The 984,712-nt window shown below is 34.5% G+C and overlaps 10 protein-coding genes, 2 long non-coding RNA genes and 1 pseudogene across 39 annotated transcripts; 5 read left to right on the forward strand and 8 right to left on the reverse strand.

The window, feature by feature from the left end:
- Positions 1 to 7,342: 7,342 nt before the first annotated feature.
- LOC143237213 (uncharacterized) lies at positions 7,343 to 31,491 on the forward strand. 3 transcript variants are annotated; one of them, XM_076476210.1, is made up of 5 exons: positions 7,343 to 7,479; positions 25,077 to 25,178; positions 25,423 to 25,510; positions 26,829 to 27,011; positions 28,693 to 31,491. In XM_076476210.1, the coding sequence occupies exons 1-5, from the start codon at positions 7,399 to 7,401 to the stop codon at positions 29,928 to 29,930; spliced, it is 1,692 nt and encodes a 563-aa protein (XP_076332325.1). In that variant the 5' UTR covers positions 7,343 to 7,398; the 3' UTR covers positions 29,931 to 31,491. The 3 variants fall into 3 exon arrangements, with proteins under 3 accessions (XP_076332325.1, XP_076332326.1, XP_076332327.1); XM_076476211.1 differs by lacking the exon at positions 7,343 to 7,479 and adding an exon at positions 14,666 to 14,960; XM_076476212.1 differs by lacking the exon at positions 7,343 to 7,479 and adding an exon at positions 19,569 to 19,600.
- A 15,214-nt stretch (positions 31,492 to 46,705) lies between these two features.
- Positions 46,706 to 54,206, reverse strand: Mettl3 (methyltransferase like 3). 3 transcript variants are annotated; one of them, XM_076482359.1, is made up of 2 exons: positions 54,080 to 54,206; positions 46,706 to 49,579 (listed from the first exon to the last, which is right to left on the reverse strand). In XM_076482359.1, exon 2 carries the CDS (start codon positions 49,542 to 49,544, stop codon positions 47,883 to 47,885), a length of 1,662 nt encoding a protein of 553 aa, XP_076338474.1. In that variant the 5' UTR covers positions 49,545 to 49,579; positions 54,080 to 54,206; the 3' UTR covers positions 46,706 to 47,882. The 3 variants fall into 3 exon arrangements, with proteins under 3 accessions (XP_076338474.1, XP_076338475.1, XP_076338476.1); XM_076482360.1 differs by having other exon boundaries at positions 54,053 to 54,185; XM_076482361.1 differs by lacking the exon at positions 54,080 to 54,206 and adding an exon at positions 51,759 to 52,412.
- Positions 54,207 to 66,155: 11,949 nt separating this feature from the next.
- Positions 66,156 to 78,165, reverse strand: LOC143240102 (uncharacterized). Its single transcript, XM_076481967.1, has 6 exons — positions 77,965 to 78,165; positions 74,828 to 74,901; positions 73,036 to 73,143; positions 70,595 to 70,633; positions 68,977 to 69,048; positions 66,156 to 66,335 (listed from the first exon to the last, which is right to left on the reverse strand). The coding sequence occupies exons 1-6, from the start codon at positions 78,074 to 78,076 to the stop codon at positions 66,309 to 66,311; spliced, it is 432 nt and encodes a 143-aa protein (XP_076338082.1). The 5' UTR covers positions 78,077 to 78,165; the 3' UTR covers positions 66,156 to 66,308.
- Positions 78,166 to 88,944: 10,779 nt separating this feature from the next.
- LOC143240103 (sodium- and chloride-dependent taurine transporter-like) lies at positions 88,945 to 148,421 on the reverse strand. Of its 13 annotated transcripts, none has more exons than XM_076481968.1 (14): positions 148,163 to 148,421; positions 147,434 to 147,717; positions 124,699 to 124,830; positions 112,556 to 112,832; positions 111,654 to 111,786; positions 108,932 to 109,066; positions 105,334 to 105,437; positions 104,618 to 104,742; positions 98,427 to 98,539; positions 95,519 to 95,656; positions 94,851 to 94,953; positions 93,942 to 94,042; positions 91,259 to 91,429; positions 88,945 to 89,577 (listed from the first exon to the last, which is right to left on the reverse strand). In XM_076481968.1, the coding sequence occupies exons 1-14, from the start codon at positions 148,198 to 148,200 to the stop codon at positions 89,419 to 89,421; spliced, it is 2,013 nt and encodes a 670-aa protein (XP_076338083.1). In that variant the 5' UTR covers positions 148,201 to 148,421; the 3' UTR covers positions 88,945 to 89,418. The 13 variants fall into 13 exon arrangements, with proteins under 13 accessions (XP_076338083.1, XP_076338084.1, XP_076338087.1 ...); XM_076481969.1 differs by having other exon boundaries at positions 147,434 to 147,675; positions 148,163 to 148,399; XM_076481972.1 differs by lacking the exon at positions 95,519 to 95,656.
- A 9,318-nt stretch (positions 148,422 to 157,739) lies between these two features.
- LOC143235991 (IQ motif and SEC7 domain-containing protein 1-like) lies at positions 157,740 to 347,074 on the reverse strand. Of its 7 annotated transcripts, XM_076474144.1 has the most exons (15): positions 346,504 to 347,074; positions 291,007 to 291,105; positions 176,255 to 176,467; positions 174,053 to 174,941; positions 172,473 to 173,096; positions 170,974 to 171,197; positions 170,546 to 170,627; positions 168,693 to 168,900; positions 167,177 to 167,316; positions 165,638 to 165,763; positions 164,862 to 164,961; positions 163,000 to 163,121; positions 162,413 to 162,623; positions 160,950 to 161,002; positions 157,740 to 160,602 (listed from the first exon to the last, which is right to left on the reverse strand). In XM_076474144.1, exons 1-15 carry the CDS (start codon positions 346,515 to 346,517, stop codon positions 160,372 to 160,374), a joined length of 3,336 nt encoding a protein of 1,111 aa, XP_076330259.1. In that variant the 5' UTR covers positions 346,518 to 347,074; the 3' UTR covers positions 157,740 to 160,371. The 7 variants fall into 7 exon arrangements, with proteins under 7 accessions (XP_076330259.1, XP_076330258.1, XP_076330257.1 ...); XM_076474143.1 differs by lacking the exons at positions 291,007 to 291,105; positions 346,504 to 347,074 and adding an exon at positions 270,207 to 270,893; XM_076474142.1 differs by lacking the exons at positions 291,007 to 291,105; positions 346,504 to 347,074 and adding an exon at positions 238,333 to 240,549.
- Positions 347,075 to 387,127: 40,053 nt separating this feature from the next.
- LOC143235993 (uncharacterized) lies at positions 387,128 to 396,422 on the reverse strand. The gene is made up of 2 exons (XM_076474151.1): positions 396,150 to 396,422; positions 387,128 to 388,245 (listed from the first exon to the last, which is right to left on the reverse strand). Exons 1-2 carry the CDS (start codon positions 396,377 to 396,379, stop codon positions 388,047 to 388,049), a joined length of 429 nt encoding a protein of 142 aa, XP_076330266.1. The 5' UTR covers positions 396,380 to 396,422; the 3' UTR covers positions 387,128 to 388,046.
- LOC143235994 (uncharacterized) lies at positions 395,224 to 400,455 on the forward strand. The gene is made up of 2 exons (XR_013019418.1): positions 395,224 to 395,420; positions 398,042 to 400,455. It is a non-coding gene; the product is annotated as an uncharacterized LOC143235994 (long non-coding RNA).
- A 2,046-nt stretch (positions 400,456 to 402,501) lies between these two features.
- LOC143235992 (coiled-coil domain-containing protein 77-like) lies at positions 402,502 to 433,821 on the reverse strand. The gene is made up of 10 exons (XM_076474150.1): positions 433,699 to 433,821; positions 431,080 to 431,347; positions 419,416 to 419,559; positions 416,952 to 417,111; positions 416,063 to 416,181; positions 415,624 to 415,772; positions 410,327 to 410,582; positions 406,851 to 406,976; positions 404,862 to 405,014; positions 402,502 to 403,395 (listed from the first exon to the last, which is right to left on the reverse strand). Exons 1-10 carry the CDS (start codon positions 433,743 to 433,745, stop codon positions 403,246 to 403,248), a joined length of 1,572 nt encoding a protein of 523 aa, XP_076330265.1. The 5' UTR covers positions 433,746 to 433,821; the 3' UTR covers positions 402,502 to 403,245.
- A 21,800-nt stretch (positions 433,822 to 455,621) lies between these two features.
- LOC143240442 (lysine-specific demethylase 5A-like) lies at positions 455,622 to 564,370 on the forward strand. The gene is given in 37 exon segments (XM_076482878.1): positions 455,622 to 455,986; positions 475,887 to 475,964; positions 476,967 to 477,026; positions 477,227 to 477,289; positions 478,343 to 478,519; positions 479,646 to 479,797; positions 481,336 to 481,427; positions 486,969 to 487,045; positions 492,780 to 492,938; positions 493,282 to 493,401; positions 494,949 to 495,104; positions 495,300 to 495,392; positions 497,338 to 497,426; positions 498,824 to 498,986; positions 503,625 to 503,744; positions 505,652 to 505,846; positions 506,228 to 506,342; positions 519,328 to 519,394; positions 520,324 to 520,448; positions 522,477 to 522,627; positions 523,576 to 523,693; positions 525,832 to 525,864; positions 525,866 to 525,979; positions 528,497 to 528,705; positions 529,220 to 529,358; positions 531,750 to 531,929; positions 535,001 to 535,147; positions 536,755 to 536,926; positions 539,815 to 540,050; positions 540,661 to 540,898; positions 543,325 to 543,428; positions 543,925 to 544,072; positions 545,877 to 545,948; positions 548,860 to 549,086; positions 551,228 to 551,320; positions 558,088 to 558,592; positions 562,317 to 564,370. Coding segments are annotated over 37 exon segments (5,541 nt in total). The 5' UTR covers positions 455,622 to 455,836; the 3' UTR covers positions 562,721 to 564,370.
- An 11,199-nt stretch (positions 564,371 to 575,569) lies between these two features.
- Positions 575,570 to 890,439, forward strand: LOC143236078 (uncharacterized; annotated as a pseudogene). The gene is made up of 7 exons (XR_013019440.1): positions 575,570 to 575,680; positions 633,835 to 633,917; positions 812,317 to 812,524; positions 862,628 to 862,881; positions 876,682 to 876,885; positions 883,768 to 884,104; positions 886,253 to 890,439. The product of XR_013019440.1 is annotated as an uncharacterized LOC143236078 (transcript).
- On the reverse strand, positions 803,511 to 826,362 carry LOC143236079 (uncharacterized). Its single transcript, XR_013019441.1, has 4 exons — positions 826,248 to 826,362; positions 823,765 to 823,827; positions 805,319 to 805,434; positions 803,511 to 803,753 (listed from the first exon to the last, which is right to left on the reverse strand). It is a non-coding gene; the product is annotated as an uncharacterized LOC143236079 (long non-coding RNA).
- A 9,347-nt stretch (positions 890,440 to 899,786) lies between the features above and the next one.
- Positions 899,787 to 924,592, forward strand: LOC143239860 (succinate--CoA ligase [GDP-forming] subunit beta, mitochondrial-like). Of its 5 annotated transcripts, XM_076481440.1 has the most exons (13): positions 899,787 to 899,949; positions 901,364 to 901,508; positions 902,451 to 902,483; positions 906,176 to 906,275; positions 908,029 to 908,119; positions 912,080 to 912,232; positions 914,575 to 914,664; positions 915,058 to 915,154; positions 915,792 to 915,953; positions 916,553 to 916,695; positions 918,335 to 918,455; positions 920,196 to 920,330; positions 921,681 to 921,842. In XM_076481440.1, exons 1-12 carry the CDS (start codon positions 899,881 to 899,883, stop codon positions 920,306 to 920,308), a joined length of 1,317 nt encoding a protein of 438 aa, XP_076337555.1. In that variant the 5' UTR covers positions 899,787 to 899,880; the 3' UTR covers positions 920,309 to 920,330; positions 921,681 to 921,842. The 5 variants fall into 5 exon arrangements, with proteins under 5 accessions (XP_076337555.1, XP_076337554.1, XP_076337557.1 ...); XM_076481439.1 differs by having other exon boundaries at positions 899,788 to 899,949; positions 920,196 to 924,592; XM_076481442.1 differs by lacking the exon at positions 902,451 to 902,483 and having other exon boundaries at positions 899,790 to 899,949; positions 921,681 to 924,592.
- Positions 924,593 to 928,542: 3,950 nt separating this feature from the next.
- Positions 928,543 to 974,731, reverse strand: Tbc1d22 (TBC1 domain family member 22). The gene is made up of 14 exons (XM_076481438.1): positions 974,460 to 974,731; positions 972,519 to 972,627; positions 967,490 to 967,531; positions 958,130 to 958,263; positions 957,294 to 957,488; positions 950,981 to 951,190; positions 948,250 to 948,320; positions 945,420 to 945,548; positions 943,065 to 943,130; positions 939,041 to 939,161; positions 936,334 to 936,516; positions 933,270 to 933,397; positions 933,029 to 933,124; positions 928,543 to 932,798 (listed from the first exon to the last, which is right to left on the reverse strand). The coding sequence occupies exons 2-14, from the start codon at positions 972,593 to 972,595 to the stop codon at positions 932,661 to 932,663; spliced, it is 1,590 nt and encodes a 529-aa protein (XP_076337553.1). The 5' UTR covers positions 972,596 to 972,627; positions 974,460 to 974,731; the 3' UTR covers positions 928,543 to 932,660.
- Positions 974,732 to 984,712: the final 9,981 nt, after the last annotated feature.

Below are 984,712 nucleotides of genomic sequence, written 5' to 3' on the forward strand. Positions count from 1 at the left end.
CGGGTTTGAGTCCCTGTCATACCAAACATGCTAGCTCTTTCAGCTATGTGGTAGTTATAATGTGATAATCAATACCACTATTTGTTAGTAAAAGAGTAGACAAAGAGTTGGAGGTAAGTGGTGATGACTAACTGCCTTTCCTCTTGTCTTGCATTGCTAAATTAGGGACGGCTAGCGCAGATAGCTCTCGTGTAGCTTTGCGCGAAATTCAAAGAAACAAACTTTTGTCATTCCTTGTTTTATTTCAATAACTAAAATTGTATAGTTTTTGTTTTTAATCAAAGGAGACTAAATCAAGTTATTATTAACAAAAAAAAAAGGTTTTGATGCAATATGTGCATCCAGCACGTTTGAGTGCTCAACTTCCCTAAGTAGCAACTAAGAGTTTTCTGCTGGGTGCCACATTTCTTTGTCATTTAATTGAGTGCAAGGAAAACCGCTGCGGAAGTGAGCGATTTTTAACATTTGTCATCTCTGCAAGACGTGACAAAGGAGACATATTCAAGTCAATTAAAATTAATTTATTCGACTTGATAAAATCAAATCATGTATGTATATAAGACTTACAAGAAGAGTATATATATATATATATATATATATGTGTGAAGCGAACAACAACAAACATGTACTGAAACATGTTACTCTTTTTATGGGTTTCTTCCCATTCGTGCTTTTATCTTTGAAATATTTATTTCAAACAACAAACAGAGGAAGTCATTTTTTTGTCGTTAAAATCCCTCATAAAGAGAAACCTTTTGTTTTTGTAATAAATGTTTCTCAGCACATGCATATACTCTTGAACATAAGCATTTTCATATAAGTATATATTTTTCTATGAATAACTGTTCAGAAGACACAGAGCATTTCAGACAGAAATTTGGCTATTATATATATATAAACAGACAAAAAAACATCTAACCCGCATTCAACCTTGGTGGTTTAGGCCTCGCAGTTCGAAGGTTTCGGATTCGAATTCTCGGGGCCAAAATTCATCATTTAGCCTTGAGGGCGTTAAAAGTATCAGTCAATGCCACTATTCATTGGCAGTGTTGGTTAGCTGCCTTCTCTCTAGTCTTTGAAAGCTAAATTAGGGATAGCGAGTACAAATATCCGTCATGTAGCTTTGCGCAAAATTTAAAACCAAGTTTACTCTCATGGTTAACAAAACTACATTCTGTGAACACAGAAGACACAGTTGAAGAAAATACGTTTAAAGCGTATTAGCTTTCACGGGCCCACTACAAAATATTAATAAACGCCATCAAGTGATTAGGAAACTGTGGTGTAAGTTTCTATAAACTAGAACCTGTAATTATACATACATACATATATTTTGCACTAAACTCTAAGATTGTTCCCACGTATCACATACGTAACAAGTTTCAAATTGTGATTGTGACTTCTGAGTTCGAACCATCAGTGACACCTGAAATTACACGTTAATATAAACTAAGGTACATAAAAAAACAACATTAAATCAGTTTCCTCTTTTCCATCTACCAGAATTATAAGCACATGGAAGTTGTATGAAGCCTCGTTTACCTGTTTCCATCTGGGGCGCGTTTCACGTTTTCATGATTGTGCTGCACGTGCCTTTATAAACAATTTTTCGAATCACGAGGCATTCGCTATTCGCCCTGATTTTATCGTAGGAAATCAGTACCACGTGTCTTTGTTTGTTTGTTTACATGGAATGCTACTGACCGTTTATTTGGATAATTCAACTAATGGAATACCTAGAATGTTGTGGTAAGGAACAATGGAACACTGTATTCCAAGGTTGAGGTGCATATGTTGAAATCAGAGATGTACAAATACACGTATTAACTTGCTAAATGAGAAATTTGTCCCTGAAGAGGACGAGTAGCTTTATATTGAATAATATGTGTGTATGATTGGAGAAACTAATTGATACGCAATCAAACGATTTTAACTGCAGCGTCTCAATAGAAAATAGTAATAGGGTGCGGGTCGGCTCTCTAATGTACGTATAGGTTTCTCAATTAGAAACTGCAGTGGGACACGGGTTGGCCCTGTGATACAGTTCTAGACTTTTGGATCGAGCAAACCAGATTCGAATTCAAGCGATGTTATAAACTGTTATCTGTACTTTAAGCTACAGGAGAGTTATAATAATGACAGTCAATCCCTTAGCATGTATTGTGGGAGATAGATTCCTGAGTGGCTGCCTTCCCTCTCGTTTAGGGCCTGGCATGGCCAGGTGGTTAAGACACTCGACTCGTAATTCGAATTCCTGTCACACCAAACATGTCCGCCCTTTAAGCCGGTCAATCCCACTATTTGTTGGTAAAATAGTAGCACAAGAATTAGCAGAAGGGCGGCGATGACTAGTTGCCTTCCCTCTAGTCTTACACTGTTAAATTAAGGACGGCTAGCGCAGATAGCCATCGTGTAGCTTTGTGCGAAATTCAAAACAAAAAAACAAACCCTCTGGTCTGTAGTTCAAAATTACAGACTGTAGCCACAGTATTTGTACTTTGAAATACTAAATACACAATACCTATATATATGTATATATATTGTAGTTTCAAAACTACAGAGTAAGTACTGAAGCAGTAGTACAAGTCCGCAGACATGTCACTGTGTCACTGGAGGCAATTAGTACACTTAAAAAAAAACAGCATATTTTTATTATCAGTACTTTCTGTGAAATATTTACCGCGTTAACTAATTTAATTATCTACTGGAACATTTAGTGAAATAAGAAGTTTGGAAGTGCAAGTAACACAACGCTGTTGTCAATTTTCATTGTTGTCAGGTCATATTTAGTGACACATGAGCTCAATTTCGTCCTAAATGAAGAATCAACATGAAATCCACATATGTTCCACATATTAGCTACTGAAAAACGAATGTACATGATCTGATAGAACTATACTCATAACTGTACTCACTACCACTACAGTGAAGCGCCACTATTGTTAGCACAAGAAATATTCTGCAGCAGCGCTACTATTATCGCTACATATTTATTTGTTTGTTGAATTTCGCGCAATTTAGCAGTGTTAAGGCAAGGGGGAAGGCAGCTAGTTACACCACCCATCGCCAACTCTTGCACTACTCTTTCACCAACGAATGGTGGGATTGACCGTCACATTATAACGCCCCATCGGCTGAAAGGGCGAGTATGTTTGGTGCAACAGGGATTCGAACCCACGACCCTCGGATTACAAGTCTAGTGCCTTAACCACCTGGCCGTGCCGGGCCTCGATACATTCAGAACTTAAAGAATACAACATCAAAAAAAACTTAATATCATGACAGTAATCATAATAAATGAGCTAATATGGAATAATAAATCTCTAATATTAGAAGATATTAGATCCCTTATAATTTATCCAGTTTTATTATAGTTTGAATTTGTCATTTAATTTCTGTAGCATCATTGTCTTGAAATTTTTATCACGCATCCAGCTCTTTCTGGTTTCAAAATATCTTCCATTGCTTAGAAAATTGGTTTTACAGCCGTTTTTAAGTAAATAAAGATAGGCTTAAAAGCTGGGGAAGGGAAGAAGCTTCGTTTAAAGTTGGTCGGCCACCAGGTGATTAAGGCGCTCGACTTTTAATCTGAGGATCGAAGGTTCGAATCTCCGTCACACCATAAACCATGCTCGCCCTTACAGCCATGGTGTAGACCAAGAGTTGGCGGTGAGTTGTGATGACTAGCTGCCTTCCCTCTAGTCTTGTACTGCTAAGTTATGGACGGTAATCGCAGATAGCCCTCGTGTAGCACTGAGAAGAATTCAAAAACAAACAAATATTGGAAACTTTTGAATTAGATTGTTCTTTGTTCACGAACAACGTTATTTGATCATTGTTACTTTGGGATTAATCACCTCCAGACTTTGCAGAACCCTCTCCCTTGGTGCTTAAGAATCACTTAAATCACCATTTGCTGAACTTCCACCACGCCACCTTCTGTCTTCTCTGAAAGTTTTTAAATGTCATTTGTTTTACAGTTTATTTCCTAGCGTTCAAAATAATCCAAAACAGTTTAAACCATGAGTGGAAAGTAAATCTAATAACAATAACGTGATCCACGTTGATAATGACAGCTTCCAAGTGCTTCTCAATGATCAAATCAGATAAGAATGCATTTATTTTACATTGACTAATCCTCCCGGCACTAGCAGCAATAAAAGGCTACAAGTATTGGTTGTTCTGCTTCATTTTACCCTAGTTTTTCTAGTATGAGCCCCTTTCTCTGTTGCTCCAACTGACTGTTTGCTTGACCCCTTTTCACCTCTTGATGCATGATTCAGTACCCTTGAGTCTATGGGAATGCTTATAACTAATGTGTTTATTTAGATTAAAAATGTTTCTCTTATTAGCACTGTAATTGTTATTATTTTGGGGCAAACACTACAACAAAACACTCTGGAATTGAGAATCACTCACATATTCACTTCCATTAAATTCAAAATAATGTTTAATGTAAGGACAAAGATGACTACTTCCATAAATGCAAAATAGTGTTTAATGTAAGGACAAAGATGACTACTTCCATAAATTCAAAATGTTTTATGTAAGGACACAAATGGCTACTTCCACGATTAGAATGACTGTTAAAATCTTGTGCAACAGAAATACCGTCTTTTCTACCCGATTCCATTTTATGACATCAGTTAAAGTGCGCGACAACGCACCTCGCGCTAAATGTTTCTTGCTTCGATGGAATAAAGGTTGGAAACAGGGAGAAATAATGTATGGTTGTTATCGTGAAAAAGTTCTTTCCCGACGCAACAAGTTCACGATAGCAATTGGATCACTTTGCACGTTTAAGTGTTTTTCGTAAGCAAAATGCAGTGGAAGTATATATACATATTAAATACAAAATTACATAATACTATTATACGTTATAATAATTTAATAATAACATACATAGTGAAATTAAATAATTTATGTCTAAATGAAGTTAAATGAATAAAGACAATCATGGGAAAGGACTGCATTAAAAACAGCAAATCTCAACCTCTGATGAATTATATTACAACCATAAAATATTCAAGCCATAAACCAAAACACGTAGGGCCTGGCATGACCAGGTGGTTAAGGCACTCGATTCGTAATCTGAGGGTCGCAGGTCTGAGTCCCCGTAACATCAAACATGCTCGCTCTTTCAGACGTGGAGGCGTTATAATGTGACTGTTAATCCCATTATTCGATAGTAAAAGGATGACCCAAGAGTTGGCGGTGGGTGGGGATGACTAGCTCTCTTCCCTCTAGTCTTGCACTGCTAAATTAGGGACGACAAGCGCAGATAGCCCTCGTGTAGCTTCGCGCGAAGTTGATAAGTCAAAACCACCATAGCTCGACTACTACGAAGTGCGGATTTACTAATACATATATATATGTGTCGCAGAATAATACTAGTATTGGGTGAATTATTCTTCACCTAGACAAACAGTCAAACACAATTATTTATTCTGTATTCCATAATTTGCTTACGCTATAGTTTCCAGTCGGTTTATTGAATTGAAATGCTAAAATCCGGGATTAAGTCACTACCGATAGACACAGTACATAACCAAACGTGGCTTTGTTCGAAAACAAACAAGTCTAGGTCTCTAATAAATGTGTGTACACGTATATAGCATTTAGTAAAATACACATATTTATGTATATGTACACACATGTGTGTGTGTATATTATATTATTCATAACTAAACCAGAAAATAATTAAATGTATAAAATATAATGGTAATTAAAAACAATTTCATACTGTTTTATAATAAATTTGTTTGTTAAAATACTTTATTGAGTACACCCGGGACTGGAAAAACGAACTTCAAGAAGTTAAGCTTGTCTCAGTTATCCTGTGTTATACTTGAATAATTTTACAAAAGAAAAAGAAGGAAGAATTTTAAACCACAGGAAAAGAAAGGTTTGAGGTTGTGTTTCTAGTTCATTCTGAACCCGTTTTGAATAATGTATTTTATGTCTTCTCTTTAAGAAAAGGGTGGACGTGGGAGTAACTTATTATAGAATTATAAGGGTGGGTTAATTATTATTTCTTCTACCGTTAGGAACTATTATAACTTTTAAGGGCGAGTTTTGGGAGGAATTTTTAGTAGAAATATTTTAGGTAATTTCATTTTATTTCTACTTTTAATATTATAAGAACTTTTAGGCTTAACTGTCTTCCCACGAGTGGCTGCATGCAGTGAAAAGCAGCAGGAGCTATGACGTTGTGAATTTTAGCACTCACTCAGCGCCCTCAGATGAGTTTCCATGATTGCTAACTCGGTTTTTCGTCTGCGTTTGGATTTAGTCTTATAGGTGGGACATCCCCAACGATTTTGAGTGTTATAACCATGGGCAATTTCCGTTATGACTTGAAGAATACGACTGGAAATGACAATGATTCATGAAATAATTTTGAAAAATACTGATTTCATTATTGTATTACAGTGTTGATTTTAATCGTCGCCTATGAATAATTAATGTATGTAATGTAACACTTTTAAAGCTATTTCTTTCATTATTTATGCATTAAATACTCACACACAGGTACATGTTAATGGCGCATTTTATCAGTTCTTTCGTTTCCTGATTTAGCCTTACCCGTTGTGAAGAACGGTTGTCCTTGTGGATCACCTTTTTGTATACCTCTTTATCACGAGAAGACTAAGGTATTAATATCTCCTGTATACACGATCTGTTGTTCTATTATATTATTAAAAATGCCTATCTCAATGCTTGTATTGAAAAGTTGAGTAAATTTTAAGACTGGCTTATTGCTTAATCACTTGTTGACTATAAAACTCGCAAAGGTGGAATTAAGGTTTCAGTTGCTTAATAATAAAAAAAGTTTTATCTGAATAAGATATCTAGCAATTACATCATACAACTCGACATACATATTATTATGTAAAGAGTACGTTTTTCTAATTGAATGTTTACAAGTGCCTATGGTACGCCTACTATTTCTTTTATCAGTTTACCTGCCTTATAACAATATTGCATTTTTCTGCTTTTGTTTTTCAAAAACTTGCGTTTTGATCATGTTAACCTGCTACTTGTGGAGTCTTGTGTGCCATTGGTGTCAGATCAGATATTATGCACAAAATATAGCTAACATTTTTTAATATTTAACGTTTTCGAGAAAAATGTTCAGAATGAAATATGACTTCAAACTACCATGTTACTGAGCTCTTTCAAAAGAAACCAGAATTTATTACTCATCAAAAACATCAAATACAGGCTGACCCAAAATTATATTTATTCTGAACGTAAATAAAAGAGAATGACTAATAAGCATACAAAATGAAGTTTGTAATATTTTGTACATTAATTCAATGATTTCTTGTCACTTTTACCTATCCTCTAGGTGACGCTAGAGTGTGTTGAACAGAACAACAAAAATGGCGACATACAATGGAAGGCCCGATACATCGTGTAATAGTAACAGTGCGCACTTGGAAATCTATAGAAACTCTTGTTACAAGTTATATTTCTGTAAGTATTAATTTAAGAGGAAGTTTATCTTTTATTTTATGTTGGTTCAAACCTGGTTAGTTAATAATTTACATTTTAACGTTTGCTACGTAGGTGTACTAATTGACTTTATTTTACCAAAATCTCATCGACTGGTTCAGAGGTAATTGACAATATCCATCCCACCCAATTACTGAGTAGAGTTACAGCCGTTTAAATTTGTGTTTTAATATACCCAGGAAATATGAATGGATTTATATACACATATATATTTTTATAGGATATACTCAGCAGCGTTGGTGTTTGTACGATGATTTTAACCATATCTACGACGGACAACAATGTTTGTACGTCACATAAGACTACTAAAGAGCTGTCAATGCTTGCCCTTCATGGTACTAGACTAGAGGGAAGGCAGCTAATGAACCCTTGGTTTACACTAATAGTATATTTGAATTTTAACGTCAGTTATATTGTATCAACTACTTTAAGTTACGGGGTGCATTTTTTCTACACCCCTTATTTTTTAACGGAACGGGACGCGAACCTCGGAACCTCATATCCACAGTCCGACACACCATCTACTTGGCTTCGTTCACCTTATGATGTAAAATAACTGTCGTTTTCTCGTTTGTTTATGTGGTCACATAGTCTGAAATGGTTATTGCGTTGCTCTTGCCCAGCTTGACTCTAACTAAATATAACTGACTACTGGTCACATTACCCAGAAAAACAATTTGCTGATTTGGATTGCAGTGTTGTTGTTCATACTGTTGAGTGCTTTGTGCACTAGGTGGTAACAGTACTGACTGTTACTAGTTGGCGTGTTACAGTAAGAATGAACTCTCTTCATCAACAGACTTAACTAGGTTCTTTAAATTAACATAATTTTTCGAATATACAAACAAAGATATAGAAGGGCTACCTGTGCTAGCCGTCCATACTCTTGAACTGATAGACTAGAAAGCTGCTAGTCAAAGGCACTCACCGCCAACTCATAAGGGAAAAGAATGTTAAACAAAAGTGTCCATACTCACTAACTTTAACATCAATAAATCATTCATGTCATTGCAGAAAAGGATGTGTATTGTGAAAAACACATTTTTTGAATAACATCAGAGGTAGAAATATTCTAAATTTTCAGCAGGACACATGTTCTGCTGGACAGTGAAACTTGCCGGACATTTGAAATTTTAGCAGGACACCTCAAAATTGTCACCGGACATTACCGAAAATAAGAAATCAAGTAGAGACAATTATTATATAAAACAGAATCATTTTATTTATGGCACTGAAACATTATTTCAAAGCAAGTTGCAACAAGCCTTGTATCCATTAAAAATGACACATCAATCAAACTGGTAGATTTAGTCATCCAGCACTAAGACATCAGCTGATGTTGACTCAGTATCTCTATTGTCTTTACGTTTTTGAGTTCCATGTGGACTCACAAATCGTCTGTTTTTTTTTACTGTCTTTCCACCAGGGTTCTACAGACTTGCACAGTAATTCTGTGCTTGCAAGATCATAGGTCTTATTCTTAGCTAATTTTATTGTCATCAAGAGAATCGTTTATTAGTTTGTTCCGCCAATCATCCTTAATAACTGCCATCTGGGAAAATCCACGTTCTGGTTTAGCAGATGACACGGAAATCACCTGCATGAGGCATACCAAGGCCAACACTGTTGATCCAGGGAAAGGTTTACCATCCTCAACAGTAATTTGACTTAGCATGTAGGCCCACAATCCACTTGCACTACTAGTCAGGGACTCATCTGATTTGTCGAAACTTGTGGCTTTGAGCAGTATCTCGTGTAAGTCAGCTTGGCAAACATCAGCTGGAATGTTGAAACCCTTAGCTTCTAGCAGAGCACCAAAGTGGTCCAATAGTGTCTGGAGTTCATTATGGCCATAAGATGACAATGCTTCCTTGCTTTTAGGCCAGTTGCTTGGTTCAAAAATCTCTCATTCAGATATGTGACAATTTTAGCTATGAATATTGCAGTTTCTTCAGCAATGGATTGAGCAACTGCCTCTTTTATGGCACTTTTTGAGCCTCTGGCCCTTGCCTGACCACTAATAACAATCACCTTTTCTTTAAGTAACCACTTGCCAGTTTGTTCACATGTTGTGAGCTCTTTAACAATTTTCTGGGATCTCTCAACATAATTCAGATTGCCCAACTTCTCTTTGCAAACAGCGAGTTTGTCAGAAACAATGTTCACAGTAGCTGAATTGTCTTGCATTTTGAGACTAAGAGATGTCAAAACGGGCAGAACTGCCAAGAGTATGTCCATGTACAGGATGAATTTAAGGCTTGTCAAAGTACTGTATAATCCTGCAGCTTTCTGTCCACGTTCCCCTTTGTCATACAACTTTACTTGATACAAATGCTCTGCTAAAGCTGGCCAGTTATGAGAAACTGACTCCAGAGCGCGCTCTTTGTAGGCCATCCACCGGGTTCCTGTCCCTTTTGTTGGCTTTCTAACAACAATGTTGTTGGCTTTACCAGCTTCTTTGAGGCCAGCCCAGTTCTGTGGCGAATTGTCATAAGACTTCCATAGGTTTTCTAAAAAGGTTTGAACACTATCAAGGTAAGGGATGTCCTTGATGGTCTTCTTAATTGCAAGTTCCTATCTGTGACTAACACAGTGGATCCCTATCAAATAAGGTTTTTGTGCCTTCAATCTGTTGACAAGTCCTTTATTTGTGCCAAAATTGACAGCTGCTCCATCAGCTGTCAGGCATACAATTGATTCAAGTCAGTTGGGAAACCTGCCATATATGGACAATGCTGCAAGTACTAAAAATTAGTACCCAATATTAGTTACTTTCTGTAAAAGAAAAAATGTAAATTTGTACTTTGGAAAATTCAATTGCTCCATTATCTATTACGCTAGTTGTGCTAGGTTAAGCTCCAATTCTGTCAGTGGTAAATACATGGTTCTTCTTGGTTTAAATCAATTGAAAAATGCTTGAGTTTTCACTGATGTATATTAATAATGGAATGACTATGTAAACCTGAATTAAAACACAAATGTGCATGAAATATTGTCTATTTTAATTTTTCTTAATAAGGAAGTCAGGATAAATCCAGAAAATTCTCATCCCAGGTAATTAAGAAACCTTTACCTGAACTAAGTGCCTGTAGGAAGTGTTCAGAATCAGCCTTCTCAACTGACTGCAGACACAGGAAGTGGGTTACTGGGTAAGAGTCATTGTCCAAGTATCTTACATAGACTATCTCTTGCTCAATGTTGGCAGTCTGTTGAGCCGTCAGTCATAATGCCAAAGAATAATGACGACATCTGACATTAATTCTAATTGTTTCTGCAATATACGTCGTAAAGATAACTGCTTGTTTATCATTGGCATAATGTTCTGTTAAGTTCATACCAAAGTTCTGCAGCAACAGAAGCTCTTGAAAATTGCTGAATGGTTTGGCATTCAAAGCCATATAAAGGACAGTCCTGAACAGCACAAGCAAACGATCTTTCTCAGTCTGATTAAGTTTGCTCAATTCTTTCATCATGGGAGTTAAATCAGGTGTTTCTTTTGCTGTCTTACCTTGACAACTTAGACTGTGGGCGTGACTGTTTTCATGCTCCTTAACAGCACTTTCTCTCAGGTTGGAAGAACCTGTTATGAAGGTGTTCTTCTTCCTTCCACTACTTTGGTCATATTCCTGACGAATTGTGCAAAACATCAGTCTGGTAGCGTTATTATAATCCAGCCATGGTCGGCCTCTATTCCATTCATCCTGGAAACGACAAGTAGGCTTAGCGCCAGTACTAGCACTAACAGTTTTTGCTTTAACACTTGGGCTTGGGTCAACAAGCTATGGTTTTTCACTCGGGGTTCCATAGTATTGTCTTCTGATTCATTAGTCTTGCTCGTGAAGCCAAACTGAAATAGATCGTGAGACTTTCCCATTTTTTTACTATCAGACGCCATGGTCAGATCGTCGTGAATGTCTGGTAGTCACGTGACTATCCGGGACGGCACGGCACGGATAAGGCGACCTAAAAAGCGCATTTTGTGAGCGTTCACGACCGTTTTTTTTAAATTTGCTTTTTTGTCTTAAATTAAACCTTAAATTTTGCAAGTTATTTTCCACTCATTATAGAATATACTTTCAAGCAAAATCTTTGGGCTGTGCATACGCAGCTTTTGCCTCACTTATTTTTGAGGGGACGATGTATTTGTGTCCGGTATGTTAGGAATATGACCACCGGTCACGATGCCCGGTGATAGATGGTAAAGTGCCGGTCAAACTTGATTTTTTAACGGACATGTCGGCTTTAAATAGAAAATTTCGAACCCTGAACATGATGCAGTGTCAGTCATTTCCTTAATCTTCTGATACATAAAACTTTTCATTCAAACACATTAAATGTTTGCTCGGCATGGCCAGGTGGTTAAGGCGTTCTACTCGTAATCCGAGGGTCGCGCGTTCGAATCCCCGTCACACCAAACATGATCGCCCTTTCAGCCATGGGGACATTATAATGTCAATCCTACTATTCGTTGGTAAAAAGTAGCCCAAGAGTTGGCTGTTGACTAGCTGCCTTCACTCTAGTCTTACACTGCAAAATTAGGGACGGCTAGCGCAGATAGCCTTCGTGTAGCTTTGCGCGAAATTCAAAAACAAAGAAACTAACACTAAATGTTATGTAGTTGTTAATGTGTTAACGGTAGAAATCACGAATAAGTGTTAGTGAACTAACTCCGAGGTGCTAAATTCAGTACATTGAAGGGCCCGGCATGGCCAAGCGTGTTAAGGTGTTCGACTCGTAATCCGAGGGTCGCGGGTTCGAATCCCGGTAGCGCCAAACATGCTCGCCCTTTCAGCCGTGGGGGCGTTATAATGTGACGGTCAATCCCACTATTCGTTGGTAAAAGAGAAGCCCAAGAGTTGGCGGTGGGTGGTGATGACTAGCTGCCTTCCCTCTAGTCTTACACTGCAAAATTAGGGACGGCTAGCGCAGATAGCCCTCGAGTAGCTGTGCGCGAAATTCAAAGTTCTGGATTAAATTTCACGCATTTTTATGCTCTTCCTGGACGAAAAGTTCCTAATTTCGATTCAGATTTACTTGAACGGATTGAAACCTGGGTGACGCTGCCTCCTTACTTCCTATCATTGTAGCATTGTAATTACTGCACTGTAATTAGAGATAAAAGAATTAGCTAATGTACTTGATCCGGATAAGATGAACGGAGAAACTAGGCAGAAAAAAAAAAAAAAAAAGTTGTGGGCAGTGTGAAGTACCTCATGAATATATAGTTCGTTTTGGTTCCGATGATTGTTACGTGATAGACAAACAATTCTGTTTACAGCTGTTTAAAAGAAGAGTTTCTAAGGCCATAAAATGTGTGTGCCAATCCATTTATCTCTGCAAGAGAAATGGGTAAAGCTCTATCTCAACACTGCGAGGATTTAACCGGAGGTATTCAAAACTGTGGTTCAAAGCATCAGTGTTAACTGGTACAGTTTTAAAATTATTTTGAGCCTTGATATCCACAGCATGTTTCACTCGTCACTGACACGATGGCTTTCGCTCTTGGCAGTGGCGAGGACGTTCTTTAACAGTTGGACGAGTTAAAACGTTTCCTTTTTTAATAACATGCGGCTTTCAGTTTGTTTCTCGTACTGCAAGACAAATATTCTACAGTCTTCACGATCCATTCCATGAAAAGCTCCTCACGTGCTCGAGGAGGTTCACCAACTTTGACGAGTACTTCTAAAGCAGCAAAGCGGTCGTTACATACCTTCATGACGTTAGCTACACACGAGGACTTTCTGGAATGTTTCATGGACCGACCTTATGCACGGACGAGTGGCTTTAGCTCTGTCAATCCATTAAAAGAAGACTAGTTGCTTTAATGTTTCAAATGTTCTTTGGTGTCGATGAAACAGCCTGATATAGTATTAAAACCTAAAAATGCTGTTGTAGAAAGTTTATACAAACTGCCTGCACAAACATAAACGCAAAACGTTAACCCACTCCTACCTAGGATCAACACCCTTAATCCTAAAATATTAATATATTAAATGAAAAGGAAATGTGTCCGTTAGTCATTCTTTTGGTATCATGTTTACCTCTTGTTGTTAAAGGCTAAAACAACATTTGGCAACCCCATACTGATGAATGGAGGAAACTTCACTTGCTCTTGAACTATCCGAGGACGTATCTGAGCTTGTCTACCAGAACATCAGTTACTTGCTTTAATTTGAAGTATACCACGCTCTTCTTCTGTATTTAGTAGCAGATTGTGAAGAGTCTACCGTAAGAATTAAGTCTCACAAGAAATTAGTTGACAAAACTCTCAGTAGTCATTGTTTCTGTCAAATGCTTTACAGGAACTGAACGAAGTTTGATCCTAATGAGCAAATATGTTGGAAGTGGCCGATATTAAATAGGCAGTCTCATAAAATTGTTTAAAGACAACATCTGTTTACTGAGCACTGGTTATTCCTGTTAATTTTGTAAAACAAAACTCAGTCCTTACCAGTTTTTCCTTTATATATTCATATCGTAATTATATATAAACTGTGTTGATACGTCATTTGAAGACTGGTTTCTGAACATGTGTGAGTAGGCTAACCAGGTCAAAGTTGTTTTTCTTCTGTTTTTTGAGTGGTTCTGTGCACGTGCAAGATCTAATATAAAAATACATCTCGAAACCACATGGTTATTTCCTGATTATTCACGTATGAAATAGATATTCGTGTAGATAGTTGATATTTCTAAGATTTCTATTTCAATCTTTTATTGTAATTTAGTGAATTACATGTAAAAAGAAAATACAATTTCGTGTTTTTGTTTCCAATTCAATAATATTGAACACATAAAATTTTAACGATTGAAAACTCCAGTGTTATGTAACATTGAGAACTCGCGATTGATTTTTATATTAATTCAATGTAAAACAAAACGTAACTATCAATTTTCATTACAACATACGAAAGTATAATGAAACCAACTTTAAGTTACTGTGGTTTCTGTAGCACTTCCGTTTTGTTTAACTAACTGCAAACTTTCATTATTTGTGTTATCAACTCGCCTACGTAATCGATTTGTTTTCACCTTTTTTTTTTTTTTTTACAAAGGGCGAAACAAGCTTGCACGTGGACACGTGAATACACTAGTTCTTGCGTGATAATGTTCTCGGGTATCGTCTATTCAGTCTTTTATGTCACGTGCTATGTATGTGTTGGAGTCAAGTCTGTAAAACACGTATTTATGATAGAGCGAGTGGACGAAAAGAGAAACAATTGTTACTGAGTTAACATACAGTTGGTAGTATTGAGTAAAAATAGAACTGTATTATGTATTTATTAAGCGACTATTTCGATTACCAGTGCCTTTAATTCCATTTCAAAGCGTATCTATTAATTAATAATATTAATAGTGCTACTACAGAAATCTTTGTGTGATAAGAACGTTACGGAACTTAAGGTTTAGTTTCTGTGAATTCTGTTCTACTGCAAAACAAAATGGTATGATTTTTCGTTTCGTTTCCGCTCTCTTAGTAAAACAAATCTAAGTTGTTTTTCTGTATTAAATTAAATGTTTTGTAAGTAGGTCTGTAACTAGTATTAACTATATCAGACAGTAATAGTAACACAGTAATTATAGCTCATTTGAGGAACTAGGAGGGTAGCAAATTAATCTATGGATGAAGTCGTGGTAATTTAATAAAATATTAATTATATCGAAACGTTTGCTTACTTAAAGCATCGTGCCATTTGTAACTTTAGTGTTAACACTCGTTTGTTTGTTTTTACTTCTAAATGGAGTATTTGAAGAAACTTTTATATTTGTACAAACGACCTTTAAGCAATGATTTATAAAATGAGGCTTACTTCTTGTATTGTAGGCTACTTTGTTTTTAGAAATGTACTTGTTAATACTATAATAGAAATAATAGTACTTACTGTTATTATTACAAAACGGAACAATTTAGCCTACTGCTTGTTGAAGTTTGCTTCTATTACCCTCTCCCCATTATCAAACATTAAGCCTGCTGCTAGTACTAACACCTACTTTTAGACTAAAGTGTATCTTGGTGTATCTAATATTATGAATAGTTTTATCATCAAAACGACAACTGTTATTATTAATATGTCGTATTTAAAATTGATTAATTTTCAGTTTATTCTTAGGCGATACTTTTTATATTAGTTTTGCATTGTTTTATCGAATAATTGTTTTTATTGAAAAATTATTTTTAAAGTAACAGTATGAAGATCGAAAGCTGGCGAAGCTTTAATATCCAATTGGCCATATATGCCAGAAAAAAAAAAAATTGTTGTATAAAGTACGAGTGAATTTTTTTTTTTTTCACATTCGTCGTAATTTATTCCACTGTGGATTTCGAAGCATGTGTTTGTAACAATAACGTTATATCAATTCTATATCTTCCACAAGCTGTTGCCCAGGGGGGCCTTTCCTTAAATACTAAAACTCGTCAGTTGAACGGGACGTTAAGTCACACAAAGTTACGACAATTATACATATATGTGCAGTATAAGGTTTTTGGTGTTAAAGTTTAAATGTAGAAATTTGTCCATGTGTAGAAGTCCAATGCGCCTAACATTTGTGTTAGATATCTCATGGACTGGAGACGTTTTGTGTTTTTTAATACTAATCTCAGTTTATTCACTATGGCTTTTGAACCTGGTGTGTATTTCTGATGTATTTTATCTCTCACAAGTCACTGCCTAGGAAGCCCTTCATTAAAATAAGAACTATAATAATAAAATTAGTTAACTTTTAATTAACAACCAAAACCAAAAAATAAAGACTTAGCCCAACGTGATTTTTTTTCACGGTCGTTGGTCGTGATTAATTAAATAATTAATTAGCAAAACAAAAAATGATAATTATTTGGAAACTTGTACCTCCATCCAGTGGTTCTTAACCTGGGTTCAATCGAACCCCAGGAGCTCGGCAGAGGTCAAGACACACACACTGTGTGTGTGTCCGTTCCGTTCACCCCACTCGTATGATTCGTGACGTCATGCTCCACTTGGCCATCATTGGCTGCGGCTGATCACGTCACATCACTTGGCCTTAATATCTGTGCTGCAGGGAACGTCGTGCGCTTAACAGTTGACTTGTGACTGTAGTAATCGTGCGTAATTTGTGATTTTTTTTCTAATATTTCAGTCCCTTCATACTAACTATGTCGAGCAAAAACAGAAAGTGGTCGGACGAATACGTACAATATGGATTCACGTGTATAACGGAACATGTTGGGAGTCAGCGTTCTCAATGCATGATTTGCAATGCCAAGTTGAGCAGTTCTAGTCTAGCACCGGCAAAACTAAGAGAACACTCCCTAAAGCTGCATGGAGATGGGAAATACAAGAACATAACGCCTGCTGAATTCAAGGTAAAGAGAGCCAGATTCGATGAATAGGCTACTCTGCCTGTTCTCGGCTTTGTACCCATCAACAAATCAATCCTCACAGCATCGTACGAAGTTGCATACTTGATTGCAAAGCATGGCAAATCACACACCATTGGTGAAGCACTCGTAAAACCAGCTGCGTTGAAGATGGCGAATATCATGCTGGGAAAAGTTGCTGAAAATAAGTTGTCCCAAATTCCTCTTTCAGATGACACCATCAGCAGCAGAAAAGATGACATGAGTGATGACATATTGACTCAAGTAGTTGCAGATATGATTTCAAGCCCAGCAAAACTCAGCCTTCAACTAGACGAGACCACCGACGTTTCCAATCTGAGCCAGCTTGCGCTATGTGAAGAACGACGAAATAAAAGAAGATTTTTTTTTATTTTGCAAGCCTCTTACAACAACAACTAAGGCAGCAGATGTGAAGAAACTTGTAGATGACTTCTTGAGAGACAACGATGTTTCATGGGATATGGTTTCTGCAGTTTGTTCGGACGGAGCTCTAGTCATGCTGGGACGAAACTCTGGTTTTGATGCGCTGGTGAAAGCCGATGCACCACACATCATTGTAACGCACTGTGTTCTTCACAGGCATGCGTTGGCAACAAAAACCTTGCCTTCAAAATTGGCAGAAGTATTAAAAATTGTAGTGGAATGTGTGAACTTTGTGCGAAATAGTGCCTTGAAGTACCGCATCTTCAAAGAGCTGTGTAATGAAATGGGCTCTGAATTCGAGGTACTTCTGTACCATTATAACGTTCAGTGGTTATCCCGGGGAAAGGTGCTAAATCGTGTTTTTACCATGCGTGTGAAATTATCCCTATTTTTGCAAGAGCACCAACATTGTCATGCAAATTGCTTCTGAGTTCATTCTCATTTTGGCGTATATGGCCGATATCTTCAATGCTCTCAATCAACAGATGCAGGGTGGTGAAGTCAACATCATCGAAGCGGAAGAAAACCTGAAGTCTTTTCAAAAAAAGCTACCGTTATAGAAACGACGAACAGAGAATGATAACTTATCAAACTTTCCCCTGCTGGACGACTGTGTAAGTAAGATCGAAGATGTGTCAGAAATCGGAGACATTTCTGTACCCGGGGAACTGAAGCAAGCAATTGCTATGCACTTAGATGAACTCGCAATGTCTCTCAACGGATACTTCCCCACCAAAGAGTCATATTCAGCATGGGTGAGACAGTCGTTCACGTTTAGTGTTGCGACAGAAGATGTCAATGATGAATACCTCGACGAAATCATTGAACTTCAGCAGAGCCAGGTTCAACAGCAACTTTTCAGAACAACAACGCTCTCAACGTTTTGGTGTCATCAAATCGTTGCGTACCCTCTTATTGCTAAGAAAGCCCTTGAGATACTCATACCGTTTGTTACAACGTATCTTTGCGAGCAATTCTTTTCGAGGATGATAGACATAAAAACGAAGAAAAGGAACAGAAATTGTTGTGAAAATGATATGAGAGTGGCACTTGCCAAGGTGAAGCCGCGCATTTCTGAACTTGTCTCTGAAAGACAACAGCAAATGCCACATTGATTTGCAGTAAATATTCGTTGAGTTATGTTTTTGTTTTTATGTGAAAATCATGTCTGGTTGGTTTTGTTCTTTGAACACAGTGATATTATGTGCAACTGATGCATGGTTCATTTTGTGCACTAATAAAATATCTACTTATGTTTTGAATTTGAAAAAAATCATATTTTATTTTTCGAATTACGAAGGGTTCGATGAATGCAAGTACGAAACTTTCGGGGTTTAGTACCTCTAACAAGGTTGAGAACCACTGATCTATAAGTATTCTGATGGGTATCTTGTAGTAGATGTTACAATACTTACAATGTAAGTTACATGTATTGTTTGTTTTGTTTTTTTATTTTGCGCAAAGCTGTACGGGGTCTATCCGCACTGGCCGTCCCTAATTTAGCAATGTAAGACTAGTGGGAAGGCAGCTAGTTATCATCACCCACCGCCAGCTCTTGAGCTACTCTTTTAACAACGAATAGCGGGATTGACTATCATATTATAACGCCACCAAGGCTAAAAGGGCGAGCACGTTTGGTGTGACGGGAATTCGAATCCGCGACCTTCAAATTAAGAGTCGAGTGCCTTAACCATCTGTCTATGCCGGGCGTAAGTTACATGTAAGCTAGCACTATAGTTTTCTAAAAAAAATTAAAGGGTTTCATTGTGAATATTGACAGTGTAGAAATGATGGGTATAATAAACAGATATAGAATTGAAATTTCTAAAGAATGCCAGTTTTCAAGTGACAACTGTATAAATAATGATATTTAACGAAATTATAGTTATTTGTATTTAGTACTACTATTTATAATATAATTTAGTATAGTGTTTGTTAAATTTGTAATTTGCAAGACGATTTCGACATGCAAAACTTGATACTGAACCGGGCATGCCTAAAACTTTCCTGACGTCATGATTTGTCTAAACAATGTCACAGTTAATTGGCTAGACCACCATGAATCACGCATACTATAAAAATATATAAACTTCCAATAATTTAGAGTGGTACTTCATACTAGTGAACGTAAATATTTTGTCTGGATGTAATGCATACATTGAAAGTAGGTCATTGTTGATAGCACATTTAGTTTTAGAAAGGATTTATGTAACTAAGAGATCGAACTGGGAGTTGGGATTGGTTGGAAAATTTGGTTCTTGCTGAATTGTCTCATATATACAGGTAAACTCAACCAAAATCATTGTTTGTATTATATTAATATGAACTTGACATGGTGGCTCAAGGTGTCTTATGTTACACTTTCGTCGTATAACTTTAAATATTCCTTAAATTATTTAACAAATAATACTTTTAATACTGGAGAGTACAAAAATGTTAACTTCAATAATTACGTAACGTTGAATTTGACAGTTTGATTTTAGTGTTTTAAAGATTGTTTGAAAGTATATTTTATGAATGTCACTTAAATTTCGTTAGACATTCATCCAAGTAAATATTATTCTGTAATAATTAGGCTAGAGACCAACTTACAAGTTGTACAGCATCTGCTAAACGTGTTAATATATTTAATATTGTAATTGTTACATGTTTTCGTTCATTAATGACCCCAGTGGTATGTCTGGTGGGCAGCGTACTGATATCTCTTTATGTATCTTTGTGCCTAATAACAACAACGTTCATTGATTATTTAAATATGGCAAGCGTTTCACTTCGCTTGTTTTTCTTCTGAATAGGTTTAATATTCACTATCACAGGCTTACAGCCCTCGGTGTGGATTCCTGTACGCGGCAAGGGGACCTCCCACAGAAGGTTATGTTTTTTCAGTTTTACCTCCTTTGGGATCTAAACATCCACCCACGTGTTTGTCGTGCGTGGTGACCTTTGAAGGGGAGGAGAGGATCTCGGTGGTTGAGGGATCCACCCTGACACACCACTTTGGCCTTGAATTCCTGTAGGCGGGCGGCCTTTGGTCAATCGACTGGTCCACTTGGGCTAGGGTCAACCAAGTACCAGTGTTGGATGTTCTCAACAGATGTTGTGGACATTGTATCTGATACTGGTGTTTTGGTATGGTGCTCATGGAACCCTGGCATTGCTGCAGTATCCTTGTTTGGCACTGTAGTACGTCCTTATGTAGGGTTCCATGTTGGGTGGGGTCAGTGGACACCAAAATATTCTTTTTTTATTATGGATTAAAAAAATAAAAATGTAAATAAAATAGTAAGAAAACAGTCCATAGGTAAATGACTACGTCTTGAAGATTCTGAGCAGCAATCTTCAGCATCTATAACACCTGTACCTCGTTTTCTTGTATTATATTCTCTTTCAAACAAATCTTTAGGGCAAATGTCTCCCTTTTTTATTCAAAAGGGACTAGAGGGACTTACTAGCTCTCCTAAGTCAGTCAAAAAGCTTTGACATATTAATGGAAACATCCACTTCTAAACACAGTGAACTCCTCTTGCATTCGAAAGCAGTTGGGGATATATGCACTGAGGTGTTACTCCCTATGCTACTTTGAATTCATCATGAAGAGTTATTGTTGAGAGGGATTTGAAGAACATCCCCGAGTCAGAGATTCTCACTGGTTTCTCAGCCCAAGGAGTTTCTGTATTGTGGTGTATCTCCACTCGCAGAGATGGAATTATGATGCCAACCAGTCTTCTCATTTTTAAATTTGTATCACCGTGTCCACCTGCCACTGTCAAGACAGGTTCTCTTAATTTCATGGTATAGCCATATATTCCAAACCTTCTCCGATGTTTCCTGTGTCAGCAGTTTGGGGTATCAAAGACATGATGTCATGTTTGCTTGACATGTGGTCATTGTGGTGGCAAGGACCACGGTGCCTATGAGTGTGAAATAGACCCTCATTGTGTTAATTGTAATGGCTCTCACTCATCCTACTTTCGTTTGTGCCCTAAATGGTTGGAAGAAAAAGAGGTGCAGCATATGAAAATGATTCATAACATTACTTATTCTGAGGCTCGAAAGTTGCTGTCCAGCACTTCATCTCGGATCGAATGTATGCTGCTGCACTTCGTTCCACTACTACAGTGAGAGTGCAGATGGAACTCTCTGTGCCTCCAAAACAATCATTCTCAAACCAAATGAAAAGCCTTTTGACCTCCATGGTTGAAAAAGTTGATGAATCAACTTCAACACCTATCTCTGTCCTTTTACATACATTCCAACAAACCCCAAGATCCACATCCTTTGGTTCCAGGTACAGGTACTTCCTTGGATACATCTTCTTCCACCCCAAGATGCAAAATGATCATTTGTTCATGTCCTCAGTCACTGGAATCCTCTTCCAACAGCAAAGACCTGCCCAATCGACCCAGGACAGGATCCATGGACATCTGTTGAATAAAGACAGTAAAGAAAAAAGAAGTGGTCGTAAACAGAAGGGTTCTCCACCCAATTTGCCTTACACATAAATAAAAGTGGCCACCTTGATACAATGGAACTATCAAGGTTTACATTCTAATGTTGATGGCATCAAAACACTGATTGCTTCCTACTATCCTGTATGTCTTTCCTTATAGGAAACATTTCTAAAACCTGCCAATACAGTCGCCTTTTGGCGGTTTTCTTTGTACAGAAATGACAGGCTGTGTGATGAACGAATGCATGGAGGAGTGGCACTGTTGGTTGATCAGCATGTGGCCAACCTGTCTTTGCCACTCGACACACCCTTGGAGGCAGTAGTCATCCGTGTTTCCTAGGGTCATACCATCACTCGATACATTTCCACGATATCCTCGTCCATGGGGGGATCATGCCTGCCACATAGCACTGAAGGCTAAAAACATGCCTGGGATACTTTTTGTAGGTATCCCACACTCTCGCACCACATTGATTTCCAGCAGGCCCGTGCATATGCTCGGTGGGTAAGACATCAAAGCCAGAAGGAATCTTGGATTAAGTTCACAACCAGCATATCTTCCACCACCAGTTCCAAAGTCATATGGGACAAGATTCGAAAAGTCAATGAGCAATATAATTCTGTCCCCCTCTCGAGTTTGCTCTCTGATGGCCTGGAAGTAGCTGATATCCGGTGCATCGCTAATACTCTAGGTGAAAGCTTTTGCCGGGTATTTAGCACTTCTGTTTCTTCCTCCACCTACTTAGTTATCAAGACTTGGGCAGAGCGGTCACCTGTTTCCTTTGGAACTGATTGTCTCTATGACTATAATCGTCCCTTTAAACAGGTGGAACTCAAACTGGCCCTTCACCAGTTTGGTAATACATAGGTTGAACCTGATGATGTGCACTACAAAATGCTGTGCCACCTATCTCCTGCTTCTCTTGCTAGTCTTCTGATTGCTTTTAACGGGATCTGGCAGGAGAATGTTTTCCTGATGCCTGGTGCCAGGCTATTGCCCTACCTTTCTCTAAGCCTGGGAAGGATCCCAAGATTCCTTCAAACTGTCTCTATAAGACCTTAGAGAGGATGGTTAATACTCGTCTTGTTTGGTTCCTCGAATCACACAACCTCCTCTCGCCCACTCAGTGTGGGCTCCGATGACAGAGATCCACAGTGGACCACCTTATTCAACTTGAAACTTCAATCAGAGAAGCCTTTCTCACAACAACAACATCTTGTATCAATATTCTTTGACATTAAGAAGGTGTATGATACAACATGGAGGTAGGCATTTTGGTTGTGTTTTCCATCCTCCATGGGTCATACTTTTTCAGAACCGACAATCTGCCATTGCTTCTTTTGGCCTTCGTATCCAGGTGCAGTTGGATAATTGGATCTGTCCTTGGATAAAATTGTTGTTTCCACTGGTCAGCCCATCCCACTGTGGCTTCTTACAGTCTCCAAATGTGACCTGTCTTTAAGTCATTTGAGAAAAGCAGATACTCCCAATTGGATGTTATTAGCTAACATCTTTTGAACCATCATTCCATTTCTGTTTATACTGATGGTTCAAAATCAGGTGACTGTGTGGGCTCTGCCATGGTTTGTTGTGGTTCGGTGGTTGCACACAGAATCTCCTCTACAGCTTCTGTGTTCACTGCTGAACTGTACACCATTTCTCTTGCCCTGGATCACATAGAAGTTAAGCAGTATTCAAACTGCATTATTTATACTGACTCTCTTAGTTCTCTACTGGTCCTGTTAGTTCACACCCTGTTCTTGCTGATATTCAAAACCGGCTGGCCCATTTTTCCTTAACATCTACTTCTATTCAGTTTCTCTGGATACTGGGGCATGTTGGTATTCGCAGGAACGAGCTCGCAGACATGGCAGCTAAATCTATTTGCTCTGGCATTATCACTGCTGTGCCTGTTCAATTTATGGACTCTGGTCCTGTATTAAAGGCTCGGCTCAGTGCCAGTTAGCAGACGACTTGGAGTGAGCAATGTGAAAACAAGCTTTTTCAAATAAAACCCTCTATTGGACTTTGGCCATCTTGCTTCTGTAAGGATCAGAAAGAGGAAGTTGTTCTAACTGGACTACGCATTGGTCACAGTTTTTTTAACTCATCGTTTTCCTTTATCTGGAATTGATGCATCAGTGTGTAGTCTGTGTAACACTCAGGTCACAATAAGCCATATTTTACAGTCTTGCCATCGTTAAGACTCTCAACGATGGCATCATTTTAAACATGTTTTATCCCATGGTTTGTTCATAACGTTAGACAATGTTATTGGCGATAGTGACCCTGTCCACCTTAAAAATGTTTTAAGTTTTTTAAAGGCCATTAATCTTTCTAATGCTATTTAAGTTTTTTAAGATATACATTAGACCTTTTTTAATGTGATTCCCTTCTAAGAATCAAAGTCCATCTAGTTTGATTTGAAATTAACGTAACGTTTAATAACTTGAAACCAGGACTGGAAATACCAACTTCAGGTGACTAACACTGCTGTTTGAACTACCTGTTAGTCATCCTGGCAAGTTATAATTAAAATTTTGCTACAAGTCTTTTAAAACTTTTTATTACTTTTTGAAAATGGCCATAACGTCAAATAACTCGTAACCAGGACTGGAAAGGCCAACTTCGGGTGACTGACGGTGGTTTTGTTAGTTTTCCTGGTGAGTTATGATAATTATAATTAATCTACAGAAAGTCTTTACAACTTGTATTACTGTAGTTTTTGTCCTAACGTTGTAGACTAGATGTAAACATTGGTTTTATGTTATTTATGTTTTTTAACTTTGTTTTGTTTCACCTTAATTTCCTTTTATGAATTTTACTAAATTCACTTTAATTTAAACTTTTTACTGGATGTTTGGTGCAGTTAGCCTAGCTGCTTTGTGCCATAAAACACTAAACCAACCACAGGCTTAAAAATTGTTTGTTTGATTTAAGCCAAAGCTACACAATGGGCTGTCTATGTTCTGCTTACCATGGGTATCGAAACCCAGTTTTTAGTGGTGCGACTCCGAAGACATACTGCTATGCCACTGGGGGAGCTTTTAAAAAACAAAAATATTGAAATCTTAATTGGGAAGTATACTAATTCATAGTATATTAATCCAAGTACATGGACAGAAATACAAGTTTTTAGTTGATGATATAGGTATGGTCCTTGAAGGTGAACAAAGATAATTTGAAAGATTTGGAACCTAAACTGTTTATATAAAAAATAAAAGTATAAATACCCAAAACATTTAAAATGACAGGAACTAATGCCACAGTAAACTGTTCTGAAATCATTTCTTATTGATATTTCATAGGATCCAGTGTCCCATCGTATTATTGAGAAAAGACGACGAGACAGAATGAACAACTGTTTGGCTGACCTAAGCCGTCTTATTCCCAGTACTTATTTAAAAAAGGTATGGATAAATATATAGATAAAACAAAAAATTTAAACAACTGTTTTTATTTGTAAAGATGTGTATTAATAATGTATGTGTATGTTACTGCTGTTCAAAAATTATAAACTTACAAAATCTCCGAGATATTTTTCCAGTATGCCATACAGAGCTATTAAATATAATATTTAATCAGTGTACAATAACAGTATATTTAATTATTTATGACAGTTTTTTCTATGATTTATTTATGATCTCTCACTAGGGTCGAGGCAGGATAGAAAAGACAGAAATCATTGAAATGGCTATCAGACATCTGAAGCATCTTCAGGCTCACACATGCAAAGATCCAGGTAATAGGCATTCAACAGAGAATGAAAAGAAATGTTAACTGATAAACTGATTTTTTTTAATTAACTGTATTATACCACCTTTTAAAATAGCCTGTGCCATATAAATATGCTTCAATTTATTTATTTGTGCTGAAGTGAACAATAGGTCAGTTTCAATCTTTGAAGCATATTTGTGTGTACTTCATCAGATCGGTAATGTTTTGAAGTTAGTTATATACTGTTCTTCAAGTAAATATTATTTGTTTTGTTTTTTTCATTAAGACACTTTATTTTTTAGAGTATTTTAATAAATGCAGTAACTTTTAGAAATGAAATATTGAAAAATTTAAATTATCACACACACAAACACACATGTAATTTGTTACTTTGACTCAAAATGAAAAATCTGAAACAAAAACAAACTTATGGTTAAAATAAATTATGTAATTATTCTGAGGTTGCTAATCAACGTGTTATAAACTTTTCATTTAATGTTGAGTAAAATGCTATGTTACTAGTGTTGAATTTAAGGATGAAACAGTACAGTGAAAACAAACCTCCAAAGAGGATGTGAATAGTGTTTGTTGTTGTTTTTTTTTGGGGGGGAGGGGGGCTCTGTACACTTATGAACATTTTGTAATCTACCACTTCTCTTCCTCACTCGTTCTTCATTGTGTGTAAAATCTCTAGTTATTCACATGCAAAAAATATTAAATTATTTCATTTAAAAATCTTTTTTTATATTTATGACTTAAAAGTATACTATTGTGTGTCTTGAGTTCAAACATTCCAACTTAGGTCACCCATCTGGACTGTGTTATTTTATATTTAGTATTAGGCATTGAATTCTGACTAAGCTCTAAAGAATCACTTACCAGCTAAGTTTTTCTGGTATTGGATTCTATAGATACAACTTTGTGTATTTCTTCTTTTGACCTACCAGTAACATTTTAAAAACTTGACATTTGTTTTGCGATACAATATTGTATGTCATACAAGTTACTATAGAAAGAGATTCTACCCTGAACATTCGTTTAAGGCTGTTTTTATTTGCAGCTCACAATCAATCTGCTTTATGTAATAAAATATAGTACTTATAGAATCAGTGTACCAATTAGATTTTCCTGACTTCATTTCCACTACATCTAATATCTCAACATATGCCTAAACCTGCTTGATATATTACGAAGTAAAAATATTATTAGTGATTGTTGTTTATTTTAAATTAAATTTTAATTTATAACTGGATGTGAAATGTTTTTAACAAAAACCTTTTTTTTCATGTACTTTGATTGGGCATCGCACCTTCTACAAATGAATTATCTAACTGGTATTACAGACTCATGCGAAGTAGCTAAAACCGTTGAACGAGAAAGAAGACTACAGTATCGGCTTGGATTCCAAGAATGTATGTCTGAAGTTTTACACTTCATGGTAAAGATGGAAGGATTATTTGCTGGGAATGGATTCTGTGTAAGGCTTATCAGCTACCTTCAACAACACTACTACAATGTTGTAGGAGGTGAGATTTTAGTAATAAAAATATAATCTTTTTTTAAAGAAAATGAAAACTTAAGAAAAGAAATGTATTTATTCAACACATTTTCATTTGTATTAAAAGTAGACCACTATACATAGCAGTTCTTCTAACATAAGAAGTTTAGATTGTTAGATGGAGTGGCATGTGAACCTTGTGTTAATTAATACCATATCAGTAGTTTATTGAGAAACATTTTGAGACTTGAGTGATGCCTTGACCCAAAGAAAATTAGGAAATCAGAGTTTCGTATCTGTTATTTTGCATCAAGAATGGTACATTTTTTTCATTTTAACCATCTTTCTTTAACTATTTTGTTTTAGGTTTTTTAATTCTATATTCATTACTGTCCATTTGACTTGTACATTGTAATCTATTAACTTTTGTGAATAATTTTAAATGTTTGTGTATAACAACTTGTTATACACAATATTTTTATTATACATTAAACTATCATTGCAGCAAAATGAACTGTTCCCTTTTGTATGCTTTTTTGAGAGGTATATCATTGAGTGGAGCTGACTGACTAACTTGATAGAATCGATTACATGTGAACATTGATTACATCGATTAGTGTCATATAAGATAAGATCAACCAAAGTAAAGTTTTGATTTTTCCAGCTATCCAAGCAATTGAAATGTTGCCATACTGATTTATCATAATGATTATTATTATTGTTGATTAATTCAAGGTTCTTTATTCTAATCAGCTACCATCAGAAAAGTAATGAACTAATCACAATAACTGCCTGAAATTAGTATTGTATTTGATCATTCAGACTACACAAGTCTTTGTGGGACAATGACTGATTTGTTGAATGTAAACAATAATGAATCTGACAATACGTTGATTATCAAATTCTGCTAATTGTCCATTTCTACTGTGAAATATTCTGGTATTGTATTATTATTATCCACTGCATACTTCTAAGACAGGGTTTTTTCTTTCAGTTTGAGCCATGTTGAAACTTATAGTTAATGTTTGAATGACATTAGCTATATACAGGTTTCACTACAGTTGGTTATTTACTGTGAATTTTGTCGTGATGTTTTAAAACAACCGTTAATTTTTTTATTTTTTTTATCATTGTGAAAATGTATCAGTAAATCAAATTTATTTAATGTGTATTTAATCCTGCCCAGTAGTTACTCTACAATTATGTTAAGTGTATAATTATTTTTGTCATAAAATATGAAACAGTATGTGGATGTAACATAGGAATACATAATGTCTTGCTAACAGTAATTCTAATTATTGTATTTGTTTGATATCAAAATTGGCTGTTTTAATAATTGAACTCACAAGTTACAACTGGAACTATTTATCTTGATTCTTGTCTTTATGTCATTTAAACAATACAGGTATAGACTAGCTAGAGATAATTTGTGTTGTGTTTGAAAATATTTTTCACGTTTATTCTTGCATAATGATAAATCATATTCTGGAGTATTCTAGTATTAGAAAAACAATAGTTATTTAATTAAGTTCTCTTCTGAAATTTATTGAAAAATCCTTTGAATATCATAAGTTTAAGTATATAGATATAAATGTTACATGTTATGAGATTGATGGTGGTATAATCTTTACTGAAACAAATTGTTGACAAATAAATGCTCAGTATTAGTTAATCAGATACTGTTAATTCCTTTTATTTTTTGCTTTCAGAAATGTTCCAGCAGAGCACAGGACTTGCACCCTCACTATTATCCCATGAGGCCTCTGACAGTTTTCCAATGGAGATAGAGTTTCACAACTCTCAAACTGTGGAGTTGGTTCCTACAATAAAAGTTTCCTCACATCGAGATTTAGTTGAACAAGAATCCCAGGCTCAGAAAGAATTTCAGTCCAAAACAATAAATGATACTCCAATAGGAATGGCTGTTACTTCTTCTACAGGCCTACATGTAGTGAATAACAGCCCCTCTACCTCAAAAGCTCATATTTCAGTGGAAACAGGACCTACTTCTAGAGTTTCAGACGTGAGTCAACTAAGAGCAATGTTACAACACCCAGGTCTGCCAATTGTTCAATCACCTAGAAACAGCAGTCTTAGTACCAGTAATGCTCCATCAACAACTGATAACATTTCTGTGAATGATTCTGTTGCTACTTCCACAGCAGGACACATTCTTCCTGGACTGATGCATGGTAATTCACTCCCTCTTCACAGAGGGGAAGAGGTTTACAAGTTTAAAAAAAATATTAAAGAACGGTTTGCAGCAGATTTACAACAGCATGGGCCTTCATCTTTGAGAGCACCTGAAGATAAAGTAATAAGTTACCAAGAATTATTAAGATATCCTTCCACTTTCAATACACCAAATAGGCTCTCACCAGTAGGCCTTATGACTTCTTGTTCCAGTGGCCAACAGTCTTCCCCACTCAGAAGTGTAGAACAAAATGCTTCAGTAAAGGTTCCTGAAATCAGTACTTCAGCAGATGTTCCAACTTTGGATGTAGGATGGGATAATAATACTGACTCTAGCAACAGTTGTGAGTTTAATCAAAGTCCACCATCAGTCACCAGATGCAATGCCAGCAGTGGTAGTTCTGGTTATAGCACTGGGAACGAGATGTTTTACACCCCAAAAACAAGATGCATTAATCCAAGTGCACCATCTACAATAGATGAAGATGCAATTGCTTGTCCAGTGCCACAGCTCCCAGTAATAGTTCCAAGCATCCCTATATTTGCTTTACATCCTAAAGGTTCCTTCTATATTCCTCTCACAATGGATTCATCTCTACTTGCTCCCTTTATCACTAGTTTAGATGAAAACATTCCTGTCCTGCATCCTGTTAGCATCTGTGTGAATTTTACTTTTGGCCGACAGTTAAAGATAAAAGAAAGGGACATAGTAATATGGGAAAAAAACCTCAGTAAGGTATACTTGTCTCTATAATTTCTATATTAAAGTTATAGACAGAACAAAATACAGTACCAAGTCCTTGTAGTCTTATGCCACATATAGCGTTAGTGTAGTTCTAGGCTGTACTTGAAATGAAAGGACATACTAATAGATAGAAAACTTTGTATTTTTGCAATAATTCACAGATAATGTGCATATTTATATAAACTTTTTTTTTCTTATTAATAAAAAGTTATTAAACATAAGCCAGATGGTGGCCACTGATTTCAGTTATTTCTCTTTTTTCCCCTAAAAACCGTGAAATCACCAATAGTGAATGTTTTACTAACATTACAGATCTCTCTCTCCCTATTAGGGGGAATATTGTTTTCATTCTTATGTGTCTTTGTTTGTGAACAGTTTAACTTAAAACATTTTACAGTTTTGATCAAACATGTACAAACACTGCATGTGCCACTAATGAATCAGTTGATTAACTTGGCAGATGCAGCACAGAGGTCAAAGTCGCATTGAATGTCAAATACGTTTGTTATAAGCAAATTGAGGACCTCCAGTGACATAGTGGTAAGTCTGTGGACTTGCAACATTCAGTTTCAACACCCATGGTGTGCACAGTGAAAAAAGTTACAAAATGAAGAAGCATTAGAATTATATTTTGAACTTGATTCAGAGTTGCTATGGCAGCTGAAATACTTGGCAGTCAACAGGTTAATGTATGAATCTTTTAAAAACAAAATTTGCATAAAATACACTGTATTAATGCCGGTAGAGGAGTCGGTATGTGGTTTGAATTCACTTACGAGAGGAGTATTTATACAGTTATTTGTCATTATGTGGCAGATGTGATAATATATTAATTGCATGTGTTTCAAACATGATCTATTTCAAGAATAGATGTTAAAACCAAATTGATTGAAAATACTAATATATATCGCTAGAGTTACGCAAATGTAATTGAGTAATTGCCACTTGTAAGTAATTGATTAATTAAAAATTAGTGTTTTTTATTAGCATTGTATTTGATTATTGCAGTAATTGATTAATGTCAGGAAAATAGAATAATTTTAAACTGATTATTCCAGTAATTGGTGAGGCAACACTAGCCACAAACTGTCTGGCTACATAAGTGTTAAATAAAGGCTATTAAATCACCACCAGTCATTTTGAACTACTGACTGAACTGAAGGGAAGAAAATTGGCTGGCTACAATAGTGTTAATTGAGTTGTAAATTTACTGTTGTTGTTTTTTTACATTGTCTAGTATTGAATGTTGTATAAGAAGGCATGGATCTAAAGGAGGGGGCTCAGGAGGTCTGTGCCCCGTAATTTTTAAAAGAAATTAAGAACTATTTATTAATTTTATATAAGCAGGTGTGGATCTAGGGAAGGGAGTCTGGACTCTCCGTCATAGTTAACAGAACTAGAGTGATGTTAATGTAATCTTGTAAGTATTGCTAGTAAAGGACTATTTGACCATTCCAAGAAAGTCCTAGATCCGTCTCTGATAAGGTGTAAATTATAAAATTTATTTTATACATTGTTGTAAGTTATAAGCTGCATAACTTTAGTATCAAATAAAGTTTCTTTGTTTACACTTGTCTGTGCGTGATGTTTGTAATACCATAGTTCCTAATTTCCTGAATTTCCGTTCCGGTGGGCCCAGCGGTCAGGTGGTAAAGGCATTCGACTCGTAACCTGTCCGAATCCCCTGTGACACCAAACGTTTTAATGAGACGGTCAATCTCACTATTCGTTGGTAAAAGAGTAGCCCATGAGTTGGTAGTGATGACTAGCTGCCTTCCCTCTAGTTTTACACTGCTAAATTAGGGACAGCTAGCGCAGTTAGCCCTCGTGTAGCTTTGCATGAAATTAAAAAACACAAACGTTCTGGTGGAAGTTGGGGCTGGAGCATCTGCAGTGCTGAGTTTCCGATCAAGGGGTAAATAAACATCACGACTTTATAACTCCTCTTTCGACTTCCAAACATTGTTCTTTATCTACCAGCCTCTTAATGACGTGATAAATTAGAAACCTAAATTTACTAATCGGTTTTCAGTACCAGACATTATCTAATTTTTATCTGACAGTAACCTAATGAATCAATAATACGTAACATTTACCGTTAGCATACCCTTACGAACAGAACTACAGTCAAACTATAACTGTTAGGAGCTAAACTATATGTACGTTGTAAGAAGTACTTGAAAGTGAAAACAAATGGTGGCTTATTGTCACGTGCAGCTTAGACAAGTCCTAATAAGTATGTGTTTATTTGTTGTTGTTGTTTTTAATTTGGCCAGAGTTACATGAGGGTTAATTTAGGAGTGTAAGACAAGAGAGAAGGCAGCTAGTCATCACCACCCACCGCCAACTCTTAGGCTAATCTTTTACCAACGAATGGTGGGGGTAGCTATCACATTATAACGCCACCACGGCCAAAAGGGCGAGTATGTTTGGTGTGACGGGGATTCGAACCTGCGACCCGCAGATTACAAGTCGAGTGCCTTAACCTCCTGGCCATGCCGGGCCCTTGTAAGTAAACAATAATGCTAAGATATACACGCTGTTTATCGTATTGATTTCTAAGCACGTGTGTTTGACATTTTAATTCTAGCCGGTACTGTAAAACGTATGCATTATAAATTTGCATGTGTTTTCACATAATTTCTGTAATATATGCAGGAGGTTTTATTAACATACAGAACACAAAAGCGCTGTATTCCTACAGCGCAGGTGTAAATAAAGAAACATTTTAATGTTGTTTTTCGTGTAATACAACGTTCCAAGCATCCTTATCCATTTTCTAATGGTTATCAAATGTTGTTTCATTTTGGAATTAAACACAAATGTGTTCTCTGTACTCTGCCCACCACGCTTAACGAAACTCAGTTTCTAGCGATGTGAGCCTCAGACACACCGCTGTGCTGTCAGGAAGTGCAAGCTTTGTAATGTAAAGTTATGGCTGTTAAAAGTCTCACTTTACCAAATAAACTGATATTATTTGAATATTTATATTGTTTTTGCTCTATGTGCACGTTACTGAAAGAATACTCAAAACACTATATTTTTACTTTGGCTAAGACCATACTAGTATACATTACAAATATCCACGACTGGCTAGAATATCTGTCCGTTGAACGAGTGAAATAAAAACTTGTTTGCTCTTCAATATTCTTTTACTTAAACGTTAAAAGTACAATAAAAATACATGAAGTACTGAACAAAAGACTTGCTGTTTTTTAAGATCTGTCAATAATCGGTTATTTATAGAATTGAAATTAGATGGAAGGTTCAACCCTTCCTCGTGTCATTCTATATCACTGTGTCAAGTTCGGTGATGATTGAACTAGTGTGGAAACGTATAAGGAACAGATACACATATTCATGTTCATTTACATAGATATTCGTTTCTATTGGTTATAAACCATTTGAGTAACTATGGTTACAGACACAACACCTAAGGCTTCAGAATTATCATAGTTGAATTTACGACCATTCAAACTACTATTAAATTATCTTAAAAGTGTACATTTCGTACGGGGTTTTACAACAGATGCCTGACAGTGAATATACGGTTTTTAAACGAGTGCAAGACAAACTTAGTATTCCATGTCCTGCACACGTGCATGTTGTTTAATATTATACGCTACACGTGGCCCTTTACTGTTTATACGTAATAAGGTCAATCGGAAATCAGTTACTTTTTATACAATGTGAAATCAAATGTGGATGTTATAATTGAAAATTCAGATTCTGAGAAAACCTCTATTAATGAACGCAAGTCTGAAAGGCAAGTGTGATCACTAAATTAATTATTTTAGTGTTTTTCTGAACTTTCAACAGTATCAACAATTTCTCGCGTAAACGTTTATGGTGTTTTTATGTTTATAAAGTGAGGTATTAGCGCCCCAGTAACTCAGCGGTATGTATGCGGACTGGCAAAGCTAGAAACCTGGTTTCAATATCCATGGTGAGCAGAGCACAGATGGTCCATTGTGTTTGGTTGTAAACGAAAATGAGTTATTCATTTTAAAGTTTTCACATTATTTTTTATGAATTTAGAAAAAAAACGAAACATCTGTAATTCAAAACTTCTTTGGTATTATCATTTTTTAAAAACTTTCTTGAAATACTTTGATTTCCACATCAGGGATCATACCTGTAAAAAAAATTTGTTTAATACCTGTAAAAAAAGACATCTAGTATTACAAATGTTCTTAAATTCATTGGCAAATAGTCTTGTCTTTCTAGCATCAGAGTGAGTTTATCTTTATTGAGTTTTATATTATCACACAATTACAAACCGACAAGAATATTTTATAATTTTAACAAAACTAGTTTGTTTAATAATGTACTAAATTCAAATATCCCAGTTCTTTGTAACAACGCTACACTATTTTTTTTTCTTGAAAAACGATACTTCAATAAAGAATTACGCGCATGTCTACAGACTAATAACGCTAGAAACCTGTTTTGGCCTTTTTTTCCATACTTGTGGTGCGCAGAATACAAATAATCCAAACAAAAGCCCGACACAGCCAGGTTGTTAGGTCGCTCGACTCGTAATCTGAGGGTCGCAGGCTCGAAGCCCCATCATTACAAGCATGCTTGTCCTTTAAGCTGTGGGGGCGTTATAATGAAAAGGTCAGTTCCACTATTCGTTGGTAAAAGAGTAGCCCAACTGTTGGTGATGGGCGGTGATAACTGTCTTCCTTCCAGTGCTACTCTGCTAAGTTCGGGATGGCTAGCGCAGAAAACCCTCGTGTAACTTTGCGCGAAACTAAAAACAAACAAGACAAATATTCCAATGTAGTTTGTTTATGTGTTTGAATTTAAACACAACGCTACACAATGGGCTTTCTGTGCTCTGCTCACCATGAGAACCTTCCTCACCGGAATCCCCACAACGGCTCTATTCCAGACCCTTACCTAGTCCGTTTTAGGCTTTAGTTACAGCTTTGATATTTCGTAGTAATTTATTTTTTTCAAACTATATTAAACAGGCACCTATATTTCCAGGATAAAAATGTTAGGCGGTCATTAATATTTTTATAATTACATAAGTATCAGCAGTTGTTTTCACTCAGTTCTGGTTAATAAAGAACATCAAAAATAACATTAGATTTTATATATACAAGAGTATTCAAAGTAGCTTTTCGTCTGATGGTAGTTAGTTTATGACTGAAACTGTTATGAGGGTTTGTGACGGATTTATCATAATAAGTTTATTTTGATACCTGCATTTGTTTCAGTTTGATGCGTGTAGTGTGTTATTGTTGGATGTGTATTGCGTAAGTTCCGCCTGTTTTATAAATTTGTAGAAGTTTCTTAAAAGTAAGAATCAACAATATTTATGTCCGAACATTGTTGAAACTTCGAGAATTTCGTATGATTAGTATACAAAACCTACGCGCCGAGAGGTAATATTTATTATTTTTAGTCAGCTACAGTCAATTTGACCAGGAACGTTTATATATTTCGAACCTTATAAACCGTTCAACTTCAATAAATTACTTCGGACATTATTATTTCTACGAGGACATAAAATATCTTCGATAAGAAGTAAGCTTATAACCGGTGTGAGGCCAGCCAAGAAAAGGCAGCGTAAGCTTAGACGAGGCGTAAAGAAATGAACTCAGAATTAATTTGTTCGTCGTGGACCTGAATCGTCAGTTCTAGACCGGATATAATACTCAATATTTTCTGTGAGTTTGCAAAACTGTTGAATCTAAATAATTACTTATAATAACAGTTATCATAAATTGTATTGTTCTTCGTTTTTTAAAATATATTTGTGTTAAAAAATAATATTGTGCACATCAATCTTGTTGGCAAATATCATAAATTTGACACATATTGACATTTAATTAACTTTCAAATTAAAATTTCCGGCTATTTTAAATCTTAATACCTATTATATGCAACAGTTGCTGACGGCTAACTACTCGTGTAACTTTAATGAAAATTCGAAAATAAAACATTTTTGGATAATTATTTTGTATTCTTCGAAAAACTGCTAACTTTGTGACGATAAGATGTTAAAAACATAAGCCTGTGAATTTAAAGTTCATAAAAGTTGTTTTGGTTTTAATAACAGATTTTCATAATTCAGCTACGCAGATTTCGAAAATAATATTCATTTTTTTTTTCTATCACGTAAGGATTTTTTTTACAACTCGGGAAGAAAAAACTCTTAGTTAAGCCAAATCATTATTTTGTTCACCACAATGAACATTTTTATTATTATGTTTGTTAATAAAACATACAAACAAAGTGAAGAAAAAGGGAACAACATTGAATTCGAACCAATATACATTCTCATTCATTCTGATTTTTGTGTGAAATTTACGTCTTTTAGTCTCAAAACTACGTACTACGGTCTTTCTTTTATGTCTTGTGTTATGATATTTTGTGAAACATCTGTACTTGGTGGAGAAATCAAATATCATTTTCGGATTCCGCGTACACAAATTACTATAGAACATGTAAAAATTTTAAGACAATAAAACCATCTCGGGCCTATAATTAATGAGCACACAAGTAATTCATAGTTCACATGAGTTTTGTCATATCATATCACACTGCTCCCCCTCCCCCCACGATGTTTCTACTCCTCCAAATAAACATCCTCATAGTTCGATGAAATAGTGGAAACCGGTATATTAAATCATGGTTGTGAACTGCCCAGCGCAAATAATCGATAGTTAATATGCCAACAGAATACGTTCAACACTAATAGCGTTTATTTCAGTTATTTTGAAACCTGTATAAAATTTAGTTTCATTTTAAAATGAATTCAGTTTCTCAAGAAATATATATTTAACGCTTTTTGCATTTACTTCTTTCAATAATAATTTATAATTTCTTTTTATAATTAGTTGCTTTCAATTTCACGGAAAATAACGGACAATTTTTAAAATAGACACTCAGGCAAATGTAAGATGGAAACAGTCACCAAACTTGTAAAAATGATAGAATTAATGAAGTGCTATTTAAAGGGAATAAAACACAAACCACGAATCGTCAGATTCTCTGTCCAGTGGACTCAGCAGATAGCCTGATGTGGCTTTGCTATGACAAACACACACACACACACACATTCTCTGTCCGTCATGATAGTTACTGAACCAGAGTTTGGGTAGTAGATAAAACTTAAATCTATTAAACTAGTAAAAATGAATAAAGTAAATAATTTTTAGAATACTTTTTGAACATATTCTAGAACTGTTGGATGTTTCCTGGTCATCAGGGGCAGGGAAACTGGAAATATTTCGAGGATAATCAAACAGACATACAGAAATAAGTCGCTCTATAGCATACATCAAATAAAGTTGTACGTCACCTGCACTTCCTGGTCCAACTGAAATAAAACCAATAACGTTAAAAAGGATCTATAGTAAAACAGATAAATAACACTTTTATTAGTTACAAATCCACTGAATCATTTATTTAGTGGATATTATTGCAAAAAAACCTTCCTTTTTCATTATGGCTATTACCTCTCTATTATGTAGGTAAAATTCTTTTATAACTATTACTCTTATAACGCATCTACAGTCCCACAATGTGTAGCACGATTAGGGGGAACGAGAAAAGAGCTGAGAACATTTGTATTAAAAGTACGGAACTGTGTGGCACACTAATCGCAATGAAACCCCAAGCCAAAGCCAGTAAGAATCGAGGAGAATAGTTTACTTAACATTTTCAATGCCAGTCTACTAATGTGGGGACCTAACGTATTTTGACTACCAGGCACTTTCTCTTAAATTTCTAGATTAGTTATTGATATTGTTGTAAGATATATATATATTAAATTATATAATTTGCTTGTTGGCTAGAGAGGGTTGCGAGTCTTTCATTCGGGACTTTAAAGTGAGCCTAGATATTTTAGAAAATTCTAAGGATGTGACTCAGAGTTCTGCATCTTCGAAATTAGGTTATACATAAAAGACGATTTAGAGTCTGTGTATGTGTGTGTTTTTTTTCAAATAGAGAGTGAATCAGTTAATGTGTTTGTTTGTGTTTGAATTTCGTGCAAAGCTACACGAGGAATATCTGTGCTAGCCATTCCTGATTTAGCAGCTAGACTAGAGGGAAGGCCGCTAGTCATCTTTGCCAACCCTTGGGCTACTATTTTACCAACAGATAGTGGGATTGAACGTACATTATAACGCCTTTACGGCTGAAAGGATAAGCATGTTTTGGTGTGACAGGGATTCGAACCCGCGACCCTCAGATTACGAATCGAGTTCCCTAACCACTTGGCCATGTTGGGCCCAGTTAATATGCTAGCTATCCATCACGGTTTGTTTATACTGTACAAATAAATTTATTTTTTCTTGGATTATGTAGTACGATTAACATGTGTGAAAACTTAGGCCTAAAAATTCTCGTTTAGGTGAACAGAACGTCAAAATATTTTTATGTAGTAATTTAGAAGACCCTGTAAAGAGAGAAAACGTTACAATATTTTGTTTAATAGCCTAAGTTTTGTTGTAAAACGTTTTTCCGTTAGGCAGTCTTTTTTTTCAAATAATGCGAGATCAACTCCAGTTTCCCGCTTGTACAGCGGTAAGTCTACGGATTTACAACGCTAAAATCAGTGGGTTTGATTCCCTTGGGTGGCCTCAACAGATAGCCCAATGTGGCTTTGCTATAAGAAAACAGACACACAGATCAAGTCCGTTTAACAATAGCAAACTAGTTTATTTATTGTTGGCTAAGGTGTATTTTTAATGCCGTAATTTATTTGTTAGCAAGAAAGAGGTGCAGATTTTTGATTACTTATTAGGACTTTAAATTCACGTTAGCTGTGAAAAACCTCTAGCTAGAATAAAGGTGGGTTATGAAATAAGTAAAGAAGACTTAGGGCACTATTTTATACAAGTGTACTGTTTGTAGGTTAGTCCTTGTATTGATATTAAAAGATATATAATTTTATTTGTAATCATATGTCTAAACAATTTACAGCAGTTAAAAAGTAGTTTAAGATCTTACAGATATTTAACGGAAGAAAAAAATTAATTTCGACTAAATATGTGAATGTTCATTGATTTTTCATCTAATAATTTCAAAGAACCTGCAAAAAAAAATCACAACGTTACAGCAATACTAAAACGGATAACGTGTCGATTGGAGTTATCGTCGCATGCTAAACGAATTTCTAAGCGTAGACTTTCCTAACCCTAATTATAGAAATATTGTCCTGTGATATTTGTTAGTGCGCAATAGGGGTAACGTGGCGCCGCCCTAGTTTCAAAACTCTGGTCAAATGAAGACATCAATCTCAAACGACGTAATGCTGTTTCAATCTTATTTAACTATTAAGTGATTGATTGTTCATTTATTTTTAACTTTGCTATATATCTATCATTATTATTCATCATTTTTTACACCAAGTGTGCAAAGTAAATATGTTTCATCCTTTCTTTCTTTTTTATAGTGCAAAACCACATCGTTGACAACCTGCACTTTGTCCAAGAGAGGGAATCGAAACCAGGATTTTAGCGTTGTAAGTCAGTAACTGACTGCTTACTCCCTAGGGGACCACAATTTGTTTGGTTGTTGAATTTTTGCGCAAAGCTAATTTAGCACTGTAAGATTAGAGGGAAGGCATGTAGTCATCACCACCCACCGCTAACTCTTGGGCTACTCTTTTAACAACGATTGGCCGTCACATTGTAACGTCCCTGCGACTGAATGGACGAGCATATTTGATGTGACGAAGATTTGAACCTGCGACCCTAAGATTTCAAGTCGAGCGCCTTAACCCACGTAGTCATGCCGGGCCTGACTTATTGCAACAGCACAACTGTAAGCCTAATCTAATATAAAGTTGTATAATCTAAGTAAATTGATATAACTTGACTGTTTAATCGTCAAAAGAACTTGAAATTAATTGGAATATTTGTAAGAAATTAAGAAAAATGTTAACTGGGTGTTCAATAACAAAAATAAAAATTTGATACCTTAGCTATAAATCACCTTAACTTTCTTCAAGGTCGAGAATAATTACCTAGGTTAAATTATTCAAAGGCGTTCTAGTGACTCATCGGAAAGTCAGAAAATTTGTAACGCTCAAAATCGGGTTTGAATAACCATTATGGGCAAGCATAGATAATCTATTACGTAGCTTTTTATTTAAAAGCTTGCGTGTGTTTGCGTGTTTTTCTTATAGCAAAGCCACATCGGGCTATCTGCTCAGCCCGCCGAATTTAAAAGCTAACAAACTTGTTTTTGAAAAAAACATATCCCAGTGGCAGACACAGCAGTATGGCTATAGACTTACAACGGTATAACGCGGCTTTCGATGTCCATAGCGAGCAGAGCACGAACAACCCAGTGTGTGGTTTTGTACTTAATTAGAACCACACAAATAAAAAGGAAAATTTGAACTTTTAGTCTTTATTAATAGTTTACTGTTTTATTGTGTTTTCTACTTCAACTTTTTAATGATAGAACATTTGATATAATATTATGAGACAATATTTGTAACAAAAACAAATTTCACAGATGGGGTATGCGACCTAAATCCTTGCCACACGCTGATATGTCAATAGTTCCTACGTCACACCCCGCACTAAGCACGTGCTTCAAATGATGAAACATGATGCATTAATTATGTTGAATCAACTTGTGGGAAATATATTAACTCGTTAATGAAACTAGATGTTTCTAAATTATTTAAAGTGTGTTTAGGATCCCTAACAAAAAACTAATTATTTTATTGTAAATTATGGCTGTTACGTTACTATTATGGTATGTTCAAAAACATTAACTACCTTTTCAAAAAACAGGATACAGAACCATCACGTGCTTGCTAGAATCACTTCAGCAAAATATGACTCATACACAATTGGTATAGAACGGTCGTCTTCTGGTTCTACAGCCAAATAAAAACATCAAACAAAAAAAAATACGTACGCCACTCTTATGATGCAGAGTTAAAAAACAATAGTTAAAAGCGCTGTTGAACTTGGAAATAGATCAGATGATGTAAAGAAAGGTATTAGTTTGGTTTTGAATTTTGCGCAAAGTTACACGAGGGCTAGCCGTCCCTAATTTAGCAGTGTAAGATAGAGAAAAGGCAGCTAATCATCATCACCCACCGCCAACTCTCGGGTTACTCTTTTACCAACGAATAGTGGGATAGACCATCACATTATAACGCCCCCCACGGCTGAAAGAGTGAGCATGTTTGGTGTGACAAGGATTCGAACCTGCGACCCTCGGATTATGAGTCGAGTGTCTTAACCACTTGGCCATGTTGGGCCTAGAAAGATATTAGAGCTGCCCCAGTGACTGATGAGGTTTTTCGTAGTTCATGAAACTATTTCATAGATTTTGCTCAGATTTCACGATAATAGCTACAATTTAATTTAAATACATATGATCGTGCCAAGTTGATTTAGATGGTAAATCGCTACACAGTGAAAAATACAACTGGAGCTATGCAAGACCGTGTCTGTTTAAAAAACAACAAAAAACTATCAAGCGTTGCTTAAGGGTTATTATGCTATCCGCAGACAAAAAGATCCAAGGTTCGAACCCCGATATACTATTGAACATGCTGTGTTTTTCAGCTGTGAGTATGGTACAGTAACAATGAACTTATAAATTAGATATGGGGTCCGTACATTAGGGGTCGCTGACCTGGTTGTTTAACTAGGTGACTCTTAGACCGAAAACACTAAACAAACAGTTTGTTAGTATTATACTTTATTTCCATTTGCTATCACATATATTCATTTTTGTACTTTAACTTTTTGATAAGTGTTTTCAGATCACAGACAGTTCTAGTTACTACACAAGTAATCACATTACACTGGAAAACAAACAAACTAGCTACTGGAGAAAACGCGAGTATGGGTAGTTTGACGTTGTTAATTTCAAAAGTGTAGCCAGATGTTGTCCGTTACTCCAAATTTTATCATCACAATGTGAAATAGCATACAATCAATTCAGTACAATAGAATTATGCTCTAAAATTGGACAGTTTAATGGGTAGAAAGCATAGATTTTTGATAACTTGAAACATTTACTGCACTTGTGTAAAATTCGAAATATATTGTTCATATATGTTGCTTGTTATCGATATAACTGTAACGAACTGCACCACATTTGCTTTATTCCTCCCGGGAACCACGAAGCTTTCACGTGTCAGTTTACTGGGCCTGGCATGGCCAAGCGCGTAAGGCGTGTGACTCGTAATCCGAGGGTCGCGGGTTCGCGCCCGCGTCGCGCTAAACATGCTCGCCCTCCCAGCCGTGGGGTGTATAATGTGACGGTCAATCCCACTATTCGTTGGTAAAAGAGTAGCCCAAGAGTTGGCGGTGGGTGGTGATGACTAGCTGCCTTCCCTCTAGTCTTACACTGCTAAATTAGGGACGGCTAGCACAGATAGCCCTCGAGTAGCTTTGTGCGAAATTCCAAAACAAACAAACAAGTTAGTTTACTAGAACATTCAAGAAGTCCTTCGACCGGGATCATACGCCTCTCACTCGCTCATTTGGCTACTTTTTCTTGCTCCGTATACATTTAAAAGTCCGATCTTTTAATATACATTTTGAAGGTATCGCACACTCTACAAAATTGAAAATTAAAAAACATTTAAAATGAGATGGAAAAAATGCATTATAACTAATGATGCTATTCTAACAGTAGCGAAACTTTGTGTTTTTTAACTAAACTGTAGTTCTGTAAACATACATTCTTTTATATTCTTTAGAAAGTAATTTGAAATGCTGGCAACCTCCACTTTAACTAAAGTCCGTGAGTGCAAAAATTACCCAAACAGTTTCCGCTACATTTGTAGAAAATATATTATAGATTCACCAATGATAAAACATCACACACAAGGTAAAGGTAGCTTGCTACCACTAATTTTGGTGTTAAAATGGTGACGAATAAAAACATTTGGTTCCATAATGTGTTGCAAATATTGCACATCAGGCTGAATAAGAAGAGAGCAAGTATGCCAGTTGCAGTTCCAATGACATGGCATTGACCCAAATATCACCTGAGTGACTCTTATTTTTGCATTACCACTATTTCTGGATATTCAAGCAAACTAACCATTAAAAGTCCAGATATTTCACCTGCAATGAAGCCAGTATTTCATGGAGATGGCCTTCCAGTACCACATACACTGGCAAATTAGAAAACAGAAGAGTTATCTTGCAAAGAGAACAATAAATCATCTTCATCTGATCACACAAGAAGAGCTAAATCATCTGATTCGTAACTTGTCTGTATCAAGGCAGCATGAGGACTTTGTTGGTTCTCACTTACAACAATATAATCGGGCACGGCATGGCCAAGCGTGTTAAGGCGTGCGACTGGTAATCTGAGGGTCGCGGGTTCGCATCCCCATCGCGTCAAACATGCTTGCCCTTTCAGCCGTGGGGGCGTTATAATGTGACAGTCAATCCCACTATTCGTTGGTAAAAGAGTAGCCCAAGAGTTGGCGGTGGATGGTGATGACTAGCTGCCTTCCCTCTAGTCTTACACTGCTAAATTAGGGACGGCTAGCACAGATAGCCCTCGAGTAGCTTTGTGCGAAATTTAAAAACAAACAAACAATATAATTTATTAGGTCCAAGAACAAAAGCTTTAATGTACCAAAGTCATCATCAAAGTTTAACTTCTCACTACAACATACAAATGTTGATGCACTGCTGGAAGAGTTAGGTACTGAATATCATCCTGAAGAACGAAGACTTTTTATCCACTTATCTATCGTGAGTCTGACATCCGTACTTTTGCACAATGAGAACACTAATCCATTGATTCCTATTGTTCATGCTGTAAACATGAAATAAATTTATCAGTGTGGATTATACTTGAGGCCATTAAATATGATCATCACAAGTGGAGCACATGTGGCGATCTAAAGGTTATTTCACTCCTGCTCTGCCTGCCGAGTATATATACCAAACATTATTCCTTTTCATGTCCCTGTGACAACTTAGATGATAAAAGGAAAAAAATGACTAGTGAAAGAAAATTACATACTACAGGAAAAGAATACCAACCTTTAGTGAATTCTCAAAACACGTTTCTTTCCCCACCTCATATTAAACTGGACTCGTGAAGCATTTTGTAAAAGGAATAAACAAAAATGTTAATGGTTTCAGGTCTGACAATTTTCAAAAAATCTTTGAATCAAAAATGAACAGAAGTATATTTTTTGAATCAAAGAATCGAGAACTGCTGATGGATAATGATTTTGAAACAGTACTCAATAAGAAAGATTTTGATGCCTAGGAACCAATAAAACTGGTTGTCAAAATTTTCATAAGAAATCATAAAGATGAAACTATGCTGTGATTGTTAATACTATACTCGAGAACTATAGAAAAATTGGATCTAAGATGTCACTAAAGATGCACTTCTTATACTTCCATTAAGATTTCTTTCCAAATAATGATCATGGCGAGCACATCCATCAAGATATTTCTACAATGAAACAGTGATATAAAAGACAATAGAATCTTGTGATGACAAGAGATTACTGTTGGCTTTTACAGCGTGAAACAGAAAATACACAAAAGTCGCAACACGTCAAGCAGCTATTTTGTAAAAAAAATAATAATAACAAAATGAATACTATGATAAAAGTTTTGAACACAGCTGAATATATGTTCAGTATTAAATCTTATTATACTCATTGACTTTTTAAACTGCCACTCATATTATGTATTATTTTTCAACATTCTTAAGACAATTTTCAATAAATAAATAAAGTTGTTAAAGAAAAAGTTATTTCCATGAGAAATAACAATATTCTAAATAAATCTATCGTAACTCAAAAACTAAAGATGATGAGCAACACGAATTTTAGAATCAGCATCGTTAACTTATTCAGAAGGTCGAATTTATTCAAGCACCAGAGAAACATTTTTGTTGATGTTATTGAAAAATCGTCTATCCGTTTAATTACTGGTTTGGCTTGGTACAAATATATTTCAGAACACCAGAGATGAGATAAACTTTAAAACCTGGTTTTATCAGACAAAAACAACAGTCGCTTGTGAGCTGCTAATCATTTCAATACAGTATATTAAAATATTCTCCATTATCAACGTACAATACGAGGTCTGTTCAAAAAATACGCGGACTGACGTCATAAAACAAAATGTACTTTATTTAGAAGTTACAGGTCTGGGACCCCTTCAAAGTACTCTCCTCCCCAACGCACACACGTATGCCAACGGTGTTTCTACTTGTTGAAACAGTCCTGGTACGCTTCTTTTGTAATGTCCTCCAGCTCCTTCGTCGCATTTGCCTTAATCTCGGGAATCGTCTTAAATCTTCTTCCTTTCAAGGGTCTTTTGAGTTTGGGGAACAAAAAAAAAAAAATCGCAAGGAGCAAGGTCAGGTGAGTAGGGGGGTGGGGAAGAACAGTGATCGAGTGTTTCGCCAAAAACTCACGAGTTCTGAGGGCCGAATTTCGCAGCAACGCGGTAGATCTTCAATTTATCGGTCAAAATCTCGTAACAAGATCCAACTGATATCCCACACTCTTCAGCAAGCTCCCTGACAGTCAGACGTCGATTTGCCCGCACCAGGGTGTTGATTTTGTCGACGTGTGGGTCGTCAGTTGACGTGGAAGGACGTCCAGGATGCTCATCATCTTCAATGGACTGTTGACCATCCTTAAAACGTTCATGCCACTTGAAACATGCCTTACGCTTCATAGCAACATCACCGTAAACCGTGTTAAGCATAGGAAAAGTTTCAGTCGCAGATTTTCCAAGTTTAACACAAAATTTCACAGCAAGTCGTTGCTCCTTCAGGTCATTCATTCTGAAATCCGCCAAACGAAAAAATCGCACTTTATTTAAAACCGCGTAGCTAATACACAAATGAAGATATCTGCCATCGGGAAATGGCGTCGTAATGAGCTGATCTGTGCGAACCTAGCGACACCAAGCGGATTCCCCTGGAACCAACTGGAGCCGCGCAATTCAAACAGTCCGCGTATTTTTTGATCAGCCCTCGTATACTGACTTTTCAGAGGTCTTTTTGACGTTTATTGGGTGAAGTATGTGTTTTCTTATTGCAAAACACATCGGGCTATCTGCTGAGTCCACACTAAATCTAATTATGATACAGTTGTTGGTTTTTGTTTCGTTTTAATTTCGAGCAAAGCTACACAAAGACTGTTTGCGCTAGCCGTTCCTAATTGAGCAGTGTAAGACGGAAAGCAGTTAGTTATCACCACTCACCGCCAACTCTTGGGATACTCTTTTACCAAGGAATAGTGGGATTGACCGTCACTTATAACGCCCCACGGCTGAAAGGGCGAGCATGTTTGGTGTGACGGGGATTCGAACCCGCAACCCTCGGATTACGAGTCGAGTGCCTTAATCACCTGGCCAAGATTTGGGATACACAAACATTTGAATTAAAGACTTATGGTTCTAGAGTTTGTTCATTTTACATGCTCTCAGACACAAACACACACTGTTCTCACTTTCCCCACCAATAACTCATCACGAAAAAGGATATTCATCAAAATGAAACAATTTTTGGTATATGGTCAATACTGCCAGAATAAACATTTAGAAAAAAATGTTCGGGAATGTTGACAGGTCTAACGGGCTACAACGATGTCATGATCACTGTTTAAGTAAAACAACAAACACACACACCAAACTCTATTGAAAACAAAATCAATCGGAGGTTGTCCAATTTAGATCGATACACGTGAATAAGTAATAAATTATTTGATTTGACACAAAATATCTCGAAATATCTTACTTAAAAACATTTAATTATTTAATAAAACAGAAAACGGGTATGTATTGTAAATTTCTACACAAATGATTTTATTTTCATACATACTAGAGTAATACACGTGTATTTGCAAGAAGCAACATCTACATTGCATTTACTAGATACACATTTTATTGCTAAATTGATCAAATTTCATTTTCTATATTATTAGTTTTACAAAAACTAGTATAGCATTTGATTAATAGTGTGTTATCGTTTTGTGACATATGCCTTCTCACTCCATTTACCTACTTATTCTTTTTACACAAAACTCAATCTGTTGGCAGCGCCATCATTTGACTAAACAACGAACTAATTTGGAAACTGTAAAGCTCACCTTCCTAATGCAAATTAAAAAGCAATCTCTGACCGACAGTAGAAATAATAAGACTTTCCCAAATGCATGTCTGGAATTTAGATATTCTTTCTGTGAAAATACACAGAATATTTTCAGAGAAAACAGAACTGTACGACAATTTATAATTGGATAACATAAATGTGTCTCAGCAGTACACTTAAGGGCTTACAATACTAAAATTCGAGGTCCGATACCCGTGATAGACGCTGCACACTTCAACAGTTGTGCTTAAAACATGCAAAAGAAAAATAGTGGTAATAATTCCAATAAAAATTTAATTACATATTATGTAATACAGTAACAAATCCCAGCAACGTTCTCGCATTCAGTGATTTATTTCGAATTTCGCGCAAAATAACTCGACAGCTATCTGCGCTGTCACTCCCTAATTTAGAAGTTATAGAGCGAGCTAGTTAACACCACACACACTGCCAGCTCCTAGTCTACTCTTTTATTAATGAAAAGTAGAATTGACCATCACATTTTAATGACCCCACAAGTAAAAGGGTCAAGCATATTCAATGATGGGATTCGAACCTGCGATCTGCAGATTATGGGTAAAGTGCCATAACCGTCAGGCCACAATCACAATAAAGTTGAAGCAGAAACAAATCTGATATGTTTTAATGTTTTTTCACTAGTTCATATTATAATAAATAAATGTACAAGGTATTGGTATATAACAAGTATATTTTGACGTTATGTAGGTCACAGTTAAATGAATAATTTAAATGGCAATAAACTGTGCTATCACATGGTCCACATTGTTTGCTCTCCCACTTTGTATAACATCAAACTTTTATACATAACAATTATACAGAATTACTTGGATTAACCTCTACATAGTTCTACCCAGGCTTCTTCATACAGTTTCCATCTGGATATCGTTGCTGGAAGGACTCAATGAGACTAGGATCTATCAGCCGTACTCCGTCCACCTGATTACCAAGAGTGATCCAGTTAGGTTGAACGTTATGAGATCGACCAAATAGTTCAATTTTTCTAGTTCCTGGAGAAAGCCTCTCTATAATTCCATAAATTTCATCAGGCTTGTGGCTAGTTGCACGAACTTCTGCAACAATCACATCGCAATCCAATCCACGATTAATTGAATCTGGATCCCCCTTGATTCCTACCAGGCAGTGTTCTTTTCCATGGTTTAACCAGTGACCTGTTCTTCCAGTACGAATAATTCTCTGAAGCTGGTTGGTCTTTACCCAGATAATTTCATCACAACGTTCATAACCCCACAACTTGAGGCACTCACGCCCAAGTTCCATGGCTCGCCCAGTCACCCACAAGAAAATTAAGCCCTCATCCTGTAAGCTTGGAATATTCAACTGTCTCATTTCATCATCAGACATCGTTCCATATGGTAGTTCCATGTGAATATCCCAAGGTGGGTCAGCCATCACAACAGCAAACTTGCCCAAAATTGTCATATCAAAAAAACGCAAGTCACACTGAATCCACTGTGCTGGATACAGTGTGGTTACTTTTCCATCATGTGACATTTTTGAATCCTGTTTATCATTGAGCTGAATCTTTGCTGAAGGAGGCGTAATCGTTGAATAGTCAACTTCATAGTGGACATACTTGCATGAATCCATATGGAAGCAGGTATTTAAGAAAGAACAATCCCCAAGAGACTCATCAGTATGCTTTTGAATGATTTTTTTGAAGTGAAGTTTTGTACAAGCTTGATTGTCTCCTGACATTTTGATACATTCTTCTTTGGTTCCATGAGGACAAAACTCCTGAACCTGAGCACCCCCTTGTGATTGAAAACGTTCCACTAAGGATCGCTCTTTTGCTGTCGGTTTACTCAGCAACTCTAAAATTTCTTCTCCCATTTTTTTGTTTTCTTTTTCTCGTGCTGATGGTAAGGACAGAAGACTTTCAATATTGATATTTTCATTGTCTTTCTTGCCAGTTTCTTTGGCTTTAGTGGGTATTTTACTTTTTGGCTCATCTTCCAAAACCACATCACTTTTTCTTTTCTCAGTTGCTTCCAGATCCTTTTTATCTCCCTCAAATATGTCCAGAACAGCCTGAAGTTTGTCATGTTCAGCTGACTCCACAACAAGCAGGCTCTTACCTTCTGGGGAAAAGCTTTCCTTAATAGAAATAAGTTCTTGTGCTGAAAATTTCTGCAGTAGATTCTCCACCATCAAGTTTGAGACATCTTTTCCCAAGGATTTAGAGACTGATGAAATAAGATTTAATGAATCTATTGGGAGATTTAGAGCAGCATCACAGAGCCTCAGCAAAAGTTGGTGTTCCACTTCTGGGTCAGTCTTTACTTCCTGGGTTTTAACTAGGCTTTCTTCTTTAGATTGCTGTTGAACTGGGTTAGGACTATTGCTACGGGGACTTCCTGTTGGCCCTCCAAGCTCTCCCTGAATGCTTAAGACAATGCCTTCTCTTTCCTTCTTTCTTCGTTGTAATCGTTCCCGTAGACTACTCTGCCTGGACTTCAAAGCCTGGATGTCACTCCATGTATCTGACATCTTCAAATTCTGTGGTTTCAGAACAAGTTATTTACCTAAACATGAAATAACATTTCATTACTATGTACTCTATGACTTTATTGCTAACAGACTTCCCTCAGCTTCTCAGAATATTAACAAGGATTAAAAATTGTTCTCGATTTTCAACTCATGATGAGTGTTTTATTCACATCACAGACAGAATTTGATAGTTAACCTTTCAACTAACTAGTAATCATAGAAAAAATAATAGTTAACATCTTAACTGGTAATCATAGGGGAAATAACAGTTAACATCTTAATCATCTGGTAATCATAGGGGAAATAATTGTTAACCAACTTAATCAACTAGTAATCATAAGGGAACTGAAAAGCTTTTTGGAACAAAAGTAGCCTTTCAAAAATACATTTCTCAAAGAGTCAGTACCTTGTCCTACACTATGCATTGTATTCATGAGCACAAAGTTTAATACTTTTGACAGTTTAAATAATTTGTGTTTTCATTATTTCAATGAAATGTTTATTTAAGCACTAATTAGTTATAATTAGTTATAATCAGTTGCAAAGTGCAGACTATTACAAGTACAGCACACCATATAAAATGTAACAAGTGTTAGGGTTAAGAAGGGACCAATTAATGGGTTTAATAGTTGATAATGGTTTATCATCCCATCAGAATCATCCAATATCATATATATATTTACATGTAATTTAAGGAGAACAAGAGACCTTTGGGTCCATCCAGCCACCTCATACACTTTACCAAATTCTAAAATGATATTACAATACTTAATGGTAACCCTAATGACTCAAACATTCACCAAGCATCCCCTCAAACTTCCATAAATTAACTGCATCACCACATGTGAACACAACTTATTCCAAAGAACAACCACCTGTAAGAAAAATAAAACTGTCTTAACTGAAAATGACTCCTACCCTGCCACAGTTTATATTTTTGTCCCCTACTCTTACAATTGTCACTGTTAAGTATGTAAAAGGATGATGCATTAGCACTATCAGTTCTCTTTAACACCTCATTCAGGCGTACTTTAACTCTTCCTTTATCAAGAAAAAACTTCAGAGATCTTAACCTTTCCCAGCTATTATCCTAGTAACTTTCCTCTGAACCCTTTCCCAGCTATTATCCAAGTAACTCTCCTCTGAACCCTTTCCCAGCTATTATCCAAGTAACTTTCCTCTGAACCCTTTCCCAGCTATTATCCAAGTAACTCTCCTCTGAACCTTTTTCAAAAATTCAATGTTCTTCTTAAAGCAAGGATCCTAAAACTAAACATGGTATTTCAGAAGTGGCCTCACCAACAATGTATATTACAACATTATTAAAATAATCAGCCAATTATTAAGTTAGAAAAAATGGCAAATTCTGAATAGTTTCATGCCTGAAGCTTGACATGCAAAAATAACTTATCTTAATTTGAAATTACTGTTTAAAATGTTAATCTCCCATGAATCACAGAAAATCTCACCACTTTTTAAAAATGCAAATTGTGGATTTAAGTTTCAAACTCAGAGGTCTTTGCCTTATAAATGTAAAACTTTTTTTGGTTTGAATTAATGCCTTTCCACCTCTACTAAAGCCACAAATGACAAAGAAACTCACAGAATCACCATATAATGAATAATATGCACTGTTATGTAGTACGTACTACTCAACAACTATACTTTATAAGGAAGGGTAGTCCAAATGCCCCATGGTTAAACTTCAGGTTGCCTTACATATCTAGCATCCCTCTTAAGATTCAGATGTAAGATATGTACATTTACAGAAACTCATGGGGCCATGGATATTACAACAGTTTCCATTTTCAATAGTTAACTGTTTTTACAGAACTATATAAACCACTAGAAAGTTTTCTGTGTTAGACAACTTTTATTGTATTTTTAATATAAGCCCAAAAATGCCAAGAATGTCCTTTATTCTGCCTTTATTTTAAAACAGGCATGGTTTGTCATGCAGTTGTATAAGAAGTTATTCCAAAGACTACCAATAAATTGTTTGCATAAGAGTGAAAAAACACGACTAAACATTCCTATCAATTAATTCATCTATAACTAAATATTTTTTTTAAGTTAACATATCTAGTTTGTGACATGTATCTACAACTTAAAAAAAGATTTAACACTGATATTCATAGATTGAAATGTTATTGGTTTAAGCAACGGATAAGAAGAACTCTACATTTCAACACAACTGGTTGTAAAAGTTCCTACCATTTTGTTATGTCCACTAATTCTCTTCACTATGTATCTAAACAATTCTCTGGAACTGTAAAGTCATACCAACAGTTCCTGTTTCACACATCACATTTGAACTTCACAAGATGAGCCATTCTCATGTTGGAATCACATGGGTACATACTGCAGTTCTTCCAGTTATGCACAACTAAAAAGCGATTGCTCAGAAAGTTAAATTTCAGAATAAAATTTGGTCTCAGAGAAACTGCAGAAACTTATTATTTCTTTTGTTATCAGGTTCTCATGTGAACTACTAAGAAATCACTTCTTGTAAATGTTGGTATGAGTACACTGCATAGTATGCTATAATAGATTTCTTCTACTTCTTTAGCCTTTATCAATTACAAAACTGTATTTACTACAAACAGAAACAAGAGTAAACATTTTCCACTTTTCAATTTCTTTTTTATAAACAACCTAATATCTAATTATTATAATTTAAGTATACTAAATTGTTAACATATGACTATAGAAAAAAAGTTCCATGAAAACTGGTAGTTGAAAATAACTCATAATAGGGTGTAGGTCACCCTATGTTTTCACTTCCCTCATGTTACAATAACATTGATTGTATTATGACCTTACAGGTTATTTGGCAGTTACACTTTAATAAACACACTGCTCTAGCTAATTTTACAATAAACACACTGCTCTAGCTAATTTTACAATAAACACACTGCTCCAGCTAATTTTACAATAGTTTATTTTCTGTTAACGTGTCTGCTTAGCCCTTTGCTTTTACCTTGGATATTTTTAAAATCTGATAAAGCATAGCATGTGTAATTGAAATCACTGTAAAGTTTACTAATGAAGACAATGGTGATGATGAACTTTTAAAATATGAGCTGAAAATTTTAGAATATATTTAATTATTTCACCAGCAAAGCCTGAAAATAGTATAATACTAGTGCATGTAAATACAAAGCAAGTTAAATCTACCTTTTACAAGCTCTCAATATTTACAAATTAAATAACAAACTTCCTCTTTGATCAAAAAACAAAAAAAGTTTCAACACCACATTATTTCTTACAAACAAAGATTTTTTTTTCAGTATAAACACCAGCTGCAGACATATTTTCACCCATGGCTTATATATATGTTCAGTGACTCAAAATTCATATGCCCTATCAAAAATAAGCATCACATGAATCTTTTAGCACAAAACTTGCCATTACCATGTAAAACCTTGTCACTCAACACTGCAATCACACATGGGTTATTACAACCAACAGCTTTGCCATTACTATAGTTCAACTTACAAACACTAAACTTCTTATCCAAGAAAATCTTTTAATTACTAGACAACATGCCCTTCAATTTAAACCTATTTAAATTAATACAAACAATAATCAATCAGTATTTCAGACATCCTAAATCACAATTAATGAATTAGTACAAAGTTCATTTTTTAAAGAAACTGTTCCATAAATTCTGGCTACAGCCATGTCCTCCACTGCAAATAATGTTTTTCAGTGTACTAAATAAAAGTCAAGGAAAGCCTCAAAGAACAATTTTTTTCATGAAATTAGATCTAAGATTCTAACCAAGTCACAAAATTATTTCTTTCCAATTTTAGTTTGTTCAAGAGATAACAAGAATCAGTTTAGTCTGTATATACTAGGAAACACTGAGGTTGGTAATTAGTTATTACAAATATATATAAATATTGGTGTCTTGGTTTATTAAATATCAAAATATCATTACTTAGTATTGTACTATTATTAATACTAGAGAGTTTTTGGTACTTGTTATTGTTATTTCTTTTAATGTCAGTGTATCAAATGCAAACAGGTTTAAAGGTAATACTAATTACAATATATGTAATACCTACAACCTTAAATTAGTGTACATACAACAACAACAAAAACATATAAAACCCAAATTTTCATTCGATTCACCAGTTGTCACTGTGAGTTATTAACAGTTTCAATGACTGCTGCTACACTAATAAAGTTAGCAACCGTAGTAGTAGTAAAATAACACACTTAGATAACCCCGTACATATTAAAAAAAAAAAAAGACTTCTTCTCATTGATTATAATCAGTGACGAACTTTGAGTTATAATTTATATGCATAAGTGTTTCTAAATTATATTTTATTCATGGGAGTGAATATATATTTTTATAGAATTGAAAAATATGTAGCATGGATGCTATTACTCCCAGAGCACTTAATCAAATTCTCTACCGGTTCACGTTCATGAATAAAACTTTGTAAAGACAACTGAATTCTAAATTATAAACTAAAATTAAAAACATCAACATTTACCAACAGACATTTTTGTTTCAATTTTACCTGGTTTTTAACCTGACGTTTAGTAATGACAACAAACAACAATTTTAACGTCTTTTGATTATTTAGATATCGAAATACTCTTGGCGACATCTGTCGCCTTTTTACAATTTGCGTACTAATGAAATAAATAAATAAAATTTATTCTTGTTCTTTATATAAATTTTTTTACGATGTAACGAAGATGTCAGTCTAGATGTATATTCGAAAAAAATGTAAAATAAAACCTTACTTATATACAAAGTATATAATATACACATAATAGGTGTATTATATACACCATATAATATTTACAATATATAAATAACATCTTACCTAAATTTAAAATTTCATTTTTTTTCTCTTGTAGTAAAAATCAACGTGCTGGTAAGTACAAGACTATAAGTAGTATGTTCAAGAAAGACAACAAACGACTTTCGATAAATATTTTTATTTTAGGAGACGTTTATACAATATAAAAGAACATGGTGAAGTGTAACAATAGTATTATTAAACGAATTAAAATAATAATTTTAAACATTTAAACACAAATAAAAAAGAAATAAATTTCACATAAATTAATAACAGTTTTAAAGGAGCCAGGTATTATACACTACATGGCCAAAACTATGTGGACACTCGACCATCACACCCCTATGTGCTTGTTGGACATCTCATTTTAAAACCATTGGCATTAATATGGAGTTGGTCTCCCTCTTTGCTGCTATAATAGCCTCCACTCTTCTGGGGAGGCTTTTCACTAGATTTTGGAACATAGGTGCGGGATTCGCTTCTATTCAGCTACAAGAACATTAGTGAGGTCGGGCACTGATGTCGGGCGAGAAGGCCTGGCTCGCAATCGGCGTTCCAATTCATCCCATAGGTGTTCGATGGGGTTGAGGCCAGGGGTCTATGCAGACAAGTCAAGTTCTTCCACACCAATCTAGACAAACCATGCCTTTATGGACCTTGCTTTGTGCACAGGGGCATTGTCGTGCTGAAACAAAAAACGGCCTTCTCCAAACAGTTGCCACAAAGTTAAAAGCACACAATTCACTAGAATGCCATTGTATATACGTAATATGGTAGTATTACGATTTCCCTTAACTGAGGCTCAAGAGCCTAACACAAACCATGAAAAACGGCCCCAGACCATTTTTTATCCTCCACTAAACTTTACAGTTGGCACTGTTCATTCAAACAGGTAATGTTTACCTCGCATCCGCCAAACCCAGATTCGTCCGTCAGACTGCCAGATAGTAAAGCGTGATTCATCACTCCAGGGAACGCGTTTCCACTGCTCCAGAGTCCAATGACGATGTGCTTTACACCACTCCAGCCGACGCTTGTCATTGTGATGATGTTGCTTCCAGAGGCAGTTTGGATCTCGGTAGTGAGTGTTGCATCTGTGGACAGATGATTTTTACGTCCTCGGCTATCTCATATTGTGAGCTTGTGTGGCTCACCTCTTCTTGGTTGAGCTGTTTTGCTCTTAGACGTTTCTACTTCACAATAACAGCACTTACAGATGACCGGAGCACTTCTAGCACAGCAGAAATATGACGAACTGACTTGTTGGAAAGGTGGCATCCTATGACAGTGCCACGTTGAAACTCACTGAGCACTTCAGTGCGACCCATTCTACTGCTAATATTTGTCTATGGAGATGCATGGCTGTATGCTTGATTTTATGCATTTGTTAGCAATGGGAGTGGCTGAAATAGCCAAACCCACCAATCAGAAGGGGTGTACACATACTTTGGGCTATGTACTGTACGTATATTAATATGAGGTGTTTAGACTGAGAAAAAATATTAAAATTATTTAAAGTTTTAATATGGTGTTCTGTCAACTAGCCATGAGAGTTGATTTAATTTTCAGCTATAGCTTCTTTGTTCTCATGATAAGCAGTGACACGAACACCTCTAAATTAGGTGTGATACATTAGATAAAAAGCAGTTAATCAACACCATTTACCGCCAACTATCGAATTGGAATGATTTTTACTAACGTCATGTTATAATGCTTTAACGGCTAAAAGGGAGTATAAATTAGAAAGCGAGTTTCAAACCTATGATCCACAGATTGCAAGGCAAGCTCCTAACCACCAGGCCATACCAGACAAACATGAAACATTTGTTACTGTCTTATTACATATAAATGCTTTCAAATTATCTCTACATATAGTATACACTGTTGGTCAAAATCTTAAGGGCAATGAACATAAAGAAAAATATGCATTTTGCTTTGTTAGACTTAACCACTTATTTGAGTAGAGCTTTGAAAGATGAAAATAAGAAAAGGGAAAATAAAAAGACAAAATTTTCGCATTTAATAGGGAAAATGTGAACACTATGAAATTATCCTAAATTTAATTTTGCTGGTCAAAAGTTTAAGACCATACCAAAAAGAAGTCCTAAACAGGGTAGAAAATGCCCAACAAGAGATCTCAGTAGTAAGTTTCACAGCCGTTACTGCGAATAACTTTAAACATTCGCTTTAGTATGGTTGATATAAGCGTTTGCAGAAGGCTGGTTGGAATGTTATTCCAAGTGGTGGAGATGGCTTCACAAAGATCATGCACTATTTGGAATTGACGTCTATTTCTATGGACTTCCCTTGCCATCCACCCCCAAGCATTTTCAATGAAGTTTAGTTCGGGCGAACACGCTGGATGGTTCAAAAGAATCACGTTATTCGCCATGAAAAAGTCCTTTGTCCAGCGGGCATTGTGAATTGCAGCGTTGTCCTGTTGAAAGATCCAGCCATTTCCACACAAGCGAGGGTCTTCAATCAATAACAATAATCTCTCTCCAACATGCCAATATAGCCAGCTGTTGTTTGACGCCCCGGTATAACCTAGAGTTCCATTGTTGCATGGAAGGAGAAAGCACCTCAGATCATGATGGAACCTTCTCCACTGTGTCGTGTAGAAAATGCCTCCGGTGGGATATCCTTATCGTGCCAGTAACGTTGGAAGCCATCTGGACCATCCAGGCTAAATTTTTTCTCATCAGAAAACTAAACCTTCTTCCACTTTTCTACGTCCCATGTTTGGTGCTTCTCAGCAAAGTTTAACCGAGCTGTTTCGTGGTGTGGAAGGAAGCGTGGCCTTTGAAGACGTTTACGGTTTTTTAAAGCCTTTCTCTCGTAGATGCCGTCTTATTGTTCTTGAGCTGCATTCTGCGTCCTTAAGGGCCTTAATCTGGTTCGACGATCGGCTGGTGTCTTGCCGGACAACCCGTCGAATTCTCCTGCTCAACACCGGCGATATTTCTTGGGCCGACCACTTGAAATTCTCGTTCCGTATCCCTTGGGGTTTTTTAAGAAATTTGCAACAGCAGTTTTACTACCACGCCCAATCTCACCAGCGATGGCACGTTGAGAGAGACCTTGCTTTTGCAGCTCGACAATTCTGCCACGTTCAAACTCTGTCAACTTTTAAGCCTTTGCCATGTTTTTACTCAATGTAACACAGGAGATGTCAGTGGGAGATGTTAACAACGCTAATGGTTGAACACAAATGACTAAATTTCGTTACGTGTTTACCGATTAACGCTTCGTTTCAGTATGGTGTTAAACTTTTGATCAGCTAGTATTTAGGCTAATTTCATAGTGTTCACATTTTTCCTATTAAATGCTAAAAAAGTTTTTTATTTTTATTTTCCCTTCTCTTATTTTCATCTTTCGAAGCTTAGATGGACAGTGAATCTGAGAATATCACTCGCACACATTTATATGTGTGTGCAATTTAAGTACTTTATTCTAGATTCTGTGATAAAATTCAGTTTAATATTATACAGTTATAACAGTTTTTATTATTTGTTTTTTATAAATTGGTACAAACAATGCAAAGTCCATCCCACTTAATGATAACAAAATTCGTTTATTTCTTTGAATGTAACATATAAGTTCTACAAGTTATGTTCGCTGATAAGTTTAACTTACACATAAAACTAAACAGTCACATACTTGTTAAATTTCCTCTCATAAGTATGGCATAAGCTCACCAAACTTTACAGCTATGAATCGACTAACTAATCCACTAATCAACTGACTCGATCGCTCACTAACGGACTTATTCTCTGATTGAGTCTCTCATCAACAAATACACAATGATTAACTGTAATTTACTGATAAATCAGAAATGTATTCCTATTTGTATGCAGTGTTAGTCTCCCTTCCCAAATTTCATGAAAAATCGAGAACCCTCGTCGAGCATAGATTTTATGACTAAAACTCACTTTATGAAACAATACAAAACACCTGAATCGAAGTATTAAAATATAATGTACCCCACTGGCCTTCTCCGACTCTTGACTAGCCTTGAACAATCCCAGTTATACAGATAAAATAATACTATTTTCAACTTCAAGTCCTTCTTTGTTTTCCAGGACACTATTCATGATTAGGCCTTACAATCACCAAATCTCTCGTTTAACGTGTTAAAACAAAATGCAATCACAACCTCGATTAACAAAACAAAATATTCTTCATTATTTTATTTACGACCTAATCTGCTCATTTATCAAATATTTTGGGGGTTTTTATTTTCCATAACGGATGATGTTTTCTCATACTTTTCATAACCATTTTATTACTTGTTTACTTTTCTGATGACACTCTGAAAGTAATCACAACAGAAATCTTGAGTTCTTCACCACATTATTCTATTTCTTTTTAAGTCTCCACTAAACCTGTTCTCCATTCGATGCCCTTCCAAAGACGACCACAACAGGTGTGACTCCATATTTTTTGTTACTTGAAATTCAACATCTTTTGGCATAATTGTTATACATTACGTGAATAATTTACGTAAACCGACTTGATGCTAGTCTAACGTTACACTTATGTTTCTGCATGGAATCAGTTACAAGTATTCTCGATGTCACCCACACTTCATGTGGTGTAGAGACGTTTCCAACTTTCTCCCTGCTGGAACTTCATACACACTTCATCTTCATCTTTCTTCATCTCTAGAAGCAATTTCACACTTTTTATCATTAGATTAGGTCGAATAATTGTAGCTGTAGAACCAATGTCAATAAATATGCTGCTAGTTTCTTTAAATAATAATATACAGTTTAGGTTTACTGAGTTATAAAATCCATGTTTTACATAATCATAGCAGTTTTCTTTTCCTGTCCTTCTTCGGGAGTACTTTATAACAACTTCCTTTCTTAACATACAGTTATAAAGCCTTCTGACAAATGGTTGGTTCGTTTACTATATTCTGTTCTCTGGTAAATTGTTAGATTTAGATCTTCATAGAGAATTGACACTTCCATATTTCTTTGGTCTGATGTGTTCATAATCTCTAGATGGTGAACTTAACTGTTTATCTGCAACTTTAACGGATTCAAGCTTAACCGTTAACCGAACAGATTCGTTTAAAGATGTACTTTGATTTGGCTTAATTGTAATCAGTTATGAAGCTAAGGATTCAATGTTGGACAATGAATCAATTATTATCGTGTAAAAGATCTGTACAAGGTAACTAGGCAGGCTTTTCAACAGGGAATAATACCAGTATATAATAGATTCATTGTGAAGTCAAAGGTATATTTATTTATATTTGTTTTATGAATCGTATGTTATCATGGTCCTTGTAACCAACAAAGGTCATTAAATTCACAAGTTATTTGGTGCATAAATAGTCTGAAATAGATGCAGATCCATATGCACTATTTTGATAGTTCTATAAGGTTAAATTGAGATTCATAACAGCCATGTTGATAGTTCTGTAAGGTTAAACTGATATCCAAAATAACCATGTGGTAGTTCCGTAAGGTTAAATTGATATCCATAAGAACCATGTTGATAGTTTTGTAAGGTTAAGTTGAACAAACAGTTTTGTTGTATTGTATTTTTTACTATTTTATTTGATTTGTAAGCTATTAAAACGATTATTCATAATTATGATATATTCAGTAGTTTGTTATATTTAATCCATAATGAACGAAATGTGAACTTTGACTCGCTACCAAAATAATGATAACTAATTCATGACTGGTCTCCTGCTAGTACAGTGGTAAGTCTACAGATTTACAACACTAAAATAAGGGGGTCGATTTCCCTCGGTAGACACAACAGATAGCCCGATGTGGTTCTGCTATAAGCAGAACACAAACTCATAAAGGAGTTCCAAATATCTGTACTGAAACCTATGTAAATGTTACAGTTTTAACATAGCTGAAACTCTACGCACAACTACATTTTTATAAAATTTCAAAAGGTATTTATACGATATAAATTTTAACATGTTTGCAAACACAAGTTTGAATGGTTAATTACAAATAATATAGCTCTCAGTTTTGTTTTGCAATGACTTAAAATAGTGATTAAACTTTACTACACTAAACACGAACCATTTTCATTAATATAATCAATATAATCCTACGTAATTAAGGAAAATAATTTTTAAAATTTGAGTATTTTTAAATATTCAATATTTGTTAAAACGAAATCAAGGTTGTTTATCTGCTGTGTCTAGCGGTGTGGACCGAATCTGGAGTTTCAGCTTTAAAAATCTGTTGACTTCATATACATTTAAAAAAGAAAGCAACACTCAACAGTGATGTGTCCACCATTAAACGGTGTTCAAACCTATACCAACAAGCAGGCCTAGTGGTAAGGTACATGGTTCAAGCAGCGATCCCACTGAAGATGCTCGTGCTTTCAGCTGTAGGTGCGTTATAAGAGAAATAGTCAGTCTTGCCATTCGGTTCAAATTCTAGCAACTTCCTTGTGGCGGTAAGTGCTGCTTTCCATCAGTTCAAACAAGACTATACATGATTTTATGGGTTTCTGTCACGTTCATGCGTGTATAATTTGACGTACAAATTGAGTGATATCAACATTCACCATTAATGATATATGCTAAACAACCCACATATATACATATTTACTATCATTCCTATAAACGCTTTCCTTATAACTGAAGTTTACAGGTTCTCGTTATGAGGTCAAAGTTCACTATGAATTATTTGCTGCACATAATGACACTTTCCTACAGAAGGTGATCACCCAGTACCAGTACCTGGTTAATTTAATAGCCACACCTGTGATTGCTTTAGTACACTAGAAAGAAGGTTATAGTGCCACAAAAATATTAAACCTAATTCCGCGAGAGGGGTAAAGAGATTTGTTTGTTTGTTTTGAATTTCGCGCAAAGCTACACGAGGGCTATCTGCGCTAACCGTCCATAATTTAACAGTGTAAAACTAGAGGGAAGGCAGCAGTCATCAACACCCATCGCCAGCTCTTGGGATACTCTTTTACCAAAGAATAGTGGGATTGATCGTCACATTATAACGCCCCACGGCTGAAAGGGCGAGAATGTTTGGTGCGAAGGGGATCCGAACCCGCGACCCTCAAGTTACGAACGGAGCGCCCTAACCATCTGGTCTTGCTAAGAGAAACAGTGGTTTCTTAACGCTTTTGTTTGTTTCTTAAAACCTTTTTTGGTTTGTTAGATAGTAACCAAACTATCTGCAAAGTATTAATATGTAGTGGCCGTATTGCAAAGTGCTGGAGCTTGCAAGGCAGGCTTGAACCAGTCCAATCCCACTATATTTCTGTATTCTGACTACAGGGAGAAAATACTTGACTTGTCGGTCTCAATCATTCAAATAAAAAAGAAACAGAAGCCACAAATAGTGTTGATTGTATGAAGATTTGGACAGGTGTGATAATTACTAATAACAGTCATAAAAATTGTCAATGATTATTAGATAATCAAACATTAAAATAAATTATACTACTCTGATTGACAGTCATAAGGATCTATAAACATTTTTCTTTAATCTTATAATCAGGTTAGGTAACGACAATATTCGAAAAATGTATAATTACCCCTCTAACGTGATCCTATTGTAGAGCTTTAGATTTCGGAGCTGACAGCTGTGTTCGAATCTGTGCGATACAAAAACATATTTCCTACATATAAATTGTATGCGAGTTATAAGGGTGACGATCTGTCTTTAGTTAGAAGGTAACCACAACATTAAAAAAAGTTTTAATCAGCTGTTAATTACACTGGTGGTCAAAATCTTAAGGCCAATGAACATAAAGAAAAAGTATGCATTTTGCATTGTTACACTCAACCACTTATTTGAGTAGAGCTTCGAAAGATGAAAATAAGAAAAGGGAAAATAAAAAAAAAATTAGCATTTAATAGGGAAAATGTGAACACTATGAAATTAGTCTAAATATTAGCTGGTCAAAAGTTTAAGACCATACTGAAACGAAGAGTTACTCGGTAAACTCGTAACGAAATTTCGAAGCTCTACTCAAATAAGTGGTTGAGTCTGACAACGCAAAATGCATATTTTTTTTCTCTATGTTCATTGGCCTTAAAATTTTGGCCAGCAGTGTATAAAATACAAATGAACGCGGTTCTACTGTGGAACTTTAGATTTCAGAGCTCACGAGCTGGGTTAGAATGCGTGAGTTACAGCTACATATTCCCTAGATTTAAATTGTGTGTAAGTTATAAGTTATTTTAGTGTAGAGTTCAGATAGCTTAATTTAGTTAACTTATTTGTTCGTTATCAAAAGCAAAGCTATACAATGTACTCTCTGTTCTTTGTTATCGAACCCCGATTTATAGTGTTATAAGCCTTCGGACTTACTGCTGAGCCACAGGGGGCGATAGTATTTGCAGCTTTACCACAAATGAACGATAGCACTCGCTTCTTCTTTATCGGTATTAGAGTATGTTGATAAGTATATACCCAAGAGGGTCAGGTTCACTCGACCTCTTCCTCTTTCCATGACTTCTTTGAAGTGGCCAGATTAATATATTTCTATTTAAATACAGAATGGCTGGAGTGATATCATAAATTTAGTCTGGTCCTTTTCAGGACAATGTCCATTTATATTGTTCTTGATTTTTTTATTACTATTATTATTATTTAATAAGTCTAGAACTTAGGTGTCCTGTTTTATTTTATCTATATTTTAATACTACTATTATTATTATTATTTTAAATGATTTTGTCTTAATGATCTAATGTATAGATTTAACGGGGAGAGGTGTTTAGGTCTCTCTTCATCATATATGCAATACCTGTCTAGTTCGCATAACAACTAATTTTTTCGCCAATTTTTATCAAAATATTTTATTGTACTCTGCAGAAGTCTATCTGGTATTGTTTGCGTGTTTGAGTAATTATGCATGAACTTTGATGAAGTGGTTTTAGGTACTCTGCATGCTGATGTAATTAGTGTATTCTGTAATGTTTGGTGTTTGGTTTGTATTTGTTTTACACTTACATTGATCCATGCAGGAGCTGCATAGTCTATTACAGGTCTAATGTATGTCTTGTAACGATAACATATGAATTGAATTGAATCTCTGTCGGTGTTTGGGTAAGAAAAGTTCATACCCTGGAGGGTCAGGTTCTCTGTGACCTCTTCCTCCTCCCCGTACTTATATTCTTGACGGATTGGTATTTATAATTGTAGAACTGAATATTATTTTGATCCTTTTCAGGGCAATGTCCATGTATTGTGGCTCATATATAGTGATTATTTAATTCTATCAGCAGAATGTCAAGTTTGTTGGTGGCATTTTTTTATTGTTTATATATATATATATATATATATATATGTATATATATTATTATTATTTTTATTATTTAATATATATTTTTTATTTATTTTTATATTTAAAATATAAGTTAACTGGGGAGAGATATTTAGGACTAGCTTCATCATGTATGAGGTACCTGTCTAGTTCGCATAGTAATTCGTTTTTCATCCAATTCTTATTAAAGTACATTATTGTACTATGTAGGAGTCTATCTGGTATGGTTGGTATGTTCGAGCATTTGTGAATGAACTGAGATGATATAGTTCTTGGAACTCTCTATGCTGTTGTGAGGAGTGTGTTTTGGATTTTTTGTAGTTTGGTTTTAATAATTTTATTGCTTACTGTTATCCATGCTGGAGCTGCATAATCTATTACACGTCTAATATATGTTTTATAGATTTTTAATATGTTATCTGTAGATGCTCCACTGTTTTTACCAGTTAGACTCCTAGCATAGTTAGTTCTTCGCCAGACTTTATTTTTAATTTCGTTCACATGATTGATCCAAGTTAGTTTTGAATCATAGGTCAGACCTAAAAATTTTGCCGATGGGGCAATCTGGAGTAGTATGCTATTCATATATAATTCTGGCTGTTGTTTTTGTGTTTTGTCAATTTCATAACGACTACGAGTTGTGTTTTTGCTGTGTTTATTTTTATTCTATATTTTTGACAGTATTCACTTATTCTATTCAGTTGCGGTTGTATGTTAGTGGCTGTTATCGTGGGTGTTGCGGCACTTTTCCAGACTGCCACATCATCTGCGAACTGTGAAGAGAATCCATGATTCGGATCCCTCAGTGGCATATTGTTTACATACATGATGAAGAGTATAGGGCTAACCATCCCTCCCTGAGGGACACCAGCTTCAGGAGTAAAGTATTCAGAAAATGTTCCTTCAACATTTACTCTACATTTTCTGTTTTACAAAAAGTTAGATAACCAGCGAATAATTCCTCGCGGTAGTTCCATTTCATTCATTCGGAACCTTAGACCATCGTGCCATACAGTGACGAATGCTTTATCGATATCAAGGAAGCAAGCGACAGTACATTCTTTTTTATTGAAGCTATCTATTATGGTTTCGGTTAATTTGATTAGGTGGACGATAACATTCAAAAACTGTAGCCATTCATTTTTATTTTCCGCTACTAGACAGTGACCTCTAGTGATATAAGTTATATTAGATACTAAAATTGTCAAAATTAAATTGATTCACGCTTTAAGCCTCCATCTTATTTTTTATATCCTGTATTTATAACTTGCATGAAACTATTTCAAACGTGAACACGTACTGATATTCATACATATTTACAACAATTTCGTTTTTTCATTGTTCCATTTATTGTTTTAGCTGTGAAAAGATACAGGTGCATCGTACTATATAATCAATATTATAGTTAAATGTTCAAATATTAAATGAACACTGACTACATTTATCATCCACCAATGGGACACGTTTTATAATTACACTTGCTTCCTCATATTTCTTTATCGAATTTTAAAATAAGTTTATAAATAACACGTTTTTAATTACTTACGCATCAATTTTATCTGATGTGTATTTTTATTGTAGGCTTAAATAACTAACCATACTTTATCATTTCAACTGGTTAGTTGAAAAACTGAAAATACGACCTATCCTTGATTGCTGTTTTCTTAAAGAAATAAGTTAAAAATTTAAACCAGACTGTCTAAGAGCGTTTAATACAATATTTACTAAAGATGAAAACTATATGTATATGGTGCTTCTTTATACATTTTAGTCAACAAAGAACATCTTTGTTGATTAAATAAATAACATGGACAATCACAGCGTTAAGTTTTGGTTTAGATTATTGGCTTTTGGCCATAACTGGAGCCTTTATCAGGAACCAAACAATACCTCACCACAAGAGTGTGATCCATTTTAATAGTTCCTACCACATTCAGCCATTTTACACATTCAGTTAATTTTACTACTTAAAGTGTTTTCAATTATAGACAATTCGTTGATAGTTACATAAGCAAGTCTTGGATATAAATCTATAGTATATGAGGACGTGCACCATCTTGTGTCTTGGTCATACATAGTGCCTTACAAGAATCAACATTTTGAAACTCGATCATCAGATTAAATGTCAAAGTTTTTAAAGTGTTTCTAAATATAAAGGTCACTCTCGAGCTACTGATTTTAAAACAACCGTTTTAGGTTTAAGAATATATTAAAATGGGTATGTTTTAAAATTGAGAATAACGAAACAGGTATATCACAAAGAAAGCGTGATATTTTAACAAAAGCTATAAAAACAACTTGAACACTGACTTTAAACATAAATTTCAATATCAAAAAAGGATATTTTTCCAATATAAAATGCTAGAAAACAGAAATATCAGCAATGCTTATTCTCCAATAAGAAAATGCGATATTAGGTTAAATAATTTGAATTGATATAAATAAAGTTTCACCCTTTCTTGAAGATAACATTACCTAGAACAAAAATGACAAAAACATATAGTATTTGTTATATAACGTATATTTTAACTTCACCACATCGAAATGTATACACCATGAAAATATCAAAAAGCACGTGCTATTCTTATTATTAAATATATTGTGCTGTTTATGATACTGTAAAGAAATACAGTGAGACTATAGATGGAGAGTTGGCTGTGTCCACTAAGGGGCGATCTCGTCTTTGATATTCTGTTTAAAAACAACAACAACGTAGTTATACATTTATGAAATAATATCTTAGAGAAATGTTGCTTTTCAGCAATAAATTACATAATTGAAATACTATACAATCATGACTTGTAAACATTGATGAAAGAATATACAATCATGACTTGTAAACATTGATGAAAGAATATACAATCATGACTTGTAAACATTGATGAAAGAATATACAATCATGAGTAGCAAACACTGACGAAATAATATACAATCTTGACTAGTAAACATTGATGAAAGACTATACAATAATGACTAGCAAACATTGATGAAAGAATATACAATCATGTCTAATAAACATTGATGAAAGAATATACAATCATGACTAGTAAACATTGATGAAAGACTATACAATAATGACTAGCAAACATTGATGAAAGACTATACAATCATAACTAGCACACATTGATGAAAGACTATACAATCATGACTAGTAAACATTGATGAAAGACTATACAATCATGACTAGCACACATTGATGAAAGAATATACAATCATGACTAGCACACATTGATGAAAGAATATACAATCATGACTAGTAAACATTGATGAAAGACTATACAATAATGACTAGCAAACATTGATAAAAAACTATACAATCATGTCTAATAAACATTGATGAAAGAATATACAATCATGACTAGTAAACATTGATGAAAGACTATACAATAATGACTAGCAAACATTGATGAAAGAATATACAATCATGAGTAGCAAACACTGATGAAATAATATACAATCATGACTAGTAAACATTGATGAAAGACTATACAATAATGACTAGCAAACATTGATGAAAGAATATACAATCATGTCTAATAAACATTGATGAAAGAATATACAATCATGACTAGTAAACATTGATGAAAGACTATACAATCATAACTAGCACACATTGATGAAAGACTATACAATCATAACTAGCACACATTGATGAAAGGCTATACAATCATGACTAGTAAACATTGATGAAAGACTATACAATCATAACTAGCACACATTGATGAAAGACTATACAATCATAACTAGCACACATTGATGAAAGACTATACAATCATGACTAGCACACATTGATGAAAGACTATACAATCATGACTAGTAAACATTGATGAAAGATTATACAATCATGTCTAGTAAACATTGATGAAAGACTATACAATCATGACTAGCACACATTGATGAAAGACTATACAACCATGACTAATAAACATTGATGAAAGACTATACAATCATGACTAGTAAACATTGATGAAAGATTATACAATCATGTCTAGTAAACATTGATGAAAGACTATACAACTACCGATATATATATATTTCTTTTCTTAATATATATACTATTATCGATACAACGTCCAGTTAGTGATACCTGAAGAAGAGCATTGACTGAAACATTGCATCAACAATGGTATATATATTGCTGAAAGAATATATAATCAATGTCTTATAAACCTTATTGATTCCAAATGTGTCAACTCGTGTTGGGAAAGCAGCGATGTGGATGGTTATTTGTTCATAATTATGTAAATTTTCCGAATCTTGTAAAACTCAAGGTGGTTGAAATGTTATATATAAAAAAAAAAAAAAAAAAAAAACGTTTCCATAATACTGTATTTCATTAAATGGAATTGTATGTGGTGGATACAACGGCTCAAATATATATATATAAAAGGGCAACACTAGGTAACGGAAGCTTGAAATACGGATAGTTTGGTTGTTAAAGATGCTATCTGTTCCTAAAACTGGAAGCTTGAAATACGGATAGTTTGGTTGTTAAAGATTGTATCTGTTCTTAAAACTGTTTCAACGTTTTTTTTTGTGTATTTCACTATGCAACCACCCCCTCACTCCACACCCTGCAGCGTTACAGTTTATATCTACTTCCCTTGACGCTGTACCAATTTTATTTCCAAAATTTACCAATTGGTTTGTTTTTGAATTTCGCGCAAAGCTACACGAGGGCTATCTACGCTAGCCGTCCCTAATTTAGCAGTGTAAGACTAGAGAGAAGGTAGCTAGTCATCATCACCCACCGCCAACTTTTGGGAAACTCTTTTACTAAGGAATAGTGGGATTGACCGTAACTTTACAACGTTCCCCCGGCTGCAAGTGCGAACATGTTTTGTGGTATGAAGATTCGAACCCGTGACCCTCGGATTACGAATCGAGTGCCTTAACCATCTGGCCATGCCGGGCTCTTCCAGTTGTATTAACCATAGTATATCTAGCTTCTTGAATATCTTTGAACCTGATATTAATTAATTCAACTGAATTTTTGTTTTGATATAAATTTGGTGTTGCAACCAGTCTGTGTTTTTTGTTTTTGTTTCAATATTTCTGTCGCGATTATATGGTTTATATCGTTCACTTCTAACAGATTCTTGTTCATTTACTGACCAAAAATATGCATGTTTATATTGGGAACAAAACATGGGTCATGATATAACTGTCATGTAAAAAAAAAAATTATATTTTACATTTTTATATAAAAAGTAACTCTAACAACTTTACAAAGAATAATGTTGTGATAAAGTTGTACTACACCTTTTTTTAAATTGATATATCACGATTATTATTTACAAGTATGTTATCTATGACATTAAGGGTACACAACCTGCAGAGCAACTTGAATATCCTGTGAGATACTTCGGGGGTCGAAACCACTGGGAGGACCGCCACCATAAATCTTATAGAAGAAAAATTCAATTTTTCAGCACTAACTTTACCTAAGTGATTAACTTCCTGGAAATAAAAACCAAACTCTTAAATATTTGGTAAATAAAATACAAGAAAGACAGCCAAGACATTATTTACATTATAACATGCTGTTACATTTTATACAGCCAAGGCATTAGTTAGATATTACATTTTATATATAGTAGAGTATTGAAAAAGATAATTTGTTCCGAGATAATTTTATGTACAAAACGATTTCCCTCGTGCAAGAATGTGGGAAATGTAACAAAAGTTATATAATGAAATGTGTGTTTGGTTCTTCAGAAATTCGCCCGGAATAAATACAAGGGCTAGTTGCGCGTAGCCCTTCCATAATTTTGATTTGACAGACTGGAGAGGTTGCTACCACTCAACAGCACCCAATGCAGTCTCTTGAGCTACTCAGATTATGAAATTTGACTGTTGCTTATGCATCGCATTCACGCCTCAAAGTGCGAAGCGCAATTTTGCGGAAATATGTCGCGAACAATTAATCCTGGAATTCACAGTCTGGACGAGCTAATCAATGGACTACGCCCGATCCAAAAAGTGAAATGATCCGTTTAAAGGAGGTTTAAAATATTTCACAAGTCTTTTTTTTTTCTCTTTCACATCGTCTACGTGACTCAAACTACTGGAACGTATTTCGACTGAAATTAATTATTCGAAAAACAACCAATCATCGGGGAGGGGTGTGTCGTAAACCAAGCAGTCTTCCTTCGCCAAACTCGAGAATCCTGATCTGGAAGTAAAGGTTGAAGTGAATATAATGTACGATGTTGCTTGTTATTAAGAAGAAAGGGCTATCTGTGCTCTGCCCACCACGGGTATCGAAACGCGCTTTCTACCAATAAAAGTCCGCACATATACCACTGTGCCACTGGGCTGGGCACATAAATACTAATAAACTGCCGATTTGGGATACGTAGTCCTTCAGGGTGGAGAGGAGATCTGTCAATCCTGTGTTTAGAATTTTTTTGTGGGTGGAAAAGTGAGTAAGGCGAGAACAGTAGAGCGATAGTTTATATAAAAATATCACTGTCAGTTATGCTGTGATTAGTGAAGATGGTGTCCATCAGTTCGAAGGTAGAAAATCCGCTAGAGGAAGTTGTGGCTACAAACCTGGTGGTCCGAGTTTTGTTCTTTTCACAATTGTAATCTCCCCAGCGTTTTTTGTTTTTTCTTTCTTTGCTGTCATTTTGGTTGATTTTATGTTTTTATTAGAAAGAACGTGCCTGTTTTAATATTAGGCCACATATACAACGTATTTTCCATCAAAATCTTGATCGACTGTTTTTCGTGTAGCTTTTTGTGTAAAGATCTCGCTGTGTGTAATAAGAGATTTAAATTTAGTTTATTTTGATCACTTGCACAGGCGGGTTTGTGTGCACTTTGAGGGATTTGTGAGCAAAATAACCCACCCAGCAATATGAAGATTAGTGTTTTAAATCATTCGATATAAACTTCATCCAAACACACAACAATAACAGAGATATATAAAAGTTTAGCTTTCTTACCATTTGACTCCTGATGTTTTCGTTCTTGCATTTGTCTATCTATATTACATGAAAAAAGGATGTTAGAACCAGATGAATCAGAGTGCCTGAATGTTTAATGTGTCTTTTTCATAATCTAGTAGAGTTTTGAACCATTAACAAATAAAAATCAAACTTATACATGTTAACTTTTTGTTTTCACATCTCGCTACTCTGAGGTAGTGCCTGATAATATATAACACTATGTAACATTAATTTTGTTCCTGGATAGTATGTGTTATTTCTTAATTGCTTATGTTGTAGAAGTACAGAAAATGACCATTATTCCCTTCAAACTTTGCTTTTGGGACCTGGAAAATAAAAAAATTAGAAATTAACCTATTTTATATGTAAAAACGGGTAAATTTGCACATTTTCATTTACATAAGATCTGAATAAAACAACATATGAATCAAGATTTACATGTATTTACACTAAAGTTATACAAAAATGTTTAGAAGTGAGTAGTTTTTCGAGATTTGCGACTGTAATGTAAATCACTTTCACATATCAGCCTCCAAATATAGTCTCCCATCATGTTTTCATTATACGCTCCTTGATAGCGACATTCAAAGTCCAGTATATATTGGTGGAAGCGCTTGCCTTGCTCCTCTGAGTATGTTCCCATGTTCTCCTTGGATTTATCATGATGAGCGTCAAAGATATGGACTTTCAGGGACATCCAGTAGCCCATTTTGCCGTAGTTCTTCATCAGAGCCTCAAACGAATAGTGCGATTGACCGTTACTTTATAAGGCCACACGGCTGAAAGGGCGAGCATGTTTGGTGCGACCGGGATTCGAATCCGCGACCTTCAGATTAGGAGTCGAGCGCCTTCACAACCTGGCCATGCCGGGTTTGGAATTTCTCAAAACGAGTCGAGTTGCACTCCCCTTGAAATACTAAAAATGAGAAGTACCTATCTGGTACCGAGCTACAATAAGTACCTGTACAATTTCACAAGAGTATATATCGAATATGAAATTACCAAGTTTCCAAACAGGATCACAGTTGGAGCTACCAAAAACACGTCACATTTCAAAACTACTTCTAACGTTCAAACGATACTGAAGTTGACTAAAATCGAATTAAATACGTGAATTTTGTGAAACATTTAAGTACTTGTTAAGTAGATGAGCAATCGTTCGATTCCTTTGTGACGTAATATCCACAAAGTCAAACAATGGCTGAACACAAATTCTACTGCACTTTTAGTAAACCTAATCTTAACAAACTTCACGGGTTGTCACCATTTATTAATACGTCTTTGTCAGTTGCTCTTAAAAGTTTATTAGAACTATTCAAAGTTACTGAGCCGCTTTTAGAACAAAATATTTGGCAAAATGATAATAGTTCAAAGAAATTCCAGCGCTCTATCACTTAGATCATCACATCTTCTATCAGTCCTAATTACGTAATACGGCCCGGCATGGCCAGGTGGTTAAGGCACTCGACTCGTAATCCGAGGGTCACGGGTTCGAATCCCGTCGCACCAAACATGCTCGTTCTTTCACTCGTGAGGGCGTTGTAATTATACGGTCAATCCCACTATTCGTTGGTAAAAGAGTAGCCCGAGAGTTGGCGATGGGTGATGATAACTAACTACCTTCCCTGTATCTTACACTGCTAAATTATGGAAGGTTAGCGCAGATAGCCCTCGTGTAGCTTTGCTCAAAATTCAAAACAAACCAAACCAAATCACGTTATACAGCATAAGAAAACAAAACAGAAATAAGTTAAAACAAATGGCGTTGAGCCATTTTACCTCAAAGTGGTATATGTTTCTATACAATTTCTTAAAATGTGCTTCCATACAGAAAATTACAAAGTGACTGAACATTTGGAATTTCTGACTTAGCCTATTAATAAACCATATATCACGTTAAGGTTACCCGTATGTACAAACTGTTATTAATTTCTAATAACATTGTAATAGGCTGGGCGTTTTCTTTGGCTAACGTGTCCGCAATGTGAATTCAAAGACATTTACGATTCGCATCCCGTTGTTGCAAAAACAAAAAAGCTGTGACAGGAGAAAACAAATTCCGATTTGTTTTGAATTTTGAGCATTTGAAAACTAGAAGGAAGGCAGCTTGTCATCACCAACCATTGGGCTACTCTTTTAACAACGAATAGTGGGATTGACCGTAATTTTATGACGCCCCCACGGCTTAAAGGGCGAGAATATTTGATGGGACGGGAATTCGAGCCCGCGATCCTCAAATTGCGAGTCAAGCGCCCTAAACAACCGGCCGTGCCAGATCAGAATCAAACTGCTGTTCAAGTAAGGTTATAGTTCAAAAGTTGGCAGTGGGTTCCAAATTAGGAATGTGCAGATAGTGAGTGTTACGTACAGCTTAGGTCGAAAATTCTAAAACAAACAGAATGTAATACAAGATCAACAAACAGGTGTTTAGTTCTCACCTTCGTCATAATACTCTCGGCGTCATTACTACAGTGGGCACGAAGAAAATCTGTCAATGTATAATGGGAGAAATGAAGTTTTCTACAGGCTTCAATAAAGTCACCAAGCTGTGGTGGGGAAAAGGTGAAATTATTTGTAATTGAAAAATCGAGCAAAATCTACAGAAAATAAACATTCAGTATTGAAAAAAACGAAAAGGCTCAATCATTACGTGTATCATCTTTTTAAATAAAAGACATAACGTGATATAAGCTGTTTATATTTGCTTAATAAATAATCGTATCCACTTATTTTGTTCTTTCAGGTTATTTCTAAAAGGAAGAAAAATTTTATTACATATATACGTTCAAAAACATATTTTTTTGTAGTTTTTAATTCACTAAAACCGAACGATAAGCTACAAGTTCGTGATTCGTAGGGTTTTTTTCTTTGTTGCTTTTTTAAGGAGAGACAAAAATTGATACTTTCATGTCTATAGACATATCGCTGTGCCACAAGGAAAGGATGGGGGAGAACTGTGTATCCTGTTGTAAACAGCAGAAGACCTTGAGTGAATTTTCCCTCCAAATAACACTAGTTAGTATTGACCTGTACAAACAACATCAACATTTATCTTTAGAGGGATGAACCTAAATAACACTAACTTCATATCTACAAGGATAAACCAAAATAACACCAACTTTCATCTCTACAAGGATAAATTCAAATAGCACCAACTTTCATTTCTGCAACGATAAATTCAAATAACACCAACTTTCATCTCTACAAGGATGAATCCAACTAACACCAACTTTCATCTGAACAAGGATGAATCCAAGTAACACCAACTTTCATCTCTACAACGATAAATAGTTGTTCATACTTTTTAAAAATCTGGACATATCATACAATATCTACACAACGCATAAACTCGGTATATTATGTGTTTAGTCGTGTTACTGATAGAAGGTATTTATGTTGTAGTGTTTTACTACCGTTAGAAAATGGATTGAAATGTGTTGCATTGTGTTAGAGGCATGGGGTATGTGTTGACTGTGTTATTAATGGAAGATATCATGTCTCCTCATGTGTAAAAATAGAAGTTACTATACGGTGACTTGAAATACAGAAAGCAGATATTTCCTTAGTGTAAAACTATTTTGTTTTATTACATTAATTACAATTCTAAGTAGACAAACCCTATAATGTTAGAAAAGACAGACTGGCACCGAAACGAAATCTTAAGCAGTAAACAAACAATCAGTTAATAAATAAAGCTATAAACAAACCAGATTAGAACTTTAAACTTCACAGTACTGTGATCGACATCAAAAAATTTTTAAAGGTAGAAATGGATCCAATACAAACTAAACTACACAATGTTTTCTTAACACTGAAATCGAGACTCAAACATGGAAAAATGAGAGGCCATATTTGGTCACTGAACGACCACTAGTATACTAAACCTGTTTTTCATTTATACTTTTGTGTGTAGTGTTTTTGAATAATACAATAATTGTGCTTATCTCTTCACTTCTAGCAAGGAAAAATTGTCATGAGAAAATGAGTTCTCAAGCCTAATTATATGTCGAAATGTTGAAGAAGTTTATCTCTGAATCACATATTATTTCGGTGACAAAATTTCACCAACTTACGTCTCTGTAAGGTATGAAACGTACCTCTCTAAAGATGCACGTCTTTAGTGTACAAACGTCCTGTCAGCTTGGAGATGTATGTCTTTAATGTGAAAATATTAGTATAATAAGTAGTTAATGAGCAGTCTAATAAGACATAATAATAAGACATACTGACCTCATAGTTCTGGTACAACTTCAGAACTTTTTCTCTCCTTTTGAGAAGTGTTTCGTCTGGTAGGTTTGACGGATCTAAAGATAAAAAAAACAAAACAACAATAACATAGCCACATCCTTTCTGCTGCTGCGCGTGACTCTTCAATAACGAGTATTAGGTTCTGATTTAGAACTTTCGATGACAAACAGCCCGAGGGTGAAGACGAAACGAAGATAATATTTATGATGTTTTGAACTTAATGCTTTGAAACTTAATGGACTGTTACAGAACAATAATGAATGCGGTACATACTTACAGCTGGTTTAGTTTGGTTTGTTTTGAATTTCGAGCAAAGCTACACGAGGGTTATCTGCGCTAGCCGTCTCTAATTTAGCAGTGTAAGACTAGAAGGAAGACAGCTAGACACCACCATCAACCGCCAACTCTTGGGCTACTCTTTTATTAACGAATAGTGGGATTGACTGACACATTCTAACACCCACACGGTTGAAAGGGCGAGCATGTTTAGTGTTACAGGGATTCGAGCCCGCGAATCTCGGATTACGAGGCCAGTGCCTCAACCACCTGGCCATGCTGGCCCTGACTTGTAGCTACTCAAGAAGTAAAAATCTAGTTAAACCAGCTCACATTTCCAATCTATACGTGTTAATCTTCTGAACTTCATGAACTGCCGTCTCATCTATGGTTCAGTGACAAGCTTTTAACGCTAAAGTTCGGGGTTCGATTCCTACGGCGAACACGGCGTACTCAGTCAGTTGTACAGATTTGTGATTGAATAAACTCTGCCATAAAGACACGAACCTTGTAAATGCTGCATTTCGAACTTCAGAAATTATTGTCAAGACACGCAAATTAAATACTGACACCAGGAAATGAAAATGTGGGTTCCGTCGGAAAAAGTTGTTCCGTGCCTCTCATCCGATGTTTTTAATCGTATAGTTACAACGTACATACCAGTAAGTCACAATTGTTTCCTTACGTGACCATCACTATTGTTTTTAAGCGTGTAGTTATAACGTGCATACCAGTAAGTCACAATTTTTTCCTTATGTGACCATTACTACTGGTTCTAATCAAATTCGATAAAAGTTGGCTGTCGATAATCCATGAAGGTCTTTTAAACTGTAAAGTGTAAATATGTATATATATTATAATTAAGAATCCATGGAGGTCTTTTAAACTGTAAAGTGTAAATATGTATATATATTATAATTAAGAATCCATGGAGGTCTTTTAAACTGTAAAGTGTAAATATGTATATATATATTATAATTAAGAATCCATGGAGGTCTTTTAAACTGTAAAGTGTAAATATGTATATATATTATAATTAAGAATTTATGGAGGTCTTTTAAACTGTAAAATGTAAATATGTATATATATTATAATTAAGAATCCATGGAGGTTTTTTAAACTGTAAAGTGTAAATATGTATATATATTATAATTAAGAATCCATGGAAGTCTTTTAAACTGTAAAGTGTAAATATGTATGTATATTATAATTAAGCAGAGCGAACTAATGTTGATATTTTTTCACCATGGAATATATTATACCAAAAATTGTGAAGTTAGTTAAACAAAATTGTATTCTAAATTTAGAATTGCTACCTTAACATAGAACACATCAAATGAGAATCTACTATCGTTATAAAAACGACGTTGCTAAAATCCATCAAATGAAATAACAATATTAGGCTGAATAGCCAGAAAATGTTTGTTTGTTTGTTTTGAATTTCGCGCAAAACTACACGAGGGCTATCTGCGCTAGCTGTCCCTAATTTAGCAGTGTAAGACTAGAGGGAAGGCAGCTAGTCATCGTTACTCACCGCCAACTCTTGGGGTACTCTGTTACCAACGAATAGTGGGATTGACCGTCACATTATAACGCCCCTACGGCTGATAGGGTGAGCATGTTTGGTGTGACGGGGATTCAAATCCGCGACCCTCAGATTACGAGTCGAATATGCCTTAACCTGTCTGGCCATGCCGGGCCACCAGAAAATGTAAAAATAGGTAAATGTTTACAGTGAAAACCCGATAAACGATTATGGGAAATAAACCATAGTTTGATTATAATATTTGATACAAAATATATCGGAAGTTTACTTTGAAGTACAAGATTTGAATATGATTTAAATCTACAAATTATTAAAACATTATTATTATTTTTCATTTGTTCTCAGAACGTAAAACTTCAAATCTTTTCTATCATGAAATTCAAAACTTCAGTAATCACAGACATATCGAACACTAAACGCGAATGCCTGAAATGTATTCTTTTATCTTGTCTCAGTGTTTCAACCATGAGATAGATCCATTCAACCCAGACGTTTTCGGACGACCACTCAGCTCATATATTACAGAGAATTGACAAATTAACCCACGTTTTGCAAAGGACCGCCGAGTCCGTATCTAATAACACGATAATCAACCAATGTTTAGCGAAGCATCACCCTTACCCAACTTGTACGAGGAACAATCGAAATCGGAATTTATAATGGACCACTTAACCAAATTTAAAGAATTATTAACCAACCTGTATTTTTCTCGTTTTACTCGCAATAAAGTGAACTGTTACTACAAGTTCTGAAGAAAAAAACAGCTATTTTTTATTTACTCAACATCAGAGAGTGCAGCATCCAAGAGGGAGGGTTTACACACACTTGAAACTCAGGGAGACAACAGCGTAGCTCAACGAAAATAAATTATGTAGTAGAAGCTAGGACGCTTAGAAAGACTTCAGCTAAAATACATATATACTTATAGCATTTGTTAACCACCTGCTTCCCTTAGTAAATTGTTTCTCAAACGATTGGTCGCGAACAGGTTTCCAGAAGGAATGGAGGATCACGAGCTGTCTTCACTGAATCAATTTATTTTTTGGTCCTCGAGGTATCTGAGAGGTGCACATATCACCTTTGTTACCAACTATTACGAACTGTTTTTTTCCATTAATGTAGAAATAATGGGGTTTGGGGGTGTCGTGACGACAAAGGTCAATCGCGGAATCGTCTGGCAAATGCGGCTGAGAAACATTGCTCTAGTCTACTGCTTTCAAACAAGTAATGGCGAGAGCAGATAACCCTCACATAAACTTTGCGCGAAATTCAACAGATAACAGGAACATAGGCTTACCGCAATATAAGGCTTGCTCAGCTCTAAGGACAGGGTTAGTTAGCTCCGAATTAACATTGTCGAAGAAAGTACTGAAAAGAACCACTATCATGCCAAGTAGAAAGGCTTTCATTTTGAAGGTAAATTACACTTGGGAATAACAACTTGTCTTTATATCAGTTCACAAAATCACTTTACATTCAACCAGTAGAAATATGTTTTTTTCTTGTCATGCGCAGTTCGAAAGTCATCATTGTCAAATCATTGACTTTTTTTTATATATAGTGTGACGTCATACAGAGTTTAGTAGCAGCTGTGCTTCACATAGACTCCTCAAAAGTTAACGGTTACAAAAAGTAAAATAAAACAATACGATGGTTATATGATTTATTTAATTCTACCATTTAATATACTGTGAAATTAAAGCCTTTTCTCATCTTATTGGTAATTAAATTCGGATAAAATACAGGCACAGCCAGTTAATTCCCAGAAATCCAAACGACTGTTGTTTTTGTTATAATCAAGCTGAAACCAAGCCAAGTACGAGCGTTTGTCGCCCATGGCAACGATTTGTTTAGAAAACTGAACTTCGGCAGTGCAAATGCCAACGAAATCAAACGTGTTTACTTTTCAGAAGACAAAGCGTTAAAGTGGTGAGAGAGTTAAATAAACACACTTGATTACCATAGAAACAGTTTCTAAGTAATGCCTTCCTCGTAATAAAGGATACAAAAACAAAATATATTAATGGATATTTTCTTGTATGTGAACTCACAGAAAGTAATAACGATTTCGCGGTGAATACTTTTTGTATATGTTTGTATTTTCTTACTTAAACGCAATTATTATGTAACTTTGGGGTCTGAAACGTAAGAAGAGAAGTGTTTTTATATGTTTTTACTTACACTCACTAGACCCTTGTAAGTTTCCACTATTTAACACCTCTATCAATATTACTTTAGCGCAAATAGCCCTCGTGTAGCTTTGCGCGAAATTCAAAACAAACAAACAAATATTTATTTAAATAGCAAAAATATTCGAACATACCAACCATACCAGATAGACTCCTACATGGTACAATAATGTACTTTAATAAGAACTGGATGAAAAACGAATTACTATGTGAACTAGACACGTACCTCATACATGATGAAGCTACTCCCGAAATATCTCTCCCCAGTTAACTTATATTTTAAACATAAAAATAAATAAAAATATATATAAAATAATAAAATTATATATACATATATAGTTAGTTATCACCATTAGATTCCATCAAGGAACATAGGGTCGCAATCGCTTGCGGATTCTTCAACAGGTATTTAAGTGAGTAGGTTGTTAGTCCGCTGCACCGAGCCGTCCCTAATTTAGTAGTGTAAGATTAGAGGGAAGACAGCTAGTCATCACCAACTCTTGTACCAACGAATAGTGGGATTGACCGTAACATTATAACGCCCCCACGGCTGGGAGGGCGAGCATGTTTAGCGCGACGCGGGCGCGAACCCGCGACCCTCGGATTACGAGTCGCACGCCTTACGTGCTTGGCCATATATATATATGTATTAATCAATTAAAAAAAATGCCACCAACAAACTCGACATTTTGCTGATACAATAAAATAATCACTACAAATGAGCCACAATACATGGACATTGCCCTGAAAAGGATCAAAATAATATTCAGTTTTACAATTATAAATACCAGTCCGTCAAGAACATAAGTACGGGGAGGAGGAAGATGTCATAGAGAACCTGACCCTCCAGAGTATGAACTTTTCTTACCAAAACACCGACAGAGATTCGATTAAATAGGAAAAAGTCCCTCGCTAGTACAACTGTAAGTCTACGGATTTACAACGCTAAAATCAGGAGTTCGATTTTTTTTCGGTAGATTTAACAGATAGTCCGCTGTGGCTTTGTTATAAGAAAACACAAATACGTATATAATATTCTTTTTTTCTTCAAGGCCATTATAAACTTTCGGCTGGTAGGGAGGGACCAAAAATATAGCAAGGACTCTTAGTATTTGGATATTGAACATTCTGAGATAGATAGATAAAAACAATAAAACGAAATATTTATTCATATACAATATATATATATATTTAAAGAACAACTTTATATTTGATCTGTTTATTTGTCCCCCGTTGGGTGTGATTTCGTTAGGCTTGAATTTCGCACAAGTTACTCGAGGGCTATCTGCGCTAGCCGTCCCTAATTCAGCACTGTAAGACTGGTAGGAAAGGTAGCTAGTTATCATCACCCATCTTCAACTCTTGGGCTACTCTTTAACCAACGAATAATGAAGTTGACCGTGACATTATAACGCCCTCACGGCTGAAAGGGCGAGCATGTTTGGTGTGACGGGGATTCGAACCCGCGACCCTCGGATTACGAGTCGAGTGCTTTAACCATCTGGCCATGCCAGGCCGTCCCCAGTTGGGACAGCGGTAAGTTTTCGGAGTTAAAACACAACCATCAGGGGTTCGTTTCTCTTCAGTAGACACAGCAGATAGCCCGATGTGGTTTCGCTATGAGAAAAACGCACACTCTGTCTATTTATAGATAGTAACTTGAAACAGGTCTATTGACTGAATGATCATAAAACATTATTATAATCAACAATTAGAGTCATTGGCTATTAAAAAAGTTTAAACTGACTCTCTGGGAGCACGAGCTATATTTTGGTTAGATTGTTCACTAATTTGACCTTAACCATTTTTTACCTGGTTAAGTTTTTTCTTTCTTTTTTCGACCCAAGTAAACGTTAAGTCATTATGGCTTCGTTTCGATTATATGAAATAACAGGTTTTAGGGGGAAAAAAAAAGTGTGTGTTCAGAATTAAAACTGAAACTTCGATATTGATTGAATAGTGAATCACAAATTCAAATAGGCTTCGAAGGGCTCAAATAAAAAATAATAATATTTTGTTTTTGTGTTTAGTTTAAGAATGCAAACGATATTTACATTAATTGTAAAATCTAGAAGTGATAGACTAGAAGGAAGACATATATATGTAAAAACGGCTGGTTTGGGTTGAGAAGTTTTGTTATGTAGAGGAGCGAACAACGTTTCGACCTTCGGTCATCGTCAGGTTCACAAAGAAAGAAAGAGGTAACTGACCGATAGCTGACCACATGTTTGAAGGGGGTTGTGTAACTGAGTATAGGAATGTAGAGGGCGTGCTTAGATATATTTATTAATGTAGGTATAAAGGTGTTCCTTTGTATTGGTTTATTTTGGGGTTGAGTTGTTGTATAAGTAAGGCTTCTTTAATTTTGCGTTTGTTTATGTTTGTTTCTTTATTTAGTATTTGGGTGTTTTTTATGGTTATGTTGTGTTTATTTGATTTACAGAGTTAGAAAACGTGTGAAGGTGACTTTTTGTGTTCTTTGAATCTGATTTCCATTTTTCTACTTGTTTATCCAATATAGAAGTGGTGGCAGTTATAACATTGTGTTTAAATAGTATAGACCTTAGTTTTGTGCCTGTTTCTTGAATAAATTTGTTATTAACTGGAATGTCATATTTTGTTACCAGTTTTGGCCAAATATTAGTTATTTTTCTGCTGATGTCGGGAATATGTGGTATGCATGTGGGTTTTCTCGTCATCTCTGATTAGAAGGAAGACAGCAAATTAAACCACCCACCGCCAACACTTGGGTTACCCTTTACCAACGAATAGTGGGATTGACTGACACATTATAATGCCTCTCGGTTGATAGAGCGAGCACATCGAGTGATGGAATTTGAACTCGCAGCCCACAGATTGCGAGGTGGCGCCCTAACCATCAGGCCATGTTAGGTCTAAAACCTGTACCAATGCAACCGGCAGGTTGTTAGCTTCCACATAAAGTTGTCAGGCATTGACCCTGAATCAATACCAAAATGTTTTTACTCAGGACAAAAAACAAACATACATTGTTCACTGTTCTGTTAAATTGATTACGTCATCTTTTCCCGTGAAATTCTTCCAGTTACTAATGCTTAACCATTAAAATCAGAAAAAAAGAGAACTGTATTTGAATGTTAAAAGGTGTATCAAAAACGCCAGTTATTCCGAGACAAATTGATTCAACTGTTGTCTGCGCATTATCATAAATTATTCGGGTTTTTCTCGGAAGTGAATAAACTACATAGGGTGCAGTACACTCGATAAGCGGCTGCTAAGCCTTGTAGGCGTTTATACGCAATATTCATATTTCTGAAGTATAGTAGACAAACTAACTTTTGTCTTGTTTGTTTATTTAACAGAAAAATGTAGCGCGCCTTGCTGTCATCGCATTATAGTTATTCTAGAGGTTTGTGCATGAAATTTAACGTTAAGTTTCTTACTTTGTAAATATTGTTAGTCATGGAAATACTTTGTTGCTTAACTTAAGGTCGCCAATTAGGATAAAATCCGTTTCATTATTTTTGCAAGATTCCAAAAATGTAGGCAAATGATTTTGTACAAAAACTTCGGCTAATGATTGACTTCTTGGTATAGTAGCGTTGAAATGGTTTCTATCGTTGAGCAGGTTATTTTCTATTGTTCCGTAGAAAGAAGAATGCTAAAGGTGTAGAGAGCGCTTTAATTCTTATACTACAATATGTACAAGTTAAACGTTCGTTAATAGGCCTAATTTCACAATAATATATACAGTAAACAGTAAAGTAACAATGTTAGTTATTTGCTAGTTTTATCTAATACGTACGGCCACGTATCTGTAGTTTTCTTCTTTTTAAACACAAAGTTAGCATTTACAACTGAACAATAAAGGCAATAAACAATCCAAATCAATCAATAACGAAAGGAAGAAATTGAACGTTATATCTTACAACCACGACACTGTATTTATATGTTACTACACCATTAATGACTAGTACAGAATGGAAAGGATTTGTTTGTCGCAAATTTTATCAAACTATTATTTGTTATTAAGCACAAAGCTACACGTCTACAGAAACTTGGTTTCTTAGCATTGTAATTCCGCATTATCAAACAAAAGCCACGACACTTATTTAATTAGCAAGATAAAACCAAATTTAGGGAGTCACATTAAGCGTTGTAAAGCCGGAGACATGCCGCTATGCCACTGTAGTCAAATTGTTTTGTACAATTGATTATCTTTTCAGGGATTGAAAAATGGAAAATTATATTTATACTCATGAAATCAGAAATTATTTCTGGCACTTTTACTGTAATTTCATCAAGTCTTATATTTACTGTATAAATACTTAATTCAAGGTATATATAATAGATATCACGGTTTAAAAAAAACAAAACTCACGATTATTTTAAAACAACTATTTAATACACAATTTTAAAAATAAGACAGTTTCCAGTTTCAAAATAACAATAAAATGCCAATAACGTACTATACAATATTAAAATCAATTAAAAAAAACGATGGTACTGGGAAAAACAGTCTCTTATACCATATATTTCAACGTATATCAATGAGTCATCTCCAGGAATGTCATCGGCGTTTTTGTTTATTTTTATTATCGATTTTAACTTTGTATAGTATGTTTTTTTAAAAAAATTGAAAATTGTCTTATTTTTAGAATTGTGAACTAAATAGTCGTCGTTTTAAAATAAACATGTGTTTTTCTCAAACATTGAACATTAAATAAGTGCTAAGGAATTTTAAATTGGGTATCAAAATCTTTATTATCCTTTGGAAATTATAGGACTCAATGTTTTTACCACAGTATATCGACTGTAATGTTGTAACATCTACTCTGTTACAGAAGTAAAAAATAAAATCTTTATTCATAACAGTTTTTCTTGAAGTTTCCCAATCTAAAACGACCTGATGATTAGGGTACTCGACTTGAAATATAAGGATGGCGGGTTTGAAGCCCGGCACCGTACTTTCTCGTTCATTCAGGCGTACGGACGTTATAAAATTACTATCAGTCCCATTTCTCGTGGTAAAAAGGGTAATCCAAGAGTTGACGGTGGGCGGTTTTGATTAGCTTTTTCCCTTTTTAAGGAGATAACGGCTCGGCATGGCTAGGTAGGTTAAGGCGTTCGACTCGTAATCCGAGGGTTGTGGGTTCGAATCCCCATCACACCAAATATACTCGCCATTTCAGCCGTGAGGGTGTTATAATGTGACAGTCAATCCCACAATTCGTTGGTAAAAGAGTAGCCCAAAAGTTGGCAGTGGATGTTGATGACTAGTTGCCTTCCCTCTAGTCTTACACTGCTAAATTAGGGACGGTTAGCGCAGATAGCTTTCGTGTAGCTATGCGCGAAATTAAGAAAACAACAAACCGAAACACGATGAACATACAGTACGTGAGCAATTTATACAGCACTGCCATTTGTATTAATTAGCCACACTTTACTTTGCAATCGGTCAACAGGCATTTTCTTATTTGAATATATTCTAGGACCAGATATAACACGGTTTTTACATAGAAAAGTAACGAATATAGAAATCGCGGATTTATAATGTGGAAGTAGAAAGAAGCTTTGGTAGGCTACAGCATATTGTCATTAATATCACACATTTCGACTTTTTTTTTGACGTCACATGCCGGTGCAATTAGCTCTCACTACGGGAAATAATACTTGTTTATACTAAATTGTTTAACACATTCCTTGAAGAGGGGATTGACAAAATAGGATAACCTGCAGTCTCACAGATTTCAATCCCAATATATATGTATAGGGTACTCTTGCTTCACGTGTCACATTTCCTTGCAAAATCCCATACGTTGACTTTACTAGAAATAATACTTTGATTTGTTATGAATTTCTCGCAAAGTCACTTAAGAGCTGTCTGCGCTATTCATCACTAATTTTGCAGTGTAAGACTAGAGGTAAGGCAGCTAGACATCACCACTCTCTGCCATCTCTTAGGTTATTATTTTGCCAAAGAATAGTGTGGGTTGACCATTAAATTATAACGCTCCTCATGGCTGAAAGGGCTAGCATGTTTCGTGTGGCAGAAATTCGAACCAGCGACCCTCAGATTACGAGTCGATCGTTCTAACCACCTGGCCTCGCCGAGCCCTCATGTGAACAGACTATAGAGAAAAAATTGCGCAAAACTTGAACAAATAGTTGACACAAACTGTCGGTGTAATAACGTATAGATAAAGCGTGGGTCAGGGAAATGGAAAGGACAGAATTTAAGTAAAAAGAACTCTCAAATCTTCGATTCACGTGATACTTGTTCTTTCAAGCTAACCCTTCTACTAACAGTTTCATTCTTACTAGTACCAGAAGCCTGATAAAAGACCAGTGCTCGAAACATTGTTTTCGTGTTGTATCAAAAATTATTTTTTAACTTGGCGAGTTTTCCCAATTACTTTTTTAATAACTAGAAGTTTTGTTTTATTCAACTTGTGTTTTATTGCTCGAACCTCTAAACAGAAATAACTTCTGTAAAAACAAACCATCTTCTCAACTGAATCTTGCAATACGTTATAGACTACTTCTAAGGATATGGAGATGCTTATTGTACGTTTTTATTTCACTGGTCTCGCTGCTTCACCAGATATCAGAACATTGCACCACAACGCTGATTTTGTTTTTTGCACAAAACATTTTAAAAATTCGTTTGGTTGACATTGTAGTTGTGTTCAGTAGACTAGTTCTGGTACTGCAATAAAAACCTCTTGGCCAGTATTCACGATTATTTAAAAAAAACTTCGAATGTTATTTGTATACATCTTACTTGGAAACAAACCAATTAAGAGGATTGTAAAAACAAAAGCAGCAGTCTAAAATAACAGTGAAGATGTAAATCCATAAGAATGGCACTTTTAAAACGTTTTTGTGGCATTAAAGGAATTCAAAATTTTTTGTAACTTATTTTTAAGTTTTATTTTTTTCTGTCTTGTCTTTTACTGAGGTGGACTGAACAACAAAATAGATAAGCCAAGAAAAATCTTTGATAACTTTTATGTTGCGTTAAAACTAAACAGACTGAACATGACTTGATCGCTTCTACCGGATCATAACTAACTATGGTGATAACTCTATACCCAGATGCAATGTTACTGTAATGTTCTTTTGGGTAGAATAGACATTACCTACTATAGAGAAGGTAACAGCTGGAACCGTATAATGGTTTCTGCAACTCTGATACGTTAGTTCAGTAGGTGAAAGTTAGAGCCATAGTAGTTTGGATGGAACTGGAAGCTATGTTTTTGTTTAGTTTGTTTAGTTTAGTTAAAGTTAAAATCATGGCTGCCAGAGTCTCATACAGAAAACAACGTTTTATTTAACTCAGTTTAAAGAATGATAACTTATGTACACCCAGACACTGTTTTAGTCGCGTCTATTACTGTTTTTTTTTCTAGCCAACATAATTAAGTTTATTATATTTAATAAACTATAATAACTAGTTTTATAATTGGTATATATTACAGTTAAATCTTTAAACAGTTTATCATTAAATTTTAACATTTTTCTTCTCGTTAATAATTCTTCTTACAAAATAGTTTAACAAGTTTCTTTCCCCCAACATAAATTTTGATGTTTCTCTACATTTCATAACTGTAAATCGAGTATTTTTGGTAGAGATTTAGATAAGAATGTTTTTAGTTCATATACGAGAAAGAACTTCTCATATTCCATCTGTATCTTATATATTATGAGAGAGAAAAAGATTCCTTAGTCCCACATTCTTCAATTAAAGAAAATCACGAAAAACTCAGTTACAGAAATTTCTGCTAATCCTGTTCAGAAATCCCAGTTTTATTGAAGTCAAAGCTAAAAGTCACAGCTGTTAGACATTCTGAAAATGCTAAATGTTTCTTGTTTTTAGTTTTTCTGCTTTTAAAATAGGAGATTTAATGAAGGTTCTTAGGCAATCGTCTCTCCGAAGCGTATCACTGGAGAGTTTAAAGGTTTACAACATTAATATGTGGGAGGGGTTGATTCCTCATGGTAGGTAGATCGTATATAGCTTATAGTGTAGCTTTGTGCTAAGACAAACAACGCATTTTTAATCATTAAAAAAAAGTAAGTTGTGTGTTATTGCCACATTTCTATTTCATTTATTTAATACAGCAGCTTTGGTATCGCAAGGCTACAATTTTTTACACATTTTACTCACCTCTTAAGCTGGTTTGTTTTTGAATTTCGCGCAAAACTACACGAGGGCTATCTGCGCTAGCCGTCCCTAATTTAGCAGTGTAAGACCAGAGTAAAGGCAGCTAGTCATCACCACCCGCCAATAACTCTTGGGCTACTCTTCTACCAACGAATAGAGGGATTGACTGTCACATTGTAACGCCCCCAAGGTTGAAAGGGTGAGCATGTTTGGTGTTATGGAGATTCAAGCCCGCGAATCTCGGATTACGAGTCGAGTGCCTTAACCACCTGGCCATGCTGGGCCTCTTAAGTTGGCAAGACCAGTTTCTATAAATATCCTAATATATACATGCCCTGCCACATAAAGTGTACATACATTGCTTCACCGAAGATTATTTGTTGTTGTTGTTATGAATAATACATCTTCGTATCTATTTCAAAGCTAATAAGACTGTCTGCCACCACACTATTATCAAAAGGAATACAGCCGGTCAGTTGGCACTAATGGCATAAGCTGTAGCGTACATTCTGTGGTGTTGGTTGGATTGAAACCTGAGTTGACAGCTAGAAAGTCCAGTGTTTATACCAAAGCACTATCTGATAAGAAACATTAATACTTTGAACGTACTCTACATTAAATTTAATGAAGAAACAGTAAGACTTTAGTTTTTTTTACAACGTTTTTTTCAAAACTGGATGCTTTGAATTAATCTACTATGGAAAAAATTAAAACCATTGTTTGTTTGTTTGTTTGTTTGTTTTGGAATTTCGCACAAAGCTACTCGAGGGCTATCTGTGCTAGCCGTCCCTAATTTAGTAGTGTAAGACTAGAAGGAAGGCAGCTAGTCATCACCACCCACCGCCAACTCTTGGGCTACTCTTTTACCAACGAATAGTGGGATTGACCGTTACATTATAACGCTCCCACGGCTGAGAGGGCGAGCATGTTTGGCGCCACTCGGGCGCGAACCCGCGACCCTCAGATTACGAAGCGCACGCCTTAACGCGCTAGGCCATAAATAAAACCAACGATAGAAACTGTAAAATCTCAAAGAATTAACACTAAACATAACCAAAAAAAACTCCGTGCTCTAAAGTAAACTCCATTTAGTGTTAAAGAAACAAATTACATCACAATAACGAACAAAATATTTTGTTTGAATTTGACTATTATGAATTCTACAGTATTGATTTTTTTCTAGTGAGGATTTGAAATGAATATTTTTCAGCTACGGCATAGCGGCTTATAAAGTGGTTCCGAGTTTCAGAAGTACAAACTTTTAGCTCCTTACGCCATCTTTCGACTAATCTTAAAATTAATTACAGTTTTAGAATCAATTGACAGACTTGACAATACCCAAGATCTCGTAGATTAATTTATTCTAACCCTGCCTAATATAATTTTAATTAGACGGTAGACTGGTAAAGATCCTGACAAGTAATAAAACCGATATGATTATATGCACGGCCCACGCTGGTGCTGATAAAGGTAGCTAAGAAAGGGGGAAAAAAAAAAGACTTGCAGATAACTTGACTCTAATCTTGCCTTAACAAGTTTTAAGTGGCACAGCTACTGAAGACTTCCTTTTTTTTTTTTTTTTATTATTATTATTATCATCAGTACGCATTCACTCTGGATACCATATTTCACTTCCAGTCTGTTTCAGATTTACAAGTGTAAATCTTAAACAGACACAAAGTGAAATATGGTATCCAGAGTGGATACATACTGAACACACTGTTAAAAACTATTTTGATACCCTTCATGGGCATAACACAGATAGCCCATTGTGTAGCTTTGTGCTCAACTGCAAACAAGTAAATATATCTACAAAAATAAAACAAAAAATCATTGCCATTTAGATAAATCAGTAGATTCTCTAAACACAACTGATATAAAAAATGATTTATCAGTACACAACTTATTTAAAACTCGAAATAAATCTATTGTGGCAAGAGAATGGTTTTTAAAGAACTTTCCTTTATTTTGTAAATCCATAGGAGGCACATACCCCACCCCAAAATATCTAAGAATTTCCAATAACAACATCATATTATGAGACATCCTTTCAGAAATATATATTTCACCTGAAACAAAACATTAACATTTTGAACATACTCTACATTAAATTTAATGGAGAAACAGTAAGACTGTTATATTGTAGTTTTTTTTTTTTTTTTTTTTTTTTTATAACTTTCTTTTCAAAACTGGATGCTTTGAATTAATCTACTATGGAAAAAATTAAAACCAACGATAGAAACTAAAATCTCAAAGAATCAACATTACACATAACAACAACAATTAAAAAAAAAATCAAAAAAAAAATCAGTGCTCTAAAGTAAACGCCATTTCTGAAATATCCTTTCATAAATATATATTTCTATTTCATGATTGTTTCTCTTCGGGAAAAACATTTACAATCTATTGAATGGTATCATGTCATACTAAGTTCAGGTTGTTTCTCTTCCATTACTTGGGAGTGGGGAGATACTGGAAGGGTGACGTCACAGTTTCCAACTGACTGAAGTGGAACATTTTCTTGATGTCTCTTGAGGCTAGGAGTCAGGGATGGTGAGGTTAATATTTTCCATCTCTGAAAAGCAGATAAAATTTAACAACTTTATATTTTACTTAGTTCTATATGGATAGAAGTGAAAAAACTACACGTTAATTTCAAGCCAAATAAACACGGTTCTAATAATTAAGTCATGACAACGCATCTAAAAGATGATTGGTGTGGGTATTAAAAAACTTTTATTAAAATAAAGTAGAGAACAACATTTTGACTTTCTTAGGTCATCTTCAGGTCAAAACGTTGTTCTCTACTCTACTTTAATAAAAGTTTTAATAACTACACCAACCATCTTGACATACATTTTTACTTCAAGTGGGTTTCTCATCATCACAAATAGGTTGTGAACACTGGAATGTGGTAGTGATGAGAAAGTTATGAATACTACAACACACTGCTTGCATTTCATTCTTTTCTTCGACTCACTGAAGTACTCCAGCTAAAGAAGACAAACATTTGTAGGAATATCATATGTAGGTTCAAAGTTAAGAATAAAATTTCAGGAACATTAAATGTTTTTGTTCATTTACCAGTTTTTACAGTATTATGAAAAAACGAAAATAAAGCTTGCTGTTGAATAATGTGTGGGAAAGTGCCTCATTTGTTATAGTCCTAAATGAAATCCCACCTGAAGTTCTCTTGTTCAGGTATCATAAAAAAATGTTTTAAATTAGTTCAAACACAAGAAACTATAGATCTGATATTGCAGTAAATTATGAGAGAATGACAACACTTTTTCTTGTCTCAAATGTTTTTCTATACACAACAGCTACTTCTGTGGACAAAATGTCAATGTTTACCATTTTGTTTGTGTTAACCCTAATGATCTTAAATTGATATTAAAAGTTTCCTTTTTCTGTTTCAATAGATGCTACTTGAGTGCTGTGATGCAAATTGCTAATTACCATTATTGTTGTTCATTCCTTGAACAAATCTACTAAGTCTAATCTTTACAGAGATCAAAGCTAATTAGTCTACATGGTGTGCCAATATTTCATCTTCCTTCTGTAGTTTACTTAGTTAAACATCAGAGGAATCCAACATTAGGGCCCTTTGCGTACTGAATATATATTACTTTCTGAATACATCTTTTAGAAAATATTAATAAACATTATCTGCATTTCCTACTTTGAATAAAGTCAAAGAAAACAGATAGATACACGTAATTAATGTGGATCACAAGACTATACGTTGAAAGTGTACACAATTTCAACTTTAATGTGTATCTGTGTGTGTTATAAGGCTTAGGCATTAGCTGTCTGAAAGACTTTATAATTAATAGTGCTACAAAATTATGTTACACAGATTTCTTCACAAATAGTTTCATCAGATTTTGATATTCTGTTAAAAACTTAAGATTTTATTCACTTTTGTTCACACTTAGTCTGTTCAAGCAGCACGTATAAACTAGAAAAACAAAATACATTACAAAAACAAACCTTAGTTTTTGCTTGAAGTACCTATTCTGCAACAAACATCCACATGTAATCATTCTATTAAAACAAAATCTTCACAATAATTCTAAATGTTAAAAGTATGCAATGACCACAATATGTCATTTATCTCATTATAAAACCATATTCAAAAAACATTTCAGCATTTTAAATTAATTTAATCAGAACATCTCTTAACTAGCATTATTTTTCTTATTCCAAACATCACAACTGTCAAGAAATGTAGAAAAAATATAGCTGAAACTTACCTGAGAAAAGGACCCAGAAACAGTATTAAACTTGTATAATGAGTACAATGGAATACACAGCATAGATGATAATGCTAATATCCAACCAGTGGCAATAGCCCACAGAGGATAATGGTAGCTACGGTTGTAAGTTAGTGGCGTGTAGGTTATCAAGCTAAAGAGGAAGATACCCTAAACAAAAGAGGAAACGAATATACACGTTACAATCTATACAACACAAGATGTGGCATTAATGGTACCTATTTCACAGAATGCACAAGTCATTGCATGCATCAATGTTTATTCCAGCTCACTATCCTTTCCCTACTCTGATAAGTAGGTTTCTTGTAGGAAATATGGTTTCTGGTTATCTAAAAATGAAAATATAATGTGATAATGTTGTAGACTAAGGCAAAACTTATTTCTGAAAAGAATATCATTACATTTATCCCATTTTGATACAAATAAAATGGACCACATTAAGGAATTTTTTGAAATATGTTTAAGCCATATGTACTCTGATATGTCATCTAATTGCAGCTCTGAGCATTTAATTCAATCTTAAAACAGGTACCTACAACTGTAGCAGGCCAAAACTAACAAGTTAACAGTGAACTTCCATTCATCCTGTGACTTAATGCCAGTGGAAGATCCACATTTCTAGGTGGGTTTCTTTTTAAGTATTATAAAACCATGGTTCTGATGAACATGAAATGTGGATTTGTTTCAAAGAGGTAACTGAGACATGATTGTGCGAGACCACTGTATATACCGGTATATGCTGAATGAAAAATGGATTTGTTTCAAAGAGGTAACTGAGACATGACTGTATATGCTGAATGAAAAATGCTGTCTTCCAGAGGGTTAACTCATCAACAGTTGTATAACCATAACCTAAGAGTATTCACAGAACTGTTTTACAACAGTGGTTTTGCATTACCATACTAAGTTATTACAAATTCAGATCATTTTATAATTGTTTTGTAAATCGTACATATAACCAGAAGAGATACACATCAGTAAATAGTGGTACAAACAACAACATCAATAGCACTGGAATAACAAACACAGGTGGTACAAAGAATGTCATAACCCTAAGAAGTATTACCCATAAAATAAATGCTTTGAACAATTGTACCAAGGTTCATAAGTTATATTGCATACCACATGTCAGAATGTGAAATTAGATTCCCAAGTGACTTCAATGAAAATGAATTCAGGTACTTAATAGAATCAAGAAGTGTCTACTTTGGCAAATGTTACAAAATATGCAAATTCTTCAGAAACACTAGAGCCTGATATAAGAAAGGGAAACATTTTGCTACTTTCAACATTCCAAACATCAAAAGAGCTCATGGCCCAAAGATCTTACCTTTGACAAAATAGAACTTAAGGAAGTGTTATACATGTTTACTTCATATTTACAAAACAGTTGAAGACAGGAGAAGAAGAAGGTACTGAGTGTGGTAAGTACCTTGATGAATGTCAAATGGAAATGGACTCCATAAAGCAAGGACACTGTGACTGCCCTCCTGGATGATGAAAACTGCAGCTACTGGTTATGGGTTAGTACTTTAGTTTTCAGCTAGTAAGAACTAAGTGTAGTCATCATGTGCCTTTATATTTCACAGTAAGGACATTAAGAGAATAAAGTTTCTCAAACTCAACACTTGGGACCAACTGACTCGATTGTTTTCACACTTCAGAACTCGAAAAATCATACATGTAAATAGAGTGTGTTTTGGGCTTCTGGTTAATGTATAATTATGAAACATTTAACTATTGCAAACCTATGACAAAAAATTGCACACTGATTTTTAACAAAAAAATACGGATAGGAAGGGGCATTTTTATTTGTAAACTTACTGATGTGAGTAGGTGTTCAAAACACAACAATGTGCAAGACTACCTAACTTTATGGCAACTGATAAAAGTAAGTTTGATGAAAGATCAAAGTAAACCAAGTAAGAATACAAGCTAGCTTCATCCTAAACCTTGTAATCAAACATTCTTGGTTTCTAATCCAACCTGAATCAGCATCCCAAATTGATATTTTTGGCTTACAGTCCAAACTGTGGCTATTGTATGGAGTAAAGCACATAACATTTTGTGTATATTTTCTACATACAACCAAAGTCTTTCATTACAACAGTGCCAGGCAGAATATTGCCCTACTTTTAACATAAGCTCATGTGTACTACTTGTATTCAAACATAACTAAATGTTTTAACATACTAATATGCAAGCCCATACAGATTTTTTCTTTAAAAAATGCTCATACATTATAAAATATGGTTTTAGTGGAAAAACATACACTGTGTGCACCAGATAGTAAGGTACAAAGCATGTATCTTCTGAGCTGACATTTCATAAAAGAAATGCGTTTTTCAACACCTTTTACTGCTAAATTTAAAAATAGTTACAAGTAACAGGTTTATATTTTACATAAATAATACAAAAAACAAAATTCGTGTTTTAATATTTCCCTAATTAAAATACTAGTTTCAAGTTTTTATGTAACTCTGCTGGAACATGATTCCAGTTGCACTGTTGCAATGGAAAATGCAAGTGTTGACAAAAGTGAAAGTTTTTTCTGATAAGTAAGCATTCTTGTAAACAAATTTAACATGGCTGATCACAAACACACTATTATTAATTTTAACATGCTTAAACTGAATATTAACAAAAACTTCTGGTTACTTACAGATGTCATTAGTGGTGTAAAAAAACACCAACACCATTGTAACCATGGGCCAATGCTAAAACCAAGCATATCTCTGATGTTTCCATAGAACCGGTTAACACCTATTAATATGGAAAGAAAACATTAAAATAGCTCACATTAGAGAAAATAAAATGCTTTCATTGGTTTTTAAATAAAACGTTTTGGCTGTTACACTACAGAATATATTTGTAATTACTTGCTTACTATCAAAAACTAGTTGTAAAATGATGTTTTATAAAAACTAATTTCCTAGGTCACTCAGGCGTTATCTTTACTGAAAATGTACACTTAAAGAAATAAAAATATTAACTTTACAGTATTCTATGACCTTAAATATATTCTGCTATTTTTCATTAACTAATATATTTGAAATTTTAGTCTATGCTAACAACACATGAACTATCAAGTGAGAGATTTCTGCATGCATTGTCTATAAAAGTTTATATTAAAATGTGGTTCTTGAACAGTAACCACTACTGTTCCTAATAGTTTACAAATTACAAAGAATTCAAATTAATTCTGAAGGAAGTTTGGAAGCCAGTCTGATGGAAATCAAACAACATTGGGCTTTTCATTCTCAAGATTTGAAAATCTTTTTAATCAGGAGATTTATTAAACATCCAAGCTTGAAAATATAAAATTCAATAAATAAATATGTTAAAAATAAATGTTGAAAAATGTTTTTGAAATGTCCACATATATTAGCTGACAATAATTTTAATAAATCTTAACCACACATGTAATTTAATACTCTCGCTTCACAGAGTTCATTGAAAAAAAAAAAAAAAAGACTATACTCCTGGTACAATGTTAAATCAAGACAGTACTTCTAATTTCAAATATAATATAAGGTTATTAGTTGTAACTTTTCAGTTCTCTGTGAATTACCATATATCCATGATATGACAAAACATTCAAAGAAGCAAAACCATAACAAGGTCATCCCGCTGGCACTATAGTAATCAAATATCTGAAAAACGTACATTCCTCCCTAAATGTGAAAACAAAACAAAACACACTTCAGTAAAAAATCTCTAAATAATTAGATGGTTATAAATTGAAAAATGTTCCTTCTATGAAATAGAGAATATTTATTCTTCAGATATAAAAAGGAATTCTTCTTCTTAGGTTTGTTACTAATTAAAAAACACACCAAGGTTTTGATGTTATATCAATTTGAAAATACTTGTTAATACTGTTTGTATGTTAAAAGGTGAAACTAAATACATGTACATGCTTTAAAGTTTGCCTAATAAAACATTAAATCCAAAAACTGGAAGATACAGATAACCGTTTTTTGTCTTTTTATTTTAAGAACCAAGTTTCACCAGTTTTTTCTTATATGATAAAGTTAATGTTATTATACAATGAAAAGCTTCACTTTTCCTATTACTTTATATCTAAAATAACTAGGTCTGTGTTAATAAGTGCCTAACACACACATTATCTAATATCTTTTATGACAAAAAATTCTACAGTTATTAAGCCTTAACAGATATGAAAACCCATACTGAAAAGACACCATCATCTTCACATTAAATGTTAATCCTACCTACCTCTGTGACCATACAGAGCCCCACCAAGAAAGCAGCAAAACAGTAAGTAGCAGTAAATAATTCACGCCTGTAACCTTTCCTTAATACATGAGGAAATGAATCTACAATAGCTGTAATTACACCTTCTACACACACAAACTGAAAAAAGGAAAATCCAAGTCACTTCAAAAGAATCTTTTAACATTTCATGTTTTCTGAATACATATGGAAGTCTATAAAACAAAAAAACCCTGGTAAGAGAAAAAATATACACACAAGTTTTAATTTATTTTATTAACAGACTCAAAAGAAGTGTTTTTTTTTGTGATATATCACTGCTTTACCCAGAGTAATCTGCTCACAACCAACTTTGAAGAAAAATGTCTTTAGACAGTCAATGTACAGGAAAATGGAGTTAAGCCCAGTCCATCTATAGTTGGATAAACTCTAAGCAATAAATTCCCATATTAAGAACAGCAGAGCTATGTTCCTATAAAGTTCATCTATTCACCAATAAAACTGGTTGACAGTCTTTGGAACATACTTCAAATATGACATTTCAATTAAAAAAATTTAGTTCTTTTACTAAAATACATAATTATAAACTTCTGATAATAAAACAAGGCTTTTTCAGTGTTATAACAACAGTATTTAGATATAATAAAGCTCTCTCAATTAAAACTACTAAATAAAAATTCTTAATTGAAGCCAGCCCTTATCATTCATATAATTATCAAAAGGAGACAAGGCAGGTGTATTTCCCCCCTCATAATTTCAAAGAATGCATCTTTATCTTACAATTTCCTCCCACACTAGCAACAACAGTTGATCTTATGACAATTTTTCCTGAGGAATTTTTTCAACTGCACAATTGTATTTTAACATCCTACAGGTCTAGTAACAAATGATTCAAATAAAGATGAATTTTTCTAGTAAATACATTTATTTATCAACTCTGGAATATAATTTTATAATCTTAAACATGTTTAATATTTATCTACTCAAACTTAATTATAGAAGTGAATTTTCAACTACATGAATATTTTCACAGGTTCACACTGTGGTCAAGTGCACACTACAAAAACCTCTGCCTTACAATTTAAACCTTTCAAACTCACGTTGCTTAAATATGCATTACTTGTCACAGATAAAAGACAAGTAAAATAGTTCTTTTGTTAAATTACATTATGTAACAAAATTTTTACTTTTTCTTGTTCCTGGGCAGAAAGTGTTATTTCCCAATTGCTTATGCCTAAAGTAAATGGGAAAAAACCTATTTTTCTCTTCAAACTTTGCTTTTGTGACATAGATAATGAAATTTTCAAATTTACTCATCTTCCAGAACATTCCACATCTATTCAGTGCTAAGTAACCGAGATAGAATTTTCTAGAACTTTCCACAATACACACACACACACACACACACACACACAGGGGCTCACCACTCACCATTTCAATTCAGTTCTAGCTGCTTAAGTGAACACATAGACCTATCTCTGATAAAATCAGATGACATGAAGCTGCATTCTGCTATGTATGTGGCCAACTTATCAAGAGAAGTGGAAAGTACTCTGTAACAGCATCTGCTAAAATGTGTGAAGCTTACAAAGCATATTTCGTCATGCCTGGCTGGGATCAAGACAAACCTTGGGCACCTCATTTTACCTGCAAGCACTGCAAAAACACTCTAGAAGGTAAGACAGACATTTTTTGCTTGACTGAATAGTAAGATTTTATATTATTTATATTTTAAAAAGGTCTAAAATTTACATACATCTTTTTTAAAATTTCTAATAGTATAGAAAAGAATATCAAAATATTTTGCATGAACCTCTTACACACTAGTTGTGGATGAAATAATTTATTCTTCATAATAATACTTTTATTTTGCTCTTTGGCAGGATGGTACAGAGGGGAAAAGACAGCCATGAAGTTTGTTATTCCAAGAATTTGGCGTGAACTCACTGACCACTCAAGCAATTGTTACTTCTGCATGGTGGATCCTTCCAAATGTTGAGCTGGCAAGAATGCATCTGCTATCATGTATCCAGACCTTCCATCATCCATAGCCCCAGTGCCACACTGCCCTGAGCTCCCTGCACTCCCTCCAGCAGAGAGAAAGCAGCCATCTTCAGATGAGTAGCAAATCCTTGATGCTCATCTTGATAAATTCAAGGAGAGCATGGAAGCATACTCAGAGTAGCAAGGTGAATGCTTCCAAGATATACTGGACTTTGAATGCCGCTATCAAGGAGCATACAATGAAAACATGATGGGACATTATTTGGGTGCTGACATGTGAAAGTGAATTATATTACACTTGCAAGTCTCAAAAAACTACTTGCTTCTAAACATTTTTCTATAACTTTGGTATAAATACATTTAAACAGACCTTATGTAAATGAAAATGTGCAAATCTGCCTGTTTTTACAAAGAAATTAGGTTAATTTCTAAATTTCATCATCCAGGTCACAAAAGCAAAGCTTGAAAGGAATAATGGCCATTTTCTGTACTTTTTCAACATAAGCAATTAAGAAATAACCTATACTATCCAGGAACAAAATTTGTGTTACATAGTGTTATCAAAAGAAGTGTTGACTCTAAATCAAACATTTAGAGGTTAATCTAAATCTAAACCAAATTACTTGAGGGGGAAAAAAAAAAGGAATTAAGAAAGTTAGAATCTATTGTGCTTAAAATAAATACGAATGAATCTGAAATACAAATATATACACACACACAAGCATATCAATCATAAAATAAAATTATACCTCTATGAATGATAAGGTGAACTACACAACTCTGTTGAAGTACTTTTCTAAGATTTCTATTAATATTTATGAGATAAGCAAACCTAAACAAACAATTAGAAAATATTTGACTTAAACATTTAAGAAATTAAATTGTAAACTATAAGAAGAGCACTTACTTGACTGTCTAAGCCTAACATTATTATCATCAAAAAAAATATAGTAGCCCAAATAGGTGCCAAGGGCATCTCGGCTATTGCTTTTGGATAAGCAATGAATGCTAAACCAGGACCTGGTAGAGATTAGGATACACAGTTGGTAAGTCAAAGTTCAAGGCAACAGCATTTTCAAAAAAAGAAATGTCAGAGTAAACTGAAATTGTTTAAATACATTTTCATAAAATTTAATATACGTTATTTTATTAAATGAGATATTATAGAGTGATATTTCATATAACATACCTAAGATAATAATGTTATTTAACAAATCATATTTTTGCCCATAGAATATGTAGCTGTTAAGCCATGGTATTTAAACCTCAAGACACAATATCAAATAGGAAAGATCAGTGAAACTAACTAAAAAATGCTCATATATGCAACATTTGGTTTAAGCATCACCCTAAGCATTTGAATAATTAGAGGTTACTACAGGATGGTGAAAGAGTTGTTAGGAATCAGACAAACTATATCCTAGTTAAAATAGCTTTCAGAAACTAACTTATAACATGTACAGGAGCAAATTGTAGCTCTAATAATAACAAGTGATTGGAAAAAAAAAAAAAAATAAGGCTTAAGATGAGTACAATGAAAACCAGAGGCCACACTATTAGCAAGAACAATTTGTGAAAAAATAAAATTTGAATAATGAATAAATATTTATGTAAAAGAAAACTACTGCTGGAAAGAAGACAGAAGTATTGGGAAATAGGTAAGGAAGTTATGGGTTTTATGTAAGCAAGTACAGGATGACTAAGTAAACAGTGAAGAATGCGAGACAACATATAATATGCATGAAATACTCAGAAGAACAAGAAAATCCAACAGGAAACCTAACTTGTCTTCTAGTGGAGACATCTAAAGTAAAGACAATCAGACACTTTTTGTAATTAAGGGTGTGTAAAGAGAAGGTTTGATCTGTTTGCAGTGAAGCACAAAGCTACATCATGAGCTATTTGTGCTCTGCTCATAATGGGTATCAAAACCTGGTTTCTGGCATTGTAAGTCTGGAGATATACCACTGTGCCACCAGTGTATAAAAGAGAGAAGGGTGAAATATACAAGGAAGTTGGAAACTGATGCCAAAAAAATAAAGGAAACAGCTCTAGAAGTGGTAAACCTAATTAACAAAACCATTTGAAGCATAAAAGTGAAATAAAAAAAAGAGGCAAAGACAATATTACAGCATAATCTTCAAAGGAAATGGTTTTTTTTTGGGGAATTAAATACTGGAATGCAAACTGCAATTCATTTAACAGAAAAGGGAAATGCTGACAGATTTTAACAGGTCTACATGTTTCCCAAGATACCAAAAATTACAGAATGTAGTCAATACAGGACTATCATCTTGTTTGGTCACATCTCAAAAGTACTGCTCAATGTAATCATCAGTACAGAATTAAACATAAGCTTGAGAATGAGCTGTCACAAGATGCAAATAGTTTAGTAGTTCGGCCTGAAAAGGTCAAATGAAATAGCTGCAGAAGTGAAGGACTTTTTCTTACATGGATACTTCACAGACTTTTAAAACATGGTTAATCGTGACAACCTACCAGAGATCCTACAACAGAACTTTGATAGATGAAGCAGATATCAGAATCCTGAAAATTTTATACTGGATGCAGCAGTTTAACTGATAGAGAACTAATCAACTGATTTCAAGATTAAGAGGTGTACAACAAAGTGTGATGCCACTAAACTACAGTTTGTATGCAGTGATGGTGAGAAAGATAATTGGCAATACAGAAGGGATGTATATTACATTTACATATAACTTGTTTACTGAAGCCTCAAATTTAACAAACTATACAAGTAGCACTATAATGTAACAATACTCAGTTACAGTAACAAGAAACATACCAATATATCAACAATATTAGTAAAATCTGGACAACAATGTAATTGCAAGTACAACATGCAACTCGTACAGAGTTATGTATTGAAAATTTATCACAACTAACACTTTCCAAACAATCAATCTTCAACATTGCTGTCATGAAAACTAAACGAACAATCTTCAAATATTAAGGAAACAGAACTTCCAATAGCAGATAAAGCTGAAGGATACAGCACTTGCCAGTAAACCTGATGAAGAGATACAGTGATTACTTAACAGGGTTATGGATAAAGGAAAAGACTGAGGTAACAGTAATTTCAGTTCTCAGAAAGCTCCCAGAGTGTGCATCAAAGTAGAGGTGAAGAGCAAGAACATGTAGTTCTCAAAGAACTACAAGAGAGAAACCAAGAACTTTATTTTTAATCCCACCATTGTTAGGGTTTTAAATGGGTGAGCTAGGGGTTCTTTTACACTAGGTGTCTGACTGGTTGGCAATAAATTTGAACAATAAACAGACAGCACACAATACACCTATTTTAATAAATTTAAAACAAGTCAAATGTATATAGAAAACTTCTTTTCACGATAGTTGTATCTTAAACTTCAAGTAATTCTTTTTTCTTGTTAAAAGTCCATTTAGGCTGATTTAATAGTTTTAGAATCCAATTGACAAAATTATTTTTCTCTACTGTTGTCACAATAATATCAGTGAATAATTCACTTACAATACACCACAGTTTTATACTTAATTGTAAGTAACAGTTCATTTTTCATCACAGTCCACTCCTTTAAATAAATTATTCTCATCTCCAACAAACTGCAAAACTCGCTCCAAAATATCACTCCTTATGGTGAATCACTTACATACAGGCTAACTTCATGTTTTCTAACTTTTTCTGACTGAACTTAACTTGCTCTTACTAAGTCGACTATAGACATACAGGGTGTCCATAAAGTCCTTGTGCAGTTTGAACCTTTAATAACTTCCATTATATATAAACATATAAAAAAATCTGCAATATGAAAAAGAAAGGAACTTTATTCAACATTTAGCAACATTAACTGTAAAAATGTTAACTTTCAACACATCCTCCATTCTTCCAAACAACACTTGGTGAACATGAATCATGTACACTAGTTTAAGTAATTTTGTTTCAAGAATTTTCTGAACTGTTGTTTTAGGAATACCTAATTCCAATTAAGCCCATCTTACCAATTTACGTAGACTATCTGTAAACACTTGCTCTATAGACAACAGTCTCATTGTTTACCCTTGGTCTAGTTCATGGTTTATCATTAATGAAACCAGTCTCATTCAATTTTTTTTACCTAGTTTAGAATTGAATTTCTGTGAGAAATTTTCTTGTAGCAATGAGATCTAAATTTTATTTTGACGGCCGATATAGATTTCAGCTCAACTAGCGAAAGAACACAGTTGGCCTCTCCTTCAATTGAAGCCAATCAGTAAAGGGTTTATTATTTGGGAAATAAAAGATAGAAATTAGAACAAATGAATCATTAACAATTTTATTTAAATTCTGAAGAAATTCCCTTTATTTTATTTTACAGGTTGCTTATATCTTATATAGAAATAAAGTAATTAAAGATTCAAACTGCACAAGGACTTTATAGACATCCTGTATATATTTTCTTCACTGAAGCCTCAAACCTTTTGTAAACTATGCAACCCACACTATAAACATAACAATACTCAGTTATAGTAACAAGAAAAAAAACAAAATTTAAGTAACATGATGACCACAATATTACTAAAGCCCAAACAACAATGTAATTGCAAATGCAACATACAACTCCTAAAGAATTATGTAATAAAACTTTAAACATTAAGTCCCAAAATAAGCTAAATAATAACACTTACACTAAAAACAGTTTTGTACATCCAACAACTATACATACTGGAAATGTGGATGCTAACCAAGGAAGCAGCGAGAGTTGGAAATATTTAATATGAAATAACACAGGAAAATGATCAAAATAAAATCACAGAAAGAAAAGCTGATGAGAAAGTACTGGAATGGAATAAACAAAAAATGCTGCCACTAAACATGTTTAAATAAAAGATGCACTACTTTAGTTGCACAACAGATCTTGGGAAAATGTGTCAGAACAGATTCTGAAGAATAAAACAAGGCTCTTATAACACCATAGCTGATTGACTAGTTCATTGGTTTTTGTTGGTTGGAATTACCAATGGCATGAGTAATATTCATTCTAGGAAAGATACATGTCTTAGTGTTATTCATATTTCCCAATGGTTTACTTTCAAATCTTTCAGAATCAAAACTCAATCCAATCTAGAGTAGCACTCTGACTTGTCTCCGTGAAATAATTCAATTTTACTCTCTCTGAAATAAATAAATATTTTGTTGTTGTCGTTCATACATTGTGTTTGGTCTCTTTCTTTAATTCAGACTAGGTTAGCAATTCAAATGTAATCTTGCATTCCAGTTTCTGCCCATCTTTCTGCTATTTCAGTTAATATCCTAGGCTGTAATGTAATCAGTATATTTTACAATACCACAAGTGCAATTTATCACTAGAAATAAATTCATATTTGGTGAATTTGAATATACAAAGTTACAATAACTTAAGCACGGAAAAGTGTGTGATGTAAGTAACACCTGGTCTGAATATTAGCACTTCTTAACAATAGTAATGATAAAAATCAGATGGAAGTTGCATAACTAAGCTGTCATCAAAATCACAACACCATTACAAAGTCTAGGTTTTACATAATGTAGTCAACAAACATAAAATTAAAGCACATAATATAAAAATGCTCCACATTTTCAAATTATTCAGTTGAATATTTTATTTAAGTATCTAAAACACACTGAATTCTTAAAAAATATTACACCTACAACTTTGACACAATACAGAAGTTGGTAAAACCAGACTTTCTAAAGCCAACATTACATTTTGATTAAACATTTAAGAGAAATTTATGTATATATATTATATTTTATCTGAGAAAACCTAAGTCATAGAACCATAGATCTTTACATAACTTTTAAATCTAGAAATTGGAGTAATTAGTTTACCAGTTAACTCAAACTAAAATAATTAACAAGTTCTACAATTACAGTAATACATAAGGAAATAGGCATTAACATTTTATTTTAAACAACAATTAATTTTAACCAGTCAGGTCCATACAGTACTTGAAATTAAGTTTGAATTTGATTGTAGTTTGGCTATTCTTGAGCCTGATTGTAACAAAATTGAGGTTTTCTTAATATTCATTTAGATAGTGTAGGCTCAAAGTAAGGAGAGGTATTTTTTGTTTTGTTTTTTACATTGTTAATCACATTCAATAGAATTTTCCTATTTATTTTAATTGTTAAGCTCAAACTCAATGCAAATTAAAAATAACCAAGGTTCATACACTTCTATAAAGCATACTAATATATTACTGCAGTATAGACCATGTAACTACGTTTTGTATGCTTTTCTTATAGCAAAGCCACATTGGGCTATCTGCTGTGCCCACTGATGGGAATCAAACCTCTAATTTTAGCGTTGTAAATCCGTATACTTACTGCTGTTCCGGGGTGGACACCATGTAAATAAATTACGAGGAAAAACTGATATACACGCATGTCTTCTACCTGCTTTAGTTGTATAACAGTATTTAATATTTTTGATGTCATGAGAGAACAAAAGTCATGAGGTGATGCTGTAAACTGGATGAATTCCAGTAAGCTTTCTTTATTCAATTCTATGAGGAAGTTATACAGTGAAGACTTATTTTTAAGAATATTATGCTTGTTTCTCTTGAGATAAATTTCCATAAATCCAAAGTTGCAAAACTAAACAGAGATTAATAGAAATAATTACCTTTGACATGTACAAATACTTACCCTGCATTTACTCTCTTTATTCAACAATGAATACTGTCGTCAGTGTTACAGAGTCTGTCCAATCTAATTATTTTACACATACTTGGAAAACTTAAATTATTCAATAAGAATCACACAATTTCATGACAAAGTCTATAATTCAAATACTTGTAGGGAAAGCAATTTTGTTTCCCAAGTGATTAGACAGGATGATTAACAAACATTAAATCTGGACTTCAAATTATACAAACAATGTTACAATAATGTACTGAAACAAACAAATTTCTATCTATAGTATTACTTTTTTCTATGCTCTTGTTTACTGAATTTTTATTACAATCTCTCTCTCTCTCTCTCTCTCTCAGCGTGTGTAAGTGTATGCATGCACGCATGCATGCGTGCCTAGTTATTTTCCTTGTACACTTTGACAGGATCAGTAACAAACTGGTACTTACCAGATTCTGCAACCTTACTGATGGGAATACCAGATTCTTTGGACATGAATCCAAGAATACAAAAGATGGCAAATCCTGCATAGAGACTAGTGCCACTGTTGCAGCAAGCAACAAAAATGCATTGCCTGAAAATTAAATGATTTAACAATCATTTATTGGAGATTGTCCTTACAGCAAGAAAAGCCTGAAGTGATACAATAACACATTTATATTAAACCAAAAAATAAAAATACATTTGTTGGATGAGTAAAGATAAACAAGGAGTAAATGGATTGGAATTAAGTGTTTGAAAAAAATATATTACTAAAAAATTAGCACATAACTAGAAACAAACAGTAGTCTTATAAAAATGTATCTAAATACAAACCAAAGATGTAATTATTAAAACGAATTTGGGCAGGGTACTCACAATAAAGATGAAATTGGTAGCAAATTCTTAGTTCAGAATGAAGCTTATAAAAGGTTCTATAACTAACTTTCAAAACTAACTTGAGTAGTTTTAAAAGGTTTTAAACAACTTCCTTTTGTAGATTAGTCCTTCTAAACTTTCTATACAAATGTCACTCTGAACTAGATAATTGCTGCCTATTCAATTATCGTCCAAGAAATAGTTTACTTAATCCAAAAAAACAGTATTGTATTGTATTAATCAAAATGATCAATAGATTCAAATCACATCAGATGAAACTTAAGTTAGATTTATTAGATTTCCTTACTTGTAGAAATTATTGTGAAATGTGTTGTAACTCCCTAAAGCTGTCATGGCTCCAAATGCAACGGCATAAGAATAGAATATCTGTGTTCCTGCATCAATCCAAACCTTGTAAAGAAATAATACAAATAAAAATTATTTAACTAAAGATAGAAATTAAAAGCAAACCAAAACATTAAATAATTTAGCTACAGTTCACATCTAAATAGGGTAGGAGTTGGTTTGTGTGCTATGGTTATTAACTCAACTGTAAAAGCAACTATTAACAAGGATTAGACAATGGATAAGGCCATAGTAATGAAGAAAGATAACATAAAAGGGTATAATGTGGGAACATTATACAAAGGTAGTTTTAATTGTGTGTTGAACTGTTACTATTGTATGGCCCTACAGTGACACAACAGTATGTCTGTGGACTTAACAATGTTAGAAACTGGGTTTTGATACCTTTGGTGGGCAGAGTACAGATAGTCCATTGTGTAACTTAACTTCAAACAAACAAATTATTGTTATGCTAGAAGTATAAGAAATGAAACTGATGGCTTTAGAGATCACATGATTTTTATATAATGAGAATAACTGAAACCTGGCAAAATATAGACATTTATGAAGAAAGAAATTTCATTGAAGTACAGGGTTATAGTTGTATGTAATAGTGATAAAAGTACCAAAAAATGAGGGGAAGAATAGTTGTGTGTAAAATGTAAGATAAGCTCTTAAATCACTAAATTTCATTGTTTAGATTAATGGTCAGGCCAAGTGTCAATTATTATGTTCAGTCTTGGGGTACTAAAGCTACTAATTTAACACCTAATCTTGGAAAAAGAAAGGTTAGAGGAGATCTGATTGAGGTGCTTAAGACAGTTAAATGAATTTCTAGTGTTCATGCATCATGTTGTTTTCCTACTTAAATGGTATAGACAGTTGGACTAGGGGACATAAATAAAAGTTTGGACAGGGAAGGAGTCATCTTCAGCTAAAACAGCTTTATTTTTCTAACATGGTGGTTGGCCTCTGGAATTATTTACATTCAAATGTGGTGGATGAACTTAATTTAAAGAAGTTTAAGGAAAAGCTTGATAAATATTTGAATGGGATGGCTGGCTCTGAGGTACATTCTTCTTATATACTAGATGAGCCAAAATTTCCCTTGTTGTCCTTTAACATTTTGTTAAATCAATTGTTCATTTTTTGTTTGGTTTTAAATTTCACACAAAGCTATGCAAGGACTATCTGCACTAGCCATCCCTAATTTTGCAGTGTAAGACTAGAGGAAAGGCAGCTAATCATTACCACCCACTGCCAACTCTTGAGCTACTCTTCTACCAACGAATAGTGGGATTGACTGTCACATTATAATGTGACACAGATGAAGGGTAAGCATGTTTCGTGCAAAGGGGATTTGAAACTGCAATCAGATTACGAGTCAAATACCTTAACCACCTGGCCATGCCCAACCTAAATCAATTGTTGTCCAAATTAAACAGTATTCTTTATCAACAAACACAAAATAAAATATAGTATGAGAATTGTAGGCCATTTAATTAAATAATTTATTAATCATAGAATACTTACAGCTTTTAGCACCAAGTAATAGGAAAACATTCTCATTGCCTGTCACTGTAGGTGATAATTTTGTCATGTTAATGTTTCATAAAGATATGCAATATCTATTAACACAATGTGTACAGGTGAAAGGTCAACATATGTGCTAGGACCTTCTTACAGGGTGTAATTAAACATCATATAATTTATTTGATGTCAGAGTTAGCAACCATTCATTTTACCCCCAACTGTTGATTTAGTGGCAGTTCATAGTAGAGAGAAGTAAATACCAATTACAATAAACATAGATCTGAAAAAAAAAAAAATGTAGATATTCATTTTGGGAAGTTCCAAAAGTTATACAAAATGTGATTTGAAAATTTTATGATGGGCAAGAGTATTTTTACTTTCAACATGAAACACTAAAACTTGTCAGTGATTAAAACTCTGACATCACCAATTCAGACATCTCTCAAATACAAATACTTTTGTAACACAACTGATATGTTGTTATTGACAATAGTTTTATATATTATATTAAAAGTTTGCCACATTTCTTGTTGATACACGTAGTGAATTTGGAATTAGAGTCAACATTTTTTCTCCGATTGACCAACCTTTGTACATTTGTTAAGAAATTCTGATCTAAGTAAGTTAATTATATAAAATCAGTGATATTTTATAAAAATGTAGTTTCATTAATGAAAACAATTCTACGTAACAAATTAACTACAGCTCTGTAAAATATATATAAATACACCCAAATAAGAAGTAAAATATAATTGGAATAAACTGAATTATTGGCTGGGTATTGTATTTTTTACCACAATCCCAATAAGAATTTAATGTTTAATCAGCTTAAGATACTTAAGTTAGTTTTAAATCCACATACATAAAAAAGCAAAAGATAATACAATCTGTAATTATGATTAAAATTATTCAAAGATCATTTTATGTATCATGACTAATAACATTTAACAATATTAGCAACTTAGAAAAATGTAATGAAGTAATATATACAAAAACGCAAACACAAATTGTTTACTATTTAAAATTAGCATTACATGAAACATTAGTGCATTTATACACAATTCAAATAATTGCAACAATTAATAGATATCCAGCATCACAATCTAGTGAACTGTACAAAAAAAACACATTAGTTCATAAACAATATGCATATATCCAGAGTTATACTTACAGTCTGTTGCCAGTTTCTTATCTAAACCAAAGCATGATAAAACTAGGCCATTTCTAATGTCTATGTAACAGTTAACATGTTAGGAGATTAAAGTTTTTAATGTGTACAACATTAACAGGTTAATCAAATAAGTATGTGGCATTATTATCAGATAGTTCAGTTGATATCTTTGACAAGCAGAATGTAAGCATAATCAAATTGTTAAGATGTACACTAAACACCAGGGTTAAAAAACAATCAAGGGAAAACTAGTGAATGCATCTGTTTATATATTTTTATTTACCATTTGCTCACTGTACATGATGTTAAAACTGTGCATATGCACGTTTCAGTTGTATAAAACATGGTTATGCAAGTAATCCTTATTGTATTGTATCTCCACTACAAAAAACTATGAAAGTTAGATATGCATTTTATAATATATAAAATCAATTTACTATAGGAATATAGTCATATTCACTACATGTAAAATAATAATGGCTACTTAGTAACTTTGTGGTACACGAAACCATGACAAAACAATTTGTAAAACCAACTTAAGAAAAGTTATGAGGCTATCAGCAAGTGCAAAATTAAACTTATTAATACTAATACAGGAGTGTTTCAAAATTTCACCATTCATGAGATAAATGTGAATAATTCTAGCTGGAATTTAAGGTGAGCAGCCCTTCATGACCATATGAATAAAAGCCTGACCAATAAGGATCTCTGGCTTTGACTGGAGACCCATACTGGCTAAGCTTTAAAACTGTCTGTGTTTTATTCAAAACCTTCATTGGAAGTTATTACATTATTTTATTTCTTATCTAAAATTTACACAAAGAACAATTCATATTAAAAAATAAAATAAAATTACCTGACCATCAGCAAGTCTTGAAAAGTCAGGCATCAGGTAGAAGTAAAGACCATCAAGAGCACCTGGTAGAGTCACTCCTCGTATCAGTAGTATCGTCAACACAAGATAGGGGAAAGTAGCCGTGAAGTAAACAACCTAGAATGAGGTTACATAAAAACACCACTATCATGAAAGTATACATCTGAACCAACAATTCATAATTACACTAAAAAAATTATAAATATGTAAAGTGCAATAAATATATCAATCTTAACCTATTTCACTGCAATGGACACATACATGCCTCCCTATAAAACACTGCCATGCCATGTACCACCACCACACTCATCTTCAAGCTTCACAAAATTTATACCCATTTCAATTTTAAGATAAGTAACCCACATCTTTGTTATCAATTCTGTGTCTTATCTGAAAATAAGCCTGGCATTAGAAAAACTGTGGTAGTGAAAGAGTTAAGATAGAATAAATTTAGTGACTTATGTTAAATAACAAAGTTAGCATCTACAAGAGAAAAGTTAACTTTTCTTCCTCTATCTAATACAATGAATAAATCTCTATACAATACTTTTCTAGTTATGTAGAAATGAAAAGTAGCAGTTCATGACACCTTAGGATGTTAAGTAAATCTACTGATAATCTTCTTACCCCACGTTAGATCTAGAAGTCAAATTATTTCAGCCCTCAATTACTTCTTAACTATAATAAACAAAAAATACCAAAATTACAATATAAAATAATTCAAAATTGTCTGCAAAGTTCATTCTGTAAAGCCTGTGAAAAATATATGCACATAATATATTCATTTAGTCAAAACACAACATAAAACATGCATCCTCTTCACAAAATTTGCAAATATTTCATTTAAAAATCAACTAATATTTTCAGTGCCTTTCCCATAGGATTAAACTATGTCTTCAAGTAAACATAACGTACTCTTCATACATTTCAATAAGCATAAACAATGAGTAGAGTTGCTGGGAACTTAACTATTTTTAATATTTACTAATGTCATCCTAGTTCTTTTTTTGTGGATTTTTAAAAGGTTAGGTTGATTAGTCAAGATATATATATCATTTATAACACACGTATGCATGTATGTATGTACGCATGCGTGTCTATGTATGTATGTATGCATGCGTGTGTCTATATTCTTTTGTTGGTAAAAACTGTGCACACACATGAGAGAATGTACTGTTTGTTTGGTCCTTTAACTAAAAAACAAGACCTGTCTGAAACGACATACATAACTTCCAGCAGCTCTTTCCAGTTTTTCTTGCATTATAAAAATTGTGGGATTTGACTGTCACTCTTATTGTGAAATCACAAAACCAAAGTTTAGAGCTTATTCTTCCAGCAATGCAAACATTCACATTTCAGAACCACTAACTACTAGTCACACCCAGCCTGAGAATATTTAAGCTAAAACTTTTCTAGATCCAATTTTAACTACAAGTTGTATAAAACTGTGACTAAACCTAATTCTTCAGTTCAGCCCCAATTTCCATTTGATTTACAAAGTTCTCAACTTGTAATTAAGTCAACAAAAATAAGATTAAATTTTCACATTAATTAAGAGAAAAAAAAATTATAAGTCTGATATAAAGACAAATCTTGTGAAAATTCACCATGGTAAAAATTATTTATCTCTCTCATTGTCGTAAAAGAAAATTTATTATTATAATCATAAATGGGATTTATGGGGGACAATTCCCCTCAAAGTTTTGTGGATTATAACATGTACATGACATTCACAATAATTCAGCCATAACTTCCGATTATAAACTAATAAGTAACATAACAGAAAGAAAATGGTACAAATATTTTTGAAGCTCAAAATGCTATATAATCCCTCAAACTACCAGCTAGATTATTAACTCTCATTTGCTCACAATAAGTTTCACATATTACATCATAACTTTAAATGATAATACAAAAAACAGGTGAAATTATTTATTTCCTGTAAAAAAAAAAAACATGACATAGAATAGTAGCAAATAGAATGAATAGTAATTTTCATGGTACTTTTGTTTATGTCATTTTGTATTTTTCATATTACTGACCTTTAATCAACAGTAAGTAATCAAATTTGGTGCATAAACATGTTAGAAAAATGCATTTAAATTACTAGTGGTACCCAGATAGCCCAGAGTTTTAGTACGGTTTGAATTTCGCATAACGCTACACGAGGGTTATCTGCACCAGCCAACCCTAATTTTGCAGTGTAAGACTAGAGAAAAGGCAGCTAATCATTACCACCCACTGCCAAACTCTTGGACTACTCTTTTACCAAACAATAGTGGGGTTAACCGTCACATTATAACATCCCCATAGCTGAAAGGGCAAGCATGTTTGGTGTGACGGGGATTCAAACTCGTGACCCTCAGATTATTAGTCAACTTTAACCACTTAGCCATGCCAGGCCTAACCAAGAGTCAAAGTACAAGAATGTAACTATTAGTCCCATTTTCTGATCTTTGATACAAAAGGTTTTGTTTTTTTCTTAATTACTTCAACTATTGTACAAATTTTAAAAATCCTCAGAGTTAGGGTGCACCTGTAAGAATAGAAGTTTCCAATTCTCATGTCTTTGTAACTAAATATATTAGTCAAACTAAAATTCACTAACATCACCTCAAAATCACTATTATGGTTAATATCACCTAAAGTTCCATGTTAAAAAGTTTATTAACTATGTAAATTAACTTGAATGATGCTTTCTTACCTTTCCCGTAGACTTCACGCCTTTCCAGATACAAAAGTAACACATGATCCATCCCAAAAGTAAACATAACGCTAAGTCCCAGTTAACATCTCCAATCTCTTCTATACCACTAGAAATCCTCAAAACTTTTCGTCTGTTCAGGATACAATCACATGTTCCAATTGATTTAAAAGCCATTTTGTGGCACAATTCAATTCAATTTGACTGTGAGAGTTGTAAGAATGTTGTGCACTTGTATGCCATTTGTTTTAAAAATAACCCTGGTCAAATTACACGTGTTTGGTCATTGTTATGTTGTATTTAATGTCTCTTTCATCAAGTGCTAAGTACATAAAGATATGCCAAAACATACAATTTTATATTATCACCTATAAATAAAGAAACAAAACAAAATATCCTTACAAGGAATTGAAACAATTTCTCAGTTCAAATCAATTAACCTTTGAAAAACATTGCAAGTTTTAACATTTTTCACTATTAACTTAAATATTTGATTTTACATGAAATATATAGTTTACCTTTTGGAATCAGTTGTTTGTTTTTACAGTAAATAATAATATATGTTTAATTCCTGAAGCTTGTTAGATTATCTAACAAAGGAACACAAATAAGAATGATGTTTTAAGTTGAGTAATAACTTAAAATTATTTTCACTTCAACCTTTCTCTCTCTGCTGCACACAAACTTTACATTTTCCAGACAAAGACGAATTACTAGACTTTGATAAGACAATATTTTTGGTTACATAATGTGAGAGAATGTTTGAAATGTCCATTTGGAGAAATTTAGACAGCAAATTCAAACTAACAACATAAATTCAAATAAAATTTAAAACTACTGATTCACATATCTAACATTACAATGAAAAATATTTAAAATAAATCATAAATGTGGTTACTTACTCCCAGAATTCAGTGGCTGGATCCACATTTTCAATGGATCCATTACTAGAAGTGTTTCTAATATGAAGGAAATCCTTTGAGGTCTGGTTGGTAATATTCAAATTCTCACAAGGTACATGATGCACCAAGCAATGTGGAGTATTCCATTGATTCTGGCAAGAAGCCCATGGCAGGTGACTGTTTAGAGAATGAAAGAAGTAGAGGAGAGCCCAGGCCAGAATAATGATGTAATAAATATTGGATAAACAGCATATAACAGTTGTGCCAAACCCAACTCCTGATATAAACAAGAAAACAAACAAAGACACAGAAGCAGTGTAAACAGAATATTTACAAGAGTTGGAATTAAATACTCGATATAATGCTATATTATTGTCCAATTTTCACTCTCACCTGATCACTGCAAAATAATGTCAAATGGTTATTTAAGGAGTTTTCAACTGATTAATTAGTATAATTTGGAACCTTAACTAGTGATTTAACAATAAATTATAGAACTATTAATACATGTATTTAAAGACAGTTATATCAACTCATATTTAAAGAAGGTAATATAACAATCTCCACACTTTGAATTACATGTTTCTAATTTCATATTTATGTTAAAATAAAACACCCAATGCAAATAAAACAAGGTTTCAAATTGTGGATTAATAAAAGACATCTTAGAAAAAGAAACAATTGCAGGTGTGTGACCCACAAGGCAGTGGGGATCATTACCCCCTTAGAGAAGAGATTATAGCTGATATGTAGATTTTTTTTTTTTCTTCAAACTAATGACTGATTTACAATTTTAATTGGTACTGACAAAGTTTTATTGTTATTTATATATTTGCATGTAATTCATAATAAGAGATGAAAAACCAATTTCTAAAAAAATATGTTTTTGTTATAAATAATAGTTCACGAAAAATTATAGCATCACTGCAACTTGTTACACAATAACGTTAAACACTGTTCATTAAGATTGAAATATTCCAACAGGTGCAGGTAGATAGTTGATAACCATTTCAGATAAGGAACACAGTGAGCTAGAGCACATCTTTAGATTCACCATAACATTTTACCATTTCCACACAATAATATGTGTTCCTTTGTATCATTTGTTATCATACAATACCTCTTTTGTTGTTGTTTTTTAATAAAATTTAAAAATTTCAGTTGTGCTTAGATATATAAACAAAAAGTTTTCAAAACACAAAGATAATGAATAAATTTTAATTAGGTAGGTGTTTCAAAGGATACAAAAAACCTCTAAACAGATTACTACAAACTAACTATTTTTAGACAAACAACACAAAGATTTGCTATTTTATGTTAAAAAAGTTAAATGTTAAAAAAGGTAAATATTTTATATCCATTCCTATTATTTTAATACATTACTTATCACTTGTGTTTAGTTTTAAAAGCACATTCAAAATTATTAACATCTGAAATTATAATAACAATGTACATCTTTCACAAGTTGTATTTACAGACTTTACTTCTAATTAAATGGGTAATAACGTCAAGAACTAAACAAAACATTGTTGCTCACAGTAATCATAAACACTGGTTATGAAAACTATAACATAACATATAGGAACAACAATAGACTTAAAAATGCATCTCAGAACGACTGTTATGGGTATTAACACATCTTCACCTTGGAAGGTCAAAACATTGTTCTCTGCTCATCAATAAAAGTGTTAATACCCATACCAGTTGTTCCGAGATACATTTTTATTTTAGGTGGGTTTCTTGTCATCAAGAACAAGAGATCTACTGGTGTAGATATACTGTCCCATCTCAAAATTAAACTAAAACTATTAACCAAAAGTAACTAAATAAAACCTTAAATATGGCCATTATCACTGATACAGTTACCAAGTTTTCTCTTAAACTAAGCTGTATTTACTGCCTCCACAATATCCAAAGGCAACTTGTTCCAATCACCTTGTTAGAAAAATAAAACTATCTTATCTAGAGATGACTCCTACCCAGTCAAAATTTGTACTTGTGTCCCCTAGTCATACCATTCTCACTGTTAAGTGTGAAAGAAGGTGATACATCAAGACTTGATTTCTTTAACAACCTTAAATCACCTCAATCTGATTCCCTCTAACGTTTCTTTGCTTCAAGTAAAAAAAAAGAGGTTTTAACCTCTCTTCATGTGGTAACCCCTTCCATCCCAAGCACCATTGTGGTAACACTTCTCCAAACCCTTTCCAATATTTATTTCTTAGGCAAGGGACCCAAGACTGAAAACAATACTCCATATGTGGCCTAATCAGTGGTCTATACAATGAAACTATAACCTCTTTAGACCTATGTATCCTATCTGGCCAACCACTAACAACAGCACACTGCTTGGATGGCTCAAGAGATTGATCAACCATTACACCAAGATCCTTTTATTTCACAATATTGTTGAGGCTATTCCTGTCTAAATTGTACTTAACTCAAATTATGATAATGCAGATGCATTATTTTGCATTTATTACAATTTACACCTATCTACTTGGTAAATGGTCCAAAACCTCTTGTTATAGAGCACAGCATCCTTGCAGCCACCAACACTCAAAACCTTAACATCATTAAGCAAGAAAATACAATTATTGATATATGAAGAAGAAACCAAGTTTATTTCCTTTTATATCATGTAAAAATAAATAAACGATTTATTGAGCCTAACCTTTCAGAGTCATACATACCAAGTTATTTACGAGGTCCAGCAAACCTTAAAAGCTCAAATGTGAAGAATGACAACAAAAAAAAAAACATTGTATAAAGTAGATAAAGTGCCTAAAACTTTAATATCAACCAGATATAATAAATTCTAATGGTTATGCTCATTTGCATACTGGTCTTATCAAATAGAAGCAATAGGAAAAGTTTAACACAAAACATTGCAAGCCAGATGATTAATATATCATGCACCAAAGTGTTACAATATCTATTCTTTAACCACTGCTGATTCAGAAAACTACTTTGTAAGGGTGAAAAATTATTTAAATGTTTGCAATGAGTTGTACTTTAAGCCAACAATTACCATAACTTTAAAATAAAACAATGTTCCAGTATCTCTAAAAATTAATCAACTTTTAGAACAAACTTGCACTGGACTGTCTGTTGGGTGGTCCACTGTAGGGAACCATACCTCACATTTTAGCATTGCACATCTGCACATTTACCACTGTCCCACCAAGAGTAATGAAAGAACAGGATTTTTTTGTTTTAAAGATAGAAAGGAGATACTGAAGAAAAATAAATAGTGGTTAATAAAATAAAAAAATGAATTTAACAGTGGCTGTTCATCTAGTTGCAGAAATTAGTTTTGTACTAGCCAATTGAAATTAAACAGAAAGGGCTATACTGAAACAGAGTATAATGAAATATACATATCAAACTTTAAACATTTTGTTACATAGGGTTATAATTACTTTTTCTTGTTCCTGGGAAGAAAGTGTTATTTCCCAGTTGCTTATGCCTGAAGTAAAAGACCTATTTTTTCCCCCCGAACTTTGCTTTTGTGACCTGGGAGTGTATAACAAAAACATGATAGGAGACTATATTTGGGGGCTGATACGTGAAAGTGATTTACATTACAGTTGCAAATCTCGAAAAACTACTCACTTCCAAACATTTTTGTATAACTTTAGTATAAATACATGTAAATCTTAATTCATATGTTGTTTTATTCAGACCTTATATAAAGGAAAATGTGCAGGTTTGCCTGTTATTACATAGAAAATAGGTTAATTTCTAAATTTCATTATCCAGGTCCAAAATCAAAGTTTGAAGGGAATAATGGCTATTTTCTGTACTTTTACAACACAAGTAATTAAGAAATAACACATACTACCCAGGAACAAAATTTATGTTGCATAGTATAATGAAATAAGAATGGGCAGTTTGAATTAGTAGATTACAAATTAGAATTACTGGTAAAACTTCACATGCAACTTCTTGATATCAGCAAAAAGAATGAAACTAAATTATTTTACAATTACAGAACTAAGAAGGGGTGGTATATGGTATCTACATACAATGCACTTGGTTTGATATTTAAAAATTTCTAATAATCGTTAACATGCTATTTCTGTCTGTTTTCCAAGACTAACTAGCAGAAAATGAAAGTCTTCCCCAAGCAGTTGGTTAGTTTCTAGATCTATTGCTGCCAAGCTAGGTTTCTTGGCACAAACTGAAATACTTAGTGGTTGACACACAGACTTCAATACTGTTAATCACTGTTACTCTTGCTATGTATACATATTACACAGTAAGATTTACTTAAGCAGTTAACATTTTAAAATATATTAACACTAAGATTTCAATCTTATTCAAGCCAACAGAGCTAAGATCACACTACCTAAAGTTCCTGACCGCCTACTAAAGAAATACTGTTAATTAGTATTAATAATTCACTAGCTATATTGAGAAAAGTATACATGCAAGTACATAAACACTTCTTGACAAATAAAATATCAGCAAACTAGCATACTTAAATATCATATTGTTTCTGTAAGAATTCAACATATTTTGTTAGGCACATTGCTGGTGTTATTTCTCATCATGGCAAACAAAGATCCTACTACAAAGAACATTATTAACAAAATCAAGCAAATGGTACTTGTTACTTCTGCTATTCCTTTTATTATGCCTTTCTTTACAAAATTTCTAGAAGAAAAAGGTGTACTTTTACACTGAAACATAACTAACACAACAAACTTCTGTTATTTATTGAAAGAATTCTCTATGCCTCAAAGACAGTCATTTTGAATGAGAAACTAGTCTATGTAATGAAGAATGGTATAACATTTTCCAGAAATATGGTAGTGAATTCATTTGTTCATTAGAGGAAAAAAGTGTTTTGTTTTTATCCTTTCAATTTTGTTTAATTAAATAAACATTCTTTAAAATGTTCCGTGTCGTATTCTAAAATTAAAATGAGTTCTACAAGTGTATTACACAGGTCTACTTTGTAACAAAAGATTCATGCAGTATAAATATAGAATAAATCAAATTTTAGCTAAAATGACCAACTAAGTCTCAGATAAACTGACCAGACATTCAATGTAAAGTGTAGAATAATTATTGTTTTGATGTGAATGAATTTTGATTAAAATTAGTTTGTAAATAAAACAGACAAATGTTCTGTTGAAACATGTATCATGTACCACCATAAAATCACTTCATTATGCATATAAATTATTTGCCTATTTAACATTATATGATATAGTTTTGAAGTATATATCAGGTCATCCCTTAAGTAATGCCCAATTTTAGGTTCAGAAATAGAGAAAAGATTTCAAATGTTTTTAATGTTATTTAATCAATAATGTATGTTCCATTATTATTAATTACTTTCTGCCAACTATGTACAAGCTTCTGAATGATGTTTCTATAAAGTTCTTAGGATTTGGAGGAAAAGAATGTAGAGAGGGTAGAGTTTGACATTTTACGTGTTCCAAGCTCTTTCCCATCAAGATAGTTCTGCTATCTTCACAATAGATGATAATCAGATGGGGAAAGTTCTGAAGAATAAGGAGGATGTAACGGTTTTTCCCAGTCCAGCTCCTCAATCCTTGCAGATGTGATTATTTGCTGTATGGGGCCATGCACTATTCTGGTGTAACACAACACCTATATGATTGATCAAGGAAGGCCTCTTTTCTTTCAGTGCAACATTCAAGTGCTCTAACTGTTAAGAATACAAGTCTGATATAATCATTACACTGAATGGCAACAACTCAAGGTGGATCACACCAACAATATCCCACCAAATGCTTGACAAAACTTTCCTAGTGTAGAGGCCCATTTTGGGCCATGCTTTAGCCAGTTTACCAGCATTGGACCACTGTCTGCAGCACTTAACTTTATTATTAAATATCCATTTTTCATCTCCAGTCACTAAACTATCCAAGAAAAATGAGTTACATTCATGAGAGTGCAGAGAAGTGCAATGTCCACTCTTGCTCTAAGGTTGGCTTCTGTTAAATCGTGGGGGACCCATTTTCCAAGTTTTAACACCTTTTCAAGCTGTTGCAGATGATGGTAAACTTAAACGGGCTGAATTAAGCTTCTGTGCTAGTTCTTCAACTGTCACAGCGCAATCTTCATCAAGTGTAGCCAGCAGCAAGTAATCATTAAACTCAACAGGATGACCTGAACATGGTACATCACTTAAGCTGTTTGTCACCTGAACTAAACTTCTGAAATCACCTTTGAGTTTAAAAAAGGTTTAAAAAACATTCAAGGTGTTTTTGGTGTGGAGTCTCTCAATGAAAGAAAATGTCAAAGCATTATATGCCTAATGTGCTCCTCAGACACATCCATCCTCACAAGGGTTTATTTGATTAATCATCTGAAAACGTGGAGTTGGGTTAGCTTCTTTTATTTGCCTGAACATTTTTTATGCAAGTCCTACTACATATTTTAGTCATCAAAGCCTTCTACAAAGACAGAAGTGATGATGCACTTGCTGTATTAAATTTTCAGACGTTACTTATAGGATGACCTGATAATAATCTCTAAGATAGGGAGATGATTCAGTGCGTGTTCATGAAATACTTTGACCTGTGTTTGCTATCATATGCATTGAGGTATGTTATACCACTGAGCTGGACTTTTGTTTCATGTAATGCAGTAGTACAAGTCATTTGTAATGTAGCCATACAATAATTTATGACAGTGTACAGGTGTTCAAGTTTAAAGAAACATTAAGGGCAAAATAAAGTAATTCATGATAGTTTATTTGGATTGATCTTCGAGTTATTTGTACTGGATGATTTAAAAGAACCTGCAAATAAAAGATGTTACAAACAGTATTCATGTGTGACTGACAAAAAACATAAAATAAACATTTTCCTTTTATTTTAAACATCTACTAAAAATAACTCAATATCCTTTAAAAGCAAACTAGCACTTTTAAAGGCATTTACAGTTTAAGGTCAAACACATCCAGAGGCAAAACAATGGGGGTACAGATACTCAGGAACTCAGGCACTCAGCCAGAAGGATCCAAAAGATTGAGAACAAATATCAATATGTCATTTATTTACAGGGTCCTTCACCTATCCAGTCATTTTTTCTTAGCTGAACTTTGCACTTGAGAAAGTGCAATTCTACTGACCAAAAAGAACAACCATGTAGTAGCACTACCACCTACTGTCCACACTAAGAGATCAAATGTCATTCTTATAATGCATCCACAGCTTAACACTCCTACGAAAAGTGGGGCCTAATAGGCCCCAGAGTAACTTGAAAGGTTATTAATATTAGGCTAATAAATTTGTATTTAAATGAAATTGCCATTTCATTTGATTTCATTTCATTCAAATGAAATTCAGCATTCATTTGGCAATTTCATTTGAATACAAAATTATTAGCCTAATATTAATAACCTTTCAAGTTGCTCTGGGGCCCATTATGCCACTTTTCATAGGAGTGTTAAAATTAGAAAAATATTGTGTCATGACACCAATTGAAAGTAGACTCATCAGCTCAGAAATCCAAAGCTCTGCCACATCACCACAAGGAAACAACTATATAAAGCCAAATAGGTGGTAAACCAGTACGTGATTTAATTCCTACCCTTAAAAGATACAGTGGCTTTAGCTTGTTTGCTTGCAGTAGAAAATCCTGTGATATATTGGATTTAAAGGTCTCTCTACAATACAAATTAAGCAGAAAAAGTGTAAATAAGAAGAGGAGGTATCATTGTTGGCCGTAAAACTTTCTAAAATAAGTGGCTTCTTTCAATGTTTTGGTAAGCCATACAACTTAAATGACAGAACAATGCTTATTTTTATTATTATTATTTTTTTTTATAAAGAAAGATGGTAGGGCTAATACTAGGTCCATCAAGATTGAAATCAGTTTTGATAATAAACCTGAACCAAACCTTGGCACACACACACACATGCACCTCAAAGGTGAAGATAAACAATCTCAAATCTCACCAGTGGCAAGACAAGTACTTCCTCACTTGCAAACTGTTTTTGTTCTTCATGATGAGTAGCATCCATAAACAAAGTAACACTCCATTAAACATTAACAACAGACAAGTAAATAAAAAATGTATCAAGTAGTTCTATAAACCCAACAGGTTATTTCCACATGGCAAACATCAAAGCACGTAGAGTTTCTTTAATACATAATACAGTATTATCACAAGGGCGAGGATTAATTTACTACACGAGTGGCTTTTTACCTCCCTCAGCTGGGCTTTATTATTACAAGCCATGTTAGTGGTTTACTTATAGTGTATCTGTATATAATATTGAATTTTGACATAAAGCTATTTCAGGGCTACTTGCAGTAGTTTCTTTTTATGAAGTGACATACTTTAATATGAGAAGGTTGCCAGTCAATACCACTCGCTGTCAATTTGTAACCCTAATAAAATAGCAAGGTTTAACTATCATTTTTATAGCACACCTGTGACCCCAAAGTGTAGAAAATTATTTTACGTTTTCCAGTAATGGGACAAACCACTGGACCTTTGATAGAGTCTACTGTGCTAACCATTGGGCTGTGTTCAGCCTACATACAAGTCAGAGGAATTTTAAATTTGAAATTAGTATCATCTAAGCAATGAAGCTGGATATCACAAAACATAAAAAAAAACACATTGATTCTTGTTTTAAATTCCAGCTGTGACAATTACATAGAACCACAGTCTTTTCCAATCACTTTCAGATGTTACCATCACTCAGACAAATTCAGCATCATTCAACCAAAGATACTTATTACTGCAAGTAATGAAGATTTCTACAAGGAGGCTGAAAACTGGTCAAGTATTTTTAACAACCATATTGTTTCTAATTTTTCTGGACAACTGATCTCACTTCAATCATAAGTACTAAACAGTTGAAAGTAAAACGACTTAGCCAACTTTTCAACAATAGAGCAATATCATCAAGCTTGTACTCTTCCCATTTCCCACCATCTTAATAACTGTAACAAATGTTGAGTGCCTTTTTTCAAGACAAACTCAACTATTATTAAGAACCACATACATAATGCTATGGGAGAAAAAGAAGTGAATTAATAATATGCAGAGAAGATTAAAAGGTCAGAGACTCATTGGAAAGAAAAAAAGTTCACTTTTCAAGTATCATAAGACAATTATTTTTGTAGTGGGAAGTTAGTGGAAATTGTAAAAACTGTGGGTAAAAAGCCACAAGAAGCAAACAGATACTCATTTTATTCCTACTGGCTTGGAGAAAGCAAGATATAGAATCAGGAATGTTTTCAATAGTTATGGTTAATTTTTTTTTTTATGACTGATAGAAAAGGGAACCCTCAGGAGGTGGCTGGACAATTTGCTTTAACACTACCATGGCTCTACTCAAAAAGGCATTGTGAGGTATATGCTGAAACAACCTGCAAACAAGTATAAATATGCATATCACTGCTGGGAATTGTTAATATTCTTAAATTAAAATAAACCAAGAGCAGATGACTGACTAGTATGCAGAATGGAAGGCATATGGAAATAAGTTGAAATTTAAATTTCAAGATCCAATACTGATACATACATGGAGGTAAAAAATACATTATGCTTATATAACACAAAATGTTTTACATATTACACTATGAAAAATAAATAAATATTTAACACTTTATGTTACATGTTTGATATATAAAACAAGCATGACTTTCATTAAAGTTTGGGATGGCTGGGTTGGGACAAGGTCCTGCACTATGGCTTATCTTTTTCTACTTCCACTACTGCAAAGAATGATTACCAAAATGTAATGCCCCCTGCACTGTGGTATTTTGATAAACTGCAGCATTTTTGATGAGCCAGTGTCTATTAAATCATCCATGTGACACTACTTTCTTATTTGCTTTTGATTAATTGGATCAGCAACTACAAGCTGCTGAAGCAACTCGGCACAACACTGATATACTTTTTTGAGTAAAGAAACGTTTTTCCCCTTCTTTTTGTGAGATAAAATTAATTCCAGAAGTGACAGTTAAAGAAAAACAATTAATGCCTGAAAATGTCTTTAAGACTTTGTGAAACTCCAAAATTATTCAATTAAGAAATATAATGACAATTCTCCATTGCATAAACATTTCTGTTAAATATACACAACTGTTCAAGTTAGTGCAAGTGTTAAGATTCAAATGGTTTAAGTACAACACTTGTGTTAAATTTAGTTACTTTTAGAAGTGATAATTTATGGCAGTCTTGTTTACAACACTGTGAGCAAATTATACTTTGTTTAGTCCAACTGTTGTGATTTGATGTTGTGTTACTCAAATCTAATAAATTAAATCAATGAGAAATATTCAGAAATGTTCTATCAATGTCTAGTAGTGTGTAGAATGTTTGAGGCTGCTGTTTCTTTATGTGTAAGCAACTTGTTTAAAACACATTATTTTAAAACAAGTGGATTATATACTGCTTGTTTATTGTTGAACATTTATCACCAACAGGTTACAGACACCTACTGAAAAGAATCCAGCCCATCCACACATATAAAAACCTGAGAATTTCCTTTCACATTAGAATGGTTTCATCTGTAAGGATATAAGACATCGTGAGGTACACTGCACATAGTGAAACAACCTTCGGAACAGTTATAAACATAATTCACAAAGGAAAAAATAAATGCTTGAAAACCTTAGAATTAAGGCAGGTAGGGAAAAGCTCAAGTTGGTTTTGTCTTTGAAAGCTATCTGAATTCGTTTTTACTTTGCTATTTATTTATAAGCTAGCTGTTTATATTTGACCTTTTTGCTTATACAACTGAGTTTTCTTAGGGGTGAAATTGACATTTCTTTTCCATAAGATGGGATATAAAACTTGAGTCCAATTTCCAACTTATGAAATGTTCTTTAACTCTTGAGAGAATTCAAACTGCCGTGCACACATTCAGTGTGCAGTCTTAACGCTTGATAAACATTAACTGTAGAGAGTTTTTTTCATCTAATAAAATTACCAATATTTTATTTTTGTTTTTAATTAAGCACAAAGCTACACAATGGGCTATCTGTGCTCTGCCCACCACGGGTATCGAAACCTGGATTGTAACGTGAGTCCGCAGACATACCGCTGAGCCACTGGGGGTCACCAATATTTTATTAACATGTTTTGTGCTGAATAAAAACTCTTTCAAGAAAAAGATAATTTTGACTTTATTATATATCCAATTGGTTAGATTCTTAAGTTTTCAAAATTAAATTAAAATCCTAGGTATATACAAAACAAACCATCACTATATAATTTATTTTTCTTCAAAGATTAAAATCAACATTTTAAAGATTCATAGACATTTAAAAAATTAATGATTTTTATAATAAACTACAAATATGCAAACATATCATAGCTATATAAACCAATAACCAGTTTGAAGAATAAAATAAGTGATACATTAAATTAAGTAAATGCTGTAGAACGATGTTAGCCAATGCCATCAATCGAGATATGGCCTGCCATGGCTACGTAGTTAAAGTGTTCTCGTTGTCTGAGGGTCGCAGGTTCGAATCTCCATCACACTAAACATGCTCGCCCTTCCAGCTGTGGGGGCATTATAATATTAAGATTAATCCCATTATTCGTTGGTAAAAGAGTAGCTCAATAGTTGGTGGTGCATAGTGATGGCTAGCTGTCTTCCCTTTAGTCTTACACTGCTAATTTAGGGATGGTTAGCACAGGTAACCCTCATATCGCTTTGCACGAAATTCAAAACAAACCAATAGATACTTGTTTTAAAATTTCGCCAAAGCTACACAAGAGCTACCTGTATTAGCCATCCCTAATATAGCAGTGCAAGACTAGAAGGAAAGGAGCTAGTCATCATCACCCTTGTGCTACTTTTTTAGCAACAAATAGTTTGACAGTCATATTATAATGCCCCACGGCCGAAAGGGCAAACATGTTTGGTGTGACTGGGATTCGAACCCACGACTCTCAGATAATGAGTCGAACACCCTAACCAGCTGGCCGTTCCGGGCCAATCCATACAAAGAGAATAAAAGGTTCAAATCGCTATTGTAATTTTACTCGCCATGGTTAGGAAAATAGTTTAACTCGTACATCGTTAACTCTCAAATTGAAAGCAATAATGTTTCCAAATTGTCTCGAAAAAACTTGAAATACTGTTTACTAAGTGTTCAGCAGAACTGCACATAATACTTCCTATTACCTTTAAAAAACGGGCAAATATTCCAAACGGTTATTCCTCCTTGGCTGGTGTACTGACCAAGGGCTATCTCGAGAAAAAACATCGGAATGCCGCCAGTGATGATGCAAATGAAATAAGGTATAAGAAACGCACCTACAAAAATTGAAAACTTGTATAATAATTAGTCAAACACTTATACTATAAATATCGTTTATCTTTTACTCATTCTTGATACTATAATAAAACATATCGTAACTTTAGGTACTGACTTTAGTAACAATTAATACCAAAGTATGTCAATGTTTCCAAAAACAGCAGTGCTTTTTAATACACCTCCAATAAAATATTAACCTGCAGGAGTTTCTTCCACTACACTCCCCTTCCTTACTCGCAGTCTTGTAGTAGAGATAAGGGAATATCAGCATGTTTTCTAAGCTTACACCAAATTGCGTCGTCCAACTATCCCAATCACAATCAGTTGACCCTCTGTGGACAAGACTATGCCTACATCACATAACGAATGCATTTTGATGTGACGAAAGTTTTATTTTTCATTGTAAAACACTGGTGGACAGCCAACAGTAGAAGTGTGCAAAACTTACATGGTATATTGTTTAATGAGCCAGACTATATTTCAAAAGTGCCAGTTGAAGATTTTGTTTGTTTGTGTTTGAATTTCGCGCACAGATACTCGAGGGCTATCTGCACTAGCCGTTCCTAATTTAGCAGTGCTAGACTAGAGAGAAGGTAGCTAGTCATCACCACCCACCGCTAACTCTTGAGCTACTCTTATCATCGAATAGTGGGATTCACGGTCACCTTATAACGTCCCCAGGGCTGAAAGGGCGAGCATGTTTGGTGTAGGAATGTAGAGGGCGTGCTTAGATATTGGATTATATTTATACCAATAATATACCTATATTAATAGCACGCCCTCTATATTCTTACACGTAATCACACAACCGCCTTAAAACATGTAGTCAGCTATCGGTCAGTTACCTCCTTTCTTTATGAACCTGACGATGACCGAAGAAGGTCGAAACGTTGTTCGCTCCTCTACATATAGCTTTCTCATCCATGCCAGCCGTTTATATAAATTTCTTTATAAAAAAAAAAAATATGTATTTTTAAATCGACATTCCTTCCCCCGCGATGTGTTGCTTCTCCTATTCAAGGCTTAGTCGCACAGCTAGGGAGAGCAAACCAAAAACACAAAGTCTTAACGAAAATAAATGTATGATGAAATTATCAAACAGTTTGTAAACTGCATAATAATAAATAATGAATTTGGCGAACACTATAATATAATTCACATATCTAAATTAATTTAGCTTACTAAATGGTGAGTTAAACACCCTATAAATACTACATCCCACCATGGGTCGTAACCTTATTGTATCTCGGTTTTAACGTTACGTAATAACAGTTTATAACTCTGACGAAAAACGACATACGTTTTAACTAACAATTACTGAATAGTACAAGTAATAAAAACTTAAGTACAGGATGGCCCGTAAGTCCCTATCCATCCATATATGTTATGTATCCAGTGCATCTGTGTGCTGTCCCTCATTCTCTGCATAATATTATGTCACAATACGCTCTTCAAGTGTAAATGGACACATTTCTCTGAAAAAGAAACAAATTTATAATACATGCGTAATTGAACATAACATATGGATGGGTAGGGACTTACGGGCCACCCTGTACAGTACAAGTGTATCTGCATTATGGAGAACGAGAATCTGCAAGAAATAAATACAAATAATTTGCCGATGTGTGTGACCAGAGTCTTTACCCCAGTGTGGAAACTCCACAGCCACATCAACTTTGGATCTACAATTTATTGTGCTGGGTTTCAAATGTTTTAGCAACCATTTTACGACAGCACAATCAGGTTTTTTATTGTTGTTCTTACGAGTGTTTTAAATGAAGTTAATAAAGGATAAGTAGAATGTCCTACAAATACAATATCCATATGTAAGGTTAGATATATAGTAAAGAAAAAAGGAACTTTCACGACTGGAAATAGTTCTACATGTAGGATGTTATAGGTTTGAGTATTAGAAATCACCTTTTAGTTCTTATTTAATATTATACGATAGTTAGAGAAGTCCTATTCTTTCACTCGTTCTGGTTGTTCGTCTCGCATACCCCAGCTGACAGTCTTAAAAATGGTTTACAGTTCATTTCATAAGTTCACCCTCCCCATAAATAAAGGTGGCAGTCTCCCTTGCTAGTGTTAATACAATTTACTCCGAAAAAAAAAACAAAACACGTTGGATGTAGCGCCACCTAATGGAATTAATTAAACAGTCGTATGCACTAATTTATTTACGACAATGTTTTTCTTTCTTTTTTACCAATCATGACATGAATGATTATTCATATTAAGTTAAAAACTTTGATTAACTATTTTGTAAAAGGCAATATGGAAAGTATTTCTATAAGAGTTATAGAATTAATTTTAGAAACAGAACGTGCTTTTCTAGTCACTTTTGTAATATTTTGAGCTGTGCTGTTTTACGTTTTTGCACATCTGACAATTTTAATGATACAGCACGTGCCCTTATTTCGCTTATGTACTTCAGCTTGTTGTCTTTGCTTACAAATCCTTCTTATTTATTATCATTACCAAAATCGTGTGCTTTATCCAATATAAAAGGTGTAGAAAAAATTATACATAAAATTATCATTTATTCTTATGTAATAATCTCTGCGCATTTGGCTATTTGCGTTATGACCAGGTTCAATCGCAACTTGTATGGTGGCAAAATCTGAAACGTACCACTGAAAATCTTATTTAAAACATTTCAATTTCAAATATATATATATTTTAATTTCTGGATTTAAAAACAGTTTATATAATAATTCCATTAAAACTTCTGTAAAATGTATTATATAAACAAAATTGCACTGTACTTGAAATATTCCAGACAACCTAGTGTAATACTAAAGGGCCCGGCATGGCCTAGCGTGTTAAGGCGTGCGCTTCGTAATCTGAGGGTCGCGGGTTCGCGCCCGAGTCGCGCCAAACATGCTCGCCCTCCCAGCCGTGGGGGCGTTATACTGTTACGATCAATCCCACTATTCGTTGGTAAAAGAGTAGCCCAAGAGTTGGCGGTGTTGGAGGGATGTCGACCTCCATGGATCCTGCTCTGGATCGATTGGGCAGGTCTTTGTCGTGAAGAGGATTCTGGTGACTGAAGACGTATATAAATGATCGTTTTGCATCTCAGGGCAGGAGACGATATACCCAAGGAAATGCCCAAACTAGGAACCAACAGAAGTAGATCTTGGAGGTTGCAGGAATGAATATTAAGGACAGAGATGGGTGTTGACGTTGATCCATCAACTTTAACCATGAAGTTAAAAAAAATTGTTCATATGTTTTGAGAAATTCATTTGAAGGCGCAGAGAGATCCATCTGCACTCCTACTGCAGTAGTCAAACGAAGTGTAGCAGCATACGTCTGAGATGAAGTGGTGGACAGAAACTTTCTAGCCTCAGGATAAGTAATGTTATGAATAGTCTTCAAATGCTGCACCTCTTTTTCTTCCAACCATTTAGGGCAAGAACAAAATTACGATAGGTGAGAGCCATTACAATTAATGCAATGAAGGTCCATTTCACATTCACAGGCATCATGGTCTTTGTCACCACAACTAGTGCACGTCAAAAACCACATGATGTCTGACTGACCAAATTGCTGACACTAAAAACATCCGAGAGGGTTTGGAATGTATGGTCATACCTTGCAATTAAAATAACCTGCCTTGATGTTGGCAGGTGGGCACAGTGATGTAAATGTTAAAATAAGGACATTGGTCGGCATCATAATTCCATCTTTGTGAGTGGAGATATGCCTCATTCCAGAAACTCCTTGGGTGGAGAAACCAGCGAGAATCTCTGACTCGGGGATGTTCAAATCCCTCTCAACAACAATTTCTTGTGACGAATTCCAGATCAAAGTTTCTTCACTGACTTTGGAGAGCCAGCACGTCCCTCTAGTCCCTTTTGAATAAAAAGGGGAAACACTTGCCCTAAAGGTTTATCTGAAAGAGAATATAAGAAAATGAGATACAAGTGTTACAGATGTTGAAGACTGCTGCTCAGAATCTTCAAGATGAGGTCGTTTACATGTGGACTGTTTTTCACTGTTTAAAGATTTTATTGGGGGATTTTTGTGTTTGGTACTAAACTCAACTGTATCAAAAAACGCCGCCACTCCTGGAGTATCCATGACCGCAAGAGATCCACTAATCAAAACTCAGATAAACAGCATACCTAACAAAATGTTGTGAAATTGAATACCTGAAGTAAGAAAGCAGAGATAAATCCTACTGTATATTAAACGACACCACAAGAACTTCTGGAATCACTTCAAGTGATATACAAATGCAACATTAAACACCAAACAGTAACACAAATATAGAAGTAGAAATGTTCAAAAACACACCTTCAAAAAATGTTCAACCTTAAGTTGAACATCTTACAGTCAAATACATGATTTTATATTTATCTAAAACATACCTAAACGAGTGTTATAAAAGAAACAACCACACTGCAACAATAAAAATCAACCGACACAAGAAACAAAAACACCACTATACCTAAGTAATACAATTAAACTCCAGAGAAGACGAAATACTAGATGTTCTTATCAAAACAAGTACTCAGATGCTCTTTGGACACTTAACAGTTATTTAATCTATCATTAAAATCAGGGCATGTCCTGGTCTCTTGGATGAAAGCTGATATACTAATGTTCCACAAAGGATTTTTTTTATTTTGCACAAATCTACATGAGGGCTATCTGTGCCAGCCGTCCCTAATTTAGCAGTATAAGACTACATGAAAGGCAGCTAGTTATCACCACTCACTGCCAACTCTTGAGTTACTCTTTTACCAACGAATAATGGGATTGTCTGTAACATTATAACACTTCTATGGCTAAAAGGGCGAGCGTGCCTATTGTAACGGGGATTCGAATCCGCGACCCTCATATACATTTGCAGATGTACTGTTATTACAAACACTGCCTTGAACTCTTAATTTCACTGATTTCACAGTTGCTCTTACACAAGTGAGTGAGTGAGTGTGTTCTTATAACAAAGCTACATGGGGCTACCTGCTGTGTCCACCAAGGGTAATCGAACCTCTCATTATTGCGTTGTAAATCCGTAGACTTGCCACTTTCCAACCGAAGAACTAGTTTTTATATATATATCTTCAGGTGAGAAAATTGTCATTTTGATTTACACTAAAATTTATATTTCATTTATTACATTACGAGTTGAGCGCTCTAACCACCTGGATGTGTGTTCCATAAGTAGGGAAAATCAGCAAATTAGCCGTATAGTTACCGCCCAATTAGCCTGATCAACTGTACTGGGAAAATATTACAATGTGTGATCAGCAATAGGTTGTCAACGTATCTGGAAATTACATCTAAAACTACTCGAAATAGAATCCGAAAATCCAGGCAAACAGCAGACCACCCGGTTAGATTAAGGGAAGCAGTAATAGTTAGTTTCAATAATACTGAATGCATTGTCAACTGCTAACAAGAACATCTCGTTTTCTCGAGGGCTATTTGCAGTGGTCATTACCTACTTAGTAATAATAGACTAGAGAGGACACCACCGTCACGTTATAGCGCCACCTGACTAAAGGGGTGAGCACATACGCACACATTTATTTAAAGCTACAAGCTCCAAAGTCCAGCTACATCTTTGTGCTAAAAACAAACCATATGTGGCCGTGGCCCCAGAGGCCAAGGTAACCAGTACAGCAATTTTTAGCAAACGAAACGACCAATTGCCTTCATATAGAAAAAGGGCTATTATTTACATTTGTTCTTATTCCTATCGATGATCAATTGTGTTAAACGATTTTAAAACTTTGCGGAGCCTTTATTTGTGCTCTTCCATTCTTTCTTCTACACATTCGTGCTTACTCTCTAACTCCCCTTACGGAAGGATGAAGCTTATTCTCAGACATGTGCAAACACACTACCTCAACTAAATAAGCTTGCTCCAGCCATATTATTTGCTTTGCTTACAAGTACTCGCAAGAATCACCTATAGGATGACTTTACAAAAACGTTCGGTATCGACAAATTTTCAATTACGTTGTGTTACGACACGATGAGAATAAATCAGTTATTCATTAAATGGAATGAAAATTAAGTAAGAATATGCCGCAAACAAAACTTAACCACACAACAGAAATCAGGATACAAAGGCAAAAGAAGTTTATTTTTGAAACTTGAAATATCATGCAAAGCACGTGCAAGAAGCATGAACAATGTAACTGTTTTTGCTTTGGCTAAAATAACTACCAAATTATTTTCTATTGATTTTAGTCAAAATATTTAGTCAGGTAAAGAAATAATCGATTTCTATGCAAAAAAAAACACTTGATATGGATAACCTAATTTAAACAACTCAGGGTATTTAAAATCATTTTCATCGAAGAAACGTCGGGTAATCTGCTAGTTAATCATAAGAAACAAAACATCTACAACAGCAAATAATATTTATCATTAGAGTAAAATATTATGTGTATTAAAAGGGTACGTATGTAAATACGGTCCTAACAGGTTAATCTTTTAGCAAACGTACAGGACTGTCACACAAAGTTGAAATTATCAAAGTGATCATTTCGTATTAAATGTTCAGTGTTTTAATAGATGGACACGACTCAATGAAAGGAGTATTCGAACGAATACAAATCCTGGCATTCGAGAATCGAACTAAATACTGAAAAATTTAAGCCAACAATCGTACAGGGAGAAGAGGTCATTATTGTCCCAGATTCTCCAAGGTCACCGACCAAAGTACCGAGAAGGACATCTTGTTTGCTTGAGGGCCATCTTCACTGGCCATCCCCAGTTTAGCAGTGAAGATTAAAGAGAAGGCACCACTTTCCACCAGCTCTAGGGATACTTTTTACCAACGAATAGTGGGATTGACCAACATTTTAACGTGCCCCTGGACAAAAAGATAAGCATAATCGGTGACTGGGATTCCCGCCGACTGGAAGTCAAGCGCCCTAACCACCAGTCCATGACAGCAGTAAGTCAAGTGGATTATATAACGCTAGAAACAGGGAGTTTCGATACTAATGATTGCAACATTACAGAGAGCACACCGATTAGCTTAATGCTTAAAAAACAAACAAAACGCTGTAGTCGTGAAAATTGCATTTCCGCATTTGTTTTCTCAATTCAATCAAAAAATTACTGTGAAGATGCTTTGGTATAAATTAACTGGAAAATTAGTAAACAAAACTATAAACAAATCTAAATATTATGCATTTGTATGCAACATTTGCATTTAATCTTAAGATAGAGTATCGCAAGTGCGACACTATATAACTATTAGATAACTAGTTAGAAGGAAAAAATAGCACCAGTCATGTTTTGGATATCCAGCTTCCGATATTCGATCAAGTTCAGATATTCTTAGATCGATCAGAAGATCCGGTAATACATATTGAAAATGTGCTACAAACCTAGGCTATCACAGTATAATATTCAACTCGTTTCTTCGTCATTGTTTATCATTACTAAAAAAGATGTACGTGGAGATCATAATTCTGCATTAGTGAGCCATCTCTGAAGGTCCTTTAAAAAAAAAACAAAAAAAAACGAGGCACGTGGCGGCACGAGACGTTGCTTTATTCCCCTGATCCTTTGCCAGACTAGATGACTGTTGCTTTCAATGCCGTGTGTACCTGTGTCATCCCCTAGCAGCACAACAGGTGGGCGTGGTGGTTACTTTAAGCAAAATAACGACTATCTGTATTATAACAACCAGGGTTCCAACTCTTACATACCAAAGAAAGTGGTGCCCTGTTTAAAAGCACCAAGAGCAAGATGATGCAATATCCATTAGGTGTGATGCAAGAAGAGTCATGCCTATGTCATATTGTGAAATAATTGATGAAATATATTACAAAATTAACAGCATATTGCAATGGATATTGCATCACATAGTACAGATATTGGAAAATTGTGTATAAACAGTAACTTTAGAAATAAAAAAAACTATTTTAGAGTTAAATTACAAATCACTAATAGTTCACATCGGAGTTTGAAAGATGCAATTTCAAACTATCCTGTAGACTTTTGTTAACGATACTTTCATCTTATATAAGTAAATAACGTACTCCATCAAAAGTTAATATTAATCAAATAAAACACTAAACTGTCCATTCTCCAAGTATTTTTGATGTATTCAGCGAGTTACGATTTCGGTGTAAGAAAAAGGTGCCCATGGTTCCGTTTTAAAAGTGGAGCTCATCGCATCTATTAGTTACGAAATTCTGAAAATTTTTGATGACGAGAAACCTGCTTGAGATAAAGTATTTCAGAATGGCTGAATTCCTGTTGAAACGTTGTCCGTGCATTTAAGCCTACATCTACAAGTAAGACTAGCCTGTAACAGACGTTAAGTAAAATAAACCAATTTGTTACTTAAGTGGACTAGATTTTACAAGATAATCCAAAACAACACGTTACAACGATAGGATGGATACACATCTAGGTCCGATACAAAACTGAAAAAAAGAAGAAAAAAGGTGAACGCTATAGTCATTAACAAACTACAGTCTTTAGAACTGGTGTAATGCCCTGGAAATCAGAATTTTTACTGTAACTTACGACAAATTAGCTCATACGATATAAAACCTGTTATATGACAAGTTGATAACAGCAGTTTTTAATACTTGAACTAAAATATACAAGTTAACTCCATTTTCAGCAAGTTGGAAAATAAGCCTTATTGTTATGTCATTAAGAGTCAGGTAATTAAATTTAAAAGCAAATACAGCCTTGTATCAGGCCTTATATAATTTTAATTTTTGTTTTAACTAATATTTAACAAATTGGTAGAGTTATGAAAAATCCGCATTTTTATTTAATTTTTGAAACAGTTACGTTAAGAGCGTATTAGTACTGCTGTAACTTTAAAGAATATTTAGAAGTGAGACAGAAAAATACGAGGACCAACAATTAGTAAGGTAACAGTGAATCAGTGAAGCATTGTTTTTATTGTTTTCGGTTAGTAGGAGTTCCAGTCATTCAGTGAAGTGTCTGAACAAGTTATTGCCTATATTCAGTTACTTTATCTATCAGATTGTCCAGAAATAAATGTTGGAATTCTCACGATGACATTAAGAAGCTGAATATTGAGTAACTTATCGTTGGCGCTGACGCTTACAAGGTGTCTATCTACTGTTCCAACTCTACTCAAAGTAAGTTTCGCAACCCCTAAGGCAGCACAGACAAGAAGGACTTTCGTTTGGTTTTCCTCTACGACTTCAAACTTAGACGAAAAGCTACCGAAACTACACGGAACATAACCAAACATTCGGCCATGGATCTGTTACTGATCGTATAGTTCAACGTTGGTTCCAAAGGTTTTACCATGGAATTGAAAGTCTTGAAGACCACGAAGGTCGTGGAAGAAAGCCATTCTTAGATGAAAACACACTAAGGAAGGAAGTTGAGCCAGACACTCGCACAACAGTGCGCGAGCTTACAGAAAAGCTAGGAACAAGCAAATCAAAAATTGCCAACCACCTGAGTGCAATTGGAAAGATGAAAAGGTTAGATAAATGAGTTCCGCATAAGCTGACTGAAAATCAACAAAATCAAAAGTTATGAGACCTGTCAAGAATGACACTCCTAAAACTAAATGAATTGGGAATCGAGGTTCTGCCTCATCCAACTTATAACCCAGATATTTTCCCTACAGTTTACACAATGTAAACACAAATTTTGTTGATGGGTGGTGCGTGTTATTTCTTAATTGCTTATGTTGCAAAAGTGCAGAAAATGACCATTATTTCCTTCAAACTTTGCTTTTGAACCTGGATAATGAAATTTAGAAATTAACCTATTTTCTATGTAAAAACAGGCAAATTTGCACATTTTCACTTACATAAGGTCTAAATAAAACAAAATACGAATCGAGATTTGCACGTATTTGTACTAAAGTTATACAAAAATGTTTAGAAGCGAGTAGTTTTTCGAGATTTGTGATTAATGTAAATCACTGTCACGTATCAGCCCCCAAATATAGTCTCGGCATTCGACTTTGTTAGACCAAGATCTCTGATAAAGTCATTGAGGTTTTTTTGGTTGGGGTAGTATGGGTTTCTTTCACCAGCTGCACCTCTGAAATTGTAATCTGGATCTTTAACGTCTACCTCCTCTTCCGATTTGCTGCTCTCTTCTGAGAATGGCTGTTTTCTCTCTACCGGAGTGGGTACAAGGAGTTCAGGGCAGTGTGGCACTGGGGTGGATGGAAGGGTCCACCATGCAGACGTAGCAATTGCTTGAGTGATCAGTGGGTTCACGCCAAATTCTTGGAATAATGAACTTCATGGCTGTCTTTTTCCCCCTCTGTACCATCCCGCAAAAGAGCAAAATATAGTTATTATGAAGAATAAATTTATTTCACCCACAACTAATATGCAAGAGGTTCATGCAAAATATTTTATATGTGATATTTTTTCTATACTATTGGAAATTAAAAATATTTAAATTTTAAAAGGTCTAAAATTTGTGTAATATAAAATCTTACTATTCAAGCAAGCAAAATTGTCCGTCTTACCTTCTAGAGTATTTTCGCAGTGCCTGCAGGTAAAAAGGAGGTGCCAGGGTTTGTCTTGATCCCCGACAAACCGAAATATGCCTTGTAGGCTTCACACATTTTAGCAAATGCTGTTAGAGTGCTTTTTCGCTCTTGTCTTGATAAATTGGCCACATACATAACAGAATGCGTCTGGAAAATGCTTGTAGCTTCGTGATGCCATTTCTGATAAAATCAGATAGGTCTTCGTGTTCAATTGGGCAGCTAGAACTAAGCTGAAGTGGTGAACCCCTTTATATATATATATTACTGTGGAAAGTTCTAGAAAATTATCAGCTAGTCAGCACTGAATCTACCTGGAATGTTCTGGAAAATGGGTAAAATTTGAAAATTTCATTACCCAGGTTACAAAAGCAAAATTTGAAGAGAAAAATAGGTCTTTTCTATTTACTTTAGGCATAAGCAAATGGGAAATAACACTTTATGCCCAGGAACAAGAAAAAGTAAAAATTTTGTTACATAGTGTTCTCGTTTTTTCAAGCACTTTGACAACTTTTTGAACAATAAATACTTCCAAAACCAGGCAGCTACAGAAGAAGCTTTTAGGGAGTCTATTGACCATAGAAACTCTGATTTCTATAACAGGGGAATAAACAGCATCGTTACACGTTGGCAAAAGTGTGTTGAAACAAATGGTGCTTACTTTGATTAAAGCATGTTTTACAACACTGATTTATACTTCTCCAGAAATAAATGCTATTTTTGAACTGCAAGGTTTGGAAAACCTAATATTAGCCATGAAACTGTATAAACAGTTATTTTTCTACTATTCACGGTTTCTTTAGCGAGATATTTCCGTGTAAACGCCATTTGAAAGTTAAAACAGTGTACAAGTGAAGTCAGCTTGCAAAAGCGTTAAAAGAAAAAAAATTTGTTATCGTTGCGTAGACTGGAATTCAAATTATCTTGACCATATAATATAAAATAAGCCGCTCAACGAAAAACCAACGTTACAGGAGTGTCACTCTTTCGATACAAAATGAGATTAAATATCTTTCATTTATAAACTAAGACTAAATGTACAATATTTATACATCACAAAGTGGAGAGCGAGATTTAAATTGACTTTCAAACATTTTTATCTCATTAAATGTAGCGTCATGTAGAAATGACCACTAACAGGATATGTTAGATATACATTGTAAATTAAGTTAAATAATTAGCCGGTAAGAAGTAAATAATAGTTATACCCCTTCTCCCAGTATCCAAGACACCCAGTCGATGAATTATGTCCAGTATTTCTGTTTTGGGGCCTAACATGTAACAGTCGTTCTGTACGTATGAAAAGGTAAAAGTTGGGCAAAAAATAGCACAAGTAGTGTAGTAGTTTACTAAACGTTTCGGAGGACAAATACGTTAATACAAATCAACCGGGAAGGAAGTGGAAACGTTTTACAAAGCGATTACAAAACTTTTACACTGTTTGTAAAGTTTACAAAATCCTGGAGGGAAGGTGTTGAGTCACAAGGAGATTAGACAATTGTAAAACTAATATAGCTACTAAAAAATACGATTGGGTTGTTTGTTTGTTATTTAATTTCGCACAAAGCTGCTCGAGGGCTATCTGTGCTAGCCGTCCCTAATTTAGCAGTGTAAGACTAGAGGGAAGGCAGCTAGTCATCACCACCCACCGCCAATTCTTAGGCTACTCTTACCAACGAATAGTGGGATTGACCGTCACATTATATCGCCATCACGGCTGAAAGGACGAGCATGTTTGGCGCGACGGGGATGCGAACCCGCGACCCTCAGATTAGGAGTCGCATGCCTTAACACGCTTGGCCATGCGAGGCCTTAAAAAATACGAACAAAATATATTCGTGTGATATATACAAAGATAGTGACAAGAAAATGTTACGTTACGGACATTAATATACCACAGAAAACCGTTAACCCTTTGTCAAACACTCGAATTTTACATGAGAAGCCAAGTGATGCTAGCACGAGCTTGTTGGCAAACTGCCAGATCTAAAATGAGTCACTCCCGAACATCTTCAGGTATGCACTTTTCCACTCATTTAATAAATAAAATAATTGACCGAGTAAGCTTTACACGTGTAGCAAAATATCTTGTCTGTTGCTTTACTTAAACATTTACGCCCTTTCGTGTTACTGTTCTTTATTCCAGTAAAGAAGTGTAACTATTGCTTAGTATTACATTCGAAAGAAATACGCTTATTTCCACTTGAAGTTCGTGATAATACTATTACTGTGAACTAGACTATCCCCTTAACAACAGGCCAGAAACACTTCTATCCAAGATAAGGATGTTAGCACTTAAGAAGAAAATTTGCTATGACGTCTTTGAACATTATAGTGCGGTTGAAATGAACCGATTTTTTAATGTTTGCATTAGTATTAATTAGTAAGGTAGGTAGCAATGTGAAGTTTTATTCTATTACAGCTACCAATTTTTAAACTGAAATTCACAAGACAATTTACTTTTTGCGTGAACATGTGAAAAATATAAACTTCTAAAAATGATGTCTATTGTAAATACGGTGATCAGTTTTAAGACTTAAAACTGGACCTTCCCACTTTTTATAGAGAACATTATAAATAATCAGTTACGTAAATAAATATGGAAATTATATTCTTACAGACCTCATTGCTGCTGCAGGCACATCCTAACGAGTGATTTTTAAATCAATTTCTTATTACTCGCGAATTTATTGAAAATTCTGAACCACCATTCATGTGCACCCTTGAGTTACTTTAAATGTTACACACTATCACTAGATTCTCACTGCTAGATAGTAAGAATAGTGGATGAGTTACACTTCAGATTTATTTGGAAAAAGCTACACAAGTGTTATTTGGACAAGTCTTCCATGACTTTCAACTGATATTTCAACTTTAAAGGAAGGAAAGCTAGCCTAATAGAATAGTAGAATTTAACTTTCACTTAGCTTTTTTTTTTTTTTTTTTTGTTTTTTTTTTTATGATGAACTCGCGGTGCCAAAGTGTGAAAAGCAAATGTTTTGCAGCAACGGGACACGAACAGTAGATACTCAGAGCAGAGCGGTCAACCTATTAATACATTTCTAGATTCTTTAAGTGAAAAATATACACAAATGTATCAGGCTTGCAGAAGTTAAAAACCATACGCACACGAAATTGAACTCTTACAACAACGTAAGTGATTTATCACTTCTTGCGAGACTTACTGTATTTCTCTGCAAGTCTTTGCTTTCTTTAAGCACGGAAATTAAATATTTTTGAAAACAAAATTAAATGCGCGAGATTTTTTACAGGGTGCGTGAATACGAGTGGAGTCAATTGTGCGAGAGCTAAAGTGTTTGTCAGACCCACAATATGTTTAGTTAACCATTAGATCGGTACATGTACCTACCCCTAGGGTAGAATAGAAATGCCTGGAGGTAGGTGAAAGTTACTAACACCTTCTGCTGACCCGCACTCTACGTTCGCGAAATGTTAACTGAGCCTTTAGTAGAGTTTAGTTGGTTCGTTTGACTGGATTGTATTTGTTGTTTGTGTAACAATTTATATGCATAAGATGTTTGTCGCTGGTACAGAAGTATGCCTGGGAAGACGCTTTAAGGTTCTGGTATCAATGCTATAAGCCACGCCCAATGTATCATAACCAGAGATAAGCGCCTTAGTAAAGAAAGGTAACCAAGTATGGAATCTGAAAGTAATATCACGTAGAATTAAAGTCAATTGGTAAAATGTAGGCTGTGCTCCACTACACTTATTGATAAAGTTTACAGAAAAGTTACTTTTAACATCACTGTTGCTAGGGTTTTAATGTAAATAAACCACGATTATTTTACATTAAATGTCGGACTTGTTGGCGATAAATTCTAACATATATATATATTAATAAATACTCATAACAAGTTAAACTTGCGTACAAAATGTCTTTGCACTATAGTATACCGTAGTTATATCCAAAACTAATTTTTTTTCTATCAAAAGTTCACACAAGGTTCGATTACTTTTGAATTCAACTGATATGATCAATTATTTTGTCTGTTTCACAATCTGCTATAAATTTACTTACGCTACCCCTGTGGTTTCCACAGCTGTATTTGAATAACGGTTTCCTTTTAGTCAAAGCACCCCCTCCCACAGTGGTTCACATACTTTAAAACACCCTTTGACAATACAAAAGGGTTGCGGGTTCAAATCCCCGTCACACTAAACATGCGTCCTTTCAGTCGTGGGGACGTTATAATGTAACGGTCAATCCCACTATTCGGCGGTAAAAGAGTAATCTAAGAGTTGACGGTGGGTGGTGATGACTAGCTGCCTTCCCTCTAGTCTTACACTGCTAAATTAAAGGTGGCTAGCACAGATAGCCCTCGAGAAGCTTTGCGCGCAATTAAAAACAAAAACAATACAAAATATTATCCTTATCATTGTTGAACTCTCACCCGTCACGGTTCAACTAATAATCATGCAATCTAACTTTAGTTCCACTGACTAACTGTTTCTGACTTCACTTTAACTTGAGCTCACTTCATCTATATATATGTACACTTCCCAGCTGAGGCCTGGAACTTTCTACAAACTACAAGACACTATGCTATAACAACCCTCAGTTTAGGTAGCGAGTAAAGTACAGAATATTTGAGTAAAGGGACATCAATTTACAATAACTGAACACACACACACACACACACGTACAACTTTCACCGAGTTACGTAACAAAATGCTTCACAACTATCGCCTTTTAAGTAATTAACCAACACTTGTTATGAAAACTAAATCATAAAATATTAGATCACTAAATAAACTAAGTAATAACCCTTAAACTAAACAGTGTTGTATATCCTACAACTGAACACACAATCTGTGGTTCTCATGTTTGTCGAGTTGAAGAATTATTCGTATAGTTTTACGCAATGGCGTAAGTTAATCCAGCCTTACTAAAAAAAAAAAATAATAATCTAATTACCATAAGGAGCTTTCTTCCGCGCGTAAGGAAAGGGGGGGGGACATCTGTGCACATGCTAATTCCAATATAACAGAATGAAGATCACATTTTAACTTTCCATGGTTTTAGTTCTTGTCGCTTTTTAACGAATTTATCACCCCTTTTTTGAAACTCAGATATTTACAAGTTTCGATATAATATTTGAATTTCTCTAGATTTTTCTAAACCTTACACGAACGCGATTTCTCGAACTCGCTGTTTGAGCAAACGTATTGTCCTCTATACTAGATTCAACGTAATTACACTTTACAGCCCTTATCATAAAATCTACAGTGGTTTTAAAAAGTGATTTTTAAAAAAAGTATTTTCAAACTTGATTAATTAATTATTCAACGCATTTCAAGCCATTTTACAAAACAATTTATAGTCACATTCCAAAAATGTGTCTACACTTTCACAGTCAAAAGTTAAAAATTAAACTTTTACGGCAAGATTGTACAAATTTTTCCAAAACACAAATTATGTTTCAACCAATCACCGATTTCCGAGTTTACTACTATTAAATTTAAATGTTTAAATATATACAATCTCGTGATAACATCAGATATTAATAGTTCATAATCAAACTAACCTGTATACGTTGATGGGAATCAAAAACTTAATGACAACTATGTCTAACCGACCTATGTACGTAATACACATATTAAGGTACACACATATAAACATTTATAATAACTAGAATATACCGAACCTTCCGCTGAAACTCGCACTATCACGGTTTTTATTGCTAAAGAGATTTTCGGCTGTAATCCCACTAACAACTCATGTGATCGGCGAGCGTAGGAGATTTTGGTTAGTCCTGAATCCATGCACAAAAGAATAATTTACAATAAGTTAAATAACTATAAAAATAATATAAATTAATAAATGTTAAATAACCATATTTAAATTTTTTAAAACCACTTTATGTCGAACATAAGGCTCGAGGATGAATCATCTAAAACTATTCGAGATGACGAGAAAATCTCTTCGTTAACCTGAAGATGACCTAAGCAGGTCGAAACGTTGTTCCGTACTTCATTTTAATTAAACTGTTAATAGCAGCCGCCTTAATAATACATGTAAAACCACGATTCATTTTAGTAAAATAATGTGAAACTAGACAAAACAAACTTACTGTTCAGACGCAAAGGGTACAACAGTTTCAAATGTATAACAAATAAACAGGTTGTTCAGAGAAATTAATTTTGAAGTCTTACAATATATTTTAACGGCTATTTCTACCCACCTCCCCCATTCTTGTAACATAGATATGGAAATCTCCACACATTCCCCAAACCTACGGCATACCCAAGACACGACAAAACAAATTCTCTTTCACTTGCCCATTTCTCTCTTTGACGATGAATCATGTTTCACCAGTTCAACTTTGTAGCTCACAGAAGTTACGATAGAAACTACCCTACTATCACACACGACAAAATTCCCGTCTTTTATTGCCTTACAGACTATCCTCTTAAGCCTTAGCAACACCGTAGTCACGATGAACCGCAAGTACGAGGTGGCTTGCTTACTTGGATGGCGTAGAGAGTCACGATTGGCAAACATTATCCAATAAACGTACACTTTGTATGTGTCGTCCCCTTGATGCATTTTCCAATTTAAAGAAAAAAGAATATTAACTTTCCATAAAAATAGAAACATTGAAGATACAAACGGGCGGTTAAAAAGTTGAAATCCTTGGGAAATAGACATAAGTTAGGCAGACAGTTATTAATGAAAATATTCAACGAATATATTAAAAAGTATAAAAATCCCTTGGAGCACAGTAGAAAAATAAATTTATTAATCAGATTTATAACTGAGAACACGCTTACCAGGAGGGGAATTTGAATAGGCGGAATGATTTTTGTAGTCCCCCCACATCTTTAATTCTCTATAAGTATATAATATTCGAGAAGCGAATATGGTAATTACACTTGACAGTAATAGTTTACAAATTTCATGTTTATTAGCAGTCCCAATGAGACAAGGACTAGTGTACGAACAGAGAACATTAAAATTCAGCGTTCAATTCCTCGAGGTCGACACAGTAAATAGTCCAATATGGCTTTCCTCTAAATAAAACCTATATTAGTGAAGATTTTAAGTTACTACAGCAGACGATGTATCGTGAAAAGTGAGTTTCCTTTTCTTCAATAAATAAAATTTCATACATTACATGGTATATATTTTAAAATCAATATCATTATTTACTAACTCTTGTAGAAGTATAAGATGACGGATTCTCAGAGTTGCCTTGAAAGTCCAAATCACTTCACATTTCATTCCTTATGCATTAAGTGCTTGTATATTAAAACAAGGTTACACTTGTAACTGATATTATATTACATAAATAATGTAATTACATTCGAAGTTGAAGTTGTTATTACCATGAACATTCTGCCAATATGGGCCCTTACAGGGTGGTAGGATAGTTTAAAATGGCAGTCTTTGGATGCTTGCCCATTACTATGTCATGAATTCTTACGTATGTTAAAATTTATGGTTTTTTGATTGGATGTCGAATCTCTTTCCACTGTTTAGTTTCCTTCAAATATCTTAGTCCAATTCGAAGTAGACATATTTCGTAACACAAAACAAATCTCAACGGAAAGTTTCAAAACTTCATGTTCATGAAAATAAAACAAAACAAAACAAAACAATTCTATGGATTATCCAGAAATTAATATTTACAGAAATAAAAGAAAAACTAGGATTAAATTTAAATCATTTTTTTGAGAATGTTAAGTTTCATCTTAACACTTTTTTTCCTTTTATCTTTGTACGCCTTTTATCCAGTCTTTATAGCGGACTTAAAACTCTAGAAACCGAATTTCGATACCCGTGGTAGACAGAGCACAGACCGTCCATTGTGTTGCTTTGTGCTTGAATTCAAACAAACAAGCCAATCTGTTGAAATTTCGTCACTAGAATTCACTCCTACACGGTATGTTTTTGAATTTTTGGGTAAAGCTACACAAAGACCATCAACTCGTAACAATCCCTAATTTTCAACTGATATAGCACAGGGAAGGCAGTTTATAACAGCACTCATCGCTAAATAGTACAATTTCACCATCATTTTTACAATACACATATAGGCCCCAAAGTTCGGAGCACACTTTTGTGGCAATGGGACATGAGCTATAAACTTTCGGATTCAAAGTACCAACATGCTAACCACTAAGTTACACCTGGCCTACGAAATATGGGTGAACTAACAGACACACAAAGTTCGGCATGCGACAAATTAAGGAATATTCTTAAATCATCTTATGCAGTATACAAATACACATTGCCTTCAATGATATACAGGTATGCCTGTGGGCTTTCAACGCTAGAAACTGCGTTTTTATACCAATTGTGTCCAGAGTACAGTTTACTCGTTGTGCAGCTTTCTTTACCATGTAGGACTAAGTAACCTCGAGTGTTTTTCTAGTTGTAAGCAATCGTGTAATTCATAACAAGCTTTTCCAAACATATTATTTTTCAAATGACTCTCAATTACGGTTATAGGAACTTCGGTGAACACTGGGAGAACCTTCTACTTTTTAAGGTAATTTTCTCTCTGTCTCTTGTCATACGCTTCAAGAAAAATTACCAGTTCCTCCTTCTGTAGCCAATCCCACACGATGTTACAAGTGTAAGTTAGCAGTTCATCTTTTTGTAGCCAATCCCACTCAGTGTTACAAGTGCAAGTTACCAGTTCATCTTTTTGTAGCCAATCCCACTCAGTGTTACAATTGTAAGTTATCAGTTTATTTTTTGTAGCCAATCCCACTCAGGGTTACAATTGTAAGTTACTAGCTCATGCTATATAACCAATCCCTCACAGTGTTACGAGTATAAGTTATCAGTTCATCTATTTGTAGCTAATCCCACTTAGTTTTACAAATATAAAAGATTTAGACCTGCTACTATGATTTATCTGGTGGAATACAGAATAAGTGAACACATTAAGGCCACTTAAAACTGAAGCTAGGATTCACGTTGTTCCTTTACTTTTAAGCAGTGGTATGTCTTACGCTCGCGAACTTTCTCAAATCCTGCCCATCAACCAAACTTCCCTTCACCACTGTCCTTCCACTAATAATCTACTCACCAGATCAGTCGAACAAGGTACTGAGTCTAAACCCTTGATTCCTCCTTAGAATACTAAGATTGTTTTAGATTTCGTAAGTTTCACTCCAAGTTCACCAAAAATAGTTTATTTTACAGCTCGTAAGAACTTTCTTTGTTTACTTGGTTGTTGAACATGCTTACACTGTATTACGGTCTTATAGTTGCAGTTTGACGTAAGACATTGTCCCCCAGTGGCTCAGTGGTATGTCTACGGACTTACAACGCTAAAAACCGGGTTTCTATACCCGTGGTGGGCAGAACACAGATAGCCCATTGTGTAGCTTTTTGCTTAAAACTTAAGAAATTATGTTGAAATGCCCAACCATAAAGCTCAGAATTAAATACTTTTTCTTGTCAGTAAAGCCTGTTTATATCATGTGTTCATAAATCCAGGTTTAACTTTCTCTCTACTTATACAGTTCATTCAATTGACAAGCTATCCCTAAATCATGGTGTATTGTCCTGTCAGACAACATCGCTTTGCTCAGTTCCACATTAACGAAGTCTTTCGCTTGGATGCTACAGGATGTTTGTTTGTTGTTAAATTTCGCGCAAAGCTACATGAGGGCTACCTGCGCTAGCCGTCCCTAATTTAGCAGTGTAAGACTAGAAGGAAGGCAGCTAGTCATCATTACCCACCGCCAACTCTTGGGCTACTCTTTTACCGACGAATAGTAGGATTGACCACCATATTATAACAATCCCACGGCTGAAAGGACAAGGATGTTTGGTGCGACGGGGATTCGAACATGAGACCCTCAGATTACGAGTCGAGCGCCCTAACCACCTAGTCATGCCGGGCCTTGTTTGTTTGAAGTTAAGCACAAAGCAACACAATGGACTATCTGTGTTCTGTCCACCATGCGTATGAAAACCCGGATTCTGTGTTGTAAAACCATGACAAGCTGCTGTGCCACTGGGCGGAGGAATGGCGATGCTATACGATTTACTGTTATTTCGAGCCCCAAGTCTTACACTAATACCAGCGAGAACAGCCAACTGATGACTTAAAGCGAGTGGTAATAAAGGTTTTGTTTGTTATTTGCTTGTTACGAATAATTAAGGCTAACTGTAATTAACTGCAATTTTCAATTGAAAACTTTTATCAAATTTTCTAGTAGAAGCTATTACAAATAATAATGTGTATAACCCAGCTATCTGATTTAGTTTTAATAATAATAATGTTCCTGCATTTCATGGAAATGGCTCAGTTTTCAGGTGGGAGCATTTCTCAACTCGTAATCAATGTTCGTCATATTGATATTAAAGGTCATAAGTTACACCTCTTTCTTGAGAAACATGGATTGCTTACTCTCAATGATAGAACACCATCTCATTTAGATTCACATAATGGAAAACTCTCTGCTCCAGATTTAACTATAATGTCAAATGCACATAGAGATTAGGTTATGATCACTTTGGTCTTACTTTACCTAGTTCGTCCAATTATAATAATTCCCATTTGCAAGCTTTCTCATATTAAATGAGAAAAATCTCCTTTCGAGTAGTATTACTGCCTTTTTTCTCTGTTATTTCGAAACAGCCTTTGCCACTACTTTTAGTGAGGTCCTCGTTCAGTCTGCTCAAATGTTTTCTTGTCCTCATCAGCTTCACAGACAAGTCGTCCTCGTGCAATACTGAAAACACTAGGCTCATAGCTTTAGGTTGCATTGTCTACCGTTGCTTAACATGGAATTTCATAGAAAACCTTCGTAACTACTTGTTTTCCTATGAGAAAGTTACACATTACATTCAATCTCAAAAATGGTCAAGTTAGAGGTCTTTCCACTCTACTATTTCCATTTACATTCTTCTTTCTCAGGTTTCGATTTTTTAAATTTTTGACATTATTATCACATTAATTTTAACTTTTTTGGGGGGAACACACCACATGTTGTCCCCAGAAATAATTCATTTTATTATATTTATAAATCGTTATTTGCCAACTTATTATTATGTTAGCATAATGTGCTTCCTTACTCAGATATCCAAGTAAGTTACTTTCATGAACCATTACACTGAACTCTGTAAATTTAACTCACTATTAAACCACGTGACTAAAAATATTGGTGTATTTATTATAATATTTATTCTACTCTTTTTATCACCTAACGATGCCATATTAGCACAACGATGAATTACGGTGTTAACTGTTTTAACAAAGCGATCAAACTCAACTTGCAAAAATAATTGTAACTAAAACAAAAGACAAGCATATCTGTAATTGCTGCTTTCATGTAGATATCTTCGTGTCTACGACATTAAATGGCATGTATAACAAACCAGATCAACCGATCACTGATTCAAAGCAGTTGGTAATTCATTATGTTTGTTACTTTATTTACTGCACCATAAACTGGAGATAACGTAGTTTGTTGCTTTTATGATTACTTATAATTACCACACAATTGGCTATCTGTGCTATGCCCATCACGGTACCGTTACCTGGTTTTTGGCGTTATAAGCTTTCAGACCTATCGTTTAACCAGTGGAGTCTAACTAGAAGACAAGTCAAAACTGTTATTTATTAAGTATATCTCTTTCGTTACTAAGCCTACTAATACGAGTTATAAGTTTGGTTTGTTTTGAATCTCACGCAAAGCTACACTAAGGCCATCTGCACTAGCCGTCCCTAATTTTGCAATGTAAGAATAGAGGGAAGGCAGCTAGTCATCACCACCCACCGCCAACTCTTAGGCCACTCTTTTACCAACGAATAATGGGATTTACCGTCACATTATAACGCCCCCACGGCTGAAAGGGCGAACATGTTTGTTGCGAAGGGGATTCGCACCTGCGACCCTCGGATTACGAGTCGAGTGCCTTATCCACCTTGCCATGCCGGGCCCGAGTTACAGGCTATACTTAGTCAAATCAACAATGTGTAAGAACACTGAAATAACAAAGGCTTTCACATTATGTGTTTAGAGCTAAACAGTTTATTTAAAACTATCATATTATAAAATGAAAATAGAATACACATTTACTATATTTTAAAAGGTACAGAGTTTCATATTACACCACATACCTCCACCATTTCTGTAGCACAAGTACGGAAACCTCCAGACGTTTCCTAACCCCACTGAGTATCCGAGACATGACAGCACAAACTCTGAACTTCGCTTCCAGTAACCCCTTCTGATGAATGCTTCTGTTTTAATTGGTTCTTCGCCCTTTGATAGTCTTTTCACCTCCCCAATCGGTGTGTTCTCATCAGAATTTTTTTCTGTGCTGTACATGTTTGTGTTTGGCACCAGGCTTTCATGGTGGCTTGAAAATTCAACAGTAACCATTGATGTACCTTTTTTACAGCTGTTTATATGAAAGGAGTTAAATCAATTGTTGCCAAATTATCCAGGTAACATCGTATATTGTATGATAGTTAAAAATATGAGAAATTTTCAAAAGAAATAAATCACTTAGCAGTTTTCAACACAGTAGAGACTTTGTGCACAAACAAATAAATATATATATATATATTTTTGTAAATGGAGAGATGGCGTCTACATCTACGTTGGATGGAATTATTGATTGTAATAGAAATCATCTGGCAAGGCAGATGCAACAAACATGCAGGGAAGCAAGCTTATCTACCTGTATATCTCAGTGAAGGAAGCCAAGTTAACTTCTAAAATAAAGTAATGCAACTTATAATTATTAACTGATTTCATGAGTTTTTGTGATGATATATCGTGAACTACTTTAAGCTATGCTAACCTTATACAGTAAAAGTAATTTGTACAAAACACGAACTTACATTACCACTATCAATGCTTTACTATCACCGGCAGTCATTCTCTCCGATCGCTTGTGATTATATAACTTAAGGCTCGAACTAAGCTAAATTATGGCTTCACCTTTCGGCTTATGTTCGCCATTTAAAGGTACGGCAATCTGAAAATAATATTTAAGATATAATTAATAAACGTAGTAACTTGAAACTTCAGATTCAACCAAATGAAGTTATTACTCCTAGTTACGATTAGCCTTTTCGTAATATATCAGCTTCACTGCCAAAGTAGGCTTAATGACACGTCAGAGCAAACATTTGCGTCTATGACATTCAAAATGAATTTTAAAATATTTCAACGGAATCTTATAAAAATAAACCATTTTACTCGTAACATTTAATTACGTAAGAGTTTTATTCAGATGTTATTAAACACGTTATTAAAGTATTTACTAAAGCTTATAGTTCATTCTTGTAACTAGTGCTATATTTATTACTGCAGAAGTCTGAATAAATGTTGTTTAATGTAATTTTGTGTTTTTTGCCACCAGTGACAATTGAGTTTGTTTTCCAAACTTTTTTCAAACACCTATGAGTATTTAAATAATGTACGGTAATGAAGAAATAAAATACCCTTCACTGCTTTGTAAATTGTTATACTCTAAATAAGCATCATGCGATGAAATCATTTACAACTTATATTGAAATAAAACTTTACAAATATCGTAAATCCTAAAGTATATTCAATACAAATTATATTAGTTAAATTCAAATATGACTCATTAATAAAACCATTCCTTCATTTCTCACAGAATAGAAAATATTAATTATCATTGGTTACAGTGATTAAAACTTACTGTAAAGTGAGCGCTCGATATTAAAAGGTCATCTGTTTGGCTAGATATGTCCTGCTGGTTAGTGAGCTTGGCTGTGGATTGAACCTCCAACCATAAAATGTCGCTCAATATGCTCCACACTTCATTTTTGAAGGTATTCAGCCATTCCTTTATGCAGTTAAGAACAGATACGTAGGCGGAAGCTGTTTACTCATTACCTTCAGTTTGTTAAACGTTCTAAGTTAGGGATGGCTGTTTCTCAACCTTGGGGTATCTTCCCTGGTCGTTTAGTCTGTGTGTTGTATAAGATGCCTAGCAGATTCAGAATAATGGCTATTTACATTTATTAAATCAAGGCACGTAATAAACTGCCATGTGTTAGCCGAAACCTCTCCAAAATCTACCAATATTGGATAGCAATAAAAACATAGTGTCGGTTGTGATTAAAGTATAAACTGTGGTTAAGATGTGAGTGAAGCCATCTAATGTTTTCTGATTAATTTTTTCAACATTGAAATAAGCACACGAGAAGACACATACTAGACATTTTACTTGGCTTTTGTTATTCACATTGTACCGGAAGTGGTGTAGTGGTGCGGGAAATATACTTGTGAGAGAATCTGACTCTTGTTGAGCATATATGAATTTATTTGAACAATGAATTTGTTACCGTACCCCTTTTCTGACAACCATAAAACAGGTACACGCCACACTCATCGACGAATTAAGTAAAACGCCTTCTGATTTGTTTTGTTGTTGAATCTATGCTCTCCTAAGTTCAGGCTACTACTGCAAGAAAAGTTGGTACAACTCGGATTTAGGTTGAGGTCTTGAGAACGTATACATCTTCAAAGTAGTCATGATACCTTATCTCATATGATTTAGTAATTAAGGCACTTGGCTTGCAATCTGCAGGCCACAGGATCAATACTCTTTGCTGAACATGCTATCCTTTTAAGCCATGGGTACATTATAATGTAACAGCTAATCTCATTTTTCGTTAGTAACTAACCGAGAGTTGATAGCTAGTGGTGTTGAGTAGTTGCCTTCTCTCTAGTCTATAACTTCAAAATTAATTCAGGTATCCATCGAGTAGTTTTACAGTGAAATTCAAACAAACAATGCAATTATCTATTATAAAACTATGAAAGATACAACTGAAAATGAATGGTTGTCGTGACTTTGTAGTTTCTTAGGAATGTACGAGAGGTAGTTGAAAAGGTTAAAAGATATGTATTGAATAGTATGAAGGTCTCAAAACATATCAGATACATGCATGAGATAAAAGCGTTTTAAAATGTGAATTTGGGTAATTGCTTTGATATCTTACAACTCTGTGATCGTCAATCGATACGTTACGAGACACTTAGTTATGGCAACCACAGGTCGGGACAACTGTGGCTGACTTAAACTCATGAGTAATTAACTGTATATGTGGGTCTTTACCATTGTTTCACATAAGTAATTGGACCTTGAGATGTAAAACTTGAGAACCATATTGATCTAGTAGACTTCGTAACTTTCAAAAATCGGTTACATTTCGGTTGCTTTAACTAGTTAGTCTCAAAATATATACTATAATACTAATTGAAAATTATTGTTTTTTTAATATAAAAAGAGTAATCCGATGAACAGTTTTTACCAATCTTTCAAAAGGTGACCGGCCCGGCATGGCTAGGTGGTTAAGGCACTCAACTCGTAATATGAGTATCGCGGGTTCGAATCCCCGTCACACCAAACATGCTCGCCCTTTCAGCCCATGTTACTGTCAATCCCACTATTCGTTGGTAAAAAGAGTAGCCCAAGAGTTGGCGGTGAGTAGTGATAACTAGTTACCTGCTCTCTAGTCCTAAACTGCTAAATTAGGAACGGCTAGCACAGGTAGCCCTAGTGTAGCATTACGCGAAATAAAAGCAAACAAACAAAATCTAATTTTAAATTCAAAGTTCAGTCTGCATTGTATTTTATTTTTACCAAAATAACCTCACTCCTGACCATTGTAGTCTCTACCGACGGATGGGTTATTTATGAATATTTTGTAAAAATAATTCAAAGTCTAGTCGACTGCATGAAAATGAAGGTATTTTATTTCTTCTACGACAACGTCCTATCAACTCATTGAAAGCTAGGCCTAAGTCACAAATAAATCTAAATCGTCACTCACTCGTTAATTTTTCTCTCATATCTACAGCAAAAACTCAAACCAAATTTACAGCACTGAATTGACTTGTTAAGCAATTAACTGAGTTTTTAAATCACTAGAACATTTGTTTTCCAAAGTTCCTAGGAAACTTGAGATACAACGTTAAGTCAAATCTGATCAATCAGGAAATTTCTAGGCATTGCCGTAGTTTGAGCTATTAAAAGCGTCTTTCTAGCAAAGGCTAGAATTACCCTTTAGCTTAATAGCTAGAACATTTGTTTGGTGCGCGATAGATCGCAGGCTTGAAAGAGTGCAGAGGAAGAGAAATAAAGTAAAAACAAAAAATTGATTTCCAATGCAAGGCCGTCCCACAATCGACTTAATTTCTGGCCTTTTTATGATAAGGAAAGAGTGGTGCAGTTTGAGTTACTGGAAAGATCTCAAGATACTCATGGTTGATATGACGAGTATTCTTCTCACTTTTAAGCCTCCCTGTAGCAAACACAATAAATTGTCTAAATCTAAATATTAAAATATTATTCACGCAATAAATATATATAGAACATAACCATTATATTAATCTTTCCTGCCATTTTTTGTAGCTTATTTTATTCATAAGGATTTTGGTAATCTGAAATTAAACTGATTTTCCAAAAACATGTTAGATAGTTCCATTTTATAATGGGAGAATCGATCAGGAAAATTATGAAGTAAATTTTAATTAGCGAAATGATTGGATTTTAAATTAAGAAAATAAATAAATTGCACATGTAAAACCTCTTTATTATTATTATCTGAAGAACAAAACATTATGTATGTTACTGCGTAGACACGGCACTGTCACTTCCTGCCAGATCTTTGAATCAATCAACAGTTGCTGTCTTTTACTGTGTCTTTCCATTGAAGAACAAGTAGAACTGTGTCAATCCGACTATCTTTGCTCAACAGGAAACAATGATATACTCATAACGACTATCGCTACTCATGTGTCTGGTCGTTCTAATAAAACATAGTGAAGACTAGTTTATAGATAACATCTATTTGGCCAGCAAAGGACATTTCTGTCGTTTACTTACTTGTAAAATGTGCGACGTTGCAGTAATCATTCTGAAAGTAAATCGTGTATTATTTAGCAGATACCAATCAAAGGTTTGTTTGTTTTTTGTGTTTGAATTTCGCGCAAAGATACTCGAGGGCTATCTGCGCTAACCGTCCTTAATTTAGCAGTGTAAGACTAGAGGGAAGGCAGCTAGTCATCACCACCCACCGCCAACTCTCGGGCTACTCTTTTACCAACGAATAGTGGGATTGACCGTTACAGTATAACGCCCCCACGGCTGGGAGGGCGAGCATGTTTCGTGCGACCGGGATTCGAACCCGCCACTTTCGGATTACAAGTCGAACGCCTTAACATGCTTAGCCATGCCGAACCGCCCAACAAAGGAAAAACGTTAGATAAAAGTAAAATACAAAACATTTTTTCTCCACAATGAAAGATATGAAACTTTTATTACATATTTTATTCATCAAATAAATATTTAATATTTTCTTACTCTAAAAAATGTCCTTCTTGTTTTTTATTCTTTATATAGTAGTACAGTGTACCTGAGAAGAAATTGGAATAAACGTAACTAGAACTAACATAACTTAGCTGTTTTCTAGACTACGTGCTCATGTGAAATCTACATAAAATCAAGCTAAAGTAAATTAGGCTGGTTGTCATTAGTATATTTTGCTATCATCCTTTTGTGACTGAAAGTCTTATTTCTGGTGCTGTAATTGTTGAGCAGTGCACGGAAATTTCTTAAATACAAATTGCAAAACTGTCTAAAGTGATATAACATCTGTGTTACATCATGAAGTCAATCCTCAATATACCATTAACTACTTTGCTCTCTATTCGCTCTTTTATTCTTACAATTCGCATTAAAGATGGCATCAGATAACAAATATTCGAGATCCACCATTTGATGACAACAGAGCGCAATCAGTTTAATGTATCTTCACTCAAGTGATGTGGTGATATTTGTGTAAACTTTTAATCTCCAATGAGTATGTTTGAGAAAACTTAACTCACTGTTGTAATTATCCATCAGCTATTTTAATTTTGCTTAATATTCTATATTGATTAAGAATGTATTTCAGTTCTGTGCTTGTCAATAGTTAATAATGTATGTGAAATATCAAACAATTCTTGGAAACACTGTAAAGAAAAAAATATTATAAGGTACATAGTTATGGATTTTGTTTGCTAAACTATATTTCATAGAGAAATTTTAATAAATTAAATTTTCCACTCCGTTTAATGTTTAGATACTGTGACATACTCGCTCAAGCATCAGAAATGAAAAATGTAAAAAAGTGAATCAGAAACAGGTTTATTATACAGTGAACTTGATAATGGATGTTATTTCGTTGAGATGATGAAAGAACATATAAACACAGTACAGTATTCAGGCAACCTATGTGTCGTAAGTGGTTCTACTCTACCAAAAATAATGTTCAGTCGAATTTAAATTACTATATAAACAAAAAATATCTATTAAACCTAAAAATATCTTAACATGTAAGTTTAAAACTGCCAACTTTGCAACTCTTCCAAAATTGCTTCTATTTGTTATTGCCGTATCATAAAGCATGAGTCGGATAGTAATTATGTGACGTAACTAGTGAACAAATAATTAGGTTAGTATAAGTACTTAAGTGATTTAAACACATATATCATACTTATCTACCAGTTTTAAGTAACTTATCAATTTTTTTCGTCAACCCTAACACTTTTCTTCCAGAACAATCTGATCACCTTACCAGATTAACAACTGTCCTTTAAATAAAGCCTGTTCTCTACAAAACGTTTTGTAATACTTTCCTTATTTCCCGCCATGTTCATAATTTCCAATCCTTTCTTAACTGCCTTACTTCACATCACCCCTCTATATACTTCACTCATCAAACTGAAACGAATAATTATATTTCCTTTCTGGGCGTTCTCGTTAATCTTGCTTTATAACTTCTGTCTATAGTAAAATCACATTTACTGGTCTTTTCACTCACCTTGATAACCCTTTCTTTCAAACTGGTTTACTAAATAGGGCCTATAACCTTATATATTCCCATCCAGCCTTCGCAGAAAAGTTTCTTTATTAGGTTGAGGAATAATTCGTGAGCGTTTTTAAATCATTTCATTCAAGCATTACATGCAAGACTATACAATACTTCAATGCATGAACACATTACACCCAAAACATTTATTATGATATTTTATTTCATGTAATACCTAGGTATATACTATGCATTGTTTTAAACGAAATTGCAAGAAATTAAATGCGAAAAGCAGATGGTGTCGAAAATGCTCGATTTTGTCCACTTGACATTCCATTTAATGAGCTGAAAATGAAAGCAAAAATTAAAGCCATATGAAAATCAAACATACCATCTATTAGAGCAAGAAATTATCTACCAAATGACATGAAATATTTTGCGAAAGCGTTTCATTTATGAATATATTTTTTAACTTGAAAAACGCTCACGAATTATTCCTCAACCCAATATAAACCTACCTTTTTCATGAAATGCCTACCCTAAGCATTTTGTGAAGAAAACGACTAACTCATTCTCAATTAATTAGTTTATCAGGTCACCTAAAGCTGCCTATTATATACAAACTGCCTTTATACAGCTACTCACCACATTGTATAACTTTTACTATCCTGAAAGTTATTTTTAATATCTAACTTCTGACCGAAAAACAATTTTCGCTATAAAGATCATTTGCCGCCTTCCTATTGTTCATATATCATGCATTTATGCACGTGCGGAAACTGTAAGGCCGCCTATATTGGTGAAAACAAATCTCACTCTAAATAAGAAAATTCAAACAAATGGAGATATCTATCAAAACTGAAAGAAATTTACAAACCCTCCCAACCTCGCTATCTACAAACACAATTCAGAAACAAGATATCCGATTTATTTTTCCACTTTAAAATTCTCTGAACTTCCGATAACGAAAGCAATGTACATAATAACTCTTCCCCCGTCCCTAAATAACACACATTCTTCAGCTGATTTAAAGCCCCCCAGTGGCTCAGTGGTATGTCTGCGGACTTATAACGTTAAAAACCGGTTTTCGATACCCGTGGTGGCAGAGCACAGATAGCCCATCGTGTAGCTTTGTGCTTAATTTCAAAACAACAACAAATGTTTTAATTTATCTGTTACATTTCTACTACGTACTTTCTATTTTCTCTTTTTCTACTTTTTATATTCACTTTGTTTACTTATTATGTATTGCAAATTATATCGCACTTGTGGTGTAATTACCACTGTGTTTGTTTTGTGCCTCCAGATTAATGATGATGGAATTTTGAAGATTCTGGAACATTTAATAAATGCTTCATATTATTACCTTTGTATTTTGATTCATTATGAAGTTACGTTTTCTGAAAGCAAAATTGATTACTTTGCATTGAGTTTCACAAAAATTATAAAAAAGATAATAAAAATAAACAAACAATGGTTCCATAAAGTAGTACTATTTATATTTATACTTCCTTAAAAGTTTGAATATAAATCAATCTCATCAGGCCTTAAATCTACTTCATATATGTCATCTCAGAAATTAGTCATATTTAAGCTTTAATGTTGTGAATGAAAGGTGGGGCATTAAATTAAGTTGAGCATATGAATAATTTATGAATTACATGTGAAATCTTCCAGAATAAAAGAGAAAGAATGTAAAATAAAAATTTCTGAAAATTTGGCGAGGCACATTCGACACATTTTTCAATTGATTTTTAATACTAGTGGCGTTTCTCGTGGCAATGAAATGAAATTAGAGAATTAGCAATATAAAAACTAATCTGTGAGATTTGATTGTACTTAACATTATACAATACATCATTATGTTGAATAAATTTATTCCTTTGGTTCATCATTTAAACTCTTTTTATCAACAACAGATAATTGGATACATGGTGAAATGCATGTAAGTGAGTTCACATTTTAATTCAACTCCTTATATATACTTTGTACCATTTACGCCCTTGTGCAAATTAATTGAAACAAATGGTCATTTTACAATATTTTCAGCATGGCGGCCGGTGTAGGCTCGCTGGACCCGCTGATTTCCTTTAATGGTCTTTTTTTTTTCACACAGACGTCGTCATTAGCTATGTTTTGCAGTACAGTCGATATATTTTTGGGATACATGACGAAAGTTTGAGGAATATTACGTCATTCGAAATTGCGTTAGAAGAGCAAGGAGACCAGTCAAAAAACAACTTCTTACCAACTCAATGAAGATAAAACGGTATCAATGGGGTCTGAAATACAAAAACTGGACGCAAGAACAATGGAGGAAGGTGTTATTCAGTGACGAGATTCGTTTATTCGTACAGGGTCAAAGAAGTCTGCATGTTCGCAGATCTCCAGGTGAGAAACTTCGAGAATCTCACATTAATCAGTTCGTTAAACATCCCTTGAAGATGTTTTGGGGCTTTTTTAGCTACTATGGCGTCGGAGGCTTACATATCGTAAAAGGCATGATGCGAGGACCACAGTACATCGAAGTTTTGCAAAGAAGAGTCGTTCCAGAATTGAAAAAAAGACCTCCAGATGGATCTGGCATTTTTCAGCAAGATCTGGCTCTGTGCCACACATCGAAACTTGTGAAGAATTTTATGACTACAACGCGAATAAAGGTGCTGGACTGGCCTGGAAACTCTCCGGACTTAAATACTATTGAAAATCTTTGGGCGATTTGTAAAGAAAGACTTCGGGGAAAAGAATGTGCTACGAAAAATAAGCTAATTGAGGCCATAACTGAGGTGTGGTACCGCGATCCAAAAATTAGTAAAGATTGTAGTCAACTCGTGGACTCGATGCCAAAGCGGATTAATGATCTTCTGAAAAATAAAGGCAGTCATATCATGTATTAATTTGTGAGCAATTTTTGGATTCTCAGAAATAAAACACAAAAAAATGAAAAAATCGTAATTTTCCGTCTTGTTTCAATTAATTTGCACAAGGGTGTAGTATAATGGCACATTATAATCAAAACTTACGTTTACGATCGACTGAAGTAGTTCAATACAAATAACAATTCTTATTAACCTGCTATAGTTGGACTTACTGCAGAAATGTAAAGATCACATTAATTTCTACACCTGTCTTTGTTAATATAAAGAGGCAATACGCAATTCAGTAATAAGTTTGATATTTGTATTTTTGAATGGATGATAAACAAAATCAGTAACTGACGTATTATTATAGAAAAAAGGCAGCAGATGAGGAAACATCATTACAATTTGTTGGCTTTTTATTATTTTATTGGAGGTACAATATAATCTGTTAAAAGTGAACACTTGTGAAAAACAGTAGTCATCTTCATGAAGGTGAAAACATATGCGAGAATGTTGCTCAAGTGTTAGATGTTTGACACATGGTTTTTTTCAGTAGTTATACTTTCAAGAACTGTATAAATCATACTTATAGGAAAATATTTTTTCAACTGAAAAATGGGCACTTAAGGAAGTCTCACCCATAAATCTCATTTTCTCAACATATGTAGATTGAATTGAATGTAATTGTTGTTTTTTTAATTTTTAATATAAAAAACCAGAACTTCATGATATATATCATTATTTTATTTGCATTATTATGATAACAGAGATAACATACAAGTTTACTTAGTGCACTCATTCCACAAAAACTTTTCTGAGTCACCAAAGTGTCAGTCTTTTCCAATAAGCACTTTTAGTTATTTTATGTAAACCTAAAATGAAAAAAATCATGCTAAAACACATGTACACATTTGAGTAAATTTGAGAAATTGATCACCTTTCTACATATATATCTGATTATCTTCAACAGATTCTAAATCAGCTAATGTGAGAACGTTTTCTTTGATAACCACAAATAACTATACTTTTTGCTTCTTTCTCTCTCAAAATGTTACTTCAATCTCATTTATTAGCTTTATCCTTTGAAAAACAAAACTATTTTTTATTTAAAAATTCACATAACCCAAAAGAAGAACTTTAATCTTTCTTTTATATCAAGATGTCATGGTTGCATGTCTTTCTTCAGCATTCGGAAAAAAAAAAAGGCACTTTACTAAACAGATGATGATTTCTCTCAGAAGGAAGGAATGTTTCTGTTAAAAAAAACTTTAAGCTGATGAAACTTTCATACATTTTCTAAACACAATCACCAGTCAAGAAGGAGGCAACAATTACAAACACAAAAATTCTGTGTACTACAGTTAAATGAAATTAAGTACATATCAAGTACAGTACAAAACTTTTATTAACAAACATAATAATCATTATTTCAAATATATCTTTTCTGTTTACCTCTCAGCTAAGAATCGTTGTAGTAATGTTAACTACTCTAACTTACAATACAAAAATATGTTAATAACTGAAATTCTTTCGCAATAATAAAACTGAATTTTTTGTAGTACTGCACAACATTTCTAGTAAAACTATGTGGTACTTGGTTATATTAAATGATAAATTCATCTTAGCTATTTATGTATATCACAAAGTCAACCTTGAAGAACATGTATTTGCATAATTTCATTAAATTATTGTTTCCAGCTTTCCAAACTATTATCTAGATATTTAGACCAACACCAGTACTTATTCAAGTGTTTAGAGAACTGATCATAAGACTGTTCTCCTGTTTCTTCAAAAGGAAACAAGGGAATTCTCAACAGCTACAGCTGTAATTAATCTCAAATCAGTTACAAGAGCTACGAGCTAAATGTTTATACTTGAAAAAAACAACAACTCGGAGCCACTCTATGACCAGCTATACCAAGGCTAAAAATGAAAGGCAAAAAGTTTTTTAGCAGGTAATACATCATCTATTATTCAAATAAGGAATTCTCCTATTTAAACTAGATTTCTTTTAACCTGTCAATTATAAATTTAAATTAGAAAACATTTTCTCAATAATCTAAGATACAGTAATTGCATTCGATTATTTTTGAGAAATGTATTTTTTTCACCACAGCAAATTCACTTTGAAACTAAGAAGTTACCTCAGTGTTTAAACTACCTTGAATTAAGTAAATATTTTCATAATAAATTATCCTTGCATTTTTTTAGATGTCATTCAATGTTGCTGACCAATATTCAATTAATATCTTAATACTATTAAAACAACTTAAGAACCATCATGTCTTCATAAAATTATTGTTTAAAATAAGTAAAATATTAGTTTCTCAATTTAAAGTTTACAAAATAAGTCAGATTTTTATTACATCTAACAAAAATCACAAAAATAAATGGCTGGCTGTGAGGATTTAATGAAACCTAATCATTTAGACAGATTTCATTGAAAGAGAGTTTGTGTGAATTTCTTTGCGCATTATCAGTGACTGAAATTCATGGCCAGTGAAATTAATTTCTTTATGATAAATAATAATAATTTGAATACAATACAAGTATAAAATTTACAATTTAATTTATCAGTTACTTCTTTAGTTATACCTCCATCAACAGTACATTTTATTAAGTAAAAATTAACCCCAACTGAAATAAATTGATCATAAAGGGCAAGGTTTGGTAAATTATTTAAAAGGATAATAAAACCTTCAACAAACAAGATTGTACCTAGTTAAGAAATAATTAAAACAATTTATACAAAAAATCAAAAGAATTATTAGTTACACATTTCACATGAACAAAACGCAAAAATATATATATTATGAGAACTTTTATTATATTGTACTATACACTTTCATGTAAGACTACATTTTTATTTATTTATTACACTTATTTGAATGATCTACTTCTTTCAAGTTAACCCTAACTCACGACATTTCTGAAAATTTATGTACACAGAAGCTTTTTGTGTCATTATCGTAATTTTAAGGAATTAATATTTTTATATCATTCAATTCAAAGAAAAACACTGATACAATATATAAAACACCACTAGGTAACTGCAGACTGTAATTAACAAGAATTCCTTTGGCCTGACTTATAACCTTTGGCACAAGGCTGCTCTCTTCTAATATCTAGACAGATTATATGATTCTATACATGCAAGCAATGAGCAGTGTAACAACAATTAGTCATCCTTCTTACGTTGAACATTCTCGATGGTACATACTATGGCCACAACTTCACTTGAATCCATGGAAGAAAAGCAGATGATGCAAATAGCTGCATATCATCAATATCTGCTCTTCTCTAATCACTTTGGTACAGCATCAAATTTTAAGCAGTATCTATGTCACATTTATATCACATAGTTGAGGCTTCAGTATTTTTACGAATATTTATTCTACTTGAAGACTTTCCTTTCTTGCTGAACAAACCACCCAAAAATCCATGAGTGTTTGAAGACTTACCTGCAGATGTAACTGGAATAACACCACTGTCTACTACTGTTCTGTTTGCTCCATTAACTGGAACTGTTTGGAGTAGTGAATCTCTACTTACTGTACTAGCTGCTGATGATTGGAAAGATATTGACTGTAAAAAAATAAACAATTACTGTATTTAAAACAAATTGTCATCATAGCATCTGCATTAAACATCTTCCATGCTAGCAAACTGTTGATAAAATATAATTTATATATGAAGTAAAGGTCTTCAACATGTGTAATCAGAACAATACAATAAAAATTCATATTTCCAAGAATAACTTCTTAATTCTATCTGTACAACTTAAAACTACCATGTAAGGTCAAACATATCAAAAGTAGTTACTATAATAACACTTGGCATGTTTTATAATAAATAGCTAAGAGGAACAGTTAACAACTAGTTAAAATAACTTATTGTTTATGAAATTTAATATCCTATCTAGAGTTACTGACCATTCCACTGTCCAGTGATCCTGCACTGCCTCGTCGTACTGGTTTGTTCATTTCTATAATTATAAATGTAAATAGTTCATCATCACAACTAGTTTAAACATTTAAAGTTTTATTTTCCCCAGATATATAAAAATGAGGCTTGACTTAATTTGATACAGAACAAAAGCAGTACATTTAGCACTGAAACCTTTAATAAAATCATATCAAAGTCTACCAGTAAAATCTAAAACTAAAGAAAACAGTAGATGCATTAGAGTACATTGACTGAAAAAGATATAATTAAAATAAATATAATTTGGAGAACCACAGAATTCAGGGATAATAAATGTAGTGTATCATGTCATTTACAAGAAGGATCTGATTGTAAAACATAAATAAACAAGTTAATTTAGTCACTCACACACATACCTTGTTTTTCTACTTGACACAGTAAACAGTGTATTATCAAACAGAAGTCCAAAGTTTTGAATATTCATTATCAAAATTCCAGTAAAAAGCAATTTTAAAGTGACAATACTTTTACCCCTTTTTTTAGTTGGTTAAGCATCTTTATATGTTCTAAAACCAGACAGATTTCACTATCTGATAACAACCACTGGTCCTGGATGTGCCCATTCCATGATTTGCTTGAAATAACTTGGTCACCCTTCACATTTCAAAAAAATACTTGACCAAGTTAATTCAGACAAACCATTTCTCACCATGTTTTTAATTATTTGCCCAAATTTATGCACATGTTATTATGTATTACAATCAGTGCCCACTTATTGGAAGTGGAAATTCTGTATGTGGTGATCTCTACCAAATTCAAGATTTGCTCTGAATTGTAAATTATAAAGACCAGTGAAAAGTATACCCATTTGTTGCTTTAATTTCCTTAAAATAATATATGTCATGTGTAAATTCCTATAATAAACATTTATTTATTGAGTATGTTTTGTACAGAAATATAATAACAGATGATGAAAGAACTTTCATGTCATTAATAAATAACATAGACTGCCAAAACATAAAATAAAAAAAAACTGAATCTGAGATCCTTTTCAAGAAAAGCCTGATTTCAAAGGGATTAAGGATATAAAATATACCAAAAGCACAACTAATGCTACATTCTAAAATGCACTGTATTATTTGATTACAAATGTTCATCAAGAGCGATGATTGACATTCCTGAAGAATGTTTGACATACTTTATATTAAAAGACAATTTGGTATTTAGAGTAAAAGATAAATTATCATTTTTCATATTAGTTTATTAGAAAAGCATTACTACAGAATTGAACAAAAAGATTATTAACAAATTCGTATAACTTATTTAGAAAGTTATGATACATCTAATAAAAGTACTGGATAACAGTTTAATCTTTAAAAATTACAATTGAGTCAAATTGTAGAATATGAATGTGGCACATCAAAAACTTTTATTAAAACACAAACAGAAAGATAGATCAAAAAGCACTTACGCTGCTCATGAAGGTCTAGTAAAGAATTAGACAAAGCAGAACGTTTCAAATTTGCAGAAAGACTATTGGTCACTTGACGACTTTCCTTGCTTGAAGCAGGGACAATCTCCATATCAGCTACCCCAGAGTCTCTGTTATCCCCCCCACGGCTTCGTACTGACTTCTGCTTCTCCAGCTCTGCTTCAATCCTCATACTCTCCATCTCGTCCATCTGGAATAAAAAAGAAAGAATAACTTACGTTAATGTCTCATGTGAGAATCAACACAGGTCTTAAAATGTTTTATAGAAATTTTAATAAACATTTCAGAAAAAATTAAGGTTACAATATTCATATAAACAGGACAGAAATGTTCTTACAGATAAAAAACAGTAATGAGGAGCTTGTAGAACAAAAAAACTTTCAATATAAGAATATTTTACACCATTCTATAATTACAATCCTTCAATCATTTCCCTTAAACAGGAATACATGTATCAAACAATTGAGAGTTTAGGATCAAAACTAACCTTTAGTTTTGTCTATATAGTAAACTAATTTAACATTTTCTTTATATATATATAAAACAACAACAGCAGAACAACATACTTCTAAAATAGATTCCTTCAAATCATCCACAAACTTTGATCGGTCATGTTCATTCCGGGCATTGAAAGTAATTAGCACTTTGTCATCCACTCTTTGGCTAAGCCTAATACCGTGTGGATAATCTGTAAAGTAAGCAAAACAGAAAATCTTTCTTACTTCATTCTTCTGAAAGAAAATAAATTATTCTTCAAAATTTAATAAAATATTTTAATCTGATAAAAATCAGCAGAGTGAAATGTCATTTATAAATTTTTGCAGTAATTTTTATCAAAACGTTTCTTTCCAAAATTCTAAAATTAATGAACTGAAACAGAATTTGTAATACATATACATTTCCGCGTATACTTGATTTGGCGTTAAAATGGGAGCACAAGTATGTATTTAGAATACAAGTGTAGATATTATGTTAGGTAGCTAACTTAACATTGATAATTTTACTGTTTATAAAGATAAATAAGTTAAAGTTATAGTACCATAAAAATAATGTCAATGAATGCTTTAAAAAAAACTACTTTTTTGGTTAAATTACTGAAAAATTAAACATTAGTGTCTCTATAAGAGTTAAAAGATATTGACATTTAATAGTAAATGGTACTCATGCAATTTGATTGGCTAGACCTAAAATCAACAACGGTCCACTTATCAACTATTATCGCTGATGATACGACTTGTTGCTACCTTCACTTGATCATTTAGTTTTGATAAAGTCTTCAACAGTTATTTGGAACTCTTCACAAATACAAATTCCAGTTTGCTGTCAGTTAGGTCCAACATGGAAATTCTACACTTTTTGATTATCATTTCAAAAGCTTGATTAGCTGGCAATGACTAGAAAACTGTGGCTTAACATTAGTGGATGTTATTCAGGATTTGCAGTCATTACAATGAAGTCAAGCCTACAATGTACAGCCTTTAGGAGAGGGAGCATTATCCGGGTAGAACAACACATTGACTTGTTGTGTTCATTTAAGATATTTTGATATGTGTTAATACTTATAAATGCATATATTTTACAGACAGGTACCATATCCCAAGTGCAGAATGTTGCCTATTTCACAAGTCCTCCCATAATCATCCTTTATAGTTGATTCAACTAAATAAACACAAAACTGTTCATTTCCTAACCTCAGACTCATATTACACCATTATTTTAAAACTGGAGGAAATAGCTTTCAAATGTAGGGGTCAAGATTTGAGTGTTGAAAGGCTTTATAACAAATAAAATGGTGCTTTACATGCTTTGTGGTGATGCATGGTTTTGGTTACCTAATCCTTCCAGAATACTCCAAAATAGTAATCCTTCGCATTAGTTATACTGAATAGAATAAATGCATTTGAAAGATGATTTTCAACAATTTTCACAATCCTAACAAATGAATAGTTACACTTTCAAATAGTATTTTTTGGTGACCCAAAAGTATCTTTGTTTTTGTACAATCATGTAATCAGTAAAATCCAATAGTGTGTGACCAGTCACTGCAAGTTTTTCACCAGTATTCCAGTACTTCCAACAGCCTATAACTTCTCTGTTTCTTAAATTCAATCAGTTTACAATGTCTTTTTCATTTTTCACACATCACAAACAACTGACTTACTTTCTCAGAATGTGTCTGTATTTGTACTTACCAAGTTCTGTGTATGTTATAATTAATGGATCACATCTAGACATGTCTGTCTAGATATTAAAAATATGAATTGAAGAAATTTTTAATTTACTGAGAACAAATGCAACATTTATTTACAGAAAACAGTTCTATTTAGAAGTAGAATACAGAAGTCTACACCCTTCACTTACAAAGGAAATAAATTTTCTGCTGTGAGTTTTCATGTTTAACAAAATAAATGTTTCCCAAAGAACTTACAAGGGGCTTCGAAAAGGGTAACATTCATGCCACAAAGAGGAAAAGACTGGCGAAAAGTGTAAGTAACACTATTTTTTTTCTTGTTGAATATCTTGGTGACCTAAAGCAAAAAACAAGTGCACTTAGTTCCTTTACAATGCTTTATCTGTAATTTAAATGTCATGTTTTTCTTATATTATTAACTTAGTTGGACTTTTTGAGCGAGCCTTTACAAAAATTGTAGTATAAGGAATCCATAAAGTTCAATATAAAACTTAATAATTACACGACATTATAAATCAAAAAACACTTGACTTTAGTTAAATGTTCCAATTTTTTAATTCTAAAGGTATTTATTACCGTCAGTAAAATAAAAGAAAAAAAATAAATTGGTCTTCTCTGATAAAGACTGAAAGTTTCCATTTTACTTTAATTACCTGACATTCACTATGGTATTTATATAGTCCACATTATAACTGAGGTCAGTTAATTATACATACATGAGTTAATTCTAGAATATACAGAGTACAAATTAAATCTACACCTGTGAGTTAAATCTTTATGAAAATTCATAACTGACCAAACCAATGATGCTTCACACTTAAGAAGAATATGGTTTTAAAAATTATGAAAATTAAAAGTGTAAAGTTAGAGGAATGGTTAAAAAAAGTATGTATGTCTGTATGAAACACGGCCTTTTCACAGATCTTCCAATATCACATTTAATACTTATTGCACAATAAAAACATTTTTTTTTTAGATCAACCAGCATGTTTCATCACATTGGGCTCACTTACCATAATCATGTCATTAAAAAGAAAGATTTCTCGCTGATGAACTCCTGGTCGCTCCTTCTTATTGATATCGTATATTTCATACAGTCGACAATAACACACGAGACGTCTGTGAGGAAGTGCAAGATTCTATAAATACGAAATATGAAGATTAGCATCCAGTCCAGTATTACTTATATACCAATGATAAAAATTAACATCCATTTCAGTATTACTTACAACAATGATGAAAATTAAAAACCAGCCCAATATTACCTGTACCAAAGATGGAGATTAGCATCCAGCAGTCCAATATCACTTTTATCAAAAATGAAAATTAGAAACCAGTCCAATATTACTTATACTAAGGACGAAAATTAGTTGTTAGACTTGAGTTAGCTTTGTTTACCAAATTTTGTGGAAAGCTACTAGAAGGACAGCTGTTTCAGCCATTCCTAGTTTGAAAGTAATAGACTGGAAGGAAGACAGGCAGCTAGTCAACATAATTAATTTTGGAGCTAATTTTTTTACCAATAAAAGTGGAATTGACTGTCACATTACAGTGCTTCCGAGGCTGAAAGGACAAGCATGCATGTTCAATACTGGGATTTGAAGTTGCCACCCTCACACTAGTTAAGCACCCAAACCATTGGGCCATGCTAGGCTAGCAAGTTTTGAAAGTAAACCATTGTTGTGGATAGAATTTTTTTTAAACTTTTGTTGCTAACAAAGTCACTCAAAAACATTGCAGAGTAGCAATACAGTCTATCATTATCCTAATATATTTCATACTCAGTTGTAAAAATGCTGAGCTATAAAGTTGCCCATGGACAACAAAGATTACCTGTTACTTATATATATTATATATATATATATTGGTAAAGTTTACAATGGTAATATGTCAATCATTGTCACAGTTAGCAGGTTGTACAAACTATATAGAACATAGATTAATTATTCATGAAAATTAAAGAACTATCAAGTAATTCTAATGCTCTACTCAGTATGAACTGGTCATTAAAAGATCATAGAAGTTAAGAGTGCAAAGTTAGAGGAATGATTTCAAGAAACCACAGTCTATTTAAAAATACACACTGTCTTCTTCAGAGGATATTTGGAATATCCTCAAAAATTCTCCTCATCTTCATTTTATTGTCATGTCTAACATGTACTTAGACGAGTGTACTGCTAATAACCATCACAATAATAGCTTGGATTGCTGTATACTGTCTTGGTGTTCCACCTTAAACTGTTAGTATAAATGTATTTGTTTGTTTGATACCAAGTGCAAAGGTACACAATAGGCTATTGGTGCTGTACCCACCATAGGTATTGAAACCTATTTTTTCAGTGTTATAAACCTTCCAATTGACTACTGAGTGTATAAATATAATTCATATTTGATTTTAACTAATATTGACTGTAGAAAATCATAAAATTTTTATTTCATACAAGTGCAACATAGTTTTTTGTAAACACAGATGTTCAGTGTACTAATAACCAGAACAGAATTCACTTATCTTTTTATTATTACAGTTAAAAGAGAAGATTGAATTAACATACTGGTTTTTTGCCCACTATAGTCTGTTGGACCTTCATCACTTGTGTCACATGGTCAGATCCTGGTTTAAACTCACTTGCCTTGATTCTTTCATAGATTCCTGTTAGCATGTGTCGATCAAGGTCATTTCCATCATCAACTCCTGAGAAAATTCAAAATAATTTAGTAATATCCACATACAGCCCATGGTTCATTTGTTTTAAAGCCAATTATTTTATCTGTTACAGACACAACTCTTTAACTTCAACAATTATAAGTGATACAAGTAGCTCACCATCCTGTGTTAGAAGTTAATATGAAGTTAAAACTAAGAGGCAGAAGTCAAAATCATCTCTCATCTTATCACACAAATGTAGCCTTAACTAACCTAATCTAATATGTCTTGAATGCCATGAACCTAAGTTGGTTCTTATTTCATTGTTTGTATGGCCATAAAGGAATCAAAACATAAGTAGAAAGTCCTGCAAACTTTTGACAAATAGAGACAAAGACATGTGGCATGCAAGATGTGTTAGATCAGCTGGTTACGTCAGAAGCTGCTGCTTGGGATGTAGAATAATGGGTTTCAATCTTGATAAAGCTAAGTTCTTACAACTTCAGATTAACTTCAAATAGTTTAACATCACCATAACTGGACTCGCTTGTAAACACAACTACAGAACTATGTGATAAGTATTTTTCTCAGTTATTTCTAGACAGATTCAGAGGTTAAAAGTTTAGCCCCTTTATTCCCAGCTATTTTTTGTGACCTACACTTTGGGAAACTCTGTTATAACATATAAATTTGTAAACGCAACATAAACAGAGTTGTAAAATCATCTAACTCCTCCTATGTATGTATAAGTGAGGTACAAATCATCCTTAAATTTTTTTTATGTAGAAAGATCGTTGTTATGTTACACATTTTATTGTGAATAAAATTAATAAAATACACTAATTTCTAGTAAAACTGAAAGTTTGTGATTCTTCTTATAAAATTGAAGATCCCTCAAATAATTGTATTAGATGTTTATATTTCAGGTGTTAGGTACCTTTAGTTAAAGGTTTATGATTGAACACTGACAATAAATATTAATTTATTTAAACATTGTGTATACATACGTATCTGTCTATGGTTAAGTGATAAAAAGAAAATTTATGAAAATAAATTGTCTTATATCGTATCTATACACCACAGTCTTTGATATTAATTTATAAGTATGACTGTTTCTTTCCATGTGATCAAGCAGGATATAGGCACTAATCTTTTTCATATTATTTTGATAATCCTGAACATAAGAAAAGAAAACAATAACATCTGAAACATTAAACAAAGCAGCTATACCTTCTTCAAGTTGAAGGATAAAGAAAATATGTTTTTTGTTGTCATATTGTTGCTTAAAACCTAGAAATTTTTCTAACATTTAACAACATTTTGTAACTTTTATTGCCTCACGCATTAAACTGTGCTTATTAATGCACAATGTATTGTAATAAGTCATAAATTTTAACATGTAATCTTCTTAAAACTTCTTTTACCTCGTAAATTTTTTATAAAGTCATCTAGTTTCATCCTTTTCTCTGCTTTCATGTTAGGAGTGTGCAAGTCCGTGTTTAGCATAATGATGGCAAAAGCAAGAACAAAAATAGTATCAGGGTTTTGAAGCTTTGAAACAATGTCAGAGTTGCATTCGATGAACCGATGGCTGAATACTTCTACAAGTCTCTCAATTTTCTGTGCTTCTCCCTTTGTAGAAAAATTATATATCAAATTAAATAACATTACACAGAAATGTAAGCTACATTTTAACAGTGTTTCCATGAGCCAAGTACTCAGGATTTGGGCTGTATGGCATATCTTAATACACATCATCTTTATGGAATGAGCTGAAACCTTACTTTTAGTGCTTTCAGGATGAAATAAAACTCCACACAAAGTTTTACAAAAAAATTCACAGATTTAGTGATGCTATAGCAAATTTTTGCTCCCATAGTATATAATACAGTAAACTTAGTCTTTGTTTTGGTGGACGTCCATCTCAGCAGATGTATGCACTGTGTTGTGTTGTTGACTTATCTTCTTTGCCAAGATCAAGCATAGTTTATTGTGTTCTTGGCTATTTGTTCCCATTCTTCTTTTTTTGTTTAGAGACCAGATATGAAGGCCTTGGCATCAGTAAGACACTTCTCATCACCTTTAACAATGGTACTTGTACTGCTTGCAGTGTAGTTTGCATAGAGTAATGCTGGACAGATCCTACTGTAGGTTCTAGATGATACTCAAGCTTCAGTCAATGAAAATGCCATTTCACTGTTTCAAAAACTTGTTATCCAATCTTAAATCTGTCTTTCACTTCTTTGAATGTCATCGACTAATATGGCATTGCAAGTATAACTTTTCTCTGACAAAGCTTGTTGCACATCATTGACAGATAAGAATAGTTTGTATCATATTTCTTACAAATGTCATTTGCAATCATGTTCACAAGACCATCTGGATCTCCTGGGAGTAGCTTGGTGCATAAAAATCTTCAATACAGTTATGCAAAATGCAAGCAATCAATCATTCCTGTCAAGAGTACTTACACTTGATGCCTTCCATCATGCTTCCTCATTCAGAAAGTTTCATGTTAATGTGGATTCGGTACCAAAAACTGCCAACTTTAATAGATATTATTCTTGTACCCTACTGGAGTACTACAATATTGCCTTGATCACCTTGCTTTCACACTAGAGTTCTTAGTTGATCCGAGTCATTTCTTCGATCATGAAATTCAAGGGATCTTCAGAATTATCACTAGACATTTCATTTTTGTAACTCCCCAATAGAATAGCATAATCAATCCTTCCTTTTATCTTTCTTCTTGCCTTTAATTTGCTCTGTGGCTGTTTCCCACCTGATTTTCTACCATTTTGACCTCTGAGTCTAAACAGTTGTAGCTACATTGACATTGAGGGCATTTTCCACAAGTACCACACCATATACATTTTGAACTTACAAGACATTTTCTACTTTTCCTTTATTAACATTGCTTTATCACTAAAAGATCAGTACACTTACTCACTGAATGTCAATACTTTGTCAATATTTAATTTGTGACCAACTGTTGATTTGGGTTTCACAAAGGGTACAGCATTTGCCTGCTTTTTTACCAAATCAAATGTTGAAAAAAGCATTAGCCAATAGACAAATGATTTGGAATGACTGGAAAAATCAGGTTCTGCAAAATTCTGGGTGCCTAGCCCATGGAAATAGTTATCTTCTTTATGTTTCACATTTATTTTACCATACAAATTTAAGTGATTAATAAAAGCATCTTAATACCATATAGAAACATCAGTAAATATTTCTCATACAAGCTAATGAAATATTTTTCAAAATGTTGACTTACAGGCATACGAAAAAATGTCTGAAACTTTCGCAAGGCAACATCAACTTGCATCCCAGCAAAATCAATCTCCTCAACAAAACATCTGAATAAAAGAACAACAATAACTGAGCTTTTCAGAAGTTTGTATGTCTATTGTACAATGCTAATAGAGTTAGCTTTATATATAAATTAATGGAAATGTATGGCACTCAGTGTCCACAAATATACATAATTAAACAATAATTCTCATTTCAAAAACTTCATTAGAAAGCATATACATTTAATAACCAATTTAGTTTAAAATACATACTTGTTTAGAATGCAAATCAAAGCAATTTTTAAACAATAAAAACACCCCTCCCAAAAGAAAAAAATTAACAAAAAATTCAATTTAGTGGATAAACATTTACATATTTTTTATTATGGTAATTAGCTAAGTTGCACATTACCCTAAAACAGCCATGTTGAATGGAGACTGTATATTTCCAAGGTATTCTCCAATATTTTGTTTACTGAGACCTTTACGAGAAATTAGAAATCGAGCTACAGCTTTAGGGCTTCCCTCCAAAAAATTGCGTTGAATAAGATAGCGAATTCCTCTTTCAGGCTTCTTGTTAAACAGGTTCAAACCAATCCTGTACTGCCTTTTCTTTTGGATCTCAGAAATCTGTGACTTTTAAAGTAAGCAAAACACATTAATAAAATAAGGCAAAAAATGAACACTTTTGTTTCTAAATAAAAAATAGAATATAAAACTTAAAGATAGTGAAGGGCCTTTTGACCCACCTAAGCCACTTGTTTCACTAAACTTAAAAAAGCCAACAACTCAAAACTAGCCCTTATCACTCAAGTATTTGTCAAACCTTTTCTTAAACAATCTTAAATTTTTTCATCCATAACATTTGAAGGGAATCCATTCCAAAGGCCAATGACCCTGTTGGAAAAATAAACCTGTCTTAGCTGATGACAACACTTATCACACTAGAAATTTATATCTTTGTCCCATAGTCCCACCACCCTCAACAGCAAGTACTAAAATTATGATTTACTGATATCTTAACGATCTTAAATACCTCAGTCATATCCTTTATAACTCTTTATTTTCATTAGGAAACAATTTTAGAATTTTTAACCTGTCCTCATATAACAACCTTTTCATCTCAATATTATCCTAATAGTATGCCTTTGAACTCTTTTGAACAGTTAAACACCCTTCCTAAGGTAAGGACCCAAAGCCTAAACACAGTACTCTAAATGTGGCCCAACCAGTGATCTACAAAATTTTGTATTCAAAATTTATGTAGATAAAACCTAAACTCCTATTTACCCTAGAACTAGCAACAGCACACTGCTTGGATAGCTTAAAAGACCGATCAAACAGAATACAAATGTTATTTTCTTCTATAACACTACTAAGACTATTCCCATCAAAATTATAGTTATAACTCATGTTATGATAAGTTATGTGCATTACGTGATTATTAATTTTAATCAAAAGCAATTGTTGGAACTATGAATTTTTTATAATAAGTAACAAAATCTTTCAACACAACAACAACCATCTATACTCTGAAACAATAAACTTAATTAACTTATTTTTAATATAAAGGTTCAAATCTCTTGTAATCACTTTAAAATGTGTTACCATTACCAACATTTTTGTCAGAAACATAGGTTTCTTTTTGAAATAAAAACAGTGATGAAATAGTTCAAATACTGACATTTTCTTCAACTCTACCAAAACTTAATTTTTCATGTTTATTCCCAAAGAACCAAATCCAAATCTGCATAAATAAATAAAAAATAGTAAGTCTTATTTTAATTCTTATAAAAAATTATAATAAAACATAAACAGATCTATAATATAACAACGTTTACAAATCTTTTGCAAATTTTAGAATACATTTCCAAAATCACTATTAGGAAAAAAGCAACAACATTAGCCTACTTTGTATGGAAGAGGACTTGAAGGAATGCCATGCAGTGTCCTGGTACCAGAGTCAGAGTAAGTAATTCCTGCAAAGGAGGGCATATCTGACACTGATATTGGAGGTGATGTGGAGTAGCCTGTACTTTCTAAGCTATCTTCACTATTTTCTGATATGTTGCTTAGTCGTTTGTCTTCTAATTGAGTACCAGCTGGTACATGATCAGCCATGATTAGAGACTTTCTCTTCCAGATGGGAGAAGCATCAACATTGCATTTCTTGCTCTGAACTTTACCCATTTCACTGTTATCAACTTGTGCACTGTATTGCTGAGTTATTTCATATCCCATGCTGCCTTCGCTGGCTCCGGAGCTTGAGGTTAAAGACTCAACTGAATAGGTGGGGGAATTAACTCCATCAGATGTGCTTTTATATTCTTGGTTTAAAATGGAAGAAGTTCGTTTGGGTACCTGAGGAGGAATCTTTTTCTGTTTTTTATTGTATTTTCTTCCAAGGGCTGCATCACTTGACCTTACGGAAGTCCTCTGAAGCAACCCTTCTTGAGGTTGTTTGGTCATCCCTAATGGGTTATTTACTGACCGTCTTCCAGCAGAATCTCGAACTAATCCTTCACCCATTCCACTCTAAATCACATACACACACAGACAAAAAAAAATAGTTTGCACTAAACAGTAATATATTTAGAAATAAAAGGAAAAAAAATATATTCTTTAGGGATAAATTTTTGGACTCATAGTAATCCCTCCCTGATCATTATGTCTTATGTCAAGCCAAACTGTTCAACAGAAAAAAAAAAGTGAAAACAAAAAAGATCAGCAAACTTTTATGTGAAAAAAAGATAAACTAAAGTACATTTAACATGTGTGTTGTACTTAAAATATGAACAAAGTTCACCTTCATATTGAAAATTTATGTGTTGAAACTTGTATTTACAACTTGTTACAGATATAAAATGCATATGGAATCAGGCAGATTTACTGTGCCTCAGACAAGAAGGATATGATAACATAACAAACCTCATTATTAATAAAAATGTTTTGGGAATTTTCTATTACCCATTTGTTGAATATTTACAGAAATGACAAGTTCCAAATACAGGACTATAACTCCAAGACAAAATCATTTTTCTAAATGAAAAATAACTTTATCACTAAATATTTCTCTCTCATGGTTATGATATAGATGAAAAATAGGCTTCAAAAAGTTTCTGTTTTATAGTCTTTCATATAACTTGACTTTCTAATGATAAGGACCTTTGGTAAAAATATGACATATCAATTTCACATATAGATCATAATCACTGATACAGACAAGGGAAGGAAGATAATGCCAATATAAATATGTTGGACTAAAGCCACAATGATTGTAACTATTGTAATTTTAAACATACAAATGTTTGAAATGTTTTTCTTAAAATCTTTCTGAAAGTATGAGTTAGATCACAATTATAGAATTTATTTTATTCAACAAGTTTTTATTCACTAATTTATAAAAGACCCAATTGTTAATTTCTCAATTTTAAATAAACATTATTATATGTTTACATAAAATTTAACAGAGACAAACATAAACAACTTACAAAGTTAATGGTACTATCTTCTGAAGGAAGTGGTTCTCTTGGTATATGATAATGTTCTGTACCTGGTGATGGTATCTGACTAGGGACCAAACACGTCATGGGTCCATGATGAGCACCATGGGAGGAATGGATATGTTTCACATCAGTAGTGGAGGACATTAGAGTCTGTACTGAATGTTTAGGAATAGAAGAAGGTGATCTAACACTCCCAGATGAAGGCATGTGGCGTACACTGTCATTTAAAGCACTGGATCCTTCAGGAAGACCAGACTGTAGAGAGTTTTGAGAATCTAATGTCTCACCAGAGGACATTACTTGCATATCTATATTTTTATGAGCAGTCATTACCTGAGCACTTGGATGAGAAGTGGATTCTTTAGTGTACACACAGTTGGCTGATGATCTTATAGAGTTGTCTGAATCTGTCAGGTATAATGTCTTTTTCTCTCTCATGCTAAATGATCTAGTTGGTCTCAGTGGTCTTCCATTTTCAGTTTCTAAGGTTTCACTTAGTTCACGGTACAGTGCTGCAAAATTTGATTTGACTGCTGCATCCACACTTTGTGGTGTGGAACTAATGCCTTGGAAGCCTTCTTTCAGCATTTCCTGGCCTGGATTATAAATTCCAGTGGTGTACTGCCTATGACCACTGGATTTTAATGACCCAGCATACACCATCCAGTCCTTTCCTTCTAAGTCGAACGTGGGGAGCCTTCGTGATAAACGCTTCTCACTCTTAGGGTGGGCCAGTTCTTGAAATCTCTTCACCATGCAGTATTTTCGGAATGCTCTTTGGATGGTCAAAGCTGCATGACGAGCACAGACTCCACCATACTTTCTCTCTAGCATCTCCACCTGCTTGTCCAATAGATCTTGGGACAGCTCATACCTACACCAGAAGAAAGCCAAGGTTACTTACCTTATACACCACCAATAAAACAAGTGTAAATGAAAATATAGCTTAAATTAGGTAAAATACGTATCAGTTCACTTGGCCAACAGGATGAAAGCTGAATATTTTTTTTTAACTAGTAAAATAATAGAATAACATGAATATACTAGTAAAAGTGATACGTGCTAATTCCTTATTCTGATAGGAAAATTAAAATAAAACATTTACTCTGCATCTGATGGCAAAGTGACAATGGCTCACAAGTACCTGAACTGGTTACAAATTAGCACTGCTATTTTCTTAGTGCAAAATCAAACATAGCTGTCCAAAATTTTCAGCTGATAGACTAGAAGGAAAACTGCTAGTTAACTGCACTAATCAAACATTTACTCTGCATCTGATGACAAAGTGATAATGGCTCACAAGTACCTGAACTGGCTACAAATTAGCACTGCTATTTTCTTAGTGCAAAATCAAACATAGCTGTCCATAATTTTCAGCTGATAGACTAGAAGGAAAACTGCTAGTTAACTGCACTAACCACCACCTTTTAGGCTACTTTGTCTAACAAAATAGTGAGGTTTGACTGTCATTCTTATAACACACCATATTCTCAATGTGTGGAGTTTGATTGTGCACAAACAGGTTACAATTCATGAAATCTCAGATTTATAATCCAATTATGCTAATTCTTAGGCCACATCTGGTTTGGTATAGTTTTTTTTTTTATTTTAAAGTTACTCTCATTCAAAGAACCAATGAGAATTGAGGCTAAAAGACAAAAATATAAAGTATTCAACTCACCTAATGGTAACAAAAATATTTTAAAATATGACACAAGTTGAAATATTAATATATCACAAATGAGAGGATACAGTACCGTTCTTTGCAGCATATTGTGCTTGTTTAACTCATTATAGATACCTAACTAGTTTCTTTTTTTATTTTAATTCAGTATTTTCACACAAACTATGTAAAATCACTTGGTGATGAGTTATACTATATGTATGTTCCGTATGTTGTAAAGGTCAAATATGAAAATGCTGTTGTCCCCAAACTTCCAGGATGATAGTTGGGAAACCATTTAAAAACAACTAAATACAAAAGGTGAACTTAAAAGTGTACATGTTGAATGCCTTGAAAAATTTTTTTTCAGCCATGATGCTACATTCTCCACCACTAAAAATCATTAAATATTCTGCAAATCAAATGACAACTTTGAAACCAAACATTCATAGCGTATGATTATTTACACTGTGCTATGTGGTTGGAAGTTAAACAGTAGATATAAAAGGGTAACATAAACTCACTGGTTACTATGGGAACGACTTCTCTTAAGAGCTTCGTCATCAATTCGTCTAACAGGTGTTTTCTTCAACCCCACATTACCACTGCTCGCCCTCTGTCGTGAGTTCCGTGTGGTATGGGAGCTGTTGTTAACATCAACAGAATATGATCTCAGTTGTTTCAGTGGAGGACCCGGTTCGTGTGGGGTTGTATCGAAAAGTTTCTGATCCACAGTACTGAAAGAAAGAGATATTAATTTCACAAAATACTAACTTGTTGTTGTTGTTTTTCCCTTTTTTCTATTTATTAAATTATCAAATACCTATATTATTAACATCAAATATAAAAAGAATGAATTTATTGGTTTTCCTTTCATTATTACCACCAATCACAACACAAGTATCTTGAGAATGTTAATGTATGATGCACGTACTTCTATTAAATATATTTTAATTTGTTTGGCCCTTTCTTAGATTATGCACATGTGTTCTGTGTATATGTTTCTTATAGCAAATCCACATTGGGCTATCTGCTGTGTTCACCGAGAGGAATCGAACCCCTGATTTTAGCTTTGTAAATCCGAACGTTTACCGCTGTCCCATTGGGGGGACAGGTTACGCACGTAAGCTTGAAGTAACTCAAACTCTTGTTTGTTTATTTATCTGGTTTGAGCAAAGCCACATGGGCTATCTTCTGTGTACACTGCGAGAAATATTATAGCCTTTCAACTCTGTAAACTCACCCGTGATCCATCGGATGTCTAAAGCTCTTCATGATAAATATTTCTTCTTTTTTTTTTCCTGATTACAAATTGCTGAAAATCAATCACACGAAACGCCACTGCACTTTTAAACCAATGGCCACTGTTTAAAACTGCGTCTACCAACGCAGACATATCGTTAAATATTTCTGTGATTGTGATTAAGTACAACATTAATATGTACAGTGGACCTTTGTCGTGTTCCGATAATACTACCCATATTTTTCTATTTTCGTGCAGTGAAAAGGTAATTCTTAACAAAGTACTTACACTTACACTTGTTTAAAAAAGCTGTGCACGTCGACAAAGCTCAACATTCACTTTTAAAATGACGGTCAAACAGACATAAATAATAATGATGTTTAATGTTATTTAACAAACAAGACATTCTATACCAAACTGTTAAGAATTATCACACTGTCATTCATATTTCAAAATGTTATGTAACTTAAACAATAAAACTGTACATGTACCGTATGTTATTGTTGAGTGACTCTTAGCATGAATGAAATACTCAACAATTACTTATTACTGTGGACATTTTGAGTAGTTCAGAACTTTGGTTCTCAGTGAAACCAAAAGTGCAACACACTAACAGTCTTAAAGTCTATGAAATAATTAAAATTATAGAATTTAAAGATTCCCGGGACGGGTACGTTTGCCTGTATTCAATAATATCCACTTTTATAGTTCACACTGTGACGTAAGAACAGTCATTCACATTCTTACTTTACAGAAAATCCCACAGAAACAATATCTTTCACATATTTTGGTCTTTTCCAAGTACAATGAAAGTCAACGACTTGACATGAATCTGCCTATACAAAAAGAAAAGTACATAAACTCTAAAGGCGTAAACTACTTGTTTCTTTGTAGTTAAGTACAAACCTGCAGAATGGGCTATCTGTGCAATGCCCACCATTAATAGTTAAACCAAGTTTCTAGCGTTATATGTCCTCAAATATACCGCTTTGACACTGGAAAATTCGCTAACTATTTATAATATATAAATTGTACTGTAATTCAAAACGACAATTTCTCACCAGAAGGTATATGAAAAATAGCGCCCTCTTTAAGAGCAGTTGTGAAATCAATTAAGTCATGAGTTAAAGGCAGTAATTACAGTAATAGTACAACTGCTAACACCTGCAAGTGTATGTGAGGGTTGCGCGTTTGAATCCCCATCTCACCAAACATGCTCGCCCTTTCATCTGTTCGGACTTTATAATGTAACGGTCAATCCCACTATTCGTTGGTAAAAAGAGTAGTCCGTAGCCCAAGAGTTGGCGGCGGGTCGTGATAATGACAAGCTGCTTTCTTTCTGCTCTTTCACTAGAAAGGGATGGTTGGCGCATACAGTCCTCGTGTAGCTTTACGTGAAATTCAAAACAGGCCAACTCTGCTAGTGTAGTGGTGCAATGCAACCAAAAATCTTATTTTAAGTAGCAATAAAAATTAATACTTGTAATCAAAACAGATTAGGGAATAAAACCGCAGTACTTTTGTAGAGTACAAAAGTTACACATTGTGTAGGATATGGGAAGTCTTTATTTAAACAAACGCCGATGACTAGAAGAAGTTGTGTGTTGTGACAGAGCTCGTGTGTGTATGACAATAAAGCACACACATTTTGTTACGCGAGTGATTTTTCAAAACAACTGATTAATGATTGGCCGAACTAAGCAACGCAGAAGGAGGGGCTAACCGTCCCTAATTTAGTAGTGTAAGACTAGAGGGAAGGCAGCTAGTCATCACCACCTACCGCCAAACTCTTTGGCTACTCTTTAACCAACGAATAGTGGGATTGACCGTTTCTTATAATGTCTCCACGGCTGAAAGGGCGAGCATGTTTGTTGTGATAGAGATCCGAACCTGCGAGTCGAGTGCCTTAACCACTTGACTATGTCGGGCCTTTGGTGGTTAGGTGTGTGTTTCTTATAGGAAAGCCACATCGGGCTATTTGCTGAGTCCACCGAGGGGAATTGAACTCCTGATTTTAGTGTTGTAAATACGTAGACTTACCGCTGTTCCAGCGGGGACTTGTGGTCAGGCGAAAATAATGTTTACGTACAGCAACGTATTTACACATAATTAACAAACGAAATATGTAACTAAATAAGCAATTGGTTATATAGTTGTACAATGGGCTATCTTTGTTTGTCTTTGTTATGCATCGGACTACCTGTGTTTGGGTATCTATATTTTCTACTCCTGAAATAAGTGTATCCGCCTAATGAGGGCGCTACAGAGATTCGACCCTATTCCTCTTAAATGCAATAAACATTTTCCCTCTGACAACACATTACTTTCTTCCAACTGGGTTGCTGTGGAAACGTCTCTATGGTCTATTGTTTTGTGAGAAGTATTAAGCAATAATACTACCCGTTTAAACATAACTGAAACAATATGTCGAAAAATACTGTGCTTCTTGAATTTCGCACAAAGCTACCCGTAGGCTACATGCTTAAGCCTGTCCCTAATTTTGAAGTGATCTTCTAGACCGGTGGTTCCCAACCTTTTTTATGCCCCGCATCCCTAAAAAAATTTAGTATGTTCTCGCATCCCTCACAGTAATTATTTATTTAAGAATAAAGGTGAAGGTGGCCAAAACAAATTTTTATAATTATTTTTTAATGATATATAAACAAAAACGAAAGAGTTGGAAAAGAAAAAATATTACAACAGACTAAAAGTTTCATAAACCTTACATGGCCTTCAAAAAAATAAATTTTCATCCATGCATAAAATGAAATTTCTTTGAACTTGAAATGTTCAAATGTTCATAAGACAATTTAAATTTAATGATTCTTTTGTTCTTGTTTATTTCTTATGAGTTTTTCAAAGTGTGGCACAATTTTTGAATATATAGGAAAGTACCCTTAAAAAAAAAACAACAAACTGAAATGTTATCTCGCACCACTGGTTGGGAACCACTGTTCTAGAGGGAGGGAAGCTAGCTAATATCATTCACCAGCAGCTCTTGGTCTGTCTTTTTTTGTTTACCAACAGTGAGATTGACTGTTACATCATAACGATTCCAAGTCTGAGAGGGCGAGTGTGTTGAGGGAAGGGTTTTAATCCCGTGACACATATATTGCTAGTCACGTGCCTTAACCACCAAGTCATGTCAGGAAACGTCCAAAAACATAAAAAACAAAAGGTTAAAAAATAAAGTGCCGACAGGTGAGTAACACTTCACAACTAGATTTCAACAACATTCAGTGAAAGGTTATTCAAAATTGATAATTAAAAACTACTATTATATAAACTCCTAATTCTTGAAAATTCCTAAGTTTTCGGATTTATAATGCTAAAATCAGGGGTTTCATTCCCCGTGATAACACAGTAGATAGCCCAATATGGCTTTTGTATAAGAAAACACATTCCTCTAAGGGACTAGATAGAGAATGCGGTGTTAAACCATATATTAGGCGTAATGCTAATGTGTTATAACAAGTATAGTTACTGATACTCGTATTTCCGCAACTTAGGAAAGGCGTTCACACCATAAGACTTGTTGTAACATGGCTTAAACAAATGATTGTCCTCAACACACAGAAGTCGCAAACCATTAATAATCAACGATTAGTACAAGAAATAAACGACCCTACAGTGTTACAAGATTGTTTATTTCTATTATTAATGTCTTCTATACATCAATATGAACTACAGAAATTAAATAAATGATCTTTAACTGTCGAAATATACACAAACACCTGTTATATTTAAAACATGTTCGTTATTAAAATCTCACCCAATAAGCAACACATGTGAGGTAAATTTTACGTCAGTTAAGCCTAAACAATATGGTTGTTACTTTCTGTCATCCCTCCCCTGCGTTACTTAGTTCGACCAATCATTAATCAGTTGTTTTGAAAAATCACTTGCGTAACAAAGCGTGTGTGCTTTATTGTCATACACACACGAGCTCTGTCACAACACACAACCTCTTCTGGTCATCGGCGTTTGTTTAACGACTTCCCATATCCTACACGATGTGTAACTTTTATACCCTTCGCTCATTCCAGAGACGGGAAGGGTGGAACAGCATTTTTCTATAAACCTACTCTCAAATCCATTAACTTTTCCAAGTAAAAAATGCGAACAATGCTTACAGTCACACAAACAGAAAAGATGCGATCCACTCTTCGAAAAGCAATTTGGAAAGTTAAAGTTAGAAGCTAGCCGCCTAGAAAACAGAAACCACATCAAGGATTTTTCAGGACTGCGCAATCGGTCAAATATGACCGTGTGACGTGTATAACACAATAGTACAACAAAAGCTAAACAACGCTAGTATATCTGCACCACAAGTTCGATTTGTATCGCGTGAGTCTGTAGGTTCCGAATAAAATGCTCCTGAGCAGTATTTAACTCGAGAGGGTTCCATCCACACCCACCACAGATGACTTGTGAAAAGATTAATCTCCATACAAACTCCATCTTCATACAGCACTGCTACAAACGTGACGAGGTGAAAGTTTCACCTCAGGTTATCCTTTACTATTTAAACTGGCAGTAATGCTTGTTATTAAATCACCTTAACACCATTTTTAAGTGTATTGTTATAAAACGTTTCTACAATTCAATAGTACTTCAAGTAGCGATATTTCAAACGATCGATTGTTGTTGTTTTTTTAATTTCGCGCAAAACTACTCGAGGGCTATCTGCGCTAGCCGTCCCTAATTTTGCAGTGTAAAACTAGAGGGAAGAAAGCTAGTCATCACCACCCACCGCCAACTCTTGGGCTACTCTTTTACCAACGAATAACGGGATTGACCGTCACATTATAACGCCCCCACGGTTGAAAGGGCGAGCATGTTTGGTGTGGCAGAGATATGAATCCGCAAACCTCAGATTACGGGCCCAAACGATCGACGAAGTGTGGAGAGACATCTCACTTTCGGATAACGTGTAATTTCAAAACTTACTTTCAAGTGTATATATATATATATATATTGTTTACAAGGAATTGATTAGCAAAACTGAATAGCCTAACGAAGAAACATCCTGCAACAGACAGCTGTTCTAACAAGAAAGGGATAAATTAACATTTCTCTCAAGATGTATATTTCTTATTATTGTTTCATTATTTGAAAATATTGTTGTAAAATTCTTTTCATTGATTTTTTTTAATCATCTGGTGAAAATAATTCAACATTCAGCCACGTGACGAAAACGTCTCTTTATTTCCTCCCTTAATGCCTTACATGGTTGAACAGTTGTACACTGTCGTAAATTGCAGATCTATGTTACAAATGACGTCCAAATCTCTCTTACGATATCAGGGTATAAGTAACATCAGCTCAGTGTACAAAGTAATTGGATTTGCGTCATAACTACCACAGTTCTAAATACTTCATGAAAACATACTGATTAATTCAATTATTTTTTTTAAAAAAGTCTCCACCGTTCAAAATTATCTCGTATTTATAATCTAATTACGAATGTATGAGAAATATCTGACGCCAATTTGAAGAGTTTTCTACACCTACTTAACGTCATCATTACGACCCGCTGCTCCCTCTAGTTAGCAAACAAAGTGCTATATTAAAAACATATACACAACTTATAACACTATGTAGTCGGTTGTTCGTTTATAGTTATCCAGCAAGGTTCCAATCCAATCAAAAAACGTTTTTAGCTCTGAGTGTTGAATTAGATAAATGTACGTAATTTTTATAAATTTCCATACAGTTTCTGCATATAGTTAGTTAATCATATTCTTGTTCATCGGATGTTAAAAGGTCGAAAGTATGTGATAACTCTTTCACTTGGGTTAAAGTTGCACGTGCCAACAGCCAAAAATTCATAACACTTTGGCTCTGTGCCTGGAACTCATATTGTTTGGAAGAGTTCGTGTCGGTTGCAGCGGCAGATTCAAGTGTACCACACTTTTAATATTTGGTCTAAATATTAGCGGTTACAGATGTAAAAGAAGGAACCCTTTTAAACTCCAGTAGGAAATTAAATAGCAACAGAATTAGAAGTCGGCCAGTAAGTGAAACATATTTTACGACACATTATTCGCGTGGATAAATATTTTGTTCACGTGTTCATTTGTGTGTTTCCCCTTAGTTTTATCCCCTGCCAAGCCGTCTTGAATCTAAGTATCTGCGATATTTAGAAACTTTTATGATGGACATTGGCGAATCCAAGTACCAAGTAGATTCGTAAACCTTTAACTACTTGCGTATTAAACACCAAATTTGACACTTGCTCGACTTAAAGCAAACACCCTTTATTAGTCACTATCGTATTGCCTAACAAATTATCTCACCAGCTACTTATGTCTCTGCAATTTCTAATTCCCTAATGAAACAAAACCCACAAAAAACACTGTTCAAAATGGTTTTACGAGTGATGCTAACCGATAAACCATACTTGTCTTTTCAGAGGCGTCCGAACCAAAATGTATGGGTCTTGGAATGACGGGGGGGGGATATTTCCCCGAATATTTTTAATTAACATTTTCAAGTCAATTGGAGTTGCAACTTACAGAATTTTAAAAATCTTAAAAATATTTCAGAGCTCTTCAGTGGGGGTTTGCCCCCCACCTCAGTAGATGAGCCGCTGTTTATTGTCGAAATACATCTTAAAACTCAACGTTCTCGAAGGTATGTAACTTAAGTGAACAACTTATATTACAAACATATTATTGATTAACTATAAGGTCATCACTGCCTAAATACAACGTAAAAAGTTATACATTCACACACTAAAGTGATACATGGTTTGATGTCAAATGCAGAAATATAAATAAATATAAGTTAAGGGAAACATGAAGACATGTAAAACAAGGATGTCGTTTAGCATTTCAAGGGAACTTTTAGCAGTTCAAGAGTTACTTAAGTACTTAAAAGCTCTTAGGGTCAAAGGTTAAAATAAAAAATCAAATTGGGGAGTATTTGTTCTGATTATTTCCTAAATTATGTAACCACTAAATAGCGCAAACTACATGTTATATACTGTTTCCAAAATAAAGCATTAAGCACAGGGGTAGCAGCTGCCTTCCCTCTCCTTTCTCCCACTTTGGATATAAAAGTAAAGAGATTTAGCGTTCACTTATTCCGGTCAGCGTGGTCCAGATAATTGTTTGTTTTTTGAATTTCGCGCAAAGCTACCCGAGGGCTATCTACGCTAGCCGTCCCTAATTTAGCAGTGTAATACTAGAGGGAAGACAGCTAGTCATCACCACCCATCACCAACTCTTGGGCTACTTTTTTACTAACCGTCACATTATAACGCCCCCACGGCTGAAAGGGCGAGCATGTTTGGTGTGACGGGGATTCGAACCTGCGACCTTCGGATTATGAATCGAGTGTCTTAACCACCTGGCCATGCCAGGCCTTTCACTGCACTAACCATTTCCCAAATAGCAACTGGTCTTTAAAGCAAAGTTCCCAATAAAACTAAACACGTAATATAGATATTTGGTGTTCAAGTCTTCTGAGCGAAAATCATATACGAACATTCGTAATTTTGTACCCAATAATTTTTATTGCACATTTACCGACTTGCTGCTGAACTACTGACGTGGGCACTTTGTTTTAATTATGTGAAAACATTCCTAAGCATCAACTTAGGCTAAACTTAAAAACCGAGTAATAATTTTTTTTAAGGCTCAGGAACTAATTGCTCATTGGCCGTCATTTCATCGAAACAATGATAAGAGGGAAACAAACAAGAAAACAACATTGTTTTAATCAAATCTTTAACATGAATCAGTGCTTCTATTATGTTTCTTTCTCTCTCAACCGCAACGTTTCTTACAGCGATCACTATTTCATAGAGAAAGATTTATAAAAGCAAATTGTATTATTTAAATTTTAAAGTGTTTTACGGTACTAACACTGAACGTAATTTGCACAACCGTCAAGTTTAGAAGAAAAAAAGAGAGATTTCGTCTCACAGCTGAGTTTACATTTCAAGTTATTCTGCAAAACTTTAGTAAGCAGAACTGTGGGTGTATAGGTCACTGACGGCTTCATATGGCGCCGTTTTATTGACGAAAGATGGCTTCGTGACTTGTTAATAATGTTAGTATTACGCGATAAAAAAATAATAAAGTACGAAGAAACTCGCATTAGTAAGTTTAGGGTAGGCCAAGATGATTTACCTCTTTAATACGAACAGTCTAGGGTCTAATCTTCAAATTAAGTGTAGGCCTAATACTAAGTATAATTTATCTTTATAAGAGCACTTATTCAAATCAGTACTGGGCCTAACAGTGTTTACCTTACCCAATCTTCTGAGTATCATCGCTCATATTATAATTGACTGTGCATTACATCTTTCTTATAACAATATTTTATAGCAGAAGACCAATTACGCACATTTCTACGGTATAGAACCTTTAACCCCAAGCTATCATTTTCAAAGTACTATGATTCACTTTTTAAAACTTTTCTGAAGTGTTAATGCAGCAATACTTAAACACTTATTACCATTTACGATGTTAAACAATTTATTTCAAGATATTAATTAGAAAAGCTATACATATCTCAAACTAAAAGCGACTTTAAAAGGACTGAAAGATCAGTTACCAAGAAGCCTGACTGTTTTACTCGTTTCATGATGAGTTCTCACGATTTTAGAACTATTAAATAATATCTCAACAGCAAAAAATAAATACAACTGTTTTTTTTCTTTTTCTCTTTTGTCCAATCCTATATAACGATTAATTATCAGTGCTAGCTGTCCTTTATTTTGAATTGGTAAACCACAGGAAATATAGCTTGTCACACCCACCCACTGCCAACTCTTGTCTGAACAAATAATGGGATTTAACTGTCATATTTTTAACACGTATATAACCTCAAAGGGTGGAGCCCCATATTGTTTCTCTTTTTTTTTAAGTATCTTGACGTGAGACATGGAAATTCATCTGTACGATGGAAAAGGGCTCAAACTGTTGACGAACAAAATCCAGGAACATCAAGTGTTTGTTTCACAAAATATCAGAAATAACACGCACATTGACTTAGGTAAAAAACAGTGTTTCTTTAAGTAACCGTATACACATGTTTTTTATGCTACTTTTAATAAATGGTATTTTTCATTTGTCGTCTGTCTTCATCAACTACTTTACACAAAAAGTTAAATTTATATTACTGAAATTCCACAAAATTTGTATAACTTATTTCTCTCATAGGCCGTATACAACCATAAAGGTTGTATGACTTTGTTGAAATGACAAAAATATATGTTTAAATATGAATAAATAGTATTTAAATAAATAAATCGCAACACACACAAAAAAAAGAAAATTACAAAATAAGACAAACAGAATCAGTGTATAGTTACACTTAGTCAACAGATGGCGCTAAAACCGACATTATCCCTTTAAGTGTGACTGCTTCAAACGCGTATGGAATTTTTCAAACCGTTCACTTTATACTGCCGGAGGCGTACTGTACAGCATATCAGCAATTAATCGGTTAAAGAAATCCGTCGTATGAAGATCAACAGCACGAATTTCAAAACTACCTTTCGGTGTAATTTTATTTCAGGTTCCACTTCAATACTATATATTCAGGTTATCCATTTCCACCTGTGCACCAAACACGCTCGCCCTTTCAGCCGTGGGGGCGTTATAATGTCACGGTCAATCCCACTATTCTTTGGTAAAAGAGTAGCCCAAGAGTTGGCGGTGGGTGGTGATGACTAGCTGCCTTCTCTCTAGTCTTACACTGCTAAATTAGGGACGGCTAGCGCAGATAGCCCTCGAGGAGCTTTGCGTGAAATTAAAAAAAAAAACAATCCTCCTGTGCAGCATTTACACGATTTCTGAGTACGAATGTTGTTTTAACACAAATTTACACAATTTACGTGCTCTGTCCACCGCGAAGTATCGAACTCCGTATTTTAGCGTAGTAGGTCCATAAACCTATCGGGGACACTTTGTATCACGAATATTATAATTGGTTATAGACACTCAGAAAATTCCACGAAATTTTTAAAACTTCTTTCCATGAAAAGTAACAAACACCAGAGGTTGTCGAATTTTTGACAGTTTCTGTGCTAGCCGTCTCTAGTTTTGTTGTAACAGACTTAGAAAAAGCCTAGATAGCCAACAATACTCACTGCCAACCGTGAAACAATCTGATCGAACAGTGAGATTATTTGGCAGTCGCTTTCACGATATCCACAGTTCCAAAATCGCAGAACGTGAAATATTATTTTTTTCCGGTGATAACAGAAAGATTACCACTGGAACACGCTCAGCCCACGTGACAGGTGGAGCATCGATTTTTTTTTTTTTTATAGAGTTATCTCATCTAAATTTAAATTTACAAGCATGTAGATCAACTTCGCAAATGTTTAATATACATAGTTGCAAGGCAAATAGTTTTATGACACACCAAAATAACAATTTGATTAATAAAGTGAAAACGTAATTGTAAAAATAAAATTTTAAATTCGGCAGTTTATAAACTGTTCAGCTATTTTCTTATGTTTCAATAAATTGTTATTTCATTCCGGAATAAGTTGTTTTTACGTGAAACATTTTATGGGTGTTCTTTCAAAAGTGATGAAACTGCTCATACGGAACACTCTTTCTATGCGAGTATATATCAGAATAATTAGGAACAGAGAAAAATTTAAATAATTTCAAATAGTAGTCCTATTTATTTGCACGTAGACATCATAAATATCAGTGGCGTCCCGAAACTGTCTACCAATCATTCTGAGTTGAAAGTATTTACATGTACCTTTGAGGGACAGGTGGCGTCACCTGAGTCGCGTGCGATTACGTCATAACGATGTGGCTCTGTACGTCAAGAGTCGCCAACCTTTAAGAAAATGCACACAACGCTAGCATCGTGGACTGGTATTTCCTCTTCTGTTTAACACATTTCCAAGAAATTAACCACATAACTCCACCCCTTTCAATTTCTTCAAAATAACAAAATACTTCTAGGATATTATTTGATAAATTCTTAGAATCTGTGAATAAAAATATAGAAGAAGTTTTAACAATATCAACCACACAATATTTATTTGGTGTATCCAGTGCCCACGAGGCCTCTCGTTCAGTACACGGGCTGGGTACAATAGATAAGTTAACGACTGAGATGCTATTCATATCGTGACTGCATGTTATTGTTATCGTTTGAATTTCGCGCAAAGCTATACGAGGGCTATCTGCGCTAGCCGTCCCTAATTTTGGCAGTGTAAAACTAAAGGGAAAGCAGCTAATCATCACCACCTACCGCCAATTCTTGGGCTACTCTTTTACCAAAGAATAGTGGGATTGACCATCACTTCATAACATCGCCAAGGCTGAAATGGCGAGCATGTTTGGTGCGACGGGGATTCGAATCCGCGACCCGAAGATTACGAGTCGAGCGCTTTAACCTACCTGGCTATGTCGGGCCCGTGACTGCATGAACAACAATTAACTAGACCAAATTAGCTGGTATAGTTATTGTAAATTTTATATGACATATATTTCATTACAGTAATTTATCTAACCTATACAAAAAACAGTGTGTGTCGCGTCACGTCTTGATGTTTTTTTCCGAAATGGGGGAAGTCATAAAAGCCAAAATGTATTTATCCAAAGAGAATAGTTTAGTTACTTGTCTGCTTATTACGATTTTAGTTATGAGGGCACAAGGGTTCAGTGAGGTGTGCACACGCTCGCGCCGTAAATTTTTTCAAATGTACTGGTGGGTGTTGTTATTAATAAGCTTACAGATTTAGTGTGGGTTCACCAAGCTAAGGGCGAAGTACATAAAACATAACATAGAAATAAATTCAATTTTAAACGTAATGTTTCTGAATTAAGCTATTTTCTATCACATTACCAACGTTTTAAATAAAAAAAACTAATTTAATCAACGGAGATTAAATTAAAAACTCAACTTTTTTCAGTTTTATTATCTATACATTTAATATTATGCTTTCAGTACTACATAGACTAAAAACAAAAGTAGTTTATACTCTGCAAAGCACCTGTCATAAAAGACATTGTTTGAACGCGGGGTTACTAAAACACACCGACTTTTCTATATATGTTAATCTAACTGATGTTTACCAATAATTATTCTAGGAGTACGCCACGAATTCATTTCGAAAATGATTTTAATTTTGATTGGCTCATAAAGGAATTTACTGACGACTGACTGCTTCAACTAAACTTTTGTGCTGCCTCTTTGAAAACCAAGTCTGATTTCACAAAAGTTATTTATTTTAGTTAGCTATGAAAGGTGAGGTTAGTGTAGTGTATGATGTTAAGTCAATATATTAAATACCTGGTACGTTTAGAAAAAAACAATTTTCAATTGTTATTACTAGGTTATAATTCCTTGTTTCTTTTTATGATTTCGTTATTTATTAATTTTAGTTGAAAACTTTATACCACTGCGAATTATTCAGTTTTCGGTAAGGTCAAAACATTTATTTGAGATCCTAAGCTGTGGATTATAGAATGCACTTTGTAATGCATGACGTGTTCAATTCAATGAGAACGAACATTGATCGAGACGTAGGAACTGGCATCATCATTTTTATTTTAGTTGCGGTGACGTCATTTTTGGTTAAATATCCTGAAAGCCACTTAATGTCCAAACATGAGTAAGTATGAATTATGCTGACTAGCTGCTTTCCCTTTCATTTCTTAGTTAGAATTAGATCTCGCTGGAGCAGTTTTGTAGATTTACACGAAACAAACAAGTCTGTAAACAGTTTTTCAATGTTTCCATTAAGTGTTCGTATGTCCTAGTAAATTCTGTTACGCACACGCAACAACTATATTATAGAGATTTAAATCAATGTGTAATTGACCAAAGCAGAAAGTTTCTAATTGGTCTGTAATTTACAACTGGACAACTGTGGTCTCTCAAGTAAGTTTTAATTGGAACCCACAGAAATAAAACAATACAAATTAGCGTTGCAAACAATAGATTAATTTAGAGGGGAGGGAACAGCATATTGTATGTAATTGACGTACATACAGCCACTGTGAACTCTGACACTATGGCTAAACATACATTAACTTATATCTACATACGCCCTGCCATCGTGGCTATAAATACACCAACTTATACATACATAAGTGGGTCCCTTGACGCCATGGCTATACATACATCAACTTATGTATACATTTGTGGGCTCATTAATATCGTGGGTTTCATACATCAATTTATATGTACATAGGTGAGCTCTTTGACATCGTAGTCTAATAAGCAACTGGTTATTCTACTGTTTAACTTATCCAGTCTTGTCAATATTTCAAAAAACTTCGGGATTTTTAGCCGTGGCATAGTGGCTCATAGAATAGCTCCGAGTTTGTTTTTTTAAGTCAGTCTTTTAGCTCATAACTCACTTCACCATCTCTTGACCGATCTGGGATCTAATTACAGCTTTGGACTTAGGAGGTCAAACTCTTTTAATTGATGTATTTAATGACGCCCAAGGACTCATGGATTAATCAGTTCTAATCCTGATTAAAATAATTTTAATTGGAAGGTGGGCTGGCAGAGATCCTGATGAATAATAAAGTACGGGCGTCCCGTGTTAAGTATTTCTGGCACATAAAAATACGACCCGGCATGGCCAGGTGGGTTAAGACGTGCGGCTCGTAATCTGAGAGTCACGGGTTCGCATCCCCGTCGCGCCAAACATGCTCGGCCTTTCAGTCGTGGGGGCGTTATAATGTTACGGTCAATCCCACTATTCGTTGGTAAGAGAGTAGCCCAAGAGTTAGCGGTGGGTGGTGATGACTAGCTGCCTTCCCTCTAGTCTTACACTGTTTAATTAGGGACGGCTAGCGCAGATAGCCATCGAGTAGCTTTGTGCGAAATTCAAAACAAACAAAACACTTCTACTATCTGCCAGGTTGTCATCAACATACAGGATACATAATATAATGCAATATTACTTGCAGCTGTTATATGTGTATATAATGGTGTAATGTTTCGCAGGAACCACAACTCCCTTTTTACTTATTTAGCGAAATCCATATAAATATAATAGCAGTCTGTTGTACGTCCATGTAATTACTTATCTATATGAATATAATAGTACTGTCTGTTGTATGTCCATGTAACTACTTATCTATATGAATATAATAGTTCTGTCTGTTGTATGTCCATGTAACTACTTATCTATATGAATATAATAACAGCCTGTTGTGTGTTCATGTAACTATTACATATGGTGTGAATGGATCTTCGCCGAAATTGGTAAGAAGATTCATCAGGTGCATGCCGGGGTACAAACAAATTTTCAGTTTTACATTTTGCATTTTTGTACCTCTTCTTCGACCCTTGTAAATGGACCTTCACCTTTGTGTTTTTTACATTTTGTGTTTTGGTATTTTTATGAACGTTTCTGCGTTATTTTTAAACGTATTAGGGAAGCAACTTTTCATGTCTTGAGTTAACCGTTCATTAATCATGAAGTTACATAACTTCCGTCAAGCGGACGGGTGCTCCAACTAGTTATATATATTATTCAAATTACGAACTGGTTAGAGCATATTTCACGTATACATTCCTTTATCAATATCAAAATATTTTCATAAATGTTTCCCTAAAACATCTTGTAAGTACATCTATAACGCAAACACGTTATCGATACGATAAAATGTTAATTTTTTTATACTTGAAGGCCAGGATTTGTATTCGATCAAATACTCCTTTCATGCCCATGTATAAAACACTGTGAACATTTAATTCGAAACGATCACTTCGATAATGTCAACTCTGTGTGATAGTCCTGCACGTTTATTAAAAGATTAACCTGTTAGAACCGTATTTACATACGTACCCTTTTAATACACTCATAATATTTTACTCTAATGATGAACGTTAATTGCTAGTTGTAGGTGGTTTGTTTCTTGTGATTAACTAGCAGAGTACCCGACGTTTCTTCGATGAAAATGATTTTAAATACCCTGAGTTGTTTAAATTAGATTATCCATATCAAGTGTTTTTTTTTATAGAAATCGATTATTTCTTTACCTGACTAAATATTTTGACTAAAATCAATAGAAAATAATTTGGTAGTTATTTTAGCCAAAGCAAAAACAGTTACATTGTTCATGCTTCTTGCATGTGCTTTGCATGACATTTCATGTTTCAAAAATAAACTCCTTTGCCTTTCGGTGTCCTGATTTCTGTTGTGTGGTCAAGTGTTGTTTGCGGCATATTATTTTATTTTCATTCCATTTAATGAATAATTTATTTATTCTCATCGTGTCGTAACACAACGTAATTGAAAATTTGCCAATACGGAACGTTTTTGTAAAGTCATCGTATAGATGATTCTTGCGAGTACTCGTAAGCAAAGCAAATAATATGGCTTAAGCAAGCTTATTTAATTGAGGACGTTTGTGCACGTGTTCGAGAGAAAGCACCATCCTTTTTCAGTTAAGGAGAGGTAAAGTGTAAGCATGTAGGTGTAGAAGAAAGAGAAAGGGAAGGAAAGAGGACTAACAAATATTTCAGGAAATTTTCAAATCGTTTTAACACAAAACTGATCATGAACATTATTAGAAGTCCTCACAGAGAGAGAAAAAACCGAAAATAATAATCCTATCGATCACATATTATAAAAAAAAAAAAAATCCCTTTTCCAGTTCAAAGCAATTGGTCATCTCGTTTTGCAAAAGTTGCTCTATTGGTTACCTTGGCCTCAATTTGCGGCCTCTGGGGCCACGACCACAGAGCCCTCGTTACTTCCGTTATCTGCACTCTGAATTTGGAGTTTGTAGCTTTAAAGATGTGGCCAGACATAAAGAACAGTCCGACAGTGAGTGAGAGAGACACATATAGAGATGAGTGTGTGTGTTTAATGGGGAGAGGTCCTCGTGCATCATTCTGTCATATGTGCAATACTGGTCTATTTCAAAAAGGTCATTTTTATAGAAGCTTTTCTTGAAATGTTTCGTAGTAGTATATAGGAGTGTCAGATATACATAGTATTTGCGTATTTATATATAGGAAAGGTGACGATCTTGTCTTTGCTATTCTGAATGCTGTTGTTAAGATTGTATCATATATATTTTGTACTTTTCTTGTCATCTAAGTCGGCGACACATTAAACCAGGCAGAACTTGCACATTCTAGTACGGGTCTTATATATGTAGTATATATTTTTAGAATGCTTTTCTTTTACTCGTATACCTTTGTTATTACCTGACAAGTTCCTGACGTGATTAAAGCGTTTCCACGCTGTATTTGTTATTTTATTGAGATCGATTCAGAATCACATGTCAAATCATGGAATTTTGTAGCTGCGGCAGTTTGGAGAGAACTTCTTTGACGGTAATTTTCTGGTGAACACTTCCATGCCTTGTTTGATTTTGTGAATAGTACTGCTTGAGTTTTGAGCATATTTATTTTTATTCTATATTTTTGGCAAAATTCGTGTACTCTGTTTAGCTGAGGTTTAGTTTGTTTTGAAGTTCCTGCAAAGGTACACGAGGGCTATCTACGCCAGACGTCCCTAATCTTGCCATGTAAAACTAGAGGAGAGGCAGCTAGTCACCACCACCTACCGCCAACTCTTGGACTACTCTTTTACCAACGAACAGTGGAACTGATGTGACGGAGATTCGAATCCGCGATCCTCAGGTTATGAGTCGAGTGCTTTAACCATTTGACTATGCAGGAGTTTTAGGTAAGGTTTTAGATTTGAATTTCGCCCATAGCTACACGAGGGCTACCATCCTTAATTTAGCAGTGTAAGACTAAATGGAAGGTAGCTAGTCATCACCACCTACCGTCAACTCATGGGCTACTATTTTACCAACGAATAGTGGGATTGACTGTAACATAAACGCCCCCACGGCTGAAAGGAAGAACATGTTTGGTGTGACGGGGATTCTAAGCTGCGACCCTCAGATTGCTGGTCTAGCGGTCTAACCACCTGGTTGTTCTGAACCTGACCGAATAGAGAGGTTTGATCCATCTCCCCATAACAATACGCTCACGGTCCCAAAATGTTGAGCACTTGTATTTTTTTTCGTAACAGGACATAAACTCTCGGATTTATAGTTTGGATATGAGAACTAAGTCACATTCAGTCCTTAGAAGAGCCGTCAAATATATTCCGTATGCGGTATTTTCAACCTGTATGTTACTAAACGACTAGGATCAGAGACCCCGAAGTTCAAATATATATACCTAGATTTGGGAATGCTTATCAAACAGGAACAACTAGTCAGTAGCGTAGCACTCACCCAATAAGGGGACACCTAACCGAACAGTCGGAACTGTGAAGCGTGTTCAATGGCATATCACAGCTCGAACCTTGAATCCTTCAATCCACTGTTCAGATCACTACCAACTTAGCCATGTCCGGCCCAACATCGTAAAAAAATCAAGTAATGTTCATTTATTTCAATAAGTGATCATCAGCAAATGAAAATTTGATCTTTCCAATAATTGGTTACTTCAATGTCTACTTACCAGAGAGCAGATTTTTAATGTACATTTTTTGATCAAAATTGTTATTTAAACATGCTTTATCATCTTGTACTTGAATAATAATAAATTGATATCTGTGCGTGGCTGATGTCCTTATGGTTCCATACAAATTTGTCTTGATCTCAGTTATACCACTTCACTCGGTATCTATCTGTATCATAACTTCGTTGTCTCGCGCAATATAATATGTACATACATATAGTTTGGTGATCCATATTTTACCCAACATATTGGTATTACTATTATTATTAGTTACTAAGGCGCTGTCCTTAATTTTGAAGTACCGACCAGAAGGAAGGCAGCGAGTCAGTTACATCCTAATGCCTACTATCTCTGCTAAGGACTTGACTGTCACTCTTATAACACACCCATAGCTTAAAGGGCAGAGAATATTTTGTGGCATCATACAGATTCTAAATGACTGAAGATTAGAAAATTACGTATGAAAGTGGAAATCATGTAGTCTTCATTTCTATTTAATTAAAGGTGACTACAAAATCGATTAATTAACGGTTTTGTTTCGCAAAAAGGGCCATCAGGAAGACCAGAAGGACAGCTGCTCGTCAATAGTATACCCCCTCTCGCCAACTCTTGAGCTAGTCTTGTATGACTAAGTAGTTGGACTTAAACCCACGGCCTTGAACTTAAAAATGCATACCAGCGATGATAAGTCCCAAATATTGAATCCTCGGATTTACAGCCCTAGCACACTATCCACCGTGCCACGCCATACTTCACGATCCAGTGGCTACCTCGATGGTCGTGGGAGTTCTAAGAGCGATGCTGAGCAAATGGCGGCCATTATGTGGCTTAGTTAAACTTTATAACCTCGTTCAAGCTTTCCAGTGTGCAGGTCACTTGTCTGATAGCATGTCTATAACCTTTCCATACATGAACACAACAAAATGAGCTTCCATATTTCTTGGTGTTTGGACAGTTTGTACCTTTTCTTGAAAACCTTCGCTCTATCATTAGCCTATAATGTTATCGCACAATAAAGTGTAAACAGCGATTAAAACTGAAACAGTCACCAACAGACTATAACTTTATCACACATTTCTTACGTAAACAATAATTCAAATTGAAGCAACGGAGAAAACCCACTATATAAAGTATATAGTTTGTTATGTAATATAAATATCTTTACCAGAACATGTTCTGATTATCAGAGGGTAAGCGGATGTGACGTTTCGTATTAAAAACGGATGTGACGTTTTATAGACAAGAACAATAAAATTACTCTTTTTTGTTTTAGCTGACTCGCAACTTTCACAAACCACAAAAGAAGTAACCTATTAAAGTAATTTTTACACGAAACCCAGCAGTAAGAATTAGTGATGCTAAAGGTGATGTTTTTCTTATTACTATTATATACATTTGAGACTAATGACCAGACCAGTGTAAATAAAAAAAAAGTTTTATAGAGGCGGTGGAGTTCCGAGATTCATTGATAAATTTAGGGTTAAGAGCCTCTGATGATATAAATTTCATTTAATAAAGCTTATAAGTGAAAATTAGATAAAAGGTATATTGCGCACAGGAATATACAGATATCAATAAGAGACACCAAACCATACAATTATCAAACTTACTGTTTTTTCCGCTTTCTGAAAATATTCAGGAAAAAACTGATGCACTTAACCATTTCTGTTTCGTTTTTTGAAGCAAAACTTCAGGACAGTCCAATATCTCGCTGCTGCTTACTAACAACGAAGCGCGGCTGAGACCGCGCGATGGGCTCGCACTCGGTTTCTGCAGTTCGATATATAAAACCTGTAGTCGTTACCATGTTGACGTACAGGATACACCAACTTGAATATTTGAAAACACGTGTTGAAAATCAAAATTTGCAAGTCACTATAAAAGTGGCTAATTAAATACGTTCTTGACTGTGTGTGTATTTAAATAACGCTGATACAATGTACAACTTAAATATATTCAACATTTTCACGAGTTTCGCATTGTTTTTTGTTTGTTTGTTGTATGTATATATATATATTCAGTTATTTAGTCTAACTTTTGAAAAACGTACAACAATTCTTGAAATTTATAATAGTTATAACGTATCATAATCTTCCTGTACAGTTTTCGATAATAGCCTTATTAGAAGTCATACTGGTATTGCAACTCGTACAGTGATGTGGTAATCACAGACAGCATTTTTACCATGCTATTAGATACGGTATTCAGAAAAAATGTGGCAACCACAGACAAAGCATGTCCTTATATTAGGTTGAGGAATAATTCGTGAGCGTTTTTAAATACTTTCATTCAAGCATTACATGCAAGACTATACAATACTTCAATGCATGAACACATTACACCCAAAACATTTATTATGAAACTTTATTTCATGTAATACCTAGGTATATAGTATGCATTGTTTTAAACGAAATTGCAAAAAATTAAATGCGAAAAGCAGATGGTGTCGAAAATGCTCGATTTTGTCCACTTGACGTTCCATTTAATGAGCTGAAAATGAAAGCAAAAATTAAAGACATATGAAAATCAAACACACCATCTATTAGAGCAAGAAATTATCTACCAAATGACATGAAATATTTTGCGAAAGCGTTTCATTTATGAATATATTTTTTAACTTGAAAAAACGCTCACGAATTATTCCTCAACCCAATATATGGAATCAACACTTTTCCTCATGTATTTAAAACCTATCTGCTTACATATTTATTGTAGAACAAAACCACATTAAGCTACCTGCTGTGTTCACCGCGAAGAATCTAACTCCGGATTTTACCGTTGTATGTTCGTAAACTTACCTTTCTCAGGCCAGTGGATTGTTTAGAACCTCACAAAATCTTGTTTGTTAAAATCTAAAAAATATAAACGTCTTACGTTTCGCACATTTTCTGATATATCGTTGTTTATATACAATTATTAGTTAGAATGTTTAGTACACCTAATTTTATCGTTTTTCATTTTTATTATTACACTTTTATTATAGAGACTGTTTTGTGCTGTTAGGTTAACACATACTGAACCAACCTAAAGCTTTTAATCATGCCGCACTTCGTGAGCTATTATTGGGATTACGGCCACAGTTTTCCTTAACAATCGACGAAACAAGGCATTATTACTTTTATAATAGAAAAGTACGCTAACTTAACTATACTTATTACTAGGTTGTGTAGCTTTGTGTTTCATTATGACTGGAGCTGGCATGGTAATATTTCCTGTTCTAGCTTTATGGTTCACTATGGCTGGCCTTATTTATTACGACATAATAGCCATAATCTTGCATGTTCCTGATGGTTTCAAATAATTTCTTCTTCCGTTTGTAACAGTTATTTCAAATAACACAAGTAAGGTCATTATCCCAGCTGAAAATATACGACAGCTCAGCCTTTCACTGAAGCCGTGTTTTATCGCCGACGAAATCTCCATTCGCTGACATATATATTATCATACATAAACATGAGAAGCTAGAAACAGTAAAAGTCTTTAGGGCCGATATCCAGTAGGGCAGTTCTACAACCTATTTTTGTACTAGTTTTAGAAAGGTTCACAGCCCTACTTTGACACTATTTGTTATACTCTCTACCGGGATGGCTCTGAGTTTCGCTCTGACAAGGCAGCTTGCACCGATCAGGTGTTATTAACTGATTATTAACCCTTTGATAACGAACACCAACACAAATTCGCACATGCGTATTTATAAGTGTAGACAAAGTTTTATAAAAGTGTGTAACGACGGCAACTTTTAATAATAAATGCCCTAACAGGTTTTTACACCACGTGACTTCAGTGCAAACTTCGGGTTCCTTTGAAACAAAAGCTCTGGAAAATTCTTTCTCACTGAGGTGGTCGTAACATCATGGTTAGTGTGACTACAGGGTTCATAGTTTGAGTCTCGTTATTACAAAAGGACATTACGCACTTTGGGTCCGAAGATGCGCTATTAAAGTGAAGTCAAAGTTCACTATTCGGTCGTTTAAGGATAGCCGAAGAGTTGGCTGGGAATATTAATTGACTGGTTGCCTTTCACCTAGTAGCCCAGTATGGCCAGGTGGATAGGGCGCCCGACTCACAAGCTGAGGGTTGCGGGTTCGAATTCCATATTCCAACAAACATGATTGCTATTTTAGCAGTGGGGCTCAATCTCAATATTCGTTGGTAAAATAGAAGCCCGAGAGATGACGGTGGGTGGCAACAGCTGGCTGCCTTCCCTACAGTCTTACAATGCTAAATTTGGGACGGCTAGAACAGATAGCTCTCATGTAGCTTTGTTTTAAAATGCAATAACAACAACAGCAACATACAAAACAAACATGAATTCAACAGAAAGAGAATAAAATAAAAGTGTTATGTGTTGTATGATATATTTAAATTAAAGGCGTAAAGGGAGCACTTTCTATAGACAGGACATAATATTCTACTTAAAATAAAGAACGACGCGGCCGTTACAATAACTGATCGTCCAAAGGACACGCTTCCCATGTATACTACCTCAATGATTTAAAAACTTCTTAGTATAACATTAGTAGGCTTTCCTTCAGGCTTAACTATACAGCATCACCAATCAGAGATGGATGCTGTCACTATCTCATTCATTACTGCTGTACAAATACGTTTTTGAAATATATCTTTTAACCAATATTACAAATGGTCAGCTGAGCCAGTTAGTTCACAACCCTTATATCACCAGTTGTTTTGTGTTCCCGGTCATACCAATTTGTTTTATTTAACAGTTTCAACGAAGACTGTGGAGCCTTTAACTGAATACTACGTAGCCATGGGATCACCGGAAATTGTTCGGGATGAAGGTTGAGGGGGAGGGAACATGTCAGGGGTAGCGCCAGTTTCACATGTAAAGGAGAGAATGGAACAGCCTGCTCCTCACGTTTCTGTTGAAGAGAAAAATAGTTCTTTCTTATGATGTGATTAGCCATTTACTTTATATGACTATCAATAACAACCAGTGCTTTGAACAGCACTAACAAAGGCTGTTTTACACACTGAAACTCAGAATGATGCACCTCCGTACGGATAGTGTTAGTTTTTAAACCAGTTAGTGGCGTGTGAAGGAATACTTCAGTGTATCTCCAGCGATTTTCAATCAGTTTGTCATCAGTGGAACGTAGACTACAATCGTACAACAAAATATTTATCCATTTTTATACCATTTCACGCCGTATTCCTACGACGTAAAAAGGAAAATTGAAGATCAAGACATGTTGGATATGTTAAGAAGGGGAGGTATACAGATGGACAAAACTAACTGAAAGTGCAGAGGAAAACCACAGAAATTGAAAACACGACATGGAAATTCACAGAATTAGAAGATATGCACCCCACACCTCTCCATCTCTTACACACACACACACACACACGTAGATACCCTTGTACTGTGGGACAAACAAGGTATTTCGATACTGGTTTGCACAAGACCCCCAAGTAGCACAGTTGTATGTCTGCGGACTTACAACGCTTGAAACTGAGTTTCGATACCAATGGTGGGCATAGCACAGATAGCCCATTGTGTAGTTTTGTGAATAGCTTCAATCAAACAAACAAAAAAGGTTTTTCCACCAGAGTCATCTGTACATATTTATAGATCACACCAGAATCATGTCGACTGACATACAGATCACATCAGTGTCATCTGTACTGATGTATAGATCATATCAGGATTATCTGTATATACGTACAGATCACACACACATTGTAATCATCTGTACTGACGTATAGATCACACCAGAATCACCTCTACTTACGTATAGATCACACCAGGATTACCAATACAGACGTGTACATCATACCAAGATCATTTGTACAGATGTATAGATCACACCAGAATCACCTCTACTTACGTATAGATCACACCAGGATTACCAATACAGACGTGTACATCATACCAAGATCATCTGTACAGATGTATAGATCACACCAGGATTACCAATACAGACGTGTACATCATACCAAGATCATTTGTACAGATGTATAGATCACACCAGAATCACCTCTACTTACGTATAGATCACACCAGGATTACCAATACAGACGTATAGATCACACCAGAATCACCTCTACTTACGTATAGATCACACCAGAATCACCTCTACTTACGTATAGATCACACCAGAATCACCTCTACTTACGTATAGATCACACCAGAATCACCTCTACTTACGTATAGATCACACCAGAATCACCTCTACTTACGTATAGATCACACCAGGATTACCAATACAGACGTGTACATCATACCAAGATCATCTGTACAGATGTATAGATCACACCAGGATTACCAATACAGACGTGTACATCATACCAAGATCATTTGTACAGATGTATAGATCACACCAGAATCACCTCTACTTACGTATAGATCACACCAGGATTACCAATACAGACGTGTACATCATACCAAGATCATCTGTACAGATGTATAGATCACACCAGGATTACCAATACAGACGTGTACATCATACCAAGATCATTTGTACAGATGTATAGATCACACCAGAATCACCTCTACTTACGTATAGATCACACCAGGATTACCAATACAGACGTATAGATCACACCAGAATCACCTCTACTTACGTATAGATCACACCAGAATCACCTCTACTTACGTATAGATCACACCAGAATCACCTCTACTTACGTATAGATCACACCAGAATCACCTCTACTTACGTATAGATCACACCAGAATCACCTCTACTTACGTATAGATCACACCAGGATTACCAATACAGACGTGTACATCATACCAAGATCATCTGTACAGATGTATAGATCACACCAGGATTACCAATACAGACGTGTACATCATACCAAGATCATTTGTACAGATGTATAGATCACACCAGAATCACCTCTACTTACGTATAGATCACACCAGGATTACCAATACAGACGTGTACATCATACCAAGATCATCTGTAAAGATGTATAGATCACACCAGAATCACCTCTACTTACGTATAGATCACACCAGGATTACCTATACAGACGTGTACATCATACCAAGATCATCTGTACAGATGTATAGATTACATCAGAATCAAGTATACAGACGTATTCATCACGCCAGAGTCATCTGCACAGACGTGTACATCATACCAAGATCATCTGTACAGATGTATATATTACACCAGAATCAAGTACACAGACGTCTTCATCACGCCAGAGTCATCTGTGCAGATGTGTACATCGCAGTTATCTGTACAGATGTGTGCATCACATCAGAGTCACCTTTTCTGATGTGTACATCACATTAGGATCAACTATAACAGACGTGTACATCAAACCAGAGTCATTTGTACAGATCAAACCTTACTAAACTGACGTGTAACTGTTTTGGAAAGTTAAATAGTTGATTCGAGCTTTATGCACGTGTCTGTATTTTAGAATTCATTTCTGTGAACAGTGTGAATGTATTTTATGTCCGACTTTGTTACCGTCTGTATGTTTTTCTTGGACGCCCTCCTTCCATTTTCCCACCCCAAACACACACTTAATACATAGACTTTAAATTCTCAGTTTTAACAAATTATTTTAATGGAAATGAAATAAAAGAACAACAGGTCGTATGAAGTTAAAACATTTTGATTAACTTTACAAGTTTCAACAGGTCGTATGAAGTTAAAACATTTTGATTAACCTTACAAGTTTCAACAGGTCGTATGAAGTTAAAACATTTTGATTAACCTTACAAGTTTCAACAGGTCGTATGAAGTTAAAACGTTTTGATTAGCCTTACAAGTTTCAACAGGTCGTATGAAGTTAAAACGTTTTGATTAGCCTTACAAGTTTCAACAGGTCGTATGAAGATAAAACGTTTTGATTAGCCTTACAAGTTTCAACAGGTCGTATGAAGTTAACACATTTTGATTAACCTTACAAGTTTCAACAGCTCGTATGAAGTTAAAACTTTTGATTAACCTTACAAGTTTCAACAGGTCGTATGAAGTTAAAACATTTTGATTAACCTTACAAGTTTCAACAGGTCGTATGAAGTTAAAACATTTTGATTAACCTTACAGGTTTCAACAGGTCGTATGAAGTTAAAACATTTTGATTAACTTTACAAGTTTCAACAGGTCGTATGAAGTTAAAACATTTTGATTAACCTTACAAGTTTCAACAGGTCGTATGAAGTTAAAACATTTTGATTAACCTTACAGGTTTCAACAGGTCGTATGAAGTTAAAACATTTTGATTAACCTTACAGGTTTCAACAGGTCGTATGAAGTTAAAACTTTTGATTAACCTTACAAGTTTCAACAGGTCGTATGAAGTTAAAACATTTTGATTAACCTTACAGGTTTCAACAGGTCGTATGAAGTTAAAACATTTTGATTAACCTTACAAGTTTCAACAGGTCGTATGAAGTTAAAACATTTTGATTAACCTTACAAGTTTCAACAGGTCGTATGAAGTTAAAACATTTTGATTAACCTTACAAGTTTCAACAGGTCATATGAAGTTAAAACATTTTGATTATCCTTACAAGTTTCAACAGCTCGTATGAAGTTAAAACTTTTGATTAACCTTACAAGTTTCAACAGGTCGTATGAAGTTAAAACATTTTGATTAACCTTACAAGTTTCAACAGGTCGTATGAAGTTAAAACATTTTGATTAACCTTACAAGTTTCAACAGGTCGTATGAAGTTAAAACATTTTGATTAACCTTACAAGTTTCAACAGGTCGTATGAAGTTAAAACATTTTGATTAACCTTACAAGTTTCAACAGGTCGTATGAAGTTAAAACATTTTGATTAACCTTACAAGTTTCAACAGGTCGTATGAAGTTAAAACATTTTGATTAACCTTACAAGTTTCAACAGGTCGTATGAAGTTAAAACATTTTGATTAACCTTACAAGTTTCAACAGGTCGTATGAAGTTAAAACATTTTGATTAACTTTACAAGTTTCAACAGGTCGTATGAAGTTAAAACATTTTGATTAACCTTACAAGTTTCAACAGGTCGTATGAAGTTAAAACATTTTGATTAACCTTACAAGTTTCAACAGGTCGTATGAAGTTAAAACATTTTGATTAACCTTACAAGTTTCAACAGGTCGTATGAAGTTAAAACATTTTGATTAACCTTACAAGTTTCAACAGGTCGTATGAAGTTAAAACATTTTGATTAACCTTACAAGTTTCAACAGGTCGTATGAAGTTAAAACATTTTGATTAACCTTACAAGTTTCAACAGGTCGTATGAAGTTAAAACATTTTGATTATCCTTACAAGTTTCAACAGGTCGTATGAAGTTAAAACATTTTGATTAACCTTACAAGTTTCAACAGGTCGTATGAAGTTAAAACATTTTGATTAACCTTACAAGTTTCAACAGGTCGTATGAAGTTAAAACATTTTGATTAACCTTACAAGTTTCAACAGGTCGTATGAAGTTAAAACATTTTGATTAACCTTACAAGTTTCAACAGGTCGTATGAAGTTAAAACATTTTGATTAACCTTACAAGTTTCAACAGGTCGTATGAAGTTAAAACATTTTGATTACAGGTCCTTACAAGTTTCAACAGGTCGTATGAAGTTAAAACATTTTGATTAACCTTACAAGTTTCAACAGGTCGTATGAAGTTAAAACATTTTGATTAACCTTACAAGTTTCAACATTTTGCTCAGGTATGAAGTTAAAACATTTTGATTAACCTTACAAGTTTCAACAGGTCGTATGAAGTTAAAACATTTTGATTAACCTTACAAGTTTCAACAGGTCGTATGAAGTTAAAACATTTTGATTAACCTTACAAGTTTCAACAGGTCGTATGAAGTTAAAACATTTTGATTAACCTTACAAGTTTCAACAGGTCGTATGAAGTTAAAACATTTTGATTAACCTTACAAGTTTCAACAGGTCGTATGAAGTTAAAACATTTTGATTAACCTTACAAGTTTCAACAGGTCGTATGAAGTTAAAACATTTTGATTAACCTTACAAGTTTCAACAGGTCGTATGAAGTTAAAACATTTTGATTAACCTTACAAGTTTCAACAGGTCGTATGAAGTTAAAACATTTTGATTAACCTTACAAGTTTCAACAGGTCGTATGAAGTTAAAACATTTTGATTAACCTTACAAGTTTCAACAGGTCGTATGAAGTTAAAACATTTTGATTAACCTTACAAGTTTCAACAGGTCGTATGAAGTTAAAACATTTTGATTAACCTTACAAGTTTCAACAGGTCGTATGAAGTTAAAACATTTTGATTAACCTTACAAGTTTCAACAGGTCGTATGAAGTTAAAACATTTTGATTAACCTTACAAGTTTCAACAGGTCGTATGAAGTTAAAACATTTTGATTATCCTTACAAGTTTCAACAGCTCGTATGAAGTTAAAACTTTTGATTAACCTTACAAGTTTCAACAACCCCAGTTTACTACTTAAGGTGAATGGAAATTAATTTAGTTCATGAGACATAATGTTTGCCTTTTTTTTTTCATTTTATTCTTTACATCGATACCAGGTGTCGTTTTCTCAAGTAAATAACTTTAATGCACTTTTGCCTTCAAAATACAAGAAATTAGAACTTACTTGCATCGTTAAAATCTTCTAGTTGTATATTTCTTACTCGTGAAACTTATAACTGAACAAAATTGGTAGTTTGATAACCATTTAGTGTAACTGGCTGAAATGAAATAATAAGAGTTTGTGATTTTGAAATAAACGTGAAACACTTGTATGGTCAAGGGTTCAAGCCCGCTCAGTTCACATAGGGATCAAACCCATTTACATCAAGCACCGACCAACTTCACTCAATCTAAACACGGATGAAGTCCATTTAATTCAAACATAGATCAAGCCAAATCAATCCAAATAGAAATAAAATATCCATAAAGAAATGAAGACCACTCAATCCAAGTTTAATGTTGCTAGTTGCTGGGCCCTGGGCCCGGCATGGCCAAATGTGTTAAGACGTGCGACTCGTAATCTGAGAGCCACGGGTTCGCATCCCCGTCGCGCCAAACATGCTCGCCCTTCCAGCCGTGGGGACGTTATAATGTTACAATCAATCTCACTATTCGTTGGTAAAAGAGTAGCCGAAGAGTTGGCGGTGGGTGGTGATGATTAGCTGCCTTCCCTCTAGTAGCTTTGTGCGAAATTAGAAAAGAAACAAGATAGTTGCTGATATGCTATTATATTATTAGTGTTACAAAAGTGAATAATTATTTTTATTTCATGACAAAGCTACACGAAGACTATTTGCGCTAGCAGTCCCTAATTTCGCAGTGTAAGACTAGAAGGAATATAACTAGTCATCACCACCCACCACCAACTCTTAGGTTACTTTATTACCAATGATTAGTAGGAATTGACCGTCACATTATAACGCCTCCACGGCTAAAAGGGCGACATATTTGGTGTGACAGGGATTCGAAACCACGACCCTCAGATTACGAATCGAGTGCCTTAACCACCTGGCCATGCCCGGCCCTGATGTCAACATATTAATGTAATAGTAATAAATCATTAATGTTTTATCACTATTTCTGAAGGTTTTACAGTACGATTGGTCTTCTCTTGTTTTTCGGTTTCAGACTAATGACCAACAGTGCAGGTGTGCTGCAACGTCATAAATGGTGTGTTCACATTAATAGGTGGCGCTTCTTTACGTTACCAGGAAGAACTCTAAGCAGCACGTGACCAAGGTCGAGCAGTCACCTTGAGAGGATACAGAAATTCCAGGAATAAACAAGAGGTCGTGAAACTAAACCACCAAGCGAGAACCCAGGCAACAATCAGTTCTTTATCTCGCCTCTTGTAAGTCATTAACTTACTTCCGTTTGTTTCGAATTTTTAACTGGTTACAGAGGGTAAATAGCACTCACCACTAACTCTGGGGCTACTCTTTTCAGACCGAGTAGAGGAATATGACCGTCACTACTCTAATGCACCCACAGCCCCAAAGTGCAAGCGAGATTTTACGGCAACAGGATGCCGAATTTATTATCAGACACAAAAATCTCTAGGATACGCCCAAACTTATAAACCATGAATTCAGAGACTCTGAAATTGACGTGTTAAACGAATTATTGTCCAGTATTTTTGTCTGATGTAAACAAGGTAAAACATCTTCAATTAATTAAAGAAGATATCAATTGTAACTCAAAGTTGAGATATCTCCAAACCTTTAAATGTTCTTTACAGAAAGACCAACTTTTCTGTTGTTTTAAATAAACACAAAACTTGCAAAATGTTCGTCACAAAAAGACCTACCTCTCGTGTATTAAGCAAACACAAAACCTTTAAATGCTCTTCACGGAAACACCAACCTCTTTGGTGTTCCAAACAAACACAAAACTTGCAAAATGTTCTTCATAAAAAGACCAACCTCTTTGTTGTACTAAACAAACACCAAACCTTCAAATGTTCTTCACAGAAAAACCAATTTCTCGTGTACTAAACAAACAAAACCTTTAAATGTTTTTTCGTTTGTTTAATATTAAGCACAAAACTACACAATGGGTTATCTGTACTTTGCCCACCACGGGTATCAAAAAGTTGTGCCACTAGGGGAGGACATGCTCTTCTTTCAAAAAATTTTTTTTTTCTAAATTAATCTCTGTGATCGTCAGTTCTTGTATCTCACAAGATGATGCCAGGTGAGCTTTTTAAAACGTCGTGAACAAAATAAATAGAAGTTTCACAGTGTATAACCGATAAAAAATGGGAATTTGTATAACATAATTCTTTATAATATCACTGCACAACAAACGTTTTGCTTCTTGAACACTGTTAGGTGTTCCTTATAGATTTTTGGCTGCTGATCACGAAAATCACATCCAATTTTGCCCATCACGTACCGTTTCATCGAAATTTTCAGTTTCACCAGGACATTGTTACAATGGAAAAACGATATTAGGGCAACTGGAATCCGCCAATGCTTGCTGACCACTGTTGGACACTGTAACGTGATGCACCAGACATTGAATACAAACGAAAATCAGGAGCAAAACACTTTTAATTCTGTTGAACTTAATAGCGTTTTCGAAACATAAACGCAATTAAATACATTATTGCCAGTAAACAGTTGACTGTCTATTTCTCAGAGTTCCTACGTGATGAAGCAAACCCAAAACTATATTTGTGCAAACCTACCAGGTACCTGTCACAATCAGCAAAAACTTTTCAGAAAGCAACACTTTTCAGGAAGGAAAACTTTTCAAAACAATTGTTCTGCAGTGTAATCAATCAGAGTTTCGGTTTTGTTATTACAGGTTTTGATTCCTTTTAATTCATTCAAAAACTTTTCAGGAAGGAAAACTTTTCAAAACAATTGTTCTGCAGTGTAATCAATCAGAGTTATTCAGGTTTTGATTCCTTTCAATTCATTCAAAATGCTAGAATACTTAGCTAAGTATCCATTTCCTCTACAAGCACAAATGGCCCCACAGTGGCACAGCGGTATGTCTGCGGGCTTACAACGCTAAAATCCGGGTTTCGATACCCGTAGTAGGCAGAACACAAATAGCCCATTGTGTAGCTTTGTGCTTAATTACAATCAATCAACAATCGCATTTTAAAAATGTTATACTGTTACTCAAACATGTTTTAATTAGGTATTAGAAGTCGATGTATGTCCCTTTGTTGTACAACTGTAATTCAAATATTTTGTTTCATTGTCTTTCAGAAGTTGTAGTGCATACTGGAGTAATTTACACATTTTGATAACAAAGTTAGAGAATTTTAATGAACTTTTATTTCAACAACGTTACACCTTTGTGGCGTCTTCAGGGTTAGTACATAAAACTAGTGTACTAGTCCTGAAGAAGCCACAAAAGCGAAACACAGGTTAAAATAAAAAGTTGTTTAGAGTGTAAAGGCCTTTTTTTATCTGATTTTGTTATTGTATTTTGGTTCCACATGTGAAGAACATAATGACCTGTCTGCGATGTACCCCTCTCAGGAATCAACCCCCGATATTTAGCATTATAAAACCTCAAGCTTACCGCTGAGTTGGGTGGGCGTGTAGAGAGGGTGACTATGTTTCCAATAATGTCATTAGGTTTCTCGAATATAAAGCCCTATCCACACAGTGATCTTTGGACATGTTCCCACAGAAACTGTTTGCGAGCTTGGACCTAATGTTCGAGAAAACCGGTTTTGACGCACGCAGTAGCGGACAGAACGTGTTTCTATGACAACGTTACACTTTGAATGCTGTAAGATGTGGGAACGTTGAAATATAAAGGCAGCTAAAATGAACTACACTTAACATGTAACCTACGTTTTCTAAAAACTTAATTCGTCTAATTTACACGTGTCATTCGATTATTGTAAAGCTATAAACGTTGGCGGAAGGATTCATATATATATATATATATTCAAACCCCGTATTATTCATCATTCGCTTTGAATACACAGACTAGAAAGAAGTAAAATGTCCACGACTTTAAATATGTCTGCCAATATGTTCCTTCGTGTCTGATGCAAGAATTCTGGTTAATTATTATAAAACTTGTACACTCTGAAGGAAGGACCTATAAACACAAAATGACAAACAAGTGCACATCACCCATTTCATAATTAAAGGCAGCATGTATATGTTGACCCAGGATCTAAACCGAACCTTTCCTCTTATCTCGATCCTGTACTCCCACTTATCTCATTATTCAAAAGTCAACTAGTGAAACGTGTTTGTTTCTCACAGAAATTATCCAGACAAAAAACATTTACTTTCAACCAATCACAACACCCACTAACTAACAAGAGTAGAACCTATAAATCGTGTGTTTATACGTATACAACGTGAGGAGTGTTTGTGGTTCTAAATCCACTTTGTTCACAAAAACCAGGCGATGATCTGAAGTCTTCAAACCTCTATTACAAGAAAAGGAAAAAAAAAAAACAGTTTGGTGTTTCTATTTCTGAAATACAAAAGACGTAAATGCTACATTTGTTAAGAATATACTTACCAAATATTTGTTCACTGTGGCTGATACGATAAATTGTAGTTTAAGTTATCACCATCTCTATAAATGAATAAAAAAACAACATAGCAAACTGAAATAGCTCAAGAAGAACCATATTTAAGGCCTAAAATATTCAGTAACGAAATACTACAGACACTATTTTCTTTAGTTTATATAGGAAAGTGAGTTAGATTATTCGCACACTTGGCAGAATGCTTCCTACACATACAAGAAAGAAGTTTGTTCTTAACGGAGCCTGCGCAAATGAACGTTTGTTTGTTCACCTGAACGACACCTCACGCACGCGATGTCAGGTCAGGGACCACTGTAATTTTGAACTGCGGACCAGAAGGAAGGTTTCCAGTTGTCAGTACCCAAAGCCCGAGGCTACTAGTCTTAAATAACTGAACAGCGAAACTGACTTGCACTCTTATAACGCATTCGCAGCCAAAAGTGAGAAGCGTGTTTAGAAACACTGCATGTTTTAAACCTCACACTGCTGGATCATCCTGTCCGATACACTGATCACTAGGTCACGATCGGACCCACAACCATGTTAAAGCGGACCTAGGGGAAAATGGCACTGATAACCTGAAACAGCACTATTTCTATCGGAGGGAGGGGGAAGACACATAGGAAAATAATGTGTTTATGATTGACTGTGATGAAATTCTTAAAAAATTACGTTACTTTATCACGACCTGACCTTACAGTATACGAAAGGTCAAACTGTCTGCATACTATTGGTCAGTCATTGCTGTCTCAGCGGTAAGTCTACAGGATTATAGCACTGAAAATAAGTTTACAACAGCAGTCATTGGCAGTCCTTCGTGAGCGAAGGCAATAACTCCTAGGGTGAAGGTATTTTCATGTGACCGAACAGTCCTATGGGAGATTGACATTGTATGGAAGCACCTCTGAGAGACATATAATGGTAAAGTGAAGAGAAACAAGGGTTGCTTCATTTCTCTTTCCTCTTCCATCGCTTCTGCTTCTCGTATTCCCATCGATCAGTTTGTACACGACCCCGAAGAAGCATGTGGGTGACATCTTTTAGCGTGGGGCTAGCGGGGCACAGTCTTTGACTCCAATACTTTGGCATGTCGGTACCAATGGCGTGACCAACCAAAGACCAAAACTGTTGACAGTATACCCCCCATTGTAGCCTTCTTCCGCCATCACACCCATTCAAAATGTTGCACATTTCCTCAGCTGAGTCTTTCTTCGACTCGTCTGTTCCTCCTCCTCCACCTTACTGTCTAGGGTGACACTACCAGGAGTTAAACTCTTACTGGTGGGCACACCACAGATACCCCTTTGAGTAACCTTATGATTAATAATAAATGAATGAATCCAAAAAAGATCCGATACACTTAGACATGTTGAACATCGATATTACATTTCCACTCGACGACATTAAACCTGATGCTCTACATGATTGACGATCATTTCCTGATTTCTCCAAGCCCGTTCCCTTGGCTGTGGTTTCGCTAGATAGTAGATAGGGACAGTGGGAATCTCGTTAATCCTTTCATGCGCGTCACTAATTAGATGACGAGGCATTTGGCTACCTTAAGAGTCATAGTTACTACTACAAAACTCAACAACCGAGTGTTCTTCGCGTTAAACATTTGCTGAAATTTCTTCTTTAGAAATCAGTTGTCAGCATGTTTTAAAACAGCTTATGTTTCTTTTAATTAATAAAAGCGTTTCTGGCGAGATAATTAATTTTAGTTTTCCATTAAGATAAGACTGAACACATCTTTCAACTTTTTATTTCATATTCTAAAGAAAATGTTTGACTTATAACTGTCGACCAAAGTTTTCTTCATCATAAGATGACTTGGTAATTAGGGAGTTGACTTACAACCCATGGGCGCGGAATCGAAACAGCGCCGAATATGCTTGCCCTTCCAGCCAGCCTTGGGGACATTAGTACATCGTACTAACCCTTGGTACAGACTAGCACAAGACTTGATAGTGGGTGCTACTGGCCGGTTGCTCTACCTGTGATTGGCGAGACAGTGGCAGGTAGACAACAGTAGCAGTTTATTCAGAAATAAATGAACAATCTTCAATGGGCTATTAAAATTAGTTGTAGCTTTATAGAATCGACATGGTAACGCAACTGTCATCTTGACGTCACCTGTATATATCTAGCTTATAAAACACTTCATTATACAAATACAAAAAAAGACTACTTTGTATACCTTGACCTATAACTTTGTAATGTTACATTTGTAAAGATGGTTACACTATTATAACATCTCAAACTTTTAACATCTAGCATCAGCACCCATTTACTATCTCATCAGGTAATAGGTGACTTTTCTACACTGCTGGGTTTCTAAAATATGAGTTTTGGTATCACAGAGTTTGGGAAAGGGTCAAAGGAGCCATGTGAACAGTAAATTAATTTACAGTGTTTGAAGTAAAACATCTGAGTTTCGTTTTATATTACAAAATTTTGAAAAAGGACAAAGGAGCCATATAAACAATAATTTAAACAATTTACAGTGTCTGAAGTAAAACATCTGAGTTTGGTTTGGTATTACACAATTTTGAAAAGAGACAACGGAGCCATGTAAACAATAATTTAAACAATTTACAGTGTCCGAAGTAAAACATCTGAGTTTGGTTTGGTATTACACAATTTTGAAAAAGGGCAAAGGAGCCATGTAAACAATAATTTAAACAATTTACAGTGTCTGAAGTAAAACATCTGAGTTTGGTTTGGTATTACACAATTTTGAAAAGAGACAACGGAGCCATGTAAACAATAAGTTAATTTACAGTGTTTGAAGTAAAACATCCGAGTTTCGTTTTATATTACAAAATTTTGAAAAAGGGCAAAGGAACCATGTAAACAATAATTTAATTTACAGTGTTTGAAGTAAAACATCTGATTTTGGTTTGATATTATAAAATGTTGAAAAGGGACAACAGAGACATGTAAACAACAATTTACAGTAGCTGAAGTAAACATAATTGGGTTGTTGTGCTTCGGATAACCTAGGAGTTGTTTTGTGGTCGTTGACACTAAAATACTCATAGCTAAATGGACGATAAAAACATGTTTATAATTAACAATTCTCTGAAAAGGTAATTACTGATGTAAATTGTTAAAGCCCAAAACAACGCTAACAGCAAGGTTACCCAACTGATGAAACAATGCATTATAATAATTATAACAACAGTACATTTAATTAGCCATATGTTAATTACCGGACTTGTGCTTAGTTTTGTGTAGGTATCTTGCTTCAAATAAAAGCTAACAGCAACAATCATCCCTATTCATACGCACACTACAATGGTGCCCACGTTTATAAGTGATATACGATTTTTAGGTAAATATTTTTCTTGAAAAAAACACACTAAAACACTTGTGGAAATTAGACAATTTTTCTTGATATTTTAGTTTCTTTTAGATCTTCATATTAGTTTGTTCACAGAGAAAATAACGAAAGATTATATTTTCAGAATGTTTTAGTTAAAATTTTAAATTAATTTCTTTGTTTTATTGAAAAATTACACTGTGTGCTGTGTCTCTCTGAGGGCTAGATCTCAAATTTCACCCTTATGTTCTCTGGTGGTAATCAGTGATATTTACTAGAAATGCACTTCCTCATTGTTGTTTTTTCATTACTCCATAGAGACAAGGTATATATTCCTTATATAACAGTTTAAACAGTGATCAAATTGTCAGAAACAATAAGATGACGTAAATTGAATTAAGGGCCTGGCATGGCCTAGCGCGTAAGGCGTGCGACTCGTAATCCGAGGGTCGCGTGTTCGCGCCCGCGTCGCGCCAAACATGCTTGCCCTCCCAGCCGTGGGGGCGTTATAATGTTACGGTCAATCCCACTATTCGTTGGTAAAAGAGTAGCCCAAGAGTTGGCGGTGGGTGGTGATGATTAGCTGCCTTCCCTCTAGTCTTACACTGCTATATTATGGACGGCTCGGTGCAGTGGGCTAACAACCTACTCATTAAATACTTGTGGAAGAATCCGCAAGTGATTGCGACCCTATGTTTCCAGATGGAATCTACTGGTGATAACTAACTAATAACTAACTAAATTGAATTAATGGAAATTATTATTTTCGTGGACAAATTATTCAAAGGACGTGATGAACATCCAACCTTATCACCTCTTGCTGCAGCTAATTGTTCAATGTCAGTTCCTGATGCAAAAACGATAAATTTTTAATAGAGAACTGTTTTACCATGAAATGTTAGTATTATACGAAATCTTGTCACTTAACTCTGTTATCGTAAAGATGAAAGTCTCACTGAGAAACTCAGAACAAAATCTTATGATTTAACGTGAAAACAAGCGCCATCTTTGTGTACCTTAAATGTTACGTCGTAGTAAGTATCTATTAACTTTTCTCGTCTACCAAACATTCGATGACAATTCTGTTACCTTATACATGCGTCAAACGTTACAATTTGTCAAGTGAATTGTGTGCAGGGCAAACTTAGAGAGAAATACCTTCATATCGGCAATGAATAATTAAATAAACGCCTACTTTAAACATTTTAAATATATATATATATTCGAAGTATTTTACCAAGCAGTTCAAATTATCTTTCAGTTGATAACTAAGATTTTCTGAAGATCTTTTGTGTGTCTGGTTGTTAAATGTGCTATATATATATTTTTATTCCACCGTGTGAGTGCGTTTTGTACTGGATGTTTTCAGCTGCTGCACGCGCGTATGAAGCAGAATAATTAAAGTCTCGCGAAAATGAAACTAACATGTTGGTTGCCATAGGAATTTAATATTCAAACACGTAAACAGACTGTGGTTTTGTTGTAGTTGCGGTTAACAAGAAATATTTTGTCATTTGTTTCTTTCAGGTGTTCATACAAAGGTACAAATGGGCTTTTTGCGCATAGCCGACCGTGTAATTTCGAACCTACAGATTACGGGCAAAGCAACTAGCGAAAAGCGCCCAATACCAACATCTAGGTTACTCTTATATGGCCAAATAATAAAATTTAAACATCACTATGAAAGTGCACTCATGACGTCAAAGCACGTTCCCGCGTTTTTTGTTTGTTTTTTGCAACGCCGGATGCGAACCTTGAATTCTTGCATAGTTATTACAGAATATCTTCAAGCGATATTATACACAGAGTTTGTGCTCACCAGTGTTCTGAGCATTTTATATCCTCAAATACAGTCATGTCTAATATGAACAGTAAAGGTCCTCAAACGTAGAAGCACTGATGGTTTAATTTAGATTATATACTGTCTGTTTCATCTTGAATTAGTAATTAATTAAATCTAACTTGTCATTAACGAAAACTTTTAAAGACATTGCCCCGCCTTCTTTCATTCGAACTTTCAGGGAGTCAACAACTTCTCAACACATAATATGAAACAATCATAAAATAAAGGGTGTACAGCAGAGCTCTCTGGTGTCACTAAGTAAAATAACATCGAAATCCCAAAACGCTAGCTCTTGAAAACCATTGTTAACATAGCTGTTAAAATAATTAAAAGAACAAACGGTGAAATGAATATATCTAAAAAAAAACTTAAGGTCTCGAGGACCTAAAAATATATTATACCGACTTATTCATCTTCAGTTGCCTTGGAGTATATGAATTTTTTCAAACGTTTAGAAAGATACTCGAATCCTTTCGTCCAAGATAAATATATTAATCCACATTTGCTGTGGTTAGACTAACTCGGAACCACGACATAGATTACACCCTTCGTACTAACCAAGTTTAAATGTCCAGTGAAATAAGGAAGGGGGAGGAATTCTTAGGTTCTTTACGAAAGTCTGATAGGAAAACAACAATGTTTGAACACAACAACTAGACTTACGGTAGTTAATAAAAACATTGTACGTTCCTTCTAATCGTTACACAAAAACTAATGAGGTACACCAGATTAATCTGTGTTAAATCTGGGTAAACTCAGAGTCAAATTGAATATTCTTATCCAAGGTTTTTATTGTTTAACTGAATATCATTAGACAGGAACGTTGGAGTGACAGTCCTTAGACAGGAACTTTAATGTCGGACTGAGTGTCTTCAGACAGGAACTTTAATGTTGGAATGAGAATCCTTAGACAGGATCTTTGATGTCGGACTGAGAGTCCTTACACAAGAACTTTGATGTCGGGCTGAGAATCCTTAGACAGGATCTTTAATGTCAGAACTAAATTTTCTTTATTGAAAATTTCCATGTCAAACTGAGGAATGATGTACAATACTTAAAATTTAATACAACAAATAGGTAAGTCAACAGGGTCTATTTAGTTGAACCTGGTGGCTTATTGCGCACATATTCTACGTGTGTGGAGTATTTTATGAGGCTGTAGTTTGTTCTTTGAAAACCACTTAAGGCCCGGCATGGCCAGGTGGTTAGGGTTTTCGACTCGTAATCTGAGGGTCGCGGGTTCGAATCCCCTTCATAACAATATGAAGTCCTTTCAGCCGTGGGGGTGTTATAATGTGACGGTTAATCCTACTATTCGTTGGTAAAAGAGTAGATCAAGTATTCTAGTCTTACACTGCTAAATTAGGAATGTCTAACGCAGATAGGCCACTTGCAGTTTTGCGCGAAATTCAAAAAACAAGCAAACAAAACAAACATCAAAACCACTTTGTGTGTGAAAAACTAATATTTTGGGTCTACAGATGAACACAGAAGTTAATAACTAAGACAGTTACTGATACAGCTGCAAAATACAGACGACACTCACTCAGTGTTTGTCCTAAGACGATCCTATTAAGCCTATTACCTTTTTAAACACTCTATCTGGCCCTCTAGGGGCTTTTATGAATTAGGATAGCATATAAAAATAATATTCTAACCACACTATACTTGTCATATACACTCTTGACGACGATATGTCTTATGAGAAATATTTTTGTCGGGTTGTAAAAGACGTACATAGCATAATAATTGTTTGTCCAACACACTATTATAACCAGGGGCGTAGATCCTGGGGAGGATGGATATACATCCCCCCTTCATTTTAGGTGGGGGGGGGTATGGTGCATACAATCATCTCCCCCTACAGTTTGGTCTGTTGAATTGTTTTATTGCATCACAGGCCTAAAAATTGTGTGCGTGTTCTTGTGACTCTCGTGTTCTTACCAATCGAATTACATAATTAGGCTTGGCCCGGCATGGCCAAGCGTGTTAAGGCGTGCGACTCGTAATCTGAGGGTCACGGGTTCGCAATCCGGTCGCGCCAAACATGCTCGCCCTTTCAGCCGTGGTGGCGTTATAATGTGACGGTCAATCCCACTATTCGTTGGTAAAAGAGTGGCCCAAGAGTTGGCGGTGGTTGGTGATGGCTAGCTGCCTTCCCTCTAGTCTTACACTGTTAAATTAAGGACGACTAGCGCAGATAGCCCTCGAGCAGCTTTGTGCGAAATACAAAAAAAATTTGTAGGCTTTAATATAGGTTAAAGCCTACATCTTTAATATAGGCGTGCTTCTAAGCTTTTCGATGTAAGCGATAGTTCGTAAATATCAGTCAGTAGGCCTAAGTATACATGCAAGCATCGTGGCAACAAGATTACTCTGTTACTGCATGTTTACAGCTTTCAGGTTCACGTAATCAGAGATTACCAATTTGCAAATTGAACAGTCCACATAAGTGGTTGCAAAAATCATCTCCCCCATCGGGTGTAAAAAATCTACGCCTCTGATTATGACTGTGTAAAAAAAACGTTAAACACCTGTGTGCATAACGAACAGTACTTCACACAAACCTTTGTCGTTACTATATTAACATTTTTAATTAAAGGAGATCAACGACTATCTAAGTCAGACTCTCTGTTTACCATTTTTGGTAGATTTAGTTAAACAGTGAGGAGATGCATGCGATAGTAGACGTTTAAGGAGTGAGAGTATATAAGTTACTTATGGAAATTAAAGGGTTTGTTTTAATGTGTACTTTTATCTTTGGGGTGGATGTTCAGGGGACAATTTTCAATGACTCCTTGCTGTCCATATGATGGATCTTTATTTCTCCCAAGTAACAACCCGGATGTGAATATTTACAGATATATCTGTGTGGCTTAGGTTACGAAACACAACTACTGATTCAACCAGTGTTTTACCAAAATGTTAATAACGTTAACGTCGTACTCACGGACAGGTCTGTTTGTTTTTATTTTATTTTTGAATTTCGCGCAAAGCTACACGAGAAGTATTTGCGCTAGCCATCTTTACTTTAGCAGGGAAGACAGCTAGTCATCATCACCCATCGTCAATTCTTGGGCTACTCTTTTACCAACGAAGAGTGGAATTGATCGTCACATTAAAACTCCCCCACGGCTGAAAGGGTGAGCATGTGTGGTGTGATGGGGATTCGAACCTGCGACCCTCAGATTACGAGTTGAAAGCCCTAACCACTTGGCCAAGCCGAGCTCCACTAGCAGAGGATAAGTCGGCTAATAAGTACCAAGTTAATCAAAACACGACTATCGCAAAATGAAGCCCGAGTTCTAGTCTTAGAACTATCAAACCAGACTGAATGCGGTGTACAACAAACCTTGACAAGAATACTGGATAAGCCTCAAAGACTAAAATAAAATATAGCGGGTGTACTTGGTTCGCTCCCTTTCTCTGAATCATGAACTCAACAGAAGTATGAACTTTCAAGAGTCGAAACAGAACCGTGCTGATATATGCTCGCTATCTGTTTGTTTGAAGTTAAGCACAATGTTACACAATGGGCTATCTGTGCTCTGCCATCTCACGGATAATGAAACCCGATTCATAACATTGTACGTCCGTTGACATGCTGCTGTGCCACTGATGGGGGAGGGGCACTCCTTAAATAGATTCTAGGTGAGACCTGATTCTCATAACTGTGGAACTGTGTTACTATGGGCTATCAATCAACGGCATTAGTTGTATAAACATACGGACTTGTATAAATATATCCTAAAGACGGCTGGTATGGGTATTAGCACTTTAATCAAAATAAAGTACAGAACAACGTTTCTACATTATTAGGTACTTTATCTTAATTAAAGTGCTAATACCCATACCAACCGTTTTGAGAATAAATTTTTTACTTTAAGTGGGTTTCTCGTCATCACGAAGGACTTGCATAATTTTCTCATATCATGGGGGTCAAACTTTACGAGGCAGATGATTCGGAGAACACACTGGAGGGTTTCTGGGCCGCGTGTTTTGTTCGAAATCAACACATATTCAGAACTGGTTAAGTTTAGAATCATACTACAGAGAAGAAAAGCACGTGCTAAGTTCCTGTATCATAACTCTAGTCTTAACTCGTTTCTACTTGCTTGTTTTTGAAATTCGCGCAAAGCTACACGAGGGCTATCTGTGCTAGCCGTCCCTAATTTAGCAGTATAAGACAAAAGGGAAGGCAGCTAGTTATCATCAACCACCGCTAACTCTTGGGCTACTCTTTTACCAACGAATAGTGGGATTGACTGTTATATTATAACGCCCTCATGGCTGAAATGGCGAGCATGTTTGGTGTAAGGGGGATTATAACCCCCGACCCTCGGATTACGAATCGAGTGTCTTATCCACCGGGCCACGCCAGGCCTTTTTCTACTTGTCACTCGGAAATAACGCCTCTTACAAACACTGTCGTATGTAACTAAACGTTCTGGCTACATAACCGAACAACTTGTTTATTTTATAACATTTAACATAGAGCACCTACAATCGTACTTTCTTTGTGCATTGCTCTCCATAACCTGTAAGTGACAGACAGATGGAATGGTAGTTACTACAACAGCACCCACCGCCAACTGTTGGAGTACTCCGATACACTACTCACATCTTAAGGTTTTGGGGCCATTCTCATTTGACCAAATAGCACATTAGATTTGACTGTCACTCTTTTAGCGCACCTATGGGTCCCTGGGGAAGGAGCGCATTTTTGTGGACATCGGTACGCACACCACAATTTTACAGATTCACGAGCCAAGCACGCTAAACGCTGGGCCACGGGCGGTCCCAGGCGGTTTAGAAGCGAAACTTTTGCTCAAACGACTTTGAGTTATCTGTGCTCTTTCCACTCACCACGGGTATTGAAACCCCGTTTCTATCGATTGAGTCCGCAGACACCACTATACCACTGGGAGGCTCTCACTGGACGAAGATAAATAATTGAGTCAATATGTCACTGTAACCTTGCATATTACAGTTTCTGTTTTATTTACTTGCTCTGTCAGTAACTTTTGCACGTGCATTACCAGAGAGAAAAGTTTGTCTCCAAACACACAAGTACAAACGTTAAGCTCATAACGCCGTTATCCCTTTAACGATGTGAGGCCTAATTACAATTTGATTGACGTGTCTGACCACGCCCAAGGTTTTATAAATTAATTTATTCTAATCCTGCTTAAGAGAATTTCCAGTGCCGCGGCTACTGATGATCCATTTGTTTTAATTAATTCAAAAATTAATTAGCACTAATATTTAGTAATTAATATGAACTCCCATTACGCGAAATTTAAGTAATAATGTAATCCGAAACATATATTTTATTGCAGTTTGTATCTGTGTCCACAGCGCGGCTAAATTAGCATGGGTAGATACAGTCTGCTTTAAACACAACCTCGGACAATGTTAACTAACATAACTGCAATATAATCATCGGGGATATGCGTTTTTCTTTGATATTTGGAATTTCGTGCAAAGCTACACGAGGGCTATCTGCGCAGCCGTCACTGCTTGAGAAGTGTAAGACTAAAGGGAAGACAGCTAATCATCACCACCCACCGCTAACTCTTGGGTTACTTTTGTTACCAACGAATAGTTGGATTGGCTGTCACATTATAACGCCCAGACGACTGAAAAGGCGAGCATGTCTGGTATGACAGGGAATCGAACCCGCAATACTCAGATTACGATTCGAGTGCCTTAACCACCTGGCCATTAAGACACTGAGAGGCATGAGAAAATGAATGGTGAGAGATGCAAATAATTTTACAATTAAACCTGAAAAATAACAAAATAATAAAAGTAAATAAACAGATGATCTCCTATTAGATCCCCTATCTACAAATTCTTGCAGACACGATGTTTCGGTTTTATTTTCGAATTTTGAAGTTCCCGCTTCTGTTTACTAGTGTTTCACTAAAGCGCCACCTACACAGAGACTTCGTTGCCTAAACGAGGAAGATGGTATTGCAAGTGGTATTGATATATCTACGAGGGCTGTTCAAAAAAATACGTGGACTGACGTCATAAAACAAAATGTACTTTATTTAGCAGTTACAGGTCGGGGACCCCTTCAAAGTACTCTCCTCCCCAACGCACACACTTATCCCAACAGTGTTTCCACTTGTTGAAACAGTCCTGGTACGCTTCTTTTGTAATGTCTTCCAGCTCCTTTGTCGCATTTGCCTTAATCTCGGGAATCGTCTCAAATCTTCTTCCTTTCAAGGGTCTTTTGAGTTTGGGGAACAAGAAAAAATCGCAAGGAGCAAGGTCAGGTGAGTAGGGGGTGGGGAAGAACAGTTATCGAGTGTTTGGCCAAAAACTCACGAGATCTGAGGCACAAATTTCGCAGCAACGCGGTGCATCTTCAATATTTCGGTCAATATATGTTAACAAGATCCAACTGATATCCCACACTCTTCAGCAAGCTCCCTGACAGTCAGACGTCGATTTGCCCGCACCAGGGTGTTGATTTTGTCGACGTGTGGGACGTTAGTTGACGTGGAAGGACGTCCAGGACGCTCATAATCTTCAACGGACTGTCGACCATCCTTAAAACGTTCATGCCACTTGAAACATGCCGTACGCTTCATAGCAACATCACCGTAAGCCGTGTTAAGCATAGCTAAAGTTTCAGTCGCAGATTTTTCAAGTTTAACACAAAATTTCACAGCAAGTCGTTGCTCCTTCAGGTCATTCATTCTGAAATCCGCCAAACGAAAAAATCGCACTTCACTTAAAACCGCGTAGCTAATACACAAATGAAGATATCTGCAATCGGGAAATGGCGTCGTAATTAGCTGATCTGTGCAAACCTAGCGACACCACGCGGATTCCCCTGGAACCAACTGGAGCCCCGCAATTCAAACAGTCCGCGTATTTTTTGAACAGACCTCGTATATGCAACATTCTGTTGTATAAGCAACATATAGTAAGCCCTAGTTTTAGGTGTCTGAAAATATCTGATGATTCTTGTTAAATCTGACCTTATAATTATAAGCAATTTCTTTATCTTTCTGGAAATGTTTGATAATTTGTTATATAATATTATACGTATTTCAGACATTCATTGGGTAATTTTACACGTGAATTCGGTTCTTACTAACACAGCCCAGCGTTTCCCAAACTTTTAACATTCACGTTTCCCACACCCCTCTCTTTTAATGGGTGAAATAGTGAGGTTAAGTGACTAGATGTAACACACGGATACACATTAAAATAGTGTATGTGTCGTAGCAATTACTTATCATGTTCATCAATAAATATATATTTATTAAAACTCTTAATTTTACATCATTTCACCACTGATTCTGCCGTAGTTGTTAGCGCCACCCCAAAAATAATGAACGCTCTTCTAAGGGGTAGAGTGGCCCGTAATTTGGAATACGCCGACATAGATTAACGACTTTAAACCCTATTTTACATTTAAATGACACCACCAAGAAATGTTTTAAGTTTACTCAGCAGTAACACCTAGTCTTTTTTTTTCTTCTGAGGCAGATACTTTAATTAACGGGTCTGAAGATAGGTGACGCATAAATTACTACTGTGTGATAAGATTCAAGTGGAACTGAAAAGTCCAGTTTCTTTAAAATCACTTTCAGAATATGTTAAGCCTAATCACGTTAATTTCACGTGAGGCTCTAATGCCAAGCCCCGGCATGGCCAGGTAGGTTAAGGCGTTCGACTCGCACCAAACATGCTCGCCCTTTTAGCCGTGGGGGCGTTATAACGGTTAATCCCAGTATTCGTAGGTAAAAGAGTAGTCCAAGAGTTGGCGATGGGTGGCGATGACTAGCTGCCTTCCCTCTAGTCTTACACTGCTAAATTAGGGGCGGCTAGCGCAGATAACCCTCGAGTATCTCTGCGCGAAATTCTAAAAAAACAAAAAAAAAAAAACAAGTTTAATGCAATCTTCCAACTTACTGCACAAGCCAATGATTCCGCGCATGCGTACCGATACATTCCACCGATCAAGGTCGTCCGTAGAGTCAATCAAACACCTGCGAAGTTTCTTCGGGCTGAATGTATCCTATCGACTGAAGATTACACGAAATCTCAACCAGTCGTTACGAGTGTGTGTTAACAGGAATTGTGCCTGTTTTAATACTGGCATTTCAAGTAAATTTAACATGTGATATCTATAATAAACAAGAGTCAAACAATTATTATTACGCAATGCACAGAATGTGGATGAATCGAAACCAAAGCGTTCATTGTCATTCACAAGCCACAAAAATTTATATAATGTAGAACGTGGTGAGTCGACCACCAAGTGTCAAGATCTCGGTAAATCTCCGGGTCGGTTAGGGCTTACGGAGGACATCCCAATGTTGAATGTAGGACGACTACCTGACACAGATATAATAATAAGGCATAATTTATTACGTAAAGGTTTTCATTTGTTAGAAATGGAAATAGTACTGGTGTAATAATAATACGTTTACCCTTGAAATACCTTAACATTGACAGAACCGAATGTCACGATTCCTTAAAGAGGGGTGAGACAGATAGTTAAATGTATATTTATTGTGATAAGTCTTACAAAAATATTTTAAAATAACGGAGTTAGACCAAAACTATGAAGAAAATAACGCAAATTACAGTAAAAGCACCGCAGTTTTCATACAACTGTACTTGCAGTGAGACACCAAAATAAGTTTAAAAATAACTTAGTTACATCAATATCTGGACGAAAATGTTACACCTTACAGTTTTCAAACAACTAAACATTATACAGTTGTGGGGTATAGCATTTTATGGGTATTCACAGGCAAAGAGTAGTAGTAGATAGACGTCAGCTATCCCCTTCATCAGGGATATCTACGTTTAGGGTTAGGATAGGTTAATTCATAGCAATTTTTTTTTCAGGCAGCTATATGCCAACTTCTTGTTTTGCCATCTACATTTTATATATTTCTCCATTTGAATTATTATAATGCTCCCTGATTCCTAAGCTCAGGATTTGCATGAACTATTACCCCTCTAACCAAGTAATTTTTGTTTCTTCCACTTACCTACACTTATGACTTCTCTTCAAATTATTCCATCAAAAGCCTAGCTATATATAACCGGGTATAATCCCATATAAGGAATAATCGAATGTGACCCAGTAGTCAGCTTGCCGGACCAAGGCTCTACAGTCTTATCATTTACGCTCCGTTACCGTAAAATAAAATATTAAAAACCATTCTCTGCACTTTGTGGTCGTGGGTGCGTTATAAGGGTGACGGTCAAATTATAGTCTTTCACTCCGAAACTAAGGACAGCTCGTGCAGGCACAAACCTGCATGAGAAGAACAATCGGTTCATTGCACCCGAGAAATGTCATAAAAAGTGGGTTCAGAGTCGAAATGGGTACCGCGGCACACTTCGTACTGTCCAACTTAAATGACGAGTTGCCAACTGATTTTTTTTTTTTTTTCCAGCTGCTCCATCGCTTGTGGAGCGGAATAAACTTTTACTACTTTGGTAGCGTTCAAGATGAATGGGTGGGGCAGGAAAGCAGAAAACAACAATTTGTTTGTGCACTGAAAATGTTTCATATTCAGTTAACCCCGCTATTTGTTTTGTTCGTTTTTAGTAGCCGTATGGGCGGCGGGTTGCTTACCCTTTTATCATTACGCCGTCTTGCATACTGCCCACGATCCTGTTTAGGACCGATCCCTAATGTACAGACTGGGTGTCTACTAACCTCCCGCCACGCACCGAAATGGCTTCTGTGGCGATTGTGTTTCTTTGATTTCCAACAGGTAAAATCTTCTGCCCGTTTATAGGTTAGTCAGAAAATTCCAGCAAGTAATATTATCACTAAAGCAACAAGTGAGCACAAGTTATTTAAACACGAAAACGGCATTGACGTACTGCATTTTCATGGCGAGGAACGTACAAATTGCACCGACAAAGTTTGTACATTTTCTAAACAGCACACTTGAAACTTTCTAACAATGATAAGATAATTAAGTTAAATGTTTGCTACGGTTTCAGCAAATTGTAAATGTCGTAACTATTACGTATTCTGCATTACGTATTATTAACTATTAAGTAATTCCACGAATGAATTAAAGCACAGAAGAGTAGGCTAACAATAACATGTCTTTTAAACTTAAATTTGCCACATCCAGTGCTGACGAGGCCTTTCCCACAGTACCAAGACCCAACAGACACAGCAGTAATCTGGCGCTATTTATACTATCAACTTCTATGAACGACGACTGTTATAGTGTAAAATAGATTGAGTTGTAGTGTATTTAATCGTAACGTGCAATATTTCACCCATAGTTTTCAACAGCACAATTTTCAAAAAATAATAAAATATTCTGCCAAGAAATAAGCCTAATTAGCTTTAGTCAAAAGATGATAAATTCTGCGAAGAATTTACGGAAATGATTTGTAAAACTAAACATTGTTTTTTAATTTAACGGATAAAGAAGAAAGTATGTTAAAATCTCTTTAAATAAAAAAACAACACCACCACCACACTGCCAAATTTAACTAGCACCATCAGGTCGCATGCTTTGATTACAACTGAATTGTCATGTACTACATAATCAACAATCATAACTGTGTGAACGCCTTTTACCACCTGGCGAAGTATTATTACGGTTAATTATATTTCTCATAAAGAATGATGTTAAGCCTACATAATCTAGTCCTTTAAAGATTTTCAATAATTAAAAGCGTACCATGATATTTATCATATCCAAAATAAAAATGTAGTGTTAAGAAATATAATAGGCCTAACATAATGTTTAATGATAAATATAATTAATTCATACCAATAACATTTTGTTGTTGTTGTTGTTGTTTTTTAATTTGTAGTACGTACATTTTAACAACAAACTTAGGAAAAATAGCGTTTATTTTTATAATAAAAACTGCATTTTGCTGTTGCGATTTCATCAGGGCTAGAACAAAAATGCCTGACATAATTTATATTAACTTTTGTGTTTTAGTTCGCGAGTCTGTCGTAACGTGGTTTCACTCTTTGTCACTTTATAAAGAACGTTTCCACGCTCAATTTTTTGGTAATGCTCAACAATATATTATCGTTGGTAAGTTACAAAACTATCACCTGGTTGTTCTTAAGCCAACTTACGTTTTATGTTGAATGCTCAATATTCATCTTATCTGTTAGAAAGGTTTGTTTTTTATTCTTTATTTTTGATAACTCCGGTGATACAACAACAAAATAGTTTAATTCGGAAGTTTTATGAAAATGAGTTATAGCCAAAAACAAAATACAATTTACAAAGTATTGTTTCAACTAAGCCTTACATTATGTTTATGTATTAAACCTAATACTTAAATTAGACTACAAATAGGCCTGCTGTTACTAAAGTTATAGAGTTAGTGTTTAAAAAGTGTTTAATTACAAATTCTTCTTCTGATATTTTAACTTGTATATTACCTACTTGGTTTTTCACAAGACATAGGTATTTTTGTTTACGGTAACATTTCATGTTTTACGTTGTTTTTAACCAAAATGTGGTTATTACAGGATTACTTTGAGATAGATGAAACAAGTGTATAGTAAGAGCATTTTGGAGGTAAACACAACTTCAGTTAAATTCTGTAAGTTTTGTTAAGTATTCAACAATGGTGTCGCCCTTTGTGACTGGCTTTTGTACTAGTTTTAGACATACTAGTAGTAGTTTGGTTTGAATTTCGCGCAAAGCTACACGATGGCTATCCGTCCCTAATTTAGCAGTGTAAGACTAGAGGGAAGGCAGCTAGTCATCACCACCCGCTGCCAACTCTTGGGCTACTTTTTTTACCAACGAATAGTGGGATTGTCCGTCACATTATAACGCCCCCATCGATGAATGGGCGAGCATGTTTGGTATAACGGAGATTCGAACCCGCGACCCTCGGATTACGAGTCCAGTACCTTAACCACCTGGACATGCCGAGCTAGACATATTAGGGTTATGAGAAAATATAAAATATAAACCAAAGATAGTTTCAAAATCTTTACGAGTTTTGATAAAATAAATAAACGAACGAAATGGTCAAGAAACAAAATTTTAAGTTGGAAAAATATAAAGTTTACTAACAGTGTTAAGAAAACAGAAGTTATATAATTGTTAATGAGAATACTAAAAACAACAATAAACAAACCAACAGCCAAAAAGCCATGTAAACAATTCTACAATAAACATTCTTTTATTAACACAATCAAAACCCGTAAAGTCTTTAAACCAAGTAACAATAAACATTTGACACACACACACAAACTATCCTGAAAAAAAATGTTGTTCAATCTTTCGAGAGAACCCGGATCACAGGGTTTCTATCGTTTTATATTAAGACTTCTTTAACCTACGCGTTTCTCTGACATCATGAATAACATGTAAAACGTGTCAAGACACGTATGTAGGAAAAATCGCAAGATGTTTGCACATCCACGCTTCTCAGAACACATTAAATTATACAAATATGAACAATATAAAGTCACTCCAGCAGAACAATTCCTACACAAACATAAAACCTCAAAGATATGCAATGTAATTCCGTTCACAGTTTCTATCTTTGAAAAACAAAGATTTCAAAGAGGGAAAATATATGGAAGGTATTTTTACTAACAAAAACAAATTCACAAATTAACACCAAAAAGTGTGCGAGCGTTTATCTTATAGCAAAATTATATTTAGCTGACTGCTGTGTTCACTGAGGGGAATCGAACTCCTGATTTTAGCGTTGTGAATCCGGAGACTTACCGCTGTCCCAGCGGGGAATTAACACAGATACCTGTACATAATACTCTTAATATTATAGCGATTAACCAAATCTTACAAACACTCCACTATTAGTTTTTTACAGCTAACCCTAACCAACGAAGTAGATAACTCGTAGTAAGTAACATAGGTAATAAAGTTATATTATTTCAACTTGCAATTTTGTTTGGGTAGTATCATAACAACAATAGAGCAATTATTAAATAACAATAATATATTAACCATTATTAAAATGTACGTCACGACACAACTTACGAGCTAATGAATTAACTTGTATTTTCGTACCAGTTTTTCTCTTGATGAGGCTGCAAACGCAAACAGGTTGAATTGTAACACAGTTTTTCTTCCGATTCTACAGTGTATCTGTGTGCTGTCCCTCATTCTCGCTGCATAAATATAATGCGACGCCATGTTCTGTGATACATTTTTCTCAACATAGCAGGGGTTATTGTTTCCAAATGCCGCGGTAACAGCTGCCTTCAACTCATCATTAGTATTATTGAATATAACATAGGAATGGGTAGGGACTTACGGGCCACCCTGTAGATAGTAAAGGTCGTTATTTCTCTAACTTTAGTGATATTTTTAATGACGTAGTAGTTTACTGATATTGCAGCACGTGATAGCTTGAACTGTTGTAAGATTCAATTCACAGCTTCCCGCCTGGTGATTCAAGGTAAACCTATCAACTACGGTGTTTTAAAAGGAAATATTTTTGTAAGATACTTACCAGTTTATATTTCTTTTAAAATATTCAGTATTGCGTCTAATACTAAAATTTCATTACCCAACCTTTTAAAGTTTAAAAAGTTTAATTTATCAGAGGGAATAATATATAAAACATCTACAGTTTGTAAAACTAGAATCTGCATTTTCAGTTTCTTGTTGCACGTTCTGATTTTAAGAAACAAGAATAATGTTGTCTTCCATCATAACAGACCAATAGTCAAAGCATGTTTTCCCTGTAACTTTATTAGCCCAAGAGTTGGCGGTGGGTGGTGATGACTAGCTGCCTTCCCTCTAGTCTTACACTGCAAAATTAGGGACGGCTAGCGCAGATAGCCCTCGTGTAGCTTTGCGCGAAATTCAAAACAAACAAACAAACGTTATTAGCAACTTCACAATATGCCACTCGAAGATCCAAATCATGGATACTCGTCGCAGTCCGCTGATGATGTAGCAATCTCGAAAAGTGCCCCAACATCAGCAGTAGCAGCCACAAACATACAACCGCAACTAAACAGAATATGTGAATATTGTCAAAAATATAGAATCAAAATAAGCACAGCAAAAACACAACTAATGATATTTTCAAAGTCAACGAAACATCAAAAAGCACAACCACAGATTTACATGAATGGAGCACTTCTCCAGACAGCTACATCTGCAAAATTTCTATGATTAACGTATGATTCTAAAATTCATGGACAAACCATGTAAATAATATAAAAACTAAATTTTGGCGAAGAACAAACTATGCTAGGAGCAATAGTGGAGCAACACTTGAAAACATTCTTAAAATATACAATATATATATGAGACCTGTAATAGACTATGCAGCTCCAGCATAGAACAATTGAAAACCAAACTATAGTCATTACAAAATACACTACTTACGACGGCATATAGAGTATCTAAAACTACCTCTTCAAAGTTTATACATAAATATTCAAACACACAAACAATAGCAGATAAGACTCCTACATAGTACAATAAAATGTTGTGATAAAAATTGGAGAAAAAATGAACTATTATACGAACTCGACAGATACTGCATATATGATGAAGATAGTCCTAAACATCTCGCCCCGATTAAGTCACATATTAGATCATTAAGATAAAATTATTTTTAAAATATACATATAATAATAATAATTAAGTGCTATAATGAAACACGCCACCTATGAGCTTGACATCAGTGAAGGAACTGATGGTGCAGTATACATGGACATTGCTCTGAAAGGGGCCCGAGTAAATGTGAATTACTCTGGCCCTAATGTAATAATTATTAACATACTAAGCAGTTCACACTAAAAAGGAAAGAGGAAGAGGTCAAGTGTACCTGACCCTCCTGGGTATACACACATATATACCCAACCAACGAGAGAGGGAGAGAGCAAATTCACGGAGGAAGAGGTCAAAGAGCACCTGACCCTCCAGGGTACATATGACACCCAAAACCCGAGAGAGAGAGCAACTTAACTAAGGACAGGGATAGGTTTATAAAGTATATTTCCCTCTACAAAGTTAATCTAAACACTAGTAGTCAAAAACCTTAAATTTATTCAACCTTATGAGCTTCGTACAACTTACATAATTCAATCCCGACTTTTATATATGTAAAAACGGCTGGTTTGGGTTGAGAAGTTTTTTTATGTAGAGGAGCGAACAACGTTTCGACCTTCGGTCATCGTCAGGTTCACAAAGAAAGAAAGAGGTAACTGACCGATAGCTGACCACATGTTTGAAGGGGGTTGTGTAACTGAGTGTAGGAATATAGAGGGCGTGCTTAGATATTTGATTATATTTATCAATATAGGTATAAAGGTGTTCATTTGTACTGGTTTATTTTGGGTTTGAGTTGTTGTATAAGTAAGACTTCTTTAATTTTGCGTTTGTTTATGTTTGTTTCTTTATTTAGTATTTGAGTGTTTTCTATGGTTATGTTGTGTTTATTTGACTTGCAGTGTTCGAAAACGTGTGAAGGTGCCTTTTTGTGTTCTTTGAATCTGGTTTCCATTTTTCTACTTTTCCATTTTTTTTAGTATATCACATTTACACAGTATAGATCTTAGTTTTGTGTCTGGTTTTTGAATAAATTTGGTATTAACTGGAATGTCATATTTTGTTACCAGTTTTTCCCAAATGTTGGTTATTTTTCTGTTGATGTCGGGAATATATGGTATGCAGCAGTATATGGTTTCGTGATTTTTTAATTCGAGGGATATGACGATAACCGAAGAAGGTCGAAACGTTGTTCGCTCCTCAACATAAAAATTTTCTCAACCCAAAACCAGCCGTTTTTACATATATATTTTTCTCTACAAGTTGGTTTTCTCGTCATCACTAATCCCGACGTTTATTATTTATAACAAACAAATCCAAACAACATGAAATATCCCCCCACATAGCATATATCTTTCTCTATTCAGTTAGTTGTGTTTACGTTTACTTTCTATTGTATTTTATTACTGTTTCCGTGATTTCTCTGTAGTTTTATGACAAAGATTAAGAAACATGGTTTAAATTTTTTATAACTACAATTTAATATTTAGTTTTGGGAACAATGGCACAGTGTATCAATGCTTTAAAAGCTGCGGAGAAATCCAAAACAAGCATACACAAAAAACTCACATATCTAAAAGTGACCAGGTGGCACCACTGTCGTAAGTTCTGTACAATAATTTTAAGACCCACTACTTCCTTAATGTATAAAATTCTTCGTTTTTACAAAATCTTATTTTAAAGTTCATAATGCCAACAGAAAATAACAAGTACAACAGTGCACAAGGGTTCACTGAAAATGAGTTACTTACTTGGTTATACTTTTTGTAAAGTTCCAAGTAGCAGGTGTCCGTTGTTATATGATTTCAGCTTGCGAAAAACAACAAAAATTCTTCATAAATTTCTTTGACAAACACAACCGCGTTTTCAATGCAAGCAAAATATGTTGCCACTAGCACTGAAAATTATTATACAAGTTCCTTCTTCTACTTTAGTGGAGCAGTACAATTTGAAGTTTCACTTTCTAGTGAGACTTCTAACTGACCATAAATACATCACACTTCGTGTGCACCTGTCTTCCCGTCATACTAATGTTATTGGTGGAACAACAAACGTTTCCCGTTCTAACCACCAGAGGACGCAAGGAGCTGATACCATTCTGAAGCGTGTCCCATTCTTTATGTGAAGGTAGAGTCAGGTAGGTTAAATGGGAAGTGGTTTTATTCTTTCTACTCACGAAGTGGGATAATAGATGAGGTTCCTTTCCGAAATCAACAATAGTGTCTGCACGTTTTGTAAGCGTGGTTAAATACTTATATAGCGTATAATTAACAAACGGCTTTGTTACATAAAAACGTTTTCTACTATGACTATTTTTTTTAGTTGTTTCAGTATTATCGAGAAAAAACATACAAATAAAGAACAAGTTTTGGGTTTTCAACACTTGAGTATTTCATGCATTCGATAACAACATATTTCATTGCAGTGGAAATAAGGTCAATGTCACAAAATAAAAAGTAAAAACAATGGTTGAAAGCAACAGGAATATCTCATTGAATATGGGGCAGTAACATCACAGATTTATAACATTATGTCATGGTTTGATATCATCGAAAAGGTTAAAGGCAAACTGAAGATGAATATCTGCCCATTGATTATTTATTATATGCATGTCAACGAGTGAGAAAAGTGAAATTAGGTTAATGGATATAGTGTGGTAAAGTTTAGGATACCCAAACGTAAAATTGGAAACAAATTTAATTTTTTCCTAGAACTATATGAAAAGTTATGGAATAAGTTTTCGAAATAAAAAAATGTAATGTGTCACTAAACGGGTATCTCGAAACCATCTTTAATATTAATTCTATATTGATAGCTTTGTGTTTAGTATCACTAAGGGTTACACTGTTATGTTCCAAATGATGAAATTTGGAATTAACATCGAACGGATGCGAAAACACTGGTTCTTACGATTTAAACAAATTAGTTCAATATTAAAACTCTAGTAATATATTTTCATAATCAGTAAAACTTTGCTTAATTTTATGAAAAATAATTGAAGAAAATGAGAAGCAACAGATAAGGAACAACAGCTTTAATAATCAAATATACCAATAGAGGGCACCACTATACACTAAATATGGGTATGATTTAACCACGACAATTAAATGTTAAAAATCAACATTATTTTATAACATCACTTCCCTATATGTTACGACAACTAGTGATTCATAAAGGAAGATAAGTTAGTAAGATTATTTACTTATTTATATATTATTTAAAGTTTGCTGTTAGTCTTAATATAATATAAATTGTAAAAATATATGAGAACGATTACAAAAAAGCACTAAGTATAGTCCTGTGCATCATTATTAAACGAGTAATTAGACAAGACAGATGGTAACGTTGTATCAAATAAAACAGAAGCTCTTTGTATACTTCAAATTATTTACTATGATTTTTCTCATACTTATATATCGTATTTAACAAAGTGTTTTATATCTCTTGTGCGTGTGTGTGTATATATATATACCTTATATACATTACTATATACGACAGTACCTTATTTTCCTTATTTTATTTTCTTCTTTTTATGTTTATATTTTTCTTATTCTTATTTTAACTTGAGAGAGCAGTCACCTTCCCCCAACTGTCTGGAGACATTGAAGGGTGGGTGATATTTTTTAAATTATGAACATATATAATTGACAGGGAAAATAACGAAATTTAGCATAAATTTATGGTTATAATATATACATACATACATACTTATATACAAATATATGTACATAGTGTACAGGCAAAAACACATACTCAATGAATTGTTTCTTGTTTAAGTAACATAGAAATATAATAACTAACTTCGATCAGCTTCTGAAGTCAAAATATACGACCGGCTTTACATGTATTACTATCGACATGAGACTTTAGCCAAAGTAAAAAGTGACTAAATATAGTCTAAATATTTCGGGAACATTCGTTTGTTTGTTTTGACGCAAAGCTATACGGTGGACTATTTGCACTTTATCCACCACGAAGACTGAACCATGAAACTTAGTTATAAGCCATGAAGCATACCGCTGTGCTACAGGGAGACGTTTTTTTGTTTGCTTGTTGTAAAGCACAAAACTACATAATGGGCTATCTGTGCATTGGCCACTACGGATATCGAAACCTGGTTTTCAGCGTTATGAGCCTTTCGAATTACTGCCGAGACGCTAGGGGGCTGGAGACATTGTAGGTGTATAAAATAAACTCATTACGTATGACCAGAGTAAAAGACATGCGTGACTAATTTAAGTTTGGTGATGCTGATTAAAAAATAAACACAAACACAAACTAGCAGCTATAGCTACACCTACAGGATTTTTAACATAACTAATAAAATAAAATGACAAATTTCCAACACATTAAGCCCTTTCAGCCGCGGGGGCGTTATAATGTGACGGTCAATCCCACTATTCTTTGGTAAAAGAATAGCCCAAGAGTTAGCGGTGGGAGGTGATGACTAGTTGCCTTCCCTCTAGTCTTACACTGCTAAATTAGGAACGGCTAGCACAGATAGCCCTCGTATAGTTTTGCGCGAAATTCAAAACAAAACAAACCAATATACTAATACTTGGAACTTGGTTTCTACATAATAAGTTCCTTCGTTCTCTTACTTTCTCAAAACGTTACTTCCGATATCAGATGATAAATGGGTTTCAATGCTCATTTACGTTTTTTTCCCTTAAGGTTTGCCAACAGAGGTTAAGTGTACTATACGGTATATCGCTGCCCCTGTGCCAACAGACGTTAAGTGTACTGTAGAGTATATCGCTACCCCTGTGCCAACAGAAGTTAAGTGTACTGTACAGTATATCGCTACCCTTGTTCGGGTTCTGTAATATACCATACTTACTGATATACATTTTACTTTTCTCACACTATCGTTTGTACTTTTTATCCGTGAACTGTGTTTATGCACGGAGTGATTCATTTCTAGTACTGATGAGTCGAGTGCCTTAACCATCTGGCCATTCAGGACCCATTTCATGTGAATAATATGTTGTCAAAGCCTCTATATTAACCAACGGAGTCACCCCTCCCCAGCCATATTATGTCTCAGTGATAAGCCTAAGAGGTTATAACTGCAAAATTCGGAATTTGATCTCCAAGGTAGGCACAACACAGATAAGTCTATTCGTACAGCTTTGTGTTTAAGAACCAATCAACAAATTCACGTTCCCACGAGCACTTTTGTTTAGGAAACTGTGTTTGGAAAATCGATAGAATCCAGCTCAGCGATAATTGTAGGGTCAAAGGTCCATCTTACTTCAGTAAAATACTTCCTCTGCACCTTGTACGATAGAAATCACTAAGATGAAATATATGTGGCGTACGTGAATATGTGTGTGTGTGTGTTAATTAAATATAAAACAATTTTTTTCTTCCAGTTTTGTTCAGTACAAACAGAACAGAACAAAAGTAGAGTTACATAGAAAAGTCCTGAACTGGTAGTCACGTCGTTTCGTGGCTTATAGTAGTAAGTATATAAATATATAAAAGTGTTACAACAGCACCTGTGTATAACCTTGGTTAGTGTTCCGTCGTTTACGGAATACTATGTACACAACTTGAAGTCGAGAACATAGATATTTCTTATGTTGAATTGAAAGATATCAGATGCGTTGGAGTTGGATGATTAAGAGACTGCTAATTATTACAAGACTCCAACGTATACCTCTTCAACCAGTCAAACTGCTTAAGAGGCAACTAATTACACTGCTAATTAGCAGTTGAAATTAACTTGGGAAACAATGACTGTAGCGGTAATAATTCGGATTTCCTTTCATTAAGCATTATTATGTATCATAATAGCGAATGGAAATCACGTGCTGACAAAAACGAACCAATGAAAGAATGAGAAAGAAAGATACCGCCCAGACAGGAAACTTACAAATATACACTGTTGCAAGGTCTTGGATAAACATAATTATTTTAAACAAGGATCCTTGAAAACCAGAACTAGTCATCCAAAGTACTCTTTCATCTTGTCTATTTCACATATTGGAATGAGGAAGTCATTTAAAATGATGCGCCACACAAACTGTGTAAAGTCATGAATCCAGCGATTTCTTACAGAGGATAGCTTAATATTTCCTCATGACTGAATCAAATACATATATATACCTGACTTCCCAGTCCAATAAAATCAAATTGTTTATAGTCTCACTAGTCATAAAGTAAAATAGGACCTTACAGGTTTACTTCCAGATTTCCTTGGCACAGAAAATGTTCAAACTGAATCTTTCATGAAATTACAATATTACTACGATCTAAAAATAGGTAAAATTACAATATTACTACGATGTAAAAATAGGTAAAATTACAATATTACTACGATCTAAAAATAGGTAAGATTACAATATTACTATGATCTAAAAATAGATGTTCTATGTTTTCCAAAGAATAATTAACAATTAATAAGTTTTATTGACTGTTACAATACTATTATCGCTTTCTCCAAAGTACTCTTTCTGACATGTGTTTATGAATAAATGAAAATACTTACATGTGTGGTTCGGGTTGAAACCACGTATACAGAAACCAAAAGTATTATCGGTTTCATGTGTTATTTTCACAAAGAACATAGAAATATGTTCAAAATACAACATTTAACGGTTCTATATGGTTCCTCGAAAGGCTTGAATTTTATTTAGATATAAATTAGAAACACATCTCCATAAAATAATAGTTGCGCCTCTATACTAGAACACAAAATGTTGATTACCATGGTACTAATGGCGGATCTATCATTGCACATGATAATAAATTCCAACAATTCGTGATGACGAGAAACCCACTTGAAGGAAAAATGTATCTCAGGACGGCTAATATGGGACACCTTTAGGTCGAAATGTTGTTCTCTGCTTTATTAGTAAAAGTGTTAATATCCATACCAGCCGCCCTAAGATACAAATTCCAACAATCCTATACAAATATGAAACATGAAAAGTGGCACTGTTTGCTGTGTAAAAGCTACAAATAGTACACTTCTAGTGTCACACTAATATCATGAAACGGAAAGAACAAAAGTATTAAACAAATAAATCAAAGAAGAAATATGTTAATCTTATATCTCGTGAAATACATCATGAGAGGATTACGCCTTCTTGCATTTTATATTTATAAAGCTACCAGTTTTGAACTACTGACCAAAGGGAAGGCAGCCAGTCAGCAGTATCTTATCTTATTGCACAGAATCGAACCCGGCACGTCAACTATGAATTAGTATTAAATTTACAATAAAACACTGTACGCAATACTAAGAACCATTCAAGGAAACTTCACCGTTTCAAGATATATGTATAGGTGGAGCCTCAAGCAAATCCTTTTGAGGTCAAGCAAGAGTTCAAAACTTTTTGTTCTCCTGTACAAAACCTGATATTCATTTAAGTTCGATAAAAGTCACTTCCCTGGTGGCTTTAAGTGGTATTAAGTAATCATTATATGACCTCATCCTGACTCTGCAGTTTTATCATTTGACATCAGTGTCATAATGGGAAAGAACTCTGTGTAATATGAAGTTTAACAACTTTATAAAAATTATATCTCACTTTTGTTTTCTTGCTATAAAAGGATAAAAAAGTAAACTGATGTAAATATGTTGATACGTCATATATGAATGTCACGACACACTTTCTACTGTCTGTTGTGTAAGCCTACTTTTTAATAATTATTAAAATAAATACGATTATATACTCGGATAAAACTGTTAATATACCTGACGTTTACGTCTTTATCAAGGGTTTAATATCTACACTACATATCTAACTTTTGATACAGACGTAAGTCGAAACATCAGGCGTGTTAAGTTTTATCTACCTGGAATTTGTGATCGTATTTATTTTAATAATGATTTCTAGTCCTCCACTGTGCACTTGAGTATATGAATTTAAGTAACAGTTTCCTTTTTTTTTTATTTTTATAATCAGTCAAAGATTGTCTGATTGTTTGTTTTGAATTTCGCGCAAAGCTACACAAGGACTATCTGCACAAGCCATCCCTAATTTAGCAGTGTAAGACTAGAGGGAAGGCAGCTAGTCATCACCACCCACCGCCAACTCTTGGGCTACTCTGTTATCAACGAGTAGTGAGATTGGCACTGACATTATAACGACTCCACGGCTGAAAGGGCAAGCATAGAGTGCCTTAATCACCTGGCCACGCTGGGCACACAAAGCCCATCTCGTTCCGTCTAGCCCAGCTTCAGCTCTTCATCCTATTGGGGTGAAAGGTACAATCATATGGGCGGGCAAGAATGAAATTTGGGGACCTACACTAGTATCCCACTAGCGGCGGCCTTATTCTCATTAGAACTTTGGTGCCAGTCATATTCCTGCATCGAACTACCGAAGCAAAGAAAAATAGGTAAATGACGTATCCGCTTTTGATACGTAAGTAACAAATTCAAAGAAAACACTTCTACACTGTTTCATTATGTACGAAATATAGAATCAGTTAATTCAAAACGGCAATATCGTGCCGGGTGTGGGCTACTGCGAAAACAATCGCACTCCACACACTAAGGCAATAGTTTCATTACGAGTGGCGGAGTGTGCTGCTGACTAACTGCCTTTAATCTAGTGAACCCGTAATTAGGGACGGCTAGCGCAGTTAACACTCAAGTAGTTTTGCGCGAATATCAGAAACTAACTAAACCACAGTTTCAGTTCATCCGTAATAAAGTATATAAAGTAAATAAGTAATAAAGATACAAATAAAGTGTTGATACAGTTTCTTGAATTCTCTTCTCAGTCCACAATCTCATTAATTTAGTCTGTACGCAATTTCTAATGATTATTCAATAGTTCAGAAGAGTCTAGACATACAGACTGGTTCATAGCAACACTAACCCTCACAAACTGGACCATAGCCAGTATGAACCCTCAAGACTGGTCCATAGCCAGTCTGAGCCTTCATAGACTGGTCCATAACCAAACTAACATTCACAGATTGTTCCATAACCACACTAACTCTCACAGACTGGTCTATATCCACAATAACCTTCACATATTGGTCCACAGCCACACTAACCCTCACACACTGGTCCATAACCACACCAATCCTCATAGATTAGTCTATAACCAAACGAACATTCACATATTGGTCCACAGCCACACTAACCCTCTCACACTAGTTCAGGATCACACCAACCCTTACAGACTGGTCTATACCCACACTAACCTTCACAGACTGGACCAGAGCCACACCAATTCCCATAGACTGGTCCATGGACACATCAGCTATATTAAATAACATTGTAAATTATTTTTATTTTACCTGTCAGGTGTGTTTATGCAGCTTTGGTCACTTTCTTCCACATGATCTATGGATACTGCGCGACACTCCTGAGTTCGGAAAATACGAGAGCCTCCAGTTTTCCGAAAACTGTTTTTCAATCTTCTGAATAATCTTTCCGGAGACAAGGATCTCGTGTTTCGCTTCCGTCCAGGTAAGTGCTCGCCTGCTTCCAGTTTTTCCGTACATCCATCTATAGCTAAAGATCGATTTAATGAATCTGACGAAAAGTTTTGAATCCTATAACACGGAGCACTAGTCACTGAAGGTGAAGAATATGGTTGAAGAAGATGGTTCCATGATCTGGAACTTAAGTTAAAACTATTCTTTTCAAATCGATAGGTTTTAGGGCCAACTGCCCATTGCTGTCTATAGCAAAAATTAAGAGAATTTCCATACACGTCCATACCAGTGACCAGGTGATCTCGCCATGTTGATCGATGATGTGAGAGTGTAGGTAAACTGTTGCCCTCTTCAAAAGAACTGCTTTTACTGACACAGCTTCTGTTGACAACTTTTTGTTCCTCTCTTGGTATTACAATTGGTGCAGTATTAAGTTTTCGATAAACGGGGTTATTTCTGCGACCCCCAGATTCTTTTATTGGTATTTTGTCGCAAAATTGGTTTGTTGAAGAAGACACAGAATATTCCATAAACCCGTCGTTGTCAGTACAAATGGTTTCAACTCTGGAAAATTTATCGTCACCAAAGTGAACCTTGGTGAAGAATCTCCTTTTATCTTTAGAATGAAATGGCTGACTTCTGACACTGTTGGACTGACCAAAGGAATAACTTCGACACAAACGTCCACTATCGAAACAGCTGCTGTTACTTGTTACATCCTCTTCGAATGAGAACCGTTTACATGAAGTCGATCTCGTGGGTTTTCTGTCGTCATCATCTTCTGACAAGTCAGGAAACTCTTTCTCAACTGTAAACAATTTCTCACAAAGAATGATATCGTCTTGATATGCTCTGGTCATTATAAGTGTAGTGGCGACTGTTACATAACTATTTTCACTCCAAGCTATTTCGAAGCGTTTCTTTTGCAATGATACATTGATAATGTTAACACTACAATACAGTTGGAAACCTTAGGATGTCAACCTTACTGGTAAACTTTGAAGTTTACCAATACACTTAGGCGATATTTATAGTTAAAATATGCATGTTAGGTCTGCTTAAGTCTATGTATTCTATTTAAAAAAACGTGTGTGTTTTTCTTTTTTGATATATATATGTGTATACACTGAATCTGAAAAACAAAACAATCAGAAATACACCAGTGTACCAAGTAAGAGCTATAATCTCGTCTAGCTAATCCTGAACCACTCACGACAGTTTCGTCGTATACAGCTAATCAATGCTGGGCCACTTACGTCAGACTCGTCATGTACAGCTGGGTCATTCAAGACTGATGTTAACTTGGAACACAAGTTTTCCTTTCAGTTCAGATCGACGTTTACACTCGTTTATTAACGTCCGGTTATGATACTTCGCGAAGTATTTCAACATCTTCGAATCTTCATGCGTATTTTCTCAGAAAATATACAGTTTTCAATCACGTTAGTGTATACAAGTTTTCAATAAATTATTTTTCGGGTGGGGGAGTTCACTGTACAATTATGCCATTCTTTCTTCCAGTCTTACCTTTTTCACTAAACGGTCTCGACATCGAATGACGTAGGTCTTCAAGAAAATGTTTTCAACTTTCTTCGCACTCGCACACATACACGCATTAGTATAAGCAAAACAAAAGCGATAACTAAACAAGGACTGGTTCTCACACTGACCAGGTTTCCACATTATCTCTCGCTCCACATTTCTATCCAAAACCCCACAGTTATAACGTTCTTTTTTCGTTTCTTGCAATTATTTCCTTTCAATTGTGTTTTTTTTCCTTTCAGATATCAGTTACTTAACTATACACAGGTTATCTGTCGTGGCAATTTCAAATTTTAGCTTATGGTGGCCCATCAAAATACAGATGTCATACTATGACAGTCAAACAACATTGGTGGTCAAGCTGCTGTATCAATATATTCCAAAGATACTAAGTAATTATTACATTTCTTTCAGACTTTCATTTACCTCAGTCCAAACGTTGTACCGTATAGATCGTTCACGTGCGCACGAGATGTAACTTGCTTCTTCCAACACACAAGTGAACGTGTGGTCTGTTCCAACACACACTGGCTACCCTCAGCTGCCAGCTAACTTACATGTTCCGCCCTCAGTACGTGTAGTATGTCAATAGGAAAACGCTTAGGTACTATAGCCCCCGATGTGTGGCTTTTCCTCGTAATGGTATCCTTGAAAACAGTGATAACGATTATAAATGTGAAGGGGAGGGGGAGCAAATAAAAATGTCAAACGAAGCGGCGGGAAAACGTTTTGTCATTTCATCGAGAATCACATGTAGAACAGTTTAAAAAAACGATTCATTACATAATTTAGAAGTATTCTGGGACAGAAGTGTTTCATAAAACCTTTAAACGTTTATTTTATTAAATTTGTCAGTGTCGGGAGGTAAAGATTTAAAGTAGTAGATATTCCAGAAGTTTTTCATCTGTTTTTAACGATTTTTTGTCTAAATTTATAATCAAATCATATTCTGAAGATAATGAAAACAGCAAAGCATAAGCAAGCTACAGGTTCGAACCACACAGATTATCAGTTATAGAGGAATTTATATGTTTTCTTTTACTTTTAACAGGATTTGTAACCATATTCACACAAATGATACAGGAATTGTTCATAGAACAAACCGATTTTTAACAGCAAGATACATCCATACTGCATACAGCAACAGCACACACCTGTAATTTCACACCACTGCACGCCCGACCGAAGTTGGCTGGGAGTTCAAAGGTGTTAAACGTATATCGCATAACGATAGCAACTTCTGTTACCATACAGCACAGCCTGTCAACCATAAAAGGGTAACAGGACCAGGTTACCATCTGTTGCTACCGGTATCGTACGCTTCAAGTAGTTTTCGTGGTTACGTTTAGAACAAACGTCAAAATAAAATCGTGAAAGATAATGACTTTGAATAGCGCGCTGTAACAAAGTTCTTAAGAATTACAATATAAAGGCAAAACATTTCCCAGTAATAATTCTATAAACGTTGTGCGTTTAAGGATGGATAACCTTTCAGACAACAGCTGTATATAGATGAGTTCGAAAAATAAAACGCCTATATACTCCCTACTTGCACGACATACTTCACGAAATGATTGAAAAAGATAACCCTAATTAACGAGGGCTACCTTGAAAAGCGTTTCTGGTTTGACTGGTCGAAATGGCGTAAAATCCCGTTTCTTTCTGGACGTTGATACATTAGTTTAGATGTTTCTGAGAACCACACTGTGGCACGTATAAATACCCAGAATAAGCTAGGTTTTAGAGAGAAAACAAATGGGTAAAATAAATTATTATACTTCAGTAGGCTTAACTTTCAGAAACTGTTTTTTTTTGTTTTGTTTTTGAATTTCCCGCAAAGCTACACGAGTACTATCTGCGCTAACCGTCCCTAATTGAGCAGTGTAAGACTAGAGGGAAGGCAGCTAGTCATCACCACCCACCGCCAACTCTTGGGCTACTCTTTTACCAACGAATAGTGGGATTAACCGTCACGTTATAAAGCCCCTACGGCTGAAAGGGCGAGCATGTTTGGTGTAACAGGGATTCGAACCCGCGACCCTCAGATTATGAGTCGAACGCCTTAACCCACCTGGCCATGCCGGGGCTTCAGAAACTGACGCAGTACAACAACATTCAGCTTCAAGTTGCTTAACTTATGCAGTACGTTTTAAAAAAATAAGAAAATTCCCAAGATTTAGCATTTTACGGTCAGAGTTATAACCAGCTAAGTTAATAAATATTTATTAGATAATGTAACTTATATAATAACATTATAAGAATAACTTGTCTGGGTATCACTACTAGATAAACATTCTCTTCCCCATCCCCGATCTCATTTCAAACAAATTTAATCTATCCAACCAAACACCTCATCTTTGCTTTGTGCAATGCAGTTAATCATTTCAATATACCCCCGGGTGGCTCTGTGGAACCTCTCTGGCCTTATAACACTGAAAATCAGGTTTTCATCGATGCGTGGGCTGAGCACAAACAGGTTATTTAGTAGCTTTATGGTTAACAACAAATAATAACGTTATTTTCATCAACTTACTCGCAAAACTAAAGTTTTCAAGATGTTAGTGTCGCCTTCTTTTATCAGAACATTTTCAAACAGTGAAAGATTGCTGTGATCTATGATGTATTTCAGTGCTTTACCACAATTTGTTTTGGCCTACTTTTCTTAAATGTTCCAATAGAACATTGCCTAAAGTCGAAGTGACAGTTAAAAGCAAACATAAAAAAAATAATAAAAAAATAAAATAAGAGTACTTCAAATTAAGCTGACTAATAATGTTTCATCTTAATTTGCTGTGACAAGTTTTATATATCCATTCACTTTTAAACGTGTCTCTATTTCACAAATATACCCTCCTCTGAAATTTAATTAATCTATAAACGCAAGTCTATGGGATTACAACGCTAAAATTAGGGGTTCGATTCCCCTCAGTAGACTCATCCGATAGCCCAATGTAACTTTGCTATAAGAAAACACACACACACAAACAGAACTTCACTTCATGAAGTCAATTGGCTCCTTGGAGTTTCCCCAGGTCACATTTTCAGTTCTACACTCTCACACTACGTTCACTTATTATTGACCACACATTTTCAACCCCTAAGAAAGCTGAACCAATGGGTAAAATAAACATAAAGTCGTCAAAATTTGAAATGTTAAAGAAAAGTAAAGTTCTATCGGTTCATTCTATACTTTCCTTAATGGTTGTGCCTTACCATTCCTTGTCGTTAGAATGGATAATGCTCATGGTAATATCATGACAACATACAGAGGTCGATGTCAAACTCGCCAGCAACTATGGAGAATTAAACATATCGTTCGTGCGAACGTGCTTTGTAGTCATTATGAGAAACGTCTACAGATTGGATAGGTGAAGTTAAAAAAAAAAAAGAAGAAAATCATTGACTACTATTCAGTTCTTCACATTATATGGACGCACAATAGCAGATATAATAAGTAAACTTTTTATTCCGAAAAGTGTTTAATGTCGAAATTTTAAGTTCAAGGAAGGTCCAGTTCATTCTACACTGTGATCAATAAGTGTTATTGGGTTATACTAGGTTCGGAGAATTCCACTCCTCATCAATAACCCTGAATACAAGTTGACCAAAGAGAGATAAGCTGGAGCTACATCACAGAGAAAAACGTCAAACGTATGTTAGTGTGAACGTGCTTTGTAGTCACTATGAGAAAAACCTATATACCGGATAGGTGAAGTGAAGAAAAAGTGTCATTGGCCAAAGCGTAGATTGAACTGGACCTCTCTTGAGCTTAAGCTTCGAATTAAACAATTTTCAGAGTATTAAGTTTATTTATTATAAGAAGAATCAGTTTAAGTTTGAGAGTTCAGTGTTTGGACTCTGTTGTGGGAAGACAGATACCCTTAATATACAAAAATAACCTTAACGCAGATTTAAATCACGATTGAAATTCTACAATGTAAAATCCCCAAACTCTATCATTTAATTACTGATGTTAAACAGTACTAAGACTTAATAATTTTTTATCCTTTAAATTTTTTAAAATTTTATTCAAGCATATTTATATATGTATTTACAAAGCAAATTGTTCCCTTTCTTAGCCCATTAAAACATTTATCAAGTTTCCCTAACAAGTCGACTTTCTTACTGTCTTAACTGATTAAATATGTCTCATAGGTGTTGCTTATACAACGAAACGTGATATTCTTGGACCGACTGTACAAGTAAACATTATCGTGGACTATTCTATTTTTATCGTCTACACTGCTGTACAAGTAAACATTATCGTGGACTATTCTATTTTTATCGTCTACACTGCTGTATAGTCACTGAGTGGATTATTGTCACATGATGAGAGTGTTCGCTAAGCGTCTGGAGTTATCACCAACGGTTCGGAAAATTTTGACCAGTATAGGATGTGTTGGTAAATTGAACATAGTACTGAGATATGATTTTATTTAAGCTATTAATCAGTTAGTTTTGTTTTGAAATGTGAAATTTGTGTTAAAAAAGTAAATATGAGAAGTATTCAACATGTACTATATATATTCCGGTAGAGTCTGTACCATACCATGTTGCTGTGATGGACTAGGACTAAACACCGGCGCTGACACCTGAAGTACAACGGCCTAAGTTCATATATTCAAACTATTTTTAATGTGCTTAATTTATACGTGTTTTGCGAGTGTAACTATGTGTTCAAAATAACAACAACCTGTAAACAGTTAAATATACTTCAAATTTATTCACCAAGTTTAATTGTTTTATAGTATGTAGGCCTATTTGTATCGAAAAATTAAATAGGCTAATCAAAGGAAATCACAAATGAAGTCTCGTTGAAGACGAGGCTTCGCGTGATTTAGCAACAGAGTGACGATATAAGTAACGCAAAGAATTAAAAAGCAAATAACAATAAATAGCAACAAAGAGTGGATAGAATGTTTGTTATTTTGTCATCGATGACACGTGCTGTTTAACTTTTCACGCAAACCGACCCTTCTGGCTTTTGCCAGATGGCCAATCCGGATATACTAAGTAGTATTCAGTGATGTCGAGAAAACCCACTTGTAGAGAAATATATATGGAAAAATGGCTCGTTTGGGTTGAGAAAATATTTTACATAGAAGAGCGAACAACGTTTAGACCTTCTATGTAAAATATTCTCAACCCAAAGGAGCCGGTTTTTATATATATTTAAGTAGTATTCAGCTTACATCGCAGATATCTCGAGACAGAGAAAACGTTCCCGAGTTTTAGGATTCTGAAAAACGAAAGATTTGAAGCAACATCTCGAATAGAATCATTTAAAATAGCTGGAGTTACAAGAGAAATATTTTATCCTGCAGTAAGTTCTGAAGCAAGTTGACATATTGTCAAGTTAGTTATCATTTTTAAGAACATTAATGATTAAGCGCAAACACAATACTAATTAAAATTACCAGTCTGAGTACTCAAAACATATTCTCCCTTTTATTTCCGGGGTATTCTGTCACTCCTACATTATTAACGTTATACAGTTAGTGTATTACTTCCTACATCTCACTACTTGTACGAAACCTGCATGACCACGCCCTCAGTCTTTACAACAGTCCTTATGTAGCCGTACTAGTGTTAAGTATAATACGCACATGGGTGCCCATATATGAATATATATCCACATACATACATACACACCCAACACGTGTTGACCAAACACGAAAACAAAACCTATGTTTTCAAGCTATCTAATGTCGTTATGAGAGAAACTTTTTTTGATATATAAAGCACTTAATATATCTTCATTACCATAGATGTTCTTGTTTGACAAGCAATCTGAAACAATCATCGTTAAGTATAATTACCAAGCAATACAGATTGTCTACTTGAAAGGTTTGTTTGTTAAGCGCAAATCTACATAAATGATTGTGTTATGCCCACTGCGGGTTTAGAAGCCAGATTTTAGCGTTATAAGCCCACAGTTTTACCACTGAGTCACCCAGAAGAGTGGAAAGTAAACATCTCTTGGTGTGTGGATAAGTGTTACACATCTCTTGGTGTGTGGATAAGTGTTACATCAGGTAGCGACACACAGAGATTTTAGAATAAGCCAGGTCAGATAATTACAATCTTTCCTCAACGGTGACACCATCAATTATCAAGTTAGTTATAATTCTTAAGAATCTATGGCGAAAAGCAAAGGAGAATATGTTATATTTACTTAAAGTTAACACCATTTGATATTAAGGTACTTAATATAATCACCCAACATTAACGCCACCTGTTAGTCAGGTTAGTTATGATCCTTATTCAATGATAACGTCACATTTTGTCACTTTAATATTAATATCTATTCAATGTTCACCACCACCTGTTGTCAATTTAATTATGATACAGACCCAATGTTGATGCCATCTCATGCGAGGAGGTATGATCTGTACCAGACGTTCTTGCTATCTATTGTCAGGTTAATTATAAAGCATCCTGATGTTAAGACCGTTATGCTACTGACCCAACATTAACGTCATCTGATATGAATTTAGTATGACCTTTAACCGATGTAATACTACCTCTTCTCAAGCCAATTATGATACCCACCCGTTTTCAGGTTAGTTATGATTTTTTACCAGATGTTAAACCACCTGGTGTCAAGTCAGTTATAACATATAATTGATATTAATGTCATCTGATGTACAGTCAGTTATAATACAGACCCGATGTTAACGTCACCTGACGAGCTTTGTTGTGATTTCTACCAGATGTTCAACCGCCTGTTGTCAGATTAGTTATGATCCATTGTTCAATAATAATTGCCTGATGCGAGGTCAGATATGGTCTCTAATGTACAAGAGTTGAAGAACCTGTTTATTTACTCTGAAAGTTACAAGGTTTACCACTTAACTAACTGATTCTTGTATTCTCTCTCCATTTCACAACGCCGTTTACTGAAATGGAATGAAATACCAGTGCAAATATGAAGACATACAAAATATTCATTCATCTGGTTGAACAACTGCACCTTTAACTCGTACGTGTCCATGAGCACAAAGAAATGTTCACCTGGCGGAATTATATGCACTAGTCATTGTAAAAAACATATAATTAAAAATCGGTATAGGACACGTTAATTTCAATTATTGCGTATCAGCTGTTTTATAACAGAACACCCGTCGCAGAATTTGGCTTTCAAAATAATCATACTCTGTATATAACAGTTCTCATCCAATAACACACAGCTGTCTTGTCGATTGTTTGTTTGTTTTTGAATTTCGCACAAAGCTACTCGAGGGCTATCTGTGCTAGCCGTCCCTAATTTAGCAGTGTAAGACTAGAGAGAAGGCAGCTAGTCATCACCACCCACCGCCAACTCTTGAGCTACTCTTTTACCAACGAATAGTGGGATTGACCGTCACATTATAACGTCCCCACGGTTGGGAGGGCGAGCATGTTTGGCGCGACGGGGATGCAAACCCGCGACCCTCAGATTACGAGTCGCACGCCGTAACACGCTTGGCCATGCCGGGCCATCTTGTCGAAAAAAAAGGAAAACAAAACAAAAAAAAACAACAACTTGAACTTCGTAATGCATCAACAAAACACAAACACACTTAAAATCATCGGCAGTGTAAAGAAAAAAAACATGATAAGCAATCGTTGAATTATATTACCCATCAAACGAGTGATGAAATCTCGTGATTAGTGTGAACTAACGTTATTTTCAAGTATAAGCGCGTTACTAGGTGTCGAAGTTATGAAATGAAGCAGATGTTAAGGTCCTGCTGGTTACAAATAGTTGGGACGCGTTGTTGTAGAATGTAGTATTTTAATCTGTATTTACTTATAACTACACTAGATGGCACTATATCCAATTTTCAATATACGAGATCTGTTAAAAAAATACGCGGATTGTTTGAATTGCGCGGCTCCAGTTAGTTCCACGGGAATCCGCTTGGTGTCGCTAGGTTTGCACATATCAGCTGATTACGACGCTATTTCCCGATTGCAGATATCTTCATTTGTGTATTAGCTACGCGGTTTTAAGTGAAGTGCGATTTTTTCGTTTGGCGGATTTCAGAATGAATGACCTGAAGGAGCAACGACTTGCTGTGAAATTTTGTGTTAAACTTGGAAAATCTGCGACTGAAACTTTTGCTATGCTTAACACGGCTTACGGTGATGTTGTTATGAAGCGTACGGCATGTTTCAAGTGGCATGAACGTTTTAAGGATGGTCGACAGTCCCTTGAAGATGATGAGCGTCCTGGACGTCCTTCCACGTCAACTGACGACACACACGTCGACAAAATCAACACCCTAGTGCGGGCAAATCGACGTCTGACTGTCAGGGAGCTTGCTGAAGAGTGTGGAATATCAGTTGGATCTTGTTAAGAGATTTTGACCGAAAAATTGAAGATGCACCGCGTTGCTGCGAAATTTGTGCCTCAGATCTCGTGAGTTTTTGGCCAAACACTCGATAACTGTTCTTCCCCACCCCCTACTCACCTGACCTTGCTCCTTGCGATTTTTTCTTGTTCCCCAAACTCAAAAGACCCTTGAAAGGAAGAAGATTTGAGACGATTCCCGAGATTAAGGCAAATGCGACGAAGGAGCTGGAGGACATTACAAAAGAAGCGTACAGGACTGTTTCAACAAGTGGAAACACCGTTGGGATAAGTGTGTCCGTTGGGGAGGAGAGTACTTTGAAGGGGTCCCAGACCTGCAACTTCTAAATAAAGTACATTTTGTTTTATGACGTCAGTCCGCGTATTTTTTGAACAGTCCTCGTACGAAAAACAAAAGGAAAAAAGAGACTATTTTCAACCTCATCAGCGCATTGAGTACATTTGAGCTCAAGGCTAAATCAGAAAATCACCTATGGAAGTCCTAATTTTGAAATACTTACAACAGTAGAAGGCAACCAGTAGGCGAAACAAGGGCTTTGGTCCAAATAATAGATCTGAATTTTACTTTTATCGCGCCCAACGCTGAAAGTGCTGAGCGTGTTTAGCAACATAAGTGTGAACCTTGGAGCCCCCGATAAGCAGCCCGGTGAGTTAAGCACAAGACTAAGTCCAACCAAAATAATAATAAAGAAAACAACAACTCACAAGCGCCAAGTTATTAAGTTACAAAAATTTAAGTTAACGTTCATGGTTGAAAACACACTTCGTCACGAATTCTTTCTCACGACGAAAGTTATGGGTTGGTGCTTTGTTTCGTTTCCTTTGAATAATGTTACTATTCTCCCAGACGTTCTTTATATTATATATATATATATATATATATTTGTACACTGTGTCTTTCTCTGTCAAACGTTTTCAGTCGCTATTGAATTTTATTTACCTGTTTTTGAATTTCGCACAAAGCTACACGAGGACTATCTGCCCTAGCCGTCCCTAATTTAGCAGTGTAAAACTAGAAGGAAGGCAGTTAGTCATCACCACCCACCGCCAACTCTTAGACTACTCTTTTACCAACGAATAGAGGGTTTGACCGAAACATTAAAACGCCCCCACGGCTGAAAGGGCGAGCATGTTTGGGATTCTAACCCGAGACCTCGGATTACGAGTCGAGTGCCTTAACCACTTGGCGATGCCGGGAAAACTTTTATTTACTTTATAAACTTAAAGTATACTTTTTACACCAGGCTTCACTCTCAAATCAATTTACAGTATTTATTACCGTATTAATACCATCGAACTTTTTACCTATTGGAATTGACTATATTTCGATTTGAGTGAAACATATTACAATTACCAAGTGACTTTTTTGGTCAAAAAATTTATAAATATATAACAAAATAAAAAGTGACATCACAAGATGATATTCAACAGTAAATCATTAGTTCTGTGTAGTTGATAAAATGACCACGTCTTTACCACGAGAAACAGGTGTAAAGCCCTATCTTCAGCACATAAACAGAGGCGTCAAGGTTGTCGGTAAGGCTATTCGAATGTGCCGTTAAGATCCCACCACTGACCTAGTTCGGTCTGAAACTACAAAAAGACTTCTAGCTGTTTCTTTACGCTCACCATCAACTGGTTTTATTTTGTACTTTAGAAAAGATATTAGTATCATACGTTCTAGGAAAGGGTTATATCCAAACATAGTTATACTGGTTTTAGATGTTAAAAACATAGGTCATGCAATAACATATATTGTCTAAAACTAACTAGGTATTAAGTTTCTATTAGCATAATATTTCACAAGATTTAATAAATCGAGAGAGAAAAATATCGTTAGAATAATTAATACATTTCAATAAATTTCTTCTGTCCGTTTGGCACTTTTGTATTTGTTATTTTTATTTATGATAAAAATAGGTTTTTTAAGGTTAAAATAATCAGAAATGATGGGATGTGAGAGCAGGACGTAAAATGAAAGATGATGAAACACGAGTGTAGGATGTAAAACTTGGAAGACAAGAGGATGACGAAACACGTGTAGGATGTAAAACTTGGAAGACAAGAGGATGACGAAACACGTGTAGGATGTAAAACTTGGAAGACAAGAGGATGACGAAACACGTGTAGGATGTAAAACTTGGAAGACAAGAGGATGACGAAACACGTGTAGGATGTAAAACTTGGAAGACAAGAGGATGACGAAACACGAGTATAGAATGTAAAACTTGGAAGACAAGAAGATGACGAAACACGAGTTTAGGATGTAAAACTTGGAAGACAAGAGGATGACGAAATACGAGTGTAGGATGTAAAAGTTTGAAGACAAGAGGATGACGAAATACGAGTGTAGGATGTAAAAGTTTGAAGACAAGAGGATGACGCAACACGAGTATAGAATGTAAAACTTGGAAGACAAGAAGATGACGAAACACGAGTTTAGGATGTAAAACTTGGAAGACAAGAGGATGACGAAATACGAGTGTAGGATGTAAAAGTTTGAAGACAAGAGGATGACGAAATACGAGTGTAGGATGTAAAAGTTGGAAGACAAGAGGATGACGAAACACGAGTATAGAATGTAAAACTTGGAAGACAAGAAGATGACGAAACACGAGTTTAGGATGTAAAACTTGGAAGACGAGGATGACGAAACACGAGCGTAGGATGTAAAACTTGGAAGACAAGAGGATGACGAAACACGAGTGTAGGATGTAACACTTGGAAGACAAGAGGATGATGAAACACGAGTGCAGGATGTAAAACTTGGAAGTTTGGTAGTATAGTGAGATATTAGGATTATTAATATAAGTTATGAAAGTTTTGATATCTCATTATGAACAAGCATGTTTCGTATTATAATTCATATTAACATGATGTAAAAACTAGCTCGAGTGCTATTATATTTCACATTATGATTGGTATCACCACGAAGTACAAACTCGAGTAACAATATTTTTATTATTAACGCATGACAAAAGTAGACAGAAAAAAAGGTTAGATAAGTAAGGAAGATAACTAAAGAAAGGAAGGTTTATAAATAGAAATGAAATATTTATTAGGTGAGATGATTTTACGAAACCGTCATAGCTATTCCCATCCATAAAGCGGAGTAATACCAGAACAAACTACAAGGTGGAGTAATACTAGATCATCTTATTACACAGTTTTCCAGCAAATGTTGCTACGATGGACGGACGTGAGAAATAAAATTCTGAACTACAACGTATTTCTTCCTGACCACGTTCTTTCTCAAACATGATGGAATAAGGACGTTTCTTAATAAAGTTTGCGTTTAAAATGAGTCGAATGAAAATGAAAATAACAAGTAAAAATTACAGGAAATAAAGAAACATCACCAAAACACGTGTTTGTTTTACAGTAATAACCGGCGCAATGGGCTTACTCGTGCTGTGCCCACTATGAGCTTATGTTTATCGTGGAGCCATCGTGAGAAGAGAGGTATTAATCAAATATATCTTGCACATCTAGGAAGACGAAATTCAGTGTAATTCATTAGAAAACGTATCTCATATATTTAAAACAACTAAAGAAGCTGATTGATTAACTAGTTTTCATAGTGAGAGGGTGAAATAGTTTAGCTAGTCGATGCTAGCGCCATCCAGTAGCAGCGTTATACAACAAACATTCAGTTAAAGTTAGCAATAGAAACACCATTTCTTATCACGTCATGTACAGAACTACCCACAGCACCCTCGTAGAAACAATAATTACACGTGTTCTCAAATTGGTTTCTCGTCACCACGATAATTACACGTAGTATGACAACATTAATGGACGAAATTTAAGTATTAAAACATCTGCCGCAAAAAAAAAAAAAATTGTATGTGTTTCATAAAACTTCCTACATCATACTGAGTAGTTTCTTTCAGTCACTTTCATTCCAAAAGCCACGTTTCACGATAGTTTAGTTGTATTGTTGTTGTTTTTTAATTAAACACAAAGCTACACAATGGGCTATCTGTGCTTTGCCCACCACAGGTATCGAAACCCGGTTTTAGCGTTGTAAGTCCGCAGACATACCGCTAAGCCCCTGGGGGCTCACTCACGATAGTTTAGAGCCAAACATTTGACAAAAAATATATATACATATATATAAAATGGAGAATATAACTCAACGCCTTTCACCGTCGATATTCTAACTTAAAGTTCTTTTATGCATTGAAAATAACCTAGTTTATAACGCTACAGTTATTTTCAAACACACTTCAGACTCTGTTTATATCGAAGCCTTGTCAATTAGATAATAGAAATATGGTAGTTTTTATAGGGTTTCTTGTCATAAACAAAAAAATAAATGCCAGTTTAAAATACTATCAAACAATCTTACACAACTTCAAATTTTGTCAGCTAGACACAAAAAACAGGAAGATTTCGAATAAAAAAATGCTACAACGTGCCACACATCAGATTACACACAAATTAAATCTACGTGCTGCCATATAGGGATTAAAACATAATGCATTCTATTTAAAAGAAAATAGGAAAAGCTTATCAGAGACGTCTAGATGAATTAAAACTAGTTATTAGAGTAGGTATTACTTAACAGCTAATTGCGTCTATTATGAACGTGAACAAATGTTTTAAATGTTTTGGTAAAACTTATAGCCTGAAAAAGTGTTAAAACTACAGATTAAGCTAAGACAAATTGAATAACAAATAATAAACGCGCTTGGGAACAACTGTTAAGAACAAAGCTTCTCAAAAAGGTGTCTCTGCTTTGTCTACCACGAGTATCGAAATCTGGTTTCTAGCGGTGTGAGTCCGCAAACATGCGCTATGCTACTGAGGGGAACTTGGGAACAAACAAGGAAGGTTAGATACCTGTTATAGATACTCTAGCATATTCTTTTTTCTTGCTATAAAGTCCAGCGACTCTGATTTAACAGGTGTATGAACTCTGTGCAGTGTTTGAACAACAGCACAAAAAAAGGTAACTCATTAAAATGTTACCACACACAATGTGCCAAGAAAATCTGATTTTAGGCACAAAGTCCCGAAATCTACACTATTGGTGAAAGTCGAATTAACCGTGTTATTTATCTCGCAGGACTTGGTAAGTGGAACCTAGAATTCTTATTTCTCTGTTATTACGTAAAGTATTCAAATCGTAGGGTCATTAAAAGATATTCTAGAAATAGGGGAACTGGTGTTATAGAATGGCCAGGTCAATCATCTGAAATCAATCTGATCGAAACGAAGTGACCAAACGACACAACTAAAATAAAATAGAGGAATGGTGAGATAAGGGGATCTACTAACACTTACATAGTGTAGATAAGGGGATCTACTAACACTTACATAAAGTGTAGATAAGGGGATCTTCTAACACTTACATAAAGTGTAGATAAGGGGACCTACTAATACTTAAATTTTAGATAAGGGTATCTACTAACACTTACATAAAGTGTAGATAAGGGGATCTTCTAACACTTACATAAAGTGTAGATAAGGGGATCTACTAACACTTACATAAAGTGTAGATAAGGGGATCTACTAACACTTACATAAAGTGTAGATAATGGGATCTACTAACACTTACATAAAGTGTAGATAAGGGGATCTACTAACACTTACTTAAATTTTAGATAAGGGTATCCACTAACACTTACATAAAGTGTAGATAAGGGGATCTACTAACACTTACTTAAATTTTAGATAAGGGTATCTACTAACACTTACATAAAGTGTAGATAAGGGGACTTAAACTTACATAAAGTGTAGATAAGGGGATCTACTAACACTTACATAAAGTGTAGATAAGGGGATCTACTAACACTTACATAAAGTGTAGATAAGGGGATCTTCTAACACTTACATAAAGTGTAGATAAGGGGATCTTCTAACACTTACATAAAGTGTAGATAAGGGGATCTACTAACACTTACATAAAGTGTAGATAAGGGTATCTACTAACACTTACTTAAATTTTAGATAAGGGTATCTACTAACACTTACATAAAGTGTAGATAAGGGGATCTACTAACACTTACATAAAGTGTAGATAAGGGGATCTACTAACACTTACATAAAGTGTAGATAAGGGGATCTACTAACACTTACATAAAGTAAAACTACAGAAGAAATACAGGATAATTATCTGATAAAAAGAAAGAATAAATATCAAGTAACCAGTTGTGTTTAGACTGCTAAACATCTGACCCTTTTCTTACGAGCTGCGATGAATGGAATCTGTGTAAGCACGAGTACTTTAGACGCCACGTGAGCATGAAAACCTGATCCAAACAGTTTACTAACCGAAGCCATTTCACTGTCCACCGGTTTGTTTCGTCTGTTAATTCGTATCACCGCACTGACAAATTCGTTGTGCGATTATAAATATGCGACAGAAACGAAGATTCATATTCTGAAGCACGTGCGTTCGAGGGGGCGCTTTACTCCATCACCTGTAAAATGAGGAACATGAACCTTTCTTTGTTCATGTTCATTCAGCATACGTATACGATTTTTTAATTCGGTTCACAATTTCACATTTGTCTCTCTCTCTCAAGGCGAAAGGGCTGAACACAGATTATAACTTACATCGAAGGTTGCTGGTCGTTTGTAGTCAAGTACAAACCTGTATTATGGGTTGTGTGTGCTGAGCCCACCACTGTACTGAAACCCGGTTTCTAACATTATAATCTGCAAACTTAACGCTGTGCTACTGGTGGGGAGGACTTATATTAAATAATTAAACGAGGCTACAACATATAAATAATAGCTTGAGTTTATTGTAAATTTCGCGTAAAGCTACACGAGGACTATTTGCGTTAACCGTCCCAAACTTAGCAGTGTAAGACAGCTAGTCGACATACCCTACCGTAAACTATTGAACTACTCTTTTACTAACATATAATGGGATTAACCGTCACATTATAATGACACCCAACGCTGAAAGAGTGAGCATATTCGGCGACTTGGATTCGAAACTGCAGATTGCAAGTCGACCAGAAACATGATACAAAAATGTTAGACAGAATACACAACGCGTAACTCACACTTGTCACTTTCAATTCCGGAACCTATTATTAGTACATGTCTTGAAGTCGGGTTACTTTTGTTTTTCAATTTGAAGGATTTGATGTAAACTCTGCTTTGTAATTTGTGGATTATTTATTTCCTTCACTGAAATTACACTTTAGTGAAAAAAAATACAATTAGATAATTTTCAATGTGTGGTTTGTTTTGAATTCCGCGCAAAACTACACGAAGGCTATCTGCGCTAACCGTCCCTAATTTTGCAGTATAAGACTACAGGGAAGGCAGCTAGTCATCACCACCCACCGCCAGCTCTTGGGCTACTCTTTAACAAACCGTCACATTATAACGTCCTCCATGGCGAGCAAATTTGGTCTGACGGGGATTTGAACCCGTGACCCTCAGATTACGAGTTGAGGGCTTTAACCACCTGGCTATGCTGGGTCGCGTTATGAAATACACAAATACGGGATTGTAATTAGTCACTATACGATGGTAACCAAGATACGATTTTTGTTTGTTTGTAGTCAAGCGCAAAGCTACACAATGGGATATCTACGCTCTGTCCACCAAGGGTTAAGATACAAAGTGTTGGGGCTTCACTGTATTCGAAAATCAACACAAGTTAAAAATAAATAAATGAGAGCAAAATTACATTATATACTAGCTGTCTGTCTGTCCTTCTAATCCATGAATTTGAGTGACTATTAAAAATAATGTATTATTGTGCGTTAACAAAGTCAGTTTTGGAAAATCTGAAGTCCGCTATCTCTCCAGAATTTTTAGACGAAAACAAACTTATTTTTTAAAAGTTATTATTGTAGACCACAAGTGTACACGACATTTATGTAAATATTTTACAACATCCGAAATCATCATACATTTTTAAACCAACCTATTGGTTGCTTCGAGTCGCTTCTAGCAACAGAAACTGTACAATAGAACAAGAGGGAAGTTCGTTACTGGGTCAATGAGGTTTACAGCTTTAAATAAATAAATAAATATATATATATATTTAATATGGCCTGTAAGACTTTACGTACTGCACGTGTAAAGGTAGGTGAGATTGAATATTTAGCGTTACACTAAGCTTTGTACAGTTCGTTACACGCATCGTGTTAAGGCAACTGTTTTGGGGCCTTTCACTTTAAAAATAGTACAAAAGAAACTAAAGCATTACCATTTTTTTATCTCTCCGAAAAAGTGTAGGAAAATATGGTATGTTTCATCCCTTTAAATAGCAGCTAGGCAGCGAATTCGAGCTTTAACTAAGGGGGGGGGAAAACAGAAGTACTTTTTCTGGAAGGAACAAGTCCCCTCATCGTCTCCCCCACCCTCACGCCAGCAGCTAATGCACAATCTATGAATGGAGTGTGCGATCTGATCATCCTTGGAGGCTCAAACTGCCTAAGACCCTGCTGTCTGCATCGCGAAAGCATACCCCCAAAAAACAACATATTTTACCAAGAAACGACTGACTTATACTGTCGTGTAAAGCACAAATCTACAAAAGTTTAGAGTTTTAAGCCATCCTACCTGACTATGAGCCACTGCGTCTGTGTTTAATTTACTGTTATCTAGCATACAAATGTTTACTATACTTTTATGTTTAATATAATATTAGTCGTGATACTTTGAAAGTTTCTGTTACTTTGGAATTTGTGCACACACATATTTACATATATAAAAGGGTGCGTGTGTTTTTTTATAGAAAGGCCACATCGGGCTATCTGCTGAGTCCAGCGAGGAGAATTGAACCCCTGATTTGAGCGTTATAATTCCACAGACTAACCGCTGTACCAGCGGGGACTGTTTGAAAGAAAGATCATTTAATTACCTTTAAACCAAGTTTCTGAGCCTGTAAGGACCGTTACGTGAAAACGTGATTTCTCTTAACAGTAGGAATGTGCTTTGATGACTTCCGAAAGTTGAATGTAGGTCAGCCTCGGAGTTCAAAAGTCAAGAAGTCATGGTGAAGACTTAGAATGCAGGGCGGGCTTCAGTTTCGTGAAACAATGATTTCAGAGGTGCGCGTCACGAACTGAACGGAAAGTAAATAACTTAATTTATAAGGAAATTGGAAATAGGAAGGAAAAATAACATACTTCTGTTTACTCGGCTTTTGTATTCGAGTTATTTGGTTCTAGTAGAAGCAAGAAAAAAGAAATTAGACACGTCAGAAAAATACATCGTTCAAAGCATATTTGTTGACGGAAAGTATTTAAATATAACTTATATACATCAATATAAAATCGAAAAAAACGTAAACATGTCAAATAAATCAGTTTTGAATTGTATTTTACAGTCCCCTGGGGTCATGAAAAACCGACTCCTCTACATGTCACGCCAAATTTTGAAATATTACGTTCCAAAAGGTGCTGATTGGCGGAATAAGCTACTTGATTCTACTGTTCGGAATATTTTATCAGATTTGAAATCTATGAAGTATGAGAAAAGATACAGCTGTATATAGCAGTGATGGTTTTAGAGGTTTCATCGTTTCCATAATCTCTAAAATCAATATCTCACACCTTGTTTTCTTCTGATATAATTCGATTCTGACTTGTCCTAATTACTCTTCAATCTTCATTTTCTGCATCATTTCTTCACTTGCAGTTAATATGATTTGTTATGTTCGAGCATAAATCCAAAGGTAAACAGCATCTACAAACACTATACTGTCTTTTCTTTCTATATTTATGTTATTGACAAGATATTTTACAGATTTCACTTAGGAGTATATTTTTTCAATCAGAAGAAGCTTTTTATGACTGTATGACTGGATTATAGTTACATAGTCTGGCGCCTCCAATTCGTTTATCGGTCCTGGCCCCCCCCCATCAAATTTGGGTCAGTTTTTTGCGACCGGGGATCTTAAAAACTTGTATAATGAAAACCATTTTATGTGAGAACAGTTTTTGTTTCTGTGTTATAACCGCCACTCTTATAACACATCCACGAACCAAAATCTTGGAGCTTATTTCTGCAACAACCAGTCGTGAACCACGAATCCTTCATCCGGGTATTTACGTTGATTAATAAAACCTAGAAGTAGTATGTAACGTAATGAAGTAATTGATATGATGATAAAAACCCTCATTTCAACCATCTCCAAAAACCTGTTTCGATCTCTGTTTTAAACATTAGCGCTAAGTACACCATGAATATCCAACGGATATTACTGAAAAGGCAGCAAATTAACAGACTTCAGTGACAACGTTTGTATCATTGTAAGCAAAGAATGGAATTTGACCCACGTTCCCAAAGTGTGACGCACGATATTATTACAACGGGACTCTAACCATGGGTTCGTTTTCCGAAAGATTAACCACCTGGCCACCCGAACCAACAGTTAACCTACCATAGGTCAAAAGTAATCGCGTCAATACAGTAGCTTGCTGTGCAAACATCTTTAATTTAGAAACTTGAGTAGGTTAAGATACATCTTAAGCACTTTGGAATAACCATGAATAAATAAATTTGATATTAACGTTTCTGTAATTAAAACGCGCGTTTTAATAATCTGGAAATGTTAAAAGATTAATGTCATTTACTCTTAATATTCAAATCGCTGTGACTATCATAGGCTACAGTTAATAGTAAAGTGGCACTAGATGGCACTACCATAGATCATGACATGAATATCGAAAAGAAGCATTTACAAAATAATGTAAAGTTTTTACTTGTGTTTTGTTTGTTTATTTTGTTTTTTAATTCGCGCAAAGCTGCTCGAGGGCTATCTGCGCTAGCCGTCCATAAATTAACAGTGTAAGACTAGAGGGATGGCGGCTGTCATCACCATCCACTGCCAACTCTTGGGCTACTCTTTTACCAACGAATAGTGGGATTGACCGTAAATTTTAACGCTCCCATAGGTGGCAGGACGAGCATGTTTAGTATGACGGCGATTCGAACCCGCAACCCTCAGATTACGAGTCGAGTGCCTTAACCACCTGGCCATGCCGAGCCCTTTCACTTATATCATTTGAAATAAGAAAGTACATATCAAAAGTAAAAAAAACATCTCACAACTCAAAAAGTATGAGTTACGAGAAATGCGAATTAAACTTCGTATTCAAAGTTACTGCAAATGTCAGCGTGAATTTCATCTATTTGTTTACTACTATTAAAGAGTTTAACAGTACGCTCAACTAATAATTGAATGATTAAAATCAACAAAATATGATTCTTGGAGAAAGAAAATGCAAAAATGTTTAGGCTTACGTTTTGGTTTGTGTTTAAAATTTTCGCGCAAAGCCAAACAAAAGCTATATGGCCCGGCATGACCAGGTGGTTAAGGCACTCGACTCGTAATCTGACGGTCGCAGGTTCGAATCCCCGTCACACCTAACATGTTTGCCCTTTCAGCCGTGGTGGCGTTATAATGTGACGGTCAATCCCACTATTCGTTAGTAAAAAAGTAACCCAAGAGTTGACGGTGGGTCGTGATGACTAGCTGTTTTCTCTCTAGCCTTACACTGCTAAATTAGATACGGATAGTGCAGATAGCCCTCGTGTAGCTTTGCGCGAAATTCAAATCAAACTAAACAAAGGCCCCCCCTTCATTGGCACAGTGGTATGTCTGCGGACTTATACCGCTAGAAACCGGATATCGACACCCAAAATTGCCAGAGCAAAAATAGCCTATTGTGCATCTTTGTGCTTAATTCTAAACAAATAAACACAAATGCTATTTTCTCCCTAACTTTGTATTAAGTGAACATCACCCACACAAGCTCTTTTCCTAATCAAATAACCAGATTTGACTGTTACTCTTATCATACATCCATGGACCAAAAGTGCGTACCTTATTTTTGCTGCAACAGGTTGCGACCCATGAATCCCAAAGTCCACCCACCACCGTTCATGTTGAATAATAAACTCTAGCAGTGCTCTAGAACATAGTTGGTTGACCAGTATGACGGTAGTTGGAGATAAAATAATTACAACCATCTCAAATATTCAAATGAAATCATTTCAGGTGTATCTGAAAATCCATTGTTCAAAACCGATAGGAAACCAGCAAAAAGTTAGTTTTGTTTTATAGCAAAGCTACACAGTAGGCCATCAACACTGTCCATCACGGGAAATCGAATCTCGGATTTTAGCGTTGTAAGTCCGCAAGTGTATCGCTTCCCGACTGGAGGAAACAAACCATCTTGACTTCTGATTATTTACCGTCCACAAATAGTCATTTCAGAAAGTTGATATATAAAATAAACATCGAAAAACAACATAGATATCTTATTTATTTTGGATGATTCCAACTAGTTAAAAAAATCGGTAAAAAGTGAAACATTACCCATAAAGTGTAAATAAAACTATCAATATGAATAGAAATCAAAACTCAGTTCCAATGCTTAAAATTCAGAAGTTTGATGAGAGATTCGGTTTATTAATAAATGACATGATGAGCAATGGGCGAGACAATATACTTGAGAAACACGTTAGTTTAAACAAGGGGAATTTAGACCCACTACCAAGTTATAACATTAACAAAAGTATTGACACTGGATGACTAAAGGTTAGTTAAAATAGTTTTATTTTGAATTTCGCGCAAAGCAACACGAGGGATGTCTGCGTTAATCGACCCTAAACTACGACGTGGTAGGACAGAAGAAAGGCAGCTAGTCAACAGCACCAGCCCTTAATTCTAATGTTACTCTTTACCAATGAATAGTGGGATTTAAAGTCACTCAAAAATGCCCACTCGAATAAAAGTGCATGCTTGAGGACAAGGTTCGATCCCGTGATCCACAGATCGTGAGTCGAGTGCCCCTACCCTAGACCATGTCAAGGCCTGATTTTTCAGAAAAATGGGTTAGGTCAACTAGAAGCATGTAGTATTATTTTTTACTATAAAAACAAGTTGGCGTTATACACATAAAAATGACTTTACTTCAGGATCTAGGGTTATAAGAAAAGCCAAGTGGCGTTAAATTCAACATTTATTTGTGGTATTTAACCTTTCACACACACACACACACACGTCTGCATTGTAGAAGTGAGAAAATTTAGTATCCAGATTAAATACACTTAAACTAAGCCACTTTCAAAACTCTTTATGAATACTTCGTGGTAATAACACGCTCTTGATTTACTGAAAAAAAACAAACCAATAATAATAAAACACGTTCTCCCAGCGCAAGAAAATCACATCCTGATCGCGTTCTTAAACAGAATCTTTCTGACATGATAATCAATCATACAAGTTTAACCACTAGGTGGCCTGGGCTGTAGAAATCAGGAACCACCTTGAGCACAACTAACACTAAAGGATTGATCAGAATTGAACATCTGTCTGGTCTTGATAACCGATTTGTGTATATGTGTTAGTACTGACTTTTAGAACAGGTCGGTCCAAAATACAAGCAAAAGTGCTCCTCACAACTGATCAACCGGTCGTTTTGATTTTACGGCTAAAAAGGAATAACATTGTTACATGCAAAAGTTAATCTTTTATTTAGTTATACCGCAAACATTCACTATGGTTTATCCACCCTGTGAGGATCGAACCTGCTGGACCAACAAAAAAATGAAGTGGTCTCGATCCTTTTATTGGTTGAACCTTAATTTATTATCTGACTTTTTGTTGGCCGAACCTCGATTTATTATTTTATTGGAATCTTTTTTTGGCTGAAACTTTGTTCTGTTGGTAGTATTTTGGTGTTGATACTGTACTTGGTAATATGTTCTGTTGGTAGTATTTTGGTGTTGATACTGTACTTGGTAATATGTTCTGTTGGTAGTATTTTGATGTTGATACTGTACTTGGTAATATGTTCTGTTGGTAGTATTTTGGTGTTGATACTGTACTTGGTAATATGTTCTGTTGGTAGTATTTTGGTGTTGATACTGTACTTGGTAATATGTTCTGTTGGTAATATTTTGGTGTTGATACTGTACGTGGTAATATGTTCTGTTGGTAGTATTTTGGTGTTGATACTGTACTTGGTAATATGTTCTGTTGGTAGTATTTTGGTGTTGATACTGTACGTGGTAATATGTTCTGTTGGTAGTATTTTGGTGTTGATACTGTACTTGGTAATATGTTCTGTTGGTAGTATTTTGGTGTTGATACTGTACTTGGTAATATGTTCTGTTGGTAGTATTTTGGTGTTGATACTGTACTTGGTAATATGTTCTGTTGGTAGTATTTTGGTGTTGATACTGTACTTGGTAATATGTTCTGTTGGTAGTATTTTGATGTTGATACTGTACTTGGTAATATGTTCTGTTGGTAGTATTTTGGTGTTGATACTGTACTTGGTAATATGTTCTGTTGGTAATATTTTGGTGTTGATACTGTACTTGGTAATATGTTCTGTTGGTAATATTTTGGTGTTGATACTGTACTTGGTAATATGTTCTGTTGGTAGTATTTTGATGTTGATACTGTACTTGGTAATATGTTCTGTTGGTAGTATTTTGGTGTTGATACTGTACTTGGTAATATGTTCTGTTGGTAATATTTTGGTGTTGATACTGTACTTGGTAATATGTTCTGTTGGTAGTATTTTGGTGTTGATACTGTACTTGGTAATATGTTCTGTTGGTAGTATTTTGGTGTTGATACTGTACTTGGTAATATGTTCTGTTGGTAGTATTTTGGTGTTGATACTGTACTTGGTAATATGTTCTGTTGGTAGTATTTTGGTGTTGATACTGTACTTGGTAATATGTTCTGTTGGTAGTATTTTGGTGTTGATACTGTACTTGGTAATATGTTCTGTTGGTAGTATTTTGGTGTTGATACTGTACTTGGTAATATGTTCTGTTGGTAGTATTTTGGTGTTGATACTGTACTTGGTAATATGTTCTGTTGGTAATATTTTGGTGTTGATACTGTACTTGGTAATATGTTCTGTTGGTAGTATTTTGGTGTTGATACTGTATGTGGTAATATGTTCTGTTGGTAGTATTTTGGTGTTGATACTGTACTTGGTAATATGTTCTGTTGGTAGTATTTTGGTGTTGATACTGTACTTGGTAATATGTTCTGTTGGTAGTATTTTGATGTTGATACTGTACTTGGTAATATGTTCTGTTGGTAGTATTTTGGTGTTGATACTGTATGTGGTAATATGTTCTGTTGGTAGTATTTTGGTGTTGATACTGTACTTGGTAATATGTTCTGTTGGTAGTATTTTGGTGTTGATACTGTACGTGGTAATATGTTCTGTTGGTAGTATTTTGGTGTTGATACTGTACTTGGTAATATGTTCTTTTGGTAGTATTTTGGTGTTGATACTGTACTTGCTAATATGTTCTGTTGGTAGTATTTTGGTGTTGATACTGTACTTGGTAATATGTTCTGTTGGTAGTATTTTAGTACTGGTTGTTTCCTGAAAGTATTGTTTCATTACAAATTATTCACGAATTCGCCTTAAATACTATTGACACGGGCATTTCTCTTTTAATACATATGTATATTGTTTTATTTGTATATATATGTATATTGTTTTAGTTATTTGTTATAAAGCATAACGCTTCGCAATTACCTAACTGTGCGCTGCCCACCGCGGTATTTAAACACGAATTTTAGCGTTGTTATTCGTGATGTCGAAAAACCTACTTGAAGTAAAAATATATTATCAAGGCGGTTGGTATGGGTATTAAAACTTCAATTAAAGTGAAGTACAGAACAACATTTTGACCATCTTAGGTCATCTTTGTTAACCTGGAGAGTATTGAGATTATATTTTTAGCATTGTTAGTCACGAAACCTGCCCCGGGGATATATATATTGAAAATATAGATGTGAGGTTAGTTGTTTAGCTATGTAAGTACATAGTTAACAACTTCACGTCTTTTTTAACACTCCAACATTCTTTAACTAATTTGTTTACTCATTTTAACGGTTTTTATGCCTGTGGCTTTTACCATTAATTCACTGAAAGTTGGTTAAAGGTACTTTCACAAAGTTTAGTACATCTGTATTGTTACATATAATAGCCACCCCTGATGTGTATATATATATATATAGTTTACTGCTCCGTAAAGAGAGTTACTTAATATCTACAAACCGATATCCTGAAAAGTATTTATTCATAAACAAATAATATTTTTAAAAGTAATGGCGGAGAGTAATTCCAAAACGTAAGCGTTTGTTTGTTATAATTAATTTATCCTGTCCGTTAATGTGTTCTATCTACACCAATACAAAGAGTGTGTGTATCAACATTTTGAAACTAGAACTAATAACTTTACTGCACCGAGTAGGGGTGAGAGACTCTATTGTAATGGGTACAAAATAACTTATGGTTGCCAATGGAGACGTCCCTCAACTATCAGTACTGAACTGTCTTTCCCTCAATTTGTGAACATTTTTTACATTTTTTTCTGTTATTAATATGCTGTTTTTTTGTTCTGCAAACACAATGTTTGAAGAACGAGACACGAGCAGATTTGAATCCACCAATTATCACTTTTCATTTTCTTTGATAAGTGGCATCTTTGTTTCTTTACCTCCAGAAAAGGAAAAGATTAAGCCAACCCAGCTACGAAGCGTCACGACGTCTAAATTATTCTATAAATTATCAACAGAGAGCAGGAAGTATTTTCATATATTGCAACCCCAATGGAAAACTATTTTTACACACTAGGTCATACACCTGAAATCTAACACGACGGAACCATTGCTTGACTGGTTAGCTATTAAATGATGAAGTGCAATTGGAATCACCCAATATTACAAATCGTTACGAGAGGCAATGGATCTTCAAAGGTTCAAGAGGGTGGGCGTAGGTGTTTATAGGGACGAGCTCCACCTAATAACAATTAAAGATTGACCATTAAGGTGAATAACTAGAAAAACGTGATGAAGATAGAAGTATCGGTCCCAGTCTATACAGATACATCCATGTGCCAGTTAATTTAGACAACATAAACAGCCAAATATATTTCCGTTTACGCCACTGGGTTTTCTGAAATTATACCTGCCTGATTAAAAATCATTATACGTCACAAAATAGAAGTTCATTCTTAAAATAGAAATAAGATTTGATTATGTTAACACATCATGAGACCTGAGTCTATTCTTTGAACGGAAGTAAGGCTTCATAACCGTAATATATCATAAGGTTAGAGTTCATTCCTAGGACAGAGAAGAGAACGATAAGAAATGATGACCTAGACATACTGTAACATTGGAGTGTCTTATTTGGGGCAGAGGTAACTGTTGACCTCGATATGTCACGATAAGTGTCATACTTACAACAGAGGAAGAGCTTGAGATAAGTTGTGACAGTGAAAATATGACTAAGAAAATATAATACAACAGCACTTCAAAACTGACCTTGAATCACTAAGTTAGGGTTAGAAATATTATAATTCAAAAACTGTACGATTTTTCTATCTTGTGTTTTCTTCTGAAATGCTAAGCATTTTTAGTTCAAGAAAGTTAATGTCTGTTACAAATTCCCTGTTTCTTTTCCGCGTTTAATACGCTTGAAATGAATAATTAAAATACAACATTCTAATACACTTGTATGACGTACGAAACAATTTTATTAGTCGTTATGAATATGGACATTGTTCGTTAGGGATCACTTGTAAAATATATGGTGAAACCTGAGTCGTCTGGTCTTTGTCTAAGCCTAACGTATTTGCTTCACACGCATTCCTTTTACAATATATATTCAATACTTTTAACCTTAATTAAACATCTGCTTATCTGATCCACCAATAAGCAATGTTGAAAATAAATTTCTTTCATTCATCGTATGGTTTTTGTTGCGTTTTTTTCAGTTTCCCCACCCACCTGAAAGTTGTACGTTCCTGAGTGTTTATAACTACACATAACTTAACAACCTCTCACGATATTCCACGTAAAGTCACTTTAAACAGCATAAAATAAATGGATTTATTTGACTGTAGGAGACATAGATCCCTATTAAAAAGAAATAATGCGTTAGGACTCTACGTCATATATCCCCTTTTCAATTTCAGCTCTGGTGCTCCCCCATGGCACAGCGGACTTACAACGCAGGAATCCGGGTTTCGATACCCGTGGTGGAAAGAGCACAGTGTAATTTTTTTTTTTGCTTAAGTACAAACAAACCTCTGATGGAAAAATGGAAATAAATGTTTAAGGTATGTGTATAATAAAGGTACTTAACAGAATTTTCACACTGTTTAATAAACAAGAATACACCCGACATGGGTAGGTGGATTAACGAGTTCGACTCGTAATCTGAAGGTCGTGGGTTCAAATCTCCGTCACACCAAACATGCTCGCCTTTTCAGCCGTGGGGGCGTTATAATGTGACAATCAATCCCACTATTCGTTCGTAAAAGAGTAGCCCAAGAGTTGGTATGGGTAGTAATGACTAGATGCCTTCCCTCTAGTCTTACACTGCTAAATTAGGGATTGATAGCGCAGATAGACCTTGTGTAGCTTTGCGTGTAATTCAAAAACAAACAAACAACCTAAACAAGAACTGTTGGGCAATTCCACACAACAATGCTGTCGTACGTAAATCACGTTGCATAATGATAACAAAATAACGTGACAGAATATGTGAATTATGTTACAATGTACCTCATTCTTCGATAAAGTAAGACTGTACCGATTATCAATGTTAGAAGTTTGAGTCAAGTTAAACTCTATTGGGTGTTTGTTTGAGTCACCTACACTTCACAAACACTGTAAGTGTTACTGAATGGTATTATGAAGTACAGCCCAACACGACAGGGCTGAAGGAAGATCCACCCATGGTCGGAGGTATTCACCTACACCGAAGTAACCAGAAGAAGATGAAAAAACCACACCTACCTTCAGTACATTTTTATATAACTTCTTAAAGTACATAAAATAATATCTAATACGTAAATTTTATGAATTGCTATAATAAAACAGAGGAATTAATAAAACGTAAATACGTTATTCTATATACATTCACGTATATTAACATTTGTTTCGCACCACAAAACAACGTACACTTCGCAATGACAGCTATTAGCGACCTTTTTTCGACATTGGAATTTTGTCTTTAACCTGAATAGCACCTAAAGCGCACGTGGACTAAGCAATCAGATAAGAGACTTCTGATGCTCAGGAATAATCGATTTTAATTTTGAACTGCACAAGATGGAATATAGCCAGTAAGTAGCAACCCCACCATAATAGTTTCGTCCGGTTTCCTTAACAAAGAAATGAATAGCAACGTTCATTGTCACTTTTGTAACGCGCCCACAACTCGAACTTTCCGTTTCATAACCTAGTACTTTTCTATTCGGACAGAACCCGGCTTGGTGTAGTAGTTAGGACGCTCGACTCGCGGGTTCGAATCCCCGTTACACTACACATGTCATTTCAGCAGTAGGGGCTTAATAATGTCGGTCAATCCCACTACTCGTTAGTAAAAAAGTAACACAAGAATTGGTGGTGGGTGGTGATGACTAGCTGCGTTCCCTCTAGTCTTAGACTGCTAAATTAGGGATGACTAGCGCAGACAGCCCTAGTGTAGCTTTGGGCGAAATTCAAAACAAATTATTCAAACAGAACGTACAATTGTTACATCTAGATGTTCTGGAAACATCAAGTGCTTTGCTTTCTTTTCGGAAAGCAGTTTTATCAGAAATGGGAAAGAAGTTATCGGATAAAGCTTCGTTACTTTTATATCATGGTAAACAACAGTTATCGGGTAAAGCTTCGTTACTTTTATATCATGGTACACAACAGTTATCGGATAAAGTTTGGTTCCTTTTATATCATAAATCTACTTCCAGCTTGTACCGTTTGTTGCTATGGCGATGAAAACACACATGGTTACACGAGACGCACACCTGGTTACGGAAGATTACCGTGGTCATAGTAAAGTTGATAAACCTTATTCTGAAAACCCGGTATGTAAATAATTTAAATAAAACTTAATATAATTACAATTTACTTACTTAACTTATTTTATTGTCGTTGTTAAGTAAAACTAATGACATAAATAAGGATAACAAAACTCTGGTTTATTGTTCACACGTCAGCCAGCCGAATTAGTTTTAGTATAAGACGAAAGGCCGTATCGGTACTAGATATGGTAGATTATTGCGTGATTGACACACCGTGACGCATTTCTCGTCGTTTTCACTCATAATCTATTAGAATCAAATATAATTTGCACGCTACTGAAAATCGTACAAAACGACCCTTAACGAATGTCACCTGCTCCACCTAGTGGTCGCAATCACCATTACAAACGCACTCTTCTACAGATTACCATAACTAAGCTGTGATGACTGATATGAATTATCTATAAATGATAAAATTTAACATTGGATAAAAAAAAAAAAGGGACAGGGGAAGAGAGACGTGCACCCCACAGTAGCTCCATCCCCCACCCAGTCAGTGCTTATTCATAGAAGTAGACGTTAAGGTTAGGGGCCCATCAATTTCAACTGTTTGTTCAACTGTACAAGATAGGAAGAAAAGAACACTAAATAGAACCCGTTCACAGAGCGACTGACAAGATCAGCGGTAGAGGGCAGGCCCGTACAGAGACAGAGGGGCACAGATATTACCGACAGACAGACAAACTAACAAAAACAATTTATCATAGGGCAAAAAAACCAAAGTGCAGATCTTAACCAAATAATAAATGGCGAGTAGACACGTGAAATACAACGTATATATCTTCGATCGGGGTAGGTTGTTCACCACCAACAGAGATGCAGACTTAAGAGCTGCTACTGAGAGTATCTGTCGAAGGAAGTCGGGGATTTCACGTGTGACGGATGCCTACAACAACAGATAACACCTAGCGTGCCAACCTTGAAAGCAAAGGAAAGACCAACAGTATTACGTTCACGAGAACACGTGCATATTGTGAATGATTTGCATCGAAACAATAAAACAGAACAAAGCATTTTGTTCTTTGTTATTCCACGAGACAAATTCAGCCTATAATCTACATACATCTGAAACTTTAAACATTTTTAGTAAAAAAGAACACCGCGAAGCATTGTGGCTATAACACGGAGAGCAACTAATCAGTTGTTGTTTTCGAAGTACATACTTGTATCTCCTGAATCACTTTTTTCTTCTCACAACAATGACGAGCCATTTGACGAATGAAAATAAACTGCTTTACAAATCCCCCCCCCCAGAGGCTCGTTGCTACATAAGCGGGCCAGCAACACTAAAATGTAGGTTTAGATACTTGGTATGTGCTTTGTGCTTAATATTGAAACAAAGACTCCAGAGTTGATCTTTCTTTGAAAGGAATTGTTTAGATCACATTCAGTGGTCAACTCAGTTGATCCATTGTTGTCGGAGATAATTTCGGCTTATAGCAAATGTTTATCATGCTCCAACTTCAAGCTATAACAGGTTAGTGACACTAGTGTAGGGTTTTGAAAAATTATGGGCACACACAAAATAACTGGGAGTTAACCTCCTTAACCCTTTTGTGATGGAAGTAACCCCAACATATTTCTTACTAACACTGTTACATATCTCAAGCCTTTATGAACGGCCCCCCCGCTAGTACAGCGGTATGTCTCCGGATTTACAACGCTAAAATCAGGGGTTCGATTCCCCTCGGTGGGCTGAGCAGATAGCCCTATGTGGCTTTGCTATAAGAAAAAACACACACACACACACACTTTATGAACGCTCGGTTTCGACGCACACGTTTACAACCGATCTTACTAACTAAGGATATTCTAACCAGTGAAATGTTTGGGTTAAATGTCCTCAATTTATAAACATGTTGAAAGAGATTTAAAAATTATCTGTTATACGATCTTTGAAATAATCATGCTAACTATCGCTACAGCTGGCACGTGTATTTATATTTAAACTGAATGTTTATCACGCAACGTCTGTTTCTAGGCCTACCTCTTATGAAAACGTCCTTGTAGAGCTCTAACTCGCAGACAAAATCTTCCATATGGACTGAAAGGCTGGAGTAAGGCACGTGCATGCTGACCTTTCAAGTGACCTCTGTGGTGAGCGAGGGGTTCGGGAATCGACAAACTGTCCTCATCGAAACTGATGTCCTGAAACTTCACGAAGACTGCTTCTTGGTAGACGACAGATTCCTTAGCCAAACCGAACATCTTATCACAAATTTCAGAAGCAATCGTTAATCCAATTCTATCAATTTCCCATTCTTATACAGGTATAGTTACGGCTCAATTCAGGATTTTGGAGTTGTTGCTTTTTTAATTTGCAGCTATCCAAAGTGTAACCCAGAGACAAAAAGTAAATCATCCTTGGTCACTGAAAATTTTCAAGTAAAGTACAAACTACATTTCATCCGTGGTAATCGTAACTTAAGAGCAGTGATCACGGATGAACAAATGAACGCACAGTTGACAGCCAGCTGAAGTGACGCCGCCGACTTAAACACCGCGGCAACTTCTGTGCAGGCAAATCAGCAAGAAGTACAACCACTGACGTCTTAATTCTGTAATTCGAGAATGAAGTGTTGTTGGGCTTCCAAGGTTGGAAACTTTCTTCGAGCTCAAGGGCCGTTACACGCATTCACTCGCGCCTTTACACTAGAACAGCGCGAAGAATTGTGACGTGACGTTTGCGTTCCCACATGCTCAGTGGGACGCATACAACATACAACCGATCGCAGCGCCAGTATTTTTTTTTTTTTTTTGCCATGCACAAACACATGCGTTTATCCCAAAAGCAGCAGAAGAAAGAATCGGTGATCTTTTAAGTCTGTGTAGTAACAAAAACGAAAATCGACAATAGCCACAGGTTATGTGACTACAAATTATACGAAGCTCTCAGTGCGAGCAACGATAAACAGACTCAGTCTCAAACTCATGGAGGAAGATAAACAAAAGAAAAAGGTTAATTAAGCAATTTGATGATAACTTACGTGTAACACGTTCTTTGTAACAACATGAAACTCAGTGTAACATTAGAACTAATAAAACAAGAGGAACATTTATTGTGTCTTTAACGTTACACGTTTGTTTGCTTCTAATGTTGTACTTTGGATGACCGTCCAGTATTCCGAGAGGGCCGATAAACATATTTGTAGGTCCATAATCAGTGAATGCAATCTCAAATTAAGAGTTTAAAGGGCGCATCAACAGAAATATTTGAATCAAGTTTGTAGTGTACAGCGCATTGTATTGGTTCTGTGTCAAGATATAATTTTGTTCTCTGGAAGCTTTTAACATGTTTAACGAGTTGGGGATATAACATTCGTTGTTATAGCACTAGAGTAAAAACCTTGGATGTCCATTCTCTCAGAGAGCTGGATTATCAGACCAACTCCTGATGCACAAATATGCAAGCTCTGCAACAAACACTATACTAGTTACTACATCAGGGAAGTGATGATAAACATCCATTAATGAAAAAATGAAACCTTTCAGGCTATAACCTGTAGTGTTTTTATCATACAAGTTTATACATTTAACTAAATATAAACATAACAGTACAGTCTGTTATAAATCCATGTAACTACTTCTCAGGCTGTGGATGGGCCCAAAATTGGTACGGAAGTTCATTAATGTTCGTGTGGGGGTACACACAAATTTTCAGTTTTACATCTTACAAGTTTTATGGGCGTTTTTTTTAACATTACATTGCTCTCTATTCATGCATCTTCACCAAATTTTGAATAAAAATTTGTCGGGTCAAAACTTGTAGTTTTACAAGGGAAGCAATTTTTCATGTCCTAAGATAACTTTTCATGAATTTACATAACTTCCATCCAGCTAGTATTTTGAAATATAACACTTGAATTTAAAGGCAATAGTGATATCTCATTACAACATCACATGAGTATAAACAATATTAAATAAAGTAGCCAAACTAAAGAAAAAACACCCCTTTGTACAAATAATGTAGCATCCAGAATTTTAACGCAACAATACTATGAATATATATATTTTATTTTCAATTCAACTAAAGGTAAAATTGAAAGGTCAATCTATGACGAAATGGCCCAGTGTTTTCTTTGATTGAATTATGTTAGATTACGTGCCTACATCATTATTTCACGTTATTCATATATCTAAGTTATTTTAGGTTACTTTACTGGTGATTGAAAATAAGTTAAAAAAAACAACCATAAAACCATTAATTACGTGAACAGTTGAATATAAATAACATGAAATAAGAGGAGTTAAAGAAAATATGCTCCTTTGTAGAAGTAACGCAGTAACCTGATTTCAAAACGCAAGGTATCATATTCTGTAACGTGAAAGTGGTCACAATGTACAAAAGGTTCGGTATTTACTTTCTTTAGGCTTAGTGCTACTTGAATTAGGATAGAAGTCTTCTTAAATGACTTATTTTAACAAGATGTGACGGATTAGGAACAAAAGGACCAAAAAACAAAGCGAAAGAATAAAAAGACAATCTGACAAAAAATGACAAAGACTGGGAAGAAAGAACAAAGAGATAGGAAGTTTAAGCCAATTTCTGCTAGGAAGTTTTAAGCCAGTTTCCTGCTTGTTAATTGATATGTTAGTTATATGAGTGTCTCTGTGTTCTATAAATAAAGTATACTATACAGTTTATGTAGTTACTTTCATTGATAGTATTGGTTGGAATATTCAATATATCTAGTTTTTGTTTTACTTTTTACTTTATTATTATTATAATAAATTAATTATAAAAAATTCTTTTGCAGATTTAGCTTATTACATGTATTTAGAGCTAACATAAATATCCTACAGTGACAAAACCTCGTGAGCTATAATTGGGTTTATGGCCGATAATGTAGTTAACAGTAGAATTCTAATATTTATAAGTGAATGCGCAAGAAAAGTATATTTAATTTGTTTTAAATGCATAGCTTACTGTGATAGGAAGTTATTTCTATCTGCTTATCGCACTTCAGTTTTCAATACGGTGAAACCGATATTCCTGGTTTCAAAATGTTCGTAGCACTTAGTAGTACCATTACACTGAACTTCTCTTATTACTTTCTTCTGTCGTGAACACATAATATTTTATTTTATTACATTTTAAACCAGATAAATAACTACCCAGGGATCAGCAATAACTTTATAGTGTACAGAGCCCATAAAGTCCATTATGCATCTTTTTGTATTTTGAACATACTGAAAAGATAGACTTAATGTTTGCGTCAACACAATTTATACTAAACAGTTACGCGAGATGTATTGGCAAAACGTTTAACATATAATTAGAAACATATTCAACAAATATTTATACTGTAGAACAACACTATATTTTGCAACTAACTATGTGAAAATATTACAAACTAACAACATTATAAAACGATATAACCACGGTAGGTCAGTGATAAATTTACAGACTTGTAACGCTAAAATTCGAGGTTCCATTCCCTGCGTTGCACAGAGTGCTGATAGCCCATTGTGTAGCTTGGTAACAATAACATCAGTACAACAATATATTAACAACAATACATTACTATATAACAGTACATTAAGATCTATATAACAATATATTAACAACACTACATTAACATCTATATAATAGTACATTAAGATCTATATAACAATACATTAATAACAATTTATTAACATCTATATAAAATATCATAATATATTAATATATACATAACAATACATTAATAACAATACAACAATCTATCAACATCTATATAACAATACAAAAATATACTAACATCTACATAACATCACATTAATAACAACACAACAATATATTAACATCTACATAATACAACAATATATCCACATCTATATAACAATACATTGATAACAATACAACAATATATCAACATCTATATAACAATACATTAAAACAATGTAACAATATATTAATATCTATATAACAATAGAACAATATTTTAACATGTATATAACAATACATTAATAACAATACAACAATATATTTCATTAAGATTCTGGAAGTTAAGCTGAAGTTCTACTAAACACTCCATAAGTTATGGTAAGGCTTTACTAAACACTCCATAAGTTACTGTAAGACTATACTAAATACTCTATAAGTTATGGTAAGAATGTACTATATACTCCATAAGTTACTGTAGGGCTGTAGTAAACACCCAATAAGTTACTGTAAGGCTCTAGTAAACACTTAATAAGTTACTGCAAGGCTGTACTGCTAGGCTGTACTGAACACTCAGTAAGTTACTGTGAGGCTCTACTAAACACTCCAAAAGTTACTGTAGGGCTGTACCAAACACGCCATGAGTTATGGTAAGGCTCTACTAAACATTCCATCAGTTACTGTACGGCTGTACTAAACAGTTCATAAGTTACTGTAAGTTACTGTAAGGCTGTACTAAACACTCCATAAGTTATGATAAAGCTCTATTAAACACTTTTTAAGTTATTGTAAGGCTGTATCAAATAATTAACAAGTTGTGGTAAAGCTCTACTAAACACTCCCTAAGTTATGGTAAGGCTGTTCTAAACACTCCGTAAGTTAATATAAAGCTGTACTATACACTCCATAAGTTATGGTAAGGTTGTACTAAACACTGAAAGGTGACATAATGGTTCTACATATTACCGAGTATGTAACGTTATATTTTAGTTGTTGAAATAAAACATTTCGAAGAGAAAAACAAAACAAAGATAGTGATCACGAGCGCGTCCGCAAGGAAGGATTTCTTTGAAGCAAGTGAACCCTGACGGAAAGAAACCACAACTTTAATTACGATGAAGAATATATTTGCACATGAGTAATTACATAGTTATATCTGAGGAAGGTTCTGTGTAGCTACACGAAGTATGGATGCAATAATGAAACAACAAAATACAACTTATTCTCGCATAGTCGGCTCGAACATATTCTGTCCCAGAAAAACAATACGTGCACTTTTATTTTGTGTTGTTCAAATTATACGATACTCTATGTTGAAATTAATTGAACGTTTGATTTGAATTTCGCGCAAAACTACTCGAGGGCTATCTGCGCTAGCCGTCCCTCAATTTTCTATGCTACATATTTGTTTGACTTGTACCTTGTTTGCTTGTTTTTAATTTCGCGCTCGCCGTCTCTAATTTTGCTGTGTAAGACTAGAAGGAAGGCAGCTCACCACTCACCACCAACTCTTGGGCTACTCTTTTACTAACAAATAGTGGAATTAACCAAAACATTTAACACCTCCACGGTTAAGAGGGCAAGCATGTTCGGTGTAACAGGGATTCGAAACCACGACCCTCGGATTACGAGTCGAGTGCCTCAACCAACTGACCACGTAGGGCCTTGAATGTTTGGTTATTAAGGTGTTTTTGTACTTCACAGGTTTACATCTTCACAGCTGTTTACTTACACAATAAACTTTGATTTATGGGATATGCTATTTTTATATACAATTTAATATAATTTTGTAGGTTATTTTTATTTTATTTAGACATTTGTGTTTATTGTTGGCGAGGGAGAGTTTCTGTGAGTTTTCTTAAAAGCTTGGAAACTATTAGAACGACATGAAACGTTATTAAGCGAGGCAAGAAAAAGATAATACTGACTGATTACCAGGTTAGTGAATATGTTAGTTGTTTTGTCTGTTTTATTAATTGGGTGAATATTCGGTTTGTATTTCAAGAAGTACTGTAAATACAAGAAAATTATACCAAATGAATGTTTTGCGGTATTAGTTGTTACCTATTACGAGTTCAAGCAGCCGAAAATTTTAATTTTAATTTAGTATTAATTAAATATTAATATTTATTAAATTTATTATATCTGCCAACAAGATTGATACACACAATTTTCTTTCTTAACACAAACAACAATACAATTCATAATAACAATTATTACAAATAATTATTAAAAATATTTTTTTATATACAAGAGTTTTACAGACTCAAAAACAATACTGAGTCTAACATCTGGTCTAGAACTGAATATCTTATCGCCGGTTCAAGTCCACGACGAGCAAATTAATACTGAATTGATATTGCTAAGCCTCGCTTAAGCTAGCTATCTTGGTTGGCCTCGCTCCGCTTATAAACTAACTTTTTACCGATGAAGATATTTAATGTCCTCGTAGAAATACTAATGCCCGAAGTTACTTCACTAAAGTTGAAGGGTTTGTAATGTTCGAAATCTATAAACGTTCCTGGACAAATTCTGTAGTTTTCCGATTAATAAACGTTTATCACAATTACAGCTTCCGAGGCTTATAATATACTGACTGTAGCGACCAAAAAATATTTTCTTATTGTGTCAACAATAAACGTCACATGAATCAAACTGCAACAAGTGCAGATATTAAAATAAATGTGTAACAGTAAATCCGTTACATAGAGAAGTTAGGCCTATTGTCAGTTTGAGAAGTCACACTTTTTTGTAAAATTTATGATGAAAGAAAAAACGGCTTTCATTGTGATTAAGTTTTGTATTTTAATATGTCGAATAGTACGAATAATCCAAATTAGCCTGCTAAGTAATATATTAAAAACTAAAAGTGCTAAATTTACAGCCTTACATTGCAACCACTAGAACACACATGGCTCAGCATGTCCGAAACAAACACAACAGTCATGTTCATATGAAATTAGCACAATGTTAACTCAGATAAGCATTTAAAGAAAAGGGGAAATCTAGGAATGAAAATATGTGGATCGAACAAAATCATACAATAACTTCCCAGCACTCTTTTATTATCGTGAGATTTCTAATGTTTTCTGAAGCACTTGCTTCCTTGGGTGCTAAGATTTTACACAGTTCAAGTTCTAATCTTGCATCATTTACGCATCAGTTGGAAATGAAAGTCGACAGCTATCTTATTTGACCCAGTTTTCGACACCGTCAAGTAAAACTATGTGTTTGTTGACTGGGTCAACGTGCTTAATATTTGTTTCATGAAAGTCACTAAACTAGAGAAACTGACATATATGTAATGTGCATTTACGTGCAAATCTATACGTGCATATATATATGTTTACATTAACATAAAATATAAGTGTTGAATTTGAACACGTTTTTTATTGTTTAGTAAACTAGTCAGTTAAATGGGGAACAGTGAGGAATTAGTTTGAACGTAGCAAATTAGTCGCTGTCTATTAGTTTTCAGTCTTTCAGTCTGAGGGTTCACGCTCATAACACGCGCCGTCCAGCTACAAATTCCGGATTCTTCCTATCGCGAGCCCAGAGGACGATATTTTAGTAGTAATGGTGTGTTGCAGACGTGTGTCAGTTACTCCCGAAATAAACAAATCCTAGCGGAACGACAGTTAAGAAAGGAAATACGACAAACCCCTGAAAAACAGAAATTTGTATCCTTATAACACATATAAGATAGCTCGAACATAAAATATTCCCGAAACTTTCAAGCTCTACAACTGTATTTTGTGACGTCCAGTCTCTTTACAAAGACAAAGAACCAAACAAAGTAATTAAACAAAAAGTTAAACTGCACGTTCTATTTTAAGCCTGATGATGTAGTGAATTTATAATTTTTACGCGAGCAGTACAGAATAACGTGATTTTCTTTCAAACTCGAACCAAGGGTCGGCAATGATGTTTTATTGGAAGCCACTGTTTGGTTGTTTTGAATTTCCGCGCAAAGCTACAGGAGGGCTATCTGCGTTAGCTGTCCTAGTTTAGCAGTGTAAGACTAGGATACTTGGGCTACTCTTTTACCAATGAATATTGGGATTGACAGTCACTTTATAACACTCCTACGGCTGAAAGGACGAGAATGTTTGGTGTAATGGGGATTCGAGCCCGTGACCCTCAGATTATGAATCGAGCACCCTAACCACCTGGACGTGCACAGGCGTGGATGTTACATATCAATATTCAGAATGTAAGACACACTGCACGTGCCACCACCATCTTTTTTTCTTCTTCTAAACTCAGGCTACAACATTATAATTGTTTGATATGTGTTGTATGATTATCTGGTAATTTATTATATTACATAAATAAGGTTTTTAACATCGTAATAAAATAATAGTAATGAATTAAGAATTTTTACTTTTTTTATAGAAAATATATGTATTTGTTTATTTCTCCATTGGCGTTCATACGAAATACTTTCGAGTGACACAAGATGACACGCGTACCTCAGGTTGCCGACCCCTGTCCAGGTATATCCAACCCACAAGACACCACAGGAACATATAAATACGCCTGGCATGACCAGGTGGTTGGGGCGCTTGACTCGTAATCTGAAGGTCACGTGTTCGAATCCCGTAACATCAAACATGCTCGCCCTTTAAACCGTGAGGGCTTTATGATGCGACGGTCAATCCCATTATTTTTTTATTAAAAGAGTAGCGCAAGAGTTGGTGATGGGTGGCGATGACTAGCTGCTTTCCCTCTAGTCTTAAACCCCTAAATTAAGGAAATTTAGCGCAGATAGCTCTCGTGTACTTTTGCGGATCTCCAAAAACAAGGAAACACACACAATAAATAGTTTGACTGAATAATATTTTTCGACATCAGTTTCGTGAGAGATGTTCGTATGTCCTATCTGTGGATAAATGTAGTTTTGGTTTGGTTGTTGTTTAAGCGCAAGAATACCAGAGCTCTGCACACTATAAATATCAAAACTAAATGTTTATAGTAACAAACCTGTAGGCTCATCACTGAACCCGTGAACTTTAAAAGAATAAGATAAAAATTAGTAAGTTATTATTGTACACTTTTAATAATATAAAGATAATATCAATATTAATTAGATATGGTAGGAAACGTTTTGATTCTTTTTCAAACTTTTTGCTGACAAGTAACTGGTTTTAAAAAGGTGAAACGACGTCTTACACAAACATAGTTTTAGGATTCTTATATAAACTAAATTTTACAACTGTTTAGTAATTATTAAACTTTTAGTAAACGATTACTGATTTACATTTACAGCCAAATTAAAATATATATAATGTCGAAATCAGTTTAAAAGTTTGTTTTAAATTCAGTGTGCAAGCTTAAAGTTTGTGTCGAAATCAGTTTGAAAGTTTACAGTTTATGTAAAAATCAGTTTGAAATATCACACTTTTGTAAAAGTCAGTTAAAAGTTTATATAAAACACAGTTTGAAAGGTTACTATTTGTGTACATCTCAGTTTGAAAGGTTATAGTTTGTGTAAAAAAAACGTTTAGAAGGTTACGCATTTCATCCTTCGATATAAAAACAGAGATGTAAAGAAGTGATAGGAGAGCACAGAACACGATATTATGTTACTCATATTGTAAAGGAAAGTCTCCGCCACTTTGTAGATTCACTGTGAATCACGAAGATTGGTAATGTAGTGGTATTAAACAAAGAAAGGTTTAATTCATATTAGTAGGCGAGTTCATTCAGCGGTGAAAACACAAAGATTTGACTGGGTTCATTGTTGCCAACTGTTGTGGGAAGGAAAGTTGACGTACAAACACCGCCTCACCGAATATTGCGCGTGGCCTCGATTCCAAACGCGGCACGCCCCCACTCCACAGTGTATTCACATTTCTTGAATACGTTTTTCAAGATTTTAATTACACGGTTACGCCACGTAAAAGCATATCGTTCAAATACACCATAGAAACGTTTAACGTGAAATAAGATTTAGTCGGTTTTCATTTTTCAAACGAAAATCGTAGTTTGATCATTATTATTTTTTTCAAATTCATAAAATTTACGTCTTAAACACAGAACTACATATACAAACCTGAGAGAAGACAGTTTAAGTAATACTTTCATTGTAACATCACGGTTTTTAAATAAGAAAAATTATAGGTTTTCCTAACCCGAACCATGTAACTAGTAGTTAAATTGTTCATGATTTTGTATGTGATTAAACACCCACACAATTCGTTCCTCCAGTTAAAGCTAGCTTGACATTGTTACCTGAAGATAAAATGTTAAAAACTTAAGTCTTTACTGTTGTAACTTAACAAACTTGACCGCAACAATACGTCTGTGATCTACCTGCGTTCGTTGTCGTTATAAATTTGACGTAAAGCTGCTGCACGAGGGCTATCTGCTAATAGCCGAACCTAATTTATGAAATATATATATATATATAAGGGGGGGGGGTGATAATACATGATGTTTTTAATTACTTATTTATAGAATTAATTATATTTTAAAACATGAGTGGTAGAAGTAAAACATCAGGTCAATAGTCGTTTCGCCACATGTAGAGACCGTGAGACTGTGCAGAATGCGACTTATCATCAATAACAGTTACCAAATCTCTTCTCAAATTTGACCGTCGTTCTTAGAGCTCACCTACAGCCTCAAAGTGCAGAACGGGTCTCCACAACAACGGGACGCGAACTTGGCTTTTTATATTTTATATCTGTATGAGATATAATATGCTCCTTACTTACTGTAGGGAATTACAACACCAAAACCTGTTTCTAAAAGAGCAAGCGCATACGAGAGAAAAACTTACAGATAAAATAAGTTAAATACGCAAACGAAAATAAAAGCAACGAAACCTCTACTACAGCCACAAGGATCTGTTAACAAAAACAGATCGCTATATCATACATGATATTGATGGGCTTAGTACCTCTTACTATTAAATCCCTACACTAGACATTAACATTATTTTAACAAGAGTTAGATACCATCGTGGTATTTTAAAAAAGTATAAGGCCCGTTATCGCCAAGTGGTTAAGGTACTCGACTCGTAATTCGAGGGTCACGGGTTCGAATCCCCGTCGCACCAAACATGCTCGCCATTTCAGCCGTAGAACCGTTATAATGTGACGGTCAATCCTACTATTCGTTGGTAAAAGAGTTGTTCAAGAGTTGGCGGTGGGTGGTGATATCAGCTGCCTTCCATCTAGTCTTACACTACAAAAATTAGGGACGACTAGCGCAGATAGCCCTCGTGTAACTTTGCGTGAAATTCAAACCAAATCAAATTTCAGGCATAAATACGCGCTAAGTATCACTTATGAACAAGTGTAAGTTGATTTCAGAATTGTTTATGATTTTACAAAACCAAATGAAGCGAAAAACTACAGTATGAAGTATTTGCGAGTGTTTATGACCAAATAAACAAAAATTTTAAAGTTACACCACATGCAACTTCCATCATATTCCAGGACACGGCCATGAAAAGGCGAAAGTTTTAAATCAGTGTTTGTGTTAGAATACTATCAGAATCATTTGACAGTAAATAAATCACTAATTGAGGAGGAAAGAAAAGTTTGAAAGCGTAGCTGAACCCTCCAGGTCCTCAAAGACCTAAACCTAGGTGTCAAACGTGTACACAAAGACACATATGGAAAGGCTTATCAAATCCATTCGTGTCTGAATTTCTACACTTGATTGGTTAGCAGTGAGAGAGGGTTCAGTAAAAGTGAGAGACAGTGTTATCGTAAAAGTAGAAATATGGACACGGGGCATAAAGAAGGTGGAAACTGTTATTGGCATCTCACATTATCTTGCAGATCGTTTACCTCGCGAAGAGTGCACATAAAACCAGTTGCACAGTAAATGTCGCCTCCATTACTTAGTCTTCGTCTGATAACACACCGTAAACGGAGATAATCTACGTCACGACAGAAGCTATTGTGCCCCTCCCCCACGTCCTTAATGTACTCAATCATGAACCGATGCCCATCTAACTATATGCACGTTTTGTCAACATACGCTTTACATGAGGCCAAGACTCTATCGCTGCTATCGATGTTAATTCTTATATCATATATATAACGATTTTCTTTTTAATTTAAGTGGTTCCACCCTTAACGCTATAAAGTCTCGTGGGAGAGGCAAGGAATTCCCTAACCAATAAATCCTTGTCTACAGGAAGTTATAAATAAATAAAGGCCAGATAATACACTTATGATATAGAGAGAGCTATATAAAAAGAGACAGAAAGAAAAAAGGAATATTTGGAAAATTACTAACATCTCGAAAACGTTTTGTTGTTTTTAATAATATTATTTACGAGCTGGTAAAGGATTCCCTAACCTATTAACCCTAATCCAAAAGAAATGTACAAAGAAATTATATGCGAGATAGGGTCCGGCATGGCCAAGTGGTTAAGGCAATCGACTCGTAATCTCCTTTCAGCAGTGGGGACGTTGTAATGTAACAATCAATCCCACTATTCGTTGGGAAAAGAGTAGCCCAAGAGTTGGCGGTGGGTGGTGATGACTAGCTTCCTTTCTTCTAGTCTTACACTGCTAAATTAGGGACGGCTAGCACAAATAGCCCTTGTGTAGCTTTGTGTGAAAATAAAAACAAACAAACAATATCTGAGATAATACAAGAGAGTGACAGCAAATGAGAAGTTATAAGCCTTTAGAAGGCGCTTTACTCATTTGATATTGTTAGTTAAGAATCTATATAAATATAATAGAATAGTCTGTTGTATGTCCATGTAACTACTTCGCAAGATGTAGGTGGATTTTCACCAAAATTATTGTCTAGATTCGTTAGGTCTATGCGGGAGTACATACAAATTTTCACTTTTTGTGTTTTTTTTACCGCTATTTCGCTGGATCTTTATTAAATTCGGTACGCAAGTTTGTTGGGTTAATGCGAGATACATGAAAAATTACGGTTTCACATTTTATATGCTCTGTACTTTTTATATTTGTTTTTTACAACAACACATAAAGAACGAAATTTTTAATGTTCTAAGATAACCTATCTTCAATCAAGAATTTACATAACTTCCGTCCAGATGACGGGTACTCCAGCTAGTTGGAAATATCCTTTGATATGTTATCTTTCATTAAACTATACTTCTTAGTATTAAATGTGTTTATTACTAGTTTCCGGAAAATTAGTCGAGCGTCAGGAGTGTTATGCTTGGTTGTTTCTAAATTTATCGCAAAGCTACACGAGGGCTATCTGCGCTAGGCGTCCCTAATTTAGCAGTGTATGACTAGAAGGAAGGCAGCTAGTCATCACCACCCACTGACAACTCTTACGCTACTCTTTTCCCAACGAATAGTGGGATTGATTGTTACATTACAACGTCCCCACCGCTGAAAGGGCGAGTATGTTTGGTGTGACGGGGATTCTAAACCGCGACCCTCAGATTACGAGTCGAGCACCTTAACCACCTGACCATGCGGGACCGGAGTGTTTTGGATTTCCTAATAAGGTTGACTTCAACCTCACGGTTCAATAAGGAGTATACAGGTATCACCACGGACTTACCATTACATAAGGGAATAATTCACCTAATTTTTGAAGTCCCTACTTTAATTGTAGGTTCCCCTCAACTGCCCCTAAATTCAATGTGCCCTTCCACGAGGTACGAACATCAAGTACTAGAATATTATATATAAAACAAGCATGTTCATAGCATATTCTTAAACACTTACACATTTAGTTAATACATCACTATATTATTATTTTTAACTTTGTTCAGTAATATACACGTTAAAAGAGTTTAGCACTGATCAAAGTGCTGACACTCTCTCCTTCAACTGTAGAGTATCGTATACAGATCGGGTAGCGTTGCATCGTCCACATTTCTGAATCATCAACCATATAGGAGGAGGTAAACGGCCGGCAGCAACACTATTTTTAATTTATTATTAGTAATAATTACCAACTGATGTACCCCCCTCTTGGGCGGAAGTAATTGTGTGTTTGTGTACCACCCCTTGAGATGGGATCCTCTATCCACCCTGGGAGAGAATATAGACACAGGGCCAGAGCGATACAAGCTTCTAACTGTTATTGTATGTGACCTTTATACAAGTAAAATCATCAGTACGTGTCATGCCCTTTCGACAACTTCCATATAACGAGAATACCATAATAACATGCAGAATCTCCGTACAAAAAATAAAAAAGGGTTTGAACACATTTGACTATAGATATAAACTAGTCACAGAAAGTTGAACTTAGTATCTATTTCCGCTACGAACTTACACCTGGATTGGGCCAGCTGATTGTAAAAGGGTTATGTTGAAAACTATTAACAGATTCCACAGGTGTCTTTCGGTAAAGGCTTGGCATGGCCAGGTGGTTAAGGCACTCGACTTGTAATCTGAGGGTCTCAGGTTCAAATACCCCGTCGCACCAAACATGCTCGCCCTTTCAGCTGTGGGGACTTTATAATGAAACGGTCAACCCCACAAGAGTAGCCCAAGAGATGGCGGTGGGTGGTGATGACTAGCTGCCTTCCTTCTAGTCTTACACTGCTAAATTAGGGACAGCTAGCAGATAGCCCTCGTGTAGCTTTGCGCGAAATTCAAAACAAACAAACAAAAAACTTTAGGTAATGTAAATATTAATTCTAAAGTTATAATTTAGTTCCAAGCATGTGTAAATCTCACAAAACATAAGACTCGAAAGATCAGAGGAGCACAAACATTACTGCAGTGGAATTGAACTCTGTCCTATAGGAACAATAAATACATAAAGATAATTAATATATATGTGAATGAATACCTGAAAGTCATTAAAAGATTGAGTTACACATTTCGTTGTTTGTCGTACACAGGTTTCACAGAAACTTTTCAATGCTCGTGATGTAACAAAAACCATACAATAAAATTATAATTATACGGAACGTGAGAAAAACGCAAATCTTGCTACTGCACACGGAGAACTGTATGTACAGCCGCAAGATTGTTAATGAATTTGTATCAAATTGTGCGTTATTGGTTCAAACATTTATTAATAAAAATGACAACTAGATGTCTACTTGATGTAATTACGACAGAAGGTAGATGTATGGTGAATTTCTTGAAAGTAAAATTACACCATATATAAAGTATACTATATGGCCAAAAATGTGTGGACACCCCTTCTAATGAGTGGGTTCGGCTATTTCAGCCACACCCATTGCTAACAGATGCATAAAACCAAGCATCTCCATAGACAAACACTGACAGTAGAATGGGTCGTACTGAAGTGCTCAGTGACTTTCAACGTGACACTGTCATAGTATGCCACCTTTTCAACAAGTCAGTTCGTCATATTTCTGATCTGCTAGAGCTGCCCCGGTCAACTGTAAATGCTGTTATTGTGAAATGGAAACGTCTAAAAGCAACAACAACTCAGCCAAGAAGCGGTAGGCCACACAAGCTCACAGAACGGGACCACCGAGTGATGAAGCGCGTAACAATAATTTATCCACAGTTGCAACACTCACTACCGAGTTCAAAACTGCCTCTGGAAGCAACATCAGCACAAGAACTGTTCGTCGGGAGTTTCATAAAATGGATTTCCATGGCCGAGCAGCCACACACAAGCCTAAGATCACTATGCACAATGTCAAGCGTCAGCTGGAGTGGTGTAAAGCACACCACCATTGAACTCTAGAGTAGTGGAAACGCGTTCTCTGGAGTGATGAATTACGCTTCACTATCTGGCAGTCTGACAGACGAATCTGGGTTTGGCGGATGCCAGGAGAACGTTACCTGCCTGAATGCATAGTGCCAACTGTAAAGTTTTGTGGAGGAGGAATAATGGTCTGGAGCTGTTTTTCATGATTTGAGCTATGCTCTTAAGTCCCAGTGTAGGGAAATATTAATGTTACAGAATACAATGGCATTTTAGAGAACTGTGTGCTTCCAAATTTGTGGCAACAGTTTGGGGAAGACCCTTTTTTGTTTCAGCACGACAATGCCCCCGTGCACAAAGGTCCATAAAGACATGGTTTTCGAGGTTGGTGTGAAATAACTTGACTGGCCTGCACAGAGCCCTGACCTCAACCCCATCAAACACGTTTGGGATGAATTGGAACGCTGACTGCGAAGCAGGCCTTATCGACCGACATCAGTGCCAACCTCACTAATGCTCTTGTAGCCAAATAGAAGCGAATTCCGCACCATGTTCCAAAATCTAGTGAAAAGCCTCCCAGAAGAGTGGAGTCTGTTATAGCAGCGAAAGAGGGAGACCAACTCCATATTAATGCCAATGGTTTTGGAGAGAACTGTTCAACAAACACATATAGAGGTGTGATGGTCGGGAGTCCACATACCTTTGGCCATGTAGTATATGTTAAAAGGGAGGAACCATGAAAAAGACTACAAAGCTTCACGTGATGAATAAACAACAAAAACTAGCCAATCTTCAGATCAGGGTTCGTTTCACCATCCTTTTAAAGTTTATAAAACTTCCCATGATTAACAAACACCAACTACTAGCCAAACTATTAGATCAAGATTCGTCCCACTGTCCTTACAACGTATATAAACTTCCCGTAATGAACAAACAACAAAAGCTAGTCAAACTACAGATCAGGATAGTTTCCTTGACTCTTTAAATGTTTATAAAGCTTCCCCTGATGAACAAAAATTAGTGAAAGTACAGAACATGATCGTCCCACAGTCCTTTCAATATTTATAAAACTTCCGGTGAGGAAGAAATAATAAAAACTAACCAAACTACAGACCAGGATTCGTCCCAACGTCCTTTTAACGTTTATAAAACTTCCCATGATCAACAAGCACCAACTACTAGCTAAGCTACAAATCAGGGTTCGTCCCATCGTCCTTTTAACGTTTATAAAACTTCCCGTCATGAACAAACACCAAAACCTAGTCAAACTATAGATCAAGATTCGTCCCACTGTCCTTTCAACGTTTATAAAATTTCCATGATGAACAAACACCATAAACTAGCCAAACTAACGATACATATTCGTCCCACCGTCCCTTTGACGTTTATAAAACTTCTCGTGATGCATGAGCAACAAAAACTAACCAGACTACAGCCCAGGATTCGTCCCAACGTTTATAAAACTTTCTGTAATGAACAAACGCGAAAAACTAGCCAAACTTCAGATCAGGATTCGTCCCACCGTCCTTTCAACGTTCATCAACCTTCCCGTGATCAACAAATACCAAAAAACTAGCGAAACTACAGATCAGGATTCTTTTCTCCTCTCTTTAAAGGTTTATAAAACTTTTCGTGATGAACAAACAACAAATACTAGCTAAACTATAGATCAGAATTCTTTCCACCACTCTTTAAAAGTTTATAAATTTCTTGTGATGAACAAAGAACAAACACTTCTGAATCTACAGAACAGGTTCGTCCCACAGTCCTTTCAATATTGATAAAACTTCCAGTGAGGAAGAAATAACAATAACTAACCAGACTACAGACTAGGATTCGTCCCAACGTCCTTTCAACGTTCATAAAACTTTCCGTGATTAACAAACGCCAAAAACTAGCCAAACTACAGATCAGGATTCATCCCACCGTACTTTTAACGTTTATAAAACTTTCCGTGATTGACAAACGCCAAAAACTAGCCAAACTACAAATCAGGATTCGTCCCACAGTTTGTTCAATGTTTATAAAACCACCCGTTAGAAACAAATAGTAAGAACTAACGAAACTACGTATCAGGATTCGTCCCACCGATCTCAACACTTACACCTCTACAATGTTAAATCCCAAAATAATTAGGAACATTTCTCTAATCCATGAATAAATAAATAAAACAATAATAAACACAATTCAGTTGGCACAACATATATATATAATTGTTTATTTACAGTTAGGCTTTCACACTTATTACTGTTCTTATGTTTAAGCCTATTATATTGTTCTTATCTTGTCCATCTGAAAATCAGACAGGCATTTCTAAGCAAAGATTCGACTCAACCTCCAAAGCCATTTTCAGAGTCAGGAAGATATCATGTTACGGTTCTATCTCTGCTGTATATGCTTGCCGAGTTTTCGATTCGCTTTCCTACTTTTCACTGGGCAACAAAGACGAATATTGCCTTAAATATGGTGAGCGAAGTCTTTTAATTATATTTATTTATTTTTAATTTTAAACTATAGGTATGCTACGATGCTACTTGTAAATTTCGCATGTGACGGATTTACTGTTACTGAGTTATATAACATAGATGTTTGTTTCAATTAAATATATATTTAGAAATGCGTGTAAATTATACTGTTAAATCTGTATTTGAAATTTCCTTCGTATTCAATAAATCTGTAGATTCTCGAGTGTACAAATCAACAATATACGTTTTGCAAAAGTACTAGCATATTATCAGTATTGTTGGGCCAACTGAAATTTGTAGATACTCGCTTAACGTTTATAATCCGACGTGCTAAAGAGACAGCATATATTGTTGGTTTGCTAAAGTCAGTATACTATAAATGTCGGAAGATATGAATATTATTAAGCTAATTAATCGGGAAACCACATATATATCACCAGGAACGTTTGTACGTTTCAAACATTAGAAACCACTTAAATTCAGCAGATTGACGTCGAATGTTAATATTTCTACAAAGATATTGTACGACTTCAGTTGTGAAAAACTCGCATGTGATCAGCAAAGAGCTAGCTAGCTCCATGTTAAATAAAGAGTACCTACATTAATTAACTCAGAATTTATTAACTCATCGTAAACCGTCGATAAAATATTCAGTTACAGACCAGATAGAAGACTTAACACTGTTTGTGGGCTTGTAAAGTTTATGTATAAAAAAATCATTATTTGTAATAACTATTTGTAAAAAACATTATTATAAATTGTATTGTTGTTTGTATATTAAAATATATTTGTGTTAAGAAAGAAAAATTGTGTGTGTCAATCTTGTTGGCAAATATAATAAATTTGATACATCTCGATATTTAATTAACTTCAAAATTAAAATTTACCTCAGTTTCAGGTTATTTGAAAATCGTAATACGTAGCATAATAAACTGGATGCTCGTCCAAGATAAATTATGATACGTAACTCGTGGAAGAAACAAGACGTATTAAATACGCAAATTCAAATGCTAGAAACCAGAATCGCTTATGCATTGTTCGTCAATTTTCAACAGTAAAATTATAATTGGAATTATTGTTATTTATTGTTATATTAACGTTTTTTTCGCTGTTGTTGAGAGCAAAACCACACAATGGGCTATTTGCAGACTTACTGTTGTGGGGTGTTGTGTTGATAATATTGAAACATTCAGTTATTAATTAGCCAAAATGAGACGCGGAAAGTGCTATAAATCTTACATTTGAGCAGTTTTTTAAGCCTAAAAAGATATATAAATATATGAATAATCCTCTAAGTAACAACAATGCATGTGATATAAAACTTCAGTTGTGAATTAATCCTCCTAAAAGCCATCGATGGAGAGCTGTAGAGGCTCTTAAATCTCCACCGTGAAATCACAAGATAAACGTAAAACTACGAGTATGATTTAGTGTGCGTTAATTGTAGCAAACGAGCCTGATTATGGAAAAGTTTGTTCGGGTTGTTTAAAGCTTTTTTTACATTTGCTCTCTGCGTCTCTACTAAAAATGGCGCTTGCATCATTTAATCATATGTTGAACAAGGAACTATAGTAGTTTTCCATACACCTATATATATATATATATATATATATATATAAATTTTGCTGGTATTTATAGAACATGTTACTACATTCTGTTCCTTGAATTTAATAATGTGGGATAAAAAATATACTCGAATTTCAAACTGTTGATCTTTCCGCAGTCTGGAAGTTATTACTGTATTTAAAAAATAAAATAAAAATAACATTATTTTATAATTATAACATCTCTATTTCTTCATACTGTAAAGACGTTTAAGAATATTACGATCTGAAAAATCGATTGCACATAAAATCTGGTTTACTTCAGTTTAAGTTTTCCCGGTGGAAGATCACTCAACTTGAGGGCTTACAACGGTAAAACCCGGAGTTCGATTCTACGTCGAGAATACAAAAACTATTCCAATGTGTTTTGCCTCTAAAATAACAAATTCCTAAAACTGGTTTACTTCGGCGTACAAGAAGGTATCCATCTTATAAAAAGTACCTAAAACTGGTTTACTTCCGCTAACAAGATGATATCCATTTTATAACAACTACCTAAAACCGCTTTGCTTCGGCTTACAAAAATGTATTCATCTTATAACGAGTATCCCAAATCGGTTTATTTCAGTTTACAAGAAGATATCTATTTTATAAAAAATATTACACAAAACCAGTTTACTTCGGCTTACAATAAGATATCCATCTCATAACAATTACCCCAGAACTTCTTTTAATAAATGTGGAAAAATGTGATTTTATGAAGTGAGGGCAGCAAATGACATTTCAAAATAATGTGTTTCATTTGAATACCATATTTAATGTGAAAAAAAAAACAATAATAGATATGGAAAAGAGCGCAACCCCCTCCACCGATGAACTGCTAAACCAATATAGAGAGAATGATTTTTTTTTGTCAAAAGGGATTTCATGACGTGGCGGAATAGCATTCACCACCACAAGTTCTAGATCAGTCTCTGAATAGTTCATTTCAGGCGATAGCAGTGAATGTACACTTCATGTGAAAAAATACATTTCACATGGTAGATTTCATGTGTAAACAGTGCATTTTATAAGAAAACAGTACACTTCATGTAAAAACAGCGCATGTCATAAAGCACATTTCATGTGGAAACCATGTTCCATGTAATGCGGTGTTTCATGTCTCATGTGAACGTACGCGCGCGTGTGTATGTACGTGTGTTTCGTTATAGCAAAGCCACATCGGTCTATCTGCTGAGTCCACCGAGGGGAATCGAACCCCTGATTTTAGCGTTGTAAATCCGTAGACTTACCGCAAACGTAAAGCATTTCATTACGGTATAGGAGTTTCTTTTTCACAACAAACAAAATTTATTCAGTTAGTTTTGTGTTCGAACTCGTAAAAATACAACAATATAAGTTGAATAGTGTTATAGTTCCATAGCGAGCAGGAATAAAACATAACAACAACACGAAAAAATATTTTTTTTCTTAGTAACTCTCATTAAAAAAAAAAGATATTTGGTTATTTTCCAATAGAGAGAATAGTCTTACCTTGAGAAGATATTCCTTGTTCTGACTGACTGCTCGGTTTTAAACTCATCGGATGTTTCACAGGCACTGATACCCTTGTTTTCTAGCGACTCTTTCGGCCTAAATGTGAAGTAATCGGAGCAGGAAAGGCGAAGAAAGAGAAAAACAGTCGTATAAGAACTACAGTTACTAAGTAATCATAAAGATACACACTAGTTAAAAATGCACCCCCACAAAAACAACAACTAACTTACTTAGTTGCACCTGGGTACCATGCATCATCTTGCTGTAAATAGAAACCCCTCACGCACGCACAGACCAACACGTCCTCGCGAGCTTCCTATGTATGTGAACGATGATATTCGAGCCCCTACAAAAACTCTTGTACAAAATTCCCCAGCGATTTATTTATGTGCTGCAACTGAACGTACATATTGTGTATACAGGGTCTTTATCTATGAACTAGAAAACACGGTGTTTTGTTCTTCAAGTCATGGCTTAGTGCATCCGGTCTTGGAGTTTAACTTCCTGTGGGATCCAAGTGACAGATTTACGGATTACCTGAAGTATACGGATGTATGTGATATATGTCTCTATGAAGGAATTACTGAAACGGAAATATTTTATTAATAAGGCACATGTATATTAGACAACACCAACTGATATAAAAACGTGAGGTTTGGCTACAGATAAACAAACACGTGAAGTTCGCCTACAAAAAAACAAACAAACAAAAAAAACGTGAAGTTGGCTATACATAAACAACAACGTGAAGTCTGACTACACATAAACAAAAAAGCTTAAGTGCAAATAGTGCACAAAGACGTAATTTTTGCCTCTGCAAATGGTTTGTTTGTTTTGAATTTCGCACAAAGCTACTCGAGGGCTATCTGTGCTAGCCGTCCCTAATTTAGCAGTGTAAGACTAGAGGGAAGGCAGCTAGTCATCACCACCCACCGCCAACTCTTGGGCTACTCTTTTACCAACGAAAAGTGCTCTGCAAATGGAAATAAAGTTACATTTAATTATAAGTCCATATATTTCTAAATATCAAGCATAACAAATAGTTCTATACAGCTTTTCTTCATTACTATGCGCAAACTTACACAATAAATCATCTGCGTTATGCCCTCAAACTTAGTGCTGGCCACCAGGGGTCAGTCTTGTAGAAAAAGTTGTGTGTCACTATATGACTGTATTATCCAGTAATAGAAACATCCAAAACAGTTATTGTTTGTTTGATATTTTGAATTTCGCGCAAAGCTACATGAGGGCTATCTGCACTAGCTGTCCCTACTTTAGTAGTATAAGACTAGAGGGAAGGCAGCTAATCAACAGTCAACTCTTGGGCTACTCTTTTACCAACGAATAGTGGGATTGCCGTTACTTTATAACGCCCCCACGGCTGAAAGGGTGAGCATATTTGATGTGATGGGGATTCGAACCCGTGACCCTCGGATTACGAGTCGAGCACCCTAACCACCTACCATGCCGGGGCCCGGAACAGTTCTTAAGAAGAAGAAAAAAATCTAATTGGAATGAAAGCTATTTATTGGCCATTTTATTCCCAAATTATTTTTTTAATTTGTGTACACGGACAGACATTCGGCGGCATATCTCAAGGCTTATAACGTGGTGGGCACGACAAAGATAACCCATTGTGCGGCTTCGCGTTTAACAACAAATAAGCAAACAGTTTATTTCTCTCTCTGTTTTCTGTGCTGTTCATAAAAGCTGCTTCTATCTTACATACCCGTTTCATATAACACGTAAACTTCTACAAAATACAAAAGAACGTGATTTCTCCGGGTGTAATTTTCTTTTAAAGGTGATGGGCTGCTAGTGGAGAAGCTTGATGAATTGACAACAGGATAACATACACAACACGTGCGAACCTCGAATGACGTCACATTTGATATGTATGTTTGTTTAAATTATATATTGTTGAGTTGTTTCTCATAGAACTAATTTATTGTTTAACACTGTAAAAATTTGTATTATTTACTAGGAAGGCGGTAGCATTAACTCTGTAGAGGTGGCTGGTATTCTTTATAGGCATGTCATTCTAAATATCTCCTCAATAGGCCATCAGAACGTTACAATACTGTCCAGTATTTCCTTTCATGACAATATCTATGTAATGACTGAGTCCCAAGTCCTAGAAATGTTTGTAAATATCCTAATAAAAAGTTTTAATTTCTTGTTCTTTTTTTAATTACATGATAACTGAAAAAACTAAACAATGGTGTCGACCAATTTCACTGAGGTGACGTAGTTACAGAGTATTCGCTTATGTGAATATGATTAATTACTAGCAGTAATTTTTTTAAGCAATTATAATTCTAGGGTAAACGATGTTATCATTACCTCTTGAAGTCAGCATTCTTACATAAATCTAATGTTTCTTTAAAAAACTTAACAGGGTGAAACAGGAATTACCAGCTAATGATAGATAAACAATAAATATTACAGTTAGAACCTTATAGCATTTAGAACATGGTTATAAATACAACTTTCCTCTGTCTATTGAGATAATTAATGAAAAAGAAACTATTCAAAAAAGGAAGCAAATGGATGGCTGATATCCGTCATTCATAAACAATATAAACAAAATAGTAGGGTGGTATTTTCATCAACCCTGCATAATTAATAACAAAGACAATAATTAAAATAATTGTAATTGAATAGTTATACATATTACTACACCTTGTGCAAATTAATTGAAACAAATGGTCATTTTACAATATTTTCAGCATGGCGGCCGGTGTAGGCTCGCTGGACCCGCTGATTTCCTTTAATAGTCATTTTATCACACAGACGGCGTCATTAGCTGTGTTTTGCAGTACGGTCGATCTATTTTTGGGATATATGACGAAATTTTGAGGAACATTACGTCATTCGAAATTGTGTTAGAAGGGCAAGGAGACCAGTCAAAAAACAACTTCTTACCAACTCAATCAAGAAAAAACGGTATTAATGGGGTCTGAAATACAAAAACTGGACGCAAGAACAATGGAGGAAGGTGTTATTCATTGACAAGACTCATTTCTTCGTACAGGGCCAAAGAAGTCTGCATGTTCGCAGATCTCCAGGTGAGAAACTTCGAGAATCTCACATCAGTCAGTTCGTAAAACATACCTTGAAGAAGATGTTTTGGGGCTTTTTCAGCTACTATGGCGTCGGAGGCTTACATATCGTAGAAGGTATGATGCAAGGACAACAGTACATCGAAGTTTTGCAGAGAAGAGATGGATCTGGCATTTTTCAGCAAGATCGAAACTTGTGAAGAATTTTATGACTACAACGCTAATAAAGGTGCTGGACTGGCCTGGAAACTCTCCGGACTTAAATCCTATTGAAAATCTTTGGGCGATTTGTTAAGAAAGACTTCGGGGAAAAGACTATACTACGAAAGATAAGCTAATTGAGGTGTGGTACCGCGATCCAAAAATTAGTAAAGATTGCAGTCAACTCATGGACTCGATGCCAAAGCGGATTAATGATCTGAAAAATAAAGTCGGTCATATCATGTATTAATCTGTAATTTTATGATTCTCAGAAATAAAACGCAAAAAAAAAAAAATCGCAATTTTCCGTCTTGTTTTAATTAATTTGCACAAGGGTGTATGAGTTTAATTTATCCTATTACTGTCTGTTAATATTCTATTGCACTGTGTGCCTGTGATATTATGTAGAGATCACGCTATTGTCATCCTTACTATATTATTTACATTGTTTTTGAAGGATTGATATCAGCCACCCTACATTTGCTTCCCTTTTCTGAAAAACTTTTCTTTGCTTATTTATGTATACTCCGCCTGGAGTGTATATTATAAACTCTATTTACACAGTGTTTATGAACGGCGAACAATAACGAACCGATTATACCAACTCTTGGGAGTTTTAATACATTAGAATATACAAAATTCGAAAGATTTTTCAGATAAATAATGTTGCTGGACAATAAATTAAGCTATCAATATATATATATATATATATCGTATGGCATTTTAGCATGGATCACTTTGATAATACTTTTATATCATGTATCTACACGACAGATTACACCGTCCTGCCATCTGTTAGTAGAAGTAAAAATTATTTGAGTATTAACGTAACCTAAATCATTACTTGACAAAAGTATGCATTTACACTCAAAAACTAAGAGCAAAGTTACGCGCTCATGTGATTACTTCTAACCAAACAGCGAAATTGGCTAACACGGAGTACTCTGCACGTAATCGCGGCTCGAACTTTGAACTTTTCGGTCGCAGCGCGCCACGCTCTCCCCTGAGCCACTCCCAGGTGTTGAATGTTTTTACATAATTGTTTAACAATGTGAGTTTTTAAAACACTTTACCAACAGACACTGTTACGCCATCTTTTGTGGTCATTAAAACATTATTTATTAATATTTATGATGCCTTCCAACTTAAAGAGGTATCAGTTAATTGTTATACGTCGTCATTTTACTGAGAAAAAGTTTAATTTACCCTCAAATTACCAACTTATTTATATATCGAACACCTACAAGAACTTTGGTGCATAGATAGTTTTATGAAGCCACTGAGTCAGAGACCTTATGAGTTTAATAAAATTGGGAGGATTCATATGTTATATCGGTCTTTACATCTCGGCTGTCAAATGTTGATACTGTGTGGCACGTGTGAGTTTCGACTTTTAGAAAAGTATACTTAACATGTATTTATTAACTATTCAGTCTTCAGAAAAGCCTGGCATGGTCAGGTGGGTAGGGCGCTCGATTTATATATAATCTAAGGGACGCGGGTTTGAATCCCCGTCACACCAAACATGCTTGCCCTTTCAGCCGTGGGGTCGTTATAAAGTAATTATCAATCCCACTATTCCTTGGTAAAGGAGTAGCCCAAGAGTTCGCGGTGGATGGTGATGACCAGCTGCCTTCCATCTAGTCTTACATTCCTAAACTAGGGACGGCTAGTGCAGATAGCACTCGTGTAGCTTTTCGCGAAATTCAAAACAAACACATTTTCAGAACAACGAGTAGGTAGTCAAGTTGGCTTTACGTTTTTCAGAAAAAGAAAAGTAAAACGGAAAGTTATCTTCAAGCGACTTGGTGGATGAGAAGCTAGAAGGCTTAATACGCTAAAACTTGTGGATCGATACTTGCGATAGGAACAGTGAGATGTGTAGTTTGGCGTTTAAAACAAAGAAAATTTGATCTTGTACAAACTTCCTATTTTTCTACCACAAGTTTAATGATGTCCAGTTTAGTTTCTTCGTATTTTATATCTGAACGTTTCGCTAATAAAATTGGTTTCTTTGTTTTTTGAATTTCGCGCAAAGCTACTTGAGAGCTATCTGCGCTAGCCGTCCCTAATTTGCAGTGTAAGACTAGAGGGAAGACAGCTAGTTATCATTACCTACCGCTGCTCTTTTATCAACAAATAGTAGGATTGACCGTAACATTATATATAACGCTTCCAAGGCTGAGAAGGCGATTATATTTGGTGTGACGGGAATTCGAATGCCCTAACCACCTCATATCGGGCCACACCTGCGGCAGCCGTACCTAATTTAGCAGCGTAAGACTAGAGAAAAATCTAGTTAACATCATGCACCGCCAACTATTGGGTTTCCCTATTTACTAACAAACAGTGAAAGTGACAGTAACATTATAATGCCTTCCATGGCTGAAAGGTGAAGAGAACTTTCGGTGACAGGGGTTCGAGCCTGTGGCTCTAACATTGTGATTCAAACATACTAACAATCAGACCATGCCATGCCGGTTTATAATACTTCACTTTAAAGATGTTTGATCTGTTATTGACCTTAAAAAGAGAAAGATATTATTAAACCAGTAGAATTCGATAGCACTAGACAGTCTCCAATTGTGCAGCTTTAGGCTTAACTAAGCAAATAAAACAATAATAAAAGAATATTCCAACGATATCTGTTATAACTCCATCTGTAAATTAGGCTTAGGCCAACCTACTTTTTAAAAATGAAAAATAAAAGTTAGATACTGCGCAGCATAAACATTTCTGTAAACGAACTCCAGAATACATCCAGAGCTTAAGTTCTTACTATGATTAACAAACCTTGCTGTTTTGGTAGCCGAGCTTCTGAAATTAGCTTAATTCATACTAGCTGGATTACCCGAATTCATGATAAATTAAAGGTTATCCTAGGATATAAAAGTTGCTTCCCTTATATGTATTTATAAAAATATGTGAAAACGCCCATAAAAATCGCAAAACACAAAATATGAAACCGCAAGTTTCTAAGTATCTCTATGTGGACCCAACACTCCTTCATGACAAATATGTTGAAGATCCATCAATAGAGGATGAAGTAATGGTAGAAAACGTACATAAAAACCGCAAATCTGAAAACTTGTATGTACTTCCGCATGGATCTAAAGAACCTGCATATCAACTCCGGTAAGATCCATCCGCATACTGCAAAGTAGTTACAAGGACGTACAACAGACAGTACTATCATATTTAAATATACTCTTCAAAAAAAGAAACGCAAAAGGGATATTTTTGTTATTTTAAAGAGAAATATATGTAATAACGTTACAAGCTCAGAGTATGTGATGTTACACGTGTTAAGGCACTGATTGTCAGACCAAAATGACAATAAAAGTTGTGCACTTTGAAAACGGAGGAAAACAACGGATTTTTCGCCAAAACGCATTCGTGTCCAATAAATTTGTTTGAGAGATCTGCATGTTATGCAAGTGCAACATGTGCAAAATCCCTATAAAAGTGACGGGTTCTTGGTTTCCATAGCTCAGTGTTAAGCCACCGACACGCAATACAGTTACGCCAAGACTGACTGAAGCACAACGCAACAACATCATTGGTCACTTGGAAGCAGGCGAATCTCGATCAGATGTTGCCAGAGCTGTGAATGTCCACCCAAGCACCATTAGAAGGCAATGGAATCGTCACCAACAACATGGATCAACTCGTGACCGTCCACGATCTGGCAGATCTCGTGTGACCACGCCCGCACAAGATCGCTACATCCGGTTACGTCACCTTCGGGATAGGACCACCACTGCGACGTCTACTGCCTCAACCATACCAGGGCTGCGTAGGATTTCCGATCAGACCGTACGCAACCGTCTACGAGATTCTTAAGCCCCATGTGCAACCCATCATGGTGAACGTCAACGACGTTTTTTAACATGACAACGCCCATCCTCACACAGCCCGACTCACTACTGTCTTCTTGAGACACCACAACATCAACGTTCTTCCCTGGCCCTCCAGATCACCAGATTTAAACCCCATCGAACATCTTTGGGACGAGTTGAACCGACATCTGCGACGGCGACTACCTCAATCGCAGACTCTATCTCAGCTTGCAGCAGCTTTGCAGGCTGAGTGGACAGCCATTCCACAGGATGTGATTCGTCATCTCATCGCTTCCATGGGCAGGAGATGCCAAGCAGTTATTGATGCTCACGGGGGCATACTCGTTATTGACGTTGAGTGACGTTAAACTTCAACTAGTGAGCGTGGACTTCGCCTTTGCAGACTTTGGATGTTCAGCAGTGAATGTGCAAAGTTTCACACATGCCATACAGAACTACCCGAAATAAACTTGTTAACAATTTGTCTCAAATTTTGCCTTTTGCGTTTCTTTTTTTGAAGAGTATATATAAGTAATACATGGACATATAACAGACTAGACTATTACATAGGTTACTCCGCTTGTTAATGACACTTTTTTATCACTATATAATTCACACGCGTTGTTTTAAACCCTTCTAGCACCCATGTGTAAAATGGACAGATAAAAAATGAAATCACATTTTCTTTAGTACTGTTGTGTGTTGTTTTGTTACGAGACTTTGAAAGCACTTAATTTGTCGATATCAAAGAAGGATAAGTTTTGTGTAGCATATGGATTTTTGGAGAATCAAGGACAGTAAAAGAAACATCTGTTCAAAAATCGTCGTTTCGTGAAGTTTGTTACGATGTAAACAGTCTATATGTAAAAGGAACATCTTTAGTATCCACAATCTATTTGTTTTGTCCTCGCGAGAGATAAATGAATATCTCGTACAATCGATGGCACATGAAAACAGTTGTATGTTTACTGAAATAATCTGTGTAAATATACATATGAAAAATACGTATTTATTCCAATTGTACGCAATGTATTTGTGAGTGTACATGTTCTTCTTATAGCAAAGCCATATCAGGCTATCTGCTGAGTCCCCCGTGGGAAATCGAATCCCTGATTTTAGCATTATAAATCCGTAGACTTACCGCTGCACCAGCGAGGGACATACGCAATGTAAATATTCTATAGCTTAATGTATTCCTCATATTCCAGTCTATAATGCCCCCTTGTGGCACAGTGGCATGACTCCGGACTTAAACCGGTAGGAACCGAGTTTCGATACCCGTGGTGGACAGAGTAGTGATAGCCCATTTTGTTGTTTTATGCTTAGTTCTGAACAAAACACAAACAGTCTATAATCTCGATTTACAAAAAAATGAAATAAGATAAATGTTAATTTATGATTTTTAACGTTAAGTCTTATTTTATGGTGGACTAATAAATTTATTCTTCATACGAATACAACTTATGTGATTGATCAAAATATAATATTTAAAAGACCAATTGAGTTAATTTATAAATCTGTAAATATATATAAATGAAAAACTGATTATAGCGTCTTCAGCTACGAGTTGCAAAACTTCTCTGTTGAAATCACGGCCACAACTAGTTAAATTACGAGCAAAGGATGAATAGGGTGTTATTTTCTTTCGTCGTGTACGCATGCGTGGTTCAAGAGATGAGTAAATCCTTTATGGGTAGTTCGTAATTACATTAATAAGCCCTCCGCTTGGTTTAACGGAAAGTTAAAGGGCTTTATAACGCTAAAAATAGGAATTAACTGGCAATGGGCATAGCGTAAATAGCCCATTGAATAGGTTCGCTTAAAAACAAACACAATTACTAGTACTTATGCCAAGTAGATGGTGCTATCGTTCCCATAATGCCTTTGTTATGTTTTGTTCGAATTATTAAAAGGCCCAGTATGGCCAGGTGATTAAGGTACTCAACTCGTAATTCGAAGATCGCGGGTTCGAATCCCCGTCGTACCAAACATGCTCGCCCTTTCAGTCGTGGGGGCGTTATAATGTGACGGTCAATCCCACTATTCATTGGTAAAAAAAGTAGCCCAAGAGTTTGCGGTGGGTGGTGATGATTAGCTGTCTTCCCTTACACTGATAAATTAGGGACAGCTAGCGCAGATAGCCCTAAAGTAGCTTTGCGCAAAATTAAAAAAACAAACAAACAAATCAATTATTAAAATATTGCATGAAGTAAACAGTTCTCTAATGGGCCAGAAATAAGTTTCTATAACTTACAAGATAAAAATCCGGGATTCGATTATTTCGATTCACTGCGATGGATGTGGTGCAGATAAATTATTGCGTAACTTTGAAGTAAGAAAACATTGAAAAGAACTAACTAAAAATTAACCGCTAATTTACATTAATGTAAATAACATAATTATTTAACTTCTGTTATTAAACAGATAATGAACTCTACTATCTATAATTATAAAACATTCTTGAATGTTTTTAGACCTTTTAATAACAGAGATGATATATTTCCATGAATTTGTTATTATTTTTTCTAGGTTATGCTTATAAATACGTTTTCACCAGAAATTCTGAAACATATATTATAACTATATTCACTATTTATATCAAATTTTGCATGACGGTGGTTTTATAAAAACTGGCGAAAATGAATGAAAAACCCTTAGTTCTGTTAATAAGCCTCCCAGAGGAACAGCGGTATGCCTACGGACTTACCACGTAAGAAACCATTTTTTCGATATCCGTAGAGTACAGAGCACAGATTCCACATAGCTTAACAATATATAAATCAACAGTAAGCTTAAAAACAAACGGAATTCATAATATTTCAACATAATTATTTGCAAAATCAATAGAGAAAAATAATATGAATATATCAGAGTTTATATATTTGTAATAGTTATCCATCTAGATTCCTCTCTAGGTATGAAATATTTTTGTTAAATAAAACGTTCTAAAATAACCTATCCATAATATTTGTCTTTTTCATTACATTCCACATTAGAGCCTTACGAATAGAGATTAGGCCTAATAGGTTGTACATCTAAATCACGCTGGAGGTCCCACATCTAAAAATACCTCCTTCATTAAGGTATACTTATTGTTCCAACACTGTATTACATAGTAACTTTATTTGTCTAGGTGTGTCAGAGACTTTTGACTGATATTTGTATGAAGTCGAATTTCATAGGTGACAGTAAGAAAATATCATTATAAATTTTCAAATATAACATTTACGTGTTTGTATATATATATATAAAACGAGAAACAAATATTCCCCAAAATATGCTATGTTTAGTTTGTTTTGAATTTCGTTCATGCTACACGAGGGATATCTACGCTAGCCGTCCATGATTTAGTAGTGTAAGATTAGAGAGAAGACAGCTAGTCATTACAACTCACCGCCGACTCTTGGACTACCTTTTTACTAACGAATAGTGGGACTGATCTTACCATTATAACGCCTCCATAGCTTAAAGGACGAGTATGTTTGGTGTGACGGTGATTCGAACCCGTGACCCTCAGATTACGAGTCGAGTACCTTAACCACCTGGCCATGCCGAGCCAATGTTTTGTTAGTGATATTTAAGGCAAAGATAGCTATCTTTAAATTTTCGAGTAAAACGAGATAGAGAGCATTAAACGTACAATAGACTAGATGGCATTAAAAGTACAACAAACTACGTGATATTACAACTACAACAAAGTACAGAACATTAAACGTATAGTAGATTACATGGTATTAAAAGTGTTTGGACAAGAGAATATTTTATCATTCTTTATATTTTATGGAGTTAATTCTGCCACCATCTCACAATATAAACTTCAACACTATGGTAATTCTTTACTGTGAGAATACTCATTATGTAGAACTTCCATATACGTGTACCAAGGACATGTCATAAGGATTCTACTTGAATAAACATACTGATCAAAATTAGGGTCTGAAATAACTGTCATGGTGCTCCATGCAGTGTCTTAACTCTATAGAAAGAAGCTAGCACATAATACCAATATATGATAGAGTAAGTCACTTTCATAGCAATCCACAAATAAGCTTTGATAAAACAGTGTTTTACACTGTGTATTAAGTTTTGTTACCATGCCATGGCGAAAAAAAGCGTAGAGAATTGTCAGTAAAACAGAGAATTAACATAAAAGCTTTACATGATGCTGGTTGAACTCTCTGACAAATTGCTGCAGACCTAAAATTCCCCAAACACTATCAAGTAGACCAGACAGGTAACTTTGAAGATAAGAATGAAAGAGACAGAACACCTAAACACAATGATACTAATGTTAAGTATCAGTGATAACGAGAAAACCCACTTGCAGAGAAAAATATATATGGTCATTGTGAAACCTGACGATGACCGAAAAAGGTCGAAACGTCGTTCGCTCCTCTACATAAAAATTTTTCTCAACCCAAACTAGCCGTTTTTACATATATATAATGTTAAGTATCTTTGTTTATGTAGCCTTCTGGACAGAAGGAAGACTGTTACTGATCTCAAGCATGAGGTAAACAACCGTGGACCAAATGACAGAAAAGTGTCCTGATATAAAGTATCATAAAAACTCAATAAGAATGAAATATTTGGTCGTGAAGCAGTAAAAAAAAAAACAACCTTTCCTTCGATCTTTAAATATTTTAAGAGACTGAATTTGTCTAAAAAGAACAAAAGCTAGACTGTTGATTATTGAAAAGTGGTGTTATGAATTGATGAGTCCAAATTTGAAATACTTAATTCAAAACGTATGTTGTATGTCCGGCATCAGAAAAGTGATTCTTAATTAAGTGCATAACACCTACCATGAAGTACTGAGGAAGGCAGTATGATGATTGGGGTGGGATTCTGCTGAGACAACAGGAGATTTTTTCAAAATAGATGTAATAATGGACCAGTACAGGTATCATCAGATACTGATCCATCATGGTATACTTAGTGGTTTGTATATTATTCGTAAAGTATTCTTCTACCAAAGAGATGATGACTCCAAACACTTATCCAACCTGTGCAGAAATTACATAGCTAAGAAAGAAGCTACTGGAGTTATTCAAATGATGCAGTGGTCCTCATAGAGTCCCACTCTCAACCCAGTTGAACAGATCTGGAATTTGATTGATTAGAAACTTCAAAGAAATCAAACGTTACTTCTAAAAAGAACTTTATGGAAATATATTAGACATTTGGAGTAAAATCCGAAAGGACACTTTGATTAATAAATAGGTTGCAACAATGCCTGAAAGACTGTCTCCAGTCATTAAAGTAAAAGGGAACATACAAAGTATTAACTGTTTACTGAACTCAACACTTCCACTGAGTTTCTGTTGTACTAAATATAAAGATTAATAACATTTTGATGTTTCACGTGTGATATACCTTCCATTGTTCTTTGAAAGAAACCTAAAACCTAATGTTTGACTTTGTCCTAACAATTTTTCACAATACTGTACATTGCGTTACAAGTACAATGGAGTATGTGACATTACAAGTACAACAGACTACATGACATTACAAGTACAATAGACTACATGACGTTACAAGTACAATAGACTACATAACATAACAAATACAATAGAGTATCACTAACACTTTAAAACTGTTCTCTTTATTCAATCAAATTTGTTCCACTACAATAGCCAGTAATAATGTACATAGTGTACAAAATACCTATATACTGAAGCTACAACTGTCACGCCTTCGAAGTGTTCAGATCGATTGATCCAAATATTTTACGTAAAGTATAACGAACAGTGCGACTTTTATGTCGCTTTCATTAAAGTATATTTCTAATAAAAGTTACTAGCAGCCGACGTTTTGTGATCTATGCTGCCTTAATCAGCTCGGCTAAGTTGTTTGATTCGAAAAGTATCTTAAAACCACACAACCTACATTACGTGTTGTTAAAGACACTTACTGTGATAAACTTTAAGTTCTCCATTATCATTTATTAAGTTAAAGTTCACCTGAAACCTCTACAGAAGGATGTAATGATGAAATAGTTGAGCCTTTTATCCTTAAACTGTTTTTGTTTTCTGGAATGTTTGTGATTTTGCCACGTTATAAATAGCTTGATTGGGATAAAATTATTGATAACGTCTAGTGGTCCTTGCTGATCTCTCGCAATCCGTGAATCATTCTGTAATAAGCGTACTTCTTTGCCATTAAGCCTATTTCTCTTCTACTAAGCTTTCTCCTCTTCTGTTAAGCCTGTTTTTCTTCTGCTAAGCCTATTTCTTTTCCGTTAACCCTATTTCTCCGATATACGGATTTGGGTGGATGTGTATGAATATAAGCTTGTGTTGACATAGAAGCAACAAAACTACACAGTAGCGAATTTATCACCACGAGTAACGACGCATGTTTTTTTTTTTTCACTTCTGGATTTCACAATTAACAAAAAGGAGACGGAAGGAAAACCTGACCATTAAATTTGACTTGAAACTTTAAGAGATTCGCTCTCTTTCCCTCTTTCTCTCTATCGGAGTGAAAGAAGGAAAATGTACTTATCTACAAGCTCATCAAACAATGTTACGAAAAACTAGTTTATTCTAATGAGAAAATGAACCAAAATCTGCAACAGATATACCGAGTTTTCTACTTTATTTAAGTCCTAGCACTAAATACGCTATTAACACTAACTCTCCTCCAACAACGTCTTTTAAAGAATCCTCGTACAGCTCAGAGAGAAAAGCTTGTGGATCGAACAGCAGCTCACGAGCAATCATCCCATGAGACACATCACAAGCGCGATATTCTTACACTAAGGAAAGGCACACACAAAAAAAAAAAAATTACCTGCTTTCGAAAATGCCTGCACTAGATTATTTTATAGTTTGGTGTCTGGAAATCAATTCTGGTTTTTGCAAGCAAAGTGTGTATGTGTATTTTCTTATAGCAAAGCCACATCGGCTATCTGCTGAGCCCCTCGAGGGGAATCGAACCTCTGATTTTAGCCTTGTAAATCCGTAGAAATACCGCTGTTCTAGCGGGGTGCACGCAAGCAAAGTACCTTTGATTATTTAATTTCTGTAGTGTATATTGACACATATGAAACATTTCTATATCAGAAACAAACGACCTTGACACCAAATTTGTTACTTTTCTTCAAATAAACACTCAACGTTTCACTTTACAGCTTCTTCGGTAGCGTTCCACTGAAACGTTCCTGAAAAAACTGTAAAGCGGAGCGTTGAGTGTTCAATTGAAAGAAACTTAAATATGACATTATAAGGTCCTTTATTTCTAAGTAATTGTTAAGCTTCGATTATACAACATGCGATATCCAAAATTAATGTTGAAAGCAATTTGTAGTTGATATTAACTAAACATATTGAGATACATTATTAGACAAACCCATATTTTGACAAAGAATGAGGAGTTGGTTTGGTTTGATTTGAATTTCGCGCAAAGCTACTCGAGGGCTATCTGCGCTAGCCGTCACTAATTTAGCAGTGGAGGACTAGAGGGAAGGCAGCTAGCCATCACCACCCACTGCTAACTCTTGGGCTACTCTTTTACCAACGAATAGTGGGATTGACCGTAACATTATAACGCCCCCATGGCGATTATATTTGTTGTGACTCGAATTCGAACTCGTGATCTTCAGGTTACGAGTCGAACGCCCTAACCAAGTAGCCATGCTGGGCCTCCATAACAGATCTAGAATAACAATTACACCACGGTGAAAATAAACTAAAACCTAAAATGGAAATTTATTCGTTTCTTTTGAAATTGAGCACAAAGCTACACAATGGGCTATCACTGCTTTGCACATCACGGGTATCAAAATCCGATTTCCAGCGTTGTAAGTCCGCAGACATACCGCTGTGCCACTACTGGGAGAGCTAAAATCTAAAATGAATTTCGTTCATTGTCGCAACTTTTCACAATGAACTGTTTGTGCTGTGTCCACCACGGGTATCGAAACCAGAGTTTTAGTGTCACAAGTCTAGGGACTTTCCGCTGAGTCACTGGAAAGCCTATAACGAACTATCTTTATTTGATAAAAAAGGCACGACGCTGCCTAAATTATAGGAATGTACGAAAAGTATTTCGATATAAAATAGTAATAAAGAAATCACAGAAAAATAAATAACGCAAAGGCATAGGTAACGAACCATTTCAAGAACTGACATTTTGATGTAAGCTCTGTTTTATGATGTATGTGTTTGTTCTGTTGTTTAACCAGAGGGAGATTTTACGTTACTTCTTGAGCGTGGCTTAATGACGAAAGCGATCTTGAAGGTTCAGAAAATATTGGAGCAAATTAGATTATGAATGGTTTTACAGTTACATAATATATTAGTTAGGTCTGTTAATGTCAACCAGTTAGTTCAGTGTTATGAAATATCGATTAGTGTTTCGACAAAAAGACTGAGATGAGTACTATAGATACCGGGAAGTTAGAAGTTAGTGAATTTCTGGTAAAAGCGTCTACTGTTAATTCAGGCCTAACTTTAAATATTAGTTTAGCTAACTTGTAGAAGTGATAGTCGAAGAAATAATCTTAGTAATCACTAAGTGAATTGTACGTTACAATCTTTTCCTTTTTATTTATTACCGAATAACCAGAAAGTGTCTGTTCAACATAAAACAGAATTTAGTTTATTTTGCTCATTCGCTGACTTTATTATATCGCTTTTTGTTTTTTTTTAATTTCGCGCAAAGCTACACGAGGCTATCTACGCTAGCCGTCCCTAATTTAACAGTGTAAGACTAGAGGGAAGACAGCTATTCATCACCACCCACAGCCAACTTTTGGGCTACTATTTTACCAAAAAATAGTGGGATTGACCGTAACTTTATAACTCCCCCACTGCTGAAGGGGCGAGCATGTTTGGTGTGATGGAGATCCGAACCTGCGACCCTCAGGTTACGAGTGGAGCGTTCTAACCATCTGGTCATGCATGGATCAGGACGAAGAAAAACAGTGGTTTCTGAACGATCCCGTTTCTTTCTCAAACCCTTTATTATATCGCTTTCTTAATAAAGTAAATACTATGAATCTGATTATTATATTTCTCAACGAACTGAATGGTATGTGACTTACTATTATATTACATTTGTTAATAAATTAAATACTATGAATCTGATTATTATATTTCTCAACGAACTGAATGCTATGTAACTTACTATTATATTACATTTGTTAATGAATTAAATGCTATGAATCTGATTATTATATTTTTTAATGAACTAAATAGTCCGTAACTTATATTATTATATTTCTTAATTTTGTTTCATGTTAAGCAAAAAGCCACACAATATATTATATAAGCTGTGTCTGACACGAGTATCGGAACCCGGATTTTATCGTTACAAGTTTTCAGGCTTTCCGCTGAGCCACTGGGGGTAGGTGGGTCTATTTCTTACTGAAGTAATTCGTCACAAACTAACATTTCTATTATATTTCTCAATGTGGTTTAGTAAACAGTCTGCGACAGAATATGAACATAATTAAACATTAGTGGCATACAGTTTGGGGTAAATAAATTGACGTGTCATTAATTAAACAAACGAATAATGGGTTTTAGAACATTATTCAAACATCTGATCATGGTTTGATTGTGGGAGCATGCAGATTTCATTCACATCCTAAGGGTCCATCATGGCCAGGTGGTTAAGACGTTTGACTCGTCATCTGATAGTTGCGGGTTCGAATACCGTCAACCAAACATGCTTGTCCTTTTAGCCGTGGGGGGCGTTATAATGTAACGATCACTCCCATTATTTGTGGGTAAAAGAGGAGTCCATGAATTGTCGGTGGGTGGTGATAACTTGTTTCCGTCTTTCTAGTCTTATACTGCTAAATTAGGGACGGCTAGCGCATATAGCCCTCGTGTAGCTTTGAGCGAAATTAAAAACAAACAAACAAATCATTCACATCCTGAAGTCACGCGCTGCCTAGCTTACAACATACATATAGTTAGTCTTAACCCCATTGTCTGGAGTTATCATCACACGGATTAGGCTTGAAACCAATTTCATGAAGATAACAACTGTCAATTGTGAAACTGGAAACGAGTTACAATCTTGCTGATGTATTGGAATAGGAGGCTTTAGGTACAGAACGATACAGCGAGATAGTCATTAAGTTTGAATAGCTTTCATGATATTTCCCCTGAAATTAGGATCATACAAATACGTGATGAATCTTAGTTCCTACAAGGAAAACCACGAAAATTATATTACATGGGGTTCGTATACTAATCTACAACCTGTACTAAATTATTCACCATAATGGTCTTACTACGCTCTTGTTGGCGCTTAAATTAAAAAAAAAATAAAATTGAAATTCTGATTCTGCGAAAAAGTATTTGACATTTATATTTACGATGATGGTCCCTTAAGTCATATCATTTACCCCAGCAGAGTAACACTACTGGAGTATCCTAATGGTTGATATTGTAATTCCCCTCTCCGCAAAGAACGCGGCGCTGAACGAGTGACACAGGCATGAGTCACATGTGTTTCATTCCTACACGAGGTAGACAGCGTGCGGTACTCACGAGATATCGGAACATAACATGCTACATTCAATGAATTCTACAATATTACTTAATTAGAATGCGTATAACACACTCATTCTACCATAATACACATCAACAACAGTAGAGTACATACCACTTCTGCAGCCCGTAAAATTATGTCATTAACTGTAATGGGAACATCAAAATTCAAAAGATAATTAACAATATTAATTCTTACTTAATTCAACTAAAAAATATCTTATCATTAATATTTGGTAATAGAATGTTTTAGTTTAATTCGTCTCTTTCCTGTTAAGCACAAAGCTACGAGATGGGCTACTTGTTCGCTGCTCGCCACGTGTATCGAAACCAGGATTCGAGCAGTGTAAGACCGCAGAAATACCACTGTGTCACAACGGGGTCAATAAATATTGTGACATTAATAATGTATAACAGTATAAATAAGGTACAGGGGTACAGTTTCACTACAGACCCAAGGAAGGGGAAGCAATGTAATTCTAAAAGAAATATTTTATAATGTTCGTCTTTTCTTTACTATGCAGTTCCAAAGAGTTTACCACCACCCACCTCCAATGGCACAGCGATATAACTGCGGACTTAAAATACTAGATTCCGAGTTTTCTATACCCATAATGGGCAGAACACAGATAGCCCATTGTGTTGTTTTGTGCCCAACTTCAAACAAACAAACCGAAGAGTTTCGCCTGTAAACAATGCACTTTTCGATTAAAAAAATCGTGCCACAATATATATTTAAATTTGCTAAAAGACAACCATCTTTCCTGAATCACTTGTGTACTGTTGCGCACATGAGTTGTAAAAAAAAACGAGGGGGCCTACATTGAAATCTCAGTGTGAATCCAAGGCATGAGATATATGTCACTACTCAACAATAAAATAATTTTGAATCCAATAGGCGGAGATTTGTATGGTTGGTGTTTTTGAAGTGCGTGATATATTAACCGGAATATTAAACAAATATTTAGAATAGAATGAAAACATAGACCGATAGAAATATTTGGGCATCTGTTCTGTAACCGGATTTATTTATCTTTCTCTATCGAAACGTATGGTCAGCCGAATGTAAGAAAACCTGTGTGGCGCCAAAAGCACTTAAGCCTTGTCACGTGACACATAAACCGACTGACTACAGCTCTAAATCAGCAGTTCAATAAATCACGTTTTGATTGGTTAAACGCGTCTGTTTTAAACATTATGTTCAAGAAAAAAGCAAAACTCCGTCAGTGCCTTCCTGTGTTTTCCCAAGTCAAACTAGGGTTAGAAAAAAATCACCTACCCTTTCACGTGTTTCTGAAGTAAAGAAACCTGTGTGATCGACTCCGTTAGCTATGTATTGTTCTTAATAAAATGAAACACCACCACAATCGCAGTAACAGTTCCAAAATTCTCGGGGGGAACGTGAATGGAAATCGGAGAGTTCCCCAAGGAGAATCATTCAGATATGTGGGGGCTCTCCTCCCGTTGAAACGCTGAAGAGGTCTTGAAATTTGAAGTCAATTACTGACAGGCCCCAGTATGGCCAGATGGTTAAGATACTCGACTAGTAATCTGAGGGTCGCGGGTTCGAATCCTCGTCGCACCAAACATGCTCGCTCTTTTAGCCGTGGGGACGTTATAATTCAACGGTCAATCCCACTATTCGTTGGTAAAAGAGTAGCACAAGAGTTGGCGGTAGGTAATGATGACTAAATGCCTTCCCTCTAGTCTTCCACTGTTAAATTAGGAACGGTTAACGCAGATAGCCCTCGTGTAGCTTTGCACAAAATTCAAAAAATAAACAAACAATTCTTAATGTTTAGACTGATTTTTTGTTGGTCACTTTCATCAGCGAGTTACGAATCCGAATGGCAACTTCTTGGTACCATGGACAATGGACCCTTGTTGTATTGAGAAATACCTTCACAATCGCCTGGAAGATCTTTACTTGTGCCTCTTCAGTACAAAGAAAACCGAGACAAATTTAATCATTCCAGATCTTGCATTGGGCAGACTTACGTAGCTACATTAGTTTGAGGAAAATTAATTTTGTAAAATATAAAAAATCAACTCAAATTTATACTTCAAACTTTTATATATTCAATTAGTTGTAATATTTGTCTCTTACTATATACGTTCATGATTAATGAAAGGCTATCTCAGGACATGAAAAGTTGCTCATTTTATATATAATTGTAAAAATCGCAAAAACGCTTACTAAAATTGCAAAACACAAAATGTGAAACCGCAAGTTTCTAAGTACAGTGGAACCCATCTAATCAGGCCAGTTTGTCTCAGTCCCAAAGGTGGCTGCTTTAGAGGAGTTCCACTGTTCCTCTATGGGGACCCAACACCCCTTCATGACAAATATGTTGAAGATCCATCAATAGAGGATGAAGTAGTGGTAGAAAACGTCCATAAAAACCGCAAAACTGAACACTTGTATGTACTTACGCATGTACTTTTCTCTGATTTGCGAACCTGACTGTCACAAATAGGATCCTGAAGCCGCTCGCAAAATTATCTTATATCCAGCGCTCATCAATAATGGGCCAGAAAAATGGTTTAATTCTCAGAAAGGTGAAAAGGGTTTATTTGTTAACGAGCACAAAGCAACACAATGAACTATTTGTGCTTTATCCACCGAAGATTACGACATCCGACATTTAGTGTTATAATCCCGAAGATTTATTCTAAGCCACCGGAAAGTGGAAGGGACTTTTTCATAGATGTGTGGTGGGTCATTACGTTTTGAAAGAAGGGTTCTTATGTAACTATTTCTACCGTTCACACAGTATAGATTGTTCAGACCCCCCAGTTTACATATATCGATGTGAGTATGAATGATGCAAGAAAACGAGTAAATAAATTTTCAACGACTTTCATCTCTTATCTTTCTCCCTACCTTACCCCCCACTACGGATCCACTGCTGAATCTATATGTCTAAAGTTTAGATCCAATGTTATAATACTGGTCACAAAATTAAATACACATATATTTCAGTGTTCCCTGCTTATAAAGAAATTTCACACAAACATACAAAAGGGTTACCTACACATAGCCATCCCGTCCCTAATTTAAGAGAAGGGAGCTAGTCAATAACGTTTACCGCCAACTCTTCGGTTACTCTAACTAAATAGTGAATTTTAAATGTCACCATTATAGCCCAGAAAGTGAGGATATGATATGAAAAAGAACATTTTAACCCACTGAGATAAAACTGGAATATATCTACTGGGGTACAAGTATCAAGATTACAAACAAAGACTCATAGATAAAAAAGATTCATAAATCAAAAGTTTCCAAGCTCTTAGACACCATGAAGGCATCCGGAAAACAAGTTGAATCAACTGTAACCACAACAATCCCGTTCCACCACTCACCTGGCAAGTCCCAGATGCACTCCAATAAACTCAAGTACATTTATTCCGTTCAAACGCTTAGAAGTGTTAGAACTAAGACAAGATATTGGCTGGATTATAGAAAGCTGCAAACCTTGAGTGGATGTCATCGACGTTGAAGTTATGAGACAAAGTTTAACCTCTTGACAAACATGAACAGAAGGTTATTATCAGGAAACAAAGGCAGCAAGATCTCCAGGGAGAATATTTCAAAACTGCTTTAACTACATACAGCTTGGAAACGTAGGTGGAACAGCAGTACGAACATTTGCTCTGCGAATCTACAATGCAATATACATTTTAACAAAAAGAGAAAAGTAATTAGAAACATAATGTTTAGCGAACATTATTCAACTTAAACCCAATTTACATTATATTAAAATGCGCTCGGCTATTGGTCCAAACGTCATATTTCTCTCTACTTTTATGAGAGTCCGATGTTACATTTCATATGGTTTTAGTTTGTTTTAAATTTCGCGCAAAGCTACACTAGGGCTACTATCTGCGCTAGTCGTCCCTAATTTAGCAGTGTAAGACTAGAGAGAAGGCAGCTACTCATCACTACCCACCGCCAACTCTTGGTCTACTCTTTTACCAACGAATAGTGGGATTGACCGTCACATTATAACGCCATCATAGCCGAAAGGGCGAGCATGTTTGGTGTGACGGAGATTCGAACCCGCAACCCTCGGATTACGAGTCGAGTGCTTTAAGCACCTGGCCATGCCGGACTATTTCATGTGACACTGTGTTTTGTATATAAGCTATTGTACATGAGATGAAATGTGTCACAGATTAGACAATGCAAACGATAGCGAGGTATTGAGAATAAGGGTTGAAAAAGCAGGAAAATGAAATGTTGGGTAAAATTACCACCACCCCCACCAAAAAAAACAACGAAAACTACGTAGACAATCACTTATACCTTGCTAAATAGTCATTTATACAAATAGCGTGACTTAAAAACTGGGTATGATGTGCCACGACATAAAAACAAATTGTATTATGTAATGAAGTTCTATGAATGTATTCCGTATCCTGATACACAGAATCCCATTAAATTACAACATAAAGCATATATAAAACGAAAGGAGCTGTAAGATGAACATTTTTAAAGCAAGTACCGATAAAATTCGAAGAAAATTTTAAATACAAAAAAACAAGTCTAAATCTCCTAGAAATAAAAGACGAGTGTTAACATGTTTCGCCTGCTAGTTTCACCTACAGTGAGGAAAAAGTTCGATTAACAAACAACAGTAACTGCAAGCACGTGACGAGGAACTGACTGTTCAAACCACTTCACGTATATACAGTTTAATACATTTACTTGTGCACACAGGAAGAGGTGGGATTTCCTTGTATAAGATACTTGACATGATTGATCACTTGGGGAGAAAATAGGTTTTCTTGGTGAATCATTCATTAGATACACTGCAAGAGAGTGAGGAACAGCGGTCACTTCTTACTCACATACAATGGTGGCACGCTTCTATCTGGTTTAATCCTAATGATGTGGCCATGTCACTTCAAAGCACTTTCATCTATGTGGAAAATATGAGGTAAGGCAAAATATATTTGGGACCGTAGAAACAAGATAAAGATGGGAGTGTGGTAGGCATTTCTAGAACCAATTCACGAGATTGGTTCTCGTTTACACGTAAAACTGGTGGGATAGCAGGAAATTGGATTTGAGGGATGAAACGCAACAGGGAATTAAGACTGTGAGTAAGCGATGAAACAAAATAAGGTGTTGTAAGTAGGAAGTGCACGTTTGTGCTGTTTTTATCACCGAATAATTAAGGTTTACTATACTTTCGCTGCTCGAATGGTTGTAAGAGTTAACATACAATAGGTAAAGAATATAGTATCTGTTATATTAATAAGTTCAAAAAAAGAGAAATATTGTTAATTTGTTTTTTATTTTCGCGCAAAGCTACACGAGGGCTATCTGCGCAAGCCGTCCCTAATTTAGCAGTGTAAGACTAGAGGGAAGGCAGCTAGTTATCACCACCCACCGCCAGTATTTTATTTTCGCGCAAAGCTACACGAGGACTATCTGCGCAAGCCGTCCCTAATTTAGCAGTGTAAGACTAGAGGGAAGGCAGCTAGTTATCACCACTCACCGCCAACTCTTGGGCTACTCTTTAACCAACGAATAATGGGAATGACTGTCACATTATAACGCCCCCACGGCTGGGAGGGCGAGCATGTTTGACGCGATCGGATGTGAACCCGCGACCTTCAGATTACATGTCGCACGCCTTAACGGGCTTGGCCATGCCGGGCCTGAGAGAAAGATATGAAAGGTTTGTATTTGTGTGAATCCAATAGAGTAAAAATGAGAGAAAAATAGTAATATAAATATAAATAGAAAAGATTTGTTTTCTTTTCATAGCAAAACACGAAACTGCAGAATGGGTTATTTGCGCTGTGCCTACCATGGGCATTAAAATAAAGTCCGATTTTTAGTGTTGTTAGAGCCTTCGGATTTATCGCATTGCAACTGGGGGTGAGAGTGCATGAAAAAAGAGAGATAAGGATTAATGAGTGAAAATAAGACAAAGATGAATATTATGTTTATTGATGAAGTAATTGTTGAAAAAACGTGAGATGCAATCAAAGAAAGATAGCGTAAGATGTTAGCTGATGGAATGGTTCTTAGAGATAAAGTAAGATGTTAGCTGATGGAATTGTTACGAAAGAAAGACGACGTGAGGTAAGATGTTATCTGATGGAATAGTTATCAAGGAATGATGACTTAAGATAAAATGTTATTTGATGGAATGGTTATTTAAAAAAAGATGATATGAGATGAGGGAGTTCGTGATGGTTATTTATGAAAGATGAGAAAAGATGAGGGAGTTCGTGATGGTTATTTAAAAAGATGACATAAGATGAGGGAGTTCGTGATGGTTATTTATAAAAGATGATATAAGATGAGGGAGTTCGTAATGGTTATTTAAAAAAGATGACACAAGATGAGGGAGTTCGTAATGGTTATTTAAAATAGATGATAAACTGTAAGATGATGGAGTTCGTGTGCGAGGTTGTGCTCGCATTAAAGCAAAAATAAACTATTAAAATAAAAAAAACTGAAACTGTATAGGAATAAAAAACGTATTTTCAAAATTACAGGAGTAGTGTTTTAAACGCCCACAATTTATTTGTTGCTGTATAGTCGGACGTCACTATATAAACATAAGTATTGGAATCGAGGATAAGCAACCAAGATAGTAACTGATAATTTCATAATTTTTCATATCACATACAAATGTGTGCTTCTCGTTGTTAATTCTTAAACTGCCTGGTAGTGCTAGGTGCAAAGATAAATGTTCAGAAAAAAATCAACATCGAGCTTATGTTTTGTTCTTAGAAATAAAGAGCGACTCTCGACTTTAACTCTTCCACATGAATTGTTTTTCATATCATTGACGAAATGTGCACTAGACTAACGCACTGGATCTTACAAACAGCTCACTGTGTAACAACACAGAAATAAAACTACTAACGTGAGAAGTTTTTTCTTTTAATTTCGCGCAAAGCTATACGGCAACTATATGCGCTAGCAGTCCCTAATTTAGCAGTGTAAGACTATAGATAAAGCAGCTAGTCATCACTATCCACCGTAACTCTTAAATCCCATCACGTAACTGGACCGAATGAAGATGTGTTTACTACGAAATTCTTAGCCATTTAGAATGAAAGTGTGTTTGTTTGTGTTTTCTTATAGCAAAGAAACATCGGGCTATCTGCTGAGCCCACCGAAATGAATCGAACCCCTGATTTTAGCGTTGTAAATTTGTAAACATATTGCTATACTAGCGGGGGGCAAAGGTGTGTTTTTAACGGAATTCTTAACCATTCAGAATGAAAGTGTGTTCACTACGAAATTTGTATCTATTCAGAAGAAGGTGTGTTTACTACGAAATTTGTATCTATTCAGAATGAAGGTGTGTTTACTACGAAATTTGTATCTATTCAGAATGAAGGTGTGTTTACTACGAAATTTGTATCTATTCAGAATGAAGGTGTGTTTACTACGAAATCTGTATCTATTCAGAATGAAGGTGTGTTTACTACGAAATTTGTATCTATTCAGAATGAAGGTGTGTTTACTACGAAATCTGTATCTATTCAGAATGAAGGTGTGTTTACTACGAAATTTGTATCTATTCAGAATGAAGGTGTGTTTACTACGAAATTCTTAACCATTCAGAATGAAAGTGTTCACGAACGGGCAACAAAGTCATGCCAATGTCACACAGTCTGATATAGATCCGTTTATGTACTTGAAATAATATAAATTGAATATATTTATATTATATTGTGTAGCAATCTCACGTACAAGCATCTGATAAGTACGTGACCCTTAAGAGATCGGCAGTATTAATAAAGTTGTATAATACACAAAATACATAAATACCGTACAGCATATATATAAATATATCAAACAGACATACTAAATTTTACATTAACAGTCCAAATTACGGTTTAAATTTAACGAAGTTGTACAATATATATAGGAAAATATAGCTCTTACAGCGAGTAAAAAAACAAACAAACTTAATTTTTGGGTTGATGCAAATTACCAAAGATGGAAGATGATAAGGCCTATTTGAAATACACTGTCACTTGACTGGCTGACAGATGCCCTGCCCAGTTTCAATTATCGAATGTCATAAATTCCAGTCTTTGTTCTATTGGTTGTGATCACAACAGAACTTTTAAGGGAGTTTTTAAGGGTCAAACGGTTTTGAAGTTTCAGAAGTTATATGTTCCAATATGATCAGACATCAGAAAATTAAGTCATTATTACTTAAACCTAAAATCGTAAAGAAGTCACCATGTTTTGGTGGGAACTTTCACTTAAAAAAAATATCCGGTAGACTAGTTTCTCATGTAAAACTACACAAGTTTAGGGTTCGATCTTCTGCTTGAAAACACGCAACGAAACTCTTAAAATGTTGTATGTTGATGAAAGGTTTACTCAATGCCAGGCTTCTTTGGTTCAGAAGTATTCCATTTTGGACCTGATTTGGATAATAAAAATAGTTTTGACATGCTTGTTACATCTGGAACACCCTGAGCATTTAATAAAAACAACAATAAATGTTCTTCAGCCGTCTCTTACGGCTTTCGCTTGTTGAGGTCTGATCAATCACTGAAAGATCTAAGACAATGAAAGTGGTTATAAGGAGAAAAGTATCCGATTCTGACTGTTCCCCTCCGTCACGCTAAACGTGCTCACCCTTTCAGTCGTGAGGGGCGTTATAATGTCATAGTCAATCCAACTATTCGTTAGAAAAAGAGTAGCCCAAGTGTTGGCGGTTGGTGGTGATAACTAGCTACCTTCCCTCTAGTCTTACACTGCTAAATTAGGGACGGCTAGCGCAGATAGCCCTCGTGTAGCTTTGCGCGAAATGCAAACCCAATTTACCGTTCCTTCTGATACACAGTTTTCATGTCGCTTTTTAATAGGATTCTAACATTTTCAGACAATTTATCACCTTCTTGTCGTTGTAACTTCAACAGGAACTCGATAGTGACTGAATAGATAACAAATAAACCGTTCTTATCTTGGACGTACCATTGGTACTACATTACTACTTTCGGACATTCTTCCAATGTGTACTGACTAGCTTAGCACAGAAAACAGGTTTTCTATAGATATATTACGTTGTTAAAGGCAAAGGTCCTTCATCAAGAGTCTGACATAAACAGGGGCGGGGATAGGGGAAAAAAAACTCGTTTTGAAGAGTCGAAATTATTTTATCAAAAGCTGTGTCGTTCAAAATCTTTCATACGATATTATCAGTGAAAGGATATTTGGTGTTTTTATTGTTTGCCGGATCCTGTCACGAGATAGTCAGCCACTAATGTCTTGTAAGTTCGACCCCTCCCCCCACCACTGACTTTAGGGTTCATTAAAAACAAATTTACATCATTCTATGAAAGTAGAAACTAGGGTTGGCGGCAGAAAAGGATCGATATTACAAAAATTAAATAGCTCTCGGGTTTCAGCCTTGGAAAATTTAGGAAATTATATAGGACGTTGGCCACGTGTCACCTTCAAAGCCTGTCGTCTAATTTATTACAAATACAATTAGGGAGGCACCTATATTGACTGTGGCCATTAAACTGAATGATGAAGAAATGATATTTCCTGACATTTGCACATAAGCCTATAAACCATTCGACAGAGTTACCAAGGTACGTATTCCCAGTATCCCCTCCTGATTCCACCAACTATGTTCGTAAATTAAGATGATAGGCCAAACTGGGAGTTGTATAACAGAGGGTTTATGTTAACATGAGAAGTGTAAAATATATAACTGAGGTTAATTTGAGAATGCGTAACAGGGGTTAATGTCAACTGCAGAAGTGTATCAGTTTCAAAATGTTAATCGTTGAGGTATTCAAATTATTTGTCAATCTGATACAGCCCCTGGTGTAGAGTTTGTAAACGACTTTTGATTACGTAATTTTTAAAACTATGTTGAATATTCGCAAACAATTGAATAATTAGGTGTTCTCGACTAGCTTTCAGAGAAACAGTTATAACACCAGATAATAGTTGAAATTATAGTATAACTTTTTTTATTTTTCACATCTTTATGTTGCTATATCCTTATTGGCTTTAGCAGGGTATTAAGTGCTCGCATTTTGACGTGGTGCTCAATGGAAGGTTGGATCAAGTTATGTCCACTAAAATTCTAGACCCAGCATGTTCATGTGGTCAGGGCGTTTGACTCGCAATCTGAGGGTTGCGCGTTTTAATCTCTGTTCCACCAAACATGGTCGTCCCCCTTTCTACCGTGGGGGCATAATAATGTGGTGATAAATCTTACTATCGTTGGTAAAAAAAGAGTAAACCAATAGTTGGTGGTGGGTGGTGATGGCTAGCTGCCTTCCCTTTAGTGCCTCACTACTATATTAGGAAAGGTTAGCGCAGATAGCCCTCGTGTAGCTTTGCGGGAAATTCAAAACAAGCCAAACCGTTAAACTTCTAATATGTAGCACCGATGACCGTAAACATAAACTTTTTTTTTTTTTACAGTAATTAATGTTTACCAGTATGTAACCTTATCAGATTTGTACATATAGGTCCAACCTACCTTTGATTTCAGAAGTCTGAATGCTTATAACGCCAAAAATTGAATCTCGATACATGCGGTGACCACATCAAAAATCGTTCATTGTGTAACTTTGCGCTTAACAGCAAATAAGCCTTTTTAATATGGTTGCTAGTGATGCGTTCTCGTGTAACTTTTTATACCTGGAGATACATCATCTTGGCTTGTTAAACCTTTACTGAGTTGTCGTGTAAGTATAATATTTACTAAGTTTGACATTCTGATTCGTACCACTTATTAACTTAATACAATCATTACAGAAAAGACGTGAAAATGCATTTTTACAAAAGGTTAAAAATCGTGAGAACACAAGCACATAATTAATGGAAACTCCTGATGCAATTTCTCTGAAACAAGTGTGATTAGTTGAAATGTTTCCACACCTTATTATTTTAAAAATAACTTTGTTAAACATGCAACAAATAACTATAATAATAACAAAAGGCAAGACAGCGACGGAGGTTGGTTTCATTTCATCCTCACCGGCCTAGTAGCTAAACACGAAAGCATACTTCCATTTTCCGCTATTAAATGGGTTCTTTGTGTCAGTCGAAACCAGCTGTGCATAACGTTGCGACTTCATGCGCGAGACAAAAATAGCACAGCTCGATTTCGTAGATTACACCGCTTACTAGTAAATCAGATAAAAACAAGTGTATCAGGTTGACTTTGTTTTCAGTGGTTAAAACCAGGAAGCTGCTTTTGCTGTTTTTTTAATGTCGCGTTTTGAGCACTATACTGCCTAATGTTCAAACGTTTGATGGTCATGAAATATAAAGCAGACCATAAATGTCAAAAACTATAATAAATTGCATTGACCGTAAAAAGAAAAAAACGTGTTTTGTGTGTTTTTCTTATAGCAAAGCTACATCGGACTATCTGCTCAGCCCACCGAGGGGAATCGAACCCCTGATTTTAGCGTTGTAAATCCGGAGACATACCGCTGTACTAGCGGGCGGCAGAAAAAAAACAAGAAGAGAATTTTGACTCAATGGAACTTATGTAGTTTCAATTGGTATGGATATTTTCACCTTAGACAAACTTTATATGACACGTGGGTTAAACGGTTGGTCATAAACACAGCCACCTATGGTTAAGAACTGCCGAGCAGAGGAAGGAGACCAGTCAACAGTTACTCCTGATCAAATAGGAGGATTGATTGTCAGTCTGAACACCTTCACAGATGAATAAGTAAAGCGCTGTTCATAACGTTCCTCGAACTTTATACCCTCCGACACACTAACTACTGCACAATGCTTGACAAATGAAATTTTACCATATTTATACTATTATATTTCATTATATTAATTTTACGTTACTTATTGCTCCTACTGGCATAGCGGTATGTCTATGAACTCACACCGTTAGAGACCGGTTTTCGATAATCGTGGTGTGTAACTTTGTGTTCAATTCCAAACAGCCAATCAATCATTATTTATTCAAATTTCATGAAAGACAAAAACACAGCTGTTGCCAAGAGTGGTAAGAGAAACTGACTCGTACACCCAAATCTAAGGAGCATTCTGGATGGTCCCTTAACCCCTACCTATTTGTTCCTCGTTAACACAAGACACACAAAAAAGGAACAAACAACATAATATAATATATTGTGAAAGTTAATCTCTTAAGATATCAACAGTTCACAAGTGACTATGACACATCACACTATAGTAAACAATGGGTTTGACAGTAACTTATCCTAATCAATGACTTTAATAGTATAACATCATAAATATTTTGATTTTGACAGAAAACGGAATACGTAAAATTACTACAGTCAGACAGTTATTGAATGACCATGCATTTGCGAATTGCATCAAGAACTGTAACTTCAAACAATGATCCTGAAATAATTAAGACATGAAACAGTTTGGTTTGGTTTATTTTGAATTTCGCGCAAAGTTGCACGAGGGATACCTGCGCTAACCGTTCCTAATTTAGCAGTGTGAGTAGAGGGAAAGCAGTTAGTCATCACCACTCAACGCCAACTCTTGGGGTACTCTTTTACCGACGAATAGTGAGATTGATAATTACTTTATAAAGTCATCACGGCTGAAAGGGTTAACATGTTTGGTGTGATGGAAATTCGAACCCGCGACCCTCAGATTACGAGTCGAGCGCTCTAACCACCTGCCCATGCCGGGCCTAACTATGAGAAGACCGATCTAAAATGTTTGTGATTAGATTGTGCCCCACCCGACCACAAGCTGCTTATCGCTTAATGTAAAAAAAAAAAAGAAGTTTTACGAGTTTTGTAAATGTTTATATATATATACAAAACAAAACAGAGGTTTGAGATTCTGGTAAACATGATGTGTTTTAATTCAGCATGACGAACAGAAATGACGTAATTCATATCGTTCGGTGACGGTGACGTTGATTGGAACGAATCAGAAATGATGTAACATATCATTCAGTGATGTTGATTAGAACGAAACAGAAATGAGGTAACATATCATTCAGTGATGTTGATTAGAACGAAACAGAAATGATGTAACATATCATTCAGTGATGTTGATTAGAACGAATTAGAAATAATGTAACGTGTCATTCAGTGATGTTGATTGGAACTAATCAGAAATTACGTAACATCCTTCAGTGATGTTGATTGGAACGAATCAGAAATAATGTAACGTATCATTCAGTGATGTTAATTGGAACAAATTAGAAATGATGTAACGTGCCATTCAGTGATATTGATTGGAACGAATCAGAAATGACGTAACATCGTTCAGTGATGTTGATTGGAACGAATCAGAAATGATGTAACGTATCATTCAGTGATGTTAATTGGAACGAATCAGAAATGATGTAACGTATCATTCAGTGATGTTGATTAGAACGAAACAGAAATGATGTAACATATCATTCAGTGATGTTGATTAGAACGAAACAGAAATGATGTAACATATCATTTAGTGATGTTAATTGAAACGAATTAGAAATGATGTAACGTGTCATTCAGTGATGTTGATTGGAACGAATCAGAAATGACGTAACATCGTTTAGTGATGTTGATTGAAACGAATCAGAAATGATGTAACATATCGTTTAGTGATGTTGATTGGACACATAGATGTTCAGTTATCATTTAAGAACAAATACGTCGGTCAATTTTTTTAGATACTTTCTATTGCTTGTGGTAACATAACTTGAGTTATTTGATTGATAATGACTTATAAGAGAGAATATAAGCCTCAGAACAACGTAACCGATTGTAAAGTTTTTCAAAGGTCATGTTACGTTTTTTAAATGTCACTCCTATGGATATTACTAAATGTCAAAACATATTTTGTGAAAACTTCGTAACAGCATATTTTGGTTTTTAAACGTCAAAGATAAATCAATAAATACCAGTCTCTCTGTACGTATGTTTTTCATATTTTGCTTAGGCCTACGAGATTGTGTCATTTGTGTACACCATTTTCTTTTATTCCATTCGGCCAATGGAAAAGTATTGCATTAGTCTGATGCGTTTCCAAATTCTCTCTGATGTGTGTCACCGGCTAAAACTAATACACACTACTTCGAACAGTGGAAAGATTGTCGTCAAGTCATTTAACATCGAACTCAGATATGTTGGCTATGAGAATGAAATAATCACTTTTTTCGATCCAACGAAAAATAAGTAAAGGACATTTCATCAGCAGACTGTAACCATGGCAACACGGTTCCGTGAAAATGCAAGAATAACGACGTACTGACTAAAAGGCAAACTAAGCGGTTGAAACAATTTTACGTAATTTGCGATATTTGATAACATCTTCAAATCTAGTACTTGTTTCGTTTTATTGTCAGACACTGTTTGTCTGCTAATGTTAAGTACTACTATAGCTCAGCAGAAAATCCAGGGCCAATAATGCTATACTTCGGGAATCGATACCGCAGTGGAGACAGCCTAATTAGCCCTTCTTTTAGCTGTGCACTAAGACAAACAGTTATTTTTTACGGACTTATGGGTGGATAATGACTGGTCAATCCCACTATTCGTTGGTAAAAGAGTGACCCAAAAGTGATGACTAGCTGCCTTCCCTCTTGTCTTACACTGTTAAATTAGGGACGGCTAGCGCAGATAGCCCTCGTGTAGCTTTGCGCAAAATTAAAAAAAAAACAACAACAAACAAACAAATAATCACGGATTTCCTTTTGTGCTTCTCTCTACTTTTAGTCTGTTTGAAATTCTTATCCTTCCCTCCAAAATGTGAAAAATCAATCGTATAACGTGTTCCAGGTTCAATACAATACTGTAGTCTTCATAATAAGTATCTAATCACAAACACCTCAGGTATGTAAAAAAGGTTCGGCTAAAAAATAACTAAGTGTGCGACTTACAGCGGCCAAACTGGTAACTACACTTATAGCATTGACAGTAAGTTTACAAAAGAAATTCGTTCACAGGTTATTCAGGTCGAATATTTTGTTAAATTTTGGGCGCTATGGTGGATAATAAATGCTAAAAGTAATAAATTAAATCTGTGAAGTTCGTGATACTTGTCCATAACGAAATAATTAGTTTGGTTTGGTTTTGAATTTCGCGCAAAGCTATTCGAGGGCTATCTGCGTTAGCCGTCCCTAATTTAGCAGTGTAAGACTAGAAGGAAGGCAGTTAGTCATCACCACCCACCGCCAACTCTTGGGCTACTCTTTTGCTCTTTTAGCCTTCCCTCTAGCCTTATACTGCTAAATTAGGGACGGTTAGCGCAAATCCTCGTGCAGCTTTGCGCGAAATTCAAAAACAAACAAACAACACAAAGATTTTTGAAATTCCCAAACAATTAACTTGACACTTTAAAACGTGTCTAACATTTCGATATGTAACATTAAATGATGTATTATCGTCTGCATCTGTGTCTGTTGATAAACAATCGAGTCAAATAAAAAAACAAGAATAATCACCTCCACTATACAAATGTTTACACACAACTCAGCACAACGTTCTCGTCAGTGACACTATATATTATCATCTGTAGCCGGTCACCCCCCCCCAACACACGAAAAAAAAAAAAAACGAAGAGAAGAGGGGTGATGTAGTTTGAATGCTTCCTTTTTTTTATCCGTCCTCAGAAATAATGTTTTCATAGTTGATCCATAGAAGGAAACTGAACTTTCTATAACTATTTTGTGTCAGAAAGAGAAATATCTGGACGAAGCATATAATAGACATTATAAAAATGCTTACCACGCATGTGCAGGTTACCGTTTCTGTGCTTTTCTCTGTGGATAACACATTGATTTTTCACATACTCGTGTTCTAATCTGTTAGTATAAGGTATACAAAAGGACAAAGTTTTTTACATATAAGTATGCAATTAGACAAGGTTGTTTATGTATAATAATACAACTAGACAAAGTTGTTAATATATAAGTATACAACTGGACAAGGCTGTTTATAAAGTTTTTGTGAGGAATCATGTCGCCCCCTCCATTGTGATTTTTACAAAAATGTCGTTTTTCTCCCAAATGTAACACACTTTATATATCTATGCCTACGTTCCTGTGTTAAAGCTTAACTTGTTTAGTTACACAAGGGCTGCGCACCAAGTCCTTAATTTGTGGACTGGTATATTAAAAGAAACGCAGGTAATCAACAACACCCATCGCTAACTTTTGGGCTACTAAACTTGATGTGCACAAAAAGTTGTATTTGGCTTACAGTTAACTCACAGCCCCAAAGTGCGGCTTAGCATGGCCAGGTGGCTAAGGCACTCGACTCGTAATCTGAGGGTCGCAGGTTCAAATCTCCGTCATACCAAACATGCTCGCCTTCTCAGTCGTGTGAGCGTTATAATGTGACGGTCAATCCCACTATTCGTTGGTAAAAGAGTAGCCCAAGAGTTGGCGGAGGGTGGTGATGACTAACTGCTTTCCCTTTAGTCTTACACTGCTAAATTAGGGACAGCTAGCGCAGATATCCCTCGAGTAGCTTTGTGCGAAATTCAAAACAAACTAAACCAAACCCAAAGTGAGAAGCACGTTTTCTGCGAACCTTGAACATAATAATTGATTTAAGTCGAATAATTGAGTAACAGTATGAGTTCTAGCAAGTACACCGTTGTGTCGATAACACTATGTAACACAAATAACACTATGTAACACAAATTTTGTTCCTGGATAGTATGTGTTACTTGTTAATTGCTTATGTTGTAAAAGTACAGAAAGTGACCATTATTCCCTTGAAACTTTGCTTTTGTGACCTAGATAATAAAATTTAGAAATTAACCTATTTTCTATGAAAAACGGGCAAATTTACACATTTTCATTTATATAAGGTCCGAATAAAACAACATATGAATCAAGATTTACATGTATTTATACTAAAGTTATACAAAAATGTTTAGAAGTGAGTAGTTTTTCTAGATTTGCGACTTTAATGTAAATCACTTTCACGTATCAGCCCCCAAATATAGTCTCCCATCATGTTTTCGTTATACACTCTCAGGTCACAAAAGCAAAGTTCGGGGAAAAAAGTAGATTTTTTTTCCCGTTTACTTTAGGCATAAGCAATCGGGAAATAACACTTTCTGCCCAGGAACAAGAAAAAGTAAACATTTTGTTACATAGTGTAAGTTAATAAAAATGTTTAATTGTTTTTACAACATATAATGAAATAATAGGGCGTGTTGTAACGTGTTTAATTTCAATATGTTGTTATGATACAATAAAGATATTGTAACATAACTACATTTATATACTGCAGTTGAAAGTTGAAAAGAAAATTGTTTCAGTTGATGACGTATAATAAAAGAACATTACAAAATGTGAAATGTCGAAAGGTTAACAATTTAGAGATATAATAAACTACACGGGCTCTCAGGACAACGCATATCTCTGCCATGCAGCGTTGACCGTGCTCGATTCTCACAATATACGAAAATGTGTCCGTATGTCCGTCCTTATCAACGGACATAAATCATTTTTGGGAAAACACTGAGGAATAATATTCTTCATCAGTCCACCATGTTTCATCAAAAATCCGATTATTTTTGACCGAGTTATAGAACAAAAATCACGTGAGAAATCGGTCTCCATTATAACAGATGAAATTTTGAATATTCTTCATCATGCTGTGACTATGATATTCGACCTTGACCCTCCAAAAACTAATCTCTTCTAAGTTGGCTTACAGTCCAAATGTGTACCAACTTTCGTCCAAATTCATTCAGCCATTGCCGAAAAATCTTGCTTACAAACACTCACACAAACAGAGGTGAAACGTAACTTCCGTCATTCTGTGGCGGACGTAATTATCCTATCTTCAAGGCTTTAAAAGTTCATGCCTTAACCAAAGGGAAGCGGACCCGAGAGTTAACGGTTTGCGTCCCAATTCTGCAAAAACACGCTTCGCACTTTGGAGGTGCGTTATTAAAGTGACAGTCAAACTCCAGTATTCGATTACAGTAGCCCAGGAACTAGCTGCCTTCCCTCTAGTCTATCTGTTCATAATTAGGAACGAATAGTGTAGAGATAACTTGTATAAATTTGCAAGAATATCCTAAACAAACAAACAAACTGTTTCACTAGTACATTTAAACTTTGAATATTTCAAAACCTGGTATACCTGTTCGTTTAAAACACAATAAACTGTTAGCTTTCAATCCGGTAAACTAATACATTAAAAAGCTGACACTACGCAAATTTCGTTATCAGGAGAAGTGTGTTTGAGGGGAATGGCATCTTTGATATCATTAGGCTAACAGAATACAAAGAAATTAAATGAAGAAAATTTATGTCCACAGTTAACCAGTTAATACACTGAACGAAAACGTCTGAAACCGATAACTTATCGGGTTATTTTTAGTCCACTACTTTTTCGTGGTTTCAATGTTGATAAAGCCCAACTTGCCGGCTACGAATTAAATACGAAACTATTGGAATAATAACGTGACGCTTTTCTTCCTTTGTACACGTACGGTGTGAACGTTATGTGAAACAGTTGCTCTAAATAAAAGCTTGCGTGGAATCGATAGAAATAGAACTGAATAACGAGATATTACGGTAATATACCTTTCATGAGTAAACGCTGAACCCACAAATCATAGTTAATATTTGTCACGAAACGTGATCTCTCCCAACATTTTGTTCCATTTCTAAATGCAGTTGTTTTTGTATTTTTTTCAATTGCCACAAAAATAACCTAATGGAACAACAGATAAGGCATAGTACTAAATAAATAAATGAATATATAGATAACTAATTAGATAGATAGACAGGTAGAACAAGTAGGTGGATGGAAGAAAAATTTACCCGTTGTGGAAATAAGTTACATTGGAGAGATATGTCCAGAAACGTGTTAAGTAATAAAGATGTTTTGTGTTAACAATGATAAGTAACAAAAATCTTTTATGTGTTAACAATGATAAGTAATAAAAAATTTTTGTATTAACAATGATAAGTAATAAAAATCTTTTGTGTTAACAATGATAAGTAATAAAAATTTTTTGTGTTAACAATGATAAGTAATAAATATTCTTTGTGTTAACAAATATAAGTAATAAATATTCTTTGTGTTAACAAATATAAGTAATAAAGATATTTTGTGTTAACAAATATAAGTAATAAAGATATTTTGTGTTAACAAATATAAGTAATAAAGATCTTTTGTGTTAACAAATATAAGTGTGTGTGTTTTCTTATGTTAGGAGTGTGGGTGGGTGGGTGATTTCATATAACAAAGCCACATCGGGCTATCTGCTGAGCCAACCGAGGAGAATCGAACTGCTGATTTTAGCGTTGTAAATCCGTAGACTTACCGCTGTACTAGCGGGGAGCACAAAGATAAGTAATAAACATCTTTTGTGTTTGTTACCAAAGATAAGAAATACAAGATTTTTGAGGATAACAAATTTTGGTTTGTTTTGAATTTCGCGTAAAGATACACGAGAACTATCTGCGATAGCCGTACCTAATTTAGCAGTGTAAGACTAGAGGGAAGGCAGCTAGTCATCAACACCCACCGCCTACTCTTAGGCTACCCTTTTACCAATGAATAGTGGGATTGTCCCTCACGTTATAATGCCCCCACGGCTGAAAGGGCGAACATGTTTGCTGTTAACAAAGATAAGAATTACAAGATTCCCTATGTTAACAAAGATACAAATACAAGATTATTTGTATTAATAAAAATAAAAACAAGATCTTTTGTGTTAACGAATTTTTCGACACCAGATAAGGTTAGATACATGTTTATCTATGGTAATTGTGCAGGGATTCCATCAAGAAGGTTTTTTAAAATCTTATCAGAACACCTAAAGGCGGTTTGCCCTCTGGAATTTTAAAATAGAGTGGAAATGGAATTCTGTGGCTGTCGTTTACCGAAGTAAGCTTTGGAAAATCGATCCTACGTTGCAGAACCATGAAAAGCATGCAGTAAGAAAATGAATGAACTGGCTAATCGATTGTATTTAAAATAAAATACAAAACTACCAAATAATAATAACTTGAGCACGGATGAAAATGTAAAAATATATCATCATACTATAATGGAACTCTTGCTTATATGATACTAGAACAACTATTTTTATTATGCGATGTGCAACTCCCAACTTCGCGAAATTTTGATCCTGTATTCATGTATATTTGCAATAGTGGTCATGACTTTCACGTTTCGCCTCCGTTCCCCGTCACTGAGAATTTTACTTTTCCAATTTCAGCGTACAGATATGACGTCATGAATACAAAACTACCAAATAATAATAACTTGAGCACGGATGAAAATGTAAAAATATATCATCATACTATAATGGAACTCTTGCTTATATGATACTAGAACAACTTTTTTTATTATGCGATGTGCAACTCCCAACTTAGCGAAATTTTGATCCTGTATTCATGTATATTTGCAATAGTGGTCATGACTTTCACGTTTCGCCTCCGTTCCCCGTCACTGAGAATTTTACTTTTCCAATTTCAGCGTACAGATATGACGTCATGAATACATCACACGCGGATCTCATGCACTAGCTCCACGGGTAATTAAAAATAATCTTCGTACTTATGAAGTAGAACTCATCTTCCAAAAAATACCTTATAGACTAAACGTAAATTTAGGAACATCATTACGATTACATGAAACTCGCCGTGACAAATAATTTGAAGGTTTTGAACCCAAAACAAACGTTATTTAATTTTATTATGTAAGTAGAAACACGTGAACCTTCTCGTATATATAACAGCCAATTAACATTTTGTGTAAGAGCACATGTAGAAAGTGGTCCTAGATACCTCGGCATTAGCTTCTTGTAATGTATTGACTTAGGCGTAAGTAATTTCAACTAAGAAAACCAAAACAGACAGGCTTACAATCAAAACGTTCTGAAGAATGGGAGACTATAGGGTGAGTCATTGTTTGTTATTATTACTGTTGTGTGTGTGTTTGAATAGCATAACTCAGAAATTTGTCATCTAGTGTTTACTATAATGTTGTAAAAACCAAATTTATTAAAAAACCACGTACAAAACTAAAGTTCATACTATGTAAAAACGACACTGACAAACACAACACCAACATTGTTTATCAAATACAATGCAATAACTGCCACGACATTCACATTAGAGAAACAAGCAAAAAATGGAAACCAGATTCAAAGACCACACAGGCTCGGCATGGCTAGGTGGATAAGGCACTTGACTCGTAATCTGAGGGCCACGGTTTGAATCTCCGTCACACCAAACATGCCTACCCATTCATCCGTGGGAGCGTTATTATGTGACGATACGCGTTTGTGTGTATGTTTTCTTATAGCAAAGCCAGAATAGCTCAAACGTTGGCGGTGGGTGGTGATGACAAGCTGCCTTCCCTCCAGTATTACACTGATAAATTTGAGACGGCTAGCACAGATAGCCCTCGAGTGGCTTTGCGCTAAATTTAATAAAACAAGTAAGCAAACAATAGTCGGAAACTAGAAAATTGGTTGACTGTAAGCATCGACAACATCAAATAAAATAATTGTTTAAGAGTCATAACGTAAATAAGCTGATATGTAGAATTATACTAAAGTACACTGTAGCCTGATGAGTGTTCCACTAAAAGAACAGAAAATTCGCAAATAAACGTATTTTAACGTATAGAAAAGACTATAATTCTACATATCTTATAACACTCTGATATCGTCAGCTGTAGCCAAACTGAAAGATACTGTTCTTAAAGATTAGCATTGGACTGCAGATGCAGATAATTCCAAGCAAGCCAGTGATGGTTATAATAATGCGAAACAAATAACTGTCACTATAATTTTATATGTGTTTGTTGTGAATTTCACGCAAAGCTACATGATAGCAGCCCCTAATTTAGCAGTGTAAGACTAGAGGGAAGGCAGCTAGTCATCACCACCCACCGCCAACGTTTGGGCTACCCTTTTACCAATGAATAGTGGGATTGAACGTAATTTTATAACATCCCCACGACTGAAAGGGCGAGCATATTTGGTGTGATAAGGATTCTAACCCGTAACCCTCGGATTACGAGTCGAGCGCCTTAACCATCTGGCCATGCCGGGCCTAAGGGTGTGTCTACCCAAGCCCTTCTGAACACCCAGTATTTTCACCATTCCCAGTAGGTGTGATGAATTGTTAATAAAATGTACAATCACCTTTTCTGGAATGTTTAATAATCCACGTGATCTCATTTCTACTGCTTCTGTTAAGATCCTCAAATTTTTGTAAGATATTTCAGTAGAACAAATCTGCTTTCAAAGAATCAATTGGAAGAGGGATTTCGCTCCTATTATTTTGGACTACTGTTTTACCAAAGAATAGTGAGACTGACTGTAACTTATAACGCTCCCACAGCTGAAAGGGCGAGCATATTTGTTTGAACGGGGAATCTAATTTGCAACCCTCAGATTGCGAGTCAATCGCTTACAAGTGTGTGATAGTGCATGTGATGGAGTTATAAGATATCAGAAAAATATTTAAGGATTGTTTATGTGTCAAGTACTCATATAAATATTCAACAAGAAGAAATCCTCAATGGTCGCGGCATTTCAATTTATTTTAGACAGGATTAGAGTTAAATTAATCTATGACGCCTTCTTTCCCTATTTGTTAGCTATATTGGTGCGCGCCAGTAACACCAATCGTGGGGCGCGCGTGAACCCAGTTCAATTTTATTACTCATCAGGACTTCTACCAGCTTACCCTTAAACTGAAATCCTTTTAGGAAGAATTGGATTAAATTAATCTATGAGACCTTGCGTGTGGTCAACTACATCAATGGAAAGAATTAGACCTTCTAAGTGTATTTATATCTCTACTCGCTCAAGATATGAAGGAGATATAAATTAAAAGAGTGTTATTGAAAAGAAAACAACTCAGAGCCGTTCTATGAGGCGCTATGCAGCAGCTAAAAATATGGAACAGTTATTTCTTAACACTATTTTCCCAAGAGGGTGATTACTTCCCTCACCCCCATCATCAAAGATGCCAAGACCATTTCCTTCTCATATTTACGGGAGGGGATACAGGCGCCAATTCACCATCCTTAAAAACGAACCCCTTTTACAGAATTAGAAATATTCTCACCGTCTCTCTGTCAGGGTTAAACATATTTTATGAACTCATATTTACAACAGTATTTATAACATTATGTTAATTACACTACTTTGATTATTATTAATTACTAATCAAAAGATAATTTTAAAATCAAACTAGCTTCGATAAGGTTGCTTTTCACTATACCTGTACAACAACTGACACATTGAAAAATGACTCTTCGAACACTTCTCAATTTTAAATATTATTATGCATGAACTGTAAACTTGTCACACGTGTTCAACTGGTGATGTAACTCTTTCAGTTGGTTTGGTTTGTTTAGAATTTCGCGCAAAGCTACACGAGGGCTAGCTACGCTAGCCGTCCCTCATTTTGCAGTGTAAGACCAGAGAGAAGGCAGTTAGTCATCACCACCCACCGCCAACTCTTGGGCTACTCTTCTACCAGCGAATAGTGGGGATCGACCGTCACAATATAACGCCCCACGGTTGAAAGGACGAGCATGTTTGGTGTGATGGGGATTCGAACCCTCGGCCCTATCTCACAAATCGCATGTTGTTTGACCACTATCCACGATGCCTGCTTTGAATTACTCAATCATCCTCTTCACGGATCAGATTTAACCCCAAGTGACTTGTTTCGTCTCTTCTATAACCTTAAAATATTTCTGAAAGGTCGAAGATTTCAAAGTTATGATGATGACCTTGTACACACCATCCACTAATCAATTAAGGACCAAGAAAATAATAGTTCTTTCAGAAGAGTATAAAGGCTTTTTACGACTCCACTGTATAAACACGAGAGAAGATCTTTTTGAGAGGTAAATCACAGTTGAACCAGTGTTTGTTTTATTTATAACTTGGGTCAAGAATGTTTTCGGAGACTCCTCGTATATATGGATGGTGTATGCAACAATCATGCAGAAATCAGTTTTTGTTTGTTTGTTTGTTTTTCATTTAGTTTGACATGTACAACTATTGTTCAAAACATTTTTTGTCTTTTATTTGGAAGTATGTATTGTTTTTGGTTGGGGGTTGGGGAGCTTTTACGCCAGGACTAACATTTTCTTGAAGGCAGATAAATCGATTTGAACGAACCAAAAAAACAAAACGACTTAAGGATAGACTGTTGATTAATCGGTTTGTTTGTTACAGTAGTTGATTGATAGTTGAGTTAACGAGTTGCTTTTTCTGTTACCTCAGTATTTTCTAATAGTTAGTTTTGTGTTTTAAGTAAGAAACTGTTAAGGTTATCTACTGTCATTCCTAATATGAAGTTTTCCGCTGGTACAGCGGTAAGTCTACGGGATTTACAACGTTAAAATCAAGGGTCCGATTTCCCTCTGTGGATTCAGCAGATAGCCCAATGTAGCTTTGCTATACGAAATCACCCCTCCCTCACCCACACTCCTAACATAAAATTACCGAAAAAAGCAAAGCCAACCGGTTAGTAACACCCACTATTTATTCCTGAGCCATTCTTTTAGCAACGAATAGTGGATTTTGAAACTATTACTCTAACTTGAATTACACTACATGGCCAAAAGTATGTGGACACCCGACAATCACACCCATATGTACTTGTTGAACATCTCATTCCAAAACCGTGGGTATTAATATGGAGTTGGTCCCTCTTTTGCTGCTTTAGGAGGCTTTTCACTAGATTTTGGAACATAGCTGCGGGGATTCGCTCCCATTCAGCCACAAGAGCATTAGTGTGGTCGGGCACTGATGTCGGGCAAGAAGGTCTGGCTCGCAGTCGGTGTTCCAATTCATCCCAAAGGTGTTCGATGGGGTTGAGCTCAGGGCTCTGTGCAAGCCAGTCAAGTTCTTCTACACCAACCTCGGCAAATCATATCTTTATGGACTTCGTTTGGTGTGAGGTCCATTGTCATGCTGAAGCAAAAAAGAGCCTTCCCCAAACTGTTGCCACAAAGTTGGAAGCACACAATTCTCTAGAATGTAATTGTATGCTGTAGTATTAAGATTTATCTTCATTGGAATCAAAGACCAAACCTCAAACCATGAAAAGCAGCCCCAGACCATTATTCCTCCTCCACAAAACTTTACAGTTGGCACCATGCATTCAGGCAGGTAACGTTCTCATGGCATTTGCCAAACCCAGATTCGTCCGTCAGACTGTCAGATAGTAAAGAGTGATTCATCACTCCAGAGAACGCGTTTCCACTACTCTAGTGTCCAATGGCGGTGAGCTCTACACCAATCCTGCCATTTGGCATTGCATATGGTGATCTTAGGCTTGTATACAGCTGCTCGGCCATAGAAACCCATTTCATGAAGCTCTCGACCAACAGTTTTTGTGCTGACGTTGCTTCCAGAAGCAGTTTGGAACTCGGTAGTGAGTGTTGCAACTATGGACAGACACTTTCTACGCGCTACGCGCTTCAGCACTCGGCGGTTTTGCTCTGTGAGCTTGTGTGCCTACCTATTCGTAGTTGAACTGTTGTTGGTCCTAGACGTTTCCACCAGTTGACCCGGGTTGAGTGTTGCAACTATGGACAGACACTTTCTACGCGCTACGCGCTTCAGCACTCGGCGGTTTTGCTCTGTGAGCTTGTGTGCCTACCTATTCGTAGTTGAACTGTTGTTGGTCCTAGACGTTTCCACCAGTTGACCCGGGCAGCTCTATCAGGGCAAAAATTTGACAAACTGACTTGTTGGAAAGGTGGCATCCAATGACAGTGCCACGTTGAAAGTCACTGAGCTCTTCAGTACGACCCTTTCTACTCCCAATGTTTGTCTGCTTGATTTTATATACCTGTTAGTAATGAGTGTGGCTGAAATAGCCAAACCCACTAATTAGAAGGAGTGTCTACGTACTTTTGGCCATGTGTAGTATCTTTTATTTACCCTCTGAGATAATCAGAGATATAAATATCATCAATTACAAATCCGGATTCTATGATTTTCTTACATAAAACTCACTTCTCGTCGAGTACTATTCATAGAATACACAAGTAAGATCTTAGACTTAAGTATTACACATATTAAAATAGGCCAAGCATGGCCAGGTGGTTAAGGCACTCGACTCGTAATTTGAGGGTCGCAGGATCAAATCCCCGTCAAACCAAACATGCTCGCTCTTTCAGCCGTGTGGGCGTTATAATGTTTCGGTCAATCCCACTATTCATTGGTAAAAAGAGTATCCAAAGAGTTGGCGGTGGGTGGTGATGACAGCTGTCTTCCATCTAGTCATACACTGCTAAATTAGGGATGGCTAGTGCAGATAGCCCTTGTGTAGCTTTGCTCGAAAATTCCAAACAAACTTGGAACTAGGCAAACGTTTACATCATATCAGCTGCTCTATAAAACGACAGTTCGCTTAAAACTAATATTTCTGTCATGTAGATTTCTTTGTAAACAAAGAAAACCTAAGATCAGTAACACAGAAGACAGTTCTGTGTGAGCCAAAAGAACAAACGTGTAGATAAACCTTCAATATGTTAATAGAAAAAATTACTTAAAAAAAACAACAACTGTCTGAGGTACAGCCTCATTTAAAACAAAGTAAAAGTCTACGGTAAGTTGCAGTCTTACAATCTTAAAATTTCGGGTTTGATTTTCCACAATGGCCAGAGAGCAGCTAGCTTATTACATAGCTTTGAATACTTAAAATAAATAAAATATTGGATGTATAAAGTAGAGATCTGTGTCACGTGAATTAACTACAACAATTTAAAAGTGACACCCCGAAAATCTTAAATCACATAACTCAATCCATGTTAACAGGTTAGGATTAAAGGGCAACAGTTTGGAACACAGTGGAGTGTGAAAAGTTACACTATTTAAAACAAAATCAACAGGACATGTGAATAAACTGATTGTTAATTTACTTTCTTCTTGTAATTACCTCAGAAAGACCAATTTCCACATACTTCGAATCTCATCATAAGGCCTGAAGCGTGGATCGTTTGTTTGTTGTTTAGCAGAATGCTACACAAATGGGCCACTTGTACTATACACACTGTGAGTAGGGAGAGTAGAGTGGAAACGTGAATATTAACGACGTCTAATTACCAATTCATCTGCTATGTCAGTTATGGCACGCGTGCCTAAGGTAGCACACAAAAACATTTTGCTGGCACGCGGCAAACAGTGCAGCAACTTGATTCTTTAAATCCTAACGCTAACCCATAATAAATATATATATATAATGATTATCTTTATTGGCAAATGCAGCAGTGAATGATTTTTGCCAACCCGAGAGCAGTGAGAAATGTTTACAGGAGACGTCTCCCGCCCTCTTAGAGCTAGCTTTGCGGTTGCGGGAATATGTGACATCGGATGACACGTTTTAAATTCCTCCCAGACCCAGTGTACACATCAGTATTTGAGGAAAAATAGAAGTAAACTGTTGGTATTAGCTTCACTCTGCTAATATTTTTCTTCTGTTGTTTGTGAGTGAATACTGGATATTTAGTGATAATAACGGTATATATGCATTTATTTTTTCGCACTAAATATTGTTAAAATTATGTTATTTGGTGTGACATGCGTATATTTTTAATCAGTCAGTTAATTACAGAATTATTTTTATATTAATGACATAAAATTTTAACTTGCTGTTATATTACAGTAAGTTAACTTATTGTATTTAACTTAATTGTAGGAACTCTTTTCAGAATGTCAGCTCAACCAGCAAAGAAACAAAAACGTTCAGATGGAAGGAACAGCATCAGAGATTTTAAAGAATCATACACTGAAAGTTTGACATAGTCAAAAAGGATGATAAAGTATTACGTATCTTATGTCCTGAAACAATGATGTACAGAACTTCCTCTGTAAAGAGGCATTATGAAACTGTTCATAAATGGATCTGTGAGAAAGAACAAAAAGAACACATTTCTCAAGAAGTCAGCAACAACGACATGCAGTCAAATGTTTTAATGAAATTTGTATCAGGTTGTTCCAACTTAGTTGCTGCTAGCTTTGAGATTTCAAAGATTATTGATCATCTTAGTGATGGTGAGTATATTAAACAATCATGGCTAGAATGTGATCCTTTCCTTTTTGACGATTTAAAAAAAAACAAAAGATTATTTGTTTTTGAATTTCGCGCAAAGCTACATGAGAGCTATCTACGTCAGCCGTCCCTAATTTTGCAGTGTAAGACTAGAGGGAAGGCAGCTAGTCATCACCACCCACCGCCAACTCTTGGTATACTCTTTCACCAACGAATAATGGGATTGATCGTCACATTATAACGCCCCCGCGGCTGAAAGGGCGAGCATGTTTGGTGCGACGGGGATTCGAGCCCGCGACCCTCGGATTACAAGTCGAACATCTTAACCCATCTGGCCATGCTGGGCCTTCAGAAAGAGAAAAAAAATTCAGCGCATTATGGAATTTCCAGTGTGTAGAAACACAGTAAAAGATAGAATATTAAAGATGGAAATAAACACATCAGAACTGCTGACAAAAGATATTGATTGCTTCATGTAAATTCCTTTCCATTTCTCTTGATGAGACACTGACGTTACATCATCAGTTAGGCTAACCATTATTGTTCGATTTTGTACGGGTGATGAAATCTGCGAAGAACTGGTTAATTTGGTAACGTTACATGAACAAACCACAGGGGCTGAATTATGTAAGGCAGTAGTGAACGAATTATCCAATCGACAGGTTGACCTTTCAAAAATAGTTTCCGTGCAACTGATAGTACACCCAGTATGATTGGTAAAGAAGCAGGTTTTGTAAATATGTTGGACATCCACTGGTAGGCTTTCATTGTATTATACATGAGGAGGCTTTGTGTACAAAAGCTGGCCTTAAGGAGCTTGAAAAAGTGAAAGAAATTGTAACCAAGGTAGTTACTTTTATTTATGCGCATGCTTTGGAAAAAAAGACAATTTCAAAATTTACTGAGAGAGGTGAATTCGGTGTACACATGACTACTTATGTATGACACGGTTCGTTGGTTAAGTAGAGGTTCTATCCATGATTGATTTGTTGAGTGTTTGGATGAAATTCCTCTGTTTTTGACAAATGAAAAATTATCTGATGTTATGTGGATTTGTAGATTGGTGTTTCTTATAGATTCCTCCTAACACTTAAATGACTTGAACACCAAATTGCAGGGATTATGGATCTGGCAAAACACTTGATGTCATGTTTGATAACATAAAATCGTTTGAAATCAAACTGAAAATTTGTAAACGTGATGTTTACAATAGCACTTTTAAGTATTTCCTAAACCTAAAAAAAACACGTAACAGATCTTAATATTTATAAGAAAATATATATTAAGAATTTGCAAATGCAATTTTCAAGCATCACTAATTCAATTTTTGAAAAATTTTCTTTGAGTTTTAATAAGTTCAGGTTATTTGAAGAAACTACAAAATTTATAAAGTATACAAATAGTGTAACGTTAGACAAATTGAATTTGGAAATGTTGCAGTGGATTGACTTGAATAAGTTTGAGATCCAACTGATTGATTTTCAAAGCAGTTCAATTTGGAGGCAAAAATTCCTCGACTTAAGAGCTGAACTAGAAAATATTAAAAGAGATCAGTTGGTGACTGGAATAACGCAGAAAATGGGGTTTTGAAACTTTTGACTGTGAAAAATGTCACAATGTCAGTAATAACAGTATTTTCATCAAGATATTTAAGTGAGTCATTATTTTCATTGTACTTATAGAAATAGACTTGCTGATGAAACTGGTACTGCATGCATAACTCACAAAACAACCAAATACAAGTCTGATATAAAATATCTGTCATCGTTGGTGCAGCAGTAAAAGTCTCACTAAGAGTACAATATGTTTATTTTCCTTTCCTCCGTTTTTATCTTTTTATGTTACATAATATAAACCAAAGCTTATCATTTCACGAAATGCTTCCTGTTAATAGTAAAACAATAAGTAAACGTAAACAAGAAAGAGGATTCATTGTTCCTTAAAAAAGCCCATTATTATTGTTACTAATTCATTAATTTTACATCTTGTGAATTACTATAGTTATTAATAACACGTAACTCATAAAGCCGTTTCATTTAAAATAATCCAGAATTATAATAAATCATAATTTGCTCCAAAAATTACCGTCGGCACGCGAGAGAATTGTTTAAAAGATTATCCCCAATTTGGGAAAACACTGTCAAAAAATGTTCGCCACATCTGTGTATATGTACTAGGCTGTCCATTTCAACAAGGTATCGAGAAAAAACAACAACAAAAAATCAAAATAAGGGTTTCCACGTGATGGAAAAAACTTAAATATAATAGCGTGGCTTAAAACAAACTTTTATTTGTAGGTGGGCAAAGCTGGCGAGTTTCAATGGTGGCAGCAATTTTGAAAGACCTCTGGTGATGGGAAATGGTCCTAACAATACTGTTGAAGGCACTGTTGTTCACGAGATTTTAATGATTCTTAGGTAGTCATGAAGCGGCTCAGAAGAAGTCTATTAATAAAATGAAGTTGTTAACAACAACAAAACAACTAATAAATTAAAACGTGACTGTTCAAAGTTTCAACTGTCAACAGTAAATATTTCATGGGTTGTCTCCCCAAAAATAACGCCAGTATTAAACACCTGCATGGTGCCATCTACTAGCTTACTTTTAATAGCTAGGCCTATATGTCGTTCCTAGAGGATGTTACCCTGTCGTTATTAACAAAAGATGGACTCGATATTGCAAAACGCTAGACTTCTACAAGTGGAACATAAACATATAGAAAAAATAATAGGAGGAAACTCCCTCTTCCAACTGATTCTTTGAAAGCAGATTTGTTCTATTGAAATATCTTACAAAAATTTGAGGACCTTAACAGAAGCAGTAGAAAATCACGTGGATTATTAAACATTCCAGAATAGGATATTGTACATTTTACCAACAGTTCATCCCACCTACCGAAAATTGTGTAAAATACTGGGTGTTCAGAAGGGTGGAGTAAAGACTTAGGCAGACACACCCTTAGGCCCGGTATGGCCAGGTGGTTAAAGCACTCGACTTATAATCTGGTGGTCGCGAGTTCGAATCCCCGTCACATCAAACATACTCGCCCTTTCAACCGTGGGGGCGTTATAATATTGCGGTCAATCCCACTATTCGTTAGTTAAAGAGTAGCTCGAGAGTTGACGGTAGGTGGTGATGACTAGCTTCCTTTCTTCTAGTCTTACACTGCAAAATTAAGGACGGCTAGCGCAGATAGCCCTCGTGTAGCTTTGTGCGAAATGAAAAAAACAAACAAGCAGACACACCCATAACATGCATATCGGCCATATCTCGCTGTTCAAGAAAAGCTAATAGATGACGCTACACGGCTATCGAATCCCGGTATAAGTCAGTTGGAGCTGGCAGTCGAAATTCTAGACCTTTACGTTTTGATATCTTTTTAGCTGACATGTTTATGGTTGTAATATTATGTAAGGTATTTACCAAGGTATAGTCATCCATCATTTGTAAATGTGCACTTCTTGGGACCCCTGGCATAAACACCGACGTGACGTCACTTGGTTTTCCGCTCTGTTTAGGTAATTATCTGTCTAGCTACACAGAACTTGTTCATTTATTATCAAAAATATAGGCTCTGTATTGCCCGCTGAAGGGTATCGGCACTCAATTTTTAGCCTTATAAGCCCTCATATCTACTGCTAAGCAATCGGAGTGGAGTGCCTTTACAAAGTACCCCTGTTTTTAAGTTGGCATTAAAAAAGCTGGATGAATACATGAAAAGAAGTTTTTGCATTTAGACGTTACGACTCGAGAGTTCTGGGTGGGGGTCTTTTCTAACTCATTGAAAAGCGAAATCAAAAAAGAACCCGTCCAGGCACACAGAAATTCCGCGTGAAATCTGTTTATGCGGAACAAGTTCATTATTTCTGGATACGGTTACACCCGCGTTATGGCGAAGCTACTACCCGTAAATTTGAACTACTACCCACTATCCAAGCTCCAAAATCCTAATTCTACCACAAGGACTACTCATATACGAAGGGGGTTAGTTATTTAATAATCAGTTTGTATCGTAAGTTTAGTTTGATCTGAATTTCGCGCAAAGCTACACGAGGGCTATCTGCACTAGCCATCCCTACTTTAGCAGTGTAAAACTAGAGGGAAAGAAGCTAGTCATCACCACCCATCGCAAATTCTTGGGCTACTCTTTCACCAACGAATAATGGGGTTGACGTCAAATTACCCCCCCTCATAGCTGAAAGAGCGAGCATGTTTGGTGGAACGGGGATTCTAAACTGCGATCCTTAAATTGCGAGTCGAAAGTCCTAACCACCTGGCCATGCCGGGGCCCAGCACGTTCAACTCAATCAAAGTATTAATAAAGAGTCTTATTAGTCATCGATTACACTGCACAACAATATTTTTGAAAACTTTTCCTTCCTGAAAAGTGTTGCTTTCTGAAAAGTTTTTGCTGATTGTGACAGGTACCTGGTAGATTTGCACAAATATAGTTTTGGGTTTGCTTCATCACGTAGGAACTCTGAGAAATAGACAGTTAACTGTTTACCGGCAATAACGCATTTAATTGCGTTTATATTTCTAATACGCCATTAAGTTCAACATAATTAAAAGTGTTTTGCTCCTGATTTTCGTTTGTATTCAATGTCTGGTGCATCGCGTTGCAGTGTCCAACAGTAGTCAGCAAGCATTGAGGGATTCCAGTTGCCCTGATATCGTTTTTCCATTGTAGCAATGTCCTGGTGAAACTAAAGATTTCGATGAAACGGTATGTGATGGGCAAATGTGGATGTGATTTTCGTGATCACCAGCCAAAAATCTATAAGGAACACCACAACAATGTTAAAGAAGCAAAAACTTTGTTGTTAACTAATCAATCCTAAAATTACCCACAATACACCACTACGGTAAGGTCAAAGATTAAACCTTCCTATCAAACAGAGGACAGGCTAATCCACAATTCGCTCAAGTTGCTGCTCTTGAATGATTTATTATTGTATCATGTAAATTTGTGTTGAGCACCTACGTTTATTGTGCACGTACTGTTGTGACGATAAACATTGCTTTGTAGTTCAATAATCTTTAAGATGTTCCTTCACTCTAGGGAGAGATTCGATTGCGCTCGGTGGACTCAGCAGATAGCCTGCTGTGGTTTTACTATATAAAACACACACACATACTCCAGGGAACGGTCAACTATCCGAACAATAATCGTGTAGTTAAATATTTACTACAACCCGAATCAGTTTGAACAGCGCTTTATTGATCGACTTCCAAACAATCTAACGATTATGTATTCAGTATAAACTATTAAGAAATTCATTTCACTCATCACCACTAAAACTACTATAGTTTCTTTATCAATAACGACTAAACCACTGGCCAAAAATTTCGATACCTTCACTTTGAACACTGGTCGCATTTTTAAATTCCTAACCACAACTTGTTTTCTGAGACAAACTAGCGAAATTATGCGCAAGGAAAGACGCTTACATCCGTGAGTCGGCCCGTGATCAGACGCAGAGCGTTCATCATCTACGCGTGAATCGGCACGTGGCGTTCGCCTTGAATGCCAGTTTCAGTAGACGGTACTTGAAACAATAGATTTTACGGTCAAGGTTAATTTCAAGTGGGCAGAGCACCGATAGTCCATTGTGTAGCTTTGTGCTTAATTACAAAGAACCAACAACCTCTCTCTCCTTTTATAACCACAATACTTAAAACTGGCATTTGCAAGTACTGTTTGTTAATTAAACATTATCAGTAATGAATCTGAATAATGGTTCGGACCAAACTTTAATATGGTTCATGACAACTCGTGGTGGTGGGAGGAATATACAAGTCATTTTGGTACCTGAAACTAGCTACAGATATAGAAAAAGACCAGTTCGTGCACTACTTAGAATTGTAAGGTCTGCACGTCAAATTTTGCAGCATTATAATCAGTGACCTAGTGCTACCAAAAAATAAATTAATCAAATATTCGAGTTGATGGATTTTCGAAAACGAAAAACTGCTCTGAACAAACTGTCTGAATCAAACAGATTTTTAAGGGTTTCGCTCTAAAGGGTCATTTCTCTGTTCCATGTTCTCCACTCTCCATTCGTTTACTTAAAATTAGATACTTAAGGTTTTCTTTTTAACCAATCAATAATGAACAACAGGAGTCGCAAACCAATGGCAGAATGTGCCAAAAACCTCTTGGTGGGCTCCCCTGCATTAAACCCGCCTGTCTTTAGATTTCTAAAACTTACTTGTTGTTTCTGAAAACTTCTTTACTATCAATACCCACCCTGTAATGACCTATACGTCATGAGATCATAAGTTCTTTCACCCCTTAAGTTATGTGATAAATCAGGAGGTCTTACATGTCCTTAGCTACCTCTTAACGTCTCACAAAACTATATCGATCCATAAACACGCTGTTCTTGTGCCAACTTATTCCTTCCACAGGCATGCTCAGTAACAACCGCCTGTCAGTTGTGTTACTTATATACGTGAGATATTGAATACAATGCTTATTCTACGTTTATTAACAGACAAACAGATAGACGAATATTCTGTGAAACAGACAAATAATCTGTACCAAGAAGGTCTCTCATTTGTTTTCGCTCGGGTTATCCTTCTACCAGTTTATTTCAAGTAACAGACTACCAGCGTTTTTAAGCGATTCTTCTCGTAGAAGTTATTACGCATGTTAGATGATAGGTAAGACTTATTATAACGTCACGTGCAAACCTCGCTGCGCTGTTAGTAAATAAATATTACAGAAACTAAACAGCTGTTAGAAAATAAGCGATTTCCAGAACAGAATACGGTTTACACACACACTTTAATAAGGTTTCTTTGTAATGGGCTATCTGTGTTCTGCCCATCGTGGATACAGAAATCCGATTTCTAGCGTCGACAAACAACATGTACAAGTTAAAAAATCAGTGTTATTGTTGTAACAGGCAACACATACAAGTTAAAAATAGTGTTATTGTTGTGACAGGCAACAATTACAAGTTAAAAATCAGTGTTATTGTTGTGGCGGACAACATGTACGAGTTAAAAATCAGTGTTATTGTTGTAACAGGTAACATGTACAAGTAAAAAATCAGTGTTATTGTTGTGACAGACAACACGTAGAAGTTATAAATCAAGTGTTGTTGTTGTGACAGGCACGAGATATTAGCCCTAAACTGTTCCTGCTGTGACACGAAATAAGTAGTGTTGTTACTCGTAAAACCGAAACGAAAAGTAATAGTACATGTGACCAAGACTGCTGAATATAAACAGTTGGAGTTTCTAGAACATGAAGAAACTGAAAGTCTATTCGTAAATAGAAAGACTAAGAGACCGTGGAAGACAGAAGCTGACTTATGTCAAGATAAATGTATAGATATTGGAAACTGTGCTTCAAGGACAAGAGACCTCTGGAAGGCCATGGCTACAAACGTCCTCTTTAGATATGGTACATAGAGAGAGAGAGAGAAACCTGTGATTGAACCAATGTAGTAACGATTAGGATTACACAGGCAACAATTTTTAATTATGCTTGTTCTTGTGATGGCGAATCAACAAAAACAAATACAACTGTAAGATAGCGAACTGTGAATATTTTCGAAGTTATTTGATTGGCCCTTGATTTTTACACTTATGTGACAATCACGTGACAAGATATATCCAATATGCTAACCAAGATAATCACGTAATCTGGTTTAACTCCTATAAAAAGAAGTCATCTTCCTACTCATGCCTATTTTGAAAGTATTAACTTGAAAATACCAATTATCAATGAGAAAGTTTGTTTGTTTTGAATTTCGCACAAAGCTACACGAGAGCTATCTGCGCTAGCCGTTCCTAATTCGCCTCATAAGACGAGAGGTAAGGCAGCTAGTCATCACCACCCACCGCCAACTTTGGGGTACTCTCTTACCAACGAATAGTGGATTGACAGTTACATTATAACGTCCCCACGGCTGAAAGGGCGAGCATGTTTGGTGTGAAGGGGATTCGAACCCGCGACCCTCAGATTACGAGTCGAGTGCCTTAACCACCTGACCATGCCGGACCCAATGAGAAAATAAGATATTTAAAATATAAGTTACATGTAATGAAGCAAATTTAAACAAGTAAAGCGCTTTCACTTTCCCATATTTAAACGAAAGAAAAAAACGTTTATAACCCTTCTTTGGAAAATATTTTATTATTTCTCTACTGACATGGTTTTATACATATACCTAGTTTCCGGTAGTATCGATTGATCAGGAAAACTGTGCTTATTTTGGCAACGCTTGGTTCTTAAAAATACTTTGAACTTAGAACAGGCGGAGAACCGATTATTTCTGAACACGCGGTGATCCAGAACACTTAAAAGAAATGTGACGAAAATGGCATCTGCAGTAAAACATGATTTAGTGGCTTTTGTTAAGCCTAAAAGCTTCACTAGCTTAGACGTTTTACACCAGTTGAGCAACTACGAAATCTTTATGCTATTTAAACTAATAACATGGAGTAAATCCTTGGTACTATGAAACGCATACGAAGTTGGTTTCTATCGCAATACCGAATTGCTACAGTACACAAACTATTTTACAGGGAAAGCAACCAGTAACAAGAGAAATCTCGATTGTGAAACCACTTTCCTGTGCAACGTGAGTTACGCTGTTGTACACATTTCACGATTAAGTGTCGCTATTAATTTATGTACGGAAATCCAGGAGAGGTTTTCAACAAGAGAACACGGGTAATAAATAGACATGTAAACGTGACATTCTGCAGACGTTCCATGCGTACAATAAACAGACATAATATTATGGAGATGTCCTTGGGCACATTATTTCTATTATAATATTAAAGGTTATATTCAAACAGATCATTAACGATTCCTTAAGGAACTTGAGAAGTCCTGTTATAAGAAATGTGTATTTTTATGACTTGAGAGATATACCTTACTTGATGAATAGTCTTGTAAATATAACATGCGTTTTTACGTTCAATAATTAAAATGAACCTAGTAGGCCAAGAATAAGCTTATAGACTTAGAATGCTAAAATTCGGGGTTCGATACAATGCAATGGACAAAGAGCAGATAACTCATTGTGTAACTTTGCCTTAAAAAACAGTGATGATGAAAACAGAATTCTAATATTTCATTGAATCTCTACCCTCCATATCTTATTAGGCTCAGATATATTAAATATCCGGATGAACATTTCACGACAGAAAACTGGTGAAACTACAAACATGTACGTACCAACCTTTTCTCCAAATTAAAGCAATGATCAAACAACATACAGATCAGTGCTGATTTCAACCACATAGTACTAAGGTTGCCCACTACAGTTTTAAACAGTAAACGGTCACACACAGATTTTTAGTTACTATTTACAAGTCTCCTTTGTTGACTACGACCTTTTGTCCTGTACCACGTATCTTATCAGGCTGCTTAAAATCGTACCTGTAGATATTTTCATAAAGCAAGACGTACAATCCGAAACGTTATATCAAACTGAAACTCAGTGCCACGGATAGGTAATTCACAAGATATTGCACAGCATTCTTTTGTTCTATCTAAAGGGCTTCTACGTTTTGCCAGCTTCAGACTTTCAACCATGACATGTAGGCAACGCTGTAATGTACGGCTTCAGAAATGTTGCAGCGTGTTTGCCTACTAATGTATCAGCTACGTAACATATTTAACGACTATTTTATTATTAGGTAAAATGAGAAATACAAGAAGAAACAATCTAAATATCTGAAATATTATTAATGTAAACAGGTCTAGTAGCACCCTCTGTATAAACTGCAATTATTCTAAGATGGAAACAACATGAAATGATCAGTCACCACCCTGGTAGCGGGTGTTATTTGACAATGTTTCTACACTGAATCAGATAAGATACAGCAATGAGCAGCTTTCAAAAAGTGATAGCACTTTTTAATCCAGCCTTACCTTACTCCATTCATAACTGCTCCTGGGCGGTGCTTCGTTCTAATTGGGTGTCTAGCGTATAAGCAAACTTACATCCGCGCTGCTGTCCACGTCAATCAAAATGTGTAATTTATAAAGATGACTCACACAAGGTAGTTATCGTTGCTTTGGTAATTCAAATTTTCTGTTAAACTAAAACACGTTAGTTAGCGTGACCAAGTTCTCTGTAAGTAGTGATGTGCTATTAAAATATTAGGAACGTTCAAACCAACTTGAAGCAGTTGGTTGTTTGGCTGAGATGTTCAAATTTTAGTTTCTCACTCTTTTAAATAAAAAGATAATTACTGACGTTAACCGACAATATGGGTCTTTGATATCTACAAACGTAAAGAGTTTCTCAAGTGAAAGGAAACAAATACACCAGAAGAATTATCCCCGAAAGTCGAGTTCAATTTTGAGATCAAAACTTTATGATTATGTTTACAGATTACTGAAAAAACAAAATTAATTTCAACATCTACCGACCACTGCTGCCAAATTATTCGCCAGCACAATTCCGTTTTAAACGGCTTTAATCATAGAACGTATCACGTCACAAGTAACGAGACCGTAAAGTGGCTGCAGCAGGTACCATGTACGTTCTCTACCGCGCACGTTACACGTGTGTGCACGCGCAACGGTGTATTGAAGTGTTGCAGTAGAAGTGATGTGAGAAATCGACCAATAAGTAAGCTGCGACCAATCACAGCCGGCTATAGCAAAAACAAAAAAGATAGATAGATGGAAGACAAAAAATATATATAGCATTTTGGCCACGACAGGAGAGAAACGGACAAAGGGAAGAAAATTAATCTTTAAGGACTTTGTATTAATCCGCATATTAAATAAGTTCTTTCCTTATAAGAACATAATGCGCAAAAGGGTCACTCTGTGTAGAATAAAGAAGAATCGATAATGAAAGCTCGCTTTGCCAAACTACTGATTTTTTTACCTTTTGAGTGCCATCGCTTTCCAAAAATTGATTTACAGTAGTAGGAATATGACGAGCGATTTTCTGACCTTCAGACAACACAAAGTATAGTCCTCAACTTTCAGTTTCATAATGTAGCAAATAATACACGATTACTAAAGATTATGAAAATCAGAATATAAACCTCACTGTTACATGAACTTGAGTTATAATTAGATAAATTAAAACATTACTCCCACACTATTACATCACCTTCAGCAATGATCACGTAAGTTCAAAACATAACCTTACATTACTTCAAGAAATAGCCTGGCAGGGCCAGGTGGTTAAGGTGCTCGACTCGTAATCTGAAGGTGGCAGGTTAGAATCCTCATCACACTAAATATGCTAGCCATGTCAGCCGTGAAGGCGTTATAATGTGACGATCAATCCCACTATTCGTTGGTAAAAGAATAGTCCAAGAGTTAGCCGTCGGTAGTGGTAGCTAGCTCCTTCCCTATAGTCTTAGACTGCTAAATTAGGGATAACTAGCGCAGATGGTTAATGTATTTGACTTGTTATCTGAGGGCCGTGGGTTCGAACCCCCATCATACCAAACATGCTCGCCCTTTTAGTCGTTGGGGCGTTCTAATGTCATGATCAATCCCACTATTCGTTGTTAAAAAAGTAGCCCAAGAGTTGGCGGTTGGTGATGATGAGTAGCTGTCTTCCCTCTAGTCTTTCACTGCTAAATTAGGGACGGCTAGGGCAGACAGCCCTCGTGTAGCTTTGCGCGGAATTAAAAAAACAAACAAACTTCAAGAAATTGAACAATGATTAAACAAATCAGTCAGGACACAAACCCTACGCTGTTAAACAAATTTGAACAATGATAAGTTCACAATATAATCATTCAGTATGACCTGAAGTTCAATAATAATTATATAAATCAGTTACATAAACGTGAATAATAATCATATAAACCAGAAGATAATTCCGCACTGCTACATAGATTTGAATATCACAACACATTACCTTCCAAAATACAGCCACTGGGCGCTTCTTATTAAAATAACCAAATACGTCCCACTTTTATTTGTTAGATTTTTTTTTATGAGGTTTAAGTTTCAATACACCAAAAACAATCAGGACTTTAATAAACCCGTAAGAAAGCTCGCTCTAGGTCTTGGGTTACATAAATTGTATTCAATTCTAAAACGATTTTAATTTTTACTTCAAAATTTATGTGTTTTCAAAATCTCAGATTGGGTTCTTTTTGATAAGTAAATTATAGGAAATACTAGGACTTTCTACGTTTGTCATTGAAAAACAGCATACAAAAAAGATAGGTCATGTATTGTTCTCACAAACTCTTACAGGTGTATCAACACCACTTAAACCAGCCTGTGTTTCAGTAAACAACGCGAAATACCCGACCGAAACGTTTACTGTTGTACTTTCCGGTACGCAGCCCTAATGTGATTCTTCGTGATGTTTATTCATGAGCTGTACTTTTTAACATCCCACGTAATTTAGCTCCAAAAATAAAAGGGCTTAACAAAGAAATAAAACCTTAAGGTAGCTATTTTATTTTCTTAAATAATTGTTGTCTAGGGAATCGAGGTGGTGATGGGAGAATAAACCAAAACTGAAACCGAATATTTATTTATTCCATATAAAGGATAATCTCTACTGACTCCTCCCTCATAATTAGCTGTTAAAAAAATAACAAAATTTCTTAGCTCAGTTCTTCACATGACAACGGCATAAAATGAAGACATCAACTGACTTAAACAAAACACTGTCGAAAAGTCTTGAAAAACATAACTTGACCTTATCAAGTGTTACCCAGCAACCTTGGTAAACTACTTTAACGTTGTGTGTGTGTGTGATTTTTTTTATAGCAAAACCACATCGGGCTATCTGCTGAGTCCACCGAGGGGAATCGATCCCCTGATGTAAATCCGTAGACAAACCGCTGTACTGGTGAGGGGATCTTTCATGTTGGTAAATTTTGCTGAATTACATTTCCTATTACTATTTAATGTAAAGAATTATCTGTCAATATTATTATAGTTTATAAACATTAATTTTACTTTCTACACAATTTACAGACACGAATTTATATATGTCGATAGATGAACAGAAATAACTATTAATCTTGATACTGTGTACAGAATAATTTATCAATCTCTATATTACATACAACGTAGTTGGTTAGTTAAATGTTAAATAAAAGTAAAATTATTAAAATACGTAAAAAGGAATCATGATAAAACAAAATCAAATTTTTGAATTAAAAACTTAAATAGAGATAAAAACGCCAATGGCTCTTAAAAATTTAAAAACACATCTGAGGTGGACAGTGTCACCATCACCAGTGACACTATTCAACGTCACGAGTAAACCCATGGTTAAAACATGTCTGAACTGGTGCCGTCGCTCATGGTCGTAACAACAGCACGATAGTAAAATGTGGCTTTTTGTAACCTGAGTGTCACACAGATTACACATTGGTGCATCAGTTCCAGATAAAAGAAAACGATGAGCTATAAAAACTGTGACCAATGTGAAGCCTAGTTAGAACAACTTCCTCCTTCCGATCCTTAGGGAAGCAAGAAGGACAAAATACAATAAATGGTTTTTCTCTGGAAAAGCTTGTTATCACGTTGCTTATTCCAAGTCGACTGCCAGCTGGCACAGAGCCGAGTCTTGAATACAGAACCACAGTCCATGTATAGAACAGCCACGGCCGTGATAGCACCACAGCAGACAGACAGACAGACTTAGCTATAGTGTCACTGAGCTTGTTCTTGCGAATACCAACGTGGCCATGTAGCTGGGGAAGTGCAGAAAGCCCCAGAGCAGAGCCAAAGTCCTTGATGATGAACAGGATTCAACATCTTCAAGGCCGAGGTCCTAGCAGAGCCATAGACCAGAGACCCATAGGCTAGTTTTGATCAAATGAGGGCACGATAGATTTTTAGCATAGAACATTGATCTGCTCCCCAAGAGGTGGAAGAGAGGGCATGGAGGATGTTCAGTGTCCTTTTACACTTGACACGTAGCTGTATGATGTGTGGAATAAAGGTCAGTTTATGGTCAAACATAAGCCCCAAGAACTTTGCCTCAAGAACCACAACTTCTCCGAGATGGAGCTCGGGATTAGGATGAATACCCTGTTCGTGGCAGAAGCGCATGCAAACGGTTTTAAAGCGAGAAAAGGTAAAACTGTTTGCTGTGGTCTACTTCAGTAATCGATTGAGGAGCAGTCTGTAGCTGCCACTCAATAAATCTCACGTTGAACGACTGACACGGGATGTGTAAGTCGTTGACATAGAGACCGCTTGGAACTGTATGGTGTTGTCCACTGATGGCAGTAACCTTTATAATGAAAAGTGTGGCATTCAAGCTTGACACAGCCTTCAGGGACTTCAAGTTCCTGTGGGAAAGATGGGAAAATGTCGAAACCCACACGGACTTGGAATTGCTGATCTATTAAAAATATTTAATAAAAATGGGCAAATGGCCACGCAGCCTAAATTAGTGGTGGTCTGGCAGGATGCCATACCTCCACGTAATATCATAAGTTTTCTCAAGGTAAAAAATACAAAAATAAGATGTCGTTTGAGAAAGACTTCCCTGATTGACATTTCAAGTCGAATCAGGTGGTCCATGGTGGTGTGCTGTCGTTGAAACCCACAATGGATGGGCGAAAGGAGGTTGTTTGATTCGAGGAGCCAAACAAGATGACCACTAACCATCCTCTCTAAGATCTTACAGCCTCCGGGTACGAAATGTCATGAGCCGTTTTAAAACGCTGTACCTTTTTTTCCTCCACTAACCTAGGGTAAGAACGAAATTAAAAGGGGTGAGAGCCACTACTGTTAGCAAAATAAGGGTCCATTTTACATTCGTAGACATCATGGTCCTTGCCACGGCAACGAGCACACATCAAGGAACCACAATATATTGTCTTTGGCTGACCAAACCAGTGATATTAGAAACATCTGAGATAGTTCAGAACATATTTATGCACCTTGCAATTTAGATAACCTGCCTTGATGGTGGCTGGTGGACACGTTGATTTACACATCTAAATCAGGGCACTGGTCGACAGCATAATTCCATCTTTGCGAGTAGAGCCACGCCTAACTGCAGAAACTCCTTGGGTAAATAAACCAGCAAGGATCTCTGACTCGGGGATGTTCTTCAAATCCCTCTCCTACAATAATTATTTGTGACGAATTCAAAGTAGCATGGAGAGTAATCTCAATGAGTATATCCCTAATGGCTTTTGAATGCAAGAGGAGTTCACTCTGTTTTGGTTGTTGTTTTGAATTAAGCACAAAGCTGCACAATGGGCTATCTGTGCTCTGCCCATCACAGGTATCGAAATCCGGTTTTTAGCGATGTAAGTCCGCAGACATACCGCTGAGCCACTTGGGGCGCTGTTTTGGAGTAGATGTTTCTATCAAGATGTCTCCAGAATGTAGCTTTTTGACTGACTTAAGAGAGCCAGCAAGTCCTTCCAGACCCTTCTGAATAAAAAAGGAGACATTAAAAAAAAAAAAAACAGATCACAAGTAAACGACCACGTCTTGAAGATTCTGAACTGTTTTTTTAAATTTTATTTCTGAGTTGGGGATCTATAAAAAAAAGAATATTTCGGTGCCCATTGACCCCACCCATTATGGAGCATTACGAGGAGATGCTTTACAATGCATATAGGACATTGCAGCAACGCCAGAGTTTCGTGAGCACTATGCTCAAACACCAGCATCAGACACAATCCACAACACCTGTTGAGAACACCCAACACTGGTACTTGATTGACTCTAGCCCACGTGGACCAGCCAAGTGAACGTGAGGATGAGCCAGGCCGCCCGTCTACAGGAATCCACACCGACGGGTATACAGAATACTCTATCAATCTCGATACTGTATACAGAATAACCTATCAATCTTGATACTGTATACAGAGTAATCTATCCACCTTGATACCGTATGCAGAGTAATCTATAAATCTGATACCGTATACAGAGTAATCTATAAATCTTCATACTGTATACAAAGTAATCTATAAATAATGATACTGTATACAGAGTAATCTATTCATAATGATACTGTATACAAAGTAATCTATAAATAATGATACTGTATACAGAGTAATCTATCCACCTTGATACCGTATACAAAGTAATCTATAAATCTTCATACCGTGTACAGAGTAATCTATCCATCTTGATACCGTATACAAAGTAATCTATAAATCTTCATACCGTGTACAGAGTAATCTATCCACCTTGATACTGTATACAGAGTAATCTATCAATCTTGATACTGTATACAGAGTAATCTATCAATCTTGATACTGTATACGGAGTAATCTAGAAATTTTGATACTGTGTACAGAGTAATCTAGAAATCTTGATACTGTATACAGAATAATCTATAAATCTTGATACTGTGTACAGAGTAATCTAGAAATCTTGATACTGTATACAGAATAATCTAGAAAGCTTGATACTGTGTACAGAGTAATCTAGAAATCTTGATACTGTATACAGAGTAATCTAGAAATCTTGATACTGTGATACTGTTTACAGAGTAATCTAGAAATCTTGATACTGTATACAGAATAATCTAGAAATCTTGATACTGTGTACAGAGTAATCTAGAAATCTTGATACTGTATGCAGAATAATCTAGAAAGCTTGATACTGTGTACAGAGTAATCTAGAAATCTTGATACTGTATACAGAGTAATCTATCTAGAAATCTTGATACTGTGTACAGAGTAATCTATCAATCTTGATACTGTGTACAGAGTAATTTATCAATCTTGATACTGTGTACAGAGTAATTTATCAATAATAACACTCTAAAAATACAATTAAGGAACTTGCTATATCCATTAGTTATATATAGTGACAAAACACAAAATATTAACCCTTAAACGGTGACCATCATCAATTGACGCTACTACCTGCAACATTCCCGCTGTTTAAGGGTTAAAAAGAATCTCGTTAACGGTGTGGACAAATGTTAGTTTTAATTCACTTTCGTAGACAGAAACAAAATAAACGTGAAAAATAAAGTGTAAAAAGTTGATGTCCTGTGTTATTTTTTATCACTGAGAGGGAGCTGCCCGCATTCTACATGCTTGGTTTAGTTTGAATTTCGCGCAAAGCTACACGAGGGTCATATGCGCTAGCCGTCCCTAATTCAGCAGTGTAAGACAAAAGGGTGTGTGTGTCTTTTAATAGCAAAGCCACTCCGGGCCATCTGCTGAGCACACCGAGGGAAATTGAGCCCCTGATTTGAGCGTTTTCAATCTGTAGACTTACCACTGTACTAGCGAAGGGCCCGGCATGCCCAGGTGGTTAAGGCACTCGACTCGTAATCTGAGAGTCGCGGGTTCGCATCCCCGTCGCCGTGGGGTCGTTATAATGTGACGATCAATCCCACTATTCGTTGGTAAAAGAGTAGCTTAAGAGTTGGCGGTGGGTGGTGATGACTAGCTTCCTTCCCTCTAGTCTTACACTGCTAAATTAGGGATGGCTAGCACAAATAGCCCTCGAGTAGCTTTGTGCGAAATTCAAAAACAAACAAACAAACCGAATCGAGGGGGAGTTGACATGACGTTTGCTGTGATGGCAGTGACCTCTTTAATTTTATTAATATTTATTCTCTTCATGTTATAATCCCTGCACGTAACTTTTCACATTTTATTCGAGTACAGAATGTGGTTGTTTTTTCCTATATTTAGCTACCGATGATGTATCTGTTAAAATTTCTAACATCTACGGTTTTCACACATTTGGATATTAACAGATCGGTTGTTTTTTTCCGATATAATGATTATAGTATTAATATTTACTGTCATAAATCATATTGATTGGTTGAGTTGAGGCTGCATTCATCCGGTAAGAATGTTTATAAAAGTAGGAGAACTCTGCGCTGTTGTAAACATTACTGTTATATTTTAAAGAGCTACATCGCATCATCTTTTAACTTGTTTCTAAACTGACATTAATTAGACCTAAGTTAACTGAATTATTCCTGATGAAGGTCCCAGCACTAGAGTTACAAACTTGCATCAAAAAAACCTTCAAACAACGTCTGGAAAAGGTATGTGCAACTTGTTACACGTAAATTATAATCCTCTGTTTGTTATGCGTTTTAAAAGTTTGTTTTAAAAATAGTTTTCTGAGGAAAACTATCCTCCTACTACGAGACAAACATATGTCATAAAATAGGTATGTACAACTGTAATTAACTAAAAAGGGTGTTCTTAAGGAAACTTAGCCACTTATTATGAGACAAGCGTATATCACAAAATGGGTATTTATGATTGTAATTAGGGTAAAATAGGTATCCTTAGGAAAAACTAAACGCCTACCTCGAGACAAATTCCTATCATAAGAGAGATGTTCACAGTTGTAATAGAAATAAAAGGGTGTTCTTGAAAGAAAGTAATTGTCTACCGCGAGACAAACTTAGATCACAAAATAAGCTGGGTTTGTACGATTCAAATTAACACTAGAGCCTTGGAAAACAGCCTATCCTTTCGTTTAAAATAACAATCAGCTCTAATTCACTTTAATTCCTGTAATGGTAACGCAGCAAAGTTCGCTCTTGTCCACTAATGTGTACAAAAAGAAAAACAAAAACAAATACCTGAAGTGGAACCCCACACAATTATACAGTAATAAATGATTTTGTGGAAGATACATTATGACCGATACGTTTTCAACAAACACGCATTTAAGGACAGATTTGGTACTGCTTGGGTCTAATGATATGTTGTATGGTGCTCTAACGTAACACACTCTTTGACTTATGATGAACCAATTTATCAGCTCCATATGACCTGTAACTAGTTATTATTCCTTGTTTCTGTCAAAAATATAACAAAACACAGTAGGAAAATAGATAAAACGTTCACACAATATGTATATGCCACAGAGGCTCATTCCAAACTTCCATAAAAAAGCAAACAGTATGATGTTTTTAACAAAACTTGGTGCATGTTAATGTAGAACAAGAGAGAAATTAACATTTGTAACCTAAGGTGCATAGCATACTATGGTCTCTTGAGAAACTGAAAAACCCCAACTAAATCCAACATAATCCTATTATGAAAGTGAATAATTTCATACACTGCCTGTATATGTATGAGAAGTACAAAGCCTGTAAAGTGATACTGAAAATCTCCCAGCTTAGTCAATGTACATGAAAGAAAGAAAAAAATACAGAAAGAAAATTCACTTTGAGATATGATAACGGTCCCTTTATAGTTCAGAAAATTGTAAAAAAAAATTACTGTGTTATTTTCTAAATGTAATGTACTGAAAGATTGATAAAAATAACCTTAAATTAATAAATGTACTTAACAGAAGTTTAATTAAAAACACACCCTGAAAAACGCAATAAATATAAATACAGTACCACTGTCACCTATCGGTAAGAATATAAAACATTTCCAAACGCTTCGCTCACTGATTGAAGCAGCATCTCTGCATGAGAAACTCGGTGTACTGATACATTGGTATTTTCGATAATGGTTGTTAGATGTACTACTCCTTTCCGTCCATGTTGCTGTAGTCGATTCTGTTATTTTATCTTCATAAAAAACCCAGGTCATCAGTCAATAACGTATTTATTTTCACTGATTTAATATTCATAAGCAACAACAACAAAATCATATTATATTTAGAGTAGTACTGGTAGACCTTGGTCTAAACAGATATGCGAATATATTTATTTATACTTTTTTAATATATTACTATATTTTACACATTTACCAAACACACATACTTCTTGTGTGATCATTTTAGTACTACATAAATTGCGATTCAATATTTTAACTGTTTCCCGAGGACTGGAAGATTCTAAAAACAACTGAAAATTCTTTTTTTTTTTTTAATTTCACATAAATTTCTCCAAGGAGCCATTTACGATATCCATTAATAATTTAGAAGTGACAGACTAGAATGAAAACAGCTAATAAACACCAACAACTCGTACACAACTCTTGTCATACACTCCTATAAAGACGGCACAGACAAGTGGTTAAGAGGGTTGCGGGTTCGAATCCCCGTCATACCAAAGATGCTCGCTCTTTCAGCCGTGGGGGCGTTATAATGTGATGCTCAATCCCACTATTTGTTGGTAAAAGAGTAGCCCAAGAGTTGGCGGTGGGTGGTAATAACTAGATGCCTTCCCTTTCGTCTTATACAATTAGATTAGGGACGGCTAATACAGATAGCCCTCGCGTAGCTTTGCGAGAAATTCAAAACAAACTTATCTCACATATACATAACAAGGTTAGAAACCGAATAATCCAAGAGTTTTTGAAACAGTAAATTGTAATTACATTTACATGTTGGTCACACTACTGAAATCAATGCTGTCATAGTTACCAACTAATTCACTCAATTACGGATACACGAATACGCCTAGAAATAAATAAATTAATAAACTAAATGAGTGATATTTATTATAACAGTTGAAACTCTGAAAAAACTCCAGTTCTGACTAGAAAAGCAAAACCTGTGGTAAATATATGTTGTATGTGTGTGTGTGGCAACTATAATTTCCCATCGTCGTGAAAAATTAGGCTAAAATAAAACAGTTACAGCTTTCTGTTCTCACTCCACTGTCACAATGATGTATGACAGCAAGGGAAACGTTCTGTTTCACAAATGCTTTTACGTCATTAGTGACATTAGAAACGTTTATTTGTTTGTTTGTGAATTTTGGACAAAGCTACACGAGGGTTATCTGCGCTATCCGTCCCAAATTCAGCAATGTAAAACTAGAAGGAAGGCAGGTAAGTTATCACCGCCCACCCCCAACTCTTGGGTTACTCTTTTACCAACGAATAGTGGGATTGACTGTCACTTTATAACGCCCCCACGACTGAAAGGACGAGCATGTTTGGTGTGACAGGGATTCGAACCAGTGACCTTCAGATTACGGGCCATCCATTAGAAACGTACTTTTGTTTTCAATTTTTGTCGTTGTTCTTACATATAATTCTTACAATTACAGAAAAAAATGGATTGGAATAAAAAAAGCCAGTTATTTTTATATTCAGAAGATTTCAAACTGTAATTGTTTTTCATGTTCAAGTTTTGACATTTTGTACACTTTCATTTATAGGATGGGATTTTGCTCTCGTCATTGAAATACACGTTTGCAATCATTCAACTTGGGATTGATAACTCTTCGTCACAAATACTGCGTTGCCTCATTTATCTCTTGAGTATGATAGTCAATCCCACTATTCGTTGGTGAAATAGTAGCCCAAGAGTTGGCAGTGGGTAGTGATGACTAGCTTACACTGCTAACTTAGGGACGACTAGTGCAAATAGCCCTCGTGTGGCTTTGCGCGAAACTCATAAGCAAAACAAAACATATTAAAATCAAACAAAATACACTGCATTAAAAAAAATATCCCAGGTTTTGGAGGTGACTGTGGAAGTAGGATCCACATTGCGGTGGGGATACACCGTTTATCAGTCTTAACATCCAATTCGCAAGTCTCCCGTAAGACTATGACCGTGATATTATAACGCCGCCACAGCTGAAAGGGCGAGTGTGTTTGGTGTGACGGGGATTCGAACACGCGACCCTCGGGTTAAGAACCGAGTCGAGTGCCTTAACCACCTGGCCATGCCGGGCCTAATTTGAAATGATCACCCAAACTGACGGAGTAAAAACAACTGACCACGTAAAAGGAAATGTATGAAAACGATGACAGGAAAGTTTTGGTACGATGTCGGAATTTGTTTTACGAAGTGGGCCCCCTGAAATAAATTAATCCAAAATCTGACATCTTCAGGTTAACCGGACATGCCGTCTCTGGAATCAAGGAGCGCAATTTAAAGGGCATTATTAAAGGTCAAAGTAATAGTCAGAAGTCATAAATCTAAACCAAACTTAAAGTTTTAGTTCCATGTCGGGATTTGTTTTACGAACTGGGTCCCGTGAAATAGATACACCCAAAATATGTCATCCTCAGGTCAAGCGGATATGACGTTTCGGGTGTAGAAAGGCAAAATTTAAAGGGGAGGATTAAAAGTGAAATTAATAATAGTTAGGAGCCATAAATCGAATCCAAACATAAGACATGCTTAGTTCAATGTAATTCTACTTCTAAATTCCATAACTTCCAGCATATCTGTGAGTATCATTTAACATGAAAATACGCACGTTGACTATTCGTACTTTTGACGAACAAAGGTCTGCTCCCCCCCCCCTCAAGGCTCTGAGGTTACTGGACTTCTTTCATTTGTGTTTCTTTTGATCACAGATACTCTCCAAGTGACAAGATATAAAACAGAATATTCATCATTACCTTCAGGAATATTCAAAGTCGTTTTCGCGAGAAGGTGAAACCTTTCAATAATTAATTTTTATAATTTACAAGAGAAATGTTCTTTCATTAAAAAATAAAATCGCTACGAGCACGAGTCTGCTAACCGCCGAAAATATTCACAAAAGTTTGGCTACACTGAATTACCCAACCTCGCGAATGTGACATTTGATACTGACGTTCTAACCACGTGGCGTCGTCTTGGTGGCACGTGCTGCTGCTGTACGTCTCTCCTTTGCTGATAAGATTTATGGATGAAAAGAAAACTGAAAATTAACAAGACAAAATGGCTAACTTCGTACGTTGGTGATATACAAAATCAACCTCTGAAGTATCACTTCTTCAGTTAACTGAAATGGAACACATTTGCTTTGTCAAACATACAGTTGGCAGACTTAAACACAACAACCCGGTAACAGTTACTGTACAATGCTGAATAGTGAAGTTTTTTGTTTTTGTTTTTTTGGAATTTCGCACAAAGCTACTCGAGGGCTATCTGTGCTAGCCGTCCCTAATTTAGCAGTGTAAGACTAGAGGGAAGGCAGCTAGTCATCACCACCCACTGCCAACTCTTGGGCTACTCTTTTACCAACGAATAGTGGGATTGACCGTAACATTATACACCCCCACGGCTGGGAGGGCAGGCATGTTTAGCGCGACGCGGGCGCGAACCCGCGACCCTCGGATTACGAGTCGCACGCCTTACGCGCGCTTTGCCATGCCAGGCCTAATAGTGAATTAGCAGCCAGTTTATAACTGATCGCTTTGTATAATACAAACTGTAAATATGTAATAAAGGTTTGTATAAACATGGTTGCACATTAGGCAGGTGTTCTATAAGCTGTATCAAAATAATGAAATTGATATCAGTGAGATAAGTAGTCATTCGAGATATTTCACTGTGCTATATATGCGTGCCCGAGCAGCTTTGAAATTCATTCATAGATGGCGCGCGTGTTTGTTACATTGGTTAGTCTTCTGTACTTTGAGAACACAACCACAAATGTGTTTTTGTATTGATTATAGATTTAAATAATGAAATGAAGACATGATGAGAGTGGTTACGGTACTTTATTTTAACAACCAATGTAATCTGATATCTAAACGAACTAATGGCTCTCTTAAAGTTAGAAGTAATGCAAATCCAATAGATTGGTAGATCATATTTCAAACTAGGGCATAATACAACAACAGGGTCTATAGGAGAATTATGAATTTAACTGTTAACTGTGTATCAACCAGAAATAAGTGAATTCATTGAATCTGCATGGTGTTGGTCATAAAATATAGGCTAATGACGATTCATACCCTTAATGAAGTGGTTTATATTTTTGGTAAACATGCAGTTACTGCATGTTTCGAAAGAGCACTGGCTAGCCTTCTTCCAAGCTTAATTAGCACTGTGCTTTTAAAGTTGAACATTGTGACTTTGACCACAGCTTAAAATTATGAGTTAGTATGTTCTGAGGTAGATTAAAACATAGCAACTAATAGATCAGCAAGTGTCCATATCCTTATCTAAATAATATAGTTTTATTGCGTTGAACGGCACATAAATGGGTGTGTGTTTTTTCTTATAGCAAAGCCACATCGGGCTAACTGCTGAGCCAACCGAGGGGAATCGAACCTCTGATTTTAGTGTTGTAAATCCGGAGACATACCGCTGTACTAGCGGGGGGCGGCACATAAATGGACACGGAATGAACACTGTACTATATTTATACTTTCCATCTTCTAAGTAACTGGCAAATCCCATCTAAGTCCTCAACTTTTTGTATGCTACACTCTGAACACTGATATGAAGAGCAAACGTGATCAATCAGTTTTACTTGGTCCTTGTGTAATACAGTCTGTAATAATCTGGTAAAGGTTTGTATAAACATGGTGGATCAACTCATCTGATCATTATGTAATACAGTCTGTAATAATCTGGTAAAGGTTTGTATAAACATGGTGGATCAACTCATCTGATCATTATGTAATACAGTCTGTAATAATCTGGTAAAGGTTTGTATAAACATGGTGGATCAACTCACCTGATCATTGTATAATACAGTCTGTAATAATCTGATGAAGGTTTGTATAAACATGGTGGGTCACCTATCTGACCATTGTGTAATACAGTCTGTAGTAATCTGGTAAAGTTTGTATAAACATGGTGGATTGCCTTCCAAGCTTGCACGTGTTTGATAGATCAACCAACCTTTTACTACTGTATAGTACAACCATGGTACTCAAACACTAACTAATTATTGAACACTGCAAACAGTAACTCTATAAGATGTGTATAAATTTATGATCAATCATGTATAACATAGTCTCTTAATGACTATTACAGATTCTCTGACGTGAGAAGGTTCGTGTCTTCTAACCTCTTTAATTATCAACTCGAATATTTGTATTTGTTTGTTTTCTTACAACAAAGCAACATCAGGCTATCTGCTGAATCCACCGCGGGGAATCGAACCCATGATTTTAGCATTGTAAATCTATAGACTTGCCGCTGTATCACCGAGGGACCAAATAATTATATCACAAGACGGCTGATATGGGTATTAAAACCTGAAGATGACCTAAGAAGGTCAAAACGTTGTTCTGTACTTTATTTTAATTAAAGTGCTAATACCCGTCTTGTGATACATTTTTACTTCAAGTGGGTTTCTCGTCATCACGAAGTCGAATAGTTGTTGTTCTCGTTAATATCATTACGACAACATATAATCGTATTCTGTAAAATACACTGAAATATTTTCAAACTCGTCAAAACTTTGTTTTTCAAAACGTGTTCCAATAAACGAATAGAAACAAACTCGGATCTTTAAAAGAGCCGCAAGCATTAATTACGTGTTGACAACTGGCGCCGTCTATGTAGGGTTTAGCCAACGAAGACGCCACCCCGCTCGACTTTTTGACCCGGTACACCAATCAGCAGTGGGGTCAATTTGGTTTGTTGTGTATTATCTGTTTTCCACAAAACAAATGTAAAATAATAACTGGATCATTCCATGCCAACTCACCCACAAAAAAGAACTTTTCCCAGTTCATGTCCTAGATTTTCTTGAAAACATTCAAGAAAAAAGTTCATTTTGATTTATTCAGACATGCAAAATCCTAAAGCTATACTGCACAGCTGACTAAATCAAAATGAAGTTTTTGCTTGAATATTTTCAAGAAAATCTATGACAAGAACTGGGAAGCTCTCTCGGTGAGTTGGCATGGAATGACCCAACTATAAGAGAACAAAATGTTTAATCACGTTTATACTAGTTGTTTAAACAAAGCATATTAACTTCTGAATGTATAATCCACGAAAACGACTTCGTTCTACGAATGAGAGTTTACAGTGTCTCCGTTTACAGGGGCGGAAGGGGAGAGGATTGGTTTGTTTTTAATTTCGCGCAAAGCTACACGAGGGCTATCTGCGCTAGTCGTCCCGAATTTAGCAGTGTAAAGCTATATGGAAGGCAGCTAGTTATCACCACCCACCGCCAACTATTGGGCTACTCTTTTACCAACGAATAGTGGGATTGATCGTTAAATTATAACGTCCTCACGGCTGAAAGGGCGAGCATGTTTAGTGTGATGGAGATTCGAATCCGTGACTTTCTGGGAGGGGAGAGGAATTTTGAGTTTTGGTTAATAGTGAGTGGAAAGTTTTAAGCTTACTGTCTAGAATGGAGTTGGAAATACGGTTATTGTCTACATCAGTCTTCCAGATAACCACATAAAGTTATCTAGAGCGTGCAATGAGCGGAATCGAACTCCGGATCTCGGCGATGTTGTTAGTCCGTTGACTTATCACTGCCCTACCGGTAGACCATATATCAGTCGAATACGTAGTTGCAATGTAACCGAAGCCATTATAAAATTGATTATAGTGAATCTGCCTTTGTATTAAAAGAAAAATCTAGAATAAGCCGAAGTTAAACACTGGTTAATATTCGACTATAACTGGTCATTTGAGGTATTTACTCAGAGAAACACCCACTGACACCGACACTGAAAAGCAGACAGATGGTGCTTGACCTGTGTGAAAACAACACACAAACTATACTTTGTATGGTATACTTGTCTCAACATGTTGAGCAAGAAAAGTTTGTTATTTTTTTCTACTGCTTCTTTTACTTCCATTACGTTTTGTTTCCCGCGTGTGGTAGAATTTCAGTTAATACACAACACACAAAGCCACACTCTACTGGTGATCCACTAATGGATCAACACAGTTTTCAGCTGTTTTGCGGTTTCACATTTTCACTTAGATCGGAACATGACATCACCGTCAAAGCGCCAGAAACCTTTCGTCAAAAATAAGAAGGAAAAAAAATGGAGAGGGAGGGATACCACAGACGAGACAAAATCTCGTGTTTCTTGTACACGAGTTTATTCACCGTTTCCAGTAAATATGTTTATACGTCTGAGATGTGAAATATATACAGTGATGTGTTCTAACATAGTAAGTTGACACGTAAGTTTCGTCTTGCAAATCATTAGAATGATGAAACAACAGCAAATGAATACCAAATTAGAATGTCGGCAGTGTATGAGACATAAAACCACTCAAAAACAAAATTAGGATAAGTAACTAAACAACGTACATCGGAAAAATACATTACGTTTTTGGCTACAGACTAGATCAGTCAATATATCAGTATTTTAACCATAGATTCACCGAAGGCGTCCATATTCTTAATTTACGAATATAAACAAATATTACAATATAAATAAAAATTGTTAATTTTATTAATAAAAGGAATAAGAATCGACCAACACGAGCAGAAGTCAAATCAAAATACAAAGATTATATTTTCAAGTCTACAATTAAGGACTATAAAAGTAAACGAACTAGATTGGAGATCATATAGACACTATTTCCAGCCCCATATCCATATGTCTCCACTTATACAGTACTTTTAGTGGAGTCAAAATAGGGCTTGAAAAAATAATGTAGACACTATTTTCAGCCTAGTTTTATTTTTTGTTTTAGAGTTGTATGCTTGAAAATATGATTTTTGTAGTCTTACTGAACTTGTGTCTGTGTACTTTTTCACGATCTCCATTCCACTTTTTAAATTAATAATTTTTAATTACCTGGTATTAATATGAAGAACAAATAGATAAATTCCGTCTAAAAATTGAAAATTAAACTGTTTTGCTATTACCAATATTTTAGCAGCCTTAGCCGTTGAGATAAAAGATTGTGATTGTTGTTTAAATAATAAATCTGCTTTTTAATTTTTTTTTTTTTTTGCTTATATGTTCTATCGACAGTTTTGTAATTATGGGCGATCCCTATTATGAACGCCTATCATGGTTCATAGTATCAGGTGACCTACCCGTTCAACGCGCGCGAAAAATACAAGGTCAAATCCGATCGATGTACCTCCACCATTTTACTCTTCAGAAACGGTCCTAAGAGTACCTAAAGGTTTGGTAACAATCGTTCCAGCGGTTCGTTAGTTAAATATGGAGACACACATTCAGGCATTGGTCAAATATTTTAAATTTATTTGTTTGTTTCAGCGCAAAACCACATTCAGCTATTTGCTGAGTTCACTGCAGGTAGTCGAACCCCGAAATTTTTGTCTTGTAAATTTACAGTTGAGCCACCAAGAAACCAGGGGTGGCACAGAATACAGACAGAGGTAAACGCATAGCTAGGAGCAGAATTGAACAACATACACCTTTAACAGTTGGCACACATATATGTAAAAGTAAATGAGAACACATCTTTAACGAAAATAACAACAACAGGTGGTGCTGCAAGATATGCTTGTAACTTAACGTTATCAGAATTCGTTAATTGAATTTCACGCAAGGCTATTCAATGTTTATTTGTGCTAGCGATCTCTAGTTTAGAAATTATAGATTAAAGCCCCTCCACCCCCAGTGGCACAGCGCTATATCTGCGGTCTCACACCTCTAGAAACCGGATTTCAAATCCCGTAGTGGGCAGAGCCCATTGTGTAAATTTGTGCTTAATTACAAACAAACATTTTAAAAATAAGGCAGATAGTTAATATCACCCACCGCCAACTCTTAGTCTGCTCTTTACCAATGAAAAGTGGAATTGATGATGTCACATTATCACGCCCCCACAACTGAAAGGGCGAGCCAGTTTGGTGATGGGTTTGACGTCATTAAGAATTGATTTCAGATCTCGTTCACTTCGTTATCGATTAGTAAAGCTGATAGAATTATCCATTTAATACTAGCTTCCAGTCAGATGAGGCTTCAAACTTAAAGTGAAACACAACAATCAATCTGGCAACGAGTATAGCTAACTCAATGTATCACTTGAGCAGAAAACCCTGCATCGCCACCTATAATCTGTTTTCTAAGCGTAGAATGTACTGTAATTTAATCTAATTAAAAACACAAAAACCTTTAAAAACGTTTGTTTCGTTTCATAACTGTTTTTTGTTTGTTTGTTTGTATTTAACTGTTTGGAGTAAGTATTTGCATCGCCACCTATGATCTCTTTTCGTAATTACGTTCTGTATGTTTTTATACGCCACTACCAACAACTGTAGACAAGTTGAGACACGTACGATGCTCACCAGAAGAACAAAGCTGGAAACAGTGTTATAAATATTCCATTAACTTTATATTATAAAATTTAAAAGTCATACAATTTGAACAACAGTTAGGGACTTTTGTTATAGTAAAAATGAAACGGTTTGTTAATCATGTGAAAAAAAGTAAAAGAAATTACTTTTACTTGTTACCCTACATCTTTGCCATAGACATGTTCAGTGTATAAAACACAAGTAAAAATTCGAAAAGACATGACCCTCAATGACATCAATGATATTGTCACAGAGCAGACCGATAATACTTGCATTTATTTTTCTACACCTGAACTTATTCCCCTGGTGATGGAATTCTGAATCACCTTGTATATGAAACACATTATGTGACCTTCTAACCCCGCAGTGTGATACTAACCACATGTCAGTTATGAATTTTGTACCGCCATGAAGGAAGGATATTCCTCTTTAAACTTTATAAAGTTTACAGTTTTACGTTTCTTAAAAGGAATGGAATATCAAGATATGTCCTTGTGTTGTTGTTGTGTATTTAAAAATAGATTGACATTGGGAGAGTTTTCTATAAACGTGGCATTGGAGTAAAATCACTGAAAACTTAAATCATCTAAGACTTCATATATCTATATATTTTTAATGTTTCCCAGCTGCGCGTTGATTATGCTAAGGGCTTATAATAACGCAAGAAACGGGTTTTCGATAAGTGAGCATGTCATAGATAATCCATTGTGTAGCTTTGCGCTTAACAATAACAAAAAATAACGCCTATTAGTGGCTCAGCGGTAAGCTTGAGAGTTTGTAGGCTAAAGATAAGACTTCATACTTGGGATAGGCACAGTAAAGATAGCCAGCCCACTATGCAACTTTACGTTTTAAACACTACACAGAAAATCTAAAGACATCTTTTCAATGACAAGCTACAAAATTCGTTATACAGTGTTCCTATATTCACTGAAATATTAAATACAAAAACACAAACCAACAAAGTAGCATCTTCATTCTGATTATATAAAAAAATATTAACTAACTAAAAAACAACAAAAAATCAGTTCCAACCTCTTCCCTAAGCATAAGAATACGTCAGGGTTTGAAAATTATGTCCTGGATTCTAATTTTCTCTGGGCGAACTTAAGTTATCCACACTGTTACGATATTAAAAGTCGAAAAAAATCTAACTTGTAAATTTAGTAAGTATCATATTACGGTGATCCAGAAGTGCTAATTTGTAACAATGTATCAAGAACGTTTTTAAAAGAAGGTATATATTTAATATTAAAATATAGTTCAACTAGCAGAAACCTACAAAATGTTTGGGGTCAGATTAGTATCTCTATTACAACAGTACTTCTTTAAATACAGGATTTATAGAATAATACAAAACAATTTTACATAAAGAGAGCAAAATCTAAATTCCACTTGTCTTTAGCCTAACATTAGTTAAGCCTTTCTTAAGTATTGCTTACATTAGATAAAAAGATAAATTAACACAACTTTCATACGTCTTTTGTTTTAGTTAGGCCTAAACTCTACTGCAATATTATCACTAAATAAACTTATAACGTTATTCCACGACCTAACGTTACACCTTTCAAACTCTGGTTTTAATAGGACAAACAAAATTGAGTATTAGTATAGTAGACTTGTCGCAAAACCTACGAAACATTTGCAGTATTTTTCATTCTGTCATTTTCACGCACGCCATTTTAAGCTCTACTTTTTTGCCAGCATAATGTGTAAGATAAATTCTGGTCTATATGAAAGAGTCTCACGCGATTAGACAAAGAAACTCACGTAGAGGTAACTTTAGATCTAAATAAGTTGAAAAGGTTATATAAATTGTATTAAGTATAATGTTCATTTTTAAAGGTTTGTTTGGTTTGTTTTGAATTTCGCGTAAAGCTACACGACGGCTATCTGCGCTAGCCGTCCCTAATTTTGCAGTGTAACACTGGAGAGAAGGCAGCTATTCATTACCACCTACCGCCAACTCTTAGGCTACTCTTTTACCAACGAATAGTGACTGTAACATTATAACACCCCTACGGCTGAAAGGGCGAGCATGTTTGGTGTGACAGAGATTCGAACCCACGGCCCTCAGATTATGAGTCGAGTGCCTTAACCACTTGGCCATGCCGGGCTAAAATATCTTTGATTTTCATGTCTGAATTTTCAGCATAAAATGTACAATGAGAATTTAACAGTTAATTTTCAGTTTCATTTAGGTTTTTCACTTCCTACACTCGATCTTCTACTCATGTGTTTCTATTTTGTTGATCAATTTAAAAGCAAGTTATGATTATTTTGTTTCGTTTCTTACTTTCAATTTAATTGTTTGATTTACATTTCAAAACTCAGTTGTATACGATTAAACCTACGATTATTCGTTGTTTTTCTTCTCTCTTCAAAGCAACTGAAAAAATCGGATTCATTCCTGCAGAATGTTTCAAACACTTGCATATAGAAGTTAGATACAATCGCCACCAATCTGAAAAATACGGTGAAACTTTTGTTTGCTTCAAATAAAAACCTACGCGGAGAATCGAAATTCAGATTTTGGTGTTGTAGGTCAGGAAACTTATCGCTGTACCATCGGGGTGGGGTGAAAATGGAGGATTTAAGGTTGTGTGGGCTCAGGGCCTGATTATTTTTATGGGCCCTACATCCCATGCAATTTTTACACAGAATAAAATTATCAATGGGCCCCCATTAATACCATAGGCTCTGGGGTTGAGCCTCTTCTAGCGCCTACCCAAATATGCCACTGGAATATAATACACTGGTGTTAATATAGAATTTAAAATGTAATACGAAATAATTAGGTAATTGTGTTACGTGTTTATTTATTTAATATAAAAAAAAGAATAATGCACTATATATGTCACTGGAATATAATACATTGGTGTTAATATATAATTTAAAATGTAATACGAAATAATTAGGTAATTATATGTCATGTGTTTATTTATTTTATGAAAACAAAAGAATAATACATCAAAGATGTCACTGGAATATAATACATTGGTGTTATTATAGTATTGAAAATGTAATACGAAGTAATTTGGTAATTACATGTCGTGTTTATTTATTTAATAAAAACAAAAGAATAATATACTTTAGATGTCACTGGAATATAATACACTGGTGTTAATATAAAATTTAAAATGTAATACGAAATAATTAGGTAATTGTGTTATGTGTTTATTTTATATAAACAAAAGAATAATATACTTTAGATGTCACTGGAACATAATACACTGGTGTTAATATAGAACTTAAAATGTAATACGACATAATTAGGTAAATATATGTCATGTGTTTCTTCATTTAATAAAAACAAAAGAATAATACACTTTAGATGTCACTGGAATATAATACACTGGTGTTAATATATACTTTAAAATGTAATACGACATAATTAGGTAATTGTGTTATGTGTTTATTTAATATAAACAAAAGAATAATATACTTTAAATGTCACTGGAATATAATACACTGGTGTTAATATAGAATTTAAAATGTAATACGCGAACGACAGAAATGTCAATTGAGTGCTGAAATGGAGGTACACACATTGACCATAAGACTTCGATTAGCAGAAACTGTACGTAGATATGACTTAATACTCTTCGTTTCTTGTTGACTATCCGCAGTGAGCTATCTGTGTTGTGTTCATCACGAGTAACGAAACTCGGATCTCACAGCTATACGCCTTCAGGTTTACAGCTGGGCCACTAGGGGGTTCAGAAATGATTCTAACTTTCGTACCTTCACGGGTATATTGTATCAAGCATAAGATTTATTTGCGATAAAAATTGCTGTTTTGGAGTTTTCCTTCATAGTTTACAAGTTATCACACTTTGTGGATATCACAAGTTTTTAACCTCACCGTCTGTATGAATCCGCATGTCTTTTCAGAGATCCATGCAATATGTGGCGTTTTAGTAGCTTCCAGTGCTATGAGAAATTTATATGCAAAAACGGCTCGTTTGGGCTGAGAAAACACTTTACATAGAAGAGCGAACAACGTTTCGACCTTTTTGCATATAAATTTCTCAACAAGTGGGTTTCTCGTCATCACTGATTATTATTCCAGTGCTATGATGCTACCAATCTATACCTCCTATCACTGAGTTCAATCGTAGCACACGAGTTGCTCCGTGTCTATGCAATTTAAAAGATGCATATATATATACTCCAAAATGATAAATTGTGCATTGGCAGCATGTCTTTATTACAAATCGCTTGTTCGGCGACATACGTTCCGATACACAGTATTATAATGTCAACACAAAATTACATTCGTCACGTGAATATCAATGCACAAGGAACAACTTCTTAACCTCGTGTTACTCGTTCCGTCTTTGGTTTGGTTCTTCAATAAATAGCCGTCAGATGTCGGGACTATCGTAATTTGTTATAAGACGTCTTATCTTGCCTGTCCGTCGTTCGATGCTATGCTTCTTGAACGAATTGTTAACTTGTCAACTATAGAATAAAATTAATTGGAATCGACACAGAATTTAACGGCTACTGACAACAAAATTTTAAAAGTTCTCTGAGACTGCGCGAAGAAAAGATGGCGGATTTGTCCATGACCACGACTTAACTTGTGCATGATGATCAAGTGAGACTCAGTTTCACAGCCCCCTTTGAGGTGGGTGGTCCGAGAGCACCCAGGGTGTCTTATTTCGATTATCTGATGATGTCACAATGTATGTTGACACATAAAAATTACCTCAAACGTCGAAGAATGAAGTGTCGCAAAGTAGGCCTACATAAACGATATGAATTGGTAGCACTGCAATAACTTGTTTTCTTATGCATGTTTGGTTTGTTTTGAATAGCGCAAAGCTAGACGAGGGCTACCTGCGTTAACCGTCCCTGATTAAACAGTGTAAGACTAAAGGGAAGGCAGCTAGTCACTACCACCCACTGCCAACGCATAGTGGGATTGACCGTAACATTATAACGCCCCCACAGCTGAAAGGGCGAGCATGTGTGGGGTGACGAGGATTCGAACCCGCGATCCTCCGATTACGAGTCGAGTGCCTTAACCATCTGCTCATGCTAGTCCTCTCTGCGTATGTACTTGGATCTTGTGAAAAAAGGATTTTCATAAAAATTTCAAACAAGAGCGTTTCCGAAAGAATTTCTTATAATAGGAACGGCGTTTCGTTTCGCGCCCCCTCAACTAAGTCTTGGATATGCCCCATCACACCGTGAGGCCTACTGAAATATGATAAACTGCTGTTTTCACTTATGTCACGTTTTCTCTTCAGACACAGATGTTTATGTCAAATTGTATCACGTTGTAATTTAACATAATTAAAGTCAAATTTTCTATTCCACCCTGTAAGTAATTAAATGTACTACTAACAAAGAAACACGCGCCGCTCTGGAAAGTGAGAAACGAAAAGAAGAAAAAAACTGTAATAAACTATTAGGTTTCGTTAAACATTTTTCTTTTGAATTCACACCAAATATGAGCGCATTAATGAAGCCTTAATAACCACCATCTGGTGTTGTACAAAACAGTCCTACAAGAAAATTATGTAAATATAACTTATAATTTAGTTTCGTGATCAGAGAGCGTGACAGTAAGAAAGAAGTTAAAAGGCACCAGATGAACAGTGAAGGCACCTGTGAATTTCGTAAGCTGTCATTAAAATATTCAGCATAGGATTAATGACTTGATAACTGTTCTGTGAAACCATGCCAGTGGCACTTCAAGTTCACGTGGGTAGTGCACGTGTTCTACATCGTGCAATTCTTGCAGGACATGGTTCCTCTGGCACATTAATTTATCTTCGGACTGTACATTTGAAATAATTAGAAATTCATTTCCAAACAAGGCTGTGGAACAACATTTGAAATAAACTGAAGATTGAATAGTGCTCATCCAATAAAACACTGCGCAATATATTTTATTCTTAGTGTGGCCTCACTGGCAAACAATTTCACAGGTTTACAGAAGGGTTTACAACAACACACATAGAAGTCCGAAGAAAGGATTGAAAAGTTTACTTTCCGGAACGCCTAACACATTTCTTCTAATAGCAAAATATTCCACCAATGAGAATGGATACAGAGATAGTGAGCCTGGCATGGCCAGGTGGTTAATTCGTAGGTTCGAATCCCCGTCACACCAAACATGCTCGTCCTTTAAACTGTGGTGCGCTATAATGTTATGGTCAATCCCACTATTCGTTGGTAAAAAAATAGCCCAAGAGTTGGCGGTGGGTGGTGATAACAAGCTGCTTTCCCTCTAGTCTTACACTGCTAAATTAGGGACGGCTAGCGCAGATAGCCATCGTGTAGCTTTGCGCGAAATTCAAAAAACAGAGATAGTGAGACAGACACTATTAATCAGATGTGACAAATTTTGATTCGACAGTAAACTCAGTAAAATACACACAAAACTGACATACGTGTGTGTGTGTGTGTGTGTGTACACACTCTTGAAGAATTTGTTACATTTTGAAATCAAAACCATTTTACAGAAGAATATTGACGTAGTTCTTCTCAGGTTCCAACAGAGTCAGAACGATGTTTGGAATACGTGATTAATGATGATGAGAAACCCACTTGAAGTAAACGTATGTCTCAGGACAGCTAGTATGGGTATTAACAATTTTACTAATAAAGCAGAGAACAACAACGATTCGATCTTCTGAAGATGATCTAGGAAGGTCGAAACGTTGTTTTCTGCTTTATTAGTAAAATTATTAATATTCATACCAGTTGCTCTAAGATACGATGTTTGGAATAATGTTCGTTCGTCCGTTTATATGCGTAATTACTGCTTTCGTGGTTCATTGGTGTGTTTTTTTGTTGTTGTTAAATTTCGCAAAGAAGCTACTTCTCTATTACACCAGAACTATCTGCTATTCGACGTAATCTGAGGGTCTGGGTTAGCATCCCGGTCACCAAACATACTTGTCCTTTCAGCCGTGGGATTGTTATAATATGGTGGTCAATCCCACTATTCGTTGGTAAAAGAGTGACCCAAGAATTGGCGGTGGGTGGTGATGACTAGCTGCCTTCCCTCTAGTCTTACACTGCTAAATTAGGGACGGCTAGCATAGATAGCCCTCGAGTAGCTTTGTGCGAAATTCCAAAAACAAACAAACAAACAAACAAACTGCTATTCGAGGGCTATCTCTGCGTCAATCCTAATCTAGAAGCCACAGACAAAAGAGAAGACAGTTATCAGCACCACCCACTGCCAGCTCTTCAGCCCTTCTAATTGAACAGTATGGACTGATCGTCACATTATAGCGTTCTCACGAATGAAAAGGTAAGATTTGAACCCACTACCCACAAATTCCGAGTTGAGTGGCCTAACCATCAAAAACTTTGTCGTTGTGTAGCTGCATAGTAAGTAATTAGTTCACCACATTTTCTTTTAAGAAGTTTCCATAGAAAATCTCTGATTCTTCTACAAAACAGGAAACTTTAAATCACTAATCATAAGTATCATTAACAAGCAGGCTCTGTCGACTATAATTAAAAATTAACCCATTAATTAACATAGCTAATTTAATATACCATGTAATTGCATGTGCGCCAAGTCATAAAGTAGGAACCTATAACGATTATAATGCATTGATTCATTAGCTAGTCATTCGCTCTGCTCGTCGTATTTTCGTAATCTCAATAACGTCACAAATTCAAGAAGGTCATGAACTCTGGTTGCCTTGTGAGAATATATTCAAGCAAAGATAAAACATAACGAGATCCATTGAATAGATGTGATCCTAACAAGGTGAAATCAAAGGCCTCAAAGCTAATGATAAAGCACGCATTGAAAGGATTAGTTAAATGTTTTCCTGGTTAAAAAGTGATAAAAGACATTTCTCACGTTAGAAATCATAGTTTTCCAGTGGAGTGGATGATTATTCACAGATATGCACTGGAAAAATAATTGAAAGTTCGATAAACACAGGTTTAAGTAGCGAATAAATTCTTTATGAATTCTAGATTAGAGATTACAATCAAAAGTACCTGGTCTCTAGTGACGGGAAATGTTTAAGTTAATTTAGTAATTTAAGTTATTTCATGGACTTTAAGACTGTTAATTGTGTTGAACTCTTGGTTTCACTGAGAACCAAAGTTCTGAACTACTCATACTGTCCACAGTGATAAGTAATTGTTGAGTATTTCATTCATGCTAAGAGTCACTGAACAATAACATACGGTACATGTACATTTTTATTGTTTAAGTTATGTCACATTTTGAGATATGAATAACAGTATGATAATTCCTAACAGTTTAGCGCAGAATATCCTGTTTGTTAAATAATATTAAACATCAATATTTTTTATGTCTGTTCTCCCATCATTTTAAAAGTGAATGTTGAGCTTTGTCTGCGTGCACAGCTTTTCAGGAGGGAAATAGACGAACAGCTCGTACAAACACCACGGTTCGCAATATATACAAGTTTATTACCGAAGACAAATGTCAGTGGAAAATGATATAAAAGAAGAGAGGGGCAGAAATGCATGTGGTAACAACAAACGTGTACAACTTTATGAAGTGTTTGCCCAAAAAGACTAATAATGATGAAGTACGAAGCTGTTGGAGGATTTTTCAGAGGGGGCTATACAATGTTTGCCCGAATGAGGTTATGAATAAGAAACTTCTGCTACCAGTTTTTCCCGAATGAGTTTATGAGTAAGAAACTTCTGCTACAAGTTTTTTTTTTCCCCGAATCACCATATTTTCTGCTTCTAATTCTGTATAAATGGCCGTATGTATAACATTTTGGGGAGCTGCCCCTCCTAGTACGCTTATAATAAAGTATATAAATACAGAGATGCCCAGCTATTTTCATGTGATATCTTAGAGTAAGATTTAACCAGTCAAACAGCATCTGATACTCCAAGAATAAGATGACTTAAGAATTTATGGACAAAGTGGAAGTCGAGTTCAACCAAAACCAAGGAGAATATACAGAGTTGCTTCTCTTTAAAACGCCGAAAACACTCTATTCACAATGGAACAAAATTATACATTAATATTCTATTGTAAATAACATTTTATTCAGTTATTCCTCACGTCAACCACAGATAAACTTCTCAATACGAGCAACTACAATAACCACACTTCGCTAAGACATGACGAATTCTAACAAACTTCTCTAAACGAGCAACAACAATAACTACACTTCACTAAGACGTGACGAATTCTAACAAACTTCTCTAAACGAGCAACAACAATAACTACACTTCACTAAGACGTGACTACTTCTGACCAAAAGGTAATATTCTTACGATTATATTCAATCCTAATCTCTTTCAGAACTTTCCAGGATGCTACATTATCCCCGACTTCAGGTTAAGTCAGAAAAGAGGAAACCAGAGTTTCCAACTTCTCTACTGCCATACAAGACCAGCATGATAAAATCTCATTCGACTGATTACTAGTAAGCAGGAAAGGCACTACAATACACAAGTGTCAGGATTTCAAGGTTGGACATATTATATTTACAAAGAATCTTTTCAAACAACGTACATACAGCTGAACCTTAATTCTGAAAACAACAACAAAGAAAGTGAGCACACCCAAATAAAGATATATTTAAGTTTATGTTCTAAAGGCATAGCAGTGACTATTATGTTGTGGGACCAAATGCAAGACACAAACACATACGAAGAGTGTAAATAAATAAACTATTTTAACACAGAAACAATTAAGACTTGTTATAATACTGTTATATTATGTATATTAATACATACTTATGTATTTATAAGTTAAATAATTTATATAATTAATAGAATATATTGGCCATGTGGTTAAGGCACTCGACTCATAATCTGAGGATCGAAGGTTCGAATCCCCATCACACCAAACATGCTCGCCCTTTCAGCCGTGGGGGCGTTGTAATGTTACGGTCAATCCCACTATTCGTTGGTAAAAGAGTAGCCCGCAAATTGGCGGTGGGTGGTGATGACTAGCTGCCTTTCCTCTAGTCATACACTGCTAAATTAGGAACGGTTAGCGCAGATATCTCTCGTGTAGCTTTGCGCGAAATTCAAAAACAAACAAACAACTTTCCACCGTGAATAATTAAAACAACTCACGTTTATCAGTACATTAAAACAAGCTCTCAATATTGCAATTTATAAACACAAAACAATAGAGTCATTCCAGGAAACTATAAGGTCATTGATATTTATGGTGTTGATAGGAATCAATTCCACACGTTTCCATAACAACTAGAAAGAACATACGAGAAGGTAAGGAGAGTAATCAATCAATTATTCAACGAACCAAGAATGTCCATAACAGCATCGAATAGGTATCAGAAATATTTATATACTTCCATTGAATGGTCTGGTGCCCCTTGTTGACCTTTAAATCAGTTTAATATTTAATATCAACAGAACGATGTTACGATGCGTGAAAACTAGAAATTTCGTCTTTTATGTTGAAAATAAGTGTACATCATGCTCTGAATTATCAAATGTGAAACAGGGACTAAACTTAATTGTTTGTTGTTTCTTTTACCACAGTTTTGTTCTTCAAACGAACTTGAAGTTTTTTCCACGTGTCTATACGCTACAAAGCCAAAAGCTGCACAATGGGCTATCTGTGCCATGCCCAGAATAGACACAGAGTTTTAACGTTATAAGTCTTTACTTCGTATTCAACAAAGAAATGAAATGTGTTCACATGAACTTTAAATAATCATTAGAAATTTGATAGACCGAAATATATTATATTAAATATACTTTAAATATGTACTTTATATAAATATACTTCAAATATGTACTTTATATAAATATACTTCAAATATGTACTTTATATAAATATACTTTAAATATGTACTTTATATAAATATACTTTACATATGTACTTTATACAAATATAGACTTTAAATATGCACTTTATACAAATATAGACTTTAAGTATGTACTTCAAATAAATATACTTTATATAAACATATACTATCAGTATATACACTCAATGTATTTTATATGAATAGTTTTTAAATATGTACTTTATATAAACATACTTTAAAAATGTACTTTATATAAATGTACTTTAAATATGTATTTATATAAATATATTTAAATACGTACTTTATATAAATAATTTTTAATATGTACTTTATATAAACCTACTTTAAAAATGTGCTTTATATAAATATATTTTAAATATATCCATGAAATATGTACTTTATATAAATATAGACTTTAAATATGTATTTTATATAAATAGACTTTAAATATAAACTTTATATAAATATAGACTTTTCAGGTTGTGGTAAATTTTTCATTAAACACATTATTTCAAGCATCACAATAAATATAATCTAACTTTACTTTTATGTGTTTTATAATATTTAGCATATCGATGGGAAATTGTTAACAGAAAATCATATGTAATCCCCGGTGGATATCTATGAATGATAGCGCGTACCTGTAACAATATAACCGTCAAACATCGTCGGAATGAATATTGCACATACCAAATACACATCAGAAACTGTATATTTGATACATCAGAGATACTTCCCAAACTGAATATTGGACATATCAGAAAGACGTTCCCAGACTGAATATTGGACATACCAGAGAGACCTCCCAAACTGAATATTGGACATACCAAAAATACTTCCCAGATTGAATATTGGACACACCAAAAATACTTACCAGAGTGAATATTGGACATACCAGAAATACTTCCCAGAGTGAATATTGGACATACCAGAGAGATTTCCCAGAGTGAATATTGCACATACCAGAGAGACTTCCCAGAGTGAATATTGGACATACCAGAGAGACTTCCCAGATTGAATGTTGGACGTACCAGAGAGACCTCCCAAACTGAATGTTGGACATACCAGAAATACTTCCCAGATTGAATATTGGACACATCAGAAATACTTCCCAGATTGAATATTGGACATACCAAAATTACTTCCAAGATTGAATATTGGACATACCAGAAATACTTCCCAGGCTGAATATTGGACATACTAAAGAGACTTCTCAGAGTGAATATTGGACATACCAAAAATACTTCCCAGATAGAATACTGCACACACTGGAAAGACTTCCAAGACTCAATACTGATATATCGGAGAAACATTCCAAACAGAATGCTGAACTCATCAAAGAATCTTTCCAGACTAAATACATAACACACCACAGGGCTGCCTTTTCACACTTATTACTACATAACACACCACAGGGATGCCTTTTCACACTTATTACTAAATACACCAGAGTATGTTTCTTGATAGAACACTACAAATATTCGAGTCTTTCCATAACAAATAAACCAGAGACTATTTTCAGAGTTGATACTGAAAACATAAATAAAAAAATTCCAAACCGAATACTGTTATTAAAAGTACTTGCCGTTCTGGAATACATAAATTTATTGTGAAGATAACATACTACAAATTGAAAAGTAGGTGGTTTATTAAGAAGTATAATAAAAGAAAACCAATGACATATGTTGAAATCAGTCTTTTATATTTCAGTAACAGCCGTTTGATATTTATTGAAGATATTTACAGACAGTATTTTTCTATCGTATCAATCTGCAGAGATTTCAGTTCACTACAGCTGTACTGCATTGTATATGCTGAAACATGATACAAAAAATATGGCGTTTTCCTAGTATCAAATATGTTTAGTCTCTCCTAACTTTCTAGAAAAGTTTATTTTCAGATATACGCGCAAAGCTACTCAAGGGCTATTTACGCTAGTCGCCTCTAATTCTGATATCATACACTAGAAATAAGGAAACTAGTCCACCATATCCACTGCCAACTCTTAGGCAACTCTGTCAACTCTGATTGAAATATTGTCTGATTGTCACCATTATAACGCACCCTTGACCCATTTTTTTAAAATTAAGCACAAAGCTACACAGTGGGATATATGTGTTCTGCCCACAAACAAGTATCGAAACATGGTTTCTAGTGTTGCAGGTCCGTAGACATGCCGCTGTGCCATTTGACACTTCACAACCCCAAACTAAGGGGCGTGTTTTGTGTGTGTGGTAACGTGACTTGAACCATGGACCACACCAAACACTTTCAGAAACTTTGAGAAACATTAACCCTTAATATTAACTAAAATCGATTCTGGATTAATACGTATACATTTATATACTGCGAAATGTCTACAAATATATTATCACTTCGTTTTTCTACCCTCACAGCTACATCTATTCCACAGTTTTTATCTAAGTGAAGAAGTTAATTACATGTTCGTTCACTCAGGCTTACTTTGTATGGATAAACACCGCAATATGTTTGGTGAAATAATGGATAATTTCCATTTTTATTTAAACGAGTCACTACATATCAATAAGACACGTATCATCTGGCATTGTCGGGTAACAAAATAAAATTCCAAATACAATCTGTCTGAAAAACGAAACGTTACGTCGCAATGTGCTCCAAAACGATTTTAGAGCTTTCACTTGAAAATGTGTTTTCACTTGTCTTTTCATGACGACGAGAAAACCCCTTGAAATAAAAATGTATCTCAAGACGGTTGGTATGGGTATTATAACTTTAACTAAAATAAAGTACAAACAACGTTGTTCTGTACTTTATTTTAACTAAAGTTTTAATACCCATATCAGCTGTCTTGAGAATACATAGCGTTTCTCTCTTCTGTCTGTTTACCTCTTTTGTTTACTATCTTTTTATTCTACGATAATGCAAGTTCCACTAATATATCGGTTAAAATGCTTAATATGTACTTAGTTCTATTACTTTTCAGTTATTTGTTATATACTTTATATTATGAGGATTATTTTGCATTCCAATGTTAAAATGACCTATTTATCCTACGCTAGTCGAATCATTTGGGACATTGCTGGGCTTACGAACGACAACATCGATAAGAGCGAGGGAACTATACTAGTAAATCCAACAACTACATAATGGGCTATTTGTACTCTGCCCACCACAGATATCGAAACCTGGTTTCTAATTTTGTAAGTAAGCACAAATACCGCTGTGTCACTAGGAAGTATATTCATTATTAATTTGCGTTTTACGATAATATATAATACTCCCAGTTAAGACGTTTTATGAACCACATTATTTACTGAGTTAGTTGTTATGTAGGTATGTAGCAAGTTTATGTTAGAAATTATTGCAAATAGGATTAACTTATGTTTCACCCTGTTTGTTTTTGTTGGTTTGTTTGTGTGTGTATGTGTGTTTGTCAGCAAGATTTCTCGAAAACGCTGAATGGACTAAAACGAAAGTTGGTATACATTTCGACCATGATCCAACTTATAAATGATTAGTTCTTGGAAGGTCAAGGCCACGGGAATAAAAAAACATCCCTATCTGTTAAAATGGTGACCGATTTTTTTACATATTTTTTGCACTATAACTCTGTCAAAAATGACCGACTTTTAATGAAACTTGGTAGACTGATGAAGAATATTATTCCTCATAGTCCTACCAAAAAGGGTCAGTGTCCATTCAAAACGACGAACATACAAACACATTTTCGTATATTTTTGGGTTTCGACATGATCAACACTACGTTTCCTACTAAGTTTTAAAATGTGTCTTTTAAACAGTGTCACCACTGGTTTTTCAACATAGTTTTTTTAATACGTTGCTTCATAAGGTGTAACGAAAAAACAAACGAACCCATCTAGCTCAAACCCAATGAAGACAAACAACTCTAGCTCGTTGTTACAAGAGAGAAATTACAAAAAGGTTTGGTCTGTTTTTAGACCAACGCCATCTTGGGTTAACTGCCATATCCACCACACAGAATAGCGCAGATAGCCCTCGAGTAGCTTTGCGCGAAATTCAAAACAACCAAACAGTTTTGTATGTATGAATATGTGTATATATACAAGTCAAACATCTGTAACCCTCCATTATATTCCCACTCCGCCAGTGGCACAGAGACATGTCTACAGATTTAAACCGCTAGAAACTGGGTTTTGATACCCGTGGTGGACAGAATACAGATAGCCCTTTACGCAGCTTTGTGCTTAATAACAAATAACAACTTCCTCTCTATATATGAATTGATACATTCGTTTTCTTGACGTTATGTTTACATGTTATGAGACTATCAAACCTAAATATACCAAAATATTTGGCTGGTTTTTCTACAAGTCTGAGTGTGTATGTGAAATGATGTAGATAAAAAAAAAAAAAACTGAGACTGAAACCAAAAGTTAGTTTGAGATTACCAACCTGCACTTTTTTTTTTAGCATGTTATTTAAGCACACAGATAACGAGCGACTTTTAGAACCTGCACAAAAATCTGTTTGGGACTTTATCTCAGCTGAGAAATCATTACAGCTTCACAACACGTCTTGGTGGTTTATAAGAGATGATAAACTTTCTTTAAATGATCTTCTTACACAGTTGGACAGCTTCACAGGTGTAATGTATAAAGTAAAGGTTCTTCGTCTATGATTAAGTTCATACTTTCGTCAACAGATGGCTAAGGTTAATTAACTTTATGTAGTAGACGTGTGTGTTTCCTTATCGCAAAGCCACTTCGGGATATCTACTGTGTCCATGAAGGGAAAAAAAAAAGCCTGATGGTTAAAATGTTCGACTCCCAATTGGGGGGTCGCAAGTTCGAATCCCTCACCGAACATGTTTGCCATTTCAGTCGTGGGGACGTCACAATGTTTCGGTCAAGCCCAGTATTCGTTGGTAAAGAGTATCCCAAGAGTTTGCGGTGGGTGATATTTACTAGCTGCCTTCCCTCTAGTATATCGCTGCTAAGTCAGTGAAGACTAACGCAGATAACCCTCGTAGAGCTTTGTATCTAAGTATAAAATATCTTAAAACAATTAAAACAAGGGAAAATAATTAAAAATTATACATGCAGTCAAGATGACTACGGCGCTATAGTAATGTTTATCAAAGATATCATTATATAATAGCAATGGATTCGTCCAAACAGCGCTAAAAGATTCACCGCTAGGTGTCGTTTTAACATTTATTTATAATAAACCGGCTAAAAATACATCATAATTAAATTACGAATATTACACATCAACGCCATGATTAGTACAACAAATGCAAAAGTGCTTTTCTCTCTCACTATATTTCATAAATTTTTATTGCCATCATATCAAAATCAATGCAAGCATGTCTGACATGATATTAACGTATGATTAGTAATTAATTAACAATACTCTGGGTGGCGTTCAAGTCACCATACATTTTGAATTTCTATTTTCATAGAAACAGAAGTTCAGTGGCTTGGGAAACTAAAACCAAGGAAATATTAAATATAACGGAAAAATAGCTCACTTGTTAGAACTAAGTCCATAATGAATTTGATCATAACGAAGCGAGTTCAAACCCCTCAAAGCTGATGGCAAAGCACGCACTAAGAGGATTAGTTAACTGTTTCACTACGTTAAAAACTGATAAAAAGACAAAATAATTACAGCTCATTGAGTAAATTGAAACTTTTCGCTTCCAATCATTAGGATTTAGATATTATAGACCTGGAATAGTCAGGTTCAAAAGACCTCTTCCTTCCTCCACCACTTGATTAATATCTATTAAATATTGATTTAATTACTACCAGAGGGCCAGAGTTTAGCTTGTTTGTTTGTTTGTTTTTTAATTTCGCGCAAAGCTATTCTAGAGATATCTGCGCTAGCCGTCCCTAATTTAGCAGTGTAAGACTAGAGGAAAGGCAGCTAGTCATCACCACCCACCGCTAACTCTTGGGCTACTCTTTTACCAACGAATAATGGGATTGACCGTCACATTATAACGCCCCCACAGCTGAAAGGGCGAGCATGTTTGGTGTTACGGGGATTCGAACCCGCGACCCTCGGATTACGAGTCGAGTGCTTTAACCACCTGGCCATGCCAGGCCCAGACTTTAGCTAGTTCACACTTTCATTCTAACCCCTTTAAGGGCCTTGTCCATGTATGTAATTATATTAATATTGATGTGTTAAATACACATTCACTTTATCAGATAAAGCAATAACCGCTTGTTTATGAATTATACGTATAGATGACCTGAATATACAAAATCTAATTATGACCATGATGAAATGTTTAAAATAAAATCAACACACAACTCATTCTGGTATTTCCTTTTTTTATTTTTATTTTTCAAATAGAGGACCGTGCCCCTCAGAATCCAATTACGAATTATAGTTAAAAATTATGGTAGACATACTGTTTGTTTGTTTTAGAGAAAAGCCACATCGAGCTATCTGCTGTGTCCACCGCAGAGAATCGAACCTCGGATTTTAGCGATTGACGTTCGTAAACTTGCAGAAATCCCCCATACAGCGACGAAACTCGTGGATACACAACGTAATTGGAAAAGCTCATTAAATATAAATTAAAAACAGACTCCCATATTTTTTTAGAAACTTATTAAATTATTAGTAATTTCTATTTTATCCCTGTTGTTTTTCTTATTTTTAACGTTAACCACATAAAACTTGTTAATTGCGTGTTTAAACACACAAATATAGCATAAAAATATTAATTCAAAGCTCAGCAAATATATATATTCCATTCCAATATTCAAAATATAATTTATCAAATTAAATAGATATATCTATCATAAAGACCCCAAATTCATCAGACATGGTGCCTAGTAAAATTATAAACATGATAGGTGAAAATACTGCTTTCATTCGAAGCAAGTGATCACATAATGTTTAAGAAATTCCCATACACAAAAAATATATATACATACTAATTTAAGTTGTCGAATCGAGAATGATGGAAAAAAAACTGACGAAATTTTTACATACTACCCAGATCAGAAATTCTCAAACTGTGGTACGTCACGTTAATGTCAGTAGTACAAGAAACAATTAACATAAAAATTCATCAACTTTGTAATAAACCCTATCTGTGCTTTTCACGTACATATATAAACTACTCCACTCACTTACAGACTCATTCTCTACCTACTCAGACTTGCCACTATCTTCCTACCTTAACCTGTTCAGTGCCGTAGACGAGATAACTCGTCCAAGCCGATCGGTAACACAGTGCCACGGACGAGTTAATTCGTTCTCAATAATACCTAACTTCAACGCTAGATGTCAGCATCATACATTATTTGACCTACTTATAAATTGTTTCACTTTCGATCCAAAATGGCGTCACGAAAAGAGTTACAAAATGAAGAAGCATTAGAGTTGTATTTTGAACTTGGTTCGGAGTTGCCGTAGCAGCTGAAATACTTGGCAGTCAACAGGTTAAAGTTAACGAAAATAGTACCATATATTCTTCAATCATGCCAGAAGAAACAAGCGCATCCTTCGCATTGATGGGCAAGTGTTAAAAATACGAACTTTTGTTACTGTTTTTCATCTTTTTTAAAACATAAAATTAGGCCTGTGTTTGTAATTTAAAAAAAAAAAAAAAGTGGTACGAGAGCCTGTAACGTATGAAACCCACTGGTCTAGATGTAACACATTTTTATTACGTTAGTGTTTGCGAGGAAACAGGCTAACGTTATTTACGCACATTCGCGCCCCCCAGCTGTAAGTCTCAGAAATGAATTTTGTGATTAACTTGAAAGGAACACACATACGTTCACAGCTGGTACCGCAAGTATAACTAAAAATAAATGTGATGGAAAATACTTAATAAAAAATTGAGAAGACTTGACTACAAACTTAAAAAAGCAACAGTGTAACCACCCTGTTTCTAATTAACCTCCAAAAAATGAAAATTTAACTCGACGCTTGAAACAGAACCTTGTTTGTTCTACTGTAACGAGATTTTTCCAGAAGCCTATAGGTGCTCATTAGCCGTACGTCTCTGGTATTGACATACGCGACACGTAACTTGGGTGGTAGGATGTTTTTGTTTATTTCAAGGTTTCATTTACCCAAAGCTCCTAAAGCGACATCTCAACCTGAACGATGACATTTTCTGTTCGCGTTACTCGAAAGGTGTGAATAACAACAATCTTCAATCATCACATAACACTCTCCATCTTTCCCAATCTGTGACGACTCCCCATGTTTGTTATCACCAACCCCCGAGCTAAATGCGTGCTCGCACTACATATTTCAAATACCTGCGTACGAAACAAACAACACAGCGAATACATTCCTACGTCCTGTTATACTATTGTCTTCCTACGATTCTCATTTTGTTTTATCGTCTTACGAACTTACACAAAATAAGTGAATAACTTGCAACCATTTATGCGTTAGATTCAATTGATAGGCAGATTCTACGAAACCCTTTTGTCAATTATAAACTATGCAAATATTTGTTGAACGTTACACTTTTGTAAATGTCCATTGCAGTGCGTGTTCGTACAAAAAAAAAGAAAGAAAGAAAAAAAACAAAGAGAGAAAGGAGTGCGTGGTTAAGGCTAAAAAGACAATTGTTAAACAATAGACAAAATATATATAATATACAAAATGTTTGTGTATATTTTCTTCATTCTTTGGTAAACTATATATACAATGGGGTTTTCTTAAGCTCCTATCAGACTGAACTCTCAATAATAGTTTTCTTGTAATAATACTAGCTTTTTACCATTGTTACAGAATTCTGCTAAAATTTAGTCTTAGAATAATGTAAACTATGACTAAAAAAATAATAGAAAATTCTAAATAGCCGCGTCACTTGAAATTCTTTTAGGCAGGATTAAATTTAATCTATGCAACTCTGGGCGTGGTCCAATACATCAATCAAAAGGATCTGACCTCCTGAGTCTAAAACTGTAATTAAATCTCAAATCGGACTACAGATGACGGAACTATGACCTAAAAGTTTATACTTGAAAACAAAAACAAAAAGACAACCCAGAGCCGTTGTATGAGCTGCTTTGCCGCGACTTAAATTACAATAGGAGCAACTTTTACAGCAGACAAGTTCAGGTTTTAATAACGTTTCAGCTCACAATGTCATCATCTGGTTTACGTTACGTTAAAAAAGACAGTTGAATTCCAGAGAATGTTACAGGCTCGTAATGGTGGAAACAAGTTTGCAGGTGGGGTTTGAGGTTCTGTGATAAAGTCGCGGTATCTTTATAACCGTCACAACCTACGTTAGCCGCTGTACGGTAGATATCACCCCGGAATGTGAAAAAAAAAATATATATATATATATAAAAGACCCACCAGTGACATCTGGAAAGAAAAGGGCAGATAGACTGACGAATTGAAAATAGTAGTTAAATAGGTTTCCGTTACGGCTTCAAATTGTGAAACAAAAAGATTTATTTCTTACACCCAAGGTTTTCTTCTTGTTATCCGAAACTTAAACCCGATATTTTAAAACACGTACACACACATCTTTGTTTGTTTTGACTTTCGCGCAAAGCTACTCGACGGTTATCTGCGCTAGCAGTCCCTGATTTAGCAGTGTAAGACCACTAGAGGGAAGGCAGCTAGTCGTCACCACTTATCGCCAACTCTTGGGCTACCCTTTTATCAACGAATTGTGGGATTGATCGTAACATTATAACGCACCACAGCTGAAAGGGCGATCATGTTTGGTGTGACGGGGATTCGAGCCTGCGACCCTCAGATTACGAGTCAAGCGCCCTCACTATCTGGCCATGCCAGGGCCCACACACATCTTAGTCGCAAGTTGAAAAATAAATACTGTTCCGTACGCTTCATTTTTTTTTCTTCTTTGGTGGTAATGGTAAATTAGAAGAAGGAATACCTCTTTTTTATGACGGTTTTAAGACTGTATTAACAGATGAAAACAACAAGTACTTGAAAAAAAGGCAAAAAAAAGATAAATACGTAGACAGCAGTGTACAATACCGCATGCTTTACTCTACAGTGGGTGCCAGCAATACTGTTAAGAAATGTAAAGAATAACAAAAAAGTGATGTTAATAAAAAGTTAATATAAGCAAAGAGAAGTACTTTACAAATAAAACTGGTGACTGAGAGAATAATAATAAAAATTTCTTTTTTTTCTAAATAGAGGATAGACTAAAGAAGTATGCCTAGTCTTAACGGCACAGATAACATTAAACGTTTGTGAACTCGGCCTAGGGGTTGTTGAATATGAAGTGCCGAATTATCAACTTTCATTGACAGTCCCGCCCTCTATAAAGACCAAAGAATTATAAGTAACAGTTGAGCGTTTAAAGTCTGTTTTGTTTTCACATTAAAATAACTAGCCGCAAATGAAACAGTGCTTTAAAATCTACAGAGAAAGAAACTTACTGAAAAGATTTCCGTAAAGAAAAGCTTCATTCTCTTTACACCTTCAAAGTTTAAAGCCGTCAAGAAAAAGATTGTATTATAGCAATTTCTCACGATATATAAGTACTGCAGGAAAACTCAGCATTGTAAAAAATAACTGAAACCCTTAAACGTACCCACAATGCTGTTCTTAGAAAATTGATGACGTTTCTTTACCTTAACGTTAGCCTTAAAAAAATTCAGTCAATTACAAAATCTCACAGCATTGTGAGAGTTTGTGTGTTTTGAAAACTATAATGATCTCGGGTTCAAATCCCCGTCACACCAAACACGCTCGCCCTTTCAGCTGTGAGGGCATTATAATCTTACGGTCAATTCCATTATTCATTGGTAAAAGAGTAGCCCAAGAGCTGGCGGTGGGTGGTGATGACTAGCTGCTTTCCCTCTGGTCTTACACTGCTAAATTAGGGACGGCTATAGCAGGTAGTCCTTGTGTAGCTTTGCGTGAAATAAAAAAAAAACAAAAAAATTGTACGAATGATAACTAAATAGGGTCACGTGATATCACGTACCATTGTGTTGAATGTGATAAGATACAGAGTTTGGTTGTTCGTAACAGAAAAATTTATCAGGTGTAGAATATTAGCCCAACTTTGAAAATATCACGTTAACTGGAGTTATAGAAGCAAAAGCACGCGAACACAACATCGAGGACTACATTTGATAATTGTCATACTAAAACCTGTAAATATATGAACTTTTTTGCAGTTTTCGTGAGGGTTAACTGTTGTGTGTTGTACATTTGCAAAAGCCTACAATATACAGCCTTTAAAAGTAAGTAACAACGAGAGATAACTATAAACTCGAGAGATTATGTTGTCAGTATAAAGAACATAAGGCATCAGTAATATACGAGAAAATCACGTGCCGTTTCGATTAAGAGATCCTGGGCTTCACTGACATTCCGTGCTGTCCGAATGCGCTTTGTGAAACTAAACTGAACAGACCTGTCTGTAACAGCTGTCAGATATGAAACGGGTTAGTGCTATACATTCAAGCTTATGTAATAGAACTAAAAGAATGCCAATTTTAAATGTAATTTAACAAATAAAAAATCTCAAGTGTATGTAAACAACTCCCCACACACACACACACATTTTTGGTACTCCAGCATACATGGCTGCAGGTGATTTAGAAATGGATGACGTTTCGGTTTCTGTGACAAATGCTATTAACTTCAGGAAACTAAACCCACAGAATTTGCAACTATAGAATGATCTATTTTACTAAAATTACTTCTGTAATACGATAATAAAACTTGTCAAATCATACCGAAGTAAAAATAAAACATTTCTATTTAGAAGTAATTTTATGCATAACAGTAATAATTTAACAAGTGAGAAAACTTACACTTTACCAACACTTATTAAGGTTTCACCAGTGAGGACGGTTTATTGGTTAACGTAGAAATATCAGTTTTCAGACGTGGTGCTACCTAATCCACTTTGCACTTTTGGTTATCAGTGCATTATAAGATGACAGTCAATCTCGCAGTTCGGTTTGTATGTAATTGAGCACAAACCTACACAACTGGCTATCTGTGTTCTTCCTACCACGGGTATCGAAACAAGGTTTCTTGTGTTGCAAGTCCACAGATATACTGCTCTGCTGCTGGGGGAACCCCGCAATTTTGTTAGGAGTAGTTGCTTCAAGCGGCGGATACTGCTGGCTGGTTTCTTCCCTGTGGCCAAAATTATGTACTACTATAACAGAATCATAAGTTGTTTAGCCTACAGGTGAACAAACAAGCAAACACATTTCAGTAGGTACGGCAACATCTATTGCGATATTTTAATAATATTGTTGTATTTATATGTCAACTTTTTTGGCACGCTTTTGTGATACCATCTAGAGCACATCTGTACCTTTTCAATATCATTGTTAAGACTAGGTTTCTGATTTTTAACCATTATAATATCCATAATGGTTTTTGTACAAAACTCTCTTTGAATAAATTTGGAGTTTTTCAACATTCAACAGGACAATGCGTTAAAACAGAGTTCAGTGTATTTCATGACATATTGCATCAGATGAACCAATGGTCATGATGGCAGCTTGTTTGGTTTCACATATATTACTCTTAAATTCTTCCATTTACCATCTCTAATTAAAAGAAAAAAGTAATAACTGAAGGAGACAAAATCCGAACGCAATTATTATTATAAACAATACTGATGTTTTATATGTTTTATATTTATTATTATTATAAACAATACTGATGTTTTATATTTATTATTATTATAAACAATACTGATATTTCATATTTATTATTACTATAAACAATACTGATGTTTTACATTTAGTTGGCTTCAAAAAGTATTCAGAGACAAGTTAATACAAAAGGGAACCATCAACAGCCGCGACTGTAATTACTCGTAGACCATAAGTCACTCAAAAGATGGAAGTATGAACTAAAAGTTTATACTTGAGAAAACAAAACAAAAACAACTCGGAAACATTCTTTGAGCCTATTGTAGTAAAAGAATAATTTACTTTTTCGTTAAACTTTCGTAAAACCACATTAAGCAAGGGAAATTGTAAACGTACGAGAGGGAGGCCACAACAGTGCTATCAACGTTCACCCATTGGTAAGAAAATGCTTCAGAGTGCACCATTTTGTTTCACTGAATAATAATAAGGTATTCTTTAGGAGGATGGCTTCAGATTCCCCCTCAAAACAAAACAAAATCTAAAAGTTGGCAGTCGTACTGAAGTTGTTACACAGTTGTATTATCTCTAATACAGTTTACTTTCTAACGTCTGGCTCTATAAATAAATAACAATTAAATTGGTTTCTATTTGTTTTCATAATATTATCTTTTCCCAAACGTATAATAATTAATTGTTCTAACTACATATGTTTTGTTCCACCAATCTACTTAGTAAATTTTGACGTACCCTTATAGCGATATAAAGAAACGTGGTAGAATAAGGGAACAATTATAATTACTGTTGGAGAAAAAAACGAACTGGAAATTTTCGTCTCTACTGGAAATTTGAAAGGTTTGACAATTTCATAAAATCAAAAATTATTTTTGATATTTAATCTTAATTTTTGAATCTTTTTTGTTAATTATAAAGTTAATTGCATTTCAAGTCTCACAAAAGTAGGGAACTACACTTCGCATGTAATTTAAACGATACTCTTAATGTGGTATCAAGTTAGTACTTTGTAACATCGACTTCACTTAACACTAAAACACACAAATGTTTCACTTTTAGGCCACTTAAAAAAAACAACTGAGTATTACTTATTTCTGCGTATACTCTATACGTCTTTTAGTATTATGAGTACTACTTAGTAGTTGAATTTAAAATTCTTACATAGAATTAATCATTACGGATGAAATTTATCTTCAAAAAATACTATTCCTGGGCCATTATTAAATGTAAAGTCAGGCTACTTTCCGATTTGAGTTGTGACAATGCCCTCTAGGTGTTTTAGCTGAAACTAATTAAATTAGAAAAATTATTGACTCTGATGTTTATGTATATTCTCCAGGACCTGACGCCCATAGAGGTCACAGACACAACAATAATAATAGTAGTAGTAGTATTATATCGACCCTCCCTTTCTCGCTTACAGAAAGACCAACCCTGTCATTACATTAACATTAATTCACCAAACTCCATTTACCTTTATTAAATATCAACTGTAATGCATGGTAAACAACTGGGTTATAATTTAACGTTTTCCGCACAAGATTTATTCACATCCTGGAGTCTATATACACTCGTCTTCTTGAAGTTCGGCTATAGTATTAAACTATTTTGTTTAAATATGCTAAAAAAAAAAACAAATATCGTGAATCATTTTCCACCCAACACTGAGTCAGAATGCGAAACCTCCCATACGTTGGACAATTGTTTTTGTTTGTTTGTTTTAATTTCGCGCAAAGCTACATGAGGGCTACCTGCGCCAGCCGTCCCTAATTTAGTGGTATAAGAATAGAAGGAAGGTAGCTAGTCGACACCACCCAACGTGGATTGACCATGATATTACAATGTCTCCACGGCTAACAAAACGAGTATATTTAGCGTGACAGGTATTCGAACCCACGACCCTTAGATTACGAGTCCAGCAACCAATTAACTGATTTAGTAATGCGTTTTAATCAACGTGGAATAATTGTGCTCCATAGAACTGGTTGTTTTGAGATTCGTCAGCCCTAACTTGATGTTAGATGTAATATGATGTATTTTTTAGCACTGAGAATACCGTTGTTGATGCAGTTAAATAATAACAACTTCAAAGAACCGTGATAAACGTACAAATTATCACATCCTTAGCTGTTTACACTTCCAATTTACTTACATTTATTACTGTGTGTATAGTAATTGTCATTCGTTCTAGAAAATATTAGAATTCTTAAAGATTTCAACACTTAAATATATACGTTGCATTTAATTTAGAAAAAATAATAAGGATTTGTCTTGAATTTCGCGCAAAGCTACACGAGGGCTCTCTGCGCTCGCTGTCTCTAATTTAGCAGTGTAAGACCATAGGAAAGACAGCTAGTTATCACCACTCACCGCCAACTTTTGGGTTACTCCTTTATCAACAAATAATGGGATTGACTGTAACATAATAACATCCACACGACTGGAAGTACGAGCATATATGTTGCAACGGGGATTCGAGATTTGCGACATCTGCATGACTGACTATGTTGAATTTCAACAATTAAATGACACAGGGGAGCATATCTGTAGTTACAGGAGTTTTTTTTAGATTTAACTTCGTGAAAATCCATCACACTGATACATTAAATGTAACTTAAATAATATTTTTAAAATGAAAATGTACGAGCCTTAAAAAGGAGTAAATTTTATTAAGTGGAATGTTTATTCATAAAAGTATATCGAGAACTAGAATTCACCCCCGGTGGCCATTATTTGATATATCTTCAGAGACTTCTACGCTTATAAAGCTAAAAGCTGAGGTTCGATAATCCTGGTGAGCATGGCGAAAGATGTCCGTTTGTGTAACATTGCGCTTAAAAACAAAGTACTGGTTTAAAAATGCAATGGTTTGTTTGCTTAGACCTAGCTGTAGAGTATAGACCATGCCAGGTTCTGATACGTATGTTTTCTGTAATAATACATTATGTTTCTCAGAAGTAAAAAAAAAAAAGTTACTCATCACATTTAAAAATAAATTATCCTTTAACTGCACCTCAACTTTCAATATTCATAAGAATTCTACGAGTCATATATACCACACTGAAAGTACTAGGAGTAACTATATAATTGTACGCAACATTTAAGATGAGGCCTGTTTGAGAACGTGATAATTTTAGAAACGTTTCAAAACTGTTACGTTAGAATATCACCCCAAACTGAAGAGTGGTTATGATGACATACGAATGTAACTTCAATTATTCTGATACACCTGAGTCTGAAGTTTATTTGGATTAAGCGAAGTGATTGTCTAATATTGTTTACAACTATATAAAGGAACTTTAAAAATATGTGGAAAAAGGATAGCACCGATGTTCCTACCATATTGGTGAAATTAACAGAATCTTTGTTAATTTCGTTTTTAAACTGTGATAAAAAAAAACACGAATTGGTGATAAAGTTAAACTCGGTAGCTTCTCTCTCTCTCTTTTTTGGCACATTTTGTTTGACAAGTTTATTTTAAAGAACCGCATACAGTTTGAAAATATGCTCTACGTACACCAGCGACGTGCACGGATTGGGAACGTTATTTGAAAACTTTCATTATAGTTTCTGAAATATAATAAAATTATATACGATTTGAACTATTTTGGTTTTTAAAATAATAAATAAAATACAATTTCAAGGCTCGTCACAGTATATGTGAGTATACTTAAATAAAGACGGCACGATGAAACCCGCCAATAACGTGTATGAGTCATCACCTAAAAACTCTTTTTTTCTCCATTTCTGGTATAATTATTTAAAGTTAAAAGTTAGGCCACGCCTTGGCTTTGCAATCTGAACAAGTTTATAGGTGTTTGTGACTCACCCACATCTCCAAACACCATGCTTGTGTGGACCGCTGAAGTCACAGTTTTGCACGCATAAAAAAACGGTTGTAAAAGATGGATTCTTAGTCAGTCGATTTCTGTTTAGTGTAATTGACATGTCAATGCCACTATAAAATACCACAATGTTTTCGGGTGTAAAGCAGAGCAAACGGATTTTAGCACATACGACTGGATGATTCATCTAGTGTTTATATTTAATACACGTTTATAAACAACCAAGAATAACGTGATTTAAACAAAAACATTGCAAACGTTTTAAAATTATTTTGCTATTGTTTATTTACACCAGACAAAATTATATTTCACATATTTCATACTATTCGAAATCTATGTTATTATTACAGACACATATACCTTCGGGAATAGTGGCTCATAGTAAGCCAGCAGAATTACAACGCTAAAAATGTGGTTTCGATACCCATGGAGACCATAGCACAATTAACCCATTGTGTAGCTTTGAGTTTAACAACCTCAAGCCAAACATTCGGGATATAATTTACAACGTCTAATCAACTTTATTATAAAATAAATGTTTAAACCTGATAAAACACCAAACATCGGTCATGGTCATAATTTCATTATAATACCACTACCTTTCAACGTCATTCTAAGTAGCCTAAATTCTTAATGTAGAGTACATATTTATATAAATATATATATATATATATATTTCATCTAACATAAGTCTTTAAACGACTTCCTCAATGAGCACGTCATTGTTTCATCCGGGTTTTAAGTCGATATTTCATAATACCCAGTCCACTGCCTATGGGAAAACTAAGTGATTCCACTTGAGTAACAGGAACACTTGCCCAGTATGTATTCTTATCTTTGTTAAAGATGACCTAAGATGATTGAAACGTTGCTCTGTACTTTATTTTAATTAATTTTAATACCCATACCATCCGTCTTGAGATACATTTTTACTTCAAGTGGGTTTCTCATTATCACGAACTACTTGCCCAATATGATTTACTGAGTAACAAAAATAAGTAATTTAAAATTTGAATTTCTTTTCGACTCAGCAAACAAAGAAATTACGATAACTCATAAGCAGCGAGTAATTACAAAACAAAAATACGTTGGCCCATGAAAAACATTCATTCAATTAAGAGATAATAGATAAAAGTTTTTTCTTTAAATCACAATTTTAAAAGTTAATTATGAGAAATTCCAGCAAAACTGTAGATAAAAATATGTCCTTTTAAAAGTGTCCTTTGGACACTGTCAAATAACTTTCAATGGTTTAGTCATCATCTGAGAATTAGCATAATAAATTTATGCAGTACTAATGATCTTAATTAATCTTTCATTTCTACGTTATTTCTCACCTAGCAACGCGCAAAGCCTAAACGTACATCAGTTCTTTTTAAAATTTTATTGTATTTCTGTTGGGTTCTTCAGAGCACAGGACTGTTATATAACATAAAACTTTGAGAAAAAATATTCATACCGATCGGTTCTAAGCAAATAAGACGTTAAAATAGTACATAAAAAACGCGTCCTACCATCGACTTTAGCTATTCAGATATTTTATTTTCAAATGCGTATTTTAAGTGGCTATAGCCAATACTCTTGTATTTAAAATTTTTGAGAAGCCAAGTTTTACAGATGGCGCGCTTCCTTCGTAGGTAACAAACTACGTCACATTCAAAGATCATGGCCCGGCTCGGCCAGATGGTTAAGGCACTTCGCTCGCAAACTGAAAGTCGCGGGTTCGAATCCCCGTCCCATCAAGCATGCTTAATCTTTCAGCCGTATGGGTGTTATAATTTCATGGTCAATTCCACTATTCGTTGGCAAAAGAGTAGCTCAAGAGTTGACGGTGGTGATGACTACTTGCCTTCCCTCTTGTTCTTCGCTGCTAAATTAGGGGTGGCTAGCGCAGATAGCCCTCTTGTAGCTTTGCGCGAAATTCAAAAAAAAAAAAATCCAAGAGCAATATTCTGGCACAAACGCACGAAAACTTAACGTTTCTTTAATCTAGCAAATTATGTTCTAATTATTCTATATCTGTTATATAAAACCGCTATAATAACAACTGGTGTTTTATCAACGCACATTATATATACAGATGATGGTCAAAATAACTAGGCCCAGCATGGCCAGGTGGTTAAGGCACTCGACTAGTAATCCGAGGGTCGCGGGTTCGAATTCCCATCACACCAAGCAAGCTCGCCCTTTTAGCCGTTGGGGTGTTTTAATGTTACGATCAATCCTACTATTCGTTGTTAAAAAAGTAGCCCAAGAGTTGGCAGTGGGTAGTGATGACTAGCTGCATTCCCTCTGGTCTTACACTGCAAAATTAGGAACGACTTTCGCAGATAGTCCTCGTGTAGCTTTGCGAGAAATTCAAAACAAACAAACCAATCATAAGTAACTTTCTCGGAAAAGTCTTTAACATAGTAACAATTTGTCCCACCTGATTTCGGTATTAGTCTGTGGATTTTCATAATATAATATAAAACGTAGATCCACAAAGAACTGTTTATTTGGTTTACATTTTTTTTCAGAATAAATCGCGTAGTCACCGTAGAATGCGTTTGTTTGTTTTTGAATTTCGAGCGAAGCAACATGAGGGTTGTCTGCATTAGCTGTTCTTAATTTAGCAGTGTAAGATTAGAAGGAAGGCAGCTAGTCATCACTACCCACTGCCAACTCTTGGGCTACTCTTTTATCAACGAATAGTGGGATTGAGCGTGTTATTATAATGCTCCCATGGCTGAAAGGGCGAGCATGTTTTGTGTGACAAGAATGCAAACCCGCGACCCTCAGGTTGCGACTCGAGCGCCCTAACAACCTGGCTATGCTGGCCCCGTAGAATGTGTAATCTGAAATGGGCGTAAGTCGAAACGTTTACTTTCGTTTGTTTTTCAGCTTAGTCGTGTTTTCCCTAAAATGACTTATTTACTTTAATATTCACAATGTTACCGGTATATTTAGAAACTAATGTAGGATTTAACTTTTTTAAACCTCCGAATAAACAGAACATTGTAACTGCTCCTTTGATAAAATAATAATATTGTTCAGGTACTTTTATTGGTAAAATTTAAGATATAAGATGTAGTTGGATACTTTTATGATAGTCTAACAATGTAAATATAACTATTTGACTTTAAGCAAATACTTGGTCCTAACTTTTGATTCTATTATCAGCATAAAATAAAATTTAACGTTAAAAAACTAGCACACAGGTTTGTGAGTAATTATAAATTAATTATGCCTGCATATACTACTGATAGTCAAAAGTAGATGGTAAAAAGTATAAGTAATAATCACATCCTATAATTTAATCACTCTTTCTTTGCTGTATTAAACTAATTTAATAATAGGCAACAGAGTATGATTTTACAATAAAAAAAAGAAAAAACGCCGAACTATGTCCTATTCCTTGGGCTTAGAGTCGAAAGGCCCGTAGCTTTTAAAGGCAACTTTATACTACTAGACCATAAACGTTTTCACTATAAGTAAGAACTGCATCACTGAAAACTTTTTATCCCTAAGAATTCTCTTATTCTAACCCAGTATACTATTTTAAAAGAAAAGGATGGTAAAAATATTGTCAACTGACCTTTCATCCTTGTGTCGTTTCAATTGGCTCATCTCTAATTGAAACTTAAGCTTATTTATCTCAGAAACCAAAGCATCTTTCTCTCGACTCAAAATAGCATTCTCATATTCTAATGCTTCAATTCGAATAAATTGTTTTTTTATGAGTTTATCTTTTACTTCAATAATTTTCTGAAATTCTTCTAAATGTTCTTTATCGTCGTTAGTGTAGTCTACAAAGTTTTCTTTCATTTTTAAACAGAACTCCGATTACACACAAGTGTCCTCTACGCTCACCGCGAGCGCCATTTAAAATCAATATAAACTTCTCATGTAAAGCACGTGCTTTAGTTTCGAATTGATTGACAAAAAATAAAAAAAGCGTTGGCGTAAGGGTTTTGTTTTTATTTTTCGTGATGTTGTTTAAGTTAAAATTATCAGTTATTATTATTTTTATCGTATTTATTATACGAAATTATTTATTTCATTTCGTTATGTTTATCACGTGATTTTACGGAGGTACAAATGTTATTTAAATAATATAACTTTACGTGTAACAAAAACTGTACGTCTGAAAATGAAGTTGTATTGGTAATTTATTTGCAAGTTTGAATAATGGAAGCTCAAACAAAAGATAAACAAATATTGTTATGAGTGGTATGCTTAATATTCCAAAACTTAGCACGTAGTAATTTTGTTGTGATTTGAATATGTACGTGGTTGTTAATTTTATAAAATTGTGTCTAATGTCACGTTTTTCAACTGTTATTCTAGAAATAGTAATAATACAGTTGTTTTAATTTCACAAACTTTATAAGACTTTTAATGAAATTAAACTTTTCAAAACTAAAATGATAATGAAATACAAAATTACGAATTTTTTGCATCAATGTAAATAATTAATATATGATTGCACATGATGATGAGAGGTTGGAAATGTGGAAATTTTGCGTCATGGAGTGACAAACAGATATTGAGAAACAAAATGCTTAATGGAATATTTATTTGTTAGATTGCAATTATGTTCTAAAATATGTAGATTATTGGCGAGATTGCAGTAACTACAGCAAGGGCATTGTCATATATATTCACAAATCTAGGGCTTTCACACTCCACTAAAAACAAAAAAAAACTAAAATTACATTACTTCATTATTAAGTCAGGCTAATAATGTTTTATGCCAGAATGGAGTAAATATCTCAGGTTTGACAGAGTAAAGCCTCAAGCATAATATATTTCATCTAGTTCAGGACTTCCAACCTTACTGATTACCTGTGAGAGATGAACCCATCCTGACCAGTCCCATAATCATGTAACAATTATAATCACACATTGACCATATCTTATTTATCTGCAGTATAGGTAACAAAATGAAATAGGGACTTACCATGTACTTAGTTGAGATGACTCTTAGGGATGAAATCTCATCAGATGATTAGAAATTTAACCTACAAGATATTAAGAACTCTTTCCTAATTGAGGCTTAAACCTGAATGCTTGAATCAAGTCTCAGTGTTTCTTAACATTCTGGTAAATTGAACATGAGCTGATCATTGGGTATTACAAAAATATACTCCCATTACAGACATTATTGTGGTACTATCTAGTTTTGCATAGGATGGATTAACCTGTCTTAAGTCTAAACTTGTTGTCATAGACATCTTCTTCCTTTCCTGTAACAAGCTTTGTGAAAGAGTGATCTTTTCCAGATATCTCTTTCACTTGTAGCTAAAGGTGAAACTCTAATCTACTACAAGAATCATATAGTAACTACCTTCTATGATAAGTCAATGTAAGTCCAAGTCATGAACTTTAGGTGGATCTAGTGTAGCATAGTGAATTCTATTTTGTTTAGAAGTAACGAGTCTGGAGGGAGATCATTACCTGTAGTGTTAGGTCAACTATTTTTTTCAGAAGGAACAAGCCTGGAGATAAGTCCCTACCTGTAGTACTAAGTCACCTATTTTGTTCAGAAGTAATGGAACTGGAAAGATAAATAACAAGTCTGGAGATAGATCAACACTTTTAGTGAAAATACAACTATTTTGTTTAAGAAAAGTTTTGATGCAAAATATTGTTAAATTTAATTCTAATTCTTGGATGGAAATAAGAATGGATTTTGAATATTTTCTGTAGTTACAAACGTGGTAGCATTGTATATGACTTGTAACTGGCTTGCATTTACATGATCTGATATGTGTGTATATATATATAGTAGTACTGTTGTTAATAATATAGTAAAATAACTAAATTTCATGACTATACACTTCAAATAGATTAAAAATACTTTCATAATTACACGAGCTCACTGAAATGGATGCCAACTTGGAAAGGTCTCATTTTTTGTGATAAAATTATTTTTGTTGTTGAAAAGTATCATTATTCATTCTGCTCAAAAAAATTATTATGGAATTTTTTTTTGTGAAGTTTTTAATTTAGAATTAAGAAGAATATCTTTATTATTATACAGGATTTGAGGTACAACATTTTGTTTTTCATATTATTGTTGTCATTATTACTACAGAAAACCTTTCAACAACTTGAGAAGAAAACAGCTGAGAACAATGTATTGTATAGAATAAAAGGTTTTTGACATTTTTTTCAGTATGAAATTCTGTAAAATTAATTTCATCCATACATTTACAATCACTAATAATTTGATAATATTGTATATGAATGGTCTTTCTGAGCTGATAATTACTATTGCTTGTGATTGTTCTGTTTTTGGTCACTTTATGTTATATGATGGTGCCTGGTCAACACTGGTGAAACATTGTATCACTTTATATTTTCCCTACCCCAGTAAAAGCCATAATAAATATTGTGCTGAATGAATAAACGTGTTTTCAATTTGGTAGCTAGCCTAGAAATATAACAAGTGCCTCGTGGACTTCTGTATAATCAGGCAACAAAGACACGTACAAAGATAATGACAACCCATATTACAAAATGGAATAAACCAGACTATTGTTATGTCTATGTCAACTTAAATGAAGGATGTTCTTTAATAGTCATGATAAACTGTACATGTATGAGTATGAATTAAAAAGGAAAAAAAAGATTAATCATGGAAACGGGTGTAATGGGAACAACAAGTACTTAGAGGGTAATTAAATGATAGATGGATTTATACTGCACATAATACTGTTGTATGTACTCAATATATTTTGTGTCTAGGTTTGCCTTGCTTCCTGTAGCCTACAAACAGTTGTTAGCTCTTTAGTTGATCTCATTATTACTATATAATCAGATATACATATTTGTAAGAAATATTTATACTTGAACATAATAGAAATTATTGTTTATTTATTCAACATTACTTTAAAAACTAAGAACACATACAATTATTCAAAGGAAACAAAATTTTTAAAAACCTTAGTAGAATGTTTTTTGGTGTTTTTTTTACTTTGGAATAGAGTATAGTGAAACACCAATATTTGTTCCGGAGCATGTTCAGTACCAGTTATATTCTAATGATAGATATTTTTATGTAACTTTAAATAAATTCTATTATCACCTTTAAAAAAATGTGTAAAATTATTTATCAATCACAAAAAAATTTTGTCAATGTTTACAAACTCTGCTGCTTATACTTTTTCTTATGTTTTTCTTTCATTCTAAATTACATCATTTATCAAAATATTTCACTTTTTAGTGTTTTGAAATTTAAACGTATTTGGTACAGTTTTTATATAAGTACTGATAATTTACTGGACTAAATGCTTTATTGGTTAGTTTGGAGTATTACATTAATCTGTAATTATTTGTTGAAGCTTTTATGACAGATAATGACAAGTGTTTTTTGAGTGAAATTCCTTTTTGGTTCATTAAATTATATTTACATTTATTCGTGTTCAAACGTTGCATCATTTAGTTGGTAAGAAACAGCTATCAGAACCAAGAACTGACTAGAATAGCTAAAGAAAAATTTTATTGAACTCAAAACACGTAGTCTGAATTCTAACCATTTTTCTCTTTTATCTTATCATCAAACATGTTTTTATGTATTATTTTCCTAAAACCATAGATGTGTGAAAGGATCTTTTTTTATGTTAAACTTCTAAGGTGAGTGTCTAGCTTTATGAGGATTCATTATGTTTAGACATTATGAGAAATCCTTATATCTGAAGTAAAAAGGAGGTTCATGGAACATGTGAGGAGTGGGAATTATCTAAGTGAAGTGTAATGACTATTAACATATCAATTGCAAAATCACTTTTGGTCTGTATTAAAATAATAATCTCAAGTCAAATTATCTTGTGTTTATTTTAATTAATTTAAAGATTATGTACATTCTAATATGGATATAATAAAAATTGTTTTCAACTGAAGTTTTGGAAATAAAATTAATTTCTTTAATGTTACAGTTGTGTATAACTTTTGGGACACCCTGTACACTTTCACAAATCAATATGCAGATAATAACGCAACTGTAATGTTTCATTCAGTAGCATATCAGTAAGTATTTACTGGCTGATGAACTGCAGTCTGTGCTTATAGATATTATTGTAATTTTAACAAATGGCAAAAACTTATGTCAAAACTAACATTTCAACTAGCATAAAATATAACTTGGTGACATCCGTTTTCATCATATGTAAACTTAAGTCGTGGCTTAACGTGAAAGCGTAATTTTGCTGTTAATACACATAGCTTATATTCACCCAAAGTTCAACTGAATTTAAAATGTTTCTAGTTTTATTTACATAATTTAACATGTTTATTTTGAGGCTTGACAATTAATGTTTTCAAGTCAGAAAATCGTATACAAGATAGGTGTACAATTCTACCATTAGATTGATTTTATTCTTTTGGTGATTCAACTGCATATTAAAATATATTAATTCATTAAGATAGGAAAACATAATCAATCATATAATTTAGCTCAACAGTGTTTACACAGTAAAAATGTGTACGTTGGTCATTATAGGGTAGCAGACTGCCAGCACATCCAGAAAGTTTTTGCATTAATCGTATTTAATATTTGGTTACTTAGCACGATATTTATTACTAAAAATGTTGATTTAACATCTTCAAGTTCACACCTACGTATAATATTCTGATTGAACACAGTTGTTGTGAAACTAAAAACGTACAAATTTCAGCTGTTTCAAAAAGAGCGTTAGAGGGGGAGTTGTGGTGATTTATAAAGTTGTTCCAGAGGAACTTGTCATCCCATTTTATTTCACAGAAAATATTAAGATACGTTTAAGACAGATTACTGGCATAAAAAAATTTAGTGGCAATCTCAGCTGATACATGTACATCCACCTGTCAGATCTGTGTGAAATGGTAATATAATCATTAAAGCAAGAGTCATATCTGTTTTCTTTATGTAAGAATGGGTAGATTTACACCATTTTAATATATACATGTGTGAAGTTAGTTCTCCATCAGAGTGTTCATGAAACATCTTTGGTGAAAACCAAACTCAGCAGCATTTTTAAATCTATCAGTGCTACATGATCCACTTTACGAACTGTTTTGTTTTAAATTACATAGTATAGGCGGTTAAGAAAGTAGATGTCGTTTGACTTTTTTTTTTTTTTTTTACAAACGATTTCTTGCAAATGGATGGATTTGCCTTCAATATCACAGTTCAATCACACACCACATTTCATGAACCACTTTGTAACACTTGTCAATCTGTTCCACAAAAACGGCATCAAGAGTAGGAAAACTGCTCTCAGGAAATACAGGAGAATGTATAAACCCAAGAGCTTCCAGGGTCTCAGATCTTGACTGTAATGGATGCATCAGTGGCATGCATTACCCTCTTTGCTTGGTCAAATAAACCTTGACACACCCCAACGTTTAATTGGCTCCTATAATTCCAAACTGAATATCCATCTATGAGGTGGAAATGTTGTCCTTTCAGTAGAATTATCACACTCATTTTAGATTTATATACAAGAACCTATATACAGGAAATTCTATAATTAGGGAAACGTACTAGAATGTACGCATAGGTCTTCACAAATAGTAAACACAGAAAATCAGCAGTAATGCAGTGTAGTGAATATCAAAATAATTATAAGGTACTACATACTAACATTTTAAAAAATGTAAAACAGTTATCAATCCAGTTAAGACACAAATAGAAATAACTGTCAGAAAGTACCTAGTTGATAAACTAACATGTGGACCTGAAACTCAACGGGTGCAACTGGATCCAGGAGGACCAAGAACACACTGGAGCAATGGATAATGTGGTTATTTATTATAATAATGGAAAAAGATGGGTGTATGCAAACTGTGTACAAGTTTACTTGTTAATAAAAGTATCAAAATATAGTATTAATACATACAGCTATAAAAGACGGTTCTAAACTGGGTTCATAAGCAAGTATAATTAAAGATTCTTGAACATGGTATTTTTTTATTACTCCATTATTATGAAATTTATTTCTAGAAGATGAAAGTTAACAGGCCATTTGGATATAACATGTTTATAATAATAAACATTATTTTGAAAGTCACATTCACCCTTCACAAAATTATGTTAACTTTATCAGACTACAATCTATTTTGCTTCATATATAAATTTAATAAACACATGAAACTGTGCTGTAGATTACATAATAGGTTTAAATGGGAAACTATACATTTGTTCTTAGCTTTACCATATAAAAACTACACATTTATTAGTAGAATCTTAAAACTTCAGTCACGTTTAAATTTTCACACACACAAACATGAGTCATTGCATAGATACACAAAGTTCTGGCATAATATGTGTATTTCTATAGGGTTGTGGTCATCCCTCATAAAAACTTTATTATATACGTTTTATTTTAATTAATAAAAATCATTTTATAAACTATACTTTTCTTCACCCTATATTGTCTTTACTATCAACTGGACAACAGACAGAAATATAAAGTATTAGATGCAGAGAAACATATGAAAAGTTACTTATCACACAAGTGTGCTTCATCATGAACGTGCACTTTAAGCAACGCTTGATATTCAGTTTCAAATCCATAATGTGTCACTACATATACTTCAGATGTTTGGTTTTGTTAAAATTACACTTCATAGAAGAACAGGTTTTACATTTTTGAACTTAGAACATATATACATATACATATAATACAAATGTCTTATCAGTGTTGCATTTATAAGTGTCGCAGGTCATTTTCCAGTTGATACAACTTTGCTTTCAATCCTTTCAAGTCGCCTGTTAGCTGGTTGGACCTTTCAGATGTTTCTTTGATTGTTCGTAGCATAACTAGATCTTTGTTATCTTCACCAATGTGGATGGCAGCCTGAGAATAACATGTAAAAAATAATATTTACCAGCTTATTGATGTATGCTGTAATTCACTGAATATTAAATACAAAACATAATACATACTAGCTTATGAACGTATGCTGTAATTCACTAAACATTAAATAATACGACATTTAATAGATACTAGCTTACAAACATATGCTGTAATTCACTGAATGTTAAATACAAAACTTAATACATACTAGCTTATTGATGTATGCTGTAATTCACCGAATATTAAATGATACCAAACTTAACGCATACTAACTTACGAACATGTGTTGTAATTCACTGAACATTAAATAATACAAAACTTAATGCATACTAGCTTATTGATACATATTGTACTAACTTTACATTTTATGTTTTACAAGAAGTTAATTAATAATATCCATTAAAACATTTTTAACAGTACGTTTTTGTAGATTAATTGAGATTCCTATTCATGCAAAATACACTTTCATGTAACTTTAACAAATAATTTTATGCAGCATAATGCATTTACTGAAATGTTTTACCTATACATTTAAAAATAGTTTTTTTTAATTCTAGAGAAAAAATGGAATGTGTAGAACCCTCCCATAGATCTGTGCCTGCTTGTAAAGCATTAAAAACAAACATTGGTATATATTTAATAGTTTGGGCCCCTTCATAAATCCACAGATTCACACCTGCTTGTACAACACTGAAGAATGCATTTACAGTTAAAAACACGATATAATGATACAATGTATATAAACAACAAAAAGTTTACACAGAATTTGTGGTCAGTGCTACCTTCCCCATCTGGTCAGCTGTTCAGAGTTAGTGAAATATAGTCTTGGTAGCAATAGGAGTAACAATTGGAAACCATAATTTCAATCAGTTATTTTCATGACACTATCTAACTGTAATTTTAATTAATCAAGTGATTTAAAAATTGAAAACATTAATAATCAGAATAGCTATCTTCAATTAGTTTACTTCTTTGATGACAGCTTATTTAATCAAATTTTGATTAATTAAGTGCTGGAATAATTAAACGTTAATTTTGATTTACCAGTTAGTTTATATGACAAGTCAATGCTCAAAGTTAATATATTAAATTGTACAGCTGTAGTAATAATAATATTTAAGGGCTGATTTCTTTACTTGTAGCTTATTTCATTAATTAGTGTATTTGACACCCACATTTGCCAGTGTAATGGAAACGCAGTTACTTGATAAAAAAAACTGACAATTTTATTGAGTTAAAGTTTCAACATTATGAGCTGTAAATTAAGAATGGAACATTGTGAAAACCTAAAGTTAAGAGATCATTGTAGCTTTCATGTACAAGTGTTAATTTATTATCTTACTAACACTTTTAAATGATCTAATAAAGTAAAATAACAGTTACTTTTGCAATCATTGATTTTGTTTTCTAAAAATGTCTCCAATACTTCACAAAAGTATTATTCTATGTTTATGAACTATATTTACCTTCCACACTTGTTTTTCAATATCTTTTAGGTTTGATTTAAGTCCTTTAATGTCTGATCGAAAACCCTCTATTTCTATTCGACGTCTTTTCTCAAGATCCTGGTATCGAGAGTTTAAAACTTGAAGTCGACTGTTTAGTTTATCTGTTCTGTCCTGAAATGCAAAAAAGTCTCTCTGATTCCCATACAAAAAATATTTCAGTACAAAGGACATTCAACTGAAAAGGGAAGAATAAAGTTAAACTCAGACAAAACAAGTAAAAAAATTAATTTACCACCAACATTATTTGATATGCAGGTATTTTCTAACAAGTGACAGATGGACATAACAACAACACCAGTGGATTGATTAATAGGAATTTGCAAAACATAATAGTTTCTGCAAAAAAAATGCTCCACAAAAGAAGTGCCTATAACTGTCTCTTTCTTGGACACTAGGAAAACAAAATCTTGAGAAATTTGTATTCATTGGTCTCAGAATTGTACACAGAGAAAAACTGTATTCCCAAAGACTAAACTTACAAGTGTGTAGTTTTCAAAAGACAGAGGTAAGAGGTAGTCAAGTTTGAGAAACAATCCATGACATGCATAGTGTAAAAACCACAGTAAATGGAACAAGCTGTCAGAAGTCCAATATCAGAGAAACTAGTTTCAATATACTTGTACATTCTCTTCAGTCTCGTGTCCAGACAATGCGAGATTGAAGAGGATGAATAAAACTCTTGAAACAAGTTTCTCTGATATCGAACACCTGTGTTCTTTTATTAATCCATGACATGAAATGCTAATCTACTGACACACAACAATTATCACATTAAAATCAGTGAAATCTGGAAAGAACAACAGTTCCTGCCCACAACTTTATCCACAATCATCTGCTCTTCCCCATGGAGGATGAGTTTCCAGATCTGTAGAAAACATGATGAATGTAAAATATCTTGAGGTTTACTACAACTTGGTGCAACACTTCCTGCTTGGAAACAATGGTAATTAATTTTCCAGTAACCTCACTTTTTTTTCCTCATCTTGTATGAATACTTTTAAGAAGTTGAAGCTCTTTATTTCAAAATTCAAGTAACAAAATTTTAATAAAAGAAATAATTTACAATGTCAGATATTAATTCATATATTGTATTAGAAGAAATACAAATGAGTGAAGGTACTCATGGACCAACTAATTAAATGGTTATGTGATAATCTGGGAAAACATGATGATAATTTAACAAACAATCTCCAACTCATCCAGGGAAAGTTATACTAGTTTAATATGTAATTATGGTTCCACCAATCTGTAAAACGCACAAGTAGGTTACAGGGATAAGTAAAGCACAATATGTCAAGAATGTTGCTGGAGTTGAAAAGGTTGAAGGCTATATAAATGAAGATCTACACAATGTAAAGTTGAGAGTATTTGAATGATTTGAACTTAGTAAGTTCTGACAATGATTTTTTTGTCTTGTTGTTGCCTTTGTCTATTCTCTTGTTATCATTTCAACCTTTCATGCCAATCATTCATTTACTGTATTTATTCCTTTGTCACATCACTGCTTGTTTAATTTCATCTTCTACTCCTGACGTATCTTAATTAGCAATAATCAACAGTAAGTCACTGTTTGTCAACGTTTTGCTCTGGAGTATGATGTTTTGTTTTGTTTGCTCTAGTAGGTGGTGCTACTGTTTCATCACAAATCTCCTATTAATTAGACCTTATTGCATATTTAGAGAAAGTATTTTCTTTTCACAGCTTTTCCACATGTGCATCTATGACTTTTGGAGTTTGGTATGCAGCATGTGGGCAACAAGACTTGCTAAAAATGAGCACATGTTGCCTCCATCATCATGGACATGAATATCTCATCATGTTTACATCCTTATCTGATAAAATGATGACATTTCAAGCATCTTGTAAGCTTGTATCTTCCTCAATAAATTGACTAAGGATACATTAAACAAAGTCTGATAGCAAATAAACAGGTTACCCATGACTAACCTTATACAGATCTTGGGAGAATGATTTCTCTTCTTTTAACCGAGAAATTTCGTCTTCTAACTTTACTGCTTGAGCTTGATACATCTCAGCCAACTTTTGCGTCTGTCCTAATTGGGTCTTCAGAGACTGTACAATAAGATTAACAAAAATATAACACTTGCAGTTAACTGGATTTTCATTATAAGATAAACTGTGCTTATTGTAGTACATTAATAGTATCAATCATGATTATATTGCATCAAAAATTAAGTTAACATGCAAGATGAGATGCAAAAGGTGTTTTTATATTAACTTCATTGAATTCATTTTATTTTTAGAAACTATAGGTTGAAGGCTCCAATAAGAGAGCTGACAGCATGCAGAAATAAAAGACATCTGCAGAAAACAGTCCTAAAGTTCTCCATATAGGTGGAGTAACCATGCAAAATATGTCATTTTTTTATTTTACATCTATCAGCTATGGATGTACTGTTACAAATATGTTAAATTGGTGTGCCTACGAGTTCCATACTACAAAAATGGCTATTTTTCCATATAGACACTTGCTTAAAAACCACAACAAGAAGTGTAGAGGTACATCATACTATTGATAGATTGTGAACATCTGAGAACAATGCATTGCTGGTTAGTTTTGGAATTGATAATAATTGCACATTTTTTCAATAATTTGCAAACTTGGTTACATTCTCCATTCTGTTTAACTTAAGCTAGTTTTACAGTCTCTAAGCCTAAAAGCACGTATATCACATCCACCATTAGCAATGCTGTGCACACAATGGACAAAGCCCATCTTGGAGAATTAATGGTTACTATAATTCTATCTTTACTGTGCATATTCATGAAAACTGGTAATAATTTAGGATACATGAAGAGTATGTTATATACAAAAATCTTTTTTTTTAAAGTACTTACATGAAATATATATTTCATGATAGGGTTAGCTTACATATATTTATTTTATCATCAACAAAAAATAAAAAAGGTTGAAAAACACAGAATATATTAATTAACCCAGATTTTTCATATTATGTACTGACCCTGATATAACAAATTACTTGTATTCACAGTTTAAACTTGTATTATTATATTAAATGTACTTTCTGTTTCATTTTTATTTTGCCATATTGCCAATTTCTTATTTCTATATCTAGCCATTTTATAAGAGAAATGTATATAGCATTATGACAGCTTCTTTTGCCAAATATTTTGCTAGACCAATACTAGGGTTTTACAACCAAAAGCTACATTTTAAAGTCGAGTATGGATGTACTTGCATGCTTGACTTCGACATAAAGGATGCTCCTATAAAAACAGACATCTATCAAAAACCTTTTACATCTACATTGGGAACTCTTACTACTTTTGTTCATTATTCCATACCAAACAAAATAATTAAAAATGTCACAATGAAAACAAAACAAACGGATAAGTGCCAAGTTTAAGGTTGCTGCATGACAAATAAAACTCTTATTTCTCTCTCTCTGATCTCCAAATTTGAAACAGACTGGCTGGGTCAGATTATACTGAATTTTGTATAGATTAATATAGAATTTGATTAAACCTTATTTTTATTTTAGAGTTTTTCTATTTTATTTGCATAATTTCTAAAACTTCCTAAATGAACACCAAAATTTTTTTCTGTAACATTATAAATGAGAGAGAGAATGAACCAACAGAGGTGAGACATGAGTTGCAGCTAAAAAATAACATTGGAAATCACTTTAAAAAAAAAGAACACAGTGTTGTTAAGTCTGAAATAATGAAATATTAATAAGTGGTCTAACTTATGAAAATTAACAAAAAATAACTTGATTGCATTATAAAAAACCTATAACTACAAATTAAATTTTAAATGTCAAGAAATGAGCTGATTTTCATGACACGTTTATATACAGTTTGGTAGCCTTTTTTCAGGTGGCAGTACAGTCCTTGACAGTACAATTAAAAGTTAGATAAAACAATACCCATTGGCTAGAGATTGTTACAAAAGCAGATGGACTCAAATCCATTTTTGTCACTAATGTAAAGTTGTTGGAAAGAAGAATTTGATGAGAAATAGCAGATCTAAATAATTAAAAGTCACAATGATAGCAGTGACAACTTAGATGCAGTAAGTGTAAAAAAGAACTGAAAGTGTGGAGTACTATGACAGAGCTTGAAGATAAAAGTTGTACATCTAAGTATAAAGTGAATCAGTTCAATAAATTAGTATTCCAAACAATTTATTTTATGCATTCAGAACTTCCAGGTGAAACCATACACAAGCTACTAGATCTGAATGGTTTGGAAACTGAACAAAACATTTAAGTTGGAACACAATTAATAATATAAAGATAATACCAAACTGTTTACATAAAGACGTCATGAAACATCTGTGAAGATGCAACTTTTACAATGTTGTGATAAATGAGGTTTGTGATTTAGAAATTCAAAAACAGAAAATCACTTGTGTAAAAATATGTGCATGAAGACAATGTTGAGACCTACAGAGTGTAAAGCTGTATAATGACAAGCCCAGAAAAGTGCCCAACATTTGAAGAATACCTTTGATAAATTAGAAGTATGCATAAAAAGTGGTAAGTTTATGCACAGATGAAGCTGCTACTAGGTTACAGAGCTGCTTTAGTTCTACATTTTCTACATTTGTCACACTGACACATTACATCTCACAGACTTGCACTGTGCTATATCAATCCCATCAAGAACATTAAAATACATGAAACCACCAAATCAAGATGAAACAATGTATTATTTCTTCAGTAGCTCTGCAGTGTGAACTGCATGACATTTAGAACATTTTCAACGACAAAAAACCACATACTGCAAGATGACTGACCATGAAAAGTATGGTTGGTGCTTTGTATCATAATTATCCTTCTGTCGTTATAACATTTTCTGAACTTGGTACAACAGATGCAACAGTTAAATCATTATCCATAAAAATATCCATTAACTTAATTTTGAACTTTGTGAGGCTATCTGTATATTTGTGTGAACTGGTCGTAACATTAACTCAATTTACTTCTTAAATCTGTATCACTTTAGGGAACTGTGTCTTATTTAGCATTTGTATATTTGAGGGGGACTGTTAAAAAAACTGAAAACAATGATTTAGAAGCAACTTCAAAGTTTAGTGAAAAAATAATTTGAGTATGATTTTATATAATGAAAAGTGAAGTAACTGTCAGGAAGTTTAAGTACAACCACTGACCAGAAATACAGAGTTTAAAAAATTGACTTAAATAATTACAAACATCACATTGAAATGTGTGGTGAACAGATCTCTAAGGGTTGAAGAAACAGACTGCAATATTTTAACAGCATGTAAAGCAAACATTTGTCATAAAGTAATTTCAGTTAACTTCGTAATACAATATCAAGCATCCATTTATTCTTTTTACCAGATATGGTATAGGAAAGAGAAAAACCAAAATGAATTAGAAAAACAACAAGAAGAGCTGGTTTAAAACACATACTTTTATTTCAGATATTACTTCCTTGGATCTGTCAGTTTTGTCAGAAGGTGTTTGAATAACAACAGTTGAAAGCCTCTGGTCATTTGATTTGTTTTTCTTCTTTTCCACCTCTTTTGACAGCTCTCTAACTGTGCCGATTTCTTGCAGTAATTGGTCTTTCTCAATCATCCATAGCCTCTCATTTGTTCTAGTAGAACGTCTAAGTTCTATGAAATCTCGTGTACTTTGGTGAAGTAATTCTTGTGCCTGTTTTAATCTAACAGTTGAAATACTAATTAACTATACTCTAATGGGTTATATCACTAAAAGTAGCTAAAACTGTGGGTCAGGTATAAATTGCCAATATTATAACAATCAGTACTAACTACAGATTAAAATGAAATAATAGCAACTTTAAAAGTGGACAAGTTCTCATGTTAAAATCTGATGTTATTTTGAATTAATTATTTAGCTCAGTCAGTTACTCAATAAAAAATTAACTAAAGGTCAGTTAATCTAGGTTACATGATTTTCATTGATGCAGGTTTGAATTGTTGTTTGAAGTTCTAATATATTCTGTAAGATTTGGAACTTAGGTCTAACATCTGCTTGTGTGTATCTAAAGAATAACACAAGTTAGTGGCATTCCCAGTGGAATTGAATCTACATACACAAATTACAAAAGTGACATTAATTTTAATAATAGTATCTTCTTACCTTTAGTAATTTTTTTAAGTGTAGACAACCACATTTAAACAAAAAATACTGTGTATATACTGTATATACTGAATAGAGAGAAACACACTACAACAGAAACTGCAATTGCCCCTAACATAGATAAACTAATAATGCAGGTTACTAGAAGTACACCACTGAAGGTAACAAGTAAAATACATGTCTGGAATTTCACATTCCAGCACCATAATAGTTACATACATGTACAAACACTCTAGTGATATCTAAAATACAGGTGTCACTAATTACTGCTAAAAATAATGAAAATGGAATTTGCAATCTAAAGTCCAAATATGAAGAAACACATTTTAGCATGCCCTCCTCCATCATCAGTATCATCAAATGTCATGCTTTGCAGCATAGATGATCAAGTCCCTCTACCTTTTCCAGTCCCAGACACTTGTGATTACATCAGTCAACCTCTCTTTGAATAACTACACTGTTAAACTGTCTAGAACCTTCACTACCTCAGTTGTTACCAAATGTTCCATCCATCATCACATGACCAAAGAACACTGCTTATCCTTCTCATACTTTATGCTGTTGTTTTATTGGGTGCTCAAATGTGAGAATGATCTTAAGTTATCACTGTGTTCAACATGTGCTAGTAAACCCAAGAAAGGACATGTGCCAAAACAAACTTAATATGACGGAATAAGATATAATAAATATAAGTCAATCCTATTAATATATTTTATGTATTAGAAGTAACTCTTACTCCTTCACAACTACCTAATGTGCTTTAAAACATTATAAAAAAGTATAAAACTCTGGCCCAGCAGCTAACATTATGAATAAAGACACAATAACTAATTCACAGAGACTAAGCAAAAAATTCCACATTATATATCTAAACCTTGTGTAGTTATTGCACTGGAAAGTTTTATGGAAAATCACCCACTACTGATGAAATAAAACACAAATCTAAGCATACAACAGTTATTGTGTAAAGAACTGTAGGAATCTGTGTAAGCATAAATTGCCTCAAAAGGAGATACACATTAGAGGTAATCAAATTTTATACCCAGATAAATATGAACTCTAATGGATGACTTTCCCAACCATGAATATTTATACAATGAGTTAAGCTGATATTATACTGGACAATTAATCCATTACCTTTGAGCGTCAATTACATTAAGTAGTGTAATGGAAATTCATATTACTTTTTCTAATTATTCCAACAATCTAAATCTCATGCAAGAAGAATCAAATTAATAAGCCCAATTATTAAATGATTATCCACTTCAACCATTCACCCAGCTTCAGTTGACATAGTTCAAAAGTACAATATACAGTTCATAATTGTTTAACAATTTACAAAACTAGTAGATGCATATATTGTTAACTGTTACTTCTGAAATATTAAGTTATTTGTGTAAGTTATTATGCTGTAACCCTATCCAAAGACTAGAAGAATATTTAACTATTCTCCTGAACTCAGAAAAGCAACATTTAAGAAAAGACAATTTTATTAAAAAAAACAAAACAACTAATGTACTGACATCAGACAAGAAAAATGTATTCAAAATCTGTACACAATTCCAACAAACCTTAATCAACAGAATCATACTAATCAAATAAATTACATTAGAAAAACTCGCATTTAAGTTCCTAAGATTATGTGTATAACCACACTTTAAACACAATATTACCAAACATTTAAGGACAGGTAATGTGTACAAAGATAACTTTGTATTAAAAGGTCAAAATTATGAGAAAGTTATTCTATAAAATGGGTAAGTATTCCAAACCAAGCCACTTTATTTTATACTATCTTTTATTACTGTTATCAGTTTCTTAATTTGTATAGAGATGCTTGTACAAAAAGTTTTAGCATTGAAGTGAATTTCAAATAGGTATTGACCACTGAAGTCCTCATAATAAAACATAACTTTGTCATGTTTGAAGTCATATTATAAACAAAACATGACTAAACATTTCTGAATGTCCTTTACATATTGCAGTGCATTACAGTTCTCCACTCTCCCAATGTCTATCATGTCATCCCTTAAGTAATATCTGATTTTAGGTTCAGAAAAAGAGAAAGGATTTCAAATGATTTTAATGTTATTTAATCAATAATGTATGTTCCATTATTATTAATTACTTCCTGCCAATAATTCACAAGCTTCTGAATGCCCCCTCTATAAAATTCTTGGGGTTTGGAGGAAAAGAATGTAGAGAGGGTAGTTTTGACATCTTCATGTGTTCCAAGTTCTTTTCCATCAAGATAGTTCTACAAACTTCAGAATAGATGATAATCAGATGGGGCAAGGTCTGGAGAATAAGGAGGATGTGGGATTTTTAACCAGTCTAACTCCTTAATTTTGCAGATATGATCCTTGCTGTATGGGACCGTGCATTATTCTCCTGTAATACAACACCTTTATGATTGATCAAAGCAGGCCTCTTTTCTTTCAGTGCAACATTCAAGCGCTCTAACTGTTGACAATACAAGTCTGATATAATAATTACACTGAGTGGCAACAACTCAAGGTGGATCACACCAACAATATCCCACCAAATGCTTAACAAGACTTTCCTAGGGTGGAGGTCCATTTTGGACTGTGCTTTAATCAGTTTACCTGCACTGAGCTATTGTCTGTGGTGCTTAACATTATTAAATATCCATTTTTCATCTCTAGTCACTAACCTGTCCAAAAATGGTAAGTTATGTTCATGAGAATGCAGAGAAGTGCAAATATCCATTCTTGCTCTAAGGTTGGCTTCTGTGAAATCATGGGGGACCCATTTTCCAAGCTGTTTGAGATGACGGTGAACTGTTGAATGGGTTGAATGAAGCTTCTATGCTAGTTCTTCAACTGTCACAGCACAATCTTCATCAAGTGCAGCCAGCAGCAAGTCATCATTAAACTCAACAGGACAACCTGAATGTGGTGCATCACTTAAGCTGTAACCACCTGACCTGAACTTCTGAAACCACCTTTGACATTTTCTTTCATTGAGAGACTCCACACTATAAACACCTTGAATGTTTTGTGTAGTTTCTGCTGCACTATTGCCTTTTATAAACTCATAAAGCATTATATGTTTAATGTGCTCCCCAGACACATCCATCTTCATAAGGGTTTATTTGATTAATGATCTGAAAAAGTGGAGTTGGGTTAGTTTCTTTTATTTGTCTGAACATTTTTATACATGTCCTACTACACATTTTAGTCATTAAAGCCTTCTACAAAGACAGAAATGATGATGAACTTTCTGTAATAAATATTCGGACATTACTTATGGGATGACCTGACATATAACTTGTTGCTCAAGTAAAGAGCTCCTACACAGTTTAGATTTTACAGAAGACTAAAGTCATAATGAAAACTAAGTTGTGGGGAGATGAATTAAAAGATATTTCAGAGGTAAGTGGCTGTTTGAAATTCTTTTTAATTCTTACAACGTAAAGCTCAAAAACAGGGAGACAAATCTCTAAAGTACACTCACATTGTAAAGGGGGCAGGAACTGATGAACACGAAGAGAAATTGATGATATAAAATAGCAAGTAGAAAGGCAGAAGGATAATGATGTATACCACTAAAAAATTGCAGCAAATGGAGCCAGAGTAGAATCCAGAACCAGAAAATTTTTGTGAAGTAGGCCAAATCGAACAAACCCACACAGAAATACAATAATGGAAATAACAGATTAAATATAAAGTTTTTATTAAAAAAAACAAAAAAACCTTTGATGATTAATTGGAGGTTGTAAAGGTTTCACATGTAAAATTTGACATTTCTGATGCACTAAAGTATTTTTAACCTTAAAAACAAAATTACTTTGCATGTTAGATAGTCAACATTTGAAAATAAATAAATTCCACTAGCAAATCACTAACCAAAAATTCTGATAATTTATTTAGCCTTGTAATGTTTACAGATAATATGTAAAATGCAGTGAAAATATGCATATATTATACAAATATTACAGTATAAATGATTTAAGGTTACTATGGGAGATATGGGCTAAATGGAATGCACCACCCACAGTAAAAGGGTTATACACTAGTAAAACTTGAAACTGATTTTTCTTTGAAGAATATAGATGCTAAAGCAACTACTACCAATTCTTATCTTGTGTTTTATCAAAATAATAATTTTATTTGGTATTTTGAAACCAAAATATAGTGGAATTGGATTTCCCAAAAGCCATGTTTTGCAGCTAATGGTCATCACATGGTGTTTTAATGTGTAAATCAGCTTACAACCAAAATGACCTGTCTAATGTTCAAGCTTTGAACAGCTCTAACAGTGTGCAATTTCATAAAAACAAAACTAAATCACCAATGGCAAGTAATATTGTCAAATAATTACATTAAAACTAAGACCAGAAATATAACACATGTGAAACTGAAATGTGTGTCTACAAATTGACCAGCAGGTGCAGATTTCACTGGAACAGCTGCACAATCCACAGCATGGCACAAGAGATATGCGTGTTTTTTTCACACCATACAAAATGCTTGATCTAAGAAGTTTTTGGATTTAAAATATCTTATCGTATCAATTCTACAAATGTCATTTTTGTTTCTACAGATACCTATAGGATTAAGCCAAATGTTCTTACTCACTTGCTTGATAAGGTATTAATTTTCTCAGTATCTCTCATTCTATGTGCCTTAGCCTCTGCTCTGACAACACGACACTCCTCAGTAAGTGCTTCTACTTGACCTTGTGATAGCTGTTTTTGTTCTTCTAGCTGCATCTCAAGAGTTTTAACCTATATTATACAAAAGACAAAATCTCTGATTCACTTCTATTTGGTCTGTTGAAAGCAAAATACCAGAAGTACTGAGTTTTCTGTTCACTGTGAAAAATGAACTAGCAACACTAGTTAAAAATTACTATATATATATATATATACACAACTGATTTTAATGTAAAATCACATCATATGTGATCACAGATTTAAAAATATAGAAATTTAAATTATCATTTATCATTAAATATTTTCTTTCCTACAGTGCATAAATTCAACAAATAAAATAACCTTACTGATCATTTTCCCACCTGAATACAAAGATTTTCAGAATCATAAAATGATGATCTTAAAGACATAGAAGGTTGAATTTGATCTTCATCACATACATAATGCCTAGAATGAAGTTCTCGAGAAACAGGCTTCACGGCTAATTAAAAATATAATGGTTGGTAAACATTTATGACAAATTACAAAGAAGAAAATATGTATTAAGCTAAGACTACAAATTATTAGCCTTAAAAACCTGTGTAAAAAAATGTAGAATTATCAGAAGATTTTATTTGATTATTTCAAATATTACTTTCAAATCTGCAAATAACACTTAATGAAGTGATGTAGTATCAATTTATATAACAAAAGCTATGACTCACTGGCTGTTCAATGTCACAGAAATTTAGATGCACTTCCTTTTTTTAAAATTAAACAAAAACCCAAGTCTACAGTGTACATCAATTCATCTTTATATCTTAGAAAAATTTCCAATTTACTAAATATCTGCATGACAAATATGTCTTTTTCTCAGTAGCATGGAGCCTTCTATATACACACATCAAGTTAACCAAACATGTGGAAAAGTTGAATGGAAGAAATAATAAAAAAGAAGCTTAGAAATCTAAATTTAAAAAAATTCTAAAAATCTACACATGCAAAGTTTCTGGTTAAGTGGAGATATAACAGAAATAAAAGTTTGAAAATTTTGAAAACTTTACTTAAGAAATAATCTAAATAAGTATACTGCTCCAAATATGTACAGATTTTATATTAAAATATTCCAAACTACAGCAAGTCAGACCATTTGAAGATAACTAAGTACACACATAGTCTTACAAACAATAAATAATAACTTAAAATGGTAAATATGATTTTATCTAATAACTTTTGTAGATTAAAATAGATGGAGAAATCAAAATTTCTTACATCGAGTTTGGTCTGATATTTTAAACCAAGGCTTTCCTTGCCCATACTGAGGTATAATGATGTCACTATCTTTATCAACAAAACAAATTATATCATCTTCCTCATGTTCTTTGGGTAAAGTTTTTAGTGGCTTCTGTTTCTTTCTGTGCCTTACAAAATCCTGACAATAAAATACAGACAGTTACTAGCAAAACATTTTAAAATCTTTCTAAGGTTAGAAAATTAGATTTTCTTTTTCCACATTGAAATCTCACCATTACAAAACCAATATAAGAAATTATGTATCTTATAATGTTCAGCTAGAGATGATGTTACACACCTTTCAACAAAGGCTAAATCAAGTATGAAATATAAAATACATTATTACATAAAGTTGATATTAAAATAAAAATCTAAGTTACTTTTCTCACTATTAACTATACACTTTTGTAAATTTTCTTCATAATTCATACTACAACAAGTTAAGATATCTGTTTACTATGTAATATGATTCACTCAGTTAGAACAAAACTTTTGATTTTACACAAAGACAGTTTTTGTCACTTTGCAAACAATGTCTATTGTATAACTGTACACACAACATGTGATTCAAGTTGTGCAGCACTACAGTCATTTTTTAAGTGATCAGTTATCAATAAGTTGATCAAAAAAATAAACTTTGTTTTTAATTTAATAGACTGTCCCCCAAAGCTAAAAATTCATAATATCAACTTCTATATACAACACTTCTTTCCTATGTTCAAAGCAACTTCAACCATACAGATGAATAATGAATAATATTGAAATTAACAAATAGGGAAACTGCCTTTTCTAATGGGGGAAGATACACTCTTGATGATGAGAAACCACTTGAAATAAAAATATATCTGAGAACTGCTGGTATGGGTATTAACACTCACTAATGAAGCAGAGAACAACATTTCAACCTTCCTAGGTCATCTTCATTAACCTGAAGATGACATAAGAAGGTCAAAACATTGTTCTTTGCTTTATTAGTAAAAGTTTTAACACCCACACCAGCTGTTCTAAGTAGTAAGATACAATTCAGACAATTTTAGTATATTCTAATAGCTTATCACAAACACCAATGCATACTTTAACAAGTTTTCTCAGTGTTCTTGTTAATAATTTTATGATAGACACATTTTAATGGCAAGTTTTAGCAAGCACCAAAACCAAAACTGCATTTTATATGTAATTTCTAGGTGTTACCAGAATGTTAGATTGTGCATACTTCTGACATCTCATTCTAATGTGTAGGACATTAATAATTAAGTCATACAACACACAAAAAAACACAACTTGGAGTTAGTAAAATAAAATTCAGGCTACCTATTGATAATAACTCATTACACAGCTGGTTTAAAAGTCACACTAAAATTTATTATATATATATATGTATATGCATTAATGAAAATTAATACATTTTGATAAAGTTAAATAAACAAAATCACAAGTGATTGATAGTTACAGTAGACTTAATAAATGGGTAGTGGTTGGGAGCTATACTAGTTTGTTTGGATAACTGGATGGGATGCTTCATACTAGGATAAATTGTCTTCTATGCCATCAATTAGTGCCTTTCTACCATATTGGGGGATGTAATGCCAACTTCAAGAGGTAAGGTTTACCTCCAACTGATAGTACTTTATTTTCTTGTTCTTATTTTTATTCCAATTAATGTTTCTTCTTGACTTTGAAGAGCAGTCACCTTCCCACAACTATTTGCAGACAGTGAAAGGTGATATAAATTAAGGATGTTGTGGACCAACATCTCACTCTCCTAATTTCTATTTCTATTGCTACTCTTTTATTTCTTATGTCAGACTGGATAATGGAGGTTAAAACTGATAGATGGTGTATCTCCACCACAATGTTGGTTCTACTTCCACAGTCACCTCCAAAACCTAGGGTACATTTTATAATTCCATGTTGTAGCTTGTACCCTGGGATGTTTTAAATTAGTGCAGCATTTTCTATTTATTTTTGTTTCAGCCTGTTTTTTAAGTTATAACAAACTAATATGTATGAGAATTTATACATATAAAGGACAAAACATACAAATAATTTATCTAAATACAACTTCAACTTGTTTTGGAAAAAATGTTGACTTTTCAGGATTTGAACCCCAAAAGTAGCACCCTGCTTAACTGAGTTCTGCCTAATCTCTTCTTTAGATGGTATCAATCAAAATAAATTTTTGCATACTCACAAACAGAGCATCCATTCTTACAGAAAAACATGACATTATTTTACAGTGCAATACAAAGTTTGTTTAGTTTTAATTACTTTAAATTATACTTCAACTGTTTTATGTTGGAAGAGTTTCATGCTATGATAAAAAGTGATACAAGAATTTGTGGACAAATATAATTAACTATTTAATACTGTACAACTGGTTAATGGATTTCACAGTAAAGATTGTGAAGTTATATAATTTCACAAACCCTAAAAGTTCTATTACCTTCACTTTCAATGAATCAATTTGGGCATATAACTGCAATACATGCTCTCTCTCTTGGAAAAGACAAACTTGCAAATCACTTAGTGCTTCTTGAAGGGCAGCTATCTCTTTTTCTCGTTGTCTTAATTCTGCCTCAAGCTCATACTATTATTGATTAAAAAACATAATGATTGTCATTTCTCACTCTCTTAAATTCTTGTAATTATATATTTTAAAACACTGATTTTACTTCAGCTAAATAAAAACAATAATTTTGTATACTTCAATTCCAAGATTTATAATTAGGGTACTTTATATATTACTACAACAGGGTGTTCGGAAAGTCACTGTGCAGTTTTATAATCACATTTTATTCAGTCTATTTCAAGCCAGCAACTGATAGTGGTGTTTAGAAATAAAATAAGAAGGATCCAGGCTTGTATTGATGCCAATGGGGGTCACTTTCAACATTGTTTATAATTGTCATTCATATTTACCTCCTGTATTCTATACTGAAATATGTCTGTTAATAAATATATAAGTGCACAGTAACTTTCTGAACACCCTGTAGAAAGCATTTATAACTTTAGCTCAGCTAATCCCATTTTAAAACAAAAGGTCAAAATTTAGATTTTGAAAAAGTAAACTCAAATTATGTAAAATCAACAACAGAAATTCATCCAGTTAAATTATATGTAAGCAATGAAAACCTTAGATTACATACACTGTTCACACACATGGATTTGTTGAGCCCAACAGTATAATGAATTTTCCATAACTAAGAATGCTTTAATATACACATAATAAAAATTCTAAATAGCAGCATGATACACAAAAGCATGTACTAATCCCTGCAAACAAACTGTATGTACTTCTGTATTAAAATTAAGAACTATAAATACTTTGTATGTAAAGAAGATATGGATGTGCATGCACACAAGGTTACAAAAGTCATGCACAATGTATACCAAAGAATCTTGGCCAGACATAAAGATTTTCTTCAGGAACAAAATTATTTGCAAAAAAAAATATATAAATTCAATTAAAACAATACACACAGGAGAATGACACATCCTCCAGGATAATGCATCCTTCATAAGTAAAAGTACAGAAGAATGACACATCCTTCATAAGATGTAATCCCCCCTAAGCACTTCTAGTTGAATTAATATAAATTCAATTAAAACAATACACACAGAAGAATGACACATCCTTCATAAGATGTAATCCCCAAGCACTTCTAGTTGAAGTGATGTAAATTCAATTAAAACAATACACATAGAGAATGACATATCCTTCATAAGAAGTAATATGCCCCTGCACTTGTAGTTGAATTAATATAAATTCAATTAAAACAACACACACTCAATACACACAGGAGGATAATGCATCCTTCATAAGTAATCCCCCCTAAGCACTTCTAGTTGAATTAATATAAATTCAATTAAAACAATACATACAGGAGAATGACACATCCTTCATAAGATGTAATCCCCCCTAAGCACTTCTAGTTAAAGTGATGCTTATTCTTCACAAAACAAAATAAAAATACAGGAAGGACAGGTAAGTGTATTTACATCCACAAGTATTTACTCAACTTTCTGTATAACAAAGAGGTAGAATACCACGTTGAGAAGATTATGGAAAAGATGATGCAGAAAAAGAAAATATAAAAATGAGCTCCTTTTTTATAATATAGCATCAGAAGAAAGGAAAATTCTTGAAGTTTATAATAAAATACAGTTGGGAATATAATATATAGAAACACACTATCAAAACAGTTTTGAAGAAAAATCCATCTCAACAGTTGAATTGTAGCAAGGGCGGATGGATTTAACAGTTTTTATATTCCCTGGCTCAATGCCAATTTTGGGAAAGAGAAATATCCTCTTTTAGGTTCCACTAGCCATTTGATTGGTTACATAGTTTCAATTATATACATCTTGATATATAATATTGGTGAAGGGGAGCTGTAAAAAGAAACAATAACAAATAATTAATACCTCTCCAGTCTCTATGGACATACTGGACAATGGTGAATAAAGAGACAAAACTATGGGTAGAAGAATGTGGCATTGATGTGTCAGGGATCATCTGCAAGGTCAAGTACAGGGGACATTGGTGACTAGAAGCAGGAAGAGACATGAAAAATAAGAAAAGTGTTGTCACCAACAGAAGAATAAACTAATCCTGATGAGGTGTCTAATCAATCCAGACAACAGAGTGGAAGTTGATGAAGGGAAAGCCCACTGCAGGAAAAGGCAGTGTCATCTGCTCAAAAAGTGTTAGTAAAAATGAAATAACAAAGAACAGCCCATAAAGAACAAAAGAAAATGAGATCAAAGAAAGGAAAGATCCAATCACCACCAAAACAGTTTAGAGAATGGTCAAGGGATGAAATAGCATAGGAATCATCAAAATTAAGGAAAATGAATCCAATGGCAAGAAAGAAGGAAATATGTCTGAAGCATATATAAAGAAACTGAGCCATTCCAGACACAGTTTCAAAATTTCAGACTGGAGATAAAAAAAAACACAACAAGTTAGGTATTGATTGGAGCTGGAAAGGCAGCAATGATAGGACTCCCATAATTGGAACAAATCCATTGAAAACACCAGAAGATAAATAGATTACCTCATGAGAAGGATCCAGTCTTGATGAAATAATTCATCCACTACCAGTACCTAAACTTTCAAGATATGAGAAACCAACAGCTAAATGCAGTGGTGGCGAGACCAAAACAGAAAGTCTATAGCAAAGAAATCAAGGGTCCCAAAAGTGAGTGCCTTCCTGAGGGTGAGAGAAGAAATCAGAAAGTTGTCCAAATGGATCATGATGAAAAGGTCAGACAGACAGAAGATAAAAGTAACCCTGCTGAGCACCAAAGGTCTTGAGAACATAGACACAGACACCACTCTTCTGGAAAACAAACTCTGGAACTGGATCTGGTGTCCAAAACAGTATCCCATCTAAACAGAAGTATTGATTGACAAGGTTTTTTTTTGTAGTTGGTACAAAGCTATACAATGTGGCACTTGTGCTGCACATGCTACCTGTATGAAAATCTGCACAGGTGAGTGCTACAAGCACTCAGTCTTACTATTGAGCCCTGAGGGTTTCAAACAGATACATATCTCAGAAAATTGTGGAAAATCGGGCATCAACAGTCATGCAGATATGAATGATCCGCTGTGAAAACAAGAGGTGAAAAAAATTAAAGTGAATCTCAAATATACTTGCACTGACCAACCAGAATCCACTGAAGGGGACAGACAAGAGTACTTGCAGAAAAACAAGGAATTCTAGAAAAGACCAAGTCCCAAAAAGAAACAAATCCTTTATATCAGAATTTCCATTTCTTCAAGATGTAAAGGAGTAGGCTGACCCATAATACATATGAACTGAGAAAGACCTTCAAGAAGTAGGGTATGGTAAGACTAAATTAGAGACTTGAACCAGCCATCTAAGTATCATAACAACTCTTGAAACAGAATAGAGGTCACAAAAGTGAAGACACACTGTATGGGGCAAACAGTCTAAATGTTCACACAGTAATGGTACAGAAGGCTTCATGAATGTAACCTCTAAGTAAAAGCCTACTGGACCCAATAGAAAACATGTGGGGCTATAGCCATCTTAAAGGGGAAGTGGGGCTATGAATCAAATGTTCAACTATTGTGAATGAACCAAAAGAAGTGAAATATTGATGTTTAAGTTGGTTGGTTGGTTTGGTGTTTTATGGCACAAAGCAACTAGGCTATCTGCTCCAAACATTCAGTAGAAAGTTAAAATTAGTAAAATTCATAAAAGGAAATTAAGGTGAAACAAAAAAAAAACAAATAGCACTAAAACCAATTTTTACATCTAGTCTACATGGGTAAGAGAAAAACTACAGTAAAACAAGTTGTAAAGGACTTTCTGTAGCATAACTGTAATTATCATAACTTGCCAGGAAGACTAACAGTTAAGTTCAAAACCACCATTAGTCACCTGAAGTTAGCCTTTCCAGTCCTGGTTCCGAGTTATTTGACGTTATGGCCATTTTCTGAAAGTAAAATACTACAAGTTTTAAAAGACATGTAGCAAACTTTAAATTATAACTCACCAGGATGACTAATGGATAGTTCAAACAGCAGCATTAGTTATCTGAAGTTGGCTTTCCAGTCCTGGTTTTGAGTTATTTGACGTTATGGCCATTTTCTAATTTCAAATCGAACTAGATGGACTTTGATTCTCAAAAGGAAATCATATCAAAAAAGGTCTAATGTATAAATTTAAACATTTAAATAGCATTAAAAAGATTAATAGCCTTTAAAAAACTAAAAGCATTTCTACTAATACTGTCTAACGTTATGGACAAACCTCAAGACAAAACATGTTTAAAATGGTGCCGTTGTTGAGAGTCCTAATGACAGCAATACAGTAAAATGTGGCTTATTGTGCCCTGAGTTTTACACAGACAACACATTAGTGCATCCATCACACATAAAAGAAAACAATGAGTTAAAAAACTGAGACCAATGTCCAGTTACAACAACTTACTCTTTCCAATCCTTACAGTAGCAAGATGGCCAAAGTCCAATAGAGAGTTTTATTTGGAAAAGCTTGTTTTCACGCTGTTCACTCCAAGTCGTCTGCCAACTGGCATGGAGATGAGCCTTGAATACAGAACCATAGTCCATGTATGGAACAGGCACAGCAGTGATAGTGCCAGAGCAGATAAATTTAGTTGAGGTGTCAGCAAGCTCATTCCCACGAATACCAACATGGTCCAGTATCCAGAAAAACTGGATAGAAGTAGATGTTAAAGAGAAATGGGCCAGTCAGTTTTGAATATTAGTGAGAACAGGGTGTGAACTAACGTGAAGCAATTCCAGGGCCAGTAGAGAACTAAGCAAGTCAGTATAAATGGTGGAATTTGAGTACTGCTCAGCTTCTATATAATCCAGGGCAAAAGAAATGGTGTACAGTTCAGCAGTGAACAGAGAAACTGTAAAGGGAATTCTATGTGCAACCACCAAACCATAACAAACGATGGCAGAGCCCACACAGTCACCTGATTTTGAACCATATTTATAAATAGGAATGGAAGGATGGTTCAAAAGATGTTCAGCAAATAACAGACAGTATTTCCAATTGAGAGTGTCTGCTTTTCTCAGCTGACTTAAAAATAGGTCACATTTGAGGACTGTTAGAAGCAATGGAGGGATGGGTTGACCAGTGGATAAAGCAACGTTATCAAGGATAGAACCAATTCATACAACTATGCCTGGATACAAAAGCCAAAAGGAGCAATGGCAGATCATTTGTTCTAAAAAAGCATGGCCCACCGAGGAAGGAAAACACAACCCCAGTTGGGATGCTTTGGTGAGGAACAAAGTTTCAAAGCATATAGTAAAGGCAGTTGCAAATGGCAGAGATGCAAAGAAGGTTCATTAGACTCTGTGTAAATGCTCTGAACTGGGGTTGTGTGGAAAGCCCTAGTGCAAAGCCAAAGTCCTTGATGATGAACGGGGTTTAACATCTTTAAGGTTGAGTTCCTGGCAGAGCCACAGACCAGTAATCCATAGTCGAGTTTTGATCTAATAAGAGCATGATATATCTTTAGCATCGAACATCAATCTGCTCCCCAAGTGGTGGAAGATAGGATATGGAGGATGTTCAATGTTCTTGTACATTTGACCCATGGCTGCTTGATGTGTGGTATAAAGGTCAGCTTATGGTCAAAAGTAAGTCCCAAGAACTTTGTCTCAGGGACCACAGGCAGCACAACTTCACCGACACAAAGTTCAGGATCAAAGTGAATACCCGTTGGCATCAAATGTGCATGCCAATGGTTTGAGAAAGAGATAAGTTAAAACTGTTTGCTGTGGTCCACTTCAGTAAATTATTATGGGCAGTCTGTAGCTGCCACTCAATATAACTCATGTTCAACAACTGACATGAGATGTGAAAGTCGTTGACATAGAGCCCGTTTGCAACAGTAAGAGGGAATTGTTCAGTGATGGCATTAATCTTTATACTGAAAAGTGTGACACTCAAATACAGCCCTGTGGGACTCCAAGTTCCTGTAGAAAAGAATGGAAAAGTGTCGAACCCATACAAACTTGGCATTACCTGTCCATTAAAAATTCTTAATAAATGGCCACTAAACCCATATATATGGAGGTCTCGCAAAATGCCATAACTCCATGTTGTATCATAAGCTTTCTGAATGTCAAAGAATATTCATACAAGACATCCTTTGAGAAAGGCTTCTCTGATTGATATTTCAAGTCAAATCAGGTGGTCCATGGTGGAGCGCTGTCATTGGAACCCACACTGAGTGGCTGAGAGGAGGTTGTTTCATTTGAGGAACCAAACAAGACAAGCATTAACCATCCTCTCTAAGGTCTTACAGAGACAGCTTGTCAAAGCAATTGGACAATAGTTTGAAGAAATCTTGGGATCCTTTCCAGGCTCAGAGAAAAGTAGGACAATAGCCTGGCATCAGGCATCAGGAAAAACATTCTCCTGCCAAATCCAGTTAAAAACAATCAGAAGAATAGCAAGAGAAGCAAGAGATAGATAACACAGCATTTCATAGTGTACATCATCAGGGCTGACCGACATACTGCCTGACCAATGAAGGGCCAGTTTGAGTTCCACCAGTGTAAAAGGACAATTTTTGCCATAGAAACAACCAGCTCAAAAGGAAAAAGTGATCACTGTGCCCAAGTCTTGATGGCTAAGAAGATGAAGGAAGAAGCAGAAGTGCTAAATACCCAACAAAAGCTTTCAATCAGAGTATCAGCAATGCTCTGGGTATCAGCTATTTCCTGGCCATCAGAGAGCAAGATCTAGAGAGGGACAGAATTATATTGCCCACTGACCTTTTGAACCTTGTCCCATATGACTTTGGAACTGGTGGTAGAATATATGCTGGTTGTGAACTTAATCCAAGATTCCTTCTGGCTTTGATGTCTTACCCACTGAGCATGTGCACGGGCCTGATAGAGAGTGATGCAGTGCAAGAATGTAAATACTTATGAAATGTATCCCAGGTCCATTTTTGAGCCTTTCATGCCTTGTGGCAAGCAGGATTCCACCATGGATGAGGGTATCATGGAAAACATGTTGAGGTTTTAGGAATACATTGAGCAGCTGCCTGTATAATACAGTTGGTTACTTCTGCCACACGGTTGTCTATTGATGGTTTGCAGATTATGGCAGGATCAAGTTCTGCAAGAGCAGTGAAAGAGAGACAGTTTGCTTGATTCAGCCTCCACCAGGGCACATGGGTCGGGTGGCATTGACTACAACCAATCTCTCTCAAAATTATGAGAAAATTATCACTGCCTCATGGATTATTGTCAACCTTCCATGAAAAATGGAAAAAATAGTGAAGGGGAGCAAATTGAGAGATCAATAGCAGTAAAGGACTGACTAGGTGCATGAAAATAAGTAGAGGAACCAGTATTGAAAAGAGAAAGGTTGTGATCAGAGAGCATACGCTTTACGGAGTAACTCCTCCCATCAATATCAGCACTTCCCTAGAGGAGATGATGTCCATTAAAGTCTCCCAGGATTAAAAAGGGAGATTGCAACTGTTCAATGAGAGCATCAAGGTCTGATTGATCATACATTTCTCCAGGCAGAGAGAACAAAGAGTGATGATATGACCCAAAGAAACATGGATAACTATGGCCTCCAAGGGTGCACTGAGTGGCAAAGACAAGGTGGGCACATGCTGATCAACCAACAATGCTACCTGTCCATGCATTTGTCCATCACACAGCCTGTCATTACTGTGTAAAGAAAACTGCAGAAAGGTCACTGTATCAGCAGGTTTCAGAAATGTTTCCTGTAAGGAAAGACATACAGGATGATAGGAAACAATCAGTGTTTTGATGTCATCCAGATTAGAATGTAAACCCCAACAGTTCCATTGTATCAAGGTGGCTATTTTTATTTGTGTGTAGGTGAATTGGGTGGAAAACCATTCTGTTTATGACCACATCTTTTTTTCTTTACTGTCTTTATTCTAAGGAGGTCTATCTGCCTCCATGGATCCTGCCCTGGGTTGATTGGGCAAGTCTTTGCTGTTGGAAGAGGATTCCAGCGATGGAGGACATGAACGAGTGATCATTTTGCATCTTAGGGCGGGAGAAGAAGATGTACCCAAGGAAATACTTATATCAGGAACCAAAGGAAGCAAATCTTGGGATTTGCTGGAATGTATGTTAGGGACAAAGATGGGTGTTGAAGTTGACTCATCAACTTTCTTAACTGTGGAGGTCAAAAGACTTTTAATTTTGTTTGAAAATGATTCTTTTGGAGGCACAGAGAGATCCATCTGCACTCCCACTGTAGTAGTGGAATGAAGTGCAGCAGCATACATCCAAGATAAAGTGATGGACAGCAACTTTCAAGCCTCAAAAAAGTAATGTTTTGAATCATTTTCAAATGCTGCACCTCTTTTTCTTTCAAGCATTTAGCACAAGAATGAAAGTAGGATGGGTGAGAGCCATTGCAATTGATGCAATGAAGGTCCATTTCATACTCACAGGCATCATGGTCCTTGCCACTGCAACAAGCACATGTTAAGGAATCATGACATGGCATCTTTGAGTGACTGAACTGCTGACACTGAAAACATCTGAGAGGGTTTGGTATGTATGGCTGTACCCTGCAATTAAGATAACCTGCTTTGATGGTGGCATGTGGATGTGGTGATGCAAATGTTAGAATGAGGACATTGGTCAGCATTGTAATTCCATCTTTGCGAGTGGAGATACGCCTCACTGCAGAAACTCCTTAGGTGGAGAAACTAGCAAAAATCTCTGATTCAGGAATGTTCTTCAAATCCCTCTCAGCAATAACTCCTTGTGATGAATTCAAAGTAGCATGAGGTGTAATCTCAATAGGAATATCCCCAGTCACCTATGAATGCAAGGGGAGTTCACTGTGTTGAGATGTGGATGTTTCCACCAATACATCACCAGAATGAAGCTTCTTTAGAAACTAAGGAGAGCCAGCATGTCCCTCTAGTACCTGAATGAAAAAGGAAAACATTTTCCCTAAAGGTTTGTCTGAAAGAGAGTGTAGTATAAGAAAATGAGGTACAACAGGTGTCGGAGATGTTAAAGAGTGCTGCTCAGAATCTTCAAGGCATGGTCATTTACCTATGGACTGTGTTTTCACTATTTTATTTAAGATTTTAATTAGAGGATCCATAATAAAAAAATGAATATTTCAGTGCCCACTGACCCCACATCACCATGGATCCCTACAAGGGGATGCATTACAATGCCAAACAAGGACACTGCAGCAATGCCAGTGTTTCGTGAGCACTATACCCATACACCAGCATCAGATACAATGTCCACAACACCTGTTGAGAACATCCAACACTGGTACTTGGTTGACCCTAGCCCTAGCCCAAGTGAACCAGCCAACTAACCCAATACTTGAGTTACCCAGTAGTCTGCAACAAAGGGAGTTCACAGATGTATAATGTGGGAGAGTTAAGCTCCAATTAGACAACAGACAATGTATGGCTCCAGCTATATGTTGCCTCAGACAATAGTCAGCTCCAAGGATGGGGAAGTAAAACACCGGATAGTTTATTTTTGTTTATTTGTTTGTTTTTGAATTTTGTGCAAAGCAACACTGGATAGTAACAAAAGGATTAGAAACAGAAGAAAAAAGGGGGGAGTTTACCAGACTGTAGAGTTTTAGAAATCTGGTGAGGACTCTGGTACATAAAAAGCCAATAAAGTTGGTAAAGGTGATTGCTAATGAGATGCATCAGCCCAAAGAAAGGGTGCAACATAGAAGACCCCAAGAGTTGAACATCAGAAAGTAAGGCAACCCAATAAAGTACATTGCAGAAACAAAGAATAAAAGTTAAATTGGACACAAGAGAAGAAAAAATTGAGGTCAAGGTGGGAAATAATGATGTATAATTTTATCAAGTAAAGCTAACAGAATCAGAATGTAAAGCCTCAATAAAAAGGTGAACTGTAAACAAGCAGCAAAGTTGAGTAAGAGACAGAGACATGTAGATGGAAAGAGAAACAAATAAGAAAAAAAACAGGGAATTCCTCAGCTGAAACAAGAGAATTAACTGATGGAGGCTGTTGCAAAACAAAAAGAAAAAGTAGCCCAAGATCGAGTTAAAAACAACAGGAGAAAGAGAAAACCACTTACATACCCATGCAATTCAAGCAGTGGAAGCTAAAGATGGGATTACCTGATTCTTGTTGGGAAGAAAGAGCTTGAAGCAAAAGCAGACATGGACACAACATTAGTGAAACTTATTGAAAGATAGGACAAATTTAGTTGTAAGTTCAAGAATCATCGATCTGAGATCAAAACAAAACCAACCACCTGGTGAAAATACTAGATACATCACAAACCACCAGTACCCCAGTTGACATTACAATATTGGATAACTCCTGGTAGGAGTGCCATAATCCATATCTATGAAAACAATTATTGGCTAATGATGACACTATAGAGTATTTAATGATTGTTTGTTTCTGAATTTTGCACAAACCTATACAAGGTCTATCTGCACTAGCTTTCCCTAATTTAGCAGTATAAGACTAGAGGAAAGGCAGCTAATCATTACCACCCACCACCAACTCTTGGGCTACTCTTTTACCAATGAATAGTGGGATTGAATGTCACGTTATAATGCCCCCACGGCTGAAAGGACAAGCATGTTTGGTGTGAAGGGGATTCAAACCCACGACCCTCGGATTAGGAGCGAAGTGCAACCTGGCCATGAAACCTGTATTATAGGTTAAAAGAAGAAGAAATGGTACTACCAAAAAATCACAAGTAATGGGAATTGTCCCAAAACTAAAAATTTTATTTAAAAAAAATAAAATTGAAGATGCTTTATCAAGTCAAAGTTCCAACCGAAATGTTTAAACTTTTATATATTTTTTTCTCATTATCATGAAAATTAATGAAAGGAAGATTACATTATGAATAATGCAAAAAAATGTCATTAATTCATACAAACAATTTCTGAACAAAGCAGTGCTGAGAAAAGGAGGAGTCTTTTTTCAGCTACTAGTGCTCATGAGGATTACTACAAGTGGAAGATGTTATCCTTCTATCAGTGGAGGAGTATAGTCTGGTGATGATTACATCACAGGTTGGTACCATCTACATTAGTAACATAGGAGTAGGAGCTTCATTTAAGGCCTGTGGCATGTGTGAAAATGTTAATGGTAGTTGTGCAAGACCAAAGTGACTTGTTTTAGAGAAAAATGGTAAATGTTTCTAAATATAGCCTTTAATAAAACTATAACAGGTACATCAGAATAAGATCTTCTCTTTGAAGTGAACCAACCTTTAACCAATGGTAATATGAAGTACCTTATAATCCTAAAACCTTGCTTTTAACCAAATAGTTATTTCTAATTTATCGTTAATACCATATATATATTATGATTAATTGACAACACAATAAGACTTTACAGTTTTGTAATAAAAAGAAATACTTGTAACACTGTGTGCTAATGTACAACTTAAACAAAAATTTAATAAAAAAAACAACAGGAATGTCTTTTTTTTTTTTATTGACAGTCACATGAAACACCAACTGCACTGCAGTAAAGGTAAAAACAGTTAACTTTAAATAACCAAATCAACATATACCAAGTTGAAATATTAAAAACACATTTTACCTGTTTTTCACATGTTTCCAAAAAACAGTTGATTCTTTTAATCATTTCATCTGCTTCGTCATCATACTCTGAAATTTTTTTTCTGTAAAAATCTAAAAGCTCTTTAGAAGGATGCAACTGTGCAAGCCTCTCTTCTACTGTTGGTAAAACAAAATTATCTCCATACCTAGTCTTGTCACTTATAGAAGGTCCTGAAAACGGTAATTCATCAGGATAGGTTTGAGTTTCTTTTGCCTTGGTGTACCGCACTGATTTTGGAGGCTTACCTCTGAAATAAATATTGTAAAGACATCCATATACACATATAAAGGTCATGATGCACAGCCACATGAACAACTTAGAACAAAATAAATGTTACAATTGTCAAATGAAAAGGCAATAAACAAGCAGTAAGTACAACATTATATTATATAAATGCATGTACATAAACAAAGCATATTTATAAAAACAAAACAGTTTAATATAATATAATTACATACTTTAGAATGACCTGAAGTATAATCTCTGGTAGAAAAACACACAAAGAAGAAAACCTATACTTAAAATTATTTTCTGGTTATGTCCATTTACAAAGAAAAATCAATTACCACACTTCATAGGAACATTGTAATACCAGGTAATTCAGTCAGATGAAAAAAAGCCAACAATAGTTCTCTTGGTTCCAACTTTTCAAGTGTGAGTTCACAACAAAACAAATAGCCATGATGATGACAAACCCACCTGAAGTAAATGTATTTTCTAGACAGCTGGTATGGGTATTAAAACTTTAATTAAAAATACAGTACAGAACAACATTTTGACTTTCTTAGATCATCTTTAGGTTATCAAAGAGAGTTAACAAAGCTTTTAAGCTTTCAGGTGAAGAGAGACTACAGAAGCAGTTTAAAACAAAGTTACCAATAGCTCAAACAAATGTTGAAAATAACCAAGTTTGTAAACTATCAAAAACATTAATAGTTGAGGATACTATTGGTGATTCCTATCAATTATAAAATCTACAACTAATTCATTGCTATCAGTACATTCCAAGTCACAATCTAACAACAGTTTGATGTGTTATTACACTTCTAATTGTGGCTTTTTTTTAAGCATCCATGTGGGTAAATAACTATTTTCACAGTGTGCAATCAAACTGTAGCTCATTAGTTATAGTACATCTATAACTGACACATTTATAATAATAAAATAGTATATTTCTCTCAAAAAATTACACGTATTTTATGCAGATACACCAGCTGTCTAGAACACTGCAGTATAATTACTGAAACAAAAGAATGTAGAAGTAAATAATGTTAAAAATTGACTGTTCATCAGAAAAGCTGTTTATTACTAATGTTATAAAGAAGTTTGAAGTTTAAAACAGACGTATGACCTATTCGGAAATTCACACCCCTTCAAGCTAGATGCAAAAATGAAATACTTAGCAATATCAAACGCTTAAATAAAAAAACATAAGGTACATAACCTGTACAACAGGTGAGCTGGTTAAACCTGTGAACAGTTCACAAGTTTAGAGTGAACTATGTGTTAGAGGTTAGTTCCACTTAAGCAGGTTAGTTAACAGGATGTTTAGGGATGCTCCAAGTATATTCATTAAAGTAGCTTTAGAATAGATGTTCATATGCAAGAGGAAACTTGAGAATATACTAATTTAGAGCAAGGCAACAAGTAATTTGGAATAATAAGATTCACAGATTATATAAACATTTCTAAACTCTATCATATTTAAAGATAAATATAATAAGATTAAGAATAAACTTATTACTGTTCTAATGTTAGGGGTATTAGGAACAAAATATCAAAATTCCAGGCTCTTGTTGACATAGAAGGCTATGATATATGAAAAATGATTAAATTTAATTGGATATGAAAAATAATGACACAAGGAATTACTTTGAAACTCTGGATTATAAACTTTTTAATAATAGCAGGCTTTTTATGAAAGGAATTTTGGTGGATCTGTGTTATTAGAGATGAACTATGCCATATTAGGATTGATGACATACAAATGGTAGTCAGGAGGTTGAATCTTTTTAATCAGGGATTATGAGAATAAAAGGTTTAAACTGGCAACTGTTATAAACCATTTGTCCACAGTGAAAAAGGTAAATGTGAAATTGTACAATGAGATCATGGCTGCTATTACTAAGAACACTGATTTAATAATTTATTGGAATTATACTAAAGAGGGGAGGGACATTCATTGAACTAACTGGGGCGGTTTTATTTACAAAATGGTCAGAGAGCCAGCCTGTAGGAGAACCATCTAAGATCTATATTGTTAGTAAATTGGGTTATAGGAGTGTTATTTCAGTTATAACTTACTAATACTGATATTACAAATGTTACTGACAGTAATTATTGAATAAAAAAATTTTTAAAGACAGATTACTAGCACTATTACTAGTATTACTGATTATTACTATAGTATATTATAAATATATATAATACAGAAAAATTACTCAGTTTATACTTTAAATTAAAAACTTATGAAGTATAATAATACCAACACTAATGTCAACCTCCATTAAGAATATTTTCTATTGAGATATTATAAACTGTTATAAATTATGTTTAACTGAAATAACAGTTTTAACTTACAAACAAAAGAATATCTACCTATAGTTAGGATTTTTGTTCATTCCAGCAGACCGAGAAACTGCCATTTTTAAACATTGCGCTGTTTAAAGCGCCATCTACGTCCATGTAAAATACAAAGTACATATTATTTTATCGTGCCTGTCAGTTTTACGTTGATTACAAAAATTTTCTTCCGTAGAGCTACTTAAAGACATCTGTTTTGATCAAATAGAAACGAAATGTGTTTCTAAATATAAACATTCACGGAGTATTTTGTTAATTATATTATATTAATTGACCCGTTTATTTGAATTTTCCAAACAAGTAATCCAAAAACGAATTAAGTAAGAAATTCTAGTGTTGTTTTTCTTTAATTGGGCTAGTTATTTTAAGTTATTTGGTGAAAATATCTTTAACTGTATCGCATATAATTATAACAAATTAGTCATCTGTGTATTTGTAGCTCTAAATTGACAAATAACGTTTTCACTTTCATATTCAACAGATTTACTCGCTCATTCCAGTACGATTAAAGTACAAATAGACTTACTTGTACAACTTCATGACTATTCTATCGAACAACCCATGTATACGTTAACTAACACTGATCCGCATACTCTACTGAATGACTGGACTTATACCAATTGGACAAATAAATAGACTCAATATTCCACTGACCCTCAAATTTCTAACGTAGTCTTATCAAATAAAATTGACTGTCCATTACCTAAACCCAGCTGCTCATCCATTTGTTCACGAATTGAAACCACAAATCACAATATTTCATAATCGTTTTTTTCTGTCGTTACGATATGATCTTTAACCATTGAACTCAAAATTAAAGAAAGTTTACTCATAGCTCAAGATTTCTCTACTCTTATTGACTTACAACTCTTCTTAAATGTAAAATTATTTTAAATTTACACAATTAACACTCTTCCGTTTCGCATTATATTCCACAATAACACGTTTCATTTCTTCTTTCATTTACCACTTTATTCAATAACTAAGCATACCAGTTGTTAATGATACAACAGCATTAGTTAATAAATATATCTATAACATTAATTTCCAATTTTGCTGAAGTTGGTATATTTGGAAACGTTCGAAAGATGCAAATAAAATGTTTTGAATTATTTCAACTGTCTTCATCGTCATTATCAGACATCGTTTTCTCCATCAAAAATTCATTATCAAAGTAGTCTTGTTTCCAAACACTTTGTAAAGTATCTCGATCACTATAATATTCACGAACATTGGAAATATTCTAGGATTACTTTTATAAACCTGCCTGTTCTTAACATTACAGGCATGGCCAGGTGGTTAAGGCGCTCGACTTATAATCCGGGGGTCGCACGTTCGAATCCTCCTCCTACCAAACATGCTCGCCCTTTCAGCCGTTTGTGTGTTATAATGTCACGATCAATTCCACTATTCGTTGGTAAAAGAGTATCCCAAGAGTTGGCGGTGGGTGGTGATGACTAGCTGCCTTTCCTCTAGTCTTACACTATTAATTAGGGACGGCTAGCGCAGATAGCCCTTATGTAGCTCTGCGCGAAATTCAAAAACAAACATTACAGATCTTTTAGTTAATATATATATATATACATACATTAAAAATATAGTTTTGCGACAATATATCTGTGTGATATATCGCCCCCCGCTAGTACAGCGGTATGTCTACGGATTTACAATGCTAAAATCAGCGGTTCGATTCCCCTCGGTGGGCTCAGCAGATAGCCTATGTGGCTTTGTTATAAGAAAAACACAAAACACACACACTCTCTGATATAAATATCTAAAATGATTCGTTAAAAATATCAAGTTCATCAGATCCACAACTATAGTTCAGTGACATTGAGTTCAGAAGAAAAATATTTATTTCCCCCAAAGAGCCTTGAGGTAAAAACCTTCCCATTAAACCTTTTTTTTTCTATGTTTCAGAATATTTTTCCATTAAATATTTCAATACAGATATTTAGAGAGCGCTGGGGTATCTGAGTCAACCATTACAATGTCTCTGCTTTGTTCAGTACAGAGTTAGTCTTCAGCATTCATCCTCTTAAATTTATTATCAGCAAATATCTTCAGTTTGCTTTTCAGAATTTCACACAAAGCTGTAGAGGGGTTTTTGAATCAATGAATTAGAAGTAAAATGTTCAGTCAACAGCATCCAGTGTCAAGTTTTGTGCTGCTCTTGTCTGAACAATAAGTACCACAATAAAAAAATGCTTAGTCGTATGTGAAATGTTTGCCTATACAGTAGGTTACCTTGGTCCTGCAGTATAAAATGATTTAATTATCATGTGTTCAATCACAGAAACAGTTGGCCTTTTTTGTCCATTGTATAAACTACTGCACGTTTTACAAATTATACGATAAATGGTGCATCCTGTACTACACATAAAATATTTTCGTTTTTTCCCCTTGAATAGACAGTTGTTCTTTTTACGTATCTGGAGTATCATGTTGTTTTTAATATTGTGTGTACAAGAATTTCTTTCAAGTTTGTTTTACGTCCGTAAGCAATAACTAGTTGATTCTAGAAAACAGATTTATAGGTTAGGTCTTCAATAAATATTGTGTAACTGTTTCGATATTAATCTATGATCTTGTTGATGGTATGTCAGCACAAGTGGAATTTGATTAATTGATTGTTTAGAATGAAGCACAGTGTTCTGCCCGATTTCTAGCAGCAGGTTTGTTTGTTTTGAATTTCGCACAAAGCTACATGAGGGCTATCTGCGCTAGCCGTTCCTAAGTTAGCTGTGTAAGACTAAAGGAAAGGGCAGCTAGTCATCACCACCTACCAACAAATCTTGGGCCGCTCTTTTACCAACGAATAGTGGGATTGACAGTCACAATATAACGCCCCCATGGCTGAAATGGGGAGCATGTTTGGTGTGACGGGGATTCGAACCCGCAACCTTCGGATTACGAGTCTAGTGCCTTAACCACCTGGCTATGTCGGGCCTCTAGTAATAGGAGTCCGCAGATATACCGCTGTGCCACTGAGCATGGAATTCAGTCAATGTGGTCTTTCTTAATAGGGTTGAATGTTTGATCTTGGGTATATGAGTAACCTTGGTGGCTATATCTCGGGTAAGATGATCGGAATAGCAATTTTTAGAAATGAATTATTTCATGTCTCTTCTCTTTTATTTATAATCATTATTTTCACTACGTAGTTTTCGTAGTCAGAGAAATAAAGAGTATTGTATTAATTTATTTATTTCTGTACAAATGTGAAGGTTTTAAAAGTATGTGTGTAACCCATTTTCTTTATGTAATGTGTACTAACGTCTTGTGTGCATATGTTAAAGTAAAGAAAAGTCAATTTTGTGTCTTATATTTCCCATGTAAATTCTAATTAAAGGTAGAAAGAAGATAAATTGTATAGACATGTTTCTAAATCTCATTTTGACATGGATGCAAACCTTGGTATGTCTTCAATGCAATGACGATACGTTATGGATGCTAGTCCATCGTATTGAGTAAACATATGATTTCCGATGTATCCGTCGAAGAGGTTGACAGAGGTTTCCAACAAAACGTTTGGTCCTATTTGATCCCATAACATATTATGGGCAAATATTAGATCATTATGAAACACCCATTTATGAGATCATTGACACAACTATTATTCTGCAATGAGAGAAAAGAAAAATCTACCTTGTGTGTGTGTTTTCATATATAGAAAAGCCACATCAGGCTTTCTGCTGACTTCACCAAAGGGAATCGAACCCCCGATTTCAGTATTGTACATCAGTAGATTTACCGCTGTACCAGCTGGGGAAACTTATGAATTAAACTAAATAAATTTCAGAAAATATGAATTCTAAGCTGCTTTCGAGTTAAAATCTATTTTAAAAGAATTAGACATATTATTTTTCTTGAAATTTTTGGAACAATGTGTCAGGAGCATAATCAATAAAATCAATAAAATAATCACCTTTCATATTCTTCTTCTTGGACAACCTTCACTGGACCATTAATATTTGACAAGGAATGTCTTTTGTTGATAAAGTGGAGAAAAATTTCGATTCTGTAACACTTATTACAGGGGCCCGGCATGGCTAGGTGGCTAAGACACTTGACTCATAATCTGAGGGTCACGGGTTCGAATCCCCATTACATAAAACATGCTCACCCTTTCAGCCGTGGGGGGCATTATAATGTTATGGTCAATCCTACTATTCGTCGGTAATTGAGTAGCCCAAGAGTTGGCGATGGGTGGTGATAACTAGCTGCTTTCTCTCCAGTCTTCGTGGGTTCGAATCCCAGTTACTCCAAACATGTTCGCCCTTTAAGCCGTGGGATCGTTATAATGCGACGATCAATCCCACTATTCGTTAGTAAAAATTTAGCCAAAGAGTTGGCGATGGGTGGTAATGACTAGCTGCCTTCCCTCTAGTCTTACACTGCTAAATGAAGAACGGCTAGCACGGATAGTCCTCGTGTAGTTTTGCGCGAAATTAAAAAATATATATATATATTGCAAACGCAATTGTTCTGAAATAAAAAAATATCTTTTAAATCTATGCTACTGAAATCCGGTCTTTCTTCGTACAAGACCGAGCATGACCAAGGTTAGGGCGCTCGACTCGTAAACTGGGGGTCGTGGATTCGAAACCCCGTCATATCAAACATGTTTGCTCTTTAAGCTGCAAGGGCGTTGTATAGTTACGATCAATCCCACTATCTGTTGGTAAAAAAGTAGCCCAAGAGTTAGGATGGGTGATGACGACTAGCTGCCTTCCTTCTAGTCTTATACTGTTAAATTACGGACAGCTAGCGCAGATGGCCTTCGCTTCGTGTGGCTTTGTGCGAAATTTAACACAATAACCTTAGGTTATGTATCACGCTATTATTATCTTTTCACTGATTAAGTCTATTAATACCCAATAAAATTAAGTTTAATATGTTCTAATAAAATAATTCTTTACTGTAATATTTTCACCAATTCGTAATATAGGAAAAAACTTAAAGTAAAATCAACTCTGTGCTCAACTCTGTACCACACAGTATTCACTTCTACTGTCCAATCTAAAGGTGCGGGCGTTAGGAAAGACCGATAAATGAAATGTTCCATTGCTCCTAATTTCTTCAACCCGTGAATCTTATTCGAGTATAAATTATCAACTCCAAAATGATGCAAGAATTACTAGTGAACATCTCACAACATCTCTAAAAATGTATCGAATAAAGAACATCTTATTCAGTCTCGTGCCCTTCACTTTAAATATTCTATTTCTACACATTTTTACAGTTATTTTGAGCACTTTAGTGACTTAAAACAGTGGTCATTGCAATCTACTCATCAAACAGAGATGTTGCTTTATGTTTTATCACAGTCACTGGCACCGAGTGGGCTGTAACTCCGAGTGAAGTAATTTAACCCACTGGTTATTTAAATTAAAAACCGACCGTCAAACGTTCGAGGATTTTGGTTCCGGATACTCGCAAAAAATTGCTTAAAACTATCTGCGCTAGGTGTGTCTAAGTTGTAACTGATACACCAGAGGGACAGGATTTAGTCAACAGAATCCGCCTTCAACTCTTTGAAGTACTTTTGCTTGTCCGAATAGTGGGATTTGACTGTAACTCTTATAACGCAACCACAACCAAAAATTGTAAATGGCGATTTAGTTTATTTTTATTCTTTACTGTACCGCCCCCCAGTGGTGTGTCTGTGAACTTACAAGGCTAGAAACCGGGTTTCGATACCCGTGGTGGGCAGAGGACAGATAACCCATTGTGTAGCTTTGTGCTTAATTCCAAACAAACAAACTTTACTGAACCATGCCACGAAAAATGGAACAACAGGTCCTTGGCACTGAGTCACTATTGGCCGATGAGTTTGTTAGTTTCAAATTTTGAATTCTGTAACCATCTTAAAAAATTATTCTCCGAATAAAGACAATACTGAACATAAGTAAAATTAGCTGTTACGTTTACAAACACATAAACATGTTTATTGTATGTCATATAAATGACAATTTAATTGGTTATATAATGTTTGTCATTATAAACATTTTATGTTTGTCTGTTTGTTGTTAAGCACAAAGCTACACAATGAACTATCTGTGCTTTCCTCCCCACAGGTACCGAAACCCGGCTCTTAACCTTATAAATCTTACCACTGAGACACTGGGGGACGAAATATCTTATTATTATTCTTTGTGGTAAGGGGTTTAAAGTTATACCGAAGGTTTCAAGTTATGTTATAAGGTTTTATAACTTAAGGATAGAAGTAAACCTTCAATAAGTTGTAATGCTATAAGGTTTTATAACTTAAGGATAGAAATAATACTTTAACAAGTTGTAATGTTATAAGGTTTTATAACTTAAGAATAGAAGTAAGACTTTAACAAGTCATGTTATAAGGTTTTATAACGTTTTCGCTTAATTGAGTTATATTTTTTAAAATTCATAATAATAGTATGAATTATTCCATCAGCTAATAATTATCGCACTTGAAAGTTGGATGCATAAAAACATAAAGTAAAACACGTAAATGTATTCAGTATCTGTGGGAGGTACCACTAGCTGTACTGATCATACATACCTCACGGTATAGTTGACACAAAGCCCATTACATGAATCTACATGTTTATATAAAGTAGAAAATTACAAGAGTTTTGAATACTACAAAAAGTTTTATTTGTTTTCTAATTGAGCGTAAAGTGATACGAGGGCTATCTATGATAACCGCCCTTAATGTAGTAGTGTCAGGCAGCTAGTCTTCACCAGCCACCGCCAACTTTAGGACTACTCTTTTATCAACGAATAGTCGGATTGACCGTTACAATATAATGCCCCCACGGCTGAAAGGGAGATCATCTTTGATGCGAGAGGGATTCGAGCCCGCGACCCTGACGTCTTAACCACCTGGCCATATCAGATCTCAAAGAAAAAAAAAATTAAACTATTTGTTTATGTATATTCTCGCAAAGCTACTCGAAGGTTATTTATACTAGTTGTCCGTAATTTTGAAGTGAGAGACAAATGATAAGGCAATTAGTTAGCACAAACCATCGCCAGCTCTTGGGCTACTCTTTACCAAATGAATAGTGAGATTAAACGTAGAACTAGAAAGTCCCTACGCTTGGAAACGGTTGTTGTATTTGGAAACTCAACCTGTACAGTAAGTACTCTCTGGGCTAATGTTCAAATGGGTTGTTAATTAAGCTCCTATGGGTAAACCAAAGTTTTATTATTGTTTCCTGAAATGAGATTTTTTTTTCCTCTTTTGGTCATACGTTTAATATAATAACTACGACATGAATATTGGATTAAATTATCGAGTGTTTCAAGAACACGCATCGTAATTTCTCGCGGGAATTTCTCAATACAAAAGTTATTTACATTTTTGGATGAACAACGAGATAGTAGTGGCTTATTATTTATGTGAAACATAAACGATAGGCCCGGCATGGCCAAGCGTGTTAAAGCATGCGAGTCGTAACCTGAGGGTCGCGGGTTCGCATCCCCCTCGCCCCAAACATGCTCGCCCTTTCAGCCGTGGGAGCGTTATAATGTACGGTCAATCCCACTATTCGTTGGTAAAAGAGTAGCCCAAGAGGCGGCGGTGGGTGGTGATGACTAAGTGCCTTCCCTTTAGTCTTACACTAGTAAATTAGGGACGGCTAGCACAGATATCCCTCGAGTAGCTTTGTGTGAATTTCAAAAACAAACATAAATGATAAACTGAGATACAGTCGCAAATAATCGACATTTTACGTGGTAATTAATGAGATAAACATGGATATAGAAACATGTACTGAGCTAATCTAGTGAAACATTTCTGGTCTTTCTACGTTAAATAACATTTTTTTTCCTAGTTTTCAACGTATCAAGAGATATATTTATTTAACAAATTACCATTACAGTACATTACATTACAGCTTGTTGGCTTTACAAAACAACCCATTGTTGTTGTTTTTTAATTTGATGTAAATTGTTTACGCGCTGTTTTTTCCCCTTAAATTTCATTTATTGAAAAATTATTAATTTTACTTGTTTAATTATCGCTCACGTCTTCAGTTGTTTTACGTGCTTGGAAACATTATTGTCTGCCTCTGATTACTGAGCAGTTCCACCTGACAATATTCCAAAAATTGTTGAATATTTAATATTTGGCTTTGTTAGCTGAAAGTTGTACGAATTTATAGGTTTTTCTTAGCACCAGAGACAGTTCTTAAAACGAATCTTGTTATATGGCAGAGCAGGTTTTAAGAACAATAGGTATATAAAGTTAATTTGGTTGTTTGTTTTGAATTTCACGCAAAGCTACACAAGGGTTATCTGCGCTAGCCGTCCCTAATTTAGCAGTGTAAGACAAGAGGAAAGACGGCTAGTCATCACCACCCACTGCCAACTCTTGGACTATTCTTTTACCAATGAATAGTGGAATTAACCGTAACGTTATAACATCCCCACGGCAGAAAGGGCGAGCATATTTGGTGTGATGGTGATTCGAACCCGCCATCCTCGGATTACAAGTCGTGTGCCTTAACCATGCCGGACTATAAAGAGAAATAAGAGGTTTTCTGAGTATCGGAATATGCAGTAAAACAAAATTACAACATAAAACTCGGTGTACGTCCGCAGTGCCCTCCAAAGTGTTATGTTTCAAAAGTAAATAAAATCAAAATTAAGAGTAACAAATATTTTTGCCCCCCGCTAGTGCAGCGGTATGTCTTTGGATTTACAGCGCTAAATTCAGGGGTTCGATTCCCCTCGGTGGGCTTAGCAGATAGCCCGATGTGGCTTTGCTGTAAGAAAACACACAAACAAATATTTTTATTTCTTAATTTTGAAGTTAATATGTCGTACTGTGTTGTGGCATAATTCTTCTCGTGAATCATGGCATTCGCAAGTTTCACTGACAGTACAAATTGCAACGTTAAGGATCCCTCGCGTGACATCATTTTAGTGTCTACTGACTGACTGATAGACAACATACTACTTACTGTCTAGTGATACGAGAGGTTAAAATAGGTGACCCCTTCCAGGTGCCCTTTCGGGGAAATTAACAGTAAAAACTATGTACAGCTCTGCTGTAAATTACTTCTGTGAACTTACTATTCATAACTGTAGCTATTTTTATCCAAACGTGTTTAGAGCTTATGACAATGGAAACTATTAACGTTGTACAAAATAGAAGTTATATGTCGCGTAATATTTTAAGACAGTAAAAACCAATCAATCTTAAAAAAGTGGTTTTAGTGATTTATTTAACAACCATCATTCAACTGATAGTCTTAAAGTTGTTTTTCATAGGATGAATAATATATGCGTATACAGTTACGACAGAAAGTGTTCGTACCCCTGCGTGCCGAGTGGTTTTTTGCTCATAACTTAAAAAGTATCACGAGTAGACTAATAGAAGTATAATATATTACAAATATTATACTAACATGCTTCTACATATTTTTTATGTAAATTAAACGACAAATAAACTGTTTATAAACAAATAACCAAAACTAGGAGGAGCAGAAAGTGTTCGTACAGTTCAGAACGCGTGAAAAAACTGATATTTCCGTAAAAATTTTGTTTAGTTTGTTGAATAAACTACATTATACCATTCCTGAACTAGACACTGGGTTCATAATTATTGGGATTTAGCCAGCAAAAATTGTACTTCCGGCAACTTAGCGCCGTCTCCGTCATTATCTGCTTGGTCATCATGGCGAACAGGAAACAACTGTCCAGTGATTAAAAAACCGAATTATTGTAAAATACAAATTTCGTGTGCCTCTTTCCGGTATTGCTACACAACTTAATGTGCCGAAATCTACTGTTCAAAGGATAATTGCCCAGTTTAAGCTTACAGGATCAACTGCTGACCTCCCTCGTTCCGGACGCCCCACCAAAATTTCAGAGAGAACCAAGAGGAAGATTCTCAGAGAAGTTAGTAGGAACCCTCGTTTAACACATAATGACATACAGAAACTGGTAAGGGAAACTGGGGTTGAAGTAAGCACCTCTACAGTTACGAACATGTTACGCTCTTCTGGGTTCAAAGCATGCCGTTCTCGTAGAACTCCATATTTGAAGCCTGTTCATTTAGAAGCACGATTGAGGTATGCAAGAAAGCATGTAGATAAACCCTTTACCTATTGGAAGAGTATTCTTTGGTCAGACGAGACTAAAATCCAGCTTTTCGACCACAATGATGTTCGCTATATTTTCCGTAAGCAGGGCGAACGAAATATTCCAAAAAACACCGTCCCTCCGTGTTTATGGGGTTTTTTCAGCTCTTTTGGTGTAGGAAACTTTCATCGCGTCAACGGAATCATGAAAAAAAGAAGAGTACGTTAATATATTAGACACTTATATCAAAATGACGCTCGAAACTTGCGGCTTGGGCGTTGTATGATCTTCCAGCACGACAATAACCCAAAGCACACATCAAAATATGTGCAATCCTGATTGCAAAGGAACCATACAAACGTTTTGGAGTAGCCATCGCAGTCACCCGATCTCAACCCAATTAAAAACTTTTGGCATGAGTTGAAGACCAGGGTTCATCAGCGTCATCCGAAAAACTTGTAAGACTTGGAGGCCTTCTATAAAGAAGAATGGAAGAAAATACAAGTCAAGTACTATCAAACGGTCGTGGAGGGCTATGAGGAGAAATTGCACCAAGTAATTCACCTGAAAGGCTACACAACTGACCATTAAAGTAGACGCACGAACACTTTCTGCCCCTCCTATGTTTGGTTATTTGTTTATAAACAGTTTAATTGTCGTTCAATTTATATAAAAATTTATGTAGGTGTGTGTTAATATAATACGTATAATATATTATACTTCTATTAGCCTACTCGTGATATTTTTTAAGTTATGAGCGAAAAACCACTCGGGACGCAGGGGTACGAACACTTTCTGTCGTAACTGTGCCTCAAGTTCTCCCACCTCTAAGTTTAAGAAAATATTACCGTAAAATTTGAGGTTTCCCCTTAAGAGTAGACACAGAGTAGACGGCCTATTCTACAGCTTAAAAGAAATAAATATAATTTACTCAGATAAAAGTTTAAATAGCATTATACCTGTTTCAACAAATACGATACGTTTTACATGTCTTATATAATCAGTGTTGTCATAGTTATCTAACAAAACTGCTAAACCCCAGGACGCAAAGCACAGCCAAACGAGTGCGACAGAAGCGCTGTTGCACGTAATCCAAGCTTTATGAGCAATAGTTAACATATTATTGGCTATAACAAGGAGAGCTGCATATTTTATAGCCTATTTAGGGAATAGTATATATTTAAAGCAGCGCTAAAATATTTAATTAATACTAATAACATGCTTATTACCATAAGAGAAATGTGGTCGTCATGATCATAGCGTATATTACAGTCATCATAAATTGCTAGATTTATTATTTTTACATAATAATAATTAAATGTATCTTGTACGAAACTCATGTCTAGATTCGTTTTGAGAGAGATATTTATTAAAACATACAAAGGAAGTGTTGGCGAAATGTTTGTTCAAACAAATGGGTTTATATTTGATGCTCTTCAAGTTAGTTATTGAAATAGTGTTAAATTTTTCGACAACAAAATATAGTCAATCATGAGAGATATATTTACATATTTTGTTTCAACGGAAGTCCTTCTAAATGGGAAATAATTTACAGGTATTTTTAGTTTAAAATATAATACAAATATTATATAGTTATTAATCAACAGTTTAAACAACCATGTAGTGGTTTACTGTTTGTTTTTGTTTGTTTTTTGAATTTCGCGCAAAGGTATACGAGGCCTATCTGCGTAGCCGTCCATAATTTAGCAATGTAAGACTAGAGGGAGGGCAGCTCTCAGGGAGGTGATTGACCGTAATATTATAATGCCCCCACGGCTGAAAGGGCGAGCATGTTTGGTGCGATGGGGATACGAACCCGCGATTTCCAGATTACGAGTCGAACGCCTTAGCCCACCTGGCCATGCAGGGCCTAGATGCTTACTGAATTTACACTCTCTCCATGCTGGGTATGACCTAACTGTTAGCTTGTTCAATTTACGAACCCAAAATTTCAAGGTTCGCGTCCCATTGCCTAAAAATGCACTATACATTTTGTGCGCGTGGGTGGGCTATAAGTGTGAAAGTCAGATTTCTGTTTGGTCAGGCAATAGTAGCCCATGAGTTGGTAGTGGATGCAGACGAATATGTTTCTCCTCCTAGTTGAAAATTAAGGAAGTTATGAACATACATAGCCATTTATGTGGCTTTTAAACCTACCTACTTCATAACGTCAACTCTAGTAATGATTAAAGATTAGCAAAAAAAAAATACTATCTTATGTAACTAGTTAAAGATTTGAAAAATCAGTTTAGTAGCCGAAATGAGTCTACAGCTCATCGTTTCTGAATTCATCTAAATAAATTTGTAATATTGAATATAATTAACTTTAAATCTGTTCTCAAACTTCGTTGTTAAGAGGCTTTCTCAAGGAGTGATACAAAGAATGATCATAAAGTAAGTACAGGTTCGGTAAAACCGTATAACAAATGGGAAAAAAATATATTTTTAATATTTTCGTAAGGAACCACACACAATGAGTGTATTCCAATAATTTCTTAAATGCCTATGTGGGACACCATTATAGAGTATGACCATTGTTACAGCCACCATTTTCGTCCATTCAGACAGTGCCAGTGGACACTTTACTAATTACCATCTCACCAAGAATTGTCCCAACCTCTGGCATGACGGAATCCTTCAACTGAGGAGTTTTTAATGGGTTATTGCGTTAGACCCACACCTTCAGAAGGCCACATGATCAAGCGTCATTGTCAAAATGAGTTTCTTCAGTTAAGCAATGATTAATAGGTTATTTCAATAGGCCCACACATTCAGAACGCCGCGTGATCAGTTATCACTGTCACAACGGGATCCTTCAATTGAGAAATAGTTAATGGGTTATTGCGATAGACCCACATTTTTCAGAAAGCTACATAACCTTTTGTCATTGTCACATTGAGATCCTTCCGTTGAGCAGTAATTAACTGGTTATTGCAATAGACTCATATGACTAATTGTTAGTAATGAGTAATGTGAAAAGAGGAGGGAGACCACACATAATGGAAGTAAATTATAATTTGTTTGACTATTTAACACTATCTAAAGCATGTAATAATTCTTAAATTTTATTCTGCAATTTGTTAATTGTTGTTGTTGTTGTTTTGAATTAAGCACAAAGCTACACAATGGGCTATCTGTACTCTGCTCACCACGGGTATCGAAACCCGGTTTTTAGTGTTGTAAGTTTGCAGACATACCGCTGAGCCACTGGGGGGCAAATTTGTTAATTCCCAGAAAGTTAAAGCTTTGGTTGTGACTTTATAAAAACGCGACTCAGTATATTCTGTGGGTTAAGATGGACGACGTTACTTCTTACAAGCGTGCTCACTAACTGCGTCCCAATTAACTGGTCACTTGAGGTTCCCTCCTCAAAGTGTTGTAAGACAATTCATTGCTGATTGTATGAAGTGTGAAGCTGGGACCATTTAAATAAATAGACGAGTAAGATCAAACGTCTCTCTGACCTTCAAATGGGATTGATAGAACATGACTATCTAGAAACGCTATTAAAGACTGTCTCTTTGACCAGCTGCTCCGAAAAATCTACCAGCAATGATGGTTAAAAAAGAAAAAAAGCTCGACCATTAGAAAAAATAAAAACACGCTGCTATTAATGACTGATGAAATGTAATGACGAATTGATGTGTGGGTATAATGCATCAAACGGCAGACTATGTCTCAGTGGACCAATTCCTTCAATAATAGGATTTAACAATCTGAATTTCAAATATACGAAAGGCTTGTTTTGAAATTTCACACGAAGCTACACGAGGGCTATCTGTGCTAGCCGTCCCTAATTTAGCAGTGTAAGACTAGAGGGAAGGCAGCTATTCATCACCACCCACCGGCAGTTCTTGGGCTACTCTTTCACCAACGAATAATGGGATTGACCGTAACATTATAACGCCCCCAGGCTGAAAGGGCGAGGATGTTTGGTGTTACGAAGGTTCAAACTAGCGACTCTCGGATTACGAGTCGAACGCCTTAATCCACCTGGCCATGCCAGGTATCATACGGAGGGCATTACAAAATTTCTCTTAAAGCCAGTTACGGGTTAATCCGCAAATAGCTTAAATATAAATGTGAAATCAGTTTCATTTGTGTATAAATGTTAAACTCTGGACAATAAATGAATGAAGTGAGGGGTGTTCTGATATATGATATCTGATAGTTTCTTGACAATCGTGTTTCCCCCATGTTACTGTACTGCATTTCCACTCTAGTGCATGAAAACTCTTCTAAGATGACAATTTCATTATCCATAATACTTCCTTCAGCTAAGATTGGTTCAACTTACACAAACATCATTTCCATATAACAGTCGTTATTTTGAACTGTTAATCAAAGGGAAGTCAACAGCATCTACTAACTTATTATGGGCTATTCTTTATTGTACAATAAAGTACAATATGACTATCAATCTTATAGCACACCAACAACCTCAAAGTGCGGATACCTTTTTATGCGACGCAACGATCGGAAATGTGATCCCTCAAATTCAAGTGTCGTATAAACTGACAAGGTATCAATAAACTGACAACTAAGCTACGCCCCGTACCAGTCATAAAGGTATCACTGTTAGTAATTTTTTCGGGGCAGAATTGAGGCTTCAAACTTTTGCACTTCACTTCATTGAAGACAAGTAGAGAAACACTTAACTTTTTTTTTGGCAAATAATATCTTACTCTCCCGTTTCATATACATTTAAAATTCGGCTCGAGTCTTAGTTTTTACTTATATTAAACTATTTATGTATTCTAGAACTGCTAAATCTTCTGTTTCAATATTACTATTATAGTGATAAGGGAATGAATTATTTTTACAAGGTCATCAGTGTTCATTATTTAGTGAATTAGAGTTTTTTTTTGTTTTTTTTTGTAATTGAATAAAACAGTCTAAAGTTGTTGTTGTATAACTTGAGAGCCCGACATGTCCAAGCGTGTTAAGACGTTCGACTCGTAATCCGAGGGTCGCTGGTTCGAATTCCGGTCGCACCAAACATGCTCGCCCTGTCAACTGTGGGGGTGTTATAATGTGACGGTTAATCCCACTATTCGTTGGTAAAATAGTAGCCCAAGAGTTGGCGGTGGGTGATGTTGACTAGCTGTCTTCTATCTAGTCTTACACTGCTAAATTAGGGATGGCTAGCACAGATAGCCCTCGAGTAGCTTTGCGCGAAAGTGAAAACAAACGTATAACTTGAGCTAATGTTTTGGTAAATATCTCCAAAGAGAACGTAAAGAAACATTTTTGCTTGTGTTAGAATTATTTTGTTGTTTGTATCAAGCACAAGGGGCTGTATGTGCTCTGTCCACCACAGGTAGTTAGCGGTATAAGTCCCTAGATATATCACTGTACCACTATTTTCAAATAATCATGTTTTTGCTCCCAAACGTTTTATAGGGACTTGGCTTAATTTGGTTACAGAAGGCAAGAATATGTTATTTTGTTTTAAATTTTAAATGCTGAAAAGTCAGATGTTTTAGAAATTAGAAATAATTTGCTCTCTTTTATAAGGGTTTTGATTATAGTGTTTTTAAAACAACAAACATTGTAATTAGCAAGATACGTTTGCTTGAAACAAGTAAACTTCGTTTTTCCTCAGTCCTCCAGCGGGACAAACAGTGGTAAGTCTTCGAACTTACAACCCTAAAATCAGGAGTTCGATTCTCCACGGTGGACACAAAGGGTAGCTCGATGCCGCATTGCTGTGAGAAACCACACACACTTTTTTTTTTATTACTTAAGGAAAGTGGCTTATTGTTTAGTGTGTCGATTATGAGATCAAGGATTAATGTTTCGCGTTCTGTTTCCGGAAAATGTCACTTTGTACTCTAGTGTTTTGGGCTCGCTATAAGAGTGACAGTCAATTCCATTATTCAGTGAATCAAAACTAACCCAAGACTTTGCCATGAGTGTTTCTGACTAGCTGTCTTCCATCTAGTCACTGACTTCAAAATTACGGACCTACAGCGAAGAAAGTTCTCGTGTAACTTTGCGTGAATATCCGAATCAAGGAAGTCTTGGCATGGCTGAGTGGTTAAGGCACTCGACTCATAATCTGAGGATCGCGGGTTAGAACTCCCGTCACATCAAACACGTTCGCTCTTTCAGCTATGGGGACGTTATAATGTGACGGTCAATTCCACTATTCGTTGATAAAAGAGTAGCCCAAGAGTTGGTAGTGGTGGTGACTAGCTACCTTCCTTCTAGTCTTGCACTGCTAAATTAGGGACGGCTAGCGCAGATAGCCCTCGAGTAGCTTTGCGCGAAATTCAAAACCAAACCTGAGGAGAGATCATAATAATTAAATCAGTATTGAATAAATATTAATAAATATTAATGAAGTGGTAGAAGAAAGACGAAATAATTCAAACTTGACCCCTCCAGTTATACAAGACCTAAATCCCGATACCTGGAACACATGATAATAATGTTATAACGGAACAAGGTTTTTGTTGTTTATTTTCACAAATTTTGTGATTGTATGAAGATGAAGAAACTAATTACGTGAAAAGAAAGTTTTTCCTAAATCTTTAACATTTTCTATTATCTTCAAATTCTACATTTGACTCTCCTATCTAGTGTTTGACTTTTGTCTCAAGAATGAAGTTTGTGGTTTGAGCTAAAATTTCAAATTAGCAGCCTTAATGTCAAAGAGTTTTCTGCACTTTCTAGCAATAGGTTAATGTTTAATATCTTCAACCGTATGACTAATTTATATCCTTCGGACTTTGGTGACTACTGTCCAGCGTAAGAATCTCTGCTTTGGAACTGTTATTAAGCAACATAAAAACCACTGACAAAGCCCTGGAGTGGTAGTGAGACAACATAGATCATAGATCATGAGGAAGCCAAGAAAGTGTGCTGTATTACAATTGTCAACCATCAAACTGTGATATTCAAACTGTGTTGGAGCTAAATATTTTGAGTGCTGCTTCAAAAAAATTCTTCAGGGTTTACATAACACAATGACTTGAAGGCACCAAAGTGGTAATTAACCATATTATATTCATTAACTGTTTCACAAAGGCTAAATGCTCATCTATTTATTCGAAATTTTGTTATAATCCGTGGCTGATGTGTTGGCAAAGTATCGGATATTTTGGTTTAAAGTACCAGAAGAGACCCACATAGATCAGGGAGCCAATTTCAGCAATCAGGTTGTCTCTGAGATGTGTTAAGTGTTTGGTGTGGTGCAGATACACACTTCATCTTATTATCTCCAGTTTGATGTTTAACATATTTAGATATTTCTGTGATGTATGGGGTCCTTCTTCCTACAGCGGATGTTTCGCAACCAGCCCACACAAGAATATGTGGAGTTCTTCAGTCTTCATCAACTGGTTTACACGAGTTTACTTATCAACAGACAGGACGGGCCATAAAACACCGAAAGAAAATGTTCAGTGGTAGTGCGAGTTTTATGCATTGTGTGCTGCACAGAGAAAGAACTGACCAAAAGAGAATAAAATTCAGTAGAAAACCATAGGAAAGATAACCTTGGACATTGCTGATATTTCACGGAGACTGAACAAGGCCATTTGTACATACTTGCTGCCATTGACTACTTGTTGAAGTGGGACGAGATTTATGCATTTGTCGATACTTTGGCGCAGTGTGTGGTTGATGTGCTGGTAGAGCAGTGGATGGCATGGTTTCTAGCACCAGAAGAGGTATACGTAGATCAGAAAGCTAGTTTCAGCAGACAGTTTGTCTTTGAGTTATGTAAGGTGTAAAGAGATAGGAAGAGTAACTAAACACGAGAAGTGCCATGTTAAGATGTAGCAGCATGGACACTGTGTTTATATAAGCAGCCTGAAAACAGAGACAACCATACCTCATACTCTAACAGGTTGTTCCTTTGATGTACGAGTTACAGTTGATATAAGATATATGGAAGCTCATGGAGCGCATCGATAAACTGTATCGCATGTCACAAATGAGCCTCTAATAAAACGAAAGGTCGTGTTTAAAAAATCAGTGGCCAAAAAGACATTGCACTCTTCCTTTACTAACTTCTAAGTAAACGTTTTGAAGTAAAATGTTATCCGATACTTCACGAAAATCATTAACCTGTTATAGTAGGGTGGTGAAGCATGATCCTTATTAGATACCCCCATATTCATAGAGAATGTATGTCAGTTCTATATGCAATGAGAGAGAGTGTATATTGATACAAGAACAAATATTCTCAGGACGTTTTTTTCATGAACGAGTGAACCACATGGCCAGTCTTAAAACTCCCGTTTCCAGTTTGATGTTCCTCATGGCTAAGCCTGTTGACGAAGATGTGTTCCTTATCAATGTATTGGATGTGAGAGAGATCCCTGAATCTATTATTGGTCTGGCATTGAAGTCTTCTGGAGCCAGGCATATCCCATTAGCCACAGCAATTCCTGCAAACTTTAGGCTTTCACTGAACGTACCACCATGGTTTCATTGTTTTCAGAGCAGTTAACTTTCTATGCAGCTCAGCAGTAGATGTCGCCATAATTACTGACTTCCGTGAATCTAGGCTCAACCTTTGCAAAGAAGCTTTGGAATCCACTCTTGAAGTGTGCAATTAGATCCTGTAATTTTGGTTCTATCAATGGATGCATCTCTGTCAGGAATGTTACATGCCTTAACTGAAAAAAAAACTTTCAAAGCTATGGTTCTCTTGGAAGGTCTACTAAGCTTTGTATTGGAAAGGGTCCATGGATGGTGTTCGTTGCTTCTGGAGCTCTATCTATAAAATCAGATGTTACCACTGTGATGATGGCTACCACAGTGGTCCAGAAAAGTTACTCAACTCAGCTACACTACCATCATGAAGAAATATTTGTCTACTATCATATCAACCATCATTCAACCGGTGGACCTCTGTCTGTCTACCAACTTGAAGAAGTATTGATGTCAACTAAAATACCAGCCACTATTTAACTAGTCAAGCAATAACCTATGAGCTGGGATTGAGATTAGTTCCAGAGATTGCCAAGAATAGAGTTCCCAACTAATCCGCCAAAGGTCATCACAACCAGCCGACACTAATAAATAGCACTATCAACAGATGGTCACTGAATGGACTTAGGTTTGTACCTTTTATAACCAGGAGAAAGACTAAATGCAGCAGAGAACTGCACATCCATTGTGGCTTGAAAACGATGAGATAAAACACTTGCAGGCTAAGCTGATAAATAGCAATAATGTTTTTTTTTTCTTATAGTAAAGCCACCTCGGGCCATCTGCTGAGCCCACCGAGGGGAATCGAACCCCTGATTTCAGCGTTGTAAATCCGGAGACTTACCACTGTACTAGCGGAGGGCAAATGGCAAGAAAGCTCAGAACACATTGTGCATAGCTAACAATGGCATTCAATTGAAAGACCACCGACATATGCAAGGATGTGCTGGGAGGGTTAGGGTGAGATATGGGCGAGGGTATATGTATCCTGTATATGCTTTTTATTAAATGATTTGAGTGTATATATATGTGTATTTTCCAAGAGTGATTTGTATACACATAGACTGCTTTTTCGTTTTCTTGGAATTAATTCTTGTATGCATATTTATGTTTTGTATTGTTTCTATAGAAAGTGGTTACGTACATGTAGAGTTCCATGGTTCTCCTAAAGAAGGCTTAAACACTATAAACCAGTTTTTGAAACTCATAATAGGCTCAACAAAAATAGCCCATTGTGTAGCTTTATGTTTAGCAAACAAACAAACTGTAACAGTGTTTATGGTTTATTTTTTATTATTTTTGCTTTTGATGTGCGTATGTGCCACGTAACCTATTTTATATGGTTTTGTGTTTGATGGTGAAGTTAAAAGAGTGTCTTTATGTTTGTGTGTTCATATGCTCTATTATTTCAATTTCAAGAGTTTGTACTTGATATATCCTCTATTCAACAAACTAGACGGTATTTAGTTTTCGTATAATGCGTAGTTTTGTTGAATTGTTTCTATTTGAAATTAAGCACAAAGTTACACAATGGGCTATCTCTAATTTGCCTATCATGGGTATCGAAACCCAGTTTCTAGCAATGTAAGTCCTGAGACATACCAATGTGCTAATGAAAAGAGGAATGTTTGGTTGAATAGTTTAAGTTTGTATCGTTTCCTTTCGTGATAATAATCCTTGGGCAACACGGTTTTGAAAATTTATTTTAAAATTAAGATCAATGTTAACTCGAGAAAAAAGTACAAAATAGAGGGACAGCTTGTTCAGATTTTCGCACAAAGCTATACGAGGGGTATTTGTGATAGCCATCCCTAATTTAGCAGTGTAAGACAAGAGGGATTGTAGTTAGTCGTCACCACCCACCGCCAACTCTTCGGTTACTCTTTTACCAACGAATAATGGGATTGGCCATTAAATAATAATGCTTCTCACGGCTGAAAGGGCGAGCCTATTTGTTGTGACAAGGATTCTAATCCACGATCTTCAGATTATGAGGCGAGTGCCCTATCCATCTGGACATACTGGTCTATAGAGGGACAGGAAGAATGTGTTTCATAGAAACATACGTTTTCTTATTTCAGTTACGAATATTTCAAAAATGTTCATTTATTCTAGGTACACGCAGGTTTTGCATAAACCTTGTATTGAAATTGGTAAATTAATTTCATTTTAGCTAATTTTGTTATTTGTAAGTTTTTTTTTGAGAGAATACCTGGAGTGTATAACTCTAAAGTTACACTTTGTGTACGAAAGTCGATAACAGTGATATTCAGTGAAGGAGGTTACAGCTTTCTTTATGTTTAAAAGGGAGTTACCAGTTACGTGAGTAGCGTTTGTTGCTCTGAGTAAGTCTAATGTTACTAGTTCAACTCACTTTGATGATATTTAGAGAGTCTTGAACATAATCTTGACTAAATAGGTCAGTTCGGAAATAAAACTCGAGTTAACCTGATCTGTCCAGAACTCCAGAAAAGTCAGGTATCCAGTGTCCAGCACAAGGGCACTCTTTATTTGTTTTTAGTACATAAAGACCATTTTCATTGTCCATCTATTTTTAGCATAGTCTCAGTCACTTTCAGCGGAAATCTGTATTCTCCGCACTCTTTCTTGCTGGTAAAAAGCCTCCTACCATATCGTGTACCTATCTGATTTACCTTTTCTTCATGAAAACAACTCACGAAAAAATACAATACTTATAAGTGTTTATTGTATGCATTATATTTTTTTACTTGGTTTGTTAGAGCATTAGCAAATGTATTATACTTTTAATCAGTGTCACTTGCATTGGTTTTGTAACTTTATTTTCTAATTATCATTTGATATTAATTTATTTCCATTTTAGTAACGAAACATATATCACAATCAAATGATTGAAGACCAGGTTATTCAGTGGTGTCCTAATTTATGTTTTTAGCTAGTGCACTTCATAAAATAATCTATAAAGCTAAACAGAACGTAAAAAAATATATTATGCTGGAATTCTAAACAGATACATAGAGTTCTGCAGGGTCATACTATACGTTTCTAATCTAAATACTTTCACGTTGGTCACAATATCATATCACTAGTTATTACTTCAAAGGCAACATGTTTCCTGTATTAAAAATTAATTAATTAATGGAATAGATAATGAGACAAATATGTGATTCTAAAAGATAAAGGATACACATTCTGACAGTTATTCGCTATAACCGGGTAAAATGACACTGAAATATCTGTAATCACAACTCTCTATGAATTAGCAACTCAAACAGCTTTGACGAACACTCCGTCAACTGGATAACCCAAAATTATATACTTTGTATTCTTCCGCCTCAACACAATTAGTTAATAGTGTTGTTTAGTTTATCGAAATTTTAAACAGTTATAAAAAAACGATTTAAAAATATACAATTATTTTTTGAAATATGTAAAAAGCTTATGCTTTTTTCTGATAATAGGGAATTATATTCTTATATGTAGCAATACATAAGACTTTTAGTATGTCACTGAACAGCACGATGGAAGTGTAGTTTTACGGTCATGCTACTCTGTAGTAAGACTCTTACTATGTGTAGTGCCGAGATAGCGTTAGCAGTGTAGGATTGTGTTGTGGTAACTATGTTTAGTTAATTTACTCGGTATTCTACTTTTCATGGAAAGAATGGAGTGGGATTTCGAACCTCCACCAGAAGCTCCAGTTTTTGAGCCTACGGTAGAAGAGTTTAAGGACCCTCTTGCTTATATAGCAAAAATAAGGTCTATCGCTGAAAAAGCAGGAATCTGCAAAATAAAACCACCACCGGTTGGTATTCGTACTATTTTCTAAAATATTATGTATAGGTTCAGCTGACTAGTTGTAGTACTATCAGTTAGCTTAGGCTATCTCAGGTTACAGTATAACTTCGTTCGAGTCTTGTCTCCTCGTGTTTGTACTCTTAAAGGCTTTTTCTGATTGGTTAAACTTACCGAACGAACGGACTTTGACCTCTTTTTTTTGCACTTGCTGTATTCTTCATGAATAAAATATGTGATGGTTTTATAATATACAAATAAGACTAACACTGCCATTTATCTATGAAAACTACGCGTTTTGTATGTTAAGTATAGTTTCAAGATAAAAATCGAGACTTTCGAAAGTTGTGAACAAAATGGCGACGTTATTGTTGACGTAGGAGATTTAAATCCCATCTACAGGAAATCGTAATATCAATTTCACAAAAATCAGATGATTTGTATAGTTAAAACACAAATATGCAGCGGTAACATTAGTTGATTTTTCTTTTCCTTTTGTGAGTGTTTGTTAACATAACGTTTACAAGACAGCTATATGTCACAAACTTGACAAAAAATTATTTCTTCACCTCATGAAGTGTAGGGTGTAACCTCTTCAGTAATATGTCGTTGGCACTTTGTTTAGCAGGAAAAACTACAAGTGTTGTACATATAACAAAAGTACTAGCATGATTTTAAGATAACTTGTTTTAAACTGTACGTAAACCTAGATTTCAGTGATGAATGGTACTTGGTTAAAACATATGTGTTGGTTATTGAAGTGGGTTCCTTTTTTATGTGTTTGGCCATACTGCTACTGATTCCAAATAAAATATTGCTGCATACATATTGTTTCTTAAAGCTCAACGTTTTAAATTTTGATGTAGATATTTCTGATGAACATTAGCAAGATCTGTTGCATTGGTGAGAGAGAGCATACTTTTAAATTGTACATGTTCATATATGATAGTTACAAGGGCAGGGAAAAATACAAAAATGGTGAATTTTAGGAAGACAATATGGCTGCCTCTCATCACACTCATCAGAAGTCAGTTTTGGTGACATGGCTGACAATGAGTAGACCAGGTGAAATAAAGGCAGATTATGAAATTCAAGCTCCAGTTAGAAAATTTTTTTCTTTTTAAACTGAGTAATATTGAAAATATTCAGTAATTCTTTCTGAGCTTTAGAATACATTAATTGCTAGTTTTAACCAATGTGTGGTATTACATTTTTGTATGCCAAATAAATAATTGTCTAATTCTTGAATGAGGTTTTAAATTCAGACATCTGTAGTTGATGTTGCTAATATATGAATCTTATGGGGTTATGAGATCTTATAATTTTTTTATTATTATAACAAAATAAATATTTTTGTGATGAAATACAAAAAAAAAAAAATTATGGATTGTGCAAAATAAAACTTTTGTGAGAGTAATGGTATTAAATGGCATAAGAAATGGACAACACCATGATAGTACTTAGTAATATTTTTATATGATAGGTCCTTCTGCAGTGCAGAATATTTACTTACAAAGTACTTGAAATTTAAATAATTATAGTTAGGTGTATATGTTTAATCAACTTTTATGTTTCTTGTCATCATTATGAAATTTTTCCTCTTGCAATGTTTAAAATATACAAGTTCATTTTATGGTTTAGTATTTGATGAGCTTTTATAAATCATCCAAGTTTTAGAGCTTTATTGGAAAAAAAAAACGATAACACATTATCTCTCTATCATGAAGATTTTAAAATGCTGATTACCACATTTTGCTAGCAAAAGGCATTCATTTCATAGAAATTGTTAACTTATTACACATGCTTATTGTTAATTTAGATTATTTTGATGAAAATGTGAGAATTAAAACCCTAAAAGAAGGTACACAGATATCAATATCTTTGTCTAATAAAACTTACTTGTATGATTCTACTGAAAAAAATACGTTATAAGACCATCTATTAATTTCACTTTTAAGATTTATTTTGTTTTTCTCCAATCTCTTAAAAGATGTTTTTTCAGTTTTGGTTAAATAGAGGCGTTTCAAAACCATTTTAATCATACAAGCACAAATGCTATCTGTTATGTACAGAAGTATAACCAGAAAGCCTAGCCACTGTCATTTATTTTAAAATGCTGTTTAAACCAAATCATTATAATGGATAAATAAAATATTAATTTAAAAGGCAGTGAAAGTTTTTATTTTTCTTGTATGTTGAAATTTAATTTTTTATCTTCTTGCACAGTCTTTATAAGTTGAGACCTTAAATTTAACATTTCCTTCATGTAGTTGTATTAAGACTAAAATAAACATTTTTAGTCTTGTTTAAGTAATCATTCCAACTATAAACAATTTTTTCATGTCTTAACTACGAAGATGTCATGAATTTAAAACAAAAGTTATAATGTATGTGATGTTCATATACACTTTCTGAATTTTTTTATGAGGAATTATTGAATTTTTTTCTCTTGAAACTAGGTAATTTGTTGGTAGTGATTGTGTAGAACCAAACTGAATTAAAGAAAACATATTCTCAACATATTTGTTCAAGTACAAAGTTTGTCATTATTATTTAAAGGAAATGGATTTGCAAGTACTCTAGGGAATTGTGTGTGCTTGTTAGGACTCTAAAAGGTAAAGACTGGTGTAACCTATGGATATCACTTTTCTTTGATTTACTGGTACAAAAAATCAAAGCTCAGTGTATATCCTGTATCCATTTGCTTATTCATCACAACTTTAAATTTATTAAAAAGTTACAGTACATAACATATTATTGGACAAATAATTTTATAGGTTTATATATAGAAAAAAAAGTTCTTCCTCCCAGAAAAGCTATGTCTGGACTATGAAAGCTATGTTTATTACTCCTAACACTTAAGGTTTCTTTGATAATCTCTTCATTTACCCTAATTTTCCAATTGTATCTGACTGTGCTTCAGAGAAAAAGTCCAAATTTCTATTTCCTTTCAAAACTAGATACCAATCTATTTGTGCACTGTAGTAAGATAGATACTTAATATACAAGTAGTAGTCTGAATAAGGTATGGCTGAAACAATGTAGAAGTTTTGGAAATTGCAGGTATTAAAAAAAAAAAAAAAAATGTGTGTGGAGATATACCAGAACTGTATATCTGTGTTTTCAACACAACTAGTCACCCAGCTATGGGTATTTAATATTTTATCAGTAATAAACTCCAGTCTCATTGTTTTGTCAATAGTCTCTTCTCTCCTACTAAATTTTTTATAAATTTAAATACTGCTTATGTCTTTCGTATGAGAAAAGTCTATTTATTATCACCATCTGATGTTGGTACCAAGTCTGTTTTCTATTTATATTTAAGATTTTTTTTTTTTCATTTGTCTGAAAATTAACTTTTCAAAGTATTTGTATCGCATTTCCTCAAAGGCTTTCTGAAAGCTGAGATTTACTAGTGGTCCCTTAGTTAGAAATACACTACAGGTCTAATAAGTTTAGATAAAAAAGTAAGATTATTACTGTTAATTATTGTATAACCAAACAGTTTGTTTTTTCATTTGCAACTCTAAACTTTTCTTACTATCAATTACTAGTTTTCCCAACAGTTAATACCAACTTTCATGGTGTTTTTCCAAATATTCTCCAATAAACCCATTCAACTACTGACATGTTACAATGGTCTTTAGATTAGTAATAGTGAAATATTTGTTTTATTTAATGGCATGGTAAGCAACATAGAAATGAGTAAATGTAAATGGCACATTGTACCACCTTGTGGAAGATGTATGTGGTTCAAGTAACATCTGTTCCAAAGTGTCATGGATATAATTATCTTACAGTATATGCACAGTTTGTACATAATATATGAACCAATGTTATGTCCACTATGGCCTTTAATCAATAGCTTGACAAATATGTACAGAATAACATATAGATGTTACGAGTGAGGTTTCAGTGCCTTTTTTATTATATATGGCACTATAATTTAAAAGTGAGTTAATGGCCAACTCACAGGTAATTTAAACATTTTCCTAGTTTAGACGTGAGACCCGAAGTTATTCGTGTTACAGTTTGACTACTCAGTTTATATTTGTAATAAATCTCTCATTTCATAAGTTTCAAATGACTCGCATGTATTAACTGCTCTGTCTTTAATATATGTGAAAAAAAAATCTTTACTTTTGATACTTTTAATGGGCTGTGGCATTTTGTATGAGAAGGAACAAGAAATTAGAGAAACTTATAATTCAGTGTTTCTTGTGAAAGAGTTGTTGCACTTAATGTAGAGTATATTATTATATATACAATTTTCTAATTTAGTAAATAAATTAGTGAAATAATTTGTCATACTTTTATGAGATACATGCTTATAGGTTCTATAAATATTTGCTTGCAGTTTGAAACCATGCTCCATTTTCACTGCATTTCTTTTTACACTTTATTTTTTGTGTTAAGGGAATGTATTAAAATAAGATATTTTATTCAGAAACTTGTTGATAAACTCAGTTTATGCCATGTAACATCTAAGTGCAGAATTCTTTTTTACCAGTTTTCATTTAATAAAATTAAGTTAAAGCTACAGATTTATTTATTAAAATATGACCACATAAGTTTATAAAGTTTTTTTTTTTTGTAATCAACTTATGAGTTATGTAATGGGGTCTTCAATCTTAGTTGTAGATGCTCAAGCATGTGTTGTACATCTTGATTTCAAAAAAACTGATTAGATGATGCTTATGAAGATTGTTAGGTTTTTATGGAAGAAAGAGAAGATTTAAGATTGATTTAAAACAGAAATGAAACGTTAGCAAAAAAAATTGTTTTTCAACTGGACTCATTGTTGTTCATTGTTTGTTTATATCACTGATTTTGGTTGGTTCTTCTAATATTTGCCAGTTATTTTAAGATTCCAGTAAGGGTTAATATGGTCATTGGACTGGGGCTAGTATATGGTCACATGATAAATAAATAAATTTAGTTTTGATGGGCACAAAGCAGTAAACTTAAGGGATGGAAATTTGGAAAGGAATTTGTGTTTATGGTGATATGAAAACAATAAGGTGGATGTGGACATAAAATCTGCTGGAGGAATCAGGAATGTTTGTGGTGGAGAAACGTACTGGACTTTTGAGAACTTATTATTTTTTTAATTTAGAAGTAGTGATATTATTGTATCTTAGTTGAAAACAGGCTGCTTTCTGTCATTTTGACTTTTTTCACATTCTTATGATTGTCTTTAACTTCTTATCATTCATTTCACTTGGAACTTTATAAATTTTATATGCTACTGTGAATTTTATTTATTAAAATAAAATGTAAACAATGTTTCAGTAGTTGTGCATATGTTAATTATTTAATAATACACACTTTTGAAACTTTAATTTTCAAATGGCAAATCTGTTTATTTAAACTTTGGTTTGCTAAAGTGCTTTGCAAGTCTTATACATGTTTTTTGTTCCAATGTGTAAGGAAATATGTTCAATGTAAGTACACCTTTATGAAAGTCTTCTTCAGCTAAACTAACAAGTGTTCCTACCCTTTTCTTTCAAAATCATTAAATTTTTTCTAGGGACACTTCAAAGTAATTTTATTATAATTGATTATGGAATGGTATTTATATTTCTTAAAGATCTTTTAAAGTTTGTCATATTACTGGAACTTTTTTGTATTTTTATTTGTTCAAATAGACTCCTATAAAGATAATGAGATTTGTATTAGAGGGTCCCATTCCACATGGTAAATGAGACCAGTTTCTTTTGCACATAAATTTTAATTATTAAATTTAAAGTGTTTTGGATCATTGCCTTGCTGTAAGATAAAATTTGAACCAATAAGTCTTGCACTAATGGGGATGGCATGCTGGATTAATATTTGTTTATACTTTACTGCAGCCATTGTACTATCAATTAATTAATTGATTAATTGAATTGTGGGATTAATTTGATATATATCAGAAAAATGTAGCAGTGATAACATGTGGGATTAATTAATCAATATCAGGAAAATGTAGCAGTGATAAAATGTGGGATTAATTTGAATGATATCAGTGATAAAATGTGGGATTAATTTGATTATTATCAGGAAAATGTAGCAGTGGTAAAATGTGGGATTAATTTGATAGATATCGGGAAAAGTAGCAGTAATAAAATGTGGGATTAATATGATAGATATCGGGAAAAGTAGCAGTAATAAAATGTGGGATTAATATGATAGATATCGGGAAAAGTAGCAGTAATAAAATGTGGGATTAATTTGATAGATATCGGGAAAAGTAGCAGCAATAAAATGTGGGATTAATTTGATAGATATCGGGAAAAGTAGCAGTAATAAAATGTGGGATTAATTTGATAGATATCGGGAAAAGTAGCAGTAATAATATGTGGGATTAATTTGATAGATATCGGGAAAAGTAGCAGTAATAAAATGTGGGATTAATTTGATAGATATCGGGAAAAGTAGCAGTAATAAAATGTGGGATTAATTTGATAGATATCGGGAAAAGTAGCAGTAATAAAATGTGGGATTAATTTGATAGATATCGGGAAAAGTAGCAGTAATAAAATGTGGGATTAATTTGATAGATATCGGGAAAAGTAGCAGTAATAAAATGTGGGATTAATTTGATAGATATCGGGAAAAGTAGCAGTAATAAAATGTGGGATTAATTTGATAGATATCGGGAAAAGTAGCAGTAATAAAATGTGGGATTAATTTGATAGATATCGGGAAAAGTAGCAGTAATAAAATGTGGGATTAATTTGATAGATATCGGGAAAAGTAGCAGTAATAAAATGTGGGATTAATTTGATAGATATCGGGAAAAGTAGCAGTAATAAAGTGTGGGATTAATTTGATAGATATCGGGAAAAGTAGCAGTAATAAAATGTGGGATTAATTTGATTGTTATCAAGAAAATGTAGCAGTGAGAAAATTTGGGATTAATTTGAATAATATCAGTGGTAAAATGTGGGATTAATTTGATAGATATCGGGAAAAGTAGCAATAATAAAATGTGGGATTAATTTGATAGATATCGGGAAAAGTAGCAATAATAAAATGTGGGATTAATTTGATAGATATTAGGAAAAAGTAGCAGTGATAAAATGTGGGATAATTTTATTGATATCAGTGATAAAATGTGGGAAAAATTTTATTGATATCAAGAAAAGGTTGCAGTGGTAAAAAGTGGGATTTATTTGAGAGATGTCAGTAAAAGGTTGCAGTGGTAAAAAGTGGGATTTATTTGAGAGATGTCAGTAAAAGGTAGCAGTGATAAAATGTGGGATTTATTTGAGAGATGTCAGTAAAAGTAGCAGTGATAAAATGTAGGATTTATTTGAGATGTCAGTAAAAGGTAGCAGTGATAAAATGTAGGATTTATTTGAGATGTCAGTAAAAGGTAGCAGTGATAAAATGTGGGATTTATTTGAGAGATGTCAGTAAAAGGTAGCAGTGATAAAATGTGGGATTTATTTGAGAGATGTCAGTAAAAGGTAGCAGTGATAAAATGTGGGATTTATTTGAGAGATGTCAGTAAAAGGTAGCAGTGATAAAATGTGGGATTTATTTGTGAGATGTCAGTAAAAGGTAGCAGTGATAAAATGTGGGATTTATTTGTGAGATGTCAGTAAAAGGTAGCAGTGATAAAATGTGGGATTTATTTGAGAGATGTCAGTAAAAGGTAGCAGTGATAAAATGTGGGATTTATTTGAGAGATGTCAGTAAAAGGTAGCAGTGATAAAATGTAGGATTTATTTGAGAGATGTCAGTAAAAGGTAGCAGTGATAAAATGTGGGATTTATTTGAGAGATGTCAGTAAAAGGTAGCAGTGATAAAATGTGGGATTTATTTGAGAGATGTCAGTAAAAGGTAGCAGTGATAAAATGTGGGATTTATTTGAGAGATGTCAGTAAAAGGTAGCAGTGATAAAATGTGGGATTTATTTGAGATGTCAGTAAAAGGTAGCAGTGATAAAATGTGGGATTTATTTGAGAGATGTCAGTAAAAGGTAGCAGTGATAAAATGTGGGATTTATTTGAGAGATGTCAGTAAAAGGTAGCAGTGATAAAATGTGGGATTTATTTGAGAGATGTCAGTAAAAGGTAGCAGTGATAAAATGTGGGATTTATTTGAGAGATGTCAGTAAAAGGTAGCAGTGATAAAATGTGGGATTTATTTGAGATGTCAGTAAAAGGTAGCAGTGATAAAATGTGGGATTTATTTGAGAGATGTCAGTAAAAGGTAGCAGTGATAAAATGTGGGATTTATTTGAGAGATGTCAGTAAAAAGGTAGCAGTGATAAAATGTGGGATTTATTTGAGAGATGTCAGTAAAAGGTAGCAGTGATAAAATGTAGGATTTATTTGTGAGATGTCAGTAAAAGTAGCAGTGATAAAATGTAGGATTTATTTGAGAGATGTCAGTAAAAGGTAGCAGTGATAAAATGTGGGATTTATTTGAGATGTCAGTAAAAGGTAGCAATGATAAAATGTAGGATTTATTTGAGAGATGTCAGTAAAAGGTATGCAGTGATAAAATGTGGGATTTATTTGAGATGTCAGTAAAAGGTAGCAGTGATAAAATGTGGGATTTATTTGAGAGATGTCAGTAAAAGGTAGCAGTGATAAAATGTGGGATTTATTTGAGAGATGTCAGTAAAAGGTAGCAGTGATAAAATGTGGGATTTATTTGAGAGATGTCAGTAAAAGGTAGCAGTGATAAAATGTGGGATTAGTTTGAATGATATCAGTGGTAAAATATGGGATTCACTTGAATGATATCAGTGGTAAAATATGGGATTCACTTGAATGATATCAGAGATAAAATGTGGGATGAATTTCATAGATATCAAGAAAAGGTAGTAGTGATAAAATGTGGGATTAATTTGAGAGATATCATGAAAATGTAGCAGTGAATAAATGTTGGATTAATTTGTTTGTTGTCAGGAAAATGTAGCAAGAATAAATGTTGGATTAATTTGTTTGTTGTCAGGAAAATGTAGCAAGAATAAATGTTGGATTAATTTGTTTGTTGTCAGGAAAATGTAGCAAGAATAAATGTTGGATTAATTTGATTGTTGTCAGGAAAATGTAGCAAGAATAAATGTTGGATTAATTTGATTGTTGTCAGGAAAATGTAGCAAGAATAAATGTTGGATTAATTTGATTGTTGTCAGGAAAATGTAGCAAGAATAAATGTTGGATTAATTTGATTGTTGTCAGGAAAATGTAGCAAGAATAAATGTTGGATTAATTTGATTGTTGTCAGGAAAATGTAGCAAGAATAAATGTTGGATTAATTTGATTGTTGTCAGGAAAATGTAGCAAGAATAAATGTTGGATTAATTTGATTGTTGTCAGGAAAATGTAGCAAGAATAAATGTTGGATTAATTTGATTGTTGTCAGGAAAATGTAGCAAGAATAAATGTTGGATTAATTTGATTGTTGTCAGGAAAATGTAGCAAGAATAAATGTTGGATTAATTTGATTGTTGTCAGGAAAATGTAGCAAGAATAAATGTTGGATTAATTTGATTGTTGTCAGGAAAATGTAGCAAGAATAAATGTTGGATTAATTTGATTGTTGTCAGGAAAATGTAGCAAGAATAAATGTTGGATTAATTTGATTGTTGTCAGGAAAATGTAGCAAGAATAAATGTTGGATTAATTTGATTGTTGTCAGGAAAATGTAGCAAGAATAAATGTTGGATTAATTTGATTGTTGTCAGGAAAATGTAGCAAGAATAAATGTTGGATTAATTTGATTGTTGTCAGGAAAATGTAGCAAGAATAAATGTTGGATTAATTTGATTGTTGTCAGGAAAATGTAGCAAGAATAAATGTTGGATTAATTTGATTGTTGTCAGGAAAATGTAGCAAGAATAAATGTTGGATTAATTTGATTGTTGTCAGGAAAATGTAGCAAGAATAAATGTTGGATTAATTTGATTGTTGTCAGGACAATGTAGCAAGGATAAATGTTGGATTAATTTGATTGTTGTCAGGAAAATGTAGCAAGGATAAATGTTGGATTAATTTGATTGTTGTCAGGAAAATGTAGCAAGGATAAAGTGTTGGATTAATTTGATTGTTGTCAGGAAAATGTAGCAAGGATAAAGTGTTGGATTAATTTGATTGTTGTCAGGAAAATGTAGCAAGGATAAATGTTGGATTAATTTGATTGTTGTCAGGAAAATGTAGCAAGGATAAATGTTGGATTAATTTGATTGTTGTCAGGAAAATGTAGCAAGGATAAATGTTGGATTAATTTGATTGTTGTCAGGAAAATGTAGCAGGAAAAATGTTGGATTAATTTAATTGTTGTCAGGAAAATGTAGCAGGAAAAATGTTGGATTAATTTAATTGTTGTCAGGGAAAATGTAGCAGGGAAAAATGTTGGATTAATTTGATTGTTGTCAGGAAAATGTAGCAGGGAAAAATGTTGGATTAATTTAATTGTTGTCAGGAAAATGTAGCAGGGAAAAATGTTGGATTAATTTAATTGTTGTCAGGAAAATGTAGCAGGGAAAAATGTTGGATTAATTTAATTGTTGTCAGGAAAATGTAGCAGGGAAAAATGTTGGATTAATTTAATTGTTGTCAGGAAAATGTAGCAGGGAAAAATGTTGGATTAATTTAATTGTTGTCAGGAAAATGTAGCAGGGAAAAATGTTGGATAAATTTATTTGTTGTCAGTAAAATGTAGCAGGGAAAAATGTTGGATAAATTTCATTGTTGTCAGGAAAATGTTGCAGTGATAAAATGAGGGATTAACGTGAATGACGTCAGCGGGAAAATGAGGGATTAACGTGAATGACGTCAGCGGGAAAATGAGGGATTAACGTGAATGACGTCAGCGGGAAAATGAGGGATCAACGTGACTGACGTCAGCGGGAAAATGAGGGATCAACGTGACTGACGTCAGCGGGAAAATGAGGGATTAACGTGAATGATGTCAGTGGTAAAATGTGGGATTCACTTGAATGATATCAGTGGTAAAATATGGGATTCACTTGAATGATATCAGAGATAAAATGTGGGATGAATTTCATAGATATCAAGAAAAGGTAGTAGTGATAAAATGTGGGATTAATTTGAGAGATATCATGAAAATGTAGCAGTGAATAAATGTTGGATTAATTTGTTTGTTGTCAGGAAAATGTAGCAAGAATAAATGTTGGATTAATTTGTTTGTTGTCAGGAAAATGTAGCAAGAATAAATGTTGGATTAATTTGTTTGTTGTCAGGAAAATGTAGCAAGAATAAATGTTGGATTAATTTGATTGTTGTCAGGAAAATGTAGCAAGAATAAATGTTGGATTAATTTGATTGTTGTCAGGAAAATGTAGCAAGAATAAATGTTGGATTAATTTGATTGTTGTCAGGAAAATGTAGCAAGAATAAATGTTGGATTAATTTGATTGTTGTCAGGAAAATGTAGCAAGAATAAATGTTGGATTAATTTGATTGTTGTCAGGAAAATGTAGCAAGAATAAATGTTGGATTAATTTGATTGTTGTCAGGAAAATGTAGCAAGAATAAATGTTGGATTAATTTGATTGTTGTCAGGAAAATGTAGCAAGAATAAATGTTGGATTAATTTGATTGTTGTCAGGAAAATGTAGCAAGAATAAATGTTGGATTAATTTGATTGTTGTCAGGAAAATGTAGCAAGAATAATAGTTGGATTAATTTGATTGTTGTCAGGAAAATGTAGCAAGAATAAATGTTGGATTAATTTGATTGTTGTCAGGAAAATGTAGCAAGAATAAATGTTGGATTAATTTGATTGTTGTCAGGAAAATGTAGCAAGAATAAATGTTGGATTAATTTGATTGTTGTCAGGAAAATGTAGCAAGGATAAATGTTGGATTAATTTGATTGTTGTCAGGACAATGTAGCAAGGATAAATGTTGGATTAATTTGATTGTTGTCAGGACAATGTAGCAAGGATAAATGTTGGATTAATTTGATTGTTGTCAGGACAATGTAGCAAGGATAAATGTTGGATTAATTTGATTGTTGTCAGGAAAATGTAGCAAGGATAAAGTGTTGGATTAATTTGATTGTTGTCAGGAAAATGTAGCAAGGATAAATGTTGGATTAATTTGATTGTTGTCAGGAAAATGTAGCAAGGATAAATGTTGGATTAATTTGATTGTTGTCAGGAAAATGTAGCAAGGATAAATGTTGGATTAATTTGATTGTTGTCAGGAAAATGTAGCAGGGAAAAATGTTGGATTAATTTGATTGTTGTCAGGAAAATGTAGCAGGGAAAAATGTTGGATTAATTTAATTGTTGTCAGGAAAATGTAGCAGGGAAAAATGTTGGATTAATTTAATTGTTGTCAGGAAAATGTAGCAGGGAAAAATGTTGGATTAATTTGATTGTTGTCAGGAAAATGTAGCAGGGGAAAAATGTTGGATTAATTTGATTGTTGTCAGGAAAATGTAGCAGGAAAAATGTTGGATTAATTTAATTGTTGTCAGGAAAATGTAGCAGGGAAAAATGTTGGATTAATTTAATTGTTGTCAGGAAAATGTAGCAGGGAAAAATGTTGGATTAATTTAATTGTTGTCAGGAAAATGTAGCAGGGAAAAATGTTGGATTAATTTAATTGTTGTCAGGAAAATGTAGCAGGGAAAAATGTTGGATTAATTTAATTGTTGTCAGGAAAATGTAGCAGGGAAAAATGTTGGATAAATTTATTTGTTGTCAGTAAAATGTAGCAGGGAAAAATGTTGGATAAATTTCATTGTTGTCAGGAAAATGTTGCAGTGATAAAATGAGGGATTAACGTGAATGACGTCAGCGGGAAAATGAGGGATTAACGTGAATGACGTCAGCGGGAAAATGAGGGATTAACGTGAATGACGTCAGCGGGAAAATGAGGGATTAACGTGAATGACGTCAGCGGGAAAATGAGGGATCAACTTGACTGACGTCAGCGGGAAAATGAGGGATCAACGTGACTGACGTCAGCGGGAAAATGAGGGATTAACGTGAATGACGTCAGCGGGAAAATGTGGGATTAACTTGAAGATGTCAGCGGGAAAATGTGGGATTAACTTGAATGATGTCAGTGGTAAAATGTGGGATTAACTTGAATGATGTCAGTGGTAAAATGTGGGATTAACTTGAATGATGTCAGTGGTAAAATGTGGGATTAATTTAATGATGTCAGTGGTAAAATGTGGGATTAACTCGAATGATGTCAGTGGGAAAATGTGGGATTAACTCGAATGATGTCAGTGGGAAAATGTGGGATTAACTCGAATGATGTCAGTGGGAAAATGTGGAATTAACTCGAATGATGTCAGTGGGAAAATGTGGAATTAACTCGAATGATGTCAGTGGGAAAATGTGGAATTAACTCGACTGATGTCAGCGGGAAAATGTGGAATTAACTCGACTGATGTCAGCGGGAAAATGCGGGATTAACTCGACTGATGTCAGCGGGAAAATGCGGGATTAACTCGACTGATGTCAGCGGGAAAATGCGGGATTAACTCGACTGATGTCAGCGGGAAAATGCGGGATTAACTCGACTGATGTCAGCGGGAAAATGCGGGATTAACTTGAATGATGTTAGAAAAAGGTATCAGTGGGAAAATGTAGGATTACCTTGAATGATGTCACTGGGAAAATGCGGGATTAATTTGATAGATATCAGGAAAAGGTAGCATTGATAAAATGTGGGATTAATTTGAATTATATCGGTGGTTAAATGTGGGATCAATTTGAATGATGTCAGCGGTGAAATGTGAGATCAATTTGAATGATGTGATCGGTAAAATGTGGGTTTGATTTGAATGATGTGAGCGTTAAAATGTGGGATTGATTTGAATGATGTGAGCGGTAAATTGTGGGATTGATTTGAATGATGTGAGCGGTAAAATGTGGGATTGATTTGAATGATGTGAGCGGTAAATGTGGGATTGATTTGAATGATGTGAGCGGTAAAATGTGGGATTGATTTGAATGATGTGAGCAGTAAAATGTGGGATTGATTTGAATGATGTGAGTGGTAAATGTGGGATTGATTTGAATGATGTGAGCGGTAAAATGTGGGATTGATTTGAATGATGTGAGCGGTAAAATGTGGGATTGATTTGAATGATGTGAGCGGTAAAATGTGGGATTGATTTGAATGATGTGAGCGGTAAAATGTGGGATTGATTTGAATGATGTCAGTGGTAAAATGTGGGATTAACTTGAATGATGTCAGTGGTAAAATGTGGGATTAATTTAATGATGTCAGTGGTAAAATGTGGGATTAACTCGAATGATGTCAGTGGTAAAATGTGGGATTAACTCGAATGATGTCAGTGGGAAAATGTGGGATTAACTCGAATGATGTCAGTGGGAAAATGTGGAATTAACTCGAATGATGTCAGTGGGAAAATGTGGGATTAACTCGAATGATGTCAGTGGGAAAATGTGGAATTAACTCGAATGATGTCAGTGGGAAAATGTGGAATTAACTCGACTGATGTCAGCGGAAAAATGTGGAATTAACTCGACTGATGTCAGCGGGAAAATGTGGAATTAACTCGACTGATGTCAGCGGGAAAATGTGGGATTAACTCGACTGATGTCAGCGGGAAAATGTGGGATTAACTCGACTGATGTCAGCGGGAAAATGTGGGATTAACTCGACTGATGTCAGCGGGAAAATGTGGGATTAACTCGACTGATGTCAGCGGGAAAATGTGGGATTAACTCGACTGATGTCAGCGGGAAAATGTGGGATTAACTCGACTGATGTCAGCGGGAAAATGCAGGATTAATTCGACTGATGTCAGCGGGAAAATGTGGGATTAACTCGACTGATGTCAGCGGGAAAATGCGGAATTAACTCGACTGATGTCAGGGGAAAATGTGGGATTAATTCGACTGATGTCAGCGGGAAAATGTGGGATTAACTCGACTGATGTCAGCGGGAAAATGTGGGATTAACTCGACTGATGTCAGCGGGAAAATGCGGGATTAACTCGACTGATGTCAGCGGGAAAATGCGGGATTAACTCGACTGATGTCAGCGGGAAAATGCGGGATTAACTCGACTGATGTCAGCGGGAAAATGCGGGATTAACTTGACTGATGTCAGCGGGAAAATGCGGGATTAATTTGACTGATGTCAGCGGGAAAATGCGGGATTAACTTGACTGATGTCAACGGGAAAATGCGGGATTAACTCGACTGATGTCAACGGGAAAATGCGGGATTACCTTGAATGATGTCACTGGGAAAATGCGGGATTAATTTGATAGATATCAGGAAAAGGTAGCATTGATAAAATGTGGGATTAATTTGAATTCTATCGGTGGTTAAATGTGGGATCAATTTGAATGATGTCAGCGGTGAAATGTGAGATCAATTTCAATGATGTGAGCGGTAAAATGTGGGATTGATTTGAATGATGTGAGCGGTAAAATGTGGGATTGATTTGAATGATGTGAGCGGTAAAATGTGGGATTGATTTGAATGATGTGAGCGGTAAAATGTGGGATTGATTTGAATGATGTCAGCTGCAAAATGTGGGATTGATTTGAATGATGTCAGCTGCAAAATGTGGGATTGACTTGACTGATGTCAGCTGCAAAATGTGGGATCGATTTGAATGATGTCAGCTGCAAAATGTGGGATCGATTTGAATGATGTCAGCGGGAAAATGTGGGATCGATTTGAATGATGTCAGCGGGAAAATGTGGGATTGATTTGAATGATGTCAGCGGGAAAATGTGGGATCGATTTGAATGATGTCAGCGGGAAAATGTGGGATCGATTTGACTGATGTCAGCGGGAAAATGTGGGATCGATTTGAATGATGTCAGCGGGAAAATGTGGGATCGATTTGAATGATGTCAGCGGGAAAATGTGGGATCGATTTGAATGATGTCAGCGGGAAAATGTGGGATCGATTCGAATGATGTCAGCGCTAAAATGTGGGATCGATTCGAATGATGTCAGCGCTAAAATGTGGGATCGATTCGAATGATGTCAGCGCTAAAATGTGGGATCGATTCGAATGATGTCAGCGCTAAAATGGATCGATTCGAATGATGTGAGCGGTAAAATGTGGGATTGATTTGAATGATGTCAGCTGTGAAATGTGGGAATGATTTGAATGATGTCAGCTGTGAAATGTGGGAATGATTTGAATGATGTCAGCTGTGAAATGTGGGATCGATTTGACTGATGTCAGCGGGAAAATGTGGGATTAACATGTATGATGTCAGTGGAAAATGTGGGATCGATTTGAATGATGTCAGCGGGAAAATGTGGGATTTATGTGAATGATGTCAGCTGCAAAATGTGGGATTGATTTGAATGATGTCAGCAGTAAAATGTGGGATTGATGTGATTGTAATCAGGAAAATATAGCAGTGGTAAAATGTGGGATTTATTCGAATGATGTCAGCCGGAAAATGTGGGATCAATTTGAGTGATGTCAGCGGGAAAATGCGAGATTGATTTGAATGATGTCAGCTGCAAAATGTGGGATTGATTTGAATGATGTCAGCTGCAAAATGTGGGATTGATTTGAATGATGTCAGCTGCAAAATGTGGGATTGATTTGAATGATGTCAGCGGGAAAATGTGGGATCGATTTGAATGATGTCAGCGGGAAAATGTGGGATCGATTCGAATGATGTCAGCGGTAAAATGTGGGATCGATTCGAATGATGTCAGCGGTAAAATGTGGGATCGATTCGAATGATGTCAGCGGTAAAATGTGGGATCGATTCGAATGATGTCAGCGGTAAAATGTGGGATCGATTCGAATGATGTCAGCGGTAAAATGTGGGATCGATTCGAATGATGTCAGCGGTAAAATGTGGGATCGATTCGAATGATGTCAGCGCTAAAATGTGGGATCGATTCGAATGATGTCAGCGCTAAAATGTGGGATCGATTTGACTGATGTCAGCGGGAAAATGTGGGATCGATTTGAATGATGTCAGCGGGAAAATGTGGGATTTATGTGTATGATGTCAGCGGGAAATTGTGGGATTTATTTGAATGATGTCAGCTGCAAAATGCGGGATTGATTTGAATGATGTCAGCTGCAAAATGCGGGATTGATTTGAATGATGTCAGCTGCAAAATGTGGGATTGATTTGAATGATGTCAGCTGCAAAATGCGGGATTGATTTGAATGATGTCAGCAGTAAAATGTGGGATTGATTTGATTGTAATCAGGAAAATGTAGCAGTGGAAAAATGTGGGATTTATTTGAATGATGTCAGCCGGAAACTGTGGCATCAATTCGAATGATGTCAGCTGGAAAATGTGGGATTTATTTGAATGATGTCAGCTGGAAACTGTGGCATCAATTTGAATGATGTCAGTGGTAAAATGTGGGATTGATTTGACTGATGTCAGCGGGAAAATGCGGGATTGATTTGAATGATGTCAGCGGTAAAATGCGGGATTTATTTGAATGATGTCAGTGGTAAAATGCGGGATTGATTTGAATGATGTCAGCTGCAAAATGCGGGATTGATTTGAATGATGTGAGCGGTAAAATGTGGGATTGATTTGAATGATGTGAGCGGTAAAATGTGGGATTGATTTGAATGATGTCAGTGGTAAAATGTGGGATTGACTTGAATGATGTCAGATGCAAAATGTGGGATTGACTTGAATGATGTCAGCTGCAAAATGTGGGATTGACTTGAATGATGTCAGATGCAAAATGTGGGATTGACTTGAATGATGTCAGCTGCAAAATGTGGGATTGATTTGAATGATGTCAGCTGCAAAATGTGGGATTGATTTGAATGATGTCAGCCGGAAAATGTGGGATCAATTCGAGTGATGTCAGCGGGAAAATGTGGGATCAATTCGAGTGATGTCAGCGGGAAAATGTGGGATCAATTCGAGTGATGTCAGAGGGAAAATGTGGGATCAATTCGAGTGATGTCAGCGGGAAAATTTGGGATCAACGTGACTGATGTCAGCTGGAAAATTTGGGATCAACGTGACTGATGTCAGTGGTAAAATGCGGGATCAATTTGAATGATGTCAGTGGTAAAATGCGGGATCAATTTGAATGATGTCAGTGGTAAAATGCGGGATCAATTTGAATGATGTCAGTGGTAAAATGCAGGATCAATTTGAATGATGTCAGTGGTAAAATGCGGGATCAATTTGAATGATGTAAGTTTTAAAATGGGGATTAATTTGAATGATTTCAGTTTTAAAATGGGGATCAATTTGAATGATGTAAGTTTTAACATGGGGGATCAATTTGAAAGATATCATTGATAAAATGAGGGATCAATTTGAAACATATCAGGTAACGGTAGCAGTGATAAAATGTAGGATTCATTTGAAAGATATCAGGTAAAGGTAGTAGTGATAAGTGTGGGATTATTTTGAAAGATATCGGGAAAAGGTGGGAGTGATAAAATGTTTAGTGTATCAAGGCTTATATGAGCTGATGTTATCTAGAGTATGCAGTTATCCTGTAATATCAAATGATCAGAGAATTAATAAATATCAAATTATCTTCCAAGTTGATATTGAAAGCACAAAATTATCATGTATTGATTTGAAGCAGAAATTATAATTTTGGAATACATTACTTGTATGTATACCTATAATCTTAGTATTTTTAGAAGACTGCTGTCATAATTTGACAGACACTATAACATTACTTTAAATGGTTCTTTGACTGATATTCAAAAAGAGGAGGTTTCAGGTCACTGTGAATGTTGTATGGGTGGTCGTGATGTAGCAGTGAATTTTATTATGTTGTACTCCATGCTACAAATAGTTCATTTGGACCAGACATCTGATCATTCTTTTTCATTTGCTTCGGATTGGTCTAAGAATTGTTATGAATGTTTGTGATGTTTTTATTACATTTCAAGAAACTGAGGCAATAGACTTATGATCACATATCACACTAATGATGAAGTTTGACTATTAAAGATTCTAGCTTACTTTTGTGATTATCAGAAAGTAATTATAAGTGCTGCAAAGGTAAGTTAAATCTTAGGCTTGTCATGATTGTATTCAATAAAAGTATTAAATTAGTAAAAAATATGTTAGGGTTGCAGCAATAAAACAGTCACTCAGGCATCATAAACAAAAATTTTTATAGGCTTGTTGAATTAAAGTAGACATCTTTGACAATTGCATTCCTTCACTTTTTTGCCATTCTCAGAATTGGATACACCATGACAGCCACTTAAGGAAGCAAAGAACTGATCATTATTTTATGTTTTTGCTTGTTGCCCATTGCCAATATTATTTTCATTATTTTTACATATAGTAATTTTTCTTCTCATATATGGTTATATTAATCAGTAATAATGTTTATGGACCACATCACTACTGCTTTGTTGGGTTCTCTTTTGTGTTCTCTGATCTCATTGCAGTGAATAATCATTCACTGTTCACCATCTTATTCAAATTTTATGATATTTTAGAATAAGCTATGAACTTTCTTCTAATTCTTTTTTCAAAATATTATTATCTTTTAAAATTAGTAGAAATAAGAAAAATGAGTAAAGTAATAAAGTTAATGCTAATCTATCTGTCAATTTCGTAGTCAAAACGAATGTTGTTGGCAATGTTTTGATTAATGAGATATATGTAATAGTAATATGTTTTATTTATTCTGAAAATACATGTGCAAATCTATAGTGCAAATAGTGTGATAATATTTATTATTTTATGAAACTGCTTTTGTTTGGCAGGTGTGTAAATGTGTGTGTGCTGAAGTTTGTTAAAAATCATTGAGAAAACAGCCAAAAAAATTACAATGGTAATTACACTATATTTACATAATGGTTTTCTTCAACTGATGACCTATACATGCATATATTCAATACATTTTGAATGAATGAACATAGGTAGATAACAGCTTCTTTAAATTTTAGATAGAATTGCAAATAGAAAAGACTTGGTAATTACTCATAACAAATTAATTTCAGGATTGGCAGCCACCGTTTACAGTAGATGTGGACAATTTCAAGTTTACTCCTCGTGTTCAAAGATTAAATGAACTTGAAGTAAGTCGTATTTTTTTTGTTTTACAAAGATAATTACTCTGTCTTGTATGTAAAGAAGTACATGTAGACATGCGTTATTAAAATTGTTAGTTTTTGTTATGCTAACTTGAGTATTTATTATCATTCTATATTTATTTTGGACTTCTAATATTTTGTCAATTAATTATTTTTTTCCAAGTTAAATTTACTAGTAGTATTTCTTTTATTTAAAATGTATATTAATTTGTTTTTTATATCAAAGTTTGAGGTCAGTAATATTTTAAAGTGGTCTTATGGTTTAACAGTATTTGTTTTTAAGAGTAAAACACCATCCTGAGAAGGTTGGAATTTTTCTGAACAGCTGAGAATGGGAACTAAGTAGGGCAAATAATACACACAGTGAAAACAACAAGAAAAACATGTAAATTAGACATGCAGAATTAAACCTTTTATACTTTTAATGTCAAAATAAATGTTCAGTCCCAAATACTTACTGATGTAGATTATATAACTACTGGAGGATCTATGAAAACATTGGAACAAAACACCTGGAATCAAAATGGTGCATAGATAACAATGTGGACAGTGAAAGTTAAGTAAGCTAGTGATCATAACAACAGTTGAGATGAGCAATTTTTGAGTGATTTTTTGTGAATTAATCACAAGAAAGGAGAAAGAGAGAAAGGATATTTAGAATTGTTGAAAGAAAATGACATAATTGGTGTATGAAAGTAAAGAAAGGACAAAAAATAATACATAAGTTAAGATTAAACACTTTGAAAATAATTAGGATGTAAGGTAAATATTACATACAAGAAAATGATCCTCTGGAATAATTCAATAACTAATTTTCAGTATTTAAAATCTATACTGCATATGTCAATATTTACTTCATAGTTCTTAAATAAGGAATTTGGGTAGATTTGAGCTATGTTAAGCCATATTCTGGCAAACAAAATAACAAATAACTAAGATATAATATTAGAAGATACTGTATATAAATTGTTGTTGTTTGTTCTGCAGGCTACTACAAGGATAAAGTTAAATTTTCTGGATCAGATTGCAAAGTTTTGGGAATTACAGGTATGTTGTGTTCTATAGAATCAAAATAATGGTGTATGGATTTAGAAGGAACCACACATAAGCCTTGTTTATTCTATAAAAGTCTAATAACTTTTTCTGAATCTTTAAACTTTAAGTATTGTACTTGTATATATGTCAACATATACAGAATTTTTTGTGAATTTTCAAATTGTTAATACTAAAATAGACAATATTTGCAGGGCTCTTCATTGAAAATTCCAAATGTAGAAAGGAAACTTTTAGATCTTCATCTATTGCATCGTGTAAGTGTTTGTAGTTTCTCATTACATTTATAGTTTGCTCCGTATCATAATACACTTTTTTTTTGTTACCCATCTCGACCAAAATATAACTGTACACTGCTACTCGCTACTTTGTATTCTGTCAGTCTAGTGGGTTTTACATATTTACAATGACAGCTCTTTTCCTGTTTAAACATATTTGTAATAGCATTTTAATTATTGTTAGGCAAGAGTTAAATGTCTGATGCTTGATTTGGGGGGGGGTTAAATTTTTTTCAGGATTGTTACATGACACACTTGGGAGCTTCTTTAAATTTGGTTCACAAACACAATATCACACTTTTATTGGTATGAATAAAGGACTAAATATTATAAAATAAAGGTTCTGATATATTATTTTTTGTGTATATGTTTGCAACCTTTCCTCCCAAGCAGCTGAACAGTATATTTGAGAGCATATAATGCTAAAATTTGGGTTTTGACATCCATGGTGTGTAGAGCACAGATAACCCATTTCAGTAGTTTTTGTTCTTAACAAAAACAAACAAAATATACATTTTTTAATCATCCAGGAATTCTTTATTCATGTTTATTTTGATACTTGGATGTGTGAATGAATACAAACATTTTTGTGTAATTGAAAAAAAAATTGTGAAATTTTGAATGTGATAAATATTTCTAAAATAATTTGATCCTGAATTTATTTTTCTTCAAAGAACAATAACAGCAGAAAATTCCAGAAGAGCTATTGGGCAAATTTTAGACCAATCCCAAGCAAATGAAACAAAGAAAAAATATAATGGGATTTTTCTGTGTTTAAAATTGGAAAGTCCTAGGTTGTTATTTTTGAACATGTTTTTACACAGTTGTGAAACTGAAGAATGAGGTAATATTGCAGTCACATTTGTGATTTCTTGATTTTATGATTTTGAATTTATAGAGGTGTAGCTTATCAGGTGGATGGTACAACTGTTCAAGTTTTAAATTGAGATTTGCTGCCATGACAATGTGATTTCTTGCAAAATTTATACACTGATGTTTTCTCAACTGTTAAGCCTGTTCTCTGTTTTCTAGCTTGTTCATCATGAAGGTGGAATGGATGTTGTAACCAGGGAGAGAAAATGGTCTAAAGTGGCTTTTCGCATGGGATATCCACCAGGAAAGAGTATTGGTTCTCTCTTACGACACCATTATGAGCGTATTCTATACCCTTATGATGTGTTTAAAAGTGGAGCAAGTGTTGGAAAAATAGTAAGTTGGGTGTAATTGAAACTTTTTAAACAAATTATGGTAAACGAAGAGTTAAAATCACATCATACTAAAATATGGTACTTGTTATTTTTAATGTATCTTGCTGTGTATCCAAGGTTGTTGTGGTACATTGGTTGTTATTGAGTTATAGCAGAACATTGTTGTTTTTGTTGAAGTGGATTAAGGCACAGTGTGCAAAACAGTGGACAAACCACAGATGTATTTTTTTTAAATTAACAATAGTTTTGACAGTTATTTCCACTGTTTAAAATAAAGTATGTACAGTTTATTTAATCAGTTCAGTGCTGTTAAAACAGCTTTTCTTCATACATTGAGAAGTGTGATATATTAGTGAAACTGCTTTTTTAGTTTCAAAATTTGACTTTCTAATTAAAGTTTGATTGCACATGAGAAAAACAATCTGATTTTATTTATTTTGTTTAATTTTGCACACTTCTGTCAATACTTAAATGTGATATCCTCAAAAAATGGGTATAGTAATCAAAACAAGCAAAAAGTAACATCTATTTGAGTTCTGGTTTTTACATAATTTATTTGATTAAAAATTATAATTTTGTTCACTGTCTTCCTTCAGTGATATGTTATTGCTTACACAGTAAGTGAATTATAAAAAAAAAAAATCAGTTTCATAAAATTTGAAACAAAATTAACTTTAAATATTGTCTAATTCAGCATTTTTTAAACTTTTGTCACCTATGAACTCTCTTCCTCTCTTTGTTTTAAATGGGTGAGAAAGTGAATTGAGTGACATGATAAAATATGTGGATACATATTAAAGTGCTACATGTTTTAGTAATTACTTATTTTCATTAATAAAAAATATATTAAAATGCCTAATTTTGCATTATTGCATTATTGATTTTACATCAAGCATTCCCACCCCCCAAAGAGATCATTTGTACCCCCCCCTGGAAGGACATGCCACACACTTTGGGGAACACTGGTCTAATACATCTTATGATAAAGGTAATGTTGTGTACTGAGTAAATATTAGTTTTGATTCATGAAGAGTCATTTAAGGTGATAATTAGCAAAGTAAAGTAAATCTCTTTAATTATATCAAAAATTTCTAAAATCTTAACCTTTCAAATTGTTTTTGGCATAGAATTTTGAGGATTCTAGGGAGAAGGACAAAAAAGATACAGATTACATTCCTCATGGGATTCCTTCACGTCAGGCAATCAAACCTCCTCCTGAACAAGTTGCTCGACGGTCTAAACGGCATACGAAGGGGACCATGCCTTGTTCAGAGAATGCGGGTAAACTGATCTTAAATATTAATGTGTGAAATTGATACTTATTGTTCAGTTAGTTCTGGTATTTTGTAATGGAGTTATGACTTTGAGTTTCAGATAATTTATACAAGATGCTTATTTGTAGAAACAAAAAGTCCCTGAGCTTAGAAACTAGTTGCAGTCTTTGTGACTTAACAGTGTACTTTCTAACTTTAATAAAATTAAGGAAGACAGTATTGTATGATGAAACAGTTTTCTAATGCTATCTGTAGACAGCCATATTCATCTTAGAGTTTGTTTAAAATCTACAAACACTTGAAGCATGAGAGTTCTATTTCTTAGCTCTAGACATTTCACATTAATCTGTGAAAAACATGCTTCACGAAAGTGATTGATTATTGTCGTGGCCAGAGTTACCATTAAAAAAAAATGAATGAATTATTTTCAAAGTTTCTAATAACTATGAAGAATTGTGTTCCTTTCACTTTGTGGAAAAATTTATAACTAATCTCATACTTTTGTTATTGATTCATTTTATTTATGAAGCACTGGGTACTGGTGCACAGGTTCATGTAGCAAAATTATGTTCACAAACTAAGTCTGAAAGTGTTAGTGACAAACTTTGTGTCTTTCACGCTGTCTGATCAGTTTGCAAAGTTTGCACCTTTCAAAAGATCTGATCAGCTGACAGTCTGTTTCTTAAGATCGTTTAAGAGATTACTGCCATACTTCTGAAGTAGTCCAGTTTCACACAATATGAACTTGCATAATGAGATAATGATGCCTTAGAGATGCTCAAAATGATTCAGGATATCGGATGTTTGCAACTTACTCTGACACGTTTTTTTTAAAGCTAGACTGCCACAAAAAAATCTTTAAAGTTACCTCAAAATTAACTTAGTTGTTCAGTTGTAAAAATATTCTGAGGAACAAGATTGAAACTGTGTTCAGATGCACGAAAAATAAAGACGTACTTGGACCATTTTTTGTCCATGCTACTTGACAATATAAAATATTGTCTGAAAGATACTCTCATTAGTCTTGACTTGTATGTCCAATTTTATTAAAATTTAGGGAGGTGAGATTTTGAGATTGTTGATTGGATAGGAAATCACTCAGTTATGGTAGGTGTCTTATGTTATGAAAGTCAGCAGAAATGGGCACTGGGGACATGTGCATCCTGCAATTTTGACCAAATAGAGAAGTGCTTTGAATACAGAATAGACTCGTGTAACTAATGTGGAATGTTGCTGTTTTATATTTGAATTATGGTACAGCTAATATAGCAAATAAAGTGCCCCAATCATCAGTGCTCTCCCTAAGTTTAAATGTGCTCTGCCTCCTGTGATTCAAAGCTGTACATTTTAGCAGAAGACAGCATATTGTGAAACACTTCTGAAAATGAGCCATGAGTTAATAGTATTTACTTGTTATTGAAAAGGAAAATTCTTTCATAACAAGTATGTTGAGTAATGCCTTTTCATTGGTGGTAATTAATCAGAGGAAGATGAGATGAAATGTGACCACTATTTTTTTTTTTTTTTTTTTTTTCATTTTTCAGGATGATCTAGACTACTCTGCAAACAATGAGTTAAGAAAACTGCAGTTTTATGGTGCAGGACCAAAGATGCTGGGTTACAGTCCATCTGAAGGTAAATCAGTCATACAGAGTTTGACTTGTGGGTTTAGTGTCTAGGTGTTAGCTAGTAATTGCCATGTTCATCACAAACAAATGTTAATTGTGTGCTGTGATTAATTTTTTGCTCATGTAAGACTTTACAAGATCTAGTTTAGTTCTGTACAGTTTTATGGCCACCATCGGTCAGTTGGTCTGAAGCCTGAATGAGCCTAAGCAAACTTGCTTGGCTCAGTAAATGAGATGAACTATCCTGACAATGTCAGTTGAGCAAAAAATATCCTTTTTATGACCTCACAAAGTGGAATTAGTTAGTTACAATGATCACATTCAACTTTAAAGTACTGTTGCTGAATGTTGTGTATCTGTTGGGTAGCTACTCCAGCAGTATTTTTGAACAGTCTGCTACTAACTACCATGAATAAGTAATTATAAGTACTTTAGTTTTAGGTCTTAGGGTGGGGAAGATGGTGCTCATATGCTTGTAATATTACCTATTGTGGTAGAAGCTAAAGACCTGTCAACTACATAAAATATAATTTTGTGTTAATGAATCCATTATGTTATGAACAAAATGAAACTTCCTCCATTAAATATCATTGGTCATAGCAATTAAAAAATTTCACCATGATGAGACTCAGGAGCACTATAAGTTGAGGAATATTCTTTTGTTTTTGAATTTTGCACAAAGCTACTCGAGGGTTATGTGTGCTAGCCATCCCTGATTTAGCAGTGTAAGACTAGAGAGAAGGCAGCTAGTCATCACCACCCACCTTAGGCTACTCTTTTACCACCGAATAGTGGGATTGACTATCAAATTATAATGCTCCCATGGCTGAAAGGGCGAGCATGTTTAGTGTGACAGGGATTCGAACCCACGACCCTCAGATTACAAGTAGAATGCCCTAACCCACCTGGCCCTGCTGGGCCGTTGAGTAAAATGGTTTTGTAATATTAAAGTGTAGCCACTTTGGTAGAACGTAAGAAAATAAAATCAGTCAAGGTTTGAGTTGCAGAGTAACTTTGTTGTTGACAATTAATCTTTGAGAAATGCTTTAACCTTCAAATGTGGTTTGCATAGTTCTGTAATAACTGTGGCAGGCAACACTTTTCACCATGAAGCCAGAAACACTTTGTTATAATAAATGATGATTAAAAGCCATTATTGCATAAAAAGAACATATTTTTATTACAGTAAAATGTGCAATTGACAATGAATTGAACTTAACAGCAGCTTTTTCTTTCATGTTTTGACTACTCAGACTTCAAACCTTGTAACCAATGTGTCAAATCTGCTCTTGTGTTTACTACTACAGATTTGTATTGTGGCTTCTGTGAATCTAGTTACCATTCTTGCATCATTGCTTGGTTTAAGATTTTGTGATGAAAAACCATACACATAAATGTATCTATACTGTATCACTAGAGGTAAAGACTTTACTGCATCTCATTAATAATTACTCTGATATACTGTATCACTAGAGGTAAAGGCTTTACTACATCTCATTAATAATTACTCTGATATATTGTATCACTAGAGGTAAAGGCTTTACTACATCTCATAAATAGTTTTCAAGTTGGTCAAAAATAAATGTACCATGCAACATCCTTAATGCCAACATTATCTGTAGGAACCTCTATTAAAATGTCATGAGATAATGAGAGAAACCTTGAGAAACTGTGTTAAAACATAATCAGACAATGATAGGGACTTAACCCTTTCAGTATGACTTTTATATTCTTAAAACAGAATACATACAATTTAAGTGTGTATAAGTGACACAGAATACATACAATTTAAGTGTGTATAAGTGACACAGAATACATATTGAATACTTTCTGCATACTAAGAAATTTCCACATATCACATCTGAATGTTTGTGTGTCCCAATAGTTGCATCTCCCAGCAGCTATTTATGGAACTTGTGTATACATTGAGGTGAAAGTAACACAAGAACATCTTATAATCAAAGTTTTATTCCTACAATTGTGAAAAAGAAAGACATTAATCATTCTTGCAAAATATTAGTGGAGCATATACAAAATGTTTTTCCGGCTATATGCTGAGACAAGTATAACCTAACCAGTACTTAAAGGATTCAGTTAGGAAGGTAACCCATTTAGAAAGTTCTTTTAAAACAGCATATTATGAGATTAGCTTAAATTTACTGGGTTTGCCATTCTGAAAGCTGTTTTAAAATATCATGACCCATTCAATATAGAAATATTCTGTAAAAATTAATATTTTTGATATATTTGTTCATAAGTGTAGATTGATACTGTGTTGATTAAAATTAAGAATAATGTCTTGCACATAAACTTTAGTACTTCAAATGTTATTTATAAATCATTTATTCATGGTAAAGATGAACTCTGTGTTTTGCTGTAAAATTTAGCAATTTTTAGCATATTAAAGCTAACTTTATGCAGTTTGTAGTGGCTTCATAATCTGTTATAAATATTAGCAAATGCAAATTACATCGTACCAGAGAGAGAGAGAGAGAGAGTGTGTGTGTGTGTGTGTATTGAAGTAACTCATGGATATTTAAGAATTATGGGAGGATACAGGATGTTGGTTTGACAACTTGATTCTGTGACCCCCCTTTTTTTTTTTTTTGGAACACACTGCCTTATTTATTCACTGGCATTATGGATTACATATAAAAGTTGGAATATACCTATTGCATTGTAGGTAATAATGCTGTAAATATTACCTCTTAAAGTTGCATTTTACTGCTAATACCACAGCTTTGATCTTATTTAATATTTAATTGATTATTGTTAGCACATATTTCATTTTAAAAACACTTAAAATTTTTAGACCTGTAAGTTTGTGCATATTCTACAGGAATATTTTTTTCATTTCCTAAATGCTATCATCATATTCTATAAAACCTCAATTTCTTTAATCTTGTGGATAATAACGGGGTCTGTATTAGTTTTCAACCAAAGAGACATAAATATTATCTGATACTGTCACTGTCCAATGGGTAAATTGTAATTTTTTGCCAGTTGCTGGTAGTATCTGCTTAGGTCTAAGGAGTAGAACCAGTCTTCTGTTACAGAACATGCATACAAGTGTGTATATAATGTTTTCAGTTTACTGTACAGGTATTCTCAGGCATTACTTTGTATGGAATGTTATAATTTTGTTTGTTTTATAGCCACTTAATTCAATGTACTAAATGTTTAGTAGTATTTTGTGTTGATATACCAGCTGTGTTTTTCCTTAAACACTGTAAACCAGTGCTATATGATATTAGCAAGTTCTTCTTTATTTATTACATAGTGTAATGAGATGGCTAAATGAAAGTACGTGTTTTTACATTTATTGTGAGGTTTTATTTTGTAAGTTGTTTTTATGTGATACTATCATTAGAATACATTCTATTGCACACATTTGTTTATGTTGTATTGAGGTATGCATGTGAAACTCCTCTCCAAATAGGACGTTTTCCCAAAGTATATAAATTATCAAGTTTGCATTTGTAAAGTATTGTTTACCTGTGAAATATATTGCTTGTTGTGGATGTTAACTAAGGGTAGTAAAATGTTAAAACGATTTGACATAATGGTTTGTCAAATGATGATGAAACTTGTGGTACTGGGGTTGTTCATGAGGCATAGCATTTAAGGGTAAATCATGCAATTTTGTTTGAGAAAATATGTAAATTATGTACATGATTTAAACCCTTGCACTCTGTACGAAGTGTAGGTTATCCACAAAACTGAGTCCAGTCAAGAAGATTTCTCCATTTCCTTCTAACAGTATTCTGATTCCCTCAATTCTTCTCTAGTGACCTTTTCCAGTTGTTCTTACGCCTAGTACGGTTTCTTTTACTCTAAGGATTTCATGTTTAGGGACCATGGTGACATTTTTTTTAATTTCCTAAGTTTGTGTTCAGTCCATTCCCATTTTTTTGTTTGCATTCTTTTGTAGTTTTTTTTTTCCTGTTCAGTTTTTCAGGTGCTTATTTCTGATGGTGTTTGACCACTGTATACCTAGGATGTTCTGTAGACACTTGTCGATTAAGGCTTGAAGTTTATCATTTGTGGCTCTTGTCATTCTCCCTGTTTCCTTCACATACAGATGTAACGTTGATACTGAAGATGCAAAACTTGGGTTTTTTTGTGATATCCTCAGATTGGTGTCAGTTTGAAATGCTGACCTTGCCTCTTTCCATCCTTGTTTGAATATTCTTATCTTACTCTTCATTTTTGTCATTGTTACATCTCAGATGAGTAAAGCCGTTCATTTATTTCAGCACATTTCCCTCTAGGAATATTTATCTTTAGCATTGTTGATGTACATCATGTTAGCATTATCCTTGCTAACAGTGACTCAAACCCTAGCTGATGTTATTACTAAGCTGTAAATGCTTGCACTGAATTTGTTGATGAGTATGTAATATTTGAGCTCTGTCATCAACAAAGTTCAGATTATCCAGATGTGATCAGAATGTCCACTATACCTCCAAGTTTTTACCTTCTGTATTTTCACATTATTCAATCCATTGATAAAGTAAAGAGCAAGAATGAACACAAGAAAACTTGCCTAATGTCTGTATTTACTGTGAATATTGGTACATGTTTTGGACAGTGATAGTGAACTTTTCTGGTATTCCATAATGTTCCATAAGCCAGCCTGTTGGTCTTTCATCTGCTTGTTTAGTGTCACCTTTAACCTTTTTAGGATTATTCTCCTCAGATCTTTCCGTGTTACAAATAGTATCTTGATGCTTCTATAATAGTATTTGCATTCTCTCTGATTGCCTTTCTTGTATAGCTTGATGAGTTGTTTCCCCTTTCAATTATCTGGTATCTCTTCCTTCTTTCAGATCTGTTCAAACAGCTGGTAAAACATTTCAGTATGTTTTTCAGGTATGTTATAATAGCTCCTAGTGGTATAACTTTGACTTGTTATAATAGCTCCTAGTGGTATAAGGTTGACTCCCAGTGTATTGCCATTCTTTTGCATCTACATGACTTTCTTAATTTCACATTTGTCAAGCTGGGTAGTGTTAACACACAAGGAGTGTTTTGCTTGGAAAATATCTGCAAGTTTTGTTGGGTGCAGTTCATCTGAGGGCTTCCTGATATGATTAACTCATTTTTCCTGTTGGTTGTCTTGATTTGTGAGTACATTTCCATTGTTCATCTACTGCTATACTCTTTCTGTAATGCTTCTGGTAGTGTTGTACAGCTCTTTCATGGTTTGTTGGGCACTTGCTATTTCTGCTTGCTTGGCAAGTTTGCTCATACACTTTTGGTGCTCATTTTTATTTTTGTTTGTTTGTGTGTATTGTTTGTACGCTTATTCTTTTGACATTCATGTTCGACTGTTGTTTAGGCTTTGCTTTTTCTGTAAAGTGAAATGCTACATGTGGTCTGTTTTTCTATTTTTTAAAAGAGCAGTGGAGGTTTTATTAAAGAGTAAGACTGATTGTGAAGTGTTATTATTTTTTTCTTCTGGAATAACAGTCTGTAAGGTAACATTTGTAATTGCTCTACCAGTATTCTGTTAGGGTTAAGTTACAAGCATTTATTGTGTTTGCAGGTAGAGAACATGGATTTTCCCTTAAGTTCTTGGCATCTCAGAACAAGCTTGGGAAATTAAAAGGAAATATTAATCCTGTAAGTTATATATATATATTTATCTTTGGTTGATACTGAAAAAAATGATTGGAACAGACTTTTGTATTTATTCTGTAAGGATTTGTATCGAAATACTAATTTTGTATCAATATGAATTGGTATCAAAATATATTGTAATTCTATTTTTAGCTGAATTTGATTGTGAAGAAGTACTTGTTGATAAGCAGTTAGCACTCTGTCTAGTTTGTAGTGTGTCTAATGCAGAGATGCCAACCATTACAATTTCAGTATAATCATTACGATTTTGGTGTATACATTATGACAATACGCTTATACAGACAAATATTACGACTTGTTGCAACTCCCAAATTATTATATATTATATAAGCCTATACAATAAAGTGATAAATTGTTCTCCCAGGGCTTGAAAGGGGTGAAAAGAAAATTTCTAGTGAGATGCAAATAAATTTTGATAATAAATAAAAGACGTAGTCCAAATGGCTACTTCCAATAATCATATTTGTGCTTGAAATAATAAAAAATATTTGTATCTCCAATGTCTACCAATAGTTTGAGTGCAGTTCTTCTTCATACTAGGTACGTAGGTAGATGGGTATTTCTCGTTTTCTAAGTGGCATAGAAACACCAATGCGATCGTTCACAAGATGGAAAAAAGAGGCCTCTTTTACCAGATTGTCTTGTTTCTGGCAAATCTAAAAGGACTAAAACTGTGAAAGGGCTCTGTCTACAATCATTACACACAGTAATTTGAAATAGTTGGCATCTTTGCAAATGTAATTTGAAACATTTAAAAATATATTCTAACCTGTGTAAACCTGTTGAACTATTTTGACACATATTCATGGTAGGTCAGTTTTTAGTAGTGTTGTGTTTTGTAAGGTAATGTTTTGTTGTTACTAATGTGTCTATAATTAGTGAAAAAGTATATAATTTTATGTACTAAACCCTAACAAGATGGGTTTTTTCCCATGGTCACTGGTCAAAGACCATATCAGTATGTTTGTAGACACACATTTAAAATATTATTGTACTACTATTTTATGAATATCTGTCAATAAGTGTGATATCAAATTGTAGATTATAATTCATATTTTAGTATTATACATTTTCATAATTTAAAATTAAATATTAAAAACATTTGTAAATATCAATTTTTGTACGTCGAATGGTGTGTTAAATGCAGCATTGGTTCAGATTAGATGTTGATGAGCTAGAATATCAGATAAGTACCTCTTTTCTGTATTATGAGGTAGTAATATACTTATTAAATAAATCAAGGTGACCCAACCCACCTCTTTCATTTTTGAAAAATACTTGTTACATATTACTGCTTTCCCAAATGATGTGTGTCTAACCAACTGAAAGCTCAGATTATCCTCTTAGTGGTTTTCTCAGACTCAAGGAAGTATTTGCTTGGAAAACATTATTGTCATGCTAGATTCCAAGTAGTAAGGAAAGATTTTAATGAAATTTAAAAAATCACATTTATTAGACCCAACTACAGCTTTGTTTCTGAGCAACAAATGATTACAAAATTAGGAAGTAGAAGAGAATTGTTTTACATGAACTGTATATTTGCTGATTGATCTTTTAAGAAAAGTAACTGAATTTAATAACTTGTTTGTAAATAGTAATATATACATATATAATGTTTTATAATGAAAATGTGATTGTGTTTTACAAAGTACTACTGTACTAGAACAGTGCCAAGATAGATCAGTTTGTAAAGGCCAGCTTTATATTCTTTGATGCAGTAACATTAGTGCATATGCACTGTATCCTTGCAACTTCTGTAATGCTAGTCATGCATGCTGAAAGTTGAACAAAATAAGGAACATATATTGATGTATAATGTTATGAGATTTGAGTTATTTAAAACTAAATGATCTTGTTTTTCTGTCATGATTTGTGATAAATTTAGAATGAAAAAAACATAATGTGTATCTATTTCCTAATTTTTATGGTGGTTACAAGGTTGGTCAAATCAACCAAACCTGTACAGATATACAATAGTTAAAATAATAGGTAAGATATGAATTTTTTCAAATAAAAACATTTGGTAATTATCTGATGGTTATAAAGATTTTGCATGTGAAATTGAACAATTTTCTGACATTCAAGTATTTTTATTCTAAAAATCAAAATTGTTTTGTATGTTGGATAGTCAACATTGAAAGACATTATTTAAGAAATCTTAACATGTAATAAAAAATATATTTTGCATGCAAAAGTCTTGTAATTTTTACATATAATCTGCAAAATGTTTTGAAGATACACTTATTGTATTGAAAGTTATAACAAGCATAGAATAATTGAGGTCAGTTCCTGTTACTGAGCCAATAGCAAGAGAGTTAAAGTAAGATTTTGGTGATTGGATGTGAATTGTTGTTGTGCTTTGTAGCCTATATATATGATTTTTCTAAATCTAATTATTAATTATTTGCTATATTTTTACTTTATTTTCCATTATTAAATTCTAATTGTTAACTAGTTTATATCCTATATTTCGGCTGATAATCTGCTGTCATCTTCAAAGAAGCCATTAGAAATGCTTTCTGTGAAGACCATCACAGATGAATGATAGCACATCAACCTTTATGAAGGAGACTGAGGATTGAGTATTGGCTACTGTCATCACAAAAATAGACATTCTGAGGACTTTCTGGGAGATGGTACCAGAATAACAGCTGAAATATGGTTTTAAAACTAGCTGATAATTAGTATCTAGTAATATATAAGGCTAGTAACTAATTAATAGTTACGTAGGTGGTTGTTTTGGCCACTAATTACTGCAGCAAGTGATAATATTTTTTGCTTATGTTACATGTTTGTATTTGAATTGGTATCATGGGCTATTTAAAGGTATTTGTTCTGTAGATGCTTTTAATTCTAAATGGAGAGCAGTATTTTTCAAAGTAAGAATTTATTGACAACAGTCAGCCATCTTGACAAATATCACATATATATTAGACATTACTTCTCTTGTTTGTAATTCACTGTGCTTGAGTTATTCATTCATGACCAAGATGAATTTGATTAGAAGTTTAAGCCAGTTGAATAATATGAAAGCCATGAAGAACAAAATTTATATTTTCTAAAACGTTAACTTTTCTGTTTCTGAAGTTTTAAGTTTAACAATAATTGAAAGGTTGGTAATCCATTGAACAACTTCTGTCAAGTAATTTGCATATTTATTCAACAAGACTGTTCAACTGGTTTTATCATGAAAACTGCTTGTTTAGAAGTAAATTGTTTTCTTTCTGTTGTAAGAAAACAATGAGTGAAAGCGTTAAGGTAGATAGACAATTTCTAATGCTTATTCAACTGTCTTATTATATAAGGTTTTCATTGCACTGTATTTTTTCTAATAAGAATTACACTATGTTACACAAATTTTGTTATTGGATAGTATGTGTTATTTCTTAATTGCTTATGTTGTAAAAGTACAGAAAATGGCCATTATTCCCTTCAAATTTTGCTTTTGTAACCTGGATAATGAAATTTAGAAATTAACCTATTTTCTATGCAAAAACGGACAAATTTGCACATTTTCATTTACATAAGGGCTGAATAAAACAACATATGAATCAAGATTTACATGTATTTATACTAAAGTTATACAAAAAATGAACAGAAATGTTTAGAAGTAGGTAGTTTTTCAAGATTTGTGATTGTAATGTAAATCACTTTCACGTATCAGCCTCCAAATATAGTCTCTGGAGAATGCTTGAAGCTTCTTGATGCCATCTCTGATAAAATCGGATAGGTCTGTGTGTTCACTTAGGCAGCTAGAACTAAACTAAAGTGGTAAATGGTGAGTTTCTATATATATATTACTATGGAAAGAGGAAAGATCTATAAAATTCTAAAAGGTTCTTGAAAATTTTCATAAGTTCTACAACATTCTAGAAAGTTTGAGAAAATTCTCTATCAGCTACTCAGCACTGAATCTACTGGAATGTTCTGGAAAATGTGTAAATTTGAAAATTTCTTTACCCAGATCACAAAAGTAAAGTTTGAAGAGAAAAATAGGTATTTTCCATTTACTTTAGGCATAAGCAATTAGGAAATAACACTTTCTGCCCAGAAACAAGGCAAAAGTAAAACTTTTGTTACATAGTGTTATTCTTATATTTCTCATAATATCAGTATTTCTGATGTAGACTTAAATAGTTAAATTGTGAATAAAATAAATTATTAACTATTTGTGCCACTAAATCCATGATAATAAACATCACTATGTCATGAGCACAGTTTAATAGAGTATATGGTATAAAACGTGGAAATTACTCCCAAAGGTGAAATGAGAACAACATTTCAACTTTCTTAAATATGAAGATGACCTAAGAAGGTTGAAACATTCTGTATTTTATTTTAATTAAAATTTTAATACCCATATCAGCTGTCTTGAGATGTATTTTTACTTCAATTGGGTTTCTCTTCATCACAAAAGGTGAAATAAATGCAGTGTGTTAAACACCTTTTGTTTTTAATGCCATTATCACAAATACATACATTATTTGGTCATGTTGCAAGATGTGCACAGTCCAGTGACTTGAGATAGAACAAGTGGTAATACAAATATAATTTAGTGCAAATGAAGAATTTACATTACAAATTGTGATTTTTTTTTTTTTTTTTTGGCTGACAGCAGTTACTGTTGAGAATTTTGACCCTTGTAAAATGTTTTAAAGTAACTATATTTTTAAGAATGACTTTACAACAAATGGAAAATGTGTAGTGAACCACTTAATTTATTGAATGGCATTTTCGTTTCATAATTTAAATAAATAGATGAGCTTTCTGAGAAGTTTTGGGGACATTGTTATTATAGTTAGTTACAAATACAATGTTTTGACTCTTAAACCATAGCCGGCATCAATTGATGCTGTTACCTGTTTAACCCCTTAGCTGTGAAATGTGTCATGTGTTGCAGTTGTAAACTGACAAGAAATTGCAGAACATGCCATATGGTGTGTGTTAATTTTTGGTTTTTAGCAACAGCTTATGGAATGCACCCAGTTGATTACTAAACTTTGATTGGTTGATGATTTATTTCCCTACAATGTTTTAGAAGATTACCATACAAAAATGATCTTCACCTAAAAATTGTGAGTTACTGTTTACTTTTCAAAAACATTACATGCAGTTTTCTTATATATATATATATGTATTATATATATTAGAGAAAATAAATACAACTTAATAAAGTTTAAGTAAAATCATAAGGAAGGACTGCGTTAAAAACAGTACATCCAAACCTCTGGCTTATTATGCAACTTATTTTAACTCAAAAACGAGCTGAAACAAAAAAAAAAAATGCTGCATAAACTTTATATAGCCTGTTATTTTAACTCAAACAATCCCAAACTGTAAATCTTACTCTGGGATCTATTGAGTTGATACAGCATTTTTTGTTTCAACTTATTTTTGAATTAAAATAAAAAATTAGATATATATACTGAAATATTACACAATAAAAATGAAATGTATATATAAAGTATGAAATTCTGGGAAAAATTCTGCACTGTGGTGTCATTTTCAATGAAAACAACTCTGCAGCTAAGGGGGTAAAGGTTGGTAGAAAAGTAGCTCAGAATTTATGTGAATCATTTGATGTCATTACTTGGCCATCATGTAGATTAATTTTTTTTAATAGATTATTTAATTTTAGATCATAAATAGTACAGGAAGAAAGCATCAGAAGGTTCATAGTGTTTATGGTTTAAGATTTAGCTATGTAATTTTACAGATAGATCTCATTGTATGTCACGTGTGCGGACGAGGAGACGATGAAGCTAATATATTATTATGTGATGGATGTGATGACAGCTACCATAATTTCTGTCTTGTCCCACCTTTGCATGAAATACCTAAAGGAGACTGGAGATGCCCATGCTGTGTTGCTGAGGTAAGGCTCTGCTCTTACTGATGGTTGACTTTTTTGGTATTACGAATATCAAATATTACCAGTTTTGTTGGTTTAAAATTGCTGTATGGATAGGTTGACAGGTAGTAATATCTGTTTGTCTCTACTGTTTTTAAGAACATATCTTTTATATTGAAGTTGTTTATTAAATTACATCTTTTTGCTTGAATTTCTTGATTGAGTTGTCAGTGTTATGATATTATGGTGATGGATAAACAAAGAGAAATTATTTTAATAAAATATTATTTGTACAGAAATAAACTTAAAAAACTATGTTATAATTCCTTTCATAATATTAAAAGCTGAATTTTTCCTGTTGTTTTAGGAGGTGCAGAAACCCCAAGAAGCATTTGGGTTTGAGCAAGCTAAGAAAGAGTACACACTTCAAGAGTTTGGAGAAATGGCTGACCAGTTCAAATCAGATTACTTCAATATGTCACCTCATGTAAGGATGCTGTGTTATCGTAATTAACTTTGATTACTTTAATATGTCACTTCATGTTAGGATGCTGTGTTATCATAATTAACTTTGATTACTATAATATTTGGGTGATGAAGTAGTGGCAGACTGCCAACTTCTTTGTGAAGTGAGGGGATCAATTTTAATACCCTCCCCACTTTCTGTCAAAAAAAAAAAAAACTTTTCGTAGGGGAAAGTAATTACGTTTTTTCTTCATCTGTTCGTTCATTTATCTGAATCTGAACATTATTTGAGTTTTCATTCTAAAGAAATTTGAAACATGTGTTACATATAATAAATAGTAATTAGAATAGTGAAATAGTGGAAGGCCCGACTTTTAAACAGAAACAATAAATGTTGATGAGCCATCAACAAAGAAATGAAACTAGTATTGTATTCAAATAAGGTATTAGAAATAGTCTGTGGTTATAATCTTTAATATATTACTTTTATGATATTAAATATCTTTATTGATACTTCTTACTGGTGAATTTTGTTACCCTGCTTCCCTGACTACCATGTCAGTGTGGGGAGATACGTTATCATTAAAAAATAATTTTATTTATGGATTTCTTACAAGTTCATCCCATGTATCAAAATGTAATAGATAAAAATGAATACTAGTGTGAGTTGTATTATAAAACAAATTTAAATATTATAATAAGTAATTAGTAGGAGTCAGTTTAGGGAACTGTATAAGACACAGCCATTTAGTGATGGTTAACTGAAATAAAAATTTTAAATGCACAAAAAGTAATACTTTGTAAATACTTTTCAGCCACAAAAAATGCAAGTTTCTCCTACAAGTCAACTTTTTATTGTGTAGCAGCCTTCTGTTTGAAAGATTAATTTTTCTTTTACGAAATTTAATATTCTTTCTATTTTTGTGAGATTGTAGGGTAATATTCTTGTCATACTTTGTATCTGAAATGTTTTCTTAAATAGTTTCAAAGGATTATCTAAAGAAATTATTAGGTATCTCTAAAACTTTTGTAGGATGTTCTAAATTACTTTGCCAGATAATTGAGTGTTTATAGTATTTTTAGGGTTTTGTAAATATTATTTTATAAATTTTATTTAGGAACCCATGTCCTCATGGGAGAATTTAAAAAATATTAACATTCTTCTGTTTTAAATCTATTTTGTCACCAAAACCTTTTTAAGTTTACTATGTTGACCATGAGTACACAGAATTTGTGAGACGAACTTGAAGGTCAGAACTGAAGACCTGAAGGATGTATGCTATTTAATATCATGCAGTGAAGAAGTATTGAAGGAGATGTAAAAGTTTTTTGTTTTTTTTTTAAATTTGTAAGGATCAAGTAATTAGATGTTTAACATACAATCTTCATGCTTGAAAAACTTGTTTTACAATCATTTATTTTTGTCACAGCTGAAGGGTCTTTGTTTATGGTTGATGACAAATTTTAGGAAGGCAATAAAGAAATAAACACTTTTTTTTTATAGGTAGGGGTTGACTTATGTGGGGCTGTTACAGAAGCAAATACCTCAAAGAAAAATTTTTCTTTCAGTTGGTTCCCACTTCATTGGTTGAAAAAGAGTTTTGGCGATTAGTAAGAGCTGTAAATGAAGATGTGTGTGTTGAATATGGTGCTGATATTCATACCTTGGAGCATGGTTCAGGATTTCCTACAAAAACAAACAAGTGTGCTTTACCAGGAGAAGAGGTGATTTTATTTTGTTTTGACAGAAACGTACGAATAGGGTTTGAACTTGTGTGTGAACTTTCATTTTGTCTATAAAAACCACAAGTAAAATAAGCAATTGCTCATCATTGTACAGACTGCTTATCAGCTTTTTTTTATTATTATTATTTATTCTGTTACTTTATTTATTTGTTTATAGATCTGTTTATTTTCCAGGAATATATTAATTCTGGCTGGAACCTCAACAACCTTCCCATTTTAGAAAACTCTGTTTTGAAGCACATTAATGCTGATATCAATGGAATGAAGGTAATTATTGTAACTTTTTTGTAATTTGTTTGCTACCATGTACTTTTCATTTAAAGTATACAGTAAGTGTGCCTATGGTATTGTTCAATTTCTTTTGAAATTTTGTAAATATTCATTGTACATAAACCTGAAAGAGAAGCAAGCTGCTATTGAATATTCATCTTCATGGAGGAATTGTTGAAGTCCATCATTCATGTCATCTTTTTATTTTGTAGAAGTTATTTAATAAGAATTAATTTTTTTAAAATAAATAAATTAATTTACTAGTTGAAGATTTTTCATGTAAATAATACAAATAATATTTACTGTTTTTGTTACTAATTTATGCATATATGTTACTTTCATTGCTATGGTCACAACAATAATGATTAACTTCGTTATCCCTGTAGTTCCTGCATCATGTGCTATCTGAAGAATATTTTTTTGAAAACTGCTTTGCATACTCACACAGAATTTAGTGTTTTGATCAATGAAAGACGTGCTTGTACAGTACATTAGGATTTCATTTTACAATCAAAGTATTTAAGATGTAGAATAAATTTAATAAATAGTCACTAAATGCAAGAATGTCGACTGATTTTAATTTACAAATTCCTTATCAATAATTTTAGTGAAGGAATCTGTTATATTTTAGTGTATGGTACAAAATGTAGCAGGTCTATCTCATGAAATTTATTTAAAAGAAAGTTGTTTTTTTGCATGCTAAAAGTAATAGATGCAATACTTTAGTTTCATGTGAAAACATGCATTTGTAATCTCTTTTTGTTTTCAATATTTATTTCCAAACATCAAGTTTCTTATTATATGGTTGCATATTAAATTTTTTTGCTGTGTCGTTGATGAAAGATTTAGACCTTATATTGGTCATAGTACGATAATAAAAAGGCTGACTAGTTGTATGTGAATTCCAAATGCTCGTAACACCTTACAGTACTCTATTCATCTTCTGCACCCATGTTTAACTAGTGTGAAACACCTCCCTACTGTACTTAATTTATGATCAAAACAAACTGCATATGTAGATCAGAACTAAATCAGTAATGGACACAACTAGGTTAAAATAAAGTGTAGATAACACTTAAGGAACAAGTTTACCTCTTAAATTCAATATCTTTATATAAAAGAAACATTCATACAACATATCTTATAAAGGAAAATCCAACTTTCTTCAGGACATAAGATTTCAGCAACATTCAGAATTATTACAATTTATCATCTTTAGATCAGTAAACTTCCTCAGTTCTTCTTTTGAAATAAGTTCTAATGTTGATACTTGTTCTTTAACAGAAACTCGAAACTGACTTGTTTTTTATGATGAAACAGTAAAGCACGTATGATGATACATGATTCGACCAATCTCCATTGTTTGAACTTTTCCTATTATTTTGAGGATTGAACGGTTTTTAAAGTTACATGTTTTAGACTGTAAATTTTATTTCAAATAGTCTGTTTTTCAGAAGATGTCTTGTTTTTACAGAGTTTATTTTAGCAAGAGCATGTAGTACTTATTGACTTAACACAGGTTGCTGCTGCTTTATTTTTAGGTTAGTATTTATGAAAATACTTTAACTGTAATTTCATGAAGATTCTTGTTTGTTTACTCACATATTTTAATCTCTGAAATATGAAATGCTTCTAATAATAAAACTTTGGAGCATAATTTTGTCTTCTGAGATCCATTTTGTATCTTTGGTAAAGAATGATAAGTGATAAGGATTCTTGTCTTGGAAAGTAGGTTTACTTTACACTACTAAACAAAAGATGAATACATTTGAGAAGGAAACATCAATTACATCATTGTAAATAAAACAAACAAGTGTAAATGTTTGAGGTTCATCATCAAGGATAATTTATTTTCTAACATTAATGATTCATAAACTGTGAAGAAGTGTCAGCATTTATTTTAATGCTTTATATAACTTTTGAAAATGCTTTGATTCAACAGATTCCATGGGTCTATGTGGGGATGTGTTTTTCTACTTTTTGTTGGCACAATGAGGATCATTGGAGCTATTCAATTAACTATCTTCATTGGTAAGAAACAAAATTAGTGAAATCTACCATTTTGGTAAAAATCTCTAAGTGTGGTTGGAGACTAGACATCAAGAGTTCAAGAATGTTCTTCAAAACATACAGGACATCTAGGGGTCAAGAATGTTATTTAAAACATACAGAACATCTAGGGGTCAAGAGTGTTATTTAAAACATACAGAACATTTAGGGGTCAAGAGTGTTATTTAAAACATACAAGGGGTCAAAAACATTCTTTAAAACGTATAGGACATCAAGCATATTTTTTAAAAGTTATTCAATATATAGATGGCTTATATAAAAACCAACAATACACAGTTTTTGAGGTCACCAGTGTTTCTTTCTTCTGAGTTAATAAATTTTATCTCACATGATTTGTATGATATTATTTGATTGCATCTTGCTTATATTTTGTTAAATCTTGAACTTACCTAAATCAGAATCAATGTTTTAACCAAAAAAATGCTGAGTAATATTGATTTGTATAATAATATATGAATTCTATTTTGTCATAAATTCCCATCTTATTAAATAGTCCAAAATAAAGAGAAACCTAAAAACACAAGGTGTATCACTTTTAAATGATTGAATGCTTACATGATATTGTCATGATGATGAAACAAGACAGAAGTGAAAACAATGTCTTAACTTTTAGATTTTATTTCAAGCAGTTTGATGAGTAACCGTTCTTTCTATAGGCTTCATGTCAAAATTATAGAATATTTTTATAGCATGGTTATCCAAAATATTATTGAAATATAATAATGTTGGTTAATTTTATTTTGTGCAATAGTGCCAGTGAATTAATGATAATCTTAATGTTACCCCCCTTGTTGTTTCAGTAGAATATTACTATTGGAGATTGTATATCTGCAATTTGTGGGCTTTATAACTGTGCTTTACATTTAACTTTTGTCATATTACTTTAGTAAATTTATGTTTATGTTTGGGTAAAGTTTCTACATTTTGTAAAATAATTTTATATTTTAAACGATTGAATAAGTCACAGTTCAGTAACTGAAGGTTAAAATCTGTAAGGTTATACAAATTCTTACAAACTAGGCAACATTTAAAATGTTACTCTTATTTTAACTTTAAATGATTGATCTTAAAATGTTGCATCACCAAATTATACATTGTGAGGTCCTGTTAAAGTATTCTTTCCTTTTTGTGAAACTGTTATTGTATATAGATTTTTATGAATTGTATTTTTGATTTTGGATGGTTTTGAAGACAGTCTACAGTTAAAAAGTAAAAGGGTTAAAATTTAAATTTATCTTATGAGTCTAGACCTTTTTTTGCATCTTCTATTCTTTTGAAAATCTTTTATTTTAGTTGATATTAAATTGAATGTAATAAATACATCTCTTACAACACCCATGGTTTGATTTTGAAACCAGGGGAGAACCAAAGACGTGGTACGGTGTACCAGGAGATAAAGCTGAAGATTTTGAAAATGCTATGAAAAGTGCTGCTCCTGAATTATTTGAAACTCAACCAGATCTACTGCACCAACTTGTTACTATAATGAACCCAAACATTCTCATGGCTTCAAAGGTTCCTGTAAGTTTTACTAAATGAAATTGTTATGCTTACATTCTGTGGATCCAGTGTTGTCAGGTGGAGGCTTGTTACCCTATTATGAGTATAGTTAGGTGCAGATATTTGTCAGTTAATTGAGAAAGAAAAGATATTAAATCTAGTAATTTATGATAAGTAGCAGTATTAAGCTGGATCTAATATATTTGAACATAAGAATTGTTTATTTGAGAATTTGGATGTTGGAAATTGTAATGATTATTTCCTGTACACTATTTACTTATAACCTCATCATGTTTTTAGCATTGATGAGTTCAACTGGAAAAAAAACCTATGTCGTATTTTCTGAGTTCACATGATACTCAGCTTTTAACGCTTCTTACACAGAAACTGTTTATTGTAGTGTTGTGACTATCCTAAGGGTCCTGGTATAATGGATCAAAAATGTGTATCTACATATTTATCTACCTCCCTATACTTCTATTTGTTGTATATATTCTCCTGGCTGTTTACAGTTACTCTTATGTATTCAATAATTTTCCAAATGTTAGCCACTAAAAGTTAAATTTCTAAATACTTACAGTTCAGTTGCACCAGAAGTTTCAAACTGTTATTTTAATATGGACATGGCCTACCTGTCTATATAGCAAATATATTTACCCTCACCACTGGATGGGGGGTGTATTACAATTGTATCTGTTTGTGTTGCTATATGTGAATCTCAAAAACTAATACATTGATGTACATGAAAATTATTCACAAGATGGGTAGTCAGTATGGGACAATTCTCCCTGTATTTTGTTTTTATCTGGGTTCTGGATCAAATTGAAGTATTTATTATGGAGATATAGGGCATTTTTGCAGTTTTGGGTCAATGCTGTAAAGTATGATTGGCTTTGTACCAAACTTTCTAGACTCTCAAAGGTTGAGTCTCCTTAACATACTACAGAAAATGATCTGGATAGCTGAGCATTCTGAATCTGAGAAGGATTTCTGACTTTTTTGAAGGCAGAATTTGACATTATCCTATATAAGCATGCAATCTCTCTGATTGATTGTGCTTATCTGTATAGCTGTTTAAGAACCAAATATTAATTGTTACAAGTACAGAAATGTTGTTAATTTTTTAGGATATAACTGTATTACTAATTATTTGCGATAGTGTGTTAAATTTGGAGTTTTAGGCATTAGGTAAAGACCAAATGCTGGATAGAATGAAATCCTGAAATGTCTATATTTAATACTGATTTTTTATATCTGCTTTCAAAACCCTTGGGAAATACTTTAAGTACTTGAAGTCGGATCATATAATTTTATATTAGTTGAGGGTTGTAATCTTTATATCAAATTTATTGGTATTTACAGATAATTTTTTGTTATCTGTATGTATACTGTGCTACCAAAAATATCCAACCTCATCGAATAAGAGATCTGTCCTTATTCAATTTGCACGTGTACTTTATGTTGTACTGAGGTGTGGAAGTCACAAAGGTCAGCAGCTACCATAGACAGTGAGTTTGAAGAAAGGTGACTGAATTGTGAGATTAATAAATTTTCAGTTGCCACAGCCAACCAGTTCAAGTGAAGATGACACAAACTCATGGATCTCCAAACAAGGATCTGTTTTTTGAATACAACAGTAGAGATTTAAATGTCCAAGATATTTCGGCTCATTTGCTTTTACCCATATCCAGTGTGAGTAATGTCCTTAAGAAATAAAAGGCCACTGGTCATGATAATATGGAACTTTGGCCTAGCTGCTCAAAATTAGTGACTTCTTGATCCATTTGAGCTTAGAAACATGATGTAACATTCAAGCTTACATCTGGTATTAAATTTGTTGCACAAGGATCAAATGAGAGCTTAGAGATTAGGACTGCATGTTATCACACATGTTGTATTTAGGAAGTTTCAAGAACTTATGAGTGAAAGCAAGGAAGAATACATAATATGTTAACTATACTGTATCTAGTGCCAAATATCCTTTTACACAACACCAGGGCACATCAGTCAGGTCAGGATAAGGTACAGCATGGCTGTGATGATACTTATGTTATCAAATTGTGTGAACAAGAACTGTTACTGTGTGAACTATGTTAAGTTGAAGTGTATTTTTTACAATTAGGTAAGAATTAACTACTTTTTAATGTTAAAATTTTGAAAAGGGGGTTAATTTTGATTGAAGGCTGCTCCTGATAGAATCTACTAGATATGGTTTGGAAGGTAACTCAGTGGGTGTAAATTAAAAGTTACATAAACGAAGTAGAATTTTAGTGTATAATTGCACTACTATGAAAGAAAAGAGGTCACGAGCTATTGAAAATGTCGAAAATCAATGTGTTAAATACTTGTGCTTGCTCATTTGGTATCTACTGTACCAAAGATAATTTCACAGTATAGGCTTTTGATATTACAATGCATTAGCTGGAAGTACTGTGGACAAATGCTTACTTGTTAGGGTTATGGAAAAGCTTATGTTTCAGTGTAATTCACAGTGGCTTTGTTATTCCTGTATGATTGCCACCTTTGTGAGTTTTGTAGGTTTGGGTACTTTCGAAAACCTAGGACACACTGCTTCCAATAATATTTGTCACTTTTTAAAAACAATTAAAACTAGAAATATGAAGATCATAACCTTTGTGAAGTAATGAGTGTTTTTTATTTGTTTATTTTAAAAGTGGTTTAATAAAGATGTAGAGAGAGAATCGGGTGAACAATTTAACCATGACTGTATGTCAAGTGTAAAGTATTATAGTGTTTGTGTTATGGTGTGGCATTTTTGTAATATTGTAAATCAGGCATGCAATATATCTATACAGCTTTTTACAGATCTAGTTGTCTCTGGAAATCAATATATACTCTTCAAGAAAAGAAACGCAAAAGAGATATTTTTTTATTTTAAAAATAAATATATGTAATAACGTTACAAGCTCAGAGTACGTGATGTTACACATGTTAAGGCACTGATTGTCAGACCAAAATGACAATAAAAGTTGTGCACTCTGAAAACGGAGTAAAAAAAACATCGGATTTTTCGCCAAAATGCATTCGTGTCCAATAAATTTGTTTGAGAAATCTGCATGTTCTGCAAGTGCAACATGTGCAAAATCCCTCTAAAAGTGACGGGTTCTCGGTTTCCTTAGCTCAGTGTTAAGCCACCAACACGCAATACAGTGACGCTAAACTGACTGAAGCACAACGCAACAACGTCATTGGTCGCTTAGAAGCAGGCGAATCTCGATCAGATGTTGCCAGAGCTGTGAATGTCCACCCAAGCACCATCACAAGGCTATGGAATCGTCACCAACAACATAGATCAACTCGTGACTGTCCACGATCTGGCAGACCTCGTGTGACCATGCCCGCACAAGATCACTACATCTGGTTATGTCACCTTTGGGATAGGACCACCACTGCAACATCTACTGCCTCAACCATATAAGGGCTGCGTAGGATTTCTGATCAGACCGTACGCAACTGTCTACGAGATTCTTAGGCCCCATGTGCAACCCATCATGGTGAACGTCAACGACGTTTTTCAACATGACAACGCCCGTCCTCGCACAGCCCGACTTACCACTGTCTTCTTGAGACACCACAACATCAACATTCTTCCCTGGCCCTCCAGATCACCAGATGTAAACCCCATCGAACATCTTTGGGAAGAGTTGGACCGACGTCTGCGATGGCGACAACCTCAACCACAGACTCTACCTCAGCTTGCAGCAGTTTTGCAGGCTGAGTGGACAGCCATTCCACAGGATGTGATTCGTCATCTCATCACTTCCATGGGCAGGAGATGCCAAGCAGTTCTTGATGCTCACGGGGGGCATACTCGTTATTGACGTTGAGTGACATTAAACTTCACCTAGTGTTGGACCTACGTCTGCGACGGCGACAACCTCAACCTCGGACTCTACCTCAGCTTGCAGCAGCTCTGCAGGCTGAGTGGACAGCCATTCCACAGGATGTGATTCATCATCTCATCACTTCCATGGGCAGGAGATGCCAAGCAGTTATTGATGCTCACGGGGGGCATACTCATTATTGACGTTGAGTGACGTTAAACTTCAACTAGTAAGTATGGACTTCGCCTTTGCAGACTTTGGATGTTCAGCAGTGAATGTGCAAAGTTTCACACATGTCATACAGAACTACCCAGAATAAACTTTTTAACAATTTGTCTCAAATTTTGCCTTTTGTGTTTCTTTTTTTGAAGAGTATATAAATGAACACATTCTAGGTGCAGTATATTTGTTTTTTTGTGAGGAGGCTAATGTGTTTTGATGGGATAATGCTTCGTGGCTTGAAATATGAACGACTTGTTATGGTTACAAAATAACTATTAGCTTGTTCAGAGCCTGAACCTAGTTACTTTGGAATCAACAGAATGTTAGACTACAAACTCTTAGTGATCATAAAATAGCAGAGCTTTTGAAACATAGAAATCAGATGTATCAGACATCTGGCAGAAAATTGCTGCAGTTGAAACAGATACTTGTACCAAAGGTGTTGCTAAACCATAAGAGGTGACTATACATCAGTGTATAGGTGCTGAATAGTGGAAAGTATTTAGAAACATTGTAGTTATTTATTGAAACACAAATGTTTTAATGAATTTATTTTACACTTATAGTTTTTTTGTATTATTTGTTTACTCAGATTTATAGGATGGATCAGCAAGCTGGAGAGTTTATGCTCACCTTCCCACGGTCCTATCATGCTGGATTTAATCAAGGATATAATTTTGCAGAAGCTGTGAACTTTTGTCCAGCTGACTGGGTGAGTTTCTTATCACTTAACAGTTTAAATATGTGTAGAAGATGAAAAACACGATACATTGCAGTTTTTTATATTAAAGAAGCATGATTTACCCTGTATTGTGGCTTCTTCCGCTATGGGTCACAGGTTTGGTGACTTGCTTTCAAAGTTTTATTGAACAACTATATGATGAATTTATATCAACAAGTTTGGAGTTAAATTGTAGATTATAATTCAAACTTTAATATTATATATGAGTTAATTTCTTAATTTAAAAGTAGATGTATAGGAATAAAACAGTTCAATGTCACTTTTTGTGTGTCATGGGATGTTGAATGCAGCACTTGTTCAAATTAGATGTTTGTGGTGTGAAAATACTAGGTATATAGTTTTTTACAAATTAGGAACTCAAATTACCAGTACTGACCAGTTGTGATATAAAATAAGAACCTTATACTTTCATTTTGCTGAGATATGGCACGTGTACTTATTAGCACCTTGTGTACACTTGCTTCAATATAGGACACGTGAATCACTAACTGACAACTTGAAATGTCCCCCTAGTGGTTTCCTCAGCTATCTTGATGTATTAGAAGGCAACCAATCTTCTCACAATTTTGTATTTTTTACACCTAAATACAGCTTGTATACTAAACTTGATAAATTGTAGTGGAATTCTGTGGTATTAGTATAGTAATTTATGATTTTTTTGTTATTTACTTGTTTGTATAAAACCTAAAAAAAACATTTATTTCATATCCTCTACATGCAAGATTTTAAAAGCTTTAGCAATTTTGTTCAAGCAGCAAATGAATATGAAGGTCATAGCTGGAACAGATAAATGTTTGCTTTTTTTTCCAATTCGATGTTTTAAGAGAAATAAGTTTCACAACTTGTTTCTAAATGGTAGTAATCTGTTTACATATATAAAGTATAATAAATGGGAGTGTATAATACAGAATATTAGTCTACTAAAGCACAGTCAAGACAAGGTCACTTTCTAGAGGTCAATTTTATATTATTGAATGCAGTAACATGAGTGCATGTGTTTTGCATCATTGTAATTTCTGTATTGCCAGTTAGGCACTGCTGAAATTCCACTATAATAAAATGATAAATATATCTAAATGTACACTGTCATCAGATTTAAGCTATTTAGTCTAAACATTTTTGTTTTTGTTAGATTATCTTATCTTTCTGGAATGAAAGAAGCATAATTTACACTTCTTTCCTAACTTTTTGTGGTGGTTATGAGATTGACCAATCTTATTAAACCAATAGATTCATTTGTTAAAATAACAGGTAAAATACAAAGTTTTTTCTTAAGAAATGTTTAATAAATAATTGGATGTTATAAAGATTTTATATCTGAAATTTGAAAGCTTTCTTAAAATGATATTTGCTTTGCATTTTGGATAGGTAAGATGCAGAAAGAAAGGAAAGGCATGAGAAGAACATTGCTTAAGAAACTATAATAAGGCTTAATAGAAAATCTGATGTGTTGCATATGAAAGCATTGTTATATTTACTGATAATCTGTCAAATTTCATTAACCTATGCTTGTTAATTTAAAAGTATATCATGAAAACTATAACAAGTACATAATGGTTACGAGGTCAGTCCCATGGACTAAGCCCATGCCAGGAGGATCAGTGATTAACACTATTCTCTGCCAGTATCTGTAAGCACTATGCACCTCAGGCTTATGTATGACATGTTGTTGGATTAGGCTTAAGAAACTATTAGGAATTTTTTTAAACTGCTTTCATGTGTTTCAATAGTTGATGTGTTTTCAGTTTCAGCATAATATCCTATAGAACTATTGAATTGAAAGCTGTGAAGCTCAAGCAGTATCCACTTCATTGAGATTTTAATTGTTACTCTGGCTCATAATTGTTTCTATAAAAATGTATTTTTAACTTTCACAGCTGTCGATTGGACGTGAATGTATCTCCCATTATAGTCTTCTGCATCGTTTTTGTGTGTTTTCTCACGATGAACTAGTTTGTAAGATGGCAGCAGATCCTGACAGTTTAGAAATAAGTATCGCTACTGCCACTTTCCAGGATATGAAGGAGATGGTAGAAAGTGAGAAGGAGCTGAGAAAGTATCTTCTTGAATGGGTGGGTTTTCTTTGGAAGAAACAGTTTGTAGAAAACATAATACACATAATGATTTTTAAAATTAACCATTTGTAGTGCAATGTCCAAAAATGTGACTATTTATTAAAATTGTGTGTTTATTGATTATTTTAAAAATAAAACAATATTAATAAGTAAACATTGTTTTTAAGTTATGTTTCATTGAATTTTTGTAATGTGAACTGTTATCTTGTTTGCACACACATAAATATTAATGTTATAATGCATTTTCTTTTATAATGACATATGAAAAAAACGATTGAAACACTTCAATGAACAAGTGAATGTTTGATTAAATGAGAGAAATATTGTAAGGATAAGGATGAACATGCTAAAAATTTACTGAAAAATTTCACTTGTCAGGGTGTGACCGAAGCAGATCGTGAGACATTTGAACTTCTCGCAGATGATGAACGTCAGTGTGATTTCTGTAAAACCACATGTTTCCTCTCTGCTGTTACCTGTTCATGTGATAGTAGTAAGTTCTGAATTTGGATAATCTTTCGTGCGTGCATTTGAACTTCTTGCAGTTAATATTGCTGTGTATTTGGAGAAACTTATCAAAGCAGATGCACTTTACTAATTATGTGTTAGTGTTCTTGAAGAATAAATCAAAGCTTTAACATTCATATAATGTATTGGCTTAATAGAAGTATTTATTTCTTTTGGTTATCTCTTCTTAATATTGAATTATCTTTTCCTCTTTAAATAACCATCAGGATAGAGATAAAGCAGATATGTCTGAAAGTGGGGGTACAAACGGTTGTTTTGGTTTTGATAAGAAATTGTTATTGACTTTAGTAAGTTCACATGTAGATAAATCTCTTGCAGACACAAATTTCCAACAGCATGATAGTGTATTAATAAAATATGTAAGTTGAAAGACATAGTTACTTTAAAGTTTTTGAAGTACTCAAAATTAAACATGCTTGCTAAATGTGGTATTATGTATATTACTTTTAATAGGAGAAAACTACAGTCATGAACACACAATTTTCTCTCTGAATTTTTCCTTCTAAGTGGTTCAACAGTACTGGGACCACTAATTTTACTAACTGACTCTGACCAGTTCATTTGACCATCAGCTGAGCTCTCTGTTTACCAAGAAACTTAATTTTATTTTGCTCAGTAAAACACTGTTTGAAATGACATGTACGTACTACACAGTATCTAGCTGTAGTGTATCTCAGAATGGCTTGTATGGGTATTAACACTTTTTCTTAACCTGAAGATGACCTAGGAAGGTTGAAATGCCGTTCTCTTCTTATCAATGAAACTGTTAATACCCATACCAGCCGTTCTGAGATACATTTTTATTTCGAGTGGGTTTCTCGTCATCAAGAATATTTAGCTGTAATGATTTTCCGATTTAGCTATTCAGAACCGATTTGCTGTCTAGATTCTCTAGCTTTTGCTGTAACAATAGTATTTTGAATCTCATAAATTTCATACTCAGAATGGTAAGTCAAGCTCTGAAACACACCTTCCCTCCCTCACACCTTAGCTAAATCCTGATGAAAAAGGTTTGTTTTTCTTTGTTCATCTCAACATTGGTATTAATTCTATCTCACTTCAAATTTTTTGCCCTACTCTATTGTCCCTGGTGGTTTTAGTCTTGTGACTCTTTTTCTCCTACATTAATTGTGCCATCTTTACCCAATCCATATGTAAGATCTCAGTCATTCTTTTTTATTCACTTTTTCTGTATGACAAAAATGATAAAGATGGTCTTACATGTTTATTGTTGGTTTCTCTTCAGTGTTATTATTACATTTGCAACACTTGGTATTGAATTATTTTAGATAATTTCATGGGGCTTGAATTTATTGTTTACTTTCTTGTTCTTATAAAGAAAAAATAATTTGAATATGGAAGCTCATATTCACATTTCAAACACAGCCACTTGTTGCTCTTCCTTTACTACCTAACAGGTGTAGGGGAGAGGGTCACCTTTCACAGAGGTTAGACATTTTACTTCCTATATGGGGCTTTAGACAAGATGGTACTATTCGTCTTAAACAGTTTGTTTTTCAAAACTTGTCTGTCACATATAACAGTTTTTCCAATTTTTTATCATCTTTGTAACTGTTGTCTGATGCCTGTTATAGGTCCTTTTCTCAAGTTTTGGAAGATCTTAATGATGTATTGATTTCCACTTTGGTTAGGTTTTAGGCTTTTGCTTTCTTCTTTGTATCTTGGTTGTTGTTTTTTTTTTTTTGCTGAGTTTGTTTGGAGATAGATGCCTTACTAGAGGGAGTTCTTCATCCTGCATTGACCTTAGGGATCTTGGAGAATCTCCTTTTCTCTTAGTTTTGTAGGAATTCCTGTATCAGTGGAATCTCGGGAAGATGGGGCCTGTCTTCATTCTTCATTTTCTACACTGGCTTTGTGACTGTTCCAAAGTTCTTTTACTGGATGGTTTGCTGCATCTCATTTTTATCCTTCCAAACCTCCTGCTTCAGCACCATGATCCACTGGAACACAATGGTGATTTTGACTTTACCAGTGGGGGTTTTTCTCCAAAACGGAGTGCAGATTTCAGTGTTGGTAAGGTCTCATCTCAGACAGTTTGTGTCTGTATGGAAGATGTTTACCACAGATTGGTAGGTCATTTAACTTTTCAGTGTGGGATTGGACTTTCATTTTATGTCTCCTCCTCCTTTGTCTTTCATACTTGTTGGCTTTTCATCCTCCAAAGACTCTTTTACACCCACTCGTCGAGCACAAGCCGTCCCCAGTCATCTGTATAGAGGTCATAATTCTTGTTGCCTTTTCTCTCGAGGTCTTTTATTCTCAGCTATTTTTAGTACTGAAAAAATAGGCAAGCAATGACAAGTCATAGACCTTTCTCATCTCCATCTCTTCTTCAACCTCCTCAGTTTACAATGGAGTTTTTTTTTTCCTTTAGTGGGTTATTTTATTTAACTATAGAGGACAAAATTTGAAGTCATGGATGCCTACTTTCATATCCCAGTCGCTGAGTCTTCAAGGTGTTATCTCTGTTTCATGCACAACAACCAGATTCTTCAGTTTTGTGCTCTACCACTTGGCTTGCTTCTGCTCTATCTCGTTTTTGCCAGACATTTGGAGCTTTTCCATGCTATCTTTGCTCCCTCAGCATTCACATTCACCATTACATAGATAAATAGCTTCTTTTTAACCCCTGTCGGTGTGGATTCCTGTACGTGGTGAGGGGACCTCCCAGGGAAGGTTCTGTTCTATCTGGTTACCTTCTCTGGGATCTAAACATCCACCCACGTGTTTGCCATGCGTGGCGACCTGTGAAGGGGAGGAGAGGATCCTCGTGGTTGAGGAGTCCAACCCTAACACACCATTTTGGCCTCGAATTCCTGTAGATGGGCAGCCTTTGGGTGGCCCCCCTTGGGTCAATCGGCTGGTCCACTTGGGCTAGAGTCAACCAAGTACCAGTGTTGGAAGTTCTCAACGGGTGTTGTGGACATTGTGTCTGATACTGGTGTTTGGGTATAGTGCTCACGAAACCCTGGCGTTGCTGCATTGTCCTTGCATGACTTTGTAGTGCGTCCCCTTGTAGGGCTCCATGGTGGGTGGGGTCAGTGGGTACCGAAATTTTTTCTTGTTCTTATGGATCCTCCAAAAAATTTAAATAAAATTGTAAAAAACAGTCAATGGTTAGCGACCACGCCTTGAATACTCAGAACAGCAATCTTCAACATCAGTAACACACGCACCTCATTTTCTTATATTACATTCTCTTTCGAAAAACCTTTAGGGCAAATGTCCCCTTTTTTTTATTCAAAAGGGACTAGAGGGACTTGCTGGCTCTCCAAAGTCAGTAAAGAAACTTCGATCTGGTGACATATTGGTTGAAACATCCACATCCCAACACAGTGAACTCCTCTTGAATTCAAAGGCAATTGGGGATATACCTATTGAGGTTACACCCCATGCTACCTTCATGAGGAGTTATTGTTGAAAGGGATTTGAAGAACGTTCCCGAGTCGGAGATTCTCGCTGGTCTCTCCACTCAAGGAGTTTCTACAGTGAGGCGCATCTCCACTCACAAAGATGGAGTTACACTGCCAACAGATACCCTCGTTTTAACATTTACTTCACCACGTGCACCTGCCACCATCAAGGCAGGTTATCTCATTTGCAGGGTTTATCCATACATACCAAACCCTCTTCGATGTTTCCAATGTCAGAGATTCGGCCATTCAAAGACATCTTGTCGTGGTTCCCTGACATGTGCTCGTTGTGGAGGCAAGGACCACGATGCCTATGACTGTGACATGAACCCACGTTGCGTAAACTGCAATGGTTCTCACCCCTCTTACTTTCATTCTTGCCCAAAATGGTTGGAGGAAAAAGAGGTGCAGCGTTTGAAAACGACACATAACATCAGTTATCCTGAGGCTCGGAAATTGCTGTCCACAACTCCATCTCGGACATATGCTGCTGCACTTCATTCCACAACTACAGTGGGAGTGCAGACAGATCTCTCTGTGCCTCCAAGAGAATCGTTTTCAAAACAAATGAAAAGCCTTTTGATCTCCGTGGTTAAAAAGGTTGATGAATCGACTTCCACACCCATCTCTGTTCCTCCCATACCTTCCAACAAACCTCAAGATCCACGTTTTTCAGTTTCAAATACAGGCATTTCTTCTGATACATCTTTTCTCCCACCACAAGAGACAAAACAATTATTCGTTCAAGCGTCCTCAGTCACTGGATTCCCCTTCCAATAACAAAAACCTACCCACCCGACCCAGAGCAGGATCCATGGAGGTTGATAGACCTCCTCCGACTAAAGACAGTAAAGAAAAAAGACGTGGTCATAAACCGAAGGGTTCTCCAGCCACTTCACCTACCCGTTCTTAAAAATGGCCACCTTGATACAATGGAACTGTCGAGGTTTACGTTCTAATCTGGATGATATCAAAACGCTGATTGCTTCCTACCATCCTGTTTGTCTTTCTTTACAAGAAACATTTCTCAAAACTGCTGATACTGTCTCCATTCGGCAGTTTTCTCTGTACAGAAATGACAGGTTGTGTTATGGTCGAGTACATGGAGGGGTGGCACTGTTGGTTGATCAACACGTGCCCACCCTGTCTTTGTCACTCAACACACCCTTGGAGGCTGTAGCCATCCGTGTTTCCTTGGGTCATACCATCACTGTTTGTTCTCTGTACCTGTCCCCTGGAGAGACATATGATCAATCAGAGATTGATGCTCTCGTCGAACAGTTGCCATCTCCATTTCTAATCCTAGGGGGATTTTAATGGACATCATCCCTTATGGGGAAGTGTTATTATTGATGGGAGGGGTCGATCTGTAGAGCGGATGCTCTCTGATCACATTCTTTCTCTTTTTAATACTGGTTCTTCCACTTACTTTCATGCACCTAGTCAGTCCTTTACCTCTATTGATCTCTCAGTTTGCTCCCCTTCATTATTCTCCCATTTGTCATGGAGGGTTGACAGTAATCCACTAAGCAGTGATCATTTTTCGATCTTTTTGAGAGAGACTGGCCGTGGTCGATGCCACCCTACCCGCGTGCCCCGGTGGAAGCTGGATCAGGCAGACTGGTCCACTTTCACTGCTCTCGCAGAACTTGATCCTGCCATCGTAAATCAGCCATCAATCGACGACTGTGTAGCAGTGGTAACTGACTGTATTACACATGCAGCTGCTCAGTGTATTCCTAAAACCTCGACACGTTTTCCACGATATCCTCGTCCGTGGTGGAATCCTGCTTGCCACTTAGCACGGAAGGCTCAAAAGCGGGCCTAGGATACTTTTCGTAGATATCCCACACTTTCAAACCAGGTTGCTTTCCAACGGGCCCATGCACATGCTAGGTGGGTAAGACATCAAAGCCAGAAGGAATCTTCGATTAAGTTCACAACCAGCATATCTTCTACCACCAGTTCCAAGATCATATGGGACAGGATTCGAAAGGTTAATGGGCACTACAATTCTGTCCCCCTCTCGATCTTACTCTCTGATGGTCAGGAGGTGACTGATGTTCGGAACATCGCTAACACTCTAGGTGAAAGCTTTTGCGGGTATCTAGCACTTCTGCTTGTTCCTCCACCTTCCTGGCCATCAAGACTCGGGCAGAGCGATCACCTCTTTCCTTTCGAATTGACTGTTTCTTTGACTATAATTGTCCCTTTACCCTGGTGGAACTAAAAATGGCCCTTCATCGGTCTGCCAGTATCTCCTGCTTCTATTGATGTCCTTCTGATTGTTTTCAACTGGATCTGGCAGGAGAATGTTTTTCCTGATGCCTGGCACCAGGCTATTATTTTACCTTTCTCTAAGCCAGGGAAAGATCCCAAGATTCCTTCAAACTACTGTCCAATTGCTTTGACGAGCTGTCTCTGTAAGACATTAGAAAGGATGGTTAATGCTCGTCTTGTTTGGTTCCTTGAATCAAACAACCTCCTCTCGCCCACCCAGTATGGGTTCTGTCGACAGCACTCCACCACAGACCACCTAATTCGTCTTGAAACATCTATCAGAGAAGCCTTTCTCAACTGCCAACATCTTGTATCAATATTCTTTGACATAGAGAAGGCTTACAACACAACATGGAGGTATGGCGTCTTGCGAGACATCCATACATATGGGTTACGTGGCCATCTATCCATGTTTATTAAAAATTTTTTAATGGACAGGAGATTCCAAGTTCGTGTGGGTTCGACACTTTCCCGTTCTTTTGTACAGGAACTTGGAGTCCCTCAAGGCTGTGTATTGAGTGTTACACTCTTCAGTATAAAGATAAATGCCATCACTGAACAACTCCCTCTCACTGTTGCGAATGGGCTGTATGTCGACGACTTTCACATCTCATGTCAGTTGTCAAACATGAGATATATTGAGCGTTCAACTACAAACTGCTCTCAATTGTGTACGGAAGTGGACTCTGGCGAACGGCTTTAATTTCTCTCTCTCCAAAACTGTATGCATGCACTTTTGCTGTCGACGGGATATTCACCCTGATCCTGAACTTCATATCGGTGAAGTTTTGCTGCCAGTGGTCCCGGAGACCAAGTTCTTGGGACTTTGATCGTAAACTGACCTTTATACCACACTTAAAGCAGCTTCAGGTCAAATGCACAAGAGCACTGAACATCCTCCGTGTTCTCTCTTCTACCAGTTGGGGGGCGGATCGCTGTTCAATGTTAAAGGTATATCGTGCTCTTATTAGATCAAAACTCGATTATGGATCAATGGTCTATGGCTCTGCCAGACCCTCAGCCTTAAAGATGCTGGACCCCATTCATCACCAAGGACTTTGACTCTGCACTGGGGCTTTCCATACCTCTCCAGTTCAAAGTATATACATTGAATCTCATGAACCTTCTCTACACCTTCGCCGTTTGCAACTATCTTTACAATATACTTCGAAACTTCATTCCTTACCAAAGCATCCCACCTGGAAATGTGTTTTCCTTCCTCGGTGGGCAGTACTTTTTCAGAACAGACGATCTGTCATTGCTCCGTTTGGCCTTCGCATCCGGGCGCAATTGGATGAATTGGGTCTGTCCTTGGATAACATTGCAGATTCCACAGGTCGGCCCATCCCACCATGGCTTATTACAGCCCCAAATGTGACCTTTCTTTCAGTCACCTAAAAAAGGCAGATACTCCAGATTGGAAGTACCATCTTTTATTCAATGAATATCTTTCAAACAATCATTCAGTTCCCATTTATACAGATGGTTCCAAATCAGGTAACTCAGTGGGCTCTGCTATGGTTTGCTATGGGTCAGTAGTTGTGCCCAGAATCCCTTCTACAGCTTCTGTGTTCACTGCTGAACTGTATGCCATATCTCTTGCCCTGGATCATATTGCAGCTGAGCAGTACTCCAACTGCACTATTTATACTGATTCGCTTAGTTCTATACTTGCCTTGGAATCGCTACACGTTAGCTCACATCCTATTCTCGCTGATATTGAAACCGACTGGCCCATTTCTCATTAGCAGCTACTTCAATCCAGTTTTCTGGATACCAGGCCATGTTGGTATTCGCGGGAGCGAGCTTGCAGACATGGCAGCTAAATATGTCTGCTTCAGCACCATCACTCCTATGCCTATTCCGTACATGGACTATGGTGTTATCTTCAAGGCTCGGCTCCGTGCCAGCTGGCAGTCCACTTGGTGTGAGCAACGCGACAACAAAGTTTTTCAAATCAAACTCAAAATTGGACTTTGGCCATCTAGCTTCCGTAATGTTCGGAACGAGGAAGTTGTTCTCACTAAGCTACACATTGGTCACAGTTTTTTAACTCATCATTTTCTTTTATCTGGAACTGATGCACCAATGTGTAGTTTGTGTAACACTCAAATCACTATCAGCCACGTTTTACTTTCTTGCCATCGTTACAATTCTCAACAACGGCAATATTTTAAATATATTTTTTCCCAGGGTCAGTCTGTAACATTGGACAGAGTTATTGATGATGGTGACTCTGTCCACCTTGATAATGTTTTTAATTTTTTAATGGCCATTAATCTTTTTAATCTCATTTAAGTGTTGCATATTTATTCATTACACCTTTTTATTGTGGTTCCTTTTTTACAGTTTTAATCTCTCTCATTCAATTTGACATTGGACAATGGCCAGAACATTAAATAACTCGACACCAGGACTGGAAAGGTTAACTTCAGGTGTCTAATGCTACTGTTTGAACTATCCGTTTGAACTACTGGTTAGTCGTCCTGGCGAGTTATTATACTTTTGCTGCATATCATTTCACACTTTTACTACTTTGCTTTTTAGTACTGGCCATATTAACTCATAACCCAGAACCAGGACTGGAAAGACCAACTTCAGGTGACTGACGGTGGTTTTTATACTTACCTGTTAGTCTTTCTGGCGGGTTATGATCATTACCATTTTGCTAGAGTAAATATTTTACAACTTTGAAGACTGGATGTCACCATTGGTTTTTACACCGTTTTCTGTTTTAATTGCTGTGTTGTTTTTACCTTCATTTACTTTTACAAATTTTTCTCCATTTACTTGACTTTATCTTTTCACTGGACATTTGGCTACTCATTGTTACAATTTTGCTATGTATCTTTTAAAACTTCTATTCTTTTACATTTTGATACTGGTTGCTATGACACATAACCCAGAACCAGGACTGGAAAGACCAACTTCAGGTGACTGACGGTGGTTCTTGAACTTACCTGTTAGTCTTCCTGGCGGGTTATGATCATTACCTTTTTGCTAGAGTAAATACCTTACAACTTCTTATACTCTGCCTTCTATCTTAACATTGTAGACTAGGTGTCAACATTGGTTTTATACTTTTTTGATTTACCTTCATTTTCATTTATGTCTATTACTACATTTATTTATTTTTATTTTTTTTACATTCTTACCGAATGTCTGGCGCAGATAGCCTCGCTGCTTTGTGCCATAAAACACTAAATCAATCAATCAATTCTTTTTGCCCCTTCCTGTCATTTGGCAGAACTACACACTCAAAAAACTGGTATTAAAAGGTGTGAGAATTGTCTTATAAACAAAGAATGGTCTGTTGTTACTCCCTGTTTTTCATATATTTAGGGGGCTTTTAATTCCATTCTCATTTGTGACCAAACTTCTCTATACTTTCAGACCATGAAAGAGGTGGTTCTTCACTACTATCATGCACAGTTGTATTTCTTTTGGGATTGTGGACATTCTTGAGTCACTCATTTCTTTAGGTTGGGTTCACATGAGGACCTTTGAGCAGTTGTTATGAGACCACTGAAACATTTGCTCAAATGTGCTATATTGTCCAGTGAGGCTCCAGTGTGACAATTATAGTTGTCCTTCTACCACCTCCATGACCAGAGATATGGCTTTTTACATATGATTCTCTTCAGGGCTGGGAGTGCTTGTATAGACAATATGGAAGTCAAGGAACATTGGATCATAGAGGAAGCTTCTCTCCACATCAATCTCTTAAAACATTTATATGCTTGGTGAGCTATAGCTTAGGGTTTCTAGTTGTTGCATGGGAAGTTGGTAATGCTTCATTCAGATGATTTTTGCAGTAGTTTCACCCTTTTCAAAGCAAATGGGCACTCATTCCAGATTTTTTTTTTTTTTTGAACAGTGGATCTTCTCTGTTGGCATACAAACATCAGATTGTATTTCCTGCTTGTCATGTTCCAAGAGTAATGAATCTAGTGGTGAACCAGTTATCTCGTCTCAACAGAGCTTTTCCTATGGAATGGATGCTTCTTCCTCAAGGTTTTTTTACCTGCTTGAGTCTTCAGATGTCACAGATATGCTCAGCTAGGATTGGAGGAGTCATCATCTTTGTGCATTTCCTCATTCATCTACTGTTCAAGGTTCTGGTGATTCTTTTCATGACTGAAGTTTTTCTGGTATAACCATATTGTCTGGACCAGCCCTATTTTCCACACTTCAGTATCTTCAGGATCATCCACCCCTTCCCTATCCTCCCTTGCTTGGAAATTTTGACTGCAGCAGTTGGTATCATTTGACTTCACACGTGGGATTTACGTCTTGAGTGGCATCCTTATTAATATCTGACATTTTTCATTGAAGTTTATCAAAGGAAATGGTTTACTTATCATCAGTGGTCTCCTGGACATGGACATAACTCTTGGCTTCTTATTGTGCAACATAACTTCCAATTTTCAACATGGTTATTTATTATCCTGTATAATGCTTTTCGTTTCTCTATGCAAAATAACGTTTTTGAGTCTCCAGTTTTATCATTACTTTTTAAATCATTTCAGATTATTCATCCTTGTCACCCTTTTCAGGTTTTTGACTAGATATCACAATGGTTCTTACATTATTCAGTCTACCTTTTGAACCGTTGGGGTCATGTTCATTATACCATCTCTCACTTTAAACATGTTTCCTTCTGTTATTGACTAGTCACTAGTATGTGTTTGCACTTCATGTTCAAAGGATACTGTACAATTACAACTATGTTCTGTTGTATCCAGACAGGGCCCTTTCTATCAAAATTGTACCAGCTAGGGAAAGAGATAAGGTTGTCTCTCTTATTCATCTTCCCACCATTTCCTATTTATACAACCTTTCAGATCTGGATAATTCTGATGCTACTCAGGGATCACGTCACAAGTTATTTATCCATTAGGATCCCTTTATTTCATGCAGCTTATCCCCTGTTAGTATGATATGTTTGATTAGCTAGTTGGTTTGAATAGCTCACTCTGGTCTTTTGTGGAAGAGCAGATACTTTTCCAGGTCTCATCTCAAATGCAAGATATATCGATGCCCATGCCACCTCAGTTACATTGCCTGCTAGAGGACGTTGTAAGGCTGGTATGTGGATCTTGGTGATGAACAATTGTTCTACATCACATATGATACAAGACTGCCATTGATTGACCATCATGAGTAAAGTGTAAATGGACTTTGCCCATCCTTGCTAACTATTGCACTGACCCTGGAGTATCATTTTTCAGGACTCTCCAATGTGATCCCCCTCTCTGTTTTAGTGGAGCAAGAGAGCCCTTACATTTTGTTTCCAGTTGATGAAGTTGTGGACAGAGGTTTATTCCTCCTGAGTTAGGTTTGTACTCTTTATCTTGTTCAAACAGAAGAGGATGAGGCTGGTTATCCTTTCACCCTTAATCCTGGATGTTTTACCGAGATGTCAGGTGAAGAGCTTATATTGGAGCCTCCTTATAGTTCCAGTTTGGAGATGACACATAATTTGTGAGGTTGTGCAAGCATGGACTTTCTTTGTGGCCATTTTCATACTTTCCACAGTCATAGAAAAGGGTCCTCGACTCCTCTTGATTCTATGTGCAGAACATTACATCCATGAGCCATTGGTCAAATTTGGTTTTTTTCTACATAGTCATTATTCTGGGGACAGGAGGTGTTACTTTGCTTTTTATGTTGAGAAATTATGATTTTGGATGATCTCTGTTTCTTCAGGTCTTTGTGAAGTGTGAATTGGTTTTGTAATTCTGACTTTGGTATGTTGCATTATGAACTTATTCAGGTTGGGGGGGGAAACTTGTCTGGTTGGATGTTGTTTGCTTTCCCTTCATAATTCCATTGGCTTGCATAAGACGTTCTGTATCTTTCGGGTTGGGCGTCTGCCTGTAATTTGAATTTAGTTTGATACATTTTGTATTTCTTCAGATTGGAGTGAGCGTTTGTCCACTTTGGTGTTGTTTGCCTTCCCTCTGTAATTCCAGTGGCTTAACATGTAAATTACTGTAACTTACAGGTTGGGGTTTTCTACATATCATACTTTTTATATAGTTATATTGCAGTACCCATGCCCTACTAGTCATTACACTTTGGATCTAGCTTCGAGTCTACAGCCATATAGTTCCAACAACAAGATATGGAACCTCATATGTATGGACAGATTCTATGATAACAAAGAGTGCTAACTTAGTAGCCAGTTAGGTTTTACCATCAATATTTAGATTTGACTTTCTCTGACAGAAGAGAATTCCAGAAGTAGTGCAGAACAAGCAAATCTGTTTTATTATATCTCAAGTTTACACATCTGTTATTCTGCAAAGACACTTTCTGTGTGGATCTTGCCCTCGCTGGCTCATCCACCTGGTCATTGTGGGTTTCTAGCTAAAGTGTGAGAGAAGATAAGGGTGTTTTGGAATTTTACATTTTCTTATACCAAAAATGAATTTCCAATAATTTCCCTCACAATCCTCTCCACAATAACCAGTGTTTAGACCATTATCAAGACTTGATAATCTTGACAGTCTCGAAAAAGGGAATAGGAAAGAATGAAAGGAATCTTGTATATGGTATAAAGGGTGAATTGAGTGGTGTCACGAAATTAAAATCACTAGGAACTTTATAGTGGGGTATAAAGATTGGAAAAAGTGGGGTAGAATTTATACTACTGCTTAGATTAGCAAAGCTGTTGAGATAAACCTAATGTGTGAGTTGAGGTAACTATTGTAAACTTTCATGTCAAGATCCTGGGTAGTTGTAAGCCAGCTGCATAATTGATAAAAAAAAAACAACCTTATATTGTCACTAATATTTGAATGTACTCAAGAGTATGAAGAAAGGCTTGTAACTGTTTGAAGTAATGAAAAGAAAAACTATTATCCTTTTTTTTCATTATTCATGAAACAACTTTTGTCCATTCTGCCTTACTTTTAAATAAATAAATAAAAAAAGCTAATTTTTACAAAAGTAATTGCCCAAAGTATTTGCATATATTAATAAATTTTATTTAATTTTATGTTTTAGAAATTTCACTTTACAAAAATTGTACAATAATTTAAGGATTACAAAATTTTCATTAATATTATTATTAATTTATTAATATTAATAAGGAGTGGAACAGTTATGACAGTTTGTTAAACATAATTCAGGAGAATCTTTATATTTACAGAATGAGAATTGTTTGTGGATGTATCTGTATGGTATTGCTCTGCTTTATGAACAAATTAGTTTATTTCATTTTTTTCCCAGGTAAACTAGTCTGTGTCAATCATAAGGAAAAGTTGTGCTCCTGTCCACCAAGCAAACACTGCTTAAGGTATTGTTATATGCTTATCTTCATGGCTTTTTCTTCATATTTACATAGCAAACTTGTATTTTCTAATATGTTTTTGATCAGATTCAGCTCCATAGTGGCACAGCAGTATGTCTGCAGAATCACACCTCAAGAAACTGGATTTTGATACCCGTGGTAGGCAATACCACAAATAGCCCATTGTGTAGCTTTGTGCTTAAACCAATCAAACAAACAATGAGATTTTTTGTATTTAGAGTATAAACAATATTCTAAAATAACATCAAGGAGTTTTTATTGTGAATTTTTAAGAATAAGTTTGGTGTGGAACATTGTATTTATGTTGAAACTTTGTAGAATGGGCAGCAACTGCCTGTTGTGGAGACACAAGTGTAGAGGACGATGTTTTGAAAGTCTTCTGCCTTTTGTCTCGTATTTATGTACTGAATGTTATTAGTTTATTAATAGACTGTAAGAGCTTTGTTATCTAATACCTTTGTATCTGTAATGCTCTTGTAATTGGATACTTCAATTACTCCAAATACAAATGCTCATTGTAGCTCATTGGTGCTATCGTGACTTTATTCTTTCTAGCCACCAAGCTTCAGTGTTAACGGCCTATGTTGTGTGATTAATACTTCCAATACAACGTTTGTATATGATTTAAGGCTTAATACAACATTTATTATTGTTTAAAACTGTTATTGTTATAGATAATGTAGAAATATTATACTTTAGGATACTTAGGTGTCAAAACTTTTTCTATAAAATATTGTAAGGGAAATTCTTTTGTTACTGGAATTTTTGCCTATCCAGTATTGTGTGTATACAACAGATGCCAGATAGTAAAGATTGTATTGTAATTGTTTATATGCTGCTACATTCATTTTGATAAACCATCTCCATTCTGTTTGTGTAGTTATTCCAGTTTTAACGAACACACTTTTGAATAGGTATCGTTATACTCTTGATGAGCTACGAGTGATGCTTCAACATTTGAAAGTAAGAGCCGAGTTATTTGAAAACTGGAATGTCAAAGTGAAAAATGCATTACATGCTCCTGAGAATGAAAAACTTGGTGAGATAAATTGTATTTAAAATATGTTGTGAAAGGCAGTTAACTGTGAGTTTTATTAGTAAAATAAAAATTAAGGTACATGGTTCAGTGAACTTGTAGATTTGTGTTCCTTGCTCAAAGAATGAAAGAAATCTTGTATATGGATTTGGGTATAAAGGGTGAATTGAATGGAGTCACAAAATTAAAATCACTAGGAGCTTTATAGTGGGGTATAAAGATTGGAAAAAGTGGGGTAGAATTTATACCATTGCTTAGATTAGCAAAGCTGTTGAGATAAACCTAATGTGTGAGTTGAGAGGTAAGTATTGTAAACTTTCATGTCAAAAGAAAATGCTCTTGTTTTGGGATCTTAACACAAGCAATTTTGTATCAACTATTATTTTAAATGGTTAGGTTTTATGGTACAAAGCAAACATGTGCTACTAAGTAAAATAGTTATATAAATTTCAAATATTAATTGTTATAATCATTAGATATCTTTCTGTCAACTAATTTGATGTTAATATGTCATGATACAGAAATGTTGTTCTAGTATAATAAAAATATCAGTGATGTTTGGAATTTACAGTTGTACTGGATATCAGTAAGAGATTAAGGAAAATGATCTAACCCACAAAATCCTAAAATCGTTTTTTTGTGTGTATGAAAAATCACTTAAACCCAATTTTGTGATGCAGAAATGATCTATGCTGGTTATTTCATTTTTGTGGAATAACTTTAAAAATGATAAAGGTAAGGGTTTGTGTTATGTAAATATTTTAGATGTGCAAAAAGGTAATCATTTACTTTTCTCATCTCAGTGGCATCTCATTTCATCTTCTTTCTGATGCTCTTAGTACCTTTTTATATTAAATGTTGCACACACTTTTTTGCTCTTGAAAAATTGCACTTTGGAATATCCTTAACCCTATCACAATTTACCATTGACTTGGGTTTACAAACTAAGACTGACTGGTACCTAAAAGCAAACCTATAACAGTACTTATTGAATAGAAAGGTCATAAAAATGGCTATGAAGATCCTTATAGTTTTGCCTTCTGATCAGTTATTAGTATTAACACTAGTTGCCTTATGTAATCTTCATTCCCTAAATTGGATTTCTAGGTCTAATTTCCTCAGTTCTGAGAGGGTCTGGTACACCTTTGACCTATTCCTTTCCCTTAACACTAGATTTGTGTACTTCTATTTTTATTGATGGGTACATCTTTGACCCATAACACTAAATTAGATTTTTACACTTTTATTTTTATTAGTGAAGAAAGCAGTTGTCAACAGAAAAGTAGACAAACAGGGTAAAAAAGTTAACTGGCAGATGGCATGTGAGATACAATTAATGAAAGGTGAACTAAATGCAATTTTTATGAGGACCTCTTTGTTTAAAAACATGACTCAACATTGGTCATAGTATTGGTGTTTGCCCCAACTGCTGTCCTTTCACTAAAATGTTGTCTTTGCTATGGCCTGAGGAGGATAACGTTTCAGCAGTTGAGCATCTGAGAGACCTAATGTGTCTTTTCCCTGCAATCCATTGTACCACTTCATCCTTTAAGATGAGAATATCTTTGATCTGAACATCCTTGATGGAAACCTTTAGACTACTGACCAGGATTACTGACTTTGTTCTCTTTACCTTGAGTGTTACAACAATAACTACCAATGATTAGAATGAAGTAATTGTGTTGACAGTTGTTTATTTGAATAAATATCCAACAACTTGTTAAAAAGTTGATTTGTAACTTATGTTTCTTGGCATCTTTTGAAAAGTAGCAGTTTTTTGGGAAATTTTCTTTAGACAGAAATGACTCGAGTCAACAAATTGACCCGTTTTGGATAGTAATGAATAGTTTATTGTTATGTAAATGTTCTGTTCTAACATGTAGTACTGATCTCCAGTGATTAAAATTAAAATGAACATCCAAGGATTCATCAGAGTAATTTTGATCATTTATTCAAAACTAAATTGTAGGTTAGAAACTTTTGCAAAAACACCATACATTTATGAGTCATTTTGGTTCTTTTTGTGAAAAGATATTACAGAATTGAAAGAGTTGATCCAAGAAGCACAAGTTATGAAATTTCCAAAAATGGAACTGCTAGATGAGATAGAAGATGTAGTTCAAGATGCTGAGAAATTTTCAACTCTTGCCCAGCAACTCCTGAGTAGAAAAGTCAGAACAAGGTGAGTTGTTAATTTGAAAATTTAACAGTATGCAATATGATTTTATGGATTTTCTCTTAAAAAGTTATTTTTCTAAAGTCTTCCATTCAGCAGTGGAATCAGGTCTGAAAGATTCAGCTTATTATAAAGTTGGGTCTGGCATGATGCAGTGGCTGAGGGAACTCAACTTATATTTTGAGAATTGCAAGTTTGAATTCTTGTTGTCAAACATCTTTGTTCTGCATGTTTGTCTCACTTCTAGTTGCAATTGAGGTTATTATAGAGAAGAAAAAGACATTTGTTATAAAGTCAAGTAATGTGTAGAGAAATTTAAAACTAATAAGTTTATGTTATGGTGTGTCTCGCATTTAAAAAGCTGCACATGCAGGCAAAGCTCAACATTCACTTTTAAAAGTGATGGGAGAACAGGCGTAAATAATATTGATGTGTAATGTTATTTAACAAACATGATATTCTGCGCTAAACTGTTAGGAATTATCATACTGTTATTCATATCTCAAAATGTGACATAACTTAAACAATAAAAATGTGCATGTACCATATGTTATTGTTCAGTGACTCTTAGCGTGAATGAAATACTCAACAGTTACTTATCTCTGTGGACAGTATGAATAGTTCAGAACTTTGGTTCTCAGTGAAACCAAGAGTGTAACACAATTAACAGATTTAAAGTCCATGAAATTACTTAAATTCATAAGTTAATTTAAACTTTTCCCATCACTGGGGATAGATACCTTTGCTTGTAACTAATGTAATAGGTGCCAACAGCTGATTTAAAAGAATTTGTGTAAAGTTTATGGGGTTTTTATTTATCACAATTTATGTCACCATCCAATACATTACACACAGTTCTGATTAATTGTTAAAAATTGGACAGTATTATTTTAGCCTGTTCTGTTGTGTGTATTTGATTTTTTTTTAAATTAAAGGTAATACTTGCTCTTTTAGAAACAGGCAGTCAGTGGAGAGCAAGTATGGGTCACGACTCACAGTTGAAGAACTTCAGCTGTTTTATGAACAGATACAGAAACTTCCATGTGGAATCAAAGAAGGAATTCTGATTAAGGTGAGATAATTACTGGTAATTTATGATAATGATATTAACTTGTGAATCAAGTATACCAAGACTATCTTATGTAGTTTAAAGGTGGAAAACAAAGAAAATGAAAAGAACTGTGATAACTTGTGTGATACAATTGTAACTGTAGATTAACTTTCATGGTGCAGAGTATCAGAAAAAAATCTGTATTTCAATATAGATCTTATTAAAATACTTTGACTCTTTATGTATTACCTTTCTTTTGGAATTTATATAAGATTTAACAGATCATAGTATTACTACTTCCAAGCTATCAGTTGGTAGTTTGAAATCAGCATATTGTTGTTTAATAACATGCAAACTGTTTTATTATGCCAGTTAAAAACTTCTATAGGGTGTTTTAAACTATTTTAATGTTGTTGGGCATTACCCCTAAACCCACCATGGGATTTTTTTTTTTTTACTTTAAAATTAGCAAGATGTGAATCTTTTAAGATCATTGGTAACTATAGATTAGAATTTTTGCTTTCTGTAAATATCTAATTCTGATTAATTTAGCTTCTCTACGTATTATAAACAGTGTTTTTTATACTATAAACCAAAATATGCTATCTTGGTTATTACAAACAGTACCATTTTGACAAGACATAGGTAATGTAACTGGTGCATCAAAAAGTTTTGGTGTTAAAATGTATATAGTCCCTAGGTTTGAGATTTATAATGGATATTTTCCTGATTAGATAACATTTTGGCTTCTATGAGGCCTCAGCATAGAGACTAAAATCTCATCTCACTCGAAAAATAAGACAAAATAACCTTGACAACTTTGAACTCGGTGCTACTGCTTAACTTAATACAGGCTTGGTCAGTTTGATTGACCATGTGATATCTTTGTAATTGTTTAAAGTCCACAGATTTAATGCTTCTTACTTTCAATATAGTGTGTATATCTTCACAAAATTCAGCAGTCTTTTAGTTAGCATTATAAGTCTTTCATATACAAAGAAGGCCCAGCATGGCCAGGTGGTTAAGGCACTTGACACATAATCTGAGGGTCGTGGGTTCAGATCCACTAGCTCTTTCAGCTATGGGGTAGTTATAATGTAATAATCAATCCCACTATTATTTAGTAAAATAGTAGCCAAAGAGTTGGAGGTAAGTGGTGATGACTAGTTGCCTTCCCTCTAGTCTTATGCTGCTAAAATAGGGACAGCTAGTGCAGATAGCTCTCATATAGCTTTGTGCAAAATTCAAAAACAAACATACAAAGAATAATTTTTTCAGTGAAGTATTTTTAATAAAATAAAACAAATGTTTGTCTATGAATATGTATAGAATATTTGTTTTGAATAATTCATGTGCAAAGTAATTTTCGTGCCAAGATTAAAAATACTTTTCCTCATCTCTAAAGATCTCAAGTTTACTTTGTGTTATCCCTAAAACCTCCTAATTTATCCAAGCTAGTAATTAGCTTTCCCATGGGAATGGAGCTTTTACTCTGAGTGAAATTGATGATTATCTGTTCAGGACACAATTTTATACAATACATGATTTAGTATATGAAAACCTTGGCTTTCTGTTGGTTATAGGTATATATATATATAATTACACATAAGAGGGAACTATTAATACATTCTGAAAGAAGATGTGACAGATTGGTGTGACAGGAGTTTGATTATCCATTTGACAACTTTGTGACCAAATAAAATTGAAGACTATAAAAATTGTTTTGGCAGAGCTGTGCTAATTTTATGGTAATTTACCTTTAATTTCACAATTATTGTAGGATTGGTGGATAAGATAGAGAAAATATTAAGTGTGTCACTCTTGGAGAAATTCAGGATTTTTTGGAATATTGTTTTGTAGAATTAAGAACTTAAAATGTATATACTATTAAAATATGGATTATTAACTAGAACTTTATGCTGTACCTGTTGATATAACATAAAGTAGTTTAATAGAATTTTGAATGAAAGATGCTAAAACCTTGTGTCGTGCACATCGAAGAATACCTGTGGTGTTAATGCTAAGATACCATAAATAAGACATTTTTACATGATGGGTAGATGTGAGTAAAGTTAATAATCATAAAAGACTGTTATTGTTGTTTATTTGTTTTTGTAAATTACAATCTTATGTTTTTTGTCCACTGTGTCAAAAATCAGGATATGGTGGAACAGGTGATTCAGTTTGAAAAGAGAAGCCAAAGAGCTTTTAGACGAAGAAATGTCCGATTTCAAGAAACTAGAGAGAGCTTTGGATAATGGTTTGGTTTTAGATGTAGACCTTCCTCAGGTGCTGCAGCTTAAGCATGTAAGTAAGAAATTTTTTTTGATACATAAATAATTATATATGGAGAATAAATCTAAGATTGCTTTGAATTAAAATTGTATTTTTCTTTTCCAGTTATTTTTTTGCTTTAGGTTTATGCTGAAAGTACCAAAGGGATATAAATACTAAATTTTTATTTTAGCTGTCTTTAAGCATTACATTTGAAATTTTGTTGAGCATTCTGACTGGAGGTGTTTTTGTGGAAAACATAAAAGCAACTTTTACAGATTTGTTTCTGAAAGATTCTAACACACAAATCTGTATCATTATCAGTCTATGTAGGCTTAATTTAATGTAAGATTAGTATTCCAGTTTCAGTGTAATGTAACAGCCTATGTAGGCTTAATTTAATATAAGATTAATATTCCACTTTCAGTGTAATGTAAAGTTAATTATTTAAAAATTTGGTTACCAACACATGATCATTTTCATGGTAGAGAGGAAAGTGGCAGTGAGTTAAAAAATGGATTACTGATGAAAAAATGGAGAATTTAAATTAAAAATGAACATTAAGATATATTTAGAAGTACAGTCATTCCTTGACCTGGGTGTCTTTGAACATTTACTGAGCCATTGAGGGCAACACTTTGTTTTATTGCAACCATTTTTTTTCTGTACTAAAGTTTACTGTTGCTGTCACAATGTGTTTTTAGCCTATGTTATTGGGCATTTATATAAATCTTAAAGTTTAACATTTCATTGAAGATTTTGATTCCATTTTGAGAATCAATGATAAGTCATTAAAATTTAGCAGTTGTTTAATTTTCAAAATATGACAGCCAATTATCACATGACCATACCAATAAATATCTCGCTTCAGCATGAAATACACTTAAATTTGTGGTGAAACATTCAAAATTGTCTCTAAATTAAGCCTCAATGAATGTCTGTTCTCACTGTTGCAAATAATTATTATTTGCAAATTTGTGCTGTCTAAACAACTCTATAGCTCTTCATCTGCAAATAACTGAAATTTTGTGATATGTCCACATTCATTTTATGTTTGCGCAACTTATTGTAATTAGGCCTAAATGAATGAGCACATTTACATTGTGCTACATATAATTATCATCTGAAATGCTCCACTATGTCATGTATTCATTGGCCATTACAACTGGGCATCACTGGTGCAATATGTTGTTTGGTTTTCAAGTCAACAATGGAAAATGTAGCACATCAAAAATACCAGAACATTCATGCATAGATAGAATAATACTTTGTCATATAAGTAACACTGCTTCTCAAATTAAAGTTATCCTGAATTAAAATATCAAGTTTCCATTCTTCGATTACAAATCAGTGAATATTTTAGTGCACATGAAGGGAGTAGTGTACAATTTTTCAGCTGTTTAACAAGAATTACAAATTATATGTTGTATAAAGATGCCTGTGTAAACAGGATGCAATTATGTATTTATTATAGTAAGAGCCTGTGTTTATGTATGTGATTGCCATAGCTCTAAGAGGCAAGAACCTAAAGATCTGAAACTTGGCATATATACCAAAAGGATTCAGAGAATCTGCAGCCATGCATAACTTTTTAGATGTGGCTCAAAAACATTTTTTGTACAAGGTTTTTGCCCTATAGCCCATAATCCCCACAATACAAATCTGAGTGTTAAAAAAAAATTGAATTGAACTGAGTTTGGGAAAAGATGATGAACCACAGGAAGAATTATATGAGTCAGGAGAATACTGGAGAATTCCTAGAAAATGAATTGAAACAAAAATACAGGAAAAAAACAAATATGAAAAGCTGCATTAAAAACTATTTGTGTTTAAAAATAATAGAACACAGGTAAATTAATTAAAGAATCGATGCATTAGGGTAGATATAGAATTAATTAAGGCAATGGAAATTCTTGACTGGTACATTGAGGCCTCTGTAAATCATGAGGGGACCATAGAATCCTGTCTGAGTATTTTGTGCTAGTATGTAATATAGACTTAACAGGAAATGAAGACAAAACATTAATTTTCCAGGGTCTCTTTAAGGACTCCAGTCCAACACGAAATATTACATTTTTTATATCAATTTTAAAATACATTATCTTTAAAAATTAATTCCACTCAAAAGTAATATTTAATATCTTTGTCTACTGAAAACTTTTAATGTCTGATTGTAATTTTTGATATCGTAAATGATAATGTCAAAAGGCACAGTTTTAATCCATAACATTTGAAAGAATTCAGAAACATAAAAACAAAATATAGTAATAATCTATACATTCGAAATCATTTTAGGCATTTATCATATTATATTTGTACCCTTTGTTGACCTAGACAGTAGTTTCAAGTAGAATCTCATTAAGTTTGAGGATTGTAAAATATTAGAATATGAATTTCATATCATTGGTGATAAGAAATTTACTTCAAAAAAGTTGTTAAAGGAATTGTTTTCCTCTAATTTTCTGTATTAAATTTCAATTTTTAATCTGAAAAAGGAATCGGTGAATCTTAAAATATGAGCAAATTTTTAGATATATAATTGTGTTCCAGAAACTTGTGCAAACACGCTGGCTGGAAGAGATGAAATCTTCTCTAGCTGACCCAATGGAAGTAACACTAGATGTTCTTAGGAAACTTCTAGATTCTGGAGTGAACCTTCCTCCTCATCCAAGTGTGGAGAAAGCTATGGCTCAGCTTCAAGAACTACTGACTGTTGGAGAACGGTGGGAAGAAAAAGCCAAAGTTTGTCTTCAGGCTAAGTACGCTTGAACTGACTTGTAATAGAGAACTGCATATTATAAATATAAAATCTGTAATTTTTTATTTCATTCCAACAGGAAAAATCATTTATAACTATCTTTAGCCTTATGAAAGAAGGATAAGTTTAAATAATATTCAGGAAGTTTAGTGTTAAACATTTTAATTATTATACATTGGATTTAATATTGGCAAGAGGTTCAAGGATGCTACTTCAATATTTTCACAGTCATGTTGAATTATACAGAACAAATTATTGGTTTTCATATTATTACATTGTTTCTGGATGTGTCTTGAACATTCAGTTATTGCATCAGAAGATTACAGTGGAGATACAAAGGGTGTGATGTAGCATGATATGATGTTTGTTACAATATGCTTATGAAGACTTGTAACCATGTACCTTTGAATAATCTCTTGCCATTCACATAAAAAAATAATGTTATGTCAAAGGTGGAGTTTTTCTATCTTGGAACCTATTAATTAATTACCAAAACATTTCTTACTCACTCTTAGGCCACAACAAGGATTAGAAGTCTTAGAGGTCATGGTGAATGAAGCCTGCAGCATTCCTCTTTACCTTCCCAATGTTCTTACTGTCAGAGATGTTGTTAAAAAGGCAAAGGATTGGATTGCAGATGTGGAAAGTTTGCAGGTAATTTTAGCTTTGTCTTCTGAATATGTATGTACTTTTTACTGTAAATTTTTTATTATGTTTGTTTATAGAGGTTTAAATTCCTTTTGTCTTAATATGAAACTTTACTTTAAAGGGGTTGTGTACTATTTTCACCATAGAAGAAAACTTGCAGGGGGTGGGGAGGTGGAAGTTTATGTATGCATTTTGACAGATGTTGAAAGGATATCATTTGCTATCAATGGATAAACGTTTGTTGACTTAAATAACTTTTCTCAGTCATCTCTTTATGATGTTCATTCACAATTTTCCTTCTGAACAGCATACACAAAAAATGTCAAAGTTCTTTTAAGGAAATATTATTCTGTATTTTGAAGATTTAATATTTGTATCATGATTTTCACCTAAATAACAGGATTATTTGTTGAAGGTGATGTATTTGTTACATGGTAAGGTTACATCATGCATATAAGTAATGATACTGTTACTCAATAAATTAAGTTAATATGTAATACAGGATGTGTGCTTACATTAAATTATTGATGATTGATATGAAGTTTAGTGTATTATTTATTTTTTTAAATTAACATATAAGTGGTCATATATGAATTTGTATCAAAGTTGGTGATTTAGTGAAACTCATAAGATAAAGCAGATGTTTTCTTTTCACTGACTATTAGATTTGTATTTAATGTGGTGGTGGTGGGGGACTAATGTGTGGATACAAGAAAGTGTTTTGGTTTAGTTTGTCAGAAGTGAATTTTGGCCAATATGCCTGTAATTTTGCTTAAAATATTAGTGATTTATGGAATCTATTTAGAGGATATTTGATGGTTTATAACCCTTTGTGCCAGACTCTGATCCCAGGCAATTACTAATTTCAAAAGCTTTTTGTTGGTGATTATTGGAAATGTTTTAACTCCACTTTTAACATAATGTTCTTTATATTTTTAAAAATTATGGGATAAATTTAAGCATACTTTTATCTTTTCAGGTAATTATCAAACAGTTGTAACTAAAACTTGAGAGGTATATGTAACTTTAGATACAATCTTTTTTGATTTGTAACATTATTAATATATTAAAATTTAATTTGGGTTGACATTTAGGAGATTATCTTGTACGTTCACTAGAAAGTGGTTTACACTTGTTGGCATATAACTTGAAGTTTAAACATTTTTTCAGAAATGACTTAGACCATCAAAACATAGAATGAAAATATGGTGGTTGTATCTTTAAACTTAGACAATCAAAATGTAGAATGAAAAAATGGTGGTTGTATCTTTAAACTTAGACAATCAAAATGTAGAATGAAAAAATGGTGGTTGTATCTTTAACCTTAGACCATCAAAATGTAGAATGAAAAAAAAATAGTCGTTATATCTTTATAAACTTAATCATCAAATTTAATATTATGTATGAAAACTAACCCTAAAAGGTATTATTTTAATCATTAAGAAACCAAACATGACACCTAATTGACAATTCAGATTAAATATTGGGTGCTTGACTATGCTTCTAGGATATTAATTTTGCAAATAAAAAAATTGATGAAATTACAACTAATCCAGTTTTTGTTAAATATTTGAAATATTCTTAACATACATGATGTAGTGATTAGAGTGAGCTTAAAAACTTAGTGTTAAAATTTGATGTTGAATTCCAGAGTTAAGTGCAGCATAGATAGCCCATTTAGTTTTGCACTTAACAATAAACAATTAAATTTAACATTTCATATTTTTATAGCCTATTAACTTATTGTATAATGGATGATAGAAACTGCTAACTTAAACTGTTTGCCCTTCTAAATCATAAGTTTTTAGTTGCTAGTGAGATTATAAACAAGCCACACTAACTAATGATTGGCATTTGTCTTCATGTATTTGAGTAATAACTTTAAGTTTGTTATTCCAGATTGATATCCAAGATTCTTGGTTTAAATTGTAAAACTTGTGAAATAAAAGTGAACATTTTTAACATGAATAACAGTGAAATAAACTGCATTCATTATACTTTTATCATTACCTGTTGACTTAATAAATTTTGTCTTTATCAGATAATCATTGTGTTTATTATTTGTGGTTAATCTTAGTAGATTCTGGCTCCAATTGAATTGTTATTATTAAAAGGAAGTTTTCAACCTGATTATTGATAGAAAGTGTGCTATTTCAACAGTATTTAGGCTCAACGATATTGTCTTTCTATTTTAGAATCTTGTGTAATCATGTTATGATGCCGAAACATGGTTCTATAGACTTAGTTTTTTCTAGGAAGGTTTAGTTAAAAATGAAGTTAACATTCTTTGATTGTAACTATGGTACATTTATATTGTGGGGTATTGAGTTTTGTTTGTATGTTTTGAAAGCTACTTTGATAATTTCTTTCTCAAAAGCTTTTGTTTTGCTTTTTTAGAATGCAAATCAGTATCCTTATGTTGAAGAATTTGAAAGTTTAATAGCGAAAGCACAACCACTTCCAGTTCATTTGGAATTGCTCCCACAGTTGGAGTCTCAGGTGGCTGCAGCCAAAGTTCTTCGAGAAAGAATTGCTCGCACTTTTTTGAAGAAAAACTCTCTATTTACACTTTTTGAGGTAAGCTTCTCGCAGCAACTAGTAAATGGATAAACTGTGACAGACTGGATGCATGCATCTAATCCCTTTATCCAAAGCAATATGATCCTAATTCATGGTCAAATAGTATAGGATGACACGTACATTGTATGCCTGGAGTATTATCAGTATGTTAAAAGTTTGTCTGGTTCCTGACAAACTGTAAAGTATCAAATAGCTGGATACTAAATATAAAAGTCAAGAATCACTGACACTGTCTTAATAGTACTCTTGTTTTTTGTTAATATCAGGTAGATTTGATAAATATGGTGCATTATAATTTTGACTTTTTTATTTTAAAAACAATGATTTCATTTTTGTACTCTACAAATCTGGTCTTTAATCAGTTCATAATTAATAAAAACTTTAACAAATCCAACTTTTCCAGTTCTTCCTTCTTATTTGTAGAATATTTCTATATGAAGGCAGTGTTTATGTGAAGAGACATTAAATACTTTTTGCCTTTAGACATTGTTAAGAAGAGAGAAAATTAAATTGTAGAGAGTTATAACAATGGGTTGTTCATATTTATATATCCTAAGTATTAACAAACAGTTTATCTAGAGTTTAGAACTGTTGTGGTTTATGCCTGGTTGGCACTGTAAAGTTGAGCCTGTTATTTTTTAAAATTACCTTTTTACTGATCAAGAAAGAAGTATTTAATTGAAATATATTTTGTTATTTTTCAGCTGTGAATTTTGTGTGTTTATAATAGCTCTTTGATTAACTTTAAGCTTAATTAATTGGTGTAATGTATGATTGCATAGTTCTATAAGTTTAATTGGCGTAATGTATGATTGCATAGTTCTATAAGTTTAATTGGTGTAACGTACAGTTGCATAATTCCGTAAGTTTAGTTAATTGGTGTAACGTACAGTTGCATAATTCTGTAAGTTTAGTTAATTGGTGTAACGTACAGTTGCATAATTCTGTAAGTTTAGTTAATTGGTGTAACGTACAGTTGCATAATTCCGTAAGTTTAGTTAATTGGTGTAACGTACAGTTGCATAATTCCGTAAGTTTAGTTAATTGGTGTAACGTACAGTTGCATAATTCCGTAAGTTTAGTTAATTGGTGTAACGTACAGTTGCATAATTCCGTAAGTTTAGTTAATTGGTGTAACATGCAATTGTATAGTTCTGCAAGTTTAGTTAATTGGTGTAACATACAGTTGCATAATTCTGTAAGTTTAGTTAATTGGTGTAACGTACAGTTGCATAATTCCGTAAGTTTAGTTAATTGGTGTAACGTACAGTTGCATAATTCCGTAAGTTTAGTTAATTGGTGTAACGTACAGTTGCATAATTCCGTAAGTTTAGTTAATTGTGTAACGCGTACAGTTGCATAATTCCGTAAGTTTAGTTAATTGGTGTAGCGCACAGTTGCATAATTCCGTAAGTTTAGTTAATTGTGTAACGTACAGTTGCATAATTCTGTAAGTTTAGTTAATTGTGTAACATTACAGTTGCATAATTCTGTAAGTTTAGTTAATTGGTGTAACGTACAGTTGCATAATTCCGTAAGTTTAGTTAATTGGTGTAACGTACAGTTGCATAATTCCGTAAGTTTAGTTAATTGGTGTAACGTACAGTTGCATAATTCCGTAAGTTTAGTTAATTGGTGTAGCATTACAGTTGCATAATTCCGTAAGTTTAGTTAATTGGTGTAGCATTACAGTTGCATAATTCCGTAAGTTTAGTTAATTGGTGTAGCATTACAGTTGCATAATTCCGTAAGTTTAGTTGGTGGTGTAACGCACAGTTGCATAATTCCGTAGTTTAGCTTAGTTGTAATTGTGTAGCGATACAGTTGCATAATTCCGTAAGCTTAGTTGGTGGTGTAGCGTACAGTTGCATAATTCCGTAAGCTTAGTTAATTGGTGTAGCGATACAGTTGCATAATTCCGTAGCTTAGTTGGTGGTGTAGCGTGCAGTTGCATAATTCCGTAAGCTTAGTTAATTGGTGTAGCGCATACAGTTGCATAATTCCGTAAGTTTAGTTAATTGGTGTAACGTACAGTTGCATAATTCCGTAAGCTTAGTTAATTGGTGTAACGTACAGTTGCATAATTCCGTAAGCTTAGTTAATTGGTGTAACGTACAGTTGCATAATTCCGTAAGCTTAGTTAATTGGTGTAACGTACAGTTGCATAATTCCGTAAGTTTAGTTAATTGGTGTAACGATACAGTTGCATAATTCCGTAAGCTTAGTTAATTGGTGTAACGTACAGTTGCATAATTCCGTAAGCTTAGTTAATTGGTGTAACGTACAGTTGCATAATTCCGTAAGCTTAGTTAATTGGTGTAACGTACAGTTGCATAATTCCGTAAGCTTAGTTGGTGGTGTAAGCATTACAGTTGCATAATTCCGTAAGTTTAGTTAATTGGTGTAACGTACAGTTGCATAATTCCGTAAGTTTAGTTAATTGGTGTAACGTACAGTTGCATAATTCCGTAAGTTTAGTTAATTGGTGTAACGTACAGTTGCATAATTCCGTAAGTTTAGTTAATTGTGTAACGTACAGTTGCATAATTCCGTAAGTTTAGTTAATTGGTGTAACGTACAGTTGCATAATTCCGTAAGTTTAGTTAATTGGTGTACGCATGCAGTTGCATAGTTCTGCAAGTTTAGTTAATTGGTGTAACATACAGTTGCATAGTTCTGCAAGTTTAGTTAATTGGTGTAACATACAGTTGTATAGTTTGGCAAGTTTAGTTAAATGGTGTAAGGTATGTTTGCATGGTTGTGTAAGTTTAATTAACTGGTGTAACGTATGGTTGCATAGTTCTGCTCTGAGTGAGAAGAGCCAACATTTTTATCAGACGATATTCTGTGGTAAATTAACATGTATCCATGTTACACTGGAAACAGATTCAAAGAATATGTATTCTTGCTTGTTGAAATTGAAAAAGTAAGTTATGCTACTAAACCATTAGAGCTTTGCATATGAAAACTAAAAGGCTGAAATGTCAAAACTTACCATTATTTATAATCTTCCTTCTTCAAATTTTTAACCAGTATTAAAATGTTTGTTTTTTCTGCCTATTTGAAAGATCTTGTCACCCAGGAATGATGTGGGCTCATACTTTCTCCATAAGAATAAGAAAAAGAAAACAAAAGAAGGAAGTAATGAACGTGATAAAGAGGAATCATACTTTTTTGACACCAGGTTAGAGAGTAGCAAGGATCCTGCTGAAATTGTAAGTTGTGAGAACGTAGAATCCAGAGCGTTATTTTAATTACTTCAAAATTGTGACTTAACTAGGACCAAGTAGACGATACATCTAGAGTATGTAATGTAATGTCTGTGAAATTTTGAATTTATTAAACAGATGCTAGAATGAGAGTTGTGGATTGGGGATTTTTTTTCTTGTGCTATTTATGTGTTTCAAGAATAGAAAATGAATGTAGAATGCTATGTAACACTAGAAGACAATCCTATACCTTCTGTGATTTGTAAATACAAAGTAAAAAAAGGTAGTTTAAAGTATAGTCAGTGTGGATAAGACCAGGATAGGTTATCTACTGAGAAACATTTATTGATGAAAAGAGTGCAGAGTAAATTATGAAAAGGCAGTTCTTGTAAATTCTATAAGGAAAGTATTTTTCAATTTATATATATGTTGTTTATTTTAGAAATATGCTTCTACAGATTTATTCCATGAGGCTTTTTTGTTTGTCAATTTTCTGGAGGAAAAAAAGTGAAAAATGCTAGTTATATTTTTGAACTTAAATTTTATTTTTTCCTTTTAACAATTGCATGAATTACTCTGAGTACCTGACTTGGTTTTCTTAGTGTGAAAAAATGTCATCTTTTAACATTTATATTTGTATCATAATTTTCACCAAATAAAGACCTTGTTAACAGAATTATCTATGAAGATGTATTTGTTACATGGAAAGTTACATCAATGATGTAAATGATAGTACTGTTACTCAGTAGGTTAATTAGTTTAAAATGAAGTTGAACATTCTTTGATTGTAACTATGGTACATTTAGGATGCTTTATGTGGTGGAGTGTTGCATTTTGTTTGTATAATTTGAAGACTGATTTGATAATTTCTTTTTCAAATGTTTTCATTTACATTTGTGGTTTATGATGCTTTTACTTTTAGTTATTTGGTAATAATATTTGGTATTCATTCTTCAGATTTGGGAACTTTACATCATCACATTTTCTATTTGTTGTTTGGTTAAATTCCATTTTTGAGGACATTTGGAGAGCTCATTGTTGTGTCAAAATCAGCCATTTCTGCAATATGTTCTTGGTAATTGTTTAGTGTTCATATACATTTTTAAGAACCACACATGCTCATTTGTAACCTAAACATCTATGTGATGCCTAATGTGCCTTTGTAAGAGATTGCCCTTAGTTTGTAGATGTAGATTCACCTTCTGGAAGTAGCATGGAGAGAGAGAGGGTTACATATTTGTTAGGTTGGTTTAACTAATTCTTCTGCATATGTGCCCTTGAAATTAAGAATGGAATTTCAAGGGCTTGAAAATTGTCCTTTTATTGTTTGTTTTTTTTAAAGATACTTGAAAATATTATTATAGAATATATTGATATTAACTTTAATTCATATTGCAAAGTTGAGTGTAATAAATAATCTTTCTTTTTTTTTAGTATTCATTAATATGTTGAACAAATAAAGTGGAATTTTACAAAACTTCAGTGGAATCTGATTTATTTTGATGTAGATTTTATCTTTCAAAAAGTGCTTGAAAAACATTCTGAGAGTGCTTAGAAAGTCCTTGAAAACTTTAAGATCTGAGCATTTCTGTGTGAACCATGTACCTTTTCAGGTTGCTGCATTTAAGTTGGCTGAAGAAAAAGAGCTGAAAGCTATGAGAGAGCTGTGGAACAAAAATACGAAGAAACGAGTCGAGGATGCTGGTGACGCTCGTTACTGCATTTGTCAGAGACCCTTGACCAATTACATGCTTCAATGTGAATTATGCAAGGACTGGTTTCATAGTTAGTAATTGTTTGTTTGTTTTAACTATTTTAATATTGACTCTCCACTAATAATTCACATTTCGTTAATTGGTCTTGAATTTGTGGCAATAAAAAAACAAAACTGTTTGCATTATATTTTCAAGTTTTAAGTGTTACCAAAAGCTACAATAAATGTGATGTCATTTTTCATTTAAACTTCTGAAAAATTGATTATATTGTATATTTGAAACACCAAGTTTTACTCAAATGTCATAAGTTGTAGTTTTTCTAATTAGGCAACTATGAATGGTTTTGTATGTCATTTTAACTCTTCAAAAAACAACTATGAATGGTTTTGTATGTCATTTTAACTCTTCAAAAAACAACTATGAATGGTTTTGTATGTCATTTTAACTCTTCAAAAAACAACTATGAATGGTTTTGTATGTCATTTTAACTCTTCAAAAAACAACTATGAATGGTTTTGTATGTCATTTTAACTCTTCAAAAAACAACTATGAATGGTTTTGTATGTCATTTTAACTCTTCAAAAAACAACTATGAATGGTTTTGTATGTCATTTTAACTCTTCAAAAAACAACTATGAATGGTTTTGTATGTCATTTTAACTTTTCAAAAAACAACTATGAATGGTTTTGTATGCCATTTTAACTCTTCAAAAAACAACTATGAATGGTTTTGTATGCCATTTTAACTCTTCAAAAAACAACTATGAATGGTTTTGTATGCCATTTTAACTCTTCAAAAAACAACTATGAATGGTTTTGTATGCCATTTTAACTCTTCAAAATATAAGTGTTAACCCTTACATCAACATTATACTTAAATGTCATATTTCTATTTGAGTTAATAATTTTCTCTTTGAATTATTTTAGTCATGGAATAAGTTTTTTATGTTGTATGATTAAACAAAGCATTTATACAGTTTATTTTGGTGTCACAATTGTAGCAAAAATAATAGTATTGATTAAAAACACATTTGTGTTATAATGTATTTGTTTGAATCAGGAAATGAACTGAAATCTTATATTTTGTGTTCATTCTGCTCTATTATTAATTACTATTACCCCAGAATAGTTCTCTATAAGGATACTCGGGTAATACATTATAAAGTATCAGCTCTTTAAAAGCGCTTTCTGTTATCAGATTTCTCTGTTAGTTACTTCTTTAACCCATGTATCAATATTGTAGGCCTGTGGATGTTTGGAATTAGTTGTTTCATTTTAACTACTTGAAATATAGACTATTTTGTAAGTCTGTTACACAGATTACATTGTTACTGTTGTGATGGGTGTAGTTATTTATTTTTTCAATATTGACTTGCATGTGTTACCAAGTATGGATTTCAAAACAAATGTGTTTCATCTTCTTTTATTGCTTGAAAATCTGGAAATAATCAAATTGGTAAAATTGTTTTTAACTTAAAGTCCAGTTCTTAAGGGTTTTAATTGTAATTCTGATTAAATGAAATAAGCATAATTGAACTTGGAAATTTTGGTTGGATCATTTGACCTGTTCTTATTATTAGAAGTGGTTGTAAAAATATTGTAGATTTCTTTGGAAGTGGTGTCTGACTAGTAAAGCTGTGTGTGTGCATGTGTGTTTGTTGATTACATGTTAACATTTTAAGTTCATAGCATGGCTTATACTAGAACTTAATTTTACAGACTGAACAGCCTCACCAGTCAAAAGCTTGTGTAATTATTGAGCTAAAAGCTTTTGTGATAAAAGAACATTTGTTGACAACGTGTAGATTGCTCCGTTAAGTTTTAGTATAAAAAAGACTTTAATTCAGGAGATTTGTTTGTATGTTGTTCTGTCCGACATGAAAATCTACTAATAGATTTTCCTACCACTTGTAATAAGTTTTTCTGTGTGCAAAGTGAGATCCAAGATTTTAAAAAATGTACAAAGAATTGTTTGTATACAAGAACATTTACATGGACTATTGTAGTGGCATTTCACCACAACTATGAGCCATATAAACATTATTAACTCCTGTATATTTAGTGCATTCTAAATTCTCAACCATTACAATGCTGCTAGTATAAAATTATAGCTGAATACATTTGTCACAGGCCTTTTTGAGGAAGGATGTTCATGTAGTGAAGCTGTTAAAGGATACAGTGCCTTCTCTGTATGTTTATGACAGCATCTTGCTTTGAAACTGTTTTAGTCAATTTATAACAACCCTCCTTAAAAAGAGAATTCTTTAACCAAATATTTCATTGTGATAAAACTGGTACCATTAATAAGATAATGAAGATGGATTTAACGAAACCAAATAGTCATGTGGTTTTGAGACCACAAATGGATTTTTTTTTTTCTTGCAAGTGATGGCCAAAGAAACAGCAATTTTTTTCAATCATCTTGTCAAGTCAGCTGATGTATCTCAAGTGGTCTTCAACTGATATCCATTTATAAGATGTGGCAGACTAAGTTGAACATCAGTTTTTCTTAGAAAAAATGTTACAATGAAAATATTAGTGTCAGGCAGTAATGCTTCAATATGGCTATCAGATTATGTACCAATGTTGAAGATGAAAAGTAGTTTTAAAGACTGCAGCCTAGTACCTGGAGTATCATTTTTATAATGAAAAGCTAACACTCAAAAGTTAAAAAAAATTTAGGTAAATTGACATTAAAGCACGCGCTTCTTTGAGGACGACCTCATGATAAAAATAGAAATACTTGTTTTTTACATTTTTTTTCTCCCACTGTTTTCTGTGTTTGAGGTGATGTTTATTTGAAAAATTCTTTTTTATGCACTAGGTTTGACTTTTCAGTTTTATATCTCAGTGAGAGATGCCTACTCGACATTATTGTGTAGCTTCAGATATACATATATTCCTTCTGTAAGTACTATTTCTGATATTAATCTAAAACTATTTTCTCATTGTTCTCAGCCACTTGTGTCCCTCTACCTAAATCAGTGCATACAAAGAAACAGCAGAATATCTCAGCAGCAGCAGTAGTTAATGTTGCACGTGACTTTAAGTTCCTGTGTCCCATGTGTCTCCGGTCAAGGAGGCCAAGGTTAGAAACAATCCTCTCACTTGTAATGTCACTGCAGAAACTACCAGTAAAGCTGACCGAAGGAGTAGCTCTACAGTGTCTCACGGAAAGGGCGATGTCTTGGCAGGTGAGAAAAACTACAAAATATGTTTAGAACTTTACTCTTTGTTTTTGTTCATCAGTTGCATCATGCTACACTGTATGTAGTTCTATATTATTTACATATTGATGCTGCAAAATAAGATGTTAATATTGTTCGTAAGAGAAGTTAGGTATGTTTTCAAGATGGAGAAAAGTGCAGTAGCATTGCAAAGTTAGTGTAGTAAATTATACAGAAACTTGCAGTCCCAGTGGATTTTCAATTTCAGTAGCACATATTTAACTAAATTTCAACTTGTATATTCAGAGTAGAAAGTGATAAGTGTTAAGGGGAAAAAGGGGGTCTTGGTTGTTTTCTTATGTTAGAAACTCTTCTTTAATGTTTGGTAATTAGAATTATGATCATTGTGAATTTAGTGTTTTAAGTGTATATATTACTGTCATGAAAGAAATGTTTTATTGGTGTAATTTATCAATGAAAATAGGGTCCTGGAAAAACTGCAGAGTACGAGGATCAGAATAGTTTTGAATTATGTAATTTTTGTATGCTACTTTTGACTTACCTGACTTTCAAAATAAGCTTGTTAAACTGCCTGTATTTTAATAACCTAATAAAGATGGTTGTGTTTCATCCTTAGGATCGTGCAAGACGTGCTCTTGCCACTGAAGAACTAGCTGCAGCTCTTGCTGAACTGTCAGTGTTGTCTCAGAAGATGGTGGAGCAGGCAGCAAGGGAAAAGACAGAAAAGATCATTAGCTCAGAATTGATCCGTGCTGCAAGTAAACCTGAGTTACATTCCCGCCTGAGTAGTGTTGTTCATTCAGCATTTGGTGGAACATCCGTCTTAAATAGCAACAAACTTGGCAGTGAACAAGGTATGATAATGGTGGTGCCGATATCTTCACATGTGTGGTTGTGATGCATTTCAAAAATTTGTGCGAAGTATACATATGTCAACCTTAACTTTAGCATCAAGTGTATTTTGGAATGCTGAATATTATGTTAATAGTAGAATACAGGATTTCCCAAGTTTTTTTAATGAAAATTTGGAAAAGTAATTAAAGAACATTTCTTTTTTCAAGTTTCACTTTTATTGTTGGCCTTTTGTTAGTAGAAAGTGTTTTGTTTAAAATGTTTTCAGTCAAGTAATTGATTGGAATGTTGTTGTAATTATAGTTTAATAAAGGATGTACTGAAAATTAAAAGCTAAATATTTTCTCTGATGTAAAAGATACTTCAGATGTGTCTTGACTTCTTTCTGCTTGTTGTAATAGAACTGATCACAGAAATTGGATGAAATTTCCAATTTTTAATGACAAGTACATAGAAAACAAATAGTGATATTAATAATTTTTTGAGTCAATTCTAATCTGGAGGTTTTGTAGTATTGTTTGGCCTGTGGGAGGTTTGATATAATATGATGGGTATGGCTAAACAGTTCTGTAAATTTTTAATTGTGTTTGTGATGCAGTAATGAATACAAGAACTGTATATTCAAGTTAATTCAAATTAAGTTAATGTTATAGGTTGGAGGATGCTGGAAATATGATATGTTAATGCTATGTGTAAGGCATTGGTGTGTTTCACCAACCCTTGTTTCTGTGAAGCTGTACATAACAGTGCTAACTATAATTTCAAATTGATTTTGTTTCTTTGTAAAATTTTGTAAGCACTTAGTAAACATTACAGCCATTTTGTACAGAAAAATCAGATTTTCTAATAGTGTTTTTAACTGAAGGTTTCTCTCTGAATTTACAAAATCAGTCTTTGATTAACATGATTTTAAGATGAATTTCATATTTCGAATTACTTTTTTTCTGTTATTTTCTCTATCTTAACACTGACTTTAGCAAAATTAGCAATGTAGGCTAAAACGAAAATGGTATGATACACAAGAGTAGAGATTGAGAATTTATTTAAATATTTCCATTTCAGTTGAAGATATTAAAACCTGTATTATATTGGGTCATAAACTGTTTTAACATCAAGTTTATTGACATATGTTGATAGATTTTTTGATTAAATTTTGAATGTAACTTTCACCCATCTACCTCTTATCCTACATATAAGGTTAATCTTCTAGCTAAAGGAATCAAATACCATTAAGTGGACTTTTTAACAAATAATTCCAAAGAACCTGTCCAATGTGAGGAACAATTAGAGCTACAGTATTTTTGTTAACACTTTTTTACGTGGTTCTTATGTTGGTTAAATTATTTCTTAAGTCAAACTTTTGTTTCACAAACCTATGAGATAAATGTAACATTGAGGTTGAAACCTGTTTTTGCAAAAATAATTAAACATTTTGATTTCAAAACTTGTAGGTATTAAAAGCAATGTGTGTGAATATACATATATCAATATTTGTAACCATTTAAATAATACCATGTTCATCCATTCATAACTATGCTCAGCATTTGATTTATACCACAAAAACTATTAAAAGATATGAAATTTATTAAATGAGCCAGATTGAACCATAATATAAGCATTAAAACAATTTTATAAAAGTAAATGTTCTCAAGTAATGGGACAGGAAAGTTTGTGAACTTGCAATGCTAAAAACTGGAGATTAGTTCCCTGCAGTGAACATAGAGGTTGTCTAATGTGGCTTTACTGTAAAACAGAGATGTCAAGTAACTGATCAAGAAACTTAATTTTCAAATTACAAAATCCAATATGCATGGACCAGCTTTTTATATTTTGTACAATATTTAAATGTTTTAAATACAAGTTTCATGAATTGTGCGAGTTAAGTTAGTGGGTTAAAAGTTATAGATTATATCATGTTTACATAGTAAATTTATTTGTGTTTTAAACAAAAATAATTCTTGTATGAACTTCACTGGGCCCATTACAACTAATGGTTCACAATAAGAAACTGAGTGTGGTTTAGTTTTAGTAACAATTATAACTATCTTATACTTTTAGTGGTATTTCTTGTTCTGTCTAAACATACTTGGTAGTTAGTTTCTACACAGTACATTCTCTGAAATTCCAGTGTTATATTAATGAATTATTTTTGTCAAATGTAGATATAATTGTAAAGAATCATTCTTGCTGTTCCTATGAATATATTGTGTCAAGTGTAGTCTGTTTATAAATGTATTCTGTAAATAATTACTGAAACTTGTGAACTGTAATTTTTTGATTAATTTGGTAGATTTTTTTGTTGTTGTTACATAGAAAATATTAAAATTGCTTGTAGAAGTCCATCAGAAATGTTTACGCCACATCTGTATTAGGTTTGATGCTCGTATCTTATATTTTTTTTAATTTTTCCCCTCTGGCTTAAATGTAGCAAGTAATGAAACAAAGTTTAAACTTGAAGAACTTGTCTCAACACATTCAGGAGCCATGCTGTCATCAACTATAGAAGAAGTTTTGTCGGTTGTAACTGAACAAGTAAGATAGTGAAATAAAATTTAATTGTGTTCAATTTTTATGAGACTTTGGTATTTCTTTCATATAATGAGCCTCTTTTTTAATAAACCTTTTTGTTTCTTTATTAAACTTAAGCAATTCTTTCATAGTTTGAGCTTTTTTGTTAAACCTAATTGTTTTCTTATGACTTTGAGCCTTTTTATGAAATGGTGTAACAATAATATTTTATATAATTGGTACTTGAAACTGTCACTACTTTGGGAAACTCCATAATTACAGAATATAGGAAAATCAAGACTCATTATATAACATCAAGGGAAACAAATTCTCAAGTAGTTTTTTTTTTGTAATATTTCAAGAAAAGGTAAAAACTTTGATATACTTAGCAAAGACATTAAATACAAAATATTTTATCCATTTTATTTGAAATAAAAATATGATTTAACCTCAGTTGTTTACTTAGTTAAAAACAAAGGTGTAAATAGTATATTACTTTGGAAAATTGCTCTTTGTTTAGAATGAACCTGTCAGTGGTATGGAAATTGAAGCACCAACAGCATGTATCCAGCAATATGAAAAATCTGGCAGCAAGCCTCAAGAAGATACTGTATCGCCATACAACAACTTAGAACATGCTTATTCTTCTGCATCTAAAGGATCCACAAGTGAGACACTTATTTTTTGTCTGGTTTTTACTAGGTGTTTCTTATAAAAGAATGGATCTTAGGTGCTACTTAACTCTAAGGTGAATGAGCCACTACTGAGTCATTAACCATGTTGCCACAAGTATCCTTTACTGCACATGGTACATTAAACACTTTTTTGGTTTTGTTATATCAGTTGAATTAGCATGAAAGCTAATGCACCGTATTTTAATAAGTAAAAGTTGTATGTTCTTAACACCACAAGGCAATAATAAAAATAAATAAAATTAAATTTATACTGGTGTGATGCATGTGACACATTTTCTCTAGGAATTTTCTGTATTTGATCTATTACCCCTACAATATTTATGAAATTAAATATAAATTACTCATTATAAAATTGTCATTGCTCAGGCAAACCATGATTTTTATTGCTTTTAATTTTGTTTGGTTACAGAGCTATCAGATAGAAAATCACCCACCTGTCATATCTCTCTTTCAGGATTTTATAATAGTTCTCTCTTACATTTAATTGTTTCTTACCTTGAAATCAAGATTTTCATCTATCAAGTTCTGAACATACAAGTATTACTTTCACTCATAACACATGGCTTGTTCCCATGGGAAAGCTAGTAACTCACTTGGATGACTTTGTAATGGCTCTTGCCACATAGTTAGAAAGTCAGAAAAATTCTGATAGTTAGGGAAAATTGTCTTTTTACATGTTATTAACCTATTTTCTTTGGTGCATTATTTAATTGAATAAACATTTAGTGCATTACCACCATAAGTATGAAAAAAGTAGGGTTGAGTTTCATCAACAGCAAGAAAAAAGAGAATTGGGTATTTTATTTTTTATCTTTTATGTTTATTCTTTATTTATTATTATGAAAGTAGTAACCAAAATGTAAAAATAAGGAACTTTCTATGTTAATTAAGATTAAATTAGGTAAAATATATGATCATAATAATATAAAATTGTTTCACAAAGCATGCCTGTGAACATCTCATTGGGTAGTGTAATTCAAGAGCATAACATGAGATGCATTTCCCCAAGCAATTTACAAGTTATAATTGAATGAATAATAGTTAGATATGTTTTTACAAATTAAAAGAAGGTAAATTGGATTTATTTATATTGTGTTTGGGAGTTTTATGAGGTTGGTCAAATTGACCACCCTATAGAATTAGATTTGAGAAAATGACACATAAAATGTAAAATTTTACTGAAAACAAATGTTTGAAATGTGTTTAGGAGGTTTTTAGGGATTACACATGAAATTTGAGATTTTAGAGATGGAGAAAGGTGTTTTTAATTTTAACATCAAAATCACTTTGCACATGGACTATTTAAAACAAACAGTCACTATATTCATGGGCAAATAATTATTTTAGTTTATTGAGCACTTCACTCAAAATGTGAATTTTTGTATTTGAAAGACTTGTAACGTTAATTGAAAGACTGCTAAATTTTTCTGAAAGCACACACTATATCGAAAGTTAGAAATATTAAATCTATGTAAAGTTTAAAAGAGTACAGAGAGGTCATGTGTTTAGTCAAATTGACCAAGCCCACATTGAGAGAGTTAAGGCTGTCATTCTTAAATGATTTTTTTCAAATGCAAGATTTCAGGAAACAGCCAGATTGCATAATATTTTAACCCTATTTTGACATGTAAGCACTTTTCAGGTATTGAATGCACACCTGCTTATCTAGTTTAAAAATTTAGGTAAATATAGTAATTATAATCTCATTTTAACAATTTTGAACTTGTAAGTGTTTTGCAATTGATATGTTGTAATTTTGTTATGTTTATTTTAATAGTACAATTTGTGAAGAAAAGTGAAAAACAAAGTTCCAACTTTAAATTTTATGAAGCATTGAAGTACTATATATGTAAGGAATAGTTTTATAGATTATATATATGTAAGGAATGCTTTTATAGATTATATACAAAATATTCTGTCCATCTCAAAACATAGATTGTTGTTTCCTAAGAAACTATCATAGCTTTGAGAGTATAATAATTTATATTTTGTTCTTACATGATTTTTAGTCCCTCAGTGCAGACTTGTACCACCAGAAACTACGTTTTGATACCTGTGGTGGGTGGAGCACAGATAACCCTTTATGTAGCTTTATGCTTAATAACAAACAACTTGCATGATTTTCCTGTTGTGTTAGTGGTTTTGTTACAACTATCTCTCCTTACCAACCTTTATTATGATGTTGCAGCATTTTCTCTAAATTATAATTGTAAATGAAGTTCAGCTTTAAAAGTATCCTTACCCAACATTTACATGTTTGGATTATAAACAGTTTATATCACCATAGAGTAAATAGAATTTGTTCAATAAATTTTGGTTAATCAATATACTGACTAGCCTGAGTTGTAAGGATGAACATAGAAATTTAATGGAAAATTTAGAATATTTTAGGAACAAACCAAAGATTTGGGAATTAGTAATTTAGAACAATTTCTTTCATTGCTGGAAATGTTTCTATATTAAGCTATATCTGTATAAAAGCTTCATAAATGTTTTTCTGTGATAAGTTGGGTTTAGCGAGTATAGAGGGCAAATGGCAGAATATGTGTTTGACATTTAATCCTTCCATATTGAATGTTATAGTTAAGCCTTTCATACAAATGCACATGTAATTGAAACTAAACTGTACTTTTTATGTATAGATTGATTTTGACAAAGACTTTGATGCCAGCTTGACAAGTGTGAAGTCCTAGGTCACCTTTCTCTTGTTAGTACTTGGTTTTCATGTTTGATAATTTATAGGTGGAAGTGATAATTACTTCAGTTTGCACCTTGTTATATACACTGAACTTTGTAGCCATGGGTTCATTGTAATAGTGATGGGGGGGGACAGTTAGGCATAGTATTTGGATTGTTTCATGTCACTGGTTAGTTATCATTTGGATTGTTTTATATAATACAAAAACCTTTGTGTGTGTGTGTGTGTGTGTGTGTGTATATATATATATATATATATCATGGATTGAAAATATGAATTTTGCTTTTGATCTTTAATGATCTGGATCTATTTTTCATGGAAAATTATATTTTCCTTGAGTTGGTTGTTTGAGTGCTTGTTGGAGATTTTTGGTTTGGCAGCACAAAAGATAAGGGCTTTATATTTGTAGAAAACTTTAGACACCCTTTTCAAAACCTTCAGTTCACAGGAGGTAGGTTGGTAGTTCATGATATAATTTAGTAATTAGGAAAAGTTGAAGTTTGAAATGTTTATTTAACTTTCAATTTTTTAAATATTTAATTTTGCTTAAATTTTATTTTTCTAAATACAAACAAACTTAAACTCCTAAACAGTTACCAGTATGTTGATGTGGTTTCAAGTTATATTACAAAGTGATTAGGTGTATTTTTTTTCTTTTTGTAGTCAGTTTTTATAGAATATGTCAAAACCTACCCAGACTTTAGGAAAATTAATCTTGAGGTTTGCTAATTAGAAATAGGTATGTGGGAGATAATCAAACCAAGTAATAAGCTGTACAGTGTACAAATATATCATTGAAGTTAGTAGCTATTTATATGTACCTTATAGGTAGAAATATCTATAAATTAACTAGAAAGAGGCAAAAGATTTATTTTGATACTTTTAGTACTGATTTTCATAATAAAAAACCCAGTAAAAACTAAGTGTTTTTTGTATGAACTTTTAGAAGTCCTGAAAACTGTACAAACCAGAGGTGGGATGAATATTCAATCAAACATTAGTTTTATGATGAATTTAATAACCATATAGCATTACCATAAACTTGTCTCGCAGTATTATACAGGTGTAGTACTAATACCACATATGTCACATGTAGTAGATATTGTGTTTATCTAGTCCACTGGTCTTTTCTGCTTGCTTCTAAACATATTTTACTCTGTATTAAAGAGCGATAATCTAATGCAGATTGTTGTTACAGAAGTTAAATGAGCATCTCGTACCTCGTCCATTGGGAAGCACTATACATTCCTCAAATATTGGAGGTTTAAAACATTCATGTGCTACATTCCCTTAAGAAGCCAACAGTAGTTGTTCACTTAAGTGAAGCTGTACTTCTATACTAAATTTTCAAAGTCCAATAATGAAGTGACTAGTTTAGTTGCACACTATAATGAAGCGGTAACTCACACTTGCAGTAAATTATTAGTAGTATGGCTACACCTACTTTCTTGATCTGACTGAACATCAGAAGCCAGTACAAAATGTAAGTAGTTTGCAAGTAATATTATAGCAACCAGTTTAGGTTTCTATGAAACATTTCAGTTACTCATGGAAAAGGTAAATCATGAGAACCAGTAAATCAAAATATTTTACATGCTACGTGTTATTGGTTTCAATATTGATTTTCTTGCAGTGAGAATCTGGTATTGTTGTTGGAAGTACCAGTCTAGAGAAAAAGACATTTCTGATATTTCAGAATGAGTTACAGTTACAGCTCAATAAATTATTGAACCTAAGAGAAATTAGGTGAAAAGCTGAATTTAATGATGAATCAAATCTGAGAAATTAGATTTAAAATTTAACATATATTACTATTTCTGTTATTGCACCAGATTCAGGAACTTAACACTCCTACGAAAAGTGGGGCCTAATAGGCCCCAGAGCAACTTGAAAGGTTATTAATATTAGGCTAATAAAATAGGCCCCACTTTTTGTAGGAGTGTTAACTGATTATTAAGTTTTACCTAACAATGTATTAACAACAAAGTTTTTCAAATATTAAAAAAAAAGAAAGAGGGGGGGACATCTTATAATAAGAAATACTGAAATTTGATTCTGTAAGGTTCCACACCTCGCAAACATGCCCGAAAGTCCCCATTGGTGCCACGACAACTAGAAGTTCCTGTTTTAGAACTGTCTGAAGGAGCAAAGATGCAATTGGAACAACTGATGATGGAAGGAGACTTGCTAGAGGTTTCTCTAGATGAAACGCTACACATTTGGAGAATACTTCAAGCCACCAAACCAGCTCGTGATTCCATGACTCTTGGCTACTTCCCAGATGATGAGGTTAGCCATGTGTGTATGCTTAGTTTTTAAAACCAAAATCCCAGTTTTTAATTTTGATATAAATTTTAAAAAATATTTTTATTTTATGGGGGAGGATTAGTAGTAATTAGAATCAGCATGTGATAAGTTTTGAATGTTAAATTGCATTAAACTACTACTTTATGAAAGCACATTTGAAAAAAAAAAAAGAACATAAGGAACCTATGTATTTATATGCATATGTATGTGCTTAAGATATAAACCTGAAGCTACTCAGTTGCCATAATAATGAAGCATGTTTCATATTATTTAACAGATGACTTATCTTAACAGCATTTATTGTTTGTATTCTCTATAGTTTTATATGAGTAGCTTTATTTGGTTTTCAGTATCAACTGTGGTATACTGCTGGATTTTTTTTCAACTGCACAATTATATTTTACCTCCATTTTTTTAATACATGATGCCTTATTGCACCTAATATATACAGGCCTAGTAACAAATGATCTAAAAATGAAGAATATTCTAGTAAATACATTTATCAACTATGGAATAGAATTTCATGATCTTAAATATGTTTAATATTTATTTGCTTGAACTTACAGATACAGGTGAATTTTAAAAAATTTACATGTGCACCATTTCTGATCAACTTTACACTGGAAAAACTTTTGACATCACCACTTAAGAATAGCTGGAATTAGATATTGGCTATTTTTTTTATAAAACTTATTCTGCTGTAACCTTCATTTGTTGTGTAATGATTCTCTTCATCAAATTTTTATGTTAACTTTCCGTTATATGGTGTAAACAACTTCTTTGGATTGTTTCAATTGGTATATTTGTAATGTATGACCAAAATGTAACCCAGTAACTGCTGTTTACCTAAGTATTATATATAATAGATAGATTGCTTTCTGGATTATTTCAAGTTATACATTGGGTATAGGAACTGTAAAACTTGTTGTATCTTGTTGAAGTTGAAATATTAAGAATAATAATAGCAAGTATATTGGATTGTTAGTGGAAATCAAATAGAAAAGCTTATAGTTGATATTTGCTGCAGACCGGAAGGTGAATCTGATGAAAGTAGTGAGAATTTACAACAAGATCAAGATTTTAGCTGTTAATAAAGTCATGAGTGATTTTAAGTTCAGACATTTTAATAGTCAAACGATGATGGAGAAAGGTTTCTGAATACTGTCCAAGATAGATTTCTTCACCAGGTGGTTAAAAACCTATCAGAAATAATACTATTTTAGATTTATTGTTAACTATTTATACAGAAGTGATTTGAGATACTGTAAATTGGGGAACACCTAGGTAGAAGTGATCATTACTGTATTAGGTTCAATGTTTGTATTCATAGGTAGATCAGAAGTAATTAATTTTTAAGTTCAAATTTCTCAAATGAAATTTTAAAAGGATGCAACAAGAATTATCTGTTTTGAACTGGACTGCCGAGTTATTTGGAGACACTGAGCAAATGTGGAAATTTTTTAAAGAAAAGTTCCTCAATATTCAACATAAATATATTTCTTACAGAAAGAAAATGGTAGTTGTAAGTGGAAAACCAGGTTGGCTCACAGAGAGTATGAGAGAGAAAATATTTAAAAAAGCATCACAAATTTAAGAAATTTAAATTCACTGGTATTACAGAAGATTTAGAAGAGTATGGAAGGTCAAGAAAGTAGGTCAAAGAGGAAATTAGGACATCCAAAAGGATGTACAAAGAACATTTGTCCAAAATTATTAACAGTGAGGATTTTTTAATGTACATTAAGGGAAAACAGAAAATATTAGGATAAGGATAAGACCCTTGAGGGTTGATAAAGGAAGACTTGTATCTGATGATTCTGAAATGGCGAGGTTATTAAATTCACTTTTTTTTCAGTTTTTACTAATGAAGACTTAAGTAGTTTTTATTCTTCATCTTGAACAACTGATGCATGAAGACATAGTTGAACAAGAAATTCTTTAAATACTGAGCTTGTTAAAATAAAATTTGAAAATTTAAAGAATAAGGTTCCTGGGCCAGATAATAGTTCCCTATTAACATGCTGTTAACTTGGCATTTCATTTTTTTCTTTAATTTCTAAGATCAAGACAGAAAAAAATTTAATAAAATAATTCAAGATTTACAAAAACAATTTTTTTAACAGAACTTTGAATCAGAAACATGTGGAAAGTCTGAAAAGGAGAAAAAAATGAAGAAACGAAAACTGGAAGATGGAAGAGCCATAGAGAAATCAAAAGTAATTTTTTAAAACAAAAGTGTTTACTTGGTTATTTAGACTGACCTATGAGCCATTCTCATGTTGCATACACCTTATTTCACCACATACTGACTCTGTACAAAACTATATACTGCTGGGAAAATATAAATTACTATTAGAATATATTAACCATTATATTATGGTACTTAAACTTTGAATGAGTGTTCATTGAAAAAAATTGATAGTGTTAAATTGTTTGTAAAGTAAAACGAAAAAAAAAACAACAAAAAACCTGTAGTGACATGTTTAGTAAAAACAACAATTCAGACAAACCTTAGAGTTGTGTGTCATCATTGCTTTTTTATTTTTATTTTCTTTTACTATAATGTGCAAATAATGATTTTGTTTTTAATTTTCAAGGAGGTTTTAACAAGCTTCATTCATTTGCTTCAAAGTGTGTTTGAAGGTGGTATGTCCAAGACACACCTTTACTGCCACTTATAGCTGTTACTTTACTTCCATGATTTCTTTTTGCCTATCTTGGCATTACTCTGATTTTTTTATTTCTTGCTCCAGTCTTTTAAACTCCAGTCAGTTGCTCAGTTGTCTGTTGATACTCTTCAACTATGTCAATGTGCTGTATGTAAGCACCTGATTCAGATAGTTTTACTACTTTTTCTCAGCAAAGCCCTTCTGAATTGCTGCATTCCGTGAATGATGCCTGTGGTAGCAAGTCCATTATCTCAGACCAGACAGATTCTTCCAACAGAAAAGATGTTGCATTGCAAGATTCAGTTTGATTGCCTCTCCTTTTGTAACTCATATTAATGGATTGGCTTCCCATAGGATCGCCTAACTACTTGAAATTTGGTCTCCAGTACTTATTCTTTGGGCCTTTGCAATAAATGTTTTCCATCTGGACAGGGCTGGATTATCATTGTCAACTTTCTCTCAATTTCATATGTTACTCAGGATAGGAAACGATTTGTTTCAACCCATTGTCAGATCTTTTTACCCCTCAATGTGGATTCCTGTACTTGGTGAGGGAACCTCCCAGAGAAGGTTCTGTTCTTTCAGTTTACCTTCTCTGGGATCTAAACATCCACCGACATGTTTGCTGTACATGGCAACCCATGAAGGGGAGGCGAGGATCCTGGTGGTTGAAGGGTCTAACCCTAACACACCATTTTGGCCTTGAATTCCTGTAGATGGGCAGTCTTGGGGTGGCCATCTTTGGGTTATTCGACTGGTCCACTCAGGCTAGGGTCAGCCAAGTACCAATGTTGAATGTTCTCAACAGGTGTTGTGGACATTGTATCTGATGCTGGTGTTTGGGTATAATGCTCACAAAACCCTGGCATTGCTGCAGTGTCCTTGTAGTGCATCCCCTCGTAGGGCTCCATGGTGGGTAGGGTTAATGAGTACCAAAATTTCCCTTTCTTTATTATGAATACTCCCATTAAAAAATCTTAATAAAATAGTGAAAAAACAGTCTACAGGTAAAAGACCACATCTTGAAGATTCTGAGCAGCAATCCTCACCATCTGTACCATCTGTTGTACCTCATTTTCTTATATTGCATTTACTTTCAGACAAACCTAACTGGCAAATGTCTCCCTTTTTCATTCAGAAGGGACTAGAGGGACTTGTTTGTTCTCCAAAGTCAGCAAAGAAGCTTTGATCTGGTGACATATTGGTGAAAACATCCACATCTCAACACAGTGAACTCCTTTTGCATTCAAAGGCAATTGGGGATATACCTATTGAGGTTACACCTCATGCTACTTTGAATTCATCATGTGGAGTTATTGTTGAGAGGGATTTGAAGAACATCCCATAGTCAGAGATTCTCGCTGGTTTCTCCACCCAAGGAGTTTCTGCAGTGAGGCATATCTCCACTCGCAAAGATGGAATTACGATGCCGACCAATGTCTTCATTCTCACATTTATGTCACCACGTCCACTTGCCACCATCAAGGGAGGTTATCATAATTGCAGAGTACAACCATACATTCCAAATCCTCTCCGATGTTTCCAGTGTCAGTGATTTGGTTTACACCCTGTTTTTACCGATATTTAAAACCTACTGGCCCATTTCTCTTTAACATCTACTTCTATCCAGTTTTTCTGGATATCGGACCATGTTGGTATTAGGGGAATGAGCTCTCCAATACTGCAGCTAAGTCTGTCTGCTCTGACACTATCACTGCTGTGCCTGTCAAATACATGGGCTATGGTCCTGTATTCAAAGTTTGGCTCCATGCCAGCTGGCAGTCGACTTGGAGTGAGCAATGCAAAAACAAGTTTTTCCAAATAAAACCCTCTATTGGACTTTGGCTGTCTTGCTTTCATAAGGATCGGAAATAGGAAGTTGTTCTAACTAGACTACTCATTCGTCAAAGTTTTTTTAACTCATCGTTTTCTTTTACCTGGAACTGATGCACCAATGTGTTGTCTGTGTAACACTCAGGGCACTATAAGCCACATTTTACTTTCTTGTCATTGTTATGACTCTCAACGATGGCACCATTTTAAACATGTTCTGTCTCAAGGTTTGTCCATAACATTAGACAGTACTATTGGTGATGGTGACACTGTCCAGAATGGTAATGTTTTTAGTTTTTTAAAGGCCATTAATCTTGTTAATGCTATTTAAGTTTTCAATTTATACATTAGACCTTTTTTAATGTGATTCCCTTTTAAAAATCACAATTCATCTAGTTCGATTTGAAATTAGAAACTGGCTGTAATATTAAATAACTTGCAACCAGGACTTGAAAGGCCAACTTCAGGTGACTAACTCTGCTGTTTGAACTACTCGTTAGTCATCCTGGTGAATTATTATTATAATTTTGCTCCACATCTTTTAAAACCTTTTTATTACTTTCCTTTTTGGAAGTGGCCATAACATCAATTAACTAGGAACCAGGACTGGAAAGGCCAACTTCAGGTGATTGACGGTGGTTTTTGTACTTACCTGTTAGTTTTCCTGGTGAGTTATGATAACTACAGTTACGCTGCAGAAAGTCTTTTACAACTTGAATTATTGTAGTTTTTCTCTTAATGTTGTAGACTTGATGTAAACATTGGTTTTATGCTATTTATATGTTGTTGTTTTTTTAAACTTTGTTTTGTTTTACTTTAATTTCTTTTTATTAATTTTACTAAATTTACTTAACTCTTTCCCGGATGTTTGGTGCAGATAGCCTAGCTGCTTTGTACCATAAAACACTAAATCAATCAATCAACCAACCAACCAGATCTTTTTAATCTTGCCATATTGTTGGCTACATCTGGGTTTTGCTCGTGCAGTCTCTTTGGATTTGCCCCACTCTTCCACTACTTTTTAGGTTCTTCATGGAGGCAGCCATGATCTGATATTGTACACCCAGTTATCTAGAAGCTCAGGCTACTAGCAAATAAATTATGCTATCATTCACATGACATTAGGGTTTTATTTCTAATTTTGACATATATCTATTTCAGTTTCTCTTTAGTCTGAAAGGTGTTTCTTTCATTGGTAATGACAAGCATATCAGCAATGTTCTGTTGAGAGGAGGTTGAATCTTTTTCAGTTAGTAGTGTCATCCAAGTAACTCTTTTTTTTTTTTTTTAACTTGGTGCTTTGACAGAAGTTTTTGCATCTTTAGCCATTGCCTTTTTTAAGGCAGTCTTATCTGCTGCTGTTTGATTAGTGCAATTACATATTTTTTGAGCCTCCAGTACTCTCCAGATTCCTTCTATCATTTTGTGTAATTGGTCCTAAATAACCATTCCAATTAACTAACAGGTGTGTTATGTTTTCTTTCTCTACACTTTTTGTGACCTTACTATTATATTCCAGTTATCCATTTTAATTGCAGGTTTATTTTTTATGGGTGCTGACCTATGGACATTACCATTTGGAATGATTTGAGTTGTTTATCCAGAGACCACTTTCTCATTCTCTCTTTGTCCTTGTACAAGTTATTCTTACCCAACGTTTTGTCAGATGGGAAAGGGTTTCAGTCCTTTTCTCTAATTCATCTGCTCGTTCTTTCTTTTTGTGTCCAATCAGATTTTGATCTTAGTCGTGTTCAGTGAGGGTCTTGAAAGTTTTGTTGTAAGAATTTGTCCCTTTAGAGATACTAGATAAGACTTTAATTTGGGCTGTCTTTGAAGGAGAGGTATCTTCTATATGTTGCATTTAATCAGATTTTTCTGTCCTCAACAGTCTGGTCAAATTGCTTACTGGATGTCAGTCCTTGTGCAGACTGGTACATGACCTTCCCCAGTACCTTTATCTGCATTATTTGCCTCATTTGGCACTCTCTTCATCTGAGGGTTTTGCCTATTACCCATAGCTATTTTAATCATCTCTGCTATTAATCCAGTCAAATGAGTGTTTTTATTTCTACTGTTCAGGGTCCCTTACTTTGTTTTTATAGGATCCCACTTATTGGCAAGTGTTGTTTAGATGGTTGTGTTTTTATCAATCCAATTTCACATCAGCAATCAGTATTTCACTATAATTAGTACTAGTTGCAACAGGCTATTTAGAAATGAGACGTTCCATAAGACCACCTAGGAGCTTGTGATGTATTATCATACTTTGCTGGACTATCATGAGTAAGCTAAAAGGGATCCAACCTGTCTCTGCTAATCATTGGATTGAATAAAGCACGGTCAGTTTGCTTTTAAAAATTTAAGGGAACTTGGCTCACTATACTGTTTCCAGAGTACTGTTCCTCAAGACTCCATAATATGTATTACCTCCCTAGATTCTACTAGTAGAGCTAAAGAGTCCTTATCACACCCAATTTTCAGAGGCTTTTCCTCTGGAGCGTTAGAGTAAACTACTTCACTCATGAAGAAGAGGACGAAGTTGGGGACCCTTCTACTAGGGTAGTCCCTAGTTGTTTTTCCTAGATGTTGGTAGCAGTGGCACCAGCCTACATGGGAGTTTACACATAATACAGGTTCAGATTTGATACTTCATTATCCACAGGAGGTGTGCATGGCCCTTCTTTTTCATCAGTGTTAGGTCAGTGTATTGTTCATGGAAGGAAGTTTATCTCCTTGTAATTCTGAAAGTAGAATGTTCCTACACTGGGTCCTTGGTTGAGCACAGTTGTTCAAGTCCACTCCATAATTTTAGGGGCAAGTGGAAGGTTTCTTGCTTAATTGACCTGGGAATGAGAATGGATGTTCATAATTCCAAACAGAAAGAGTTCTGTTCCTTTGATTAAGTAAGGGACACACAATTTGTCATTCCAAGTCTGGGTTATTGCCTTTTGGTCTTTTTCGGATGGAGGAGAAGGTTTGTCAACTTTGGAGTTGTTTACTTTCTTGTCATGCTTCTGGTGGCTCAGAATGCATCACTCTATGGCTAAAGGTTGAAATTCAGTCAAAAGTATATCTTTATATAATGTTGTGGTCCACTTGCCCTTACCACCAATGTGGGATATAGGGACCGAGACATCTTAATTCCAACCTCAAGTTGCAGAACTGTGGCTATCTGATCTAGGCTGGTCTTTAGTGATGATTACTCATGTACAATTCAACCCTTGATACAGGAACTAAGTTAAGGATGAAGAAACATACCTGTTCTGAATGTAGTGTGGTTTCCTCCCTAGGATATCAGTTTTATCTTGGTATACCCATGAACTGTGTAGATGATTTTTGTATGGATAATGTTCTCACCAGCCCCTTCATTTTCTGTGTGAAATTGTAGCTATAAATGTTAGCAGATGTGAGTATGGTTTAGAATTTAACATTTTCCTAAATTGAATATGTTTCTGTATCACATCAAAATTGTGGACAGTTAGCACAGACAGTCCCTGAGGATATATACTTGAGGAGAATCTATATCTGATTTTATTCATTTTTGGAAACATTTTGTGTAATTTAGTAATAGGCCAGGTATCAGAAATCTAAACCAGATGTTAGTGAAATAGACCCAGCTAACCAGGATTTTATATGTATTATCATGGATCCAAGCATTTCATGCAATTTCTTTATGATTGTCAAACAAATTTTATCAAAAGTTACTGCAGTATTCAGTATTTTTTAGGTGTTGTTGGTGTGTGTGTGTGTGTGTGTGTACACAGTACCGTGTAAAGTGTTAGGACAAAGTCAGAAGTTATATTTCAGGTTTCTTTCAAAGAATAATGGAGGGTAAATCTCAGGTGAAACATCAGAATGTTATTAATCTTCATACAACAGAAACACAGTGGAAATGCTTGAGTTCAGCAAACAGTTAATATTTTCCATGTTCCCCTTTTACTTTAACTGGAGATAGCCTTTCAGGCATTGTTGCAACCAATTTATTAATCAAAGTGTCCTTTTGGATTTTACTCTCAATATCTTAAATACAGTCCCATAAAGTTTCTTTGGAAGTAACTTATTTGTGGTGTGCTACTAAATGATATTTTCCAGCTTATACTGGTGCCATATGTTAGCTCCTTTCTATATAGTTAAGACATTGCATGTAAAGTTTGATCAGTATGCTCATTCAAGTAGAATCCTTATGACATGTCCTTGGTACACATATATGGAAGTTCTACATAATGAGAATTCTCACAGTAAAGAATTACCATAGTGTTGAAGTTTATATTGTGCGATGGTGGCAGAATTAACTCCATAAAATATAAAGAATGATAAAATATTCTCTTGTCCAAACACTTTTGAACAGTACTGTAGTCTATTGTACTTCTAATACAGTCTGTTTTTACACTGTTAACTTGGTTCTTAATTGATTTTTCCTTTAACTGCAAAAGTGTCTTCTCCGAAACACTGGCTTTTGTATATTTGTTTTCATCTTTTAGCTTAAAGACAAATTGGTTAAACCAAAGCTACCAAATTCAGCTGGCTCATCTACTGAGACTTGTAAGCCTAAGAAAAAGAAACTAAAAATAAACAAAGATGGTAAGCTGTTACCTAGTAGAACAACAACAACGAGCAGCAATGATAAGGGAAGTTTAAGCAGTAGTAGTAGTACAAGTAGTAGTAGCAACAAGAGCTTTGGATCTACAAGACGGTTAAAGCCATTCTCGAGAAAACCACTAAAAGTGAAGATTGAAGCTAGGGAAAGAAAAGAATCTTTGGTTACCATCTCAAAGAAAGATGAAGACAAACCTAGTAAAGTAGAGAAAACAAAACCTAAACTATTAAAGAAAAAACAAAGTAGAAAGCCCTTGAGAAAAGAAGGTGTTCAGGTCAGGTTAGCTGTGGGTAAAGGAGCTCAAACTGAAAACAAACCAAAAGATCTAGAGTTGCCATCAGAAGAGGATGAGGACCTGTGTTCAGCCACCAAGTGTTTGAAGCCAACAGGTAGTGTTACTTTACCATCTCTTTGTTGTTTCTTTCTTTTGCAGTATTAAATACATTTGCGAGAAGTAAATTGTGATTAGGTTTCAATGTAATGAAATATTGTAGAGTAACTTGAGCATGCTATAAAGTGTGTGAAGCATTATTCAAGTTTTCCTAATCTAAAGAAGTTAAAATTATAATACAAAAGTTTCATAAATTTTGCAGCATGTAATACATCATATATAATTTAAGGATGAAAGTGTCTGAAATTGTGTTTCCTTGCTTGTTGAAAGGTAGCATGGCTTATTAAAGATCTTTAAATGTTATAAATACCCTTTATTTAAAAAAGTATTGGTGTGCTCAACATGGTGCAAGTATCTGAGAGCTCGCAACAAGGAAGGTAAGTTTTTTTTTGTTGAAGACACTTAAAAATGTATCAAAACTCACCACATTACAACATGGAACTACAACATAGAGAAATGATAACCTAAAGTAGTCAGCTTCTCCAGGACTGAGTTCCTGCTACTTTTGTTTTTATTTGTGTATTATCAAATCAAACAAGAGCACTTGTGATGAGTAAACAGTAATGGATGGCAACTTCTTGTTGTAAAAACATGCCTGTAAAGAACAGTGTTTTGGAAGCTTTTTGTCATCCTCTGCATTTGTGTTTTTACAACAGGGATTTGCCATCATTCCAGTTTACTTGTCATGAGTGCTCTGCCAAAACAACCTATCAAAGAATGAGCTTTTCTGTTTAATATTTGAATAATCCATAAAATATACCATTTGATATCATTAAGTCTAAATTGGAAGTTCATTGAAGAACAAACTATTAAATGTTAATATGTATGTTGTTAATATATGTATGTTTAAAACATAAAATTTTGGATTGTTAAGCCTAATTTACTACTTTTGTATTTAAAACAAAGTCCATATGAATATTATTTGATTTTCCTGTCTCATAACTGACTGCTACATTTATTATTTTGTAGTCCAACATGGTTATTTTTTTGAGGGAATACATTTACATCAGTATATTGCACAAGAGTTTTCTCAGAGTTCAACTTTATTGATAATATACATTAAACCTGTGTATTTTACTGCTTCCACTTATTAGTTCTGTATGGTTGTAATGTTCAACTGTATAGGATATTATATTATGGTTGATGTTACTAGCTTTCTCCTGATACATTAAATTCAATGGGAAATGTTACAAAAAATATTTGAAATCTTGTGTTATAATATTTGTGATATATGTACTTCTTAAAGAAAGATTATTTCTACTTAAACTTAAGATTACATTTAAAAATCTGTGGAATTTGGAATAAAAAAAGTAGCAGTCATCTACTTTCACATTTAAATGTGTATTTTTCAAAAACAGGAAAAACCATAAAAAGTGTGTGTTAATAAGTGCTGTTATAATAACTTAAGTCAATTTGTTTAACACACACACACACACACACACACACACACACACACACACACACACACCTTCCTAAACTGAAACTGCTGCCCATTTCAGTATGGTGCTTGTACTGCTTATGTCGTTTAAATGTTAGAAGAACATTAAAATAATAAATATCTACTAAGATCATTTTTGCTGACTGTGAGCTTCAACAAATAAGTTCAGAGATACTTGTTTGGAGTACTATTCAATAGAAGTAGTTCAAGGTAACAGGAGTCTTTCAAGATGCTGCTTTCCACACCTGAGCTACTTTTCAAGGCAAGAGGCTTTTTCTCACTGCACTGAGGCTGTGTTCTTTTCCCTCCTCTTTGAATGCATTCCAAAGTGTATCAAACAAGCACATCATCCCAAGTCCATGTTAGATTATTTTAAAGGATGTGGTGTTGGTTCTCAATTTTGCTTGCAACTTGTAGATGAATTGGTATGTTGACTCGAACATAGGCCAGATGATTTTCTTGATGGTGTTGTATTCACTGGCTTCTACTGTATACAGAAATGCCACTTCCCTGCAATATGGTGGTGCTTTACCTTAATAGCACATATTGTTTACTGTTCTCGTCTTCTTCAGCTGTTAGGATGTTCACCGTTCTCGTCTTCTTCAGCTGTTAGGATGTTCACCGTTCTCGTCTTCTTCAGCTGTTAGGATGTTCACCGTTCTCGTCTTCTTCAGCTGTTAGGATGTTCACCGTTCTCGTCTTCTTCAGCTGTTAGGATGTTCACCGTTCTCGTCTTCTTCAGCTGTTAGGATGTTCTCGTCTTCTTCAGCTGTTAGGATGTTCACCGTTCTCGTCTTCTTCAGCTGTTAGGATGTTCACCGTTCTCGTCTTCTTCAGCTGTTAGGATGTTCACCGTTCTCGTCTTCTTCAGCTGTTAGGATGTTCACCGTTCTCGTCTTCTTCAACTGTTAGGATGTTCACCGTTCTCGTCTTCTTCAGCTGTTAGGATGTTCACCGTTTCTCGTCTTCTTCAGCTGTTAGGATGTTCACCGTTCTCGTCTTCTTCAGCTGTTAGGATGTTCACCGTTCTCGTCTTCTTCAGCTGTTAGGATGTTCACCGTTCTCGTCTTCTTCAGCTGTTAGGATGTTCACCGTTCTCGTCTTCTTCAACTGTTAGGATGTTCACCGTTCTCGTCTTCTTCAGCTGTTAGGATGTTCACCGTTCTCGTCTTCTTCAACTGTTAGGATGTTCACCGTTCTCGTCTTCTTCAACTGTTAGGATGTTCACCGTTCTCGTCTTCTTCAACTGTTAGGATGTTCACCGTTCTCGTCTTCTTCAACTGCCAGGATGTTCACCGTTTTCGTCTTCTTCAGCTGCCAGGATGTTTACTACTTTATAGCTACATCATAATTCCCTTAAATAAGTTTGAATGTGGCTTGTCACATTTGCAGACCTATATTCAAACTCTTTATTGGCTTACAGTTCTGAAAGAAGTTTCTAATTTAGTTCTAACTGACCACTATATTCCTGGGTGTCTTACAGTGACAAGTTATATAATTTTTCCAGCATATAGCACCCCGATATTTTTTGTTTGTGTGAAACTTGCTTTCCTCAGTTTTGGAGATATGGTTTAAAAGTCCAGCTATACATACATTTTATTTTAAGATGTTTTGTTTTGAGTAATGTAATATTTATGGAACAGGAGCACTTTATGTTGGGAAATATGTAAGAAAACTGTCACATGGAGGGGCAATGTTAGCACCATCTGGACTTGATAACTGTCACATGGAGGGGCAATGTTAGCACCATCTGGACTTGATAACTGTCACATGGAGGGGCAATGTCAGCACCATCTGGACTTGATAACTGTCACATGGAGGGGCAATGTTAGCTCCATCTGGACTTGATAACTGTCACATGGAGGGGCAATGTTAGCTCCATCTGGACCTGATAACTGTCACATGGAGGGGCAATGTTAGCACCATCTGGACTTGCAAGTTATCACACTTCAACCCAGTTGCAACAAGAAGTCGGGGCCATTATCATATAGAACCATAAGATACAGAGATGGGTAAGGCAATAGATATATACCACGAACAATAGTATGTATCAGGTGCAAGTTCATATTCCAACATCAAATAGTACATGTGGCTGAATTTCCTTAATTTTATCATGATAGAAAATTATCATTTTGTTTGTGGAGCTTTAGAATTTACAGATTCTAAAATCTCTTCATTCTAAACATAGGTTATCAAAATTTATTATGACATAATATATTGTTACCTTTTTCTTTTAAAGTAGTGTTTTTTGTGGAAATTGACTGGTCACTCTTTTTTGTTTCAGGTGAAGCTGTAAACTGGGTGCAGTGTGATGGGGGCTGTGAGGAATGGTTTCATTTATACTGCATGGGGTTAGAATTGAAGGATGTCAGTGAAACAGAGGATTACATCTGTCCTGGCTGTATTGAGATGTCAGCTAGAGAAGCAATGGTAGTGTCTCCAATAGCCATCAAGTTGGAAGTGTCAGACAGTGATTGTATGAACCAATGTACAGACTTGCTGTCTCTTGAAAGGCAAGGTTCAGAAGAAACTATGAACAGAACAGAAAGCAAAGATGGTAAAGGGCATGGTGCAACAGCTCACGAGGATGAAGTACCTGCTCGGGATAATATGTCGGACCTCTCATCCAGTGTTCTACATGTTCCATCAACACAGCAATTACCATCATCACTGTTTGCTGATGGATAAAAATGTTACTGCACTTAGATGTTAGTTTGTTTTTGTAATGATCAGATAAGTAGAACTTGTATGACATCAAACATTAAATCCGTTTTGTGTGTATGTGTCTGAAAGATGTCATGGGAAAAGCAGACCCAATAGTCAAGTCCTGTATATTTTGTCTAACTCTTCATAGCCATTGCCACTTATATATCTGTATACCAAGGGTTTATTGTTGTATTTAATAAGTTGTATGTCTTACTGTTTGATTTCTTTTTCTTCAAGAAAGTGGAGTATTTTCTTTACCAAGTGAATGCAAGGTAGGGCGTCAAAATGAAAATATTTGTTTTTGTGTGAGTAACATTTATGAATTTACAGTAAATATTTACAAGTTTAGCTGCAGAGTAAGTGACTTACTAATCTATGATTTCACGCAGCTTAGTAGAGGTTTAGGTAATTCTAATCATTAATATTTATTCTTTCTCAATGAGTCACTTTTTACTAGTGTCAGGAAACAAGTTTGTGGTGCACCCTGTATGTTGTTTTCCTAGTGGAAGTTACGTACGTTACATCTTATTTATGCAGTTAATATAGACCATGGTTCCACTGACTTATCTGTTTATTGACATAAAAAATGAAGAAAGTAATGTGTGTTTTATGATTGAGAAATATATTCTGGTTTATAGAGGGTGTGTGTGTTTTATTGTTCCAAGTCATTGTCTAGTTTGATCTCATTAGCTTATTTAAGCACATTGAAAACTGGACTAATTGGAGATAATTTTGTGTAATTGTGTGTATTATTTCCCAATCATTTTAGACCCTGTTACACATTGAATAGCTTTCTATGTGTAAAGAACTACAAAACAGAATGAGAAAACGAAAGTACTTTGTCTTCCTATGTTTCTATCTGTCGACATGCCTTTTAAGACAAGTTTGGAGCCGCATAATAAGAATTGGAAAAATGTTTCACATATACTGTTCAACCAAAGCAGCTTATTTTCAAAATTTACCTTAAAAAGAATGTTTCTCTGATGACATTACGCGTCAATATTCCAATGGCCTTGTATCAATATTATTGTGAAACCTTGAAAAAAAAAGTTGTTCATTGAAGTAAGGTTTAAAGATAAATTATGTTTAAAAAAACAGGTTTATATTGAGACGTACAGAATAATATTTTAAAACCCGGAATACACTTCGTGTTTTTGTTTTTACGTTGTGGTGGTGGTGGTGGTGGGAGTCGAAATAGATTATTTATGTGATTAAGACCGCTTTAAAACAAAAAAATATTTGTGTTATATTAGCGTGTATAGTTGTTTTTTTTTTTAATTTAGGGCTACAAATCAAGTGTCTGTGTCATGCATTTTGTATATTATCATACTCTCAAACCACTGCAGTCCACTTTTGCTTGGTTATTAGTGTATGTGGACTTTGTAGATAAGTTTTCCTGACACTTGTGCACTGTGCTAACGTATGTTCTTGACAGCACATACCTGTTGGTGAAAAGATATTGATTACCGCTAATTTAAGGGTTAGCACCGTTGCCTTTTATCATGTTTTCATCTAACTGGTAATTGGTTTCCTCATAATAATTATTTCATTGTAGGCATAAATTATACAGAGACGATAGGCACTTCCTTTCGTGTGACGTGATTGGAGAAATAAACGTTTTCTTTATTTCAACATCAGTTTCTTTTCATGAGCTCTGTCAAAGATTTATTTTTCTTGCATTTAAATATACGAACATTAAATATTTTGAAACTTTTACAATAAATAATTTAAAACGTCCCAAAGAAAGTAACCTTCCTTTTAACTGTAATTCAACTGTTGCTGAAAAAAAGTTTGTGTCTTTATAAAGGAGAAAATATTTTAAAAACTCAAAAACGTCTTGTGTTTCCACTTAAAAAATGTTTGTTGTACGTTCCTTTCTATTGGGTTGAGGAATAATTCGTGAGCGTTTTTTCAAGTTAAAAAATATATTCATAAATGAAACGCTTTCGCAAAATATATCATGTCATTTGGTAGATAATTTTTTGCTCTAATAGATGGTGTGTTTGATTTTCATATGTCTTTAATTTTTGCTTTCATTTTCAGCTCATTAAATGGAATGTCAAGTGGATAAAATCGAGCATTTTCGACACCATCTGCTTTTCGCATTTAATTTCTTGCAATTTCGTTTAAAACAATGCATACTATATACCTAGGTATTACATGAAATAAAGTATCATAATAAATGTTTTGGGTGTAATGTGTTTATGCATTGAAATATTGTACAGTCTTGCATGTAATGTTTGAATGAAATTATTTAAAAAACGCTCACGAATTATTCCTCAACCTAATACTTCAAAGTTTAACATGTAAGAAACTGCTAAGTGCATCGAAGTGCAACATTGTGAGGAAACTAAGCACACTGTAATACGTCAAAGTGCAACATCATTATTTAAATTCAATTAATGAAAAATTTCTAGGTAATTTTAAAGACTTTATCCTTCCTTTCTCATGTGCTTTCAGTGAACCTTCGTGTATGTGAATCGTATAGTAAAAATTCACTCCTAACAGCTAATTTATTTATAACGACTAGGATGAACCGTGCTAAGTAGACTATTTTGCAAAGTCTAAGCCCAAGATGATTTCAAACCGATCATCAAACATGCTCGCTCTTTCAGATGTGGGGGCGTTATAATGTCACAATCAATCCCACTATTCGTTGGTAAAAGAATAGTCCAAGAGTTGTCGTGGATGATGATGACCAGCTGCCCATCCTCTTGTTTTTCACTGCTAGAACAAATAGCCTTTGTGTGGCTTTTCGCGAAATTCAAAATAAAAACCTATCATCAAATTGCAAAAGCAATAAACATTTTGTGAAAAAGCAAACACGTAAAGTAGTCCCGTAACTTTGTGGTGTTTTAATCTAATTATAAGTTGCATAAATCTTTAAAAAATTTAACCAAATTAACGTGAGTGACTGGCCAATCACTGACTTGTGAAGTTGATATGTTAAGGAAACATTTACACAAAATAGTGTCAAATCAAGAGAAATCTCTTGGAAATCATTTAAAGAGTTAAAAAAATCTCTTTAAGTACCTTAAATGTCTTTATAAAACAAACGGTGGCCAGGTGGGTTAAGGCGTGCGACTCGTAATCTGAGGGTTGCGGGTTCGCATTCCCGCCTAAAGCAAACTTAAAAATGAAGATATTGTCATCTCTATAATTGCTCACACAATTCAGGAATACAGTTTTAATGTAAATTGACCATTAGCATTGAGAAATCGTACAAAACATTTATCGAATATCTCGTGCTAGTGCAAATGAAACGTAAAACGACTATATCTTATTGGAATTATTTTATCAATCAACAGCTATTATTATTTTATGCTAAATGAATGGATAATCCGATTTATGTGATACGATAACTGTACAGACAAGAAAGACGAAGTGCCAAAGAGATATAATTTCAATATAACTAGGCTACTTTTAAACGTATCAAGTATTTCTATTGTGGCCCACAAATCGGAGGGTTGCAGGTTTAAATTCCTCTCGCACCGTTTCGCCTTACTACAACGGTAAGTCTAGGGATTTACAATGCTAAATTCAGGGGTCCGATGCCCATTGGTGAGCTCAGCAGGTAGCCCGATGTGGCTTTGCTATTAGAAAACACACACCTCCTCACGCCAAACATACTCGCTCTTTCGGCCGTGTGAGCGTTATAATGTCACGATCAGTCCCATTATTTGTTGGTAAAACGAGTAGTCTAATAAGAGTTGGCGGTAGGTGGCGATGACTAGCTGTATTACACTACTAAATTAGGGACGGATAGTGCGAATAGCCCTCGTGTAGCTTTGCGCGAATTTCAAAAAAATAAAGTTTCTTCTCTAAAATTGAAATAACCTAAGTATTTATTTTTCTGCCCAAAGAACTGGTAAAATTATTGAGTGTTGTGACGAATTACTCTCGTACCGTGTGGATCTACTTTTATCTATTCTCATTCCAGCCGCTTCTTACCACAAGGAAAATCAAACAGCGACTATATTTCTCAATTACAATGGTTATGTGTTTATTTTATTGTGGTACAGAAAGTACGATTAAGCATCCTGAACAGTCGGAAACTAAAATACAAAGTATTTCATAATAATAACTATTGCATTGCTTTGAGGTAGCAAGTTATTTTATCTAAACAAACAATATATGTGCGCGATGACAGCATACAACACCTCACTGTTTCTCGTGTATATGACTTAAAAGTAGCCCAAACTATTTTGTGTTGTTAAATTGAATATGGATTATATTATTTAAATTGAAAAAAATAGTAAAAGAAAAGAGGATGAACTTGCATTAAGTATGCTTATGAAAATTAAAATAATTACACCAGGTAAATTGTATTTTTCATTTAATTTCATTTAGTTGTTAAGTGCTTAGAAATTAAATTAATGTACCACTTTTCATAAAACAAAATTATAATTAACAGAGAAACGAAAAATACAACGCTGGGTGGCAGCACTATCTAATCTCAGATCTCTTAGTTATCGAAGTCATACCCTAAAATTCTTGACTTTACCTGGAATTTTATCGTAAACTTACTGAAAAACTTCAAACTTGTTTAATATTATTTAATAAACTATAAGGTCACAAGATCAACTTTGAGTGAAAGTATCCTTTCATTAGACAGTTTACGAAACTAGAATGGGTAGGAGTTGTTACCCTCTCGTTTAACATGAATAACTCAACACTTTTAAAGTGAATTTTAAAATAATCGTATTATTTGACATTTTAAACAATACAACTTGGTCCTTAAAACAAATTTGATGCTGGGTTTTCTGATCCTTCCTCTCGGTGGCTCAGAGGTAAGTCTATGGACGTGCAATGCTAAAAATTGGATTTTGATACTCGTGAGGGGCACAGCACAGATAGTCCATTGTGCAGCCATATTTAAATTATCTAAACAACACTCTGCACTACCTTTTATTAGTCATCCGATTCGGTCCCCTATTGGGACAGCCGTAAGTCTTCGGATTTACAAAGTTAAAATAAGAGATTCAGTTTCCCTCGGTAGACACAGCAGATAGCCCGTTGTGGCTTTGCTATAAATCACACACACGAGAGGTCGCGGGTTCAAATCCCCGTCACTTTCAGTCGTGGGGGCGTTATTATTTTATGATCAATGCCACTATTTGTTGGTAAAAGAGTAGCCCAATAGGTGGCGATGATTTACAGTATTTGTATTACTGCTGAATTAATGGCTGACAGCCCTCAAACCAAATCCTTCTTCTAAGCAATAATAAAAGTATTAATTACGTTGAAAACAAAACGAAACGGCGCCGGAATGCAATTTAAAATTAAGATTTTCAGTTTTGCAATAATAACAATTTTTAAAATTAAATTTATTTATTCGATTGAAGTTAAGCACAAAGCTCCACAATGAGCTATACATGAAATGCCCACCATCGCTATCGAAACCTGTTTTCTAGCATTGTAAGTCCACAGACATCCTGCTGCATTTTATAAAACATTGCCAGGATATTGAAATATAAAGACTATTAATTATATGTTTATATAATGTTTTGTTTTACAAAATCAGTGCTAGTTGAATAGCTGAACATAATATAAAAAATACATTACTTTTATTAAGAATGAACGATGTTTTCGTACTAAAATTACATATGAAAACTAATCTCGTTATTCTATTCTTCACCGAGATATATCAAGTTTCGAGGAGTCCACCCCCCCGCCATCAGTAATCTTGGAAAAGAGAAAATTGTAAAAACAAGACCAGATTTTTTATAGTGATGCCATGTAAATACATGTGTCACGGTTTATGATGTTTTATTCTTCTAGTTGTACTTTTAATCACCACAGTGAATCCATATTCAGTGTTATGAAGTGGTTTGAGAGAAAAACAAGGTGCCATTGGCACGTATTTTGGGGTGATGGAAGAAGGGATAGTTTGGTGTTTCCGGAGAATAATATCAGTGGCCTAAAGTAAAAGATGTTTGCACTACAATTGCAAAAGCTAATGCTAAATAAATAAAAGGTATTTTTGTGCAAAACAAAGAGGGGCGTGTTTTTGTTTTAATTTAGTGCAAAGCTATACGAGAGCTATCTGCGCTTGCCGTCCCTAATTTAAACAGTGTAAGACTAGAGGGAAGAAAGCTAGTCATCACCACCCACCGCCAACTCTTGGGCTACTCATTTTACGAATACTGCGATTGACCGTTACTTTATAATGTCCGCACGGCTAAAAGGGCAAACATGTTTGGTGAAACGGGGATTCGGATATGCGACCCTTAGATTACGAGTCGAGCGCCGTAACCACCTCGCTATGCCGAGCTGCGAATAATTGTAACCTCACGTTAGAGTCTTTAATATTATAAACAAGAACCTTGCAAGAAAAAAAATATCATATTAAGTTTTATACACACGTAAAAAATGTTTTTTCACATCTCGTAGCAGAACTAAAAACTCCTGTGAACAAAGTAGCTACTTAGTTACAAACACCTGATCCATAAACACAGAAGATACGTGACGTCTATAGCTGTAACACAACGTTGTTATAAATGTTTTATTTCATTGTTCGGTTTGCTATTTTTGTAGACCTACTTTAGTGATACTGGAGGGAAGAAGCCAAAAAATCTCGATTCTGACAGCCACAATACTTTCAAAAACCATGTATAAACCTAGGTAGGTTGTGCTCTTATTTTAAGTACAAAAGTACTTAATGGTAGGGATCTACAAGTATTCTGAATAATTCACGCGTCGAAAATCCACCCTACCGAATTCCTATGCGAAAACCGACTATTCAAAGTATTAGTTACGATGTGTTATGTGCATATGTACCAATAATAGGGTATAACAGTTCAAAATTTTCTAAAACAGCAACTTTTGCGTCTACTACCTACCTACCTACCTGATTACTTCAGCGAGGCTAACATCTAGATGGGTCGGACTATCGCTGCAAGATTCTTCAGGGTACATGACTTGTCTTTGAGTATTTACTTTTACTATTCCGATAAAAATCAATATCATCCACGTAATTTTCAACCCAACAGATGGCGCTACATATGGATGAATAGAAACGTGACAGCTTCTAAAGGTGAAGTATATGCTTTATACAGGTATAATATTAAAAGTAAACAACCAAGAGTAATAAACAATTATGAATTTTAATATAGAGCAGAGATCCTTCTACAAAAATGATGAAAGAAGAATTACAACCAGAATCACAAATTTATAAAATTTAATCTCTACTTTGGTAGCTTTATACACTTACCTGTAGGCTAGAGTAAGGAATACATTATACAAAGTTTGTATTGTGGTTTTACTTTTTATATAATATAATGCTAATGATTATGAACTTAATTTAAAATTGACATTTGTAATTATGTTTAATTACTGTATATTATTTGCTAAGTAATAAAAAGTTACAGCTATCACGGATAGTTGGAACATGTTACACGTCTCGATGGAACAGAGGTTTGTCTTCTTCAGGTATTATCTATCCAGTGGCACAGCGATGTGTGTGCGGATTACCATCGCTAGAAACTGGGTTTCGATACCAGTGGTGGGCGGAGCACAGATAGCCCATTCTGCAGCTTTGTGCTCAAGTCCAGAAACAATTGTCATATTAGCATAATGTACTTCCTTACTCAAATATACGATCTATCAGCACAGTCAGTTTGTGTTTATATACACAACCTCTTTTACCATAACATGTGTGTATATGACCTCTTTCAGCTTAACCTGTGTGTATACGACCTCTCTCAGCTTAGTCTCTGTGTATATGATTTCTCTTAGCATAATCTGTGTGTATACGACTTCTCTTAGCATGGCCTGTGTGTACACCATCTCTTTTAGTTTAACCTGTGTGTATACGACCTATCTTAGCTTAATTTATATGTATACGACCTCTTTTAGCATACTCTGTGTGTATATAATCTCTTTTAGCTTAACCTGTATGTGTCAACCTCTCTTAGCTTAACCTACGTGTATATGACCTCTCTTAGTATAACCTATGTGTATTTGACCTCTTTTAGTATAACCTGTGTATGTATGACTTTTCTTGTCATAACCTTTGTGTATATGACTTCTGTTATCATAACCCGTGTGTATATGACTTTTCTAACCTTAACCTGTGTGTATTCGACCTCTCTTACAACAGAACAAATTCTACTGGTTTTAATCCTTTAGTGTTTATCTAAGGTGAAAAAACAACGACAACAAAAGTGATCAGTTTTTAAAATTTGATTTAAAACAAATTATTTTAGAATTTGAAGAGAGTCAAATATAACAAATACAGAATGAAGTTTTTAATTTGTATAATAGAATAAATGTTTATTTTTTGTTTTGGACTTGTAAAGTTAGGTCAAAGAAAGTTATTTATATCTTATAGACTTATATCTATTTCACAATGGAAAACAATTGCATACTAGCATTAAATAAAATGACAACTTTTAAGGGTGGAATATTTATTATTGTGTTAGATTAAGTTAAGCTAAGGTAAGGAAATTTATGTATAATCTGCAGAAATAATATTGATTTGTAAAATTAAATTTTCATAATATTTATATTGAAAAATGGCGAAATTAAAAAAATATTATATATTTTAGTTAAAAATAAATTGTAGTTGTCACAAAATTTGAAAAAAAAAATCACAACCAACTTACTAACAAAAAATATCTATCCAAAAGTTCATAAGTCAGTGTTCTAGCTCTCTCACTAAATATCCTGTTCCATTCTCTATCTTGAAGGAAGATGTTTGATTAATATCTCTTAAGTTCAACTCAAGGTGGCGTGCTTTGATTGTGTTTGTTGAATGTTTTCAAGTTAAGATCTGCCGTGTAGATCTATCCGTCCGCAGTGACGGGAAAACTTTAAGTTAATCTTTCAAATTAAATTATTTCATGATCTTTAAAAAGGTTTTGCATTTTTGGTTTCACTGAGGACCAAAGTTCTGTGCTTATTGTACCATTCTTCGCTAAAAGTAATTGTTGAGCATTTCGGTCATGCTAAGAGCACTCATCAATAACGTTCGATAAATCTGTATTTTTATTATTAAAGCTACATCATGTTTTGAAATATGAATGACAGTAACAGTATGATAATTCCTAACAGTTTAGTATAGAATGCCTTATTTGTTAAATAACATTAAACATCAATATTATTGATGTCTGTTCTACCGTCATTTTAAAAGTGAATGTTGAGCTTTGTCGACGTGCACAGCTTTTTCAAACGCCCCGCGAGAAGCTGCCGCTGTAAACGATGACAGATCGAATATACACTACGTTTCGTTATATATATATATATCAGATATATTATGGATACAAATAGCATAAAAGATATATATAATTTGAATATAATTAACTCAGTCGAACAGAGGTATGTATGCGGACTTGCAACGCTAGAGCCCAAGTTTCGATACTCGTGATCAGCAGAGCATAGATAGTCCAATGCGTAGTTTTGTGCCTCTCATTAAACGAAGATCTCAAAGACTACTTGTATATCAAAATAAAATTACAAGAAAATAAACGATATGTTACTCAATCTAATAAGATTACAATTTCTATATAAATAATTTTCCACCATTTTTTTTTTATATTCGCCGATTTAGCGTTTCTGTTTTATATCTTTGCTAGAAGTCGTCCCCAGAGGGTTTGTTTGTTTGTTTTGAATTTCACGCAAAACTACACTAGGGCTAACTGCGCTAGCTGTTCAAATTTAGCAGTGTAAGACAAGAGGGAAGGTGGATAGTCATCACCACCCACCGCTATCTTTTGGGCTACTCTTTTACCAACGAATAGTGGGATTGACCGTCACATTATAACGCTTCCACGACTAAAAGGGAGAGCATGTTTAGTGCGACGGGGATTCAAACCTGTGACCCTCGGATTACCGTCACCAGAGGGAGGAGATGAAACTTGCATGGCAGGGAACTGATATCTTGAATATTAGAAAGGTTTTTCACTAAATTTGTCTAAAGAACTGATTATAATCTCTATGTGAGAAGGAAACTTTCTCAGGTTACGAGCTTCCTCTTTTGGGGGTCAAGGTAAAAAATGGTTAAATTGTTTTTCAAATGAGATATATATGCTGGTAATATTCACATATCTGAGTGACTGGATCAATAAAAAAGTTGTTAATTTGTAGAAATTATCCGTGTTAAATCAAACTGTACTTTCCCCACACTGAAACAACTTAGTAGCTTTTCTGTACGTTTTCCACCGGGTCAGCGGCAAGTTTACAGACTTACAAAGCTAAATTCCGGTGTTTGACTCTCGGCGGTGGACAAAGCGCAGATAACTCACTGTGTAGCTTTGCACTAACACAAACTTTCATATTTTACACAAAATGTGATTGGAGAAAACTGGTCGTAAGCCATGTGAGGTTTTTATACTAGATCATCACTCACTGGTTTAAACCGATATAAAATATTTGGCATTAGGATACACATTTTAATGTCCCACATTGTGACAGTAGTTCAATGCAGAATTTTAACACTAAAATCCGAAGTCTGGTTCCTCTCAATGGACAGTGTGCTGATGACTCGTTGTGCAGGTTTGGGATAAAGTAAGCTAACACATTTTTACAAAAAAAACAAGACATAATTGGAATGTTAACTGTCGTACAGAATAAACTGTCTATTAACTGTATTTACATATTACTGCTGTTGTATTTCTAATACATATGTCAAAGTTCAACTCATTTTGAACTGAACCACGTGCTTTGAGGAAAGTTAAAGAGTCAGTTGGAGAGAGGGGTCATTAGTAACCTCTTCACGATCAGGAGGGGCCCTAAATGGTAGTTTATGTAAAATAATTTTAGTCATTCCAATTTTGCATAAATGCGTAAGTTATGTCACAGTGTATGGCACCCAGTACACGTATCTTGTTGTAACTTTGTGTGAAATTTGTAAATAAAAGTTCTTTTATGTTTTGGACTTCTCTGACACCTGATAATTTACGATGGATTTTGCATTAAAATTCTTTGATAGCTGATAACTTATGTTTGATTTTTCTTGTCAAACTACCAGAAATTTCAATAATTTTAATGTAACACAAAGATTTAGTTTGATTGATCTTGGGCAACACAAGAGGTTAGGAAACATGGGTTGGTAATGGTCGAGGTAATATCACATACATCTTGTCTGAATTCTGGGAAAACTCGCTTTCATTATTCACATTACATCGCAAAAACGAAATACTTGGGGAGTTGTTTCTGACAGTCACAATTATAACATTTAAAACACGTTTCTACTTAATCGACAAATATTGTTTCCGCTTCTGATGGTCTGGAAGTTTTACCAGTTCGATTTCAATAGAACTGCCTCTGCAATGTCACGTCACCCGCGTGATGGTAGCGCACGAGCAGAGTTATCCACTGAAACGTAACAGAGAGCATGAAGCTCGAGTTTTGTCAGAAAGTCGAGATGCAACGAGTGGCATGAGCACGTGCGGATTGAGAGCGGGATAGTTGTGGCAAGTTTCCAAACAGTGCGCGTGCTGGCGTTTCCGTTAACATAAACGTAGATTAACGTTCTTCATACGTTACTGACCTCCGGTTTTATTCCGGTCTTTCTCATCTCTTTATGGACCATCTGGAACCACGATGTATAAGAATATGACATAAATTAATTCAAAGGAACAGTTCCACTGCATTGATGTTACTTCAAGAGAAACACTTTACTAGTGAGGAGTTCTAAAAATATTTGTATCCTTTGTAATGTGTAAAACTGCTGGTTTGGTAGCACAAATCAACGGATAGTATTATAAAGAAAAACTTTTTAATGAATGTTTTTACGTGTAATCCCACTACATTGGACTTTTTATACAGGTCAAAACAAAGAGTTAAGCATCGCACTTAATCACTGTAGGTCTGACAAGCTATAATTTACAGGGATAATCATTTCTTTAACCGAACAAACATTACGTCATGTATAAGTTTAGTAGTGTGTGTAGATAAAAATACTGGTGAGAAACGTTTCGGATGGAAGAACTACAGCGCTATTTCAAGTATAAGTTTGGTAGTGTGTGTAGATAAAATTACTGGTGAGAAACGTTTCGGATGGAAGAACTACAGCGATATTTCAAGTATAAGTTTAGTAGTGTGTATAGATAAAAATACTGGTGAGAAACGTTTCGGATGGAAGAACTACAGCGATATTTCAAGTATAAGTTTGGTAGTGTGTGTAGATAAAATTACTGGTGAGAAACGTTTCGGATGGAAGAACTACAGCGATATTTCAAGTATAAGTTTAGTAGTGTGTATAGATAAAAATACTGGTGAGAAACGTTTCGGATGGAAGAACTACAGCGATATTTCAAGTATAAGGTTATTAGTGTGTGTAGATAAAATTACTGGTGAGAGACGTTTCGGATGGAAGAACTACAGCGATATTTCAAGTATAAGGTTGGTAGTGTGTTTAGATAAAACTACTGGTGAGAGACATTTCGGATGGAAGAACTACAGCGATATTTCAAGTATAAGGTTGGTAGTGTGTGTAGATAAAACTACTGGTGAGAGACGTTTCGGATGGAAGAACTACAGCGATATTTCAAGTATAAGGTTGGTAGTGTGTGTAGATAAAAATACTGTTGAGAGACGTTTCGGATGGAAGAACTACAGCGCTATTTCAAGTATAAGGTTGGTAGTGTGTGTAGATAAAAATACTGGTGTGAGACGTTTCGGATGGAAGAACTACAGCGCTATTTCAAGTATAAGGTTGGTAGTGTGTGTAGATAAAAATACTGGTGTGAGACGTTTCGGATGGAAGAACTACAGCGCTATTTCAAGTATAAGTTTGGTAGTGTGTATAGATAAAACTACTGGTGAGAGACATTTCGGATGGAAGAACTACAGCGATATTTCAAGTATAAGTTTGGTAGTGTGTATAGATAAAAATACTGGTGAGAAGCGTTTCGGATGGAAGAACTACAGCGATATTTCGCCTCCTTGGAGCAGTGCCAGCCCTCTCTGCAAGATGTCTTAAAAGTCCGTCACCAGTTGGTACGTAAGTACACGCACTGCTATTCATCTTTCAGGGCTAGAGACGTTGTGACAAATCCCAAGCTAAGAACAATACGAGGTGACACTTCAGGCTTCATGTTCTGCCCCCTCTTTTTAAATGTTTTTACTAGGGGATTTGTCTCTCGAGTTAAGGGTTAGCAGTGTTGTAAATATAAAATATTTCGTTAATATAAAACGCAATGTTAATTCACTTTACAGCTTTGTGCTTACACATGATTTTACTAAAGAAATAAACAGCTTCAGAAACATCTGCCTTATTCCAACTCACAATGTAGGAACTCAGATTGTGTATCTCCCACATACGAGTATTATGTTAATACCAAACATATTAATAATATGAAATGTTGTGTAGCTCAAATACACGAACGCCCGGCATGGCTAGGTGGTAAAGGCACTCGACTCGTAAACTGAGGATCGCGGGTTCGAATCCCCGTGGCACTAAATATGCTCGTTATTTCAGCCATGGGGAGCGTTATATTATGTCGGTCAATCCCACTATTCGTTGGTAAAAGAGTAGCCCAAGAATTGGCGGTGGGTGGTGATGACTAGCTGCCTTCCTTCTGGTCTTATACTGCTAAATTAGGGACGGCTAGCGCAGGCAGCCCTCGTGTAGCTTTGCGCGAAATCAAAACAAACAAACACACGAATATTATGTTAATACCAAACGATAAAAGTATTTAATTCTAATTGATGTAGTGTAGCTCAATCACACGAGTATTATATTAACAAGATTAGTAAAAACTGTTTAGTTAAAAGGGGAATAGGGGTCGTCAAAAATACAAAAACAAATTGAATTTAAATGTAAAGATCATATTTTCAAGCTTACAACTAGAAACACTAAACATTAAACAAACTAGGATGGAAACAGTGTCTACATTATTTTCTCAAGCTATAAGTTCCTATGTCGAATCTACTAAAATTGATAAGTACTGTAGACGTGGAGTTAAAATAGGTATTTGCAGCTTGAGAAAGTAATGCGGACACTACTTCCAACCTAGTTTGTTTACTTTTAAGAGTCTCTAGTTGTAGGCTTAAAGATATGATCTTTGCCTTTTGGTTCAACTTATTTCTGCACTTTTTTGACGATCCCTATCACTTCCTTTTAAATTAAGAATTTTTTCTAATATTGTTTCTTAAGTTTTTATGTCCATTTATGAAAAATAAAATGTGTTAAGCTACTTACGTTCATGTACGTTCAGTTGAATGTTACATGTCTTTTAACTGTTTGCTACTGCATTGTTTCTTTGTTTTTTCAACAAATCACCACACTGAACTTATTCAAAATAAATGAAAATCGTACAACAAAAAATAAACACATGTACTGTTATGCAGCTGAAAGAGAAAACGTAAAGTTGTTCTTAAAGGACAGTCATGAATTGAACGATTATATTATTACAGATTTCATGACAGGCTTCCATCAATGTCACAGCGTTACATGTAATGTAACAAAAGACGAGCAGCAACAAATAAATCTCATTAGAACGTAATAACGTTTCTTCTACGATATTACAACACAGATTAATAAATGTAAACGAACTCAGTAACATGCTTACCTTTAACAACCTGGTGTTTGCTAGAGTAAGGCAACACAAGTAATGCATACAAAATACACAACACTGACATACTTAGAACAAATGGCCAGATATCGATGACATTTACGACTGCTACCTTAACACCAACTATTTGAAAATAGTTATATGAAATAGTGATATATGCAGTGGTATAAATAATGGACAGTCATCCACTATTGTACCCCGCTGGTACAGCGTTAAGTCTACGGATTTACAACGCTACAATCAGGGGTGCGATTCCCTTCGGTGGAAATCAGTAGATACGAGTAGTCCGATGAAGCTTTGCTATTAGAAAACACACACACACTCACGATTTTAGCTGAGTGTAAGTAGCAGTAGAAACAATCACCAGCGTCGTCTGAGTAGAAAATTCTACTATGTTAATCGTCCACTGTCAAAACCTTCTTGAAATATATTCACGAAAATCTACATAGAGACAGCAAACTTGAGTAACGATATGCAAGAACAAAATTGGAAACCTTTCGTATGTCGGTTTCCAACAAATGCTCTAGAAAATGAACGAATTATAGCTTCCAACTAATATGCACGCTAACAAGACAAAATATTTTTTATGGCAGAAAGTGAAGGACAACAAAACTAAATTTAAAACTAATCTCTCAGTTTTGTGCAAATTTCTTACATCGCAGTAACAATCACTTGCAGTAATTCTATAGCTGAGTCACAATAAGGATTTGTAGTTTGAGCAAACTGTCAGCAGTAAATCTCCAACCTTGTTTGCTTACGTTTTGTGATCCTTATTTGTAGATTTAAAATTATTAATTATCCTGTACGTTGGCCTTTTATAATGTACAACATTGGACAAATATATGCTTAGAGTGAGACACAGTCCCCACTAGCCGCGTATAACATTTTACCAATAAAAAACCAGCCTTTTGAAATAAATCAAATATGTCTGAAATATCGCTTTAAATAAATATATGGACAAATATATGCTTAGAGTGAGACACAGTACCCACTAGCCGCGTATAACATTTTACCAATAAAAAACCAGCCTTTTAAAATAAATCAAATATGTCTGAAATATCGCTTTAAATAAATATATGGACAAATATATGCTTAGAGTGAGACACAGTACCCACTAGCCGCGTATAACATTTTACCAATAAAAAACCAGCCTTTTAAAATAAATCAAATATGTCTGAAATATCGCTTTAAATAAATCTTCTGGTCGCTTAAAGTAATTATTTACTAAGTTAAGTGCCTGAAGATTCGTGTAAACACGTGTTTAACAAGTGCTAAGTACTAAAGCAACTGCCTCCCGCTAGTACAGCGATAAGTCTCCGGATTTCGATTCCTTTCGGTAAGCTCAGCGGATAGCCCAATCTGACTTTGCTATAAGAAAAACACACACAAACACACACAAAAGCAACTGTTCTAAACAGCATCGCATCTATTATGAACTATGTAAATTAACTTTGAATTAAAATTTAGCAACTTTTAAATTGGTCGTGGAGATTTTAAGAGCTTTAAATAGCACATTTCTCTGGGTTTGGGTGCAAACTCCTAGCCGATTTTGCTGTAGGCATGTAAAATAATAATAATATGAACAAATGGGTAAACTTTGATTTTGTTGGCAAGCGTGAAATCACTTATTTTCCTCATTATCAACGTTTCAGTGATCTCAGCTATTGAAAGGAAGGTTTTAAGTGTAATTTCAAAAACAGTTATATTTTTTAAGGTGGTTTTGGCTCAAATGTTATATTAAAGTTTCGAGCAAATTCCTGTGCGAACCCTAATATGAACCACTGCAGTGGTCCATGATACTAAGTGTATTAAGAGTGAGAACTCACTTCGTGTAACTCAAACACATGAGTATTATATTAATTCTAAACATATTAAAAATGCATGCAGATCAATAACTTGAGTATTATATTAATATTAAAAGTTGGTTTTGAATTTCGCGCAAAGCTACATTAGGGCTATCTGCGCTATCCGTCCCTAATTTAGCAGTGTAAGACTAGAGGGAAGGCAGTTAGTCATCACCACCCACAGCCAACTCTTGGGTTACTCATTTACCAACGAATAGTGTGATTGACCGTAACTTTATAACGCCTCCACGGCTGAAAGGGCGAACATATTTGGTGTGACGGGGATTCGAACCCGCGACTTTCAGATTACGAGTCGAGACCCTTAACCACCTGGCCATAACGGGCCATATTAAATACACGAACTACGGTTGTGTAGTTGAATCACACGATTATTATTAAATATAGTGAAAGTATGATTAGAAGTCGTGTAGCTCAAACACGTTAGTTTTATATTAACACATATTAATAACATTAAAAATACGCATAGTTCAATCATACTAGTATTATGTTAATATTAATCATGTTCGAAATACATGCACTTCAATCTTTCGTCTAACATTTTCTGATTATACTTAGCAATTTTGCTTTAACACGTTTTCTTTTGATTATTAGAAGAACGAAACAACAGTTTCACTTTAATTTAACATCATTTATTGTTATTACAAACTCTCACGACCTGTTGATGTAAAAATGTTGGGAATCAGTATGTTGGGCCTATTTCAACTTAATGTTAGGTCGAGTATGCAAAACACAAATATTGCTTTCTTTGAAATAGTATTTAACCTTTAACTTATTTCTTCATTGCAGCTATACCAGTGAGTCTAAAGGGTTTTTAATAATATCAAATGTAGCTATAGCAGTGTGTCTAAAGGGTTTTTAATAATACTACGTGTAGCTATAGCAGTGCGTTTAAAGCGTTTTTAATAATACTAAGTGTAGCTATAGCAGTGTGTCTAAAGGGTTTTTAATAATACTACGTGTAGCTATAGCAGTGCGTTTAAAGCGTTTTTAATAATACTACGTGTAGCTATAGCAGTGCGTTTAAAGCGTTTTTAATAATACTAAGTGTAGATATAGCAGTGTGTCTAAAGCGTTTTTAATAATATTAAGTGTAGCTATAGCAGTGTGTCTAAAGCGTTTTTAATAATATCAAATGTAGCTATAGCAGTGTGTCTAAAGCGTTTTTAATAATACTACGTGTAGCTATAGCAGTGCGTTTAAAGCGTTTTTAATAATATTAAGTGTAGCTATAACAGTGTGTTTAAAGCGTTTTTAATAATATTAAGCGTAGCTATAGCAGTATGTCTAAAGCGTTTTTAATAATATCAAATGTAGCTATAGCAATGTGTCTAAAGCGTTTTTAATAATACTACGTGCAGCTATAGCAGTGCGTTTAAAGCGTTTTTAATAATATTAAGTATAGCTATAACAGTGTGTCTAAAGCGTTTTTAATAATACTACGTGTAGCTATAGCAGTGTGTCTAAAGCATTTTTAATAATATTAAGTGTTGCTATAGCAGTATGTCTAAAGCGTTTTTAATAATACTACGTGTAGCTATAGCAGTGCGTTTAAAGCGTTTTTAATAATATTAAGCGTAGCTATAGCAGTGCGTTTAAAGCGTTTTTAATAATATCAAATGTAGCTATAACAGCGTGTTTAAAGCGTTTTTAATAATATTAAGTGTAGCTATAACAGTGTGTTTAAAGCGTTTTTAATAATATCAAATGTAGCTATAGCAGTGTGTCTAAAGCGTTTTTAATAATACTACGTGTAGCTATAGCAGTGTGTCTAAAGCATTTTTAATAATATTAAGTGTTGCTATAGCAGTATGTCTAAAGCGTTTTTAATAATATTAAGCGTAGCTATAGCAGTGCGTGTAAAGCGTTTTTAATAATATTAAGTGTAGCTATAACAATGTGTTTAAAGCGTTTTTAATAATATTAAGCGTAGCTATAGCAGTACGTCTAAAGCGTTTTTAATAATATCAAATGTAGCTATAGCAATGTGTCTAAAGCGTTTTAATAATACTACGTGTGGCTATAGCAGTGCGTTTAAAGCGTTTTTAATAATATTAAGTGTAGCTATAACAGTGTGTTTAAAGCGTTTTTAATAATATTAAGCGTAGCTATAGCAATGTGTCTAAAGCGTTTTTAATAATACTACGTGTAGCTATAGCAGTGCGTTTAAAGCGTTTTTAATAATACTAAGTGTAGCTATAGCAGTGTGTCTAAAGCGTTTTTAATAATATTAAGTGTAGCTATAGCAGTGTGTCTAAAGCGTTTTTAATAATATCAAATGTAGCTATAGCAGTGTGTCTAAAGCGTTTTTAATAATACTACGTGTAGCTATAGCAGTGCGTTTAAAGCGTTTTTAATAATATTAAGCGTAGCTATAGCAATGTGTCTAAAGGGTTTTTAATAATATCAAATGTAGCTATAGCAGTGTGTCTAAAGCGTTTTTAATAATACTACGTGTAGCTATAGCAGTGTGTTTAAAGCGTTTTTAATAATATTAAGCGTAGCTATAGCAATGTGTCTAAAGCATTTTTAATAATATTAAGTGTTGCTATAGCAGTATGTCTAAAGCGTTTTTAATAATATTAAGCGTAGCTATAGCAGTGCGTTTAAAGCGTTTTTAATAATATTAAGTGTAGCTATAACAGTGTGTTTAAAGCGTTTTTAATAATATTAAGTGTAGCTATAACAGTGTGTTTAAAGCGTTTTTAATAATATTAAGCGTAGCTATAGCAGTACGTCTAAAGCGTTTTTAATAATATCAAATGTAGCTATAGCAATGTGTCTAAAGCGTTTTTAATAATACTACGTGTAGCTATAGCAGTGCGTTTAAAGCGTATTTAATAATAGTAAGTGTAGCTATAGCAGTGTGTTTATAGCGTTTTTAATAATATCAAATGTAGCTATAACAGTGTGTCTGAAGCGTTTTTAATAATACTAAGTGTAGGTATAGCAGTGTGTCTAAAGTGTTTTTAATAATACTAAGTGTAGGTATAGCAGTGTGTCTAAAGCGTTTTTAATAATACTAAGTGTAGGTATAGCAGTGTGTCTAAAACGTTTTTAATAATACTACGTGTAGCTATAGCAGTGTGTCTAAAGCATTTTTAATAATATTAAGTGTTGCTATAGCAGTGCGTTTAAAGCGTTTTTAATAATATTAAGTGTAGCTATAACAGTGTGTTTAAAGCGTTTTTAATAATATTAAGTGTAGCTATAACAGTGTGTTTAAAGCGTTTTTAATAATATTAAGCGTAGCTATAGCAGTACGTCTAAAGCGTTTTTAATAATATCAAATGTAGCTATAGCAATGTGTCTAAAGCGTTTTTAATAATACTACGTGTAGCTATAGCAGTGCGTTTAAAGCGTATTTAATAATACTACGTGTAGCTATAGCAGTGTGTTTATAGCGTTTTTAATAATATCAAATGTAGCTATAACAGTGTGTCTGAAGCGTTTTTAATAATACTAAGTGTAGGTATAGCAGTGTGTCTAAAGTGTTTTTAATAATACTAAGTGTAGGTATAGCAGTGTGTCTAAAGCGTTTTTAATAATACTAAGTGTAGGTATAACAGTTTGTCTAAAACGTTTTTAATAATGTATCTCAGAACGGCTGTTATGGGTATTAACACTTTTATTGATAAGGAGGGAACAACGTTTCGACCTTCTTAGGTCATCTTCAGGTAAAGAAAGAGAGAGTTTGCAAGTGACTGTTGCTGAACATATGTCTTAAGGACGAGAGTATAAACGGGTACGGGATTGTAGGGGGCGTTGTAGTTGAATGTTAGGTTATTTATTAATATAGGTGTAAAGGTGTTCCTTTGTATTGGTTTATTTTGGGCTTGAGTTGTTGTATAAATAAGGCTTCTTTAATTTTGCGTTTGTTTATGTTTGTTTCTTTATTTGGTATTTGGGTGTTTTCTACGGTTATGTTGTGTTTATTTGATTTGTAGTGTTCGAAAACGTATAAAGGTGACTTTTTGTGTTCTTTGAATCTGATTTCCATTTTTCTACTTGTTTCTTCAATATAGAAGTCGTGGCAGTTATCACGTTGTATTTTATAAATAATGTTGGTATGGTGTTTGTCAGTATAGTTTTTACATAGTATAGACCTCAGTTTTGTGTCTGGTTTTTGAATAAATTTGGTAATAGCTGGAATGTCATATTTTGTTACTAGTTTTTGCCAAATGTTGGTTATTTTTTTGCTGATGTCGGGAATATATGGTATGCAGCAGTATATGGTTTTGTAGTTTGTTGTATCTTGGGATTTATTGTTGTTGGTCTAGGTGTGTGAGTATAATTTTTTCCACAGTTTTTGAGGAAATTTGTTGATGTTGATAAAATGTTTTATTTTGTTGATTTCATTGCTAATTTTATCAGGTGAACATTGCTTTGTGGCTGTGTTTATTTATTTTCTTAATATGTTGAATTTTTGTTTTGTTTCATGTGCTGAGTCCCAGGGAATGTAGAGTCCAATATGGGTGATTACACTGCTGTATATCATATGTTCCCGACATCAACGACAAAATAACCAACATTTAAAAAGACGTATAACAAAACACAACATTCTAGTAAACACCAAATTTATTCAAAAACCAGGTACAAAACTAAAGTCCACACTATGTAAAAACCACACTGACAAACACAACACCAACATAATTTATAAAATACAATGTGATAACTGTCACGACTTCCACATTGGAGAAACATATTTCTTTTTATATTTTTCACATTATTTCTATTAATTTCATTTCTGCCGAGAGATGGCAGCTCATGCACTTGCAAACATGAAGTGACATGAAGTGACATGAACTGTCCTGGTAGATTGGATGAAGAATAATATATACTGCAGAGTTTCCCAAACTTTTGTCATCCACTCCCCCCTTTAATAAATATGACTTTAATACAGTGACGATACGTAATGTACGAATAGACATCCAAATGCTAAATGTGTTATGGTAATTACTTATTATTTTCACTCATGAAAATAATATTAAAACGCTTCATTTTTCATTACTGATTCAGCTCTAATCATTTACACTCCCCAAGAGATCCTTAGCACCCCTACAGTGTGGTGTGCCCCATACTTCAGGAAACGCTATTATACTGGAAAAACTAAAACAAAAACAATGAAAGATAGAAAAAAATGTGTGTGCATTTTCATTTGTTAGTATAGTTCTGGTTATTAACAATTTCTCAGAAATAATGTCTGGTTTATTGTCATTTAAAAAAAAAAAAGAGAGATGTGCATTATTGTCAGTTTCCTCTGAAAGAAAAAAGAGCTGTCATGTCTAAGGCATACCACTTCTATCCTATCCATATGTTGTACCATTAAGGTGGTTTCTCAACGATCGATTCCAATATTACGATTGTACAGAAATCCATAAGCCACTTTTCTGGTATATCTTCGTAGGAGCACAAACACCTACATCGTTCTCCAGTTTCTTTAGGAATGTGATGATTATATGGAAGATATGACTGAAAACCTCATACTGATGAATACATACTTGTTGGTTTCGTTTCCACACAGAAGTACTTTTTTGCTAATGTTGCAAATTGTTGCTTGGGACACGTGGATGGCTCTTACCACGACCATTGTATTTGTGGATTTTCACTTCTAACCAGACAATGCACTTTCCTTACTACGTCTAGGACGCGACTTGTTAGAGGTCTCTTTCTGGATGGTCCTACTGTACCACGTTGATCCATATCCCTTTTTCAACCAATGCCATTAAGCACAAGATATATTCTTCTTTTGTAAATTGTAAATATCTTTTATTGTCTGATTGACTTTAGATTAACTATATTTCTACACGATTTGCTGAGCTGCACATATAAAATCGTTTTAAAAATAAGTAATCACTCCTTTCTCTCTATATATATGTATATATGTATGTATGTGTATGAATAAAGACAGGAATTAGTGAACATAATAATTTGCGGTTTTCAACGAGATGAATTACATTTGTAGTAGTAACTTATAAGCTATTCAGATATACTGAATATTTTGTACATTTGACAATATTTTATTTATAACTAAGTTTCATTCTTGTTAGTTTCTTGTGTGTATGTTTATTTTGTTCAGCACAAAACTATGTTGTTCTTACTGTCCCGGACAAAGGTATTTCTAACGATATAAGATCTGTAGCGTTTGAGCAAGACATTTGTTAGAAAAGTTAGGGGCAGAAAACGTATTATATATTAGCTGAAATACTTGATTTCTGCACAAGTATTTAAATTACAAATGTTTGTTTGTTTTTGTTTTGAATTTCGCACAAAGCTACATGAAGGTTATCTGCGCTAGCTGTCCCTAATTTACTAGTGTAAAACTAGAAGGAAGGCAGCTATTCATCACCAGCCACCGCCAAATCTTGGGCTACGCTTTTACCAACGAATAGTGAGATTGACCACCACATTATAACTCCTCCAAGGCTGAAAAAGCAAACATGTTTGGTGTTACGGGAATTCCAACCCGCGGATTAGGAGTCGAGCACCTTTACTACTTGGCCATGCGGGGCCAGAGTTAAATAGTAATGTGAATTTAGAATATAATTAAATACCGATATTTATCAAACTCATGATATTTGCCAACAAGATTGATACATACAGTTTTTTTTCTTAAAACAAATATACAAATAATAATAACGGTTATTACAAATAACGATTTATATACAAAAACTTTGCAAACTTACAAACAGTGTTAAATTTTCCATCTGATCTGGAACTTCCTTGATATCTTATCGAGGGTTCATGACGAGCGAATTAGTTATGAGTTGATATAAATACAATTCATTTAATATGAAGCTAGTTAGCTTTTCGTTAATCAACGTGAGTTTTTTCACCGCTGAAGTTCTGTAATGTCTTCATGAAAATACTAATGTTTGGTGTTAATCCACTGAACTCAAACGGTTTGCAATGTTCGAAATCTATAAACGTTTCTAGTCAAATACCTGTAGTTTCTCGATTAATAAGCGTTAATCACAGTTATAGCTTCTGAGGTTTATAGCATACCAACTGTAAACCAACTGTATATACTGTCTCTCCGCGCATTGCGTTGGTCACTTTTTATAAGCGTTAGGCGAATTTGTAGAAATTTCAGCTGGTGCAACAATACTAACGATGGATTAGTGCTTTCGTAAAACATATATTTTTGATTCTTACACTGAAGAAACTTCTACACATTTAGTGAATATACGGGGAATTTCGCAATAGACATTTAACAGTGTAAGTTACACGAATTTCTAAATATATATTAATAAGTAATCAGCGATGACATGAACAGTATCATTTCGAGATGCGAGAGTGGTGCTTTTACACCATCATTAACATTTTCGACAATTTTTAGGGAACATCTCTTTAGTTCTTTTTGCATTCTTTACTGACCACATTTGTCTACAATAGTGAAGTAATCGTTTGATTGATTGACTGTAAAGTTTCCAACACTAACTTAAGAATACGTTTCTGAATTAATCTGTATGCTTTTACGTCATCGAAGTTGTTAAAAATAGAGAAAATAAAAATAAACCACAAATTAACGTGTGCATTATACTTTCAACGTAAACAATATTGTTGCCTTAACAACAATATTACGATAGTTTTATTACCAAGCGACAAAGAATAAAAGAAGATTAATCCAAAAAAAGAAACTGATTTTAAACCCAAGAGTTTGATTTACATTACTAATCAAAGAAGTTTGTGGAAAACGTGGTGGGAATTTCGCCAGTTTTGTTTCTTCTGCGGACCGTAAAAGTCGCCCTCAAAGTTTGGTTGTGATTGGCTAAATAGTGTGCGAGAAGTCAGTGGACAGACAAAAATACAACTTCGCTTTTATATGGGTAGAAGATATCGACAATACATGTTTCCAGCTTAACCCATTCTACTGTTTGCAGCTTCATGTCTATTTGGTTATCTCTCTCAGAAGCAATTTAGTTTAGTAGAAGACTGGACGAGCCTGGCATGGCCGAGTGGTTAAGGTACTCGACTCGTAATCCGAAGGTCGCGGGTTCGAATCCCCTTCACATCAAACATGTTCGTCTTTTCAGTCGTGGGAACGTATTATGTGACGGTTAGTCTCACTATACGTTGGTAAAAGAGTAGTCTAAGAGTTGGCTATCACAGATAGCCCTCGTGTACCTTTGCGCGAAATTCAAAACAAATCTTTGGTACCTTTCGTAACAAAATCTCTCTTTGTATTGAAAAAAAAAAAAGAAGGCAAATAAGAAAAAATCATTGATTCACAAGGTCATAAATTAAAGTTCTCGATGGTTGAACTGAGGTCGAGTGTTTGTGTTTTTATGTTGTTAAATTAAAAACAAAAAGCAGCAAATAAATACAATAAAAGATGGATTGAATTACATTATCATAGTTAGAAGAATTAGTTTTATGAAAACGACAACACCTTAACTAAAGCAAACTTGAATAGTGGCAATACAAATACACACACTGACCTTAGCTGCACAGTGGCGCAGCGGTATGTCTGCAGACTTCCAACACTAAAAAGCAGGTATTGATACCCGTTGTGGGCAGAGCGTGGATGGTCCGTGGTGTAGTTTGTGCTTTACTTCAAATAAATCCACGTCACCATGTTTTTTATTTTTTACATCACTAAACCTAGTTCAGCCGAAATAGTGAATATTTGGTACAGTATAATGGAATACATGAAATATTAAATTAGTATTTTTAAATCAGTTGGGGTTTTAAAATAAACATACAACTATTCTCACACCTAAATTAGACATTATCAACTGTTACGCTTTATTTGTTATGTAAACTAATAATCAATCATTATTTATCAATGATGCTTTTCGAATGAAAATATAAGAGCCTTAGATCTAGAACAGAATATAAAATTATTTATAACAATAGTCTGAATTAATAATCAAGTTAAAAGTCAGGCTTTCTCGCTGTATACAGAATCTTTGAAAGGGTGATTCTAATTTGTGACATTAAAGCCAACACATATTGTACGAAGCACAATCAGTATGGTAATCCTGCAGGGGTGGGGGGCATGATCCTCAATATATTTGTAAAAATTAGGTGCTTTAGTTTAAATTTGGAAACAATTTTGCATGAAATATAGCTTTAACAAATGCATGGCTGTTCACACAAACATCCAATGATAACTTAACAAATCATCATTCTGTTGTAACACTGGGGAACTGGATTTAAATTAACATAACTGTAAGATTTATTGTAGTAAAGTACTGTACTATCTACATACAGACTAGATATTAATTGTTAAGTTACATTACTAATTTAAATAACCCTGTGTGATAATAGTATATTATCTATTTCAAACATCATCTGTCACCTACATACATGTATGCAGTACTAAAATAACATGTTAGCATGCTCCATTTTTCTGAGGTGTTTTCCACTAACACTAAATAACATACGTACAGTTTCAGTGTCAATAGCAGTGTCATAATGATTACGTATTGAAACCAGAACATCCAGTGTTTCTTTGGTTCATGTAAACCTCAGGTAATTATTTAGCTGGCAGAAAGCAGATGCCAAATGTTCACACAAACGAGAACTTTGTGATAGTATGGTTAGAGTTCCACTAACACAACATATATGGTTCACTAAAGCACACTTTTAGGCAGTCAGTCAGTCAGTATCTGTGGCCTGTTCTGGAGAGGTAAAGAAAGCCAGCTTGTCTTTCGTCAATGATATTCTTCATATCAACATTTAACACATCTTTCCTGTAAATATTTATAACCTGTATGATATGAGAGAAAGAAAACTCTTGTGTGAGTTTTGACAATACAAGTACATCAAGTCTGGGGGAAATATGACAGAGAAAGTGGTCAAGGAAAAAAAAATGTTTTCTTAAAACAATCCTTCAGTAAACTGTATTTACACGTTGGGCTGTCTTTGGCCAACTCGTTACATGTTAACATTGATTTGTTTTCAATGTTACTGCTGTGCTTGAAGATAGGATGTGTGTAATAGCCATGTTCATTACAGTCAGTTTTTTACATCATTGTTCTATTAGGAAAACACCAAAAACAATGTCTTGGTTTGAAGTATTCAAGGTTATAGAAGCATCTTTAAAATAGTAAAGGGAGCATTTTAAAGCTGTTAAATAAAAAATGTAATTCAAAGGATCCTACTATCTTTAGATAAGCCAATTTGTTTTTCATATCTTCAGCAGCTGAATTTTCATTAAACATATCAAAATTATTGTCTCCATACACAGTAACCTCACACGTAAGTGAAATAAGAATGGATGACGCAAACAGAATCTTTACCAATCTTCAGTATTCTCAACCAAGCATGTGATACACACATTGAGTAGCAGAAGACGTGATGAAACTGTTCCATGCTGGACGCCATGTTGAGTAGATTGCCAATAATAGTCGCCCACGTTTAGGTGAGTATTTAGTCCAAATGGTTATTCCTTTAACTTCTACGATACAATTTAACATTGGTGGAAATGAACATTAATTTATAATAACAAGATCAGGTGAGACCCATTGTAATGAATGTAAAAGGCCTTGATTTTCGTAAATCGAGCTTGTTTTTGGACACCAGATTTTTCACCAGCCATGGAAGATACTTTATCATATCCTTGACCACGCAACTGACTAAATTTATTCCAACATCAGCCAATATCTTCGTAATTATACATACATTATCTGCAGCTCTGGCTTTCTGTAGCTTAACGTGTTCAGTGCCGTAGACGAGATAACTCATCCAAGCCGATCACTAACACAGTGCCACGGACGAGTTAATTCTTTCTCAATAATATTTACCTTCAACGTTAGATGTCAGCACCATACATGCATTTGACCTACTTACAAACTGTTTCACTTTCGATCCAAAATGGCGTCACGAAAAAAGTTACAAAATGAAGAAGCATTAAAGTTGTATTATAGCAGCTGAAATACTTGGCACTCAACAGGTTAATAAACAATAAATTCTTTCGTAATTTCACAGTTATCATCTACAAAACAGAGACATATTGGTAAATGTTTTACATCGTGAGAAGATACTTCATCAACAAAAACAGGGTAAAATCAAACCTTTTATGGTTTGTTTTGAATTTCGAGCAAAGCTACATGAGGGCTATCTCCGCTAGCCGTTCTTAATATTGTAGTGTAAGACTAGAGGGAAGACAACTAGTTATTATCACCTACCGCCAACTCTTGGCATAGTCTTTTACCAACGAAGAGTGGGATCGACCGTCACATTAAAACCCCTCTCACGGCTGAGAGAGCATGTTTGGTGTGAAGGGAATTCGAACCCGCGCCCCTCGGATTACGAGTCGAGTGTCTTAACCACCTGGCCATGCTATACTTATATTTTATACTTCATCAATAATTTTTACTTGAATTACATCTTATCTTATGGCATTGATGATGTCATTTTGTGAGAAGAGAGGTTAATATGTAGCATTTGTTTCTTTGAGATGGTGCAAATGAGCCATCAGTTAAATGCCATAAGCAGCTGCGCTATAACTGTATAAGCACAATTGTTTTACATCACAAAAAATATTATCTCAGTCAACTTTATTTAGGTTGTACTTATTCCTAGTAGGAATTGATTCGTTCCAACGTAAACAAAAACAAATTATCGTTTATTACTGTTAATGAATAATACATAAATTTAGAAGTAGGTTTTGTTTCTTACTGGCTGTATATATATGTACGAGGTCTGTTCAAAAAATACGCGGACTGACGTCATAAAACAAAATGTACTTTATTTAGAAGTTACAGGTCTGGGACTCCTTCAAAGTACTCTCCTCCCCAACGCACACACTTATCACAACAATGTTTCCACTTGTTGAAACAGTCCTGGTACGCTTCTTTTGTAATGTCCTCCAGCTCCTTCGTCGCATTTGCCTTAATCTCGGGAATTGTCTCAAATCTTCTTCCTTTCAAGGGTCTTTTGAGTTTGGGGAGCCAGAAAAAATCGCAAGGAGCAAGGTCAGGTGAGTAGGGGGGGGGTTGGGAAGAACAGTGATCGAGTGTTTGGCCAAAAACTCACGAGTTCTGAGGGCTGAATTTCGCAGCAACGCGGTGCATCTTCAATTTGTCGGTCAAAATCTCGTAACATGATCCAACTGATATCCCACACTCTTCAGCAAGCTCACTGACAGTCAGACGTCGATTTGCCCGCACCAGGGTGTTGATTTTGTCGACGTGTGGGTCGTCCGTTGACGTGGAAGGGCGTCCAGGACGCTCATCATCTTCAATGGACTGTCGACCATCCTTAAAACGTTCATGCCACTTGAAACATGCCGTACGCTTCATAGCAACATCACCGTAAGCCGTGTTAAGCATAGCAAAAGTTTTAGTCGCAGATTTTCCAAGTTTAACACAAAATTTCACAGCAAGTCGTTGCTCCTTCAGGTTATTCATTCTGAAATCCGCCAAACGAAAAAATCGCACTTCACTTAAAACCGCGTAGCTAATACACAAATGAAGATATCTGCAATCGGGAAATGGCGTCGTAATCAGCTGATCTGTGCAAACCTAGCGACACCAAGCGGATTCCCCTGGAACCAACTGGAGCCGCGCAATTCAAACAGTCCGCGTATTTTTTGAACAGCCCTCGTATGTAATTGCAGCTGGCGTACATTAAGTAAGGATAAAACCATGGGAGGAAGAGGTCAAATGTACCTGACCCTCCTGGGTATTTAACAACATCAATACCCAAATACCGACACAGTGAAACAGCCCTCGTATAGCAGTTTCTTATCACTCAAAAACACTCCGAAAGAAAAACAAATGAAACAAAAAACGCTGCATCAACTGTAAAGATCCAAGGGTACAAGCTACAATGTGGGAATATAAAATGTATCCTAGGTTTTGGAGGTGACTGAGGAAGTAGGACCCACATTGCGGTGGGGATACACCGTCTACCAGTCTTAACCTCCATTCGCCAGTCTCACATAAGAAATATAAAGAGTAGTAATAGATATAAAAGTACTACTCTTTATTTCCTATGCTCGCCATTTCAGCCGTGGGAGCGTTATAAGTAAAGGTCAATTTCACTATTCGTTGGTAAAAGAGTAGCCCAAGAGTTGGCGGTGGGTGGTGATGACTAGCTGCCTTCCCTCTAGTCTTACACTGTTAAATTAGGGACGGCTAGCGCACATTGTCCTCGAGTAGCTTTGCGCGAAATTGAAAACAAACCAATTTTTTTCTTCTGGAGTAGAGCTTGGTTAAATTCCACATGTGAAGAAAATACTGTATTTTATCAATTCTTATGATAATTTAATGGATGACACAAAAGATGTTTTAATCTTAGGTTGGGTTTTTGAAATGCCATTTCTGATCAATAGGAAACATTGTTATGTTAGAAGTGGCGTGTCCCCCACTAGTACAGTGGTAAGTCTACAGACTTATAACGCTAAAATCAGGGGTTCGATTCCCCTCAGTGGACTTAGCAGATAGTCCGATGTGGCCTTGTTATAAGAAAACACACATTTAAAACCGACGCAAACAGCCTCGATTAATATTAAAATGTTTGAAAAGAGCGCGCCAATTACAATAGATATTAATAAACCTACAATAAACCTGCATACTAGAAAATGTGCAATTGTAACTTTAAAACGCACCACAGTAAAGTAAGGCATAAATGCTAAAATTTATAATAATCCAATCGGGTTATTAACTACATTAACCGCACGTGCATGGGTTGTATTGGAAAAAAAATGTTGACTATAATTTTCGTTTCAGTACGTATAGCTATACGAAATGTGACAAACTTTTAGTATAATGGACAACTCTGTTGAACACAAGAAAAAACAAATTTATTTGTATTCAAGATATCTCTGTGAATTTCTGACGTCAGGTGACATTCATGGGAAATAAAAAAATGCTTTATTCCCGCCATACAGTCTATATATTGCGTTTGCATAACCTTTAGAATCTCCAAAATTTCACCCACAGGTCTTTCCTTATATTGCAGTGTTTGATGGTGTTAGTTACTGCTTTCTGGGTCATAGTGAGCTGAATTTACTCCGACTCTTTTCAGGGCAATGCATAGATATTGTTTTACCCTATCAGTAAGATGTCTAGGTTGTTGGTGGCACTTTTTAAAAATAGGCAATATATATATATTTCATTTATTTTATTTTTTATGTTTAAAATATATATTGATCGGGGAGAGATGTTTAGGACTATCTTTATCATGTATGAGGTACCTGTCTGCTTCGCATAGTAATTCATTTTTTATCCAATTTTTATCGGAATACGTTATTGTACTATATAAGAGTCTATCTGGTATGGTTGGTATGTTAGAATATTTATGTATAAATTGCGATGATGTTGCTCTGGGAACTCTATATGCAAGTTATTTACATAGTAATTGCTTTGGGCCGTCACATTATAACACTCCCACGGTTGAAAGGACGAGCATGTTTGGTGTGATGGGGATTCGAGCCCCCGACCCTCGGATTACGGGTCAAGTGCCTTAACCACCTGGCCATGCCGGACCTTACACAATAATAATATATTTTACAGTTTGTTTACATTTCCCTCGCTTTATCTTAATTTAGTAAGTGCTAACCGCATTGTTACACAATGGGCTATCTGTGCTCGGTCAACAACTGGTATCGAAACACGAATTTTAGCGTTGTAATCGTACAAATTGATTACTAGGCATTTGAAGGGTTTTCACTTTAAGTGTAAAATATTTAGTTTTCAAGTTTTAATTATTTACGGTTCTTGACAAGTTTTTTCGTGATTTTCTCACGTCATAATAAAAACATGAACAAAGTCATAATAGCTCTAAATAACTACTTACATTTTAAAACGATACAAATAACTTCCAATGAACATTAATTATAAAAAACGTGAGAAGTATTAACACGTGACAAAGTTTATCCTTCATTTTTTAACTAAAAAGTCTTATTTTTCAATAATATTCTTGTAATTATATTATCAGTGTAATAAGTACGCAGTACCTGTGTTATATTTCCAAGCGTTAGAAACTAGTCGTGTAATGAGTACGCAGAACCTGTGTAGAATTTCCAAGTGTTAAAAACTAGTCGTGTAATAATTATGCAGCACCTGTGTCGTTTTATAAATGGTACGTATTTGATATGTAATAGTTCTTCAGTAGTGTTAAAAGACGTGAGGTATAATAGTTACGTTTTTGTTGCAATTTTAGCAACATTACTAGAATTGTGTTTTTGAGATAGTATTTGTAACAATCACTTGATTTACATAAATTAAACATTGATTACGTTATTCCGTTTAAAACATGTAAGAGTTTTTGGCTGTAACAATCGTAAACTAATATATTTTTTAATAAATGTAAATATGTGGCGTTTGAACTTTTAAGGTAATCGAAATCATTTTAAAGTATTTAAGAAACGCTAACGTGTAATAATGTTGTTGTTTTTTTAATTGTGTTATTTTTTAAATCTGTGAAATATTTGGTCTGGTTTCATTACACAGTAAGTGATGGATTTTTTTTCGCGTTGTTTGAAAATGGTTTTATATGTTTTAATTGTGAGATTTTTCGTATTCAGCTCAGACATATTACACTCGTGGTGCATGAATCCTGTTCAGATAAAGCGACGTCTTCAGGTCAGTGTTAAACAATACTCGTGTGATAGTTAAAAAATTTCACTATAAATGCTTTTGTCATTTCAAGTCATTTTAACAACCAGGAACAATAATCTAGCTTACAACAAATCTTGCCAAGCGTGACCTAATGCCAGTCGAGTCACGCGCGATGACGAGCCAATAAAAGCGCCCTCCGTCGGTGTTCGTCTCAGTTAAGCGAGTTACAAAGTCTGAAGCTGTTTCGTTTGTAGTTGCAACGCTTGTGTTACAGTGTGACGCTGTTGTTTAGGTTGCGCGGGTGTATAGTAGACTTGACCGCTACGTCAGCTGGAAAAGGACGGACAGCTAAAGCAATCAATATCCGCCAGCGCGTCTGGATTTAATGGTGGGCCATAAAATACAGAATGGCGCGGTGTTTAATGTACGCAAGTCGAAGTAACAAGACCAGAGAGAGAGAGAGATCTGAAGGTTTTTATGCAGTATAATATCACAGTAAGGAAATTTTAACATAATTTTGATGGCATTACTGTACGCAAGCCTGAGTGTGATTTTGACTAAACATTTACTTAACCTTAAGACTGTCCATCTCTGTTCATGCGTAGTCACACAAAAGTTTCCCTGTCGTTCATACCACTGACTGTTACAGCTTTGGAGGCTTCATACGTGTGAGAAAGAACGCAAATTCATAACACGTGAAAGACTTCAATTTTGTAAAATACAAGGTGAATGTTGTCACGTCGCGGACAATAACAGGATGAGTGTTCTTTAGCAGTGGTCAAGATGCTCTACGCCTGTGGGTGGCCTGCTCGCTCGTGTGAAGCGAGCACTAAACCTGTACTACAAACCCGCCTACTTACCTAACCAGATCTCACACGTTGTGTAGCCAACACTAGCAACTTTGTATGTTACTCATGCCGTGTGGATTAACCCTAACGACAATATGGAGTATTCAGTGCCTTATTTTAAGAACCAACAAGTGTGATCGACAGCATCTTCAGCAAATCTACAGATTTAAAATTTACATTCTCCATTGCAGACAGAGTACTTCCGATAACAGGGTAATTGGATATACGAATTGCTTTTATTTTTAGTAAAGAGTAATATTGACCTGAAACGGTAGGTCGAAACGATTATAACGATGCTATTTTACATAAGACACGATTATCGTTTTGAAACGCCTGTCTTCAACGTTTTACAACGTGTTCTGTTATCGTTACCTCGTCCACGGTGCACCTCGTTGAGTCCAATTTCACGTTAATTACGTCATACCGGTAAGGCATCTTTTACCGTTATTCTAAGATGTGTCATACCTAAGAAGTTATAATTATAAGTCATATAACGAAAACCAAGTATTGTCACAAATATTTCGAAGACGCATATTGTGATTTTTCATAGAACATTTTTCGAGCACTTCAAGGTGTGATTACTGGTATTGGGGAGCACGCGGAATTTGGTTTGTTTGGAATTTCGCGCAAAGCTATACGAGGGCTATCTGCGCTAGCCTTCCATAATTTAGCAGTGTAAGACTAGAAGGAAGGCAGCTAGTCATCACCACCCACCGCCAACACTTGGCTACTCTTTTACCAACGAATAGTGGAATTGATCGTCACATTATAACGCCCCCACGGCTAAAATGGCGAGCATGTTTGATTTGGCGGGTATTCGAACCCGCGTCACTCAGATTACAAGTCGAATTCCTTAATCACCTGGCCATGCCGGGCGTGAAATTTGACTAACCACCAAATGCTTGACTTACAGCCCTCTAGATTTAAAAACAACGGCAACTGATTTCCCCATCAGGAGTCACATTATTTAGTTGTCAACAGAGCACGTTATACCCTGATTGGTCTTGGATAATGTTACATAATTACAACACTAAAACTCGGGGTTCGATTCTCAAAGGACAGATAGAAAAATGTGTAGTTTTGTGATAACAGAATGAACTACATATAAACTTTAAGACACATTACAAACATCTATATAAACATTCTTGATTTATGACAGTAAGACACAACAAGAACCTTTCAACGACACTGACCTTTAAATAGAACTCGCTTAAACATGAAGTTGTAAGTACATGAGTTAATCTTCAGAGAAACAACTTGATTTATCTTGACTACGTTTAATCAGTGATAACATATCATTGCAGATGCTGCTTAAATAAATGATAACATATCACTGTAGCTATGTCTAAATAAATGATAACATATCACTGTAGCTATGTTTAAATAAATGATAACATATCACTGTATATATGTTTAAATAAATGATAACATATCACTGTAGCTATGTTTAAATAAATGATAACATATCACTGTAGCTATGTCTAAATAAATGATAACATATCACTGTAGCTATGTTTAAATAAATGATAACATATCACTGTATATATGTTTAAATAAATGATAACATATCACTGTATATATGTTTAAATAAATGATAACATATCACTCTATATATGTTTAAATAAATGATAACATATCACTGTAGCTACGTTTAAATAAATGATAACATATCACTGTAGCTATGTTTAAATAAATGATAACATATCACTGTAGCTATGTTTAAATAAATGACAACATATCACTGTAGCTATGTTCAAATAAATGATAACATACCACTGTAGCTATGTTTAAATAAATGATAACATATCACTGTAGCTATGTTTAAATAAATGATAACATACCACTGTAGCTATGTTTAAATAAATGATAACATATCACTGTAGCTATGCTTAAATAAATGATAACATATCACTGTAGCTATGTTTAAATAAATGATAACATATCACTGTAGCTATGTCTAAATAAATGATAACATATCACTGTAGCTATGTTTAAATAAATGATAACATATCACTGTATATATGTTTAAATAAATGATAACATATCACTGTATATATGTTTAAATAAATAACATATCACTCTATATATGTTTAAATAAATGATAACATATCACTGTAGCTATGTTTAAATAAATGATAACATATCACTGTAGCTATGTTTAAATAAATGATAACATATCACTGTAGCTATGTTTAAATAAATGATAACATACCACTGTAGCTATGTTTAAATGAATGATAACATATCACTGTAGCTATGTTTAAATGAATCATAACGTATCACTGTTGCTATGTTTAAGTGAATGATAACATATTACTGTAGCTATGTTTAAATAAATGATAACATATCACTGTAACTGTGTTTAAATGAATGATAACATATCACTGTAGCTATGTTTAAATGAATGATAACATATCACTGTCGCTGTGTTTAAATAAATGATAACATATCACTGTAGCTATGTTTAAATAAATGATAATATACCACTGTAACTATGTTTAAATAAATGATAACATATCACTGTAGCTATGTTTAAATAAATGATAATATACCACTGTAACTATGTTTAAATAAATGATAACATATCACTGTAGCTGTGTTTAAATAAATGATAACATATTACTGTAGCTATGTTTAAATAAATGATAACATATCACTGTAGCTATGTTTAAATAAATGATAATTTCCACTGTAACTATGTTTAAATAAATGATAACATATCACTGTAGCTATGTTTAAATAAATGATAACATATCTTTGTAGCTATGTTTAAATAAATGATAACATGTCACTGTAGTTACTATTTACTGTTTCTTTAAGGTGATATTTAATTTGAGAAACAGACCTATGTAACAGACAGATGGTTTGTTATTAAATACAGTGACATCAGAGGTTATTCCCACATACAGCAGTACTGGATAGTTTGTTATTAAATACAGTGATATCAGAGGTTATTCCCTCATATAGCAATACTGGATGGTTTGTTATTAAATACAGTGATATCAGAGGTTATTCCCTCATATAGCAATACTGGATGTTTTGTTATTAAATACAGTGATATCAGAGGTTATTCCCACATACAGCAGTACTGGATGGTTTGTTATTAAATACAGTGATATCAGAGGTTATTCCCACATACAGTAATACTGGATGGTTTGTTATTAAATACAGTGATATCAGAGGTTATTCCCTCATATAGCAATACTGGATGGTTTGTTATTAAATACAGTGATATCAGAGGTTATTCCCACATACAGCAGTACTGGATGGTTTGTTATTAAATACAGTGATATCAGAGGTTATTTCCACATACAGCAGTACTGGATGGTTTGTTATTAAATACAGTGATATCAGAGGTTATTCCCACATACAGCAGTACTGGATGGTTTGTTATTAAATACAGTGATATCAGAGGTTATTCCCACATACAGTAATACTGGATGGTTTGTTATTAAATACAGTGATATCAGAGGTTATTCCCTCATATAGCAATACTGGATGGTTTGTTATTAAATACAGTGATATCAGAGGTTATTCCCTCATATAGCAATACTGGATGTTTTGTTATTAAATACAGTGATATCAGAGGTTATTCCCACATACAGCAGTACTGGATGGTTTGTTATTAAATACAGTGATATCAGAGGTTATTCCCACATACAGTAATACTGGATGGTTTGTTATTAAATACAGTGATATCAGAGGTTATTCCCTCATATAGCAATACTGGATGGTTTGTTATTAAATACAGTGATATCAGAGGTTATTCCCACATACAGCAGTACTGGATGGTTTGTTATTAAATACAGTGATATCAGAGGTTATTTCCACATACAGCAGTACTGGATGGTTTGTTATTAAATACAGTGATATCAGAGGTTATTCCCACATACAGCAGTACTGGATGGTTTGTTATTAAATACAGTGATATCAGAGGTTATTCCCACATACAGTAATACTGGATGGTTTGTTATTAAATACAGTGATATCAGAGGTTATTCCCTCATATAGCAATACTGGATGGTTTGTTATTAAATACAGTGATATCAGAGGTTATTTCCACATAACAGCAGTACTGGATGGTTTGTTATTAAATACAGTGATATCAGAGGTTATTTCCACGTACAGCAGTACTGGATGGCTTGTTATTAAATACAGTGATATCAGAGGTTATTCCCACATACAGCAGTACTGGATGGCTTGTTATTAAATACAGTGATATCAGAGGTTATTCCCACATACAGCAGTACTGGATGGCTTGTTATTAAATACAGTGATATCAGAGGTTATTCCCACATACAGCAGTACTGGATGGCTTGTTATTAAATACAGTGATATCAGAGGTTATTCCCACATACAGCAGTACTGGATGGCTTGTTATTAAATACAGTGATATCAGAGGTTATTCCCACATACAGCAGTACTGGATGGTTTGTTATTAAATACAGTGATATCAGAGGTTATTCCCACATACAGCAGTACTGGATGGTTTGTTATTAAATACAGTGATATCAGAGGTTATTCCCTCATATAGCAATACTGGATGTTTTGTTATAAAATACAGTGATATCAGAGGTTATTCCCACATACAGCAGTACTGGATGGTTTATTTTTAAATACAGTGATATTAGAGGTTATTCCCTCATATAGCAATACTGGATGTTTTGTTATTGAATACAGTGATATCAGAGGTTATTCCCACATACAGTAATACTGGATGGTTTGTTATTAAATACAGTGATATCAGAGGTTATTCCCTCATATAGCAATACTGGATGTTTTGTTATTAAATACAGTGATATCAGAGGTTATTCCCTCATATAGCAATACTGGATGTTTTGTTATTAAATACAGTGATATCAGAGGTTATTCCCTCATATAGCAATACTGGATGTTTTGTTATTAAATACAGTGATATCAGAGGTTATTCCCTCATATAGCAATACTGGATGTTTTGTTATTAAATACAGTGATATCAGAGGTTATTCCCACATACAGTAATACTGGATGGTTTGTTATTAAATACAGTGATATCAGAGGTTATTCCCTCATATAGCAATACTGGATGTTTTGTTATTAAATACAGTGATATCAGAGGTTATTCCCACATACAGTAATACTGGATGGTTTGTTATTAAATACAGTGATATCAGAGGTTATTCCCTCATATAGCAATACTGGATGGTTTGTTATTAAATACAGTGATATCAGAGGTTATTCCCACATACAGCAGTACTGGATGGTTTGTTATTAAATACAGTGATATCAGAGGTTATTTCCACATACAGCAGTACTGGATGGTTTGTTATTAAATACAGTGATATCAGAGGTTATTCCCACATACAGCAGTACTGGATGGTTTGTTATTAAATACAGTGATATCAGAGGTTATTCCCACATACAGCAGTACTGGATGGCTTGTTATTAAATACAGTGATATCAGAGGTTATTCCCACATACAGCAGTACTGGATGGCTTGTTATTAAATACAGTGATATCAGAGGTTATTCCCACATACAGCAGTACTGGATGGCTTGTTATTAAATACAGTGATATCAGAGGTTATTCCCACATACAGCAGTACTGGATGGCTTGTTATTAAATACAGTGATATCAGAGGTTATTCCCATATACAGCAGTACTGGATGGCTTGTTATTAAATACAGTGATATCAGAGGTTATTCCCACATACAGCAGTACTGGATGGTTTGTTATTAAATACAGTGATATCAGAGGTTATTCCCACATACAGCAGTACTGGATGGCTTGTTATTAAATACAGTGATATCAGAGGTTATTCCCACATACAGCAGTACTGGATGGTTTGTTATTAAATACAGTGATATCAGAGGTTATTTCCACATACAGCAGTACTGGATGGTTTGTTATTAAATACAGTGATATCAGAGGTTATTCCCACATACAGCAGTACTGGATGGTTTGTTATTAAATACAGTGATATCAGAGGTTATTCCCACATACAGTAATACTGGATGGTTTGTTATTAAATACAGTGATATCAGAGGTTATTCCCTCATATAGCAATACTGGATGGTTTGTTATTAAATACAGTGATATCAGAGGTTATTTCCACATACAGCAGTACTGGATGGTTTGTTATTAAATACAGTGATATCAGAGGTTATTCCCACATACAGCAGTACTGGATGGTTTGTTATTAAATACAGTGATATCAGAGGTTATTCCCACATACAGCAGTACTGGATGGTTTGTTATTAAATACAGTGATATCAGAGGTTATTCCCACATACAGCAGTACTGGATGGCTTGTTATTAAATACAGTGATATCAGAGGTTATTCCTACATACAGCAGTACTGAATGGTTTGTTATTAAATACAGTGATATCAGAGGTTATTCCCACATACAGCAGTACTGGATGGCTTGTTATTAAATACAGTGATATCAGAGGTTATTCCCACATACAGCAGTACTGGATGGCTTGTTATTAAATACAGTGATATCAGAGGTTATTCCCACATACAGCAGTACTGGATGGCTTGTTATTAAATACAGTGATATCAGAGGTTATTCCCACATACAGCAGTACTGGATGGTTTGTTATTAAATACAGTGATATCAGAGGTTATTCCCACATACAGCAGTACTGGATGGTTTGTTATTAAATACAGTGATATCAGAGGTTATTCCCTCATATAGCAATACTGGATGTTTTGTTATAAAATACAGTGATATCAGAGGTTATTCCCACATACAGCAGTACTGGATGGTTTATTTTTAAATACAGTGATATTAGAGGTTATTCCCTCATATAGGAATACTGGATGTTTTGTTATTAAATACAGTGATATCAGAGGTTATTCCCTCATATAGCAATACTGGATGTTTTGTTATTGAATACAGTGATATCAGAGGTTATTCCCACATACAGTAATACTGGATGGTTTGTTATTAAATACAGTGATATCAGAGGTTATTCCTACATACAGCAGTACTGGATGGCTTGTTACTATTATTACAGTAATAATTGACACACAGAACAATATGGTATGGTTTGCTGTCATGTAAAAACAAAACACGTCATTGGATGATTATAAAAAATATAGACAGGTCATTCACGCAGAATGATGTAAGATATAGAATGGGTTATAATACGGGCATTTTTTTTTAGTTCGTTTTCCTGTAATGAAGTTGTTATCACATTTTTACACGTCAGATGTATGTATACATAGGTAATTACTAATCGGTATGCCAGTTATTTAACGTTGAATGTATCATGTAATTTACAAACAAATAAGATTATAACAGCACACTAAAGAATCAGTCTTTTAAATATTTAAGTAGGTAGATGTTTGTCGATATTTGGAATTTTTGTTTTGTATTTCAGATTTCCAGTTCTGCTCTAACTCGTATTTCATATAACTGACAAGTTTGTTTTATAATTTTGCGCAAAGCTACACGAGGGCTATGTGCGGTAGCCATCCATAATTTAGCAGTGTAAGACTAGAGGAAAGGCAGCTAGGCATCACCACCCACCGCCAATTCTTGGTCTACTCTTTTACCAACGAAAAGTGGGATTTACCGCCACATAATAACGCCCCCACTGCTGAAAGAGCGAGCATGTTTGGTGGGACTGAGATTCGAACCCGCGACATTCGGATTACGAATCAAATGCCTTAACCACCTGGCCGTGCCGGGGCCCTGGTAACAAGAGTCATCTTTGTCTGATGCGATTTGCTAATTAATTGCAACACAAAAAGACAAACAAATAAAACACAATGATTAACTTTGTCTTCTGAGCTACTTTTTCGACTGTCGCTTGAGCACGTGGCATCCCGTGGTCTTAATATTCAGGTGCACATTTTCACTGGCACGCCTGGCAAAACGAACGTTTGAAAAACTAATACGACTACTCAGTTTGCTTCGACGTGTAATAGAACGGGAAAGTAGTGAGTCCTCTTACGAAAAGTAATTTCTAAGAATATATTTCCTGTGCCACCTCCGCGTGCAATCTTGTGATGTCATTGTGTCTTTAAACTTCATTAACATTCACGTTAATAAGTCGAGTGAGTTAAGAACGCACTTGACTAAAGTCGTTTTACCTTCCAGATAGCATATTTTTAAACGGCATTGAACTTTCAAAAACAGACGCTAAGTAAGTGACAGTGAACGTTAGGATAAACTAGGAACGTCGAACTTTTAAACTAAAGAAGTTGTATACAGTAGCGATGAAATTTTCGCTTTTGTTTTTTGTGCACTTCTCAAACGTATTATATTAGGTATCAGTGTGTTCACTTTCAGGAAGTAGCTAACGTATCAAAAGGTCCAAGATTCGAGTCGCGATGCTGATTAACACGCTTTGTAACCGTACCATTTCACCGAGCAATACGATTAAGAGTAGTCGTTTGGGCGGCGTATATTACTAATTGGTTACCTTCCTTGAGATCAACAGCTCTAAATTACTTCTAGCTGTGTTTGAACCTAATGGTGTATTTGAAGTTTGTTGGTTTCTGACTTGATAGCTTGGTTCAAGTTTCACTTAAAGTTCTGTTCCTGTTGATAATAATATTACGTTATCACGTGTTTATATAAGAAACATTCTTCTTGATTTAAATATAAAAAGTGTAAGATGTCGTGGATGATCCTAGTGTCACATAAGATAACACTGATTCCTATTTCACTTACATTTTTATTGAGTATTAATCTGAAAGATATTCTGCTCAACTACACTCAGTGCCAGTTACTTTTTCACTGACATACTGTTATAATGAGCATATTAAAGTGATAACTGCTCAACCACACCACTAGGGTGCTTGATTGTTTTGTTTGTTTTTGAATTTCGCACAAAGCTATACGAAGGTTATCTGCGCTAGTCGTTCCTAATTTAGCAGTTTAAGACTAGAGACAAGGCAGCTAATCATCACCACCCACCGCCAACTCTTGGGCTACTATTTTACCAACGAATAGAGGGATTGACCGTAAAATTATAATGTCCCCACAGCTGAAAGGGTGAGCATATTTGGTGTGATGGGAATTCAAACCCGCGACCCTCAGTTTACGAGTCAACCGCCTTAACCGAGCCAGTGTGCTTGAAATGCTACTAAATACCAGTTACCTTTTCACTGTCATCTTGTCATACTGAGGATATTAAAGTGAGAACTGCTCAACCACACCACTAGATTGCTTGAAATACTACTCAACACCAGTTACTTTTTCAGTAACTTTATACATTAGTTGTATGTTTATCGCACTGGATCTTGGAACCTTTTTCAATCTAGTTTATAAAATGAGATATACCTCATTTAGTCACTGATGTTGTTTAACGAAGAAAACGTCTTATTAAGAAAGTGTTTATTTAGTTTTATATTATTATAAATTTATGTTTGTTGTAGGAACGTGACGTGTGACATTTAAAAAAAAAAAACACGGGTTTTTAAGCCTACATTTCCGCTGGTTATAATACAATTTCAGTTAAGTGCCCCCCCCCTCTATTCCCAGTAGCACAGTGGTATGCCCGTGGACTCACACCGCTAAAATCGGGTTTCGATATCCTTGGTGGGCAGAGCGCAGATGTGTAGCAATGTGTAGTCCATTGCGTAGCTTTGTCCTTAATTCTAAACAAACAAACTATTAAGATGTACCTAAGAAAAAAAAACAACTATCACACAGATATGACTTAAATTAGAATAAACTATTGTTACAAACAACAGTTATTATTGCCATAGTTACTATAAAAGGGTCTATTTCAATATACAAGTGAATGAGCGTTCACGTTTGTATATTCAGTTTCTCCTTATGAACTGAGAGCTTAAATTACATTTTTTTCGAATTATTTTTCTCAGAAGTATTTAAAAACACGAACACTCGGGACGACAGAGTACTGTTTTCAGACAAAGATAATTAAACTACAGAACTGTTTGTTTGTGTAGCTTTGCGATGAACAACACAAAGGGAAAGACTTTCGTTATTGATTCTGGGACAGGAAATTTAAGTATAAGACGAGTGGTCGAACAGTATGTTAAAAAAAAAGCGTCGATACTAGCTGTTTGGTTGTCATCAGTTACATACACGTTATGGAAAGAGATAATTCCTTTCATCAATCATTAGCTCCAGTCATCATTTATTATGTGTTTTAGATATCTTTCGACCAATCACTGTCAAAAGTTTTTTATAAAAATTACTAAATATTCGACACAGAATACATTAACCGCACGACAGATGTTGATATGAATTTTGATCCAAGATAATGTGCAAGTAAAAGAGAAAACTGTGACTAACACCATCGAAACAGATTATAGTAGTGGACCACATTACAACTGAAATAAACTTGGGAAACTGTGACTAACACCGTGGAAACAGATTATAGTAGTGGACCACATTACAACTGAAATAAACTTGGGAAACTGTGACTAACACCGTGGAAACAGATTATAGTAGTGGACCACATTACAACTGAAATAAACTTGGGAAACTGTGACTAACACCGTGGAAACAGATTATAGTAGTGGACCATATTACAACTGAAATAAACTTGGGAAACTGTGACTAACACCGTGGAAACAGATTATAGTAGTGGACCACATTACAACTGAAATAAACTTGGGAAACTATGACTAACACCGTGGAAACAGATTATAGCAGTGAACCACAATACAACTGAAATAAACTTGGGAAACTATGACTAACACCGTGGAAACAGATTATAGTAGTGAACCACAATACAACTGAAATAAACTTGGGAAACTATGACTAACACCGTGGAAACAGATTATAGTAGTGAACCACAATACAACTGAAATAAACTTGGGAAACTATGACTAACACCGTGGAAACAGATTATAGTAGTGGACCACATTACAACTGAAATACATTTGTAAAAATGGGACTATCATAATGGATAGATATTATAGTAGTGAGCAATATTACAACTGAAATAAATTTGGGAAACTGTTACTCACGCCTAACCGAATAATAGGATTTGAGGGGCCCCTACGGCTCTAAGATGGAAAATAGGATTTTTGTTGTTGCGGTAAACGGAAAGTAAACAATGGACCCACTGATCCATAGTTCGGCACACTAACCAATGACCATTCTTGGGCCTCTTGGGTTTATACAGTGATTGACTTTAGTATGCTAGGGTGCGGGCTGGCATGGCCAGGTGGTAAAGGTGCTCGACTCCTATTCTGAGGGTGGCAGGTTCGAATACCCGTCACACCAAACATGCTCCCTCTTTCAGCCGTGGGGTCGTTATAATGTGACTATCAATCCTGCTATTCGTTGGTAAAAGAATAGCCCAAGAGTTGACTGTGGGTGGTTATAACTAGTTGCTTTCCCTTTGGCCTTACACTGCTAAATTAGGGACGGCTAGCGCAGATAGCCCTCGTGTACCTTTGTGAGAAATTTAAAAAACAAACAAACAAACAACACAGCTGTATAATTAAGAGTATATAGGTACCAAACTGTAGATTCCGCGAATTCCAAGTATAAATGTTAATTAAGATAAAAGAAAGTAACTTAAACCTTTTCCAGCACGTGCATCACTTAGGAGATATTTTACATTTCTTATCTAAAAACATTTCGGGTAAAATAATGGCGTCAAGGACACCAGCTTTTTAAGCTATAATATAAACTTAGGGATGTCTTTATCGTAAACGGTGCTGTGTAAAAACCTCCCATCTTTATTATCATTTTTACTTAGAAAATAGAGTGGTCTTGTCCACATAGGCGGCGCTTCGAAATACAGAGAGAACTGAAACGTTGACAAGTTAGAACTGGTGGCTTTGAATATCGTAAAAATGATTTAAAGAAGGTTTGAAATGCTAGGAATTAAACTTGTGCGCGGTGCGTTTGTTGGTGGCTACAGGTTTAGTACAGCACGTGTGAAAGGAGAATACTTCTACATTGTCCCTTGTCCACGAAACAAGTACATCTGTTAGTCGTAACTGGCATCTCGTACTTTAACGTGCTTACGAAAAAATCTCCGTGTTGTTATATCTACTGCGTCCACTACAGGGAGTTTCGCTTTGTGAGTCTACAAACTTACTACTTCTGTATATAGCATATACCCTGATAATGATATTTGTATAAAGAAAGAATGGCCACACGTTGTTTAGTGCGTTTTTGCATTTTCTGTTGCGTGTGCTATGAACGCATTTTTTAAATATATTATACGACAGATTCGAAGTTTATATACATATACAGTTTTCTGGACAAAGAAACGACAAGAAGGCCGAATATTTTTGCAAACAAAGGTTCTACTTTTAGTCGCTGATACACAGGGTGCTTGATTATAAACTTGAGAGGTAGAAAAAGCTAATGGAAGAAAAGAGTATTAGCTGCAGGTATTTAACTAGTATTTGAATCGTGTCATCCATTGTATAAGAAACTACAAGGAAAGAGGTGATTACCACAACATTCGGAAGGTTTAATCTAGTGTCAAGGGTATTGAACTCTGAATTCGAGAATCCGTGGTTATTCACGTTCTATTACTTTAAAATCGCACTTTTAGATCATGGCTGCGTTGTCACAGTAACGGTCAAATCTCATTGTTCGGTTAAAGTAGTTCAAGGGTTAGCTGTGGATACTATTGACTATCTATCTTCGCTCCAGTCTTTCCACTTAGAATTAGAAACGGATTTGTACAGATAGTTTATATGTCGTTTTGTGCGAATGTCCAAAATATACAACCAGAACCCTTATAAAACAAACTTATTAGAATTTCGTTAGAACAAAAAACGTACGTTTCACAATAACAGGAACTCTTGTTGAATTATAGGCGTTAAAGAAACAGTCGAAAGCTCGTGAAATGTACGCGAACGAAGCCACCAATATCTACACGTTATAATATATGGTAATCGATAACTTGTAATTACGCTATTAATAAAATTTTCACTTTTTCATATTATTTCTAAGTCAAGTTCTTCACAAATATTTCCAAATAGAACCATGTTAATTATCAAGTAGTGAATAAGAAATAAATAATTTTATTTCAGATATATTATTATAGTGGTGAACCTGTAGGAAATCCACTTGGTTGAATGAGTTGTAGTATTTCTATTAAAACGCTGGTATTTAACGAACACAATACTGCATTAAATATAATTTTTTGTACACAGTTTTCAGAAGTTATAAATAAATGGACATCAAGACGAAACAAAAGTGTTTCAAGGGCATCTTCAAATATCTATGTAAATTTAAAACTGGTCAGGTGAAACTTATCTTGAGGACATTATGTAACGTAGCCCACAAGTAAATGCTAAAGTCTGGTTCAGCGTCTGACACGGCTGTATAGATATCACTATCTAAAGTCATATAAATCATATAAGAAACAGGGTTGGACCGAGTTATATTGAATCCACGCCCTCACAGTGGGCAGCAATATCTTATCTATGCATCAAATTATTTATAAATCTATATGTTGGACAGGCTTACATATATTAGAATATGATCTGCCTATCTATGTAGCCATCACAAGTGTCCAGTCAGATATTGTGTTGTTACTCTTACTATACGATGTACAAACACAAACATCATGTGCTGATTGCGCTCTGCCCGCTTTGTTGATGCTGTGTTACGTTTACTGAGTATGACTTGAGTTCCATATCAGGCCCCCGTGACGGATATAGTTATAATCTTATCGCTGAAACTACAATAGCGAACGAACTTAGGTGATTTACGGTAAATTTAAGCCTACATTTAATGCAACTAAACGATTTTCGCAAATTTCTGTAATCTGTATATCAAAGTGTTAAACCGTAGTTCGTACGTACCCTGGCCGATTTTTAAAAGTTTTAAACCGTAAAACAGTGAAATAAACTTGTATTATATGTTCTTGCTGAGGCGAGAGTCTTGAATATGACGCTGTTCCTCCCGACAAAAAAAAAAAAAAGACGATTGTTCTATCTACAACATGACACTGTTTCTCCCCAACAACAACAACAACAAAACTGTTGTTCTGTTTACAAGATGACGCTGTTCCTCCCCAACAACAACAACAAAAAGACTGTTGTTCTGTCTACAAGATGACACTGTTCCTTCCCAATAACAACAACAACAAGACGGTTGTTCTGTCTACAAGATAACACTGTTCCTTCCCAGCAACAACAACAAGACTGTTGTTCTGTTTACAAGATGACGCTGTTCCTCCCCAACAACAACAACAAGACTGTTGTTCTGTCTACAAGATGACACTGTTCCTTCCCAATAACAACAACAACAAGACTGTTGTTCTGTCTACAAGATGACACTGTTCCTTCCCAATAACAACAACAACAAGACGGTTGTTCTGTCTGCAAGATGACACTGTTCCTTAACAACAACAAGACTGTTGTTCTGTCTACAAGATAACACTGTTCCTTTCCAGCAACAACAACAAGACTGTTGTTTGTTTTCTGTTCCTCCCCAACAACAACAACAAGACTGTTGTTCTGTCTACAAGATGACACTGTTCCTTCCCAATAACAACAACAACAACAAGACTGTTGTTCTGTCTACAAGATGACACTGTTCCTTCCCAATAACAACAACAACAAGACTGTTGTTCTGTCTACAAGATGACACTGTTCCTTCCCAACAACAAGACTGTTGTTCTGTCTACAAGATGACACTGTTCCTTCCCAATAACAACAACAACAAGACGGTTGTTCTGTCTACAAGATAGCACTGTTCCTTCTCAGCAACAACAACAAGACTGTTGTTCTGTCTACAAGATGACGCTGTTCAAAAGACTGTTGTTCTGTCTACAAGATACACAACAACAACAACTGTTGTTCTGTTTACAAGATGACGTTGTTCCTCCCCAACAACAACAACAAGACGGTTGTTCTGTCTACAAGATGACACTGTTCCTTCCCAACAACAAGACTGTTCTTCTGTTTACAAGATGACACTGTTCCTTCCCAATAACAACAACAACAAGACTGTTGTTCTGTCTACAAGATGACACTGTTCCTTCCCAATAACAACAACAACAAGACTGTTGTTCTGTCTACAAGATGACACTGTTCCTTCCCAACAACAAGACTGTTGTTCTGTCTACAAGATGACACTGTTCCTTCCCAATAACAACAACAACAAGACGGTTGTTCTGTCTACAAGATAGCACTGTTCCTTTCCAGCAACAACAACAAGACTGTTGTTCTGTCTACAAGATGACGCTGTTCCTCCCCAACAACAACAACAAAAAGACTGTTGTTCTGTCTACAAGATGACACTGTTCCTTCCCAATAACAACAACAACAACTGTTGTTCTGTTTACAAGATGACGTTGTTCCTCCCCAACAACAACAACAAGACGGTTGTTCTGTCTACAAGATGACACTGTTCCTTCCCAACAACAAGACTGTTGTTCTGTTTACAAGATGACACTGTTCCTTCCCAACAACAAGACGGTTGTTCTGTCTACAAGATGACACTGTTCCTTCCCAACAACAAGACGGTTGTTCTGTCTACAAGATGGCACTGTTCCTCCCCAACAACAACAACAAAAAGAAGGTTGTTCTGTCTACAAAATGGCACTGTTCCTTCCCAACAAGAACAACAAAATGACGGTTGTTCTGTCTACCAGATGATACTGTTTCTTCCCAACAACAACAACAACAAGACAACTCTTGAAGATTACACTGTTCTGACCTCTAATCGCCACCCCTTCACAAAGTTTTCAAACATCGTTCCCCATAACATCCTCCATCACTTGACCAAACTTTTCGAACATGGTTCCAACATACTGCACGACACCTCTCATCTCAGTTTTCAATGTCACCAGATATACGAAAGTTTCTTGACAGTCAAACAGAGTTTGTCTGAAGACTTGTTGCTCTTATAATTAACTCGACACTTTTATTAACTGGACGTACTGTGTTTATTACTTCCTTACAACACTAAATAACTACTATAAGTACAGAATGTTACATTACATGTCTTTACCAATGTATTGTTTTCAAGATATAATTTATTTCAAGTAAAGTATAGCTTCATTTCTAACTATATAAAACTTTTTAAGCCTGGCGTAAACAGTAATGTATATTAGTTACTGAAGGAAAGTTGTAAGCGTAGTAAAACATGCCTTATCTCAGAACTCCCATAACTGATATGTCATAACTTCAGAGGATTTCTGAATATACGGAAGCAGTAATATTCATATATAATACTATACTGCATGACTATGGTCATTTGCATAGTCATAACTAATGAGGCGTTGGAGATGCGTATTTAGTATTTTACGTATGTTGTTACTGTATTACTGTAGTCATTTGGAATGGTTACTTCTAAATGGAAGATCAGGTCACAGGATATTTATGTGCATAGTATTGCTAACTGGAACAACCTGGACAGTAAGTTAAATCATGAATTGTTTAGAGACGAGAACGAGAAAAATAATAAAGTATAGCAAGAAACCAGATTGTAAGGAAAATGTATAACATGTCAGCCCTGCCATAGTACGTTTAGTCGCTGAACCTTTTATAAAAACAGGTCTTTCAAAGAAATGTCTGAGTGTCGATTAGAAACTAACAGAGAAAAAATGTGCAGTTTACTTAGTTCGTGTAAATGACCACTGTCCAGTATTTGTGAGTATTAAAGTGAAGAGGTAATTAGTAGATTACTTCATGCACTATCTTGAGGTGCTCATGGCTTAATGTAGATGACAGTTTTGAATGCTCTAACCTGGAATGTTAGTTACTAGTCGTGATTTATGAAGGATCTAAATACGTGTTGTAAATGTTTATTTGCTAGCTGTTTATTGAGATCTGATGAACTCTTTTCGATATTCTAATCAAGCAGTAGCCCTAAGAGTTTGCATCTATTCCGTAAAGTTACAGCTTGCAAAAGGTTCCATAAATGGCCTTTCAGTGTTTGTTGTCACTTATGTTACCATAAAAACACACCAGGATAGATAGAAGGAGATTTGGATTTTGGGGTTTAATAAATTACCAGTTTAATTTTTTTTCAATGATTCTCACGTGACGTGCATGCATTACCAGAGTAAACAGGTTGTGCAAGTTTAATAATAAAACCTCACTGCACGTTATTCAACACGGATTTTTTTTTGATTTTTTTTTTTTGTCTTCCTAGCTTCATGCGTTTAATGCTTCGAGTGGTGAAAATGAAAAATTACCAATGATAAGGTGCGCAACGTATAAAATTGCGCTTCCAAAGTTTCAGAGCCCCTGAAGGGGCTGCTCTAATCATCTCTACCTGTTGTTGTAATTACTTCACAACAGTGAATCGATTTTCTCGTGTGAATCTTGTTCAAAAATAACTTCAGAAGTTTTAACTAAGAAATGCATTTATTATACGAATTCAAGTTTAAATCTATTTCAATATTTCGTTTGTTTTTCGATAACTACTGAAATTATCCGAGACTTCAGATATTTCAAGAAATTGTTGTTTGTTTTTATAATTTTTTCCAGATCTACACGAACGTTATTAATATTTATAAATACACTACCCAGCCGAAAGTGTATATATACATATACGAATATGATTATTTAACACGAGCTTAGCGTGGTAAGTGATTAACGTATTACCCTGTATTTTCTTGGATCCACGGTTCACGATCATTACCTCAAAATTCTGCTGTCTGTTTTGGAGCTCTGAGTGTTTTATAAAAATGACGACAAAACTCAATATTCGATTGCAATAAATCAATAAGAGTGGCAAAAGTATGTGTTGTCTTACGAATTACCTTTCCTCTTGTTGTAACAGTTCAAAATAGTTCTTGTATAGCGATGCAAGAATATATTCACAAAAAAAAAACCCAACAAAAAGAGTTATTGGTCTGAAAGTCAACTAAAACTCACTAGATAAGTAGATTTGCAACACTGATGACTATGCAACATGTCAAAATGTGAATGACAAAAAATAGAATGGTTCGGTGGACAATCATAGCAATCCAACACACAAGAATCATTGTGCGCGCTCTTCATTATATGAATATCTCAAATGCGAACATTTAAGGATCATGGCTAAGCTGTTGGTCATCACGTTAATGTGTTGTTTTAGTAGGATAATGCTACAAAACACCTTCAATTCACGTCTGTTTCTAAGGTAATTGTATAAAGCCTTAGATTGACTCACCCACAGTCCAGATATAGCTAACTATATACATTTGGGCTTATATGGGGAGATTACTTCGAAATTTTCCATTATTGCTTTCCAGTTGTCATTAAATGGCCGATTTTATAAAGCAACCGCACGTGAGAGCTGTCATAATGTAGCTGAGAGCATGCTTGTCAGGTTAGTAGCAGTTCTCGATGCCAGTGGTGGGGTTAGGATGTGTTAGAATAATGGTCATTAAACGCCATTTATGACTATATCATCTTGACATCATTGATAAAGTAGCAAGAGTATTGGTAGAACTGGCACTGATAAAAATAACACTTGTTACAATGGTTCCGACATTAATAATACGAAGGGTGAGAAAACAGCACAATTTATTCTCAAAGGGAGAGGGAGGGATAACAGAAGAGTTTTACGAATATTAATTTTAGGTACGACTTAGTTGTTTGTCATTTTTGTCTTTTAAGTCATTAACGACGCAATTTTGATCATGGTCATTATTGCTATAGCTGTTACAACTGGTGTCGTTTCTAGTGTGCTGGTTTTGCTGTTTTGCATTTTTACTTATATCAACATTAACTAATACGAAAAAATAAGTATATTTATATTATTCACTCGCTACAGCACTATTCCAGTGGCCCGACACGGCCCGGTATCTAAGACACTCGACTTCTAATCAGAGGTGCGCGGGTTCGAGTTCCCGTCACACCAAACATGCTCGCCCTATCAGCCATGGGGGCGTTATAAAATGTTGCGCTCAATCCCACTATTCGTTGGTGAAAGTGTAGCCCAAGACTAGCTGTTTTCCCTCTAGTCTTACACTGCTAAATTAGGGACGGCTAGCGCAGGCAGCCCTCGTGTAGCTTTGCACGAATTTAAAAAAACAAACACTATTCTAGTACTTTCAACAATGATTTTATTGCACCAAAAATACAAAAAAATAACAACAGCAAAAATAAACTGTTAGTTTGTCTGTTAACAACAGTTATTTGTTGTAACCGGAAGACAATTAAATATATTTTATTACAAGTTACAGATTTTACAGTAAGATTTGTATCTAGAACAGATGTTAGAAAATGATCGCACCAGTGATCGAAACGTTGTACCTATTCTAAATACAAATCTTATTTACTGTAAAAACTGTAATTTATAATAAAATGTATTTAATGAGTAAGTAAATTCAGAGGGAAATAATTAAATTAAATATACTGTGGATTTGTACCACATGTATTTTACATCTCGTGCCTATTATCATTAATCTATTAGTTATTGATGAGAATACATTTAAATATGCGTCCGTATTTTGACGATTTGGCACTGGTCAAAGAACAGTTTTTCGTATAATTATTTTTCTTCATGGACATGGTATGGATTGTTTTTTTGTTTGTTTGTTTTTGAATTTCGCGCAAAGCTACTCGAGGGCTATCTGCGCTAGCCGTCCCTAATTTAGCAGTGTAAGACTAGAGGGAAGGCAGCTAGTCATCACCACCCACCGCCAACTCTTGAGATACTCTTTTACCAACAAATAGTGGAATTGACCGTCACATTATAACGCCTCTACGGCTGAAAGGACGAACTTGTTTGATGCGACGGGGATGCGAACCCGCGACCCTCAGATTACGAGTCGCACGCCTTAACTCACCTGCTCATGCCGGGCCTATTAGGTATGGATACACACACGATTCAGGCTTACTTCTCACACTTCACCAGCCATTCGTTACAATTCTTATAAATGTATAGGTTGACTTAGGCATGGTTGGGCCGATCGTGGCCTAATAATTAGCGTGCATGGAATGTGAATCCGAGGATTTATGGTTCGCGAATCGTTACTGAAAAGAAAAGCGCTTCACACTTTGGAACAGTGGATGTGTTGAAAAATGACATTCAAATCACACCATTGATCAGATAAGAGTAACCCAAGAGTTGGCGGTGGGTGCTATTGATTAACTGCTTTCCTTCTATCAGCTACAAATTAGGAACTTGTATAAGTACGTGGTCTTGTGGGGCTCTGTGCGAAGTTCTGAAACAATAGCACACAACAACCTATGTCTAGTCATTACGTGTGTTTTCTTATAGCAAAGCCATGTCGTGCTATCTGCTGAGACAACCGAGGGGAATTAAACCTCTGACTTTAGTGTTGTAAATCCATAGACTTACCGCTGTACTAGGGTGGTGCTAGTAATTACAAGTATTCACCATAAACTTTATAAAACTATTGTTCAAAAAACAGTATTTGTACTGCCTCAAGATGTCACTGTTACCACAATCTGGTATATTAGTATCGAAGACACCTACGCTCTTTTGTTTCCATCTCAATATTGAAACTTAACCGCCAACTAAAGGAAAAACAACATGTAATCTCTCGTCAGACGTGAGAAAATTCTAATAACAGATTTCTCAACTAGTGGGCCCCCACATGGCCAGGTGGGTTAAGGTGTTCGACTCGTAATCTGAGGGTCGCGGGTTCAAATCCTCGTCGCACCAAATATGCACGCACGTTTCAGCCGTAGGGGCGTTATAATGTGACGGACAATCCCACTGTTCGTTGGTAAAAGAGCAGCCCAAGAGTTGGCGGTGGGTGGTGATGACTAGCTGCCTTCCCTCTAGTCTTACACTGCTAAATTAGGGGACGGCTAGCACAGATAGCACTCGAGTTGCTTTGCGCGAAATTCAAAAACAAACAAACAAACTCAACTGGTGTTGTGCCAGAAACTCTTTCTGGTTACTTTCTCTATATATTAATATATCATAATATTTAATTATAACATTCGCAACCTCTGCATGGTAATAATAACCTAGAGTGCGAAAGACCTTTTTTTCTGAACTACGTGGTGGTCACCGATAGATCACTGGACACCGTGAATATCCGTAAATAATGCTAATAGTTTCGTTTCGTATAATGAAAACTTCGAGAGCAATACGCTGTTTTTTTTAAAGGATACACGAGAATCAAGTGGTCCGGTAATTGCTTCCAAGCCAATCATTTCTAACTTTCGACAGCTCCTTATTACGTAGTCCAAGCGTTATGAAGTCTATACAAACAAACTGTTCGAAAAGCCTCGAGGATAAGTTGGGGTAGAGCGGCCAGATGGAGCTATTATCACACTTTTATTTATGAGTGCGTAACCCACCTAAAACGAGTGTATACATAGTTTGTTAAGTGCGTTCCCTTTCAGGGCGCTTCAACTGTGTTCTTTTTTTTTTTTTTACACAACCTGTACATGAACATACGATGTTTATTTAATGTCGGTAAGGTATATTTGCTGAAAATATTTACCATTTTTATTTTTAATCTGCATCTATAACAACTTCTAACGAAAGCAGCGTAAATCAACCGCTACTGTTTCACTTTTACTTCGTTTGTTAGCTCACCTGTAGCTCAGCGGTAAGTCTGAAGGCTTGCAATGTTAAAAATTGAATTTCGATTCCTGTGTCGGGCACAGTACAGAATAGCTCACTGCGTAGCTTTGTGCTAAAGCAAACAAACAAACAAACGAGGATCTAATTTCGGATTTTAGTGTGTTGTTTCAACAATATTCACTGACAGCATTTTACATGTTTTTTCGCTTTTTCCTAACTATTTCACCTTATCTTTAGATAGTATGTTATTCGGTTTCTTTTAGTTCTAGATTATTTCATTGTGGTACAGTGGTAATATTCTACGACGTTTCTTTCCATTCCTCATTAGACCCGGCATAGCCAGGTGAGCTAAGGCGTTCGACACATAATCTGCGGGTCGCGGGTTCAAATCCCCGTCGCACAAAATATGCTCGCCCTTTCAGCCCTGGGGACATTATAATATAACGGTCAATCCCACTATTCGTTGGTTAAAAGAGCAGCCCAAGAGTTGGCGGTGGGTGGTGATGACTAGCTGCCTTCCCTCTAGTCTTACACTGCTAAATTAGGAACGGCTAGCACAGATAGCCCTCGGGTAGCTTTGCTTGTTTTGAAAACAGTTAGGACGTTTCGACTACTAGTGTAATTATTTTCAAGTTCTAACAACAACGAAGGTTTTTAGTATATAAATAATCATTTAACAATGTACTTCAGTATTAGAAAAATACAATTCTATTTAAAACCGCATTGGCGACGAAATTAGCGAAAAGTTGATAGGTTCAGCATTCGCCAGGTTTTTATATTTTATAAATTAAAAAATATAAAAATCATTCGCGATTGTTCAACCTATTATTTCATTTTATACCAATTTTAGAACTATTATCAATTGTATGTGTGTGTGTGTTTTTCGTATAGCAAAGCCACAAAAGGGTTATCTGCTCAGCCCACCGAGGGGAATCGAACCCCTGATATTAGCGTTGTAAATCCGGAGACATACCGCTGTACTAGCGAGGGGCGTTATCAATTGTAAAATTGAAATTCGTTGTTTGATTATTGGATTCTGATTTAAAAAACAAAGCCTTCCTTAACGTTAAAACTTGTGTGCTTGAAAACTATCGGATCAGTGATCGAAACGTTGTGTTTGTTTTAAAAATAAATTATTTTCACTGTAGAAGCTGTAAATTACAGTAAAATATGCTTTATTGTAGAATGATATTGTCTTTATATACATTGTTTAATATTGTAACCCTGAATTCTGACTTGAAAACATTCTGTATTTTTATCGTATTTTTCTACGTTCTATATTTCATTGTTTGATTTTTTTTTCCTTGTCAGAGTATGAAGTTGTATATACAGATCCCTAATTGTTATGGCAGCCAAAACTCAAATTATGAAACCAGCAGTTTGGAATTATGTATTATATACAAAAATAAAAAATAAAATGTATTGATTATTCAACCCTAGCCTAACGTAAAAAAAAACAAAACAACTTAAAACTATAATATTTAACAGGACGTTAGCCGTAATTAATTAATGCAATTCCATCATTAACAGTAATTTAAAACATTTACTTTTTACGAAATGACAACATTAGAAACTTCAGAAATCTCTTGACAGGCCATTCATCAAACCTTGCCAGTATGCCTGGCTTGCCAAGCAACAAGAAACTAATTCATAACTAAATCAGTAATTATAGATCTCGTAACATGACTTGGACTCAGCTCAATCTAGAAATTCAAAGTTTGATTATGTGTTGATATGTAATAAAAAAAAACAAAAAAGGAGTGGAACTCGGGGCTTTGTATTTAAATAATTCATTAGTGTTTTTGGACATCATAACTTCTATGTGCTTAGGAAATCTGTTGCTTGTAACAGAATTACAGTTACGTTTAATTCCTCTTTCTGTTGATATGTTGCATGACTAGAGCTAGGAGGCCTTGTTCTGCCAAACTGTGACAACATTACGTACAATCTTGGACATACAGTGTGTCGTTTTCATAAGTTATTTATATAAAATTACACTGATTATAAAGTGAAATACAAAAAGTCGAATATTTCCCACAAAAGGGGCTGAAAGTTTCTAAAGGGGTCACCTGATTTAACCACTCGCTTAACGTTCTAGTTTGTACTCTCGTGACATACGTTTGCCAAGAATTACGAAAAAAAATTATGCACTCTGTACGCCACAGCACAGCATGACATACGATTTTCAAAAGCAGTAAATAAAAAAATATTTGTTGTTTTAATTTTGGTTTCATTTGCTCTTTAAACAGAACATTGTATATTTATGTCTTAAGTTAGAAGAGTATTCACGAATAAAGTTTAACCAAAGTGCCCTGAAAGACCTATTAACCTTCAACCATTAAAACGGTGTACAAAACGTACTTTTACGGTTACATATATTTGGGGGTCCGGCATGGCCAGGGGGTTATGACGCTCGGCTTGTAATCTGAGGATTGTGAGTTCGAATCTCCGTCACACCAAATATGCACACCCTTTTCAGCCTTAGTGTCATTATAAGGTGACTGTAAATTCCACTGTTTGTTGGTAAAAAATTAGCTCAAGAGTTGACGCTAAGCTACATGAGGGCTATCTGCGCTAGCCGTCCTTAATTTAGCAGTGTAAGATTAGAGGAAAGACAGTTAGTCATCACCACCTATCGCCAACTCTTGAGCTACTATTTTACCAACGAATAGTGGGATTTGACCGTAACATTATAGCGCCCCCACTGGTGGAAGGGCGAGCATGTTTGGTGCGACAGGGATTCGAACCCGCGACCCTCAGAGTACGAGTCGAGCACCCTAACCACTTGGCGATGCCGGGCCATTATTCAAGATATCCTGGTGTTTTACAAAGATGTACGTTAGTTACGTCCACGTTTTATTTTGTGGCCTCTCACGTGCATTGGATCATCTGAGTACAGACATAACAGCATATTTTTTTCTGGGCAATTCGACGGCAGCCCAAACGCTCAATCCCAAGGTCCAGAAGTTTCAGAAATATCATGTTTGTACATCATTATTCGTTACGGTATCATGAAAGTTTTTAAGTTTATATCTCAATACTTTACTACAAAAGTGCTTTGTTTAAAGCAATGTGTCACAATTAACGTTTGAAAGTTTAACGAACAGTATAAAAGATATTAAATACTAAATGTAATATACGTTACCCTCCATGTAGAAACTAGCTGCTATTTAGAACGTTTATTAACCAATCCTCGTGTGATTTGGTTGAGACCTTTTCTTTGTTATAATGTAATAATTGCAACTCACGTACGTGTTTTTAACCACTTAGTATTATCCAGACAGTTTTTAAGTGGTGTTTCTCTCACTGTACTAAATCTAGGAAAATCACTCTCATGCAGGAAGACAGAAAAAAAATGACATTTCTGTTTATGCGGTACATATAAAAATGTTATTTCTAATACTAATACGTAGAAATGGCCCAGTTCATTCTTTAGTGTATGACGTAAACTTATTATATATAAATTAAAAATTATTCTATATACAACTGCATTTAACATGTGTTATTTGCTTACGATTACGTTAAGGAAAGTAGAAACTGATTGTATTTCACAAGTGTCTCCGCTGCTACTATAAATTTCCTCCCTAGTTTCCCTTGTCTACACAAATGTTAAGAACAGCCTGCCCTCCGAGCACGCTATGTTTTAAGTTACTTGGTTACGAGATTATCGTGTCTGATGTAAGATGTTATTTTTTTTCTCTTTGTAACCTTCTCGAGACCTTTTCATTCGTATGAACAAAACTTCTGATATAAAGAGTTCCAGACTGTTCAATAAGTTTCAAGGAATGGCTATCTGTGTTCTGCCCACCACAAGTATCAAAACCCGATTTTTAACAGTGTGAGTCCGCAGACATGCCGCTGTGCCACTGAGGAGCTTAAGATTAGTTAGCTAAACTAAGTAACTTATAAAATTTAAGTCAGGAGACAAAAATATTTGATAACACGAATAGGAGTTCCTCCAAATTTGTCTTTGTTTCCATGTTGTTGTTTTTTTGCCTTACTGGTTTTTATGTAAAATAAAAGCTTAAATACTGTGAATATTTATACTAGATACTTGAGTTTTGAGAAATTATAATTTGTTGATGAATGGATGTCGTGTTGAAAGCATTATTAGGGAGGGGTGGCGCATATAAATGATGTGACACTTTGTAGAAGAGTTATTACTCATAACATCATGAAAAGAAAGAACGTAATCTTCTGATTACCGGATCAAGGATACATTTTTATGTTAGACACACGTAAAATTAAGTTAAAACAAAACAAAACAAAAACAGCTCTCCATTGGTTGCTTGTGAACGTTTCCTCTAGCCATCTTTTGTAAGTAATTTTTACTGAGTATTTTTTGGAAGCCTCGTTTTCATATTACATACTTTGAACATTCGTGTGTCGCTTTTCCGCTAACCACCTACCTTATTGTAAGTAGGGTATAGGCTTGTGGTTAGAGCGCTCGACTCGCAATCTGAGGGTCGCAGGTTTGAATCCACCTTATCGAACATGTTCTCTCTTTCATCATGCTGGCGCTATAATGTGACGGCCAGCCCCATTATTTGTTGTTAATAGAGTAACCCAGAAGTTGGGATGACTAGTTGCTTTCTCTCTAGTCTATCACTATACATACACCTGGCGCACGTGTAGCCCTCGTGCAGCTTCGTGCGAAATTCAAATACTAAATTTTATTGTAGAAGTGTCTCTTTATCGCTAGTTATTTTGTGTGAAAATGTCCCTATACGCTAGATATTCTATGTGAAAGTGCCCCTATACGCTAGATATTCTATGTGAAAGTGTCCCTATACGCTAGATATTCTATGTGAAAGTGTCCCTATACGCTAGATATTCTATGTGAAAGTGTCCCTATACGCTAGATATTCTATGTGAAAGTGCCCCTATACGCTAGATATTCTATGTGAAAGTGTCCCTATACGCTAGATATTCTATGTGAAAGTGCCCTTTTTCCGCTAGATATTCTATGTGAAAGTGCCCTTTTTCCGCTAGATATTTTTTGGCTACTTTATATGACAGTGCTCTTTTTCCTCTGGGTGTTTTATGTTGATGTGTCGTGTTTTCTCTTCAGAGAAGTTATCGAAACATTTAGCAAAACATCAGTGCGTTTTGAATTCCTTTTCGCGAGCTCACAATTACTTGAATATTTTTTTTTCAAATTAAAAACTTATATGAGGTGAGAAGACCATTAAATAACTAATGCAGTAAGAGACTATTAGCTTCAAGAACGTGTTTTATGTAAATGAATGTTGAGAACCGAAAGTTAAACGTACAATTTTAGAATGGTGTTACATTTCAATAGAATGTTAATTTTTTTATTGTGATATATAAAGGTTAAAATTTTATAATACAAACGCTATCGAATGACGTTATCTCACTCAACTTTTGTATTATAAAGTAATTTCGATAAGATTAGGGTTTGTTTTGAATTTCGCGCAAAGCTACACGAGGGCTATCTGCGCAAGCCGTCCCTAATTTAGCAGTGTAAGACTAGAGGGAAGGCAGCTAGTTCTCACCACCCACCGCCAACTCTTTGGCTACACTTTTACCAACAAATAGTGAGATTGACCGTTACATTAGAACGCCCCCACTGATGAAAGGGTGGGCATGTTTGGTGGGACGGGGATTCGAACCTGCGACCCTCACATTACGAGTGGAACGCCTTAACCCACCTGGCCATGCCGGGCCTGAGGGTAAGTTCGTTAATACAAAGCAAATAAACTATCACGTGGAAGTTGAAAGGAATGTACGTGTACTGATCATATTCCTAACAATCCCGTCACTAGTGGCGTTGGTTACTTGTTTCAACTTTTTGTGTAACACAGTCTTTAAATATTGAGAACCTGAATGTTGTTATTAGTTTCATAGTAACCGCCTAGAGGCGCCACTAACATTAAATGTTAGCCTAAAAGATCGCAACTTGGCTGTTAAATTTCTCTCGTTGGATATCAGCTTGTTAATATATCAGGCATTATTAACCTGAATTTATCGCTAGAGGGCATCGTATAGGTTCATCAAAAACTTTATTAGATACACGAAGAAAAAACCAAAAAACATTTGCGTAAAAGTTCGAAAGGCACATCTAGCACCGGTATAGCAAGATGGTTAGGGCACTTGACTAGTAATTTGAGGGTCCAACGTTCGAATTCCAGTTACACAAAACATGCTCACCCTTTCAGTCTAAAGAAGAGGAAGCTAGACAACTCTTAGGCTACTATTTAACCAACTAATTGTGGGATTGACTGTCACATTATAAATAAGGGGCGGCTAACGCAGATACTCCTCATGTAGCTTTGCGCGAAATTAAAAAATAAGCTAGGATCTAGGAGCGTTAATAGCTTAATTATGAGTAAAAACTAAGTCACATTGTTTGATAGATCACAGCGTAAACTAATTCTCAAAAATTAAACTTGATTACCTCAACTTAACATTTTAAAATTTTTTATTGCCTCCCATTGAAACTTCTAAAACCCACGATTTCCTTCACTTTGACTCAGAATAGGCTTAAAAACTGTAAAATGCTATTCATATAAAGGTAAACCTATATTTTTAAACATAATTTTATCGCAAGATTTTTGATATCGTTGTCGTGATGTTACCATAAGTATCCAACAAATGTTTAGTAATATAACGATTTTGTATAATACCTGATAAGGGAGAATATTTCGGACTTCATTATATATCAGCATTATCAGGACTTGCGTGGTGATATCTTGGTCATTACACATAAATTAATGGATATATTCTTGAAAATGTTACTGGCGGGTTTGGACATTTGCATCTATATTACGCAGGCTTTCGATAGCTTTATTGTTTTGAAATTCATACTGTAATTCCTGTACTTTGAATCCGAAAATGATATCCGTTTTTCTCAATCGCGGACAAAACGACATATGTAAATTTACACAAATGGATTAGTTTCATTAAAATCGGGTCATGTTTTGTTAGGCTTAAATGTTGACAACAACTGGCTGTAGCTTTATACCAACCGCGATGTGAGAGTTCTAGAACCCAAACATAGCAAATTTAATCAGAGCAAAAAAACGGCTAATTTGATTAAAAAATAATAATTTGATCTAACTAAGAGTTTTTCGTCCCAATTTCCAAAAAAAAAAAAAAACCTTACGTAATGAAATAATGTTATGTTACTTTCGAAATCTCTGTAGCAGTTTTATCGAAAATCCGTTGTTAAAACTAAAACAACTTTTATAACGTTTATATTCGCAGGGAAGTGTTGTGCGTTAGATTCAATTTTTATATATTTATTTAACACTACACTTTACTCTATTTTTTTTATAAAAAAACATGGCCAGGTGCCTAGGGTGCTTGACTCGCAACCTGAGGTGCGCAACTTTGAATCCCCTTCACACCTTTTAGTCGTGTGGGTGTTATATTGTTACGATCAATACAACTGTTCGTTGGTAAAACAGCAGCCCAACAGTTGGCGGTGAGTGGTGATGACTAGCTGCCTTACCTCTAGTTTTACACTGCTAAATTAGAGACGGGTAGAGTGTAGTTTTGAGAATATAAACAAAAAGTAACTATAGACACACGTTCTTTTTCTTGCAGTGACCCGTTTTTATATTACTGAACCAAAGTAGGAAGTAGAGTGGAAAAGTATTTTGTGTCTCTTCATCACCCATATACATAACATTTTAAACAAGTCTTCATCACACACATACATAACATTTTAAACAAGTCTTCATCACACACATACATAACATTTTAAACAAGTCTTCATCACACACATACATAACATTTTAAACAAGTCTTCATAACACATATACATAACATTTTAAACAAGTCTTCATCACACACATACATAACATTTTAAACAAGTCTTCATTACACACATACATAACATTTTAAACAAGTCTTCATCACACACATACATAACATTTTAAACAAGTCTTCATCACACACATACATAACATTTTAACAAGTCTTCATCACACACATACATAACATTTTAAACAAGTCTTCATAACACACATACATAACACACATACATAACATTTTAAACAACATAACATTTTAAAACAAGTCTTCATCACACACATACATAACATTTTAACAAGTCTTCATTACACACATAACATTTTAAACAAGTCTTCATCACACACATACATAACATTTTAAACAAGTCTTCATCACCCATATACATAACATTTTAAACAAGTCTTCATCACCCATATACATAACATTTTAAACAAGTCTTCATCACACACATACATAACATTTTAAACACATACATAACATTTTAAACAAGTCTTCATCACACACATACATAACAGTCTTCATAACACACATACATAACATTTTAAACAAGTCTTCATACATAACATTTTAAACACACATACATAACATTTTAAACAAGTCTTCATCACACACATACATAACATTTTAACAAGTCTTCATTACACACATACATAACATTTTAAACAAGTCTTCATTACACACATACATAACATTTTAAACAAGTCTTCACACACATACATACATAACATTTTAAACAAGTCAAGTCTTCATCACACACATACATAACATTTTAAACAAGTCTTCATCACACACATACATAACATTTTAAACAAGTCTTCATCACACACATACATAACATTTTAAACAAGTCTTCATCACACACATACATAACATTTTAAACAAGTCTTCATCACACACATACATAACATTTTAAACAAGTCTTCATCACACACATACATAACATTTTAAACAAGTCTTTAACATTTTAAACAAGTCTTCATCACACACATACATCATCACACACATACATAACATTTTAAACAAGTCTTCATCACACACATTAACATTTTAAACAAGTCTTCATCACACACATACATAACATTTTAAACAGTCTTCATCACACACATACATAACATTTTAAACAAGTCTTCATACACACATATACATCACACACATACATAACATTTTAAACAAGTCTTCATCATTCATTTTAAACAAGTCTTCATCACACACATACATAACATTTTAAACAAGTCTTCATCACACACATACATAACATTTTAAACAAGTCTTCATCACACACATACATAACATTTTAACACATAGTCTTCAGTCTTCATCACACACATACATAACATTTTAAACAAGTCTTCATCACACACATACATAACATTTTAAACAAGTCTTCATACACACACATACATAACATTTTAAACAAGTCTTCATCACACACATACATAACATTTTAAACAAGTCTTCATCACACACACAAGTCTTCATCACACACATACATAACATTTTAAACAAGTCTTCATCACACACATACATAACATTTTAAACAAGTCTTCATCACACACATACATAACATTTTAAACAAGTCTTCATCACACACATACATAACATTTTAAACAAGTCTTCATCACACACATACATAACATTTTAAACAAGTCTTCATACATAACATTTTAAACAAGTCTTCATCACACACATACATAACATTTTAAACAAGTCTTCATCACACATATACATAACATTTTAAACAAGTCTTCATCACACATATACATAACATTTTAAACAAGTCTTCATCACCCATATACATAACATTTTAAACAAGTCTTCATCACCCATATACATAACGTTTTAAACAAGTCTTCATTACACACATACATAACATTTTAAACAAGTCTTCATTACACACATACATAACATTTTAACAAGTCTTCATTACACACATACATAACATTTTAACAAGTCTTCATTACACACATACATAACATTTTAAACAAGTCTTCATCACACACATACATAACATTTTAAACAAGTCTTCATTACACACATACATAACATTTTAAACAAGTCTTCATCACACACATACATAACATTTTAAACAAGTCTTCATCACACACATACATAACATTTTAAACAAGTCTTCATAACACACATACATAACATTTTAAACAAGTTCATCATACATAACACACATACATAACATTTTAAACAAGTCTTCATCACACACATACATAACATTTTAAACAATACATTTTAAACAGTCTTCATCACACACATACATTTTAAACAAGTCTTCATCACACACATACATAACATTTTAAAAACAAGTCTTCATAACACACACATACATAACATTTTAAACAAGTCTTCATCACACACATACATAACATTTTAAACAAGTCTTCATAACACACATACATAACATTTTAAACAAGTCTTCATCACACACATACATAACATTTTAAACAAGTCTTCATCACCCATATACATAACATTTTAAACAAGTCTTCATCACCCATATACATAACATTTTAAACAAGTCTTCATCACACATATACATAACATTTTAAACAAGTCTTCATCACACACATACATAACATTTTAAACAAGTCTTCATCACACACATACATAACATTTTAAACAAGTCTTCATTACACACATACATAACATTTTAAACAAGTCTTCATTACACACATACATAACATTTTAACAAGTCTTCATTACACACATACATAACATTTTAAACAAGTCTTCATCACACACATACATAACATTTTAAACAAGTCTTCATTACACACATACATAACATTTTAAACAAGTCTTCATCACACACACATTTTAAACAAGTCTTCATTACACACATACATAACATTTTAAACAAGTCTTCACACACATATATAACACACATACATAACATTTTAAACAAGTCTTCATCACACACATACATAACATTTTAAACAAGTCTTCATCACACACATACATAACATTTTAAACAAGTCTTCATCACACACATACATAACATTTTAACAAGTCTTCATTACACACATACATAACATTTTAAACAAGTCTTCATCACACACATACATAACATTTTAAACAAGTCTTCATCACACACATACATAACATTTTAAACAAGTCTTCATTACACACATACATAACATTTTAAACAAGTCTTCATCACACACATACATAACATTTTAAACAAGTCTTCATCACACACATACATAACATTTTAACAAGTCTTCATCACACACATACATAACATTTTAACAAGTCTTCATCACACACATACATAACATTTTAAACAAGTCTTCATAACACACATACATAACATTTTAAACAAGTCTTCATCACACACATACATAACATTTTAACAAGTCTTCATTACACACATACATAACATTTTAAACAAGTCTTCATCACACACATACATAACATTTTAAACAAGTCTTCATCACCCATATACATAACATTTTAAACAAGTCTTCATCACCCATATACATAACATTTTAAACAAGTCTTCATTACACACATACATAACGTTTTAAACAAGTCTTCATCACCCATATACATAACGTTTTAAACAAGTCTTCATTACACACATACATAACATTTTAAACAAGTCTTCATTACACACATACATAACATTTTAACAAGTCTTCATTACACACATACATAACATTTTAACAAGTCTTCATTACACACATACATAACATTTTAAACAAGTCTTCATTACACACATACATAACATTTTAAACAAGTCTTCATCACACACATACATAACATTTTAAACAAGTCTTCATCACACACATACATAACATTTTAAACAAGTCTTCATCACACACATACATAACATTTTAAACAAGTCTTCATCACACACATACATAACATTTTAACAAGTCTTCATCACACACATACATAACATTTTAAACAAGTCTTCATCACACACATACATAACATTTTAAACAAGTCTTCATTACACACATACATAACATTTTAAACAAGTCTTCATCACACACATACATAACATTTTAAACAAGTCTTCATTACACACATACATAACATTTTAAACAAGTCTTCATCACACACATACATAACATTTTAAACAAGTCTTCATCACACACATACATAACATTTTAAACAAGTCTTCATCACACACATACATAACATTTTAAACAAGTCTTCATCACACACATACATAACATTTTAACAAGTCTTCATTACACACATACATAACATTTTAAACAAGTCTTCATCACACGCATACATAACATTTTAAACAAGTCTTCATCACACACATACATAACATTTTTAACAAGTCTTCATTACACACATACATATCATTTTAAACGTGCAAAGAAGAACGTTTTGATAATTTTAATCTTCTCTCACATAAGGAGAGTAAATTATGTTGTTTAATCTTTTTCACAACACTATTATCTAATGTATCGTCATTTGTGATATCTGTTACACTTTTGAAACGTGCCTTATCATATTTTTCTCAGTAAACTATAAGCGATTGGTTACCACAAGTTGTATAAAGATTCCTTTTGGTTGGTTTCCGGTCACTTTAATTCCCTAGTTCTTAGTCACTAGTTACTGAATCTCTAATCCTTGACACCTATTCGTTGAATCTCTTATTATTGATTTATTGTCGTTGAATATCTAACTTTTGATTTCTGGTTGTTGAATCTCCAGTCCTTGGTTTATAAGCATTTAATTTTTAATTCTAGACTATTAGTAATTTAATATCTAATCCTTGACTCCTTGTCGTTGAATCTCCAAGTCTTGGTTTCAGACACTAAATATTTAATCTTTGACTATTAGTATTTGAATATTTAACCTTTGATTACTAGTACCTGAATCTTTAACCCTTGAGTACTAGTAATTGAATATTTAAACCATGACTAATAGTAATTGAATATTTGATCCTACACTATTAGTAACTGAATCGCCAATTCTTGGTTGCTAATAGTTGACTCTAATCTTTGGTTTCTCATTGAATCTTTTATTCCTATCTCCTATAATAATTCGTTTTAAATTAACGATTTCTAATTGATGGTCTTGTTGTTCATCTACAATTCCTGGCTTATTTGTGATCAGTACCAGTTATTTTATAATTGCAACTTTATTTAGACTTCTTACTGCGTATATAACCAAGTAAGTATTTACAATGATGTATATTCCTAATGTATTAAAATATAACTGTTGACAGCATCAACATATGAAGTTACACACGTATCACTTTTTATCAAATACAAATTATTTCTTGCGGGTTTTCTTTCGCCAAGATGGAGTGTTTTTTATTATTTTGTAGAGTTCATTTACTGTGTAACCGTCGCTCGTATTCAAGAGTTTCTTTGGAACGCTTAACATCATATACATAATATACAACGTTACGAAACCAAAATAGCAAGTAAATAACAGAAATGCGAATAGTTAAGTCAAAATACATTTTATTCAACCATATTCTTTCTTAGACGTGTATCTGACTTCCGCTGCCTTGTAGGTTTATATTAATTTTTTCTCGCAAATGTAAAGTAAGGTAAATAAATATCAACAATATACAAAGTAGAAGCGTTTTCATAATTAGCACATTTCAACTAACGTTTTATTATTATTATGGCGGCCAATGAAACGCAAATATACTTTATCTCCATATAATAACGAGTACAGTAGGCCTAACAATTGCAGTAGGCTATGCATATAGGATGAGAGAAATTAATATCTGTGACTGTTCTTGGTTCTTTTGACCACAATTTCTACTGTAAAAACTACGTACTAACAAAGAGGACAAATTTATTCAGTAATTTGAAGACATTGTAAAGAGTGTTTAGAATTATTCACGAACCTTCACTACTGGATCAGATATTAACTTGATTGCTTCTAAAATTCGTGTCCGTTCATTTATGTGGGTACTTCTTAGACAATTCGTTGTACAGTCCCGCGCTTTTAGATAAATAATTTTAAAAATATTTTATTCTGTAACACGTTTTTCAGTTTTTTGTTTTGTTTTCAGTTAAAGCACTAAACCAGAGCTTATAACGGCTTTTATAAAACTTCCACTCACCTTTTAAAATTTTAAAGCGTTATAGAGGAATATATCTCATATTGTTAAAATGCGCTCGTAATTAAACACGTAACACTTTAGTACGAATTAAATAATATATACGTTGCTATGCTAACAAAAGCATTTACTGTGCATGTGATAACTTTAAAAGTACTTGTTCGGTAATGAAGTGGCTTAGATTTTTCGTGGCATTTTGTTTAACCAAACTTCAAGATTTTCTTGTCACAAGCATGTTTAAACTTTATGAATGAATCGGTTGGTAAGAACTTGACTCACTCGATTGATTTTCAGTTTTAGTTCAAATTAGTTCTGTTTCCTGTAATCTAATATCATCTATGTGAAATAAAGAGAACAAGTCATAGAGGTGTAACTGGTATACCGGTTTTTGTTTTGTTTTGTTTTTTCAAATACACGTCTACCTACTTTCAAAAATATTTCATGTAATTTATTACGTTTTAACATCTAAACAAACAATCAAAAAACAAACACTGCTGTATTGTGAGTTGTACATAAGTCATTGTATTTATTTCTATACATACCATCTGACCAACGTGACTCTAACATGAAACCATGCGAACTAGAACATAAGAATCCACACAATAGCTGCATGTAATATCTGAATAAAGATATCACATATTTTCTCTGTAGGGGTTCAACCTTTTTGTTATTCTGGGCAGTTATTGGTTAGCTTGTGGATATAACCTTGGCGCGTCGTTCAAGGTTGTGTGTAGCACCAAACGGTGGTGGCTAATTAAACTAATGAAAAAATGTGAAACACTGCTGGAAATGTTCGCTATTTGTGTGACTTTTACATAACAACCAACAAAGTAAATGTGTTTTCCTCGTATTGAATATTTTCTGGATTACCATACACGGACTTGACCATGAAAAGGGTCAGGGTAAGTGCAATACCATAATCTCTGATCATCGTGTTATAATTCAAAGAACATCCAGCTGTAAACTAAGAAATGCAGGGGTAGAAAAAGGTGCAGGCGAACCTCATCCTCACAGATCTACAGGGGTGCGTCCGAAAGAAAAAAAAGGATCCTTGCTTATATCTTATTTACAACATTCCAGTAAATAAATCTGTAAGATACATCTTGAAATACTTACGATAGAATAAACACTAGCAGAATAATCGGATAAAATAATGGCATGTTATTGAATCAAATGATGGAAAACAAAATATTGTTGCTGATTGGCCTGGCATGGTCAGATGACTAGGGCACTCGACTCGTAATCCGAAGAGCATTATAAAACCACGGCCATTCCAACAATTCGTTAGTAAAAGAGTAGCCCAAGAGCTGGCGGTGGGTGATGATTACTAGTTGCCTTTCCTCCAGTCTTTCACTGCTAAATTAGCAGTGAAGACTAGCGAAGATAGCCCTTGTGTAGCTTTGCCACAGGTTCAAAAACAAACAAATGATTTTTAATGTCGTCTGTTGCACCGCAGTCTTCTTTCTATTCACTGGTCCATTTGCAACCATTTAGCCCTTTCGTACAATGTGGCATAAATTTGTAGCAAGTACAAATATTTTTAATATTTAACTTGTTACTATATTGTGTTATTCGTTGAACAGGGGGTGGCCCAGTGGTAGAGTGCCCAGACTATAGTCCGAAAATCATTCGTTCGTGTTTTATTGCCACGAAACTCTACTTCACACTTTGAGGACGTGAGTATATTATAAGAGTTAGAGCAGTCAAAATGTTGGCGGTTGGTGTTGTTAGTAGCTGCTTCCCTTATTGTCTGTCAATTCAGGTATAGGGAGAGCTCATCGCAGACATCCCTTGTGTAATTTGTGTGAAAATCTGAAACAAAGAAACAAAAGATTTATTCGATAGCTTTTTAGATCAATGGTAGAAAATTAATGTTAGTACCAATATCACTGGCCCCTAAAAGACCCAATTTGCTTAAGCCTAGACCAGTGCCTGTCAGCTTTTTCCTATATCAATTATCCCTACACAACTTTAACTACAGCTCACTTGTCTTAGCTCGAAAAATAGAAGTGCTAAACTCAAGTGAAACATTATTTAACATGACTTCAACATGCACCAAACTACAACTAGAATAAATATAACATAAAGTAAACAAAAGTCTTCACTGAACTGTTCACGCAGTTGAGGACCCAGTTGTATATGAATAATATTTGAGTGCCTACAGTGGGACTAATAAGGAACGTGTGAAGGTTAAACAGGTAGTCGTTACAAGTCATTCTGTAGCATCACCAGTAAGGGACGTAGGGTCTTACGTGTAATTCCGAATAAGTCAATATCGTCTGTGAGTTTGGGGTGTCTGTGAGATATGTCTTGCATAGTTTGTTGGGTATAAATTCTAAAGTTATTCTTTGAGTTAAACGAATTGAGAGGACAAGTGAGTTCCAAATGTTATTCGTGGTTTTGATAATAAAAGATGATCTTATCAGTCGTCACCTTGTAAACTTAACTTATGGTTATTTCAAAATAATATAACAAACAGTAAAGTATAATTGTCTGTAACAGTAGAAGCATTAACCACAGTGTGTTTTAAAATAACATAACAAACATCAAAACAGTGGTACCTGTAACAATAGAAGCGTTAATCACAGCGTGTTTTAAAATAACATAACAAACATCAAAGTAGTGTTACTTGTAACAATAGAAGCGTTAATCACAGCGTGTTTTAAAATAACATAACAAACATCAAAGTAGTGTTACTTGTAACAATAGAAGCGTTAATCACAGCGTGTTTTAAAATAACATAACAAACATCAAAGTAGTGTTACCTGTAACAATAGAAGCGTTAATCACAGCATGTTTTAAAATAACATAACAAACATCAAAGTAGTGTTACCTGTAACAATAGAAGCGTTAATCACAGCGTGTTTTAAAATAACATAATAAACATCAAAGTAGTGTTACTTGTAACAATAAAAGCGTTAACTAGAATGTATTTTAAAATAACAAAACAAACAGCTAAGTGGTGTTATTCTCATAGGAGGAAACACTTTAATACATTAAATCCTTAAGAAATATATATTTAACCACAGCAGTCACTGTGTTTAACAATTCACTTATGTTCAATAGTCGTGTGATTTTGTTTCCACACCATTGTTTAATCTTGTTTCTTTTGTATCATAGGTTACAGGGAAGTCCAAGAAGATGAATAGCTCTTGCTACAAATGCGAGGGACGCTGTTCTGGATATGCCCCACATTTTTGGAGGTTTGTGAGTTTTTCAGTATAGTTTATTGAAATGGAGTGACGCTACATTTTGATGGCGATATTTTTGTTCGACCAGAAGACATTTCCAGAGTTTCTAAATCGCCTTATTTGACATGGAAAAACTGATCACGCATAAGACAGATAGAACTGGGCTTTGTAACCATTCGAAAACAATATATCACGCAACAAGATACCACAGGAACACCTTATATCTTTATAATTAAAATTTGACATCTGTTTTTTTACAGACTTTAATCATTTTTTAAAACCACTTTAGGGTAATGTTTACGTTAATAATAATTTCTTTTATCTCTTTTTGTCTCAACTTAATAAGTATCAGTTTAATTCAGAATGGCCGAAGTAGAAAATGAATAAATAAATAATATAATAAAAACAAAAGCAGATTATAAAGTCCAGACGAAAAGTTCTGCTCTCGTTTACTGTTAACAAAGATACTCGACAATCCCGATTACTGGTATAAATGGGGGCAGGGGCCGTCTCGCCAACTAATTTGAGCCGTATAAGGTAAACCGTTTGTCTGGTGAAAAGGTACCCGTGCTTTAAACTTGGGTCGTTACATGTTTGTATATCCATTTAACTTACTCGAGTTGAGAAGATATTGAACCAAATTAATTCTTTTAACAGCTTGTGACACCAGAAGGATAGGCGGACAATTCTAGATTGATGGATAGATAGGTAGAGCTGAGTATGGTTTCTAGAAATTCACGGAATTTTTGTATGCCTCATTGAATGTGAGTTACATTTCTAATAAGAAAAACAGCAACACAGGAAACTTGCTATTAACTTTGGATTATGAAAACAATACATTTTTGTCATTATACAGTTTTGTATCACCTGGTGTTACGTTGTAGAAACATTTGAGAGAAACTTTCAGATATCATTTTAAACGCACTTCAATGATACATTAGAGCAATCATCCAACTGTTTGTAAGACGTGGCTGTAAAAGTAAAGTTTGTATTAATATTTAGTAACTTTAGCTCTGATTTATTACTTCCATCAGTCTTTTCAGTGTTTTTCTCTTTTGTTTTACTTTTTTTACCGATAATTATTCATTTCAAATTAATAAAGACTTCTCGAACTTTTTCACTATTGAAGTACGTGTGCTGAAGAGACTGACTTAAGTCTTATGTATACCTCAGTGACATTTTTCTCACGAGCAGCACCACGTTAGTGACAGCCGTCAGGAGTCTCATTCTTTACCGTCGAATATTGTTACACGCAAGGTTCATCAGATTTTAAATGAAACAAGCTCACACTGCTTCAAATGATTTTCAAAGTATCTTTCAAACACAAACCTGATCTTACAGTTACATTTGTACAATTATCAAAGTTTAAGGTTTTACGTAGGAGATATAGAGTTTCCCGGTGAGACAGCGGTGAGTTTACGGACTTACAACGCTAAAATCTTGGGTTCGATTCTCCGCGGTGGACACAACTGGTGGGGATTTGCTTTAAAATAAACAGAAGATATGAAAATCCGCTGTAAATTTGGTATTTCAGATACTGAAATATAAGGTTCAAGTGTCCTTTTCTAGTTCAGCACAAAGATACACAAAGAGATATCTCTGCTCTGCTCACCACAGGTATCGAAACCCGGTTTCTAGCGTTAAAAGTCCGCAGATACACTACTGTGCCACTAAGGGGTATCTTCAAGTATATTAACTGTCTCTTTTGCATTGCATAGGATTTTGAAGCCACACAAAGTTTTAAAACGACTCTTTCAACAAACTTACATTGTTGCATTGAGCCATTTTAAATGGATGTTGCTCTATTTATACAAAGCTTGTTTTGGTACATGTGCAACAAGTAGGCGTAAAGCTAACAACGAAAATTTACCAAGTGTGTGTTATATAGTAAGCATGGATCTTTAAGATCATTTATACAATTCAACATGAGAGAATGCTCTATTTTATACACTACACCATTGAAACTAAGTGTGAGGGTCTGTGTATTAACCTCGTCATGTCAGGTGTTACTCTGATGTTCATACAACAGAGTGATACTTGAGACAGGAGTGATAATTTTGGAAGGCTTATAACCTTTAATAACACAGGTCTGCGATGGTTTTATTGGTTTGAAATTTTTGCATGTTCTACAGTAATTCCTGGCTGAATCCGAAACCGGTATTAATTTTGTCTTTACAAAACTTCATATGTATTTTTACATAAGTGAATCATTTTCATTAAAGTCGGGTCACATTTTGTTACGCTTATATTGTTGACAGCCACTGGCTATAGATTTCTATAGACCAATCGCGACGTGAGGGTCTTATTGATTATTCTAGAACTCACAAGAAACACACCGCTAGTATATAAACGGTTAACAGGTCTCATGACGTGTCATTTCTGGATAATGTTTGTGTGTTTTCTTCTGGGAAACCCACTTCGGGCTATCTGCTGTGTCCAGTGAGGGGAATCGAATCCCTGATTTTAGTGTTGTAAATCCGTGTAGTTACTGCTGTACTAACGGGGAACTTCTGGATATTTGTTTGTGTGTGTATTTTGACATTATCTCTTTGCTTTCAATATTATTTCTTCGTTGCTATGACAACAGGAAGTTGTATAAATGATCCAGACATATTTTATTACATTTGTCGTAAATTTGATCTAAGTAAGAGTTTGTTTTTAAATTCCCGATTTGGAAAAAAATTCTTACGTGATATAAAAGAAATGAATATAATTTTTGAAATCTGTTGAGGCTGAATTATGGATAATCAGTAATTAAAAGTAGAACAAGTTTTATGAATTTTAAATTCGCAGCCTGTGTAATGTATCACTGATAACCCGTTGTTTAGATATATTTATTATTTCAATTCTTCTCAGCCATTATTTTTATTTCATTTCATTGCGTTCAACGACCCTTTAACATTTTTCAGGTACCTCTCTCACTGATATATATTAAAATATTCACATGTGCGTTTGCATCTATATATTTCTCGTTGTATGAATACACTTTGTTTAGTTAGCTGGTCATTGGCTTAGATCGAACAGTTGTCCTTGCTTAAGAAGTTATGGTGTATTGAGTTGCATACTACCACCTCAGTGAATGACATCAGTACTCTAACATTGTATTTTGTCGTGGCTTGCAGATAGTAGTTCCATCTATTTCTCGATAACTGTTATATCTGGACGTTTTGGAAAAAAAGCGAAAAAAAAGCGTCCCAAACCGCAGCTAGTTGAAGTAGCAACTGAGAAGTAATTTCCTTGTGGCTTTGTGGCTGGGCTCCCTTGCCATTGTAGTCCGTGCAGTGGAGGTAACTTTTGAAGACGTCGAATCACGTTTATCCTTCAATAAAATAGCCATCCAACGTTGGTCATTCTCTACAATCTTTCTAAGATTCAGTAAGAGTTCTTTGTGTTAGTTTTGGGCACTGGTTTCATGCGGAAACTAGTTTTCTAACGTGACTACAACTGCATTATTTCCCGTTTTTTGACAGCGGTATTGCAAGTCAGGTCACTGGTTTTGACAGCATTTCTATCATGGCCTCGCTGTAATATTTTGTGGCCGTCACTGAGTGTACATGATTATTAGGATATAAACGAAAATGTTTACTGGTTCATTAGTGGGAGACATTGATCAGACGCACACGTGGGTGTATAATAAGGTTCATTGACGAAATATGCTCCTTGAAAAGTAATTCACGGTGGTTAAATTTCGAATGTTTAACAGAGATAGTTGTAGTTAAGTTGTACATTAACAACTTACTGGAAAAGTATTACCTGTATTTCTAAATATTGGCCGAATGAAGTCCAATGGCTAGCATATCGGACTGAATCTCTTGGTCACACGTTCGCGTTTTGTTGCCACTAATACAACTAAACAAATAATGCTCTGGAATTTAAGGGTCACATTCCACTATCTGGTCAGAAAGAGTTGGCGGTGAGTGCTGTTGTCTTCGTTCTCTAAATACCTATAAAGAACAAAAACAATAGTGTTTCGAAAAGTAGTGACAGTAATCATTCGCTGTATACATGACTAGATTTCTTTTACTGTTCGTCTTTACAACAATTTAAATTCACAACTTTTATCAAATAACTACGTTTAAGAAGTAACGTTGGTAATACAAGTTGATAAAATTGACGACTTCCCAGTGGCACAGCGGAATATCTGTGAACTTACACTGCTGGAAACCGAGTTTCGATATTCGGGGTGTGTAGAACACAGATAGCCCATTTTGTAAATTTGTGCTTAATTTCAAACAATCAATCAATAAAATTAGTGTTTGCTCGACTCGTAATCTGAGGGTCACGGGTTCGAATCCCCGTCACACCAAACATGCTCACCCTTTCAGCCGTGGGGACGTTATAATGCACCTATATATAAGAGTGTTACTATTCGTTGGTAAAAGAGTAGTCCAAGAGTTGGCGGTGGGTAGTGATGACTAGTTACCTTCTCTCAAGCCTTTAACTGCTAAATTAAGGACACCTAGCACAAGTAGCCCTCGTGTAGCTTTGTCCTAAATTCAAAACAAACAAACAAAAAGCAAAATTAGTGTTACAAATGTTGGCCTGGAATAAGCAAATGGTCATGGCGCTTGATTCACAATCTATAGATTGCGGGTTCGAATCTTCCACTTATTGGGGCGTTATAATAGGACGCCCAGTTCCACTTTTAATTGCTAAAAGAATAAGCGTTGGGTGCTATTGAGTAGCTGCCTTCACTCAGAATCTATCACTCGAGCAGCTTTGCGCGAAATTCAAGACGAACAGACAGCTTTACTTTAAGTTTTGACTAAGTCTTTTTTTTCACGATAAGTTAAGAAACGCATGAAATATTTTTGAAGTATGTTGAGATCCAAAGCCTTGAAAGATTACATAAACAAACGAGTAAGTACAAGAGAAACATGAGCTGAATACACAATAGATCATGAACGCCTTCAAAGTGCCCGTAGTAAAATCATCAACGCCTCCAAAGTGCCAGTAATTATTTAAACAGGGGATAATTTATGAATTAGGTAAATTAGGTATCACATTACATGTCTATGAAACAGGTTAATGATCCATCTTCTTTGTTGAGGTTAATATTCATATTATAAAAAGTCATATATAAATGGTTAAATAGCATTATAAGGATTGCAGACAATAGAATATAATTATAACAAATATATACACAACGAATAAGTACATGTTTTGTTTGGAATGTATTAAAAACTTAGTTACTCGGGTTAACCCTAAGCAGCTGGCTTTACACATTTACTAATATTTGTGGATTTCGGGCTTGGCATGGCTAAGTGTGTTAAGGCGTTCGACTCGTAATCCGAGGGTCGGGGGTTCGAATCCCGGTAGTACTAAACATGCTCGCCCTTTCAGCCGTGGGGGCGTTATAATGTGACGGTCAATCCCACTATTCGTTGGTAAAAGAGCAGCCCAAGAGTTGGCGGTGGGTGGTAATGACTAGCTGCCTTCCCTCTAGTCTTACATTGCTAAATTAGGGACGGCTAGCACAGATAGCCCTCGAGTAGCTTTGTGCGAAATTCAAAAAAACAAACAAAACAAACTTACTTGATAAATAACACCTAAAAATACATTACTTTACGAAACGGATAACTAACAATCCTTTAAGTAAATAAAACAAAAGGTAGAAAGAATAACAGAAGATGAATAGAAGGATGAAACTATGTTACTGTAAAAGTCTAAAATAACTTAGCATTGCTTTAAGTTTTAATTTAAACTTTGTTTAGGAAGTTTTCATTAAAAAACAAAAAAATATGTCTTAAATGTGTGCTCAATCCGTAGAGATCTGTCACAGTTCCCGAGAATGAAAGTTAACTGGACTATTTTCAATTTAATCAAGTGAAGATTGGTGTTTCTGTTCTTAACAATGGGTCATAAAGTAGAGATGAAAGAAGTCAGTTGTAGGGACCTTTTTCACTGATACACTTAGCTTTCTGGAAAGTTCTCTAACTCCATTACCGAACGAATCTGAAGTGGAGTGATTATCTCAATAACAACCATTCCCAACAATGCACACCTCTGGACATTGACCCAACATTTTTCCGAGGCTGGACACCTGTGGGCATTGACCCAAAGATATTAATTCTTGCCAACCAATGGGAATTACAAAACAGGTAAGCGTACATGGACAAGTGCTAAGAAATAGTTTATTATGGACGGGAACTGGCTGTGGTTTGTGAAACTACACTCATAGGTAGATCATAGTAAGTACATCTCTTCAATATGGTTCAAGTTTAACTAATATGTTGAAATACATTTTGAAGCCGGTGGGTACCAACTAATGAATAAAAACAACAACAACAGCATTCGCAGTATCACTATTTATCAACAATAATCTTATTAGCATCAGTAATTATCAAAAAATTTTGTCAGTATCAGTAGTTATCAACAAGTCTTATTAGTATCAGTACTTATCAACAAGTTTTATTAGTATCAGTACTTATCAACAAGTTTTATTAGTATCAGTACTTATCAACAAGTTTTATTAATATCAGTACTTACCAACAAGTTTTATTAGTATCAGTACTTATGGACAAGTTTTATTAGTATCAATACTTATGGACAAGTTTTATTAGTATCAATACTTACCAACAAGTCTTATTAGTATCAGTAGTTTTCAACATCAGTCTTATTGGTATCAGTAGTTATCAACAACAGTCGTATTAGTATCAGTACTTATCAACAAGTTTTATTAGTATCAGTAGTTTTCAACATCAGTCTTATTGGTATCAGTAGTTATCAACAACAGTCGTATTAGTATCAGTACTTATCAACAAGTTTTATTAGTATCAGTACTTATGGACAAGTTTTATTAGTATCAATACTTACCAACAAGTTTTATTAGTATCAGTACTTACCAACAAGTTTTATTAGTATCAGTACTTATCAACATGTTTTATTAGTATCAGTACTTATCAACAAATTGTATTAGTATCAGTACTTATCAACAAGTTTTATTAGTATCAGTACTTACCAACAAGTTTTATTAGTATCAGTACTTACCAACAAATTGTATTAGTATCAGTACTTATCAACAAGTTTTATTAATATCAGTACTTACCAACAAGTTTTATTAGTATCAGTACTTATGGACAAGTTTTATTAGTATCAGTACTTACCAACAAGTTTTATTAGTATCAGTACTTATCAACAAGTTTTATTAGTATCAGTACTTATGGACAAGTTTTATTAGTATCAGTACTTACCAACAAGTTTTATTAGTATCAGTACTTACCAACAAGTTTTATTAATATCAGTACTTACCAACAAGTTTTATTAGTATCAGTACTTATCAACAAGTTTTATTAGTATCAGTACTTACCAACAAGTTTTATTAGTATCAGTACTTATCAACAAGTTTTATTAGTATCAGTACTTACCAACAAGTTTTATTAGTATCAGTACTTATCAACAAATTGTATTAGTATCAGTACTTATCAACAAGTTTTATTAATATCAGTACTTACCAACAAGTTTTATTAGTATCAGTACTTATGGACAAGTTTTATTAGTATCAGTACTTACCAACAAGATTTATTAGTATCAGTACTTATCAACAAGTTTTATTAGTATCAGTACTTATCAACAAGTTTTATTAGTATCAGTACTTATGGACAAGTTTTATTAGTATCAGTACTTACCAACAAGTTTTATTAGTATCAGTACTTACCAACAAGTTTTATTAGTATCAGTACTTACCAACAAGTTTTATTAGTATCAGTACTTATCAAGAAATTTTATTAGTATCGGTACTTATGGACAAGTTTTATTAGTATCAATACTTACCAACAAGTTTTATTAGTATCAGTACTTACCAACAAGTTTTATTAATATCAGTACTTACCAACAAGTTTTATTAGTATCAGTACTTATCAACAAGTTTTATTAGTATCAGTACTTATCAACATGTTTTATTAGTATCAGTACTTATCAACAAATTGTATTAGTATCAGTACTTATCAACAAGTTTTATTAGTATCAGTACTTACCAACAAGTTTTATTAGTATCAGTACTTACCAACAAGTTTTATTAGTATCAGTACTTATCAATGGTTTTATTAGTATCACAGTCACAGAAAAATACTCTCACTAGTAATGTAAATTTAATTATTCTGTTAACACTTTTTAAAATAGTGGTAAAGTATTTGATGCTCGAAACTCTGTGTAAACAGACGTAATCTTTGTATGGAACGATTATTCATGCTGTTTACTGATTCATCATAATCACGACGTGGTAACACTTCACTTGTGTTTAGAAAGAATAATGTAACATTTTATGGGAGTAGCGTGTTGTTTGAGGGCGGGCCTGCTGTTAGAATACTGAAATGATTTAAACACTATGTTTCAAATAGTGATTACTATGTTGTTAGGCTCTTCAATGTGAGGTGGTTCTGGGCTCTTGAATCGTAACTTTAGGGTCGAGGGTTCGAATCCCCGTCGTACCATACATGCTTGTCGTGGGGTTGTTATAATAATCGGTCAATCCCATTATTCGTTATTAAAAGAGTAGCCAAAGAGTTGGCGGTGGGTGGTTATGACTTGCTGTCTTCCTTCTAGTCTTAAACTGCTAAATTATGGACTGCTAACATGTATAGTTCTCATGTAGCTTTGCGTGAAATTCAAAATAAACAAATAAGCCTTACTGTTCTTTATTCAAGCGTACTTACTATCTTTCGTGTATAATATTTTTTACCGAGAAAGTAATAATTCAACTAAAGTTTACAGCTACTTAAAGGTACTAGCCGTAGTTTATTTTAAAGTGATAAACTGGAAGGAATATATGGAGTCAACAATATCTCCGGTTAATCTTTGTTCTACTATTTCGAAAGGAAAGTGGGATTGAAGTGTACATTTTAATTGAAAGAGAAAATATTGGTGGCGACGGAATTCGAACCCTCTCCTTGCAGATTGCGTTTTGAGTGCTCTAACCACCAGGTCATTATTAGCCAATGATATTGAGTGAAGAACCGTATTAACCAATGCAGTTAATCTAGGTTTAAAAGCGGGTCATCTCGAGCCAACTGCTGGCAGTAAACTGGGTCTCGACAAGACCTGGGTCATTATAATCTGTGACCGGTATCTACTTTATACACCTATCTGATAAGTGTTTTATTATTATTTTCATCTGCTAATTTGCACAGAAGAAAGCTGCTGTTTACGCCTTACTGTGCCCATCTTCGATTGGCTAGTACTTACTTATTAGAATATTACACAGAAGAGTGCTGTTGCTGATTGGTAAAGCTAGTTAACTTATTGTCCATAAGCCTGAGTTTTGTCCTGCATATTTCACTGTAAGTTGTTGACTATATAAATCATAGTATTTGCATAAATCTCCTGTTAACTGTATGTGTAGATTGTTCAGTTTATTAATTGATTCTTAATGCTGTGCTATGAATGCAAGTTTACGTAAAACATTCCAATAAACACGAAAGTAACAAGGTCACAAGAAAACGAAAACTTGCTAGTCTTGCCACTGTTGATGGTAACGAACATGAATAATTCACGTGCACGCAGTGCAGCTTGACAGCCGCTAGAACATGAAACTAACCGGTTGATTACAGTGCCCCTGGTGTCAAATTTGTGTTGCTTGACCATTATTTAACAAGCTCTAAGCGTCTGAGGAATTTATGGCCATCTGTAGACGTTAACTAAAGCCGATAAACAAGTTACGACCAGAATCTGTTACGTCTATTTTAAGTTTTGAAGGTTAGATAAATCTTAATTGCTTTCTAGGATTTTAATAGATATAAAACAGGTTATAATAAATTGTGCATCACCCTCTTTGTAATAATGTTATTAAATTTACTTAAGTTTTGTTAAAGTAGCCATTTCTGAAGAAATTACATAAATAAACTTTTTTAATCTATGGATTATATAACCGTTTGATAATTAAGAACCGGCAACTATGTTACCCAATAGAATGAATTGAAGACACAGAAGTAGGTTAGGAAGATATTATGTATTTAAGGAATTACGGGATATTTTTGAAATGACCCCTTGCAGTTTTAAACGTTTTTTTTTATGGGGGTTAGTGTCCGTTACGTATACATATGGGGGTCATGAAATAAGGATTTAGTTGTTTAGTCACTTCATTAGTCTTGGGCCCTTGGTTTTAAAATTGAGAATGACAATGAACATAATAAAGGATTCATATAATTACAATTGGTTGTCTGTGTAGCAGTACAGATGAAGCAAAAATAGGAAGCAGATAGATCCAATTGACGGGATTATTAAATTCTAAAGAAATAATGATCGATTATTAGCATCACATTAGGAGATATGTTTAGTGGTTGTTCAAGACACGTGTTACTCTATTATCTTTAGGTATAATTTTAAAATGTTCACCTTAAAAACACTTATTCAGAATTATTAAATATCATATTTAACCAAAGTTCGGGTATATGTTCATTAAAATGTATTATTGATTTTACGCGTGGGAGAGACTCCTGATGGGACAGCGGTAAAATTCTAGGTTCGATTCCCACGGCAGACAGATATCCCGTAGTGTAGTTCCGTTGAAAGCTGATATACAGCTGACAGCCCAATGTGGTTTTGCTCTGAAACAAACGAACGAGGGGAGAGATAATCGTGGCTTATGTGAAAATAATATTAATAATGAACTTCCACACTTTAATAGCACAAATAACAAAGCAACAGTTTAGTAATTTGTTTATTCACGTCAATATTTAAGCAATTAAAACAGCACCTTAATTTTAAAGTAGCAAAAACATCTCCGTGGACAAAGTCATACTACTTCTGGTAACTAGTTCAGCGATGTAATAGCAAAGATCGTCATTCGCACTTTTATTTGTGGTCAGTACAATCAGTACCGTTATGCGGGTTAAAAGGCTGGACATAGTCATTGTGGCGGCGAGTGCTACTAACTGGTTGCCTTCCTTCTGGTCACTATACCTGAGTCCTGTAGAAGTTCTGGCCAATTCCTTGTAAAGAAGTGCTCCAAACCCTTATTGACCATTTGCTTCATAGACAAGAGGTGAATTTACGGACTTTGAACGCAAAAATCCGCGTTTCGTTTCCCACGGTAAACAGATAACTTATGCTGAGGTGTTGAGAGCTGATATAATCGAAACTGCCATTAAAAAACATGTAGTGTGTCTTATCCAATACAAATAGAAATGTGTCATGTTATTATTCATATGTAGGTATTTCATTTGTTGTTGTTTGTTCAGAAAAATAAAAGTTATTTTTTTAGTTTACGTAAGCGACAAGTGTACCCGATCTTGTCTTATTTGACACTAGGTGGCGTTTCGTTCAAAAGGTAGAATATACAATGATCTGGATGCTGTTTATGGTCTTAAAGAATCTTTTCACTGTAACGTAGAAAACAGCTCAGTTTGTTCAACCATTTTGTTACATTAATGAGATACCTAAATAAATTAGTATATATTCACAACTTAAATAAGGATTACAGGAAAATAATCAAAACGTACATGCAAAAACATAAGTAAAAATACATTTAATTCACGTGATCTATTTCAAGAATCACGACTTCCCGTCATCATAAGATGTGACGTGTGTGTAACTGTTATAATTTAAACTAGGTCTAAGTTATTGTTAACGCTCTATAAATCATTATTTTATACTTGGAAAATAAATTTGTTTTATTCACAGTACTTGTAGTTCTGGGCCCTTGTCGCTGTTCTGCGTTGTGTTTTGTTTTTTCTCTTGGTATTTTAAGTTTTTCTCAGACGTTACGTTGTTTACTGTATTTTGAATGAGCAATAGAATTTGACATTGGCCAGTTTACCGGATATATCACGTGACTGGTGATGGTCCAGTTCCCAAATACAACTTTATTACAATACACATCTTTTCAGTTTGTCTGTTTTTGTTGTTTTTGAATTAAGCATAAAGCTACACAATGGGCTATCTGTGTTCTGTCCACCACGGGTATCGAAACCCGGTTTTTATCGTTGTAAGTCCGCAGATATTCCGCTGACCACTGGGGAGTTTCAGTTTGTATATTGTAGACTTTTCCACAAATAAAGAGGACCTGCTAAATGTTTTGTTTTGTATTTTCTGCTATTTAAAGCTTTGTCTGTTTTATTTATTTTATGTTTTGAAAGAGACTTTAATAGCTATTTTAATATTAAGTTACCACTTTTGTAATACAAGTTAGGATAATATGTTAAAGAAACGATGGTTATTTCTTTTCGTTGTTTATTGGGTTTATTTCATTTTTGTTCTGTTTTTCTTTTGATTTGGTTATGAAACGTTTCAGATATCCATACTTAGAAGTATTTTTATCCAGAATATTTATCTCTTTGTTTAAACTTTCATTGTTTATGGACATTATTAATAACTCACATAAATTGTTTTGAACATTTCTAGATATTTAGATATGTGGTGATTGAAATTTCTGTGTGTAACATACAAACACTTTAATTTTAACATGGTTTTTAGGATCACGAATATCCATTACATCAGGGTAATGTAGCTGGTTATTACGTACTCGTCATGTAGTTAACTAAGTGTTGGGATAAATGTTATTTAGACGTGTAGAATTTATTTGTTGCCTTTTTGTCACTAGGGCGTAGGGTGTGTGTGTTTTTCTTATAGCAAAGCCACATCGGGCTATCTGCTCAGCCCACCGAGGGGAATTGAACCCCTGATTTTAGCGTTGTAAATCCGGAGACATACCGCTGTACTAGCGGGGGGCCATTATAAAGCACCCAGGGCTGAAAGAGCGAGCGTGATTCGAACCTGCGACCCGTGGATTACGAGTCGAACGCCTTAACACGTTTGGCCATGCCGTGGTCAGGGCGTAGGGTAAATGTATCATTTATCCATCTGGTCCAAAGTTTAGGTTATGTTGAAGTATTATAATTTCTTTTTCTCAAAATCGTCCATGCAAATATCACATAGTATAGAAAGTATACCATGATTAGGTCCTGTTTGGATTGAGAAGAACCTATGATTAGACCCTGTTTGGAGTTATGGGGAGTGCTATCAAACACAAAGTGTGTCAATGTTAACAAGAAACAAGATCATTGAGAAAACGACGATGGTCCTGAGTAGTATATGTTACAGAAACATTTATTGTCTAATAACAAGATGTTATTTTGTAGGTGGCATAACCAAAAATTAGGTCTAGTTTAAAGTAACGCACACTTTATATGTCCTGATGGAGGGAAGGTGTTCTTCTTGGAACATGTCAAATGCATATATATTTTTACTTACGTTTCTAGCACGTATGTTTTTAGTTGTTTTACTGTGTTGTTTATTCAATGTGTAATTTTTTACTAGATTGTGTAGATATTTTATTAATACACACACACACAAATGTTTAACAAAACTACGTGTGATATACATGTTTGTTTGTTGGGATTAACGTAAAGTTACTGTTTTGTTAGCCGTCCCTAATTTTTAAGATGCAAGGAAGCTTATCAACACCACCTACCGCTAACTCTTGTGTTTCTCTTTTCTCACTGAATTGTCAACACCACCTACCGCTAACTCTTGTGTTACTCTTTTCTCACTGAATTGTCAACACCACCTACCGCTAACTCTTGTGTTACTCTTTCTCACTGAATTGTGGGATTGGACCATCATTTTATAACATACCTATGGTCTCAACATGCGGAACACGATTTTTATTTTTGTTTATTGGAACGGGACGCGAACACTAAATCGCAATTTTACAGTCGAGCACGCTAACCTCTGGTTTCGTGCTTGCCTCCGCATGGCAACGATTGCAATCAATCTACACTAGTATTTTTAAATGCTGTAAGAACAGTTACTTTCTTTAAAAGAAAAGCTCATATTTACAATAGTCTGTCTCGAATAAATAATTTCTGGATTTTGGCTGTGGTCACTGCTTGTAAGAAGAGTGCAGGTAGTCTCTTGCGGCTTGCTTAAGGTCGAGGGTATAGGTATGCAGCAAAACACAGGGGTGGTGATATTGGAACTGTCTTCTCTTTGTCTGTTGTTTAAACGAGCACAGAGAGGTCACATGGTTAGTCATATAGACCGACCTGTGTTGAAAGAGTTATTTTACATGTGATGAGTATTATAGCAAGAAAAAGCTAAAAATATACAAGAAACAAATTAACTTTAACGCTGGAGTTTGCGTAGTTTATGGGAAACACTGCAAAAGGACAAAAAAAAACAAGAAAAGAAAAACGAGGTCCAAATGAGTTTCTTATGTAAATATCAGCAATATATAAACGGTTAGAGAGGAGTTCTTTAAGAAATGTCAGACGCGAGGGAAGGTAGCGTACTGTTTAGTTACACGTACGAGGTTATTAACGTGTTCTTCATGATATAGACACTCTACGTTTTCCCGCCCACTTCCTCTACGAAGAAGCCAGTTTCAAGATTGTTTTATTTCTACTTTATTTATTCTTAGAAGTCATTAACATTTTAGTCCACATTCTTGTCCAACCGTTAATCACTGTTATATCTATATGTTCTGGTGATGAAAGATTTGGTTCCCTGTATACTAACTAGTTAACCTGTCAGAATATCCATAACTTATCTAGGTGTAGTCAATACAAGGGGTAATCCACATGTATACCTATGTTCTTAAACATGTACAATTTTAATTCCCAGTACTAAACTTTTAAGTATATTTACTTATAGAGAGTATATGTACAATTTTATTACTACATAACAAGATGTGGACGGTTACATTACCCAACGCATTTTTCATGTACACTTTTATTACGGTACTTCATGGTACGTGTATACTGTTGTACTGTTTTTCTTTCGTTGGCAGGTTGTTTTAAATTATACGGTGAAAACAGTTTAACGTCCGGACACATTAACAATAATAAATCGTTTTATTTTATCTTTAACGTTTACAAACTAGAATACTTGTAAGCTACTTTACAAATAAAGCAAACTGCACTACACTGACGTAAAACATAAAATCAATACGCGCAATAAACAACACAGATTCAAATGTTATAACAAAAAGAAAAAAAAATAAACTAACAGATTCACTCTACGAGTCAGAAACAACTTTACTGTCTTTTTAATCATCTCCTCCATGCCTCCCAGTGGCACAGCTGTATACCCTCTAATTTACTGGAAAGTCTGACTCAAAATCTTTAGAACTTTTTATACCCAAAAATTTTCTTTCTTAACGTCATTATTAAGACCCATAGCTCCCTCTAGCTTACGTTTACGTTACAACATTAAAAATATAGCTTACAACATCAAGTGAATGACGCACTATTTATAATTGTGTGATATTAATATTACCTGGTTTGTACATGTAATAAACGTGTGGTGAAGCGATTAACCCATTCTTACCAAGTGTGTACACTTGTATTACTTAGCATTATCTACGACAATGATTAATTTGATTTCTAAATTTCTGCAGATAAACTGTGTTAATATTTTTTAACGCCGCTATATAACTGCACGATTCGTAATCTAAGGGTCGCGGGTTCGAACCCCTGTCGCACCACACACGCTCGCCCTTTCAGCTGTAGAGTCGCTATAACGTTCGATCAATTCCACTATTCGTTGGTAAAAGAGTAGCCCAATAGTTGGCGGTGGGTGGTGATGACTAGCAGCCTTCCCTCTAAATTAGGGACAGCTAGCACAGATAGCCCTCGTGTAGCTTTGCGCGAAATTCAAAAACAAACAAATATAATCACTTAAAAGAAACTCTTTCTCGTCGCTTCTCGTAGTACAGCGGTAAGTCTGCAAGTTTACAGTTCTAAAATCAGGCGTTCGATTCCCCTCTGTGGACACAGCATATAACTCGAAGTGATTTTGCTATTAGAAAACACACACCTATTCCTCGGTACCATTTTTCTTGTAGAATTACGTTCAAATGACAGTATTAATTTATAAAAGCTTTTATGTCAAACACAAAGTTACGCAAAAGACTATCTTTGTTTGGACCATTGCGGGTATCGAAACCAGATATACAGCGTGTTAAGCCACAGGAGAACATTTTGAGACGTAATTAGTACTTATTGTTTGAACACGAATGATACAAAACGGGATAAATAAAACTTATTATTGTCAATATTCCACCTACATACTAATACCAAGGTTAAACGCCACCTGGATGACATATAATATTTCAATATAAAAACCTGTTTCGTAAGACGCTTCCTGGAGAACTTTAGATATTTAACTATGAAAGCACAACATCGTAATTCTAATTTTTATTAGGATTTCAGATGTGAGCTTTTATCCACGTTTTAGCTAAAATGCTAAACTTTATATCCTTTTAGCAGTAGAAATAATATATTATGTGATAAGATTGGTTAGTTTATAAAATTAATGTGTAATTTTTACGTCTAATGAACATACTTACGAAATACGTATTAAACTATCGGAGAAGAAACGTTTTGTTTAAACGATAATATAGTAATGCGAATCAAGCAACCCCCCCGCTAGTACAGCGGTATGTCTCCGGATTCACAACGCTAAAATCAGGGGTTCGATTCCCCATCGGTGGGCTCAGCAGATAACCCGAGGCGGCTTTGCTATAAGAAAAACACAAAAACAAGGGAATCAAAGGGGTTAAATAGACTTAGGAAGTTGTAATATTTCTTATTGTTGTTTGTTATTAAGCACAAAGCTGTAAGAAGGGCTATCTTTGCTTTATCCGCCACGGGTCAGGGACATTCCACTGTGTTATTGGGGAGATAATTCGCAGCGACAGAGGTAGTTTGAAAAGAAGGATAACTTTGCTGGTATCGATTTCTGTGTTTCAGAATTTTTGAGCAAATGTTCACAAGGGGGGAAAACTGCGTGCAGCCATCTCTGATATTCAACTTACAGACTGCATGGCCAGATGGTTAAGGCACTCGACTCGTAATCTGAGGGTCACGGGTTCGAATCCCCGTCACAACAAACATGCTCGCACTTTCAGCCGTGTTGGCGTTACAATGTGACGGTCAATCCCACGATTCGTTGGTGAAAGAGTAGCCCAAGAGTTGGCGGTGGGTGGTGATGATTAGCTGCTTTCCCTCTACTGTTACATTGCTAGCTAGCGCATATAGCCCTCGTGTAGCTTTGCGCGAAATTGAAAACAAACCAAACAAAAACAGACTGCTCCTACAGCCCTAAAAGAGTGACATTCAAGCCCCACTATTCGATCAAACAAGAACAACCCACGCCTGACCCCTTTCAATAATAAAGACGTTATAAACTAAATATTTTTCAGTGGTGACCTCTAACGGTTTCATTACAGATCGTGTTTTTAAAATGTTACCACCATCAGTATAATAATGCCAGATCGGGCTATCTGCTGTGTCCATCGAGAGGAAGCGAACCCCTGATTTTACAGTTGTAAATCTAAAAACTTACCGCAGTTCCACGTGGGGACTAGTAATATCAGCATCATTTTAAACAATAAATATTAAACTATAACTTTTTTAAGAGTCTCAGTGCTACCAACATTAAAGATTTTTATTGATTCAAATATATCTAAAATTGCAACTTGTTATAATTCGTGTAGGCAGGGGGCGTAGTGGGTACGATCGCTCATAAATTACGCCTATAAATATATATATTGTGTTTGTGTTTTCTTATAGCAAAGCCACATCGGGCTATCTGCTGAGCCTACTGAGGGGAATTGAACCTCTGATTTTAGCATTGTAAATCCGTAGACTTACCGCTGTACTAGCGGGATAAAATATATATTACAATTAATATATTTAAATAAATCTTTCGTCCACTTTCTTTTTGTCGCACAGGGACTCGAATTTCAAAAGTATCCCCTTCCCCTCATGGATTTTTGCCTGCACCCCTGGTTATTATTTGTTTGTCCAAAGCCCAAAATGTGTTTTTTTATCCTTCCTTATAAACTCATTTGCATGTGCCTAGAGTTACTGTGCCAAACTTTGGATATGAGGTCCGTGGTTCGCGCTCCGTTACCTCCATCATAAACACAACAATGATGATAATTGCGCTCTGAATTTTGGGTCGTTAGCGCATTATAAGAGCAGCAGTCAGATCCCACTGTTCGGTCTGACAAGGATAATTCAAGAGTTGGTAGAAGGTGGTATTGAAGCTACCTTCTCTCTAGTCTTACAAAGGGGTTTCAATACCAGTGAGGAGCAGAGCACAAACAGCGCATTGTGTAACTTTGTGCTTAATTCCAAACAAACAAAATTCTCTTCAATCTATCATTACAAAATTAGGGACAATAAGCAGAGGTAATCCCCAAGTAGTTTTACACAAAATTCACCAACAAATAAAGAATAGCTTGTGTTTACACACAGCAAAGATATTCCTCCGTACTTACGTAAAACTAAAGGGACATACGAATGATAGAGAACAAACATTTCCGATACTGTGGATTTAAAAAAGCCAAGTATACGAGTGGTTCATATATAAACGTACACTGTACTTTAACATACTGTCAAATAATGAGCCGAAAGAAAAGAAATGAAATATCAGTATAAGGTAAGATGAGGTCGATGTCTTAATGACCTGACATCTAGTAGTTTTATTTCTTTGCTTTTTCCCTCGGGTTATATTAATTCTCCACACTTCCCTAACACCTTATACGTTTCACTCGATGTCAAAAAAGTGGTATGTGTGATATATACTACTTATACTTTTAGCACGAATTCGTGTTCGTTTTAGAACACATGAACAAACGTGTATATATTAACCTTGAAATTATATATACAAATGTGTGTACATTAACTTTAAGATTATATATACAAACGTGTACACATTAACCTTGAAATCACATACACAACATTTTTATACATTAAATTTGGGAACACATCTACCAACGTGTATACATTAACCTTGAGATTATATATATATACAAATATATGTTCATTAACCTTAACAACATATATACAAATGTGTGTACATTAAGTTTAATAACATATATATACAAACGAATATACTATATAATATAGTATATATTGATATGTTGTCTGTGAATAACTGTATTAATATATTGTCAGTGAATAACTACTGTTATATTGTCAGTGAATAACTACTAATATATTGTCTATGAATAACTGTGTTAATATATTGTCAGATAATAATTGTATTAATGCTGTGGAAACAAACGTTGCGAATAATTTATTTTTGGTTTAGTATATTGTAAATATTGAGACAAAATAAATCGATACGTATGGGTAGAGATATGTCACTATCAGAGCTAGTATTTTACCAAATCGACGTTTCTCTAGAAAAGAAGAACCAATGTCGACTTTAATTATTGTTCTAACCATGAAAAAATATTGTGGTAGATATTTTTATTGTTTTGTAAGATGTGGATTTATACTTATGTTGAAGAAAAGACAAGAAACAGGTTCAATGAAATGAACTCCTATAGCTCTGTTTTGTATTCTAAGTAGATTGGTTTATTCGTAGAGGAGTTTTTTATTCTTAAATGTATCGGAAATTATTCCTTTCACAGCCACATATGGAAAGCACTCTCAACAAGTCCAACCTTTCACGTTTTTTCTCTCTCACACACAATGGTCTAGTATTTTACTCATTCAATAAATATGAGGTATATTTCACTTCAGGATACAACTGAATATTAGAATGAATTATACGCCTGGCCTTTACTCTAATTCCGTCTCTTTGGCTCAGTCAACAAAGATCAATATTACAAATTAATTAACCCAAACGTCTTTATTCTAATGTCAGAGACTGGAAGTGATTTGCCTTACTTAATTTGCATGTTGAGTTAACTAAAGATGCCAAATAAAAGACCAGAGAACAGAGTGATATAAATCATGGTATTGATTAGGCTACACTCAAACTTTAGAAGTACTATGTGCTGATTTCTTGTGTTACATTTAACTTCAACCAGTAACCAATGTTTAAGTTAACAACCTCTTATTATAACATTTATCTACAATATAAAAAAAAACGTTTACAACAATGATGTAATGTTTTTGAAATTCTAAATAGTAAAAAATAGAAGAAAGAAACATATATAAAACATGTAGTTATATAGCCACAGTGGTTAATAAAAGATCATATATGGTTAATTAGTGGTTAATAAGTTTCATGTAGTTAACCAAGTCAACCAACGGGCTAAATGGCTATATACAGGCATATTGAAACAACTGGTTTCATGTAGTTAATCAAGTGAAACAACTGGTTTCATGTAGTTAACCAAGTCAACCAACGGGTTAAATGGTTATAATTAGCCACAGTGGTTAATAAAGTCGATCATGAAAACAGACATATTGAAACAACTGGTTTCATGTAGTTAACCAAGTCAACCAACGGGCTAAGTGGCTATAGATAGCTATAGTAGTTAATAAAATCGGTCATGAAACCAGCCGCATTGAAACAACTGATCTCAAATAGCAAAGCAAGCGGACGATTGGAACTGGGGTACTTGAATTAACGAGTTTTACTAATAATATAAGCGACTTATAGAGCAAAATAATGATGGATAACAGACCAGCTGATTTATTTAACTTCATTAGTTGAACAAGAAGCGTTGAATGTGTGACTTAACAAGATCCATGGTTTATTAACTGACTGTTGAGTGTTATAACTTAACAAGATCCATGGTTTATTAACTGACTGTTGAGTGTTATAACTTCTCTGATTGTGTTTAGAAACACATGAGGAAGAAGTTTCTTCCACACACACATACGTAATCTGACTTCCAATTAGGGCCGGTTTTCGTGGTGGATTATGGATTTGCAGACCACATGCTCGTGTCCTGTTACCAAAAAAAATCGCACTCCCTACTTTAAGGTTATGGGCGTTATAAAGACATCAATCAAACTTCACTTTTCGATTAGTCAGAGCTGTCGGTGGGTGGTGTTGACTAGTCATTTGTCTTAGCTGTCTATTAGTCCAAAATTTAAGACAGCTATCACAAATAGCCTTTGAGTAGCGTTGCATGAACAAACCAACAAACAAAAAGTCACAAGTGTAAAGAGTTATTGTCGTTTTTAAAACTTGAAAATCATACACATAGTTTCCACCTTCGTCAAACCTGTGATGGTTACTTCTTACAGGTATATTAGAACTTTGCTTTAAGCAGTGGTACTCTAACATTGCTTTAAACAATTGTTTTCCACACTGGGATACTCAGATAATGACCATAAAGTCACCTGTCATGCAAAGCGTGGGCATAGACTTGGCTTGTTTTTGGGGGAGTACATTATTCACCAAATAGAGTTGTTTTTTACTTTTAAAATATCAGATCACAGTACGAGTCAGACTTTTGAGTGTCTATTGTTGCTCGTATAGCTGTCTATTAAAGATCACCGCTTTACAGGTTAGCCTAAGTCATTTGCCAAGTATAAGCACTGGTGTTACTGCTTGCAGGTAACGTCCATTAACCTGACTGGCTTCCTGATTATTCAGCGCCGACGTTATTGTTTCAGTAGCAGCATCTGAGCTAATAATTTTAATATCATATTACAAAACATAACTGTACTTATCTGTGTCTGTAAACAGCACACAGATCTCCAGACACCATTCACGTGGTTATTTATACTTATCTGTATCTATAAACAGTACAGAGATATCAAAACGCCTCCATCTGTTTACTTATACTTATCTGTGTTTGTCAACAGTACAGAGATATCAAAACACCCTCTGTCTGTTTACTTATACTTATTTGTGTTTGTCAACAGTATAGAGATATCAACACATCTTCTGTCTGTTTACTTATACTTATCTGTGTTTGTCAATAGTACAGAGATATCAAAACACCCTCCATCTGTTTACTTGTACTTATCTGTGTCTGTTAACAGTACAGAGATATCAAAACACCTTTCATCTGTTTACTTATACTTATCTGTGTTTGTCAACAGTACAGAGATAGCAGAAAACTCTTTGTCTGTTTACTTATACATATCTGTGTTTGTCAACAGTATAGAGATATCAACACATCCTCTGTCTGTTTACTTATACTTATCTGTGTTTGTCCATAATACAGAGATATAAAAACACCCTCCATCTGTTTATTTACACTTATCTGTGTCTGTTAACAGTACAGAGATATCAAAACACCTTTCATCTGTTTACTTATACTTATCTGTGTTTGTCAACAGTACAGAGATATCAAAACACCCTCCATCTGTTTACTTATACTTATCTGTGTTTGTCAACAGTACAGAGATATCAAAACACCCTCCATCTGTTTACTTATGCTTATCTGTGTTTCTCAACAGTACAGAGATATCAAAACACCTTTCATCTGTTTACTTATACTTATCTGTGTATGTCAACAGTACAGAGATATCAAAACACCCTGTATCTGTTTACTTATACTTATCTGTGTTTGTCAACAGTACAGAGATATCAAAACACCCTCCATCTGTTTACTTATACTTATCTGTGTTTGTCAACAGTACAGAGATATCAAAACACCCTCTGTCTGTTTACTTATACTTATCTGTGTTTGTCAACAGTACAGAGATATCAAACACTCTCTGTCTGTTTACTTATACTTATCTGTGTTTGTCAACAGTATAGAGATATCAACACATCCTCTGTTTGTTTACTTATACTTATCTGTGTTTGTCAATAGTACAGAGATATCAAAACACCTTCTGTCTCTTTACTTATACTTATCTGTGTTTGTCAACAGTACAGAGATATCAAAACACCCTGTATCTGTTTACTTATACTTATCTGTGTTTGTCAACAGTACAGAGATATCAAAACACCCTCTGTCTGTTTACTTATACTTATCTGTGTTTGTCAATGGTACAGAGATATCAAAACATTTTTCATCTGTTTACTTATACTTATCTGTGTATGTCAACAGTACAGAGATATCAAAACACCCTCCATCTGTTTACTTATACTTATCTGTGTTTGTCAACAGTACAAAGATATCAAAACAACCTGTATCTGTTTACTTATACTTTTCTGTGTTTGTCAACAGTACAGAGATATCAAAACACTCTCCATCTGTTTACTTATACTTATCTGTGTTTGTCAACAGTACAGAGATATCAAAACACCTTTCATCTGTTTACTTATACTTATCTGTGTTTGTCAACAGTATAGAGATATCAACACACCCTCCATCTGTTTACTTATACTTATCTGTGTTTGTCAACAGTATAGAGATATCAACACACCCTCCATCTGTTTACTTATACTTATCTGTGTTTGTCAACAGTATAGAGATATCAACACACCCTCCATCTGTTTACTTATACTTATCTGTGTTTGTCAACAGTACAGAGATATCAAAACACCCTCCATCTGTTTACTTATACTTATCTGTGTTTGTCAACAGTACAGAGATATCAAAACAACCTGTATCTGTTTACTTATACTTTTCTGTGTTTGTCAACAGTACAGAGATATCAAAACACCCTCCATCTGTTTACTTATACTTATCTGTGTTTGTCAACAGTACAGAGATATCAAAACACTCTCCATCTGTTTACTTATACTTATCTGTGTTTGTCAACAGTACAGAGATATCAAAACACCTTTCATCTGTTTACTTATACTTATCTGTGTTTGTCAACAGTATAGAGATATCAACACACCCTCCATCTGTTTACTTATACTTATCTGTGTTTGTCAACAGTATAGAGATATCAAAACACTCTCCATCTGTTTACTTATACTTATCTGTGTTTGTCAACAGTACAGAGATATCAAAACACCTTTCGTCCTTTACTTATCTGTGTTTGTCAACAGTATTATACCCTCCTTGTTTACTTATACTTATCTGTGTTTGTCAACAGTATAGAGATATCAACACACCCTCCATCTGTTTACTTATACTTATCTGTGTTTGTCAACAGTATAGAGATATCAAAACACTCTCCATCTGTTTACTTATACTTATCTGTGTTTGTCAACAGTACAGAGATATCAAAACACCTTTCATCTGTTTACTTATACTTATCTGTGTTTGTCAACAGTATAGAGATATCAACACACCCTCCATCTGTTTACTTATATTTATCAGTGTTTGTCAACAGTAAACAAGAGTCAACAGTACACATTATCTATTTTTTTCCATTTTTACAAACTTTTAAAGAATTGCTTACCTGGTTTCAACTTTTTATTAGAATCAACTTAAAGAACAAAAACATGTTGAGTTTATTCAGTTAGTGATTCAACAGTTTCTTCTTACTAATATATCTAAATGTTGTTCTTGGTTTATGTCTGAAACCGAAGAGTGTTACTTGTAATATCTACTTTGTTCTGATTTATTCCATTTTTTTTCTCTCTCTCATTACTGATATCAGATGTTATTACTTCTAGTGTTACCGGTTTTTAATAATAGTCAGTTTTATTTCTCAACATTATCGGTTTCTAAAGATAATCTTCTCTGCTTCATAGCGTTACTGGTTTCTCATTTCACACTGGTGTTATTACTTTTTGTATTGAAACGATTCCCAAACCGTTTTCCGGTTTCTTATGTCAGACTTTTTTTTTTTTTTTTTGTTTAGCGTTGTCGATTTCTAATGGTAGGTGAATTTTTACTTAGCGTTTTCTGTCACTAGGCGGTTTTATTTCCCACCGTTACTGATTTCTGTAATTAAATCTCTTTTATTGTTAGTAATAATACAGGTTTCTTATAATATTTTCCCCTTCATTCCCTAGTTAACGATTCTAGTACTAAAAGGTCTTCCGTTGGGACAGCGGTAAGTCTACTAATTTGTAACGCTTGAATCAGTGGTTCATTTCTCTCCTCGGTGGAAATAGCAGATAGCTCGATGTGGCTTTATTATTAGAAAAGAAAAACACGTTCTGTTACTAAAACATTTGATTTTATATGGTTACCAGTTTATGATATTGGGCGGTATATCAGTTATATAGTTACTATGTTTCGTTTCTTCTCGGTAAAAAAGATGCTCAGTGGTAATTCTGTGAGCTTATAACTCTGAGAATCAGATTTCGATACCCGAAAGTTGGCAACAGATTATAAAGATTTTTCTTTAAGTTTCGTTTTTGCTTTAGTATGTAAACCTAACCTGTTGCTGTGTAAATCCCTAAACGTTATGGAAAAGCGACTGCGCTGCATTAATCACGTTTCTCGTGAGATAATAGGCCCGGCATGGCCAAGCGTGTTAAGGCGTGCGATTCGTAATCTGAGGGTCGCGGGTTCGCATCCCCGTCGCGCCAAACATGCTCGCTCTTTCAGCCGTGGGGGCGTTATAATGTGACGGTCAATCCCACTATTCGTTGGTAAAAGAGTAGCCCAAGAGTTGGCGGTGGGTGGTGATGACTAGCTGCCTTCCCTCTAGTCTTACCTGATAGGTTAGGGACGGCTAGCACAGATAGCCCGCGTGTAACTTTGTGCGAAATTCAAAAACATACAAACGTGAGATAATACGGTTGAAAAACGTTTTTTTCACCCCTTTTACACGAACCTCCCAATGAAACAGCGATATGTCTGCGGACTTACAACGCTGGAATCCGGGTTTTGATGGGCAAAGCTCAGATAGTCTACTGTGCAACTTTGTACTTAATTATAATGAACAACCTTTTTATATCAAAATTAAAGTAATATTCGATTTAGTTTAGAGGGTCGCTCGCTCATCAACCCGCCAGAAGACATCAAACTTTTATTTTGGGACAGAGGGGGGTTATGTTTTCGTGATTGGCCATTTAACTATGTAACAGAACCAATTTAACAGTATCGGACAAAAATAACTCCTTTATACTGTTATAAATACTTTGTTCTGGAAGCTAAGTCTCTCGGGTGTTCTTATACTGAATCTTACCTTCGTGAAGTGTTAGTCATTCCTGAAAATTTCACAGTACATTTTTTACGACTGAAAGTAACTGGATAGGAAGCTAGTGTTGGTTTTGGTTTTGTTTTTCATTCGTTATTATATGTAACTTGCGAAAAATATATGATTAGACCAGAGGAAATTGGTGTATCCTTATAACATTTATTTATTTTTCATATAACAATAGGTCCCCCAAAAATTGGTTATTTAGTTATCTTTAAATCAATATATTGGGAATGCCCGTCTCACCAAACATGCTCGCCCCTTTTTGCTGTAGGGGCGTTATAATGTGATGGTTAATCCCACAGTTCGTTGATAAAAGAGTAGTCTAAGAGTTAGCGGTGGGTGGTGATGACTAGCTTCCTTCCCTCTGGCCTTACACTGCTAAATTAGGGACAGCTAACGCAGATAGCTCTCGTGTAGCTTTGCACAAAATTCAAAAACAAACAAACAAACTCATCTGAGACATTGGTACTCTACATAACTGACATTGTATACTACGGACTGGTTGGTGTCTTTATTTCTAAAACTTGCGTTAATTGGGAATTTTTCGTATAACTAGCTCTAGTGCAGTTGACACAAGAAACCTTCACTGAACTCTTAAAATAAGTGGCTTCGCATTTACTTTCTATTGTATTTTGGCTGCCCTGTATTTTGTCGCTTCACGGTCACAGCATTTTCTTCATTAAGCAATAATCAAATCCTTTCGATCCACCTGTTATTGCTGAGGAACTCTGACCAAGAATAACATGCTTATATTGAGTGAGTTGTTGGATTGTTTTTCAAGTTGCGATCTGTAATTAAAAGGTTATTTAGAATAACTATTAAAGTTAAATCAATGTTTAAATTGAAGGTTCATCATATTACGTTAAAATAACCAGTAATTTAAGTCATGTTAATTAAATCGTTGCAACTTGTTTTAAAATACTCATATTATTTGGTTATTTTAGCTCCACTTGAGTGAGCTTAACAAAATATACTTAACACTACGTTAAAACTATTTGTAATATTTGTAATTTGTTACCTAGTAGTTACATTTTGATATTGTTTGACGTTTCGTACATAGTGTGATGTCAGCGAAAATTTATCGCTTTTGGGATGGACATGTAACATTTCTGCTCGATGCAAAATATTCATACACTAGGATCGTAAAGGTGCGTTTAGATCGGTGTTTAAGCATTTCTAATATGAAAACATCCCGTTGTCGTAGTAGCATTTCATAAGAAAGGAATATTGGCCACCAGGCTCGGTTCTTTAATTTTTCATCAACAAATCTATTGCTAAAGCACCTTCAATTTTTTATTTTATGACAGACTCTGGAGAAATACGAAACTTATTACAACTTCAACTAAATGAAACTAATTCAACATCTATTGTTTGAAAAGAAGGATCCCCGCTTGTAAACGAGGCAAAGAGGATGTGGATTATTCATGATAAAACTAGAAACACGTCCTGTTCAATCGTCGTGTACTTTAAAGAGCTGCAAAATATAACCAGTTTCCATGTTAATCCGCACTAAGAAATACCAGTGCGATTACTGAACACAGCGTTTACGTGTTTCCGTACGAAAACCGTTAAGGAAGGTTGGTTTACATTGGACATAACAGAGACTTTTGTAATGTAAACTACGCTGCAGAGCTATTATCAACCAGCGCTGATGTCACACAGAACATGACCGGACGATGCGAAATTGATTATAACGACGACAGTGATGTTGGAAAATCTTTTTAAGCCTAACATACTCATATTCTATAAAACTATGTAACGCCACACCTAACACCACACCAAGAGTGCTTCAACAAGTCAACGTTTCAGACTGTAATATGTTCAGCTGAGGACTTATAATGCAAAGTTCTGATCGGTAGCATCTTCACAGGTTTAAAATAATTCCAAACTTTAAGCAAACTTTCTTTAGCCGTGCTCAAACATTTTATATATATATATATATATATATACATTTACCTTAAGCAACAGGGCTAAGGCCTTTGTGTTTTTTAAAAAGTGCTATCATTTTCCTTATCTTCAGGAGCTCAACCAAATGTAATTCTAAGACTTTCTGTCGTTTGTGCCCAGAATGTGGTGTAATTTCACTATTCCTTTACTGTATTTTGTAACTAACTTCTATTTGAGAAATAGTGTTAAAGTTATTATCAAAGAAGATTTAGTCTGCTGTTCTGTGAAGTGAGATTTTCTTAGATTTCCGCTAGATGACACCAACAGGCAAAAAAAACAAACAAACAAAACACTACTTCCATTTCACTTGTCCACGTTTTAATTCTTTTTTTATTTCTTTTGTAGAACCAAAACATTTATCATTTTGTGTTTTCTTCATGAAAAACAAAGTAACTGATAATTCTTGACCTGTAGGTTCGGGTCTGGCCGTATGATTAACGAGTATGGAATGTAAATGCAATGGTTCACGGCTCGTGTCCCGCCATTACTGAAAAATGTCTTTTCGTACTTTGGGGCCGTTGATACGTAATAAGAATGCAGACTGATCCTATAAGAGTAGCCCAAGAGTTGGCGGTGGGTGCTGCTGATTAGCTGCCTTCACTCCAGTTCTAAATTAAGGCCGACTATGCGGAGATAGATTTTGGTATAGCTAATTAGGAAGAGAGTTTGCAAGTTTTCTTGTACACATTGCCATTTAAAACTTGCCGTTTCTACGAAGACTTAAATATGTTCTTAGCCTAAAATGTAACAAACTGTGTAAATTCTTTAAACTTAGCCGATAGTGCGAGTGAGTGTGTGTTTTCATATAGCAAAGCCACATCGGGCTATTTGCTCAGTCCACCGATTGTGCGAACGAAAAGATTTAATCTCTTATTTCTGTAAGGCCTAATATTTCTTTTGTACTCAGACATTAATTCAAGTAGATTTTCCTTCAGTATTACATATATATACCTACCTCTCTTCTTCTTTTCTCGTTTAATGTGATACCTCATTAACGAAGAAGAAAACGTATGATAAATCACCGTGATAAACTGATATACGTTTGGTTATCTTCAAACAACCTGTTTATTATGCGCGTGACGAACTAGAATTTCTAACTTGATAAAATGACTTCAGTACAACAAGAAAATAAAAATAAAAAATGTTTACATTTTGTTTATTATTTAAATACGTTATTCACCATTTTTATACTGACATTTGACCTCACTCAGTGTTGTATTTAACTTCTTGAGTTGCCACGTGAACAAAAGAAAACGTGGGTTTTAACATATTTCTGTGGTGCTTCAAAGTCGTATTAGATGTTCATGATCGTATCCTTTGGTTATGTTCCAATATAATATCTAAGGTAACTTGTTGGTGTTAGCAAAAGTTTATTTAACAGAGTGAAAAATAATTTAATTTTATCTGGCATGAAAGGTTGTGTAGTTAAAGCTAAGTAGGTGCGGAAGTATGTAACAGGTTATAAGGATATACTTGTTGTCTGTAATCAGGTTATATGGATATACTTATTTGTTGCCTCTAATCACGTTATAAGGATATGCTTGTTTGCTGTCTGTAATTAGGTTATAAGGACATACTTGTTTGTTGTCTGTAACCAGGGTATAAGGATACACTTGTTGTCTGTATTCAGGTTATTAGGATATACTTGTTTGTTGTCTGTACTCAGGTTATAAGGATATACTTGTTTGATGTCTGTAATTAGGATATAAGGATATACTTGTTTGTTGTCTCTACTCAGGGTATAAGGATATACGTATTTGTTGTATGTACTCAGGGTATAAGGATATACGTATATGTTTTCTGTAATCAGGTTATATGGATATATTTGTTTTATGTACTCAGGTTATATGGATATATTTGTTGTATGTACTCAGGTTATATGGATATATTTGTTGTAAGTACTCAGGTTATATGGATATATTTGTTGTATGTACTCAGGTTATATGGATATACTTATTTGTTGTATGTACTCAGGTAATATGTATAGACTTATTGTCTGTAATATAAAATCTAATTTTTGGCTCTTGTCTATGTTTTAGTGTTACTGATTATATCTACATATTAATAGAGTGGGAAGTCATGGGTATGTGGTATATATATATATATATTAGTATATATGACGTAATATGTTTGTCATAGTTCAGCATATGATGTTACAACGTATGCAACTATATGTTAACCGAGGTTTTTCACACCGGTTTCTGTAATATAGTACTATAAGCAGATGTTCATATTTTTTTTACTCAGAGTGAATTATACAATAAATATCCGGAACACTTCTTCTAAAGGTAACTAGATTGTAATTGTATTCACTTTTGTTTGTTTGTTTTAAATTTCGAGCATAGCTATACGAGGGTATCTGATGTTGATATTGCTAAGACCTAACAGATACAATTTCACTCAACGATGCACGCGCCCAAATTCTGAAGTGACTTTTGAAAAGTTCCTCGCTACAACTGGCTGAACCAGTTTTGATGAAATTTGGCCGAAGAATAGTGATTCAGGTGCACCCTCCCCACTTATAACTTTATAGTCTTAATTCTAGGTATGAGGGAACGAGATGGTTTGTTGCAAACAATAGTGACGTTTAATGTCGCGCGTAGCACGGATACTTTTTTTTGCATCGGATGAATAATTCGCATGTTGCAGCGCAACATGCTGGAAAGGCCTCCCAAAATAATTCTAACTGTAAACTCTGTAAAACAAACTATAAAATAACAATTCAGGGTTTGGTCAATGCGGATAACACTGTACAGGTATTCCACTAGGTGGCATTGCAGTAAAAACAAAGTTTCTTTAATTTTATCATTATGACTTTTTTTTTTTTTTTTGCAATTCAGTTTTCGGAATAGTAATTAATAGCAAGAACACCTTTTAAATGAGACATCTAGGTTGCATTGTTTATCAAACTACACGTAACGAAAGAAATCTATGCTTGAAGTAGAACCATCTTGGCAATTAAAATTCATCATTTGTCGTTAGGCTGTATTAACAGTATGATGAATATACACTGCCTTGAAATAAAATAAAACCTCCTCCAATTACAATGTTGTATTAAATACACAAATTAAACAAGTTTTCACGTATCACATAACCTTCCACTACATAAAATATTTTGTTTTAAACATCCACTGCTACACGATAAAATTATCAATAGTGAGTTGTCCGTATTTCATCAGACAGCATTTCAACATAACATATTCTTCAAACTTGTAAAATGATATAACATTATCCCAGGTTGAGCTCTTCGCGCCTGAATTACAACGTAATATCCAACGTTAAACCTGCAGGCCTCAGTTAGAAGGTAATAACATTCCATGTCGAACTATTCAAAATTTTCCTTGAATATAACAGTATATAATGTTAAACTGTTCAAGCTATATTAATAACATAACAATAAGCTCTTTAATAAACGTTTAAAACGTGGTAACAGTATATCACGTTAAGTTGTTTGATATAACAATACGCCAATGTAAACTCTTTAAAAACATACTAAAAGATAACTGAACTGGGTGCGTCATTATCAGAAATTGCTAACATACCATATTACGTCTTTCAAACATATATATATATAACTATGTCAACATAATATTGTACCACATTACATCTTTTCAGATTTTGAGAGAATCAGCTCGAGTACAGAGTCAGATTTTTTAAAAACTGATATTATCGCAAGCTACGAATGCCGTACTTATCTAGTTAGTCTGTTAGAAACACGTTGATTGAGGTGTGTTCTTTCTACTTTTAATACTCAACCAACTTTAATCAGCGCCATCTTTCCTCCTTTTTGTTTACTATCTTTAATTATGTGCTTTCATCCTTGAGCGAAAATTTATAGCTAGTGGAAAGGTAACTAATATGATAACAGTTGGAAAACCGATTTTACTGATACACACACACACACATATACACACATACGACTCTTAATAATTCTTCCATGTTTTTATTTCTTCCTCTTTTCAGCAGTGACTTAAGAACTGACAAATCACTATAGGATGTCATTGCACTCGTGATGTTGTCTGACGGTCACGTCAGGTTAACCTAAGACCAGCAAACTTCCCAGGTGAAACTTGATCTGATAGACTCTTAGGGTTGCAGATCATGTACCAAAACAATTAACATCTTATCTCACTTTGCATATAGAGTATCTATTTAAAAGTTAATCACGTGACGTTGAACTTTTGAAGGTACCATCAAGTAAACTTATTAGCTATTTAACAAGTCCCCCTTGATGGATAAGAATATCACTTGAGATCCCCTTCCCCTGCCTTTTAAAAATAGACCCTATCTGTAATGCATTCTGAAATCTTTTAAAAGCAGACATTTAATTTATATACGTATTTTTCGTGACACGACTTACGCGGTCCTGGAAGACTTCTCCCTGTACACCAATGTTATTATTTTGATATATATTTATGGTAGACGTTTAGTTTAAAGAATGATTTAGTATAATGTAAACTCTTTTCAACAAGAGTGCTCGGGAATATTTACGTTTCACTTTGGATTTGTTTGTTATCTATTATGGAGCTAACAGTTGTTGTGGGAAATATGCTATACTTATTTTGATACAATTTGGTAGAGGAACTTAGATGGATCTCCTCCGAAGGATCGAATTTGAAGGATAAGTAATGAAAAAACTTTTGAAATTGGAAGCCATTTGGATTTTTTACCTTAATGTTGCAAGTGAGAGTTGGACTGAGTGCATTTGGGTTTTTTCCTTAATGTTGCAAGTGAGAGTTGGACTGAGTGCATTTGGGTTTTTTCCTTAATGTTGCAAGTGAGAGTTGGACTGAGTGCATTTGGGTTTTTCCTTAATGTTACAAGTGAGAGTTGGACTGAGTGCATTTGTATTTTTTACCTTAATGTTGCAAGTGAGAGTTGGACTGCGTGAGGATTAAGTAACGTGAAGCCGACGCCAATCGAAAGTGACGTTTATATATATGTAAAAACGGCTGGTTTGGGTTGAGAAAATTTTTATGTAGAGGAGGGAACAACGTTTCGATCTTCTTCGGTCATCGTCAGGTTCTCAACCCAAACAGCTGTGTTGACGTATATATTTTTCTCTACAAGTGGGTTTTTACGTCATTACAGAAAGTGAAGTTTAATGTCGGATCCAACGCATGCATCCTTGCATAGGGCGAACGGTACGTGTGTTACGGTTTGAAATAGTGAACAAGGATGACCCATGCCTCTATTTAGAGGGCGCTTTTTAAGCACAGTTTTTACCGTGTACCTTTACCAGCATATACATATATCATAGCACATATTAAGTAGGTTACTTATTGGGTTAGGTGTTGTCACACGGCAACCAGAATGTTATTGGTTTACCAACGTAAAGTCAATAAGCTCTGACATTTCTTTGTGTTTTACAATAGAAATTGAATGTCAGCGAACGTGTGTAAAACATTCGTATTTGTTTCAATTTGTATTCAAAGCGCTTTTGTTAGCGTTTCGTATGCTGTTTGCAACTGACGACTCCACAGACATATTAACAAACTGTTTTTATTTTGATTCATACACAATTATTATAAGTTTATTTCTGTTTTTGAGGTTCTTATACTAAGGTTATGATATAAATATCCATATACAGAGCTGATTTTTTACGTGTCTTCTTCCCCGTGACTCAGCTGTAAGTCTTCAGGCTAAAATGTTTGGATGGGCGAAGTACAGATAGCCCATCGTGAAGCTCTGTTCTTAACAATAACCAAACCAGTTTAAGTGTCTTGAGATTAAAAGTTCCATACCATTCGTACTTCAAAGTTTATTTAATAAACTGTGTATTGATATATAACATTTAATATTTAAAATTATAATGTTATTCAGGTTTGAAAACGATATGTATAAATTTATTATGATGCATCATTTGAATATTTTCTTCTATCTGTCCGAACGAATGCTTACAACATTCCTAATTCATGCCTGTCTTTCGAATGCTTTTGTATCATTTTTCATTTCTTTTCTTCACTCTTATGAAGATGGTTTGACGTCATTATCTCGTGAGAAAATATCGCGAGACAGCGAGAGTTCACAAGAGATGGTTAACTGCTTTCTCTTTAATATATGTAAGTTCTGTTTTTTATGATTTATTTTACACATTACAAGTTGTTGTTAGACAGGAACCAGCTACAGTGTTTAGTTACTTCTCATTATTTAAATATAAGCTATGAAGTTAGCTTACTCTGGATCACCGGTTATTGGGAATCTATTGTCGTTAGAGAAACCCGATAAAGCCCCCTGTAGAAAGTGACTGGAATTTATCATTTTTTAAATGTCATTTAATAGCCCTTTTTTTTACCTTAGAAGTGTTTGTACATCATGAATATATCTGTCGTCTTGTTTGTAACTGGATGTAGTTTCTTATGGATGTATAGTGTGCAGTAGAACGTCCGGAACGTCCCTCAGAGAAAATATTCACATACCAAAGTTCGTGTTGAGATGGTTAGGGCGCTCGACTCGTAATCTTTGGGTCGCGGATTCGAATCTTCGTTACACGAAACAAGTTCTCCCTTTCAGCCGTGGGGTCATTATAATGTTACGGTCAATCCCACTATTTTGTAGTAAAAGAGTTGTCCTAGAGTTGACGGTGGGTGGTGATGACTAGCTGCCTTTCCTCTTGTCTTACACTGCTAAATTATGAACGGCTAGTGTAGAAAGTTCTTGTGTAGTTTTGCGCGAAATTCAAAACAAACATTCCAAAGTTATTGATGCGGATTGGCTAAATCATTTAAAACGCATTTCCCTTTGAACATGAAGAGGTAAGGTGATTGGGTTAAATCTGATACCGTCATCCGCTGTGAATTCTTGTTTTTGTATTTTTTGAATTTCCCGCAAAGCTACTCAAGGGTTATCTGCGCTAGCCGTCCATAATTTAGCAGTGTAAGACTAGAGGGAAGGCAGCTAGTCATCACCACCCACCTCCTACTCTTGGGCGCCACTCTTTTACCAACGAAAAGTGGGATTGACCGTACATTATAACACCCAATGTTCACAATTATTGTATTTTCATGTCCCTCCCGTAGGGTTTGTTTGTGTGTTTCGTTTACAGCAAAACGACTAAGGTTACCTGTCGCCGTTCCTGAATTGGAACTACCGTCCTTAGGAAAGACAAACTATAGAGAGCACCCACCGTAGACTCACGGACTACTCTGGCTGAAGGACACATTAGAAAATCACCGCAGGGTTTCAATTCAGCCAATCGCTGATTACGAGTCTAACTCTATAGCCACTAGTCTATACTACACACACTCCCACCCCTCACTAGCGAGGAAGACAAATCTTGTTTCTTATTATTTCCAACAACTACAAATGTGCGTCACGTCTTTATTTCTGGGCCGATTGTCTTGAAACTTGGAGGGCACATACCTTATTTCAATATGCCGAACATTTTAAAATTAAGCTTCATTTCCCATTTCAGAGTTTAAAGGTCAAACATTTCCGTCAATCCAAATGACATTTGGCACAATAACATCGTGTGACAATTTTACAGTAAAAATAATAGCAAGAAACATATCTCGGATTTATTTTGATTTTACGGTGATTAAGGGTTAACTATTTTGTAGATTTAGAGTTTTCGTCTGTTCATCCCCCAATATTTTGCCAAATATAAATATTAAAAATGTCTTACATACAAGTCATCAAAATACAGTTATCGTGTCCAAGAATTAACTGTAAAGTTTCTCACATTGTGAATACGTCCGTTTCACAGAAACCGTCTTTATATGTGCTATATTTTGTACAGTGTAACACAACTGTTACAAAGAAGTCTCGAATCAGAAAGATAAGGAGGAGGGAGACGTTTTTCGTCATGACGAGAAACTTACTTAAAGTAAAAATGTACCTCAAAACGGCTGATATGGATAGTAGAACCCATAACATTCGTGTGGAGATACATATTGACGTTTCGTTGTTTTGTTTTGGCTTATTCGTTGGTACAGATAGCCTAGTTGCTTTGCGTAATAAAACGCCAAACCAACCAAACAAACAGTCGTTTTAACGGAGAATCACAGATCTTACAGTTAAATTCTTTAGTATTTTATACATCTCTGAGTGTACATTAGGGCTAGTTGCGATGGTACTAACTAAATCTTTTAACCAAAAATGCAGTTTAAATAGACACAAAGTGTGATTAATAACAAAACTTTGAGACGCATAGACTCTATATGTCGGTGTTATAAGTCTTGTGTTAACTACGTATAAGTGTGGAACTGGCCACCCAAACTGCTGTTCCACAAACGATTTTAGGAGGGTTTGTTTTTTAATTTCGTGCAAAGCTACACAAGAACTACTTGCGCTAGCAGTCCCTAATTTAGCAGTGTAAGACTAGAAGGAACGCAGCTAGTCATCACCACCCACCGCCAACTCTCAGTATACTCTTTTAAAAACGAATAGTGGGATTAACCGTCACTTTATAACGCCCCCACGGCTGAAAGGGGAGCATGTGTGGTGTGATGGGGAATCGAACCTGCGAACCCCGGATTACGAGTCGAGTGCCTTAACCACCTGGCCATGCCGGGCCCTTTCAGGACGGATTTCGACCTGAAAAGAGACAAATAGTTTAGTGTGACACCAGTTCACACAGGTGCTAAATAATTTAAGTTTATGATGTTATATCGCCCGTCACAAGTGATCGTTTTCCTAACTTGAGTAGAAGTGTGAGGGTTATTTTACGCGTTTTTTCCCACGAGTTTTTTATTTTGTTAAAGGAACTAGTAATTTATCTTCAATGTAGTGAGTTCTAAACCACATCGTAACTAGCGTTATCGGTCGTGCGCTGGTAGCATGATTCTTGCCGACGCTTATTTAAAGGAATTTCACTCTTCTTCTGTGTGAGAAGCTGGGCCTGTTTTCATAATTGTCGACGCTACGAAGATACCTTGTTATTCATGTCTTCGTGTTTAAAATAAAAGCTGTAAAGCTAGCCATGCGTGGAATTTTATCGACGTAACATAAATCGCTGAAGAACGATGAAAAACAGCGAATGAGTAGTTAAGAATTCAAAATATGGTTATATCTTTGCACCGATTTAGGAGCATGTCTTTTAATTCTAAACTCGAGGTTTGAAACTAAAACCTTCAAAAGGTAGTAATAAATTTTCGCGTCAGATCTGGTAGTAATAATATTTCATTTATGATTAGTGTAACGTCACGTCTTAAGTCTATGTGAAGAAAAAAATTAACTGATTTTGATGTAAGGTTTAATGTGGCTGCTAGTAGACATTATTCTTAAAGACAAAATACAAAAATAAATTACTCATTGTTATGTTTTTATCGAATTAAACGTATCTTTAGAAATTAAGGAATTCCGCCAACTCTGGGGATTCTCTTTTACCAACGAATAGTGGGATTGACCGTCACATTCTAATGCCCCCAAAGCTGAAAGGGTGAGCATGTTTGGTGTGACAGGGATTCGAACACGGGACTCTCAGATTACGAGTCGAGCGCTCTAACCACCTGGCTATGTCGGGTCTTAAACAAGATGGAGTACCCCTCCTTCTCTGGACTGAAGTTATATAATTAGTGAAAGGTTATTTTAGGATATGAAAAGTTGGTTCCCTTATATGTAATTGTAAAGAAACGCAAAAAAGCCGATAAAAACCGCAGAACATAAAATGTGAAACTGCAACTTTACATGTATCTTCATATGGACCCAACAAATATTAATGCAAAATTTAGTGAAGATCCATTTAGAGGAGATGTAGTAGCGGTTAAAATACAACAACCTAAAAAAACCACAAAACGCGGAACTGAAAACTTGTATGTATCTCCCCATAAACCTAATGAACCTCCATACCGATTTTGGTGACGATCCATCAACAGAGGGCGAAGTGGTGGTAAAAAACAGGAACATTATTCTGATTTTCAAACAATACTGACACCAGAGCTCCGCCACTTGTTACTGAGTCAGCAGATAAACCAGTGACAAAAGCTGTGATGAATTCCGAATCTGATTGGCTAAACGTTCTGTGAGCGTTTAGTGCTTGACTTGAAATAAAAGTTGACATTCCTGGTGAAAGGGAATGCTTTCTGTGGTTACTCAGAAAGACGTCTCCACTGGAACACTCACATGTGTTGTTTGACAGAACTGTGTTTCTAAATACTTGTACCTAAATTAGTTGGGGTCATCATACGTCCAATATCGATTATTGTTATTACTGTATAGTTATTAACATAAATCATAACCACGAAGTATTATAAATATATGTATACACAATAATAATTCCAATTATTAACACCTGAACACCATGGAAGAGAAAAAAGTGCGGGAACGCCTGTCCGCCTCCAGCTCTACAAGTTCCTCTTTCTTCCATGTTTTGACACCAGGGGCCATCTTGGACACATTGACAAGTCCTCTCCTCTTTTTGTGTCTCCTTTTTAATAGGATAAAAGTAAAGATTTTGATTCTTTTTGTGACTTGTAATTTCATTGAAAACCTAATAACGTAATATATTCAGCAATACTAACTTGTATTGTACATAATTTGTACATGTTCTTGTCATAACGTATATATTTAGCAATACTAACTTGTATTGTACGTAACTTGTAAATGTTCTTGTCATAACGTATATATTTACCAATACTAACTTGTATTGTACATAACTTGTACATGTTCTTGTCATAACGTATATATTTAGCAATACTAACTTGTATTGTACGTAACTTGTACATGTTCTTGTCATAACGTATATATTTAGCAATACTAACTCGTATTGTTCGTAACTTGTACATGTTCTTGTCACTTTTCGGTTTAATGAACTGAATAAAACTATATATATATAATCGTTGATTCTAAAGTCAAGATGTCAGTCATGCTTTCACCTCATGTTATCATTATATAACATGTGTGTTGAATCCGATTGATTTATTAACAATTAGAGAAACTGTCTAATGTACAAGGTAAGTAATACACTTTTAATTGAGGGGGGGATACAATTCCACTCGTTATGACTAACAGCTGTTTCTCTTTCAATACCTGAAAGATTTACAAAATTAATTCACGAAGCTGAACTTGTGGTAGAACTCTGTGGGTCATCAGTAGGTTTGAGAACTCATAACTCTGAAAGTTGAGTTTCAATAGTGAAGTTAGCAGAACACTGATCGCTTTGTGTTTAGCAGCAAACAAAAACCGCGCACAATCTATTACAGCGACGTCAAACGGAGAAAAGTTTTCTTTGATCACAGCTCAGGCAAAATGTATTCAAGCATTTTTATTTGGGCAAAGTATTCAGTTCGTTCTAGTTATTGCCCTGAATAGATGTTCTTGAAAACAAAAGAACAACAAAAAACTTATATTACGTTCTTCACATCCATACCAAGCGGAACAATGCAATATACACGAACCTAGAAGACCGGTTATTTCTATACAATAAATCGAAGGTTCGTAAACGTGTAAGAATGTATCTCTTAAATTCAAAATAAACAAAAAAAAAAGAGCACAGTTTATTTTGTTTGAATTTCGCGCAAAGCTGCACGAGGGCTATCTGCGCTAGCTGCCCCTAATTTAGCTGTGTATGTCTAGAAGGAAGGTGGCTGGTCATCACCATCCACTGTCATCTGTTGGGATTGATCGTCACATTGTAACGCCCCCACGGCTGGAAGGGCGAGCATGTTTGGTGCGACGGGGATTTGAATCCACGACCCTTAGATTACGAGTCGAGCGCCCTAACCACCTGGCAAGGCCAAGCCTGTAGTTAGAATAGAAACGTATGATGAAAATTTTCCATAAGTGTTTAGCAGACATTTTCAGACGGTCAATGCGTAAGTTACTGTTTTGTTATACTGCTTTTATTTTCGGAGTTATTCATTACAGAAAGTTCGATATATTAATTATTATAAAACTGATGGCTAAATTTCGCTGATCGGTAAGACAATAATGGTCCAAGACTTGGCAGTAGATGATTTTTGACTAATTATGTTACCTTTAATTCATCAATACAAAATTATGAGCAGTTACAAGCACGCAGTTTTTTAGAAAATTCTGAGGTACATAAATAAGTAAAAAAATAATTTTGTTTATTAATAAAAACACTGATCGAAAATTCTAGTCACGCCATGTAATTCTAATTGTTAATCGTTACAATATCTGAAATGTGTAGTTATATTATGAAACTAGATGAAGTGAAATTACATTTGTCTTCCTTCATTTGCGAGAGTTATTATGGTAAATGGAATGCATTAGGGTTAACTTTTTATTTAGTAGGTAGCACAAGCATGCGTGAACATTTCGAAACCTTCTGCTTCACGATGGTTTAGCCGTTAGGCTTAGGGTTTATAACGTTAGAAATCTGGTTTCGATACTCGCGATTGGCAGCACATAGATAGTCCATGATATAGCTTTGTGCTCAACACAAACAAACTTCAACACTTTTAGAACATCGTACATGTATTCATTGATTCTTTTTTCAGGGTCATATTTTTAACATTCTAGGCTTTCAAAGTATACATTTTAAAAACCATTATTATTTTAATTTCTAACTTTAATTTTAATCATCTAGTTTATTAGGACTGTAAGATGAAGACACGGTGTATAATTTGATAACGTAAAAAAAAAAAAAAGAGAAATATTGTCTGTATAAACAAAATTCACCCAGACTACGAAGGTGAGTAACTTTATTTATTCTATTTACTTACCGTATTTCCCGGCGTCGAAAACGCTCCCCCTATTTTGATTAGCTAAATTTTGAAAAAAAGAAAATAAAAAGTGAGATAAACATAAAAATAAGGTCGCAGCACTTCCACCAATCTCGCCAAGATGTTTTGTGGATTGTTCAGTGACTTACGGTACATAAATCATCTTGTCCACTTGTTTTTTTTTTTTTTTTGTGAGCTATATGCTTATCATATTTATCTTTCAAAGTGTATATCTTATATTACCACTAGAGTGCGTGTATTATTACTAGTAATAACGTTATTCTAAGCCTGAGGAGTTAAAGAGAGTGCCGGTATTACAGCACTATATGTACGGTGACCTGTTCTTGTTTATTTATTTGTTATTTAATACTAAGTAACTTATACATTTCATTTTGCGTCTTAAAGAGGGGTTGGATCTCTGTCTGGTATCGAAACGCTTTCTCTAGGCTTAGGTTTAGGCCTATAAGCAACGTAACCTTGGGCTAGGAGACGCAAGGTAAAATTTTGAGATTTATTCTGGGGAAAAAAAATAGCGTCATAGACGCCGGGAAATACGGTATTTACGTTTTGCTCTGTAGTATGCGTTCGTCGTGGGCTTATGGTCGAATATGTTGCTAACAGTGAAAGTACATAATTGATGAAACAATTAATTTTAATCATTATGAAAATACTTTGAACAGTATGTATATATAATTATCTACTCTCATTATTGGATATATATATATAATTTTATTTTTGCCCTTTAGGCTTAAATTGCTTTGATGATAAATTGATATTGGTAACTCGTCCGGTGACTAAATCGTATTCCGAAGTCATAAATTTCATGAATCCTTTTGGGGCTAGTTTAATTAGTTTGAAGATTATTAGTCTAGGGTATTTATTACTCTAAAAGTTGTGCTGTGAATATATTTTAGCTTGAGGCATTATGTAACTCAGATATTCAACGTTTACGAAGGATCTGTTGTGCACACTGAGTTCATGTTCTTGTTGTTGTTTTTATCTATTTGTGTGTGAAAATAAGTTTCTCGGAATGTCTCACGTAATTGGTTGTAAGTTACAAAAGGACCAAAAGTATTTTTGGTGATAAAAGCCATTTGAGGTCATGCCCATGAACATGGCGACGGGTGTGTCTGGTGTCGTAAACTGCCACTGGATGTTGAGATTGTCTTTGATGAATGGAAAGCCAGAGAACACCTTGGCTTCTGTGATTGGCTAACTAGTCGTTCGAAGAGGTTTGATGTCTATCTCTTCCAGGGACGAATGTCGTTCTAGAGCTATAGGAACGTCCTATTATAACCTTCAGCGCCACCTGTTTGTACCTTATATCCACGATTCTTTCTAGAATTCCTTTCAAAGGGCTTTAATGGTTAGAAAGGTAATCAAAATAGTGCAAGGTGTACTGTATAGGTTCTACAGTAAGAAAAATGGAACAAAATTATTATCTAAAGGGAATAATTTAATTGTCCGGTGTATTATTATTTCTTTCCGTTTATGTCTTCCAGGTGATTCGAGCTTTCCTCATCTGGGCTGTTCAGCATTTATATGTGCATATTATTTTTACTATGAATCTAGCCACTGATTCTTTATGTACATGTGTGGTGCACTTTTATCGTGTACAAAATGTCATATACCATTTTTTTGTAATATCTTTTTTATATTTCTTCTGGAGAAATGAAAATGGACAAAAAGTCCCTTTCATTATATATTACTACTGAGGTGAAGATGTGAGGCAACAGTAAACAGTTGAAAACGTTTTGGTAGAGTTTATTTTATCTAACTTACGAAGATAAGAGTAACGTGTTTTGAGATGGAATATCTTAGTTTATTTTTCCAACTGAAGCTGTCTTAGTTTGTTGATCTTAGTTTATTTTTCCATCTGAAGCTGTCTTAGTTTGTTGATCTTAGTTTATTTTTCCAAGTGAAGCTGGCTTAGTTTGTTGATCTTAGTTTATTTTTCCAACTGAAGTTGTCTTAGTTTATTGATCTTAGTTTATTTTTCCAACTGAAGTTGTCTTAGTTTGTTGATCTTAGTTTATTTTTCCATCTGAAGCTAGTTTAATTTTCCATCTGAAGCTGTCTTAGTTTGTTGATCTTAGTTTATTTTTCCAAGTGAAGCTGGCTTAGTTTGTTGATCTTAGTTTATTTTTCCATCTGAAGCTAGTTTAATTTTCCATCTGAAGCTGTCTTATTTTGCTGATTTTAGTTTATTTTTCCAAGTGAAGCTGGCTTAGTTTGTTGATCTTAGTTTATTTTTCCATCTGAAGCTAGTTTAATTTTCCATCTGAAGCTAGTTTAATTTTCCATCTGAAGCTGTCTTAGTTTGTTGATCTTAGTTTATTTTTCCATCTGAAGCTAGTTTAATTTTCCATCTGAAGCTGTCTTAGTTTGCTGATTTTAGTTTATTTTTCCAAGTGAAGCTGGCTTAGTTTGTTGATCTTAGTTTATTTTTCCAAGTGAAGCTGGCTTAGTTTGTTGATCTTAGTTTATTTTTCCATCTGAAGCTAGTTTAATTTTCCATCTGAAGCTGTCTTAGTTTGCTGATTTTAGTTTATTTTTCCAAGTGAAGCTGTCTTAGTTTGTTGATCTTAGTTTATTTTTCCAACTGAAGTTGTCTTAGTTTATTGATCTTAGTTTATTTTTCCAACTGAAGTTGTCTTAGTTTGTTGATCTTAGTTTATTTTTCCATCTGAAGCTAGTTTAATTTTCCATCTGAAGCTGTCTTAGTTTGCTGATTTTAGTTTATTTTTCCAAGTGAAGCTGTCTTAGTTTGTTGATCTTAGTTTATTTTTCCAAGTGAAGCTGGCTTAGTTTGTTGATCTTAGTTTATTTTTCCATCTGAAGCTAGTTTAATTTTCCATCTGAAGCTGTCTTAGTTTGCTGATTTTAGTTTATTTTTCCAAGTGAAGCTGTCTTAGTTTGTTGATCTTAGTTTATTTTTCCAACTGAAGTTGTCTTAGTTTATTGATCTTAGTTTATTTTTCCAACTGAAGTTGTCTTAGTTTGTTGATCTTAGTTTATTTTTCCATCTGAAGCTAGTTTATTTTTCCAACTGAAGCTGTCTTAGTTTTATGATCTTAGTTTATTTTTCCATCTGAAGCTAGTTTATTTTTCCAACTGAAGCTGTCTTAGTTTGTTTATCTTAGTTTATTTTTTCCATCTGAAGCTAGTTTAATTTTCCATCTGAAGCTGTCTTAGTTTGTTGGTCTTAGTTTATTTTTCCAACTGAAGTTGTCTTAGTTTATTGATCTTAGTTTATTTTTCCAACTGAAGTTGTCTTAGTTTGTTGATCTTAGTTTATTTTTCCATCTGAAGCTAGTTTATTTTTCCATCTGAAGCTGTCTTAGTTTGCTGATTTTAGTTTATTTTTCCAACTGAAGCTGGTTTAGTTTGTTGATCTTAGTTTATTTTTCCAACTGAAGTTGTCTTAGTTTTATTTTTCCATCTGACAGTTTTTTAAACGAAAATCCTTTGAAAAGTAAAGAAATTTTCTTTTTAAATAAGAGACTTTATGCTTACAAGAAAATAAGTAATTTTGGCTGATATGTTACTTTCAAAATGGAATGAAACATAAAATGAGTTAAATATTACAGACGTATGTGCGTGTAATTCTAGTTGTAAAATTAATTTCTGTTTTCGTACTGTACGTTACAGAACACCATCATCCAAATAAATCTTCCTATTGACCACTATTCAACACTCAACAAGTAAGGACTGGATATACAATAACTTTATATTTTACTTCAGAGAAGATCTAACTCTCAAGCCAACAAGTTGCAAAAATGAACGAAACTCAACGAGACTGAACAAGCCTATGTTTTTTAACACTTTTCTGTTGATAACTGCACTGGTGCCATCTGTCGTAGAAATATAGTATTTTATAATTTGATTAAAATGTATAATAAATTTGAAATGCCTAACCAATGTGTTAGTGGCACATTGATTTGTCTATAAACTTACAGTGCTATAAATTGTATTTCGATACCCGTGGTGATCAGAACACAGATAGCCCACTGTGTAGCTTTGTGCTTAACTTCAAACAAACAAACAATGCATTTCCTTGCCCTGGGCCCGGCATGGCCAAGCGTGTTAAGGCGTGCGATGCGTAATCTGAGGGTCGCGGGTTCGCATCCCCGTCGCGCCAAACATGCTCGCCCTTTTAGCCGTGGGGGCGTTATAATGTGACGATCAATCCCATTATTCGTTGGTAAAAGAGTAGCCCAAGAGTTGGCGGTGGGTGGTGATGACTAGCTGCCTTCCCTCTAGTCTTACACTGCTAAATTAGGGACGGCTAGCACAGATAGCCCTCGAGTAGCTTTGTGCGAAATTCAAAAAACAAAAACAAACATCCTTGCTCTAAGCACTTAAATATATTACCAAATAACGTCAAAATATTTGTTTCTCTGGAGGAAACAAAATCAAGATATTTGTGATAACTTGAACATTGAACTGTAATTATAACATACAGAAAATAAATAACATCGTGGAGTCCACTGGTATCCAGTAAACATCAAAAACACCTCATAACTGAATGATGTTCTTATTAGCTGGGCGTGACCCATAGAATTATCATAACTCGTGTCTCGTGCTACAAAAACGTGCTCCTCACTTTGGGGCTGTGTGTATGTTATACGAGCGACGATAAAATCCCACTGTACTGCGACCCTTTCTACCACGGGTACACACCAGGTTTATAAGGGAATGCATGTATACACAATCATGTACTTTCGTCAAATTAGGAGTCGGATGTGTTACTTCAAATTTCTGGAGAGTGGAATATAGTAATTGAAGGAAATATTAATGTATATTACATTAAAACACAAATCTCAGAATACATGAGTTTTTATTACTATCAGAAAAACGACAATGTGGTCTCACAGCTGACCTACTGTGACGTCAATTTGACTCACCTGTGTCACACAGACCTGGTTAAGGCTACATCGGATTCATCTGGGCCACATGGGCTGGGTTAACGTTACATTGAACTCACTTGTGTCACACAGGTTGGGTTAACGTTATATTGGACTCACCTTTGTCACACAGACCAGAGTAAAGTTTCATTGGACTCACTTATGTCACTCAGGTCGAATTGACGTTACATTTGATTCACTTATGTCACACTGACCAGGTTAAGGTTACATTGAACTCACTTGTATCACACTGGCTGGGTTAAGGTTACATTGCACTTAACTACTTTACTTTTCTGTACAAGTTATTGAACGTAGCCATCATATGGTACACAACATCAACATTACTATTATACTTTTATCTACAAGTTATTGAACGTAGCCATCATATAGTACACAACATCAACATTACTATTATACTTTTATCTACAAGTTATTGAACGTAGCCATCATATGGTACACAACATCAACATTACTATTATACTTTTATCTACAAGTTATTGAACGTAGCCATCATATGGTACACAACATCAACATTACTATTATACTTTTATCTACAAGTTATTGAACGTAGCCATCATATAGTACACAACATCAACATTACTACTATACTTTTCTGTACAAGTTGTTGAACGTAGCCATCATGTGAAGATTTGTTGGTCAAATGCAAAGAACAAACGGCTGTGTGTAAAAACTATTTATATAATAACTATATATAGTAGATTAACTGTAGTTACCATGTATGGTTAATTTTGATTACTTCTGTATGTATGTATCTTTGTATTTATCTATCTATGTGTGTAAAATATGTTTGTATTTATATATCTATGTATGTGAGTATACTTGTATTTACACTACATGGCCAAAAGTATGTAGACACCCTTTCTATTTAGTGGGTTCAGCTATTTCATTCACACCCATTACTAACAGGTGCATAAACTCAAGCATACAGCCATGTAATCTCCATAGACAAACATTGGCAGTTCAGTGGGTCGTAGTGAAGAGTTCAGTAACTTTCAACGTGGCACTGTCACAGGATGCCACCTTTCCAACAAGTCAGTTCGTCAAATTTATTCTCAGCTAGAGTTGCCCCGGTCAACTGTAAGTGCTGTTATTGTGAAGTGAAAACGTCTAGGATCAACAACAGCTCAGCCACGAAGCGGTAGGCCACACAAGCTTACAAAACGGGACCGCCGAGTGCTGAAGCGCGTAGCACTTAAAAATTGTCTGTCCACAATTGCAACACTCACTACCAAGTTCCAAACTGCCTCTGGAAGCAACGTCAGCACAAGAACTGTTCGTCGGGAGCTTCATGAAATGGACTCTGGAGCAGTGGAAACACATTCTCTGGAGTGATGAATCACGCTTCACTATCTGGTAATCTGACGGACAAACTTGTGTTTGGCGGATGCCAGACAAACGCTATCTGCTTGAATGCATAGTGCAAACTGTAAAGTTTTGTGGAGGAGAAATAATGGTCTGGGGCTGTTTTGATGGTTTGGACTAGGGTCATTAATTCCAGTGAAGGGAAATACTAATGCTACAACATATAAAGACATTCTAGAGAGTTGTGTGCTCCCAACTTTGTGGCAACAGTTTGGGGAATGTCCTTTTTATTTCAGCATGACAATGCCCCCATGCACAAAATGAGGTTCATAAAGACATGGGTTGCCGAGGTTGGTATGGAATAACTTGACTGGCTTACACAGAGCCCTGACCTCAACCCCATCGAACACCTTTGGGATGAATTGCAACGCCGACTGCGAGCCAGGCCTTCTCGCCCGACATCAATGCTCGACCTCATTAATGCTGTTGTGGCTGAATAGGAACGAATCCCAGCAGCCATGTCCCAAAATCTAGTGAAAAGCCTTCTCAGAACGTAGCAGAAAAGGGGAACCAACTCCATATTAATGCCCATGGTTTTGGAATAAGATATTCAACAAGCTCATAGGGGTGTGATTGTCGGGTGTCCACATACTTTTGGCCATGTAGTGTATCTGTCTACGAATTTATGTATATTTGTATTTATTTATCTATGTAAGTATATTTGTATTTATTTATCTATGTAAGTATATTTGTATGTTTGTATTTATCTATGTATGTATGTTTGTATTTATCTATGTATGTATGTTTGTATTTATCTATGTATGTATGTTTGTATTTATCTATGTATGTTTGTATTTATCTATATATGTATGTATGTTTGTATTTATATATGTACATAAGTATGTTTGTATTTATCCATACATAGATCTTTGCGTCACTGTATTTTTTGGATTAGATAGTATTTTCACATTATTTCTCAGTTCACTAGCGTGATGACATCTGACTGTTTCATTATCGTATGGATATTAGCCCTCTAGTTTAACGTTGTAAGAAGTTTAACTCTATACTAGTCTCTCATTGATTCTGTATAACCTGCTCAGTCACACGTCTTGTTGCCAGTGTCTTGATCATCAGATGCTTCCTCCACTCTAGACCTAATGTTCTACATTCTGTAACCGCGAATAATTAGAGGAAGGTTAAATGTGTTTTAATTATTGTTTGGTGTAGGAGAGCAAAGCACCTTCAAATGTGTTTCAGTTGTAACTTACGTATGGCTGTTTCAGTTTTACCTTGTGTACGGAAGCAAAATTCCTTTACGTCTGGCTACTAATTCATTGAATGTCGAACTTTCGTAATGTATTATTTGTTTTTCCTTTTGTAGAAAAGTTGAAAGAGAATGATATGAACTCCACTTTTGAAATAAACTAACCATTTGTCAGGAGGGAAGCAAAAGGAACAGTTGGAAACAGACATTTGGACCACACGTGTCACGTATGTGTTGTTTTCGATGACAGGTTTATTACGTTTAAGTTAGTGATGTGCTATTGAAGCGGAGGGGAGTTTTACGGTACACAGTTTCCGTATTTTGTTGATTTAATGCTCTGGGATTTTACGCTTAATGAAGCAGGACTTGTCCTTGTAACGTTAGAGAACCCGAAGATGTTGAAAACGGATAAATGTTTCGTTATAAAGGAATATTTTGTTTGGGTTTGATAACCGACTCTTTGTTTAAAAATTCTGATCGAGATCGAACAAAGCGAAACATTGTACCACTTATCATTTCAGTCTGAGAATTTCTTACACTATAACTATATTTTTACACCATTTTAAGGTTTGGTTTGTTCTTGAATTTCGCGCAAAGCTACTCGAGGGCTATCTGCGCTAGACATCTCAAATTTAGCAGTGTAAGACTAGATGGAAGACAGCTAGTCATCACCACCCACCGTCAACTCTTGGGCTACATCTTTTACCAACGAATAGCGGGACTGACCGTAACATTATAACGCCCCCACGGCTGAAAGGGCAAACATGTTTGGTGCGACGGGGATTCGGACCCACGTCCCTCAGATAGTTTCTCATGCTCTCTCCTGTTGAAAAGATTAAGAAAACGATGGATCTTCTGACAGTATTTGATCTGTGATACTACCCTGTGATGCAATACTTCGAGGACACTGGAGGTTTCTTGTATTATAAAGAGCCGGTATACTTGAAGCGTTTATTGTACTTCAATACGATAGAATACTCTACATTTCTTCCAATTTAAAGAGCAAGGATGCTTGATGTTTCATGTATTTGGAAAAGTAAGGATACTTGACGTTTCTTGTATTTGAAAGAGTAAGGATACTTGACGTTTCTTGTATTTGAAAGAGTAACGATATTTGACGTTTCTTGTATTCGAAAGAGTAAGGATACTTGACGTTTCTTGTATTTGAAAGAGTAATGATATTTGACGTTTCTTTTAGTTTAAAGAGCGAGGATACTTGAAGTTTCGTTCAATTTGAAGAGCAAGGGTGCTTAAGGTTTTTGTATTTTAAAGAGCCAGAATAATTGAGATCTCTTGTGTTTCATGAACCAGTATGCTTGAGATTTGGTGCATTTCAAAGAGCCAAAATACTTGAGGGGTATTGTGTTTCCATGAACCAGTGTGTTTGGGATATTGTATTTAAAAACCTTATTGCACTTGAAATTTGTTGTATTTCATAGAGCTAAAACCTTTGAGATTTCACACGTTTTATAAAGTTAAAGACTATGGGGCATAATTAATTTGAGATGTAGAGAGGTCAAAAGTCAGATCTTCCAAATTAATTCACCGTAAAGAATATCACGTGTATTAAAGGATCCCTACACTAGCCACTCTAAGGTTAACTTCGGTTGGTAGGTAAAGAAGTGCACGACGATATTCGCTGAAGTTATAAGCGTTTTTTGATTTAGACACGAACGTACTGTTGGATCAGTTCAGGACCTCTTTTAATTTCTTTTTTAAATCAAAACCTGGGAGTACGACAACAAAATAAGGTCTGTTTTCCTGTGCATGCGCTAAATGTCATAGGTTATAGATGGCAAAGGTATTAACTTTCGGTAAAGTATAGGAAATTGGGTATATGAAATATACAAATATTTTTATTTATATTTATATGCAAATATACAAATATTATGTGATTGTAATTTGAAAACTTGTGAAACATGCAATACCAGTTGTGTATATTACTGAATTTAAATGAATTGCCTGAACATGTACTTGACCTGGTCTTGCATTTTAAAATTATAAAGGAAAGTATGTACATAAAAATCAAGTATAATTTCATATAATGTAAACAGTTATTGTTGAAGTAAATTTTATTTTAGATCAAAAAAAAGGAAAGAGCAGGTTCACTTGACACATTAGTGTAGTAACCACGTGCTACTTGACACATTAGTGCAGTAAGTAACCACGTGCCACTTGATTCATTAGTACAGTAACCACGTGCAGTTAGAGCTTATTTATTCCATTCATTGGTGGTTTATATTAATAAAATAAACATATCATTGTAGGTGGAGTGCTCAAAGCACAGAACGCAACCAGAAATTTCAGATCAACCTTAGGCAATAAACGGTAAATAAAACATGTTTTATTGGACATAAATACCCGAAGTTTCACTCTTTTACCTCAGTATTTTCAAGCGTTATTCTAAACAAAAAATGCTTTCTTGAAATCTGTTTCTGTAAAGAGATTTATATAAAAATCAGCCAATAAAACCATTATTTGGTTTGAACCAGGCCTATCTTTAAGAAAAAATGCAGGAAATTGTTAATAATGTTGTTGATAATTATGGTGGATATTATATTATATACCCGAAGTTATGTTATGTTATTACGACAAATCATTCAGACAAATTAATCAAGGTGGCCACGTCTGTTGTTTTTCGATTTCCATGCCAAACTACACTAGATATGTCTACACAAAACAGTCCCTAAATTACCCTCTTTCCAGTGACTTCGCGGTAAGTTAAGAGACTATATAAAGTGGGTTTCGAAACTCGTGATGGACCAATTACAGAAAGGACATTTGTACAGTCTTGTCAGAAGTTTCGTATAGTGTTTCCTTGGTCACAATGTGCAGAGTGCGATTTTTCGATAACACAGTCCAGACACGCTAAATACTAGGCCGCCCCCAGCCCGAGACAGCCACGAAGAACCATTATATTACACTGAATAAAGTAATGTTCGTGGAGCGAATTGAGCGCACGACTTGGTAAAGCTTTATACAGAAGATTAGTTAAAGAGATGAAGAGATTCATAAATTGTCCTGATTTAATTATATTAATTGAAACTAAGTTTCAATATAAACATTTGTTTTTACCATATACATTTTTATTAATTACTATTATTTTAAGCTATTAGTATTTAAATTCCAGACATTGATTTTTTTAATGACAATCTCAGGGTCACCATAACTAGAGTCTCTGTTACCACATGCACTGTAGCAGGAATGCTTTAGGACCTTAACAGAAGCCCCAAGTTTTATAAAAGCAGTGTGAACGACATAAAAGAGTAGCACATATAATATCATAAACATGCAATATGAACTTTATTTAAGTTTCTTTGGTCCAACCGTTGTGTTTCTTCCTGTTAAGGCCCAGCATGGCCAGGTGGTTAAGGCATTCGGCTCGTAATTCGAGGGTCGCGGGTTCGAATCCCCGTCACACCAAACATGCTCGCCCTCTCAACCGTGGAGGCGTTATAATGTGGCGATCAATCCTACTATTCGTTGGTAAAAGAGTAGCCCAAGAGTTGGCAGTGGGTAGTGATGATTAGCTGTCTTCTCTCTGGTCTTGCACTGCTAAATTAGGGACGGCTAGCGCAGATATCTCTTGTGTATCTTTGCGCAAGATATAAATTTAACCCCTTGACCATGCCAGGACATACATGTTGTCCTTTTTAAGTTTATTTCTGGAGTTCTTCTAAATTAAACACGTACTTCTTTTCAACTTTTCAAACTTTCTTATTGCAGCTTTCACCTGTGTGTGAGGTGTAAGAGTCACAGTTAGTCCCATCAGTCGGTTCAAAGTGGGACAAAATCTCAGTGGCGGCGGGTGCTGCTGTCTCGCTTGCCTTCGCTTGATTTAGCAGTTGAAATTAGTATTGGCACTATCACAGTTTTTGTATGTGACGTACTGTGATTCGTGGCGTGTTGTTTGTGACGTCATAGTTTGGTCTTCTGGTATACTTTGCGAGGTCCCTTCATCTGTGAGAAGCCATAACAGTCCAAGACCCTGAAATCTGAGCAGCAGTCCAACTCCTTTCTCATTTATTAATTATTTACCGGTTTTAATTTGGACTGGCAGTAAACTGGCAGTAAAAACACGCAACCATGCGCCCATGTCTGTGATATGACAATAATAAAATGAATATCGTTGCAGTTCTCAGTTTCCAGTTATTAAAATTCTTTTTCTAACGTTTTAGGGTCATTATCAACTTTATGACAAAAAAACACAAAGCTGTAATCGCTGGAGGTAGACATATTCGTTATTAACACAGAAACTCGTGACATGCATGTTTTATTAATTTAAGGATTTCTATAAGGAGATTACGTGAACAATTCTTTTGTCATAAATTCATCTGTTTTTGGCTTGTTTTACTTTCTTCGTTACATATTGTGTACGTGCCCAACGTAATTGTAAAACGTTTAATATTGTACTTAGCGCAAGTTTCAAACAAACAAGTTTTATTATAGTATCAGACCAGCATCCGACATGTCTTGAATTTCATATAATAAATAAGAAATGCATATTTTTACGCCGTTGTGTGTGTACGCGTCTATTTTATACACGCCTTGATCGCAAGTATATTCTGAGACTGATTGGTTGTTGCTTAGCAACTAGGTCTTTTGATGAATTCTGGAAGACTTGATCTAATCTAGTTTTAATTAAAATTGAAATACTAAACGCCACGCCACAGGTCATGTTCACTAATGAAAAAAATTACGAGTTAATCCTATAAAATTAATTGAATTTATTGACTGTTCCAGACGCCATCTCATTTTTTAATATCCTCTTCGGGATTTCATTTATTGTGAAAACAAAAAAATATTTATGGATCTAGTTTTCGCCATATCACGTATGAACGCATCGTGAAAGGTCTGGTTATTAAGTTCATCGATTCGCAACCTGTGGATAACCGAATATATACTTAAGTTTTTAGCTGCTGGCCGTTATAAAGTTACTGTTAGTCCCACTAAATTTTAGTAAACGAGAAACCCAAGATTTGATGGTGGGTGGTGTTGATTAGCTACCCTCTTGTTGTCTAACGTAATATTAATTAATTAATTAATAATAAAACATTCTATCTTAATAGTCTAAATTGGGGACGGCTAGCTCCAGTAGCTCTCGAATAGTACGAAATTCCAAACAAAAACCAACAACAATAAAAAACATCTTGTAGGTAGTATAAAAAACACATCTTGCAGGTAGTATTAAAAACACATCTTGCAGGTAGTATTAAAAACACATCTTGCAGGTAGTATTAAAAAACACATCTTGCAGGTAGTATTAAAAACACATCTTGCAGGTAGTATTAAAAAAACACATCTTGCAGGTAGTATTAAAAAACACATCTTGCAGGTAGTATAAAAAACACATCTTGCAGGTAGTATTAAAAACACATCTTGCAGGTAGTATTAAAAAAACACATCTTGCAGGTAGTATTAAAAAACACATCTTGCAGGTAGTATTAAAAAACACATCTTGCAGGTAGTATTAAAAACACATCTTGCAGGTAGTATTAAAACACATCTTGTAGGTAGTATAAAAAACACATCTTGCAGGTAGTATTAAAAAACACATCTTGCAGGTAGTATTAAAAAACACATCTTGCAGGTAGTATTAAAAAACACATCTTGCAGGTAGTATTAAAAAACACATCTTGCAGGTAGTATTAAAACACATCTTGCAGGTAGTATTAAAAAACACATCTTGCAGGTAGTATTAAAAACACATCTTGCAGGTAGTATTAAAACACATCTTGCAGGTAGTATTAAAAAACACATCTTGCAGGTAGTATTAAAAAACACATCTTGCAGGTAGTATAAAAGATGCAAAAAATAATAATGTCTAAACTTCTCTACACTGAGGTCCGAAGTTTTTCGGTATAAAAACGATCAACAGCAACGATCACTTTAAGAGATATATTAATGTACCACTCGCTATTGCTCTTAGACGGATCTTCTTCGCATGTTTACATGACAACAGTTGAATCATGTTCGTGCAGGAGAGATGAAATCGCCTCGAGCAGCACGTGGCTACATTCAGAAGAAGTTTCGTGAGTAATTACATGTTGCCCTGAATATCCCACACAAGTTTGCATTATTTATTGTTCACCACACTCCCGAGATATAATTATTTATTGGTCACTGTTCCCTGGAATGCTATGAGCACAGTGATAACGGACTTGACCTTACATCAAAAGCCACAGTAATACAAACGCACATTAGAACAGTTTTCACTGTCGAGCGAATGTCACTTAATCATTACATGTTAGTAATTTGGACCAGTCGTCGAAGAGAGTGAATTTCACTATCCAAATAAACAATACAGTAATGGTAAATTTAAACGTGGAGACGAGTGCGGACATTCCTTTAGTAAACAGTTAGTTGAAAATAGTAAATCACATTGTGAATATGACATATTCTTATGTCATATGTCTTAGTGGCACACTAACTCCGTGACCAATCAGTTTACCTGCTTGTTCTTTAAATTTGCACATTTCTGTTCACATTTTATCACTGACACGAGATAAGACATGAAACACTTCACGATTATGTCATTGCACAAAAAACAAGTTCTGGTTCTGGACAGGGGCCAACTAGTTTTGTTTTGAATTTCGCTCAAAGCTACACGAGATCTATCTGCGCTAGCCGTCTCTAATTTAGCAGAGTAAGACTAAAGGGAAGACACCTAGTCATCACCATCCACCGCTAACTCTTGGGCTACTCTTTTACCAGCGAATAGTTGTCACATTATAACGCCCCCATGGCTGAAAAGACGAGAATGTTTGGTATGACGGGGATTCGAACCCGCGGCCCTCGGATTACGAGTTGAATGTCTTAACCACCTGTCCAAGCCGGGCCCAGGAGCCAATGTTGCGTTTACTGCCTGCTTGTTAAATCCTAGATTGTGGATTATGTTTTATATAAAATCAAAGCAATAACCTGACACGTGGGTGTCAAATTCTACGACAGCTTTACAGGTAATTTGATAGAGTTCTCAGATATCTACATCTCGGAACATTTGAATTTAAATAAAATCTGGAATCTCCGTTTTATCCTCAATTTAAATATACAGTCTGGCCTCTTCATTTTATACTCTGCTTAAGTATATAGTCTGGTCTCTTCATTTCATACTCTCTTTAAGCATATAATCTGGCCTCTCCGTTTTATACTCTGTTGAAGCATATAATCTGGCCTTTTCATTTTATACTCTGTTGAAGCATATAATCTGGTCTCTTCATTTTATTTGCGGTTTAAGTATACAGTCTGGTCTCTTCATTTTATCTTCCATTTAAATAAAGAGTCTCGTTTGTTTCTCTGTTTTTGAATTTCGCGCAAACCTACACGAGGGCTATGCGCTAGATGTCCCTAATTTATCAGTGTAAGTCTAGAGGGAAGGCAGCTAGTCATCACCACCTACTGCCAACTCTTGAGTTACTCTTTTATCAACGAATAAAGGGATTGACCATCCCTTTGTAACGCTCCCACGGCTGATAGGGTGAGCGTGTTTGGTGCGACGAGATTCGAACTTGTGACGCTCATATTACGAGTTCTTGCGCTCTAATCACTTGGCTATGCCGGATCATATATACTATCTAACCTCTTTATTTTATCGAAATAATAGTTTTACTCTATTTGTACGACCCTACAAAACTTATATAATAAGTCGCGAGAACTGTTAGTCAACGAGTCACCAACACTATCGGACACGTATCTCAAGCCATCTTGAGATACATTTTTACTTCAAGTTGGTTTGTCGTCATCACGAATTTCTATCGGGCATATCATGTCGCACCCACAAGAAGACAACAAAATAATCAGGACTATCAGATGAAACATGTTGTAATTAAACTTAGACAACGGCTCGACCCATAATCTGAGGGTCGAAGGTTTGGAACCCCGTCACACCAAACACGCTCGCCCTTTCAGACGGGGGTCGTTATATTGTGACGGTCAGTCATCCGCTATTCGTTGGTAAAAGAATAACCCAAGATTTGGCGGTGGGTATTGATTACTAGCTGTTTTCCTTCTAGACTTACACTGCTAAATTAGGGACGGCTAGCACGAATAGCCCTCGTGTAACTTTGCGCGAAATTCGAAGACAAAAAAAAACAAACATGGGAAAGGTGTTCGGATTATGCTAATATAAACAGTAATATGCATCAAGGTAGTACCGTTTATTAAAAAAAAATAATAGATTTTTTTAAAAAACCTCCCTTTTCAATACTACATTTGAAAATTACACCAATAAAGATATAATCAAACACTTACGTATAGTCCTAGTGGAAGTTATGTTCATGTTTTGAGGCGTGTACTTTATTTAAAATAGTGTCGTGTTATTAAAATATGGCTGTTGCACATACTGTACTTATTTTTTTGTCTGCATCTTCAATACCTAAGGTGTGGAATTTTTAATGGATTTGTGTTTGTGGTGTTATTTAATAGATGGCGTTATATTGTATTTTTTTCGGTAACATACATAGATAGGTGTATATACACAAGCTGTCCATTATAGTGAGATGTTTACTTTCATATTATGTTTAGGACATTATGATTACCAGATCACATATTTAACAAAAATCTATATTTAACACAGTATTTCGTATAATACGTTGTTAGATATACTAAGTGTTAATTTTGGTGTATCAGCGATAAGTTTACAGAATAAACAGCATAATAATTCAGGGTTCGATTTCTAGCAGTGATAGAACGCAACCTGTGGACAACCGAATATACTTAAGTTTTTAGCTGCCCTTAAACAAACAAATAATTTTGGTATTGGCTACGCTACATCAACCAAATGTTATAAAAAATCAACTTCTTTATGGTTTCGCTCGATTTTTTTTACGAGTATCTCATGAAAAATTGAAAATAATTTTAATATTTTACTTTGTCTAATTCATCTAACCTTACAGGTTGAAACGGACGATATAGAAATTCCTCTTATAACATTTTAAAAAGATTCCTTACGTTAAAAATACGTTATATTCCTTCATCGCAATATGCATTACGTTTATTTTAAGATCTTTTATATATCAAATAACTTGTGCAGAGAACATTAAAAAGTTATTAAATATGGAGTATTAATTTATAAACAACATCGTGGAAGTATTTTTCCTTCTTCAGAAATTACGTGTATTTTACGAACACTTCAGTAATCCATCATGGAAATCAGCGTGTGTGTGTGTATGTATTTTTATTACATAATATTTACGTTTTAAAATTTATATCTGAGAAGAAATGGGTGGTGGTGAAAGAGCTAGGTTTATCAGTTTATAAGATAATCTAAATATTCTCTATTAGGGCCTATTTAACCTTATGTGTGAAGTACAAACAAAAATACATCGTTCAGAGATAATCCTTGAATTAAAACAGGTTGACAGTTTATTTTAAAAAATTTCCCCCTCCCAGTGGCACAACGGCATGACTGCGGACTTACAATGCTAGAAACCGGGTTTCAATATCTTTTGTGGGCAGAGCACCGATAGCTTATTGTGTAGCTTTGTGCTGTATTATAAAACAAACAATTTTCAAAAATCAGACTTTAGGTTGTTCGTTTTTTCTCATTATTCACAAAATATTATTTTTACCCTTTTAAATATGGAACGAAGAAACAGGAAGAGCAGGTTTTTTTCCCAAAAACCTGGGCATTGCCGGGTAACGCTGTTAGTTAACAATAAAACACTCGAGTTTCCGTCATAAAGTTGTACTTAAACATTGAATACACATAAAAAGAATAATTAAATGTCCAGAAGTTTGAGTTAAGAGCCGTCGTCATTTTGTAGTGAATAATGTTTTCCTGATGTAATATTTTAAAACATCCACTCTCACAAACTTCTCCGAGAGTCATCATGAAACCTCATTCGCACATTAAAGGTGAAATATTCGATTCAGATACTTGTACATTGTTTATAAATTTATATTAACCTGCTTAAACGGGTCTATTCCCTTCAGTGGAACAGCGATATGTCTGCGGATTCGCATCGCTAGTAAATGGGTTTCGATTCTCGGGGTGGACAGAGCACACATAGCCCCTTGTGTAACTTTGTGCTTAACTCCAAACAAACAAACACACAAACAGATCTATATTGTTTCCACAGTACGCCACCTAACGGTTCGAATCAAAGAATATATGATACCGAAAAAAATGATATCGTTTCAATAGTTACCTACACTCCAACAACACATGTAAGGAAACACCATCTAGCGGTAAGTACTTCAACATTCTCTACTTAGGACAGAACAAAAAAATGTTGCGAATCAAAGAGATAATTATATAGTACACGAATGAAAACAATAAATATATTACTGTCACGTATTATTTAAAATGTGAGTTGCGGCGGTTAATAACTTGAGTCTGGTAGTGTTAGTACAGCTTTCGCTTAGAGAAGAATATGCGTATACAGTACAATTAAAAATACCACTGTTATTTAACTCAATACCACCTATAACAATGTTGTTTTAACCCTGGTTTAACAGTGGTATTTTTAATTGTACTGTATACGCATATTCTTCTCTAAGCGAAAGCTGTACTAACACTACCAGACTCAAGTTATTAACCGCCGCAACTCACATTTTAAATATAGTATACACAGCTTCGACTAACAGACAGAAACTCCTACAATGAGAATAGACTGGACTAAGAGAATCCTACAGTACGTAGCCTTAACTGATGTGTCACTCAATGATTTTAACAGAACCCAACAAAGTCTTTCTATAACATTAAAAGTAAGTCATAAGCTAAACCTCCTTGGTTTATTTAAGGCTTCAGTATGTGAATGAGTAAGATCTCTTTTATACGATATCTCTGTTCATCTTTGGTACGTCTTAAGGTTACTCTACACAAAAGCTCCGTTCATCATTGGCATATCTTAAGGTTATTGGTGTTTTAACGCAAAACAATTTAATGGGCTATCTAAGCCTTGTCCATTTCGTGGAATATAACCCAAGCTTTTAGCAATGTATGTCCTTAATCCACCTTGCGGGGGCTATTAATTAAGTCAAATTAAACGATTGTATAACACTGATATAGGCATCATACATTAGTTGATTATATCTAAGTCTAGGAGGCTGTTGCCCATATAATAACTAAACAGATATATATGAAGTACATAGGTAAAACATTGTGCTAAAGCATGCTAAGCTATCTTAATCAATACTCTGTTTGATTCCTCGCTTCAGTTACTTCGCTTGTCGACAGAAGATTCATTTATTTCGAAAGCTCTTAACCATATGTGTTCTTGACAACCGTGTCAGTCTCAGCTGGAGTCTCTTTCGTCTAGAAAAACAGAAAGACATTCGGGCCATTGCCGTAAATCTCGGGTAAAATTAAGATTAGACTGAATTCAAGTGAAATGTTGTTTCTTGTATTAATTTGAATTTCGCGCAAAGCTACAGGAGGGCTAACTGTGTTAGCCGTCCCTAATTTAGCAGTGTAAGATTAGAAGGAAGGCAGTTAGTCATCACCACCTGCTGTCAACTCTTTTACCAACAAATAGTGGGATTGACCATCACATTATAACGTTCCCATGGTTGAAAGGGCGAGCATGGTTGGTGAGACAGGGATTCGAACCCGCGATCCCAGGATTACGAGTAGAGCGCCTAACTACCTGGTCATGCCGAGCATCTTTTCGTGTTGTTTATTTCTGGTAAGATAAGTCAACAGACGTAGTCATGTAGTTTTACGTGAAACAATTTTTTTTTAAATTTAAAATCACAAACTGGCAAGGAGATTGTAAATCACAATCGGTTACAATCATAGTGACTGATGGTTAAGCTTAGCATGGTTAGGCGTTTGGGGTGCTGGGTTTGGGGTGCTGGGTTTGGGCGCTCGACTCGAAATCGGCGAGATCGAATCACCGTTACCGAAAATGCTCCCCCTTTCAGCCATGGGCGTATTATAATATGACAGTCAATCCCACTATTCGTTGGTAAAGAGTAGCCCAAAAGTTGGCGGTGGATGATATTAACTAGCTACTTACCCTTTCGTCTATCACTGCCAAATTAGTGACGGCTAGCGTAGATAGCCCTCGAGGAGGTTTGTGCGAAATTCAAAACAAAATAAAAACGATATAATTGCAGCATTGATACCTCTTTCGTCTGTTTCTTTCTTTTCAAGGGGTGTCGAATATGAAGTGTAGTAATAAGACGAAGTTTAAACACTGTACTCGACTGTGTTGTCTTGAATGGCGTACTTCTTCAAGAATTTTGGTTTGGCTTCGAATACCTAATTTACTACTGATTTAGTAACACATGTTGTTGCCATCTGCAGTAGTTGGATAGTGAAATTATCGTGGTCGTGCTCTGAAAGTGTTTTCTATTTCTTCTTTTAACCAAATGATATGGTGCATCTGTTTACCACTCTTGTCTCAAGTGCTGGAGGCTCTCAACCACGAGTCTGAGTTTTGTTTGCATTGGTTTTCTATAATATCGTTCACCAGTGTTTTACAAATGTTGTAGATACGTAGAATCTCAATGAATTGTTTGTTTCTTCAAGTTAAGCACAAAGCTACAAAATGGGCTATCTGTGTTCTGCTCACCACGGTATCGAGACCTGCTTTCTCGCGTTGTAAGTCCGCAGAAAAACCGCTGTGTTACTAAGAGCGGATTTTGATGAAACGCTAATGCTTTTCACAAGTGGACCTGAGGTTTCTCGTCCATTCCTGAAGACTCCATCTTGTTTGAGGCCCGGCATGGCCAGGTGATTAGGGCGCTTGTATCGCAATCTGAATGTCTCGGGTTCGAATCCCTATCACACCAAACATGCTCGTCCTTTCGCCCGTAAGGTGTTATAATGCGACAGTTAGTCCCACCAATTGTCGGTAAAAGAGTAGCCCAAGAGTTGACAGTGAGTGGTGATGACTACCTGCCTTCCTTCTAGTATTACACTGCTAAATTATGGGCAACTAGTGCAGTAAGCCCTCGAGTAGCTGTGCGTGAAATTAAAAAATAAACAAATCATTCCAATCTTAAACCCAACATATGCATATATTGTTAAGAAACGATATATCTTACCTTTTAAAACGTCTATCTTGTGGAAAATGCAAACGGCAACAGATTCTTTTGTTTGTTTGATTTTAATGGCTCGTGTATGTTTCGAAAATTGTTCGTAATTTATTAGCGAGAAAGCGGTTTAATGGTTTCCACGCGCACGCGACTGTCACGTGGAAGACTGTTGATGCCATTTGTAACTACGGTTGTAGAATCTAATATGATGATATACCAACAAAACTACCAATTTGTCCTCACATTTATTCACTCCTTTCAAACTTTTTTTTTTATAAATAAATCATTAAAAACACGTAAATAAAGTGTCGATTTTGCTGTTATCACTTTGGAAAATTTGCATTCATGTGAAGGAGAAGGCGCAGTGGAACTTTGCTGACTTAGGGGATGCCGCTGTTTAAAGTTTGGAAAATACTGCCTTAGGGAGATATGCTATGAACGTAATTCCAATGTTTCACAAGAGTTGTAGTCTTTTGTGCATTATTTGCATGACTTCAGAGATTTACAACGCTGTGTTTTTGTCTATGCTCTCATTATTTGCCCGAGATAGTATTATGCCCTGTTTGGTTTGTTTTGGTTGTTGTTAAGCGCCAAGCTAAGCAATGGGTTGTACGTGCTCTTGCTCACCACGGGTATTGAAATCCAAATTTTAGCCTCGTAAGCTTGTCTGTTTGTTTGAGAGTAAAGCCACATTAGACTATCTGCCGTGTCTCCTGTGAGGAATTGAAACACGGTTTTTAACGTTATAATTCCGCGGAATTTTCGCTGTCGTAAGTTTGTTTATTTGTTTAAAGTTAAACACAAAAATGTACAATGGGCTATGGGTGCTCTCCCCACCACGAGTATCGAAACCCGGTTTGTAGCGACGTAAGTCCGCAGACATACCGCTTGAAGCAATAATTAGTTTTGGTATTTGTCAACCTGTGACACACATGGGTTAAACGGCTAAATCAGTAAATCCTATTTATCAAAAGGAGGGCATTCAGCCAGCAGCCTCCGTTACCGTAAGGGCTTTGTCGGTACGAACTTTGGGCAACATCCGACCCCTTTCACAACAATCATCTATTTCTGGTTGTTTGTGAAACGTTTTTTTTGTTGGTAAATTAAGACGTCAGAAGTGACGTCATGTTGATTGTCATAATCACACGAAACAAACACAAACTGACAGACTGATGTGGCTAGTTTTACACTGTAAATATTGTGATTTTTATAGCACAATGTCGATTAGCTATATAAATTATAAAGCTACCTTGACAACATAATAAAACCAGAAGGGCCTGGCATGGCCAGGTGGTTAAGGAACTCGACTCGCAATCTGAGGGTCGAGGGTTCGATTCCCCATCACACCACACATGCTCGCCCTTTCAGCCATAGGATCGTGATAATGTAACGTTTAATCTCACTATTCATTGGTAAAAGAGTAGCCCAAGAGTTGGCGGTGGGTGGTGATGACTAGCTTCCTTCCCTCTAATCTTACACTGCTAAATTAGGGACGGCTAGCGCAGATAGCCCTCTAGTAGCTTTGTGCGAAGTTAAAAAACAAACACACAAAATAAAACCAGAAATTTACAGTTTCACTTATTTCAACCTGATCTGTTCCTTGTTGAATAATTACTGCACAGTTTCACTTATTTCTACTTGATCTGTTCCTTGTTGAATAATTACTACACAGTTTCAGTTATTTCCACCTGATCTGTTCCTTGTTGAATAATTACTACACAGTTTCACTTATTTCCACCTGATCTGTTCCTTGTTGAATAATTAATACACAGTTTCACTTATTTCTACCAGATCTGTTCCTTGTTGAATAATTACTACACGTTTCACTTATTTCTACCTGATCTGTTCCTTGTTGAATAATTACTACACAGTTTCACTTATATCTACCTGATCTGTTCCTTGTTGAATAATTACTACACAGTTTCACTTATTTCTACCTGATCTGTTTCTTGTTGAATAATTACTACACTTTTCTTGGGTTTGCGTGACAAATATGTTCAGCAAATGTTAAGAAGATTCTTACCTCCATGTCTTAACAACAATAAAGGAAACTCACACTGTTTAAACAACAAGGAAACTCACATTGTTTAAATAACAAGGAAACTCACATTGTTTAAAAAACAAGGAAACTCATATTGTTTAAATAACAAGGAAACTCACACTGTTTAAACAACAAGAAAACTCACATTGTTTAAACAACAAGGAAACTCACACTGTTTAAACAACAAGGAAACTCACATTGTTTAAACAACAAGGAAACTCACACTGTGTAAACAACAAGGAAACTCACATTGTTTAAACAACAAAGAAACTTACATTGTTTAAACAACAAGGAAACTCACACTGTTTAAACAACAAGGAAACTCACATTGTTTAAACAATAAAGAAAACTCACACTGTTTAAACAATAAGAAAACTCACTCTGTTTAAACAACAAGGAAACTCACACTGTTTAAACAACAAGGAAACTCACATTGTTTAAACAACAAGGAAACTCACATTGTTTAAACAACAAGGAAACTCACATTGTTTAAACAACAAGGAAACTTACACTGTTTAAACAACAAGAAAACTCACATTGTTTAAACAACAAGGAAACTCACACTGTTTAAACAACAAGGAAACTCACACTGTTTAAACAACAAGAAAACTCACATTGTTTAAACAACAAGGAAACTCACACTGTTTAAACAACAAGGAAACTCACATTGTTTAAACAACAAGGAAACTCACATTGTTTAAACATCAAGGAAACTCACACTGTTTAAACAACAAGGAAACTCACACTGTTTAAACAACAAGGAAGCTCACACTGTTTAAACAACAAGAAAACTCACACTGTTTAAACAACAAGGAAACTCACACTGTTTAAACAACAAGGAAACTCACATTGTTTAAACAACAAGGAAACACTGTTTAAACAACAAGGAAACTCACACTGTTTAAACAACAAGGAAACTCACACTGTTTACATACATTTTCAGCAGTTAATAAAACTCCTTTTTGTTGGAACATTTGTTTTTTAAATTTCTACCAGATACATTCTTTCTCAACAACAACATTCGTTACGATCGTTATTTTTGTTTTGTTACAGCAAAGACAGATTGGGCTGTGTGATGTATCCACCAAGGGGAATTGAACCTCCGATTTTTGCTTTCTAAATCTCAAGACCTACCACTGTCCCACCAGAGAAACCCGGCCTGGGAAAGTGGTTAGGATGGTCGACTCGCCATGTGAGAGTAGTGAGTTCGAGTCCCCGTCACGCGAAACATGCTTGCTCTTTCACCCGAGGGGCGTTATAAGTAACGGTTAATCCCACTATTCGTTGGTAAAAAAGTAGCTCAAGAGTTGGTGGTAGGTAGTGGTGATTAGTTGCCTTTCTTCTAGCCTTACACTGCTAAATTAGGGATGGCTAGCGCAGATAGTTCTCGTATAGCTTGGTACGAAATTCAAAAATAACCAGCCAACAACCCACTGGAAAAACTTCATGGTCGGTTCTTTCCAGTGGTGGGTGGGGCGTGACGAAACTGAGCGGACAGAATGAATTTATCACGATTAATCAAACACGCCCTTGTCAAATGTCAGAACAAAGTAATATACAGTCAACAGATGTCACTGTGTGTTGTATATTACTTTATTCTAACGTGAAAACCTGACTTACAAGATAAATGGATATCAGTTTAATAATAAACGCTTTAGCCACGGAAGCTAGTTAGTAAACGAAACAATTCATAAAGTAACAATAACACACACACCCCACCCTCAGCGGAACAGACGGATAGCAGCACGCTTATTCTATTGTTTTTTGTATGTAGAAACGTGAAGACCGAGCCTGGTGTCTTATTTTTATGTTACCTTTATACCGTGAAAACTGATTCTGGTGTCTTGTTTTTTATTTTACCTCTATACCTGGAAAACTGATTCTGACGTTTTGTTTTTTATTTTATCTCTATACCGTGAAAATTGATCTGGGTGTCTTGTTTTTATTTTATTTCTATACCGTGAAAACTGATTTTGGTATCTTGTTTTTATTTTATCTGTATACCGCAAAAACTGATTCTGGTGTCTTGTTTTTAATTACATCTCTATACCGTGAAAACTGATCCTGGTGTCTTGTTTTTTATTTTATCTCTATACCGTGAAAATTGATCCTGATGTCTTGTTTTTATTTTATCTCTACACCTTGAAAACTGATTCTGGTGTCTTGTTTTTATTTTATCTCTATAACGTGAAAACTGATCCTGGTGTCTTGTTTTTATTTTATCTCTATACCGTGAAAATTGATCCTGATGTCTTGTTTTTATTTTATCTCTACACCTTGAAAACTCATTCTGGTGTCTTTTTTTATCTGTATACGGTGAAAATTGATTCGGGTGTCTTGTTTTTATTTGATCTCTATACCCGTGAAAATTGATCCGGGTGTCTTGTTTTTATTTTATTTCTATACCGTGAAAGCTGATTTTGGTGCCTTGTTTTTATTTTATTTCTATACCGTGAAAATTGATTCGGGTGTCTTTTTTTATCTGTATACGGTGAAAATTGATTCGGGTGTCTTGTTTTTATTTTATTTCTATACCGTGAAAACTGATTCGGGTGTCTTGTTTTTATTTGATGTCTATACCCGTGAAAACTGATTCTGGTGTCTTGTTTTTATCTCTATACCGTGAAAGTTGATCCGGGTGTCTTGTTTTTATTTTATCTCTATAAGGTGAAAGTTGATCCGGGTGTCTTGTTTTTATTTTATCTCTATAAGGTGAAACTGATCCTGGTGTCTTGTTTTTATTTTATCTCTACACCTTGAAAACAGATTCCGGTGTCTTGTTTTTATTTTATCTCTATAACTTGAAAACTGATCCTGGTGTCTTGTTTTTATCTCTATACCGTGAAAATTGATCCGGGTGTCTTTTTTTATCTGTATACGGTGAAAATTGATTCGGGTGTCTTGTTTTTATTTGATCTCTATACCCGTGAAAATTGATCCGGGTGTCTTGTTTTTATTTTATTTCTATACCGTGAAAACTGATTTTGGTATCTTGTTTTTATTTTATCTCTGTACCGTGAAAATTGATTCTGGTGTAATTATGACATCTTACTAACAGACCACAAAGAATATTTTTTCAGTGTCTTGGCCATTCGAGGACTACCTCTTCTCGTTAGTAATAAACCAGAGCAGGGATGGCGAACCTTTTTGAGAGTGTTTGCTCAAACTGGGTGTAATCTTCTTAAAAATTCTCTCGCGTCCCGACGGTAATTTTTTTGAGCAAATTATGATTTATTATTATTCTGGATTATTTTAAATGAAATAGCTTTATGAGTTACATGTTATTAATAACTATAGTAATTCACAAGATGTAAAATTAATGAATTAGTAACAAATGGGCTTTTTTAAGGAACAATGAATCCTCTTTCTTGTTTACGTTTACTCATTGTTTTACTATTAACAGGAAGCATTTCGTGAAATGATAAGTTTTGGTTTATATTATGTAACATAAAAAGATAAAAACGGAGGAAAGGAAAATAAACATATTGTACTCTTAGTGAGACTTTTACTGCTGCACCAACGATGACAGATATTTTATATCAGACTTGTATTTGGTTGTTTTGTGAGTTATGCATGCAGTACTAGTTTCATCAGCAAGTCTATTTCTATAATTACAATGAAAATAATGACTCACTTAAATATCTTGATGAAAATACTGTTAATACTGACATTGTGACATTTTTCACAGTCAAAAGTTTCAAAACCTCATTTTCTGCGTTATTCCAGTCACCAACTGATCTCTTTTAATATTTTCTAGTTCAGCTCTTAAGTCGAGGAATTTTTGCCTCCAAATTGAACTGCTTTGAAAATCAATCAGTTGCATCTCAAACTTGTCCAAGTCAATCCACTGCAACATTTCCAAATTCAATTTGTCTAACGTTACACTATTTGTATACTTTATAAATTTTGCAGTTTCTTCAAATAGCTTAAACTTATTAAATCTTAAAGAAAATTGTTCAGAAAACGAATTAGTGATGCTTGAAAATTGTATTTGCAAGTTCCTAATGTATATTTTCTTATGAATATTAAGATCTGTTACGTGTTTTTTTTTTTAGGTTTGGGAAATATTTAAAAGTGCTATTGTAAACATCACGTTTAAAAATTTTCAGTTTGATTTCAAAAGCTTTTTTGTTATGAAACATAACATTAAGTCTTTTGTCAGAACTTCTACTTAACCAACGAACCGTGTCATACATAAGTAGTCATGTGTACACCAAATTCCGTCTCTTCAGTAAATTTTCAAATTGTCTTTTTTTCAAAGCATGCGCAGAAATAAAAGTAACTACCTTGGTTACAATTTCTTTCACTTTTTCAATCTTCTTAAGGACAGCTTCTGCACACAAAGCCTCTTCGTGTATAATTCAATGAAAGCCTACCAGTGGATGCCTAACATATTTTGCAAAGAGATTTACAAAACCTGCTTTTTAACCAATCATGCTGGCTGCACCATCATTTGCACGGAAACTATTTTTGAAAGGTCAACTTGTCGATTGGATAATTCGTTCACTACTGCCTTACATAATTCAGCCCCTGTGGTTTGTTCATGTAATGTTACCAAGTTAACCAGTTCTTCGCAAATTTCATCACCCGTACAAAATCGAATAATAATGGCTAGCCTAACAGATGATGTAACGTCAGATCTGTCAACAATAATGGCTAGCCTAACAGATGATGTAACGTCAGATCTGTCAACAATAATGGCTAGCCTAACAGATGATGTAACGTCAGATCTGTCATCAAGACAAATGGAAAGAAATTTACATGAAGCAATCAATATCTTTTGTTAGCTGTTCTGATGTGTTTATTTCCATCTTTAATATTATTGTTTTTTGCTATGTTCTAGAACAGTGGTTCCCAACCTTTTTTATGCCCCGCACCCCTAAAAATTGTAATATGTTCTCGCACCCTTACAGTAATTATTTATTTGAGAATAAAGGTGAAGGTGGCCAAGACAAATGTTATCTCACACCCCTTGGAACGCTATCTCGCACCCCTGGTTGGGAACCACTGTTCTAGAATAAAAGACAACGAGTGTTCATCATTATTTTTAGCTGTTGTAAAGGTTTGGCTCTAAAGATGTGGTTGTGAATATCTTAAATATCACAAAATAATATTTTCGGTTTGAGAAAAAACAAAATCGAAGTAATTTGTTTTCGTTTCGTCTTTCATTATTCCTTTTAGGGGACATTTTACAATGAATACTCGCCTTTTCCAGATACAAGATTGATGCAGTTATTTAAGCCTAGGTCCATAAATAAATGCTTTGTCTTAGGCCTAGCATTCTTCCAGTAACTGAGTTATGGACCGCATCCCTTGGGATTCTTCTGAAAACTCCGATGCTGATGACAGATTAATTTGATTTCTTGAGTCGAAACTTCATCTAAATTTCTCTGTTATGATGTGATTAACAACTTGGAAATAGGTGATGCAGAATATCATTATTTATTTGAATAATTCCGTTTTGTACACATGAAGGTAGAAATGTCAGGTTTTATTTAGTGAAATTCATACTTCCTGTAACCTGCCAACTAGGGTTAGTGAAGCTGTGATTTTGTATCGTTTTTTCGTAATCTTAATACGAATACTTTCCTCTCGATAGCCTAGAAATTGATTAATTTTGATGACCAAAAAGTTAGTATTTAACATTATAGGAACTACTGTCTGCTCAATAAAATGTGATTAACAGTACATGGTTTATCTAGATTTACCGTTCTTGTGGACGAGTAGGTTTATGCTACATTTTTGCCTAGAATAAAATGGGTTTGCTGGGTTTATGAGAGTGTAAGGCTTAGGTCTTTTACGTTAATTAATAGTTCTTTTATCAGAAATTGTATATACTTGCTTAGTTTAAAGATTAGTATTCTAACTGTCGGAGATAACTTGAGTGGATAACGGACAAATAACTAAAGTGGTTGATTAGTTTGTGATGATTTTGTTGCATGCGTAACTTTTGTGACTTTCTATTGGATATATATCGGAAGGTTAATTTATTAAGCTATTATTTATTTGTTTACCGTGCATGTTTCCAACTGGATATTGGTTAAACATGAATTAAGATTACATCTAAATTCCTTGCAATATAATCTATTATAGATTAACTTTTTTCGAAGCAATCTATGTTATTTGGTAAGGTTGAATTGTTAGCTTACTGATTGAGTTGTTAGATCAAAACTGTAATTGGTAATTCAAGGTTTGAATTCGTAGCTCATGAACTGAATTGTTAGCTCAGAATGAGAGTTGTTAGATCAAGGATTGAAGTGGTTTCTCAAAGACTGGATTGTTAGCTCAAGGATTGAGTTATTAGTTCAAAGCGTATAACGTGACTCGCTGACAACAGTTTTGAGCAGTATTAGCTCTCACCATCTTAGTTGGCAATGACGTGATATTGAAACTCTTTTTACAAGTGTGGGAAAGTGTAAATTTTGTTTATAAATACACATTCAGGAAATTTCACACCACGAAAGCTGAGAACTGCAGTTTCAAGCTATAGCAGTTTTCACAAGCAGGACTACATTAAGATTTATTGGAGCCCTTAGCTCAGATAATGCTTGGAAATAATAACTCACTCTAATTTTTATTCTGCTAGTTCTCCAAACCATAATTTGTTTACTTGAGTTTCAGGTAGGTCCTTTGTATGATGGGGACTTATTAATCTGATACTACTTATAAGTCCAGATTTTCTAAGAAAAATGTCATGGGGTCGATTTTGTATGGACGATGGCATGATGAAGATCTTACATATTTATATATAAACACAGAAATGGGATTGGAGGATCACCAGGTATTGTTTCGCATGTTTGTGGTATAAACTGTAACATGAAATTTTACTATCTCTTGTTAAGTACTAGTGTATTGCAAAAATCTTGAAGTTTAGATTTTACTGGAAAACTGGAGCTCCAGAAATAAAACAACCACTTTGTAATGGAACAATAGAAAGTTGTGTAAACACAAGGTGAAACAATAACAACATATCATGCATTTAATTATCCGGTTTCCAGTTGTTTACTAGGAATATGCTAGGTCATAAAATGGCATCTTTACACACAAGTGCTATACGTTCATAGATTATTGAATAATGCAGAAAAATCAAAAAGCTATGTTATTGTTAATTTCTTGTTAACGTGGACCTCGTAGTTATAAACTTTAAATGTAAAGATTTCCATGAACACGAACTGTTACAAAATATATTCATTAATACATTTCATAAAATGCTATTTAATTTTCCAAAAAAAGAAGATAATACTATTAGCAGACATATATAAACCTTTTATATTGAAAGTTATTCTGTTATTTTACGCCTGATTTGGTCGTCACCGTATGACATAGTAATAAGGGTACCACTACATAGATGTCAGATGTTATTACTGGTTTTTACAAAAGAGCAACAGCTTTAGCAACTTACTTTGTTAGGGAAGTGGTTGGGTGTTATTTTTCAAGTAACAATGACATTTTAACTTGCTATCTATACGAGTATATGATTGATTTGTTCTGGGGCTACAGTGACAACTTTAACAGATGCGTACCAACCCCTGTGTTCTATTTTTCCCGCCTATTCTCATTTTATAACTTTTTCCTTTTCGCTAATAGCGCTTACCTTTCCACAAGAAAACAGTTAATGAGAATTTAAGATGTAATGTCCTGATCATCCGTATCGCTTCTAATTTTAGCTTTTGTTTGTTTGTTTGTTTCTGAATTTCGCGCAAAGCTACGCGAGGGCTGTCTGCGCCAGCCGTCCCCACTTTAGCAGTGGAAGACAGCTAGTCATCACTACCCACCACCAACGCTTGGGCTACTCTTTTACCAACGAATAGTGGAATTGACCGTAACTTTATAACGCCTCCACGGCTGAAAGGGCGAGCATTTTGGTGTGACGGGGATTCGAACCGCGACCCTAGAATTACGAATCGTGCGCCCTAACCACCAGGTCATGCTGGATCAATTTGACATTCTAATTTTAAATCACATTAGTTGGAGTACCTGTCCACTGGACGGAAGCTATGTAAATTCATGATTTAAGAAAATTTATTTTAGGACATGAAAAGTTACTTCCTTTACATATAATTGTAAAAAAAACGCAAATACGTCCATAAAAACTACGTACACAAAATGTGAAACCTCAAATTTGAAATTTGTGAAATCCAACACACCTTCATGCTTAATTTGGTGAAGATTCATCAACGGGGTAGAATTAGTGGTAAAAACGGTAATAAAAACCGCAAAACGTAACAAGCAAAACTGAAAAATTGTATGTACCTTCGCGGGGATCTAACGAAACTTAATGAAGACCTGTGCACATGAGGTGACTTAGTGGAAAAAAAAACCCACACAAAATCATAAAAACTGCAAAACACAAAACTAAAAATGTGTATCTATCTTCCCGTGAACCTCCATACCAAGTTGCTCCCAGCGGCACTTCTGCGGACTTCCATCGTTAGAAGTTAGGTTTCGATACCCGTGTTGAGAAGATCACAGATAGCCCATTGTATACGTTGGTGCTTAACTTCAAACAAACAAACCATATCAAACTTGATGAAGATCTATCTACAAAGGACAAAGTAGTGATAATAAACACCCATCAAAACCCGCAAAATGAAAGTTGAACATTTGTATGTATCTCCCCACACATCGATTGAAACTTCATGCCAAATCTGGTGAAGTAGCGGTAAAAAAGACCCATATAATACTGTAAAATACAAAACTAAAATTCTTTACCTCCACATGGACCTAATGAACCTCCGTACTAATTCTGGTAAAGATCCATCCTTAACCTGTAAAGTAGTTACATGAACATACAACAGACAGTACTCTTATATTTATATAGATAAGTAGTTACATAAACATACAACAGACAGTACTATTATATTTATATAGATAAGTAGTTACATGGACATACAACAGACAGTACTATTACATTTATATAGATAAGTAGTTACATAGGCATACAACAGACAGTACTATTATATTTATATAGATAAGTAGTTACATGAACATACAACATACAGTACTATTATATTTGTATAGATAAGTAGTTACATGAACATACAACAGACGGCACTATTATATTTATATAGATAAGTAGTTGCATGGACATACAACAGACAGTGCTATTACACTTATATAACTTTGAAGCTTGAGTTAAGTTTCAATCCTTACAATACATCTTCAACACTAAAGTTGATTCTACTTTTACTGAGTAAAGGTCAGCAAGGTCAGCTATTTTGTTGTTTTTCTGTCTTTTGTCCGACCTTTTTTCTGCAGTGTTTTCGTTGTAATTGTTTTTCATTAAAAATCTTCAATGTTAGAAAGGTTGCATGAAACGCTCTTTCTTTAACACACACACACACACATGTATATAAGCATTTGAAACTCCTTACTTTGCTAGACACTCGAGAAGTTGTCTTTGTAATTACACTACGAACGTGCCCTGGCTGCATTCTTCACTACAACTACGTGACATGTAGAGATCTAATTTGAGTATTGTTTTTACTGCTGTTTCAGCAGAGCCATCTAGAGTACAGCAGGACTTTGATACGAAACCAACTGTGTGATGAACTTCTCGCTGACGCCGCAAAAATAGTTATACTTGGAAATGTAAATAACTTATTCCATCAAGTTTGTTCGATGGCACACACATAAAGCATATAGCACTGACGTGCAGAGAAGTATGGTTGGGTGGGATCAGGTTCCTGGTCTCCTGCCCTTTCTACTCTCTCATAAAAATATTAACAATAACGAAAATATACACCTGTTTTCACACCTTCTTTGCCGTGAGATATTAGGAAAATGTGTTTGTTTGACATTAAGCACAAATCTACACGTACTCTAACCACCACGGGCATCGTAAAACAGTTTCAATCGTTGTAAGTTTACAGCTGTTGGAAAAAACAAAACAAAAACAGTCAGCTTTAGATGGAATGGAAAACAAAGACTTAAAGTTAATTACAGTGAAAAACACTGTGATATGTTATTAAGTGTTAATGCGCCATAATTCATTATCTAGTTTTAGATCATAAAAGTGGCTATAAAACTAACTGTATATCAATAAAAGAGCTGTTTTTTTATGTTTTTACTTTTTGTATACCAGAAGCAACCAACAGTTTCCGTGTGTCATCAAACACCAAAACAAACTTTGCTTGTGCAAAGTTGCACGAAAAGTGCACGTTTTGCTAATGGGTCTTTACAATTTTTAAAGTCCTCTGCACATTACTGTGAAAAACATTACAGGTTTTCAAGAATTAACAGAAATTGACAACACTTATTATCCGCTATCGTAATGTGACCTAGGTTACAAATTTAAGTCATATAAAACTACAAAGACACTTTTTATTCGCTATTTTGTTATGGTGACTTGTACGACCGAATTGATGTGTAAAACACTAGTGCGTTTTCCATTTTACGTTCTAAGTAACCATATGAAATGAATTTTAGCTTCATCTAATCAACCCCAACACTTTACTACAGAACGGTCCAGAACGGCGTCCCCTTTTGAGAATTCAAACTATTATTGTTATTTGTCTCTTGATTTGAATGAAAATGTATCATGTTACTACACCCTTGATAAGGTCCGTCTGTTTTTAAATTCCAAGTTTAACCACTTCTCCACTGAATTTTTGCTGTTGTTGTTTAGCCACCTACGTCATGTGTCCCAGTCACATCGAGAGAGAACATTGTGATGAGCTACGTCAAGCAGCTTGTGGGATATACTGAAGAGAATATGTACTAATAGTGATGAAAGTCCAGATAAACAGTACAGAACATGAACACAACATCATACAGTTCTCTTTGAGCAGTACCAGCCTTATTAAACACTTTGGTGATAGTGTTATAAAAAATATATTTTGTGGAAATCAGATCTTCCGTGAAACATATTACCATCAACATGTACAACCACGAATCTATTGCCACCAGCATGTACAACCTTGAAACTATTATCCTCAACATGTACAACCTTGAAACATATTACCATCAATATGTACAACCTTAAAACATATTACTATCAACATGCACAGCCTTGAAACTATTACCGTCAACATATACAACCATGAATTTATTACCATCAACATGTACAACCTGGAAACATGTTACTATCAACATGCACAGCCTTGAAACTATTACCGTCAACATGTACAACCATGAGTTTATTACCATCAACATGTACAACCAGCAATGTTGCTATCAACATGCACAGCCTTGAAACTATTACCATCAACATGTACAACCATGAATTTATTACCATCAACATGTACAACCTTGAAACTATTGCCATCAACATGTACAACCTTGAAACTATTGCCATTAACATGTACTACCTTGAAACTATTACCCTTAACATGTACAACCTTGAAACTATTGCCATCAACATGTACAACCATGAATTTATTACCATCAACATGTACAAGCTTAAAACTATTATTCTTAACATGTACAACTTTGAAACATGTTATTATCAACATGCACAACCTTGAGACTATTGCCATCAACATGTACAACCTTGAAACTATTGCCATCAACATGTACAACCTTGAAACTATTGCCATTAACATGTACAACCATGAATTTATTACCATCAACATGTACTACCTTGAAACTATTACCCTTAACATGTACAACCTTGAAACTATTGCCATCAACATGTACAACCTTGAAAGATATTACTATCAACATGTAGAACCATGAATCTATTACCATGAACATGTACAACCTTGAAACTATTACTGTCAACATGTACAACCTTGAAACCTTTTTTGATTAACGTGGTGTTCACAGATCGCTGTACGTGGCAATTTTTATCAAAACCTTCGCGACGTGAAAACCCACTTGTAGAGAAATATATATGTAAAAACGGTTGGTGTTGGTTGACAATTTTTTTTATGTGAACCTGATGATAACGGAAGTAGGTCGAAACGCTGTTCGTTTCTCTACATTAATAATAATAAAAACAAAATTCTCAACCCAGACCATCTGTTTTTACATATATACTTCGCCACGTTTGTAAAGAGAGGAGTCTGGTACATACCATTCAGATGTGGTTCATGAAAGAGGTGTGGTTGGGTTTGTATCATTTGAGAAACACAGGGTAATATTTCGATATAGTTTAATAATGCTGAACTGATGAAATGTGCAGGTTTACAACTGTCACACGCGTGTACCACCAAATTTCTTGTTTTAATCACGTGATCACTTGCTTGTTATCACACAAATTACAGTATCAGTAATTCGTCTAATTACTTCAGTAAAGCTGTAGTAAACAGCTGACACGATTGTTGTAGTGCGAATCAATACATCAGTATACCGTATTGGTATTATGGATAATTATATGCAAAGTACACAAACTTCTTTACTTTATTACGATAGCTGTAATGTAAGTAATATTGGTATGTGTTACATAATTTACAGTATATTAATATTAAACAAATGTGTCATGTATACTATTTTACTTTGTCATAACAGCTGTGGTGTAAGTCATATTGGTATATGTGTCACAGTGTACTGATGTCTGCAATGTTGTCATAATGTACAGCGTACTGATGTTGTGTAATGGTATCGTAATGTAGAGTGTACTGATTTTGTGTAATGTCGTCATAACGTACAGTGTACTGATGTTGTGTAATGTCGTTATAATGTACAGTGTACTGATGTTGTGTAATGTCGTTATAATGTACAGTGTACTGGTGTTTTGTAATGTCGTTATAATGTACAATGTACTGGTGTTTTGTGATGTTGTTATAGCGCCACGTTTTAACAGTGTACTGATATTGTATAATGCCATGTTTTATCAGTACACCTATTATATACATCTATAGAGTGAGAATGCAGGCTCCTTGTTTTCTTTTCTTATGGGATACATTTTGTTAAACTTTTTTCTACATAAAAAATGGTTCCTTTGAAATTTGCTTCGAGAGAATGGTTCTATATTACTGATACTGTTATTGTGGAGAGAGGGTCCGAATAAATGTAAAGAGGATAAATGTAAAGAAACCCAAGCATTCCAGGTCCTCAAATACCATTATCAGAGGAAAATAAGTGGGGGTCAGTCAACTTTCTGATAACTTAATAATTTATTGAATTGCATTGAAAAGTTGATTTTATATTCAGCTCAATACCCTTTCATAGTTTTACCCCTGATGGCTGAACTGTTTGTTTGGACATTAGGAGTAGACAAATAATGTAATGGTAGCCACTTTTACAGCTTTGCACTTAACAAATCTTGCGGATTTTGACTCATTAGTCCTGCCATCTAGCGTACAAAATATAAAACGTATGTTATTTTAATCATTTGGTCAGAAAGTCTTACTTATCTACTTGTATGTAAGCAAATTTTTTGTAGATATTGTTAAAGATAAAACGTTTTCGGAAACACATTCCTTCCCATTATATCCTGAGTACATTTCAAAAAATAATAAAGATTGTTTAAATTGTTTTACTAATGAAACCAGTTTAATTTAATAGTAGAAACATGAAAGAAAAAAGTCTTTTAAGTTTATGTGTTAAATTGTGTTTTTCAGGGATTATTCCATTTAGTATCTGGAACTGCATTTTAACATTTTCCTTTCTCTTACTACTTTGCTGGCTAGAGTAATTTGTTTTAGGTGCCAGTTTTGGTTAACACCTGTTGAATATAAATGTTAATGTATTCTGTAGTGTTGTATCTGTGTTGAGGTTTAATAATGCTAATGTATTCTGTAGTGTTTTTCTGTGTTAAGTTTTGAAGAGAATATCACTTTATTTTAACCTCAAATAGGCATAGCGTATAGTAAGTGTGCTGGCCTGCGGATGCGCAAGTCCAAAGTCTTTTAAACCATTTGGACGTTATTTGGCTGACGGTGAGATCCTACTATTCAGTGACACAAAGTTAACTCAGTAGTTGATGGTGGGTTAGTTGACAAGCTGCCTTCTCTCTAGTTAAGGAGATTAGAATTAGGGAATGGTCAGGGCAAATAGCTTTATGTGAATATCCAAAAAGAAACAAATATAATTTATCCTGTGATGTCATACTTCTGTTTAGTTTTCTTAAAGCTAATGTTAATATATTGTGCTATGTTGTTTCACTGCTTTTTATTTATTTTTTAGTTTCTGTCATTCCCTTTGTGGTCAGTTTCAACTGGAATTCTAGAAGAATGTGTAACGTTATTTATCACTGGATCATGTGAAATCGATGATTCAATATATTCTGTCTGTTTATAGCCAATTAGCTCAGAACTGACACCAAAGTTAAATATTTTTCTGCGTGTACACAAGATTGGGAAGTTCATAACGATATATTACATTTATTTTATTTAGGGTTTCTAACTGTGTGCTTATCAAATAATGTGGCGAAGGTTGACATCGTTTTTGTTGTGCGATTAGAGAAGTTATTCAATATGTGACTTAAAAACTTTTTCTGTGAGTTCAGTTGTAAAGCTACAACAGTTAATTAAAGTCTTTAATAGGTCAGTATTTGTATCGGTTGGACTGTAAATTTTCCCGTATTATATTACTAAGCGATTTAGTTCTATGGTTGTTTACAACGTACGACGTTTACCAAAGGATTCAGTGTGTATGTGTGTTTTTCCTTACAGGAAAGTCACATTCAGCTGCCTGCTGTGTCCACTGAAGGGAATCGAACTCTTGCCTTCAGTATTAGAAATACGTAGACTTATCGTAGTCCCATCCGGTAATCCGAAGTATAAAGTCCCTCCCTCCCCTAGTGACTCAACGGCATGTCTACTGACTGACATCGCTAGAAACTGGTTTCTGATACTCGTGGTGGGCAGAGCACAGATGGTCCATTGTGTAGCTTTGTGCTTAATTCCAAGCAAACTGAAGGATAAAGTCCACTGTTAACAGAGTTAAATGTAACATGTAGATTTTTCTGATAAGTTTAAATTGTAGAATATCATTATGACCCCTAAGAACTCTCTAAGCAGCTCAGATAGCCCTCGTATAGCTTTGCGCGAAACAAACAAACATTATCTAAACGTTGTAAACTTGTAGTACCATAACTTTACCTGATTTCTGTAAATATACGTCGGAACCACACTGGGGTGTGGATGGCCACATTAATGTCTGTCTGAATAATGTTGGTCCACCCGTATGTTGCTGCTAACATTTTCTTAAGTTTTCTCTTCTTCCATGTGATTGACGTGTCCAAAACCCGTATCAAAATATATACCATACCAAATGTGCACGACAAAGTTAACGTTAAAATGCTATTTGGAATGTATGGCAAACAATTTAGTTTACGTGTTTTTGAACAGTTGGTGATATTTAAAACTGTTGTACAATATTCCAAACCGTCTGTACTTATTGCTAGAGAATCTGTATTAATTTATAACTACCCCCACTCTTCCCCTCATAGTCAGGGACGTTCCGACATCCCCACTGTACGTCAGTATTTATTTAATTTCACAATTTATTACTAGAAGTGATCCGTTAAATAACTGAAGAATTATATGCCCTATTCTTTGGTGAACAATCAGTCTATAATACAATGAATTCAATATCTACGTAAGTAACAAAGTGAACTGTAGCCTGAAAAAAAAAAAAAGACATTTAAGAACGCTGTCAAAAACAACTGTAAGTACTTAGCGAATATTTACTATTCAGTGTACGGTCGGTCGACACGAGGCTTTGTCTCAAACACTGTTTTCTTTATCCAATTAGTTCATAGATATTTACAACGTACGTGCTTCTAACCGGCTGGCCACAACAGGGATATTCAGTTTGTTGTGTCCCAGCGAGAGACGGGGCTTAGAATAATTAACTTGTCAATAGTCTAATCAGATATACAAGTTGTTGTTTTTTTTTGTCCCTTTTTCTTATCACTAACATTTTCTTTCGATGGTGATATGAGAATATGTTACATTTTGTTTAACTCTACGTATTAATGGAATATCTAAGCTTGTGTGTGTGTGTGTGTAGCTGGAATAGTTGATTCCCAGTTGATTTTAAAGAGAGAATGAGACAAGGAGAGAAGATATAGTTACTAGAACTGAACTTGTAAGAAATGTCAATATGTCGAAAAACCCTTGACAAGCAATTATGATCTCGTTTAACCCATTGTATTTTTTTCAAATAAACTATCGCTAATACCACAATGTGTTTTCAATTTTAATGTCCTAGTTACAAAAATACCTAATCTGATATTTTTCTGTATTAACTAAATATGAAAATTTGTTATTTATCAAATAGTATTATTGTTATTATTGTAGCAGGGTACAATGGATGTCTATATACATAAGTTAAATACGTTGTATTAAAATGGCTTTGGAGCATCACCACATCGCTATAATCCATGTGGCCAGATCGTTCGTGCTCTGTCTGACGACAGTGCAGCTTAACTATATACATGCAAAGAAGTTTTCGTCGTAAAAGGTTCCATCATGAGCATGTTGTGTCACAAGCTCGCCACACCTTACTACATGCAATTCCTAATCCAGTACCTATTTTAATAGTCCAATCACACAGAAGTTAATAGATGCTGAATCCAGTGATTTCATCAGTGTGTCTTTCTATAGATACCCGTTTAATTCGTTTTACAGCTCCTTGAAATATGCAATGATTGAACTAGAGATATAACTCATTGTATTGATGAGTACATACTCTGTTGGCTTTTCTTCCACACGTAGATGGTTATTGATATTGTTCCATGCTATTGCCTGGGGCATGTGAACGGCTTTTGCCGTTAACCTCTGTGTTCTTGCGTTTTAACGTGATACAAGACGCTGCATGAATGGAGTAAAATTTGCTACAGGTCTCTTTCTTGATGGTTATGATACCCCAAGTTGATCCATATTGCTTGCTTTCCAATTTCTTTAAGTAGTACAAGGGATATGCCTGTTTTGAATTTTTCTAAATCCTTAATCATAACACATTTTTATGATCTGAGTGTAATAATATTTTGCATCTAATAGTTTACTTATGTACTTTTTCGAAAGCGATACGTTTTTGATGGTATCGCACAGCCCAGATAATGCCAAACAATGTCAAAATTTAGGTCTCGTACATACCGTTTCGCCGTAACTTTTTATGGGCGTGGCTGACAAGTAGCTTGCTGATATGCATATCTAAATCGCTTTAGTATAACATATTCAAACCTCTATATGTCGGATATCAAAGGCTGAGGGGGAAACTGAGTAATGGAAGCATTTGTTTTCAATTTATGTATTTATATCAAGTAAGGACAATATAGAATATAAAGAATAGACTTTCATGATATATTAGTCAAGTCCACTAACATTTAAGCCAATATTTTTTACTGTTTTATATCTGCCATATATTCTTCCAGTTTGTTAATATAGCCAGACTGATTAAAGTGATAAATATAATATGCATCTACCAGACATTCTGAATGTCTCGTATTCGCCAAGTTTGATAATATGATTGGTATCAACTAATTGATAAATATAATCTGTATTCACCGAACTCCATAAATAATTGTATCCATCAAATTTGTTTGCTTGAACTGTATAGTTGGGTTTAATAATCTAATCCGAATTATATAATTGGCAATATGATTTATATCCACCAAAAATTCTTAATATATTAGTTCATTCAAGTTCATTAGTCTGACTGGTAAACATGACGGATACAGGTCAGATTGGTGGATTTGATGAAATGTTAATGTGATACTTTGAGCCTATATTTGTTTTTCTTTTCAAGTTTGTTATTAATCATACTCAACACTAAAGTAAACATAGCTTAATTAAACAACCAGTTAACTAAGGCTACCAATTTTTGTATTTTTTTGTATCAAATTTCCAACTGGTTTTCAAACGAGACCTATAACTCAGAATAATAAATAATAACAATAATAAACTATTCGAAATCGCTCGAATTTTGAGTCTCGTTTTAAAACCATTACAACTTTTATATGTGATCCTGTGAGCTAACTTCTTAAACAAATTTTCAACTGAAATTGACGCTTGTGGATTTATTTAATAACTAAATAATTAATTAATATTTAAATAGAAGTATGGACTTCTCCCCTCTCACGTGGCTATTCCAATTTTAAAATTTTACTGGAGTTTTAAGATCTCTGCGTTATAATATGAAGTTTAGTGTGCGTCTTCCAGTATTAATAAAACAGTAATTCACATAATAACGAATGTGCGAAGTGACACGATCATTACAGAGCTATAAGCATCTTGTTGTTGTTGATTTTGAATAAATAGAGAACTTTGAATACTTTGGTGGTAGTGATATAGAAAATTTATTTTGTGGAGACCAGGTTCTCCGTAGAGCATTTTACCATCAACATACACAACCTTGAAACATCCAACTCTCAACATGTACAACCTTGAAAAATATTACTGTCAATATGTACAACCTGGAAACTATTACCATCAACATGTACAACCTGGAAACTATTACCATCAACAAGTATAACCTGGAAACTATTACATCAACATGTACAACCTGGAAACTATTACATCAACATGTACAACCTGGAAACTATTACTATCGACATATACAACCTTGAAACATATTATAGAGTGTATAAATAACATTGTGATGTTCAGAAATACTATTAGACAACTCGCACAAATAGATCGACAAATCGATTGGTGTATTTACTAGGATTTCCAGTGTTCTGCGATTGGGTATATATCTGTTTTGTTAAGAAAGATTTATAGATATCAAAGGAATCGTTTTAATTTGCTCAAGAATAATTTACTGATGGATCAAAAATTAGTTTTATTTTCAAAGTAAGCCCTCTACCGACGCAGCGTGAAGTCTGAAGCTAATAATGCCAAAATTCCAGGTTCCGATATCCATGGTGGACATAGCACAGGACATTGTGTAACTTTTTGAGTAACAGCTAACAAAGAAAATTGATTTACAAAAGAGAATAATTAAATAATTTTTCCCAAACCCTTTCTGATAGAAAAATTCACCAGAAACTAATTTTCATTTACCATAAGTGATTTTAAACATATTAAAATGTTTAACTTTCATAAACTTTTGTCCAGGTTTGTAGATATCGAAGTTTGATAATACAGTGTTAAAAACATTTTAAAGTTAATAGAAGTTGCAGTATTATAACTATGATAAGGTATAAACTACTGTTATAAGATGTTTAAATCACCCTCTCTGATTATTATTATGCAAGTTAGGCCCTTTTTTTTTTTTAAAGTCATGTGGTTTGACTTGTAGAGTATCAACTATTCAGCATATACTAGACTTTGTTTCGGTCATCGCTCTGAAGTGAATCACAGAATTCAAATATATAAACTATTCACGACTCGTGACAACATCTTTGAAAAGACATTTGGATATTTTACTCACAGCATGCTGAAATTTTTACCAAGCGTCTCAAGGTATTATTATCAGAATATGAGTGCTTTCAGTTGAATGGTACGGCTGTTTACACCTAGAAAAGATATATGACCACCAATGACACGGCTGTTTGTACGTCTATTACAAAATATATCACCAACTGCTAGACAACTTATATCACTGCCAATGATACAGTTGTTTGTGCATCTAGAGTACAAACTTCGGAGTACAGGCTTCGGTGTTGAGTCAGACGTTCGCAGCCGAAATTAGATGTTGTGTCAGTGTACAGATGCTTAGAAGAAGACTTTACAAGGTTTTATGCAGAGGTGAATACTATTCACAGCAAGGAACGCAATAGCTCTGTCGCAAAAACACATCCAGTGGACCAATATGATTTATACAGGTAAGATGTCTACGCTCATTTCAAGAGTATATCAAATCTGATCCAACCAATTTTCGTCCAGAAGATGATGCATATGGTGATGGCGAGACAAAAGAGTGAAGAAGGATAAGCAGTTGTAAATAAACCAGTCTCTACATGCTGCAGAACGGTACTGGTACTACTGATGCTACACATGATAAGAACAATATTTTACGACCCTTCCGGATTTCAGCTACTGCAACGTGTAGTTAACCTCGAGTTTAGCTTATTGGGGTATATCGCCAGCCCTCACGGTGCTCATATAGTCGAAAGAAAAAATGGGGTGCCCTTTACTCATCGGACTTCTATCCCGTGAAGCATGTCTCCTTGAATACACATCTAAATCCGTCACGTGACTCCAGAGACAAACGATGACTTAAAAACGTAACTTGGAAGATATGGTCGGAGAATACTGCGGATTTTAACAATACTATCTATGATTTCAAGCATGACAGTCTGTGGTCACTGTATTTATCATGAACTGTAGGTGTGCTAAACCCCAGCTAATAAATGTTTAGGAGCATAGACTGAGTGAATGACCAATCCCTTGTACTTCAGGTAACATGATCAACGTACATGGAACTTAACTGAAGAGAATGAATGATATTTTTTTTATAATAGTAATCTTGCCTGGTCATAGTTCTAACGTTAAAAACCTCAATGATAATTTCATTGGTTTGAACACTGTAAATTTTACGCGTTAATTCAACATTTTCAGGTGTGGAATGTTGACCGGATATTTGGTCAAAAGTGGTAATGTAGACGGATGGCGTTTCTACTTGATTGTTCTTCTTGTGGTAAGCGGTCATAAATTAGGGATTATCTGTTTCTTTGTCGTCAAGTGCAAAGTGACACAATTAGCTATCTGCGCTGTTCCTGCCGCCAGTATCGAAACTAGATTTTTAATTGTATGAGCACTCAGACCTTCTAGTGTGTCTCTGGTAGTGCTATAGATTAGGGAAACTATGTCTGAACCTGGTCGTTTAGTTTATGTGCCGCAGGAATTGTTATTTAGCTTGAAAGCACTAAACAGTGAGACTGTTTAATATTAACAGCTTTCGTGCCTCCTACCATTCTACAGCTTTGTGCTTAAACTACAAACAAATTAGTCACTTGGTTCTATTCTTTTGAATATTTAAATATAATACTGAATTTCTAATAAAATACAATATGTTCTTCAGACGATCAAATAAGCTTGTATTTTAAGGTACCGGATATTTAAGAAATGTGATCTTGAAATTAATTCATCCAGGGCTTTTTTATTTTTTCGTAGTTAAAAATAGTACACTGTTATTACATTGTTAACAAGTTAATTCATAGAAATGTTCAAATGAAATAAAACATTATTTCTTTATTTCTTTTTACAGGTATGTTGAAACTTCACACTTTGAATAATTTTTAAGGGTAAACACTGTACTTCTTGGTGACAACGACTCCTGTGAATTTCTATTTAATAAGTTTTCATCCTCGGTCCCTATACCAAAGTATTAGGTAAACGGAGCAAAGAGCATATAGGAAATATAAATGTTATTTTGATAATTTTGAAAGGAAATTGTATTCAAACCCCTTGGAGAGATGTGATTTGACATGTTATTAAAAACAGCAGAGAAACACGTGTTCATATCTCTGCTAGTGAAGAACATACTTATCAATCAATCCACTGACTTTACAAATGATTTCCTGTGTGCTCCTGACATGTGTCCCAGGTTGTAGTGTCAGCTTGTAACTGTGGGTCTGTATACACTCGCTATCGGTGCAAAGCCTTTCCCAAAACACAATCAGTTACAAGGTCTAAAACACTGCTGTTTTGCTAAACTTTGCTGTTTAAAAAAAATAAAAAATAACATATTTATAAGACATGTTCAACAGTTCTGGAAATGTTTAAGTCACGTGCTAGTTCATATATATATATATTTGTCAATTCTATTTTTTTTTTATCATAACTAAATCTGTTTCCTATTATCGGCAGTTTATTAAAACTGAATATTTACAAGTGACTGTTTAATGTAAGTTTGAAGTGCTTCTGTTTTCTGTAGACGATAAATAAGTGAAACGTTTAACTGCAAGAGCAACAAACTTGGTTACGTAATTCTACAAATAGTGAAACGTTTAAAACATTCGCCCGCGTCGCGCTAAACATGCTCGCTCTCCCAGCCGTGGGGGCGTTATAATGTGACGATCAATCCCACTATTCGTTGGTAAAAGAGTAGCCCAAGAGTTGGCGGTGGGTGGTGATGACTAGCTGCCTTCCCTCTAGTCTTACACTGCTAAATTAGGGACGGCTAGCACAGATAGCCCTCGAGTAGCTTTGTGCGAAATTCCAAAAAAACAACAAAAAAATTATGTTTTTAAGGCGACATTGCAACATATTACATAAATAGATGTCTCTTTATTCAGCACAAGTCACAGCACGTTTGTCGTAATAAACAGCGAAACGTTTAAGTATTTGAGTGGATGTTTTTATAGAATAATTTATATTGGAAAACGTTAAACTGCTGGATTAGATTTTGTTATCAAAGTATTTCAGTGACGAAATTATTAATTGCTTGTTTGGGCGCTAATTTATCAAATTATGTTAATATATAACGAAACATTTAAACAGTTATTTGATTATTTAAAACATGTCGTGAAATATTTGATACTTGCAGATGTATTTATGGAAGTATGAAAAATAGTTAATACAAAAATGTTACGAATATTCAATTGAAGTACTTTTTTAACTTATATGAACATTATAAATTTCTATAAATTATTGACTTGTTCTGTCTTTATACTATTCACTACAGGCCAGGTAGTTAAGGCACTCGACTCGTAATCCCAGGGTTGCAGGTTCGAATCCCTGTCACACCAACATGCTCGCCCTTTCAGCCGTGAGGGCGTTATAATGTGACGGTCAATCCCACCATTCGTTGGTAAAAGAGTAGCCCAAGAGTTTGCGGTGGGTGGTGATGACTAGCTGTCTTCCCTCTAGTCATACACTGCTAAATTAGGGACGGCTAGCGCAGATAGCCCTCGTTTAGCTTTGTGCGAAATTCAAAACTAACCAAACTATTCACTACCGGTGGGGTCCATACGTTGAATCGTATTGAGCACTTGTATCTATTTACCTGTTACAGCACTGACTTTTTACAATTAATTTTTTTACAAACTCTTTGAAAGAATAAAACAAAACAGCATAAAATTAATCATTTTCTCTGTACAATACATAAGGAATCCTGGCAGTAATGTATATATATTTTTATATTTTAATGTGTGATTCTTATGTTATTTGTAAGAAACAAAATCATGGATCCCAAGTACAATCTAGTGTATAATAGTTTAGAAGAATTCGTGTATACTACGAATGGGATTTCTATATGTGTTTATCGTGTTTAACTCAAGCTGTTTCATGTATCGGTCGAGTTTTTCCTTTGATAAATATATAGCTTGATTTGTGGTTGTTGTTGTTTTTCTACTGGTGATTAAAGACCCAGTAGACTTGCCTTACTTGAACTGGTCTTCACCAGTAATACTTTGTCAAAGACATAAAGTTGCGTAACACTAAGATATCTTTCAAATTGATTTTAGCTTCTTATGTTGTAATACTTTAACTTCTTAGAGTATGTTTTCCAAATCTTCATGTTGTAGTTGGGACTTTCAAGGTAAGAATTCCCATGGCTAGGCGTGGCCTAATGGTTAGCGCCTTCAGCTGTGGATGTTATTGTCTGTTATTAAGCACAAAGTTGCAGTAAGGGTTATCTGTGTTCTGCCCATCACGGTTATCGAAACCAGATTTCTAGCTGTATAAGTCTGCACAAATACCACTGTACCACTGGGGGGTTGAGCTCCTGGTTCGAGACGTGATGCTGTTGAGGATACTCCGCACCTTCGGCTGTGGGTGTCTTACAAAATTGTTAGTGAATTCTGTTATTTGACTCACAGATTCGACCAACGACCGTATGGTGGTGCGTGACAGTCGGCAGTTCTTCTCAGACCTGGCCTGACATGGCAAGGTGGTTAAAATGCTCGACTCCTAATCTGAGGGTCGCGGGTTCGAATCCCCCTCGCACCAAACATGCTCGCCCTTTCAGCCGTGGGGGCATTATAAAGTGACGGTCAGTCTAACTATTCGTTGGTAAAAGAGTAACCTAAGAGTTGTTAGTGGGTAGAGATGACTAGCTGCTTTCCCTCTAGTCTCACGCTGCTAACATGGGAAAGATATTGACTCAGGTTAGGCCTAAATACTCGGTGTTTCTTTTTGTTAATTCTCAGGGAACGTCTGCAAATCATTACGTTTTAGATATAACATTATATTTCATAAGTAAATATTAGCTTTGTGCGAAATTAAAAAAACAAACAAAGAGACCTTCTCAGACCTCCAGATCAGTATTTAAAATTTAAGGATGACTATACCTCAACCCTAAGCTTTACTATTGTAGTCAATGCAGCCCGCGTGTCCTTTAAGGGTCAAAATTTCAATTATAATAATCATTTCTTTTCTTTTTTGTGAATGATTGCCCTACTCCCGCTTGATCAGCGGTAAGTTTAGAGAGTTACAACGCTAAACTTTGGGGCTCGATTCCCCGTAGTTGACAGGGTATAGTTAGCCTATTGTGTATCTTTATGTTAAATAAAAAAAACCGTAAAATATATATTTTTGCCTCTTTCTGTGTATTATATTATATTATATTATATTTCATTTCTCAAACTTTTCCATACTTACAATTATGAGAAAAATGAAAACAGTTGCGGTTGTTAGTATCACCGTCTTGTGTTTACTTGTGTGTATTACAGCTCTTAGGGTTTTGAAAGATTTTATAGAATAGAAAGAATAATCAATATGGGTTACAGGTAGAAAGATGAATGCGGTTCTTGATGTGTAGGCCTCCGGTTCGTGTTCTTGGAAACTTGGGCAGTTTAGCTATCACAGTTTAACTACCACAGTTTGACTGTTACACTGTAAGTACCAGAGTTTAACAACCACAGTTTAATAGCTACAATTTGAGTACCATAGTGTAAGTGCCAGAGTTTAATTACCATAGTTTAACTGCCACAGTGTAAGTACCACAGTTTAATATCAAAGTAACGATTCTCGACATGTGTCTCAAACAAAACGTCACCCATGCCAAAACTTGGTCAATAAACTTAATAGTATTCAGCTGAAGAAAGGAACTGCGGGAAATACGTTATTTTGAATTTTGCATCTACTTTGGAAAATTCTGATATTGTATGAATCAGTTTTTACGAAAAGAATTATTTGGAGCTGGCAAGGAAGTTGCAACAGAGTGACGTCAGTCTGGGTCTAAAGCTGAGTCGTTAATTTTTAACTACTAGTTCTGTGAAATGTAACTATTGGATGGCGGTACAGAGATCACGTATAGTTCGTGCCTAATTTTTTTTTTTTCTGGTGAATTAATGTAACATTATATGAATGTAAAAAGACGTATTGGAAATAACGTGATGTATCACGTATAATTTTTATTATTCCGAATTTTAAAGTTGGAATCCTTTTTGTATCTTAATATTTATTTATGAAGTATAATGTTTTATCTAAAATGTAATGATTAGCAGACGTTCCCTGAGAATTAACAAAAAGAAACATCGAGTATTTAGGCCTAACCTAAGTCAAGATCTTTCATGCGTGTAAATGCGATATCATATTTCCGTAGTTTATCTACATAAAAAAAAAGTGTTTCCAGTAATTTATTTTTTCCGACATTTAATACTCACTTTTCTGGGTGGTGTCAAATCTTCTTAGAAATACTATGGTCAATTACTGAAAAACAAAACACCCGAAACGTTGTAAATCTGTTGTATTAAACCAAGGAAGAACAAAACACCCGAAGCGTTGTAAATCTGTTGTATTAAACTAAGGAAGAACAAAACACCCGAAGCGTTGTAAATCTGTTGTATTAAACCAAGAAAGAACAAAACACTCGAAACGTTGTAAATCTGTTGTATTAAACCAAGGAAGAACAAAACACCCGAAGCGTTGTAAATCTGTTGTATTAAACTAAGGAAGAACAAAACACCTGAAGCGTTGTAAATCTGTTGTATTAAACCAAGAAAGAACAAAACACTCGAAACGTTGTAAATCTGTTGTATTAAACTAAAGAAGAACAAAACACCCGAAACGTTGTAAATCTGTTGTAGAAAACCGAAGAGAAGCAAAATATCAGAAATGTTGTAAATCTGTTGTATTAAACTAAGGAAGAACAAAACACCCGAAACTTTTTAAATCTATTCAACTTTAAGAGTGTATAGCGTATACTGTCTGGAATATCATATATTCTTCTTGGTCGGGCGTGGATTAGTGGTTAACATGTGGACTGCGGAACGTGATCGCCAAGGTATTTCAATAATAATAACAACTAATCGTAATATTCAGTTCAAACTGTTGCCTATTTATGATTCGTATGGTCAGCTGTTCATATGGAAGGCTATTATCTGAAACCTAGGGAATGGTGACTTGATCGTCAGTGTGTTTGAAAAAATGTCATTCGAGTTGAATATTCCAATTCAGAATATTCGTGCTTCAAAGTTCCGGATGGAAAGTGAAAGCAAGGAAGTCGTTTGTGTTCTTGTTTTGTTCTTTTTTCGGTTTCAAATTCGGAAATTTGTGTATAATTAGTAAAAAGCGCTTTAGGATTACTTCCTGAAGTTAAATTCAATACACTATCGATGTGTCGAGCAATCCAGCCTGGATATTTTAAGATAGGACAATAAAAATAAATTTCTCGATCATCAGATTCTGTGGGAATTTATTTCTGAATCAATTTGTCTTCAAAGAGCAGTTTTGAAGAATTATGTGTTTTTTAAAACTTAAATAAGATAAAATATTATTTTTTAATATCAAAAGTTGTGTAGAACATCATATATAATTTCGATATTGAGTTTTACGTCCGATCAGAGTTTGTATTTAGAGCGGAACTAAAAATTACTGTTGCAATTACAATACCTAATTAAATGTGCTTTATTAAATTGTTATTTGTATATATTAGAATGCATTATTTTGTCATTTGGGAATTCCATCGTTCGAACTTGGAGTAAAAACCATTCATTGATGTGCACAGTTTCTAATAAGATATTTTAAAACCATTCATTGATGTGTATATTTTCTAATAAGGTAATTTAAACCCGCTCTAACGTGGTATTTTGATATCCTGAACTTTCCCCTACAATAACCTTGTTTATTTTGGTTATTCTAGGTTATATCTTTCAAGATATATACTTTAGTCTGTCCGTAAGCGTGATCTTAGATATGGTATTTTTCTATTTGTCTGTTTCCGTTTTCTCATTGGTTTGTTTGTCCAACGAGTTGACGTTGTGAGGTTGCTGACTCCATAATCACGTGGGAATATGGAACTGTTGCTATCTAAATTCATCTGACCAAGTCTGCGTTAGCTAACACTACTTAATTAATGATGCTTGTCAGGTCATGCGGGCTCTTTTCAAATTAAATACAGGCTATACATTTCCAAGCGGCTGCTTGTCCTAACTGGAAGGTTATTGTACACGTGGTTTTTTATGCGTTTCTAACGTTAAAATGATATTGAGGTATTCTTGTCTTATATACAACTGCCTTATTTTATCTTCTCATAGCTGTGTTATTCTGGTCGAACTGTTTTACATTTTTGGGTGAAGATTGACGACTTTTGCCTTTCTGTGTGGGTTGTCTCTACTGCTCTTCCCAACTAAATAACTGAAAATTAGTGTCGAAATTCTGCAAATCTCCTGTTCCTGCAGAGTTTGCCTTTGCTCTCCTGACCAGTCATATAGTCATATAATTTTGAGATCAAGATAGAAGATGTTTCTTCACATGCGTTCTCTGAATATTCCTGGAAAAAATCATTGATTTAAATACAGTTAATCAATGTTTAATTACATTTGTTTTAGAACTCTCTTTTCTGTAAATACGTCAGCATTAACTTTATATATGGATTTTCGAGTATTGTTTGTCTGTTTTGAATTTCGCGCAAAGCTACATGAGGGATATCTGCGCTAGCCGTCCCTAATTTAGCAGTGTAAGACTAGAGGGAATGCAGCTAGTCATCACCACCCACCGTCAACTCTTGGTATACTTTTTTACCAACAAATAGTGGGATTGACCGTCACTTTATAATGCCTTTACAGCTGAAAGGGCGAGCCTGTTTGGTGTGACAGGGATTCGAACCAGCGGATTACGAGTCGAGCATCTTAACCACCTGGCCACGCCGGGCCAAAACCTGGTGTACGAACAGAAATTATGTCATTTTTTTGTAGTTTTTCGAATGCAGTGAACACCAGTAATCTTTAAAGTTAACAAATAGTAGAAGGTATATGAGTATATTGTGTTATTCACGTCCCATCGTCGGACGGCGGTAAGTTCACGGACTTAAAACCTTGAAATCTCATGTTAGAATCCCGCGGTGAACACAGCAAGGAGACTAACGTGTTTTGCTATAAAAAAGAAATAACGTTCAATTCATAATTTTCTTTTCTTTGCACTATGGGTGTTAGTTATCCTTGGAAAGTTTTTATGGTACATTATATTTGGGGGACAAGTCCAAGAGGACTAGAGAAAAGAACAGAAAGAGACAAATCGAACTTTATATTAAAAGATAGCTGGTTTATGTTAGACTGTGTTGAACTTACGAGTGGACGTTATGTAGAATATGTAGCATACGATTTTTATAAGCATAGCGTGTACAGTTTTTAGTATTGGTGTAAGTTTTAATGTTATATATTATTCTATTTTAGTTTCAAACTATTCAGATATATTAACTTTCTTATTCGAAACGTTCGGTAGTGAGAAGATTCACACTCTGAAGTTGCCGGATAAGACTAGTTTTATACACACTTTTATTATATACTTATTTCTGTGGTTGATAAAACGGAATTGTCCGTTTCTTGGGACATCAGGTTGATAGTTTGGTGTTACAACTTATTGTAAGGAACTAATTAAATAACTTTTGATTTGAGTTGGAAGACAAACTCAGGACGACATATCCCCCCAAAAAACAAAATCAAGTGTAAGTGCATAACTAATCGGACCAACAGTTAGAATTTCACCGTCATTCCAATTTTACCTAAGTTAAAGAAGGATATCGCTTGATAAATACGTGAAACCAACAATCAGTGAAAGTGACGTGCAGAGCTGCGCACAGCGCGGGTACCTTTGTAGCGGATGAACGATTCGTGTTATGAGACTCAAAATGGTGGAAGTTGTGGTGATTCACATCCATAAGTATTTAGCATATGTATACATATCCCTTTTTAGGTTCACTTTCTCACAAACCCTCTAATTTACTACCTATTGTTGCATGACTTATTTTCCAGGTACTGAAATTAAAATATATCGAAATAGAACTTTGTTATCAAGTTTTACTTTTAGACTCTCGAGAGCTATGAAAATTATATACTTATTCAGTCATGTGATTCGTCAACCTACAGATTTTAGTAAAATTATATGTCATACCAAATGTAATGTAAACGTATTCCAAAATGTTTAAAATCTAACATCTTGTGATATCAGCATTGATGTTTATTAGGTTACGTTGGTAGAGCAACTTTGATTTATATTTTTTAGAGTTGATAATCAAACACAATATTTAATATGTGGGGTGAACCATTGTCAGACATTCGAGCAGCTGCTGCCTGAATAATTAATTTGTGTTTCCTTTTTTGATATTATAACATTTCACTATTTCCCTATTGGATATTATAACATTTCACTATTTCCCTATTGGACATTATAACATTTCACTGTTTCCCTATTGGATATTATATCATTTCTTTGATTTATTTTGTTGTTTATGCAACGTTTCTTTTATTTCAATTTTTGATATTATGGTTCAGCGTGGCCACGTGGTTAGTGCGCTCTATTCGTATTTTAAGGATCGCGGGTTCAAAATCCCGTCACTCCGAACATGCTCGTTCTCTCAGCCTTGGGGGCGTTATAATGTTACAGTCAATCCAAAGTGATGATAGTGGGTAGTGATGACTATCTGCTTTCCCTCTAATATTAAACAGCTAAATTAAGGGTGAAATTCAAGATACAAATAAACAAACTCTTTTTGATATTATTTTTTTTCCTTTGTCATATTGTAACATTTATTTGGTTTACTTCTGTTTTAATGTGACATTTCTTTAGTTATTGTTTTGATATTTTAAAATTAAATTTTACTTTTTTCGCATTCTAACATTTCTTCCCCTTCATCTTAGTATATGTATATATTTTTGGAATGTGACATTTTTTCTATTCCCTTTTGTAAATAATACCACTAGATATCGCCTCCTTTGTGTTTATAGGGTGGGTGAACAGCAGCTTCTGCTGCTTTTAAATTCAGTGTTCTGACGAGAACACTGGTTCCATTGTTAAAATAGATATCAGTTTCTTGTTAATAAAATCGTACACAAGGGCTAACGTTTCAACAGTTAGATTTAGCCTCATTGAGCGCGAGCAGTCACACGACACTGCTTTTCTTTGTGCCAAATGTCAGCCATTGGTGAAGTTTATTATTATTTTGCTCGTGAGGTATATTGGAAAAAATCAGAACACACGTCTATTATAGATTTTTTTTATTATAGACATATGCTTTAAAATATCTCTTTCAACCATTTTTCCACGTCTTGAAGTATTTCGCTACACTGTTTTTTAGTTTGTTTTTAATGTCTATCTTATATCAAGTCACTACAAAACCTTTGTTTTGCTCTGATTAGTGACTGATCAATGAGGTAGTTGAATTTACGGTATTTATACAATTAGGTAGTTTTACCAGTTTTTCTAACAATAATACTGTACCAGTTATCTCAACAAAAACGGTATATCAGTTATTCTAACAATAATACTGTACCAGTTATCTCAACAAAAACGGTATATCAGTTATTCTAACAACAATACTGCACCAGTTATCTCAACAAAAAATGCTCTACCGGTTATTCTAACAATAAATGTACCAGTTATATCAACAATAAAACTACACCAGTTATCTTAACATTAACTCTGTACCATTTATTTTAAAAATAACACTGTACCAGTTATTCTAACAATAATACTGTGCCATTTATTCTAAAAATAACACTCTACAAATTATTCTAATAATAATGCTCTACCAATAATTCTAACAATAACACTGTACCATTTATTCTAACAATAATACTGTACCAGTTACTTTTGTAATTGAAGATGAAGACGGTTGACAAAACATACAACATTTTATTTACAAGTTTGAACGTTTCGGAATAACTTATTATATCATCAGGGAAGTCTGAAAATTATGTTACACAGATGATTATTACTACAACTATAATATAATATAACATAATCATTAGTTTATTTAGTTATTAGGAAAAGCGGTAAGTGGATGGATAGAACAGTATTTATTATATACGGCCAGGCATGGCTAGGTGGGTTAAGGCGTTCGATTTGTAATCTGAGGGTCACGGGTTCGAATCCCGGTCGCACCAAACATGCTCGCCCTTTCAGCCGTGGGAGCGTTACAATGTTACGGTCAATTCCACTATTAGTTGGTAAAATAGTAGCCCAAGAGATGGCGGTGGGTGATGATGACTAGCTGCTTTCCCTCTAGTCTTACACAGCTAAACTAAGGACGGCTAGCGCAGATAGTCCTTGAGTAGCTTTGCGTGAAATTCAAAAAAACAATTTATTATATATATATATTACACTGTGACTAAGTTACGTGTGAAATTTAGAACAGTTTTATGTCTGGAGAGCTTTAGAAATCATTAAGAGTCAGGTGGTCTTTAGCTATCAGTAGACTTGTTTTAACGGAGAGGTCAAGGTCTGAAGTTCCTATGGTGATGACAGATAAATCATTAAATGAGATATTGTGACCTGTGGTTTGAGAATGTGTACGAATAGATGAGTGGCTGGGTTTACGTAGTGAACAGTTAATTCTGGTCGATATTCCTATATGTTCACAAACTCTAGTTGTAATTTTATATTAAAATTTTATATTAAACCAGTTACTGTTTAATGTGCGCTAATGTTCGCTGTTCTGAATTCTCATTTCAAGTAATCTTAGATCTTGTATAACGTAGACTTCTTAAGGTTAATTAAAAATTCGATTATTACGGCAAAGTGGCAGGTATTCAGGAATCAATTGTTTTTGATTTTAGATTTTAGATTTTGATGAGCTAGATTTTAGGATTGAACATGGAATTACTGATAAAATGCTCTTATAAAGATTAGAATGCATTGTTTCATTGGTGGGACACTTTCGCTGTTAATGAGAGTTTTGGCCATAAACCCAGTTATGTCTTACGAGTTTCAACCATCTTAGAAGATTCCTGTTAGCCATAGATATAAATTCTAAGCGAGCAATGGAAATCAGTCTTTATAATAAAAGTATAGTAATGAACGACGAATAAAAATAAAACTTACACTGAGCCACTGAAGAGCAGAAAGTAGTGTGACCAGTATTATTAACGAACATAATAATAAATGAAAACGTTTTGACTGATTGTTTGAAATTAAGTACAATGCTACACAATGGATTATCTGTGCTCTACTCACTACAAGTGTCGAACCCAGTTTTTAGCAGTGTGTGTCCGCAGTCTTACCGCTGTGCCAGTGGGAAGCATACCTCACTCATAAACACTAGATTCCGTTTTCAACCATAGCCACTGGTGTACATTTCTTATATAAATACATGCAACTCGGTGGAAAATGTTATAAAGTTATGGAAGATTACATTACAAAGAGGATGGTTTATGGAGATGGAAAGTTAAAGTACAGAAAGCTTTAAGTGATGGTGTGGAAGGAAAACACTCAGAGAAATGGACGAAACTTTTAAAGAGTATTGAACATCAGAGGAAGTGTTTAAGTAGGAAGTAATTCGTCATGTTTTGTGGTCCTTCAGCTTCAAGCCATGAAGAGAACTAAAGGCTTCGAGTATTTCCTTGTATTTTGAACGTCATCTCTGTGTTATAATAATAAGAAACAAATGACTCATGATATATAGTCTTAAAGAAGGTACAAGGACAACGAGAAACTGTTGTAATTTTTTGTTTTTTATTTCTGAAAGCAAGACTAATGTGGACTCGTAGTTCAGAGAAATGTAGTAGACGTACAAAAATGTTGCATGACTATTAGACAGCCTTCTTCTCCATCAACTAGTATCTGTAAAATAATAAAAAAAAAGATGGAGGCGCATGAGTAATCGATCTACACTCAATCATAACTGAAGACGAGATTATTGACTGACGATTAAAGTTTTATATACTTTAAATTCACTTAATACAGCGTAAGTTATTTCAGTTATATTTGTATATAACTCTTTTTTTTATTATTATTAAGCACAAGACTACACAAAGGGCTATTTGTGCTCTGCCCACTATGGTTTCTAGCGTTGTAAGTCAACAGGCATATCACTGTGCCACTGGGGGACTACTTGTGTATAGACTTGACTCATAATGTGAATTTTTAGTACTCTAACCAGTAAGCAGAGGGCGCAAGAAGCAGATATTGTTTAAATGGCAAACTGTTGAGTTTTTGAGCTTGTTCTTGGAAGCTCCTTAATTTTTTCCATACTTACGTAACTTAAATAGTGAAACAATGTGCGCTTAATAGTTCACTTATTTGCTACCAGGAGTACTAAAAGCGGTAGAGAAAACAAGGGTTTCCTTCTACCTTTTTATTAATGCACTGGAAGGTTGTAGTGAACATTATCGGTATGAAGACATCAGTTTTAAAAAGCTCCCTACCTCCACCTAGTGGCACAGCGTTATGTCTGCGATCTTATACCATTAGAACTCGGGTTTCGATACCCGTGGTGGATAGAGCAAATGTAGCTCTTTGTGAAGTTTTGTGTTTAACTACAAAATAACTGATCAGAAAATCAATCACTTTCAGTAATGTAAAGTAATGGTAAGTTACGTTATCCAAGTAGTTTAGCAAAAGGCCCGGCATGGCCAGGTGTGTTAAGGCGTTCGACTCGTAATCTGAGGGTCACGGGTTCGACTCGCCGTCGCACCAAACATGCTCGCCCTTTCAGCCGTGGGGCGTTATAATGTAACGGTAAATCCCAGTATTCGTTGGTAAAAGAGTAGCTCTAGACTTTACGGTGGGTGTTAATTACTAGCTGCCTTCCCTCTAGTCTTACACTGCTAAATTAGGGACGGCTAGCGCAGACAGACCTCGTGTAGCTTTGCGCGAAATTAAAAAACAAACTTTAGCAAATTCACTTGTTGTAAGTTTTAAAAAGCAATTTCAGTATGTGCATTATTACTTAAACGTCTTAGAGGGGCCGTTGAAAATAATCATAGGAAACAATTGCATAAAAGCGTTAAAATACAGTGATAAAACATTTAGTCATTTTTTAAATACATATATCTAATATTATAATATCAGGGGTATCGCTCTCGTCCGGTACAGGGAATGATTACAGACCTTGGGGTCAAAAATGACCATAAGTTATTCTTTAGACCAATGGTTCCCAATCAGGGGTGTTCGCATCCCTTGGGGGTGCGAGATAACACTTGTTTTGGCTACATTTGTTTTTTAGGAGTGCGGCGTATAAAAAAGGTTGGGAACTACTGCTTTAGACTTTAAATTGGTAAAAAGTCCGACTTCCTTACCTCGAGCTCGTTTTAGAATTTGGTAGAATAAGAACCGATGATAATCCAATTAAAGATGGACATTGATTATTAACTTATTCGTTTTATTAAAAGGTCTTTTTTCTTTAAGTGTAGGTATCTATATACATTGGATGAATTGATAGCACTATGTAACACATAATTGCTTATGTTGTAAAAGTACAGAAAATGGCCATTATTCCCATGAAACTTTGCTTTTGTGATCAGTATAATGAAATTTAGAAATTAACCTATTTTCTATGTAAAAATGGGCAAATTTGCACATTTTCATTTATATAAGGTCCGAATAAAACAACATATGAATCAAGATTTACACGTATTTATACTAAAGTTATACAAAATGAACAAAAGTGTTTAGAAGTGAGTAGTTTTTCGAGATTTGCAACTATAATTTAAATGACTTTCACGTATCAGCCTCCAAATATAGTCTCCCATCATGTTTTGTTGTACGCTCCTTGGTAGCAGCGTTCAAAGTCAAGTATATCTTGGTGAAAGTGCTCGCCTTGCTCCTCTGAGTATGTTCTCATGTTCTTCTTGAATTTATCAAGATGATCGTAAAGGATATGGACTTTCAGGGGCATCCTGCAGTCCGTTTTGCCGTAGTTCTTCACCAGAGCCTCAACCAGTTCCTCATAATTTTCGGCCTCGTGATTGCCCAAGAAGCTCCGAAACACTGCAACAAAGCTGCCTTAAACTTTTTATTCTTCCTACTGAGCTTCTTAGGGAATTCTGTACACCCAGGATCTTCTTTATTTGTGGTTCAACAAAGACACTAACTTTGACCTTTGCCTCAGACAACAGTCTGGAAGGTACTTGAAAGCTGTAGACTTCTTATCAAGAGCTGTGATAAATTGTTTCATGAGACCCAATTTTATGTGCAATGGTACATGCCGTACTAAATATTCTCTGGGTTTTCTGCTTCTATTAAGAACACCAAAGGCTCCTTTCTCAGAAATTTGCCCCCCCCCAGTTGGCAAAGCGTTAAGTTTACGGATTTACAACACTAGAAACCGGGTTTTAATACCCGTGGTAAGCAGAGCACAGATAGTCCATTGTGGTTTGTGCTTAATTACAAACAAACAAATTAAGAAATGTTGCATCCTTTGCCTCTACGTTGTTTGATATTCTTTATTTTCGTGTATATTTCTCCACTTTGTAAGTCTGTCTACACTAGCAGCACGGTGAACTGAATTCGTAGAAGGTGTTTCACTGGCATTAGTTCGCCGGTTAACCCTAAAAGTTAGTTGATAGATCAATCTTATGGTAACCCAAGCTTGGATCGAAGTTGGCATCACGGATGCGAGCTGTGGCACTTTTGTATTAGCAGAATCAAATCTTTCTTACAAAAAGCTATTAATTATCCGAATCACAATAGTTTTAAGTCCCATATCGAGAATAAAACAATTCGTTAAGTATAATTAATTGTACTTGTCATAATTTGTTGTCAATTATTTTTAACACTATATTGTTAATCTAGTTCCTTTGGGATTTTTCAAGAATTAGTTTGAGTTTATTGAGTACAAAGCTGCACGATGGATTATATGTGCTCTGCCCTTCATGGGTATCGAAACCCGGTTTCTAGCAGTATAAGCTAGACTTATCGCTGTGCTACTGAGGGGCTTTAAGAATTAGAAGAGCTTATAATAAGAGTATTTTAACTACACTATAAGGAAAAGTCTCCAAAGGACCAGTTTAAAAATGTAGTGTTCAAAATGAATAGCCCTAACTTCGTGTCTTATGTCAAGTGTAATCAATTATAATTGTGCTTCGTTAACTTTTTAACACTTATCCTCAGTGTGCTGGATGCGATTGACTGACTATCCCGTGGGACAAAAAACAAATGTTTAGTTTACAGAATTAAGGTTTTAGCTTTTACGATCGTGGAATACAATTTGAATACATTCGTTGTGTTAAGTGAGTAATACAACACACTTTTTGACTTCGTTAAATAAACAAAACTTGTTACGACTAGTCATCACTTTACGAGTACATTCCAGGAACAGCCTGTGTTCCAGAGAGGACTTGAACTTGTCTGATTCGATGAGTTCATTTATTTATTTATTCCACGTTTTCTTTCTGTAAAATTTCAAGCTGGAGTTTAAGAAGAGACGTAACGATCTCGCTTTTCATTGATCAAGGCTCACTGATGTAGGAACGCGGTCTTCAGAGTTATCTGCTGACGGTGCCTATGAAGATCTCGTACGGGATATTTCTCTCTCTTCCGGTTTGTTGCACCACAACAACAAGAATAGAATATCCGTTTTAGCGACGTCGTGGCGTCTTTCCCCTTCACGCTGTCTGGCAAATTCTGCCACAATCCACGAATTCCGAAATATTATAGCCCTAATAGCCCTTTTAATCCCCGAGATCCTCTTCTACAAAAATATGTTTCAGATGTTTGTGGACGAAACGAAGATTTATTTTAGGAGATTGTGAGCTGACTACTTTGATTATTACACTCCACCATCCTGCTTGACTAAAAACGAAACAAATTAGGAGAATCTTAGACGTCAACCAATTATTTTAAATTATTCGATCAGAACATAAAACCAATTTTATCAGGTTCCCCAGTAGCTCACCGCTAAATCTGAAGACCTATAACGCTAAAAATCGTGTTTCGATATCCGAATTGGGCAGAGCTCGGATAGCCCATTACAAAAATAAAAACACGCACAAAAAAACACATCATTTGATCCTGTGCTCGAATATTGTGTTGTTTTTTTTCAATAAAAAATTGTGAAAGAGATTTACCGATACGAAGTGTACGTATAATGAGTAATATAACTAATGGCATACAACGAACAGTATATTAGTTTATTAGCTGGAAACTTATAGTTGAATGTTTTTACAATTGAGATTGCCCCGTTATTTAAACAGGTTTTATAAAACTAAAAGGTTCAGTGTTACTCTTCCTAATAGTTCTGTACAGTTAATAACACATTTTGTATTGCAAAACTAATTTTAAAGATACCAGAATTTCAGACCAGTACGATTTTTTACAGTGCAGTAGTTTTTGTCTAATCACACTCATTTTCAGTAGTAACGAATTTTTTTTCTCAACCAGGCTGAATTGCCACTGAAATATTCAAGTTCATAAAACGTGCTGATTGTAATGACTGTGAAGCACGTTCTCACAACAGTATGTTTGATTCAGTTGGTGTTCGATAAATAAGAACCTTGTAATACAATAAGTTTCATCCAACATCACTACCTTTAAGTCACACATTTTGGCCCGGCATGGCCAAATGGTTAAGGCGCTCGACTCGTAATCTGAGTGTCGCGTGTTCGAATCCCCGTCACACCAAACATGCTCGCCCTTTCAGCCGTGGGGGCGTTATAATGTGACGATCAATCCCACTAATCATTGGTAAAAGAGTAGCTCAAGAGTTGGCGGTAGATGGTGATGCATAGCTGCCTTCCCTCTAGTCTTACTCTGCTAAATTAGGAACGGCTAGCGCAGAAAGCCCTTGAGTAGCTTTGCTCGAAATTCGAAACAAACACACAAAATAAAACTAGACATTTACAGAAATAAAAACAAACAAGTCACACATATACTGATTCATCCAACATTACCACCTCTAAGTCACACATTTACTGAATTCATGCAACATCAACCCCTCTAAATCACACATATACTGATTCATCCAACATCACCACCAAGTCACACATCTTCTAATTCATCCAACATCACCACCAAGTCACACATCTTCTAATTCATCCAACATCACCACATCTAAGTTACACATTTACTGGATTCATCCAACATCACCATCTCTATGTCACACATTTACTGAATTCATCCAACATTACCACCTCTATGTCATACATTTACTGATTCATCCATCATCACCACCAAGTCATACATCCTCTGATGCATCCAACATCACCACCTCTAAGTCATTTATTTACTGGTGTTTTATGTTTCTTTTTCCCCTCCGCCATCTTCTACTTAATCACTGGCTGAACTTCATCGAGAGGTCCACTTGGCACAAAGAGACTGTTTGTTCTGTACAACTTGTTAGTGTTACGTACCAGTGACTTCCACATATGATAGTTATGCACTTGTACGAGTACATAGATATTTGTGAATCTCGTTTTAAAAAAAAAAATAAGAAAACGACATAGGAGGTTTATAAGCATGCCGCCATGTCTTTTTTATCTTAAAGATCTGGAGATGTAGTAGCAGTAAAAATATTTTTAGTGAACGAACACAGTTTTGAAGGCGTTTAAAAACATCGAAGTTTTATTTGTAAATATCCAGACGTGAGAATAATTTATTTCTCACGTTGTCACAGTTTGTTTTCCACAGTTAGTGAAAATGTGTTTATAATGAGATCTGTGAGTTGTGACAGTTACAACTGATATATTTCCAGACACTTTCTAATGACTTAGTGGTAAGCATAAAGGTTTATAATGCTAAAAACGGAGTTTTGATACTCGTGGTGGGCATAGCACAGATAGTTCGTTGTGTAGCTTTGTGTTTAACAAAAAACAGAAAAAAAGCATAAGTCTTATCTATCGACATTGAGAAAAGCTTAAAAATCCTGTTTTTTTTAACCACTGGAAAAACAAAACACAAATGGAAAATGGTTACATTTTATAATAATGTATGTTCCTCCAATGCCAACCAGTTATCGTAACTCAAATGAAACTTTTAAATCAGTGATGTGTTGTCCAACTTTAATTTTTGAGGTGTGTCACACGATCGAGTGAAAGAAGAGGTCCTAACGACCTCTACAAATATCTTCTATTTTTATTTTATTCCATATTTGTCGAAGTAAGTAGTGCTACCTGGTGGCTTAACGGTGAACTTGAACCCTTATGACACAAAACTTCGGTCTCCTAGTGGCTTAGCTGTAAGCTCGAGGACTTACAACGCTATAATTTGGAGTTATATCCCTGCAGTGGATATAGCGAAGAAAGACGACTGCATAATTTTGTAAAGAAACAAATCAGATTAAGTAATTAATGGAGGTAAATTAGTTAATGGTAATATAGGTTCACAGACGAAAATAAAAGATACAGAACTAATATTTGTTTTAATTCTGTAGGTTCTTACATGGTTGAACTGAAGATTAAGATAAAACAGAAGTGGTAACATTAAAATTCTAGAATAGGTTAACTGGTCGAGTTTGGAAGTAACTTTTGTTTTTAATCTCTATTATTTTCCTCTAATTGTGCCCGGCATGGCCAGGTGGTTAAAGCACTCGACTCGTAATCTGAGGGTCGCGAGTCCAAATACCTGCTCGCCCTTTCAGCCGTGGGGGCGTTATAATGTTTCGGTCAATTCGACTACTCGTTGGTGAAAGAGTAGCCCAAGAGTTGGCGGTGAGTGGTGATGACTAGCTGCCTTCCCTCTGGTCTTACGCTGCTAAATTAGGGACGGCTACCGCAGATAGCCCTCGTGTAGATTTGCGCGAAATTCAAAACAAACAATTCTCTTAACTTCATCTGTCTGTCAAGAAAGTATCACTGAATATTGCGCGAAATTTATTTCTCGTGTCTTTTTTAACAAGTTTCAAAATTATGGTATCGTATGAGAGTGTGAAAGAAAATTAATACAAAAGCGATATTTATTTATATTTATTTACTTTTTTTTAATCATCAAGTCATCAAATATTCCAAAGAACCTTAGAAAAGAATGTAGGCTTGCTTTACATGCGACATGAATCGTTTAAGTTTCTGTTTTTATTTCTTCTCAGCGGTATGAGAAGTGAAGCCCAGAGATGCACATGTAAATTTGGGGCAGGTAATTATGACGTACGGGATATAGTGGGAGTCGCTCGTCTCTGAATCACCCCCAGTCTACAGCACGAAAACCACGCCATAGCAATGTGACCCGTACAGGAACCTGCTGAAGATTTCTAATCATGTACCCCTGGGAGGCGTGGCGCTGACCCCACTCACCACATTCTCGAGCACTGTGTGCGAGAATCCGGTCGCGTTCTATTCCAGTGCACGTGCCCATATAGCACAGTCTTAGAGGAGTAGACCCGCTCTAACTACGCAATCGTAGAGTTTCGATGTTGTTGGAACAGTCTGTGTGTGTGAATCATAGCCGTAAATCTAAAGGCACGACGTTATTATTTTAGCTCCGTCTAGTGGTGTTAGTGTGGAGACAACGTAGGACTCGATATGGAACTAGTGAGGTTATACGTATCTCTAAAGGAGTGAGAAATAAGCGAATGACTATTTTTCCGAAACTTTAAAAGTTGTGTGTGTGAGTTTCGATAAAAATAACAACAAAACGCTACTTCACTTGTAACTTTACGCATCTGGTTGTTGAAGTCCTTTGTTTTTGTACGGGTGTACAAATTACTTGAATCAGGAAATCCTTTCATCTAGACTTCACTTCAGCAGGTCAGTATATATTACCAGAATATTACTTCCAGACACAATGTCTCTCAGTGTGGATGGTGTTGACATTAAATATGAAAAACGTAACGTGTAGTCTAGAAGTACCTCAAACGGATAAAACAAGTAATAAAAATAAAAATAGGAGGTATATTAAACCATTCCTTCTAGGACTACAGTCTCTATTACCATATAATGTTTTATATGGTATCATGTTTTATCATGTTTTATTGGACGCTACTGCTATATAATACCATTCTTCGTTAGCATGCTTTGTTACACACATAGACTTTACATCCATTAACCCCTTGTTTATCATGTTTTGTTAGACACATAAATTCTATTGGCATTAATCCCTTGTTTATCATGTTTTCTTACACATATAGACATTATATCCATTAATCCCTTGTTTATCGTATTTTGTTACACACATAGACTCTATATCCATTAATCCTTTGTTTATCATGTTTTGTTACACATATAGACTTTATATCCATTAATCCCTTGTTTATCATGTTTTCTTACACATATAGACTTTATATCCATTAATCACTTGTTTATCATGTTTTGCTACACATCGAGACCCTGTTGCCGTATAACACCATCCTGTTTATCATGTTTTCTGTCACATAGTTAAAGGTCCACAATATATCATAGACAGGTTCTATACAAGAAGAAATCAAAAATATTATTTTATTACACATTTCACACATCTTATTTACCCATCTTCAACTCCTTCTCTTAAGAAAAATGACCAATTATGAAAATAGAAGAAATGTTGTTGTGTGAACTTAAGTTCTCTTGAGGACGGTTCTATTGAACACAAAACGTGACTTTTAACAACTTCTTATTAACACTTTACTGTTAAAACGTATATGATCCCTGAGAAGTTAAACAGCTAATTTTATATAGAAAGTCTTAACTTTAGGCTTAACGCAACAATATGACATTTAGGACAATCTATTGTAACAATATAACATTCAAGACAATCTATTGTAACAATAAGACATACAGGACAACGTGGTGTAATAGTAAGATATACAGAACAATTTGTTATAACAATAAAATATACAGGACAATCTGTTGTAACAATAAGATATACAGGATAACTTGTTGTAACTATAAGATATACAGGACAACCTGTTGTAATGATAACACATACAGGACAACCTGTTATAACAAAAAGATATACAGAACAATTTGTTATAACAATAAGATATACAGAACAATTTGTTGTAACAATAAAATATACAGAACAATATTTTGTAACAATAAAATATACAAGACAACGTGTTGTAATAGTAAGATATACAGAACAATTTGTTGTAACAATAAGATATAAGATAACAATACTGTTATCCACAAATCTTATTTACTTCTTTTCCCCTGTTTACATTATATCCTGACTGAAAAAAAATGTTATAAGTTAGTCTACAAGAAGCGACACAAATTGATGCTAGGCGAATACAATTGGTTAGTTGTAATACCTAAATCTTCAGGGATTATTGGAGTTGACTATTTGCTGATGTGTAATTAGCATCAGCTTTTCCCTTTAGGCTTAAGGTATTTCAGAAAGAATCTCTTCGCCACGAGATGACTGAAGAAACCTCCTCTTTCTTGGAAAAGTTTCTAAAATATTTGTTCTTGAATGAAAAAAAAAACGATTATTTTTAAATTACTAGGAAGAGATGATGTCCTGATATAAGAAGTTTTGTGACAGGTTTCAGGGCGATGGTTTTCTAATATTGGAAAATACGAATAGTTTGTTCCGCGCCTTCGGGGAATTATTTCGTTGATAATGAATGTTGTAAAAAAAACTTTACCGTGAGTTTTTATGAAAGCCCTGAGCTGCTCGCTAATTCTATTTACATGTGTATCTACATTTCATCTGATGAAATTCTTGAAAAAGAAAAGAAAAATGGGGAAGTGTTTACAATGACTTGTTCCTTGCTATATAAACGGGCCTGGCATGGCCTAGCGCGTTAAGGCGTGCGCTTCGTAATCTGAGGGTCGAGAGTTTGACTCCTAGTCTCACCAAACATTCTCGCCCTTTCAGCCATGGGGGCGCTATAATGTTACGATCAATCCCACTATTCGTTGGTAAAAGAGTAGCCCAAGAGTTGGCGGTGGGTAGTGATGACTAGCTGCCTTCCCCCTAGTCATACACTACTAAATTAGGGTCGGCTAGCACAGATAGCCCTCGAGTAGCTTTGTTCGAAATTCCAAAACAAACAAACAAACAAACAAATGCTATATAAAATGCTGTACTTTACATAATATTTAAAATAATGGAAATTGTAACATTTTCTAATATACTAACCTAAATGGGGTGGTTAATGTAGATTTATGGTTCATGGCTACTTGACGCAAAACAGATTCTTCACTTTGGGGCCTGGCCCGACATGACAAGGTGGGTTAAGGCGTTCTACTCGTAATCTGAGGGTCGAGAGTTTGAATCCTAGTCTCACCAAACATTCTCGCCCTTTCAGTCATGGGGGCGCTATAATGTTACGATCAATCCCACTATTCCTTGGTAAAAGAGTAGCCCAAGAGTTGGCAGTAGGTGTTGATGACTAGCTGCCTTCCTTCTAATCTTACACTGCTAAATTAGGGACGGCTAGCGCAGATAGTCCTCGTGTAGCTTTGCGCGAAATTCAAAAACAAAACAAAACTTTGGGGCCACTTATGTATTTTAATAGTGGTAATCAAACCTCAGTGTTCGGTTGGACTTCAAAGAGTACACTGAATGCTGTTGACCAGCTGTATTTCTTCTGTTCTATCAGTTGAACATAGGGATAGCTATGCGTAGAAAACCTGTTGCATAGCTCTTTTATTGCGCAAAAAGTTGAAACTACGTATAGGGAGACTACAATTTTATACAATTATAAAGCAAGTGTCGCGAAACATTACAATAATGTTTGGAAAACAAATACTACTATTTGTTCCCAAACTATGTGTGTTTATTTAACACTCGTCCATATTCTGAATCAGAAGAAAAATCCAAACATTCAATGATTAACCCTTAACTTACTAACTTGTATTTTTATACTATCTATCACTTTTAGTGTCCAAATAAGGCATTCAATTGATGCATTTTACGCTATAGTTTGTTATAACTATCAGTTGAAGAACATGAGAAACATTAGGTACTGGGGTAATTAGTGGTATAAATTACGATACTTATGGTATTTTTTGTGTTATTCTTAGGTCACTAAGTGTAACGTATAAATTCTTGACGCTACAAGCAGTTTGGTGTATTCACAGCTAAAACAGTGTTCAAATTAAATGGGGTAAGATTCTTTCAATAATACTAAGTTTAATCGATATTACTTATGGAACTGAGTGAACATGTGCATCAATTAATAGATACGATAAGTGAAACATTAACAATGCTGATATACAATATATCCTGTTTATCCACAGTAGGATATCGTGTGATGATTGGTTTGTCATTGTAAGTGCGTTTTAAAAGTGATAGTCGATCCGTTATTGGTTCAAAGTTTCAATCAAAGCCCTTGTTGTGGGTGGTAGGTGCTGTTCAATGACTGTCCTCTCATTGGTCAATAGTTCAAAATAAGAGACAACTGTACTCAAATCCTAAGGGGCCTTTGATCAATTGATCAATGTGTCATAAGAACTGCTTCCCGACCTGTAAATACAGTATTGCTTTAGCAGGTAATCTTTTGTTACGAAGACAATCATTTATTTACTGGTTCTTGCACTCTGGGTATTTGTCTTAAAAATTTTTGATTTATTTAATATCGGTACATTTTTTAATTTTTTTGAAATTATAGATGTTTAGAACAGTAAAGTTTGTTTGTTTTTGGAATTTCGCGCAAAGCTATACGAGGGCTATCTGCGCTAGTCGTCCCTAATTTAGCAGTGTAAGACTATAGGAAAGGCAGCTAGTCATCATCACCCACCGCTAACTCTTCGGCTACATTTTTACCAACGAATAGTGGGATTGAGAGTCACATTATAACGCCCCCACGGCTAAAAGGGCGAGCAAGTTTTGTGCAACGGGGATTCGAATTCGCGATCCTCAGATTACGAGTAGAACGCCGAAACTACCTTGCCATGCCGGACCCTGAACAGTAAAGTCAATTCGCTGTAGAATTAGATAAAAAGTGAAATTCCATGAGTTCTGAATCCAGTCCCCGAGGTACGTGTAATATTTTTTTTTATTTTTTTTAGATTGGTTGGTTGGTTCGGTGTTTTATATTTTTTTAAATTAATAAAATCAAAATAAACTATTTTCGGATATGTAAAATTAAATTTTTCTTTTATGACTCTCTACTGCATATTAGAGGTAATTAATTGTTGTTGTTGTTTTTGGTAGTTGTAAATGGCGATATATACTTCCTCATAGAGCAGTTTGTCATTGAAAATTTTCAATCTTAAAGGATATTGGAGGAATAAGGTCGTCACCCCTTTCTTACCACCTCTGCAAACCAGCACCGTCATCAGTCCAGTGTATAGTTTTATCTTGGGATGCATCATGGAGGCTTGTTGAAAATCACCAAGCTTTTACTTCTTGCTGACAAGACAGTAATAAGGATGGTTCTTCTTTCCGTCCTCACTTGTTTTGATTACAGTTCCACATCACAGTCCCTTAGGATTTGGGCTACAGATAACTAGGGACAAGCTTAAGCCTCGTTAGTCTTAAGACCATAATCCTTTTTTCAAGTTTCTGTTTAGTTATCTAGCATTCGTATTTAACTGTTTTAACTAATAATGCCGAATTCGAGTTGTCATAACAACAAAAATCAACAAAAAACCTTATAGGAGTTTAGATAGTTAATAATATTGATACCGTTATCTAATTCTCCGAAAGACGTATTATTAAATGTTTTACTATGTAGATATTGTGTTCAAAATATTCTGCAGCTAATCATATGGATAAATAGATACATATTTCAAGGTACACATGACTATTCATATAACCAGATGAATAAACATATACCTATTTCAATATACACATGACTATATATAAATAAATACCTATTTTAAGACCCGCATGACCGTGTGCATAGTCGGATACGTAGATACGAATTTCAATATGACTATGTAGATTGCCAGAATCGTAAATGGATATATATGTATTTCAAGATACACGTGACAATGTATGTAACCAAGTGAATAAATAGATATCTATCTCATATAGACAGATTTATATTAATTCATAAATGCGAATAGACATTTACATTTCAAATATATTTAAAACATAGTAAATATATATAAACATAGTTATATTTATTATGAAAATGAATATTAATCGGTCCGGCATGGCCAGGTGGTTATGGCATTGCACTCGTAATCTGATCGTCGCGGGTTCGAATCCCCCTCACACCAAACATGCTCGCCCTTTCAGCCGTGGAGGTGACATAATGTTTCAATCAATCCCACTATTCGTTGGTAAAGAGTAGCTCAAGAGTTGGCGGTGGGTAGTAATGACTAGCTACCTTCTCTCTACTTTTACATTGTTAATTTATATAGCACGCGTGTAGTTTAGCGCGAAATTAAAAAATGTATTAAATTTGCATTCTTCTTCTATGTATTCATGACCGAATATTGTTTTATACGACTGGAAGTGTTTGCTAAATTAGAAGTTTATGTCCTCCTACTCGGAAGGTGATTGTGATCTGTTAATGACAGCTTAACATATTTTTTTTAACGTTTGATTTGTCAGGGGTCGCCAATAGCGGAGAGGAAGAGAATGTTGTGAGATGACAATAATTATGTGACTTTCATTTGTATCTCCTGAAAGTGTAGCGTATTACACTTAGTGACATGGACTATTTCCTCTAATTCGGTAAGATAGGAAGATATTGTAAATGTCTGTTTGTCACTCTCCTAAATGTTTTTACTTATAAAACAATATTTCTAGTAAAATACATAGAAAAATGACGGTTACATTAATTTTCCGTGTTTCTAAGATGTTCTAGGTGTCCTGGTGTTTTGTAGGGTTCAGTAAGGCTTAGATGGCGCAGGTAAAGTGGAATGAAATCATTTATTTTCAAAAGTAATTCTACTTATGATTTAAAATGGAATCAAACACTTTATTTATGTTTGTTTGTTTTTTTAATTTCGCGCAAAACTACTAAAGGACTATCTGCACTAGCTGTTCCTAATTTGGTAGACCAAATTAAAATGACTAGAGGGAAGGCAGCTAGTCATCACCACCCACCGCCAACTCTTGGGCTATTCTTTTACCAGCGAATAGTGGGATTGCCCTTCACATTATAACGCCTCCACCGCTGAAAGGGCGAGCATGTTTGGTGCGACCGGGATTCGAACCTACGACCCTTGCATTACGAGTCGAACGCCTTAACCCACCTGGCGATGCCGGGCCGTTTTATTTATGAAGACATTTGAAACAAAATCCAGCGATATATCGATTTTTGAAAGAATTTCTATAACTTCAGTAAAACATTTCCAAGACTTAAAAATATTAAAATGCGAATTTGTTTATAAATCAACTTACTGAACTAACTTACGATGTTGTACTGATCGCTTTCTATATACTGATGTTTAAGTCACATGCCAGATATTTCTGTGTTTCAGGTTCATGATTTAGAGCTTTGTCAATTAACCAAATATATTTCACACCACGTGTGAGAGGTCACGTGACGTATCCAGCTAGCTTTCTTAAACTCGGATATCAGACTCTGGTTCAGTGCATAACTGTACCCAACCAAATGGGATTGGTTTATAAACAATGACGTAGCTGCCTAAAGACAGGAAGCAGCCATTGATCTCTTACTACATCACACTGCATGATATAACTGCACTTATCTCTTTAGGCTGTGAAATGACGCACTTCCTTTTTTCTGAAGTCCACTTCTTTAAAACGAGACGTGCATTGTTATTTATTTTCGTTACAATATTAGATTCTGGGAAGGCCAAAACAAGTCAGTCCAATGTAAACTTCCCTCTTTTCATCGACCATTATCGAATTATTGCAGTCTCAGATATCGAACGATAATTCTATTACTTCAACGCAGCTTGTCGCACTCAAACCCATGTTTTTGTTTGTTGTCATATGTTGAGTGTGGCTGATGAGTTCTGATATTCAATGAAAGACTTCGTAAGTTGTGGTACTCAGACAAAAGTTCTGAAAGGCTATTTTTACATACATTTGATTGTAAATCTGTAGAGGACAAACTTCAGTTAGAGAAATGTAAACGCTGGTTTACCGTGGCTCTTTCGAAAATGATTTAATGACCTGTGAGAAACAATAAACAAAAACGACTTCTGTTGGGGTGAGGCGTTCCTCTGTAACACAGGGCTCTTTCCAGGATCTTAAAGTTGTCGTATGGACAGAAGTTTTAATACACATTGTTCAAACAAGAAGTGCTTATTTAAATATTCATTACTCTTTATGCATGTATCAGTATCTGTAACTTGAAGCCTTGGCGTTATATTTTAAAATATTGCTTCTTTAACAAGCCAAATAAGGCCCAGATCGAAGGTGGCCCAAGTGACTGCAATTACTGTAATATTGCACTTATCCGTCCCCTAGGTCACCCCTCTCTTCTCCAAGCCACCAAAGCGCTGTCGTTTCGTGTTTCTTGTCCGTCAATGCACCTCTGTCTTGGTTTTCACGCTCAGTTCCACATCTGAAAAACCGTTCCTATCAGCCTGATGCTAGTTAGTTCAAGGTTTAAGTAGGAAGGAATATTACTGACATTCCAGACATAGGGCATCTTTCAAAGAGCGAGTTTGGTGTTCGTGTGTATGTAGATTAGTATGTGGGTGTTCTATCACACTTCCATTGAACAACTATTGATTCACATTAGCATATGGAAGCCACGTGCGAACAAAGTGTCCTGTTTGCAAGTGAAAAATGTTTTCTTATTTCTGTTGGAAACTCACTCTGACAGCCCCTCTGATTCACGTGTCAAAAGATCTGGATGAATTTTATCGATTACCAATCAGTCAAAGTAGTAGTGATGCCCACCAACCTGAATTATCTTCAAAGGAAAAACAAAACTAAAATTATTTTTATTATTGAGAAAAATAATTTTCATAAATTCTGTTGTCATATCAATTTTACCATCATTAAGTAAAGCCATTAAATGGTAAACAAGTACATTTCAGTGCAACGTATTCCAAATAATATCAATAAAACTGTATGTCTTACTTTGTGGCAATGAACTGTATACACACAGACTTTACTGTTCATATGCATATTGAACTAGAAAATTATTTTCACTCTGATTGAGGCAACTGGATCATTATATTATTTTCAAGAATCTTTATGTCAGATAAATTTATTTTTCGTTTCAAATTTTTTTTCTTAAGCCTAAGAATTAATAGTTAAATACGAATTTAATATTTTGGTACCCCTGAAAAAAAGGGAAAATGGTTAAAAAATTGAATGTGTGTTTTCTTATAGTAAAGCCACATCAAGCTATCTGCTGGGTCCACCGAGGGGAATCGAACCCCCGATTTTAGCGTTGTAAATCCGAAGAATCACTGTACTAGCGGGGCACGTGAAAAGAAAAGTGAAACTAGACGGTTAAATGCTAGTAACAATATAATGTACTCTGATAACTGATGAACTGCATATTTCTTCTTCATTTTGTCCAACTTTACAAAACGTGCTTGTTCTGGTAAATATAGGCGTCTGCCTTTTCTGATTCAATGATTCTTTGTTTTGCATTCTGTGGCTATTTTTTAAAGATATTTGAAAAGGTGGCTACACTATAACAGTGTATGCGTGTGTATGTATTAGATTCTTCTGGTTTTTTTTAAGTAAACTTAGGTTCTAACATTTGTACAAAAAAGGGAAGAACTTCGTTTGTGCTAAACTGTTATAATTGCTTTTATCAAACCACAACCATTTTGACTCAGTAGCGAATAGTAAAAAAACCCAAAAATAAACACTTGTTGTTTGTCTGACTGCAGTTGGTTTTGCTGTCTGTTTATCTTTTGCTTGCTTGACTAACAACAATGGATGTTGTTGTCTGTTTATCTGTCGGTTGCTTGACTGACAACAGTGGGTATTGTTGTCTGTTTATCTGTCGGTTACTTGACTGACAACAATGGGTGTTGTTGTCTGTTTATGTCCTAGTTGCTTGACTGAAAACATTGGATGTTGTTGTCTGTTTATCTGCCGGTTACTTGACTGACAACAATGAGCGTTGTTATCTGTTTATCTACCTGTTGCTTGACTCACAACAGTGGGTGTGTTATTTGTTTATCTGCCAAGTGCTTGACTCACAACAGATGGTTTTGTTTTCTGTTTCTCTGCTGGTTACTTGACTGACAACAATGAACGTTGTTTTCTGTTTCTCTGTCGGTTACTTGACTGACAACAGTGGTTGTTGTTGTTGTATGTTTCTCTTCATGTTGCTTGATTGGCGACACTGGCTGGTGTAGTCAGTTTGTCTGCCTTCGAATTGGCATGTGTTATGTGCGGGATCCGTGTTTCAAGGCGCGTGCACTAACACTTGACACGTACAAATTATATTTAAATAAAAAAACTGAAATACGATCACGGAAATGGAAAAAGGTTATCATCATCTTCCCCACCAGGCGGCAGTATTTAGTCACGTGCCACTGAATATTATACAACATAAGCGTTGCAGCTGCTGTTCCAAAAAAATAAGTTGCTTTATGGTTTCTTGTTTTTTAGTTTTCACTGTGTCCCAAAAGCACGAGGATAAGATATTTTAACAGACAAAATAATAGCTAGTTTCCTAACCAAAACTAAGTGTTTCTGCCACTACATTTTTACCTATTGAACCACAATATTCGTTTTATATCGTTGAGTACAGGTTTTGTTTGCAACATAAAAATACATTCCGCACGTTGTAGCTTTGGGTGTGCTACAAAAGTAACGATTATAATTTGAAAATTAGTGATTGCAACATGCAGAAAAATCCTTTATGTAGTTTTGCAATAAAGATCTGAAACAAGCAAACAAAGCGTAAATAATTTATAAAAATCGTGTTAGAAAACTCGATGCAGCCAATCGGTAGTTTTAGACTTAAAATATGTATTTAAAATCACCAAATGATGTGCTAATAAAAGTTTTGTGGATTTCTTTAAAGATTTTATGAGGTACCCGTTCATACAAATACTTAAAATTGAAATGATTGCCCTTTTATGTGCCCCCGAATTTTGTAATTTTTTTTTGCCATTCGAGAAATCTTGCCATATATTCTAATATTTTTACGAAATTAGTAATTAAATTTTTAAGAATTATGTCAGAATTTTTATGGCGCCCTCTGGATTAGGATATTTGATCTTTAATGTTTTATGTGTTGACCACAATTCTAGTTTGGGAAAGTATATTTCTCTATATTTAAACTTTATTTATTGAAAAAAAATTAAAAAATTAAGTCGTTTATTTCAAATAGTTCAACCGTTTGTGTAGGCGATATTACTGACTGTGTCATGTGAGAAATTTGATCGAGACATTTTGGCCACGTGGCAACTTCTAACCAATTAGGATTTAAGGTCATATAAGAGGGACGCCAGTTAGGTGTTATTAACACTGATACGTAGAACTGATAACATCTATAATGTTAATACGATATCATAAACAACCCTATTAACCCCTACATTAAGTAATATTCAGTGTAAAAGGCTTCCCGACATTCATACAGTGTTCTGGGTTCAAACGTTTATAGTTTTTTAATGACAAATGAATTTTTGCAAAGAAAACCACTTTAAAAGCGTCAGTTTGCAAACAATTCACTTGATTTGTAGAAGGCTTGGTTTGGTGTTTCACGGCACAAAGCAATGAGACTATCTTTGTGGAAGGCAGCTGGTTTGTTCTCCGAGATTGAAAACACTGAAGTTGTCTTTCTTTTCTTGTCCCATGTTACGTCATTAATCAAGGAAAAAAATTAGCATCAAATCTATCAGTGGCTGTCTTTCTATGTTGTGTATGATATAGTGTATATTTTTGTGTATGTCTGTGTAGTTGTTTTATTTCAATAATGTATTGATTTCAGACCATAATATGTTGAAATAGAGGGGGAAAAAGAAATAACTGGTCATGTAATTCAAATTTTACTTAATCATAGACAGGAAGTTCCCTGTTAGTTTAATAAGTGCCTTTATTTTTAATTTTCAATATATGTTTTATTAATTTGAAATATTAATATTCTTGAACAAAATCTGCTAATGCCAGGTAATTTCAAAATAACAACGTTTAAGTGAGAAATCTGGCGGTAGAAGTTGAGGAAAAAAACGTGTATAGCATTTCCTTTCTATAAAATACGTAACATAAATCCATAACACTGTAACATACTAGAAAGTTTAAGCCACTGGACATTAAATAAAAATACCTAGTTACAATCTTCGAACCTGTGTTGAGAGCGAGCTAAATTTTAAGCAATCTTTGAAAGGGAATGTTTGGTTTGTTTTGAATTTCGCGGAAAGCTACATGAGGGCTAGCTGCGCTAGCTGTCCCTAATTTAGCAGTGAAGGCAATTATTCATCACCATCCACCTCCAACTCTTGCGCTAATTTTCTTACCAACGAAGAGTGGGATTAACCGGACATTGTAACGCCCCTACAGCTGAAAGGGAAAGCATTTTTGGTGTGACTGGGATTCGAACTCGCGATCCTTAGATTATGAGTCTAGTGCCTTAACCATCTGGCCGTACCGGATCACTCAAGGGTACTTTATAACTAGCTGGAATCGTCGTTTTTTGTTTTTTTCTCCAAACAACAACTGATCTTAGTGTCAATCTGTAAAGGACACAGAGATAAACAAAGACTTGTTGATTAAGATGAGTTAATTAAGTAGTGTATTTCACTTGACTACCTTAGAAACATGCCAGTTCAATACTATTAGCTGTGTCAATTTTATTATATTATATTTTTAATACCAAGTTGTTTTGGACAAGATGTGTATTTAAATTTCTTTAAATATCATTTTTTATGAACGTTTTATACGTAATACTGAAACATTGTTTTTATGAACGTTTTATACGTAATACTGAAACATTGTTTCCCAAAGTGGGGGCCGTGAAGCTTTTTCTCGGGGGAAGAGGGAACAAGGATGTTTAATTAATTTTAATTATAAATACGATACAAACCGATAAACATTATGTTCACTTAATTAAATATCGTAAGTTGATGTTATTGTTTTTACTGCGGCACTGTTTCTCAACTATCATGTTAAAGGTATAGGTTAAGGAGGGAGCTCGGATGTATTTATCCTAATCAAGGGAGCCTCAGACTGAAAGCGTTATGTCGCCACTGTTCCAAATGACAATGACGTGAAACTCATACGTCACTATTGTACGTCCCACATTCAATAGATCTAAGAGCATCAATCACATAAAATTTGATTAATCTCTGTAATTATAAGTTTAAAAAAACTGGCAGAATAAAAACATATGACACTTTAAAAAACTCTCTCGATAGTAGTTTCATATTTTCCTATTTTTACATTTAGTTGGTCATTTGTTGGATTAGAAATTTATCGATCGAGGTTCATCCCAAATTTCTCACAAATTATTGAAACTTTAGAAAAAAATCGCCAAAACTACGTCACATGGGAGTAAGCATCGTACTAATAGTTAATGCTGTTAAAATACCTTGGGTATTAATACAGTGTCAACTGTTAAAAATACCTTTAGTATTGATACAGTGTTGACTGTTAAAAAAACAACTTTGGCATTGACACAATATTGACTGTTAAAAAGAACTCGGGTGCAGATACAAGGATAACTGTTAAAACAACTCTGATATTGATACAGTGTTGACTGTTAAAAAGAACTCGGGTACTGATACAAGGATAACTGTTAAAACAACTCTGATATTGATACAGTGTTGACTGTTAAAAAACAACTTAGGTATCGACATATTGTTGACTGTTAAAAAGAACTCGGGTACTGATACAAGGAAAATTGTTAAAACAACTCTGATATTGATACAGTGTTGACTGTTAAAAAGAACTCGGGTACTGATACAAGGATAACTGTTAAAAAGAACTCGTGTACTGATACAAGGATAACTGTTAAAACAACTCTGATATTGATACAGTATTGGCTGTTAAAAACAACTTAGGTATCGACATATTGTTGACTGTTAAAAAGAACTCGGGTACTGATACAAGGAAAACTGTTAAAACAACTCTGATATTGATACAGTGTTGGCTGTTAAAAAACAACTTGGATATCGACATATTGTTGACTGTTAAAAAGAACGCGGGTATTGAAACAATGGTGACTGTTAAAAAGAACGCGGGTATTGATACAGTGTTGGCTGTTAAAAAACAACTTGGATATCGACATATTGTTGACTGTTAAAAAGAACGCGGGTATTGAAACAATGGTGACTGTTAAAAAGAACTCCGGTATTGTTACAGTGTTAAATGTTAAAAAAACCTGTGATATTGATACAATGTTGACTGTTAAAAAGAACTCCGGTATTGTTACAGTGTTAAATGTTAAAAAACCTGTGATATTGATACAATGTTGACTATTAAAAATAACTCGTGTATTGATACAGTGTTAACTGTTAAAAAAACTCGGGTACTGATACAGTGTTTCGAACAAACATACAAACCGAACTCACTACGAACGCTTCACGACGTGATTATGTGTAGGACTGAGACGAAGAAAAACAAAAATGTTGAAAGTCGAGTTGTTGAGTCGGTAAATAGAACTTGACTTAAATAGAAAGAAAATATTCGCTGGCTAAAAAGGAAGCTCTTGTAATTACAGGAGATTGTTAACAGTTTATCCTTGAAACTTTGTAGAATGGACGGCGGAAGACTTTTGAAATGTCGTCCTCTACACTTGTGTCTCCACAACAGGCAGTTGCTGTCAATTCTACAAAGTTTCATCAAGAATACTCTGCCTAAACAATCTCTTAAAGTTTTATTCTTATTTGTATAGTTGAAACTTATACATTATTTTGGATTAGAAACCATTGGATTCGTATATACAACGATCCAAAATCACGTCCACCAGCTCACGCTGAAAGATTGGAGCCTAAAACTGGAGTAATACGACTGCGCTATGAAACACAATCTGGAAGACTCAACAAACACATCATTCTACGCTACTGCTGTTACTACAGTCGAATACGCAGAAAGGTAAAATAATTTCACTGTGATACTTCACTGGCAACTACCTAGAAAATTATGGAAGTCACAAACAGAGGATTCAACGTCTCAAAAGTTGATTGGAAATATATCGCAAAGGAAGCTGGTATGTAACATCACAAGATAAGATAATGGCTGAAAAGATACACAGTGATGAGTTTCTAACGTGTGCTAACATTAAACCTTGAGAAACTGTCTGCACATGACATGTTTAAATGTCATTAGTGATAGTATATCATGTCAAGCTATGAGTGAGCCAACCAGATCAGAACGACTGTTCTTGTCTGACTTTCCTAGAAATGTTTTGACAAATGTCGAAAGTTGTGCACACATTTTCTCCAAGGATTATCTTCTAGTGTTTATCGACAAATGCTTTCGATACCCTATTATAAATGTCGGGACGTTCAAACGAGCAAATATCGTAACACCAATTTATTGGATAGTGCTTGGTATGACTGAGTGAACTCAATGAGATAGTGGGTATTTTCGAAACCTTTCGCAAAAACCTTAATTTTCGTCACGAGAAAAATCACGACACACTGGTAGAAATTCAATGTTGTGATCTAAAATTTAATGAAAACGTTAGAGACAGCTGTGGGGACAGCTAATTTTGAAGGGTGATTGTAAAATAAAAAACCACATCAATGTCTACAAAATGATGAACGATAAATCTTCAGTAGATTTCATGTTCTGTCGAATTTTGTACACCTGTCTTCCACTATGTGACAGCAACACAGTGAAGTTCAATACGTTGATAAGACTACCAAAGAAAAGTCTACTGATTTTGTCTACACTCTGAATCAGATACTATAAGCAGACGATTTGAGTGTGCTAATATCAAGTAACAGATATTCAGGTGGCATGTCGAAGCTATCAGAGAAAATTATGTTTTTCTCTGTTCCTATACTCTAAAATCGAACTTAACAGCTGCAGTTTAAGTCCTAGTGGAAAATATAACAACCAAGAAACATTCATTGTATGACCCAATAGCTGTCACAGTAAATAAATAAAATAAAAGTTTAAGTAATAATGATTGAAAAATATCTTGAAATCTGTCGCAACTTACAAGGAAAAGACGGGATAGAAAAAGGTGTGACCTCAGTGTAGATAGTGTGATAACGGATAGTACTGGAAACAAAGATAATACATTTATAAGACGCAACTCGTTTAGGCCTACCATTTTTTTTATATTTTTGTATTTTGTTAAAAAAAAAATCGCAATTGAAATGACTATTTTTGTTATTTTCTGTTATCGTCAGCGTTAGTAACATTAATTGTGTTTTATTGATTTTTTGAGAGCCGTTTATAATAAGTTTGTTTTATTTGACTGTGTATACAAGTAATTTTTAATTGTGGATACATTCTTTGAACAGAACAGGTTTGTTTGTTTTTGAATTTCGCACAAAGCTACTCGAGGGCTATCTGCGCTAGCCGTCCCTCATTTAGCAGTGTAAGACTAGATGCAGGATAGCTAGTCATCACCACCCACCGCCAACTCTTGAGCTACTCTTTTACCAACGAATAGTGGGATTGACCGCCACATTATAACGCCCCCACGGCTGAAAGGGCGAGCATGTTTGGCGCGATGGGGATGCGAACCCGCGACCTTCAGATTACGAGTCGCACGCCTCAACGCGCTTGGCCATGCCGGGCCTTCTTTGAACAGGAGAATATTGTAAAGTAACCTTGCGTGGTACACGTGGAGCCATCGTAGAAAACAAGTTCGTGGGCTGTCGATTCTAATTGGTGGATTTTCTGTAAGGAAATGATGGACTAGCAGGAAGTAAGGAGGGCGCCTTCACTACGAATGTGAACAAAAATAGTGTCTAGCTTTTGTGATAAAAATCATGTAAACAGTATATATTCTTCCCCACATCTCTCCTAATATGTCTATAGCGGATTCCAAATGAAACGTATGGTTTCCAGTGCTTCGCTGGACTTCGTATTTTTCAACAGATTCGCAGTTCACGTGTTCTTTATCACAACAGCTAGAACTATTGTTTTCCAGTGATCGCCAGACTTCGGCTTTTAAAACATCTGCAGTTCACGTGTTGTTGTTTTTTATCAATGTGGCTAGAGCTATTTCTTTCCACTGCTTTGCCAGATGTTGACTTTAAAACATCCGTAATTCTTAAAATCAAAGTGTGTCATTTCATGTGAAACTAAAGGTTGTTTCAATAATAAAAACAGTTAACACTCTTCGGGCTGTCGTATTATGAAGTAATTTGCACACTCACCATGTTTCACTTCCATCAATCACATATGAGTAGTTTTTGGGAGACGGGTCACATTCCGTCAAATGACCCCCTACATTAAAGAGTCCTGAAGGCAGCTAAACCGGAGATGTGTTCGAGTATACTCTTGAACTATAAGGACTAAAATCACTGCCACGTCTTTACTGTTCGTCGTGACAGCCTTCCATATTGAAGGGAGTTAAAGTGACGTAAAGTCGTAGCATCACTTCTACAAAAGGTCCAGATACTCCTCTTCACTCCTGAATGATCAATGATTTGGGTTTCATATCACATAACGGACAACCAGATGGCTTGAGCGCAGAAGATTCAGCCGAGGGAGTGATTCAGATTATTTTATTCGATTGGTTTTGTGTCGAAGTAAAATATCATAAATTCCAACTACTCCTACATTGATGGAGCCAAGGATGCTTTAATCTTCTGACTACACGTATAACAATATGTTGCCTACATGTTCTGACTACACATGTAACAATCTGAGTTGCTAAATACTAAAAAGGACAATATGTTGTTTTCATTCCTGTCTATACAGCTAACTCCCGGCTAATTTTAACGTCTTCAAATATATTTTCATACGGGAATAAAGGTAAAACTACGCTCAGTAGGTGTGTTTTATTATAAAACCTACGTGTAATTTTCAACCTGAGTCACACAAAACGCTGAGCTGTAATTATGTTTTTCCCATTTAGGGAGGAGAGTTGATTTTGGATAAAACCGATTGTATTCTAAAATGTACCACTTCTTGCATCAAAGTGCTCTGTCTTTAGATAATTTAACCAATACAAACAGTATATCTACAGTAAAGTGCTCTATCTTTAGATAATTTAACCAATACAAATAGTATATCTAGAGTAAAGAGTTCTGTCTTTAGATAATTTAACCAATACAAGCAATATATCTACAGTAAAGGGCTCTGTCTTAAGATAATTTAACCAATACAAATAGTATATCTAGAGTAAAGAGTTCTGTCTTTAGATAATTTAATCAATACAAGCAGTATATCTACAGTAAAGTGCTCTATCTTTAGATAATTTAACCAATACAAATAGTATATCTAGAGTAAAGAGTTCTGTCTTTAGATAATTTAACCAATACAAACAGTATATCTACAGTAAAGTGCTCTATCTTTAGATAATTTAACCAATACAAATAGTATATCTAGAGTAAAGAGTTCTGTCTTTAGATAATTTAACCAATACAAACAGTATATCTACAGTAAAGTGCTCTATCTTTAGATAATTTAACCAATACAAATAGTATATCTAGAGTAAAGAGTTCTGTCTTTAGATAATTTAACCAATACAAACAGTATATCTACAGTAAAGTGCTCTATCTTCAGATAATTTAACCAATACAAATAGTATATCTAGAGTAAAGAGTTCTGTCTTTAGATAATTTAATCAATACAAGCAGTATATCTACAGTAAAGAGTTCTGTCTTTAGATAATTTAACCAATACAAACAGTATATCTACAGTAAAGTGCTCTATCTTTAGATAATTTAACCAATACAAATAGTATATCTAGAGTAAAGAGTTCTGTCTTTAGATAATTTAACCAATACAAACAGTATATCTAGAGTAAAGAGTTCTGTCTTTAGATAATTTAACCAATACAAACAGTATATCTACAGTAAAAGTGCTCTATCTTTAGATAATTTAACCAATACAAATAGTATATCTAGAGTAAAGAGTTCTGTCTTTAGATAATTTAACCAATACAAACAGTATATCTACAGTAAAGTGCTCTATCTTTAGATAATTTAACCAATACAAATAGTATATCTAGAGTAAAGAGTTCTGTCTTTAGATAATTTAATCAATACAAGCAGTATATCTACAGTAAAGTGCTCTATCTTTAGATAATTTAACCAATACAAATAGTATATCTAGAGTAAAGAGTTCTGTCTTTAGATAATTTAACCAATACAAACAGTATATCTACAGTAAAGTGCTCTATCTTTAGATAATTTAACCAATACAAATAGTATATCTAGAGTAAAGAGTTCTGTCTTTAGATAATTTAACCAATACAAACAGTATATCTAGAGTAAAGAGTTCTGTCTTTAGATAATTTAACCAATACAAACAGTATATCTACAGTAAAGTGCTCTATCTTTAGATAATTTAACCAATACAAATAGTATATCTAGAGTAAAGAGTTCTGTCTTTAGATAATTTAATCAATACAAGCAGTATATCTACAGTAAAGTGCTCTATCTTTAGATAATTTAACCAATACAAATAGTATATCTAGAGTAAAGAGTTCTGTCTTTAGATAATTTAACCAATACAAACAGTATATCTACAGTAAAGTGCTCTATCTTTAGATAATTTAACCAATACAAATAGTATATCTAGAGTAAAGAGTTCTGTCTTTAGATAATTTAATCAATACAAGCAGTATATCTACAGTAAAGTGCTCTATCTTTAGATAATTTAACCAATACAAATAGTATATCTAGAGTAAAGAGTTCTGTCTTTAGATAATTTAATCAATACAAGCAGTATATCTACAGTAAAGTGCTCTATCTTTAGATAATTTAACCAATACAAATAGTATATCTAGAGTAAAGAGTTCTGTCTTTAGATAATTTAACCAATACAAACAGTATATCTACAGTAAAGTGCTCTATCTTTAGATAATTTAACCAATACAAATAGTATATCTAGAGTAAAGAGTTCTGTCTTTAGATAATTTAACCAATACAAACAGTATATCTAGAGTAAAGAGTTCTGTCTTTAGATAATTTAACCAATACAAACAGTATATCTACAGTAAAGTGCTCTATCTTTAGATAATTTAACCAATACAAATAGTATATCTAGAGTAAAGAGTTCTGTCTTTAGATAATTTAACCAATACAAACAGTATATCTAGAGTAAAGAGTTCTGTCTTTAGATAATTTAACCAATACAAACAGTATATCTACAGTAAAGTGCTCTATCTTTAGATAATTTAACCAATACAAATAGTATATCTAGAGTAAAGAGTTCTGTCTTTAGATAATTTAATCAATACAAGCAGTATATCTACAGTAAAGTGCTCTATCTTTAGATAATTTAACCAATACAAATAGTATATCTAGAGTAAAGAGTTCTGTCTTTAGATAATTTAACCAATACAAACAGTATATCTAGAGTAAAGAGTTCTGTCTTTAGATAATTTAACCAATACAAACAGTATATCTACAGTAAAGTGCTCTATCTTAAGATAATTTAACCAATACAAATAGTATATCTAGAGTAAAGAGTTCTGTCTTTAGATAATTTAACCAATACAAACAGTATATCTAGAGTAAGAGTTCTGTCTTTAGATAATTTAACCAATACAAACAGTATATCTACAGTAAAGTGCTCTATCTTTAGATAATTTAACCAATACAAATAGTATATCTAGAGTAAAGAGTTCTGTCTTTAGATAATTTAATCAATACAAGCAGTATATCTACAGTAAAGTGCTCTATCTTTAGATAATTTAACCAATACAAATAGTATATCTAGAGTAAAGAGTTCTGTCTTTAGATAATTTAACCAATACAAACAGTATATCTACAGTAAAGTGCTCTATCTTTAGATAATTTAACCAATACAAATAGTATATCTAGAGTAAAGAGTTCTGTCTTTAGATAATTTAACCAATACAAACAGTATATCTACAGTAAAGTGCTCTATCTTTAGATAATTTAACCAATACAAATAGTATATCTAGAGTAAAGAGTTCTGTCTTTAGATAATTTAACCAATACAAACAGTATATCTACAGTAAAGTGCTCTATCTTCAGATAATTTAACCAATACAAATAGTATATCTAGAGTAAAGAGTTCTGTCTTTAGATAATTTAATCAATACAAGCAGTATATCTACAGTAAAGAGTTCTGTCTTTAGATAATTTAACCAATACAAACAGTATATCTACAGTAAAGTGCTCTATCTTTAGATAATTTAACCAATACAAATAGTATATCTAGAGTAAAGAGTTCTGTCTTTAGATAATTTAACCAATACAAACAGTATATCTAGAGTAAAGAGTTCTGTCTTTAGATAATTTAACCAATACAAACAGTATATCTACAGTAAAGTGCTCTATCTTTAGATAATTTAACCAATACAAATAGTATATCTAGAGTAAAGAGTTCTGTCTTTAGATAATTTAATCAATACAAGCAGTATATCTACAATAAAGTGCTCTATCTTTAGATAATTTAACCAATACAAATAGTATATCTAGAGTAAAGAGTTCTGTCTTTAGATAATTTAACCAATACAAACAGTATGTCTACAGTAAAGTGCTCTATCTTTAGATAATTTAACCAATACAAATAGTATATCTAGAGTAAAGAGTTCTGTCTTTAGATAATTTAACCAATACAAACAGTATATCTACAGTAAAGTGCTCTATCTTTAGATAATTTAACCAATACAAATAGTATATCTAGAGTAAAGAGTTCTGTCTTTAGATAATTTAACCAATACAAACAGTATATCTACAGTAAAGTGCTCTATCTTTAGATAATTTAACCAATACAAATAGTATATCTAGAGTAAAGAGTTCTGTCTTTAGATAATTTAATCAATACAAGCAGTATATCTACAGTAAAGAGTTTTGTCTTTAGATAATTTAACCAATACAAACAGTATATCTACAGTAAAGTGCTCTATCTTTAGATAATTTAACCAATACAAACAGTATATCTACAGTAAAGTGCTCTATCTTTAGATAATTTAACCAATACAAATAGTATATCTAGAGTAAAGAGTTCTGTCTTTAGATAATTTAATCAATACAAGCAGTATATCTACAGTAAAGAGTTTTGTCTTTAGATAATTTGACCAATACAAACAGTATATCTACAGTAAAGTGCTCTATCTTTAGATAATTTAACCAATACAAATAGTATATCTAGAGTAAAGAGTTCTGTCTTTAGATAATTTAATCAATACAAGCAGTATATCTACAGTAAAGAGTTCTATCTTTAGATAATTTAACCAATACAAACAGTATATCTAGAGTAAAGTGCTCTATCTTTAGATAATTTAACCAATACAAACAGTATATCTACAGTAAAGTGCTCTGTCTTTGGAACGCCGCGTTTCTGATTAGTCAGGAGTTAGCGAAGGAAAACAAAATGCCCCCATAGATAGCTTTGTATAATTTTGAGAGAATATCCAAAGGAAAACAGAAACGCCCCCAAAACTAAATATTCTGTGTCTTTAACACTCAATCAATTCTAAGTGTTTAGTACAGTAGTGTTTGTGCAGAACTGTGAGGCCTACTGTTAAATGTTCAGTTTACAGTTAAACTGATCATAAAGCATTACTTGTTGGACTAACCTTTACGTGCCTGGAACTTAGCAGAATGACCTAGATTAACTAACTGGCATAAATTAGCTCACAGTTTAAATTTATACATCATATTTATTTATTAACGTGTTTGGGTTATTTGTTTTCATAGTCTATATTGATGAGGAATTTAAAATTACTTTTAACCACATCATATACATGTATTTATTTATTTTTAAAACTCGTACAGAATAGTGATTAAATTTAACTTAATTTAAAACAGAAAATATTGATATTTATCTCTATAGGTATAACATTAAGTGTAACTGAGATGAAACTGTTTTGACAAGTTATATTTCATGAACTTCTTGCTAGAAGAGAGTGGCACACCATATGTGAAATTGACACCTAGAGACAAGAATACACGTGTGTAAGAAGTATGTAAAACAGTCTGTCCGTCTGGACTAGTTAGCCTTCTTTTTCTGTTCGTATTAACGACATGTGTCTCAGTTTTCTCGTTGCACAACGGATGCACTTACGGGGTGAGATTTTTAGGTCACGTGAACAAATTGTACTAATATAAGATGAGCCAGTTACGAGAACAAAGAAAAGTGGTATTGATATGAGGTCACCCGGTCATAAGGGATGGTGAAGAATGATACTGATGATATAAAATGATCCAGTCACGAGGGATAAGATAAACGTATTAGTTAACACGAACTGATTTCCTATCTGGCTGCAGTGTATAGTGTAAAAATTACTCGCAGGAGGCTTGGATTATATTTTAGTCAGTTACCGATATATATATATATATTTAACCCAGGAGATATTTTGTATTTAACGTAGATGTGTCTTTAACTAGTGTTCACAACTCGCTTTGTTTTAGAACATAACTGCACAATTGGCTACAAGCATCGTTTCTGTCACAGGGATCGAGCCCTGAATTCTGGCATTATAATCACTCTGACTTACCGCTGAGCTATACGGAGGACAGCTTGTATAGGTTGGGAAGGTATCTTAGATCATTTGTTGAAATTCTTTGGACTGAATCTAGTACGATTGTGTAAAGCATACTAGCGGATTTACTTATTAATTGTTTTTTGTTGTTTTATTTCGCATGCAGACTTTTAAAGAATGATTTTCCATTTCATGCAGTTCGCACCAGGCTTCACCATTAACGAAACGCTTTTAGTGCTTGCCTTGTTCAGCATTAGTCACCTCTTGGCGTATCGTGACCATGACAACGTTTTGTCACAAGGACCCACTGACAACCCAGGAGCGCGTGGTAGTTCAGCCGTGCTCTTACTCTCCAGATATGAATGAAATGTGTTGATGATTTCCTTTAGACTCATTCCGCGTGAAAGAGCACACGTGAATAGTCTGGGCGATACAGCGAGTCATTCGGCAGGTATGGGTGATGAGGTAGTTTCTGTGTTTTCATCCATCTCTTATCATTAACGGCCATTAATAACACTATATTAGCACTGCTTACCTAGAAGGGGAGTCGCGTGCCCCTTCCCGCGGACTCCACGTGTCTGTCTAAGCGCATGATTACTGAAATTAGTAGTTCGAATAGTTGGAAAAACGTCATTTAACCTCTCTTTCTCTCTGCTTTGTAATTACGTATTAGTGCGTATAATATGTGCTCAAGCGGTTTTTGATTACTAACACACTTTGTGTAAGTGTAGGACTGTTCTACAGATCAAGAGCCTTCTGCAGGACGAACGACACATAAAAACCCGTCCGTATGGGATGGAACTTTGCTTGTATCTCAGAACGACTGGTATGGGTATTAACACTTTTATTTATAAGCAGAGAACAACGTTTCGACCGTCCTAGGTGATCTTCAGGTTAAAAACCCGTCTGTATGAGACGTTATTCATTTGTTTGAATTTCGCGCAAAGCTACTTGATGGCCATCTCGTCTAATCTTCCCCGATTTTGAAATGATGAACTAGAGGGAGAAGGAAGTTAACATCACCCACCGCAAACTCTCGGGGTACACTTTTATCAATGAATAGGGGGATTTGGTCTTCACCTTGTAATGCTCCCACGGCTGAAAGGACGAGTATGTTCGATGATAGGATTCGAGCCTGCAACCCACAGATTCTAAGCCGAGTACCCTAACCACTGGGTCTTGTTAGGATATGAGGGAGTTTACAGCCTAAGTTTGCTTAAGGAAAAAACATCTGTAAAAGTAAACAAAACAAATTCTGATTAAACGAAATCAACAACATTCAACAGAATTAGATTTACAAACTAATTACATACCACTGCATTGAGAATAGAGTATGTCAGTATGTACCAATGTAGTTAGAATAGAGTATGTCAGTATGTACCAGTGTAGTTAGAATAGAGTATGTCAGTATGTACCAGTGTAGTTAGAATAGAGTATGTCAGTATGTACCAGTGTAGTTAGAATAGAGTATGTCAGTATGTACCAGTGTAGCTAGAATAGAGTATGTCAGTGTGTACCAGTGTAGTTAGAATAGACTATGTCAGTATGTACCAGTGTAGTTAGAATAGAGTATGTCAGTGTGTACCAGCGTATTCAAAATAGACAATGTCTGTATGTAAAATCGAGACGTAATCAGTAAAATTTAAGAGAAAGCTCAGATAATTGTTTCGAAACTTCAGAATAAAACAGTCTACTTCGATTTGTGATGAGGGATACACGAGTAGTTAAAAACGTAGCTCCAAGCTGTCGAAAAATAGGTTTTACTTTAATCACTCTCAGAGTTAGGACGTACAGCCGGAGAAATACGGCTGCTGTGATAACAGTGGCTCCATATTATAATATACTCTTGGATATTTCGACGTTATTAATGTCCTGTTTCATTCTCCTTACATGATGTAGCATCTAAAGCCCTAAATATATCATGAAGTGAAACTGTTTATAAACTATTAAATCTCTCCGTTTGGAGCTGACAGTATTACATGGTTAACGCCACAACAACAAATCGGTGAAACAATACAGTTCACCAAGAGGCACAGTTGTTCTGATAAATATTGCTGCAATACATATATATATTGAATTTTTACCATTGTCATAGTGTTTTGTTTACATTACATTACAACTGTAATTATGCACAACTATATACAATGGTGAGAACAGATTAAGCGTAGTAAGTTATTATACAATCGTTACTATGCGGCACCAGGTACCGCGTAATGATAACACGGATCTGATTCTATCCCATTTGTTTTTTTAACAGCTTAGTTTTTGGTTATTGTTTTGGAAATCCGCGCAAAGCTACTCAAGAGCTATCTGTGGTCCTCAATTTGACCGAAGACACTATTCAACAGTAGTCACTGCGAGCTGTTGGATTACCCTAATTGAAAACCATTACAACTATTGTTTCTGGTTCTGTTTGCTAACTTCGTAACCAGATTGACTAGTGGGATGGGTCTCTTATTATCCACACTCCCACCTCCCTGATATTCCTCCTTTTCTGCCGAGCACGGTCATGCTCTGTTGGGAACTGTTTGTTTATTCATTGTTAGATAAAAAAAACTATACAGGGCTTATCTGTGCTGGACCACCCACGGGTTCCGAAAAACAGTTTTTAGGGTTATAAGCTTTCAGCCTTACCGCTGAGCCACCAGAAGGTAATTGAAATTTCGAACTGACACGTTTAATATCCGAATTGTTTTTTTCTCTCTAGCTGTGCTTCCGTGAAGAGAGAAAATTATATTTCACTTATAACACAAATGTTTATGTACATCCGAATAAGGTAAGTATCCGTTGATATAACACATTCATGACCCTGAAGACACACCGACTGTCAGAACTTAACCTCCTCTGTTGTAAATATCACATACGAAAGTCAAATTTGAACTTAGGAACTAATTCAGAGCAGATAAGGGTGTTTAAAATCTACTTATATTCGTATCTTTCACCATCTACAACCAGTTGTGTTAAGGTGTTGTTTCTAATGAAACGGAGAAACAAATGAATTAATAAATAAATGTGTTACTAATAAATCTATCACTATGACTAATAACTACAAAATTTAGTTGTCATTGTATCCTTCTTATTGGTCACGAACCAGGATTATGAAAGCTGGATTTCTCCTCTCATGAATAACGTACATAATTCTGTTTCTTCCCTGTGCTATACCATGGTACAGACTGTTACATTCCTCACTATATAGTTTGTACGCTAATTTTACTTGACTGTTTAGTTTTGTTATTAGTACATAATTACCTGAACTCAGATCAGCCATAACTGGAAGATACTACAGTTTTAGGCAATCGTTGTGTTAGGTTTTGAAATTAATGTTGTTACTGACTTTTGACTGTAGGCAGGAAAGATTTTTTTTCTTTTTTACGTATTTGCTTACTCGTTACCAGAGAAAGCACGTGGCTTCGCTCGGGTTATTAGGTCGATAGCGTGTGTGTACTCTGAACCCGTTTGAGCACACAAGTATAAACTATATATTTTTGTTGCTAAGCAACATTACATAAAAACAACTGTTGGAACGAATGTTACAGAAACGCATTGGCTTTTCTATATATTAGATATTGCTATATAAGGGTCCATTTATTTTCTATGTGGGTTTTCGCTAGTTTGATTCAATAAAAAAAATGTGCACGTACGCGAATAGTAGTAATACCTAGGTGCACACCCTCAGGTTCATTTAATGAGGGTGCAAAATTTCATATTTTAAGGTTCTTTTCCTTTTGGGGTTGGCCCGTCACGGCCAGGTGGTTAAGGCACTCGACTCGTAATCTAAGGGTCGCGGATACGAATCCCCGTCGCACCAAACATGCTCGTCCTTTCAGCCGTAGGGGCGTTATAATATGACAGCCAATATAGTTATTTGTTGGTAAAAGAGTAGCCCCAGAGTTGGCGGTGGGTGGTGATGACTAACTGCTTTCCCTCTAATCTTACCTGCTAAATTAGGGACGGCTAGCGCAGACAGCCCTCGAGTGTATCTTTGCGCGAAATTTAAAACAAATCAAAATCCTCTAGGAGTTGTGGCGGTCACACACACACACACACACACATAGAGACCTGTTTACATGCTCTTTTATCATTATAAATATAAGTTTGTTTTTATTTCCATATTAATTTTCAAGCACGAAGCTAGGCAAATGACTATATGTTCTATGCTCATTGTAATCGAAACCCAAATTATAATATTATAAGCTCTAAGACTTACCGCTGAGCAACTGGACGGAGGCTTCATGCTATAGATTACGACTGTGCACATTGATAGCAGAAAGAAACATAATATTAGGTTGAGGAATAATTCGTGAGCGTTTTTAAATAATTTCATTCAAGCATTACATGCAAGACTATACAATACTTCAATGCATGAACACATTACACCCAAAACATTTATTATGATACTTTATTTCATGTAATACCTAGGTATATAGTATGCATTGTTGTAAACGAAATTGCAAGAAATTAAATGCGAAAAGCAGATGGTGTCGAAAATGCTCGATTTTGTCCACTTGACATTCCATTTAATGAGCTGAAAATGAAAGCAAAAATTAAAGACATATGAAAATAAAACACACCATCTATTAGAGCAAAAAATTATCTACCAAATGACATGAAATATTTTGCGAAAGCGTTTCATTTATGAATATATTTTTTTAACTTGAAAAAACGGTCACGAATTATTCCTCAACCCAATACTTTATACGCTAGTCCTAGTTTTTAATATTCGAAATATTTCAACCAAAACTACCACCATTATTAATATATATATCTTAGACTTGGAAAATATGCTCATATGCGCTGTGTGAAAATTGAAATGCGAAGAATAGAAGGATTTCACGTGACCAAAATTAGGTTTAGTTTGTCTAAAGCTGTACAACATTTATTGCTGCATAGCCTGACCTAATTTGGTACTGACAGGCTATAGTGGAGGCGTCCCCTGGTGGGACAGCGGTAAGCCTTCGGATGTACAAAATGAGGGGTTCGATTACCCTCGGTGGGCACAACAGACAACACGAAGGGGCTTTGGTATAAGAAAACACACACAGAGTTAAGGTAGTTAATCAATAACACTTACCGCCAACACTTAGGCTAGTCTTATCTGTTTGTAATGGGATTTCACTAATATTAGTATCATTAGTATAACATACTCACAACTCGAACATTCGTTGTACTTCTTGCGACAACGAAATGCTAATCGTGAATCTTTAGGTTTCTAGCCCGGACACTACAACTTCTAGACAAGCCCAGCTGCATAATATAATTATGCTAAACACGAAACTTGACAAGCCACGTTTGTTGCTACGTAAAAATATTAACATATGGTAAAATACAATACAAAGGAATGGTTCGACTATTAAATAAGACAGACGGGTGTAAGTTATATTAAAATAATGTTATTTCTAACGTTATTTCACAAATAACTTCACCCAGAAACAGTGATTCGTGATTGTTGTGTCCCAATAAGAATCATTTTATATATTGCAGTAAAATAAAAATAATTTTCTACTTGTTGTATTGGTACTTTACACATTTAAAACGTTTGACATATTGCTTCCCTTTTAGTTTGTTTCCCAGTTGCTCAGTAGTAAGCTAAGGCTTATAAGTATCTGGGTTCGATACCTCCACTGGAATGAGTACAAATTATTCTATGTGTCCTGCGACCACTGTTGATTATTTAACACAAAACAGATGTTATTTATAGATCGTACTACAACGATCGCTCATAACGAAAAAATTAAAGGCTTCAGTTGAAATGGCTAAGTTATCACTAGGTACGCTAAGTTATCACTAAGTACGCTAAGGTATCACTAGGTACGCTAAGTTATCACTAGGTATGCTAAGTTATCACTAGGTACGCTAAGTTATCACTAGGTATGCTAAGTTATCACTAAGTACGCTAAGTTATCACTAAGTACGCTAAGTTATCACTAAGTACGCTAAGTTATCACTAGTGTTTGTTAGTGAATCATGGAAATACTAAATTTACACTGTTTTTTCACAAGACTCGCAGTGGCACAACGACATGTCTGCTCACTTATACTGCCAGAATAGACGTGGTGGATGGCCCGGCATAGCCACGTGGTTAAGGCACTCGGCTCGTAATCCGAGGGTCGCGGGTTTGAATCCCCGTCCCACCAAAACATGCTCGCCATTCAGCCCTGGGGACGGTATAATGTCACTGCCAATCCCACTATTCTTTGGTAAAAGAGTAGCCTAACAGTTGGCGGTGGGTGGTGATGACAAGCTGCCTTCCCTCTAGTTTTACACTGCTAAATTAGGGACGGCTAGTGCAGATATCCCTCGAGTAGCTTTGCTCGAAATTCAAAACATACTAAATCCGTGGCGGGCAGAGCTAAGATGTTCTTTTTGTTTAGCTTTGTACTTAAGAACAAACAGCTACAACATTTTCACACTAAAAATAATGAAGTCAAGGAAGTAAATATTTATATAAGAATGAAGTATTGGTTAAAAAGTGTTTTTCACCAAGGTTTTTGATATTTTACTTGACGATAAATAAAATTGGCCTAAACATATAATAAATATTATAAAAACTGTTGTGAGATACATAGGTATAATAAATAAAATAAAAATAATAGTTAATATCAAATATTATAGATTTACGTATGCACATTTCATATTTTGGTTGAGAAATTTATCAGTATAAATCATTTATTGTTTCTTTATATAAGATTTTTATCACTAATTTTGTTTAAATTATGAACACTTTAGTTATGAGTTATTTCATAAAATTAAATATTAATTATTTATTAAATTATTTATTATTCTGTTGAAAATTAAAAAGGATGCCCATAGTATATGATACAGTAATTGGTGCTGATGTATACACACCATTTTCTTTTAAAGAACCAATAATTTAGGGTTTATGAGGTAAGTAAAGTCGTTAAAAATTTGAGTTGTGTCACAAAATATGTAACCACACTCACATGGTTATTTTTATATTCATATCTAAAACATTATAATATCATTGTTAAATAGTGGCATCTGCAACATTACACACAGTTATTTTTCATGTATCACATGATCGTGCTTGTTTTATACTTATTAAGATGTTTTTATTAATAATGTTTTCCTATTAGAAGGCCCCGACATGGCCAGATGGTAAGGCACTCGACTCGTAATCCGAGAGTCGCGAGTTCGAATCCCCCTCGCACCAAAACATGCTCGCCCTTTCAGCCGTGGGGTGACATAATGTTTTTGTCAATCCCACTATTCGTTGGTAAAAGAGTAGCCCAAGAGTTGATGGTGGGTAGTAATGACTAACTGCCTTCCCTCTAGTCTTACACTGCTAAATTAGGGACGGCTAGCGCAGATAGCCCTCGAGTAGCTTTACACGAAATTCAAAACAAACCAAACCTATTAGAAGTAATCGATTTTATAGCAATGCGCTTTATGGTCAAGTAGGTGAACGAAAGTGTGTGTGTGTTTTTCTTATAGCAAAGCCACATTAGGCTATCTGCTAATACCACCGAGGGGAATTTAACCCCTGATTTTAGCGTTCTAAATCCATAGAATTACCTCTGTACCAGCGGAGGACGAACAACAGTGTAGCTCTGTATTTAAATACGAAATAAACTGTTTATCTCTTCTCTCTTTTGCATAAGTATTTTAAAGTTTTTATATGATCATTTCGAACATAGATTCTTATTTTATCGTACAAAGGGCAGATAAGTCCCTGTCTTGAAGGTTTAAATCTTTAATTCCCTTTTAATGTGTATATTTAATAAACGCATTTCTGATTGATTAATTCTAGAGTTTTTTGTTTTTTTAAACTCAAAATTGTCTTTGAATCTATTCAGAAATTATTCTCTCTGGTATTTTGTTTACAATTTTCTCTTTCTCTTTCACGATATTGTTCTGGTTTCACTTTTGATTCTTCAATTTTTGCAAGTGCGTACGAGTGAATCAATCACGTGACTTTTCACCCCTTCCCCTTCACTGTAGAGGATGTGAAATTAAACTGTTGAGTTGACAGGAAATGAAGAGATGCGAGAGACAGGAGAGTGCTTGGTGAAGGTATATATGAAGAATTAGGACTGAAAGAGTATATATATATATATATAGATATATATATACACATATATGAGAGTATGTTAGTTAAAGAGTTCGTAGTGGGAAAATTAATCATTTTGGACAGTTGTGGATGAGAACACATTTCACTCCGAATCGTCATCTTGTGAAAGAAGTGTTGAAAACATCCTACGAATGATCCATTCAGCTAAGAAAATAACGTACGTGTTTACTAATAGATAAGGGTTTTATGTGCTGTTATTGTATATATTTCTGTGTACTGTTTAAATTTAATAAATCCAAGTACTTGTCTTAGCAGCTGCTCGATCGAGTAAATGTACAAATGAATCGGGTGAAGTATTAATTACCCATTACAATACTAGAGGGCGCTACCTATGCTATATTACTCTGTGACAATTTTTATGGTCATATTTGGTATTGAAATTTTTTGTATAGGGCTAAGCGAAATTACCAGTCCTTATGTAACATAAGATAGAACAATATTCATGATTTGAACGAAGTTTGTGACAGATTCGTGCTGGGTGAAGTCAGTGTTATTTGTAGGACTCTCACCTGACATATTTATGCTTTCAACCATATGTGATCACATCAGGACCTATTTATAGGAACAAGATGGCAGTGTTTGCTGCTTCCTAACGGTTGAAGCATCCATTTTATCACATTAAAAAGAAATTACACATTGGGACGAGTTACTCAGCCTGGTTAAATAGAAATACCCTTTCGAAACACTCCATTATGATGTATCGTCTTTTTCTCCACTCTCTCTCTCTCTCTCTTTTTTTTTTTTTTTGAATAGTAGAAACGTATAAAGAAAACTTTTCTTCCATTTCATTGCAACACATTCCAGTTGGACTTAGGTTTAAAATCAAAGTTTCCAAACCTCAGGTGAAAACGTAGTTCAAAGAACCTGTTCTTCTGTAGACGCTTTATTTTTTGTTACAGCAAATAACATTAGTTTGAGAGCTTTAACCAGTGACTTAAGATATTTAAACTGATTTCTGTTTTAAGTATAATGAGATATTCAACGAAATACACCTGACATGAGGAGTTAAGTTTTAGGAATGTAAAAATAAATATTTATTTCTGTCCATGTTGAATATACACATTGACGAGCACACGAGAACATCTAGAAATGTAAGAAATTCTAAAAACTCCCTGTGTTGTTATTACACCAGGGACACTTAATGTGTACAAAGTAAAATAAATGATCCATGTGCTTGTGTTAGCTAAGTTTTTCAAATGCTCTTGTTGGAGGGTAAATTTTAAGAAGAAGGAAGAATTATTAAAAACAGCTTTCAGAGAGTTTGGATCCAGTTTATTTTCATTTAGCAACAAAACGTTGATAAATACATAGTGTTTGAAACAGTTCTAACTGTAAATATAAAGTAAATTTTGCGTTAAACGTAGACATCGAGAAACTGAGTATTTCTTAGATTAGGATGTTGAACAGGGTGTAAGAAACGTGTAAGAGAAACTGGAAAATTTCTAGCTTCGGATATTGTGTACTGTCACACATGGTAGTTATAGTATGGTGATAACAACGAAACATAATGTACACTATTTATTGTGCACTATCACACGTGGTAAGGGATAGTATGGTGATAACAACGAAACATAATGTACACTATCTATTGTGTACTGTCACACGTGGTAAGGGATAGTATGGTGATAACAACGAAACATAATGTACACTATTTATTGTGCGCTGTCACACGTGGTAAGGGATAGTATGGTGATAACAACGAAACATAATGTACACTATCTATTGTGTACTGTCACACGTGGTAAGGGATAGTATGGTGATAACAACGAAACATAATGTACACTATTTATTGTGCGCTGTCACACGTGGTAAGGGATAGTACGGTGATAACAACGAAACATAATGTACACTATCTATTGTGTACTGTCACACGTGGTAAGGGATAGTATGGTGATAACAACGAAACATAATGTACACTATTTATTGTGCGCTGTCACACATGGTAGGGATAGTATGGTGATAACAACGAAACATAATGTACACTATTTATTGTGCGCTGTCACACGTGGTAAGGGATAGTATGGTGATAACAACGAAACATAATGTACACTATCTATTGTGTACTGTCACACGTGGTAAGGGATAGTATGGTGATAACAACGAAACATAATGTACACTATCTATTGTGCGCTGTCACACGTGGTAAGGGATAGTATGGTGATAACAACGAAACATAATGTACACTATCTATTGTGTACTGTCACACGTGGTAAGGGATAGTATGGTGATAACAACGAAACATAATGTACACTATTTATTGTGCACTATCACACGTGGTAAGGGATAGTATGGTGATAACAACGAAACATAATGTACACTATCTATTGTGTACTGTCACACGTGGTAAGGGATAGTATGGTGATAACAACGAAACATAATGTACACTATTTATTGTGCGCTGTCACACGTGGTAAGGGATAGTATGGTGATAACAACGAAACATAATGTACACTATCTATTGTGTACTGTCACACGTGGTAAGGGATAGTATGGTGATAACAACGAAACATAATGTACACTATTTATTGTGCGCTGTCACACGTGGTAAGGGATAGTACGGTGATAACAACGAAACATAATGTACACTATCTATTGTGTACTGTCACACGTGGTAAGGGATAGTATGGTGATAACAACGAAACATAATGTACACTATTTATTGTGCGCTGTCACACATGGTAGGGATAGTATGGTGATAACAACGAAACATAATGTACACTATTTATTGTGCGCTGTCACACGTGGTAAGGGATAGTATGGTGATAACAACGAAACATAATGTACACTATCTATTGTGTACTGTCACACGTGGTAAGGGATAGTATGGTGATAACAACGAAACATAATGTACACTATCTATTGTGCGCTGTCACACGTGGTAAGGGATAGTATGGTGATAACAACGAAACATAATGTACACTATCTATTGTGTACTGTCACACGTGGTAAGGGATAGTATGGTGATAACAACGAAACATAATGTACACTATTTATTGTGCACTATCACACGTGGTAAGGGATAGTATGGTGATAACAACGAAACATAATGTACACTATCTATTGTGCACTGTCACACATGGTAGGGATAGTATGGTGATAACAACGAAACATAATGTACACTATTTATTGTGTACTGTCACACATGGTAGGGATAGTATGGTGATAACAACGAAACATAATGTACACTATTTATTGTGCACTGTCACACGTGGTGAGGTATAGTATGGTGATAACAACGAAACATAATGTACACTATTTATTGTGTACTGTCACACATGGTAAGGGATAGTATGGTGATAACAACGAAACATAATGTACACTATTTATTGTGCACTGTCACACTTGGTAAGGGATAGTATGGTGATAACAACGAAACATAATGTACACTATCTATTGTGTACTGTCACACATGGTAGGGATAGTATGGTGATAACAACGAAACATAATGTACACTATTTATTGTGTACTGTCACACGTGGTGAGGTATAGTATGGTGATAACAACGAAACATAATGTACACTATTTATTGTGCGCTGTCACACTTGGTAAGGGATAGTATGGTGATAACAACGAAACATAATGTACACTATTTATTGTGTACTGTCACACATGGTAAGGGATAGTATGGTGATAACAACGAAACATAATGTACACTATTTATTGTGCACTGTCACACGTGGTGAGGTATAGTATGGTGATAACAATGAAACATAATGTACACTATTTATTGTGTACTGTAACACATGGTAGGGATAGTATGGTGATAACAACGAAACATAATGTACACTATTTATTGTGCACTGTCACACGTGGTGAGGTATAGTATGGTGATAACAACGAAACATAATGTACACTATTTATTGTGCACTATCACACGTGGTGAGGGATAGTATGGTGATAACAACGAAACATAATGTACACTATTTATTGTGCACTGTCACACGTGGTGAGGGATAGTATGGTGATAACAACGAAACATAATGTACACTGTTTATTGTGTACTGTCACACATGGTAAGGGATAGTATGGTGATAACAACGAAACATAATGTACACTATTTATTGTGCACTATCACACGTGGTAAGGGATAGTATGGTGATAACAACGAAACATAATGTACACTATCTATTGTGCACTGTCGTACATGGTAAGGGGTAACAAGGTGGCAACAAAGTAACGTAATGTGCATAGTTTATTGTGTAATGTCATACATGCTGAGAGATACTGTTTGTTTGTTTTTTGAATTTCGCTCAAAGCTACTCGAGGGCTATCTGTGCTAGCCGTCCCTAATTTAGCAGTGTAAGACTAGAGGGAAGGCAGCTAGTCATCACCACCTACCGCCAACTCTTGGGCTACTCTTTTACCAACGAATAGTGGGATTGACCGTAACATTATAACGCTCCCATGGCTGAAAGGGCGAGCATGTTTGGCGCGAAGGGGATGCGAACCCGCAACCCTCAGATTACGAGTCGCACGCCTTAACACGCTTGGCCACTAAGAGATACTATGATGGCAATAAATAAAGCAATGTACAGGGTTTATTGTGTAATGACATACATGTTATGATATATATTATTGTAACAAAAGCGGAATGACGTGTATACTGTTTATTGTGTAGTAACGTAGGTGTTACAGTAGTAGTAATACAGAACCCCAGACCATCCAAGTTTCTAGGCTATCTCTGCATGACATCACAGTCAACGGAAATTAGACAGACTACGGCTGTATAAATATATCGTTGTCTACACTGAATGCTATGGATAACGTCTTTCAGTAGTAGGCCTTTGATGTTGTTCGCTCTGTTCTGTTTAATGTATCCTGTTTAAAAATGTGTGTGTGTGTGATGATTGTAGTCTGAAATAGTTTATTTTTCTTTGTTTCAGAATTTCGCGCTTAACTACTCAAAGGGCTAACTGCACATAGCCCTTAATGTTTAGCGGGTAGACTAAACGGAAGTATTCATTTCTCGTTTGAGTGCGCCCCCTCCCCCCACAGTGGCACAGGGACTTACAGCCTGGTTTTGATATACGTGGTGGGCACAGCACGGATGATCCGTTGCGTAGTTTTTTGCTTACGTTACAAACAAGCTTAGGTGATCAATACTGGAGTTTGATTTCCACTGGTGTAGTGAACCAACATATGTGAGGATTCTACAGTTCAGACCACGACAACCACTAGATTAGTCTCGTCCCAGATTGATATACAAATTATTGAGAATTACTTTAATGAAGAACACTATTATTCAGTTTTATTTATAGATTGGTTAAAGAGAAACGATTTCTGTGTCTTTTTTCTTTCCTTTTCTTTAACGTGAGAGCTTTCTTGTTTGTTTTTTGAATTTAGCGCAAAGCTACTCAAGGGCTATCTGCGCTAGCCGTCCCTAATTTAGCAATGTAAGACTAGAGGAAAGGCAGCTAGTCATTACCACCCACCGCCAACTCTTGAGCTACTATTTTACCAACGAAGAGTGGGATTGACCGTTATATTATAACGTCCCCACTGCTGAAAAGGCGAACATGAATGGTGTGACGGGGATTCGAACCCTCGACCCTCTGATTATGAGTCGAACGCCTTAACCCACCTGGCCATGCCAGGCCTCTACTGGCTTGGAACCTTGCTTCTATACTTGAAACCAGTGAATAAGGCTTACAGCAATGTTGAATAAATTGTATTAATTTATTCTATTATGAAATCTATTTGGCTTGATTCATTTCAATAATTAATAATGGATCAGAACTCCATTAAACTGGCTGTTTATATACATTTTCGTTACCTGTTTATATCCTATATTTCTCCTAAAACGTTTTATTTTCATACCACTAAGCCTACATTTTGACAAATAAGTCGGCACTCCTGAGTATGTGACACACTCACCTGTTGTTACTTGTCTGTTAGAGTAAACACTAATATACAGAATTTTTGAAGCACTGTTTGTCTACTTTTGTGTCAACTCGAATGTCTGACAGATGTTTCTTTGGTAATAAAAATAAATTCGTATTATATATTTCTTATATATTCTAAACGTTTCATCACTGTTTAACCTCTCGAACAGGTTATCTTCTTCAGATCTTACATTTTACTACTATGTTCTTCTGTCTGTCGGTCTTGTTTGACTTGTATGACTCTGTGTGACTTGTTAGATATTGTTGTATTTCCTAACAATTCGAACACCATGAAAAAATATTTACACTTCCTAAGGAAATAGTTGCGGATGCCAACTGCTCTGTGACATTTTAAAATTTGTATAGAACTGTATGTATAGGCGTAGGTTGGAATCCAATCTGGTTTTTCTTTCTTCAAACCAGGTTTACAATTCTACTTACCCTACTGTGATAGTTTCATATACGAACATAACGTTACTTGTTTCTCTTCTGTAACATGGATCAGTGGAAATTGATTATTAACAATTACCACTAACTGATTCACGTTTAACCATATCTGTCACTGAAGACCCTTCTGTTTGTTGATCAACAGTGTTTGATCACTAACTGATTCACGTTTAACCATATCTGTCACTGAAGACCCTTCTGTTTGTTGATCAACAGTGTTTGACCACTAATTGATTCACGTGTTACTACATTTGTTGAATATCCTTCTGTTTGTTGATAAAATACGCCAGAAATATGGTCATACATAATTTAAACTTTTGTCCACAAATTACTCAGAGTTATTATTGAAATAACTTTCCCAGCCAAAGGTTAAAAATTTGACAGAGGTCACAGTAATCGAAACGATGTCTTTTGTTTGAATATAATTTGTTACAAGCTAGTAAGCACTAAGAAATTAGACTTATATCGTTTAGCTTTAATTGGTCATAATTCATTTTCCGCCTGATTTATTTATTACATTTGTTTGATTGAACGTAATTTCTCTTACTCTTTTTAAACATATTAAAACACATTTTAGACGCAGCTGTTTTACATCTTTAAGAACACTGTGTGTAAAAGGTTGGGTTCGAAATAAGGAATGCCTCTTAGTTTGAAATCAATCCCAAGAAACTGGCTGTTTTACTGTTTCAAATCATCTTTTATAATTATTATTATTAGTCTTTAAGTAAAGGAACCGTTTGTATAGATTTATTCAGGATTATTACTTCCTGTCATCGTTAGACAAATATAATTAAAGAAATACTAGTGACAGATTAAGTTTTAATGTACTGTAAAAGAAGATTCGGCCCGGCATAGCCAGGTGGTTAAGGCACTCGACTCGTAATCTGAGGGTTGCAGGTTCGAATTCCCGTCACACCAAACATGCGAGCCCTTTCAGCCGCGCGAGAGTTATAATGTGACGATCAATCCATTATTCGTTGGTAAAAGAGTAGCCCAAGAGTTGACGGTGGGTGGTGATTACTAGCTGCCTTCCCTCTAATCTTATACTGCTAAATTAGTGAAAGCTAACGCAGATAAACCTCGTGCATATTTGCGCGAAATTCAAAACAAAGAAAACAAACACTCTTATGTTCTTAAAGTAAAGTTTTTCACAGCTTTTTTCGAGATCTCAAATAGGCTGATTTACATCTTGGAAATATTTTCATTTCACAAACTATATAAAAGGTGTTTGTACTTTTTACTTCGATCCATTACAACTAGTAAACATAACACTCTCGATCCAAGAACATAAATTCTGTCTACATACGTTAACTACATAATTTATGAAAGAAGTCTCGAACCAAAAGATAGTTGTGACAATTACTTTTCCTATATGTAAATGTTCCATCAATATCCGTTATATTCAAAAATTAAATATGAAATGATGTGGAAAACATTTAGTGTATTCATTAGCACTAAAAACAACCTATAGAAGTATCGGTTCTACAGTGAAATATTGAATAAATTGACACTTCGGATAAATTTGCACATTTAAATAATCAACTCCCAGGCTTGACCTACAGCAGTGCTTTGAATCAATGCAATACAGTGCAGGCTACACCCCGACAGGTTATAAACCATTAGGACACCACAGGAGGGCGCTGTATCCTCTCGGTAGGGGCGACGGCGACAAAAAAATCGGTTACTTCAACTAATCAAGTCTGTGACCCGAACAGCACTTGGTAAAATATCTCTACTGCCGTCATGTTTCTAATTTACAAACTCATCTCTCGCTCTCGTCGCATTGACAAAAAACAAACAAACAAACAATATTTGCAAAACACCGTCCATTTTGTGTTCGAAAATCTTTGCTAAGATCCAGAGAAAGGTCTAAGCCTATTTTCAACATTATTCGAACAAACACAAATAGAAACAAAATTTATATATGTAGGAGAAAATAACAAAAAACCTTGAACTCAGGATTCACGAACGTTTTTCTTCTCGATGGATCTAGCAGATAGCCCGATGTGGCTTTGATATAAGAAAATATAAACACACACACCCTCACAAACGTTTAAAAAAGAAACAAACACGAGTTTGATAAGGTTGGTGACGTAAGAATTTTCTTTTGTTTGCATGTCTATTTTTGAATTTCGCACAAAGCTACACGAGGGCTATCTGCGCTAGCCATCCATATTTAGCAGTGTAAAACTAGAGGAAAGACAGCAAGTCATCACCATCCACCGCCAACTGTTGGGCTCTTTTACCAACGAATAATGGGATTGGCCGCAATATTTTAACGCTCCCACGTCTGAAAGTGCGAGCATATTTGTTGTGATGAGGATTCAAACCCGTGACCTTCATATTACGAGTCGAGTGCCCTAACCACCTGGCCATCATATGAGTGAACTTAATTTGATGTATTTGGTTCTGTAATATATAAGCAACTAAAAACAGATCCAACTCGTACGATATTGTCCTTATACTTTAATAAATATATTTGTTATTAAATGCTCATATAAACAGCTGAATGTTGCAAGCTGAATGGAGCACCCTGAGTGTTAGCAGTGGCTAATGTATATTAGCTTAACAGCCTTTCTTCTCGTCTATCGATTAAAATTTAGGTGTGCTACCAAAGACAGTCCACTTCTAGATTAGTACGAATACCTGAAAAACACAAACAAAGAATTCACATATTCTGGTTACCGTTAGAGAGGACTAAGTATGCTATATCAAAACGATTTAATACAAAGCAAGAGATCATGTGACACTCACCGCCGAATTAAAATTACAGCGGAACAGATTGTATCAGAACTACGTTTTGATATTTTTTGGCATTGCACAGATAGTGTGATCCATAAATAATTGCTCTTGAGAAGAGTAAGTAAAAGCTCTTTCCGATTCAAAGTTACCATAGAATCATATCATAAAGATCCGTTCGTATAGGCGATTTAAGAATTTTAATAGTGGAACACAACTTGGGCTCTAGTGATACCGAAGAAAAAAAAATCAGTCTTGGGCATTAGGATCACCCAAAACAAGACCTTGTAACAATTGAGAATCCATTAACACGTGTGTCAGTAGCAAAAGTCATCAACGTGTACAGGCAACAGTTCACAATATTATGAAACAGGATATTTGTCTGAAAACCATACACAAGTTTTTTATTCCACAAAATATTTGTTCATTCGATTTCTAAGCGATCTGACTGTTCAAATGGGCACTGGAAAAACCGTTGTCCTCGTAAGCCACGAAATGGCTTATGGAAAGAGAGAATAGATATGCCTTAGACATTACAGCCTTAAAACGGAGTCTTTTGGAACGCAAATTACGTTACGTGGCTATTGCCAAAATGCACGATCGTCAGACGGAGCGTAACTGGACGTAAAGATATGGACCGTAACGAGTATTGAGGCTCGACAAAGATTTAAATATAACGTTCTAGACCTTTGTATGTTTTTTTTTTTTAATATTAGTAAACCTTGGTGGTGGCATACGTTGATAATTTCTATGAATATTATAATTAATATTTATTTACGAGATGTTTTTCTACCATATCTTCTGAGTTTTCCTTTCGTATTATTAAAAACATTTTTTTTAATTTCGCGCAAAGCTACATGAGGGCTATCTGCTAGCCGTCCCTAATTTAGCAGTGTAAGACCAGAGGTAAAGCAGCTAGTCATCACCACCCACCGCCAACTCTTGGACTACTCTTTTACCAACGAATAGTTGGATTGACCGTATACTATCACGTCCTCACAGCTGAAAAGGTGAACATGTTAGGTGGGACGGGCATTCGAACCCGCGACCCTCAGATTACGAGTCGAACGCCTTAGCCCACCTGGCCATGTCGGGCCACCTTTAGAGAGTTTTAACATAGCTGACTTCAATTTTCTGTGGGAGGTGTGCTACCATATCAACATAAACTAGGTGTACACAACACTGTGCTTTTTTTAGAATATTAATTTCATGACTAGAAATGAAAAAGAAAAATTGAGTTTAAAAAATTAGGTAAATCACATTTACGGGTTGTTGAAAGTGCTATAGTTTCAGATTTTTCTAATTATGATTTATAAAACGATACACTTTAGTTTTTATTTTTCTGACACGCTTGGGTGTATCAGTTGTATTGTTTATGAAGGCAGAATGTATCCCTTTCTTTATGCTGGAGGCACGTTCACACAGTGTATAATTATTACTCACCAGGTGAAAAATAAAAAACAGAAAGATGTTAAAGAGTGTATCCGCTAGGGTTAGGAAATAAAAAATGTTCCAAGGTCGAGGTTAAAATAAAATGTGGGGCAAAAATTAAGCTTAAACAGAAAGGGGGAGGGAAGGGTAATCTTAGTCACCTGGTGTTCTTATAAGGAACTTTGAGTATCACCTGCAGTGTTAAACTAAATTTTCTATTCAGTGCACATTAATAGTTCTTATTTAAACACATATAGGTAGGAATACAGAGTAGTTGATACACGTGTTGTGTTAGACACAAAGCAACCTATTAAATATGCAGTTATGTCAAATAAAGGTAAGTGTGATCCATAGCATTACAGCTGTTTCTCAGGAAATTCGATGATATATATATCTTAGTTGGTCTGATGACCTCTGGACACTGGATGTAGTGTTGTTGACATGTCATGACATATTCCTTTGTCATTTAACTCACGATTTCTTAGAATTTCACTACTGCAAAAAAAAAAAAAAATTAACACGTTCACGAGCCCTCTTAAGTTCAATTGATTGTTTTGGACAGTATTGTATACTTACCTAGTAATAGATTATGTTAAGTGTCAGACAGGGTTATGTGTTAAATAGAGATAGGGTTACATGTTGTATACGTGTCACTTTACTTGTTAAACACAGAAAACCTTATTCGCTGGACATGCGGTTAGGCATTAGTTGTAGACAGGATCACACAGCTATACAGGGTAGACTATAATTGTATATTCACCTACAATAACTCCACCTGTTCCAATAAATCAACTTTTGTTTCTTCTGGCTCCTTTCAGACCAACTTAGATAAAATTAAAAAAGTTACGCATAAATAGGCTCTTCATTGTGGCTGTTCCTACGTGGAGTTGTTCAGATCGCTCTGATATTACTATTTTCGCAATAGTAAATATCGTCTTAAATAAATTAACATTTACTTACGATCAGAGCAAGATACGCACTTAGAGCAAACTAAAATAAAGATTAGAATGCATTGTTTCATTAGTAGAGCACCCTTGCTGTTAACGACATTTTCGGCCGTGATCCCAATAATATCTAACGAAGTTTGGCTAGGTTAGTCTTAAATGAATACATATTAAGCTAACAATGCAAAACAACCTCTATAATGAAAGTATGTTTATAATGAAAATTGAAATTGAATGGTGGGAAAATGAATAAGCTTAGATATATTAAAATCTTAGATATCTGTAAGAAGTAGGCCTAAAAATACTTGTAGAGCTTTCATTTTAGTTTCTCAAGATTAATAATGATGTTATTATTTTATTAATCTTCCAGATTTAAAGTCTGTTATAAAATATATTATTACGAAAATTATATGTGTGTGTATGTTGAAGGAAAAATCTAGTCACCGAGAAGGTTAACCTATTAAGACCATGTTACTGGGTTATAAGACTTGGTTATAAGTTCTGGTTTACTAAGTAATAGAGTATTCAGTGTAATATGTAGTAGCTTATCAAGTTATAGTTTACTGAGTACACCTGTATTAGATAATAGGATATACAAGAAAAATATCTTTATCATGATTAGTAATGTATACAGTTAACTAATTGATCCCATAAGCTACTAACCGTGAAAACAGTTGATATGCGATCGCCACAACCTTGCCGTAAGTATTAAATGATGACTGATTATTGGAAAATAGCTCACTAGGTTACAACTTACTGCCTCTTTAGACAGTAGCTTGCTCACAAGTTATTAATTATTGCAATTTTAGGAACAGTTTGTTAACCTTAACGTTCAGAAGGTATTTAAAGGACACGGACTTATTGGCACACAAACAAAGGAGGCACCTCTCGAGCATCGTAAGGTAAACTTGTTTGTTTTTAAGTGGGGGAGATGCTACGTGAGACTGTGGAGTCTGTCTTGGCTTTAATACAAATAGGGTAAAACAACTGTATAAAGCTAACAGATCCTCTTTTATTCCTGTTTAAATGGTCTTATAAACACTTTTAAATACTAAAACTAAACAACGAATTAATATTACTAGTTATAAGACATTAGTGTTAGACCTATTTATTTTTAATACTACATTCTTTAATACTCGCCATATCCATTGTTGACGACGCAGATTTTCAGGCTTGATAGGATAAGAAAACACAATAAAGGTCAGAACATTATTCATATCAGCCATCTGGTGGAATAATAATTGCCAAGACCTTTTATAAGCTGACAAAGAACAGTGATAAGTAATTATATTTGTTATTCGAAATTAGTGTTAGGCCTATTATATTTTCAACGCTTCATTTTTTATCTTGTCCCTTAAAGATATTCAAGAATAAAAAGAGTGTATAATAATACTACTCGAGCCATACTACGTTCGCCATATGCACTGAATTCTTGTAGATTAACATTTAATAGCTCACCACATTTTTTTTACTATAAAGAACAAAAAGTCTTTGTGTTCCATTTATTTTAAAGCTGACATTTTCCCTCTAATACCTCACAGCAAGCAGATTTTGAGAAAACTGAACACTTTTCAGCTCTAAGGGCATAAACGCAGAGACTTCGGTCCTAATCAGCCAGCCCCAACCACGCGTCGCTGGTAATATACCAATTTTATATCTTACTGACTGCTAGCTCACTAAAAGTACCTTAAGAAGGTAACAGCTGCCTAAATACTCTACCTATTTTAAATGTTTTCAGAAGATATTTTTCCCGTAAGAAACAAATAGGAATATGACTTTTTTAATTTTTTACTGTAATATTAAATTACAACCAGGCACAGGTACCTAAATGGTTGAAAAGTTTGCCAAGGATATAAAAAAAACATATTTTTTTTATTTACACACAAAATCAAAATTTTCACCAGGCTTATAGACAGTTGTACGTGTGTGTGTGTGTATGTTTACGTAGTTCGTCTTTCTACGATTACCATATTGTTATGTGTAACAACATTTCTAGAGTAACTTCGTTAAGGAACGTGTAACTCTTAGCTAACAACAGTATTTATGTAAACAGTTCTGACGTTGATTTCCGATATAATTCACTGCAATGTTTGACCCTTTACGGGCACGTGTCATAAACTTTAATGCAATTTTCAAAACTTCATTATCATGTATGTTGGCCTTAATTACAATTTATTACAACTTATACGTTCATTTTCAGTAACTTTGTAGTTTTTCCCCGTGTTTGTAATAACCATAACTGTCATATATAATAACAACCTTTACTGTTTGTTTGTTTGTTTGTTTATTTTAGTGCATAGCTACACAATGGACTCTCTTTACTTTGTCCGCCTAGGAGATCTAACCCTTAGCCTTTATTGACATGCGCCGTATATACACTCCACAGTAATTTATGGTGACCTTCAATGTCGTTAGTGTAATTAAACTGATTGATTGTGTTCTTATTGTTTTATGCACCACACTTTACGCTCGTTTTGTTATTGTTTGTGATGTCATATAACTCTGAGGACAAAAATACACTTGACAAAAAATATAACGGTACGTCTATGTTAATCTGGAATGTTATCAACGTTCTTTAAAAATAACTGATATGCACGTGGGACAGCGTTAAGTTTCAGTCTTACAACACTAAAATCCGCGTTTCTAGTCTTCGAGGTGGACATATCATATAGTCCAATACAGTCTTTATTACCCATGTCACATGTTAATATCGATTTCTAAAAGACAAAAAAAGACATTTCATTCAATTATTCTGCCAATTAATCTGTTTACTAAAACTGGATAGTTGCTCTCTTCGTTTGTTCGTATTTATACTTCGAACTATCGATGAACATCGACAAAGGAAAGACTGACTGATCACAGACAGTTCAGAAAGTTTTCTGTTGTTGTTATCTTATAAGTGAAAAGCTACATAACGTACTATGTGCAGTGTGTCCACTGAAAAGAATGGAACCCCACATCGTAAACTTACCGATGGAATCTGGAAATCTGACTTTCTTTTTTATTTTATTTTTACTTTACTATTACGGCTCGGCATGGCCAGGTGGGTTAAGGCGTTCGACTTGTAATCTAAGGGTCGCGGGTTCGAATCCCCGTCGCACCAAACATGCTCCCCCTTTCAGCCGTGGGAACGTTATAATGTGACAGTCAATCTCACTATTTGTTGGTAAAAGAGTATCACAATAGTTGGCGGTGGGTGGTGACGACTAGCCTCCTTCCTTCTAGTCTTACACTGCTAAATTAGATAGCCCTCGTTTAGCTTTGCGCGAAAGTTAAGAAACAAACATACAAACAAAGTTGTCATTGTTATCATTGCAAACAATGATAATTCAAGTTACTTTCCTGCTAAAAACTTTCCATTACCCAGTCAAGCCGTTTGAAAACTTTTATTCGAGTTAGGTTGTAAGTAAAACGTAGAACTAATTCTTTTAAAAAAACAGCCCTGTTCTGAAATCGAATGGCCCGCCATGGCCTAGCGCGTAGGGCGTGCGACTCGTAATCCGAGGGTCGCGGGTTCGCGCCCCCGTCGCACCAAACATGTTTGCCCTCCCAGCCGTGGGGGTGTATAATGTGACGGTCAATCCCACTATTCGTTGGTAAAAGAGTAGCCCAAGAGTTGGCGGTGGGTGGTGATGACTAGCTGCCTTCCCTCTAGTCTTACACTGCTAAATTAGGGATGGCTAGCACAGATAGCCCTCGAGTAGCTTTGTGCGAAATTCCAAAAAACAAACAAACTGAAATCGAAACAGCGTTTCTCTAACACAGTTATTATCACTACGAACAATGAACGTTCGAGTTATATTGTTATTAAAAATAAATTAATTTTTATAATTTAAAACAGGAACTATATTTTGTAATTAAAACCGCGTATTCCAAACATAGTTATTTCCAAATATGCCTCTCCCCTTCCGTGGCTCAGCGATAAATCTCTGGGATTATGCCACTGGAAATCTGGTTTTGACACCAGGGGTGGGCGCACAGAACAAATACTCCATTGTGTAACTTTGTGCTTAATAACAAACAAACATATTTACAAATATTTTCACGTCGTCTTTAAAGTGGATTTTTTTTTCCTTACAGAAGTAGGTGACATAATTCTAAACAATGTGTATTTAAAATATAGTATAAGTTTAAATAACAAAGTCATTTCTATTAGCTTAACTTCTAATTTCAGGATGTGTCTGAATATTATAACGTAAGTTTCATATCGTTGTTGAATATAGTAAAGGACGACAACAGTTTAGAAGGTTTCGTTCCATGGAGAGCACAGCACACATAGTCGGCCCATTGTGTAGCTTTGTGCTTAATACAAATCAAACCAAATTTTACGTTTTAATTTTACTTATATGAAACGAGAAATAAATGAGATTGTGGTGGAAGTTATCCAAAACGACTCCTTTAAGATTTATATCTGCTAAGCACAATACTGTAGGGATTGAACCTAAGTGTTTATAAACCTTCACATTTACCGCTAAGCCATCAGTTGCCTTACAGAAGAACACCTACTGAATCATAAACCCACCCACAATTAATTTTTCATCACCGGAAAAAAAAAAGAGAAAATTTCGGAATATTTTTTTGCGCAATAAAATACCATAAAAACCGGATTACACCGCCATAAGGAAATAATTCATCTGTTTCGAAATCACTTTTCCATTTTTGCGCTGCACCAGTATGACCAAAGTTATAAGAATGCCAGGATAATTTGAAGCACACCAATAAAAAAAGAAAGAAATCTGTGAAATGTGGTTACATTGTGATCCAACTGCTGTATGTACAGTAAAACATATAAATGTGTGTACAATAAAACATTTAAATGTGGTTACATTATGATCCCACAAATGTATTTAGAACAAAACATTACCGTATTATCCTCCGAAGTAAACGTGTAGTAGTGTAAACGATGGAAAAGCTATAAAATAAGGGGAAGGAAGAGACAGAACAGGATTTTCTTATGTAAATACGAACTGAAGAGATTGTTTCATAACATTGTTTGGACGTTAAGATTGAAGTCGCCCTAGAAGGAATCTAGAAACATGTTTATTCTCACTCATTAGGCATTGAAATTGATTAATAACATCATTGGAACTAGAATAATTCTATAAATAAAATCATTCCGAATCTTGGAAGTTGGGGGGTTGTCTGTCATGCTCGTCTATTTCTCTCCCACCAGAACGGAATTTTAAGTTCTGAAAGTTGTTCTCGCTGTTTTAGACCATTCGTCACCTATTGCACACCTTCCCACCTTTATTTTTCATACTTTTTTTTTTAAAGGATGGGTTTTTGCTGACTGGGATCTTAGAATAAAAGTTGTTTCCTTTTGGCAACAACTAGTAAAATATGAGTGATGTTCGATTTATCTTCGCTGCTGCCAAAGTTTGAATATTTGTGTAAATGTTTTAAGACGACAGTTGCATAAATTTGTAAAGGAATTCTGGGAATTGAATTTATAAGTGAAACCAAAGGAGATTATATTGAAATATATTAGACACACTACATCTGTCATACTTCGTACCGACCAGGACTTTCCGAAAATACCAGTACTCATGAGGCCGGCTGGGATACAACAGACATACCAGTCGACATGCTATTTATATTATTAACTTTACGAGCCGCAACTGTTATGGCATGAACTAGAATAAACCGAGTTATTGTCAGTTTTATATAGAACATTTAAATATCAGTCATTTTATTTGAATTAATATTCATATTAACGAAAAGGGGGAAAAAACCTAACAAAAATAAACACATTGTTTGATTCTCAGCTTTTCAACGGTTTGCATGCTTAACTTGGTAAGTGTCGTCCTCATTCATTGTTTGTGAAACGAGGGATATGCTAATAAAAACAAAATTCTTGCAAGTTTGAGCCCATAGTGTTCATTGTTTGGTGTTCAGTGGAATGCACACTTGTTTCTATGACGGCTTCTTACAGTTGGTGCTTTATCCCGGAAGATACGTTTGGTACGGTCTACCAAACGTTTTTCAAAATAGTTTTACTGAGAATCACGATAATGATGAACAAATCTAAATGACAGGAAAAGACACGAAGAATCGTGTTGTGGTCATTCAGGTAGTTTACGATCCGAGTTCGAGCTCAGCTTTTCATATTCTCCCAAGTGATGTGTTGGAATGGGTGACATCGTGTGTTTACTGAACCTGGCACATAGCCAGACTTTGGCAGGTGTGTCCAACATTTTTAATATCGCCTACTTGGCTAGCTAATTCCTGGCTGACCCTCATTTCTATTGGATCTGTTTCTCCGGTAGAAGAGGGGAGAGGCGGGGGTTAAAGACAGCTGAAACAAAAAAAAATTGAGGTGTGTTAGTGTGTGCGTACGTATGTGATCTTTAGCGTTGGTGCCTCAAGGTCTATACTATGACAGGGCTCAGAAATAACCCGAACCGCACGACAGTACCTAAGCCTAACGAACGTCTCTAGCACACGGTGAGGGGTTGTACATATTGTGTTAAGCCTAAACGCAGGTGTTGACCAACGGCAGTCAAATATCTCGGAGTGTTTCTGTATGTGTGTGTGTGTGCTTAAGTTTATGCCGTAGGTTAGAATTTATTAAAGTATAAAACAATCGCCCAGAAACGGCGAAGGGGATATCCGCGTGGTCGAGCGTGCATGTGTGCAGACTAGAAAATCAGTCAGTGACCGAGAGTGCAACCGTTCTTATCCTTGTAATATAATCATCTTTAGGGTTCTGAGTATAAACCAGCGTACCTCAGCTATAGGACAACTTGTGTGATCAGTGTCAGCAGTTGTGTTGTTTTCATCTTTGCGCTCAAGACGTGTTGTGAGAAGAGTTCGCACGTGATACACTAAATTGGACAACATGATTCAGTCAAAAAAGAGATTTAGAATGTGTATTTAGTCGCATGCTACCACTAGTCTCTATGACAACGATCACTGCTGCAAACTTTTAAAAATATCAGGTCTCCGCTGAGTTGGTTGTGTTAATTAAACGTCCTAAACAATTTAATATTTTATGTGATATTTAAGTGGTACTAACGCATAATTATAGGCTCTCTCGGTAATCATTTAGTGACGCACGTCGTGACGTTTCACCGATGAGATAACAGTGAAGGAAACACAAGACGTTATAAAAGGATAAACATTTTAGATATTAACAGACAACTCTAGTGATAACAGGAAAAAATAGATATCCGAGACTTATGTTTCTTGAACTCTTTGGAAGGTGTTTTGAAACTGACTGTTGTTCTGTTTGATCGGAATGAAATATTGAGAAATTCCACGAACGTGATTTTCCCGAAGAAGCAATTGATTCACAAAGTCTAGCCAAGACTATTTTTGTGACCTGTGCCTGTCTGTTATCATGAGTTGCTTTATCTTTAGCTTCTCATACGTGTTTAGCACAGATGCAAATTCGTCTCTTCAAGTAGCTGATAGAACAATATTTGTAAATGGCTGTTTCCATTCTTTGATATATAGAAAAGTGTAAGGAGAGTCGTGAGTGATTGTTTCTGTTGTATGGAATAAAGTTTAGTGCAACAAAAGTTGAGAAAGGTTGCTTTCTTTATGTGATATATATATTAGTGTAACGACAATCGTGAAATGCTGTTTCTATTATGTGATGTGGAGTTTAGTGCACCGATAGCTGTGTTCATTTTTTCTTTTGTAGCTGAAAAAAAAATGGATTCGCATTTTCAGAAATTTCGAGTTAGGTTTATCATCCTGCCGGAAATGAAATCTAGAAAAATCTAAATTGATTCATTTATCTACGAGCAGTGATAACAGTGAGTGTTTAAATGGCGGATAGCAGGAAATCTGGTGTGTTGGTATGTAGACAATGGTGGAAGGTCTGCTGGCTCTACGGTGACCAGTACAAGATGTACAGAGAGTTGTATGGACGAAAACAATTTTCTGTTCGAGTTCCGGAAGTTACGTAAGTGTATCCTATTTGTGTAAAGAAAAGGTTTTGGTTTCCACACTTTTCGCCCCTTTGTGTAGGAACTATGTTTCAAATGATTGGATTTTGTGGTGAAAACAGCATCATATAGATCTCCGGTTTCTCCGCATTAAATCGATAGAGTATAGGTGTTTGAATATGGTTTAGATTCCTGACTTCATTATCTTAAACCTTTAATCTAAAGGTGAATTGATAATGTTTAGATAACTGTTTTCCCTATCTTAGACCATAAAACTGAAAGTATATGAATATAGTTTAGATCACTGGCTTTTTCATCTTATATCGTTAATCTAAAGGTGTATTGATAATGCTTAGATCACTGATTTTCCTATCTTAGACCATAAAACTGAAAGTACATGAATATGGTTTAGATCACTGGCTTTTTCATCTTAGATCGTTAATCTAAAGGTGTATTGATAATGCTTACATCACTGATATTTTTATGTTAGACCATGAACCTGGTGGTATATAAATATGGTTTGGATCACTGGCTTTTTCATCTTAGATCGTCAATCTAAAGGTGTATGTATAAGACTTAGCTCACTTATTGTTTCAGTCACCGTCTTCTGTTTGTCAAACTGTTAATATGTATATGTAAATATACCTACATACGTACGTTTATGCTGTTACTACATATCTATTTTTTAACCTTATCGATACTTTGTCTATAATTTCAAAATTTGTTATGAGATATTACTCGTCAGCTCAGCTGCTTGTAGGACAAGCCTATAAGATTCTCTGATACGAACTGAATATGATAGGTGTATAAATATATAAAACTGTAGCAAGATTCTAAAGGAAATGTTAGTTTTATGGTGACCTGCTTGCTCGAACAGCGTAACTATTAACTTGTGACATGTTAAGTTCAATGTCCACATTGTGTCTTTCAGGACCTAAAACCGTGGTGACATCAAGTTAGATTATCTAGAAATCATTTTATTCAACGCATAGTCTGAACGTCTTATCTTCAATTGACAGCCCTGCAAGATGGCGCGCTGTTACATCAAAAGATAAGACGTCACTGTGGATATTGTCAAGCCGTGACTTGGATGATCTTGGTTGCGTGAGCACCTGTCAAAGTCTTGCTATATTATGATATCAGCGTGACAACGGATAGGCTGACACTTCTGTGATTTTTTTTCTACTATCACTAACCTTCAATAACATTTACAACGAATACAATTCGCCAATTTTCCGTTTAGTATATTTTTTTTGTGGTCACTCTGAAAGGAAAAGACCATATAAAGGGAGTATTGTCAGATTTGGATATATTTAATATGAGTGATGGTTTATATAACAGCCGGTTATTAAATTATGTTTAACCTTTGAAGCTTTAGATGTTACGTTAATTATAACCACGAGGTGAACATTGTCTCATTTTACATACGTAGTTTCAGAGGAAAAAATACATCAGAAAGGTTTAACCTATAAACAGCGGGAATGTTGTGGGTAGCAGCATCAGTTGATAATGGCCGCTGTTTAAAGGTTAAGCGAAAAAATACCACGAGTTACTCATAATTATCAACCTCAGATAGCAGGAAACCTATCGTGAGTATATCCGGTAGCTTAGTTAGGTAGGAGCTAGAGGGAACTCAGCCCTAGGGGCCCATGGTCTTAATGGTAACCCATTGATATTTTTATTCCATGTAAAATTACATGGGATGTAGAGCCCACAAAAATTATTAGCCCATGGGCTCATACAACCTTAAATATGCGACTGAGTATATTGTTGATTTACCTTAGAAAGTCTGAAATCTATCGTGATTATTTCATGAATCAGCCCCATACAGCGTGAAATCTGTCGTGATTATTTCATGAATCAGCCCCATACAGCGTGAAATCTGTCGTGATTATTTCATGAATCAGCCCCACACAGCGTGAAATCGACCGTGATTATTTCATGAATCAGCCCCACACAGCGTGAAATCTGTCGTGATTATTTCATGAATCAGCCCCACACAGCGTGAAACCAATCATGATTATTTCATGAATCAGCCCCACACAGCGTGAAACCAATCGTGATTATTTCATGAATCAGCCCCACACAGCGTGAAACCAATCATGATTATTTCATGAATCAGCCCCACACAGCGTGAAACCAATCGTGATAATAACTTCCACTCGAACTGTTAGGATACACTTACAAACGTAAAAATGTATTTATTTTTCCACCTCTTGACGTCTTAAGATCAACATCACTTTAGACAGGAACAGTTTCTAAGAGTCACGTGATTCGCTGAGTCCAGCTTTTATGCAAAATAATGTATTTACACTTACAAAACAGTATGTTTTTTTTTCAGCAAGTATCCAGCAATCTAACAAAACAACTTCAATTGGGCTTACTGTATTGTAATGTAGTGGTCAGTAAATGCTATGATTTATACCCACATTATCATGGCCTTGTTATCTACCATTCAAACGTAACAGCCTTTCATTTCGTTGGACGAAATGGATCATTTTCGGATATCACATTTTGAAGACAAAACATCTGCATGTTTTTCTTTATGGGCCAGTTTTAACACTGCCTTCCTTGCTTCCCTATCCCTGTAGAAGGTGAAGTCGCTTACTTTCGTTCCTTTGTGCATACAAGTAAAAAACAGGTCACTCGTCAACGGCTAGTCCATTGTGTAGCTTTGTGCTTAATTACAAACCAACCAACCAATTGTGAAATACATATACCATTTGTCAAAACAAAATTATTATGTTAGGAAGCTCACTGCAAGAATAAGTGACCAGGTGGTTAGGGTCCTCGACTCGCAATCTTAGGGTTACGGGTTCGAATCCCTGTTCCATGAAATATACTTTTCCTTTCAGCTGTGAGGACGTTATAATATTATGGCCAATCCCACTAGTCGTTGGTAAAATAGTAGCCCAATGATAGGTTATGAATGTAGATTAGATGACTAGTTACCTTGCCTTTAGTGTTTCACTGCCAAATTGGAGACGGCTAGCGCAGATAGCCCTCGTGTGGCTTTGAGCGAAATTCTAATCAACAAAAGTAGCTAAATAGGCATAAAGAAAATGTAGCAGATGTTTCAACAGATGTTTCAACAGATGTTTCAACAGATGTTTCAACAGATGTTTCAACAGATCGGTGTTCTTAGAACGTATGTGAAGAAGAGATGCGAATGTTCTGTTGAAACACGTGATATGTTGTCCACATAAAAATGTACATAAACAAATGTGTGGTGTTTTCTCATAGCAAAGCCACATCAGGCTATCTGCTGAGCCCACCGAGGGAAATCGAACTCCTGATTTTAGCGTTGCAAATTCGTAGACTTACCGCTGTACCAGCTGGGGGACGCACATAAACAAAGTTAGCCTGAAGATGACCTAGGAAGGTCGAAACGTTGTTCTCTGCTTATCAATGAAGTGATAATATCCATTCCAGCCGTTCTGAAATACATTTTATTTCAAGTGGGTTTCTCAAAAATCTTCTCTACATAGCCACTTCTCAGAGGCTCAGTGGTAAGTTTGTAGAATTATGACTCTAAATACCGGGTTTCGATACCTAATACATAACAAAGTTGTAGCTTCGTGCTTAACAGGAAGTCAACAAGCGACATCTCTTCATTTTAGATTTTCATTGTACTTATAAATCGTTGGCGATCATTAATACAATAAATTCCTTATTTGTAGTGATAAGATTACGTTCCGATAATTCGTGAACCGCGTGAGATTTGTGTCATTGGCTGCTTTTTTGTTTATGGTTTTAATCTGCATGATTGTAAAATATCATCTATGATGATTATAGCCAGCATAAATCTACTTTGTTGCTAAGTGCTTGATGACATTGCTACAAGATATGTTCGCTCATTTATTTTACGTCTGCACTTGTTGAATAATGTATAATCTTTACCGAGTAGCAAGGGAAGCATGTTTCCTTTCTACTGCATTTTAATTAGAAATTAGCTTGATGTACTGACGTCTCTCATACGTTGTCTGATTACTATTACTTACCACAGCATTCTCCAGTTACTCGTGCAACTGTCTTTGTGTCAAAACGTAAAGTTTCAAGGTGCATTTCGGACAAGAAAGTACATGAATGATATTAAGTTTTTCGTGTTTTTTTCTGCGTCATCTTCGCCTATCTTTCTAGCTCGTCAACGTTAACTGACTATTCGTGACGTGTGACTACGACTTCAAGTTATTCACTGTCGTCTTTTCTTCGTATTTTGCACGTGTTATAAATGTGTGGTTTGTTTATTATATATGCAATTATAGACTTGCTATTTATAGTTCATTATGTTTCAGGAAAAGATAGAGAGCTATCTTTATACAACATGAGCGATTTTATTTTACGGTTAGTATAAACGATGACTTAATCCACTTGTAATAAAATATTTAAAATCAGTAATTTTAAAATAAATATATCAATCCAAAACTTAGTACCAAACAACACTGAAAGACAAAAACAACGTTAGTAAAGAAATTAGAACATTTTAAAAAAGTAAAAAATTAATTATCTTACTTATTATATGGATTACTATATGGATTGCCAATCTGTAAAAAAAAATCTTTGACGACGTTAACACTCCTACGAAAAGTGGGGCCTAATAGGCCCCAGAGCAACTTGAAAGGTTATTAATATAAGGTTAATAATTTTGTATTTAAATTAAATTGCCATTTAAATCCATTAATGAATGGGTTAACGAGATTCCCACTGTCCCTATCTACTATCTAGCGAAACCACAGCCAGGGGAACGGGCTTGGAGAAATCAGGACTAGAAACGTCTTTTCGTAGGAGTGTTAAAAAACTCTGCCTGAGCCGGGCATGGCCAGGTGGTTAAGGCGCTTGGTTCGCAATATGAAGGTTGTGGGTTCGAGTCCCCGTCACACCAAACATGCTCGCCTTTTCAGCCGTGGGGGCGTTATAATGTGACGGTCAATCCCACTATTTGTTGGTAAAAGAGTAGCCCAAGAGTTGACGGTGGGTGGTGATGACTAGCTGCCTTCCCTCTAGTCTTATACTGCTAAATTAGGAACGACAAGCGCAGATAGCCCTCGTTTAGCTTTTCGCGAAATTAAAAAACAACAACAAAAAAAAACCTGCCAAGAATTGAAACAAAAACAATTCGATTTTAAAATGCCCTCACACGTATTTCACTATTAACCTGGAGGAAGTTCAGTATTACTATTGTCATTATTCCTAAACTTCTGAAGGCCAGAGAAAATGTATCAGTTCTGTTGCGTTTGTTGTTTTTCGAAGTTGATTTGCTACTGGAACTAACAACAATCTACACGTGACCACAATCCCCCAAGTTCTGTACGAGCCCCGAAGTTCTTATAACACACCATTCACGTGTGGTACGAAACATTTTAAACTAATCATCTCTTACAAATTGGTACAGAACTTCCACCCTTAAGTCGTAGAATAATCCTTGCTTAAGAGATGCGACGTATATCGTATCCACGTAACTTAATCTGACATATATTATTTATCAACGTTATCTACAGACAAATAGATACACATCTTAATGGCTAGTTGTTTTTTGTTATTGATAACAAAAAATTAAAAAGTCGAGTTATTTCAGAGAGTTAATCCGGTCGTTTACCCAGGCTATATACAAAACAACGCTGTTCGTAGAAAGTAATCACAGGAACACGTTGGTATGCGTATTTAACCCCCAAATCCTTTTAATGCAGTCTGTGTAGATATACATAAAACTTGAAATGTGTAACATACAACCATATGTATTAATATTAATTTCCGATCAGAGCGACCTAATTAACCCAAAAACAGATTTAAACTTGATAGTGACTATAGTTAATTAAATATAATTATGTTACGTTATCACTTATAGAGATTAGAATGCATTACTTCATCGATTGGTCACCCTCGCTGTTATCCACATTATCGGCCATAAACCCAATAACACTGACGAGTTTGATGGACTGGTGACTGTAAATTCACTAAACTTCTTCAGTGGAATGTTGAAAGAAAACAATGGGTTGAATGGATGTATTTTCCTTGTTGTTGTTGTTCTCCTTTTGTCTGGAGTAGTTAATTGCTGTAGTTCGAATCAGAACATAAAACGACAAGTTTGTGTTGATCCTTTTCGAAAAAGGACATCAAACGATAAGTTTGCCTTCATTTTTTTCCGGGTTTATGGCTATCCGTTAATTACTTGAATTTTTATAAATAAAAACCAGTTTTTTTATATATTATGTTATTCAGTACCTTATATTTTCTGAATAACTAGCTAAATAGCACGTAAATATTACACTCCTGTGTTTTCCGATAGGAGACTGCTATTACACATTATCCTTTTTGCATCAAATCCAACTGCATGTTAATTCACAAAAAGATAACACATGCAGCAATAAAATATATATACATCTCTATATTGAAGAGATGAAAATAGCGTCATTACAGTAACTACTGTAGGTTAATAGTATGTTAATAAACAAAATATGTGTAAACTTCACTGAAGTAGGTTTAGCTTTGTGAGAGGACATCAGAAATGGAAACACTTTGGTGTTTTTCGAGGATGCGTGAGTTATTGTGAAGTTGATGGTCGGCACTACTTTAGACTGTTTATTGGGTTCTCTTGGAAAACTGAGTTGTCCTTAGATTGTTTTGGCTCTTATTTGGGAGACAATACAATGGATGTTTTTGTGTACGTAGGAGACGTCAGATTTTTCTTGGGTTTACTAAGAAGATACGTTGAATTGTTTTGGAGTTCTGTTAAGGAGCATTTGGTTGTACTTGGGTTCTGTTTACTTGAGGGACAATGAGTTGAATTTAAATACTTAGGAGACAATAAGTTGTTATTGTGTTATCTTAGGAGAAATAGATTGTTATTTTTTTGGCTTAAACAGATACGTTGAATTGCTTAAGTTTATTAAGGAGCATAATATTATACTTGTTTTTTTAGGCGACATTATGTTGTTCTTGGTTTTACTTAGTTACATTGAATTGTTTTTGGATTCTGTAAAAGAACATTGGATGGTACTTGGGTTTTGTAAAAGAACATTGGATGGTATTTGGGTTCTGTAAAAGGACATTGGATGGTACTTGAGTTTTGTAAAAGAACACATGATAGTACTTGGATTGTCTTTGGAGCCATAGGGTTGGTTTTGGATTTCCTTGGAGGACATTGGGTTTTCCTTGGGTTTATTTAGATACACTGAGTTGCTTTATGGTTCTGTTAAGGCACATGGACTTGTGTTTGATCGTTCGTAGGAGACATTGAATTCTACTCCATTAGCAGTTATTTATATTAGATTCTACGAGTTAGGTACTTTACGCAGTTGTAGAAGGATTTCTCAACTAATGTTCCAAAGTGTTTGTTTAATATATTTTTTCGATGTACCTACCATTAAAACAGTATATACATTTAGTATGCTGCTTTTCTTAATTTAGTTGGAATAATAGATGGTTTTCTTACAAATATGTTTAATATATGACGAATAAATAAAATTGTGATTATAAGGGTACGTTAATTAGTGTTTATGAGCTTAATAGGTTAATAAAATGGTAAAATATTTAGCTCATACCATCTGGTATATTTCGCAACAGTAAATTTCAGACATAGACCTGTTCATATGGGAAGATAGTCTTACATATTTATTTGGTTAGTGCGTCTCACAGCTGGAGTTTGTATACCTATTGGTTCAGCTGTTCGGTCGTCACAATGTCAGATTGTACTGCGTGATATCAGTCAAACATGTTCTCATATTTTTGTAACCAACGCAATTCCTTATGTTTTTGCAGGCACAGTGAACATTTTAGGAAATTTAAAGGATCTTTTATTTTTCTTTCTTCTTCGTATATTTTTTCTGAGTGTGACACCTGATTTTATAACCAACCAACTTGTTTAGCCTAATAGTATTCAGTTTATGTATATAAGCCTACAAGGTTAGGGTTAGTGTAGATGGGCCTTTAACAGTTTTATTTTGGTAATTCTTTTCCTACAACATTTTTCCTGCCACTGATTTAATTTTCTGTAGACTCATATTAAATACAAGATCCTTAGATTTTGTTCTTGTTTTTTTAGTATTCTCAATAATAATTTTTACTATATTCTTAATGCCATCTGGTGGCTCAGCATAAGTTTAAGGGTTCATAACGCTAAAAATAGTGTTTTTTCTATCTCCGCAATGGATAGAACACAGATAGTCCATTGTGCAGCTAGCTACTTCACAATAACAACTCTTTCTTTATCATAAATTTATGTTTTTTCTGGTTCTTTTGATGTTGTTGCTCTACATTATCTATACAGGGGCGATTACTAGACTTAAAGAAGTGAGATGCTCAAATCTTGGACTGTGATACAAAATTAATTTGTAACAAATTTATTAATAAAATAGATTGTTATTGTTTAAATAACGGTAAAACATATTCAGTTCCAGTTATGGCAGTCAGTAATAACTATTCGTTTTATAGCTACATAAAGAGTTATACAATCTCGTTAGCAGTTTATTATGTTTTCATCTTAAAAAGGATGTTCAACCCGGAATTAACTTGTGCTATATGTGATTTTCTATTGTCTTAGAATGGCTTACTTTCTATTGTTCATTCCACGTTATTAGGTCACGTTGATTCATTAACCTCCTGAGGTTCCTATCGTTTCTTCACTGTAACGAACTTTTAGCAGGTTTTGGTTGACGTGACTGAGAACATTACGGTTTTATAATAAGAAGACAAAAACCCACATGACTTTAGTCTCAAGAACTCTGTGAGTTTTTCTAACAAAAAGAGAGACCCGATGATTCTTGTAAACAACAACAAATAATAATAATAATAACTGAAACCCAACGATTCTTGCGAATAAAACACAAAACAGTAAATTAGACTGGAGTCATGAAATTCTGTAATATTACTAGTCATAACTCATATATTAACAAGAAATGCAATATTTGGTTCTATAGTAACTTGTGTTTACAATAAGGAAATCATTTGGTCTCAAGTAAACTGTGCTGAAAAAAATACTGCTATTACAAAGTGTACGAGAAATATACGGATATGTTGGTTATGTGTAAAATTGTACTGCAGAAGTATTCGTGTAATTGTTGTCCGTTGAAATGTAAAGGTTAAATACCTATATTGTAACTAATGTTACTGTTTTGTTGTAATGTTGATATTATCTCTTGTAGTACTGATGTTACTGTTTTGTTGTAGTGTTGATATTATTCCTTGTAGAACTGATGCTACTGTTTTGTTGTAGTGTTGATATTATCCCTTGTAGTTCTGATGCTACTGTTTTGTTGTAGTGTTGATATTATCCCTTGTAGAACTGATGCTACTGTTTTGTTGTAGTGTTGATATTATCCCTTGTAGTCCTGATGTTACTGTTTTGTTGTAGTGTTGATATTATTCCTTGTAGAACTGATGCTACTGTTTTGTTGTAGTGTTGATATTATCCCTTGTAGTTCTGATGCTACTGTTTTGTTGTAGTGTTGATATTATCCCTTGTAGTCCTGATGTTACTGTTTTGTTGTAATGTTGATATTATCCCTTGTAGTACTGATGTTACTGTTTTGTTGTAGTGTTGATATTATCTCTTGTAGTACTGATGTTACTGTTTCGTTGTAGTGTTGATATTATCCCTTGTAGTACTGATGCTACTGTTTTGTTGTAATGTTGATATTATCCCTTGTAGTCCTGATGTTACTGTTTTGTTGTAGTGTTGATATTATCCCTTGTAGAACTGATGCTAATGTTTTGTTGTAATGTTGATATCATTCCTTGTAGTACTGATGTTACTGTTTTGCTGTGGTGTTAATATTATCTCTTGTAGTGTTTATTTTACTGTTTTGTTGTAGTGTTGATATTATCTCTTGTAGTGTTTATTTTACTGTTTTGCTGTGGTGTTAATATTATCTCTTGTAGTGTTTATTTTACTGTTTTGTTGTAGTGTTGATATTATCTCTTGTAGTGTTTATTCTACTGTTTATATTATGTCTTGTAGTATTTATGTAATAGTTCACTAGTAGTTTGGTAAACTAAATATAAAAATGTAATTTAGTTTAATAAATTAGTTTTTGATAGTTTTATAATAGGCTTTAAGTACTGTTGTTGCCCTCTAATTCTACTTTTAGAAATCTGATTGTGATATTTATCTCTGTTTGTACTTTAAAGTTTTATTATCATTTTACCATTATCAAGTTAAATGTATTTCAACATTAAAATCATGTTATTTAGTTAATATAAGTATTATTATGCAATCCTTCAACTTGAGTGGAGGTATCCCAGTTATATCGAAAGACAAAACGTTGCTGAAGTTTTTATTTTATTCGTGCACAAAGAAACACTTGTTATTATCTACTGCACGATCTTGGGAACTTGTTTTAGTATAGAGCGATTACGTGATCAGAATACACTCATTAGCTTTCAGAAACGAAAGCATTTTCGCCTTGAAAGATGTGTACTGAATATTTGGAAAGTATAATCTAATATATGAGGATTGCGATACGAGAAAATGAGTCGTATAAACCGATGAAGTTGACATTTGAAAAAAAATATACCTTTTAAAAATTTGACCTAAATATGTGCATATAGAAAATAATCACGCAAGCATTGAATAGAATTGAGAAGAAAACAAAGGAAGGGTATTTAACTAAACCGCGCATAAGTTGTAATTAAAGTATTTCACCCTCCTTCACATGTATATTAATTGAATCATTGGCCTTTCTCTAAAACATACTCCATTTTTGACTTGATTTCTTTGCCTATAGTTATAATTATTGTTCTTGTCTTGAGGAACTATTTTTTAAACACCTATGCAGGGTTGTGTACACCAAAAATTATACCCCCCCCCCCAGGAAACAATGTACTACTGACACGAATATCATTGTATCATTATAGGTTTCGTCAGTGTGGAGAAGTCAACAGTTAATTACGTCTTAACTTAAGTATAAATACGTTAAAGCTTAGAGTCAGCATGTCATTCATAGGCGTTGGTGTAAACTATTGCTAATGGGTGTGCACGACAGCACAACACCTGAGTTCGCGTTTTTGTACACGGTTTCTAACGCCCTGCCTGTTTAACATGTTGTATCTCAGGTAACTGTCAAGACTCTTTGCTACTGACTGCTATTCCATTGTCTTCAAGCACGTGATAACTTTGATTCAATTGTTTTCTGGATTTGGTTCACGCCGCACAAACCTGAGCAAGTGACACATGTGCTTACATTAGAAATAAAGTGGCTTATTATTTCACCCAAAAGCACGGCTTAGTACGAGGAATGTAGTAAGTCACGTCTGATATTTATTTGCTTACTAAAGTATACTTTTATCTTAACATCGATATTAATTGTTTTACAGTCCTGTGCCATGTTCAAGTTTCATTTTATGAAATGTGAAATTCCAGTGTTTTCTTAGGTCATGAGAATGACAATTAGGAACTTTTATATTCCAGAGTACCCTCCAGATCCGGAGGGTATAAGAGTCACGTTAGAATACACCAGAACTTGTGAGAAAATACAGAAACTAAAGTTCAACGGAACCAAATATTTAAATGTCAGGTGGCAAGGTCATCAGCGCATCCGCCGGAAATAAAATACATTTCTTTGTAATCACATTCATCACTGTGTGTGTCCATAACTGAATTTTTAACATTTCTCTGCTACCTTTCATTCTGCTCACCAATCTATTGCTATGTAAAATGTTTTAAAAATGTGTGTAATTTATTTTCTGCCAGAAATATACATACCGAGTTATTTATTACTCAAGTCACAAAGCGCGTATTTTCTTTTCTTTTTTCGTTTTCTTACCGTTGTATCTGTAAACACTAGAAGCACTAATCTCACAGTAACCTTCGTTCTATACAAATGAAGGTCGTGTAAAGGAATTCTGCCTCTGATAGCCAGAAGTACTTGTTTGAACACGTGAAGAGGAGCGTGTTATGGAAGTCATGTAAAAAAATTCTAACAAACAGACAAAATGTTGTTTAATAATTCATACAATGAACTCCATTACAGCTTCTGAGTTGGAACATGGGAGTACTAGTGACGTCACAGAAATAGCAACGGTGACTAACCCCTTAAAGGTCTGTTTATCTTGTTATTTTAATTAAATAAATATACATTAAACAAAATACTACAAGAAGATTTTTAACCCATGATAATTCTTAATAAAAGATAAACAAACAACGATTTGTAAATAAAATGAGTTTTATCGATGTTAGAACATACTACACGTTATAATAGAACATTGGTCTGTCTTCAGTGCTCTGTCCAAACGTGTAGTATGTTCTACCATAAATAAAGTTCTTCATTATACTTAAGTCGTTGTTTATTTATCTGTTATTATATTAATAAAGTGTGCTTCTTTACTCAAGCAAGATAATTCTTGCTTATTACATACACGATAATCGATATGAGTGTCACTGTGTCGACTTTTTCAAACCACGATCATTGTTGTTCATTGTACATAAGATAATCGCCTGTAGTTTCATTGTTTGAAACACAATCGACTTTAGTATCAATGTTTCGATTTGTTTACAAACTACCACAATAATTACTGCTTATTGTGTTTTAATTTCATTTGTTTGGGTTTCTCTTATTTTAGTTTTTCCAGAATTGTCCAAAATTAGTGTGCAATTCACAGTACAGTGGGAAAACAGAAACATGTCCTCCTCCCCTCTTGGACATCTTCAGGAAGGCAAGACGTGCACTTGTAGTTAACATGTCCGTACTTTGAATGTAAAGGTTCACGGTTTGTGGTCTGTTGCCACAAAAGCGAAGTCTTACCTAGAGACTGGGTGTGTTATAAGAATGATGGCTAAAGCCCAATATTTGGCCAAACAGTTAAAGAGTGGGCGATGGGTGTAATTACCTAGCTGTCTTACCTCTAGTCCGTCAGCGCAAAAATTATAAAACAAATGAACGAACATAACCACATTAAAAATCACAAACAATCTTGCAGGGCCCCTATCCAAATAAGTGAGAATTGATTGTGCAGTGTATTATATACAGCTCTGACATAAACAAATCAACTTATAAGTTATCCACATCACCAAATAAAACATTGATATAATCGAAAGTAATATCGTTTATTTTTGTTGTTGTTTTTAAAATTATAATACGGAAATTAGATATTTACCACCATGGACCTTCATGGGTCTATAATCACAAGTTGAAAACCACGGGCTAGGGACATTTAAATATCGTGGGTATGAGCTACCAACGACAGTGTTTTATTATAACCTAATAATTCATCCACAAATATTTTAGATAAAAAGAAATAAAGAGAAAAAGCCTAAAACCACGACCGTTGTGCTTACCTGATGGAATTGTTAGTACCATCCAATCAATATCACCTTGAAAGTCGTGTATTCAGTGGGTTCATCGTAAGGGGTACATATACTATCTGGCCTATTAATATTCGAGAAATTTCCTTCAGATGGAAATAACACTAACAAAAAGGAAATCAGTGATTACATTTTAATATCCCCCCAGCTAAGGGGTTCAAGCGATATGTCTATAGGCCTATGACGCTAAAGATTGGGTTTTCATATTCTTGGGAATTAATTAAACAAGACAAGAAAAGAACCGGTTAATTTTTGACAAGTGTTCTTTAAAAATCAGTGCTTGGATTGCAATTTAAAGTGGTTCAGTTGCAAATCTACAAGGCTACGACTCTAAAAATTTATTTGCGATACCTTTGGCTGGCAGAATACAGCTAGCCCATTTTGTAACTTTGCACTTACCAACAACAAAAGGAATACACCTTAGTGGCTAACTTATTATCTAAATTAGATAATATAATCCGATTCAGCCTTAGTGTATGGAGAACAAATCCAATATTTGATAAAGTCTTTTCAATCACCCGTGATTTGTGGGTGGAAGGTTCATTATCTGATGAAATAGTTCGAGTTAGTCCTGACGTAGGTTTTTTCTTTAAATTTCTGTATTTTCAACAGCATCAATTGTTTTTAGCAAATGCGTTTCAAGTTCGTGATATCAAAGTTAAACGTGCAAGCTTTCTCACGTGTTTTTTTTTTTCTGTGAATCTTTAAGCAAGAGTTGTTTCTTAAGAACTATAAAGAACATCATTTCTTACACTGAATAGACTCTTTCTTGCAGCGCCGTGGGGTGTCTATTACTGTTAGTGGTCGTAGTATAATCTACCACAAGATTTTTTATGCCTTCCAAGTTACAGGTTCGGAAACGTTCTTCTAACCTAACCCTCGTTCTACCATATATTTTTAGGAGGTACGTAGTGAGTGTGTCGTTATTTTTAAATCTGAAATACTTTCAGCGCCAACGTTGTTTGAAATATCTGGTTATTAGCAAGTCAAATTGAAATACCATATTTTTTTTCTCTTCAGGTTATGTGATATATCTTGAGCGATCGAACTCTTATATCTCAAAGGCAACATCCCAGAAACGTGGTGATAATGATCTGTATTTTTAACTGCAACACGGTTTATTCATTCTTTGTTCAGATCTCCTGTAGCTGTTTCAACACTAAATCATGTCAGACCTAGTGCAGACCAGAGTTACCTTGGCTTTCTTCTCTATAGTTCACAAGCATTACACACATCAATCGGATGACCAAAAAATAAAAGTTCTTAAGGCCTAACTTTAAAGTCTTAAATGTGTATATGTCGACACTGTTATATCATATTTTGTTATGTATTTTACAATCGTTTCTCGTCGAAGAGAGTATACTTAGCAGGCAAAACGTTTGCATGTAATCATTCTAATGTTGACCTTTGACATGCATCTTATCTTGATACCGGGACAAACATATATTTAGCATTGAACACACTTGTACGGCCAGATTACGTTTCTTGGCTCTAGTACTTAATATGCTTTATACGTGGTACTCGCATTTTTCACTACACCGGCGCATGTATTTAAACAATCTATTCTGAATAAAGTCACTAGGTGAGTTGTGTAGATTAAAGTTCTAGAGAATCTTTTATGGTTTTAAATTTCGCCATGATTGGTTGGTTTCGTTTGACTGAAATGTTTTATTTTCTTATCGTGTATTATTTGAACTCTCTTGATCTGATGTAATCTCCAGTGATGAAGTGCGTAGATATAACAACATATTGATTAGCTCCATTTATATAAATAAGTTAGAATTTTAGAAACGTTTTCAAGCCAGAAACAGTACTGTCGGTTAATGATAATTACAGAAACGTTTTCAAGCCAGAAACAGTACTGTCGGTTATTGATAATTACAGAAACGTTTTCAAGCCAGAAACAAGCCTGTCGGTTATTGATAATTACAGAAACGTTTTCAAGCCAGAAACAAGCCTGTCGGTTAATGATAATTACAGAAACGTTTTCAAGCCAGAAACAGTCCTGTCGGTTATTGATAATTACAGAAACGTTTTCAAGCCAGAAACAAGCCTGTCGGTTAATGGTAATTACAGAAACGTTTTTAAGCAATGGTAATTACAGAAACGTTTTCGATTAATGGTAATTACAGAAACGTTTTTAAGCCAGAAACAAGCCTGTCGGTTAATGAAAATTACAGAAACGTTTTAAAGCCAGAAACAAACCTGTCGGTTAATGGTAATTACAGGAACGTTTTTAAACCAGAAAACATCATGCATGTATGTATGAATGATTGACAATCAAATACTGCAACTGTTGTATGTGTCGTACCCTGGTCATTGGTGTATATTCGTTCACCACAACTGTTGTATGTGTAACACTAATACTCGGTCTGTATTCATTCACTACAACTGTTGTATGTGTGTTACCTTGATAACTGGTGTATATTCATTCACTACAACTGTTGTATGTGTGTTATCCTGATAATTGGACTGTATTCACTCTCTACAACTGTTGTATGTGTGGCTCCCTGATACTCGGTGTATAATTATTCACCACAACTGTTGTATGTATGGTACAATGATAATTGGTCTGTATTCATTCACTACAACTGTTGTATGTGTGATACCCAGATAATATATGTTGTATGTGTGTACCTTAATACTCGGTCTGTATTCTGCATGCAAAATTCTATTGGAGAACTCTCATTGGTGAGTTTTATGGTAACCCTGCAGTTTGAATATTGATTAGCCCTTGTAAGTTTATTTATGAAAGCACTTCATTAACAGTGGCTGAAGTTCACACTTTTCAGCAAAGTTAAAAATAAATACGTTTGTCTTCAACTCATTGAGGAGGTATGGGTTGAAATACGGGAATGTTTTGACGTAGGAAACAGCATAAAAATTAACACCCATTCAAAATCAAGAACTTCAACTTTATTAGGCTTATATGTGAGAAAGAGAAGTTGATAATAAGGAAAGCCTAGTTTCTAAATAACACCTTATTAACTCCATCTGGGAGGTTAATTAATTAGCTCAGTCATCAAGAATGCTAGTAATCGTCATTATGCTTTGCTGGTGGCGACATCTCTCGAGTTACCACAGACCCGAGGTATTCTGGTTGTTTGATAAATATATGTATATTGAATTAAAAGTTATTTGCCACTCGAGCTGAATAGGCTGTAATAAGGCAGTTCTCAAGGATTGGACAGATGAAATTTCTGTCTAAAAAGCTACGAAAGAAAAAAAAAGCAGTCAGTCTTTATTTCTTTAAAAAAATCTTACAATAATTGTGTAAGTATAGAACACGTGTCGATCAAAGAATGAAAAAAACCATTAGAAAACGTATGGGAAATCGTAACAGTTCCACATCACTCTAGTCTTTAAACTAAAGTGGTTCAGCATGGCCATGTGGTTAAGGCGCTCGACTCTTACTCCGAGGGTCGTGGGTTCGAATCACCGTCACACAAAACATTCTCGTCCTTCCAGCCGTGGGATCATTATAATGTGACGATCAATCCTACTATTCATTGGTAAAGAGTAGCCAAGGAGTTGGCGATGGGTGGTGATGAGTAGCTACCTTCCCTCTATTTTTACACTGCTAAATTATGGACGGCTAGCGCAGATAGCCCAAGTGTAGCTTTGCGCGAAACTCAAAAACAAACCAAACCAAACTGAAGCTTACATGTAGTTAAAAACGCTTGTTACCTTTCAAATCAATGGTTTATTTTTCTTTCTGTATTTTCACCGCCATTTGTTAGGTTATAATTTAAACTAATCGATAAAATTTTACTTGAATCATTTATTAATTATTCTTATTAACCCTACTCAGTGAAATCAAATTAACGAGAGATGGCGCATCCTTACACACATAATTATTAAAAATAATTAACAAAGATTAAACTTTACTCTAATTCTGTAACTTCTATATTAGTTGTAATATGACATCAGCAGCACTTTTTAAAAGTTTCTTATTTTGTAACTGATGTCATATTAGTTATCGTAGTTGAGAATTTATAAGCTGTTTTTCATGTGTTTGGTACTACGTTGGACTTTGGTATCTCAAAATGTCCAAGTTGTCCAAGTTCCACCACGACCTAGGCCTGGCATGGCCTAGCGCGTTAAGGCGTGCGCTTCGTAATCTGAGGGTCGCAGGTTCGCGCCCGAGTCGCACCAAACATGCTCGCCTTCCCAGCCGTGGGGGCGTTATAATTTTACGGTCAATCCCACTTTTTGTTGGTAAAAGAGTAGCCCAAGAGTTGGCGGTGGGTGGTGATGACTAGCTATCCTACATCTAGTCTTACACTGCTAAATTAGGGACGGCTAGCGCAGATAGCCCTAGTGTAGCTTTGCGCAAAATGAAAAAAACAAAACAAACTAAAACAAACAGTAAATTGAATATTCTTTGACAGATTGTTTAGGCGGAGTATTCATGATGAAACTTTATAGAATGGACGACAACTGCTTGTTGTGGAGACACTAGTGTAGAGGACGGCGTTTTGAAAGTCTTCCGCTTTTCGTGTTTAGGTCAATGAAGACGAATAGCGGAAGATTTTCAAAACGTCGTCCTCTACACTTGTGTCTCCACAACAAGCAGTTGTCGTCCATCCTACAAAGTTTCAAAATTGATTTTTTTTTCATCACGGTGCTGCCTTCTTGTCGGACTTGCTTTAGCCTTAAATCGCTAAAAATTATATCATTATGACACAACAGTTATTCTATTTTTTAAAACAAAACACTTGTGTAACTGAAATGTAAATAGATAGCTAGATGGATGAGGAACTAGATATTAACAAACTCTAATGAAACTGTTGTTATCCCTCGGTGGGCCAGCGTAAGTTTACACACTTGGAATCTTGGGCTTTGTTTCCATCTCGTGGGCAAACTGTTGATAGCCTACTGTGTAGCTTTGGGCTGTAAAAAACAACACAGAAGAGGAACATTTAGGCTTTATTTTTAAAATAATTTAAAATGAACTTTCATGAAGAAATAAACTTACTATGTATATGTTACACACTGATGTAGGTTCACAGGCACCGTGTTACCCACTGATATTCATAGACACCATGTTACACAGTGACTTAGATCCATCTACACTGTCACATAGTGGTGTACATGCGTATATACTGCATTACAGGGCCATAGACACAGAGTTACACAATAATGTAAATTTGTATACTCTGTGTTAGTTAGTGATGTCAATTCTATATACTGTGTTACTATATCACTGTGAACATACTGTATATGATGCTACATCGTTGCGTTACACAGTGACGTAGATCCATATACACTGTGTTACGCAACGATGTAGCATCATATACAATATGTTCACAATGATGTCGTTTCGTATACACTGTGCGTTACACAGTGGTGTAAGTTCATAGAACCATATTACACAGTGATGTAGCTTCACTTGCATTGTATTACCTAGTAGTATAGATTCACGCACACAAGTATAATACATTATATAGAAACGTACGCTTGTACACAACTAGCTTACGCATGGATGTAGGCTTGTAATAACCATATATACGCATTGATTATGAAAATCTACACTGGATCTATGACAGTAAAGTATCGGTAGATTAACGTTTCGGGAAATAAACCTTGTATATTACTGGACATCTTGATAATGGCATGTCATATCACACACTCGTATGTATATAATAGTAACAAGACATGAGTATGTAAGTTATGTTTTTTATAAGAAAAATGTTGGTAAAAAATAACTTTTTAATTGTTTTCGACAAAGAAGAAAACTTATATTCGTTATCGTTTATCCATTATCATTCATTCACTATTTTTTTTAGTAATATTTATTAAGGTTATGACTTATTTTGACATTCTGAAATCGATTGGTCATATTCATAAAATCCAATCTAATCGGATAATCGCCGGCTATTTTGAATTCAACATCAGAATACTTGACGAAGATATAGAAATAGTGAAAACTAAAAGTAGAGACATGGTATTGTGCCCTCTTCTAAAAACATTACGTTTGTATAGATTTGTTTTTGATTTCGCGGGTGTCATGTTATGTAAATGACTGTTAAAAGTGCAATCGAGTGTTGTCCACTCCCGCCTGTCGTGGTTGACACTTAAGTACTACTCAATATAACTGGATATTTAATCATTTAAAGGTTTGTTTGTGTACTCGAGGTAAGGCTTACGTATTCAAATAATTATTATTTGTATTTTTTTATTATTGTATTATTGTATTATTCTTTCCATTTATGAATAGAAAGAATATTCGATTTTATTATTTTGAGAAAACATTACTTGAGATAGTTGTGGCGCTTGACCTGTAATTTGAGGGTCGCAGGTTCGAAGTCTCCATCATACCAAACATGCTTGCCGTTTCAGCCGTGTTGGCGTTATAATGTGACGGTCAATCCCATTATTCGTTGGTAAAAGTGTAGCCCAAGGGTTGACGATGGGTGGTGCTGCCGTCCTTCTAGGCTTACACCACTAAATTAGGGATGGCTAATGCAAATAGCCCTCTTGTAGCTTTGCGCGAAATTCGAGAAACAAACAAACGAACCTTAAGAAATCGATTCGGACTCGATACTCTAAGTTATCGTCACAGGCCTAGTAATAAACTTCATTTAATAATGTGCAGTTAATTTTAGCATACCCATCTGTCTGCATACGTATACCCACCTACTTATTTATATCAGTAATATGAAGGTCTTTAACTGTAAATAAGTAATATAGATAGTAAGTTTATTTCGAATGCAGCGTCAACGTATTTCAGCAAAATCTTGCAAGAAAAAACTGAAAGAGCGAAACATAGTTGCTGTTTTATTTTTCTTTAAGGTCGGTTAATCTACCATTTTTATTCACAGGTATTTTTATTGCAGTTTTACCTTACCGACAGTTTTTTTGTTTTTGTTTTCATAGTAAGCCGCATTCTCTAAGGCTTATTTTTAATGAACAGAACGGCTGTTGGTATTAATGGAATCTGCTAAAATATTTTAATTGTATAAACCAGTTGATAGGTAACATTTTTGTCGGCATTTCTTTTCGACTCACCCTCGTGGTGATTCATGTAAAAAATGATGTTTTCAATCTAAGAAAGAAAGAAAAAACTGCAGTAAGGCTGGCGAATTAAAAATTCTGAACTATATATATATATATGAATGGAAAATTACTGAACACTTAATTATGCACCTCACTCCTCTTGTAACTGAGTGGTAATTTTGCAGACTTAAGAAGCTAAAATTCGGATTTCGATACCCGCTCTGAGTAGAGTCTAAATAGTCCATTACAGAGTTTGGCGCTTAAAAAGCAGGGGAAAAAACAACAAAACAGTTAATCAAACAGTGAAAACATGTATTTGGTGTATTTGTTTCTATCGTTTAATAAACCTTATACATTATGATAGTTAAAGATAATCGACTCTGATAATTTAATTTTCTTTTCTCTACCAAAATCGTATTAAATCTTTTATTACTGCCTGTTTAGTGCTTATAGTTTAGAAATATATCAACAATATATATTTTTTTAAAAGTAAATGTAGCTCCTTTTTACTTTGACGTTTTCTTTGGAACTATTTTAACTAAAGTAATGTGCTGTTGTATGAATATAAAGTCTATAGTTATATAATTATAGAATTGTAAGATTGATTAACTACAGAAATGCGTGGCTGCATAGCTATGGAAGGGTATGGTTGATTAATTACAGAAGTGTTTTTTTGTATAAAGATGAAACTGTACGGTTGATAAACTATAATAATTTACAGTTATATTATTGTAGAACTGGACGGTTATATAAGTGTAGAATTGTAGAGTTGAATAATTATAGAACTGTGCGGTTGAATAAATAGAGAACTGTGCGGTTGATTAACTATAGTAATACACGATCGTACAACTGTAGAACTTCATCGTTGTACGTATAATTTTTTACTTCGCAAACTGCAAAATTTGTTTATCTTCAGTACAATTTACCTGAAGGGGATCTTCACAACCAATCATTTCCTTTTGAAGGTCGTTTAATCTCTGAAGATGGGAATAGTGTGACGTCATTTTAAAGTTAAGAAATCAGTAAAAGCCTCAGCTTCGTCAGCTGAAATGCTAAAAAACGAGAGAAATTTGTAAGGGTTAACGAAAAGGCGTCCACGCGAAATGCCCCATCAACTTAAAAGTTAGATGTAAGGAAACAGTCTGCCGCGAAATTTTATACAGAAAATGAAACCTGTCTTTCTTCTTTTTTTTGCTATATAATTTTTATCACTGACGTTAAGCTAAGAAACTGTGTAAACTAATGGAGTAAATGACGATGTATTCCACAGGATATAATGATCTCCGTTATTTTATGATGGAATTAGTTTCAGGATACTAAAGTACTCTAACAATTGGTTTAAGGATACTAATGTACTTTAACAATTAGTTTCAGGATACTAAAGTACTCTAACAATTAGTTTCAGGATACTAATGTACTCGAACGATTACTTTCAGGATACTAATGTACTCTAACAATTAGTTTCAGGATACTAACGTACTCTAACAATTAGTTTCAGAACACTAACGTACTCTAACAATTAGTTTCAGAACACTAACGTACTCTAACAATTAGTTTCAGGATACTAACGTACTCGAACAATTAGTTTCAGGATACTAAAGTACTCTAACGATTAGTTTCAGGATACTAATGTACTCTAACGATTAGATTCAGGGTAGTAAGTTACTCTAGCAGTTAGTTTTATGATACTAATTCGCTCTAACAATTAGTTTCAGAAAGTGATAAAGTGTAAAACTCAACTATGGTTCGTATTGTAAATAAAGACAGAGGCTCTTCATTGAGTATTGTGGTGTAGTGTTTACTTCCGTATTCTAATTACACAACAATAATAATAATGTCTTACCTGTGTGTATTTTATCAATGTAGTTTGAGTTTCGACTTTATTTTACAGAAACATAAGTGAGATCATATCTAAAACATTACGTAGCTGATTCGAATTAAATTGTTGAAGAACTCGTGTTTATATACCAGATGTTACTTTCGTCACCAAATATCATGCTTTATCTTGATGTTCAGAATAATAAAACAACGCATCGTGTTCATTACATTAGTCATTTGTTTCTTCGCTGCTCTGTCTCAGATTTCCTCGTTGTATATCGTACATTAGAGACTTAATTTATCTTCAAGACAGCGTGAATTCACTAGGAAACTCGTTTTTGGTTGTTTTATTAATTTCTTGAACAACACGCGCAGAATTTTTTCTCTTTTTCTGACGATAGGGAAAAAGGCCCGGAGCGTGGCAGTTTAAACCGGTTCTCGAAATAATTGTAAAACATTTTCTAAATTTGCTTTTGCTTACAAATAAAGGAAATATTTAACCTAACGATTCCTTCTTCAATTCGATAGTATTGTAGTTAAGTCAGAGTAATTATAGATAGACATATATAGATAGAGCAGTTGTATTTATTGTAGTAAGACATTTGGCATTCTTACGATTTTTTTATAGCACAAACTTTACGACTCCTTACTGAAATAATATTGAAAAAAAAATGTTTTTCTGTGCATGTGATCACGTAGGGTTTGAGAAACACATTTCGACATAATGAATAAAATTAATACCAGTCGTAAATGCAGGGGATATTCAACTAACCCTTCAGTCTTAGTCAATGCACGGATCTTAATAGGAGAAGCCACAAAAAATTAGATTTTATTTACGTTTTTAGTGAAACCCGGGTATTCTTTTTCACGCTTTTTTTAATAATTTGTCCTACCAGGAGATAAGATGTCTAAACAAACATTCAAATATTACGACAAGAGTAAATGACAATGTAAATACACATTCGTGTGTTACTATAAGCGAACAGTGACTATACAAACCAGACATGGCCCGGCATGGCCAGGTGGTTAAGGCACTCGACTCGTAATATGAGGGTCGAGGGTTCGAATCCCCGTCACGCCAAACATGTTCACCATTTCAGCCTTAGTGGTGTTATAATGTGACGGTCAGTCTCACTATTCGTTTATAAACGAGTAGCCCAAGCGTTGGCGGTGGGTGGTGATGTGTAGCTGCCTTACACTGCTCAATTAGGGACGGCTAGCACAGATAGCCCTTGTGTAATTTTGCGCGAAATTCAAAACAAACCAAACCAGATATCCTGTTAATTAACGCCTCATGATTATCGGTCCTTCTCTCACATGATAGTCCTTCTTAACTTAAAGGATAATACCATTTACTTTTATGTTTCATGCTTTGAAGGATATATTTTTAGATTAATAATCTGTGTGCATCTTGCTATGAACCTGATTTTGAATTTGCAGGGTGGCTCACGTTACTTACTCTGGTTTTGAGAGTTCAGGGTGACTCACGTGATTTACTGTGATTTTAAGCGTTCAGATGTCTCGCATGATTTGCTGTAATTTTGAGTGTCCAGGGTGACTCATTAAAAAATAATCCGAAGCAGTAATAGTTGAGCTGTTACAAGAATTTTAATCTCGCCCAGTTAATTTTTATGATAATTTAACAACTGTTAAGTGATCTGAAAAAGTGCAAGTTATTGGTAATTCAGTCACAGGCTCGTAAATAAACATGAATAGAGATGGTTTTGTACATCTGCAGTTTATATTTCTTTTCAGTACAGAATATGGTTAGCACGAACGACAAATACATCTCAGCACCAATTTTGCATGCTTGGAATCAGATAATAAGATAATAATACATTCTCAGCCACTTGTCTTATAAAATGCTAGTTACTAATATCTGGTGTCTATCTGCAGGATGTGACGTGTTTGTGATCAATGGGGTTGTAGTCTGGGAGGGATGCACCAATTTTCTTCTCTTCAAAAAATGTGTTAGCCAAATAAACACGGTGTAGACCAAAGACTGGGCCATTTGCATCAGTATAGGGAAACACAGAGGTTTGTGGGGTGTGCATCTCATAGTGTGTAGTGTTGATGGCACCAATTCACAAAGTGTAAAAATTGGTATCCATCAATGATGCTTATTCCAACCACATTTCCCCTTTAGCCACGTGCGGTACTTTCTTTTATAAATATGTGGTTGGTTTTGGTTGCAAGTTCTATCCAGACTAGTTTAAGCTTATTACCTGACTGGAGGGTTAAAAAACAACAATTCATATGTCGAAACAATACTCTCCACACGGTGTTGCTTCACTGGATGCACTCATGGCACTCTTTGTTTCTAATTGCCCGTACACTGACATAACGTTTGCTTCCGGCTGTGAATGTTTGAATCAGTCTCTGAACAGGTACAATAAGGTACAAAATCAACAGATAGTGGGTACTTGCATATGGCTGATTATCTGATTTGTTTAAGTATTTGAGAAATTTTGATGTGAATTTGAAATTGACTTCACTTCATTCTCAGAACACTTCGAATGACCACTCAATCACCTGTGTTTCAGATCATCAGATGACTGGTTTTTGTAGTCTGTAAAGAAGAAAAGCTAATAATTATAGCTACTAAGAAATCTACAGAACCACGTTTGATCTGAAGTAATATATATCATTAAGTTTTAATTCAATCTAACACAATATCAATCCGACTAAGAAACTATTGAGAACCCAGAACCCAATATAAACAAATCATGTTAGACGAATAAAATTTGGACAGACATCCGACACGTATAACTTACTTTTAACTTAAAAATACATAACACTCCGCAGCCCATGCAAAAATTAGATTAGCCCCTCGTTTGATATATTCTTTAGTTTATCGTTAGAAAAATTGATTGTTTTAAGTGTCGTACTGATCAACATTTTGGTCTGGTCTGAATATATATATAATTATGAATAAACAATATTATCTTTTATCTATAGAAAAGTCTGCAGAAATTGCAAGTGTTCCAGGGAGGACCATGGGGGTGCTATGACATCTATCAGCATGGCCGAAACTGAACGCATTACCCACAAGATGTCGCTGCCGTTTGGCAATGAGGCACAACAACGTCAATCCCATTCCGATGACGACAGTGGCTGCGTATTAGAGGAATATACATGGGTACCTCCAGGCCTTAAACCAGAACAGGTGAGTAATGTATTTCAGTCAGTATTAGAGGAATATAGTTGGGTACCTTCAGGCCTAAACCAGAACAGGCGAGTAGTGTACTTTAGTTAGTCAGTATTGGAGGAATATAGTTGGGTACCTTCAGGCCTAAACCAGAACAGGCGAGTAGTGTACTTTAGTTAGTCAGTATTGGAGGAATATAGTTGGGTACCTTCAGGCCTAAACTGGAATAGGTGAGTAGTGTACTTTAGTCAGTATTTGAGGAATATAGTTGAGTACCCCCAGGCCTAAACTAGAATAGGTGAGTAGTGTACTTTAGTCAGTATTAGAAGAATATAGTTGAGTACCTCCAGGCCTAAATCAGAACAGGTGAGCAATGTACTTTTGTCATTACTGGAGTTTCCAAGTACACACACACACACACACACACACACACACGTTTATTTAAGTGATATCAGGCCGTCATTTTATCAACTGTAACAATACCTTTACTGGTAATGGGTCTGTGAAAAATCTTGAATACATCCATATTGTATTTTTATTTTAAATATAAACGAACGCTTCGCTTTGCTCGTAACTAACTTGTCAACATGTTTAGTTTTTTAACTTTGTTTTGCATGTTGAGACATTACACGCAGTATAAGATATCATCAGACTGGTATGACAAGCCATCAAAGCCATAACTTATAGAATCGTCGCATTGCCAAACAAGCTAATAGTGATATATTGTTCAATCACAAGATATTTCTACAATGAGTTAGATCAACGCGTTATGGCTCTATTGATTTTTAATCTACATCGTATTCATTCAAAGCGTTATCGAATTTTCGACTACACATTGAATCAACACGTTATGATATTGTAAATACATAGCTAACAGGGTCGTCATACATTGACTCGCCATGTTGTCGAAGCGATCAGGAGTGTCGTAATTCTTGCTAGGTTTGATGTCATACAATAATTATCTTATGTATACTTAAAACTATGAGGACCTAACAGGTTGATCCAACGCGAAGTCGGATGTTCTGCTCTGCGTTGAACTAGTACGTTGTGGCTTACCAATTAAATTTACTGGTATAAAACACCAAACTATTATTGTGCCACTTTTTTGTATTAAATCTGCAATGACATTTTAAATTATGTGATTTTCTATGCCTAAACTGGCAAAGCGCGATCCCTTTCAAAAGGTATACACATTGCTCTTAACCGGCTCACGACTGGCCTATATCAAAATTGTTATTCATTTTTGTCACTAAACCCTGCAGTGTTGAATGTAAGAATAGAAGCTTTGTGTTAGATTGATGTTTCAATCCAAAATTGGATCGTACATTGTTGTAGGGCCTCTTTATTAGTTTTATCCTTAGTTTATGGCAATGATACCAAGGCTTTGGTAAATCAGGACGTTTTATTAACATGAAACCAGAGCATTGGTAAATGAAATCCATTTATTGCGAAGAAACTAGGATGTTGGAAAATCGTAGCATTTATTGAGTTGAAACAAATGCGTTTTATTGAAGTGAAACAATGTCGTTGATAAATCAAGAACATTTACTGCGAAGACCCCAGGGCGCTGTTAAATCAAAGTTATTTACCGAGAGGAAATCAGAGCACTGATAAATCAGAGACATTGCAAGAAAAAAAATAGCACTGTAGAAACGTTTAACATATTTTACTTTTAGCCATTTATTGATATGAGTCTAAGGCGTGACTTTGTAGTATAAGTTAAGGGCGTTAATGATATTAGTTTTATTTTTTATATTAAAAATATCCACGAGCAAACAAAGTGAATGTAATATTAGTATCGATGACGTCATGTGTTCTATGTACATGAATCGATTCTTGTTTTACAGACTTCTTGTAACTTACAAATGTTGAAATTGTATACGAATGAGTTTCATTACTCAAGCGAATACATTTTGACGAAGAGGTAACCAAATTCGAGTCATTTTCAATCTTTTGCATGTTAAGCTCCTAATTTTATTGTTTTCTATTTGTTTAGGCTGAGTGCGTTACCACTGAAGAAAAAAAATGTGCCCTATACTTTGGAGCCGTGTGTGCGTTATAAGAATGAAAGTCAAACCCTCCTTTCGATAGGAGTAGCCCACAAATTGGCTGTGGGTGATTTTGACTAGCTACGAATATCGAACCTCAATGCTATCACTTCAAATGTAGGAACAGTTAGTAAAATTAGCCCTCGTGTAGCTTTACGCAAAATTTAACAAACAATTTCTATTCGCCAAGTAATATATATATTAATATCAAAGAGATAAACCTGTAATTTAGCAATCATCTGATTGAAAGTGGATTGAGATAACACAGGCATCATTATTATAGCGAAAATAAAAATCATTAAAAAAACGGCCATTTTACCTGAAAATCTTAAGGCTTATAACCCATGATGGGCACAGTACAGATAGTCCACTGCGTAGCTCTATGTTTAATTACGAACAAACAAAGATAAGCTGGAAAAATAGTTTTTAAAAATAGAGATAAAATTCACTACGTTTTTAGGATTTAATGTGCAAGATGTCTGTTTTGTTTACATGTTTGAACATCAACATAATAAATACAATTGTACCAGTTAGAAAGACACGTCGACCAGATCGACTTCGGAAGGTTGTCATCCATGGCCTCTTCCTGATGCAAATGTTAGTGTCTTTATAATATGCTCTGTTCTTTCAACTGTGTTTGGTTATGTAAGGTTTATTTGTTTGTTTCGTTGCAATGAATAGTGGAATGTGCGTGACTTTAGTAATGTCCTCAAGGCTGAAAGAGCAAGCATTTTCGGTGGTTATATAAAAATTGTTATTGGAATATCCTGGATAGCTTGTTTGTATGGAAATGGTTTACGTATGGTCTCATTATGATATTTATTTTAAAATGCACTTCTCGTGTGTTTCTTCTAGGCCACACATAAATCTCATAAATTTCCAGTAATAAACCGTTTCTTGTTGTCAGTGGACATTTTTTTTTTAGGTCCGAAATCTAATTGAACAAAACTTGTTGGTTTTTTTTAAGGCCAGTACACAACAAGTATCTAGGTAGCATTAATCAACATCATTAAGCGACGGTGAAATGATATCAGAGTTTTTACTTTGTTCATATATCATTTATGTCATTAGTCGTTTGTTGTTGGTTTTTTACCCACTGAAGATAAAGTAATGATGGAAGTGTATTTATCATGAACAAAGGTTGGTTTAAGAGCAGTGACGTATGACATTTTAGAATAACTTACTCTATGTAGCATGTTATTAATAAGGAATGAGACTGGAGAACAAGAAGTCCCCTAGACACGCCTTTCTGCCGCTTATGCGTCAGGAGTTAGAGAGGGGCCGTCTCAGTTTCAACGCCCCCGAGGCCAGTTTGGAGGGTGGTACCTGAGTAATCAATCCTTGTGTTGGAATGTGTGCACTCCTTTTATCTTTCAAGTCGGAGATGGCTCCCAGCTCCAAAAAACTTGAACTTCATATTCAGATCTCTGTGCTACCTACAGAACTACCCTAACTTCCCATACCAACTAATGTAACTCATGAATAGTGAGCTACTTGTCTAAAATGTAACTAGTAAAGAAATATGTATAGCAACTGACCATTAGCAACGACTATAGCTGATTAATAGTGACTGACTGTTAGTAATTACTGTCGCTGATAAATAGTGACTGACTGTTAGTAATTACTGTAGCTGATAAATAGTGACTGACTGTTAGTAATTACTGTAGCTGATAAATAGTGACTGACTGTTAGGAATTACTGTAGCTGATAAATAGTGATTGACTGTTAGGAATTACTGTAGCTGATAAATAGTGATGACTGACTAGCTGATAAATAGTGACTGTAATTACTGTAGCTGATAAATAGTGATTGACTCTTAGTAATTACTGTAGCTGATAAATAGTGATTGAGTGTAGCTGATAAATAGTGATTGACTGTTAGTAATTACTGTAGCTGATAAATAGTGATTGAGTGTAGCTGATAAATAGTGATTGACTGTTAGCAATTACTGTAGCTGATAAATAGTGATTGACTGTTAGGAATTACTGTAGCTGATAAATAATGGCTGACTGTTAGGAATTACTGTAGCTGATAAATAGTGACTGACTGTTAGTAATTACTGTAGCTGATAAATAGTGATTGACTGTTAGTAATTACTGTAGCTGATAAATAGTGATTGACTGTTAGCAATTACTGTAGCTGATAAATAGTGATTGACTGTTAGTAATTACTGTAGCTGATAAATAATGTGATTGACTCTTAGTAATTACTGTAGCTGATAAATAGTGATTGACTGTTAGCAATTACTGTAGCTGATAAATAGTGATTGACTGTTAGGAATTACTGTAGCTGATAAATAGTGATTGACTGTTAGCAATTACTGTAGCTGATAAATAGTGATTGACTGTTAGGAATTACTGTAGCTGATAAATAATGGCTGACTGTTAGCAATTACTGTAGCTGATAAATAATGGCTGACTGTTAGGAATTACTGTAGCTGATAAATAGTGATTGACTCTTAGTAATTACTGTAGCTGATAAATTGTGATTGACTGTTAGTAATTACTGTAGCTGATAAATAGTGATTGACTGTTAGCACTTACTGTAGCTGATAAATAGTGATTGACTGTTAGTGATTACTGTAGCTGATAAATAGTGACTACCTGTTAGCTGTTACAGTAGCTGATAAGTAGTGACTAATTATTATAATCTACTGTAGCTGATCAGAAGCGACTGAATATTAGCATCTTTTGTACGTGATAAATTGTGATTAACCATTAGAAACTACTGTCGCTAATCAGTAGCGACTTACTGATATGTAATAACTTGTGTAAATTATCAGAAGTGAATCATATAAAAACTTGCTTGAAACAAACACTCTCTATAGCAACAGTGACGCTCGCGAGTAGTGGTACTTTTATAATATTATAGCTTGTTTCTTTAATAGTTTATTTATAATAACACCTAATACATCTTTTTGCACTAACTAATCCACGAGGAGGCGCTGAGCTGTATGAGGTATCCTGGAGCGGTTATTATTTAGTCGTATAACAAAAATGCTGTATTTTTATGTCTGTAATTAGTTTCAAAGCTAGAGTAATAATATTATTATTCTGTTTTCCAAGTCTGTAAAACACACAGAATACTTCGTATTAAATTTCATACAAGTCTGTTTGTTTGTTTAAAATAAAGCACAAAGCTGCACAATGGGCTATATGTGCTCTGCCCACCACGGATATCGAAACCCGCTTTTTACCAGAGCCCACAGACATGCTGCTGTGTCACTAGGGGGGAGGGGCTCATATTAGTCAGCCCATACTTCTGTACCGCCCTGAGGAATTTATTTGATTCGAGTTATTTTGCTTTTCCTTGGGTGGGAGCTACGATCAAGTTTTAAACTGAGGTACTTTTCCATTGGCACTCACCATAATTATATTGCATTCTATATAGGCCTAGCGATATTCGTAGGACTTAACGTCTAAGCAGCGATTCTGTTGGAACGAAATACTGGTTTCTACCCCCCCCCCCACCTCCGGAAAAAAAGTTCGCCCGAACGTAAATCTAATTATACAACATTACACGAATAAATAAATCACATATATAATCTTTGTTTAATTAAGCCTAAAACGCTTTTAATACTAATTTTAATTACAGGATAACAAAAATAAATCTATATAAGCATATACAACAGGAGGAAAATTTATAATTTTACATGTTCCAGAAACAGGACATGATTTATAGTGATTGTTTTTATATGTTTATCTTTTCTAAACATCTGTTTGTCCTTGGACTCCGTCTTTTAATAAAACCATGTTTTCCTGAGGGTACAAACGCTTATACAAAACTGAAGTCTTAGACCATTTCGTTTTCGACTCTTGAAATGAATACCTAATTAAACTTTTATTGCCCATCGTTTGGCTAAGTTACAGTTTTATTACTATTGTAGAACCGTTGATATGGATGTGGGCTAAAAAAATGAATTTAAAGCATTTCGTAATCTCGACGATAGCTCACGGCGTTTTTCATGTTAACTAACGGAGAATTTGCGTCTGTAGAAATAAACCTAGTAATTCTAAATTTATATTTTCCAATGGACGTAAAAATAACACTAATGGTTTGAAGCCTGATTTAAAAGGTGTAGTTTCCAGTGGATCATTCAATAACTCTAAAAATGCTCTTTTCTCTAAAACGAGATCGTGCTATGTTCGATTTCAGGCTGATACCAAAGCAGTCTTTTATTATTATTTTAATATCACAATCACTAGCTAAATATAATAAAATAAGTCATAGTTACTAATGACGTATATCATGGTCTACGTTGATAGCATTCCACTTCTTTGAGGAATACTAAAAAACACTAGAATAGTAATAAGAGAAATCAACGTCTTTAGACTGTATATGAAATCCCTTATCTGGTGATATGAAACGCGTGAGTTGTTACCTAATCAAGTCTGAAGTTTGGGTATGTCCCTGTCCTGCAAAACCCTCTAGCCACAATATTACATGACTGATAAGAGCTATGACCTGTCAATTTTCTTTAGAAACAATCTATATATTGAAGAAGAGATGGAATTGTAAATGGGATGTTTAGCCTAACTAATTTTTTTTTTTAAAAAAAAGCAGTGTTATTCGTTATATACCAGCTATGAATTTATATCGCTGGTTAGGGTTAACAAGAAAACAGTCAAAGAAATCGTTCTTGGATTTGTGATTGTTTTACTCGAGGTTTATATTGTTTTCAACATGTTTTTTGTTATTTAAATTTACAGAGATTTTAACGATCATTGTTGTTTGTTTGTTTTGATTGCTCTAACTTGAAAAGTTCTATTTTTTTTACTACAAAAATGAGAAACATGAGGCCTAAAATCGGTACTTCGTGAATGTTCTGTAACTAAATTATGGAAATTGGTTTATGAATTATAGAGTTATTTGTTCTGTCTAAACTTCAGGAAAATTGCTATTTTTGAACACTTTATTCGTCAATCAGGGATACGAGAATCATTATACGTTATTGAAATGTGTTAGGGTGGAGCCAACTCCTAATTTGTCAATCAAATATGAGAAGATTGTTATACGTTATTAAAATATGTAAGGGTAAGGGTTACAACTCTCTTTCTCATGGAGTGTTTCGACTAGCTTACCTCCCAACTTCGTTGTCAAAGCCTATAGTAGATATAATAAAGGTTTCTTAACTAGTTTTAGGCATAGATCAAAACTGTAACAAAGTGTAATTTCTTCATGCACTTGGCTAATGTTTAGATATATATATTTATAAACACACACAGATATATATATGAAGAATGAGTACGTTGTGCTAAAACAAGTTGGGAACTCAGCCAGTCGTGATAGTTTATGTTGCTACGTCTTGTCATGATTTGACGATCGTGCACCTTAACAATAACCATACAGTGTAGTTTCCATTGCAAAATACTATGTTAAGCATGTCGCATTCAAAGCACACCCATCCTTTCTATAAGCCATGTAGTGTTCGAGGGCGACGTTTTCCCATCACTCTTTTCAATTGTCTTATCGCACAGAATGGTGAATTACTCAGTGTGTCTCCTATGGAATGGAAATGAATATTCGTTTCATTCTCTAGTTACATGAGGTATGCGACGGTTGAACTAACTCGTATGCACGTGATGTGTGTCACTTTTCAAACGAAAATCCTTCTTTATTGCTTTACGAACTGTTGCATGGGTCACGTGAAGGGCTTTCGCCACTGACCTTTATGATCGTGGATTCTCACCTTTTACAATAAACCACAATTTGCTTACTACGACCGTCGTACGACTTCTTGTAAGTCCCTTTCTGCATATTTCTGGTACCCTACGTTAATCTATGTTCCTTTGTTTTCAGTGCCATTAGATACAAGAGATACACATAGTCTTAGTAATTATAAATCCCCGATCTGAAAACATCTTCGTGACTTGAGTGTATGAATACTTGACGTCGGAAAGAGCTATAATACGTCCTTCCCACAATTGGTAATATTACTTACCTCAGGCAACGCCAAATAATTTCAAAAAGTTGTTCCTCCGCAATTTTATATCGCCCGTAAAATTCACGTGACTTACTGAGCTGCATATTCAAAGTCATATTAATATAACACATTCAACCCCTGCATATTTATAAATACTATATTACGTGTAGAGAGTATAGGGAAGGTGTTGAAATAACTAATTTATAGTTTGTTTTTACATTTTATGCTGAAATCATATTTTTCAGATATTAATCAAAGTTACTTCATTATTTAATAATCGATTTTCATGTAACAAACTTGTTGTGTGTATTTTCCTAAAGGTGATGCTAAAGTAATATATTACTTAATAAATATTTTCGTTTATTATCATTCTGAAGTTTTACTTTGCGAAAATAACACTTCCTTATTGAAGGTTCTCCAGTGGAACAGTTGCATGTCTGCGGACGTACAACGCTAGCAACCGGGTCTCGATATCCGTGGTGGGCAGAGTGCAGGTAGCCCATTGTGTAGCCTTTTGCTTAACTTTAAACAAAGTTTCTGAAGGAAAAATTCCGCTATCGGGTGTATTATTTTGTGCGTGTTCGCGCAATTATAACGTAGTTCTACAACAAGGAAGCATGAATATCAACGGATACAAGACATTTATTAAGCTAACAAGAACGTCGTGTCAGCCAATATGTGACTTTATATCTCTAAAGAAACAGACTCAGTAGATAACAATACTTCACAAACACAAAAATAATTACGTTTGTTTGTTTTATAGTTTTGCTCACAACTATACGAGGGACCATCTGTGATATCCATCCCTAATTTTGAACCGAATCACTAGAGGGAAAACAGCTTGCCAACAGCATCAACCCGCCGACTCTTTTTGTGGAATCATATGATGTTATGACGTACCCACAGCCTTACAGTCCCAATCCCCTTTTGTCGGCAACAGGTCGCAAACAACGAACCCTCTGATTAACGGTTCACCCATGCCAACACCTTGGCTACGATAGTCCTTACTTTTTTATTTGCGCTTGGTTTATTTCTTTTTTGAATTTCGCGCAAAGTTACACGAGGCCTATCTGCGCTAGCCGTCCATAATTTAGCAATGTAATAGCAAAGGGAAGGCAGGCAGTCATCACCACCCACTGCTAATTCTTGGGCTACTCTTTTACTAACGAATAGTAGTATGAGCTGTCCCATTGTAACGCCCCCACGGCTGAAAGAGCGAGCATGTTTGGTGTGATGAGTCGAGTGTCTTAATCACCTGGCCCGGCATGGCCTATGGCGTAAGGCGTGCGACTCGTAATCCGAGGGTCGCGGGTTCGCGCCCGCGTCGCGCTAAACATGCTCGCCCTCCCAGCCGTGGGGGTGTATAATGTGACGGTCAATCCCACTATTCGTTGGTAAAGAGTAGCCCAAGAGTTGGCGGTGGGTGGTGATGACTAGCTGCCTTCCCTCTAGTCTTACACTGCTAAATTAGGGACGGCTAGCACAGATAGCCCTCGAGTAGCTTTGTGCGAAATTCCCAAACAAACAAACAAACTTAATCACCTAGCCTTTGCGCTTCGTAACATGGAAAGATATATAAATTACAGTGGGTGTTCTTACGTCGTTTTTAGTACAATGTTAAATTGAACGCGAAATTTCTTCTAATTACAAATAATAACCAATTAAATATTTGACAAAAATGAACTATGAATTTTGATTTGCTGTTCATGTATATTTAGTACAAACTTAGTCACAATTAGATATGCCTTATTGTGTTAGTAGGTATGTTCCTTCGGTTGTTTAACATAATATCAACTCTATCCCCAGTGGCACAGCGGTACATCTGTGGATTTAAATCGCTAGAAATCAGGTTTCGATACTCGTAGTAAGCAGAGCACAAATAGCCTATCATGGAGCTTTGTGCTTAATTACGAACAAGCATAATTTCAAAGAGAAATGTTTCACAGCTTGTGAAACTGTTTTTTATTATGTACAGCTTGTGAAACTAATGTTTTCTATTATGTTTCTAATATACAAGCGTAGAAAAAATTGTTATTGATAATTTACATTAAATAATGCTGCTAAACAGATATCACAAATTATATACAATACTGTTTTGGTATGAATTTCGCGAAAAGCTACTCGAGGGCTATCTGCACCAGCCGTCTCTAATTTAGCAGTGTAGATTAGAGGGAAGCCAGCTAGTTATCACCACCCACCGCCAACTCTTGGGCTACTCTCTCATCATAAAATAGTGGGATTGGTTGTCACATTATGACGCCCCACAACTGAAAGAGCGAGCATGTTTGGTGTGACGGGGATTCTTTGGTATACACTAAGATTACTAAATGAAACGTAACAATTGTTGTAACAAAGATTATGTGCTAACCAAAGTTTTCTGAGACAGAAAACGTTCTGTATTTATCATTCGTGTCAGTGAATAATATTTTATGCACAAAAGATTTGTTGATAAACTTAGTCAAATAACAACGACAAAAATCCCTTTTACCAGTAGAGTTATATCTATGCAAGATTATCTGAAAGGTAAAAAAAAAATCTCAGAAATGACCTTCGAAGATCACTCTATTTATACCTGCTTATTTCTCAGGAATGTTTCTCCAAACACGACGTGAAGTTAGGCACAGGAACTATCAAAACGTTCCCCTAGTGGGAGTTTTAATTATTACTTTCTTGGTCGCTGTAATTGGAGGGTTAGGACGATACTTGCCAGGTGGGTGAGTTGATTTATTCAGCGAACGCTTGTAGGAAGAGTTCGGCGTGAATGATCACGTGATATCGAACTTTAACGTTGTTTCTCGATTCTGGGTTTAAATCCATTAGGCAAAACACTTTGGAGCTGTTGGCTCGGGTGAATAACAAAATGTCTGATTTTAATTTTTTTTATATTCACATTTATGATGTTTAGAACTCCAAAACAACAACAACAAAGCGAATGGAAAGAACATAAAACATTTGAACCTTTTGCTGCATTTTAAACAAGAAGTTTACAATTATTTGGGTTTCTGAACTGAATGCAGAATCACAAGAAACCTTTTAAAGTTTACCTTTGTCTTTAGAAGTCAATAACCCTAACGAGGCCAAAAGAGTCTTCGTTTTGAGTGAGTTGTCTTTCAGTTTGATTATTCCCCAAGGGAATTGATTCAGTTTCTAAATAGATTAACAAACCTGTTTCCCTAGTTTATAATTTCAAATCGAGTTTATGCTTTTAAATGAACAATACTACATATCATGTTCTGTCAAACCCAACTTCAATTAATAAGTAAAACAAAGTATAGGCATGTATTTACCTGAGGTAGAGAAGCAACTTCTAATAAAGAGAGACTTAGAGTGAGGAAACACTTGTCAGAAAACTGAAAAAAAAACAACGACACCTCTAATAAAACCGATTAATAAAAATACATGATACAAGGAATCACGGAAGAATTACTCAAGTAATTTAAAAGTTCAAGCAAGACATCATTAATAGAATGGCATTATTATCATAAGGGTCTTTATATATAATTAGATGTATTGTCGCAGGGTTTCCGAGAATTATCTGTTTCAGGAATAAATAAAACCAAAATTGATGGAAAGAAATGTTTTTGTTCCTTGCTTTTTTGTATATCACAAAGTGTATAATTGAATGTGGTATTTCAAAACATAGTAAATTTATTTCTAATGTCTTATGAAAATAATAACTATAATCGTTCTTCGCGAATTCGTTGTTGTCGTATGTAAAGGCTTATAGAAATCGTATTTTTATACCTAGAACAAAAAAATCTAAAATGTTTGTTTTGAACTTCGAGCAAAGCTACACGAGGGCTATGTGCGCTAATTTACTAGCGTAAGACTAGAGGCAAGGTAGCTAGTCATCACCATCCACCGCCAACTCTTGGGCTACTCTTTTACTAACGCATAATGGAATTGACCGTCCCTTTATAATGTCTCTACGGCTGAAAGGGCGGACGTGTTTGGTGTGACGGGGATTTGAATCTGTGACCCTCAGATTACGAGTCCAGCGCTCTAACCACAAAGCCATGTCGGACCAATCTAAAATGATAGCTAGGCATATAAATCACATAAAACGATACTTTAATGTAACATGCGTTCGTTTTACTGGCGTCACCACAGTACAAATTGCAACGTTAAGAGTTTCTTGTGTGACGTCATTTTAGTTTCTACAGATTGACTGATATACTGTATGCTGGTGCAAGTAGTTAAACAGTATACTATTCACATAGTTGAAGTAAAAGATAAGGTTCTCACAAAATTTTATTGTTGAATTGTTTGTTTGAGGGTTGAGGATAAAATTGCACAATGGGCTAACTACACTAAGCCCATTGCATATATCGAACTAGTAGGACAGAAGGACTAATTATTCCCTTAAACAAATTAAGAGAACTCTGAATTACTGGCTCCTATCTTATAGAGAGTTTTTTGGTTCCTTCAGTGGTTTCCAGCACCCCACTACAAAAATTGTACCAGTCGTAGTGTCTTTACCCCCAACACATTCAACTCGACCCAAAATAGTATTGCTGGATCGAACACATAATTTCAGCGCTATAACCTCCTGGAACTTGCTGCTAAGCCACCAGTTATCGCTTCCCTAGATGGACATTGCAAGCCAGCACAATAATGTATTAACTCATGGATTTAACTTTTTTATTGGACACTTGCGTAAATTCTATTTTTTCTCTTTGTGTCTTTTTTCTCTTTGTGTTGCGGATTCGAATCCCCGTCACACCAAACATTCTCGCCCTTTCAGTCGTGGGAACGTTATAATGGGACGGGCAATTCCACTATTCGTGGGCAAAAGAGTAGCCCAAGAGCTGGTGATGGGTGGTGATGACTAGCTGTCTTCCCTTTAGTCTTACACTGCTAAATTAGGAACGTCTAGCGCAGATAGCACTCGTGTAGTTTTACGCGAAATTCAAAACAAACAAACAGTCTGGTTGAACAAAAATTGCTGCTGTACGGTCAGTTTGGCACCATCTTTATAGTTACGCAGCCAGCATTACAAAACAAACGATGGTGGCTGAGACAGTATGTTATATAATAATGAAAGAAGTCAGTATTCTAATCTCTTAGCTACGGCTCTTAACTTTTACTTATCTCACGCTGTTTTCTCATCATAATTATTTTGCACAGGATGATAAACTTCCGTGAGAATATTTCTAAATTGAAAATGAAGAACATGAACAAAACAAAAACGTTCCAATATGGCCAAATTGTTAGAGCGCTCGACTCGCAATCTTAGGGTTACGGGTTTGAATTCCTGTCGCACCAAGGATAGTCGCTTTTTCAGCCGTGAGGGCATTATAATACGATAGTCAATCCACTATTCGTTGGTAAAAGAGTAGTTCAAGAGTTGATGGTGGGTGGTGATGACTAGCTGTCTTCCCTCTAGTCTTACGCTTCTAAATAGGGACGGCTAGCACAGATAACCCTCGTGTAGCTTTGCGCGAAGTTAAAAAACAAACAAACGTAATTGTTCTTTTAGAGCAAATTCTTGATCTGTAACACAAATACATATTCTAACATGATACGAATTTACGTGAAAATCGAATAGGTTTTTTATGAGTTTGAGCCGAAAACAGTTCGAAGAATCATTCATTGAGATATAACTTTTTTCAATACTATGTTTTTCTGACTACCTTGATCAGAAATGTACGGGTAGTTAGTATGATACAATAGGTAGAGAGCATGATACAAATGGAAAGATAACCCAAAACAAAAATGTATGATTCTAAACAAACAAAAGAAAACTTTATTAATGGAAAATTTAACTTACAGAACAAGGATCGCAGACAACTATTTAACCACATCTTACTTGTCTGTTGTTCGTAGTGAAGCACAAAACTGTACTGTGGGCTATCTATGCTGTGCCTGTTACAAGTATCTAAATCCGATTTTTTGAGTTACAAACCTACAGATTTTCTATTAAGCCATTGTGGGGGGGTAACTTAATCTGTGAACTTTGATTATATTACCTGGAAGAATTGTTAGTTATGCACCAATTAATATGGACCTGTTGGTGTTATTCACTATTAAAGTAGGTGTAATTGCCCGCTAAATGTCTGACGTGCACCAACGAAACACGCCCATAAAACTATGTTACAGCAAAAAAGAAAAAAAATTGCATTGGACAAAGGTACTAAAGATTACAGGAGCCAGTCATTTGAAATATTTATCTGTTAAAACATATCAGTTATGATTAAAGTTTCTTACTAAGAGATTCAAATTAGCAGGACTGATGCATCTCGAGCTTGTAATCATGTGCACACTTTTAATTTTTAATACAAGTGAGATTATGAAAACACGTGGCACATATGATACTTCATCATATGTTAGCTAGTGATGGGTGTTGCTGGCTGGCTGTCTTTCCTCTAGATTGCCCTTGTATAGCTTTAAGTAAAACAAAAACTAAACACAGCCTATAACTTTGAGAGTTAACTTCAAGAGAATATCAGGTTTAGACTGTGTTAATATATTGTAAGTTACACGTAATGAAGAAACTGTGATTTAAAGCAGGTAACTTTGGAATTATATTTTATTTTTCTTATTTGCAAATTGCCTGCTTAGTATACGACTGTAAGTCTCCGGCAACAAACAGTTTAGCAGTATCTTTCCTTTTATCACGTAGTTTCTTAAGAACTAAGTTAACGGCCATTACCAATTGTAATGTTGCGTTTAACGTCTTTTTCTTCAAGTGCTCGAATTTTCTTGTAATGTTACCAAGACATATTTTTATGTAGCGCCATCTCTTGGCGATTGTTCTTTTCTTAAATCATTTTTGTTTTGTTTTAATCGATATAGTAGCTGTATTACAACGTATGTTAATCAACACGTAATTAGACCATTTTTTTCACTTAATGTTACTTTCACAAGTCACGTGTTTGTCGAGGATATCGTAAAGCTTGATAAACTCTTACAACTCCCAGTGATACCAAACATGCTCGCCCTTTCAGCCGTGAGGGCGTTATAATTGACGGTCAATTCCACTATTCGTTGGTGAAAGAGTAGCCCAGGAGTTGGTGGAAGGTAGTGATGACTAGCTACCTTCTCTCTAGTCTTACGCTACTATAATTAAAGACGTCCAGCGCAAATAGTCCTCGTGTGGATTTGCGCGGAATTTAAAAACAAAACTCTTGCAAGCATAGTTTCTGTTTTCCTGTGGTAAACACATATTTTTGTGGAGATAACAGTAGTGACACCTAGCTTTCCAGTCGTGCTTTGACAGCAATAAAAAAAACAACAATAATGACTTGAGTGTTTTCACTTCCGAGCAAAACTTATTGGATGACAAAAATCTAAATAGATTACACATTTGACCACTTTTTCCTTATGTGTATATCCTTGTAGGACATTTTATTGTTCTCAAAAGATGGTGAGGTCCTCTCACTATGTACAACGTAATGGGTTTACCCTAAAATTACAAAAAAACCGATTCTGAGAAACATCTTTAATATCAGTGTAATTTAATTAGCTTGGATATAAAAGAATCCTCTTTCTTCGAAAAGTACTATAGTTTTTACTCTTTTTATTTATTTACGAAGCAAAGTGTTCACTTAGAAATGAATAAAAACACATTTATTAGTAGGTATTTATTTATTTATTTTTACTTCTTTATTCGCTGTTGAAAATAAACTAATTTTAAAGTTCTTGGATCAGTGTTGTATGTATCAAATGATACATTTTTAAGCTTAAATTGTGAGACAGAATAAAGCATTCACTTAAACACATTGTTCGTTAATCTTTTACAATTGAAGAAAATCTTTAATTGGTTTAAAAGGTTGTTTTGGTGATTTTATTATACAAGTTTTTTTGAATTTCGTGCGAAGCTGCTCGAGGGCTATCTGCGCTAACATTCCCTAATTTAGCAATGTAAGACTAGAGGGAAGGCAGCTAGTCATCACCACCCACTGCTAACTTTTGGTTACTCTTTTACCAACGAATAGTGGGATTGAACGTCACATTATAACGTCCCCCCACGGCTGAAAGAGCGAGCACGTTTGTTATGGCGAGGATTCGAACCCGGGACCCTCAGATTACGAGTCGAGCACCTTAACTACCTGGCCATGCTGGGCTGCCCGCGATAAGTCTAAAAGCTTATAACACTAGAAATTTGATTTCAGTATTTTTGGTGAGCAAAGCACAGATTAAACCTTGTGTCGTTTTGTGCTTAACAACAAACAAACAAGTAAACAACTGAAGAAATATATTTTTCTGTACAACCAAAACTGTTGCTAAGATACACGAAAGACTTGCATCCCATGTGAGAAAAAAATGTTGGCTATAAACTACTGATTCTTTCCTTTTTTCCTTGACTTCTGAAAATGTAATGTTTTACTTTCCAATGATCATGTTCATGTTGGTTTAAGTGTTAGCTAAGTGTGTGAATGAGTTTAAACACGTCAAATGTGTGTATATATACTGGGGACGAACAAAAGGTGACCATTCTTGAAAGTGAATAGAAAGATATAAGAACCTGCAGCAGGTACACAACACTTGTTATGAGAAAAGTGTTAAAATTAGGATTTGAACAGATCTCGTCGAGTGCATTCTAAAAACATATGGGTTTACGTATTTATCTATTACCTAATAAAAATATAACAAAGTAACAACATTTTCGAAGGGGAGCACTTTTTTTGTCCACCCTTGTATATAAACATACATATATTTACAAGTCTACAATCTATGATGTGTAGGCCAATGCTTATTAACTATTTTTTGGTTTTGAGCATCTCGGTTTCGCGACGAAAGGGGGTTTTCAATAAGTAAGTTTATTTTACTGTTCCTCTGAGAACTGTCGTTCAGTTGAAGAAAATAACGCCCTCTAAAGAAAACTAACGAAACTTTTACTTAGTGTAGTTTTCAGTGATGTCTTATGGAAAATAATGACAAAGAAAGAACTCATTCCTCACGTAATGATCGCTTTTATTACCACTTCTGAGGACCCAGTGGAGGCCCCAGGCTGTGCAGGACTTCAGTGGTTCTAAATCATCAGCAAAGATGCCGTCTAAGCGTGTGATTGTCTAGGTTAGCGACTTGTGGATATTATAGAAGCTGTTCGTTATCATGGTAGCTTGCGTGCCGTAGTAACTGTTTTTCAAAGGTCTTACCCTATTATTTTGCAACTAAATGGATCGCAAATGTACTTACAGTCAGTTTTGCTTTTCCTCATATAAAAGTCTTCCAAACATTATCGAAAACAGGTACACGAATTTTTGTTTTTGTTTTATAGTTTTCGAGCGTCTGTTTCTAAAGTTGGCTGTCTCTAGTTTCAGTGGAATGCAGTGTTTATAGCATATTATTTATATCCTCAAATATTACAATTGAAAGTTCTCTTAATCTATTTTGAAACTTTACTTTTTAATGGAATAGAAAAGTGGGCTGCTCATAGTTTTGCCATATGTTTTACAGTGTTTCAGTTATATGATAAACAAAACAAACAAAAAACGTTCGGACCTCTCCTTGCTCGCTGGTTTCTATAATCAAAGATTTTGTCATGATTTCGTACTTTAAGTTTAAATCTAACGTTTTATAACTGAAAGAAACGATAAGTAACTAAAACTTGAATCGTTGCTGAGATAAATCGCTTAACATGGAAGGTTAACATATTAAAGGAAAACCAAGCAGACTCTGTTGTCGTATGTTCTTCAACTGTCTACATCTGTTTAATAAACAACTAGATGCAAATTTCTGACTTCGGTTTAATCAATTTATCTTTACCGAATAAACATGAAGCGTTAGATAATTAACATAATTCTCCATCTTACTTTGAAATTAGTAATGGAAAATAATCTGGTAAATTGTGTACAAACTAGCACTTATTGCATTTCTCTGGTTATCATTTGAATTGTGTAAGCTACATAGATAAATTACACATTCAGAATTACGTAGAAACAGGGATAACTTTTATCAGTTGTTAGTCAGTCACGTCGTTACCTCGTGCATGGCTTTATTTCGCGAGAAAACTTTGAAACAAATAAACACAAAATACCTTCCTGTGTTTAAAGCAACCTGTTCTTTGCATTACAAGTGTACGAGTAATGTTCTGCAGGTATTCATGTGGTTATTTATTTATTAGAACTTCTCCAAACATTGAGCGAAATAATGCGACGAACTATTTTGGTGTGAGATTTGTTTAGACCAACTGTTTGTCTGAGGTTTAAACTTAACAGAAAATACACATATAAACCAAAGACCTTGAAGAAAAACGTCTATGTTCTGTAATTTGTTGAGATCCACTCCAAGTCAAACTGTTTTTATAGAACATATTTTTGTAGCTTTTTGAGATGCATTCTAGGACAAACTGTTTTTTGAAGCACATTCTTGTAACTTTTTGAGATCCACTCCAGGACAAAGTGTTTTTTGAAGCACATTCTTGTAATTTTTTTTTTAGATTTACTCCAAGTCAAAGTGCTTCTGAAGCTGATTCTTGCTCTGCTGCTTGCTAACTATTACTGTAATTATATTTTAGTCACAATGGGTATATCGTATAGAAAATCTACTATAATTACACACTTTCATTTATCACCTTGCAGTTGCTTGACATAAGTATGTATGTATTATACACTCAATGGAGAAAGGTATGTGTTTTCAACATATAGTATTTCTATTCGGTTAAAAGACTTGAGATTAAAGCGGGTGCCTTGTTCTGAAACACGTTCAGCTCTTTAATGAATCCTCTCATGGCTCCAGTTCATCTACGAGTACGGCACAATCCGTTTCAGAAATTAGATTTGACCAGAATACGAATTACGAATTTCTTCAGTCGTATTACACGAGTCGAACGGACATTTAGTTTCCCAATGGACGAAACGGTTTAGAGAATATGAATGTTGCCATGGGAACTAAACGATGCTGTCTTTCGCCAACGGAATTCAAATCAAATGGAATTAGTAAAGATTTGGAAATGACATGGACGTTAATTGTATAGGAGTGTAACAGCTTCTCTTATTTAGGGTATATTTGACTTTTCTTGGTGGCCACATCTCTTATATTATTTATTTCTATCTCGTATGTCCTGAAAAGATCCAAGTGAAAACTTATGTACTGTGTCAACAACTGTAAGTAACATTGACGAAAATACGTTTTTGTAGGTTTAGATTAAGCCCGTTAATGTGCTCAAATATCGTGGAAATTATCCTTTTATTGTGACTCAAGACTAGGAAATATGTTATAAAACATTTTATTGTATACATTTAACAAGGAGAAAATACATTTACTCTGCAATCAGTTTATGTCATGCAGTAAAAAGATGACTCGAAGTGAACTTTCGACTTTGCCTCAAATGTGTTTGTTTAGTCAAGAACCGTTTCGTTAGAGTTGTGGTGGCTAAACTTGGACTCTTCCTTACCGTATTGTTAAACATGTGATGGTTAAGTTTGGACTCTTTCTTACCGCACTGTTAAACCTGTGATGGTTAAGTTTGGACTCTTCCTCGACGTACTGTTCGACTTGCGATGGTTAAGCTCGGACTCTTCTTTACCGTATTGTTAAACCTGTGATGGTTAAGTTTAGACTCTTCTTTACCGTATTGTTAAATATGTGATGGTTAAGCTCGGACTCTTCTTTACCGTACTGTTAAACATGTGATGGTTAAGCTCGGACTCTTCTTTACCGTACTGTTAAACATGTGATGGTTAAGCTTGGACTCTTCCTTACCGTACTGTTACAGCCGTGTTGGTTAAGCTCGGACTGTTCTTTACCGTATTATTAAACCTGTGATAGTTAAGTTTAGACTCTTCTTTACCGTATTGTTAAATCTGTGATGGTTAAGTTTAGACTCTTCTTTACCGTATTGTTAAATATGTGATGGTTAAGCTCGGACTCTTCCTTATCGTACTGTTACAGCCGTTATGGTTAAGCTCGGACTCTTCTTTACCGTATTGTTAAACTTGTGATGGTTAAGTTTGAACTCTTCCTTGCCGTATTGTTCAACTTGTGATTGTTGAGGTTGGACAATCAGTCCGACAACTAAGTTTCCGACGTTCCAATTACAATTTTGGTGTTTTGTTTATTCTTCTGAAAGTAAGAATGGAAACAACTTTTCATAATATTAGTCGTGATATTGTTTGTTTGTTGGTTTTGAATTTCGCGCAATCCTACACGAGGGCTATCTGCACTAGCCGTCTCTAATTTAGTAATGTAAGACTATGGGGAAGTCAGCTAGTCACCACCAGCAACCGCCAAATCTAGGGCTACTCTGTTACTAACGAATAGTAGTATTGTCTGTCGTATTATAACGCCACAATGGTGTTAAGGGCGAGCATGTTTGGTGTGACGGGATTCGAACCTGTGACCCTCAGATTACGAGATGAGCGCTCTAATTACCTGGCTATGACGGGTTCGGAAATGCGTTAATTACTTTATACGCGAATCAGAAGAAACTGGCTTTTTTGTATTGTAAATATGCATTTCAAAACCTTTCGAGTCTAATGTAAAGTGTAAACTTCATAATTTAGGTCGAAAACTATTATAATGTGGTTTGCATGAGCATATTAATTAACATGTAAATTCAGCTTTTGTTAAACCTAACTACTAGTGCGGTGCTCTTCATGGCATACAGCATTAGGGAGTGACATTGCATTGTAATTAAATTCTCAGAACTGCGGTTTTCGAGCCGCTTGTCTGTATGCTTTATCAATGTTATTAAAAAAAACAAAAAAAAAAACTATATAGTTTTAAGGCTAATGTGGGTCTTCAAAAACTAGTTTCATTTTGGGTGGGGATAAATGGAACGTTAAAATATGGTTAGCGGGAAGACGGAAACGAGAAACAATAATGATGGATGGTAATTATAATTCACATAAAGTTTCTTTACAGTGTTCCTTTGGAATATTTTTATTTCTAAAGTTGTAAAACTGATGAAAAGGTAGATCCATTGGATAATTCCATGATGTCAAATGTAAGAAATAGATCTAGACAATTTGTGAGGTAAATGGCATAATAGCTGGTTGTCACTGACAGCACGTTTTTTTGGGTTTTCTTTTGAGATTTAGAACACTATTAATGATGATTAGAGATGTACATTTTCTCTCTACACAAAACAATAAGAAACCTAAATGTTATTTTCTTGTTTTTATGTCCTGAATACCAATTGTTCTCTTTGCAATTGTAGATGGAGTGTGTGGATAAATCGCAAACTTTACGACTGGTGTTTGCTTGCATAATATTTTACTTTGTGCTATAGCATCTCTCTCGCTCTGTTCTTTTAGTGAAATTCTTTGTTTGAAGTTACCAAAAAAAAAGGTTTTGAGAAATACTGGACATAAATTAATAAACACCCTTACGGCAAACAAAAACTAAAATTAAACCCAATGGCACTGTCTCGTTATCATGAAATTAGTGAGTAAAAGGGATCTCCCTCCTCGGTTAGCACTGATTTTTGTATTATGTTATCACAAAGTTATGACCTTCCAAATATTGTCCCTTTGCCAAAAATCAACGGTAAGTTTGAGGTTAAGGACTTATAACGCTAAAATCCGGGGTTTAAGTGTGTTTTTCTAATAGCAAAGCCATATCAGGCTATATGCTGTGTCCACTGAGAGGAATCGAACCCCCGATTTTAGTTTTATAAATTTGAAAACTTACTGCTGTTCCAGCGGGAGACCCGTGGTTTGAACCCGGCGACTGGTCAAAACAGGTAGACCATTATGCAATTTTGGGCTTCGAGCAAACAGAAATACTAAATATTGTGCTCTACATTCAACTATAGAGGATTAGTAAACTCAGGTGAAAAAGGAAGTGTAAAAAAAAAAAAAGACAACGTACCATAACAACCACTGCTCTAACAAATGGCTTATTAAATACTTTTTCATCACGACTGTCTTTGTTATATTCCGTTCGACTTGGTGAGCTCTGGATTGAGCGAAATACGTCGTTGGCAATGGATACAGTTAACATAGTGTTCTTGGAATTCTATCATTATAAACTATTCTATTTCTTGAAAATTTGTAAAGGACTAGAAATTAAAATGTAGGTTTTGAAAGTATACTAAGCCTAATACTAATATATAATGAGAAGTAAATTAATTACATGTATTGATGCTTGAATGTCGCCCTAATTTCCGTATTTACTTCTTATGGTAAGCGTTATTTTACAGAAAGGCAAATATGTAGGCGAGTAAAAAGTAAACTTATTTCTTTGCAACTTGTCAATTAAAGTATTTAGTTGTTATTACTGTTAATGTGTTACATATTTGTGGATAATATCAGTTAGTTCTATTGTTTTTTTCAGTAAAATAAAATTTATACTCCCATGAAACAATAACGGTAACAAGATGTGTTGTTTGTATAGGAAGAAACCTTACAAATTAAGAAAATGTTCGTTTCAGAACGCAAAGAAATATGAAATACTGTTTCAAACACCTTTTAAATTAAAGTACTTTCAAGCTTAAAATATATTTATTTTGTTGTATAACAGTTCACTTTACTCAAGTCGGACTTGGGTTTATCTAGGTGGCAGTCCAGTTTAATCAATGGACGTTTTATATTAGATATGTCTAGGTGGTAGTCCATCTTATTCAATGGACATTTTGGTGGATACATTTGGGTGGCATTTTATCATGTTAGAAGGATGTTTTATCTGAAGTTTAATCACCATGTTTCTGAATATTATTAGCTGAATCAACTTTTTTTATCCGAATATTTATTCGAATAAATACTCTGCTACAAGAAACTCGTAGCCATTAGAAACTTTTCCAACAAAGACAGAGTGGCCAGTCTTCTATTTACAGATATGCCTTAATTGCTAACTGCTTCTCTTTAAACAATCCTACCGTAGAGAGGTCGTTTTCAAGTCATCCTGTGCAACACGCCATAACTAAGTGGTTGAGTATGATATAGCTGTTTAAATTCCTTTTACTTTGTTTCCAAGCCTTAAAAGCTACTGTTTCAACCTTTTACTTACTGGGGTTTAAATTTAATGGAACAATCTTAAGTTATAATTAATCAAGCAAACGATGGAATAACACAGTTGCATTGAAGGAGCTACACAGCTCAGTACTGTATGAAGTTAGGTAATTAATTTACTTTTATAACACATGTGTTGGGTCATGTATAACTCATTAACACGGCACCGTTTAAAATATCGGAGGTTTTAAAGTAAACTATGAATAGTTTATAGTTAGAACTGTATCGCATCTAGGATAAAGATGCGGTTCCTAAGTAACCTTATGAGTTGATGTGCTTACGGATACGTCAGTCATAGACGTCCGCAGACATTAATGTAACGAGGTCTTCACTACAAGAGTTACACTTTATTTCACATAATACAATATAGGATTATTGACTCCATTTTAGTATAATTTTTTTATAACAGTGGCAAATACACCGAGGCTCCGAATTCTGGCAGCAAACTATGTTTAACTTGAAAGAATAAAACGTTTTATTTCAAAATAACCCAAAAACTCTAAAAACCTCAAATATCTGCTCTTGTTCTATCGTGTGTTTGCTTGACCGTATTTTTTATTATATTTCTCCTCTGAATTATTTTTAGGTGTTTCTTCAATAGTAATATGGGTCAAATAATCGTAGTGGATTTTCTTATTTTCTCGTGAATGTATTGAAGTTTTTACTAAAACCAGAGGATAGCCCACCTTCAGAGAAAAACAATACCAACTAACAGTATCCGCCAATGGTCATTCATGAGCTTCCTGAAAGCTTCTCTAGGTTTTTTTTTACAGCCATAAATCTTTGGTTATGGTCTAACCGCTAAGAAGAGCCATCATCGATGGATTAGGAATTCATGGTAATACTTGAAATAATCCACTAACGGTAGTAACTGTTATTAGAAATGCAGGCGCTCTGCCCCATTAGGTTCAGAACTAAAGACTTCTCCTTCCTTTTGTAGAGAGTTAGCTGTTCTAGTAACAAGATCCATTACAGTAAATACCTGCTACATCTGTATGCAAGACATGTTTAATTACCTCGTTTTCGTCTGAGCATTCAAGTTCACGTCGCCGACTTGAAAGCCAATCGTTCCAAACTGCCTCGGGCTAAATTTGCTCTACATCGTAGGAAGTTGAAACATATAAGGTTCTGCTTAAGTGGAGCTGAGACAATACATCATGATTGTGTGATACGAGAGTACATAGTAGGTGGCGTGGTGGTCGGAGCCAAGAGCTTGTTACTCAGACTCCCTTCTTTCAGCGTCTCCATTTGTAAAAATGTTCAGTTTGTTCGGCTTTACAATGACACCCTCGTCTTCCGTTTTACTTGAAAGAAAGAGAAAAGATTGTTTAAAATGTTGGAAAAGTGTTACGTTACTTGTAGCAACTAGTTTGTATTTGGTTTTCTCAATACAGATTTAACTGCTGTGAAAGTAAATAAGTAATATAGGAATTACAACTGGGATGGTTACTTTATCCAAAGTAGCAAGCAATGTAAGAATTACAACTGGGATGGTTACTTTATCCAAAGTAGCAAGTAATATAGGAATTACAACTGGGATGGTTACTTTATCCAAAGTAGCAAGTAATATAGGAATTACAACTGGGATGGTTACTTTATCCAAAGTAGCAAGTAATGTAAGAATTACAACTGGGATGGTTACTTTATCCAAAGTAGCAAGTAATATAAGAATTACAACTGGGATGGTTACTTTATCCAAAGTAGCAAGTAATGTAAGAATTACAACTGGGATGGTTACTTTATCCAAAGTAGCAAGTAATATAGGAATTACAACTGGGATGGTTACTTTATCCAAAGTAGCAAGTAATGTAAGAATTACAACTGGGATGGTTACTTTATCCAAAGTAGCAAGTAATATAGGAATTACAACTGGGATGGTTACTTTATCCAAAGTAGCAAGTAATATAGGAATTACAACAGGGATGGTTACTTTATCCAAAGTAGCAAGTAATATAGGAATTACAACTGGGATGGTTACTTTATCCAAAGTAGCAAGTAATGTAAGAATTACAACTGGGATGGTTACTTTATCCAAAGTAGCAAGTAATATAGGAATTACAACTGGGATGGTTACTTTATCCAAAGTAGCAAGTAATATAGGAATTACAACTGGGATGGTTACTTTATCCAAAGTAGCAAGTAATGTAAGAATTACAACTGGGATGGTTACTTTATCCAAAGTAGCAAGTAATATAGGAATTACAACTGGGATGGTTACTTTATCCAAAGTAGCAAGTAATGTAAGAATTACAACTGGGATCATTACTTTATCCAAAGTAGCAAGTAATATAGGAATTACAACTGGGATGGTGACTTTATCCAAAGTAGCAAGTAATATAGGAATTACAACTGGGATGGTGACTTTATCCAAAGTAGCAAGTAATGTAAGAATTACAACTGGGATGGTTACTTTATCCAAAGTAGCAAGTAATATAGGAATTACAACTGGGATGGTGACTTTATCCAAAGTAGCAAGTAATATAGGAATTACAACTGGGATGGTTACTTTATCCAAAGTAGCAAGTAATGTAAGAATTACAACTGGGATGGTTACTTTATTCAAAGTAGCAAGTAATATAGGAATTACAACTGGGATGGTTACTTTATCCAAAGTAGCAAGTAATGTAAGAATTACAACTGGGATCATTACTTTATCCAAAGTAGCAAGTAATATAGGAATTACAACTGGGATGGTGACTTTATCCAAAGTAGCAAGTAATGTAAGAATTACAACTGGGATGGTTACTTTATCCAAAGTAGCAAGTAATGTAAGAATTACAACTGGGATCATTACTTTATCCAAAGTAGCAAGTAATGTAAGAATTACAACTGGGATGGTGACTTTATCCAAAGTAGAAAGTAATATAGGAATTACAACTGGGATGGTGACTTTATCCAAAGTAGAAAGTAATATAGGAATTACAACTGGGATCATTACTTTATCCAAAGTAGCAAGTAATGTAAGAATTACAACTGGGATGGTTACTTTATCCAAAGTAGAAAGTAATATAGGAATTACAACTGGGATGGTGACTTTATCCAAAGTAGAAAGTAATATAGGAATTACAACTGGGATGGTTACTTTATTCAAAGTAGCAGACATGTAATATAAGCAGACAATGTTATCAAAACAAAATGAATACTGAAGTATTTTAATAGTCCGTACAGCGCTTTAGTGGTAGTCTGTAATACTTCGTTACAGTGCTTAAGTGGTAGTATATAATACTTCGTTACGGAGCTTTAGTGGTAGTCTATAAAACTTCGTTACAGCGCTTTAATGGTAGTCTATAATACTTCGTCACAGTTCTTTAGTGATAGTCTATAATACTTCGTTACAGTGCTTTGGTGGTAGTCTATAATACTTCGTTACAGAGCTTTAGTGGTAGTCTATAATACTTCGTTACAGAGCTTTAGTGGTAGTCTATAATACTTCGTTACAGTGCTTTGGTGGTAGTCTATAATACTTCGTTACAGAGCTTTAGTGGTAGTCTATAATACTTCGTTACAGAGCTTTAGTGGTAGTCTATAATACTTCGTCACAGTTCTTTAGTGGTAGTCTATAATACTTCGTTACAGTGCTTTAGTGGTAGTCTATAATACTTCGTTACAGTGCTTTAGTGGTAGTCTATAATACTTCGTTACAGTGCTTTAGTGGTAGTCTATAATACTTCGTTACAGAGCTTTAGTGGTAGTCTATAATACTTCGTTACAGTGCTTTAGTGGTAGTATATAATACTTCGTTACAGCGCTTTAATGGTAGTATATAATACTTCGTCACAGTGCTTTAGTGGTAGTATATAATACTTCGTTACAGCGCTTTAGTGGTAGTCTATAATACTTCGTTACAGAGCTTTAGTGGTAGTCTATAATACTTCGTTACAGCGCTTTAGTGGTAGTCTATAATACTTTGTTACAGAGCTTTAGTGGTCGTCTATAATACTTCGTTACAGTGCTTTAGTGGTAGTATATAATACTTCGTTACAGCGCTTTAGTGGTAGTCTATAATACTTCGTTACAGCGCTTTAGTGGTAGTCTGTAATACTTCGTTACAGCGCTTTAGTGGTAGTCTATAATACTTCGTTACAGTGCTTTAGTGGTAGTATATAATACTTCGTTACAGCGCTTTAGTGGTAGTCTATAATACTTCGTTACAGCGCTTTAGTGGTAGTCTATAATACTTCGTTACAGTGCTTTAGTGGTAGTATATAATACTTCGTTACAGCGCTTTAGTGGTAGTCTATAATACTTCGTTACAGCGCTTTAGTGGTAGTCTATAATACTTCGTTACAGAGCTTTAGTGGTAGTCTATAATACTTCGTTACAGTGCTTTAGTGGTAGTATATAATACTTCGTTACAGCGCTTTAGTGGTAGTATATAATACTTCGTTACAGCGCTTTAGTGGTAGTATATAATACTTCGTTACAGTGCTTTAGTGGTAGTATATAATACTTCTTTACAATGCTCTAGTGGTTGTCTATGATACTTCGTTAATTGTTAATATTTCTCATTCCTGACTAATTTCCGCATGACTATTTCAATACCATTCTCTCAGATACGAAGTATTACATTTATCTGTAGCAGTGATCCACACGCAAGAATATCACGAGAATATGAGATGTCCTCTGCGAGCTTTTTTAATACGCGTGTAAGTGTTTAGGTTTGTTTGTTTGTTTGGAAATTTCGCACAAAGCTACTCGAGGGCTATCTGTGCTAGCCGTCCCTAATTTAGCAGTGTAAGACTAGAGGGAAGGCAGCTAGTCATCACCACCCACCGCCAACTCTTGGGCTACTCTTTTACCAACGAATAGTGGGATTGACCGTCATATTATACACCCCACGGCTGGGAGGGCGAGCATGTTTAGCGCGACGCGGGCGCGAACCCGCGACACTCGGATTACGAGTCGCACGCCTTACGCGCTAGGCCATGCCGGGCCAAGTGTTTAGGATTTATACTACAAGCTGCCGCTGATTATTAATTATGCTCGGTAAAATATTTTTTTTCCATTCTTGTGTTCTATATATATTTTAAAAAGATTTATTTATTGCTAATTTATCTTATAATAGAATTTATTAAAATTCTTTTAGCTTTATATTAACATTAAATATAAATCTTTACGCGTTCAAAAGACAATCGTATACTAATTTAATTATCGATTAGTTGTCGATGGAAAACTGCAAAATCGAATTGTTCGTATAAAACCGAAAAACAATTTGTTGATAGAGAATAGTAAAAAAAAATTGTAGATATAAAACAGTAAAGAAATTGTTGATAGAAAAAAAATAGAGCCCACCGCTAGTCCAGCGGTAAGTCTACAGATTTACAACGCTAAAATCAGGGGTTCGATTACGTTCGGTGGGCTCAGCAGATAGTCCGATGTGGCTTTGCTATAAGAAAACAACCAACGAATAGAAAAAATATTTTTATAGAGGATTGTAAAACTTAATTGTTGATAGAAACATACCATGAAAAACTTGTTGATACAGAACATTAAGAATTAATTGTTGGTATAAAACCATAAACAAAAACAAACATGCTCATAGAGAGCCGTAAAAATTAATTGCTGATAGAAAACCGAAAAAAAGCTCACTCTGATGTGTGGCATACGAATTAAAGAACCATAAGCTACATGAATATTTTTTTCAATTAAAAATTGAAAGGTTTGTTTTAATTTCGCGCAAAGCTTCTCGAGGGCTATCTGCGCTAGCCGTCCCTAATTTAGCAGTGTAAAACTCGAGGGAAGGCTACTCTTTTACCAACGAATAGTGGGATTGACCGTAACATTATAGCACCCCCACGGCTGAAAGGGCGAGTATGTTTGGCGCGACGGGGATGCGAACCCGCGACTCTCAGATTACGAGTCGCACGCCTTAACACGAAAAATTGAAAGGAATATTCGCATGAATATATATTTTTAAGAATACTTGTTTTCGGATCATACAAGATACTGTGTTTTTTAAGCATTTGCTATGACGCTATAACATCATTAAGTTTTTCTTATGGAATTACAAAAACAAAAAACCTCTTTATCCGTCTATGTGAATGAAGTGTTCTGAAATGTATGACATGGAGTTCGACTGTTTGCAAAATGTGTTTTTTATCAGAGTTTTTGTTGTTAAAGTTATTTACTTTTTACCTTTGTGTTTGAGTGATATGGCCAAAGGTCTTAATTGAATTATTGGATTTGAAGAGGTCCTGCAGCCAAGGTCGAATAACACAAAAATATCTGTTATTTTGGCTAGTTTCTTATCAATATCTTGAAGCCTAGTGGCTAAGCTGACTGTTGGAAACCTCAGGTTGAAATATGATTAATAAGTATTTGTTTGTTTTCTTATAGCAAAGCCACATCGGACTATCTGCTGAGCTCACTGAGGGGAATCGAACCCCTGATTTTAGCGTTGTAACTCCGTAGACTTACCGCTGTACTAGCGGGGGATGTTAATAATTGAATCGATATACGTTTTGTTTTGGTATTAGAAAATAATGTATAACATTATGAACAATTGATTTAAAATGGCGTTTCCTTTAGGACAAAACAAAATATTGTAATATCAGTATAACTATTAAATCGTTTGCTGTTTCATAACTAGCTCTACGTTTTGAAAAAAACAATCTGTTAGTTTGTGTGTGTGTGTTTGTGAAAAATTAAAGCTTTATCATACTGAAACATTAGCCGCTGCTGAGGAATTTATCATACTGAAACATTAGCAACTGCTAAGAACTTTATCATACTGAAACATTAGCCACTGCTAAGAACTTTATCATTCTGAAACATTAGCCACTGCTGAGAACTTTATCATTCAGAAACATTAGCCACTGCTGAGGACTTTATCACACTGAAACATTAGCCACTGCTGAAGACTTTATCATACTGAAACATTAGTCACTGCTGAGGACTTTATCACACTGAAACATTAGCTACTGCTGAGGACTTTATCATACTGAAACATTAGCCACTGCTGAGGAATTTATCATACTGAAACATTAGCTACTGCTGAGGACTTTATCATACTGAAACATTAGCCACTGCAGAGGACTTTATCATACTGAAACTGTAGCCACTGCTGAGGACTTTATCATACTGAAACATCAGCCACTGCAGAGGACTTTATCATACTGAAACATCAGCCACTGCAGAGGACTTTATCATACTGAAACATCAGCTACTGCTGAGGACTTCATTATACTGAAACATTAAAGCAGGTCTATTCAAGTCTATTTGTTCTGCAACATACACAAAAATTAATAATTACAAAGATAATATTTGTTTTTGTTATGCACACTTTGAAATTTCACATTACCTTATACTAAAAGTATTAGAGTGATTGTAAAGATAGGGTGTACACCACAAGTGGTTATTTCAAACAACTGTTTAATTTACGGCGGTTTGTTTTCAATTTAAACTTCTCTTTCAAACTATACTACTGCTTGTTTAACAGTCTGTGATTTGTTGAGTTTAAACTGAAATGAACTTGTAGGTTAGAAGTATAAATTAACTCATATGTAAGACCATGATATATTAGGACTTGGGTCAACTATGTACTCATTCAAAAGAAAATGAACGATTTTAGGAGATCGGTTAGCGGTAACATCTGTTCGTTTGATGAACTAATCCTCACAGCTGGTCTATGGGTTAGAGTTATTTCCAGCAACACCACCAGGAGCATCATGCCGTCTAATTAATTGTCACAATTAGAAGTTCAATTAATACTGCTAACGTCGTTTAGTCGCCAGCTTGCTCGACTTACTAAAATGTTTCGAATCCAGAGATTAACAACATGTTAAGGAATGGGTTATACATTTGGAATAAATAGAAATTAATATAAGGAAATATTAGTTCTTATTTACACATTTTCGATTAACTTTATTAACGTTTAGTAGGTCACGTGTTATTTAAACAAGAGTTATGATTGCAACCTATTTTTTTTCTCTCATCATTAGCACAAACATCACATTAGCACTGTGTATTTTATTCAGTGGTTTGATGTTTCATAAATATTTATTACAAATTAGCTATAGATCACTATAATTCCCCTAAATAATAGAAAATTATAGGGTGTTTCAGATGGGAATATGAAATATTCGATATCCTAACCATAGTCTTCTAAACTACTTACAATGACACACCGTCTGTGTCTATCAAAATCGAACTCTGGGAAATTATCTTTATCGACAGATCTATTTAGACTATATTTAACAGTTTGATGTTTGGAATCCCACCGCAACATTATCATTGTTTCATGTTACTTTAGGTTTCGGTTTTATTTTTCCAGGGCCCGGCCCAAGCGCGTTATATGTTGCGACTCGTAATCTGAGGGTCGCGGGTTCGCATCCCCGTCGCGCCAAACATGCTCGCCCTTTCAGCCGTGGGGGCGTTATAATGTTACGGTCAATCCCACTATTTGTTGGTAAAAAGAGTAGCCCAAGAGTTTGCGGTGGGTGTTGATGACTAGCTGCCTTCCCTCTAGTCTTACACTGCTACATTAAGGACGGCTAGCACTGATAGCCCTGGTGTAACTTTGTGCGAAATTCAAAAAAACAAACAAACAATTTATTTTTCCAACAGAATGATTAATTTATGAGATGAAATTCTGCCAGCAGTAATGGAAGTTGACACTTAATAGGCAAATATATTATTTCCTGTAAATAGAGAACTGGTTTACATTTTTAAGTTTCCGATGTGTGTGTGTGATAGTGTTGAGAGATTAAAGGTGTTTTTGCTATCCGTAAATTATGTTATCGTGAGTAGAATGGAATATATTTTAACCTCCACTCAAGGTAAAAAACAAAAAGAAATTCTAAGTATAATAATTCATTACAAACAGTTCGTTAAAGAGAACGGTATATACATTTACATGGCAAGTAGGTTACGTGTTTAAATGTTGATTTTTTTATTTTTTTTTGCCTACGTTCAAATGTCAATTCGTAAAATGTCTATTGCAGCCCCACCTATCGCCGAAGATAAGAACCATTTTTATTTTTACGGTTTTGCTAGTTCCACTGCTTGTTTTGCGATTGAAAGCTAAATAATATAGGTAGAAGTTTTAAGCTTATAAGTATTACGTTATTCATATTGTCCTAAAATTAACTTGGAGGAGGAGATTACATAGCTCTTCCATTTCGTAACTTTAAACAAACAGCGCGAGAAAACTTTCAAAATTATGTATTGATCTAACCCTAAAATTATTAACTTCGTTAAAGATACTATCGGTGTCTAAATGTTGCATCATATTGTACATAATAAATATTTCTTCTGTTACAACACTCAAAGTGAAGAACTGACTTAAAACATTAGATGGATCTGCTGTCTAAAATATATAAGAAACTAATGAAATTAAATGCAGTGTTAAGGCGTGTGGCTCATAATCTGAGGGTTGCGGGTTCGCATCCCCGTCGCGCCAAACATGCTCGCCCTTTCACCCGTGGAAGTGTTATAATGGTACGGTCAACCCCACTGTTGATTGGTAAAAGAGTAGCCCAAGAGTTGGCGGTGGATGGTGATGACTAACTGCCTTCACTCTAGTCTTACATTGCTAAATTAGGGACGGCTAGCTCAAATAGCCCTCGAGTAGCTTTGCGCGAAAATAAAAAACAAATAAACAAACAAAATGCAGTGTTGATGGTGCTTATAATTGTGTGTGGGTGTGAAAGTGAAAAATTTATGGTTGTTTAATATGGCTGACTAGTATGCCACGTAGATTTTGTGCTCAGTGTAAAGTTTATATTAAAGTTGGTGATAAAGCCCTTCATTGCTCTGGTGAGTGTCAAAAATGGTATCATTTAAGATGTAAGAACTTAACTGAACAGGATTTGGAATATTTAAATGAAATTGGGAAAAGTTATGAATGTGATTTTTGTATGAGAAAAAGAAAGTTAAGCCTAAATAGTGAAACTCCATTAAGAAGGACTGTGTCCATTCTGTTAGAGGGGAGACAGTTAATCTTGTTGAGAATAGTGAGCTTGATTTAAATATGGGGAGGCAGATATGAAGTGGCTTAAGACAAAAGTTACTGAAATTTTGTCAAGACTTGATGACTTTCACTTAATTAAAGTAAAGGTCGAAGAATTAGTGACTTCTTTTCAATATTATTCAGAGAAGGTAGAAACTATGAGTGAGGATATCACAACTTTGAGAGCTGAAGTTAAGGAGTGTAAACAGGAAAATAAAACATTAAAGCATGAAAATGAAGAATTGTGGAAGGAGATGGCAAGTTTTCGGAGGAAGATGTGTGAAGCGGAACAATATTCTTATAACTATAATGTTTTGATTGGAGGTATTCCAGAGAAGCCTAATGAGAATTTGCAAGAAGTTGTTGAGAAGATTACAACTACTTTTGGGGTTGACTGTGCTCCTACAGATATTGACACTGTTCATCGTATAGGAAAGAAAACAACTGAAAATAAGAGTCCGAGACAGATTGTTGTTAAGTTTTGTCGTAAGCAAATTAAATTTGATCTGCTTAAACTTAAGAAAACTAAATTTCGCTCTCTTAATACTAATGATATTAAGGTCTGTAATGAATCTTATCCAGTTTATGTTAACGAACATCTCTCCCCATATTATCGTGATATTTTCATGCAAGCAAAACGAAAACAGAAAGATCTTGGCTATAAATTTCTTTGGGTATCGAATGGTAATATTCTTATTAGGAAATCAGAAACTACTCAGCCCATTGTTTTACGTTGCTTGATTGATCTTAATAATTTATAAATACTGCAATGGCTGATGATTTTGATGATATTGTTGGTGTTACACCAACTTTGTCTTCTCTTTCTGATTTACCAAATGTTTTTCTGTTGGTCATTTAAATTTAATACATGTTAATATTCGAAGTCTTACTCAAAATTTTGACCAATTTCTTGTTTTTTTACAATCAAGCGTTGTTAAATTTCATATAATAGCTTTTTCTGAAACTTGGTTTGTTGAGGATGGATTTGTTTCCTTTTCGATTCCAGGTTACTCCTTTTATTCTTCATCTTCTAGTCTAAATAAGGCTAGTGGAGTGGCAGTTTTGTTAAATTTGAGATACTGACTATGATAAAAGAAGTGCAGTACATTAAGTCTGATGCTTTAATTTTATTTTGTATGATTCAAAATAAGAAATTTAATCTCTTTGTTGTTTATCGATCTCCTATATTGCCTGTATTGAAATTTATTGATGAGCTTTCATTAGAATTGAATTTATACAAATATGATATTAATATACTTGTTGGTGATTTTAATATAGATGTTTTGGCATTTGATGATGTTTGTTATAAAAATGCATATTTTAAGTTTTTGTCTGAGAACAATCTTCGTATTATTATTTCTTCTCCTACACGGATAACCAATGTTACTAATTCTTGTATTGATCATTTTTAATTAGTGGAAATACTATTAAAATTGTTATTCTTATATTGTTGAGAGTTTTTTGACCGATCATTTTCCAATTGTTTTATGTATAGACATTTTATCGGATCTAGAACATGTCTCAAATGTTCAAAAGATTAAGTTTAATGAATTGAGTTCTTGTTTGAATTTTTCAGATTGGTCCTGTGTTATGAATTGTTCTGATGTTAATGTTGCTTATGATAATTTTGCTGAAGTGTTAACTGATTGTATTCAAAGTTGTACTACTACTGTTTCTGTGTCACGAAAGTTTAGAAAAATTAAGCCATGGATTACCAGTGAATTGGTTTTGTTAATGATTAAAAGAGATAAGTTAAAAAAGAAAGTACATCAATTTCCTGATGATATTTATCTAAAGATTAGATTTAAGTGTTTAAGGAATTATGTTGTTAGCTTGACCCGTAAGACTAAATGGACTTATTATCATAACCTGTTTAAGAATGCTAAAACTATTAAACAGAATTGGAATATTGTTAACTCTATTATTGATGTTAAAAAAAAAAATAAGAAATTTTGTAATTTTGGTACTACTGATTTATCTGATTTGAATTATTTTTTTGTTAATGTTGCTAAATCTACTTGCTCCAATCCTAAATTTTGTTCTCAGGGCATGCCTCCTGCTCCTTCTTCTTCTTGTTACCTATATCCTGTTACTGTATCTGAAACTATGAATAATATTTTCTCCTTATCAAATTCAGCTTCTAATGGTGTAGATGGTGTTTCGGTTAAGATTTTGAAAGCTAATGCTAATCTTTTGCACCAATTTTGACTTTTTTAATTAATTTATCTTTTACTCAAGGGAAGTTTCCTAATGCTTTAAAGTTATCATTGGTCATTCCTATTTATAAATCTGGTAATATTTCTGATTTTACGAATTATAGACCTATTTCCTTATTAATACATTTCTCTAAACTATTTGAAAAATCTATGAAGATTAGAATTTTATCATTTCTTGATAGACATTCAGTTTTGTCTCCTTCTCAATTTGGCTTTCGGCCTGGGCTTGGAACGGAGGTTGCTGTTGCTAAACTTGTGGGAAGTATTACAGAAGCTTTGGATTCTGATCTTCATCCAATTGCTGTTTTTCTTGACTTAGCCAAAGCTTTTGATTCTGTTAATCATAAAATATTGTTAAATAAATTATCTTATTATGGTTTTAGAGGCATTGTTTTTGATTGGTTTTTTCTTACTTTCACAATAGAAAGCAATCAGTTTGTATCCATAATAATTATAGTGATTGGCTTACAATTAATGTTGGAGTACCACAAGGTTCTGTTCTGGGCCCTTTATTATTTCTCATTTATATAAATGATATTCTTTACCAACAGTTTTTTGGAGATATCCAAGCCTATGCCGATGATATTGCTGTTGTTTATAGTAAGTCAAATCTAATTAATGAAGCCATTATTTCTAGTGATCTTAATAAAATTAAAAATTGGCTTTTCTGTAATGACTTATCCTTAAATATATCTAAATCTTTTCTTCTTCAGTTTAACCTTTATGGTGTCATTCCAGCTTTTCCTTCTATTTTTTATCATTCTAGTGATTGTTATACTTACCCTAATTGTAAGTGTCCCAAATTGACTCAAGTTTCCTCTGTTAAATATTTAGGAATTATTTTAGATCGAAAATTAAATTGGCAATTTCATATTAATTCTTTAGTTAATAAATTAAAATATAGTTCTATGCTAATTTTTGAACTTAGTCATTGTGCTCCTTATCATATTTTGTTAAGTGTATATTATGCTCTCTTTCAGTCTTTCTTACAATATTGTATTTCAATTTGGGGTGGCACATATAAGACTTTTTAATTCCTATTCACAAGTTGCAAAAAAGTGTTTTTCTCTTATTTTACTCATAGGCTTGATACCGATTTCAGTAAATTTAACTCCCCTCTTTCATATGATAAACTTTATTTATATTTTTTAGCTTTATCTACATTGCATGTTTCTTTTAATAGGCCTTTTAAAGTCACTTCATATTTTACACGACTTCAATCTTTTTTTCCAATTAATGTACCCACACCACGTAAAACAGTTACACTTCATCAATATCTTTATTTGGCACCTCGTATTCATAATTTTATTCCTTATAGTATAAGATCTTCTATTAATCGTGTTAATCAAAAGAAATACTTAAAACAATGGATCTTAAATACTGATGATAATATTCTGGGAACTTTATATTGATTTTGTAAGTTTTGATTTTACATTATTATGTGTTTAACCATCACAGGACGAGTTAACTCTTTGTTGATGGTTTTATATTGATATTTGATTTTTTGTGTCTAATTTATTGCTTAATAAATTTATTATTATTATTATTATTATTATCTAATATTAGGGACAAGTAACCAACAAAGTCTACAAACAGTTTGATATTTAGGAAAGTCTGTTGAAAGAGTTGACTGAGAACACGTAGACTTCCATTTATAGTTCTAGGGTTAAGTTGTCGAATAGAAGTATTTATTATTTATGAAGAACCGGACGTGACCTAGTGATTAGCGTGCTTGGCTTCTCATTCCAAAGGTTAACAATTCTCAACTCGTTCTCGCAAAAGCGCTGTCCGCATTTTGAATCGATAAGTTCGATATAAGAATAACGATCACATTTCACTATTCGATTAGACAAAAGCAGTAATCTGAGAATTAACAATGTGTGATGTTGACTGACTTCCTTTCCCTTTGGCCTGTCAGTTCAAAAGTAGGAACGGCTATACGCAGGTATTCATTGTGTAGCTATGAACGAAACTGAGAACCAAATAAACAATTACTTTTCAAGGGTCAGGAAGTCAGTTAAAGTGCTTGAATCTGTGTCCTTTTGTTCAATTTGATTTCATTAATAATAATGAATGGCTGTATAATATTTATTATTTATTATTAGTAATAATGAATGACTATAATATTTATTATTTATTATTAGTAGTAATGAATGACTGTATAATATTTATTATTAATAACAATGAATTATTATAATATTTATTATTTATTATTAATAATAATGAATGATTATAATATTTATTATTTATTATTAATAATAATGAATGACTGTATAATATTTATTGACTTTATTTTATTATCATTATTTTGCCTTTTTTAGCTTTTATTGTTTACGTATTTAGGACTAGCTTAAACCTCATAAGGCACTCGACTCGTAATCTGAGGGTCGCGGGTTTGAATTCCCGTCACACAAAACATGCTCGGCCTTTCAGCCGTGGAGGCGTTATAATGCGACGGTCAATCCCACTATTCGTTGGTAAAAGAGTAGCTCAAGAGTTAACGGTGGGTGGTGATGACTAGCTGAACTTCCCTCTAGTCTTACATTGTTAAATTAGGAACGGCTAGCGCAGATAGCTCTCGTGTAACTTTGCGCGAAATTCAAAACAAAAACAAACCGATTATGCTCCTATCTTAGAAATATTTCTTTCCATCAGTCAAAGAGGAAGTCTCATTTTGTCAAGAAATTCGCTCAGTTAATAAGTTTTATTTCAAAGATTTGCTGTTCAGCGCATTCGAAATAAAGATTTTATATATTTAAAAAATGAATAATTTTCCTGTAATGTACTCTTGAAAGGATTTGTTTTAATTGATTTTTACAATAATTGGTTTGTTTTAAATTTCGCGCAAAGCTAGAGGAGGGCTATCTACGCTAGCCCTTCCTAATTTAGCAGTGTGAGATTAGAGGGAAGGCAGCTAGTCATCACCACCCACCGCCAACTTTTCGAATACTCTTTGACCGTCACATTATAAAGACCCCACGACTGAAAGGGCGAGCATGTTTGATGTGACGGGGATTCGAACCCGCAAACCCTCAGAATACGAATCAAGTGCCTTAAACCACGTTGCCATGATAGGCCCTCTTGAAAGGTAGCTTTTTGAGATATATATATTTCTACGATTAATTGTTCAGGAGATACAGAATATCACAGACAGACAAACATTTGGTTATTGTATATATTGTCTACAGTCCTTCGGTAGCCAAGCTCAGCTTAGAAAGGTAGAATTCGTGTTTTGATACCCACTGTTGGCAGAGCTTAGATAGCTATTATGCAGCTTTGTGCTTAATAATAGGCAAAATAAACGAAAATACTGTTTACACCAGCTCTCGTTTTCTATGGCAGCGCTTTATTCAGTTCGAGTTACGAAGTAATTTGCTTTTATACACGTCTTACCAATTGTACAAACAAGTCCCGCTAAAAACGCATGGCCAGATGGTTAAGGCACTCGACTCGTAATCTGAGGGTCACGGGTTCTAATCCCCGTCCCACCAAACATGCTCGCCCTTTCAACCGTGGGGCGTTATAATATTATGGTCAATCCCACTATTCGTTGATAAAAGTGTAGCCCAAGAGTTTGCGGTGGGTGGTAATGACTAGCTGCCTTCCCTCTAGACTTACACTGCTAAATTAGGGTCGGCTAGCACAGATAGCCCTCGAGTAGCTTTTTGCGAAATTCACAAACAAACAATCAAATCAAAACAAACCAATCATATATGATAATTTATACGAAGTTTATGTTTCTCCAACACTTTTTTCTCTTTAATATATCAATCATTCTCTCCTTACATCCTTTCACCTGTCGTTTTCTTCTATTTAACACGTTGCTTTTATTATATTAAATTGTGGTCGTTTGTTTCGTACCGCTCTATCGTCGTGGTAAATATTGTTCTCTGAACAATTACCTTACCATTTAAACTTTACAATCCATAGCGGTGTAAACGTGAGAAGAGTGAGTTAGAGAACCACGTGCTCTGTTCTCATTCCATAAGCTATTCAAACAAGGGTGTTAATTCTTTTTTTAGTCTCTCTCTTTCTCTCAACTCACGCGTTAAGAAACTCCGAGATTACACGTGTACGTAGGCGTAGCGATTTGGCTGCTGTATAATATTTCCACTTATATGCCTGGTTATTATAATCTCTTTTAAAATAATTTCTACGTATTTACTACGATGACTGACAACTAATTGAGTAATAAATGGTGTGGGGGAATAAACAAATTACTTTATCTTTACGGCATGACAACAGTCCTTTTGTGCCTGTTTCACTCACGGTCTGGTGATATAGTCACGTGCTATCACTAATTACATTATTCTCCTTGCTTCCATTAAATTTACAAATGGAGGAACTCGGGAATTCTGAACGTAACACAATGTCTTCCTACACTCACTCTTGAATACTTTACATTTACATATGGATAATAACATTTAAACAATAGCAGCTGGACCACAGTTTTCATAAAGCAATGAGTTTAAGACTTTGGAATCTGTATAGTCTATGTAATAAACATTTCCAGGCTAGAAACGAGCACCTTATCAGTTTGTAGAACAAAATGTGCATTTCGACTGTTTATATTGGTGTTTGGAGCCTCGTACGAGACGTATCTAAACATAGATTTGGATATAAGACCCAAGGGTTCAGGTATAGCTGTCCATTATTTTGAACTACTGATCAGAACGTAACCTGTCAGCACTACTGGATGCCAAAACGACACTGACTTTTATAAATCGCACGCTGGCAAAGCGGTGAGTCTACGGATTTACAACGCTAAAATCAGCGGTTCGATTGCCCTCGGTGGACTCAGCAGATAGTTATATTTGGCTTTGAATCAACAGATAGTTGTATTTGGCTTTGCTATAAGAAAACACACACGCTTTTATAAAAAAACAAACTTGAAAGTGTGAATAGTTTTCAGATGCACGTCGCTGGTTCGAAACTTTGAGCTTACTTTGCAGTTCAATCATGTTAAACACTAGGCTAACTAGACCACGTCAGCCCATATATAACTGACTCTGAACAGCTTGTTTTATTAAATGAGATAATATAACAGTGCCTTTCTAATTATTTATATGAACTAAGGTAATATAATGGTGAATCAGTAATTATTTTTACAAACTAAGGCAATATAATGGTGAACAAGTAATTATTTTTACAAACTAAGGTGATGTAGATGTGAACCAGTAATTATTTTTACAAAATAAGGTAATATAATGGTGAATCAGTAATTATTTTTACAAATTAAGGTAATATAATGATGAACCAGTAATTATTTTTACAAACTAAGGTGATGTAGATGTGAACTAGTAATTATTTTTACAAAATAAGGTAATATAATGGTGAATCAGTAATTATTTTTACAAACTAAGGTAATATAATGATGAACCAGTAATTATTTTTACAAACTAAGGTGATGTAGATGTGAACCAGTAATTATTTTTACAAAATAAGGTAATATAATGGTGAATCAGTAATTATTTTTACAAACTAAGGTAATATAATGATGAACCAATAATTATTTTTACAAACTAAGGTGATGTAGATGTGAACCAGTAATTATTTTTATGAATTAAGGTAACAGAATGGTATATTTAATATTCGAATGGCTGTTTCAGACTACACACTAATATGGTAGAAACAGATTAAATGTTTGAGTTTAAAATATGTACAAAAACCTAGTAACTGTTTGATTGGAAGATGTATTTGTTAATGTATCTTGTAAGTTTGGTAGTGGAAGTGTTTTTGTGTGTTTACTGTCCAAGTAGAATCATAGATCGCTTATTTCAACCTGTATTTAGGATTAGAAAATAAGATATACCTTTGTGAATAAAAATCAGTTTAAAAGCCAATATAATCTGCTGATTGAATTTGAATGTTAAGTGTTAGAAAGTGACTGGGTAGAGTTGGAATAGGGGAGGGGGCACTCAGACCCATGTCATGGTAAAGAACATGAGGTTAGAAAATCTTTCTTTACTTGAAACTGGTGATATTCCGTAATTAGATTATGTATTCATATGTCAAGTTGAACATCATGTTATTCCATTGTTTGATCGTGGATTCGTTTGTTTTTTTCCGTAGTTAGATTTTGGCTTCGTGTGTCTAGTTGAATATGTTATTCTGTAGTTAGAATTTAAATTCGCGTGTGAAGTTTTTCTTGATATTATTTCATGGTTAGATCGTGAAATATGTCAAATTGAATAAGTTTTTATAGTGTAGTCAGATTGTAAATTCGCGTGTGAAGTTCATCTTTATGTTATTTCATAGCTAGATTGTGAATAATCAGATTGTAACTTCGCGTGTGAAGTTTATGTTATTTCATAGCTGTCAAATTGAATGTGAAGTTCATCTTTATGTTATTTTATAGTGTAGTCAGATTGTAATATTCAGATTGTAAATTCGCGTGTGAAGTTCATCTTTATGTTATTTCATAGCTAGATTGTGGAATCTGTCAAATTGAATATGTTGTTATAGTATAGTCAGATTGTAACTTCGCGTGTGAAGTTTATGTTATTTCATAGCTAGATCGTGAAATCTGTCAAATTGAATATTTTGTTATAATATAGTCAGATTGTAAATTAGCGTGTGAAGTTCATCTTTATGTTATTTCATAGCTAGATTGTGGAATCTGTCAAATTGAATATTTTGTTATAATATAGTCAGATTGTAAATTAGCGTGTGAAGTTCATCTTTATGTTATTTCATAGCTAGATTGTGGAATCTGTCAAATTGAATATGTTGTTATAGTATAGTCAGATTGTAACTTCGCGTGTGAAGTTTATGTTATTTCATAGCTAGATCGTGAAATCTGTCAAATTGAATATTTTGTTATAGTATAGTCAGATTGTAAATTAGCGTGTGAAGTTCATCTTTATATTATTTCATAGTTAGATAGTGGATTATTTTGATTCGTTTATTTAGTTTTTAAGTGAGTTTTGTTATTTTTTTAATCAAATGTTTCATTGTCTGAAGTTCGAACAGCGCTAATTATCACGTGCTCTTCACATTGTTGATAGAATATTTCTAATTGCTGTTACCTTGTTTTCCTACATGTAATTTCTTATCTTTAAGAAATATTTGAGAACAAAAATGGATTGGGCGTGCAATTAGTTTCAAGGTATATAACTACATGAATATTATTGTTTATCTTCAAAATAATAACGACTTGTTTTTATAGCATTTATTTATGTCTGAGGTTTATAGATTGGTTCACTTTTGTTTGTTAACGCGTTCGGTGTAAATATTTGACAGAAGCAGTCGGATTTAGTCACATATTGTTTTTACGTAGAAATGACTGGTATTAACAACACTGTTTCTGTTTACATTTCATGATTACGAGTCATATGTTATTAGGTACTCAGCACGTGAAGCGTGACATGCATGCTACTGATGTTTAATAACTAACTAGGTTTTGTTTGTTTTGAACTTCGCGCAAAACTACACGAGGGCTATCTGCGTTGGCCATCCTTAATTTAGCAGTGTAAGACTAGATGAAAGGCAGCTAATCATCACCACCCATCGCCAACTCTTGAGCTACTCTTTTACCAACAAATAGAGGGATTGATCGTCACGTTATAATGCCAACATGGTTGAAACGGCAAGCATGTTTGGTGTGACAGGGATTCGAACTTGCGACCATCAGATTACGAATCGAGTGCCCTAGGTAAAAAGATATGTGGATGACTTATTAATTAGCATAATGAACCTCCTGTCATCTAATTAATATGTATATATATTTATTTGTTTTTCTGCACTACCGTGTGTATGTGTAGTTTCTTGGTTTCTTTCAGAATTTTCGTGCGAGTTTACGTGAAATACCATCTGCGCAAAAACCATATCAACTGACTAGAGAAAAATCAGCTATTTAGTCGACAGCAGTCACTAATGTGGAACTCATAGCTCTAAAGTGCGGAGCGCGTTTTTGCGACAACTAGCTGCGAGCCATAAATCCTAAGATTTACATTCCTAACACGCTTGCCGGTAAACTACGTCCGGATATTTGAATAAAGAACAGCTAACACGGCTTAACATGAACATGTGGTCCCATGAAACGAAAGTTAATATAATATGTGACATGCGTACTACAAATGTCTAATAACAAACTCGATAAAGTGATACGGGAGGTAAGATGTTAATTAACATAATGAATCTCTTGCCTCCTGATTAAGACGGTTCTATGCATGCATAGGTTATTTCTGTACTTGCGTGTGCACGGGTGTAAATCTGAACTCCAGACGTTTTTCTTTCTTAGAACGCTCGTTATAGAAATGATTTGGTTACTTGTCATTGCGTCTCTCTGCATTTCCCAGAGCCTTCACTGTCTACCACCCTCTTCTCACTTTTAACTCCCAAAATCATGTAGCTACCAAGTATATTTATGATGTTAATTTCAACCTTTTCTTTGAACTTGGGAAAGACAAATTAGATTCTTTACATCAGATATTGTTTTTGTTGTACTACGAGTTGGATGTGACTTCCGCAAAGCTGACGGCCATAATTAACATTTTCTAAATTCACCAGTCACGGTATATGCGTATGTACTCATTCGCTAGATATATAATTTCAAAGGTATTAATAATGAATTCGTTTCACCCTCAGCTCAAAACCTATACAGACATCAGTTTTAGCAGCCATGACTGTAACTGTTCTAACTGTAATTGACATCCGTTACTGAACTAGCAAGTATCAGTCAGAGAACGTGTAATTCAGGACCACAAGTTACAGAGAATTCAGACGCGGCTCTTAGTGCTTCGCGTAATTGTTTTTTTTGGTTTTTTTTCCAAACCAGTGTTTTCAAGTTGTTCAGGGAAAGGAAGTTGTGAATATTAATTACATTAAATTTAAATTCTAACGCAGCCAATGATAATTAGATAAGCTATCCTCTAGTCACGTGCTTCAGACTTCTTCCGGCTCACCTCATTATTTTACTCTATATTTGTTCACGAGTTCTTAATGTAAACGCATGTAACTTTTGTTTAACTTCAGACAATATGCAGGGTGGCCCAAACGTAGAGCATATATGAAAGTAATATATATTTCGTGATAAGCGCTTTCTAAACAGATTACACAACCAGCATAATAATTTAATAAATCACTTTCAGAAGGTTTATTTCGTTTTTGGAGTTGCTGTAATGGTAAAAATAAGACTTCGAAAAACAACAACAGAAGTGCCTTTACAATAAATAGTCCTGTTACTATTGCATCGCTATATAAATAATATGCTTGCGTTTGTCTGTCCCGAACGTTTCTTGCAAACGTTTTGGTCAAACGCTACAAATCTCATATCATTAGAAAGGTCTTTATCCGAGGAGTCCGGTTTGCTTCTTGGCTTTAACGTGTTTTTTTCAAACTTTTTTTTAATGCAATTAATATGTTACAGAATAGTACAATGACGTTGTTATCATGTGACGACTGGCTTAAATTTCAACTTTAGTTTCTTATTTGCATAGCATTTCACACAAATACCGCCAAACCCTCGTGTAATTTCCTCGAAAAATGAACATTACACTAAATACAATTTCTCTGTGCTTTCTCGAATTAATTAGGTCTAAAATACGCATGAGCAGTTAGTTCAGAACCACATGCTTATCACTTTGTAAACATGCGTTTAGACATTTCTGCATATTTAGCTAAGCTTGCTTTTATTACACCCCCCTGCCTACGGATTTACAACTCTAAAATCAGGAGTTCGATTCCCCTCGGTGGACTCAGCAGATAGCCCGGTGTGCTTTTTCTATAATAAAATACATACACATTTTTATACATTACTCCAGATCGTTTCATACTTTATTACAAACAAGTCTTAGCTACTTTTTCTTTACTACAGGTTTTATTGTTCGTCTTTCTTAGTTTCTTTGTTTCAACTGATAAAGTCGTATCATACACTGAACCACCATTATCACTGTATAATCTGCACGCTATTATAAACACTATTACTTTACTTTATCGTTTATATCTAGTATTATTAAAGTTTCGTCTACGCGAGTTTGTTTGTCTGAAAGTATTTTTTTTACTCAAATTGATTAAATGCCGTGCCTCAAAATGATAGAATATGGAAAATTCAAGCGAAGGATATGCAAACTGCCACAAATGTTTTGAGCAAATTTAATACAACTTGCTACTCTGTGATTAACAGCTATGTATGTTTAGATTGTCGTTTTCTACGTTCCTGGCCCGGCATGGCCAGGTGGGTTAAGACGTTCCACTCGTCATCTGAGGGTCACGGGTTCGAATCCTAGTCGCACCAAACATTCTCGCCTTTTCAGCTGTGGGGGCGTTATAATGTTACGATCAATCCCACTATTTGTTGGTAAAAAAGTAGCCCAAGAGTGGGTGGTGATGACTAACTGCCTTCCCTCTAGTCTTACACTGCTGAATTAGGAACGGCTAGTACAAAAATCCCTCGTGTAGCTGTACGCGAAATTCAAAAAACAGATGTCATTGCACTTTTAAGAGAGGTATTTTGACATTGTTGGAGCCTGTGTTATAAACATTTCATAGCTAACTGAATAAAATTTTGCGAAATGAAGCTTGGCCAACAAAGAGACAGTAAATTCCTTTGTGAACCAATCAAAATTAAGATAATTCATAAAATTAATTCGTGGCGTGTTCATAGAATAATTATTGATAAAAAAAGTAGATAGTTTAACAATATAAATTTGTATATAAAACCAGTGCGTTTTGGGTTTGGCCATATCAAACAATGGCTTTTGTGTAATGTTGCTTACCAACAAAAGTATAACCTAACTTCTTGTTAGTCTGTGCAATGGAAATATGAAATGATATGTATAGAAAACAAATCTGGAAACATACTTGCTAATTTCTTAAATGTAGAGTCTTGTTTGGCTAAAGATATTTGTTTTTATTTAAAACGTTGGTGACATAATAATAGTTTAACTGAGAAATAATTTCACTTTAAAATTGAATCGATATTTTTACTTTCATAATCAGTTTTATGTACTTGGTTCTATACTAGGTTATCCCTCACTACATTTTTACTTTGGCTTGTTATACCAATACTTACTACACTTATAAGGTTTCACGGAATACACACATACCCTCACGGCCACCTTTCACACCGTCAAGAAAATCGTAATGGTCAGACAGTAATCGAACTATTCTATCTAGATAAATTACTTCTCCTACTCTGAGAAATCAAGCGTGACGTGACACACACTGATTTTTGTGTCGGCTAGATCATCGAAATACCTTGTGACATTATTAGAACGAATTTGAATGTCCATAAACTCGTATCCTCATGCCTACATTTCCTGTGATAAAAGCGTCACAATTAGAATACGGAGTTAACCGTCTAGAAATAATCACTTTTCGATTTTTATGATGTATGAATAGCATTGTTATAATACATTTTGAATTTAAATGAGAGTTTGGGATTGTATGCATTGTACCAACTGATTTCACGGATGGCCTACAAATCATAAACTATATGTAAGACGTCTTTTCGCTTCTGGCACCAAACATTGAGAGGTGTGAAGAACAATGAAAAAACAAACCATCATGGTGAGAGAAGAGTCCTGTATCTTACTGCATATTCTGGATTAACTGTAAAATACTTTAGATATCATTGTGTGGTACTAGGTGTCGAGGCGTTGACGTGTTATAGTTACAAATGTAGTATTAGGTACTGTTTTACTTCTAGGAGTAATGTTATGATGTAGGCCTATTTTATTTGGCTTGAACCAATTTCTGTTAAGGATATATATATATATATATGAATGTTTTGGTATTGTAAAGGTGTGTTGTGGTACCTACTTAATATGTTTAGTTCAATTCGTGAAGACACACCACGCCATACGACAATAGTGTGCCTTTCTGTTGTACAAAACCTACTTTACCTATCTAGAATAACACACCACGCCATACGACAACAGTGTGCCTTTCTGTTGTACAAAACCTACTTTACCTATCTAGAATAACACACCATGCCATACGACAATAGTGTGCCTTTCTGTTGTACAAAACCTACTTTACCTATCTAGAATAACACACCATGCCATACGACAATAGTGTGCCTTTCTGTTGTACAAAACCTATTTTACCTATCTAGAATAACACACCACGCCATACGACAATAGTGTGCCTTTCTGTTGTACAAAACCTATTTTACCTATCTAGAATAACACACCACGCCATACGACAATAGTGTGCCGTTCTGTTGTACAAAACCTACTTTACCTATCTATAATAACACACCATGCCATACGACAATAGTGTGCCTTTCTGTTGTACAAAACCTACTTTACCTATCTAGAATAACACACCACGCCATACGACAATAGTGTGCCTTTCTGTTGTACAAAACCTACTTTACCTATCTAGAATAACACACCACGCCATACGACAATAGTGTGCCTTTCTGTTGTACAAAACCTACTTTACCTATCTAGAATAACACACCACGCCATACGACAATAGTGTGCCTTTCTGTTGTACAAAACCTACTTTACCTATCTAGAATAATACACCACGCCATACGACAATAGTGTGCCTTTCTGTTGTACAAAACCTACTTTACCTATCTAGAATAACACACCACGCCATACGACAATAGTGTGCCTTTCTGTTGTACAAAACCTACTTTACCTATCTAGAATAACACACCATGCCATACGACAATAGTGTGCCTTTCTGTTGTACAAAACTTACTTTACCTATCTAGAATAACACACCACGCCATACGACAATAGTGTGCCTTTCTGTTGTACAAAACCTACTTTACCTATCCAGAATATCGATACAAATCCCAATCTTGAATCGATTCTAAGGTTGTTTTACAGATAACCAAGAATCATCTATCTCTAAAGGTTAACGAAAGTTCTCCACAAATGACTGGTGGCGGTGGTCTATTCTGTTTGTTTGTTTGTTTTGAATTTCGCTCAAAGCTGCACGAGGGCTATCTGCGCTAGCCGTTTCTAATTTTATCCGTGATGATGAGAAAACCTCCTTGTAAAGAAGATTATATCTGTAAAAAACGGCTGGTATCGGTAGAGAAAGCATTATGTAGAGGAGCGAACAACGTTTCGACCTTCTTCGGTTATCGTCAGTTTCACAAAGAAAGAAAGAGGTAACTGACCGATAGCTGACCACATGTTTGAAGGCGGTTGTGTAATTGAATGTAGGAATGTAGAGGGCGTGTTTAGATGTTGGATTATATTTATTAATATAGATATAAAGGTGTTCCTTTTTATTGGTTTACTTTGAGCTCGAGTTGTTGTATTCAAGTAAGGCTTCTTTAATTTTACGTTTGTTTATGTTTGTTTCTTTATTTAGTATTTGGGTGTTTTCTATGGTTATGTTGTGTTTATTTGATTTCCAGTATTCAAAAACGTGTGAAGGTGACTCTTTGTGTTATTTGAATCTGGTTTCCATTTTTCTACTTGTTTCTCCAATATAGAAGTCGTGGTAGTTATCACATTGTATTTTATAAATAATGTTGGTGTGGTGTTTGTCAGTGTAGTTTTTGCATAGTATAGACCTTAGTTTTGTGCCTGGTTTTTGAATAAATTTGGTATTAACTGGAATGTCATATTTTGTTACTAATTTTTGCCAAATGTTGGTTATTTGTTTGCTGATGTCAGGAATATATGGTATACAGCAGTATATGGTTTCGTGATTTTTTGATTCGTGAGATATATTTACTTTAGTTGGTTGATTTTGCTTTCTGTCTAGGTGTGTGCGTATAATGTTTTCTACGGTTTGTGGGGGAAACTTATTGATGTTGATGAAGTATTGTTTTATTTTGTCTAATTCGCCGTTAATTTTATCTGGTGAGCATAGTTTTATGACTGTGTTTATTTGGTTTCTTGGTATGTTGAGTTTTTGTTTTGTTTCATGTGCTGAGTCCCAAGGAATGTATAGTCCAGTATGGGTGATTTTTCGGTGGATTCCTGTTTTAAATTGTGTATCGGTTCTTGTAATTTTGAGGTTAGGAAATGATATTTGATTGCTTTCTTCCTGTTTACATGTGAAGTGAATGTTGGGATGTATAGAGTTAACGTGATTGAAAAAATTAAGTATGTGTTCTGTAGATGTGAATCCCACAATCGTGTCATCTACATATCTGTACCAGTATAGTGGTGGATGTAATGCTGTGTTAGTTGCTTGTGTTTCAACGTTCCTAATTTAACAGTGTAAGAACAGCTAGACATCACCACCGTTCGCCAACACTTGAGCTACTCTTTTATCAACGAATAGTGGGATCGACCATCACATTATAACGCTCCCACAGCTGAAATGGCGAGCATGTTTGGTAGGACGGTGATTCGAACCCGCAACCCTTGGATTACGAGTCGAGTGCCTTAACCAGCTGACCATGCCAGGGTCAAGTAATTCGTAAAACACAGTTATCACCCCAGAACTTTACAGTGGTTTAAAACGTGCCCACTCGCATAGCCTACACTGGTTCATCTAACTTTTTGGTTAATTGGAACAATATATTTAAATATCAGGTATTATAAAACACAACTACAATTATGCGCAGGAAGTAAACAGTACAAAGAATAGAACAGGAACGTTCGATGTAGTGTTAAAAAAACGTCATTTCCGGTTCAGTCACACACTATATTTCTTCCGTGTTGCTTCCACTTTCATTAGATTGTTTTGTTTATCCTTTTGTAATATGTCCACATATTTTATCCCGTCTTAAGTTACTTTTTTGAACCAAACATTTTTCTAACCCTAAATAAGACCAGAATAATTAAATATTTGTGTTAGTGTTAACACGGGCCCGCCATGGCCAGGTGGGTTAAGACGTTCGACTCGTAATTAAGGGCCGCGGGTTCGAATTCCCGTCGCACCAAACATGCTCGCCCTTTCAGCTGTGGGGGCGTTATAATGGTACAGTCAATCCCACTATTCGTTGGTAAAAGAGTTGGCGGTGGGTGGTGATGACTAGCTGCCTTCCTTCTAGCCTTACACTGCAAAATTAGGGACGGTTAGCGCAGATAGCCCTCGTATAGTTTTGCGCGAAATTCCAAAAACAAACAAACAAACTGTTAACACTATTTCTTTAGTGTATTCGATGACTTATTTCATTTGTATCAGTATAAATGGATCACATGAATAATTTCGTTCCTAGGTACATCTGTATTTTTCTGCCTTACCGGAAGACAAAGTTCCTTACGTCAACAGTGTAGGGAGAAATACAGAATCAAGCAGCTCTTACATCAACTGCCACCTCACGACAACGAAGTACGATATTGTAATGGACTCAGTGATGAAGAAAAGAGGGAGTTACGCTTGTTCTCGGCACAGCGAAAACGAGAGGCTTTAGGGCGTGGTACTGTACGTCAACTTCCTGTTACTCTCCAATCATCAATGACTTGTCAAAACGTAAGTCTATATTTCCTCATCACCTTTTAAACAACTTTTTGCGGTCGTTACATTGAAAATGTTTTGTTGAAATTTGTATTACGAATGAATATTTGCCATGTATTTAGTTTTAAGAATATAAATGGATTTCGAATCATGACATAAATAATGGTTATCATAATCTACATTAACTTACTATAATGGACGTAGCACGTATATGCGTATCTATGGATGTGACCAACTTAATAAATGTAATGTGGCGCCATCTAGTAAATGATATTACAAATAAATATCCATAAAAAACTTCATACTTCAAGCAATCAAGATTCATATGTTTTATAATTCTAGAAAAATAACCTAGGCATGTGCAACAAAGAAAAAAACATAGGTTTAAATAGAAGCACTTTCTTCTCAAGGAATATGGGTTTTTAAGTTGTATCTACAGACATAATGAATATAAACCTAAAGAGATTATAATTTCATTCATTGTGCAGGTCATTGGTTAGGCCACATTTGAAATATTGTGTCAGTCTTTGGCTTCTTACCTTACGAAGGACATGGACTTATTGGAAAACGTTAAGAATAGGGTTATTAAAATGGCGCTTCAGATAGAAGGGTTGTCATACAAGAGGAGGTTCAAAACTCTCAAGTTGTTTTCTCTTAAAAGAAGGAAGAGTAAGACGGGATCTGATTGAAGTGTTTAATGTTTGTAAAGGGAATTAGTAGTGTCAATGTATCATCTTATTTCATACTTAGCAGTGACAATAATAGGCCTAAGGGACACAAATATAGATTTGGGTAGGATAGGAGTCACCTTCAGCTAAGACAATTAACTGTTTTTAGAGGATGGTTGGCCTTTGGAATGGGTTGTCTTCGAATGTTATGGAGGCAATAAATTTGAATGACTTTAAGAGAAAGTTTGATAACTACATGAATGATAAGAGATAGAGCTGAGATTTTTTTTTAAATATTTATTTAATGGTTTCAGGGTTGATTTTTTTAACGGATGGGACAACCGAGATAGAACAGCAGGTCCCTTGTTGTCTGTCCCAAAACATCATGTTATGTTATACGATTGTTTTATAAATATTTCTTTTTAATAGTTTATCCTGATTTTAGAAGTATTTTTGAACAGTAGAAACAGTTTATTTTGTTTTCGTGTTTAATAAAGCTGCTATAGATCACAATAGAAAAAGATAAATTTCTCAGGTCAAAGTTCACTTATAAAACATAGAGCAGTTATAGAGAACAATAAAGATAAAAAAATGTTTGTTTGATAAGCTACACAGCGGATTATCTGTGGTTTGCCGAGCACGGTTATCAAAACCCGATTTTTAGCGTCATAAACCCTCAGTAATACTGCTGACCCAACCTCTACGTATAGAAACTTGTGAATTTCTCAAACCACAGTTCACTGAACGTAATAACAATACATAAAATTACTGATAAAAATATTGATAAAGCTGGCCGGCAAATGTTATGAACGAATATAACTGACCTGACATAATACAATGCCTTATTCGAAGCTTAACAACTGCATATATATATCCTTCAATTCTGTAACATTGCGTTACATTGAAATATTTTAGAACGTGTAATGATCTTAGTTAAATTTAAGTGTGAATCTATAAGGGGCTATCTGCGCTAGCCGTCCCTAATTTAGCAATGTAAGAATAGAGGGAAGGCAGCTACTCATCACCAACCACCGCCAAATCTTGGGCTACTCCTTTACCAATGAATAGTGGAATTGACCGTCACATTATAACGCCCCCACGGCTGAAAGGGCGAGCATGTTTGGTGGGACGGCGATTCAAACCCGCGACCCTCGGATTACGAGTTGAGCGCCTTAACCACCTGGCCATGCCGAGCAGATAAAGACAGAGAAGGTTAGATTTGCACATTATCGTTTGTATGATGAGCACAAAGCTAGCATTATTAATATATTTGTGGAAGAGTGTGATGTATGGGAAGCTTTCGTTTCTTACGTAGCCACAGTCCAACAAAAAGACACAGTGTTGAGAAAGCCGACACTTAAACCCTGTTTAACAGAACGACTACAAACACGCACCAGAGAGAAAAAGAAGACAGGATATACATGGTTGTTCTTTTTTGTTGTTGCTAAATACAGATCTACAAAATTGGCTTTCTCTACTTTTCTATCGCGGGTGTCGAAACTCGAATTTTAATGTTATAAAGCCCTCGTGTTTACAGCTGATTCTTTTGGGGGAGGGAGTGAGGAGTGCTGTGTATGTCAGCAGTAAACTGGTTAGGGTTTAAGTTCAATACTTAATTCAGAAGCGCTGCCAGGGGGCTCGAACGAACCCCACAAACCGATAAACCTGCTTGCATGTTAACAGAAAAACTGATATACTTACCACAACTGTATTGTGTATTCAAACGTTCCTCACTAGAAAGTGAATGGACAAGTACCATACCAATCAGAGAAACACCGACACACGTATATATACTCATAACTAATTCTATGCATTTCTAACTTGTATTACTTGTAATACATAGAGATTTACATATGTGTAACTACGAGGAATACAGAAACTTTGGTTCAGTAATAAGTGAGTACACAGTATGTTAGTTTTAAAACTTTCATGAATGTTCGTTTCTACGAAACTCGTTCGTTTTGGAGTTTTTATCACGACAGGTGAAGCTTTACGTGTAAATGTTCCATGTAAATTATTTTAAGTTCTTAAAAGAGTTATTGACGCCCCTCAAACATGTAAATGTTGTCTAGACAGCGTGTTCTACAAGGGAACATGACTAGTATAAACAGTGAGAAACGCAACAGGTACATATATTAGTTTTTACGAAGTGTAGGCAAGATATATATATATGTGAATAAAGTCACTGGCGAAAGATTTAAGGTGCTGAAACTATAGTAAAATGATGTGTTCGTAATGCTATGTTTGTGTACCGTAAACTTGATACTAAAGAAATATGCGTAATGTTCACTTGTTGAAACTAAAATAACTTTAATGTTCTTTGTGGTGCCCGCAATGTGATATTTGTTAGTGTGGGTACATTTAGAAAACCTGATCACATAAGCTGTACATCAACCCAAGTTGTATTACTTGAGGGAAATCCATCAGGAATTTTGACGATTGGTTGTGGGTCTCGTGAGCAGATGATAAATGCCTCATCCAGTTTTAAAAGAAACGATGAAATATAAGTCTAAAGGTGAAAAAGCTCGTGACAGTTTGTCCATGATTGGTTGTACCAATTATGAACGGTTGTAGTGAATATTTTATGGTAGGTTTTAATTTGACTGCATTTATTGTATCACTGTAAAGTGCCCCTCAGTGGCTCAGTGGCAAATGTGCAGGGTTACGACGCTAAAATCCGGGTTTCGGTACTCTCGATGGGTAGAGCACAGATAGTTTATGCTGTAGCTTTGCACTTAAGAACAGCCAGACAAACTAAATATCACAGTAAAGTTGTAGTGAATGTTTTATTGTGAACTGTAATTTGACCGTAATTGGTTGTGCCAACTGTAAGGATTGTAATGAGTAGGTTCTGGTAGGTTTCGTTTATTATTGAACTTTCTGCAAGTCTAGATATTCGTGAATCTTAAATGAACAGACTTAATAACATCTATTGTAAGTACAAATGTTCTTACAAATATAATATTCTATGTCACAAGATGTATATTTATTTATATGAATGGTCCACACTTAGTTTTAAGATAATATCATTAATTTTGGAACTAAACCTAACACACACACCTTTGAAACAATGTGATTACCAACTGTACAATCGTTTAAAATAAACGTAATAAAAATTGTAGTAGACATCTGTAAGAGCCCACTTGAAAACATGTGACGATTAAACATTTATGGTCTGGTTAAGGGTTAGTCTCTGCCATATCAGAACAAAGTATGATTGTCTGTGTGTTTGAAGTTACGCACAAAGCTACACAATAGGCTATATCTGCACTGCTCACCACTAGTAAACTAACTAAAACTACGTTTACAACAACAGTAATTTTTATCTCACGCAATACTTAAACGGACGATACAGGAACAAAACTAATGAACTTCAATATTAACTTTTGTTAGACTTGGTTCACTGGTTTCGAAGGCCGGGCGTTGCCCAGTAATTAACATGTTGAAATATGAAATGTATCACATCTTACAGATTGCGATGTATGTTTTAATGTGTAAAAATATCTTGGATATTTGGTGCTAATTTCCTTTCTCACCTTTTAACATTTGAAACCTTGAAGCCCTGTTATCACGAAAACCTTTACATTAGATTTTCGTTTTAAACTTATGGAATAAAATTCTAAATTTAGAAACATAAATATCAAAATAATTTAATTTACGTTTTTACTCGCAAGGATCTAAAATCTTCATTGTATTGTAATGACCTAAAGGCTCCTTATATTATAATGATCTAAAGACTTCCTTATATTGTAATGATCTAAAGACTTCCTTATGTTGTAATGATCTAAAGATTCATTGTATTATAATGATCTAAAGATTCATTGTATTATAATGATCTAAAGATTCATTGTATTATAATGATCTAAGGACTGCCTTATCTTGTAATGATCGAAATACTTCATTGTATTATAATGATCTAAATACTTCCTTATATTGTAATGATCTAAATACTTCATTGTACTATAATGATCTAAAGACTTCCTTATATAGTAATTATCTAAAGACTTCATTGCATTATAATGATCTAAAGACCTCCTTATATTGTAATGAATTTTGAATGAGATGAAAATTAAGTTATACAATGATAGGACTGCTTTTTAAAATACAAAAGAATTAAACAACCAAAGCAGTTCACAGTGAACTGATGGAGGTCGTTTATATTTCTGATAATAATGGTTTAATAACTATTGTTGTCAGCAAACACAAAGCTTCACTCGGTTTTCAGCAGTATTAGTCCACAGATATATCACTGTGCCACTTAGGGGAAAGATTACTAGTAATCTATTTGTTTTAGAGGAAGGTAATCTCGGATTATCTGCTGTGTCCATTACGCGGAATTGAACCATGAAAGACTTACTGCCTTCCCACTGGAACACAGTTAATAATATAAATAAGAGAGTTTCGTACAAGTAGAGAGAGTTCTAACTTTTAGTCCCACGCTGCGACATCAGTATGTCTAAGGATTTACAACGCTAAAATCAGGGGTTCGATACCCCTCGCTGGACACAGCAAATAGCCCGATGTTGTGTTGATACAAGAAAGAATTTACTTTAAATTTTAACCTGATAACTCTGTACAAGTTGAAGTATTAGATAGTTTTATCTCACGTTTTAGTATCATTTGGCTGAACTTATTACATTTGATAATAAACGTTTAGTCAATTAAAATTTTAAGGTAAGAAGCGATGGCTCATATGTTGTTAATTTTACGCGGAATTATATATTAATTTCATTTAAATTACAAATACACATGGGACCGGCATGGCCAAGTGTGATAAGGCGTTCGACTCGTAATCCGAGGGTCGCGGGTTCGAATCCCTGTCGCATCAAACATGCTCGCCCTTTCAGTCGTGAGTGCGTTATAATGTTACGGTCAATCCCATTATTCGTTGGTAAAAGAGTAGCCCAAGAGTTGGCGGTGGGTGGTGATGACTAACTGCCTTCCCTCTAGTCTAACACTGCTAAATTAGGGACGACTAGCGCAGATAGCCCTCGAGTAGCTTTGCGCGAAATTCAAACCATAACTGTTATACCTAGATATGTAGGTTTTGTGAAACTGACCCTCAGATGCCGCCATTTATCAAGCAGTTCCCTACTCTAGTAGCCAGTACATGGCAACGTCTTAAGTTAAACGCATTTTTATTACCGTAAAATCGTCTTCATTTTCTCAAGCTAACTAACTTCTAATGGACTCTGAAGGCGGTGAAACATGATTCCTGTTAACGATATGATGAATGGATTAGATAGGGCTTCTACCCAGGGAGTTGAAGCCTCTATCAATACACTATTGATTTTTAGGCTTGTGCCTGATCTTGTCTAGTTAGCACCCTCACTTTTTATGTCCCCACTGTACACTTGGAACTTCAAATATTTCCACGTAATGTTCTGTTTCTTTGCCTAAGCGATTAACCTTCCATTATTCTCGACTCACTTATTGTTATTCATTTTTTAAACTTTATTTCTATAACATTTATATACGTCAAACGTTATTTTGTCAACAGACATAACTAAATTATCAGTTATATTTTAATCAGGGAGTCAAAATTTTTAAAGTATAATATGAGTTTGTTTTTTATATATTCACTGTTACCGCTTGTTTATCTGTTGGTGATGATTTCTATACTTATTTATTATCTGCTGAGACAAGTGCGACCAAGCGATTAGCACGTCTGGACTGTAAATCCCAGGGCTCATGGTTTGCGTTCTTTTACCGCAGTATCGCATTCCGCGCCCCGAGGCCGACCGAGATTGTGCTATACGTGTTATGGTCAACTCTCATTATTCGGTCAGGTAAGCGGAGCCTCAGAGTTTATTCGTGACCAGCTGCCTTCCCTCTTTTCTATCAGATCAAACTAAGACGGTCACGCGTGCGTATCCCTTTCTGTAGCTTTGCGTGAATAACCGAAACAAACAAACAAAATGACTAGGTTGTAGAAAATATTTATTAAGCTCACTTCGACCAGGAAGACTTCCTTTTCTCCTCTTACCCTGGAGAAATTTTTATATTAGTTCTAAAGTTTTCATTCCATTACCAGCCCCTATTAATTGATAAGTAATAAAGAGCAATAACCTGGTTGGTTCGTTTGTTTGTTTTCTTAACTTAGCACAAAGCTACAAAATAGGCTATCTGTGCGTTGTCCACCACTATTGTTGGATAATGTATTTAGTTGATTCATTAAACACTATTGTTGGATGATGTATTTAGTTGATTCACTAAACACTATTGTTGGATGATGTATTTAGTTGAATCACTAAACACTATTGTTGGATGATGTATTTAGTTGATTCACTAAACACTATTGTTGGATGATGTATTTAGATGATTCACAAAACACTATTGTTGGATGATGTATTTATTTGATTCACTAAACACTATTGTTGGATGATGTATTTATTTGATTCACTAAACACTATTGTTGGATGATGTATTTATTTGATTCACTAAACACTATTGTTGGATGATGTATTTATTTGATTCACAAAACATTATTGTTCGATAATGTATTTAGTTGATTCACTAAACATTATTGTTCGATAATGTATGTAGTTGATTCACAAAACGCTGTTGTTGGATGGTTTATTTAGTTGATTCACTAAACTCTGTTGTTTGATGATGTATTTAGTTGATTCACTAAACACTATTGTTCGATAATGTATTTAATTGATTCACCAAACATTATTGTTCGATAATGTATGTAGTTGATTCACTAAACGCTGTTGTTGGATGGTTTATTTAGTTGATTCACTAAACGCTATTGTTGGATGATCTATTTAGTTGATTCACTAAACACTATTGTTGGATACTGTATTTAGTTGATTCACTAAACGCTATTGTTGGATAATGTATTTTGTTGATTCACGAAACACTGTTGTTGGATGATGTATTTAGTTGATTCACTAAACGCTATTGTTGGATAATGTATTTAGTTGATTCACTAAACGCTATTGTTGGATGATATATTTAGTTGATTCACTAAACACTATTGTTGGATGATGTATTTAGATGATTCACTAAACACTATTGTTGGATGATGTATTTAGTTGATTCACTAAACACTATTGTTGGATGATGTATTTAGATGATTCACTAAACGCTATTGTTGGATGATGTATTTAGTTGATTCACTAAACGCTATTGTTGGATGATGTATTTAGTTGATTCACTAAACGCTATTGTTGGATGATGTATTTAGTTGATTCACTAAACGCTATTGTTGGATGATGTATTTAGTTGATTCACTAAACACTATTGTTAGATAATGTATTTAGTTGATTCACTAAACATTATTGTTCGATAATGTATGTAGTTGATTCACAAAACGCTGTTGTTGGATGGTTTATTTAGTTGATTCACTGAACACTATTGTTGGATGATGTATTTAGTTTATTCACTGAACTCTGTTGTTTGATGATGTATTTAGTTGATTCACTAAACACTATTGTTGGATGATGTATTTAGATGATTCACTAAACACTATTGTTGGATGATGTATTTAGTTGATTCACTAAACACTATTGTTGGATGATGTATTTAGATGATTCACTAAACGCTATTGTTGGATGATGTATTTAGTTGATTCACTAAACGCTATTGTTGGATGATGTATTTAGTTGATTCACTAAACGCTATTGTTGGATGATGTATTTAGTTGATTCACTAAACGCTATTGTTGGATGATGTATTTAGTTGATTCACTAAACACTATTGTTAGATAATGTATTTAGTTGATTCACGAAACACTAACGTTGGATGATGTAGTTAATTGAGTTGCTTTACAACGTTGTTGAATAGTATGTTTAACCTATCCTTAATATGCCATTGTGGGGAATTGTTAAATATTAAATGGTCGTATGTGTAAGTGGTCTTTGTTCGTGATCTATCAGAAAGATACAAAGATTTTATCAAGAGATTATTTTAGAGTTGAAGGAAAATATCCATAGTGACGATTAGAGCGCCGTAATGTATCGTGTCCACTTCAGTCCACTGTACCGTAAGACCTTAATACGCTTTCATGGAGCGTAGAAGAAATAAGTTTCTTTACAGAGAAGGAACTACTTCCCAGTCAGCACGTGCAGTGGGGTAATGGTCATTAGTTATTGATTTTATTCCAAGGCAAAGAAAGACATCTACTTCTATGGTTCTTATTTTCTCTTTTAGTTGACCTTCACGTATGCCTAGATGACCGGAATGATGCCAGAAATGGCATTTTATGATCGCGTAATCTAATCAGATGGATGGTGGAAAGACTGAAAAGTGACCAAAAATAAACTAAGGAAAACCATTCAACCAACAAATTGGATATATTCTCTTACGAAGGGGTTTTTCTTTTGGTCATTCTATATTTTCCGTAGCTGTCAACGTTTCGTTCATTTCGATAAAACGTTAACTTTCCTTATGTCAGAAAAGCTGCAGTGCATATAAACAGCATTGCAATGCTCGGAGAAATAATTACATTCATCTATATTTATGATGTGTATGTGTGTGTGTATGAATATCGTATATGTAGTCACGCATGTAACCCACCAGTATGAATCCAATACATATATATATGCATATAATACACACAGGGTCATTTGAGTCGTTCAAACATTTTGAAAAGCACACAGCGAGTTAATTTATAATTATTTCCTCCTAATCAATAATAAGATTTCGTTCTTTTATTTTTTTTCTCTTGTGATGACTTATCCCATGGAAAACGAATTTCAACCGTTTTACAGGAATGACTCACCCTATTAGGAACCTTCCAAAGTCTTGATGACGTTATCTGACTAGTCATAAAAATATAATGTACCATAAGTAAAGGCTGGGAAGTTAGGGTGTTGAGACAGAGGATGTGAGGGTCAGAGGGACATGCAGAATGGAAGGGGAGGGGCAACAGCGACATTAAGGGGGTGATCCTTTTTCTAGTGTTTATGACATAACATTGAAAGTACTAGTGCATCTTTCTCAGTAGGAACACTCTTACAAAAGGCCTTTTTTGTCTCTTTTAACTTAGTCATAAATTATAACAGTTCCTTATTACTTCAAAGTGACTTGATGTTAAGTGATTTAGATCACTCGTGATTTTATTCAGAAGACAAAAATAGGCTCCATTTTGTGAGTGCTTGGTTTTGTCTGATGAGTCTTTATCAGTCTTTGTGCCACAGGAATTTTACCACCGTGGGAACATCTGGTTTCATAAAGGTGAGAGAAATTGCTTTCCGTGCCAGGTTTTTCTAGCAAATCCCAGTAGCTTATTTGTCAGTAGAATTATCTCTGGCAGAATGTGAAAGCTTCAATGAACAGAACAAAGTCCTATTTGTTTTTACCGAGCACTTTGAAATAGAATTTTTGCTACTAGTTCAAAGTTATGGATGACTAGCAAAGAAGCTTTGCGTGAAATCTAACTACATACACTAGTCAGCAGATCTTGATGGAGACGTGTTTAGTAATATTTAACAAAAATAAATTATAGCCGCTTGAGGGGTAAAAGTTATCTGTTCTTTTCTTAAAGATTCCGTTCCAAAGTTGTTGGTCCCCCGCTAGTACGTCTTCAGATTTATAATGTTAAAATCAGGGGTTCGATTCCCCTTGGTGCACTCTGCAGATAGCCCGAGGTGGCTTTTCTAAATGAAAACACACACACACACCCAAAATTGTTGATTCTTCTCAAGGTTTATCTCTTAATGTTTGCAAAGTTTCACGTACCAGTCAAAATTATTACGATTAAATTATATTCTAGTGTGCAATTAAATTTTTGATTAATTGAAGAATGAGACAAGTGTAAAACAACACGTACCATTCACTTCATATTGTATTAATTGCGATCAACTAAGAGTAGAAGTATGTCACATCTTTTGTTTCGTAAAGATTCCCATACTGTAATGTTTTAATATCCCAAAATATCTTGGATACTTGGAGCTGAAGTTCCTTTGTTACGTTTGGACATTTGAAACCTTAAAGGCCCGTTATCACGAAAACGTTTAAATTGGATTTTATCTTTTAACTTTGTGGAACAAAATTCTAAATTTAGAAATATAAATATCAAAATAATTTAAGTTATATTTTAATTCCTAATGGTCTCAATACTTCACTGTATTATAATGATCTAAATACTTCAATGTGTTATAAACATCCAAAGACTTCATTGTATTATAACGATCTAAATACTTCAATGTGTTATAAACATCCAAAGACTTCATTGTATTATAACGATCTATATACTTCAATGTGTTATAAACATCCAAAGACTTCATTGTATTATAATGATCTAAATACCTCAATGTGTTATAAACATCCAAAGACTTCATTATATAGTAATGACCGAAAGACTTCATTGTGTTGTAATGATCTAAAGACTTCATTGTATTGTAATGATCTAAAGACTTCATTGTATTGTAATGACCGAAAGACTTCATTGTGTTGTAATGATCTAAAGACTTCATTGTATTGTACATGACTTCTAAATGATCTATATACTTCAATGTGTTATAAACATCCAAAGACTTCATTATATAGTAATGATCTAAAGACTTCATTGTGTTGTAATGATCTAAAGACTTCATTGTGTTGTAATGATCTGAAGACTTCATTGTGTTGTAATGATCATTCTTTGCTGTGAAAAGAATCTATGAAAGAATTAAAATTATTTTATTTTGTGTGAGATCAAAATTATATTTTTACATTATCTTTCATTGTGAAGGGAGTATGACTGATAAAATCTAGCTTTACTTCATTACTTGTTGGTGAAGGGATTTAAACTAGAAAATCAGACGATTTACCTCTTGAATATCATAGGTTTTAGTAAATTACTTTTTGTCAATATATTTGCACGTGATAGGACTCAACGGAAGTCTAACCATGTTTACCTTGAATACTATCTTCCATTGTGAATTATTAAATAAAGACGAAGGTCCGACGAATACCTGTGTAAGAATGTGGTTTGACCGCTTCTGAGACTTACGCAGAAATGCAAACTCTTACACGCAGGTCACGTGGTCTAGCTTACAGGAAAGAAATACGACAGCTATGTCTCGCAAATTTACTCCTGATGATGACGTAGTAAACCTCGAAAAATCTGGAGTCAAGTGTTTAGAAATGTGTTAAATTGTGTGTTGATTTTAACGTCCTGTGTTTTTGTTCGTTATATTTTACCTCGAATACAGAAAATATAATATTAACACAAATCTTGTCAAGTTTTGAAGATTTCATTATTGTATATCAACTACAAAAGAAGTATGACAATAACCGCCATGAACTTACATTTGTTTTCATTATGGAAGAGAAAAAATAAAACAAAATCATCTCCACAAGAGATTGGCCAAGTTTACAGTGAATATCAGCTTTCATAATGGTATGAAAACAAAGACATTACTGTCACATTGACACGATGACGCTTAACATTTAAAGTGAGTTTGTTCTTCTACAAACTGTTAACTCCCAAAGTTTACAGTTATTTCCTACGTCTTTTGTAGTTACTGTTGTTTTCTTTATTCAATCTGGTAATCCCACGTATCTCTTTTTAGGATAAAGCCAGTTCTTAATGAATTAGTTTCCCGTATTTTAAAGATGGTTAAATATGAACCAGTGAAATGTGAAACACGATATTAGGCTTAACTTTCTCAATTTGAGGATCGGACAATACTTTCTCCTTTCTTAAACTGGGCTATCACTTCTCTTATTGAAAGTACGATTTCTTTCTCTCTTACTAAGTAAATGTTTATAGTTCCTTCTTGGGGTGTGCGATTTATTGACCACGATTTATATTTATTATACGTTTATTTTAGTCTTTTTCTAGTGATATTTAGAGACAAAAATTTAATATCTGAAAATTATACAAAAACTAGAAATTTTTCTTTGTAAAACTTTATTTTTCCCTTAACATTGATCACGGTGTAGGAGAAGAAAGTTTCACAGGGATTTCGTTTACTCTCCTGATATCATCATAGTGACTATAACATTATGGTGAAACATGACTCGTATGTCGTATTCGGCTATTCAAGATTTGTTTGTTTAATTGCAAAGCTATGTACAGCTAGCTGGCTGCGATGCTTCCATTACTGGGATCAAACACCGAATTTATTCTTATCGCTGAGCCTACAGAGAAAATTACTGTTTGAAATAATTATTTATAGTTTATTAGTTGTGCTTGGGAATAACCGTCTCTTCTTAACAAACTTTTTTCGCATAGATCGAATCACAAGTATACATGTTTATATTTAGAAGAAGACTGTTACAACGTTGTTATTTTAGGAGATTTGTAAGACAACAGGTTAATGTCGTTATTTTACGACTTTTGTAAGAACCCAGATTAATGTTTTTATTTCAGGACATTTGTAAGAACCATAGGTTAACATTTTTATTTTAAGACATTTCTAAGACACTATGTTAATGATTTTATTTTAGGACATTTGTAAGACCATAGGTTAATGTTCTTATTTCAGGACTTTTATAAGAACCTAGGTTAATATTTCTATTTTAGGATATTTCTACGATTCTAGAATAATATTTTAATTTTAGGACATTTGTAAGACCATAGGTTAATGTTTTTATTTTAGGACATCTGTAAGACCATAGGTTAATGTTTTTATTTTAGGACATTTCTAAGAACCTAGGTTAATGTTTTGATTTCAGGAAATTGTTATAAAAGTAGAAAATATCAAAAGCTGATGAGTCCGTGGGTTAATTATAAACACTTTCGGTTCTTTCATCCTCATATTTGCGCGTGACAAGGGCTACTGATTTGCGATTTTTCATGTATAGGAAACTTATTTAATACTGACGGCGTAAAACACTCCTATCTTTCTGCTGTTTTGAAAACAAATAAATAAATCAACTTTGGATTTTGAACCTATATCACTCTATATGCTCAAGGAAGCTTAAGGACCAGGACAGAAAACTCTCAGGTAGAGCCATCTTTTAATGCTAATACCGATAGGAAGGATTATCTCGTATATTTGATCTGATTGAGGGAACTGACTGTTGCTTTTGTAACACGTCTACAGTTGAAAGTGAATAGTGTGTTCAGCAACTTCTCGTCTCGAATCTCGAATCCTTCGATCCACTGAACAATCCTCGGTGCAACTGTTAACAAATTATGCTAAAGTTAACATGTAGTTTTATATCCAAGTTAGCTCATCGCACTACTTGTTTCTCTTTAATTGTCTAGTGCGAAGAGGCGATCGGAGGTGGAGACATTTGTGTTTTTGCTTCTCGTGCTGGACCCAACACCTGCTGGCACCCCGCGTGCTTCGTATGCTCTGTGTGTGGTGAGCTGCTCGTGGACTTGATCTACTTCCATAGAGAAAACAAACTGTACTGTGGTCGTCATCATGCCGAGAGTGTGAAACCGAGGTGTACAGCCTGTGATGAGGTAAGTCAGAATATATATATTATAGTAAGTCGTATAGTGCTGACATGTTCATCTCTGTTAAACTTCATGAAATAGTATCCGTCACATATGTCTTCTCGTATAATTATTATAAAAGGTATAACTTGTAAACACTTATTTTACTCTTTAAGTGATTAATTTATCCAGCAAGGGTTCTTTATGTTTGGCCTAGATATATTGAACATTATTATATGTATAATGAGCTCGTTTTAAACTCAAATGTTAATCAATGATAGCAACTTATAAGAACGCGGCCCTGAGGTAGAGCTCTGATAGAGCTGGCAAACTGGGTTTGAAACTGTGCGATAACACAAAATATGTGGTGCGTTATAAGAGGGTGGTCAATCCCTCAGCATGGATGGTAGAAGTGCTACTCCCTGGTCAATAGGTCGGATTTATGGCCGGTAGCAAATAGTCTAAATGGTCATAAATACTAATAGAAAAATGTGAGTAAGGTTACAGTGCTAGGTAAGTTATGTAATTGCTTTCCAAATACGGGTACATTATACACATCTACACAACCTTCTCTTTCCACATACGGGTACATTATACACATCTACATAACCTTCACTTTCCACATACGGGTACATTATACACAACCTTCTCTTTCCACATACGGGTACATTATACACATCTACATAACCTTCTCTTTCCACATACGGGTACATTATACACATCTACATAACCTTCACTTTCCAAATACGGGTATATTATACATATATTTGTAACCTTCATTTTCCACTTATGGGTATATATTATACACATTAATATGGCCACATATATTTTATTTGTATTAGCTACCAAACTAATTATTATGCTGTATATTAAGTTTCAACACTCGTCTATATCACTGTATAGTTTTGGGTTTACGGCCAAACATACCGCTAATAAACTTAGATAGGGTACCCAAGTAAAGAAACAATGCATTCTAATTATCACAAAAATACGCGTATAGTGCATTAAATTAACCGCATTTATTACTAATTAGTTGCAGTTCCGATCTGTGTACGTAGAATATTTTGATCAATAGTTGATAATTATTTCATATTTGGGAAACTCTGGTATCACTTAAGTCTTCATCTAAGTAGAGAGTTTTACAGTATAACAAATAACATTAACAAGTTTTAATTATATTGTTGTTAAAGTTTATACCTCGAAGAAGATGAAAGCTGAAACTTTGGTAAAATAAAGTTTTTCTGGAACTGTCGTGAGTTATGAACAACTTGTCTCCATTGCCCACTTTTGGATATGCCAACTTATATACACTTATCCCCAGTGTTCATTGTTCAACATACCTACTTAGAAACACTTATATCCAGTGTTCAGTGTCCATTCACTTATATCCAGTGTTCATTGCATTGTTCAACATACCAACTTCAAAACATTTATCCCTAGTGTCCATTCTTGAGCATCCCAACTTAAAAACATTTATCTCTAGTGTCCATTCTTTAACATTCCAACTTGAAAACATTTATCCCTAGTGTCCATTCTTGAACATTCCAACTTAAAAACATTTATCTCTAGTGTCCATTCTTGAACATTCCAACTTAAAAACATTTATCCCTAGTGTCCATTCTTGAACATTCCAACTTAAAAACATTTATCTCTAGTGTCCATTCTTGAACATTCCAACTTAAAAACATTTATCTCTAGTGTCCATTCTTGAACATTCCAACTTAAAAACATTTATCTGTAGTGTCCATTCTTGAGCATCCCAACTTAAAAACATTTATCCCTAGTGTCCATTCTTGAACATTCCAACTTAAAAACATTTATCTCTAGTGTCCATTCTTGAACATTCCAACTTAAAAACATTTATCTCTAGTGTCCATTCTTGAACATTCCAACTTAAAAACATTTATCTCTAGTGTCCATTCTTGAACATCCCAACTTAAATACATTTATCCCTAGTGTCCATTCTTGAACATTCCAACTTAAAAACATTTATCTCTAGTGTCCATTCTTGAACATTCCAACTTAAAAACATTTATCCCTAGTGTCCATTCTTGAACATTCCAACTTAAAAACATTTATCCCTAGTGTCCATTCTTGAACATTCCAACTTAAAAACATTTATCTCTAGTGTCCATTCTTGAACATTCCAACTTAAAAACATTTATCCCTAGTGTCCATTCTTGAGCATTCCAACTTGAAAACATTTATCCCGAGTGTCCATTCTTGAACATTCCAACTTATCTCTAAAACATTTATTTATCCCTAGTGCCCATTCTTGAACATTCCAACTTAAATACATTTATCCCTAGTGTCCATTCTTGAACATTCCAACTTAAAAACATTTATCTCTAGTGTCCATTCTTGAACATTCCAACTTAAAAACATTTATCCCTAGTGTCCATTCTTGAACATTCCAACTTAAAAACATTTATCCCTAGTGTCCATTCTTGAACATTCCAACTTAAAAACATTTATCTCTAGTGTCCATTCTTGAACATTCCAACTTAAAAACATTTATCCCTAGTGTCCATTCTTGAGCATCCTAACTTGAAAACATTTATCCCTAGTGTCCATTCTTGAACATTCCAACTTAAAAACATTTATCTCTAGTGTCCATTCTTGAACATTCCAACTTAAAAACATTTATCCCTAGTGTCCATTCTTGAACATTCCAACTTAAAAACATTTATTCCTAGTGTCCATTCTTGAATATTCCAACTTAAAAACATTTATCCCTAGTGTCCATTCTTGAACATTCCAACTTAAAAACATTTATCTGTAGTGTCCATTCTTGAGCATCCCAACTTAAAAACATTTATCCCTAGTGTCCATTCTTGAACATTCCAACTTAAAACATTTATCTCTAAAACATTTATCTCTAGTGTCCATTCTTGAACATTCCAACTTAAAACATTTATCCCTAGTGTCCATTCTTGAACATTCCAACTTAAAACATTTATCTCTAGTGTCCATTCTTGAACATTCCAACTTAAAACATTTATCCCTAGTGTCCATTCTTGAACATTCCAACTTAAAAACATTTATCTCTAGTGTCCATTCTTGAACATCCCAACTTAAATACATTTATCCCTAGTGTCCATTCTTGAACATTCCAACTTAAAAGCATTTATCTCTAGTGTCTATTCTTGAACATTCCAACTTAAAAACATTTATCCCTAGTGTCCATTCTTGAACATTCCAACTTAAAAGCATTTATCTCTAGTGTCTATTCTTGAGCATTCCAACTTAAATACATTTATCCCTAGTGTCCATTCTTGAACATTCCAACTTAAAAGCATTTATCTCTAGTGTCTATTCTTGAGCATTCCAACTTGAAAACATTTATCCCGAGTGTCCATTCTTGAACATTCCAACTTAAAAGCATTTATCTCTAGTGTCTATTCTTGAGCATTCCAACTTGAAAACATTTATCTCTAGTGTCCATTCTTGAACATCCCAACTTACAAAAAACATTTATCCCTAGTGTCCATTCTTGAACATTCCAACTTAAAAGCATTTATCTCTAGTGTCTATTCTTGAACATTCCAACTTAAAAACATTTATCTCTAGTGTCCATTCTTGAACATCCCAACTTAAATACATTTATCCCTAGTGTCCATTCTTGAACATTCCAACTTAAAAACATTTATCTCTAGTGTCTATTCTTGAGCATTCCAACTTAAAAACATTTATCTCTAGTGTCCATTCTTGAACATACCGACTCAGACACACTTATCCTCAATGTCCTTTGTTGAATATACCGACTTAGAGACATTTACCCCCAATGTTCATTGTTCAAAATAACGACATAAACTTCTTTTTTTATTGGCTATCTACTAAACCTAACAATCTTGATTTACCTGTGAATAATCTTATTCAGTACAGAAATATGACAACGAGGGTTAATGAAAATAGCATTTTCACGATACACCTTGTCTTACATTATGGTAGAAACACATTACATAAAGAACCGTTCTTGAAAATACTAACTATCCTCAACACTTCAGACAGACGTGTCTTATTATCATCACTCAGTTAAGAAGTCTGTTAACCCTTATCAGCTTGGTAATTGTATGCATTATGTTCCTGGAAATGCTGTAACTGGAAGCGTCCATGAAGGTACTTTTGTTTTGTCTTTTTGATGTACATTTTATGTATTTCATACCCATACTAGCTTTACACAACCAGAAAAACAATAATATGCAAACTAATATTCTTTTATTGCCAATGTTTACAAATGTAAATATATATATTATCCCATTCTTCTTTCAGTATTGTTTGTTTGACAGTTTGTAATTTTGCCCTAAGCTACACTAGGGCTATCTGCGCTGTAAGACTAGAGGAAAAGCAGTTAGTCATCACCACCCACCGCCAACTCTTGGCCTACTCTTTTAACAACAAATAGTGGGATTTACCATCACATTATAACGCCCCCATGGCTTAAAGGGTGAGCGTGTTTGGTGTGATGAGGATTCGAACCCGCGACCCTCGGATTACGAGCCGAGTGCCTTAACCACCTGGCCATGCCGGGCCGTATATGCATGAATCAAAACAACTTAAAATATTCATATGTATATTTCAATATACGACTTTACAATTTAGAAACTATAAAACCTGAACGTATATATAAAAATATAAATACTAGCTAACATATATTGCATGTGTGTATAAGACTCGTGCGGTTACAAAATCCAGTTTGTGCACCATCCCAACATACTTCAATAGTTCGTCCGATCTAGTGTTTGCTGACTCCCCATATAGCTAGAGAGTATAGCAGGTACATATATTTTACAAGTGTATACATAACATGTGGTATGTTGATCGTCAGGCATGACATGATCAGATATACATATACAGATATCCATTATGAAGGATAACCTTGTGACAGTTATATCACGAGCAATAGCCATTCAATCTGCATGAAGCATTTCGAGAGAACATGATACGCCAACAACGTAATTAATTTTTAAAAAATTGTTTCAACGATGGACATAAAAACTAAAGAATACAACGCTAAAATCAGGGGTTCGATTCCCCTCGGTGGGCTCAACAGATAGCCCGATGTGGCTTTGCTATAGGAAAACAAACATGCACAAAACTAAAGAAACATAAATTATTAAAAATTGGTAATCCAAAATGGGACGAATGGGGGCGGACCTTATAAAATCTGAAACAAGATAGGTATTTTAAAGTGAAATGTAAACGCCTATAAAGTAAATAAACAAATTTAAGTTTGAGATCTAATATTGACATGATTTCCCGAAGCTACAAGTTCATATTTTGACTAAATATTACATAGAGTAAGAATAGGGATTTGTAGGTTGAGGAAATAACATCCACACTAAATCTGAAATCTTAAGTTTGGTTGTCTATATTTTTAGTGATTAACTTTTTACTATAAGATATTTATCTTGTTTCAACATTTTATAAGGTCAATATTCCTCTCCCTTTGAAATTAATAACTTTAAATAACCTTGTCTAACTTTTAAAAAAAAATTGATCACACATAGGCTCTGAAATTTGAGACTGGTTAGAACTTGCTGCACACAATACATCAACAAATAATACGCCTTTCCCTTCCACATCCACGTTCATTGGCGCCAATGATACCTCATAGAATAAGCAGTTATCTAATTTAGTAAGATACTAGACGCTGTTTTAACATTATAGAACCGTGTGTCTTCCCAAGTGTCTCGGCAGCGATTAATAACGTTCATTTCTGACTCTAGTGTGGCGCCATTTCGTGTACATAGGAAATAAGTTTAGTGAAACCTCGCTGTTATGAAAAAAACAACAACAAATAAATATTTTATATTGATCGTGAATTCACTGCTTATCCTGAACTACGTGTTAACTATGTCCCTTACTCAAGCTCTTAAAGAGTAGAGACATTGCTTCGCTCCAAGAAGTGAAATGCGTCCTAGTGGCGCCTATCGATTTGTTAACTGCTGTTTTATTTGTCTTCTAGCGGGTATTTTTGAAAGAGCATTTTTTTTTTAATTTGAAAGAATTCGTTTGTATTTTGGAATTTTCATTAGTCCATCTGTAGGAGTGCGTTTCTTAAAGGTAACTTTTTTAGCAATAACCCATTTTACAAAACGTTTGGCACCATGGTTATAAACATAACGTAGGTGTCGCTTTATTTGTTTGTTGGATTTCTCTCATTGATACTCGAATATCTGTGTTGACCATCTCAAATTTTGAAGAGACAGACTAGAGGGAAGACAGCTAACCAATCACCAGCTTTTGGGTTATTTTTTCTAACAAATTTTGGGATGGACCGTCACTTTATTACGTCCCCACGGCTGAAAGGGTGAGCATGTTCGGTGACGAGATTCGAATTCCTGACCTACAAACTTCGAGTGGAGCGAACCTAACTATCAAGCTATTCCAGCTCACGTATAAAGTAGCATCGTAAATAAAGTCGCCCTAAACTGTGAATTTGTATGTGTTTTGAAGTATAATTAACACCCATTTATGTCCTTAAAAGGCCCGGCATGGCCAAGCGTGTTAAGGCGTGCGACTCGTAATCTGAGGGTCGCGGGTTCGCACCCCCGTCGCGCCAAACATGCTCGCCCTTTCAGCCGTGGGGGCGTTATTATGTGACGGTCAATCCCACTATTCGTTGGTAAAAGAGTAGCCCAAGATTTGGCGGTGGGTGGTGATGGCTAGCTGCCTTCCACCTAAATTAAGGACGGCTAACGCTGATAGTCCTCGAGTAGCTTTGCACGAAATTCAAAACAAAACATATGCTACCCAGTATTCTTATATTTCCAACGTGCAGCCGAGACGAAATACTAGGTGTAACAAACAAATCTCAACACAGGTTAACAACCATATAAATCTCACCTTACTTTATATAACGGACCTCTGGGCCGACACTGATTAGTTTGATATTCCTGTTCACAGATCGTCTTTGCTGACGAGTGTACAGAGGCAGAAGGCAGGACGTGGCACATGAAACACTTCTGTTGTTTCGAATGTGATCGACAGCTAGGAGGCCAGCGGTACATCATGAGAGAAGGAAGGCCATATTGTCTTCACTGTTTCGACGCCATGTTTGCTGAGTACTGCGACACATGTGGAGAACCGATAGGGGTTGACCAGGGACAAATGTCACACGAGGGTCAACACTGGCATGCCACCGAAACGTGCTTCCGCTGTTATACCTGTCACGTGCCATTGCTAGGACGGCCTTTCCTTCCTCGGCGTGGCCTCATTTATTGTTCTGTCCCATGTAGCAAAGGTAACACCTTATAAATCTATTGTATTTTAGATTAAGATTTCAAATTTGTTAATAGAAGCTGTAAGTTTCTCCATTAAATAGAAAAGTACAAAACGGTATGTTACAATATTAATACTGACAGTTGAATTGTTGGCTACCAGATGGTATGTTACAGTGTTAACACCGATAGCTGAACTATTGGTTACCAACTGGATGTTACAGTGTTAACACCGAAAGCTGGATTATTAGTTTACCGTACGTCAGACCTGCTTTATTCTGCTGTTAAAAACGATTTTTTTTTTCAATATGTGAAGCAGAAAATAATATTAATTTGTTGAAATATAACAATTTTACTTTAATAGCATAATATGTATTTTCCTCCCAAGTTTATAAAACTGAATTATGTAGTTAGCTATGTTTGTTTAGTTTAAAACTTACAATTTCTCAAGAAGTTGATGTATTCCATAAACTGGGCCTAGGGCTTTTAATTTTTACTTGCTCTGTTCATGGATATAATACAGTAAAGAACCTGTGACTTGTATCATTCGTTACCAGAATCGTATATTAATTCAGTTCGTTGCTTTGTATGTATGTCTAGATAACTTCTTCTATAGTTTTAGAATTAGCAGGACCAAATTTGGCTGAAGGACTCTAAGTGACCAGAGGTCCTACTTATTTATATGGCGTAATCTCCTAACTAAACATGGCTAAACCGCTCCCAAACGGTCACCCTGGTATAATGGTGATCTAAGAGTAGGTTTTTAAGATTACCGAACCTGGATCTAACGTCCGATTTTGTGTTTCTGCGTCCCTCGTCATTTTTTGGCATTTTATTTACCTTTGTATGAACCACTGTATCTTTCTCAGCTAGCTGCTTCCAGAGTTTGGAAGTTAAAAAGACCAAACTTATAGTCGAATTTGGGATGACCCGGAGGTGGTCTTATCTACATGGCATAGCCCCTCTACAAAGAGTATTAAAACGTTCATGGAAGGGTACCCAAGCATATCTCAGTAGGCTTTCAGAATCACTGAACCCGAATCTGACATTGGCATTTGTGTTTTTGGCCTATCTCGGGAGCACCACACTTGAAATTGTATCCATTGTTCATACCCTGGATGCCACGATCAGGTGACCTAACGGGGTTCTCACGGGTACGAACCTTCTTGGGATAGTTATAAATAAAAGTCTGTTAGGATTTTTGAAACCCACAGTGAAAACCTATGTTTGTTAATAAGTTCTATAATAAAATTCCGATGTGGTTGTTTTTGTTATGTTTCACTAAGAGCTCCATATTCGGCTTTAAGTGATGAAGGTTTATAACGAATACAGGTATTGTTTTGGACTTTGGATGTGCATTGGGTTTTATATGTGTCTGTGCAAAATCATATCAGGTTATTTATATACACCTCTAATGACAGCTACAAAGGGTATTTCGTAAGACTGATTTGGACTTGTAGTTTGTTTGGAGAACATAAAGTGGAAAATGTTGAAACACCACCGTAGAATTTCAGAGGTTTTTCCAAAGATTCTCGAGAGCTACAAATGTGTGTAATGTTGATGTGACATAAAAGTAAGTTGGTTCTCAAATTTTAAATCTAAGTGCAGAAAATATTGTAAATATGTGAAAAAAGAAAAAAAATTGTTTACTTTACACACAGAAAATAAGAAAAACTAAACAAACAATAATTTCTCAACTTAAAGGTGGGTTATATTGTATAATTATACATTTGGGCAATAATTTCCCAAATTAAGATTTGTTTGTTTTTGAATTTCGCGCACAGCTACACGAAGGCTATATGCGCTAGCCGTCCCTAATTTTGCAGTGTAAGACTAGAGGGAAGGCAGCTAGTCATCACTACCACTGACAACTCTTTTACCAACGAATAGTGGGATTGACCGTAACTTTATAACGCCCCCACGGCTGAAAGAGCGAACATGTTTGGTGCAACGGGGTTTCGAACCCGCGACGCTTAGATGACGAGTCGAACACCTTAAGTCACCTGGTTATGCCAGGCCCCTGAGTTAAGATTGAGTTAGGCTATATAATTAATACATTTAAACACTAATTTCCCAAGTTAAGGTTGGGTTAGACTATATAATTACACATCTTTTGTATGTAAACATTACTTGTTCTTTTCTTTTGAAATTAATTATTTTTTGTGCCCTAGGTGAGCTGCCAATATCTAAATCAAGCTCAAGAGCTAGCCCAGTGGCGTCATCCCGTGACCAAAGTATTAAACAGAGTCCAAGCCAGAGCCCTTCTCTAAGCCGTAAATCTGGGATTTCCTCCCTTCCGTACCAGGACAGTTTTTCGGATCACAGTTCTCTTCGCTCTGAGCAAATTGAAAAGGTTGAGAAGGTATGGAGAGTTCAAAAGAGTGTCGATGGAGGAATGACTCTTGTGGGAGAGAGAATCGGTAACAGTCCCCGAGAATGTGGTAGTACTTACGGTAGCAGTAACGGCCGGACTAGAGAACCTTTGAACCTCTCGGATTTTACATTAGACGCGCTTATGGCCAACGCTGAAGTGTTTGTCCAGGAAATACAACATCGCCAGCAGAGGCGGCAGCTGTCTGTGATTCAGAAACACCAGCATCGTCTATCGGGAGCTCATTGTTCTATGCCAGACCTCACGCGAGATGCCAGTACATCGGCGCAAGGAACGCCACCATTGACCCCCCCAGTTGTACAAGATGTAGCAGAAAAGTGTTTTCAGGTTGACGAGGAGTCTTCCAGGCCATGTTCCGGAGGTAGAGCTAGTTCCAATAGTGGATCTTCCTCTAGACAATTGTGTGTTCACTTTGATCCTAAGGTTATCAAAGACCCGCCTTCTAGCAATGGTACAGACTCCAATGCTGGAACTCGGTCGCGGCATAACAGTTGTCGAGCTGAACCTGGAAGTGATTCTAGTTCTTCATCCAGTGAGGAGACTGTACCATCATCCCATAAAGTTTCCGCGAAAGCCCTGCCATCTAGTGGCCGAACTGCCAAACATTCGTCTTCCCGTGGTGCCATTCCTCGCAGCAGAAGCTATGGTGGTCATCCTTCGTCAGAGGAAAATTTTCGAGATAGTTTAAGCAACGATGCAGAAAAGCTGTCTTATTCACAAACCCCAGGAGCTAAATCTAAACTACATGACATGGAGTTTGAGAGTAAAGTAGTGGATAAGTTTCTGAGTTCGAGAGTTGTTAAACCAATTGACGAAGACTGTTGTAGCACCTGTTCAAGTTCGAGTTCCGACGATTACCCTTACGAACTGCCGCCACGAAGAGCTTATGGGGGCGTGAGAATTTCATACGTCAGCAATGACGCCCTTGCTGTGGCTCGTCAGAGAACTCGTACCCTTCCAATGATGAACGATGACAGAAAAAAAGAACAAAATAAAAATTGTATTATTTCATGAAATTATATATTTAACTCCAATATATTCAGGTGTTCCTCAAAGTTTGTAGCTTTGCATCTATGCAGCATTAAGTTTACCAATTTATTTGAGTGCGTGAAAGATCCTCGATGGTTATTATTATTTGGGGGCATGTACTTCAGAGGCTCTTAAAATGTTCGCAAAATTAATATGTAAGATCAGATTGTAAGACAACAAACAACAATACTTACAATTTTTTTTTAAATGAACAAAAAGTAATAATAAGAGATACAATAGATCAAATTTTGTATAGCTCAACAGAACCGACAATTTTGAGAGTTTGTTGCAAGCAATTGTTTAACCTGTCTTTGAAAAAAATGACATGTATAGTGATGACCAGAATAGATTCTCTATAGTTTCACAGGAGAAGTAGTTCAAATTATTATTGATTGTCTAGTGCCAAACTGTTAAAGTGATCTTTATTTTTTTCAACGTACATATTAAAAATTATTATATCAATTTAAATACTGGGGGAATAAAAAAGCAACTATACAGTTATTTCGTTCAGAACGTAGTTTAATTACTCACGTCTTATTCTTAAAAAAAGTTTCAGTTGTCATTGCAATGTTTTATTTAGTGCTAATTGTACAATAAAATTCTCCCGCCCTCTATAAGTATGTATGTATATATAAATATATCAGACTTCTTTTTCGTGTTTTAGTGTTAGAACTATACAAGAACTATGCCGAAGTGCAACAGCTATACGTAGGTATGTATAAGTTGAGTTTTACTTTGGCTCTGAAAACTCTTCTTCCACAAGCCCCTAGTCGGCATATTATGAAATAATTAATTATAACAAAGCATTCAGTAAATGGTTGGACAGAATAACTGGAAACTAAAACTAATTTATTGCAGTTCTATGAAGTTTCTTTTTTAATGTAATGCTTCATATATAAAAACAGTACACGTTAAGCTCATAATTAAAATCAACAATGTCTTCAGGGTAACATAATTAATTCCTTCTGCGCTTTTCATTCACGTTAATCTATTTTTTCTTGTTCGTCGTCGGTAACGGATTTTTCCTGGCGTCTTTGGTAACCTATTCAAACTGTGATACTTGTCTTTACAGTGTGTTTATTAAAAATATTTCATAAAACAGCTACATTTAGTCAAACATTTCAATTGTGCATCCTTGCCAATGAAGAATGGATTTTCTCTCATTTTAAAGCTGTTTTCTAACAGTCTTGTTTTTGTCGTTTATTGTTGATTTTACTCAGTATTCCTACATCATTAGATGTATCAGAGTATTACCAGAAGACATGTTATCAGTGTCGTTCTAGAAGCTAGAGTCACCTAAAGAAATAAGCAGATGAGAGAATTTAAAACTAATCGCTAGTAAATAGTAGCTTTTCATTGTCATAAATAACCTAGACTTTAACTTTCAAGGGCTCAGTTTTGTCAAGCAGAAAGATCAAAAGTAAGCAGGCGGTGCATGTGATATGTATTCTTTTTACTAAATGCGGAAGTCAAGCATTATTATAATGTAACGCCGAGATATATACTATGAGTTCTCTAGGCTGTGCCCACGGAAGGGATTCAGTCCTAGTTTTCAGCGTTTTAAGCCACTATTGTTTTACTTAATTTAGAGTAAGTGATCAATTTCGAAGTTTAAAGGGTTTATTACTTGCTAAAACTGGAGCCTGCGGCAATACACTGAATGAAAAATGAACTTTCCTATATAAATCTAATGAAATTATTTCTTGGTTGCTATTTCGAATTGAGAACATTAAGAAATTAGATTTAAGGAAAGGTAAATCTTTAAAATTTACCGTTGTTAGTATTTCTAAGAGCCTGCAGATGTCACTACTCACTATACCGCTATGTATGAGCACTTTTATTAATTGTATCCAATTAAAAACAAAAACATTAAAACCTTTGCATTAGCTGAATTTTTTTCCTAAATAATAAAAGATAGTTTTTACATCTCTCTCCATAGGATTGGAAATTACCTTATTACTGTATCGATTTTATATTTCTTCCTTAAGTTAAAACAAGAAAACAAAAAAAAAATATTTGGATTCATTATTGTACTGTGAATTGTTGTGTGCACGAGCTTTATAGAATTAAAGTAAAATGACTCGTTTTCGAGAAGGAAAATTTCGCCACAGCTATATTTCACTGAAATATTCTATTGAATTTCTACCTATATATCTCTTTGACTTTATTTATCTTACAAATTTATAGTTTTTGAAACGCAAAATGACAAAAAATGTTGAGTCCTTCCCCACAATTTCCATTTCCTTCGAATAAGTTTAAGCTGTTTAAATTAATTCCAAACTAAAAATAGTTGTTTAAAGTCAAACATAAAGCTACATCTTTAATTTGCCGGCCACTACGGATATCGAAACACGGTTTCTAGTGTTGTAAGCCCGCTGTTTCAAAGAAAGGGGAGGGCAAACGTGAAAAAAAAATGTTTTAAAAGTGCCAGAATGTTCTTAAAATGTCATAATAATCTAACAAAATTCACTAAGATATATTGTGGTATAATTTTGTTATACAATAGTAATTCTTACTAGATGCTCAAGTTAGATCGATCATTACTTTTTATGTGTGTCTTTGCTCATAAATCGTATTATTATTAGCATAAACATTGTATACATTTTCGAAACAGTTATTAGATAATCCTTAATCTAAGTAACGAATCAAGAGATCCGTCATCTAGGTTATACTCATTTGTATTAAACAATATTTGAACTTGTTTTTCGTTTTCTTTTTAAATCGTATTTCTGGTTTTTTTCTTCCACGTGAACTTATTGCCTCAGTGTTTTCTAAAAAAAGACTAAGGTACATCAAAATAGCTTTTGTACAAAACAACCTCCCACCTTTTGAAGGTACGGGTTCTCAAATTGTAAAACCAGTATTGATTTTTGTATTTAGTCGATGTGACCACAAGAACGAAAATACTTAGAATAAAATTTATCAATTAATGGTGAACTTGTTTGCTTTTCTGTCGAAATTAATACGAAATTATTTCACACAGATATATAATGTTTTCAAAGTATGGCGTTAAAATATCTGGTTCCAAACACTCTATTTATGAAATCAAATAGAATCTTTATTATTCGATCTCTCCAACATAGGCTAAAGTAAGTACGTCATTATACTCGACACGTGTGTGTGTTTCTTATAGCAAAACCACATTAGGTTATCTTCTGAGTCCACCGAGGGGAATCGAACCTCTGATTTTAACATTGTAATCCGTATACTTATCGCTGTAGCAGCGTAGGACTAAAAGTTAGAACTCTCTCTACTTGTACGAAATTCTCTTATTTATGTTCCAGGAGTTTGTTTTTAAATTTCGCGCAAAGCCACACGAGGGCTATCTGCGCTAGCCGACCCTAATTTAGCAGTGTAAGACTAGAGGGAAGGCAGCTAGTCATCATCACCCACCGCCAACTCTGGGGCTACTCTTTTACCAATGAACAGTGGGATTGAACGGCACGTTATAACGCCTACATGGCTGAAAGGGCGAACATGTTTGGTGTGACGGGGATTTGCACCCGCAACCCTCAGATTACGAGTCGAGCGCCTTAACAACCTGGCCATGCTGGCCTTGAATAATAAGGATACTAAATATTTATTTCTTCAAGTTAAGTGGTTCGTCATAAATTCATGATTGTACTTGCTGGTGATAACTTCCTATCACATATTTTTATTCTGAGAAAACAAAAGACGTTTATAAACAAACAGGTGGAAAAATAAAGTATTGCACAGTTATAGTCAGATGTTACAGGATATTAAAAGAAAAATTAGTCGCTGTTTAACTGTGTAAAACAAGTTGATTCCTTGCCATATGTCTGAATAGAATATCTCTTTTACACCACCTCTCTAAAGGCACTTGACATTTGACTTATCTAACTAACGATAATTCATCGAATAAAATCATTACTGTAGCTGTTAAACTTCGAAAACAAATATAGTCCAAATAAAGGCAGATACAGCATCTTTTGGGTTCCTTTTTCAAAGTATAATTATATGCAAATATTTTTATTTGGTTAGTTTTGAACATCGTAAAGGCAACTAGTCATCACCACTCCACACCAACTCTTGGGCTAGTCTTTTACCAATGAGTAGTGGGACTGACCATCACAGTATACCCCCACCCCACTGCTGAAAGGGCAAGCATGTTTGGTAAGACGGGAAAGTCGAACCCGCGACCCTAAGATAGCGGGTCAAGCACTCTAACCACCTGGTCATTTACATGTGAAACCTTGAACATTAAGGATTAATTTTGATGCTATGATAATGTTCTCAAATGTAAAATGGGTGAAATGTTCTAAAATTACTTTAAACGTTCTATTAGTGCTACAATACTTCAAGTACATCTCACACATAATTAAATTAGTTTGCTTTTACTTCTATTCATACTAATAAAACAAAACATACAAAACAGCGAGTTGTCGAAAGAAGTTGTTTTTTTTCCTAGCATCAGAGTACTACATTAAATGTATTACGGTAGCACCAGTAGATTAAAACAATTGGAATATATAGCGTCTTTAACATATGGCCACAATCACTGGATATAAGGTGTCAGCTACATTGGAACAATATAGGGCTGTATCGATATAATATTACACCAGTCTTTTTATTTGACTGATTTTCGTAAGCTTTGTTGGAACCCTAGTTGTTGTCAATATTTATACCCTCAGTTGGAGAACCACATGCTGGTGTAGATGCAAGAACAACTTTACAACACCCATTGCCCTTTGTGCGTTTTTTTTTTTTTTACAACTGAAAGTTGCTAGTTGTATTGTAGATGTTTGTGATATGATTTACAGTGGTCATACTACTACTATTTATGACATCAGACTGGTTATAAGGTAAACTCACTCGTGGCCAAATGGTAGAAGTACGTCAAAACATCTCTCTGGGCAATGGTTTTACTATTTGTGATATCAGGACTGATTTACAGAGGTTATTCAGACTGGTTATAAGGTAAACTCACTCGTGGCCAAATGGTAGAAGTACGTCAAAACATCTCTCTGGGCAATGGTTTTACTATTTGTGATATCAGGACTGATTTACAGAGGTCATTCAGACTGGTTATAAGGTAAACTCACTCGTGGCCAAATGGTAGAAGTACGTCAAAACATCTCTCTGGGCAATGGTTTTACTATTTGTGATATCAGGACTGATTTACAGAGGTCATTCCACTCTTGACCAAATGATGGAACACATCAGGACATCCCTCTGTACAGCGATTCCACTACTCCAGCGGCACAACATTGTATAGCTCTGTGCCTGATTAACTACAAAAAATATACAAACAAATAACAGCAGTTCCATTAATCGTGGCATGAGAGCTCATTTACAGTGTGTCACTCTTGACCAAATAATGTATAATGGTTCTAAGTAGCTGTCTTGTAGTTTGATCTATGAACATGTTACTTGAGCTTGTCCTTCGTACTTCGTTGCCAAAGTTCTAAGAACGAACTGTATCTAAGAGAATTGACTGAAGTACCACCACAAGGGACCTTCTTATACTAATAAGACATGACAAATTTCTCAAAAGATTGCATTGTTCAAACAGTAGAGGATTATTGTACTGTCATCATATAACAACCACATTGGTTTAATGAGCGATAATTTTATTTTTCTATCCACAGTCATCTGTATAAATTCATTGTTGTAAGCAATTAATTGTGTAAAGGCATTGCTCTAAATGTTTGAAGGAGTTATAATATCATAGTCGAGTAACTACTGTCGGTCAGTAAAAAAAATTCAATCTGTAATAGTTCATCACATGAGAAACAATGGCCAAACCGGTTCAAAATGTGATGGCCTCGCAACTTGGAGTAAAGTTATGAATACCATTGGCAAATGCTATATATATTGAAGTACGTTTTCTACCTTTAGTTGTTACAAAGACCAGAACTCAATCAATGGTATCCTCTGATGAGACAGTGGTAAGTCTAGAATCAGGGTTCGATTTGCCTCGTTAGGCACAGCAGATAGCCCAGTGTGACTTTGCTATAAAAAAAAACACACGTGCTTATTGATGGTAAAGTGTGCTTCTAAGGGTAATCATATTAAACTGTTGAAAAACACACCAATAGATCCTGCAGCAGGCCATTGGAGAAAAGGCAAAGGACATGAATCAAAAATGGTTATTTTCATTAGAATAACCCAATTTCTTGATACGGTGGTTAAATATACAACAGTATTGTATAATGTTTCACCTGCTCCTTAAAGTATTACTTTTGTTACTCCTTTCAACTCCTGGTTAATTAGTTTTAAGAACTGGATTGGTGGTGACAGCTGTTAGTCACACTACATGGCTCTTTCTGTAACACTGTCACCAGCAAAGATAAGTTAACTTTCAGGCCTATAAAAAGAAATAAGACTGTTGTAATGCTGCAAAACACACTGTTTCATTCTTCTAGACTTATATCCTTGGCAACCAACTACAAGAATAGATATAATTCATTGATACTTATCTCACATACTTGTCAATTTGTCCCCTCCCCAGTGGCACAACGGTATGCCTGCAGACTTACTTCACTAGAAACTAGAAACCAGACTTCAATACCCGTGATAAGCAGAGCACAGATAATCAATAAAGCAGTTCTGTCATATGGATGACGGTCCTGATTATATCGAGCCAGTGGTTTAGCTAAAAAATCCACTTCAACTAGTAAACTCAAACTGTTGTTGTTTGATACGACTGAGTGATTTGTGAATGATGAATAGCAGTTTTGTACAATTTAACACGATACTCAAGCAGGTTCTCACAGAAAACATTTTGTAAAATCTTCATCACTTTGGATGTCTGGCTACACTGACTCTGTTGAAAAATTCAGGAGTTTTGCATTATGGTCTTTTAGACCTTCTTCGTTACCCTGACAAAATATACACTTTTTCCAATCTATTGAAGTCCTAGCTATCATTGCATAAGAAGATCATTTATCTTCCAGAATAGAAGAAACTCCACTGGCTGCTGTTCTATACTTTTAATTAAAGAATGGTATTCGCTGTCCAAACAACATACCTAGACCACTTTTCATAATGACATTCAATATTACAGTGCACAAAATTCGCACGCTCAAGCAAGTAGCAAACACGTTAGCTCACAAAAGCAGAATATTTGAGGTATATTCTGAGATAAGTCATGAATGTAAATATTAGATTAAAATGAAATTCATAAAAGTTGTGACACAAACGCAACCTCGAATAAACGTAGGATCTAATTTACTAGAAACACTACAGTTATTAACCTTGCCCCATTTTCTTGAAATACGGCAAAAATGATATAACAAATGCGTTCACTTTTAAGAATACGTGTTTAAAGAGTTATCAAGACCAAACCAAAAATCTCCTTTTCTATAGCTTTGTTTCATGATGACTCTGAGATTAGTACTACTAATATCAAATTACCAGAATATTTCAACTAATAATGAACTACTCTGCTAAATTAACAAATTGTTACAATTTTTCTTCATTTATTTTCATCCCTCTGGTGGATCAGCAGTAAGTTGATTTGTTTTCACACAATAGGAATCTGTGCACTGTCTACCATTGGTATAGAAACTCAGCTTTTAGTAATATAAGTAATTTAAGCTACTGAAGAGAGGTCTCAGCAGTAAGTCTGGGGACTAGGTCTCAGCAGTAAGTCTGGGGACTTGTAGCACTAAAAATCGTTTCGAAATCAGTGGTGCGCACAGTACAGAGATCCTGTTGTTTAAGTTTTGCGTATAACAACAATGAAAAACACGCATTCACTTATAAGTTATTAGAAATAATAAATGTTAGAGTAAAAAAAAACCTAAAAATATCCAACTAATCCTAATCTTTGTTTCCAACCTTAAGTTCAAATATTTCGTAAGATAAACAGTTGGAATTAGAATGATAAATAAAAATAAAGTTCGTGTAATGCTAAATACAGAAGTGTCAGTTTACTGTGATCTCCCTTACCTATCGTCACGACAGAAAATCTAATTATGAACCTAATTATCTAAAATGGCTAGAAGTTTATTAATTAATTAGAAACTTGGATCATCCTTGCTTGAGTTATTTTATTGTAGAACAGTAGTGTCTTCAACTGAATGATGTTTACACAAGGAAGTAGTGTTGTATAACTTAAGGCAGTATTCACATGATCTCAGCTCATTCTCTTTGCTTTAATAAATGAGCCATTTGTTCACTCTTGTCTTGTGTACGAAACGTGACAAGTTTATTTGCTTTAATGAATGTGCTATTTGTTCGTACTTATCTTGTGTACAACTCCAGTCCATTTCCGTTATTCCGTTTCGTGTTTAACAACACTCAATCCAGTGTGAACACAACATTTAGTGGAATGAAAAGAGATGAATTTACTTGATTATTCGGTATTCAACTTTAAAGATAAACATGATTTTGGAACTAGATTTATTTTATTTTCAGCAAAATTGTCTCGTATTTTTTAATCTGCGGAAAAACAAACAATACAGATAGCAATAGAAGAGTGAAAATACTTAATGTAATACACCAGTATAATTAAAAAAACTGTATTATTCAGGGAATAAAGTACATTAAAATGTCATCTGAGTTAGGGTTACCACCACTGGCATTTTACTTTCAATACAAACAGAGTTCAATACATTCCGAGGTTCAGAAGAAAGTCTGGTGTCCAAAGTTTTGTCATACAGCTTCTACGAAACTCTTTATCACTCGATATTTAAAAAAAAAAGCTGCACATATTTTTGTGTTTTTTATGTGATTTATCAAGTGAATTTAGTTTGAATTATGCTGCCTGACCAAAACATATTTCCACTTTATACTATCAAACCAACGCGGGCAAATGCCATTCCTGGTTTTGTTAAACGTGCGCTTTGTTTCGTATTGGCGAATGGTGTGAGTCCTTTTGTTGTTCATATTAAAGTTTTACCAAGCGAAACGAACTTATTTCTGTAGACTTACAACGTTAGAAACCTGGTTTCGATAGCCGTGGTGGGTACTAAGAACGCCCCCCCCCAGTGTCACAGTGGTGCATCTGCGGACTTATACTACGAGAAACCGGATTTCGATATCCGTGGTAGGCAGAGCATAGGTAACCCTTTGTGTAGCTTTGTACATAATAACAAAACAAACAGATAACTTTAGTAAACAACTACGTTTTCAAACAAACTGAACCGCACTAAGTTAGAAAAAAAAAAAAAAAGAATCATTGTGAGCAAACCCTACGTCGTCTGCTAGTTGTATGTTTTACAAAATAAACAAATGATAAACATGGTTAATGTTGAAACTGGCTTTGCACAAGATTTGAGGTTAATTGAAGGAAATTTTAGTTGATTATTTCGGCATTATATGTGAACTGAAATACTGTCAAACAGTAAATTAATCTATATTTGAGGCATGTGAGCGTCGTTACATCACAACTGCACTGAACGAGCCCTTCTTCCAGATAGCTCTTCGATATTATTGAGGGTTAATAACAATAACGCTAAACATTAGGCTTCGATACTCGTTAAGGAAAGCACAGATAGCCAACCACTTGTGAAGCTTTGTGGCAATACCACAGTTGAGGATAATACCCTACCACCACCTATAGACAAGTTAGCAAAACACAAACTTTTTTCAGCAAAAAACAACACGTTTACATAGTTACAGTTGATACTTGTAACCAGATGAGTATAGCGAAACGTTAACCTTTCGCATGCTGTGCGGTTCTACGCTACTTAACTGTCGTTCCGGTATTAAAATCAAGCATGGGTATATAGAAGCATGTTTAGTTATTTTTTAAATAATTTGTTTTATTTGTTTTTTGAATTTCGCGCAAAGCTACACAAGGGCTATCTGTGCTAGCCATCCTTAATTTAGCAATGTAAGACTAGAGGAAAGGCAGCTAGCCATCACCACCAACCACCAACTCTTCAGCTATTCTTTTACCAACGAATAGTGGGATTGACCATCACATTATAACGACCCCACAGCTGAAAGGGGGAGCATGTTTGGTGTGACGAGGATTCGAACCCGAGACCCTCGGATTAGGAGTTGAGCGCATTAACTACCTAGCCATGCTCGAACATTTTTAAACAACCCCAGTAACAAACATTTTATATGAATAAATGTTTATCAAAGATATGTCGAAGATATTTCCATTTGATGAGTATGCTCAAAAACCAAGTGTGTATTACTTAAGAAATAACCACCAAACAAGAACAACAGTAAATATAGATATCTAATGGTTATTCTGCCTGCTTTCTTCATTCGTAAGAAATTGTGATGAATCATTGGTTGAAAGTGGTTATATTTCATTTGTTGTTTAGTTGGGCGTAAAATTTTCTATGATATTCAACAATATATCTAACCAAGTAGTTCCTGATATTTCATTTCCTCTTTATAGTCAGTTTGCTCAACGACTTTATTATTACAAGACAGATGAAATCACCAAATTTTGCATGAAAGGATTTCAATGATACTCGATCCGTAATTCGAGAGTCGCGAATTCGTTGGTAAAAGAGTAGCCCAAGGGTTGGCGGTTGGTGGTGAAGACTAGCTGCCTTGTCTCTTGTCTTACACTGCTAAATTAGGGATCAGTGTTAAAATATATCACATCTCCGTATAATCCATATTGGCCGTCGCACAATATTAATTCTTCATTAAAGAGGCATACATGCATTGACGAAAACAAATGAATTTTAGTATGAATTTAATTTAATAAGACGATAATTAAATTACATTTTTATATTGGTTTTTTAATATTTTCATGATAACAAACCCAACCACAGAGAACAATCCTTCCTAACATTTCTGTGAATAGTTGTTGTTATACCAAATGAACTATTTTGTTTGGCGAATCTATCCATGGACAAATTGCCGCATAGCCAGAACGCACTATTTCAACATTTACACCGTACAGTGTATCAAGCCAGGACCTCAGCAACCAGGATTCACTCTCACAAAGTGTTTCAATCACCAGTGGACTTCTCATGGGCACAGAAATCAGGATCATGGACACAAGTTTGGATAACAATTTAAAAGTTTCAAAAGCATCTAAATATGTGTGAAATGTAAATGTGGCAAGGAAACTCTATTGTTCACCGCTCTGCAATTGCTAAAGCGATAATGGGATATGTTAATAGTTACTAGCAAATGAATACACTAATTACACATGATAGGATATAATGATTTGACCAATTTCTGCAATATTCTTATGAAATAAGGTGTCACTTCTTGTCTCATTAAAACTGTCTTCATTTAATGAATTATTTATCCATATTTTCACTAATAGTTATATATCCTAAATGGGCTGAAAGAAAACTGTAGCCCTTGTACATACATCTGCCATCTCTTGGGCAAAATAGAATTGTTCATTTGTACAGTATACAAAATTATATTAGTTGTCTGCTTCGTTGTAATTCGATTGAAAGTTTTAGCTTATGTATTGCTTTATGGTCCTGATACATAATATCAACCAATCACATCAATATTGGACGAGGTTTGTAATAACTGAATGGTCTTGTTATCACTGGCATATACGATAATTCAGATGAATTAGAATTTGTGTTTGTCATAATGCATATTCCACATTTTGAAGGACAGTAAGTGTTGAACATTTTGAGTTGTGTCCATTTTGGACTTGATGAATTACACGGAAATGTGATGCATCTCACGGTGGGTTTATTTCCTCAATTTGATCAGTATCACTAAAAGAAATTTCAGGTAATGTTTGATGCTCTTAAAATCCACCTTGTAAAAGCAACATCCAAAAATGACGCTAAACAACAGGACTATTAGTGAAGTACCGACAAACAATAGCGTAAAAACCCGATAGTTTCTTCATACTACACATAGATCACATATTTAATATTACAAAACAAGAAATCAGATAACCTAAACGTTTTTAAGTATAGGCCTTCCATTAATTATTGAAGAAAGAATACTCCCCTTTCAAAGCCCCCCAGCGGCTCAGCGGTATGTTTGCGGACTTACAACGCTTAAAAACCGAGTTTCGACACCCGTATGGGCAGAGCACAGATAGCCCATTGTGTAGCTTTGTGCTTAATTAAAAAACAACAACACCTTTCAAGGTCGCTTGATTTTTTATTTTATTTTCATACAATTTTTGATCCCACGTGATTTCTAATATCATGAAAGCATTCAATATTGTGACGTACACGTTATCTACGACACTTAGTTATATTGCTTTGGTTATGTATATTCATTAAAATTCATTTATGGTGTCAACTTTGTTGAAGACAAATTATACTGCAAATATTTTTCTTTTAATCTGGAAAGTAAATATTTTGAAGATGATACTTATCTTCATAAAATTAACAAATTTTATATTATTTATATAAAATTACGTTTTTAGCCTGATTATTAATACTTTCGGCTGTTTAATACCACTTGTGAACCTGGAGGTAAGATTTAAGCAGCGAATCAAGTGTACTCAATATGGCTGCTTTAACAAGGTTTGCGAGTTTGAAGATGAGCCGAGGGACTCTTCATTTGCTTAATAAACAGGTATGTGTAATTATCATGATTGTTACAGTTCGATGCAGCAGTGTATGATATACTGTATTTTAGTTTAGCCGTAGTTGTTTACACTTTCAGAGTAGATGTAGTGGTATTTCGTTGGTACACGTGTGCGTGCGTGTACACTATAGTCTGTTCGTCGGTTAAACCTATGTAATTTGTGATCTAAAGACTCGTGAATTTTGGTAGCACTAACAGATGATTCGGTATCACGCTTATAAAGTATTCAGCTCACACCCCAAAAATGTATTACAAAACTACTGTGATACATCTCGTGAATAATTCTGCAACAGCCACTAAGACGAAACGTATAACAGCATTAACAAATTAACCCATTTGGTACAGAAATGTGGATTTTTTTTTTTTTAGTGTGAATTATATTTATTAGCTTTGCTTACGATGAATACTGAATATATTCACGTTTCCAGTTTGCTATAATTAAAAAATAATGCATTATTTATTATGAGAATAAAATATTTCTGAAACAGCATCATACTTTCATAGTTAAAATATAACGTTACCAGGTAATAGTAGATACAGTAGATAATAGTACATTATCAAAATTTGGTACTTTTGAAGGTAACCTGTAATTACTTGTGTTTTATACCCCATCTGTACCCAGAAATGAAATGCCCAGGTGTTACCTATTTTAGATATCAAAAGAAAAGTTTTTTTTTTCATTTTGTTATATTGTTGAAACCAGTGTAAATATATGGGAAATGCTTATTCTTTAAAAACATTTCTTTGCCACTTGTCAAAATACAGCATCAGGTTCTTTTTCAGTCTTAATTTATGACCTATGTATGGTAAGTAAAAACTAAAACAGGAGTGTCATACTGATTATACCTTTATTTTCTCTCATTTCATCCTAACATTGTATCCCAGAACGGCTGTTATGGGTATTAGCACTGTAATTGATAAGGAAAGAACAACAAAAGTTGAAACATTGTTCTCTCTTTATCAATAACATTGTTAATACTCACAGCAGCTGTTCTAAGATACATTTTTATTTCAAATAGGTTTCTCGTCATCAAGAATAATCACAACATTTTTGGGCAACTCTTTTTACTTCTGCTCTGTACGCAATTTACAGGTCACAGCTGAAGGAAATTGTAACTGTATTTAAAGTTATTAATAAAGCAAGTTTTTTTTGGAGTTGTTTTCTTTGCAGGATTAAAGAATGTTTATGATGGAGGGAAAGAAACTTTATACTTGTATGTCACAGGTTGAGCAAGTTCAACTGTTATTTTGTATGGGTATTTAATTTACTGATATTTTATCATTTAAGTTAGATGAATATATACGCATCTGGTTTGTTGAACAAATGTAGATTAGAGATTATTTTGATTTTCTTACAGATTTCTAAAATACTGCATGTTTTATGTTTCTTTACTGTGTAAAGATTCCGTCCTGCCAGGTACCAGTACGAAAACTGAATCTTCATGAATATCAAAGCAAGCAGTTAATGAATGACAATGGAATAACAGTTCAACGATTTAAGGTTGCCGATACTATACAACAGGCTGAAGAAATATCTAAAACATTAAGTAAGCTTACACAGAATATCTTGTATAATCGTGTAAAAATGGTCAGTACTAGGTTCATAGGTTTTATTTTTTGTAAATATCTTTTCCAAATATTATAACAGGGCATTTAAATTTTGGCTCATAAAGAAATCAGTTTGTCAGATAAATTAAGACACTTGTAAATTTTATAATAGTTGTAGCTTTCACGAGATGTGCTTCTTTTATTTTTATTATCCATATAAATTGTGGTTAAGAAATTTTTTTCCAACCAGACAGTATGATAATTTTGATAAAAGGGGCATACAGATATTAAGGTAACAAAATACTGCTCTGGTATAGTTAACTTTATAATTTGCAGTTTGTGAGGTCTTTTGCTTTTTAGTTTAATTTGACTACTGTAATTTTTGTTTGCTTGTTCTGGAACTATGCACAATATGTTACTATTGTTTAAAATTACAAATGTTAGGCTACAAAAGTGTTGTAGTTTATATGACTTCAAGAAGGTATACATCTGTTCTCAGTTCTGGATACTTTAAACTTCTGTTCTTATAGCAGACCTAAAAGGATGATTTATTATTGTTTAAAAAGATCATAATTTGATATTTTGCTGTTACTGTTATTTTGCTCTGTTTAGTGTTTTCTTCTCTATTATTTTTGCATTTTTTAGGACTATTATATGGTCATTTTAATGAATGTGAAAAGCTATAGCTGATGTGTTTATAACACAGCTTTTAATCTTTCTTTGAACCTCACCTGTAGCATTCATTGTGCTTTCCTAATGTATTGTACCTCATACTTAATGTTATAAACCATGTTTTTTGTGAGAGCACTGGAAACTAGAGATTTTACCTTTTGTAATACTCTTACACAGGACTTAAAAACTCTATAGTGATGTTAAGTTTATTCATTATCTTATGAAGTTTTTCTGCTATAAGGAAGAAATACTTTTCTTTTTGTTTTCAGTGTCAGGTTGTGGTTCATCACTAGGTGAGACAGGTAAAACATAGAACACATGGTGTATCATTTTCTTTGGATAATCATTATTACTGAAAGTCTTCTCAAAATGTTTGTTCTTCATCTGAAAGCCAGAGTTTCACAAAAGTGTTTTAACATAGAAAAACGTCCTTTATAATTATACATGAAATGATGCTATAGTTTTGTTTCTAAGTGAACCATTAACATGTGCATCCTGTTTATATCCATCACCTATAATAACAACTGGTCCATTGGTGTTAACTTCATTTTCTTGCTAAATAGATTATAAAACATTTACTGTTTTATAAGTCATTTGGAAGTCTACATGGTTTCCCTCTGTAGAAAGTATTGGTAAGTAAAATGATTAAAAGAGAACACGGGTAAGTATGTAAAAAAAACATTTTCTATACTTAATGTGGCTTGAGAACCTGATTTTTTTTTCTGATAGTACTTTCATCATGAGAACCAATTGCATAAGATAACATTGAATTAGTGTTAATTTTCACCTAGTGCTACCAACTGATTTCAGGCCCCATGGCCCATCTAAATATAAATGTGTAAAGATGAAGGTAGCTGGAATTTCCTCATTTGCATGAACACATAAATCAACACTTTTTCTTATTTCAGAAGATGCATTTGAAAGTTGCTTTTAGCTTATAGTTAAATCATAATGTAATACAATTTATCAAAATGACATACTGTGTTTTATCTGGGTAATAATCAGGCTGAATTTGACCCATTCTGTGAAGAATTATCTTTTACTTACTCATTCTACAGATTAAAGTTTTTTTTTAGGTCATCTAATGGTCCTGACACATTTGTCCCATAGGAATTTATACTCAAACTTGACATTTTTACAGCATAGAACTGAACATTTCAGGTGTGTCTTAACGAAATAAATCAATTTTACATGGTTCACTATGATAATCATCTTAAAGAAAAAAGGTTTAATCCCTTAGCTGCAGAAATAATTGATCAACCAATCAAAATTTAGTAATCAGTTGGGTGTGTTTCACAGGCTGTTGTTCAAAAGAAATTAAAGTGTACCACGTGGCATGTTTCACAATTGCTTGCCAATTTACAATCACACCACATGGCACATTCTGCAGCTGAGTGCTTAGTAAATTTTTAACATGTACAATAGTTAAATATGTTTAAAATCATTCTAGGTCATGTCAGAGAAATTCTGTATGCTCATGTTAACTCTGAGAAATGTGGATGTAATTAAATAATAAAGATGGAATTCCATTTAGAAATAAGTTTTACTTTTAGTGTAAGTTTCAAATAGAAGCCTCATTAAACGTAATAATGATAAAGTAAAATGCTCCAGTTAGGTTACTTAAACTAAAAGTATCTTTTATGTTAGTGAAGCCCAATACCATATAATAACTTGACTGGACTTGTCTAGTATTGTTAAATGGTATAAAAAGAAACTTAATAAACATTTACTTAATGGAATGCACTGTATTATAAGGTTTTTGTGCAGTTGACTATTTTTCTAATTGTAGTTGTAAGTTTGATAATATCTTGCAAGTTTCGACCACTTTAAAATTTGCAATTCAAGCTTGAAAGCCAGTTTTCAATTCATTCTTGTCTTTGTGACTTAGAATTCCAGTTAATTTGAGTATGTTTTGAAATACTGGGCTGATTAGCAAAGGCAATTGTCACTGTGAATATGTCGTGGTTTGTTATGGAAAAACGAAAGATGGGGTAAAATTCATCCTATCATTTGTGCATGGTCCAAGCAACTTCTCAACTGTATTATACTTAAGGGTTGAGTTTGGAAAGAGTTTAAGTAGTTTGTTTAATTTTTAAATGCTTGAAAGCAAATCGTTGTGTTGAATTAAGAAACTATTGTATAAATTATGTTTAAGTGTTTTAAACTTTCTTTGTTTTAACAGTAAATCAAGTAATTTTGTTTAATTGATATTATGAGCAGCTTAGACAAGGTAGGGTTGAAATATTAATGCATTATTCTATTGATTCTTGAATAAAATGGCATTTTGGTCTATATTCTGAAGCTTTTGGTCACCCTGTCATAAAAATTTATGTTTGGAATGTTATCCTGTCAAAATCATATGGGCTAAGATGGTACTGACCCTTAATCCTTAAACAACAGTAATGTTGTAAGAAGCAACATCAACTGATGATGGCTGCCATTTAAGGGTTAAGGCACAACTCCAATATTTTAAAAATTATGTTTTTCAAGTTTATCGTAATTCAAAGGTTTAACATCTTTTCCACATAAATCATTTTGGTCTTAACAGCTGTTTTCTAGAAACACAGTTTTCAGTGGTGTTACCAATTTATTAGCATGATAATTAAAACCAATATCAGCATGATGTTTATGATACTTGTTGATATTATCCATAGCTTGAATTTTGTGTTGTTACAAGTCTAATTACTGCTACCTAAGGCATTAATTAAAATTAATCGGCCATAGTTCATTAATGTTTCAGAATAACTGGAAAGATTTAAATTCAAGGTATGAGGATGTTCACAAAGAACATATAATTTTTCATGTTTTCAACATTCTGTTGTAAGGTTATGATGTTAGAACAGTTTATATGTTTCTTTATCCCTGCCACATTAATAATTCATATGACGTATATATAATTGAAAGTGTACTTTCAGAGAATACAAAATCGTTCGTTTATTTTGTATGCAACTTGAAGGTTATAAGAAGTGTCTAATAGTGTTTCTTCAGCATGTAAATTTGCCTAGTTTTAACGGTCATTTTTGTTTTGTTCAATGCAAGATTTTCAAGACCTGTAGATCTTGACCTTGAGTGAGAGTTGATTATGTTTTGATATAGCAGGTTTTACTTTTTCCAGTATTGATTTCAGTTTATTAGGTGTCCTACCTGATTGTTGGTGTTTAGCTAAAACAGAGTTGTCAGAGTTTAACAGTCAAGTTCATAAAGTTTCAGGAACATGTTAACCAAAGTTAAATAACCACAAATTTTAAGCAAATAATTCAGTTTCAATGCTAACTGATTTTTCAATTCTACACACACACACACACACACACACACACACAGGAGAAATTGTTAGAATCACAGTACAAGTGGTAAAATAGCACAAATAGAACACATTCTAAAAACTGCTCTTAGCGAAACATAGAATTAGGACATCAAATCTTAGAAGCAACTGAACAATGGGAGAAAAAACAAACAAAGAATGTTTTCTGGTTCAAGATGTACCAGTCAAACTTTCAATCAGGACCAAAGCAATAGGTGGTCAGCAATAGTTTGGTATTTATTTTCCATAAAAACAAAGTAATGTTGTTGACATCACACAGTGGACAATCCATTGATAACCACTTCCTTCAAATGACAAAATTTGCAGAAGAAAAGCCCTGTAACAAATCCACATTTTCATTGAAACTTCCTGCAGTACAAAAACAGTCTTAGTATGGACTAAAATGTTATCTCATTTAAAAAATAAGACAGCAATCTGCAGAGTTAAACTGCATTACAGATTTTTACATCTGATTATTTGTCATTTGACAAAGAAGCCAGTAAATTTTTGATGTTTCTGAATGAAATGAGTTGTACCTTGTCTTCTGTTTATCATATTTATAACTTCAAAAAACAGTAACTTAATCTACTGTATAGATTTTCTGCACAAAGTGAAGTTAAAAAGAGTTACATTTCACTTCCTTACACACTTTGAGTTATATAATGTATTGGCTTTTCAAAAATTTTGTTTCAGATGTTAGAGAGTTTGTGATCAAAGCTCAGATTCTAGCAGGTGGGCGTGGCAAAGGAACATTCTCCAGTGGGCTGCAGGGTGGAGTAAAGTTAACGACAAAGTAAGTCTGTTCACTTGAACACTTCTAGTTCATTGGTGTTTTTCAGAACCTCACAGTTGGACAATTTTGATTATAGGATGTGTGATACCCAGCAGCAAGACATACTGTGAACTGAAACAAGGAAGTGTGAATGTGTCTTCATGATTACAGTTATACTTGTCATAAGAGCATTAGTATTAGGCCTATTGATTTTTAATCACTACATTCTTTATCTAGTTCCATAAGGATTTCCAAGAATTAAAAGAGTGTATAATAACAGTATTCAGACACCACTGTATTTGTCATATTCATTGTTGTATTTTACTCATTTCAGAGCTCTTCAGGCCAGCTGGGATACAACAGTTGTTATTTTGTGTAAAAGTTGTACATACTATTTCAGTGTCTGTTTTGTTCCTAACATGACCATTGAATCTCATGTTATGATTAGTTCTAAAAAGTTGCTAAGTAGCATTTCAATGCAAAGATTCCATCCAGGACCAAGATATAGAAATTATTTGTAATAGAATAGATAAAATATTTTTACTAGAAAGCATGAAATTTCCCTTTCTAAAATGTATATTAAGTAATTCAGAATTGCATATCAACAAATTAGAAGTACATATTATAATGAGCTGTGTACTTATACGAACTTTGTTCTAGTTTCATACATTAACTTTGCCCAAATCAACTTCTACACATTGTCTTTATATCTAGTAATTTATTTGGGATTTTAGTAGTTTTATTATTGTTTCAGATAAAAGTTACTTGATTATGTATTTACATATAGCTGCAAAACATTAAGAAATTTGAGATTGAGAACTTTCTATAAATATAGAAACACAGTTATGAGCATCTTTGTCATTTGCACAAAGTTCCTTGCATCTAGTCACTTTGATCTGTTGCAGAAAAACATGTAGCTGTTACTTAGTTCTGGGTCCCCTGCTGGTACAGCGGTAAGTCTACGGATTTACAATGCTAAAATCTGGGGTTTGATTTCCCTTGCTGGACTCAGCATATAGCCTGATGTTGCTTTGCTATAAGAAAACAAACAAACACTTAGTTCTTGTGTATGTTTGTACAGGATATTTTTGTCTCTGCAGTTTCTTTTCTACATGCTCAAGAAAGAGAAAAATACACAGAAGGACTTCATTTTTTTTCATTATTCTTTTATTTGTTTCTTATCTTTGTACATCATATAATTAGTTTGATGCCATGAGAAATATAACTATCTTCAATGATTGCTTTTAATTGTAATTCTCAATTATACTAAAGTACTTTGTTAGTATGTAGTCAGATATTTAGGTTTGTATATAGTTTGTTAATAATAGATACTGTAGAATTTTAAAAACTACAAAAGTATTTTGTTTTATATGTGCAGTGTAGGTTATTTTTTTTTATTCTGTTAACTAAACAGTTAAAGAATAATAGCTCTTCCAGATTTATATAGCACTTTAAATAGTTTATTGTCCTTTCATGTCAAAGTATGTAGGTTATATTTAAGTAAATGCTTTATAATTCAAAACAAACTGTGGTAATCATCATTTCAAAAGTTTTCAGAGCTAGTTTACAAGTTATAAAAATAGCAGAAATGACTTTTATTTTATGCAACCTCTAAGAAGTGACACCAAATGCACAACAATTAGAACAGTTAAAAGTGTGATTATGATTTCTCGTGTATCGTGTCATGTACGTATCATTATATACCATAATTTCTTATGTATCATCGTTTACAAAATTATGAGTTATGGAATATGTTTTTACAAATTTTACACAGTCCCAAAGAAGTAGCGCCAATTGTAGAACAAATGCTTGGACATAAACTAGTAACCAAACAAACGACTGCAGATGGAGTACTTGTTAGAAAGGTAAACCTATGTTATGGAAAATATTTTGAAGTCTATGAGAAGTTTATATTGAAATGTGATTTTTTTGCATATTATTATTTGAATTTAGTATTAAATTAAGATTACATCTTTTTAAGATACTGCTATGTATTTATTAAGATTAACCTAATCAGTTTTATTATACATGCAGCATGTTTAACATATTATTAGTTAAGGAAATAAACATCTTCAGTAAATTAACTTCAAACACCCTAACTCAGAGATCAGCAACCTCTTTCTGTGCAGGGGCCTGAGGCCATGTCTGTGAGCAGATGGAGGGCCAATTAAGTTACAAACTTGAATTATTTTTTAGGACCAGCATGGGCTGAGTGGATGTGATATTTCGTTTGGGATTTTTGGTGGCGAGCTGTAGGTTGCTAACTCCTGCCCCAACTCAACCACAGTTTATTTTAAACATATTCAAAATATAGTTTAGATATAGTACAGACTATCATTAGTTTAATATTTATTATTAAATTAAAACTCTCAAAACTCTTGTCATGTTTTATTTTTTACTATTGTCATTTTGTTTTTCAAAAATTAAACCTTTTTGTTTATCTCTCTATTCTTTTGTTTTTTTATTTTTTTGTATTGCATATACATTTTGTTTTTCATACATAAATGTGTTCGATCACGTATTTTATACACTTAATTATAATTTGCCCTATTGAAAACTTGTCCTTCTGTTGCTGCTATCTTAACCTTTTCTGGTTTTTCTCTTCATAATTCGTAGTGTTCTTCTCTTACCATCCTTTCTAACAGTATCAAATTAAAGTCATGATTTTTGTAACTAATATTGCATGTTTGATTTGTTTTGAAAGAAAATCTGTCAAAAGATTTCCAGATACTGTGTTGTAAACCAACACAATGATGATTTGGATACCTTTAGTTTTAATCGTTCTCAAATTTGTTTGGAGTTAGGTCCAGAGCCAGTTAAGATTTTTAATCCCTCTTTATGTATTAGATTTGAACCTGGGTTCTACTTCTTTATATAATTCACACTTTATTCAGGTAATTTATGAGCTGATCATTTCTTCTGGTGTTGGAAATGTTCTTTTTTCTATCCTTTGTGGTAGGGCTTCCATTTATTTCAGTTATGAGTGTACTGTTTAGAGAGAGTCCTGGGGATGTGTTTTCCTTCCTCAGTGGGCCTTACGTTTTCAGAACAGACGATCTGCCATTGCTCCTTTTGGCCTTTGCATCCAGGTGCAATTGGATGAATTGGGTCTGTTCTTGATAACATTGCAGAATCCACTGGTCAGCCCATCCTGCCATGGCTTATTACAGTCCCCAAATGTGACCTTTTTATATAAGTCATCTGAGAAAGGCAGATACTCCCAGTTTGAAGTACCATCTTTTATTTACTGAACATCTTTCGAACAATCTTTCCATTCCAATTTATACTGATGCTTCTAAATCAGGTAACTCTGTGGGCTTTGCTATGGTTTGTTGCGGTTTGGTGGTTGTGTGCAGAATCCCCTCTACAGCTTCTGTGTTCACTGCTGAACTGTATGCCATATCTCTTGCCCTGGATCATATTGTAGCTAAGCAGTGCTCCAACTGCACTATTTATACTGACTCGCTTAGTTCTCTGCTGGCTCTGGAATTGCTTCATGTTGGTTCACACCCTGTTCTCACTGATATTCAAAACCAACTGGCCCATTTCTCATTAACATCTACTTCTATCCAGTTTTTCTGGACACGAGGCCATGTTGGTATTTGTGGGAATGAGCTTGCAGACACGGCAGCTAAATCTATCTGCTTTGGCACTATCACCACTGTGCCTATTCCGTACATGGACTATGGTGTTGTCTTCAAGGCTCGGCTCCGTGCCAGCTGGCAGTCAATATGGAGTGAGCAACGCGACAACAAGCTTTTGCAAATAAAACCCTATATTGGACTTTGGCCGTCTAGCTTCCGTAAGGTTTGGAAGGAGGAAGTTGTTCTAACTAGACTACGCATTGGTCACAGTTTTTTAACTCATCATTTTCTTTTATCTGGAACTGTTGCACCAGTGTGTAGTTTGTGTGACACTCAAATCACTGTATGCCACATTTTACTTTCTTGCCATCGTTACAACTCTCAACGATGGCACTATTTTAAACATGTTCTGTCCCAAGGTCTGTCCATAACATTAGACAGTGTTATTGGTGACGGTGACACTGTCCACCTTGATAAAGTTTTTAGTTTTTTAATGGCCATCAATCTTTTTAATGTCATTTAAGTGTTTGATATTTATTCATTACACCTTTTTAATTGTGGTTTCCTTTTAAGAATTTCAATTTCTCTAGTTCAATTTGAAATTGGTAAATGGCCATAACATGAAATAACTCGACACCAGGACTGGAAAGGCCAACTTCTGGTGACTAACGCTGCTGTTTGAACTACCTGTTAGTCATCCTGGTAAGTTGTTATTACAATTTTGCTGCATGTTTTTAACATTTTTGATACTGGCCACAATGACACATAACCTGGAACCAGGACTGGAAAAGCCAACTTCAGTTGACTGACAGTGGTTCTTGTACTTACCTGTTAGTCTTCCTGGCAGGTTAATGTCATTACCATTATGCTACATAAAGTCCTTTACAACTTTATAGACTGGATGCCAACATTGGTTTTATGCCATTTATGTTTTTAATTGCTGTTTTGTTTTTACCTTCATTTCCTTTTATGTATTTTATTACACTTAATTTATTTTTACCTTTTTAACAGATGTTTGGGGCAGATAGCCTAGCTGCTTTTTGCCATAAAACACTAAATCAACCAACCAACCAGGTTTTTTGAAACTGCACTGTCCATCCTGTGACCATGCTCAATGTCAGTTACATTGTAACCCTTTCTATTCTGGAAGGACCAACACAAATAAAGCAGACAAGGACTGTTGCCCATGCCTGATGCTTTGTGACATTGGAACTCTTCCTATCACAAATCTGATATACAGTTCCAGATCCTGCAAGGTTTTGATTGATCAACTTTGTCTCTGTGGTAGCTTGTCTTTTCAAAATAAGGAATTATGGTTACCCATTAGTGTCTCCGATGATGCAGTCTTTTGGACTCTCCAACACATTTTTCTTTCCTTCTGGGGGAGTATAGGAATTCATACCACCTGCTAATTCCTAGCTGATGGGGTGGAGGACCATGGAGGCCTGTCTTCCTGAGTGAAGAACCATATCACTTTATCCTATATAGACCTGATATCAGATGCCACCAGATTTTGGTTGTAAGTACTATGCCATATTACTGTCTGTATATACCTGACCAATTTCTTTTTAACCTAATGTGACATTCCTCCTTCTTACCATCCTCTGGAGGTACATTCTGGACTTGTCTGGTATTGGTTGGAGATGGCCATGTCACAATTAGAATCTTGTATCAATGGTGTGACACCCTTCCTACTATGGACCTGATGTACAATTCCAGGTGCTACCAGTTTTTGGTTGAAGTGCTCTGCCATGTCATGAATAAGTAGAAAAGTTTCAAACCAGTGAGAGAAATGACTGCTACTAATGTTCTTGACTGCTGATACGAGTTTTGTGCTTAAGCCAGAACAGTATAGTTAAACCTGGAACATTTAGTTCATTCATCATGGCTTAGCTGGATCTTCATCAACTTTAGAATGAAGATTTGTTTTGTCCAATGATTACACATTTTGTATTTTATAGGTTTTACAGGCATTTTTCACAATTCCTTCTCTTATTATGAAACTTTTAATGTCCTGCTATAACCTTTTATTAATCATGATTTTACATAACTTCTGTCCAGGGGTGAGTACTCCTGAATTTTTTTTTTTTAAATGTCTGTATGGTGTATATATTACCTTTGGATATGTATAAAGTAAAGAAAATTTACTTGAATGAGTTGAGTATTTTATTTTCTTAGTAAAATGTTTTTAATTTCTTTGTTTGGAAAATAAAAACTAAATTTTTATGAAACTGTTTTCAGGTAATGATAGCAGAAGCTCTAGACATTGAGAGAGAAACATATTTGGCAGTTCTTATGGACAGAGAGACCAGTGGACCAGTAATAGTGGCCAGTCCAGCTGGAGGTGTAGACATTGAAGAAGTAGCTCAAACCAATCCAGAGCTTATATTTAAGGTTTTCATTATTTCTAAAAATTTTTCTTCTACCTTAAACTGTTAAATAGACGAGATACTGAAATTATCAGTTTTAATTTGCTCTTGAACCTTTTGCTGCAGTTTGGTCAAAGTGTGCATGTTGTGAGCTTTTATAGAATCACATCAAAAATGTAATTAAACTACTTTATTACCAACCTAAATTAATAATTTTTCCATCAGAACATATTTTATAAATTGTATTTTAATATTACACAAGTTTTTAGTTCTTAGTTTCATAAGAAAATAGTTTTAAAAATTGTTAAATCTCCAGTAGTATGACAATCATGATATTTTTCTGTAGGTTTTAGTTTAAGCATCTTTTATCCAAGGTGGAGTTAAATTATAATAGTTATAGGACATTGTTTATTTGTGAAGGATATTATTTTGTGTTTTTAGGTCTATTATTTAACTAAATAAAAATTAATTAGTGTACAAATACCAAAAAAAAACAAGAGGTTGAATGTAAGTATTGTATATCATGTACTTTAAGTGCATTTTCTATTCATTGTTATAAAACTAACTAAGATGTAAAAATTAGAAAGTTATAGGTCAGACAATGTTAGATTAAGTAAAATGGTAAAAAATTATCATTTTTCACCAGGTATTCTCATGAGCAGTTTGTGTATTATGTCATTCAATAATGTGGGTATTGCATTTACTGAGTCATTTACAACTCGTGTTTCAGAATTATTAGTTATATACACATTCAAAGTACAATGAAATGATAAAATTAAGTGAACGCAATTGTATATTGTTATAAGCCTTAAGCTACTTAGGATAAACAAATTGTAGTTTGTTTATTTTGTCACAATCTGCTGTCATTTTAGCCAGAAACAAAAGGTAATCAAAGGTTATCATATGGAGACTGATGGTTACTTTGTGGTTTCAAGGACAGTCATGCCAACCAATCCCATTACTGGGTGACATTGTGAAAGCACTTTTTGTATTAATTTAATAAATTATTACCCTAAGAAACAAAACATTGCTAATATTTGCTTGTATGCCTACATTAGGTGTTAGTTAACTGAATATACCTTTTATCATTGGAAAGAAAATTATTTAAAAAAAACATTTCAAGAAGACATGCCATTTAACTAATAATACCTATGTTCATAGAGAAATCAAAGCAATATCATAGCTCCATAGACGTAAAAAAGTAATTTATTAATAGTCGTACTTTCCTCATGATTAATTAATCTTTTGTTATGTTTGAAGTACATTTCAAATAAGTGAAGTATTCCATCTAGCAACCTCTTAAGTTCTTTTTATGAACATCAGTAATCAGCAATGTTGGGGGCCCAGTGTGGCCAGGTGGTTAGGGTGCTGGATTAATAATCTGAGGGTTGTAAGTTTAAATCCCCATCATGCCACACACGCTTGCCCCTTTCAGCCATGGGGGCATTATAATATGATTGTCAGTTGTCTATATGTTAGTCAAAGAGTAGCCCAAAAGTTGGCAGCAGTGATATCTAGGGGTGGCTAACACAGATAGCCATCGTGTAGCTTTGCAAGAAATTCAAAAACAGTATTATTTGTCAAATTTCATGAATTCTTGAAAGAGTGTTGATAAAGAATTTACTTCCTAACAATAAAAGATATAATAAATCAAGTTGCTGACATCTGATGTAGGCTTGTGGGTTAAAGAAGTTGTTTTTTTTTCTAATATCTCATATTGCATTTTGATTAATAAAGTTTCTTAAATATATATAAAAAGTTGTTTGAAAATGTCTAAGTACTGAAAGTGTATGGTATTGTGCTTTGTGATATTAATTATAAGCCAGAAAATACTAAATATATCAGAATAGTAATGGTAGTAGTTTCAAGTTATGAACTGTCAGTTCTTCGAATAATTTTGTTTTACTAAGTGGTTGAATCGTAATTTTCATTGAATAAAAAACATGATATTAATAGATGTGGCTGATCCTCATAGGTAACTAAGTTTATTGCCTAGATCTACTTCATATGTATTGAAACAACAACAGTTTGAAATTTTTTTTATATTTTTCTGTTCAGACTTTAGTGACATTTTGTTAGATCACATATTTTCAACATATGTTTCCAGGTACTCAGTGTATGTTTTATGTATGGATTTTTTGTAAGTTTAAATAGATTGCAAATATCATTAAACTTGCATTTATATATATATATATATATTGTTCAAGGCATTTGATATACAGTAGAAGTTAAAATATTGACATAATCAGAATTACACAAACATTAAGATTTATTATACATTTTCTATTTTAATCCAGACCTACAGTTTGTACTAAGAAATTGTTATATGGTTTGTGTTCTGTTACCTTGGTTTTTTGTTTGCTTTAGGAATCAGTTGATATTATGAAAGGTCTATCCAATGAACAAGCAAGAAAACTTGCTGAAAATTTGGAGTTTAAAGAAGAAGTAAGGGACCAGGTGTGAAAATATTTACTATTTTAATATACTGAACTGCTTATTTCTCCCTTTGTCAATAAATTCAAAGAAATCCTTGTGTGTGGTTTATTTGCATTTGTATCAATTCATTAAAAAATTACAATTTTATATTGTAAGTAAAGTAGACACAAAAGTGCAATTTACAAAATAATTTAAAGGTACAAACATTTGGAAAATGTTGTAACTGTATATTTAGTTTTTAATGAAACATATTTCAAAAGTTAATTTTCTTACAACAATGTCAGTATGTTTTTGAAAGATGATAATATCTCCTTAAAGACATCTGTAATTTGTTTAAAAGAATGATACAACACTAAAAGTTTGAACACTGAATATACATATAAAATTACCTACAGGTTTTTTTTTTTTTATTAGGCTGCAAATCAAATAAAGAAACTTTATGAATTGTTTCTCAAAGTTGATGCTACACAAGTAGAAATAAATCCCTTTGGAGAAACACCAGATGGAGGAGGTATTGTGGAAGTTTTCATAAAATTGAATAACTGCAGGTTGTAGGTTAAATTTAAACAATTTATCACGTAGAGATTATGAAGCACTCAACATCTATTCAGTTGGTATATGTGTTAACCTCTTGTTAAACAGATTAACCCTATTTACTTGGGTATGTATGTTGGTTGGGGGATCATGGCAAGCATCATTTAACGTGGTTTTAATGTTAGATTTATTAATTGTTTGTTTAACCTTAATCCTGCGTTGCTAATTTAATGACAGTTTGCAATAGAGGAGAGTATCCTTGTATATTAACACATAGCCCTCATGTAGCTTTGGGAGAAATTCAAAAACAAATTTTATTGTTTGTCAAACCTCATGAATTCTTGAAAGAGTGTTGACAAATAATTTACTTTCCAATAATAAAAGAGGTAATAAATCAATTAGCTGATAGAGGCTCTGGATGTTATTAGGGTCAGTTTTAAAATACAGGATGAAGAGTGTTGAAATTCAAGGTGGGTTAATATAGTGTAAAGTAACTAAACTACTGTTGGTTGTTTACAGCTTGTTGAATGGAATTTCATGTATCATAGTAAAAGAAACATAAAACAACTTGTCAGTTTTTATAATTAAACCTAAGCTTTTATTCTGCATTTTAGTGGTTTGTTTTGATGCCAAAATCAACTTTGACGACAATGCAATGTTTCACCAGAAGGAAATCTTTGCAATGGAAGATTTATCTGAAAGTGACCCTAGGGAAGTAGAAGCCACTAAATATAGTATTAATTATATAGGAATGGATGGAAATATAGCTTGTTTAGGTAGGAATTTTATTTGCTTTTTTTCAGTTTCCACTCTTATTTCTGTGAAATCAAAATGTGAACCATATCACCAAGCAAACTAAATTGTTTTTTTATTCTGTTTTCTTATTTTAATGCAGTTAAATATGAAATATTAGAAACTATAAAACTCCTACTTTACCAGTATATTTAAGAAAGGCAGAATATAAATCAAAGGTTTTGTTACAGGTAATATCTAACATTGAGATCTGTTGCTCTTTCAGTGGTCAGTTGGCTGAGCTAATGGTCAAACATTCTTGTTATTTTTCACATTTTTCTCTTGTATAACAGTTTTAACCTAGTTGAGTGTTAAAAACGACATTTAGGTTATGAAAAGATTTGTAAGTTTGTTTGTTGCATAGGTCAGTTTTTAATTAATATTTCTCCCTCTTCTCATTTGTTTTACAAATGTAAACTAATTAATTATGATAATATTATATACTTTACTAGATCTGTCATTTCAAATTAGTTAAGTGTACATATCAGTGAATTAATGATAAATAACTGCATTAGGAAGTGTCATATCACTGGGAAAAGTTTGATAAAAGTGTCTTAATGTACAATCATATTTGGTTGTGCAGTTAATGGCGCTGGGCTCGCAATGGCCACTATGGACATCATTAAACTGTATGGCGGAACTCCAGCTAATTTTCTTGATGTTGGCGGAGGAGTACAGGAGGAACAAGTACATCATGCCTTCAGAATACTTGCACAAGATTCTAGGGTAAGTTGGTTAGATGAAGTAATGGAACACTGAAAGAAAATAATAGAATTCTAAATCTTTGTTAATTAAGTCAACACTGACATCTAGCATTTGTTACAGAAGTTATTGCATAAGTTATATATATCTTAATTTTTGTGTGAACTAAATGTTTCAAATACAAGTAAAGAAGTGGAAAGCTAAGATGTTTTATTAAGTGCTCTTTATAATTATTAATTAATTCTTAATTATTGTTATAGCTTTCTCTGTAGAATTTTAAACTTTGATAGGTTTTGTGTGTTAATTAAACCACTGTAGAAAATACTATGATTTTAAAAATTGTATCTAGGGCAGTTCCTTTATCTATTCATACAAAACTGTATGTACAACAGTTAGAAAACCATAAGATCCTAATTGTATTATATGAAAAAATGCAAGCATATTTTTTACCTGAAAAGTTTTTGTTTGCTGTTTTCATATTTAGATTAATATTTTTTTCATAATTTTCTCTTGAAAATCTTAAATTCATCCTTTTACTTTACATCTGATTTGATTATTGTGTCTCGACTTTATTAACTACTTGAAAAAATCATAAGTCATTAAAATTGTATGAAAGACATATTTAGCAACTACACAATTGTTAAGATTTGATGAAGGATTTGTATAATCAGTTTGTTCTCAGATTTGTCTTTACTCTTTTCTGAGTATCTCCTTCAGCTCTTTAGTTTTTTTTTATTATTGTCCAGATTATATTAAAGAAATGAGAAAACAGTTTCAAAATCGTAGCATCTTATTGATATACATTGTCATTGTATATAATGACAGTAGTATTAGTATCATCAGTTTGGAAATGGAGTGACTGTGTGCTTGAATAGGATTCCATAACTGGATATAGGAGAGGTTGTACTTTTGGCAGGTGCTAATGCCTACCTTGTAAACTAAACTAATCGGGATTCATGTACAGGTAACACGGTACTGAGGAAGGGATCTTTAGCATGGTTTTGGTCTATGAATCAGTATATTTATATTGCTGATTATAAATTTGTTTTGAGTCTTAATAGAACTAATTCACCATCAGATTAAGATGTCAGTGTATGCAATGATGAAATAAATCTGTTTTTGAATATTATAAATTTCTTTTTTGCAATTGGATTTTTAAAGTGTTTAGGATATCATATTAATGGATTAGGGAAAGAAGTTTGAATCTTTTCCCTCACAATGCCAATTTGTAATGTTTTTAAGTTATTAAATTTGAGCCCCTCCATAACATCATCTGGTTGACTTCTTGGTGCATACTCTAAAGTAATTAGAATGTAATATTACTGCAACTAGACAAAAGTGGTGGAGTAAGTTTTACATTGTTTTATAAAACACTTCATTTCTTAGTATTTAGAGTGCTTGCCCTTGCAGAGTTTACGTTGAGTGTTAGATAATTTTGCACAGAGTGAGCAAGAATGAAGAAGTTCAAATAAGAAATGAGTGAGCTTAAAACATCATTTGGTAAATGTAATTATACCCTGACCTCTACTTATAATTGTCATACCATTTTAAAAATATTAACTATTATGTTCAGATCCACTTGACAAGGTAGTAAACTTTAATTATAAAGTAAGTGAACATTAGTTATGTTTTATTTACACAGTTGGTCATCTTTTCTTAATAGGTGAAAGCCATATTGGTGAACATCTTTGGTGGAATAGTTAACTGTGCTACTATAGCTAATGGAATCACAAATGCATGTAAAAATATTGATTTGAAAGTTCCATTAGTGGTGAGATTAGAAGGTGAGGAAGTATTTTGATCAGAAATGTAACATTATAGTTTAAAATATGTTTGGGTTTGTTTTTTCTTGTAATACAAAAAATTATTTCATTTTGTGATTTTGACGTACTAGGTTTAACTATCAGATTTAATGTTCTATGTTTGTATTAATCCCTTCTGTGATTAGTCGAGGTAATTGGGTGCATTTTTTTATCTTTCAAAAAATATTTGCCTAAATTTATTCTCATGTTATGTATTACAGTCAGTGCTCAATAGATGGCACTGGAAGTGGTCCAGTCCAGAGATTTTGTGTACATTTTATTGCTTATGAAAAATTAAATCTTTATAAAACACTAGGTTATTGAAAAGTTTTTGTTTTCTAATTAAAGTAAACAGTAATAATATAGTTTGGTCAATTACAGGAAAAACAAAAACTCAAGTGTTATGAAACACTGTACATACATATACAGGGTTCATGTAGTTTGTTGGTGTATTTGGATATCAATATCTTTGTGGACATATGAATGAAACAATGGGGTTCATGAACCTATGACCAACAGAGAGTGCTACCTGCTCATCATGACCACCTTGCCAATATGGTTGACAAACTTGGTTTTTGCATACAAAAGTACCTGAAGTCACTTGTGTATTGTGAAGCATCTGTTACTCTGACTGGCTCAGTAGTTATCAACCAGCAACATGTAGCTGTTTTATTATTAGACAGCTTTATCCCACTGCAGTTGACATTGTGATTTTAATGACCAAATAGTGCCCTCTGTTGGTGTTGATTTATTGACTCCATTGACTTGTAGGTATGTTTACTAAGGGATTTTACTCTGAGATGGACAATGTTCATTTTATTAATGTTTGAACACAGAAAACTTTAAGATCCTTTATATGAGAATTTGCATTTAGTATCAGTTTTTAGACAACTTTACGTAGTAGAGAGGGTTTTCCACATAATTCTGATGTGTGTTACTTCTCTTTCAAGTTTTAGCCCTGTATGTAAGTAATTTATAGTACTGTTTAAATGTCTAAAATTAAGGTCTAGGATTTTTAATTATTTAAAGTTCTTTGAAGTTAATTGTTGTTGGTTTGACTGGATGGAAAGCTTTATACTAACAGTTTTTTTGTTAAGACCATAACATGTATATATTGTTTGAGAAATTGCATTAAGTTGTGTCTGTGACAGAAAGAATAGTATTCAATACATATTGAGTATGCATTCATTACGTGTTAGTTTATTTCTTGTTTTATCACTTGTGCTAAAACTGTTTAAAGTTTAAACTGCATTTTATTTCTTGTTTTATCACTTGTGCTAAAACTGTTTAAAGTTTAAACTGCATTTTATTTCTTGTTTTATCACTTGTGCTAAAACTGTTTAAAGTTTAAACTGCATTTTATATTATTTGAGGGTTTATGCCTTTGGAAATTCCTGTTCTGCACTGGGGGGGACTGTTGGTTTATTTTAAGTGTTTGTCAAATCTCACTGTTGAGTAAGATGAAGAGTAGCCTAAAACTTAACATGTTATTGAACCTATTAATTCATAATTAGGGTTAGCTATGTCCTTTGCTTTTGTAAAGTGTTTTTTTTTTATTCTTGTAAGACTTGAATACTCATTCTGTTTATAAGAAAATGCAGTTTTTAATACTTTTTTAGTTTTCCAACAGATGTTACAGTGACTTTCACGCATATTAATATATTATGTAAACATTACTTAGATAGTCTACAAACACCACTTGTGTTTTTCTTGTTTCTTCAGGCACTAATGTAGATGAAGCTAAAAAAATACTCTCTAAAAGTGGACTTCCAGTGACAACGGCCAGTGATCTCGATGATGCAGCTAAAAAGGCTGTAGACAGTCTACCTGTTTAGTTATATTGAAAGTTCCTTAGAGGTAAATGTTATATGTAACAAATATAGTGTTTGTAAAGTACTTGTTAAAAGCTGTATTTCTAATATTTCCATTTTATGATTTTTATGAAACATTATAAAAAACTAGAGGGTTTTTTCCTTAGATTTAGAACCATTTATTCCCTCAATTGTATGTTGTGTAAATTTTGAATATTATATCCTTATTTTCAAGTTTGGTTGGAATTTTGTCTTTGAAATTGTTATAGTTATTCTAAGAACATATGAATTGGAATTAAAAAAGAATGTCAGCCATATTACATCTGCCATATCCTTTCAGACACTTGTCTATGGTATAGATGATTTGAAAATAGAATTTTTTGTGAAATTAAAATATCTATTGGAATTTGGTGAAGTGGTAAAACAAACTAAATTATCACCATTACCATCGGAGCAAATTTATTCATACCTAACTTCATAATCTGTTATCTTCTAAGAGATGCGTAAAATTACTCCAGAACATATTTCCTGTTTTAAACTGAGAGGACCAACTTTTAGGTTTAAGTATTAAGATAAAGGAAAATAAGAATGAATTTTGTTTATTAGTAAAATTGGCCAAAAACTGTTAGGAGTGTCTGTTGTTTTATCAAATAATTCTATTAAATATTAAGTATTTGTAGTTGGTATCAAAAATACATTAACGGTCTAGGTAGGAACAAGCTGATAATTGTTTTACATGTATCTTTCTTAGCTTATAACAGATTTGTTTGTATAAAAGACTTTAATGTGAAAGAAATTGGTTAATAAATATTGAAATTCATTCCTTACAGGGGTTTTAACGTGTTCTAGTCACAGTCAGTTAATTGTTTTCTGAATTTAATTTTTGTCATAATTAGTTTTTTTTATAAAACTTGCAATTTAGAAAATTGAGAGTTTTTCCTAGTGAAAAACATTAATATTCTGAGGTTTTTGTGTTTTTTGTTACACAAACTGGATAACATTTTAGAAGAAACTAAAGTTGTGTAATACCAATCTGAATTTAATAGACAAAAGAACATAGAAAGTTGAAGTTAAAATTCATCATTGTGATGAAATTTGTATTACTTCACATATGCACAGGAAACAGTCTGAAGTTTTATGAGGTTCTTTTAAATGTTTTGAAATAACATTGAAGGTAAACTCTGTGGATTAACAACAAAATATAATAATGTATCATCACATTCCACATATCTTGGCACTTGTAAAATACCCACATCAATTATTTTTAAGGGTATTCAGCATTAGTTATCACCCAAAATTTACTACCAGTGAAACTTTAATTTTAAATTGAATTTGACTAACTTTGTAGTATATATTGTTAAAGAGTGGTTTACTAGTGTGTTAACTATCTTACTAGTGTATGCTTGATGTACAAGATTTTGACCAGGTCCAGTAATAAGTGTAGGAAATAGAAGAGAAAGAAAAGGATTACTATAGAAAAACAGTCATGTAGTGTGTGAGAGTGATCATTTGATAAAACTGGTGAAAAATACAAATTTCTCTTCACAAAAGTGTTAAAGTTGTGTTCTTGTTTGATTTTGGAAAAATGTCAATATTGCAAGTGCTTTAAAATAATTGGTAACAACAGACTTCATTTAGTAGATGATAAATTTTAACTTGTGCCCTGGATTTTGCAGAAGAGATGCATTGTGGGTATTTTTACTGTTATACCAAGAATGTTTTGCATGAAACAATAATGCATATAATTTTTCTTCTAGCTGCAAGTAACAACATTTTAAAAATATTATAATGTGGAAATAACACTGGTGTAATTGTGAACTTTAATTTGCATGTATGTATCTTATCAAATACCACAGTTAAATACTTCCTACCATTGTAGAAAATTAACTTTTATCAGCTTAGTAGATTTACAAACTTTTAGATGGTAAAAGGAAACTGTTTGGGTTAGCAAAACAGATTGTAACGAGTGTTAAAAAAAAATAATATGTTTATTTTAATTTATAAAATGTGACTCTTCCCACCATTAATGAATCCAGCACATTCCTACTTAAGATGTTTTATAGAACTGCAGTGTTTATCACAAGAGGAATGAGCACTTGTATATTTGTGGTTGTAATGTTTTATAACAAAGAGTAGGTCAGTTATTACACTTCATCCTGGTGTTTGTTTTTAACATGTAGCATATTTAAATGTTCCACTCACTTTTCTTAAAATTTTAACTCTATTAGTATGCATTTATTAAGCCTGCAGTTTTGTTTTTGAGTATTATAAATTAATACTAAAATTAGAACTTAAAGGAGTACTTTTTTTAAAGTTTTACAGAATGTTTTGGGTAGCTTATTAAAGAATTACATGTCACCTTTTTTTTTCTGTCCATCAACATTATTAGGTCCCTAAAAATTAGTACAGAACTTTACAGGCATAAATGCCTTCCACATCATTTCTGTGACCTTTTTGAATAATCTAAACTTTATGAAGGAATGTGTAGAGGAGTGGTGAATATTAGACAATATTGAAGCTTTAAAGAATTTTAAATCAGGATCAGTTTAAGTCTACCAATGTCTTACAAACAACTTTTATTATATTCTCTTAGTATTGGTTTTTCAACACTGAGTAGCCATGTATGATTTTTGTACATAAATAAATATGTTTATCAAATAATCCTCCTACCATATTTTATGTTTAAAACAAGTGACTGAATTTGGAAGTAAAACTAATTTCTAAATTAATTCATGGTATGAATAAAACTTTCATGGACTTAATCCAGTTTATCTTGGAATCACACACAGTATGGTTGACACTTATGTGAAAGATAAAATAAACGAGTGTTTATTGAGATAACAAACATAATGTAAGATGTAAGCAACCAATATATAAACTTGTACCATGATATGTTAGATATTTGACGGTGAAAACAAAATGTGCTCCCTAGTGGCACAGTGGTATGTTGGCAGACTTGTACGTTAGAATCCAGGTTTCAATAATTGTGTTGGGCAGGGCACATATAACCCATTGTGTCACTTTATGCTTAATTTCAAAATAAACAAAAATTGAGATCAACTTAGGTACAGATTTTAAAATTATGTAACATGTTTTGCCATTTTATTTATAACTGCATTTAATTTTGTCTTATTCTCAAAATGAACAAATGCCTGGGTGTGTCCTAGAAATTAGCAAGTCTAGATTGTATATCCAAGGATGCACAATTAGCATTCCACTCATGAAAAATACACTTCACATATTGGGGCTGTGGGTGCATTACAGGAGCTACAGTCAAATTCCATTAGTAAGTTGAACAAGAGTTGAGAGTGGTTACTGATGATTAGTTGCCCTCCATCTAGTCTGGTCTGTCGATTTAAAACTATGGACAACTCTGTGCAGATGGCTTTTGTTATAGGATTGTGAGAAAATTCAAAATAAGAATTTAAAATAAATGCAGTTAAATCATAGTAAAGAAAGTGTATAGGTTTTACTGTTATTTCCACTGAGCTGAGAATGAGCTGTGAATTTGAGGGTTCATGGTTTGCATCCCATTATCAGAAAAAACCTGCTTTGCACATTGAATGGACTCTAAGAATGACTAATTGGTCAAACAAGAATTGGTATTTCTTTTGGCTATCTGCCTTTACTAATCTATAAGTTGAAAAGAAGGACAGCTAAACATAAGTAGCCCTTGCTTAGCTTTAGCAAAACATTATTAAAACAAATTATTTTCACTCTTTTACAGTTCAAAGGTATTTTAAAATAATTGCCTCATTATGTATAATTCACTGATGGCCTTTTAAATACTTAAATTGTATCACTTAATTCTGAGCTTATATTGTAGCAAATTTGCACTTTTTCTGTTGGTTTAGACCATTCAAGTTCCCTAAACAAACAATAGCAGTTTATTTCCTCTTAACATCTGAATTATTTTTATTACAAAACGTACAAGATTCCAGCCACCAGATGTAAACAGCATTACTGAGAATGGGGGAAGTACAAGATGAAAGATTTGTTTGTTGTAATCATAACAAAAAAAAAGAAATTATGGTGTTCATGTTGTAGCTGTGAAATTTGTCAAAAATAATTTTATTTTAAAGGATAATTACATGTAATTATCAAGTGAAGATAACTTTATTGTATATATAGGTTCTGTGCTATGCAATTTCAAGAGAATGTGTGCAAGTTATGTTATAAAATAACAATGTCATTTGACAATTAATTAAGGGGGTGCTCTGTCATTTGACTAAAGTGAATGTGCAATATGTGGGCTGGCATTGATTTGTAAATTAGATTATAAGACCCAATAAAAGCATAAAACTTGTACTTTATGACTGGATTCTTTTATTCTTTTGCTCCTTTTATTTGATGCCCCTGATAAGTTCATGTTATAACCTTTTTCTTACATTGTAAAATTAATTACTCTTTTAATGAAAGGCCTGGCATTGCCAGATGGGTTAAGATGCAAGACTCGTAATCTCAGGGTCGTGGGTTCAAATCCCTCTGCGCACCATACATGCTTGCCCTTTCAGCTGTGAGGGCATTATAATATGATAGTCAATTCCACTATTCATTGGTAAAAGAGTAGCCCAAGAGTTAGTGGTGGGTGGTGATGACTAGTCTTACACTGCTAAATTAGGGACAGCTAGTGCAGATAGCCCTCATGTAGCTTTGTACAAAATTCAAAACCAAACTTAATGAAGATGTACATTAGAAAAGATTATTGTAGAAGTGCCATATAAATCAAATGATTTAAAGATTTGTTTGACATCAGAGACAATTGCATGATCTTCTTTATAGAAGAAAGGTATCAGCTACAGAGTATGTTGTGTGTATGGGTTCAAAGTTAGAATACAGTTTTTGTTATCCAGTCATGTGCTTGTTTGACCAAAATACCCAAATTATTGGACAAACAGCTGTACTAATTTTAGAATTGAGTTATATTCTTGTTGTCCATAATTTCAGTTTAATGGTGGGTACTGCTGAATAAACAAGATGAATGAGGATAATCTAATTGGTTTTAGGTACTATTTGACCATAATCTTCATCATATGATCAATATAATATATTGGAAAATCAAATTCTAATCTCCTGTTATACAATCTTCTCGCATCTCCTTTGTGGATTAGTGGTTCTTGATGATTTTTATTTATTGTTGTTGTTGTTTTTTAAATCAAGTTATACCTGTAATCCAGTATCTATCTCTAAAGTAAATGATGGTTTGACTAATATGTGGTACAGAATTCAATAATTTTGTCAGGATGGAATTGGCAATTGATAGTAGTTTGGGAAAGATTGAACAGTTCAACCCTCTGGTGCCATTGTCAGAAACTTTGTTTCAGATATTCATTCAAAGCTATCTGTGTTAGCCTTCCACAAATTAATTAGTTAACAGATCAATCATCAACTCATGGACTTCTGTAATTTAATAGTATGATTAGAAAGCTCTATGTAGAGGAGTGCACAATGATTCTATCTTCTTTGGTCATTGTCAGCCTGACGATGACCGAAGAAGGTCGAATCATTGTTCGCTTCTCTACATAGAGCTTTCTCTACCCATACCAGCTGTTTTTACATATATATTTTTCTCTACAAGTGGTTTTTCATCATTACAGATTAGTAAATCAGTGGTATTAACAATAACAAAGTTTGTGTGTAGAAAAAATTCACTTTTCTTTAAGAATTTAGATGGGCCATAAAGGTTTATATTTCATTCGTAAATTATTTCATAAATGCTGTGGAAGTGGCTTGTGACAAAATAGTGTGTACTTTTTAATACATATTTAAATGTTTCCCAAATGAAGCTGTTAAAAAAATGAAAGATGGCAGCATCTTGTTTATGCGAGATCTCTCATCTTCCATGAAAGTAGGCACCCTGTTTATCAACTTTTATATATATATATATATTGCTTTCTAAGAAAGTGTATGCTTTTAATGAGAATATACAATAAAAGTAATGTCTCATGATGGTTACATTAGATACTATTTTTCAAGTTATTCAGTTAAAAAAAATGTACTTGATGCACACTTTTCAAAATGGAGAATTTCTTATTCAAACTCCCAACTTTGATTTCTTAGGAATATTCTGGCTGGCTCTGATTTGTATTCTATTTCCTTTACACAGGCCTTTGAAAAACAGGAATTGTCATTCAAAATTCCTGAATCTTTGAGTTGGTTTTTATTCTAGATAAAAGTATGATCTTTCAGACTTCAGTCTTTTCTGAGAAATATCCACAATCAGAATTTCACAATTAAGTATTAAAATATGAACTTTTTTGCATTTCAGAAAAATTGTGTTTTCACATGTTTTTTTTTGTTGTTTTTTTTTTGCACAAAGCTATACGAGGGCTATCTGTGCTAGCCGTCCCTAATTCAGCAGTGTGAGACTAGAGGGAAGGCAGCTAGTCATCACCACTCACTGTCAACTTTTGGGCTTCTCTTTTTACCAACAAACAGTGGGATTGACCATCACATTATAATGTCCCCATGGCTGATCGGACGAGCATGTTTGGTGCAACAGGGATTCAAACCCATGGCCATCAAATTACAAGTCGAACGCTTTAACCACTGGGCTGTGTTTTCATCAAAACGATGAAGACTCTACCCCTGGTATTTTTCAAAAATATTTTAAAAATTCTTTTATGTTATTAAACTACAAAGATACGCTTGATGTACACTTTCATCTAAATGCCCAAGACTTTATTTGCGATGAATCATTCAACAAATTAACATTTTCCAATCAAAAATCCTAAATCTTGAAGGCCATTATGACATTTTTGAAAATTTAATCCATTTTGAAGTGTGATTTTCTTCTGAATAAGAGAAAGAGATTTGTTTTTTATAACTTTCAAAACGATGTTTCAGCATTCAGTTTCTCTTAGAAATAAACATAATGGTTAATTTCAGATTTGAGATTGCATTAAAGTGCAAACTTTGCATGTTTAAAAAATATATTTTCCTCCAAATTACCAAAGTTTACCTTTGGTGGTGGTGTTTTTTCTTCAATCACAGAATTTTGTTCAAGTGTTTCCTGAGTATACTTCTTGATGAACTGAACATTAAATAGTACTGTTCATATACTTCCTAGGTATATTTATAGAGCATCCTTTGTTAGTTAACATGTCTGCTGACATATTTTCTTAATAAAATGTAAAACAGTCCAGAAAACTAACAATTTCTTTATTTCATTGGGTTGAAGGTACAACTACCAGTGAATTTCCTAACTAATACTCAGAAAATAAGGAAATTTGTAGCAAGTCATAAGGTTTGATCCAGCAATATCAATAAAAATCCCAGTCCCTTACTCAGTAAGCAGTTGCAGGACCTCTGGTTTTCACTTTGTTTACAACAAACACAATCAAATTTGAACAATTTTCTGATACTCGTACTTTTTGAACACGTACTTACACTGAGGGTAGTACTGTTCTTAAAGGTAAATCTGCTTTTAAACCAGAGCTGCATCTCAGGTGACACAGACTAAATGACTAGGTCAGAGATTCATAAGCTTCAAGTATAGCTGTCCCTAATAATGAAATATTGATCAGAGGGTGGAGAGGCAGTCAGAATCCAATGGTCTTTGAACCAAATACTGGAATTGACTGCCACCTTTATAACATCCTCACAGATGAAAATATGGTGCATGCTGAATGGCATCTCATTTCTAACCTTGGATCCCTGTGGCTTGCTGCCCAATGTTCCAGCTACTTGGTCATAATAGATTCAGCACATCTTAATGTTCATATGCAATGGTTCAAAGTTTATTCTGAATGAAACATTTTACTGAATAACTAAAAGAACTATAATGTTTAAAACTTTCTTAAACTTGGAGATACTAAAGTATCTTGTAGTTTAGAATCACACTGGGACATGTGCAACATTCTCTTCTTGCAGCATATCTTTATGTTCTGTGTGTATGTGATAACTTAGGAACTTATTTGTACATAGTAACACAACATCAAATTGATTAGGTGTTTAACTTGGATATACAGAAGTTTAGTAGTTTCTTTAAATAGGTTGCATTACTTACAACAAAAAGAATTAATAAATATTAAGCCTTTTTGTTTTAACAATTTCACATTATTGCAGTATATTAGCAAGATAAAAAACAATAGTAGTATTCATTCTCAAGTTTCATGTGTACAATGGCTAATTCTAAGATGTTTAGTTAACTTGAATTAACCTTGGTTTAAAATAACAGATGGGACAAACTACCTCATCTTTCCAAGTTGTAGCCCATGTGCCTGTTACATTTAATAAAATGCAAAACAAAAGTGGAAAACATTGGTTACAAGTTTATTCATAACTTGAAATGTGTAACTTTGATCACAAAACTTTGGTGGCATCAAAAACACCCATTTCATAACTTGTATGATAAATTCTATATTCTTTGTAAAACGTGCAATTAGATATACTTTCATTGCCACATAAAAAAACCCTGACTTTTTGGCAATAAATATGAACATTCTTCAATGATAAACACAACTGAAAATCTTTCTATTACGGTTTCCAATGAACTAGTTAAAAACAGTACAAATGTGAGGGTCAGGAGGTCTAAGCACCTATTGTTTGGATTAATATTAATATGTAACCAGATAAAAATATACATTACCTAACTGAATAGCCCAAACCTTAACAACTAAAACATTGAAACAAAAATTGTCAATTATTTATAGAATGTAAGTGTTGTGCTTATGTGAAGATAACAAATAATGCAGAGAAAAACAACCATAACAAGCCTTAATGTTACGTAGAGCAAAATACATTTATTATGAAAGAATGTTTAAATATTATCGGAACAGCTTAGATATTAAATGTAGAATTTCGAAAAACGTTTTACTATTAATTAGTTGATACCAAAAACAGAAGAAAAGGTTAGATTATAACATTTTTAATAAAACAAACACAAAATATAATAAAACCCTAGCACTTTTGACTTTGATAGGTAGTACTGTCTTTATCAGGGGTAAGTCCATCTGTTGAGAGCACTTGGGTTTTATAGTTCTGTTTTCAATAGGTAATTATTTATTTAATGTTAGTAAAATGAGGGATGTGCATTTTATAAGATGAATGAATACAAAAGTATTACTGTATTTCAAGACAAGTATTCTTGGATTTGAATTAATTTAGAATTACTACACAAAAAAAGGGTACATGAAAGCTAACACATTTCCATGTGCATTACTACACCTTTATCATTGTTCATTACTTCCAGCACATAGAAATCTGTTTGTAATTTTTCTCAGATTTTGTTATTACAGATTCATTTTCCATAACTTATGTTAATTATTTAGTACCTACAGTTGAAGACAGTAAAACAGAAGCTTGCAGGGTTCTTTGTCACAGAAATAGTCAAGTAACTTAGATGTGTAATATGCAGGGCAAGGTATGCCAGGGTATTTGCCCCTCCTCCCAAAACCTGATTTCTTCTTAGAAGCTGATAACTTGTAATACAATGTGAATGTGTTTGACCATAATAGATATATTCTTCCCCCCAAAACACATTAATAACCAAAAGATGCCCTAGGAAAGGCATCACTTTTCCCATTGAAAGTTTTGAATCCATCAGGATATGAATGACCACTTTATATACAGGGAAAGGGAGAAAATATTTAACATGATGGTAGCAACAAGAAAACAAAAAAAACCAACAGTGAAAGATGAAACAACTGAACAACAAGAAGTTATAATAACTAACAGGTATCAGCAAAATACAAATGTGGTTGCATATGTTTCTAACACTGTAATATATAAAGAAACTTAAAGGTGCATTTTGAATATTGCAACAAATAAGATTCTGACAGTTTCTGAGGAAGACAGAATTGAACAAGTGTTGTAAGTTCCTAAGATAGATAGCACTGAATAAGTCTTACAAATATTGTTTCAAAGGAAGACAGCACTGAAACTGTCTTGATAGTACAGATCACAGTTCATATGGAAAGCTTATAAAGAAGATAGCATGGACAAAGCCTTGCAAATAAGGTTTCTAAAGACAGATCTTGTACAGAATACTGTAGAGAACACTTTTTATAATAATAACAAAGAAAAATAAAAGGGATAATGGTATCTTAAGTTCCGACTCAAACAGTGCTCTAATGTGGGGATCCTCACAAGGCAGTCTGCACTGTTAACCATTAGAATGCTTCAGAGTATTTCAAACTTTATTTTAGAATAACATATTCCCAACAGTCTCACACATGAACCTTAGGTTTTGGTCATCATTTGAATTGGCCAAGAGTCAAAATAACTACTCTGTTGTCTGTTATGAATGCATCTTTCTTACCCTCTAGGATATTATTCAACGTTACTCTCAAAACATTATTATTCTCCCTCAGGTAACAACTGAAATACTTATGTATTCAACTACGTTCATTCAAACTTTCAGATCCAGTACTAGTAACATTATTAGAATAACTGTCAAACAGAAATCAACAAGTGGATATCCTATTTACTAAGTAACAGAAATATTTCAGGACTCTTAAAAAATATTTATCATTACTCTTGTAAGCCTCATTTACATTACAAAATATCTGATTACATTTTCTACTCATTGTACAAACTACTTTCTCTAGCATATTACTTATGTTTACATCAAGTCAATCAGAAGGTCATGCTGATTTGTTGCTTCACAGTTCTTAATGTAATTTTCACTCACAAACAACTCTTAACAGCTATGTCAATCCACCCAAGTATTTAGTTTCTATAAAACCACATTTAAGTTTAAATGGGTAACATTTTCACTTGTTTAATGAAGGTCAAAATTACAGTTCTCAGCCAATTTCACAGTGAAAAATTATTAAAGAAACTGAGTGCTTAAATTAACTGTAAAGCAGAACAGCCTCATATACTTTTGCATGACAAGCTATTAAAAGTGGGCTTCTGGATGAAATCTAGACCAGGTCAACTTGTTTACTTAAAAGTATATTTAATTGTATTGGGCAATATCTTATAGTACTCGCCTAGCAACATCAAATCATACTGAAAACTGATGTTTTAAACTTAGAAGTTGATATTAGAATGCAAGTTCTTGCTTGCTTGCTAGGTTTATACATGGAGATGATCCACAAATACATTTCTAGAACAACTATATTAAAATACTTTTCTTATATTTATATTACTGCTATACATTATATGCTGATTTTACAAAATATATACTTATATACTAAAAGATGTATACAAAAATTTACATATGGATTGTGTTTTTAATGTTAGTTGAAAGTTACCAGTCTACATTTTCCAACTAGGACATTATGCAGAACATTCTAGTTACTTACAATATATTCTGTACTGTATGTATTTGTGAAGCAATTTACGAATCCTTGTTAAATGTCTACATTTGTTCCTGAACTTTACATATAATGTATAGCAATTATTCAAAACATATTTGTGTTTGCTCTCCCTTCCTACCTTAGTTGTTACTTTGTTTTCTGGTTTTCTTTGCTGATGAATCTTACACCACTGTCTGTCTGTATTAATTTTTATAAAACACAATTTACTCTGTTTTCAGTAGGTATATGTAAAGCATGTCTTGACAGCAATTTACACACAAATAGGATGCCTGGACAAATATATAAACACTTATGGTCTACACTCATTTTTATCACTGTCTTTTATAAACGTTTTTAAAATTATATTCATAAACAATGCAATCACAATCTACTGTAAGTAAGAAACACTCAAAACAATGGAAAACAGCCAAGACAATAAGTTACTGATCTTATATTTCACATACATTTTAGTGTTGGAATCTTCATCAGAAATGGATAAAATATAAAAAAATTGTATTTAGATAGATTATGAACTCTTGGAAAGAACAGATTTTTTTATACTGTACCATCCAGGTGGACAAGACAAGAAAGGTAACCTCAATCAGTACGGACTGGACAACTTTGGCTACATGGCCTATGCCAACTTGTTACATATATTATACACAACAGTAAATAGAGGGGGGAAGCCAAACAAAAGACTTGTCCTGAGTCTTGATACTTCTGTGACTGGCACTAGTTCTATGTTTTTTGTTTTTTTCAAATGTTATTCCTACTACATCCTGAGGAAAGAACATTACTACCTGTTCAAAAGACAAATGAATGAAATAACTTGTTATAGGTAGAATGGAGTAGATACAGTATACCTAAATGTAATTAATATTTTACACAATACAGATTTAGTATCTGTGTCATCCATTAAGTAAGTATTCACTGGAAAAACAGATGTTACAAGTGCACCATTCTTTCTATTATTATCTTTGTAAAAACAAAATAATTTTCTTCTTTTCCTCTGCCGAGACTGGAGTCTCGTTCTACAGTGGCTAGTAGAAACAAAGTACAATTCAGAACAAGTTCAAACATGAAGGATGTCGTAGAGAGAGATATGTACATCATGAACACTAATCACTACCTCACTTCTTTCCTCGCTGGAGATGATTGGGTGCATCAGCAAACGTAAACTTTAGTTGGTACGCCTCTGCAACAAGTAGGCTTATTTCCTCATCTCCCCAGTTTAAAGTGGGTAAGTTCTGGAGCATTAACATGATACCCTGGGAATAAACATCAAAATAAGGGTATGAATGCACAAATTGAAACATTTGTATCTCAGAACGGCTGGTATGGGTATTAACACTTTTATTGATAAGGAGAGAATAACATTTCGATCTTCCTAGGTCATCTTCAGGTTAACCTTAATCTTAACCTTAAATCCAGAAAACTATAAGCAATGAAAAATCTGGTCAGATGTTAACACAACTGTTCAAAGAACACAGCAGCTCACCTGAAAATCTTTCTCAGCCAGAAGGTCTCTTGACCAGTGTTTTAAAAATGCTGCACACACGTACAAGTGAAAGGTTGAGAATCCATCAGTTTCTGACTGTATTTAAAATAAAATAAAAAAACTCTTTGTAGAACTCTGAATTAGAGAGGAATGTAAATATTTTTTTAACACAGTAAACAAGGTTTCACACATAAAGTGCAAGCATGATTAAACAGAACAACAGATATTTATAGATGCTTACCAGGTAAGTATCCCAGAGTCTAATGGTACATTTCAAAGGAAGTTCCCTCATCAACAAGTTGTTCATCCATCGGAAAGAGAACTGTAAGTATTCCACAGAGTGATGCTCTAAATGGTTGTGCAGGGGGGGGCTGTAAAAAATTTGGAGATTAAGTTCAACAACTGATTACTGAGAAAGAAAGTAACTGCATATGATAATTGGAAAACTTAATATAGTTGGCAGCCAAGAAGCACAAATGTTATCTTTAATAACTGTTTAAAAATACTTGCAACACAGAAATTTCTGGTTAAAATATTTAGTGCCCAAAGAATCCGAATGGTGTTCCAAGTAACTAATGAAAGGCATTTCATGATAATATTCATTGTTTACTGAAACAGTAAGGCTTTGTGAAGAGAATGTTCAAGCAAAGTTGTTTCAATGATAGTAGTTCCTCATGTTAGTCTTAACTTGCTGGTGTCTATAGCTTATCGACTGACATTATGACACTATGTTCTACAAGTCCATAAAATTTAAAATAATCAACACAAGTGTTTTCTTGTGTTGCCTGTTCTAGGTGTTCTTCTTGGAGAATGAATCAATAGATATAGAGAGAAGAATTCTGTTTCATTTACAGAAATGCTAAAACAGGTAGCTAGTGTACATGTTTCCAGATATCTCTCTCTGATAATTTGATCTTTAGTATAGGTAAGCAAACTAAGTAATGTTTTTTTGTAACTTGTTTATTATTACAATGCTCAAAAGTGTAAGAATGCAGTTGCATTTTGTTTTTACTGCATCTAATAATGACTTCTTTCATGATACCTATAAAGAATCTGAAAGAATGTTTATTTTAAACAGGAGGTATTTAAGCAAATGTTTTTTAAACAGTTTTACCAGATCAAAATTTAGAAGTTTATGCAGTGATTATCTGTACATACAGACTGCACAGCTGGTCATTTTCACAATATCAGTGGATCAGTTGGTGTTAAAACTTGCAGACACTAGTAAGTTCAAAACAACACAATTATAGTAGATGTCACTCCCAAAACTCTGGTTCAGTATACCTTTAAACAAATTCAATCCCACCTTCCAAACTGCCAAGTTGCTACACTTGAGAAAGAAGTAATATTGTCTCAGTGTAGCAGAAGGTATCTTTTGTATGGAACAGACCTTTGAACAAACTTGGATGATCATGTGGACAATGATATTATACTGGAGATAGTTTATACCTATTTGTTAATCAAAGTAAATATATTATATATGTGCATGGCCATCTCTGTAAATCAGAATAAACATATTAATGTATACGAACTTGTACATTTATCACAGTAAATATATTATTAGCATGTGTTGACATGTATGCTAATCAGATTAAATATATCATTAGTATGTAAACCATTATGTTAAGCAAAGTAAATATATGACTAACAGCATATATAATGATAGGCAAAGGCATCTAGATTATATTTTATTGTAGCAGTCAGACAACAGAATAGATGATCAGAAATAGTATCATAATATGTTGGCTATGCACTGGATGATATCTTCTTGAAACAAACCTTGGCTGAATGAATAAATTATGTGCATCAGTCTTATCACCAAAATCCTAAGCCTAACCAGTTGCATGAAACACATGCTACTCAGGTGGTGTTGGAATGGACAAGATCAAATTACTACAATCAATATATAGTTTTCTCCTCCATATTATTAAGTTTCCCCACTTTTTCTTTGTTTATTTCTCTCTCCTTTTCCATGAAGCAAAATCCACCCACAATGTCCAAACTTAAGATGATTTTCACGACTTTATGGATGATTATGCAGAAGGTTATTTAACTTCTACCATCCAATGTTATTTTTCTGTGATGTAATCAGCCATTTTAGGCACCTAATGATACCCATCCTTTGATATTACAGTTTTAAATCAAGTTACCAACTATCCAGTATCAACATTCTTAAACACTTGGGTCACAAACATGTTATTGTTAACTCTGACAATTTGCCATGAAACTGAAATTACTTAATTAGTAAGTAGTAGTAAGAAGACATATATTACAATTTATAATTAATGAAAACAAATATGTAGACATCAAATGGAACCTGTCAAAACATTTACAAATACTTCGTATCTGCACTCACTAGCTTTGTTTATGTAGCTCTACATGAAAGCAACAAAAAATAGTCATAGGTACAAAGCTAGTTCTGATTTTAAAGTGGTAGACTAAGGTATCCAAACAGCACCACCAACAGGAAATATGGAACTTCTACCTGATCAGACAGAGGGAGTTGACTACCATTCTTACTGTGTACACCACCCAAGACCAAAAGTTTAGGGCATATTTTTACAGCAAAGGACCTTTGAATTCACAGCCCAGTCATTCTATCAACCATGTTACACACACCTCTTACAAATTTTATAAAGTTTAAAGTGTGATTTTTCAATTGACGAGTAAATACTTTAAGTGTAACCCAATAACTTAATTAATACCACATTTATTTTGAATCTAACCTTAGTTAAAACATTATTTAATTCTGGTAACAGCCAAAATCATCCATTTAGAAAGTGATATTACTACAGAAGTAACTTAAGATTTAAGCAAGTTCTATCAAAATGAAACTGCCTTCCACTAATTTGAAGAAAACCAGAACTCAATGTTTTAACAAATATTAGAGAGTTTAAAACGTTACTGCTTAGCATCCTTTTAAACATAACTATTTCAAAAAAGAAAGAAAAACACAACAGGAGTCTTTATTAAGGGAGAGATCTCTCAGTTACATTATTAATTAATTTCTTACAATTTTGTGGGTTTTATAAACAAAATCTGGAGATAAATGTATTTATAACTTTTACACCTTTTCACATTGTTTTACAATAGTATTAAATCATGAATTTTAATAAAGTATTCACGTTTTACAAATGTGATTTATTTGATTTTAACAGCAGCAGCAGACTGTACAGAAAAAGCTTTAAGCAAAAGTTAAAGTATCTAATTTTTTAATATTTAGATGCTGATGAAAGACTAAGTAGTGACCATAACTTCCTTCCTACTCACTGATTTACTTTATGTAACCTTGTTAATTTACTAACCATCAATACGTTTCATGAGATCCTTGAGTGTGTTTACTTTCTTTTGAATGCCTGGTTGGGCAAATGTATAATTCTCCTGGATTCCATCCAACAGTTTTGTAAGACACCAGTAGCTGTCGGCCTCAATTATATCAAGACATCCTTTGGATAAGAGTGTAATGTCATACGTCTCCACTTCTGAACCTAAAGCATGAAGAATTAAGACAGAGGTCAACATTTCTTCTTACATTGTAATTTAGAGGATCTTGTTATAAAAATTCATTCTTCATGCACTATAGTAATCTTAGAATTTCTTTCATACTGTTAAAGAATTATCTATAATTCTTTAGCCCTTTAAGCACTGAATAAAATTTAATACTGACATCACAGAAATGGATACATTTTTCCACAGTAATAAACATATCTTAAAACCAGTTACAAAAAGCCACATGAGATATCATTACAAAGAACATAGTGTTGGCTGGCCACCTCTTCTTCTTCCCTGTCTATAGTGATGTGAAGTTTTTGAACACAATGCTGGGTTGTTGAAGTAACAGATGGTTGGACAATACTTTACTGTCCTCTTCCTTATGCATGACCCTAGGTACACAGACATGGAGACCTCTGTGGAGGTTCCTGGTTTAGGACAAAACTCGACTAGTAATAACTAACAGATGCTTCACTGCTATCAATATCAGAGTTTCTTGTTAAGAAGTCAGGACACAGGATCAAACAGAAAAGTTGGAATGGTTTTTAAAACACCCAAAACACGAGCACTTCCAAATAGTCTACTGTTTGTCTTTAGGAGCTTTGTTGGTACTATTGTTCATTATAATGTTTTACACTTTGTTAGTTCTAAATACTTCCATGTGTGATGTGAATGATATTTTTAAACAACCAAAATGTAACAGACTTTTAGAGTTTTCTGCAGTCAGAACCTTCATCCTGACTAGTAATAAATAGCATTATTTTAAAAATAAAACCATACAGAAGATTTCCCAGAATATTTATTTTCATTCACTAGAAGACTATTTGTAAAACCAAATGACACAATACAGATTGGCCAAAAAGACAGAGTCAAGATGTTGACAAACATTATCAACCATACTTTGTTTACAAGTTCATTTTAGTTGCCGTCTGTGCTAAGAGAGTTAAAAAACAAAATATTATTTTCAACACGCTTTTTTTTTTAGTTTCTTTATTCAAACTGTAAGTTAGCAGTTTCATTTAAGCTCATTTTCAAAAGCATGTCTGCTGATAATATAAATAAAAAATTTATAAAACTAAAAGTAGTCATAATGATTAGATTGGTTTTAAAGGTGTAATTTACCTTATGCAAAAAAAATACACTATTCCATAAATTGTACTTGTATAACAACAAAAACTGAAACCAATTCTAATTTCCTTCCAAAAAATATACAAAGATCATTGTATAATCATAGTTGATATGCAAATCAATAATTATCATTTCATCTACTAGATCATACATGTCAGCTATCAAAGACTGGTTACATTTGAAGTGAAATCTGCAGTTCATGCTTAAAACATTTCTTAAAAAGTATAAAACATTATTTATCAGGTAAATACATGTTTAAACTTAGTTCATCAGAAAAGTCAGTGATAAATGCATACAATTCATGACTTTGACAAATGAAACACAGAAAACACCAAAGTACTATGAAATGAGATGCTGTAGAAAGTTGCCACACAGTTAATACCCTTCTTACAAGACAAAGATGTCTGTAATTGACGAAATGATAGTGGCAATTGGAAATCAATGAATCTCCTTTTGTTATTAAAAAGAGAAGAAATCTCAAGTGGTTGGTTTTGTCACATGTTCCAACAGTTTGGTTTTGATCATCATACAAGAACAGCTGAAGGCCAAGAACAACATGACAAAAATATAAGTACAAGTCTAACAAACAAGTGCTACAAGAAAAAGAGACAGTTGGAGGGAGAGAGATGATTCTTCTAGGCATCTACAATAGTGCCACCTAAAATGGATGTCAAGGGCCTAATGATGTTGACAAAAATTGTCACACTCCTACAATGCCAAAGCAGTTGAAATACTTTAACAATTCATTTTACCAGCCAATAACAAAAAAAATATTTTATGAAGTAAGCTTTTCAAAAAAAAGTTGTAAACTTAACTTGTACTCAAAGTTCTTCCATATGAAGCTGAAACTGCTGGAACTTATTTTAAATCAAAAGGATGTCATATGTATATTCCTCTAAGTTTTAAGATCTTAGGGTTTTTAAAGACAAAATGTGAAACTGATTATAAATCATGTCAATCTTTCACAGATTGGTAAAAGAAAATGATCATTTATCTCTTGCCCTAAATGTACCCTGAAAAAGTACCTTATATGCCCAGAAATGTTTGTTGTAACATTTCTTCAAACGAAGTGAAGTCAGTCACAATCTTGCAGGATAATCAGAGATCTCAGGTTTAGCAAGCAGGTTTGGATAAACTGATGTAGTGAAATGATAACATGAGAATTAAAGTGTTAATAATGAAAATAAAAAATCTTTATGAATGTTTAATTGATGGAATGACAGTACAACACGTCGATAATATATGCTTGAAAATAAATATTAGCTGATGATGATGTAAAACAAACTCATTGAAGTTAAATTATGATTGGTATTATAGCTTGGCTAAATACAAAAATAATGGAAAAACTGAAAAAAAAAATTGTAAGTCACAAACAAACTTGGCTATGCTCACCAGATGGCACTAATTCCTGAAGAAAAACAACAAAAAACGGAGTGACAAGATCATTCATGCCTTGAACGTAGCCGCTGGCAGGATGACGAATTGCCCAAATGTAAAGAATTCTTTCAAAGATCTGTCGAACAAAATAATAAAAATAATTTACACAAGCAAAACCACTAATTGTTTTCACGTATAAATTTATTAGAGTTTTAAAATGTATTTTTTTTCTTAATCACTAAAGTTTGCCTAACAAAAATTTCTTTTTGGATGAAGATGTATCAGACACTGCTAACATTCTCTATCAATAGTGTGTTGCTACTGAACTTTACAAGATTTCATAATTAAAACATCAGTGTCTTCCAAAAAATGCAGTTCCTAATCCAGCCTCCATTAACCCTTTCACTATGGGTCACAGGTCAAAGGCCATGTCATTGCATTTATTGACTTGCATTCATAATTTTACTGATTTACTACTTTATGAATTTATGTCAATAAGTTTGGAATCAAATTATAGATTATAATTCAAACTTTAATATATATGTTAATTTCTTAATTTAAAAGTATATATTAAAAGAACACACCTAAATATAGAATTTAGTGACACACGTGGAATGTTTCAATGTAGCACTGTTTAAAGTTAGATGTTTGTGATGTCAAAATAGTAAGCCTATAGTCATAAAAATTAGGAAATAAAATTACTAAGATCGACATACTAGAACATAAAAATAAAAACCTCATATCTTTTTATTTTGCTAAGATATGACTTGGGTATTAAATGGTACCCTGTTTACCTCTGTCCATTTTGAAAATGGTTCCTTGTATACACTGACTTCAATGTATGACATGTAAATAACTAATGAACAGCTTAGAATGTCCCCCTGATGGTTTTCTCAGCCATTTTATTCTGTGAAAAAGCAACCATGTTCTTTTGAACCAAAATTTCAAGAAGGTGGGTTGTGTTTTTAATCTGCTCGAAATTTCATATTTTTTAAAATCTAAATACACCTTAGTTACTTTGCTTAGTAAATTAAAGAGTAATTCTATGGTATCAATGTAATTATGTATAATTTTTTGATTATTCAACTGTATATATAAAAAACCTATAAAAATGTTTTTGTTTGATATTTTCCATTTGCAAAATTTTAAAAGGCTTAGCAATCCTGTGCACAGAAGCAACTGAGTTCAAAAGTCGTAGCAAGAAGAGATAATTGTTTACTTCTTGATCTACTTAAGGTATTTAAACTAAACATATGTATTTTTGTGTTATAATATGTAGTCATTCTAGCACACAAAAAATATAATTTTTATTTATTTATATATTTTTTATGATGGTTACGAGGTTGGTCAAGTGGCAAATCCCCACACAGTTAGAGTATAGAAAATAGCATAAAGTATAAATTCTTATCGAAAACAAACATTTGAATTGTATATGGAAGATTTATGTTACAATATGTCATTCTAGTATGAAAAAATCATAATTTATATTTATTTCCTAATTTTTATGATGGTCACAAGGTTGGTCAAATGATACCCTACATAGATTATAGAAAATAACTTAAAATACAAATTCTATTCGAAAACAAATATTTGAAACATATTTAGAATGTTTTATAAATTATGCAAATAACATTTGTGATTTTTGGGACAAAGAATAGTTTTTTTTATTATAACATGAAATCACTTTGCACTCAGACTAGTAATGAAATACACTCAATATTTTCACAAAGAAATCTTTAGTAAAATTATTTTATTAAAAATCAAAATACTTGTAATCTTTAATAAAAGTCTACCAAATTTTGTAAAGATGCACATGCTAGATCAAAAGTTATGGTGCAAATACTTAATGTGTTTAAACTTGCAAAAAAAAAAAAACTATGATTTGCAGTTCTTGTTAAGGGTGCTAATTTTGTACTGAATTCAAAAACCACCTCTTGAATATTTTTACTGCTAGGCCTTTTAAAAGAAGTTCAAATTTGAGATAAATTCCTACTCAGTTTGTAATCCTAAGGTTAACATAACTTAGCACAGCATCACTCTTTCAGCATTGGATTTAAAACACATCTAAACCTGTTAAAAATATATGCAACAAGAAATTAATGAAAGTGTATATAAATAACTCCAGTCTGTTAAACTAAAGTTTCATCTTTTAACTTCCAATTATTAAAACAAAACACTAGAATATGTTGACAATATTCTCACTATATGTCTGATGATGTTACAGTTTTGACAGTCACATATTTAAACATTTATAATGTATCACATCTCCAGGCAATACAACTTTATTAGATTAAATTCAGTTGCAAATACTTTCTGCTGCTATACCTTAATCTAGTTTATATCATAACAACTGTTGTTAATGCAAGTTGATAATCAATAAATAGTGCCTTAATCACTCTTGTGTCTTTGTGTCACAAATATACCAAGTAAATGTATGTACAAATTTATGTAATGTGGTAAAAGAAAGCATTATATTACCGAATATAATTAGATAATAAATTAAAAATAAATATAGCATTAAAAATTATGTTTCAGATTTTTTACTTATGCTTTCCTTGATAGTTTACAGAAAATATACTAGAAGACTTTTTAAAAATCATGCATACAAAGCAGGGTATAATACAATAACAAAATGTCTATGCCCTATTACTCATTAGGTGCAGATAACCATTTTAAGTTCTGATTTACAAACCAACATGTTATACACAGAAAATTGAATCAACAAGATTTAAGTACAGAGAAATACAATTTCCAAAAATTAAGGTGCTACTTGTATCTAGCATTGTTTGGCTGTGATAAAACAGGCACTTCTATATAGTGTACCTTGAGTGATATTAAACATATTCCCAAATAAAAAAAGATGTGTAAATAGCTGAAATGGAACAGAGAGGAGTGCAAAACACTAGTCAATGATTTATCTATAGTTCACCTAAGATACCTGGGTCAACTTTAGGTGAAGCACTAATAACTTTAAAGGACTTTTTTTTTTGCTGTCCAATTTTAGTCATATAAAAAATTTCTTGTGTGCTGGTTGAAAAAATTAAAAAACCTTTTTATTACTTTTGTGTGTTGAAGCTTCGGTAAACATTGGCATATTGATTGTGTATCTCTTACTTACAGCTTATGTAACAAGTGAGGTAAACCATATACATTTCATACATGCTATGCACTGAAAGTCTTGTTTTCAAACTTCAAACACAGTTCTTTTAACATATATAAAACAGACAGCTTTTTTCCTATCTAACACAAATGTAACACTTTTAACAGACAATGCAATTATGTTTACAATCAATTATTGAAAGAACAAAGAATGATCAAAAACATACTACATGAAAAACATAGTAAATGAAACAGCACTTACTACAAGCAAACACGAAAAACAGTTATAATTTGGAAAGTTAGCAAACTGATTAATTGTGTAAAGTATTTTGCTGTTTTGCTTTAAATAAACAGGACTTAGTGTGTTTATTTAAGGAGTTTATTTTAAGGTAAAATGCCCATATTAACACCACATTAAAACTTTTTCTTTAGCCTACAAAATATATTGAAACATCATCCGAGACTGAAGATGCTTTTCTCACAACTCTATTAGTCATCCCATTATGGATTTTAAATCAAGATTAAATCTAAATAGTATCTTATATCTATCCTTGGTCTTTCACAGCACAATTTCTAGAAGGCTTTTCATTCAATACAAAATTTTGTTAGTAGGGCTGGACTAGTGGTAAACTTATTCTACTCAACAACATTACAATACTTGAAACTAAAGGTATATTTTAAAAATCTCTATCTGATGAATAGTCCATGTTTTTTGGATTCATCAAATGTGATGAAGATATACTGTTGTTTATATAATCTTCTTAGTGTAGGACATCGGTTTTATAAACTTACACTTATATTTCACACAATTTACTAGTTTCTAGTAGGTTTGAAATGCACATACAATATTTCTATTTGACAACATCAGAGAAACCTTGAAAATAGAAGTTGCAAAAAAAAGTACAAGTTGTCACTAGTAGAGAAATTAAAACAAACAAACCTCTTGTACTAGTTGTCGTTGAAAAAGAGGCACAAATGGACTCATCCTTGGAATGTCAATGTGAATCTGAGCAGAAAACACATTTTACCTATTTATAAGTGTGCTTAGAATCTGTAAATTTAAATCAATTTTTGAAAATGTTTATAAGGTAGTTTCTCAAACACTTCTGATATATGTATTATTTAGAATAAATATATATGCTGGAAATTAAAGACTTTTGTGTGTTATAATTTTACAGCATGTAGGTTTCACTTGGTTTAAGACTTGAACTATAACAGTTTTCTTTTTCAGATTAAATCACATTAAGGCTTTAAAAATTCTATTTATAATAGACAGAAATGCCATTTTCCTAACATATCTGCCTTCAAGATTTGTATGCAAATAGCCTTGGGTTAACTTCCACCTAAATTCAAGAGTTTAACAGGAACTGTGATGGTGCATGATCACATCAATCATGACAATAGTTCTCTACCAGTAGGAGGGTGATACAACCTCCATGTGTAGCAACTCCCCCTATTATAACTTCAATCTTGGGGGAGGCAAGAAAAAAACATGCACTGAAAGTAGGGAGGACAGGTGGAGGTTAGTGTGTCTCAGAAATACAGTTTCAGATTAGGAAATTGTTAGCTTCTGAGACACTAACTCACCTCTCAACACAGAAATACTACAATTCCATGCTAAAGTAGGGAAAGGGGGCTGATGCAAAAACTTAAAACCAAATGAATTTGTTCCAGAAAGCAACTAATGGGAAAGTCCATGGAGTGTAACACCTAATGGCAGGTGTTCCATAGGAGCACACCCAAGGAAAACCACATTTCCTCTTGACCAGGGTATATTTATAATTTTTACTGAAGACAAAAGGGTGGGAAAGGTGAAAGATTCTCAAGTATTGCATGGATTGATCGAATCTGATCTCAACAAGTCAACAGCAAACCAACACCTGTTGTCAGATTAGGGCACGATAAGGTTGTACCATGTGTGCTCACCTCAGTTCTACTGGACAGACTTTGTCTGAAGATGCTCTGTGAGGGGTGGTGCATGATAGTTCATGGAGTGGATATGGAGTTAATCAAACACCTGAGTAAATACATTTACCATTTGTGATAGTGGTCTTACAGAACAACCCATCCTGAGAGTGTTATTAGTGAAGGCAGAGAAGATGGTTTAACCACTTTCCATTACCTCTGGTTCAATATAGATTTTTAGAAATAAGAATACCATGAGAGGTAACACCAGACACCTAGTGGGATCCCGAGTAACAGAAAGAAGACAAAAAGAACAAAAAGTGTATTTACTTAATTCAAACATGATAAAATTACTAGCAAATGGTGACTAACAAGGTTGAAGATCAGACAGCTAAATGAAAAAAATAAACAATAAACATATGGAAAGTCATCCACATGACCATCTGAAGCAAAGAAATGTGAAATAGACTGTATCCATATACAGATAGAAGGAAGGGAGCTAGGAGAGAAAGTAGGTTACCTTCTAGAACAGAACAGTCTTAGAATGAAAATATGAGGAGTAAATAATTGTTGTCATAGGATGTGAGAAACATAGACAACTGAAAGACAGTAATCGCTGGCAAGAAATAGGAGGAATGTCTCGAGACAAATATGAATCCAACCAACCAAATGGGGCACAAGTGAAAGCTTGCAAAAACACATTAAGGTCCCAGTCAGTTAATGAACCTTCAGAAACAAGAGTAAAAATACAGTCTCTGTGTGTGTAACATTGCCACTGATACAGAATAAGCAATGTCGCTTTCATATGAGATTTCACACAAAAAAAGTTTTAAAAAAATTGAGTTTCATTAACAATTCAAATATTACCAAACTGAAACTGAGGTAAGGAATTTGAACACACATCATGAACTCATACAGTTCACATTAAACACATGAATTTAGGTAAAAGTTAGCTCAGGACTAGTGGCATGCAAGGCAAATAGCATTCTTGTGTAAGAATGTGAGTTGCCATCTAGAAATTTGAAAATCTCCTTCAGATAATTTTTTTGTAGGTTGTCTATATTAATAATTGTATGTTTATTTTGTTATCCAACATATAACCTTGTAGATACACAATAGCTTTACATGCATGCCAAATATTTCAAAATGCAAATCAGAATTAACACTCTCAGGACTTATTAAAATATAAAAGTTGAAGACAGGCATTTATTATTAAAAGATAGGTTTCATTGACTTCACATTTGAATCCACAATATGTATAAAAACCATTTCTTCTCAAATAATTAACATGCTCATATAATTTCTGCACATAAAAACTATTTGTTTGGTATTAAGAAAATCATAGTTAACTTTATTCAGTCTTATACAAGTCAAGGGTCATGCTCCTTACCTGTCTATATGTTTCCTGGTGTACATCCTGGAGTCTAGTATTATAGTACTGTTTGATATAGTTGAAATACTCCTCTCGCTTTCTTTCTAATGTTGATTCTCTCCTATCACTGTTGGCAGGAAGGTAGCCCTAAGATATTTAAAGTTTTACAACAATGTATAACAACAGAATATGCTTTACACTGTTGTTATATATTGTTACTAATGAATAAAGTCTATATCTTCAATAGTCTCCATTTACAGTAGTACTGTTCCTTTTGTGTGGTTTTAAACTTTAAAAGTAAATTAGTTTACATGGTATTGTGTAGTAACTTTTTAAATTTTAATCTCTTTATTTGTCTCACAACCAGCATGTGTAATGCAGTTAAAACCTAGTACGTATTACCAGCAATAAAGTATTACTCAGTTGAATTCGTGGATTATTTATTGGTTTGGAATTCTGGATAAAACTACACAAGGACTGTTTCTACTTCACCATCTCTAATTTTCAACTAAAAGAATAGAGGGAAAGAAACCAGTCAACTGTACTTATCCTCAATTCCTGGGATGTTCTTGTCTACTGAGATTTCATCATTACTCTAACAATGTAACTACAGCACTTGTTTGTTTGTTATATTTAAAGCAAGATACTCAAGGATTACCTGCCCTACCATCCCTAATTTAAAATGATAGACTAGAGAGAAGGCAACTATTCAATATCACTCACCATCAACTCTTGGGCTACTCTTATCAACAAATAGTGGGATTGACCATTACATTATATTATGTCCCCATGGCTGAAAGATGCGAGCATATTCAGTGATGGGATTCAAACCTGCAACCAGCAGATTGCAAGTTGAGTGCTCCAGCTACCAGGCCTGCTGTTACAGCATCACAGCGCAAGGTGCATTTCTTGGGCAATAGTATTCAATGTTTGAGTATGATAACCTCTAGTTCAGCCTCTCATAGATAAAGCACTGGGAAACTATGATGTATTTTAATCAAATACTTCTAAAAACAAAAGAAAGAAATACAGTACTGAAATGGAAGTATTAACCTGTACCAAATTCTAAAATTTCATAGTAGTATAAATCCAGTGTATCCAGTAACCCTTATGAAGATTTTCACAGTTTTATGGCTTTCCAAAGGAAAGCTTATATAAATTTTTTCTAAGATGTGGTACTTTGTTTTCAGCTGTAATTTTTTTGAAGATTTCACAAAGTTTGATCAATGCAAATAAAACCCATCATGAGAAATGTGATAGTTGACTGGCCGCAGTATATACATTTATTAACAGAATACTTAAAGTTGTTTTTTTTATATACAATACTGAGAAGTGATCAAAATGACTCATTGTAAGCCATTTTTATTATTCAAAAGGTTTTCTATTAAGAGATAATCCTACAACAACTGGACAAATGTTTGTTTGTTTAATAACTGAAACTGCTAAATCATGTTAATTTTTTTAAATTTAAAAGTAAATATTAACAGAACAAATTTAACTATAGGTTTTAGTGAGTCACCTGGTATGTTGAATGTAGCAATGTTTAAAATTAGATGTTTGTGATGTCAAAATAATAAGTCTATAGTTTTATACAAATTATTAACTCAAATTACTAATATTAACAAGTTAGAATAAAATGTAAGAACCTCATATCTTTTTATTTTGTTGATATATGGTTTATGTACCTGATCAAACACAATAGTCCCATTCACCTCTTTCCACTTTTTGAAATGGTCCCTTATATACTCTTACTGCAATATACAACATGAATAACCAATTGACAGCTCACAATGTACCCCTAGTGGTTTTATCAGTCAATTTAACGTGTGAAAAAGCTGTCACATTCTTTCAAACCAAGATTTCATGAAGGTAGGTTGTCCTTAGTCTGCTCAAAGTTTCATCTTTTGTTTTTAAATTTAAATATATCTTAGTTACTGATCTTAATAAATTATAGTATAATTCTATAGTATCAGCATAGTTATTTATGATTTTTTGGTTATTCAGCTGTATATAAAAACCTAAAAAAAATTTTGTTTGATATCCTCCATGTGCAAAATTTTAAAAGGTTAACAACTTGTGTCCATCAGCAACTGAGTTCAAAGGTCATAGATATTTGTTTGCTTACTTCTTTATTTATTGTTCTATATTTTAAGAAAAATAAGTTTCATAACTTATTTATAAATAGTAATAATCCATATACATATATGTAATGTACAATAATTTAAATGTTACCTTATAATACAAAATACTAGTCCACTAAAACACAGCCAAGACAGGGATGACTAAAGCTTTGTTTTACATTACTGGATATGGTGAAATCAGAGCACAAGATCCGCAACAATGCAAGATATGTAATGTTAGCTTAGCACAAGTAGAAGGTCAGTATAACAAAAAAATATACAATGTTATAAGAATTAACTTACTTAGACCAAACATTTGTATTTTTCTGTTATACTGTGCAATAAAAAGGCTTATTATTTTTACTGTACTTCTTACTAGAGTTCTTCATATTAAAGTCTGCTGATCAAGAAAGTAAGAACTGAGAGGGAAAATCAGAGGGAGCTACCTGCACCAATAAAACAGATGTAATATCAATGGTCCTACAATATATATATGTTCATAAGTGGTGAAAAATCTGTGGGGTAGATAGCCTGGTATACTGAATATTAACATTCTTTTAGCAATTTTTATGGGCAGAAAAAAGATTAATATATATATTAGATTTGTGTGAAGGAATTATGGTAAGATCATATCAGACTTGTATATTTGGTACAGAATCCAGTTTTAAAATTTATTGAGGTTGATATATGTATTTTATCCAAGCAAAACATTATCTGAATCCACTTACAGATAACAATCTCCATGTTATTGGTCTCATTGCAGGTGGAATTCCAGCCCAACTTAGTGCTTTAAGTTCCTCTACATCAAGAAAACGAAATAAAAATTACAAAACTTTAGTTAACTAAACATAAAAAAACTATGTCATTCTTTCCACTAAAGCCTCAATATCCAAGGTCTTTCATAAAGTCAAATTTAGAAAGTAGGCTTCAAAAATGTATCTCAGAACGACTGGTATGGGTATTAACACTTTTATTATTAGCAAAAAACAACGTTTTGACCTTCCTAGGTTATCTTTGGGTTAATGCTTATCAGTAAAAGTGTTGATACCCATACCAATTGTTCTGAGATACATTTTTATTTCAAGTGAGTTTCTTGTTATTTAGAAAATAGACTTCAAATCTTTAAAAGTTTCAATAACTTTTGAATAAGATACACAAAAAATTGTAATAAATACAGTAAATTTAATCTTTGGTAATAAATTTAAACTGTTTATACAAGTATTTGAGAAAACTACACAAAGAAAACAAAGGCACAGTGACAAGTACTAACAATGTGCTATTAAAATATATTTATGTATAGAAATCACAAACATTCGTTTTATGGTAAATTTTAACATTTTATAGAGAGTTACAATATTAACAACTGTTACCATTGGAAAAACATGAACATCATCTTAAAGTATATTTATTTATAGAAGGGACTTTTGCTGACTAGACAGGACTTTGAAATAGACAATGAAATTAAACCAACCTTAGTCAGCATTTTTAATATTAAAATAATTTCCAAAGATTTATTTTTATTTTCTTATAGAGGAAAACAATTATGATTTTCCTGAGTAAAAAAATTTACTAGATGTAATCTACTTCTAAACTAATAAAGAGTAAAGATACAAAGTGTAAAACTAAATATCCTAACACTGTACAAACTAAAATATTAAATTACTAAAAATGTCTAACTCCACAGACATTTGTCAGTACTTTCAGTAGTTGTTAACCAACTACAAGTTTTTTTAACATTTAAATTTTAAAAGCTGTCATTATTCTGAAAAAGAATGTTTATTTTCTCTGTTATTTACCTCTAAACTTTTCAATTAGTATTTCATAATTTGACGTCCATTTAGTGTATGTATGAGGATTTGTGATTCTGTTTAAATATTCATACTATTATTATTTTGTTTTGGTGATTGATAATAAAAAACCTAATAGAAGAGCTGTCACACTATTCATTCTTACATCCCACGAGTCTCCAATTCGCTATGTTACATATTACGATTTCAAACAGCTGGAAATTTTAATTTTAATTTAGAAGTTGATTTAATGTTGATATATATCAAATTTATATTTCCCAGCAAGACTGATATACACAATTTTCTTTCTTTACACAAATACATTTTAATATACAAACAACAATGCAATTTATAATAATGGTTATTACAAATAATGATGTATATACAAGTTTTACAAACTACACTGAGTATTCTATCAATGGTCCAGGTCCACAATGAGCAAATCCATTCTGAGTTGATATTGTTACACTTTGCTTAAGCTAGCTAGCTCTATTCTTAGCTGGTTTCATGCCACTTACAAACTAATTTTTTAATGATAAAAATATTTAACTACATCGGAGAAATACTAACATCCAAAATTAATTCACTGAAGTTAAGTGGTTTGTAATGTTTGAAATCTATAAATGTTCCTGGTCAAATATCTGCAATTTTTCAATTAATAAGCAGTCATCACAATTATAGCTTTCGAGGTTTATAACATAGTGACTGCAGCAGCCAACAATATTCTATTATACCTGTCTCTTGGCATATTGATTTATAAATTTAAGATGACATTCTAGAAAAAGTTCATTTGGCAACAATATTCAAGGATACGCTAATGTTTTTGCAAAATATATATTGTTGATTCTTACACTTGAGAATCTTCTACAAATTTAGAGAACAGATAGGACTTGCGCAATACACATTTAACAATAAAAGTTGCATTTCTAAATATATATCAAACTGAAACACACAGATATTAAAGTAATATTAAATCTGTTACACATCAGACATTTAAAACATCACAAATATAAAAAGGTATGCAATCACAATACCAGCCTTCTACCAAATATACATTTACTTTCAACTTTTCCACTGAAAATTGATAACAAGAAACCTACCTTTCATAAAACAAAACTTCTGAGAAGGCTTGACTTGGTTATGAAAACAAACTTTACTGATTCATCATAAAAATCTTAAGGTAGATCATCTTACAAGTTTTATAGTATATTTTTTTACAGTTTTCAAATATATTTAATTAAAATAAAGTACAGAACAATGTTTTGACCTTCTTAGGCCATCTTTAGATTTTAATCATCTTTAACTCGTTGGTTTGTTTCTCTGAAGTTAACCACAAAGCTACATATTGGACTATCTGTGATCTGTCCACCACAGGTTGAACCTGAAGATGACATAAGAAGGTCGAAACTTTGTTTTGTACTTTATTTTAATTAAAGTGCTAATTCCCATACCAGCGATCTTGAGAATACATTTTCACTGCAAGAGGGTTTCTCATCATCACAAATATATTTAGTAATAAAACAGTTAGAAATATACAATGATTGAATCATTTTATCTTGCTACTCCAAGATAACAGTTGTGGAACATATTTTGAACATTTACTCTAAACTTAAGACTTAAAAAAAATGTAGTGATAAAGTGAACTCAATGCTATATTCAAGTCATTACAAACCTAAGTCAGTGTTAGGCCCGTTTAACAGAGATTTGAATTTCTTTAATCTTACTACTTCCCGTTGAGAATTTCTAGACTGTATATACTTAAGATGGCCCATATGGTGCGAGACTGGAGGTAATGTAGATTGTCGAACACCTCGCCCTGGCCCCTGAGGAGGATTTGAGGGCACGCTATTAGATACTGGATGATGACTGTGACAAGATGGGTCTGAAAGATAATTAGGAGTAATATACTTAAGCAGAGACACAAATAACAATGTACTGTAAAATAATTTACACTAAATTTTAAATCCATACTAAGAGAACATTACCAAAATTAAAAAGAAACTAGTTTTGATACTTAACATGTTCTCTTCAGTCCAACACTTATGTGAAAAACACGTATATTGCTTACTTTATAATGGACGTTTCGATTCCTTGAATGCCATATAACCTCAGAATGAGGACCAACATAAAGTGACCCTGAGATGTATTAAAGTTTAACAACCTTTGAGTTCACAAATTTTCTAGAGTTCTTTCTTTTGACATAATTTGTAGTTCTATGAATTAGTCTGACTGATTTTCAGCTTATTTGATAACCAAATTATTTTATGAGTAAAGAAACAATGTTATTTATTTGATCATTTTTTAACCTTCTTTTTCTGTTTTGCGAGTCCGGTATCTAAATTTCTACACATTGCAGTAACATACTTTTATTGTAGAATTGGTAAGAGACAAAACAGGTGCTATGTTCTTTATCATGTGGTGCAAACGTTTTGACAGTAAGACATTTTTAACAATGTTGGGATATTTATAAAAAACAACACTAAAACTGTTATTTTTCAGGCATCTCTCTAAATCACAATATTAAAGGTGTAGTCAAAACTAAACATTTTCCTTTCATTTTCACACGAAAATGTGCTGTTTGTGCACATTTGATAAAGTCTATAGGGTACTGCAATACTTTAAACTTTGTATAACTATTTTTAATTTCATCACCAAGAGTTGTATAACAACAAATGCTATACACTCTTAAAAACATTAAAGTTATAATTGATGTTTAAACCACTTATAGTAGCATGAGAAAAATTGTATAGTTTAAAGGATTCGTCAATTTTCCATTATAAAATAAGTATCATACATGTTTCTCCAACAAACAAACACTGGATTGAAGAGAACATGTGAAATGTCAAAAATTCCTATTTAAATGTTCAATTAGTGTGAATTTAAACTTTATGGTAAATGACAAATATTTCAAAAATTAGAAATATTAGATTTTTAAAGATTCACAAAACCAGATATTTTGATACTTCTTATTTTCTAACACTTGAAAAAAAGAGTTTATAGTTTGGATCCATCAATAAATGCTCCATTAGATCTACTTTCCCAACTACAAGGACACTTAGCTTCATAGATGAAGTGGAATTGTTCACAACTTTAGTTTCCAGGTGTAAATATCCTAAAGAATTGAAAACTGTGACCCTCATTCTAACTGCATTACTTCATCAAAAACAAGAAGAACTCAGTTATAACAGTTTTTGAAGCTCATAACTGACGGTTGGTTAGTTTGACATTTTATTGTGCAAAGTAACTAGGCTATCTGTGCCAATCATCCAGTAAAAAGTTAAAATTAAAGTAGCATCATTAACATTCATAGAAAGGAATTAAGGTAAAACAAAAGTTAAATCCAATATTTATATTTAGTTTACAGCAGTAAGAGAGAACTTACAGTAATACAAGTTGCAAAGGACTTTCTCGTCAGGATGACTAAAGGGTAAGTTCAAACATGGGCCTTAGTCACCTGAAGTTGGCCTTTCCAGTCCTGGTTTCGAGTTATTTGACTTCACAACAATTTTCTAATTGAAGTTTAATTTGAAAAAGGAATCATATTAAAAAATAAAGTCTAATTTATGAATTAAAAACTTAAATAACATTGAAAAGGCCAATGATCTTTAAAAAACTAAAAACATTTGTAAGTTGGACAGTGTCACTATTGCGAATGGCACTGTCCAATGTTAGGGATAAACCTTGGGACAAAACATGTCTAAAATGGTGCCACTGTTCAGAGTCGTAACAGCATCAAGATGCTAAAATGTAGTTTATTGTGATCTGAGTGTCACACAAACAACACATTGGTGCATCAGTCTCACATAAAAGAAAATGATGAATTAAATTATTGTGACCAATGTGTAGTCTAGTTAGGACAACTTTCTCTTTCCAAACCTTAAAGAAACAAGACAACCAAAGTTCAGTAGAGAGTTTTATCTAGAAAAGCTCACTCTAAGTCAACTGTCAACTAGCACGGAACTGAGCACTGAAGTCAAAACCATAGTCCATGTATGGAACAGGCACAGCAGTGATTGTGCCAGAGCAGACAGACTTAGCTGCAGTGTCAACAAGCTCATTCCTGTGAATACCAATGTGACTTCATATCCAGAAGAACTGGACAGAAGTAGATGTTAAAGATAAATGGGCCAGTTGGTTTTGAATATTGGCAAGACCAGGGTGAGAACTAATGTGAAGCAATTCCAGGGCCAGTAGAGAACTAAGCGAATCAGTATAAATAGTGCAATTCAAGTACTGCTTAGCTTCTATGTGATCCAGGGCAAGAGATATGGCATACAGTTCAGCAGTGAGCACAGAAATTGTAGAGAGGATTCTGTGTGCCACCACCAAACCACAACAAACTATAGCAGAGTCCACAGAGTCACGTGATTTCGAACCATCCATATAAATAGGAGTGGAGGGATGATTCGAAAGATGTTCCATAAATTAAAGTTGGTTCTTCCAATTGGGAGTATTTGCTTTGCTCAGGTGACTTAAAGAAAGGTCACAATTGGAGATTGTAATAAGCCATGGTGGGACAGACAGACCAGTGGATACAGCAATGTTATCCTAGAACAGACTCAATTCATCCAACTACACCTGAATACAAAGGCCAAAAGAACAATGGCTGATAGTTTGTTGTGAAAAACTATGTTCCACTGAGGAAGGAAAACACAACCCCAGGTTGGATGTTTTGGATCAAAGTTTCAAAGCATATAGTAAAGACAGTTACAAACAGCAGAGGTACAAAGAAAGTTCATGGGATTTTATGTATAAGCTCTGAACTGGGGAAGTGCAGAAAGCCCTGGTGCAAAGCTGATGTCCCTGATGATAAATGGAGTCCAGTATCTTCAAGGCCAAGGTCCTAGCAGAGCCACACATCAGAGACCCATAGTCTATTTTCAATTGAATAACAGCATGATATATCTTTACCATAGAACAGCAATCAGCTCCCCAAGTGGTGGAAGAAAGGACACAGAGGATGTTCAGTGCTCTTATACATATGACTTGTAGCTGCTTGATGTGTGGTATAAAGGTCAGCTTACGGTCAAAGATATGCCCCAAGAACTTTGTCTCAGTGACCATGGGAAGCACAACTTCACTGATACGCAGTTCAGGGTTAGGGTGAATACCTTGCTGGCAGCAAAAAGTGCAAACAAATGGTTTTAGAGAAAGAGAGAGAAGTTAAATCCGTTTGCTGTGGTCCACTTCAGTAAATGATTGAGGGGAGTCTGTAGCTGCCGCTCAATATATCTTATGTTCAATGACTGATATGAGATGTGACAGTCGTCAACATGCAGCCCATTTGCAACAGTAAGGAGTTGTTCAATAATGGTATTAATCTTTATACTGAAAATTGTGACACTGAAAACACAGCCCTGAGGGACTCCAAGTTCCTGTAGAAAAAAACTGGAAAGTGTTGAACCCATATGAACTTCAAATAATAAAAATGTGCAAATGGAGGTTTCAGAAAATGTCATACTTCCATGTAGTATCATAAGCCTTCTCAAGGTCAAAGAATATTGATACAAGATATTGTCATTCAAGGAATGCTTCTCTGATTGATGTTTCAAGTTGAATCAGGTGGTCCATGGTAGAGCATTGGATGAGGAGAGGCTTAAATCAAATAAGATGAGCATTAACCATCTCTTCTATGGTTTAACAGAGACAGTTCATCAAAGCAATTGGACAGTAGTTTGAAGGAATCTTGGGATTCTTCCCAGGCTTAGAGAAAGGTAAGACAATAGCCTGGTGCTAGGCATCAGTAAAAACATTCTCCTTCCAGATCAGGTTAAAAACAATCAGAAGAGAAGCAAGAGATAGAGAGTGTTGGATCTTGTAGTGTACATAATCAAGTCCGACCAACGTACTGCCAGACCAGTTCCATCTGTGTAAAGGGGTGATTATAAATTATAGAGATGATCAGCCTGAAAGGAAAGAGGTGATCACTCTGCCCAAGCCTTGATGGCTAAGAAGGTGGAGGATAAAGCAGAAGTGCTGGATATCCAGCAAAAGCTTTCACCAAGAGTATCAGGGATGCTTCAGGCATCAGCTACTTCCTGGCCATCAGAGAGCAAGATCGAAAAGAGGACAGAATTATACCGCATACTGACCTTTCAAGTCCTGTAACATATGACATAGCATAGGGAGTAACACCTCAGTGGATATATCCCCAACTGCTTTCGAATGCAAGAGGAGTTCACTGTGTTCAGAAGTGGATGTTTCCATTAATATGTCAAAGCTTTTTCACTGACTTAGGAGAGCCAGTAAGTCCCTCTAGTCCCTTTTGAATAAAAAAGGGAGACATTTGCCCTGAAAGTTTGTTTAAAAGAGAATGTAATATAAGAAAACGAGGTACAGGTGTTATAGATGCTGAAGATTGCTGCTCAGAATCTTCAAGACGTAGTCGTTTACCTGTGGACTGTTTTCTTATTATTTTATTTACATTTTTATTTTTTTAATCCATAATAAAGAAAGAATATTTTGGTGCTCACTGATCCCACCCACCATGGAACCCTACATGAGGACGTACTACAATGCCAAACAAGGACACTGTAGCAATGCCAGGGTTTCATGAGCACTATACCAAAACACCAGCATCAGATACAACGTCCACAACACTCATTGAGAAAATCCAACATTGGTACTTGGTTGACCCTAGGGATGCTACCCCAAGGCTGCCCATCAACAGAAATTCAAGACCAAAGTGGTGTGTTAGGGTTGGAACCCTCAACCACCAAGATCCTCTTCCTCCCTTTCACGGATCATCACACATAGCAAACAGGTGGGTGGATGTTTAGATTCCAGAGAAGGTATATTGAAAGAACAGAAAGTTCTCTGGGAGGTTCCCTCACCACGTACAGAAATTCACAACTAAGGGCATAATTGACAGATTGCGAGGTGAGACATACATGGCTTAAATTCTCAACTATTATCAAAGGCAGACATAAATGTTCTAAACACTTGTAAGCATTTTGATGAAGTGAAATGAGATTGCAACTGTAAAGCCAACTGAATTATCTTTAATAGTAAGTATAAATGAACTGATAATGTACATGCATTAGAAGTATGACAAGTATTGATTTTAATGGCTTTTTTTCAAACCGAATAAGACTGAAATATTATCCCTAAGTAAACACAACTAACTTAAACAGGTGAAACAAATACTGCATGACACAACACTGGAAATAAGATTTTTAAAAAATCTTTTGTGTCTTAAATTAGGCACAATTCCTATTAAAGCAATACATAGCTCATAACTAAAAATTAAACCAGTAATTATTATAGATAATTTAAGATATTAATTTATTTATGAGTATGAAATTTTACAAAACAAAACTTCTACTAATTAGAGTTCATGAGTGTGGTACATCAGCCATACAAAATTGTTCCTGCTGTTTCATTTCAAATCCCATATCTAAAATAAATAATACTCTGTTAAAAATTATATGATAAACATTGGAAAAAACAACAACAAAAGTTTCTGAAATGTGAGTTGATCTTTAAATGTTTATTTAACATGAACTCACTACATAAATGAATACAAATTTTTTCCTCCTATTATTCCCAATATGATATTTATTTATGTTTTTTGAATGCGAGATTTCAAACTGATATTATCCATATATTAAAAACAAAGCATTCAGTCTGCCAACTGGATAAACCTTACTTTAATGGCTAGGTTAGAGTGAATATATTTAACTTTTTTTCTTAAATATTTCAAATTTTTAAATCAATGACAGTTACTGCATACAACAATGTAAACATTTTTATCTAGATAAAATGAAATGGTAACAATAATATTTTTCCCCACATAAAAATGTGGATCCTTTATTTGTAGACAGACAACTAAGAAGTTTTGAATATTATAAAGAAAAATGAGAATGCTCTCAGACATATCACAATCACTCTACTGGAAGTTGCATAGAAAATCATCATGACAATAACAGCTAAATAACCATGAAGTAACTCTTAAAAGTTTAAAAAAATATACACTGTCATTATACCATTCTGGTCAGCCAGTCTTTGTACAGCAGTGGTTCGAACCTTGGACAAAGTTGTACCATCAATTTTCCTGGTCATACCTGCTTCACCAGCAGAAGCTGACCGAGTATGTCCAGTTGTTAGAGCTCTGTTTCGTCCACTGTGGTTATTTATTACAGTCAAGGCTGTTGATTGGGCAACCTTTGGATGAATGACATCTGTAAAGGTATTTTATACAATTCTATATAAATAATCATATATATTTATATAAATAAGTATATGTGAAGCATCCAAAACTCAATAATTACACTTATTAACTTACCATACGTTCCATTCATTTCTGGAAATACATCTACTTTTCACTAGAAAAATGTTTTGAACAAGCTTCTTATTTAGATCAGAGCTAAATATTAATCCAATAAATAATATAATTAGTTTATTATAACAGACTAATAGAAATATGTAGTATCATAAAACAAAAGCCTGTAATGTTCAAAATGCACTAATTAAGAAAAAAAAACATAGCCAAATTGTAGTCATGTCTTTTTTGTTGTTCTATAAAGAAAAACAAGATTTTTTAATTAAAAAAAGATAAATATAGCCATGCATGCTGTTACCATTATAAACAAATGTATTATTTATTCAAATTCTTCTATAAACATCTCGATAGCTGTTAAATACAAGAATTTTCAATAGATAAGCATTCTTTATCAGAGAAGTAAAAAAGATTGGCAATCAACCAATCAAGAGTCAAAGAAACTTTCCATGATCTTTATAATCATAAAGAACATTTGAATTTTTATCTATACCTAGATGTTTATTCAAACCAACTACAAAAAAAAACCAACAAAATTCTTACTTGAAACAACACAGAAATCATCATCTCCTACATCCCAAGCATCATCTGTGCTTTCTTGGAAATCCTGGAATGAACTAGAAGATGAATTTCTTTTGTGATGAGTCCTTGATGAATCTCTTTTTGGAGTGGAAGGCCTATTACCACAGATTAGATAAAAGAGGTACATCTTTTAGTGAGATGTCATATAAGAGAAAGTACTGAGATAGAATATAAGAAATATATTTTAGAAAAGAAAAACACTATTAGAAATACATCTTACAAAAGTAAACTTCTATATATCTAACTATAATTGTATAAAAAAATGTAAAAAATTATTTTAGAAAAGCCCAAGCATTAATGTAAGAAATGCATAAAAAGTTACATTCTGCAAACTATAAAATATAAGCACACAAGCATGCCTTCATATCAGATAATTTAAAATATACAATAAAGTTTCAAAAATGCACATACTGCTTATAAAACTACAAGTCCCAACAATCTAATGATGGAGGTAAATAACCAAGGATTTGAAACCAATACAGCTGACAGATCCATCAGTAGAAAAACAAAGGAATTTACTACTTGTGTAAAAGTGTTTCTACTAAATGAAGATCATTGCAAAAAATTAGTTGACAATAGCCATAAAATATGGAGATACAGCTAATACATGCACAAATTAAATGAAATGTACAAGATGTGCAGGAAAGCATGAAGTCACAAGTTGCATGGAAACATGAACAAACAAAATGTGCAAATTGTGGTGGTAATCATGATATTAGTTGGTTGGTTGGTTTGTTGTTTTATGGCACAAAGCAACTAGGCTATCTGTAACAAACATCTGATAAAAGGTTAAAATTAAATTAAATTATCAAAATTCATAAAAGGAAATCAAGGTAAAACAAAACAAAGTTTAATTTCTAAATTAAAAACAGAAATAGCATTAAATCCAATTTTTATGTCTAGTTTACAGCAGTAAGAGAAAAACTAGAGTTATACTAGTTGTATAGGACTTTCTGTAACATAACTGTAATGATCATAACTTGCCAAGATGACTAATGGGTAAGATCAAAAATCAGAATTAGTTACCTAAAGTTGGCCTTTCCAGTCCTGGTTTTGAGTTATTTGACATTAAGGCCATTATCAGAAAGTAAAATAATACAAGTTTTGAAAAATTTTTAGCAAAAGTTTAATTATAATTCACCAGATTACTAACAGATAGTTCAATCAGCAAGCAACAGTCACTTGAAGTTTGCCTTTAAAGACCTGGTTTTGAGTTATTTGACATTATGGTCATTTTCTAATTACAAATCAAACTAGATGTACTTTGATTCTTAAAAGGGAATCATATTAAAAAAGGTGTAATCTATAAATTCAAAAACTTAAATGGCAATAAAAAGATTAATCCAAGGACAAACCCAATTCATCCAACTGCGCCTGGATACAAAGGCCGAAACGACCAATGGCAGATCATCTATTCTGAAAAAGCATGGCCCACTGAGGAAGGAAGACACAACTCCAGGTGGGATGCTTTCGTAAGGAACAAAGTTTTGAAGCATACAGTAAAGACAGTTGCAAATTGTGTAGATGCAAAGGAGGTTCATGAGACTCTGTGTATAAGCTCTGAATTGGTGAAGTGTGGAAAGCCCCGATGCAGAGTTGAAGTCCCTGATAATGAATGGGGTCCACCATCTTTAAGGCCGAGGTCCTGGCAGAGCCATAGACCAGTGATCCATGGTCAAGTTTCAATCAAATAAGAGCATGGTATATTTTTAGCACAGAACATCGATCTGCTCTCCAAATGATGTAAGAGAGGACACATTGGATGTTCAGCGATTCTGTACATTTGACCCATAGCTGCTTGATGTGTGGTATAAAGGTCAGTTTATGGTCAAAGACAAGCCCCAAGAACTTTGTCTCAGGAACCACAGGTAGCATAACTTCACTGATACAGAGTTCAGGATCAGGATGAATACCCTATTGATGGCAAAAGTGCATGCAAACAGTTTTAGAGAAAGATAAGTTAAAACCATTTGCTGTGGTCCACTTCGGTAAATGATTGAGGGCAGTCTGTAGTTGCTGCTCAATATACCTCATGGTCAACGACTGGCATGAGATATGAAAATCGTCGACATAGAGCCTGTTTGCAACAGTGAGAGGGAGTTGTTCAGTGATGGCATTAATCTTTATACTGAAAAGTGTGACACTCAAAACACAGCCCTGAGAGACTTCAAGTTCCTGTAAAAAAAAATAGGAAACCCGTGACGAACCCACACAAGATTGGAATTTCTTGTCCATTAAAAAATTAATAAAAATTGGCAGATAGCCATGTAACCCACATGAATGGAGGTCTCACAAAATGTCATACCTGCATGTTGTATCATAAGCTTTCTCAATGTCAAAGAATACTGATACAAGATGTTGTTTAAGAAAGACTTCTCTGATTAAAGTTTCAAGTGGAATCAAGTGGTCCATAGTGGAGCTCTGTCATCAGAACCCACACTTGGTGGGCGAGAGGAGGTTGTTTGAATCGAAGAACCAAACAAGACAAGCATTAACCATCCTCTCTAAGATCAGAGCAATTGGACAGCAGTTTGAGAGAATCTTGGGATCCTTTCCAGGCTTAGAGAAAGGTAGGACATTAGCCTGGTGCCGAGCATCAGAAAAACATTCTTCTGCCAGATCCAGTTAAAAACAGTCAGAAGAATAGGAGGAGATAGATGGTGCAGCATTTCATAGTGTATATCATCATGTCTGACTGATGTACTGCCAGACTGATGAGGCCAGTTTGAGTTCCATCAGTGTAAAGGGACGATTATAGTCACAGAGACAATCAGCTTGAAAGGAAAGAGGTGATCACTCTGCCCAAGTCTTAATGGCTAAGACGGTGGAGGATGAAGCAGAGGTGCTAGATACCTGGCAAAAGCTTTTGCTTAGAGTATAGGTGATGTTCTGGGTATCAACTACTTCCTGGCCATCAGAGATCAAGATTGAAAGGAGTACAGAATTACATTGCCCACTGACCTTTTGAATCTTGTCCCCTATGACTTTAGATATGCTGGTTGTGAACTTAATCCAAGAGTCCTTCTGGCCTTACCCACCAAGTACGTGCACAGGTCTGCTGGAAGGTGATGAGGTGCAAGAGTGGGGGATACCTACGAAAAGAATCCCAGGCCCATTTCTGAACCTTCCATACCATGTGGCAGGCAGGATTCTAACATGGATGAGGATACCATGGAAAACATGTCAACATTTTAGGAATACATTGAGCAGCTGCCTGTATAATACAGTCAGTTACAGCTGCCACACAGTCATTTAAAGATGGCTTACAGAGGATGGCAGAATCAAGTTCTGCAAGAGCAGTGATAGAGGGCCAGTTTGCTTGAACCAGCTACCACCATGGCATGAGGGTCAGGTGGCATCGACTATGGCCAGTCTTTCTCAAAATTATTGAAAAATGATCACTGCCTTGTGGGTTATTGTCAACCTTCCATGAAAAGTGGGGGAACAGTGAAGGGGAGCAAATTGAGAGATCAATAGTAGTAAAGGACTGACTAGGTGCATGAAAATAAGCATAAGAACCAGCATTGAAAAGAGAAAGGTTGTGATCAGAGAGCATATACTCTATGGAGCAACCCCTCCCATCAATATTAGCACTTCCTTAGAGGTGAATGATGTCCATTAAAGTCCTCCAGGATTAAAAATGAGATGACAACTGTTCAATGAGAACATCAAGGTCTGATTGATCATAGGTCTCTCCAGGTAACAGGTAGAGAGAACAACCAGTGATGGAACAACACAAGGAATTAAGGATGGCCGAGTGTGCTGAGTAGCAAAGGGAGGGTGGGTACATACTGATCAACCATTAGTGCCACCCCTTCAACCACTCATCCATCACACAGCCTGTCATTTCTGTATAAAGAAAACTGCTGAAAAGTGACTGTATTGGCAGGTTTCAGAAATGTTTCCTGTATGGAAAGACATGTAGAATGGTAGGAAGCAATTAGTGCTTTGATGTCATACAGATTAAAACTTAAACCTCAACAGTTCCATTGTATCAAGGTGGTCATTTTATTTACATGTAGGCAAATTGGGTGGAGAGCCCTTTTGTTTATGACCACATCTTTTTCTTTTCTGTCTTTATTTGAGGGAGGCCTATTGACCTCCATGGATCCTGCACTGGGTTGATTGGGCAGGTCTTCATTGTTGGAAGAGAATTCCAGTGACTGAGGATGTGAACAAATGATCGTTTTGCATCTTGAAGTGGGAGAAGATGTACCCAAGGAAATGCCTATACCTGGAACCAAAGGAAGTGGATCTTGGGGTTTGCTGGAATGCTTGTTAGGAGCAGAGATGAGTGTTGACATTGATTCATCAACTTTTTTAACCATGGAGGTCAAAAGACTTTTTATTTGGTTTGAGAATGATTCTTTTGGAGGCACATAGAGATCCGTCCACACTCCCACTGTAGTAGTGGAATGAAATACAACAGTATACATCCGAGATAATCGAGCCTCAGGGTAAGTAATGTTTTGAATTATTTTCAAATGCTGCACCTCTTTTTCTTCCAACCATTTAGGGCAAGAATGAAAGTAGGACAGGTGAGAGCAATTGCAGTTGACACAGTGAGAGTCCATTTCACATGTATGGCCATACCTTGCAATTAAGATAACCTGCCTTGATGGTGGCAAGTGGAAGTGATGATGTAAATGTCAGAATGAGGTCAGCACCTAATTCCATCTTTGCAAGCGGAGATACTACTCACTGCAGAAACTCATTGGGTGAAGAAACCAGCGAGAATCTTTGACTCAGGGATGTTCTTCAAATCCCTCTCAACAGTAACTCTTCATGATAAATTCAAAGTAGCATGAGGTGTAACCTTAATAGGATTATCCTTAATTGCCTTTGAATGCAAAAGGAGATCACTAAGTTGTGATGTGGATGTTGCTATCAATATGTCACCAGAGCAAAGCTACTTTACTAACTTTGAAGAACCAGCAAGTCCCTATAGTTCCTTCTGAATGAAAAAGGGAGACATCTGCCCTGAAGGTTTTTCTGAAAGAGAATGTAGTATAAGAGAATGAGGTACAGGTATTGCAAATGCCAAAGATTGCTGCTAAGAATCTTCAAGATGAGGTCATTTACTTAAGGACTATTTTTTTTTCACTAGTTAAGTTTTTATTTGGAGGATCCATAATAAAAAAAATTATACTTTGGTGCTCACTGACCCCACCCACCATGGAGCCAGGGTTTCATGAGCACTATACCCAAACACCAGCAACAGATACAATGTCCACAACAATGGCACTTGGTTGACCCTAGCCCAGGTGGACCAGCCTAATTACCCTAGGGGCACCACCCCAAGGCTTCCCATCTACAGGAATTCAAAGACAAAGTGGTGTGTTAGAGTTGGGCCCTTCAACCACCAAGATCCTCTTCTCCCCTTCATGGGTCACCACGCACGGCAAACATGTAGGTGGATGTTAGATCCCAGAGAAGGTAAACTGAAAGAACAGAACCTTCCCTGGATGGTCCCCTCACCACGTACAAGAATTTACACCAAGGGGTGATATTAGTTCTCAGCTTTGTGAAATTTATAAGGATGAAGAAATAAGTGTATAGCACTGCTAGAAATGAAGAATGAAAAACTGTATGCTAAAGTTCGAAACAATACAAGTTTTACATACATAAAATGTTTAAAGATTACAAAAATGAGATATTTCATACAGTTGATACGATTATGATTGAAACTTTGATTAGATTACAAGATTCTAAAACTAGAAGAAATGATATATTTAAATATGCATGTGAAGTGTCAAACAGTAATACTGATTTAAAGTTGGACACCAATCTCTTTAGTAAAAAAGGGATATCATTAAATGCAATGCAAGGTATTTTATCTAGACATAATGGAACTTAAAAATATTGGTATATCACCTGTTGGTACTTAGTGTAAAACTTTAAAAAGAGGTATGAATTGTTGTATCATATATATATATATATAAATATTGTAATACTGGGCATAAATAATATTTATATAATGGGCATATCTGAAACCAGATTAACCAACAACAACAACTTTTGTGCAAAAGGATATAATATTTACGGTAAGGACAGAGATAACAATAAACATAAAATAGGGATAATAATTTTATATTGTATAAGATCAGAAGTAAACATCTAGAAGTAGATTACAGTATTATTTAGTTATCAATGCATGTATTTCAAATATTAGGATTACTAATATTTATATTTCACAGATTAAAATGTATTTTACAAATTGAATATGTTGTAACAATAATTCACTAATTGTGGGTTATTTGTACAAGTAAACAAATGCTTTTAGCTGTAAGCAAACTACTATAAAGGGAGGATATATATTTAATATTATATATTCACTTCATCAAATTATCCTTATCACTGAACAGTAAAACAGATATTACTACTGGCAAAACACATATTCTAGAAGATATTTGGTCATCTACCAAATTAGCCATGCTCATATATTTGTAATTTTAAAGTTGGACCTCATATTAGTAGTGATTATTTCAATAATATATAAAACACACATAAAATGATTTAATTTTTGAAGAAACCATAAAATTAAAGATTTTCTAAGAAATTTTGTATGGACTTAGACATAGAAAAGATTTTTCTAAAAGTAATTTTTGGAAGAAATTTAAGAATTGCATAAATAATAATTCTGATAAAAATAAATAACCTGGAATTACATTAAATAATAAAACTGCTAAAACTGAAAAAGAAAAGGTTAAAGATTTAATGCAAGATATCATTATTTATAATAAATAAAATCCAAAAATAGTTAGAAAACAGTTAATGAAAGAATAAACAATAAATGTAAAAATATTCATTTTCACAGTAAATATTAATGACACAGAAAATGATACTTTTGAAAATAATCTCTTAAAATTTAATACTATCACATATGATGAAATATCTAAAACTATAAAAACTACCAAAAAGAATACTGCTCCAGAAACAGTAATAAAGTTATTTATCTTTTTATTTCAAAAGCCTGGCTATATACTCCAGTTTTGGAAGCCTAGCATTATTACAATAATCACTCAACAGCTAAAGGCCCGTAAGCATGTTGAAATTATTTTTAAAAAATATATCAAGTAACAGAATAATTGAATTCCTGGAAACAATAATAAATTTATGTTAAGTTTGCTCTCGGCAAAATCTTCAAACATCAGATCACTTAGTCGGACTTACTGAGTCAAGAGCTGATGGTTTCAATTATAAAAGCCCGACTGGTGATATTATGCTAGATATTGAAAAAGTCTTTGATAAAATATGGTATAAATTGGTTACTATATAAACGCATACATTATTTTAACCTGCCATGTTCACTTATAAGATAAACAAATAATTATTATAAATATGGATAATACAATTAAGAAAAATGATGATTTGTAAAATAGCTTTTCATCTGAACCACGAGTCCCACAAGGTACTGTTTTGAATCTATCAATTTTCAGTTTATATACCAATGGACAGTAAATACCTAGAAACTAACACTGGTTATATTAATATTGCACAGTACAAAGAAAATATTAATTTTTAAGTTACCAATCATTTGATAAAAATAATAATTCAAAATTTTTAATTAGCTTTAAGTGATTTATAGCTTTAGTGATTATGGAGAGTGTATTTAAAACTGATGAAACTAAATTTTTAATTTTGTATAGAAAAAACAATGCATCTAAACAAAATTCATTCAACATCCAAAAACCAAATGTTAAAATATAAAATACACATTAGATTTTAATTGGATGTGCTAAATATTTAGGAGTTGTATATGGTAAGAAATTAATAGTTCATGTTAAAAAAAAAAGTTGGTTTAGATTTAAAATGTTAAAGAAAATAATTACAAAATATGGAGAATGTAACAGTAAATTTATAATTAAGATTTATACAATATTTATAATACCAGTTCTTGAATATGTAGCTTGTGCATGGTTTAACATTGACTATTTTCATCTAAAAATATTACACATTTAATAAAATAGCATACTATGACTAGCTATGAGGTCACCCTTAAATATATTTGTAAAACTTGTGCATCAGCAGTTCTTTTGTCAACTTGGGATCAAAGATTAAAATATCTTATTCAAAAGTATTAGAAAAAATAGTGATTTTATATCTATTAAAGGATAATACAATGTTTACGAAATATAACAAATACAATTCTCTATTTATAGTTATGGAAGCAAAATATCTTTTTAGAATTTTAACTTGTGTCTAAATACATTTCTGTGTTATTCATGCAGCCCAGAATAAACTCTTCCTGTTGATTAAAAACAAATGAAAAAGAATGAGATATTTTAAAAAAACAAAAGATACTGGAGGGACATGTCAATATGTGTTGAAATATATAGAGGTATCTCAGTTAAGCATGAAGTTGAAATATTGTATTCTGGTTTGTCAATATGTATAGCATGTTTCTCATTAGCTGATTATGCAGAAAACCTTACAAGAGAAAAAAGAAAAAAATATTTTTATATAAAAAGTCAGAATGCCACCACCTCATGCAACTCAGAGTTGCAGAATGAAAATTTATTTAGATATTTCCATTTGAAGTTAAGAAATTCACACTTAAACAATATAAAAATTTGAATTCAAAATATGTTTTGATGCCAAGTTTATTAAATATGCTTTTAGTAAAGTAGTTGAATTATATATGTAAACTTGTAAAACAATCATAACAAGTACACTTGAAAGATTTAGATAATTTAAGGATAAAGGTCATTTCCTTTCTAATTTTGATTACCAAAAACACAATTCTTAGTTTTAACTTTATTTACAAACAAGCTACAGAAATAAAAGTTATGGTAATAGATTTTGAAAATAACTACATAGCTTAATAAAAACAACTGATAATTTATTTACAGTAAATATTTCTTATCACAAACTATTATATATATAATACAATGTCATAAAAGTAATGTATGAAATTTGATGGAGAAACTTTGTAAAAAGAAAAAAGGGCAAAAATATGTCATCTGTTTGCTGAAACATTTTATCATCTACTGTGTAATTTGTTAATATACATCTTGTGTCAATTACCCATGCATTATCTAATATTTCTTAATATTAACAAGAAAACTAGAACAAGACAGTCTATAAAAACAGCATATCACTAAAGCTGTCATCAAAATAAACTAGAGCAGCTAGTTTTATTTCACTTGCAATCAAGAATTAACCATTGGTTATCTTTGAAACATACAGTGGTGGATTCTTAAGAAGAAACAATAAGAACCTTAAACAATGTAGAAGTGAAATTCTATTATTAATGATGCTATATGGCTACAGTAATAACTGTAAATCTAAAAACAAAGATTTTGGACTTTGTGCACTTACTCTGTTCGAGGTGGATGAGCTGCTCCATAAACAGGTCTTATGCTATAGATCAAAAGAACAAAGAGCCTTAAAAATGGTGAACTAGTATCCTTTGTTACATATTATAAAGCATCTTTTATTCAGCTGAGTGATAAGTTTTTTATTAAACAATTTAGGCAGTAAGAAGTTACCAAATGCACATTGTCTTAACCAGGAAGTCACTGCAGGTAAACAATAAAAACAGGCATGTACACATGTTAATACTATGTCAGCTGAAACAATAACAGCATGCAAATGAATTTGTACCTTCACACGTGTCATAAAATAACTCAGGTGTTACAAAAGTCTTGTTAAGAAGGTATGCGTACAGTACATACACATCTCCAAACAGCTAATTTAAACTTGAATCCATTTGAGTAACTGGTCTAGATTGCTACTTAAACTAGTTTTTTGTTGTTTTTTTTGCTTCTTTATTTTGCAAGGTCAACTTTATTATTCAACTTTCAAGTTAACTGTAGCTTTTAAAACACCTTTAATTTCCACAACAAAATAACAGGCCTTTAAATTAATTAACACCATTTGTTAAATTTAAACATTATTGAATATCTTATCAACTATAAAGTGGTATAATTAACAAAATATATCAACAACTATCATCTGGAAAGAATTATTTCTAGTTCATCTTCCATTTCCTATTTCATTCACAGTTATTACTAATGAAGAAAAATTTTTTTTCCTTAAAAAACCTTTTTGGTATTATCATTATTTGAAAAGTTGCAATATGTAAACATAATAACAATAAAAAATAGTGTTTAATAATAAGGCAAAACATACAACTTGCATTCACTTTGTAACAACAGTCCTACAAATACTTAGTACCATTCCCAATTTGTCCCCAAAGAAGAAAGGTCCACCTTTCAAAAGCACTCGGGTTATAGGGTTTTTATTCATTTCTATCAAGATTTCTTGAACCTACATGTTTTTCTGACACCATAAATACTTAATACCAAAAAAGTTTTTACCAAAATGGTTTATCTTACACTTTTGACAACAGTATTTTAAGATTATAATGATTTAGTTTTGCCTCAAGGACACTTAATGCATCAGCAGTCAGAACATGACAATGTAAATAGTAAAACAGTGTGTAACTAATGTCCTTAACTAGGAGACTTGGCACTTGTCCAAAAAATTTTTTTTTTCTTAAACATTTTGCTGGTTTGATATGAAGTCCTTTACTCACCATTAGTAAATTAAACCATTAACACTATATGAAATTTCGACACTGTTTAACATATTCTCACCAAATGTAAGTAATTAACAATATATAAACAACTTTTTATTTACCAAAACTAACTTCTAGTTTAACTTGCAATTTAATTCAGCAAAACAAAGAACAAATTAGGCCTCTATGTCATTCATGAAATATTTAATTGCTTTACTAAAGTTACACATTTTGGCAGAGAAAATGAAACTTAATTATAAACTTTATTTTTTAATAGTTTGTGAGTATGACTAAATGAATAGTCTAGTCATATGATTGTTTCTAGATTCCTTGGAGTAGAAAAAAGTTGTTTGGATATTACTTGAAGTATTTATCCTTTATTCTTAGTTACTATCCAACATCTAATGTTTAATTATCTTTCTAATTTCTACCTACACTGGGGTATTCTCAGTTTGTCCTGACTTCTCGCAGAATTAAATTTATTTTAAACATTCAAAGGGGGCTAGTTTCTTATAAAAATAAGAAAATGAATGGGTGTAAGGTAGGCTTAGAAAGGATATAAAGGATAAAATTTTAAAGCATTTAATAAGTCTAAACTGATTGCAATAACAGATTAGAGGATTACAGAATATATCATGAGGTAATTAGAAAATCTGAACGACTACAAAGAAAGAGTTGTCTGAAGAGTTAAAAACAGGATTTCTTTCAATACATTGAGAATAGGATCTATGAAGGATTGCCAAAAAAGTTAATATCTGGTGGTTATGAGACAGCTTAATTATTAAATTATACTCTTTCTTTAGTTTTTACTACTAATGATTTGAGCAATATTCCTAATCAAATCAGCTGCTTCATAAAAACAAGGTTAAACAATATCACATTCGTTCTCAGCTTGCTAAGAAAACAAGGAAAAGTTATAGAATAATAAAGCTCCTAGGAGAGATATTTACCCTAAGATTTTAAGGAGATTAAAGACAAGATATGCAAGTCATTTGCTACTAGTTTTTCTAGGTCCTAGAGCAGTGTTCAGGTACCAGAAGACTGGAAGTTACTCCCTTTCCAAAGGAAGTGATAAAAAGTGAAAATTTTGAAATTCTGATAAAACACACTTTGAAAAGAACTATTTGAACAAAGTTTAAAATTTGTGTTGAATAGTCATTAGGGTTTTACTTGAATAAAATATTATTTTATTAAACTTCTCTCATTCTCTGAAAATGTAGAAAACCTGGGTTTTAAGAAAGCATGTGACAAGGTGTTACATAACATGCTTGTCAAAAACTCTTAAGTGTGGGAGGTAAGTTGACTCACTTGATAGAAAAATGACTGGACAGAATAAATCAAAGGGTTTATTAACAGAGTTCAGTCAGACTAGATTAATGTCATAAGTGGGATACCTCAGGACTCAGCATTACAATTTTTGCTTTTTTGGTTCACATCAATGGCACAGCTGATGATATTAAGGTTTTGAGTGTTACTATCTAGGAGGGTGCTGATGCTTTACAAAAGGATTTAGATCATTTGTTGGGTTGGATGAATAAACAGAAGATGTCTTTTAATGTAATAAGTGTAAGATAATGTATATAGATTATTATTATAATTTCAACTGTATGAGTAGCTTGAATGGTAATAACCTCAGCAGTATTAAGAAAGAAAGGGATCTTTGTGTTCTGGTTGACCAATCACTTAAGCCATCCAAGCAGTATGCTGTTGCTTGTGGTGAGGCAAATACAGATTTTATATTAAATCTACAAAAATACTGAATAGAAGTCTAAAGAGATAACAACTGTATACATGTCCTCAGTCAGGCCACATTTGGAGCACTATGTTCAGTCTTGGCTCTCTGTCTTAGGAAGGGCATAGAATTGTTGGAAAGAATTCAATGGAGGATAACAACCAGGATGGAGAAGTTATCATACAAGGAAATATTTCTGAAATTTTCTTCTCCAGAAAAAATAAAAGTTAGAGAGTATCCAACTGAGGCATTTAAGATTGTTAAGTGAACTTGAACTAATAGAGTTAATGCATTATCTTTTGTCACACTTAATGATGGAAATGATAGGACTATGAGACATAGATATAAAATTATTTAAACTGAGATGATATATTTTTTTATAACAAAGTTATTGGCCTATGGAATGAACTGCCTTAAGATATTGTTGAAGCAGTAAAACTAAGTGAGTTTAATGGAAGACTTCACAAGTCATTTAACAATAAAGTTTTACTTTTAGTTTGTTTGTTTTTTTAATAGCTTTGTTTAATGGGCAGAATAGTCTAGAAAAACCAGCAGTTTCTTTGTTCTATAAAAATGTTACATTAGAATAAGATTATTTATCTGGTTAAGGCACATCTAGCCAGATCAATAAGGAAAAGCTAAGACTATAAAATATCCTCTTTTCTTAAACAGCTTATTTATTTTATTTATACTTCACTTCATTGATAAATATTCACATGAACAATAAATATAAACAGAAAAATAATAGAAAAGCTTTCTGTAAAAAAGAAATGATACTGGTGGTTGACAACCGTAACCATACTACACATTACAAACTTCTGAAATTATAGGGGAATGAGTGAGGAGATGGAAGGAGGGTAAGAAGTCTGATTCATTGGCCAGAAACTTTTGGATGGACTAGAGAGGACAACAGAATGTACAGGAAATCTGTACATAAATCATGCATTGTAGTTTAAAAATAAGAATTTTAGAGGTTAGCCAGTCATCAAAAAGGTTTGAAGTACTTTGTCATTAGGTGAAACCAGTCATTTCCTGAAGCACCTTGGTCACCTAATTTAAATTCCTCATGCATTTTCAGTACTATTTGTCATGATGTATTTAGCAAAAGAGTTTGAAACAAATTGTATAATATCACAACTGTGTGCTAGTTCTTCCAACTGTGGAATTTTTCTCAGATCATGAAAAATCAAGCAATCCAGTTTGAAATAAATGTGAGAGTCTAGTAACTGTAAAAAATAACCAATTAATTATTTCTTTCTACTGCTCAGGTCTTAGGCTGCAAATAATATTTTAAGCCAGTCTTTAATAACTTCTGATCAGAACAAAATGTGCAATAAAAGTGAAACTAAATATTATGCTGGTAATCAGTATAGTTAGTTAAATACACTATTCTTACATTTCTGCTTATAAAAATAGAAAGCATTACTTTATAAAGTGGGTACTGTTACTGCTAATGATACTTTAGGCTGTAATGTATCCTTAATTTTTAATATGTTCAGACATTAGTTTGTGATATTTTCCTTGTAGAGGTGATTTTTAAGCTATTAACAGATTTCATGTTTTCTTGTTTCCTCTCAATAAGTCTTAAGACTTCAATTTCTTATCTAGTTTTCTAAATCTTATTTTTCTTTGGTAAACTGAGAAGGAGTTTAGCAGTAATTTTATTATTTTTGTTTAAATTACATTTTCCAAATTATACAACATAGTCTTTCTTCTGACTTTTTTTATTGTTATCTATTACTGTAAACAGTTGACAATTTGCTGTGTAGTTATGTTTCAGACATAAATAACTTTAATCTTTCACTTACAAAATATATGCACCATCACTGAAAATACACATATGTAAGTAAAGAACATCATCATCAGAAACCTTATGACAAGTTGGTGTCTGAATTCACCGATTAAACTGTTCATATCATATTTACTTTGCACAAAAACAAAACATAATTTAATGACTTCATGATTTATGTACCCAAAAAAAAAAAATTACAAAATTCTACACTTCACATGTGCATACAGAGAAAACAAAATAAGGAACTTAATCCTATATATATATATATATATACACCTCTAAGTGCACATGTTTTTAACAATACCTTCCAGGTACATTCCTTAAATTCTTCTTCCAAAATGCACTTCTACCATCATTTGTAGTACTTTCAGTTCCTTGCATAATTGGCAAGGTAACTTAACAAATATGGGGATCTGGAAAAGAGATTTTCAAAACTTTTATGTTACATGGTATGCAATTTGAATGACATTTCATCACTTTAAGTTATAACAATACTAAATGATCAACTTCTGTTATTTCTTTCATCTTTGTATTCATTACATGCAAATCAAAATAAATCACATATGAAGCTAATATTGTGTTAAAATACTCAAGAGCTCTTTGTACACAATCTATAGTTATTACTTACTTATACATTATTTATAAAGCATGTTTGTATTTCATATGCTATCACTTACTTCTTATTAAATCTGAATGTAATGTTGAAGTCTTCTTACTTATGGCACTTTATAAAAATTGTGCATGATAATATGGAATTATAACAAAAACTACAGGTGAGTTACTTTCATTTACAATTCATACTATCAATATAACATAAATACATTTTAAATCAAGTGATTAAACAAATTTCTTTTCATCAGTAAAATTTCTCACAGTTTTGATGAGCTATTACTAACTTGAAATGTACATATATAATCCATTTAACAGAAATGCAACCCTACAGCATATACACGTTTCTCAAGTAATTCAAATCAACAATACTAATGCACTTGCAAATGTAAAAATATAACATCACACAAATAGAGGTGCACACAGTAAAACTTATACTTTCATCACACACCATTATGTCACACAAAGGAATGAAAAAATAATGTCTGTCATTTTCAGTGGTGGAGATAATAAAGACAGAAATAAGTATCATACATGTAGATACAGAAATGAAGAGACCGACCATTATGCATCACTGCCCCCCTCCACTTTTTCATACTGATAATGTTAAAGCATAAAAACTGTGTGTGTGTGCACGTGCATGTATGCAAGTGTAAATATGTACATATGTGGCAAATAGATTACAAAATAGTTATGCACAAAATGTTTAACACTGAGTAATAACCAACAATATTCTCACATTTACTCTTGATGAAGAGAAACCCAGTTGAAATAAAAATGTATCTCAGAACGGCTGGTGTAAGTGTTAACACTTTTACTAATAAAAGAGAGAACGTTTCAACCTCCCCAAAGTTGATTTGCCCAGCAATCGTTGGTTGCAAACTCTCTCTTTGTTTACCTGAAGATGACCTGGGAAGGTTGAAATGTTCTCTGCTTTATTAGTAAAAGTGTTATTACTCATACCAGCCATTCTGAAATACATTTTCCAATTTATATTAGTGTTATCAGCACCGTGGCTTCCATTTAATTGTTGAAATATTTCAATGCAAGATATCACATTTATTTTAACAATAAAAGCTTTACAAATTCTATTAAGTTTTAGATGGTCTAAAGACATAAAGTAATACACTACACATTTCTTTACGCCCACATTTCACCTCCAATTTCCTTATTTAATCTAAACAGTCCAAATGTCACCTACGAAATGTTCAGTGTGATTTTGAATGCCCCTCTGGGTTATTATAATGTATATAAACTTTATGAATACTGAAAGTGTATTACTAATAGTAATACTACAACATTATATTGATTAATTGTGAATATTTTTAAGCTTGTTTATTTAAATAAATCAAGATTGTTAAATATTCTTTTTTAATATCCCGCTTAAATTATTATTTTTTAAAATACTTTAACATGTTATCTGATATTACTTCACAGCATTAGCCACTCGGTTGATTTTACCTTTTTAAGTTCAACAATTGGCATGAACTTCATTTCAAAATATTAAGTTGAAAAGATTATTACAAAATGAAACGTTTTTGAAGATTCAGATTGAACACCGTAGTAAACCTACAATAACCCTATCAATCCTAATAAATCCTGCTAATTTAAGTTCTAGTTACATTACGTTACTTACCGGTGCGATGGTTCTATTTTACAACCACTGCCAACTCAGTCGAGAACAAACTTATTAACAGTGATACTGACACACTTCCTATCAAACTTCAGACTTCATGTCACCTTTTCCAGTTATTGTTACATAACTTGCCTTTTATTTAAACAGAGGTACTTATTTTTAAAGTAACTCTAGCGTATGTTTTACAAAATAAAAACAATAACGTTTTGAACTGATCGTAGACTGAAAATTATAGTATACACATCACAACATTCCACCATCTTGAATACTATAATTTATAAAGCGCCCTCTTCACCTTGAAAATAAAATGTAAATATCGAATAGTAACAGATTACAACCGTTGGATTGTGCAGATGAGGAACTATTGGAGAGAAAGAAAACAAAAGTCAGAGAATAATACGAATGATAAACTTAAGGATGTTGTAGTTTTAGATGATACTTTGACAAGGCTTGTGGTTAAGATTAGATTATGCTACCCAGAGACACGAGTGGGAGATATAACTGACAAAACAAGAGACATAACAAAAAATGTTTCTTTCTTTTTGTTGAATTTTGTGCAAATATACACGAGGGTTATCTGAGCTGCTAGCCATCGCTAATTTAGCAGTGAAAGACTAGAGAGAAAGCAGCTGGTCATCACCACCCGCCGCCAATTCTTGGGCTTCTCCTTTACCAATGAATAGTAGGACTGTCCGTAAGTTTTTAACGTCCTCATAGCAGAAAGGGAGAGCATATTTGGGGGGGGGGCGAGGATTCAAAACCGCGGCCCTAAGACTGCAAGTCAAGCACCCTATCAATCTGGTCATGCTAGGCTCTTAATAGGGCTAAAAATGATAAAGTTTTTGTTGTGTACGTAGGGGGCTAATGATATTAACAAAGATAAGTCAAAGGAGCTAATTGATAAGTACAAAGGGTTGATAATGCCATTTAAAGAAAAAGGAACAAACTCAATTGTGTCATAGATAATCCCGAGAATTAATTGTGGAGAATAAATTATTAGTAGGTCACTAGGGCTGAATGCTAGATTTAGTTTAATATGTAAGGATGGACAGACTGGTTGACTGGACGTATGGAGTCAGTTTAATGGAAGAAGAGAGCTTTTTGGAATGGATGATTTACATTTAAATAGAGTATGGATTGACTTGTTTACAAAAGCTGTTAACTCAACTATATGACAGCTTTAAATTGCGACTAGACAAAGGTAAGAGCCAGCATAAACTAAATGCAAAAAATTAATATGTACACAAAAGTTGCCATAGGAATTTAGTACAAAATTAATCCTAAGGGTAGGCTTAATTGTTAATATTGTAATGCTAGAAGTACAAGAAGTAAAATTGATCACTTTAATATCAGTCTGGATATACCACTGTATGCCCCTGGGGGCAGTGCAGTCTGATAGAAATTTTGTAATCTAATGTTGAAATCTGATGATGAGGAACACTCTTTTAGAAAATAAAGTTTGGAGGCGGTATAAATAGGTAATAAAAGAAACTGTAGTTAGCAAAAGTCTCCCGCTAATACAGTGATAGGTCTACGGATTTACAACGCTAAAATCAGGGGTTCGATTCCCTTCGGTGGGCTCAGAAGATAGTCCGATGTGGCTTTGCTATAAGAAAAACACACATACTTAGCAAAGTTACGCGGTTTTAAAAGCTTTTGTTGTCGTCAGGTACAAGTAGTTTGTATAGGTATAGAAATATATGTAAGAAGGCTACAACCTTTTCTATAAATCATATTACACCAAAATTAAAGAGAGAGCTATTTTTATGCAACATATCCAAACCTTACATGAAATATAATTTACTGCAATTTTTAAAGAGTAAAAAAAAACCCGTCGCTATAAAACAAACGTACAGTACTGGGTTACGGACCATGAAGTTGATCATTGTGTAATATGCCTTAGTTTTCGGGTCACCGACGGAAGTAAGACTCAAAATACATTGGGATACACAGTCTATACACTTTAACCTTGACTTAGCCGGCCTCACATGTTTAAAAGAGAAAAGAAGTAAAAAGGAGCAGATGTGGGGCGTTGTATCCCCAACGGAATTTGGATTTTACTTCCTCCGGTACCTTAAAAAAGTCTGCTGGTGGTACAGCGGAAAGTTTACAGATTTATGATGCTAAAACAAGGAGTTTCATTCCCTCGGTGGACACGGCAGATAGCCCAATGTGTCTTTGTTATGAAAACACATACGCATCTGAAAAATCAGGACACATTACATAATTATCTTTTATACACTGCTGGCCAAAATCTTGAGGTCAATGAACATAAATAAAAAAATATGCATTTTGCGTTGTTAGACTCAACTACTTATTTGAGTAGAGCTTCGAAAGATAAAAATAAGAAAAGGTAAAATAGAGAGAGAGAAAGAATTATAGACATACACAATTAAAATGCTTTTTTGTATTGTTTTTTTAATTTTGCTTTTGTTGATCTTTGGTTCTTTGTTTAAATTTACATAGACAATAGTTTTGTTTGTTTCAATTTTGGTTAACAAGGAAGATATTTCTATTATTATTATTATGCTTAGAGAATCTAGTTTCCAGTTTTCTTTGGTTTCTCCGATGTCCAGTTGCTATTGAGTCATTTTATGATATTTTTATTTAGTAATGAGTTTAGTTTAGGGGCCAATTTCAAAGCGACTTTAAAGTTGACAGGAATTTTATGTTTAATGACAAGTTCTGTCTTAGTAGAAATTATTTTTGAACTAATTTCAGGGATGGATGACAAACTGTTGTTTTGTTTGGTTTATTGGTGTCAATTCTGCTCGTGGGAATTTTTTTATTGGAAATGATGCCATTCGTTTTGTCTGCATTGTTCATGGCTACAGTAACGACGCTTTTGTCAGCTCTTAGAACTTGAATGTTTGTGTCCGTATTCAACTTATAGATGCATTTCATTGCTTGCGAGATTACATTATTTACGAGTTTAGTTGACAGCGTTAATAATATTTTTAGATAATTCTTTAAAAGCATTGTTTAAAACACAGTTTTTGAACATTTCAGGAAACCACATTTTGTTATGATTACCTCATAAGCGTCTGATGGTCAAGTTTCTGGAAATTTTCTCTTATAGCTGGATGTTGTTTAAAGTAGAGAAGGCCTGTTGTTTTTTTCATGTAACCAGTCGTTTGTTGTCTGCTTTTTAAGTTACTTCAGACATGGAAACCACCTGGTGGTTGACGGTGAAGTTGAGACCTTTGTTGAAAAGTTGTGGTTCAGTGTCATATTCTGGGTGATCTCTTGACAACAAGACAAGGATGTATTTCATGGTTGAAAAGTTGTGGTTCAGTGTCATATTCTGGGTGATCTCTTGACAAAAAGACGTACCAACTTTCCATTGCGTTGAGGAAGAGGGAAAGTTGACTGAAGTTTATTCATCAATGTGATCTCACCCCACAAAAAATACATAACTGTTGTTTTTCAGTTATTCTGTTTTGTGTTTCTCCAATTTTCAATACATTATTTTCAAATTAACTCAAATTACTAACATATTTTTGAGGAAACAACTTCATAGTATGTCCTAAATTATTTTTATATCATAAACATCGAAAACCATTAATTAAAACAACTACCATTCTGCGTGCAGAATGGTAGTAAATTAAATGAAGAAAGGTTTGCGTTTACCGACTCTGAACTTGTCGACTTGATTTTATACCGTTTAATACTTGTGCAGTCCATATTGCATAATATTGGTTGTAGTGTGTTTAAACTGCTCTTTTACTAACGAGTAGTGGGATTGATTGTAACATTATAATTTCCTTATGACTGAAAGAACGAAAATGTTTAATGTGACCGAGATTCGAACTCGTGACCCTAAGATTGCAGGTCGAGCACTCTAACCATCTTGCCGTACTGGGGAAGTATGACGGTCCTTTTTAGTAGAATGGCCACCCCTCTACATTATCAGTTAAAATTTTTGTTATTTATGTGAATTATATATAATTATTGTTCACATGACACCGTGAATAAACACGTTGATGCGAGCGATTGCCAAAATACGACTTCGGTTTCTTGTTGTTTTTAAAGACGTTTGAGCTAAGGTACTTGGAATTTCTACATTAAACAAAGTAGATATTTTAAGAATGTTCACTTTTTTAAAATCTCAGACAATTGGAATTTATAGTTAAACTTCACCTATTTTCTATACTGTGTTATTACTTTACGGTGAGCGGCTTTGTTAAAAATGGACTTTCTTAACGTGGGTAAGATGAGGGCATTTTAAACGATACTAATACCCCTGTAAATTGTCATTCTTGTCCAATACTTACAATCTTTTGTGTCACTGTTCATTGTATTTGTTATCAGTTAAATGGGCCGTTTTACCAGCCTTATAGGTAAATTGGCCCCCTACCACAAGAAGTAAATGTTTCAGTATCAAAGTAAGTTCTACAATAAGTTATAATATGGAAATTGTAGCCGTAATTTGGTAAATTCATTTCAATCTTGATAACTTGCATTTTTGCGTGTGGGTCGCATGTTATAAGGGTCCTGTAACCAACAAAGTCATTCACCCAAAAGAATCTTCATGTTTAAATTATTTAGCAAAATATGTTTAAAAAAATGATAAAACTCCACGATTAATAGAAGTGATACCAACTACCAACCAAATACGGTTCAACTGTTAAGCACAAGTGTCAGCAGTAGCGGCGCCAGGGTATTTTCGTTGGGGTGGGCTGGGGCTGAGGTAAACTGTGGAGGGGCTTCCCAAAATGCCATCAATATGAAGTATAGATGGTAAATTATAATAATGTAGATAGCAAGGTACATTTCAGAAAGGTGTGCTATTTTGAACTGCGTTTTCAATGCAATTTTCATTGAAAACTCATATTCTGATTAATAATTCATTATTACAAATTAGAAATAATATGTTTATGAAAATATGCGTATATGTAAAAGAGGAAGCTCACCTAAATTTTACCCAAGGTAATAGATAATAATAAAGAAAATAAAGATTAGCTTAGATTGAACATTTAGTATACCATTAAGAATAAAGCTACAAATCAAAAGAAATATAACATAAAGACATAGTTTACATTGCAGAAACGAATTATCCCATGCGAAGTTAACAAACTCTGAAGAAAAGTAAGGTCACTATCAGGCTATCTTTCATCTTAATGAAGACGTTGAGTTCGAGAGATCTATATCTCTGTGATGTTAATTGTTAAGCAACAACGACGATTGTGTTTTCCATATTTTATGAATATATGTAGGTAACAATATTGGGGCGCTTGGCTCATTTGGGGGCTCAAGCCCCCCAAGCCCCCCATCCCCTGGCACTGTCACTGAGTGTCATTATATCTAAACATGAAGTAGTGTTTTCAGATCCACTGATAACCCTACGGGCAGTATTAGTTATTGCAACAACTGGAGCAGTGGCTGAAAATATTACGACAGTTGAAGAGAGCGACTTGAGACAAAGTTAGCAGTGAAATAAAAACAGAAATGTATTTATAATACAAACGACCCACACGCTCAGTACAGTAAGGTTTATTTACACAAATCCATAAACAATGGTTTTCTCTGAGGTCAGGAGAGAAATCATTGCCATCTGAAGGAAATCTTACTCAGACTAAGAGAGAGACCACCATATATATGAAATACAACAGGGTCATCTCAATAAGTACAAACTTTTACCCTTGTCAATTTTCGTTATCCCATAAGGAAATATGGGAAAGATATTAACTGGAGGCAACAAAATTTTTGGTTGGTGAAATACGATGTTCACCTTTCATGTAACGAACTTGTCACATCAAAGAAGAATGTTTCAGGCGAACGTTTAGTGAGGATTGGTTTGTTTGTTTTTGAATTTCGCGCAAAGCTACACAAGGGCTATATGCGTTCGCCATCCCTAATTTAGCAGTGTAAGACTAGAGGGAAGGAAGTCAGTCATGATCACCCACCGCCAACTCTTGGGCTACTCTTTTACCAACGAATAGTGAATTGACCGTTATATTATAACGTCCCCACGGCTGAAAGATCGAGTATGGTTGGTGCGACGGGGATTCGAACCTGCGACCCCCAGATTACGAGTCGAGTGTCTTAACCACCTGGCCATGCCGGACCTGTGTAGTGAGGACAACAGCCTATTAGCCACATTGTTGAACTAGGCTTACTCCAATGTTAAACATATATACGTACCTGCACGCGCTAATGTGTGAAAAGTTTCGAACATAAAACGTTCACTTCTATAAACTAAAAGGAAAATAATTGATTGTTTTGTTTCCCACACCACGTACTAATCATCAAAATAAATAACCTTTAAATTTATACAATAAAAACCCTTCAAAAACGGCGGAAAACAAAGCCTACCAAATTTCTATCCTTTGATATACATTTGTAACCTTGTCACCTGTAAGCAGACATAATACAAATAAAAAGTCTTCTAGCTTTGGAGAACCAAAGTCTATCATAACAATATCTCCTTTACTTAGTGTCTCTTCCCAGCATCCATTGATCACAGTTATTTTATATTCACATCAATTACATTATTGTGATAGTTCTCGTAAAACCACATTTCTTATAAAATACTGGACCATTGTTTAAAAACTTTACTTCATAATAAACAACAAATTAATTCCGCTAAATAAATCCTAGTATTAAAACTCTCTCCTTGACAAACTTTTACACAGGAGTAAAAGTGACGAAAGTTAAGAGCTATTTACTTCTACGTTAGCGATTGAATTAAACTAAAATGGAAACAGGCAAAGAAAAGTGGAGTATTATAGGAATTAGACATATGTAACTCGCGAAATGGCCAGATGGTTAAGGAACTCGACTTGTAATTCGGGGGTCGCGGGTTTGAATCCCCATCATACCAAACATGCTCGCCCTTTCAGCCGTGAGGGCGTTATAATGTTACCATCAATCCCACTATGCGTTGGTAAAAAAATAGCCCAAGAGTTGGCGGTGGGTGGGGATTATTAGCTGCCTTCCCTCTTGTCCAACATTGCTAAATTAGGGACAGCTAACGCAGATAGCCCTCGAATATCTTTGCGCGAAATTCAAAACAAACAAACAAACTCGCGAAATTCGAAGAAATCGAGCGTGACTGACTAACTGACCAATCACCACTTGGCTTTTATGATTATTTAACATTTACTTTTTCCAATCGGTATTTAAAGAATAGGCCTTAAAAGCTTGAATGATATAAATATCTATTAGAACACTATAACGAACGGTTGAAATAATCGAAGATTAACAGAATATTTAATACACCTACCACATGATATTTCGTATAGCTTTTAGTAAGTGTGTGTTTGTTTTCATCCAACTAGGTCTGATCTGTGAATATTAATTTTCCCAGCGAAATGTTTTATCTATTGCATAACGTTTCACTGCGTATGGTTTACTTCGAGAAAAATCACACGATGTTGGTTTTAACGACACAAATATATTTACTTAAAAGTCTGAATGTAATATTGTGAGACTTTTTCGGTTACTACTTGAAAATATTGTTACGCATTATAATTTATCTTGGACGAATCTCCGATTCTTCATGTTAACGAGTTACGATTTCAACTAGCTGGAAATTTCAATTTAAAAAACTAATTGTGTGTGTGTTTTTCTTATCCCAGAGCCATATCGAGCTATAAGCTGAGTCCATCGAAGGGAAAACTAATTTCATGTTAATATATATCAAATTTATGATATTTTCCAACAAGGTTGATACACACAATTTACTTTCTTAATATAAATGTATTTTAATACACAAACTACAATATAATTTATAATAACGGTTATTATAAATTGTTACGCGTTATAATTTATTTTGAATGAGTCTCCAATTTATTATGTTACAATCATATATATTAAGATTTCAATAGCTGAAAATTTTAATTTTAATATAGAATTTAATTAAATGTTAACATGTATCAAATTTATGATTTTTGCCAGCCCGATTGATACTCATAATTTTCTTTCTTTAATCCAAATATACTTTAATAAACAAATAAGTAACAATACATTTTATAATAACAATTACTAATAGTTATTACATATGATGGTTTATACACAAGAGTTTGACAGACTTACAAACAATACTGAATCTTATATCTGGTCTGGAACTGAGTATCTTAACGACGACCCAGATCCACAACGAGCAAATTAATTCTGAGTTGATATTGTCACACCTCGTTTAAGCTAGCTAGCTTGGTTCACCTCACACGACTGACTTTTTACTGAAGGAGATATTTAATAACCTCGTAGAAATACTAAAGTTCTTGGTTAATTTATTGAAGTTAAACGGTTTGTAATGTTCGAAATCTATAACGTTCCCGATCAAATTATGTAGTTTTCCTATTAATAAGCTTTAATCATAACTATAGCTTCCGAGGCCTATAGTACACTGACTGTAACTGACGAATAATAATCTTCTTCCATTACTGTCTCTCGGCATTTATACGAACCACCCGAGTTTCTCGAAATTTCAACAATGTTCGAAAATGCTGGCGCGTTTTCTTAAAAACAAATATTCTTGATTCTTACTCTCTAGAATATTCGACAAACTTCGAGACCATGCGGGACTTGCGCAATACACAATCAGGAACGTACGTCACATGCAAATTAGAAAACTATACTGAAACAAGTGTAGGTATTAAAATGAAGGTATAACAGTAAGTCCGTTACAAAATAATGATTTATATGCAAATGTTTTACAAACAATGCTGAGTCTTCTATCTGATCAGAAACTGAATATTTTATCAACGATTCACAATGTGCGAATTAATTCCATGTTCATATTGTTGTACTTCGCTTCTAGCCTCACGCCATTTACAAGCTGACTTTTCTAATGTTCTGAAAGAAATACTGACGCCCGAAGCATATTCACTGAAGTTAAACGGTTTATGATGTTCGAAATCTATAAACTTTCCTGGTCAAATATCTATAGTTTCCGGATTAGGAAACGTTTATCACAGTTTTACCTTCCGATATATTATACTGACTGTGGCAAACCAACAATATATAAATCTATCTCTCTGCGCTGCGTTGCTTACCTTTTATTAGCTTTAAGGCGAAATTCTCGAACAATACAAGTTACATACATTTTTAAATATATATTTAACTAAAACGAACATCGATATTAATATAAATATATAATAGTAAATCCGTTATAATATATGGCATGGCCTAGCGCGTTAAGGCATGCGCTTCGTAATCTGAGGGTCGTAGGTTCGCGCGCGAGTCGCGCCAAACATGCTCGCCCTCCCAGCCGTGGGGGCGTTATAATGTGACGGTCAATCCCACTATTCGTTGGTAAAAGAGTAACCCAAGAGTTGGCGGTGGGTGGTGATGACTAGCTGCCTTCCCTCTAGTCTTATACTGCTAAATTACACAGATAGCCCTCGAGTAGCTTTGTGCGAAATTTCAAAACAAACAAACGTTATAATATATACTAATTTTAAGCAGGAACAGGAAGTTTATGTGAGATGAAAAAGGAAGAAAAGTTGAAACTTGAGGGTTTAGATTGGGTGTTTAAAAGTATTGGTTACGACTAGAGGGAAAATATTCCATTATAAGGACCATTAACAATATAATACTTTTAAAGCTATTTGGTAGCTTAGAAAAAAGTGAGTATATAAATCTTAAGATTTCGATTTCTTTTACAGTTATTATGACAGAAAAATGAATCCCAAAATAAGAGTTCATTTTGATAGGTAAATGTTTTCAAAACTTTGGTTATTTTATGTGGCGCAGTTCAAAAACAACAGGTAAAAGGCGTGAAAAGGGAAAAGGATGAAAAATGGTTGAGTTATGAATAAATCATGTTTCTCACTTCACTAAAATCATTCCAAACTTTTTCAGTTATTAAGTTTTTTACTTTACTGTGTTTGAAAAATGTTTGTTTCAAGTTAAGCACAAAGCTACAAAAAGATCTGGCTGTGCTCTGCACACCGCGGATATCGAAACCCGATTTCTAGCAATATAAATTTATACAGACAGACTGTAAACATTTTTCCTACAACAATTCAACGGGTTACACTAGTAATTCAAATATGTTGATTTACAAGTAGCCATCAAAGATAAAAATTTGTTGAAATCAAAGCTCTGAAAGAGAAAATATCAGTAAAACCATTTTAGGGCCTACTTACTGTGGTTACATTTACACAAAGGTCATGTTACACTGTTGTTTTGTACAACGTGATTTGAATGTGTTGACTTACCCTCATCTCTGATAAATTCGGTTCTTCTGTATGTACAAAAATGAGATAAACTGCCCTTTACGGATTACTAAAACATTTGGTAAAGAG

Source organism: Tachypleus tridentatus, chromosome 13 (genome assembly GCF_004210375.1).
Source record: "Tachypleus tridentatus isolate NWPU-2018 chromosome 13, ASM421037v1, whole genome shotgun sequence".
In the NCBI taxonomy this organism is placed as follows: Eukaryota; Metazoa; Arthropoda; class Merostomata; order Xiphosura; family Limulidae; genus Tachypleus; species Tachypleus tridentatus.

Bases quoted from the DNA above. Each gene is read 5' to 3' on its own strand.
- LOC143235992 (XM_076474150.1), bottom strand. From the start codon at position 433,745: ATGGCAGTTTCTCGGTCTGCTGGAATGAACAAAAATCCTAACTATAG. The intron at 405,015-406,850 runs GTTAGTCATGGG...TTTGCATTTCAG, and splicing joins TCTCCCAAGATCTGTATAAG to GACAGAACAGATAAACTAAA. The intron at 403,396-404,861 runs GTAAATATAGTT...TGTTATTCTCAG, and splicing joins TTGAAAAACAAGTGTGGAAG to GCTGCCATCCACATTGGTGA.
- Mettl3 (XM_076482359.1), bottom strand. From the start codon at position 49,544: ATGTCAGATACATGGAGTGACATCCAGGCTTTGAAGTCCAGGCAGAGT.
- LOC143240103 (XM_076481968.1), bottom strand. From the start codon at position 148,200: ATGACTGCCGGTGATAGTAAAGCATTGATAGTGGTAAT. The intron at 105,438-108,931 runs GTAATTTTATTT...TTTCTTTACAAG, and splicing joins CAAGACTTGCTGATGGTCAG to GTTTGGATTGATGCAGGAAC. The intron at 91,430-93,941 runs GTAAGTAACCAG...TCTTTTGTTTAG, and splicing joins TTACACCACTAATGACATCT to GGTATCTTCCTCTTTAGCTT.
- LOC143239860 (XM_076481440.1), top strand. From the start codon at position 899,881: ATGGCTGCTTTAACAAGGTTTGCGAGTTTGAAGATGAGCCGAGGGACT. The intron at 899,950-901,363 runs GTATGTGTAATT...TACTGTGTAAAG, and splicing joins TTCATTTGCTTAATAAACAG to ATTCCGTCCTGCCAGGTACC. The intron at 915,954-916,552 runs GTAGGAATTTTA...TTGGTTGTGCAG, and splicing joins TGGAAATATAGCTTGTTTAG to TTAATGGCGCTGGGCTCGCA.
- LOC143240102 (XM_076481967.1), bottom strand. From the start codon at position 78,076: ATGAAAGCCTTTCTACTTGGCATGATAGTGGTTCTTTTCAGTACTTTC. The intron at 74,902-77,964 runs GTAAGCCTATGT...TTTTATCTTTAG, and splicing joins TGAGCAAGCCTTATATTGCG to ATCCGTCAAACCTACCAGAC. The intron at 66,336-68,976 runs GTTGTGTACCCT...GTTTTTAAACAG, and splicing joins ATATTCAAGTTGCTCTGCAG to AATATCAAAGACGAGATCGC.
- Tbc1d22 (XM_076481438.1), bottom strand. From the start codon at position 972,595: ATGCAAGGAACTGAAAGTACTACAAATGATGGTAGAAGTGCATTTTGG. The intron at 948,321-950,980 runs GTTTGTAATGAC...TTCTTGATGTAG, and splicing joins CGGGCCTAACACTGACTTAG to AGGAACTTAAAGCACTAAGT. The intron at 932,799-933,028 runs GTGAGCTGCTGT...GTTTATTCCCAG, and splicing joins TGGCTGAGAAAGATTTTCAG to GGTATCATGTTAATGCTCCA.
- LOC143235991 (XM_076474142.1), bottom strand. From the start codon at position 239,333: ATGACCAGAGCATATCAAGACGATATCATTCTTTGTGAGAAATTGTTT. The intron at 170,628-170,973 runs GTAATGTGCAAC...TCTTTTATTCAG, and splicing joins TTCAACATGGCTGTTTTAGG to ATGTTTTGTTGAGGAGATTG. The intron at 161,003-162,412 runs GTAAGTGCTTTT...TTATAATTATAG, and splicing joins ACTAGACCTTCATGAGCAGC to AAATGAACAAACCAGTACGA.
- LOC143235993 (XM_076474151.1), bottom strand. From the start codon at position 396,379: ATGAAAGAAAACTTTGTAGACTACACTAACGACGATAAAGAACATTTA. The intron at 388,246-396,149 runs GTCAGTTGACAA...TTTTGGCCACAG, and splicing joins AAACGACACAAGGATGAAAG to GGAAGAAACCAGCCAGCAGT.
- LOC143237213 (XM_076476210.1), top strand. From the start codon at position 7,399: ATGGAAGGCCCGATACATCGTGTAATAGTAACAGTGCGCACTTGGAAA. The intron at 7,480-25,076 runs GTAAGTATTAAT...GATATTTCATAG, and splicing joins TTGTTACAAGTTATATTTCT to GATCCAGTGTCCCATCGTAT. The intron at 25,179-25,422 runs GTATGGATAAAT...ATCTCTCACTAG, and splicing joins CCAGTACTTATTTAAAAAAG to GGTCGAGGCAGGATAGAAAA.